Source organism: Bufo bufo, chromosome 1 (assembly GCF_905171765.1).
Source record: "Bufo bufo chromosome 1, aBufBuf1.1, whole genome shotgun sequence".
Taxonomy (NCBI): Eukaryota; Metazoa; Chordata; class Amphibia; order Anura; family Bufonidae; genus Bufo; species Bufo bufo.
The window spans coordinates 490,431,835-491,585,267 of record NC_053389.1 but is presented as its reverse complement, the minus strand read 5'-3'; the positions used below and the strand labels follow the sequence as shown (position 1 = coordinate 491,585,267).

The 1,153,433-nt window shown below is 43.0% G+C and overlaps 1 protein-coding gene across 13 annotated transcripts; it reads right to left on the bottom strand.

The window, feature by feature from the left end:
• Positions 1-280,338: 280,338 nt before the first annotated feature.
• NAV3 (neuron navigator 3) lies at positions 280,339-829,881 on the bottom strand. 13 transcript variants are annotated; one of them, XM_040410312.1, is made up of 38 exons: positions 829,777-829,881; positions 527,869-527,986; positions 527,252-527,304; positions 501,332-501,404; positions 480,137-480,320; positions 472,109-472,177; positions 454,433-454,572; positions 448,837-449,803; positions 442,885-443,000; positions 428,760-428,868; positions 427,032-427,415; positions 418,402-418,521; positions 392,533-392,665; positions 389,175-389,421; positions 383,614-384,286; positions 375,257-375,748; positions 374,563-374,625; positions 365,307-365,467; positions 362,545-362,733; positions 362,288-362,340; positions 356,923-356,946; positions 354,811-354,888; positions 353,991-354,074; positions 348,116-348,227; positions 341,141-341,265; positions 333,101-333,273; positions 329,201-329,354; positions 326,915-327,089; positions 326,546-326,652; positions 326,055-326,150; positions 322,512-322,677; positions 314,550-314,785; positions 311,722-311,873; positions 306,034-306,105; positions 305,241-305,437; positions 301,946-302,064; positions 301,563-301,766; positions 280,339-282,713 (listed from the first exon to the last, which is right to left on the bottom strand). In XM_040410312.1, the coding sequence occupies exons 1-38, from the start codon at positions 829,846-829,848 to the stop codon at positions 282,594-282,596; spliced, it is 6,810 nt and encodes a 2,269-aa protein (XP_040266246.1). In that variant the 5' UTR covers positions 829,849-829,881; the 3' UTR covers positions 280,339-282,593. The 13 variants fall into 13 exon arrangements, with proteins under 13 accessions (XP_040266246.1, XP_040266254.1, XP_040266202.1 ...); XM_040410320.1 differs by having other exon boundaries at positions 341,141-341,262; XM_040410268.1 differs by lacking the exon at positions 829,777-829,881 and adding an exon at positions 632,427-633,117.
• Between the last annotated feature and the right edge of the window lie 323,552 nt (positions 829,882-1,153,433).

Below are 1,153,433 nucleotides of genomic sequence, written 5' to 3'. Positions count from 1 at the left end.
GTAGACACAGAAGTGGGATGGTTACGCTGATAATAGCGTTATCGCCGCTCACCATCTGTGTTGAATTCTTAAAGTTGCGTAAAACTTCACAGGTCAGACATCCATGCCCACTCATCGCTTGTGAAGAGCGGAAGCTGACTGGAAAGGCGACGACCATGTTGCAGCTGGTATTCCACCACTGCCCTCTGCAGCTCACAAAGCCTGTCCAACATGTGGAACGTGGAGTTTCAGCGCGTGCACACATCGCACAGTAGTCGGTAGGCTGGCAAATGCAAGCGCTACTGCAGTGTTGTCAGACCGGCGGCAGCTGTAGATGATTTTCGGAAATGGTCACACATGTTGGGCACCTTCACCAGTTGCTCAGGCAAATTGGGGTAGGTTTTGAGAAACCGCTGAACCACTAAGTTGAACACGTGGGCTAGGCATGGTATGTAGTGATGGACGAACATCGGCCGGGTCGATCAAATATTTGCGAACAGCGCGTTTGAGGCGGACCCTCATTGATTTTAATGGCAGGCGAACCTGAAAACCTTCAGATTATATTTGCAGCCACCAAATACTTACTAGAAGTGCACAAATAGTCCTGCAACATGTACAGTGACATACCAGAGGGGGGTCAATGGCAAAAATTACCACACAAAAACATGTATTTTAATCAGGGGCCATTTTTATGCGTCTTAAAGGGAAACTCTCAAAAAATGTGCCCTGCTGGAGCCTAGAAAATTTTTATTTTAGGCCACAGCAGTACAGGCCCCAAAAATTAGGCATTCACCTTACAGAAAAGAACAAGTGATTTTGTTGCTGGAGGTACATTAGGCGGTCACTGGATAACAATTTTACTGTAGGCCAGTAGAGGCCCCAAAAATTAGGCATTCACCTTACAGAAAAGAACAAGTGATTATGTGTCTGGAGGTACATTAAGCGGTCACTGAATAACAATTTTACTGTAGGCCAGTGGAGTACTGGCTCCAAAAATGAGGCATTCACCTGACAGAAAAGAACAAGTGATTATGTGTCTGGAGGTATTTTAGACGGTCACTGGATAACTATTTTACTGTAGGCCAGTACAGGCCCCAAAAATTAGGCTTTCACCTGACAGAAAAGAACAAGTCATTATGAGGCTAGAGGTACATTAGGCGGTCATTGAATAACAATTTTACTATAGGCCAGTGGAGTATAGACCCCAAAAATTTGGCATTCAGCTGACAGAAAAGAACAAGTGATTATGTGGCTGGAGGTATATTAGAAGGTCACTGGATAACAATTTTACAGTAGGCCAGTACAGGCCCGAAAAAGTAGGCATTCACATGACAGAAAAGGCCTTTTATGCCGCTGTATATACATAAGACAAGGACCATTCTTTGTTCTAGGTGGTGTGGGCTGGCATGAGGAAATTCAATTACACATGGTTGTCACAGGTGTTGAATTCCTCCGAGATCCATGCCTCATTCATTTTTAGAAATGAGGTAGTCCACATTGTCGTGAGCTAGGCGAGTGCGCTTATCGGTCACGATCCCTCCTGCTGCGCTGAACTTGCTTTTGGACAGCAAACTCGACGAGGGGCAGCCCAAGAGTTCCATGGCAAATTGTGCCAGCTCTGGCCACAGGTCAAGCCTGCACACCCAGTAGTCCAGGGGTTCCTTGCTTCTCAGAGTGCCCACATCGGCCGTTAACCCGATGTAGTCCAACACCTGTCGGTCTAGGCGTTCCCTGACGCTGTCAATGGGTTGGCTGCAAGAATTATCCCATATCTGAAGTGACCGACACATCTTCAAACTGCCCTCTTCTTGCAGGCGCGGTAGGATTGGTACCCGGACCTGTTTTGCTGAGGGTGGACATTCCTCTGCCAGCGCCTGCAACAGCAGAATGCAGCATCTTTCAGAGCAAGGCCTGGAAAAGCTGCATTCTGATAGCCCTCTGTGATGCTGATAACATGATAACATTTTGTGTTTGTACCGGGAGTCTAAGTACGTTGCCACCCTGTACTGTTCTTTGCACTTTATGCTTTTTATACGGTGGTCCCTCTTCATTTGCACTAAATTGGTAGCGGTGGAGCGCTCTGGCTCCTGCTCATCGTCCAGGAGAATGTTGTCCTCTGTCTCCTACCCCTAGCCACGGACAACACCAGGGATCCACGAAAAGTTTAAAGACCCCCTCAAAGACTGCTCTTCTTGCTCCTCCTCCTCCTTCTCTCTTCAAACACTGGAGCATGAAGGCCCTCATTTGCACTAAATTGGAAGCGGTGGAGCACCCTGGCTCCTGCTCATCGCCAAGGAGAATGTCATCCTCGGTCTCCTACCCCCAGCCACGGACAACACCAGGGATCCGCGAAAAGTTTAAAGACCCCCTCAAAGCCTGCTCTCCTTGGTCCTCCTCCTCCCCCCAGCCACCATCCTCCTCTGACTCCTCTTCAGACTCCTGCTGACTTGTTTTAGATGGAGTATCCGCCCCTTGGAATTAATTCAGCATTGAGACTTACTCATCTTCCTGCTCCTACTCCTCGACCTCTTGATCAATGACACAACGCAATGCACACTCCAGAAAGAAGGCGTAAGGTGTTATGTCACTAATGGTGCCCTGGCTGCGACTGACCAGTTTGGTAATCTCATCAAATGGCCGCAGAAGTATGCATGCGTCGCGCATGAGCAGCCACTGGCGCGGTGAAAAGAAACCAAGCTCCCCAGAACTTGTCTTGCCGCAGAGTTCGTACAGGTAGTCATAAATGGCACGTTGCTGCTGTAGCAGCCTATCAAGCATAAACAAGGTAGAGTTCCAGTGCGTCGGGCTGTCACAAATCAGACGTCTGATGGGCAGGTGGTGTCGCCACTAAATGTCAGCCATGGCCATGTAAGATCTTCTAAAATGGCCAGAGATTTTCCTGGCCTGCCGCAAGACATCCTGGACCCCGGGGTATTTGGCAATGAACGACTAAGTTCAGGACATGTGCCATGAACAGCACGTGTGTCATTTTGCCCTGTTTCAGTGTGCTCAGCAGATTGGCACCGTTGTCACACACCACTTTACCAACTGTCAAATTGAGTGGTGTTAGCCATTGATCGGCCTGTGACCGCAGAGATGAAAGGAGTGCAGGACTGGTGTGGCTCTTGGCTTCCAGGCACAACAGCCACAGCACAGCATGGCAATGTCCCACCTGGCACATCAAATAGGTTCTGGGGAGCTTTGGGGGTGCAGCAGAAGAGGCGGTAGCAGTGGAAAATGAGGAGTAAGCTGAGGAGAAGACGGATGATAGAGTAGGAGGAGGAGAAGAGGCCGGCCTGCATGCAATCCGTGGCGGTAACACTAAATCCACACGAGTGCCACGGGTTACATGCTTGACTGCCATCAGAAGTTTCAAAAAGTGGGCAGTAAAAGTTATGTACCTTCCCTACCCTTGTTTGCTAGACCACGTGTCTGTGGTCAGATCTATCTTGGCATCGACACTGTGTGTCAGAGATATTTTCAATTGCCGATGAATGTGGCCATATAGCTCTGGGATGCCCTTATGGGAGAAATATTTCCTTCTGGGGACCTTCCATTGCGGTGTGCCAATGGCCACAAATTTTCTAAAGGCCTCCGAGACCACCAGTTTATTTGACAGTAGTTGGCGGGCTAGCAGTTCCGACAATCCATTGGGCAAGAGGGTTATCCGATGTCATCAACTTTTTATGCTCGAACATTTGGGCCACGGAAGCCTGCCTTCTGACAGATGAACGCGACAACGGCATGGTGAAAGGTGGAGTGGAGGACAAATGGGAGGAGAGAGGAGAAGGAGAAGAGGCAGGACGTGGAGTGCCGGGAGTGTGGCTTTGTGGGTTCTGACGGTGTTGCTCCCACTCCACTCGGTGATGGGAGGCCAGGTGCCCTCTTATGGCGTACATCCCTAGGTGAGTGTTGGGCTTATCGCGACTTATGCTTTGACAGCACAGGCTACAGATGGCAACACTATTGTCAGCAGCTAACACATTAAAAAAAGCCCACACTGAAGAGCCATGTGCCGAGTCCAGGGAGCGCAAGATGTGACCGTGCATGGTGGATGGCTCGCTCCAGATACATTTGCAGTCTGCTTTTTGCCTTCTGAGCACTGCGAGTTCTGCTTGCTTCTCCTCCTTCTCCTCCCTATCTGCTGCTCCGTCTCTACCTCTGAACTCCCCTCCTCTTCCTCTCTTGTGTGCACCCACGTGACATTCATCGACACGTCATCATCGTCACCTTCACCACCACTGACATTAGAGATCTCGGAGTAGGCAGCAACAGCGGGGACCACACTCCTTTGGCTGATCTGGGTACTGTCGTCAGACCTCTGGGTGGCGGCCGTTGCTACCTCCTCTTCCTCATCAGATGCCAAGAATGGCTGCGCATCGGTATGGTCTGGAAATGAATGGGGAAATAATTCCTCTGACTCGAGTGGACGGGCTATGGTGGTGGTGTCTTTGGGTGTGCACACAGCAGAGAGTGAGGAGGTTGCAAATACAGAGGATGAGGAGGGTGCAGAAGCGGAAGGCTGAGTAAGCCATTTAACCTGGTGCATCCTTAATCGCACGCACCTTCTCCAGCTTTCCACTTAGGCTCCGGCCTGGTGTTCCTGCCCGACCCCTACCACCCTGCCTGCGTCTTCCTCTGCCTGTCATTTTTAAAATGACCCTGTGCCAAAGTCCATAGAGAAGAGCAGTATTTGTGTAAGCAGTTATATTGCAGGCATCAATCAATATTTGGTGGAAGCAGGTATATCGCACCCCTCAATCTGTATTTTGTGGAAGCAGGTATATAGAACCCCTTAATCAACATTTGGTGGAAGCAGGTATATCAATCCCCTTAATCAGTATTTTGTGGAAGCAGGTGTATCGCACTTGATAGAGATGTTGACTACATTCTTTGATTCAGCTAAGAAAGCTCCCACATACTTTAGCTCTCAGACAACACCTTATCTTCTCCAGAGCACAAGGGTTCCATCCTACCCAAGAGAACACGCCTCCTTGCTACGTCATATATGCTTTTTCTGCTGTTAGAGAACTCCATTACAAGATGGAGCTTACAGCTAGATATTTACATAGTTCACATACCACAGTTAGTAAAACAATGCACAATGGGCAGATACCAAGTATTATTTCTTGTTTTATTTTCATATTTCAGCCAATGTAACAATGCCACATGCCTCAGGGGGAATGCCTCTCTGATGTCTATATAAACTGCTGTACTTCCTGTAATAAACAAGAATTTGCTTTGGCCCAGTGTGTGTGTCATAGTTATTTTCTTCCGTGCACGTAAAAACCCTTAGGTTACTATTAATTTGAAGCAGTAGAGCAAAGGTAATCAGCCCCGATTGAGAGCATCTTTATCAGTTGGCGCCCAATGTGGGGCTCAGGAGAAGTAACATCGGTAGCCAAAGTTTTGGGGTTCCAAGAGCACGGTGGCAGTGGCGTTGCAAGGGGGGTGCGGGCCGCACCGGGTGACACCAGTGATGGGGGTGACACCAGCAGGGTTGGCATTTACGAATTCCAGGTATAGTCATTTGTATTGCCGACCTCAGGAGAGGGTAAGATGTGTCTGGGATTCGAACCCACGACCTTCTGTATCAGAGGCAAAGCACCTAACCACACTGAAAAAATATGAGACTTCTACTGTTATAGCTGGCTAAGTGTACATCTATACACATGACAGCTGCATCTATACACATGACAGCTAAGTGTACATCTATACACATGACATCTATACACATGACACACCCAGCACTGCTATATCTCTATCTGACAGCTGTCCCAGCACACTCAGCTCTGCTATATCTCTATATATGATAGCTGCCCCAGCACACCCAGCTCTGCTACATCTAATACACATGACAGCTGCACCATCACACTCAGCTCTACTATATCTCTATATATGACAGCTGCCCCAGCAAACCCAGCTCTGCTACATCTATACACATGACAGCTGCCCAAACACACCCAGCTCTACTACATCTATACACATGACAGCTGCCCCAGTACACTCAGCTGTGCTATATCTCTATATATCTATCTACTGTATAGCAATACTTAGAGATATATCGATGTAGCAGAGCTGGTAGTGCTGTGGCAGCTGTGATATATAGAGATATAGTAGAGCTGAGTGTGCTGGTGCAGCTGTCATGTGTATTAGATGTAGCAGAACTGGGTGTGCTGGGGCAGCTATCATATATAGAGATATAGCAGAGCTGAGTGTGCTGGGACAGCTGTCATATAGAGATATAGCAGTGCTGGGTGTGTTTGGGCAGCTGTCATGTGTATAGATGTAGCAGCGCTGGGTTCGCTGGGGCAGCTGTCATATATAGAGATATAGTAGAGCTGAGTGTGCTGGTGCAGCTGTCATGCGTATTAGATGTAGCAGAGCAGGGTGTGCTGGGACAGCTGTCATATAGAGATATAGCAGTGCTGGGTGTGTTAGTGCAGCTGTCATGTGTATAGATGTACACTTAGCCAGCTATAACAGTAGAAGTCTCATATTTTTTTCAGTCAGTGGTAATACAGCTCTTATGGCTGTGTGGTTAGGTGCTTTGCCTCTGATACAGAAGGTCGTGGGTTCGAATGCCAGCAGAAAATTTTCTGAAATACAAGCACTGACTTCATATATGGACATACAGGGCGCGACACAGGAAGAGGCTGCATCGCATCGCTGACATGGAGGTAAGTATAAGTGTTTTTATTTTTTTAATACCCGACTGTTACTGCCATGGGGGGAGCAAGAGGCACTTGATACTGGCACATGGGGGAGGGGGGTTGGCACCTGATACTGGCACATGGGGGTGAGGGGGGTTGGCACTATGATACTGGCACATGGGGGGAGGGGGGTTGGCTCTATGATACTGGCACATGGGGGGGAGGGGGGTTGGTACCTGATACTGGCACATGGGGGGGTTGGCACTATGATACTGGCACATGGGGGGGAAGGAGAGAGGCACTTGATACTGGGACATGGGGGGGGAGGCACTTGATACTGGCACTTTTGAGGGGGGTGAGATGGCACTATGATACTGGGACATGGGGGGGAGGAGAGAGGCACTTGATACTGGCACTTTTGGGGGGGGATATGGCACTATGATACTGGGACATGGGGGAAGAGAGAGGCACTTGATACTGGCACATGAGGGGGTTTGGCACTATGATACTGGCACATGGGGGGGAGAGGCACTTGATACTGGCACGTGGGGGGTTTGGCACTTGATACTGGCACATGGGTGGGTTTGGCACTATGATACTGGCACATGGGGGGGAGAGAGGCACTTGATACTGACACTTTTTTGGGGGGGGAGATGGCACTATGATACTGGGACATGGGGAGAAGAGAGAGGCACTTGATACTGGCACATGGGGGTGTTTGGCACTATGATACTGGCACATGGGGGTTGGCACTATGATATTGGCACATGGGGGAAGGAGAGAGGCACTTGATACTGGGACATAGGGGGGGAGAGAGGCACTTGATACTGGCACTTTTGGGGGGGGAGATGGCACTATGATACTGGGACATGGGGGGAAGAGAGAGGCACTTGATACTGGCACATGGGGGGGTTTGGCACTATGATACTGGCACATGGGGGGGAGAGGCACTTGATACTGGCATGTGGGGGGGTTGGCACTTGATACTGGCACATGGGTGGGATTGGCACTATGATACTGCTGGGACATGGGGGGGAGAGGCAGTTGATACTGGCACTTTTTTGGGGGGGGAAGATGGCACTATGATACTGGGACATGGGGGGGAAGAGAGAGGCACTTGATACTGGCACATGGCGGGGTTTGGCACTATGATACTGGCACATGGGGGGAAGGAGAGAGGCACTTGATACTGGGACATGGGGGGGAGGAGAGAGGCACTTGATACTGGCACTTTTGGGGGGGGAGATGGCACTATGATACTGGGACATGGGGGGGAAGAGAGAGGCACTTGATACTGGCACATGGGGGGGTTTGGCACTTGATACTGGCACATTGGGGGGGAGATGGCACTATGATACTGGGACATATGGGGGGGAGGAGAGAGGCACTTGATACTGGCACATGATGGGGGCATCTATGGGGACACTTACTGACACATTATTGGGGGGCATTATGGGGGACACTAGGCCGGCAGCTTATCAGAGGCTGGACACTGAGGGCATCTACTGGGGCACTATATATGGGCCATTTTATACTGGTACATTATGGGGGCACTAGCAGGAAGGGGGGAGAGGAGCACTATGGGGGAATTTACTGGGGGCACTATATAGGGGTATTTTATACTGGGACATTATGGGGGCACTATGGGGACATTAGCTCAACTGGGGGCATTACAAGGGGGTATTTTTTGCACTGTCACATTATAAGGAGAATTATTTCTACTGGGGGGGCATTATGGTGGGCATTATTACTCCCCCATGGTATGACCCCCTAGTAGCAGCACCAGCCTCTCCCTGCTCTGCTATCCCTCTGCCCCTTCTTCAAATCCTTATTATGAAATCTTTCTCATTAGGATAAAACACAACATCTGCTCCCCCGAGCCCCCGGCCAAAGGCTGGAAGTGGTGTCCGAGATCCCCAAGGGCCAAGTAATTGTAAGTTTTCATGTGGAGCAGGGGTCTATGACAGAAAAAATTGTTTATTGTTACCCGAAAATGTTAAAGAAAAATTATTGAAATTTATTAAGCCATTTATTAAGCCATCAACTAGATATGACACCCAAAAATTGGTGAATTTCACCAGAAAATGTAACTGACAATTTTTTGATTTTTTTCGGTCTACTAGGTATAGAAGTCGTACATCACACCCAAAAATTACTGATTTTCACCAGAATATGTAAATGACAATTTTTTATTTTTTTTGTTTAACCTGTTTTTTTTTTTTTTTTACCGGTCTACTAGGTATAGCAGTGGTACTATACACCCAAAAATTGGTGAATTTCACCCGAAAATGTAACTGACAATTATTTTTTTTCGGTCAACTAGGTGAAGCAGTGGTACATCAAACCCAAAAATTGGTGAATTTCACCAGAAAATGTAACTGACAATTTTATTTTATTTTTTACCTGTCTAGTAGGTATAGCAGTGGTACTATACACACAAAAATTGGTGAATTTCACCCGAAAATGTAAATGACAATTTTTATATTTTTTTTCACTGGTCTACTAGGTATAGCAGTGGTACATCACACCCAAAAATTGATGAATTTCACCAGAAAATGTAGCTGACAATTTTTTTTTAAACCTGTTGTGGCGAAAATAACCTCGCCACTGGGTTTTGGAGGGGCCTGGTTGCCAGCCTCTTGCCCCAGGATTATGGGCCCTCTCATCAGCCCATGCAAAACTTAAACCCCATGGCGATTTGACTGTGTTTGTGGCATCTGAGCGCTCAGATCCAAGCCATATGGGGACATGTGGGGTTTTGAGGTGTGTGACAGAACCATCTGTTTGTGTAATTGTATTGTATGTTATGTGATGGTACCCAGATAGCTAATTTTATTGTATTTGTGTATTCTGAGTGCTATTCATCTAATGATATGCACTCAGACTTGAGCTATCTGGGAATATGTGAAATGTCTGTGTTTGCTGTGAGGGTGTGACATTGTGTGTTTGGGTGGTGATTCCTGTCCTGTTGTTCCCACATGTGTATTGGTGATTTCCCTTTGTCCTGAGATATAATTGAATTGCTCCTCGGGTGTCTCCAGGGCAGAGAGGAGGAAACCATGATGTATTGTGGGGATGTGTTGTGTCTGTGTATCCTGAGTGCTACGTATCTGTCCTGTGTCACAGTCTTCCTTCTGGTCCCCTAGGGGCGTGTACACCAGATGGGGACCTGCATAAATACGGGCGGGTAGCCCTCAATAAAGTGTTCCTGTTTTACACTCAACATAGAGCCTCGTCTCATGTGTGCGGGGATTGCTATACGTGTATACTCCTGTAACGGTCACGTCCACACACACACGGGGGGAAGGGTAGTGACCACTGCGCTCCACCCTCACCCCTGGCCCTGCCTACTTGCCTCACGAGTCCTGATGACAGGGGACAACTGGACGGCAGTCCCTAACTTAGGATATGTGCAGGGAAGACAGACAAGACAAAATACGGAACATGAACGGACCGGGTCAGAACCAAGAGAGCTACGCAGTACAACGGATTAAGCAAAGAATGGTCAGGAGAAGCCGAGGTCAAATACCAGGAGAGTAGCGAAGTACAAGAGGAGTCCAAAGAGAGTAGTCAGGTGGGAGCCGAGGTCACAATACCAGGATGGATGCGCAGTACAGGAGGAGCAGGCAGAGGATCGTCAGGGAACAGGATCAGGTAAGTATTCAGTAGTCCAACAAATAGCCAGGAACCTAGAAATTAACAGGCAACCTGTGACCAGCAGGCTGCCTGTATTTATAGTGGGGAGTGAGGGTCATGTGACGTGGCCAGCGTCACATGACCGACAGACCAACCAGTCGAGCACCGAGTGATCAGCTCGGCGCTCAAGGCAGACTAGGAGCAGGGAGCCACCCAGCCAGCAAAGCTGCACTGGGAAGGAGGTCAAGCACAGATCCTCATTCCCAAAGCTAAGCAACAGGTCTGCGGGAAATGGGGGACCAAGTGCACCTTCGGAACCCCGTGACAACTCCCCTGGCTATTACTCCTAGCTCTTGTAAGAGCTGTTCCTGTTCTTGGTTCCTGTGGTGGTATCGGTGTCGAGTGGAGTGCTTGGAGTCCTCGGGAAGCACTGGGAGCATTTATCAACGGAGGTACCCGGTCGGGGTGCTAGGCGTTCTGTTACACCTGTCTACTAGGTATAGCAGTGGTGCATCACACCCAAAAATTGATAAATTTCACCAGAAAATGCAACTGACAATTTTTTTGCTTTTTTTTGGTCTACTAGGTATAGCAGTGGTACATCACACCCAAAATTTGGTGAATTTCACCAGAATATGTAACTGACAATATTTTTTTAAACCTGCTTGGAGAAAATAAACAGATGGCTCACTATGAGTGATCACACTAGGTGCTCTGGACAAAAAGAGCCACCCCTTGCTCTTGTTAAAATAAATTGGTGAGTGAAATTGGACCGGCACTCAAAACACCCAGAGAAATGTGGATCCAAACTTATTTATTTAAGTACAATAAAATAAATCGAGTGTGTGTATTGGCATCAAAAATACAATTTTATCGATAGAATATCGATTATAAAAAATCGACTACTATGAATCGATCCAATAAAATCGAATAGGTTAAAATACATGCATAAAAATACAGATAAAATGCAATATCCTTAATCGATAGCTACTCGATTTTTCTGGAGACCTGAGTGTTTTTCTCAGTTAAAGTCCCAGTGCAATAAACCCATATATATGGGTGAGTCCCAGTGGAATTAATCAAAGCTGTTTCCCAGTGGAAGTAATCAAAGCTGTGTCCTCAGAACTTTATATAAGGAACATGATTTTGCCTTTTCAGGCCTGCATAATTAATAAATGCACCAGCTTTCACGATTAAGCGTATATTTAGTTACTCACAACCTTTGGTCAAGAGGTTCTTTAAATGGGAATTATTTCAGGTGGCGTCCCACCATTCACATCCCAGTCCAGCAGTGTTGGTTTGCCTCTGCAGCAGCTCTCAGGATCTCGTCACAGAATATAAGAGGACTTGGTCCGTCTGTAGGTTTTCGTGAGTCAAACAGAAACTTTTCCTTGTGTAGATGGTTTCAGTACATGGCCATGTAGAAATAGCAGTCGAGTTCACGCACAGGTACTCCGCCCAGATGCGTTTCGAGATAGCTTATCTTTTCCTCAGTGGGTACCCTGTGGTCTGAGAACCTCGACTTTTAAACTCTCCACGTCATCCCTTAATTGTCCACACTGGATTTCAACAGGTGTTAGTGATTGGATTGGGTGGTTACAATGCCTAGTTTAAAAAAGACTAGATTACCTCACCTTTATTAAGATGAATGAGGCATGGATCCCGAAGGGACTGACAGTGGGCGATACATTCGACTAAAAAAGGCCTGATGAGATGAGCTGCCTTGGGCTAAAAATGGTCCACACGCTGCTGTATTTTATCTCTGAATGCCGGATGACTTGCGTGACTTATCCGCCACCAACTAGGGTTCAGCGGCTGCAACATTACCAAATTTTTCAGGCATGTATACTTGCCTAATTTTTCTGGCCTCTGGTGCTGCACTGTGGCTGCAAAAACAAAACAAAACAAAAAAAAGGCACATACATGTGTCAATTCCCCTTCGTGATCGTTACCTTGTTGTGGTGAAGGGGCTTGCATATCACAATGAAGCGACCACCTCTATGAGTGTGTTGGCAATGGCAATGTTGGCACACCCCAGATGATAAGGGCGTTGCTTCATTGTGAACAGACCAAAAGCGATCGGCTGGATAATTTTGCATAGAAAAAACATTCATTTTATTTGTGATCATCTAAGGTGATCATTAAAGCCTACTAGTAGAGTTGAGCGAACACCTGGATGTTCGGGTTCGAGAAGTTCGGTCGAACTTCCCGGAAATGTTCGGGTTTGGGATCCGAACCCGACCCGAACCTCGTCCCGAACCCCATAGAAGTCAATGGGGACCCAAACTTTTCGGCACTAAAAAGGCTGTAAAACAGCCCAGGAAAGAGCTAGAGGGCTGCAAAAGGCAGCAACATGTAGGTAAATCCCCTGCAAACAAATGTGGATAGGGAAATAAATAAAAATAAAAATAAAAAAAATAAAAATTAACCAATATCAATTGGACAGAGGTCCCATAGCAGAGAATCTGGCTTCACGTCAGCAGAGAATCAGTCTCTTCATGCCATAGCAGAGAATCTGGCTTCATGTCAGCAGAGAATCAGTCTCTTCATGCCATAGCAGAGAATCTGGCTTCATGTCAGCACAGAATCAGTCTTCATGTCATAGCAGAGAATCAGGCTTCACGTAACCCACCACTGGAAGAGGCCACTGTCACACATTTAGGCCCTGGCACCCAGACAGAGGAGAGAGGTCCCGTAACAGAGAATCTGGCTTCATGTCAGCACAGAATCAGTCTTCATGTCATAGCAGAGAATCAGGCTTCACGTCACCCACCACTGGAAGAGGCCACTGTCACATATTTAGGCCCAGGCACCCAGGCAGAGGAGAGAGGTCCCATAACAGAGAATCTGGCTTCATGTCAGCACAGAATCAGTCTTCATGTCATAGCAGAGAATCAGGCTTCACGTCACCCACCACTGGAAGAGGCCACTGTCACACATTTAGGCCCTGGCACCCAGACAGAGGAGAGAGGTCCCGTAACAGAGATTCAGGCTTCATGTCAGCAGAGAATCAGTCTTCATGTCATAGCAGAGAATCAGGCTTCACGTCACCCACCACTGGAACAGGCCACTGTCACATATTTAGGCCCAGGCACCCAGGCAGAGGAGAGAGGTCCCGTAACAGAGAATCCGGCTTAATGCCAGCACAGAATCAGTCTTCATGTTATAGCAGAGAATCAGGCTTCACATCACCCACCACTGGAACAGGCCACTGTCACATATTTAGGCCCCGACACCCAGACAGAGGAGAGGTTCATTCAACTTTGGGTTGCCCCGCAATATAATGGTAAAATGAAAATAAAAATAGGATTGAATGAGGAAGTGCCCTGGAGTACAATAATATATTGTTAAGGGGAGGTAGTTAATGTCTAATCTGCACAAGGGATGGACAGGTCCTGTGGGATCCATGCCTGGTTCATTTTTATGAACGTCAGCTTGTCCACATTGGCTGTAGACAGGCGGCTGCGTTTGTCTGTAATGACGCCCCCTGCCGTGCTGAATACACGTTCAGACAAAACGCTGGCCGCCGGGCAGGCCAGCACCTCCAAGGCATAAAAGGTTAGCTCTGGCCACGTGGACAATTTGGAGACCCAGAAGTTGAATGGGGCCGAACCATCAGTCAGTACGTGGAGGGGTGTGCACAGGTACTGTTCCACCATGTTAGTGAAATGTTGCCTCCTGCTAACACGTTCCGTATCAGGTGGTGGTGCAGTTAGCTGTGGCGTGGTGACAAAACTTTTCCACATCTCTGCCATGCTAACCCTGCCCTCAGAGGAGCTGGCCGTGACACAGCTGCGTTGGCGACCTCTTGCTCCTCCTCTGCCTTTGCCTTGGGCTTCCACTGGTTCCCCTGTGACATTTGGGAATGCTCTCAGTAGCGCGTCTACCAACGTGCGCTTGTACTCGCGCATCTTTCTATCACGCTCCAGTGTAGGAAGTAAGGTGGGTACATTGTCTTTGTACCGGGGATCCGGCAGGGTGGCAACCCAGTAGTCCGCACACGTTAAAATGTGGGCAACTCTGCTGTCGTTGCGCAGGCACTGCAGCATGTAGTCGATCATGTGTGCCAGGCTGCCCAGAGGTAAGGACAAGCTGTCCTCTGTGGGAGGCGTATCGTCATCGTCCTGTGTTTCCCCCCAGCCACGCACCAGTGATGGGCCCAAGCTGCTTTGGGTGCCACCCCGCTGTGAACATGCTTCATCCTCATCCTCCTCCACCTCCTCCTCATCCTCGTCCTCCTCGTCCTCCAGTAGTGGGCCCTGTCTGGCCACATTTGTACCTGGCCTCTGCTGTTGCAAAAAACCTCCCTCTGAGTCACTTCGAAGAGACTGGCCTGAAAGTGCTAAAAATGACCCCTCTTCCTCCTCTTCCTCCTGGGCCACCTCCTCTTCCATCATCGCCCTAAGTGTTTTCTCAAGGAGACATAGAAGTGGTATTGTAACGCTGATAACGGCGTCATCGCCACTGGCCATGTTGGTGGAGTACTCGAAACAGCGCAACAGGGCACACAGGTCTCGCATGGAGGCCCAGTCATTAGTGGTGAAGTGGTGCTGTTCCGCAGTGCGACTGACCCGTGCGTGCAGCAGCTGAAACTCCACTATGGCCTGCTGCTGCTCGCACAGTCTGTCCAGCATGTGCAAGGTGGAGTTCCACCTGGTGGGCACGTCGCATATGAGGCGGTGACCGGGAAGGCCGAAGTTACGCTGTAGCGCAGACAGGCGAGCAGCGGCAGGGTGTGAATGCCGGAAGCGCGAACAGACGGCCCGCACTTTATGCAGCAGCTCTGACATGTCGGGGTAGTTGCGAATGAACTTCTGCACCACCAAATTCAGCACATGCGCCAGGCAAGGGATGTGCGTCAAACCGGCTAGTCCCAGAGCTGCAACGAGATTTCACCCATTATCGCACACCACCAGGCCGGGCATGAGGCTCACCGGCAGCAACCACTCGTCGGTCTGTTGTTCTATACCCAGACACAACTCCTGTGCGGTGTGGGGCCTGTCCCCCAAACATATGAGTTTCAGAACGGCCTGCTGACGTTTACCCCGGGCTGTGCTGAAGTTGGTGGTGAAGGTGTGTGGCTGACTGGATGAGCAGGTGGAAGTAGAGGAGGAGGAAGCTGAGTAGGAGGAGGAGGAGACAGGAGGCAAAGAATGTTGCCCTGCGATCCTTGGCGGCGGAAGGACGTGCGCCAAACAGCTCTCCGCCTGGGGTCCAGCCGCCACTACATTTACCCAGTGTGCAGTTAGGGAGATATAGCGTCCCTGGCCGTGCTTACTGGTCCACGTAACTGTGGTTAGGTGGACCTTGCCACAGATGGCGTTGCGCAGTGCACGCTTGATTTTATCGGACACTTGGTTGTGCAGGGAAGGCACGGCTCTCTTGGAGAAGTAGTGGCGGCTGGGAACAACATACTGTGGGACAGCAAGCGACATGAGCTGTTTGAAGCTGTCTGTGTCCACCAGCCTAAATGACAGCATTTCATAGGCCAGTAGTTTAGAAATGCTGGCATTCAGGGCCAAGGATCGAGGGTGGCTAGGTGGGAATTTACGTTTTCTCTCAAATGTTTGTGAGATGGAGAGCTGAACGCTGCCGTGCGACATGGTTGAGATGCTTGGTGACGCAGGTGGTGGTGTTGGTGGTACATCCCATGTTTGCTGGGCCGCAGGTGCCAACGTTCCTCCAGAGGCGGAGGAAGAGGCCGAGGCGGCAGCAGCAGAAGAGGTAGCAGGGGGAGCCTGAGTGACTTCTTTGTTTTTAAGGTGTTTACTCCACTGCAGTCCATGCTTTGCATGCAGGTGCCTGGTCATGCAGGTTGTGCTAAGGTTCAGAACGTTAATGCCTCGCTTCAGGCTCTGATGGCACAGAGTGCAAACCACTCGGGTCTTGTCGTCAGCACATTTTTTGAAGAAGTGCCATGCCAGGGAACTCCTTGAAGCTGCCTTTGGGGTGCTCGGTCCCAGATGGCGGCGGTTAGTAGCAGGCGGAGTCTCTTGGCGGCGGGTGTTCTGATTTTGCCCACTGCTCCCTCTTTTGCTACGCTGTTGGCTCGGTGTCACCACTGCCTCTTCCTCCGAACTCTGAAAGTCAGTGGCACGACCTTCATTCCATGTGGGGTCTAGGACCTCATCGTCCTCTGCATCGTCTTCCACCCAGTCTTGATCCCTGACCTCCTGTTCAGTCTGCACACTGCAGAAAGACGCAGCAGTTGGCACCTGTGTTTCGTCATCATCAGAGGCGTGCTGAGGTGGTATTCCCATGTCCTCATCATCAGGAAACATAAGTGGTTGTTCGTTAGTGCATTCTATCTCTTCCACCCCTGGGGAAGGGCTAGGTGGATGCCCTTGGGAAACCCTGGCAGCAGAGTGTTCAAACAGCATAAGAGACTGCTGCATAACTTGAGGCTCAGACAGTTTCCCTGATATGCATGGGGGTGATGTGACAGACTGATGGGCTTTGTTTTCATGCGCCATCTGTGCGCTTTCTGCAGAAGACTGGGTGGGAGATAATGTGAACGTGCTAGATGCACTGTCGGCCACCCAATTGACTAATGCCTGTACCTGCTCAGGCCTTACCATCCTTAGAACGGCATTGGGCCCCACCAAATATCCCTGTAAATTCTGGCGGCTACTGGGACCTGAGGTAGTTGGTACACTAGGACGTGTGGCTGTGGCAGAACGGCCACGTCCTCACCCAGCACCAGAGGGTCCACTAACACCACCACGACCATGTCCACGTCCGCTTCCGCGTCCCTTACTAGATGTTTTCCTCATTGTTCTCGTTCACCACAATTTTGAAAATGGCAAATTTGGGAATAGTTTTTCAACCCAGCACAAAAACTGTGCTTTTACGGTCACTACAAATAATTTGATCAGCTAAAACAGTACTGATTTGGAGGAATATAAATGTCAGGGCTATTTTTTAGGCGCTGTGTGACAGGTATACCTTTAATCACAGAATTAGACTTGTATCTGCACTGTAGCGTGTGTGTTAAATTTTTCAGAATGACACTATCAGCACCTTGAATCTAATATACCCTTTTTGGGATAGATTTAAAGTAGGCCTGATATAGCAGAAACTACCAATTTAGAAAATGGCAAATTTGGGAATACTTTTTCAACCCAGAACAAAAACTGTGCTTTTACGGTCCCTACAAATAATTTGACCAGCTAAAACAGTACTGATTTAGAGGAATATAAATGTCAGGGCTATTTTTTAGGTGCTGTGTGACAGGTATACCTTTAATCACAGAATTAGACTTGTATCTGCACTGTAGCGTGTGTGTTAAGTTTTTCAGAATGACACTATCAGCACCTTGAATCTAATATACCCTTTTTGGGATAGATTTAAAGTAGGCCTGATATAGCAGAAACTACCAATTTAGAAAATGGCAAATTTGGGAATACTTTTTCAACCCAGAACAAAAACTGTGCTTTTACGGTCACTTCAAATAATTTGACCAGCTAAAACAGTACTGATTTAGAGGAATATAAATGTCAGGGCTATTTTTTAGGCGCAGGGGGCACAGGCTCAACTTGCCCCTGATGTAGTATATGGCCAAAAAATAACCACACTATTGATGGTTAAATTCACTTGGGTGACACAGGCTCAGCCTGCACCTGATGTAGTATATGGCCAAAAATTAACCACACTGTTGATGGTTAAATGCACTTGGGTGACACAGGCTCAGCCTGCACCTGATGTAGTATATGGCCAAAAAATAACCACACTGTTGATGGTTAAATGCACTTGGGTGACACAGGCTCAGCCTGCAGCTGATGTAGGATATAGCAAAAAATAACCACACTATTGATGGTTAAATGCACTTGGTGGTAGCTTGCGCTGGCGCACCACAAGCCACAAAATGGCCGCCGATCACCCCAGAAAAAAGTGATATGAAAACGCTCTGGGCAGCCTAAAAAAAGTGAGCAATTCAATATCAGCACTTCAATGATCCACAGCTGGAGATCGATCACTGAATTAAGTCTTTTGGAGGAGTTAATCTGCCTAATCTCGCCCTAACGTCGCAGCAGCAACCTCTCCCTATGCTTGAATCAGCAGAGTGACGTGCAGCGCTACGTGATCCAAGCTTATATAGAGGCTGGGTCACATGCTGCACTGGCCAATCACAGCCATGCCAATAGTAGGCAAGGCTGTGATGGCCTCTTGGGGCAAGTAGTATGACGCTTGTTGATTGGCTGCTTTGCAGCCTTTCAAAAAGCGCCAAGAAAGCGCCGAACACCGAACCCGAACCCAGACTTTTACGAAAATGTTTGGGTTCGGGTCCGTGTCACGGACACCCCAAAATTCGGTACGAACCCGAACTATACAGTTCGGGTTCGCTCATCCCTACCTACTAGGCCAACAATGGGCCCACACTGCAGAATCATTGTTTTCTGGGTCACTTAACTGTCACTGAACTACTACAGCACGACCATAGGCTTTGAAAAAACCCCATCGCCTGCAATCTCCCAAACGTGCGCACGAGCACAGTCATCACTACACCAAGATTGACGCATTGAGAAATAAAATTTATATCATGAGTGTGTCAACTATTGACAACTCTTTGCGGTTGTCTAAAATTTATTCCATACACGTCCCCTGATAGAGGACGTAACAGGGATTAAACTGATAGGAATAGTACTACTTAACACACCACTCCTATCTGGTGGCACAGTACATTGCATGGCGCACGCGCAGTGCCCCAAATTGGAACTAGGAGGACCAACCAAGCATCTTTTTCCATCTCCCAGTTCCTAAAATCTATTCCATACACGTCCCCTGATAGGGGACGTAACAGGGATTAAACTGATAGGAATAGTACTACTTAACACACCACTCCTATCTGGTGGCACAGTAAATTGCACGGCGCACGCGCAGTGCCCCAAATTGGAAGTAGGAGGACCGACCAAGCATCTTTTTCCATCTCCCGGTACCTAAAATCTATTCCATACACGTCCCCTTATAGGGGACGTAACAGGGATTAAACTGATAGGAATAGTACTACTTAACACACCTTATAATAACGCAGAGAGAGGCAACGCAGAGAGAGGTGTCTGAAGAAGAGGAGTCAGAGGAGGAAGGTGGCTTTGAGGAGGTGTAAGACCAACCACAGCAGGCGTCCCAGGGGGCTTGTTGTCACTTTTCGGGGCCCTTGGTGTTGTACGTGGCTGGGTGGAGGAAGAGACCTTCAATGACATCAGTGAGGACAAGGAACGGGACATGGCTAGCTTGGTATCCAACCTTTGCGGTTGTTTGCGGTGCGTTAAACGGGGAGTTTGGCCTGTCAGAGTTTGGTCTGTCACTGTGAAGCGGGCGTAACCCTTACACTACCTGATCAATACAGCATCATACCTGATGTTTTAACCACCTCAGCCCCCAGTGCTTAAACACCCTGAAAGACCAGGCCACTTTTTACACTTCTGACCTACACTACTTTCACCATTTATTGCTCGGTCATGCAACTTACCACCCAAATGAATTTTACCTCCTTTTCTTCTCACTAATAGAGCTTTCATTTGGTGGTATTTCATTGCTGCTGACATTTTTACTTTTTTTGTTATTAATCGAAATTTAACGATTTTTTTGCAAAAAAATGACATTTTTCACTTTCAGTTGTAAAATTTTGCAAAAAAAACGACATCCATATAGAAATTTTGCTCTAAATTTATAGTTCTACATGTCTTTGATAAAAAAAAAATGTTTGGGTAAAAAAAAAATGGTTTGGGTAAAAGTTATAGCGTTTACAAACTATGGTACAAAAATGTGAATTTCCGCTTTTTGAAGCAGCTCTGATTTTCTGAGCACCTGTCATGTTTCCTGAGGTTCTATAATGCCCAGACAGTACAAACACCCCACAAATGACCCCATTTCTGAAAGTACACACACTAAGGTATTCACTGATGGGCATAGTGAGTTCATAGAACTTTTTATTTTTTGTCACAAGTTAGCGGAAAATTATGATTTTTTTTTTTTTTTTTTTTTTTCTTACAAAGTCTCATATTCCACTAACTTGTGACAAAAAATAAAAAGTTCTATGAACTCACTATGCCCATCAGCGAATACCTTGGGGTCTCTTCTTTCCAAAATGGGGTCACTTGTGGGGAAGTTATACTGCCCTGGCATTCTAGGGGCCCAAATGTGTGGTAAGGAGTTTGAAATCAAATTCTGTAAAAAATGACCAGTGAAATCCGAAAGGTGCTCTTTGGAATATGGGCCCCTTTGCCCACCTAGGCTGCAAAAAAGTGTCACACATCTGGTATCTCCGTACTCAGGAGAAGGTGGGGAATGTGTTTTGGGGTGTCATTTTATATATACCCATGCTGGGTGAGAGAAATATCTTGGCAAAAGACAACTTTTCCCATTTTTTTATACAAAGTTGTCATTTGACCAAGATATTTATCTCACCCAGCATGGGTATATGTAAAAAGACACCCCAAAACACATTCCTCAACTTCTCCTGAGTACGGGGATACCAGATGTGTGACACTTTTTTGCAGCCTAGGTGGGCAAAGGGGCCCATATTCCAAAGAGCACCTTTCGGATTTCACTCCTCATTTTTTCCTGAATTTGATTTCAAACTCCTTACCACACATTTGGGCCCCTAGAATACCAGGGCAGTATAACTACCCCACAAGTGACCCCATTTTGGAAAGAAGACACCCCAAGGTATTCCGTGAGGGGCATGGCGAGTTCCTAGAATTTTTTATTTTTTGTCACAAGTTAGTGGAAAATGATGATTTTTTTTTTTATTTTTTTTTTTCATACAAAGTCTCATATTCCACAAACTTGTGACAAAAAATAAAAACTTCCATGAACTCACTATGCCCATCAGCGAATACCTTGGGGTCTCTTCTTTCCAAAATGGGGTCACTTGTGGGGTAGTTATACTGCCCTGGCATTCTAGGGGCCCAAATGTGTGGTAAGTAGGTAAATGACCTGTGAAATCCGAAAGGTGCTCTTTGGAATGTGGGCCCCTTTGCCCACCTAGGCTGCAAAAAAGTGTCACACATCTGGTATCTCTGTATTCAGGAGAAGTTGAGGAATGTGTTTTGGGGTGTCTTTTTACATATACCCATGCTGGGTGAGATAAATATCTTGGTCAAATGCCAACTTTGTATAAAAAAATGGGAAAAGTTGTCTTTTGCCAAGATATTTCTCTCACCCAGCATGGGTATATGTAAAATGACACCCCAAAACACATTCCCCAACTTCTCCCGATTACGGAGATACCAGATGTGTGACACTTTTTTGCAGCCTAGGTGGGCAAAGGGGCCCATATTCAAAAGAGCACCTTTCGGATTTCACAGGTCATTTTTTACAGAATTTGATTTCAAACTCCTTACCACACATTTGGGCCCCTAGAATGCCAGGGCAGTATAACTACCCCACAAGTGACCCCATTTTGGAAAGAAGAGACCCCAAGGTATTCGCTGATGGGCATAGTGAGTTCATGGAACTTTTTATTTTTTGTCACAAGTTAGTGGAATATGAGACTTTGTATGAAAAAAAAAAAAAAAAAAAATCATCATTTTCCACTAACTTGTGACAAAAAATAAAAAATTCTAGGAACTCGCCATGCCCCTCCCGGAATACCTTGGGGTGTCTTCTTTCCAAAATGGGGTCACTTGTGGGGTAGTTATACTGCCCTGGCATTTTCCAGGGGCCCTAATGTGTGGTAAGTAGGTAAATGACCTGTGAAATCCTAAAGGTGCTCTTTGGAATATGGGCCCCTTTGCCCACCTAGGCTGCAAAAAAGTGTCACACATGTGGTATCGCCGTATTCAGGAGAAGTTGGGGAATGTGTTTTGGGGTGTCATTTTACATATACCCATGCTGGGTGAGAGAAATATCTTGGCAAAAGACAACTTTTCCCATTTTTTTATACAAAGTTGGCATTTGACCAAGATATTTCTCTCACCCAGCATGGGTATATGTAAAATGACACCCCAAAACACATTCCCCAACTTCTCCTGAGTACGGCGATACCAGATGTGTGACACTTTTTTGCAGCCTAGATGCGCAAAGGTGCCCAAATTCCTTTTAGGAGGGCATTTTTAGACATTTGGATACCAGACTTCTTCTCACGCTTTGGGGCCCCTAGAATGCCAGAGCAGTATAAATACCCCACATGTGACCCCATTTTGGAAAGAAGACACCCCAAGGTATTCAATGAGGGGCATGGCGAGTTCATAGAAATTTTTTTTTTTTGGCACAAGTTAGCGGAAATTGATATTTTTAATTTTTTTCTCACAAAGTCTCCCGTTCCGCTAACTTGGGACAAAAATTTCAATCTTTCATGGACTCAATATGCCCCTCACGGAATACCTGGGGGTGTCTTCTTTCCGAAATGGGGTCACATGTGGGGTATTTATACTGCCCTGGCATTCTAGGGGCCCTAAAGCGTGAGAAGAAGTCTGGAATATAAATGTCTAAAAAATTTTACGCATTTGGATTCCGTGAGGGGTATGGTGAGTTCATGTGAGATTTTATTTTTTGACACAAGTTAGTGGAATATGAGACTTTGTAAGAAAAAAAAAAAAAATTCTGCTAACTTGGGCCAAAAAAATATCTGAATGGAGCCTTACAGAGGGGTGATCAATGACAGGGGGGTGATCAATGACAGGGGGGGTGATCAATGACAGGGGGGTTGATCAATGACAGGGGGGTGATCAGGGAGTCTATATGGGGTGATCACCACAGTCATTGATCACGCCCCTGTAAGGCTTCATTCAGACGTCCGGATGCGTTTTGCGGATCCGATCCATCTATCAGTGCATCCGTAAAAATCATGCGGACATCTGAATGGAGCTTTACAGGGGGGTAATCAATGACAGGGGGGTGATCAGGGAGTCTATATGGGGTGATCACCACAGTCATTGATCACTCCCCTGTAAGGCTTCATTCAGACGTCCGGATGCGTTTTGCGGATCCGATCCATCTATCAGTGGATCCGTAAAAATCATGCGGACATCTGAATGGAGCTTTACAGGGGGGTGATCAATGACAGGGGGGTGATCAGGGAGTCTATATGGGGTGATCACCACAGTCATTGATCATGCCCCTGTAAGGCTTCATTCAGACGTCCGGATGCGTTTTGCGGATCGGATCCATCTATCAGTGCATCCGTAAAAATCATGCGGACATCTGAATGGAGCTTTACAGGGGGGTGATCAATGACAGGGGGGTGATCAGGGAGTCTATATGGGGTGATCACCACAGTCATTGATCACGCCCCTGTAAGGCTTCATTCAGACGTCCGGATGCGTTTTGCGGATCGGATCCATCTATCAGTGCATCCGTAAAAATCATGCGGACATCTGAATGGAGCTTTACAGGGGGGTGATCAGGGAGTCTATATGGGGTGATCACCACAGTCATTGATCACGCCCCTGTAAGGCTTCATTCAGACGTCCGGATGCGTTTTGCGGATCGGATCCATCTATCAGTGCATCCGTAAAAATCATGCGGACATCTGAATGGAGCTTTACAGGGGGTTGATCAATGACAGGGGTGTAATCAATGACAGGGGGGGTGATCAGGGAGTCTATATGGGGTGATAACCACAGTCATTGATCACGCCCCTGTAAGGCTTCATTCAGACGTCCGGATGCGTTTTGCGGATCCGATCCATCTATCAGTGGATCCGTAAAAATCATGCGGACATCTGAATGGAGCTTTACAGGGGGGTAATCAATGACAGGGGGGTGATCAATGACAGGGGGGTGATCAGGGAGTCTATATGGGGTGATCAGGGGTGATCAGGGGCTAATAAGGGGTTAATAAGTGACGGGGGGGGGGTGTAGTGTAGTGTAGTGGTGCTTGGTGGGACTTTACTGAGCTACCTGTGTCCTCTGGTGGTCGATCCAAACAAAGGGGACCACCAGAGGACCAGGTAGCAGGTATATTAGACGCTGTTATCAAAACAGCGTCTAATATACCTGTTAGGGGTTAAAAAAAACACATCTCCAGCCTGCCAGCGAACGATCGCCGCTGGCAGGCTGGAGATCAACTCTCTTACCTTCCGTTCCTGTGAGCGCGCGCGCCTGTGTGCGCGCGTTCACAGGAAATCTCGCCCATCGCGAGATGACGCATATATGCGTGACTCTGCGCAGGGCTGCCACCTCCGGAACGCGATCCTGCGTTAGGCGGTCCGGAGGTGGTTAAAGCACGTTATTCCAAACAATTTAGGAATGTTAGGTGATTTATGCCCCTTATGGATTAAAACCCGACTCTGCATCAACTACGTAATTTTCCATGGGAGTTTTGCCATGGATCCCCCTCCGGCATGCCACAGTCCAGGTGTTATTCCCCTTGAAACAACTTTTCCATCACTATTGTGGCCAGAAAGAGTCCCTGTGGGTTTTAAAATTTGTCTGTCTATTGAAGTCAATGGCGGTTCGCCCGGTTCGCCAACTGAAAATTTTATGTTCGCGACATCTCTAATGTTAAGTGGTCGGGCCTTAGGATGTGCACTTAGCATGTGGCCTCTCATGCAGTTCTCTTAGCTTAGCGGATCAGGCAGAGCTGGGGTATGTAAACTTTTGATCAGGGTCATTTGGGTAGTTTGTGTTGTGATTTTGCAAGTTCTCCCACTTAGAAATCATGGAGGAGTCTAAAATTCACATTGTAGGTGCACTCCCACTCTGAGAGACAGAATTTTTTTTAAAAAAAATCTGGAAATCACATTGTATGATTTTTAAATAATTTATTTGTCTTGCACTGCTGAACATAAGTATTTGAACACCTGAGAAAATCTGTGTTAATATTTGGTACAGAAGCCTTTGTTTGCAATTACAGAGGTGAAACGTTTCCTGTAGTTCTTGACCAGGTTTGCGCAAACTGCAACAAGGGTTTTGGCCCACTCCTCCACACAGATCTCCTCTAGATCTGTCAGGTTTCGGGGCTGTCATTGAGCAACACAGAGTTTCAGCTCCCTCCAAAGATGTTCTATTGGATTTAGTTCTGGAGACTGGCTAGGCCACTCCAGAACCTTGATATGCTTCTTACGGAGCCACTCCTTGGTTACCCTGGCTGTGTGCTTCGGGTCGTTCTCATGTTGCAAGACCCAGCCACGACCCATCTTCAATGCTCTGACTGTATATATCTTATGTGTTTAAAAATAGAACCTCAAGTAGTATGTTGTCTGTGCAGCTCTTATAAAAGGATTTTATAACATTGTATTGATTAGAAAGGTTAAGCTGAGGATTAATTATTCATGCAGAAGAATTTAAAACTAATCGCTGGTGCCACAGGCCAGAGCTGGACATCTTCCAAACAGCTAGAAAGAACAGTCAATTAGTGAACGAATAGCTGCACGAATTGGAACTAAGAGAGAATTAACAGCAAAAAGGAATGAAAGTTTAATTTGCATGGCCTAATATCAAAGTGAAAAATTAAGCTGCTGGTCAAAGAGAATGTGTGACTGACATGTACATGTATGTGATAATGTATTTGATGGGAGAAATATAAGAAAATTTGTGCACTTTACTGTATGCAGAGGAGAGAGAGAGATGCAGAACAAAATCTTATGCCACATGTAAGGGAAAATTATAGAGCAAACCTAAATGGACTACCAAAGAATCAAATCCAAATCCAAGAGAAATGGTAGTATTATGAACTAGATATAAAACATAACTTTTAAACCTCAAATAAAAATGTCATAATTCACGGACAACTAAAGCCATGTACACACCCAAAAAGTGTAACGCAAATGCGAAAGACTCAAAAAATGAAAAATGCAATTAACACATTGGAACATCCAACAGAAATCCAAATACAGTAGTCCAAAATTACCACTGGCATAAAAAATAACAGTGTTGTTGTGGCAGGGTCAGGGCATAAAATGCCATAAAAAGAGCTTTCCAGTCTGAAACCTGTCCTTGTTTACAATGCCCTAGACATCCCCCCCTGTCAGTAAAGTGAAAAAAACTGCCCATCTGGAGATCAAAATAAATCACAGTCCCGGAGTGTTTCGTCTGAAAAAATATGTACCCCAGGGAACAGGGTAAATGGGATGTAGCACAATCATCTGCTATAATCCAGCAATAAAGCCAAGTGGTGGCAATTAAAACCTATAGGTCAAGGATACTAAGGCTGAGGAAGCTGACAAAATTATTAAAAAAAAAAAAACTATTCATGGAATGTCCAGATATCAATATTAATTTGGTATATCATGGCAAAATTCCTTCCAAAAAGAAAATGACCCAAATAACACAACCAAGATAACACAGGAGTAGTTTAGGTTCAACTCTATGAATGCCCATGAGTGGCCCAACTAGAGCTCCGACTTGACCTAATCAAATACTGTATCTATGGAGAAACCTGATAATTGCTGTTCATTGATAGTCAACATCCAACCGAACAGTTCTTGAGAAGATCTGCAGAGAAGAATGGCAGAAAATCCCTAAATCCAGATGTGCAAAGCTTGTGGAATATTACCCAAGAACATGGCTTTTATTCAGGCGGAACGCACCGGAACGGCGTTCCCCACCTTTTGACATCGCAGCCTGCGATGTATCAGCGGGGAGGGACTGGGAGGAGGAGCTGGGGGGCCGGTACGTTCACTGTACGTTCTGCAACTACAATAAATGTAGGGCCCTTCATGTGTTCAATGTGTTTTAGGGCACACCCCCAAATGGCTTGCCCTCAAAGATCTTTCAGACACACACGACTAGCTGGGGTCAATGTGGACCTATTAGCAGCCCTCCTCCAAGGTCAATACAACCCCCAGTTTATCCAATTCTTGGTTTCCGGGTTAACCAAAGGGTTTCATACGAGTCTAGTTGCTCCTCCCCAGTCCACTTGGGAAGGTCCCAATCTTCTGTCAGCTACCAGGGATTCCACTGTTCCCTTCGACCATTGGAGGGTCAATCCTATTGGCATTGTGACAAAGAAATTTTCAAATAAAAAATGATTTATTTAATTATGACCTTTCCGCGCCTCATGGTTCTAGCATCCCCAGTCTCAATTCCCTAGTTCCCTCCAAGGAATTTTTCATGCAGTACTTGTCAGTAGATGAGGCCATTTAACTCATTCTCCAAGTGGGCAGAGGGGCATGGTTGGCCAAAGTGGACATTGTGGATGCTTTCAAACTGCTGCCCGTCTGGCCGCAACTTTGGAAGTTCTATGGGATAAAGTGGCAAGATCTCTACTACGTCGCAAATCGCCTGGCTTTTCAATCAATTCGCGCAGGCTTTGTATTGGATCTTGGTCAACCGTTGTGACTGTCCGCTGGTCATCCATTATTTGGACGATTTCCTATAGATAGAGAAACAGACTGCAAACCCTGTAAACTCAAGACCCTTGTCCAGGTCTTTTCAAAACTCAATGTCCCGGTGGCACTTTCAAAAATAGAAGACCCCACGACGGTAATTACTTTCTCGGTTTTAGATATCATTAAAATGGAAGCAAGGCTGCCAGAGGAGAAGCTTTCAACAAAGTCATCTCCAAATCAGTAGGTACTAGGATATTCACAAAATAGAATCTAAATCTCTGCTAGGCATGTTACATTTCGCTATCAGTGTCATGCCCCAAGGCAGGGCTTTCACGTCCAGGTTATTACAGTTGCTCCCCCCCGAGCAAGACAGCCCCAAATGTTTAGATGCCCAAGCAATAGCCGATTTGGCCATGTGGAACACGTTCCGGGCCAAATGGAACAGAATCTCCCTTTTTGTGCCTCAATTGGGTCCTGCATCTGCTGTGATTTTCTCGGACGCTGACTCTTCCGGGGGTTTTGCGGCAATTTGCGGGAATCAGTGGTTCGCAGGTTCCTGGCCGTTGGAAATCTCTTCAGCCAGAGATTTTTTGAATTCTTCTCTTTCATTAGAGAACTACCCAGTCGTAGCGGCCGCCCAAGTCTGGGGCAGGCAATGGGCCGATTCTTCGGTGGCATTCATCACCGATAATCAGGCGGTGGTAGAGATCATTACCAAGGGCAGATCAAGGGCACCCCGAATCATGTCTTTTGTTCGCAGGCTGGTCTGGCTCTCCCTGCAGCACAATTTCCATTTGTCATGTAGGTAAATTCAGGGTATACAAAATGTTGCCGCAGATGCATTGTCGCATTTTAATTTTCATGCCTTTTTTCAGGTTTTGCTGGAGGCAGAACAAGTGGGACTATCACCTACAGCTTTCCAAATTCTAATCATGGATTAAAACCACACATCTCTTCAGCCAGGTGTCTCATGCCAAAGTCTCTGTCTGTTAACACGGCCAGGAATTACAAAACCGCCTGGAACGTTTTTAACAGTTTCGCACTCCGTCACCCACGAGAGAACACTGACAAGACCACGTATTTCATGGCTTTCATAGCTTACTGACACACTGACCTCAAACTTTCCTACAACACAATTAAATTGTATTTGGCCGGGGTTCAGCATTTTTCCATGTTAGAAGACCTGGATAGCAGGTTGGTTTTTACATCCCAGGCAATCAAAGCCACTCTAAGAGGCGTACAGAGGAGTAGCGGGGGGATGGTTCCAAGCAGACAGCCGGAATCAGGGGAACTATTCAGAAAACTTTCCACCTCTCTAGATGGTAATCCTTTCGGGCTTCATCCTAGTATAGTCATCAAAGCAGCCATGTACCGCAGTTTTTACGAGTTCTTGAGGCCAGGGGAATTCAGCAGTATTTTTGCCAAAGTCAAAAGCGTAACTAGGAGTCAGTTAGTATGGCGCAACAACCATTTCTCATTATATCTCACTTCTTCCAAAACGTCTCAAGTCGGGCCACTTTCAATGAATGGTGCCCAGTTCAGGTTTTAAGAAATTAATGTTAGGTTTAGGTGACTCCGCCCAGGATAGCCCATTGCTTCTATTCAGGGTCAGGGCCATCTCAGTTCATCTCCCATATCCATATCCTAGTGACTGGCTTGGTTTTCGATCCCAAAACCATTTCAGCGCACTCGTTCTGCATTGTGGCCGCATCCGCAGCTTCAAGGCATAATGTCCCAGGCCATATCATTCGCAAGATGGGTCGTTGGCACTCTTCGTGTTTTGTTCGGTATATTCCTAATCCTCACGCTGAAATAGCCGAGGCTTTTCGCAGCTTGGCTTTATGATTCGGTTGTACATACTCAATTAAGTTATTCCCTATACTACATGGCTTGGTTTTTGCCCCGTTATAGGCCTACCCACGACATGGCGAAGGGCACCCAACCAGCCTTCCAGTTAGGTCAGCAACCAGTTAGGTTAGTTAGGATAGGTCAGTTAGGTCATTATTTTTTATTTTGTCCGTAGCCATGACCACAAATATATATATATTGTGGGGACTCGCTCTGGTAGACAGGATTAGCGGAAGCAGTATAGAGGCAACAACAAGTTCTTTGGATCAAACAGTTCAGTGTTTTATTCACACTTTAGGCAAGTGACAAAACAAGCAGTCATATTCAAACAAAAAGTCACCTTGCGGTGTTGGTGGTAATTCACACCATGCAGCAATTCTGCCTCAAAGAGTCTTTGCTGATAGCAGCACCAACCTGTTTTCACGCCAAACAGGTAGCAAGCCTTGCTCCACACACAAGTCTCCCAGATCCCAACACAGAGACATGGCTTCTGAGCCCAGCTGCCTATTTAAGGACAGCCAGGTGCTGCCAAAACCCAGACGGGCTTTTAAAATCCGGTCCGATATTTGACCTCACCTGGCTGTAAATCAGCCCAGTAGCACATGCTGGGAGGGAAATACCTGTTTTCCCAGACCAAACCTCTCACTGTGTCACATATTCCCCCCCTTTGTTCAACCCTGAGGGGGTGAACACACACCAGATAGTGTACCCGGGACAGGGCATCGTCTCCCTGTAAGCGGCCTGCCCTGTGTTCCACCGAAAACGTAAAGTTTTGTAGGGAGACCCGGGAATTTCTGTCCTTGGCCAGGCTCATCCACTTGAGAGGGGAGTGGTCAGTCATCAGGCGGAATTTTTTCCCCAATAAATAATAGCGGAGAGATTCTAGTGCCCACTTGATAGCCAAGCACTCTCTCTCCACTATACTATACCGGGTCTTGGCTGGGGTGAGCTTACAGCTTAGGAAGACAATGGGATGCCCCTCCCCGTTGACTTCCTGAGAAAGTACAGCACCGAGGCCTACTTCAGAGGCATCGGTCTGTACTATAAACTCCCTTTTGAAGTCGGGCGTCACCAAAACCGGGGACCCGCACAGGGTCGACTTCAAAACGGAGAAAGCCTCTTCCGCCCGATCATCCCAGCGAACCATCATTGACTTGTGTCCCTTCAAGAGTCGTGTGAAGGGGGCGGCTAGAGTAGCAAAGTGGGGAACAAACCTCATGTAATAGCCCACCATTCCCAGGAATGACTTTACTTGTTCACTTGGGGTTTGATGACTCCGCGCCCAATGACATACCTCAGGTACTTAGTCTCTTCTAACCCTATCGCGCATTTTTTGAGGTTAGTGGTTAGGCCAGCTTTCTGAAGGGAGTCCACTGCAGCCTGCACTTTGGGTTGGTGAGTTTCCCAGTCGGTACTGTGGATGACAATATCGTCCAGGTAAGCCGAATCGCACCGACGATGTGGACGAAGCACAATGTCGATTAGTCATTGAAAAGTGGCGAGGGCGCCATGCAGACCAAAGGGTAAGACCTTATATTGATACAGCCCCTCCAGCGTGATGAAGGCAGTTTTCTCTTTGGCAGCCTCCATTAAGGGCATCTGCCAGTACCCTTTCATGAGGTCTAAAACAGAAAAATACCAGGCTTGTCCTAACCTCTCGATGAGCTCATCCACCCGGGGCATGGGATATGCATCGAATTTGGAAACCTCTTTAAGTTTTCAAAAGTCGTTACAAAACCGCAACGTCCCGTACGGCTTGGGTATCAATACTATAGGACTGGCCCACTCACTTTTTGACTCCTCAATGACATTTAGCTGCAACATTAGCTGCACCTCTTCCGATATGGCTTGTCGCCGAGCCTCGGGCACCCGGTATGGTTTTAATCAGACTTTTGCTTGAGGCTCAGTGACAATGTCATGCTGGATTATGGAAGTGCGTCCAGGGAGGTCCAAGAACACATCCGTGTTCTGACTAACGAACTTCCTGGCCTCCTGAGTCTGTTTAGAGGAGAGGCTGTCAGCAATTTTTACTCTGTCTGTCTTGCATCAGACAGAGGGACCGGTACCTCTTTTCCTAGAAAACCCGGACAAGGGCTGTCTTCTGTACAGGTTTCCCTATCTTTCCATAGTTTGCGTAAATTCACATGGTAAACCTGCTCCGACTTTCGCTGCCCTGGCTGGTGTACCTTGTAGTTTACATCTCCAATTTTCTCGAGTACCTCGTAGGGCCCCTGCCACCTAGCCAGGAACTTACTGTCCACGGTCGGCACCAGAATCAAAACCCGATCACCCGGGTTAAAGATCTGGACCCGAGACTGCCCATTACAGACCCTACTCTGAGCTCGCTGAGCTGCCTTCATATGCTCCCTAACAAGAGGCAACACTGTCTCTATCCGATCTTGCATCTTGGTAACATACTCAATGACACTTTTATGTGGAGTGGGTTGTTGTTCCCACGCCTCTTTGGCCACATCCAAGAGACCACGAGGGCGTATGCTATATAGCAGTTTGAAGGGCAAGAACCCAGTAGAGGCCTGGGGTACCTTTTGCACTGCGAACATGAGATAGGGCAGAAGGAGGTCCCAGTCCTTCCCATCTTTATACACTATCTTTTTCAACATATTTTTTAATGTTTGTTTAAACCGTTCTACCAGACCATCCGTTTGCGGATGATAAATGGATGTCCGTAGTTGTTTAATGTGCAGCAACTTACAGAGTTTCCTCATCACCTTGGACATAAAAGGGGTCCCTTGGTCGGTCAGAACCTCTTTAGGTAGTCCTACTCAGGAAAACATTTCCATTAACTCCTTAGCTATGAGTTTGGCCGAGGTATGTCGCAGTGGAACTGCCTCCGGGTACTGAGTGGCGTAGTCTAGAATGACTAAGATGTGTTGATGCCCTCTGGCGGACTTCGGTACTGGGCCTATGAGGTCATAGCTATTCGGTCAAACGGTACTTCGATAATCGGGAAAGGTACTAGGGGACAACGGAAATGTGGCTTGGAGCTAGTTATCTGACAGGTCGGGGAAGGCTTACAAAACTCTTCCACTTCTTTGAATATGCTAGCTCAGTAAAACCGCTGTAGAGTACGATCCTGAGTTTTCTGCAGCCCCAGGTGACCCCTGAGAATGTGTTGGTGGGTAGATCTAACACAAGCTTGCGATAAGCCTTGGGGACCACCAACTGTTCAATAGGCTCACCCCAACTAGTTGATTTACCCGATACAACATATCTTGATGAACCACAAAACAGGGAAACACTGACTCTGCCCCAGGTTGTTGTGGTTCACCATCTACTATTAATACATTTTCCCAGGCGCCAAGTCCTCCACATCTCCAAACCATCACACTTAGCGGGGTTGTTTCCCCCTCTTCCACCAAAGTGGCGGTCACCCCTACCGCTGGCCCTTTGGTTTCAGGTTCCCAGGGTTCTGGTCTCCCCCCTGATCCAGGCTCTGCTAGGGTTACCCCTGTCTTATGAGTATCAGTCACTCTCATAGCAGGCCACAGTGGCGGGAAGCCCGGGAAGTTTCTCCCTATTATCAGTTCATAATGTACATTTGTGGCGACAGCCACCTTGTGGGTCCATCTACCGGCGACCATGGTTAGAGACACCAGCACGGTTGGGTACTCTTTTAAGTCTCTGTGGATGCACATCACCCCGACTTTCCGGCCAGTATAGTCAGTGGGCCGCACCAGGGTAGCCCTTACTTACTAGAGTCACCAGACTCCCTGAGTCCAGCAGAGCCTCCGCCAGAGTGTCTCCCACTTCCACCTGGCACAAGTGATCTAGAGACTCTGGGGAACCTGTTGCACGCAGCCTCCTGGCATATAGCGACTAATGGTAGCCATAGTTAGTGTCCATGGGCTCAACCCAATGGGGACAGTCAGCCCTTACATGGCCAGGCTCCTGTTTCCGCCAACAGACTATCGGAGCCAGGTCCGCCGTGAGTACATCCCGGGGGGACTTTTATCGGCTCAAATCTCCGGGGTGGAGATTTCCGGGGTTTGCTGATCCCCCTCCCGACAATACCCTCCTTTAGATTCCTGGTAGCTTCATAGCGTTCCACCAGGTCCACCATCTCGAAGGCATTGCCAGGAGACACCTTATCGATCCAGTGCTGAAGAGGGTATGGCAAAGCCCTCCAGAACATATCGGCTAAAACTAAGCACATCAGGTTGTAGCCAATTTTGCAAGAGGTGGAGTAAGTCATAATACTGGGTCCTCGCAGGCTCAGCTGGCTTAAACCCCCCTGATGTACTCGCTGGGCCCAGACCAACACATTTACCCCTAGTCTTGCCAAAATCTCACCCTTTACTTTTTGGTAGTCGGCCACTTGATCATCTGGCAAGTCGAAATACACCCGCTGGGAATCGGATGCCAGGAATGGAGCGACGACCTCAGCCCACTGGTCACGGGGTAGCTTTTCCCTAAAGGACACTTTATCGTACATCGCCAGGTAGGTTTCGATGTTGTCTGTGGGGGTCATCTTAGAAATCGCGGCACGGACTGCTTTCCAGGCATTGTGGACGCTCGGGATTGCTCCTGTTTTCTGCAAAGCCATCACGTGTTGTAGCAGAAACTAGTTAGTCTCCTGCTGCTGCTTATTAGCCTTGGGTTGCTGTAAGTTTGTCTCTGGCTGCTGCAGATTAGCCTCCATGAGAGACTTCACAATAACCTCCAGAATCAGTCTTCATGTCATAGCAGAGAATCAGGCTTCACGTCACCCACCACAGGAACAGGCCACTGTCACATATTTAGGCCCCGGCCCCCAGACACAGGAGAGAGGTCCCGTAACAGAGATTCAGGCTTCATGTCAGCAGAGAATCAGGCTTCATGTCAGCAGAGAATCAGTCTTCATGTCATAGCAGAGAATCAGGCTTCACGTCACCCACCACTGGAACAGGCCACTGTCACATATTTAGGCCCAGGCACCCAGGCAGAGGAGAGAGGTCCCATAACAGAGATTCAGGCTTCATGTCAGCAGATAATCAGTCTTCATGTCATAGCAGAGAATCAGGCTTCACGTCACCCACCACTGGAACAGGCCACTGTCACATATTTAGGCCCAGGCACCCAGGCAGAGGAGAGAGGTCCCGTAACAGAGATTCAGGCTTCATGTTAGCACAGAATCAGTCTTCATGTCATAGCAGAGAATTAGGCTTCACGTCACCCACCACTGGAACAGGCCACTGTCACACATTTAGGCCCTGGCACCCAGACAGAGGAGAGGTTCATTCAACTTTGGGTTGCCCCGCAATATAATGGTAAAATGAAAATAAAAATAGGATTGAATGAGGAAGTGCCCTGTAGCACTATAATATATTGTTAAGGGGAGGTAGTTAATGTCTAATCTGCACAAGGGATGGACAGGTCCTGTGGGATCCATGCCTGGTTCATTGTTATGTACGTCAGCTTGTCCACATTGGCTGTAGACAGGCGGCTGCGTTTGTCTGTAATGACGCCCCCTGCCGTGCTGAATACACGTTCAGACAAAACGCTGGCTGCCGGGCAGGCCAGCACCTCCATGGCATAAAAGGCTAGCTCTGGCCACGTGGACAATTTGGAGACCCAGAAGTTGAATGGGCCGAACCATCAGTCAGTACGTGGAGGGGTGTGCACAGGTACTGTTCCACCATGTTAGTGAAATGTTGCCTCCTGCTAACACGTTCTGTATCAGGTGGTGGTGCAGTTAGCTGTGGCGTGGTGACAAAACTTTTCCACATCTCTGCCATGCTAACCCTGCCCTCAGAGGAGCTGGCCGTGACACAGCTGCGTTGGCGACCTCTTGCTCCTCCTCTGCCTTCGCCTTGGGCTTCCACTGGTTCCCCTGTGACATTTGGGAATGCTCTCAGTAGCGCGTCTACCAACGTGCGCTTGTACTCGCGCATCTTCCTATCACGCTCCAGTGTAGGAAGTAAGGTGGGCACATTGTCTTTGTACCGGGGATCCAGCAGGGTGGCAACCCAGTAGTCCGCACACGTTAAAATGTGGGCAACTCTGCTGTCGTTGCGCAGGCACTGCAGCATGTAGTCGCTCATGTGTGCCAGGCTGCCCAGAGGTAAGGACAAGCTGTCCTCTGTGGGAGGCGTATCGTCATCGTCCTGTGTTTCCCCCCAGCCACGCACCAGTGATGGGCCCGAGCTGCTTTGGGTGCCACCCCGCTGTGAACATGCTTCATCCTCATCCTCCTCCACCTCCTCCTCATCCTCGTCCTCCTCGTCCTCCAGTAGTGGGCCCTGTCTGGCCACATTTGTACCTGGCCTCTGCTGTTGCAAAAAACGTCCCTCTGAGTCACTTCGAAGAGACTGGCCTGAAAGTGCTAAAAATGACCCCTTTTCCTCCTCTTCCTCCTGGGCCACCTCCTCTTCCATCATCGCCCTAAGTGTTTTCTCAAGGAGACATATAAGTGGTATTGTAACGCTGATAACGGCGTCATCGCCACTGGCCATGTTGGTGGAGTACTCGAAACAGCGCAACAGGGCACACAGGTCTCGCATGAAGGCCCAGTCATTGGTGGTGAAGTGGTGCTGTTTCGCAGTGCGACTGACCCGTGCGTGCAGCAGCTGAAACTCCACTATGGCCTGCTGCTGCTCGCACAGTCTGTCCAGCATGTGCAAGGTCGAGTTCCACCTGGTGGGCACATCGCATATGAGGCGGTGAGCGGGAAGGCCGAAGTTACGCTGTAGCGCAGACAGGCGTGCAGCAGCAGGGTGTGAACGCCGGAAGCGCGAACAGACAGCCCGCACTTTATGCAGCAGCTCTGACATGTCGGGGTAGTTGCGAATGAACTTCTGCACCACCAAATTCAGCACATACGCCAGGCAAGGGATGTGCGTCAAACCGGCTAGTCTCAGAGCTGCAACGAGATTTCGCCCATTATCGCACACCACCAGGCCGGGCATGAGGCTCACCGGCAGCAACCACTCGTCGGTCTGTTGTTCTATACCCCGCCACAACTCCTGTGCGGTGTGGGGCCTGTGCCCCCAAACATATGAGTTTCAGAACGGCCTGCTGACGTTTACCCCGGGCTGTGCTGAAGTTGGTGGTGAAGGTGTGTGGCTGACTGGATGAGCAGGTGGAAGAAGAGGAGGAAGCTGAGTGGGAGGAGGAGGAGACAGGAGGCAAAGAATGTTGCCCTGCAATCCTTGGCGGCGGAAGGACGTGCGCCAAACAGCTCTCCGCCTGGGGCCCAGCCGCCACTACATTAACCGAGTGTGCAGTTAGGGAGCAGGGCCGGATTAAGAGCATCATGGGCCTGGTGCTGAGGATTTTGCTGGGCCTTTTTATGGAACTGCACTCAGTGTCTTAATTACATATATATTTTAATCGATACCATTAAAGTATTTTGTTCCTGCAACTACCCCTTCATTTGGCGTCTATCTTGGCAACATGGAGGGGGACCCTGAGGGTGGGGCACCCTCAGGGCACTATAGTGTCAGGAAAACCGCTTTGTTTTCCTGACACTATAGTGATCGTTTAACATGACTATGAAGATTACTGTTTTCTAGCTGCTGTGGACTGTGGACAACAGCAGCTAGAAACAGTAATTTTCATAGAGCTGTGTTATGATTTATGGACACAGCACTCAGCATGCTTAGCCAGTCAGATAGAAGGCTGGCTAAGCATGCTGAGAGCTGTGTCTAAATAACATAACACATTAAAGGGATTCTGTCACCAGGTTTCACCCCTGTCAGCTAAAAATATGCTGATGTTCAGGGCGTCTGCACGATTCCTAATGTGGGCTTATAAATGTCATCTGTGGGCTTATTTAGCTAAAAAACAGCTTTTACTAACCTGTCAGTCAAACAAATAAGGTGCCCAAGGGGATGTTAATGAATGCAAGGTGCCGGCCGCACCCGCCGCCGTTCGTGCCCAGCGCCGCCTTTCCGGACTTCTGCGCCGCCTCCTAATCCTCTGTGCCGCCTCTCGCTCTCCCTCCCTCCCCCCTCCTTCTGCTGTAAGATCTCGCGCATACAGGGGTTGAGCGAAGTGCCGGCGCATGTGCACTTCGCTGTAAGAAGCCAAATGGAGAAGTCTGCACGGGCGCATCAGGCAGAGCCCTGTGCGCAAGCGCGAGATCTTACAGCAGAAGGAGGGGGGAGGGAGGGAGGGAGAGCGAGAGGCGGCACAGAGGATTAGGAGGCGGTGCAGAAGTCCGGAAAGGCGGTGCTGGGCACGAACGGCGGTGGGTGCGGCGGGCATCTTGCACCCATTAACATCCCCTTGGGCACCTTATTTGTTTGACTGACAGGTTAGTAAAAGCTGTTTTTTAGCTAAATAAGCCCACAGATGACATTTATAAGCCCACATTAGGAATTGTGAAGACGCCCTGAACATCAGCATATTTTTAGCTGACAGGGGTAAAACCTGGTGACAGAATCCCTTTAAAGAAATTACTGTTTCTAGCTGCTGTGGACTAGCAGCTAGAAACAGTAATTTCTTTAATGTGTTATGTTATAGAGACTGAGCTCTCAGCATGCTTAGCCAGTCAGTAATTTTCATAGTGCTGTTATGATTTATGGACACAGCTCTCAGCATGCTTAGCCAGCCTTCTATCTGGTTGTGCTTCTTGAGAGTCACAGTCCACAGGCTCAGAAACAGCCTGTGGACTGTGACTCTCAAGATGCAAAGCCAGATAGAAGGCTGGCTAAGCATGCTGAGAGCTGTGTCCATAAATCATAACAGCACTATGATTGCCCTCCCTTCCAACTGGATGAGTTTATCTGATACCTGCCCTGCTCCAGAAGCTCCTGCTGTCTCACGGGCTGGTGTGGCTGAGCGCTGTGGGCCATGTGCTGGTCGAAACTGCTGAGTAGGTTGTACACAGCGCAGCGTGCAGGAGGGATAACCGCGGGCGCACTGAGGTCATATCCGGCGGGCCGGCATTACAGGAACCGCACCAGCTGCTCTGACGTCCTGCCGCCGGATATCCTGTGACAAATATCCGGCGGCAGGACGTCAGAGCAGCTGGTGCTGTTCCTGTAATGCCGCGGCCCGCCGGATATGACCTCAGTAGTGATAGGAAGTTCGGATCTTTCAGATGAATCGGTTCATTTGAATCAGCTCATTCAAATGAACCGATTCATGAATCGGATCTTCGGTTCACTTGCTGAGTCACTGACTGCTGAGCTGACTCGCAAGTGAACCGAAGACTCTAGGTGCTGGTGCGCATGCGCAGATGCTATCCATTCGATTCACTTGCTGCTGCTGACTCAGTCGGCTCTTCAGCTCTCTAATGAGTGAGTCCGGATCAGGAAGAGTGATTGATTATAGTGATAGTGAAGGGAAGCTGAGGCTGACGCCGGACAGGAGGACTCAGGAGCTGTCACTGTGGTGTGCATTGTTGTCTGTTGTGCATTGTTACCCACAGTGACAACAGTCTGACACTGACAGTAGTACAACGAACCAAGTGAAGTGAAATGTGAATGCACAGGGAAAACTATGTGCTGAACTGATAACAGTATTACAGTAACACAGTCACTGGCTGATAATAAAATAGTCCCCACAGTCCCCACTTAATGGAATCCATAAAGGAGATGTGAACCCACCCTTAGTTATATAGCTACTGAATGAGATGCCTTTAACATATATAACTCCTGAGAAGCCAATTTGATCCTAAAGGGTTAATTCAACCTGTAATCTAAACTCTGTGTCATCTGTCACTTCTCTTATCTCTCTGCTCCTGTCAAAGGCTTACATAGAAATCACTGGGCCCCATAGCAAGAATCTAAATTGGGCCCCCATTCCCCTTTTATAGCCCCTCCCACTACCCATTCCAGGCCTCTCTCTTTGTTCCATGAACTATGTTCGCTGCTGTTTTATAATTTATGCCATCAGGGCCGGATTGGGATTACAAAACAGGCCTGGCACAGAAAAGAGGCATAATAGATACAGTGTGTACAGATGTATAGTGTATACAGCAGTGTACTGATATGTGAGGAACGTGGTATAATATATGCAGTGTGTTCAGGTATATAGTATATACAGCAGTGTACTGATATATGAGGTATAAATTACAGCTCGTACCTCACATATCAATCCAATACTGTATATACAATATACCTGTACACACCATCTATTATACCTCGTACCTAACATATCAGTACACTGCTGTATATACAATATATCTATACACACTGCATATATTATACCTCGTACCTAACATATCAGTACACTGCTGTATATACAATATATCTATACACACTGCATATATTATACCTCGTACCTAACATATCAGTACACTGCTGTATATACAATATATCTATACACACTGCATATATTATACCTCGTACCTAACATATCAGTACACTGCTGTATATGCAATATATTTATACACACTGCATATATTATACCTTGTACCTCACATATCAGTACACAGCAATATATATTATATATCTGTACATATTGCATCTATAATACTGTTTAATATATGCAGTGTGTGTGTATATATATATATATATAGATGTGAGGCATACAAGGTATAATACTGTAGGTGCAGTGTTTATAGAAATATGTGGTCAGTTATGCATTATAGTCACTGTGTGTGTGAAGTACATGAGGTAGTGGTCACTGTACCTGTCTGAAGTATTATACATGAGTGAGCAATCAGTAAAAACAGGGCATGGAGGGGGGGTAAATGATGAGAAGTGGAGGACCTCCTCTTACCTCTCCATTCCAGTCTGTATGGATCACTGCAGAGCTGATTGTGAACTTCTAATACTTGCTGTTAGGGGTTGAAGGACCTGTGATGATGTCATCACAGGTCCTGGCAGATGTACCTTTCAAACCTAGGAACTACAGCATTTTTGGTGCTGTTCCTTTGCTAGATTCTGCAGGACCTGTGATGCTGAAGATGATGTCATCACAGGTCCTGGCAGATGCACTGTTCTAACCTGGGAACTACACTTTACACTGTGCAATTCCCTTACAGGACCTGTGAAGACTCCCTGTACTACTCAGACCTGCCAGTGCTTGCCTTGCCTCAGCTCTGATTGGTTGGTGGGCGGGGAGGGGAGGGGCTGGCAGAAGCAGCTTCCACTCTAGGATCATATTACGCTCCTCCCAGTCCCTCCCTCAGGCTCCCTGCTGCCAGCGTGAGGTGAGCGTCTCTGCATTGTCTGTGTGCTATGTGACGCTGTGTACAACAGAGGACTTTTAACCCTCACGACGGCCTTTTGGCTGGCGGATGGGCCTATTTTATGGTAGGGGCCTGGAGCTGCAGCTCCATCAGCCCCTACGTTAATCCGGCCCTGTTAGGGAGATATAGCGTCCCTGGCCGTGCTTACTGGTCCACGTATCTGTGGTTAGGTGGACCTTGCCACAGATGCACACTTGATTTTATCATACACTTGGTTGTGCAGGGAAGGCACGGCTCTCTTGGAGAAGTAGTGCCGGCTGGGAACAACATACTGTGGGACAGCAAGCGACATGAGCTGTTTGAAGCTGTCTGTGTCCACCAGCCTAAATGACAGCATTTCATAGGCCAGTAGTTTAGAAATGCTGGCATTCAGGGCCAGGGATCGAGGGTGGCTAGGTGGGAATTTACGCTTTCTCTCAAATGTTTGTGAGATGGAGAGCTGAACGCTGCCGTGTGACATGGTTGAGATGCTTGGTGACGCAGGTGGTGGTGTTGGTGGTACATCCCATGTTTGCTGGGCGGCAGGTGCCAACGTTCCTCCAGAGGCGGAGGAAGAGGCCGAGGCGGCGGCAGCAGCAGAAGAGGCCGAGGCGGCAGCAGCAGAAGAGGTAGCAGGGGGAGCCTGAGTGACTTCTTTGTTTTTAAGGTGTTTACTCCACTGCAGTTCATGCTTTGCATGCAGGTGCCTGGTCATGCAGGTTGTGCTAAGGTTCAGAACGTTAATGCCTCGCTTCAGGCTTTGATGGCACAGCGTGCAAACCACTCGGGTCTTGTCGTCAGCACATTGTTTAAAGAAGTGCCATGCCAGGGAACTCCTTGAAGCTGCCTTTGGGGTGCTCGGTCCCAGATGGCGGCGGTCAGTAGCAGGCGGAGTCTCTTGGCGGCGGGTGTTCTGATTTTGCCCACTGCTCCCTCTTTTGCTACGCTGTTGGCTCGGTCTCACCACTGCCTCTTCCTCCGAACTCTGAAAGTCAGTGGCACGACCTTCATTCCATGTGGGGTCTAGGACCTTATCGTCCCCTGCATCGTCTTCCACCCAGTCTTGATCCCTGACCTCCTGTTCAGTCTGCACACTGCAGAAAGACGCAGCAGTTGGCTCCTGTGTTTCGTCATCATCAGAGACGTGCTGAGGTGGTATTCCCATGTCCTCATCATCAAGAAACATAAGTGGTTGTGCGTTAGTGCATTCTATCTCTTCCACCCCTGGGGAAGGGCTAGGTGGATGCCCTTGGGAAACCCTGGCAGCAGAGTCTTCAAACAGCATAAGAGACTGCTGCATAACTTGAGGCTCAGACAGTTTCCCTGATATGCATGGGGGTGATGTGACAGACTGATGGGCTTGGTTTTCATGCGCCATCTGTGCGCTTTCTGCAGAAGACTGGGTGGGAGATAATGTGAACGTGCTGGATGCACTGTCGGCCACCCAATTGACTAATGCCTGTACCTGCTTAGGCCTTACCATCCTTAGAACGGCATTGGGCCCCACCAAATATCGCTGTAAATTCTGCTGGCTACTGGTACCTGAGGTAGTTGGTTCACTAGGACGTGTGGCTGTGGCAGAACGGCCACGTCCTCTCCCAGCACCAGAGGGTCCACTAACACCACCACGATTATGTCCACGTCCGCGTCCCTTATTAGATGTTTTCCTCATTGTTCCCGTTCACCACAATTTTGAAAATGGCAAATTTGGGAATAGTTTTTCAACCCAGAACAAAAACTGTGCTTTTACGGTCACTACAAATAACTTGACCAGCTAAAACAGTACAGATTTGGTTGAATAGAAATGTGAGGCCTATTTTTTTTTGCGCTGTGTGACAGGTATACGTTTAATCACAGAATTAGACTTGTATCTGCACGGTAGCATGTGTGTTAAGTTTTTCTGAATGACACTATCAGCACCTTGAATCTAAGATATCCTTTTTGGGATAGATTTCAAGTAGGCCTGATATAGCATAAACTACTTATTTTGAGAATGGCAAATTTGGGTATAGTTTTTCAACCCAGAACAAAAACTGTGCTTTTACGGTCACTACAAATAACTTGACCAGCTAAAACAGTACAGATTTGGTTGAATAGAAATGTGAGGCCTATTTTTTTTTTTGCGCTGTGTGACAGGTATACGTTTAATCACAGAATTAGACTTGTATCTGCACTGTAGCGTGTGTGTTAAGTTTTTCTGAATGACACTATCAGCACCTTGAATCTAAGATATCCTTTTTGGGATAGATTTCAAGTAGGCCTGATATAGCATAAACTACTTATTTTGAGAATGGCAAATTTGGGTATAGTTTTTCAACCCAGAACAAAAACTGTGCTTTTACGGTCACTACAAATAACTTGACCAGCTAAAACAGTACAGATTTGGTTGAATAGAAATGTGAGGCCTATTTTTTTTTGCGCTGTGTGACAGGTATACGTTTAATCACAGAATTAGACTTGTATCTGCACGGTAGCGTGTGTGTTAAGTTTTTCTGAATGATACTATCAGCACCTTGAATCTAAGATATCCTTTTTGGGATAGATTTCAAGTAGGCCTGATATAGCATAAACTACTTATTTTGAGAATGGCAAATTTTGGAATAGTTTTTCAACCGAGAACAAAAACTGTGCTTTTACGGTCACTACAAATAACTTGACCAGCTAAAACCGTACAGATTTGGTTGAATAGAAATGTCAGGTCTATTTTTTAGGCACTGGGTGACAGGCTCAACTTGCCCCTGATGTAGTATATGGTGAAAAAATAACCACACTGTTGATGGTTAAATGCACTTGGGTGACACAGGCTCAGCCTGCACCTGATGTAGTATATGGCCAAAAATTAACCACACTGTTGATGGTTAAATGCACTTGGGTGACACAGGCTCAGCCTGCACCTAATGTAGTATATGGCCAAAAATTAACCACACTGTTGATGGTTAAATGCACTTGGGTGACACAGGCTCAGCCTGCACCTGATGTAGTATATGGCCAAAAAATAACCACACTGTTGATGGTTAAATGCACTTCGGTGACACAGGCTCAGCCTGCAGCTGATGTAGGATATAGCAAAAAATAACCACACTATTGATGGTTAAAAGCACTTGGTGGTAGCTTGTGCTGGCGCACCACAAGCCACAAAATGGCCGCCGATCACCCCAGAAAAAAGTGATCTAAAAACGCTTTGGGCAGCCTAAAAAAAGTGAGCAATTCGATATTAGCACTTCAATGATCCACAGCTGGAGATCGATCACAGAATGAAGTCTTTTGGAGGAGTTAATCTGCCTAATCTCGCCCTAACGTCGCAGCAGCAACCTCTCCCTATGCTTGAATCAGCAGAGTGACGTGCAGAGCTACGTGACCCAAGCTTATATAGAGGCTGGGTCACATGCTGCACTGGCCAATCACAGCCATGCCAATAGTAGGCAAGGCTGTGATGGCCTCTTGGGGCAAGTAGTATGACGCTTGTTGATTGGCTTTGCAGCCTTTCAAAAAGCGCCAAGAAAGCGCTGAACACCGAACCCGGACTTTTACGAAAATGTTCGGGTTCGGGTCCGTGTCACGGACACCCCAAAATTCGGTACAAACCCGAACTATACAGTTCGGGTTCGCTCATCCCTATTAGCGAGCACTTCTCCTTTGCCGAGATAATCCATCCCACCTCACAGGTGTGGCATATCAAGGTGCTGGTTAGACAGCATGAATAATGCACATGTGTGCCTTAGACTGCCCACAATAAGAGGCCATTCTGAAATGTGCAGTTTGATTACACAGCACAATGCCACAAATGTCGCAAAATTTAATGGAGCGTGCAATTGGCATGCTGACTGCAGGAATGTCTACCAGAGCTGTTGCCTGTGCAATGAATGTTCATTTCTCTACCATAAGCCGACTCCAAAGGCGGTTCAGAAAATTTGGCAGTACATCTAACCAGCCTCGCAACCGCAGACCACCTGTAACCACACCAGCCCAGGACCTTTACATCCAGCATGTTCACCTCCATGATCGTCTGAGGCCAACCACCCCAACAGCTGCAGCAATAATCAGTTTGCATAATCTAAGAATTTCTGCACAAACTGTCCGAAACCGTCTCAGGGAAGCTCATCTGCATGCTTTTCATCCTCATCGAGGTCTGGACCTGACTGCAGTTCGTCATCGTAACCGACTTGAGTGGGCAAATGCTCACATTCGATGGCGTCTGGCACATTGGAGAGGCGTTCTGTTCACGGATGAGTCCGGGTTTTCACTGTTCAGGGCAGATGGCAGACAGCGTGTGTGGCATCGTGTGGGTGAGCCGTTTGCTGACATCAACGTTGTGAATCGAGTGGCGCATGGTGGCGGTGGGGTTATGGTATGGGCAGGTGTATGTTATGGACAACGAACACTAGTACATTTTATTGATGGCATTTTGAATGCACATTCAATATCCTGAGGTCCATTGTTGTGCCATTCATCCACGACTATCACCTCATGTTGCAGCTTGATAATGCCCTGCCCCATATTGCAAGGATCTGTACACAATTCCTGGAAGCTGAAAACATCCCAGTTCTTGCATGGCCAGCATACTCACCGGACATGTCACCCACTGAGCATGTTTGGGATGCTCTGGATCGGCGTATATGACAGCGTGTTCCAGTTTCTGCTAATATTCTGCAACTTCGCACAGCTATTGAAGAGGAGTGGACCAACATTCCACAGGCTACAATAAACAACCTGATCAACTCTATGCGACGGAGATGTGTTGCACTGCGTGAGGCAAATGGTGGCCACACCAGATACAGACTGGTTTTCTGAACTCCCCCCCAGTAAGGCAAAACTGTGCACATTTCAGAGTGGTCTTTTATTGTGGACAGTCTAAGGCTACTTTTCACACTTGCAACAGAGTGATCCGGCAAGCAGTTCCGTCGCCGTAACTGCCTGCCGGATCAGGCAATCTGCATGCAAACGGACAGCATTTGTAGACGGATCCGGATGCGGATCTGTCTCACAAATGCATTGCAAGAACTGATCCGTCTCTCCATTTGTCATACGGACGCAGACTAATACATTTTAATGTAAATTAATGCCAGATCCGCATTCCGGCTACTGATCCGGAATTTTGGACGGAGAGAATACCGCAGCATGCGTTTACAAATGCTGTCAGTTGGCATGCAGATTGCCTGATCCGGCAGGCAGTTCCGGATGGCTACTGAGGAAGAGTTTGAACCTCGAAACGCGTTTAGAAGACATTCCGGAACACCCACACATATATCGCGAAAAAGCGATCAAAAGCTTTCGGACATTACTGGCAAATGATATAACTAACAGCGATTATTAGTAGAATTTTCGCTGTCAACAAATATTACAGCACCTTTTGAATCCCGCGGAATTTCGAAGCAAGAACCACAGTTGTCACGTGAGACGCTGAGCCGTGGCAGGAACAAACACAAGCACACAGGTGTATATTAAACAGGAGCGACAACCCAGACACCGTGATCAAGGGGGTTGAGTACACTGTATATCGAGTGGGGCGCCACCCTAACCAGTTTAACTCTACAAAACAACCAAAACAGTGAGTATTAAACACATAAGTGTTCCTCACTAATGTACCCAACACAGTTACCTTAAAACAAACTCCTGGCAAGTATTAAGAGTTAAATTAAATAGATTGAACCCTATAATATTGAACTGTGCCAAATCTACAAGCTATTATCACCTCCAAACACCACGGCTACTATAACCACTATTATCCCTGTTTTAAAATTGTTGGTGGTAGAGATAACTAAATCCTGCAATTGGTGGTGATTATTATTGACCATTGTTACTATGGACTATCGCTGCTGTTGTTGAATATCACAGCTAACAATCGCTGCCACTAACAGTCACTACTATTGATGGCCCTTGCTATTGACAACCACTGTTGCTGACAATTGCTGTTATTAACGACAACTGCTGGTATCAACAACTGCCGCTGTAATATTGCTGCTACTAATAACTGCCGCTACAAATATTGCTGCGATTAACAACTGCTGCTACAATGATTACTGTTACCAACCATTGACATCATCGTCACTATTGATAAGTTTGTTGACTACTACTGGAAATATTATTAACCACTGATACAAATTGGTACCAATAATAATAACATACAGAGAAATAATATCAATTATCACCACAACTGACTATTGGAACTATTAGTAAAGTTGCCACCACAGATTGGAAACATATGAATTTATAAGCAATAACTAATGATTTTTTAATCCTGGTGTACGAAAATTACTGTCAATTGCATGTTTTTTTTTTATCATTATATATATTTTTTTATTTTTAGAAATCTTATTTGTAGAGATTTCATTTTAGGACCTTTTTTTTAAACTACTTCTTACTACTTTTGATAATAAATGATATAATGTTTTCATCAACGACTGATTACTCAATATATCCAGATGGTGAGTGCCTGCTATTTTAAGACTGATCAGGAACCTGATCCGTCTTACAAATGCATTGCGAGAAATGATGCATCTGTCCATTTGTAATACGGACAAACGGATCCGTTTTGATTTTTTTTCAAATTTTTGTTAGTCTGCGCATGCGCAGACCAGAAGGACGGACCCGGTGTTCCGGCACTAATACATTCCTATGGAAAAAAATAACAAATCCGGCAAGTCTTCAGTTTTTTGGGCCGGAGATAAAACCGTAGCATGCTGCGGTTTTATCTTTGTCCTGATCAGTCAAAAAGACTAAACTGAAGACATCCTGATGCATCCTGAACGGAATGATCATTTATTTTCCGGTATAGAGCCCCTAGAACGGAACTCTATGCCGGAAAAGAAAAACGCAAGTGTGAAAGTACCCTAATGCATAATAATATGCCAAATGATGGATCAATGGCAGAGATCGAGAAGAAAGAAATGGGTTATCTAAGAGACTATGCTTAATTATGTATTCAATCTCCTATGGTCCAGCAACAAATAGTTTGTTTGCTATATAAGTGAAACTTTGTGATCAGTTGTTTTATTGCTAAGATCAGTAGACTTCAAAAGCAAGGAGAAGCAAATTAGACCAAAGAAAAGCTTCTTACATGTCATAAAATTGAATAAGAGCTTCAAAATGATTCATCAAATAAACAGCATCAAAAAGATTTTACATTTGATGCTCCAGATGCTTGTATTAAGGTTATAATAAAGGATATCTCTATTTGATCCTCAGGATACTTATATTAGAGTGCTGACAAGGCATATCTACATTTAATCTGTATTATGTTTGCAGTGGTTTGAAGAGCAGAAAGAGCTCACACATTATCCCCTCTATCACCCAATTTAATATTCATGCGTATCTATGCAAATCTAGTAATTTTTTTTCATTGCAAGTCTTACTGTCTTTGATTCATCAATCTGTCAAACTGTAGGGGGTAATAAACTGTCACTGTAAAGTACATAAAATTAATGCATTTAAGGCCTCATGCACACGACCGTGTGCTGTCCGCATCCGTTGCTCCTTTTCGTGGCCCCGCAAAAGAAATATAATCTGTCCTATTCTTGTCCATTTTGCGGACAAGAACAGGCAGTTATATTAATGGCTGTCCGTGCCGTTCTGCAAATTGCGGAACGCACATAAACGCCATCCGTGTTTTTCTGATCCGCAATTTGCGGACCACAAAACACACAACGGTCGTGTACATGTAGCCTAATAGAACTTGGGTCCAGATATGTGGACCTGTAGTTTTGTGTGAAAATGAAATGTTTATTATTTTACCGATTTGATTTTTATGTGCAGTATAACATTGTTTTTTCTTTCACTTAGGGTACTTTCACACTAGCGTCGCTGACATCCGGCAGGCAGTTCCGTCGCCGGAACTGCCTGCCTGATTCAGCAATATGTATGCAAATGGATACCATTTGTAGATGGATCCGGATGCGGATCAGTCTCAAAAAAGTATAGCAATACCGGATCCGTCTCTCCAGTTGTCATCCGGAAAACAGATCCGGTATTTATCTTTTTTCCCTTTTTAAAGGTTTGCATTGCTCTCCATTCAGAATGCATTAGGATAAAACAATACCGGAAAAGAAAAACGCTAGTGTGAAAGTACCCCAAGCAGAATAGTTTAAGCAGTTATAAAGATATTGAGATATTGAGAATATGTAGAGAACAAGCTAATCTACATCTATAACGAGATCTATGGCACACCCAAAAAACATTTTAAGTAATGCTTTAATACATAATGTGCAAATTCACATAATTTTCTACATGCTTTTCATCCAGAATGTGCATCAATTTTGAAGGCATGAAAAAGTCCCAACGTTTTAGTCGGATGACGACCTTTATCAAGGGGTCTGTAAAGAATATAAAACAGCATATATAGAATATCTTGGTTTACAAAATAATCTTAACTATCCGCATGTGAAAAAATTGAAAGATAGATAATAAAATGTATACCAGGTGGTAGATAAAGGAACGGAGTGTAAGCGTATGTATATGTATATATTGCTGTGGGCCCATGGGTACTGGTGTATTGTCTTAGATAAATGAGCAGGGTTATCAAATGTAATGACTGGTTGCATATAGGAAAGTGGCGGGATATCAAATAAAGGTCTGAGCATGGATGTCCAGTATAAGTATAAATAAGAGGCATAGGGCAGAAGGAATGGATTACCTGTTGCCTGAGGAAGAGAAACTTGCTATGGATGCGGTCACCGTGTTGGACATGCCACTTATTTTTAGAGAAGTAGAATGTAGCATCTCCTGGGAGGCGAGTCACGGAGGGGCTGACGTCACCGCGCCGGAAGGCGCGCGACTGCGCATAAAGTGTTATGAGGCTGTAAGGGCACTGTGGGAAAAGGGTGTAGTAAAGACGCTGCTGGAGGAGGACATGTGATGTTGGCAATGTAATATGAATAGTAGGCTGTTGATAATTGAGTATTATGTGTGAGGCATAACTATAACTCATAAGAAGAGGATAAAAGCTGCAAGAATACATTAATTAAGAATACATTAATTAAGATGGGATGCATATAATAGGCAAGACAATGAAATTGACCAAAGGCATAAATATTAACCCTTTCATGACCAAAGATCATTGATGCCCCAGTGTCCAGGTCAAAATTTACAAATCTGACATGCGTCACTTTATATGGTAATAGCTTTGGAACACTTTTACTTATCCAAGCCATTCTGAGATTGTTTTCTTGTGACACATTGTACTTCATGACAGTCATAAATTTGAGTCAATATATATCACCTTTATTTATGAAAAAATCCCAAATTTACCAAAAATTTTTACAAATTTCCAATTTTCTAAATTTCTATTTCTCTGCTTCTAAAACAGAAAGTGATACCTCATAAAATATTTATTACATAACATTCCCCATATGTCTACTTTATGTTGGCATCATTTTGGAAATGTTATTTTATTTTTTTTAGGACGTTACAAGGCTTAGAAGCTTAGAAACAATTCTTAAAATTTTTAAGAAAAATTCCAAAACCCACTTTTTAAAGGACCAGTTCAGGTCTGAAGTCACTTTGTGGGGCTTACATAGTGGAAACCCCCCATAAATGACCCCATTGTAGAAACTACACCCCTTAAGTTACTTAAAACCAATTTTACAAACGTTATTAACCCTTTAGGTGTACCACAAGAATTAAAGGAAAATGGAGATTAAATTTCTAAATTTCACTTTTTTAGCAGATTTTCTATTTTATAAAAAAAAATTCTTTAACACATTAAGGGTTAACAGCCAAACAAAACTCAATATTTATTACTCTGATTCTGCGGTTTACAGAAACACCCCACATGTGGTCGTAAACTGGGCGCAGAAGGAAAGGAACACCGTATGGTTTTTGGAAGGCAGATTTTGCTGGATTGGTTTTCTGAATGCCATATGTTTTTTGTATTGTGCAGGGGCTCGTTTTTTGCAGAAAGAGTTGAGGTTTTTATTGGTACCATTTTTGGGTACATATGATTTTTTGATCATTCATTATTACACTTTATGGGGCAAGGTGGCCAAAAAATTGGCTGTTTTGGAACAGTTTTTTTTTTTTTTACAGCGTTCATGTGGTTAGGTCATGTGACAGTTTTATAGAGCAGATCGTTACGGATGTGGCAATACCCAATATATATACTTTTTCTTATTTATTTAAGTTTTACACAATAATAGCATTTCTGAAACCAAAAAAATTTTGTTTTAGTGTCTCCATAGTCTGAGAGCCATAGCTTTTTTATTTTTTGGGCGATTGTCTTAAATATGGGCTCATTTTTTGCGGGATGAGGTAACGGTTTGATTGGTACTATTTTGGGGTATATACGCCTTTTTGATTGCTTGGTGTTGCACTTTTTGTGATGTAAGGTGACAAAAATAGCTTATTTTTTTACACCGTTTTTATTTTTTATTTTTTATGGTGTTTATTGGACGGGGTTGATGATGTGATATATTTATATAGATGGTCGTTACGGACGCGGTGACACCTAATATGTGTGTTTTTTTATAGGAAAAGGCAATTTATTTTTTACATTTTTATTTATTTATTTTTACTTTTATTATTTTCACATTTTTTTTATCAGTTCCCTCTTAGATCTTGAAGATCCAGTGGGGCTGATGGTTGTACTATAATTTGCAATGCTCTTGCATTGCAAAGTATAATACAATCAGATGCCCTGTAAGTGGCAGCACCGGACGCCTGCCAGCCTTACATACTAGCGCAGTTACAGAAGATGCCGGGCGCATGCGCAGTAGTGAAACTGAAGCCGGCTGAGTGTACGAGCCGGAGCCGGGATCGCGCTACAGCAGCCCATTACTGCGCATGCGGGCTGGGAGCACGTTCCCAGCACTGAGATCTGGCTTGTCAATAAAGGCGGCGGGAGGCGGGGAGAGCAGCATTGGAGACGCCTAGGCCGCTGCCCCCTTGACTTCAAACCTGACTTGAAGCAGAGTTAATTGTTTGTCTAGCTGTGTGAATAGTGCCTTTTAGTTTCAATTTGTGCTGGTCATCTAATAACCCTTAGGCCTCATGCACACGGCCATTGCGCCTGTATTGAGGCCTGCAAACAACGGATCCGCGATATACGGGAACCTGCCGCATGCACACCATAATGAATGGGTCTGCAATCCGGAAAGAGTGGTGCAGAAACGAGACACGGAACCCCGCAGAAGCACTAAGGAGCTCTTCCATGGGGTTTCTCTCCGTGCCTCCACACCACAAAAAAAATAGAACATGTTCTATTTTTTGCATTGCATATGGATTACAGACCCATACAAGTTGAATGGGTCTGCATCCATTTGCGGAAACGGCACGGATGGTGCCCTGCCTATGCATTGGGGACTGTAAATTGTGGTCCCCACCAATGTACGGAACGGCCGGCACATGTTTGTGTGCATGAGCCCTTATTTTGAATTTGCTAAGAGAACATAAACACTTACTTAAGCCACATTCTTATCAGTTAAATAAGCATAGTGAGTGTTTATAATATCAGAGAGCAGAGATAAGGAGCCCGTCAGATTAGCTGGCTAATGGAAAAGAGAGAAAATTCTGATTTCTCTATTAGAGCATCTCAGCTCTGTACAGAAAAAAGGGTTCCATATTTGTAATAAAGACCAACTTAAAAAATATTTTTATCTCAAAATCAGTAAAATGCAATCATAAACAAAGGTGTGCATAGCCTTTAAGAACATTTATAGCCGAAAATAATACTTGAAAGTTCTCCTGAATATTTTGTATATAGGCTATATTCAATAGGCAAGGCAATGACACAGTTCTCTATAATAGTCAGAGACTCAGTAGTGATGCAGAATATAATGCTCTTTTTATGCAAGTTAAAAAAAAAATCATATAAGTGTAGTCCAAAAGCGTTATCCATAGAGAGAAAGTACAAACCGGATTCCAAAAAAGTTGGGACACTATACAAATCGTGAATAAAAACTGAATGCAATGATGTGGAGGTGCCAACTTCTAATATTTTATTCAGAATAGAACATAAATCACGGAACAAAAGTTTAAACTGAAAAAATGTACCATTTTAAGGGAAAAATATGTTGAATCAGAATTTCATGGTGTCAACAAATCCCAAAAAAGTTGGGACAAGGCCATTTTCACCACTGTGTGGCATCTCCCCTTCTTCTTACAACACTCAGACGTCTGGGGACCGAGGAGACCAGTTTCTCAAGTTTAGAAATAGGAATGCTCTCCCATTCTTGTCTAATACAGGCCTTTAACTGTTCAATCGTCTTGGGCCTTCTTTGTTGCACCTTCCTCTTTATGATGCGCCAAATGTTCTCTATAGGTGAAAGATCTGGACTACAGACTGGCCATTTCAGTACCCGGATCCTTCTCCTACGCAGCCATGATGTTGTGATTGGTGCAGAATGTGGTCTGGCATTATCTTTTTGAAAAATGCAGGGTCTTCCCTGAAAGAGATGACGTCTGGATGGGAGCATATGTTGTTCTAGAACCTGAATATATTTTTCTGCATTGATGGTGCCCTTCCAGACATGCAAGCTGCCCATGCCACACGCACTCATGCAACCACATACCATCAGAGATGCAGGCTTCTGAACTGAGCGTTGATAACAACTTGGGTTGTCCTTGTCCTCTTTGGTCCGGATGACATGGCATCCCAGATTTCCAAAAAGAACTTCGAATCGTGACTCGTCTGACCACAGAACAGTCTTCCATTTTGCCACACTCCATTTTAAATGATCCCTGGCCCAGTGAAAACGCCTGAGCTTGTGGATCTTGCTTAGAAATGGCTTCTTCTTTGCACTGTAGAGTTTCAGCTGGCAACGGTGGATTGTGTTCACTGACAATGGTTTCTGGAAGTATTCCTGAGCCCATTCTGTGATTTCCTTTACAGTAGCATTCCTGTTTGTGGTGCAGTGTCGTTTAAGGGCCCGGAGATCACGGGCATCCAGTATGGTTTTACGGCCTTGACCCTTACGCACTGAGATTGTTCCAGATTCTCTGAATCTTCGGATGATGTTATGCACAGTTGATGATGATAGATGCAAAGTTTTTGCAATTTTTCGCTGGGTAACACCTTTCTGATATTGCTCCACTATCTTTCTGCGCAACATTGTGGGAATTGGTGATCCTCTACCCATCTTGGCTTCTGAGAGACACTGCCACTCTGAGAAGCTCTTTTTATACCCAAACATGTTGCCAATTGACCTAATTAGTGTTAATTGGTCTTCCAGCTCTTCGTTATGCTCAAATTTACTTTTTCCAGCCTCTTATTGCTACTTGTTCCAACTTTTTGGGGATTTGTTGACACCGTGAAAATTGGAATCAACGTATTTTTCCTTTAAAATGATACATTTACTCGGATTAAACGTTTGATCTGTCATCTACGTTCTATTACAAATAAAATATTGACATTTGCCATCTCCACATCATTGCATTCAGTTTTTATTCACAATTTGTTTAGTGTCCCAACTTTTTTGGAATCCGGTTTGTATTTTAAGTACCCAATATGGCAGTTTTATTGTATAACCTGAAACCTGGACCCGAAATACGAAATACTCTTATTCTTTATGTTACTTTCTAGTTATTCTTGACCAAGGTGTTTGTGAGATGATTATATGGCACTTATATTTAATAGTTACGGGGCCAAAACTGACCAAATAACTCAATTGTGAACGCAGCCTTACAGGTCAATGTTAGCGTCAAGAAGAAGCACATTCCTTTTACACCGTCGGCAGCTGATTCCACATAGATGTCTACAGAACCTGTTCTATTAAACGCTTGTACAAGTAGAGCCCCCTCAGCAGAGTGGATTATTTTTCCATTCCTCTGATCCGTCAGAACAATAACCCCCAAATAACGGATCCTGTCTGTGGAGCATCTGCCTTCACTCGGTCAGCATTTGGTCAGTATTCAGTCAGTATTGCTAAAGCCCAAAAAAAACAGGAGTAGATCCAAAACAGAGATGACGCGTGAATGGAATATTTGCATGTCTTCTGTGTTTTGTACCTACTCCTGCTTTTGGCTACCAAATCATAAGCCAATTTTGATGCAAAATAGGGACCATGTCATGCAGGCCTTACAGCTTTTACATAGACAGGATCTGTTGTGAGTCTCATTTTTCCTTCCTTCTAACAGATCAGAAGAAGGGTAAAATAAATTATCATGTCAGCTAGGCCGAAAGGCAAAATAGTGGCCCAGTCATGAAGTGGGGAGGGCAGTAACAGCATTATAAGGCACAGAGTGGCCCTATGACAGAGTCTGGAGGTGGCAGCAGCATCAGGAGGAGGCCACAGAGTGGCACAATCACAGTGTGGAGGTGGCAGCAGCATCAGAAGGCCACAAAGTGGCACAATGAAAGAGTGTGAAGGTGGTAGCAGCAGTAGTATCAGGAGGAGATGCCACAGGGTGGCACAATGACAGTGTGGAGGTGGAAACAGCATCACGAGGCCACAGAGTGGCACAATGACAGAGTGTGCAGGTGGTGGCAGCAGCATCAGGAGGAGGCCACAGGGTGTCGCAATGACAGTGTGGAGGTGGCAGCAGCAGCATGAGGAGAGCACAGAGTGGAACAATGAGAGTGTGAAAGTTGCAGCAGCATCAGGAGGAGGCAACAGGGTGGCACAATGACAGAGTGTGGCGGTGGCAGCAGCAGCATCAGGAGGAGGCCACAGGGTGGTACAATGACAATGTGGATGTGGCAGCATCAGGAGGCCACAGAGTGGTACAATGACAGAGTGTGGAGGCGGCGGCGGCAGCAGCATCAGGAGGAGGCCACAGGGTGGCACAATGACAGTGTGGGGGTGGCAGCAGCATGAGGAGACCACAGAGTGGCACAATGACAGAGTGTGAAGGTGCCAGCAGCATCAGGAGACCACAGAGTGGCAAGGTGACTCAGTGTGGAGGTGACAGCTGCATCAAGAGACCACAGAGTGGCAAGGTGAAATAGTGTGGAGGTGGCAGCAGCATCAGGAGACCACAGAGTGGCAAGGTGACATAGTGGCAATACCAGTACCAGCTGAAGATGGTGGTTGAAAGAAGGAGCACTTGGCATCAGATGTGTGGCATCAGGTGGGTGGCAGCATAAGAGCAGGTAGCCAAAAGAAACCGGTCTCTTTTGTCAAAGTGTTGGTGTGGCACCATGGATGGTCTAGTCTGATGCATCAGGCATTGGTGGGTGGAAATCCTGTCTGATCCACACCTGGTTAATCTTGACAAAGTTCAGTCTCTCCATATTTTCGGTGGAAAGGCGAGTTCTTCTTCGGGTAACTATGGCCCCGCCACACTAAACACCTGCTTTGATGCCACACTACTGGCCGGGCAGGACAGCTTTTCTAGGGCAAACTCTGCCAGTTGCGGCCACAAATCTAGTTTGGCTGCAGTAGTCCAGCGGATCTTCAATGTGCGGTGGAAGGGTGCTGTCCAAGTATGCCACCACCTGCTGCTGCTGGTGAGTAGTTTCTTCACTAGGTGGGTGAAGAAAGCTGCTCATCAATGACTCTACTCAAGTTGCTGCTAATGGAGCTGGAACTGCTCCTACCCCCCCACCCTGCAACAGTAGCCATTGCAGAGGAACGTGAGCACAGAGGGCCCCTCTGGTCAGACCTGTGAGAGGATGGACGATGGCGCATATAGGCAGTCACCAACTGACTACATAGGATATCTCTATAGTAGTTCAGTTTGTCCTCCCTCTCAAAGGGTGTAAAAAAGACCCCCATTTTTGATCGGTAGCGAGGGTCCAACAAGGTGGAGAGCCAGAAGTCATCCCTCAGCCGAATAGTGACAATTCAGCTGTCACTATTCAAGCAAGTGAGCATGCAGCGGGCCATTTGTGCAAGTGACGCGTCTCCAGTCCCCTGACCAGCCAGATTTACTAGCATCTGTTAAAGGACATGAAGCAGTAGAATGACGTTGTTCATCCCGTTATCCTGGTGACTGACAAATAACGTGACCTCCTCAAAGGGCCTGAGCAAACGGCAGGTGTCATGCATGAGCTGCCACTGGCTGTCATCAAAGTTACACAGGGGAGTACTCCTGTCTGCTTGGATCATCAAGAAATCGTTTGAATCCAGAGAAAAAAAAAGCAGACTGATTTGCATTTATACAAGCAGCCAAACAACACAAGTTTGTGAGCGTTCGCGTGTTTGAGTTCAAGTGTGTGCTTATATTAAGTGTGTGACTTTAGATCACGTGAGGGAGTATCTGTGAGAGCTGAGTTATTTGTATGCATTGCTGAGTGGCTGTGTCTGACCTTATTGTATTATATACCAAGTCAGAGCAGTGTAGTCTAGTTTATACAGTGTGACTTGCTTTTGCTGCCAGGTTTATTTCATAGCAGCTGAGAGTATACTGTGATTACATTTTTTTTCCCTCTTCCTTCTCTAGGGTGTTGCACAGATGAGTAATTAGGGTGTGGCTATCTAATTAGGAGAAGTTAACAAACCAGTATTGATGGCAGCTCAGTCCTTTGAATCCAGAGGAAAAAAAATCTGACTAGTTTGAGAGCTGCAAGCAGCCAAACAACGTGAGTTTGTGAGTGTTCGAGTGTTTAATTTCAAGTGTGTGTTTGTATTAAGTGTGTGACTTTAGATTGCATGACTTGACATCCAGGGACTTTAGGAGGGGAATACAGTAAGTTACATGCTTATCACTGCACTGTATTTTTATTTTTTCCTCTTTTCTTAAATAATCCCCATTTAGTATGTGTTCCATTATTGACATCACAGTCCAGTGCACATCTTGTCTAATGTATGCAGTCCTGGAACAGCCTTTTGAGGGTGCATATATTTGTTCAAAATGTGAGCAAATTGCCCGTTTGGAATCACACATCGAGTATCTAACTGGGCGAGTTTCAACACTTAGAAGCATTGACAATTTGGAAAAGACTTTGCTGCTCACTGATCAAGCACTCTATGGGGCAGATGTGGTGGAGGGTGGTAGCAAGGAGGCTGAGGAAAATGAGGTAGCTAGCTGGGTAACAGAGAGATGTCAGTTCAGGGAGAGCACTGCTGCAGCTGGACACTTCATCTGCCAGTCAGGGGGATATCAGCTCCAATAGGCAGGGGACCAGGAGAGCAGGGCAGGCCAGACAGGTGCTGGTAGTGGGAGACTTAATTATTAGGGGTACAGATAGGGCGATCTGTCACAAAGACCAGGATCGGCAAATGGTGTATTGTCTTCCTGGCGCTCGAGTTCAACACATCGCGGATCAGGTTGACAGATTACTAGGAGGGACTGTAGAAGATCCAGCAGTCATGGTCCATATCAGAAACAATGACAAAGTTAGAGGTAGGTGGAGCATCCTTAAAAATGATTTTAGAGATTTAGTTCAAAAGCTTAGGGCAAGGACCTCAAAGGTAGAGTTTTCCGAAATACTACCTGTATCACGAGCCACACAAGAAAGGCAGCAGGAGATTAGGGAGGTTCACAAGTGGCTCAAGAACTGGTGTAGGAAGGAAGGGTTTGGGTTCCTGGAGAACTGGGCTGACTTTTCTGTCGGCTGCAGGCTTTATCGTAGGGATGGGCTGCACCTCAATGGGGAAGGGGCAGCTGTGTTTGGGGAGAAGATGGCTAGAAGGTTGGAGGAGTGTTTAAACGAAGGAGTCGGGGGAGGGTAATTACGTTACAGGATGGGAAGAGGTAATGGAACTGGGGGCGGAATGGAAGGAGGGACTAGAACAGTTCAGAAGGAAAGGTGTAGAGTAAAAAATACACATAAACCTCTTAATTGTATGTTTACTAATGCCAGAAGCCTGACTAATAAAACTGGGGAACTGGAACTAGTGATGTGTGAGGAGGACTATGACATAGTAGGAATAACTGAGACATGGCTGGATGAAAGCTACGACTGGGCAGTTAATTTACAGGGTTACAGTTTGTTTAGAAAGGATCACCAAAACCGGAGAGGGGGAGGGGGCTGCCTCTATGTAAAGTCCTGTCTAAAGCCCACAGTCCGAGAAGATATAAGTGAGGGACATGAACATGTGGAGTCACTGTGGGTAGAAATATATATAGGCAGAAACAATAATAAAATACTAATAGGAGTTTATTATAAACCACCTAATATACCAGAGTCCACAGAAAATCTACTAAACGAGATAGATGAGGCAGCAGATAATAATGAGGTCATTTTTATGGGGGACTTCAACTACCCAGATATAGACTGGGAAACTGAAACCTGTATCAATGGATGTAGTATATCTGGACTTCTCCAAAGCATTTGACACTGTACTGCATAAAAGGTTAGTATATAAAATTAGAATGCTTAGACTGGGAGAAAATGTCTGTATGTGGGTAAGTAACTGGCTCAGTGACAGAAAACAGAGGGTGGTTATTAATGGTATACACTCAGATTAGGTCACTGTCACTAGTGGAGTACAAACCGGATTCCAAAAAAGTTGGGACACTAAACAAATTGTGAATAAAAACTGAATGCAATGATGTGGAGATGGCAAATGTCAATATTTTATTTGTAATAGAACGTAGATGACAGATCAAACGTTTAATCCGAGTAAATGTATCATTTTAAAGGAAAAATACGTTGATTCCAATTTTCACGGTGTCAACAAATCCCTAAAAAGTTGGGACAAGTAGCAATAAGAGGCTGGAAAAAGTAAATTTGAGCATAACGAAAAGCTGGAAGACCAATTAACACTAATTAGGTCAATTGGTAACATGATTGGGTATAAAAAGAGCTTTTCAGAGTGGCAGTGTCTCTCAGAAGCCAAGATGGGTAGAGGATCACCAATTCCCACAATGTTGCGCAGAAAGATAGTGGAGCAATATCAGAAAGGTGTTACCCAGCGAAAAATTGCAAAGACTTTGCATCTATCATCATCAACTGTGCATAACATCATCCGAAGATTCAGAGAATCTGGAACAATCTCTGTGCGTAAGGGTCAAGGCCGTAAAACCATACTGGATGCCCGTGATCTCCGGGCCCTTAAACGACACTGCACCACAAACAGGAATGCTACTGGAAAGGAAATCACAGAATGGGCTCAGGAATACTTCCAGAAGCCATTGTCAGTGAACACAATCCACCGTTGCCAGCTGAAACTCTACAGTGCAAAGAAGAAGCCGTTTCTAAGCAAGATCCACAAGCTCAGGCGTTTTCACTGGGCCAGGGATCATTTAAAATGGAGTGTGGCAAAATGGAAGACTGTTCTGTGGTCAGACGAGTCACGATTCGAAGTTCTTTTTGGAAATCTGGGACGCCATGTCAAAGAAGGCCCAAGACGATTGAACAGTTAGAGGCCTGTATTAGACAAGAATGGGAGAGCATTCCTATTTCTAAACTTGAGAAACTGGTCTCCTCGGTCCCCAGACGTCTGTTGAGTGTTGTAAGAAGAAGGGGAGATGCCACACAGTGGTGAAAATGGCCTTGTCCCAACTTTTTGGGCATTTGTTGACACCATGAAATTCTGATTCAACATATTTTTCCCTTAAAATGGTACATTTTCTCAGTTTAAACTTTTGTTCCGTGATTTATGTTCTATTCTGAATAAAATATTAGAAGTTGGCACCTCCACATCATTGCATTCAGTTTTTATTCACGATTTGTATAGTGTCCCAACTTTTTTGGAATCCGGTTTGTATATCAGGGGTCAGTATTGGGCCCAATTCTTTTCAATATATTTATTAATGATCTTGTAGAAGGCTTGCACAGTAAAATATCAATTTTTGCAGATGAAACTAAACTGTGTAAAGAAATTAACACGGAAGAGGACAGTATACGTCTACAGATGGATCTTGGGGAGAGAATGGAAGATTAGGTTTAACACTGACAAATGTAAGGTTATGCACATGGGTAGGAATAATGCAAGTCACTAGTACATACTAAATGGTAAAACACTGGGTAACACTGAAATGGAAAAGGACCTAAGAATTTTGGTGAACAGCAAACTAAGCAGTAGAAACCAGTGTCAGGCAACTGCTTCCAAGGCCAAAAAGATAATGGGTTGCATCAAAAGGGGCATAGATGCCCATGATGAGAACATAGTGCTACCACTCTAAAAATATTTAGTCAGACCACACATGGAGTACTGTGTACAGTTCTGGGCTCCTCTAAACAAGGCAGACATAACAGAGCTGGAGAGGATTCAGAGGAGGGCAACTAAAGTAATAACTGGAATGGATGGACTACAGTACCCGGAAAGATTATTAAAATTGGGGTTATTCACTTTAGAAAAAAGATGACTGAGGGGAGATCTAATAACTATGTATAAATATATCAGGGGTCAGTTCAGAGATCTCTCCCATCATCTATTTATCAGCAGGACTGTGACTATGACGAGGGGACATCCTCTGTGTCTAGAGGCCATGTTCACCTCCTCCGACGGCTTAACAAAAACTGCCACACCACCAAGTAGGTGATTTTACCCTTAACATTCCGCAATGACTGACTGCTACTGCTGCTGCTTCCGTGAACCCCTGAACCACTACTTTATGGGTAGGTAGGCTCCTGCGTAGCGGATGGTCTACCCCGGGCACATTTGGCTCAAGACCTCCCACTGCTGCCACCCAGTTTCTAGTGCTGGGCGAGCATGCTCTAGTCTCCTCACCGCACGTTTGTTGGCTGCTACGCAGCCAATAATCATGCAGGTAAGTACTGCCATTCACTGTAATGCCGTAGCCATGTTGGCTACTGGCATTACAGTGATTGGCTGGCCGAAATGCGTCATCGGGTGTTATATAGCACCCGATGACATGTGTTCGGCTCACTCTTAGTCAGGGAGAGCTGTGCTGAAGAAGGGACAGATTGTGTAGGGAGTGAAATACTAATATTTTTATTGAAAAAACTTGTTAGAGACCCAAAAGTCCTTTTTAGGACTATTGTTGTAGCTGGCAGCAATGTAATTATTAGCGCAACCTGTGCTAAATTGCGTGGAATTGTTAGAGAGACCCAAAAGTCCTTTTAAGGACTATTGTTGTATCTGGCAGCAATATAATTATTAGCGCAACTTGCACTAAATTACGTGGAATTGTTAGAGATCCAAAAGTCCTTTTATGGATTATAGTTATATCTGGCAGCAATATATTTTTTTAGCGCAACCTGCGCTAAATAGCTTGCAATTGTTTGGTCGATGCAGCGACATTATCTGCGCTACATCACCTGTGTAACATGCGAGCCTAAAAATATCTGTGACATCCACTGTACTTTTTCTGTTGACGGTGTCCGCTGCGGAAAGTTACATTACCTGCGCTACATCTGCTGTATAACGTGTGCGTATCCAAAATATCAGTGATATTCAGTCTAATTTTGTTTGCTGCTGGTGGCAGCGACATTACCTGCGCTACATCTCCTGTATAACGTTAGCGCATCCAAAATATCAGTGACATTCAGTGTCATTTTTTTTGCCGCTGGTGACAGCGACATTATATGTGCTACATCTCCTGTGTAATGTGTGCACAGCCTAAAAATATCTGTGACATCCAGTGTACTTTTTCTGTAGATGGTGTCCGCTGCGAACAGTTACATTACTTGCGCTACATCTCCTGTATAACGTTTTTATTTTTTTCGCTGCTGGTGACAGCGACATTATCTGCGCTACATCTCCTGTATAACATTTGCATATCTGAAATATCAGTGACATTCAGTCAAATTTTTTTGCTGCTGGTGGCATCGACATTACCTGCGCTACATCTCCTGTTTAACGTTTGCCCATCCGAAGTATCAGTGACATTAATTCAGTGTAATTTTTTATTAACCGCTGGTGACAGCGACATTACTTGCGCTATACCTCCTGTATAACGTTTGTGCATCCTAACTATCAGTGACATTCATTCAGTGTAACTTTTAGTAGGCGGTGGTGACAGCGAGATTACTTGCGCTATACCTCCTGTATAACGTTTGTGCATCCTAACTATCAGTGACATTCATTCAGTGTAATTTTTTATTAGCCAGTGGTGACAGCGAGATTACTTGCTCTATACCTCCTGTATAAAGTTTGCACATCCTAAAATTATCAGTGACATTCAGTGTACTTTTCTCATAGACACTGCGGACAGCAACATTATCTGTGCTACATCTTCAGTTTAACGTGTGCGCATCCTAAAAATATCTATGACATTCTGTGTACTTTATTTGCGCATACACTTACAAAACCTGTGCTACTGTACGTGTGACATACTTGCAAGCATATATACCATTTAATATGCGCAAGGCGAGCAGTAAAGAATAGGGAAGTGGCCGTGCTGCTGATGGTGCACGAAGAGGCTGTGGCACTGGGCGCAGTAAAACTGTGCCTGCTGCCAGAGCACAAAAAACACACTCATCCACGATACCTAGTTTCATGTCACAGTTTGCAGGGCGGCGGAGGACACCACTCTCGAAGTCAGACCAGTGCGACCAGATGGTTGGTTGGATTGCAGCAGATTATGTCTTCCACAAAGTCCAGTCTCAGTAGCCAAGAGTCTGGCCAACAGAATCCTTCACACTGATCCTCCTTCCTCCCACCATGGAGAGTCTTGGCAAACAAGTGATCCCACACTCGGATATTCCGAGGAGCTCTTTTTATCGCCATTCCTTGATTTGGCCCTCTCGCCAAGGACGCTTGGAGAGGGACATTAGGAGATCTTGTGCCCTGATTCCCAAACTCTTGAGCATCCACAGTCACAAGAAGATGATGGTGGGGAACGCCAATTAGTGTTTCACGAGGTGGATGATGATGATGAGACACAGTTGTCAATAACAGAGGTTGTTGTTAGGTCAACAAGTCAACAAGTCAGGAGGATAACCAGAGTGAGAAAGAGGAGGTGGTGGACAATGAAGTCACTGACCCAACCTGGGAAGGTGGCAAGACGAGCGAGGACAGCAGTACAGAGGGGAAGGGATCCGCAGCAGCCCAACAGGCTGGAAGAGGCAGTGGAGTGGCAAAAGGGAAGGCGGGCCACACCAAACAGGCACACAACTGTTCCCCGGAGCACCCTCTTGCGGCAATCTCCCTTGCCAAAGGGTTGGCGTTCCGCAGTCTGGCGCTTTTTTGAGGAAAGTGAGGACGATAAAAACAAAATTTGATTGCAACCTGTGCCGTACCAAAATTAGCAGGGGCGTGAACACTAGCAACCTCACCACCACCAGCATGATCCGCCACATGGCATCAAAGCACCGTGATAGGTGGGCCGAAAGCCTGGGTCAACAATCAGTGTCTGCAGGTCACACCACTGCCTCCTCTTTCCCTGCATTACGTGCTGGCCAATCCCCTGTCCAAAACCTAGGCCAGGATGCCTCCCGTTCTGCACCTGGACCTTTGCAAGCACCATCAGCAAGCACATCCACTTCTGTGTCCCAGCGCATAGTACAGATGTCCATACCCCAGGCCTTTGAACGAAAGCGCAAATACCTAGCCACCCACAGGCCATAGCACTAAATGCTCAGCTTTCCAAATTGCTGGCCCTGGAAATGTTGCCATTTAGGCTTGTGGACACTGAGGCTTTCCGCAGCATAATGACAGTTGCCGTCCCGCGTTACTCTGTCCCCAGCCGCCAATATTTTTCACATTGTGCAGTCCCAGCCTTACACCAGCATGTGTCCTGTAACATCACCTGTGCCAGTGGCGTAGGGATCGCCATAGCAACCATAGGCTATGGGGCCCTACTCCACTGGGGGCCCGTCCGGACCGCATTCATTTATTTTTTTATTAACACACACAGACACTACACACAGGCAGCGGCGTAACTAACGGGGAAGCAGCTGCTTCAGGGCCCGGCGCCCCGGCAGCTTGTGTGACAGTTTATTTTCAAGTTAGTTAAATATCGATTCTTGTCTTAATGTTCAGGGCCCCTTCACAGCAGCAGCGGCTGACCAGGCCCCCTCGCTAATGTGATCTAATCTTACTGTATCTTAAAGTCTCCTGATATGTCTGGGATTCGAACCCACAACCTCCAATGTATCAGTGGCAAAGCATTTACCCACACAGACATAAAGGAGGCATTGCAACTGATTGAAAAAATATGAGACTTCTACTGTTATAGCTGGCTAAGTGTACATTTATACACATGACAGCTGCCCCAACAGGCAGCTCTTATGGTCTTGTGGTTAGGTGCTTTGCCTCTGATACAGAAGGTCGTAGGTTCAAATCCCAGCAGAAACTTTTCTGAAATACAAGCACTGACTCCATATATGGACATACAGGGCGGGACACAGGAAGAGGCTGCATCGCATCGCTGAGATGGAGGTAAGTAGAAGTGTTTATTATTATTTTTTTATATACCCGACTGTTACTGCCATGGGGGGAGCGGGGGGCACTTGATACTGGCACATGGGGGGAGGCGGGTTGGCACCTGATACTGGCACCTGGGAAGGGGGTTGGCACCTGATACTGGCACATGGGGGAGAGAGAGGCACCTGATACTGGCACCTGGGGGGGAGGGGGGGTTGGCACCTGATACTGGCACATGGGGGGGGGGGAGAGGCACCTGATACTGGCACATGGGGGGGAGGAAGAGAGGCATTTGATACTGGCACTTTTTTTGTGGGGGGGGGAAGATGGCACTATGATACTGGGACATGGAAAGACGAGAGAGGCACTTGATACTGACACCTGGGGGGGGGGTTGTCATCTGATACTGGCACATGGGGTGGGGAGAGGCACCTGATACTGGCACATGGGGGGGAGAGGGGTTGGCACCTGATACTGGCACCTGGGGGGGGGGGGTTGCACCTGATACTGGCACATGGGGGGGAGAGGCACCTGATACTGGCACATGAGGGGGGGAGGGAGAGAGGCATTTGATACTGGCACTTTTTTTGTGGGGGGGGAGATGGCACTATGATACTGGGACATGGGGGGGAGGAGAGAGGCACTTGATTCTGACACCTTGGGGGGGGGGGAGGGGGGTTGGCACCTTATACTGGCACATGGGGGGGAGAGGCACTTGATACTGGCACCTGGGGGGGGTTGGCAACTGATACTGGCACATGGGTGGGTTTGGCACTATGATAATGGCACATAGGGGGGCACGATACTGGCACTTTTTTTGGGGGGGGAGATGGCACTATGATACTGGGACATGGGGGGGAAGAGAGAGGCACTTGATACTGGCACATGGGGGGGTTTGGCACTATGATACTGGTACATGGGGGGTGGGAAGGAGAGAGGCACTTGATACTGGCACATTGGGGGGGAGATGGCACTATGATACTGGGACATGTGGGGGGGGGGAGAGAAGCACTTGATACTGGCACATGATGGGGGGGCATCTATGGGGAAACTTACTGGCACATTATTGGGGGGCATTATGGGGGACACTAGGCCGGCAGCCTATCAGAGGCCGGACACTGAGGGGCATCTACTGGGGCATTTTATACTGGTACATTATGGGGGGCACTAGCAGTAAGGGGGGAGAGGAGCATATGGGGGAATTTACTGGGGGCACTATATAGGGGTATTTTATACTGGGACATTATGGGGGCACTATGGGGGCACTATGGGAACATTAGCTCAACTGGGGGCATTACAAGGGGGTATTTTTGCACTGTCACATTATAAGGAGAATTATTACTACTGGGGGGGGCATTATAGTGGGCTTTATTACTCCCCCATGGTATGACCCCCTAGTAGCAGCACCAGCCTCCCCCTGCTCTGCTATCCCTCTGCCCCTTCTCCAAATCCTTATTATGAAATCTTTCTCATTAGGATAAAGCACAACATCAGCTCCGCCGAGCCCCCGGCCAAGTGTTGAAGTGGTGTCCGAGATCCCCAAGGGTCAAGTAACTGTAAGTTTTCATATGAAATATGTTTATGTTATACACATATAGCATCCACTGTGCCACACAATATACAGTATACCGCTACACTGTGCCAAAGGAGTGGGGTTTACACAGGAGGAGGGAGGTGCGAAGCGTGCTGGAGGGGCCCTTACAAATATTTGCTGTGGGGCCCAGTCACTTCTAGTTACGCCCCTGACCTGTGCCCTGACCAACGCAGTTACTGGGAAGGTATACTTAACGACTGACACATAGACAAGTGCTTTTGGCCAGGGACGCTACATTTCCCTGTTGGCACACTGGGTGAACGTTGTGAAGGCCGGGAGCGAGTCGTACCCTGGAATGGCATAGGTGCAACTGACGCCAAGGATTGCAGGCCCTAATTCCATCAGTGTTTCCGCCACCACCTACATTAGTGGCTGCAGCCCAGTGTTCTCCTCCTCCACCTAATCCTACACTTTTGCCTCTGAATTATCATCTTGCAGTACCAGTCAGGCATCAGTCAGTAGCTGGAAGCAGTGTAGCACTGCAATGGGGAAGCGGCAACGGGCCGTGCTTAAACTGATCTGCTTAGGTGAGAAACAGCACACCACCGCAGAGCTGTGGCAGGGGTTAAAGGACCAGACTGAGCTGTGGCTCTTGACACTCAACCTACAACCAGGCATGGTGGTGTCTGATAATGGCCGTAACTTGGTGGCGGCTTTGGAGCTCGGCAAGCTCACAGACATACCATGCCTAGCCCATGTGTTCAACCTAGTAGTTTAGCGGCTTTTCAAATCCTACCCCAATTTGCCTGAGCTAGTAGTGAATCTGCGCCACGTGTGCCCATTCCCGCAAGTCATTGACAGCTTCTGCTGGTCTTGCAGCGCTGAAGCAGCGCTTGCAATTCCCAGCTCACCGGCTGTTGTGCGACGTGAGCACGCGCTGAAACTCGACGTTCCACATGTTGGCCAGGCTATGTGAGCCTGCAGAAGGCAGTAGTGGAATACCAGCTGCAACATGGTCATCGCCTTTCCAGTGAGCTTCCGCTCTTCACAAGCGACGAGTGGGCATTGATGTCTGACCTCTGTGAGGTTTTATGCAACTTTGAGGAATCAACACAGATGGTGAGTGGCGATAATGCTATTATCAGTGTAACCATCAAACTTCTGTGTCTACTCAAACGCTCGCTGCTCACAATTAAGGCGGACGCTTTGCATGTGGAAGAGGTAGAAATGGGGGAAGACAGTACACAGGGTTATAGCCAGACCACCTTTAGTTTGTCTTCCCAGCGCAAATTGGATGATGATGAGGAGAAGGAGCAGGAGACGGTTGCCCTGCTACAGAGAGTAGTACCCATGGAAGTTTTATTCCATCTGTTCAGCATGGAGGGGTAGAAGAGGAGGAAGAGGATGAGGAGATTGATAGTCATCCTCCTGATGAGGACAGCGAAGTCTTGTCTATTGGGACTCTGTCACACATTGCTGACTTTATGTTAGGCTGCCTTTGCCGTGACTCTTGCGCTGTACGCATTTTGGCCAACACCGATTACTGGTTGTTCACCCTTCTCAACATCCGCTACAAAGAGAACTTCTCATCTCTCATTCCTGTGGTGGAGAGGACGAGCAAAATGGTGCAATACCAGAATGGTCATTGTAGAAAAATTGCTCCAAAAATTTCCAGCTGACAATGCTGGCTGCAGAGTACATAGTTCCTTGGCCAACATAGGAAGGGATACGAGGGAACACACTGCAATTCCAACAGAGGCAGGGCAACACTCTCCAAGGCCTGGGACAGTTTTATGACACCCAGCCAGCACCCTCAACCTCAACCTGATGCGCGGCCTAATGTCACAAGGAGGGAAACATTTTGGGAGATGGTGAAGGAGTACGTAGTAGACCGTGTCAGTGTCCTCAGTGATCCCTGTGTGCCTTACAACTATTGGGTGTCCAAGCTGGACATGTGGCACGAACTGGCGCTCTACGCCTTGGACGTGCTGGCCTGCCCAGCCACAAGCGTTTTGTCAGAGCGTGTATTTATTGCTGCTGGTGGCATAATAACTGAAAAGCGCATCCGACTGTCAACTGGAAATACTGACCAGTTGACTCTAATAAAGGCACTCTAAATGTGGCTTTTATGGTGTATTGAATACACTGTATAACCATGCACCCCTTCCACCACTAAAAAGGGTATATGGTTCAATCTCTCTTTTCTCTGACTCCTCCTCCATCATATCAACATGCTCATTAGGCTGCCCTCGCTCCTAATGTTTTAGAGGGTCAGCTCAGCAGCAGGCCCTCATCCATAATGTTTTAGAGGGTCACCAGCAGGCCCTCGCCCATCATGTTTTTGAGGGTAACCAGCAGGCCCTCAACCATAATGCTTTTGTGGTTTACCGGCAGGCCCTCACCCATAATGTTTAGAGGGTCATCAGCAGGCCCTCAACCATAATGTTTTTGAGGGTCACCAGCAGGCCCTCACCCATAATGTTTTAGAGGGTCACCAGCAGGCCCTTGTTCTTAATGTTTTAGAGGATCACCAGCAGGCCCTCGCCCCTAATGTTTTAGATGGTCAGATCAGCAGCAGGCATTCGCCCTTAACGTTTTAGATGGTAAGATCAGCAGCAGGCTCACCCCTAATGTTTCAGATGGTCAGATCAGCAGCAGGCACTTACCCCTAATGTTTTAGAGGGTCAGCTCAGCAGCAGGCACTTGCCCCTAATGTTTTAGATGGTCAGATCAGCAACAGGCGCTCGCCCCTAAGGTTTTAGAGGGTCAGCTCAGCAACAGACCCTCTCCCCTAATGTTTTAGATGGTTACATCAGCAGCAGGCTCTCGCCCCTAATGTTTTAGATGGACAGATCAGCAGCAGGCACCCGCCCCTAATGTTTAGAGGGTCAGCTCAGCAGCAGGCCCTCGCCACTAATGTTTTAGAAGGTCAGATCAGCAGCAGGAACTTGCCCCTAATGTTTTAGATGGTCAGATCAGCAACAGGCACTCGCCCCTAATGTTTTAGAGGGTCAGCTCAGCAGTAGACCCTCACCCCTAATGTTTTAGATGGTCACATCAGCAGCAGGCGCTCGCCCCTAATGTTTTAGTTGGTCAGATCAGCAGCAGGCACCCGCCCCTAATGTTTTAGAGGGTCAGCTCAGCAGCAGGTCCTCGCCCTTAATGTTTTAGATGGTCAGATCAGCAACAGGCACTCGCCCCTAAGGTTTTAGCGGGTCAGCTCAACAACAGACCCTCACCCATAATATTTTAGATGGTCAGATCAGCAGCAGGCCCTCGCCCCTAATGTTTTAGATGGTCAGATCAGCAGCAGGCACCCGCTCCTAAGGTTTTAGAGGGTCAGCTCAGCAGCAGGCCCTCGCCACTAATGTTTTAGAAGGTCAGATCAGCAGCAGGCACTCGCCCCTAATGTTTTAAATGGTCAGATCAGCAACAGGCACTCGCCCCTAATGTTTTAGAGGGTCAGCTCAGTAGCAGACCCTCACCCCTAATGTTTTAGATGGTCGGATCAGCAGGCCCTTGCTCCAATAGTTTTTAAGAGTCACCAGCAGGCTATCAATCATAATTTTTCAAGGGTGTGTATGCCCTCCTTTATGTGTAAAAAAGGGTGTATTAGAGTGCCGTTCCCTTGTAATTTTTGGCAGCCCTTTCACTTGCATAGGCTTTATGAGTATAGGAGACCCACTGCCTGAACAATTGTACCACAATGTGAATGAGGCCCTCCTTTATGTAATATACAGGTTGTATCGAAGTGCCTCTTCCTTGTAATTTTTGGCAGCATTTGAACTTTATATACAAGTAAATATACAGGAAACAATGTTTCCAAACAATTTTTCCTCTAAAATCGATTTTATCTTCGGTTTTGTGCATATTATTGTCAGTCTGTAAAAGTGGCGTACTATTCGGACAACATTGTTTCCAGCAGCGACCTGGGAGTCCAAAATGTGTATGCCCTCCTTTATGTGTAAAAAAGGGTGTATTAGAGTGCCGTTCCCTTGTAATTTTTGGCAGCCCTTTCACTTGCATAGGCTTTATGAGTATAGGAGACCCACTGCCTGAACAATTGTACCACAATGTGAATGAGGCCCTCCTTTATGTAATATACAGGTTGTATCGAAGTGCCTCTTCCTTGTAATTTTTGGCAGCATTTGAACTTTATATACAAGTAAATATACAGGAAACAATGTTTCCAAACAATTTTTCCTCTAAAATCGATTTTATCTTCGGTTTTGTGCATATTATTGTCAGTCTGTAAAAGTGGCGTACTATTCGGACAACATTGTTTCCAGCAGCGACCTGGGAGTCCAAAATGCATCCAGACATCCTCCCCATGCTGTTCCTGAACCATTTCAGTGGTGTTTCGATCAATTTCTGACTTTTTAATGTGAACCAGACATCCTCCCCTGGTTTAATGCTCGGGTTCTCCTATTGACTGTTCTACTCGAGCACCCGAGGACTTTATTGTTCGACCAACACTACCAGCCACACTAGCGACTTGCTGGCTCTGCCGCTGCCTCACGGGCAAGCTGCCACCTTCTTCTCCCGATGATGATGAAGCCCCTAATTCACCCGGCTCCAAAGTGCGATCAGCTACATCATCATCATCGAGTACTGTCTGCACGTCACTGATGTACTCCTCAACGGTATCTGGGTCAGGAGCCTGACCGCTTGCAACACCAGCTCCCACGCCACTCTCCTCATCACTACTTGTCCATCTACCAGGTGAAGCAGGGGATGTCTCCTCCACATTTTTGCTGGCCAATAGCTGCTGACTGTCCTCTAGTAGCTCATTCTCGCTGTATAGTGGAGCTGAGCCAACAACATATAATACTACTCTGGCTGAGGCAACAGAAAAGGACAGAGGCAGGTTGAGGACAGGTGAGGGCACAGGCCCTGCTCCCTGGCCATGCCAACTAAGGGTTGTGTCTGACGAATCCACCAACTCTTGGCTGGGGGTGTTTGATGTCACTTTGGACAAAGTGGATGACCGAGTCAACCATTCAAGAACGCTGGGTTGCTGGTGAAGACACAACTGCTAAAATACATCGGCAGCTCAGGACGACTCCTGCTGCCACACCCCCTTACTCTGTTGTGACCTGTGCCTGCGCCAGAAATATTAGGCCTCTGTGCAGGGCCTGGCACTTCTCTGTCTGACATATTGTTAGATCAAATAAATAAATAAATAAATAAATAAAAAGGAAATGAAAACACCCCAAAAAAGTCTGTAATTTTCTCACTTCACCACACAACGGCTAATAAGCCCTTTTTTCCCACTAATACAAGCCAAAAAGTGCTTTAGAACATATAACTGCATCGCTGAACGGCAAATAGGCCCTTATTTTTTCCACTTATACACACCACAAAAGGCTTTAGAACATATAACTGCACTGCTGAAGTTTTAGAACATATAACTGCACTGCTGAACGGCAAATATATATATTTTTTTGCCACTAATGCACACCAAAAAGGGCTTTAGAACATATAACTGCACCACTGAATGGAAAATATATATTTTTTTGCCACTAATACATTCCAAAAAGGGCTGTAATCTTCTCACTTAACCACACAACGGCAAATACTTATTTTTGTGCCACTAATACACCCAAAAAAGGGCTTTAGAACATATAACTGCACAGCTGAACGGCAAAAAATATATATATTTTTGCCACTAATACACGCCAAAAAGGGCTTTAGAACATATAACGGCACCGCTGAACGGCAGATAATATATATTTTTTGCCACTAATACACGCCAAAAAGGGCTGTAATTTTCTCACTTCACCACACAACTGCAAATACTTTTTTTATGCCACTAATATACGCAAAAAATGGCTTTAGAACATGGTTGGCTGCAGATTGGCTGCATGCATGGCATTGTGGGTGATCCCTCGTTCCCAGAGTTCCTTGCTCCATGTCCTAACATGTGCAGCAGCCAATCAAATTTTTCCTGAAATTCAGATCAAATTCCACTTCGTCAACTTCGATTCGCTTATCTCTAGCTGTGATGTTTATGTAGTGAGAGCAGTATTGTCAGGATTACTGATGTACGAACATCGGTCGGGACGTTTTGCGAATGCAAACTCGTGTTCGTGATCAAATGTTTGCGAAACGCGCATTTACGGCGGGCCCCATTCACTTTAATGGCAGGCGAACCTGAAAAACCTTCAGGTCATATTTGCTGCTACCAAATGTTTACTACAAATGCACAAATAGTCCCACAACATGGACAGTGACATACCAGAGGAGAATCAATGGTAAAAATTCCCACAAAAAATATGTATTTTAATCAGGGGCCATTTTTTATGCGTCCTAAAGAGAAACTCTCGAAAATGTGCCCTGCTGGAGCCAAGAATTTTTTTTATTTTAGGCCACGGGAGTACGGGCCCCAAAAATTAGGCATTCATCTGACCGAAAAAGAACAAGTGATTATGTGGCTGGAGGTATATTAGACGGTCAGTGGATAACAATTTTACTGTAGGCTGGTGGAGAACAGGCCACAAAAATTATGCATTCACTGGACAGAAAAGAACAAGTGATTATGTGGCTGGAGGTATATTAGGCGGTCAGTGGATAAAATTTTTATTGCAGGCCAGTGGAGTACAGGCCCCAAACATTAGGCATTCACTGGACAGAAAAAAACAAGTGATTATGTGGCTGGAGATATATTAGGCGGTCAGTGGATAACAATTTTACTGCAGGCCAGTGGAGTACAGGCCCCAAACATAAGCATTCACCGAAAAGAAAAGAACAAGTGATTTTGTGGCTGGAGGTATATTAGGCGGTCAGTGGATAACAATTGTACTGTAGGTCAGTGGAGTATAGGCCCCAAAAATTATGCATTTACTAGACAGAAAAGAACAAGTGATTATGTGACTGGAGGTTTATTAGGCAGTCAGTGGATAACAACTTTACTGAAGGCCAGTGGAGTACAGGCCCCAAACATTAGGCATTCAACTGACAGAAAAGAACTAGTGATTATGTAACTGGGCGGTTTATTAGGCGGTCCCTGGATAAAAATTTTAATCTAAGCCACTAGAGAAGAGGCCCCAAAAATGATGCATTTACTAGACAGAAAAGAACAAGTGATTATGTGACTGGAGGTTTATTAGGCAGTCAGTGGATAACAATTTTACTGTAGGCCAGTACAGGCCCCAAAAATTAGGCATTCAACTGACAGAAAAGAACTAGTGATTATGTAACTGGGCGGTTTATTAGGCGGTCCCTGGATAAAAATTTTAATGTAAGCCACTAGAGAAGAGGCCCCAAAAATTAGACATTCACCTGACAGAAAAGGCCTTTTATGCCGCTGTATAATACATAAGACAAGGACCATTCTTTGTTCTGGGTGTTGGCGGATATTGTAACGGTCACGTCCACACACACGCAGGGGGAAGGATAGTGACCACTGCGCTCCACCCTCACCCCTGGCCCTGCCTAACGAGTCCTGATGACAGGGGACAACTGGACGACAGTCCCTAACTTAAGATATGTGCAGGGAAGACAGACAAGACAAAATACGGAAAATGAACGGACCGGGTCAGAACCAAGAAAGCTACGCAGTACAAAGGATTAAGCAAAGAATGGTCAGGAGAAGCCGGGGTCAAATACCAGTAGAGCAGAGAAGTACAAGAGGAGTCCTAAGAGAGTAGTCAGGTGGGAGCTGAGGTCACAATACCAGGACGGATGCGCAGTACAGGAGGAGCAGGCAAAGGATCGTCAGGGAACAGGATCAGGTAAGTATTCAGTAGTCCAACAAATAGCCAGGAACTTAGAAATTAACAGGCAACCTGTAGCCAGCAGGCTGCCTGTATTTATAGTGGGGAGTGAGGGTCATGTGATGTGGCCAGCGTCACATGACCGACAGACCAACCAGTCGAGCACCGAGTGATCAGCTCGGCGCTCAAGGCAGACTAGGAGCAGGGAACCACCAAGCTAGTAAAGCCGCCCTGGGAATGAGGTCAAACACAGATCCTCATTCCCAAGGCTAAGCAACAGGTCTGCGGGAAATGGAGGACCGAGACTTCAGGCGATGGCTTTTCAGGGTGTTCTAAATGAAATTTACGAACAAGTCTAGGAGCATGAACCTCCCTGGCAGGTACCTAAGATCTCTCTTCAGGTCCATACCCCTTCCAGTGAATCAGGTACTGCAAGGAATTACGCACCTTCCTGACATCCACTATTTTAGACACCACATACTCGACAGCATCATTAACAAGAACCGGCGGAGGCGAGGCTTTTGATGGTACTACCGGTTCAAAATATTTTTTAAGCAGAGATTTATGGAACACATTATGAATGTGGAATGACTCGGGCAGCTCCAACCTAAAAGATACCGGGTTAATCACTTCCGTGATCTTATATGGTCCAATAAAACGAGGAGCAAATTTTTTAGAAGTTAACTTGAGAGATAGATTCTTGGAGGACAACCATACTTTATCCCCAACCTGAAAGTTTACCCCCCTTGAACGTCTCCTATCGGCCTTGAGTTTTTGAGAACATTGAGCCTTTTCTAGGTTCGATTGAACCCGGGCCCAAACTGTGCACAGTTTGGAGGAGAGTTTATCCGCTTCAGGGTTAGAGGAGGAGAGGGACGACCCAGAATGAAAACGGGGATGAAAACCATGGTTACAAAAGAAAGGGGAGACCCTAGCAGAAGAATTGACACGGTTATTCAAAGCAAATTCAGCCAATGGAAGGAATTTGACCCATAATTGCTGGTCATCAGCAACATACAACCTCAAGAATTGTTCCACAGACTGATTAAGGCATTCAGTCTGCCCATTACTCTCAGGATGGTAGGCGGAAGAAAAAGACAATGAAATTTTACATCTTTGACAGAAGGCCCTCCAGAATTTGGACACAAACTGCACACCCCTGTCAGAAACAATATTTTCCGGGATGCCATGTAAATGAACAATCTCTCTCACAAAAATAGATGCCAGGGTTTTAGCATTCGGAAGTTTAGACAGGGGAATGAAATGAACCATCTTGCTAAACCTATCGACCACTACCCAAACCACAGTCTTACCCTCCACCAGCGGTAGGTCAGTTATAAAGTCCATCGAGATATGGGACCAGGGTCTACTGGGAATGGGTAGGGGTCGTAGGTTACCAGCAGGGCGAGTCCTAGGTGTCTTAGACCTGTCACAAATCTCACAGGCTGACACGTAGGACTTAACATGCCTGATCAGAGTGGGCCACCAATAAGATCTAGAAACCAGATCCTTAGTGCCCTCAACACCCGGATGTCCACAAAAAGCAGAATCGTGACACTCCCCCAACAGCTGGAGACAAAATTGTACGGGAACAAACAACTTATCTGTTGGGGTGGATGCCGGTGCCAGATGTTGTTCAGCCTTAATGCGAGCCGAGATATCCTGGGTTAGAGCTGCTAAGAAGATGTTTGCTGGTAGGATGGATTCAGGCGGCGTCTCAGTGGATTGAAAAGCATGGAAGCTCCGAGATAATGCGTCTGCTTTCACATTTTTACTTCCCGGCCTGTACGTAATGGAGAAATCAAAACGGGTAAAAAACAGAGCCCATCGGGCTTTTCGGGGGTTCAACCTCTTAGCTGACTCGAGAAACATTAGGTTTTTATGATCAGTGACAACAGTTACTCGATGCCTTGCCCCCTCCAAAAAATGCCTCCACTCCTCAAATGCCCATTTAATAGCGAGCAGCTCCCTATTCCCTATGTCGTAGTTTCTCTCCGTGGGAGAGAATTTCCTGGAGAAGAAGGCACACGGTCTCAGGTTAGTGAGGCTAGCAGGACCTTGTGAAAGGACTGCTCCTGTGCCGTCCTCGGACGCATCCACCTCCACAATAAAAGGTTTCTCCTAATCAGGCTGGATCAGAATGGGAGCGCTACTAAATGCCTTTTTTAAGGTCTCAAATGAAGAGATGGCCTTGGTAGACCAATTCTCCAAATCCACCCCTTTCTTAGTAAGGTCGGTCAATGGCTTAGCAATTACAGAAAAATTCATGATAAATTTACGATAGTAATTAACGAAACCCAAAAAACGTTGTAAAGCCTTTAAGGATGAAGGCCTTACCCATTCCTTAATTGCTAAAACCTTATCAGGATCCATCTTAAAGGCGTGAGGAGTCAAAACATGCCCTAGAAATAGTATCTCCTGTACACCAAAGACACATTTCTCTTGCTTAGCGGATTCTCCCTCAACACCTCTAATACTTGTTTGACATGAGACACATAAGATTCGAAATCTGGAGAGAATATCAAAATGTCATTACCCGGCCACTTATTAACCCCCAGAGAAATTGTTATGGGTACCAAAAGCTTATATTTTGAAAAATCAGGGTGTACCTGGTCTTTAGGTTGTCCTGTCTAAGGAGACTTGTCAGAGAGGACCCTCTTAGGACACTTGTTGATCCAATGGCCAGGAGCTCCACAGTAGAAGCACTCTCCGCGTCTGCGACGAAGATTACCCCGGGTCATGCCAACCTGCATGGGTTCAAGTCGGACAACTAGGGTCATCATCTCCTCTAAGGTCTCTGGAATTTGATAACTGATTAATAGATCTTTTAAATTATCAGACAGACCAGACCTAAACTGACTCTTCGGGGCTGGTTCATTCCATCCTGAGGGGACACACCACCGTCTGAATTGGGTGCAATACTCCTGAGCAGGGAGATGGCCCTGAACCAGTGCCCTAAGTGCCGTCTCGGCTACCAGGGCCCTGTCTGGTTCGTCATAGAGGGTACCAAGGGCCTGAAAAAAAACCTCCACAGAAGTCAGACAACTGGCCCCAGGAGGTAACGTAAATGCCCAGGCCTGGGGATCACCCTGTAGTAGAGAAATGATAATCCCCACGCGTTGGCTCTCGGGACCGGAGGACACGGGGCGCAAACGGAAGTAGAGTTTGCAACTCTCCTTAAAGGAGAGAAACCTCTTCCGGTCTCCAGAAAAGGGTTCTGGGAGCTTGATCTGGGGTTTAAAATGTGGACTGGAGGGCAGAGTGGAAGAACCTTGCCCTAACTCAAAAGAACTGAGTTTCTCTCCTAGCTCCTGCACCACCTGTGTCAAGCTAAAGACATGGTCAGTCAGGGTAGTAAGAGGATTCATGATACAGTGGTTATTGGGCCTGTTAATCTGTAACGGTCACGTCCACACACACACAGGGGGAAGGTTAGTGACCACTGCGCTCCACCCTCACCTCTGGCACTGCCTACTTGCCTCACGAGTCCTGATGACAGGGGACAACTGGACGACAGTCCCTAACTTAGGATATGTGCAGGGAAGACAGACAAGACAAAATACGGAACATGAACGGACCGGGTCAGAACCAAGAAAGCTACGCAGTACAAAGGATTAAGTAAAGAATGGTCCGGTGAAGCCGGGGTCAAATACCAGGAGAGCAGAGAAGTACAAGAGGAGTCCTAAGAGAGTAGTCAGGTGGGAGCCGAGGTCACAATACCAGGACGGATGCGCAGTACAGGAGGAGCAGGCAAAGGATCGTCAGGGAACAGGATCAGGTAAGTATTCAGTAGTCCAACAAATAGCCAGGAACCTAGAAATTAACAGGCAACCTGTAGCCAGCAGGCTGCCTGTATTTATAGTGGGGAGTGAGGGTCATGTGATGTGGCCAGCGTCACATGACCGACAGACCAACCAGTCGAGCACCGAGTGATCAGCTCGGCGCTCAAGGCAGACTAGGAGCAGGGAACCACCAAGCTAGTAAAGCCGCCCTGGGAATGAGGTCAAACACAGATCCTCATTCCCAAAGCTAAGCAACAGGTCTGTGGGAAATGGGGGACCGAGTGCACCTTCGGAAACCCCGTGACAGATATGTGTGGGCTGGCATGAAGAAATTCAATTACAAGTGGTCATCACAGGTGTTGAATTCCTCCGAGATCCATGCCTCATTTTTAGAAATGTAAGGTAGTCCAAACTGTTGTGAGCTAGGCGAGTGCGCTTATCGTTCACGATCCCTCCTGCAGTGCTGAACATCCTTTCGGACAGGACACTCAAGGAGGAGCAAGCTAGGAGTTCCATGGCAAATTGTGCCAGTTCTGGCCATAAGTCAAGCCTGCACACCCAGTAGTACAGGGGTTCCTCGCTTCTCAGAGCGTCCACATCGGCCGTTAACCCGATGTAGTCAGACACCTGTCAGTCTAGGCGTTCCCTGAGGCTGGATCCAGAGGGCGGCTGTCGATGGGGTGGCTGCAAGTATAGATGGCCTTCTGGTTCACCTGGCGATCGTTTCACGGCAAACTTTGCTCGTTCGCAATTTGCCGAACATGCAATCATATGGCGATATTTGCACGTGACAAATTTTTTAATTTTTTTTTGCATAGCGTTGAACTTTGACCCATGACACATCCATCAGGTGGGACAGGACAGCCAATTGAGAAGTTTCAGCACATGGACACACCCCCTACCCTATATATAAACCTGATCTGGCAGCCATTTTACATTCAGTTTTTTGCCAGTGTAGGGAGAGGTTGCTGTGTGGAGCAGGGGCAGACTATTAGTGACACCAAACGCTAGCTAATAGGGCCACACAAGTCCTTTTGAGGACTGGTCTAGGTGTGCTATCGATAGGTGTGACATACAGAGGGGTGTGATATACTTATAATATACATTCTAACATAGAAAGTATATTATAGTGCATTTGTATTGTGCAGCAGTTGTGTGCGGTTCTGCTGCGATACTGCAGCTAGATAGAGGGACAAACACTATTGGAATAACTAATTGCAACTGGTGTGATATACCTGTTGCCCCCCCCAAAAAAAACCTGATTGAGGGGTGTGATATACCTATAATATAGTTTCTAACATAAAAAGTATATTATAGTGCATTTATATTGTGCAGAAAATCTGTGCGGTTCTGCTGAGATACTGCAGCTAGATAGAGAGACAAAAGCTATTGGAATAAGGAATTGCAACAGGTGTGATTTACCTGTTGCCCCCCCAAAAAAAACTGATAGAGGGGTGTGATATACCTATAATATACCTTCTAACATAGAAAGTATATTATAGTGCATTTGTATTGTGCAGCAGTTGTGTGTGGTTCTGCTGAGATACCGCAGCTATATAGAGGGACAAACGCTATTCGAATAACTAATTGCAACTGGTGTGATATACCTGTTGCCCACAAAAAAACTGATTAAGGAGTGCGATATACCTGCTTCCACAAAATACTGATTGTGGAGTGTGATACACTGGCTTCCACCAAATATAGATTGAGGCCTGCGATACACCAGCTTCCTCCAAATATTGATTAAGGGGTTTGATATAACAGCTTCCAGCAAATACTCATTATTGGGTAGTATATACCTGTTTCCACAAAATACTGATAGAGGGTATTGATATACCGGCTTCCACCAAATATTGATTGACGGGTTTGATTTAAGGGCTTCCAGCACATACTAATTATTGGGTTCTATGTACCTGTTTCTACAAAATACTGTTAGCGGGTATTGATATACCGGCTTCCACCAAATTTTGATTGAGGCCTGCGATACACCAGCTTCCACTAAATATTGATTAAGAGGTTTGATGTACCAGCTTCCAGCAAATACTCATTATTGGGTTCTATATAACTGTTTACATAAATACTGAAAGAGGGTATTGATATACCGGCTTCCACCAAATATCGATTGAGGCCTGCGATACACCGGCTTCTACCAAATATTGATTAAGGGGTTTGATTTACCAGCTTCAAGCAAATACTCATTATTGGGTTCTACAGTCAGGTCCATAAATATTGGGACATCGACACAATTCTAACATTTTTGGCTCTATACACCACCACAATGGATTTGAAATAAAACAGGCAATATGTGCTTTAACTGCAGACTGTCAGCTTTAATTTGAGGGTATTTACATCCAAATCAGGTGAACGGTGTAGGAACTACAACAGTTTGCATATGTGCCTCCCACTTGTTAAGGGACCAAAAGTAATGGGACAGAATAATAATCATAAATCAAACTTTCACTTTTTAATACTTGGTTGCAAATCCTTTGCAGTCAATTACAGCCTGAAGTCTGGAACGCATAGACATCACCAGATGCTGGATTTCACCCCTGGTGATGCTCTGCCAGGCCTCTACTGCAACTGTCTTCAGTTTCTGCTTGTTCTTGGGGCATTTTCCCTTCAGTTTTGTCTTCAGCAAGTGAAATGCATGCTCAATCTGATTCAGGTCAGGTGATTAACTTGGCCATTGCATAACATTCCACTTCTTTCCCTTAAAAAAACTCTTTGGTTGCTTTTGCAGTATTCTTTGGGTCATTGTCCATCTGCACTGTGAAGCGTCATCTAATGAGTTCTGAAGCATTCGGCTGAATATGAGCAGATAATATTGCCCGAAACACTTCAGAATTCATCCTGCTGCTTTTGTCAGCAGTCACATCATTAATAAATACAAGAGAACTAGTTCCATTGGCAGCCATACATGCCCACGCCATGACACTACCACCACCATGCTTCACTGATGAGGTGGTATGCTTAGGATCATGAGCAGTTCCTTTCCTTCTCCATACTCTTCTCTTCCCATCACTCTGGTACAAGTTGATCTTGGTCTCAACTGTCCATAGGATGTTGTTCCAGAACTGTGAAGGCTTTTTTAGATGTTGTTTGGCAAACTCTAATCTGGCCTTCCTGTTTTTGAGGCTCACCAATAGTTTACATCTTGTGGTGAACCCCCTCTGTATTCACTCTGGTGAAGTCTTCTCTTGATTGTTGACTTTGACACACATACACCTACCTCCTGGAGAGTGTTTTTGATCTGGCCAACTGTTGTGAAGGGTGTTTTCTTCAACAGGGAAATAATTTTTCGGTCATCCACCACAGTTGTTTTCCGTGGTCTTCCGGGTCTTTTGGTGTTGCTGAGCTCACCGATGCGTTCCTTCTATTTAAGAATGTTCCAAACAGTTGTTTTGGCCACACCTAATGTTTTTGCTATCTCTCTGATGTTTTTTTTTTTTTTTTCTGCCTAATGATGGCTTGCTTCACTGATAGTGACAGCTCTTTGGATCTCATCTTGAGAGTTGACAGCAACAGATTCCAAATGCAAATAGCACACTTGAAATTAACTCTGGACCTTTTATCTGCTTATTGTAATTGGGATAATGAGGGAATAACACACACCTGGCCACAGAACAGCTGAGAAGCCAATTGTCCCATTACTTTTGGTCCCTTAACAAGTGGGAGGCACATATGCAAACTGTTGTAATTCCTACACCGTTCAACTGATTTGGATGTAAATACCCTCAAATTAAAGCTGACAGTCTGCAGTTAAAGCACATCTTGTTTGTTTCATTTCAAATCCATTGTGGTGGTGTATAGAGCCAAACATTTTAGAATTGTGTCGATGTCCCAATATTTATGGACCTGACTGTATATACCTGTTTCCACAAAATACTGATACAGGGTATTGATATACCGGCTTCCACCAAATATTGATTGAGGCCTGCGATACACCAGCTTCCACCAAATATTGATTAAGAGGTTTGATGTACCAGCTTCCAGCAAATACTCATTATTGGGTTCTATATAACTGTTTCCACAAAATACTGAAAGAGGCTATTGATATACCGGCTTCCACCAAATATCGATTGAGGCCTGCGATACACCGGATTCTACCAAATATTGATTAAGGGGTTTGATTTACCAGCTTCCAGCAAATACTCATTATTGGGTTCTATATACCTGTTTCCACAAAATACTGATAGAGGGGATTTATATACTGGCTTCCACAAAATATTGCTTGAGGCCTGCGATATACCTGCTTCCACAAATACTGCTCTTCTATAGGGACTTTGTCACAGGGTCATTTTAAAAATCATAGGCAGAGGAAGAGGAAAGCCATTCCTCAGGGGTGGTAGAGGTCGGGCAGGTGCACCAGGCCGGAGCCTAAGTGGGAAGTTGGAGAAGGTGCGTGCAATTACGTCAAAGGACGCACCAGAGTTGGTTGAGTGGCTCACTCAGCCTTCTGCTTCTGCACCCTCCTCATCCTTTGCATCAGCACCCTCCTCATTTTCTGCTGTGTGCACCCCCAAAGAGAAACACCGTCAGAACCCACAAAGCCACACTCTCGGCACTCTACGTCCTGCCTCTTCTCCTTCTCCTTTTCCTCTCTCCTCCCATTTGTCCTCCACTCCACCTTCCACCATGCGGTCATCGCGTTCATCTGAGAAAAGCCAGGCTTCCGTGGCCCAAATGTTCGAATGTAAAAAGTTGATGACACCGGATAACCCTCTTGCCCAACGGCTGACCGATGGCTTGTCGGAAATGCTAGCCCGCCAACTACTGCCATATAAACTGGTGTACTCGGAGGCTTTTAGAAAATTTTTGGCCATTGGCACACCGCAATGGAAGGTCCCCGGAAGGAAATTTTTCTCCCAGAAAGGCATCCCGGAGCTATATGGCCATGTTCAGCGGCAAGTGAATGTATCTCTGGCACACAGTGTTGGTGCGAAGATACATCTGACCAGACACGTGGTCTAGCAAACACAGGCAGGGAAGGTACATAACTTTTAATGCCCACTGTGTGAACCCTCTGACGGCTGTCAAGATTGCAACTCGTGGCACCCGTGTGGATTTGAAGTTACCACCACGGATTGTATGCAGGCCTGCCTCTTCTTCTCCTCCTCCTACTCCATCCACCGTCTCCTCCATGGCTGACTCCTCCTTTTCCACTGCTACCGCCTCTTCCGCTGCACCCCTCAGTTCCCCAGAACCTATTCGATGTGCCAGGTGAGACGTTGCCATGCTGTGCTGCGACTGTTGTGCCTGGAAGCCAAGAGCCACACCGGTCCTGCACTCCTTTCAGCTCTGCGGTCACAGGCCAATCAGTGGCTAACCCGGCTCAGTTTGATAGCTGGTAAAGTGCTGTGCGACAACGGTGCCAATCTGCTGAGCATGCTGAAACAGGGAAAAATGACACACGTGCCGTGCATGGCACACTTCCTGAACTTAGTCGTGCAGCGATTCATTGCCAAATACCCCAGGGTCCAGGACGTCTTGCGGCAGGCCAGGAAAATCTCTGGCCATTATAGAAGATATCACATTGCCATGGCTCGCCTTGCTGACGTTCAGCGGCAACACCACTTCTGCATCCATTTGATGAGATCACAAAACTTGTCAGTCGCAGCCAGGGCACCATCAGGGACATCGTACCTTATGCCTTCTTTCTGCATGATTGTGTCATGTAATTGATCAAGCCGTCGAAGAGCAGTAGTGTTGAACGCGAATATTCTAAAAGAAAATTTTGATCGCGAATATCGGCACTTCGAGAATTTGCTAATATTTTGAATATAGTGCTATATATTCGTAATGACGAATATTCGTTTTTTTTTATTATTTTTTTAGCATAGTACACATCAGGTGATCATTCCTTACTTCTTCTAGCTTGTGGGCAAATGAGAAGGCTTTGTCACAGCTTAGAAACATCCCTAGCAACCAATAGAAAAGTTGCCTACCACTTAGTATATAAGAACCTCCCCAGCAGCTATTTTCTAAAGTTGATTGCAGTTATGAAAGAGACCGCAGTGTTATTGCTGTGCTCTGTGCTTTGTTGTATTACATTAGACAGTTAACTTATATATATAATTCAGATAGTTAGGGGGAGATAGTCAGTTTAGGTTAGACTGATCTATAGTGTAGCTGATTGTCACAGCTGAGGATGGGGGAAATCCTCAGCCATGCGCTTCCATGTGCTGTAGGCCTACTCGGACAGGAGAACAGGATAGGGAGCAGATCACCTCCTACAGCGTCCCTACCCTGACCCTAACTCCTAACTGCATGGGCCGACCTTAAAGGTAGGAGGACCCATGCGCAGGAACCTCGGATCCCTAACTCACCCTCCGTCCGGTCCCTGCGCTAGGAGTCAGGGTAAGACGACCTACTCCTCCTAGGCACGGAGGAGCAGGAGTCTCAATGGCCAAGCTGTTGGGAAAAGGGGAACTCATACAGCCTTACGGGAATGACAGGCAAACTATTAGTTCCACCAACCTGTCACAGCCTTGCTGACTGGATCCCTGCGCAAACAGGAATCCAGAACCGTAAGCTGCACCAAACACATAGAAAGGTCCCAACAGAACATAACACAGCAGACATAAACATAAGGACAATATCTTTATGACCACAGGGGTGGCTCTCACTGGCAGATAGTAACACAGGAGGCTGTTCCAGCAAGCATGGCTGAAACAACCCACAGAGCCATGCAAACAATGAGGCTATATAGGCCAGGAAGCCACACCCCACAGTCAGACACACCCAGTGACACACACACACACACTGGGAAGGAAGTTAACCCTTCCAACACCCGGGAAGGGAAAACACAACATTAAAGGGAAAGTGTCCAACAGTAGCAACCCACTGTGGTTGTTGCCGCTGGCCACGACATGGGTGGCAACCGTGTCCTGGGGAATAGCCCGGAGGCCGGGACACTGCCACCACATGTACAGACAGCCAAACGTTGCCACGGACAACCACAGTGCAGGAAAAGTGTCAGTGCACACAACACACTACACAGAGTGCACACAGACAAACAACACAGTGAACACAATACACACACCTAACATAGGGGTTGTTAGGTGCAACCGCATGCACAGCAGGAAAGCTGCCACAAGCAAGCGTTGTCAGCGGCAACCACAGGTGAGGCAAATACCACTGCCCTCACCTGTGATTGACAACAAAACCAAACCGCTGACAATCGCATGCGGTTGAAGAGTCACGGTCATAGCCATGGCCGTGACACTGATAGGTTCTGCTGTCCATACATACATGCTACAAGCATAGTGCTGTGATGTCACACAAGTTGCACGTACTGCGAAAAATATGTGCATCATTAATTGCCGAAAATTTGCAAGCGCAAATATATTGCAGCACTCTATCTGCATATAAAGCTATTCTAATGTTCTGCCGTGCCAACCATTTTCTCCAGTCTCAGGAAACTTATACCAGCTTGAAAAATGTAGCATAAGTGACCCACGCCGGTATTTCGCACGCATTATGCGAATAATAGAAACATAGAAACATAGAAACATAGAATGTGTCGGCAGATAAGAACCATTTGGCCCATCTAGTCTGCCCAATATATCTGAATCCTATGAATAGTCCCTGGCCCTATCTTATATGAAGGATAGCCTTATGCCTATCCCATGCATGCTTAAACCCCTTCACTGTATTTGCAGCTACCACTTCTGCAGGAAGGCTATTCCATGCATCCACTACTCTCTCAGTAAAGTAATACGTCCTTATATTAATTTTAAACCTTTGCCCCTCTAATTTAAAACTGTGTCCTCTTGTGGTAGTTTTTCTTCTTTTAAATATGCTCTCCTCCTTTACCGAGTTGATTCCCTTTATGTATTTAAAAGTTTCTATCATATCCCCTCTGTCTCTTCTTTCTTCCAAGCTATACATATTAAGGTCCTTTAACCTTTCCTGGTAAGTTTTATCCTGCAATCCATGTACTAGTTTAGTAGCTCTTCTCTGAACTCTCTCTAGAGTATCTATATCCTTCTGGAGATATGGCCTCCAGTACTGCGCACAATACTCCAAGTGAGGTCTCACCAGTGTTCTGTACAGCGGCATAAGCACTTCACTCTTTCTACTGCTTATACCTCTCCCTATACATCCAAGCATTTCGTGCTGCTCTATTACATTGTCTTCCCACCTTTAAGTCTTCTGAAATAATTACTCCTAAATCCCTTTCCTCAGATACTGAGGTCAGGACTGTGTCAAATATTCTATATTCTGCCCTTGGGTTTTTACGCCCCAGGTGCATTATCTTGCACTTATCCACATTAAATTTCAGTTGCCAGAGTTCTGACCATTCTTCTAGTTTTCCTAAATCCTTTTCCATTTGGCGTTTCCCTCCAGGAACATCAACCCTGTTACATATCTTTATGTCATCAGCAAAAAGACAAACCTTACCATCGAGGCCTTTTGCAATATCACTTATGAAGATATTAAACAAAATTGGTCCCAGTACAGATCCCTATGGAACCCCACTGGTAACATGACCTTGTTTTGAATGTTCTCCATTGACTACAACCCTCTGTTGTCTGTCACTCAGCCACTGCCTAATCCACTCAACAATATGGGAGTCCATGCTCAATGACTGCAGTTTATTGATAAGTCTTCTATGTGGGACAGTGTCAAAAACCTTGCTAAAATCTAGATATGCGATGTCTACTGCACCTCCACCGTCTATTATTTTAGTCACCCAGTCAAAAAAATCTATAAGATTTGTTTGACATGATCTCCCTGAAGTAAACCCATGTTGTTTTTCATCTTGCAATCCATGGGATTTTAGATGTTCCACAATCCTATCCTTTAATAGGGTTTCCATTAATTTGCCTACTATTGATGTCAGACTCACTGGTCTATAGTTGCTCTATTCCTCCCTACTACCTTTCTTGTGAATGGGCACGACATTTGCCAATTTCCAATCTTCCGGGACGACTCCTGTTACTAATGATTGGTTAAATAAATCTGTTAGCGGTTTTGCCAGCTCACCACTAAGCTCTTTTAATAATTTTGGGTGTATCTCATCAGGCCCCTGTGACTTATTTGTCTTCACCTTAGACAGCAAACTTAGAACATCTTCCTCTGTAAAGATACATGCATCAAATGATTTATTAGTCATCCTTTCTAGTGGAGGTCCTTCTCCTTTTTCTTTTGTAAAAACATTGCAATCGAGAATATAATCTCGAATTATCGAATTCTAAAATATATGACGAATATTCTACAAAATATTCGCAAAATATCGCGAATTCGAATATTGCCCCTGCCGCTCATCACTAAAGAGCATGAGCAGGAAGATGAGGAAGTCGTAATGCTGAATGAAATCCCAGGGGGGCTACTCCATCTGAGACAAGTCAGCAGGAGTCTGAAGAGGAGTCAAAGGAGGATAGTGCCTGGGGGGAGGAGGTGGAGGAGCAAGAAGAGCAGGCTTTAAACTTTTCTGGGATCTCTTGTGTTGTCCGTGGATGGGGGGAGGAGACCGAGAACGACATTGTCCTGGGCGATGAGCAGGAGCCAGGCCGCTCCACCACTTCCAATTTAGTGCAAATGGCAGCATTCATGCTCCAGTGTTTGAAGATGGACCCCGTATAAAAAGCATAAGGGCAAGGACCAGTACTGGGTAGCAACGTAAATAGACCCCCGGTACAAACACAAAATGACGGACATGTTACCAGCATCACAGGGGGCTGTCCGAAATCAGTATTTCCAGGCCTTGCTTTGAGAGATGCTGCATTCTGCTGTTGCGGGTGCTGGCAGAGGAATTTCCACCCACAGAGAAACAGTTGGGGGTACCAATCCTATAGCGCAGGCATGGCCAACCTCCGGCTCTCCAGCTGTTGTAAAACTACAACTCCCACCATGCCCTGCTGTAGGCTGCTATCTGTAGGCAGTCTGGGCATGCTGGGAGTTGTAGTTTTGCAACAGCTGGAGAGCCTCAGGTTGGCCATCCCTGCTATAGCGCATGCAAGAAGAGGGCAGTTGGTTTGAAGATGTGTTGGTCACTTCGGATATGAGATCATTCTTGCAGCCAACCCATCGACAGCCGCCCTCCGGATCCAGCCTCAGGGAACGCCTAGACCGACAGGTGTTCGACTACATCGGGTTAACGGCCGTTGTGGACGCTCTGAGAAGCGAGGAACCCCTGTACTACTGGGTGTGCAGGCTTGACCTGTGGCCAGAGCTCCCACAATTTGCCATGGAACTCTTGGCTTGCCCCTTATCGATTGTCCTGTCCGAAAGGACGTTCAGCTTATCGGTCAGGGATCGTGACCGATAAGCGTACTCACCTAGCTCACGACAGTTTGGACTACCTCACATTTCTAAAAATGAATGAGGCATGGATCTCAGAGGAATTCAACACCTGTGACGACCACGTGTAATTGAATTTCCTCATGCCAGCCCACACATATCCGCCACCACGCAGTACAAATAATGGTCCCTGTCTTATGTAAGTACAGCGGAATAAAAGGCCTTTTCTGTCCGGTGAATGCCTAATGTTTGGGGACACGGACGAATTCAACACCTGTGATTACCACTTGTTATCGAATTTCAACTATTATCATTGGGGGGGGTTTTCAAGAGGGGGGATTTTGTTAGCCATGTTTTTAATCCAATTTTATATTTTTAGATCTTTTAAACATATGTATTTGACATGTATTTGTACTGGCCTGCAGTAAAATTGATATCTATCGACCGTCTAATATACCTCCAGCCACATAAACACTTGATCTTTTATTTACGTAGAAAGCATAATTTTTGGGGCCTGTAATCTAACTGGCAAATAGTGATAAGCGGCAGGGGCAATTTTCGAATTTGCAATATTTCGCAAATATTTTGTAGAATATTTGTCATATATTCGTGAATTCAAGAATTCGAGATTATATTCTTGATTGCGAAAATCGGCAAAGTATTATTCGCTTAAAGCGTGCAAAATATCGGTGTGGGTCACTTATGCAAAATTTTTCAAGCTGGTATAAGTTTCCTGAAACTGGAGAAAATGGTTGACACGGCAGAACTTTAGAATAGCTTTATATGCAGATACAGAGCTCCAATATAATTGCGCTTGCGAATTTTCGGCAATTAATGATGCGCATATTTTTTTCGCAATACGTGCAACTTTTCTGCTAATTGCTAGGGATGTTGCTAAGCTGTGACAAAGCCTTTTCATTGGCCCACAAGCTAGACGAAGGGAGGGATGATCACCTGATGTGTATTGTGTTAAAAAAATTAAAATAAAAAAATGTTCGTCATTACGAATTTATAGCACTATATTCTAATTATTCTCGAATTCTCGAAGTGTCGATATTCGCAATAAAAATTTGCTTTTCGAATATTTGTGCTCAACACTACTGCAAACAGTAAAATTGTTATACGGTGACCGCCTAATGTACCTCCAGCTACATAATCACTTGATGTTTTCTGTCCAGTGAATGAATAATTTTTGGGGCCTGTAGTACACTGGCCTTCAGCAAAATTGATATCCAATGACCGTCTAATATACCTCCACCCACATAATCACCACATAATAATGGGATGTGGCCCTTTGGACATTCAAAACTGGGACCCTGTTTAAGACCTATGTTCCCTCCCAGACATACCTCAAGTGGAGCCATGGGAAAGACAACACACACCAAAGCCTCAGAGAAACACGAGAAATACCCCCGGTCTGACCCCAAGACGTCTTCCAGTAGGGAAGTGATGAACCTGAGAGACAACTCCTGATCTCTCTCAGAAAAGAGATCAAACGTATTACTACTTCCCATACCTTATTATCTCCATACCTTCTATCTAACATTCAACTTCTACTAATTTCCTATTCCTCATAATGCCTACCTTTGATCACTAACTATACTATTTTAAATGGTTATCTAGTCCTAACAAAGGGTGTACTAACCAAGAACTCTGTTCTTTACTCTCCCCCTTCCCTGTATTATCCAGTGTTTCCGGACTCAATCTACTCATAATGTTATTACTGTTTTATTTGTTAGCAATGGCATGGGTACCAATCTATGCTAATTGCTTAGTTCTTGTTTTTGTTCATTTTTGTTTAAAAGGGTACTATTGTGAACAACAGTTTTCTGATCATACAAGATTGTCTCTCCTGGTGGGTGGGTTCAATGCACTCCTGGAGGCTGGATACTCGGGGACTCCACTCCACCTATCTTTCTATTGCGTCTATGAAGCCCCCATCTATAAAATATCATGATTGACCTACACATAACCTCATATAATGTTAAAGGCTTTAAGTCACCCTCCAAAAGGTCTCAAATTTTCTCTCAACTAAAGAAAAAAGGTAGCTCAGTCATTTTCCTCTAGGAAACACACTTTAAATTTTACCAATACCCCAATCTATCACACTCCAGTTTCCCAACATGGTATCACTGTGGATCCGATTCCTCGGCCTCCAGGGGTGTTAGCATCGGCTTCAAAAAGGGTTTTCCATTTCAATACTGCTCCCAAGTTCAAGATCCCGAGGGACGCTACATAATGCTGAAAGGAACCATTGTGAATCAGATGTATACGTTCATTAATATATATGCCCCTTAATCACACCAATATCAGTGGTTTAAATCTTTATCTCCAATTATGGAGAGGTTTAAAGAGGGGGCAGTTGTCTTGGGAGGAGATTTCAATATTTCCTTGGAGCCACTGTTAGACTCCTCGTCCCAGAAGTCAACTCTATTCCAAAAAAAACTGAGGGCCATACGCAAACAACTCCACAACTCCCAGTTGGTGGATGCATGGAGACTCTTAAACCCACTGTGTCACGATTATACTTTCTACTCCAATCTACATCGATCATATCATAGACTAGACTATCTTATTATATCTAAAGAACATCTCCAATACTGCACCAAAACTGAAATAGATTCCTTACACCTTTCAGGCCACTCCCCAATTCACCTATCTCTTACCACCCCCCAAAGTCCCAAAGGCATTCAAATGGAGGCTAAATGAACAGCTAATCACAATACTGGAGCTAAAAGTTCAGGTACAAAACCTTCTGGACGAGTATTTCCATCTGAATGCAATTCCTGAAACATCCCCACATATGGTATGGGATGCTCATAAAGCATTTATAAGAGGCCAATTTATTAAATTGGGAACCCATCTAAAGAAGAAAAAAACAGCTCGGATGGACATGCTCCTTTCAGAAATCCAAAGGATTAAAAGCCTCCAAAAAAAACCCTGCTGGAAGCATATCTCTCCCAGCTCAATGATCTTAGATCAGAACTAAAAATCCTTCTCAACACCAAATCAGCTAAATATTATCTACATTCCCAGTTTAAATATTTTACCCACGGTAATAAGGCCTCCAAACTGATGATGAGCTACACTGCCTGTCCCCAAAAAAAGTCGCCACCTGGATTTAACAAAGCAAATAGTTATGAGCCTCCTATTGGATAATTACTGCATGGGAGATTATCTTTCAGCTGGCAACAAGTTATTTAACCCCAACTGGTGCAATGAGTTGCTTCTCATTTCTTAAACAACCATGTCAAAAGACACATCTCGTGGTCGTGGAAAAGATGTTAGTCTGTTTGAGAAGGGTCAAATCATTGGCATGCATCAAGCAGAGAAAACATCTAAGGAGATTGCAGAAGCTACTAAAATTGGGTTAAGAACTATCCAACGCATTATTAAAAACTGGAAGGATAGTGGGGACCCATCGTATTCGAGGAAGAAATGTGCGGGAAAAAAATCCTGAATGATCGTGATCGGCGATCACTTAAACGTTTGGTGAAATCAAATCAAAGAAAAACAACAGTAGAACTCAGGGGTATGTTTAATAGTGAAAGTAAGAGCATTTCCACATGCCCAATGTGAAGGGAACTCAAGGGATTGGGACTTAACAGCTGTGTAGCCATAAGAAAACCACTAATCAGTGAGGCAAACCAGAAAAAAAGGCTTTAATTTGCTAGAGAGCATAAAGACTGGACTCTAGAGCAATGGAAGAAGGTCATGTGGTCTGATGAGTCCAGATTTACCCTGTTCCAGAGTGATGGGGCGCATCAGGGTAAGAAGAGAGGCAGATTAAGTGATGCACCCATCATGCATAGTGCCTACTGTACAAGCCTGTGGGTGCAGTGCTATTATCTGGGGTTTCTGCAGTTGGTCAGGTCTAGGTTCAGCAACAGTATGTGCTCCAAGAATGAGGTCAGCTGACTACCTGAACATACTGAATGACCAGGTTATTCCATCAATGGATTTTTTTTCTTCCCTGATGGCACGGGCATATTCCAAGATGACAATGCCAGGATTCATCGGGCTCAAATTGTGAAGGAGTGGTTCAAGGAGCACGAGACATCATTTTCACACATGGATTGGCCACCACAGAGTCTAGATCTTAACCCCATTGAGAATCTTTTATTTTTTTTATTTTTTTGGCAACTTTTTTTTTGGACAGGCAGTGCATATAAAAAAGAGGAAAGCACAAAACTACATAAGTAAAATTAATAAACATGATGGGGGACTAGCCATAACGACTAAGGAAAAAGCTCTTCACTTCCAAACTTACTACCAAACACTTTACAATATTCCACAACATACAGTACAGACCAAAAGTTTGGACACACCTTCTCATTCAAAGAGTTGTCTTTATTTTCATGACTATGAAATTGTAGATTCACACTGAAGGCATCAAAACTATGAATTAACACATGTGGAATTATATACATAACAAACAAGTGTGAAACAACTGAAAATATGTCATATTCTAGGTTCTTCAAAGTAGCCACCTTTTTCTTTGATTACTGCTTTGCACACTCTTGGCATTCTCTTGATGAGCTTCAAGAAGTAGTCCCCTGAAATGGTTTTCACTTCACAGGTGTGCCCTGTCAGGTTTAATAAGTGTGATTTCTTGCCTCATAAATGGGGTTGGGACCATCAGTTGCGTTGAGGAGAAGTCAGGTGGATACACAGCTGATAGTCCTACTGAATAGACTGTTAGAATTTGTATTATGGCAAGAAAAAAGCAGCTAAGTAAAGAAAAACGAGTGGCCATCATTACTTTAAGAAATGAAGGTCAGTCAGTCAGCCGAAAAATTGGGAAAACTTTGAAAGTAAGGGCTATTTGACCATGAAGGAGAGTGATGGGGTGCTGCGCCAGATGACCTGGCCTCCACAGTCACCGGACCTGAACCCAATCGAGATGGTTTGTGGTGAGCTGGACCGCAGAGTGAAGGCAAAAGGGCCAACAAGTGCTAAGTATCTCTGGGACTCCTTCAAGACTGTTGGAAGACCATTTCAGGGGACTACCTCTTGAAGCTCATCAAGAGAATGCCAAGAGTGTGCAAAACAGTAATCAAAGCAAAAGGTGGCTACTTTGAAGAACATAGAATATGACATATTTTCAGTTGTTTCACACTTGTTTGTTATGTATATAATTCCACATGTGTTAATTCATAGTTTTGATGCCTTCATAGTCATGAAAATAAAGAAAACTCTTTGAATGAGAAGGTGTGTCCAAACTTTTGGTCTGTACTGTATGTCAGGGAACACTAACCCAACCCCCTCCGAAACTATTGATACTTTTATCAGCTCTATCTCACTCTCTAAGTTAGACGATGCCCAAAAACTAGCTTTAAGCTCTCCCTTTAGATCTGAAGAATTAGAAAAAAAAACATAAAAACTCTACCAAATGGTAAAGCCCAGGGCCCCGATGGCCTCCCAGCTCTATACTATCGTACCTTTAGTAAATCCCTAATCCCCCACTTGCTGCTTATATGTAACCATTCTCTCCAAGGTTCCCCTTTGACAACTGATATGACCAGGGCCCATATTACCATCCTTCCCAAAGAAGGCAAAGACCCAGCCCATTGTTCGAACTACCGTCCCATCTCTTTGCTGAATCTGGATTTTAAATTACTTGCAAAGATGCTAGCCAACCGCCTTTCACCATACCTTCCCGCCCTGATACATAGAGACCAGACAGGTTTTGTTAAGGGACGGGAGGTGAGAGACAATTCAAGCTAGAATCCTTAATGCCCTATTCCACGCCAAAAAAAAAACTCTATCCCCCTAGTTCTGCTGAGTACTGATGCAGAAAAGGCATTTAATAGGGTTAATTGGGAATTTATGCATCATGTCTTAACTAAATTTTATCTCCCTACACCCTTCATAAATGCCACATTTGCCATGTTCTCAAATGCCTCTGCAGCAGTGCTAGTGAATGACATTATCTCCCCCACATTCGGGATCCGTAATGGTACGAGACAGGGGTGCCCCTTATCCCTTCTCCTATTTTTAATGACAATGGAACCACTTCTTTAGGCCATTAGGCAGGATCCCAAAATAGAGGGAATTAAACTGGGCAAACAAGAACACAAGGCTGCCGCCTTCGCCGATGATTTACTGATTTTAAAATCAAATCCAAAATCTTCACTGTCTTACATATATAACGTATTAGAAAGGTTTAGCCCATTATCTAACTTCAAAATAAATATGAATAAATCCCAGGTATGAATGTTGGTTTACGCCCCTCCACAATAGAATCTCTAAAAGCCAATTCACCCTTTAACTGGGATGCCCCATATATTACATACCTTGGGATTAAAATTGGTCCAAATCCAAATAACCTCTTCAAGCTTAACTATCCCCCACTACTCCATGCTATAACTGACCAACTGTCCCAAATTGACCTTAAGACTTTGTCCTGGTTTGGTAAAAAAAATGTTGTCTCTTCCCTAGTTATTCCCAGACTCAACTATTTACAGCAGGTACTACCTATTCCAATACCGAAAGACTTCTACACAATTCTAACAAGGCAGATCCGCAAATTTATATGGAAGCAGAAGAGCCCCTGGTCTATAACACTGTGATCCACTTATCTAGAGTGTTGGACTGGTTTCGCAAACCGGCACACAAGTCCTGGGTTGAAATGGAATCTTCAAACTTCCAATCCTCCTTCAGGACACTACTGATTGGAGACACAGGACACACCACCCATCTTTCTAGAACCAACCCTGTAGTAAAATCTACGCTTAAAGTATGGAATTAGTTGTAAAACTCTAATTGGGGCTTCCCCCTCCTTTTGATACAGGTGAGAGACTTAGCAGATTTAGCCCCAGCAGAGTTAAAACAGAGCCTCCCACTAACGCTAAAAATGTCCCAAATCCCCATCTTGACATTATTTGATGAAGAAGGAAGACGGATAAATAGAAAAGATATCGCCACTGTGCTTACTCCTTCCGACGCCTTTCCATCCCTAACTTCCTTCCTTCACTCCTACATATCTAAACATATCCCCCTCCAGGCCCTTACTAGGTCCATTATGTGGTTTGAAGGATGATATGTAACCAATTTCCTCAACAACAAAAAATCTCACTACTATACAAAAAACTCAATAATCCTGTCCTGATGCCAAGGCCTGCTTTTATAGGTCTTTTGGAGAAGGATTTAAAAACCTCCTTCTCGACACATGATTTAACTAAGCTTTTTATTACCCCACATACATCCTCACAGTGTGTGCTTATAGAGGAAAATGGTTATAAAATCCTCACGAGGTGGTACAAAACACCAGATGTTACATCCAGATATGATAGCTCAAATCTAGATGGGTGTTGGAGGTGTCGCGAAGAAAGGGGTACCTTTATCCACATTTGGTGGTCATGCCCTCCTATCTTACTTTGGTGGGAAGAATTGTTTAAAAATTGCAACAAAATATGCAAAACTTCTATCCCTCCTTCTCCACATCAAGCCCTAATGAGCTTACCACCCTTAGATATTTCCTCTACTATTCCATCCCTATTCTACATCCTTCTAATAGCTGCTCGCCTTCTCATTCCATGTTTCTATCTGACAGCAGAACTTCCTACACAGGATCTCTGGACGGGGAAAGTTGATGCCATACATAGATTTGAGGAAATTGCTGCAGCTGAATCCCGTACACTACCCGGTTTTAGAGCTAGATGGAGGAGTTGGGTAATCCATAGAGGCTTTAACCCAAGTGACATGTATCCACTTGGATAGCCGGCCCACCTTGCTATGTAAACCAGGATACTAAGGGTAGACCATATTGTATCTTATGCCTAACATAACTTTGACATAAATAATTGTACACACAGCATGTCGATCTTCATATGTTAATGTATACCTACCTCATTTTATGTACCCATTCTATGTACAGTTCCCTGTTATTGAATTTGCACTATTTACTTACTTTTGTAAACGTCTCTACATTTGTTATCAATAAAGCTTTAAAAAAAAAAAAAAGAAGAAGTCTGCATACGTTGAGCATGAGCAGCCACTGGTGCAGAGAAAAGAAACCAAGCTCCACAGAACTTGTCCTGCAGCAGAGTTCGTACAGGTAGTCGTTAAGGACACGTTGCTGCTGGAGCAGCCTATCAAGCATATACAAGGTGGAGTTCCAGCACTTCGGGCTGTCACAAATGAGAAGTATGATGGGCAGGTGGTGTGGCCGCTGAACATCAGCAAGGCAAGCCATAGCCATGTAAGATCTTCTAAAATGGCCAGAGATTTTCCTGGCCTGCCACAAGATGTCCTGGACCCTGGGGTATTTGACAATGAATCGCTGCACGACTAAGTTCAGGACGTGTGCCATGCATGGCACGTGTGTAATTTTGTCCCATTTCAGTGCTCTTAGCAGATTGGCAACGTTGTCGTACACCACTTTACCAACTGTCAAATTGGGCGGGGTTAGCCACTGATCGGCCTGTGACCGCAAAGCTGAAAGGAGTGCAGGACCGGTGTGGCTCTTGGCTTCCAGGCACAACAGCCGCAGCACAGCATGGCAACGTCTCACCTGGCACGCCGAATAGGCTCTGGGGAGCTTGGGGGGTGCAGCGGAAGAGGCAGTAGCAGTGGAAAAGGAGGAGTTAGCCTAGGAGGAGACAGAGGATGGAGTAGGAGGAGGAGAAGAAGAGGCAGGGTGCCAGTGGTTCCATGCTTGATGGCCGTCAGAAGGTTCACCCAGTGGGCAGTAAAAGTTATGTACCTTCCCTGCCCGTGTTTGCTAGACCACTTGCCACGTGTCTCTGGTCAGATGTATCTTGGCACCGACACTGTGTGCCAGAGATATATTCAATTGCAGCTGAACGTGGCCATAAAGCTCTGGGATGCCCTTCTGGGAGAAATATTTACTTCTGGGAACCTTCCATTGCGGTGTGCCAATGGCCACAAATTTTCTAAAGGCTTCTGAGTCCACCAGTTTATATGACAGTAGTTGGCGGGTTAGCAGTTCCGACAAGCCAGCGGTCAGCCATTGGGCAAGAGGGTTATCCGGCATCATCAACTTTTTACGCTCGAACATTTGGGCCACGGAAGCCTGCCTTCTGCCAGATGAATGCGACGACGGCATGGTGGAAGGTGGAGTGGAGGACAAATTGAAGGAGAGAGGAGAAGGAGAAGAAGGAGGACATGGAGCGCCGGGAGTGTGGCTTTGTGGGTTCTGACGGCGTTGCTCCTACTGGGCTAAGTGATGGTAGGCCAAGTGCCTTCTTAAGGCGGTCATCCCTAGGTGAGTGTTGAGCTTACCACGACTTATGCGTTGACAGCACAGGCTGCAGATGGCAACACTATTGTCAGCAGCTGGCACGTTGAAAAAAGCCCACAATGCGGAGCCATGTGCCGACATCCTGGGAGCACAAGATGTGACCGTGCATTGAGGATGGCTCACTCCAGATACATTTGCAGTTTGCTTTTTGCCTCATGTGCACTGTGAGTTCTGCCTGCTTCTCCTCCTTCTCCTCCCTATCTGCTGCTCCATGTCTCCCTCTTAACTCCCCTCCTCTTGCTCTCTTGTGGGTAACTACGTGACGTCCATCGACACGTCATTATCGTCACCTTCACCACCACTGACATTAGAAATCTCGGAGTAGGCAGCAACAGCGGGGACCACCCTCCTTGGGCTGATCTGGGTACTGTCATCAGACAGCTGGGTGGCGGCCGTTGCTACCGCCTCTTCCTCATGAGATGCCAAGAATGGCTGCTCATCGGTAAGGTCTGGGAATGGAAGGGAAAATAATTCCTCTGACTCAAGTGGAGGGGCTATGGTGACGGTGGTGTCTTTGGGGGTGCTTACAGCAGAGAGTGAGGAGGGTGCAGATACAGAGAGTGAGGAGGGTGAAGAAGCGGAAGGCTAAGTGAGCAACTCAACCAACTCTGGTGCGTCCTTTGACGTAATCGCACGCACCTTCTCCAAATTCCTAGTTAGGCTCCGGTCTGGTGCACCTGCCCGACTCCTACCACCCCTGTGGAACGGCTTGCCTCTTCCTATGCCTGTGATTTTCAAAACGATCCTGTGCCAAAGTCCCTAGAGAAAAGCAGTATTTGTGGAAGCAGGTATATCGCAGGCCTCAATCAGTATTTGGTGGAAACAGGTATATCAATCCCCTTAATCAGTATTTTGTGGAAGCAGGTGTATCGCAGGCCTCAATCAATATTTGGTGGAACCAGGTATATCGCACCCCTCAATTTGTATTTTGTGGAAGCAGGTATATTGCACCCCTCATTCTGTATTTTGCGGAAGTAGGTATATAGAACCCCTTAATCAATATATGGTGAAAGCAGGTATATCGCTTCCCTCAATCATTATTTTGTGGAAGCAAGTATATAAAAAACCCTTAATCAGTATTTTGTGGAAACAGGTATATAGAATACCCGAATAAATATTTGGTGGAAGCAGGTATATCACAACCCTCAATCTGTATTTTGTGGAAGCAGGTATATCAAACCCATTAATCAGTAATTTGTGGAAGCAGGTATATGAAACCCCTTAATCAGCATTTTGTAGAAGCAGGTATATTGCACCCCTCAATCAGTATTTTGTTGAAGCAGGTATATAGAACGCCTTAATCAGTATTTTGTGGAAGCAGGTATATCGCACCCCCTCAATCAGTATTTTGTTGAAGCAGGTATATAGAACGCCTTAGGGTACTTTCACACTAGCGTTTTTCTTTTCCGGCACTGAGTTCCGTCAAAAGGGCTCAATGCCGGAAAAGAACTGATCAGGTATATCCCCATGCATTCTGAATGGAGAGTAATCCGTTCAGGAGAGTAATCCGTTCAGCATCAGGATATCTTCAGTTCAGTCATTTTGACTGATCAGAGCAAAAGATAAAACCGCAGCATGCTACGGTTTTATCTCCGGCCCAAATAAACTGAAGACTTGCCTGAATGCCGGCATTTTTTTCCCACAGGAATGTATTAGTGCCGCATCGGCATTTAAAATACCGGAATGCCGGATCCGTCCTTACAGTTTGCGCATGCGCAGACCGAAAAAAAGGTTGAAAAAATAAATGCCGGATCCGTTTTACCGGATGACGCCAGAAAGACGGATCCGGCATTTCAATGCATTTTTCTGACTGATCAGGCGACGGAACTGCTTGCCGAATCACTTTGCCGCATGTGTGAAAGTAGCCTTAATCAGTACTTTGTAAAAGCAGGCATATCGCACCCCGCCATCAGTATTTTTTGGAAGCAGGTATATCAAACCCCTTAATCAGTATTTTGTGGAAGCAGGTATATCGCACCCCTCAATCAGTATTTTGTGGAAGCAGGTATATAAAACCCTTTAATCAGTATTTTGAGGAAGCAGTATATCGCACCCCTCAATCTGTATTTTGTGGAAACATATATATATAGAACACCTGAATCAATATTTGGTGAAAGCAGTTATATCACACCCCTCAATCTGTATTTTGTGGAAACAGGTATATCGCACCCCTAAATCAGTATTTTGTGGAATCCGGTGTATCGTAGGCCTCAATCAATATTTGGTGGAAGCAGGTATATCACACCCCTCAATCAGTATTTTGTGGAAGCCGGTATATCGCAGGCCTCAATCAGTATTTTTTTGGAGCAGGTATATCAAACCCCTCAATCAGTATTTTGTGGAAGCAGGTATATAGAACCCCTTAATCAGTATTTTGAAGAAGCAGGTATATTGCACACCTCAATCAGTATTTTATGGAAGCCGGTGTATCGTAGGCCACAATTAATATTTGGTGGAAGCAGTTATATCGCACCCCTCAATCAGTATTTTGTTGAAGCCAGTGTATCGCAGGCCTCAATCAATATTTGGTGAAAGCAGGTATATCGCACCCCTCAATCAGTATTTTGTGGAAGCAGGTATATCGCACCCCTCAATCAGTATTTTGTGGAAGTCGGTGTATCGCAGGCCTCAATAAATATTTGGTGGAAGCAGGTATATCATACACCTCAATCAGCATTTTGTGGAAACAGGTATATAGAACCCCTGAATCAATATTTGGTCGAAGCAGGTATATCGCACCCCTCAATCAGTATTTTGTGGAAGCAGGTATATCAAACCCCTTAATCAGTATTTTGTGGAAGCGGGTATATTGAACCCCTCAATCAGTTTTTTGGGGGCAACAGGTATATCACACCCATTGCATATAGTTGTTCCAATAACGCTTGTCCCTCTATATACCTGCGGTATCGCAGCAGAACCGCACACAACTGCTTCACGATACAAATGCACTATTATATACTTTCTATGTTAAAAAGTATATTATAGGTATATCACACCCCTCAATTCGTTTTTTTGGGGCAACAGGTATATCACACCAGTTGCAATTAGTTATTCCAATAGCGTTTGTCCCTCTATATAGCTGCGGTATCGCAGCAGAACCGCACAGAACTGCTGCACAATACAAATGCACTATAATATATTTTCTATGTTAGAAAGTATATTATAAGTAGAGTTGATCGGACACCTGGATGTTCGGGTTCGACGGGTTCTGGACCCGAACTTGACCCCGAATCCCATTGAAGTCCATGGGGACCCAAACTTTTGAGCACTAAAATGGCTCTATAAATGTCATGGAAAGGGCTAGAGGGCTGCAAATGGCATCAAAATGTGGTTAAGAGCATGGCAAGTGCTCTGCAAACAAATATGGATAGGGAAATGACTTAAAATAACATAAAATACGTAAAAATAAAATAATAATAATCTTGATCTAGGAGGACTAGGTTCATATGGAGTAGGAGGTTGAGGAGGCAGTGGATGTGGCGGTGTAGGTGGAAGCGGCGGTGGAGGAGGAGGTAGCCTACACTGCTTTTTGGTTTTAAATTTATTTTTATTTTTTTAAATTAGGGTACAGCCCAAAACATTGGGAAATATAACCTGTGATAACACCCTCCAGTCGTGCTAAACACACGTTCAGACAATACACTGGCTGGAGGGCAGGCCAGCACCTCCAAGGCGTAAAGGACAAGATTAGGCCATGTGCCCATACTGCCCCACCATGTTGCATGTCACCGTGACGTCCACGATCCATTTGGATATCTTTTATATCAACTTTCGATGTTCTTTTCTGAGCCTACCATGTTGATTACGGTAATCGGCGAATCAGAGTTCCACGTCGGAGAGGGAGCCTGAGAAAGAGAGACCACATCCAAGGGAGATCAATGGATGAAATTTAACTGTGATCTAGCGGAAATATGGGAAAAGTTATTAAAACTGAAGAATCGAAGGAAAGGAGGGGGTGCGCGGCAATTACCCACTCCTGACTTGGGGAGGTAGTGACGATAAATAACAATACAGGACTCTTAAGATGCCCTGTTATTGGAATAATTAATAAAAAATTATAGGGAATGTCAATGGGGTATTTAGGATTTGGAAACGTTAGACAGGATAGGCCCTGCTGCCACTTTGTTGACTCTAGATAACTTCTGCCTGATCGCACGTTGCCATGACGTCCACGATCCCTTTGGATATCTTCTCTATCAACTTTCGATGTTCTTTTCTGAGCCTACCATGCTGATCATGGTTATCGGCTAATCAGTGTTCCACGCCTTAGAGGGAGCGTGAGAAAGAGAGACCATATCCAAGGGAGGTTAATTTTTTTTAATTAAATATGATCGAGCGGAAAAGTGGGCCAAATTATTGAAGTGCAAATGTGGGACAAGTTATTAAAGTTTAAGCATTGAATGAAAGGAGGGGAGGAGAAATAGCAGAATAGAACAAAAGTATCTAAAGGGTGTTTCTCACAATGACAGATGCAGACAAGGCCGCAAAATAAGTATTTTGCTCAAGAATGGTGTTTTTTTTATAGCAGAATATGACAACGGTATCTAAAGTATGTATCTCACACTAACAGATGCAGACAAGGCCACAAATTAAGTATTTTGCCCAAAAAGGGTGTTTTTTCTATAACAGAATATGACAGCGGTATCTAAAGCGTGTATCTGACACTAACAGATGCAGACAAGGCGCAAATTAAGTATTTTGCCCAAAAGGGTGTTTATTTTATAACAGAATATGACAGCGGTATCTAAAGCGTGTATCTCACACTAACAGATGCAGACAAGGCCGCAAATTAAGTATTTTGCCCAAAAAGGGTGTTTTTTTCAAAACAGAATATGACAGCGGTATCTAAAGCATGTATCTCACACTGACAGATGCATCAAGGGCTGTAAAATTTAGTATTTTTCCCAAAATGGGTGTTTTTTTTAAACCCAGAAAATGATAGCTGTATTTCTAGCTTAAATTGCACACTGACTAATGCGGCAGAGGCCCCAGATGGAGGGTATTGCCAAAAATGGGTGTTTTTTTAAAAGCCAGAAAATTATTGATGTTTTTCAAGTTTGTTTTTAACAAATACAGATGCAGCAAAGGCTGCAATATTAAGTACTTTGCCCAAAAAGGGTGTTTTTTTAATAACAGAATATGACAGCGGTATCTAAAGCGTGTATCTCACACTAACAGATGCAGACAAGGCCGGAAATTAAGTATTTTGCCCTAAAAGGGTTTTTTTTTATAACAGAATAAAGCATGTATCTCACACTGAGTCAGGTGATTCACTTTAACACACGTGGGATGCCACGTAGTGAGAGTAGAACGTGACTGCACGCTGAAAGATCCAACGCCGACTCCTCAGTCCCGCAGTGAAACTCCAATTGTGCAGCCACAACACCCACCAGACTGGTAATGTACACAAAAAATACCTGTGTGTATGTGTTCACATTATAACAAGTTTGGGTGTGAAAAGTGAACCACGGAGTGCTGTTAAAATTGTGAGGAAAACAGGTGCTTTCATTTGAGATCTTAAAGAGGTGTGGATCTGCTGAGCAGGACATTTTCTTTACAGATACGCTGCTTTATATGAACGATCTGTTCACTTATAACCAAGTGCAATTATTTGACATTGACCAACTATTGAAGTATCATATTTATTCTGCAGATATATGACTCTGGTTTTTAAACCCCCCAAAAAAAGAGATAACATTTTTTCCTAAACGTCTTGAGCTCTAGTAGGCTAGAGAGGGTTATATACAAACTTTCAGGACAATTGGAGCAATTGCGGTCCAGCCTAAACAGATTTGGGGCCGAACTGAACTTTTTCAAAGATTCGGCAAACCAGACCCGAAAAGAATCTCACGTGGTTCGCTCATCTCTATTTCTTACCACTATTCACTTTTTATGTCTATTTTTAAGACCTGTGTTATCAAGACAATCATTGTCCATGTTCTGATGGATGATGTGTTATGAAGTTGTTCTCTGTAATACTGCACTGTACAATGGAACCAAACCGAACCAAACACCTTGGATCTACAGTACAGACCAAAAGTTTGGACACACCTTCTCATTCAAAGAGTTTTCTTTATTTTCATGACTATGAAAATTGTAGATTTACACTGAAGGTATCAAAACTATGAATTAACACATGTGGAATTATATACATAACAAACAAGTGTGAAACAACTGAAAATATGTCATATTCTAGGTTCTTCAAAGTAGCCACCTTTTGCTTGGATTACTGCTTTGCACACTCTTGGCATTCTCTTGGTGAGCTTCAAGAGGGAATCCCCTGAAATGGTTTTCACTTCACAGGTGTGCCCTGTCAGGTTTAATAAGTGAGATTTCTTGCCTTATAAATGGGGTTGGGACCATCAGTTGCGTTGAGGAGAAGTCAGGTGGATACACAGCTGATAGTCCTACTGAATAGACTGTTAGAATTTGTATTATAGCAAGAATAAAGCAGCTAAGTAAAGAAAAACGAGTGGCCATCATTACTTTAAGAAATGAAGGTCAGTCAGTCAGCCGAAAAATTGGGAAAACTTTGAAAGTAAGGGCTATTTGATCATGAAGGAGAGTGATGGGGTGCTGCGCCAGATGACCTAGCCTCCACAGTCACCGGACCTGAACCCAATCGAGATGGTTTGGGGTGAGCTGGACCGCAGAGTGAAGGCAAAAGGGCCAACAAGTGCTAAGCATCTCTGGGAACTCCTTCAAGACTGTTGGAAGACCATTTCAGGGGACTACCTCTTGAAGCTCATCAAGAGAATGCCAAGAGTGTGCAAAACAGTAATCAAAGCAAAAGGTGGCTACTTTGAAGAACCTAGAATATGACATATTTTCAGTTGTTTCACACTTGTTTGTTATGTATATAATTCCACGTGTTAATTCATAGTTTTGATGCCTTCATAGTCATGAAAATAAAGAAAACTCTTTGAATGAGAAGGTGTGTCCAAACTTTTGGTCTGTACTGTATATGGACTCAAAATAGATATGAACACAGATGTCCATGTGGATAAGATAACCACAATAAAAATTATTCCAACACCTATTTACTTATCACATGGATGTCTCCTATGTGCTGACCCAGCATATATATGTCATGTAACACTGCTGCTTACTGAAAGTCAGATATGATGTGAAGAGAGTCACAGTACTGATGTCATGTTTCAGTTAGACCTTAGATACCTTACACAGGACTGGTCCATGGGCTATACCACTGACTGCATATACAGTCTGATATAAGAAAATAATTTTAAATACATGTAGATTAGAAAATTGTATGATTTCCTATTATATAAACAAATAAGAAAAATAAAAACTGGAATACCTCTTTAAGTATAAACCGAGCTGAGCTTCATTGAATGCATATATTAGGAAGAAGTGACTTTTTACTGCATGTAAATCCCTTTGAAAATCCAGGTATATATGAAATGCATTGAAATCATCCCGTACAAAATGTTCCCTGGTTTTAAATGGAAGGATGCTTTGAGGGCATGTAGAATATTAAACACAGATCTTAAAAGCTCTGCATGGATACATTGTTATTGTGAAGCAAAAGAATGTACTTGAACACTCAGAGAATGTCAGTCGCAATTTTAATGACCAGTGTGTTTAATCAATATTCAAGTAGTTTTCAGTGCCCTTTTGATTGTCAGGCTTACAAAGAGATAATAGTGAATGTCATCATTGAAAGAAAGCAACTTACTTGCATGCAGTGGATCAATAAGAGTAATAGTTCTTTTACATATGATAGATAGAAATGACATAACTGCTGTCTTTTACAGGAACAATTTTTACATTATCTGATCTGAAGATAAACAACTAAAACTTCTGTCACTATCACAGAATCTTTATATTGACTGATGAAATAGAGAGCCACGCAGTGGTGAGTAACCATGAGGCACAAAGATGTGGGCTTGTCTGAATAGAAACAGAAGACAAGACACCTGGTAAAATGGTTCTATCTCGAATCTTCACTGACTAAAGGCAATAGTGTTGCTTTACTATTCCATCCTGATCATTTCATTTTTTGAACTTTGTTAAAAATCTATTTATCTATCCACATTCAGATGACTTTTCAGACTAAGCTGTCATGCCTGTGTACATGAGTAATAACACTACAGTGCGTATAGTGCGTGTTTTAGCAGTCTTCTTCTCTGCAGCTCCTTCTCGAAGTCTCAGTTTTCCTTGAGCTAGGGGATGGAGACTGACTACTATGACTTCATCCATAGAGTGCTCATAGAGAAAACAGGGCATTCTAGAGAATTACTGAGCAGTATTGATGTTACTAAAGCCTTTTGGTTGAGTCAACACTTACCACTAGTTGTTGTAGCCTCTGTCTCTGTGTCTCACTCACTACAGCTCACTGCTACTCCCCCTCTCCTCTTTATAGACTTCTAATGGCAGCTATAATTCAATCATTCAGTGAGCAGTCTGTCTTGGTCTAATAATATGTCTTTAGTGCAGAATTCAGAGAGAACATTAGTGTTAGGGGTGGAGGACAGCTGATAGCTAATAACTGTAGAAACAAACATTTTTCTCTGATAAGATACATTACAAAGTTCCTTATATTCTCTTGTACTATAAATGTATGCAAACATGTGTGAAACTTTTGTGATAGTGACTATTTAAATTATTTGTTTCTGAATGTGTTTCCAGTAAATGTGGCAAGTCTTGTGAATTCCAGCATTATGATTTGTTCTGCACCTTTGGCTGGGTACATTCTACAGTTAGCCCTGAGCATAAGAAACTCTTTTGTGTTAAGTAAATACAACTCTAATTTCTGACATTCAGTAAGCAGCAGTGTTACATGACATATACAGTGAATATAAAAAGTCTACACATCCCTGTTAAAATGTCAGGTTTCTGTGATGTAAAAAAATGAGACAGAGATAAATCATTTCAGAACTTTTACCACCTTTAATGTGACCTATAAACCTGTACCATTAAATGTGAAAGAGCGGAAATGTGGGACAAATTATTGAAGCAGACTCGGGGAGGTAGTTACGATAAATAACAATACAGAACTCTTAAGATGCCCTGTTATTGGAATGATTAATAAAAAAATTACAGGGAATGTCACTGGGGTATTTTGGATTTGGAAACGTTAGACAGGAGAGGCCCTGCTGCCGCTTTGTTGACTGATCACATGTCCCTGTGACGTCCACGATCAAATTGGATATCTTCTCTATCAACTTTCGATGTTCTTTTCTGCGCCTACCATGTTGATCACGGTTAGCGGCGAATCAGGGTTCCACGCCGGAGAGGGAGCGTGAGTAAGGGATACCACATCCAAGGGGGTATGAAATGTGATTGAGCGGAAATGTGGGACAAGTTGTTAAAGCGGAAGGATCGAATGAAAGGAGGGGGCGCGCGTCAAATAAAGACGAATTTTAGAAATTTAAGTCCCTGTCACCTAAGCAGAGCAGGGGTTTTTCATCGGCAAAAATGGGTTAATGTCACCCACCAATGGAACAGACGATTTTTAAAAATTTCGGTACCTGTCAACTATGCAGAGCAGGGGTTTATTCATGGCAAAACTGTGTTCATGTCACCCACCAATTGAACAGACGATTTTACAAAAATTAGGTCCCTGTCACCTATGCAGAGCAGGGGATTGTATACGGCAAAATTGGTAAAATGTCACCTGACAATCTAACAGACGATTTTTTTAAATTTAGGTCCCTGTCACCTATGCAGAGCAGGGGTTTATTCACGGCAAAAATGGTAAAATGTCACCCAAGAATGTGACAGATGGTTTTCCACCCTGCTCCCTCTTTTGCTGTGCTGGTGCCTCTGTGCGACCACTGCTTCTTCCTCCAAACTAGACAGGTCACTTGCATGACCTTGATTTCATGTGGGGTCTCGTATCTCATCATCCTCCACATCATCTTCCACCCACTCTTTACCCTTGCCCTTCTTGTCGGTCTGCAGACTGCAGAAATACGCATTAGTTGGCACCTGTGTTTTGTCATCATCAGAGACAGTCTTCTAATGTCCTCATCCTGAAACATAAGTGGTTGGGCATCAGTGCACTCAATCTCTTCCACTTCTGGTGCAGGGCTATGTAGATGGCCCTGGGAAACCCTGCCAGCAGAGTCATCAAAAAGCATAACAGACTGCTGCATGACTTGGGGCTCAGACTGCTTGCCTGATTTGCAAGGGGGTGAGTTGAAAGACAGATGGCCATGGGCTGTAGGTGCCAACTCTGATCTTTCAGCAGGGAACTGGGTGGGAGACAATGTGAAGGAACTGGAGGCACTGTCAGCCCCCCAATCTACTATAGTTTGTACTTTATAAACCTACAAAAAATGCCAGACCGCTTATAATGAATGAATACTTTATTACAAAATCACATATATTTCACAAACATGATTAAAAGGAATATGGTGCAAGAGATAAAAAAAGACATCACTGGAGGAAACATACAGCGGATATAAGTCCATATATCAGTCCATTATGTAATACATGAAAGAGTAAAGTGCTAATGCAAACAAATCATCTATGATCAAAAGGACATCGGACAGTTATCCATGCTGTGTCTCCTCCAGGATGGCACCAACCCCAACGCGCATTTCGGCGTACCTTCGTCTGGGGGTAGCATCATCACTGGGGGACATGGGTTATATACAGCAGTCAGCCAATCACTCCGTACATGTTAATGATCCTACTTCTCCATCATCTCCACGACACCGGAAGTGACCTGGAATGTTGCGGCCCAGCGCGTAAAGAAAGCATGTGATCTACGTTATGTCACGTGTTCGTGCAGCGATCATGTGATGAAGATGTTGACACGCAACCGCGTCACAAGTGTCGCGGGTTCGTGTCTCCACCCCCATAAGAGCAATGTGCATGTCAGGAATCTAAATAATATACATATAGAGAGCAGAACACAGGAAAGAGGTAAGAGGAAACGGAGGAGTAAAAGGAGCGGCCGCCCTCATTGGAGTTTAAGCAGGGGAGGGCTGGCAGCCTTAGTCCTGGGGGGCAAATCCAGTCAAGTGGCCCATTTTTAGCCCCGCCCATATTTAAAAGCCCCTCCTACATTTAATAGGCCACTCCCAACACACACTGTACAGCTGACATTCTATAGTTGAGGCCTGTCTACACATCATACGAAGAGGGGAGGCCTGTCCCGGCTGCACTGCCTGCTTATACAACAAGCTACAGCCAGGAAGCTCCTCCGCTCTCCTCCCTCCCCTGATCCTGCTTAAGGCTTGTGGTTCCCCCCCACCATCTGCCACCCGCCCGTGGCCTGCTGCCCCCTTTCGTCATCCTCACCCAGCTCTGAATCCTCCTTCTGCAAATGGCAGGGGGAGGAGCCGGAGCATCTCCTCTCCTACATAGCACCACATACCTCTTACATCTAATGTCACCTTTGTTGTAGACGTTCTTTTTCCTCATCTTCTCCATTCAGACCAGACCGCCATGATGATTTTTCAGCCATCTCCCGTCTCTGCAGAGATTGAGAAACAGACATTAGTTTCCTGCCACCCCCAATACTATACTGCAGAAACAGTACCCCTGGGAATACTACTACCACACAGATAGTGCCCCCAATACTGTGCCCGCTATGCCCCCAATACTATACTGCAGAAACAGTACCCCTGGGAATACTACTACCACACAGATAGTGCCCCCTTAGACAATTATTGGCACACAGTGCTCTAAAAAATAACTGCGCCCAGACACTAATAGTATAAAGATAATGTCCCCCAGAAATAATTGTGCTAAGCTGATACTGTGCTAGGGTGCCCCCAAAGTAACAGTGCCCCCCAAAATCCCACCAATAGAAATAATTCTCTGCCAGAGCACACTTAGTAGTAATAATGCCCCTATAGTGCCCTAGTAATCATGTTCCTCATAGCCCCCCAGTAGTAGTAAAGCTCCCCATAATACCCCCTAGTAGTACTAATTTTCCCTATAATATGACAGTACATGAAATACCCCCGCTTAGTGCCCGCAGTTGAGCTAATGTCCCCATAATGTATGCCAGTATAAAATACCCCTATATAGTGCCCCAGTAAATGCACTCATACTGCTCCTCTCCCCCTTCCCCATAGTGTCCCCCATAATATGCCAGTAAAAAAATGCCCCTTAGTACCCCCAGCAGATGCCCCTATAGTGCTCCTCTCCCCCACAATGTGCCAGTAAAAAAATTCCCCTTCTTAGTGCCACCATATGCCCCAATAGTGCTCCACTCCCCCATAGTGCCCCCAAATAATGCCCCATAGTGCCGCTCTCCCCTATAGTGCCTGCCATAATGTGCCACTACCAAATGCCATAGTGCCCCCCATAATGTTCCAATACAAAAGGCCCCTTTAGAGCCCCCACTTCCCCATAGTGCCCCCAAATAATGCCCCTATAGTAACCCCAGATGCCCCATAGTGCTGCTCTCCCCTATAGTGCCCCCCAGAATGTGCCAATAATTAAAAAAAAGCCCCTTTAGAGCCCCCAGATACCCCCATAGTGCTCCTCTCCCCCATGGTGCCCCCCCATAATGTGCCAGCAAGAAATGCCCCCATAGTGCCAGCTCCCCCCCCATAGTACAAGCCCCCCATAGTGCCAGGCCCCCCATAGTGGCAGCCCCCCCATAGTGCCACTTCGCCCATAGTGCCAGCCCCCTTATAGTGCCAGCCCCCTTATAGTGCCAGCTCCCCCATAGTGCCAGCCCCCCCCCGTAGTGCCAGCCCCCCCATAGTGCAAGCCCCCCCATAGTGCCAGCTCCTACCCCATAGTGCCAGCCCCCTTATAGTGCCAGCCCCTTTATAGTGTCAGCCCCCCCCATAGTGCCACTTCACCCATAGTGCCAGCCCCCTTATAGTGCCAGCTCCCCCCCCGTAGTGCTAGTCCCCCCCATAGTGCCAGCTCCCCCTATAGTGCAAGCCCCCCCATAGTGCCAGCTCCTACCCCATAGTGCCAGCTCCTACCCCATAGTGCAAGCCCCCCCATAGTGCCAGCCCCCCCATAGTGCCAGTCCCCCATAGTGTCAGCCCCCCCCCATAGTGTCAGCTCCCCCTATAGTTCCAGCCCCCCATAGTGCCAGCCGCCCCATAGTGCCAGCTGCCCCATAGTTCCAGCCCTATAGTGCCCCCCCCCCATAGTGCTAGCTCCCCCAAAGTGCCAGATTCCCCCCCATAGTGCCAAATCCCCCCATAGTGCCAAATCCCCCCATAGTGCCAGATCCCCCCCATAGTGCCAGCCCCCCTATAGTGCCAGCCCCCCCACAGTGCCAGCTCCTCCCCCATAGTGCCAGCCCCCTTATAGTGACAGCCCCCCATAGTGTCAGCCCCCCATAGTGCCAGCTCCCCCTATAGTGCCAGCCCCCCACAGTGCCAGCTCCCCCATAGTGCCAGCTCCCCCAAAGTGCCAGATCCCCCCCATAGTGCCAGATCCCCCCCATAGTGCCAGCCCCCCTTATAGTGCCAGATCCCCCCCCCCAATAGTGCCAGCCCCCTGCAAAGAAGAAAAAAAAAAACAACACTTATACTTACCTCCATCAGCAGCGATGCAAGCCTCTTCTGGCCTGTGTCCCTGCTGTGTGCTGGCTCAGGCGTCGCAATGATAATGACATCATTGCTCTGCCTGAGCCGGCCTCTGATAGGCTGCAGGCATTAGTGCCTGCGGCCTATCAGAAGAACAGGGGAGGGACACGCCTCTCCCTCCCCTGCCCCACAGCACACAGCACGGCCGCAATGACATCCAGGGCCGCGCCGCCTGTGGTGATGATCGGCGGTGCGGCCCTGAAGAATAAAAAAAAAAAAAAAAAAATTTTTTTTTTTTTAAGACGGTCGGCCCAGTGGCCGTTTATTTCGGGCGGCCTGGGGGGCAATTGCCTCCCTGCCCCCCGGCCCAGCCCGCCCCTGAGTTTAAGACAATGAATAGAAATAGACAAAAACCAGAAACAGTATTTCAAACCCCAATAAAAGTGTGACCAAATGTTAATAAATATACTGAAAATTATTGCTAAATTATATGTGTGCATGAATTCTTGTAAAACGTAGACTCATAATGTGACATACAAAACTGATAATATTATACGCTGCATATCCTACGAATATCACCAACACCTAAATCCACGATGATGCTAAATACAAACAATATATGAAAATACATTAGGATTTTCTAATTACATGATTACTTATACTGATTCTAATTGATAATTCATAATCAATTCACAATTAGAGATGTCGCGAACATAAAATTTTCCGTTCGCGAACGGCGAACGCGAATTTCGCAAATGTTCGCGAACGGGGCAGACGAATTTTAAAACCCACAGGGACTCTTTCTGGCCACAATAGTGATGGAAAAGTTGTTTCAAGGGGACTAACACCTGGACTGTGGCATGCCGGAGGGGAATCCATGGCAAAATTACGTAGTTGACGCAGAGTCGGGTTTTAATCCATAAAGGGCATAAATCACCTAACATTCCTAAATTGTTTGGAATAACGTGCTTTAAAACATCAGGTATGATGTTGTATCGATCAGGTAGTGTAAGGGTTACGCCCGCTTCACAGTGACAGACCAAACTCTGACAGACCAAACTCCCTGTTCAACGCACCGCAAACAACCGCAAACAGTCCATTTGCACAACCTCAAACTCCCCATTTGCACAAGGCTTGATACCAAGCTAGCCATGTCCCGTTCCTTGTCCTCACTGACATCATTGAAGGTCTCTTCCTCCACCCAGCCACGTACACCAGGGGTCCCCGAAAGGTGACAACAAGCCCCCTGGGACGCCTGCTGTGGTTGGTCTTTAACCTCCTCAAAGCCACCTTCCTCCTCTGACTCCTTTTCTTCAGACTCCTCTCTCTGCGTTGCCGCAGGTCCAGCAATCGACGACGACAAGGCTGCTTCTGGTGGTGATGGTGACCACAACTCTTCCTCTTCATGCTCATCTACGGCCTGATCCAGCACTCTTCGCAGGGCACGCTCCAGAAAAAACGCTAATGGGATGAGGTCGATGATGTTGCCTTGGGTTTGACTGACCAAGTTTGTCACCTCCGCAAAAGGACGCATGAGCCTACAGCCATTGTGCATGAGCGTTCAGTAACGCGGCCAAAAAATACCCAGCTCCGCAGAGGCTGTCCTCTTTTTTTTTTTTTATTAAAAAAATCTGTTCTTACCAGTTTAATCTCTGTTTTGTCCCCTATCAGGGGCCGGTGTATGGAATAGATTTTAGGAACCGGGAGATGGAAAAAGATGCTTGGTTGGTCCTCTTACTTCCAATTTGGGGCACTGCGCGTGCGCCGTGCTATGTACTGTGCTACCCGATATGAGTGGTATGTTAAGTAGTACTATTCCTAGCAGTTTAATCCCTGTTACGTCCCCTATCAGGGGCCAGTGTATGGAATAGATTTTAGGAATCGGGAGATGGAAAAAGATGCTTGGTTGGTCCTCTTACTTCCAATTTGGGGCACTGCGCGTGCGCCGTGCAATGTACTGTGCTACCCGATATGAGTGGTATGTTAAGTAGTACTATTCCTATCAGTTTAATCCCTGTTACGTCCCCTATCAGGAGACGTGTATGGAATAGATTTTAGGAACCGGGAGATGGAAAAAGATGTTTGGTTGGTCCTCTTGCTTCCAATTTGGGGCACTGCGCGTGCGCGGTGCAATATACTGTGCTACCCGATATGAGTGGCATGTTAAGTAGTACTATTCCTATCAGTTTAATCCCTGTTACATCCCCTATCAGGGGACGTGTATGGAATAGAGTTTAGACAAACAGTTGTCAATAGTTGACACACTCATGACATAAATTTTATTCCTCTATGCGTCAATCTTGGTGTAGTGATGACTATTCTCGTGCGCACGTTTGGGAGATTGCAGTCGATGGCGGTTTTTCAAAGCCATTGGTCGTGCTGAGGTAGTTCAGTGACAGTTAAGTGACCCAGAAAACAATGATTCTGCAGTGTGGGCCCATTGTTGGCCTAGTAGGCTTTAATGATCACCTTAGATGATCACAAAGAAAATTCATGTTTTATCTATGCAAAATTATCCAGCCGATTGCTTTTGGTTTGTTTTCACAATGAAGCAACGACCTTATCTCATCTGGGGTGTACCAACATTGCCATTGCCAACACACTCATAGAGGTGATCGCTTCATTGTGATACGCAAGCCCCTTCACCACAACAAGGTAACGATCACGAAGGGGAATTGACACATGTATGTGCCTTTTTTTTTTGTTTTGTTTTTACAGCCACAGTGCAGAAAAATTTGGCATGTGCACATGCCTGAAAAATTAGGTATTGTTGCAGCGGCCGGAAAAATTTATGTTTTCCAGGCAGAAAGTGCACTAAAACATTGCGGCTTGAACTCTAGTTGGTGGCGGAGAAGTCACGCAAGTCATCCGGCATGCAGAGATTAAATACAGCAGCTTGTGGACCATTTTATAGCCCAAGGCATCTCATCAGGCCTTTTTTAGTCAAATGCATCCGCCACTGTCAGTCCCTTCGGGATCCATGCCTCATTCATCTTAATAAAAATGAGGTAATCTAGACTTTTTTGACCTAGACGACTTCTCTTCTCAGTGACAATACCTCCTGCTGCGCTAAAGGTCCTTTCTGTCAGGAAACTTGAAGCGGGGCAGGCCAGAAGTTCTATCGCAAATTGGGATAGCTCAGGCCACATGTCAAGCCTGCACACCCAGTAGTCAAGGGGTTCATCGCTCTTCAGAGTGTCGATATCTGCAGTTAAGGCGAGGTAGTCTGCTACCTGTCGGTCGAGTCGTTCTCTGAGGGTGGACCCCGAACGGCTGTGGCAATGCATAGGACTTAAAAAGCTCTGCATGTCCTCCATCAACAACACGCCTGTAAAGCGTCCTGTCCTTGCCGACGTGGTCGTGGTAGCAGGAGGATTACTTTCACCTCTCCACAGAGGCTGTCCTAGCACCCTGGTCATGCAAATACTCGTTGACGGCTTTTTCTTGTTGGAGCAGGTGGTCGAACATTAGGAGTGTTGAATTCCAACGTGTCGGGCTGTCGCAAATCAAGCGCCTCACTGGCATGTTGTTTCGCCGCTGAATATCTGAAAAGTGCGCCATGGCCGTGTAGGAACGCCTGAAATGGCCACACACCTTCCTGGCCTGCTTGAGGACGTCCTGTAAGCCTTGGTACTTATGCACAATGCGTTGTACGATCAGATTCAACACATGTGCTATGCACGGCACATGTGTCAACTTGCCCAAATTCAATGCCGCCAACAAATTGCTTCCAATGTCACACACCACTTTGCCAATCTCCAGTTGGTGCGGAGTCAGCCACTGATCCACCTGTGCGTTCAGGGCGGACAGGAGTGCTGGTCCGGTGTGACACTGTCGAATCCGGGATGTGGAATAGCCCCTGGGGAGCTGGGGGGGTGCAGTTGATGTGGAGCAAGACGCAGCAGCAGAAGAGGACTCAGCCGAGGAGGTTAGCGAAGAGGATGGAGTAGGAGGAGTAGAGGAGGTGGCAGCAGGCCTGCCTGCAAGTCGTGGGGGTATCACCAACAGCTCTGCAGAGCCACGCATTCCATGCTTGGCAGCAGTCAGCAGGTTTACCCAATGCGCAGTGTACGTGATATACCTGCCCTGACCGTGCTTTGCAGACCAGGTATCAGTGGTCAGATGGACCCTTGCCCCAACACTGTGTGCCAGACATGCCATGACCTACTTTTCCACAATAGAGTACAGGTTGGGGATTGCCTTTTGTGCAAAGAAATTTCGGCCGGGTACCTTCCACTGCGGTGTCCCAATAGCTACAAATTTTTGGAAGGCCTCAGACTCCACCAGCTTGTATGGTAAGAGCTGGCAGGCTAAGAGTTCCGACAAGACAGACGCCGGGCAAGGGGGTGACTCTGTGACATTGGCTTCTTACGCTCAAACATTTCCTTGACAGACACCTGACTGTGGGCAGATGAACAGGAACTGTTGAAGGCGAGAGGCGGAGTGGTGGATGGTTGAGAGGGGGCAAGGAGGACAGCAGTGGTTGACGTGGCTAAAGATGTTGGACCAGGAGGAGGATGGTGGCTTTGAGTTTGTGTGCTGCTTGTACTCATCATGTGTTGATCCCATAGGCGTTTGTGATTTGAGATCATGTGCCTTCGCAAAGCAGTTGTACCTGGGTGGGTGTTGGGCTTCCCACGACTCAGTTTCATTTGTCACAGGTTGCAAATGGCATCGCTGTTATCAGAGGCAGACACACAAAAAAAATGCCACACCGCTGAGCTTTGCAATGACGGCATTCTGGTGGTGGCAACAGCATGCGTTGATTGGCGTGCTGTCTGGCTGACCCCGGGTGCCGATACATGCTGTCTGACTGTGCCACTAGCTCCTTGCGACGACCTCCCCCTGCTTCCAACTCGTCTCCTCCTCCTCTCTGTCTTCCCATCTGAACTTTCCCCCTGTTCTTCTCTTCGAGCGGGCACCCACATGACATCCATGGACACATCGTCATCATCAACTGCTTCCCTTGTATCTGACAACTCAGCAAAGGAAGCAGCAGCGGGTACAACATCATCATCATCACACCGTACGTCCATTAGAGATGTCGCGAACATAAAATTTTCCGTTCGCGTACGCGAACGTGAATTTCTTCAAATGTTCGCGAATGCCGAACCGGGCGAACCGCCATAGACTTCAATAGGCAGGCGAATTTTAAAACCCACAGGGACTCTTTCTAGCCACAGTAGTGATGGAAAAATTGTTTCAAGGGGACTAACACCTGGACTGTGGCATGCCGGAGGGGGATCCATGGCAAAACTCCCATGGAAAATTACATAGTTGACGCAGAGTTGGATTTTAATCCATAAAGGGCATAAATCACCTAACAATCCAAATTTATGAACAGCGTGGTTTAAAACATCCAGTGTGTGTATACGATCAGGTATGATGTTGTATCGATCAGGTAGTGTAAGGGTTACGCCTGCTTCACAGACATTGACAGATCAAACTCCCCTTTTAATGCACCGCAAACAACCGCAAACAGTCCATTTGCCCAACCGCAAACTCTCCATTTCTACAAGGTTGGATACCAAGCTCGCCATGTCCCATTGATGTCATTGAAGGTTTCTTCCTCCACCCAGCCACGTACAACACCAAGGGTCCCGGAAAGGTGAATTGAATAGATTTTTCAAACAGGGAGATGGTTAAAAAAACGCTGTCTCCCTCCCCTTTGTTTGAATCCACGCCACGGTCACTGCGTCTGTGCCGTGCAATTTACTGTCCCACTCGATATGAGTGGTATTTTCTGTAGTTCTCTCTTCTAATCAGTTTAATCCCTGTTAGATCCCCAATCTGGGGTCCATTTATTAAATTGATTTTTTGAACGGGGAGATGGTTAAAAAAAACGCTGGCTCCCTCCTCTTTGTTTGAATCCACGCCACGGTCACTGCGTGTGCGCCGTGCAATTTACTGTCACACCCGATATGAGTACTATTTTCTGTAGTTCTCTCTTCTCAGGTTAATCCCTGTTACGTCCCCAATCTGGGGTCCATTTATTAAATAGATTTTTCGAACGGGGAGATGGTTAAAAAAACGCTGGCTCCCTCCCCTTTGTTTGAATCCACGCCACGGTCATTGCGTCTGCGCCGTGCAATTTACTCTCACACCCGATATGAGTGGTATTTTCTGTAGTTCTCTCTTCTCATTAGTTTAATCCCTGTTACGTCCCCAATCTGAGGTCCATTTATTAAATAGATTTTTTGAACGGGGAGATAGTTAAAAAAAACGCTGGCTCCCTCCCCTTTGTTTGAATCCCCGCCACGGTCACTGCGTCAGCGCCATGCAATTTACTGTCACACCCGATATGAGTGGTATTTTCTGTAGTTCTCTCTTCTCATCAGTTTAATCCCTGTTACGTCCCCAATCTGGGGTCCATTTATTAAATAGATTTTTCGAACGGGGAGATGGTTAAAAAAACGCTGGCTCCCTCCCCTTTGTTTGAATCCCTGCCACGGTCACTGCGTCAGCACCGTGCAATTTACTGTCACACCCGATATGAGTGCTATTTTCTGTAGTTCTCTCTTCTCATCAGTTTAATCCCTGTTACATCCCCAATCTGGGGTCCATTTATTAAATAGTTTTTTCGAACGGGGAGATGGTTAAAAAAACGCTGGCTCCCTCCCCTTTGTTTGAATCCACGCCACGGTCACTGCGTCTGTGCCGTGCAATTTACTGTCACACCCGATATGAGTGGTATTTTCTGTAGTTCTCTCTTCTCATCAATTTAATCCCTGTTACATCCCATATCAGGGTGGGATTGCCTTTTGTGAAAAAAAAATTAGGCCGGGTACCTTCGACTGCCTTCACAGTGACAGACCAAACTCTGATACACCAAACTGAATTGATTTTAGGAACCGGGAGATGGAAAAAGCAGCTTGGTCGGTCCTCTTACTCCCAAGTTGGTGCACTGCGCGTGCACGGAGCAATGTGCTGTGACACCCTATATGAGTGGTGTCTTAACTAGTACTATTCCTATCAGTTTAATCCCTGTTACGTCCCCTATCCGGGGACGTGTGTCAAATTGATTAACCATTGTCGAATTAACGAACCATTACGACATCCTGGAATAATTTAGTTCTGAGCTTTGTACTTGCTTTGTATTGGAATTGATGGGGATTTTTTAAATTGTCTGCATTATTTCTAATAAACTATTAAGAGACTTTATTATGATTTTTTTATTTTATGTATTAAAAACCCACCCATACAACTTAAAAAAATAAAAGTTTTTTCTATGAAAAATTATCCAGCCGATCGCTTTTGATCTGATCATAATGAAGCAACGGCCTTATCATCTGGGGTGTGGCAGCATTGCCAACACACTCAGAGGTGATGATCGCTTCATTGTGATACGCAAGCCCCTTCACCACAACAAGGTAACGATCACAAAGGGGAATTGACACTTGTATGTGCCTTTTTTTTTGTTTTTGTTTTTGCAGCCACAGTGCAGCACCAGAGACCATAAAAATTAGGCACGTACACATGCCTGAAAAATAATGTTATTGTTGCAGCCGCTGTTGTAGCAGCGGCCGGAAAAATTGATGTTTTCAAGGCAGAAAGCTGACTAAAACATTGCGGCTTGAACCCTAGTTGGTGGCGGAGAATTCACGAAAGTTATCCGGTATGCAGACATTAAATACAGCAGCGTGGGGACCATTTTGAGGCCAAGGCATGTCATCAGGCCTTTTGTTAGTCAAACGTATCCCCCACTGTCAGTCCCTTCGGGATCCATGCCTCATTCATCTTAATGAAGGTGAGGTAATCAACACTTTTTTGACCGAGGCGATTTCTTTTGTCAGTGACAATGCCTCCTGCTGCACTGAAGGTCCTTTCTGACAGGACACTTGAAGCGGGGCAGGCCAGAAGTTCTATCGCAAACTGGGATAGCTCAGGCCACAGGTCAAGCCTGCACACCCAGTAGTCAGAGGGTTCATCGCTCCTCAGAGTGTTGATATCTGCAGTTAAGGCGAGGTAGTCTGCTACCTGTCGGTCGAGTCGTTCCCTAAGGCTGGATCCCGAAGGGCTGTGGCGATGTGTAGGACTGAAAAAGCTCCGCATGTCCTCCATCAACAACACATCTGTAAAGCGTCCTGTCCTTGCCTTCGTGGTCGTGGTAGGAGGAGGATTACTTTCACCTCTTCCCCTGTTAGATTCCCGTTGTGCTGTGACATCCCCCTTATAAGCTGTGTAAAGCATATTTTTTAGTTTTGTTTTGAACTGTTGCATCCTTTCTGACTTTCGGTAAGTTGGTAACATTTCCACCACTTTCTGCTTATACCGGGGGTCTAGTAGCGTGGCCACCCAGTACAGGTCGTTCTCCTTCATCCTTTTTATACGAGGGTCCCTCAACAGACATGACAGCATGAAAGACCCCATTTGCACAAGGTTGGATGCCGAGCTTCTCATTTCCCGTTCCTCGTCCTCACTGATGTCATTGACGGTCTGTTCTTCACCCCAGCCACGTACAACACTACGGGTCCCAGATAGGTGACAACAACGAGCACCCTGGGATGCCTGCTGTGGTTGGTCTTCCTCCTCCTCAAAGCCACATTCCTCCTCTGACTCCTCTTCCTCATACTCCTCTTGCAGCGTTGCCGCAGGTCCGGCAAGCGATGATGACAAGGCTGTTTCTGGTGGTGATGGTGACCACAACTCTTCCTCTTCCTCTTCACGCTCATCTACAGCCTGATCCAGCACGCTCCTGGAAGAAAACAAATGGGATGAGGTCGCTGATGGTGCCTTCGGTGCGACTGACTAGGTTTGTCACCTGGTCAAAAGGACGCATGAGCCTACAGGCATTGTGCATGAGCGTCCAGTAACGTGGCAAAAAAATTCCCAGCTCCGCAGAGGCTGTCCTAGCATCCCGGTCATACAAATACTCATTGACGGCTTTTTCTTGTTGGAGCAGGCGGTCGAACATTAGGAGTGCTGAATTCCAACGTGGGTACTTAGACACAAAGCGTTGTACAATGAGATTCAACACATGTGCCATGCAACTTGCCCAAATTCAATGCCGCCAACAAATTGCTTCCATTGTCACACACCACTTTGCCGATCTCCAGTTGGTGCGGGGTCAACCACTGATCCACCTGTGCATTCAGGGCGGACAGGAGTGCTGGTCCGGTGTGGGTCTCTGCTTTCAGGCAAGTCAACCTCAAGACAGCGTGACACTGTCGTATCCGGGATGTGGAATAGCGCCTGGGGAGCTGGGGGGATTCAGTTGATGTGCAGCCAGACACCGCAGCAGAAGAGGACTCAGCCGAGGAGGTTATGGAAGAGGATGGAGTAGGAGGAGTAGAGGAGGTGGCAGTAGGCCTGCCTGCAAGTCGTGGCGGTGTCACCAACTCCGCTGCAGAGACACGCATTCCATGCTTGTCAGCCGTCAGCAGGTTGACCCAATGCGCAGTGTACATGATATACCTGCCCTGACCGTGCTTTGCAGACCAGGTATCAGTGGTCAGATGGACCCTTGCCCCAACACTGTATGCCAGAGATGCCATTACTTCCTTTTCAATCACTGAGTAGAGGTTTGGGATTGCCTTTTTTGAAAAATAAATTTGTCCGGGTACCTTCCACTGTGGTGTCCCAATAGCTACAAATTTTTTGAAGGCCTCAGACTCCACCAGCTGGTATGGTAAAAGCTGGCGGGCTAAGAGTTCCGTCAAGCCAGCTGTCAGATGCCGGGCAAGGGGGTGACTCTGTGACATTGGCTTCCTACGCTCAAACATTTCCTTTACAGACACCTGACTGTGGGCAGATGAGATGGAACTGCTGAAGGTGAGAGGCGGAGTGGCGGGTGGTTGAGAGGGGGCAAGGAGGACAGCAGTGGTTGATGTGGCTGAAGATGCTGGACCAGGAGGAGGATGGTGGCTTTGAGCTTGTGTGCTGCTTCTACTCGTCATCATGTGTTGATCCCATAGGCGTTTGTGATGTGCGATCATGTGCCTTCCCAAAGCAGTTGTACCTAGGTGGGTGTTGGATTTCCCACGACTCAGTTTCTTTTGGCACAGGTTGCAAATGGCATCACTGTTGTCAGAGGCAGACACACAAAAAAAATGCCACACTGCTGAGCTTTGCAATGACGGCATTCTGGTGGTGGCAACAGCATGTGTTGATTGGCGTGCTGTCTGGCTGACCCCGGGTGCCGACACATGCTGTCTGACTGTGCCACTAGCTCCTTGCAACGACCTCCCCCTGCTTTCAACTCGTCTCCTCCTTCTCTCTGTCTCCCCTTCTGAACTTTCCCCCTCTTCTTCTTCTCTTCGAGCAGGCACCCACGTGGCATCCACGGACACATCGTCATCATCAACCACTTCACTTGTATCTGACACCTCAGCAAAGGAAGCAGCAGTGGGTACAACATCATCATCATCATCACACTGTACGCCCATGTGTGTAATGCTGCCTGACTGAGACATATGCCTGTTATCTCCATCCTCTGGCAATAATGGTTGCGCATCACTAATTTCATCCAACTGATGTGTAAATAACTCCTCTGAGGGATCAAGTGAAGCGGCTGTGGTGGCTGTAGTGGTAGTGGTGGTGGTGGCGGCCGGCGGGAGAATGGTAACTTGAGAGCAGGTGACCAAAGCTGGAGGAGGATGGTGCGTCAAGGTTCTTAGCGGAAGCTGTTGAAGATTGGGTGTCCTGTGTAAGCCAGTCAACTATTTTCTCAGAATTTTTTGGGTTCAGGGTACGTGGCCCCTGAACACTGGGCATTATTCCAGGGCCAGTGGAAATCACAGCACCACGAACACGACGGCCCCTGCGGCATTTTTTATTAGATAAGTGTTACTATGCGTGCAAGGTACTGCGCCACCCTATATACAGTAAGTGGTGGGCAGTGGGCACAGTACAGTCTGTGTGGGCCTGACACACACTGGCTTGCAAATGTGATTAGATCACAGAAAAATATTAAATATAATTTTTTTTATCTGCGAGGTATTTGTGAGTGAGTGACACCCTGTAACGGTATAAGTGGAGGCCTAGCCACTAGCCAGTGGCCACAATACAGTCTGTGTGGGCCTGACACACACTGGCTTGCAAATGTGATTAGATCACAGAAAAAGATTAAATAGAATATTTTTTTATCTGAAAGGTATTTGAGTGAGTGACACCCTGTAACGGTATAAGTGGAGGCCTAGCCAGTGGCCACAATACAGTCTGTGTGGGCCTGACACACACTGGCTTGCAAATGTGATTAGCTCACAGAAAAAGATTAAATAGAATATTTTTTTATCTGAAAGGTATTTGAGTGAGTGACACCCTGTAACGGTATGAGTGGAGGCCTAGCCAGTGGCCACAATACAGTCTGTGTGGGTCTGACACACACGGGCTTGCAACTGTGATTATATCACAGAAAAATATTAAATAGAATATTTTTTTATCTGCAAGGTATTTGTGAGTGACACCCTGTAACGGTATAAGTGGAGGCCTAGCCACTAGCCAGTGGCCACAATACAGTCTGTGTGGGCCTGACACACACGGGCTTGCAACTGTGATTAGATCACAGAAAAAGATTAAATAGAATTTTTTTTGATCTGCGAGGTATTTTCTGTCACACCCTGTATGAATGGTGTGCACACAGTACTGTCTGTGACTGAGCCTGCAGCCTCTTACACACGGGCAGGCAACTGCAATATATATATATATATATATATATATATATAAAAAAGCAGACTGATGTACCAGCTCTGAAAAGGGCTTTTTGGGGTGCTGTCAGGACGCTGTCCTTACAGCAGATTAGTCTGTGTGCTGTCAGAACACTGCCCTAGCCAACGCTTTCCCTATTGAATCAGCAGCAGCAGCACTGTCCCTCCTCCCACTGAAAATGCAGATTCCGAATGTGTCACGTGTGTATGTGAGCAACGATAGTAATTCACAGTACAGAGCAACTGACTGGACCCAGAACTAGGGAGGATAAAGGGTGACCCCTGTCCGACCCTCAACGCTTTCCCTATTCTGCTAAAGCACATGCCCGGATCCAAAAGGTGGAACGAGGCATGCCCACGTGCCTAAGACTAATGACCACTGTAACCCCTACAATAGTGGAAGGGGCACGGCCACCAGTGCCCTACTCAGTATATGGAGGGAACCGTGGCCACCTCAGATCCAGTCAGAAAACAAACAGGAATACAACAATGTCTGCAGACTTAGCTGAAGGTGTTGTAGCCGCAGAGAAGACGGATCCAAGGACAGGCTGGCAAAATCCGGAGTGCTAGCTGCAGCAGAACACAGGTCCAGTGGACTGATAGCTATAAGTGAAGAAACCAAAGCAAGAGCCACAACTGAAGTGAGAACTATAATCCACATCCTATCATAGGAGGAGGGGTGATATAAAGGGAGGGAAATCAAACACATGAAGGACAGCTGTGGTGAAAGAAACCAGAAGTAAACAGAGTAGTGAGAACGCCTCCCAGCTCTAGTAGTGACATCATCACAGGGGTGGAGAAACAGAGCTGTGAGAACGTCCCAAAGCTCTGGTAGTGACAGTACCCCCCCCTCTACGGGTGGACTCCGGACACCCAGGACCCACCTTCTCAGGATGAGCCCTATGAAATGCCCTGATGAGGCGAGTGGCTTTAATGTCCGACACCGGAACCCACATCCTCTCCTCAGGACCATAACCCTTCCAATGAACGAGGTACTGAAGAGAACCGCGGACCATGCGAGAGTCCACAATTCTGGAAACCTCAAACTCCAGATTGCCATCAACCAAAATCGGAGGAGGAGGCAAAGAGGAGGGTACCGTGGGCTGGACATATGGTTTTAAGAGAGATCTGTGAAATACATTATGTATCTTCCAAACCCGTGGAAGATCAAGACGGAAGGCAACAGGATTGATGACTGACAAGATTTTATAAGGCCCAATAAACTTGGGACCCAATTTCCAGGAGGGAACCTTCAACTTAATGTTTCTAGTAGACAACCACACCAGATCACCCACATTCAGGTCCGGACCAGGCACACGTCTCTTATCAGCCACACGCTTATACCTCTCACTCATCTTTTTAAGATTACTCTGAATCTTTTGCCAAATGGTAGACAAAGACGAGGAAAATCTCTCCTCCTCAGGTAAACCAGAAAGAGCCCCTCCCGAGAATGTACCAAACTGCGGATGGAACCCATATGCACCAAAGAATGGTGACTTATCAGAAGATTCCTGACGACGGTTGTTCAGAGCAAACTCAGCAAGAGGGAGAAATGAACACCAATCCTCCTGGTTCTCTGAAACAAAACAGCGCAAATATGTCTCCAGATTCTGATTGAGGCGCTCAGTCTGACCATTCGACTGCGGATGAAAAGCAGAAGAGAAGGACAGCCGAACCCCCAGGCGAGAACAGAAAGCCTTCCAGAACCTGGACACAAACTGCGTGCCTCTATCGGAAACAATATCAGAGGGAATGCCGTGCAATTTAACAATATGGTCGACAAAAGCTTGCGCCAACGTTTTAGCATTGGGTAAACCAGGGAAAGGTACGAAATGAGCCATCTTGCTAAAACGGTCCACCACCACCAGGATCACCGACTTCCCCGAGGAACGAGGAAGATCCGTGATAAAGTCCATGGACAGGTGTGTCCAAGGACGGGAAGGTATGGGTAACGGGAGAAGGGAACCTGAAGGCCGTGAACGAGGGACCTTAGCGCGAGCGCACGTCTCACAAGCAGCCACAAAACCCTCCACCGACTTACGAAGAGCCGGCCACCAAAATCTCCGAGCAATGAGATCCACCGTGGCTCTACTCCCGGGGTGACCAGCAAGAACCGTATCATGATGCTCCTTAAAGAGTTTGTGACGTAGCTCAGGAGGCACGAACAACTTCCCAGAAGGACAACGGGCAGGTGTCTCAGTCTGGGCAGCCTGGACCTCGGCCTCCAAATCGGAATATAGAGCAGAAACAACTACCCCCTCCGCCAAAATGGGACCCGGGTCCTCGGAGTTTCCTCCTCCCGGAAAACAGCGAGAGAGAGCATCAGCCTTCACATTTTTTATCCCAGGGCGGAATGTAACAACAAAATTGAATCTGGAGAAGAACAGAGACCATCTGGCCTGTCTCGGATTCATACGCCTGGCCGACTCCAAGTATGCCAGATTCTTATGGTCGGTAAAAACGGTGATAGGGTGCCTGGCCCCCTCCAACCAATGGCGCCATTCCTCGAAAGCCAACTTGATGGCCAACAACTCCCTATCTCCCACATCATAGTTTCTCTCTGCCGGGGAGAGTTTTTTAGAGAAAAAGGCACAGGGTCGCCACTTGGCAGGGGAAGGGCCCTGGGACAAAACCGCACCCACACCCACCTCGGAAGCATCCACCTCAACAATAAAAGGTAAGGAAACATCGGGATGCACCAAGACGGGAGCAGACGCAAAATTCTCTTTAATCTTAGAAAAGGCTGCAAGCGCCTCCTCCGACCAAGAGGAAAAATCCGCCCCCTTCTTTGTCATGTCAGTGAGGGGTTTGACAACAGAGGAATAATTCAAAATGAACTTTCTGTAATAGTTCGCAAAACCCAGAAAGCGCATCAATGCCTTCTGATTCTCAGGAAGCTCCCACTCAAGTACAGCACGGACCTTCTCGGGATCCATGCGAAAACCAGAAGCAGAGAGGAGAAAACCCAGAAATTGAATCTCAGATACCATAAAAAGACATTTCTCCAGCTTGGCGTACAATTTATTTTCCCGCAGAATCTGCAGAACCTGAAAAAGATGATCCTGATGGGTCTGAACATCAGGGGAAAAAATCAAAATATCATCAAGATATACCAATACGAATTTCCCCATTAAATGATAGAAAATACTATTAACAAAATGCTGAAAGACGGCCGGAGCATTCATCAGGCCGAAAGGCATAACGAGATTCTCGAAATGCCCGTCAGGGGTATTAAAGGCCGTTTTCCATTCATCCCCCTCTCTGACCCTGACCAGGTTGTACGCGCCTCTCAAATCCAATTTGGAAAACACCTTGGCCCCAACAATTTGATTGAAGAGGTCCGGGATCAGAGGAAGGGGATAGGGATCGCGAATCGTGATACGGTTCAGCTCCCTAAAATCTAGGCAAGGTCTCAGAGAGCCATCTTTCTTTTTAACAAAAAAAAAACCCGCGGCCACAGGTGACTTTGAGGGACGAATATGCCCCTTTTCGAGACTCTCGGAGATGTAAGTTCGCATTGCGATTCTTTCCGGTTGTGAGAGATTGTAGAGGCGTGCTTTTGGCAGCTTGGCGCCGGGAATGAGGTTAATGGGACAGTCAAACTCCCGGTGAGGAGGTAGCTCCTGAACACCGCTCTCGGAAAACACGTCCGAGAAATCAGAGAGAAATGATGGCACCGTTTTAGTAGACACCTCTGCAAAAGTCGCTGTGAGACAATTCTCTCTACAAAAATCACTCCACTCATTTATTTGCCTTCCTTGCCAATCAATAGTGGGGTTATGTCTAGTGAGCCAGGGTAACCCCAAAACTAGAGGAGACGGCAATCCGTTAAGGACAAAACAAGATATATCCTCCACATGAGTGTCACCTACAGCTAGCCGGATATTGTGAACAATGCCCTTCAGAGATCTCTGTGAGAGTGGAGCAGAGTCAATAGCAAAAACAGGTATATCTTTATCTAATGTGCAAACCTGAAAACCATGCATGGCTACAAATTGAGTGTCAATAAGATTGACGGCCGCTCCACTATCGACAAAAATCTCACAAGAAATGACTTTGCTCTCTAGCGCCACCCTGGCAGACAGGAGAAAACGGGAACTGCAGGTCAGAGGAAAAGCATCAAATCCTACATCAACTTTGCCCAAAGTAGCAGATGAAGCAGAACTTGATGATTTACCTTTTGAGATTTTTCTCTTATTATCGCTCTTAGTACGGTTCAAGAATCTCCTAGACGGACAAACATTAGCCAAATGACCTATGCCCCCACAACAAAAACAGACCATACTCTGAGGACTAAATCCTCTTTTATCAGGGGCAAGTCGAGCTAGCTGCATGGGCTCCTCCTCAGAGGGGAGCGAGACAGGATGAGGCTCCTGCACACTGAATGAGTCCGCACCACTGCCCCTAGACTGACAATGGCTGGACAGAGAGGTCTCGTTTCTTTCTCTTAGACGCCTGTCAAGGCGTACCGCCAATGACATGGCAGACTCTAAGGACGTTGGTCTCTCATGGAAAGCAAACGCATCTTTTAATCTCTCCGAGAGACCATGACAGAACTGACTCCGGAGTGCAGCATCATTCCAACCCGAATCAGCTGCCCATCTCCGAAATTCAGAACAATAAAGCTCCGCAGACCGTTTGTTCTGGCATAAAACACGTAGGTTAGATTCGGCCAGAGCAACACGATCCGGGTCATCATAAATCTGCCCCAGGGCCACAAAAAATCCCTCCACGGATCGAAGGGAGGGATCCCCTGATGGCAGCGAAAAAGCCCAAGTCTGAGCATTACCCCTGAGCAGGGAGATGACAATCCTCACCCTCTGCTCTTGATTACCAGAAGAGTGAGGACACAAGCAAAAATGGAGTTTGCATGCCTCTCTGAAACGAACAAAATTCTCACTGCCCCCGGAGAACGTCTCCGGAAGTGAGACTTTTGGCTCGCAACAGACTCCATGAGCCGGAGCAGGGCCCAATGCTTGAAGCTGGGTCATAGATTGACGGAGATCCGCTACTTCCAAAGAAAGACCCTGCATGCGGTCAACCAGGTCAGAAAGCGGATCCATGTCAAAAAAGGACGGTTTTGGTGGATTATAATGTCACGTGTGTATGTGAGCAACGATAGTAATTCACAGTACAGAGCAACTGACTGGACCCAGAACTAGGGAGGATAAAGGGTGACCCCTGTCCGACCCTCAACGCTTTCCCTATTCTGCTAAAGCACATGCCCGGATCCAAAAGGTGGAACGAGGCATGCCCACGTGCCTAAGACTAATGACCACTGTAACCCCTACAATAGTGGAAGGGGCACGGCCACCAGTGCCCTACTCAGTATATGGAGGGAACCGTGGCCACCTCAGATCCAGTCAGAAAACAAACAGGAATACAACAATGTCTGCAGACTTAGCTGAAGGTGTTGTAGCCGCAGAGAAGACGGATCCAAGGACAGGCTGGCAAAATCCGGAGTGCTAGCTGCAGCAGAACACAGGTCCAGTGGACTGATAGCTATAAGTGAAGAAACCAAAGCAAGAGCCACAACTGAAGTGAGAACTATAATCCACATCCTATCATAGGAGGAGGGGTGATATAAAGGGAGGGAAATCAAACACATGAAGGACAGCTGTGGTGAAAGAAACCAGAAGTAAACAGAGTAGTGAGAACGCCTCCCAGCTCTAGTAGTGACATCATCACAGGGGTGGAGAAACAGAGCTGTGAGAACGTCCCAAAGCTCTGGTAGTGACAGAATGAATCTAAAATGGATGCTGTCCAGGAGGTGGGAGGGTCTGGGAGGGAGGGTCTGCTGCTGATTGGCTGGAATGTGTCTGCTGACTGTGAGGTACAGGGTCAAAGTTTACTCAATGATGATGTATAGGGGGCAGACCGAACATCGCATATGTTCGCCCGCAGCGGCGAACGAGAACAAGCTATGTTCGCCGGGAACTATTCGCCGGTGAACTATTCGGGCCATCACTAACGCCCATGTGTGTAATGCTGCCTGACTGAGACATATCCCTGTTATCTACATCCTCTGGCAATAATGGTTGCGCATCACTCATTTCTTCCAACTGATGTGTAAATAACTCCTCTGACAGATCAAGTGAAGCGGCTGTGGTGCTATTGTTGGTGGTGGCGGCAGGCCGGCGAGTGGTAACTTGAGAGGTGCCCGAAGCTGAGCTGGAGGAGGATGGTGCGTCAAGGTTCCGAGCGGAAGCTGTAGAAGATTGGGTGTCCTGTGTTAGCCAGTCAACTATGTCCTCAGAACTTTTCGAGTTCAGGGTACGTGGCCTCTCAACACTGGGCATTGTTCTAGGGCCAAAGGAAGTCACAGCACCACGACCACGACGGCCCCTGTGGGGTGGCCTGCCTCTGCCTGTCATTTTTTTTCCGATTAGTTGTACTATGCGTGCAAGCTACTGTGACACCAGATATGAGTGGTGGCACTGGGCACTGGCAGTAGTGGTCACAGTACATGCTGTAGGCCTGACACACACGCTTGCAGGCAACTAACTGCAATTATATTACAGTCAAACAAGTTTTTTATTTTTTTATGTAATCTACTGTGACACCAGATATGAGTGGTGGCACTGTGCACTGGCAGTAGTGGGCACAGTACACGCTGTAGGCCTGACACAGACGCTTGCAGGCAACTAACTGGAATTATCTGACAGTCCAAAAATTTTTTTTACATGCAAGCTACTGTGACACCAGATATGAGTGGTGGCACTGGGCAAGTGGGCACAGTATACGCTGTGGGCCTGACACACATGCTGGCAGGCAACTGTAATTAGATTACAGAGGAAAAAAAAAAAAGCAGACTGATGTACTAGCCCTAAAAAGGGCTTTTTGGGGTGCTGTCAGGACGCCGTCCTTACAGCAGATCAGATGAGTCTTTGAGGACTGGAGTGGACACTGAATACACTAGCCTAGCTATCGATTTCCCTATTAAATCAGCAGCAGCTGCACTGTCCCTGCTCTCACTAAGACTGCAGCTTCCGAATGAATCTAAGATGGATGCTGTCCTTGCTTTTTGCTAGGAGGTGAGAGGGTCTGGGAGGGAGGGTATGCTGCTGATTGGCTGGAATGTGTCTGATTGACAAGCAATGTTCGCCGGGAACTGTTCACCGGCGAATAGTTCGGGACATCTCTAGCCATGAGATGTAGGCGCTAGTGATGAGCGGCAGGGGCAATATTTTAATTTGCAATATTTCATGAATATTTTGTAGAATATTCATCATATATTCGCGAATTTGAGAATTTGTGATTATTTTCTTGATTGCGAAAATGGGCAATGTAATATTCGCGTAATGCGCGCGCAATACAGGCATTTGTCACTTTTGCTACATTTTCCAAGCTGCTAGAAGTTTCCTGAGACAGGAGAAAGTGGTTGGCATGGCAGAACATTAAAAATGGCTTTATATGCAGATAGAGTGCTCCAATATACTTGCAATTGTGCTAATCGACACTAATGATGCAAATATTTTGGCGCAATACGTGAAACTTTACATTTTAGCAGGTCTGACTACACATTACTGATTGGTGCACTATGTATTGTTGTGACATCACAGCACTATGTCTGTAGCATGTATGTATGGACAGCAGAACCTATCACACTACCTAACACACTGCACTGCACCAGCTACACTATATCAGGATATAACCTACACTGACTATCTCCCACTAACTATCTGTATTATATATATATATATATTAACTAACTAATGTAATGACACAGGAAAGCACAGAGCACAGCAATGACACTGCTGTCTCTCTCAGAACTTTCAAAAACTGTAGAAAATGGCTGCTGGGGAGGTTCTTATATAGTAAGGGGTAGGGATGTTGCTAAGCTCAGAAAAAAACATTGCAGCATTCTCATTGGTCCACAAGCAAGAAGTAGGGAGGGATCATGGGTTCAGATGAAAAAAAAATTACAGTCAGGTCCATAAATATTGGGACATCAACACAATTGTAACATTTTGGGCTCTATAAACCCCCACAATGGATTTGAAATGAAACGAAAAAGATGTGCTTTAACTGCAGACTGTCAGCTTTAATTTGATGGTATTTACATCCAAATCAGGTGATCGGTGTAGGAATTACAACAGTTTGCATATGTGCCTCCCACTTGTTAAGGAACCAAAAGAAATGGGACGATTGGATTCTCAGCTGTTCCATGGCCAGGTGTGTGTTATTCCCTCTTTATCCCAATTACAATGAGCAGATAAAAGGTCTAGAGTTAATTTCAAGTGTGCTATTTGCATTTGGAATCAGTTGCTGTCAACTCTCAAGATGAGATCCAAAGAGCTGTCACTATCAGTGAAGCAAGCCATCATTAGGCTGAAAAAACAAAACAAACCCATCAGAGAGATAGCAAAAACATTAGGCGTGGCCAAAACAACTGTTTGGAACATTCTTAAAAAGAAGGAACTCACTGGTGAGCTCAGCAACACCAAAAGACCCGGAAGACCATGGAAAACAACTGTGGTGGATGACCGAAGAATTCTTTCCCTGGTGAAGAAAACATTCTTCACAACAGTTGGCCAGATCAAGAACACTCTCCAGGAGGTAGGTGTATGTGTGTCAAAGTCAACAATCAAGAGAAGACTTCACCAGAGTGAATACAGAGAGTTCACCACAAGATGTAAACCATTGGTGAGCCTCAAAAACAGGAAGGACAGATTAGAGTTTTCCAAACAACATCTAAAAAAGCCTTCACAGTTCTGGAACAACATCCTATGGACAGATGAGACCAAGATCAACTTGTAGCAGAGTGATGGGAAGAGAAGAGTATGGAGAAGGAAAGAACCTGCTCATGATCCTAAGCATACCACCTCATAAGTGAAGCATGGTGGTGGTAGTGTCATGGCGTGGGCATGTATGGCTGCCAATGGAACTGGTTCACTTGTATTTATTGATGATGTGACTGCTGACAAAAGGAGCAGGATGAATTCTGAAGTGTTTCGGGCAATATTATCTGCTCATATTCAGCCAAATGCTTCAGAACTCATTGGTCGGCGCTTCACAGTGCAGATGGACAATGACCCAAAGCATACTGCAAAAGCAACCAAAGAGTTTAAGGGAAAGAAGTGGAATGTTATGCAATGGCCAAGTCAATCACCTGAACTGAATCCGATTGAGCATGAATTTCGCTTGCTGAAGACAAAACTGAAGGGAAAATGCCCCAAAAACAAACAGGAACTGAAGACAGTTGCAGTAGAGCCCTGGCAGAGCATCACCAGGGATGAAGCCCAGCGTCTGGTGATGTCTATGCGTTCCGGACTTCAGGCTGTAATTGACTGCAAAGGATTTGCAACCAAGTATTAAAAAGTGAAAGTTTGATTTATGATTATTATTTTGTCCCATTACTTTTGGTCCCTTAACAAGTGGGAGGCACATATGCAAACTGTTGTAATTCCTACACCGTTCACCTGATTTGGATGTAAATACCCTCAAATTAAAGCTGACAGTCTGCAGTTAAAGCACATCTAGTTAGTTTCATTTCAAATCCATTGTGCTTGTGTATAGAGCCAAAACATTTAGAAATGTGTTGATGTCCCAATATTTATGGACCTGACTGTATTAGACCCCTTTTTGACAATAAGTCTGATCCACAGTAAGTCTGTGTATAACAGAAAAATATTAATTATTAATGGCGCAGCAGATGAAATAGGTAAGTGCGCCTATTTATTGGACTCCCTGTTGACAATGAGTCTGATGCACAATATGTCTGTAATGGTGCAGAACTCCAAACAACCAGACAGAGTTTAAACAATGGTGGATTTATTAAATGACAGCAATACAGTCCAGACCAGAAATCATATGCAGGTAATCAATCCAAATAATAACTTGTGCAGGAAAACTCACAAGGGACAGCCAGAGCAGGCCAAAGTTCATATGCACAGAAATAATCAGTGTAACATAGTACCTAGGAACGAGACATTTCCATGGTCCGATCCGAGGTCCAACACGAGACAAACTGTTCTGCATAGAAGTTTCCCACAGGCAGTCTCTAGAGATGGATTGAGGAAGTCAGAGGTCATGCACAGGTAGTCTGGAAGAATGTGAACAGCAACATACACCCAGGTTGTCAATTTAACAGTGGGCACTGACCAGCCAGGGAGAACCTCTTAAACACCTGCTAGCCAATCACAGAGTGCAATGAGTCTATTCTTCATAGGCCATATGATTATCCTAATCCCTGACACTTGTGCGGCCTTAGCTGGTCATTGATCACCTAACCCATGCCTGCCCTCTAATCTACTAGACTTTATGTACAGGTATATTCCCCGTCAGTGGACGGCGTAGCGAATAAGATGCGTGTACGTCCATCCTATGGACAGATGAGACCAAGATCAACTTGTAGCAGAGTGATGGGAAGAGAAGAGTATGGAGAAGGAAAGAACCTGCTCATGATCCTAAGCATACCACCTCATAAGTGAAGCATGGTGGTGGTAGTGTCATGGCGTGGGCATGTATGGCTGCCAATGGAACTGGTTCACTTGTATTTATTGATGATGTGACTGCTGACAAAAGGAGCAGGATGAATTCTGAAGTGTTTCGGGCAATATTATCTGCTCATATTCAGCCAAATGCTTCAGAACTCATTGGTCGGCGCTTCACAGTGCAGATGGACAATGACCCAAAGCATACTGCAAAAGCAACCAAAGAGTTTAAGGGAAAGAAGTGGAATGTTATGCAATGGCCAAGTCAATCACCTGACCTGAATCCGATTGAGCATGAATTTCACTTGCTGAAGACAAAACTGAAGGGAAAATGCCCCAAAAACAAACAGGAACTGAAGACAGTTGCAGTAGAGCCCTGGCAGAGCATCACCAGGGATGAAGCCCAGCGTCTGGTGATGTCTATGCGTTCCGGACTTCAGGCTGTAATTGACTGCAAAGGATTTGCAACCAAGTATTAAAAAGTGAAAGTTTGATTTATGATTATTATTTTGTCCCATTACTTTTGGTCCCTTAACAAGTGGGAGGCACATATGCAAACTGTTGTAATTCCTACACCGTTCACCTGATTTGGATGTAAATACCCTCAAATTAAAGCTGACAGTCTGCAGTTAAAGCACATCTAGTTAGTTTCATTTCAAATCCATTGTGCTTGTGTATAGAGCCAAAACATTTAGAAATGTGTTGATGTCCCAATATTTATGGACCTGACTGTATTAGACCCCTTTTTGACAATAAGTCTGATCCACAGTAAGTCTGTGTATAACAGAAAAATATTAATTATTAATGGCGCAGCAGATGAAATAGGTAAGTGCGCCTATTTATTGGACTCCCTGTTGACAATGAGTCTGATGCACAATATGTCTGTAATGGTGCAGAACTCCAAACAACCAGACAGAGTTTAAACAATGGTGGATTTATTAAATGACAGCAATACAGTCCAGACCAGAAATCATATGCAGGTAATCAATCCAAATAATAACTTGTGCAGGAAAACTCACAAGGGACAGCCAGAGCAGGCCAAAGTTCATATGCACAGAAATAATCAGTGTAACATAGTACCTAGGAACGAGACATTTCCATGGTCCGATCCGAGGTCCAACACGAGACAAACTGTTCTGCATAGAAGTTTCCCACAGGCAGTCTCTAGAGATGGATTGAGGAAGTCAGAGGTCATGCACAGGTAGTCTGGAAGAATGTGAACAGCAACATACACCCAGGTTGTCAATTTAACAGTGGGCACTGACCAGCCAGGGAGAACCTCTTAAACACCTGCTAGCCAATCACAGAGTGCAATGAGTCTATTCTTCATAGGCCATATGATTATCCTAATCCCTGACACTTGTGCGGCCTTAGCTGGTCATTGATCACCTAACCCATGCCTGCCCTCTAATCTACTAGACTTTATGTACAGGTATATTCCCCGTCAGTGGACGGCGTAGCGAATAAGATGCGTGTACGTTCAGCCACGTAACCCTTTGCGAACCTCCTCTGAAGCGTGCACGTGGATGCTCAAGTGGCCCAGCATGTATACGCGATCGCATTGGCACAGACGCCGGAACAGTGTCCGCCCGCAAAGGAGTCGGAACCGAAGATTCTGCAGACACATGCGTGACCTGTCCCGCTACTCCAATGGGGTCCCCCGCAGGCCAAGCCCCACGAGAATTCCTGGGGGCCCCAGTGGACCGCGAAACAGGAGAGTGTCTTACAGTGTCTATGTATAACTGAACAGATTCATTTTTAATGGTGCAGCAGATGAACTAGGTAAACACACCTATATCTTAGACCCCCTGTTGAGTCTGATGCACAGTACGTCTATATATAACTGAACAGATTAATTATTAATGGCGCAGAAGATGAAATATATAAGTGCGACTATATATTAGACCGCCTGTTGACTGCACTGTCCTTATCCAATATTCTACAATTAAAAGACTGCTAAAACATTGTTCTTAGCACTTTCCACATCTCTCTCTATGCTTAGTTCATAATAAAATGGCGAAGGCTGCTCGGAATTTTATAGGGCTTAGATATCACAGGGGATGGCTATCTGCTGATTGGCTGGCAAAATGGCATTATGGGTCATAGCTCATTCCTGGGCTTCTTACATTTACTTTGTAACACATGTAGCCACCATTTTAGGGGGGGGGGAATGATTTGTTACAATGAAGAGAGAGGAAATTTGGATTCGTAGTGAATCAAATTTTTCCTGAAATTTGAATTGAATTCAATTTGTTTCCCTTCGGTTTGCTCAACACTCTTCATAACAGTAAGAAATAGCAAGACGTTGCCGGGCATGAACCGCCAGGGAAACAACAGAAGAACTCCAATGAGTACTCTGATGGCCGTTCCCACCCGGTGAGGCGAGAAGGAGGTGGCGCAAACAGGTGATCCAAAGCTCAATATTTAGTATTGTAACAGCAGATATATAGCTGGACTACTGTCTAATGTATACTTCCAGTGGAAGCCTCCAACATATGGTACTGTAAAGGCAATCAGTGGCATACATTTTTCTGACATAGGCTCCTGGGATGCCTCTGTATTCAGTAGCATAGTTGATTACACTTATTGATACAATAAAAAAAAAAAAATGTCAATGCATAACTTCCTGGCATACACCAAAAGGACGCTGTTATAGAGTATGCAGTAGAAGCTTCCCTATTACATGTACTAAGCACGAATGATAAAGACGAAATTGTTTTTCAGCACCCACTTTTATTATCCGCAGCAGAGAGCATCTCTTGCTTGTGAAATTCATGACAAAAATGTATTTTATTGCACTGTGTGAATAAGTCTTACCTCAAGACCTTGTTCAAAAGAGAGAAGCAATTTGTTTTCCCACGTTCGAGTGCTTTGCTAAAAGGCATAGTTCCTTTCAGGGCATGTGATACCTGATTCAAAAGCACTAATTAAGTTATGCGGTGAGATTCTGACACCATTTTTAGGGTGGAAGTCTAAATGTCGATCACATGTGCCAACTGTGCAGGGAATTATCGGGAATTAACTTTTCATTTGCAATCACTGCCTGCTCATCAGAGGTGGAGAGAGTTGTGTTTACATGAAGCAATAATCTTCTCAGTATGGTGATGAGTGATTGCTACTGTGATTGCTTGTCCCAATAGAGAATCATTATTTCAGGACAATCTGTTGCCCAGAAATGATGATTTTTTTTTATGCCCGATCAACAATGCTGTCATCTAATAAGTGAGCATTTGCCTGTTCAGTGAGTGATTGTTGCCACCCTTATATGGGCTAATTATCGGCAACTGTTTGTCCTGATAATCAGCCCAATAATTGGCACATGTAAAGCATTTGTGTACCACAGCTGAATGTGTCAGTGGCATGTTGTGGTAACCCAGGGAATATTATTTTTTTTTAAATAAAAATAATAATCTATTCTCTGGGGCACTACAAGTTCAAGCATTTTATAAGACCCATGAGTTCCCCTATTTTATATCCCCTATTAAAAACTCGTAGCAGAATTTAACAATTTAAGTCCATTTTTGCCAAAAAGATTACAGTTACGAGGAAATTTCAGCATGAATAGGGATGTACTTCTATATTGATATACAAAAATGTATCAACTTAAATATAAAAATATCCTTATATGGAGGTCTCAACAATTATTTTTAAGAATGGCTTTTTAATCCATATTTAATATTTTTGCTCATCACTGGTCATGACTGTTGGGTTCCCCTGTGTTCCATTTGTTCCCATATCCCTTCTTAAATGTGTAATCAGTAGTAGTATTTCCAAGGCCTTTAAGGGATAATAGAATATTATAATTTATCCATCCGTGTTCTTGATATTCTACATCATTGATCCTTGAAATTGTCTGTAATCCATGTAACTTCTGTCATCCACAAGGAATGGATCCTCTGAAACAATAAAGATCTTTATTCAAGATAGACAGATTGATATGTATAGATAGAGAGATACAGTACAAATGAAAGGAAGCAGCACCAGATGACAGAAGTGAACAGTGTGAACAGAGCATGCCATCCAGGCCTTGATCCATGGCTAAGTAATAGGTAAGCAAGAAATCAAGCAATGTGATATACTGTACAACAAACAGGAAATATATACCAACTTTGGAGTGACATCACAATTACGGTAAGACTAGTTTCACACTATTGCTAAAATGATCTGGCAGGCTGTTCCAGTACAGAAACAGCCTGTATTGACTTTAATTGACTATTGACTATAATGGGACCAGGCGGGGATCAGGCTTGTTTCCTGCAGTAGTGGTGGGTAGTGTTGAGCGAATGAAATCATCCGAAGTGGAATTCGATCCAAAGTGTAGGAAAAATTTGATTTTGCAATGAATCAGAATGTCCTTGCGCTTCGTGGTAACAATTTTTTTTTTCCCTAAAATGGCAGCTACACATGTTACAAAGTGAAAATAAGAAGTTCGGGAATGCAAGATCACCCATATTGCCGTACAGAAAGCCAATCAGCAGCTAGCCAGTCCCTGTGATGTCACAGCCCTTTAACCCTTAGGATACCAGAGAATTTTTTCATTTTTGCGTTTTTCATTTTTCTTCCCTATCTTCCTTGAGCCATAGCTTCTTTATTTTTCTGTTCATATAGCTGTATGAGGGCTTATTTTATTTTTTTTGAAAGTTGTACTTTCTAATGCCACCATTTAATATGGCATACAATGTAGTGAGAAGCGGGAAAAAAGTTCTAATTGGGGTGGAATTGGAAAACAAATGCTATTCCTCCACCGTTTTACGGGTTTTGTTCCCACAAAGTTCACTTTGCGGCAAAACTAACTTTTGCCTTTCATTCTCTGGGTCAGTACGATTACAACTATACCACATATGTATAAAAAAATTTATGTCTAAATAGTGTAAAAATAAATGTAAACATAAAAATTTTTACACAACTTTTTTTAGTTATATCTACTGAGCTGTGTGGGGGCTCATTTTTTGTGGGACAATCTGTAATTTTTATTGATACTATTTTGGAGACTTACTTTTTTTTATCACATTTTATTACAGTAAGAGAAGAGATAAAAAAAATTCTAATTGGCCATTTTGACCCTTTTTTCAGTTCTGTTTCCATTCGCCATATTGAAAAAATATTTTTATATTTTAATAGTACAGGCATGTTTTTTTAAGGGGGTAATTTAAACTTTTAATTTTTTTTACTATTTTATGATTTTGAAGCTTGTATTTCAGCCTACAAAATCAATTCTTTTTTTAAATTCTGAACAATCATGGGTCTTTTAGACCCATTATTTGGACAGAATTGCTCATTTCTTATGTTGGCCTGCTGGCCAAAATAAGAATTGCAGCTTTAATACCCAGGGTTTCTTCAGAGAGACCCAGGGTATTGAATTCAATTAACTACATCCTCTACAGCCAATGAGGTATGAAGCCCAGAAGCGCAAGCTTCTGAGTTTTTCACCCTATAGGTGTCGTGATCTCCCTTGCATCAAGCGCTAGGGACAGTGTTTCTAAAAGCCTTTAATTGTGGAATATTGGATATTTACTGTTGGGGTGTCCACCTGCCTGTCACAGCAACTGCTTCACTACCAGAAAGGACTAGCTATGCATGTTGCTTCAATGCACAGTGATGTACACCGAGATAGACTCTCCCTGTAGGCCAGGATATAGCTGATTAAATGTGCTTCATGATAAATTAACTCGGAACGAATCTAATTTCTCCAAAATAATTGGCGAAGCATCCAAATCAAATTTTTTAAAACTTTGCTCATCTCTAGTGCCAGGACTTGGCTGGATAAAAACGCTGCTTGCGGTGGTATTTTTCTAGCCAAATCTCAACACTAATGCCAGAAACAGGCTGTGTCCCCGCTGGGTCCCATTATAGTCAATCGGGCCTGGCAGTGCTCTGGCCCCTTCTGGCCATGCTTCATGTGATGAACTGTGGCAGGCTGGTCCTCTACCAGAACAGCCTGTCGGATCATTTTAGCGCTAGTGTGAAACTACAAATAGTACAAATACATAAAATCCAATCTTATAAAGTATATATAGTGATAATATGAGATGCAAATAGTACCAAGGACGTTGCCAGTGATGAACTCAGCACTGTGTACAGACTCAAGTATAGTTAAAGTATCTAATATTTATAAATCCATCATTTTGCAAATCAACCCCTCAGGTGGGTAGCAAAAAACATTTACCAGTGGGAGGAGGCTTTTCAAAAAGCAGTGTTCGATCCTTTGTATAATTGGGGCATATGTGTACACCCCACACACTAAGGCCCCTTTCACACGAGCGAGTATTCCGCTCGGGTGCAATGCGTGATGCAAACGCATTGTGCCCGCATGGAATCCGGACCCATTCATTTCTATAGAGCTGTGTACATGTGCATTGGTTTTCACGCATCACTTGTGCGTTGCGTGAAAATCGCAGCATGTTCTACAGTATATTCTGCTATTTTCACGCAACGCTGGCCCCATAGAAGTGAATGGAGCTGCGTGAAAATCGCATCCGCAAGCAAGTGCGGATGCGATGCGTTTTTCACGGATAGTTGCTAAGAGATGTTGATTGTATACATTCAGTTTTTTATCACGCGTGTGCAAAATGAAACGCACCCGTGCGATAAAAAATTAACAACCTGAATGTGATCGCAGGCAAAACTGAATGACTTTGCCTGCTAAATCGCGCATTTTTCACTGAATGCATTCGCAACGCATCCAGACCCAATCCGGACACGTTCGTCTGCAAGGAGCCTAACATGCGTACACATGTGCAGTTTAAAAGCTATGCGTGAAATTGAGTTTAACATTTTAACAAGCAAACGTCATCAAGACTTTCTCCTGCACATCCGAGGACAGTCCTAAATTTGTATCTGGGTAGCAAGTTTGCAATGTCTCCTCTCATTTTCTTTACAAGCACATACCAACCTAATTTTCTTTGTCTTGGCAGGAAAGCTAGTGGGTGGCTATTGATCCGTGGAGCAGACTGTGATTGTGTATGCTCTGCATGCAATATTCAATAAAATACACACAGCAGAGTACAATAAGTTAGACAAGACGGTGCACATTGCTTTCCACTATATGAAGTCTGAAAGGAAAAGAGGAGGAGATATGTAAAAAAGTGAATTTATGACAACAGCAGAAAAAAAATGATTTTTCACTATTATAAAAGCAAATTCAACTGGTAGGAAAAGTGCAGGTTTTGCATCAGCTTAAAGGGGTTGTCTCACTTCATCAAATAGCATTCATTATGTAGAGGAAGTTAATACAAGCCACCTACTGATTTATTGTTATTATTCAAATTGCTTCCTTTGCTGGCTGGATTCATTTTTACATTATACATTGCTCGTTTCCATGGTAGTGTCCACCCTGCAATCCAGCAGTGGTGGTCGTAACCATGGAAACGAGCAGTGCATAATGTGATGGAAAAATAAATATAAAACCAGCAAAGGAAGCAATATGGATAATAACAATACATTAGTAGGTGGCTTGTATTAACTTCCTTGATATAATAAATGCTATTTGCTGAATTGATACCCCTTTAATTATGGTATAGACTCCAAATGACACACAATGATGCTCAGGACTCCAGTAAATTCAAATGAAAAGGATTGCATTATCTTTCAGATGACTACTATACTTACAGATAGCAAAAACTGGTTTATAGCCACTGAAGAAGAGGTTTTGCAACCTCAAAACGTGTATGTCAATCTAACAACAAAATTATGGATGATACAATCTAAAAAGAAACAGTGCGCTGCAATTTTGAATAGGTGACGTATAAAATCACGTGGGACGCCACGTGAGACACCATCGAACACGTGACTTAAATTCGGAAGTTCCAACTGAGCGTAAATCTACATCGGACCATCGTTGCTTGCATGGTAAAAGAAATCCACGCTGACTCGGCGTGCGGTCCGTTCAACCGAATAACCACCGGGAGGTGGTGAAGATATGGTAAAGAGACTGCTCTCTCTCGCTTCTTTTCATATGCTTGCTTGCTATACAACATTCTCGTATTGATATGGGAATTACACCAAAACCATGAGTGGTTATACACTTCACTAATGAGAATATAAGTGGTTATATACGTCACTACTGGGAACAGAATCTGGAGGACTCTTATACTTATACCTATGTGGTTTCTTCAACTATTTGATGTTTTTTACCAATCGATTTTTTTATTATCTACTCGATTTATTGTTCGATCATCCATTTCTATCAGTCGACTATTTGACCAACTATTCGATTTATTGTTCGATTACAACATGAAATGATTTGTTTTTAATGATATTTGCTTTTATAGTTTAACGTTTATTAAATTTACATTTTTTATGCAACTCCCTATGGCCTGAGTGCCCGTTTTATATAAATACTAAAAACTGGTTAAAGACTAGTTTGCTTCACCTAAATGGGTGGGACAACAGGGAGGGGACATTACATGATAGGGAGATTGGATGCCATGCTACAACATAGAATACTGGAATCTTGGTCAATTGACTGTAGGGCAAAGTGAGAATTGCATCCCAAAGGCCTCTTGCACACGACCGTATGTATTTTGCGGTCGGCAAAAAACGGATCTGCAAAAAATACGGATGACGTCCGTGTGCATTCCGTATTTTGCGGAACGGAACAGATGGCCCCTAATAGAACAGTACTATCCTTGTCCATTATGCGGACAATAATAGGACAAGTTCTATCTTTTAGCGGAACAGATATACGGAAATACAGAAACGGAATGCACACGGAGTACATTCCTTTTTTTTTTTGCAGAACCATTGAAATGAATGGTTCTGCATACGGAAACCTCAAAAACGGAACGGAAACGGAAGTAAAACAAGTTCATGTGCAAGAGGCCAAATTGAAGGCTCACTCAGGGACAGACTGGGAACTTAAAGAGGACCTTGCACCGCTCCTGACATGTCTGTTTGAATAGCTTCATGTATTTCCCATGTAAGGCTATTTTCACAGTAGCAAAAGCGCTTCCGCTACTGATAATACAACCGCCTGCATCTTTTTTTCCGGTATTGAGCCACTATGACGGATCTCAATACCTTAAAAATAAAACGCTAGTGTGAAAGTAGCCTAATAACAATTCTGGAACATCTATTCTTATGACTTTATGTTGCGCCATTCATTTATTTAGCAACCCTTTTAAATGTGGTACGCACCTCAACTGTGAATTTACAGTGGGGACTGACACATGAAGTAAGTTGAAGTATATATAGTTTCTTGTTCCAATGGCACCTAACGAAAGTCAGATATACTTATAAGGAAGCAGCAAGTGAAAAGTCACTTCTTTAAGTTGATGTGAAGGAAGCAGAAAAAAATGGGTAAGGCGTAAGGGCCAAATTGTGATGGTTAGATAATTGGGTCAGAGCATCTTAAAAATAACTGATCTTGGGAGGTGTTCCCAGAATGAAGTGGTAAGTACCATATGTTTTCCAAGGAATTACAACCAGTGACCGGGTCATGGGCACCAAAGGCTTACTGACTTACAATCCTTTTTACCTAATAGTTAGTGTTGGTCGAGCACCAAAGTGCTCGGGTGCTCGAGTAGAACACCTCGGGATGCTTGGGTGCTCTACCGAGCACCTGAGCACAATAGAAGTCAATGGGAGAACCCGAGCATTAAACCAGGCACCCTCTACTCTGAAGGGTGTCTGGTTCACATAAAAAAGGTCAGAAATTGATGAAAACACCACTGAAATAGTTCAGGAAGAGCATGGGGAGGATGTCTGGATGCATCTTGGACTCCCAGGTCGCTGCTGGGAACGATGACCGAATAGTACGCCACTTTTACAGACTGACAATAATACGCACAAAACCGAAGATAAAATTGATTTTAGAGGAAAAATTTATAGGAAACATTCTTTCCTGTATATTTACTTGTATATAAAGTGCAAGTGCTGCCAAAAATTACAAGGAAGAGTCACTCCGATACAAATTGTATATCACATAAAGGAGGGCCTCATTCACATTGTGGTACAATTGTTCAAGTAGTGGGACTCCTACACTCATAAAGCCTATGCACTAAGTGAAAGGGCTGCCAAAAATTACAAGGAACCGGCACTCCAATACACCCTTTATTACATATAAAGAAGGGCATCATACACACCCTTGAAAAATGATTGATAGCCTGCTGGTGATCCTCAAAAACTATTGGAGCAAGGACCTGCTGATCTGACCATCTAAAACATTAGGGGTGAGGGCCTGCTGCTGAGTTGACCATTTAAAACATTAGGGGTGAGGGTCTGCTGCAGACCTGACCCTCTAAAACATTAGGGGCGAGTGCCTGCTGCTCATCTGACCATCTAAAGCATTAGGCGCGAGGGCCTGCTGCTGAGCTCACCATTTAAAACATTAGGGGTGAAGGTCTGCTGCTGAGCTGACCTTCTAAAACATTAGGGGTGAAGGCCTGCTGCTGAGCTGACAATCTAAAACATTAGGGTCGAGTGCCTGCTGGTGATATGACCATCTAAAACATTAGGGATGAGGGTTTGCTGCTGAGCTGACCATCTAAAACATTAGGGTCAAGTGCCTGCTGCTGATCTGACCATCAAAAACATTATGGGCGAGGGCCTAATGGTGACCCTCAAAAACATTATGAACAAGGGCCTGTTGGTGACCCTCAAAAACATTATGGGTTAGGGCCTGCTGGTGACCGTCAAAAACATTATGGTTGAGGGCCTGCTGGTGACCGTCAAAAACATTATGGTTGAGGGCCTGCTGGTGACCGTCAAAAACATTATGGTTGAGGGCCTGCTGGTGACCGTCAAAAACATTATGGTTGAGGGCCTGCTGGTGACCCTCAAAAACATTATGGTTGAGGGCCTGCTGGTGACCGTCAAAAACATTATGAGTGAGTGTCTGCTGGTGACCCCCTAAAACATTATGGGTGAGGGCCTGCTGCTGAGCTGACTCTCTAAAATATTAGGAGCGATAGCAGCCTAATAAGCATGTTGATATGATGGAGGAGGAGGAGGACAAGAAAAGGGAGATTGAAACATATACCCATTGATGACTCTCAATCTCCTCAATCTCTTCCTCCTCTTCTACCCATCCACGCTGAACAGATGGAATAAAACTTCCATGGGTACTACCCTCTGTAGCTGAGGCAACCGTCTCCTGCTCCTCCTCCTCCTCCTCATCATCATCATCCAATTCACGCTGAGAAGACGAACTGAGGGTGGTCTGGTTATCACTATCTTCCCCTATATCCACCTCTTCCACATGCAAAGCGTCCACCTTAATTGTGAGCAGCAAGCGTTTCAGTAGACACAGAAGTGGGATCGTTACGCTGATAATAGCAGCATCGCCGCTCACCATCTGTGTTGATTCCTCAAAGTTGCGTAAAACCTCACACAGGTCAGACATCAATACCCACTCGTTGCTTGTGAAGAGCGGAAGCTGACTGTAAAGGCGACGACCATGTTGCAGCTAGTATTCCACTACTACCCTCTGCTGCTCACAAAGCCTGGCCAATATGTGGAACGTGGAGTTCCAGCGCGTGCTCACGTCGCACAACAGTTGGTGAGATGGCAATTGCAAGCGCTGCTGCAGCATTGCCAGACCAGCGGAACCTGTCGATGACTTGTGGAAATAGGCACACATGCGGCGTACCCTTACCAGTAGCTCAGGCAAATTGTGGTACGTTTGAGAAACCGCTGAACAACTAGGTTGAACATGTGGGCTAGGCATGGTATGTGTGTGAGCTTGCCGAGCTCCAAAGCCACCACCAAGTTACGGCCATTATCAGACACAACCATGCCCGGTTGTAGGTTGTGTCGAGAGCCACAACTTAGTCTGGTCCTTTATCCCCTACCACAGCTCTGCAGCTGTGTGCTGTTTGTCACCTAACCAGATCAGTTTAAGCACGGCCTGTTGCCGCTTCCCCACTGCAGTGCTACTGTCACGGGGTTCCGAAGGTGCACTCGGTCCCCCATTTCTCGCAGACCTGTTGCTTAGCTTTGGGAATGAGGATTTGTGCTTGACCTCATTCCCAGGGCGGCTTTGCTGGCTGGGTGGCTCCCTGCTCCTAGTCTGCCTTGAGCGCCGAACTGATCACTCGGTGCTCGACTTGTTGGCCTGTCGGTCATGTGACGCTGGCCACGTCACATGACCCTCACTCCCCACTATAAATACAGGCAGCCTGCTGGCCACAGGTTGCCTGTTAATTTCTAGGTTCCTGGCTATTTGTTGGACTACTGAATACTTACCTGATCCTGTTCCCTGACGATCCTCTGCCTGCTCCTCCTGTACTGCACATCCATCCTGGTATTGTGACCTCGGCTCCCACCTGACTACTCTCTTAGGACTCCTCTTGTACTTTGCTACTCTCCTGGTATTTGACCCCGGCTTCTCCTGACCATTCTTTGCTTAATCCGTTGTACTGCGTAGCTCTCTTGGTTTTGACCCGGTCCATTCATGTTCCGTATTTTGTCTTGTCTGTCTTCCCTGCACATATCCTAAGTTAGGGACTGCCGTCCAGTTGTCATCAGGACTCGTGAGGCAAGTAGGCAGGGCCAGGGGTGAGGGTGGAGCGCAGTGGTCACTACCCTTCCCCCTGTGTGTGTGTGTGGACGTGACCGTTACAGCTACACTGTTTCCAACTACTGACCGATGTCTGACTGGTGCTGCAAGTTGATAATTCAGAGGTGGAAGTGGAGGAGGAGGCGGAAGAGGAGAAGGGGGGTTGCAACCACTAACGTAGGTGGTGGCGGAATCCCTGATGGAAGTAGGGCCTGCAATCCTTGGCATCAGTAGCACCTGTGTCATCCCAGGGTGCGACTCGCTCCTGGCCTCCACAACATTCACCCAGTCTGCCGTCGGACATGTAGCTGGACGGCACACAGTGAAAAATATTGGCAGATGGGGACAGAGTAACACGGGACTGCCACCTCCATCAGGCTGCGGAAAGCCTCCATGTCCACAAGCCAAAATGGCAACATTACCAGGGCCAGCAATTTGGAAAGGTGCGCATTTAGTGCTATGGCCTGTGGGTAGGTGGCTGGGTATTTGCGCTTTCATTCAAAGGCCTGGGGTATAGACATCTGTACGCTGCACTGGTACACAGCAGTGGATGTGCTATTTGATGGTGCTTGCGAAGGTCCAGGTGCATGGCGGGAGGCATCCGGGCCTACGTCTTGGACAGGGGATTGGCCAGCACGTAACACAGAGGAAGTGGAGGCAGTGGTGTGACCCACAGACACTGATTTTGGACCAAGGCATTTGGCTCACCTATTAGGGTGCTTTGATGCCATGTGGCGGCTCATGCTGGTGGTGGTGAGGTTGCTAGTGTTCATGCCCCTGCTCATTTTGGTACGGCACAGGTTGCAAATGACAATTCTTTTATCGTCCGCACTTTCCTCAAAAAAGCACCATACTGCTGAACACCTACCCCTTGGCAAGGTAGATTGCCGCAAGGGGGTGCTGCGCGGAACAGTTGTGGGCCTGTTTGGTGTGGCCCGCCTTCTCCCTTTTGCCACCCCACTGCCTCTTCCAGCCTGTTACCCTGCTGGATCCGGATCCCTCCCCCTCTGTACTGCTGTCCTCGCTCGGCTTGCCATCTTCTCAGGTTGGGTTAGTGACTTAATCATCCACCACCTCCTCTACCACTTCCTCACTCTGGTATCTTCCTGACTTGTTGACCTAACAACAATATCACTTATTGACAACTGTATCTCATCCTCATCATCAACCTCTTGACACAAATTGCGGTTGACTTATTGGCAAGTGTGTCTCATCATCATCATCCACCTCGTGAAACACTGATTGCTGTTCCCCACCGCCATCTTCTTCTGAGTTTGGGAATCAGGGCACAAGATCTCCTCATGTCCCTCTTCAAGCAGGCTTGGTGAGAGGCCCAAATTAAGGAATGGCGATGAAAACAGCTCCTCTGAATATCCGAGTGTGGGATCACTTGTTTGCAAAGACTCTCCATGGTGGGAGGAAGGAGTATCAGGGCGAGGATTCTGTTGACCAGACTCTTGGCAACTGAGACTGGACTTTGTGGAAGACAGGGTGGTGCTTAACTGACTGGAAGCATTATCTGCTGCAATCTAATCGACCACCTGGTCACACTGTTGTGACGTCAAGAGTGTTGTCCTGCTCCGCCCTGCAAACTTGGACATGAAGCTAGGTATCGTGTATGAGTGTGTTTCTTGTGCTCTGGCAGCAGGCACAGTTTCCCCGCGCCCAGGGCCACAGCCTCTGCATGCACCTTCAGCAGCACAGCCACTTACTGCTCGCCTTGAACATATTAAATGGTATATATGCTTGCAAGTATGTCACACGTACAGTAGCGCAGGTTTTGTAAGTGTATGCGCAAATAAAGTACTCAGAATGTCACGTTAAACAGGAGATGTAGAACAGATAATGTTGCTGTCCACAGCGTCTATGAAAAAACTACACTGAATGTCACAGATAATTTTAGGATGTGCAAACGTTATACAGGAGGTATAGCGCAAGTAATGTCGCTGTCACCACCGGATAATAAAAAATTACACTGAATGAATGTCACTGATATTTAGGATACGCAAACATTATACAGGAGGTATAGTGCAAGTAATGTCGCTGTCACCAGCAGCGGACAACGTCTACGGAAAAAGTACACTGGATGCCACAAATATTTTTAGGCTGTGCCCACTTTACACAGGAGATGTAGCGCAGATAATGTCGCTGTCTGCAGCGGCCAAACAATTGCAAGCTATTTAGCACAGGTTGCGCTAAAAATATATATTGCTGCCAGATACAACAATAGTCCTTAAAAGGACTTTTGGGTCTCTAACAAGTTTTTTCCATAAAAATATTAGTATTTCACTCCATACACTATCTGTCACTTCTTCAGCACAGCTCTGCCTGACTAAGACTGAGCCGAACACATGTCACGTTCACATGTCACATGACACGTTCCAACCAGCTAATCACTGTAATGCTAGTAGCCAACATGGCTACGGCATTATAGTGAATCGCAGTACTTACCTGGACGTTTATTGGCTGTGTAGCAGCCAACAAATGTACGGGGAGGAGCATGCTCACCCAACACTACTAATAGTGAAACATGTCTAGCTTCTACAAGGTTTGGTTATAAAACTACCGTTTTTTAAATCATTCAAAAGGACTGAACAAATTTACACTAACAACTGATAAATTCAGTGTCTGCATCTACTGTAGCAGTTCATACATGGATAGAATCAGGGGCATTGCTAGGGTCTGAAGACATCCGGGGCACGAGCCCACGTGAAGCCACGCCCCCACCTCATGAAGCCACGCCCTCATCAGCATCGGGGGCCTTCACAGTAGTTATTAACCCCTTTCAGCAGTCACCCCTTCAGTGAATAGTGGACTGCTGAAAGGCGTTAATAACTACAGTGAAGAGCCTAGGTCTGTCAACCCCACAAATCATCTTAACTTATGGTCAGCCTAATTTAAAATGAAGCAAACCCCCAACTATAAACTAATCAGAGAAGTTGGAACCCATCAACCCCCTTGTACTTGTTCCGCTACTTGCAGGCTGCGCGGACATGAGTTCAGAACTTCGGACCGAAGTAGTGGAACAAGTACAAGGGGGGTTGGGGGATGATCTGTGGGATTGCCCAGACGGCTAGGAATGGCCTAATAAATAAAAAAAAATCCCACCAGCATTGGCGTGTGCAGTCTATTGCATTAGGATGTGCACCCTTAAGCACACACACACGCTGCGGCTGTATGTATGTATATATTATATACACATACACACACACATATATATATACACAAATACAGTCGGCATACATACATACAGACCCGCACTATCAATATAATAAAGGGAGAAGAAATCATTTTTAAACGTACCCGTGCCTCACATCAGCCCCCAGTGCCCCTCTTCAGCCCCCCAGTGTCCCTCTTCAGCCCCCCAGTGTCCCTCTTCAGCCCCCCAGTGCCTCATATCAGCCCCCCCAAAAAAAACACTTACTATTCCTGCTCTGGATGCTGTCACTCTTCTCCACTCGGTAATCCTCTTATATAGTCTGCGCAGCCTTCACTGCTGAGTCGGGGGCTGTTTCAGCCAAGGTAGCATGCACCTGCGCTCTGAAAATTTACTTATTACGGAGGTGCTGGTTCTGGGGTGGGGTGTCGCCCCCTGGTGGTGAGTTTGAACCGTGCACCACCGCCCATTTACCATGTGCTTTTAATTAGATAGATTGTACAGCTGTATTCTACTTTGCCCATACTGCAGGCTCACAGCCTGGGAGAGGCATGTATATTATATAGCTGGGTGCTACTCTGCCCAGATTGTAGGCTGTAAGCCCAGGAGAGGCATGTTAGAGTAGGCCCCATCTGATTAGAAGCCACCTTGTCGTCTGGTAGATGGGCCCGACATATTTTTGATCAATTATATGCGCAAAGAGCTTCTAACTGCCCTTGCAGTAAGTATGGCCACCAAGCAGTTTATTTTTCATTTAGTATTTGCTTATATCTTTGTGCAATTGACTAGCAGCGTGCTGTTACCTGTAGTTCTACTAATTCCATTGTGCCTAAATACTAGTCACAAAAATTATATTCAAACTTCATTTCTGCTGAAGGAAAGGACAAGTATTCTTTAATAAAAACTAGAAAATTAGAACACGCTGATTCTTCTTTATCATTGACTCTAACAGAAAATGACCATGCTTATGTTGCTACCCTATCCTCTGGCAAAAGAGCACCCTTGTTCACGACATTGAAGCCACTTATCTTCCTGGGATTCAGGAGTGGAAACGGGTGCTTTTAGCGGCTAAATATACAACCAAAACTCTCCAACAGTTTCCCCATTCACTTTAAAGTTAGAAACGCTATCTTTTGCACACAGTGTAAAATGGTCAAGGTTTTTTCAGTAGCTGATCTGAAAGTTAAGGCAGTTCACACTTCAGTTATTTGTCAGTTATTGTGAGTGAAAACCAGGTACAGGTCAAAAGCCCAGAACAGGTGTAAATCTGTCTATTAGGGCTCATGCTGACGACCGTTGCCCCGCTGTGGCCGTATTGCGGCCTGCATACAGCGGGTCCGCAAAACACGGGACACCGGCCGTGTGCATTCCGCATCACGGATGCGAACCCATTCACTTGATGCGGAGCGGAACCACGGAAAGGAAGAACTACGGAGTGCTTCTGTGGGATTCAGTTCCGTGCTTCCGTTCCGCAAAAAAGTAGTGCATGCACCTACTTTTTTGCGGTGCCTACAATCTGATGCAGATTGCGGACCCCATTCAAGTGAATAGGTCCACGATCCGCATGCGGCTACCCCACGGTCATGCCTGTGCATTGCAGACCGCAATTTGCGGTCCTCTGCACAGGCAATGAGCGCTTACGCTCGTGACATGAGCCCTTATACCTAATCTCTGTGTAGGCTTTATTACTGTTTTTAGCTCACAATAACTGATGGAAATAACTGACTAAATAACTGATGTGTGAACCTAGCCTTATACTTAGAATTTGATTGAGGCTTGTTCTGTTTTCCATTGTTCTGTTTTCCACGTCGGACACAGTGGGAAACAGCGGTTTTGTCCAGTCACAGAACCCAACTCACCAGAACGGAATGCATTCTGATGCACTCTGTTCCGGTGTATTCAGTTTTGCCTCTATTGACAATGAATGGGTACAAAACTGAAGAATTTTTTATTGTTGCATTGTACTCATTTTGAGCTAAAAATTATTTTTCAATTGGTCTTTATTAAAAATATTCAGACACTGATTAGACTTTTTTGCAAATACAGGCATGGGATATTTCTTCTAAACTGGTGCTTTTCATTGAACTATATTCCGCCTTCTATTAAACCAATTTACGAACGGATTAGTCTACTTTCACACTCGCGTTTTGGCTTTCAATTTGTGAGATCCGTTAAGGGCTCTCACAATTGGTCCAAAACGGATCAGTTTGCATTCTAATGCATTCTGAATGGAAAAGGATCCGCTCAGAATGCATCAGTTTGCATCAGTTCAGTCTCAATTCCGCTTTGGAGACGGACACCAAAATGATGTTTGCAGCGTTTTGGTGTCCGTCTGATGAAACTCAGCCAAACGGATCCGTCCTGGCACACAATGTAAGTCAATGGGATGGATACGTTTTCACTGTCACAATCTGGCACAATAGAAAACGGATCCGTCCTCCATTGACTCTTGGCTATGTTAAAGATAATACAAATGGATCCATTCTGAACGGATGCAGACGCTTGCATTATCTGAACGGATCCGTCCATGACAAAATGTGAGTGGGAAAGTAGCCTTATCATATTGTTCCTAAATATTAGGTATTTTTGGGGTTGTTTCTATGAGTCAGGGCCTCTTATCGCTTACACTGCCCTTGTAATGTTTAGTACCGGATTGTGAACAAGATAGAACACTGCTCCTACAAAGGCTCTTCTGTAGTCTGCTTGCTGCTGATGTTAGAGATTAACAAGAACTACAGAGCCACTGGTTGTTTTAATTTGTTACAGAATAATAGGCAGACATAAACCCAGCGGGGATAACATTTTTAAAATACAGGCATATAAAAGTGGAATATAAGAAAATAACTGAAACAAACAGAGTAATAACAATAAATATAAAAATAATTACCTGTAATAAATAGCTTATTTTAAAAGCTAGAATGCAAACTGCCAGGTGTTAGACAATGTTGGAGATGAGTCAGAGGAAAAATAAAGTCTAAGCATGTGACAAGACAATACAGCGGAGAAGAAGAAACATAGATTAACCACCTGTCTTACACTCCGAGAAAATAAACACTTTTGTTTTGTTCATAATCAAACCAATTAAGCCTCTGAAGACTGAAAATGAAGGAGACAATTGAAAACATTTTAAAGAGATATGTGCTAATAAAATCAACATTTCTTTGTCTGAATGTACTAACATAAATTAATGGAGTGCCCTGATGTTATATGGGTAAATACTAGTGTTGATTGAGTACCGTAGTACTCGGGTGCTTGGGCCGAACACATCGGGACCGAGCACCCAAGTATAATGGAAGTCAATGGGAGAACCCTAGCATTAAACCAGGTACCCATTGCTCTGAAGAGGGGAGGGTGCCTGGTTCTTATTACCACTTGTGGACTGAGTATATAAAAAATTACTTTTACTATTAAAATCGCTAAAAGCATAGGTGGTTGCAGTGGGACGTAACAAAACATACATACATATACACATATATTGCCACCATCTGGGGCCGCGATAGGATAGTTATGGGTAGATCTTACCCCGTCCTGTAGACACACGACCAGTGGATAGCGTCAGTGCCCTGGTATGATGGTGGACACTGGTGACCAATGCTTCTGTGGGTATGGCAGTCTGGACACTCTTATAATGCCCTGGTCTAGAGCCCTCCCTATATGGATGATTAGGGGCTATCCTCATAGACCTGCCTCAACGACACAGAGCACCCGCCCCGACGGGGGCGACCCCATACTGAACCTGTCCCTATAATGGGGCCTAGTCCCTGTAAAGCCCTTACTGTATAGCCCTACATGCCATGTTTCATTCCATAGAAGTGGGAACTCATCAGGGGCTTATTGAAGTCAAAGGGTTTCTACAAAAACACAGAAAAAGACACGCAAAGAGACCGCGGTCACTGAATGTGCTTAGTCATATAGACATTAAAGAGAAATGATTAAGTATGTATCCTCTACTTACTACTTCAGGATAAGTTTTCTTTGTAGGTTGGAGGATGTGCGGACGGTCAGTGGTACTCGTCCCTACAGGGGTATGGGAAAGTGTCCCCAAAATACCCTCGCCTCACCACAAGATGCTAGGAGTGCGGAGATACAGCATACCACGCCGTATCGCCTTTTATATCCGGCGCCTCAGGCAGTTACCACCCCCTTCTTCCGCCTCCTCACACGGTGGAACGGACATGGAACGCACGTTGTTACTGTGCGTTCCATTTCCACCGGAAGTTGGCGTCACATGATCGTTGGGGCTACCGGAAACTCCGTGCGTCTGTGTCTGTGCGTCCCTCGTTGCCAAGCAACCGGATGACGCCCAAGCACTGCGCACTCATATGCCGTCTCAGGTGCCGGACGGCAAATTTATTCAATACGATCTTTCGAATATGAATTTCTTTGGCAAGTTTCTCATCAATACATGTGTCCGCACAAGGTTAGTTGTGGGATGCAGATGGGAGGAATATGTAAAACAGATTGTTGTAGTCTTATCCCAGTCGCCGCATCTTAGTGGTGGTTTCACTTTTTCGATGCCCATAAAGGAGAGGCACCTCGAATCCCCACCATGTTCAGTCCGTACATGGCGTGAGACAGAGGTGTCCCTACAATTATTGATGTCACTTATATGCTCCCCAATCCTCCTTCTCAGTTCCCTCTTTGTTTTGCCAACATATTCCTCGTTACAGGAGCATGTGATTTTATAGACAACTCCTACAGTCTTGCAGTTGATCAGGTCTCTAATGACATATGTTTTCCCCGTATTGCTGCTCCTAAAGGATTTTCCACTCTGCATGTACTTGCAGGCTACGCATCCACTACATCTGTAGTTGCCATGAATTCCTTTTTCCAGCCAAGTTTTAGGTGCTGGTTTTGGGGAAAAATGACTGTTCACCGTCCAGTCACGTACACTTTTTCCCCTCCTGTATGTTATACTTGGATGTTCTTTTATGGTAGCATAGAGGTCGGGGTCCATTCTAAGTACATGCCAATGTTTCGCAATTATTTCTCTTATGCCAGTAGAGGCCTCATTAAATGTACCGATCAAGCGTATCTCCTGTGCCTTTGTAAGAGACACATTGTCCCTGCTTGTTGTCTTTTTGGGGGTAAGAAGGGAGCTACGATCACGGGCTTTTGCAGCCTGATAGGCTGGTGTTAGCGTGCCAATGGGGTAACCCCGATCCGTGAATCGTTTTTTCAGGGTTGCTGCTTGTTTCTGAAATTCTACATCTTTGGAGCAATTCCTCCTTAACCTCAGATATTGACCTTGAGGAACCCCCCTCCTGAGAGGGAAAGGATGACAGCTGTCCTACCTCCGGTGGAAATGGAGCACACAGTAACAACGTGCGTTCCGCCATGTGAGGAGGCGGAAGAAGGGGGTGGTAACTGCCTGAGGCGCCGGATTTAAAAGGCGATACGGCGTGTTATGCTGTATCTCTGCACTCCTAGCATCTTGCGGTGAGGCGAGGGTATTTTGGGGACACTTTCCCATACCCCTGTAGGGACGAGTACCACTGACCGTCCGCACATCCTCCAACCTACAAAGAAAACTTATCCTGAAGTAGTAAGTAGAGAATACATACTTAATCATTTCTCTTTAATGTCTATATGACTAAGCACATTCAGTGACCGCGGTCTCTTTGCGTGTCTTTTTCAGTGTTTTTGTAGTTCTTGACTTCAATAAGCCCCTGATGAGTTCCAACTTCTATGCAATGAAACATGGCATGTAGGGCTATACAGTAAGGGCTTTACAGGGACTAGGCCCCATTATAGGGACAGGTTCAGTATGGGGTCGCCCCTGTCGGGGCGGGTGCTCTGTGTCGTTGAGGCAGGTCTATGAGGATAGCCCCTAACCATCCATATAGGGAAGGCTCTAGACCAGGGCATTATAAGAGTGTCCAGACTGCCATACCCACAGAAGGATTGGTCACCAGTGTCCACCATCATACCAGGGCACTGACGCTATCCACTGTCCACTGGTCATGTGTCTACAGGATGGGGTAAGATCTACCCATAACTATCCTATCGCGGCCTCAGATGGTGGCAATATATGTGTATATGTATGTTTTGTTACGTCCCACTGCAACCACCTATGCTTTTAGCAATTTAATAGTAAAAGTTATTTTTTATATACTCAGTCCACAAGTGGTAATAAGTTAATTAGAGGTGTGACATATATATCTCTGCACACACACACCTGGTGCATGGAGATATACCATTTTTTGTATATAAGGGTGCCTGGTTCATTGGAAAATGTCTGAAATTGATGGAAACACCACTGAAATGGTTCTGGAACAGAATGGGGAGGATGTCTGGATGCATCTCGTACTCGCAGGTCGCTGCTGGGAACGATGTTGCCCGAATAGTACGCCACTTTTACAGACTGACAATAATACGCACAAAACACGATTTTAGAGGAAAAATTTATAGGAAACATTCTTTCCTGTATATTTACTTGTATATAAAGTGCAAGTGCTGCCAAAAATTACAAGAAAGAGGCACTCCGATACCACATAAAGGAGGGCCTATTTCACATTGTGGTACAATTGTTCATGCAGCAGGACTCCTACATTCTTAAAGCCTATGCACTAAGTGAAAGGGCTGCCAAAAATTAAAAAGGAACCGGCACTCCAATACACCCTTTATTACACATAAAGAAGGGCATCATACACAGCCTTGAAAAATTATGATTGATGGCCTGCTGGTGACCCTCAAAAACATTAGGAGCAAGGGCCTGCTGATCTGACCATCTAAAACATTATGGGCAAGGGCCTGCTGCAGCTTTGGTGACTCTTGATAACCTGGGGACGATTGCACGTCTGCCCTATCGGATGTCTGCCCTATCAACTTTCGATGTTATTTTCAGCCCAAACCATGTAGACCATGGGTAACGGGGGAATCATGGTTCGATTCTGGAAAGTGAGCCTGAGAAACAGCTATGGCTACCACATCCAAGCAAGGCAGCATGCGTGCAAATTACTTATTAGGTATAATTAGGTGAGGGCCTGCTGGTGAGCTGACCATGTAAAAGATTGTAGGTAGAGGCCTGCTAGTGAGCTGACCCTCTAAAACATTATATGCGAGGGCCTTCAGGTGAGCTGACCCTGTAAAAGATTTGAGGTGCGGGCCTGCTGGTGAGCTGACCCTGTAAAAGATTTTATGTGAAGGCCTGCTGGTGAGCTGACCCTCTCAAAATTATTTGCGAGGGCCTGCAGCTGAGCTGACCCTCTAAAAAATTATATGCGAGGGCCTGCATGTGAGCTGACTCTGTAAAACATTATATGTGAGCGCATTATATTTGACGAATAAGCATGTTCATATGATGAGGAGGAGGAGGATGAGAAAAGGAAGATTTAACCATATACCCTTGTTTGTGGTGGAAGGGGTGCATGGGAATACAGTGCATTCAGTACATTATAAACAACACATTTAAAGTGTCTTTATGTTCAGCTGCTTTCCTGTCACACCGGTGACAGGTTTTAGAAGGTCTGAAAGATTATCTGCACATTAGTGATCTGACCGCCTCTTTTGGTTTTGGTTTCACTTTGTCTGTGTGTTGTTCAGGTGTGGATCATGTGACCTTTACCTCCCCCTATTTAGTCTGACTCTACCCATCACTCCTTGCTCTGGATAGCTTCATTTGGTTTTTGGAAGAGCAGCAGTGTGTTTCTAGTTGAAGTCCTGTTCATCCATCAGCCTCAGAAGTTAAGTGTTCCGTTTGTTGCATTTTGTATTCCCCCCACCTTTGTTGTTTACTAGGCCTCAGCGAGATGCTGGTTCCTTCACCAGGGAAGGAGCAGGTAGTTTCTGCCCTGTCATTAACATTAGGGCATCAGAGGGCCACCAGGGTTTTCTAGGTTCCTGTGTATGGGCATCTCTACATCGAGAGGTGCCCATACGGATAGGAGTTAGGGCCAGGAGCAGGGTTTTATAGGTGGTGACCCTTTTCCTTCCCTAGCGGTGAGGCCTAGTGTCTTTTCCCTTCCTTCTTGTTGTCTTTTGGTGTTCTCCCCTACTACATCTGTGACATTTCCTCTGGTGGAGTCGAGGAGTCATGGTCAATCTAGGCCTTGTTCATTTTTATAAGAGTCAACCTGTCAGCATTTTCAGTTGACAGGCGGATACGCTTATTTGTTATAATGCCACCAGCAGAACTAAATACCCGCTCAGACAAAACGCTGGTGGCAGAGTAGGTCAGCACCTCCAAGGAGTAGAGCGCCAGATCGTGAAGGCCTGCTGGTGAGCTGACCCTCTAAAAAATTATTTGCGAGGGCTTGGACACCCAGTAATTGTAATGCACTGAGGGATCATTGAGGACGCTGACACGGTCTGCTATGTACTCATTCACCATCTTCTAAAATGTTTCCCTCCTTGTGACATTAGGCCGCGCATCAGGGTGAGGGTGCTGGCGGGGTGTCATGAAACTGTCCCAGGCTTTTGAAAGTGTTGCCTTGCCTCTGTTGGAACTGCTGTGTGTCCCCCTTGTCTCCCCTCCTCGGTTTGCCAAGGAGCTACTGACTCTGCCGCCAGCGTTGTCAGATGGAATTTTTTGGAGCAATTTTTCAACAAGGATCTTCTGGTAGAGATGGCCTTGCAGTGTCCGCCGGCACCATTTTCTTTTACATTGTGAAGAAATTTGACCCATGACACATCCATCAGGTGGTTCAGGACAGCCAATTGAGACGTTTTAGCACAAGGACATGGACCCCTTACCTTAAAAATAAACCCGATCTGGACGCCATTTTACAGTCAGTCTTTTGCCAGTGTAGGGAGAGGTTGCTGTGTGGAGCAGGGACAGACTGTTATGGACACCAATCGCTAGTTAATAGGGCCACAAAAGTACTTTTAAGGACTGGTATAGGTGTGCTATCGATAGGTGTGACTTACAGAGGGGTGTGATAGACTTATAATATACTTTCTAACATAGAAAGTATATTATAGTGCATTTGTATTGTGCAGCAGTTGTGTGCGTTTCAGCTGCGATACTGCAGCTATACAGAGAGGCAAACGCTCTTGGAACAAATAATTTCAACTGGTGTGATATACCATTTCCCCCCCAAAACAACTGATTGAGGCAGGCAGTGATGGCCAGTTCGCCGTGTTCACTCGCGAACACATGAGGTCTGCCATCTTAACTCACAAGTCCGGCGATGTACAAGTAAGCCCTTACCTGTGCCTGTGCCGCGAGCCGGTCTGAAACAAATGCGGTCACCGGGAGCAGGCAGTTCTGAGAACAGCCCGATGAAGGCCCCCGGCGGCTGTTCTCAGAACTGCCTGCTCCCGGTGACCGCATTTGTTTCAGACCGGCTCGCGGCGCAGGCACAGGTAAGGGCTTACCTGTGCATCGCTGGACTTGTGAGTTAAGATGGCAGCCCGCATGTGTTCACAGGGGAACACGGCGAACTGGCCATCACTGGAGGCAGGGGTGTGATATACCATTAATATACTTTCTATATAATGCATTTGGGTAGTGCAGTATTTGTTTGCTGTTCTGCTGCGTTACTGAAGCTACACAGAGTGACAAATGCTATTGGAACAAATAATTTCAACTGGTGTGATAGACCAGTTGCCCCCCCAAAAAACTGATTCTCTTTCTGGCTCTCCTCCTTTGCCCTTTCTGAAGCCTTCTTCAGTTGCTCTGTGAAGACAGCTAGTCCCTTCTCTAACGTTTCTAGGCAGCATGAGGAGAGAGAGAGAGAAAGAGAGAGAGAGAGATCATCCTCCTGTTTGCAGCTGTACTATTATGTCAGGTCATCTACAACTGTCTGGATATGGACACTAGGCTGACGTCACCCGACTTAATTCTCATCTCGTCAGATATAACTGTCTGGTTGCTACTAGTAACCACCTTAGTTTCGCAGGACCTTGACATGGTAGCTTCACTATGAGTTGCTATGAGTTGCTATCGGTCACAGCACATACGTCACCTATACCGCTCGTGTCATTATTAATTCTGACCTCTAGGGGTACCGATGAGCTAATCCACACCTGGGACACTTCCTTAGTAACCAAACATTGTGGAGACTGCATAACCACCTCTGGTACGTGCAGTACACCCTCTAGCACTATCATATTTTCCTGCACCTTCAAACACTGAGCTGGAGCTGGGCTTTGCTCCACACTACTTATAGGCATTTCTTCAAACCTTTTGATCAAGTCATATAGATCTTCATAAAAAGAGGCAGATGCAGAAAATAAAGCTTCATTATCATTTAAATTTTTACCACCAGGGGGCTCTTCTCCCCTGACCACAACCTGCAACGGAAAAGGTGCATCACTGTCACCACATATTTCATCATATTTTCATTATGCATTTCCGCACACTTGTCACCATCACTTTGCACTTTACCAGCACCATTGTTTTCAATGGTCAATATTCTTTCCCCATGGAGGTCAAAGTGCAGCTCCCTTAGATCTTCACTTAAAAGGACAGGTACAGGTTCTGCAGGAGTTTTGTCACTATCTGCAGAAGTGTCTACCTTACCCCACAGCAACAAAACAATATCACGGCCCAATAACACATTAGGTATACGTGAAACTGCATCACGAAGTTCACAAGTCCCAGATTGCACTGGAGTCTCACACTCAGGGAGAGCCACCGGACAGTTCATGCTATCTCCTTGAAAGTCCCGCACATAGTTCTCAGCCACCTGGCTGGCATGTACCAGGATCACCTGGCTCTCTGCGTTCAACGCCTGGACTGGACTGCCCTTCTCCACAAAGGTCACACATTGGTGAAGCAGTCTCTAGTCCTGGTGTTTTCACCCCGACTGGCTCAGCAGATAGCACAGGGCTTCTGAAGCATTAGGGCACTGGTCAGCAACATGCCCAACCTCCAGAGCCCTGCTCCCTGTCATTTTAACTGCTGTATAAGAAACAACTGGAACGCTCTTACCCACAGCAGTCACGGGTTTGGCGCTCCCAAGTGCTGTACGCACGTCTCCACAGCAGTCATCTTCCTTTTTCAGGATGTTGGGAACTTCCAGCCCTTGGTTCCTGGTCACAACTCAACAAGGAATTTGTTTCCTGCACCAGCTGCTTCCTTACTTTCTCTGTGGCCTCGGTTTTCCGCCACACCGGGCCACTTCCCACAGAGGACATCACCTCCGTACAGACAATGCTTGCTGGTGCCCTTAGCAATCTGTTGTCATGCCCTTTTGCCCACATCCGACACCAATTGTGAGGGGTAGCTTTCTTTCAGGGGATCATCCTCACAGGTACGGCTTCAGAACACCAGGTTTCAGGTCCAAACAGTTCATTTATTGTGATACACCAGCACAAGCAAAATGACCAAAATAATAAACACTCGCCAGTCCAGGCTCTAACTAAACATATATTCCTGACTCACCTAAGTCCCTGTGAACACATGCGGCTTTCTCAGCCAATGTCCCACAGCCTCCTGGCTGTACAGAGCACAGTACGCCGACTGTCTCCAGTCCAGTGTCTCTTGGGGAATAGTGGTCTCTCAGCCCTCCTGGCTTGGACCACACAGAGCCTCCAGGCCTCTGACCACTCCCTCCTCCCTCCTCCTCCCGCCCCCAGAGCTACATTCAAGTTTCATAGCAAAGGGTCAGAATATTTATGTTCATGAAAAATGTTAGCTTTTTCAAACATTTGTAAACATTTCTAAAATGGAGTTTTCAATTTGTCATGTACAGTGGGGGAAATAAGTATATGATACACTGGCAATTTTGCAAGTTTTCCCACTTACACTTCAGAATCTAAAAAAATAATCCAGAAAATAACATTGTATGATTTTTAAATAATTAATTTGTATTTTATTGCATAAAATAAGTATTTGATCACCTACCAAAAAGCAAGAATTCTGGCTCTCACAGACCTGTTAGTTTTTCTTTAAGAAGCCCTAATACTCTGCACTCATTGCCTGTATTAATTGCACCTGTTTGAACTCGTTACCTGTCCACACACTCAATCAATCACGGTCCAACCTATCCACCATGGACAAGACCAAAGAGCTGTCTAAGGACACCAGGGACAAAATTGTAGACCTGCACAAGGCTGGGATGGGCTACAGGACAATAGGCAAGCAGCTTGGTGAGAAGGCAACAGCTGTTGGTGCAATTATTAGAAAATGGAAGAAACACAAGATGACTGTCAATCTTCCTTGGTCTGGGGCTCCATGCAAGATCTCGCCTCATAGGGTAAGGATGATTCTGAGAAAGGTCAGGAATCAGCCCAGAACTACATGGGAGGACCTGGTCAATGACCTGAAGAGAGCTGGGACCACAGTCTCAAATATTACCATTGGTAACGCACTACGCCGTCATGGATTAAAATCCTGCAGGGCACGCAAGGTCCCCCTGCTCACGCTAGCACATGTCAAAGCCCGTTTAAAGATCGCCATTGACCATCTGTATAATCCTTCCCTGATACTCTGAACTTCTGCAGGCTCATCCTCTGAACTCCTTATCACTAACTAAAACTCCTCCCTCTCTAGAGAGGGCTAGAATGGATTGACACATACCATTCTATGTAAACTAGCTCTGCCATACTAAAACCTGGCTCTGCCATAGGTGCGGCCATCTGCTGGTGAACCAGGAATATTACACTTTAACAGTTGCAAACTAGGAAATTCATATACACATCATACAGGATATGGAAATAAATGCATATGATGACACAAAATCACCCAAAAGAGATAGTGGGGGTGCAAAAAGGTGGTAATGCCATTGTGGGGTGTTACAGATATAAAGATATAATGAGCGAGCTTTGAGAAAGGGGATCATGGGAGCAAGAGTCATCGATATGAGAAAGAGATCATGGGGATAAGTCTATGTAACAGAGTGAGCATGAAAATAGTCTGCATTAGAGAGACAGAGCATTGTGATCATTTTATGTAAAAAAAGGGACCAGGAGAGCAGTTTATGTAACATACAGAAGGATGGGGTACTGTCTATGTTACAGAGTGGGCATGGAGAAGTTTTCAAGAGAGATGGGGGCAAAAGTGCAGACTGCCAGCACTACTACTGTGTGGGGTAGAAAAGAAGGCAGTTGTACTATCTGATGCACCATTACTCTGGCACTGAGGGGAGAGGGAGAGAGCAGGAAAGCTCCTGAGCATTTTATTCCAACACTAAATGCAGAAGAAGGTTGACCAGAAGGATAAACAGCAAGGGGCGTTACCAGAGAGGAAAATGTACAAATTATTGTGTGTATATTGCACTAATAATTAGTCCAGCCTTCCGAAGGGAGTCCACTACGGCCTGTACTTTGGGCAGGTGACTTTCCCAGTCGGTGCTGTGTATGACAATATCATCCAGGTAAGCCGAGGCGTACCGCCGATGTGGACGAAGCACAATGTTCATTAGACTTTGAAAAGTGGCGGGGGCGCCATGCAGACCAAAGGGTAACACCTTATACTGATACAGCCCCTCAGGCGTGATGAAGGCAGTTTTCTCTTTGACAGCCTCCGTTAAGGGCCCTTTCATGAGGTCCAAAACAGAAATACTGTGCTTGTCCTAACTTCTAGATTAGCTCATCCACCCGGGGCATGGGATATGCATCGAATTTAGATATTTCATTCAGCTTATGAAAATCGTTACAAAACCGTAACGTCCTATCCGGCTTGGGTATTAAGACTATAGGACTGGCCCACTCACTTTTAGACTCCTCGATGACGTCTAGCCGCAGCATTAGCTGCACTTCCTCCAAGATGGCTTGTCGCCGAGCCTCAGGTACCCGGTATGGCTTTAACCGGACTTTTGCCTGAGGCTCAGTAATAGGGTTGAGCAAACCGAACTGTAAAGTTCGGGTTCGTACCGAACTTTAGGATTTTTGAACCCCAGACCCGAACCCGAACATTTCCGTAAAAGTTTGGGTTCGGTGTTCGGCGCGTTCTTGGCGCTTTTTGAAAGGCTGCAGAGCAGCCAATCAACAAGTGGTTAACTGTCTGACCTTAGAAGCCATCACAGCCATGCCTACTAATGGCATGGCTGTGATTGGCCAGAGCAGCATGTGACCCAGGCTCTATATAAACTTGAGTCACGTAGCGCTGCACGTCACTCTGCTGGTACAAGTGTAGGGAGAGGATGCTGCTGGACTTGTGATTTCAGGGAGAGAATAGGAAAGAATCTAACTCAGCGATCTCCAGAGAAATAGTTTTGTGGGTGCAGGGCACAATCGTTTTACCCTGCCCTGAGCCCATTGACCAAAAAAAACGAACTTTTATAATTCTGTTAGTTAGGTGGGTGGCGGCGGCCATTTTATGCAAGCTCAGTGCACCAGCACTGCATCTGAGCTTTTGGGACATTGCAAATCACAATTTTTTGGGCAAACTACAACATCTGGATTAGTCAGTGTGCAATTTAAGGTAGAAATACACCCATCATTTTCTGGGGTTTTAAAAACACACTTTTTTGCCAAAAAACTGTATTTTCCTGATCTGCAAGTGTTAAATTCAAGTTTAATATATACAGCTTTCATATTTTGTTACCAAAAAAACACTTTGTTGGCAATCTACAACATCTGGATTAGTCAGTGTGCAATTTAAGCCAGAAATACACCCATCATTTTCTGGGGTTTTAAAAACAATTTTTTTTGCCATAAAACAGTATTTTCCGGATCTACAAGTGTTAAATTCAAGTTTAATATATACAGCTTTCATATTCTTTTACCAAAAAAACACTTTTTTGGCAATCTATAACATCTGGATTAATCAGTGTGCAATTTAAGCTAGAAATACACCCATCATTTTCTAGGGTTTTAAAAACACACATTTTTTTTGTCAAAAAACTGTATTTTCCAGATCTGCAAGTGTTAAATTCAAGTTTAATATATACACCTTTCATATTCTTTTACCAAAAAAAAACACTTTTTTGGCGATCTACAACATCTGGATTAAAATGTGGTATCCCCGATCTCTGAAACCTACGCAATTCTATTCATTACCAGAATTGATATGTTTTGTGGAACTTTTAAGTGACAGCTTAGCGGTATCGAATCAACATACTTTTGCTAGAATCTACAGTATATAAGTCAAGTATCATTTTAACTACCCACCAGGATCTTGTATAATAAGATCAAAGATTGGAATACGAATATATATATGAGTACCTATTCAGGCATATTCAGGTATATCAAGCCATCAACCTTATGTTATTATTATAGTAAGGATATTTTAGATGGTTACAATATTAATGTCTGTAGTCTGCTAGAATGGCTACAATTTATTAACACTTAGTTTCATTTATTTTATAATGTTTTTGAAATGTATGTTTTTATGAGGTTATAATAACTCAAATGATCCAATAGAAGGGAAGCCCGCAATGAAGCCCGCAACCTTATCGCATGAAAAACGCAACAGAAAGTTGCGCTTTTGTAATCCAGTGTCTGGATCTTAGGGCAGACTGAGTGGAGTATAAAAGGTGGAGGGAGGATGGTATACGCTTGACCACTGAGGAATGGGTGTAGAACGCCCCGAAATGCGTCTGGTGTACAGGAGAAGCGCCCATCAAACCAACAAGACCTCCACTAACATCATTGTTCTATTATTGCATGGCCATGCAAAAGCAACTTTAAAGTCAAGATATCGGAACATCCGAACCTGCCCAAGGAGCACCCGCCTCCAATAAGGTACATAACCTGACCGCGTAATCCTGCGATACTGTGACGCTGCTAGTCCGAGGTGTGCAACGCGAGACGCTTGTTTGTTTTCCTGCACCGCTCGCCCCTCGTGTTACAAGACCGTGAACGTCTCAGCAGGAGTCAGGTAGGAACTTGAGAACTATTACAGCTAATAACTTAACATCTAGTGACAATCAGTCACCGACAAAGGTGGACATAAGGATGAAATAACCTGTCCCAGAGAATTTACTCTTGTTGTGGCTACGACAGCGGAACAGAGGCTGCAGTTGATAATCTCACACTATCTATATATAATAATTACCATCTACCACCGTGTATTTACAACAATCACTGGTGGAACAACCAAGTGTGACCTGCAAAAGAAATACGCAGAGAATCGTTTTTTAAGTATTACCTTGTGTTCTGAGGCAATCCCACATTAAGCCTGGTGGACTGAAGTACCATTGACTCACTAATACGAACCGCTCACTCTAAGACAGGGAGCAAGTTCCTTAACCACCTCCGGACCGCCTAACGCAGATTCGCGTTCCGGAGGTGGCAGCGCTGCGCACAATCACGCATATACGCGTCATCTCGCGAGACGCGATATTTCCTGTGAACGCGCGCACACAGGCGCGCGCGCTCACAGGAACGGAAGGTAAGAGAGTTGATCTCCAGCCTGCCAGCGGCGATCGTTCGCTGGCAGGCTGGAGATGTGTTTTTTTTAACCCCTAACAGGTATATTAGACGCTGTTTTGATAACAGCGTCTAATATACCTGCTACCTGGTCCTCTGGTGGTCCCCTTTGTTTGGATCGACCACCAGAGGACACAGGTAGCTCAGTAATATGTTGCACCAAGCACCACTACACTACACCCCCCCCCTGTCACTTATTAACCCATTATTCACCCTTGATCACCCCTGATCACCCCATATAGACTCCCTGATCACCCCCCTGTCATTGATCACCCCCCTGTCATTGATCACCCCCTGTAAGGCTGCATTCAGAGGTCCGTATGAATTTTACGGATCCACTGATAGATGGATCGGATCCGCAAAACACATACGGACGTCTGAATGCAGCCTTACAGGGGAGTGATCAATAACGGAGGTGATCACCCCATATAGACTCCCTGATCACCCCCCTGTCATTGATAACCCCCTGTAAGGCTCCATTCAGAGGTCTGTATGAATTTTACGGATCCACTGATAGATGGATCGGATCCGCAAAACACATACGGACGTCTGAATGCAGCCTTACAGGGGAGTGATCAATGACGGAGGTGATCACCCCATATAGACTCCCTGATCACCCCCCTGTCATTGATAACCCCCTGTAAAGCTCCATTCAGATGTCCGCATGATTTTTACGGATCCACTGATAGATGGATCGGATCCGCAAAACGCATACGGACGTCTGAATGGAGCCTTACAGGGGCGTGATCAATGACTGTGGTGATCACCCCATATAGACTCCCTGATCACCCCCCTGTCATTGATTACACCCCTGTCATTGATCAACCCCCTGTAAAGCTCCATTCAGATGTCCGCATGATTTTTACGGATCCACTGATAGATGGATCGGATCCGCAAAACGCATACGGACGTCTGAATGGAGCCTTACAGGGGCGTGATCAATGACTGTGGTGATCACCCCATATAGACTCCCTGATCACCCCCCTGTCATTGATTACCCCCCTGTCAATGATCAACCCCCTGTAAAGCTCCATTCAGATGTCCGCATGATTTTTACAGATCCACTGATAGATGGATCGGATCCGCAAAACGCATACGGACGTCTGAATGGAGCCTTACAGGGGCGTGATCAATGACTGTGGTGATCACCCCATATAGACTCCCTGATCACCCCCCTGTCATTGATTACCCGCCTGTCATTGATCAACCCCCTGTAAAGCTCCATTCAGATGTCCGCATGATTTTTACGGATCCACTGATAGATGGATCGGATCCGCAAAACACATACAGGCGTCTCCCTGGAGCCTTCCAGGGGGGGTGATCACCCCATATAGACTCCCTGATCACCCCCCTGTCATTGATTACCCCCCTGTCAGGCTGCATTCAGATGTCCGTATGATTTTTACTGATCCACGGATACATGGATCGGATCCGCAAAACACATACGGACGTCTGAATGGAGCCTTACAGGGGGGTAATCAATGACAGGGGGGTGATCACCCCATATAGACTCCCTGATCACCCCCCTGTCATTGATCACCCTCCTGTCATTGATCACCCCCCCTGTCATTGATCACCACTAACCATTGATCATTCCGCTAACTTGTGCCAAAAAAAAAAAAATTCTATGAACTCGCCATGCATCTCATTGAATACCTTGGGGTGTCTTCTTTCCAAAATGGGGTCACATGTGGGGTATTTATACTGCCCTGGCATTCTAGGGGCCCCAAAGCATGAGAAGAAGTCTGGTATCCAAATGTCTAAAAATGCCCTCATAAAATGAATGTGGGCCCCTTTGTGCATCTAGGCTGCAAAAAAGTGTCACACATCTGGTATCGCCGTACTCAGGAGAAGTTGGGGAATGTGTTTTGGGGTGTCATTTTACATATACCCATGCTGGGTGAGAGAAATATCTTGGTCAAATGCCAACTTTGTATAAAAAAAAAGGGAAAAGTTGTCTTTTGCCAAGATATTTCTCTCACCCAGCATGGGTATATGTAAAATGACACCCCAAAAAACATTCCCCAACTTCTCCTGAATACGGCGATACCACATGTGTGACACTTTTTTGCAGCCTAGGTGGGCAAAGGGGCCCATATTCCAAAGAGCACCTTTAGGATTTCACAGGTCATTTACCTACTTACCACACATTAGGGCCCCTGGAAAATGCCAGGGCAGTATAACTACCCCACAAGTGACCCCATTTTGGAAAGAAGACACCCCAAGGTATTCCGTGAGGGGCATGGCGAGTTCCTAGAATTTTTTATTTTTTGTCACAAGTTAGTGGAAAATGATGATTTTTTTTTTTTTTTTTTTCTTACAAAGTCTCATATTCCACTAACTTGTGACAAAAAATAAAAAATTCTAGGAACTCGCCATGCCCCTCACGGAATACCTTGGGGTGTCTTCTTTCTAAAATGGGGTCACTTGTGGGGTAGTTATACTGCCCTGGCATTCTAGGGGCCCAAATGTGTGGTAAGGAGTTTGAAATCAAATTCTGTAAAAAATGACCAGTGAAATCCGAAAGGTGCTCTTTGGAATATGGGCCCCTTTGCCCACCTAAGCTGCAAAAAAGTGTCACACATCTGGTATCTCCGGAGAAGTTGGGGAATGTGTTTTGGGGTGTCATTTTACATATACCCATGCTGGGTGAGAGAAATATCTTGGCAAAAGACAACTTTTACCATTTTTTTATACAAAGTTGGCATTTGACCAAGATATTTATCTCACCCAGCATGGGTATATGTAAAATGACACCCCAAAACACATTCCCCAACTTCTCCTGAATACGGAGATACCACATGTGTGACACTTTTTTGCAGCCTAGGTGGGCAAAGGGGCCCATATTCCAAAGAGCACCTTTAGGATTTCACAGGTCATTTTTTACAGAAAAAATGAGGTGAAGAAGAATCCTAGAGTGTCAGCTAAAGACTTACAAAAGTCTCTGGCATATGCTAACATCCCTGTTAGCAAATATACGATACGTAAAACACTAAACAAGAATGGATTTCATGGGAGGATACCACAGAGGAAGCCACTGCTGTCCAAAAAAAACATTGCTGCTCGTTTACAGTTTGCACAAGAGCACCTGGATGTTCCACAGCAGTACTGGCAAAATATTCTGTGGACAGATGAAACCAAAGTTGAGTTGTTTGGAAGAAACACACAACACTATGTGTGGAGAAAAAGAGGCAAAGCACACCAACATCAAAACCTCATACCAACTGTAAAGTATGGTGGTGGGGGCATCATGGTTTGGGGCTGCTTTGCTGTGTCAGGGCCTGGACGGATTGCTATCATCGAAAGAAAAATTAATTCCCAAGTTAATCAAGACATTTTGCAGGAGAACTTAAGGCTATCTGTCCACCAGCTGAAGCTCAACAGAAGATGGGTGTTGCAACAGGACAAGGACCCAAAGCATAGAAGTAAATCAACAACAGAATTGCTTAAACAGAAGAAAATACGCCTTCTGGAGAGGCCCAGTCAGAGTCCTGACCTCAACCCGATTGAGATGCTGTGGCATGACCTCAAGAAAGCGATTCACACCAGACATCCCAAGAATATTGCTGAACTGAAACAGTTCTGTAAAGAGGAATAGTCAAGAATTACTCCTGACCGTTGTGCACGTCTGATCTGCAACTACAGGAAACGTTTGGTTGAAGTTATTGCTGTCAAAGGAGCTTCAACCAGTTATTAAATCTAAGGGTTCACATACTTTTTCCACCTGCACTGTGAATGTTTACATGGTTTGTTCAATAAAAACATGGTAACATTTAATTCTTTGTGTGTTATTAGTTTAAGCAGACTGTGATTGTCTATTGTTGTGACTTAGATGAAGATCAGATCACATTTTATGACCAATTTGTGCAGAAATTCATATTATTCCATAGGGCTCACATACTTTTTCTTACAACTGTATATTGTATGTATTTTATGCCTAATATTTTATTTTATCTGTAACCTTCTAATAAATATTTTCATTATGGTGCCAATGTTGTGAGTGCTCACTGACCTTCTATTTAACATCTGGATTAGTCAGTGTACAATTTAAGCTAGAAATACACCCATCATTTTCTGGGGTTTGAAAAACACACTTTTTTTTTCAAATAACAGTATTTTCCTGATCTGCCTTTTTTAATTTCAAGTTTAATATATACAGCTTTCATATTCTGTTACCAAAAAAAAACACTTTGTTGGCAATCTACAATATCTGGATTAGTCAGTGTGCAATTTAAGCTAGAATACACCCATCATTTTCTGGGGTTTGAAAAACACACCTTTTTTTGTCAAAAAACAGTATTTTCCTGATCTGCAAGTGTTAAATTCAAGTTTAATATATACACCTTTCATATTCTTGAGGAAGGCTCGTGATTAGAGCCGAAACGTTGCACCACTGGTGTGAATAAAGGGTTCACCGCTTTTACTTTCTGGAGTGCCGCTCTCTTTTTTCTGGTATTATATATATATATATATATATATATATAGAGAGAGAGAGAGAGACTGGGCACACCTGAGGAATTTGGTCACTACGTTTATTAGTTAAAATGAAAAGAGAATACACTCAATAGGTGATCCAAATAAAAGGATGTATACAAAGCTAAGGGAAAGCCAAAATACAGTGTATACCACCAGTGTCGGTGGTACACAATATGCAGGATATGTAGTCTAAATAAATCAACTGACCTCTTGTAGATAAATACGATAGGCTAAAACATCAATCAATAAAATACAATAAATATAGCAGCATATGGCGTATATAATAGCATTAGTTGGGACCAAATTCTATATAGCAGCTAGGCTTGAAACATCAATCAATAAATTACAATCAATAAATTGCAATAAATATAGCAGCATGTGTCATATAAGGCAGCATTTGGTGGGACCAAAATTCTATATAGCAGGGTAAATCTAGTGTCTCTAGTAATGATGAACTTGTTGCAGCAAAGAAAATCGAATGTGACCAAATGTATCAAGGTGGCTGACAGCTTAAAATGGTCACTAGTTATGTCATTGTTGTATGTCCATTCCGATAATCAGAAACATGCGCAAAGTTCAACACACAATCTCCGTTGTTTCAATCATGGAATAGTATAACCTGTACGGTCGGTCAGTGCCAAAACCGCAGGTGCATCTAAGATAACAGTACTTGGACTGAATACAGCGGCATCCCGCTGTCACTGAACCTAACGGCGTCCCGCTAGAGATGAATAGTGAAGATAGTAATCACTCTGCTGTCAGAACAGTCTTACCAGTTTCTGAAGACCTCTGGCGTCCTGTGGACTCTAGTGGGATACTTTCCCTTTGTCTTCCAGGATATTTGTTTGCCGTGTCAGTGAATTATTCCACGTGGGCCCGCCGGTTCAAATCCAGGCTTCAGCTCACTACCACCTTCTCCCGCGAAATTTGACAGTAAGTTTCTCGGCAATGGTCCTTCACTGGTTACTTGTGGTGCACACACATTCAGGTGGGGGGTCTGACCAGACGCCTTTCGGGGTTAAAATATCCTCTTCCTCAGTGGTAATCGGACCCCCCAAAAAACCATCTCTTTTATAGCAAAAAATGTGTTCACTGCAAAACCCGGGGTGGGTCCCATTCCGGAAGTCGCCTAATTGTTTTTGTCCGACATAGATATTCATTTCATTCTGTTCTAATATATCAATTGTCAAATATAAAATTCCATCAACGACACTGTTCCATCAAACTGTCCCTCTATATAATCATAATTTCATAGCTGCTTTTTCGATTTGTAATAAAAACGCACTACTTGTTCCAGCATTATCAGTGCGTTTTTAGCTGCGTTTTTTGCTGCTAGATATTAGACTTACAAAAATGTTCAAATACAAATCTAGAGTGTGCGTCACATTATATCAAAAAAATATAATAAATAAAAATAAAAATAAAAAATATATATTATATATGTTCCCCTAGTGACAAAGTGGAATAAAAAAATCACATAATATAAATTCCACTAACAATATAGGCGTATAAAAACATTATATAAATATAAAAATAAATATAAAAACATTTAGGAGGGCGGTATAATAATCCTACTCCAATAATATTTCGTTAGGCTAAGATGTGAACAGGGGGAGTCTCTATTTTAGTTTGGCTAATAGCACTCCCTGATCTATATATCCATCCATATATTGATATTGGCCTAGGTACTGTATACATTACTGGAGAAAACCGCAACTGCTGTCTGAACAAGGTCAGTGCGTTGGTGCTGCATTTTTACTGTTGCCTTAAACTAAAATTATATAAAAATAAGATCTATATTGCAGTCTAATTATGCATTAGTTTGAGCTGCCCTTAATTTAAAAAACTACATGTTATAAAATATTCTAGAACTAACAATAAATACATGAATGGGTGTGAGTAAAATAAAATAAATACTAGTAGGGCTATCTGATTACTACTATTGCATCCCCAATCCTTCTAGGGACATAATCCAAAGTGGTTTAAAAAACTAAATGGTGTGGAAAAATAATAAAAAATGAAAATCTTCTTTTGTAGAAATATTTTCGTTAGGGTTTCTTGTAAATCACGTTTTAGATGCGATGGAGGCCCACCGTCCGGGGGGAAGCCCGCCGAGTGACAGAACTACACTCGGCGGGGTTCACCCCCGACGGGAAGCCCCCAACCCCATCCTACAAGAACCCAAATAGTTCGTGTTCCGCATTTAGTCCTCCCGGAATCATAGTTTCCATCTAAAAAATTCTTTGTGTTTCCATCCTCGACATCTTGCTAATGTGATTCCCCCCTCTCCAACTTCTGGGTACTTTGTCGATGGCTGCGAATTTTACACCTGATGGATCACTGTTATGGGCAATTTTAAAACGTTTCGAAAGTGAATGGGTTTCCACACCTTTCTTGATGTTCGCTATGTGCTCTGCAAGACGTTTTTTGAGAGTTCTTTTGGTTCTACCAATGTACTGCCGTTTGCAGGGGCATTCTAAAATATAAATAACGTTCTCTGAGGTGCAGGTTAAAAATTCTTTTATGCTATGTTTGCACCCTTTAGTTGTCAAAATTATTTCTTTGGTTTGTTTTACAAATGAGGTCCGTTTGCAATTGGCACACTGTCCACATCTGAAAAATCCATTCAGATTAATCCATTTTTGCACCGACATGTTGTTTTCTATATCTTCCTTGACAGTTGGGGCTATTTTATTGCCCAAATTGGGTGCCTTTGTAAACACAATCAAGGGGTTGAGAGGGATAGTTGTTCCCACCACCTTATCTTTTTTTATTATGTCCCGATGTTTATATAAAATACTCTTTACTTTTTTATAGTCACTACTGTAGGGTAATATCATTTTTAATTGATTTTATTTTTGTTTAATACTTTTATTGTCTTTTTCTGTTAAAAAGTTTTTCCTCTCCATATTCCTTACCTTGTTAAGGGCAAGGTCTAAAACATCTTCAGGGTATTCTTTGTTTAAAAACTGTTCTTTCATCCTGTCTGCCTCCAGTTCAAATTGTTCTACTACTGTGCTATTACGTTTTAACCTCTGGAATTGGCCCTGAGGAATATTAATAAGCCAGCTGGGTAAGTGGCAGCTGTTAAACAGGATGTAACTATTACGCGTTGAAGGCTTGATGTAGGTACAAGTTTTTAATTTGCCCTCCTCAACGTAAATTTGTAAATAATTTGGATTATGTCCCTAGAAGGATTGGGGATGCAATAGTAGTAATCAGATAGCCCTACTAGTATTTATTTTATTTTACTCACACTCATTCATGTATTTATTGTTAGTTCTAGAATATTTTATAACATGTAGTTTTTTAAATTAAGGGCAGCTCAAATATAATGCATAATTAGACTGCAATATAGATCTTATTTTTATATAATTTTAGTTTAAGGCAACAGTGAAAATGCAGCACCAACGCACTGACCTTGTTCAGACAGCAGTTGCGGTTTTCTCCAGTAATGTATACAGTACCTAGGCCAATATCAATATATGGATGGATATATAGATCAGGGAGTGCTATTAGCCAAACTAAAATAGAGACTCCCCCTGTTCACATCTTAGCCTAACGAAATATTATTGGAGTAGGATTATTATACCGCCCTCCAAAATGTTTTTATATTTATTTTTATATTTATATAATGTTTTTATACGCCTATATTGTTAGTGGAATTTATATTATGTGATTTTTTATTCCACTTTGTCACTAGGGAAACATATATAATATATATTTTTTATTTTTATTTATTATATTTTTTTTTATATAATGTGACGCACACTCTAGATTTGTATTTGAACATTTTTGTAAGGCTAATATCTAGCAGCAAAAAACGCAGCTAAAAACGCACTGATACTGCTGGAACAAGTAGTGCGTTTTTATTACAAATCGAAAAAGCAGCTATGAAATTATGATTATATAGAGGGACAGTTTGATGGAACAGTGTCGTTGATGGAATTGTATATTTGACAATTGATATATTAGAACAGAATGAAATGAATATCTATGTCAGACAAAAACAATTAGGCGACTTCAGAATGGGACCCACCCCGGGTTTTGCAGTGAACACATTTTTTGCTATAAAAGAGATGTTTTTTTTTGGGGTCCGATTACCACTGAGGAAGGGGATATTTTAACCCCGAAACGCGTCTGGTCAGACCCCCCACCTGAATGTGTGTGCATCACAAGTAACCAGTGAAGGACCATTGCCGAGAAACTTACTGTCAAATTTTGCGGGAGAAGGTGGTAGTGAGCTGAAGCCTGGATTTGAACCGGAGGGCCCACGTGGAATAATCCACCGACGCGGCAAACGAATATCCTGGAAGACAAAGGGAAAGTATCCCACTAGAGTCCACAGGATGGCAGAGGTCTTCAGAAACTAGTAAGACTGTTCTGACAGCAGAGTGATTACTATCTTCACTATTCATCTCTAGCGGGACGCCGTTAGGTTCAGTGACAGCGGGACGCCGCTGTATTCAGTCCAAGTACTGTTATCTTAGATGCACCTGCGGTTTTGGCACTGACCGACCGTACAGGTTATACTATTCCATGATTGAAACAACGGAGATTGTGTGTTGAACTTTGCGCATGTTTCTGATTATCGGAATGGACATAGGGCTGTTTCACACGAGCGGATGCCGTGCGTGACATCCGCTCCGTGAATGACAGCCAAGACCCGATGCAGACTGCAGAAGCACAGAGCATTAACATGATTGATAATGCTCCGTGCCTCTCTGTGATCTCTTTACTACGAAATCACAGTGACAACTTTATCTCACTGTGATTTCGTAGTAAAGAGATCACAGAGAGGCACAGAGCATTATCAATCATGTTAATGCTCCGTGCCTCTGCAGTCTGCATCGGGTCTTGGCTGTCATTCACGGAGCGGATGTCACGCACGGCATCCGCTCGTGTGAAACAGCCCATACAACAATGAAATAACTAGTGACCATTTTCGGCTGTCAGCCACCTTGATACATTTGGTCACATTCGATTTTCTTTGCTGCAACAAGTTCATCATTACTAGAGACACTAGATTTACGCTGCTATATAGAATTTTGGTCCCACCAAATGCTGCCTTATATGACACATGCTGCTATATTTATTGCAATTTATTGATTGTAATTTATTGATTGATGTTTCAAGCCTAGCTGCTATATAGAATTTGGTCCCAACTAATGCTATTATATACGCCATATGCTGCTATATTTATTGTATTTTATTGATTGATGTTTTAGCCTATCGTATTTATCTACAAGAGGTCAGTTGATTTATTTAGACTACATATCCTGCATATTGTGTACCACCGACACTGGTGGTATACACTGTATTTTGGCTTTCCCTTAGCTTAGTATACATCCTTCTATTTGGATCGCTGATTGAGTGTATTCTCTTTTCATTTTAACTAATAAACGTAGTGACCAAATTCCTCAGGTGTGCCCAGTCTCTATATTTTTTTTTTTTGTCTTTGCCGAGTAGTGGGATGACACTACTTGACTGTGAGCACCCTGTTTGGTGACTAGCAGCCCTGTGCGTCCTACTACCTTATACCTTTCATATTCTGTTACCAAAAAAACACTTTTTTGGCAATCTACAACATCTGGATTAGTCAGTGTGCAATTTACCTAGAAATACACCAATCATTTTCTGGGGTTTTAAAAACACACTTTTTGACCAAAAAAAATTTTTTAGGCCTTGCAGCATCAGCACGTGGGAAATTACAGGCTTATGTACTGTTGTCAAATTCAGTTGTTAAACAAACACTCGTTTGGACACAAAAAAATTAGTTGGCAGCCTTTGATGCAGATGTCATTGTGAGATACACCCTTAATACATTTGGGTTACATTCAGAGATTTTAAATACCGCCATTTGGTGCACCAATATTGAATTCAGGCCTACACTGGTTCAGGCTGTGTGAGATACATCCTCTACATGCAGGGGTTTGATTCAGGCATTTGAAATAAAGCCATTTTGTGCAAAGAAATATTTAATTTAGGCCTACACTGGTTCAGGCTGTGTGAGATACACCCTCTACATACAGGGGTTTGATTCAGGCATTTGAAATACAGCCATTTTGGGGAAAGAAATATTTAATTCAGGCCTACACTGGTTCAGACCTTGTGAGATACACCCTCTACATACAGGGGTTTGATTCAGGCATTTGAAATACAGCCATTTTGGGAAAATAAATATTTAATTCAGGCCTACACTGGTTCAGGCCGTGTGAGATACACCCTCTACATACAGAGGGTTTGATTCAGGCATTTGAAATACAGCCATTTGAAATACAGCCATTTTGTGCAAAGAAATATTTAATTTAGGCCTACACTGGTTCAGGCCCTGTGAGATACACCCTCTACATACAGGGGTTTGATTCAGGCATTTGAAATACAGCCATTTGAAATGCAGCCATTTTGTGCAAAGAAATATTTAATTTAGGCCTACACTGGTTCAGGCCCTGTGAGATACACCCTCTACATGCAGGGTTTTGATTCAGGCATTTGAAATACAGCCATTTTGGGCAAAGAAATCTTTAATTCAGGCCTAGTCTGGTTCAGGCCGTGTGAGATATACCCTTTACATACAGGGGCTTGATTCAGGCATTTGAAATACAGCCATTTTGGGCAAAGAAATCTTTAATTCGGGCCTACAGTGGGTCAGGCTGTGTGAGATACACCCTTTACATACAGGGGTTTGAGTCAGGCATTTGAAATACAGCCATTTTGGGCAAATAAATCTTTAATTGAGGCCTAGTCTGGTTCAGGCCATGTGAGATACACCCTTTACATACAGGGGTTTGATTCAGGCATTTGAGATACAGCCATTTTGGGCAACTAAATCTTAAATTCAGGCTTACAGTGGGTCAGGCTGTGTGAGATACACCCTTTACATACAGGGGTTTGATTCAGGCATTTAAAATACAGCCATTTTGGGCAAAGAAATCTTTAATTGAGGCCTAGTCTGGTTCAGGCCGTGTGAGATACACCCTTTACATACTGTTGTTCTATTCTACTATTAATTAAACACCCATTTAGGGCAAGATCCTAAATTCAAAAAATATGAGGAGAGCGTCAAATAAGGGACGTGGCCCAGGTCATGGTGGTGCTGCTGGTGGAGCTCCTGTTGCAGTGAGAAGACGTGGTCGATCTGTGCCAGCTACACACACAAGTGAAACCCCTTCCTCAGGTACAATTAGTCGACAGAACCTGCAGCGGTATTTGGTCGGGCCTTATGCGGCTCTACGAATGGTGAGGCCTGAACAAGTACAGGCAATAGTAGATTGGGTTGCTGACAGTGGATCCAGTTCCTTCACATTGTCTCCCACCCAGTCTCCTGCTGAAAGAGTTGGCACAGTTGGCACCTGCAGCCGATGTCCATAAGTCTTTCACCTCACTCCCTTGCAAATCAGCCAAGCAGTCTGAGCCCCAAGTCATGCAGCAGTCTCTTATGCTTTTTGATGACTCTGTTAGCAGGGTTTCCCAGGGCCATCCACCTAGCCCTGCCCCAGAAGTGGAAGAGATTGAGTGCACCGATGCCCAACCACTTATTTTTCAAGATGAGTACATGGGAGGACCATCGCAGCACATCTCAGATGATTACGAAACAGAGGTGCCAACTGCTGGGGCTTTCGAAAGTGTGCAGACCGACAAGGAAGGCAGGGGTGAAGACTGGGTGGAAGATGATGTGGAGGACTATGAGGTCCTCGACCCCACATGGAATCAAGGTCATGTGAATGACCTATGTAGTTCAGAGGAAGAGGCAGTGGTCGCACAGAGCCACCAGCACAGCAGAAGAGGGAGCGCAGGGTGCAAAAGCGGAGCGGCCACGCTCTAGACAGTTCGCCTCCTACTGCCCACCGCAGCAAGGGACCGAGCACAGCAAAGCCAGCTCCAAGGAGTTCCCTGGTGTGGCAGTTCTTCAGACAATGTGCTGACAACAAGACACGAGAGGTTTGCACGCTGTGCAATCAGAGCTTGAAGCGAGGCATAAACGTTCTCAACCTGAGCACAACCTGCATGACCAGGCATCTAAGTGCAAAGCACGAGCTGCAGTGGAGTAGACACCTCAAAAATTAAGAAAGGTCTCTGGCCCCTCCTGCTTCCTCTTTTGCTGCAGTCTCGGCCTCTTCATCCACCTCTGTAGTGATAGTGCCACCTGCCACCCCGCAAACAGAGGATCTGCCAGCAACACCAACACCTGGGTCACCAAGCATCTCCACAATGTCCCATGGAAGCGTTCAGCTCTCCATCAACCAAACGCTGGAGAGGAAGAGGAAGTACCCCCCTATCCACCCGTGATCCCTAGCCCTGAATGCCAGCATTTCTAAATTACTGGCCTTTGAAATGCTGTCATTCCGTCTGGTGAAGACGGATAGTTTTAATGGCCTTATGGCAGTGGCTATCCCACAGTACGTCGTGCCCAGCCGTCACTACTTTTCCAGGGGAGCCATCGCTTCCCTGCACAACCAAGTAGGGGACAAAATCAGGTGTGCACTGCGCAACGCCATCTATGGCAAGGTGCACCTGACTACGAATACGTGGACCAGTAAGCACGGTCAGGGACGCTATATCTCCATAACAGCACACTGGGTAAATGCAGTGGCCGCTGGGCCTGAGGCGGATAGCAGTTTGGCGCATGTCCTTTCACCACCGAGGATTGCAGGGCGCTTCAGTTTGCCTCCTGTTGCTTCCTCCTCCTACTCTGCTTCCTCATCTGCTACCAGCTCCTCAGCCGGTCAGCATAACACCTTTACCACCAACTTCAGCACAGCCAGGGGTAAACGACAGCAGGCAGTTTTAAAACGTATCTGTTTGGGGGACAAACCCCACACCGCGCAGGAGTTGTGGACGGACCTTGAACAACAGACCGATGAGTGGTTTGTGCCAGTCAGCCTCAAGCCCGGCCTGGTGGTGTGCGATAATGGGCGAAATCTCGTAGCAGCTCTGGGACTAGCCGTTTTGACGCACATCCCTTACCTGGCACATGTGATGAATTTGGTGGTGCAGAGATTCCTTAAAAATTACCCCGATATGTCAGAGCTGCTGCATAACGTGCGGGCCGTCTGTGCGCGCTTTCGGCGTTCTCACCCTGCTGCTGCTCGCATGTCAGCGCTGCAGCGTAACTTCGGCCTTCCCGCTCACCGCCTCATTTGCGACGTGCCACAAGATGGAACTCCACCTTGCACATGCTGGCCAGACTGTGCGAGCTGCAGCAGGCAATAGTGGAGTTTCAGCTGCAGCACGCACAAGTGAGTCGCTCGGCGGAACAGCACCACTTCACCACCAATGACTGGGCCTCCATGCGAGACCTGTGTTCCTTGTTGCGCTGTTTCGAGTACTCCACCAACATGGCCAGTGCCAATAACGCCATTCTCAGCGTTACTATCCCACTTCTATGCCTCCTTGAAAAAACGCTCCTGGCGATGATTGAAGAGGATGTGGCACAGGAGGAGGAGGAGAAACAGGGATCATTTCGTAGGGTTCTGGCCAGTCATTCCCAAGTGGCTCCGAGGGTGGGTTCCTGCACCCACAAAACCAAGTTACACAATTGTCCAGCCAGGGCACAGTTCTGGAGGATGACGAGATGGAGGATGAGGCGGAGGAGATGGAGGAGGAGGAACCATGTTCACAGCAGGGTGGCTCCCAGACCAGCTCATGGCCATCACTGGTGCGTGGATGGGGGGATACAGAGGACACAGACGATACACATCCCACAGAGGACAGCTTTTTGTTGCCTCTGGGCAGCCTGGCACACATGAGCGATTACATGCTGCAGTGTCTCCGCAACGACCGCCAAGTTGCCCACATTCTAACTTGTGCTGATTACTGGGTGGCCACGCTGCTGGATCCCTGTTACAAGGACAACGTACCGTCCTTAATTCCGTCACTGGAGCGTGATCGTAAGATGCGCGAGTACAAGCGCACGCTGGTAGACATTTTCGGGTAAAATTAACAAATTTTTGGGTGTATAGTACCAGTGCTATACCTATTAGACGGGTAAAATAAATTAAAAAAATTATCTGTTACATTTTCTGGTTAAAATAACACATTTTTGGGTGTATAGTACCACTGCTATACCTAGTATCCCGGTTAAGATAAAATAAAATAAAATTGTCATTAACATTTTCGGGTGAAATTCACAAATTTTTGGGTGTATAGTTTTTGGGTGTATAGTACCACTGCTATACCTAGTAGGCCGGTTAAAAAAAAAAATGTCATTTACATTTTTGGGTGAAATTAACCAATTTTTGGGTGTGCCGTACCACTGCTATACCAAGTAGACCGGTAAAAAAAAAAAATAACATTTGTCAGTTACATTTTGTGGTCAAATTCACCAATTTTTGGGGGTAATATACCCCTCCTCTACCTAGTTGGCAGCTTAATAAATTTCAATAATTTTTTTTTTACATTTTCGGGTGACAATAAACAATTGTTTTCTGTCATAGACCCCTGCTCTACCAAGTAGACAGGCTAATTAATTTCTGTAATTTTTCTGTTACATTCTTGGGTTGACATTATGCAATTTTGTATGCTCTGCATAGGTGCAGGGAATAAAATTTCTGAAATGCTTCTTTAATTGATGCACGCCACCTTATTTGATTCAATGCTTAAACCTAAACAAGTTGTACCACATTTGCACTTCAATAATTTGTCCCACATTTCCGCTATACTCTTTTGGCCAACATTTGCTCTTCAATAGCTTTTCCCACAATTCTGCTTGACTCTTTTGGCCCACATTTGCGCCTTTAATAGCTTTTCCCACATTTCTGCTCGATCCCAAATTTTTTATATAAATGTATCTCCCTTAAATTTGGTCTCTTTTTCTCACGCTCCCTCTCCGGCCTGGAACCCTGATTCCTCGCCACCCGTGATCACCATGGTAGGCGCATAAAAGAACATCCAAAGTTGATAGAGCAGATATCAAATTGGATCGTGAACATCACGGGGACGTGCGACATGGTGGGGCAGTAAGTGTGCACACGACTACATGAACTAACTGACAGGGGTCAGCCCCTACAACTTCTGGGTCTCCAAATTGGGCACATGGCCTGAGCTTGACCTTTACGCCTTAGAGGTGCTGGCCTGCCCTGCAGCCGGTGTATTGTCTGAACGTGTGTTTAGCACGACTGGAGGGTTATCTTTCCCAATGTTTTGGGGTGTACCCTAATTTAAAAAAATATAAATACATTTTAAACCAAAAATCAGTGTAGGCTAGCTCCTCCTCCTCCACCGCCACTTCCACCTACACCGCCACATCCACCGCCTCCTCAACCTCCTACTCCATATGGACTTGGTCCTCCTAGATCAAGATTATTATTTTTTATTTTTTGTATTTATGTTATTTTAACTCATTTCCCTATCCACAATTGTTTGCAGAGCACTTGCCATGCTCTTAACCACATGTTGACAACATTTGCAGCCCTCTAGCCCTTTCCATGACATTTTTACAGCCATTTTAGTGCTCAAAAGTTTGGGTCTCCATTGACTTCAATGGGGTTCGGGGTCAAGTTCGGGTCAAGTTCGGATCCCAAACTCGAACTTTTTTCTGAAGTTCGGCCGAACCCGTCGAACCCGAACATCCAGGTGTCCGCTCAACTCTACTCAGTAACAATGTCTTGCCGGATTGCGGAAGTGCGTCCAGGGAGGTCCGAGAACATATCCGTGTTCCGACTAACAAACTCCCTGGCCTCCTGAGCCTTTTTAGAGGAGAGACTGTCAACAATTTTTATTGTGGCAACCGCTTCCCTTGAATCAGACAGAGGGGCCTAAACCTCTTCCCCTAGAAAGCCCAGCCGCGGGCTGTCTTTAGTACAGGTCTCCCTATCTTTCCAAAGTTTTAATAAATTAACATGGTAAACCTGCTCCGGCTTTCGCCGCCCTGGCTAGTGTACCTTTATAATTTACCTCTCCAACTTTCTTTCTCGAGTACCTCGTAGGGCCCCTGCCACCTAGCCAGAAACTTACTGTCCACAGTTGGTACCAGAACCAAAACCCGATCACCCGGGTTAAAGATCCGGACCCGGGCCTGCTGATTATAGATCCGACTTTGTGCTTGCTGAGATGCCTCCATATGCTCCCTCACAAAAGGTAACACTGTCTCTATCCTTTCTTGCATCTGGGTAATGTACTCAAGAACACTTTTGTGCAGAGTAGGTTGCTGTTCCCACACCTCTTTGGCTATGTCCAACAAACCACAAGGATGTCTGCCATATAGCAGTTCGAAGGGCGAGAACCCAGTAGAGGCCTGGGGTACCTTTCGCACAGCGAACAAGAGATAAGGCAGAAGAAGGTCCGAGTCCTTCCCATCTTTAGACTCCACCCTTTTTAACATGGTTTTTAATGTTTTGTTAAACCTCTCTACCAGACCGTCCGTTTGCGGATGGTACACGGTGGTCTATAACTATTTGATATGCAGCAACTTACAGAGCTCCCTCATGACCTTGGACATAAAAGGGGTCCCCTGGTCAGTCAGAACTTTTTTAGGTAGCCCCACTCGGGAGAACATCTCCATTAGCTCCTTAGCTATAAGTTTAGCCGATGTATGTCGCAGTGGCACCGCCTCCGGGTACCGAGTGGCGTAGTCTAGGACAACCAAGATGTGTTGGTGTCCTCTAGCAGACTTCGGCACTGGGCCTACGAGCTCCATAGCGATTCACCTTAAACGGTACCTCGATGATTGGGAAAGGTACCAAGGGACTGCCGAAAAGCTGCTGGGGGCTAGTTGCCTGGCAGGTCGGGCAAGATTTACAGAATTCATCCACCTCACTAAACACACTAGGCCAGTAAAACCGTTGTAGTATCCGGTCCTATGTTTTCTGCATTCCCAGATGACCCCCAAGAACATGTTGGTGGGCTAACTCTAACACGAGTTTGCGATAAGCCTGGAGCACCACCAACTGTTCAATGGGTTCACCCCGCAGCTGGTTTACCTGATACAACATATCCTGATGAACCACAAAACGGGGGAACACCGACTCTGCCCCAGATTGTTGTGGTTCATCATCTATTATAAATACATTTTCCCAGGCTCGGGATAAGGTTGGGTCCCGGTGTTGTGCAGTACCAAAATGATCTGCGGAGATATTGAGGACTGCCAGCTCAGGCCCCGGCGGCAAGTCCTCCATGTCTCCCACCATTGCACTCAGTGAGGTTGCCTCCCCCTCTTCCACCGAAGTGGCGCTCACCCCTACCTCTGGCCTTTTGGCCTCGGGTTCCCAGGGTTCTGGCCTCCCTCCGGAGCAAGGCCACTCTGCTGCAGTTACCCCTGTCTCATGGGCACCAGTCACCCTCGTAGTAGGTCACAGTGCCGGGAAACCTGGGAAGTCTCTCCCGATTATAAGTTTGTCGTGTAAGTTTGTGGCAACTGCCACTTTGTGAGTCCACCTACCGGCCCCCGTGGTTAGAGACACCAGGGTGGTGGGATAGTCTTTCAAGTCCCCATGAATGCACATGACCCTGACTTTCCGGACAGTATACTCAGCGGACCGTACCAGGGGAGCCCTTTCTAGTGTCACCAGACTGCCTGAGTCCAGCAGGGCCTCTGCTGGAGTGTTTCCCACTTCCACCTGGCACAAGTGATCTAGAGTCTCTGGAGTACCTGTTGCACACAGCTTCCTGGCATATAGCGACTGATGGTAGCCATAGTTAGTGTCCATGGGCTCAACCCGATGGGGACAGTCAGCCCTTAAATGGCCAAGCTCCTGACACTGCCAGCAGACTATCGGAGCCAGGTCCGCAGTGGGTACATCCTGGGTGGGTTTTATTGGCTCAAACCTCTGTGCCTGGGTTGGAGATTTCCGGGGTTTAACTGGCCCCCTCCTGAAAGAACCCCCCCCCTTTAGATTCCTGGTAGCCTTATAGCGTTCCACCAGGTCCACCATTTCAAGGACATTGCCAGGAGACACCTGGCCGATCCAGTGCTGGAGAGGGGGTGGCAAAGCCCTCCAGAGTATATCAGCTAACAGACGGTCCAGCAAAGCAGTGGGGCTCAGCACATCATGCTGTAGCCACTTTTGCAAGAGGTAAAGCAAGTTATAATACTGGGGTCTCGCGGGCTCAGCCAGGTTGAACCCCCACTGATGCACCCGCTGGGCCCGGACCAACACATTCACCCCCCAGTCTTGCCAGAATCTCACCCTTGACTTTCTGATAGTCGGCCGCTTGATCGTCCGGCAAGTCGAAATACACCCGCTGGGAATCGGATGTCAGGAACGGAGCGACGACCTCAGAACACTGATCTTGGGATAGATTCTCCCTTGTGGCCACCTTCTCGTACATCGCCAGGTAGGTTTCAACATCATTTGATGGTGTCATCTTGAGGATCGCCGCACGGACCGCTTTCCGGACATCATGGACACTCTGGGACACTCCTGCCGTCTGTAAAGCCATCATGTGTTGTAATAGCAGCTGGTTTGTTTCTTGCTGGTGTTGGTTAGCCTCCATGAGAGCTTTTTATTACAGCCTCCATTTTGTCATGTGATACAGGTTTAAATTTAGCTGGTTTTATCCAGGACATCCAGCCGTACCCGAAAAGAAAAATATTTTGGCGTTTACGCCAGTCTCTCTGCACTTGCCCGCATCCTCCACCAATTGTGGGGATACGCTCTGGTAGGCAGGGTAAGCGGACGCAGAACAGAGGCAAAAAAACTGTTTGTAAAGCAAAACATCAGTACTTATTCACACACAAGGCAAAAAAAAAGCAACATTTTTCAGTCTTGGTGTTAGTTCACACAAAGGAAAGTCCACAGAACAAAAAAATCACCTTGTTGACGGTACAATCTCCAGCGATCCACAACAGGCTTTAGGGGGGCCTGTTTCCCCAGCTCTCTAGCACGGCACCATGCCTCAGATCCCAAAACAGAGACACCTTGCTGCTGAGCCCAGCAGTCTCTTAAAGACAGCTAGGTGTTGTCAAAACCCGGACCCGCACTTAAAATCCAGTCCAGTGTTTGACCCCACCTGGCTGCAAATCAGCCCAGCAGCACACACTGGGAGGAAAATACCTGTCCTTCCAGACCATACCCTTCACTGTGTCACAATAGTAACATTTTCTTTGGATAACCACATTTAAATATAAAACAATTAATCTAATATATAAAGATGAGTGTAATTGTGTACAGTCGTGGCCAAAAGTTTTGAGAATTACATAAATATTGGAAATTGGAAAAGTTGCTTCTTAAGTTTTTATAATAGCAATTTGCATATACTCCAGAATGTTATGAAGAGTGATCAGATGAATTGCATAGTCCTTCTTTGCATGAAAATTAACTTAATCCCCAAAAAAACTTTCCACTGCATTTCATTGCTGTCATTAAAGGACCTGCTGAGATCATTTCAGTAATCGTCTTGTTAACTCAGGTGAGAATGTTGACAAGCACAAGGCTGGAGATCATTATGTCAGGCTGATTAGGTTAAAATGGCAGACTTGACATGTTGAAAGGAGGGTGATGCTTGAAATCATTGTTCTTCCATTGTTAACCATGGTGACCTGCAAAGAAACGCGTGCAGCCATCATTGTGTGGCATAAAAATGGCTTCACAGGCAAGGAAATTGTGGCTACTAAGATTGCACCTCAATCAACAATTTATAGGATCATCAAGAACTTCAAGGAAAGAGGTTCAATTCTTGTTAATAAGGCTTCAGGGCATCTAAGAAAGTCCAGCAAGCGCCAGGATCGTCTCCTAAAGAGGATTCAGCTGCGGGATCGGAGTGCCACCAGTGCAGAGCTTGCTCAGGAATGGCAGCAGGCAGGTGTGAGCGCATCTGCACGCACAGTGAGGCGAAGACTTTTGGAAGATGGCCTGGTGTCAAGAAGGGCAGCATAGAAGCCACTTCTCTCCCAAAAAAAAAATCAGGGACAGATTGATCTTCTGCAGAGAGTATGGTGAATGGACTGCTGAGGACTGGGGCAAAGTCATATTCTCCGATGGAGCCTCTTTCCGATTGTTTGGGGCATCTGGAAAAAGGCTTGTCCGGAGAAGAAAAGGTGAGCGCTACCATCAGTCCTGTGTCATGCCAACAGTAAAGCATCCTGAGACCGTTTATGTGTGGGGTTGCTTCTCATCCAAGGGAGTGGGCTCACTCACAATTTTGGCCAAAAACACAGCCATGAATAAAGAATGGTACCAAAACATTCTCCAACAGCAACTTCTTCCAACAATCCAACAACAGTTTGGTGAAGAACAATGCATTTTCCAGCACGATGGAGTACCGTGCCATAAGGCAAAAGTGATAACTAAGTGGCTCAGGGACCAAAACGTTGACATTTTGGGTCTATGGCCTAGAAACTCCCCAGATCTTAATCCCATTGAGAACTTGTGGTCAATCCTCAAGAGGCGGGTGACAAACAAAAACCCACTAATTCTGACAAACTCCAAGAAGTGATTATTAAAGAATGGGTTGCTATCAGTCAGGAATTGGCCCAGAAGTTGGTTGAGAGCATGCCGAGTCGAATTGCAGAGGTCCTGAAAAAGAAGGGCCAACACTGCAAATACTGACTCTTTGCATAAATGTAATGTAATTGTCGATAAAAGCCTTTGAAACGTATGAAGTGTGTGTAATTATATTTCATTACATCACAGAAACAACGGAAACAAAGATCTAAAAGCAGTTTGGCAGCAAACTTTGTGAAAACTAATATTTGTGTCATTCTCAAAACTTTTGGCTACGACTGTATGTATGTATATCCGCTAAAGGAATCCGTACCGTCGCATTTACAATCACGAAATTTCGCACACATGTACATCAGGTGTCTGGGAACGTTTTAGACCAGGTCTCAGCTCTCTAGGACGTACCTGTCACGACGGGGAGTGGGGGAAACCCCCCACCGTGCGGTGTCAAAGGGTAAAGGGGATCAGCCTGGCCAAAATTAGTAATAAGGGAGCAGGTCACCTCCTACCGCGTCCCTAATCCTCTCCCTGACTCCCCACTGTATGAACGGACCCCGATGGTAGGACGACTCATACTCAGGATTCCTAGAAACCCTAAGTCGCCCTGGTAATCCCTCACTTAGGAGCAGGGGAGAGACAACCTGTTCATCCCAGTCATGGAGGAACAGGAGTCTCTATCTGAGGCCAGGCTGCAAGGAGAGGGGTACACATACAGCTATAAGGAGATGGCAGGTAAGTGAAACCAGTAACACACTTACCTGCCACAGACACACTGACTGGAACCCGTGCACAAGTGCTGGTGTCCATACCAACATTAAAAGGACACAGCACACATCACAAACCACACAGGAACCCAGGACTTCCATAGCTGCAATAAACGTGAGACACCATAAGAACATCTATGACCACAAGGGTGGCCCTCACTGGACAGATGGAATATGAAGACCAGGAGGATAGCTCCAGCTACACCATGGCTGGAGTACCCCTCAGCTTTAGGCATCCAGCAGAGGCTAAATAGCCCAAGCAGCCACACCCACACACACATAAACCCAGTGTTAACAAAACACTAGGAAGGGAGTTAACCCTTCCAACACCAGACAAGGGAAGGAAGCCACTTAAAGGGGAAGTGCACACACAAGTATAGGAAGCTACACGTTGCCGCCGGCAACAGCATGCGTGGCAACCATGTCACGGCAATCACCCAGAAGGCCGAGACACTGCCACCGCATGCTCTAACACGTTGCCACGGGCAACCGCAAGTGTGGCAACAGAGTCACAGCGTACACCATAGGCCGTGACAGTACCGTTCCTGAGATATTCCCCAAAAATACATTAGCCAATAGAAGCTTGGTCATATGACCCTTATTAGCCAATAGAAGCTTGCAGGTCTTCTAGCCTCCACATGCACAGTTTTACTCCAGGTTTCCATAACAACCCAGCCATTTTTCTTCACTGCTATAGGAGAGCCTTAAAGGGAGTCTGTCATCAACATTTCACCTTTGTAACCCTTCCCATAGGTTTCTATCCTTACATTTAATAAAAATATTACCTTTAGCATCAATCCTGGACTTATAAAACCAGCTAGCTCAGCCTTTTCTTCACTTCCCCCCACCCCTTCCTTCCCTCCGCCCGCCCATCCTTTCTCTCTGACCGCCTATATATTAACTTGTTGTTTCACCGAGATCCTGCGCTTGCGCACTCAGTCCATCGGCCGGCGCATGCGCACTGCGATGCCCATTCCTTGTACGGCATCACAGTAATTAATGCGCATGCGCCTGCTTCTCGCCGTTAGCCGGCGCATGCACATTAATTACTGTGATGCCGTACAAGGAATGGGCATCGCAGTGCGCATGCGCCGGCTGACGCACTGAGTGCGCAGGCGCGGGATCTCGGCGAAACAACAAGTTAGTAGATAGGCGGTCAGAGGGAAAGGATGGGCGGGCGGAGGGAAGGAAGGGGCGGGGGGGAAGCGAAGAAAAGGCTGAGCTAGCAGGGCACCTACGAGGGTAACGCCACCCCTGGGCACTTGCGAGCCCTCATTTGCATATGCTACAAAGATGTTTTTTGCCGGTTTTATAAGTCCAGGATTGATGCTAAAGGTAATATTTTTATTAACTGTAAGGATGCTAGAAACCTATGGGAAGGGTTACAAAGGTGAAATGTTGATGACAGACTCCCTTTAAAGGAAATCTGTCACCAGGATAATTGCTATTGAAGTAAAGCCATGGCCTAATAGCACTTAGTACCTTATTTCAAGATGTGCCTTTGTTCCAGCAATAGATGTTTTTATCCTTTGAAAATCCAGTTTATTTGGTATGCAAATGAGCCAGTAAGGTGCCCAGAGAAGCGTCACTCTTGCAGGAAGGAGCCAAGACATGCCCCCTGCCACAATGTGCCCACCCTCAAAATATTTAAAACCCCGCCCCAGGCCCCTCTAAGCCACACCCCTGATCTGATTAGGCCACGCCTCCTCCCACTCCTGAGCCAACGGGAATTGAAACAATGAAGGTAAAAATCAACTTCTGTCAGCTGCAGGGGTGGGAGGGAGGGTGACTTTCTCCCTGCAGCTTACACTCAGACAGCTCAGTGCTGCTGTTTTAGAGTGAGCTGTTCAAAAGGACATGCCCCCAATCCGGTTAGGTTATGCCCCCTCCCACTCCTCAGCAGACTGAGATTGAAAAAATGAAGGTAAAAATCTACTTTTGTCAGCTACAGAGGTGGGAGGGAGGGTGACTAAATGTTCTAGGTTGCGCTAAGCCACACCCCGATCTGGTCAGGCCACGCCCCCTCCACTCCTCAGTCGACAGGGATTGAAAAAATGAAGTTAAAAATCAACTTCTGTCAGCTGCAGAGGTGGGAGGGAGGGTGACTTTCTCCCTGCAGCTCACACTCAGACAGTACAGTGATGCTGTCTTAGAATGAGCTGTTCAAAAGGACATGCCCCCAATCCAGTAAAGACCACTGTTAAGGGTGCGGGCCCCTGTGGAGGTCACTGTCAAGGGGGTGGTATGCTGTGAAAGTCACTGTTAAAGGGGAAGGCTTCTGTAAAGGTCAAAGTTAAGGGGGTGGACTGCTGTGGAGGTCTAATTTTAAGGGACGCGGCACTGTGGGGGGTCAGTATTAAGGGGTTGGGGGGCTGTGGAGGTCACTGTTTTGGGGGCGGGGTGCTGTAGATATCATTGTTATAGTGGATGGTGTTGATATCTTTTAACGACACACACAAACATTAAATCAAATAGATTAAATATACCCGAGCGAAACCGGGTCCTTCAGCTAGTATAAGATAAAGACAACCTGAGCAATCACAAAATACTGTTTGTTCAATGTTATCAATTATCAATTAATGTCAAACTAATTGAAATATATAAGTGTATCTCTCTTTAAACAATGGAGGAAGAAATTGTGGGGACATTACATAATATATGTATCTTTTGGGCTATATATAAGGGACTATTTTCTATGGGGAAAAAGGGAATAACAAGGTAGTTGCAGAGCATCCTAGGAAATCCTGATTCTGGCTGATTCCCACCCACAGAAAGGCAAGCAAGTCCTTCTAATAAGTAAACAGTGAGTAAACAGTTTTACATTTGTGAGATAAACCCTTTAAAGATGTGTAATAAGTAAATGTGACAAGCATGCACAGTGGAAGATAGGAAAATGGGGCAAATACTTTTTCATGGCTGTGTACGGCAGTGTTTCCTTTTGCCTAATGAAGAACTACTACATGTCTTCCCGAAGTTCCGCTTTGTGGCTCTGTGCAGTAATTTATTTCCTTTGTTATTAGAGGAGGAAAAAACAAATCTAATTCAAATTCATATCAAAATGAAAAAGGACCAAAAAATAGATGACATGTGGCATTACTATGAGTTTACTTAGTGTTCATTCTTTGAATCAGGTTCAGAACAAAACTCTGTGAACTGCTGCTTTTCTAAAAAAGATGGACACTTAGAAATTTGTCTCCATGGCAACATAAGGAAAATACATAGTAATGCAATTCACTTTTCGTTTGACATTTTTGCAAAAAAAATAAAAGAAACATACCAACTACTAGCTCATTGGTAGTTCAATCATTTTATTGAGCTTTTATTTTTTTTACAAATAAACAATTCATGAGAAATATGCCCGGCATGAGCTGTAAGGTACAATAATTTATAGAAGACATATGCACTGTTTTGGACTACACAAAGTGTAGAATACGCATCAAGAAGAGCATAAATGAAAGCATAGCAACTTGGATGTGTGAAGAACAGAAAACAAATGAAATAAAAGCATAACATAGATTATGCCACACTAGCTTCCTAGATCCTGCGAGCAAGGTAAAAAAAATCATGAAGGGATATATTGTAGTTAGGGTCCGTCAACCATGCCTCCTAAATTGTACTATACAAGGGCAGCTCCAATTGGTTGATGGTCAAGGTGCATTCACATGAAAATTTTCATTTAGTGATGCAAAAACCTCATATAGTAGAACTTTTTCAAATGTAGGTAAAAATTAAGGCTTTTGCAGACTAGAGTTCAAATATGAGGTGGAATATTTTTAAAGTCCATAAATAACAAAGCCATTTGAGGGGTCAAAGACAAAGTTGCCTTGGAAAGGACAGATAACAAATCTTGCATTTTGGCCCAAAAGGGACAGATTAAAAGGCAGAGCCACAAAATATGATAAATTGAACCTCTCCTTTCACAGCCCCGTCAACAAAATGGTGATTAGTTAGCATGCATGGAGTGGAAGTGGACCAAGAAAAGTACCACCTCAACATGGTTGTTACAGCAGGTTCGATATGTGAAGATATTTATAGATGTTTTTAAAAGCACTGGACCACTCAGAGACGTCAAATGTTTGATTCAAAGGGATGGGATTTAGAAAAAGTAACTTGATTCGGTATAAGTTGGAGGAGGGGTTGTAAAACTTTGAACCCATTTGCAAATAAGTTACAAACCTTAGGGTTACAAAGAGTCCAAGGCCTGCTTAGGCATCAGATGTTTTATTATAAGGTATTTATATACCTCTGTCCAATGAATAGGCGTACAATGAATAGGATTGTTGTAAATGGTGAAACTCACTTAGTGAGGTAGATGAGTACAACTGTCAGATAGTGGTAATACCTTTTTGTAACCATTGCTTAAGGTCTAAATTGGGAATTACCCCTGAAATTATTTCCAAGGAAAAAAGGGGAGCAATCAAATTGAGATTAGTAGTCTTATATTTATGTAAAGTATACCAATTGGCGGTGGACAGAGGGAAAAGTTTGCTTGGAGGGGAAATACCTTGAAAGGACACCAGAAGTAGAGATTTCAGTGAGAAGGGGGTGCTCATGTGATTCTCAATATGTGCCCAATGCTTTGTAAGCTCCTTGGATCACCAGGAAGAGAGAGGGGAAATCTGTGAAGCAATGTAATATAGCTTGATATCCAGAGCACCAAGTCCACATAACAATCTAGGTTTAGACAATAAATGAAAGGCTTATCTAGGTTTCTGACCTGCCCATATAAATCTGGATAGAAGGGTATGTAAAGAACCTATCAGGAACTGTGATTGGTAGTGTGCAAAAAAGATATACAAGTCTAGGTAACAAAAGCATTTTAAAGGCCGCTATTCTATCAAGCCAGGTGATCTCAACTCTAGTCAATCTTTCAGCTTCCTGTGGTAGATTGTGGAGAAAGGACTCAGCATTATAACTATATAGGGATTTATAGGAGGACACTAAAAAAAATGCCTAAATATTCAAACTTATCTAATTTCCAGTCAAAGGGATTTCTATTTTGTTGAGCATATAAGGTGGGACCAAATGACTAAATGAATAGGCAAAATCGGATGTTTCTATGTATTTATTTTATAGTAAGATAGTTTGCCAAATGAGTTCATAATAGACATACAATTCTCTAAAGATGTCTCAGGGTGTGTTAAGGTGAGGATTATATCATCAGCGTAAAATGATATGAGTCCTGTCTCCGATAGGTAACACCATGTATGTCAGAATCCGTTCTAAGTAAGTGAGCAAGTGGTTCCATGGATAGAATGGAAATGATAGGCGAGAGGGGGCAACCTTGGCGAGTGCCATTAGTGATTAAAAAGGTGTCAGCTAGAGCTCCATTTGAAAACATCCTAGCTGAAGGTTGGGAATGTAGTGCTTTTATATTGTGCTCCAGGTAATAATCCCTGTATAGTGTCCCCAAAAATAATAGAATTGCCCCTACAGTGCCTCCCCAATAGCAAGGCCCCCACTCTGCCCCCATACAAGAAATTTCCCCCACACTTCCCCCACACAGTAATTTTCCCCACACTGCCCCATACAGTAATTTCCCACACACTGCCCCCATACAGTAATTTCCCCCACACTGCCCCATATAGTAATTTCCCCCACACTGCCCCCATACAGTAATTTCCCCCACACTGCCCCATACATTAATTTCCCCCACACTGCCCCATATAGTAATTTCCCCCATACTGCCCCATATAGTAATTTCCCCCACACTGCCCCATATAGTAATTTCCCCCACACTGCCCCATATAGTAATTTCCCCCACACTGCCCCATATAGTAATTTCCCCCACACTGCCCCATATAGTAATTTCCCACACACAGTAGTTTTCCCCACACTGCCTTATACAGTAATTTCCCCCACACTTCCCCCACACAGTACTTTGAACCACACTACCCCATAGAGTAATTTCCCCCACACTGCCCCCATACAGTAGTTTCCCTCACACTGCCCCCACAGTAATTTCCCCCACACAGTAGTGTCCCCCACACTGCCCCCATACAGTAGTATCCCCCACACAGTAGTTTCCCCCACATTGCCCATATTGTAATTTTCCCCCACATAGTAATCCCTCCCATAATTATTGCCCCCACATAGTAATCCTTCCCATAATATTTTGCCCCCACACAGTATCCCACCATATTTCCCCCCACATGTCCTCCTGTGTGCACCTCCCTCATGTTCCCCAAAGTTGGCACATAAAATAAAATAAAAAAATTGCCCCCACACAGTATCCCACCATATTTTTCCCCCACATGTCCTCCTGTGTGCACCCCCCTCATGTCCCCCAAAGTTGGCACATAAAATAAAAAAGAAAAGATAACGAAAAGCTAAATACTCACCTGCGCTTGTTCGCGTGCGCCTGCCCTGGGATTTCACTACCGCATAGGCCTCAGGCCTGAAGCCTATGGCAGTGATCGGCGAAGGGGCAGGGAACTATGCGCTCCGCTCCCGTGCCCCGCCATAGCATGTGGGTGTCAGCGCTTCAGCAATGAGCGCTTCCATCTGTATTGATGGAGGCGCTCATTGCTTCTGGGTCTGGCAGTGGCACCCCCATGAGGGCCGGCACCCGGGGTGGACCACCCCCCCCACCCCCGCTCCACCGTGGGCACGCCATGAGCGTGGCAAAATGGTAAACTGAACAATAAAAAAAAAAAAGAACGAACATCAGCAAGTATGGTTAATACCACAAACTGCTCCATAAGCAGAACACTGAAACAGAGTGGGGTAAAGACACAGTCAAACCTGAGGGCTCAGGAAAGTAAACCTATTATATCATAAGAGCTGCTTCAGAGATCTGGAAGCTTGCAGTGTACTTCATCCCAGTCTTCGATCATCCAGTGTGGAGAATAGAGATGAGCAAATCGAAGTTGACGAAGTGGAATTCAATCCAAATTTCAGGAGAAATTCGATTTGCACGGAATTCAAATTTTCTGACACTTCGTGGCAACAAATCACATTTTTTAAAATGGCTGCTGCACATGTTAGGACATGGAGCAAAGAACTCTGGGAACGAGGTATCACCCACAATGCCATACATGCAGCCAATCAGCAGCCAGCGAGCCCAGTGATGTCACAACTAGCGTTAAGCTCGAGTCTCCTCCCCACACGTTTGTTGGCTACTCCACAGTCAATAAACGTGCAGGTAAGTACTGCCAGTCACTGTAATGCTGTAGCCATGTTGGTTACTGGCATTACAGTCATTGGCTGGCCGGAACACGTTATCGGGTGCTATAAAGCACTCGATGACAAGTGGTTCGGCTCAGTGTTAGTAAGGAAGAGCTGTGCTGTAGAAGGGACAGATAGTGTAGGGAATTTAATTTAATTTCTTTGTCAGGCAGGGTTGGTGTTAGAGACCCAAAAGTCCTTTTAAGGACTATTGTTGTGTTTGGAAGCAATATATATTTTTAGCGCAACCTGCGATAAATTGCGTGCAATTGTAGAGACCCAAAAGTCCTTTTAAGGACTATTGTATCTGGCAGCAATATATATTAATAGCGCAACCTGCGCAAAATTGCGTGCAATTGTTAGAGACCCAAAATTATTTTTAAAGACTATTGTTGTATCTGGCAGTAATATATATTTTTAGCACAACCTGCGCTAAATAGCTTGCAATTGTTTGGCCGCTGCAGACAGCGACATTATCTGCGCTACATCTCCTGTGTAACATGTGCGCAGCCTAAAAATATCTGTGACATCCAGTGTACTTTTTCCATAGACGGTGTCCGCTGAGGACAGTAACATTACCTGTGCTACATTTTCTATATAACGTTTGCGCATCGTAAAAATATCTCTGACATCCAGTGTACTTTTTCTGCAGATGCTGCGGACAGTGACATTACCTGTGCTACATCTCCTGTATAACGATTGCACATCCTAAAAATATCTATGACATCCAGTGTACTTTTTCCATAGACGCTGCGGACAGCGACTTTATCTGCGCTACATCTCCTGTTTAACGTGTTCACATCCTAAAAATATCTGTGACATCCAGTGCACTTTTTCCGTTGATGCTGCGTACAGCAACAATATCTGCGCTACATCTACTGTTTAACGTGTGCACAGCGTAAAAATATCTGTTACATCCAGTGTACTTTTTCCGTAGACGGTGTCCACTGCAGACAGTTACATTACCTGCTCTACATCTCCTGTATAATGTTTGCGCATCCTAAGAATATCTGTGACATCCAGTGTACTTTTTCCATAGACGGTGTCCGCTGTGGACAGTTACATTACCTGCGCTACATCTTCTGTATAATGTTTTCGCATCCCAAATATCTGTGACATTGACTGTATTTTTTTCTTAGCTGCTGTTGACAGAAGCACCATTACCTGTGGTACCTCTACTGTATCACGTTTACCCATCCCAAATATCAGTGACATTGACTATAATTTTTTCTTAGCCGCTGATGACAGCAGCGCCATTACCTATGGTTCCTCTCCTTTATAACGTTTCTGCATCCCAAATATCTGTGACATTTACTGTAATTTATTTGCACATACACTATAAAAAACTGCGCTACTGTACGTGTGACATACTTGCAAGCATATATACCATTTAATATGATGAAGGCGAGCAGTAAGAATAGGGAAGTGGCCATTCTGCTGATAGAGCACGTAGAGGCCAAGGCCCTGTGCGCAGTGAAACTGTGCCTGCTGGCAGAGCACAAGAAACACACTCATTTATGATACCTAGCTTCATGTCCAAGTTTGCAGGGTGGTGCAGGACACCACTCTCGAAGTCAGACCAGTTTGAGCAGAGGGTTGATTGGATTGCAGCAGATAATGCTTCCAGTCAGTTAGGCACCACCCTGTCTTCCACAAAGTCCAGTCTCAGTAGCCAAGAGTCTGGTCAACAGAATCCTCACCCTGATCCTCCTTCCTCCCACCATGGAGAGTCTTTGCAAACAATTGATCCCACAATCGGATATTCCGAACTCTTTTCAGCGCCATTTCTTAATTTGGGCCTCTTGCCAAGCCTGCTTGAAGAGGGACATGAGGAGATCTTTTTCCCTGTTTCCCAAACTCTTGAGCATCCACAGTCAGAAGAAGATGGCGGTGGGGAACGGCAATTAATGTTTCACGAGGAGGATGATGATGATGATGAGACACAGTTGCCAATAAGTCAATGGCAAATAGTGTCTCAAGAGGTTGATAATGAGGATGAGACACAGTTGTCAATAAGTGAGGTTGTTGTTAGGTCAACAAGTCAGGAGAATGACCAGAGTGAGGAAGTTGAATAGGAGGTAGTGGACGATGAAATCACTGACCCAACCTGGCAAGGTGGCAAGCCGAGCGAGGATAGCAGTACAGAGGGGGAGGGATCCGCAGCACCGCAACAGGCTGGAAGAGGCAGTGGGGTGGCAAAAGGGAGAAGACGGGCCACACCTAACAGGCTCGCAACTGTTCCCCGGAGCACACCCTTGCAGAAAACTCACTTCCCAAGGGGTAGGTGTTCCACAGTCTGGCGCTTTTTTTATAAAAAAGTGCAGACGAAAAAAGAATTGTCATTTGCAACCTGTGTTGTACCAAAATGAGCAGGATGTGAACACTAGCAACCTCACCACCACCAGTAGGATCCGCCACAAAGCACCCTAATAGGCGGGCCGAACGCCTGGGTCCACAATTTGTATCTGCGGGTAACACCACTGCCTCCTCTTCCACTGTCTTACGTGCTGGCTAATCCTACTGCTCCTGGCCCTCCTACTCCTTGTAAGGCATTCCATCAGCAATCGATCACCAAGGTGATTTCCAAGAGACAACAGTATGCGTGCACTCATCCAACGGCGCAGAAGCTGAATGTGCTCCTGGCCAAGGTTCTGCAGTTGCTCCCTTTCCAAGTAGTGGACTCTGCACCGTTCGGCTTGTGCCGAGCCGAGTTGGAGAGTCCCAAGCCGTCATTTCTTTGCTAAAATGGAGTACCAACCCTGCACAATTATGTAGAACAGAAGGGGGGCCAGTCCTTGAGCCTGTTGGTGTCTGCCAAAGTGCATGGAAGTGCCGACTTGTGGAGCTGTAACAACGGTCAAGGAAAATATATGTCCTTTACGGCCCACTGGGTAAATGTGGTTCCTACCCAGCCAAACCAGCAACTTGGCCAGGTGACGCCGCTTCCACCTCCACGTTCTCAGGCCGTTGTTCCTTTGACAATGTCAGCCTCTGCCTCCTTATCCTCCACCATGTCCTCAGCCTCCACTGTAGGGACAATTCACAGTGTTTCTCCAGCATACCACATGTGCAGGGCACTGTGTTGTCACGCTGTTCTACACCTCATTAGCCTGGGCAAACAGAGTCACACAGAGTAGGAACTGCTCCGTTTCCTTTATCAAGTAATCAAATCCTGGCTTTCTCTGTGACAACTCAAAATCGGAACCATGGTGACTGGCAACGGGAAGAACATGATGTTGGCTCTGCGTCAAGGAGGGCTGAGCCATGCGCCCTGCATGGTGCACGTGTTCAATCTGGTTGTCAAGCGGTTCCTGAAGTCTTCGACATATTTGCAAGACATCCTAAAAATGGCGAGGAAACTTTGCATGCACTTCAGCCACTCGTACACTGCCAAGCACACCCTCCTTGAGCTGCAGCAGCAGAACGGGATCCCCGAACATAGGCTGATATGCGACTTTTCCACCCGTTGGAATTCCACCCTCCATATGTTGGACCAACTATGCGAACAGAGAAAGGCCATAAACGGTTTATTGATGATCCAAGCAGACATGAGTACTCCCCTGTGTAACTTCGATGTCAGCCAGTGGCAGCTCATGTGTGACACCTGCCGTTTGCTCAGGCCCTTTCCACGTTATTTGTCAGTCGCCAGGACTACAGGATGAACAATATCATTCCACTGCTTCATATCCTGGAACAGATGCTGGTAAATCTGGCTGGTCAGGGGACTGGAGACATGGCGCCTACATCTCACAGCCACATGAGCCCTGTGGGGGCTGAAATGGAGGAGGAGGAGGACATTGGAGCACAAGCAATTTGTAGCAAAATGATTGCTTTTTCAATACAGGTGACAGGAGAGAAGGAGGAGGAGCAAGAGGTAGATGAGAAAGACTAGGCAGATGACCCAGGCACACCGTGGCAGTATGCAGTGGAGATGGAGGCAGGGAGTCCCTCCAAGTTACTTGCACAAATGGCCTGCTGCATGCTCACTTGCTTGGGTAGTGACAGCCGAATTGTCACTATTCGGCAGAGGGATGACTTCTGGCTCTCCACCTTGTTGGACCCTTGCTACCGGTCCAAAATGGGGCCTTTTTTACACCCGCTGAGAGGGAGGAAAAACTGAACTACTATAGAGACATCCTATGTAGTCAACTGGACGCTGCCTATCTGCGCCATCGTTCATCCTCTTGTATGTCTGACCGGGGGGGCACTCTGCGCTCTCGTTCCACTGCCATGGCTGCCGTGGTAGGGTGGGGGGTAGGAGCAGTACCACTCCATCAGCAGCAGCTTGAACCTAGAGTCGATGATGAGTAGCTTTCTTAACCCGCCTAGTGAAGAAACTACTCACCAGCAGCAGCAGCTAGACCTGGAGCAGAACCTGAACCAGCAGGTGGTGGCATAATTGGACAGCACCCTGCCACCCCACATTGAAGATCCGCTGGACTACTGGGCAGCCAAACTGGATTTGTGGCCGCAACTGGCTGAGTTTGCCCTGGAAAAGCTGTCCTGTCCGACCAGTAGTGTGGCATCAGAGCGTGTTTATAGTGCGGCAGGGGCCATAGTTACCCCAATGAGAACTCGCCTGTCCACCCAAAATGTGGAGAGACTGACCTTTATAAAGATGAATCAGGCGTGATCAGCCAGGATTTCCACCCACCAATGCCTGATGCATCAGATTAGATCATGCATGCTGCCTCACCCAAACCTTGACAAAAGAGACCAGTTTCTTCTGGCTACCTGCCTCAGCTACTATTCTGATACTGCCACCCACCTGATGCCACACATCTGATGCCAAGTGCTCCTTCTTACACTCATCATTGTCAGCGGGTACAGTTATTACCACCCACCTTCCCACTCGGTCACCGGTTCACTCTGTGGTCTCCTGATGCTGCTGCCACCTTACCATTTAGGTCACCTCATGCTATTGCTGCCACCTCCACACCCTGTCATTGAGCCACTCTGTGGCCTCCTCATGCAGATGCTGATGCCACCTCCACACTATGTCACCTTGCCACTCTGTGGCCTCCTTATGTTTCTGATAACTCAACACTATGTCACTGGGCCACTCTGTGGCCTCCTCATGCTGCTGCTGCTGCCACCTCCTTATTATGTCACCTTGCCAATCTGTGGTCTTCTCATGCTGCTGCAAAATCAAGACTCTGTCATTGTGCCACTCTGTGGCCTCCTAATGTTGCTGCTGCCACCTCCACACTATGTCACCTTGCCACTCTGTGGTCTCCTCATGCTGCTGCTAAATCAACACTATGGCACTGAGTCATTCTGTGGCCTCCTCATGTTGCTGCTGCTGCCACCTCCATACTATGTCACCTTGCCACTCTGTGGTCTCCTCATGCTGCTGCCAAATCACAACTCTGTCTCTGAACCACTCTGTTGTCTCTTCATGCAGCTGCCACCTCCACACTCTGTCATTGTGCCACTCTGTGGCCTCCTCATGCTGCTGCCACCTCCACACTATGTCACCTTGCCACTCTATGGCCTCCTCATGCTGCTGCCAGCTCCACACTATGTCACCTTGCCACTCTGTGGCCTCCTCATGCTGCTGATAACTAAACACTATATCACTGGGACACTCTATGGCCTCCTCATGCTGCTGACACCTCCACACTATGTCACCTTGCCACTCTGTGGCCTCCTCATGCTGCTGCCAGCTCCACACTATGTCACCTTGCCACTCTGTGGCCTTCTCATGCTTCTGATAACTAAACACTATATCACTGGGACACTCTGTGGTCTCCTCATGCTGCTGCTGCTGCTGCCACCTCCCCACTATGTCACTAGGCCACTCTGTGGTCTCCCCTTCCTGATGCTACCTCAACACTATGTCATTGGGCCACTGTGGACTTTTCAAGTTGTTCTCCCACCCTCCCCACTCCATGACTGGGCTACTATTTTGCCTTTTTGGCCTGGTTGACATCATCATTTATTTGACCTTTCTTCTTATCTGTCAGAAGGAAGGAAAAATGAGACACACAACGGATCTTGTCTGTGTAGCAGCTATCAGGCCTGTATGGTCCCATCAGAATTGGCTTATGATTTGGTAGCCAAAAGCAGGAGTGGGTACAAAACACAGAAGACATTTTCCATTCATCTCTGTTTTGGATCCACTCCTGTTTTTTTTTTGGCTTAAGCAATATTGATGGATGACTGACCAAATGCTGACCGAGTGAAGGCGGATGCTCAACAGACAAGATCCATTTTTTTTTTTTGGGGGGGGGGGGTGTTATTCTTCTGACTGTTTAGAGGAAATGCAAAATAATCTGTGACGTCAACACAAACTTACTGCTGACACCCTCTGCCCTCTGTCAGGGGGGACCAAATAAGTGAAGTGTGCAGTGATTTTAAGAGCGATGCCTGTCATGTGGGTGTCATACTGACTCACAGTATTGTGTCAGTACCACAGCAGACTCCCTATGCGGGTTACTGCAAAGCACAGTGTTCTACAGCACTATACGGGCTCTCTGTAGCCAGGAAATAGTTGTTTTTTACACAATACGCTGCAAAAAAATTTGGATCAAATCAAATCTTTTCAGAAAATGTGGCGCACCGGCCGAATCGAATATTTGAGAAATTTGCTCATCTCTAGTGGAGAAGCTTGTGGCAATGATGAGATATCATGACGATAGAGGTTCCATTGCTTGAGTAAGAACAGACCTTTTTCCAACATTTTGACAACATGCGTGGCGTTGTTCTTGAAAAAAGAAGAATACATACTGGAAATTTGTGTTCCCTGAGATTAGAAGTAACTGAATGAAGAGATCTGCGAAGTTGCAAGGTTACTGATGATAGATATGTAGACAAGTAAATGGTTTGGTATGGATCGTGCAAGCAATTCATCTTCCTAGCGGCTTCCATGAGGGCTTCTTTGGTCTGGAAGAAGTGAATACAAGCCAAAACGTCTCTCGGTATATCCGAGTCAAGATGTTTTGCGCACAGAAGTCTGTGCACCCTATCTGTCAGTAAATCTTGAGGTGAGCATGACGGGAGTACAGCTTTGATAAGAGCTTGTAAGTAAGGCTGAAGATCAACATTGAAAATCAATTCCAGTATGCCTCGTAATTTTACATTGTGGTGCCGAGACCTGTCTTCCAGGTCAGCGATTTTAGCCTTCATCTGCGTCAATTCAGATTCCAGATCATAATAAACATCAATAGGTCATTGTGCGATTTAGCAAACTTTTCCATCTTTGTTTATACATGATGGATCCTATCTGCTAGAGAGATGAGGGAAACTATTAGAGGCTTTACTATAAATGCAATGTCCATTTGTAAGGAGCAGTGTAGTGCCATAAGCATGTCCATCATAGTAGCTTCTGTTATGGTCAGAAGCAGGCAAGTTATAGAAAATCTCCTCTGATTCAGTAATATCTCCCTAGTCACAGAAGAGGTTCCTACCTGATAGTGTGGTGGGTCAGGAGGATTTATTTTAGGCCTCTGTTTAGCAGGGTTGCAGTTGAATGGAGAGGCTGAGATGCTACATGCACATTACTGGGGCCTAGTGTCTCAATCCTCCATTTACCAGCATGGTGGCGGCTGGTAGCTGGAAAGATCCAAATCGGTAAAAGTCCCCTCTGAGATAGTCACATGAATGGCCAAGTCAAAGCAACTCCAACACAGCTCTCTGTCCCTGAGGGTTGTAGCTGGCTGATGTGAGACGGGGGACATTTGCAGAGTCCATGAATCTGCGCCATCTTGGGTGCAGTCTTTAGCGGCAGCAAAGAAAAAGTCTGTAATTTTGCCGTTTTTTTTCAGGGCTGCCTTCTTCTTAGGCATGTTTGAGTCTGATCCCGGCCCTAGAGAGGATTGAAAATGAAGATCTCTGTGTAGCAATCGCTAAAATGGAAGCTAGGTACAGAAACCAAGCTCTCAGACAGCTATCCTGTTAGGCAGCTAAGCCACACCCCCTAATAACTCATTGTTATTCATACAACAATTCAAATATGTATATGGTAGGAAGGCACAGCAAAGATGTTTTATTTTAAGGTCTCAGATGACAGTTCAAACATAATTTTCCTCAGATATTGCTTCTTAGCTGCTTTTTAGTTCTGTTCCATTACAGTTCAGTTACAGTTCTAGTCTAAGGTAGTCCAAGACATACCCCCTGTCTCATCATTGTCTCAGGATGTTTTTTGCAGGAGCTCCTGAATATAAGGAATCATCAGCATGCACTGGAGTTTCTAGGAGTTAGATCAGCATAAAACTGGTGACAGATTCCCTTTGAAGAGCAGCATTTTATCTGTTTGTTCGTCTCTACATTCCAAAAGCAATAACTTTCTTATTTTAATTTGAAAGAAAATTTAGACTAACACATCCATAGTCACAGGTGCATGCAGATAGCAAACAAAAAAACGTATGGCAGCACACCATTACACATGCAAACAATAATCCAGAATAATCCCTAATCCCTAGTTCTATTGTTTAATGGTGTGCTGCCATAAGTTTTTTTGCTGTCTGCATGCTAGCTTTATGGATGTGCACCTGTGACTATGGATGTGCTAGTCTAAATTTTCTTGCAGTATGTTTGGAGGGTAACCCCCTCCTTTTGATTTGGCAGTTGCAAGCCATGTACCGGGGTGGGCTCCACAGGATCCAGCGAAGTCACGAACGAGAAAAGCAACTCTAACTCAAACACAACCCCAAATGCAGTGAACATAAGTTTAGATTACATACACTCAGCCCAGAGGCTGAGACCCCTGTGTCGCACAGCGCCCTTCGATGGTAGCCGGGAAACACTTGAGCAATTTACCTACTGCGAGCAGAGCTAACTCTGCCTCGCCATACCTGGTATTACCCTAAAGAATAACTGTTTGGGTGGGTAGGACGGGTTAGCCTGCGGTGCAACACAAGAGCTTACAATCTTGCAACATTACACAGAATTCCCCCCTTCCCTTAACTGATAATGTAGCACATGTCCAAGAATCACTCCTGGGCAAACACATTAAACTGGTTAGAGTTCCTGGGATGAATGATAACAACACTTTCGGCCTGACACAAGATAGAGCCCTAACTAGCTAACTGTCACGGCCTATGGTGTACGCTGTGACACTTTTGCCACACTTGCGGTTGCCCGCGGCAACGCGTTGCTGTTAGAGCATGCAGTGGCAGTGTCTCGGCCTTCTGGGTGATTGCAGTGACATGTTTGCCATGTATGTTGTTGCCGGTGGTAACGTGTGGCTGAGTTTGCTTGTGTGTGCACTTCCCCTTTTAGTGGCTTCCTTCCTCTGTTAACTCCCTTCCTAGTGTTTTGTGAACACTGGGTTTATGTGTTTGTGGGTGTGGCTGCTTGGGCTATTTAATCTCTGCTGGATGCCTGAAGCTCTGGGTTGCTCCAGCCTTGGTGTATGCTGGTGGTTCACGGTTCCTGGCTTGTTCCATCTGTCCAGTGAGGGCCACCCTTGTGGTCATAGATGTTCTACGTCATCCCGGTATCTCCTTCCCTTCCTGTCCCTATTTGTATGGAGTGGGTTATGTGCAGGGTGTTTGAATGTCTAGTTTAGTGTTACATGTCTAGTTGTGTTTGGTGTCATGTTTACTAGACATTCCCCTGTCTCAAGTTATTGCAGCTATGGTGTACTGGGTTCCTGTGTGGTTTGTGGTGTGTGCTGTGTCCTTTAATGTTGGTGTGGACACTAGCACTTGTGCACGGGTTCCAGTCAGTGTGTCTGTGGCAGGTAAGTGTGTTACTGGTTTCCCTTACCTGCCATCTCCTTTAGCTGTATGTGTTTCCCCTCCTTGCAGCCTGGCTTTAGTTAGAGACCCCTGTTCCTCCGTGTTGTGGATGAACAGGTAGTCTCTCCCCTGCTCCTAAGTGAGGGATTTCCAGGGTGACTCAGGATATTAGGTTTCCAGTGTATGAGCCGTCCCACCATCGGGGTCCTTTCATATGGTGAGGAGTCAGGGAGAGGATTAGGGACGCGGTAGGAGGTGACCTGCTCCCTTATCACTCCTTTTGGCCAGGCTGATCCCCTTTTTGCCTCCTCACCGCACGGTGGGGGGTTTTCCCCACTCCCCGGCGTGACACTAACTACAGGCCGTAACTCAGTCTCTTGGTGCCAAAACTAAGCGGTGCGTGCGCAAATTTACTGACCCGGGTCTGTAATGTATGCGCTGGCAGCTCCGGACTGAACTACAAATCCATGCCACAACATACGATCCTGCAGGGTTTGTAACTTTGCTCCTCCGTTCTCATCAGCTTCCTGAAATTGATGCTCTTTCATCAGAACAGAATCTGATTCTGGAACAAACGGTGAGGTAACTCAACTGCAGCTCCGATCGCTAAAGAACGCTCCAGACCTGGATGCAGACAGATCCTCTTTCTCTGGATGGACTCTGGAACTTGGACTGCGATCAGCCTCCTTCTGCTGCAACTCCGGACACTCCAGGACTCCCTGACACTTGGATATGACTGGATTCTGTTCTCCAGCCCCTCTGCCTCTCTCCTAAGATGTCTGCTGCTCTCCTTCCTGCTTCTTCTCCAGACCGAGAGAGTCTCCACCTACAATTAAATATTCAAATACTCGCACAATGTTAGCTGTGTTAAGTAACAGCAACATCTTGTGGTTAAAGAACAGAATGACAGTGCTAATGAATCAGTATTCATATACACAGTATTCAGACAATGGTGACTGTTTCTCCATCTCAAACACTCACCGCCCATCTGCATTGGGCTTCTGAGCAGAGTATATATAGTATGTACCTGGACCTGGTTCCTACACTGCCCTGAACGTTGTAGGATTATGTTAGGCCGAGGAGAGGCAGTTCTGTTAGTGTTAGGTACCCATGTGCAAAAGCCACCTTTATGCCGGTAGATGGGCCCAACATACGTTTGATCAAAAAGTGTGCAAAGAGATTCCATTTTTCATGTACACTCACCTAAAGAATTATTAGGAACACCATACTAATACGGTGTTGGACCCCCTTTTGCCTTCAGAACTGCCTTAATTCTACGTGGCATTGATTCAACAAGGTGCTGATAGCATTCTTTAGAAATGTTGGCCCATATTGATAGGATAGCATCTTGCAGTTGATGGAGATTTGAGGGATGCACATCCAGGGCACGAAGCTCCCGTTCCACCACATCCCAAAGATGCTCTATTGGGTTGAGATCTGGTGACTGTAGGGGCCATTTTAGTACAGTGAACTCATTGTCATGTTCAAGAAACCAATTTGAAATGATTCGAGCTTTGTGACATGGTGCATTATCCTGCTGGAAGTAGCCATCAGAGGATGGATACATGTTCTCATTCTGTTTACGCCAAATTCGGACTCTACCATTTGAATGTCTCAACAGAAATCGAGACTCATCAGACCAGGCAACATTTTTCCAGTCTTCAACAGTCCAATTTTGGTGAGCTCGTGCAAATTGTAGCCTCTTTTTCCTATTTGTAGTGGAGATGAGTGGTACCCGGTGGGGTCTTCTGCTGTTGTAGCCCATCCGCCTCAAGGTTGTGCGTGTTGTGGCTTCACAAATGCTTTGCTGCATACCTCGGATGTAACGAGTGGTTATTTCAGTCAACGTTGCTCTTCTATCAGCTTGAATCAGTCAGCCCATTCTCCTTTGACCTCTAGCATCCACAAGGCATTTTTGCCCACAGGACTGCCGTATACTGGATGTTTTTCCCTTTTCACACCATTCTTTGTAAACCCTAGAAATGGTTGTGCGTGAAAATCCCAGTAACTGAGCAGATTGTGAAATACTCAGACCGGCCCATCTGGCACCAACAACCATCCACACTCAAAATTGCTTAAATCACCTTTCTTTCCCATTCTGACATTCAGTTTGGAGTTCAGGAGATTGTCTTGACCAGGAGCACACCCCTAAATGCATTGAAGCAACTGCCATGTGATTGGTTGACTAGATAATTGCATTAATGAGAAATAGAACATGTGTTCCTAATAATTCTTTAGGTGAGTGTATAGTAGGTATAATACCACTTTAATCCATTATAATCCCTAATCCCTAGTTCTATTGTCTTCATGTGTAATGGTGTGCTGCCATATGTCTTTTGTTTATTTTAAGTTGAGGTAGCTATATGAGGGCTTAATTTTTGTGGAATGAGTTGTATTGTTCAGTGGTGCCATTTTGGAGAACTCCTTACTTATTAACATTTATTAGTGCAACGCTCATATTTTTTTATTTGCTGGTTTATTAGAGCTAGGCATGTGTCCCCTGTCCCTTTCCACTGGTCCCTTAAAAGACCATTGCTCTGACTTTTCTGTCTTCCTTTTAGTGTAAACAGAAGATAGAGTGGAAATCCTCCACACTGCATGCCCGGATTAGGCTACTTTCACACTAGTGTTTTTACTGGATCCAGCAGGGTTCAGCCAAAATGCTTCCGTTACTGATAATACAACTATCTGCATCCGTTATGAACGGATCGGGTTGTATTATCTGTAACATTGCCAAGATGGATCCGTCATGAACTCCATTAAAAGTCAATAGGGGACGGATCAGTTTTCTATTGAGGAAGAAAAAAGGATCCGTCCCCATTGACTTGCATTGGGGGTCATGTCGGATCTGTCTTGCTCCGCATCCCAGGACGGAAAGCATTATGTTGCGGTTTGCTCTCCGGTATGGGAACGCAACTAAACAGAACGGAATGCATTTTGGAGCAATCCGTTCTGTTCAGTTCAGTTTTATCCCCATTGACAACGAATGGGGACAAAACTGCAGCGTTTTTTTCCGGTATTGAGCCCCTATGACGGATCTCAATACCGGAAAACTAAAATGCTAGTGTGAAAGTAGCCTTAGGCTTCAGATTGAGGAGGTATGTCTCTCAGTAATCCCATTTGATTGGCTGGCAGGAAACTGCTGGCTAAAGCAAGTGTGTATGTGAAATGAGGGAAGGCAGTTTTGGCCTCAGATAACTGGCAGAGGAGCCATCTTGAGAAGATCCTCATATTGTAGGGTTCAAGATAGTTGTAACTAAGAGAAAAGCTCAAAGAAAACAGTGGTATGTGAAGAAACTAAAGACTGCTTTATGCATAATGCAGCAGCAGCAGTAACATATGCTAAAATAGATTTTTTTTTAATGAAAACATGACAGTTACACTTTAACTATTTATTGATGTAATAGAAAACAGCAATTCTGCCATTGATTTTAAGCCTTTTATATTTTCACTGTGTGGCATAAAAACTACTAGAGATGAGAGAGAAAAAAAATCATACAACATTTTTTTTAAACTTAGAGACAAAAGACAAAAATTTGAATTCCAGGAGATCTCAGAGTGTCATATACAAATTTTCCCTTGTTGGTAGCCTCTGACTTTATAATCAGAGCTTTTTCATAATAAGATTTTCCTCTTGTGGTAGCCTCGAACTGTTCAATCAGTGCTTCTTCATAGTAACATTTTCCCCTGGTGGAAGCCAAGTTGTTCAATCAGTGCTTTTTAATAAAAGAAAGCTAATTTGCATAACTTTCTGGGGTTTCTGTGAAAGATATTCAAATTAGCTTTCCTTCTAAAAGGAAAATAACTAAAATATGCTAATATTCCCCAGATACACAGAGCAGCATTGGCTGGATTATAATAGACATCATGCATACTAGGCACTCTCCATAATGAGAAAGAGTACCCACCAGACAATGCAGAAACCCAGAGTAGCATACTAGTCTCTTTCTGTCTCTCTATCTCTCTCATTTGCCTGCAATGAATCAGAAGAAATTAGTTAAAATCCAAAATTTGGGACAAATTTTTAATCAATTCACTCATCTCTAAATTCATCAGCCAAATCAAATTTCAAGTTATTTGCTAGTCTTTACTTACTACTATTGCACAATAAAAAAGCAACCGAAACATAGTGTGGCATGGGAGGAGATAGAGATGAAGGTAGACTTAGCATCCCATGTTTTACTGTTAAATTTTATGTATGAAATTAATCTACAATAAATAAAATACCAAAGGTGGTTGGCACTTGAATGGTCATAAGTATGGATTGCTTTAATCACCTGAAAGTTTCATTAATGGGTGACAGTCTGTTCCATTGGATTGATTGTTATTATATGGAGTGAGTTGAGCCTCCCCAATGGACTTGATCATAATTAATGTGGATCTATTTACCCAGAACGATAACACTCCATCAAATTACAGTTCCTGCACAGGGGTACTATGTTTGCTGCTATCCTGGCTAAGTTACGGTGATATCGTAAGAATGTTTCTGAATGTTTTATGGTAGGCAGTTGTCTTTCATTATGTAAGTGGCTATGACATCACAATTGTTAGGTGGGCTGCTGTAATATAACCAGTGGTTTTCATGGGTTGACTGCTGTGGCAAGTTATTATGACAACACAAGTGGGTTTTATTCAGGTAAGCTATTGTGAGATAATAACTGCGTTTCTTCATTTCTGTAAGCGTGCTCTAGTGCAATAAACCAATGTGACTTAACACGTGGATTGCAAACAGGTAATATGCTGTAACATTACAAGAAAGGTAATTAAGGGGCAAACACAAACACCTGCTTGTGAAAGTAAGTGAGTTTAATGTGGTATGTGGACATGTCAGGGGACATGCAATTTAGGTAAGGAGGCAGAGTTTGAATCTACTATGAGATATCACAGGAGACCTGGTCCCTGTATTCTAGGAATAAAAATAAAAACTGAAAATAAAAATGCCTCTTTTTATAGAGATCTTTTTATAATAAAATTACAAGGTTATGAACGTTCTCACCACTCCTTTGGAACACAACAGGAATTGTTTGGCAAACTTCAAACACTACATCACTTTTTTTTCCTCTGCTTCTTCAAACAAGTCAAGTTCAACACAGTTTAGAGGAGCAAATTGTTTTCACAAGTTATTGCACTTTTTTCTTAAAATGCAGATTAGGGTTAGGGCGTCACCATTCCTATTGTTACACCCAAACTCCAATCATTTCTGTGACCAACTCTTTCCTCACTGCTTTGCCACTGCCTGTCCTTGTCAATCAAAACAGGGAGGAAAGGGCTGGACACAGAAATTAAGCTTGGGAGTTGGGTGTAACAAGAGCAATGGGGATGCCCTCTTTGCACCAAAAGCGTAATTTGCATATTAACAAAATGTATAACTCAGGAACTAAACCTCAGATCAACAAAAGAAAAACAATCAGGTGAACCACAGCTATGTGTCTATGTAAACAGTTTGATATGGAAGTGAGAGGTTTCCTTTAAACGTCTGGTAGGAGGGGGAAGGAGGATCCATAATCTCCACCTGGAGTCTAGACAAGCAGCAACCCATCTGCCCATTTAATAATATTTGGGTGTAGAAATTAGAGTTATTTTTATACTATTTGTTATTTTTGGCAGTATGTCTTCATACTCGTTCACACAGTGTGCAGCCTGACATTCAGTATAAACCATTCCTGTCTTCCAAATAAGAGGACTGTTTTCTGTATTCTAACTTGTTTATTGGTCAACAGGATTGTGAATTGATTGGAAAACAGGAATATTTGATTGGTAAAACTACAAGAATACAAATGGCCTGTGTAAGTAAAACATAAAAATAGCATGTACAGTAATTGACAGAGAAAGCAGATGTCCAAAATGGCTGCCTATACATAGATTGTATGGCTAGCTAACAGAAATAACTCCCTGAGTGACACTTATACCTAGTTAAATAGCTCTGCATAACATACTGTCCCCGAAACAAAGGTGGATGTCTCTAACCAGATATACATGCACAAAGATGGTGGAGTTTAAGAAGGAGAACTGCATGGAACAGCTCTGCTGTTGAGTTGAGCGGACACCTGGATGTTCGGGTTCGATGGGTTCGGCCGAACTTTATAAAAAAGTTCGAGTTCGGGACCCGAACTTGACCCGAACTTGACCCCGAACCCAAACCCCATTGAAGTGAATGGGGACCCAAACTTTGGAGCACTAAAATGCCTCTAAAAAGGTCATGGAAAGGGCTAGAGGGCTGCAAAAGGCAGCAAAATGTGGTTAAGAGCATGGCAAGTAGAGATGGCCCGAACTATCCGACGGCGAACAGTTCCCGGCGAACATAGCTTGTTCGCGTTCGCCTCTGCCGGGCGAACACATGCGATGTTCGGTCCGCCCCCTATACATCATCATTGAGCAAACTTTGACCCTGTACCTCACAGTCAGCAGACACATTCCAGCCAATCAGCAGCATACCCTCCCTCCCAGACCCTCCCACCTCTTGCACAGCATCCATTTTAGATTCATTCTGAAGCTGCAGTCTTAGTGAGAGGAGGGAGACTGTAACTGCTGCTGATTTAATTGGGAAATCGATAGCTAGGCTAGTGAATTCAGTGTCCACTCCAGTCCTGAAAGACTCATCTGATCTCTGCTGTAAGGACAGCGTCCTGACAGCACCCCAAAAAGCCCTTTTTAGGGCTGCAACATTAGTCTGCTTTTTTTTTTTCCTTTATATACATATTGCAGTTGCCTGGCCTGCCTGTGTGTGAGGAGCTGCAGGCCCACAGACTGTAGTGTGCCCACTGCCAGTGCTCACCCCTGTCATTCCGTGTGGCACAGGACTTTGCTTAAAAAAAGGCACTTAATTTTTACACTTTAATCTAAGGTTAGTTGCCTGCCAGTGTGTGTCAGGCTGACTTCCACTGACTGTAGTGTGCCCACTGCCAGTGCCCACCACTCATACCGGCTGGCACAGGACTTTGCATAAAAAAGGCATTTAATTTTTACACTTTAGTGTAATTTCAGCTGCTTGCCTGCTGCTAGTGTGTGTCAGGCCGACTTCAACTGACTGTAGTGTGCCCACTGCCAGTGCCCACCCCTGTCATCCCGTGTGGCACAGGACTTTGCTTAAAAAAAAGGCACTTCATTTTTACACTTTAATCTAAGGTTAGTTGCCTGCCAGTGTGTGTCAGGCCGACTTCAACTGACTGTAGTGTGCCCACTGCCAGTGCCCACCCCTGTCATCCCGAGTGGCACAGGACTTTGCTTAAAAAATAGGCACTTAATTTTTACACTTTAATCTAAGGTTAGTTGCCTGCCAGTGTGTGTCAGGCTGACTTCCACTGACTGTAGTGTGCCCACTGCCAGTGCCCACCACTCATACCGGCTGGCACAGGACTTTGCTTAAAAAAGGCATTTAATTTTTACACTTTAATGTAATTTCAGCTGCTTGCCTGCTGCTAGTGTGTGTCAGGCCGACTTCAACTGACTGTAGTGTGCCCACTGCCAGTGCCCACCCCTGTCATACCGAGTGGCACAGGACTTTGCTTAAAAAATAGGCACTTAATTTTTACACTTTAATCTAAGGTTAGTTGCCTGCCAGTGTGTGTCAGGCTGACTTCAACTGACTGTAGTGTGCCCACTGCCAGTGCCAACCACTGATACCGGGTGGCACAGTAGCTTGCCGATAAATAAGGCATTTAATTTTTAGACAGTAGTCTAAATTCAGTTGCTTGCCTGCTGCCAGTGTGTGTCAGGCCCGCTTCCACTGACTGTAGTGTGCCCACTGCCAGTGCCAACCACTGATACCGGGTGGCACAGTAGCTTGCCGATAAATAAGGCATTTAATTTTTAGACAGTAGTCTAAATTCAGTTGCTTGCCTGCTGCCAGTGTGTGTCAGGCCCTCTTCCACTGACTGTAGTGTGCCCACTGCCAGTGCCAACCACTCATACCGGGTGGCACAGTAGCTTGCCGATAAATAAGGCATTTAATTTTTACACTTTAGTGTAATTTCAGTTGCTTGCCTGCTGCCAGTGTGTGTCAGGCCCGCTTCCACTGACTGTAGTGTGCCCACTGCCAGTGCCAACCACTGATACCGGGTGGCACAGTAGCTTGCCGATAAATAAGGCATTTAATTTTTAGACAGTAGTCTAAATTCAGTTGCTTGCCTGCTGCCAGTCAGTGTGTCAGGCCCTCTTCCACTGACTGTAGTGTGCCCACTGCCAGTGCCAACATCATACCTGATCGTATACACACACTGGATGTTTTAAAGCACGTTATTCCAAACAATTTAGGAATGTTAGTTGATTTATGCCCTTTATGGATTAAAACCCGACTCTGCGTCCACTACGTAATTTTCCATGGGAGTTTTGCCATAGATCCCCCTCCGGCATGCCACAGTCCAGGTGTTAGACCCCTTGAAACAACTTTCTCATCACTATTGTGGCCAGAAAGAGTCCCTGTGGGTTTTAAAATTCGCCTGTCTATTGAAGTCTATGGCGGTTCGCCCGGTTCGCCAGTTCGCGAACATTTGCGGAAGCTCGCGTTCGCTGTTCGCGAACTGAAAATTTTATGTTCGCGACATCACTAATGGCAAGTGCTCTGCAAACAAATGTGGATAGGGAAATGACCTAAAATAACATAACATACGTAAAAAATAATCATCTTGATCTAGGAGGAGGAGGTCCATATGGAGTAGGAGGTTGAGGAGGCGGTGGATGTGGCAGTGTAGGTGGAAACGGCGGTGGAGGAGAAGGAGGTAGCCAACACAGTTTTTTTTTTAAAAAAATTTTGCTCAAATTTGCGTAGACCCCAAAAATTTGGGAAATATAAAAAATAAAACAAAGGCCTCATGCACACGCCCGTTGTGTGCATCCTTGTCCATTGTTCCGTTTTCCGTGATTTTCTGCGGACCCATTGACTTTCAATGGGTCCGTTGAAAACTCGGAAAATGCACCGTTGTTCATCCGCGTCCGTGATCCGTGTTTCCTGTCCGTCAACAAAAATATGACCCGTCCTATTTTTTGGACGGACAGCGGTTCGTGGACCCATTCAAGTCAATGGGTCTGTGAAAAAACACGGAGGCACACAAGCTTGTCTTCCGCGTCCGTGATCTGTGTCCGTAGGCTACTTTCACACAGACGGATCTGCAGATCCGTCTGCATAAAAGCTGTTTCAGATCTGAGTTTTCACTTTGTGAAAACTCAGATCCGACAGTATATTCTAACACAGAGGCGTTCCCATAGTGATGGGGACGCTTCAAGTTAGAATATACTAAGAACTGTGTACATGACTGCCCCCTGCTGCCTGGCAGCACCCGATCTCTTACAGGGGGCTGTGATCAGCACAATTAACCCCTCAGGTGCCGCACCTGAGGGGTTAATTGTGCGTATCATAGCCCCCTGTAAGAGATCAGGTGCTGCCAGGCAGGAGGGGGCAGACCCCCCTCCCTCCCTCCCCAATTTTAAATTCATTGGTGGCCAGTGCGGCCCCCACTCCCTCCCCTGTATTACATTCATTGGTGGCCAGTGCGGCCCCCCTCCTTCCCCTGTATTACATTCATTGGTGGCCAGTGACCCCCCTCCCTCCCCAGTTTTAAATTCATTGGTGGCCAGTGCGGCCCCTCCCTCCCCTGTATTTAATTCATTGGTAGCCAGTGCGGCCCCCCTCCCTCCTTCTCCAGTATTTAATTCTTTGGTGGCCAGTGCGGCCCCCCCTCCCTCCCCAGTATTAAATTCATTGGTGGCCAGTGAGGCCTCCCCTCTCCCCACCTCCTAATTAAAATCCACCCCCCATCATTGGTGGCAACGGAGAGTTCCGATCGGAGTCCCAGTTTAATCGCTAGGACTCCGATTGGTAACCATGGCAACCAGGACGCTACTGCAGTCCTGGCTGCAATGGTTACTTAGCAATTTTAGAAGCATTATAGTTACCTGCGCTGTCTGTGACCGGCCGGGCGCTCCTCCTACTGGTAAGTGACAGGTCTGTGCTATAAGCAATGCGCCGCACAGACCTTTCACTTACCAGAAGGAGGAGCGCCCGGTCGTTCACAGACAGCGCAGGTAAGTATAATGCTTCTAAAATTGCTAAGTAACCATGGTAGCCAGGACTGCAGTAGCGTCCTGGTTGCCATGGTTACCGATCGAAGTCCCAGCGATTAAACTGGGACTCCGATCGGAATTCTCTGCTGCCACCAATGATGGGGGGGGATTTTAATTAGGAGGGGGGGAGAGGGGAGGCCGCACTGGCCACCAATGAATTAAATACTGGGGAGGGAGGGAGGGGGGCCGCACTGGCCACCAATGAATTTAAAACTGGGGAGGGAGGGGGGGTCTGCCCCCTCCTGCCTGGCAGCACCTGGTCTCTTACAGGGGGCTATGATACGCACAATTAACCCCTCAGGTGCGGCACCTGAGGGGGTTAATTGTGCTGATCACAGCCCCCTGTAAGAGATCGGGTGCTGCCAGGCAGCAAGGGGCAGTCATGTACACAGTTCTTAGTATATTCTAACTTGAAGCGTCCCCATCACTATGGGAACGCCTCTGTGTTAGAATATACTGTCGGATCTGAGTTTTCACGATATAACTCAAATCCAATGGTATATTTTAACATAGAGGCGTTACCATGGTGATGGGGACGCTTCAAGTTAAAATATACCATCGGATTGGAAAAAACTCTGATCCGATGGTATAATAGGGACTTCTGACTTTACATTGAAAGTCAATGGGGGACGGATCCGTTTGCAATTGCACCATATTGTGTCAACGTCAAACGGATCCGTCCCCATTGACTTGCATTGTAAGTCAGGACGGATCCGTTTGGCTCCGCACGGCCAGGCGGACACCAAAATGACTTTTTTTTTACTTTCCTTCATGTCCGTGGATCCTCCAAAAAGCAAGAAAGACCCACAGAAGAATAAACGGACACGGATCACGGAACTACGGAACCCGTTTTTGCGGACCGCAAAAAAAAACTGTTGTGTGCATGAGGCCAAAGAAAAAGTGCGCTGGAGTACAACAATGGCTGGGTGAGGCCGGTATACATGTCTATTCTGCACAAGGTACAGACAAGTCCTGTGGGATCCCTGCCTGGTTCATTTTAATGAACGTGAGCTTGTCCACATTGGCTGTGGACAGGCGGCTGCGCTTCTCTTTGATAACCCCCTCCTGCTGTGCTAAAAAAACTTTCAGACAATACACTGGCTGCAGGGCAGGCCAGCACCTCCAAGGCGTAAAGGGCAAGCTCAGGCCATGTGCCCAATTTGGAGACCCAGAAGTTGAAGGGTGCAGACCAATCGGGCAGTACGTGTAGGCCTGTGCACACATACTGCTCAACTATGTTGCACGTCCCCGTGACAGCCTTGATCCAATCGGATATCTTCCCTATCAAATTTCGATGTTCTTTTATGCGCATAGCATGGTGATCACGGGTAACAGGGAATCAGGGTTCCATGCCGAAGAGGGAGCGTGAGAAAGGAATACCACATCCAAGGGAGGTCAATGGCTGAAATCTGATTGAGCGGAAATGTGGGACAAGTTGTTAAAGTGGAAGGATCGAATGATAGGAGGGGGCGCGCGTCAATTAAAGACGAATTTTAGAAATTTAAGTCCCTGTCACCTATGCAGAGCAGGGGTTTTTCATCGTCAAAAATGGGTTAATGTCACCCACCAATGGAACAGACCGTTTTATAAAATTTTGGTCCCTGTCAACTATGCAGAGCAGGGGTTTATTTATGGCAAAACTGGATTCATGTCACCCACCAATTAAACAGACGATTTTACAAAAATGAGTTCCCTGTCACCTATGCAGAGCAGGGGTTTGTATACGGCAAAAACTGTAAAATGTCACCTGAGAATGTAACAGACGATTTTATGAAATTTAGGGCCCTGTCACCTATGCAAAGCAGGGGTTTATTCACGGCAAAAATGGTAAAATGTCACCCAAGAATGTAACAGACGCTTTTGCACCCTGCTCCCTCTTTTGCTGTGCTGGTGCCTCTGTGCGACCACCGCCTCTTCCTCCAAACTGCACACGTCACTCGCATGACCTTGATTTCATGTGGGGTCGAGGACCTCATTGTCCTCCATATAATCCTCCACCCAGTCTTCACCCCTGCTCTCCTTGTCGGTCTGCACACTTTTAAAAGCCACAGCAGTTGGCACCTGTGTTTCGTCATCATCCGAGATGTGCTGCTGTGGTCCTCCCATGTACTCATCCTGAAATATAAGTGGTTGGGCATCGGTGCACTCAATCTCTTCCACTTCTGGGGCAGGGCTATGTGGATGTCCCTGGGAAACCCTGCTAACAGAGTCATCAAAAAGCAGAAGAGACTGCTGCATGACTTTGGGCTCAGACTGCTTGGCTGATTTGCAAGGGGGTGAAGTAAAAGACTGATGGCCATGGGCTGCAGGTGCCAACTGTGGTCTTTCAGCAAGGGACTGGGTGGGAGACAATGTGAACTGTCAGCCATCCAATCTACTCTCGCCTGTACTTGTTCTGGCCTCACCATTCGTAGAGCCGCATTCAGCCCTACAAAATAACGCTGAAGGTTCTGTCGCCTACTCGCACCTAAGGAAGATGTTTCACTTGTGCGTGTAGCTGGCACAGATTGACCACGTCCTCTCCTTGCAACAGGAGATCCACCAACACCAGCAGCACCACGACCGGGGCCGCGTCCCTTATTTGACACTCTCCTCATTCTTTGCGTTCACCCACCAAACTAACAGATAGTTTATGTCAGGCGACAATGTAACCACTAATAGTCAACAATTAAGTTCACTGACAGTAAGGCAGTGCCGGTGTGATAAAGAGGAAACATTTCTTGAGCTCACAAAACAGTGTGACAGGTGAATTTTATACAATTACTTCACGGTCACAAAAAATGTTTATTTGTCAACCAACAATGTAACAGCAGTATTTACTGGTTGTATTGGACTGTCACAAATGCAGCAAAGGCCCCAAATGTAGTACCTAGGACAAAGTGGGTGTTTTCTTAAAACCAGAATATAACTGCAGTATTTAAAGCTTGTATTGGACTGTCAAAAATGCAGCAAAGGCCCCAAATGTAGTATGTAGGACAAAATGGGTGTTTTTTTAAAACCAGAATATAACAGCGGTATTTAACGCTTGTATTGGAGTGTCACAAATGCAGCAAAGGCCCCAAATGTAGTATCTTGCACAAAATGGGTGTTTTTTTTTAAAACCAGAATATAACAGCAGTATTTAACGCTTGTATTGGAATGTCACAAATGCAGCAAAGGCCCCAAATGTAGTGTCTTGCACAAAATGGGTGTTTTTTTAAAACGAGAATATAACAGCAGTATTTAACGCTTGTATTGGACTGATACAAAAGCAGCAAAAGCTCTAAATGTAGTATTTACGACAAAATGGGTGTTTTTTTAAAACCAGAATATAATAGCGGTATTTAACGCTTGTATTGGACTATCACAAATTCAGCAAAGGCCCCAAATGTAGTATCTAGGACAAAATGTGTGTTTTTTTAAAACCAGAATATAACTGCAGTATATAAAGCTTGTATTGGACTGTCAGAAATGCAGCAAAGGCCCCAAATGTAGTATCTAGGACAAAATGGGTGTTTTTTTAAAACCAGAATATAACTGCAGTATATAAAGCTTGTATTGGACTGTCACAAATGCAGCAAAGGCCCCAAATGTAGTATCTAGGACAAAATGGGTGTTTTTTTTTAAACCAGAATATATCTGCAGTATTTAAAGATTGTATTTGACTGTCACAAATTCAGCAAAGGCCCCAAATGTAGTGTCTTGCACAAAATGGGTGGTTTTTAAAAAAAACAGAATATAACAGCAGTATTTAATGCTTGTATTGGACTGTCACAAATGCAGCAAAAGCTCTAAATGTAGTATGTAGGACAAAATGGGTGTTTTTTTTAAAAACCATAATATAACAGTGGTATTTAACGCTTGTATTGGACTGTCAAAAATGCAGCAAAGGCCCCAAATGTAGTATCTAGGACAAAAAGGGTGTTTTTAAAACCAGAATATAACTGCAGTATTTAAAGCTTGTATTGGACTGTCACAAATGCAGCAAAGGCCCCAAATGTAGTGTCTTGCACAAAATGGGTGTTTTTTTTAAAACCAGAATATAACAGCAGTATTTAACGCTTGTATTGGACTGATACAAAAGCAGCAAAAGCTCTAAATGTAGTATTTACGACAAAATGGGTGTTTTTTTTAAACCCAGAATATAATAGCGGTATTTAACGCTTGTATTGGACTGTCACAAATGCAGCAAAGGCCCCAAATGTAGTATCTAGGACAAAATGTTTTTTTTTTTTAAATCAGAATATATCTGCAGTATTTAAAGATTGTATTGGACTGTCACAAATTCAGCAAAGGCCCCAACTGTAGTGTGTATGACAATATGGGTGTTTTTTCTAAACCAGAATATAACAGCGGTATTTAACGCTTATATTGGACTGTCACAAATGCAACAAAGGCCCCAAATGTAGTGTCTTGCACAAAATGGGTGCTTTTTTAAAACCAGAAGATAACAGTAGTATTTAACGCTTGTATTGGACTGTCACAAATGCAGCAAAGGCCCCAAATGTAGTGTCTTGCACAAAATGGGTGTTTTTTTAAAACCAGAATATAACATCAGTATTTAACGCTTGTATTGGAATGTCACAAATGCAGCAAAGGCCCCAAATGTAGTGTCTTGCACAAAATGGGTGTTTTTTTTAAAACCAGAATATAACTGCAGTATTTAACGCTTGTATTGGACTGTCAGAAATGCAGCAAAGGCCCCAAATGTAGTGTCTTGCACAAAATGGGTGCTTTTTTAAAACCAGAATATAACAGCAGTATTTAACGCTTGTATTGGACTGTCACAAATGCAGCAACGGCCCCAAATGTAGTATCTAGGACAAAATGGGTGTTGTTTTAAAACCAGAATATAACAGCAGTATTTAATGCTTGTATTGGACTGTCACAAATGCAGCAAAGGCCCCAAATGTAGTATCTAGCACAAAATGGGTGTTTTTTTAAAACCAGAATATAACAGCAGTATTTAACGCTTGTATTGGAATGTCACAAATGCAGCAAAGGCCCCAAATGTAGTGTCTTGCACAAAATGGGTGTTTTTTTTTTTTTAAACCAGAATATAACAGCAGTATTTAACGCTTGTATTGGACTGTCACAAATGCAGCAAAGGCCCCAAATGTAGTATGTATGACAAAATGGGTGTTTTTTTTTAAACCAGTATATAACTGCAGTTTTTAAATGGAACCTATCACCAGGATTTTGTGTATAGAACTGAGGACATGGGTTGCTAGATGGCTGCTAGCACATCTGCAATATCCAATCCCCATAGCTCTGTGTGCTTTTATTGTGTAAAAAAAACTATTTGATACATATGCAAATTAACCTTAGATGAGTCCTGCACGTGAGATGAATCAGGGACAGGACTCATCTCGGTAATTTGCATATGTATCAAATCGTTTTTTTAACACAATAAAAGCACACAGAGCTATGGGAACTGGATATTGCGGATGTGCTAGCGGCCATCTAGCAACCCATATCCTCAGCTCTATACACAAAATCCTGGTGACATGTTCCCTTTAAAGCTTGTATTGGACTGTTAGAAATGCAGCAAAGGCCCCAAATGTAGTGTTTTGCACAAAATGCGTGTTTTTTTTAAAACCAGAATATAACAGCAATATTTAATGCTTGTATTGGAATGTCACAAATACAGCAAAAGCTCTAAATGTAGTATGTAGGACAAAATGGGTGTTTTTTTAAAACCATATTATGAGAGTGGTATTTAACGCTTGTATTGGACTGTCAAAAATGCAGCAAAGGCCCCAAATGTAGCATCTAGGACAAAATGTTTTTTTTAAAAACAGAATATAACAGCAGTGTTTAACGCTTTGATTGGACTGTCACAAAGGCAGCAAATGTAGTATCTAGCACATATTGGGTGTTTTTTTAAAACCAGAATATAACTGCAGTATTCAACGCTTGTATTGGGCTGTCACAAATGCAGCAAAGGCCCCAAATGTAGTGTGTATGACAAAATGGGTGTTTTTTTTTAAACCAGAATATAACTGCAGTATTTAAAGCTTGTATTGGACTGTCAGAAATGCAGCAAAGGCCCCAAATGTAGTATCTAGGACAAAATGGGTGTTTTTTAAAAACATAATAAAACAGAAGTATTTAACGCTTGTATTGGACTGTCAGAAATGCAGCACAGGCCCCAAATGTAGTATCTTGCACAAAATTGGTGTTTTTTTAAAACCAGAATATAACAATAGTATTTAACGCTTTTATTGGACTGTCACAAATGCAGCAAACGCCCCAAATGTAGTGTCTTGCACAAAATGGGTGTTTTTTTAAAACCAGAATATAACAGCGGTATTTAACGCTTGTATTGGACTGTCACAAATGCTGTAACGGCCGCCAATGTAGTATCTTGTACAAAATGGGTGTTTTTTTAAAACCAGAATATAACTGCAGCATTTAAAGCTTGTATTGGACTGTCAAAAATGCAGCAAAGTCCCCAAATGTAGTATGTAGGACAAAATGGGTGTTTTTTTTTTAACCAGAATATAACAACAGTATTTAAAGCTTCTTTTGGACTTTCACAAATGCAGCAAAGGCCACAAATGTAGTATCTAGCACATATTGGGTGATTTTTTAAAACCATAATATAACAGCAGTATTTAACTCTTGTATTGGACTGTCACAAATGCCGCAAATGTAGTGTCTTTCACAAAATGGGTGTTTTTTTAAAACCAGAATATGACAGCAGTATTTAACTCTTGTATTATACTGTCACAAATGTAACAAAGGCCGCAAAGTTACTTTATGGAAAAAAAAATGATTTTTTTACCCACAATTAAACAGATGGATTTAACTGATTTTCTTTTACTAGCACAAATGCAGTGCAGGGCGCAAATGTACTTTTTAGCAAAAAAAAATATTAATTTGTCCCCACAGGATCTAACAGATGGATTTACTTGGATTGTACTTTACAGAAAAAATTGTGAATATGTCACCCCCTGGGTCCCTGAACTCACAGACGGATTCCCTATATTATTTTCCCTTCTTCTGGCAAATATGTAGTGCAGATGCACTTAAAATGGGTATATGTTGCCCACTGAACTAAAAGAACAGGGTTAAATTATTGTCCCAGGCACATATGCAGTGCTGGTGCACTGAACTTGCACAAAATGGCCGCCGATGCCCACCTAACTAACAGACGGATAAAACTTTTTTTTCTGTGTCACTGGGTTCAGGGCAGGGTACAAAAATGTTGCACTGCACCCACAAAACAAAATCGCCATAGATCACAAAGTTAACAACAAGTTCTGATAACAGATAGATTCTCTCCTATTCTCTCTCTCACAGCAGCAGCATCCTATCCCTACACTAGTAAGAGCAGAGTGACGTGCAGTGCTACGTGACTCCAGCTTATATAGAGGCTGGGTCACATTCTGCACTGGCCAATCACAGCCATGCCATTAGTAGGTATGGCTGTGATGGCTTCTAAGGGCACACGACTTAAACGCTTGTTGATTGGCTGCCCTGCATTCTTTCAAAAAGCGCCATTAAATCACCGAACACCGAACTCGAACCCGAACTTTTACTGAAGAGTTCGGGTTCCGGGTCCAAAAATCTTAAAGTTCGGTACGAACCCGAACTTTACAGTTCGGGTTCGTATAACCCTACTCTGCTGATGTCTTGTAGTCTGTATGTAGACTGAAGACTGGGGCTTCTCCTTCCCAGAATGCCTTGCACTTCCCACAATCAATAATCTTTATTAATAAGAAAACATAGTGCAGTACATTTTTACCACCGCTAGATGGTGCTGTTACCTAACTAATGACGACAGGAATACAGAAATTGCAGCAGAATTAATTAGAAATGAAATAGACATGAACTGAAATGAATCTCTCTCTGCTGGAGGCAGAACACGCTCCGCCTGGTGTCAATACTGAATCATTCTTCTTATCAACCCATTTTGGTCAATGGTGGGACCAAGCTTTTCCAAAGTGTTGTCTTTGGAGACTGTTTGGCTTTTGCTGAGGTAGTCTATTTCCTTAGCATGGCATTCACGTTATATCGTGCTAATTATTATGTTCTTGGACCTTTTCAGATTAGGAGTGGTAAAGGCATGTTCGCAGTGATGCCAGGTAGCCAACCTTTGCAGGGCTTCTGGCTTACAGGTAATGTCTGAGCTGTATGAACTATACAGGCTATAGCACAAAAGAGCAACATCCAGGTGGAGAACCTGTTGAAACTATGGGATTTGCGTTGGCGGTTCGAAGTCACTGTGCGTAGAGCAGATACTTCATGTCGGATTTCTTCATCGGCATCTGGGTCTACCAATTCGAATGTGTCAGATCCAATGTTGCAAGACGTTGAACGGTACAGTAACGCAGGACCCATAAACCACATTGTGTCTTTAAGGTGGCTTGGTGTGACGGATCTAGTCGCGTGGTCCGCAGGATTATGCTGTGTAGGTACATAGTGCCACTGTTTAGGACAAGTGGTTTTCCTGACCCTTAGCACCCGATTGCGGGGGTAGACGTAAAACTGTCTGGTTTTGTTGCAGATATTTCCTAGGACTACTTTGCTGTCCATGTAAAATTTGACTTCCTCAAATTCCAGGTTCATTCCAGAAGTTATAAGTTCAGCCAAATTCACTGCAAGCACAGTAGTGTAGAGTTCCTGTCTGGGTATCGTGTGTTCGCGGAGTGGCGCCAGTTTGGTCCGGCTCATGACAAATCCTATATGGCATTGTTCTATGATGTCAATGGTCTGTAGGTATGCTATGGCAGCAATTGCCTTGACTGAAGCATCGCAGAAGATATATAGTCTTTGCATCTTGATTTCAGTAGATGGCATGGAAGCATATGGTCGTGCCACATGAAGGCTGGTCAACGCTTCAAGAGACTTCTTCCAACTTGTCCACAGGTCCTTTTTCTCCATGGGAAGCAGATCATCCCAATCAGACGTCTCTGTGGTGAAGTCCCTTAGCATCATTTTACCTTGGATGGTAACAGGCGCTACAAATCCCAGAGGATCATATAAGCTGTTTATGGTGGACAGAACTCCTCTACGTGTAAAGGGCTTTTCTTCCTTGCTGATTTGGAAGGTGAATGTGCCTTTAAATCCCAGAGCAAACCGAGGCTTCACTGCATGGGAGGGGAGTCGGTGCTAAGATCCAAGTCCTTCAGATCACTTGAATGGTCTTGAGGTGAAAAGGCTTCCATTAACTCATGGCTGTTGGAGGCGATTTTGTGCAACCTCAGATTAGATAGCGCAAGCATTTCTTGAGTCCTTTTCAGGAGACTGATTGCAGTCTCGTTCGTGGGTGTGGATTTCAAGCAGTCGTCCATGTAGAAATCTTTTTCTACAAAGAATATGACATCTGACCCATACTTTGCTTCACCCTCTCGGGCTGACTGTCTGAGACCGTAGATAGCGACTGCATGGGAAGGACTGTTTCCGAAGATGTGCACCCTCATTCGGTACTCTACAATATCTTCATCGGGGTCGTTGTTGCGGTACCAGAAGAACCTCAAGTAGTTTCTATGTTCTTCCTTGACGAAGAAGCAGTGGAATATCTGTTTATTGTTAGCCATAAATGCTACAGAATCTCTGTGGAAGCGTAGAAGTACCTCTAGAAGTGTGTTGTTAAGGTCTGGACAGACAGTAAGACTTCATTCAGCGAAACGCCTTCGCACCTGGCGCTCGAGTCTAATACTACTCTTATCTGCCCTGGCTTTTTAGGATGATACACGCCAAATATGTCTAAGTACCAACACTCCTCGGGAGTCTTGGAGCATGGGTGCCATTTCTGCATGGTTGTTCTGGAATATTCTCTCCAATAAGGAAAAAAAAATGTTATTTCGTTTCTGGTATCCTCTGAAGTTTGTGTTTGAGGGAGATAAATCTACTGTACACAAGTTATTTGTTTTTAGGTAAGCGTTGTCTCCGGGGTTTAAATGGTAAAAGTGCGACCCAGATTTTTGACTGGTCTTTTACTATTTCTTGATCCATAATATCAAAGAACAGCCTGTCTTCTATGGACATTGCGACCTTGTTGTCTTCTCTTGTCCTGTGGAAAACTGTGCAAGTATGGATGGAAACTTGCTGAAGAAATCCACCCTTTGAATGATCGTATTCTTTAAAATTAGCGTCCGGTATCCGAGACGGCTGATCAGCGTGGAGTGCCTGTGCGTCATCCGGTTGCTAGGCGATGGGTGACGCTCAGACACATTCACATTTCCGGCAGCCCGAGTGATCATGTGACAGCGACTTCCGGTGGAGTGGAGCGCATGGAAATAGCGTGCGTTCCACCGGAGGAAGGTGGAGCAGGAGGGCGGAAACAGCTGGAGGCGCTGATTTTAAAAGGTTAGGCGGCTGAATGGGCTGTGTTCTCACACTGCCGGCATTCAGCAGTGAGGTGAGGCGAGGGTATTACTGGGGACACTTCTCCATACCCCGGCAGGGACGCGTACCACTGACCGTCCACACCATTTTGTATTTACAAGAAACTCTCTACTGAAACAGTAAGTTTGAGACTACATACCTAATGCTGTCTAAATGTGTATTTAAATAGGCGCATGGTAGTGACCACGCTATGCATATTTCTTTTTCTGTAGAAACCTTCTGATTTCAATGAGCCCCTGATGAGCTCCATTTTATGGAACGAAACATGGCATGTAGGGCCATACAGTAAGGGACTTTTAGGGAATAGGCCCCAGCTAGGGACAGGTTCCGTATGGGGTCGCCCCTGTCGGGGCGGGTGCTCCGTGTCGTTGAGGCAGGTCTATGAGGATAGCCCCTGACCATCCATATAGGGAGGGCTCTAGACCAGGGCATTATAGGAGTATCCAGATTGCCATATCAACCTAACAACTGGACACCAGTGCCTGTGACCACACTGGAGCATTGCCGCCATCCACCAACCCTGACCGTGTACCTACAGGACGGGGTAAGACCCACCCAGTATTACTTTACCGTGGTCTTATAAGGTGGCAAAATAAGTGTTTATATGTATGTATGTCTATTTTGTATTTGTCTCACTGCTACCACCAACGTTTTTAAGTGAAATTACAGTAAAAGTTAAATTTTATATATACTCAGTCCACATATGGTAAATAAGGAAAACTGTGCACCCTAAGTGATTTTGCTCACCATCGCAGGCATGGTCTTCACAGGAGGTATCTGCCACAGAACAAGGCACAGGAGCTCTGTGTGGCAATTATTTTATTAGGAAACTACTGTGACATGGCTGGAATAGGAAAGGATGTCCATTTTCAAGTGTGCGGGTGAGCATACTGTTGACTGAGGTCGGCTTGTGTGCTCCTGCTAGACAGACGTCTCCTATGGTGACCCATCCTAGGTCAAGTCTCTGAGCGTATAAAGCGATTTGGGGACCGTTAATCTGTCCTCTAACCTTATGAACTCGTAGTATGTCTCTTCCAAGGAGTAAGACTATTAGGGCTTTTGGGTCCAGTACCGGTATAAGGTGAGCTATACTCTTCACGTGAGGGTGGTATGCTGCTACCTCTGGTGTAGGTATCTCAGACTGGTTGTCAGGATGGTGATTGCACTCCAGTACGGTTGGCAGGGACAAGCAGGTCTGACAATCTATGGACTCTACTTTGTACCCAGTCGCCTTCCTCCCCGCCATCTCAATGGTACCTGCACATGTCCTTAAGGAGTAGGGAGAACCAGGCCCTACAATGTTGAAGGTGTCAAAGAAGGTGGATTTAGCTAAAGACCGGTTGCTTTGATCATCTAAGATTGCATGTATCTTGATTGCTTTATCTCAGTGACCGACCGGGTAAACTCTGACAAGGTAGATTTTTGAGCAGGACTTCCCTCATGTGAGTGCTTTACAGATCTCAGTACAGTGAGAAGTGACTACTTGGGTATCTATGTCGGTGTCTATCTGCTTTCCGTCATGCTCCTCTGCTTGAGATGATACCTGAGAGGGTGGTCCAGGGTGTAAAGCCATGTTGTGTTCTGTGCTACCGCATTCTATGCGTGTCACACTGACCTTACAGTTCCTGGCGAAGTGCGATGTTGTAGCGCAGCACCTAAAGCAGATGTTGTTTTCTTTGAGAATGTGGTTTCTTGTGCAGGGGGAATTCTTTGGTAAGATATTTGAGTTTGTTCTTTTCATGAGAAGACTTAAACAGTCTGTAAGGATAACCTGTGGAAGCAACGTTAGTTTTGTGGACTGCCACTGGTGTTTTATGAGGTTTGACACCAGGGGTAGTGGGACATGACAATGTAAAGTCAAAACTGGGATTGTTTCTGATCCTTGTCTACGAACACCACAAAGGGGGGGTACATTGTGAACTTATAATGAAAACTGAAAAGAAAATTTGTGAGACGCACAGTGGGTTTGAATTACCGCACAGCTTTTTATAACTCCAGCATATCCTTCTTTGAGATTACTCTGGGGGTCTCTTCACCAAACACGTTTCGGGGTACTGTGAAGAGACCCCCAGAGTAATCTCAAAGAAGGATATGCTGGAGTTATAAAAAGCTGTGCGGTAATTCAAACCCACTGAGGATTCCGTGTCTTACCAAACCCTGACACGCCGGCGGCTACAAGCGCAACACACGAGGATACACAGGAGTGTGTCGCAGATCAGCCGACGTGAGGAAAGCAACTTTGAGTCCCAGTGCTGGCCGGCTCTTTGCTACTACGGAGCGGTAGCCAGAGGACTGTAAAGACACGGGAAGAAAGTCACAGCACTATCCTGCACTACAGGAGCACCTGAGAGCGTTCCTGGTCTCCAAGCTTACCAGCATAAAGAACCGCACTGCACAGTGAGTATAAGCGGGACGCAAGTGAATTGCTCTAACCACAGTATTTTTACTCTCCTCCAACGAGTCAGGACTGTAAATCTTATATGACATTGCGAGGCTAGTTACCAAACTAGCACAAGCCACCAGTCGGGATCTCCTGATTATTCGCTTTGCATGGACTGATTACCCTCCATCTTCAGTCTCATTACGGCTGGTTATATTTATTGTATTTATTGTAGTAAATTTAGTGACTCTAGGGTGATATATATTTTATTTCATTTTACCCATTTATGGTTTTATTGTGCTAATGCGTTCATAGACCAATTTGATTGTATTTTATATGTGTATAAATAAAGTGTATGATTCTGCATAAGTGAGTGTGCCCAGTATACTTATAATGAAAACTATAGGCGATCCACTTCTCTTGTAGGTTATAAGGGAGTTTTTGGACAATCCGGTTGACATACCCCGGCAGATATCCTTCTGCTTGAGCAACTTGTATCTCTATTAACAAGTGGCTGAATTCCCTGAGCTTCTGGTGACCCCTACCCACTGGAAAAATTACCAATCCTCTTAAATAAAGCATTTTCTATAGCTTCTATTGACCCATAACACTCATCAAGTATTTCCCACCCCATCTTTAGACCTTTGCCCGTGAACTTTATAAGTCCTTTGGTAACCAGCTCCAGTTTAGCAAAGAACTTAGCAAAGTCCATGGTGGTCTGGTTACCGCCAATACTACCCAGTGTGTTGATGTTATGCTGCATGTGTGGTGTATCACCATACTTTTTAGGGGTTTCTGGCTTAGGGCAGTCTGTATAACCTGCCTGTGTTTGGCTGTGTTTCTCAGATTCAGGGAACTTCACGGCTTCTAGGAATTCTGCTTTGGCTACTACGGCTGCCGCTTCTTTCTCTGTGTCAAGTTTTTCCAGTGACGATTGCAAGCAGGCTGTCTCTTCTTCCAGTACCGCTTGCCGGCATGCTCTTTCTTCTTCCAGTACCGCTTGCCGGTGTGCTCTCTCTTTTTCTCTAGACGCTCTCTCTTTCTTTAGTTGCAACTCTTGTGCAGCAAAAAAAGACCTTACTTTTGCAGCCTCAGTTTCTGCACGGGCGAGAGCAGCCTTTTCTTTTATTGAGGACTTGCTAGAGCAGATTGCTCGTGACCTGGTCCTGTATGATGATACCTGGCTAGAGGACATTGTGTGCCTTTTGCTGGCTGCTTAATGTCTCTGTGCGGACTCAGTCTATGTAGTAATGGACTTCAGCGTGGTCTGGATCGTGCTGCTCTTGCTGGGGGCTGTACTCTCACTTCTTGTGACTGTATGGCAGCCGCTGCAATTGTGAATTGATTGGAAAACAGGAGTATTCTATTGGTAAAACTACAAGAATACAAATGGCTTGTGTAAGTAAAACATATAGAATAGCATGTACAGTAATATATTGACAGAGAAAGCAGATCTCCAAAATGGCTGCCTATATATAGATTGCAGAGCTAGCTAACAGAAATAACTCCCTGAGTGACACATATCTAGCTAAACAGCTCTGCATAACATACTGTCCCTGAAACAAAGGTGGATGTCACTCACCAGATATACTTGCACAAAGATGGTGGAGTTTAAGAAGGAGAATTGCATGGTACAGCTCTGCTGATGTCCTTTAGTCTGTATGTAGACTGAAGACTGGGGCTTCTCCTTCCCAGAATGCTTTGCATTACCCACAATGACTAGCACCTCCCACAAGCAATAATCTTTATTAACAAGAAAACAAAGTGCAGTACATTTTTACCACCGCTAGATGGTAAAACTACAAACTAAAACTAATAACTACAGGAATACAGAAATTGCAGCAGAATGAATTAGAAATGAACTAGACGTGAATTAAAATGAAGCTCTCTCTGCTGGAGGCAGACCAGCATGTATTGAGTTGGTTGGAGACCATCGCAGGTATGGTGGACCTGCTTCAATTGTTATGGTGAATAGCTTATGTTGTTCCAGCTGTGACTGTCTCTCAGAGAAAAGGTTCTGAAATTAACTTTTTATGAACATGTAGACAGATGTTGCCTCAAACTGACTGATATTTTTGGTATTGCTGGCAATAAGGCCATCCTAGACTTCTTTCTGGACAGTTCTTATTGTATTGAATGTTTTATGCTGTTGTTCATGAGATTTCTGTTTTGCTGCATTTACAGTATTTATGAAATGTTATATTTTTACATGATAAGCATGTAATAAAAAGGTAACTGTGCCCATAATACTTACATGATCACACAGCCATGTGAAATATTATTTGGGGATGGAGTTGTGGGGAGGTTGGTATATTATGCTATACCTAGTTAATATACAATAGTCACAATGCTGTGAGTTCAAGTTGAGTTCTTTTGACCTTCAAATGGAGAATGGAGACCTATAAACAAATACTGTATGCCATATGCAATATAAAAAGAAGGCAACACACATGGTTTGAAGTCGCATGGATTTTATTCCAGTCAGCCATTAGTTATATTCAGGTGCATTCTTCCGATGTAAGCCAACAGTCAGGTGAATGGAGACCTACAAACACATATGGCATATGCAAATGTATAAAGAAAGGCAGCACATGTGGTTTGAAGGCAAAAGTGATATGGAATTTAATCCAGTGATGCCTCACTAGATTCATATCATGTTTGTCTTCAAACCATTTGTGCTGTCTTCCTTCTCATATCTGTGGATCTTACATGTGGGGAAAGTGGACCTAATCCATGCTGAGCAGTGCACTGATTAAAAGGTTATTTTTGCCTGGAGGTGCTTTTCATTCTTAATTTTTTACGAATGGCATAGCAGTTTTTCCTGGTATATAAACTCTAAGGGGGTCATTTATTTAAAGATATACGCGTTGTAGAAAGGCACAAGGGACCATAATAGATGGAAGATATGTGTCACCAAGGTTCCTGGCCTCGGTGAAGTAGGAGCCAGTAGTGCATATGTCCGCAGCAGTTGCTGATGGACACTTTGATAGTTAGCATACCTGTGAAAAGCTAATCCGGGCCGGCTCTTACTGGGAGCAGCCAAAGTGCAGGGTGGGTGGCTGTTTCCCATGGTCCAGGCCGGGTTTTGATGGGCTTACAAAAAGTCAGCCAGCAGGGTCAGGGGTGATGATTACCTGGCTGATGGTGGAGCTCTGTGTAGCTGTGTGTTTTTGGAGCCGAGAGACAAAGGACAAAGCAAGGTTCCCATCCACTCCGTGGGGAGTACGGTACTGTACCCTAAAACTTTCTATGTGATTGTTCAGATTCAAGACTGAATTGTTTTTCTTTAAGTGTCAGCTGAAGTAAGCTGATCACTACCGCCTGTTGAATTGTGGTGTGCCGACAATAAAAGACATTTATTACTTTGATTTCCACCACTAAAAGGCTATTGTGTATTTATCTGAAGGCTACCATTTGGGAAATCCCTACAGCGTATTTAAGCTTTTTCCCCGTGTACGCCACATACTCCGTTTTTCACAAGTTCCATGAAAAGGGGACATGGCATGGGCAGGGAAGGGGGAGGGTCTGGAGGCCCATCTGATTCATCATTTTCTCTGCCTGCTTTTGTCATAGAAAATGACTTAAATCTACGACAGCAAGGGAGCTGGTGGAGATTTAAGCAAGTCCCACGGCTGCGGGTAAAGCGTAAAGTTATGTAGAGGCCGGTTTCTCTACAAAACTTAGGAGCATCAAGCGGCAGTAGACATGGAATAAGACCGATGTCTAAATCATCGTGTTTATTCACATGACAGTTTTGCTTATTCAAAATTAGATACCATGAGAACACATATAAGTCAACAAGGTTATTTATACATCCATTTTTTTATGAATCTGTGTGTCCCATCTGAGAAACTCACCACATCTCCTATTCTGACACCTCTATTTTTGTGCTCCTAACTTACCCATTCAAGTCCATTAGAAGTGAGGAATGAAAGGCCAGTGATTTAATGCAGAGGTCACATGCCATTTGCAACTTCACTGGCTGGGTAAATATATGGTCTTTTATTATTTTATCACATTTGTGGGCCCTGGGGAGGAGGGATTTCGGATAACCCCTTTAAGGGCTGATTTGCACTTGCATTAGGGAATTCCGATATAAGTTATGTTATAACAAAGTTCTAACGGAATATAACTGAACTCTAAGATGGAATGCAAAACGGAAGCCTTTAAGAGGCATTCCTTTTTTCTCAGTACTAATACATGTCTATAGGGGCACATAACTGCTCCACTTGTTTCCGTTATACAGGACGAAAAAAATAGTCCTGCTCTTAATGGCTTCCGTTTTGCATTCCATCCTAGAATTCTATTATATTCCGTTATAACTCTGTTATAACTGAACCTAAAAGCAGCATGTTTAAAACAACTTGCACACGACGGTTATGGCGCCACCACGTTCGCGAGCGGGTGCCATCTTTAAAGTCACAACCAGCAGCTTACATGTGCGATGCTGGTCAGGAAGGGGTTAAAGGATTTTATGCAAAAAAAAATGAATAATGTCTCATTATTGTACCATGTGAAATGATAATTCACACTTTTTGGGTGTATTCATATATGTAGTTTTTTTGCCTCAACATTCTTTTGGCATTTTTCTAGTTTAGTAAAACTGTCAAGTTTAGCAATATCAGCATACCTTACACATTTTGTATTATTTGAATTCTAAAAGAAGCCATCATGGAGCTAATGAGAAATTGCATTATGACTATTTAACGTAATTTAACAATGTTTATTTTCGATTTTAGTAGAATTGAGAAGAAAGAACATACAATTTCTTTTAGAAAGAAGGTCACATGGTCCAAATCCAAGTTAATTCATCTTCTCTGACAGATCCATTTTCCACTGTTGGCATCATTAGCCAGAAATAAAATTGTCTAAGGGAAGTTTATTTGTTGCAGTTGGAAAGACTTGTTCGGTAGTTGTATTTAATTAGCCGGCTGCTGTTTAGCGGGAGTAAGAATATTGTAAAGAATTCTCACATTTTCTTTTCATTATATGTTATAGTCCCCTAACATCAATTTATGTAACGGAATTAACTGGAAGAAGAGAGTAGCCCAGCTCACTTTGGACATGTAAATGCACAGAAGTGTTTGAAGCACTAGTCAATTATAGAAAGAACAAGCCTACCCAGGTATCTAGCATTTTTAAAACTGAAGACTTTATTTAGAACATCTTCATAAAATATCCTTACAATCACAGGAAATCCATGCTTACGTGTTTCAGGCCTATTCAACCCTTAATCATTGTATATTGGTGAGTGAGTACAACACAAAAGTTTAAAAAGGGAAGATGCACCGATGAAGAACAAGAAAAGAAGATGACATGATTAGCACAATCCACAGTTAACCTGTCCCCAGAAGTATAATACCAGGACTCTGTGAGGGGGCACTTAGGGGCAGTGGAGGGACTTGAGGGGGTATCATACTATGTTAGAGACACTTAATGGGACATAATACTGTGCGGGGGGTGGGGAAATTAGAGTGCATCATTTTGTGTAGGGTCAACTTAAGAAGGCATCACTCTGAGGGAGCCACCTAAGGGGGCATTACTCGGTGAGGGGGCACATAAGGGGGCATTGCTCTGTTAGGGTAGAACTTATGGGATCATCCTGCTGTTAGCAATGAACTTAGGGGACATTCTACTGTGAGGGGATCACTTAGGGGACATCCTACTCATGAAGGGGGCCTTTAGAGATATCATACTGTATGAAAGCTGACATCATACTGTGCAGGGAGGCTTTAAGTGGGCATCATACTGTCTGAGGATCATTAAAGGGGCATCCATAATGTCTGAAGGGAACTAAGAGGCATCCCTATTGTTAGGTGGTTCTAAGGGGACGTTCTTATTGTGTTGGGCCACTAAGGGAGCACCATTACTGAGTGAGAAGGCACTAAGAGGACACCATTGGTGTGTGTGGGGCACAAATGGGAAAATAAAGGGAATCTGTGACCAGTTTTCTGCTGCTCTAACTTTTAATTCTTAACAGCTCCAATGCATGCCAATGAGTCCCCATATTCATGAACTCACAGCTCTCCCCGCCCCCCCCCCCCCATTTTCCCCCCATTTTCCCCCCATTTTCCCCCCATTTTCCCCCCAACTGAATTAGCAGCATCTGGGTGGGAAAATCAAGGCGCTCATGAATATTCAGGACTCCTCATAATGCACTTGCGCTGTTCAATTTAAGATTTTGGCAAAATGGAGTTAATTATAGGATAAATTACAAGCCAAATGAATTGTTAAAGTAATGTATGAGGGTTTGTATGGTCATAACATCATCTTCCCAAATCAACAATGTACAGTGACAACAAAAAAGGGAAACAAAAAGAAGCTATATTTACTGTCTCACCAAGATCACTGAGATTTATGGGGGAAATTTAGAATGAAATGTTACAACTGAGTTCAACTCATATGTACCACAGAGGCAGACCATGCAACTGCTATGGGGCCCAGGGAGAGGTTACACCTGACACTGAAATGCTTCTGTTCACGACATAAATTCACTGTGTTTGTATTCAGTCACCACAAGGGGGAGCTCTTTTCAAATTATTTACAGCTTCAATTAAATCAGTGGTTACTGTATAAATTGCAATGCACTGAGCTCCCCCTAATTCCTAGCTGCAGGAAGTCAGTTTTTTTATACACTATGTAAAGGGTTGCAGGAGCTTTATTGATGTATTTTTGGCAGTTGTTTTCTGCAAATATATAAAGAAATAAAGGTGTTCAGAAACAGCGTCCTATATATACAGTAAGGTACCTGTTCCACTTTTTCAACATAGCAGTCGGATAAAATGAGTGAGGTGGATGGTGATTTTCTTTTTATTACAATTTTTTTATTAAAATTTTCTTCCACTCAATAAAAAATCCTATATTTATCAGGAATATGGGAACTCACACAATTCAGTGTGCAGATTGCCTCACAGGGTTTTGGGTTTATTGGCACTCAACCTAAACATAAATAAAGATCTAATGGTTGCATGGGATTTAAATGTACGGTATTAGGTCTCATATCAGGGGCGTTGCTAGAACTGACTAGGCCCCACAGCAAATTTTTTTATGTGGTCCCCCTTCCACACACACACACACTTCTTTGCAACCCCCTCATTCCATGAAAACATTAAAAAAAATTATTTACTGTTATTTTTAGCATCAATTTTATGAGGAGTACGCGACCGCTGCAGCCAATGACTAGCCACAGTGGTGACGTGTGACCTGTGTGGCACATAACCCACTGACAAGCTTCATGGGTGACACATCACTGCCTCAACCAGTTATTGGCTGCAGTGGTCAAGTGCCCCACTGTGTGGAGACCCACGACCTGCACAGATGGCAGATATGCCAATTATGGCACACTTATATATGCCTGCACCCGATGCCAGCCCAGGACCATCCTGGCACCACTTGTTATGTAAGTGTGCCAAAGTAAGCACTGGTACACAGTGGAGCAGCGGGGCAGAGAGGTGAGGCTGCCAAGTACTGCATGCTATAGTACATAAGGCTGACAGAGGAAGGACTGGGCAGAAGTTGAGATCAGCATGTAGCTGTCAGGCAGCCATCTCAGCCTCTGCCCACTCCTTCCTCTGCCAGCCTCCTGTACTATAGCATGCATGTTGTGAAACATGGAAATGTGAAGAAGGCCTAAGATCTCATCCCCAATCCACAAGATAGAGGATAAGTCTCTGGTGGGGATCTGACCACTGGAAATCAGAATGAGATCAGAATGAGGTGTTGGAGACCCTGGAGTGAATGGAGTGGCAGTCACACAAGTGCACTGCTGCTCCATTCAACTCTATGGTATTGTTGGTGCTAGGTGAGTGCTGTATACTTCCCATACAGTTAAATGGCATGGCAGTGTGCTTGTTTAAATGCCATTGCATTCACTCTGAGGACTCCACCTCATTCTTATGATCAGTGGGCAGTTATTAAGGGAGCAAAATGAGTTTAAGGTGGTACTAGCAGAGTGTAGCTGCTAAGTGTAGGGAATTGAGAACAGCAAAAGTTAGCTGATGCCTGTCCCTTCTTCCTGGTCTATTACTGCTACAATCTAGTACTGCTCTGGGCCCCTTCTGAGCTCGGGCCCCAAAGCAGCTGCTTCTCTGATATATATTTGTAGTGTCCCACTAGATAGGCGTGGGCACTACACAAGGGTCCATTGGTGTGCATGTTACTCCTACTCACAAGGGACAGAAATGTTATATTGAAGTGTGCATTTAATGTATTTTCTAATGTGTTTTTATATGCATTTCCCTGTGTAAATGTGTAAGCAGGCCTAGTTGGGTGTAGTTAGACATCCCAGACACTAGAGGGAGATAGGGAGCCCCTAGTATAAATGTTCAGGCCCAGACAGGGAGAGTTAGTTCAGAGTCAGGAGTCTGCAGAGACAGAAGCTAGAAGGCACCAGCCATGTACAAGCTGAGGGCCTCCTCCTGACATGCAGCTAGTCAGCCCAGGCTACTAGTTGTTACCAGGAGGCTAGTAGAGGAATCCTAGCCTGACTGAAGCCAAGAGAGCCTTAGTTAGCTCTGAAGACACCCCAGTTGCAGGACAGAACCTCCTGGGAGAAACCTACAGTCATTATCAAGACAAGTCAGGATATTACAAGTAAAGATAAGTAACACTGATGGGCAGATGCTATATAGGAAGCAAAGCAAGGATTTAATACGAGAGGAAGATATATATATACCAAGGATTTAAGCCACCATTTAGGCATCCGGGCCTTGGGATTGAAACCAGACAGGAGTTCTAGAAAGGACAGTGTACGCTATTTCTGAGGAAAGGTACAACCTGATTCTGAGTGTGTTGTGGATTTACCCTCTGAGTATCTTGCATAATCAATACCTGCCATCTTGTGGAATAAAGCCTGCTTGTGAAACACTGTGATCTAAAGGACTGTATTACCATCTATATGTACAGAGTTGGACTGTTAAGTAAAGCAACGTTTGGTTCACTATACCACCTGTGTACCTCAGTTATTCCAACTATAAATCGGTGTGCCACCGTTACAGGCACTGGCATCACGAATCCTACAGAGACCTTGCCCCAGGCACTCAAAATACCTGTAACATCCAGGGCACCTCATCCACCATCAGGCCTGGTCCTTACATACCGAGTGTGCCCCAAAGGAACTGTGTCTACCTCTCTTTCACTGCCACATGCCTGCCCAGGGTTCTCCAATACAGTGAGCAACCCTCGATTGCCCATAACCGTGACCTCGCTTCGCTATACCCTGCAGGTCTGGCGTGCTGCATAAATTGGCGTCACGAACAGGATAACGGACATTCCTGCGCCATTGCGGATATACAACTGTGTGCTAAAGATTGCCTTAAAGTGACCAAGCCCTATTGTTTTATTAAAAATTGCTGGGCCAAAGAACTGTCATAATTAGCGGTGTGAAGATAGTGTTTTCTGGACTGTTTGCTGCTTATTTAAGCCACCGCTTGCTGTCAGTGAATAGACAGCGTTTTTGCTAAAGATGGCCGCTTAGCTTGCTTGAATTTACTGCTGCGTCATCTTCATCCTGAATTGGCGGTAAAAGTTGGCGCCTTTTTGCTGAAAAGAGCGGAAAAGGCTCAATGTCGGCGCCACCGCCCTGTCTGGACATTTGCATGTCTGCAAAAATGGACTCTGCCTCCCCCATACTGGAGTACCTGGGGGGCGGCCTCCCAGTGCAATGGGAGTATCTGTCTGAACTTATTGGCGCCACCCTGTCGCTCTCCAGAGAAGGATCGAGCATGTTGAAGAGTGAAGACTGCTCTGTTGGGATGTCCGCGCCTGAGTTGATAAAGATGGATTGTATTGGTGTAGAGCCAGAGGACGCTCCACCGGCCTACTCTCCGGGACCGGAGAAACCCGCCTGCCCACCACTGAGGATGCAACCGGAGAATTATTATGGCTCCTGGAGAGACTTCTTCCAGCCCTCATTCAAGTGGTCAGCGTTGATGGCAGAGATCCGGGAGGCCGCCATAAAGAAAACGACAAAGACAAAGATATACTATGAGGAACTGGCAAAGACCGTTCACGAGCGCCACACTGACACCCAACCCCGCCTGGAAAGGAGAAAGGGGTTGGTTGTGGCCTTCGACAAGAACCATGGCTACGGTTTCATACAGGACTATACCACCGGCAGAGACTTATATGTCAATCGGAGGTCCGTCAAGCGGAGTTACCTCTCCGAATATATGCATAACCTCCGCGAGGGAGAGGAAGTGGAATTCACCTCTGCCGAGGGCCTGCGAGGCCCATATGCCACTGCCGTGACCCGTCCCAAGAAAGAACCGGAGGACTGGGAAGCAGATGAGGACTACTCTGGCTGCGAGCGCGGACCAGCGCGCTCTCCAGAACCGGCCCATCATGCATTTCAAGAGTGGGGCTCTTTCATTGGCCCGAATGTTTTCTGGTAGCCCACAGTATTGGAGAAATGGGTGAGCCCCTATCCATTCCCCGAGCTGCCTCGCCGGGAGAAAACGATTCAAGAAATGGAGAATCTGGAAAGACTCCACGTTACCCTGGATAATATCCGGAAGGGTAAAAGACCTGATGCGCCACCTGAGCCTGCAGCGGCTGCGCAGGATGCACCCTCTATGGTACAAGTGCTGGCGGCGACAGCGGAGGACAGCGATTCTGAGACCAAGAGCCTGGATGACCAGATCGTCCGTCTGGAGGAAAAGTTGCGGGAGTTACGCAGAATTGCCACCGCCAGGATCCAGACGCCACCGAGGAAGGAAGAGGTAAGGGTACCTGTCCCTACCAGCCGGCCACCTACAGCTACTGCAGCTACGTTGAGGCCCCCAAGAAGGCCCTCTCACACTGTGACTTGCTGCGCAGAGCCAGTTGTTCCAGAGCCCACCGGACAGCTTGCGGCGGCGGTACCTAGGCCAGCACAACCTACGATTGTTATCCCTGCACCGGTGCGGCCAGCAACTGTCATTACCCCTAGGCCTATGGGGCCAATACCTATTAGGGGTCCCTTTATGCTGCAGCTGCCCCCTAATACCGTGTTGTGGGCACATCCGCCTGTGGAAGCTTACTACAGGCCTCATTTGCAAGCAGAGCCAGGGAGCACCACTGAAATGCAAGGTGATTATGATATGCCCCTGTGAATTGGCCTGCTAGGCCGTTGATTTATTTGCTTTCATCAAGGGACCTTATTGCTGAGAATTTAACCCTTTCAGGACAGGAGTCCTTTGTTTTGGTCCTTTGTTGCTGCTGCCAGTTACCCACGGCTCAGTGGTGGTGGTCACCCACTGAAATACCAATTGCTGCAAAGCCATCTTGTTTACAGGACCTCCTGCCTGCTTCTACCTTATTACACCAAGTTGTGCCTGTTTCTATGTTGCACCTTTAACCCTTTAACCCCCTTTTCAGGTTGATTAAGGGTATTACAGCACTTGTTTTTATATATATGCCAATGGAATAATGTGGGCTATTTTTATGTGCTGTCTTTTTATTGTGCAACATTAAATGTCAAGGAAATGTGCCCGGAGATAGACTCAAAAGTACATGAGCCTCTGAGATATTGCTACTCTAAAGAAATGTGCCCAGAGATGGACTCCACTGTAAGTGAGCCTCTGTGATCTGCTACCTTGCTTGAATGGTGAAGGACACTTGTTCTAAATAAGAAAGAAACCTGGGTACGGACTCATATTTGTTCCTTGAGCCTCCAAGAACTTTGAATTGTTTTATATTTTGTCTACTGTTCTATTAGGGACTATCCTGGTATCACTGATACGCTGCACCAGGGCAGCGCCCCTGTTCCCTCACACTATCCTGAGAGAAGAGAACGACGCCCCTTTTCACCGTTACTTGTTCCTAAGCCAGTGGAACTGCCTGATTTATGCATATAATGTATTCTTGCAAATGTAGATGAAATTTTCCTGCTTTGCATTATTTTCTCTTTTTTAGGTGCAGTATCCAGCTGGGCAGGGCCCCTCCATGTTGCGCCGAGGACGGGCAACGTTATAGCGTGGTTGTATGTAGTGTCCCACTAGATAGGCGTGGGCACTACACAAGGGTCCATTGGTGTGCATGTTACTCCTACTCACAAGGGACAGAAATGTTATATTGAAGTGTGCATTTAATGTATTTTCTAATGTGTTTTTATATGCATTTCCCTGTGTAAATATGTAAGCAGGCCTAGTTGGGTGTAGTTAGACATCCCAGACACTAGAGGGAGATAGGGAGCCCCTAGTATAAATGTTCAGGCCCAGACAAGGAGAGTTAGTTCAGAGTCAGGAGTCTGCAGAGACAGAAGCTAGAAGGCACCAGCCAGGGACAAGCTGAGGGCCTCCTCCTGACATGCAGCTAGACAGCCCAGGCTACTAGTTGTTACCAGGAGGCTAGTAGAGGAATCCTAGCCTGCCTGAAGCCAAGAGAGCCTTAGTTAGCTCTGAAGACACCCCAGTTGCAGGACAGAACCTCCTGGGAGAAACCTACAGTCATTATCAAGACAAGTCAGGATAGTACAAGTAAAGATAAGTAAGACTGATTGGCAGATGCTATATAGGAAGCAAAGCAAGGATTTAATATGAGAGGAAGATATATATATACCAAGGATTTAAGCCACCATTTAGGCATCCGGGCCTTGGGATTGAAACCAGACAGGAGTTCTAGAAAGGACAGTGTACGCTATTTCTGAGGAAAGGTACAACCTGATTCTGAGTGTGTTGTGGATTTACCCTCTGAGTATCTTGCATAATCAATACCTGCCATCTTGTGGAATAAAGCCTGCTTGTGAAACACTGTGATCTAAAGGACTGTATTACCATCTATATGTACAGAGTTGGACTGTTAAGTAAAGCAACGTTTGGTTCACTATACCACCTGTGTACCTCAGTTATTCCAACTATAAATCGGTGTGCCACCGTTACAGGCACTGGCGTCACGAATCCTACAGAAACCTTGCCCCAGGCACTCAAAATACCTGTAACATCCAGGGCACCTCATCCACCATCAGGCCTGGTCCCTACATACCGAGTGTGCCCCAGAGGAACTGTGTCTACCTCTCTTTCACTGCCGCATGCCTGTCCAGGGTTCTCCAATACATTGAGCAACCCTCGATTGCCCATAACTGTGACCTCGCTTTGCTATACCCTGCAGGTCTGGCGTGCTGCATATTGCAAAGCTGTTTGCACAGAAGCTGTACAGAAGCAAGCAGATTGGCTCCCTACTATAAATACATACATGCTATTAGCAGAGTGGATTGGGGAAAGTGCAAGGCAGGAGCTTACATACCCCATTACTCCTCTGCCTGTGCCCACTATGCTAAAGTCCCTAAATGCTATCCAAGTCAGCGACACACAGCCAGGCTTGAAGAAGAACATAATTGGTACAGGCAGAGCAGCGATGATCCAGCCTGTCCAGTGCTCACCGCGGCCACAGGGGAATCCGTACTCCCATAAACACCAGTGCATGGAGTTTATGGAGGCCCCAGATGGTATAATTGCCATTGTAGTATATCCCTTGAGCTGTGCATAAAGCTGAGATGTGAGGATGTCAACTAGTGTATCTATCTATCTATCTATCTATTTTGGCCCGGGTATATTTAATCTATTTTATTTAATGTTTATGTGTGTGATTAAAAGATATCCAAAGTGTCTCCTATACCAGTGACCTCCACAGCGCCCCACCCCCTTAAAAATTATCTCCACAGTACCTGCCCCTTTAACACTGACCTCCACAGCACCCCGCCCCCCTTAACAGTGACCTCCACAGCAGAGCGCCCCCTTAACAGTGACCCGCCACAACACCCCACCCTCTTAACAGTGACCTCCAGAGGGCCCTGCCCCTTGACCTCCACAGCATTCCGACCCTTTAAAAATGTGACCTCCCCATAGATCCCAGTCCCCTTAAAATGTGACCTCCACAGCACCCAACTCCTTTAACAGTGACCTCCACAGCTCCCTACCCCCTTAACAGTGACCTCCACAGTACCCCACCCCCTTAAAAGTGACCTCCAACCCCCTTAACAGTGAAATTCATAGCACCACACCCCCTTAACAGTAACCTATAACAGTGAAGAAAAATGGATGAGTTGTTATGAAAACCTGGTGTAAAACTGTGTACATAAAGACCGAAGGACCTGCCAGCTTCTATTGGCTAATAAGGTTCATGTGACATTGTCTGTGTACCAAGCAGTTAACAGTTAATAGGCCATAATAACCAGCCACTAGGTAGGGTTGTTTCCTCTCCATTTACAGTAGATAGGAGGGGTTAGATTACAGTAGAGAGCGGAAGTCCAGATCTTGGAAAGAGCATAAGTGCAACAGCTGACAGAAAAGCCAGGTCTGGATTAGGTACAAGCCAGAGAAAGGCAAGAGAAAAACCACAGAAAGTCCTGTGGAGATAAACTGTTTAACACAAAGCGTATAGACTCTAGTGTTGAGCGTGAATATTCGATTAGCAAATTTTAATCTCGAATAACAGCACTTCGCTAATTCGTGAATATAGTGCTATATATTCGCTAATTCGAATATTATTATTTTATTTTTGTTAAGTTGTTCCCACTTCCCAAAAGCAGTTCTTCTTACATGTCCGGGGGACTCCGTGGTCCTTGCCCGCTCCAGTCAGTGCCCGCTGGCGCGTCTGCCGAGTCCCGACTTCCCGTGCACATGGAGCGTCCCCATCACCATGGGAACACCTCCATGCTAGGATGTACTGTCGGATGTGAGAATCACGGTCATGTAGACCACGTTCAAAGTTGGATCCGCAATGCGAGTAAAATTACGCATTGAGCATCCAACTTAATTTTGTGTATAGGCAAAATACCTAATGGTTGGCTTGCTAGAATTAACGAATATAGAGAATATAGCGCTATATTCGTATTCGTTATATTCGTTAATTCTAGCAAGCCAACCATTAGGAACGTTGCCTATACACAGAACTAAGTTGCATGCGCAATGCGAGTAAACTTACTTAAATTACTCGCATTGCGCATCCAACTTAGTTCTGTGTATAGACAACTTTCCTAATGGTTGGCTTGGAGGAATTAACGAAGATAACGAATATAGCGCTATATTCTCTATATTCGTTAATTCTAGCAAGCCAGTAGGAAAGTTGCCTATGGACAGCTCTAAGTTGGATTCGCAATGCGAGAATATTACTTTGCCTATTTTTTGCAATAAATAGAATAATGACTCTATTTATTTATCTATTTCTATTTATTGCAAAAAATAGGCAAAGTAATATTCTCGCATTGCGAATCCAACTTAGAGCTGTCCATAGGCAACTTTACTATTGGCTTGCTAGAATTAGCGAATATAGAGAATATAGCGCTATATTCGTTATCTTCGTTAATTCTAGATAGCCAACCATTAGGAAAGTTGCCTTATACAGTTAAACTCGCGATACACAAATAATTAAATCGCATATTATTCGTGATAAATAGAATAATGACGAATATTCGATTTTGACGAATATTCAAATGAATATTTACAAAATATCGCAAAATCGAATATTGCACCTCCCACTCATCACTAATAGACTCTATAGCAGCATTTTTAAGTAGTGTAAAGGCTTCTAGCTTTGGACTAAACCTAAAAGGCAGAATCTAGATTAGAGCACTATACCAGCAGAGGAAACCTGTACTAACTTTAACTGTGAGTATGGCAAACTGTACAAAAGTAGAGCATAGTCTGACATTAAGGTCCACCCTGTGGTTGCATTGTACAAAGAAAAGTGTTGCACCCCATTTCTGGATACTTGTATGAAAGTCAGCTAGAGAAGTGCAATGTGGAGAAAATTGCTTTAAGGAGCCATCTTGACTAGTGTTGATCGAGCACCAAAGTGCTCGGGTGCTCGATTAGAACAGCTCGACATGCTACCGAGCACAATGGAAGTTAATGGGAGAACCCGAGCATTAAACCAGGCACCCCCAGGTCATAAATTGATGGAAACACCACTGAAATGGTTCTGGAACAGCATGGGGAGGATGTCTGGATGCATCTTGGACTCCCAGGTCGCTGCTGGGAATGATGTTGTCCTAGTAGTACGCCAATTTTACAGACTGACAATAATACGCACAAAACCGAAGATAAAATCGATTTTAGAGGAAACATTGTTAGGAAAATTACAAGGAAGAGGCACTCCGATACAACCTGTATAAAGGTTCACATAAAGGAGGGCCTCATTCACATTATGGCACAAATGTTCAGGTAGTGTGACTCCTACACTCATAAAGCCTATGCACTAAGTGAACGGGTCACCAAAAACTACAAGTAACCTACACTCCAATACACCCTTTATTACACATAAAGAACGGCATCATACACACCCTTGAAAAATTATGATTGATGGCCTGCTGGTGACCCTCAAAAACATTAGGAGCAAGGGCTTGCTGGTGACCCTCTGAAACATTAGGGGCAAGGGCCTGCTGCTCAGCTGACCATCGATAACATTAGGGGCGAGGGCCTGCTGCTGATCTGACAATGAAAAAAATTATGGGCGACGGCCTGCTGCTGAGCTGACCATCTAAAACATTTTGGGCGAGGGCTTGCTGGTGACCCTCTAAAACATAAGGGGTGAGGGTCTGCTGCTGAGCTGACCATCTAAAACATTAGGGGCAAGGGCCTGCTGCCGAGCTGACCATCTAAAACATTATGGGCGAGGGCCTGCTGCCGAGCCGACCATCTAAAACATTATGGTCAAGGGGCCCGGCCTGATGCTAAACTGACCATCTAAAACATTGTGGGTGAGGGCCTGCTGCCGTGCTGACCATCTAACAGAAATAGCGTGGTGTTCAACAGGCAGGAAATGCTCAAACCCATATGCAGTTATGCACATATATACAGGGGAGCAAATCATGCACTTGTGGCCTGTTGCTAATGGCGATCCCCAGCAAAATTGCATACAGTGGAGGATGCCTGCGTCGGACCACAAGTACCACAAGAGACATCCTACACAAGATAGCAATTGTGTGGATGTGATAAACAGTATAACAATCTAATAACAAGGACAGATGCACTCTGCGATTTTACAAAGCCCTCAAACTGGTGTTAAAATTGAGAGATTAGCCAACATGTCCTACTATGAGGACATGTCTGAGCCCGAGCACCGCGCCAAGGTTTCTCAAGTAGCTATGGTCCTAACACTCACCTATCTGAGCCGTATGGGCAATACCAGGGGCCAGTGGGCAAATTACAGGAGTGTGAGGACCGACTCACAGACCATTTACCAGTTAACTCCAGCATCTACCATGCCAGAAATGGGAGGGAGGAGTCTGCAAGTCCCACTCAAGATTGGCTGGTATGGCCCAGGCTTCACAGGTGCACCTAAATGTAGCCTGTAGATGTAAAACAGGCACATTTAAATTGGAGTTTATACACCTCTATATACAAGCAAACTAACAGAAATAGCGTGGTGTTCAACAGGCAGGAAATGCTCAAACCCATATGCAGTTATGCACATGTCCTCATAGTAGGACATGTTGGCTAATTTCTCAAGTTTGAGGGCTTAGTAAGATCGCAGAGTGCACCTGTACTTGTTATTAGATTGTTGAGCTGACCATCTAAAACATTATAAGCGAGGGTCTGCTGCTGAGCTGACTCTCTAAAACATTAGGGGTGAGGGTCTGCTGCTGAGCTGGCCATCTGAAACATTAGGGGTAAGGGACTGCTGCTGAGCTGACTCTCTAAAACTTTAGGGGCGAGTGCCTGCTGCTGATCTGACCATGGAAAAAATTATGGGTGAGGGCTTGCTGCTGAGATAACTATCGAAAAAATTATGGTTGAGGGTCTCCTGCTGAGCTGACTCTCTAAAACATTAGGTGTGAGTGCCTGCTGCTGATCTGACCATAGAAAAAATTACGGGCGAGGGCCTGCTGCTGATCTGACCATCTAAAACATTAGGAGTGAAGGTATATTGCTGAGCTGACTCTCTAAAACATTAGGGGCAAGTGCTTGCTGCTGAGCTGACCATCGGAAAAATTATGGTTAAGGGCCTGCTGCTGAGCTGACCATTTAAAAAATTATGGTTAAGAGTCTGCTGCTGAGCTGACTCTCTAAAACATTAGGGGCGAGTGCCTTCTGCTGAGCTGACCATGGAAAAAATTATGGGTGAGGGCCTGCTGCTGAGCTGACCATCGAAAAAATTATGGTTAAGGGTTTCCTGCTGAGCTGACTCTCTAAAACATTAGGGGCGAGTTCCTGCTGCTGATTTGACCATCTAAAACATTAGGGGTGAAGTTCTGCTGCTGAGCTGACTCTCTGAAACATTAGGGGTGAGTGCCTGCTGCTGAGCTGACCATCGAAAAAATTATGGGCTAGGGCCTGCTGCTGAGCTGACCATCTAAAACAATAGGGGTGAGGGTCTGCTGCCGAGCTGACTCTCCAAAACATTATGGGCGAGTGCCTGCTGCTGATCTGACCATGGAAAAAATTATGGGCGAAGGCCTGCTGCTGAGCTGACCATCTAAAACATTAGGGGTGAAGGTCTGCTGCTGAGCTGACTCTCTAAAACATTAGGGGAAGTGCCTGCTGCTGAGCTGACCATCGAAAAAATTATGGTTGAGGGTATGCTGCTAAGCTGACTCTCTAAAACATTAGGGGCGAGTGCCTGCTGCTGATCCGACAATGGAAAAAATTATGGGCGAGGGCCTGCTACTGAGCTTACCATCAAAAAAATTATGGTTGAGGGCTGACCATCTAAAACATTAGGAGCGAGGACAGCCTAATAAGCATGCTGATGTGATGGACGAGAAAAGAAAGATTGAACCATATACCCTGTTTTGTGGTGGAAGGGATGCATGGGAATATAGTGTATTCAATACACCATAAAAGCCACATTTAAAGTGCCTTTATGTTCAGCTGCTTTCCTCTGGTGTATTAGAGAAGTCAGGGGCAATGCAGGCCTTGTTCATTTTGATAAGAGTCAACCGATCAGCATTTTCAGTTAAAAGGCGGATGCGCTTATCAGTTATTATGCTGCCAGCAGCACTAAATACCCGCTCTGACAAAACGCTGGTGGCAGGGCAGGCCAGCACCTCCAAGGCGTAGAGCGCCAGTTCATGCCACGAGTCCAGCTTAGACACCCAATAATTGTAAGGCACACAGGGATTATTGAGGACGCAGACACGGTCTGCTACGTACTCCTTCACCATCTTCCAAAAAATTTCCTTTCTTGTGACAGTAGGCCGTGCATCAGGGTGAGGGTGCTGGCGGGGTGTCATGAAACTGTCCAAATGTGAGGAAAGAGTTGAACGGCACACCTCTGTGATGAAGGTGGTGCTCAGTGGTATGTAAGGTTCATGCAATTGAAGAGAAGACCACGGCACTCTAGTTGCTGTCTCGTTAAATGCATATTTTTATTATTATTAGAATTTTTTTTAAATTTAAAAAAATATATATTTCATCCAGAGAATAATATTTAGCGACTGGCCAACGTTTCGGTCAACAATAGACCTTGATCATGGCCTTAGTTATGGTGCAGCCAAACTACAAGCACCATAATGAAGGCCGTGATCAAGGTCTATTGTTTACCGAAACCTTGGCCAGTGGATAATTATTATTATTTTCTGGATGGATAAAAAAGTTAAAAAAAATCAAAAAAGTTTTCTAATAATAATAAAAATAAGCATTTAACGAAACAGCAGCTAGAGTGCCGTGGTCTTCTCTTCAATTGCATGAAACTGTCCCAGGCCTTGGAGAGTGTTACCCTGCCTCTGTTGGAACTGCTGTGTGTTCCTCTCGTCTCCCCTCCTCGGTTGCCCAAGGAACTATGTACTCTGCCGCCAGTGTTGTCAGCTGGAAATTTTTGGAGCAATTTTTCCACAAGGACCTTCTGGTATTGCACCATTTTGCTAGTCCTCTCCACCACAGGAATGAGAGATGCTTAGTTCTCTTTGTAGCCGGGCTCGAGAAGGGTGAACAACCAGTTATCGGTGTTGGCCAAAATGCGTATAACGCGATTGTCATGGGAAAGGCAGCATGACATAAAGTCATCCATGTGTGCCAGAGTCCCAACAGACAAAACTTTGCTTTCCTCATCAGAAGGATGACTCTCAATCTCTTCATCCTCTTCCTCCTCTTCGGCCAATCCACGCTAAACCGATGTAATAAACCTGGTATGGGTACTACCCTCTGTAGCGGAGGCAACCGTCTCCTGCTCCTCCTTTTCATCATCATCCAATTCACGATGAAAAGACAAACTGAGGGTGGTCTGGCTATCACCCTGTGTACCGTCTTCCCCAATTTCCACCTCTTCCACATGCAAAGCGATTGCCTACAGTACATTGTGAGCAGCGAGCGTTTCAGTTGACACAGAAGTTGGATAGTTACGCTGATAATGGCGGCATCGCCGCTCACCATCTGTGTTGATTACTCAAAGTTGCGTAAAACCTCACAGAGGTCAGACATCAATGCCCACTCATTGCTTGTGAAGAGCGGAAGCTGACTAGAAAGGCGACGACCATGTTGCAGTTGATATTCCACTACTGCCCTCTGCTGCTCACAAATCCTGGCCAACATGTGGAAAGTGGAGTTCCAGTGTGTGCTCACGTCGCACAACTGGCACAACGTCAGTTAGCTGGCAATTGCAAGCGCTGCTAGACCGGCGGCAGCTGTAGATGACTTTCAGAAATGGGCACACACTCGGTGCTCCTTCACCATTAGCTCAGGCAAATTGGGGTAGGTTTTGAAAAACCGTTGAACCACTAAGTTTAACACATGGGCTAGTCATGGTATGTGTGTGAGCTTGCCGAGCTCCAAAGCCGCCACCAAGTTACGGCCATTATCAGACACAACTATGCCTGGTTGTAGGTTGAGTGGCGAGAGCCACAGCTCAGTCTGGTCCCTTATACCCTGCTATAGCTTTGTGGCTAAGTGCAGTTTGTCTGTCACAGTCATATTGTTGTTTGACCGTGACGTGGTTGCAGTGCAGACTCGTTGCTGTTGGCAACGGGTAGTTTTTGGTTTGCATGTGCAATTCCCCTTTAAGGTGTGCCTCCCTGCTGTTTGGTGTGCTAGGGGTTAATCTTCTAGCTAGTGGGGATTATGGTGTGTCCTGGGTGTGGCCGCAAGCTTGTTATATACCTGTGGCTTGCAGGCTGGGGTTCTACAGCCTTGCTTGGTGATGGAGCTCTGCTCCTTGCCTGGGTGATTGTGCCCAGTCCTTGAGGGCCACCTTATTGTACATAAATTGTATTTCCTTATGTATGCTCCTGATTCCCTACCTCACTTGTTATTTGTTAGGTATGGGTTTATGTTCAGGGTGTGTTGTACGTCTTCATAGTTGTTACATGTCAGGGCTGTTGTTGGTGTTTGTCCCTACATGTATGTTTGACGTTTGCCCTGTATGTTGATGCCTGTTTGCAGCGCTGCTTGGGCACTGCACTGTGTGAGCATGGGGGGGGGGGGGGGGGGGCCTCTGGCAGAATCAGCTGGATTCCTGTTGGTAGTTTGTACTGTGAGCTGCTGTGTGTTCGGGCTCCTGTACTTATGCTCGGGTTCCAGTTGTGGAGGCTTCGGCAGGTAAGTTAGTAGTCTTGTTGTTCTTATCTGCCGATCCTCTAGCTGTGTATGGGCTTCCCTTTTCCCTGCTGCTAGGCCATTTGAGACTCCTGTTCATCCATGTCTGAGAAGAACAGGTCGTCTCTCCCTGCTCCTATGTGAGGGATTATCAGGGCGACTCAGGGCAATAGGTATCCTGGTATGAGCCGTCCTACCATCCAGGTCCGCTCATACGGTGAGGAGTTAGGGTGAGGATTAGGGACGCTATAGGAGGTGACCTGCTCCCTGATTCTGGCGTCCTGGCCTAGCTGCTTCCCCATTATCCCTTTACATTGTACGGTGGGGGGTTGTCACCTATGCAAATAAGTTTCAGCTCGGCCTGTTGCCGCTTCCCCACTGCAGTGCTACTCTGCTTCCAGCTACTTGACTGATGGCTGACTGGTGCTGCAAGATGACAATTCAGAGGTGGAAGTGGAGGAGGAGAAGGGGGGGTTGCAGCCACTAATTTTGGTGGTGGAAATCCTGATAGAATTAGGGCCTGCAATCCTTGGCGTCGGTAGCACCTGTGCCATACCAGGGTACGACTCGCTCCCCTCCTCCACAATGTTCACCCAGTGTGCCGTCAGAGAAATGTAGCGTCTAATGTTGATCGAGCATGCTTGGCCGAACACCAGTTCTGCACATCGCAGTGTTCGGCCGAATACCGTGTGTGCTCGAGCACGATGCTCGAGTCTCCTCCACGCATGTTTTTTGCCTGCTATGCAATGTAAGTACTGTCACTCACTGTTATGCCGTAGCCATGTTGGTTATTGGCATTACAGTGATTGGCTGTCCAGAATGCATCATCGGGTGCTATAAAGCACCCGATGACACAAGGTTCAGCCAGTCTTAGTCAGGGAGAGCTGTGCTGTAGAAGGGACAGATAGTGTAGGGAATTTAATTACATTTTTTTGTTAGGCAGGGTTGGTGTTAGAGACCCAAAAGTCCTTTTACTATTGTTGTGTCTGGCAGCAATATATATTTTTAGCGCAACCTGTGCTAAATTGTGTGCTATTGTACAGACTCAAAAGTCCTTTTACGGACTATTGTTGTATCTGGCAGCAATATATATTTTTAGCGCAACTTGCGCTAAATTGCACTCAATTGTTTGACCGCTGCATTACCGCCGCGACATTACCTGCTCTACATCTCCAATATAATGTTAGGGCATCCGAAATTTCAGTGACATTCAGTGTCATTTTTTCGCCACTGGTGGCAGCGACATTACCTGCACTACATCTTCAGTATAACGTTAGCGCAACCAAAATATCAGTGACATTCAGTGTAATTTTTTTCGCTGCTAGTGGCAGTGACATTACCTGCGCTACATCTCCAGTTTAATGTTAGCGCATCTGAAATATCAGTGACATTCAGTGTCATTTTTTTCGCCGCTGGTGACAGTGATATTACTTGCGCTACATCTCCAGTATAACGTTAGCGCATCTTAAATTTCAGTTATATTCAGTGTAATTTTTTCGCCACTGGTGGCAGCGACATTACCTGTGCTACATCTCCTGTATAACTTTTGCCCATCCTAAATATCAATGACATTCAGTCAAATTTTTTCGTTGCTGGTTGCAGCGACATTACCTGTGCTACATCTCCAGCGCAACGCTAGTGCATCCAAAATATCAGTGACAATCAGTCAATTTTTTTTGTTGCTGGTTGCAGCAACATTACCTGTGCTACATCTCCTGTATAACGTTTGCCCATCCTAAATATGTAATTTTTTTGCCGCTGGTGACAGTGACATTACCTGCGCTACATCTCCAGTATAACGTTAGCGCATCCAAAATATCAGTGACATTCAGTGTAATTTATCGCTGCTGGTAAGAGCGACATTACCTGCTCTACATCTCCAGTATAACGTTTGCCCATCCTAAATATCAGTGACATTCAGTGTAATTTGTTCGCTACTGGTAGCAGCGACATTACCTGTGGTACATCTCCTGTATAATGTTTGCCCATCCTAAATATCAGTGACATTCATTCTAATTTATTTGCGTGTACACTTACAAAACCTGCGCTACTGTACCTGTGACATACTTGCAAACATATATACCATTTAATATGCGGAAAACGAGCAGTAAGGGATGGGGAAGTGGCCGTGCTGCTGATGGTGCATGCAGAGGCCGTGGACCTGTGCACGATAAAACTGTGCCTGCTGCCAGAGCACAAGAAATACACTCATCCACAATACCTAGCTTCATGTCCCAGTTTACAGGGCGGTGCAGGACACCACTCTTGACTTCACACCAGTGTGACCAGGTTGTTGGTTGGATTGCAGCAGATAATGCTTCCAGTCGATTAAACATCACCCTGTCTTCCACAAAGTCCAGTCTCAGTAGCCAATAGTCTGGTCAACAGAATCCTCACCCTGATCCTCCTTCCTCCCACCATGGAGGGTTTTTGCAAACAAGTGATCCTACACTCGGATATTCCGAGGAGCTCTTTTCATCGCCATTCCTTAATTTAAGCCTCTCGCCAAGCCCTCGCCAAGAAGATCTTGTGCCCTGATTCACAAACTCTTGAGTATCCACAGTCAGAAGAAGATGGCAGTGGGTAACGGCAATTAGTGTTTCACGAGGTGGATGATGATGATCAGACACAGTTGCCAATAAGTCAACGGCAATTAGTGTGTCAAGAGGTTGATGATGAGGATGAGACACAGTTGTCAATAACAAGGTTGTTGTTAGATCAACAAGTCAGGAGGATGACCAGAGTGAGGAAGTGGAAGAGGAGGTGGTGGACGATGAAATCACTGACCCAACCTGGGAAGGTGGAAAACTGAGCGAGGACAGCAGTACAGAGGTGGAGGGATCCGCAGCACCGCAACAGGCAGGAAGAGGCAGTGGGGTGGCAAAAGGGAGAAGGTGGGCCACACCAAACAGGCCTGCAACTGTTCCCCGGAGCACCCCCTTGCAGAAATATCCCTTGCCAAGGGCTAGGTGTTCCGCGGTCTGGCCCTTTTTTGATGAAAGTGCGGATGATAAAAGAATTGTCATTTACAACCTGTGCCGTACCAAAATGAGCAGGGGCGTGAACACTAGCAACCTCACCACCACTAGCATGATCCGCCACATGACATCAAAGCACCCTAATAGGTGGGCCGAACGCCTGGGTCCACAATCAGCGTCTTCTGGTCACATCACTGTCTCCTCTTATCCTGTGTTATGTGCTGGCCAATCCCCTGTCCAAGACGCAGGCCCGGAGGCCTCCCGCCCTGCACCTGGACTTTCGCAAGCACCATCAGCTAGCACATCCACTTCTGTGTCCCAGCGCAGTGTACAGATGTCCATACCTGAGGCCTTTTTTGAACGAAAGCGCAAATACACAGCCACCCACCCACAGGCTATAGCACTAAATGTGCACCTTTCCAAATTGCTGGCCCTGAAAATGTTGCCATTTAGGCTTGTGGACACTGAGGCTTTCCACAGCCTGATGGCAGTGGCCATCACTCGTTACTCAGTCCCCAGGCGCCACTATTTTGCCCGGTGTGCCATCCCTACCTTACACCAGTATGTGTCCCGTAACATCACCCGTGTCCTGACCAACGCAGTTATTGGGAAGGTCCACTTAACGAATGACACATGAACAAGTGCTTGTGGCCAGGGACGCTACATTTCCTTGACGGCACACTAGGTGAACGTTGTGAAGGCCGAGAGTGAGTCGTACCCTTGGATGGCACAGGTGCTACCCACGCCAAGGATTGCGGGCCCTACTTCCATCAGGATTTCCACCACCACCCCTTCTCCTCCTCCACTTCCACCTCTTGCAACACCAGTCAGCCATCAGTCAGTAGCTGGAAGCAGTATAGCACTGCAGTGGGGAAGCGGCAACAGGCCATGCTGAAACTTATTTGCTTAGGTGACAAACAGAACACCGCCACAGAGCTGTGGCAGGGTATAAGGGACCAGACTGAGCTGTGGCCCTCGCCACTCAACCTACAACCAGGCATGGTTGTGTCTGATAATGGCCGTAACTTGGTGGCGGCTTTGGAGCTCGGCAAGCTCACACACATACCATGCCTAGCCCACGTGTTAAACTTAGTGGTTCAGCGGTTTCTCAAAACCTACCCCAATTTGCCTGAGCTACTGGTGAAGGATGCGCCGCATGTGTGCCCATTTCCGAAAGTCATCTACAGCTGTTGCCGGTCTGGCAGTGCTGCAGCAGCGCTTGCAATTGCTGTGCGACGTGTGATGGTCGTTGCCTTTCCAGTCAGCTTACGCTCTTCACAAGCGACGAGTGGGCATGGATGTCTGACCTCTGTGCGGTTTTACGCAACTTTGAGGAATCAACACAGATGGTGAACGGCGATGACGCTATTATCAGCGTAACCATCCCACTTCTGTGTCTACTGAAACGCTCACTGCTCACAATGAAGGCGGACGCTTTGCATGTGGAAGAGGTGCAAGTGGGGGAAGACAGTACACAGGGTGATAGCCAGACCACCCTCAGTTCGTTTTCTCATCGCAAATTAGATGATTATGAGGAGGAGGAGCAGGAGACGGTTGCCTCCGCTACAAAGGGTAGTACCCATAGCAGGTTTATTCCATAGGTTCAGCACGGATGGGCCGAAGAGGAGGAGGAGGAGGAGGAGGAGATTGAGAGTCAGCCTCCTGATTAGGACAGCAAAATCTTGTCTGTTGGGACTCTGGCACACATGGCTGACTTTATTATACATAGTAACATAGTACATAATGCCAAAAGAAGACATTTGTCCATCCAGTTCGCCTGTCATCCTGCAAGTTGATCCAGAGGAAGGCAAAAAAAATAATATGTGAGGTAGAAGCAAATTTTCCCCACTTTAGGGGAATAAAAAATTCCTTCCCGACTCCAATCAAGCAATCAGAATAACTCCCTGGACCAACGACCCCTCTCAGTAGCTATAGCCTGTAATATTATTATACTCCAGAAATACATCCAGGCCCCTCTTGAATTTCTTTATTGTACTCACCATCACCACCTCCTCAGGCAGAGAGTTCCATAGTCTCACTGCTCTTACCGTAAAGAATCCTCTTCTATGTTTGTGTACAAACCTTCTTTCCTCCAGACGCAGAGGATGTCCCCTCGTCACAGTTACAGTCCTGGGGATAAATAGATGGAATAGATATCTGTACTGACCCCTAATATATTTATACATAGTAATTAGATCTCCCCTCAGTCATCTTTTTTCTAACGTGAATAACCCTAATTTTGATAATCTTTCAGGGTACTGTAGTTGCCCCATTCCAGTTATTACTTTAGTTGCCCTCCTCTGGACCCTCTCCAGCTCTGCTATGTCTGCCTTGTTCACAGGAGCCCAGAACTGTACACAGTACTCCATGTTTGGTCTGACTAGCGATTTTTAAAGTGGTAGGACTATGTTCTTATCACGGGCATCTATGCTCCTTTTGAAGCAAACCCATTATCTTATTGGCCTTGGCAGCAGCTGCCTGACACTGGTTTTTGCAGCTTAGTTTGCTGTTTATTAAAATTCCTAGATCCTTTTCCATATCAGTGTTACCGAGTGTTTTACCATTTAGTATGTACGGTGACTTGCATTATTCCTTCCCATGTGCATAACCTTACATTTGTCAGTTTTAAACCTCATCTGCCAATTATCTGCCGAGCCTCCAATGTATCCAGATCCCTATGTAGTAGTATACTGTCCTCTTCAGTGTTAATTACTTTACACAGTTTAGTGTCATCTGCGAAAATTTATATTTTACTATGCAAGCCTTCTACAAGATCATTAATAAATATATTGAAGAGAATAAGGCCCAATACTGACCCCTGAGGTACCCCACTAGTGACAGTGACCCAATCTGAGTGTGTACCGTTAATAACCACCCTCTGTTTTCTATCACTCTATCTAGCCAGTTACTTACCCACATACAGACATTTTTTCCCAGTCCGAGCATTCTCATTTTATATACTAACCTTTTATGTGGTACAGTGTCAAATGCTTTGGAGAAGTCCAGATATACGACATCCATTGATTCGCCGCTGTCAAGTCTAGAACTTACCTCCTTATAGAAACTGATTAAATTAATTTGGCATGACTGAACCCTCATGAAGCCATGCTGATATGGCGTTATTTGCTTATTTCCGTTAAGATGCTCTAAGATAACATCTCGTAGAAAACCTTCAAACTGTTTACCCACAACAGATGTTAAACTTACCGGCCTATAGTTTCCAGGCTCTGTTTTTGGACCTTTTTTGAATATTTGCACCACATTTGCTATGCGCCAATCCTGTGGGACATTCCTTGTCATTATAGAGTCCCCAAATATCAGAAATAAGGGTCTGGCTATGACATTACTTAATTCCCTTAGGATACAGGGTGTATGCCATCCGGTCCTGGTGATTTGTCTATTTTAATCTTTTTAAGTCGCTGTTCTACTTCTTCCTGGGTCAGACAGGACACTTTTAATGGGGAATTTATTTTTATCTGACAGTTTATTTTCCTCAGTGAATACATTGGAGAAAAAAATATTTAACAGCTTTCTCCTCGTCGCTCTCTGCGACTCCCCCCTAATTACTCTTTAAAGGGCCGACACACCTAATGTTTTAGATGGTCAGATCAGCAGTAGACCCTCACCCCTAATTTTTTAGATGGTCAGCTCAGCAGCAGAACCTCACCCCTAATATTTTAGATGGTCAGATCAGAATCAGGTCCTCGCCCTAATGTTATGCTGCCTTTACGCATTTTGGCCAACACCGATTACTGGTTGTTTACCCTTCTCGACCCCCGCTAAAAGAGAACTTCTAATCTCTCATTCCTGTGGTTGAGAGAACTAGCAAAATGGTGCAATACCAGAAGGTCCTTGTGGATAAATTGACAACGCTGGTGGCAGAGTACATAGTTCCTTGGGCAACCGAGGAGGGGAGACAAGGGGAACACACAGCAGTTCCAACAGAGGCAGGGCAACACTCTCCAAGGCCTGGAACAGTTTAATTACACCCCACCACCACCTTGACCCTGATGCGCGGCCTACTGTCACAAGGAGGGAAACATTTTGGAAGATGGTGAAGGAGTACGTAGCAGATCATGTCTGCGTCCTCAATGATCCCTGTGTGCCTTACAACTATTGGGTGTCCAAGCTGGATACGTGGCACGAACTGGCGCTCTACACCTTGGAGGTGCTGGCCTGCCCTGCCGCTAGCGTTTTATCAGAGCGGGTATTTAGTGCTGCTGGGGGCATAATAACTGATAAGCGCATCCGCCTGTCAACTGAAAATGCTGACCGGTTGACTGTTATAAAAATGATCAAGGCCTGGATTGCCCCTGACTTCTCTACTCCAGAGAAAAAGCAGCTGAACATAAAGGCACTTTAAATGTGGCTTTTATGGTGTATTTAATACACTGTATTCCCATGCACTCCTTCCACCACAAAACAGGGTATATGGTTCATTCTTCCTTTTCTTGTCCTCCTCCCCCTCCTCTGTCATATCTGCTTATTAGGCTACCCTCGCTCCTAATGTTTTAGAGGGTCAGCTCAGCAGCAGACCCTCAACCATAATTTTTTTCGATGGTCAGCTCAGCAGCAGGCACTCGCCCATAATGTTTTAGAGAGTCAACTCAGCAGCAGACCCTCAACCATAATTTTTTTGATAGTCAGCTCAGTAGCAGGCACTCGCCCCTAATGTTTTAGAGAGCAGCTCAGCAGCAGACCCTCAAACATAATTTTTTCGATGGTCAGCTCAGCAGCAGACCCTCAACCCTAATGTTTTAGATGGTCAGCTCAACAGCAGGCCCTCGCCCATATTTTTTCCATGGTCAAAGCAGCAGCAGCCCCTCACCACTAATGTTTTAGAAGGTCAGATCAGCAGCACACCCTCACCCCTAAATTTTTAGATGGTCAGCTCAGCAGCAGACCCTCACCATTAATTTTTTAGAAGGTTAGATCAGCAGCAGACCCTCACACCTAATGTTTTAGATGGTCAGATCAGCAGCAGACCCTCAGCCCTAATTTTTTAGATGGTCAACTCAGCAGCAGACCCTCACCCCTAATGTTTTAGATGGTCAGCTCGGCAGCAGACCCTCAACCCTAATGTTTTAGATGGTCAGCTCAGCAGCAGACCCTCACCCCTAAAATTTTAGATGGTCAGATCAGCATCAGGCCCTCGCCCCTAATGTTTTAAAAGGTCAGCAGCAGGCCCATGCTCCTAATGTTTTTGAGGGTCACCAGCAGGCCATCAGTCATAATTTTTTAAGGGTGTATATGATGCCCTCCTTTATATGTAATAAAGGGTGTATTGGAGTGCTGGTTCCTTGTTATTTTTGGCAGCCCTTTCACTTAGTGCATAGGCTTTATGAGTGTAGGAGTCCCACTACCTGAACATTGTGCCACAATGTGAATAAGGCCCTCCTTTATGTGATATACAGGTTGTATTGGAGTGCCTCTTCCTTGTAATTTTGGCAGCACTTGCACTTCATATACAAAATATACAAAATATACAGGAAAGTATGTTTCCTAACAATTTTTCCTCTAAAATTGATTTTATCTTCGGTTTTGTGCGTATTATTGTCAGTCTGTAAAAGTGGCTTACTATTCGGACATCGTTCCCAGCAGCGACCTGGGAGTCCAAGATGCATCCAGACATCCTCCCCATGCTGTTCCCAAACTATTTTAGTGGTGTTTCCATCTATTTCTGACCTTTTCAAGTGAATCAGAAACCCTCCCTTCTTCAGAGCAGAGAGTGCCTGGTTTAATGCTCGGGTTCCATTGTGCTCGGGGGGCTCACTATCTGATGGTGCTTGCGAAAATCCAGGTGCAGGGTGGAAGGCATCTGGGCCTGGGTCTTGGACAGCACGCAACACAGGGGAAAAGGAGACAGTGATGTGACCAGCAGACACTGATTGTGGAGCCAGGCGTTCGGCCCACCTGTTAGGGTGCTTTGATGCCATGTGGCGGATCATGCTGGTAGTGGTAAGTGGAGTTGAGCGGACACCTGGATGTTCGGGTTCGATGGCCAAACTTCACAAAAAAGTTTGAGTTCGGGACCCGAACTTGACCCGAACCCGAACCCCATTGAAGTCAATGGGGACTTGAACTTTTGAGCACTAAAATGGCTGTAAAAATGTCATGGAAAGGGCTAGAGGGATGCAAATGGCAGCAAAAAATGGTTAAGAGCATGGCAAGTGCTCTGCAAACAAAAGTAAATAGGGAAATGACTTTAAATAACATAAAATATGTAAAAATAAAAAATAATCATCTTGATCTAGGAGGACGAGCTCCATATGGGGTGGGAGGTTGAGGAGGCGGTGGATGTGGCGGTGTAGGTGGAAGTGGCGGTGGATGAGGAGGAGGTAGCCTACACTGCTTTTTGGTTTTAAATGTATTTTTTTTTTTTAAATTAGGGTACACCCCAAAACATTGGGAAATATAACCTGTGATAACCCCCTCCAGTCGTGCTAAACACACGTTCAGACAATACACTGGCTGCAGGGCAGGCCAGCACCTCCAAGGCGTAAATGGCAAGCTCAGGCCATGTGCCCAATTAGGAGACCCAGAAGTTGCAGGGGGCAGAACCATCAGTCAGTTCGTGTAGGCGTGTGCAAACATACTGCCACACCATGTTGCACGTCCCCGTGATGTTCACGATTCAATTGGATATCTGCTCTATCAACTTTTGATGTTCTTTTCTGCGCCTACGATGTTGATCATGGTTAGTGGCAAATCAGGGTTCCATGCCGGAGATTGAGCGTGAGAAAGAGAGACCACATCCAAGGGAGATTAATGGATAAAATGTAATTGTGATCGAGCGTAAATGTGGGAGAAGCTATTAAAAATAAAGAATTGAAGGAAAGGAGGGGGCGCGCGGCAATTACCCACTCCCGACTTGGCGAGGTAGTGACGATAAATAACAATACAGGACTCTTAAGATGCCCTGTTATTTGAATGATTAATTAAAAATTACAGGGAATGTCACTGCAGTATTTTGGATTAGGAAACGTTAGCCAGGAGAGGCCCTGCTGCTGGTTTGTTGACTCTAGATAACTTCTGCCTGATCGCACGTCCAAGGGAGGTTAATTCTTTCAAATTAAATATGATAGAGTGGAAATATGGGACAAAGTATTGAAGCGAAAATGTGGGACAACTTGTTAAAGTTTAAGCATTGAAAGCAATTAAAGATGAATTTCTGAAATTTTATTCCCTGTCACCTGTGCAGAGCAGGGGATTCTATCCAGGAAAATTGGTAAAATGTCACCTGACAATGTAACAGACGATTTTTTTAAATTTATGTTCCTGTCACCTATGCAGAGGTGCCCCCGTGACGTCCACCATCCATTTGGATATCTTCTCTATCAACTTTCGATGTTCTTTTTTGAGCCTACCATGTTGATCACGCCGGAGAGGGAGCGTGAGAAAGAGAGACCACATCCAAGGAAGATAAATGGATGAAATGTTATTTTGATTGAGCGGAAATATTGGAAAAGTTATTAAAGCAGAAGGATCGAATGAAAGGGCCAATTAAAGATGAATTTTAGAAATTTAAGTCCCTGTCACCTATGCAGAGTAGGTGTTTTTTATTGCCAGAAATGGGTTAATGTCACCCACCAAAGGAACAGATTATTTTTTAAAATTTCTGTCCCTGTCACCTACGCAGAGCAGGGGTTTATTCACGTCAAAAATTGTAAAATGTCAACCCAAGAATGCGACAGAAAAATTTGTGAAATTTATTAACCTGTCTACTAGGGTAGAGCAGGGGTCTATCACAGACAAAAATTGTTTAATGTGACCCGAAAATGTAAAAGAAAAATTAGTGAAATTTATTTTTTCAATAAAAAATTCATTTTTTATTTTTTTTACCTGTCTACTAGGTATAGCAGTGGTATATTACACCCAAAAGTTGGTGAATTTCAACAGAAAATGTAACAGACAAATTAGTGAATTTTTTTAACCTGTCTACTAGGTATAGCAGTGGTATATCACACCCAAAAATTGGGGAATTTCCCCAGAAAATGTAACAGACAAATTTGTGTATTTTTTTTACCTGTCTACTAGGTATAGCAGTGGTATATCACACCCAAAAATTGGTGAATCTCACCTGAAAATGTAACAGACAAATTAGTGAAATGAATAAATAAAATAAAATACGTACAGGAGGTGGAGGTCCATATGGAGTAGGACAAATGTACTGATCCCCTAGGGGACAAAGGGGTAAAACTTAACATTTAATAGAAATGCTTCTAAAATAGTAGACGCTAGAGGGTAGACCTCTGTAACAAACAACAATGAGACAGCCCAAAGGGCCTAGACTAGACATGCACAGTATGGTGAATAAAACCAATAAACAAACAGGAACGTTCTCACCCAGGTGTAGAGGTGGACCGAGAGTTCTCTCAGGCGTTGCTGAAGGCAGAGATGGACTTTATTGGTAGGTCGCCATGCTGGATAGTGCCAAACGTATTCGCCCTTGTATAGTTGGAAGTCACAAGGCAATGGCAGGGACAGGGGCTAATACGCCCTTGTATAGTTGGAAGTCACAAGGCTATATCAGGGACAGGGGCTAATACGCCCTACCTATCTATACGAGGAACTTGCCCCGCAAGGGGCGTCCCCGTCCGGATACCTTTCCCAATGAGGGCGGAATCCCTAATAAACCCTATACAGGTACTCCCGACGTGTCACGTTTCATTCCGTGAGTGAACTCTTCAGGGGAGATGAAGTAAGTAATATCAAGACTATGGATGGGGCTTGTATTACAGAATAACAGTGATAGAGGGAGAGTTTGCTGGAGGTTAATCAATATAATCGCAGGTGAATGGTCAGTCGGACTCAACACCATTGAATGGCCACCGCAACCCTGTTAGCTAAAGTGCAAGTTCACCAGTGGATGATACCTGTCAGAGTCAAGGTCTGACCCCAGGATATGTATAATGCAATTTGGCTGTCAGCAAGGAGTGCCTACCTGTCAGCGCCTTTTAAACGTGCCGAGTATGAAGCCAGTATCCCTGTGCCGCCCCACTTCCGGTCACGTGACGCCAGTAAAAAGAAGTCACGTGTCCGGTGGAATGCAAGGAAGTGAGCCGGCAAGCTAGGACGGCGCACTCCGGAATATGCGGCGCCAAGAAATGGATATAGAGTAGGAGTTTGAGGAGGCGGTGGACGTAGTGGTGTAGGTGGAAGCAGCAGTGGAGGAGGACGAGGTAGCCAACACTGGTTTTTGGTTTTCATTTTTAATTTTTTTAATTAGGGTACACTCCAAAAGAGTGTGAAATATCCAAAATACAAGAATGAGTAATTGTGCTGTAGTATAACAATGGCTGGGTAAGGTCGGTATACATGTCTATTCTGCACAAGGTACGGACAAGTCCTGTGGGATCCATGCCTGGTTCATTTTAATGAACATGAGCTTTTTCACATTGGCTGTGGACAGGCGGCTGCGCTTGTCTGTGATAACGCCCCCTGCCGTGCTAAACACACGTTCAGATAATACACTGGCTGCAGAGGAGGCCAGCACCTCCAAGGCATAAAGGGCAAGCTCAGGCCATGTGCCCAATTTGGAGACCCAGAAGTTGAAGGGGGCAGACCCGTCATTCAGTATGTGTAGGCGTGTGCACATAACTGCCCCACCATGTTGGTGAAATGCTGCCTCCTGCTAAGACGTTCCATATCAGCTGGTGGTGCTGGTTGTTGTGGCGTGTTGGCAAAGCTTTCCCACAATTCAGCCATGATAACCCTGCCTTCTGAGGTGTTGGCGGTGCCCAAGCTGCATTGGCGACCTCTTAGTCCTCCTCTGCCTTCGCCTTGTGCTTCCACTTTGCCCCCGCTGTCAGGTGGGAATGCCACCAGCAGCGCATCTACCAGCGTGGGCTTGTACTCGCGCATCTTACGATCACGCTCCAGTGAGGGAATTAAGGACGGTAGATTGTCCTTGTAACGGGGATCCAGCAGCGTGGCCACACATTAATCAGCACAAGTTAGAATGTAGGCAACTCGGCGGTCGTTGCGGAGACACTGCAGCATGTAATCGCTCATGTGTGCCAGGCTGCCCAGAAACAATGAAAAGCTGTCCTCTTTGGGAGGTGTATCGACTGTGTCCTCTGTATCCCCCCAACCACTTACCAGTGATGGCCATGAGCTAGTCTTGGTGCCATCCTGCTGTGAACATGGTTCCTCCTCCTCCATCTCCTCCTCCTCATCCTCCACCTCTTCATCCTCCAGAACTGTGCCCTGGCTGGACAATTGTGTACCTGGCGTTTGTGGGTGTAGGAACAAACCCTCGGAGCCACTTGTGAATGACTGGCCGGAAACCCTACAAAATGATCCCTCTTCCTCCTCCTCCTCCTTCTGTGCCACATCCTCTTCCATCATCGCCAGCAGCGTTTTTTCAAGGAGGCATAGAAATGGGATAGTATAGCTGAGAATAGCGTTATCTGGCCATGTTGGTGGAGTACTCGAAACAGCGCAACAAGAAACACAGGTCTCGCATGGAGGCCCAGTCATTGGTGGTGAAGTGGTGCTGTTCCGCAGACCGACTCACCCGTTTGTGCTGGAGCTGAAACTCCACTATCGCCTGCTGCTGCTCGGACAGTCTGGCCAGCATGTGCAAGGTGGAGTTCCACCTTGTGGGCACGTCGCATATGAGGCAGTGAGCGGGAAGGTCGAAGTTACGCTGCAGCACTGACAGGCGAGCAACAGCAGGGTGAGAACGCCGAAAGCGTGCACAGACGGCCCGCACTTTATGCAGCAGCTCTGACATATCGGGGTAATTTTTAAGGAATTTCTGCACTACCAAATTCAGCACTTGCGCCAGGCAAGAGATGTGCGTCAAACCGGCTAGTCCCAGAGCTGCTACAAGATTTCGCCCATTATCGCACACCACCAGGATGGGCTTGAGGCTCACTGGCACCAACCACTCATCGGTCTGTTGTTTAAGGCCCGTCCACAGCTCATGCGTGGTGTGGGGTTTGTCCCCCAAACAGATAAGTTTTAAAACCGCCTCCTGTCGTGTACCCCTGGTTGTGCTGAAGTTGGTGGTGAAGGTGTTAAGCTGACCGAATGAGGAGCCGGTAGAGGAGGAGGAAGCGGAGTAGAAGGAGGAAGCAACAGGAGGCAAACTGAAGCGCCCTGCAATCCTCGTCGCCCAGCTGCCACTGCATTAACCCAGTGGGCTGTTATGGAGATATAACTTCCCTGACCGTGCTTACTGGTCCACATATCCGTAGTGAGGTGCACCTTGCCACAGATGGCGTTGCGCAGTACACATCTGATTTTGTTCCCCACTTGGTTTTGCAGGGAAGGGATGGCACGCCTGGAAAAATAGTGGCGGCTGGGCATGACGTACTGTGGGACAGCCACTGCTATAAGGCTTTTAAAACTCTCCGTCTCCACCAGATGGAATAACAGCATTTCAAAGGCCAGTAATTTTGAAATGCTGCCATTCAGGGCCAGGGATCGCTAGTGGTTAGGGGGGTACTTCCTCTTCTGCTCCAGTGTTTGGGAGATGGAGAGCTGAACGCTTCTGTGGGACATTGTGGAGATGCTTGGTGACCCAGATGGTGGTGTTGCTGGCAGATCCTCTGTTTGCGGTGTGGCAGGTGGCACTGTCACTCCAGAGGTGGATTAAGAGGCTGAGACTGCAGCAGAAGAGGAAACAGGAGGAGCCAGAGACCTTTCTTGGTTTTTGAGGTGTCTACTCCACTGCAGATCGTGCTCTGCACTTAGATGCCTGGTCATGCAGGTTGTGCTCAGGTTGAGAACGTTTATGCCTCGCTTCAGGCTCCAATTTGACAGCGTGCAAACCATTTGTATCTTGTCATCAGCACATTGAAGAACTGCCACGCCAGGGAACTCCCGACCAAATACCGCTGCAGGTTCTGTCGCCTACTCGCACCTGAGGAAGGTGTTTCACTTGTGCGTGCAGCTAGCACAGATCGACCACGTCCTCTCCCTGCAACAGGAGCTCCACCAGCAGCACCACGACCTGGGCCACGTCCCGTATTTGACGCTCTCCTCATATTTCTCAAATTTAGGATCTTGCCCTAAATGGGTGTTTTTTTAATAGCAGAATAGAACCACAGTATCTAATAGGTGTATCTCACACGTACAGATGTAGACTAGGCCGCAATTTAAGATTTTTGCCAAAAATTGGTGTTTTTCTATCAGCAGAATTGAACCACAGTATCTAAAGGGTGTATCTTACACGTACAGATGCAGACTAGGCCGCAATTAAAGATTTTTGCCCAAAATGGGTGTTTTATTAATAGCAGAATAGAACCACAGTATCTAAAGAGTGTATCTCACAATGACATATGTAGCAGAGGCTGCAAAATTTAGTTTTTTGCTCAATATGGGTGTTTTTCTAATAGCAGAATAAAACCACAGTATCTGAAGGGTGTATCTCACATGTACAGATGCAGACTAGGTCGCAATTAAAGATTTTTGCCGAAAATGGGTGTTTTATTAATAGCAGAATAGAACCACAGTATCTAAAGGGTGTATCTCACAATGACATATGCAGCAAAAGCTGCAAAATTAAGTTTTTTTTACCTAAATGGGTGTTTTTTTTTATAGCAGAATAGAACAACAGTGTGTATAGGGTCTATCTTACAATGACAGATGCAGCAAAGGCTGAAAAATGTAGTTTTTTGCCCTAAATGGGTGGTTTTTTTAATAGCAGAATAGAACACCAGTATGTAAAGGGTGTATCTCACAATGACAGATGCAGCAAAGGCTGCAATATTAAGCATTTTTCCCAAAAAGAGTGTTTTTTTACTAACAGAATATGACAGCAGTATATAACGCTTGAATTTCACATGTTCAGATGCAGCAAGGGCTGTAAAATTGTGTATTTTGACCAAAAAGGGTGTTTATTAAAACCCAGAAAATTATAGCTGTATTTCTAGCTTAAATTGCACACTGACTAATGCGGCAGAGGCCCAAGATGAAGGTTATTGCCAAAAATGGGTGTTTTTTCAAAGCCAGAAAATTATTGAAATATTTCAAACTTGTTTTTAACAATCACAGATGCAGCAAGGGCTGCAATATTAAGTATTTTGCCCAAAAAGGGTGTTTTTTTACTAACAGAATATGACAGTAGTATATAACGCTTGAATTTCACACGTGCAGATGCAGCAAGGGCTGTAAAACTTTATATTTTGCCCAAAATGGGTGTTTTTTAAAACCCAGAAAATTATTGCTGTATTTCTAGCTTAAATTGCACAGTGACTAATGCTGCAAAGGCACTAGATGTAGGATATTGCAAAAAAAGGGTGTTTTTTTTAAAACCAGAAAATTATTAAAGTATCTCAAACTTGTTTTTAACAATTACAGATGCAGCAAGGGCTGCAATATTAAGTATTTTGCCCAAAAAGGGTGTTTTTCTACTAACAGAATATGACAGCGGTATATAACGCTTGAATTTCACACGTGCAGATGCAGCAAGGGCTGTAAAATTTTATATTTTGCCCAAAATGGGTGTTTTTTAAAACCCAGAAAATTATAGCTGTATTTCTAGCTTAAATTGCACACTAACTAATGCTGTAAAGGCACCAGATGTAGGATATTGCCAAAAAAGGGTGTTTTTTTTTAAACCAGAAAATTATTAAAGTATTTCAAACTTGTTTTTAACAATTACAGATGCAGCAAGGTCTGCAATATTAAGTATTTTGCCCAAAAAGGGTGTTTTCTTACTAACAGAATATGACAGCTGTATATAACGCTTGAATTTCGCACACGTGCAGATGCAGCAAGGGCAGTAAAATTGTGTATTTTGCCCAAAATGTGTGTTTTTTAAAACCCAGAAAATTATAGCTGAATTTCTAGCTTAAATTGCACACCCGACTAATGCGGCAAAGGCCTAAGATGAAGGTTATTGCCAAAAATTTGTGTTTTTTCAAAGCCAGAAAATTATTGAAGTATTTCAAGCATGTTTTTAACAATTACAGATGCAGCAAAGGCTGTAAAATTGTGTATTTTGCGCAAAAAGGGTGTTATCTAAAACCCAGAAAATTATAGCTGTATTTCTAGCTTAAATTGCACACTGACTAATGTGCAAAGGCACCAAATGTAGGATATTGCCAAAAAAGGGTGTGTTTTTTTTAAATCAGATTATTATTGCAGTATTTCTAGCTTGGATTTGAATGTCACAAAAGCACATATGCACTGCACTGAGCTTGCATAAAATGGCCGCCGCCGCCCACCTAACTAACAGACGGATAAAAGTTATTTTTCTCTGTCACTGGGCTCAGGGAAGGGTAAAAAGATTGTGCACTGCACCCACACAACTAAATCTATGTAGATCGCTGCGTTCAATTGGAGTTCTGATTAAAGATTCTGTCCTATTCTCTCTCTCACAGCAGCAGCATCCTCTCCCTCAGGGCCGCCATCAGGGGGGTACAGCCGATACCCCAGTAAGGGGCCCGGACCCCGGGGGGGCCCGGCCAGTTCCAATAAAAAAAAAAAAATTCTCCTTCCATTTGTCAGCAGGGGGGCAATTGATTATTCCTTGCCCCGTTGCCCGACCCCCCCGGGCCCCCGCTCCGCTGATTCCTGTATCATTTATACCAACCAACAACCTAACCTGCGGATGGTATCCGTCTCCGGCTGCATTCCCCTTTAAAAGGCTCTGAGCCACTGCGCAGAGGAACGTAGCTGCGCAGCGGCAGGTGACGTCAGAAGCTGTCGCTGCCTGCTGCTGCCTCACGCCGTGACGCCGCCGTCCTTCAGATTAGCGCGGCAGGAGCTTCTCTTCTGGCCTCTGGCTGGGAGTGGGGGACGGACTGCCTGGACCTGGAATCAAATCTGGAAAGAATTGTGGAGGTTGTGGAAGCCTGCCCAGCTGCCCTAGTGCCCTCGCCCCTCCATCACACACATGTTGTTGGACTTGGACTTGGATGGACCCACCTAATGATTCATTAAGGTCCATTAGGTTAGGTTATTACGTGACTTGTTTTCATAAGGGGCTGGGTGGGCTGGCAAGGGAGGGGTTAATAACAATAAGTGATGGATCATGGAGGATCATCATGGCCCTGGATAATGTTGCTCGGTCTTTGCTGGTCTTTGCTCGGGGGTAAAATGCAAAGCTGTTTTCTGAATTATCCCACAGGGCCATGATCCTCCATCACTTATTGTTATTAACCCCTCCCTTGCCAGCCTACCCAGCCCCATTTAGCTGTGTGTTCTGCTTTGAAAAAAAAGTTTAGACCATGAAGGGGTTAATTAAGTGTTGGAGGGGGTGTTATATATGTGCATATTGTGTTTGGGATCCATTTAAAGGGGTTGTCCGGGTTCAGAGCTGAACCCGGACATACCCTTATTTTCACCCAGACAGCCCCCCTCAGGCTAGCATCGGAGCGTCTCATGCTCCGATGCGCTCCCGTGCCCTGCGCAATTTAGCTCTTTTGTTTTCAATAACACACTGCCGGGCGGTAACTTCCGCCCGGCCGTGTGTTCGGTGACGTCACCAGCTCTGAGGGGCGGGCTTTAGCTCTGCCCTAGCCGTTTTACTGGCTAAGGCAGAGCTAAATCCCGCCTATGAGTGCCGGTTACGTCACCGGGGTTCCTGTCAGCCCCATGGAGAGCCCCGGTACGTCACCGGAACTCCTAAAAATGCCTTTGCCCTGCGCAATTTAGCGCAGGGCAAAGGAGAGCATCGGAGCATGAACTGCTCCAATGCTCATGTCAAGGGGGCTGCCGGGGTGAAAATGGAGATATGTCCGGGTTCAGCTCTGAACCCGGACAACCCCTTTAACAAGTTTGACCAGTTGGGTTTGAGAGTGGTTGAGTGTCATCCACCGATCCCCCATAAAAATGTGTCATCCACAGATCCCCCATAAAAATGTGTCATCCAAAGATCCCCCATAAAAATGTGTCATCCACAGATTCCCCATAACAGTGTGTCATCCACAGATTCCCCCCATAACAGTGCTTCATCCACAGATCCCCCTCCCCCCATAACACTGTAACAGTAAACCTTGTGCTTTTCAGGTGTTTTTTCTTAAATGTGCCAGGGGAAGATTGCTAGGGCAGATTAGAACAGGTAGTGTAGTTAGTGTTAGTGTAGGGTCCTGCTTAAAGGGAAACTGTCACCAGTTTTATGGTGTCCTAACTAAGGGCAACATAAATAAGTGATTGATTCTCTTAGCACAATGTTGGGTCACTTTCTTTAATTGACCCAGTCAATCTGCCAACATCTTGTATTGAAAAGCTCCAGCTGATAATGATGAGTCCTGAATATTCATGAGCTCCTGACTCTCCCCGCCCACCTGCTGCTGATTGACAGTTTTTTTTCCATATGAACCAGCAGCTGGTGGGCAGGGGAGTGGCTATAGCTCTGAATTAAATATACGCTGGACTCACTGACATCACGCCGGACTCCAATCAGATCATTAGCATGCGGCATTCGGCATCTTTGTGTGTATATTATGAGGTAACCATCTGTCACACCAGTAAGTGAATACATCTAAGGCACTGTTTAGTAGTTAATGATTGTATATAATTAGTTAGATTATAATCAAATATCCACATCACAGGTTCCCTTTAAAGGGTCTACCTTGTCGTGGTAGCAGGCTTCATATTATTTGGTCAAAAAATAATTCCTTACTGAAATCACAGATTATCACTTTTTACTGTCTTTGTAGTTGTAAAAAAAATAGGAAATTGGGGGTGGGTCATTGGGGGTAGAGGGGGGCCGGGAGCCGGAGTTAGGACGGATTCTAAAGGGGCGCGGTAGGAGGGGGGGCCCAGGCCTTGAGCTGTGTAAGGGGCCCCAAAATTTCTGATGGCAGCCCTGCTCTCCTTACACTAAGCACAGCAGAGTGATGTGCAGCGCTACGTGACTCCAGCTTATATAGAGGCTGGGTCACATGCTGCACTGGCCAATCACAGCAATGCCAATAGTAGGCATGGCTGTGATGGCTTCTAAGGGCACACAGTTAAATGCTTGTTGATTGGCTGCTCTGCAGCCTTTCAAAAAGCGCTAAGAAACCGCCAAACCCGAACCAGGGTCCAAAAATCCTAAAGTTCAGTACGAACCCGACCTTTACAGTTCGGGTTTGCTCAACCCTAGTCACCATGTATGCACATTACCTCGACTTTCTGGCCAGTAAACTCAGTGTGTCGCACCAGGTTAGCCCTTACCCGGGTCAACAGATCCCCCGAGTTCAGCAGAGCCACCGCTTGAGTGTCTCCCATTTCCACCTGGCACAGGTGATTATTATCTAGAGACTCCCTGGTACCTATTGCACACAGCTTCCTGGCATATAGCGACCGGAAGTGGCCATAGTTAGTCGGCCCTTATGTGACGAGGCTCATGACACCGCCAACAGTAGTGATGAGCGGGAGGTGCCATATTCGATTTCGCGATATTTTGCAAATATTCGATTGAATATTCGTATTATATTCGTCAAAATCGAATATTCGTAATTATTTCATTTATCGCGAATAATATGCGATTAAATTAATCGTACGATTTTTTTTATTTATTTTTTCTGTATAAGGCAACGTTCCTATGACTATGGCTAGGCTAATATGTGTATTTTACGAATATTCTTAATATTGCTCTAACTTAGTCTTTTAGAATATTCGTAATATTCTAAAAGACGAAGTTAGAGCAATATTACGAATTTTCGTAAAATACACATATAGATTGTAATTTAGCTAATATAGTGCTATAATCCTTTTTTTTCTCTCAATTTTTTTTTGCCTCTTCTGAACTTCAGTTTTGGAAAATATGTACACTATTAAAAAAATTACTATAGCAGTATATTAGCTAAATTACAATCTATATGTGTATTTTACGAATATTCTTAATATTGCTCTAACTTCGTCTTTTAGAATATTCGTAATATTCTAAAAGACGGAGTTAGAGCAATATTACGAATATTCTAAAAGACGAAGTTAGAGCAATATTAAGAATATTCGTAAAATACACATATAGATTGTAATTTAGCTAATATACTGCTAATGTAATTTTTTTATTAGTGTACATATTTTCCAAAACTGAAGTTCAGAAGAGGCAAAAAAAAATTAGACAAAAAAAAAAGGGATTATAGCACTATATTAGCTAAATTACAATCTATGTGTATTTTACGAATATTCTTAATATTGCACTAACTTCGTCTTTTAGAATATTCGTAATATTGCTCTAACTCCGTCTTTTAGAATATTACGAATATTCTAAAAGACGAAGTTAGAGCAATATTAAGAATATTCTAAAATACGAGCAATAATATTCCACTTTGGCATACTGCTCCCCGACAAGCGTCCCCGTCACCATGGGAACGCCTGTGGGTTAGAATATACCATCGGATCTGAGGTTTTACGATCTCAGGGAAAACTCAAATCCGATGGTATTTTCTAACCCACAGGCGTTCCCATGGTGACGGGGACGCTTGTCGGGGTGTTTGTTGTATGCTGAAGTTGATTAAATAACGATTTTGTCATTCGCTCGGGCACACATATTAACCATTACGATTTTTCTGTTGTAATATTCGTGAACTCGAATATTATAACCGAGATTACTGGTTTCGATTAGAATAGGACGAATATTCTAAAATTGAATATACAGCAATATATTCTTTATTTCGAATATTCCGGTCCATCTGAAAACGTGATTCCTTCCAGCTTCAATTCAGTTGCTTGTGGGCCAATGGCTCAAGAAGCAGGGAGGAATCATATATTTTCAGATGAAAAAAAAATAAAAAATAAATACGAATATATTCGATTTCATGAATATATGGAACTATATTCTAAATATTCGCGAAATCTCTAAATTGCGGTATTCGAGATAAAAATTTGAAATTCGAATATTTGCGCTCAACACTAGCCAACAGATCATCGGAGACAGGTCCGTAGTGGGTACCTCCAGGGCGAGCTTTTTCGGCTCTAGTCTCTTGGTCTGGGGTGGGGATTGTCGGGGTTAAACTGCCCCCTTCCCAAAAGAGTCCCCCTTTAGTTTCCTGGTAGCCTCATATCGTTCAACCAGGTCCACCATCTCAAGGGCATAAACAGGAGACGCGTGGCCAATCCAATGCTGAAGAGGGTATGGCAAAGCCCTCCAGAACATATCAGCTAACATACAGTCCAGCATAGCAGTGGGACTCAGTAGTCCTGTTGTAGCCATTCTTGCAAAAGGTGAAATAAAGCATAATACTTGAGTCTCGCGGGCTCAGCAAGGTTAAACTCCCACTGATACACCCGCTGGGCCCGGACCAACACATTCACCCCCAGCCTCGCCAGGATCTCACCCCTGACTTTCTGGTAATCGGCTGCTTGCTCGTCTGGTAAGTCGAAATACATCTTCTGGGAGTCAGATGCCAGGAACGGAGCGATGACCTCAGCTCACTGGTTTCAGGGTAGATTCTCCCTCACGGCCGAGATTATGAACGCCGAATAAAGACAAGCTTTGAAAATTGTATCCGGTGCTGGAACGTTTTTCATTTTTTCACATGTGAGAAGAGTCAACCTTGACTCGTTCCGTGCACGGATGCTGGTGAGTGAGCTGGACTTAATTTATTTCATTTGAATTAGTCTCCAAGAAGGCCTTCATTACAGCTTCCATTTTGCTGAGTGACACGGTTTGAAATTTAACTGGTTTAATCCAGGACATACATACATGCCCGGAGGAAAAAAAAATATATATTTTGGCTTTTACATCCGCGCATCCTCCACCAACTGTGGGGATTCACTCTGGTAGACAAGATAAGAGCAAGCCGTATAGAGGCACCAACCAGTTCTTAAATCAAACAGTTCAGTGTTTATTCACACTCTTGGCAAGTTCAGAAACAAAAAAAGTCACATTCAATACAAAAAGTCACCTTGTGGTTTTGGTGTTAGTCAACACCCTGCTGGCAGTTCTGCCTCAAAGAGTCCATGAACAGGCTTTAGGCGGCCTGTTTCCCCTCACATAGGTCTCAGCACTCCAAGCCCGGAACAAGCCTAAGATCCCAATACAGAGATATTCTCTGCTTAACCCAGCAGTCTTTTAAAGGCCGCTAGGTGTTGCCAAAACTCGGACCGACACATGAGATCCAGTCCGGTGTTTGACCCCACCTGGCCGCTAATCAGTCCAGAAGCACACACTGGGAGAAAAAATACCTGCCTCCCCATACAACTCCCCAACTCCCTTTACTGTGTCACAATACCTTAGGTCCGGACCATATGTAGATGCGTATAGATATATTATAAATAATTGCCATTTATAATATCATCTACATTATGAACTAAGATTTTTTGGACGTGCGGTATTTATCTATAATCGATAGGCTTTTTATAGCCATATTGGCCATCTAGATGATATGCAATTATTGTTATGAGTTTAATAGCATTAATTATTGAGGGGCAATACTGCTTTAGCTTAATCTAATATATGCTACATTTCTATATCTTGTGGGAATTGAATATCAATATTTTCTATATATATTTATCTATTTTACATATGTTTTCCTACAATCATGTATTGGAATTAGCATATATTCATCTATGTATTTATAGTAGCATGTATTGTAATTAAAAATGAAGTGTTAATATGCATGATTTTTTATTTTTTATCTCAATTTTATTTTTTGGGGAATGTATATGTTTTTTTCAGTTTTTATATTTTTATTCAATAATTGACTCTATATGCAAAACTACTGTAGAAGAAGGAGTGCACACCTTGTTTTTTCTTTATCTTTATTTGATATTTCTACTGGGACTGGGTGACCCAGTTAGGTGGTGAATAGGGATGAGCGAACCCGAACTGTATAGTTCGGGTTCGTACCGAATTTTGGGGTGTCCATGACACGGACCCGAACCCGAACATTTTCGTAAAAGTCTGGGTTCGGGTTCGGTGTTCGGCGCTTTCTTGGCATGGCTGTGATTGGCCAGTGCAGCATGTGACCCAGCCTCTATATAAGCTTGGGTCACGTAGCGCTGCACGTCACTCTGCTGATACAAGTGTAGGGAGAGGTTGCAGCTGCGACGTTAGGGCGAGATTAGGCAGATTAACTCCTCCAAAAGACTTCATTCAGTGATCGATCTACAGCTGTGGATCATTGAACTGCTGCTATTCAATTGCTCACTGTTTTTAGGGTGCCCAGAGCGTTTTTCAGTCACTTTTTTCTGGGGTGATCGGCGGCCATTTTGTGGCTTGCTTGTGCGCCAGCACAAGCTGCCACCAAGTACATTTAACCATCAATAGTGTGGTTATTTTTTGCTATATCCTACATCAGGGGCAAGCTGCCACCAAGTCCATTTAACCATCAATAGTGTGGTTATTTTTTGGCCATATACTACATCAGGGGCAAGCTGACCTTGTCACCCAAATGCATTTAACCATCAATAGTGTGGTTATTTTTTGCTATATCCTACATCAGGGTCAAGCTTTCAGCAAGTGCATTTAACCATCAATAGTGTGGTTATTTTTTGGCCATATACTACATCAGGGGCAAGCTGACCTTGTCACCCAAGTGCATTTAACCATCAATAGTATGGTTATTTTTTGCTATATCCTACATCAGGGTCAAGCTTTCATCAAGTGCATTTAACCATCAATAGTGTGGTTATTTTTTGGCCATATACTACATCAGGGGCAAGTTGAGCCTGTCACAAAGTGCATTTAACCATCAATAGTGTGGTTATTTTTTGGCCATATACTACATCAGGCGCAAGTTGAGCCTGTCACCCAGCGCCTAAAAAATAGGCCTCACATTTATATTAATCCAAATCTGTCATTACTGCTTTAGCTGGTCAAGTTATTTTTAGTGACCGTCAAAGCACAATTTTTGTTCTGGGTTGAAAAACAATTCCCAAATTTACAATTCTCAAAATTAGTGGTTTCTGCTGTATCAGGCCTACTTTAACTCTATCCCTAAAAGGGTATATTAGATTCAAGGTGCTGATAGGGTAATTCTCAAGAACTTAACACACACGCTACAGTGCAGATCCAAGTCTAATTCTGTGATTAAACGTATACCTGTCACCCAGCGCCTAAAAAATAGGCCTCACATTTATATTCATCCAAATCTGTACTGCTTTAGCTGGTCAAGTTATTTTTAGTGACCGTCAAAGCACAGTTTTTGTTCTGGGTTGAAAAACAATTCCCAAATTTGCAATTCTCAAAATTAGTAGTTTCTGCTGTATCAGGCCTACTTTAAATCTATCCCTAAAAGGGTATATTAGATTCAAGGTGCTGATAGGGTAATTCTCAAAAACTTAACACACACGCTACAGTGCAGATCCAAGTCTAATTCTGTGATTAAACGTATACCTGTCACCCAGCGCCTAAAAAATAGGCCTCACATTTATATTCATCCAAATCTGTACTGTTTTAGCTGGACAAGTTATTTTTACTGTCCGTCAAAGCACAGTTTTTGTTCTGGGTTGAAAAACAATTCCCAAATTTGCAATTCTCAAAATTAGTGGTTTCTGCTGTATCAGGCCTACTTTAAATCTATCCCTAAAAGGGTATATTAGATTCAAGGTGCTGATAGGGTAATTCTCAAGAACTTCACACACACGCTACAGTGCAGATCCAAGTCTAATTCTGTGATTAAACGTATACCTGTCACCCAGCGCCTAAATAATAGGCCTCAAATTTATATTTAGCTAAATCTGTCATTACTGGTGTGCGTGTATTAGTGTAATACGGTACCTAAATAGATAGCCAGATAGACTTAGTGTTAGGTGTCTGTAAAAAAAAGGCCTGAATTTGAATTCAATACATTGGCCCAAATAATATTTTTCTTATTGTGGTGAATGGTAACAATGAGGAAAACATCTAGTAAGCGACGCGGACGCGGACATGGTCGTGGTGGTGTTAGTGGACCCTCTGGTGCTGGGAGAGGATGTGGCCGTTCTGCCACAGCCACACGTCCTAGTGTACCAACTACCTCAGGTCCCAGTAGCCAGCAGAATTTACAGCCATATTTGGTGGGGCCCAATGCCGTTCAAAGGATGGTAAGGCCTGAGCAGGTGCAGGCATTAGTCAATTGGGTGGCCGACAGTGCATCCAGCACGTTCACATTATCTCCCACCCAGTCTTCTGCAGAAAGCGCACAGATGGCGCATGAAAACCAAGCCCATCAGTCTGTCACATCACCCCCATGCATATCAGGGAAACTGTCTAAGCCTCAAGTTATGCAGCAGTCTCTTATGCTGTTTGAAGACTCTGCTGGCAGGGTTTCCCAAGGGCATCCACCTAGCCCTTCCCCAAGGGTGGAAGAGATAGAATGCACTAACGCACAACCACTTATGTTTCCTGATGATGAGGACATGGGAATACCACCTCAGCACGTCTCTGATGATGACGAAACACAGGTGCCAACTGCTGCGTCTTTCTGCAGTGTGCAGACTGAACAGGAGGTCAGGGATCAAGACTGGGTGGAAGACGATTCAGGGGACGATGAGGTCCTAGACCCCACATGGAATGAAGGTCGTGCCACTGACTTTCACAGTTCGGAGGAAGAGGCAGTGGTGAGACCGAGCCAACAGCGTAGCAAAAGACAAAGAGGGAGCAGTGGGCAAAAGCAGAACACCCGCCGCCAAGAGACTCCGCCTGCTACTGACCGCCGCCATCTGGGACCGAGCACCCCAAAGGCAGCTTCAAGGAGTTCCCTGGCATGGCACTTCTTCAAACAATGTGCTGACGACAAGACCCGAGTGGTTTGCACGCTGTGCCATCAGAGCCTGAAGCGAGGCATTAACGTTCTGAACCATAGCACAACCTGCATGACCAGGCACCTGCATGCAAAGCATGAACTGCAGTGGAGTAAACACCTTAAAAACAAGGAAGTCACTCAGGCTCCCCCTGCTACCTCTTCTGCTGCTGCCGCCTCGGCCTCTTCTGCTGCTGCCGCCGCCTCGGCCTCTTCCTCCGCCTCTGGAGGAACGTTGGCACCTGCCGCCCAGCAAACATGGGATGTACCACCAACACCACCACCTGCGTCACCAAGCATCTCAACCATGTCACACGGCAGCGTTCAGCTCTCCATCTCACAAACATTTGAGAGAAAGCGTAAATTCACGCCTAGCCACCCTCGATCCCTGGCCCTGAATGCCAGGATTTCTAAACTACTGGCCTATGAAATGCTGTCATTTAGGCTGGTGGACACAGACAGCTTCAAACAGCTCATGTCGCTTGCTGTCCCACAGTATGTTGTTCCCAGCCGGCACTACTTCTCCAAGAGAGCCGTGCCTTCCCTGCACAACCAAGTATCCGATAAAATCAAGTGTACACTGCGCAACGCCATCTGTGGCAAGGTCCACCTAACCACAGATACGTGGACCAGTAAGCACGGCCAGGGACGCTATATCTCCCAGGCGGAGAGCTGTTTGGCGCACGTCCTTCCGCCGCCAAGGATTGCAGGGCAACATTCTTTGCCTCCTGTCTCTTCCTCCTCCTACTCAGCTTCCTCCTCCTCTTCTTCCACCTGCTCATCCAGTCAGCCACACACCTTCACCACCAACTTCAGCACAGCCCGGGTTAAACGTCAGCAGGCCGTTCTGAAAGTCATATGTTTGGGGGACAGGCCCCACACCACACAGGAGTTGTGGCGGGGTATAGAACAACAGACCGACGAGTGGGCCTCCATGCGAGACCTGTGTGCCCTGTTGCGCTGTTTCGAGTACTCCACCAACATGGCCAGTGGCGGTGATGCCGTTATCAGCGTTACAATAACACTTCTATGTCTCCTTGAGAAAACACTTAGGGCGATGATGGAAGAGGAGGTGTCCCAGGAGGAGGAGGAGGAGGAGGAAGCATTTTTAGCACTTTCAGGCCAGTCTCTTCGAAGTGACTCAGAGGGAGTTTTTTTGCAACAGCAGAGGCCAGGTACAAATGTGGCCAGACAGGGCCCACTACTGGAGGACGAGGAGGACGAGGATGAGGAGGAGGTGGAGGAGGATGAGGATGAAGCAGGTTCACAGCGGGCTGGCACCCAACGCAGCTCAGGCCCATCACTGGTGCGTGGCTGGGGGGAAACGCAGGACGATGACGATACGCCTCCCACAGAGGACAGCTTGTCCTTACCTCTAGGCAGCCTGGCACACATGAGCGACTACATGGTGCAGTGCCTGCGCAACGACAGCAGAGTTGCCCACATTTTAACGTGTGCGGACTACTGGGTTGCCACCCTGCTGGATCCACGGTACAAAGACAATGTGCCCACCTTTCTTCATGCACTGGAGCGTGATAGTAAGATGCGCGAGTACAAGCGCACGTTGGTAGACGCGCTACTGAGAGCATTCCCAAATGTCACAGGGGAACAAGTGGAAGCCCAAGGCGAAGGCAGAGGAGGAGCAAGAGGTCGCCAACGCAGCTGTGTCACGGCCAGCTCCTCTGAGGGCAGGGTTAGCATGGCAGAGATGTGGAAAAGTTTTGTCACCACGCCACAGCTAACTGCACCACCACCTGATACGAAACGTGTTAGCAGGAGGCAACATTTCAATAACATGGTGGAACAGTACCTGTGCACACCCCTCCACGTACTGACTGATGGTTCGGCCCCATTCAACTTCTGGGTCTCCAAATTGTCCACGTGGCCAGAGCTAGCCTTTTATGCCTTGGAGGTGCTGGCCTGCCCGGCGGCCAGCGTTTTGTCTGAACGTGTATTCAGCACAGCAGGGGGCGTCATTACAGACAAACGCAGCCGCCTGTCTACAGCCAATGTGGACAAGCTGACGTTCATAAAAATGAACCAGGCATGGATCCCACAGGACCTGTCCATCCCTTGTGCAGATTAGACATTAACTACCTCCCTTTAACAATATATTATTGTACTCCAGGGCACTTCCTCATTCAATCCTATTTTTATTTTCATTTTACCATTATATTGCGGGGCAACCCAAAGTTGAATGAACCTCTCCTCTGTCTGGGTGCCGGGGCCTAAATATGTGACAGTGGCCTGTTCCAGTGGTGGGTGACGTGAAGCCTGATTCTCTGCTATGATATGAAGACTGATTCTCTGCTGACATGAAGCCTGAATCTCTGTTATGGGACCTCTCTCCTCTGCCTGGGTGCCGGGGCCTAAAAATATCTGACAGTGGCCTTTTCCAGTGGTGGGTGACGTGAAGCCTGATTCTCTGCTATGACATGCAGACTGATTCTCTGCTGACATGAAGCCAGATTCTCTGTTACGGGACCTCTCTCCTCTGCCTGGGTGCCTGGGCCTAAATATCTGACAATGGACTGTTCCAGTGTTGGGTGACGTAAAGCATGATTCTCTGCTATGACATGCAGACTGATTCTCTGCTGACATGAAGCCTGAATCTCTGTTATGGGACCTCTCTCCTCTGCCTGGGTGCCGGGGCCTAAAAATATCTGACAGTGGCCTGTTCCAGTGGTGGGTGACGTGAAGCCTGATTCTCTGCTATGACATGAAGACTGATTCTCTACTGACATGAAGCCAGATTCTCTGTTACGGGACCTCTCTCCTCTGTCTGGGTGCCGGGGCCTAAAAATATCTGACAGTGGCCTGTTCCAGTGTTGGGTGACGTAAAGCATGATTCTCTGCTAGGACATGCAGACTGATTCTCCGCTGACATGAAGCCAGATTCTCTGTTACGGGACCTCTCTCCTCTACCTGGGTGCCTGGGCCTAAATATCTGACAATGGACTGTTCCAGTATTGGGTGACGTAAAGCATGATTCTCTGCTATGACATGCAGACTGATTCTCTGCTGACATGAAGCCTGAATCTCTGTTATGGGACCTTTCTCCTCTGCCTGGGTGTCGGGGCCTAAAAATATCTGACAGTGGCCTGTTCCAGTGGTGGGTGACGTGAAGCCTGATTCTCTGCTATGACATGAAGACTGATTCTCTGCTGACATGAAGCCAGATTCTCTGTTACGGGACCTCTCTTCTCTGCCTGGGTCTAAATATCTGACAATGGACTGTTCCAGTGTTGGGTGACGTAAAGCCTGATTCTCTGCTATGACATGCAGACTGATTCTCTGCTGACATGAAGCCAGATTCTCTGTTACGGGACCTCTCTCCTCTGCCTGGGTGCCTGGGCCTAAATATCTGACAATGGACTGTTCCAGTGTTGGGTGACGTAAAGCATGATTCTCTGCTATGACATGCAGACTGATTCTCTGCTGACATGAAGCCAGATTCTCTGTTACGGGACCTCTCTCCTCTGCCTGGGTGCCGGGGCCTAAATATATGACAATGGACTGTTACAGTGGTGGGTGACGTGAAGCCAGATTCTCTGCTATGGCATGAAGAGACTGATCTCTGCTGACGTGAAGCCAGATTCTCTGCTATGGGACCTCTCTCCAATTGATATTGGTTAATTTTTATTTATTTTATTTTAATTTTAATTTATTTCCCTATCCACATTTGTTTTCAGGGGATTTACCTACATGTTGCTGCCTTTTGCAGCCCTCTAGCTCTTTCCTGGGCTGTTTTACAGCCTTTTTAGTATCGAAAAGTTTAAGACAGAGAGATACTGCTAGAAAGCAAGAAATTGTTGAAATAATCCAACATGGTAAATAATTTGTAATTAAGAGTCTAAACCTGACCCTGCGATAACTTTATTTGGCGAAATATTTTATAAGCTGCACATAAGATGTTGCTTCTTTTTCCAGCTCTACTATTTTGATTGGATCAGATGTTTTAATCTTCCACTGCAGTTAATTAAGTTACTGCTAAATGTTCTGAAGAGTTTTCTTAATCATGGCAAAGGTTTAGCTGCAACTAAACCTTCAGGGTAGAGAGGTACAGTCAGATCCAATTTGACTTTAACGTATTTAATTACTTAATTCTAAAAGTGATGTATTCAGGGAGAAAGCTAGAAGATATGTTATACTGTCAATTTTATTTCAGATCCTCAGGCAAAGAGGCAGTAATCATTTTCTTCAACCTATACTAGTTAACAAAAGTTCAACATTCTTCATATACAAAAAAAAAAATGAAAATTTGTAGCCATTTAATGTAGTTTCTAAGATATTTCTGTCTATAGTAAAATTGAAATTATTAGGTGGCTTGTTTCCAATTTTAATTGCAGCACACTATAAATTCCACTTTATAATCAATGTATGTATCAGAAAGGGTTTTTTACAGTTAAAGTAGTCAAACTATGGAATGCACTACCCTAATAGATTTTAATAGCAGATAAAATGATAACATAAAACAAGAACTACTGGTAGATGCTTATTGTCAAATGGAAGGGAAATTAGTCAACTGCTGTGTTGTAAAAGTGGACAACATTTCTAGATGTGATTTGTTCTTAGCTATATTCTCGGTCAAACAGCTACTTCTGAGAAGTCAAACTTTTTTCCAGCCTCAGTAGCCATGTAACTGTATATTGTATTTAACTGTTTTAATGGAAAATATTTTTTTTGTGCTATGCGTTCATTTCACGCATCACACCCACGTGGAAAACTCGCTGGTGTTGAAGAGGCCTTATAGGGTTGAGCAAATTATCATAACAGTGTCTCTCTCTCTCTCTCGCGCGCTCTCCGTTTTTATCTCTTTCTCTCTCTTGTTGGCAATTTGTATATTGGGAGGAGTATTATAGCAGCAATATTCTTAAATATAGAAGGCAATACTATGGTAGTCATATTGTTATACAATGGAGGTAGTATTATCTCTCTCTCTCTCTCTCTCTCTTTTTCTCACTTGTTGGCTATTAGTATATTGGGAGCAGTATTCTTAAATATAGAAGGCATCACTACGGTAGTCATATTGTTATACAAAGGAGGTAGTATTATCTATCACTCTGTCTCTCTCTCTCCCCCCGTTTCTCTCTCTCTCTCCCTTGTTGAATATTAGTATATTGAGAGGAGTATTAAAGCAGTTATATTCCTAAATATAGAAGGCAATACTTAGGTAGTCATACTGTCATACAAAGAAGTTAAACAAGCCACATGGAGGAGTGAGCAAGTATGATGCAATATTAGTGTGCCAGTAGGCAAATCCTGAAGAAGGAGACAGACTGCCTCTGAAATGCATCGCCCTCCACTTGTCCGTTTTTTTTTATTTTTTTATTGTTTTTAATGATTTATGTACAATAAATTACAGTTTTAGTGTCCAGCACCCCAGAAGACCAATTTATTTCTGTTTTTGTTTTCACTCATCGGGTTCCAACACTGATATCCTGCTTGGTTGGGAGCAGCGTTCACTCCGTTTGACTGTATGCATTTTTCAGACATTTTCAGAGTTGTGCCTGAAGCAGCACAACTAGTCCTGGTAAGCACAAGTACATTGTTGGCCATCATTGTTATTCACAGTGCTTCACTAGGAAGAGCCAAGGTTCTCTGTTTGTTTTGTTGCAGTTACCTTATTCTGGAATTCCAATGTAGTTAGATCCAAATAGTGGCAAAAAGCAGTTATGGAAAACAGTGCAGAGTAGGTACCATGTCTTTGGATGCTGATGTCAATTCCTTTATATCATATGAGGGTTGTTCATTTTCCTATCTTATTCCAATTCTATCTTTCAATTTTATCCATGTTGTGTATGTGCTTGAATATTATTTTATATAATACAGCTGCAAAGTAGTAGTAAATATGAAAAGGCTGTGCGAAACCCAGTACCATGCATTGAATTATGGGTAAGTAGTCTATTGAGTGTTTAGTGCTGCAATTGTACTCTTAGATAAAACAGTCCTTGCACTAAATGGTCTATTTGAATGTTTGCAACCAAGATTTTACTGCCCTAATACTGAGACAGTGGAGCTCCATTTCTTCAAACAGCTTGTCAACTATGGTGTCGGTGTTGAACACCCGCTGATCAGATGTTGATGACCTATCCTGAGAATAGGTGCTCAACATTAAAAATCAATAAAGCCCCTTAACACTTGTTGGAGTACTATTATAGAGAGCTGAAGGGTGGAATAATAATTAAGTATAGACTACTTAAATTATAGTGAGAAAAAGATGATTATCAAGTAACATATACATAATGTACATACTAAGGGAAATGAGTCTTTAATACACAGTAATTGCCAGTAAAGTGCTACTTCCTAATATTTTATATAGAGTTTATCCAGTAATGAAATTATTAGTATACTAAGCATTTACGGTGTATGACAAATTCTCCTTGGAAGTTCACTCAGTGCACTGGATCCCTCATAAGGCTCTTAGGAAGGGGTTAGTAGTTTAGACAGTCAGTGGCTTATTTTTTTATTACAGAAAAGATGACAATTCAATAAATAATTCCACTTTAATGGCAAAGTAATAATTTAGACAGTTACACTGCGCACATCTGCAAAAAATAGATGCAAGCTGGTTTACAGGCTGGGAGAACAATCAACTTATAGAAAATACATCATTCAATTGATTTTGATTACACCAAAACGTATTGTAAGGGCTTTACAAAGACTACAAAACTTTTCAGATGAATTATTTCACTGCTTCTGTCTATTTACATGATATGTTACATAAAAAAATGTACAAAATATAAAATGTATACAGACAAATGTTTCACAAACATTTTCTTTCTTTGTTGTAAACGACATGTACTCACTGAGATGTATTGCAGGAAGTTCTATGCAAGGTTATGTCTGGTGTGCATGTCAGAGATGTCAGGAAAATATTTGCCGTCTTATCCAGGTGACATGAGCTAAGACAAGATATATGGAGCCTGTTGATATACAGTATATCTTGTCTTTGTATACATTAGGTCAGTTTAACGTTTCGTTTGCACATGCACAACAATAATTAAGATTGTACAATGGGCCAATAGCACCGTGTAGGAAAAGCTTGCCTTAGAAAAGAGCTGTATAGCCTGGCTCTTGAATAAGAATTACAGTAGATGACCAAAATGGTGGCCACGAGTATTGTGTAGCACCAGTTATGTTGAAGGTACGTAGCTTCTTTTGCATGTTTTCTACACAATGCCATAGCCCTTATATAATTATGTATTTTATTGTGCATTTCCAATTGTATCGTTAATCAGGTCTCATGCATCTGCTCTAGGTCTGTTATTTCCTTGTAATATATATTGGCTCCATAAGACGTTTTTTTAAAACATGCTGATGTAACACTGTATCTCCTGCATGGTTATAATAACCACAGGGCAAGCACACTGGGAAAAAAAAACAGTCTGAACAGTTGCATTCTGGATCTGTTTACAACATAGCTATTAATCCGTGAAACACACACCAACAAATTAAAGTACAAACTGGTTTTGTTTGCATGGTGCAAGGCTTTGTTATTGTCATGATATCTATATACATAGCCCACCCAAAACACTGTGCAAAACCAACCTAATTATATGAAAGTTTCTACACTGCCTCAGTCTTACTTGACATAGAGAACCCAACTTTAAACAGGAATAACTCAAACATGCCTAGAACTATAAGAGACAGGGGCAAAAAATCTACTTGTGCTCATGCTTCAACGGTTACCCCCAGCTCTGCTGGGAGTTCATTCAAATGTCTCCTTTACAAATACACAAAAAAATTGAAGTTTTCAAACTATCTGTTCTGCATTTGTGATGGCAGACATGTGCTATTGTTCACCTGTATTTCTGAGATTAAGACAACATCCAAATGTGCAGTCATTACTGGTTCTCATTTGTAAAAGAACACATGCTTAGGTTCCACACTAAATGATATTTTGAAGTTAATGGGGAGAGAAAACACTGTAGGACACATCAGCGGATGCTGAACTCTGACGGTAAGACTATTAAGATACATTTTTAAGGCAATGAGACAGCACCATATGACTTTTTATTCTTTTGCCTGTCTTTTCTTTGCTCACAATGCTCACATAAAAGCCTCTCTGGGGGAAGCCTTAGTAATTTGTATAAAAAAATGGATGTGGGCAGCAGGTGGTTACAAAAACACTGTGGTTGCGATGAGGACAATTTGAAGCAAGTGACTTAACGCCAGGGGAATTCAGAATTGTGAGCACGGCAGTTCAGATATACAATTGGCACTTATCCAGTATATCACAGTAGCTTTTCTTCTAGATGCACAAATACATTTTGTGCTTTTCTGAGGAGCATTATCTAGTTTGGAGGCAGTACACAACAATCTCACTAATGTAGTCATGTGACCGGCACAATGTCATACATCAGAGGTTTGAAGTGGATTAAAAACACTGCACAAGTGATACATAATGTCAAATAAAATAAAAACACACATTACACACAAACATCTGTGCTGTAAACCTTTCAAAAAAACTAAACCATTCCAGTTTGGCTAACAAATGTGCAATCTGCTTGTCTGCCCTTATATCTTGGGCCTTTTCCAGTTGACTAATTGAGATTCTCATCACTCCATTCATCTTCAAATACTGATGAAGCAAATCCAATCTATCCACTTCAATTATGTCACCTCACGCAATTTTCAGAGCCAAGTCACCTGCCTACCAGCACATTATCCTGGTATGTGTGTTGAGCTCCTTCTGCAATGCAAGTGATCTATTGGACCAAACTATTATCTATAATAATATACCCTCCAGAGGTGACTTCCTAGAGGGTCGATTCAACAGAAGGATCTAAACTTTCATTGTGGTGACTTGCACCATCGCTGTCACAGCTTTGTCCACTGGAGAAGTTGGCTGCTTCTTGAAGACGCATTAGCATACTCATCTGTTAATAAAAAAAAATAACATATTACTCTAAGCATGCCAGCAAGGTAGTATACATCATAAAACAGTTCTTTCATTAGGCAGTAACCCAAGGACACCAAGTCTACTTTTCTTAATCAATCAACACGTGTTAGATAAAACAGGAACAGAGGCATAGTCTGTCCTGGCTTGCTACAACAATCCATATTAGTTAAGAGATTATTCATCTATGAGAAGATGAGCAGCTCTTTCACTGTTCTTTATATTAATAAACTGGATGCAGCATGTTCATTAATTATGATTTATTAGACGTTTATGCCACCTAATACAACAAAAGACCAGATGAATGTGCATTCATTCTTAATCATTGCTAGTAGAAATGGAAGTTCAAAGGACATGGCTAATATGACTTGTATGGTTTTTAGGATAAGTATTTTTTGTTTGACGTATTATAGTGTGACAGCAGAGTATTAGGAAAGATTTACATAACGCAAACAATGTTCAACAAGGAAAAAGGAAAAAAGGGGCAAGCAACAAGGTTACACAAAATCCTGCTTCCTAATAAAAACATGAATTTACTTTTATTAAAAATTTACATCCCTACTCTTCAATCCATAAATAAAATATTGACTATAATGCTGAACTACTAAAGGCATTCCATGCCATTTCATGGGCAACATAATAGTTATGTATATAATAGTTATAGCCATGTGTCATTTATAATTGATTATGGCACTGCTTACATTATATGCATCTCTCTTAGTGATGGACGAACATCGGCTGGGACGATTCGCGAACGCGATCAAATGTACGCAAACCGCAAGTTTGCGGCGAGCCACATTCACTTTAATGGCAGGCGAACCTGAAAAACCTTCAGGTTATATTTGCAGTCACTAAATACTTACTAGAAGTGCACAAATCGTCCCAAAACATGGACAGTGACATACCAGAGGGGGATCAATGGTAAAAATGCCCACAAAAAATATGTATGTATTTTAATCAGGGGCCATTCTTATGCGTCTTAAAGGGAAACTCCAAAAAATGTGCCCTGCTGGAGCCTAGAAATTTTTTATTTTAGGTCCCAAACATTTGGCATTCACCGGACAAAAAACATCAAGTGATTATGTGGCTGGAGGTATATTAGACGGTAATTGGATATCAATTTTACTGCAGGCCAGTGGAGTACAGGCCCCAAACATTAGGCATTCACCAGACAGAAAACATCAAGTGATTATGTGGCTGGAGGTACATTAGGCGGTCTCTGTATAACAATTTTACTGTTGGCCAGTTAGATTACAGGCCCCAAAAATTATGCATTCACCGTACATAAAAGATCAAGTGATTATGTGGCTGGAGGTATATTAGACGCCGGTCAATGGATATCAATTTTACTGCAGGCTAGTGAACTACAGGCTCCAAAAATTATTCATTCACTGGACAGAAAACATCAAGTGATTATGTGGCTGGAGATATATTAGACGGTCATTGGATATCAATTTTACTGCAGGCCGGTACAAATACATATCAAAAAAATATGGTCAAAAGAACTAAAAATATAAAATTGGATTAAAAACATGGCTAACGAAATCACACATCTTAAATAAACCCCAAATGATAATAGGTGAAATTCGATAACACGTGGTCGTCGCAGGTCTTGAATTCCTCCGAGGCCCTAACAATTAGGCATTCACCGTACAGAAAAGATCAAGTGATTATGTGGCTGGAGGTATATAAGACGGTCAATGGATATCAATTTTACTGCAGGCCAGTGGACTACAGGCCCCAAAAATTATTCATTCGCCGTGCAGAAAAGAACAAGTGATTATGTGGCTGGAGGTATATTAGATAGTCAATAGATATAAATTTTACTGCAGGTCAGTGGACTACACGCCCCAAAAATTATTCACCGGACAGAAAACATCAAGTGATTATGTGGCTGGAGCTATATTATACGGTCGTTAGATATCAATTTTACTGCGGGCCAGTGGAGTACAGGCCCCAAACATTAGGCATTCACCGGACAAAAAACCTTCCGTGATTATGTGGCTTGAGGTACATTAAGCGGTCACCGTATAACAATTTTACTGTTGGCCAGTTACATTAAAGGCCCCAAAAATTATGCATTCAAGGTACAGAAAAGATCAAGTCATTATGTGGCTGGACGTACATTAGGTGGTCTCCGTATACCAATTTTACTGTTGGCCAGTTAGATTACAGGCCCCAAAAATTATGCATTCCCCGTACAGAAAAGATCAAGTCATTATGTGGCTGGAGGTATATTAGCCAGTCATTAAATATCAATTTTACTGCAGGGCAGTACAAACACATGTCAAATACATATGTTTAATAGAACTAAAAATATAAAATTGGATTAAAAATATGGCTAATGAAATCCACCCTCTTGAAAAAAAAACAAATGGTAATAGGTGAAATTCAATTAAACGTGGTCATCACAGGTGTTGAATTCCTCTGAAATCCATGGCTCTTTCATTTTTAGAGATGTCGCGAACATAAAATTTTCCGTTCGCGAACGGCGAACGCGAATTTACGCAAATGTTCACGAACGGGCGAACCGCCATAGACTTCAATAGACAGGCGAATTTTAAAACCCACAGGGACTCTTTCTGGCCACAATAGTGATGGAAAAGTTGTTTCAAGGGGACTAACACCTGGACTGTGGCATGCCGGAGGGGGATCCATGGCAAAACTCCCATGGAAAATTACGTAGTTGACGCAGAGTGTGGTAAGTTGAATTCGCAATGCGATTAATATAACCTTCATTAATCGCATTGCGAATTCAACTTAGAGCTAAGTTCCTAATGGTTGTATTGCTAGAATTGACGAATATAACAAATATAGCACTATATTCTCAATCTTCGTTATATTCTAGCAATACAACCATTAGGAACCCAGCTCTAAGTTGAATTCGCAATGCGATTAATATAACCTGTATTAATCGCATTGCGATTACAACTTAGATCTGAGTTCCTAATGGTTGTATTGCTAGAATTGACGAATATAACGAATATAGCACTATATTCTCAATCTTCGTTATATTCTAGCAATACAACCATTAGGAACCCAGCTCTAAGTTGAATTCGCAATGCGATTAATATAACCTGTATTAATCGCATTGCGATTAATATAACCTGTATTAATCCCATTGCGATTACAACTTAGTCAAATTTGTGACACTGCAGCTTCAAAATGAATCTAAGATGGATGCTGTCCTTGCTTTTTGATAGGAGGTGGGAGGGTCTGGGAGGGAGGGTATGCTGATTGGCTAGAATGTGTCTGCTGACTGTGAGGTACAGGGTCAAAGTTTGCTCAATGATGATGTATAGGGGGCGGACCGAACATCGCATATGTTCGCCCGCCGCGGCGAAAGCGAACAAGCTATGTTCGCCGGGAACTGTTCGCCGGCGAATAGTTTGGGACATCTCTATTCATTTTTAGAATTGTGAGGTAGTCCAGACTGTCGTGAGCTAGGCGAGTGCGCTTATCGGTCACGATCCCTCCTGCTGCGCTGAACCTCCTTTTGGACAGGATACTCGATGAGGGGCAAGCCAAGAGTTCCATGGCAAATTGTGCCAGGTCTGGCCACAGGTCAAGCCTGCACACCCAGTAGTCAAGGGGTTCCTCGCATCTCAGAGCGTCTACATCTGCCGTTAACACGATGTAGTCGGACACCTGTCGGTCTAGGCGTTCCCTGAGGCTGGATCCGGAGAGCGGCTGTCGAGGGGTTGGATGCAAGAATGATCTCATATCCGAAGTGACCAACACATCTTCAAACCGCCCCTTATGCATGGCAATGTCTCACCTGGCACGTTGAATAGGTTCTGGGGAGCTGGTGGGGGCAGCAGAAGAGGCGGTAGCAGTGGAAAAGGAGAATCAGCCGAGGAGTAGGAGGAGGAGAAGAGGTAGGCCTGCATGCATTTTGTGGCGGTAACACCAAATCCACATGGGTGCCACAGGTTGCATGCATGACAGCCGTCAGAAGGTTCACCCAGTGGGCAGTAAAAGTTATTTAACTTCCCTGCCCATGTTTGCTAGACCACATGTCTGTGGTCAGATGTATCTTGCCACCGACACTATGTGCCAGAGTTACATTCACTTGCCGCTGAACATGGCCATATAAGCCTGGGATGCCCTTCTGGGAAAAATATTTTTTTCCGGGGACCTTTCATTGTGGTGTGCCAATGGCCATAAATTTTCTAAAAGCCTCCGAGTCCACCAGTTTATATGGCAGTAGTTGGCAGGCTACCAGTTCCGACAAGCCGGCTGTCAGCCGTTGGGCAAGAGGGTTATCCGGCATCATCAACTTTTTACGTTCGAACATTTGAGCCACGGAGGCCTGCCTTTTGCCAGATGAACGCGACAATGGCATGGTGGAAGGTGGAGTGGAGGACAAATGGGAGGAGAGAGGAGAAGAGGCAGGACGTGGAGCGCCGGGAGTGTGGCTTTGTGGGTTCTCACGGTGTTGCTTCCATTAGGCTCGGTGATGGGAGGCCAGGTGTCTTCTTTAGAGATGGCCTTGCGGTTCACCCGGCGGTCGTTTCGCGGCGAACTTTGCGTGCTCGCGATTCGCCGACCATGCAAACATATGGAGATATTCACGCCCGCCATATTTTTTTACATTGTGAAGAACTTTGACCAGGTGGTACAGGACAGCCAATTGAGACATTTCAGCACATGGACATACCCCCTACCTTATAAATAAACCTGATCTGGCCGCCATTTTACATTCAGTGTTTTGCCAGTGTAGGGAGAGCTTGCTGTGTGGAGCAGGGACAGGCTGTTAGGGACACCAAAAGCTAGCTAATAGGGCCACAAAAGTCTTTTTAAAGGACTGGTATAGGTGTGCTATCGATAGGTGTGATACACAGAGGGGTGCGATATACTTATAATATACTTTTATAATGAGTCAAAAACACATAGATCTATATAATGATCACCTGGAAGTCAGGGGCCTAGGAGCTTACTAGGGCCATTTTTATATAGGGTAAGGTTCCGGACGGGGTTCACTCTTATCAGGAAGGGTGGTCTGTGGTTAGGCTATCAGGGCCAGAATAGCACCCCCCTGTAGGGCAATATCAGGGACAGTTCTTTGCCCATCCTTCCTTCAATACCACATTATCATCTAGCCCAGGGATAGATGTTTTTGCTTTCCCTCCGGGATTCATGGATTGTCACTGGAACCCCACAGATTGTGGTAGGACATGTGGTTTCTCATTTGGTGCCGCTGAGCACCTGATTTAGTGCCGCCGAGCACTTGTTATTGCCTATCACATCTATGCATTTTGCTTAACTTTAATAATTACATTTATTTTCATTTTGAGGGATATCTTTTCCATTCACACGTCTGCAAAATGGGTCCACATCTGTTCCGCAATTTTGTGGAACGGGTGCAGACCCATTCATTTTCAATGGGGCCGGAATGTGCTGTCTGAATCCGCATTTGCGGATCCGCACTTCCGCATCCGTGCTTCCGTTTCCGCAAAAAAATAGAACATGTCCTATTCTTGTCCGCAATTGCAGGCAAGATTAGGCATTTTCTATTATAGTGCTGGTGATGTGCGGTCCGCAAATTTCAGAATGCACATTGCCGGTGTCCGAGTTTTGCGGATTCGCAAAACACTTACGGACGTGTGAATGGACCTTCATAGTAACATTATTAAAGGTTACGTTTTATCTTTATGTATATTCTAATGGATTGCCTTCCTTGTACAATGTTATAATATACTTTCGTCGTTAGAAAGTATATTATAGTGCATTTGTATTGTGCGGCAGTTGTGAGCGGTTCTGCTGCGATACTGCAAGAATATAGAGGGACAAGCGTTATTGGAACAAATAATTTCTACTGGTGTGATATACCAGTCGTCTCCCAAAAAAACTAATTGAAGGATACCAATATACTTTCGTTATAGTGCATTTGGGTACTGTATAGTGCATTTGCGCATGTGCGTACGCAAAAATTATATTGCCAATATTTCGCATTGAAAGAAATTATGAATGGAGATCGCAAATTCGATTAATACATCTGGTATATCACTGTCCATGTTGTGGGACTATTTGTGCACTTCTAGTAATTATTTCTTGGTTGCAAATATGAGCTGAAGGTTTTTCAGGTTTGCCTGCCATTAAAATGAATGGGACCCGCAGCGAACTTGCGATCCCGGCAGATGTTCTTCTATCACTAGTCTTCTGACAGCACAGGCTGCAGATAGCAACACTATTGTCAGCAGCGGACACGTTAAAAAAAGCCCACCATGCGGAGGCATGTGCCAGCGTCCTGGGAGCGCCAGATGTGACCGTGCATGGTAGATGGCTCGCTCCAGATACATTTGTAGTCTGCTTTTTGCCTCCTGTGCGTTGCGAGTTCTGCCTGCTTCTCCTACTTCTACCCCCTACCTGCTGCTCTGTCTCTCCCACTGAACTCCCCTCATCTTCCTCTCTTGTGCGCACCCATGTGACATCCATCAACAGATCATCATCGTCACATTCACTAGCACTGACATTACAGATCTCAGAGTAGGCAGCAACAGCGGGGACTACCCTCCTTGGGCTGATCTGGGTACTGTCGTCAGACCGCTGGATGACGGCCGTTGCTACCTCCTCTTCCTCATCCGATGCCAAGAATGGCTGCGCATTGGTAAGGTCTGGGAATGGATGAAAAAATAATTCCTCTGACTCGAGTGAAGGGGCTATGGGGGTGGTGCTGGTGGTGTTTTTGGGGTGCACACAGCAGAGAGTGAGGAGGGTGCAGATACAGAGGATGAGGAGGGTGCAGAAGCGGAAGGCTGAGTGAGCCACTCAACCAACTCTGCTACGTCCATTGACGTAATCGCACGCACCTTCTCCAACTTCCCACTTAGGCTCCGGCCTGGTGCACCTGCTCGACCCCTACCACCTGCCTCTTCCTCTTCCTGTCATTTTCAAAATGACCCTGTGACAAAGTCCCTATAGAAGAGTAGTATTTGTGGAAGCAGGTATATAGAACCCCTTAATGATTTTTTGCTGGAAACAGGTAAATCAAACCCCTTAATCAGTTTTTTTGGGGGCAACAGGTATATCACACCAGTTGCAATTAGTTGTTCCAATATCGTTTGTCCCTCTGTATAGCTGTGGTATCGCAGCAGAACCACACACAACTGCTGCACAATACAAATGCACTATATGGAAAGTATATTATAGGTATATCATACCCCTGCCTCAATCAGATTTCTTGGGGGCAACTGGTATATCACACCGGTTGAAATTAGTTGTTCCAATAGCATTTGTCCCTCTGTATAGCTGCAGTATCACGTCAGAAACGCACACAACTGCTTCACAATACAAATGCACTATAACATACTTTCTATGTTAGAAAGTATATTATAAGTATATCACACCCCTCAGTATGTCACACCTATCGATAGCACACCTATACCAGTGCTTAAAAGGACTTTTGTGGCCCTATTAGCTAGCGTTTGCTGTCCCTAACAGTCTGTTCCTGCTCCACAAAGCAACCTCTCCCTACACTGGCAAAAGACTGAATGTAAAATGGGGGCCAGATCGGGTTTATTTATACGGTAGGGGTATGTCGTTGTGCTGAAATGTCTCAATTTGCTGTCCTGTCCCACCTTATTGATGTGTCATGGGTCAAAGTTCTGCACAATGCAAAAGAATATGGCGCCTACGGACATCACCATATGTTCGCCTGTTCGGCGAACCGCGAACGAGCAAAGTTTGCCGCAAAACGACCGCCAGGCCATCTCTAATCTCTCTCCCAGAACAAGGGGTTTTGACATTTTTATGGTGAGTGGGGTACTGTAAATGTATGAGGGCATTTGTGGTTTACAGGACAATGTTGATGACCTCAGTGGCTGGTACTGTATGCATGGAAAACTATGGCTGCAATGTTTGTCGAGGCATTATACAGAGGGATCACTGGTTGGCACTGTAATACACAGGGTGTTCCACATTTAATACATATATATATATATACACACAGGGTGTTCCACATTTAATACATATATATATATATATATATATATATATATATATATAAAAAAATAAAGAAATTCCGCAGCACATCCAGGTAGTAGAGAAATAAAAAAGGCTTTATTCACCAGGCATGCCTGGTGAATAAAGCCTTTTTTATTTCTCTACTACCTGGATGTGCTGCGGAATTTCTTTATTTTTATACTTTGGAGGTGGATCGCCTCCTCAGCCGCTGGCACTCTGACTGCACCTTACAGACAGTGGTGCTGCCCACATTCTTTTATATACATATATATATATATATATATATATATATATATACACACACACACACACAGTGGATATAAAGTCTACACAAAAAATTAGACAAAGGTAAATCATTTCAGAACTTTTTCCACCTTTAATGTGACCTATAAACTGTACCACTCAATTGAAAAACAAACTGAAATCTTTTAGGTGGAGGGAAGAAAACAAAAAAAACTAAAATAATGTGGTTGCATAAATGTGCACACCCTCTTATTACTGGGCATGTAGCTGTGGTCAGAATTAAGCAATCACATTCAAAATCATGTTAAATAGGAGTCAGCATACACCTGCCATCATTTAAAGTGCCTCTGATTAACCCCAAGTAAAGTTCAACTGCTGTAGTTGGTCTTTCCTGAAATGTTCTTAGTCGCATCCCACAGCTAAAGCCATGGTCCACAGAGAGCTTCCAAAGCATCAGAGGGATCTAATTGTTAAAAGGTATCAGTCAGGAGAAGGGTACAAAAGAATTTCCAAGGCATTAGATATACCGTGGAACACAGTGAAGACAGTCATCATGACATTACCAAGAACTGGACGTCCCTCCAAAATTGATGAAAAGACGAGAAGAAAACTGGTCTGGAAGGCTACCAAGAGGCTTACAGCAACATTAAAGGAGCTGCAGGAATATCTGGCAAGTACTGGCTGTGTGGTACATGTGACAACAATCTCCCGTATTCTTCATATGTCTGGGCTATGGGGTAGAGTGGCAAGACGAAAGTCTTTTCTTACGAAGAAAAACATCCAAGCCAGGCTACATTTTGCAAAAACACTTCTGAAGTCTCCCAAAAGCATGTGGGAAAAGGTGTTATGGTCTGATGAAACCAAGGTTGAACTTTTTGGCCATAATTCCAAAATATATGTTTTGCGCAAAAACAACACTGCACATCACCAAAAGAACACCCTACCCACAGTGAAGCATGGTGGTGGTAGCATCATGCTTTGGGGCTTTTATTCAGCTGGAACTGGGGCCTTAGTTAAGCTAGAGGGAATTATGAACAGTTCCAAATACCAGTCAATATTGGCACAAAACTTTCAGGCTTCTGCTAGAAAGCTGAACATGAAGAGGAACTTCATCTTTCAGCATGACAACGACCCAAAGCATACATCCAAATCAACAAAGGAATGGCTTCACCAGAAGAAGATTAAAGTTTTGGAATGGCCCAGCCAGAGCCCAGACCTGAATCCGATTGAAAATCTGTGTGGTGATCTGAAGAGGGCTGTGCACAGGAGATGCCCTCGCAATCTGACAGATTTGGAGTGTTTTTGCAAAGAAGAGTGGGCAAATCAAGTCAAAATGTGCCATGCTGATAGACTCATACCCAAAAAGACTGAATGCTGTAATAAAATCAAAAGGTGCTTCAACAAAGTATTAGTTTAAGGGTGTACACACTTATGCAACCATATTATTTTATTTTTACATTTTTTCTTCCCTCTACCTAAAAGATTTCATTTTGTTTTTTAATTGAGTTGTACAGTTTATAGGTGGAAAAAGTTCACATTAAAGGTGGAAAAAGTTCTGAAATGATTTATCTTTGTCTCATTTTTTTACATCACAGAAACCTGACATTTTAACAGGGGTGTGTAGACTTTTTATATCCACTGTATATATATATATATATATATATATATGAAAAAAACACCACCATCCAATAAGGAAAAAAGGAGGGTGCAAGGCCCAAGTATGGCAATAGGTGCTTACCCACTTGTATAAGACCCCATTGTATCTGGCACAGATTCGGTTTTTGGACACATAGCAATTTTCCTGGATAAGGTATTACGTGACTTCTCTACAGGAGGTCAGTCCTACATCAGGGATACGTCTGATTTTTTTTTACTAAATTGAGTAAGGTTAACTTGGATGGGTTTGAATCAGTCACTTTGGTTTCCTTTGATGTCACATCCCTATATACCTCCATTGACCATCAGAAAGGTATTGAGGCTGTTAAAAGCATTTTGGATTTATCATCTATGACATCTGAAACTTGTTCCTTTATTGTTTCACTACTTAGGATAGTTCTGGAACATAATTACTTCCTTTTCCAGGACACGTATTATGTCCAGAAACGCGGCGTGGCGATGGGGTCCAATGTGGCCCCCACGTACGCCAATATATTTATGCGCCGGTTTGAGGAGGATGTCATCTATGGCTCCCACTATGCCCAGCATATTATGGGCTGGTGGTGATACATAGACGACATCTTCCTCATCTGGACAGGGTCAGAACAACAATTGTTTAATTTTCACCGGTATCTCAATAGTATTGATGGTGATTTACAATTCACTATCACCTATTCTGATACCGCTGTGCAATTTTTGGACACTAATGTTTTATTCTCCAATGGGGCTCTTATTACACAACTTTATACCAAACCAACTGATAGAAATACGATGTTGAGATATGAGAGTTGTCATCCTCGGAGTATGGTAAAACATTTATCATACTCACAATTCCTGAGGGCAAAAAGGATTGTAACTGAAATGACCTTGGACAGGACAATAGATGGTATGGTTATCAAATTTAGGCAGCGAGGTTACCCCAGCAAATTGCTTGCTGAACAAAAACACAAAGTTCTGGCAATGGATAGGGATTCCATACTTCGAGGGGCTAGAGATAAGAGTACTCAAAGGAGAATCACATTTGTGTCCACTTATTCTGAGTTTAGCGGCAAAATTAATAAAATTCTGAAGAGGCATTGGCCTATATTAGGCAGTTGTTTGAAAGAGGTGCCTGAATTTAGGGTATTACCTTTGTTTTCATATCGGAGATGTAAAAATATTAGAGATCAGTTAGTGAGAGCGGATGTGGGCCTCAAAACAACCATCAGGCAGACGACGTTGGCACCATCGGGCACTGGGTGTTTTCCATGCTTACATTGTGTCAATTGTCGCTATGTCTGTAGATCTAAGGCATTTACACATCCCAATACGGGCTGCACATATCCTATCAAGTTCCATCTAACGTGCGATTCATCTTTTGTAGTATACATATTGTCCTGTCCTTGCAGGTTGCTCTATGTAGGCGAAACATCTACAGATTTAAAGACCAGGCTTAATAATCATCACTACACGATTAGAAGAGGTCATACAGATTTACCGGTCCCCAGACATTTAGTGTCAGAATCCTCCTGAAGAAGCATTAGCGAAACGTACGTCGAGGAGTACGCCAGATAGAGAGAGCCCACACGCACGCCACTGGATATCGGGTAGGTGAGCAATTCAGATCGGTCCGATACATTCATTTTTGATCACTTATGAGAAACTTTATTGTTTGGATGGGTATGATCAGAATATATGGATGTCACTCATGCCCGTTATGCACTTATGCCTAATCCGCCTCACAGTGGAGATAGTTGTGCTATTATGGCTAGATACAGCTTTGAATAATATATGCTGATCTAGACCCTGCACCCACAACATCCTCAATGTGATTGCAGAAATTGAATTAATCTAGATCTGCCAGCGGTGGATGTATTGTGGACTGCCTCTTGAGGCACGCTGTATGGTCTCTACATTTATGTTTGTATGTTGTTTTATGTCATAATAAAATTTAACTTTATTAGGTAATACGTTGTACCGATTCTCTTTGTTGATATAAACAAAGGATCTCAGATGTTGGATTATAGATCAGTTTCAAATGCCATGGAGGGGTGGAGACCGTGTATCTCTACTTAAAAAAAGGGAGTTATATTGGATCCAGACTTTAAATAGCCTTCATCCTAATGGATTGAACATAGAATATAGATATGGGGGTATAGTATGAGTATGGGCTGGTTTGCCCTCGGTTATCCTTATTGTACGTGAAAATTAAAATAATAAAAAATATAAAATGTAAAATAAAGAAAAGAAAAATATATATTTTTGTATTGTAGGAATAATAAGGTATATTATCTATGTCTATTATTCATACTTATTTATTTTGGTTTTTTAGACACTTTCGCACATCTGGGAGAAGGTATTTTGGATAAACAATGTGCCTGTACGTTGGATGAAGAGCCCCCAATAAAGTATAATCCTGCCACAACATCTCATTTTTTTATTTTATTTTTAGGTTCCTTTTGCGTGTCCCGCCTGCATTGCATGGGGGAAGATTCCTCCTTGTCTTGATAAGAAATTGTTTTGTACAGTATAAGTGATGAAGTTACCAGTATGGTATTTCCTTTAGAGTTTCACACATCCAATGACCAATCATGTCACAGCCGATAGAGGAGAACCCTCTTAGTCACGAGTTGGGGCAGGTTAGGGACCCTTAATGTGGCTGACACTGACGTGTTGGCACCATTGGGGCGCCGATTGGGCCTGGGTCATCCATCTTGGAAGAGATGGTCGCTCGCCTAACCTGCCTGTCAGTGGAATTCATCCACAGTGACTTTTCTGATAAGGCATCGTACGATTGTGATAATTTTTTGGTTGCTGTGATGAGTGTAAAAAGAAGTCTGGCAATGTTCCCTTCTTCAATATGGCGGTGTTTACAAGGGTGTCGGTGTTGCGCATGCGCCGCCGGCTCCAGCCGTCGGCTAATGGGCAATGAATGTGATCCTGCGGCTCACGCGTGTCTCCGTTCGGCCCGATTCTGATGACGTAATGCAGCCGGAACATGCGCAGAGGTAACCTGCAGACGCGCCGATCGGCGCTATGGTATGTGTGGGCCTCATCGATCATCCAGGTAGTAACTTGTTTCCTCCTCCCACTTCTGATCACATTGATTAAAGTGTATGCACTGATTGCACATAGATGCGATACAGATGGATTTAATTATGCACATTTAATGGTATTGTATGTAATGCATTATACAATGTATTTGATTTACAACATGCACTTTGTCACTTTACCCTTCAGGGATGATAATTGATTTTTTATGTATTTTGATACATTTTGTACTTGTATTTTTACACCTTTATATGTTTGCTGTTCATTTTGTACCAATGCTTGAGAAAGGCTCATGTATGAGCCGAAACGTCGCTCTGTGCCACTTGATGGGTGAATAAAACACATTGACTCATTGAAAAGTCCTCTGGAGTGCAGTCCAATTTCTGTTATATATATATATATATATATATATATATATACACCGTTATATAGAGTTACATTTTATTCTAGTCTATGGATAATTCTAGAAAGAAGTCACTCCTGTTACCAAATATGTGACTTTTATCTTATTGAAGGAGTTTATAATATGATACTCTATATTCAGTGGGGTTTATGTATGAACACCATAGTGAGAAAGAATAGTTGCCTCCAGAAACTAAATTCCAGCTGTCAGTTTTCTAGGACACCGGTTGTTATAAATGAGCTCCAGTAAGCCCTGCCCTACTTTTTCATTGTATATACATTGCATGATATTTTAAGTCCTCAATTATATGATGAATTCCTAATGTATGTTTACATAATATATAATCAGAGCTCAGTTGGTCTTTAAATTATTATTATTTGAAATTTACTGCCAAACAACTAAATGTACTGTAAATGATAACATGCTTCCTTCAGAAGCCACTAGAGGGAGCTTGTGAGCTTTACTGCAGATTGTCTTATTACTGCACCCTTCTATTGGTGGATCAGGCTGCCAGCACATTATCTTTAAAAATGACAGTACTTCTATTAAACGGAATAAAGACTCTGTAACAGAAAACAAAGCTATCGTCAGCAGCATAAATTTAAAATCTAAAAATCAAAATACCTTTATCTCTTAAAATGTAAATTGAAATTGTTCTTTATCAGGAAAATCCAATAAAAATGGTATTCCGATAAAGTATACTCAGATAACAGTAGACAACATTTTAGGAAACTGTAGGCAACATTCTAAGAAAATGATCATTCAAATATACAGCATAGCAATTATTTCAGGCTGTGTTTACATCACATTTGGGCAATACATAGGACATTATTTGGGGAGTATTCACCAACTTGCACTTCAGCGGCATAAACCGTTCATTAGTAAAAGAAAAAAAAGTATATACCGTTGTGGTATTTTTTGTGGTAGCAGCATACTACATTTTCTTATACAGTAAAAAAAAAGGTATACCTCCACAACAGAGGCCAAAAAAACACAATATTAAGTACATGGAAGCATTCATGTAGACATAACCTGCGGGAACCTGTTTTTGTTTTTTCTCCAACATGATGTGAACAGATACAAGCAGTGCCAAAGGGATGTGAACACTCTATAGAGCCTTGTCATTCTTGAAATCAGTGGTGGTCCAAGATCAAAGAATTTCCCAATCTGATCTTCCACCATGTATCTAGAACATACTGTATCACACAGTCATTTTGACTGGATTTCTGTTTGAACAGTCCAGATTATAATGAACCAGATGCTAATGCCCAATACTCGATATTTATAGACCTACATTGTCCCTTATTGTGAGTATCTGAAAACATATCTCTTCACATTTACAGTCGTGGCCAAAAGTTTTGAGAATTACATAAATATTGGAAATTGGAAAAGTTGCTGCTTAAGTTTTTATAATAGCAATTTGCATATACTCCAGAATGTTATGAAGAGTGATCAGATGAATTGCATAGTCCTTCTTTGCCATGAAAATTTACTTAATCCCCAAAAAAACTTTCCACTGCATTTCATTGCTGTCATTAAAGGACCTGCTGAGATCATTTCAGTAATCGTCTTGTTAACTCAGGTGAGAATGTTGACGAGCACAAGGCTAGAGATCATTAGGTCAGGCTGATTGGGTTAAAATGGCAGACTTGACATGTTAAAAGGAGGGTGATGCTTGAAATCATTGTTCTTCCATGGTGACCTGCAAAGAAACGTGTGCAGCCATCATTGCGTTGCATAAAAATGGCTTCACAGGCAAGGATATTGTGGCTACTAAGATTGCACCTCAATCAACAATTTATAGGATCATCAAGAACTTCAAGGAAAGAGGTTCAATTCTTGTTAAGAAGGCTTCATGGCGTCCAAGAAAGTCCAGCAAGCGCCCGGATCGTCTCCTAAAGAGGATTCAGCTGCGGGATCGGAGTGCCACCAGTGCAGAGCTTGCTCAGGAATGGCAGCAGGCAGGTGTGAGCGCATCTGCACGCACAGTGAGGCGAAGACTTTTGGAAGATGGCCTGGTGTCAAGAAGGGCAGCAAAGAACCCACTTCTCTCCAAAAAAAACATCAGGGACAGATTGATCTTCTGCAGAAATTTTGGTGAATGGACTGCTGAGGACTGGGGAAAAGTCATATTCTCCGATGAAGCCTCTTTCCGATTGTTTGGGGCATCTGGAAAAAGGCTTGTCCGGAGAAGAAAAGGTGAGCGCTACCATCAGTCCTGTGTCATGCCAACAGTAAAGCATCCTGAGACCATTCATGTGTGGGGTTGCTTTTCATCCAAGGGAGTGGGCTCACTCACAATTTTGCCCAAAAACACAGCCATGAATAAAGAATGGTACCAAAACACCCTCCAACAGCAACTTCTTCCAACAATCCAACAACAGTTTAGTGAAGAACAATGCATTTTCCAGCACGATGGAGCACCGTGCCATAAGGCAAAAGTGATAACTAAGTGGCTCGGGGACCAAAACGTTGACATTTTGGGTCCATGGCCTGGAAACTCCCCAGATCTTAATCCCATTGAGAACTTGTGGTCAATCCTCAAGAGGCGGGTGGACAAACAAAAACCCACTAATTCTGACAAACTCCATGAAGTGATTATGAAAGAATGGGTTGCTATCAGTCAGGAATTGGTCCAGAAGTTGATTGAGAGCATGCCCAGTCGAATTGCAGAGGTCCTGAAAAAGAAGGGCCAATACTGCAAATACTGACTCTTTGCATAAATGTCATGTAATTGTCAATAAAAGCCTTTGAAACGTATGAAGTGCGTGTAATTATATTTCACTACATCACAGAAACAACTGAAACAAAGATCTAAAAGCAGTTTAGCAGCAAACTTTGTGAAAACTAATATTTGTGTCATTCTCAAAACTTTTGGCCACGACTGTACACAGATCTGGGATTTCACTTTAACGTTCCATAGAATAAAGAATGTTTAATATTTTGTATTCTTTTTTTTTTGTTTCGAGAACATAGAGCACGATGCCAAGTATATATGGAGCTGTTCTTTGCGCGAGCAGCTGTAAGGTGTTACCCGTACATCGGACCTATAACCAACACTGGATATGGCATACAGTATAGTCATAAAAATAAATTTTCAATCATGTCTCCATGCAGTGCAGAAATTGTAGATCAATGCAACATAGGATGAGTCACGGGGAAAGAAATTGATTTTAGCTTAAACTATGTATCTTTCCATGTTCTTATGTTTCAAGTGTGAATGATTAAATGTTATTATTAGGTGAGAGAAGGATGTCATGGAGGACTTGTCAATGTCATTCAGCCATGTAAAGTATTATACCTTATGGAAGCTGTCATAAACCTATATACGAATGTTTCATTCCAGTACACAGTGCGTTGAAATTATGAAGGAAAGTCAAAGCACATTCTGATAACATGCTGTCTGTTCCAGAGTCAAATCTAGGACACCCATGTGATTGTTGATAATGCATTATCCCTTCAAAGGAGCTGCATGTAATTTTTTTTTCTATTGAGAGAGATAAAACCGTTCTCCTGAACAATGATAATACAATCAGTGTCAGGCATCTGGAATAAAACTATAATTTTAATTAGATAAAGGAATCCTTGGTGGAACGTTCTTATGTGTTCAAATTCCTTTTAAAAGATGCCCAATTTATTGAAGAAAACAATACACTTGTATTGAAGCCCAAATGCAAAATGCATCATTAGAAAGAAATATACAGCACTGCCATCTGCTGTCCCTCAGCTGTTATTTCCCATATCTTGTGGGAATATAAAATACCTACCACACAGCATGGAGATCAGCATGGTCTGATTTTAAAGCTCAGATGTGCATTGATTCAAGCTACTGTATACATTATTGTATTCTGCTCTCAAAGCAGAAGAGTCACATAATATACTGGAAAGTGATATGCATTCAGTAAAGCCACCAAAGATATTAATTGGGTCGGCAGTATATATCCATGCTATTACATGCACATTTAAAGGGGTTGTCTTGTATAAACACCTTATTTTCAAACACCCTAATATGCATTCCGGGGGTTGACTCTTGAGTTTCAGTATCTTCAGAGGCGGACACAGAAAGCAGACGGCCCCTTTGTAAAGAATGTGCCCGGGCCCCCCCTTCCTTCCCTAAACCATACAGACATAAACATATACAATATGTGTATAATCACGGAAGACCAAGGAGCATATAAGGACCAGGAGCGCAGCGCCGGCCCAGGAAGCAACATTTAATAAGCTCTGTACCAATAAAAAGGGGTGAAAGGAAAAAAAATATATAGATACAATGACCCCTTTAAGGCTGCAGAGTGCTTTTGGCCAACAATGTGTTGTGCAACCAAGGATCACAGCAGCACAATGCTGCGATGCATTGAGTTAAATTGAACGGGGTCGCATTGTGACCTTCAAGTTTCTTACAATCACAATCAGAAAGTCGCAAGAAATTCAGTAGGTTGGATATTTTGTGACTGTCTTTGGCTGCACATTTAGATGGCAATATGACTTTTGCAGTTCGCAATTTACAGATACGCAAAACACGGAGACTGGCCACGTGCATCCTATTATAGAAAATGCCTATTCTTTTCCGCAATTGTGGACAAGAATAGGACATGTTCTATTTTTTTGCGGGGCAGCAGAACAGAAGTTACGGATGCGGACAACAAGCAGTGTGCTGTCTGCATCATCTGCGGCTCCATTGAAATAAATGGGACCACACCCGTTCCGCAAAATTGCAGAACGGATGCGGACCCAATCATACTGCCGTCTCAATGGGCCCTAACACACCTGCTGGACTTTCATATGTGCAGCTGCTCTTTTTCATGGAGGAGGTGAGTGCTTTTTTTTGTCTTTTAAATTAACACAAGGGGAGGGTAAAGGCTGCACTGGAAGGGTCCGCAATGGAAGCGCTCATTAGTAGCAGTCCTTGTAGGAAAATACCGGCAAGAATTACCAGTAGAAAAAAATTACCAACACCGGCAGGGCCACTAAAATACCGGCCTTGCCAGTGAGACACCAGCCGAGTGACAACCCTACAGTAGTTACATGATACTTATTTCCACTGTGGAAAAAAGCAGGAAATTGGCCCAAAAATTCGTATGCATGTGAACAGGGTAACAGGAACCCCATTCACATGCATGGGATATGAATGACATGAGGATTCCACACGGATTTCAGCTTAGAATATGTACCAAAGTCCATGTGAAAATTCTATCATTTCAGAATACCCTTATATTCTTTAGGATTATTCTTTCAGATGTTTTTTCATAAATTATTGTTAAATTCACAATTATTTTTAAAAAAGCATTACGGCTAGAGCCGCACAGTGGCTTTGGATGCTACTAATGTCACATGGTCAAGGATCAGTGTAGCGCTGCCTGTGAATGGGGTCATGTTGCATCCCAAAAAATGGCTTAACCACAGCACTACAGGCATAAAAAAATCTAGCAGGATTATTGAAATGCAGGAAGCACTACACTGCAATCATGCAACATGTCACAGTCAAGTGCCTGTATAACCCTAACCCTGCTGTAATGCTTTCATTCAACCTACCAGTGGGTCTCCATCTTTGTCAGTCTCTGGCACATTTCTGGAGGTTGTTCCCTCTTTGGCAGTGACATACCCATCATACCCTACATCTTCTGGCTGTAGCTGTAGTAAGGCTGGACATTGACGTTGAGACGAAGAAGAATTCCAAGGGAAAGTGTCAAATATCCACCTTGACGGGTCTTCCCAAGGGGCTCGTTTACCATACATCTGTAAATGCAATGCATAGACTTATCATGTGTCCTCATAGAAAATGCTGGGAAATATTTTTCCGTGAGTAATTAATATGTACATTCAGTGCAAGCAAGTGAAAAGGAATACATGCATTGAACAAGTTTTTTAAGATCACACAAAAATAAGTTTACTGTTACTTTACTTTGACATTATACCTGAAGTCCTTCTCTCACTGCTTCTAGGAGATATGGTATGACAGAATAATTCCATAGGTCTGTATACCATATTCTGGACCCATCCACATCCAATGGGCAGGAAAGGAAAAGACGAGGACCTACCAAAATAGACAGGTGTTAATTGGTTTACCTTTGAGACATTGTGGCTTTAAATATTATTGTATTATTGTACTTGTCTCTCTCTCTCTGTCAGCCCCATAGACTTTGAATAAAGCATGATGCGCATGCTCGACTGCTGGTCCATTTAGGATAGTCCTCTATAAAATTGTGCAGTAAAGAGGATCAGGGGGCACCTCACTATAGTGGTCAGTGGGCCAGCAGTCGAGCCTATGGCCTAAAGGCTATGTCAAACTTTGGGGGCATTTTTTATTATTATTGCATTGTACTCATTTTGAGCTAAAAAAAAAGTTCAGTTTATTAAAAATCCAGAGCCCTTTTCTCTGTACAGGGCTGAGTTTATCTAATAGCAGGATCTGGATTTTCTCTCTGTTCTGTCAGTTAGCTCAGCTGATGGGCTCCTTATCGCTGATCTCTGACCTTATAAACACTCATTATAGCTCAGTTCTTATCTTACTGATAAGAATGTGGCTTAAATAAGTGTTTTTGACCTCTTAGTAGTTCAGAGAAAAGGCTTATTAGATGACAGCACAAAGTGAAAGTAAAAAGTACTATTTACACAGCTAGAAAAACTGTTAATCCTTTGTGATAGAATGGCTAAATATTTTTTCTAAACACCAATTGAAAAAAATGATTTTAGCCGAAAATGAGTAAAATGCAATCATAAAAAAATGGCCCCCGAAGCTCTTTCTCCCTTCAAGACACATATACACTTGGCCAGATGTACTGTATAAGTATATGAGGAATGGAGAGAAATAGATGTCGGCTTAACGTATGTTCACTCAACTGCTATTGAGGGTGTATGGACACCTTTCCTGATTGCTGATTAAGAAGTCTTTGTATGGAACAGACCAACTTATCACCCATAATAAGATGGTTCAAAAAGCAGGCATAACTTCTGTATAACTACTGGGGAAGACATGTAGGGAGCTTTCTGCATAAGTCCACCCTGACTTTAAGTTGACAGATGGAGAAAATTTGTAAATGGGTCAAATCATGCTTTTTCAAAATGTGATCTGATGAGACCTTCGAGGTGTAAATAATCTGAGTAACATACAAGGCACATAGCTAGCTATAAGCTGGTGACCTTGTTTTCAGAAGTGTACATAAAATACATGAAGGAAAGAATTGTTTTAAAGTCCAGTGACTTGCAGCAAGGAGAGATCATATTACTCAAACCTTGAAATTTATTTTTTGGACTGGACGATTAAGGTAATAGATCAGTGTGAAGCAGTAGAGGCAGCTTATCTAGATTTCAGCAATCTTCCATGTGTCTCACATAAAAAATTGAACAAGTTCCAGTGCTTCATATTGGATTGTAAGGCAGTTCAATAGATAAGGGCAGATAAGACAAGGAGATAAGAAGCAGAAAGCACAGCATATTAAGCTCCTTATTCTAAACACACAATAAAGTTAATTGCAGCAAAGTTTTCAATGCTAATGTAGCTAATTAAAAGTATATGAATTTTTGGGCTAGGATCCCATTGGGCGAGTTTCTGGCATAAATGCCAGCATTCTGCCAGAAAAATACTGTTGTATGCGGTATTTATGAAGGAAACCCAGCGTTCCCCTGGTAGATCTTATTATAGTGAATGATGATCCAGTGGTGCTCGGTGCCCTCTGGCTCTGCTGGATACAGTAACTCCTGTAGTCTGCTCCTCTCCCGGAACAGACAACTACATTTACCTGCCACAGATATGAACCTACCCTAACAGAAGACCTGTCAGCTCCCCTGATATGTCTGTTTTAAGGTGACCATACACTTTCAATAAATGTTGGCCCATCTCTCCCAAACACAGCTATGTCCCCCATACACATACACGCTCAGTTTAGCTGAGTGTGTAGGTGTTTTCAGTGGGGAGAAATGTGGAAGTGCAGCCAGACATACCCGGAGGTAGCTTAGCTCCCAGCAGAACAGAAGGATAGCAGAAAAAAAATATAAAAAATAGCCTAATTGTTCTCTCCTGGACATCATTTGCTGTACATCAGTAGATTCCCATACACCCAAAAATAAGGAGTTTGGCTGACAAAACACTAGAGTGTATGGGGGTCTTTAATAAATATTTGCATTCCCATGAAATAACAATTTTTGATAACTCATGTTTTATAACTCTGCATTATGATGTTCCCCTGTTGTACTCCTTGACTATTTATGAATAAACTCACAACTGGGTATTACAATTTCCTAGCGGTGTGCCCCTACACATTTTGGAAGCTTTAGCCCCGATTACCCCAACTAGTAACACCTAGTTGTCAATTTAGTTATAAATTTCTAGGAGAAATAGCAGAACAACAGCACAATGCAGAGCTCAAAGAATAGAAGTATAATGTTTCCTAATGGCAATATTTCTTATAGTGCTGTAAATTGCCAACCATGCTTTTGTTGTCCTATTAGAGTACAATGGGAATATACAAACATATATTAAAAAGGACACAGAGCATATATTGACACTCTAAAATACAAGTCCACAACCTTTCTGTGATAAAGAAAAAGAACAATAAAAAACAGGACTTGGAGTGAATAAAACAGGTTGCTTCTCTAATGAGTTATACACACATTTTTTTTGTATACCAGGATCCTGTTATATTTTATTGAAGGCCTATTTTAATCTTTTATCTTTTAAGTAGAAAATAAAAGCAGCAATGTTTGTACACCTTGTGGATCTACCTATGGTGTCCGTTTTTTCCCCCTCATTAAATGACTTCCTATCCAGGAATATCCTTTACATAAAAATAAGAAGAAACAGCATTCTACAGGAATTCCATTAAGGAATAAAGTATATCCCTCATCTGTGAGTGAGACGTGCAAAGGAAGAAGACCTGGATCAGCTTTAGCCTGGTCTGTGATTAGGATCAAGGCTCATAGGAGATAGGAGGTGGTGAGACAAAAAAGGCGTGCATAATGCATCAGAGACATAACTTGTTTTATTCACTCCAAGTTATGTTTTTTCATTGACTGTACAATGGGAATATGACTGGGAAAAAGTCTATCCTAGGAAACAATGGTTGCGACACACATTCAATTATTGGATGATATTTTTGTACATCTCATTTAGTTTTTTTTGGTGCATCACACAACTTTGATAATAGACATATCTGATTAAAAATAATATACAGCGCTTTATACAAATGTGGGATCTTCTGGAAAGTTCATTACCAATTGTGACATCAGAGGAACTGTGCGTCTCCAGAAAGCTGTTGAGGTGGTGCCATGCCTTAGGAATCCATTCAATTATCTTTATAAGATCATTATTTCTCAAACTTTTTTCTATTTCCATTTCAATAAGTTTCCTTCTCAAGTATCTTCCCAGAAAACCTTTAACTGGATCCATGTGGTTAGCATATAGCACCCATCTACAAATTAATAAGATTTACAAATATGAATATTGTACCTGATTATACAGCAACCTGAAGTCATTGAATAATTTTACAATTCATCTGAAATCATGCATATTTGTCTATTGGTATCTAAAGCACTTTGTATTTCTAAAACATTTAATAGTCCTCCATAACAAATTGATAATTTAAAGTAAACCTGTCATGTTAATTCTGCTGCCCTGTCCGAGAGCAGGATATAATGGAGGGATAAAAGTTGAACACTGTGATATATAGTTTATATGAATTTAGCTAGCCCACACAGGATGATTGACAGCATTCAATCTATCTATGTGTGTGTACAGAGAATGTCCTCCATCATCCTGTGTATGTCAGGTAATCAGGACTATCACTGTCTCTACTAGGAGTAAAGCCAGGATTTACTTTCTTTTTTTACTCACAAATGCTACTCCAAATCATATACTGTAAACCTATGTATGATAGAGCTCGGCTTCAGTTACTTTAGCATATACTGCTCTCAAAAATCCCCTGACAGGTTTGCTTTAATTTATATGCTAAAATATTTATTCATTATTATTAGGCAAATATACATATATTCAATACAACAAAATTACCTGAAATTGTGGTGTAATTCTAAATTTGGTGATGACAAAATACTTTGATTCATTGTTCCAATAATGTATGGACTGGAAGAAAAAGGAAGGTGCCTTATTAAAAAAAAAAAAAAACACAATATATAAACTAGATAATTAGATTCTACACTCTACAGTTCACTTCTGTTACGTATCATTTTTTCATTGAAAAAAAAAAGGTTTAGCTATAAACAATTTTTTTATGGGTTGTATAACCCCTGGAACTCGCGTTAGCTTTTTTTCCCCCAATATTCTTTTATTTTTATATGACCTGACTTTACAAGTTTCACCTGCATGAATGACCTGAGAAGAGTCCATACAGTATGTCTAATATTTCTTCCATTAAAGGAGTTGCATCATCAGCTGAATTTGTCAGCGGAGGCTGCGACCAAGCATGCTAGGGAAATGTAATATTACATTGCGGCCATATAGGTTTATGTCTGTACTAGAGTAACACTTTTTAGCCTGACACTTAGGTCTCATTCAGATGGCCGTATACTATCCGCAAAAATGCGGATCCGTTTTTTTGCGTATTAGATGCTGACCCATTCACTTCTATGGGGCCCTTTTCTATTTCACGGTTCCGCAAAAAAATGAAACATGTCCTATACTTGTCCGTAGAGTTGAGGGGACACCTGGATGTTCGGGTTCGGCAGGTTTGGCCGAACTTGAAAAAAAAGTTTGGGTTCGGGACCCGAACTTGACCCGAACTTGACCCCGAACCCCATTGAAGTCTATGGGGACCCGAACTTTTGGGCACTAAAATGGCTCTAAAATATTCCTGGAAAGAGCTAGAGGGCTGCAAAATGCATCAAAATGTGCTTAAGAGCATGACAACTGTTCTGCAAACAAATGTGGATAGGGAAATGACTTAAAATAACATAAAATACAGAAAAATTTAAAATAACAATCTGGATCTAGGAGTAGGAGGTTGAGGAGGCGGTGGATGGGTGGATGTGGCGGTGTAGGTTGACGTGGCGGTGTAGGTGGAAGCGGCGGTGAAGGAGGAATAGGTAGCCAACACTGATTTGTGTTATTTTTTATTTTTAAATTGGGGTATCCCCCAAAATATTGGGACATATAACAAAATAAAACTAAGAATAAGTGCACTTGAGTACAAGAATGGATGGTTGAGGCTGGTATAAATGTCTATTCTGCACAAGGTATGGACAAGTTCTGTGGGATCCATGCCTGATTCATTTTAATAAATGTAAGCTTGTCCACATTGGCTGCGGCCTGTGATAATGCTCTCTGCCGTGTTAAACACACGTTCACACTATACACTGGCTGCAGGGCAGGTCAGCACCTCCAAGGCTGACAAAGATTTTCCACATTTTGGCCATGCTAACCCTGCCTTCTCAGGTGCTGGTGGTGCCCCAGCTGCGTTGGGGACCTCTTCCTCCTCCTCTGCCTTCGCCTTGTGCTTCCACTGTGCCCCCGCTGTCAGGTGGGAATGCCATCAGCAGCGTGCGCTTGTAGTCGCGCATCTTCCGATCAGTAACAGATGTTTTCACTAAATTTAGATCCCTGTCAGCAATGCAGAGCAGGGGTTCATTCACAGAAAAAGGGGGTTCATGTCACCCAGCAATAAAACAGAGGATTTTGAGAGATTTAGGCCCCTGTCACCCAGGCACAGCAGGGGTTCATTCACGGCAAAAGGGGGTTCATGTCATCCAGCAATAAGACAGAGGATTTTGAGAGATTCAGGCCCCTGTCACCCAGGCACAGCAGGGGTTCATTCACGGCAAAAGGGGGTTCATGTCACCCAGCAATAGAACAGAGGATTTTGAGAGATTTAGGCCCCTGTCACCCAGGAACAGCAGGGGTTCATTCACGGCAAAAGGGGGTTCATGTCACTCAGCAATAGAACAGAGGATTTTGAGAGATTCAGGCCCCTGTCACCCAGGCACAGCAGGGGTTCATTCACGGCAAAAGGGGGTTCATGTCACCCAGCAATAGAACAGAGGATTTTGAGAGATTTAGGCTCCTGTCACCCAGGCACAGCAGGGGTTCATTCACGGCAAAAGGGGGTTCATGTCACCCAGCAATAGAACAGAGGATTTTGAGAGATTTAGGCTCCTGTCACCCAGGCACAGCAGGGGTTCATTCACGGCAAAAGGGGGTTCATGTCACCCAGCAATACAACAGAGGATTTTGAGAGATTTAGGCCCCTGTCACCCAGGCACAGCAGGGGTTTGTGTACGCCAAAAATGGTAAAATGTCACCCGACAATTGAAAATAAGAATTTTTTCAATTTAGGGAACTAAAATAGGCTCTATTTTGCATTAAAATGGCTCTAAAATAGTCCTTGAAAAGGCTAGAGGGATGTAAAGGGCAGTAAAATGTGCTTAAGAGCATGGCAACTGCTCTGCAAACAAATGTGGATAGGGAAATAACTTAAAATGAAATAAAATAACTAAAAATTACAAATTATTATCCTGCAACTCAGAGAAGTAGTAAAATAGACACAGTCGGCACTCCTCATATCCAGAGGTCCCGGTGCACGCGTCAGGGAAAGACAGCCTGCTTGGTAATGCAGAGAAAAGACCGGCACTCGAGTCGTTTGTAAAAGATAATGCTTTATTCAAGCATGTAGCATCAGAGGAACAGAGCAGAAAACAAGCGACACGTGTTTCGGCTCAGGTTAGAGCCTTTGTCAAGCATAATACATCTTGTCAGAACACAAATTTAAATAGTGCGCCGCCCTTAACGTGAATAACGTGTTGACGTCACATTACCATGACAACCATAGTAAACATATAGTAAACATATCATCATGCGCAACAATTATCAACATTGTTGCTACATAGATCAAACGCAGTAATTCAATACATTGTTGTAATACAGTTGCAATGGAATTACAGTGTAACTGAATATTACATTACTTATATATAACAGCAACTGAATATTACATTTTTATATCAGTCAAAAAAATAGATATATAAATCTATGAAAAGAGAAGAGAAAGAAAGAAAAAAAAAAGAAGGCCGACAGTATAAGACAGCCGCAAGCAGCATCCATAGAAATCTCATGTTATTTAGGATTTTTCACATATAGATTGGAGCTAGCTTTGTCTTTATTTTTTATTTTTATTTTTTCCTTGACTAAAGAGGAAAAAATATGTATATAAAAAAAGACAATCTTGTTTTGATTATTATTTTGAAAAACATATTGTATTTCACAGAAATGCATTTAAGTCATACTCTCGATTGAGACCTCTAGGTTCCAGAGTTTGCAAGGTATGTATCCAGAAACTTTCTAGTTTTCTAAGCATGAGCACTCTGTTGCCACCTCTTCGTGGTGGCAACACTAGCTCAATAATTTGGAATCTAATTTGGAATCTGGTCGACCGATTGTAGCGTCAAATGAGTCTATTCTGTCTGCACCTGCCATGCTGATTGAGAAGGTTTTAACCCTACTGATAAAAAAAACTCTCCATCTTTTCTATAAGCTTCTTTTAGTGAGATATTCTGTATAGTTCACATTTTTATACTTCATTCTTTACCTGTTTCAAGATATCCCAATATAAATGGTGCAAGATGACAGGCTTTGAAAATTAAAAAATGTGAATTACTGTTTTAGGCACTGTGAGAAAGAGCTGGTCATCTTGCACTATTTAAATCAAGCTACACAAAAAGGCAAAGGGTAAGAAAAGACATACCTGTATCTGTATATTACTGATGTGAGAAAAGGTGGGCACCTGTCCTTCTCACCCTCTCATTTTAAAGATCTCATATTTCACCACTTAAAATTTTAGCTAACAGCAACAGTTCTCTAATATACCTGCTCAGTTTCATGCTGCACTGATGTAAGCAAGCATGGAAAACATCATAATTAGGCCTCTTGCACACGACCGTATGGTTTTGCGGGCCGTTTTAAATGGATACATTTTTCTTTTTTTTTTTGTTTCAGTAGTGTTTCCATTGCTGTTCCGTTTTGCCGTTACGTTTTGCCATTTGGTTTCTGTTTGTGATCCGTTTTTTGCAGATCGGAAACGGAAGCATACAATAATGTTTAAACAGCAGTACATAAAAAAATTGGGCTGGGCATTATATTTTCAATAGATGTTTCCGCAAAAACGGGACGGATACGGAAGACATACAGATGCATTTTATTTGACAAGACAAGACTGCTAAATTTTGTATTTCTTGGATGAGTTTTTAACCGCAAGCTGAATAAACGCAATTCCTTTAAAGTGGAGCTGGATTTTTCTCAACTTCTTTCTGCATTTGCTGCCCGCACCTGACACGGGCCATCCGTGCTCACAACTAAAGGAAGGGCAGGTGAGAGCTGCTACATTTCTCTTTTTCTAGATGCATTTTGTGGAACCATTGACTTAAATGGAGCCACGGATCGTTATTTGCGGGCAATAATAGGACAATATCTATCTTTCAGCGGAACAGAAATATGGAAATACGGAAATTTAATGCATACGGAGTACATTCTGTTTTTTTGCGGAACCATTGAATTGAATGGTTCCGCATACAGACCGCAAATGGAATCCGCAAAAACGGAACAGGAAAAAAAAACATTTGTGTGCAAGAGGCCTTAGTGTTGAATGAAAAGAAGCATTCAAAGTGGAATTCAGTCCGAATTTTCTTGCACTTCGTGATAACGAATCAGGTTTTTCTAAAATGGCGGTTGCACGTGTTACAAAGCAAAACTAAGCATAGAGGAGACAAGCCCTGGAACGCAAGATCACCCATAATGCCAAGTAGCCAGCCGATCAGCAGATAGCCATCCCCTGTGATGATACAGCCCTATAAAACCCTTATCCCGCACGTTCTCCGCCATTGTCCTGTAAGCTGAGCACTAGGGACAGTGTTACTGAAAACAATTAATAGAATATTGGAGAGGGAGAGTGCAGGGACAGTGCAGGGAGACTTATTCTGCATTAGTGTTATTTATGTATTCCTACATTTACTTATTCCTACATCAGCTGTAAACTAAGATATGTAATTTAATGCCAATAATATGGAAACCTTTACTACTCCATTGCCAGTGTGCCAACCAATACAATCCAGTCTGCACCCCTTAGGGGGGCCAGGTCTTAATGATGACTATCCTCATCTTTTGCTGGCTTTACTTCCTAGAAGAGTCAGCAAGATGCAGATAGAGGAGTAGCTGGATGTTCCAGATGACATATTCTCATAGATATTAGATGATGTGGAAAGGGAGGAAAAGCAGATGGCAGAAGAAGGGCTCCCACCTGTCGGGCTAGAGAGGACTGGGGTTGGAGAAGTGGGTATACCAGAGCTGATTAATATTCAGTGCTTACTGTCAAATAACCAGCCAAACTCCATACTAGCAACAGTCCCTGTTTAAAGGTGCATTCAAGGTCCAGCCTGGCCATTAACAATGAAGAAGTACTATACAGTGCAGTCTTCATTATTAAATGAAAGGCAACTGTGTTTTAATTGGCCTCATGGTTCTTCAACGCAGCACGGCCGCAACTTGCCCGCAGCACAGCCGTTCTCTGTGGTCATATCCTAAGGGAGAGTGGCCTGGGTATTCTTGATTTATAGTATTTTGTGACTAATTCATTTGGAACTAATTGAATTTCTTGGTGAAATTCAGCGAAGTTACTAAATCGAATTTTAAAATGATCTATTAAAACGTCAGAAAATAGACAAAACAATTAGGGAATAGTTTTGTTACCAGGGTTATTACCATTTGCTGTATTTACAATTAAGGAATCCATTGAAGATATCACTTAGCGATCCTATATGATGAAGATTATCCAGGATTATCACTAGTGGCGGATCAGTATCATTGTCGGCACTGCACTGATCTGCAAGATTGGCTAGATACTGACGCAATTCCTTAAAAATAAAGAAGAAGAAAAGTTTATAAATATGCCGTAAGAGACAAATCAAGTAAACCATGGAAATAGGTGGTCATGTTATAGAAAGAAATGAAAAATTTGTATACAAATGAACTGCATTATGAGACTCCCTAACATTCTGTTATAGAGTGAATAATTACTATAAAAAGCAGTAGTGACCTGAACATGCTTTAAAGGGAACCTGTCACATAGAAAATTGTATCCAAGCTGAAGGCAGCATGTTATAGAGCAGGAGGAGCTGAGCAGACTGATATATAACTTTATAGGAACAGCTTTACTATAACTTGTAATTTACTTATATATATCTGTGCTCAATCTGGACCTATCAATGATTGACAGCTATCTCTGTATACACAGTAATAGAGGGAAGACTGTCAATCACTGATAGGACCATCTTCTTTAATTCAAAGCCCAGAATGAGCACAGATGTAAATAAGTAAATTACAAGTTTTACTGAATATTTTCCCACAATCTATATATCAATCTACTCAGCTACTCCTGATCTATAACATCCTGCCTGCAGATTACCCTGCATTTTGCAGATGACAGATTCCCTTTAAATTCTGTCAGAAAACAATAGATCTACAGTAAGCTTATGCTGTAGGCAGAAGTAAACTCAAACTTTGAGATTATGAGCAGAGCAAATACTGTCACATTTATCTATGGTATGTAAAGGTTAATATTACATTATAACAGGATACATCTAAAAGCATGGTGGCAGATTTTTTTTTAATACTATCTAAAATTATGACAACAAAAAACTAGACTAAACAAGCAGGTGATGCAACAACATCGGCGCACACTCTGTGATAGACATGTCAGACAATCTTATCTTCTTTATGCTACCTCTTACTGAGTTACTTTAGGCCAATAGTTTGTGGAATGAATTATCTCGTAATTAATAAATCTGGCATATTTTAGAAAATCTCTTAGACTCTCTCCCTATTATAGACACTTTTTAAAACTTTCTAGTAAGGTACAGAAACAACTAAAAGACTAAAATGCATAATAAAGCTGCACAGGGTATGTACCCCTTTTTGTAGCACTTTTTGTATTGAAAAATCTTGCTTAGTAAATCTGCACCATAGTGTCTGCATCAAATGCCATGATTTAGGGATATTACTGCAATTTCTTCAGTGAATTCTTGAAAATAAAAGTATTAGTGTATAAATATATAAATGTCATTAATAAGGGTCTGTATGCAATGACCCAAAATGCGTAGACCCTGTTGTCTGTGAGTATGGCTTTTTATCTTTTTGCATAAATAAGCTATGGATTTTTATGGAAGTTGGATCTCTCCATATTATTTATCCATGCTTCCCGGAATTACCCACAGATGAGCTGGACTTTATATTAGTGTATAAATAAAGAATCAATGATTTAAAGGATTAACCCCTAGTAGTGTACCATCAATCAGCAACGATTCTTCTATTTCTGGGGAACAAAGGATCGCTACATTGTACTATAAACAGAAACACCAAAACCCTACCTCATATATTATACGCATATATAAATCACCTATGCTGCAGGTTCTGTGATGGTAGGTACACTTTAAAGATGAAACAGACCTATTGTAACTTACCATTAATACACAAATCAAAATAGAGTCATCAATTGGGTCACAATAGATTAGAAAAGATCACAAATGATCAGTCATAGATTATGTAAAAATGGAAGCCACAAGAGGAGTGTGAATAAGACCTAACATAGCACCTGTCACATATGCTGCACTCCAAGCTGCGATGTGGGCATGACAGCAAGGGGTTAGTCTACATATACTCAATCTCGCTATTACCTTCCACATAGGCTGCAAATTGAGCATACATTACATCCTAGTATATTCTACATACCCCAGATACTTGCTGTCACAGTCTATCTAGTTTTAAAGGCCAAATAGATGACCCAGCATGCACACTCTAATCTCTAGCAGTAAACTGGCTAAAGACTCTTAGAAAGGCTATGGATTCTTTATCCAAACAAGGACCAAACTAAGTAAAGCTTTAAACAATAATAGGAAAGTTACTGAAATAATAGTAAAAAAAGGAAACTAAATAAAATAAAAGTGAGAAAGCAACAGAAAGAACTAACAGTTATAAGTCTTTCTGCTTTCTTGAGGGTTGGGGGAGTAAAGGAACCTCAGACAACCAGAAATGTGAACACAGCTTTACTCTTCGAAACATGTATTATAGTTTTACTCTTTCTTAGAGGTTTCAGAACCGTCCATTTATAATTTATAAGGTAAAAGCGTGGGTTATTACTGGACAATAGGTAATTAGGGTGTGAGAAAGAATACCAATAGTAAATTGATAATTTTCCTGTAATTCTTACTTTCTGTTTGACCCCTACTATAACACAAGCTGTAGGGCAAACTACAGTTAATTATACTGTCTACTTTATGTTATACAAAGAGTTAAATTAATAAATGGATTTTCCCTTCAGTCTACTCCTTGGTATGCTTGAAACCTCTAACTTTATTTTCCCTTTTTTTACATTAAATGTTATTTCTTTATTTCTGTGCACAAAGTGAATTCAGCATAAAATATTGCATTTTGAATAGTATATTGCTGATTCTGATGGTTTGTTAAAAAATGGTATGCTTTTCTCGTTCCATAGCCTTTTGAAGAGATTCATAAACGTGTTTTTGCTTACTCACTTTACTTGATTTGTGATCCACATTAAAGGTTGCAACCGCTTCCTCAATTTTCTTTCTGCCACTTTTATTTACAACATATTCTGCAAGTTTGTTAGCCAGATATGTCTTTCCTGTTCCACTGGGTCCGGATAATATAATTCTGCGGTGTTCCATCAATAAATTAAAGTAACGCTGAGTAATTGGTTTAGGAATAAGGGTATCAAACACAAAACTGTCCAGGCTGTTTTCTTCTACACCTTGGAAAGAAAAATTATGGTTGACTGTGTTCCAACTCTCCAAAATGAAGTTATGTTTACTAGGTAAAATACTGCACGTACATTAATAAACATATTATGGGATTGTAAAGCACACAAGCACACAATCGTGAAAGCAAATAACTTTACACTGAGCACCAGAAATATAATTACATTGAGTGAACACTTCTAACTAAAATATTACATTGGTAAAGTCAAATATTGCAGAACCAATGACTATTTATTCATTTCACAGCAAATAAAGCGTAATATTGAAACCACCAGCCTAATGTTGATTCCCCTCATGCTATAAGACAGCTTTGTCCAACAGAAAAAAAACTTTTACAGTAGGTAATACCACTCATACAGGGTCTACTTGGTCTGCCATAATGTTTAAGTAGGTGGTATATGTCAAAGTAGCAACATAAAACATAAATGCCAGGATCCAAGGTGTCAGCAGAACAGTGTCCACAACATGACACTGTCTCTGCCAGCTTGTCTTCTTACCATAGTGCATTCTGGCATGATGTCTTTCCCTATGCTCCATGGTCCAATTGTGATACACACATGCACTTTCAGCAGTGGACAGGGGTCAGCGTGGGCACTCTTACTGTTCCCATTCACAGCAAGTTGTGGTGAACTACGTGTTGAGTAGTGTTGAGCGGGAGGTGCCATATTCGATTTCGCGAATATTCGCTTGAATATTCGTCTTATATTCGTCGAAATCGATTATTCGTCATTTTTGTATTTATCGCGATTAATATGCGATTTAATAATTCACATATTGCTATTTTTAAGCTTAGAATTAGAAGTTATAAATTATAACTTCTAATTGCCTTATAACTTAATAATAAGGCAACTTTCCTATTCTTTAATCTTGGAGATCTAGATTTAACACGAATATAGCGCTATATTCTGTCTTTATATTAATAAAAGAATCAAGATAGCGAAGTATTCTTTATTCTACATCAACGAAGATAGCGAAGTATTCTACATCAACGAAGATAGCAAAGTATTCTACATCAACGAAGATAGCAAAGTATTCTACATTTTCCTCAATTTAAGTTATTATCGCATTAAGCGATAATGCCAACTACGTAATTATCGAGTAAGGCAATTTATCTCCCTATGTTTTAATGCTCCACAAAAGTTAGCTTAGCTCCATATTCGTAAACTTCGCTAATTCTAGCAATCAAATAGGAAAGTTGACTAGAGACAGCTAAGTTTTTAATTCGCTATGCGATAATATTACTTTGCTTTTTTTTAAATAAATAGAATAATTATAATACTTGATAATTATTATAATTATTCTATTTATTTAAAAAAAAAGCAAAGTAATATAATCGCATAGCGAATTAAACACAGCTGTCTTAACTTTCCTATTTGATTGCTAGAAATAGCGAAGTTGACGAATATGGAGCTAAAACGAGGATGGAGAATATCAGGTCTAAGTTGAAATCGCAATGCGATCACTTCAAGTTATATTAATCACATTGCGATTTCAACTTAGAGCTGTGTTTCTAATGGGTCAGCTTGATAGAATTAACGAAGTTAACGAATATGGAATATAGCAGTGCTAAGTTGAAATCGTAATGCGATTAATATAACTTGAAGTAATCACATTGCGATTTCAACTTAGCACTGCTATATTCCATATTCGTTAACTTCGTTAATTCTAGCAAGCTGACCCATTAGAAACACAGCTCTAAGTTGAAATCGCAATGCGATTACTTCAAGTTATATTAATCGCATTGCGATTTCAACTTAATTCTCACATCCGACAGTACAATCTAGTATGGAGGCATTCCCATTCCATGAGCACGGAAGTCGGCAGAAGCGGCAACTGGCACTGACTGGAGCAGCCAGGAAGCCAGGAATCCTCAGAACAGGTAAGAACTACTTTTGGGAAGTGGGAAAGAAAAAAATATAACAATAAAAAAAAAAAAAAATATTCTAAATAGCGAATTTATAGTGCTATATTCGAAATATTCGCGAATTAGCGAAGTGCCGATATTCGCCCCAAAAATTTGATATTCGAATATTCGCGCTCAACACTAGTGTTGAGATACCTTACTATTATGGCCAGCAATAACTTTTTCATCAATTTGTGCTACAGTAGCTTTTCTGTGGGATTAGACCAAATGGGCTACCATTCGCTCCCCACGTGCGTCAATGAGCTTTAGGCGTGCCCATGATCCTGTTGATGCTTCACAAGCTGTACTGTACTATACCGTACTTTGGAGCATTTTTAATAGGCATTCACTAGAGATGAGTGAATTAATTCTAAATTTGTCTTGAATGTCCCAAAAATTCTGATTCCATGTGAATCCAAATTTTTTGCATTTCGATTTGGAAAAATCACTAAAAATAGGGGAACATAACACAGAGGTGCAAAATACAAATGCAATAGCACTCTGCAACCAGCACTCTGCCCTGCCTCTATGCTGGATGTTGAATGAGGCATTGGTGTACATTTTGGCCAAAGTGTAATAAGCCACTCACCACGTCAAGGTCGCCTCTATGGATGGTCCCTAGCACTAGTTCCTACCTGTTGTGGGCCATGACAGCCACACAAAGTTCAGAGAATGCAGGTACAGCATGCACGCCAAGCACACTCTGCTTTTAACCCCGTCCGGTGCCATTACAGCTTTCATCGGATCCAGGGATGCAAGTACCAACATGCATGCTGAGCCCACTATATACTTCTCCTGGAGCCAAATGGCTACTGGTAGGTGCTATATAAGCAGACTCAGTTTTATACTGACTTTAAAACCAGCCTCCAGGGCAGACTAACTGGTCAGGTGTGCATGACTGCATGGAGATCGCCACGCCTCCAATATATACTACAAAGAAAAAATGATTTTCTTTGTAGTATATATTGGAGGCGTGGCGATCTCCATGCAGTCATGCACACCTGACCAGTTAGTCTGCCCTGGAGGCTGGTTTTAAAGTCAGTATAAAACTGAGTCTGCTTATATAGCACCTACCAGTAGTCAGCTTTCTTAAAACCTCACAGAGGTCAGACATTCATGCCCACTCCACTTGTGAATAGCGGAAGCTGACTGGAAAGGCGACGACCATGTTGCAGCTTGTATTCCACTACTGCCCTCTGCTGCTCACAAAGCCTGGCCAACATGTGGAACATCGAGTTCCAGTGCGTGCTCACGTCGCACAATAGTCGGTGAACTTGCAATTTCCAGCGCTGCTGCAGCATTGACAGACCAGCTGAAGCTGTCAATGACGTGCGGAAATGGGCACACACACGGCACACCTTCATCAGTAGCTCAGGCAAATTTGGGTAAGTTTTTGAGAAACCGCTGAACCACTTAGTTTAAAATGTGGGCTAGGCATGGGATGTGTGTGAGCTTGCCGACCTCCAAAGCCGCCACCATTATCAGACACAACCATGCCTGGTTGTAGGTTGAGTGGCGAGAGCCACAGCTCAGTCTGGTCTCTTATCCCCTGGTGTGCTGTGTGCATATCAGCTTCAGCACAGCCTGTTGACGCTTCCCCACTGCAGTGCTACACTGCTTCCAGCTTCCAACTGATGGCTGACTGGTGCTGCACGTGGATAATTCGCAGGTGGAAGTAGAGGAGGAGGTGGAGGAGGAAAAGTGGGGGTTGGAGCCACTAACGTAGGTGCTGGCGGAAACCCTGATCGACGTAGGGGCCCTCAATCCTTGGCATTGGCAGCACCTGTGCCATCCCAGGGTACGACTCTTTCCCAGCCTCCACAACATTCACTCAGTGTGCCATCAGGGAAATGTAGCGTCCCTGGCCAAATGCACTTGTCCATATGTCCGTGGTTAAGTGTACCTTCCCAGCAACCGTGTTGGTCAGGGCACGTGTGATGTTACAGGGCACATGTTGGTGTAAGGCGGGCACGGCACACCTTGAAAAATAGTGGCGGCTGGGGACTGCGTAACGCGGCACGGCCGCCGACATCAGGCTGCAGCAGTCCTCAGTGTCCACAAGCCTAAATGGCAACAATTCCAGGTTCACCAATTTGGAAATCTGCACATTTAGTGCTATGGCCTCTGCGCGGGTGGCTGGGTATTTGCGCTTGCGTTCAAAGGCCTGAGGTAAGGACATTTGGACGCTGCGCTGGGACATGGAAGTGGATGTGGTCGGTGATGGTGCCTGAAAAGGTCCAGGTGCAGGGCAGGAGGCATCCGTGCCTACGCCTTCGACAGGGGATTGGCCAGCACGTAACACAGGGGAAGAGGAGGCAGTGGTGTGACTCCATGGTGGGAGGAAGGAGGATCAGGGTGAGAATTCTGTTGACCAGACTCTTGGCTACTGAGACTGGACTTGGTGGAAGACAGGGTGGTGCTTAACCAACTGGAAGCATCATCTGCTGCAATCCAACCGACCACCTGGTCGCACTGGTCTGACTTCAAGAGTGGTGTCCTGGGCCGCCATGCAAACTGGGACATGAAGCTAGGTATCGTGGATGATTGTTTTTCTTGTGCTCTGGCAGCAGGCACAGTTTCAACGCACCCAGGGCCACGACCTCTGCGTGCACCATCAGCATCACAGCCACTTCCCCGTCCCTTACTGCTCGCCTTCTTTATATTAAATGTTATATATGCTTGAAACTATGTCTCACGTACAGTAGCGTAGCATTTGGAAGTGTATGCGCAAACAAATTTACAAAAGGTATTTGGGATGTGGAAACATCACACAGGAGATATCCCGCAGATAATGTCAATGCTGTCACCAGCGGCTAATAAAAAATGACAGATAATGTCACAGGTATTTCGGATGAGGAAGCGTTATACAGGAGAGGTACCACTGGTAATGTCACTGTCCGCAGCGTCTACGGAAAAAGTACACTGGATGTCACAGATATTTTTTGGATGCGCACACGTTACACTGGAGATGTGGCACTGGTAATGTCACTGTCAGAAGAGGACACCGTCTACGGAAAAAGTACACTGGATGTCACAGATATTTTTTGGATGCACACACTTTACACTGGAGATGTGGCGCAGCTAATGTCACTGTCCGCAGCGGACACTGTCTACAGGAAAAAGTACACTGGATGTCACAGATATTTTTGGGATGCGCACACTTTACACTGGAGATGTGGCGCAGCTAATGTCACTGTCCGCAGCGGACACCGTCTACGGAAAAAGTACATTGGATGCCACAGATATTTTTTGGATGCGCACACTTTACACTGGAGATGTGGCGCAGTTAATGTCACTGTCCGCAGCGGACACCGTCTATGGAAAAAGTACACTGGATGTCACAGATATTTTCTTGATGCGCACACTTTACACAGGAGATGCAGCGCAGATAATATCACTGTCTGCAGCGGCCTAACTATTGCACTCTATTTAGCGCAGGATGCGCTAAAAATAGATATTGCTGCCACACACAACAGTCCTTAAAAGGACTTTTGGGTCTGTAAAGTTTTAGCTATCTAGCGCAGTTTGCGCTAAAAATATATATTGCTGCTGCCACACACAACAATAGTCCTTAGAAGGACTTTTTGGTCTCTGAAAAGTTTTTCTAATAAAAATATTCCTATATTACTCCTTACACTGTCTGTCCCTTCCTCAGCAAAGCTCTCCCTGACTAAGACTGAGCTGAACGCGCATCATCGGGTGCTATATAGAACCCGATAACGCACTCCGGCCAGCCAATCACTGTAATGCCAGTAACCAACATGGCTACCGCATTACAGTGAGGGTAGTACTCACCTGCACGTTTATTGGCTGAGTAGCAGCCAAAAAAAATACGGGGAGGAGACTCAAGCATTGCACTCGAGCACGTGCGGTATGCGGCCGAATACCGCCAACTGGTGTTCGGCCGAGCATGCTCGATCAACACTAATGGTCATGTCTCTACTTGAAAAATGCTTGTGCAAGTACAGTATATGCATGTATTTTGATTTGTTTTTATGTATCTTAAGAAAATTTGTCTTTTAGGGGCTTTCTCTTGAAGACATCCTCTTTGAAAAGATACAGATATACCATCGCTAACGCTCCCTTCAGACTCGCGTGAGCGCATAGCGATATCCAATTTCATTAACAAACCCGAAGCACGTAAATAGAGTGAGAAAATTCAGGGTGCAATTTAGGTTTGTGAACACCAGATGGCGCATGGAACTACATGACTAACCCTTCTCCCGGTGATCGGAACCCGGTGCCTGCTGCCAATCAGCAGGCACCCAGGGTCAAGGCCCAGGGGGGTCCTGTGACCCCCCCCCCCATATCAGCGATCGCTGCAAACCACAGGTCAATTCAGACCTGCGGTTTGCAGCAGTTTTGGGAGGTTTTTGATCTCCGTGGTCTGTGACCGCGGGGATCAGAAACTTCAAAATGCCTTTATTTTATGTTTAACCCCCCCCCCCTGCAGCCCTCTGTGTTATGTGCCTGCGGGCGCAGCGGGGGGGGTGCGGTGCGGCAGTGCGGGTGGGAGGGCCGCGATCATCAGGGCGGTGCTGGGGGGGGCAATCATCCGCCCACCCCCTCTCTCAGGATGGCCGAGCGGTTTGCAGAGTGTCAACACATTGCTGACACTCTGCTTGAAACGTCTGACATCTGTGCCGGCATCTGACATCTGTGCCCTCCCTCCCAATCACCCACTGCTCTGCTGTGGCAGCGAGTGACGGTTACCATGGCAACCGGATGCCTTTACAGGCGTCCGGCTGTCCATGGTGCTGATCAGAGGCTGTCCATGATGCTGATTGGACTTCTGCTAAAGGCAGAAGTCTATTCAGACTTTGTAAAGTGAAAATACAGTACAGTACACTATATAGTGTACTGTACTGTATTATACAGACATCAGACCCACTGGATCTTCAAGAACCAAGTGGGTCTGGCTCCAAAAAAAGTGAAAAAAAAGTTAAAATAAAAAAACACATTTATCACTAATTAAAAATGAAAAAAATTTAATTCCCTACACATGTTTGATATCACCGTGTCCATAACTATAAAACGGTCATGCTACTTTCCCCGCACGGTCAACTCCATAAAAAATAAAAACTATGATGAAATTGAAATTTTGTCCACCTTACTTCCCAAAAAAGGTAATAAAAGTGATCAAAAAAGTCGTATGTACGCCAAAATAGTACCAATCAAACCGTCACATTATTCCGCCAAAAATGAGCCCCTACATGAGACAATGGCCCAAAAAATAAAAAAACTATGGCTCTCAGACTATGGAGACACTAAAACATGATTTTATTTTTGTTTCAAAAATGATATTATTGTGTAAAACGTACATAAATAAAAAAAAGTATACATATTAGGTATTCCGTAATAACTTGCTCTATAAAAATATCACATGACCTAACCCCTCAGCTAGCTCACAATTTGGTGAATGGTGGGGTCTGTTTTCTCACATCCAGAAATCAGTTGTTATTGTCAGGGAAGGTGTGTATGGTAGCTAAAATTAATCAAAATGAATGGCCAACGATGCAATGCATGAGTAGGCCAAGTCAACTCAATGAGCTTTGTTCTGGACCTACGTTTATGATGCCTATGTACCATAAAAAGGTAAAAAGGTGATATGGAAAGGGCGTGTCTTAGTGAGTGCCTTCTAGATCTACAAAACCTTTGAATCAAAATAGTTGTACAATCATTTCTATCGCCAAAACAATGGATGCTTATACTTCTGCTCAACTTTAAATGTATGTTTGAAGAGGTAAGTGATAAGTAGTCGAAATAAAGCATTTTGCATAGTCTAAATATAAATTAGTAAGACAAAGCATATTTACCTTTTAAGTTCACAGTGATGATATTATCTCCAACCAGGTATCCACAAGGTAACATTTCAGGCACTTCTGTGTTATTTGATCTAACTATATCACCAATACTATAACTGGTGATGGCATCTGAGGTTAAACCTAAACTAGAAGCTGGATCCACACGGTATACATATTCCTAAAATGCCAAATAGATTTGGATTAAAAATGTATTAAATTGAAACTGAAATATAATACAAAGATTGAACATAGTTAAATAGAAAAGTCTATCCTAGGCACATTTATTTCCAATTCTGTTGGCTATCATAAGTTAAATCTTGCTACTGAAACACAAGCGCAACATGACATATCATGAAAATTAGTAGCACTTGTATATTTTAAAGCTACAACATGGCTTTATTGACGCACAGAATGAATGGTACACTCTGTTAAAAAAGTTTGCATTGTTTAAAGGGGTTTTCCCATCACATACATTTTAATGGGGCCGCCAAAAATAGCCAAGCGCTGGCTCGGCTATTTCCGTCTGCCCCACAGTAATGAATGGGAGCGGGGGCCGCGCATGAGTGGTGTGCTCTCCTTCACTTGCATGGGAAAAGCGGAGAGCAGCGCTTGGTGGTGGACGGACCCCGGGTTTCCAGCCACCACTTTCTCCGCTCCGTTCTCCTTGTATGTGCGGGTCCCAGGGGTGGGACCCGCACCTATCAGACAATGGTGACTTATCCAAGCAATATGCCCCCATTGTATGTGATGGGAATACCCCTTTAAATGAGTATATCATCTCTTTAGGACTTCAGTAAAATCCTCAAGAAACAAATATCAGATGATCTGAAAAAGAAACAACTCAGTATAGAGGAAACATTAAAAGACTTATAGATCAGGAAAAACTTTTTCATGAAGTTGGCTATAGATGGAACGCGGTTGTTGACTGTTTTTGGAAGTCCTATAAAACTGAATGGAGAGAGCTGCGCACCTTTCCATAGCTGGCAAACAGTGGCTTGTTCTTGAGATAGACGCAGGTGGTAGAGGTGGGACTCACATTTATTGGAATTTTATGTATCTGGTTGATATGTCAGAAATGTCTAAAATGTCTTATTTGCATAAGAAACCATTGTATAATTTTCTAAAATACTTCATGCATCAATTCCTTGCAGTATGCAAGATCTTTGATTTCTGTCATTTGTCATTCAAATAAAACCTTCAATGTTTTCTTCATTTGATGGACACACAGGTGTTTAGCTCGCAACAGTTACATCATAGCTATCTGAGCCACATCTTATAATAACTTCTCCATCTGTGTGCCCACAGACAAGCACCGATTTTTGCAGGGTTTCTATTGAATGACAATCTTGGAGATCTTGAAAACTTAGATGGACCGATAAAGATTATATTAGAAAACAGTATAACTATTCACAAAAAATAACATTTATTTATTCAAATCCAAATACCACTGTTAGGCCTCTTGCACACAAAAGTTTTTGCGTTCCGTATACGGACCGTGTACAGAACCATTCACTTCAATGGATCCGCCAAAAAAAACGGAAGGTACTCTGTATGCCTTCCGTTTCCGTATTTCCGTTTTTCCGTTCTGTTCAAAGATAGAACATGTCCTATTATTGTCTGCTTAACGGACAAGGATAGCACTGTTCTATCAGGGGCCAGCTGTTCCGTTCTGCAAAATACAGAATGCACACGGATGTCATCCGTATTTTTTGTGGATCCGTTTTTTGCGGACCGCAAAATACTGAAAAAGCCATACAGTCGTGTGCAAGAGGCCTTATTATGTAGTATAAGAATAAAAAGTTTACCATCTCCAGACACTGCTTTCAAACACTGCTGATGCAAGAGGATAAGCTTTGCTTACCCAAAAAAATCAATTGGCCATATTTGTTTTTTGGGTTGTGATAAGTAAAGGACACCTATGGCTTTGGCACTTTACCTTATTCTGTCCAAATCATCAAAGGGAACGCACGACAGACCTAAATAAATGATCCTACAGCTATAGATGTGTGATGGTCTAACAGAGTAGCATAGGGGGATTGATTCTTAACAGAAACTGAAGTTGGAGTTAGAGAGAAGAGAATGTGTCACTTTTTCCTTTTTTCTAATCTGTTTTAATTTTCAGATTTTTTTAATTCTATTACCTGAATATGATTATGGTGGAGACCTTCTTGCCTGAGCTGTTCTTAACAGCATTTAGAGACATGCTTTACAGCAGCCACATGGACCATAGGCACAATGAACTGGGGGACAGGAGGGGTCGGATGGGGGGCTCATTGACTTTTATGGGAGAGTTTTTTAGGCATGCTCTGTGACCTGTGCAGAGGTCAGGAGGGAATAGATAATCTGTGATATCACCTATTGTGAAGGATTCTATGCTATATATACACATAAGTGATATCTGTCATTGTAATCCTGCATGTAATGATAAGCAGATAACTGCAGTAAAGTGATCTGTACAGTCAAAGAAGTGGTGACTATTATTAGGCTTAATGGCCAGTGCAGAAACTGCAAAATTGTATATTTTTTTTTTATATATGTATAGATAGTGACATGGAAAAGTAAAAATCACATCACCAATTTTTATTTTTTTTTTAAATATGTTTAGCTTAAAAATTTGATTTAAACAATAGGTGATTATCTGATGACACATTCTCTTTAAAAAATACAAACACATATGGCAAGCAATAATGAATGCTGGAGTCGCAGCTCCTTTTCCTCCTGCCTCCAACCCTGTCATAATCTGAAATGAATCCCTTTTTAGAGTGCAATGTAGCAACACATGAAGTTTAATTTTAATAAAATAAAAAAAAAGCTCCTTAAATCTGCCATTAATGCAAGGTAGTTGCTCTAATGTGCTTTACTGGATAATTGTTTCTGATGAGAAATTGTGAAAAAAAATAGACTCATTGATATTGCAAATGTCTTGCTTTTTATGAAAATGTGCATTTTTCTTTTCAAATGCGCTATGCCACTTGTATAATTGTGTTACGAGAGCAAGACACAATTAAAGATAATGGAGCAGAACTACTAAAACTGTCTGCAATTTAGAAGCATAAATGTAGATGTGATGGTCAGATTTACGCTACTTTCACACCTGCAGCGTGAATTCGAGCAGGCGGTTCCAGCAGAGAACTGCCTGCCGGAATTTTCCAGATCTGGCACTGCCAGATCCAACAATGCCCGCTGGGCCCATTAAGTATAATGGGGTCCAGAGGAGAATCGGACGCAAAATTGCCAAGAATCGGTCGGACACAAACCGCTGCATGCTGCAGTTTGTGTCTGCCCGATTCTGGCAGCCAGATCATAGTAGTGCAGGTGTGAAAGTAGCCTTAGATGTTATGTCAGGACACTTTTCCCAATGCCAGCTCAAGGCTGGATTACTTTAGACCATTATTTTGCATGAAAACATGGTGCTTGCTATTAATAAATCTGGAACATTTCACAAATTCACTAGGCCAAGACCCTTTCCAGTGTCTAGTGAGGTGGCAAACATGTCTTAAACACTAAATAAATAGCATTTATAATAGTAACTATGTCCCAATGTGTTGGAGTTACCTTAAATAGACGTCTAATAACTGCATCTAGGACATCCCATTTAGTTTTCCCACTGACACCAATAGATCCAATTAAATATTGATGACTTTTTGCATCCTAAAAAAAAAGATACACATCATCCATAAACATAAAAATTCAGAAGTAAACGAGAATACATGTATTTCACATACCAGTTGATTAAAGAGAGCATGTCACCTCTCCTGACATGTCTGTTTTACCAAGTGCTTTCATTCTACTTGTAATAGCAATTCTGGAGCATGGTACAACATAGACTTATAAGCACAGATGCTCAAAAATTATTATTACATGGGGAATGCCAGTAGATACTAAAACGGACATGTCAGGAGAGGTGACAGGTCCTCTGTAAATGAGTAGTACATAGGGCTTCTCCAAATTCCACCCATTTTTTACAACAGTCTCAAACAGGGGCTTCATAAATATGATGTAACAACGAAGGGCAAAGATTCTTGCTCTAGCAATTAAATAATTACCTTGGTCTTTCCAAATCCTCTGTTAATAGAAACTATAATTTTGACACTTCTCCCTTCTTTGTGGCATGTTCCATTTCTAGAATCTTTAGCATCATCTAATAAAATATCTGTTGAAATAAAAAAAAAAGAATGTCACTTTATATTAAGATAATGCTTATCAGTATGTTACATTAGGTTATAGATATTTAAGACCTTTTGTTAAGATAGGTCATCAATATCAGATTGGTGAGGACTGGTACATGACCCCAGTCACCCCCCAAGCGATCGGTTGCTTGCAGTCAGCCTCGGAGATATGACAGATGGCACCTCTCCGCTACTAATCACGTGAACTAGCAGCGATATCCATCCATATAAGCACATTGTTCATACCTGTTGCTATGGTTTCTGCTATATTCAGATTATTTAACGAAAGACCGAGAGACTGCCGTGAAGAGGAAGAGGATGCACAACTGGATGATTCAGAGGACGGTTTTGCTTCTTTTCCTGGGGTGTTTGTCTCAGCTTTTAACCTGTCGTTCTCAGCTTTAAGTATTTCAATTTCATTCTACAAAGTATGACATCAAGTTAAAGCATTAGCATTTACAGATACAACTTTAGCAAAAAGAAAAGCTTTACACTATTTAAAAACTAAACTAAAAATATGTAAAAAAATAAAAACTCATAAAACAGAAAGCATCAAATTTTACTGCCACAAATGTTAACACCTCAATCATGAAACAAAAGAGGAATTTTTAACTCAAAGGTGCTAATGAAAATCTGCCGTGACAGATGTCACATCAAACAAATTAAATAATTCCTTTTTTTTCAACAGAAACTGTGTTGCTTAATTAATTCTTATTTTTAGGCTTAAATCTATTTCATCTGTATTCTGAATAGCAACTTTGTTCATGGTATTTGGGAAGTATTGTATGTTTAAAGAGGTTGGCAAATTTAATTAGGAACCAGAAAAGTGTTTACATTTATACAAAGACATTTAATCACTGTCGCTCCATTCCGGCAATTGGGGAAACATGACTGCTTAGGCCAGTGCATAACTGAAGAAGTGTAGGTGACTGCAGATGAAATATTCCACCTCTGGTTCACAGGGGACTGGAAGGAGTAGGGACAGGAGCTTCAGCACTGGAATGGGGTGGTGGGTGTCTTTTTTGCTTTATTTTAAACACTCATGCCCCTTATTACATTTTCTTTTGGGGTCAGACAACTCCTTTTAAGAGAACCTGTTATCAACTTTATGCTGATCGTACTGAGGGCAGTAAAAAGTAGTGACAGAAATGCTGATGTCAGCGGTGTGTCACTCATGAACTAATAGTAAGTGGTTACTGAGAAACCAGCATCATAATTATTGCAGCACAGGCCTGGAAAAGAGTCAGATCTACCGGAGAAGAGTCCTGGTTATTCCTAATCTCCTGCTCTCTCACCCATCTGCTGATGATTATCAGTTCTCTCCTAGATAGAAAACTAGGTAGAAGACTGTCAATCATCAGCAGGTGGGCAGGAGAGCAGGAATTCATGAAGAACCAGGACTCTTCTCAAGTAGATTTGACTCTTTTCAAGGCCTAGGCTGCAATGATTATGCTTGTTCTCGTCGACCACTTACTTTTAGCTCATTTGTGACACACCGCTGAAATCAGCATTTCTGTCACTATTTTATACTGCCCTCAGTACGGTCAGCATAAAGTTGATGACAGGTTCCCTTTAAGGCTACGTTCACATCTGCGTTTTCCTTTCCGGTATTGAGGATCTCAAAACCAGAGGAAAACGCTTCAGTTTTGTCCCTATTCATTGTCAATGGGGACAAAAATAAACTGAACGAAACGGAGTGCACCACAATGCATTCTGTTCGATTTCATTGTGTTCCCATGCTGCTCACAAAAATGCTGCAAGCAGTCTTTTTGTGTGCATCATGGGATACTGATCAAGACGGATTCAGAATGAAACACAATATAAGTCAATGGTGCCATATCCATTTTCTTGGACACAAAAGAAAGCGGATCTGGCACTCATTGACTTACAATGGTTTTAGTGCCGGATCTGTCTTGGTCATTTTAGAGATAATACAACGGGGTTGTCCCACAAAACAGTGATAAGATGGGGGAACATTTTATAAAACTTTCAACCATATTATCACTATTTGCACTACCTTCTTTGATCAACTACGTGGTAGACACCCCCGCTCCAGCCATTTTTCTCCAACCTAATTTTCTATTATCCAGAGCACTGTCCATTTAAAATATCCCTTTTAACGTTATCATCACTATTTAATATACTCCATATATTTATTATAGAGTCTACGTTGGTTTATTGCATATTTATCAAATGTCCCACTTTTGATAAATCATTAAACCTAACACTTTTCACTAGAAAAACCAATCCAGTTTTCCTACTCCAGCCTCCTAGTGGAGTAAGATTTTTTCTGACTTGTTAAGTGATAATTCTGGAGTGAAACTTATTAACATAGCTTAACCATGGCCATTTTTCTATTCATGTTTTAAAACTGGAGTAGTGTAGAAATGCAAAAAGTAAAAAAAAAATTGCGCAAACGTACAGTAATTCTGGAGTGAAGGCATGATAAATGAGGGCCTTTGTGCCTTGTGTAATGCTTTACGGGATAATTTAATCGTTGCTATTGTAGAAGTTCAATGTTTAATTACTAACCTGCATACGGTTCATTGCTTCTCTGATTTGGTCAAGGTGATGAGCAGAACTGAGGGCTTCAAGGCGTATGTCTGTTAATTTGAGCTCTTTTTCCCGAAGTTCACCTTTGAGCTGTAGAATGATCTCAGCTTCTGCTTCAGTACATTCACAGATCCTTAGAATAGGAATAACCATGTACTAGTAGTTATTTGTGCAAGAATTATTAATTTATTGTGTGATTTCAGTGTAAAACAAGAGTTGTATTAGGCTACTTTCACACTCGCGTTTGGTGCGGATCCGTCATGGATCTGCACAAACGCATCCATCATCCATTCAGATAATACAACCGCATGCATCCATTCAGAACGGATCCGTTTGTATTATCTTTAACATAGCCAAAACGGATACGTCTTGAACACCATTGAAAGTCAATGGTGGACGGATCCGTTTTCTATTGTGCCAGATTGTGTCAGTGAAAACGGATCCTTCCCCATTGACTTACATTGTGTGTCAGGACGGATCCGTTTGGCTCAGTTTCATCAGACGGACACCAAAACGCTGCAAGCAGCGATTTGGTCTCCGCCTCCAAAGCGGAATGGAGGTGGAACGTAGCCAAACTGAGCCAAACTGATGCATTCTGAGCGGATCCTTATCCATTCAGAATGCATTAATGGCAAAACTGATCCGCTTTGGACCACTTGTGAGATCCCTGAACGGATCTCACAAACTGAAACCAAACCACCAGTGTGAAAGTAGCCTTAGAAAAAAAACCACAACTTTTATCAATAAATAAGGAAGTACACAACATTTTTTTTTTGTTTTTAATGTCTTCCTGTTTTTAGAACAACAACAAAATCCAATTCCAATTTTCTACTAGCAATACCCTACTAGGGCATTCTGAGTTAATAGAGGGGGAAGCCTTCATATAACTTCCTGGAGTGGATAACGGCTACAAAGCGTATCTCTAGCTCTGGATGACTCTGAACTTTCATGTATATATGGACAGTTTGTTTATTTCAGCAGGCCCAATGGATGGCTTCCCATGTAGTGGTGCTGCAGGACAATTAAGCAATTTTTGTCCTGCCCCTAGCAGATTGTAATAAATGGGTCAGCAGATTCAATTCTTGTACAAAAAATATGTCTTGAATCGAAAGTGTTCAGACTTCCCTTAAAGGTTGTATATGACACTCTTAGGTCTCTTGGGACTGTAATAAACCTCTTTCAAGCTTTTTAATGCACAGACCACTATAGCCATGGCTAAATGCATGGTAGTGGTAGTTGAGCGAATTGAAGTCAAGCAAATTGACTTCAATCAGAATGTCAGGAAAAATTGGACTTGTCACAAAGCCAAATTGTATCGCTCTTCAAGGTAACAAATCAATTTTTCATAAAATAGCGGTAAAAAAAAATACATACTCACCTCATCCATTTGCTCGTGGAGAGGCCGTCGTGGCCATCTTGATTGAAAAAACTGTGTGAAATCTCGAGCATGGTGACGTGTGACATCACCACGTCAGCGCGGGTTCTTTAATCAAGATGGCCGTGGCGGCCTCTCCGTGAGCAAATGGATAAGGTGAGTACGTTTTTTTTAACCCTAATTAACCCCTGAAAGGCCTCAATTTTAATTTTAGATGCTGAAATCAACGATGAACGTGGCATCTGAGTGGTTCAATGACGGGGGCTGGCTTGGTGAAATTCGTCGAAGCAGCCAAATTGAATTTTTGATAACTTCGCTCATCTCTAGCAGTGGTGGTAACAAACAGCCTGTTTAATAACATACATTATTATTAAATTAAAACATGGTCAACAAATTATCTTTTTTGGTGGCAGATGCCTTCTTCTCTGTCTTCTGACCTGTAAATGGTGGCCACCATTTTGAAAGATTCATCTGAATTGAATAGCAAAGGATTCAGATTCGTCTGGAATCCAAATTTTTAGGAAGTTCGAGATGAATCTTTTAGAACTGATTCATTCATCTCTACCCCAAATGAAATCCATAAGATAGTAAGGATTTCAACTTTTTAATGGTTAATGATTGCTGCACAAGCACTTGGATAAAGAGGGGTTAGTTACTGACATAGATTTAAGACAAAGTTTTTTTACTCTGAGAAGGAAATGGCTATTATTTCATCACAAGACTGAGTTGTGTTGAGTAGTTGTTTTTGTTTTAAAAATGCTCATGTACCAATTTATGCTTTATTTCGAAATAACATTCTCACTTCTAATAAGCCCATCCTAATGATTATTATCATGAATAAATTACTGTCAAACTAGTGAAAGAATGTCAGAGAAGAAAGATAAAAATTTAATGTGATATAAATGCTTTTATAAATTTAAAGTAAAGCATCGCTTAATAACCTGAAGCAACTTAAAGTGTGCCTTTAGTTTAAGGCAATTTCTGAAATGTTAAAAAGAAATTCAGGAGTTTTCATCAGTTGGGGTATCATGATCACCAATTGCCAATAAACTTTTGATGCGTCTCTGTAACGTCATTACTGTTTTTTCAAAACTAGGGTGCATTTTAAAACCAATATCTAACAAATAGAGGTATACCCAAATGCAAGCCTTTTTCTTTGTACCCAGCTTTATAACAAGGATACAGTTCACTCCAGCAATTTCCCCAATAAAGTACATCATCCACCATTAACACAGCACACAGTATTATTTAAATTGTCTCAAAAATCATGAATTTGAATTCATTTGTGAATTGGTCATTTGGGATATGTTAATACACTTTAGTGCAGGCATGCTCAACCTGCGGCCCTCCAGCTATTGCAAAACTATAACTCCCAGCATGCCCAAACAGCCTACAGCTATCAGCCGACAGCAGGGCGTGGTGGGAGTTGCAGTTTTACAACAGCTGGAGGGCCGCAGGTTGAGCATGCCTGTTTTAGTGCATAAGTACATGCAAATTTTGAATTAAAAAAAAAGGGCCAGTCACATGCACCACACGGTGTTTTACCGAGATCCATGCTTGTAGATCACAAGGCCATTTTGCCTTTTCTTCTGTGGCCAGTTTAAAGCAAACCTGAATTCACACAACAAAAGATGTATGGATTTAACTAAAATAACATTGCTCAAAAAGCATGTACAAAAAAGTATTTGTTTGTCCGGGCCCACATCCGGTTATCTGACCTTTAGTTATCATGTTATCATCATTTTTTTAGTGTATAATTTTTAGTTACAACAGGCAATATTTATTTGACTTGAGGTTGATGTGAAAAAATGCTAACTATTTTAGTCTACCTAAAGGATAAGCTTTAGTGTTATATAGAAATATACACCAATTATTGTACCATCTCAAAGTAGATGTAATTGTCATTTCTGTATACTGAATTTCACATCCATGGTCACGTGTCTCATAATAATTAAACCACTACTACCACTATCAACTCTTTTTGACAAATTTTTGTTCTAATAAAAAGCTTCTTTGGGATGACTACCTAATCCTGCAATAAAAAAAAATGGTCTTTTAGAGGAGTGGATCTCTCAAAGAAGTGGTCAAAAACAAAGAAGATAGGAGAATTGTGCACCTATGACCCTATTGCTGGTTCACCGTTTGGCCTTCCTTGGACTACTTTTGGTAGGTAGTAATAACTGCATACCAGGAATACACCACAAGACCTGCTGTTTTGGAGACACTCTGACCTAGCCATCTATGTAGCTATCACAATATGGGTCTTGTCAAAGCTGCTAAGATCTTTACACTTGTCAATTGTTCCTGCTTCCAACACATCAACGTAAATAACTGATTGTTCAATTGCTGCCAAATATATCTCATCTCTTGACAGGTGTCAGTGTCATGAGATAATGAATGTCATTCACCAATGGTTTTAATGTTTTGTCAGATCAATGTGTACTATATGTATGCATGTAAACAGAGATAAAACTGCACTTTTATTGAAAAATCTAGTAACTTACTCTGAGTTGGTTGGCGATTGTTTTAATGTAGAACAGCTGGAATCTGCAGAATTATGTTGTAATTTTGGAGAAGATGGTACTGAAGAATCCGTAAGCTCTTCAATATCTGAATGGGAAGACGGTGGTTTGTTGGACTTTTTCTTACCAAAGGCTTGCTTGAAGGAGCTTCTCAACTAGGAAAAAAATACTGTGTTATCTATCTAACGGTGTACAGAGATGTCTTCATGACTCTGTAAGGTTCTTGTACCACCTACATGACTCCAGATATAGCATTTGCATAAACAAAGGGAAATCAAAGTAAAGTAATAGGGGCATGGTTGCAATGCTGATAAACAGTCCTTTCATTCCATCTAGTCTAATACCCAAAACCATACAGTATGATGCTGCTGAGATCATGACATTCAAGTACCGGCATGTTGACCTGTCAGTGGGATTGGTATCCGAACCAATTGGGGTTTTGATTCTAGGCCCAATCCTATAGCTAGGTGGGAATTTAAGGTTTCCTATGTAAATAACTTGTGACTGCATTTGAATTCAGGGCTATTCACTGTGCCACTTACTACAGACTGTTCTGGTGATATGACTTTTGGCTTGTTTATCACGTCTGTCTCTCCTGGTTTTTGACACTGCTTACTTACTATTTGTACCTTCCTAGTCATTCTGTAAGGGCTGCTACTTGTGTGCTTGCACCAGTTTTCTGTTATGAGCTCCGCAGATGTATCCTGTTTCCCTAGCAGCCAAGTCCATTCTGCCTTGTAGTGGCTAGAATGCATACAGAGGAAACCTTAGTTTCAAACTACCTGCAGTGGTATTGTAAGTATGGCAGCAGTTTTGGGGTTTACTGACTGAGGTCCGGGTGGTGATTTAAGTATTTATTAACAGACAGATTCCCTTTAACACAGTAAAAGTCAATCTGCTAAATCTAGCACTGTTTTACCTGCATAAATGCCTTTCAGTTATAAACTTTCTTTAAGTGGGGGCTTCTATGGAAAATGAAAGGTGGAATCGGATTGGTTGCTATGGGCAATTAAGCCAGTTTTCCTTTACATCAGTTTGATAAATCTCCCCAATAGTCTTTAAGAAGAACTCCCGCAAAAAAATAAATGTATTCTCTGACCTGCTAGAAAGGTACATGATGTAAACTGTAGTGAATGTAATTTTCTTAACTGTCTGTATTTGTGAGCTTCTGCTTCTCATCTGTGTCATGTGACCAGCAATCAGACTTTCCAAATAACACAGCATCTTATGTGTGGACAGGAGGTCAGTTTCTCTATGTATTTCTATGGGAGCCTCACTCTCAGTCTCATAGGAATAAATAGAGAAGTAACTGACTTCCTGTCCTGTGTCAGTTGAAGATCATAGTGTTGGTCACATCACACGGCTAAAAATTAGAAGGGAGGGGATAACTCATAAATACAGTCACTGATGAGAAGATTACATTCAATACTGATTACATCATGTACCTTTCTAACAGGTGAGAGAATAAAAATGTAGGTAGTTTAGGTTGTAGTAAGTATATATGTCTAAATGGACCTGGACTCTGTTTTTTTTTCATACAGATCTACAAATTCCCTGTTTAGCCATAGAGTTAAATGATACATTCAAGCTGTAAGAGCTTACTACATAATGTTAATACATTAAACTCAACAATAAAACAGTATGCAATCAGCACTTTAGTGGCCCTTAGTGGTGGCTGCAGGCAGACAGAACATTATACAGTAATTGACTCTATTTATTTATTTATATTAGCAACATGATGGATCAGTGGTTAGCCACTCACTGGTGCCTTGCAGCACGAAGGTCCTAGGTTCAAACCTGACCAAGGATAACATCTGCATTGAGTGTGTATGTTCTCCCTGTGTTTGTGTGAGTTTCTTCATGGTACTTCAGTTTCCTCCCACACTCCAAAGACATACTGATAGGCAACTTAGATTGTGTACTCCATTGGAGACAAGTGATGATAACGTCTATAAAGCACTTCAGACTGTCAGTGGATATAAGTGAGTGAAATAAATAAAAATATATATATTTATATACATATATTTTTTTCTTTATAAAAATGATTAGCACTTAATGTTTTATTTTTTTTGGGTGTTTAATATTGATGACCTATCTATCCTCAAGATAGATCAACAATATCTGATCAGTGTGGGATCCAACTCCCACCATTCAGCTGTTTGAAGAGGCCGCAGGGCTCCAGCGAGTGATGTGTCCTCCTCGCTTTTTACCGGGCACAGTGCCATACACTGGATAGCAGGAATGAGACTTGGCTGTGCCTGGGCCATGTGAAAGTTGAATGTGACTAGACTGGCCTAGGAAGAGGCCACAGCATTCATGAAGCACCGTAGCCTGTTACAATAGCTGATCGGCAGGGGTGCCAGGAGTTGGACCCCCACCAATCTGATATTGATGACCTATTCTGAGAATAGGTCATCAATATAAACACCTGGACAACCCCTTTAAGTTTTAACCTATTTATTTGGCATTCAAGCATAGACATGCACTTTAAGGACAAATTTTTTTTTTATGAATCTTGTCTGTTTATATGATTTATGAAACCAATTACGGTAATTCACCTATGTGAAATTCTAACTCACAATTATAACTATACGTCCTTATTGTAGGACAATCTTTTTAGCTATTAGTCTTTTATCTTTGCCCAAATGGGTGACATACCTCCAAACATAGTGGGTGACATTTATCAAAACTGTAGTTCTCGTTTGTCATTCATGTGTTTTCGGAGTGAGATGAACCTAATTTATTAAGAGACAGATGATTCTTTCTGGCCTTCTGTGTGTCAGAAACGTAAATCTATGCCATCTAGGGTGTTGGTGTAGACTTAAGCTATAAGTTACGCCAGTTTCTGATGCAAGTTATAGTAAATCCAGAGGGCTGTGATAGACTCTACTCCTCTACTGTGCCACTACGCTTTCCTTTCCACTTTAGAAAAGTGTCAAGAATCTAAAAAAGTTGTAAATTATGGATCAAATATGGCATGCATCATAGTTTGCGACTTTTCATTGTCACAATAGTGGCATAAATTCCCCTCAGTGTGTCATTTAATGTGTATAACCCATTTATACCCTGATGTCTACTATGGTTTACTGTGTTAACCATCAAGTTTAGCTCCGCTGCATCTTTATATGCAAGAAGAGTCAGTAATTCACATGAAACCTTACAAGGCTCATTACTTCTTTAAATGAACTTTATTTGCATCAATATATTTGCCCAACATCCATCAATATCAATTAACATGATGTGAAACAAGAGCATTCAAGTAACTTTATTTGTGGGTGGTTTTGCTTTACTCATACCCCCAACATAAAAGTAGAAGCATTCCACTCAATAAGTAATGTGTTAGCAAATCAAATGGTCATAACAAAACTCACCTGAACTGATGCTCTTAATATTACCCCAAAATCCTAAAATCATTCATAATGAGGTACTCTTAAACTAAGTCTAGATTTTACAAATGTTTAAGATATTGACAAGATAAACCATTTAACAATGCAGAATAAAAGAAGCAGAACAAAATGCAAAGATGGAGCAAAAAGCAGGAAGCAACAAAACATCTGACTGCCAGTATATAAAAGCTACTTGTGTTTACTGAAATTAACAAGCTTGTTGTCAGATATTAAGCCTAAGAGCTTAGCTGAGCTTCTATAATGTAGATGAAGTTGCTCTTCTACTAAAACAGATTATTCTATAGCTCTGATGACACTTTTGATAATGCACATTATTAGATTTGTGGAGGAGGGTAATTCATCCGGGCAGTAATTTTAACTGGCGTTGGGAAGGATCTTTTTAATCCCTAACATAAGGTAAATTGGCTTCTATGTCATGGGTTTTTTGCCTTCCTCTGGATAAACTCTGCAGGACATTAGGCTGAACTGTTGGATCTCTTTAACCTTACAAACTCTGTTCGTATACTACTATGTTCCCAATCATGGCATTTACCAGGATTAGTGGCATAAATAGTATATCATCATATACATGGATTCAATATTTTAAATAATAGCACATGCAATGCTTATTTCATATACATGTAAGAGGATTTGAATTGTTACCTTTACTCAAAAGCATACCTACAATTTCAGGTGACTTTTCAGAATAAACTATTGTGTGTGTAAATAAGGAATCAAGCAGAATAAAGATGGTTAGCACTCCACTACTAATTATATCTAAATGCTCAGTGATAGGGCAATCTCAGTAATATAGTTATCAAACATCACGGCACTCAATAGAATGTTGTGATGTTTGTACATAAGGAATAACATTATATCTGCATTATATGAATTTTATCTTACATTTTTCCTCTGTTTCCCCTCTGAAGTTTCCAGCATTATTGTCAGGTTACCTTGATTTAGTGTGTGGAGACTAGCTGCTCTGATATCTCCTATACACAGCACAGCACAGATAGGGCACAGAACAAAGAGATCCTACTCCCCTATCTCTATGTAGCAGCAGAAGCATGGAGGACATTATAAGGCAGTGTAACTGTGAATTCTGGGGTGAGATAAAAAACTTGCTACAGTCAGCAGCATCTACGGTATGTGTGTTTTTGCCTCTAGCAGATCAATTCTCCTTCCTCTCCCCCTTCATAGACTTTACTGCAGTATGAGACCTGATCCCTCAGTGACCTTAAAATCCATACTGTCCTTCAATAGAAATTTGAAAGTCAGTGCAGGAGGCAAGGGAGAGGAGAAGAAGTGATAAGTATAAAAAGAGGCATTTTCTATTACAATGTTTCTTATATTTACTTGCAAGATGGCCATTTCACATAGAAATGCAGGCTGGTGTGTGTACGCAGGCGCGATCTAACGGCACGGCGGGGCGCAGGCGCAGAAGATTGGGCATGAACGATGCCCGGAGGATTGAATTGCGCAGGAGCAGGATCGGGACTGGGGAGAGTTCTAGCCGCCGCCCAGCGAAGTGAATAATGATGAGCTGGGCGGGGCTTAAGAACGGCAGTTGGGAAGGCTGGCTGGGCGCATTTTCACATGAAACGCCGCCCCTTGGGCAGATTGCTGACAGGAGAAGCAGGTTATAAAACTTTATATTTCGCTCTTTATAAGGTGGACAGGGGGGATACTTATATGCTTTTAAAAGACTGTATAAGACCTGTAATGAGATATATCTAACTATATATGCTGTTTTGGCCTGTCAGTGTCCCTTTAAGTACAGGATCTGAGATTCTGATATTTCAACTTAACTTTCTGAATTCATTGTATTAAATTAAGACTTAAAGAGGTTATTCAATGTTTTGTAACTGATAACCTTTCCTTTGGATAGTTAATCAGTATCTAATAGGTGGGGGTCTAATACCCGGTACCTCCACTGATTAGCTTTTTTGAGAAAGGCCGGCCTTCTCACTGGTTATCCTAGACCCCTGACATCACGCTCATCTGTCACATTGCCTAGGTGCAGCTCAGCCCCATTCAAGTGCCCCCCCCACTAATCAGATGCTGATGACCTATCCACAGGAGAGGTCATCAGCTATAAAGAGTTAGACAACCCCTTTAAATATTACTACATTTATTTTACCTATCTAAGCTCCTATCCTATCTTGTTTTAAAACCAAAAATACTGCAGCTGAACATTTTATGTTAATGGTTTGGTCTGTGAATTTAAAAAAAGTTTAATAATGTAGGCAGTGGCTTTTTGTTGTGATTGTAGGCTGTTTGGGCATGATGGAAGTTGTAGTTTTGCAACAGCAGGAGGGCCGCAGGTCGAATATCCCTGCCTTAACAGGCTTATCTAGCTTGAAAAGATTTGAGCAGCTGCATATTTGCTAAAATAATTAAAAAAGACTGTACTCACCTGTCAAGTACCTGTATTCTCATGTGTTGCTTGTTCTGCACCAGTCTCATGGCACATGCACACTGCATGCAATCAATACCTGCAGCAGTCATACAATATCTATAGCACATTACCGTTGCAGGCAATGATTGGCTATACAGGTTACATGCTGCTATGGTACGTCATCACTGCTGCCATGTAAACAGAGCTTGGGAGAAAACCAAAAGACTACTGGCTCTAGAATGGTGAAGAATTTAACAGGTGAGCATATGCTTTTGTATTTTCAAGATATGCACCTGCCAAATTTTTTTCTAAAAAAATCTGACCAACCCTTTTAAAAGGTGAGAAAAGAAGCAGAATGTCTTGGTCTGATCTGAACACTTTACTTGCATCCACACATTTAAGCAGGATATGTGAATTCTTCCCTGACCTCATTGATAATCTATTTATATTCTATGGCAGCAAGTGCATTTGCCTATATGTATTTAAGATTTTGTGTATTTTTATTTGATACATGCAATAAGTAATTTGCCTAGCATCCAAAAAAATTTGCAAAATTACAGCAGCCATGCTAAAGGAGTACTTAACATGCCAGACCAGTCAAGGTTCTATATTCACCTCACTTGTATTGAAGTTCACCTTGCGAGAGATGAAAATAAATGAAATGGAATGACAGCAGGTTAGTGTCAAACGGTAGTGCTCATTTATCAGACCGACTCTAGATTTTCGATTTGCCTAATCACATTGCATAGTTATATCTCTTCTGGGACTGCAATAAGGTAGACACAATGAGTTTTTCCAGCTACTGAACAGATATTTTTTTCCAATTTAAGCCATTTGGTTTTATTATATCAAAATTTTTATTTTTGACACTATGCATGAATGTACTCAGTAGCATACATAAAACACACAACAGCACATATGACTTTTAAGGCAACAAGCAATAAACAGACACAGGGACATACAAAAGAAATAAAATATGTTTCTGTAGATAAAGCTAACTGTAGATTAGGGTCACGGTGAAGGCCTTTTTCGCAAACTAACAGATAATCGTCTGATGGTTGAGCCGAGGTGCATTTGCATGAAGTAATCATCTCCTCTGCATGGGGATGAACAATTTCTACTGCGATCATTCGTTCCTATACATATTCATTGTTTGCTGGCAACAGATCCCTGGTCACACAGGTCAGTTTGCTGCCAACAAATGATGGTTTTACTAGTTTATTTATGATAGGCTGCACATTTACATAGGATAATAATCAGGAACCAACCAAATCTTGTTCCCGATAATTCCCCTAATCCTTAACCTATGTAAAAGGGACTTAAAGGGTAAAGATAATGATGACCTCTCCTTAGGATAAGTCATCATTATCACATTGTCGGGGGTCACAGCCCTGGCACCCCCACCGTTCAGATGTTCCAAGGAGCGGTATTGCAGCTCAGCTCTATTGACCTGAATGGGGCTGAGCTGCAACTAGGCAACGTGACCAATGTACTGTACATCGACATCACTGGCCTAGGAAGAGGCTGCAGTGCTCACAGAGTTTCGGCGTCTTCTAACTATTGATCGGAAAAGGTCCCGAGTGTCTGACCTCCACAGATCTGATATGAATGACCTATCCTGAGGATAGGTCATCAATATTTTTTCCAAGATAACCCCTTTAAGAGAGAAGGGGCTACAAAGTAAGACTAAAATATTATGGCATAAATTTAGGATAAAGTTTGTCTCATTAACTGTTTAGTTCATGGGACAATTTAAATATACATTATTTATGGTCTCACATTCATATAGGGATTGTTCTCATTTAACAATTATTTTCAATATACTCTATAAGGTCATATAGAGGTAATAGATGATTTTCCCTTACTGAGACCCTTGTCTATTCAGTACAAACAGCAGCTGTCACTCTGGAGGACCTGGTGCATACATGTATTGCACAAATGCTCTATTAATTTCAGTGAGCTCCAGGTGTATATGATCAAAGCAAAGTGATAAAAGCTGATCATCGGGGCCACAGCTGCAGGAAACCACCCTCACATACAAGCAACTAATGTATGAAAACTAGAATAGAATAAAAGTAGACCAAAACAAAGAATCCAATAAAAGACTAACACTAGCACTTAAAAAATGACAGCTGACATCTGTCTACCTCCCCTATTTGTCTGCACTAGTTTCCATATGCAAGGTCCATTAATCACTTATTGAGAACATGAATATTTCTATAATAAAAAAAAACCTACCCAACTTTTCTTTTTCTTCTTCTTGGAATCAACATCATTGCCACTACCGATGCTAGAATGACTTGTAGCACTATTGATGCTAGAGACACTTTCAGAAGAGTGCTGTCTTCTAATCCGCATATCTGCTGAAAAATAAACTAGCTGGTTATTTTTTCTGAAGCTTTTAGACTTTTATTAGGCTGGTTTGCTTTAGATAAAATGAAAACTCATATCCCAATCCATGTTTTTCAATGTTTTCTATTTGTATCCAAGCCTACTGTATATTTTAATCACATATTAGATCACAGTGATTGAAGGAACAGATCTAGGATTGGACTTGGCCCACAACAGGATCCTCCAGTGAACCGAAGTTCTAACACAATAAGGAGCTCCTAAATTTTAGTAAAAGAAAACACTGAATCTGACTAACAGCGCATCGTTTACTACAAGGGGCAATTCACAAAGAGTTTATAAGAATGTATTAATGACATGACCTGTGTGCAACGTAAACATGATATAAGTTAGCATGTCATTAAAAGTGGACATGCACATAATCTGCATATATTATTGATTGTAGGCCCTCAGAATTGTTTCCCTCTGATGGGCCCAATGTCTTTTGTGCTAGCACTGTAGTTTATTCCCAGTCTCACCATATTTTTCTATTTTTATAACTGATATTAAAGCAGTGCATTTGTTACTTTAGCAAGATCAGAATGACAACAGTTGTAGTCTTAAACTAAACCTTCACAAATCAAAGAGATCCATAAAATGTTGCAGCTACCATGAAGGCCACCTGTAATTCTTACTCGGTATTTGGACTTGTTTTACTAGTTGAACTCTTTTTTAGGTCACAATGTTCTGAACAGTAGGTATTTTGTGGTGTTATAGAATACATGGGAATATTTGGAGGTTTATATAAGTTATACACAAAAATAGACGTAACAGTTCTGCTTAGATTCAAGAAGAAGCGCAACTAAATCAGCAACAGCTCACAAAACCTCTATGTTGCTTAATTGCATTCTATAATTCCCAACAGTCCAATTTGGATCAACTTCCAGAAACTATATAACTATATTTAGTTGTATTATAACATACAGTAATACTGTGTTTAGATGAGAATCAAAATAATAGTTAAGAGTCAAACGCAAGATATATATACTGTATATATATATATATATATATATATATATATATATATATATATACTGCCTCTGCCTGTCCCAAAAAAAAGTTGCCACCAAAAAAAGGTCACACACTCTAATATTTCGTTGAACCGCCTTTACCTTTGATTACGGCATGCATTAACTGTGGCATTGTTTCGATAAGCTTCTGCAATGTCACAATATTTATTTTCACCCAGTGTTAATTTTTCACAAAGATCTTGCATTGATGATGGTAGAGTCTGACTGCTGCGCAAAGCCTTCTCCAACACATTCCAAAGATTCTCAATGGGGTTAAGTTCTGGACTCTGTGGTGGCCAATCCATGTGTGAAAATGATGTCTCATGCTCCCTGAACCACTCTTTCACAATTTGAGCCCGATGAATCCTGTCATTGTCATCTTGGAATATGCCCATGCCATCAGGGAAGAAAAAATCCATTGATGGAATAACCTGGTCATTCAGTATGTTCAGGTAGTCAGCTGACCTAATTCTTGGAGCACATACTGTTGTTGAACTTAGACCTGACCAACTGCAGCAACCCCAGATCATAGCACTGCCCCCACAGGCTTGTACAGTAGGAACTAGGCATGATGGGTGCATCACTTCATCTGCCTCACTTCTTACCCTGGTGCGCCCATCACTCTGGAACAGGGAAAATCTGGACTCTTCAGACCACATGACCTTCTTCCTTTGCTCCAGAGTCCAATCATTATGCTCCCTAGCAAATTAAAGCCTTTTTTTTCTGGTTTGTCCCACTGATTAGTGATTTTCCTATGGCTACACAGCTGTTCAGTCCCAATCCCTTGAGTTCCCTTCACATTGTGCGGGTGGAAATGCTCTTACTTTCACTATTAAACATAGCCCCGAGTTCTACTGTTGTTTTTCTTCGATTTGATTTCACCAAATGTTTAAGTGATCGCCGATCACAATCATTCAGGATTTTTTCCCGCCACATTTCTTCCTCGAATACGATGGGTCCCCACTATCCTTCCAGTTTTTAATAATGCGTTGGACAGTTCTTAACCCAACTTTAGTGGTTTCTGCAATCTCCTTAGATGTTTTCTCTGCTTGATGCATGCCAATGATTTGACCCTTCTCAAACAGACTAACATCTTTTCCACGACCACGAGATGTGTCTTTCATTGCACCAGTTGGGGTTAAATAACTTGTTGCCAGCTGAAAGATAATCGCCCATGCAGTAATTATCCAATAGGAGGCTCATAACTATTTGCTTAGTTAAATCCAGGTGGCGCCATTTTTTTCACAGGCAGTGTATATACATATATATATATATATATAGCGGGAAAATGAAGAAAATCCAGCTCCAGAATAGCGGAAAATTGTAGCTTTATTAGCGTTTTTTAAAAATCTTCTGAATACAGGATTAGTTCAGTTACGTGTTTCAGACCATAAATAATTTGCGGTCCTTCCTCATGACACATTGAACTTCCAAATACTTGCCCCATATATGCCATTTTTACACCTGGCCATGTAATCAGAAGATCACATGACCAAAAACAGCACAATCATCTGACCATCTTTAAACCAAAAATGTCATATGCATATGACAAAATAGCACATAATTAAATAGAAACCATACACAAATGTGCAACATATACAAATGCACTAAAAACAATAGCAAAAAATGAATAAATAAATATATATATATATATATATATATATATATATATAGCAAAAATATACACATATATATACAATAACTCTCCTAATAGTGTAATACAGTATAAGGTCATGTCTTAAAACCCATTGGTTGTCTCGTACCAAGCTGAAAAATCCAATAGGCTTCGCTGTTTAGGAGTTTTCTTCTATGATCAACTCCTCTGACCGGAGAACTAACTCTTTCTATTCCCTGTGCAACGTTTTTCCTGTGACTATAAATATATATATACACTGCTCAAAAAAATAAAGGGAACACTTAAACAACACAATGTAACTCCAAGTCAATCACACTTCTGTGAAATCAAACTGTCCACTTAGGAAGCAACACTGAGTGACAATCAATTTCACATGCTGTTGTGCAAATGGGATAGACAACAGGTGGAAATTATAGGCAATTAGAAAGACACCCCCAATAAAGGAGTGGTTCTGCAGGTGGTGAGCACAGACCACTTCTCAGTTCCTATGCTTCCTGGCTGATGTTTTGGTCACTTTTGAATGCTGGCGGTGCTTTCACTCTAGTGGTAGCATGAGACGGAGTCTACAACCCACACAAGTGGCTCAGGTAGTGCAGCTTATCCAGGATGGCACATCAATGCGAGCTGTGGCAAGAAGGTTTGCTGTGTCTGTCAGCGTAGTGTCCAGACCATGGAGGCGCTGCCAGGAGACAGGCCAGTACACCAGGAGACGTGGAGGAGGCCGTAGGAGGGCAACAACCCAGCAGCAGGACCGCTACCTCCGCCTTTGTGCAAGGAGGAACAGGAGGAGCACTGCCAGAGCCCTGCAAAATGACCTCCAGCAGGCCACAAATGTGCATGTGTCTGCTCAAACGGTCAGAAACAGACTCCATGAGGGTAATATGAGGGCCCGAAGTCCACAGGTGGGGGTTGTGCCTACAGCCCAACACCGTGCAGGACGTTTGGCATTTGCCAGAGAACACCAAGATTGGCAAATTCGCCACTGGCGCCCTGTGCTTTTCACAGATGAAAGCAGGTTCCCACTGAGCACATGTGACAGACGTGACAGAGCCTGGAGACACTGTGGAGAACGTTCTGCTGCCTGCAACATCCTCCAGCATGACCAGTTTGGCATTGGGTCAGTAATGGTGTGGGGTGGCATTTCTTTGGAGGGCCGCACAGCCCTCCATGTGTTCGCCAGAGGTAGCCTGACTGCCATTAGGTGCCAAGATGAGATCCTCAGACCCCTTGTGAGACCATATGCTGGTGCGGTTGGCCCTGGGTTCCTCCTAATGCAAGACAATGCTAGACCTCATGTGGCTGGAGTGTGTCAGCAGTTCCTGCAAGATGAAGGCATTGATGCTATGGACTGGCCAGCCCGTTCCCCAGACCTGAATCCAATTGAGCACATCTGGGACATCATGTCTCGCTCTATCCACCAACGTCACGTTGCACCACAGACTGTCCAGGAGTTGGCAGATGCTTTAGTCCAGGTCTGGGAGGAGATCCCTCAGGAGACCGTCCGCCACCTCATCAGGAGCATGCACAGGCATTGTATGGAGGTCATACAGGCACGTGGAGGCCACACACACTACTGAGCCTCATTTTGACTTGTTTTAAGGACATTACATCAAAGTTGGATCAGCCTGTAGTGTGTTTTTCCACTTTAATGTTGAGTGTGACTCCAAATCCAGACCTCCAAGGGTTAAAAAATGTGATTTCCATTTTTTTTTTTTGTGTGATTTTGTTGTCAGCACATTCAACTATGTAAAGAACAAAGTATTTCAGAAGAATATTTAATTAATTCAGATCTAGGATGTGTTATTTTTGTGTTCCCTTTATTTTTTTGAGCAGTGTATATATATATATATATATATATATATATATATATATATATTTATTTAAAATCTTGGGTATACATAATAGTATTATTTTCAATGTATCTGCCATGTCATTTACTTTCTTGCTGTCCCAAGGGAATTCCTGCCCACTCTGTCTATGCAAGGTCACCCCCAGCCTGATATCTTCTTACATCTCCTTTTTGCAATCATGCCCTATAAGGTTTGCTACACAGATTGGGATTCCTTGGGCTCACTACAGAAAATGATTCTGAGGGCATGTCCAAATAATTTTGGTGTACATGAAATATATATATATTTCAGTTATGGTGGTTATATTCTCTTTACGATCACTGGAGCTGGCAATATGTTGGCTGTCGATGATACATGATTTAAAAAGTTCTTCGCCTATTAGTGAGTGTTAATTGGGGATTTTTTTCCTTTATATATTTTTTCTACTTTTTTTTAACAACAATGTTTTTATAATATATATTCTCTTTTATTATTTTGCTTTTTATGTTTTATAACAGAATATGCTGCATATAAAATAGAAGCTTGGGATAATGACTCATGTATAGCAAGAGATATGAAATACAACTTGACGCCCGCGTATTATTATTTAGTGAATTATCATGCTCACTGTACTCAAAGTGACATTATTCAAATGGAGCTGCATCACTTTATATGCAAAGGATTTTGACTAGCTTCAGTACTGCACTGATAAATAATAGGATATATTATAATGTCATGCCCTGTATTGCTGCGGTTATATGCATTGGTGTGAAGTACATTGGGGTATATAGCTATATGAGAAATTACTTTTATTATCTGCACTACGTAAGTGGTGCATGAGCTGATGACTATAATTTTGGCACCATCACCCAGATCAAGTAAATGGCATGCACTGGATGTGTGAATTTTAGTGCAGAAACTACACTTTAACTCAAACGCTATTCTTGCTTACCAGAAGTATACTAACAGAAGTATACTAAAACAGAATTAATCAGTGCATCGTGCATGGTAGAACAAAATTGATGGTGCACATAGTCATAGTTAAAGGGAAAGTCAGATAAGCATAGCAGCATTCTAAAACTAACTAACTGTGCAAGATCATCATTCAAAGTAAATGCCCACAAGCGACAAAGAAATAGGTTTAGAGTTAGGTACCCATCTGTATCGAGGTCACCTTGCTGCTGGTGGACGGACCCAAACACTTTTTGATAAAAAAATATATGTGCTAAGATATAGATTAGATGAGATCTAAGTTTGTATATTAGCTTGTAGAATGCTGCTATGTGTGTCTGACTTTCAAATTTAATATAGGTTTGGAGCTCTTCCTCTCTTCCCCCAGGTAATTAAATATCTTTCAGTTATTTAAGTGCCACAGAGCATGGAGATACATGACAGGACCTCTAGTTCACGTTATGCTTTTACTCTCCAAAGGTTTGTTTAATACGTTTATTTTGCTGTAATTTACACATGTATTGCACTTTACTGATGTACTTTGTGTGGGTGTTTTATCTGCACTTTACACTGCAGTTTTATATTGATATTGGTATTTATTGTCTTTATGGCAAATCTATAGGCTTTAATATGGCTAGGTCCAGGATCATGCAGTTTACCAGGGCTTGCATTTCCAGTTTTGTGTCATGCACACAAGGTGCTAAAATGTGTCTTTTGTTTGGTGTTTTTGCTCAAAGATAAATTGCTTATTGATACTGACTGTGTGACATACTTAATATTTCTTCAATTATCATATTTATCAAATTTTTATTGCATCATTAACTGTGTTGTTATCATTATGCACATAGAACATATCACCTGTAGGTTGAAATAGTAGTGGGCTTAGAAGTGGGCCAATTCAGCCCTGCTACACAGACATAAATTCTAATACTATAGATATAAAAATGTTTCAGAAATTCTTGGTGAATACTCACACTCCACTTGCGCCATATGTTTTTTATCTGTACCACCAATGCCAATAGTGTTTGATAAAGATCATTTTGACCAAAACATCACATATGTATTGTCTTAAACTACTTCAATAAAGACACATCAATCTATTTGTATCACGGAGTGCTAATGTTTATATCCTTCATTTATGGTTTGGGTGGGAGTGAGACCCTAACTGAAGCACCCAAATCGTTCTTCTTGAGTGCTGTGAAACTTGATATTAAATATGTTTTAAAAAGCCGGTTTATCTTGTGACGCACATATCAGGATATGTCCAGCCAAGAGGAAAGGTAAGGAAGGACACATCTGTAGGCAATAATCCCTTCTAACAGAGCACCTAGATACCTCAGACAAATCTATCATACAGCAAAAGACAATGCTGAAATAGCACAACGGTGTAAAAATATACCTTTACTGTGGTGATCTGAACCATTCAGTGCTCCCTGTATAGCAGCTTGTGCTGCTGAATTCTGAGCCTTCAGCAAATCTATTGTCTCTCGAAGCTCAATAAGCTCTGAATCCTGGAAGCAAAAATAATAAAAAAATATATATATTTTAATGACCTGCATATAATAAAAAGAAATAAATATTTATTACTGGATTTACATTAAATATGGCTGTAGATTAGGATGTGTATTGGTTATATAAAATACCTATGGTTTTTATTGTTTACATCTTGATTTTTTATGTATGTAGCACTTCAAAACTACTTAAAGGTGGGTGCCCATGTCAAAATGTATGCCATATCAATAGGATAAACCACACATTTCAGAGTGGGACCATTCCTATGTCAAGAATGAAGTGAAGGGAGAGCAACTGCACATGTGTGGCCACCCTCCGAGTGCTAGCTCTGCTATTTTTGGATGCCCCTTAGTAGTGAATGGAGAAGATGCTGCGTTTGTGCAGTGTTCACTTTGGGGGGCACCTTCTGGAAATAGCAGCAGGTCCCAGAGGTGGGATTTACACCTAGTTGACATTTGGGGCATATCTTAGCGATATGCAGGATACAGTGTACTATGGAAGTATTTTCCTTAGCTGGAACAAACTACTGGAGTACATGATAGAGATGTGAACAACATCGACTTAGGCCTCTTTCACACTCTCGTTGTCCGGATCCGTCGTGTACTCCATTTGCCGGAAGTGCCAGCCGGATCCCTAACACCGCAAGTGAACTGAAAGCATTTGAAGACGGATCCGTCTTCAAAATGCGTTCAGTGTTACTATGGCACCCAGGACACTATTAAAGTCCTGGTTGCCATAGTAGTAGTGGGGAGCAGGGGAGCAGTATACTTACCGTCCGTGCGGCTCCCGGGGCGCTCCAGAATGACGTCAGAGCGCCCCATGCGCATGGATGACGTGATCCATGCGATCACGTCATCCATGCGCGTGGGGCGCCCTGACGTCACTCTGAAGCGCCCCGGGAGCCGCACGGACGGTAAGTATACTGCTCCCCCGCTCCCCACTACACGTTACCATGGCAAACAGGACTTTAGTGTCCTGGCAGCCATGGTAACCATTCAGAAAAAGCTAAACGTCGGATCCGGTAATGCGCCGAAACGACGTTTAGCTTAAGGCCGGATCCGGATTAATGCCTTTTCAATGGGCATTAATTCCGGATCCGGCCTTGCGGCAAGTGTTCAGGATTTTTGACCGGAGCAAAAAGCGCAGCATGCCGCGGTATTTTCTCCGGCCAAAAAACGTTCCGTTCCGGAACTAAAGACATCCTGATGCATCCTGATGCATCCTGAACGGATTTCTCTCCATTCAGAATGCATGGGGATAATCCTGACCAGGATTCTTCCGGCATAGAACAACGCAAGTGTGAAAGAGCCCTTAAATAGTAGATAGTTTACTATACAAATTAAGTCTGAACAAACCATTAGAAAGTCCAAAATGCTCAAGATAATTTTTCATTTTGTGCATATATATATATATATATATATATACAGTTGTAAGAAAAAGTATGTGAACCCTTTGGAATGATATGGATTTCTGCACAAATTGGTCATAAAATCTGATCTTCATCTAAGTCACAACAATAGACAATCACAGTCTGCTTAAAGGGAACCTGTCACCAGTTTTATGGTGTCCTAACTAAGGGCAACATAAATAAGTGACTGATTCTCTTAGCACAATTCTGGGTCACTTTCTTTAATTGACCAAGTCAATCTGCCAACATCTTGTATTGAAAAGCTCCAGCTGATAATGATTAATCATAAATATTCATGAGCTCCTGACTCTCCCTGCCCACCTGCTGCTGAATGACAGTTTGTTTCCATATGAACCAGCAGCAGGTGGGCAGGGGAGTGGCTATAGCTCTGAATTAAATATACGCTGGACTCAATGACATCACGCCAGACTCAAATCAGCTCATTAGCATGCATCATGTGACATCTTTGTGTGTATATTATGAGATAACCATTTGTCACACCAGTAAGTGAATACATCTAAGGTACTTTTTAGTAGTTAATGATTGTATATAATTAGTTAGATTATAATCAAAAATCCACATGACAGGTTCCCTTTAAACTAATAACACACAAACAATTAAATGTTACCATGTTTTTATTAAACACACCATGTAAACATTCACAGTGCAGGTGGAAATAGTATGTGAACCCTTAGATTTAATAACTGATTGAGCCTCCTTTGGCAGCAATAACTTCAACCAAATGTTTCCTGTAGTTGCAGATCAGATGTGCACAATGGTCAGGAGTAATTCTTGACCATTCCTCTTTACAGAACTGTTTCAGTTCAGCAATATTCTTCGGATGTCTGGTATGAATCGCTTTCTTGAGGTCATGCCACAGCATCTCAATAGGGTTGAGGTCAGGACTCTGACTGGGCCACTCCAGAATCCATATTTTCTTCTGTTTAAGCCATTCTGCTGTTGATTTACTTCTATGCTTTGGGTCATTGTCCTGTTGCAACACCCATCTTCTGTTGAGCTTCAGCTGGTGGACAGGTGGCCTTAAGTTCTCCTGCTAAATGTCTTGATCAACTTGGGAATTCATTTTTCCTTTGATGATAGCAATCCGTCCAGGCCCTGACGCAGCAAAGCAGCCCCGAACCATGATGCCCCCACCACCATAGTTCACAGTTGGGATGAGGTTTTGATGTTGGTGTGCTGTGCCTCTTTTTCTCCACACATAGTGTTGTGTGTTTCTTCCAAACAACTCAACTTTGGTTTCATCTGTCCACAGAATATTTTGCCAGTACTGCTGTGGAACATCCAGGTGCTCTTGTGCTAAATGTAAACGTGCAGCAATGTTTTTTTTGAACAGCAGTGGCTTCCTCTGTGGTATCCTCCCATGAAATCCATTCTTGTTTAGTGTTTTACGTATCGTAGATTCCTTAACAGGGATGTTAGCATATGCCAGAGACTTTTGTAAGTCTTTAGCTGACACTCTAGGAATCTTCTTCACCTCATTGAGCAGTCTGCGCTGTGCTCTTGCAGTCATCTTTACAGAACAGCCACTCCTAGGGAGAGTACCAGCAGTGCTGAACTTTCTCCATTTATAGACAATTTGTCTTACAGTGGACTAATGAACAGCGAGGCACTTAGAGATACTTTTATAACCCTTTCCAGCTTTATGCAAGTCAACAATTCTTAATCGTAGGTCTTCTGAGAGCTCTTTTGTGCGAGGCATCATTTACATCAGGCAATGCTTCTTGTGAAAAGCAAACCCAGAACTGGTATGGGTTTTTTATAGGGCAGGGCAGCTGTAACCAACACCTCCAATCTCATCTCATTGATTGGACTCCAGTTGGCTAACACCTCACTCCAATTAGCTCTTGGAGATGTCATTAGTCTAGGGGTTCACATACTTTTTCCACCTGCACTGTGAATGTTTACATGGTGTGTTCAATAAGAACATGGTAACATTTAATTCTTTGTGTGTCATTAGTTTAAGCAGATTATGATTGTCTATTGTTGTGACATAGATGAAGATCAGATCACATTTTATGACCAATTTGTGCATAAATCCATATCATTCCAAAGGGTTTACATACTTTTTCTTGCAACTGTATATAGTGGATATAAAAAGTCTACACACCCCTGTTAAAATGTCCTATAAAATGTACCACTCAATTGAAAAACAAACTGAGATATTTTAGGTGGAGGGAAGAAAACTAAAAAAAACTAAAATAATGTGGTTGCATAAATGTGCACACCCTCTTATAACTGGGGATGTAGCTGTGTTCAGAATTAAACAATCACATTCAAAATCATGTTAAATAGTAGTCAGCATACACCTGCCATCATTTAAAGTGCCTCTGATTAACCCCAAATAAAGTTCAGCTGCTCTAGTTGGCCTTTCCTGAAATTGTGTTTAAATTTTTTTTAAAAATTTAAAAATTAAAAAAAAAAACACCAGTTCAAAAGCGCACTTATGATATTACACAAAAATGTTTTAATAGAACAAATCATACAACAAACAACATATCACAAAATAAAATAATTAGCAGCAATACATGAAGGTACTATGACAGTATTAGTTCACCCTGGTTATTCAAGGCCGCATTGTCACATCTACATAGGGTATGCTGTGCCAATAATTATTATACACATATCACTAAAATCTTTACAAGTATACCTATGTACCCATCTAGCTACAAAAAATATTGCACAAATCCCATAAGTAGCCATACCAGTAGCTACTGTAACCTTACAGAGAGAAATCCCAACAGGAATTAACCTGATAAGTTGGAATATTATCCCACATACCCTGGTAAGGACAAACCCATCATCTCATTTGATGATGATTATTTGGTGGCTATATTGCTATATTGGTGGCTTGGATTGCTATATTTGGTGATTCTGAAATTTCCTTAGTCACATCCCACAGAAAAAGCCATGGTCCACAGAGAGCTTCCAAAGCATCAGAGGGATCTCATTGTTAAAAGGTATCAGTCAGGAGAAGGGTACAAAAGAATTTCCAAGGCATTAGATATACCATGGAACACAGTGAAGACAGTCATCATCAAGTGGAGATAATTTGGCACAACAGTGACATTACCAAGAACTGGACGTCCCTCCAAAATTGATGAAAAGACGAGGAGAAAACTAGTCTGGGAGGCTACCAAGAGGCCTACAGCAATATTAAAGGAGCTGCAGGAATATCTGGCAAGTACTGTCTGTGTGGTACATGTGACAACAATCTCCTGTATTCTTCATATGTTTGGGCTATGGGGTAGAGTGGCAAAATAAAAGCCTTTTCTTACGAAGAAAAACATCCAAGCCAAACTACATTTTGCAAAAACACATCTGAAGTCTCCCAAAAGCATGTGGGAAAAGGTGTTATGGTCTTTTTGGCCATAATTCCAAAAGATATGTTTGGCGTAAGATATGTTTGGCATAAAAACAACATTGCACAACATCAAAAGAACACCATACCCACAGTGAAGCATGGTGGTGGCAGCATCATGCTTTGGGGCTGTTTTGCTTCAGCTGGAACTGGGGCCTTAGTTAAGCTAGAGGGAATTATGAACAGTTCCAAATACCAGTGAATATTGGCACAAAACCTTCAGGCTTTTGCTAGAAAGCTGAACATGAAGAGGAACTTCATCTTTCAGCATGACAACGACTCAAAGCATACATCCAAATCAACAAAGGAATGGCTTCACCAGAAGAAAAATAAAGTTTTGGAATGGCCCAGCCAGAGCCCAGACCTGAATCCGATTTAAAATCTGTGGAGTGAAGGGGCTGTGCACAGGAGATGCCCTCGCAATCTGACAGATTTGGAGTGTTTTTGCAAAGAAGAGTGGGCAAATCTTGCCAAGTCAAAATGTGGCATGCTGATAGACTCATACCCCAAAAGACTGAGTGCTGTAATAAAATCAAAAGGTGCTTCAATAAAGTATTAGTTTAAGGGTGTGCACACTTATGCAACCATATTATTTTATTTTTATATTTTTTCTTCCCTCTACCTAAAAGATTTCAGTTTGTTTTTCAATTGAGTTGTACAGTTTATAGGTCACATTAAAGGTGGAAAAAGTTTTGAAATGATTTATCTTTGTCTCATTTTTTTTACAGCACAGAAATCTGACATTTTAACAGGGGTGTGTAGACTTTTTATATCCACCGTATATATATATAACAGAAAAACTTGAGAATACTTGAAGGTCCACCATAGCCATTTTAGAACGTATTGCTGAATATACTATAAAATAAAATTAAATACAGGTAAAAATTGACTTCAGTGTGATGTTTCATATCATCTTAAACATTTCATCACTTTCTAAGCTTTAATCTGCAGATTTTTTTAAGCTTTTTAGGTCACCTTTTGTTCAGCTGTCATTGTAAGGCTTTGCAGTCGGCCAGTCATATTTCCTAAGCTCTTCTCAAAAGCTGCCACTAAATGAGACTGGAAATGAAGCAAGGAAGAAAATCATCAAAATTGTATCAACTGCTCCACACTGAAGGCACATAAAACAGCTTGTTGAGCTAAATCACATTTTTTTTCTCATCTATTTTGGTCATTTTAAAATAATGTAAGAAATAAAATCCTCTAAGAAAAGACCTTATATTTGCTGCATTATACCTGGAAACTGCATAGCCAAAAATGTGCTTACCTCATGCATAATTTCTCTGTCTAGGTATAGTCTTACAGATATACAGTATGTGTATTTTACATGTGTATTTTATGCAGACTGACATTTTCTGAGCCTTATTGTCATTTTAGTAGATACTGTATAATTTGCTTACATATTTATTACATTATCAATACATATACAACATATAAAAATTGCACAACTAATTTTATATAAAAACTATAACAAGAGAGACCAGGTGATACCAAAGGGGATCCAGGAAGCATCAGAATGGGAATGGATGGGAATTAATGAGAAAAGTATTATTTTTATGCCATTCTGACCCCCAAAAAATTACAAACTAGATACATATTCCACATAAATATATCCAAAAGGACACACTTTGGCATACCTTTAGGCTAAAAATAATGCACGTGATGGAGCCCTTATATTTATAGTACCAGAATACATTTACAGCGCTGAAAACAGTCACATTAGCTGCTTCCTCTATAGTGTAGGAATATCTTGGAATAAACAAATAAAGCGTGCCTTGTGAAGCATCATACTTACATTAGCCGATAGTTGATTTGTCAATGTAGCAACTTTTTCTTGTGACGCTATAAGTTCCCTACGCAATTTTAGTATCTGCTAAATAAAGGAAAAATTCAAAAAGACATTTTAAGAATTCTTTAATTTTTCTTACTGAAAATAGTAAATGATAATAAGTAAAAAAAAAAAAAAATAGGCAGAACATATGTTTACCCGATCAACACATTTTTTTCTTCAGGCCTTGAAGAGTTTGTCTGGGCTTTGCTAAGTGAGGCATATCTTTAGGATAGGCCATCACTAGCTTATTTCCTGGGTCCAATGCCCCCAACAATCAGCTGTTCGGGTGTAGCTCCATTGCTGGAACTTGGCATCAGGACTACATAGCTCCATCAAGCTTGTAGTGGACAGTGCAGTCACTGCAACACCGCTCCTATTGACTTCAGCAATTTCCACTACAATTAAGCTATGTAGTGCCAACGCTGAGTTCCAGCGACAGAGCTACACCCGAAAAACTGATTGGCAGGGATATAGGGTATCAGACACTCAAGGATCAGCTAGAGGATATACTATCATTTAGTAAAGCTTGGACAACCCCTTTAAATCTACAGCTGTTAGATGGTGAATAACCACTCAATTGCTTGCAGCAAAGAGGACTATAACAGAAAATTGGATGTAAAGAGCTCCATTGTCATTGTGATAAATGTATAAGAAAGAAGATTGAAAGGCTTGCTAAGTGAAATCTTGAACATTACCAGAAATGTTACATAACTTTAACAGGTTTTCAGGATATGAAATGCCATTCACAAAATGATTGGAAGATAGGAATCTGGCAATTACTAGACAGGTCATGTTGCTCTGATATTAGAAAAGTAATAGAGTCACAAGACAGGAAGAAAACTGGACTTCTTGAAAGCAAGAAATGAAAAAATTCAATTTCCTGGCCTTGATAAACACCTTAGCAAGTGGGCAGAAGGTGATGCCCTTTCACTCAGATATGTAGCATATAGTAGCTATCAAGATCATGAACCGTGGAAGAGAGAGTAAGTCAAATAAATGTAATTTTGGAGCCTTTCATTCACACATAAGGAATACTGGCATAAGTGTAGGTGAAACAGAGTATTTTCTTCTATGAGTCGTTCATTACCACTTGTTAAAACTTGTTTTTGTGTTAAAATGTGTACAGTTGTGAACACAGTCAGACTGATTCACACTCTGCGGGTGGTAATGTGATGTGCTTAGTGACTTTTAGACTGGATCAAAAATCTAAATTCTAAAGGATAGTTGTTAGAGTTCGTTCTCCCAATCCAGTGATCTCCCACTAGTTTCTTATACCATAGTACATACTTGAATTCTGCTAAAGACTACTTCATTCTTAATCTATTAATTTATATTTTATATTGGAATTCATTTCTATGATTTAATATTGTAAGAGTATGTTCAAATGCTTTACAATACAGTTCAGTTTTTCAACATGCATTTGCCATGAAATCCGTGGCACAAATCCAAGGTTTGCCCTTGGATCTGTAGTTTGAATGACATGGATCTAACCATGAATTAGCCCCATTCATTTTAAGGGTTTCAGGACAGATCATCAATATGTGATTGGTGGGGGTCCGACTACCGGCACCCCTGCAAATCAGCTGTATGTAGAGGCCATGGCACTCCTCGCAGCTTACCAAACACAGTGCCGTCCACTGGATAGCAGCTATGGTTGGTATCACAGCTCGGTCCCATTCAGTTGAATAGGACTAAACTGCACTTAGGCCATGTGACGTCTCCGGCCTAGGCAGAGGCCGCAGCCTCTATAAACAGCCGATAGGTGGGGGTGCCAGGAGACAGACCCTACCGATCAGATACTGATGACCTATCCTGAGGATAGGTCATCATTAGAAAACACACTGAAAACCCCTTTATTATCAATACGGATTACTATTAAAAAAATGGGACACATATGTGCTGCATTTTTCACATGAATTTCTGCCCAGAATACACATCATTAGCCAGGTGATATGTAATCCATGTGAACATACCCTAATATTTAGTGTCATTTTTATAACCCGCTTTAATTTTTGCGTTTACAAAAGAGTGTCTGAAGGTCAAAATCACCATGTATGCACTTAAAGAAAAATTTACCTCTGAGTGTGCCTTCTCTTCAGCCTAGAAAAAAAAGGAGACATATTTTAAAATTGTATATAACACAAATTTAATTTATCAAAAAATATTATATTTTACCTTATGAGAAAATTTAATGATAACAATTATTTAAATGGATGGAGTTGAGCTGCCTTACCAGACAAATCCTGTGGACAAGAGTGTCACTGTTTGTTAAAAAACGAAGTTTTGATTTGAATACATGATAAATAATCTGTCACGCTCATATTGGTGTTTGACCGTGACGCGGTTGCCGTGCAGACTAGTTGCCATGGGCAACGTGTAGTTTGTGGTTTGCACGTGCACTTCCCCTTTAAGGTGTGCCTCCCTGCTGTTTGGTGAGCAAGGGGTTAATCATCTGGCTAGTGGGGATTAAGGTGTTTCCTGGGTGTGGCCGCAAGCTTGATATACCTGTGGCTTGCTGGCTGGGTGCAGTTGTACTACAGCCTTGCTTGGTGTTGGAGCTTTGCTCCTTGCCTGGGTGTTCCAGCCCAGTCCTTGAGGGCCACCTTATTGGACATAAATTGTCTTTCCTTATGTTTGCTCCTGGTTCCCTACCTCACTGGTTATTTGTTAAGTGTGGGTTTAGGTTCAGGGTGTGTTGTACGTCTTCATGGTTGTTACATGTCTGGGCTGTTGTTGGTGTTTGTCCCTACATGTATGTTTGACGTTTGCCCTGTATATTGTAGCATGTATGCAGCGCTGCTTGGGGCTGCCATGCACTGTGTGAGCATGTGTGGCTCTGACAGAGTAGGTATGCTGGATTCCTGTGTGGGTTGTTTGTACTGTGACCTGCTGTGTTTTCGGGCTCCTGTACTGATGCACGGGTTCCAGTTGTGAAGGCTTCGGCAGGTGAGTGAGTTGTCATGTTGTTCTTACCTGCTGATCCTCTTGCTGTATACGGTCTCTCCCTTTCCCTGCTTCTAGGCCTTTAGAGACTCCTGTTTCTCCGTGTTGTGTGTGAACAGGTCGTCTCTCCCCTGCAACTTAGTGAGGGATTTCCAGGGCGACTCAGGATATTAGGTATCCAAGGTATGAGCCGTCCCACCATCAGGGTCCACTCATACGGTTAGGAGTTAGGGAGAGGATTAGGGACGCAATAGGAGGTGACCTTCTCCCTGATCCCGGCGTCCTGGCCTAGATGTTACCATTATCCTTTTCATTGTACGGTGGGGGGTTTCCACCACTCCCCACCATGACATAATCATTTTAAGGGTACCTACACTTCCATGAACTTTTTCAGGATACAAGGTCATGTATGTGTACACGAGAAAAAACACCTTTATCTAGCCAATATATGACATATAATCTGCAATTTTACCAGTTTCCCTCTACAGGCTCCATCTCTAATTCTTAGCTGTCTCTGAAGTAGTGGACAGAATTTAGCTGATATGATGTCTCCCATAGACCGCACAGGAGAAAAACAGGAGTTTCTGCATCATAACCTCATTCAGAATCACTCGTTTTAAAAAAGTGCTTTTTTCTGACAGTGGATTTCAGCTAATGATTTAATAAACTCTGCAAGCTGTAATATACCAAAACAAGCTGACAGACTCCCTTAAAGTACAACCATAGGACAAAAAAGTACAAGAAAGGTAAACTATATGAGTGACAGACTGGTACAAAGGGAGAGAGGATCCTGCCTATGAGGGCCTGCAATTTACAAGGGAAGAAGACAGTAGGTGAAGGTACAAGCTTTTCTGAAAAGGAAGGTTATAAAAGTGGGGGAGAGTCTAATGTATTTGGTTAGTTATTTCCAGAGTATAGAGGATGGGCCGGGTAAATTAAGAGGATAAGTGTGAGAGGACCAGACAAGAGGAAAGTCTTGTGAGGATCAGAGATTACAAGTAGGAAAAGAGATTAGGCCAGACATGAATGGAGGGAATCGGTTATGACAGCATTGTATGTTAGTGTTCATATTTTAAACTGAATATGTCGCTCAATCAGTAACAAGTAAAGGGATTATCAGTGGGCACATGTTTCCCCAAAAAATTTCATGGCTATACACGTGTGCACTCTATATACATGTGTGTATGCGTATATAAGACTAAGGGAAACAAAATATGTATGTGCAGGCTTGGATCTGGCCCCCCGGGGTACAGGTGGATCCCCCGGTGGGCCTCTGAGCAAGTTAGTCCTCTACTGCCCCACCCCTTTCACAAGTGGCACATGGCACAGAAAAGTTACTGCACTACAAACAGATAAGCAGCATCTCAACCAGCTTATGTTCATATAAAAAAAAAATGGGTATTTTATTTAACAGAACACCCAGTTTATTATTATAGATGCATCAGGAGACTGAGATGGCTTCTTGGTATAGAGGCAGGCCAGACAGTATTCTTGTTCTTAGTGACCAGGCTTCTTGAAGGGACCCCATAATCTATCATCTTGTAGCGTATTGTTGCTGTCTGCCACTGAGCGAGCAAGCAATATTTCCATGCATCTATGCAGAGGGCCGTAGAATACATTTTCCTGGTGGGCCCTAGACAACCTAGTCCGAAACTGTGCCTGTGTATCATATAATAGTACTATATATGCGTGTTTAGCAGTACGTAGCAGTATGCTTATGTCTAATATATTGGTACTTTGTACCGTATTTGTGCGGTATAGCAGTGTGTTGTTATGTTGCATTTTATGAGGAACAACTAAGTTCTAGGCATGTGTACATGATGGCAGGGGGGCATCACACTGATTATTTGCCCTGGGGAAAAAATGCTTAGTCGACAGACTCATCTTCTTAACAAACACAGCAACAATAATTAAAAAAGGAAAGGGAAAAGGTTATCACACCCTACTTCTCTGTAAGTGTCGGTGTGATGTATGAGCCTGTACAAGGCTCTGTCCCCATTGTAATTTTTGTAATGGGGTCCAATCTCCTTTATGTAAACTGGTAAATGAAGTTCTAAATGATAATATGCAACAAATTGCAAAAATGTATTGACTGTAATACATCCTGTAGGGTAAAAAAAGGGTCCAGATTATAGATTCTGTCTTTTGACCATTGCCTACTATATTTACTCGCCACATATTTTCTTGCCTGTATTTTCAGGTTAAATGTGAATGCTAGGAACTCAGATGTGAGTAACAATATAAATAATGATGGCTGAAGCAACATTATTCAGCAATAAGCATACTAGCTGCTCTTTTTACGATTGATGTACAGGAGATAGATGATTCATTACTGACATCTACTGGCCAAAATGCTTGCAATGTGCAAAGTGTGAATGTCTGGAATTAGTGCAGAAGTAACTAATAACTATAGTTGGACTATAACTAACACAACAAAACATTAGCAATCACAGCTTCTTCCTTGGAGCTTCTTAAAAGTGCAACTATTTAAAAAAAACATGGTACTTCAAACGAAATTAGTAATCTTAGATTAAAGGCTATGGACACATTTGAGGCATTTTTATTATTGCATTCTACTAATTTTGGGCTAAAATCATTTTGCTTTTATTAAACGTTTTCAAGAGTTTTTCTTCTACAGTTTTCAGTTTCCGCGCATTTTCAGACTAGCAGGTTCTCTGTTTCACAATGAATCAGTCAGAGAACTGCTCTGATGGCAGGATCTCTAGCTCTGATCTCTGAAGTCCTGTCAGCTCATAAACACTCATCTAAGCTACATTGTTAATAAACTGATAATAGTTTGGTTATAATGAGTCTTTATGAGCTGTTGGGAAAGTACAGATCTCTGACAGATTCAGGGCTCATGTACACGATTGTATGTATTTTGGGGTCCGCAAAAAACTGATCCGCAAAAAATATGAATGACGTCCGTGTGCATTCTGCGTTTTGTGGAACGGAACAGCTGGCCCCTAATAGAACAGTACTATCCTTGTCCGTAATGTGGACAATATTAGGACATGTTCTATTTTTTTGCGGAGCGGACATACTGAAATGGAATGCACACGGAGAAACGCAAGTTTTTTTTCCGGACCCATTGAAATTAATGGTTCCGCATACGGTCCGCAAAAAAAACAGAACGGACAAAGAAAAGAAAATATGTTTTTGTGCATGAGCCCTCAGTGTGACGCAGAGAGCATGCTAGTCTGTAAAGGCACTGAAACTGTAGAATTGTTTTAAAATAAAGACCAACTGAAAAAAAATTATAGCCAAAAGTGAGTGAAATGAAATAACAAAAAATTTACCCCTAAAGGTGTTTAGGTAGTATGGGTAGAGAAATCTATAGCAATGCTAAAACTCTGTTCATATCCAGTTCAGCTCTAGCTTTGGAACTATATTAGGGAACTTCATTATGTGCAATACCATAATAAAACTGAACATAATTTTGAACACCCCATGTATACAGCACATTTTTTCTATAGTGGCCCCAAAGCTTCTTTTTTCATACATTAGAGATGAGCGAATCGAATCCCACGAAGTGGAATTTGATCCAAATTTGAGGATAAATTCGATTCGCCTAGAAGCAGAATTTTCTTGTGCTTCGTGTCAGTGAATCAATTTAACCTGAAATAGTATAAAAAACTAAAAAATTCAAACTTACCTCCTCCATTTTCTCGCAACGGTCCCCCAGCCTCCATCTTGCTTGAAGATCTTGGCCGAAATCCCGTGCAGGGCGAGATTACATCATCACAACGGCCGGCGTGATGACATTAATCTCGTGCCGCACAGGATTTCGGACGAGATCTTGAAGCAAGATGGCGGCGGCCGGCCTGTCGCGAGCAAATGAAGGCGGTAAGTTTGATAAAAAAAAATTATTGTTAATTTTACACTCAGATGCCGCGATCATGTATGAACGAGACATCTGAGGGGTACAATGACAGGGGCGGCACTATCGCAGCTCCCTGTCATTGCACCTGCTACTTACAAAAAAATGCACTTCTTGACAAAGTAATTCACCACAAAGCAAATTTTTGGGTGAAATTCGGCGAATCAGCCGAATCAAACTTTTAAGAAATTCACTCATCTCTAATTACAATTATTTTGGATTCATACTATTTTTCTAGGAGAACATGATGTCTCATCGATGACTGAAGTGAAAAGAAATGGAGTAGCTGCAGTTTTGTGATAGAAAAAGTGTAAGGCCTAACCATTAGTGATTATGTAGTGTTAGAAATTTCTGAAATTGTTCATTTTGCATGACGAGTCAATTTACAGATCACCATGCTTTTGTGCCTTCCATCATCTAAACCCTCATTTACACTCTGTCCAGGCAAGCATATATTATACTTTCCCGAATAGAGATATAAAACCTGTATGAATTCTTTTGCTTTGTGAAGAATGAAATCCACATCATGCAATATATGATAGATTCCTGCCGTAATAGGTAAACTAAGCCATTTCCAGACATGTTCTAACTTATCTACAGTAGATGAATAGTACTTACAGTGGAATAAAGAGATGATGTGCTAGAAACCAGCGATAATGACGATCCATGCACTGAGAAAACAGGAAATGATAGTTATATTTCTTTGATGCACACAATGTAAACAATCAATGGCTTTCATATAATGACTACTTGATAAAAACGCTGCACGACAAGCACCAGAAACAAAGAGCGAACATCAAACATATGGCAGCTGTATGAAAATAACATACATTGCATTGAATGAGTATTTTACATCATTGAATCCATTTCATTACCTTCTTCCATGCTGTCCCGGAAGGAACCTGAGTGGCTAATAGCCCTTGGTCTGTCCTCTAATGAGGTAGCACTTCCTCCCAACTGTGAGTCTTCATACAATTCAAAGGAAGCATCTTGTGCTGGAATGCTATTTGATCGCATCATGTTTGGTCCAGGGATTGTAAACTGTGAGAGGTTGGTGGGGCTTACTGCAAAAAAAAAACTATTTCAAAGAACAAAAGAATCAAACAAATGACCAACATACCCTCAATTCTAAGACGAAAATATCTGAGGCCTGATATACTGTGGCTTTAAAGTGTTTGAACCACATTATCTGTGCAAGATAGATCATGTGTTTTTGAGAAGATTCTTGGTGTCCCACACTCCAAAGTCGTTCTTATAGCTGATTTACATGCTGTATAAAAAAAAATCTGCCATGGAAAGAAAATCAATCGCAAAACCCCTATGATCCTTGGACCCTGTGACCCTTAGAACTACATGGGGGTAATCTATTAAGACTGGCGTGTGTTATGCCAGTTGTTATAGCAAACCCTGCTGACATATGATGCAAAAGAATTATCATGGGGTAATAATTCTGGTGCATTGATGGAAAATCTGTGCTCCAGAGGTAAAAATCTGCACCAGCATGTTTTGTTGTACATGTTAATAAACAAGTAGCGATGTGGAGTTTCTGCCCATGACCATCCTTTTCCCACTCATGCCCTGCCAACTTTTTGTAAAAACAGCAAGGGTGGGGAAGGAATTTGAAAAGTCACAAATTTTGTAACATTTGCACACTAGAAGACTGCCATAAGAGAATGGCACATTTCTTCGTAACGTTTTTTAATTCTCAAACCAATAGTAATTTTAAAAAGTGACCCAAAACTAAACAACACATCAGTATGTATATTATTATTATTATGAAAAAGTAATTGTCCTTTAGGTACTCCAAATGTAATGAACAAATACATTAAAGTAACATAATACAATAAAGTTTGATCGAATGTTGAATCGAAACCTTCCATTCCAGTGAAGTACTGTAGTCACCAAAACATATTTATGTTTCTGAAAATCCATCAAACCAAATACTTGGAGACAATATTGAAGGATCCTTAAATTCCATAATGTATCAGAAGCATTCTTAAAACATAGGTTCAACCATTCACACCATGCATGAGTTTATATATACCTGTAGCTATAAATAATCAGAAAAAGTTCAAAATACTGTTATTTATCTTATATTCAGTCAGTGACAATTTTATAGCAGAGAGCTACGATCAGATCTCTGCTGTTTGCTACTGGCACCAGTATTAAAGGTGTTTCCTATCCTTGGGATACATTCATCAATATCAGATTGGTGAGGACTGGACACTCGGCAACCCTCTGATCAACTGTTCTCAGCAGCTGAATGGTAACTAGGCACGAATACTACAAAGTGGATGGAGCTTCCTGCTACGAGAAGCTAATCGGTGCGGGTGGTGGATGTCAGATCATCCACCTATCTGATATTGATCACCTATCTTGAGTATAAGACATCAATATATAGAAACTAGAAATCCTTTTTAAAAGTTAAATTGAGCTCCTGTAATAAACTCTGTGCTGAACACTGCATTCTGACATGGTTAGTCTTTACTGCATGCGATCTCTGTGCAGTCCCTGGTGTACTGACCACAGTCTACAGAATGTAAATCACCAGACCAAGCTCCATGCACCAAGCAGGGAATGTTTGGAGAACTCAATGTAGCAGACTTGTGACTACAGCAGAGTATGCAAATAATATACAAGACATGTTGCAAGTAAAGCAAACTATTTGTAGAATTGCTCAACTTTTAAATAGATTATATCTAGACCTTATTGATCCTAACATAAATTATGTGGAAAAACAAAAAAGAAGTTGTTTCACATATAAAATCTGAAAAATATGCCTAAAATAAAATTAAAAAATTGTGCAAAAAATGTACAAACATTTCCTAACTTGTATTGTATATTAAAGACTGATATAAAATCAACCAAATCACAGAAATCAATACTTACAAACTTTGCTGAAACAGATGGTGCAGACAGTTAAGAGATGGAGGGGGCAGTTATTTTTCACATGGATGATGGGGTTTTGATTAACTTTTTTTTACATACAATAAATGCAGATACATTTTAAAAGAGGCATGCTGAGACACCATTCAGTGTCACATACATTAGTAGGAACATCTAAATATATAACTGTCCTGATGCTGTTCTGAGGGTGTGGTTAGAAAAATATAGAAGATGTCCATGGCAGGCTCTTTTTTTGGTTATGCTCTGCCTAGACCAGGGGTGATAAACCTGCGGCCCTCCAGCTGTTGTAAAACTACAACTCCCACGATGCCCTTCTGTAGAATGATAACTGTAGGCTGTCAGGGAATGATGGGAGTTGTAGTTTTGCAACAGCTGGAGGGCCGCAGGTTGAGCATGCGTGGCCTAGACCATCATATCTCTTGATCCTGCTCTAAAATCCACAATGAATCCTCATGTGTTTGTACCTTATTTTGTTTTAGACTATACATTACAAAGGGTACAATCCGTAAGGGGAGGAAATTGGCAGCATAAACTTCACATATTGCAGATTGAAAATCCACAATGCAGGTTTCTTTCCACGGCAGATTTTTTTATACAGCATGTGGATGAGACTGTAGATACTGTAATAAATAGGCTACATATATATATATATATATATATATATATATATATACCGTATATATATATTTTATATATATTTTTTATATACATATATTTATATATTACTTACCCAAATTGGAATAGTGATATTTCCCACCAGTAGAGGAGGACATGCCTGATGGGGAGACGAGCGGGGACTGGCTGCCGGTGTCTTGGAGCCCACCAGTGGAATGAGAACGCAACCACTCCTTACCCTCCTCCTGACTGGTCTGTCGAGATGATGGGGTGTATCTGAAAAAATAAATTAAAAAAGTTTGAGTGGTGCTTGAGCAAATTATAAAATGTACCCAAGATAATAGAAAGTTGGCATTAATCCTAAATAATAAAAAGTTTGCATTAAGAGCCTCAGTTTGATGAAGATTTTAATGAAGTAATTATTGAATGCAAAAATTTTAAGTTATATCATACGAATAGGAATTGTAGCATCAGTTATGCTAGGACCAGTTTATCAGCATATCTGTTATATTGAGCACTGCACATAACCTAACAGTAGTGATGAGCGGCAGGGGCAATATTCAAATTTGCAATATTTTGCGAATATTTGGTAGAATATTCATCATATATTTGCGAATTCAAGATTATTTTCTTGATTGCGAAAAATCGGCAATGTAATATTCGCGTAATACGGGCAAAATACCGGCGTGGGTCACTATAGACAAATTTTTCAAGCTGCTAGAAGTTTCCTGAGACTGGAGAAAATGGTTGGCATGGCAGAACATTATAATAGCTTTATATGCAGATAGAGTGCTCCAATATATTCGCAAATGCGCAATCGGCACTAATGATGCGAATATTTTGGCACAATATGTGCAACTTCACATTTTAACAGGTCTGACTACATATTACTGATTGGTGCCCTAAATATTGTTGTGAAATTGTGACATCACAGCACTATGTATGTCGAATGTATGGACAGCAGAACAGCTACACTATATCACTATCTAACCTACACTGACTATCTCCCACTAACTATCTGTATCATATGTATAAGCTAACTAACTAACTAACTAACTAACTATCTATCTAATGGAATGACACAGGACAGCACAGAGCACAGCAATGACACTGCTGCCTCTCTCAGATCTGCAAAATACTGCATACAAGGGCTGCTGGGGAGGTTCTTATATAGTAAGGGGTAGGCAACTTTCCTATTGGTTGCAAGGGATGTTGCTAAGCTCAGACAAAGACATTGCAGCCTTCTCATTGGCTCACAAGCAAGAAGAAAAAAATCGAGAATATTCAAAATTACGAATATATATCACTATATTCTAAATATTAGTGAATTCTCAAAGTGCCGATATTCACGATTAATATTCGCTATTCGAATATTTGCGCCCAACACTACCTAACAGGTGGAGCATGGGGGACTATAAAAGTATGACAGGAATAGTAGATACCAAGATATTAGTAGATGACCCTGTTTTCATGGTGTGCTTTAGATAATGTGGCTAGCATTCTGTTAATCTTATGAGGAAATATTTCTTCACTATTTCAAAATACACCAGAAGATAAAAAGACAAAAAAAGATTTAAAGGTTACTGTGACTGACAAAATACACAAGTGTTTTGCCCAAATGTAACTACAAGCATGAAAACAAGTTTCTTTTTTCTTTTAGGATGACATACTAGAACCTCTAAGTTCATGTAGGTTGGAAAACTAAACTAAAGAGTTTGGGGAAATGCTTAGATATTTAAAGTGAATATAGAATATTTATAGAAGATAATGGAAAGTATCCAAATACATTTAAAGACCCATGATTCCAGTACAACTTCTCTTCTGCATAACTTGTGAGCTAGATCTTTAATATAAAGAGTATTTGGCACTACACTTTCAGAAGTACATAGGGTAGCTGCTAAGAGTTTACATTTGGACAAAAAGATTGGTCAAAGGGAATGTGTCATCAAAAAATGACCTATTGCCTAAATTATGTTTTTGTGTTAAACATTTTTTTACATTTTCCATGTCATTATCTATATTTATCATCATATTGAATTATAAATAATATATTGTATTATACATCCTAAAATTGTGCACTAGCTACTAGGCCTAATATATGTTAAGACTTCCTGTCCTCTGGCAGCAGCTACATGGGCCAGAGACAAAATGGTCTGGAGGGGACCTCATTTACTTCTAGACATGCTTCTAGACATGCTCTGTGACCTGTGTCATTGTAATTCTGTCTGTGATAATAATGAGATAGATACTGAAAAGTTACCTGTACAGAACAGGAGATCATGACCAATTATTAGACCTAGCTGCCAGTGTAAAAAATGTTAAGGTTATTTATATTTTTTAAACTATAGACTGTAACATGGAAAATTAAATAAACAAGCAAAAATACACTGAACAAAAATATAAAAGCAACACTTTTGGTTTTGCTCCCATTTTGCATGAGCTGAATTCAAAGATCAGAAACATCAGAAACAATCTGTCTAAATCTGTGTTAGTTAGCACTTCTCCTTTGCTGAGATAATCCATCCCACCTCACAGGTGTGGCATATCAAGGTGCTGATTAGACAGCATGAATATTGCACAGGTGTGCCTTAGGCCCCTTTCACACGGGCGAGATTTCTGCACGGGTGCGATGCGTGAGGTGAACGCATTGCACCCGCACTGAATCTCGACCCATTCATTTCTATGGGGCTGTGCACATGAGCGGTGATTTTTCACGCATCACTTGTGCATTGCGTAAAAATCGCAGCATGCTCCTCTTTGTGCATTTTCCACGCAACGCAGGCACCATAGAAGTGAATGGGGCTGCATGAAAATCGCAAGCATCCGCAAGCAAGTGCGGATGCGGTGCGATTTTCACGCACGGTTGCTAGGAGACGATCGGGATGGGGACCTGATCATTATTATTTTCCCCTATAACATGGTTATAAGGGAAAATAATAGCATTCTGAATACAGAATGCATAGTACAATAGGGCTGGAGGGGTTAAAAAAACTAAAAAAATATTTTAACTCACCTTAATCCACTTAATCGCCCAGCCGGCATTTCTTCTGTCTTCATCTATGCTGTGCACAGGAAAAGGACCTGTGGTGACGGCACTGCGGTCATCACATGGTCCGTCACATGATCCATCACCATGGTGATGGATCATGTGATGGACCATGTGATGAGCGCAGTGACGTCATCAAAGGTCCTATTCCTCAAAGAAGAAGACAGAAGAGAAGCCGTGCTGCGCGAACAAGTGGATTAAGGTGAGTTAAATATTTTTTTATTTTTTTTTAACCCCTCCAGCCCTATTGTACTATGCATTCTGTATTAAGAATGCTATTATTTTCCCTTATAACCATGTTATAAGGGAAAATAATAAAATCTACACAACATCTAACCCAAACCCGAACTTCTGTGAAGAAGTCCGGGTTCGGGTTTGGGTACCAAACATGCCGATTTTTCTCACGCGCGCGCAAAACGCATTACAATGTTTTGCACTCGCGCGGAAAAATTGTGCATTTTCCCACAACGCACCCGCATCTTATCCAGGCCAAAAACATGACGCCCATGTGAAAGAGGCCTTAGACTGCCCACAATAAAAGTCCACTCTGAAATGTGCAGTTTTATCACACAGCACAATGCCACAGATGTCGCAACGTTTCAGGGAGCGTGCAATTGGCATGCTGACTGCAGGAATTTCTATCAGAATTGTTGCCCGTGCAATGAATGTTCAGTTCTCTACCATAAGCCATCTGCAAAGGCGTTTCAAAGATTTTGGCAGTATCTTCAGCCGGCCTCACATCTGCAGACCACATGTAACCACAACAGCCCAGGACTTCCACATCCAGCATGTTCACCTCCATGATCGTCTGAGACCAGCCACCCGGTCAGCTGCAGCAAAAATCGGTTTGCATAACCAAAGAATTTCTGCACAAACTGTCAGAAACCGTCTCTGGAAAGCTCATCTGCATGCTCGTCCTCATTGTGGTCTGGACCTGTCTACAGTTCGTCATCGTAACCGACTTAAGTGGGAAAATGCTCACATTCAAAGGCGTCTGGCATGTTGGAGGGGCGTTTTGTTCACGGATGAGTCCCGGTTTTCACTGTTCAGGGCAGATGGCAGACAGAGTGTGTGGCGTCGTGTGGGTGAGCGGTTTGCTGACGTCAACGTTGTGGATCGAGTGGACCATGGTGGCGGTGGGGTTATGGTATGGGCAGGCGTATTTTATGGACAACGAACACAGATGCATTTTATTGATGGCATTTTGAATGCACAGAGGTAACGTGACGAGATCCTGTGGCCTATTGTTTTGCCATTTATCCACGACCATCACCTCATGTTGCAGCATGATAATGCACGGCCCCATATTGCAAGGATCTGTACACAATTCCTGGAAGCTGAAAACATCCCAGTTCTTGCATGGCCAGCATACTCACCGAACATGTCACCCATTGAGCATGTTTGGGATGCTCTGGATCGGCGTATACGACAGCGTGTTCCAGTTCCTGACAATATTCTGCAATCTCGCACAGCTATTGAAGAGGAGTCGACCAACATTCCACAGGCCACAATCAACAACCTGATCAACTCTATGCGACGGAGATGTGTTACACTGCGTGAGGCAAATGGTGGCCACACCAGATACTGACTGGTTTTCTGACCCCCCACACGCTCCAATAAGGCAAAACTGTGCACATTTCAGAGTGATCTTTTATTGTGGGCAGTCTAAGGAACACCTGTGCAATATTCATGCTGTCTAATCAGCACCTTGATATGCCACACCTGTGAGGTGGGATGGATTATCTCGGCAAAGGAGAAGTGCTCACTAACACAGATTTAGACAGATTTGTGAACAATATTTGAGAGTAATGGGTCTTTTGTGTATGTAGAAAATGTTTTTGATCTTTGAGTTCAGCTCATGCAAAATGGGAGCAAAACCAAAAGTGTTGCGTTTATATTTTTGTTCAGTGTATATAGGTTTATTATAAAAAACATGATATAAAGAGACTGTCAGCATGAACAACTCTAATAACCTAGGCATACTATCTGGTAGGACTCATCATTAGAGATGGCCTTGAACTTTGCGTGTTCGCGATTCGCCGAACATGCGAACATATGGAGATATTCACGCCCGCAGTATTCTTTTACATTGTGAAGAACTTTGACCCATGACACATCCATCAGGTGGTACAGGACAGCCAGTTAAGACGTTTCAGCACATGTACATACCCCCTACCTTATAAATAAACCTGATCTGGCCGCCATTTTACATTCAGTGTTTTGCCAGAGTAGGGAGAGGTTGCTGTGTGGAGCAGGGACAGGCTGTTAGAGACACCAAACGCTAGCTAATAGGGCCACAAAAGTCATTTTAAGGACTGGTTTAGGTGTGCTATCGATAGGTGTGATACACAGAGGGGTGCGATATACTTATAATATACTTTCATAATGAGTCAAAAACACATATATCTATATAGTGATCACCTGGAAGTCAGGGGGCCTGGGGGCTAGGGGCTCGCCCTTATCAGGGCAGGTGGTCTGTGGTTAGGCTATCGGGGCCAGAATAGCACCCCCCTGTAGGGCATTATCAGGGACAGTTCTTTGCGCACCCCATCCTTTAATACCACATCATCATCTAGCCCAGGGATAGATGTTTTTTGCTTTCCCTCCGGGATTCATGGATGTGCACTGGAACCCCCCTGGATTGTGGTAGGACATATGGTTTCTGATTTGGTGCCACCGAGCACCTGATTTGGTGCCGCCGAGCACTTGTTATTGCCTATCACATCTATGCTTTTTGCTTAACTTTAATAATTAAATTTTTATTTTCATCCGTGCTTCAGTTTCCGCAAAAAAATAGAACATGTCCTATTCTTGTCCGCAATTGCAGACAAGATTAGGCATTTTCTATTATAGTGCCGGCGATGTGCGGTCCGCAAATTGCGGAATGCACATTGCCGGTGTCCGTGTTTTGCGGATCCACAAAACACTTATGGACATGTGAATGGACCCTCATAGTAACATTATTAAAGGTTACGTTTTATCTTTATGTATATTCTAATGGATTGCCTTCCGTGTACAATCTTATAATATACTTTCTATGTTAGAAAGTATATTATAGTGCATTTGTATTGTGCGGCAGTTGTGTGCGTTTCTGCTGCGATACTGGAGGTATATAGAGGGACAAGCGTTATTGGAACAAATAATTTCTATTATATACCAACATACTTTCTTTATAGTGCATTTGGGTACTGTAGAGTGCATTTGCGCATGCGCATACGCGAAAATTATATTGCCGATATTTTGCATTGAAAAAAATAATGAATAGAGATCACAAATTCGAATAATACATCTGGTATGTCACTGTCCATGTTGTGGGACTATTTGTCCACTTCTAGTAATTATTTCTTGGTTGCAAATATGAGCTGAAGGTTTTTCAGGTTCACCTGCCATTAAAATGAATGGGACCCGCCGCGAACTTGCGGTTCGCGAACATTTGATCGCGTTTGCGCGATCGCGTTTGCGAACCGTCCCGGCAGATGTTCGTCCATCACTACTCATCATGCTGATTAAAATATACCTTTTTTGTCTGTATGCTAAACAGATGCAGAGATATCTCAGTTTTTATACATATGAACATGAGTAAGCCCGAGCACCAGGAGGCGGGGCTGAATCCTTTTAGCACTGCTTTGTAACACCCACTGTGCTCTGCACACTCCCACCTCCCCTTGATTAACAGGGGTAGACCAGCATGCTGAGGGTTGAGCTGTATCCTAACATCTACACATCATATATATTATGTACTATAGCTTCACTACACTGAGATATGCTCAGAAAGCTAATATACATATTACTGCTTTATTCACAGCAACAGTATATGATTATAAAGACACCAGTAAAGTGAGTTAGCTTCTAAACATAGAAAAAAATGACCTATTTCTATTTGAGAAAAGGCTATGGCTTAGTAATAAATGTTCAGTTTTGTATGTAGCAATTCCAGATTTGAATTTTGGGAGAGACTATTTTTTTCCTTAAAATTCTTTTTTTCTTCCACATTTAACATTTAACCCGTAATAGTAAATCTTTATATTCTTATCATACAGAGAATAATGTTTTTTTTTATGCTTAGAAAGCTAATAAATTATTGCTGGCGTAGATTTCAGTTGTAATTACATCAGTTTTTTTCTGATAAGTTCAAATAAGTTCTAACCACTTTTTTTTTTTTAAATGGTCAGACCAGCAGAAAAAGGCAACTGACATTTGGTGGTCAGGAAAGCCCCTTTTCACCCTGGACAAGGAAAATTTGCTACAATTGGCAAAGGTTGGAGTTATTTTGTCTTGCTCTAGATAAAGTTCCTGGTTCTGTGTCTCTGGGCTTGATGCCTGTGTGCCTATGTTTACTAATGTTTGGGTTGTCTATGCTTTTTATTTAAAAAAATTAAAAATTAAAAATACCCAAACTAAATATAAAAGGACAGAAATGTTATAGAAAATAAAACCTAATTAGGCATCCATAACAACTAGTTGTCTAGGTTGAAAATTCAGTTTCTTTGATAATGGAATGTGTGCTCTGGTGAAGAACATCTCTGAACTGGGAACAATTAACAGCTGTTTTGATGCATCCAAAAAATAGCAGCTGAATGTTTATGTGTTTCTTAGCCACTAAGTATTAATTAGTTGCTTGAGGCCTTTATTTTACTGACTTTATCTGCACTCCATTAAACCTGTGCATAAAAACAGCTAGAAATGATATGCCACAGTAAGCAATAGAGATGGAAATGTTTAGCTTCTCATCTAGAAGTACTCTGCAGCGTACTCTAGGCTGTCGCAATAGAGACGTCACAGCATTTTCCCCAGTGTAACATATGTGCTTATGAACAACATACCATTATTTTACAGACAACATTTAGAGCAGTACATAAAGCTGTAAACAAAAGACTGAAGAAGAAGAAGATACATAGATCAATAAGAACGAATATAAAAGCAGCCAACGAAGAGTCAAAGGAGTCAAGGAATCTTATACGGCAACCACTGGAATTTTACCAAATGTTTAGTTGTTTAGATAGCTTTTGTTGTTCAATCAAACTTTAATGAGTGATTTTGAGGCTTGATTCCTAAAATTGTCCTGAAACCCTAAGGACACATAGGGGGAGATTTATCAAGAATGGCGCTGTCTGTCCCTGTGTTGATATCCCCTGCGTTGCCAAAGGAATCACCTAATTTATGATGAGGTGTACACCTCATCATAAATTAGGCACATCCTCCTGCAGTCCGTGCACCTAACCAGAAAGCTACGACAGCTCAGAGCTGCCGAAGATTTCCATCTTCATGAAGATAAATTTGTCGCTGTGTCTGGCCACACCCCCTTCAACGCCATTGCCACATACCCTTAGTGGAGACGACAGCAAAAAAGGGGTGATGTGACAATTTATTTAAACTTTTTAATGCCATTTTTCAGGCATAAAGAGAAAGATAAATCTCCCCCATAATCTTTGTTAGTCTTATGCGATGAGGGTGCACTCCATGACCTTAACTGCTTGTAATACTAAAGGGAATGTGTCATCAGAAAATGACCTATTGTTTAAAATATGCTTTTATGCAAGCAATGCAGAATTTGTGCTGTTGTTTTTTTTTTTTTTTATTTGCCATGTCACTATCTATCTTAAAAAATAAAAAAAAAGAATCCTGGAATTTTTACACTGGCCACCAGGCCTAATAATATGTCAAGGCTTTCTGTTCTGTGCGGATGCCATTTTAGTAGTCTTATTAATATAATCATATACAGGATTACAATGGAAGATAGCAATGAATATATCAGTGCTATATGTAACTAAAATAAATAAAAATAAAATCCTCTTTATAGAGGATTTATGGTCGCAGCTTATGTACTTACAGATCCCAGTGCATGCTTAGCAAACTCTCCCATAGAAGTCAATGAGTCAGCTCCAGTCTATTGTGTCTATGACCCTTGTGGCTGATGCTGAAGAACAAGTCTTGATATATTTTAGGCCTAGTGGCCAGTGCAAAAACTGCATGATTTTGGGATATTTTTTTTAACATACAATGACATGAAAAATATAAAAAAACACCCTAAATTAAAAAAAAAAATTACGTAGCATGTTATATGACATATTCCCTTTAAACATAGATTTTTCATGGCCTAATTAAAGTAGATATCATTCTTTTTCTAAGAATTAACTGTCACTCTTCAGCTATGGTTCTATGACCATAGTGTGGAACGTATATTACTAAAGAAATATGCAGAGTATTACTGATGAAACAGAGATTGATCAGCACCAAACAGAGTAAAGAATCAAATAGACTGACAGGAAGCAAGAGACGCCCAAAGTGTACCAAGGCAGCAGTCATGCTCAAGGAGTATTTGTACCTCAGTCCCTTTTTGGGCAGGGTGTTTCGGTCAAGTTGCAAACTGTTAAGATAAAGATAACTCCTACAAATAAGACAAAAACATTAGCACTACAGCCAAATAAAAAAAGAATAATGCTACTACAATTTAGTGTAATATACACAGAAGAAGGAAACGTTCCAAATGCCTGTGTATGGTTACTATGCTCTCATTGCTCTCTACAATAGATCCCCATGATTAGGGCAGTATGGTAGGCCTTCTTTAACAAAAGGGGTGGCATCATAATGGTATATTATAATAATATGATTATTATAATAGATTAATATATTTCATTATGACTGTATTTAAAGTCCTAAAGTCCTTGTATAGTTCTCAAATATGGGCAGTACAGTGGCTCAGCAGTTAGTAGCCTGGTTCTGCAGCATTGAGGTTCTGGGTTCAAATCCAACCAGGAACTACATGTGCATAAAATTGGGACATTTTCCTTGAGTTTACATGGGTTTCTTTTAGGTACTCCAGTCTCCTCACACACTCCAAGAACATACATATAGGTTAATTAATTTCCTATAAATTGGCACTTATGTGTTTTGGATAAGTGAGTTAGACTGTTAGCTCCACTGGGTACAGTGAGTATTTGTTGGGAAGCAACATGAAACACATTGATTAATTATAAAAGTAAATAATTACATCAATTCTTATTGGTGAATGTCCTCACCTTTCTGAAAGAGTTGATCTCACACTACCAGTCCGCATAAGCATGCTTTGTAGTTCTTGTGTACATGTTGTCAATCCAGATAGTGATCCATGATGACTAAGAGGTAAATCTATGGACTCTGAGCTGGTATGAAGGCTTGTCATAGACTGGTAACTAGGAGTATCTTTACTACCAGCAGAAGAACTGCTCAAATTTGTTGTCCATACTTGGCCACCCGATGTAAACGAATGTACGGAAGCTGGGCTGGAGGCCAAGGAATGTCCTAAGCTTATAACGTCAGGGGTTAATTCATTGGGTTTGCTGAACAAGGGGCTGCTGCTTCCACTCTGTCCTCCAGCGCTTCCCATGCTACCTGTACCAGATGATGGAGAATCCAAACTGCCTTGTCTAGCCAAGGATGTGTTGCTGGGGCTGGACATGACTGAAGCAGACTTCGCAGCATCACCACTGACTGGGGAAGAGGGTTTATTTCCTGCTTTTGTACCAAATAATCTGCAAGAAAATGTTACACAAGTATTATGCAACAGTTTTTTAATTTTCAAGACCAGGAGCTCATAAATGATTTATGAACTCATGGATTATTAGTGCATCTTAGCTGCAATAACATGGCTGAGGGGCTCAAAACCATTAGAAAATAACTACTCGGAATGGGTTGAAGGAGAGATATGCTCTCATGCAGACACACTATTTAACATGGTCCTATTAATTTTATGTCTTAGACACTGTATATTGAAAAGTTCTACAATTTTCTAATACATTTTGTATATTAATTTTGCACGGTTATAAAGACCACTGTTTGTGGCCATTGAATGGGAAGCTTCTTTTGATCCAGAGGATGAAACTATTTCCTGGTCCTATGATTACAGGTGCTTATTACATGTCCTGTGTGATCACCACATTTATGCCATCTATAAACTAAGGGTCATACAGGTTTAATTTTTTATTTTTTTATTCTGCCCATAAGTGGCCTGCTTGTATTTAATCTTCTGCTGTCATTTGGGAGGCCACCAGGCAAAATCTGCAAGAGGGCCCAACCCCCATATCAAGTGTAATTCATAAGACTGGTGTTTTCTTATGCATCAGAGGGCTTTTGGCTTTCCTCAGGTTTCGGTAGCAAATACTACCGCTGCACCGCCTATAACTATTATACTGTGCCTTTAAGATAAATTCACTAGCTGCAGACTAATATAGAAAAAATGCAGCTCAGCTGTATATTGCCTCCAACTCTACCTGTACATCGTGGGGCTGATCAAGTGCATTAAGCAGCTCTATGTTTGCTGATGGACAACAAAGGAATACAAAAATATGTTATTATTAAAGATCGGTATCTTATTAATCATAGGCAGTAGACTATTTACTGTATATCACACGCCATATAGGAAGAATCAATATAAGAAAATGCTGAAATAATTTTTATATCCACAAGGGGGAGACAGTTACACACACCACACTCATTTTGGCAGTGAGCACTATAAAGCTGGTATTTCTGAATTTGCATTAATCTAAGTGGAAAATATTGGTTTCTTCAAATTTTCAATAAAAATATAAAACACGGTGGCATTTGTAAAAGATAAATGGTTATTCTTCTTGGGTAAAGATCTAATAAAAACCATAGTATCTAATCATAAATGTGCTGTTAATGTTCTCTTATTAAATATACACTAGTTATCTAAGACTCCTCTCTAAAGGATATGATTATTACATACAGTAATAACACCTTGCCTGCCAACTGACAGCCTGAATATATTTCCTGTTCATCTATTCAGCTGTAATCAAATAATTTATTCAGACATGAACATTTATTGGACATTGTTTCCAAGGAAGAATATCTCTGCAATACTTTGCTATACAGAGGTTTCATACAGAAGCACACTGAGTACCTATTGCTTCAGAGCATGTGAGGAATTCTGTATGTGGATGTATGTGGGTCCTGTATGAAACGTGTAATTGTACTGTATAATACTTGTAAAGTTTTATTATACAGGCAGTGGCATGCCTAGGGTGTTAGGCACCCGGGGTGGGTCTTTTTTCTGGCACCCCCTATATTTTTTCTGGCAGCCCCCCCTTGCAGTAGTATTGCCCTCATTGTACAACCTTTACAGTAGTTTTGTCCAGATGTGTGCCCTCTCATGGTAGTTATGCCCACACTTTGCCCCCTCACATTATTTGTGCCCTCATTGTACAACTTTCACAGTAGTTATGCCCACATTGTGCCCCCTCACAGTAGTTATGCCCTCTCTGTGCCCCTTTCACAGTAGTAATGCCCACTCAGTGCCCCATAACAGTTATGCCCACCCCCTTCACAGGAGTAATACTGTCTGTGCCCTGTAGGAAGGCGCAGGGGTCCTTCATTGACGGAAGGTACGTGTCACCGAGGTTCCTGGCCTCGATGAGATAAGAACCAGTAATTTTGTGCGGCAGCTAGTGCTCGCTGACACTGTTTTACTTAGTGTGGCTGTAAAGCCAATCCGGGCTGGGTTCTTATTGGGAGCCTCCAAAGGGGTGGGTGGCTGTTCTCCACATCCAGGCCAGGTTTTGGGCTGGGGTTTAAAAGCCCTACCAGCAGCTTAGCTGGGTGTGGAATACACCTCCAAGTGATAGTGGAGCGCTGTGTTTTGGGAGCTGAGGAGTTCTGCCATACTGCAAGGCTGAGAGCTGCATGAGAGCTGCCAGCTGGAAGCCAGGCACCCTAAAGCCTGCTGTGGACTGCCAGGTGACGTGTTTTTGAGTTCTGTGGACTTTTGCTGTGTGAATTAACATGAGGATTCCTGCGTGTGAATTAACACCAGGGCCCTGCCAAGTATTGTTTCTTTTCTGCCTTTTTGTGTGAATAAACACTGACTTTTGCTTTTCAACCGTGGTTTTGCCTCTGTATTGCATCCGCTTACCCTGCCTACCAGAGCAAATCCCTACAGCCCCCTTCATAGTAGTAATGCCCATTGTGCCCCCTCCACAGTAGTAATGCCCATTGTGCCCGCTTCATAGTAGTAATGCCCATTTCAAAAAGCGCCATAAAAATCGCCGAACACCGAACCCGAACTTTTACGTAAATGTTCGGGGTCGGGTCCAAGTGCCAAAAACCCTAAAGTTCGGTACGAACCCGAACTTTACAGTTCAGATTCGCTCAACTCTAACAATGACCCAAAGCATACTGCAAAAGCAACCAAAGAGTTTTTAAGGGAAAGAAGTGGAATGTTATGCAATGGTCAAGTCAATCACCTGACCTGAATCCAATTGAGCATGCATTTCACTTGCTGAAGACAAAACTGAAGGGAAAATGCTCCAAGAACCAGCAGGAACTGAAGACAGTTGCAGTAGAGGCTTGGCAGAGCATCACCAGGGATGAAACCCATCGTATGGTGATGTCTATGCGTTCCAGACTTCAGGCTGTAATTGACTGCAAAGGATTTGCAACCAAGTATTAAAAAGTGAAAGTTTGATTTATGATTATTATTCTATCCCATTACTTTTGGTCCCTTAACAAGTGGAAGGCACAGATGCAAACTGTTGTAATTCCTACACCGTTCACGTGATTTGGATGTAAATACCCTCAAATTAAAGCTGACAGTCTGCAGTTAAAGCACATCTTGTTGGTTTCATTTCAAATCCATTGTGGTGGTGTATAGAGCCAAAAATTTTAGAATTGTGTCGATGTCCTAATATTTATGGACCTGACTGTTTATACACACACTTAATTGTTAATTGTCAGAAGAAACAATGACTTGTTCTTAACAAGCCTGCAAAAACATTTCACTTTTACTTAGGAGCAGCAGCAGTAAAGTGTGGATGTGGAAAGGATAAAGTGCATAGGGGTAATAATGGCAGCAACAGTAGCAATAACAGGAGCCGCACAGCATGGAACAGAAAAGGCAGTAGATGTGTGTGCGGCTGTTTACGGGTAGTAGTAGTAGTAGTAGAAGTAGGAGTAGTAGTAGTGGCAGTTATGTAAGGGTAGAAAGTAGAAAGAGAAGCAGCTAGGGCAGTGGTGGCAGCAGCAGCCACACAGCATGGAACATTATGGTTGACAGTGGCATGATGGGCTGCCCATAAATAGCCACCAGCAGCAATGGCAGATATATTCATCTGCCGCAGCTAGAGATGGGTGAAAATCTTCACAGATCCATGCCTAATTCATTTTGACAAATGTGATGTTTTGTACACTGGCAGAGGACATCTTTGTCTGTTTGGGTGTGACAACACTGAAATCTCTCTGAGATGACACTTAAGGCTGTACAAGACAGTAGGGTGAGAGCAAACTGGAACAATATACCTGCCAAGAAGTCCATGGGGTCAGGGTACAAGGCATGTGCCAGGGAAAGGCCACAGTCATTTAGAAAATAAAACAATTTTAAACATCATTTTTTAAAACATCTGGCCAGAAGCGCAAATATTTTACAGCAGTATCAAATTTTGGTGAAGGAGTAAAACTGCACTGCATTTTCATGAGAAAATGTTTACAGACAACTGGCGAACAGTCCAGCTGATGGCATATAGAAGAATAAAATTTTTGTGGATAACAAGACAATTTGTACAGACTCTTACCTGGGAAAAAGTCCAACTGATGGCATATGTGTCACTGCTGAGGTTGGGGAAAACCCTCAGCCGTGCGATGCCAGGAGATGGTAGGTCACTACTTGGCCAGGACCACAGAATTAGGGAGCAGGTCACCTCCTATCGCATCCCTAATCTGACCCTGACTCCTAGCTGCATGAGCCGACCTTGATGGTAGGAGGGCTCATGCTCCGGAACCTTGAAGTCCCTGCTAGCCCTCAGGGTGTCCCTAAACTAAGAGCAGGGTAAGACGACCTGTTCCTTCTGGATATGGAGGAATAGGAGTCTCACTGGCCAAGCTGCATGGAAGGGGGAACATATACAACTTATGGCAATGGCAGGTACATGCCACAAACACAACATTCACCTGCCACAGACACAAAGCCTGGAACCCATGTGCAAGTGCTGCTGTCCACAACAACACAAACGGACACAGCACACACCACATGCATACAACACCATACGTAGTCACGGGCAACCAAGTGAAGGGAAATGTCACTACGCACACCATAGGCCGTGACAATATGGAAGAATTAAATTTTGTGGACGACAAGACAATTTTTACAGATGCCTGCATGGCAAAAGGTCCAACTGATATCATACAGAAGAATGATATTTTAGAAAAGAATTAAATGGAGTCTGTCATAGAAATTGAACTAATATAACTACTAGCAATCGCAATCAGAACATTGTAAAAGCATTTTACCTCTAAGTGATCTAGGTGTTTATTCCATGTCCAGGAAAATAACTTACATTCCTATTAAAAACGGCTCCCAAGTGCCCAGCTCAGCAGGCTTTTATTTTCAAAGTGCCATCCCCTTACTGTCTGCTCCTCCCCTAACCTCCCAAGGCTTCCTCCATGGCATTGTGGTGGCATTAGGGGGAGGAAGCCTTAGGAGATTAGGGGAGGAGCAGACACTGGGGAATGGCGTGGGATTGGCCACTTTGAAAAGGAAAACCTGTCCAGCTGGGCACTTGGTAGCCATTTTTCATAGGAATAAAAGTGCTTTAGTACTTTTTCTGGACATGGAATAAACACCCACATGACAAAAAGGTATGGTTAAAATGTTTTTGCAATGTTCTGATGGTCATTGATGGTAGTTATATTAGTAAAATTTATGCGACCGACTCCATAAAAATTTTGTTGAAGGTGTGGAACTGCATCACAATTACAGCAGCAACCGCACTGCCGGCAAATTTACCAGGATGGAGTTCAGCTAGTCACAAATAGTTTTCTCATGGTCACACATTTCCTTATGGATGTACACTATCACAATGGAGAAAATAACATGGGGAAGGAGGAGGAGTATTGCTTGGGGATATGGCCTGGCTGCCACAAAGAAGACCAGGAGAAGGATAGGGAATGCTGGCCAGTTCTATTTTTTCACAGGATCCGGTGATGCTGCTTCATGTGCTGCAATAGAGTACCGGTACCTATATTTGTGTTTAAACACCCACTGCTTATTTTAATCCTGCAGATCTTGCACACAATTTTGGTTTTGTGTGCCAGTCTGGTGGAGAAAAAATGCCATACAGAAGATACTCACACAGAGCTAGCAGCAGCCAAGTTTAGACCAGGTCTGGCATGTTTTGAGCCTTCGCCCACAGTATCACTGGCATAACCAGTTTACAATCTGACCACAATAAAAACAGATCTTGGCCTGTCAGTTCATTTGGAGGTTTTGGCCATATGTTGTCGCCAGTCTTTATTGCTGCCAGGGCAACCACCCTCCTCCTCCTCCTGTCCAACACACAATCATTGTCATAGTCCTCACCCTCCTCAATATTTTTATCAGAGGGTTATTGTGGGCTCCTATGACCCTCCCAATTTCCAGCTCTGCATTTGTCTGAAGTGCCACTGTCGCCAGGGCTACCACTACCCCTACCACCACCACCATCTTGGCTACAAATGCCAGTATTAATACCACTACAACAGTTATGAAGTCTCCCACCTCCCCCTGAACATCCTCCTCATGGCAGTCTAAACGCTGACTGTTCACACTCAAATCATCAACAGGGAGACTCTCTTTAGTGTCTTCCATAGTGCATGGCATTTTGTTACCTCTGCTTAGGAAAAAATGTGCCCCACTAGGAGGGGGCAATGAAGGCAGAGATGATGCAACTGAAAAGCTTTTCTGGGATCACAAGGAGGAGGAGCTGGAGGAATGCTGTGACCTCTAGCTTCAAGCACAGTGTCAGACTTAGAGGTAACCTCAACATCATCCTGTGACTAAGAGAAGGAGTAAGCCATCCACTCCACAATGTCACCTTTTGTTGTCCTAAATATTATTGTGGAGCCTACTGGAAGCAAAGGAGAACTGTGGCCTACTACTACTATAACTACTACTACTAATACTAGTGCCCAAACAGCTGATACTGCTTCTGCAGTTTTAACTACTACCCACATTCTGACTGTTGAATTATGAGGCATGGGACTTTCATTTTTCACTTTTTCGTTTAACAGAAATGTTATTATGAGGCCTATATAAATTTAAAGTCACAGGTTTGGAACACAGATTATTAAACCATAGCAAAATTGCAAGTGTTTTTTTTCTGTAATTTAAAGACAGAGGAGCAATTAAACATCCCTCCACTACCACAAACACACTGCACACTGGTATTGATAATTTACAATGATAATAAAGCAGGTATTGTAGTAAAATGTGTTTACTGTAAATACACAGTTTCTTGAAGTAATACAATGCATTAAATAAAACGGGTATATTAATGTAGTTATTGCAGTAAAATGTTTGCTGTTACTGCATGGTATCTTGAAGTAATACAACGTGTTATTGAAATTTTCGGGAATGCTCAATTACAAACAAAAGATAAATTGAAGAAACTCCCTATCACACCTATATTGCTAGTTTGTATCTGTTCAGATCATTAGTTGCACACAGAATGGCATTTCTTCCTTCTGAGCACCTGCCAGAAACCTGCCCTATAATCGGATGATTAGACTGTCTGCACACCTTTGAACCAATCAGAGCAAGCCCGCCAGTGTTATGTGATCCTTCATCTTCATCCTCTCTCCTGTTTTCCCCACCAATTTCCACAGTAAATTGCCGCTGGCACTATTTTTGCTCAATCTGTCTGAAACTAATTATCAAACCTTTTCTTTGGCAGACGAAGATGAAGGATCATGTACTAATGTTCTACGCCAGTTTTTTTGGAATAGAAAAGTCTCACATTTTAACATAAGTGCCGATTTGCCACAAAATTTGTGACTTTTTAGCTTTTTCTGACACCTTTGCCAATTATTAAAATAGTAGGTTGGATGTGTGGGGAGGAGGGGGATTGCTAGTGGGAGCTCCACAGCCTGACTCATTTAACATGTGTGCCAGAAAAATGGCATAAATTACACCAGAAATCTACTCCAACTCCTGAACACAACAATTCTATTACAGGAATGTAACTCTTAATAAATTTGGTGGATCGTCCGCCAGCGTAGTAAATGACCACCACTTACTTTATTGCTGTGCCTTAGAAACTACACGCACTACTCTACATGAGCCTCAATGTCATAGCTTTGCCTCCAGTGCTATGTAAAATTGGTAAAGAAATACGCCAAAGAACAATGTAATTTTTTCTAATAAATTCTATGCCCTTGATGTTGACAACGCTTTGCGCCTAGGTAGCTCAACTTTTCAAGGTGAGAGACATTCTTCTATACTGCTCCCTTATGGTAACAGGGTGAATGAGCTCTGTGGTGCCGTTATTTTCTTTCTTTCAGTGAATTGTTAAAATATCCCATGCCACATTGTGATGATGCAGAAAATATATATCAACAATAGAGATTGTCTTACCTTCGGAATGTTGGAGAAGCAATATCAGGATATTTTGATCCTGGCTGTCTCAGACCTTGAGTACTGCAGGCACTGGCTGATGTCGGACTTGATTTTGGAGAGTTTGACAAAGAGACACTTTCTGAGTCTGACACCTTTTCTTTGTCCTTGTCTGTCTGATTGATATTGACAGGGCTGGAGCGCTCTGAGATTTTTGATGGTTCTCTTAGTTTTGTGCCCGCTGCACCAGCTGATTTGCTGCTGACATTTGAATCAATGCTACTTGTACTTGACCTGTGTCCTCCCCGTCCTGGAATACTACTAGTACTGGACTTAGAAGGACGAGGTAAGCTGCGATACTGCAGAGTGGCCTTGGAGTTGGACAGCAAAACTCCATCATCTTGATTTTGTGAACCATCGAGGCTTGTCTTCCTACCAGCACCTTTTCCTCCAATTCCTGATGATTTGGGCATTTTTCCAAGTGTAGCAGATCCACTTGTAATAGTAGCCCCACTTCCAGATCCAGTCTTCTTAAAGCCAAATGATCCAGTGGCTGTTGGTCGTGCAATTCCAGAAGGTGGCTTTTTACCTTCATCTCCACTGCTTTTTCCTGCATCGGAGGGGGAGCGCTGCAATGGGCCACCTTTAAGTGGTGCTTTAACTTTTTCAGAAGCTTTAACATCATCTGTTTTTCCTGTTGCAAATGATAAGGGAAATCATAATATACATATACATTAAGGCTTTGCTTTTATGATATAATAAAGTATAAGACTACCGTCATATCTACGTTTTTAAATCCAGCAGGCTGCTCCGGTAGAGAAACAGCCAGCCGGAGTTCATCATATCCAGCATACCTGGATAGGGCCGTGCACCATCGTTTCCCCATGAGTGCCAGGTTTTGGCTGGGCAAAAATCGGGGAGCACAGTTTTTTGAACAGCTGAAACTCAGCATTCATGCGAGATCCTATTATAGTCAATGGGGTCCAGAGGTGAACGGCAGTAACCAGCAATGACAGATACTGTGAAAGCCAGCAGACTGTACCTCTGTCAAAACAACCTAATAGACCTATTTAGACAAGTGATTGTTACCTCTGTGTGCTGTCTCAGTTTAGAACAACACACATTAAAGCAAAAAGTAAATTCCGAATTGTCAATCCTACTTTGAGCGCTGCAGGTTATGGGTGGGGTTGGTATTGTTCACACCTAGTTCAACTCTTCAAAATATTGAAACCGCGCTGCTCTCCAATAGCTCCACTCAGGGCACTTCAGCATGTGCCGACATTCATCAATATGCCAATTACTGTTTTCTTGCCACACATCTATTTACCTCTCCTATATTGGTTAAGACCAGATAGGCAAAGATAGTGAAGCACCGCAATGAGTGTTAATCTCAAACCAGCTTTTATCATACTCACAAACTTACAGGCATATCAAACAATTTGACCGGTTTCCCGTCTATCACCCGACCCGGGTTTCACCTTCGTGTTTTTTATACACAGGTTCCTCCTTCCACCTACCTAACATCCTCTTAATTTGCTTAAACGTTAAAATAAATATTTAAAACCTAAAAATACATGATTAAGATGATAAAAAGCATACAAAAAATTCATCATCCATCATAAATTTTTGGGATCTCACTGTATTTGTGGAGGATAGTGTATTAAAGACCAAGACATACTTTAAACCTATGGTGATACTACTAGTTGCCATTATGGGCCGTGAATTAAAAATATACAGTGACAGTTCAAAAGAACCGAAGCTGTACAGAGATAGAACCCTATTGGGAACAGAGTGATATGATCCAGAAGCGCTTCTGGGAAAAAGGATATAAAAAGAAAAATCTAGAGAAATGTAGGGAAGAAAATAAGGTTGAAGAGGAAGAATACAGTAGAGAGGAGAAAAAGCAAAGTAAGAAAGATCATAAATTCTTCTTTATTGCCCAATTCAATTGCAACATGGGTTCAATCAAAAATGCTATAAAGAAAAATTGGTCCGTCTTAAAAAATGATCCTGTGCTGGGGGAAGTGATCTCAGCCCACCCAGATTTTACATTTAGAAAGACACCCAAAGACACACCTTGAAAGATAAGTTTGTACACAGCTGTCTGCCTTTAAAAAAAAAGGTGCCAAAAAACATGCGTTCACATGGTGTGGTTTTTGTATGCCATGCAAAAACCGTCAGAAAAAGATAGAACGCGCAATATAACTGAAGTGGTATCTAGAAGCAATGGGGGTACATTTAGGATTTTATGTGAATTAGGCCTCATGCACACGACCGTTGTGTGCATCCGTGGCCGTTGTGCCGCTTTCAGTTTTTTTTCGCGGACCCATTGACTTTCAATGGGTCCGTGGAAAAATCGGAAAATGCACCGTTTTGCAGCCGTATCTGTGATCCGTGTTTCCTGTCCGTCCAAAAAATATGACCTGTCCTATTTTTTTGACGGACAACGGTTCACGGACCCATTCAAGTCAATGGGTCCGTGAAAGAACACGGATGCACACAAGATTGGTATCCGCGTCCGTGATCCGTGGCCGTAGGTTACTTTCATACAGACGGATCCAAAGATCCATCTGCATAAAAACTTTTTCTGAGCTGAGTTTTCACTTCGTGAAAACTCATATCTGACAGTATATTCTAACACAGAGGTGTTCCCATAGTGATGGGGACGCTTCTAGTTAGAATATACTAAGAACTGTGTACATGACTGCCCCCTGCTGCCTGTCAGCACCCGATCTCTTACAGGGGGCTGTGATCCGCACAATTAACCCCTCAGGTGCAATTGTGCATATCATAGCCCCCTATAAGAGATCAGGGGCTGCCAGGCAGCAGGGGGCAGACCCCCTTCCCTCCCCAGTTTTAATTTCATTGGTGGCCAGTGCGGCCCCCCCGGCCACCCCTCCCTCCCTTTATTGTATTATTTTCATTGGTGGCACAGTGTGCGGCCCCCCCGGCCCCCCCTCCCTCCCTCTATTTTATTATTTTCATTGGTGGCACAGTGTGCGGCCCCCCCGGCCCCCCTCCCTCCTCTATTGTATTATTTTCATTGGTGGCACAGTGTGCGGCCTCCCCTTACTTAACAATATTGGAAGCATCATACTTACCTGCTGCGCTGTCTGTGACCGGCCGGGAGCTCCTCCTACTGGTAAGTGACAGGTCATTAAGCAATGCGCCGCACAGACCTGTCACTTACCAGTAGGAGAAGCTCCCGGCCAGTCACAGACAGCGCAGCAGGTAAGTATGATGCTTCTAATATTGCTAAGTAACCATGGCAACCAGGACTGCAGTAGCGTCCTGGTTGCCATGGTTACCGATCGGAGCCCCAGCGATTAAACTGGGACTCCGATCGGAACTCTCCGCTGCCACCAATAATCGGGGGGGGGAGAGGGGGGGCCGCACACTGTGCCACCAATGAAAATAATACAATAGAGGGAGGGGGGGCCGGGGGGGGGGGCCGCACACTGTGCCACCAATGAAAATAATACAATAGAGGGAGGGAGGGGGGCCGGGGGGGTCCGCACAATGGCCACCAATGAAATTAATACAATAGAGGGAGGGAGGGCCGCACACTGGCCACCAATGAAAATAATACAATAGAGGGAGGGAGGGGGGGCCGCACTCTGGCCACCAATGAAATTAATACAATAGAGGGAAGGAGGGGGGGCCGAGGGGGCAGTCATGTACACTGTTCGTAGTATATTCTAATTTGAAGCGTCCCCATCACTATGGGAACGCCTTTGTGTTAGAATATACTGTCGGATATGAGGTTCACGATCTAACTCAAATCCGATGGTATATTCTAACATAGAGGCGTTCCCATGATGATGGGGACGCTTCAAGTTAAAATATACCATCGGATTGGAGAAAACTCCGATCCTATGGTATATTAACTCCTGACTTTACATTGAAAGTCAATGGGGGACGGATCCGTTTGCAATTGCACCATATTTTGTCAACGTCAAACAGATCCGTCCCCATTGACTTGCATTGTAAGTCAGGACGGATCCGTTTGGCTCCGCACGGCCAGGCGGACACCAAAACGACATGGATCCTCCAAAAATCAAGGAAGACCCACGGACGAAAAAACGGTCACGGATCACGGACCAACGGAACCCCGTTTTGAGGACCGTGAAAAAATACTGTCATGTGCATGAGGCCTTATCCTGCGAAATCATAGGGGTCGTTTACATGCTGGAGTGCCCATGTGGCACTGAGAAAATTAAAAACTCGCATACAGGAACACATCAGAAATATAAAAAAGGGACTAGAAACACACACTAATAAAATCCCATCAGGGTTAAAGTTTGTTGTAGTCGAGCGAGTGACTAATAAATGGCGGGGGGAGGATCCAATCGCTAAGATCAATTGCCGCAAGGTAGAGTGGATCTACAAATTGGGTAAAATGTGGAATTTGACTTGAAACCCTGTTTGGTATAAAAATAAGCATCTTGTTCTTTACCGAGAAGGAGCTAGTTTGTATATCCGTGTGTCTTCTGTGTGTAAAATTATAATGTTTTATGAAAGAGGAGTATAGAATGTGAATTATATATATAAAAATAAAACAATCCTTATAGTAGGTATCGACTGGATGGTGTGAATAGGTATCTACGGGAGGGGCAGCTGGGATTTTATGAATGGATCAGGGTAGTGATTTCTAATGGGCCATACATGGACATGTGATTATTAAATGGAAAGAGATGTCATTGTTAAGAGGGGATGAGATTTTGTTTGACAATATTCTTTTAGATGTAAAAATTATGAATTTTTTGTATGCTTTTTATCATCTTAATCAGATATTTTTAGGTTTTAAATATTTATTTTAATGTATAAGCAAATTAAGAGGATGTTAGGTAGGTGGAAGAAGGAACCGAAGCTGTATATAAAAAACACGCCCTTGATGGGCGAGATATGCACCCCTGATGAAGCGAAGGTGAAACCTGGGTCGGGTGATAGAAGGGAAACCAGTCAAATTGTTTGATATGCCTGTATTCCTCTCAAGTTTGTGAGTATAATAAAAGCTGGTTTGAGATTAACACTCATTGCAGTGCTTCACTTTCTTTGCCTATCTGGTCTTGACCAATATAGGAGAGGCGAATAGATGCGTGGCAAGAAAACAGTAATTGGCGTATTGATGAATGTCGGCATATGCTGAAGTGGTCTGAGTGGAGCTATTGGAGAGCAGTGCGGTTTCAATATTTTGAAGATTAGAACAATACACAGACTGAGCAATGACACTTTAATGTCAATGCACCAATTCACATGATCATTGCTCCATATAGAGAAAACTGCATATGCACTATTTTGCTCTGATTTTCACCCTAGACTTGTCAACCCAAGTCAATGGGTTAGTGAAAAAAGGACATCCATGTGCAGTCTGTTTTTCATGGACAGTGGCTAGGAAATGCTGGTGGGCGTTCTGATGTTGATGCCATTCATATGGCAAAACGGACTAAATGGAAAATTGTTAGACTTTATGGACAGAACAGAAGTTTTATAATGCCTATCTGAAATATAACTAAGGGATATATTTTGGAAAGGAAAAATATAAAATACTAGGAAAATCACTAATTATTAACTTTTCATACCTGGCGTTTTTAAGGAGCTGCTTCCAGATTTGTGCCTGGACGATGTAGTTCCTATTTGGGCAGTCATTCCTCGCCTCCATGACCCAGTTTGAGAGATGGATAAAGACTTCTGTCCTCCTTTTTCGGAGTCATCAGACAGCCCAGATGAAAGTCCTTTCCATTTGCCACTCTCTATACTGATGTCATATTCATCATCTTGTTTCTTCAGCTCATCATTGCACCAAGTCTTCTCAGCTTCTGTCTTTAGCTGTGTAATATACAACATATCTATAGTAAGCATACCTGTATTGAGTTGTATCTCATTTGTGAGTAGTTAAAGGGGTTGTACTACTAATATAAATGTATCCCTCTCAACAGATATCGCTGTTATATCACTTTCCCCAAATACCACCATTTATCAAAACTGCCTTATTCTAAAGTTATTAGCCTCCCATTGCTCCCTGTGGCAAATCAGTTTCAATTTCAGTTGCTGTAGATTACGTCCTGTAATGGAGCGTTGTAATACAGGACGCACATACTCACGGCACTTATTTTCCTTCCCTTCAATAACCACTCCTCTATGTGCAGTGTCAGTTACATGTCAGTTACAGTGTCACTTATGGATGGGTGGATGGATGGACAGAGAGATAATAGATAGATAGATAGATAGATAGATAGATAGATAGATAGATAGATAGATAGATATCTGCTGATGTCAGGGCACATCTCACAGCAGTCACATGACAAACCAGGAAGTAGGATTCAAGCATGGGAGATAAGAGAAATCAAAACAATCCAAGTTGGAATTGGAGCTAAAGTACCTGATGAAAATAAACTTGAGTGAAAGTAGTTCATGGCACAATGCCTTTAATTACTGAAAAAAAACAATGTTAATGGATACGTGGCCTCAGCATGCAGCTTCTCTGTCAAAAACGGTTTTGTGCATGATACTCTGTGTGTGTACAGTGGCTAGAAATAGTAATGTTACTTTTGCTCAAGGATGTCCACTTGGTAAGACCAATCCTGGTTGGTAAAATTTTGTTTATATATTTTTCTCATTCAGTATATGATTTCAATATTGAAGACTATTATAAATTTTAAATGGAAAGTTACGGATGGAGGATGCATTTTAGAACCCCTATTTTTGTTTCTTATTTATCGATGTAGACAATACCCAGGTATAAATACACTCTTGTAACAAAAGGAACTGGGCACTCTCAGGATATCTGAACCATAAGGAATTTATTAGCATATACAATATAGTTCAACAAATAATGGTGGCTATGTAAAACAACATAAGTCAATATTAAAATAGCATAGACATCTAAAATGTAAAATGGCGCACCTAAAGTGCATAGACTGGTAGTAAGACCATGAAGCAGCAATCACTCAACATTCAACATAAAATAACTAATGTAGGTACAATATATAATGGAAAATCGATAAATAATGGATAAAATGGAAAAATCGATATCACAGTCTATCAGGCTGGTGTCGATTAGTGTGAATCGTGTTGATGAATTCCAATGCGAAATAGTCCCGAATATAAATAGCAGCAATATTAGCAATGTCCTGAAATATGCCCAATGCGATAAACTGGTGATTATACAATCGAATGTTCTTATGTCCCACAATGGTAAAGTATGAACAAGCAAGGAGTAGCGGCGTCCCGCTAAATGCAAGTACCAGCGGCGTCCCACTGGAATGTTATCACTGCGAGTTTTAAAGTTCTGCCAGAAAAAATTCGAACAGTCTTACCGTATGACTTTTCACATCACAGAGTCGCTCTACAAGGTGGTCCTGTGTGTGTAGAGACCAATATTCTACGAGCGATATTCGCCCTGACTTCCCACGCTGGCAAATGTTTATTGAACTATATTGTATATGCTAATAAATTCCTTATGGTTCAGATATCCTGAGAGTGCCCAGTTCCTTTTGTTACACTCAGTTTCTTTGTTGGAGTGGACAGGGTGAGTCCGCTTTACTGAGTGCACCTCTACTGGTTATTAGTTACTCCTGTGCGTCACATTCACTATTTGTAATAAATATACTCTTATACACCATCCAGTATTCTACTTAACGTTACTTTTTAACCCCTTCGCAAGATCCACCATAGATGTTGGGCGTTTCAAAATGGAGCTGATTCAAGAGCTGAGTAGGCCAATTCAAGAGCTGAGTGGGCGCCACAGTCGCCGAGCGCCTGCTGTCTTATAAAGCAGACACTCTAGTTCATGATCGGCATCGGCGATAACAATGATCACAGACTTTTAACCCCTCAGATCCCATGGTCAGTTGCAATCCAGTTGACCTAATGACTCTCTCTGTGATGAGATTGCAAGAACTGTTAGGTTGCTATGGCAGCCTTGGGCCTTTTGAAGCCCTGGATTGATAGGAATGTAGTCATTCTCCCATAGGCCACAATGGTAAATCATTGCAGTCTATGGGAGAAGCGATCAGAAGATTGCATATAAAGTCAAATAGGGAGACAAAAAATAAGTGTAAAAAAGTTTTAAAACTGTTTTGAAAATATTAAAAAAATATAGATAAAAAACACCAATATCCCAATTTTAAAAATAAAGATAAATAATAAAAAATAAATCATTGACATTGTCGCATCCCAAAATGTCTGTACTATTAAAATATAAAAGTATTTATGACCTATGGTAAACTGCTAATGGAAAAAAAAATCTAAGTAGCCAATTTGCTGATCAAAAATCACACACCCCAAAAGGGTATCAATAAAAACTAAAGGTCACCACATAAAAAATCAGCCCTCACACAGCTTTGTAGACATAAATATTTAAAAGTTATGGGAGTCATATATATATATATGGTAAATATTTAAAAGTTATGGGAGTCAATATAGTGATGCAAAGAAATAAAAAAAAAATCAAAGTTTTTATTAAGTATTAAAACCCAAGATAAAAACTTCCAGAAAGGGAACACAGAAAAAAATTAAACCCATAAAGCTAAGGCGGAATTGAGTTTATTTCCCAATTCCACCACATTTAATTTTCTTTTCCAGCTTCTTACTACATCATATGCAATAATAAATGGTGCCAAGCCCTCATACAACTATGCAAATAGAAAAATAAAAGAGTTATGGCTCCGGGAAGGCAAGGAGTTAAAGACAGAACAAAAAAAATAATCACTGCATTAGGAAGAGGTTACAGACTTGTGATGAAATGTCAGAGTAATAGTAAAAACATGCGTTTTACCTTCATGCTTCATATAACATCACTTTAATTTTCGAGTTTAGTGGTCCTTTACAATCCATATGCAATAAATTGTAAACTTACACTTTAATAAAACCCAGAGTATGACCAAGTATAATGAGCTGGGGGCCACCACTTACCGGAGTATCATTAGGAGCACTTACCGAAGTATGATTCGTTTTCCGAGGGGAAACCGCATTGGAATAGGAACCAATAGAGGATGTATTCAGGTCATCAGTGCTGAGGTTATCAAGTGTGTCACTAAGGCCGCTGCTAGCAGAACTGCTGTCATCCCAGCTACAAAGGAAGCACGAGCAGTTAGTGCGGTATTACGGTAAAGCCGTCACTTTGTGTTATCACAGTACTCCATCACATCATCACTAAGAAATAACCACTAACAATAATGTAAAACAAGTGTCACCTGCCATGTCTCGTCTATGTCACTACACATAAAGGAACTGGATAGCAATTACATAATGGAGCATAGGCATACAAAGAATACACTTGAAAATCTGCCCTGTGCTGCAAAATTTGCACCCATTTGTATTCCTTGGCAACCAAACATTAGATGTCCTTGGAAGACGTGTTCCGCAGTGCTTTACCAGCTGTGAAATTACAATCAGGCATACCATGAAATATGCTCCGAAAATGCTTGCAGCAGTGTAGATTGCCCACAAAACAATAGAGCTCGTGTGATAAAAAGGTTTTTGACTATGGAAGTCTTAATTCAACCTCAGGCGGTACGTTCCTCGGCAGCAGTACCCTTGATACACTAATTCTTACATGCAAGTTGGAAATACAGAATAAAAACCTTATCACTTCAAAGAACATTTCTAAATTGCCCACATTCATCAAATCCTTTGACTATGTACAGCAACCATTTGTTTTGTTGTCCAGGTCCCCTGAAATGAGATAGCATTCATCTTTCTGACAAATTAGAGAGCTGATGATGAAATCGAATCCATCACTCACACGTAGGTAAAAGTAAGCAGTAGTGAGAATGATAACTTACCTGTCTAGGGACAGGTCACTTCCTAAATATGCTCTTGAGTCTAGACTATTACACGATATTGTGCATTTATAATCATTTTCTCAGTTTTCTTGACAGTTTACAATTGCTTGCACCCAAATGATCCCTGCCAAGGGCTAAGCTCATGGAAGAGCACATGATGCCCATAAAGGTTTCTATGCTTGTTTTTAGGTCGATACATCATTTATGTGGCACATAAAATCATGCCTGTTGTCAGTACATCGCCTTGTTCATACACGGATGTGCTGCCGACAAACATATAAAGGGAGTGACTGCTGGCTTGAAATGCAGCTCAACAAGTTGGCAATGAACCATTTGTTTTCAATTATTGCCACATGTAATGACCCTACTGAGTGCCCACTAGTGTGCCTGAGGCCTAAAACATCATGTAGGTGGTCACAGCTGAATGATCCATATGCTTACATGATTTGGACCTGTCTGGTCCTAGCATAACTGCTGTAATCCCAGTTGTATATTAAGCACAAGCAGTTAGTGCTGTATTACAGCAAAGCTGTCACTTTGTACTACCATAATACTCCATCACATCATCACTAAGAGATGCCTACATATGTTTCAGACTTATCCGGTCCTTGGTCACCTCACCAGCTCACTAAGGTCTAGATAGGTCTGACACATGTAGGCATATGCACATACACTCACCTAAAGAATTATTAGGAACACCATACTAATACGGTGTTGGACCCCCTTTTGCCTTCAGAACTGCCTTAATTCTACGTGGCATTGATTCAACAAGGTGCTGATAGCATTCTTTAGAAATGTTGGCCCATATTGATAGGATAGCATCTTGCAGTTGATGGAGATTTGAGGGATGCACATCCAGGGCACGAAGCTCCCGTTCCACCACATCCCAAAGATGCTCTATTGGGTTGAGATCTGGTGACTGTGGGGGCCATTTTAGTACAGTGAACTCATTGTCATGTTCAAGAAACCAATTTGAAATGATTCGAGCTTTGTGACATGGTGCATTATCCTGCTGGAAGTAGCCATAAGAGGATGGGTACATGGTGGTCATGAAGGGATGGACATGGTCAGAAACAATGCTCAGGTAGCCCATGGCATTTAAACGATGCCCAATTGGCACTAAGTGGCCTAAAGTGTGCCCAGAAAACATCCCCCACACCATTACACCACCACCACCAGCCTGCACAGTGGTAACAAGGCTTGATGGATACATGTTCTCATTCTGTTTACACCAAATTCGGACTCTACCATTTGAATGTCTCAACAGAAATCGAGACTCATCAGACCAGGCAACATTTTTCCAGTCTTCAACAGTCCAATTTTGGTGAGCTCGTGCAAATTGTAGCCTCTTTTTCCTATTTGTAGTGGAGATGAGTGGTACCCGGTGGGGTCTTCTGCTGTTGTAGCCCATCCGCCTCAAGGTTGTGCGTGTTGTGGCTTCACAAATGCTTTGCTGCATACCTCGGTTGTAACGAGTGGTTATTTCAGTCAACGTTTCTCTTCTATCAGCTTTAATCAGTCGGCCCATTCTCCTCTGACCTCTAGCATCCACAAGGCATTTTTGCCCACAGGACTGCCGCATACTGGATGTTTTTCCCTTTTCACACCATTCTTTGTAAACCCTAGAAATGGTTGTGCGTGAAAATCCCAGTAACTGAGCAGATTGTAAAATACTCAGAACGGCCTGTCTGGTACCAACAACCATGCCACGCTCAAAATTGCTTAAATCACCTTTCTTTCCCATTCTGACATTCAGTTTGGAGTTCAGGAGATTGTCTTGACCAGGACCACCCCCCTAAATGCATTGAAGCAACTGCCATGTGATTGGTTGACTAGAAAATTGCATTAATGAGAAATAGAACAGGTGTTCCTAATAATTCTTTAGGTGAGTGTATATACACATACACATCAACATCCCTATTGACACATGCCACTCGGCCGCCTCTAAACTCCTGTCACTCTCTTCCTCCTTCGGCCTATCACAGTGGTCTTCAGTTCCCACCCACAGAGATGGTCACACTCTGAATCTGATCTTTACCCGCCTCTGCTCCCTAACTAACCTTTCTAATTCGCCTCTCCCCCTATCCGACCACAACCTACTCACCTTCTTCTCTTCACTGGTCTCTTCTGCAGCTCCCCCGGTCCACACACCAGTACACCCCCGCAGGAACCTCAAACATCTCGACTTTCACTTGCTTTCTGACTCTCTTCTCCCACTCTCTACCATCTGTTGCCTCCAAGACCCAGATGCTGCTACCACCCTATATAACACCACAATAAGTACAGCTCTCGACACTGTTGCCCCCCTCACACACAACAAAATCCGGAAAATCAACAGACAACCCTGGCACACCAACCTGACCAAAAAACTCAGACAAGCTTCCAGGGCTGCTGAGCGGCAATGGAAGAAATCCCATTCAAATGATCATTTCACCGCATACAAGCAATCCCTCCTCATATTCAAATCCTCACTCGCTGATGCAAAACAGGCCTACTTCTCATCTCTCATATTTTCCCTGTCACACAGCCCTAAACAACTTTTTAACACTTTTAACTCCCTTTTCCATCCCCCAGCGCCCCCACCCTCTCCACTCTTCTCAGCTGAGGACTTTGCCAAATATTTCAAACAAAAGATAGTCCACATCAGAGAAAGCTTTACTGCACAGTCCCCACAGACCCTCTACACAACAGCTCGGTCCTCTTCTCCCAAAACCCGCTTCTCCACTCTACTCTCCAAATCTTATCTGACCACCTGTGCACTTGACCCAATCCCATCCCACCTCATCCCTAACCTCACCACAGTGTTTATCCCAGCCCTAACTCATCTCTTCAACCTATTACTAAACTCTGGTGTCTTCCCCTCTGCTTTTAAACATGCTACCATTACACCCATCCTCAAAAAGCCTTCACTTGACCCATTTTCCTTGTCCAGTTATCGCCCCATATCACTTCTTCCGTATGCCTCAAAGCTACTTGAACAACATGTCCATTCAGAACTGTCCTCCCACCTCTCCTCCTGCTCCCTCTTTGACCGCCTACAATCTGGCTTCCGACCCCACCACTCGACCGAGACTGCCCTTACCAAAGTCACCAATGACCTACTGACAGCCAAAACCAAGAAACAATACTCTGTCCTCCTTCTCCTTGACCTGTCCTCTGCCTTCGACACTGTTGACCACTCCCTTCTGTTGCAAACTCTCTCATCTCTTGGCATCACTGACCTGGCCCTCTCCTGGATCACATCATACCTCACAGACCGGATGTTTAGCGTCTCCCACTCCGCACCACCTCCTCGTCTCATTCCCTCTCTGTTGGTATCCCGCAAGGCTCTGTCCTAGGACCCCTGCTTTTCTCTATCTACACTTTTGGCCTGGGACAGCTCATAGAGTCCCATGACTTTCAGTATCACTCCTACGCTGACGACACACAAATCTACCTCTCTGGTCCAGACATCACCACCTTACTATCAAGAATCCCACAATGTCTATCTTCTATATCATCCTTCTTCGCCTCTTGCTTTCTTAAACTTAACATGGATAAGACAGAATTCATAATCTTTCCCCCATCTTGTTCACCCCCCCCAACAGACCTATCTATCATGATCAATGGCTGCACACTCTCCCCAGTCAACACAGCCCGCTGCCTTGGAGTGACCTTGGATTCTGCCCTTTCCTTCCGACCGCACATCCAAGCCCTTTCCACCACCTGCCGCCTCCAACTCAAAAACATCTCCCGCATCCGTGCTTTCCTTAACTTTGAATCTGCGAAAATGCTTGTACATGCCCTCATTATCTCCCGCCTAGACTACTGCAACATTCTCCTCTGTGGCCTTCCATCTAGCACTCTCGCACCCCTGCAATCTATCCTTAACTCTGCTGCCCGACTAATCCACCTCTCACCCTATTACTCCTCTGCCTCTCCCCTCTGCCAATCCCTTCACTGGCTTCCCATTGCCCAACAAATTCACTTCAAAGTACTAACAAATACATACAAGGCCGTCCATAACCTGTCCCCTCCCTACATCTCTGAGCTACTTTCCCGATACACCCCCACACGCACTCTCCGATCCTCACAAGACCTCCTTCTCTCCTCTCCTCTTATTGCCTCTTCCCACAATCGACTCCAAGATTTCTCCCGTGCATACCCCATACTCTGGAACTCGCTACCCCAACATATCAGACTCTCACCTACAGTGGAATCCTTCAAAAGAAACCTGAAAACCCACCTCTTCAGACAAGCCTACAACCCGTGACCCTGCTGCCTCTATACCGCCATGACCAACTTAACCCGCACCTACTGTGTCCTTCTCCCATACCATGTAGATTGTAAGCCCTCACGGGCAGGGCCCTCTCTCCTTCTGTACCAGTCTGTAACTCGTCTTGTTCCTGCTTAGTGCACTTGTCTGTATTATGTATGTGCACCCCTTATCATATGTACAGCGCTATGGAATGAATGGTGCTTTAATAATAAATAATAATAATACACAGGATAAATAGTAACCACTACCTGAACTTATCTTACACCTGAGTACGGTATATACTAACACAGGGCCAATTCCACAGGAAGCCAATTGTTTGTATGTAGTGGGTTAGAGACAGTAGAGTACCCCGGGGTGCGAACCAATAATCCAATGTCATGCCATCTGAAATATATGGCTTTCAAAATTGCCTACATTAAAATGACTCATTATTGATAATGCTAAATTTATTATGAATATGCAGAGTAGTGATGAACGAAGTTTTGGTAAATTCGATTCGGCTTTATGGTCACGAAGCGCATTTTTTGTCAGTAGTGGGCGCAATTACAGGGAGTTGCGACAGCGCCGCTCACCATCATTGTACCCCTCAGATGCTACATTCACACATGATCACGACATCTGAGAGTAATAATACAGTTTAAAAATAATACGGTGTAAAAAAACTAAATAAAATTATACTTACCTCCTCCATTTGCTCATGACGGTGTCATGGCGGGGAGTGGGGGAAACCCCCCCACCGTACAATATCAGTCGCTGCTACGCCGGATAGCAGGGAACAAGGAGCAGGTCACCTCCTAACGTGACCCTGAACATCTCCCTAAACTCCTAATGCATGAGCCGCCTCAGAAGGTAAGGGGGCTCATGCTCACCAACCTAGAACCCTAGGTATCTCTGCTATGCCCTAAGCCTGAAGACAGGGCAGAGACCACCGATTCATCCTACACAACGGATGCATGGTGTCTCCAGAAGCCCAGCAGCTGGCCACCAACTAGACAGGGTTCACAGCCGAACGACAGGTAAGTAACAAAAGGCAACAGACAACCTAGGTTACCAGAACTTACGTGCCGCCGACGAGATGAACCGGAAATGCACTGTGTAGATGTTTGGTTAAACCCCTCCGGGAAAGCAACCTTCTTTCGGAGGAAACACACCACAACACAATAACCTCCAAACAAGGCCCACACCATAACAAAATACACCAGATGGGAGAGGGAAAACAGAAACACGCCGGAGGGGACACACAGACAGAGCAAGGGGAACAATATAACAAATAAGGGTGGCTCACACAGACTTTTACATACAGACAGGGAGCAGAGTTCCTACACAGACTGACAAGCAAAATCAAACTGACCTCAGGTGCCACCACCCCAACATATAAGGAGGCCTGAGGTCACACCCACCACACCTAGCAAACACACCTTAACCCCGTGCACACCAGGATGGGAAGGGACACACAACTTAAAGGGGAAGTGTGAAAACATGCAAAAACAACATGTTGCCACCAGCAACAAGCATGCACGGCAAAAATGTCATGGTCCACAATACCAGACCATGACACAGCCGTGACAGACGGGCCAACCGCCGCCATCTTGCTTTAAGATCTTCACCAAATCTCAAGTGCCCCGAGACAATGTCACGCCGGCCTGGTCACGTCATACGTCACCACACACGGGATTTCAGCAGAGATCCTCAATCAAGATGTCGGCGGCTGGCCCATCACGAGCAAATGGAGGAGGTAAGTATGATTTTTTTTGTTTTTTACACAATTTCAGGTTAAATCGATTCGCTACCACGAAGCACAAGGAATTTCGGCTTCACAGTGAATCAAATTTATCCTGAAATTCGGATTGAATTCCACTTTGTTGGATTCGATTCGCTCATCTCCAATGCAGAGTAGTATTTTTCTATAGAAGTCTCTGGAGACAACTATATTAGTGTGTTAGTCTGTGGATCGTGCTATTGTGGTATACTGCCGATGCACAGTATTACAGGTACTGATATTTCATAGTCCTTTTTCAGATGTAACTTTTGTGTCACTGTTTAACATACACAGTGGAAATATTGTTAGTGCTGGGATGGAATAAAAAAAATAAAAATAAAAATATTACCTGATAATTTTCCTGCCGCTTCAGCAACACTGCACAAGTGAGTCATGAGTCTTTGTGCTTTTTTTAATGTTGTTTTATGTACTGTAGTGTCACAGAGAAAGAATACTGCCTGAAAGCTTTATTAAACTGAGGTGTCTTTAAAGCCTCAAGATAGTGGATAACTATTATATCTGTAGGGGTCCAACCAGTCACAAGAACAGGCGACCTATATCTACTAGAATGAATGGAGAGACAGGACGAGCATGCACATTGCCACTCCATTCATCTCTATGGAACTGCTGGAGATATCTGAGTACAAGAGCTTGGCTACTCCTAGCACTCCCATAGAGATAAATGAATGGCAGTGCACTCCATTCATTTTGGGGGTTCCCGAGGGTTATGGGGCCCCTTTTCTTGTGATAGGTGGGGGTTCCAGTGATCAGACCCTGGCCAATCTATTTTTTATCCTCTATCCTGTGGATAGGGGATAACATGATGTAACTGGAATATCACTTTAAGTGACACTGCTAAGAAACCAAAGGCATTAAAGACATATCATTATATACAGTATATAGTATATATATATATATATATATATATATATATGTAGTTAAGGCTGCATGCAGCCTGTATTTGTGGGCGGGGCCAGGTCTCCCTTCTTAAACCCCACGCCCGATCTTTCCTCGCCATGCTCGTCTCCGCGCTACTTCCGGCGACTTACGTCACTTCCGGTAAGCGCGCCTCTCAGGTAAGCTGTGGCGCACGCCACCCGATGCACCCCTCGTCTCTCCTCCCGTCCGCCCTCAGGTGCGATCCTCCTCGCCACCTCCTGGTCCCCCGTATCTCCGCGCTCCCTCCACCGCCGGCCGGTCCTCTCCTCCTGTTCTGCGCGTCCGTCCTCTCGCGAGAGGACGCGCGCATGCGCCGCCGGCATTCCGATCCCCGCTGCTGTCCGCCCGCACTACGCACCTGCCTCCGGGGGGGGGGGGGGGGGAGAAGCACCTCCGCTGCTCCGTCCACGTTCATTCCTTCCCCAGCGTCGCATCTCCATGCCCCACTCTGTGCCTGAGTGTGGGGCTACACTGCACCTTTCAGGTCTGCCGTTTGCATGCCCCCAGGATCCCCTGCACTTCCGTTCCTCGGTCCTCACAACTCACCCTTCCCTTGGCAGCCCCATGCATTTACCAGTGCCCCCCTGGTCCCCAGGCCAATTGTCCACCATCACACACTCTGTAGCTACCCACATCACGTGTGCCACCCAGCATGTGGTCAGGTCTCTTGTCCTTGGCGCAGGCTTCCACGGCTCTGCTCCCACTCAAGTTCTGACCAGCGGGTCCTGGGGCCCATTCCACGCTTCTGCCAGCCGCACACCACAACGCAGTCCTGCACTCCTTCCATCCTGGCCATCGCGGGGGTTCCGGCCCTTGCTGCTTCCACCCCTCACATCCTTCGGCTGGTCCCCAGCGCTCACAACTGGCTGCTCGGCCCTACATCTCTCCGGACCCAGCAGGCCCTGGCCTCACTCAGTCAAAATTCTTACATTTGTGTCCTTTTCCCAGGTTCCCGTAGCGTTCGTGGTCCCCGCCGTACCGTGTCTTGACCTCCTGACGTCAGGTTTAGGTATTGGGCTGGGTTCATACGCTCTCTTAAAAAAAAAAATAATAATAATAATTTTTCCGCAGGCTCTGCAGAAGGTCCCTGCCAGCCACCCGGGGGAATTTTTAGGCTTGAGGGTTTTTCAGGTAGGTATGTCAATGCTGCACCCCGCAGTTCCTCTCACCAGCATTCTGTACTACCTCACCTGGGGCGTTCAGGTGAGGTTTCTGTCCAGCCTTAGCCTGAAGCGTTCAGGTGTCTTCTCTGTGCATCTTAGCCTGAAGCGTTCAGGTGTCTTCTCTGTGCATCTTAGCCTGAAGCGTTCAGGTGTCTCCTCTGTCCATCTTAGCCTGAAGCGTTCAGGTGTCTTCTCTGTCCATCTTAGCCTGAAGCGTTCAGGTGTCTTCTCTGTCCATCTTAGCCTGAAGCGTTCAGGTGTCTTCTCTGTCCTTCTTAGCCTGAAGCGTTCAGGTGTCTTCTCTATCCATCTTAGCCTGAAACGTTCTGGTGTCCTCTCTGTCCATCTTGGCCTGAAGCGTGAAGGTATCTTCCCGGTCCTGAAGCAGTCAGGAGTCTTCCCTGGCTACCTTTGCCTGAAACTTCAGTCGTCCCTGTCCTCCTTAGCCCGCAGCGTTCTGCCGTTTTGCTATCCTTAGCCTGTAACGTCAGGTGTCTTACCTGTTCTTCTTAAGCCTGAAGCGTTCAGGTAACTCTACTCACATCCCCAACCTGAAGCGTCCAGGTCACTCCCCGTCACTCGGCCTGGAACGTCCAGGCCTCCTTCTCGCCGCAGTCCAGGACTCCTCCTTCTGGCTCGCTAGATACCCTTCTGTTCCTTGTTTTCACTCATCCACGTCACCCTGTTTCCCTTGTCAACCGGCACAGCGGTGCGTCCATCCACATCACCATTGGTTTTTAGATCCCGCTCCGCAACTCACTCACGTCGCTCCTAACTTTTCCAGTCCTCAGGGCCAGTCGGGTCGCTTCAGTCAATCCTCAAGCGGTAAGGCAAGGGTATTGAATTCGCTCTCACAGGTACGTTCTCAAATACGATTACTCACGGGCTTAGTAAATACGGAACACGGTCCTCGTGACCTCTCCAGCTGCCATATTTTGTCTTTAATTCCAGGTCTTGCGTAAGATCTCTTCAAGTCCTTGGAGCCATGTCGCAAGTATCGGACGTTGACGACACTTTGTCCCTCCCGGGTACTTCGGTCTCTGGCCAAGGCGGCCCAGAATCCCTCAGGAGATGGACCGTACCAAGGCTCATTGCGGAGCTAAACAGAAGGGGCATCAGGCACCCAGCGTCAGCAAGGAAGGCCGAATTATACAGGTTGTTGATGACGGAACCCGGTCCTCTGGAAGGAGAAGTTCCACCCCCATCCATCCAGCAGTCCCTGGTGCAGTTGCAGGCCTCCATGGATTCTCTCGCCTCTTCCATGGCCGACATCAGGGCCAGGGTGGTGGACTTGGAATCTAGAACACCGTCATCATCCCAGGCGGTGGTCCCACTCACTGGCCCCCCTCTGTATCAGCTCCTGGCTCCAGGTACGGCTCCAGCAGCTCCCGTGGTGGTACCAGCACACTTCAAACAAGACATTCGACTGCGGGGAAATCTCGGTGGTCCTTCGGGCCAAGGATGCCCGTCTCAACCGCAAGCTCTCCGTCTCAGAGTTCGTTTTGGCCTTTAGCCTGTATAGAGACGTAATCTGCTCCGCCTACCCAGCTGGCCGGGAGAAGCTGGATACGTATCTATACAGGGTCACTGATCTTGGGCACAAGTACGGCGGTACGGCCTTCTATGATTACCACCGCTCCTTTTCAGCCAAGGCCGCCGCCGTGCTGACCCAGTTCCAGTTCTCCGTTAACTGGGCCACTCTGGATATGGAGTTATTCTGCCGGCATTTCGCCGGTCTCCGGGCACCCTCCTGTTCGACTTGTCAGTCGATATTCCATGCCACAGAGTGGTGTCCTCAAGCGGCCACGGCTCAACCAGACAGGGTCACCCCAGGCCCCTCTGGGGTCTCTCGCAGCCCCTCCTCCACTGACAAGTTAGGCAGACCCATCGTCTATCTTGGCAACAGCCAAGTCTGTAATAACTTTAACTTCGGCTCTTGTCTCTTCAGTGGCTGCAGGGCCCTGCATATCTGCACCATCTGCTTCAGGGCTCACCCTAGGGCCACGTGTCCAAAGAGGTTGTCCAAGCATCCATGACTAGCTGATTGTAACATTGATCTCCTGGCCCTCCTGTTACGGGAACATCCGGTTCCGGGATTTGTGGACTCCCTGATTTCCGGCCTCTGCTTCGGCTTCGACACTGGGATGGTGGCACTCCCCCACTCCAACTGGGGGTGCGACAATCTTCAGTCAGCCAGGTCGGATCCTGCCGCTGTTCAGGAGCTCCTGAACTCGGAGGTTGAGAAGGGGTTCCTCCTGGGCCCTTTCAACCTGATTTCATTTTCTCGTTGGCGGATCAGCCCCATAGGAGTGGTGTCAAAAAAGGATTCCAATAAAAAACGCTTGATCTATGATCTGTCAGCCCCTCATGATTCCGTCATCCCCAGCATCAATTCTTTAATTCCTTCTGAAGAGTTTGCCATGAGATATGCGTCCATTGACGAGGCCATTGCTCTCATCCTTAAGGCTGGGAAAGGCGCCTGGTTGTCCAAAACTGACATAGCAGACGCGTTCAAACTACTTCCAATCGCCCCACATCTATGGCAATTCTATGGCATACAATGGGAGAGCAGGTTCTATTTTGCCAACCAGTTGACGTTCAGCTCTAAGAGCAGCCCGTGGTTGTTCGACCAACTGGCGCAGGCTCTACACTGGATTCTGATCCAACACGGCAGCGCCCCAGCGGTCATCCACTACCTGGACGACTTTCTCCTCATAGAACCTCCACTATGCCACCCGTCAAGGCTTCACTCCCTCCTGGAGCTCTTTTCCTCCCTACACATTCCAATTTCGCAGGGCAAGACCTCTGGTCCGGCCACCTCCATCACCTTCCTGGGCATTGTCCTGGATTCCGACAGAATGGAAGCCAGGCTTCCGGAAGCAAAGTTGTCCCAAATCCGAGAAGTCGTTGCAGGGGCCATTACCTCTTCCCAGGTGACCAAAGTCGAGTTACAGTCCATTCTGGGTAGGTTAAACTTCGCCTTAAGGGTGATGCCCCAGGGTAGGGCCTTCATTTCACGTCTGCTCTCGCTCCTCCCTGCAGCCCCAGAACCCAACAGCATTGTCCACCTAGACAGGGCAGCCATGGCGGATTTACGCATGTGGGACAACTTTCTTTCAGCCTGGAACGGGGTTAGCCTGTTCATCCCATCCTGGACCCAATCCTCTGCTAGGGTGTTTTCTGATGCCGCGGCTTCCCGGGGGTTCGCTGCCATCTTCGGGTCCCACTGGTTAGCTGGTCCATGGCCGCCTCAGGTCAGTACTGACCCTCAGGCCCTCAGTTCTTCTCCATTCCTGGAATTTTATCCCATCGTGGCAGCTGCCATGGTCTGGGGTCACCTCTGGGCTAATTCCAGTGTCATGTTCATTTCGGACAGTCAAGACTTGATGGATATCATCACCAAAGGCCGAGCCAAGTCTGCCAAAATCATGTCCCTTCTGCGCAAACTGGTCTGGCTGTCCATGATTAACAACTTCCATTTTTCATGTTCCCATATTCCAGGTGTTAGCAACACGGCAGCCGATGCATTATCCCGATTCAACTTTCACACGTTTTTTCAGGTATGTCCAGAAGCGGACCAGACCGGGGCACGGATTCCCGGTTTAAGCAACCTAGTGTTGGATTAAGGTCACTGCTGGCAACCGCCAAGGACCTCATGCACCGATCCCTCTCCATCAACACGGCCCGCAATTACCGCACTGGTTGGAACCTGTTTCTAAAATTTACCAGGGACCATCCCCAACGGGATACAGCCTTCATATCCTATATCATGGCTTTCATGGCCCATTGCCATGTCAACCTCAAGCTGGCACCCAACACCATCCGCTTGTACCTCGCCGGGGCGCAACATTTCTTAGTTCTGCAGAATCCAGAGCATCGCTCGGCGTTCACATCTCAAGCCGTCAAGGCCACCCTCAGGGGCATTGAGAAGAGCCGTAAGGACTCAACTCCTTCCCGACGGCCGGTCTCCGGCGAACTGTTCAGGCAGCTGTCAGCAACCCTATATGGTAACCCTTTTGGCCCTTCCTTTAGTCTGGTCATCAAGGCCGCAATGTATTTGGGCTTCTACGGCTTCCTACGCCCAGGAGAATTCTCCGTTTCTTCCCAAAGGGCGATCTTCCTGAAGAAGAAGCAACTATCCTGGAGCCAGGATCACCTGGTGTTAAGCCTTCCTTCCACCAAGACATCCCAAACCGGTCCTCCCATACAGATTCGCTTCTTTGAGTCCAAAAACGCCTGGTGTCCGGTTCTGGTGCTCCGACGTCTCCTAAACTCCACACCATCTTCAGACCCTGAATCTCCTTTGCTTCCATTCCAAGGGAAACCCCTATCCACGCTGCAGTTCATTTCACACATCAGATCCCTGGTCGCAGGGTTGGGGGTGGATCCCAAAACGATATCTGGACATTCCTTCCGCATCGGAGCCGCTTCGGCAGCTTCCAAGCACGGGACACCTCCGCACGTCATACGTCACATGGGTAGGTGGAGATCTGCCTGTTTCTCCCGATACATTCCGGATCCACAATCTGAAACCCGTCAAGTGTTCCGTTCCTTGGCTTTGTAACGTGTATTAAACGACATCACTTTCCCTACTCAGTGTCTTTTTGGCCCTCTTTTAGGCAGGCCCACGTCCCGTGGCTCCAGGCACACACCAGCCACTGTTAGGACCCCTTCCCGTCACTTCACGGACCGTGGCCGCGGTCACAAGTAGTTAAGGCTGCATGCAGCCTGTATTTGTGGGCGGGGCCAGGTCTCCCTTCTTAAACCCCCACGCCCGATCTTTCCTCGCCACGCTCGTCTCCGCGCTACTTCCCCCCCCTTTTTCCCACCCCTTTTTCTTTACTCTTCCTTGGGTTGGCCCTCTTTTAGGCAGGCCCACGTCCCGTGGCTCCAGGCACACACCAGCCACTGTTAGGACCCCTTCCCGTCACTTCACGGACCGTGGCCGCGGTCAAAAATATATATATAATATATGTGAAAGTAGCCTTAGCTGCATGCATCATGAGGAGCATAAATCTATTCTGTTTCTCTGCTGAAAAAAAATCTAATGTAAAGGATAATTTGTATCACTTGGCCATGTGTTGCGTCAGGCAGAAAATCAGCCATATACCGCCAGCACAACTGTACAAATAGAGTACAGTGGCTCATCTCAGGGCACTTTCACACTAGCGTTATTCTTTTCCGGTATTGAGTTCCATCACAGGAGCTCAATACAAGAAAAAAACTGATGTTTTATCCTAATGCATTCTGAATGGAGAGCAATCCATCCAGTATGCATCAGGATGTCTTCAGTTTATTCACTCTTACAATATTTGGCAGGAGAAAATACCGTAGCATGCTGCAGTATTTTCTACGTCCAAAATTCAGAACATTTGCCAGAATGCTGGATACGGCATTATTTTCCATTGAAATGCATTAATGCAGAATCCGGCACCAGGTGTTCCGGAAAAACGGATCCGGTTTCCCGGTCTGCGCATGCGCAGACCTTTAAAAATGGGAAAAAAATAAATACAGGATCCGTTAGTCCAGATGCCACCAGAGAGACGGATCCGGTATTGCAATGCATCTGTGAGACAGATCCGCATCCGGATCCGTCTACAAATGCTATCCTGCCGGAATCCAACACAAGTGTAAAAGTACCCTTAGTTGATATGTTGAAATATCCATTTGTTGATTGCTTCCTATGACAACCAGTGAAGTAGTGAATGCATTCTAGGCATTGCCTTCAATTTTTATTAATAGGGTTGTTTTATTTCTTTTGAAAAACAGATAAACATTACACATATTTCTGAATTACAGCCAAACACTGTAATCCACTTATTTGCATCTTAGTATACTTCAGGATGACAGAGATACAATGTAAATAGTCAACTCATAGTGTTCATAAATATTTACTTGGCACTTACAGTGTACAGATGTACATATAAATTTTACATCTTGTATCTGTGTACAAAATTTAAGATCAGCCACAAACCACTCACTCCCATTTGCTAGCTGATAGGTAGAAGAAACAAATGTGTTTCCAGCTGTTCTTCAGATATAGAGATCATGTTTAACTAGCCTTTCATACAGACTTCCATCCATCTGTCTGTTCTCTATTAAAGGAGTCAGCAGGAGTACAGTAGTACAGTTCCATTCACAGTTTTTAAGCATGCTCAGTGCTATGAATTACAGCAACCAACATCAGAGGTGAGAGGATCATGCTTTACTTGGTTTTGCTGTCTTAATAACTATATATTTTCCAGATAAATCACTCTCCAACACAGTTCATACGCATCTCAGTTACATACTTTGCTCGTGCCACCACCTACATGCTGCTTGCCATTTGTTTTTCAATTATGTTAAAGCACTGTTTGGCCACTTTAACAGTACATTTCCAAATGTGCTGGAAACAGCACAATAAGCCACTTACTAGTATATAATTATTACAGGTTCACAGTATGGACAGTATGCTCCTATGTAAGCACTAACAAATATGACAACTTAAGGAGGGGCATGTGACCAGACCTGTCCATCAACAGTTCTACTGAATAACATTATACAAGGCATTGGAGTGTACAGCATGAACAGTGCTTGGCAGTGATATTTATTCAATGGAGGCTGACGATGAACAGGGTTGGTTAAATGCACGTTCATCAGTTGTCATATAGAGGACTAGAGTTCATCGGAGAGTAATGAACTAAACAAGAGATTATTGCAGCTCATCTCACATTTGGAACATGTGGCCAACCCTTTTAACGCTGCTATCGACAGTTACATAGAAGTTTTTCCAATACATCCTCTTTTTTCTATATTCTGGATTGATACTTTAAAGATATCAGTCACGTAAAGCATTGAGTAAGTTAAATTAGTCGACCTTTAAATATTTTCAGGAGGAAAAAAAGTGCATGGTTCCAGTCCAGAACATTTCATATTTGTTTATTTGGTCATCCCACTATAAATTCTCCTTTTGATTTTGTACATGAAACATTGACTCTATCCAAACATATCACCACCACACACATTGTATGCAACCAAGTCATTTAAGATATATAATCACAAAAAAAAAATTGAAACCACTAAAACCTTGGACATCACATCAAACATAAATACTCATGTGTGGGAAAGGGCCAGATATTGGAGATCATTAGATTGGATTGTTGGGAAATCCTTTATTGTGGTTTGGCTCTGTCCCATTGCAGCTTAAATTAAGAATAAATAGAGCTGAAGGAATTGTTACTTGTCTCTAATGATTATGGGCTTGAAATGATTGTTAAGAAAGTTAGAAATATGAAGCCGATCCATGACACAAAATCCATTGTCTATTAGAGGTCCCCTCAAATCTTTACAGAGTCTAATGGTAGAGTACATGTCATAGGTCCATCAATCAGGTTTGGTAAATGAACTCCTACAAATCTTATGATAAACCATAAAAGCCCAGATACTATTTCAATGAGAACCCGATAACTAAGAATAATCTCACTGACTGGCCTCAAAATAGGAGAATGAAAGCTACTGGTTGTATGATAAACCGCCTAGACCCCATTGAAAACATATTGAACAAATTAACTTTGCTCTGCTTTCCAAAACATAAAAAAAACCACAACAACAACAGTATAAGTAAGCAATGTATTCCTAGCCAAGCTGTGATAAAGCATTATTATCCTGGCTAAGACTGACAGCCTTCAAAAAACTATAACATGAATATGGGATAAAACAATTGTGTATTTTTGGACTATAAGACGCACATTTTAGCATGAAAAAATCTTGCTAAAAAGTGCTTGTGTTTTATAGTCCGCAGTCAGGGTGGTCCAGCAGTGCAAGACCTCCCTGACTGCATCCTTGAAGGGGTTATGCTATGCATTTTCATCAATGACTCTAACTCCCATAGTTTCTTGGACAGTTTTTTTCTCTTCTTCAAATTTGCCTAATTTATTTTATCCTCCGTGTTTAAATCCTACTTCCTGGATTTCACTAAGCATGAACCAGACGAGTTACAAACTGGTACAGAAGGATAGAGGACCATGTTCTCGAGGGCTTACAATTTACAAGGGATGGTGGAAGGATACAGTAGGTGAGGGTAAAGCTGGTCATAGAGGTATAGTGGCAGCAAGGTTAGGTTGTAGGCTTTTCTGAAGGTGGGTTTTATTTTGAAGGTTTTCCACTGTAGTTAAGCATCTAAAATGTTGGGGTAGTGAGTTCCAGGGTATTGGGGATGTACAGGAGAAATTTTGGAGGCAACTGTGGAAAGAGCAGATAAGATAAGAGTAGAAAAGGAGACAGGGGGGAGGCAGAGGAGTAACGAGGGGAGTGGTGGATTAGTCAGGCAGCAGAGTTGATGATAGATTGGAGGGCTGTGACAGTGATAGAAGGGAGGCCACAGAGAAGAATGTTAAAGTAGTCGAAGTGGGAGATTATGAGAGTGTGTACAAAAGTGGCATGCCAAGGGTGGACAACTCATCGCTACAGCGCTGGGGAGCCAGCAGTCCTTTCACTTACTGACCGCTCAACTCGCCACGCTCCTTCCCTCCTCCAACCGTCTGCTTCCTGCTTCACCACTCAGCCCACACAGGCACTGGTCGCGCTTCTGGACTGTGTAGGAGAAGCCTGCAGGCTTGGGAATGTGCCTGTGTACTCCTCCAACGCAGTCCTACAGCATGATCTGTAACATGAGTGCATAAATATTGTGAGAGGGCACAGTGTGGGCATAATTACTGTGAATGGGGCACAATGTTTGCATAACTACTGTGAAGGGGTGCATTGAGGGCATAACTACTGTGAAGGAGCATAATGTGGACATTACTACTTTGAAGGGGTGCAATGAATGCATTACTAGTGTGAGAGGGCACAGTGTGGACATAATTACTGTGAGTGGGGCACAATGTTTGCATAACTACTGTGAATGGGTGCATTGAGGGCATAACTACTGTGAAGGAGCATAATGTGGACATTACTACTTTGAAGGGGTGCAATGAATGCATTACTACTGTGAGAGGGCACAGTGTGGGCATAACTACTGTGAGTGGGGCACAATGTGGACATAAATACTGTGAAGGAGCGCAATGGGAACACAACTTCTGTGAGGGGGCTCAATGTTTTAAAGTATAGGGGGGGGGTGCCAGAGAAAGGCCAAACACCTAAGGCATGCCACTGTGCACAAACATATTTGCAGACTCTTGGTTGAGGAATGGACGCATCCAAGAGATATTTTTGAGTTGGAGGCAGCAGGAGGTGGAAAGGGCAAGGACAGAGCAAAATCAAAGGTTACCCCAAGGTGGTGGACTTGTGGGACCGGGGAGAGTGTGCAGCCATTGACTGTGATAGATAGGTCTGTTGGGGGCGCTGAGAGAGATGGGGGAAAGATGATACATTTTTTTCTCTCTGTGTTAAGTTTTAGAAAGTAAGAAGAGAAGGAGGATATAGCAGATAGGTATTGTGGGATATATAGCAGATAGGAATATGTTAGCTGTGTAACAGAGCTATGTTTGCCAAGTGCATATGCAGCAGAGCTGCGTGTGTGCATATATATGTCAGCTGTGCATGCAACAGGGCTCTGTGTGTGTGTGTGTGTGTGTATATAACATGTGTGTGTGTATGTTTAATGTGTGTGCTGCAGATCTGTGTGTTTATAATGTGGGTACTGCACTGCTGTGTGTATAATGTGCTGTTGATCTGTGTGCATATCTGTGTAATGTCATCATCATGAAGAGTAAAAAAAATACCTAAAAAAATAAATTATGTAGCAGAACAGGCATGCTGGGACACTTCGGAACAATGACAGGAGACTCATTTACTTGGATAGGTTCATGTTATGAGGTGAACACATGCACCATTGCCGTTTGCTACAATGGTCAGCAGATAACACACTAAGGTTAACAGGAACTGACCCAAACTACAGGGTGGAGCACGAAAAAGTAGACCGCCTCCAATATCTCCAAATCAAACTAAATCAAGTAAATCTATCTTAGTTGTCCATAGCAACCAATAAGAGCTCAGCTTTCATTTTTCCAGAGCTCTGTAGGAACTGAAAGCTGAGCTCGGATTGGTTGCTATTAGCAACTAAGACTGATTTACTATTAGGCAGTTTGATTCTGAGATATTGGAGGCGGGCTACTTTTTCGTGGGCTACCCTGTATTAACCTGATCTACAAAAAACCCCAAAGTGACCTTGACCCCTTCCCTTACATTAAACCAGTAGAAAATATAATTTTTTTCTAATTTTCTGTTGTCTAAAACTGTGCTTCTAATAGTCTGAAAAATATGGTACATTAGGGTCCATTCACACGTCCGTAGTGTATTGCAATACACCCGGTTGGCACACCCATAGAAATTGCGGGCAAGAATAGGACATGTTCTATTTTTTTTCCGGAGCCGCGGACCGGAAGATCGGCAGTGCGCTCCAGAAATGCGGATGCGGACAGCACACTGTGTGCTGTCCGCATCCATTCCTGCCCAATAGAAAATGAATGGGTCCGCACCCGTTCAGCAATTTGCGGAACGGATGCGGACCCATTATTACGGACGTGTGAATAGAGCCTTATTGCCTGCCTGTATTATAAGGAGGCTATTGGAACACATTGCCAATATAGAAAAGTGACATTTGTTTGCCTTATTCAATGGTAGTAGAGAAGGAGTACATAAAATACATGCCTATGTTACTTGTATTGTACATTCTGCTGCCATCAATAAAAACTGATGGGTTACTTGTAACATAAATAACTCAAGGGCCATGTGATTCACTGTTGGGTGTTGCCATCTGCAGAAATAAAGCAGGTTTTCCAAAATTGTGATACTGATGGCCTCTCCTCAGGATACATCATCATCAGGATACATCATCAATATCAGATCTGCTGGGATCTGACTCCCGGCACCCTCGCCAATCAGCTGTTTGAAGAGGTTGTGACGCTCCGGTGAGCACCCTTGCCTCTTCCTAGACTAGTGATGTCACATTCATTGGTCATGTGGGCTAGAAGCAACTCAGCCCCATTTAAGTGAATTGGGCTGAGCTGCAATACCAAAGATGGCTTCCAGCCAATAGACAGCGTTGTGCTTAGTAAGCTGCAAGGAAGCTCCTGTGAACACCAGAGCACCGCAGCCTGCTCAAACAGCTGATCGGAGGGTTTCCTGGGAATTGGACCCTATCCTGAGGATAGGCCATCAATATTGGAATCTCGGAAAACCCCTTTAATGAGAGATTTTATGGATAGGCTGCAATTCATCTATGTACTGTCTGTGCTGCATATTGGAAGTCCAATGGGCAGTAAGGAATTGTTTGGTGGCGTCTAGTGGGATGAGGATGTTTTGGGAAGAAACTTAAGGATCTAATCATGAAAATTTAGTACAATGGTAGTCACTAGTGTTGAGCGAGCATGCTTGGCCGAATACCATTTTGACTCAAGCATCGCCATGATCGGCACATCGTGGTGTTTGGCCAAACACCGCATGTGCTCGAGCACGATGCTTGAGTCTCCTCCCCCCACATGTTTATTGGCTGCATAATTACTGTAATATATAGCCATAGCGCAATCTTGAATCCTTATTAAAGGGCTTCTGTCACCCCACTAAACAAATTTTATTTTTTTGTGTACTTAGAATCCCTATCCTGCCATATTGCCATACATTATGTTATTAATAATTTTCGTTCAGTAGATTTAGCAAAAAACGTACTTTTATAATATGCTAATTACCTTTCTACCAGCAAGTAGGGCGTCTACTTGCTGGTAGCAGCCGCAGAAAACCGCCACGTCCTTCTGTTGATTGACAGGGCTAGCCGCGATCTCCTCCTCCGGCCAGCCCTGTCAGCATTTCAAAAATTGCGCGCCTGCGTTGATTCGGCGCAGGCGCTCTGAGATAAGGAGGCTCGTCTCCTCAGCACTCCCTCAGTACGCCTGCGCCGATGACGTCACTGAAAGAGAAGACGTCATCGGCGCAGGCGCACTGAGGGAGTGCTGAGGAGGCGAGCGTCCTTATCTCAGAGCGCCTGCGCCGAATCAACACAGGCGCGCAAATTTTGAAATGCTGACGGGGCTGGCCGGAGGAGGAGATCGCGGCTGGTGCTGTCAATCAACAGAAGGAGGGGGAGGTTTTCTGCGGCTGCTACCAGCAAGTAGACGCCCTACTTGCTGGTAGAAAGGTAATTAGCATATCATAAAAGTAAGTTTTTTGCTAAATCTACTGAACGAAAATTATTAATAACATACTGTATGGCAATATGGCAGGATAGGGATTATAAGTACACAAAAAAAAAAAAATGAGTTTACTGGGGTGACAGAAGCCCTTTAAGCTATCTTCTGTACCTTTTTTTTATAGTTTTTATTTTACCCATCATTAGTAAACTTATTATAATTATTATTTTACCTACCACTAATAATTTATTTTTTATAGATGCTATATCATTACCTATAACATACAATAGACAACATAAAACATATAATCACATAAAGGCTGTAAGCCAAAAGCCTGGTATGTGCAAGCCAACAATCTATCCATAAGACAGGTAATCAGCATACCTTACAATGGCAGCCTTGTGTGCAATGAGACATTCAAGCCCATCTCTTATCTGACTGAGAGCTGGTAAGCCTCAAAGTTGCCTTATATGAGTTGGATGGCTTGGGGGACCTGCACACCTAGACCTCTATGATTATGGTGACAAAAATAGAAATTTTTTTGGGGATGCCAGCTAACTCTTCTCTCACTACTTAGGAGAGCTGCATAAAAAAATTCTGATTTCTAATTGTCCTAACATTTATATTCAATAACCTTTTTATACTGTTTTGCAAATGACCAAAAGTGTCTGCTGTACATCCTTAAAGGGGTTCTCCAGGAATTAAGAAAATTAAAATACTGTACTTAAAATTACTTTATTATAGATATATTCCCAAATGCCTTCCATTACATAAAATGGCTTGTTTTGTCTAGGGAGCAATCATTAGGGGAAATAAAATGGCCGCCATCCTATTAGCACACACAAAGCCTGTCCTAATCATACAGGAGGACAAGTTACTTCAGAGCACTGAGCTATAGAGCTGCCTCATCCTCCTCTGTGCTTTGCTTGTCAGGGATAATGATCCTGAATACAGATGATCTTTAGCTAAATCTCTGTAGGAAAGGAGTTCATGAAGAGACATAAAGTACAGAGAGGATGGACAGGACAGACTGTGGTAATGGGGGCTGCATACACGTGCTGCTGCTCATTACCCCCACCCTCCTCTCTCCATTCCTACACAGATTTATTTTATCAGCTATATTCAGGATCATAACCCCTGACAAGCAGAGCACAGAGGAGTATGAGGCAGCTCTTTAGCTCAGTGCTCAGAAGTAACTCCTGTGTGATAAGGACAGGTTTTGTGTGTATTGATAGGACTGCAGCCATTTTATTTCTCCTAATGATTGCTCCCCAGACCAAATGAGCCGTTATAACTAATGAAAGGAATTTATTTATAATAAAGTAATATTTAAGTATTTTCACCCAGAGAACCCCTTTAATCATGGAAATTGAAGCACCATAATTCTACCACCTCACTTGTGACCTATATATTGCTATTATCACTTTAGGAGGTTCAATAAAGTTGCTATTCATTTTCTCAGGCAAGCACAAAACAAATAAAGCATTCCACTGCGACTACAACGGAGTCTGCAGAGACAGCAATAAGACTGCTGTGACAGCACAAGTGAAGGAGCTGGAGAAAACACTTTACTGTTGTATGTATTAAATATTAATAAGTCTGTGTAACTGATGATTCTTGTATGTAGAAATAAAATGATTTCTTCACATTGCATATCACCACAGTCATTAACCAAGTCACTGATCAATTATTATGTCATTTCAGATTTGTACCTATGACACTGGCTGACCTGTTGTATAGACGCATGGCAGCTGAAGGCATCTGTATTGGTCCCATGTTCATATGTGTCCACATTGCTGAAGAAAATAGAGTTTTAATATACATATACAAACGAGCCTCTAGGCAATCGGGGTGTTGCTGTTGCACCTAGAGGCTCAGCTCTATCTGCAATTGCCATGTCCTCTGCACTTTGATTGATTTTAGAAGTCAGAACCAGGTGTGATCACATGTACAATGCCTGGGCATGTCAATCAAAGTGCCGAGAGCGCAAATCCTCTAAGTGTAATGACAATGCTACTAGAGAATTGTTTGCATATATTAAAACTTAATTTTTCTCAGCAATGCGGGCACATATGAACATGGAACCAACACAGATGCCTTCAGCTGCCAGGCGCACATGTAACAGGTCAGCCAGTTTCAGATGTTTAGATACAAATCTGCTGACAGATACCCTTTAAGGAGAGTTTGTCACCAGCGACCTCCCTAATTAAGGGAATAGACAGGGTCAGGCAAGACTATGTTGCCGTTGCCTGGCCCTGTCAATCAAAGCATCAAGGGAGGGGGGCTGGCCTCAGAAAGGAGCAAAATTTGGATGCAACAAGTGCCACAGTGATGCCCTTGTTGTTTCTAATTTGCACATTAGAAAAAGTTATCATAACTCGGGAACGGAGCCTCAGATCATCAAAAGACCAACCATTTCAATTCTACAGCTGGATAGAGAGGTCACTTTAACCATCAGTGAAACAAGATACAAAGAATATCCTCCTCAGGGAGGGTCTGGATGTTCTCAAAAGTAATAAAGTACATATTTTTGATGGAGTCATTGTAAGCATTTCTATGGCACCATGCAAATCATATCAGTTATCTGCCAACCTGGCCCCATTACTTTTTAAGCAAGAATTACCCAACATAAAATAATATCAGTTGCCAAATATCAACTGAAACGTGTTTTGATGGCATTGTCTAACACGTTCTAAAGCCAAAAACGGATTACTGAATCATTATTTCCTCTACTTCATGACTTGTTTTCAAGTCATAGGGCAGGGCTTCTTATCCTTACTAGCACTATTAATTTACTCATTTACTCAAGGGAGTCTCAATACAGACCACTGCTTTCAGTTAGGGTCCAGACAGATATTTTACCTACAAAGGCTGTAATTGTAGTATTACATGACGGCCATTCAGATGAATTGCTGCACATGTAATACATTGATAACCTAGTTCTGTTAGAGAAGGAGACACTCTTTGTGAGAATGGGACCTTCATGTACGATGTTCATATGTATTGATTTGCCATTTGGGTAGGGTTTGGTTTCATGAAGAAAAGGCTTTATATTTATACCTGTTTATATTTTCCCATGTTATATGCAGATGTTATGCAAATGTAAGGTGTTACACATTACATGAAGTTAGTATGCAAAAATGTCAGTACACCAAGTCAGCAATAATGCCAAGGAATATGGGATACAGATGTGACCTTCCGTACCCTTCCTCTTGGCACAAGATGTCCTGAAATGAGTGGCGCTTGATAATCAATTTTGAAAAAGAATTGTTTGTGTTACTTACAAGCCTGAAAGAATAACACTATTTTTTTTTTCTTCGAAGCCAGCCATCTCGTGTCACTGATCTTGGGATATCTTAAGCCAAGAGGAAAGGTAAGGAAAAACAAATCTGTAGCTTCAGGGCCGTCTTTAACGTGGGGCAAAAGGGGCAGTTGCCCTGGACCCAGTTGCTCCTGGGGGGCCAATGCAACTGCCTCTTGAGCCCCGCTGGCCACTGGAGGACCTTTCATGGGTCCATACGTTAATAAATAAGTATCAGGATAAGCAAGGCATACATGGGGGATGTCCCTGCACTTACTATTATTTCTGGGCGCCGCTCCGTTGGGCCGCTGTGGCCCCCGTTAGATTATCCCGCGCTGTATGCAAAGTAACAGCATCGGAACACCAGGGAGGAGACATCAGCTTTTCTCTGTGGGCGTTCCTTGTCCAATCGCAGCGCAGAACGTCACAGCCAGGGAGAAAAAAAAAACTCACCTTCTCCCTGTGATGTTCTGATCTGCGATTGTACAGCGCTACAGCCAAGGAGAATGAATGCCCAGGGAGAAAAGCTGATGTCTCCTCCCTGTGCTCCGAGGGCACAGTGGCGTAACAGAACGGCGCCTAAAAATAATAGTAAGTGCAGGGACATCCCCCATGTATGCCCTACATGTCCTGCTACTTAGTTAATAAAGTATGGACCCATGAATGCGGTAGCGGCACTTGTGTTCTCCCTCTTGCCCAGGGTCCAATCAATATTATAGATGGCCCTGTGTAGCTTTATGGTTTAAAACATACTTGTTTCTAGCATCTTTTTAGAATAAGCTGTCATGTGTGCATACATGAGGATTAAGTATATCTGGCCAGCCATGATGTGACTTGTATCCTACATGGTGGAGACTAGCTGCTATGATATTGTTCCATAAATTGCATTCTATCGCTATCACTCATATACAGAGAAGCAGAAACATAGAAGAGGACGGTATATGAACTGGACGGTATATACTGTATGGGAATCCAGTATCTTTAGCAGCATGTCTGTGTGTGTCTTTGCTTCTTTTATTCATCTGTACTTTTCATTGAAAGTACAGTGGCAATGACAATTTGACCCTTTAAAGGGGTTATCCAAAATCTAAAATATCCCCCCCAATGCCCAGGCCCCTGGTATGGATTATACTTAAATGCTCCCCTCTGGACCCCTGCACGGCCGCCGCTGCATCTCTCTGTCTCTCGGATGAAAACATCTGGTCATGGAGGGGAACAGCCAATAGCAGCACGCAACAGGGACAAATGCACACAACATTGGTACAAAATACGTTGGTTTCTACTTTGCATGATGCACCATGTTTTCTACCACTCATGATTAATTTATAATCATTATGAATATCTACATATATTACAGTGATATAATAGAAAGTTAATCATGCTAGTAAAATAAGAATATACCTTAAGTATAACCACACAGTATGAATATGTTACCTTATCCACCTTATCTCTATACCTGGACATTTATACATTTATACAAAACCTGTCCGTTCTTACCTATCTGCATCAACAGCAATATCATGCACCCCTTTATGAATGACATCACGAGATGTTGTAAGATCGGGTATCCTATTAAGACTTCTGGTGTACAAGTTCAGTCCACCATCCGTTAAATACCTAATGTAAATAGAAAATAAGTATTGGATTTATATACGTCCAAATAGAAAATAAAAACAGGTTGCATCACATACATCTGTAATAATAACCAAGTGAAAACATTTGACCTTGGAGAAGATACAGGAAAGCAAGAAGCGCACATGTGAAATTGATTATCAATGGATTTTCATGGATCCAGTTAGCTATGCTGGAGAGTTTTCATTCTCTTTTATTTCCATTGTGGGATAAAATTTTCATTTATGCAAGTTTCTGGTGTATTCCCAGCTGTTCTTCACTAAGATGCAAGTAGAAGGAATGTATAAAATAAAAATTGAGACCCAAATTTACTAACCCTATAGATGAAGTAAACTTTAACAGGCTGCTGGATGATAACTCTGGTCCCGATTCCTTTGACTATATACCAGCTATTGGTTGGCTTACTTTGAGACAGATTGTTACTCCATAATTGCACTATTTTGGTGTAAAATGGCACTTATAAGTCCCCTGTCCATTTAGCATGCAATGATCTGCCCACTTTCCACTAAGCCCTGTGCACCTATTTCATCCGTTTTGTGCCCCTTTTTTAGACATAAACAACCTGAGGAGGCAATCATATGGAGTATGTAAAGCCTAAAACGTAACTTTTAATACATATTACTAATATAAGATATCCCTAAAAATATATGATATGACACAATACATAGAAAATGTAGTAGGAAAAGGTTGGTGCACGGCAGCACCTATGGATAACCAGTTGTCCTACCACGACCCGGAAGGTTCCAATGCACCACGATCCCTGGGCTGGTGGTAAAGTCTGCCATCAAAGAGGAAGAAATTATGGGTCAGCAGGAAGTGGAGGAGTCTCAGGACAAATTGATTATGATCATAAAATTGTTGTCCTCTCATGCTTAAGAAATGTTCAACGGCTTTGAGGCCTATGTCATGAGGAATTGAAGAATAAAGAGCTTCCACATCAATGCTACCCAGAATAGATTCCTTCTCAATGCTAATGCCATCAAGGCGCTTCAAGAGATCCATGGTGTCTCTCGTATATGATGGGAGAGACACCACAAATGGCATAAGAATGCGGTCCAAATAGATACCCAGGTTTTGACCAATACTGCCTATCCCTGAAACAATAGGCCTACCTTTTAGGGGATTAGTCCCTTTGTGTAACTTGGGTAGACTATAGAAGGTGGCAGTTGTTGGAAATTTTGGGTATAAAAAGTCAAGCTCTTCCTGCGAGATCAATCTATCCTGTTCAGCTGTATACAACAGGTCCCTCAACTCAATCAGATAGGGTTCAGTGGGATTCAATGTGAGGATCGCATAACTTTCCCTGTCCTTCTAAATTCCGTCACACATAGTTTTATAGTCACAGCGATTCATGACGACAATATTCCCTCCCTTATCCGAAGGTTTGATGACTATTGTAGGATCCTCTTTCAGGAGGGAAATGGCGGTCCATTCCTCTCTGGTACAGTTTTGTGATGGAGGGAGAGGGGAGACTCGGGTGAGGTCCTTCGATACCACTTGAAGAAAAACATCTAAACAAGAAATGTCGCCTGCTGGAGGCATACGTTTACTCTTATTGTGTAATGTGGTAAAAGGACCTGACCCTTCTGGTCTCCCATCTCCCTCTGATAAACTGTGTAAAAGCATCACATCGGTAAGGAGTTCAGTAGGTATTCCAAGGTCCAAACACTGACGCTTATCTTTGCCAAGCCTCGATTTAGGATGGCGCTCCTTTTAAAAGACCGGTGGCCTTCATGGGTAAGTCAGGCTTTTCATCGCCTGCGTATACTAGGCCCCTAGTTAGGGTGGATTGTGGCTATTATCATATGCCACAACACCGCCCCTATCTTGCCTTTTTGAGCTGACTTCATATCCAGACTCAGCTCTAACATTACTTGGGAACCAACGGTTTGGGGCCAGCTTATTACGGCCCATACCACGGCTCCCGGATTCCAACTATACTTGTGCTCAGCTCCTCATGTTTCCCCTGATGAGTCCTTCTTCTGAAGGTGAAACGTGCATGTAGGGATAGGCCGTACTAGGGCTATTTATTTCAGGGTAAGGTTCCTGATAGGGTCGCCCTTATCAGGGCGGGTGCTCTGCTGTTAGGCTGCTATATACATTTAGCTATCAGGGCCAGAGCAGTACCCCCCACTTAGGGCGTAATTAGGGATATCTCCTTTTCCCTGTCATTTGGTCATTACCACGTCATTGTACCCAGGGATAGCTTTTATTTCCTATTCAGCTTCCTTCCTGGGATCGTGGAGCATTGGAACCTTCCGAGTTGTGGTAGGAAAACTGGTTATCCATAGGTGCCGCAGTACACCAACTTTTTTCCTACTACATTTTCTATGTATCGTATCATATATTTTTAGGGATATCTTATATTAGTAATATGTATTAAAAGTTACGTTTTAGGCTTTACATACTTCATATGATTGCCTCCTTAGGTTGTTTGGTTAAATAATAGGTGATCTAACATGATTTTCATTAATATTCCTTAATATTTCTTACTTTTTTAGACATATTTTTGACACAGATACATTAGCAAATCTGGGCCTGAATCTATTCTTATGCACAGAAATATTTTAAATTGGTATTCTTCATATATTCCCTAAAGCTCCAATCACTCGGATTTTACTTCAAATCTCAAACCTCATTCTACAGTCAGTAGAGAACAATGCAGAATAGACTGAAAGCTATGAGTAGGTAGATACATAGCTGTTGGAGGTGCAGGTGTGGCAATCACACCCAAGTCCCGGTAACTTTGGGGGCCCAAAAGGGCATCTGAATATTATAATAGGCACATGGTAGGTGGAGAACCTGTTAAATATTTAGCATAGAGACATCAGAAATCTGAAGCTGGCTGTCACACTGCCATGACATTCAGCTGAAGAAAGCCAACTTTTAGTCCTAGCCGAATCCTAGCTCACATTCACTGCTAGACCCTGCCCCATTTTTCCTATTAACTAAATGCTAAGCCCTATACTCCTCATCTGGCTTCTTGTGCATACTAGTGTTGGGCGCGAATATTCAAATCGCGAATTTTAATCGAATATCGGCACTTCGAGAATTTGCAAATATTTAGAATATAGTGCTATATATTCGTATTCTTGAATTTTCTAGGATTTTCTTTCATCAGTAACCTCCCTTCTTGCTTGTGGGCCAATGAAAAGCCTGCAATGTATTTGTCTGAGCTTAGCAACATCCCTAGCAACCAATAGGAAAGTTGCCTACCCCTTACTATATAAGAAACTCCCGAGCAGCCATTTTCTGTAATTTTATGGAGTTCTGAGAGAGACAGCAGTGTCATTGCTGTGCTCTGTGTTTTACTGTTTACCGTATATACTCGAGTATAAGCCGACCCGAATATAAGCCGAGGCCCCTAATTTTACCCCCAAAAAATGGGAAAAATTATTGACTCGAGTATAAGACTAGGGTACATATAGCATCTTATGCTGGTCCACCTCATGGACCTATGTGTCCCCTCATGTGTCCTAAACTGCGCACATAACTGGCTTTGTGTGTAAAGTATTTTACTAGTGTGTAAAACAAGCTCTCTCCTATTGATAACATGGCCGCCTCTGTACTCACTGTCACTATGAATGCACTACAGCGAGCGGGAGCGAGCTGACCGGCGCGTGACTGACGTCACTTAGTAACGATCCTCCCACTTCAGGAAGCAGGAGCGTTACTAAGTGAAGTCAGTCACGCGCCGGCCGGGCCGCTCGCTGCAGTGCATTCATCGTGAAAATGAGTACAGAGTCTGGACCTGTTATCAATAGGAGAGAGATTGTTTCACACACTAGTAAAATACTTTACACACAAAGCCAGTTATGTGAGCGGGGCCCCTTCATATATAATCGCGGCATTTACGGGTCGGCCAAATCGCTCCTACTGGGAGCTTAACAGAGGTGCTGCGCGGACGTGCTGGGAGCTGACCGGAGCAGCTGTAAAGGTAAGTAACAGCTATTCCGGCCCCCAACATGTCATGGTCTGTATTATGGCAATGTAAGTTGCCATAATACAGACCTAGACTCGAGTATAAGATGAGGGGGCTTTTTGAGCACAAAAATATGTGCCAAAAAACTCGTCTTATACTCGAGTATTTACGGTAATTACATTAGATAGTTAGTTTATATATATATATATATAATACAGATAGTTAGTTGGAGATAGTCAGCATAGGTTAGATCGTGTTATAGTGTAGCTGATAGGTTCCAGTGCAGGGTGTTAGGTAGTGTGACAATACTTAGTGCACCAATCAGTAATATGTAGTCAGACCTGCTAAAATGTGCAGTTGCACATATTGCGCAAAAATATGCACATCATTAATTGCCGATTTGCAAAATATATTGGAGCCCTCTATCTGCATATAAAGCTATTGTAATGTTCTGCCGTGCCAACCATTTTCTCCAGTCTCAGTAAACTTCTAGCAGCTTGAAAAATGTAGCAACAGTCACCCACGCCTATTACATTGCCGATTTTCGCAATCAACAAAATAATCGCGAATTCTCGAATTCAGAATATATGATGAATATTCGCCCAAATATTCGTAAAATAACGCAAATTCGAATATTGCCCCTGCTGCTCATCACTAGTGCAGACAGACCTAATATTTCTTAGTCCTTAGTTTCTTAAAGGGGTTCTATGGGAATTAAGAAAATGAAAATACTTCAACACTACTTTATTATAAATATATTCCCAAATACCTTATAATTATACAAAGAAAAGAACACAAATGCAATAGCACTCTGCAACCAGCACTCCGCTCTGCCTCCATGCTGGATGTTGAATGAGGCATTGGTGTACATTTTGGCCAAAGCATAATAAGCCACTCACCACGTCAAGGTCGCCTCTATGAGTGGTCCCTAACAATAGTTCCTACCTGTTTATGAGCCATGACAGCTACACAAAGTCCAGGGAGCGCAGGTACAGCATGAACGCCAGGCAGACTCTGCTTTTAACCCCGTCCGGTGCCGTTACAGCTTTCATCGGATCCAGGGATGCAAGTACCAACATGCATGCTGAGCCCACTATATACTTCTCCTGGAGCCAAATGGCTACTGGTAGGCGCTGTAGAAGTAGACTCAGTTTTATATGTATTTCGCCATAGCGATGTGCACCTGCATATAGGGTTGTGCTGACTGAATCCCCCACATTTTTTCTTTGTAGTATATATTGGAGGCGTGGCGATCTCCATGCAGTTATGCACACCTGACCAGCTAGTCTGCCCTGGAGGCTGGTTTTAAAGTCAGTATAAAACTGAGTCTACTTCTACAGGGCCTACCAGTAGCCATTTGGCTCCAGGAGAAGTATATAGTGGGCTCAGCATGCATGTTGGTACTTGCATCCCTGGATCCGATGAAAGCTGTAACGGCACCGGACGGGGTTAAAAGCAGAGTCTGCCTGGCGTTCATGCTGTACCTGCGCTCCCTGGACTTTGTGTGGCTGTCATGGCCCATAAACAGGTAGGAACTAGTGTTAGGGACCACTCATAGAGGCGACCTTGACGTGGTGAGTGGCTTATTATGCTTTGGCCAAAATGTACACCAATGCCTCATTCAACATCCAGCATGGAGGCAGGGCGGAGTGCTGGTTGCAGAGTGCTATTGCATTTGTGTTCTTTTCTTTGTATATGTATTTCGCCATAGCGATGTGCACCTGCATATAGGGTTGTGCTGACTGAATCCCCCACATTTTTTCTTTGTAGTATATATTGGAGGCGTGGCGATCTCCATGCAGTCATGCACACCTGACCAGCTAGTCTGCCCTGGAGGCTGGTTTTAAAGTCAGTATAAAACTGAGTCTACTTCTACAGGGCCTACCAGTAGCCATTTGGCTCCAGGAGAAGTATATAGTGGGCTCAGCATGCATGTTGGTACTTGCATCCCTGGATCCGATGAAAGCTGTAACGGCACCAGACGGGGTTAAAAGCAGAGTGTGCCTGGCGTTCATGCTGTACCTGCGCTCCCTGGACTTTGTGTGGCTGTCATGGCCCATAAACAGGTAGGAACTAGTGTTAGGGACCACTCATAGAGGCGACCTTGACGTGGTGAGTGGCTTATTATGCTTTGGCCAAAATGTACACCAATGCCTCATTCAACATCCAGCATGGAGGCAGGAGGGAGTGCTAGTTGCAGAGTGCTATTGCATTTGTGTTCTTTTCTTTGTATATGTATTTCGCCATAGCGATGTGCACCTGCATATAGGGTTGTGCTGACTGAATCCCCCACATTATTTATAATTGTCTGGGGAGCAATCATTAGGATAAATAAAATGTCCGCTGTCCTGGAGGACAAGTTACTTGAGAACACTGAATAAAGAGCTGCCTCATCCTCCTCTCTGCTCTACTTGTCAGGGATTATGATCCTAAATACAGCTGATAAGAACTTCAGCTGAATCTCTGTAGAAATTGAGGAGACATGAAGTAAACAGAGGACAGACAGGACGGACTGTGGTAATGTGGGGCTGTGGTAATTGAGACTGCATTCAAGTGCTGCTACTCATTAGCCACATCCCCACCTCCTCTCTGTACTTCATGTCTCCTCATGATCTCCATTCCTACAGAGATTCAGTTGAAAATCATATTAAACTGTATTCATGATCATAATCCCTGACAAGCAGAGAAGCGAGGAGGAAGAGGCAACTCTTTACATCAGTGTTGTGAAGTAACTTGTTCTGCTGTGTGATTAGGACAGGTTTTTTGTGTACTAATAGGACAGCAGACATTTTATTTCTCGAAATGATTGCTCCCCAGACAAAATGAGCCATTATAACTAATGAAAGGGATTTGGGAATATATTTATAATAAGGTAATATTTAAGTATTTTCTTTTTTTTATTTATACCTAGAGAACTTTTTTAATTTGTTGGTAGAATACAGTTACCACATTTTATTTAGCCATCTTGTGCAGTCCCAAGTAGGATGATCAGTCACAGCTACCACTAGGATCACATCTGAGATAGTATTTTTGTTTTATTATAGGGGGGGGGGGGATAATGGTATCGGCAGATCAGTTATATGACGCAGACCAAATATGATGGTGCCCATCATTTTGTACACAATTTTTCTATTTTTTTTTACAGTATACGCAATAAAGGCTCTTAACAATAGCCTTGCATTGTTGGTTCTGTATACCTTCTGAATGCTAAGTGACAAATAAGTGACACATTTTGGAGTTTTACTAGCCCTGACTGCTGCTGGTCACAAGTCACAAATGTCTGCTGTAACTTTTTGTGTTTCTTAGCTTATAATGAAAACATATTTCTAGAATAATCCACAATGGAATTGAGGCTAATTTTTTGGAAGTCAAATCCTCTTTGTTTATCACATTAATGCAGCCTGGAAATTGTTTTAATTAAGTGATAATCTAAATACGTGGAAGGATTGAAAATAGAATAAGGGCCTATGTGGAATTGCAAATCAAAGAGTATGAGTGCTTAAAATATATTAATTCCCACCACTCTAAGAAGTTGTCAAAAATGTATCAGGAAAATTTGCAATAATGCCAGAAAACTGTATAAGAGGCATTTATTGTGGTGTCCAGGGAAACATTAAAGTCAAGGGGGATTAACCAAGCATCATGCCAGAAGTTTTAGCTTGAAAGAAGCCATTTATGTCCTCAGTGTTCTGCTAAAATTTTCTTTACCGAGTAAATATCATTTATTGACATTTTACTATTTAGTAGCATTAACGGGCATTAATTAGGATTCCTTCATTAGAAATAACCTATTTCCAAGCACCATATATAATCCATGTCTGCAATCATTTTTTCTAGGGTATACTGAATATTAAACAGTTCATAAGGCGTAAAATTCAGTCTTAGTTTTGAGACTTGCCCACAATTCACTGTAAAATCAAATATACAACCAAGGTGCAATTTTTTCTGTGGGAAAAAAGGCACAATCGACTATCCAAAGAACGCAAAAAATCAGACCATGTTGAGTTTTTTGTGATGGCCACAAGGGCACTTTTTTAATTTTTTCTACATAAGGTAACATTCAGGTAGTCGATTTACAGCAATTTTACTGTGAGTAACTGCCGACCTCATGATACATTTAACATGTATTTTACAGTTAACAATGCAGTTATATCATTGTCGAGGAGTAAACTGCTGGACATTGTGTGCTCCATGACAATAAAAAGAAAATACACTCTACTACTTTTACCATAGCACCAGCTTGTTCCTGGCCAACAAAACGGTGCCACAACTATAACATGCAGTGATATATGGCTGGTGCATATCTGGTCCATAATACTAGAATAAATTTACTTATGTGAAATTTGGTCCAGATAGAAATATTTCAATATAGACAACATTTCAATCTGATCTAAGTAGCACACATAATATACAAATTCTGTACATGTGCACAAAAAATACAGTATATATAAAATTCTGTGCTTTCAGTATATGTCATTACCCTCTTAATAGGAACAATATATATTCGTCCATTACAATGCATCTAAAAACTATTAAAACTGATAGCGTTTAAAGATGTAAAAAATTTACTCACCCACTATTGATGTCATCAGATCTTAGACTCTTTCCAAGAATGTCACCATCACTCATATAGCCACCTACATCCACATCTGAAGACATGTCAAGGTCATGGTTTCCCTTCTCACAGATATCAACTTGTGATAAGTTTCCAAGCCGGGAAACAGCAGCACGCCGAAGAGGTGTAGTGTACATGAAACGTGATGGGTCTGTGTGGATGAAGCGTCCAGTATTACTTCTAGGATAAGCACCAACAAAAGATGGGGCATCACCTGCTTGAAGCCTTGGGCTACTCTGTCCAAGTCTCCATGTCACTGCAGAGGATCGACCGGTCAGACTTGGCAAACTTCTCCCACTTACTTCAGTTGTTACTGTGCTATCAAAAGTTGTTTCAAGTGTGCTGTACAAAAGACATAATGCAAGCATGATAACTCTAATATTGTAAATTATAATAAACATGACTACAAAGCCCCAGAGGAGGAGGGGTTGTCTGGCTAGTAATCTTTTATGTATTTATTTGATTTAATTTTTAATGGGTTTGAAGTGATGACAACCAAATGCTCTCCTCATGGGTTCTCCATGCTAAACTGCTTTTCTATGGAATAGTGGTCTTTTCTATAGGCTACTGTCATGGAAACTATGGGTGATTATTTTGCAAATTCATATCCAGACTATTAGCAGTGTGCTTGTTGAAACTACAAGAAACTATAAGAAATAATGTTTTAGATTACATTGGACAACATGACTATTTTGGGTGAACTGAACCCTATGAATATGTTGTACAGAAGAAGGTTTTCCAGCATGTGCATCAAACATAGGGCTTAAAAGTTACGTTAAAAGGGTTTTATGAGATTTATTTACTGATGACCTATCCTCTGGATAGGCTATCAGTATCTGATGGGAGGAGGTTTGAGACCCCGCTGATCAGCTGTTTTGGGAAGGTACCAGGGCTCCTGTGAGTACCGTTGCCTTCTCACAGCTTACCAAGCACAGCACCACACATTGTATAATGGCAGTGCTTTGCTTGCCCCATTTACTTAAATGCCAATGACTTCTCAAACAGCTGATTGGCAGGGGTCCCGGTTGTTGGACCCCCACCGATCAGATACTGATGACCTATCCTGAGGATATGTAATCAGTAAAAAAAAAATCTTGTAAAAACTTTTGATGAAAAACACAAAAGCTCAAAAAGCTGAACAGAACAAGCCTGTCGTTGGAGGTACACATTAGGAAGGTTTTCTGACACATACCTCCAAAGGAATGCTCTGACTTATGCCACTCTATAGACGAACAGTGGGACATTTCTCTTTTTATGGAGATCAAAAAGACACTCTTTTGGCCTCCAATGGGTAAATGGAGCCTTACGGATACTTTTGATGTACAGCATATGCCAGGAGCTTCTCAGGGCTCAGACACAGTGTACACAAAGCCTACTACAACTGCTACTAATACCAATGGTAAAGAATAGCAAATAATACAATAATAAAGCACATCCAGTGGGTAAATTGGTATAGAATCATACATTAAAGATACATGTGAATGGCTAGCAGCTGTTTATTCTCTCTATACATCTGTCTGCTGCATTGATTCTACTGTGGCTATTAAAACAAAGCACCAAGCAACGTACGGTAATCTTTTTATCTTGTTTAGCACTGGATGTAGATTTGGCAGCTTCTTATAATCATTTTGGAAATCCATAAAACAATGCCACAGTTGGCTGAGTTATCAATGCCTCCGCTCATACCTGTGACTAATCTGAGTCCCACGTAAACTAGACATGGTTTCTTCTAGATTTTGCCTAAGATCTGCTATATTCTTCACAGTTCTCATTCTCCGCGCTTCTGGATCTTCACCTAGACAAAATAAAAAATGACTTGATTATAACTGACTATCACTGCATAAACAATATAGGAGCAGATTAAACAGAGAAAACAGGATTTACAGGGTGTGTATGTTGCAACAAATCAAATATGAAGTCAGTTTGTACAATGCCATTAAAGTTCGAGAAATTGAACATCCATATTATAAATATCAGTCACTCTTGTAGTGACAACCACTCATATCCAATGAAGTGTAATAGTTGCAGTCATACAGCACAGTCCACTTCAATTATAATATTCCCAAAAACCTAATTTCAACCATTAGACACGTTATTACTGTGATTTTCCACAGCGAGCCAATTACAGCAGTAGAGTTTTGCATATAGGCCTGCTGACACGGACATCTGACCGGGCAAAGCATTTGGGAACTTGGCCGGCGGTAATTAACTGGCACTTACACTGAAGAGTAAGGAAAAAAAGGGGCTAAGATTAGACCAGCAATGTCCACTCAAATACAGATAATATATTCAGTACATCCCTTATAGTCCACTTATATATGAACTACTTAAAAGTGAGGAAAAACACCAATTACAATCAATTATTGAATAGATGCAAATGTGCTGTTATTGCTATAACAGCATATTCATTAGGACTCATTCACATGGTAGTGTCTGTATTTCAGTCAGCACAAAATCGGATCTGAAAAGTACAGATAGATTTCATGTACGCCCTGTATTTTTCTTGTAATATGGACCACAATGGGATATGTTCTATGATCTGCAGAATGGCTACATGGACTCAGGGCTCAAGCACCCGACCGTATTCTCTTAAGGAATACGTTCCGTTCCGTTCTTTTGCGGAACATATACGGAACCAGTCATTTCAATAAGTACGCAAAAAAAAGGGAAGTTACTCCTATTACTGTCCTATTATTGTCCGCATTACAGACAAGGATAGGACTGTTCTATTAGGGGCCAGCTGTTCCGTTACGCAAAAAACAGAATGCACACACATATTTTTTGCGGATCCATTTTTTGCGGACCACAAAATACATATGGTTGTGTGCATGAGCCCTAAGGGCTCGTTCACACGACCGTATGTCTTTTTCAGTGTTTTGCGTGCCGTTTTTTCCGGATCCGTTTTTCCATTTTTTTTTTCAGTAGTGTTTCCGGTTCCGTTCTGTTTTTCCGTTCCATTTTTCCGTATGGCATATACAGTATACAGTAATTACATAGAAAAAATTGTGCTGGGCATAACATTTTCAATAAATGGCTCTGCAAAAACAGAAGGGATAAGGAAGACATACAAAGTACATTCCGTATGTGTTCCGTTTTTTTTTTGCGGACCCATTGACTTGAATGGAGCCATGGAACGTGATTTTCGGGAAATGATAGGACATGTTCTATCTTTCAACAGAACGGAAAAACGGAAATATGGAAACGGAATGCATACGGAGTACATTTAGTTTTTTTTGCGGAACCATTGAAATGAATGGTTCCGTATATAGACCGTATACGGAATGCTAAAAAGTTCCTTAGGCCCTAAGAGTCCATTCACACGTCCATGGTGTATTGCGGATCTGCAATACACCCAGCCGGCACCCCCATAGAACTGCCTATTCTTGTCCGCAATTGCAGACAAGAAAAGGACATGTTCTATTTTTTTACGGAGCCGCGGCCAGGAAGTTCGGGGTTGCACTCCGGAAATGCAGATAGTGTGCTCTCCGCATCCATTTCTGCCCCATTGAGAATGAATGGGTCCGCACTCGTTCCCGATATTGCGGAATGGATGCGGACCCATTTGCGGACATGTGAATGGACCCTGGGCTCCATTCACACGTCCGCAACGTGTTTTGCGGATCCACGGAGCCGCGGATCCGCAAAACACGGAAAGCGGCAATGTGCATTCCGCATTTTGCGGACCGCACATTGCCGGCACTAATAGAATATGCCTGTTCTTGTCTGCAATTGCGGACAAGAATAGGACATGTTCTATTTTTTTGCGGAACGGAAGTGCCCCAAAGGAATGAATGGGTCCACAATTCCATTCCGCAAAATGCGGAACGAAATTGCGGACGTGTGAATGGAGCCTTAGACTGTTGATTAAGATGTTTCACACAATGATGTGCAGCAGAAAATCACATCATTACCAACTGCAAAAATCTAATTGACCTGTGTTTTTTGGTAGTAAATGTTCCACAACTGTGGTTGTTGTTTCAGATACAAAGGATTTTTTAAAATTTAAAACTACAAGCACAATTGCATAAAAATATATATGTATATGTAAATACAGCCATTTTTTCCCAATGTGGCAATGGAACAGCACTCTGCCACTCCTTTAACAAAGTTTGTGACCATACCCTCAACCTTCCTAAAAATGCTTGTGTTTGTTTTTTACAATTTGTAAATTTTGTTAAAAAATAATGCTTTAAGAATGATATGTACTAAATTATAGCACTAAAAAAGCTTAAAGGGAAGCTGTCCTGCTCGTTATACTGTCCTCCCTGGGCAGGAGTAGTGACAGTCAAACTGATTTCTGTGGTCTGTGTTAAAGTGCAGCAGATTTTATGAACTTACAAGTTAATTTTTGCAGCGTGCTGCCAGCAAGCAGTTACATGATATGTATAATATGCAGTTCCCCCCTGCCCACACCCCAGGGTTGCATACCATCCAGAAATTTCTGGACAATTTGTAAACATACAGTACAGACCAAAAGTTTGGACACACCTTCTCATTCAAAGAGTTTTATTTATTTTCATGACTATGAAAATTGTAGATTCACACTGAAGGCATCAAAACTATGAATTGACACATGTGGAATAATATACATAACAAACAAGTATGAAACAACTGAAAATATGTCATATTCTAGGTTCTTCAAAGTAGCCACCTTTTGCTTTGATTGCTGCTTTGCACACTCTTGGCATTCTCTTGATGAGCTTCAAGAGGTAGTCCCCTGAAATGTTTTTCACTTCACAGGTGTGCCCTGTCAGGTTTAATAAGTGGGATTTCTTGCCTTATAAATGGGGTTGGGACCATCAGTGGCGTTGAGGAGAAGTCAGGTGGATACACAGCTGATAGTCCTACTGAATAGACCATTAGAATTTGTATTATGGCAAGAAAAAAGCAGCTAAGTAAAGAAAAACGAGTGGCCATCATTACTTTAAGAAATGAAGGTCAGTCAGTCAGCCGAAAAATTGGGAAAACTTTGAAAGTAAGGGCTATTTGACCATGAAGGAGAGTGATGGGGTGCTGCGCCAGATGACCTGGCCTCCACAGTCACCGGACCTGAACCCAATCGAGATGGTTTGGGGTGAGCTGGACCGCAGAGTGAAGGCAAAAGGGCCAACAAGTGCTAAGCATCTCTGGGAACTCCTTCAAGACTGTTGGAAGACTATTTCAGGGGACTACCTCTTGAAGCTCATCAAGAGAATGCCAAGAGTGTGCAAAGCAGTAATCAAAGAAAAGGTGGCTACTTTGAAGGACCTAGAATATGACATATTTTCAGTTGTTTCACACTTGTTTGTTATGTATATAATTCCACATGTGTTAATTCATAGTTTTGATGCCTTCATAGTCATGAAAATAAAGAAAACTCTTTGAATGAGAAGGTGTGTCCAAACTTTTGGTCTGTACTGTAGGTGACTTTTCTCCTGTGTTGTGGGAAAATAATCAACGTGTCCCAGATATTTTTGAGGCTGGTGGTACTTGACTAGATTACTTTGGTGGTAATTCTCATCATTTTACAGCTCCCAGTTAATGCTGGTAATGAGTTCTTATCAGTATATTGAGCTATAGACATGGATTACTTATCATCGTCATCATTCATTATGGTTTTCCAATTTGTCCATAAAAATGTTGGCTGTCTGTGATTTTTGGATAAGTTGTCTAGAAAAAAAAACTCTGGTTTTCAATCCCAGCTGATTGACAGATTTCTCCCTAGGCTCAATAATAGAAGGAAATCTGTCCAGCAGATGGGTAGGGGGAGCCCACATCACATGACTATATCAGGCTTCTTGTTGCCCGCTCACTGCTGGGCTTAAGGCCTCATGCACACGACAGTTGTTTTTCTCGGCCTCCATTCCGTTTTTTTTTTTGTGGATAGGATGGGGACCTATTCATTTCAATGGGTCAGCAAAAAAATACTGATAGTTCATCCGTTTGTGTTCCGCGTTCGTTGTCCGTGTTTCTCTTCAGCAAAAAAAATTGTGCATGTCCTACTTTTTTCACATTTGCGGACAAGGATAGGCATTTATTACAAGGGATCTGTGAAAAAAACGTATCCTCCCAAAAAAACGGATGGTCAGTTTTTTTTGGCGGACCCACAATTTGTGGACGCAAAAAACAACTGTCGTGTGCATGAAGCATAAGGTGTAAGTTGAGGAAAACGACTGCACACTACCTCTTAAGTGACAGACCACTAAAATCGTTGCGCGTCTGTCAGTATTTTGTGCTGCACTCAGAGGGATAGGATTAACCTATAGCACTATTTATTCTGTGCTTTCTTCTTCATGCATATAATGCCAGAATACTGCAACTGTGCAGACTTCAGGATTTGTGGAAAGCTGTGTCACATCTATATGTGTCATGATATTAATGATGATTGCCGTTAAACATTTAAAACATACACAAAAAATTACTTAGAAATGATCAGACTCTAAAATACTTTACATAAGATTACAACTCAAAGGGGGAGATTTATCAAACTGTTGTAAAGTAGAACTGGCTTAGTTGCCGACAGCAACCAATCAGATTCCACCTTTTATTTTTCACAGCTCCTTTTGAAAATGAAAGGTGGAATCTGATTGGTTGCTATGGGCAACAAAGCCAGTTCTACGTTACATTAGTTTGATAAATCTCCCCCAAAGTTTTTAAGGAGAATTGCTTTTAACTCACCAAGTGACTCACAATGCAATGCCTGTTCTAAATCAACCAGCATGGTCATGATGACTTCCTCATCCAAATAAGCAGTTCCCTCCCGCAAGCAATTATCCTCCTCTTCCTCAGACCAGCTCTTGCGAATATCACATAAATTAGCATTGCACTGGCTATCCACAAGCTGGGAACATCCAGCCACTGAGAACATCAATACATCTTGATTTCCTGTGAAATGGTAGGATGCCCTCCGCTGTGAAATAAGGCTACAATTGGAAGCCCCATTTTCGGTTTCCCATGATGCAGCAGGAAGAAGAGTGTGCACAGACTGGGAGACCACCTTTGAAAAACAGCTAGTAGTCTCTTGAACTTTTTCTTCTCCCTTAAAGTGAAGTTGGGAGTTGGAGGCTTCTTCATGCCAGCTTGCTTGGTACGAGAAGAGCATGGCATTTTCTGTGCTTCCACTGATAATCGAAAGATTGGTCATAGACTTTTGCTTCCTGAGACAAGCATCTCTTCGGACGTCCTTCTTCTTGACAAGCGGCAATTCAGTAGGGCGTTGCATCTTTCATTAAAGGTTGAAATTGCTGAGGCTTACATGAAGACGATAAGTAAAAATGTAAGCTCCACCTCGCAGGCATGTGCTATATTGTGCAGTGTGAAACAGCAAACCCATCTCTGTGTCGGAACTGCAGAGGTAACAGTAATACTGTTAGAAATCCTTAGGATATGGAAGTCAAGCATGCTCCTTCAAGACACCAGTCCAGCCTAGGAGCATAACCCATTTCTTTCTCTCTGTCACACAGCCAGAGCTCTCCAAGAGCAAAATCTTCATTGTGATAAAAATTCCAAATAAAAAAAAAACGTGTTTCCTTGCGTTTTCTTTGCCTTCTCAAGACGATGTCTCTAAACGCAGATCCCCAACACTTTATCTGACACAGTGCTGCAAGTACTGTGTGCTCACGTCAGAGCTCAATACAAGTGAAGCACAGCTCTGCCCAAGTCGCCTGCAAACACTTAGTATTCAACCTGCATCCTGAGATTTGACTCTTCCCATGCACTGCAGTACATGACGCTAGCTGCCATGGCAGCGGACAGTCTACAGATTAGACCAAGCAGCTGTCCAAAGCACAATGCCACAGGTCTTCTACTCACAGGTTAAAGTTCAGGTAGTCTTCTGTGTCTATGCATGTTAAATAGCAGTCTGCATTTAAAGAACGCATATTAATTGGTGCAGGGGAATCCGATACTGACGCTATCATGCGGCAGGAATGTGTGCAGACTAACAGGTTCATTAAATATGAGTGGTCTTATCTGCTCTATTACAATGATGAGATGTCTTATGACAACCATGCGATGTATCCTGCTCACAAGCTTAATGTGTATACGTCTGCACTGCTAAGACATAGACAGACATTGTTGGTCTGGGAATATAATGCCTTTTTCTCAGTAAATAAAATGGTTTCATAATAATGTTAACATTTTTGTTCCCTATAGGCATCTTCGCAGTCCAAAAATAAATGTGCGCGGAGGAGGAGAAGTTCACTGTAGTGTCACTGCCTAAGGCAATGCATTTGCATCACAAGTTTACAGCACAGTCCAAACACTGAAGAACATTGAGCTTTGTCTTGTAAAAGGACAGTGTGTCTTCAGTGTCATAGGGATGGAAAATTAAAGTAAATTACAGAAAATGGGTTGTTCGCTTTTAGGCTTTAATATATTGGCTTATGAATACTACTCTAATGTTATTACTAATAACTCCAGGCATCATATATAAAAAGCAGTGTAGACAAAATGGTCAGCAGGCATCTATACCGACCATGGAGACTGTAGCCTCATTTTCCTAAGACAGTTTGCAGAATTAAAAAAAAGTTACCTGACTGGCAGTGGTGTAACTACTGCCGTAGTAGCCCTGGGATGCTATAGGGCCCAACCTGGCAGACAATGTCCTGACGCTGGCCATGTACTGAATGTGCTGCTGCAAAGGACATTGTGTGTGCAGCAAATACAACATATTAATACTGGTCAATGTCAGGATCTTCAGTGAGGCATCGCCAGGAAGTCAAGGGGACCCAGAAGAACTGAGAGTGGTAAGTATATTTTGATCAGGTCTGGGTAGTTTGAATTTTTTTTTGTATCTGGTCAAGAGGTCTGGCCTGAGATCTGATGAATTATGGCTCTTATCCAGTCTGGGTTCTGATAATTTAGTAGTCTGGTTCGGAGTCTGATAATGTAGAGGTCTGATCTGGTTATAAATTAACTGTAGGAGATGGTCTGGGCTCTGATGAAGTCAGGCGTTTGGTCAGGGTTGTGATAATTTAGAGGTCTAGGATCCAATGATTCTTTTAAGGGTTTTGAATGAATTTGGGGTCTTGTGTGGAGTCTGAATAAATTTTTGGGTCTGGTCTGGGGACTGAATGGTAAATGAGTGCTAAAAATGTTAAAGTATAACTTTACTTTCAAAAAACATTGTTTGATAAGTCAGTGACATATTAAAGGTTTTAATCAGTAGCAGTCTGAGTGTTAAGACCCCTGATGACTGATGAGGGTTCAGCACTCAAACGCCTAACAATCAAAACCTTTTTAATTTGTCATTATGACACTGATATATGAAAACTTTTTGGAAAGTTCAGTTACACATTAATATAACTGTTGTTATGTTATTCCAAAGCATTTAAGGCAAGGGGTACACTTGGCAGTTGTATTTTTTTTAGGAAACTCAGCAGGTAAGTATGTGCTTACCTTAACTTTCACATGAGGCTGTTAAATATTCATGCCTGTTGGAGGGATGGAGAATTCAATAATTTGTCATGAGGCCCAACTACTCTCCTGATGACTGGGCAACTGCATTGATAATTTTTCTCCTAAATCTTATGCTCAGAAGACTATATATTGCCTTCCTGGTCATCTTTTCTTTGTGCAGATATATTGACATCATAGTGCAGCGTCCCACATCAATGTGTAAATGGGATACTTTAAACATCTGCCTATGTATTTGCATTGTATGGTATTTCCTATTATCAGGCTGGCAACGTCATTACACCCAGTCGCCCCTAGGTGGTGCTGTCACCACATAATATATATATAGCTTGGGTGTGTCTAGCTGAGAGAAGAACAGGAAGTTAGTAGTTAGGAGGAAAAGTAAGTGTATGAAGGAGAGAAACAGGCATCATCCACCATGTAGTCTGCTATTTCTATCCCTTGGTCATGGCCAGGCTAAGGGAGTACATCTAACATTTATCTACAGCAGCCAAGCACCAGACAGTAAGTCTATGTCTAAATATGAAGCAAGCCTAGTGAGGGTTATAGCTGAATCTAGCTTATGGACCTCATCAGCACAAGTGCCTGAGAGTAACTTTCTAAGTGCCAGGACATGTATGGATAATTAGTGCGCAGAATTGTCCTTGTCCACTACACAAGCCTTCCATGACATAGTGCAAAACCTAAACCTAAACCTTTTTAGGAGAGCATCCTGCAAATAATGAAGCAGAAGTGTTTGCCTGCCGCGAGGGGAACGCCCTTATGGGATAGCTAGAAAACTGCATATTTAGTACCAGAGTGCTATAGTTTGGACTTAGAATAATTACAGAAGTATTGCCTGTAAAGAGTCAATCCTAAAGAGAACTTCTCAACTGACAATTGCCTAAACCTGATAAGTGGAATACAATTTAACTTATTTCTGAGTCATCACTTATATCATACAAATGAACTGTGTCTGTACTGACTACCTAAAGATAATTGATTCAGTAAATGTTCAACTGTTTGATAACAACTGACTCCTCATCATTTCCACTACTAAACTCAACATTTGTACCTTACGGTGCTGGCGTCAGGAACCAGGGTCCCAGCCGCCATAGCACCTTAAACACCAATTACCATCAAGAGCACCTTAACCAACATCTGGCTGGTGTTCACTGCAACAGAGAGTGCCCCGGAGGATTTCGTGCTGTCTTCCCATCCACTGTATGCTAGACAACGGAGGCATCTGCTAACTGTGAGTACATGAACTATTACACCCATCGGTCCACCGTGAGCCTCACGTGTTTCCCCTGTGGTTTGGTAGCGCTACAATAGGACATATAATGCTATTTATTAGTGAAATCGCTGGAACTATTTGTTAGAGTCTATTTTCTATTCAGGGGAGGAAGGGTTTTTTAACATTTTTTTTTAAAACATATGGTCAAGTTGCTATGTCAGCATTATCCGTCCTTTACCCCTTAAGAACCTATATGTACGACGGAAGTCCGGTCCCCAAACATGGCGCCCGCTCATGTGTGCTGCAGGCGCCATAGCCGCGGGGTTTCTGCTATTTTAAGTAGCCATAAGGCTGATCGCATACATTTAACCCTTCAGATGCCATGGTCAAATGTGACCACGGCATCTGATCAGTCCGGAAGTGGAAGTCGCGCTCCTCCGCTCCGGTAACAGCGTTCCCCGACTGAGATCGCTGTAGTGCGTTCCCCGACTGACACGCTACAGTGTTTGGGTTTGGAGCATTTCCACCCGTTTAGGCCACTTTTTTCAGTAAGTTTTTTTCTTTATGTGTATGGAATGTGCCACTTAATTTTGTTGGTAACGTTCTTTTGCATCTGGCAGCTTGTGTGTCACATGGTCTGTTGTGTGTGCGGCTCACAGCTTTATTCTTCCTCACAGTGCATTGGTGATACCACTATGGAGGCATGTGAGAGCCTGGCTGTGAGTTGGTTTCTAGCACTGTTTTGACCTTGTTCACACACCACGGGTAGTTTAGTGTTAGGACCCCATGCTTGCTGAAACACCGTGACGTGGTGCATGAGGGGCTCCGATATGTTCCTGACTGGAAGATATTGGCAAAGTTCTCAGCTTTTAACATCGGCCTGAGGAATTAGCTAGTATTGTCAGTTGCGTATCATTTTGGTGCATTTTTTGCAGTGATTTTTGTATTTATATATTTTTTCATTTGCACAATGTATCATTTTGTGTAAGATGTACTTGTGGTGCATGTGGTCCGCCCTGGCATCCTCCATTGTACGCATTCTTTGCTGGGGATTGCCGTTATCTGCAGACCGCATGCGGAGGAATTGCTCCCCCGGTTATAGACACGCTATGGTGCTTGGGTTTGGAGCATTTCCACCCGTTTAGGCCGTTTTTTTATTTTTGCATGAAAGAGAAAAGTCAATTGACCCCACCTGGATCAGCTGACAATCTAATGTGTTTGGGGGGCCTGGCAACAAATCCCTTTATAACAGATGTAGTAGGAAAGATGGACTTAATTAGAATTTCAACATGCCTGATCCTTCATTCCCATTGGAAATAAACCACCTCTAGAGTATATCCTACTTCAACTGAAAGAAACAGTCCAGCTTAGCATGCTTGTTTATGGTGTAGATCAATCAACCAATAGATTTAATAAAAAACCTTTTACTGAACACTTAAGGTACGCTTCACTAGGATCTAAAATACACTACAAAACACCAAGGAGCAATGTGGCTATATAAATAATGGGGGAGATTTATCAAAACTGGTGTAAGGAAAACTGCCCATGGCAACCAGTCATATTCCACGTTTCATTTTCCAAAGGAGCTCTATAAAATGAAAGGTGTAATCTGATTGGTTTCTATGGGCACCTAAGCCAGTTCTACCTCACACTAGTTTTAATAAATCTCCCCCAAAGGTGTGTAGATAATAATTGACAGTAGGGGGTACATAATCACGTCCAACATACATAAACAAGTAATTTACTGTTAAAATATGAGCTGACCTTATCACACCAGGCAATCAGTTATACAGGGCTATCTCCAATTGCCAGAACTTACAAAACATGCTGCATAGATTTTCAAGCCCCTTTTCTTAAATATTTCATCTCTTTGAAATGGGACTGTCCCAAGGAACTCAGGATGGTTGACATACCTTGTGTAATTGTAGATTGACAGCACACTGACAAATCTAATGCAGATTTTACCCACTTATTTGTACTTTCTGTGCACTAAACATGATCAGTTTTTTACTGCCAATATTACATGTACACTTTCTAGCCCTGCAGTGCTCGGCTTGTACTCAATCTTAATTTTCAGATAATGGGCTATATTTCAAAAACTGCATTTTCTACCATCTGTTTCTCTTTTACTGAGATTTTCAGAAAGCACATGTTTCTGATTCAGTCATGAAAGCCTGATTAGTATTTTGGCACACTATTAAATATAAATGATGGAAATATTTGAAGCTTTAAGCAAAATCAAAGTTGGAAAAAGTATTCTAAATAGATCACCTCTGTTATTAATGAATATTTAGTACTATACAGGACAAGAAACTTTAGGTAAGACTTAAAAGGGGTTTCCACTCTTTAAATATTGATAACCTAGATCATCAGTATCAGATCGGTAGGGTTTTCAACAAACCACCGGAGCTGGTAACAAAAAAGTGGACAATGGCGCCTTAGTGCAGTAAAGCTCCCATTCGTGGGAGCGAGTGGATCATAGGAGTGTTCAGGTTCTACGGCAGCCTGGGGCCTTAGCCGTTGCCTATAATAATGGCATGTTCAACCGCCCCTCCCCCCCATAGGGCAAAAAGTAAAAAAAGTTTTGAAAACGTAAATTACAAAACTAATTAAAACTTAAATCATCACAAACATGTAATATCATTGGGACTGCCACATGTAAAAATGGCCGAATAATTAAAATATAGAAGTATTTATCCCATATGGTGAATGCAGTAACGATGGGAAAAAATCTGTACCCAGGCAACCTAAAGTACAAAGTATTCAGCAAAAAACTAACCCCTATATGGCAATGTAATGTGAAAAACAAAAAAGTTCTTAGAAGGCAGGGAGGAAAAAATTTAAATTGATTCAAAGGGGCCTATCTGCATAACTGGTTAATTTAGGATGCAGTTAAAAGTGGATGTACAGTTGCAAGAAAAAGTATGTGAACCCTTTGAAATGATATGGATTTCTGCACAAATTGGTCATAAAATGTGATCTGATCTTCATCTAAGTCACAACAATAGACAATCACAGTCTGCTTAAATTAATAACACACAAAGAATTAGATGTTACCATGTTTTTATTGAACACACCATGTAAACATTCACAGTGCAGGTGGAAAAAGTATGTGAACCCCTAGACTAATGACATCTCCAAGAGCTAATTGGAGTGAGGTGTCAGCCAACTGGAGTCCAATCAATGAGATGAGATTGGAGGTGTTGGTTACAGCTGCCCTGCCCTATAAAAAACACACACTAGTTCGGGGTTTGCTTTTCACAAGAAGCATTGCCTGATGTGAATGATGCCTCGCACAAAAGAGCTCTCAGAAGACCTACGATTAAGAATTGTTGACTTGCATAAAGCTGAAAAGGGTTATAAAAGTGTCTCCAAAAGCCTTGCTGTTCATCAGTCCACGGTAAGACAAATTGTCTATAAATGGAGAAAGTTCAGCACTGCTGCTACTCTCCCTAGAAGTGGCCGTCCTGGAAAGATGACTGCAAGAGCACAGCGCAGACTACTCAATGAGGTGAAGAAGAATCCTAGAGTGTCAGCTACAGACTTACAAAAGTCTCTGGCATATGCTAACATCCCTGTTAGCGAATCTACGATACGTAAAACACTAAACAAGAATGGATTTTATGGGAGGATACCACAGAGGAAGCCACTGCTGTCCAAAAACAACATTGCAGCACGTTTACAGTTTGCACAAGAGCACCTGGATGTTCCACAGCAGTACTGGCAAAATATTCTGTGGACAGATGAAACCAAAGTTGAGTTGTTTGGAAAAAAAACACAACACTATGTGTGGAGAAAAAGAGGCACAGCACAACAACATCAAAACCTCATCCCAACTGTGAAGTATGGAGGTGGGGGCCTCATGGTTTGGGGCTGCTTTGCTGCGTCAGGGCCTGGACGGATTGCTATCATCGAAGGAAAAATGAATTCCCAAGTTTATCAAGACATTCTGCGGGAGAACATAAGGCCATTTGTCCACCAGCTGAAGCTCAACAGAAGATGGGTGTTGCAACAGGACAACGACCCAAAGCATAGAAGTAAATCAACAACAGAATGGCTTAAACAGAAGAAAATACGCCTTCTGAAGAGGCCCAGTCAGAGTCCTGACCTCAACCTGATTGAGATGCTGTGGCATGACCTCAAGAAAGCGATTCACACCAGACATCCCAAGAATATTGCTGAACTGAAACAGTTCTGTAAAGAGGAATGGTCAAGAATTACTCCTGACCGTTGTGCACGTCTGATCTGCAACTACAGGAAACATTTGGTTGAAGTTATTGCTGCCAAAGGAGGTTCAACCAGTTATTAAATCCAAGGATTCACACACTTTTTCCACCTGCACTGTGAATGTTTACATGGTGTGTTCAATAAAAACATAGTAACATTTAATTCTTTGTGTGTTATTAGTTTAAGCAGACTGTGATTGTCGATTGTTGTGACTTAGATGAAGATCAGATCACATTTTATGACCAATTTGTGCAGAAATCCATATCATTCCAAAGGGTTCACATACTTTTTCTTGCAACTGTATATGTGTTCTATATAAATTGGTGGTGGCTCTCCGAATCATTACTTCTGTGACTCCATTGAATCAATTGAAGTAGCACATGTAACATTTTAAAGCAATGTTCATTCAATCAGCTGTTATCATAACTTTTATTCCATTCACTTTTAGGCGACCTTCACATTTGCGGTAGCAGTGTTCTGGTAGCCTGTTCCGGCAAGCAAGTGAGGATCATCTGGCATGCAGAGGTTTGTGTTGGGCTTGTTCTCCACTTGTCAGCCAGATGCGATCAGAATGTCTGCTGAACCCCATTAGGCCCCTTTCACACAAGCGAGTTTTACGAACAGGTGCAATGCGAGAATCCTGACCCATTCATTTCTACTGCTGCTAGGAGATATAGATCGGTATTCTTCAGTTTTTCTCATGCGCATCAAAAACGCACCAAAACTGAACCACTGAATGCAATCTCAGACTAAACAAACTGCATTCGCGTTTTTTTCTGATCAGATCTAGACACAATCCACATCGTTCGTGTGAAAGATGCCTTATACTTTAATGGGGCCGGAGGACATTCCGTTCGCATCCGGCAGTGCCAGATCCAGTTCATTCCGGCAGGCTGTTCTTTGATGGAACAGCCTGGTAGAATGAAATACGCTGATGTGAAGCTAGCCTTAGTTATGGGCTGAAAGACTTACCAGAAATTTCCTCCAGGCACTGTTTGGCTGTCTTACTATATAATGATTCAATTTTAGTTGGGCTTGTGCAGGAATCAGAAGATGTTAAGGAAGTGGTCTCATTTTCCGAGAGTGTTCTGCAATGAAGAAGATTACTCATCTTTATCTACAATATCATTCTTATGAAACCTTCAGAAACAATATCCATGCTAATTAATGTGTTAAATTAAAAACACCGTCTCAGTTTATGCAGCACATCCATCGTCTGGTGTCTACACATTAAGTTGGAGCACTAATTTGAGACAATATTTTCATAAATAATGCAAAAGAGCAGTAGTGTTGGTGGAAGAGATATAACACTCAGGAGTTGATATCATTATCTCACAAATGCACCAAAGCGCTTGAAAATGATGACTTGAACGCTACGTCTCTTATGAAGTTTATAATCAGCTCATGCAGACAACTGCTGTATTTACCATCAAAGAATATTGCCTCAAAGCTCACAAAGGCTAAACCATTGAATAGCCCTTTAATATAAAAATATCATAAAGTGGGAAGAAGCCTGCTCTGCAGATAATAGCCCTTGTGAAGTTGACTTGGATTTAACAATATGACAATATATGTGCATTTTGACACAAATCTGTCTTTATAAGGGTCACAAGAAATAAAACAAATTACACTATGAATCAGCCTCATACATAGGATAAAAACATTGTCTAGGCTAGTATCACAAGGTCTAATCATTATTTGGAAGGAATAATATTCCAGCATATTAGTCAAAGAAATAGATTTACTGGGCAAACCTAGACCTTTTTTAATGTTCCCATTAGTATATGTCCCTAGTACGTATTTTCTGTTTAAGCAGTGGGACACCAAAGGCCTCAAGTGGCGATACTCCATAACTCCTCCTGAATCTCTTAATATGAATGATCACCCCAACTAGTGGTTACCCCCCACAACAGCATTAAGCCTCATTCACACGTCCGTGTCCAAATCCGTGAGAAGGTGGTCAATGATGCATCCCTAAAGCTGTTCCGTGAAGGATCCGTGTTGGGTCTGTGTGTCCATTTTTTTCTGTCCGTTGTTATCCGTGTTTCACTGAGCCTGCACGCTTCAAAAATAATCTCTTCCTAATGATCCGTGAAACACGGACACAACAAGGATGGCATCTGTGGTTTTCACTGACCCATAGACGATATTGAGCATGATGGATCCGTAAACACGGACAAAATAGAGCATGCATCCGCGCTAAAAACACGGACCCACTGATGTGTGAACACATTCATGGAGAACACATGCAGCACACGTCCGTGAAACACTGATGTGTGAATGAGGCTTTATAGGTCATAGGTACAGGGTGTGTCCTATACCCAGTATATATTTTTTGTTGTTGGAGCCCAGGGAAAAGTCGGAGACCATACATCATGACTAATCCTACATCTCCTAATGTGGACAATCATATCAGTTTAATGGTGACCTCCACAACCACATAGATATAGACTGTAAATATAGGGTCTTGACTCATTTTCTCTTTTCCACCCTGTGATCGTGGGATTAATAATCACCTTAAAAAGGTATGGCCCAAATACATGGAACCTTTCCCTATATTCCTCCGATCCAAACACATTTCCTCCTAAACAGGATTCATCAGGGGATTTATCACAGGAATAGCAGAACCACAGGTCCCAGACCACTCCACAGATCAGAACGCTGTAGTCTGCACACCTCGCAGCCTGCTATTTTTGGTTTTACTTTGAGAAATCCCCTGATAAATCCTGTACAGGAGGAAACACGTTGGGATAGGAGGAATATAGATAAAGATTCCAGTCAATTTTGGCCATCTTTAGTAGGGCGATTGTTAGACCCACTATCAGAGGGTGGAATGGAGAAAGAGAACCAAAACCATATGTGTACTTTATCTATGTTGTCGTGGAGCATCATCACTAACCTACTGTACAGGAAGGAGATATAAGATTAGTCACAAAGTATAACCATCATCTTGTCCCTGGGCTTGAACTACAAAAAGATGTACCGGGGATAGGTACATCTACTAATGTTGTTGTGGAGGGTCACCACTAGTTTAGTTACAGAGTATTGCCACCTGCAGTCTTCGATTTCTCCCAGGGCTTACACAAAAAAATATGTACTGCAGACATATATCAATTTGGACACTCACAACAGTCTAGGTACTGTATGACTGTTGGATATGACCAATGAAATAACACAATTTTATATTTTTATCAAATCAAAGTTATGTTTTATTAGGTCCACCAGGAGTCAGTCTACAGTTTCACAAGGCCGTAATACAAATGTATTTTACAGTCTATAATATGTTTCCTTGTGGCTCTGCTAAAGCAAGCTTTGATCACTATAATACCCTGTAGAGATCTAAGATGAACCCAGTAAAACAGCAAGTGGTCCAGGTGGAACATCTGACGAAATAAGGATTCTACAATGCAGCCATATTGTCACTGTGCTAAACTGGCCTTAAAGGGGTTGCCCGAAATAATTACCAAGGCCATTAAATGCTAAACGTATTTACCTCTTTCTCTGGTGCTGCTCCCTGGTCCTTCCTCTGCTGTTTGTTTGCAGACTGTAGCAGTAATGTGCAGGTATATGGCACTTTATGGTGCTGTATACCTGCACGTCACCGCTGAAGTCTGTAAACAAACAGCAGGGGAAAGACTGGAATGGGCATCACAGAGAACGGCGAGGTGGGCAGGTAAACATTTTATTTTTTCTTTATGGCATTCAGGAACATTGGTAAAATGTATAATTATCATATCTAGGACAACCCTTTAAGCAAGAGAAATTTTCACATTTCCTTACTAATGTGATTTTCTGAAGAAACTGCCGTTGGAGCTGCATTTTAGGCTAGTCCTATAAAGAATAACAGGGCTAGACAAGAGTGTTGTGATTAAGGGTCCATTGCGCACCCAATGTCAGGGTATAGCAGGGCAGCCATAGAAATAAATACGGTCGCAGGGCGTCTTCCTTGTTTGCCGCAAACAATCCTGCAGTGTTGTTTTTTTTTTGTGATTCGCGTATCATGTTGGCAGCACCCCATTCATTCCTATGGCTGCCCTGGTACACTGTGACACGTGTTGCATCCGAAATTGCCATGTAACCTAAAAGGGTAGCATTACCTAGAACAACTTTACCAGGCACAGGTCTGTACATAGGGTAGTGGATGTGCCTGGTGTTGCAGCTATTCCTGCTGCAATGTATTATGCAACTGATAATTATTAAATACAGTACCCTGTACTGTATATAATATACTCTATATATGTCATTTTATGAAACATGATGTTCACGTGTACCAATTTCAGCTTCCGAATAGAGAATGGTGTTATACATACCTGAAAATTCATATTTTCTAAAGGTTCTCATATATACGGATATCTCAGCAATAAATGTAAACCTTGGCCTATGTCAGTACAGCTTGGGGTGTTGTTGTACACATGGCAGCAGCACACAGCACTGTATTAACCTTTAATGTACATCACATCTAGAACCTAATATTAACTTGACAGCATATTACAGCATACATACAGATCTGTCATTTTGCCTTTATAAAGATGAGAGAAAGCCAATACTTTTGAAGTCTCCATATTTACTGTGCTGAGCACTTTCTTTCTTCCAAATCTACTAGTCCATTAGACTGTGTGTTTTGGACCTTCGTTTGCAGAATACAGTATTCTGTGAGATTGAGATACTGTTCCTGTGCTCCAGCTGTGTGGTAAACCTGCTTCATCACAAGCTATCGTTCATGCACATTTTGAAGGCATTCGTACATTGAAGATGTTACCTTCAGGCGGTCTTCTTGCAGAGCAGGAGCCACTAAACAGATTGCTATGTAATTTTGCAGTAAAAGATACAGTACAACCTCATCAAAAAGATGTCCTTCTCTGAGGCTATTGGCTGAATATACAGCAAAAAGATTTTCATCTCAGTCCATCCCGTGCATGCATTCTGTACATAACACTTCTCCCTTCCAAATAATTCTCCCTGCTTTCTGATCCAGATGCATAAGGGAGCAATTAAAATGGAGCAGAAAACTCTCAAAATTGCCAATAATATGTGCAAAGTGCATGCAGAGGACAGGAAGAGCAGGTAATCTGTCAAGTAAAGCTTGAGACAATAGCTGGAGACCACTAAGTGATGTCAGAAGTGGGCGTCATTTTGAAAGCTTGTTCTATTACCACCATGTAACATGCAACCATTTATTTTTTCTGTGGTGTTATGGATTTATAGTGAGCAGAGGCTTTTGGAAACCCACATTTAAAGGGGTTATCCCACTTTGCATTTTCATACTTACCTGCTGCCAGCACGCTGTTCACTTGCTGGATTCTGGCTGGGGGCAGGCTTCATCTTGATTGAAGTCTTCTCCCGGCCGCGCCGCGCGCTGGACTAAATGCACACGCCGCCGTGCATGCGCCATGGTGACTTATTCCTGGCAGTATAGTACAGAGCCGGCGTGCGCGTTCGCGGCTCTGTATTATTCTGGCCAGGAAGAAGTGACCATCGTGCATGCGTGGGAGCGTGCGCGTTCAGGACAGGGAGCAGCCCAGCCAGCTGAAAAGAAGGAGTCTTTTGCGCAAGTGCGGCCACCGGGATTCCGGAGAAGAGCGGTGGCCGTAACCAGGGGAGACCGAATGACAACAATGAGGTAAGTGGGGATGAATTTTCTCCTAAACGGTGGTAATTGGTTAATCAAATATATTTACAAAAATGATCACTGTCAAATCATTAACAGATTTAACTGTGATCATTATGATGGGATAACCCCTTTAAGGAATCAGAGGTAAAGAATACATGGCATTGGTATGCAAGGAGACAGACCCAAATCTATGTAAATGATGCAGTGCCCTTAAATAACTTTAGGTACTATGGGGGTCATTTATTAACCAGAAATATGCCTATATTAGGCGTATTTATGGCACAAATTGTGGCGCAAAGGACCTTTGCGCCGCAATCTGCAACCTCACCCTGCTCACGCCAGGTCTGAAAAAGTGGGCAGGAAAGGGGCCCATCTTATTTACCATTTTCTACGTCTGGTTTAGACGTAGAAAATTGTCTAAATGTAATAAAGCTGTCTTACATTTAGAACCTGCAGTGGATCAACCGATAACTTCGGCGGATCCACCGCTAGCACAGGGACTTATTAAGACCGGTGTCTAAATAATTGTGCCCCTACGTGTACAAAATATATATATTTTTTTTTTCCCTAACGATCACATACAAAAATGATTTGCTGTGTACAGTTGTTGTCTGTATGATGCCAGCTAAAGAACTGGGATTTAAAGAGGACCTTTCACTAGAATAAAACATCTAAACTAACTATACAGACATGTAGAGCGGCGCCCAGGGATCCCCCTGCACTTACTGTTATACCTGGGCGCCGCTCCGTTCTCCCGGTATAGCCTCCGGTATCTTCATAGTTAGGCTCCACCCAGGGGAACCTGCCCACTGTCTCATTCTCCCATGCTGTAGCGCTGGCCAATCGCAGCGCTCAGCTCATAGCCTGAGAGAAAAAAAAGCAGGTTCCACTGGGTGGAGCCTAACTATGAAGATACCGGAGGCTATAAAGGGAGAACGGAGCGGCGCCCAGGTATAACAGTAAGTGCAGGGAGATCCCTGGGCGCCGCTCTCCATGTCTGTATAGTTAGTTTAGATGTTTTATTCTAGTGAAAGGTCCTCTTTAAGCATAAAGCACAATGAATGAGACGTCGCAAGATGTATTAATCATGGACATACAATTATAATATGTTTTTGGACATTTTAAGTTGTTTGACCACAGATCCCTATTCTTTAGATCACCATGCGGCACACATGACAAACCTTTACCATTGCAAGAATACTATACCTAGAACACGTACCCTAGTCTTAGATGCACATAACTAGCAGAAAAGTTGAAGTTCTGTATTTTTATTAAATAATCATACACTGAAGCAACAGTAGTATTTCTGTTACCTGTAGATGAACGGTGCCACAGTTGCAGTATTAGGGTGTGAGTACTGTTGCTGAGGAAGCTGTACAGCCCCATTTCCTGTGAACTGGACACCAGCACCAGACGAACCTGTTGTGGCCAGGTGGGTATTGGAAGAACCAGAGACCTTCCCTTCAGTGGATGTAGCTACTTTATCACTGCTTGTAGATTTCGGTGTTGACAGGGTCTGACTGCCTTTGGTAGTCCTACTTTTTTCAGGCTCTTTTGTGGGGGCAGTACCTGGGGAGGTGGTTTGTTTTGTTGCTGGCGTTTTTGACCCAGGTTTAGGGATTCCACTTGACTGAGGAATCAAGCTTTCCTTTTTGACTGGTGCAGATTTGTTTCCTTTGGGGATCAAGCTTGCAATCTTGGAGCTCTTTTTTGAACCTTCTGATGTCTGTTCCCTTTCTTCCTTAGCAGTTTTCTCCACATTTGGTTTATTTTTATCTTTACTCTTTTCTTCTTTATCCTTTGGCTGAGGCAACCCTTTTTTATTGCTGAGATTTTTGCTTCCAACCTTTGGAGGAGCCAGTTTAGGTGACACTTTAGGGCTGTTCAAGGCAGAGCCAACTTCATTTTCTCCACATTCTGAGAAGGAGTCATCCTCAATAATTACCTCAGTGGGTGAAGAATGGGATCTCAAGCCAACTCGAGTATTGACTAATTTAAATTTTTCAAGCATTGATTTTTGTCCAGAAGAACTAGTTTTAATCCCTTCTGACAACGGGGGCTTTAGTCTATCAGGAGAGGGAGTAGGAGAGGTTGCAGGGCTAGGCTGCTTTACAGACAGCATGGTAGTAGTGGCACTATGTTTAACATTCATGGATTTACTGCGCCAAGGCTTACTGGCATTTGGAGAGGGTATAGCAGAAACCACTTGCTGACCAGAGCTAGTGGGATATTGCACATTTCCATTCATGCCTGCAGACTGTTGATGGCCTTTTGGTGATTCTGTGGAAGACAAACATAGCATGAGAGACACAATGAGTAAATTACTTAAGGATTTTTCTTAGCATTTTTATATTTTAAAATCATGATGCATGTGGTTTCTACATTACGTCTGATTATTTATCTAATAAGATGACTGTAATATCTTCCATACCATGCATTCTATTTATCTTCATGAATTTTTAGTACACAGTCAATGTGCCCTATTTGTCTTTTTAAACATCACATATAGTTGGGATTTTGCAGTCAATTCCTCTGTCTGTGACACTTTGAGATTAGGTTTCAAATTTACATTTTAGCAACAGAGCTAAATCTGAGATTCTCATACTTTCATTCTTTTCTCGGTGAACTGTCTCTATGCAGATAATATTAATGTTCCAGCAAGACCATTTTGTAATACTTTTATTTAATGTGCACCACAGTTAAGGTTATAACAGAAAAGAAAATTGAAACTCTGTTAATTTAAACCTATGTTTAGACAATTTTTTGCTGTTGTAGTCGGGTGATTTAGTGGAGTGAATACTATATAATCAATAGCAAATACATATGTTAGAAAGCCTTTAGATATCAAAAGCATAATGCCTTAGGCCCCTTTTTTTTATAAAGCCACACCTTCTTATTAAAATAGACACATTAGCTAAAATGATTAATTTAAGAGAGTTGTTCCACCATAACAACTAATTACTCATCCACAGCACTTGGCTATCCCTAGCCAAGCAAGAGCAGAGCACTCATGCATGCCCCCTGTGATTGATGAGGTCTCTAAGGTCAGACCTCCTGTGGATAGCTGGTAAGTTGCTATAGTGGGACAAGCCCTTGCTATAGTAGGACAAACTCACCAAATATGTCTAGTGAAGGTGGTCACATGCTCAGTAACTAAGACAGACTGCTTTAATCCTCTATACATAGATTGATTCCTTATGTTGTGTGGGCTCCCATATGAGATTCAGTGCAGTAGATGTACTTTTTTCTCACCAGCATTCAACACATTAGGTGGACATTATGAGGTAATCAAAAGCAAATCGGAGTGCCATAAGAGGTATATAACGGCAATATCTAGACACAGGAGTAGCTTAGGCAGGGTACTAGCTCTCCTTAAACAGACCAGCACTGTGTGGAGACTTAATGGAATTGCTCCATGGCATGAAGACTCATGCTCCACGGGAAAACAATCTGCATATTTTCTTAGGAGACACCTTTTTGCATGTAGACAAAGGAGCATCATTTTAATAATTCTAATGAAAATAAAACATGTTATGCTAAGTTCTGCATGAACTAACAGCGTAAAATTATATTTTGTGGGACAACCCTTTTAATGTTATGGAATAGGCACCATGCAATCAATACCTGCAGCATGATAAAGTATCATGTTGTCTATACATACAGTATACAGCAACATGTATCTAAGTATTGAAGAGAGATTACTGGACTAAGTATCACCAGGTGAACTATATAATACATCTTTAAACATTAGCCCCAGCAGCCCTTTCGTACGCCTATACCAGGCATAGAAAATGGTAAATGAGATGGGCCTGCCAGTATGTCCCCTTCCCTGCCCACGCCACGCCCACTTTTTAAGACATGGGGCGAGCGGGCAGAAGTCACACATTGCTTTGCGTCGCAATATGATCGAGAAATATGCCTAATTTAGGTATACGTATTTCTGTTTGATAAATGGCCCACTATATCTCTTGAGAGAGGTAGAGGAATGTGCATGCTAAAATCAATTCTGGGGTTCATTTGGGCTCAATATCGCATAGATCCAAGAATTTTTTTTTTCTATAGTATATATTATATTTTTTATTTATAGTATAAATGCCACCTTAAAGATTATGGATTTTTGTTATTATTTTTGGCTAAAGTTCATTTTTGTTATTGGGTATTATTAAACATTTTCAACCATTTAACCTCTGCAGCCTGCACATGTTCTCATACATTGCAGGCTGCTCAGTTCCATAAAGTGTGAAATACGTTAGACAAGCCCTTTTGACAGCGCAGTAAGTAGCCCCTTTCTCTGCTCTCCTGAACACAAATCTAAGCTGACATATTCACAACCAATTAAATAAACTTAATTTGAAAGAGATATCAGCATTATGAGTGTTCAGGAGAACAGAGATAAATGCTGCAAAAGAGCTTGTCTAACAGATTTCACACGTAAGGCTGCAGAAGATAAACAGAGCAAAATTTCAATATAACCTAATTACAAAAATAATTTTTATTCAAAAATACATGCATATGCAGTGATTGTATAATAGGTGTAATGCCAATACAGGGATATGTCCTTTCCTATTTTGTTTCTTGTTTTAATGGATTTATTGTTAATAAAGTTTTGTTTTATAAATTGTAACATTTTGTTGTGATGATTGGAGCAGTAAGAATGACCTTTGAGATTATAGGTTTTATATTGGTAATTGGATCCATGGTAGGATTAGACCTATTTCATATGGCAATATTTTGGGCAGTATTTTGCTTTAGTTTTGATAAGCCAAAAAGATTTGTACCACTTCTGGACCCACTCCTAGCTATGGCCTCTAAATACAAAATACTGACTAAAATGCTGATATAAATGAGGCCTAATAGTGATGCAGACTTAAAGGGAACCTGTCACCTGGAATTTGGCAATAGAGCTGAGGACATGGGCTGCTAGATCGTTGCTAGCACGTCCGCCATGTCCAGTCCTCATAGCTCTCTGTGTTTTTATTGTCAAAAAAACGATTTGATAGATATGCAAATTAACCTGAGATGAGTCTGTCCCTGAGATGAGTCCAGCGTGAAGGAGCCCAGCACCGCCCGCATCCTCTGAATCTCCTCCTTGCTCCCTGACGTCACAAAGCTAGAGCGCCGTAATCTCGCGATGCGCAAGCACAGCAGCACAGCAGTGAGAGGCCGTCGGACATGCAGTACTTTTAGTCCGGCGATCTCTCGCCGTGCTGCGCCGGAGCTCCGCCCCCGTCCCCATTATAGTCAATGGGGATGGAGCGGCAGGACGGATCTGACAGGCTGTGCACCCTGTCGGATCCGTCCTGCCGCTCCGTCCCCATTGACTATAATGGGGACGGGGGGGGAGCTCCGGCGCAGCACGGCGAGAGGTCGCCGGACTAAAAGTGTGAAAGTAGCCTAAGTACCTTTCCAATTCATATTATTTTCTTGCAGACATTATCATAGGTGCCATGGGTGTAAGTATAGCCATAGCCATTGCTCAGAGGGCCCAGAGGTAGTGGGCGAGGCCCAATCAAAAACATTGTACCATTTTGTGAGGAATAACAATATAGTGGCTTTTTCCTACTATTTGGGTTTTCTTACATATGGTGCTAGATTAAATACCTTTAAATATTGCTACTTGTTTTAAGTTTCTTACACTATGTGTTGGGGTCCCATGATTATGACCCTAGCAGGTGCTATGGCATTTGAAAGTAATATTACTTATTCAGAAAGCATTCAAAGATAGTGCCTAGCGCTGCACCAACTGTAAGGGGGGAACTCATCGAGATGCAATTCTGTAAAGTAACAATTCATCAAAAGAAAATATAAACCACTAACAAATGCTGAAATAGAAAAAACGACGTGGCAGTAATCACCTGAGACACAGCATGTCCTGCAGTCATTTCTGTACTAACACAGAGCAATGCCTGGAATATCAGCATGGGTTTTACCTGCTGCTGCTGTTCAATAAGAGAGCATCAGTATCGATTGATGATGATTTAATCCATACCCTTTCAAAGAAATAAAGCATCCTGAAAGCTATTTCTCCACCATGACAATTTATACATATGAATCCAAGGGGCTGCCAAATATGCAGCTTTTTAAATTTTGTCACAAGGGTATAATTATTTATAGATAGCATTTGTAGCCCCTCATGTAAATTATTCTGTACAATTTATTCCAATAGTTATGAACATTCATTCCCAAGGAAGGTGGAATAAACACAAATAGAGCCTGAACACCACAGCAAAGTCTAGAAGTACATTTCCTAGACACTGTCCCCACCTGGTGGCCAGCCAGATAAGTTTTCTTATTTGGTATAGTCAGTAAAATTTCTAAACTGGAATGCAGTGATATTTAAGGAGAATAGCAGGATGGTTCATTATTAGTAGTATCATATATAAAAATGTGCATGCTATTGGCTTTAGTTTGTGTTCACATTAAGAAACTGCTGCCATCTATAAACGTACAAGTTGCACAAGGTTTATTTAGAATGACTAAAATTGGTATTAAAAAATCTGTGTTTACTAGTATATACTTTCTTGGTCAAAAAATATAATCATGTATACTCCGTAATCAAGTAAAAATCATGACTTTACACTGGGAGAACAGTAGCTAATTCTATGTCACAAAAGCTAATGACAGAAATAGTGAAATATTTATGGTTTCATTCAAGTTTAGTGGCAATTTATCCATGGAAAAGCATACTGTGTTATCTGTTTAGAGCATGTAGATGTATCTATAAAGTATAGTACAGGACATGTTATTATAATATGATTATTCACATACACGAATAATAGACATAGTCAAATATTTCACAAAACAAACAAATCATAACAAAGGTACAAAGATCCACTGAGAATATTCCCTTCACATCCTCATTAATTTATATTTTATCAATTATTATTGCCACCAGATATAGAAATTTACCTTTTTCATTTCCGTTTGCATATTGAGGTGGTTTGTTCTTGTCAATGCTGTTAAAGCTCTGGCTTCTTCGATTCAGATTAGCTGTTCCCTGAACCTTGGTACTGCTGCCTGCAGCTGGCACCCTGGAAGGTCCTGGAAGTCTAGGGTACACAAAAATGTTGTTACTGCCCAAGTTAGATAGACTGAGCAGAGCATTGATGCCAAATGATTCATGGTACTGAGAGCTGTGCAATAAATGCTTTTCATGGTAGAAACAGAAAAGTTACTGTGCGGGACATAACACAAACCAGTTAAACGTAATGTGAAAATTAAACATAACGAGTGTATTTAGGGTTAATCACTATATCCACTTAGTTTCTGTTGCTTTGATACATGTCCAGAAATAAAAGAAGACAAGTTTAGTCACAATAAACCAGCAGGGCTAGCTTTTAAAGAGAATGTGTCATCAGAAAATGACCTACTGTCATTATGTTGATTATTTTCTTTAGATATTTTGTTGATATTTTAAAAAATTGTCCACGTCTCTATCTTTTCCTTTGAAAATTCAGAGAAGCTATATTCTTAGCACTTTCCGGAGATCTTCATGAGAAAACACTGTTAGCCTTTTAACTTACTCCTAATCAGATTTCATCTCTGATGTGTGCTTACTAAGTTTATTTGGAATAGATACATCTTTGTGATTAATAGCACTAAATGTTTTGTCACAATTAACTAGAAGAACTAAGTTTGAAGGCAATGTGTCATCAGAAAACAACCTATTGTTGAATTTTTTATGTTAAACATATTTTTTAGAATTAGTTTTTATTTTCCAGGATGGCCTTGGGTGCTAGGGACCACAGGATATTCAGTGGGGAAAATAAGTATTTAGTACACTGGAGAATTTGCAAGGTTTCCCACCTACAAAGAATGGAGAGGTCTGTAATTTTAATCGTAGGTACACTTCAACTGTGAGAGACAGAATTACAAAAAAATCCAGATAATCACATTGTACGATTTTGAAATAATTAATTTGCCTTTTATTGCATGAAATAAGTATTTGATTGCCTACCAACCAGCAAAAATTCTAGCTCTCACAGACCTGTTAGTTTTTCTTTAAGAAGCCCTCCTACTCTGCACTCATTACCTGTATTAATTGCACCTGTTTGAAGTCATTACCTGTATAAAACACCTGTCCACACACTCAATCAATCACACTACAACCTCTCCACCATGGCCATGACCAAAGAGCTGACTAAGGACACCAGAGACAAAATTGTAGACCTGCAGAAGGCTGGGATGGGCTACGGGATAATAAGCAAGCAGATTGGTGACAAGGCAACAACTGTTGGCGCCATTATTAGAAAATGGAAGAAACACAAGATGACTGTCAATCTTCCTCGGTCTGGGGCTCCATGCAAGATCTCGCCTCGTGAGGTAAGGATGATTCTGAGAAAGGTCAGGAATCAGCCCAGAACTACATGGGCAGACCTGGTCAATGACCTGAAGAGAACTGGGACCACAGTCTCAAATATTACCATTAGTAACACACTATGCCATCATGGATTAAAATCCTGCTGGGCACACAGGGTCCCCCTGCTCACGCCAGCACATGTCCAGGCCTGTCTGAAGTTCACCAATGACCATCTGGATGATCCAGAGGAGGCATGTGAGAAGGTCATACTTATTTTCCCCACGGTATCTGATAACGAAATACTGGGGTGGGCACACTAGAGGAAGACCTTCCAGAATGACCAGGGAAGTACAAAGAGAAGTAAAAAAGCAGGGTCTAAGCCAGGAAAATCCATACACAGTCAATACAGAGTACAAATGGTTAATTCAGAAGAAAGACAAGGTCAGTTACCAGGAGCATAGCTATAAAAAGGAACAGTAGGCACAAGGTTAAATCCAAAAACCAAACAGAAGTCAGATCTCCAGAAATTTCAGAATTAATTTGCACAGTATAGAGCTGAGAATACCAAACGCATTCACAGCCATGGTTAATAGGAAGCATCAGTCTTAAAGCCCTCTGCATAGCTCTGGGATTAGACACAGAAACCTGATTGGCTGTGTTTCAAGTAATTCTGACAAGTCCAGCAACAAGGGCTTGTCTGGTAGATATAGCAACCCTCCCAGTACAACAACACATAAGGACGCCATGTATACTTTTGACACTTGTGCAGAGGTCTGGAGTAGAAAAGCTGTGATATCACTTATTATGAAAGGAGGATCCTCTTTTATCTATGCAAAGGTGATATCTGTCATTGTAATTCTGCCTGTATTGATAATGAGATGCATACTGGAAAGTTAGCTGTACAGAAAAGGAAGTCTCAACATCTTATTAGGCCTAGTGGCCAGCACAAACATTGCACTGATTTATATATATATATATATATATATATATATATATATATATATTTTATATATATAGATAGTGACATGGAAAATTAAAACTAAAAGCATGAAATAAAAAAAATAAAAAAATATTTAAGATAAAAAACATGATTTAATCATGTCATGAACTGTGCCACGTGTCCTACCTCCTCTAAGGGCGTTATCTAACTGAACTCCTCGATCTCCACACTACTCCTGATGGTGGGGATAGACTTTCCTGAGGGGAACACCAGGTCGCTACCTCTTGAGAAAGATAGGTACACGAGGCAGCTGGTCAGAGCAGGTGGCACAGGTACAGGTCAAGCAATCCGGATCAGCAACAGGAGAGTTAAGACAAGCAGGCAGGGGTCAAACAAGTAGCAGAATCCAGGAACACAAGTACAAGTCAGGAGCACAGGAACACAAGCATATATCAGGAACCTTAGCAGGACACAAGGACCTTGACACTGAGGCATCTGGAAAGGGGGCTGAGCCACTTATATATGTGCAGGAGGGCTAGGATTGGTTGGCGAGGTCACATGATCCAACCCATAAAACACAGGAAGTGACGCATGACGGTCCTTAAGGAAATGCTGCAGGAAACATTGGCAACAGATCACTGCTGAACATGGTGCTCGGGACCGTGGCAGTAAGCATGGGAACAGCGGCGCACAGCAGCCGCTATTAAAAATCAATGTCATTTTTTGAGGACACATGACTAGTGTTGGTCGAGCACCCAAGCACAGTGGAAGACAATGGGAGAACCCGAACATTAAACCAGACACCCCCTGCTCTGAAGAGGGGAGGGTGTCAGGACTGTAGATCGGCTTAGGAGTCCCTGCTCTGACTCCATATATAGCTATGTCCATATATGGAGTCAGTGTTTGGGGACACCCAGTGTATTTAAATCTAATTTAGCCTCTATTTCTGAAAAGTTTCTGGTGGAATTCAAACTCACAACCTTCTACATTACAGCCAAGAATCTTATCCACTACACTATAGAGCTGCATGGCCAGTTACTAGTAAGTAGTCCTATACAGCAGAAGTCTCATATTTTATATTTTTTAGTAGCTTGCCATGCATCTCTATAGTGTAGTGGTTAAGATTCTTGGCTGTAATGTAGAAGGTTGTGAGTTTGAATCCCTTCAGAAAGAGAGATTCAATTTAAACATATATATATATATATATATATATATATATATAAATAAATACACCACAGCACTTCCAGTAGGTGAAAATAGTGGGATCCTTTTATTCACCCGTGCAACGTTTCGGTCCACTTGCGGGAACCATTTTCAAGCTTGAAAATGGTTCCAGGAAGTGGACCGAAATGTTGCACGGGTGAATAAAAGGATCCCACTATTTTCACCTACTGGAAGTGCTGCGGTGTATTTATTTTTATCGATTATCACCTTGGTTTGGTGCAATACCGCTGGCACCCCTTGCTACTGGTTGTTTCATCAGGTGTGCTGCCCTGAATTTTTGTATCTCTCTCTCTCTCTCTCTATCTATATATATATATATATATATATATATATACACGTTTTTAGCCATAATATATTATAATATATTATTATATATTTAGAATATAGAATATATTATGATATATGTAAATATATTATGGCTAAAACATCAGTAGTAATTTCCTACATATTGTGCATTCATATACATCAGAAGTATGATTTTATCTATACATATGTGTGTGTGTGTGTATATATATATATATATATATACATACACTCACCTAAAGAATTATTAGGAACACCATACTAATACGTAGTGATGAGCGGCAGGGGTCATATTCGAATTCGCGATATTTCGTGAATATTTCGTAGAATATTCATCGAATATTCGCAAATTCGAATATTCGTTATATTCTACGATTTTTTTTACTCCAAAAAATCGGCAATGTAATGATCGTGTAATATGCGAATTTTCAGATTCGAATTTTCAAATTTTTATTGCGAATTTTTAAACTTTTAGACAAAGAATATTATAGCACTTAGCTAAATTGCTGTATATTCGTTGTTTTTTTTTTTAATTTTCACTATATTGCTATAACTTAGTTTTTTCGAATATTCGTAATATTCTAAAACAAGAATATATAGCAATATAGCGAATATTCAAAAAAAACTAATATAGAGCAATTTAGCTAATATAGTGCTATATTCTTCTTTGTCTAATAGTTGTAATTTTTTTCTCATCTGAAGTTCAGACTGGAAAAAATTACAACTATAAAAAAAAAATATTATAGCACTATATTAGCTAAATTGCTCTATATTTGTTTTTTTTTCGAATATTCGCTATATTGCTAAAACAAGAATATATAGCAATATAGCGAATATTCGAAAAAAAAAGAATATAGAGCAAAATTCGCAAACAACACTACTCCTAAAGTCAAGTATATTGCAGCCTTCTTATTGGCCCACAAGCTAGAAGCAGGGAGGGATCATGTGTACTGATAAAAAAAAAAAAATCGAATATAAAAAAAATTAATCGAATATTCGAAATTACGAATATATATCACTATATTCAAAATATTCTCGAATTTTCGAAGTACCTATATTCGCGATAAAAATTCGAAATTCGAATATTCGTGATCAACACTACTAATACGGTGTTGGACCCCCTTTTGCCTTCAGAACTGCCTTAATTCTACGTGGCATTGATTCAACAAAGTGCTGATAGCATTCTTTAGAAATGTTGGCCCATATTGATAGGATAGCATCTTGCAGTTGATGGAGATTTGAGGGATGCACATCCAGGGCACGAAGCTCCCGTTCCACCACATCCCAAAGATGCTCTATTGGGTTGAGATCTGGTGACTGTGGGGGCCATTTTAGTACAGTGAACTCATTGTCATGTTCAAGAAACCAATTTGAAATGATTCGAGCTTTGTGACATGGTGCATTATCCTACTGGAAGTAGACATCAGAGGATGGGTACATGGTGGTCATGAAGGGATGGACATGGTCAGAAACAATGCTCAGGTAGCCCGTGGCATTTAAACTATGCCCAATTGGCACTAAGGGGCCTAAAGTGTGCCCAGAAAACATCCCCCACACCATTACACCACCACCACCAGCCTGCACAGTGGTAACAAGGCATGATGGATACATGTTCTCATTCTGTTTACGCCAAATTCGGACTCTACCATTTGAATGTCTCAACAGAAATCGAGACTCATCAGACAAGGCAACATTTTTCCAGTCTTCAACAGTCCAATTTTGGTGAGCTTGTGCAAATTGTAGCCTCTTTTTCCAATATGTAGTGGAGATGAATGGTACCCGGTGGGGTCTTCTGCTGTTGTAGCCCATCCGCCTCAAGGTTGTGCGTGTTGTGGCTTCACAAATGCTTTGCTGCATACCTCGGTTGTAACGAGTGGTTATTTCAGTCAACGTTGCTCTTCTATCAGCTTGAATCAGTCGGCCCATTCTCCTCTGACCTCTAGCATCCACATGGCATTTTTGCCCACAGGACTGCCGCATACTGGATGTTTTTCCCTTTTCACACCATTCTTTGTAAACCCTAGAAATGGTTGTGCGTGAAAATCCCAGTAACTGAGCAGATTGTGAAATACTCAGACCGGCCCGTCTGGCACCAACAACCATGCCACGCTCAAAATTGCTTAAATCACCTTTCTTTCCCATTCTGACATTCAGTTTGGAGTTCAGGAGATTGTCTTGACCAGGACCACACCCCTAAATGCATTGAAGCAACTGCCATGTGATTGGTTGACTAGATAATTGCATTAATGAGAAATAGAACAGGTGTTCCTAATAATTCTTTAGGTGAGTGTATATATATTTATTTATTTTTATAATTACACATTTTTTATAATTACAAAAAAAATATAAAATATATAAATTTAATTTATCCTCTATTTCTAAAATGTTTCTGGTGGGACTTTAACTCCCTCCCTTCTACATTGCAGCCAAGAACCTTAACCACTACACTATAGAGCTGCATGTCCAGGTGCTAAAAAAAATAAAATAATATGAGACTTCTACTGTATTGGAATACTTATAAGTTTGGCCGAACTGGTGTTTGGCCGAGCATGCTCGCCTAACACCACACATGACGTTTAAGATGTAAACCATACATTCTGGCACGCAGAGTTCCAAATAAATGTCTTATCTCTACATTGCAAATGGTCAAATGTAGCAGAACATTCCTCACATCACCTTCTCTTGTGATGAATCCCATAATCTGTACAATGTTATTCTGAGACTTATGCTGTTGTCATTTAGATATTATGTACAAACAATGTATTTATTGATGTTCATAAAAGAAGGACTGTATCTGGACTCTGTATCATCAAATGGATAGACAAGACTTTTTTTTATTTTCTGCACTTATAGAGTGCTGCTATAATCTGCAGTGCTTTACAAACGTTAGCATCAAGATGTCTCCAATGGAGCTCCCAATCTAAGCTTGCCATAAATTCTGTCAAGCTATTTCCAAATTTTATTATAGAAAATTTGTGATTCTGTTAATAAACCATGTTCCAGCTGATCAGACTATGCAAGGCTCAGGAATCCCCTATTAAAAAAACTAAACCATACACCAAATCATAAAGGCCTTCTAACTAAGGTTCTCATTCACTCATCAGTGACTCAAACCTATAGTCCCTCATGATTGGCTGTTCTACAGAGACCACTGCCTGCAAGGCATTATGGGAGAGTCTGCCTGGGCCGCTGCCTGAGATCGTGCAATCCCACTTGGTGGCTGCCATTTTGAACATTTAGCATCAGATGAATCTAAAAAAGTTTCAGCTTAGCCGAAATCCAAAATTTGGGAAATTCATAAGGTCTCTGCAAATTTGTACTACATTCATGCCGAGTAAGCTTTATAGAAACAAAGCAGTCTAGTTTCTTCTCAAGGATAAAACCAGTCATTACAGCCAAGAAATAGTGTACCGTAGCCTTATTTAGAAGCTTAGTTATAAACCATTGTGGGAAAGTTTAGGGGAGATAGGTATATATAAAAAAGCCAAAAGGTTTGATAGATTTTTCTAAATATAGTAAATTGCTATGTGAATAAAAAAATTAAATAAAAATTAAAAAGTAATCTTACAGGTGCCTTTAAACATCTTGTTATGAAAACATCATGAAAGCCAATAGATTAAAGTAAACGAGGAAAAAATGAAAAGTAAAATAAGGCATTATGTCATATTCTCTATTAACAAACCGCAATTCTGAATATCAACAGCTCAGCAGTTTACATTCAATGCTAACCTAAGACACATACGTATTAGGAAATATATTACAAATGGCAATAAAGTATATTATGTAATTTGTGCCATAAATAATCAAATCTGAGCAAGTAAGCTATCTGTGCCCTCAGCAGAACAGTATCTAATTTATAAGAGCGGAGCCAAAAACGTAATCTCCATCCACAAGGCTTCTGTTCACCACAATGGCCTTGACCTACACCAACACTTTATAACAGACCGCAAATTGAAGAGTAGCTGCAAGATCAATGACTTTACTTGCCAAAGCACTGTGGGAAAGTCCTGCTGGAATGGAAAAACCAAAGTAAATATTTAACTAGGAAAAAATTATGAATGGAAAGTAGAAACGTATAATTGTATCTGCGATCACTGATCAGATACTAAATCTCTTCCTTCTGATATGTCATATGTATGCAAAGAGATTGCTTTCTTTAATAAAGTTTCCCATCACAGAGAGGTCCTGGTGGATAAGCTTAGCTGCTAACCAAGCATTCACGAAATAGCGTTATTAGGTTTAGCTTTCTCCTCTCATAGTACTGTGTGACAAAGAAGAGACCATACAACAACCATTTTAGCCATATTACTATTATTATTCAGCTTGAAACTTAAAAGTTCTTTTACACAGACCAATGTTTCGGGCACTTATCAGGAACGAACCAAACGTTCCTGGTAAATGCCTGATTATCAGCTGCATTTACTATATTGGGACAAGCGATAGTTAAAGTAATCGCTTTTCCCCATAGGCAATCATTGTTCCTGGGCAGCACAATCTACTGCGCAGGAATTGTGATTTTAGGTGCTGGCTAAAAGACAGGATCACTGTATGAAGGCGAATTTGCCTTTTACACAGGCCAATAATCGGGAACAAGTGTTTCTACCAATGCTGATCCCCGACTATTGGCCTGATTATCGGTCCAGGTAAAAGGACCTTTACATTTCCATATATACTCTCAATGAGTAAAGGTCCCTTTACATGAGTGAATAACCCGGCAAATAAATGTCCTACAAACAATCCTTCCAAATCACTGTCGGCTAATCTCATCTTTTATGTGAACACAAAAATTGTTATTTGTCGGCAGCACATCACCTAATGGTAAATGGATGTGCTGTCGACAACAGGAAATATTTTATATAGTTATTTTTTCAAATTTTTTGCATATTTAGCACATTTGGGGTTTATTTTTAAATTTTATAAAGCCTCATTCAAGCTTTATTAATGCAAAAAAAAGCCGAAAAGCTTTCTATAAATTTACAAGAAATAATGCACCATAGTGAAAAAGACCATCAACATGACCTTCATCAGTGAAACCTCTCTAAAATACTGTACCTACACTTTCCTTTTATCTAGACCATAATCCCTTTTTTTACCCTTATACACTATTGAGAGCATATATCATTAGGATATGCATGTTTTGTTTTTGAGTCACTTTTTGTCATTTTACACCACACATACTATTTTTGAAAAGTGGGTGGGAAAGGTGGTGTGGTTAGCTATGTTCAGGGACGGACTGGAAACTTAAATAGGCCCTGGAAAAAATACTAAAAGTAGCAAATAGGGCTGCACGATATGGGAATTTTGTGCGATTGCGATTAGGGCCCTAAAAATTGCGATAACGATATGCGATGCGATATTTTAAGGGAATTGTGCTAGAGGTCTATATGCTTGGATTTTCCCATATGAGCCGCTGACGCGGCTGGGTATGACATAGTTATGGGGGATCTATGGATGATGCACTGTTATGGGGGATCTGTGGATGGTGCTGTTATGTGGGGGATCTGTGGATGACGCTGTTATGTGGGGGATCTGTGGATGACGCTGTTATGTGGGGGATCTGTGGATGGCGCTGTTATGTGGGGGATCTGTGGATGACGCTGTTATGTGGAGGATCTGTGGATGATGCACTGTTATGTGGGGGATCTGTGGATGACGCTGTTATGTGGGGGATCTGTGGATGACACTGTTATGGGGGATCTGTGGATGACGCTGTTATGGTGGTGGATCTGTGGATGGCACTGTTATAGGGGATGTGTGCTATGACACATAGGGCCATGAGGGGGGCCAGCATAAGACACACATATAGCATCTTATGCTGGTCCCCTTCATGGCCCCAGGTGTCCCCTCATGTGTCCTAAACTGCGCACATAACTGGCTTTGTGTGTAAAGTATTTTACTACTGTCTGAAACAAGCTCTCTCCTATTGATAAAATGGCCAGCCCCTGTACTCACTTTCACTATGAATGCACGGTAGCGAGCTGCAGCGAGCGGCCCGGCCGGCACGTGACTGACGTCACTTAGTAACGCTCATCCCACTTAATTCAGGAAGCAGGAGCGTGACTAAGTGACGTCAGTCATGCACCGGCCGGCCAGCTCGCAGCCGCTCGCTACCGTGCATTCATAGTGAAAGTGAGTACAGAGGCTGGCCATTTTATCAATAAGAGAGAGCTTGTTTCAGACAGTAGTAAAATACTTTACACACAAAGCCAGTTATGTGCGCGGGGCCCCTTCATATATAATCGCCGCATTTTCGGGTCGGCCAAATCGCCATATCGCATTTGGCGATTATCGCGATTCAATTATTTTTTCGATATATCGTGCAGCCCTAGTAGCAACATTTTGTAGTCGGGTCCAAATTTATGAAAAGCAGGGCCAGCAATACCATATTGTGGCACATTATACCACCCCAACAGAGCCAAATACCACAGTCCATCGTGAAATACTGCCAGCAGCACAGAATACATCCCTAAAAACTTCCACTGGCTGGCCGTGAGGAGGTCTCAGGTGGCCCCCTGGGCATTTGCCCACCAGGAAATTCCTCTGCAAGTTCTATGGCCAATCTGCCTCTGGCTATGTTGATTAGTTTCACTCCAGATTTATCGCTGCAACTTTGGAAAAAAAAGTTTCAAACAAAGTCGCACAGTCACTGCAGTACAAAGGTGTCATAGAAAGACTGTAAAAGCATTTCTAAACAATAGTGTTAGGTTTATCAAACCGTGTGCCACATTTAACAAATTTGGCGCAAAGTACTCCAATACAAACTCAAGCAAAACTGCCTTGAGTTATTACCTTCATGATAAATTCTCCCCTATGTATACTAGCCATCTTCTTTGAGAACAGAACAACAGATTAAAAAAAAGAAAATCATTGTTCTCTCTCTCTCTGTCAATGAGCCATTGAAATTAAAATCAAAGTATCGCAAAAAACATTTTTTCTAGCAATAGAAATAACAATACTCATGTACCTGGTTTAAAGCTGTGTGATTGCTGTTCTGTTCTCCTGTGAATGTCATGTAATGATTGACCTGAGCTACATACCTACAAAAGTTTCAATCAATTGTGCAAATCTATGGGTCACTCTACAGTTAATAATAAACAGACTTTACTGAAAATGAGATTTAGTATTAGTTTAAAAAGTGCGCAGGAAAGAAAAAACATATAATGCAAGTAAATAATATAATATTGCAGTTTGACATTGTAAGTATTCATTAGTAAATCCATCATTAATATTAATTTTAACTTTTTTTGTGCTAAACAGTATTCTGAATATGTGTATATTGCTGAATAGCAATGGACTTACATTGATGGATAGCCATGCTCCTGTGGATACATGCTGGTTATGGATATATGCCACCCATCCTTGGGGAAAATATGTTTATTGGTCAGTAGGGCTGAGGAATTCTATTTAAAGAGGACCTGTCACCTCTCCTGACATCTCTGTTTCAGAAACGACTTGCATTCCCCTTGTAATAACAATTCTGGAGCATCTATTCCTTTCACTCTATGCTGTGCTATTCCTTTATTATTCCTACTAAATGAATTACTAGCAGTCGAAAATGAAGGTCCAGATGTGTGTTACCAGTTACAGGTGTGTCCCTGCACAGACTGACACTATCCAACCCATGCTGCCAGTATCAGATTGTGCAGAGATACACATGGTAACACCCATCTGGACCATCATTACAAACTGCTAGCAATTTATTTATAACTTCTAGCATGAATTATAAAGTAATGGCACATCAAAGAGTTATAAGAATAGATGCTCCGGCATAGTTATTACATGGAGAATGCAAGTAGTTACAATAGACATGCCGGGAGAGTCTTCTTTAAACATTCCATTCTTTCAAGTGGTTTAGCCCTTTTCAGTAGATATAATCCAAATATCGTTTACCTGGCCAACTTCCTACAGGGCATAGACAGTCAGACCTAATAAGCTACTCAATACTGGACAGCCATGTACAATGTGCCACACACATTTCATGTATTTGGACCAAAGGTACAATAAAGGTAAAAGAAGCAAGGCTAGACTGTGGAAAGTTTACAGTCATAGAGCCATTTATGCACTCACCACATATCCGTTCTCAATTCAATAATTCATCTCCTCAACAGACCATGACAACCAGGTGAGTGGTTTACAACTGTGAAATACTTTAAAATGTTGCCAGGCACAGATCTGAAACAATCAGCCTTTGGAAGTTCAGAGAAGCAAAATTCTTGACACTTTCTGAAGTTCCTCATGAGAAAATGTTGTTAGTCTTTTAACTTCCTCTTATACAGATTTCATCTCTGATGTGTGCTGATTAAGTTTTTTGGAATGGATACATCTTTGTGATTAATCACACTAAATGTCAGATACAGTAACCAAAACCGTCCCAATGTAATTTTATGTTCTTCTGATTTTGCAAACCACTGCTTTGTCATTCTGTGACAGATAATAACATGTAACCTAATATCATCCAGTCCTATTATACTGAAATTAAAAGACTCTCAGGAGTAGAAGAAATTATAGAATATAAAACTGCTTAAAACAAAGGCAGCAAAAGGTTGTAGCTCCGTCTAGTGTTATTTATTGATGTCAATGTGTAGTATTGCAATAATAATATTACTTCATTAAAGAGGTACTCTTGTTTCCATAAATGTTCTCCCGTTTCCATAAATGACATTAATTTCTCCCAGAGATTTTGGCCTAGAGGTGTACTTTTTCCCCTGGAAATCAGAGAACCTTTTACTATGATCAAATCCGGGAGTGCAACATTTTCAGACCATTGTCACAGGCAATGAGTGTGAAACCACTGTGCCAACCAACTGGTTCGACTTTGAGCAAGACCTAAGGGCCATATCCTTTTAGTGCACTGGTTTTCACCATTTAAACCCTATACAGGGATCTGACCTGTGTGTCCAAGTGTGGTTGGTAGCTGACCCACAGGTGTTAGAGACACAGGTGTGAAGCACCAAGTGGTCAAGCAATGCTCTTAGTCAGGAAACAGGCCAAGATCAGGGCAGGCAGGGTATGTACGAATCCATGAAGCAAGTCTGAGATCAGGGCAGGCAGCAAAGGGTCAATACAGTAAACAGGTGGTAGGTCAGGCAGTGGAAGGTCAGAGTTGGTAAAAGGACAGAGGGCGGTACACAGGCAGACAATTAGAACAGCACACCTTATGCAAGGACTGGCAAGCTAAATGCACATATTGCTCAGGCACCCTCCCCTTAGGGAAGGTGTCTTAAATACCCTTAGGTGACCAGCCATAGGCTGGGGAAGATTAGGGTGCATGTGTGCTGGCCTATAAAGAGTCAGCAGGAGAATGCATCCACCCAGAGCAAGGAGGGATCTTGACAGCAGGAACAGGACACAGCTCTACATAAAACTAGTATGCAAAAATGTATATGTTAATATCGCTGGTGGCGATAGCCAGAGGGTTTTGAGGAGAAGCCATGTGTACAGTAACTAGAGGTATGATCACCAGAAAAGAAGGTGAGACCACAGTTCTACCTGATACTTGCACATTACAAGGTAAGTAGCGATTCAGTGTTCTGTTTTATTTACAGTACCTTGAAATTTATTGTATTCATACCACTTTTTTATGTTACACCCACCCACAAATTTGTTTGATTGGGATTTAATGTGATAGACCAACACAAAGTAGCAAGTATGTGTGAAGTAAAAAGAAAATTATAAATGGTTTTCAAAATGATACCCCTAAATAAAAAACATTGTGACCAAATGCCTTCAGAAGTCACCGATTTAGCAAAAACAGTCCACCTGTATCTAATTTATTCTCAATATAACTATAGCTGTCCTGTGAAGGCCTCAGAGGTTTGTTAGAGAACATTAGTGATCAAACCGCATCATGAAAATCCAAGGAACACACCAGACAGGTCAAAGATAAAGTTGTGGAGAAGTGTAGAGCAGGGTTAGGTTATAAAAAAATATCCCAAGCTCTGAACATCTCACGGAGCACTTTTTAATCCATCACCCAAAAAGGAAGCAGTATGGCACTGCTACAAACCTATCAAGACATGGCTGTCCACCTAAACTGACAGCCCAGGCAAAGAGATCACTAATTAGAGAAGCATCCACGAGGCCCATGATCACTCTGGAGGAGCTGCAGAGATACATAACTCACTTTGGAGAATCTGTCCACAGGACAACTATTAGTCATGTACTCCAAAAACCTGGCCTTAATTAAAGAGTGGCAAGAAAAAGCCATTTTTGAAAGCAAGCCATAAGAAGTCCCGTTTTCAGTTTGCCACAAGCCATGTAGGCGACAAAGCAAGCATGTGGAAGAAAGAGCTCGGGTCAGATGAGACCAAAGTTAAACTTTGTGGCCTAAACGCGAAATGATATGTGTGGTGTAAAACTAACTCTGCACATCACCCTGAATACACCATCCCCCCTGTGAAACATGGTGGTGGCAGCATCATGCTGTTTGAATGCTTTTGTTCAGCAGAGACAGGTAAGCTGGTCAGAGTTTATAGGAAGATGGATGGACCGAAATACAGGGTAATCCTGGAGGAAAACCTGGTAGAGGCTGCAAAAGACCAGTGACTGGGGTGGAGGTTCACCTTTCAGCAGGACAATGAACCTAAATCTACAGCCAGAGCTACAATAGAATGGTTTAGATCAAAGCATATTCACATGTTAGAATGGCCCAGTCAAAGTCCAGACCTAAATCCCATTGAGAATCGAATCTGTGGCAAAACTTAAAAATTCATCCAATCTGACTGAGCATGAGCTATTTTACAAAAAAGAAAGGGCAAAAAATGCCAGCCTCTAGATGTGCAAAGCTGGTAGAGACATACCCCAAAAGTATTGACTCAGGGAGGATGAATACAAATGCACTCCACACTTTCCAGATTTATGAAACACATTTTGAAAACCATATATCATTTTCTTTTCACTTCACACATACTTGCTACTTTGTGTTGGTCTATCACAGGCATGGTCAACCTGCGGCCCTCCAGCTGTTGCAAAACTACAACTCCCATCATTCCCTGACAGCCTACAGCTATCATCCTACAGAAGGGCATTGTGGGAGTTGTAGTTTTACAACAGCTGGAGGGCAGCAGGTTGAGCATCCCTGGTCTATCACATAAAATCCCAATAAAACACATTTACGTTTGTGGGTATTACATGAAAAAATGTGGAAAAGGTCAAGGGGTATGAATACCTTTTCAGGGCACTGTATAAATTACACCATGGAGTAAAGTCCACAGTGAATGATGTAAATTGCAATAGTAATGAATAAAATAACGCACTGGCCGCTCTAGTCAAATAGATTTCTTGGGAGATTTGTTCTTTGACAGTCATGGAGATCATTTCTTTGATCAGGAGATGCCTAGATTATCTAGTATGGTTCTCAAGAAACTGATTATCTAGTATGGTTCTCAAGAAACAAGTATGGTTGTTAAGAAACTGATTCTGAGGCAGGAGTCTCTGATCAAATTAGCCCTGTATCTGTATGTACAGTACACTCACTGACAAACCAATAACGCACCAAGAAGGAGTTGTTGGAATCAAACTAAACTTTCTAACTTTCTGTGTCTGAATATAGTGATGATATATGTTAGTGATTACAATATTAAGGCAAAAGGATGTTTATTGAGGAAAACTGTACATCTAAAATGAGGCTATAGTACCCTGTTGGGCCACATTTAGCTTGGATGCAAGATGAGATACAGTGGGGCATGGAGGCATACAGGTTCTGTATGGAATCCTGTGACACCTTTGCCCACAGATGTTGTAGCTGGTCCTGCACAGTTGTAAATTGCCAAAGCTGGTGTCCCAGCTGGTCCCATAAATGCTCGACTGGAGAAAAATCTGGCAAGTATAGTAATCTGGTGGAGACAATCCTGAGAAACTGATGCTGTGTACGGAAGGGTATTATCCTGCTGGAAAATGCCAGTTTGCAGCCCTACAATGAGAGGCACCACACGTGCCCACAGAATGTCTTGTGCATATCACTGACCTGTTAGTGTCCATTGTATAGCTACTAGGGTTGACCACCATCACTATATGTGATGGCTTCCCAGATCTTCACAACCACCAGTTAGGCCAGTGTGTTGCTCCACAGAAAAGGTAGGATTAAAGCGCTCACCTTGATGCCTCCAAAGTCACACTCAACTGTCCTCAGACCCTGAACAGAATTTGGATTAGTGGCAAAAGATCCAGTTTTTGGCAAAGTTCCAATCTTTAGCAGTCCAGGCTTCTTGCATGTCACACCACTGCAAACTAAGGCAACAGTCGCTGGCTATCAATGGCAGGACATGTAATGGGCACCATGACAGCAAATGTCCTTCTGCTAAGCACCTGAACATGGTCCGGGCAGAGACAGGGGTGTGTAATGAAGATGTCACCTGTGTCTTGATGATGGACAACATAACTGTGAGAGCTGCTCCAGCGGATTAAATAACCCTCTCTACTGTTGGTCTGTCTAGGCTGTCTGAAGTCTGTTCACCGTGTCTGTGTGCCCTCACAGAACCAGTGCTCCCAACCCCTCCAAACAGCAAAGTCGGAATGCCCTAGATGGTGCACAATTCAATAAAAGGACCATCCTGTTTCTCTCAGTCCAATGATGCCCTCCTTCTCAAAGTCTGTCAACTGGGTAAAATGTGTTTGAGTATGTCGTAGAGGCATATCTAACAATCTCCCACCAAGAGGTACACTACCCAAAAGTAGCATCTGAGAGCCCTTTTATAGGGCAACAGGGGAAGTACTTTTATGCCCTCTTTTGGCAAGACCCAGTGTCAAGTCAGAACACACCGGTAATCATTTACATAGCTACATGCCAACATTTCTATCTGGATCTGTTATTGTATTTTTGTGTGTGTCAATGAGTGTATTTTCCAGGAAACCAACCAAAATGCTAACCACGGCTACAATATTAGTCTTTCACCCATGGTCCTGTTGTCTTTAATATCAATACTGAATTCAATAATGTGATTTGAATCAAACCTATTCAGTATAATCAGTAATTTATACTTACTAAGCAAGATGGACTTTCTTTCCAGCTGCCCCATGGCATGTTTCTGATACAGTTGGTCAGGAGGCTGACGGTAGAAAACTACTGATACTGAAGTAAATAGCATCAGCAAGTACCGCAAGGCGTGCTGACAGTTCCAGTTATCAGCTACTGCCCCACATTACTTTGGTATAGGCAAATGGGACATGAGGAATAAGCACTTGCCCCTTCCATACAAAATGAGGGACTTTGCAAGATGCTAGCTTGTTATATAACAAATAAATGCAATCTGGAAAATAAATATATGTGCTAGTTTCATGCTAGTACTAAAATGTTGGCTAAGGAACAGCTTGCCAGTTCATAATATCCAGCAAAGCTGGAAACTGCCAGATCACCAACTGGACTCATTGACTATAGCGGGACCCGGTGGGGATCCAACCTGTTTACGGCAAATACCCCTGCAGCAGCGGTTTTGTTGCTGGAAACAGGATGGATCCCCACCAGATACTACTATAATCAATGGGATTCAATGGGGAAAGGTAGTATCCAGTTATGCCGGATACAATAAACTCCAGCAGGCTGTCCCTCTAATGGAAAAGCCCGCCAAAACATTTTAGCAATAGAGTGAAACTAGCCTTACATTGAAAAATATTAAAGTGTGTTATATATACTATTGATTGATGAAATGATCCATAAATGACAAGAGTAATACTGCTTATGATGTTATCATGAAGACTGCCATCTGGCAGCTCAGCTTATGTTAAAATAATAGATTTCCTAATATTCTGTTGTGTCTGTGAAATAGGACATAAGTATTCATGGCCATCACTAGCACACAATAAATTAGAGGTGTCAACTGACCTAGTAGTCTTTTTTTGACTTGTTGCAATCCCACTGTGATTAGACTGAGTTGCATATCTGGCTGCCAGACTGTGTGAGAAGAAACAGAACAATTAAATAAAAGCATTTTACCAGCACGCACAAACATAAAACACAGACTAGGCAGATGGGCGACAAGAACAATGCACAGGAAAACAAACAGAATGGTAACAAATTAAAGGCAATGTCTGCAATGAAATCAACATCCAGTTATAATGGGATACAGGGACAGTGAGCTAACACATTGTAAAGTCAATAACATAAAGACGACATACTTAAAAGTCACATATTATAATGAAATAGTTCACTTGGATGTATGAACACAATACAAACTACATGTACTGATGATTTGAGACTTATTTGTACAGTAAAATGGTGATGTTTAGCCAGTAATTGTTTTCTTTAAAAAAAAGGGGGGGCAAAATAAATAGCCTAAAACAGCAATAGAAACAATATTCGCCTCACCAATTCTGCTCTGCCCCTATTCCCACACTTGGGTTCCTGATGGCCTCTACTTCCTGGTCACTCTCAGCACACATGAAAGTCAACCAGTCTTGTCCTAACCAGTGATTGGCTGAGCAGTCATTTCCTGTGTATTGAAAGGAACCAGGAAGTAGAGAGCGGAGGACATCTGGGAAGTTCTTGAATGGGAGCAACAGTGGATAAGTGAGGTTGTTATTGCATTTTTTTATTTTATTCTGACCCTTAAAAATTATAAAAAAAATTATATATTATGAGTAAGGATGAGCGGATCGACTTCAGATGAAACATCCGAAGTCGATTTGCATAAAACTTTGTTCCAATACTGTACGGAGCAGGAGCTCTGTACAGTATTAGAATATATTGGCTCCGATGAGCCGAAGTTATTGCTTCGCGAAGTCTCGCAAGACTTTGCGCAATAACTTCATAAATAAATTTGTACTGTAAAAAAACATTTTCCGAACTCGGGTTCAGTTCCAAGTGGTACGTTGGCACTGAACCTGAGTTCGGGAATTTTTTTTTACAGTACAAATTAATTTATGAAGTTATAACCCGAAGTCTCACGACGAGCAATAACTTCGGCTCATCTGAGCCAAACATTCTAATAATACTGTCTGGAGCTCCTGCTCCGTACAGTATTGGAACAAAGTTTTATGCGAATCGACTTCGGACATTTCATCCGAAGTCAATTCGCTCATCCCTAATTATGAGCTCTAAAGCCCTTTTAAGGAAACAGTGTGAATTGGTGATGAGCACATAGAACATGGTTGACCTACCCTATACACAGTGGTGTATAATAATGTAATAGTCTTCTTTAAAACAGTATACAATAGAATATGAGACTGGCCTATTTTCAGTGTAAATACTACAAGGGTGATTCAAAACCAGTGGCTTGTGTTTTTTTTTTCAGTATTATGTTTTTAATTACATTTTTAATTAGTGCCCATAGCGTGTAGTACCTAACGAAAGAATAATACTCACCTGCACTCCTCTTCTCCTTTCCCGTGCCTGTCTCCATTCGTGATCTCCCAGTCCCTGGCTTGTTTATTTTCATGTGGGTTCACGTGTGCTGCTGTAGCCAAATGACTTGCCTCAGTGGTGTGACCCCAAGCAGCTCCCCACCGCTGGGTCACATGTGGTCATGTCACCAATGAGGCTTCCATCCGTTACAGCAGGAATCAAGCGGAGGACCAGAAAATCACCAGAGGCGAGTGCATGTATTTACTAAACCAGACATGGCAGGAAGTGCACCAGGTCCTTTTTCAGAAATGAAAAATCTGGTTTATATGAGCAACAAGGGCAGTTTTTCTGCCAATACTGTCCTTTTATATCCATGCACTACTGAACACACTTGTGTATTACCAGAGAAATGTCTATATTTAATTTATAAAAAAGTTTTTTTTCTGCAAACTATGGTTTCACTTCTTATTTTAATGAGTCAACATGTGTCCAGAAGTCCCTCTTTTCATTGCAAAAACAAGAAGTGGCACATATAAATGGTCTTTTATTATTCTGTAGGTAGTTACACTAGCATTTTGGCCCCTGTATTTTCTGCAATAAGTTGTTAACCCTAGCTCTCGGTTCCATAAATTAATTGAGAAATAAATTTGTCAAAATGACAAATAGCCTCCAAAGAGTGGCGTATGGGCAACCTGTGCAACTGCCAAGGGACCCAGTAGGCAACACAGGCCAGTTCTATTTTATTTAAGAAAAATACCAGGACTTCACTAATGGACCTCAAGACTCACAATTACGTGCTGAAGGAATTTACAGAAGCCAGAAAGAAGCATTCTTCCTCACTTTAATTAATTAATCAGTCAAAAAGCAAGGGACCGTCTGCTGCCTGTATCCCACCTTATGCAAACACCTCTCTTTTCAATATTCTAATTGTAGTTGTATCTGTTAATGTCTGTTATGACTCCATTAACAAAATTAGAACAAAAAAAAATTCTGCAAACAGTGCCACTCCTGTCCACAGGCTGTGTCTAGAATTACAGCTCAGCCTTGTTCACTTGTTCACAGACTGGTGCTTTGTTTTCTCTTTAAAAAGCCATTTCTAATGCTAGGGAATCTGTACACTATTCCGTTACTCGTTTTTAAACTGCAGTAACTAAAACTATGAGATCTGTCTAGATTACAACAATAAAAAGGGCAAAAAAAACATTCCCTTATCTTAGAGGAAGCATTTACTGTCAGTAACTGCAAAGTACAAGAATACTTATGTACACATAGTCAGCACCTTCCATGGCTGCTGGTTTTTATCAAAATCTTTAGAGAACAGGAAACTACTGGATTTACCTGATTCAAAATAGATCTATGTCTTGTTGTCTGGTCTATAGAAAGTTGCTGTGTGCCATGTATACTAATACAGATCCGCATGTATTCAGCCTCACTTCCATCACAAAGGGACAAAGGGATATTTTTTAACTCAGTGTTCACTTTTGTTTTAAAGCTTGGATTCTCTGCTTTAAAACAAGATATAGTTCATATCTTTAGATGCTATACAACCTGAGATAGACCCCCCTCCTCCCCCCTTTAGCCTGCTATGGTCTAAGCCAGTTAGGAGGAGACCGGGGAAGGGGGGCAGTGAAGGACAGTCTGCAGATGGGCTTGAAAGGAAGAAGAGAAGTACTGTAGATCCTCCTCTCCTTGTGTAACTACTGTTTATGGCCTAAGGGGGGAAGGGGTAACATGGACTTCTGTGCATGTTATCCCCTCCTCCACTATCAATCACAGATAATATTCTTCCTCTCTAATTGTCACATATGTTTTTATATTTTTTTTTAAAAAAGAGTGAAAAGGTGAGAGCTTACTCATTTAATCACCCATTCTGTATCTAATTAGGTCTTTTATTGATGCCACATATCAGGCGTTTTAACAGCGTCCAGATCATGGCATAAAATAATTAGCACCAAACACTTGCACCAGGCTCACACCTACATCAAGAAGGTTTACATGTTAAAATTCCAAACTTGATAAAAATGGATACAAATGGCCTTGTGTGCATTAAGTCGACTATGGTGTTGTATTCTAGTAATTATGCTGAAAATATAAATTGTGCCGAGAAGCAACAGATCAATGCAGAGCTTGTGAATGCGCGATCCATGTTTTTTCTCCCTTTGGAATTTTAGGTTGTTGTAAGTTTTGAGACCACCTGTTCACCTGGTGCAGTACTGTGTGGTTGCTGCTGTGGCTTTGATGCTGTGCCTGTGGGTTGGTGGGGCCCAGTGCCAAGGGGGCTCAGTCTGACAGAAGAGGTGCTGTTGGGCTGCTGGGTCTCGCCACCTGTGGGTGCTGTGTTTTGGCGGCGGTGGTTGCCACATGGTGCTGCATCAAACTAGAGTCGAAAGAGGCAATCATGTTATGGTGAGTGGGCTTAGGCTACTTTCACACTCACGTTTTGTGCGGATCCATCTGCATACGTTCAGAACGGATCCGTTTGTATTATCTGTAACATAGCCAAGATGGATCCGTCTTGAACACCATTGAAAGTCAATGGAGGACGGATCCATTTTCTATTGTGCCAGATTGTGTGATAGAAAACGGATCTGTCCCCATTGACTCACATTGTGTGCCAGGACGGATCCGTTTGGCTCAGTTTCATCAAGCAGCGTTTTGGTGTCCATCTCCAAAGCGGAATGGAGACGGAGCGGAGCCAAACTGATGCATTCTGAGCGGCTCCTTTTCCATTCAGAATGCATTAGAATGCAAACTGTTCCGTTTTGGACCGCTTGTTAGAGCCCTGAACGGATCTCACAAACGGAAAGCCAAAACGCGAGTGTGAAAGTAGACTTACTTTGATCAAAATGTATACAAATGGCCGACTATGGTGTTGTATACTAGTAATTATGCTAAAAAGCTATGTAAATTGTGCTGAGAAACACCAGATGAATGAGGAGCCTGTGGACGTGCGATCCATGTTTTATCTTTTTTTTTTGGAAGGTCTACATGTTACACTGACCTTTTTTTCCATGAAATGTGCTATGATCACAAATGAATTAAAATGTAAAAACTACATATATAAGGTATTGCTGTATTCGCACTGAGACAGAGAATAACATATTATTTATGCCCACTCTAAAGTTAGCTATGGGGTCCGGCTTTTTTTTAGCTACAGTACTCCTGTGCCTAAGGAACTGATGCTGCAAGATCTGCTACCAGACGACGACAATGACGCTCTTTACCCTGCAGGGAGAAGGTTCCTTACCTCTGGCGGCAAGGACCTTTAAAGGATCATCAGATCATTGGCAAGGATTTTTCAAACCTCAACAATTATATGATGGTATAAAAAAAAAAATTCTTGCATGTAATGGAGTCTTTACATCCCCATCAGTTTTAAAGAATGATAGTATATCAGAAAGCATTGTTAGTAGCTATACCTGCCAAAACAATACACAATATACAACTTTATGTAACCAAAAGGGTTACTATCTGTATTTCAAACTATCTCACTGAACTGGAAAAAAGATCAGACCTCAGATTTGACTTTAACGGTTTTGTTTATCAGTAGTCTGCATAGATAAGAAGCAGAGGAGATTCTCATATGATCAATGATCATTTTTCAGACATGACAATACCAATCTTGTAGCTAACTGCTCTACTTGTTATGTTACTGTGCAATTTCATGTACAGTACTCACTGATATACAAAGGTACCTTCAAAATTCTCTCCTATCTATGCAATACGATCAAGCATGTGATTTAACAGCTGAGCTCCCACAATGCATTGCTCTTTGGTTAAAATACACTATGGGAATTATTCGGCCTCAAGCACACGATCCTATTATGGCTTCTGTTGGGCATAGCTGTAGTATGGCTTCTATAGAGGTGCAGGAGGCCTCTGCTCTACCCCATATGTCTCCAATTTCATATGAGTTTTTTTCTGGCAGATACTGCCATAAAAACAATTTTGCAGCATATGTTGTCCATGTAGCTCTGTCCTGAAGAGCAACACTACCGCTACACTGTTGTGCAGGCTCCATTTACATGGCTCTGCCTGAGGTCAGCTATGGATGAAAAAAAAATTATAATTACTCAACCCTTTAATATTAAAGGGGTCGTCTCACTTCAGCAGATAGCAATTATTATGTAGAGGAAGTTAATACAAGCCAATTACTAATGTATTGTTATTATTAGGGTTGAGCAAATCAAGCTCAGAAGTCCATTCGCTAAAAAACTTCAGAGAGGCCGGCGCTTTTTCCTTTAACGTGCAAGCACGACCACCACAGATGGTCTGCAGGGTGGTCGTAGCCATGGAAACAAGCAGTGTATAAAGTGATGGAAAAATGAATCCAGCCAGCAAAAAAAAGCAATATGGATAACAACAACGTATTAGTAAGTGCCGAGTATTAACCTCCTCTACATGATAAATGCTATTTACTGAAGTGAAACAACCCATTTAAACTATTAGAAGCTTAGAATTTTCCATACAAAATCATAATTCTCGTAAGACTGTAGTGTGATTATGACTAGGCCTCCACAATAAGTCCTGGCTGAGGCAAAAGTCACAATTTGTGACAATCCTGGTGACAACTGTTGCGACTATCATGCTATTTGTTTTCCCGAAATCAGCATGGGGGCCTAGCCTAAAGCATGAAGATATAAGATTGGACCGGATATTATTCACAGTACAATATGTAAAAAATGTAAATGCACTAAATATTTCTCCCACTATGAGGGTTTGGTACTCCGCATTACCCATGGACATACTTCCCATCAACAGGAAACCATGCGACTGGGAATGTTGTTTCAATGGAGACTTTTCAATGGTATAACAACATTACTTGCATAGTTATCATGACACATGGACTATGCAAAGCAACAGAATTCCAAATCATGTATGAGCTTTTATCTGTATCACTGTCATATTAATAATACATCTGTATTATTGCATGGTACACGTGATACATGATGCAAACATTGACACCAATGAGCAGTTTAGGTCACATCTACAAGTATTGAAATCAGTAACAAATGCATCACTGAGTAAACCAGGAACAAGTCAAGTCAGTTCACAAGAAACATCAACACATTTGGACAACTTAACAAAACCCTCTACCATATGGTCTTCTGCAAGTGATAAAATCTAGGAAACCACATTCAAGTGGTTTCCAAGGAATTTCCTGTGGTGGCCTAGTCTTAGCGTGGGCTATCAATGTGTGTTTGCAGTGGGTCACACCATGGGGATCCCACAACCGGCAGAATGAAGATGCCACATAAACAAAGCTTGTTTTGCATGCTGTTGAGAACTGGCATTAGAGCTTGTCATTCATTATACCAGTTAGTATGGCTTTCATCTGGGATTCATTCACCACTGCATCTGGTGCACCACCTGGTACTGTATCTTAACCCATTCACTCAAATGGAGGCAATACGTATTAGCTGGCATGTACAGTATAGATGAGCTGCAGTGTCTGAATTAACATTAAAAGTTGATGGAGCTCCTTCATTCTGCTGATACGTGAGGGCCCAAGCCCACCAATCACATATTGATGACGTATTCCAAGGGCAGGCCATCAATGACAATTACTATCCCTATAACGTTTTCTGGACATACAGTATGACTTGGACTCCTAAATAACTGGTGCCGGACCAATCATTAGAAATAATGGGTCCCTATAGTGCAGTGGCTCTTTTATTGCACCACCAGACACAGTAACATAGGACGTAGTATGTCAATTTTAAGGATAGGATATCAATGTTATATCCCTGTAAACCTATTATTAAAAGCCCATTACACATGCATTGTAAGTACATGATTTTACAATTTCTCTATGTTTCAGTGTTGGAGTACTTGACCACTGTCACTGTTTCTTCTAGGCAGGCAGTTTGGAAATGGCAGTGTTGATACATGTTACATCCTGAAGATTCTCCAGGCTAAGTCCTCATGCACACGGCCGTTGTTTGGGTCCGCATCCGAGCTGCAGTTTTGGCGGCTCGGACGCGGACCCATTCACTTCAATGGGGCCGGAAAAGATGTGGACAGCACTTCGTGTGCTGTCCGCATCCATTGCTCCGTTCCGTGGTCCGCAAAAAAAAATATAACCTGTCCTATTCTTGTCCGCGTTTTGCGGACAAGAATAGGCAGTTATATTAAAGGCTGTCCGTGCCGTTCCACAAATTGCGGAACGCACTCGGACGCCATCCGTGTTTTGTGAATCTGTGATTTGCAGACCGCAAAACATACAACGGCCGTGTGCATGAGGCCTTAGGGTCACATTTGTGAAAACTGGTGAAAAGGAAAACTGGCTTTAGTTGCCCATAGCAACCAATCAGATTCCACATTTTATTTTTTCAGGGCTCCTTTAAAAAATTGAAAGGTGATTGTTTGCTGTCCATTGTAAATACCATTTACTTTCCAAAACAAACAGACCACTTTTTGCCTTATGGTGTAACAGATCTGCCTCTTTTAGCACCCATATCATGTCATTTATTTACACTCAGCCCCCTGGAACTTTTACCACTCTATACCGGTTTACATTTGCTTTTTCCTATATGCTAACATATTGTCTTACAGTGCTCTATAGCTTACCTAGACTGCATATCTTGCTGCGTTTTGGGCTGACTGCCTTCAGCAGGCGGAGGGGAATGTGTCACCTGTTGCTGGAGCTCCACCAGTGACTGGTAATACTGCTGCTGCTGATGTTGCTGCTGCTTGAAACGCGACAGACTGAAAAACAGTCCCAAAATGGCTTTCAGATTTCCATTCCTTATTTCTGCAGCAAAAGAGGAAAGACACATTTAAAACAAATTGTTGCATCATTCTTCTGATAGTAGCAATGCAAAATTTCCCATAAATGCTTGGTAATTTCATACATACTTTTATTTCACGTCTAAGCAGGACTGGCCTAAGGGGAATGTGACCAGTGCACAGGGCTTATTAGCCGTCGCCCCGACTGGACTGGCATGAGCAACAAGAGTTTACTCCCCTGATCCCACCTTCTTGGTGTGGAAATCTATGGAGAGGTAGCTGCACAGGATGCATTGAGGATGCTAGCGGCATGTTAGGCAACTACCAGCCAGTGTTATGGACAACGTATGGTCAACTATAAGGGTGTATTAAAACAAGGTACACCACAGCATCCAAGACAAGGCTGGCCCGGAATCTAACCCTAAACCTACACTCACAATTCTGCTGGTTTCCTGTCACTTGAGAGCAGTGCATTATGGGAGCTATCTGGTTTCATGTCAAGTAGAGTAGAAGTAAACTTTATTTTCCCAATGGGAATGTTTGACTCATATATAACCAGGGGATACTTGTAAGAACTTGAGAAAAAGGGAAACCATTCCCCATACTTTTAATTCGAGCAAACTTGTAATCCACAAAAAAAGAAGGAATAAATACCAGGGCTCTGCTGTACACTGCTGGTATAATGGATAGCACTTGTGATATGGATCAGCAAAGGGAACAATAAGTCAAAACATAATAAAAAATCATGACAAAAAATGAAAAACAACGAAAAACAATAAAAAACAGTATACTGGTTTACCCCCAAACTCCAAAAACATAATTTCATGGACAGAAGTGCATGTCTAGACAGAGACAATTTGTTCAATTATTATTTATTGACATATTTTTAACTAGGGGAATTAAGATGATTCCTATAGTATAAGTTTAGCTGACTCGCAGGCTGTTAATGATACTAATGGCTACATTAAGGAACACTGGTAGCGCTGCAGAATTGCTTTCCATAGGTTTGAGTCAGCAATTATCTGCAGACACTCCACAAACAAGCCTGAGTGTCTACTGTAATATACCTTTTCCACAGACTGGCGATGCTCATTCCTAATTCTTGCATCTTTTATGCAGCGACAATAATCAAAGTTTAGCTGAAGCACGTCACCCTTAGTAAAAAGCAGATGTGCTGCGGACAATATGCAAATGATCGCATGAATGAGCATAGTAACAATCTTTCACCTCTCTTTAGTTTGCATCGGACTATGTAAGGCCCATTAAATGAGCACCAATCAACGTACGGTATATATCTTCAATTAAAGGGGTTGTCCCACGATAAATATTCTACAGTTTTCAAACCAGCACCTGGATCGGAATACTTTTGTAATTGCATGAAATTAAAAGTTTTGTATAGCCAGTGAGATATCTAATAAAATGTATCTGTATAGCGCCACCTGCTGTTTTTTCTATTTCTTTGTCCTGCTCACTGAGAAGGCCGCACATGCTCAGTTTCATCCTTCAACTGCCTTCTGAGCTGTGATAGGGAGAGCTGAGACACGCCCCCTTAGCGGCAGCGGAAAAGACACTCCCCTTGATCTGCCATATTGATATAAATCTACCAGAACAATGGAAGGGGATATATCTGGATCCATGTGAGGTACAGGGCTGGTTCTAGCTTTGTTAGAAAGAGATTGTCTTGTACTACATGATCTCTGATTTCTATTTTTTACAATAATCATGAGATAACCCCTTTAATGTTCATTCGGGGATGAAACTGTCAGAAGTAAATGGATCCTGGATTAGTAGTTTGTAAACTTCAATTAAGTCATCTACTTCTGCAAAGAAGCACATTTAATTGCGACTAGAGCTGTTTGCAATAGCAGTCTATTAAAAGTATGAACATGATATAGCAATTACAAAATGAATCGACTGCTATTAGAGGTATCGTTTATCAGTGTAAGTAAAACGAGTACAATGAGTTATCCCCTATCTACAGGATACAGAATAACTATTATATTAGTGAGGGTCCTACCACTGAGACCCCTACTGGTCATGAGAACGGGCACCCCATAGCCCATGGAGTATTCCTAAATAAATGGAACAGCCAGTCCCGCATGTGCGCAGCCTCTTTATTGATTTCTATAGGAGTTCTGGATATAATAAAGAGCTCGGCTATCTCCAGAACTCCCATAGACATGAAAGGAGCAACCGTGTGCATGCCCGACCAATCACTCCATTCATTTTGAGGGGTTCCACTGGGTACTTGATCCCCATCCCTTGTGATCAGTACCGGTAGCTTCTGTGGATATGGGATAACCTTACATAACCAGAATACCCCTTTAAGGCTTGTTGACTACATACTGCTGCCAGCAAACAGCAAGACCTCTGATTTGTCCACATGCAATAGCAGTATGGTTCCGATGTATAGACTGAAAAGTGTCAATTTAATTTCCAACCCAGACAGCAAAATACTTATATCAAGCCTTGCCAAAGGCGAGGATAAAGAACAGGCATCCTACGAATTAAACTAAAACAGAAAGTTATATTAACATCCACCTTCTCGATGCAAGGGTCACATTGGAGTCTAATTTATATTCAAAATATTTTGAGAATGAACAGTCTCAGAGAAAATAAGAAAAAAAAAAATGACTGCCGGTCTTGTCTGCTGCTGCTTTCTTTTCCAGGCCTTTGTATGGCCTTATTTCCCCATTAGTTTACTGTCTGTCCTCTAGAGAACTCCTGTTGTCCACACATGACCTGTAATAAGTGATGTGTGAAGGTACTTGCCGTTTATTCATTTTTATCTAAACATTACTTTGGAACAGAACACTCCTAATCCCTAACAGGCCTCTACCTCAGTTATGCACTTAAAACCATTCAATCACACTGAGAACACAAGCAAAGACTCACTTGGAGCCTAGATAAATACCAATATAACACCGTATGGCCAAAGCTGTGAAATAAAAGCCAGTCATTACAGGATATTGAGGACATCTATAGCTATGTTTCCCTTTTCAGAAATGGGGTTTCTTTTTAGACATAGACCCACAGAAATGACTGTACTGTATGCCTTGGATTTCATACACCAGCATGTTTTCTTTCAATGATTCTATATCAAAATGAACTGTTGCATGCTACTTCTCATGACATTCATTTCTGTTCCCATGCTTCAACTTCTACTTATAATGGAAGCCATATTACTGTGCCAATGTTGTTGATGTATAATTTGCTTTGTTAGAATTCCATCAACGATTCAATTGTTTTGACTAATGGAATTGAGCTGCATGTTGCAGTCTTCTTGATGTCTAATGTGATGGAAACCCCTAAGGAAGCCTCCACCAGGGCAGCCAAATTCAGATATAAAGAGAGGCCTACTAAGGTATAGTCCTATGACACCATTTATTTTCACATCACCCTTTGTCCCATCTTTAGCACTTGTCTTTTGAGTTTATGCAGTGATCGGCTACCATGTTGCTACTTTGTACCCATATCATAAGCAGGATCTCTGCATTGAAAGTGGTAAGCATTACTATTGCATCTATTACATTATGTATTGTGTTATCACTGATACAGGGGACATTGACAGATGGGAAGAAGGAGGCCATCAGCACATGCAGAAAATTGAGCTTAAGTGGAAAGTGTAGATAAGGGGATTTTAAAAGTAAAGTTACATTACAGAGAAATACTGCATTGTGTAATTGATGAAAATCGTTTCAGAAACTGTAGCAAATTGTAACATGGTGTGTGGAAAAGTCCTCAGCTGGGTAAGATAAAAAGAATGCAGAAAGCTGTGTTTCGTTCAGCAAAGTGTAGTTTGTTGGAGCTGTTTTGTTCAGACTTTGTTGTGGGCTGGATTTTTTTGGACTGATAGGTTAAGTTTAGCAGTGGGACCTTCCACAACGGTACTCCAGTATAGCCATTCCCCCTAGCCTGAGGAGATCCCAGGTGTGGTTTCTGGGATTGTTACTGTTAGAATAAATAGAGGCCTCAGAGCATACTGGCTATTTGACTGTGTGGCGGTGTAAAGCCTGATCTTTCTGACATGCTGAAGGCATAGGTGAGAGATAGAGGTTCACTGTATAGTTAGCGCCCAGACGGGTAGGTGTTTTCTTTGACATTTGTTATGATTTATGTGCTGTGGCTTCACCCCAAGTGATGGGTAACTTGGACACCCTGTATTCTGCTGGATGTCTATCATGTTTATGAGGAAAATAAACATAATTTGGACTTTTAACCCCCGAAGTCTGAGAGTCTGTCATTAGCGACCTCACCACAAGTACACAGATCCCTACAATATGTTCAGAAAGCCAGTCACTTGTATGGGTTAAAAATCTCCCACTACTCAAAAATGTGAACACTGAATGTCTCCTGAGTTAAAAGACTGCATTTTTATATAATCTATAGTGGTAATACATTTCACAACATCTTGAAGAAGAGCCAGAAAAAAGGCAAAGCTGTTGTGCTGTATGTGATATTACAGACATATGTGAATAACATTTTGCTGCAATGCTGCCTTATAAAATAAATGTCCTTAAAGGAAGAGACTTTAGCCTTTAAAGTTTATTTGGCATACCTACCAACCACAAATGAATAAAATAGATGTTCTTTATGGCATTGGTTCAAGTGTAATAAATCAGAAGAAAAGCATTTAGCTAATCTCCTCCTTCTTGTATTATTACTACGAACTTAGGCATCAATTTTTTAGATTGTGTAAAACTATACAAAAGACATCTGAAAGCTGTAGACTAAGATTCAAAAGGGATATTTGGAACTATAAAAAGGATAGGCCATCAGATCCAATTAGATTGGTGGGGGTCTGACTTCCAGCACCGCCTTGATCAGCTGGAGCGCTATGGGCCATTAAATCAGCGGATCAGCAATTTTGTACTCCTGGATAATCCCTTTAACCACATATTACAAAATGTGTATAAGATGACCCTAAAGCCAGTAGTCCAGACAAAATAATGAATGGGTAATGATCTAAATATGTGTAAAGGAATAATGAGCACACTAAGCAACTCTCAGTCCAAAAGTTACCTAATTTAAAGGACATGTCAACTTTTGAGCACAATTTGACTATTACAGTATAGATGCAATCTCCATAAAAGTTGAGTCACTTTCCATATACATTGCATGACTTATTGTACAGGTCATAGTCTACCATAGTCCAATATAGCTGGTTGTCTCAGTCAACAAGCTTTGTCATAGAGATGAGCGAATTATTAAAAAGTTCGATTCGAGTGATTCGCCAAATTTTACCAAAAAGTTAGCTTTGTGACTAATTACTTTGTCACTAAGCGCTTTTTTTTTATTAGCCGGTGCAATGACAGGAGCTGCGATGGCGGCGCTCCCCATCATTGTACCCCTCAGATGCCACGCTCATACATGATCGTGGCATCTGACCGTAAAAACAGTGTAAAATGAACATAATTTTTTTTAAAATAAAACTTACCACATCTATTTGCTCGCAATGGGCCGCCATCTTGCTTGAAGATCTGGCACAAAATCTTGCGCAGCACGAGATGATGTCATCACTCTGGCCGGCGTGGTGATGTAATACGTCACCATGCACGGGATTTTTGGCCCAGATCTTCAATCAAGATGGTCGCAAGCAAATGGAGGAGGTAAGTATGATTTTATTTTATTTTTTTACACTATTTCAGGTTAAATCGATTTGCTAACACGAAGCACAAGGAAATTCGGCTTCGAGGCGAATAGAATTTATCCTGCAATTCGGATCGAATTCCACTTTGTGGGATTCGATTGGCTTATTTCTACTTTGTCATACACAATTCTAACAGCTTACCTGAACTACTATAAGGCAGCTTAGCAGAAAGAGGTCAATAGGAGTCTTTTGGTCTCCATCAGGTTCAGTGGGGATCTATGTACTGTATATGTATGATGTATCAGCACTTAGGAGCCTACGGCAAACCTGCACTGCAATGTAACAGCAATCTCCAGGCTATGGCCACACATGCATGAACTCTGCGCTGAAGTGGATGTGATTTAAACCAATCTCATGCACAGTCTGCACAAAAAATCTGCAGCAGATATTAGGCAGCAGATTTTAAAGGGGTTTTCTATCTTTGGGAGCCTTTTCAGCAAGTCTCTCCACCCTCCACTGTGGCCGAACCTGTGGACGAAAGCATATTTATGTACTCCACATTGATTGTTTCTGTCTCGTTCACTCCCCAGCCACCGCTGCAGCTCTCTGCTTCCTGAGTGTCAACATCCGGTTTGACGGACACTGCAGCCAGTCACTGGCTGCAGTGGTGACACGTCCCCTTTGCATCACATGACCCACTGATATGATGCAAGTACCCAGTGATTGCAGTGGCTGTCAAACCGTATGTTGACAAAAGGGGACTGGAACGCTGCAGTGGTGGCAGCAGGGGAGCGAACGAGCAGAGGAGCAGGTAACCATGCTTCTTTTCACAGGTCCAGTGAAATGGAAGTGTCTGCCTGAAAGGCCCCCAGAGATGGAAAACCCTTTTAAATGTCATGTTAAATTTTTGCTGTGAAGTTCCCACTCAAATTGCAATGCATGGCATTTTTTTTCTGCAGCATGTGCATGAATTTCTGCAAACTTCATTCAGACCGTGGGGAACCCCAAAAACAAATAGGATACTTGTGAATTTAAAATCGGTTTACTACTGAGAATATTTTCCTGGGAAGGTTAGCAGCTCCTCTAGGTCTATATAACTGTCAACTTTGATTTTGTATTCTATTATCCCAATACTACATTTTAGTTAGGAGTTAATGCAATAAGATACTGCAGCAAACACAGGGAAGAAGTGCGCCGCTGAATACTATTTATGATATTCCTATGTTCTGCTGTATGGAGACAGAAGTCCACATTGATTATTCCATATGCTTTTGTTATTCTGCTAGCACATATTGCAGCAAGGCTTGTATCCAAGAGAATTAGTTTAGCATCAAAATTTCTTTTTTGTATGTAAAACACTGATGAATAACATTGCTACTATTCTGTTTTGTTTAAAAAAGGGATCTAAAACTGTAACACATGAAAACTGTTATGTCTAACATAAATATTATACACTTGGACATCCCGAAAGTATGCTCTGTGGTCTATAATGTTCACATGAAAAGGTTGCGGTGGAGTCCTCAGACCCATCATCTGGTCCACAGATGAGAGTTATCTTTTCTCATCAAATGGGTAAATGATATGCCAATCCCAGTTACCTTCACTTAGACAAGCGTGGTTTTAAACTCTGGCACAAAAGAAATGCACATTTACAAAGGCAGTAAGTCAAAATGCAAAGATGATAACAAAATCACATCCAGTTTAAAAGTGACATCTAATTGTTTGAAGAAACTATCTAAGGCCTCATGCACACGACCGTTCCGTTTTTTTGCGGTCCGCAAACCGTGGATCCGCAAAAAATGGAAGCCGCCCGTGTGCCTTCCGCAATTTGTGGAACGGGCGGCTGTCAATATAAATGCCTATTCTTGTCCGCAAAGCGCGGACAAGAATAGGACATGTTATATTTTTAGCAGGGCCGCGGAATGGAGCAACGGATGCGGACAGCACACGGAGTGCTATCCGCATCTTTTGCAGCCCCATTGAAGTCAATGGGTCCGCATCCGAGTCGCCAAAAAAGTGGCTCAGATGCGGACCCAAACAACGGCCGTGTGCATGAGGCCTAAAACGGTTTTATATTCCATATTCCATTTATTCAGCAGCAGCAGGGTTTCCAGGAGTTTGATATTGATGGCTTATCCTCTGGAAAGGTCCTCAACATATTATTGGCAAGGGACAGACACCCTACACTCAGGGTTCATGCTCATGGCCGTTCTGTTTTTTGCAGTCCGCAAACCGCGGACCCGTGTGCCTTTCCGCAATTTGCAGAACGGAACAGGCAGCCCATTGTAGAAATGCCTATTCTTGTCCGCAAAACAGACAAGAATAGGACAGGTTATATTTTTTTTGCGGAGCTATGGAACGGTGCAACAGATGCGGACAGCACACGGAGTGCTGTCCGCCTCTTTTGCGGCCCCATTGTAGTGAATGGGTCCGCATCCAAGCCGCAAATACTGCGGCTCGGATGCGGACCAAAACAACGGTCCTGTGCATGAGGCCTCACACAGATCAGATGTTTGAAGAGGCCATGGCACTCTGGTGAGCGCTGCCCCCTCCTCACAGCTTACCAAGCACAGTACAGAGGCTGCAAATAGACCATGTAAACAATGATCGTGATATCACTGGCCTAGAAAGTCTTCAAACCGCTGATTGGGGGATTGTTGGGATTCGGACCCCCATTGATTAGAAATTGATGACCTATCCTGAAGTTAGACTAAACCAAGTAAAGAAATACCACAACTAGACCGCACCTCCAAAAATAAAACATAATTTATTGAAACATACTCATTAAAAACATAAATTCATGGAGCAATCCCCACTAATGGGTAAAATCATGTACAAAATTTCATCCAGAGCCACAATTGAAACAATCAATATATATGCAATTATCAAAGATATAGCAACAAATGCCTACAATCTGTTCAATAATATACTTATCAGAGACACAGTGGTGGCACATGGAAAATGTAGACCCATAGGGGGGAAAGCGAAAACCCTCACGCGTATCGCTAGTGCATATACTAGCTTCCTCAGAGGTCCATGTCAATCCTGAAGTTAAGGCCATCAATATTAAACTCTCAGAAAACCCCTTTAACCCCTACAGTGTCAAAGATAGATTATTATTCACTTGTACCTGGCCAAATCTAAACAAATCTAAAAATGCTATGAATAAAGTGAGCACATTTATTGTAAGCCCTCACAGACATGGTTTCTTCTCTGTTCCAGTCTGCAAATAAGTTCAGGCTTAGGCTAGTTTCACACAGCGGGCTGTTCCAACAGAGGCATAGTCTGTTTTCCAGATCCGGCATAGCTGGATAGTGCCGTGTACCAACCAGGCCCCATAAACTATAATAGGATCCAGTAGGAAGCTGGTCGCTTCCCTGGCTTAAATGCTGGGTTTTGGCAGGACAAAAATGGGGTGGCCAGATACCTGCTAGTTCCCATTATAGTCAACAGGCTACCCTCGTTGAACAGCCGTATCCAGCTAAGCCAGATCCAGGGAACTCCGGCAGACTGTTCCTCTGCCGGAATGCTCTAAGGCTAGTGTGAAAGTAGCCTTATTGTACTTGTTTTGTTTTATATTATGTATGCATACTCCTATTTAGATGTAAAACGCCCTGAAATTTGTGGAACTTATAATATGCTTTCTAATATATATTATAGTACAGTCCAGTTGTTGAGAGCATCTAGGGAATTATTTCTATGAGTGAGCAGGACAGTATATATATACATTCAGATGAATATACGCTTGAACATAAACAGCTGTCTGAAAACATGGCTGAATCTATATACACTGTGAGTGGAAGCAGCTCCATTGAGCTGTGATTACAGACGCAGCTCTATATAGTGTATGTTCCCTTCTCTGCCTCCTTCATTACTAGATTATCCAAGGGATGGTCTAAGTGGCAAGACGTGTTGAAAAAATTGAAGGATATATACATATCTGTTTAGTATCATTTTAATGGTTACATCTTCCTATGAAACTAACTGGGGAGTCAAGCATTCCATTTTTTTTAGCCAATTGAAACCAGTGAAAAAAATACTATTAAGACTAAAAGGATACCTGTGAAAATTCCATCTGACCAGCAGGCAGCATGTTATAGGGCAGGAAAAGCTCAGCAGATTCACATATGGTGTTTGTGGGGAAAGATTCAGTATTGATCTACATTTCCGCAAATTCTAGGCTTAGGAGTCCAGTGGTTGGTCCTATTCTATGATTGGCAGCCTTTCCTGTATTACTGTGCATTCTGGGATGACTGTTAATCACAACTTTGGACCACCCACAGGATGTCACCGCCAGCTCTCTGAGAAGCTCTGGCAGACGTTCTTCTGTACCTCTTGCATGATGTTCTTTGTGTTTTGGTTTCACTTTGTCATCTCTTTTCCTTCTCCCAGCTGTCATCTATTTACACTGATTGCCTCCCTTTATATTCCCTCCCATACTGCCTCACTTTGCGGTTTATACTACTTCCTGGATTGTGTTCACTGCTAGATGCTGCAACTGCTAGTTCCTCAGATAAGTCTTTTCCTTTATTTGTGTTTCCGTGCTGGCTTGATTCTAGGTGACCCTGACTCCCTCCGTATTAAGTGCAGGGAGCCGGTGGTCGTGTCCCCTCACTATTATAGGGTTTTCAGGTGTCACACAGTCTAGGTACGAGGGCATGCAATTATCTATCATAAAGATCTTTGCATGGGCAGAGCAGTCAGGGAGAGCTCTAGGGGTTTTATAGGGCTCACCCATATGTTCCTTAGTTTGGGATCAAGTGAGTCGGATGTTTATTTATAACTTCCAGTTTTCTGCAACACCGTCCGTGACATGGGACTCCTGAACAAACAGAGGTTTAGATCAATAAATGACATGTTTTAGGTCTTCTTCGCATGTCAGTGAAATACAGATGTGTGCTATCCGTGCTCTCCACTGACAGTACACGTGCCTATTCATTTTAATGTGTGTATTCACACATCCATGTTGTAGCACAGTCCGTGGGTCAGTGGTTTTAGCGCAGAAACATGCCCTATTTTTTTTCCCTGTTTATGGATTCACCATGCCCATTATAGTCTATGGGTCCATGAAAAACGCAGACCCAACGCGGACGTCATCCTTGTTTTGTCCATGTCTCACGGACCATTTATAGGAGATGCTCTGAAAATTAACTTTCATCTGTGCTATGCCTGTGGAACACGGATGACACATTGAGAGCAAAAAATGGACACATGGACCAAACACAGATTTTTCAGAGAAATCTTCACAGATGAATCATTGACCATTTTATCACAAATTTCATCACTGCTGTGTGAATACGGCCTTAGAGAATCTTTTCCCACAAAGTATTGTGGTAATTTATTAAAACTGATAAAAAGGAAAACTGTCTTAGTTGCCCTTAGTAACCAATAAGATTCCACCTTTCATTTTCCAAAGGGGCTCTGAACAATGAAAGGTGGAATCTGATTGGTTGCTATGGGCCTCTAAGACAGTTTTCCTTTGCACCAGATTCGATAAATCTCCTCCTATACCTATATATCAATCTGCTTTATAACATGCTGCCTGCAGATTGGATTGGATTTTAAACTTGACAAGTTTCCTTTAAGGAAGAGAGATCTTTCCCTCCAATATTGGCTCATACCCATCCAGAAAAACACTGCAGAATATAACAACTGGCAAGGACAAAGATATCACTGGAAGACTAAATCAGAAAATGCCTTAGTGGCTATTTTAAAGAAGTGATAGGCACTTCTCAACATTTCTGAAAGTCCAAATCAGCAGTGTTGTCCAGCATATATATTACACACATAACAGCGTGCTATAAAAATAGGCAACGGGATTTTCTCCTATTAAGTTACGAGTGCTTTGCAACTGCTCTCCATATTGTATGGATAAGGAATGTCTGTAAATACCAGCCTTCTAAAGACAGTTAGCCCCTCTCCTAATATCATGAAGGATTCATCTAAATAAGGATGAACCTGACAGGAACCGCTTGGAAAACCAGCATTCACAAGGCTTCTGAGAGATTGTACCCACACTCAGAGGTTTGGATGGCAGGAAGGAGGCATTGATCCTGGGCTCACTTGGTGCAGAGTGACCTGGGCAGGCGTCACTTGAACTGTATTAGCATCTGCAGGATGCCAATATCGTTGAACCTCTGGCAGAGCAGGGCCTACCATGCCCTACCATTCACCGTGTGGTAGGATACAGGTCACTTTAGGCAAGCCAGCCTCCTGGATGCCAGACCATACTTATGATGTCAGTGTCCTGGCGCAGACAGCATAGTGACATCACTGCATTGCGCCATCTGTGCCAGGATGCTAGCTGTGCAAAGATTACTTTATTTTTTTTATTTTTTTGGGCAATTGTGTGTGGGGCACATACTGTATGCCATTTTTATTCATTCAAAATGTGAATGGGGCATTGTTACTAAAGGAGGCTTAGTGGACATTACTTATTAAAGGGGTTGTGTCACTTCAGCAAATAGTATTTATTATGTAGAGGAAGTTAATACAAGTCACTTACTAAAATATTGTTATTAACCGTATTGCTTCCTTTGCTGGCTGGATTCATTTTTCCATCACATTATACGCTGCTCGCTTCTATGGTTACAACTACCTTGCAATCCATCAGTGGTGGTCGTGCTTGTACACTATAGGAAAAAAAAACACTAGCCTATGCGTGCTCCCATGGTCCAGGCCACCAGATAGACTGCTTTTTCCTACAGTGTGCAAAAATGGCCACCACTGATGGACTTCAGGGTGGTCATTACTATGTAAACAAGCAGTGTATAATGTGATGGAAAAATGAAGTTGCTTATATTAACTTCCTCTATATAAAAAATGCTCTTTGCTGAAGTGAAACAACCCCTTTAAGAGGGAAAAACACCCATTATTTATTAAGGGGGCACAGATGATATCATTTTTTATTAAGGCAGTATCATTATTTTTAACTCATGGGCAGGGTTGAGCGAACCCGAACTGTAAAGTTCGGGTTCGTACCGAACTTTAGGATTTTTGGACCCCGGCCCGAACATTTCAGTAAAAGTTTGGGTTCGGGTTCGGTGTTTGGCGCTTTCTTGGCGCTTTTTTTGAAAGGCTGCATAGCAGCCGATCAACAAACGGTTAACTGTCTGACCTTAGAAGCCATCACAGCCATGCCTACTAATGGCATGGCTGTGATTGGCCAGAGCAGCATGTGACCCAGGCTCTATATAAGCTTGAGTCACGTAGCGCTGCACGTCACTCTGCTGTTACAAGTGTAGGGAGAGGATGCTGCTGGACTTGTGATTTCAGGGAGAGAATAGGAGAGAATCTAACTCAGCGATCTACAGAGAAATAGTTGTGTGGGTGCAGGGCACAATCGTTTCACCCTGCCCTGAGCCCATTGACAAAAAAAAACTTTTATAATTCTGTCAGTTAGGTGGGCGGCGGCGGCCATTTTATGCAAGCTCAGTGCACCAGCACTGCATCTGAGCTTTTGGGAAATTGCAAATCACCATTTTTTTGGCAATGTACAACATCTGGATTAGTCAGTGTGCAATTTAAGGTAGAAATAAACCCATCATTTTCTGGGGTTTTAAAAACACACTTTTTTGCCCAAAAACTGTTTTTTCCTGATCTGCAAGTGTTAAATTCAAGTTTAATATATACAGCTTTCATATTCTGTTACCAAAAAACACTTTGTTGGCAATCTACAACATCTGGTTTAGCCAGTGTGCAATTTAAGGTAGAAATACACCCATCATTTTCTGGGGTTTTAAAAACACACTTTTTTGCCCAAAAAAAGTATTTTCCTGATCTGCAAGTGTTAAATTCAAGTTTAATATATACAGCTTTCATATTCTCTTACCAAAAAAACACTCTTTTGGCAATCTACAACATCTGGATTAGCCAGTGTGCAATTTAAGCTAGAAATACACCCATCATTCTCTGGGGTTTTAAAAACGCACTTTTTTTTTTTACAAAAAACACTATTTTCAGGCCTTGCAGCATCAGCACGTGTGAAATTGCAGACTTATATACTGCTGTAAAATTCAGTTGTTAAACAAACACTCGTTTGGGGAAAAAAAAAATTGTTGGCAGCCTTTGATGCAGATGTCATTGTGAGATACACCCTTTATACATTTGGGTTACATTCAGAGATTTTAAATACCGCCATTTGGTGCACCAATATTGAATTCAGGCCTACACTGGTTCAGGCCATGTGAGATACACCCTCTAGATACAGGGGTTTGATTCAGGCATTTGAAATACAGCCATTTTGGGCAAAGAAATCTTTAATTTAGGCCTACACTGGTTCAGACCGTGTGAGATACACCCTCTACATACAGGGGTTTGATTCAGGCATTTGAAATACAGCCATTTTGGGCAAAGAAATCTTTAATTCAGGCCTACACTGGTTCAGACCGTGTGAGATACACCCTCTACATACAGGGGTTTGATTCAGGCATTTGAAATACAGCCATTTTGGGCAAAAAAATCTTTAATTGAGGCCTAGTCTGGTTCAGGCCGTGTGAGATACACCCTTTACATACTGTCGTTCTATTCTACTATTAATTAAACACCCATTTAGGGCAAGATCCTAAATTCGAAAAATATGAGGAGAGCGTCAAATAAGGGACGTGGCCCAGGTCGTGGTGCTGCTGGTGGAGATCCTGTTGCAGGGAGAGGACGTGGTCGATCTGTGCCAGCTACACGCACAAGTGAAACCCCTTCCTCAGGTGCGAGTAGGTGACAAAACCTGCAGCGGTATTTGGTCGGGCCTAATGCTGCTCTACAAATGGTGAGGCCTGAACAAGTACAGGCGATAGTAGATTGGGTTGCTGACAGTGGATCCAGTTCCTTCACATTGTCTCCCACCCAGTCTCCTGCTGAAAGACCACAGTTGGCATCAGTCTTTCACCTCACCCGCTTGCAAATCAGCCAAGCAGTCTGAGCCCCAAGTCATGCAGCAGTCTCTTCTGCTTTTTTTTCTGACTCTGTTAGCAGGGTTTCCCAGGGCCATCCACCTAGGCCTGCCCCAGAAGTGGAAGAGATTGAGTGCACCGATGCCCAACCACTTATCTCTCAAGATGAGTACATGGGAGGACCATCGCAGCACGTCTCGGATGATGTTGAAACACAGGTGCCAACTGCTGGGGCTTTTGAAAGTGTGCAGACCGACAAGGAAGGCAGGGGTGAAGACTGGGTGGAAGATGATGTGGAGGACTATGAGGTCCTCGACCCCACATGGAATCAAGGTCATGCGAGTGACCTATGTAGTTCGGAGGAAGAGGCAGTGGTCGCACAGAGCACCAGCACAGCAGAAGAGGGAGCAGGGTGCAAAAGCGGAGCGGCCGTCCTCTAGACAGTACGCCTGCTACTGCCCACCGCAGCAAGGAACCGAGCACACCAAAGCCAGTTCCAAGGAGTTTTCTGGCGTGGCAGTTCTTCAGACAATGTGCTGACGACAAGACACGAGTGGTTTGCACGCTGTGCAATCAGAGCCTGAAGAGAGGCATAAACGTTCTCAACCTGAGCACAACCTGCATGACCAGGCATTTAAGTGCAAAGCACGAGCTGCAGTGGAGTAGACACCTCAAAAACCAAGAAAAGTCTCTGGCTCTTTCTGCTTCCTCTTCTGCTGCAGTCTCGGCCTCTTCATTCACCTCTGGAGTGACAGTGCCACCTGCCACTCCGCAAACAGAGGATCTGCCAGCAACACCAACACCTGGGTCACCAAGCATCGCCACAATGTCTCACGGAAGCGTTCAGCTCTCCATCTCCCAAACGCTGGAGAGGAAGAGGAAGTACCCCCCTACCCACCCACGATCCCTAGCCCTGAATGCCAAAATTTCTAAATTACTGGCCTTTTAAATGCTGTCATTCCGTCTGGTGGAGACGGATAGTTTTAAAGGCCTTATGGCGGTGGCTGTCCCACAGTACGTCGTGCCCAGCCGCCACTACTTTTTAAGGCGAGCCATCCCTTCCCTGCACAACCGAGTAGGGGACAAAATCAGGTGTGCACTGCGCAACGCCATCTGTGGCAAGGTGCACCTGACTACGGATACTTGGAACAGTAAGCACGGTCAGGGCCGTTATATCTCCATAACAGCACACTGGGTAAATGCAGTGGCGGCTGGGCCTGAGGCGGATAGAAGTTTGGCACATGTCCTTCCACCACCGAGGATTGCAGGGCGCTTCAGTTTGCCTCCTGTTGCTTCCTCCTCCTACTCTGCTTCCTCATCCTCTACCAGCTCCTCATCCGGTCAGCGTAACACCTTCACCACCAACTTCAGCACAGCCAGGGGTAAACGACAGCAAGCAGTTTTAAAACGTATTTGTTTGGGGAACAAACCCCACACCGCGCAGGAGCTGTGGACGGGCCTTGAACAACAGACCGATGAGTGGTTTGTGCCAGTCAGCCTCAAGCTCGGCCTGGTGGTGTGTGATAATGGGCGAAATCTCGTAGCAGCTCTGGGACTAGCCAATTTGACGCACATCCCTTGCCTGGCACATGTGCGGAATTTGGTGGTGCAGAGATTCCTTAAAACTTACCCCGATATGTCAGAGCTGCTGCATAAAGTGCAGACCGTCTGTGCGCGCTTTCGGTGTTCTCACCCTGCTGCTGCTCGCCTGTCAGCGCTGCAGCGTAACTTCGGCCTTCATGCTCACCGCCTCATATGCGACGTGCCCACAAGGTGAAACTCCACCTTGCACATGCTGGCCAGACTGTGCGAGCAGCAGCAGGCGATAGTGGAGTTTCAGCTGCAGCACGCACGGGTGAGTTGCTCGGCGGAATAGCACCACTTCACCACCAATAACTGGGCCTCCATGCGAGACCTGTGTTCCTTGTTGCGCTGTTTTGAGTACTCCACCAACATGGCCAGTGCCGATAACGCCGTTCTCAGCGTTACTATCCCACTTCTATGCCTCCTTGAAAAAACGCTCCTGGCAATGATGGAAGAGGATGTGGCACAGGAGGAGGAGGAGGAAGAGGGATCATTTCGTAAGGTTTCCGGCCAGTCATTCCCAAGTGGCTTCGAGGGTGGGTTCCTGCACCCACAAACCCAAGGTACACAATTGTCCAGCCAGGGCACAGTTCTGGAGGATGACGAGGTGGAGGATGAGGAAGAGGAGATGGAGGAGGAGGAACTATGTTCACAGCAGGGTGGCACCCAGACCAGCTCATGGCCTTCACTAATGCGTGGATGGGGAGGACACAGACACCTCCCACAGAGGACAGCTTTTCGTTGCCTCTGGGCAGTCTGGCACACATGAGCGATTACATGCTGCAGTGTTTCCGCAACGACCGCCGAGTTGCCCACATTCTAACTCGTGCTGATTACTGGGTGGCTACGCTGCTAGATCCCCGTTACAAGGACAACCTACCGTCCTTAATTCCCTTACTGGAGCGTGATCGTAAGATACGCGAGTACAAGTGCACGCTTGTAGATGCGCTGCTGGTGGCATTCCCACCTGACAGCTGGGGCACAGTGGAAGCACAAGGCGAAGGCAGAGGACGAGGAAGAGGTCGCCAACACAGGTGGGGCACCGCCAGCACCTCAGAAGGCAGGGTTAGCATGGCCGAAATGTGGAAAAGCTTTGTCAGCATGCCACAACAACCAGCACCACCAACAACCAGCAGGAGGCAGCATTTCACCAACATGGATTGGTGGAGCAGTATGTGTGCACACGCCTACACGTACTGAATGACGGGCCTGCCCCCTTCAACTTCTGGGTCTCCAAATTGGGCACATGGCCTGAGCTTGCCCTTTACGTCTTGGAGGTGCTGGCCTGCCCTTCATCCAGTGTATTATCTGAACGTGTGTTTAGCACGGCAGGGGGCGTCATCACAGACAAGCGCAGCCGCCTGTCCACAGCCTATGTGGACAAGCTCACGTTCATTAAAATGAACCAGGCATGGATCCCTCAGGACTTGTCCGTACCTTGTGCAGAATAGACATGTATACCGGCACTAACCAGTCATTGTTATACTGCAGCGCAATTGCTCATGTTTGTATTTTGGATATTTCACACTCTTTTGGAGTGTACCCTAATTTGAAAAAATAAAATTAAAACCAAAAACCTGTGTTGGCTACCTCGTTCTCCGCCGCTTCCACCTACACCGCTACGTCCAACGCCTCCTCAAACTCCTACTCCATATGGAACTCCACCTTATAAATCAAATTTTTTTTTTTCATTTGTACGTATTTTATTTTATATCATTTCACTACTTTGTCATTTACATTTTAGGGTGAAATTCACCAATTTTTGGGTGTTTAGTACCACTGCTAAACCTAGTAGGCCGGTTAAAAAAAAATAATTGTCAGTTACATTTTTTGGTGAAATTCACCAATTTTTGGGTGTAATATACCCCTCCTTTACCTAGTTGACAGCTTAATAAATTTCAATAATTTTTCTGTTATATTCTTGGGTTGATATTATACAATTTTAGACGTGAATAAACACCTACTATGCATAGGTGACAGGTAATAAAATTTAATATATTATTCAGTAATTAATGCGCGCCACATCCTTTCATTCAATGCTTAAACTTTGAAAAGTTTTCACACTTTTACGCTTTAATAATTTCTCCCATATTTCAACTCTATAATTTTAAATTTGAAAAAATGAATCCTCCCTTGGATGTGGTCTCTCTTTCTCACGCTCCCTCTCTGGCCTGAGACCCTGATTCCCCGCCACCCGTGATCACCATGGTAGACGCATAAAAGAACATCGAAAGTTGATAGAGCAAATATCAAATTGGATTGTGAACATCACGGGGATGTGCAACATGGTGGGGCAGTAAGTGTGCAAACGCCTACACAAAATGACTAACAGGGGTCAGCCCCTGCAACTTCTGGGTCTCCAAATTGGACACATGGCCTGAGCTTGCCCTTTACCCCTTGGAGGTGCTGGCCTGCCCTGCAGCTAGTGTATTGTCTGAACGTGTGTTTAGCATGACTGGAGGGGGTTATCACAGGTTATATTTCCCAATGTTTTGGGGTGTACCCTAATTAAAAAAAATACAAATACATTTAAAACCAAAAAGAAGTGTAGGCTACCTCCTCCTCCTCCACCGCCACTTCCACCTACCCTGCCACATCCACCGCCTCCTCAACCTCCTACTCCATATGGACCTGGTCCTCCTAGATCAAGATTATTATTTTTTATTTTTACGTATTTTATGTTATTTTAAGTCATTTCCCTATCCACATTTGTTTGCAGAGCACTTGCCATGCTCTTAACCACATGTTGACGACATTTGCAGCCCTCTAGCCCTTTCCATGACATTTTTACAGCCATTTTAGTGCTCAAAAGTTCGGGTCCCCATTGACTTCAATGGGGTTCGGGGTCAAGTTCAGGTCAACATCCAGGTGTCCGCTCAACTCTACTCATGGGACATTATCACCTGCAAACAGGGAGCATAATTACTGTCTATGGGCATGTAAGTCAGTATGGGGAAATATAATTTTCTAGGTGCTCACAGGGAACGTTATTACTTTCTAGTGGGTACAAAAGGGTCATTATTCCTGTCTAGAGGGCACATGGGGCATTAAAACTACATATGGGGTGGATGTTACTACTTTGGTGGGGCATAAAAGGTTATTGTTACTGCATGCTTAGAAGATCACTATTATTTTATGTGGTACAAAAGATAGGACTTTTACTGTGCTGTGCAACATACCCATATGAAGCAATATGTATCTGGCACTATAATTTTTGGGCGCACTATTGTTTGCAGGGGTGCTGTATATGCTGTCTATGTGATACTATTTTTGGAGGCAATTACAGTTATGATACCATTATATCTGGAGCGCAATATTTGGGGGCATCATGTCATATAGCAGGTACAGTAACATAGGCAGATAGGGCAGCAACAGGGTATCAGCAGAATGGAGAGTTTGTGTAGCTTGGAAAAAGGTAGGAATGTTGCTGAAAAAGTAAAGAGCCAAAGCTGTCTCTGTTCTCTCTGCAAATACAAGTAGTGGCTTAAAGAAGCTGTCATGGTGGCCTGCATCAGATGGAAAAGACAGGAGAAAGTGAATATCTTTGGAGATTGTCGGGGATTCCCCCTGTAGAGCTCATGCGCCAAACATGCTCCCATGAGATTTCAGGGCCAGACGCAAATGTCTCTTCACTGCCTGGCCCCGTCAGTAAAAGTGTTGGGGTGTGGCCAGCTGTGAAGATGAGTGGAGCCTTGGGTGCAGCAAGGTGCAAAGGCACCACCCTCATTGCACCCAGGGTCTAATTAGCATTAAAAAAAATACTTGGCCATGACCATCCTCATCTTTTGCTGGCTTTACTTCTTCCAATTCATCCTTCAAAGTCTCATTGTCCTAGAAAAGTCTGCAAGATGCAGAGAGTAGGAGCTGGATGTTCCTAATGACCTATTCTCGTCGATATTAGATCATGTGGAAAAGGAGGAGAAGCATAAAGAAGAAGGAGATGGCAGAAGATGGACTCCCACCTGTAGGGCAGGAGAGCTCTGGTATTGGAGAAGTGGGAATGTCAGCATTTTGTGCCCCCACCTAACCAACCAAACCCCATACCGGCAAAAGTCCTTGTTTAAAGGTGCATTACAGGTGCCGTTTGGCCATTAACAATGAAGAAGGACTATGCAGTGCGGTCTTCATTATTAAATGAAAGGCAGCTGCGGGCTAATAGGCTGTGCGGTTCTTCATCGCTCCATGTGGCCGTACCCGTTCTTTACCACAGAGTTGTCTGGGTATACCTGATTTATAGTATTTCATGACTAATGGTCATGGAAATATTTATTTCTCTTCTATGAGACCCTTCTGGGCCACACATCAGTACCAAGAGAACTCACATGACATTTCCTTGCAGTCAAGACTAGTAAGAATCACTATTGGACGAAGTTATTGTGAAGGGTACACTACGTTTGCTGTGACATGGCATTCACTTGTGACCTAAATGAAAACAAGATCCTATTTTATGTCAGAAAATTATTGCAAGGAAAAATATTTATTCCTGAAAATCCAAAGATTTTGTACTTTGGTTACTTGCAACTTAGATCAAACAATAAAATTATTCTTGGTAGTAATTGTTCCAAAAGTATATTATTTTCCCATTCGGTCAACCTTTGCTATGAGGACATGAGTAAGCAATAGGCATCTATCATTGGATTCAATGAAAACCACTTTTATCGCCTTCCTGACTATGTTAGTATTAAAAGAGTTGGCAATGTTTAGTGCTGACACAACCTAGTCCAGGCACCTTAAACAATGGAATTCCAAGGTTAACCAAGGTCTGGATTATTATAATAGTTCAGAATGTCTAGATTTCAGGACATAGGGTAACTTATTGATGTTAAAGCCAGTATAGAGTTCACGAAACATGAAATTATACTACTTCAAATGATAAATACCAATGCTTAGAAACGTAGATTATCTGCTTTTTAAATTATCAGTGTGAAGGAACGGAGCCTGGAGACCAAGCTAGTGTATGGTGGATTGTCTTACCTTCTGCAGAGAGGCCTTGCAAATTAACTCCTCGGGCTGCCAGAAAGTTCAGACAGATATCAACATTCTCAGTCTGCAACATGAAGGAAAATAACAAGTCACTTAGTGTTGCTCTACTCAATGTGCCAGTCTGAAATTTACGTTACAAAAGCAATGAATACTTCACATTCACCACAGTCATCATCAGTGTTTCGCCGGAACGATAGTTGCTAATTGGGAAACTCTAATAAAGCTTTTATTGTCAGCTGTAGGACAATTCATAAAGGCCAAATCCAGAATGGCATGCTGGCAGATCAGCAGTCCACCTACTTCATATAAAACCAAGTTTAACACAGCACAAGAAAGCTATGAAAGCATCCATAGAAGACCTAACACTGTGAGTGTGTGTGCCTGGGAGAGAGCGCGACTCTCAATGAAAGACCACCCTGAAAAGCTCTGCATGAGAAGTGTGCCAATGCAAAATGTATGCAAGTGACAATGTGGAGGTTTTATTATGCCACTGACAATGTGACAACTGATAACTGGCAGTACAACACAGCTTTTCACTTTATTCCAAAATATTCTAACAATTTGGAGAAGGAACATGGTTCATTATTTCTGAGAATTCCAAGAAAACAAGAGTTCTAATAATTTATTCTTGCATGTGTTAAATATCAAGAAAATGGACTGCATTAAAGAACAGATAAAGTGTTACTGCTGGTTACTAGATATCAACCTTCTGAAAGTCGGAAAATCCAATAATAAGCTTAAAGGTCGGGATTCAAATTTCCGACCATTACCTTGTAAATCCCTCCAGTGGCATGAAGGAATTTCAGTTCCCAATGGCTCATCTGCTTTATTATTAGAGCAAATGTAAATGGTGATGATAATATATTATGAATTGCTGAATCTGTACAATCAAAGTGAGAGAAATTCCTGGATGTAATAGAAATAAATGTACTTTTGTGCTTTAAAATTTATAGGCTTGTTTAAGGCAACATCTGGGTAGGGTTTGCTAGATGTCCCTTTGTGCTCCTCCAGTAATCCAAAAAACATACTGGTTGGTCAACGGATTTCCATGAGAAATGGAAATAAATGTGTGCAGTCATAAATTACTCTTCACAGGGGTAGGGGATGAATGTCTTCCCTATAAAGTGCTGTTATAAAACTAATTTATAATCAGAAACACATTGTTGTTTTATATGATACACCTTAAAAGACTTTCTTTGCTTTATATTAGGACATAACCCCAGTATGTATAAAACCAAACCACAATCATTTTATATCCCATTTTTAATGTGACAGTTTGTGACTACATCCCCTTGAAATACTGAAAAGAAGGATTAGTCGTCTACAGTACTTTAAAGGGGTTGGCCACTCTGTTAGCACGTATTAAACCTATAAAGAAAGTAAGAAGATATTACACTTACTAATATATCTTCTTAAGCAGATCTGCCTGGTTTTCCTGCCATTGGCAGCCACGCCCCCTCCTGTCCTGCTCTCACCACGACCCCTCGTGTCTCGCTCTCAGCAGGCCCCCTCCTGTCCTGCTCTCACCACGCCCCCTCCGGTCCTGCTCTCACCACGCCCCCTCCTGTCTCGCTCTCACCACGCCCCCTCCTTTCCCGCTCTCACCACGACCCCTCGTGTCCCGCTCTCACCAGGACCCCTCGTGTCTCGCTCTCACCACGCCCCCTCCTGTCCTGCTCTCACCACGCCCCCTCCTGTCTCCTCTCACCACGCCCCCTCCTGTCCCGCTCTCACCACGACCCCTCGTGTCCTGCTCTCACCATGACCCCTCGTGTCTCGCTCTCACCACGCCCGCTCCTGTCCCGCTCTCACCACAACCCCTCATGTCCCGCTCTCTCCACGCCCCCTCCTGTCCCGCTCTCACCACGCCCCATCCTGTCCTGCTCTCACCACGCCCCCTCCTGTTTTACTCTCACCACACCCCCTCCTGTTTTACTCTCACCACACCCCCTCCTGTTTTACTCTCACCACACCCCCTCCTGTTTTACTCTCACCACACCCCCTCGTGTCCCGCTCTCACCACGACCCCTCGTGTCCCGCTCTCACCACGACCCCTCGTGTCCCGCTCTCACCACGACCCCTCGTGTCCCGCTCTCACCACGCCCCATCCTGTCCTGCTCTCACCACGCCCCCTCCTGTTTTACTCTCACTACACCCCCTCCTGTTTTACTCTCACCACACCCCTCCTGTCCTGCTCTCACCACGCCCCCTCCTGTCCCGCTCTCACTACGACCCCTCCTGTCCGGCTCTCACCACGCCCCCTCCTGTCCCGCTCTCTCCCAGTGTCTGTCCTGTTTATGGTCCCTCTGCTCTGTGTTCTTATCAAAGACATGATATTATAGCCAGACCAACAGTTCAGGAGCTTTAACCCCTTGTGAGCTGTCAGTATGGCTGAGGTCAGTGATATCAGCAGCAGTCACTGGTCTCACCATCTATAATTGTGTCCTCTCCTTCCTGCACTCTGTATATAGTGATATGTGATCCCCACCACTGCATATAGAGATCCGTGACCCCCTGTACACTGTATACAGTGATCCGTGCTAACAGTAGCCCATGAGTGCCGCTGGAAGTCCGCTCCGGCCCCATTCGCTTTAATGGGGACAGGTCGGAGATGCGGCCGCAGAACGGCAAACATGCCGAGAGGCGGCCGGACAAAAAACGCAGCGTGGTGGGCATCAGTAAATGTGAATGGGGCTGGAGCTGACTTCCGACGGCACTCGTGAGTTAGCGTTAGCACGGATCCGGCAGGGAAAAGCCTGCCAGACCCTGCTGACGCTAGTGTGTCATTAGCAGCCCAAGCCCCTGACCCCACTGTGTGTAGCAGAAGGACACATAATCATCAGGTATCCCAGACTGTCCATACTGTACACAAATGATTAGCCGGCCTAAAAATAAAAGCAGGCAAAACCATAAGTACAAGATGGGCGAGCAACATTGGGGTTAATGTGACTCATTAACCCCAATCTTGCCACTGCCATGTGTTAAAACATGATGGGGGTCACTTATTTTTAATGTGAGGCACATGGTTTTCTCAATTTGTCCCCATGTTCCCCACATTAAGGCCTCATGCACACAGCCATGGCCCATATTGCGGACCTGCTGTTTGCACATGGCTGGTGCTTGCATATTGCGGACCCGCTGTTTGCAGGCCACGGCCCCCAATGCACGGAACGGCCATGTGCAAAAGGCCTAATACTAAGTGACCTCCAAGTACCTCCTGAAATAATGGGCAACATGGGGTTAATGTGAGTTACAGAATACAGATGAATCTCTTACTATTAGGGCTCATTCAGACGGCTGCATTGTTTTGCGGTCTGCAAAACGCGGATACCGGCCATGTGTGTTCCGCATTTTGCACACTGCTCACGGTCAGCACTACAATAGAAAATGCCTATTTTTGTCCGCAATTACGGACAAGAATAGGACATGCTCTATCTTTTTTGCATGGCCGCGGAACGGAACTACGGATGCGGACATCACAAGGTGTGCTCTCCACATCTTTTTCGGCTCCATTGAAATGAGTGGGTCCGCACCCGTTCTGCAAAATTGTGTTGAGCGAACTTGTGTTTCAAGTTCGGAGTACAAGGTTCAGGTTATCTAAGAATTTGTTATGGATTCTGCTACCACGGACCATACCTTATGGTCCGTGGTAGCGGAATCCATAACGGAATTCTTAGATAACCTGAACCTTGTACGCCAAATTTGAAAACACAAGTTCGCTCATCCCTATCCGTGTGCATTCTGTATGTCTGTTCCGCGGCCCCACAAAAATATAGAATATGTCCTATTCTTGGCCACATTGTTCCGTTCCGCTAAATGCAGAAAGGACATGACCAGTATCTGTGCTTTGCATATCTACCTTTTTCGGACAGCAAAACAGGCTACGGTCATGTGCATGAGCCCTAATGCCTCATTCACACAACAGTGTTTGGTCAGTGATTTCTATCAGTGATTTCAATCAGTGACTTTGAACCAAAACCAGGTGCGGCTCTAAACACAGAACAGGTGGCAGATCTTTCACTTATACTTTATATCACTGAAATCACTGAACAAAACACTGATGTGTGAATGAAGCTTTAGGGCTCATGCACACGACCGTATGCCCTCTGAGACATACGGTCCGTGAGCGGGCCATATGTCCCGGAGCGGCATACATCGTGTGCACAGGAGCGCACAGCATCATAGGTTACTATGATGCTGTGTGCATCGGGCCGCCCGCGGGACTATTGTCCCGCACTCATATGATATTATGAGTGCAGGACAATAGCCCCGCGGGCGGCCCGATGCTCACAGCATCATAGTAACCTATGATGCTGTGCGCTCCTGTGCACACGATGTATGCCGCTCCGGGACATATGGCCCGCTCACGGACCGTATGTCTCAGAGGGCATACGGTCGTGTGCATGAGCCCTAAGGCCCCTTTCACACGGGCGAGTATTCCGGGCGGGTGCAATGCGTGAGTTGAACGCATTGCACCCGCACTGAATCCTGACCCATTCATTTCTATGGGGCTGTGCACACGAGCGGTGATTTTCACGCATCACTTGTGCGTTGCGTGAAAATCGCAGCATGCTCCTCTTTGTGCGTTTTTCACGTAACGCAGGCCCCATAGAAATTAATAGGGTTGCGTGAAAATCGCAAGCATCCGCAAGCAAGTGCGGATGCGGTGCGATTTTCCCGCACGGTTGCTAGGAGACGATCGGGATGGGGACCCGATTATTAATATTTCCCCTTATAACATGGTTATACGGGAAAATAATAGCATTCTGAATACAGAATGCATAGTACAATAGGGCTGGAGGGGTTAATTTTTTTAAAAAATAATTAAACTCACCTTAATCCACTTGTTCGTGCAGCCGGCATCTCTTCTGTCTTCATCTGTGAGCAATAGGACCTTTGATGATGTCACTACACTCATCACATGATCCATCACCATGGTGATGGATCATATGATGGACCATGTGATGAACGCAGTGACGTCATCAAAGGTCCTATTGCTCACAGATGAAGACAGAAGAGATGCCGGCTGCGCGATCAAGTGGATTAAGGTGAGTTAATTTATTTTTTCTTTTTTTTTTTTAACCCCTCCAGCCCTATTGTACTATGCATTCTGTATTCAGAATGCTATTATTTTCCCTTATAACCATGTTATAAGGGGAAATAATACAATCTACACTACAACTAACACAAACCTGAACTTCTGTAAAGAAGTTCGGGTCTGGGTACCACAGTCGGTTTTTTATCACGCGCGTGCAAAACACATTGCACCCGCGCGATAAAAACTGAACATCGGAACGCAATCGCAGTCAAAACTGACTGCAATTGCATTCCTACTCGCGCGGGTTTGCCGCAATGCACCGGGACGCATCCGAACCTAATCCGGACATACCCGTGTGAAAGAGGCCTTAGAGTGAGGACACATGGAGTGGTAATTTGGAGCAGCAAAACTGCTCCATCCTGGTTAGTCCGGGTTAACACATCACCGTGTATTAGTCCCTTCTGTTCATGTGTCAGAAGAACAGAAAAATAAAGGAAAAGCGGATCTTGTATTTTAAGCATCCGTTATGCACATTTACTGCTGTTTTCGCCATTTCCATACCATCTGAGATCCTTGGTTTTAGACAAAAAAAAAAAGTACTGCGTGCAAGAGTCCTTTTTTCCCTTTAAAATAATGGATTTCAGACAGAAAAACACAGATGCATAACTGATTCTTAAAATACAGGATCTGTTTTTCCTTTATTTCTCTGTTCTTTTGTTGCATAAAAAGAAGGGACTAATACATGGTGATGTGAACATGGCCTTATGTTCCTCATGGTTCTTCTGATTGCTTGTGCAGTGTTATTCAGTCTCTGGATTTTGCCTGAAAAGAGAAAAACTTATGGAGCCGTTTGATTTTTAACCCCTTGGCGACATACGATGTACTAGTGCATCACAGCTGGAACTGACTTCCCGCAAACTGACGCAATAGTACGTCATGATGATTGGGCGGGCACAGGTGCTGTGCATGACTGATCAATGCAGGGGCCCATCTGTATCTGCCGATGCCAGCGGATTAACTCCTTATATGCCACTATCAACACTGACCACGGCATATAAGAGGATGGCAGAGAGGGAGGGCACACATTCACATATTTGTTTTCATTTACGGAATCAACGTACTGTGACTGTGTTGTTGGTACATTATTACAAGATTTGGGGGCTCCACTTTTGATTTTGCCCAGGGCCACATATTGACTAAAACCGGCCCTGGTTGTTCTTTATGTTAACATAGTAAAATAGTATATAAGGCCGAAAAAAGACATTTGTCCATCCAGTTCGGCCTGTTATCCTGCAAGTTGATCCAGAGGAAGGCAAAAATTACCCCTGCGAGGTAGAAGTAAATTTTCCCCACTTGAGGGGAAAAAAAATCCTTCCCGACTCCATTCAGGCAATCAGAATATTTCCCTGGATCAATGACCCCTCTCTAGTAGCTATAGCCTGTAATATTATTACACTCCAGAAATACATCCAGGCCCCTCTTGAACTCTTTTAGTGAACTCACCATCACCACCTCCTCAGGCAGAGAGTTCCATAGTCTCACTGCTCTTACCGTAAAGAATCCTCTTCTATGTTTGTGTACAAACCTTCTTTCCTCCAGACGCAGAGGATGTCCCCTCGTCACAGTCACAGTCCTGGGGATAAATAGATGATGGGAGAGATCTCTGTACTGTCCCCTGATATATTTATACATAGTAATTAGATCTCCCATCAGTCGTCTTTTTTCTAAAGTGAATAACCCTAATGTTGATAATCTTTCAGGGTACTATAGTCCCCCCATTCCAGTTATTACTTTAGTTGCCCTCCTCTGAACCCTCTCCAGCTCTGCTATGTCTGCCTTGTTCATAGGAGCCCAGAACTGTACACAGTACTTCATGTGTGGTCTGATTATTTTTTTTTTTTTTGTGGTAGGACTATGTTCTCATCACGGGAATCTATGCCCCTTTTGATGCAACCCATTATCTTATTGGCCTTGGCAGCAGCTGCCTGACACTGGTTTTTACTGCTTAGTTTGCTGTTCACTAAAATTCCTAGGTCCTTTTCCATGTCAGTGTTAGGCCTTAGGCACACGACCGTAGTTCTAGTCCGCATCCGAGCCGCAGTTTTTGCGGCTCGGGTGCGGAGCTATTCATTTCAATGGGGCCGCAAAAGATGCGGACAGCACTCCGTGTGCTGTCCGCATCCATTGCTCCATTCCATGGACTCGAAAAAAAAATATAACATGTCCTATTCTTATCCGTTTTGCGGACAAGAATTGGCATTTCTACAATGGGCCACCCGTTCCGTTCCGGATCTGCGGTTTGCGGACAGCAAAAAACAGAACGGTCGTGTGCATGAGGCCTTACCCAGTGTTTTACTATTTAGTATGTACAGGTGACTTGCATTATTCCTACCCATGTGCATAACCTTGCATTATTCCTACCCATGTGCATAACCTTACATTTGTCACTGTTAAACCTCATCTGCTACTTATGTGCCCAAGCCTCCAATCTATACAGATCCCTCTGTAGCAGTATACTGTCCTCTTCCGTGTTAATTACTTTACACAGTTTAGTGTCATCTGTAAAAATTTATATTTTACTGTGCAAGCCTTCTACAAGATCATTAATAAATATATTTAGAGAATAGGGCCCAATACTGACCCCTGAGGTACTCCACTAGTGACAGTGACCCAATCTGAGTGTGTACCGTTAATAACCACCCTCTGTTTTCTATTACTGAGCCAGTTACTTACCCACATACAGACATTTTCTCCCAGTCCGAGCATTCTCATTTTATATACTAACCTTTTATGCGGTACAGTGTCAAATGCTTTGGAGAAGTCCAGATATACAACATCCATTGGTTTTCCGCTGTCAAGTCTCAAACTTACCTCCTCATAGAAACTGATTAAATTAGTTTGACATGACCGATCCCTCATGAAGCCATGCTAATATGGCGTTATTTGCTTATCTTCATTGAGGTGCTCCAAGATAGCATATCTTAGAAAACCTTCAAACAGTTTACCCACGACAGATGTTAAACTTACCAGCCTATAGTTTCCGGGCTCTGTTTTTGGACCCTTTTTGAATATTGTCACCACATTCACTATGCGCCAATCCTGTGGAACACTCCCTGTCGGTATAGAGTCCTTAACTATCAGAAATAAGGGTCTGGCTATGACATTACTTAATTCTCTTAGGATACGGGGGTGTATGCCATCTGGTCCTGGCAATTTGTTTATTTTAATCTTTTTAAGACGCCGCTGTACTTCTTCCTGGGTCAGACAGGGCACTTTTAATGAGGAATTTACTTTTACATTCTGCATTTCATCTGACAGTTTATTTTCTTCAGTGAATACAGTGGAGAAAAAAATATTCAATAGCTTTGCTTTCTCCTCATCATTCTCTGCAACTCCGCCCTCATCACTCTGTAAAGGGCCGACACCTTCAGATTTATACTTTTTACCATTTATATAATTAAAGAACATTTTAGGGTTAGTTTTGCTCTCTTTGGCAATTAATCTCTCGGTCTCTAGTTTGGACGGTTTAATTTGTTTTTTACATATTCTATTTTTTTCCTTATAGTTTTTCAGTGCTTCCTCGCCACCCCTGTTTTAGTGTTTTAAATGCTTTCTTTTTGTCATTTATTGCTTTCTTTACATTTCTATTTATCCACATTGGTTTCTTTTTGTTCCTTAACCTTTTATTCCCATAAGGTATGTACCTCTCACAATTAGATTTTAGGATGCTTTTAAAAATATCTCTTTTTGTTGCTGTATTTTTATTTTTGAGGACTTTGTCCCAGTTAGTTAGGCCTATGGCCTCTCTTAGTTGGCTAAATTTAGCTTTTTTGAAGTTTCGGATTTTTGTTCCTCCCTGAAGAAACACTCTTTTGAATGATAATTGGAAGGTTATTATTTTATAGTCACATCTGTTGTTCTGTCAGGTCTATTGGTTAATATTAAGACTAGTATGGCCGTCCCTCTAGTCGGGTTCTGTACTAGTTGTGAAAGGTAATTTTCTTTGGTTATTGCCAAGAACCTGTTTCCTTTATGAGATATACAAGTTTCAGTTTCCCAGTCTATATCTGGGTAGTGTAACTAATAAACTGAGTGTACCTTATTATTGTAAGTTAAAATATAACTGTTATTTAATTCAGATAAAATGAATTGAGACACTTGATAGAGTGTGTGACTGCACTACCTGAAGAGGGAGCTGAGAGATACTGACACATGTATGGCCCTTATCAGTTCCTTTGCGGATGTAAGCAGAAGCACTGCCACTGCTTATAGTGCTCTGCGATACACAAATCCATGTCCCTGAAGAGCCAATCTTTACTTGGCGAAACGCGTCGGATGATGGAATAGATCTGTTAGGGAGGGTAGCTATAAGGGATTTTTAGCACAGGTCCGAGGTTCCAGCGGTTGGGGGTCGTCCTTCTCAAGGCGGGTGCTCCTACTACAGCCATTGAGAGATATCCTGTCTATAGACTAGTTGGTATAGGGAAAGCTCTTAAGTGGTGAGAACCCCCTTCATTTTTCTACTGTTAGATGTCCCCCATCCGCAAAGGAACTGATAAGGGCCATACATGTGTCAGTATATCTCAGCTCCCTCTTCAGTGCAGTCACACACTCTATCAAGTGTCTCAATTCATTTTAACTGACTTAAATAAAAGTTATATTTTAACTTACAATAATAAGGTACACTCAGTTTATTAGTTACAGTTTGGAGTACATTAGTAAGTCAACTTACTTTAGACCTCTACTAAACACGTTTAATCTATATCTGGGTACCCACAGTAAATTCACATGTTCATGTCCCTCACTTATATCTTCTCGGACTGTGAGCTTAAGGATACTTTCACACTAGCGTTTTTCTTATCTGGCACTGAGTTCCATCCTAGGGGCTAAATACCGGAAAAGAACTGATCAGTTTCATCCCCATGCATTCTGAATGGAGAGAAATCCATTCAGGATGCATCAGGATGTCATCAGTTCAGTCACTGAACAGCATTTTGGATGGAGGAAATACCACAGCATGCTGCGGTATTATCTCCGTCCGAAATTCCGGATCCGGCATTAATTTACATTGAAATGTATTAGTATTAGTAGTATTGTATTAAAAATACTGCAATGCCGGATCCGTCCTTTTGGTATGAGGATGACATACGGAGAGACGGATCCATTCTTGCAATGCATTTGTAAGACGGATCCACATCCGGATCCGTCTACAAAAGCTGTCCGTTTGCATGCAGATTGCCGGATTCGCAGCCAGTTTTGGCGACGGAACTGCTTGCCGGATCACTCTGCTGCAAGTGTGAAAGTAGCCTTAGACAGGACTTTACATGAAGGTAGACCCCTCCCCCTCTCCGGTTTTGGCAGTCATTTCTAAACCGACTGTAACCCTGTCCTCCTCACACATCACTAATTCCAGGGCACCAGTTTTATTAGTCAGGGTTCTGGCATTAGTAAATATACATTTAAGAGGTTTATGTATATTTTTTACCCTACACCTTTCCTTCTGAACTGTTCTAGTCCCTTCTTCCATTCCTCCCCCAGTCCCATTATCTTGCCCCAGGTCTCTATCTGCACTATCTTCCCCTCCTATAACGTAATTACCCTCCCCAGTCCCTAGTTTAAACACTCCTCCAACCTTCTAGCCATCTTCTCCCCCAACACAGCTGCCCCTTCCCCATTGAGGTGCAGCCCGTCCCTACGATAGAGCCTGTAGCCGAGAGAGAAGTCGGCCCAGTTCTGCAGGAACCCAAACCCCTCCTTCCTACACCAGTTCTTGAGCCACTTGTTAACCTCCCTAATCTCCCACTGCCTTTCTTGTGTGGCTCGTGATACAGGTAGTATTTCGGAAAATACTACCTTTGAGGTCCTTGCCCTAAGCTTTTGACCTAAATCCCTAAAATCATTTTTAAGGACGCTCCACCTACCTCTAACTTCATCATTGGTTCCGATATGGACCATGACCGCTGGACCTTCTCCAGCCCCTCCCAGTAATCTGTCAACCCGATCTGCGATGTGTCGAACTCGACTGCCAGGAAGACAACACACCGTTTGACGATCCCGATCTTTGTGACAGATCGTCCTATCTGTACCCCTAATAATTCAGTCTCCCACTACCAGCACCTGTCTGGCCTGCCCTGCTCTCCTGGTCCCCTGCTTACTGGAGCTGACATTCCCCTGACTGGCAGAGGAATTGTCCAGCTGCAGCAGTGCTCTCTCTGAACTGACATTCCCCTCATCTTCCAACCTTGCAAACTTGTTGGGGTGTGTCAGATCAGGGCTAGCCTCCCTGGCACTCTTCCCTCTACCCCGCTTTCTAACTGTTACCCAGCTAGCTACCTCACTTTCCTCAGCCTCCTCTCTGTCACCCTCCCTCTCATCTACCCCAAAGAGTGCTTGCTCGGTGAGCAGCAACTCTTTTCCAAATTGTCAACGCCTCTCAGTGTTGAAACTCAGGATAAGTGAATTTCTAAAAAGTTATTTAAATTTGTCTGAACCTGCAAAAAAATTCAATTCGGGTACGTGAGGAGTCTTATAGAACAGACAAGCTTCTGCTGGGTATGCAAAATAACTTTCCAAAAGGAACAGAAAATTAAGCCTCTTTTGGCTCTCAATTCTACCCAGATGATTATGAAGAAATTTGGGTCAAATTTTAATTCTAAGAAATAGATTTTCTCATCTTTAGTTCTAACACCCAAATACAAGGATTTCAAAGATCTGCTATGAAAATGGGCAGATGTCTGGGACTAGACAGACATAGAGGATCATGTCAGTGGGTGTGGAAGTCAAAGAGGTGATTGAAGCTTAGGAGGAGTGGAGTCCAATAAACTACTATGTAAGGAGATTGAGATGAGGCCTGGAAATCTTCAGAGGGGTTATTGGAGATTGAAAGAGAGCCACAGAGGCTGGGAAGTCTGAGACACTGTCAGTACTGTCCAAGAGCATCATTTTACGACTAGTCACCCTATGGCCTGATCAAAGACCAAATAGAAGTTCAGCATGTGAGAGAAAGTGTGCTATGACTGGACAAAGCCAAGGACCATGCCTACAAACTGACAGATCAGTTAACACTGAATCACACATCAGTGTCTGTAAACACCCTCCTCCTGCAAGTGTAGAACTATGCAAGTATAAAGTTGAAATGTGCACTGCATTTCCAAGTAAAAGTTAAAGTGGTAGCCTGTAATAGGTAGTAACCATTTATGGACTGTGTGAACTATGAGCTTGAACTGTGACAAAGGAGATTGCACTATGGATAGAAGACCGGTATTATTGGCTAGCTAGCTACTTGTGCAGCGAATACTGAAGGAGCCGATGCAGAGGATGGAAGTGGTAGTGGCCCTGATAGGCCTCACTGAGAAACTGCAACTGTTCTGTGCCCACCAAACATGAGAGAAACCACAAAACTCTGTTCCTCCGCTAGAAAGTACAACCATCATGCTTACCACTTAATGTGACAATAACTGCTAATGACGTTTTACCTTTACATGAGAAAATAAATAATTCCTGTTTGCACCAAAATGTTTCTGCAATATTCCAGTGGGGCATAGAATTCAAGTTCTAAAAATGCTTGAGATTGTTGTGAATGCCAGAAAAAACAACCAAAAAATACATAAATGTAAAAGAAATAGTAGAATGCATATTTAAAGGAAGCCAGCAGAAAGCTGCAATGTCCCAATGCCTATGGCATAGGGACGTGCCCAAGGCCTCATCACATATCTTGTCTTTGAAAATTAAGAAGTAATGGAAAGATTATTATTATTCCACAGATTTGTAGGTCCTGCATTCATAGCTTGGCACCACATGAGATTTTAGAATTTATGTTTAGCTGTTATTAAGCATTAGGGAAACAGTGGGGAACAGCAGCTGCAGTCCTTGGCAAATATCCAGCTTTGTTTTTTTGTCTTTTCTTTATACTAGAGACTATAATCAACAGTATGTCTTTATATCACTATATCTACATCACGAAGGGAGTCTGACTGGTGCAAACATGAGTTCGACAATACACACAAGGTATACACATTTACAACTCCTGTGAGCTAAGCTCCTTTCCTGTAGCCAAAAATGAATGGCTCAATATTATGTCAGCAACCAGGTACTGAAAAATAAGATCATTTACCCTCTAGAATACATTGAATCACAGGATTCTATACATTCATGGATAGTGAATGATTAACTCAGGTAGACTGTCTTGACACTTTCCCATCCATTTTCCACTTTCAAATAGAAAATATTTACTACACAGCATAAATAACTATATTATACTTGCATATGAGTGCACTTTATGGTTTAAGCTATAAAATAGGAATACAAATAGAAATATGTGTAAGATTTAATACTGAATGGCATACATTAAATGGTATAACTAAGTGCCGCTGCCTCTTCAGGGATGCCGGAAGTTGGAGCACCACTGATCTGATATTGATAATCTAGCCTGAGTATAGGCCATGAATACTGAACTTCTGAAAACCACTTTAAGACAGTTGCAATAGGTATGCCAAAGAAATAGGTATTTAGCTGAATGGAGCAAAATTAAAATGCCCCCTTTACTACACTGTATGTAGTTAACAGTATTAAAAAGTTTTAACCCCTCAATGGCCATTTTATTTAGCATTCCATCTTAATAATGCTATTATTTTCCGTTATAACCATGTTATAACGGAAAATAATAAAGTGAAGTTTGGGTCCCCATTGACTTTAATGTGGTCCGGGTTCAGGTCAAGTTCAGGTCCCGAACCCGAACTTTGACCTGAAGTTCTGAAGTTTGGCCGAACCCGGCAAACCCGAACTTCCACGGGTCCGCTCATCCCTACTGGCCATATATTTGAAATAAAGATTGGCTGCATATAAAAACAGACTCCCTGGTACTTGAGCACAATGGCAGGTGATTGGCTGAAGTTTTCCAGCATGGTGGATTGAATTTTCGGCAGACAAGAGTCTGCCTTTGGTGATCGCGTACGCTCATTCACGATAGTTTTTCAAATGACGCCCAATTTAATCTCATGAATATGGCCAATTTAGGTGTTGTTAGGGGCAGTGCTGGAGCTGTGGCAGAGAAAGGAGAAGGGCATCATGGGTTTGGTTGGATTCTCAACAGTAAGTGTTACATACAGGATGGAAACAAACCAGAGTGATTTATTTACATGGTGAAAATGGACTCATGAGAGTTGAAGTTGATTTAAAAAAAAAAGCACTAGGACAATATACATGAGGTAAGAAACTACATGAGCATATCTGTTAAATACTATAGCAATCCCGGAAAACTCCTTTAATGTGGGGGTCAGTGAACATCTCCCATGCTGCTACTGAGACCACTAGTTACTCTATCTTGGGTTATGTAGATGAGTATTGTTTACATCCTAGTAGAGGCATGTATAGGATTTTTATGTATAACCCTGTACAGTAATGTCAATCAATGCCAAATAAACAATTAATACAGATCAGACTACAGAGAAATGAAAGATGGCAAGATAAGTAGATAGATGGATAGATAGACGGATGGGCAGACAGATAGTTACAGATTGTACTAGAAAAATGGGTTCTAAATGGTTATTATATAGAACACAACCACATTTTTCATCCACAGTTTTGATGGGGTCGAATGTCTTTTACAACTGTTACTTTACACATACTTTCATAAGTAATCTAGATATTCCCACAGTATATGTAGCATGGTGTGCTTTTAAGTATGCCTTAAGAATGTTAGGGTCTGCTAAACTAAACCTCAACTGGTGCTCGTACTGTATGTGGACGTTCCTTAAAAATGCCACCTACTGTATTCCCAAGTGAACAGGTGCAATACCATGCAGCCCCTCTGTTGCTCTGCAGCTCCTCGCTCTACAGAGCTGCAAATGGTCGCTACGCTTATTTAAAGGAAATGCTAGCATGGAGATGGGGTGTTGATTCATGAAAACAAATCTTTGTAATTATACACCATTGCATTTTTGATAGTACTGTAAGGCATTTCAAAACGGCTCTGGTTTGACATTTTACTACATATGTATGAAAAAAAAGGCTGAAGGGGGTCAGTTTGCTTTTACTAGCATACTACCTCTTTCTATTGGGTTCCGGGATCACTGCAATGTCCTATTGCTCAATTAATCTTTCATAGCAGTTGTACACAAAAACTTTGTGAACACTCAAATTTTGCTAATAGCGCATACATACATCCAATTAAAAAAATTCTAACACAAACGTGCAGCAAAATGACTTTTGTCTCAATACTGCTTTGAGATGATCAGCTAAGGGAGAAGAGCACCTCAGTGGCAGCTAGGACATGCCATCACAGCCTGCATGTAAGTCCGTGTACACTTCCTTGTTGAATAGATACGTGTGATGCAAGAAAGCCAAGAAGCTGCTGAAAAGGGCAAAATCGACATTCAAATGCCAGTGCCATCTTATGCTCTAGGTCACTGAGTAGTGGTGGCATGTATCAACATACTAAATAAAGGTTCCCATACACATTGGACAAAACTTTGCTGAACCCAACAATTTTGGCAGAAATGGCCTGGGAGCTAATGGGGAGAAATACCTATTGACCAAACTGGAGTTTGTTGATGCAAAACTGCTGACAGACATAGGTAGAAGCAAGAGACAGGAGCTAATGCATACCTCTGTGCGTGATTTTAATCAAAGGGACTTTGCACCCTGTGGGCGTCTCTCCAGGATTAGGAAGTGCACTGGGGAGGACCTGTAGGCTGCAGTGCTCAAGCTCAGTGTATGAGCAGCTGCATAGATCCTCCCCTCTGCCATGAGTGACAGGCGTAACATCCAACCACAGCAAAGGGGAGGGTCTGTAGAGCTGCTCCGGTGCACTTGCTGGAGCGGCACCTGCAGAATTCAATTTTTTTTAATTTTTTTTTATGCATCCCTCACTAGGATGTTACCACATAGGCAACTACATGGCAATTACACACTACACTTCATCATCTCCTGTGTCTTGTCTTGACAGTTTAGCAGATCATATTGCACATTCCCCTTCCAAACAGGATATCACCAGCTTGAAACCCCCTTTTCTTTCAAAATAACCATTGTTTTGCCATTGAATTAATAAGTCATTCCCATGAAGTACTGTCAGTCATAACAAGCGAAACTACAGAAGATTATTACTAATGAGTCTTTTACACTGCTAAATACTGGAACCACTGCCCCACCCCAACCCTAGATAGCACTTCTGCTGTGACACAGTAGAAGTTACAGAAATCTCATTCATTGAAATTGGGCTTGAAAAATGCATGAAAATGCTGCAGAAGCAACCCCATTCGAATGTGTGGAACTGATTTCAGCTGCAAACTAAATCTGCAACAAATCTGCTATTAGAGATGAGTGAAATTCTCTAAAAATCACAGAATCTTACAAAAAAAATTGCTTTGTGATGAATTACTTTGTCACAAAGCGCATTTCTTTGTAAATAGTAGGTGCAATGACAGGGAGCTGTCAGGAGGGCAGAGATAAGGGCTACAGATTGAGCCATCACAGCAGCTCTCTGATGGATTTCAGTGGAAAGCAGCTTGCTCCCAATAAATGACCACTCAGATGCTGTGATTTTAATTGACCATAGCACTGGAGGGGTTGAATATCTGTGATTGGTGGGTGTCTGCTGTTTTTTAACAGCTTCTGTTGTGAAAAACAGTAGGCACTCCCTGGCTATGGCACATGCTCAGCTCCATAGTGGAAGCCATCTTTAAAAAACCCAACATCTGCCGTACATGTGTGTTGCCCACTCAGGAGCTGAACTGGTGCTGTACAAGGCGTTGTCAGGGACTTAAATAGTGATGACCTATCTTCAAGATAGGTCATGAATATCTGATTGGTTGGGGTTTGACTATCAGCACCTCCACCAATCAGTTGAAGCCTTTTCATTGTATGCAAGGCCCAGCATCATACATTGTATAGTGGTTGTGCTTGCTATTGAAATTTCATCCCATTCACTTGAAAGAGACTGAGCTACAGAAAGATCATGTGATGGACATGACATCTAGAGATGAGTTTTCCCCCCCAAAAAAATTTGACTTTGTTACGAGACACATTTCATTGTATGTAGTGGGCACAATTACGGGGAACGGCGATCGCGACATCCCCATTATTGAACCTCTCAGATGGTGAGTTCAACGCTGATCTCGGCATCTGACAGTCACATTGAGACCTTTCAGGGGTAAATCAGGGGTAAAAACAAAAAATACATACCTCATCCATTTGCTCGCATCATCACTGATGACGTCACTGTTTCTGGCCAGCTCACAGACGTGGTGACGTCACATGTCAGCGCGTGCAAGACTTGGCATGTTATCTTCAATCGAGATGGTTGTGACGGCTTCTTCGCGAGAAAATGGTTGAGGTGAGTATGTTTTTTTTGTTTGTTTTGCTTTTACCTCCATTTCAGGAAATTCAGCTTCTTGACAAATCAAATTTTTCCTAAAGTTTGGATAGAAGTCCACTTCATTAACTTCGATTTTCTCAACACTGATGACTAGGACTGAGCGAATCGGGTTTGGACTATTGTATCCAAACCTGATTAGTTTGAAAACTTCATTTAGAATAGCAATAAAAATGTGTTGGCTCCGCTGAAGCCTTGTTCTTCTCGCTACAAGTAACCTGTGACATCACGCTATAGTTCGGGTCTGCGTATAAATTACTGTTTCAAAAGCCAAAGCCGAAATGAGGCACAAACCAGAGTTTGGTTTCAGATTTTGAAACAGTAATTTATGTGCAGAACCGGACTGTAACTTCAAGCAAGCAAGTCTTACGTTACTTGAGGTGAGAAGAACAAGGCCTCAGCGGAGCGCATATTCTAAACGAAATTTTTTAATGAATCCGGGTTGGATAGAGCAATCCGAACCGAATTCGCTCAAGCCGACTAATGATATCACATACCTAGGAAGAAGCTTAAGTGCCCGCCTGAGCGCCATGGGTCCTTCTAATACTGATCAACAGGGCGCTGGGATTTGGACCACCACCAGTCAGCTATTGATGACCTACGGTATGCTAAGAATAGGTCATAAATATTTGAGGCTAGGACAACCTCTTTAATAAACCTATTCAGCATGGAAAAACAGAATCATGCCTCCTGATCTAATTGTGAATGCCCAGAGTTTGGCCTTCTATTTTTAAAATGCAGTTGTCAAATAACTTGACCTAAATATCCATGAAATGCTTTGCTGTTTCCCTTACATAGATGCTGCCTTGCGACAGTATATTCTTACAACCTAATAGAAAAAGAATATTTTCTAACTGTACCATAACATTTCATTTTAAAATTTAGCTTAATAGTGGAGATGTATCCTTAGGTCTTCATTGTGGTTTCCATCTTTCTGGACAATCTCTATAGACTAATAAATTACATAACTTTCATGCAATATGATACATATATCTTCATTAAAATATACACGTAGTCTAGTCGTTGTCATTTAACAGCTTAAATTGAGTTTCTTATAAAATGATGGCAAACCCCCAGGATATTCAATTACTTTACGATCGGTTCGGGTCTGACCTATTGGTTCTGAGAATGAGGGTAATGCAGCTATGATATAATATTGAGCATTTTTTATTTCTTTCCTGTGCAGAGCAGCGTTCCCGACCACTACGGCATGGCCTCCACGGTCTGGTAGCCAGGAGTGCTTGTGTGAATCGAAAAGTAAAGCAGCGCGTCATTCCCTTTCATTCTCAGAATTGGTTAGGGGCTAGAGGTGGCCACAGATGGGAACAACAATTTATGAAGCACACGTACAGTATATTGTAAGACATGAAGCAGATAACAAGCTATAAAGTGCAGCTATATATGTTACTACTTCATTTTTACTGTTATCACCATTGGATCTGAGGTCACTCCCAAGACACCTGCACCATGGAAGGTAATTGATGAATCATCTCAAGCACTGATGTCACAGTCACATCTTAATGATCAGGCCAACTTGAGCAGCTTCCTGAGCTGTGGCCTTCATGTAATCCTGTTAATTCTAACCACAGAGGTCACTGTGTCACCAGCTGAACAAAAACATTCCCATGGCTCTGTACAGATGTACACATGAGCAGGTATTATTAGTTACTGTAATTTATCTTACACGTAAAAGATACCATAACTGTGCACTGACCCATTGCATTACTTACATGTGCATGTACAACAACACAATAGATGTCACGATTCATGCTGAGGGTCTGTTTTTCTTCAATTAAAATTACTCAGTGATCTGAAATACTATTTCCTAATGTGGACAGGTAAATAATATAAAAAATGTTTGGTACTGGTGTCTTCTAGTGCCTGAACATGGGCTTATTTCCAAAATGAGTCCAAATGCTTACAGGACTTCTACAACTATGTAAATTTACGATACAAACACTCTCAGTTTATAATATACATCATGTCAAAACTCAAGCCATGATCTCAAGTACCACATCTGCAGGCTCATACAAATAGACTGCTATAGCTGGGGCCCACTGACCACTAGGGAGAAAAAGAACTCAGAGCATTGGCATTGTCCTTTTTTAACTATCCTCTTGGCTCAACATAACCTGAGATGCCTGGTATAAGGTGACCAAGTCTGAAAAAAAAACATGATTTTGTGATACTCTATCAGGAGGTATTTTAAGCAAACCTCCAGATCAAGAGAAAAAAAATTCACATTAACTTCAGATACACCAATTCCCAGGATCCTCTTCTGCCATCTAAGACATCCACACTGCTTCTCAGGCTACCTTCCTACTGCCCTTGGATTGGCCAGTATTGCTCATGTGAGCAGTGCTGGCCAATCCAAGAGCAGGACTGGAAAAGCAGGAAGTCTCTTAGACTACTGATGCATAGTGTGCATCAGGTAGTCTGAGAAGCAGTATGGCCATCTTGGATGGCAGAAGATGAGCTTGGGAATTGGCGGATCTGCAGCTAATAATATGAAAAGGAAGTCACCAGGTAAGTGTTTTGTTTGTTCCTCAGTTAACATGAATTTTTCTTCTTGAAACAGATGGTTGCCTTAAATTATATATGTGTCTTTATTTGACCACCCAGTGGTTGCGTGGTATATTGCAGCCTGTTGAGGTGATCTGCTAATCTCACAAGATTTAGCTTTCTTGCTACAGAAATAAATGCTTTAATTTTATAGTGAATGTGCACCCTAAGGCAGGACATCATACTGATTGACGATTGACATGAAAACTACAGGTTAGGTCCCTGTCATGGACGTTCCCGCGATAGGTGCCAGGAGTTTGGTGAGACTGGCAACACGTGGTTTGATCTGAAATGTTTTCCTTTTGGATCAAATGACATCTGTGTTGTTTCTGGTGCTTGACACCTTCTTTCCCCAGGTGTGGCTATTAGGGTCATTTAACCTTCCCTATGTATAGTTGCTTCTCCCACAATGCTGTGCGGTTTATAGCTTCTGTCTAGACCTTTGGATAGATTGTGGTTGGATCTCGGGGGAGTTCCTGGTGCTTCCATTGCTCCTTTGAAGTTAAGTCTTTCGTTTCCCTTTTGTATTTTGTTTGGGTTCTGTGTTGTATTTCCCTATTGTTTTTATTAGACCTGAAGGAGACTCGTGTTCGTCCTTCCTTTTGGAGGAACAGGTAGTGTCGTCCCTGCCATTAGTACCAGGGTCCTAAAGGGCTTGATAGGACTCTAGGTATTCCTGCGTATGAACTCACCTACCTTTGGGGTCTGTTCATACTGGTAGTCAGTCAGGCCTGATTCCCTGTTCCCCCCTTCCCTCCTAAGTGTGACAGTCCCAGATTGTACATTAAGGCCAAAGAGCTTTAATGTGTAACTGTTTTGGTTTAAAGGGATATTCCATTTTAAATTATTTTCTTCATTTGTTTCTTTATTTAAAAGGAAATCATTCAATTTTCCAATAAACATGTATTTAAATTCTGTATGCATACCTTATATCAGGCAGTTAACCCCTATATGCAGTCAGTGGTATAGCTCATGTATCAGTCATTTGTAATGTATCCATGGCCTAACTAAAACATGGCATCAGTCATGTGACATTCTTTACACTCTGACATTCAGTAAGCAGCTGTATTACATGGCAAACATGTGCTAGGTCAGCACACAGGACACATCCATGTAATAAATTATTAGAGCTAGTGCTGGATTAAAGATTTTTATTGTGATCATTACAGTAAATACATCATTGTGTGCCTGTCTGTAGATGATTTGTAAAATAGATATCTGTAGGTAATATTGTGATATTGTTAATAAAGTTGAGTGTGTAAAAAAAACAACAACATAATACCTTGATCTGTTTCTACACAGAGGTGATCTGCAGGTAGTAATAGTGTATATACTGTACAAAACAATACACTACTATTCACCTGTACGATACCTGGGCAGTTAAAGAGGTTGTGTCACTTCACCACGTGGCATTTATCATGTAGATCAAGTTAATACAAGCCACTTACTAATGTATTATTATTATCCATATTGCTTCCTTTGCTGGCTGGATTCATTTTTCCATCACATTATACACTGCTCGTTTCCATGGTCATGACCACCCTACAATTCAGCAGTGGTGGTCCTGCTTGCACACTATAGGAAAAGGGGCCGGCCTCTCTAATGGGAATTCAAATAGGCTGGTACCTTTTTCTATAGTGTGCAAGCACGGCCACTGCTGCTGGATTACAAGGTGGAAAAATGAATCAAACCAGCAAAGGAAACAATATGGACAATCACAATACATTAGTAAGTGGCTTGTATGAACTTTCTCTACATAATAAATCCTATTTGCTAAAGTGACACAACCCCTTCAACTGAAAGTCAGGTCACATGATACTTCCAGGGGCGGACTAGGAACTTAAAGTGCCCCTGGAAAAAATACTAAAAGTGGTCCCGTTTTGTAGGGTCCAAATTGATGGAACGCAGGGCCAGCAATACCATATTGTGCCACATTATACCACCCCAACAGAGCCAAATACCACAGTCCATCACAAAATACTGCCAGCAGCACAAAATACATCCTCAAAAACTTCCACTGGCCAGCCGTGAGGAGGGCCCAGGTGGCCCCCTGGACATCAGCCCACAGGGAAATTTCCCTGTAAGGTCTATGGCCAAACCGTCACTGGATACTTCTGAGGATCACATGACGGCTCACATGACTGACACCATGTTTAGTCCAATCCAGCTCTCCTACGGACGCATTTTATAGGACTAAAACGGGACGTACCATATTTTTTTTCTTTAGGGAGAGGCAAATGCACTGATATAATAGAGATATGCAGGGGTGTCGTTAGGGCAAAACATTTGCGGCTTGAGCCCCGGATGTTTTGACAAGTTGCCCGAATGTTATGCTGGCAGCAGTGGCGTAACTACCAGGGAAGCAGCTGCTTCGGGGCCCGGGCTGACAAGGGGCCCGGCGCCCGACAGCCTGACACCAAGTGTCTTGATTATCTAATACAATTTTTCGTGCCAGCGCAGTCATTTCCACACAATCTCCTGCACAGCCCGCAGCCTGACTCCGCCCACTCATGTGACTGACCATGTGCTCCTGACATCATGAAAGGTCCTTTTGCCCACTAGGAACTATCATCTCCTGAGGTAGGACATGTGAATGGAGCATTTCTAGGTGCATGTTTTGGCTGTATTCTGCCCCGTGCCCTGTACTGTACTCCCTATACTGCACTGTGTGTGCCTCCTGCCCTGTACTGTACCCCCCCCATGCTGCACTGTGTATACCCCCTTCCCTGTACTGTACCCCCTATGCTGTATTTTCCCCCCTGCCCTGTACTGTGCCCCCCATGCTGTATTCTGCCCCCTGCCCTATGCTGCACTGTGTGTGTGGCTCCTGACCTGTACTGTGCCCCTTATGCTGCACTGTGTGTGCCTCCTGCCCTGTACTGTACCCCCTATAATGCACTGTGCCCCCTATGCTGCACTGTGTGTGCCCCCTGCCCTGTATTGTGCCTGCTATGCTGTACTGTCCCCCCTGCCCTTTAGTGTGCCACCTATGGTGCATTGTACCCCCTATGCTGCACTGTGCATCCCCCCCTTGCCCTGTACTGTACCCCCTATACTGTACTGTGCCCTGTACATTGCAGCCTCCCTTCTCTGTCTCTAGTGCTTGCCACTTGGCACTATCATGGCACACTAAGGCCTGTTTCACATCACGTTTTGCCATTCGTCTAATGCAGGAGTAGGCAACCTACGGCACCCCAGCTGTTGTGAAACTACAACTCCCAGCATGCATTATTGCTCTGCTCTTCTCATAAATCCCATAGAAATTAATGGAACATGCTGGGAATTGTGGTTTCACAAGAGCTGGAGTGCCGAAGGTTGCTGACCCCTGGTAATGTATACATAAAATGTATATGTTAACAGGTGACTCAGACTGACACCATAAAATAAATGATACGTTAATGTATACGTTTTTTTTTTAACAGACTTTGCAGGATACAAAAGCATAGTGTGCTGCGCTTTTGTATCCCATTTTCCAACGTAAACATCAAACGGATGGCAAAAATGTGATGTGAACTCTCCCTTACATATGCACATATAGGATGCCAGGATAGTCATGGAGGGGGGGGCATACAAAATTTTGCTGTGGGGCCCAATCAGTTCTAGCTACGCCCCTGGCTGGCAGGGCCGGCCGCTCTGACTCACCTGCGCTGCGCAGCCCCGCCATCCTAATCCGTATCCTGCAGTAACTGAACTTTAAAACAGCTCTCATGATCTCATTACTATCTTACACACTCAGCTCCGGAAACATGCAGAGCGGGCGGCGCTCGCTCACTGACGTCACGCGCCTGCTCCTCCCACTAGGTGGCCCAAGCGTGTGACGTCAGTGAGTGAGCGCCGCCAGCACTGCCTGTTACTGGAGCTGAGTTTGTAAGTCAAGATAATAATGAGATGAGCGCTGATTTGTGGGGTTGCCCAGAAGGCTAGGCCCTTCACAGTAGTTATTAACCCCTTTCAGCAGTCCTCCATTCACTGAAGGGGGGACTGCTGAAAGGGGTTAATAACTATTGTGAAGGGAGGACTGCTGAAAAGGGTTAATAACTACTGTGAAGGGGGGGACTGCTGAAAGGGGTTAATAACTACGGTGAAGGCCCATGGGTGTGTGGCTTCATGGGGAGGGGGCGTGGCTTCACAGGGGCGTAATACAATAGGCTTGTGCCCCGGATGTTTTCAGACCCTAGCAACGCCCCTGGAGGTCTGTGAGCAAAATTTTAAATACATGTATATCAGAAATTTGTGTAAAGAAATAAATGTAATCATTAAAACCGGAACATCCCCTTAGGCCCCTTTCACACAAGAGAGTATTCTGTGCGGTTGCAATGCGTAATGCGAACACATTGCGCCCGAACACATTGCGCCCGTCATTCATTTCAATGGGTCTGTGTACATGAGAGTTGGTTTTCACACATCACTTGTACGTTGCGTGAAAATCGCAGCATGTTCTATAATTCTGCGATTTTCACGCAAGTGCAGATGCGATGTGTTTTTCACTGATGGTTGCTAAGAGATGTTGTTTGTGTACCTTCAGTTTTTTATAACGCGTGTGCTAAATGCATTAAATCACATTGTACCCGCGCGATAAAAACTGAACAACTGAACGCGATCGTAGACAAAGTGAATGAACTTGCTTGAGAAATCGCACATTTTTAACTGAACGCATCCACAACGCATACGGACCTATTCCGCTCACACTCGTCTGCAAGGGGTCAAAGCTGTAACTGAGTGTTATGAAAGTCGGCCTTCAGTGTTGTACTGAGTGCTGAAGACGCCTGTGTGAAACAAGTCAGATAGGCAGGGAGATGGACAGTGATCGTTGGGCCACATGTCCATAGTCATGGACTGGGCTAGTGACGAGGTGCCTGGAAGCTTCTGTATGTTACACATAGGCATCGTCTGCAGACTGAAGACAGATGCTCCATAGAAATGCTGGTAGAGCTTTGAGAAGAAGACCTTTCCTTTGTTAGTTTTTTTGGGAGAAAGAAACATCTTTCCTTAATTTGGTATATCACATCAATGTTTAACATTCCTGTCGCTACACAATATTAAAAATAAACCAAAACGACAGTTACACTCTAAGCTATGCCTCTTACCACTGTATTTGAATGCATAAAGAGCTTAGAATAGACTCCAAACAGGTGTATAAGCAAACACAGCATAGCCTCCAGGCGGATACCAGGTAAGCTGGCTTCCATGAAAGTAATGTGAGCTCTGATGTGATGAAGCACACTCTGTACAGAACTGCACATGTTGGCCTCATATAGTGAATAATAAACATAATGGCATACCTACAGGTTGTAGACCAACATACCGTGCATGCAAAGTATACGAAAGCAAATAATCACAGCACCTAGTTCTAAATGGCCAAGTGTGAGCAGAATAAAAAAGCAAATGTCTAGTTGGTTCCATTTGATTGCTAAGGTTATACATATGTGTAATGTGTATATACAAGATGGCCACCGTGATGTCAAAGACTTGGAATCACTACAATAGACGAGACTGCTATAGCGAGCATGTATTCACAGCTAGCATATTCAATGATAAACCGACAGGTTGTGCCTGGCAAAGCTCAATGTGACTTTTCTTCATGGAAAAGCGGTGAGAAATATATTCCCACATAGTAAGGCTTGAAAGTGAATGTGAACCATTGTCACTAAATGTGAAAAGTCATAGGTGTCTAAGAAAGTAGTGGTGGTCTTCATAAATAAGGTGCTGAGCATACACATCATTCATGTTCATGTAGTGACATGGGAATTGGTATAATGTTAAATGTGTCCCCATGTCTGAAAAAAGGGGCTCTACGGAGAACAGCAACCTATAAACCCACCTTTTTGACTATAGCATATTACATATGACTTTCTATTGAAGAGTATTGACTGTCTAGTTACAGAGCATACAATGAAACGCAATATATACATGTACATGGTCCAAGGAAGGATGGACTTACCATCTGGGTCTGGCTCTTAGGACAGCCATTGATGTCTTCCACTTTTTCATTTGCTAAATGAAAAAAGAGATGTATAAGTGGAAAAAGAAGGAAGCTACAAGAACTTGAGTCACAATGTATTTACTCACCTACAGCGCTACTCTACCGGTCTACTGTCTGCTACCGAACACACGATAAACATACACAATCCTACAGGAGTGGAAGTGTGAATGTGATCTACTGCTCATTCCCCAGCCCCTGCCAAGGAACTGCTGACATGGAATCCTCCCCAATTGTCTCTGCATTGACAAGGATAGTGTTTCAAGGCATCCTCGAAAGAATGATCCCCTCCAGCAAACAGAATGCACACATGGAAGACATATGGTTTGATCAAGTCCTCATCTCTGACATTGTAGCATGGGAAGGAAAATAACGGTTGGGCTGATACTTCCCTGCTTTTATATACAAATGAACTTTCAAAAGACTCACACAAAGTATGAGCGGTGGAGATATCTGGAGTTAGTAAGCGCAGGGCAGACAGACACACATTGAGCTTAACCTTTTCAAGTCCAAAGCCATGCAACCACCCAGCCAGAGTCTATCCCTCCTCTATAGCACAGCTGGGACCCCAGACTTACCAATGATCTGAATGATCTCTGCCAGCAGGACACCATCAGCTACGTCTTGTTGTAAATCCTTTATCAGCCTCTTGTGACCAGACTTTGCAAGGTAGTGATTTGCCCAGTCAGTGTAAATCTACAAGACATAGGGAAGAGGGAGGGATAAGGGAGAGAGAAGATAAAAATTATTCAGAAAGGCATTTTGACTTCAATAGCAGAAGTATTCAGGACTGCATTCCAACCGGGGAAGTCACAGCTCGAAAGGAAACCGTTATGCTGCTATTATTTAAACAATTTCTTTCCTATTCCCAGCTCTAATGACTCACTTTTTTTATTTTTTTCACGAGGGTCGTGGTAGTTCTCTGGCCACACAAGAAATGCACTCTCACTTCACGGCTGTCAAGGAAACTGCTGTCACAAATCAGTTGCCCTACTTCCTCTTTAATGGCTAAGACCAATTGATTTATCAGGGCTGAAGTGCCAGGGATTAAAGAGTTGTACATTACAATGCAAGTATGTTTTTGCTTTCTTTTAAGAACCTGATATATCTTATGACTACAGTAAAAAGAAAAACTAAAGAAAGCAGCACCATACAAAAAAAGAGAGCATGAGTGTTTTTTTTATAACTACAATAACCATAGATTTTTCACATCCATGTAAACCAATAACATGGGCAAACTAAGAAGACGTGTTTTATTTTTTTTGGGCTTAAACTCCATTTATCATCTGTAAATATAAAACATAATTTGTTATTCATTTAAATAAAATGTTACTACGCCTAGTAGATTTTTCTATAGATAAAGGAATGCTATTGATTTGAATGAATATCGCTAAAAACAAAGCACATACTGTATAATGTTTTAACTTATTACAGCCTACGTTAAAATGTGGTCCTCAAGGAATGGACTTAGGACCCCAGAGAGCTGTTTGAAGAGGGACAAATATTTTCTATGTGGATGTTATAGATGGCATGCTGTATATACACAGGGATATATATACCCCCATGTGCCTCACAGATGTGGTGTGGGTATAAAAGGGTTTTCTGGGTTCTAGATAATGATGGCCAATCCTCATGATAGGTCATCAATATCAGATTGGTGAGGAACAGACACCCAACAAACAGGCCAGGCGGCTTCCTTTGCTTTTTCTCCCTGGCAACTACATATGTCACCTCTATGAGTGACGTTTCCCTCCATGATAGGCCGACATACATCGTGCTTCCGTTCTCGCGAGAGTATGTGCGCACGCCTGCGCAGTCTCCACTTTGGATCTTATGCTGATACAGGGGGATAATATGACCCATGTGGAACCTAGGTTTATGTAAGTTACATATGTATAATGTTTGTTCTGAGTATATACGATCTATTTATAACAACCACTGCACATCTGGGGATTTATGATTAAACACCCACTAAGGAGGTACATTCTTTTCCCCACACCCATATTGAGGGCTACTTAAAGGGCACTTTATTACACATCTCACTGCTCGATAAAGACTTCACGTCGAAACGTCGCCATGTTTGTTGTCCAAATAAACTACAAGATGATTTTGAACTGCCGAGTGCTGTGGATCCCTTCTACTAGTTTAATAACTGTCCAGGACCCTCCAGCCTGGGTCCCTACCCGCGTGCACCACCTATCCTGTGGGCTACAATAAGGTATCCTGAGGATAATAATATATATTTATTCCCCCCAAATTGAGTTGGAGTGCTGCTTAATATTGAATGTATCCTTAAAGGGAATCTTTTACCACGATTTAGGGCTATTACCTGCAGTACTACATAAGTAGTAGCACACATAGGGAGTCCAGATTGTCATTTGTTATTTTCCTACATCTTTCTGTTCCCCCAATGTCAGCGATCAAAGCTACACTAAAATATATTGTGGAGACTGACGCGCGCAAGCAGAGGAATCCTATCCATGATGTCACTGCAGCACAGCAGTCCATACTCTGTATTTCAGTGTAGCTTTGATCGCTGACAGCAAAGGAATGGGGGCAGTAAGAAAATTATAAGTAGCAATATGGACTCCTTATCTTCAGTACTACTCAAGTATTATGGGCAGCATGGTGGCTCAGTGGTTAGCACTGGTACCTTGCACAGCTTGGATTCTAGGGTCAAATTCATCCAAGGACAACATCTGCATGGAAGCTTTATGTTCTTGTACATAATGATAGAGAACTTAGATTGTGAGCTCCATTGGAGACAATGAGTGATGCTTATGTTTGTAAAGTGCAGCAGAATATGTCAGTGCTATATAAGTGAGTAAAATAAATAAATGTATTACTGCAGATAATTGTCCAATATCATGGTGACAGATTCCCTTATTAAAAGTAATCAGTCACCTCGGACCAGCTCCATAAACTACAGTAATGGATGAATAGTATACAGCAGGGATGCTCAACCTGCGGCCCTCCAGCTGTTGCAAAACTACAACTCCCAGCATGCCTGGACAGCCTACAGCTATTAGGGCATGCTGGGAATTGTAGTTTTGCAACAGTTGGAGGGCCGCAGGTTGAGCATGCCTGGTATACAGGATGCTAAGCTAAACCAGTAATCCTTATCTGCCATTCCCCTGCTGTGTGATGCATGGAGAGGACTAGTCTTGAGGTCCTCTCCATTATCCTATGCATCACACAGCCGGTTTGCAAGCATACATCTGGGGGACAGCAATGAGTATAGTGATAAAAATAACTGATTTGAGCTCTGTATACTATTCAATTACTACAGTAGTTTATTGGAGTGGTCTCAGGTGACTCCCTATAAAAGTAAACAATCTACTCCCATTTGTAGTTTTTATCACAGAAATCAGATACTGCACCCCTATTGCTGTTAATTTGCATATATTTATTACAAATGAACAGTAAAAGATCTTGAAATGTATATATCCCACAAGTTGCTTTAATATAATTGGGTACTCTCCTGTCTTTGAAAATGTGAATTGTATTGATAACTGTGTGCTAATTATATAAAAGGTCGAATGAACATCTGTTAATTAGGAGCTAGCAATATAAGCATCACCTGTCAAGTCAAACAAACTTACAATTAATTTAATACTAGACTACGCAATGAATTGCAGTTCCAGTGATCGTGTTACAAATACGATAGTAAGATCGCTGGAATTTTTGTGATAATCCATAGGAAACAACATAAGTTGTGCAGTGATCATGACCATGCCATATTTTGTGCAGTGATCATGACCATGCCATACCCCAAGCAGTGATCATGACCGTGCCATAAGTTGTGCAGACCATGACCATGCCATAAGCCGAGCATTGATCATAACCGTGCCATAAGTTGTGCAGACCATGACCATGCCATAAGCCAAGCAGTGATCATGACCGTGCCATAAGTTGTGCAGACCATGACCATGCCATAAGCCGAGCATTGATCATAACCGTGCCATAAGTTGTGCAGACCATGACCATGCCATAAGCCGAGCATTGATCATTACCGTGTCATAAGTTGTGCAGACCATGACCATGCCATAAGCCAAGCAGTGATCATAACCGTGTCATAAGTTGTGCAGACCATGACCATGCCATAAGCCGAGCAGTGATCATGACCATGTCATAAGTTGTGCAGACCATGACCATGCCATAAGCCGTGCAGTGTTAATGACTGTGCCATAAGTTGTGCAGACTATGACCATGCCATAAGTTGCATAGTGATCATGACTGTGCCATAAGTTTTGCAGTATTCACAGTCTACCATAAGTTGTGCAGTGATTATGATGGTGCAATAAGTTGTGCAGTGATTTTTACCATGCCATAAGTTATTGTCATGCCCTGCTCAGGTTATGTGCGGAGGTCTGCCAGGTTAGCAGCACGTGTGTAGTTTTTTGTTTTGGGTTTGGAGTTGAGCTGTATCCGCCTCCCTTCAGGTGCACTGGGTGGGGTCGTTTGTATGAGTTTAAATTATGCCCCTTCCCAGTGTCCTGTGTGGGTTATAGCTTCTATCTTCCTCAGAGGAAGGAAGGAAGGAAGGATGGATGGATGGATTGATTGATTTGCTGTTTCTGCTCAGTAACAAGATAAGTTGGTTTTGTTTTCTGTCTAGGCTGTTAGAGAGATGTCTGCCCCCTCCAGGTCCTGAGGAAGCAGGCTGTCTCTTTCCCCCTTTCACCATCTTAGGGATTTTAGGGAATCTTCAGCCTTAGGCATGGGGGCACGTTTATTCCCACGTTAAGGGTCTGAACGTGGGCACAGAAGTCTAGGAAAAGCTGGTAGGGATTAGTCAGGAGGTGACCTTTATCCCCAGCTTCTGGCCTAGACACTTGTTTTGTGGTTTTCTGTTTGTCTATTGTATCTTGTATCCCTTCCAGCGTGACAGTTATATAGTGATGATGACTGTGCCATAAATTACACAGTGATCAGGGATGTGCCATAATTTGTGCAGTGATTATGACTGTGCCATAAATTGTGCAGTAATCATGACCATGACACTAATTTTGTAGTGATCATGACCATGCCACAAGTTATGCAGTGACCATGGCTGTGCCATTATTTGCTTTCAACTAAACGTCACTAAGAAGTCCCAACTGTAAACATAAAGGGCATTTACACCAGGTAAGGACACAGTCAGGAATGATTTACAATGTGTAGAATAAAAAACTGTCCTATAAAATGTAACACAATCTACATTTGGTGCAAGCACATGGAACATGTGTTCTAAAAGCGAAGCAAATATAATGTAACATCAGTTAATACTTTGTCCCTCCTTAGCCCTTTATAAAAAAAAAAATTGGCAAACTCATCCAAAGAATGTTTGCTACACATGAACATAATACAACATGAAATAAAGGTTTAGAAATTCCTTTCTAGGTGAAATACCAAATGCATCTGCTAAACACAAGAAAGGAAACTTGACAAAGACCATATAGACCTCTCTAATAATATTTTCTGGAATTCAGATGGAACAGGATTGGTTGCTGAAATAGATTGCTCAAAATACAATGCTATGTAACATAAGCATGATAATTTTACAGGGTGTGATAATCATGAAAAGTTGTCCACCTTCCGTATGGCTGAATGTCTTATTGTGGCTAGCCTCCACTATAGGCTCTCAGTTAGTGCCTCACCCAGATCCATTCATACCGTGTTCTCCAGAACTCTGTTACTCCAGTATTCAAGTGAGTGCACCCAAATTGTCACAATTTTAGGTATTCCATGGAGACTGTTCCAAAAAGACACTAATATGTTGACTTGTTGGGGGTACTGTACAATCAAAGTTGAGAAACACTGCTCTAGACTTCAATAAGCTGCACAGTATGAGCTGAGACAATGGTCAACTTGAGCTAGGACCCCACCATAAAAGTTTTATGTAAAAATGCAGCAAAATTCGGATTTACCAAAATCATCAGTATTTTACCATGTAGGAATATCTTTTGACTTTTTCTCATATAAAAAAAAAAAACAAGGTGAGGCAGGATTCTATTATAACAAGCTGGTGGCGACATGTAGTTATGTGGATACCATAAGTGTTAAACATGAAATCTATTTACACTTTTATTATGGAGTTAATACTTTTTATAATCTGAATGAATAAATGTCAGATAGTTTTTCTTAGACAAATGTTTAAGTTTTCACAGATTTTCCTTTATCAAAATTTGTCATGCCTAAACTCGTACTTGCATGAGAGCTGAACTGGATTGCGCACAGAGCTATCTGATTCCAGCTCCATTCAGTGCTGGTGGCTGCAGAGAACAGCTGATTGGTAGTGGTGCCGGGTGTAGAACCCCCACTGATCTGATATTCCTTACCCATCTTGAGCATAGGGTATCAATAGCTAGATCCCAGACAGCCCCTTTAACATTAGTTTATTTCATGATATCCTTAAATGTAGAAAGGCCAACAGAGGCATTCCTTAGGATGACAAGCCCTATTTACCACTATTCAGGTTAGTCAGCACGGCCATATATATTTCAGAAAATAATTGAAATTATGTGGGCCCAATTAATTTACATGGTTGCTGGCTTCCAATGCTGGACTGGATCTGACTACTGCTAAAGATATCCGGGTACAATACAGGGGGAAAAGTTGAGATGTGAGGCTTCACTTTCTGGCAAGTGAACTACTACATCAAGGGTAGGCAACCTCCGGCACTCCAGCTGTTGTGAAACTACAACTCCCAGTATGCATACTTGCTCTGCTCTTCTCAGAGCTCTCATACAAATCTGTGGAGCATGCTGGGAATTGTAGTCTTACAACAGCTGGAGTGCCAAAGGTTGCGGATCCCTGTACCACCTGTTGAATTAACTGCACAGAAAAGAAAAGTCAGGCATTTCATTGGATATTATCGTTGTACATTACAAGATGGAAATGGTTATGTGTCTAGGCAAAACTTTATTTTATGCATACACTATATCGATGCAAACAATTCTACTATGCTGCTGTTACTATAAGGGTACGACAACACGACACATGTGACATAGCCATGCTGCATCCGAGTACCGAAAGGCCACAGCGGCCTCTAATTAAACTAATGAAGACTGCAGTGTTCAGTGGGTCTGTATTGTTGGTGGCCACGTGGAACCTTCAATACCCTGCGGAAATTAACAATACTGACCCACTGAACAGTTTAATTATAGCCCAATGCGGCCCTTTTGAGTGCACTGTACTTGTAAACAGCACGGCCGTGTCACAACCGTACCATGTGATCTTAACCTAAGGATATGCAGGGTGCACTAGGGCTACAACCTTTGGACTCTTCAGTGAAGAAGACCAAGACCCAAAACATCTAGAATGTAGAAGATGCAAAATTATTTGTAGGACACAAATTCATATTGACCCTTCTCCACGCACTGAGCCCCGCTGACATGTTCATCTTCTAGCCCCATAAGGCCCCAAAAGAGTTGAAAGTCCCCATAACAGTATAAACCAGAGTACCCCTCTATCAATACCATCTATCAAGTGAGCTGCAAGAGAAAGGGAGGGGGAGAAGTGTCCAAAATTTCTGATGCCTCAACTCAAGTCGTAGGGTTACTTTTAAAACAATAGCTAGCAGTGGTTCTAAACCTTACAAGGCTAGGTAACCACAAATAATAAAGTATTCATTATACATTAATCATATAGTGTTAGCAGATCCAGGAGCACTGTACAGAAGCACACTTATTGATGACATGTTTGAGAGATGCAATCAAAAGTCAATTTCATGGTAAGCCATGGTAAACTTGTGCAAGCCTGGGCAGACAACAGATGTTACAGTTCTACTATGCTTCAAGGGAATCTGTCATGTTAAACATGTCGAGATACAGGCATCATGTTACAGAGAAGAAAGAGCGGAGCAGATTGATATATAGTTTGCATAAAAAGATTCATATAATAAGGCCACCCTTCATATAAGATAGGGCCAGGGGCTATCCATAGTATTCAGTATATTGGGCAGACTAGATGGGCCAAATGGTTCTCATCTGCCGACACATTCTATGTTTCTATGTTTCAATTTTATTCATTTACATTCCTGCTCTTTCTATCCTTCGGAGTCCAATGATCAAGCATGAATACCATTGGGTCAGTCTTCGTAGCCCAGAAAGAGCAGATATTTAAATGAATACTGTACATTACAAATTCTAGGGAATCTTTACCCACGAAACTATATTTCAGTCCATTCAGTTCCTGCTGTTTTATAACCTGGTTTCCTTTAAATTTACTATATTTTCAATATTTTGCTTAAAGGGAACCTGTGCAATCGGCAGGCAGCATGTTATAGAGCAGTAGGAGATGAGCAGACTGGTATATGGTTTTATGGGAAAAGATTTAGCAAAATGTGCATTTTATGTAAATATCTGTGGATTCTGGGCTTAGGACTCATATGAGCTGTCTTAATTAGTGACCAGCAGAGATAACTGCCAATCACTAAGTAGGACCGCCCACTTGACTCCTGAATAGAGGTATAAATGGAAGAATTAGAAGTTATACTAAATCAGCCTCCATACTCAAACCCAACTTTTCGTGGGATCTGAAACAGAACCCAGATTTGTCGCTAAAGAAGATACTCTTTCAGTTAGTAGCAGTCTAGCTTCCGCGTTCATGACATGCCTGCAGATAAATGTGACAGTGGCTGGCTATCAATGGGTGCCACAACATCAAATTTCCTTCTGCTAAACAGCTTGAAATGGTCCGGGCAGAGACAGGTCTGTGTAATGAAGGTACCTCCTGTGTCTGGATGGTGGAAAATGACACTGTTAGATCAGCTCATTATTGTCACTGGATCAAACAATCCCCTCTACTGGTGGTCTGTGTGCACCATCTGGAGCCTGTTTGCCGTGTTGGTGTGCCCTAACATAACCGCTGCTCAAAACGCCTCCTAACAACTAGGTCAAAAAAGCCTACACGGCTGGCAAAATGTCCATCCTGATACTGTCATTCCAATGATGCACCACCTCTCAAAGTATGTCAACTGGGCAAAATGACTTTGAATACATTGTGGAGGCATTTCTAGCAGTCAGCCATCTCTCTTTAGGAGGTATACTGCCCAAAAGTAGCTTCTGAGAGTCTTTTTATAGGGCAGCAGGGGAAGTACTTGTACTCCCTCTTTTGGCAAGACCCAGAGTCCGACCACACTTGTAATAATGGACATATCCGCCTGAGACATAACTGCATGCCGAGTTTTGCGGCAATACAACATTTCTATCTGGGTGTTTTATTAGTTATTTTCTTTAGTCAATGAATGTATATCAATTCAGCTCCTTCTGCTCCATAAACTGCTGCCTGCAGATTGCTCTGCATTTTTATCACTATTTCTTGACTGCCTTCTCCTACTCCATATATAATGATGTTTTATATACCAGCCACTTTTTCAATCTGTTCCGAGTAGTTAAACAATTATAGTTTTCCAGCTTAAGACCATACAACTTTCTAACCCTCATATGTATGGCCTCGTTCACTTCCCTCCATTTAGCCGAGACAGCACTATCCCTCCAGAGCATATTGTACAGCTTCTTGATCAGCAAGTCACGCAAAGCATATTACACATGGCTTCCACATGAGGATTAAGGTGGAGGTAAGTGTGTTATGTCCCTCCAGATAGCACAGACTGTAACTCATAACAAACACAGTTAACCATTGGCAGGAAACTGGCTGCTGGGTCGTAGTAAAATGGGGATATTGGAGCGGAATATAAAATGATATTATGAGTTTTCGGTACCTAGCTGTGCTTTGGCAAACATCAGCAGACTGGTTCTTATTTACCTTTCACATTTCTGATCTCCCTGGATAACAGAAATCATAATTCAGCATTTATACTGCCTTAAAATCTGGATCGGATTGTGATGGCCAGAAGGTTCTTCTTTTCTCTGCTTGATTCAAGCAGTTTGTGCAATTTTCTTTTTCTGTTAAATTTTGCTCTGATCTACTAACAGTATATAGTAGAGTAATATAGTTCCGCCATCGTTACCCACTGTATATGGTTAGCAGATGCAATATCCTGGGATCCATGACTCAGCCTTCGCTAATGAAGTGCTAGCCATCCAGGTGTTTGCCTGGAATATACCGTATAATGTTACAATTCTTAAGGGTAATGTTTATCACCATTTCCTAGCCTTTATAGCTTCCCAGGGTTTAGTTCTCATAGACATAACATGCAGCAGATGGGAAGACAACAACCAGGATCAAATTTAAGGTTTGATGTATGGTTGATTAACGTACAAAGATCCTTCCTCTCACCACTTGATAATATTAATTTTGGAAAACCATAAATCACAACATAAAACATAAACTCCTTTAACAAGGCCTATTTCTGGCAGAACGGAAGAGGTATATAAAAGAAATAGACATGCAGAGTACTAAAGCAGCCCATATGTAACAGAGTTGAAGCTCTGGTTTTATCAATTCACATTGATATCCCTAAGGCCTCATGCACACAATCGTTCAGTTTTTTGCGGTCCGCAAATTCCGGATCCGCAAAACATGGAAGCCGCCCGTGTGCCTTCCGCAATTTGCAGAACGGAACAGGCGGCCCATTGTAGAAATGCCTATTGTTGTCCGCAAAACGGACAAGAATAGGACATGTTACTTTTTTTTGCAGACCACGGAACGGAGCAACGGATGTGGACAGCACACGGAGTGCTGTCCGCATCTTTTGCGGCCCCATTGAAGTGAATGGGTCCACATCTGAGCCGCCAAAACTGCGGCTCAGATGCGGACCAAAACAACGGCTGTTATCAGAGGATTTCCAGAGGACTTCATGTATGCTTCTTTTAATATATCTGGACTTGGTTGGTCAGAATTACAAAAACAGGCTGATTTCTTCCAAAAACAGTGCTATACCTGTCTACAAGTTGAGTGTGGTATTGCAGTTAGCACTATTCACTTCAATGGAAATGAGAAATTCCGGACACAAACGATGGTTTCTGAAAGAAAGCACCAAGGTTATCTAAACAACCCCTTTAAGATTCAGCTCCAAGTTAAAGGGAGCCTGTCACCAAGAAATTCACTGTAACCAGGTACAATAACTAATGTAATAATAACTTTCACTTAGTGATCCATTGATTCATTCTGCAGATAAGTCCACTGGGGGTGGTCAGAAGCTACTCTGTGCACCCCTGCTCCTCCTGCTTCCTGAATCTACCCCTGCCACTTCCTGATTGACAGGGCCAGGGGAGATGACTATACAGGAACCTGGGACTATCAATCAAGAAGGAGATGGAAGGGCTGGCACAGGATGCTGGAGAAGCAAGGGTGGGCAGAGTGGCTTGGGTCCGCCCACAGTGCACTTAGCTCTTAATTTGCATATGGATTAAAAGTACTTTTTCTCCGGAATCAAGCAATGGATCACTAAGTGAAAGGTATCAATCCTTTCAGCTGGGCTAGCCCTACAAGTCATTGCGTCTGATCTAACCATGACCTTTCTGCAGACAAATTCCCTATACTTTTGCTACTTGTTCTGTAGAGTCTGCACTTTACACCTTAAGGCTCTCTTCACATTTGCATTGTGTTTTTTGGTCATAATAGAAACCACAATGTAGTGCTGGATGCATTGTTTTTTTTACCAGAAACAGGAAACTGCACCCGCCTGGATCGCAAAACTGGAACAGGAATTGTGCGTAGTGAGGATAAATAGATCAGAACCAAACTAGTGGATACATAATCTCAGAAATGGATTATAAACCATATGAGAAAATGACAGAGACCCAGATTTACTATTCATAAACATTACATAAGCTTAGTCAGGCTGTCTAGACCTGCACCAGATTTATCACAGGGGTGGATGATAAATCTGGTATAGAAATAGTCTATACCAAGCAATGGTTAGCTTACTTTGAGACAGATTTTTTACGCCAGAATTGTGGTGCAATTTTGGCAGAAATGGTGCATCTTAGGCAGGGTTAAACTGGAAAGTGGCCTTGGAAAAAAAAAACTAAAGTGGCCCCATGTTCTAGGGGTGTTCAAATTGACAGAAGGTTGGGCAACATAAATTGGTGGGGCCAGCAACACCATAGAGCAAAATACTGTCCCAGCAGAATCATATACTACAGTGCATCACAATATATTACCCCAAAAGCTGTTCTTCTGTTCTGGCCATCAATACCTGAGATTTTCTGTACTGCTCCAGTTGTCTCTGATTAAGATATGGAGCAGGGGCTTAGGCGGTGAGGGTATGTGCAGTTGCTGTCTGGGTATATGAGTTTCTAATTCCCACAGCATTAATTACTGCTGAGAGTGCATTATGTACCTGGCCAGCAGCAGACAGGAGGACTTGGGTGGCCCCATGGGCATTGGCCCACTGGAAAATTTCCCTGTAAGGTCTATGGCCAATCTGCCCCTGATCTTAGGCCCCACCCCTTTTCCATGAAGCTCTACCTCTTTTCCACCACGTCACACACCCCTGCTCGAGTATATGGAGGAAAAAGTGAAATGTGCAACCCTTTACACAGATTATTGATGCAGACACATTAGAAAAACTGGGCCAGAATTCAATCAATCAGTTTTGCTGTCTGTCAGAAGTCATTCAGAAGGTCTCCAAATGCAGCTGGACTCATGACCTCTCTTCCTACATAGCCTAGATTCAACCCTAGTAAAATTCTGATTTATTAAGTCATCTTTCTGAAACGACAACATTCTCGCATGTACTTTACCGAAGATTATTATTTAAGTATGGAGTAATGCTATTATAGACCAGAAGTGGGCACATAGTTGCACATTTAGCTGTCAACATAACACAAGCTGCACATAGCCATCTACTGCCAAAAGCATAAGACTAAACATAGTCAATGACAAGCTGGACAGGTGATAATGATATGAAAGTTTGGGCTGTCAACACCTCACAAGCTTCTTGTATTTAGAGTAAGTGCCCACTCCACATTTATGAGATGAATGATATAGAAGATATCATAAATTCACTATATGGGGAAGAATTCCGCTTGTCATGGTATAGAAGAGCTTTCTCCCCCTTCGGTTAATTGTTCTCCCAGACTCCTGAAGGACACTGGCGGAATGTATTGCTGCACAAATAGGCAGATTTGAGAGCAGAGACAACTGGAAGACCAAGGCCATGGTCACATGTAGAAGATCCAGTCAGGATTTAGGTGCAGATTCCACACCTAAATCCTGACAAATTTACTACAACCTATTCCCACACTCAAGAAAGTATTGGGTAGAATAATGAACTGTTGGTATTCAAATCCACTGTATGTCCATTAGGCTCCATTCACACGTCCGCAACGTGTTTTGCGGATCCACGGAGCCGCAAAACACGGAAACACGGAAAGCGGCGATGTGCTGCCCCATAGAAATGAATGGGTCCGCAATTCATTTCCGCAAAATGCGGAACGAAATAGTGGACGTGTGAATGGAGCCTTATTGAATATGTTTCCATGCTGTAAAACAGATTAGCTCCAATATTTTAGGCAGCAATGTTTTTTAATGTTTAATGTTTTTTCCCCATACATTACTATTAGAGCAAATAGCAAATCAATTCTAAACTGATGGACTTTGTTACAAATTTCTAGCGAATCCGAAACTTGCAATTTGTTTCAGACAAATCCCTCAAAATGGCGGCCACCATTTTTACAGATCAGAAGAAGGCTGATGGCTGTATAAAATAATGTATATAATTAGTTTGGATATCTAGTCTTCTACCAATCCTCAAAAACATTGTGGGAGATTTTTTAAAACTGGTGTAAATAAAAACTGGCTTAGTTGTCCATAGCAACCAATTAGATTCCACCCTTCATTTTTCAGAGCTCCTTAGAAAAAATGAAAGGATTAATCTGATTGGTTGCTATGGCCAACTAGCCCAGTTTTGATAATTCTCTCCCATTATGCCATAAAACAACTTCTAGTAACATTTCATTTTTACTCATAACACCACCCTACACTATAACATACAACTGTCTTTTTTTAAAGAAAAAATGTTAATGGATTTTGGGGGATATTTGTTAAACTGGTATAAATAGTAATAGCAACCAATCAGATTCCACCTTTCTTTTTCTAAAGGAGCTGTCCAAAATGAAAGGTGGAATCTGATTGGTTGCTATGGGCAACTAACCAGTTCTACTTTACACCAGTTTGATAACCCCCCCCCCCCCCTTATTTCAACTAGAAGAGAATTTTACTTGAAATATTGAGATTTCTTTTAATGACTCAAATCTCAGGAAATGGTATCCATTTAAATATGGTCGGGGCCTGTTTGGCATTAGATGACCATAGCAAAGTGCAGTCTGTATAACACATTGCTTCCATGTTTTCTGAATACTCAACGAGACAGAATAGCAAACAAAAGGTGAAGTCTAAGCCCATAACCACATCAAACCCTTTGTGTTTCACACAGCCTGGAAAATCTGACTCAGTATTATGAATTCCACGCTTCCACGAATCTCTTTAAATGTTGGTGAATGCAAAATAATTCATATAAATCACAGTTAAATATGCAATAAAAAATTGTGGAAATTTTATATTTAAATATATTTAGCCATTCTAACAGACACTAGCAATTCCAAATGGAATTTCTTTGACAAGTAGGACACCTTTGGTATTTCTGAACTGCATAAGCAGCAATACTCATGCTGCATGATGTATAAACTCACATCAGTATTTTTTAAGCGAGCGTGGGTCAGTAAAAAAAATCACTGAGACATGCACTACATTGGTCTGTAATGCAGACCAAACACGCCCATTAAAGTCTATAAGTCTGTGAAAATCAGGGACACAACGTGGATGGCATCTGTTGTTGTGTCCATGTTGCATCCATTTTTCACTAAAGACTAATAGGAGATGCTCTGGAAATTCATTTTCAGCTGACTAGCATCCATGAATTACGGATGACACACGGAGGGTAAAAACTGACACACGGACCAAACACGGATCCTTCACGGAAATCTTCATGGATGAAACACAGACGTCAATCAGACACAGAAATGTAGACGAGGCCTTACATTGCAATTCTAGTAGAACGCAGGCTGTTTAAAGCAGCTTGTACTCTATAGGGCGGCAAACACATCATATAATTTTAATAGTAAGGGTATAGAAGGGAATGGCTGTATACAATTCATTACTATAGGTCAGGGATCAGCTACCTCCGGCACTCCAGCTGTTCCAGAACTATAACTCCCAGAATTCTCCTTTAACTTCTTTAGGAGTTACAAGAACAGCCAAGCAAGTTTGCAAGCTGGGAGTTGTAGACCATTAATCGCGCAGCGCAAAGGCATTTTCAGGAGATCCAGTAACGTATCGGGCTCTTCTTAGGGCTGCCAGGCAGAGACTTCCAGCCAGCAGTGAGCCTGGTGACGTCACTGGCACTGATGGGCAGGCTTTAGAGCTGCCCTAGCCTGTAAAACGGCTAGGGCAGCGCTAAAGCCAGCCGATCAGAGCAGGTGACGTCACCAAACACTCTGCTTGACGGAAGCCTCCGGACAACCCCTTTAACTATCTGCTAACTTTACATATAGTTTACTAATTAAATATAAACTTTGTACACATGGCACTGTACTACAAGCACACTTGTCTTTCGTCTTTGGATCATACTGTATGGGGGCATTTGACCACACAGACCATATAGCAGCTTCTGTCATCTGTAGAAGATAGCCAATCTTACATGCAAGTTTACAGATATCCTGTATATTCAGTGGTATTCATTAAAGAGTCAACTTCACTGGGAAATGTCAGTCCATAAAGATACTTACCATAACTCTCCTGGATATTAAGTGTCTGGTGTGGAGGTTAAGTAACAGCTGAATGAAGCCAGTAGAGCAGGTGAGGATCCAGTGTACTGGATAAATACAGACAAGGTCTGACAGCTGTGGATTGGCAGAGGAAGTTATGTAGTAGCTTCCTTTGTTTTAAATTTATGGTTCCGCTGTCTCAAGACATTTTTTTGAGCCGTAAGAAAGTATTCCTTTGAAAGAGCTAGAAAAAAATCTGATACTTGTACCTTGCTACTTTGAAAATGGATACAAAATTTACCACTTCCTTCAGCTTCTCTAGTAACAAATTTGAGAATGACAAAAGATAAAATAATTAAAGGATATGGACACCTTTGGAAAAAAAACATTTTTTTTACATAAATTCATTTATTTTGTGGAGAAAATAATTTCTCCAATTGTTTGCATTTATTGTTCTTTTTCGTTTTGGTTCTACAGCCTGCTGTGCTTCCTCATCTGACGGATTCTCTGTAACTCCTCCTGGCTCCACACGGGAGCGCGGACTGTCTCTCTCCCTCCTTCACCCCCCCTTTCAGGATGGCAGAGCAGTGAAGACTGTCAGCTGTAATATACAGCTGACAGTCTGCTTTAAACTGCATACATAACCCATTCCATGCCGTGGTCCTTAGGGACCTCAGTATGGAAGGGGCTAACCATCGGGCTGCTGCTCTGCTGTGGCTTAATGGCTTGAATGGTTAATAGGCTAATGTGAGGAGCATGCCCCTAACCCCATCCCTCCTGTTCAGTATGGGCACATAACCCCCCCTCCCAGTACAGGATGGCCGAGCGGCGAGCTGTGCAGTCACCCCCCCCTTCCCTTTCAGGATTGCATGGCAGCAAAGAGCACCTGCCTACCCCCCATTCAGGATGGCCGAGCAAAGTCCCCTCCCCCCGTTCAGGATCATGTTACTTTCCCTGCAAGATGAATGCATAAAAGAAAACTATAATAGAATTGACATTTTGCCCACCTCATTTCCCAAAAAATGGTACAAAAAGTGACCAAAAGAGATACAGTCATGTGAAAAAATTAGGACACCCTTTGAAAGCATGTGGTTTTTTGTAACATTTTTAATAAATGGTTATTTCATCTCCGTTTCAACAATACAGAGAGATTAAAGTAATCCAACTAAACAAAGAAAACTGAAGAAAAGTCTTTTCAAGATCTTCTGTAAATGTCATTCTACAAAAATGCCTATTCTAACTGAGGAAAAAGATAGGACACCCTTGCCCCTAATAGCGAGTGTTACCTCCTTTGGCTGAAATAACTGCAGTGAGACGGTTCTTGTAGCCATCTACCAGTCTTCGACATCGGTCTGAGGAAATTTTACCCCACTCCTCAATGCAGAACTTTTTCAGCTGTGAGATGTTTGAGGGGTTTCTTGCACGTACAGCCCTTTTCAAGTCACCCCACAGCATCTCAATGGGATTCAAATCTGGACTTTGACTTGGCCATTCCAGGACTCTCCATTTCTTCTTTTTCAGCCAATCTTTGGTTGATTTACTAGTATGTTTTGGGTCATTGTCATGTTGCATGGTCCAGTTCCTCTTCAGCTTTAATTTTCTAACTGATGGTCTCACATGTTCTTCAAGCACCTTCTGATACACAGTAGAATTCATCGTGAATTCTATGATGGTGAGCTGACCAGGTCCTGCTGCAGCAAAGCAGCCCCAAACCATGACACTTCCACCTCCATGCTTCACAGTTGGTATGAGGTTCTTTTCTTGGAATGCTGTGTTTGGTTTACGCCAAACATGTCCTCTGCTGTTGTGTCCAAATAATTCAATTTTGGACTCATCTGTCCAAAGAACATTATTCCAGAAGTCCTGGTCTTTGTCAACTTTATCTCTGGCAAATGTCAGTCTGGCCTCGATGTTTCTCTTGGAAAGCAAAGGTTTCCTCCTTGCACACCTCCCATGCAAGTTAAACTTGTACAGTCTCTTTCTGATTGTAGAGGCATGTACTTCTACATCAACAGTAGCCAGAGCCTGCTGTAGTTCTCGAGATGACACTTTAGGGTTTTTGGAGACCTCTTTTAGCATCTTGCGGTCTGCTCTTGGGGTGAACTTGCTGGGGCGACCAGTCCTGGGCATGTTGGCAGTTGTTTTGAAAGCCCTCCACTTGTAGACTATCTTCCGGACAGTGGAATGGCTGATTTCAAAATCTTTTGAGATCTTTTTAAATCCCTTCCCAGACTCATAGGCTGCTACAATCTTTTTTCTGAAGTCCTCTGACAGCTCTTTTGCTCTCACCATGGTGCTCACTCTCACTTCAACAGTCAGGAGCACACCAAACTAAATGTCTGAGGTTTAAATAGGGCAAGCCTCATTCAACATGCAGAGTAACGATCTACTAATTATGTGCACCTGGTGTGAGATCTGAGCCAATTTAAGAGGGAATACATGTGAGGGTGTCCTATCTTTTTCCTCAGTTAGAATAGGCATTTTTGTAGAATGACATTTACAGAAGATCTTGAAAAGACTTTTCTTCAGTTTTCTTTGTTTAGTTGGATTACTTTAATCTCTCTGTATTGTTGAAACGGAGATGAAATAACCATTTATTAAAAATGTTACAAAAAACCACATGCTTTCAAAGGGTGTCCTAATTTTTTCACATGACTGTATGTACCCAAAGTTAGCACCAATCAAACTGTCACCTCAGTCTGCAAAAAATGAGCCCCTACCTACGACAATCACCCAAAAATATAAAAAATATGGCTTTCAGAAAATGCAATAAAATGCTTTTATTGTGTAAAACAAAATTTGTAAAATGCACATATTAGGTATCACCGCATCCGTAACGACCTGCTCTATAAAAAAATAGCATGTAATCTAACCCGTCTGGTGAACGCTGTGAAAAAAAATGTAATAAAAAATGTGCCTAAAAAGCAATTTTTTATCATCTTACAACACAAAAAGTGTATTACCAAGCAATCAAAAATTCATATGTGCCCCAAAAAGGTACCAATCAAACCATCATTTCATCCTACAAAAAATGAGAGCCTACCTAAGACAATCACCCCAAAAAAATATATATATGGCTTTCAGAAAATGGAATCACAAAAATTCAAAAAATGCACATATTAGGCATCACTGTGTCTGTAACAACCTGCTCTATAAAAATAGCATGTGATCTAACCCGTTTGGTGAACGCTGTAAAAAACAAAAATAATGTGCCAAAAAAAGCAATTTTTTATAATCCTACATCACAAAAAGTGTAATACCAAGCGATCAAAAAGTCATATGTGCCCCAAAATGGTACCAATTGAACCGTTATCACATCACGCAAAAAATGAGATCCTACCTAAGACAATCGTCCAAAAAAATAAAAAAAGATGGCTTTCAGAAAATGGAGACAGAAAAACATGAATTTTTTATTGTGTAAATCCAAAATAAAATAAAGAAAATGACATATTAGGTATCACCGCGTCGTTACAGACTGCTCTATAAAAATATCACATTATCTACCCTGTCAGGTGAACATTATAAAAAACAAAAAATAAAAACTGTTGCAGAACAGCCATTTTTGGGTTACCTTGCCTTTTATATATATACACTGCTCAAAAAAATAAAGGGAACACAAAAATAACACATCCTACATCTGAGTTAATTAAATCACACAAGAATTAAAAATGGAAATCAAATTTTTCAACCCATGGAGGTCTGGATTTGGAGTCACACTCAAAATTAAAGTGGAAAAACACACTACAGGCTGATCTAACTTTGATGTAATGTCCTTAAAACAAGTCAAAATGAGGCTCAGTAGTGTGTGTGGCCTCCACGTGCCTGTATGACCTCCCTACAACGCCTGTGCATGCTCCTGATGAGGTGGCGGACGGTCTCCTGAGGGATCTCCTCCCAGACCTGGACTAAAGCATCTGCCAACTCCTGGACAGTCTGTGGTGCAACGTGACGTTGGTGGATAGAGCGAGACATGATGTCCCAGATGTGCTCAATTGGATTCAGGTCTGGGGAACGGGCGAGCCAGTCCGTAGCATCAATGCCTTCGTCTTGCAGGAACTGCTGACACACTCCAGCCACATGAGGTCTAGCATTGTCTTGCATTAGGAGGAACCCAGGGCCAACCGCACCAGCATATGGTCTCACAAGGGGTCTGAGGATCTCATCTCGGTACCTAATGGCAGTCAGGCTACCTCTGGCGAACACATGGAGGGCTATGCGGCCCTACAAAGAAATGCCACCCCACACCATTACTGACCCAATGCCAAACCGGTCATGCTGGAGGATGTTGAAGGCAGCAGAACGTTCTCCACGGCGTCTCCAGACTCTGTCAAGTCTGTCACATGTGCTCAGTGTGAACCTGCTTTCATCTGTAAAGAGCACAGGGCGCCAGTGACGAATTTGCCAATCTTGGTGTTCTCTGGCAAATGCCAAACGTCCTGCACGGTGTTGGGCTGTAAGCACAACCCCCACCTGTGGACGTCGGGCCCTCATATCACCCTCATGAAGTCTGTTTCTGACCGTTTGAGCAGACACATGCACATTTGTGGCCTGCTGGAGGTCATTTTGCAGGGCTCTGGCAGTGCTCCTCCTGTTCCTCCTTGCACAAAGGCGGAGGTAGCGGTCCTGCTGCTGGGTTGTTGCCCTCCTACTGCCTCCTCCATGTCTCCTGATGTACTGGCCTGTCTCCTGGTAGCGCCTCCATGCTCTGGACACTACGCTGACAGACACAGCAAACCTTCTTGCCACTGCTCGCATTGATGTGCCATCCTGGATAAGCTGCACTACCTGAGCCACTTGTGTGGGTTGTAGACTCCGTCTCATGCTACCACTAGAGTGAAAGCACAGGCAGCATTCAAAAGTGACCAAAACATCAGCCAGGAAGCATAGGAACTGAGAAGAGGTCTGTGGTCACCACCTGCAGAACCACTCCTTTATTGGGGGTGTCTTGCTAATTGCCTATAATTTCCACCTGTTGTCTATCCCATTTGCACAACAGCATGTGAAATTGATTGTCACTCAGTGTTGCTTCCTAAGTGGACAGTTTGATTTCACAGAAGTGGGATTGACTTGGAGTTACATTGTGTTGTTTAAGTGTTCCCTTTATTTTTTTGAGCAGTGTATAAAACAATGGCAGCACATCAGGACAAATATCAATATGGAGGTGCAGACCAATGGATCCGGCAACAAATCCGGGACAATATAAGAATAAACAAAATGGCAGCACTCTCACAAAAAATGAGTAAAACACTTTATTCACCCCTGTGGTCGCAACTAGGGATGAGCGAACTTGTGTTTCAAGTTTGGCGTACAAGGTTCAGGTTATGTAAGAATTCAGTTATGGATTCCGCTACCACGGACCATAACTAAGGGTCCATTTAAACGTCTGCATAATGGGTCCGCATCCGTTCCGCAATTTTCAATGGGGCTGCAAAAGATGCTGACAGCACACCATGTGCTGTCCGCATCCGCACTTCCATTCCGCGGCCACGCAAAAAAATAGAGCATGTCCTATTGTTGTCCGCAGCCACAGACAAGAATAGGCATTTCTATCATAGTGCCCGCCATGTGTGGTCTGCAAATTGCGGAACCCACATGACCGGTGTCTGTGTTTTGCGGATCCGCAATTTGCGGACCGCAAAATAGTTCCGGATATGTGAATGGACCCTTGTGGTCCGTGGTAGCGGAATCCATAACGGAATTCCTAGATAACCCGAACCATGTACGCCGAACTTAAAACACAAGTACACTCAACACTAGTAGCAATGTTTTAGCTCATAGCTTGAAAAAAGACTCAGTGAATGAGCTGAAAACATTGCGATCACAGGGGTGAATAAAGTGTTTGAGGGTGCTTTTATTTTTTCTTTATATATATATAGTCATTTATCAAACTGGTGTAAAGTAGAACTGGCTTAGTTGTCCCTGGCAACCAATCAGATTCCACCTTTCATTAATCACAGCTTCATTAGAATCTGATTGGTTGCTATAAGCTACTAAGTCTGTTTTCCTTTGCACCAGTTTTGATAAATCTCTCCCACTGTGTACTTATATGTGTACATAGCATTGTGTGTCGTCACACTGTTCTAATCTGTGTGGAAAAAGTGACCGCTCACTGTGCGGACTGCACACAATACTGTATTCAGAAGAGCATGTAGTGAGAGCTGTCAGTTATGAGATCTATATCCTGCTTAGGCCTCATGTACAAGAACGTTTTTTTTAAGTTTCTGTTCCATTTTAGCGGATTTTGTTTGCGGTCCATATGCGGAACCATTCATTTCAATGGATCCGCAAAAACAACAGAAGGTACTCCGTCTGCATTCCGTTTCCGTATTTCCGTTCTGTTTAAAGATAGAACATGTCCTATTATTGCCCGCAGATCACGTTCTGTGGCTACATTCAAGTCAATGGTTTCGCAAAAAAAAAACGGAATGCACACAGAATGCATCCGTATGTCTTCTGTATCCGTTCCGTTTTTGCGGAACCATCTATTGAAAATGTTATGCCCAGGCCAATTTCTTTATGTACTGTGACACAGTGAGAGGTTGTGTCTGGCAAGGCAGGTATTTTCCAGCTAAGTGAGGTCAAATACCGGACCAGAGTTTAAGTGCCGGTCCAGGTTTTGGCAGCACCTGGCTGTCCTTAAATAGGCAGCTGGGCTCAGCAGAGATGCCTGTACTGCGCCCGCTTACCCTATCTACCAGAGCGAAACCCCACAATTGGTGGAGGATGCAGGCAATGAGCAGTGAGGATGGCGTGAACACCGATATTTTTGGTTTCTGCATTTTTTAGGCACGGTTGTATGTCGCACATTAAACCAGCTGTATTACAACCAGTGCCCCACGACAAAATGGAGGCTGTTGTGAAGGCCCTCATGGAGTCTAATCTGCAGCAGCGAGAGACAAACCTGCAGCAACGCGAGGCTAATAAGCAGTAGCAGGAGACTAACCAGTTGTTGCTACAACACGTGATTGCTTTGCAGACAGCAGGAGCAACCCCGAGCATCCACGATACTCGGAAAGCAGTCTGTGCCGCGATTCCTAAGATGACCCCTGCAGACTACATCGAAACCTACCCGGCGATGTATGAGAAAGTGGCTATCAGGGAAAAGCTACCCCGTGACCAGTGTGCTGAGGTCGTCACTCCATTCCTGGCATCTGATTCCCAGCGGGTGTATTTCGACTTGCCGGACGATCAAGTGGCCGACTACCAAAAAGTAAAGGGTACATCAGTGGGGATTTAAGCCGGCAGAGCCTGCGAGGACCCAGTATTATGACGTACTCCACCTCTTGTAAAAGTGGCTACAGCCTGATGTGCTGAGACCCACGGCTATGCTGGATAGACCATTGGATGATATGTTCTGGAGGGCTCTGCCACCCCCTCTCCAGCACTGGATCAACCAGTTGTCTCCTGGCAACGCCCTAGAAATGGTGGACCTGGTGGAGCGCTATGAGGCTACTAAGACTGTTACAGGGGGTTATTTTGGGAGGGGCGCAGTCTATCCCCGTAAATCTCCATCCCAGACCCGGCGACTTGTACCAACCAAACCGACCCGGGGTGTACCCTCTACAGACCTGGCTACGATAGCGTGGCATTGTCAGGAACAGGGCCATGTAAGAGCTGACTGTCCCAATCAGGTGGAACCCATGAATACTAACTATGGCTACCGTCTACTATATGCCAGGAAGCTGTGTGCAGCAGGTACCCCAAAAACTCTAAACCACCTGTGCCAGGTGGAGGTAGGAGACACTCCAGCCACTCTGCCGGACTCAGGGAGTCTGGTGTCCCTAGTAAGGGCTCCCCTGTATGGTCAGCGGAGTATACTGGCTGCAAAGTCGGGGTCATGTGCATCCATGGAGACTTAAAAGACTATCCCACTGCCCTGGTGTCTCTAACCACAGGGGCTGGCATGTGGACTCACGAAGTGGCAGTTGTCCCAAATTTTCACTACGAACTTATAATAGGGAGAGACTTCCTGGGCTTCCCGACACTGTAGCCTGCTATGAGAGTCACTGATACCCATGAGACAGAGGTAACCCCAGCAGAGTGGCTTTACTTCGGTGGAAGAGGGGGAGACAACCCCCGCTAAGTGTGATGGTGGGGGAAGTGGAGGACTTGCCGCCGAGTCCTGAATTGGCAGACCTCAATGTCTCTGAGGATAATTTTGGTACCGCCCAACGTAGGGACCCAACCCTATCCCGCATCTGGGAAAATGTGTTAATCGTAGATGGAATCACAGCAACCAAGGTGATGAGGGAACTCTGTAAGTTGCTGCACATAAAACAACTATGGACGTCCCTCCGTTTACCATCCGCAAACGGACGGTCTGGTATAAAGGTTTAACCAAACATTAAAAAATATGTTGAAAAGGGTAGTGTCTAAAGATAAGAAGGACTGGGACCTCCTTCTGCCCTATCTCATGTTCGCAGTGCGAGAGGTACCCCAGACCTCTACTGGGTTCTCGCCCTTCGAACTACTATATGGTAGACACCCTCGCGGTCTATTGGACGTGGCCAAAGAGGCATGGGAGGCCAAAACCAGGTACAGTATAGTGGAGAGAGAGTGCCTGGCTATCAAGTGGGCACTCGAGTCCAGGGCCGGATTGGGGATAAAAGTCCGGCCCTGGGGATACCAGTCCGGCTCTGCTCGAGTCTCTCCGCTACTATTTGTTGGGGCGAAAGTTCCGCCTGGTGACCAACCACTCCCCTCTATAGTGGATGAGCCAGGCCAAAGACAGGAATGCCCGGGTCACCAGATGGTTTTGGTCTTTGCAAAACTTTAGGTTCTCGTTAGAACACAGAGCAGGCCGGTTACAGGGAAACGTGGATGCCCTGTCCCGGGTGCATTGTCTGGCGTGTGTCCACCCCCTCAGGGTTGAAAAAAGGGGTGGGTATGTGACACAGTGAGGGGTTCTGTCTGGCAAGGCAGGTATTTTTCTCCCAGCATCTGCGGGTGGGCTGATTTCCAGTTTAAGTGCTGGTCCAGGTTTTGGCAGCACGTGGCTGTCCCTATCTACCAGAGCGAAACCTCACAGTACTTACTGTTTAAACATTATTGTATGCTTCCATTTCCGATCCGCAAAAAACGGATCACAAACAGAAACCAGAGCACAGCAATGACACTGATCTCAGCAGAAAATGGCTGCTGGGGAGTTTCTTATATAGTAAAGGGGTAGGCAACTTTCCTATTGGTTGCTAGGGATGTTGCTAAGCTCTGACAAAGATATTGCAGCTTTCTCATTGGCCCACAAGAAAAAAGCAGTAGTTCTGATGAAAAAAAAAATTTGAATATTCGCGATTACGAATGTATAGCACTAGATTTTCACTAATTCTCGAGCCAATATTTGTGCTAAAAAATTGCGATTAGAATATTCTCGATCAACACTAGCAGTCACATAGCTATGTTACTAGAGTTTACCTCCTGCTTGTATGTCATGTACCACGGGATTTCCCCCTCTTTCTGTTTTTGGAAGAATCCTATTTCTCACGCTGGGCAGCAGAACAGTTTCCTATGCTAGTAATTACATCATTACCCTCCCTTTTAAATCGAGGTTCCTGCAGGCAGGCAGGAATCATGGAAATTATAGGCTTTTACATAGGAATCCTGCCAACAGCAAGCCCTTGTAGTATTATAACAAAAATGCAGTACAGAGCTTTGAAAGATATAGTAAAAAAATGACTACTTCTGATCAATGGTGGCATCAACTGCTAAGTTTTCAGCTAAAATAGTTGTTGTCTATGTATTTTAAAAGCTTGGTAGGCCCCTTGGACCCAAACACACAGGTGATAAAACAGTGGACTAGAGGAAATAAGAAAAATCTGCATTAGTATAAAGGGTAAGACACATAGTAAGGCCTCTTGCACACGACCGTATGGTTTTTTCAGTATTTTGCAGCCTGCAAATAACGGATCCGCAAAAAATACTGATGATATCGGTGTGCATTCCGTTTTTTGCGGAACGGAACAGCTGGCCCCTGATAGAACAGTACTATCCTTGTCCATTATGCGGACAATAATAGGACATGTTCTATCTTTGAACGGAATGGAAAAACGGAAATACGGAAACGGAAGGCATACGGAGTACCTTCATTTTTTTTTCAGGTCCATTGAAATGAATGGTTCCGTATACGGTCTGTATACGGAACCCAAAAAACAGAACGCAAACGAAAAAAATAAATGTTTGTGTGCAAGAGGCCTAACTGTTGTTAAGTCGACTTGATTTATTCAAACAATTAGTGAACACTAGCTCACACCATATAAATGAAAGAATATTTCCACAGAATATGTTGAGATAGTCTGATAGGCACAGGTTCCACTTTTGAGACCTGAACCTCATCTCAAGAACAAGGGTCACCTAACCTCCGTCTCACAGCAGCTGTGAACGGAGACGCGACCGTGCATGCATGGCTTTCTCCACTCACTTCTATGGGAGTTTCCAAAAAAGTAAACCAGCTTGTCTATTTTTAACTACCATAGAAGTTCATGGAAAGATGTGTGTCCAACATCTATGAGATAGGATTGTAGAAACCTCATTCTCAAGTAGTGTGAGTACTAGAGGTTGAACCCTTACCTATTGGACATTTATGGGATATCCTGTGGACTTGCCATTAATGTTGAGATCGGAATAACTGTTTCACTGTGTTACAGAGGAAGAGTTGACTACCGATATTACCACTGATTAAAAAGCATGAAACGAATGCAACTCACTGTTTGTTCCCTTTTTCAAAAAGAAAAAGGGAACAAACAGTGAGTTTGTTCCCTTTTATATAGTTCACTTGTATAAGTGAACTATATATATAGTAAACATAGTGTTACAACAAAACATATACTGCCATCATGTTAAAAGTAGACTTCATATGCATTAAATAGCAAATGTATTACAATTTAAAGGGTGGCCCACGAAAAAGTACCCCACCTCCAGCTATAGTATAACAAGATGAACGAGCAAGTGGATTATTTCTTTTTAATTACCCACACGTCACAAAAGATGCTGAATGCATCTTTGGGCACATCGAATTATGTTGGCTGATACTGCTTGCAGCTCTTCTACATTGATGCTGTAGAAGAAAAAATGTCCTACTTTTTCCAACAAGATAGGACAACATGCCACATCTCACGAAACTCACTGGCCTGGGTTCATGAACTGTTTATGTAGTAGTGAACTGTGACCAAGGGGCTATGGCCACCACGTTCCCCAGACTTGTCCACATGTGATCTGTGGGGAAATTTAAAACAGAAAGTGTACGCTAACAATCCATATCCCCTGAATGAACTTGAGAAAAACATCATAAACACCATCCGCAGCATCACTGCTGAACAGCTGCAAGCAGTATCAGCCAAAGTAATCCGACGTGCCCAAAGATGAAGAGATGTGAACGGGGACCACTTTCAGTATCTTTTGTGACTTGTGTGTAATTTAAAAAAAGAATCCACTTGTTTGTTCATCTTGTCATACTATCGCTGGAGGCAGCTACCTTTTTTGAGGGCCACCCTGTATATATACATTATTTAACCACAGGTTCATGGATCAAATCCACACCCCAGGTATTTAATGATGTACTCACAAATTAACAAACTATATTTAAATTCTTAATCTTTTATGACACAATAGGTGCATATTACTTGAAAAAAAAAAAAAATATATATATATATATATATAATTACTTTAACTATGATACAGCATTGTCATTTCCTAAAGTCACACAGTTTAGGGTTAGAGCTGCTGTAATTCATCATAGTCTGATTTTATCTAGGTCTTACTCACTGTAACCGGAATGACTGTGACTTATACTTACTCATTTCCTTGCAATGCTTTCACTTTATCTACTGACACATACACCCATGAAACACTTCTAAGAGTAGCATTAGCTGTAGACTCTTCAAAGATCAGCGCCCCTTGAGCAGTGCCGGGACAGCTTTTACTAAACTCTGATTTCACTTTTTCAATCAGTTTGTGGTTACAAAGCGAAGCTCCTTCTACTTAAACAGGACATAAAAATCCGGAACCTCATGCTGTAGTTTCACGTTACAACTGAATAGCTTTTTATGGTTGTAGCCATTAACCCGTCAATGTATCACATCCAAATATAGTTATGTGCTCCATCAAGAGACTCTCCAGAGTTCTAATAGATAAATAGCGAGAGATTTTCAAGACAAGACCTGGCAGAAGCCTCTGAATGAATGAAGAGTGAGAAAAAAAATGTTTTGTTATTTAATTCTCTAACAAAATTCTATTTGCATTCCCAATAAATTACTGTAGATTAAAATTAAGTATTGCACATGAAAGGACTGTGTGGTATGGTGGGAGAAACACTTTCAGGAATCCTTGACATGTAAACAATCTTTCACATGTTATATTTGATCTGTTAGTGGTAACTAAGGCATGACAACCATTCTTAAACATGCACCATTGTTGGTCTAATAGTTATTAATGTAGCACTCTTGTTCTGTCAGTTGAAGAGTAAGTGCACCGTGCCTTGGGAAAGTATTCACTCCCCCTTCCCCATACACATAAAAAGGGTGGTGCTCTTTCAGGGAATAACAAAAGCGAACCCATCTTCTAATCCTGGACCACCCCTTTAAAAGTGCAGTGCTTTTTCAAAAGTATTTACACACATATGCACACACACACACACTTTGTGTTGTTCCTGTCTTCTTGTATTACAACCTGGAATTAAAGTGAATTTTAGAGTAATTTTGATTTTATGTAATGAAATTAACAAAATAGTCCAAATGTTTACCTACAAATAAAAAATGCCTTGCTTAAAAATAAATTCAAACTTAGAAGTTGTGAGTGCTATAACACCTCTACATAAGGTTTGGTCTGACCAATTAACTTCCAAAGCTGTATAGGTAGTTGAATAAGGTGCCCCATTGTGAAATCAAAGTGTCACATGATCAGTCACATTATGTTAGTATAACAAATCTGTTCTGAAAGGACCCTGACTCTCCAACTCTACCAAGCAAGCAACATGAAGACCAAGGAGCTCTCCAAACAGATCAGACAAAGTTGTGGAGAAGTATAAATCAGGGTTAGATTATAAAAGAACATCACAAATTTTGAACATCCCATGGAGCACCATTAAATCCATTATAAGAAAGAATATGGCACAACCACAAATGTGACAAGGCTGCCCACCAAATCTTACTGACCAAGCAAGGAGGGTATTAATGAAAGATTTAACAGACACTAATGATAACACTGAAGGAGCTCCAAGGATCCACAGCAGAGATAGAAGTATGTGTCCATGGGACCAATATAAGCTGTACACTTCCCAGAGGCTTTATAGAAGAATGGCAACAAAGCTTTAAAAAACGAATTTGGAGTTCTCCAAAGAGCTTGTGGAAAACTCCCCAAACACATGGAAAAAGCTTCTCTCATCAGATGAGGCTAAGGGCTCATGCACACGACAGTATTTTGCGTTCAGTATACTGGACGTTTTTTGAGTTCAGTATACGGAACATATACTGAACCATTCATTTCAATGGTTCAGCAAAAAATACTGAAGTGTCTCCGTGTGCATTCCGTTTCAGTATTTCAGTATTTCCGTGCCGTGAAAAGATAGAACATGTCCTATTCTTGTCCGCAAATCACGGTGCTTGGCTCCATTCAAGTCAATGGGTCCGCAAAAAAAACTGAACACATACGGAAATGCATCTGTATGTCTTCCGTTTCCGTTCCATTTTTTGCTGAACCATCTATTGAAAATGTTATGCCCAGCCCAATTTTAGCTATGTAATTACTGTATACTGTATATGCCATACGGAAAAACGGAACGGAAAAACGGAACAAAAACGGAAACACAACGGAAACAAAAAACGGAACAACGGATCCGTGAAAAACGGACCGCAAAACACTGAAAAAGCCATACGGTCGTGTGCATGAGGCCTAAAACTGAACTTTTTGGCCATCATGAGAAATTATGTGTGTGGTGCAAACTCAAAACTTCCCAAACACCAAGAAAACCACTCCATAGTGGTGGCAGCATCATGTTGTAGGGAGGCTTTTCATCGGCAGGGATTGGAAAACTGACCAGGATGGAAGGAAAGATGGACATTAGTAAAAACAGGCAATTCTTAAGGAAGCCTCATTCACACAAACTTATTTTTGTTCCGCATCCGTTCCGCATTTTTTGAGGATAGTATGCGGACCCAGTCATTTCAATGGGTCCGCAAAAAATGCGTGTGCGGTCTGCATACGTATGTCCGTTCTGTGGCCCCACGAAAAAGACAGAACATGTCCGATTCTTGTCAGTTTTGTGGACAAGGATAGGCATTGTTACAATGGATCTGCCAAAAAACAGATGCAACACAGACGTCACATGGATATCATCCGTAATTTTTGCGGATCCACGTTTTGTGGACCACAAAATACATACGGTTGTGTAAATGCTCCAGAAAACCTATTTCAGTCTACCACAGGTTATAGAATGGCAAGGAGGTTCACTCTCCAGGAAGACAATGACCCTAAACATACTGCTAAAACTACACTGGAGTGGTTAAAGGGGAAACATTAAAATATTTAAATGTCTTACAAAGGCCTAGTCAAAGTCTAAACCTCAATTCTATTAAGAATTGATGCATTACTTGAAGGCTGCTATGCACTAACAAAACCCATGTAACTTGTAATCCAACAAAACAGGAAGAACACTGAGGGTGTCAATACTTTTTAAGAGCTCATTTGCATCCCTTCCCTCCCAGAATTCCAGAGGAGCATGTATGGCCTATAAGTCTCCTCACACTGATTAAGGTGCTCTCTCTCTAAGGAGAGTTAGTTTCCCCCAATACCTTTGTAAGGCACTACAGTATAAAACTTGAGCTGGGAATTGAGGAGAAGAGTGATATAGACAGCTCCTGACAGTTTGATGTCTCTCAGCTTAGCTTGATTGACAGATCTCTCCCTAAACACAAATAGGGGGGAGGGAGGCAATAGTGCTGCAGAGTAAAACATAGCCATGTCAGGATTTTATAGTTTCCATAGTTTGGAGAGTATGAATCTTACGATAGGGTTCCTTCAGCTATTGATATTTTCCTGCATTCTCAGTGACCAATCATTTTTTTATGATCGCTATGATCGTGCCGAAACTTGGCCAGGTAAACAAATACACACACTAATATGGTGTAAGAAAATTCTTGTTGTGAAGACTAAGTGGTAAACACTCCTCTTCACAAGAAGCCACAGTAAAGCTTTTACCATTGAAAAGGATTTTCTAAGGTCATGATTTATTTTAAGGAATTGCTTCTAGCACTTGTTCTAGCACTGATATCGCTGACTGTTTATAATTTATATCCAGATCAAATTGGGATTTAAAGGGTTATCCCATGACAAATGTAAAAAATGAACATCAGACATCATACAGTACATGACAATCTCTTTCTAACAAAGCTAGAACCAGCCCTGTACCTCACATGGTTCCAGAGATCTCCCCATTCATTCCTCTGCTAGATTTATATCAAGCTGACAGCTCAAGGGGAGTGTCTTCTGTGCTGTAGCGTAGGGGGCGTGTCTCAGCTCTCCCTATCACAGCTCAGGAGGCAGTTAAAGGATCAAACTGAGCATGTGCGGCCATCTCAGTGAGCAGAACAAAGGAATAATAAGAAAAAAAAACTGCAGGTGGCGCTATTCAGATACATTTTATTGAATAACTCAGTGGCTATGATACATTTTTAATTACATGCAGTTACAAAAGTATTCAGATCAAGATGCTGGTTTGAAAACTGTTGAATAATTTTGGTGGGACAACCCCTTTACGTAACTGTGGTTTTATGAATGTATGCTTACATAAGTGTGACAAGACTGAACTGTATCTGGAGATACCCATAGCTATGGCAGTGTGGACCTTATGGCCATGGCCTCTGAGATCTCTTCTTTGAGGCCTATCAGCAACTCAGTTTTAAAGTGGTTGTCCAGGCTATATATATTGATGATCTATCCTCAGGAAAGGTCATCAATATCAGATTGGTGGGGCCCCAAATCTTGACACCACCGCTAACCAGTAGTTTAAAGGGGCAGCGGTGTTCAGTGTGGTGCCCTCTTCTTTTTTACCTGCACACCATCTGCTTGTTGCAGCAGTGCAGTGTAATTACAGGAGTTAGTCTTATTCAAAGAAATGGGAGTGGAAGGTGTAACTACACAGCACCGCCACTACAAGGAAAACAGCATGCAGCACTCACATGAGCAGCAGGGGTGCCAGGAGTTTAATCCCTGCTGACCTGATATGGATGACTTGTCCTGAGGATAGGACATTTATATCTGGACAACGTTTTTAAATAAAATTGGTCTAGTTCGTCTTCCCATAGAAACAGCCTCAAAGTTTCCAATATATTTTGCATCTCAGTTCTGACCTTGGAGTCCACAGATACAAGTGAGAGAGAATATGTACAACACAACTCTACGTATACATAGCAGTCTGTTCAATTACATTTACATAAAACTCTCATAAGGAGTGATACTGTGCTACTATGTTACTAAACTTCCTGTATACAGTATAATAATCGGGTTTCTTATTCCATCATTTTCCTCATTGGCATTATAATTAATTCAATTGATAGCGCTTTATTCTACCGCTCTTCTTACGTTGCTGCAAGAAGACATCCATCTCTACCTACCAATTACAAGTACTAAGTAATGTGTCATATTGAAAGGTATATTCCTTTACTGACATTTTATCTGCAAAGCTGATCACGTCTGGCTCCAAATAGCTCAAACATGACAGTTTATAGCAGCTGCGAGCACTAATCTCAAAATACATCTTTCAACAAAATCACCACCAACCTGGCAGCAGGCACTGTGGCATTGTTTTACACTTTCTGCATTTTAATACAGATTTCTCTGGAATTACTCTCCTTTGAAAGTAAAGGGTACTTTCACACTAACGTTATTCTTTTCCGGTATTGAGTTCCGTCCTAGGGGCTCAATACTGGAAAAGAACTAATCATTCAGGATGCATCAGGATGTCTTCAGTTCAGTCTTTTTGACTTTTTAGAACGGAGATAATACAGCAGCATGCGTGCGTCCAAATTTCCAGAACACTTGCAGGAATGCCGTATTCTGGATTTTTTCTCATTGACATGCATTAATGCCAGATCCGGCCCCGAGTGTTCTGGCAAAATGGATCCGGCATTGCGGTCTGCGCATGCTCAGACCGCAAAAAAATTTTTTTTTAAATTAATGTCGGATCCGTTTTTCCAGATGACAATGGAAAGACGGGACGGCATTTCAATGCATTTGTCGTATGGATCAGGATCCTGAATATTGAAGCGAATTAGCAAAACATATAGGGGCACATTTATGATACCAGAGTGAGGGCTTAGCCCATATATAATGTTTCTATTGTGTTAGTGCCAGGGCAGACTTTAGGGGGGGTAAGCTGGGACCCGGTCCTCTATTGGAGTCAGTGTTATGAACATAAAAGGGGTATTCCCAAGCATGGTCATTATGCTTGGAGACACACTGTGTACATAAGTCTAATTTAGACTCAATATTTAAAATGTTTCTGTGGGGATTTGAACTCACAACCATCTACATCAAAGGCAAGAACCTTAACCACTAGGCTATAGAGCTCAACATTCCAGTCATTGCTGAAAAACCTCATAGACGTTTCTTTTGTATAATACAAGAGAAACTTCTATGAGGTTTTTCAGCAATGACTAAGCATCTTTTTCTGTGATTGTTGATAAATTTGTGTTCTTGAAGGAGTGGCACCTTCAAGTGTGAATGCGCTGCTATTATCCTGGGAGTAGCATTCTTGTGCACTTTTTGCCCTTCCTATCCCACAGGTGTGTGTGTTCCTCCTCTCAGTGGTTGCTGGATGCACATAGAGGTGACGAGGAGCAGCACACTATATGTGCAGAGTTTGCTCTCCTGAACATAGATGCCCAACGACATAGGTAGGTTTAGAGTAGGACCTGCCTGACTGAGACCACCTTGGGGTGGGTAGGTGGCCACAGATGTGTTTTGATCAAAATATATTGTCCGAGAGCCTCAGATTTTATTATATCAGAGTGAGGGCTTAGTCCATATATTATGTTTGCATCTATTGTGTTTGTGCATTTTTTTCTGTGATTGTTCTTTCATAAATGTAGCCATGCACATCCGCATATTCACTTATTACATTGTGCAGGATTTTTTTTATCTTTTTCTGTGATTTTTTTGCACATTTATCATCCCATGTTTGTCAGAAAACTGGCTAAAAAAGTTGGAAAGTTTAGCACATGTCATGGTTGCAAATATTTCCTACTTTTTGGGGGTTAGAGGCCTACTTGCCACTTTCAAAAAGTAGGTAGAGCAAAACAAGGGCATCTATAGCTGGACTGGCATATTTATTGTAATCTACAACAGGAAACTGGCGTAGATTGTAGCGGAAATCTGACCTGCAGAGATGCATCACAATTATTGAGAGACTTATGAGAAACTATGGTGCATGTGCCTCCAGCAGGGGATAGATTAAGACTAATGGGTAATGTCCCCTATAGTTTGGAATTAGTGATTAGAAGGAATTTATAAATGGCTTGCTCTTTTATGGGTTTCTCCAAGTTTCTCTAGTTACATCCCCATACATACACTCTGAAGAGTAATCATTGGTTATTGGCTTCCTGCGAAATCAGTCCTAGTATGTGCATGTGTCTGTGACAGGTAAGGCTAAATTTACCCCACTTGTGAAAATTCTACCGACCGATACAGTGGTACTGTCCAACGACTTAGCCAAATGTATGCTGAAAGAGTCTCCTTGTGTGCAGCATTGGCAAACAGCTGCCTACATCTGTGCATACTGCACTCACAACACTGTTTTAAATGGTTCCAACCAATAAAATTTGGTGTGAATTTAGCCCAAATCAGACACACACATACTGATGTGCCTTATTAAGGTGCCTTCACATGTGGCAGATATTGTTGTAGAAATTTGTGCTACCTAAATGAATTCCATTAATCTGAAGGGTAGCACAAATACAGGAAAAGTTCCAGCACGGTTTTCCAATGGATAAAATCATCTTCTTTTATTAATGCAAAATAGTAACCTTTGTAACCTGAGTACAATTGGTCAAATGGTTATAATTTTTTATTTTTTTGGTTATTAAAGTTATTTTTGTATCATTGTTTCATGAGAAATAGGGTTTTATTTGTTTGCTATTTTCTACAAAGCAACTGTTGCTATTTAGCAATATTGTTCTTTAAACATGAAAAAAATTGTATTTGAACTTTTTATGACACAATAAAAAAAACTCTATATTTTACTTTACTGCCAATGTGAGAGTTATTTTCATATGACATGTTGTAGTTAACATCACTATGTTGGGCAGAGGGCTCTGGCAAGAGACAGATTCTTACCATCAGGACTAAGCTTGAGTCGAGTCAGATCCATCGGTATGGTCACAGGACCTGTCAGCCAGTGATATGCTACTCTCTGCTGCTGATCCATTCTGCCTCCTCAGACTGCCTCCTCTACATAAGCACTAAGTTATCTCACATTCAGCAGTAGGCGGAGAAGGGACTTTTATTACAAGGACAAAATGGTTGTTCAGAATAATAAACCAGTGAGAAAAAGATGATCCGATAAGTGCTACACATTGAGACAAATCAGGCTTAGTAAGGAGGACCCTGGAGAGTCCCTTTAAATGATTCCAGTTGAGAATATCCCACAGAATGAATACCTGAGGTAAGTCCCGAAGCTTACAAATAACTATATCACCTGCTCGATACTAAGGAAATCCTTAGCACATGACCAGCAGGTGGGCTCAGAGGACTGGAGTTGAGGAACTCTGATATACTGTACCTTGTATCCTTGTTTTGTAAAAAAATAATCTATTTCAAATACAGTGTATAAACATTGAATTCAGTGGGTGACAGAATGAAAAAATCGGTGTGTTAGCCATTAGTTAACCAATCAAAAGCCGTCAACTGCTTTTGGGGCAGGTTTTATGTGAATATGTGCTGTAGCATTTTATGAACTGTTAACACCCTCAAGATCCACCATCTGCTTGGAAGTAATCTTTGGAAGAAGTACAGAAAATAAAACACACAAAAGTATTAATGAAAAACAAATGATCTTTAGCCTAATGGTTCACATACAGATTTGCTATGGTCCCGTTTAGTTCCTTTATTTCTATGAAATTTGCTGAGCTTTCACTACTTTTTACATGATATAATCCGATTAAGTTTATTTAATTACTCTTTTATTCATAACAGGCACATAAAGGCTCACGCATTCAACGCAGATATTATTTGGAATGGGTGGCTAATTGAGTGTGTACTGGACAAACAGGTTCCAGGAGATTTTTCCAGAGACCCATGCTACAGTAAATGCATTGTTGTGTGTAAAATAGATGTCATCCTACATAATAAATCTGGAAGCTCAAGCTCTATATTCTTCCAATGATTTAATGCATAACACAAGTATTGTACGTACCAATAACAACTGTTAAACTAGTTTCACAGTAAATTATATTCGAGAAACTTTTTAAACCCCTTTGATCAGTTCGATGACATGGTTGTCACTCACTGCTAAAAAGTAGCATTATACCATACATTATACCGTATTATGGTCGAAAAGAAATGGTTGTATCTGCACCATACATTACAACAAGGTTCGAGTGTAGCCCAACATGGTTTGTGTCCAGAGCGTGTCACCATTGTTACATCACTTAGATAGCGTAAACTTAGGCTGTCTAGACCTGCACCAGATCTAGACAGCAACTTTGAAGAAAAATTGTGTATATTAGGCCCTTCCCGCTGTCACCACCAGACATCTGAGAAGCTCTGACAGACGTCCTTCAGAACCTCCTCCTTGAGGTTCCTTTTGTTTTGCTTTCATTTTCTCATCTCGTTAGCCTCTCTCAGCTGTCATGTAGTTGCACTGATTGCATCCCTTTAAATCCCTTCCCATACTGCTTCACTTTGCGGTTTATACAACTTCCTGGAGTGTATGCATGCTGGATGCTACTACTGAGTCTTCTACAGATAAGTTTTGTTCATTCATTTGTATTTTCCTGTTTGCTGGATCCAGGTGACCCTGACTCCCTCCGTATCAAGTGTAGGGAGCCGGTGGTCGTGTCCCCTCACTATTATAGGGTGTTCAGGGGTTATACAGTCGAGGTACGAGGATATGCGATCTTCTACCATTGAGAATTTTGCATAGGCTGAGCAGTTAGGGAGAGAGCCAGGTCTGTTGCAGGGCTATCCCTTTGGTTCCTTAGTTTTGGATCCAGTCAGTCGGATCTTCCTTTTGTGTCTTCTAGTTTTCTGTACACCTTCCGTGACACCCGCTTTTTGAGCAAGTAGTAAAAAGTGTGGAAACCCTAGTTGTGTTGAATTGTGCCACAATTGTGCCAGTCTGCGCTATTTTTTAGACAGATTTCAGTTACTGACACATTACTAAATCAGGACCTGTATGTTGTAGTTTTGGCCCATTATATCCATTATATGGCACTCAGTGCTGTGTTACACTGTCTAGATACGTTCATGTCATTATTTTCTGTGTTTTATCTGATATTTGTCTGGACATCTTATGGTCATAGGCTCACAGTAAAAAGTGAGAGTTCAGTTCAAATGTATCCTGATGGTGGTGAGACTTGAGGAAGAAGTTGTTGTAGTTCTTCTGTTACCAGTACATTTATATACTATATACTGTATATTGCTGCTTATGTTATGAGAGTTGCTATTATTAAGATCCCAAATGGGGGCCTGAAACATGTATACTCTTATGTGAAGTATACCTCAGCGGGATAATGTATCCTACTACACTGCAAAAAAGATTCAACAATGGTATAAGGAACAAGACAGAGTTCAAGGTTTACCTTGCCCTCTAAATTCTTTATATCTAAATCTGATTAAATATCTGTTAGCACATTGGATATGCTGGAAAAACAAGTCTGATCCATGGAGGTCCTATCTCACAACTTATAGGATCTGCTTCAAGCATCTTAATTCCAAATGCCTCAGTACATCTTCAGTGGTATTGTGCAGTCCATGCCTGATTCACAGCTGGAGACCTACACAATACTAAGCAGGTGGTTTTAATGTCATGGCTGATTGGTACATTTTATAAAAATTTGCAGCTCTGAGTTAAAATTAAAGCCATATTTCTTAAAGAGGTTCACGTTATTTCTATTGATGACCAATCCTCAGGAAAGGTCATCAATATCAGATCGGCAGGGGTCCAGCACCCATGCTTATCAGCTGATCGGAGAGAAGTCCACAAAGCCTTCTCTTCATTGTTTACCTGTTTTACCAGCCTTCTCCTATTTAAGTGTATTTGAACGAGCCATTCCATTGAAGTGAATGAAATAGTTTAGGTGTAATCACACCTGCCCACCACTGCGGTTGGGCAGCCTTCTATTCAAACAGTTCATCAGCGGGTATATCGGACCTCCGTCAATCTGATATTAATGATCTATTCTGAGGATAGGTCACCAATATAAATAACGTGGATTACCCCTTTAATTGTCTTTTTTACAGAATTCTTTTTCATATGCTTTGTTTTGATCAATGTTCGTTCCTTGCAGAACTGTAACTGAATATCGTGGGGAATCATACTGCAAATGTTTGTGGAAATAAAGTTTAATTATAGTTTCAGTGTCAAATATTACACAAATGCACTCTATTCACAACTTAATTTTGTAGAAACTTCACAAAAATTTGTGTCAATCAAAACCGAGTTCATGAGGGTGCTTTTTATAGATGTAGCACATAAAGCTTTTATCTCACTTTTTTATTCCAACTCACTTCAGATTATACCTGTAAGCACAAAATTAAAAATTTTTATTTGTACCATGTGGCATTAACATTACCATTCACTGCAAATAAGGGGCCTAGCCCAGACCCTGAAAAGCAGCCCCACAACATTATCCCTTCTCCACCACATTTTTCAGTAGACACAAGACATTCCAGAAGGTAGCATTCTCCAGGCAAGGGCCAAACTTAGATTCATTAAAGGGGTTATCCGGGATCAGAGTTGAACCTAGGCATATCTCCATCTTCACCCCTCCGGCCCCCCTGATATGAGCATCGGAGCATTTCATGTATATGGATTTTTTGTTTACATTGGCACACTGCTAGGCGGAGGCTTTTGCCCATCAGTTTTACAGGCTAGGGCAGCGCTAAAGCCCACCCATTAGGGCTGGTGACATCACCGGGCTCACTGCTCGGCGGAGGCTTCCCCATGGATCTCCAAAAAATGCCTTTGCCCTGCACGATTCAGCGCAGGGCAAAGGAGAGCATTGGAAGGGTGAAGATGGGGATATATCTGGGTTCCAACCTTTAAATTGTCGAGAGTGAAACATGATTCGTCACTCCACAGAACACGTGTCCATTGCTCCAGAGTCCAGTGTTTTACACAACTCCAGGCAATGCACAATGCCACTTCCAGAAGTAGTTTGGAAATCGTTAGTGAATGATGCAACAAAGGAAACGCAATAACTAAGGCTTCAGTACTTGATGGCTCCCCTTAGTGACTTTGTCTGGTCTCCCACTTGATGACTAAGCTGCTGTTACTCCTAGATGCTTCCACTTCACAATAATAGCACTAACGTTTACCGGAGTAGATCCAGCAGATCAGAAATGTCACAAACTCAGCTATGGTAAAGATGGTATCATGGAGAAACTGTCATAATTTATAACCACATAATTTATTTATTTTATGCACTTATATAGCGCTACTATATTCCGCATGGCTTTACAGACATTAGCATCAAGCTGCCCCTAATGCAGTGCAATCTTCAGACAGCATGTTATACAGCAGGAGAAGCTGAGAAGATAGATATATTGTTTTTTGGGAAAAGATTCAGTAAAACTTGTAATTTATACATTTAAACCTTTGCTCTTTTTGGAAATTCAGACAATCCCCTTGAACAAATATCAGTCACTGATAGATATTTCTGTGCACACCAGGGGCGTTGCTAGGTCAAAACATTCGAGGCCTGGGCCCCTGATGTTTTGTCCCAGGCCCCGAATGTACTGCCTGCCTGTTAGATATAACTGTATTGCCGTCCTCAGGACAGCAATACAATTGAATCTAATGCACTGCAAGAGCTGAAGGACCTGTGATGACGTCAAAGGTCATATGATTAGTTCTAAATGCAGTAGCTGAAAAGGACCTGGGATGATGTCACCATCATGTGACCAGTGCAGGAGAGGATGGCTCATCAGTGAAGAGAAGTCCTGGGAAGAGGCTGAGGTGAGGTCTGCTACATGAGGAGAGCTAAGTGAAGATTACTCAGTATGAGAGGCAGAGCAATGTTGGGAGTTGTAGTTATTTAACTGGGACTGTATGTTAGAGCTGAAGGGAGGGAAGTTATTTACATGGGACAGTGAAGTGGAGTGATGTTAATTACATGGGACTGCAATTTGGAAGTGGCTGGGGTAGGATGATGTTATTTACATGGGACTGTATATTGAGGAGTAATGTTATTTACATGGGACTGCATGTTGGAGGTGGCTAGAGAGGGGGTGACTTTATTTACATGGGACTCTATGTTGAAGGTGTCTGGGGGAGGGAGTGATGTTATTTATATGGGACTGAATATTGAGGAGGTGATGTTATTTACATGGGACTGTATTTTGGAGGGGTCTGTAGATAGAGAGGGATGTTATTTACATGGGACTGTATATTGGAGGGGGCTGGAGAGGTGGTGTAATGGTATTTAAATAGGACTCTATGGAGGAGGGAGGGAAATAGTGTTATTTACATGGGACTGTATGGCGGAGGTGCTGAGGAATTATAATTTCTGAGGACACTAAATGGAGGAATATAACTACAGGGTGCACTGTAGGCGGCATTATGAATATTGGGGGCCCTTCAGGGCGAGCATTATAACAGTAGGGGGCGATATAACTGCAGGGGGCACTGCAGGCGGCATTATAAATACTTGGGGCACTTCAGGGCGAGCATTATAACAGTAGGAGGCAGTATAAATACTGGGGGCACTGTGGGGGAAGTTTAAATCCAAGGGACATTAGGCGTTCTTATTACTACTAGGGGCTCTATAGGAGGGATCCTCAGTATTTCTACTAAGAAAACTATAGGGGCCTTATTACTACTGAGGGGTCTGTAGAGAGCTTTATTACCACTGGGGGAACGATAGGGGGCCTTATTTCTACTGGGGGCTCTGTGAGGGTATTATTAATATTGGAGGGCTCTTCAACTAATGGAGGCACTCTTGTGGAGCATTATCACTGTTGGGTCCAGTAGGGGCCAGTATTACTAATGAGGGCATTCGAGAAGGGAATTACTATTGGTGGGACTATGAGGAGTACTGTTACAATGGGGGCACTCATTTTTCTTCAGCATAGTATTTGGGGGTACAGAAAAGTAAGGAAGCTAAGATGTCTGTGCGTCACACTCTGCAGAGACGAGGCGGCTGAGAGAAGTGTCCGGACCGAATGGAGGAGATGATGATGACAGAGAAGATCTACATCAGAGGAGACGTCACCTGGGAGGCCCTGGATGTGAGAGGTATGTGCTGCTGTTTAGCAAGTACAGTAAAATGTCTTTAGTGCTAGTGTTTGCAGTGGGAGGGGGGGGGGATGCGGTTGTTCAACTTAGAGAATTGGGCCATATGCATTAGTGCTTGGGCCCCCGGATCTTTTGAGACCCTAGCAACACCCCTGGTGTACACATTTACACATAGAATGCTATCAATCACTGATAACATCTCCCCTGTGCACTGCCATCATTGCCTGACTGTTATCTCCGTATACACATTTACACAGAGAATGCTATCAATCACTGATAGCACCTCCCCTGTATACAGCTATCAGTAACTGACAGATATCTATGTATACACACTTACACAGAGAATTCTATTAATCACTGATAACACCTCCCCTGTGTACAGCTATCAGTGACTGACAGCTATGTATGTATACACACCTACATAAAAAATGCTATCAATCACTGATAACACCTCCTCTGTGTACAACTATCAGTGACTGACATCTATATCTGTATACACACTTACACAGAGAATGAAATCAATCACTGATCACACTTCCCCTGTGTACTGCAATAAGTGACTGACAGCTATCTCTGTATACACACTTACACAGAGAATAATATAAATGACTTATACCACCTCCCCCCATGTACATCTATCAGTGACTGACAGCAATCTCTGTATACACACTTATACAGAGAATACTATCAATCACTGCTAACACCTCCCCTGTGTGCAACTGTAAGTGACTGACAGCAATGTGTACATACTTACACAGAGAATGCTGTCACTGATAACACCTCTGATAGACATCTCTATACACACAGAGTCTGCAATCACTCACTGATAGCACCTCCCCGTGTACAGCTATCCATGACTGACAGTTATCTGTGTATACAGTTACCCAGAGAATGCTATCAATCACTGATAACACCTCCCCATATACATCTATCAGTGACTGACAGCTATCGAAGTATACACACTTACAGAAAGGATATAATTAATCACTGATAACACCTCCCCATATACATCTATCAGTTACTGACAGCTATCGAAGTATACACACTTACACAAAGGATACTATCAATCACTGATAACACCTCCCCCCTGTACAACTATCCGTGACTGACAGCTATGTATACACACTTACACAGAGACTGCAATCAATCACCTCACCCATGTGCAGCTATCAGTGACTAAAAATCAGAGATTTAAATGTGTAAATTACAAGCTTTATTTATTCTTTTCCCACAGAACTATACATAAATATGTACTTTCCTCCTGCTCTCATCGTGACAGGTTCTCTTTAAAGTGTATCTGTACTTTTAGGTTTTGATCGCTAGGGCGGAGTGCTGTAGAGATAGTAGCGCTCACACAGAGCAGTATCTGTCCTCTTTGCTGGAGACAGATTCAGTTTGGGCTAATAAACTTTCTATTGAGCCCATCTCCAGCAGTGAAGAGAGACAGTGCTCTTTGTGATAACTTCTTTCTCTTCATTTTAGCGATCAGTGGGGGTCTCGGCACTTGGACTCCCACTGACCAAAACATTTCATGTCATTTTGACATATCAACATTTTTATCAACGTACAGTGATAGTTTAAAGTCTCAGTCTCATTTTTTGTTGCTTGTGTTTTTCTTTTTCAAATCTCATCATTCCTGGGTCTGGCGTTTCCCTCATTACCTGGCATACCGCACACTTTCTGCTTTGTAACAGCCTCCCCTTACTAAGCTGTTATACTGTAGTAATAGGTCGGAGCCTGCTTGAGTGGAATTGTGATTTTTTTTCCAATTCCACCCCATTTGGAATTTTTTTTCTTGCTTCCCACAACATCCCAAAGTATCCTGGTGCTCGAGTAGAACACTTTGGGATGCTCAAGTGCTCTACAGAGCACCAAAGCACAATGGAAGTCAATTGGAGAACCAGAGCATTAAGCCAGGCACCCCCTGCTCTGAAGAGGGGAGGGTGTCTGGTTCACAGAAAAAGGTCAGAAATTGATGGAAACAGCACTGAAATGGTTCGGGAACAGCATGAGGAGGATGTCTGGATGCATCTTGGACTCCCAGGTCGCTGCTGGGAACGATGTTGCCGAGTAGTACGCCACTTTTACAGACCTCGATATTAGAGGAAAAATTGTTAGGAAACATTCTTTCCTGTATATTTACTTGTATATATAGTGCAAGTGCTGCCAAAAATTACAAGGAAGAGGCACTCCGATACAACCTATATATCACATAATGGAGGGTATCATTCACAGCCTTGAAAAATTATAATTGATGGCCTGCTGGTGACCCTCAAAAACATTAGGGGCTAGGGCCTGCTGCTGAGCTGACCCTCTAAAACATTAGGGGCGAGGGCCTGCTGCTGATCTGTGTCTCATCCTCATCATCAACTTCTTGAGACACTAATTGCCGTTGACTTATTGGCAACTGTGTCTCATCATCATCACCCACCTTGTGAAACACTAATTGCCGTTCCACACCGTCATCTTCTTCTGACTGTGGATGCTCAAGAGTTTGGGAATCAGTGCACAAGATCTCCTTATGTCCCTCTTCAAGAGGCTTGGCGAGAGGCCCAAATCAAGGAATGGTGCTGAAAAGAGCTCCTCGGAATAAGTGTGGGATCACTTGTTTGCCAAGACTCTCCATGCTGGGTGGAAGGAGGATTAGGGTGAGGATTCTGTTGACCAGACTCTTGGCTACTGAGACTAAACTTTGTGGAAGACAGGGTGGTGCTTAACCGACTGGAAGCATTGTCTGCTGCAATCCAACCAACCACCTGGTCGCACTGGTCTGGCTTCGAGAGTGGTGTCCTGCGCCGCTCTGCAAACTGGTACATGAAACTAGGTATCGTGGATAAGTGTGCTTCTTGTGCTCTGGCAGCAGGTACAGTTTCACCACGCCCAGGGCCACAGCCTCTGCGTGCACCATCAGCAGCATGGCCACTTCCCTATCCCTTACTGCTCGCCTTGAGCATATTAAATGGTATATATGCTTGCAAGTATGTCACACATACAGTAGCGCAGGTTCTGTAAGTGTATGCGCAAATAAATTACACTGAATGTCACAGATATTTAGAATGCGCAAACGTTGTACAGGAGATGTAGCGCAGGTAATGTCGCTGTCACCAGCAGCGAAAAAATTACACTGAATGTCACAGATATTTAGGATGCATAAATGTAACACAACAAATGTAGCAGAGGTTGTGTCACTGTCAGCAGCGGCCAAACAATTGCACGCAATTTAGCGCAGGTTGCGCTAATAATATATATTGCAGCCAGATAAAACAATAGTCCTTAAACAGACTTTCTGGTCTCTAACACCTTTCAACAGTAAACCCTGCCTAAAAAAATAAATAACAATTCCTGTCCCTACACTATCTGTCCCTTCTGCTGCAGCTCTCCCTGACTTAGACTGAGCCGAACCTCGTGTAATCGGGTGCTTTATAGCACCCGATGACATGTTTCGGCCAGCCAATCAATCACTGTAATGCCAGTAACCAACATGGCTACGGCATTACAGTGAGTGCCAATATTTCCCAGAACGTTTATTGGCTGCCAACAAACGTTCGAGGAGGAGACTCGAGCATCGCACTCAACCACACGAACACCACGATATGCCGAGCATCGGGATGCTCGAGTCAAAATGGTATTCGGCTGAGCATGCTCGCCAAACACTACATCCTATGAAATATTAAATAGTGCCATTAAAAAGTACAACTTGTCCAGCAAAAAGTCCTCATACAGCTATGTGAATGGAAAAAATAAAGAGTTATGGCTCAAAGAAGGCAGGGAGTAAAAAATAAAAAAGCAAAAACAGAAAATCGCTTGGTGCTAAAACAGGCTCTATGGACAAAAACACCCAAAAATGCCTTAACACAACTAAAAATGCTGATCAAGTCAGGAGTTTTTGAAGTTTGTTTTTGTTTTGTTTTTTTTTACAAAAAAAAAGGCAGGGACAAAGCTGTGCATGAATGACCCTAACAATTTACCACCAGTTCTGATAAATATCCTCCATTGTGAACAGTGATTCCTCTTCCTGTTTTTGGGGCCAAATGCAACCCCCAGACTGCAGGTTATATGTTATAACAGCTTTACTAATAATTTTACACAACCCAACTCTATAGCTTAAAAACCTGTATAGTTGTTGTGATTTAAGAATAAAAGGTTTTCGTAAGAAGATGTATACATATGGTATGTAACTGGGTCATTTTCAGCCAAGACAATTTACATGCTCCTTGTATATGGCGATACATTTGAACAAATACAGTACCATATGTCACACACTAACTTAATTATTTGTCACAAATATATGCATAAACCACCCATAATTCTTGTAAAAAAAAAAATACAGGTTTAACTATTCCAGCCCAGTACAAGAGAGCTAATAAGCGCATATTGGAATGTGACATTTATGCTGTGCTCCACTAGAGGGACACAGAGATCACTATACACTGAAGTTGAGAAGTTTATACAGTGCACCTGTACTTTCTGAAAACTTTTGATATGTTGTAGCTACAGATCATAGGTTTTGATCAGTGGGGGTCCAAGCATTGATAATCCCATCAGTCACTACAAAGAGGAGAAAGTAGTGCTCACACAGAGTACTATCTATGCTGCTGAAAATGGGCTCAACAAAATGTCTACAAGCCTATTTTGAGTCCATCTCCAGCAGCAATCAGGAAGGGTCTCAGACCTCAGACCCCCACCAATCAAAATCTTTTATGTTGCTATGACATAACTAATGTTTTTGTTTAGTACAGGTACACTTCAGAGTGTTTATTATTAACATATTCTGTGAAGCAAAATTGAAGTAAACCAATTTTAACGAAAACAACTTATTATTTGAAAACAATACTCATAGGTTAAACAACAATCATGGATCAATTAAATATTTCAGATACATAGTAGCAGGTCAAGAGGGAAAACAAGTTTACCAGCCTTCTCTCTGTTCAATACTTTATTTTTAACTCTGTTTTAATTGGGAGCTAAAACTCTGCATACACACTGCCAGTCAACATTTTCTTTCATAGGCAAGCTATTATGTACATTTAATACTTTCCGGACCTCTGAAGTTCATGTATGGTGCAAGCCCGGTCTTTAAAAATGGAGCCCGCTCATTATAGCTGGCAAGTTTCCTATGTTTTCAATAATGCCTTTGAAATCTCAGATGCAATGGTCAAATGTGACCATGGCATATGAGAAAGTAAAATCCAGAAGGTATGTGCTTCCAGGCCTGGAATGGCTCCCCCATGCAGCTATTGAGGGAGCTGTTTGTTCATTGTGAAAAGCCAGAGCCTGCTGGAGGTTCTGATGCCTTTCACAGGTATAGTGCAATATTAGCCTACAGGGGGCAGCACTAAATTGGAATATACTGAATCTTCTATTTATCAATGGATCTAATCCCATTGCTACATTGAAGTGGCGATCTGTAAATTGCATGTTGTTAGTCCCTTGGGGACCAAAAAAGGACTAAAAAGTAAAAAAGTTTTAAAAATATAATATATATATATATATATATCAAATCACTCCCTTTTACCCAGAATAAACATAAACAAAAAAATTTAACATCATAGGCATCAAAGTGCCCGAAAACACCTGTACTATTAAAATATAAAAATATTTATCCCATACAGCGAACTGCATAACAGAAAATAATCTAAATGGCCGATTCACAGCATTTTAGTGACTTTATCTCCCCAAAAAATGTAATAAAAAGTGATCAAAAAGTTATACACACTCCAAAATGGTATCAAGAAAAAGTACAGATCATCGCACAAAAAATAAGCCCTCCTACAGCTCCGCAGACATTAATATAAAAAAGTTATGGGGGTCAGAATATGGCGAGAAAAAGAAAGAAATAACTTTTTCCAAAGACAAGAAAAGCTATATAAATGTGGAAATGCGGTATCATTCTAATCGTAATGACCCAGATAACGAACCCAGGATGGGTTTTACAGCATAGGGAATGCCGTAAAAACAAAACCCATAAAACTCTGGCGGAAGTTTTCAATTCCACAACATTGGAATTTTTTTCAGCTTCCCACCACATTGTATGCAATAGTAAGTGATGGCATTAGAAAGTACAACTTGTCCTGCAAAAAACAAGCCCTCATACGGCTATGTGAATGGTAAAATAAAAAAAATCTACAGTATGGCTCTAGGAACGCAGGGAGTAAAAAACTAAATTGGAAAATCACCAGGTCCTGAAGGGGTAAAACCATTAGGATTACATTAAAATATACCACAGACTAAATCATCTAGTAAACTGATAAAATCCATTACAGCCTTAAAAGGGAAGGAACAGCACACACCAAATTTATAGTGAATAGTTGGAAAAAATTTCACGGCCAAATTTATTTCATGCATTCTCCCATTATGCCGTTCCAAGATCAGAGTCTACTTTCTGGCTTCTAAAAAATTGTTATAGTACTACGTTGTTTACTATGGATTACAACTGAGCTATAAAATAATTTTTTTTTAAAGAAAAGTACTATACGCAAATTGATGAAAAACAACCATGGAAAGAAACCATACACTGCTATGGAATAAAAACCACAAAATATTCTAAACTATAAAATTACGGCACACAAGGCATTCTAAACTATAAAATTACAGCAGAATTCGGAATCATTTTGAAAAGTAAATCTCCCCCAACGTCTACACGAAGTTAGTATGTTCTACCTGTGTTTGCATTGGTGTCCCCGTACTGATGGGTACATCAGATATATGGAATTTAGACTGTGAGCTCTGTTACGGACAGAGACTGATGTGAATGTTGACAATCTCTATACAACATTGCAGAATAAATTGGCGCTACATAAGCAACTGGAAAAAATAAGAGGTGCGTAAGATATAAAATCAAGCAAATGGCCATCTGTATTCTAGTGATGAGCGGCATAGGCAATATTCGTTTTCGCATAATATTCACAATAAATTCGCGAATTCTAGAATTCATGAACTCCAGTCATTATTTTCACAATTGCGCAAATCGGCACTAATAATGACGCACGTATTTTTTGAGCAATACATACTTCACATGTTATTAGGTCTGAGTAGATATTACTGATTGGTGCACTAAGTATTGTTGTGACATCACAGCACAATGTCTTTAGCATGTATGTATGGACAGCAGGGAAAAAGTAATTCCTATCACACTACCTAACACCCTGCACTGGAACCTATCAGCTACACTATATCACTATCTAACCTACACTGACTATCTCCCACTAACTATCTGTATTATGTATATGAGCTAACTATCTAATGTAATTGGATTAGGAAAAGGATCCAGATGAAAGCACAGAGCACATCAATGTCACTGCTCTCTCTCAGAACTGCAAAAAAATAGCATAAATGGCTGCTGGGGAGTTTCTTATATATTAAAGGGGTAGGCAACTTTCCTGTTGGTTGCTAGGAGGTTACTGATGAAAAAAAAATCAAAAATATTTGCGATTATGAATATATAGCACTATATTCTACATCTTCGCAAATTCTCGAAGGGTAGATATGCTGTGCTGCTTAATATATACTACTCCATATTGAACTGCCCATTCCCTAGGCATTTTGCTTTATGCTATGTGTCTCAGTTACACAACAAGAGATTCTTCATATATCAGGTTTTTGTTTGGGATGAGATAAAAATTTTGCAATACTTTTAACATAACCATTATATGGTTTATCATCTACAAAAATACATTGGAAGCATTCTCTAATACCTGATAAATGTGTCTAGTAATACAGTGAGTAGTGCTAACAGGCACTGCTAAATATTCGGATGCTGTAAAAAATAAAGTAGAATAAGAGATGGCATGAAAGATGGGGAAGAAAGAGGTGCATCAGCAGAGTCTCTCTCTGTATCCTAGGCTGTCTGAGGGGAGGGGATAAAGATGTGAGGAGACATCTGGTTGGCTGAGAGTGCTGAGTGAGGGATGGAAAAATTTATTAAAGTAACTGCTTTACAGTTCATTTGTAAGACTCTATTGCACCATCTCAATCAACCTCAATGATGCCTCATAATGAGTTGCAGAACTGAGAATTCAATCAAGGAACTCCTTCCTCTCTCCTTTATTCCGTTGTGGTACAGCAGACATCTATGTACGTAGGTTGCCAGCTTATGGGTCTTGCACAGTGTTTGCACAGCACTGTCGATAGGGTTAATGAACACTGAGAGACTTTTGGGACTTTCTAGCTAATAATGAGAAGTTGGTAATTTTCCATAACGTTACCATAACGTTTAAAAAAAAGCATGTTTTGGAGGGAAAAAGTCAGACTGTTTTTGTCTGGAAATACTGCTGTGTCATTGCCATTAAGTATCATTAAAGCTCTAATGTAAGTCTATGAGAGACAGAAAGTGTAACATTGTATTTGTTTGTGATGAGTTTCTTCACTCCACCCCTCCCACTAGAAGGTTCTAGTTCAGCTAGAAACTGTATATAAGGAGAGCCGTCAGAGCCCCCAGTGTTCTGCACTTAAGGAACAGTGCTTAGAGGAGTAGACTCTGCCAGACTACTTACCGTTGCAAGAAAAAGTATGTAAACCCTTTGGAATTATATGGATTTCTGCACAAATTGGTCATAAAATGTGATCTGATCTTCATCTAAGTCACAACAAAAGACAATCACAGTCTGCTTAAACTAATAACACACAAAGAATTAAATGTTACCATGTTTTTATTGAACACACCATGTAAACATTCACAGTGCAGGTGGAAAAAGTATGTGAACCTCTACACTAATAACATCTCCAAGAGCTAATTGGAGTAAGGTGTCATCCAACTAGAGTCCAATCAATGAGATGAGATTGGAGGTGTTTGTTACAGCTGCCCTGCCCTATAAAAAACACAGAACAGTTCTGGGTTTGCTTTTCACAAGAAGCATTGCCTGATGTGAATAATGCCTCGCACAAAAGAGCTCTCAGAAGACCTACGATTAAGAATTGTTGACTGACATAAAGCTGGAAAGGGTTATAAAAGTATCTCCAAAAGCCTTTCTGTTCATCAGTCCACGGTAACACAAATTGTCTATAAATGGAGATAGATCAGCACTGCTGATGCTACTCTCCCTAGGAGTGGTCGTCCTGTAAAGATGACTGCAAGAGCACAGCGCAGAGTGCTCAATGAGGTGAAGAAGAATCCTAGAGTGTCAGCTAAAGACTTACAAAAGTCTCTGGCATATGCTAACATCCCTGTTAGCGAATCTACGATATGTAAAACACTAAACAAGAATGGATTTCATGGGAGGATACCACAGAGGAAGCCACTGCTGTCGAAAAAAAACATTGCTGCACGTTTACAGTTTGCACAAGAGCACCTGGATGTTCAACAGCAGTACTGGCAAAATATTCTGTGGACAGATGAAACCAAAGTTGAGTTGTTTGGAAGAAACAAACAACACTATGTGTGGAGAAAAAGAGGCACAGCACACCAATATCAAAACCTCATCCCAACTGTGAAGCATGGTGGTGGGGGCATCATGGTTTGGGGCTGCTTTGCTGCGTCAGGGCCTGGACGGATTGCTATCATCGAAGGAAAAATGAATTCCCAAGTTTATCAAGACATTTTGCAGGAGAACTTAAGGCCATCTGTCCACCAGCTGAAGCTCAACAGAAGATGGGTGTTGCAACAGGACAACGACCCAAAGCATAGAAGTAAATCAACAACAGAATGGCATAAACAGAAGAAAATACGCCTTCTGGAGTGGCCCAGTCAGAGTCCTGACCTCAACCCGATTGAGATGCTGTGGCATGACCTCAAGAAAGCGATTCACACCAGACATCCAAAGAATATTGCTGAACTGAAACACTCTGTAAAGAGGAATGGTCAAGAATTACTCCTGACCGTTGTGCACTTCTGATCTGCAACTTCAGGAAACGTTTGGTTAAAGTTATTGCTGCCAAAGGAGGTTCAACCAGTTATTAAATCCAAGGGTTCACATACTTTTTCCACCTGCACTGTGAATGTTTACCTGGTGTGTTCAATAAAAACATGGTAACATTCAATTCTTTGTGTGTTTTTAGTTTAAGCAGACTGTGATTGTCTATTGTTGTGACTTAGATGAATATCAGATAACATTTTATGACCAATTTGTGCAGAAATCCATATCATTCCAAACGGTTCACATACTTTTTCTTGCAACTGCGAGTGACCAGAAGTAGACACTGAGATGGGGATATTCTGTCACAGACCCTGGGCCTCCAACCTTTGGCCAGGGTACCAGCCTTCTGAGAGATAGAGAGGAACAGCTAGGAACAGCTAGCTCAGACCTTTCCTCAGCACCAAACCCTTCTTCTGCCAGGGAGGAGACTGGAGAAGCCAGCCCTATGCCTTGCCTGCATTGTTTTGTGACATACCAGAGGGAAATGGCAAAAATTCCCACAAAAAATATGTATTTTAATCACGGGCCATTTTTATACGTCTTAAAGGGAAACTCTCAAAAATGTGCCCTGCTGGAGCCTAGAAATTTTTTATTTTAGGCCACGGGAGTACAGGCCACAAAAATTATGCATTCACCTGACAGAAAAGAACAAGTGATTATGTGGCTGGAGGTATATTAGACGGTCAGTGGAAAATAATTTTACCTTAGGCCAGTACAGGCCCCAAACATTAGGCATTCACCTGACAGAAAAGAACAAGTGATTATGTGGCTGGAGGTACATTAGGCGGTCACTGAATAACAATTTTACTGTAGGCAAGTGTAGTACAGGCCCCTAAAATTAGGCATTCACCTGACAGAAAAGGCCTTTTATGCCGCTGTATATACATAGGACAAGGAACATTCTTTGTTCTGGGTGGTGGCGGATATGTGTGGGCTGGCATGAGGAAATTCAATTACACGTGGTCATCACAGGTGTTGAATTCTTCCGAGGTCCATGCCTCATTCATTTTTAGAAATGTGAGTTAGTCCACACTGTCGTGAGCTAGGCGATCCCCCCTGCTGCGCTGAACGTCCTTTCGGACAGGACACTCGACGAGGGACAAGCCAAAGAGTTCCATAGCAAATTGTGCCAGCTCTGGCCACAGATCAAGCCTGCACACCCAGTAGTCCTCACTTCTCAGAGCGTCCACATCGACCTTTAACCTGATGTAGTCGGACACCTGACGGTCTAGGCGTTCCCTGAGGCTGGATCCGTAGGGCGGCTGTCGATGGGTTGGCTGCAAGAATGATCTCATATCCAAAGTGACCAACGCATCTTCAAACCGCCCTCTTCTTGCAGGTGCGGTAGGATTGGTACCCGCACCTGTTTCGCTGTGGGAGGAAATTCCTCTTCCAGCGCCCGCAACAGCAGAATGCAGCATCTCTCGCAGCAAGGCCTGGAAATGCTGCATTCTGTCAGTCCTCTGTGATGCTGGTAACATGTCTGCCATTTTGTGTTTCTATTGGGGGTCTAAGTACTGATCATTGCCCTTTATACTTTTTATACGGGGGTCCCTCTTTAAACACTGGAGCATGAAGGCCCCAATTTTCACAAAATTGGAAGCGTTGGAGTGCCCTTGCTCCTGCTCATCGCCCAGGAGAATGTCATCCTCGGTCTCCCCCCCCACGGACAACACTAGGGATCCCCAAAAAGTTTAAAGACCCCCTCAAAGCTTGCTCTTCTTGCTCCTCCTCCTCCTCTCAGCCACCATCCTCCTCTGACTCCTCTTTAGACTCCTGCTGACTTGTCTCAGATGGAGTAGCCCCCCTGGGAATTCATTCAGCATTTCGACTTCCTCATCTTTCAGATCCTTCTCCTCGACGGCTTGATCAATGACCACAATAACGGCTTGATCAATGGCCACAAATTTTCTAAAGGCATCCGAGTCCACCAGTTTATATGGCAGTAGTTGGTGGGCTAGCAGTTCCGACAAGCCAGCGGTCAGCCGTTAGGCAAGAGGGCTATCAGGCGTCATCAACTTTTTACGCTCAAACATTTGGGCCACGGAAGCCTGCCTTCTGCCAGATGAACGCGACGACGGCACGGTGGAAGGTAAAGTGGAGGACAAATGGGAGGAGAGAGGAGAAGAAGAAGAGGCAGGACGTGGAGTGCCGGGAGTGTGGCTTTGTGGGTTCTTACGGCGTTGCTCCCACTGGGCTCGGTGATGGGAGGCCATGTGCCTTCTTAAGGCGGTCATCCCTAGGTGAGTGTTGGGCATACTGCAACTAATGCGTTGACAGCACAGGCTGCAGATGGCAACACTATTGTCAGCAGCTGACACGTTAAAAAAAGCCCACATTGCCTGGGAGCGCAAGATGTGACCGTGCATGGTGGATGGCTCGCTCCAGATCAAACAAAAATGTATGGTAGGACAGCACCACTTACTTGAATGCACTCAAGAGACTTCGCGGCGGTGCTCGTGGCGTCAGGTCTCGGCCTCAGAGACCCCCAATATACCAGCAAAGATGAAGAAGGTCACGGCACTCCAAAAGCAAATTCAATGTGTTTTAATCCACCAAATGTTCAGCAGCAACGTTTCGACAACAGTCTTTATCAAGCTACATACCAAGTATGTAGCTTGATAAAGACTGTTGTCGAAACGTTGCTGCTGAACATTTGGTGGATTAAAACACATTGAATTTGCTTTTGGAGTGCCGTGACCTTCTTCATCTTTGCTGGCTCGCTCCAGATACATTTGCAGTCATCTTTTTGCCTCCGGTGCACTGCGAGTTCTGCCTGCTTCTCCTCCTTTCTTCTCCCTATCTGCTGCTCCGTCTCTCCCTCTGAACTTCCCTCCTCTTCCTCTCTTGTTGGCACCCACGTGACGTCCATCAACACTTCATCATCGTCACCTCACTGACATTAGAGATCTCGAAGTAGGCAGCAACAGCGGGGACCACCCTCTTTGCGCTGATCTGGGTACTGTCGTCAGACCGCTGGGTGGCGGCCATTGCTACCTCCTCTTCCTCATCCGATGCCAAGAATTGCTGCGCATCGGTAAGATCTGGAAATGTTTGGGAAAATCATTCCTCTGACTCGAGTGGAGGGGCTATAGTGATGGTGATGGTGTCTTTGCGGGTGCACACAGCAGAGAGTGGGGAGGGTGCAGATACAGAGGATGAGGAAGGTGCAGAAGCGGAATGCTGAGTGAGTCATTCAACCAACTCCGGTGCGTCCTTTGACGCAATCGCACGCACCTTCTCCAACTTCCCACTTAGGCTCCGGCCTGGTGCACCTGCCAGATCCCTACCACCCCTGCGGAATGGCCTGCCTCTTCCTCTGCCTGTCATTTTCAAAATGACCCTGTGCCAAAGTCTCTAGAGAAGCAGTATCTGTGGAAGCAGGTATATCGCAGGCCTCAATCAGTATTTGGTGGAAGCAGGTATATCAATCCCCTTAATCAGTATTTTGTGGAAGCAGGTATATTGCACCCCTCAATCAGTATTTTGTGGAAGCAGGTATATCAAACACCTTAATCAGTATTTTTGGAAGCAGGTATATTAATCCCCTTAATCAGTATTTCGTGGAAACAGGTATATAGAACCTCTCAATCAATATTTGGTGGAAGCAGGTATATTGCACCCCTCAATCTGTATTTTGTGGAAGCAGGTATATCAAACCTCTTAGTCAGTATTTTGTGGAAGCAGGTATATCGCACCCCTCATTTAGTATTTTGTGGAAACAGGTATATAGAACCTCTTAATCAATATTTTGTGGAAGCAGGTATACTGCACCCCTCAATGAGTATTTTGTGGAAGCAGGTATATAAAAACCCCTTAATCAGTATTTTGTGCAAGTAGGTATATCACACCCCTCAATCTGTATTTTGTGGAAGCAGGTATATAGAACCTGTTAATCAATATTTTGTGGAAGCAGGTATATCAAACCCCTTAATTAGTATTTTGTGGAAGCAGGTGTATCGCAGGCCTCAATGAGTATTTTGTGGAAGCAGGTATATAAAAACCCCTTAATCAGTATTTTGTGCAAGTAGGTATATCACACCCCTCAATCTGTATTTTGTGGAAGCAGGTATATAGAACCCCATATTCAGTACTTTGTGGAAGCAGGCATATCAATCCCTTTAATCAGTATTTTGTGAAAGCAGGTATATAGAAGCCCTTAATCAATATTTGATGGAAGCAGGTATATCGCACCCCTCAATAAGTATTTTGTGGAAGCAGGTATATAGAACCCCTTATTAAGTACTTTGTGGAAGCAGGCATATCGCACCCCTCAATCAGTATTTTGTGGAAGCAGGTATATAGAACCCCTTAATCAGTATTTTGTGGAAGCAGGTATATCAATCCCTTTAATCTGTATTTTGTGGAAGCAGGTATATAGAACCCCTTAATCAATATTTGGTGGAAGCAGGTATATCGCACCCTTCAATCTGTATTTTGTGGAAGCAGGTATATCAAACCCCTTAATCAATATTTTGTGGAAGCAGGTATATAGAACCCCTTAATCAATATTTTGTAGAAGTAGGTATATCGCACCCCTCAATCAGTATTTTCTGGAAGCAGGTATATAAAAAACCCTTAATCAATATTTTGTGGAAGCAGGTATATCGCACCCCTCAATCTGTATTTTGTGGAAGCAGGTATATAGAACCTCTTAATCAATATTTGGTGGAAGCAGGTATATCAAACCCCTTAATCAGTATTTTGTGGAAGCAGGTGTATCGCATGCCTCAATCAATATTTTGTGGAAGCAGGTATATCAAACCCCTTAATCAGTATTTTGTGGAAGCAGGTATATCGCACCCCTCAATAAGTATTTTGTGGAAGCAGGTATATAGAACCCTTTAATCAATATTTGGCGGAAGCATGTATATCGCACCCCTCAATCTGTATTTTGTGGAAGCAGGTATATCAAACCCCTTAATCAGTATTTTGTGGAAGCAGGTATATTGCACCCCTCAATCAGTTTTTTGGGGGGCAACAGGTATATCACGCCCGTTGCAAATAGTTGTTCTAATAGCGCTTGTCCCTCTATATACCTGCGGTTTAGCAGCAAAACCGCACACAACTGCTGAACAATACGAATGCACTATATACTTTCTATATTGGAAAGTATATTATAGGTATACAAAACCCCTCAATCTGTTTTTTTGGGGGGCAACATGTATATCACACCAGTTTCAATTAGTCAGTCCAATAGCGTTTGTCCCTCTATATAGCTACGTTATCGCAGGAAAACTGCACACAACTGCTGCACAATTCAAATGCACTATAATATACTTTCTATGTTAGAAAGCATATTATAAGTATATCACACCCCTTAGTATATCACACCTATCGATAGCACACCTATACCAGTCCTTAAAAGGACTTTTGTGGCTCTATTAGCTAGCATTTGGTTTCCCTAACAGTCTGTCCCTGCTCCACAAAGCAACCTCTCCCTACACTGGCAAAACACAGAATGTAAAATGGCTGCCAGATCGGGTTCTGTTATAGGGTGGGGGTGTGTCCATGTGCTGAAACGTCTCAATTGGCTGTCCTGTCCCACCTGATGGATGTGTCATGGGTCAAAGTTCGGCGCAATGCAAAAGAATATGGCGCATGCGAACATTGCCATATGTTCGCATGTTCGGTGAATCGCGAATGAGCAAAGTTCGCCATGAAACGACTGCTTGGCGAACCACAAGGCCATCTCTAGTGGTGACTATTCAACAGTGTTCGAGGGACCAGGAGTAGCTTTGGGGCCACTCCGGCCACTGCATAATCATTTCAAAATCCAATATTTTAGGCTCAATAATGTTTAACTATTGCTGTATGTGAAAAAATATTGATTTTATGCTTAGAATGTCTCTGGGTAGACATGTATCACAGTCACTGAAACCCCAAATTAAAACCAAAGACCAATATTTGAGTGGTTTCATATTTAAAGGGGTTCCAGTAGCTTTGTTTTTGGAGCCTGAACACTATTGGGCCATAATTAAAATTGATATGGGGGTCAGACAATCCCTTTAATGAATTTATGTTTGTATAATAGAAAACTGTATATTTAGATGTCCACTATTGCAAAATCTATACATACATTCATGATATCTATTTATGCGTATATCAGTCTGCATACTCTATTATACAAAGTGGTTAAACAATTGCCAATGTATATAAAGGACATCAATGTAAAACAATTCTAATGTTATATATTGTAATAAATGTTTAATGCAATAAGGTTCTTTTTAGGTAATATATAACATTACAACTGTGAATAGCTAGGCTATAACACTGTAGACCTAGAAATTAATAATAAGGGATTACTGCAATATTCTTTATAAGGTTTGGTGGACCTCTGGGCCAGCTACATATGTTTTAGATGTGCCATAAGACACCAAAATATACCCAAAAGGTTTTAAATTTCAAAGACGAGTGGAAACCATATTAATGATAAAAACAGGAGTATGGCACCAGACCCAACTCTATATAGAATCAGATCAAACTATTGCAAAATAGCACAGCATGTATTTTATACCTAGGTTGTAAAACTTGATCTGAATTGTGGTAATGACAATCCCCTCTATATGAAATGCATTTTGCAGGTTAATAAAGAGCTTCATTTTTTCCATGAGACAATTTTACAGATGTACTTGCCATGAATGCAGCAGCAGTATAGAACCGGCAGGTTCATTATCAACACAGGGGACATTTCATGGCCAGGAGTTTAACCTTCTCTAAGGGTTTGCACAGAGACACTTTAAATGCTGCTGTTTAACTTAAGGTTAGAATATGAAGAAATACACTTAGCTGTGTTTATGCTGTGTAATATTAAAGGTGTTATGCCACAAAAATTACTTATCCCCTATATACAGGGGATATTCCCTAAAACAGGTGATAAATAACGGATCACTGAGACGCATGGCTGAATTGAGCGGTATTGTCCATGTCAGTCCATTAATTTCTATGGAAACAACAGAGAGCTGTCTATGTCGGCCTCATAGAAGTAAGTAAGAACAGGGGACTAATAGGTACACTATGAAGGACCCCTCCTTCTCGGGATCATTGAGGTCCCAGTTGTAGGATCAGTGCCATGTTATTTATTACCTATCTTTATCAGACTGTGGTTCCAGACAGTGACCTCCATAATTTACCTTAAAAGGTCACTGGATCATTCATTAATATAAAAGTAATACATAATCCAAATAGTGATCATCGCCATCCCCAAAATAGGGCCATCTCTTACTGGACAGAAATATGCACTATATATTTTATGATAATTTAAACTCTCTTCCTTTGGTCTCTAGATAATGTATTTTTATAGCAATTCATCATTAAACTCAATTCATCATCAAACTAAGTCTGAAGCAGAAGGCTCTGTCCACTGTGCAGAGTCATGCCAAATGAGCTACAATATGCTAGTGCTAAAAACTTCCATCTTCTGTATAGTTTCTGGCGCTTGCCGGATAAACATCTTACTAGTAGGAGTGCCAGTTTCGGATCCATATCAATCTGATACTGATGATTCATCCCGAGGCTAGGTCATCAATACCTAAGACACAGAAAACCCCCTTAATCCCTTCCATACCTCCACCGTACATGTACTACTGAGTGGGCAGCATAGCTGGTAGGATGCCTGCTGTTTTACACAGCAGACACCTGAAGGCAGAGTCTGTTATCAGTGATAATGTTGATCACTGGACTTTTAACCCCTAGATACTATGATTAGTTGCAACTATAGCAACTGGTCTTTTCCTGGGACAGCTGTGCTGACTCTCTCGTGCTAAGATGAGGGAGGCTGTTCATTTCTTGTGGTAGACTCAATCCTTAGAAGGGTTCAAGACTAGCACAGCACTACATTCCTATGAAGCCCTGCCTGTGGCTCCGTAGGAATGTATTTAATCTCCCATAGGCAGCAATAGTGATTCATTGTAGTCTATGGAAGGAGTGATCTAATGATCATATGTTCAAGTCCCCTAGAGGGATGTAAAAAAAAGTTTTTAATCCTTTGAAAAACAGCTCTCAAGTGCCCAGCTAGGCGGGGTTGGTTTTTCAAAGTGCCCAAACTAAAGGGTCTCAATAATGGAAGGCCACTCATACTGACTGAAAGTGGTATGACAATAGGGCACATGGCAAATGCTGATATAATAACATGGGTTTGTGAATGAAAATAGAAAAATATGTAAATGTGCCAGTCTTTCTAGTGACAGAATATTTCATTTTAGACCACAAAATTGAACGAAACCAGTCTAAGATTGTGACACAAGAAGGTGCAAAGTAGGACTAATAAAAGAAAAATTGTGGAAAAGTTGCCTTGCATTGAGCAGGTGCCACAAATTGTGGCACAAAAAAATGTAAGATTCTAGGTGCACATTCATGAATATATCTCCTCCAATGTGTCATCTATGTACTTCAGTTGTATATTCTGGAAAATAGAGGTAATATAACAGAGCACATATGAATCAGGAGCAGAGGAAGGTCAAGTGATTTTGTTTTAGAGAACTGGTAATTCTGGGAAAAGGATCAAGCTCCCCTACATTGTTCCCTACAAAAAAAATCTACATTATGCAAGCACAGCAAAAGAATAATACTCAAATATTTGTTCTAAATATTTTCCCAGCTTGCAAGTGTTCGCTGACACACAGTCATTGACAAGAACGAATTCAATAATTGTGGTTAGGATCAATTTTCAGAAAATGATTAAATCAATTGTGCATTGTCTCTAATAGAAATTAAAATAAATATTTACTGAAATAATACTGGTAAGGCAGAAGGAATCTTGGCTTTAGAAGAATGGAGCAGATTCATGGAGTGAACACAATTAGAGACGTCTTTGTCCTATGGTAATTTTCATTTTGTCTGAGCCATATATGCGGATGCAGCGCTTCCATGTATGGACTTTCAGATAAACCCTGAAAGATGCCATTGCTGTAACTTCAAAAGGGATAACACAAGACAATGTCAAACTATATAAAGAGATTTTAGGATGGGAAATGAAGATGAAGCACAGATATATGGCCTTCTGTTCGTAGTGGAATGTGCTTCCTTTTGATTTGCATCCTTATACATGAAATAATGTACCTGACATTGTAAATGATAAGAATATTAGATGTTAAGGAGTCCTGTGAATATATAAAGGGTTAATAATGCAGGTGCTTTTAAACAAGGCATGGAACTTCATGGCAATGGCAATAAGCAAGGAAAACCGAAAAACCTAAGCAGCATGAAGTATATGTGCAGGTGCACCCTGCTGAGACTGAAATGCAAAAGAAAACACAAAAGATACACCAGCACCCTATGATATATTCAAACAACAGCCCAGGGTGTGTATGGAGAGCATAGGAGTTGTAGTAAACAGAATGTAGGCAGTAGTTCTCGGTTTGGGTCTGATCTGGTCATGGTGTACTCTCCACCAAACCTCCCTAATTTTTTTTGCAGTGGAGAGGGGGTTGCACATCGGATGAAGGTTGAATTAGTTCCTCCAGGGGCACACCCTGTGCAGGAGTTCCTGGCTGGTGGATGGTGGGGCGCCCTTGGTGTTAATGTGCAAATTTATAGGCAGAAGACTGAGATTAAATTAAGCAGACATTTTTCTTGGCAGCAAGTTGCAGAACACGTGCAAACTAGATGCTAGTATACAATCTTACAAGGCAGTTTCCCACAATGGTCTGGCTGGGCTGGAGCAAGATTTGCCAAATCCCAATGTCCTCTAGATGCTGCAATCTGTTTCTCTTGATGCAATTCCTCAAATAGCAATTTCTCTGTTATGCAGTTCCCAGCTAAGGGATACATATCTTACATTTTTGAGGTGCAGATCTTCAAGTCTAATCCAGTAATCAGAACTGCAAATGCTGCTAAGCCAGGCCTAAGCCAGAGAACTAGTACTCAGATTGTGAGGACCTGACTCTCTAAAGCCTGTATTATTATGTAGTAGTATGATGGCTAACGTGCTTTTGTAGTAAAGCTCCTTAGTGATCTGGCAGTCTAATACTTCCGCCGATTAGCCTGCTGAAAGATCTCAATTTGATGGCGGCAGATCATGCTGTCTAATCATGATCTGCTGCCGGCAAACAACTATACCGCAGGGGGACAAGCGATGGCATAATGATCACTCCTCCTTATGCTGTGGAGGAGATTGTTGTATGTAATCGCAGTGATCTACTCCACTAGCGAGCCGGCAATTGCCAGGAAGGAATGCTTCCTTCCTGACAATCGCCTGCAGAATCAGCTGGTGTAATACAGCTTTATCTTCTCCTCACAGACTTACTGAACAGGCGGAGCCAATTCTAAACTAACTTCGCTCTGCCGTCTTTCTAGAAGCATTTACAGAGGCTCAACAGAAAAAGTCTGGGACCTTCTCCATTCATCACACTAAATGCATAACAGTGCAAATACATGCAAACAGAGCAAAGAACAGTGCAAACAATAGAGCATTGGCTGATAAACGTCAGGCACACACTTGTCAATCTAGAAATATGTTGACATATAAAACAGTACAAAATGTGAAACATTTATCATCTAGTAGTATTACATTACTGCTATATTTACTATACTTTTATATTTGAGCTTCTTAGCTTACATTTTGATGAAATTGTTTGAGCCCCAACATTTGCCCCAACAAGGTGACCTCATGAGACAAGACCCTACACTAAACAGTCTTACCTCCAAAATGAATTCATGGCAGGTAGGATTCAGCTCTAATGAAAAACTGCCTTGAAAAGACAGGAACCGTGCATGACCAAAACTGATCACTGGGTCACTGGAACTCAATGGCAAGAATTCTTAATATAGGTGTAGCATCTAATTTAAGATACATTTTTAACTCTTCATTTCTTTCCCTCATACAGAGCTCCAAAGCCCCTATATAGACAGAGCTAAAAGACACAACTCTTGCTGCTCATCACCACCAATAGAGGGAGCTTAAGTGCTTAAGTGTTTATATGTTGTAAGAAGAAAAGCATGGGATCTGGAGCTGCATAGCAAAAAAAAGACATATTATGAAGTGAATGAGCAGAGAAAGTTGCATCTAAAAATGACATGGTGATAAAAAGTTGGGCATTCAAAATGTAATACAGTACTACAATAATAACTCATTATAACTGTGTACACATTTCTATTACAGAAATGCATTATCTTAAAGGGTTTCTACCACCAGAAATACTGTTCTGTAGCTGACTGACATTAGCGATGCGCCAATGTCAGCACTACATAACAGTATGTTTATAACATTAGTCCCTGCAGTCGTTTTTGTAAAAAATTCACTTTTATTATATGCTAATGAGCCTCTAGGTGCTATGTGGGCGTAAAATCAGCACCTAGAGGCTCCGTCCACTCACCCATTTTCCCGCCCAGGTCCCCTGTTCTGCCCGCCCCGCTCCTCTTGATTGATGCCACAATCCCGCGCCTGCTCCGTTCACTTCGGTCTTCGGCGTAGGCGCAGTGAGTGAAGGCTGCTCTCCTGATGACGGCTTCCTCACTGTGACGTAGTCGGCGCAGGCGCAGTGAGGAATCCGGCACCAGGAGCGCATCATTCACTCACTGCGCCTGCACCGAAGACAGAAGTGAACAGCGCAGGTGCGGGATTTTGTCAATGATGTGGTGGACCGTGGCATCAATCAAGAGGAGCGGGGCGGGCAGAACAGGGGACCTGGGCGGGATAATGGGTGAGTGGACGGAGCCTCTAGGTGCTGATTTTACGCCCACATAGCACCTAGAGGCTCATTAGCATATAATAAAAGTGCATTTTTTACAAAAACAGCTGCAGGGACTAATGTTAGAAACATACTGTTATGTAGTGCTGACATTAGCACATCGCTAATGTCAGTCAGCTACATAACAGTATTTCTGGTGGTAGAAACCCTTTAAATAATGGACATACAGGTGCAGTGTGTTATCTATTAATTATGCATTATGTTATAAATTGAGAACTCTAGTAATTTTAGTACTATGTTTCTATTACTAGTTTTGTATATATATATATATATATATATATAAATATATATATATATATATATATATATATGTATATAGTGTATATTGTGACACAGCGAGGGGTTTTGTCTGGGAAGGCAAGTATTTTCCTCCCAACATGTGTGGCTGGGCAGCCAGGTGAGGTCAAAAACCGGACCGGAGTTTAAGTGCCCGTCCGGGTTTTGGCAGCACCTGGCTGTCCTTAAATAGGAGTCAAACCAGCTAAGTGTGATGGTGGAAGACGTGGAGGACTTGCCGCCGGGTCCTGAATTTGCAGACCTCAATGTCTCCGGGGATAATTTTGGTACCGCCCAATGTCGGGACCCAACCCTATCCCGAGCCTGGAAAAATGTGTTAATAGTAGTTGGTGACCCACAACAACCTGGGGCAGTCAGTGTTTCCCCTGTTTTTTGGTTCATCTGGATATTTTGTATCAGGTAAGCCAACTACGAGGTGAGCCTATTGAACAGTTGGTGGTCCCCAAGGCTTGTCGCAAACTCGTGTTATATCTAGCCCACCAACACATTCTCGGGGGTCACCTAGGGCTGCATAAAACTCGTATTTTAAAGTGGTTTTACTGGCCCAGCATATTTAGATAAGTGGAAGAGTTTTGTAAGTTTTGCGCAACCTGCCAGATAACTAGCCCCCAGCCACATTTCCATAGTCCCCTAGTACCGCTCCTGATTATCGGGGTACCGTTTGACCAAATTGCTTTGGACCTCATAGGCCCAGTACCGAAGTCCTCCAGAGGGCATCAACACATCTTAGACATCCTAGACTAGCCACTCGGTACCCGGAGGCGGTGCCAATGCAACATACCTTGGCCAAACTCATAAAACAACTACGGACGTCCCTCCGTTTACCATCTGCAAACGGACGGTCTGGTAGAAAGGTTTAACCAAACATTAAAAAAATATGTTGAAAAGGGTAGTCTCTAAAGATGGGAAGGACTGGGACCTCCTTCTACCCTATCTCATGTTCGCAGTGCGAGAGGTACCCCAGGCCTTTACTGGGTTCTCGCCCTTAGAAATGCTATATGGCAGACACCCTCGTAGTCTCTTCGACGTGGCCAAAGAGGCGTGGGAACAACAACCCACTCCACATAAAAGTGTCATTGAGTACATTACCCAGATGTAAGATCGGATAGAGACAGTGTTGCCTCTTGTTAGGGAGCATATGGAGGCAGCTCAGTGAGCCCAGAGCCCAGAGAATATGGTTCTGGTGCTGACTGTGGACAGTAAGTTCCTGGCTAGGTGGCAGGGGCCCTATGAGGTACTCGAGAAAATTGGAGATGTAAACTACAAGGTACACCAGGCAGGGCGACGAAAGCCGGAGCAGGTTTACCATGTGAATTTACTCAAACCATGGAAAGATAGGGAAATCTGTACTGAAGACAGCCTGCAGCCGGGTTTTCTAGGAGAAGAGGTTCTGGTCCCTCTGTCTGATGCAAGAGAAGTGGCTGCCACAGTAAAAATTGCTGACAGCCTCTTCTCTGAACAGACTCAGGAGGCCCGAGAGTTCGTTAGTCGGAACACGGATATGTTCTCGGACCTCCCTGGACGCACTTCCATAATCCAGCATGACATTGTCACTGAGCCTCAGGAAAAAGTCAGATTAAAACCATACCGGGTACCCGAAGCTCGGCGACAAGTCAAAAAGTGAGTGGGCCAGTCCTATAGTATTGATACCCAAGCCGGATGGGAAGTTGCGGTTTAGTAACGACTTTCGTAAACTTACCTGGGCGATATTGTCATCCACAGTACCGACTGGGAAAGTCACCTACCCAAACTGAAGGCTGTAGTGGACTCCCTTCAGAAGGCTGGACTAACCGCTAACCTGAAAAAATGTGCGATAGGGTTAGAGGAGACTAAGTACATGGGGTATGTAATTGGGCATAGAGTCTTCAAACTCCAAGTAAAGAAAATAGAAGGGATAAGAAATTTGCCCCCGACCTGTCACCATTAGGCAAGTAAAGTAATTCCTGGGAATAGTGGGTTATTACATGAGGTTTGTTCCCCACTTTGCTACTGTGGCCGCGCCATTGACAGGACTCTTGAAAGGACACAAGTCAGTGATGGTTCATTGGGATGATTGGGCAGAAGAGGCTTTTTCCGCTTTAAAGTCGGCCCTGTGTGGGTCCCCAGTTTTGGTGACACCCGACTTTAAAAGGGAGTTTATAGTACAGACTGATGCCTCCTAAGTAGGCCTCAGTGCTGTACTGTCTCAGGAAGTAAACGAGGAGGAGCATCCCGTTGTCTTCCTCAGCCGTAAGATCACCCCAGCCGAGACAAGGTATAGTATAGTGGAGAGAGAGTGCCTGGCCATCAAGTGGGCACTCGAGTCTCTCCGCTATTATTTGTTGGGGAGAAAGTTCCGCCTGGTGACTGACCACTCCCCTCTCAAATGGATGAGCCAGGCCAAGGACAGAAATGCCCGGGTTACCCGATGGTTTCTATCCTTACAAAACTTTAAGTTTTCAGTGGAACACAGGGCAGGCCGGTTACAGGGAAACGCGGATGCCCTGTCCCGTGTACACTGTCTGGCGTGTGTTCACCCCCTCAGGTGACAGAGCTAGGGGTTTTGTCTGGGAAGGCAGGTATTTTCCTCCCAACATGTGCGACAGGGTTGGTTTCCAACCAGATGAGGTCAAATACCAGACCAGAGTTTAAGTGCCGGCCCGGATTTTGGCAGCACCTGGCTGTCCTTAAATAGACAGCTGGGTTCAGCAGCTGAGGCTCTGTGTTGGGATCTGAGGTTTTGTGCCAGACTGGAGGGCTGAGACCCATGTGCAGGGGGAACAGGTCCCCTAAAGCATGCTGTGGACTAGTAGAGCTAGAACTGCCAACAAGGTGACTTGTGCAATATGAATTTTCCATTGTGTGTGAATTAACACCAAAGACTCCAAAGTGACATGTTGTTTTGTGCAACTGCCGCAAGTGTAAATAAACACTGAAGTTTAAGTTAAGAACTTGTATTTTGCCTCTGTACTGCATCCGCTTACCCTATTTACTAAAGCGAAACGCGACTATATATATATATATATATATATATACACACTCACCTAAAGAATTATTAGGAACACCTGTTCTATTTCTCATCAATGCAATTATCTAGTCAACCAATCACATGGCAGTTGCTTCAATGCATTTAGGGGTGTGGTCCTGGTCAAGACAATCTCCTGAACTCCAAACTGAATGTCAGAATGGGAAAGAAAGGTGATTTAAGCAATTTTGAGCGTGGCATGGTTGTTGGTGCCAGACGGGCCAGTCGGAGTATTTCACAATCTGCTCAGTTACTGGGATTTTCACGCACAACCATTTCTAGGGTTTACAAAGAATGATGTGAAAAGGGAAAAACATCCAGTATGCGGCAGTCCTGTGGGCAAAAATGCCTTGTGGATGCTAGAGGTCAGAGGAGAATGGGCCGACTAATTCAAGCTGATAGAAGAGCAACGTTGACTGAAATAACCACTCGTTACAACCGAGGTATGCAGCAAAGCATTTGTGAAACTACAACACGCACAACCTTGAGGCGGATGGGCTACAACAGCAGAAGACCCCACCGGGTACCACTCATCTCCACTACAAATAGGAAAAAGAGGCTACAATTTGCACGAGCTCACCAAAATTGGACTGTTGACTGGAAAAATGTTGCCTGGTCTGATGAGTCTCGATTTCTGTTGAGACATTCAAATGGTAGAGTCCGAATTTGGCGTAAACAGAATGAGAACATGTATCCATCCTCTGATGGCTACTTCCAGCAGGATAATGCACCATGTCACAAAGCTCGAATCATTTCAAATTGGTTTCTTGAACATGACAATGAGTTCACTGTACTAAAATGGCCCTCACTGTACTAAAATGGCCCCCACAGTCACCAGATCTCAACCCAATAGAGCAGGCATGCTCAACCTGCGGCCCTCCAGCTGTTGCAAAACTACAACTCCCATCATTCCCGGACAGCCTACAGCTATCGTCCTACAGAAGGGCATGGTGGGAGTTGTAGTTTTACAACAGCTGGAGGGCCACAGGTTGAGCATCCCTGCAATAGAGCATCTTTGGGATGTGGTGGAACTTCGTGCCCTGGATGTGCATCCCTCAAATCTCCATCAACTGCAAGATGCTATCCTATCAATATGGGCCAACATTTCTAAAGAATGCTATCAGCACCTTGTTGAATCAATGCCATGTAGAATTAAGGCAGTTCTGAAGGCAAAAGGGGGTCCAACACCGTATTAGTAAGGTGTTCCTAATAATTCTTTAGGTGAGTGTATATATAGTTATTATTAAAGCTTGAAAAATAAAAAACTGACTTTTACTTCACTCCCTCTAATGGGTACAAACTGAGTACTCCTGTGAATGTCAATATGACTTCCTATTTCTAACTAAAGAATCTAATGAAATTTGCATATCTTAAGATCAGGACAACTTTAACATTTATACTGTGAAACTTCACTACATCTGATTAGTTTTGTTTCCATATTGCATTCATTTAATTACTTTGTACTGTATACCAGATACATTTATGGTCAGAATGTTCTAAAATCACGTTTAAATTATTATATTTAATATCAATTCAATAATGATCTGCATGGGTACATCTGGTTTTCCTTGGATTTTCAAATATATTTTCATGAAAATTTTAGCTTCAAGAACCAAAACTGATACAAGAACAGAAATTTGTTTTGTATTGGTTACTATTCCAGAATATTAGAATAGAAAAACAGGACCATGTGGATGTGATTGACCTTTATAGATATCCTCATGTGTCAGAACAGAAACATAGCAAATTATTTAATCAAGCTAATCCACCCACTGCTCCATAAACTGTAATCATTGCCAGGCAGGCCCAGTCTTTTACTTTTCTATCTGAAAATAATTTCATGACAACAGTAAGACCTCGTAAGTCATTGTCAAAGAGACTTAAATGATCACTAACTTTTTACATAACTTTGCATAAATTAATAGTACAATCAGCCACAAGAAACTTAATATGTAATAATAATGTATATGTAATATGGCTTATCAGTGAGAAATGTCTAGTTGTAAATCTCTACCCTCCCCTTACCTTGCTAATTGTTTTTCACTTTGAAATAGGCTTTGAATCCATCTCAAGACAGAGCAGCTTACAGAGGGATCATATTACACATGTCAATACAAGTCTATGGAGAGGGAAAGGGAAGGAGTGAGCAGAAACTCAGGGACACACACAGCCAAAGAGACTGCACAAAGAGCTCCTGTCTCAGCCCAAGTCTATTGGGCTTTTTTCACAACCATAAAGGTCAATACTTCTTGTAATGTCCTCTGTGATCTTGGGGCTGCTTCTGAGTAAGAGAGGGTTAGGAAGAAGATTCTCCTCTATGTTCTGTGTGCAGTGGATTGAAACTGGTCTCCACCCACCAGATTTGGTGCAGTATTGGCCTCTCTGGTGGCTGGCACCAGGCTGGTGCTTTTTTGTATAGTGTACAACCACAACCACCACTGATGGATTGCAGGGTGGTCGTAACTAGGGATGAGCGAATCGACTTTGGAAGAAACATCCAAAGTCAATTTGCATAAAACTTTGTTCCAATACTGTACGGAGCAGGAGCTCCATACAGTATTAGAATGTATTGGCTCCGATGAGCTGAAGTTATTGTTTTGCAAAGTCTATCGAAGTCTCTCTGGGAAGACTTGGTACCTTGGAACTGTTTTTTTACAGTACAAATTAATTAATGAAATTATTACGCGAAGTCTCGTGAGACTTCGCAAAGTAATAACTTCGGCTCATTGGAGCCAATGCATTCTAATACTGTACGGAGCTCCTGCTCCGTACAGTATTGGAACAAAGTGTTATGAGAATCGACTTCGGATGTTTCATCTGGAATCGATTCGTTCATCCCTAATCGTAACCATGGAAACAAGCTGTGTATAATGTAATGGAAAAATGATTCCATCCATCAAAGTAAGCAATATGGATAATAACAATACATTAGTAAATGCCTTGTGGTAACTTCTTCTACATAATGCCACTTGCTGAAGTGGCACAACCCCTTTAAACATACAGTAAATACATGATTTAAACAATAGGTCATTTTCTGATGACACATTTCCTTTGAGTAATAAGATTTAAAAGTATATACCAATAAGCTTCTAAGCAGCTGTGGAGACAGTTAAGATTTCTATATAGAGATCCAAGATACAGTGTGGGTATACTTAAGTCCTTTTCCACAGGCAAATTTATACCCATCGTGAATGGCGATCAAGGATACAGCAAATTAATTGGTGCTTGCTTAAAAAACTTTTACATGAGCAGATTAATCTCAAAAGTAAGCCATCAACCACACGAACAATCGTTCAGTAATTTCTATTATTGTCGCCAGAATATCTGCTATTTACATGAGGTGATGTGCTATCGAAAAACAATAATTTTATGCCTGCATTAAACATCCAATCACTTAACAAACGAGTGTTGGTCAGCTGATCGGTGAGATGCTTACATCAGGCAATTATGGATCATGTCAGTGTTGTGGCATAATTGAAAAGGACCTTTAGCTACATTCTTCCATAGCTCCTGCCCATTGTATTTCTACAGCCGCTACTCTGCTAGTTGATAGTATGAATATCTTCTATGATTTCTATGATTCACTGGCCAAGGGTGGTTCTGCTGTAGCCTGGGATCCTTGAGGTTTCTAGACTTATTCCAACCAAAACGACTTTCTTTATACCCATGACCATATGTTTTACAGTTAATTAGAAAGAAAAATCTGTAAGGCTTCTTTTTAAAGAGTCTATTAATATTGTTACAGAAAATATAGATAACAGACTTTGGTCCACATACATAATCACATATTTATCACCAGTTAAACACTTCATATAATTAGCTCAGAATGGTTTTGTAATGTCTACAATATCATACACAACTTATTATTTTAATAGTACACATTCAAGTATGATTTTTCTCTATTAATGCATACAATAACATTTTACCAATCTGGTTCTCATTATAAGCAAAGATTGCGTAATATTTTCACTTTGATTTTTTCTAGATTATAACTTTCTGCCCGCTCTTTGCCAGCAAATGCTAGATTTCAGAATGTTGATTGCTCAATGTGAAAAATACGTGAACAATAAGGAATAAAGGTCATTTGACATCCGAGCTGAAAAGCTGGAAAAATCTTGGCCCTTTTACCAGACAAATGCTGTGCAAACGGCCTGTGTTCAGTTAGAAATTACTGTGCCAAAATGACTGGCCTGTGCATAAAATATTTACACCCAATTTCTATTCCTCTGTATAGTTCCCAGTCTGGGAAAATTGAGCACACACAGTAATAAGTCTGAGAAAGTTTAAAAAGGCAGACAAAGGTCAGAGAATCACATCTGTAAATAAAAATATATATTTCCAGATGTTGAATTTCAAATACTTTATATAGCATATAACTTGATCTATTACATAGAATATCAAACCATTGATTCTATCATGGAAGGACATATAAGGGATGACTCCTTAAAGGGAATCTGTCACCATGATCTTGAACTATTATCTACAGTACTAGTACTAGCACACATATGGAGTCCAGATCACCATTTTTTTTTTACTAATGCCTCCATTCCCCTACTGTTAGCACTTAGAGCTGCACTGATATACACAGTCCAGACTACTATGCTCTGATAATGTAGAGGACTCCTGAACACACATGCACAGCAGTCCTGATAATGTATTTCAGCACCCCGAAACAGCTGTCTAAAAATGAGGTCCTGGCTTATTTAATATCAGAGTCATGTTTCAAGGCCTATTTAAAGGTTTGAACACTAACATAGGATAGCTGCCTTACATCTGGTGATATTAGAGGCAGGGCTTTTTAGGAGCTTATTTGCATCCCTTTCTTCCCAGAATTCCAGAGGATGTATGGCCTATAGGTCTCCTCACACCGATTAAGGTGCTCTTTCCCCAAGGAGAGATAGTACCCCCAAATTAGCACACCTATAAACACTGACAGATGGGGAACAGGGGCAGTAGGGAAACAAAAATTTGCAATTACTGCAGATAATAGTCCAAGATAAGTGACAGGTTCCCTTTAAAGTTTACCAAAATCAGCAGTTATATTTTGGTTGCCCTGTATATCTTTCGAACTACCGTATAAAGTAAGATATGTCTATCCGACATGTAGTGTACAGGCCAATGAAATGCTATGCATTCAGTTTTACTAGTCCCTTCTAGTATATCTGCTTGGTAGAGGTTATTTTGCATACATTTTCAAGTTGCATTATATATACCATACATATACATTTAATGCTATAAGAGCTTTAAGGATTTTGGAGCAATTGCAGATAGTCTTTATTTGGAGTAAGAGAACATGAGGTCTTGAATCTTTCAATCTGGGAAAAACCAATTTGCTCAACTTATATCCATATAAAAATAAAATTTCCAATTGAGCAACAATAATTAATTCTTCCTCTGTCATTAATGTAGGCTGGAGCTCCACCCATGGACCTTATGTAATAGGCTTTTGTCATCAACATAGATGCCCATGAGTTGTCTAGGCTGCAGCTCGCCATTCTGTATCAGCCACTAGGTTAAACAGTCTACATTTTTTAGTTATACCGACTATGTATTAACTTAGGGAACTAGCTCTATTTGGCTAGGTTCACACGTTTGTCAGTAATTTATTAGCTTTTCAAAAATTACTAACTGAAAAACAAATAGAAAAATTTACATCAATTTGTGACCCCCACTGACCCTTACAATAATAAACATGCCATGACATTCCCACAGAAATGAATAGGATCCATCAATGAGTCATCATCGTGATCCATTCCTTTCTTGCAAAGGTCAGTGTGTTACACTTTTGTATATTGACAAAAACTACAGTATAAAAAAATATCCATTCATAATGAAGTTGTACAGGTAAATATTTTGAAAACTGTTATTTTTGTTTTTCTTGAAAGTGTATTACACCCGATACTGTACATCACCAAAAAATAAGTCAAGGAAACAAGACATTAAGAATGCATGCTAAACATACTTCCTTCGATTGTGCTGTGTCCTTGCTGTTCTTGGTATAATCCATATTTTAAAAAGAATTTCAAATTGCCTTTCAAATTCCTTCTTCTGTACTGGAAACAGACTGCCAAACTAAACAACCACAGATTCTTTTTTTTTTATATATTGGACTAAAGCTTCCCACAGCTGACTACAAAAACTCGGCATTAAAGAAATGATTTTTGTCACATATAAACATTCTACAAAATTTCCATCTACAGGAACTCTAAAATGTATGAGGCACAAAAAAGGGGTAGAAATATGCCAACTGTCTTGAAATTTTTTTCAAATTCTCCAGATGTTAAGTTTGCATGGATTTCCAAGGGCATACTACAAAATTTAATAAAGCTGACCTAGTGTAGGTTTGCCAAGGAACAGAATATTTCAACAGCATCTGGTACATTTATTGTAGGTTAGAGATTATTTGTGTGTAACCTAAGATTAATAAGTATTGATCAAGAGACACCGTTGGTGCTAAGTATCACTATACTAAGAGTATTTTATTTTAGAATTGGACCGCACGAATGGTCCAACAATCATAGTCATCTATGTTTAAAGCACTTCCAAGTTTTTGAGAAAACATAGCTTTAACATTGGGTCAAGGCAAGTGTTAAAATGTCAGGCTCAGGGAGGAGGATCCACTGGATGGGTCCTCAAAAATTTTCCACATCTTCTCACTATGACTGACAGATCTCTCCCTATAAATAATGGGAGTCATTTAAATTTAGGTGCACACAATATTTTTACACCATCCTTACCATTGTGGAATGATGGCTTAGGGGTGGGGCATAGCAGCGATGGGGCCATTGGCATTGGTAAATTCATTAACATTTACGTCTGTCTCGAGACATAAATGATGGCTGAAATCTACTCCAGTTAGGGGCTGGAGTCGATTTCAATCTATGGGCACGGACTGCCAGAGTATTCACCTGATTCATGACAAGGTGTGCATACTCCGGAAGCGCAGTGACCGCCAATGACTGTTGGGAAATTTTGAAGTGGGGTTTCCAAGTGTGTTGGCATCCATGGCAGAGGCAGAAAACACTCCTTCCCCCAACATCCCAGTTGTACTCACTTTTTACCCACTTTATACCCAACTTTTTACATGTATTACCCAGGGTGGTCTAAGGTTTAGTAATACTATTCCTTAAATATGGGTCTAAAACAACTTAGAAGTTCATTCACAGTATTTCAGCTCATGTAAGGTGATGACCTGGAAGCTGAGGAGCCCTCACACATAATTCATAGATTGGTTAAGAACTTCTCTGATTCCGAGAGGAGCCAGGAAGTAGTATTGAAGTGTAAGCCAATTCTATCAGGACAAGAATATCACCATTTCACTTCCCTCACTACAATTCATTGCAGGCTGTCAAACTTAATTACAGGGCTTGAATTGCATATTTTTATTTCCTTATAACTAATGCTGTCACAATTGCGTGTTACAACAGATAATTAGTATTGTGAAATTCCGCCTCTTATCAATGGTTTGTAGCGAAACACTCAGCACAGGAAAATAAGAACCCCTTTTCTAATATAGTATATAGTTCTTAACATATGCATAGTCTTTAAGCTCTTAAAAGGCATTTTATTATGCTTCATTACACTCTGCAGTACAAAATATACAATATTTTTAATGACAGCTTGCCAACAGTTTCGTTTGGCCTTAAGACATGCACAGCTGGCTATACTCGTTTTCCCAGTGTTCCCTTTCTACAGTTCACATCACATTGTCTTTTCAGGAGAAGGCTACAGATAATTGAAGATAACATTAGCAGTGAATGGCTTGGACTATCCTGAACTTTGCACCTTTCTTTTCAAAGTAAGAGTAGCAGGCACACTGGGCACTATGCCTGCAGCAGGTTCTAGATACCTAGGCTTCAGATAACTGCAATCTTTATCAAGGAGACATCAGAAAAAGCATTGATTATTATAAATAGAATAGATTCATTCTACAAACTAAAAAATAAATACAAAATAAATTCACTAAATGCATAGTCATATGTGTTTATAGGCATTATAGTTAAACCACATGATGCAAACATTTCTAAACCCAATCTTTCCTAGTCTGCAATTTGCCAATATTTAAAGAGGCTCTCCAGCTGAAGAAGCCTGGCGTGCAGCATGAGGTAGGACTCTGCTGCTTTGAGCTCCCCCGCCTCCCCCCCCTGACTGACCACATGATGGTGATACGGAGGCCCAGCTAAACAAAGTGAACTTGGTACCGGCCGGCGCGGTGTCCCTGCCCGGCGTCTGGATCAGGACCGGCTGATGAGAGTATTGTGGAGTTGAGCCCGGATTGCGGTGAGGGGTGGGAGGATGGTGCTGACCTTGCCCGGTCTGGTGAACTGTTTTCGGGCCACAGGCTGGGGTGCTGCATGAACCGAGCGCACTGCAGGCAGTGCGGCGCATGACTCCCTACGGGAGTTTCAGCTTGTCCTGCAGGAGGTACAGTGGTGTGGCCGGTGCACTGTGGTTTTCCTCCTTCCAGCTCTGACATATTGCCTATATTCATCTTTAAAGTGCCGCTGAGCCACCGTCCCATCTATATGAGGCCTGGGTTCGATCCTAGAAGCTGCGGACCTGCACTGCTGTGAGGCCGTGTTTCGGGTGTCATAGCGGAATCTCAAGCCACCACGCGGCCCACCTGCAATTACCGCAAGGAATGCAGCCCTTGGAGATGTCGTTGAAAGGGATCAAAATCAACTCCCCGGGATTCCGAACCACGTCGCAGCCCCTGGACCCATCGACCGTTTGAACTACGGACGGGCAAGTTTAGTGAAAACCACCGGTTTCATTGTTTAACTGTCTTAATAACATCTAACTGAACGTTTGGCCAAAATGCCAATAACCGTGGGGGTACAGTGGTATGGTTACTAACAATATTAACAAATAGCATAAATTGAGCATTGCTTGAAGGTCTCACGTGTCTTACGTGTCTCTCTGGGCCGCGGTAGAAGGCCTATTTATTGTACATCTGAAGGGCCAGTTTGAAAAAGGGAACAAGGGAAAAAAAAAATAATAATAATAATTTTTGAACATGGCCCCTAAAGCTCAAAATAGGAAATCCCTGGGTACCTCCGCCCCTGAAGGCGCAGAAGGTAAAAGCCCTAAATCTACCATCGAGAGGTACTTAAGATCCTCCCCCACTAAAACAAGGGCCACAATGAAACCCCTTGCCCGCCCAGAGGAAAGAGAAGAGGCTAGAAATGCCGCACCACCTCCCGAAAATCGTGAAAAGGAGATTATGGACAACCAGACATATAAGCGTATGGAAACAATTGAGCAAAAATTGGGGGACATCTTGGAGGCCTTAAAAATAACCAATCAAACCTTAGGAACATTGACAACCACTGTGTCCTCAATGCAATCTGATATCTCTCTTATTAGGGATGATATGGATAAAATACGCTCCAGAGTTAAAGAATCAGAATTATCCCTAATCACTACTAAAAATGAAGTTTCCATATTGGGAAAAAAAAGTCAAAGGATGGATTCAGAACAAACGGCCCTTAAGGAGAAGTTAACTGACTTGGAGGACAGGGCACGTAGAGGAAATATCCGATTGATAGGTTTCCCAGAGGGATCGGAGGGGGACGACCCAGAGGGGTTCATTCAGAAATGGCTGGCGGACTCTCTGGGCCGAGAATACTTTTCATCATTATTCATGGTCGAACGGGCACACCGGGTCCCTAACAAAAAACCGCCTGTTGGAAGCCCCCCACGTAGTCTTCTTGCAAAAATTTTGGGTACCATTGACCGAGATAGAATATTGAGGCAAAAAAGAGAACTGGGCGAGCTGATTTATAACGGGAGCAAAATCTCGATCTACCCAGATTTCTCTTTCTCTACTCAGCTTAAAAGAAGGCAATATGGGGAGATTAAGAAACGCCTTATTAATGCCAATATTAAATATTCTATGTTGTTCCCGGCCAAATTAAGAATAGTATATAAGGACTCTGTTTTCTTTTTCCCTAGCACTGAGGAAGGCTCCGCCTGGCTGGATGCCAAGGGGTTATGAGAATCCTAGCCGGAGGGCCTCTCTATTCTTTGCTTTTTGTTTTTTCTCTCTCTTTTTCATGCTTAACTAAGAGTAATCTCGTTTAATGTATTTTTCGATATCAAGGTCTTTGTGAATTTTTAATTTTTTTTGTATTGTACTGCATGAAGAGAGGAGGGAAAGAAATTGCTCAGAGATGTCGGGGGGATAGAGGGGGGGCTGGGGGATGCGGGGGGGGGGAGGTTTAGGCGTTGTGTAAGAGGAGCGCGGGACTTTACTGTCTTGCGCACCATGGGGTGGGGGGGAGTTTTTTTTTTTTTTTTTTCACTGCTGCGGGATCCGATGTAGAACTAGGGAAGGGAGCGGAAAGGCTTGACCACCCCACGATATTTTGCAAATGCCACGTATACTGACATGGAATGTCCGTGGAATGGCGGACAAACTTAACGGAGGGTGGTATACGATACTATCTCTAGACATCTGCCTGCTATCGTGGGGCTGTTAGAGACCCATTTTACCGCTGAAAAATTGAAATACATGCGAAAGCCATGGACGCAGCACGAGTACCACTCCCACTACTCGGCCTATTCGCGAGGAGTTCGTGTCTACATACATAGGAATGTGGATTATGAGCCATTTGATCAATGGATTGATAAGGAGGGAATATTTGTATTTTTATATGGCCAGTGGACGGGACTGATATGCGTGCTCGCATTTGTATACATCCCTCCCCGCTTCTCCTCGGAAGTGCTGAGGAAACTTGCTGAGTATGTCTGTAAGTGGGATCCGTGTCCTATATTGGTGTCAGGAGATTTTTATTCCGTTATGGATAATAAGGATAGGGTATCTGAGCTTAGTGGAAGGGGGAGTAGAATTGCTCAACCCACGATCCTTAGCAGGATCTGCCAGGAGATGGGCCTCATAGACGTGTGGCAGTATCTGCACGGGAAAAAAACTGCCTTCTCCTGTTTTAGCAGATCTTGCAGGGCTATGTCCAGGATAGATTTATCACTAGCAAGTTCAGAATTCCTGTAACTGATCCAAAAAATGAAGTACGAACCACACGGTATATCCGACCACACTCCAATGTTACTGTCGACGGCTGACTCTATGGTTTTTGTGGGGAGAAAATCTTTTAAATTGAATCCACACTGGATCCAAGTGGTCGGCGACCAAGAAAAGATTGGGAAAGATATATTGGAATTCTGGGCACTAAATTATGGATCCACACACATACATTATGGGTGGGACTCCCTGAAGGCCATGATAAGAGGGGCATACAGTATGAGGATTAGGAAAAAAAAGGGCGGAATATGCTAACACTGAGAAGGAATTGGTAGAGAGGGTAGGGGCTCTTGAGGCAGATCTGGTCAATCAAAATGGGGAAAATGCCCGATTATTACTAATGGAGGCTAAGAGGAAATACCATACCTTTCTCTATGAAAAAGCTCAGCATAGATGCTTCTTTGAAGGACAGCAAGAATTTTTTGAGAAAGGTAAAACAGGTAGAATGCTGGCATCTCTAATTACTAATCAAAGGACTCAAATCCCAATAAAGCAACTTAAACTGCCCACTGGTGTACTAACCAACGATTGTTTAAAAATCAAAACCGCCTTTATAGAACATTTTACTAAAGTATATCGGTCGGACCTTGGGGTGGATGATGGAGCCCAGGCCCTTTTTATTGATAGTGTGATACTCCCTAGTCTCTCCGATCAGGACCGTTCCAAATTAAATTTGCCAATTACTCTTGCAGAGGTGGAGACAGCCGTTGATAGCATAAAAGGTAATACGGCTCCTGGTAGGGATGGCTTACCCTTTGAATTTTACAGAGTATATCGCAAAACGGTACTACCTCTCCTTCTTCTTATGTTTAATGAATCTTGGAGGAGTGGCTCACTCCCCCCTTCTTTGAGGGAGGCTTCCATTTCCTTAATTTTGAAGAAGGATAAAGATGGGACTGAGGTTGGGGCGTATCGCCCAATCTCATTACTCAATACCGATTACAAGATACTAGCGAAAGTGTTGCTAATAGGCTAAGGGAGGTTGTCCACAGCCTGATCCATCCGGATCAGACGGGGTTTATCCCAAAACGAGATATACAATCTAATATGCGTAGGGCCTTTCTTAATATATATTTGGGGGAGGGGGAGGACCTGTCTTTGGATGCCGAGAAGGCCTTTGACAGGGTGGAGTAGCCTTTCCTGTGGGGGACCTTGGATAGAATGAACCTGGGAGAGCATTTTATCAAATGGATAAAATTGCTTTATTGTGACTCCACGGCCAGGGTAAAGGTAAATGGGATTGACTCTGAACCGTTCCCTTTACAGCGAGGTACACGACAGCGATGTCCTCTTTCACCATTGATATTTGCCCTGGCTCTGGAACCTCTCGCTTGTAAAATCTGTCAATCTAGTGAGATCATAGGCTTTGGAAGAAGAGGAGAGGAAGATAAGATCAGTCTATACGCGGATGACATTCTGGTATTTTTCAGGCAGGGGGGGGAAAGCTTTTACACCTGTCATGAATATATTGAAAGAATATGGGTCATTATCGGGGTATAGAGTAAATTGGGACAAGTCTGAACTTCTCCCCCTTGTCCGAGCACCCCCTGACGGCCCCTTGGGTATTAAGTTACTTGGACCAACTGACCCCATTAGATATCTGGGTATTAGAATAAGCGCGGATCTGTCTAGATATAATTCCTTAAATATAATTCCTATGATTAATAAGATCAGGGATAAGATCCGGACTTGGCAGAAGCTGCCTCTGTCACAGGAGGAAAGAATTGCATTAGTCAGGATGGTGGTCCTCCCTATCGCACTATACCCTTTAACAGCATGTCCGATATGGATTGATGATTCATTTTTTGGGTTGTTGGACAAATTGCTGAATGAGTTGATCTGGGGGAGGGGAAGGGTCAGGATTAAGCAAAAATACCTTTGCATTGCTAAGAGAAGGGGTGGCCTCTCCCTCCAATTCCTCCAGAGATACTATATTGCAGCACAGATAAAGTGGTGTGTGGGAGGGGGGGTGGATCATCAGGCCACCTTGCTACTAGGTATCCTCTCAAGGGACTTTCAGGGGCCATATGGGGATATTTTTTCTATTTTGGAGACTGGTCATCCGGGCAAGAGAACAAAACAGTGTCTAATTAGTGATACACTAAATAGGGTTTGGAATAAGATTTAAAAAAAATACTGGGTGTGATATGCCCTACTCACTTTACTCCACTTTGGCACAATTACAATTTAAAAGAATTTAAGTTAATCGTAGATTATAAATATTGGAACTCACGCGGAATTAACCGTTTAACTCATATAATATCACATGGTAATATTATTTCTTTAGATTAATTAATAAAAGGTACACCTATAACCCCTTTAGATAGATATAGATATGCACAAATTAGACACGCATATATGCGCACTCAGGACAAAAGTTTATTGACTATTAGGGCAAACCCTTTTTTGGACTATTGCTTTAGATTTAAGGACACACAACTTACACACTCTCAAATATATCACAGACGGTTTAGGGGAAATAACAACATTTAAAAGTGAAGGAGGCTGGAAAGCTGAATTGGGCGATGGGAACATCTTGGAATGGGGTATAATATATCAAAATATAAAAAAGGTATAGATTTCTCAGAAATATAGATTGATTCAGTTCAAGATTGTGCATCGCCTATACTACTCCCCCGCCTTCCTCGCTAAAATATATAAGGAAAGGAAGGACCTGTGTTGGAAATGCTCATCAGATAAAGCGGATTTGGGTCACTTATTATGGAACTGCCCAGAAGTGAGAGGCTTCTGGACCAGTATCTTTGAAGAACTATATAAAAGATATAAGATTAAACTGAACCGCTGCTTTACGCAGGCAATACTGGGTTTCTTTTCCCCTTCTGAGTTGACTCCCTACCAGCTGCAAGTCTGTATGGAGGGCTTCATTGTCGCAAAGGCCTTAATCGTTAAGTACTGGGGTACAAAGAACAGCCCCAGCTTTCATGAATGGAGGGCCCGGGTAGATACTATCGATGTTTATAGAACAATAGCAAGGAAACCGGAACGACGTTAGTCAGAAGGGGCAGGCTTTTCATTTCGCCCCAAAAACCCTTACAGTGGAAATTCTGGAAACAGAATAGAAATTAAAATATGGGCGGATCACGCCGCAGTGAATTATAGGGGGGGGGGGGTTAAAAGAATCAATTATGTGAATTGGTGCAAAATTATATTTGTAGACTTAAACTATTTGTTATGTGAATTTATGTATTTGGTTCAGAAAACAATAAAGGATGTTAATAAAAAATAAAAATAAAGAGGCTCTCCAGGATTTTCATATTGATGGCCTATCCTCATGATAGGTCATTAATATGAAATCAGAGGTGTTCGACTCCAGGCACCCCCACCGATCAGCTGTTTGAGGAAGCCGCAGCGCTCACCAGTGCTCTAGTGAGAGCTTCAGCCTCCTCACAGCTTACCAAGCCCATCTCTGTCCATTGAATAGCAGCTGTGTTTGGTGCTTCCCCCTATAACAAAAGTCTGGTTTTCTGTTCTGGACCTCCTTCTATAACAGTAGTCTGGAGTCATATCTCTTATTATAATATCAATCTGGTTGTATAGTCGGACGTTCTGCTATGACACTAGTTAGTTTTTTTAATATGGACCTCCAATATAACAGTAGTCAGGTTGTGTAATCTGGGCCTCCTCTTTCAACAGTAGAGTAAATGTGCTGTCAGAACCTCAATACAAGCAGTCTTGTGGTGTAGTCTGGACCAAAACTGCACGCATGCATGATGTCTCCAGAAGCACGTTGAAGTAGTTTTGTCTTCAAAGGACTGCTGTACACTCAGGTGTAAAAAACACCACCCATTTTGCTATACATTGCTTCTGCTCCAATGTCCTCCTGCTCCTCCAGTTCATCCCCCACAGGGCTCATGTACCCGTGAGATCTAAGCACTACATCCCCAGTCCCCTGACCAGCCAGATTTACCAGCATCTGTTCCAGGACATGAAGCAGTAGAATGACGTTGTTCATCCTGTAGTCCTGGCGACTGACAAATAACGTGGCCTCCTCAAAGTGCCTGAGAAAACGGTATTAGCGATGAGCGGCAGGGGAAATATTCGAATTGGCGATATTTCACTAATATTTGGGCGAATATTCATCATAAATTTGAGAATTTGACATTATTTTCTTGATTGCGAAAACCGGCAATATAATATGCGCGTATTGCAAGAAGCAGGGAGGGATCATGAAAAAAAATCTAGAATATTTGCGAATACAAATATATAGCACTATATTCTAAATCTTCGCAAAATCTCGAAGTGGCGATATTCGCGATAAAAATTTGTCATTGGAGTATTCGCGCCCAAAACTAAACGACAGGTGTCACGCAAGGGCTGTAATTTTCTCACTTCACCACACAACGGCAAATGCTTTTTTTGTGCCATTAATACATGCCAAAAAGGGCTTTAGAACATATAACTGCACCGCTGAATGGCAAATAATATATAATATTTTTTGCCACTAATACACACCAAAAAGGGCTTTAGAACATATCACTGCACGGCTGAACGGAAAATATATATTTTTTTGCCACTAATACATGCCAAAAAATGCTTTAGAACATATAACTGCACCGCACAGAGGCAAATTAGACGTGAAAATAGTTCCCTGTAATAAACCCTATTAATGCCTGTATCAAACAGCACTTGCACCCCAATAACAAGAACGGTTTGCTGAAATTACAGAGCTGTATAATGGCAATTTGGATCTGCAGTCAGTGCAGCAAGGTGTACTAGGATTGTTCCTATTACCCAGGCTGTTAACTCCCCTACTGAACCCTGTTCTGCTTCAATACTGTGGAATGATTCCTCCCTATCCTTTCCCTGAACTTCAATACAGCAAAATAAAACTTTTAACGTCTTTCCTAACACTGTCCCTAGCGCCTGCTGATGTCTCTTCCTGCACTAAGTACACTGGAAAAAGCTGAATCCAAGATAGCTGAGGCGATTTATAGGGCTGTGACATCACAGGGCTGGCTGGCTGCTGATTGGCTGCATGCATAGCATTGTGCGTGATCCCTTGTTCGCAGAATTCCTTGCTCCATGTCCTAACACGTGCAGCAGCCATTTTAGGAAAAAATGTGATTTGTTACCACAAAGCGTGAGGAAATTCGGATTCGGTGCAAATTCAATTTTTTCTGAAATTCTGATCAAATTAAATTTCGTCAACTTCGATTCGCTCATCTCTAATGCTGATTTTTGCCCGGGAACACAAACAAATCGAGGATCAAATTAGTAATATCTAACAAAGCTTAGCAGTTCCTTTTTTTTAAATGTAGTGAAGCGTGGATGATGAATGGTCTTTCCAGAAATGGTGTTCACCCAGAACATAAGTACAGCATAACTGCTGCTTTATTTCTTTCAACACTTCCTACATAAAGATAATTTATGTTAAACAATGTGCCATCTCAGTCTATAGAGAAAGTGCTTTAACTGGAATTTCCAACTACGAAGAGATATCATCAGTTCTCAAATCCAAAGCAACTCAATGATATACAATTTACATTTACATGTGCTTTTGCTTAAAGGGGTTGTGCAGGCAGTACATATTGATGACCTATCCTCAAGATAGGTCATCAATATCTGATGGGGGAAGTCAGGGCTGGAACTAGAAATCTCTGTCTATAGTGTGCAATAGATGGAGCAGGTTACTGCAGCAATGCTCCCACTGAAGTGAATGTTAGCAGTGCTGCAGTTACAGCTCTTCACTGCACAATGGACGGATCTGAGTAGTCCTGGAACCCCGAGCTACACCAAAACAGCTGATTAGCATGGGTCCTAAATCTCACACCCCTGCCAATCAGATATTGATGGCCTATCCTGAGGATAGGGCATTAATAGTAAGGCAGTGGACAACCCCCTTTAATTTATCTAGTATTTCTCAAAATTTTGTTTACATATTATCTGTTACCATTTACCAAAATCATAATAGAAGTCAGATTAGGACTGTATATAAGTTCACCACTTTCCACTTTCTAGGATTAAAAAAAAATGACTGAAAGCAAGGCATGTTATAAAAAAAATAATCAATGGATGGGGAGACCAGGAGCTCAAGAATAACTCTGACTCTTTTCAGACAGTCCATGACTGCGATCATTATAATACAGGTTCTTGGCAACCACTGAATAGTGACAGACCTCTGAAATTAGCGTAAAGTTGACAGTTTGACTTGAACCCCTTTAACTTGGTCACACGTAATACAGTGGCGGCTACATGCCCTCTACTGCTTTGAATTGCGTTAACATAGCGAATAACATCTAATGAAATCACATGCTACCCTTTAGGCTATATTCTCACATGGCAAATTTGTTGTAGAAGGTTCTGCGGTTGCCTACTCCATTTCATCCGATTTCTTTTGAATCTACTTCTGGTATGGGCTTTAAACACTGCACCAAACCTTGACATAAAAACAGTATGTGTGAATCCATCCTCCATAGTATGCTTTATATGGTGTCAAATCCTGATGAAAGGGTACGTGATGGATCTCTGAGGGTACGGCCACACGTTTTGGTTCCTAAAATCAGGAGTGGATCATGAGAGAAAGTATGAAGGATACATACATATAACCTCACTTTTTTTAATTCACTCTTGGTTTTGGCTTCCAAAACTACATCATAAACCTGACGGTGGAGCCATACCCTAAGGCCAGGCAATATTTCTACTGGTTATAACCACACTGGCATAAACAAGCAATCAGTCACAGAATTTCAGGCACACTTCGGTGGCACTTCAGCTATACATTGGCCACTGAAGTATGTCCTTACTATTGGAATAGAATACAATGCAACTTTCTTTTAAATGTACTAACCCTGGCATTCACAACAGAGAAGAACAAGGTGAATGGAAAGCAACAACAAACTAATTTCATAAGAACACAAAGCATTTTTCCCCCTCGTTGTTCCTTGTGTGCAGATGGAACAATATTAGACGTTTCAGTTTAATGACTTCACTGCTGGGGCACTATTGCTTTATTCATAATCCTTTATATTTCTGTGATCATGGTCCAAACAATTGTCATGGCCTCCACAATGCATCACTATTGTTACTTTCAACAAGCAGAATGAATTTAGCAACATAGGTTTTCGAATACGGTGTCATTTATTGGGCATCTGTGTACTTACTCACCACCACCGTTACTAGAATGAGTTGATGTAACACATTAAGGTCAAGCCTGTCTGTATCGAGCCATGTGCTTTAAAAGGTACATTTTGGAGCTAGCGACATGGAGAGTGTGCAATTAGCAATTAATCTTTATTCTGTATATATTATTCAGTCTTTTATAGTTTTGTTCTCTGATGAGAAAATCGTTAAAGCATAGCTATAAGATAACAGGGATTTCTCAGTCTGTCTCCAACATACTGAACAAGAGCCAGAGTCTCTGGAAATGTTCTCCTGGAGAACTTCCTGTGTAGACACTTACCATGAGATAAGTATAATGCTAACCAGACTGTAAAAGTCATATAGCAATGTGTCAGCAATACAAGAGGACAAAGGAGCTAAGTAATTTCAATTCCATCATGTCTCACAACCGACCACAGATTTCAAATGCTATTAAATATTTCAATAGTGGCAAAACAATGATATCAGCACTGAGCATATTTCTACGTAACTATTTGCCTATGAAAGGGTTGTACACTTTGGCCAATTGCTTTTTGTTAGATCACTGACCACAGGTTGTCCCTGTGCTTGGACCCTGGCTATTAGCTGTAGTATGTAAGGGAACCTGGCAGCAACTGTTCAGTTAACCTGCAGCACCACCTCATAAATGAAGCATTACACAGAGCCCATTGACATTGATGAGTTCTCTATATGGTGCAGGTCCTCCAGAAAAAAAAAATGCTTTTTAGGGTCCATTCAGACGTCCGTAAGTGTTTTGCGGTCCGCAAATTGTGGATCCGCAAAACACGGAAACCGGCAATGTGCATTCCACATTTTGCGGACCCGCAAAACACAGACACCGGCAATGTGCGTTCCACATTTTGCGGACCGCACATCGCCGGCACTATAATAGAAAATGCCGGAACGGAATTGCGGTGGCAGTGACATTACCTGTGGCTACATCTCCAGTATAACGTTAGCGCATTGGAAATATCAGTGACATTAATTCAGTAGAATTTTTATTAGGCGGTAGTGACAGCGACATTACTTGCGCTATACCTCCTGTTCATTGTGTGCGCATCCTAAATATCAGTGACATTAATTCAGTGTAATTTTTTATTAGTTGGTGGTGACAGCGACATTACTTGCACTATACCTCCTGTTTAACGTGTGCGCATCCTAAAAATATCTGACATTCTGTGTACTTTATTTGCGCATACACTTACAAAACCTGCGCTACTGTACGTGTGACATACTTGCAAGCATATATACCATTTAATATGCTCAAGAGGAGCAGTAAGGGATGGGAAAGTGGCTGTGCTGCTGATGGTGCACGCAGAGGCCGTGGCCCTGGGCGCGGTGAAACTGTGCCTGCTGCCAGAGCACAAGAAACACACTCATCCACGATATCTAGCTTCATGTCCCAGTTTGCAGGGCGGCGCAGGACACCACTCTCGAAGTCACACCAGGTGGTCATTTGGATTGCAGCAGATAATGCTTTCAGTTGGTTAAGCACCACCCTGTCTTCCACAAAGTCAAGTCTCAGTAGCCAAGAGTCTGGTCAACTGGTCTGGTCAATCCTCACTCTGATACTCCTTCCACCCACCATGGAGAGTCTTGGCAAACAAATGATCCCACACTCGAATATTCCGAGGAGCTGTTTTCATCACCATTCCTTAATTTGGGCCTGCTTGAAGAGGCACATGAGGAGATCTTGTGCCCTGATTCCCAAACTCTGGAGCATCCACAGTCCGAAGAAGATGACGGTGGGGAATGGCAATAAGTGTTTCACGAGGTGGATGATGATGATACACAGTTGCCAATAAGTCAACCACAATTAGTGTTTCAAGAGGTTCATGATGAGGATGAGACACAGTTGTTAATAACTGAGGTTGTTGTTAGATGAACAAGTCAGGAGGATGACCAGAGTGAGGAAGTGGAAGAGGAGGTGGTGGACGATAAAATCACTGACCCAACCTGGGAAGGTGGCAAGCCGTGCGATGACAGCAGTACAGAGGGGAAGGGATTCGCAGCACCGCAACAGGCTGGAAGAGGCAGTGGGGTGGCAAAATGGAGAAGGCGGGCCACACCAAACAGCCCCGCAACTGTTCCCCGGAGCACCCCCTAGCGGCAAACTCCCTTGCCAAGGGGCAGGTGTTCCGCAGTCTGGCGCTTTTTTGAGGAAAGTGCGGACGATAAAAGAATTGTCATTTGCAACCTGTGCCGTACCAAAATGAGCAGGGGCGTGAACACTAGCAACCTCACCACCACCAGTATTATCCGCCACATGGCATCAAAGCACCCTAATATGTGGGCAGAACGCCTGGGTCCATAACCAATGTCTGCGGGTCTCACCACTGCCTCCTCTTCCCCTGTGTTACGTGCTGGCCAATCCCCTGTCCAAGACGCAGGCCCGGATGCCTCCCGCCATGCAACTGGACCTTCGCAAGGACCATCATCTAGCACATCCACTTCTGTGTCCCAGCGCAGCATACAGATGTCTATACACCAGGCCTTTGAACGGAAGCGCAAATACACATGGACAAGTGCTTTTGGCCAGGGGCGCTACATTTCCCTGATGGCACACTGGGTGAACGATGTGGAGGCCCGGAGCGAGTCGCACCCTGGGATGACACAGGTGCTACTGACGCCAAGGATTGCGGGCCCTACTTCCATCAGAGTTTCCGCCGCCACCTACGTTAGTGGCTGCAATCCCCCTTCTCCTCCTCCGCCTCCTCCTCCACTTCCACCTCTGAATTATCATCTTGCAGCACCAGTCAGCCATCAGTCAGTAGCTCGAAGCAGTGTAGCACTGCAGTGGGGAAGCGAGAACAGGCCGTGCTTAAACTGATATGCTTAGGTGACAAACAGCACACCGCCGCAGAGCTGTGGCAGGGGATAAGGGACCAGACTGAGCTGTGGCTCTCGCCACTTAACCTAGAACCAGGCATGGTTGTGTCTGATAATGGTCGTAACTTGGTGGCGGCTTTGGAACTCGGCAAGCTCACAAACATACCATGGCTTGCCCACGTGCTCAACCTAGTGGTTCAGCGGTTTCTCAAAACCTACCCCAATTTGTCTGAGCTACTGGTGAAGGTGCACCGCGTGTATGCTCATTTCCGCAAGTAATCGACAGCTTCCGCCGGTCTGGCAATGCTGCAGCAGCGCTTGCAATTGCCAGCTCACTGACTGTTGTGCGACATGAATACGCACTGGAACTCCACGTTCCACATTTTGGCCGGGCTTTGTGAACAGCAGAGGGCAGTAGTGGAATACCAGCTGCAACATGGTCGTTGCTTTTCCAGTCAGATTCCGCTCTTCACAAGCGACGAGTTGGCATTCATGTCTGACCTCTGTGAGGTTTTACGCAACTTTGAGGAATCAACACAAATTGTGAGCGGTGATAATGCTATTATCAGCGTAACCATCCCACTTCTGTGTCTACTCAAATGCTCTCCGTTTGCATGTGGAGGAGGTGGAAACGCTTTGCATGTAGAAGAGGTGGAAATGGGGTAAGAACGTACACAGGGTGATAGCCTGACCACCCTCAATTCGTCTTCTCAGTGTGAATTGGATGATGAGAAGGAGGAGCAGGAGACGGTTGCCTCCGCTACAGAGCATAGTACCCATGGAAGTTTTATTCCATCTGTTCAGCGTGGATGGGTAGAAGAGGAGGAAGAGGATGAGGAGAATGAGAGTCATTCTCCTGATGAGGACAGCAAAGTCTTGTCTGTTGGGACTCTGCAACACATGGCTGACTTTATGTTAGGCTGCCTTTCCTGTGACCCTTGCGTTGTACGCATTTTGGCCAACGCCGATTACTGGTTGTTCACCCTTCTCGACCCCCGCTACAAAGAGAACTTCTCATCTCTCATTCCTGTGGTGGAGAGGACGAGCAAAATGGTGCAATACCAGAAGGTCCTTGTGGAAAAATTGCTCCAAAAATTTCCAGCTGACAACACTGGCTGCAGAGTACGTAGTTCCTTGGCTAACCAAGGAGGGGAGAAGAGGGGAACACACAGCAGTTCCAACAGAGGCAGGGCAACACTCTCCAAGTCTTGGGACAGTTTTATGACACCCCGCCAGCACCCTCAACCTGATGCGTGGCCTAGTGTCACAAGGAGGGAAACATTTTGATAGATGTTGAGTACGTAGCAGACTGTGTCAGCGTCCTCAGTAATCACTGTGTGCCTTACAACTATTGGGTGTCCAAGCTGGACACATGGCACGAACTGGCGCTCTACGCCTTGGAGGTGCTGGCCTGCACCGCCACCAGCATTTTGTCAGAGCGTGTATGTAGTGCTGCTTGGGGCATAATAACTGATAAGCGCATCCGCCTGTCAACTGAAAATGTTGACCGGTTGACTCTTATAAATATGGACGGCAGCAGGCCCTCGCCCACAAAATTTTTCAGATGGTCAGCTCGGCAGCAGGCCATCACCCACAAAATGTTTTTGATGGTCAGTTCTGCAGCAGGCCCTCAACCATAATGTTTTAGATGGTCATCTCGGCAGCAGGCTTTCATCCACAATACTTTTGAGATGGTCAGCTCGGCAGCAGGCCCTCGACCACAACATTTTTTAGATGGTCAGCTTGGCAGCAGGCCCTCACCCCCTAATGTTTTAGATGGTCAGATCAGCAGCAGGCCCCCGCCCCGAATGTTTTAGAGCGTCACCAGCAGGCCCTTGCTCCTAATGTTTCTGAGGGTCACCAGCAGGCCAGCAATCATAATTTTTCAAGGGTGTGTATGATGCCCTCCTTTATTTGTAATAAAGGGTGTATTGGAGTGACGGTTCCTTGCAATTTTTGTCCCTTTCCCTTAGAACAATTGTACCACAATGTGAAAGAGTCCCTCCTTTTTGTGATATACAGGTTGTATCAGAGTGCCTCTTTCTTGTAATTTTTGGCAGCACTTTCACTATATATACTTTACTTTAAGTAAATATACAGGAAAGAATCTTTCCTAACAATTTTTCCTAAAATCGATTTTATCTTCGGTTTGGTGCGTATTATTGTCAGTCTGTAAAAGTGGCATACTACTCGGACAACATCGTTCCCAGCAGCGACCTGGGAGTCCAAGATGCATTCAAACATCCTCCCTATGCTGTTCCCGAACCATTTCAGTGGCGTTTCCATCAATTTCTGACCTTTTCATTTCAACCAGACACCCTCCCCTCTTCAGAGCAGGGGGTGCCTGGTTTAATGCTCGGGTTCTCCCATTGACTTACATTGTGTTCTACTCGAGCACCCGAGCACTTTGGTGCTCAACCAACACTAATTTACACTCAATTACTCAATTACTACAGTCAAGAAAGACAATTTTGCATTCACAGTATTAAAGATAAAGTTAATACAAGGCACTTACTGATATATTTATATAAATATATTTATATTAGAGGAAGGACCAAGCTTCGTACGGGTATATTTAATCTATTTAATTTATTGTTTCTGTGTGTTGTTAAAAGATATCGACAGTATCGCCCAAAACAGTGACCTCTACAGTACCCCATCCCCTTAACAGTCAACTCTACAGCCCCTCACCCCTTAACACTGACCCCCCCCCCCACAGTGCCCCGCCTCCTTAAAATGGGACCTCCACAGCAGCCCATCCCCTTAACTTTAACCTTCACAGCAGCCCGCCCCTTTAACAGTGAGTTTCACAGCACCCTACTCACTTGACATTGACCTCCTCAGGGACACGCCCCTTTACAGTGACCTATAAAGCACCCCGCCCCTTATCACTGACCTCCATAGGGGACTGTCCCCTTATCTGTGACCTCCACTGTTCCCTGACCCCTTAACAGAGACCTCCACAGCACCCATCCCTTTAACAGTGACTGCCACAGTACCCTGTTCCCTTAACAGTGACCTCCACAGTGCCCCGCTCCCTTAACAGTGATCTCACAGTACCCTGCTGACTTAACAGTGACCTCCACAGCAGCAGCCCTTTTAATGGTGGCCCCGGCCCCCTTAACAATGACCTCCACAGTGCCTGCCTCTTTAACAGTGACCTCCATAGCGGCCTGCCCCCTTAACAGCAACATCCACAGTGAACGCCCCTTTAACAGTGACCTCCACAGCAGCTGTCCCTTTAATAGTGGCCCGTGCCCCCTTAACAGTGACCTCCACAGCAGCTGCCCCTTTAATAGTGGCCCCTGCCCCCTTAACAGTGACCTCTACAGCGCCTTGCCCCTTTAAAGCTAGGGCTACATGACGACATGTGTCACGCGACATTTTGTTTTATCAATGCCACGCAACAATTTTTATAATGATAGGCTATGATGTGGCACTATGACATGCGACATGCTTCGACTACAACACGACAGTCGCAAAAAAACATCCAAGATGGATGCATCTAGCAGTGTCGTTAGGCCATATGTGTCGTGCGACTTACAGCAGTGAAGAAAAATGGCTGGGTTGTTATGGAAACCTGGAGTAAAACTGTGTGTAGCTTCTATTCGCTGATAAGGGACATGTGACTGTGTGTATGGCAGTTGGGATATTAGTGAAAGACTTGAAGGCTTCTATTGGCTAATGTAGGTAATTTTTGGGGAATATCTCAGGAACAGTATGTCCTAGAGAGCTGAGACATGGTCTAAAACCTTCCCGGACACCTGATGTACCTGTGTGCCATATTTGGTGAAGATCGGTCCAGTCGTTTGGTCACGCATAAAGAACAGACAGACAGACAAACAAACAGACATATGGACAGACAGACAGATAGAAACTCATTTTTACATATATATAAGAGATATCCATATTGCCTCATTTGCTGGCGGGATTTATTTTTCCATCATTTTATACACTGCTCGTATCTAGAGCTTTACAACCACCATTGCAGTCCACATATGAGGTGGCCGGGACAGGAGCTGATGTGCATGCATGCCCCCAAGGTCCAGGCCACCAGAGGACGGCGCTTTATCCTATAGTGTGCACGCAGTGGATTATAGCAGTGGCCATAACTCCTGGAAACGAGCAGTGTATAATGTGATGGAAAAATGAATCCAGCCAGCAAAGGAGGCAATATGGACAATCACAATACATTAGTAAGTGCCTTGTATTAACTTTGTCTACATGTTAAGGGCCATTTGCTGAAGTGAGACAACCCCTTTAAGACATCTGATAAAAGAAGGGAAAGAGTAAGGTATTTCATTGAATAGCAGTATGAAAAAAAAAAACATGGGTGTAAAGAGAAGGAAGAGAAAAGGATTCTGAAAAATAATAAATGCAATAGCTGAAAAAGTTTTTAAAGAATAAAGGTGATAGTGGAAATCTTGAGGTTTTAGCTGTTGAAAGATTTCATACAGCTGACACATTGTTAGGGCTTGGTACTGAGACCAATCCAGTTTGCCCAGTTTATAAGGAACACAAGAGAACAATGGCTGCTTTATGTTTTTTTCATTGTTAAGAAAAGATACTTTCATCAGGTTTTATTTTATAGTCAATTACATTTCCTGAGATTTCAACAAAATTCTTTTAAGCTATGTGTCTTCATTTCAATGAAACTGTCACATGTGTTGTCTCACCTTGATTTCATGCCATGAGGTTAACGGCTGCTAGCCATACAGATTTTAAAGTGGAAAGGAAAACTAGCTGCTTCCACCTTTACCATTAAATTACACTTTGCAGCATTACATACATATTATGATCAAGACTATGATCTGTGTAGCACATTTGTGAGGGACAAATATATATTTGATCATTTATACTGGATCATTTTCGCTTTACTGACATACGCTTACACCAGCAGGATTCTCTGGATTACACCAGTAGGATTCTCTGGATTACACAAGCAGGAATCTCTGGGTTACATAAGGAGGAACTCACACTTACATCAGCTAGAATCTCATGGTTACACCGGCAGGAATTTCTGAGTGACCAGAAGACAGAGAAATAAGTGCCATGAGATCTAATGTGGCCAATCATAGTAGCTGTCAGCTACATTCTGTCATGGAAAATGGAGGTAGGATCTAGGTGGATCCATTAGACAGAAGGAAGGTCAAGGGTTAAACAGCTGATGAGAAAACAATCATCATGTAAATGATTCTTTCGCCAACGAAGCCATACACATTTTAATCCATCTTGGTTTGTTACAGTTATACAGACTGGCTGTACATGTTCCATGTCAATGGGTAATGAAAGAATGATCTTACACTTGGAACATTCTGAGAATGTACTTTCAAAGAAAAACCATTCATGGATGAAAGATCTTTCATCCAACAATCATACAAAAATTTTAAATACAGCCAACTTCTTTAAAGATGATGATGGTGCGTCGTCAGTTAATGGTCAATGGACATACGTTACAGTTGAAATTAACTTTAGTCTACTGTATATGTCCAATTTTATCTTTGCATCCCTAGACTTTTTAACTGCGTGCAGTCAGGTTTCCATTTTTGACCATGATCACAGAGTACAGTGCAAGTGATGAGATTTAGAACCTAACAATCTGTTTAAAAAGAGCTTGCCGGCAGGTCAACCGAAAAGAGCATTGTCAGTCAGCACCTGTCACCAGTGTTACAGACAACTCCATTTAAAAGACTTCAAAATCCTAATATTTATATGCAATGAAATATAGTATGGTCCTAGCCTCTAACATATAGTATATTCAATTTCCACGTGAGTTGGAATATATCTCACCTTATTCCACAATGGAATATCTCCTGTATGCTATTATAAAATGTAACCAGCTTGACTGTTTGTCAGGAAATCCTATTGTTATGTCTGTAATACATAAAAACACACTGCGATTCCACATATTCCTTTGAATAAGTCACTTATGAGCAATGGGATGATTTCCTGTTCTGCTGTAGTCTGTGGAAGTCCTTTGACAGTCATCTCTATTTGCCCATATATATTTACGTCATAGAGGAACTGGAAAACATCTACAATGAAAAAATAACTTTATCTATGCCTCACCAAATACACCATATATTGTATTTTAAATAAAAATGCTACTACCATAAATAAAAAGATATAGCCTTAAAGGGGTTGTGCAAGAATGAGAGGGGTTTTGGCAAATCCCTCCACTTGACCAGACCTGTAAAGGAAGGATGAGTTACCTGCACCATCTCCTCGCTCCTTCTTTTTCAGGCCTGCAATGCTTCGACAGGTTCCCTCGATCAACATACCTCCCTCAACATTTGGTTTGACATCGCCGCAGCCAATCGCCGGCCGCAGCAGTGATCTGCTCCCCTTACACCATGACAAATGTCGGGGACCCAGTTTCTGCCATGGCCAGTGATTAACTGTGGCGATTTCAAATTAGATGTTGACATTGAGGGAGCCCAATGGAGCATTGCAGGTCTGGAGGAGAAGGAGCAGGTGCTGGGAAGAAGGTAAGACATCTTTCTTTTTCAGGTACAGCCAAGTGTGGGGGGAATGAGTGTTGACAAAAACCACCCCATTCTTTCACAACCCCTTTAAAAGGGGTATTCTCATCATTAGCATTTATAGTAGGAAGACCACTCACAATAGGACATCAATATCAGATCAGCAGGGTCTGACACCTAGCACCCCCGCTGACCAGGTGTTAGCCTTGGCATCGGAAATATGCTCCAGAACTACATAGCTCCATCCACTGTGTAGTGGATGGAACTGGTTACTGAAGTACTTCTCCCATTTACTTTCATTCACAATGTGTAGTTCTGGCTCCAGAGAAACTCCTGAACTGCTGATTGGCATGCATGTGAGGTACTGGACCCCAACCAATGTGATATTTAGGGCCAATCCTGTGGATAGGCCATCAATATAAACATCATTGAAAACCATTTTAAAGAGAATCGCTGAGTTCACTATCACTAGCCTTCCATTTTCCTCATTCTACATCTTAAAATATTTTTTTAAATAGAATATTCAAGCTTCTGGTAATGATTGTAGAATAAACTGCTTGCAGTAGTTTTGTACACTGCATGTCCCATAATGTGTTGAAGCAGATCCAGATCGAATATATAAAAGTTTTAGTACTGAATATCCTTCCAAATTTTAAGAAGATTGGTAGAGACCCGCTAATGTAGGTCTATCATGGGAGGCTACAGATTGCCGTGTACAGTTGCATTCATGTCCCAGCCAATGTGCAAACTCCAGACCACTAAAGGGATTGACAAAAATAATGAATGGAGTGTAGCCTGCCATCATCTGCAGAAAGCAGGAAGTAGCATGTAGGAAATTCAGTGACAACAGCAGAAGACATGGAGGCTAAGAAGATGCACAGTTGTCAGCCTGTGGATTCTTGGATTGTTGCTAAGGGAAAGCATGGTGACGATTAAAATTTGAGTCATTACAACTTTATTGCAGGTTGTTACCCAGCTATCCCAGACTAAAGGTACTTTTGCACTGACCGATCAGCCAGGCGATTGTCGGGAAGGAAGCGTTCCCTCCTGTCAATCACCTACTCACTAGAGGAGGAGACCACTGCTATTACATGTAGACATCTCTTCCTCAATATAGAGACGAGTGATCGTTAATGCTACCGCCCCTATACATATCATTGTTTCCCAGCAGCAGAGCGCCTATTACATGGTGCGATCTGCCGCTGGCAAACAAAGATTTTTTAATATGTTAAAAGATCCCAATTACCCAGAGAATGAGCGTTTGCCCGTTCATCGGGTACCCGGTGGCAGTGTTATATTGCCAGATGATTGCTAATGATGACCTTTCATAGTAACACTCATTTGTGATCATCTGAGCTATGATCTATTGGTATAACAGGGCCTTAAAGGGGTTATCCAATCCTAAAAAAAGCCACCCACATTTCGGGCCCACCACGCTGAATATACTTACCTTGCTCCCTGCCCCACTCCTGGTCCCCACACCGCCACAACTGTTTTTCCCCGCGCCCAGATGAAAACATCCGGTGTAGGGGGGAAGCCAATGGCAGATGGGAACGAGCCTCCCTAGCATCGCGGGTGACTCTAGGGAGGCTCATCCCTGTCCCCACTTGCCATTGGCTGACCTGTTCTCCCCCGACACCGGATGTTTTCATTCTGGCACGGGGAGAAGCAGCGGCGGTGCGTGGACCAGGGAGCGGGGAGCCAGGTAAGTATACAGTATTCATTGTAAGGGGCCCGGCATATGGGGGGGGGTAGGATTGGATAACCCCTTTAAGCAGATCTGCAATTAATTATGCAAATATAAATTTCACTCAGTCATTTATCTCACAAGCATGGACTAAAAAGTTTACAAATTATATTACAAAGGTGATGCAGAGGAAGGCAAAAAAAAACATGAAGTACAAGCCAATTCTCCCAATTTTAGGGAAAAAAATTACTTCCCGACTCCAATCAGGCAATCAGAATAACTCCCTGGATGAGCAACCCCTCTCTAGTAGCTATAGCCTGTAATATTATTACACTCCAGAAATACATCCAGGCCCCTCTTGAATTCCTTTATTGTACTCACCATCACCACCTCCTCAGGCAGAGAGTTCCATAGTCTCACTGCTCTTACCGTAAAGAATCCTTTTCTATGTTTGTTTACAAACCTTCTTTCCTCCAGACGTAGAGGATGTCCCCTCGTCACAGTCCTGGGGATAAATAGATGATGGGAGAGATCTCTGTACTGACCCCCGATATATTTATACATAGTTATTAGATTTGCCCCTCAACCATATATTTTCTAAACTAAATAACCCTAATTTTGATAATTGTTCTGAGTTATTTAGTTCACCATTCCATTTTTACTTTAGTTACCTGTCTTTGAACCGACTCAAGTCCTGTTATGCCAAAAATTGTAATTCACATGATACTGTATGTGTGGTCTAAGTAGTGCTTTGTATATAAATATATTCCTTATTTAGTAAGACTTGCCCACCAATGCTATCTTATGCCTATGCAGCCAAATTGACAATCTAGTCATTTTTTATGTTATACTATACATGATTAATATTCCTTACTTCTCATCGCATAACACAAATTCCAGGTAGATTTCAATAGCTGCACAAGAGAACATGTTTATATAGTCACAGAGCTGAGGAGAGAAAATATGCATCTTTCTGTTCCTTTCCTGCTTAAGTATGGCTTTCACCATGAGAATTATGACCTCACATAAATCTCTGTCTCTACCTACCCTTTCTATAAGTATGTAATGTTGACACATAATTGGACAGAAATCTAAGTAGAAGAGTGAGACGTACCATGTACTGTATATCAGTGCTGATCAGATTTTTCATCGGACAAAATATTCTAATGGCAAGAATGAGCATGAATATGTTTGGTAAGTGAATGCTGGCGCAGAGACCCATCAGGATACATATTTAATCCACCGAGGACACACTATGTGCCAGAAATGTATTTTCCTATAGAAAAGGATATATTTTAGTCAAACACAGACTCAGACAAACCTTTGACTCAACAAAAAGGAACCCATATTAAAGAATGACATGACCAGTCATTTCCTTATATGCTCTACAAAGAAACACTTCATTTCTGTATCCAATGATACAGTAGTAGAATATTATCCAATATAGAATAATGTTATTTTCTCATGATGTCTGGTAGACTGTGATAGCTATAGTATATTCTAAGAACATACTATACAGCTGCTATGGCATTCTCGGAGAGAGAGGGCACAATACTGGTTGGCAACATTTCCATTCCGATTGTGCAGTGAGTACCCTTTCAGAACTCCCCTCTCCCAAGAAATTGTATTGTTAGCAAACAAGGGGGCTGGTATCACCACAAGGGCCATGGAAGAGGGAAGGAGCACTAGAACCTTATGTCCTGGTGGGCATAACCCCACACAAAAAGAGAAGGCTCCAGTTGGATCTTTGCTATTAGGCTTATCTTCTGTGTATGCCCCTGTTGTACTTTGAACTCATTCATAATGCTGCACAGTTGTTATTTTGTCTTCAACAGTAGCCATCAAGTTCAAGTATGAAGAAACATTTCAAAGTAAACGTACAACCCTGCAAATTGTCAATGAGCTATTGTCTTCAGCCAGATTTCCCCAAACATCACATCCTGAAAGTCCAGTCAAGTAAGGAATGTTGCTTTTCTAGTCGCAATCTGTGGCTTCTGCTACCTGCTCACGAAGCCTAAGGGTATTTTGTGCCACATTAAAACATATCACAAAGTTTGACTTGCACAAGCAGTGTGAAATTATCTCACACCATCATAAAACAATAGCAATAGAGCTATGGACTGGTGCGGGGAATGGAAAAGTACGCAACACAAATGTCAGCTCTATGACTTTCAAGAAACTTTATCAGATTTTTTACACTGATCTGGGATTTATTTAAACATTAAGGTGGCACAGATGTTAAGTACTATACATGAAAATGTTTCTCCCAATATTATTGCTACCACAAATTCTACTTGGACTATTTGGGTCCAATTTGCACAAATCGTTAATCAGATTCAATTCTGATTAATCGGCTTGAATAAATTAAACCTTGATTGAAAGTGCCTCAACTGCCCTGAAATGCTGTGTATGACACTCTGGGGTCTCTACCCCCTTTCAGGTTTTTTAACACCAAGACAACATTAGTAATGAACTTACACACAATAATACCTCTATGCACTGAGTGTGTATGTGCAGAGATATAGGTCACACCTCAAATTAACTTAATTCCACTTGTGGACTAGGCATAATAAAATATAACTTTTACTAATTTATCTTCTAAAAGCATATGGGTTGCATTAGTAATGACAAAGTGACAGAGACCAATATGGCTGTGAGTAAACGCATGGTAGCCGGTAGTAATAAACAGCCTATTTAATAGTGTACTGCATGATTTATTTATTTTATTAAAAAAAAAAAAAAAAAAAAATGAGTCTTTTATGGTGGCAGATGCCTTCTTCATTATCTTTTGACTTTCAAAATGGTAGCGACATTTTGAGCGATTTTTAAGAAAATAATTACAAATGCTTCAGCTTCGCTAGAATAGTAACAAATTTGATTTGTTTACAATTGATGAATTAATCTCTTTTTAATAGCATCCTGATCAAACATTAAAATGTAGCAACCTTAGAAGATCATTGTGATGAATTATAGGCTCATTCACACTAGGTCTGTGGTGCTCGTGTCCAGGGTTGCAATACTAGTGACCCACACAAAAAATAGCTTAGTGCTCATGTATCACTTGCAGAATCTTCACTAGTTTGCTGTCATAGTGGCAAAAGATCACAACTAGAGGTAAGCAAATCAATTCTAAACTAAACCGATTCAACAGGAATTTTGTAAAATTTTCGAGTTGCACCTGAATGCGAGTTGTTACTAATTTGAATTTTGGAAAGAGACATTGAGCAAGAACACCACACGTGCTCTGGCTACTATATTATGATATATGCAATAGCTTTCCATTACATAGCATTTTTCTAAATTATGTGTTAAAATTATATTTGTGAAAAGCATGTTGTACTTCAGTTACAACTTCACATTTTGCAGCAGACAGATGGATTGATGTCTGGGAAACAAGAAAAATGAGCCACGCTGAGGGAATCCCAATGCGCACAAGCTCCATGCGGGTGTGGAAAAAATGATAATATGACTCATAACACATCTGGCCAAACTTTCACCAGTATCATGGGTGGATATTTTATGTGGCGTTAGAGGGAAATTTAGCCAAATCAGTCTGTAGTACCAGATTTTAGGCTGGCCACTGACCATCTGATTTACACAGGATTAATGTAACTCAGGTCTGTATTATGAAATAAATAGCTCTCTTACATACAAAGCAAACATCATATTACAAAAATATGAAACAATGAGTTATAATGCATTGAACAAGGTCTATTATCCTACATTACAGTGACCAACCCAGAATTTTTCATTGCTTTATACACAACTCAATTGCCTTCCTTTGTCCAGGTCATGATTTAAAGAGAATAAACAGAACCAGTCATCATAAAAATGTATGTAATATGAAGGCAGCATGGTATAGTACAGGAGGAGCTGAGCAGATTTATTTACGGTTTTGTGGGAAAGGTAAAACCTGTATTTTATCCAGTTAAACCTCTGCTCTTTCTGTGATTAGAAGTCATGTGAGTGGTCCAACTGATTGACAGCTAACTCTCTACTGATAATCATGCAAATATTGCTGTCAGTCACTTCGTAGGACCACCCACATGACTCCTCACCATAAGAAGAGCAGGGATTTAAATGAATATACACATATATATATATATATATATATATATATATATATATAGAAAGGAAAAAGTCCAGTGGGAGCACCAACCAGAGTGCGGGTGCACGGTCCAACGCAGGGCAGCGGCAAACCCCAATAGTATAAAAAACGAAGAAGTAGGACTGCACTCCAAATATGTGGTAAAAACAGCAGTGATTTATTCACCCATAATATGGCAAGTCTTGCGACGTTTCGGCTCACAAGAGCCTTCCTCAAGCATAGTAACAGTGAAAGTGATACAATATACAGGCATTTACAAAGTGTCCAACCCATAAAGGTGTGGTTACAATCAATTGCAATTGCATACATCTGATACGAATCAATAAAGTGCATGTGCATAAAGTGACAAGTGCTACACAATGTATAATTTAAGGGATGCCTTCCCTTCAGTGGGAATTAAAATGTGTACAGTACTTTGTTTAAGTTAAATTCACAATTATATAAGTGACATACTGAATGTGGATCACAGAAATACGACCTTCGGTGGCGATGGGGCCCACATATACCATCGCGTTCGTTGCGCGTCTCCAGCTCTTCATTGCGCATGTTCACACTGACCTCATCATGTGAGTCATAGTGTAAAGATCACGCGCATGCGTTCTATGCGATCGCATATATATGGGTTGGACACTTTGTAAATGCCTTTATATTGTCTCACTTTCACTGTTACTATGCTTGAGGAAGGCTCTTGTGAGCCGAAACGTCGCAAGACTTGCCATATTATGGGTGAATAAATCACTGCTGTTTTTACCACATATTTGGAGTGCAGTCCTACTTCTTCGTTTTTTATATATATATATATATATATATATATATATATATATATTAGTGTTGGTCTACCGAGCACCCGAGCACAATGGAAGTCAAAAGGAGAGCCCGAGCATTAAACCAGGCACCCCCTGCTCTGAAGAGGGGCGGGTGTCTGGTTGACATGAAAAGGTCAGAAATTGATGGAAACCCCACTGAAATGGTTCGGGAACAGCATTGGGGGGATGTCTGGATGCATCTTGGACTCCAAGGTCACTGCTGGGAACAATGTTGTCCTAGTAGTACGCCACTTTTACAGACTGACAATAATACGCACAAAATCAAAGATAAAATCGATTTTAGAGGAAAAATTGTTAGGAAACATTATTTCCTGTATATTTACTTGTATATCAAGTGCAAGTGCTGCCAAAAATTACAAAGAAGAGGCACTCCGATACAACCTGTATATCACATAAAGGAGGGCCTCATTCACATTGTGGTACAATTGTTCAGGTAGTGGGACTCATAAAGCCTATGCACTAAGGCAAAGGGCTTCCAAAAATTACAAGGAACCGACACTCCAATAAACCCTTTGTTATACATAAAGGAGGGCATCATACACACCCTTGAAAAATTATGATTGATGGCCTGCTGGTGACCCTCTAAAACATTAGGGGTGAGGGCCTGCTGCTGAGCTGAACATCAAAAAAAATGTGTGGGCGAGGGCCTGCTGCCGAGCTGACCATCTAAAAATTTAGGGGTGAGGGTCTGCTGCTGAGCTGACCGTCTAAAACATTATGGTTGAGGGCCTGCTGGTGACCCTCTAAAACATTATGGGTGAGGACCCGCTGCTGAGATGACCCTCTAAAACATTAGGAGCGAGGACAGCCTAATAAGCATGTTGATATGATGGAGGAGGAGGACGAGAAAAAGCGCCAGACTGCAGAACACCTACTCCTTGGCAAGGGAGATTTCTGCAAGGGTGTGCTCCGGGGAACAGTTGCGGGCCTGTTTGGTGTGGCCCGCCTTCTCCCTTTTTCCACCCCACTGCCTCTTCCAGCCTGTTGCAGTGCTGCGGATCCCTCCCCCTCTGTACTGCTGTCCTCGCTCGGCTTGCCACCTTCCCAGGTTGGGTCAGTGACTTCATCGTCCAGCACCTCCTCTTCCACTTCCTCACTCTGGTCATCCTCCTGACTTGTTGACTAAACAAAAACCTTGACAACTGTGTCTCATCCTCATCATGAACCTCTTGAGACACTAATTGCGGTTGACTTATTGGCAACTGTGTCTCATCATCATCATCCACCTCGTGAAACTCTAATTACCGTTCCCCACCGTCATCTTCTTCTGACTGTGGATGCTCCAGAGTTTGGGAATCAGGGCACAAGATCTCCTCATGTGCCTCTTCAAGCGGGCTTGGCGAGAGGCCCAAATTAAGGAATGGCGATGAAAACAGCTCCTCGGAATATCCGAGTGTGGGATCACTTGTTTGCCAAGACTCTCCATGGTGGGTGGAAGGAGTATCAGGGTGAGGATTCTGTTGACCAGACTCTTGGCTACTGAGACTGGACTTTGTGGAAGACAGGGTGGTGCTTAACCGACTGGAAGCATTATCTGCTGCAATTCAACCGACCACCTGGTCGCACTGGTCTGACTTTGAGAGTGGTGTCCTGCGCCGCCCTGCAAACTGGGACATGAAGCTAGATATCGTGGATGAGTGTGTTTCTTGTGCTCTGGCAGCAGGCACAGTTTCACCGCGCGCAGGGCCACAGCCACAGCAACACAGCCACTTCCCCGTTCCTTACTGCTCGCCTTGCGCATATTAAATGGTATATATGCTTGCAAGTATGTCACACGTACAGTAGCACAGGTTTTTTAAGTGTATGTGCAAATAAAGTACACAGAATGTCACAGATATTTTTAGGATGCGCACACGTTAAACAGGAGGTATAGCACAAGTAATGTCGCTGTCACCACCGCCTCATAAAAAATTACACTGAATGAATGTCACTGATATTTAGGATGCGCACACGTTAAACAGGAGGTATAGTGCAAGTAATGTCGCTTTCACCAGCGGCTAATAAAAAATTACACTGAATTAATGTCACTGATACTTAGGATGGGCACACGTTATACAGGAGATGTAGCACAGGTAATGTCGCTGCCACCAGCAGCAAAAAAAATTTGACTGAATGCCACTGATATTTTGAATACGCAAACGTTATACAGGAGATGTAGCGCAGGTAATGTAACTGTCAGCAGCGGACACCGTCTACGTAAAAAGTACACTGGATGTCACAGATATTATTAGGCTGTGCACACGTTAGACAGGAGATGTAGCGCAGATAATGTCGCTGTCTGCAAACAATTGCAAGCTATTTAGCACAGGTTGCGCTAAAAATATATATTGCTGCCAGATACAACTATAGTCCTTAAAAGGACTTTTGGGTCTCTAACAAGTTTTAGCAATTTAGTGCAGGTTGCACTAAACATATTTATTTCTGCCACGCACAATAGTCCTTGAAGGGACTTTTGGGACTCTAACAGCTGGCTCTTCACATTCAAAAGGATGAGGTATGATTTTTTTCATTTTTTACCGCCATTCAGGGAAAATTGGTTTGCTACCCGAAGCATGAGGAAATTCAACTTTGCAGCAAATCTAATTTCCCCTGAAATTCGGATCGAATTCCACCTCGTGCAGATAAATTCGATCAGCACTAATAGTGACATTTCAAAGGTTTAGATTCATGGGAGTCTGAGTGCTGAGACCCTAGCCTATCACTAGAATCAGGAAAAGTACTCAGCTGAGCTCTAGCCTCAATGGCAAGTTTATGACGCTATCTTCGGTTCAATTTTGAGCGAAGGGGAGAAACAGTGGTCAGCTGAGTGCTTCTAACTGCTTCTTCTAGTGATAGGCAAGGGTCTCAGCACTTGGACCCCCACCAGTCAAAGCCTTTGAAATGCCCATATGCCATATCAAAAGTGTAGCTACTCTAATTCCCATTGCTTATACAGTGCTGCATTGAAATTGCCGCTATTCACATCACTCCATGTCTCCACACACAATCTAATTTCCTCCTCAGGCAGTCACAAAAAACAGTACAGCTATTTGCATAGGAAGCCAATTAACTCATGCTTTTGACGTGTGGGAGGGAGGAAACAGAAGAACCTAGAGGAAACCCACAAAACACAGGGAGAACATACTAATTCCATGCAGATGTTCTGCTTGGTTGGATTTGAATCCAGAACCCCAGCACTTCAAGGCCCCAGTGCTAAACACTGAGCCACCGTGACAACATCTTCTGCTCTAATCTACAGTTTGTCATGGAAAATTTGTAATCAGCTCACCATATACTATAAAGTCTCAGCAGAATACAGTCATACAGTCACAATAGGGTCAAAATGCACTCCCCTTCTGGCACTTCGTCCACCTACCAGCTAAACACCTAGACATGTTGACCCCCATCTTCTACAAAATAATTACAAAATGCAGAAGGGAGAATAGGCGGTCGTAGGGAGAGTAAGCCATGGTACTCTATGTACTGATGCCACAATCTCCCTGATCTGGCTTGATGGACAAGGCAGGAGGGCTGTTGAGGAACAGAAAACAGCAACCAGGCTAATCAGTCGCACAGAAGCGCATCACATAGGCGCATGCTTCATAAGGATGTAGTCCAGAGGAGGGAAAATTCAAAGAGTTACTTCATTTAAAGTCTCAGATACAATATGTTTCTGAGCTTCTTAAGGCAACAGAGACAAGAAATAGGGAATTCGCAAACAGAAATAGCAGTTGCATAACCAAAAAGCTGCCAAAACGTGCCATTCATATGCTCTCCCCTCCCCCAAGGTGGGGATAGGGGATAATCACAATCAGCTATGATTGACCACAGCATAAAAACACTATAACAAAACACATATATCAATAAAGGAATATAGCTGCCAAACATATATTTTACTCACTTAAAAAGCGCCAATGTTACCATGCTGTCACTAGTGGGGCTCACAGTTCAAACTGGATATGTCTTTGAAGGGTGGGAATTGTGCTTTTTATGATGCTGTATAACTGCCATTTCTTTGGGCATCCTTACCTGTGGTCTGGTACTTGAAGAAGTAGTCCTGAATCCCTAGAACTATGTTGTATCTGACACTTTAAATAAAGTATGGGATTTATTTCCTCCTCTGGACTACAGCATTTGGAAGCATGCGCCTACACGATGCCCTTATGTGCTATTGGTTAGCCTGGTTGCTGTTTTTGTTCTTCAAAATTATTGTTCTATAAAACTATACCAATGGTTTATATACAGAGGACACACACTTTCATCTAGGCTTAATGGGTCCTGATAGGTCCAAGATTATTCTGGATTATTCAATAAAAACGGCCTACAAGTAAGTATAGAGAGGCTTCAGGGAAGTAAAACAAAAATGGAGTTAATTCCTTAGAATTAGTCTTAGCTCCAGAAAATTAGTTTTTCTTGATGATCAGATGTCAGACTAAAGAAACGTATCATTAATCAGATTGTTAATTAATTATTAATGTTCATTTACAGTTTATATGCAAATTAATTAACCAGTTAACATTTCATTTGTCAGGATATAGGATGCAGTTGGGCTGTGATGCCACTTTCAAGTGTCCTTGCTACATTTTAATACAACTAATGCCATCCTCTATATCAAGGATGTCTAACTTGCGGTCCTCTAGCTGTTGCAAAACTACAACTCCCAACATGACTGGACAGCCTACAGTTATCAGGGCATGTTGGGAGTTGTAGTTTTGCAACAGCTGGAGGGACACAGGTTGCTCATCCCTGATCTATATTGATAATAACATTTTCAGCGACCTACATATTGATTCGCTGTGACGCTGTTTACAATTCTGTCCAATGCTCGTATCGTAAATTTATGTGACGCCATGAATGCAGATTTAATTGAAAGTGTCAGAATGCAATATTGTAGGACATTCCACTGCAATCAATAATGCACAGCAGGCATATACATGATGATTAATAATCACAATAAGCTATGGGTTCCTCCCAATAAAGAAGATTATAAGCAATTACTGTAAAAGAACCCTTCAAGAGGACAATTGAATGTATGAATGGGAAGCATAGAGATTGAGGCAGCAAATCAATAGTCCCCTTTGACCAGAGCAAGAGGAAAACATTTATGTTAAAATTTACCCACCTTTCTATCTTCAGCCTCTCTGACATTGCCTTGAAAAGTTTTCTTCTCGTCAAAATCACAGGACGACTTTAACATGAGCTGACAAGAATTCAGTGACTTCTCTGCCTTCGTCAGCTCCAGGGACCTTGACGGATACTGCTGTGACATGGTCTTGCCAACATGTGGTATAGGTAGAGCTGTATGTATTGGCTTTGATCCTACAGCTGGCTGTCTTAACTTGGAGGAAACACCAAGCACAGACATAGTTTCTAGAAGTATTTTAGCTCTATGGACACAATCAAAACAAGTTGGTAGAACTTTCTTCTACCATAGTCTGCAGTCAGTACATCTCCACTGCTAGAGGAGAGTACATCAAAGTCTCAGCCATATGTTTTCCTAAGGATTAGAAACATACACACTTTCATAACGTCTCTAGGATTCTCTTCATTCTAAACGGTTTGTAGTTTACAATCACAGAATCTGCTCAGCCAGTCAGTTGCAGAATAAGATTAAACACTCCTTTGGGGCGTGAGTCGTTTGAAGGTAACGTTCACAGATCTGTGTCTCTGGGATTGAGCTTTATTCTCCACCTCTTTAGAGGCATTTCAAGTATGGGATTTCCCAGAATAAAAAAATAAAAAAAACGAAAAGAGAGAAGGCATGGAGAGATTTCTTACTGCAACTGTCAAAATAGCAGTGAGAGTTCAGCTCTTCCTGACAGAACACTCAGGCAGCCTGCATTCCCTCTGACACAAACACAATTCAGTTTCCACCTTAAAAGAATGAAGGCAGGACATTGCAAGTGGCCAAAACAAGCAGCTGTGAAACATGCTTCTCCGCCGGAAACACACTCAGCAAAACTGTTTAATGCCTGTTGTTTCCTTCCATTTTCATAACAAATTTTAGTTTTCCTGCAAACAACCTCCCCATGAAAACAAGGTTCATGACCACCACCATTCATTGTGTCTACAGTAGGGAAGCAATCCATAGGTATGCATGGAAGCTTTGTGATCAAAGAAAAAAAAGGCTGATCGCAGGTGTAAAAACCCAAAAAATGACACAGGGAAGTAATAAATGCCTGAGCACAGAGGTTCGTGGTCACTTCTGAAAGCAAATGATTACATATTAGTGATGAGCGAGCACCAAAGTATTCGGCTCGAACACATTGCTATATTAGTGAGTGTAATGGAAGTCAATGGGAGACAACCAGGCACCCCCTGCTCGGAAGAGGCTATATGTCAAAAGCCAGGTATGTACAAGCCATCAATCAATCAATCAGACAGATGGCAGCCTTGTGCACTATGAGATATTCCAAACCAGCTCTCATCTGACTGAGAACCAGTAAACCTCATAGTTATTTTGCATTTGTTGGATGGCGTGGGTGGACCTGCACACCTAGATCAATATCATTAGGGCGACAAAAAGTTTTCTGATTGTCCAAACATAATATTCAATAACCTTTCTATACAGTTATGTCATGTACAAACTCATTTGCATAAACATGGGCATATGGGAAAGACATGCAAATGAGCAGAATCTGCCTTGTTTTTCAGCTGTCATAAGACTATGAAAACCAATAGATGGCGCTATTGAGTTGTGAACAGCGCCCTCTATTGGTTTCACAGTTTTATGACGAGTCTAATGTTCTTGTCAGAAGACTATGAAACCAATAGAGGGCAGTGTTCATATCTCAATAGCGCCATCTATTGGTTTCATAGTCTTCTGACAAGAATATTAGACTGAGTCTTATGACAAGCTTATTAATGTAGCATTTTGCATGAAAAACTTGTGATAAAAATTAGCGATTAGAATATTTGCGATCTACACTAGAATGATATCTGACACTGGGAAAGCTGGTTAATAACTCGCGATCTACACTGAATTATTACCTAGCTTTTCCAGTGTCAGATATTATCACTGACTTACTACATAATTATTACATAATATTCGCTATATTGCTATATATTTGTTTTTTAGAATATTACGAATATTCAAAAAAATCAATATAGAGCATTAGAGTGCACTGTTCATGAGTCATGAGTCATGATTCATGACTCATGAATCATGATTCATGAACAGCACCCTCTATTAGTTGCATAGTGTTATGCCAAGACTATTTGCTGTTGTGAGTGAATAGTCTTGTCATAACACTATGCGACTAATAGAGGGCGCAGTTCATGAGAGATTCTGCTCATTTGCATGTCGTTCCCATATGCCCATGTTTATGCAAATGTGTTTTTACATGACAAAACTGTATAGGAAGGTTATTGAATATTATGTTAGGACAATCGGAAAACTTTTTGTCGCTCTAATGATATTGATCTAGGTGTGCAGGTCCACCCAAGCCATCCAACAGATGCAAAATAACTTTGAGGTTTACTGGTTCTCAGTAAGATGAGAGCTGGTTTGGAATATCTCATAGTGTACAAGACTGTCATCTGTCTCATGGATAGATGGATGGCTTGTATATACTTGGCTTTTGGCATATAGCCTTTGTGTGGTTGTCTATTGTATGTTGTACATAATTGGAGTCTAAGATGCATCCAGCTATCCTCTTAATGCTGTTGCCAAACCATTTTGATGGGGTTTCCATCAATTTCTAACCTTTTTTTATAAACCAGACACCCTCTTCTCTTCCAAGCAGGGAGAGTTCTCCCATTGACTTCCATTGTATTCAAGCACCCCAATTTTTTGGCCGAGCATGTTCCCTCATCACTATTACATATGTGATCACTATACAATGAAAAACCTATAAGAATTAAATGGTTCTCCAGGTCATCAATATCATATTAGCAATTAGTCCGATACCCCAAACTCCCACCAAAACTACAAAGCTCCATCCATTTTCTAGAGGACGGAGGTGGTTACTGCATTGGTGCTCCCACTGAAGTAAATAGGAAAAACACTGCATTAACCAGCTCCATCCATTATGTAGTTCAAGCGCCGGAGCTACTCCTGATCAGCAGGGGTGGTGGTGTTGGACCCTGATGCTCTAATATTGAAGACCTATCCTAAAGATAGGCCATTAATTTTTAAATCCTGCAGAACCCCTTACAGAGATGCATGATCAGGAACAACCATAGGGGCACAGGGCATTTCAGCTGTGACCAATAATGGAGGCATCACTTGCCTTGCTGACCCTTGCACCACTGATACCACATTTGATGCTCTAACCTACGTAAGGACGACTGCATAGAGTATAGCTACAGTTCTTGGGACCATGTTATTTAGGTAGTCCTCAGTAATGTCCTCAAGTTATTATGCAGGTACCTTGTATGGTTTGGGCACTATAAGATACACTATAATGGGCAGGACATAAGTAGATTTTGCACAAGTAATAAGTCAACCTTGTTCAGCCCTATAAATAAACTGGAGAGTTACCAGTATCCAAGTGAGAAGGACACTGGTGAAGCCCTAGATCCTGAGTCCCATTTTGACCGATGATCTTAGAAATCACACCATGGAAGTGTATCTGTAAGAGGATGTGATTCTGCATAGCACTGACCAGCACCTCTTACAAAAGTGCACTTGAAATGGACTCTTGTATTGTGCACTTGGACCGTTAATACACCAATGAAGCTAAGTTGACACATATTCTATTTTGCAATGACTATGTTTTTATTTGCACTGTATATGGAAGACACAGTGGCTGGCGACCGGATTAAGGTCATGTGTGCAGATTCAGGAGTGTTGTACCACATGGGCCCCCTGAGATTAAGTGAAGCCAGAGTTTACTAGGAGTTGTTTTTTGTGTACCTTGTGGTCATTAGTGCTACTAATGTGAGAGGAGATGAGCCCTGCCAGCGTTGAGACCCTGAGAAACCTGTTGAGCACTTGCAGACCACTTCCAGTACTTAGACCCTACTCGGCTGCTGCTGTTACTTGTGTCTTGCAAGGAGAACCCTTCAAGGCTGGTGCAAAGGCCTTGAATATTGTACAAGTGGTTTCTGACCACTGCCAGAGTGTTATTGTATGAATGATAGCCAAGCCACCCCAACTAGAAAGTGTGACTACAGACGAGTGTCACGGTGTGGTTCACCATGACACTTTCTCCATGCATGCTGGCTGTGGGCCGTTACCCATGTATGCTGGTTGCTTATTTGCTGCGTGCTGGTTGCGGCCTCATAGTGTGTGAAATGTGTCCTGTAAATTTGTGTACTCCCTGTGTCTTGTAAGTATTGCAGTTCAGGAGTCGGTCTCCTGTGTGCAGGGTGCAATCTACTGACCAGTGTGTTTGTGATTCTACCTTGACTTGTGTGGTCAGCCTGATATTTCATCAATGTCACCATGTCCTAGTCTGTCTAGGAGACCAATTCTTCATGGTGTTATGTTTTTCTGTGACTGCCATGCACCCAGTTCCACATGGGCTCCAGACATGTTACTATGTCTTGTCTGTGATCACCATGTTCTCAGTTCTGCATGGAGTTCTGGCATTTTACCATGTCTTCATCTTTGTATGTCCGTCTGTGATTGCCATGCACCTAGCTCCGCATGGGGTCCAGGCATTTTACTGTGTCTCATAGAGACTGTAACCGCCAAGCTGTATGCCACTGTTTATAACTTGTTTCCCCGATGGAGTAAAGGTTTGTTCCTTTCATCTGTGCTGTGTCTATCTCTGTTATTGCACCATGCTCAAGTGGGATACCGTTTCAGAGCCATGGGACACAATCACACAAAGAACGACACTTTAAAATGTCTCCAATATCCCTGTATAGCTTTTCTTATTACTGACAATGGATGCTGGGACAAAACTGTACGACTAATATAAAGTGAAAGATATTGAAGGGGTTTCCCATGATAACCATTGTAGGTTAATTTATTACATGTACTATCAACATCTGATCAAGCGAAGTCCAAACTGTGAGACTCTCATGGAGGTCTAGAATGAAGACGCCATGGAGCTCCGTAAAGGGCAGTGATCTTCTATGTAAGAAACAATGCAATACTTCACAAAGTGTAGAACTGTAATAAAGCCTTCATTGAAACTGTCCCATACTGCAATTCTTGACAAGACACCTAGGAAGGCATGGGGCTGTTTCAAGACAACTTTTCTAAGTGCAGCGGATTCTTCATTTTAGACATAAGGGGGGTCCTTATGGTCAGGCATCTTTTGATTAGATGCTAAGGACATATAAAGCTCATAGTAGAGAAAGCCTATATGACTAGAAATTATTCTGTACCATAATAACGAGTCTGGCGCAATACACCCCCATCGCCAAGTACAATTGATTCAGTTCAGTGATTGATCAGCATTTCGAGGTCCCAGAGCAGGAAATATTGCTGCCTTGACTTTCTTTCAAGTCTGTTCATCACCCAAATACTCTGAATTACAGTCTTAATAACCTCTGGGTTTCATCCAAGTCCACTGCAGCTTTCCTCCTTACATGTCGTTAAAACCCCTATAGTCAAAGAAAAGAAGAAACTAGCCTATAATCAGTTTAACAGAGTAATTGGATTCCTTAATCATCCAGACGGAGGAGATCTGGCCTCCTTTACATATACATTTATTACAAATTACTTTTCTTTGGGGCACTGGAGTAAGAGTTTTTTCTTTTGTTAGTAAAATGCTTTTAATCTTCAGTTTCAAATGTTTCTATTATTCAGTGAATTAGGACAAGGAGAGGATATACAGTATTAATTCATTAAAGGGCCTGATTACTTGCAGCTACCACACAAGGATCCAGAAACACTCTCACTAGTGATGAAAAAAGAATACATCCAGATGCCAGCATTAGAAGGACCTGTAAACTCTCCAGACATGTCTGTTTTACTAGCTACTTGCACCCCCCCCCCAATGTAACAACAATTCTGTTGTGTCATTCCTCTGTTATTCCTACTAGAAGTTTATGAATTGATTAGTAGCAGTTTGCAATAAAGATCCATTTGGTGTTACCAGTTGGATGTGAGTCCCTGCACCATTTGTGACAGTATCCAATCAGTGCTACCAGTGTCAGACTATGAAGGGACACACCCTCAACTGGTAACACCCAGCTGGACCGTTATTGCAAACTGCTAGCAATTTGTTCAAAACTTCAAGAAGGAATAATAGAGGAATGGCACAATATAGAGTCATAAGAATAGATGTTCCAGAATTGTTATTACATAAGCAATGCAAGTAGTTACTAAAGCAGACATGTTGAGAGATTACAGGTCTTCTTTAGTTAAAGTAGCATAGGTATGCTCAGCTATGTAGCATGTCTACGCTATATAAAGCGCAGCCTTTATAGCAGGGGTGCACAACCTGTGGCCCAGGGGCCTCATGCGGCCCTTGATATCATTCTGTGTGGCCCCCAAACCATCTGGTAGCAGACATGTATGTCTATGTCTTGTGGCTGCTCACATATATCTTTCATGTATTCCCCCATAGATGGGAGTACTAGAAGTGTAAGTAGACATTTATGATATATACTGTATGTTCTATATGCCATAAATACAATATTTCAGTTGGTAATACCCTTTTAAGTTTAAGTGGGACACGCACCTATAAGACAATGGGGGTATATCCTAGCGATATGCCCCATTGTCTATGATGAGACAACCCCTTTAATTTGACCTTCTCTAAACTTTTCAATGCACATGTCTAAGTGTTCAATGCTTCAGTACTTTTTGCACAACTTGCTGTTCTCTAACAAGGAGCTTAACGGTAAAATTCACAACAAATTTCCTGGTTCAATTAGAATTGGTATTTAAACAGTCCTCATCATGCTGTTCACATTTTGACATCATGAGACCAAGACGACATCTAATAATTGACCTCGCCATTGCTAGGCTTCAAGCAGGATGTTCTCCAACGGAAGTGGCCGCTGAGCTTAGAGTGTCACAGAGTGTCATCAGCAGGTGACAACAGAGATACAGAGAGACTGGAAAAGTCACTGAAAGACATAGAAGTGGATGTCCTTTGGCCACATCCCACACTGATGACATTGTGAACAATGCCCTGCAGAACCAGATGATGAATGCCACACAACTCCAGGCACATTTAAAGGAGGTGAGAGACACCCAAGTGTCATATCATGGTCTGCATGCTAAACGACCTGCTAGGGTGCCTGACCACGGGCGTCATCGTCTTGCATGGGCCAGGGAGCATCTAAGCTGGACGAGGGACCAGTGGGACTTTCACTGATGAAAGACAATTCAAGCTGAGCAGAAATTATGGCCACCAACGATGTTGGAGACGTCAAGGAGAGCACTATGCATCAGCCACAGACGAGCCTTTGGTGGTGGTGGTGTTATAGTGTGGATAGGTGTGTCTAGTCAATGCAGAACTGCCCTATACTTTGTGAATGGTACAGTGACAAGCCCAGACTTCTTGAATAACAACATTAATCCAGTAATTGTGCTTCTCCATGAACAACACAGGCATAATCTTTATGAACGACAATGCGCCAACTCATCGAGGTCACATCATTAGGAACGGCTGCTGGAGACTGGGGCACCCCAAATGGAGTGGCCTGCACTTTCTCAAGACCTGAATCCCATTGATAACCTATGGGATCAGCTGAGTAGCTATGTAGAGGCTCGTAACTCTGTACCCCAGAACCTCAATGACCTGATGACCGCCCTTCAAGAAGAGTGGGATGCCATGTCTCAGTAGACAATATGTCGACTTGTGAACAGCATGAGACGTCGCTGTCAACCTGTAATTGATGATAAAGGCTACATGACAAGTGATTGAGACATTGACATTTTTTGTGGGGGTATACCCACCACTTTTGTTTCAATAAATAGTTTGAGATGAGGAAATCACCATTGCTGCTTCTACTTAATACCCTACGTTCATGATATAATATCTCTGTAGAGTAAACTTTTTATGTTTTCCATAAGTTTCACCCAAAAGCCAAATATCTCAAACTTTTTGTGAGTAGTGTATGTACAATAAAAGCATGTTTAGCTGCAGACAAAGTGGCTATGCCATTAGCCTTAGAATATACATGCAACATTTAAAAAAAAAAAAAAAAGCATTTTAAAACTTCCCGCATGTAGTTTGATGTGCATTTTGACAAGTATTTCTACCTTGTATTGACTGGGAAACTCAGCATGTAATCCTCGCAGAAGTCATGCAGAGCTCAAATCAGCAGAGTAATAATATGAACCATATGAACTACAGAACGTATTTCCCACATAAATCAATGGGGTATTGTTTGTGGGCACACCCCATGCATGGAGTACATACTGTATGTATTGCCTCACAAAATGCAACAACATATCCAACGTATAAGGTGAAGCTGACATTTTCTGCTCTGAAAATTATCTGGAAAATCTTGCAAAAGCTACACATCATGCTACAGTTGCAAGAAAAAGTATGTGAACTCTTTGGAATGATATGGATTTCTGCACAAATTGGTCATAAAATGTGATCTGATCTTCATCTAAGTCACAACAATAGACAATCACAGTCTGCTTAAACTAATAACACACAAAGAATTAAATGTTACCATGTTTTTATTGAATACACCATGTAAACATTCACAGTGCAGGTGGAAAAAGTATGTGAACCCCTAGACTAATGACATCTCCAAGAGATAATTGGAGTGAGGTGTCAGCCAACTGGAGTCCAATCAATGAGATGAGATTGGAGGTGTTAGTTACAGCTGCCCTGCCCTATAAAAAACACACACCAGTTCTGGGATTGCTTTTCACAAGAAGCATTGCCTGATGTGAATGATGCCTCACACAAAAGAGTTCTCAGAAGACCTATGTTTAAGAATTGTTGACTTGCATAAAGCTGGAAAGGGTTATACAAGTTTCTCCAAGAGCCTTGCTGTTCATCAGTCCACGGTAAGGCAAATTGTCTATAAATGGAGAAAGTTCAGCACTGCTGCTACTCTCCCTAGGAGTGGCCATCCTGTAAAGATGACTGCAAGAGCACAGTGCAGACTGCTCAATGAGGTGATGAAGAATCCTAGAGTGTCAGCTAAGGACTTACAAAAGTCTCTGGCATATGCTAACATTCCTGTTAGCGAATCTACGATACGTAAAACACTAAACAAGAATGGATTTCATGGGATAATACCACAGAGGAAGTCACTGCTGTCCAAAAAAAACATTGCTGCATGCTTACAGTTTGCACAAGAGCACCTGGATGTTCCACAGCAGTACTGGCAAAATATTCTGTGGACAGATGAAACCAAAGTTGAGTTGTTTGGAAGAAACACACAACACTATGTGTGGAGAAAAAGAGGCACAGCACACCAACATCAAAACCTTATCCCAACTGTGAAGTATGGTGGTGGGGGCATCATGGTTTGGGGCTGCTTTGCTGCGTCAGGGCCTGGACGGATTGCTATCGAAGGAAAAATGAATTCCCAAGTTTATCAAGACATTTTGAAGGAGAACTTAAGGCCATCTGTCCACCAGCTGAAGCTCAACCGAAGATGGGTGTTGCAAAAGGACAACGACCCAAAGCATAGAAGTAAATCAAACAACAGAATAGGTTAAACAGAAGAAAATACGCCTTCTGGAGTGGCCCAGTCAGAATCCTGACCTCAACCCGATTGAGATGCTGTGACATGACCTCAAGAAAGCGATTCACACCAGACATCCCAAGAATATTGCTGAACTGAAACAGTTCTGTAAAGAGGAATGGTCAAGAATTACTCCTGATCGTTGTGCACGTCTGATCTGCAACTACAGGAAACGTTTTGTTGAAGTTATTGCTGCCAAAGGAGGTTCAACCAGTTATTAAATCCAAGGGTTCACATATTTTTTCCACCTGCACTGTGAATGTTTACATGGTGTGTTCAATAAAAACATGGTAACATTTAATTCTTTGTGTTATTAGTTTAAGCAGACTGTGATTGTCTATTGTTGTGACTTAGATGAAGATCAGATCACATTTTATGACCAATTTGTGCAGAAATCCATATCATTCCAAAGGGTTCACATACTTTTTCTAGCAACTGTATATATATATATATATATAATTTATAACATATGTGGCTGCTGATTTCTTCTTTGCAGCTTGCAACCTATAAGGAAAACACATTAATAAATAATGAAAGGGGTTATCTGGGATTTTAATTGTCACGATAGGGAGTGGGGTAAACTCTTCACCGAACACCGTAGGTAAATGGGGATGACAACTAGGCCTAGACACAGGGGAAAGGGAGCAGGTCACCTCCTAATGCCACCCTAATCCTAGCCCTAAATCCTAGCCGTATGAGTGGACCAAGATGGTAGGAGGGCTCATACACAGGAACCTAAGGCCCTACTAACCCTAACGATCCCTGGAATAGAGACAGGGCTGAGACAACCTGTTCTTCCAAGACATGGGTGAACAGGAGTCTCCACCGGCCTAGATGCGAGGAAAGGGAAAGACAGAGAGCAGCCACTGGATCGGCAGTTAGGAGCCCAGAACAATCACTTACCTGCCGCAGCAACAACGACTGGAACCCATGCATCTGTACTGGAACCCTAACAGTAACTGCCTGGACCCCCATGCGAACAGGGTGCATGGCAGCCCCCGGTAGAGCTGCTCACTAACTTGTTGTTGTTCCCCCTCTGGGGAACCCTGGAGCCCTCTCACAGAAGGCACAGACAGACAGGGGAATGTCTAGCATCCATGCAGGTCCATACACTCCAAAGACAGACCAGACATGGAACAACAAACTAGACATAACAACACCAACCCAGAACCTAACCCACACCACACATAGAATATGGAAGGTAGGGTAAAAGACAAAGAGGAGACATTGATGTCCCACTAGGTGGCCGTCAAAGACTGGGCAGATGGAACAGCCAGGACAGCAGCAAGGCTCCAGCACCAACAGAGGCTGGAAGACAACTCACTCCAGCCTACAAGCCACAGGCAATATAAACACCAAGTAACCACACCCAGCCAGTTAACTCCTCCAGCACCAGACAGGGAAGTAACCCGGAGGAAGGAGCAAAACACAAACATGCTGTAAAACAACACTTTGCCCATGGCAACCAGCATGCATGGCTAACGTGTCACGGCGCACAACAACCAGACTGAGACACAGCCGTGACATTAATATTGATTGGATGGTTCATCAATATGAGATCAGAAGGGGTCTGACTCCCAGCACCTTCACTGATCAGCTGTAAGAAGATGCAGCGACACTTAGACCTCTTCATAGACCATGTGAAGTCAGATTTATTGGTCACATGGCCTAGATGCCATTCAAGTGAATGGAGCTGAGTTGCACTACCAAGCACAGCTGCTGTCCAGTGAATGGCGCTGTACTTGGGAAGCTATGAGCAGGCCGCGGTGCTCACCATGACACTTCAAACAGCTGTTTGGGGGGGGGGTGCCAAAATTCAGACTCCTGCCAATCTCATATTGATGACCGATTCCTAAGGATAGGCCTTCAATATGAAAAACCCAGAGAACCCCTTTAAGTATGTAGAGTAATAAAAGAGTCACAGTCAAAAAAATAAGTAAGTGTTGACATACATATAATACATATAAATACACACAATACATTCACAAAATACCCTTATGACACATCCAGCTGAGTGGAACAATATGAGAATGGTTTTGGACATACAATAGCGTTTGTGGCACCATGCTCTATAAGTGGTGTCCTGCTTTATTAATCTGCTGGACTTTTAAAGGGGTTATCCCATGACTAATGTAAAAAATGAAAATACATAAAAACACAAAAATCTAGTACATGACAACCTCTTTCTAACAAAACTAGAACCAGCCCTGTACCTCACATGGATCCAGAGATCTCCCCATTCATTGCTCTGTTAGATTCTCTTTTAACTGACAGCTCAAGATTTGTGTCCAATCTCCAGGAGTGTGTCCTGTAACTGTCACAGCTTTTAACCATAGATATAGCTGGTGGCATTTCAAGGGTAGAACAGAGCATGTGCGTCCACCTCAGCTTGGTGGACAGAGGAATAAGGAAAAGAACAAACAGCAGGTGGCGCTATACCAACACATTTTATTGAATAACTCAGTGGCTATACTACATTTTTATTTACATGCAACTGCAAAAGTATTCAGGTATGTATTCAATGTATAATATTTTCCGTGAGACAACCCCTTTAATGAAAATGTAGTAAAGCTATGGATAATTACATGGATGCAACATTTTCTTTGTGTCTGAGAAGCATCTCCTGCAGCTCTGTACACCCTCTGTACACCCTCTGGGCACTGCCGAGCTGGTTTGTCTTGTTTTTTTCTTCTATGTTGTATACGTCCAATTTCCCTGTATTAACTGTATGGCTGGCACTGTCACTGATGAATTACACAACCCAACTGCAATCCACTTGGCATCAGTGTGAGGTTGTGAAGGGAAGATAGGGGAATTTGAAATTACTTGCAGGCGGGACTCATAAAAATTCTGTATATGTAAAGCAACAACTGCATATTCAAAGTTTCTCACTTCTTATACTGAAGGATTCTCTCAGGAAATATACTGTATGACTTGAGGGTTGTAATGCAGATATAATACTGCTACACTGTAAAAGAAAGTAGGATTACCCTTACACAGAAATGATCTTTATAAAGTAACTAGCAAAACTATTTCAACTAATTCATTCAATGTTTGTGTGTGTCGTCAAAAGATATCGACAGTATCCCCCATAACAGTGACCTCTACAGCACCCCGCCCCCTTAACAGTGAACTCCACAGTCCCCCACTCCCTTAACAGTGACCTCACAGTACCCTGCTGCCTTAACAGTGACCTCCACAGCAGTTGCCCCTTTAATAATGACCTCCACAGTGCCCGCCCTTTTAACAGTGACCTCCACAGTGCCCTCCCCTTTAACAGTGACCTCCACATTGCCCTCCTCTTTAACAGTGACCTCCACAGTGCCTGTCCCTTTAACAGTGACCTCCACAGTGCCCGCCCCTTTAACAGTGACCTCCACAGCGCCCGCCCCTTTAACAGTGACCTCCACAGCACCCGCCGCTTTAACAGTGACTATCACAGTGCCCGCCCCTTTAACGGTGACCTCCACAGCGCCCGCCTCTTTAACAGTGACCATCACAGAGCCCGCCCCTTTGACAATGACCTCCACAGTGCCCGCCTCTTTAACACTGACCTTCACAGTGCCTGCCCCTTTAACAGTGACCTCCACAGCACACTGCCCTTTAACGCTAGGGCTACACAACGACATGTGTCGCGCAACATTTTGTCTGAACAATTTTTATAATGATAGGCTATTATGCCGCACATGCTGCGACTGCGACACGACAGTTGCAAGAAATCCATTCAAGATGGAAGCATGTAGCAGCGTAGTTGTACCCTATGTGTCGTGCGACTTATTGTCATCCTGTAGCCCTAGCCTAAAGCTGACCTACAACAGTGAAGAAAAATGGCTGGGTTGTTATAGAGACCTGGAGTAAAACTGTGTATGGCAGTTGGGATTTGAAGAGAAAGACTTGCAGGCTTGTATTGGCTAATGCAGGTAATTTTTTGGGAATATCTCAGAAACGGTACGTCCTAGAGAACTGAGACCCGGTCTAAAACCTTCCCGTACACCTGATGTACCTGTGTGCCAAATTTGGTGAAGATTGCTTCAGTCCTTTGGTTGCGCATAAAGAACAGACATTCACATGGCTGTGGTGCTACCGTGTGAACTCCATACTTCAATGGGTCCACAATCCGCAATATACGATGAAAGACAGGACATGTTTTATCTTTTGCAGCGCGGAGGCATGAACCCGGAAGTCTATCTTTCACAGTATCTTGTGAATCATGGACCCATTGAAGTCATTGCGGTGGTGTGGAGTTCCCATGGCCGATGCCCGTGTTCCGCCTTCCTGCGGTTTGCAGTCCGCAACATGACAGCACCACGGCTAGGGTAGCCAGACCTCCGGTTTTAGGCCACACAGTCTGGTTTTCTGGCTCCCTGTCCTCTGTCCGGTGCAGGGTCTGGACGGACACAGGGATGTCCACCCTTTCAGTAGCTCACGCTCAGACAGCAGCATTGCAAAGTTTGAGCGTGAGCTGCAGCAACTGACTGAGGCTTCTCTAGAGCTGCACACATGGCTCCCTGTGGCTGACTGAGGGGGAGAGAAGCACCCCGGCTGCCCCCAGCTCAAATTCCCCTCAGAAACTTCTTCCCTCTCCTTCCCCTTGGGGGAGTAACTTCACTGATGCTTGGGCGTGACTTCTTGTGGGGGCGTGGTTTATAGGTTTGGGGGCGTGGCTGGTGAGGTCCGGCTTTGTTGGGTGAAGCCAGTGGCCACCCTAACCACGGCCCCTTAGCACCATGCCTAAGGGGCATTCACATAATTGTTTGAATTTTGCGGTCTATCTTTTGTGCGGGGCTGCAGAATGGACATATGGATTGAAATGAACGGGTACGCATCTGTTCCGCAAAAAAATGTGGATCGGATGCAGAGCAAAAATATGGTTGTGTGAATGGGGCCTAACACTGGAGATGTCCTTTACAAATGTAGCTGTTTGGGCAACGCACTGTAGCTTTAAGAAGTTCCCTTAAAAGCTGCACTGTAATTCCATCTGTAGCACATGGCAAATGTAAAATGTCTGTGAATAAGAAATCCTGATTTTACATTTTCCTACCTATTTTCTCTATTAGACTGTACCGTTTTATTCAAATAGCCTATAAGAGCAGATAATGATTTTTTCTTCATCACCAAAACGTGTGGGTAGCAATTGCTGAGTGTTGAAAGGGCAGCCATGCACAGTGAGAAAGACGTTAACAGGTTCCATAAACTCCCTGGCAAGGTCTCAATGGCAAATGAACGCTTTCATCTTACAATGGAAAGCATTGCTTGTGAGACCTCTGGCAGAAACCTGTATTTGGGTCAGTAAAGAGGAGTTTTTAACGTCCCCGTTAAACTGGCATTTTCTACTGGGCTGAAATAAAAAAAATAAAAAATTCCATAAGGTTTCCATTGACTCAAGGAAAGAGGAACATCTGGTGCTATCATGAGGAGCAGGTTTTTGGCCATGGCTGGCAACATAAGGAGCACAAGGAAGAAAATCTGACATGTGAAACACTTTGATGTCAATGTGTGTATACACGCAAACAACAACATGATGACATAGTCAATGAAATATAAATGCATTGTGTCTTATTTTCCAGGCACATCTATTAAAAAGCCTGCGAAGGTTTGCCAAACATCACCAGACATGCTGTTTGCAAAGAATTCTGCTTTCATTATATATATATAAAATATGAATATAATGATGACTTCTTATATCCAAAGGGTGGTTACCTGTGACATTGTTAATTGGAATTTGCCACCCCAAACACATAAGACCTGCAGTTGGGTTTTTGTATGAACTGTGAAACTTCTCATATCCAAAGGCAGAAGCTGTAAAAATAGGGAAACCCTCAGCAAAATAAAAATGCCCCTCCCTATCTATCTACCCTATAGCCTTAGGCAAATCCCTAACTCTGCTTATGTTCTTGGAGGCCGGTCCAATATTACACAAGCCTCACAAAGTTGTAGATACCACTTGGGGACAGTAGACTGATGCATACATTCAGCCCCGAACTGGCAATTTGCCCTGCCATGCAGATGCCCGGTGGGCTGGTGTCCTAGTATGCCGTCTCACTGTGCTGTCAATTATACCTCAGAATATTTACTGTGAGAACTAGCCGCAAACACAATAGAGGTAATTTGTTAAGACCAATGTTTTAGACCGTGCACTACATAACTTCAGCATATCCAGCACTAGTCTAAATGTAAGCCAGCTTCCTAGCTGTCTTACATTTAGACCATTTTCTACAACTAAAACAAGCGTAGAGAATGATGAATGAGACGGGCCTGACGGGCCTGACGGGCCTGTCGGGCGGGCCACCCCCTTCCCTGCCCATGCCATGCCCACTTTTTTTAGACCTGGCCTCAGCGGGGAATAGTCACTGATTGTGGCGAAAATAACCTTTGCGCTGCAATCTTGTGGTCATAAAAGTTATGCATGATGTTAAGTTGATGTTGTTATCCTTTCTATGTTTATTGCAGCTATGGATGTCCTGGTTACCTGTGTGTTTTGTGGTGTGTGCTGTGTCCTTAGTGTTTGTGTGGACAGCAGTACTGGTGCATGGGTTCCAGTCAGCGAGTCTGTGGCAGGTAGGTTTGGAACTGGTGTAGTTCCCCTGCCATATCCATATGTCTGTATATGTTCCCCCTTCCTTGCAGCTTGGCCAGTGAGACTCCTGTTCGTCCGTGTCTTGGAGGAACAGGTCGTCTTACCCTGCTCCTAGCACAGGGTTTTCCTGAGGGATAGTAGGGACCCTAGGATACAGAGTATGAGCCCTCCTACCATCTGGGTTGGCTCATACAGTTAGGAGTCAGGGTCAGTATTAGGGATGCGATAGGAGGTGACCTGCTCCCTGATCCTGTGGTCCTGGCCTAGCAGCTACCCTATTCCATAACATCGCACGGATGAGGGTTTCCCCCACTCTCATCCATGACACTCTGCCTCTATCTGTTGCTGGCTGTTGTAGTGTCCAGGGTTACCAACAGTCCAGAAATTTCTGGACAGTCTGTAAAAATAGTTACATTTTTTCTGTGTCCGTGGAAAAAATGTACCTGGTGGTACTTGACTAGATTACTTTGGTGGTAATTATATTCATTGTACAGCTCCTAGTAGATGCTGGTAATGAGTTCTTATCAGTATAATGAGCTGTAGACAAGTATAACTTATCATCGTCATCATTCATTATGTTTTTCCAATTTGTCCGTAAAAAAAGGTTGGCTGTCTGTGATTTTGTGATAAGTTGTCCAGAAAATAAAAAATTCTGTATGGCAACCCTGGTAGTGTCCTCCTACCAGTTAGCTACGACAAGCCATGCTGATGCTGGAGGTGATTTAAGGGTGCAGAGACTATTTACTGTCTGGAAGAAGCTGGAATAATAAGGTAAACTATAAGCAGGGGGTTAACTATAACTCATAGGGCCCCACAGCAAAATAAGATGGAGCCTCTGTCACCTAGTGTAAAAAAATTAAAACAACAGCATAAGTAGCAATAACTAAAGGTAAGTATAATAACCCCATATATGAGAAAACCCACATTATACCAAAAAGCTGCCATATTGTCATTCCCCAAAAAAAGGTACAATGTTCTTGCACCTGATTGGGGCCCATAGCAAGTGCTATGGCCCCTGACTATAAGTTTTATTCATAGTTAGAAACATAGAAACATAGAATGTGTCGGCAGATAAGAACCATTTGGCCATCTAGTCTGCCCAATATACTAAATACTATGAATAGCCGCTGGCCCTATCTTATATGAAGGATGGCCTTATGCCTATCCCATGCATGCTTAAACTCCTTCACTGTATTTGCAGCTACCACTTCTGCAGGAAGGCTATTCCATGCATCCACTACTCTCTCAGTAAAGTAATACTTCCTGATATTACTTTTAAACCTTTGCCCCTCTTATAGCAGTTTTTCTTCTTTTAAATATTCTCTCCTCTTTTACCTTGATTCCCTTTATCTATTTAAAAGTTTCTATCATATCCCCTCTGTCTCGTCTTTCTTCCAAGGTATACATGTTAAGGTCCTTTAATCTTTCCTGGTAAGTTTTATCCTGCAATCCATGTAGCAGTTTAGTAGCTCTTCTCTGAACTCTCCCCAAAGTATCAATATCCTTCTGGAGATATGGTCTCCAGTACTGCGCACAATACTCCAAACGAGATCTCACTAGTGCTCTGTAGAGCGGTATGAGCACCTCCCTCTTTCTACTGGTAATTCCTCTCCCTATACACCCAAGCATTCTGCTAGCATTTCCTGCTGCTCTGTGACATTGTCTGCCTACCTTTAAGTCTTCTGAAATAATGACCCCTAAATCCCTTTCCTCAGATACTGAGGTTAGGACTGTATCACTGATTTTATATTCTGCTCTTGGGTTTTTACGCCCCAGGTGCATTATCTTGCACTTATAAACATAAAATTTTAGTTGCCAGATTTTTGACCATTTCTCTAGTTTACCTAAATCCTTTTCCATTTGGTGTATCCCTCCAGGAACATCAACCCTGTTACTAATCTTTGTGTCATCGCTGATAAAGATATTAAACAATATGGGTCCCAGAACAGATCCCTGAGGTACCCCACTGGTAACAAGACCATGGTCTGAATATACTCCATTGACTACAACCCTCTGTTTTCTGTCCCTCAGCCACTGCCTAATCCATTCAACATGATGGGAGTCCAAGCCCAAAGACTGCAATTTATTGATAAGCCTTCTATGTGGGACAGTATCAAAAGCCTTACTAAAGTCTAGATAAGCGATGTGTACTGCACCTCCGCCATCTATTATTTTAGTCACCCAATCAAAAAAATCAATAAGATTAGTTTGACATGATCTCCCTGAAGTAAACCCATGCTGTTTTTCATCTTTCAATCCATGGGATTTTAGATGTTCCACAATCCTCTCCTTAAGTATGGTTTCCATTAATTTCCCCACTATTGATGTCAGGCTTACTGGCCTATAGTTGCCCGATTTCCCCCTACTACCTTTCTTGTGAATGGGCACAACATTTGCTAATTTTCAATCTTCTGGGACGACTCCTGTTGCCAGTGATTGGTTAAATAAATCTGTTAATGGTTTTGCTAGTTCACCGCTGAGCTCTTTTAATAGCTTTGGGTGTATCCCATCAGGCCCCTGTGACTTATTTGTATTAATTTTAGACAGCTGACTTAGAACCTCTTCCTCTGTAAAGACACATGCATCAAAAGATTCATTAGTCTTCTTTCCTAACTGAGGTTCTTTTCCTTCATTTTCCTTTGTAAAAACTGAACAGAAGTATTAATACCTTCCTTCTTTTGTTTTTTATTTGGTAATTCCTTGTTTTAGTTTCTTTTTTTCATTTATGTATCTGAAGAATGTCTTATCACCTTTTTTCACTGACTGAGCTAATTTCTCTTCTGCCTGTGCTTTAGAAGCTCTTATAACTTGTTTGGCCTCTCTCTGCCTAATCTTATAAATTTGTCTGTCATCCTCATTTTTTTTTTTATAATTCTTAAATGCTATCTTTTTGTTTTTAATGATTTTGGCCACTTCTGCTGAGTGGTCTCTTCCTTTTTTTGCTTTTACTGACAAGCCTAATGCAATTTTCAGTTGCCTTCAATAGTGCCACTTTTAAGTAGTCCCATTTCTCCTGGACTCCAATGAAACTGTTCCAATCTAATAGGGAGTCGTATACCACTAATCTAATTTTAGAAAAGTCAGTTTTTCTAAAATCTAAAACTTTTGTTTTTGTGTGGTGTGACTCAGTCACTGTACTTATAGTAAACCACACTGACTGGTGATCACTAGATTCCAAGCTTTCCCAGTAATATCAGATACCAAATTCCCATTTGTGAATACTAAATCTAAAATGGCCTCCTTTCATGTTGGCTCCTTAACTCCTTGCTGTAGAGATAATCCCAGTAGGGAATTTAGAATATCTGTACTCCTGGCAGAACTAGCTATTTTGGTTTTCCACTTTACATCAGGAATATTGAAGTCTCCCATAATGATAACTTCCCCCTTCAATGTCATTTTAGCTATTTCCTCAACTAGTAGATCATCTAATTCTTTGACTTGGCTAGGTGGTCTATATATCACACCTACACGAGTTACCTTATGATTATCAAGCTGCAAGGTAACCCAAACTGACTCTAAATTGCTCTCGCTAACTTGTATCAAATTAGATTTTATGCTATCTTTCACATACAGGGCCACCCCTCCCCCTTCTTGCCTTCTCTGTCTTTCCTGTATAGAGAGAACCCTGGTATTGTTATATCCCAGTCATTACTCCCATTGAACCACGTCTCAGTAACAGCCACTACATCTATATTCTCAGATGCCATTATAGCCTCAAGTTCATTGATCTTAATCCCTAAACTGCGAGCATTTGTAGACAAGAATCTGAGATTGTAATTTCTTAACCTTTGTGCAACTGACATCTTCTAGCATTGTTCCGGGGGGGCAGTTGGACTGCTGGATTATCACTCTTTTGCCCCCCTTTCCTAGTTTAAATGCTCCTTAGCAAATACTTGGAACTGTTCACCGAGGACATTTGTTCCCTTGAGAGAAAGATGCAAACCATCTTTCTTGTACAGTTCTTTTCCATTCCAACAAGAGCTAACATGAGACACAAAGCCAAACCCTTGGTTCCGACACCATTCACCAAGCCATACATTGAATTCCTTAATGCGCATCTTCCTGTCATGCTGAAGGCATATGCCCAGGCAAAACTGCAGAGAATGAAACAGTTGATGCAACCTCCCTATATCCTTTCCAAGTGTGTGAAAAGCTTCTTTCCCCTTTGAAACCTCATTGCAAGCCAGATCATTTGTCCCAAGATGGACAATAACATCCACCTCCCTTTCCTGCTTTGCTTGCCTAACAATATTAAGGATCCGCGTCTATCCCTGCTAGCGGTAGCACCAGGGAGACATCTCACAACACCATTCTCCTCAAACTTCACACCTCTTATGATGGAGTCGCCCACCAACAGCTGCTTACTATCAGTCCTAACCTTCTCCTTTTTGTCTTTGGCTGAAGTCTTGCATACTTTAGGCATAGGAGATGATTGTTCCTCACCCACTGTGCTTGAGCCATCCTCCATGTTGCTCTTGCACTCTGAAAGTGCTGCAAATGAATTATGGAGAGCCATAGACTGTGGGACATGTCTTCTATCCACAACTCTCAGTCTACCAGAACCTGCAGTAACCCATCTTCCATTTCTTGGGGGCCTCTGTGGCAGTGGCATTGCAACATTCTCAGCCTGAGTTAATTTACAAATCTCATATTTTAAAAATTTCCTGCTGCATTATGGAGAGCTGTCTACAGATCAGACAGTATCCAAACCTCCGAAGAGTGGAACCTGAAATAAAAGCACAACAATTCCTGCACAGAATCAGGTCTGCCATTGTAAAGGGGGGAAAGATTTTAAACAAACAAATCTTACTTGTTTAGATTGTATCCACCTCCAGATTACCTCCTGAGTATCTCCTGAATATCTCCAATGCACTTATAAAATCAGCACTTGGAAAATTCAGCAAGTTAATATAGCCAGCTCAACCCTTTACTCTTACCCATAGGGCACGGGACTGCAGAAACGTTTCTATGCAATGATCTCATATGCTTAAGCAATGAATCACTGTACTACTGCCCGCCCTGACACTATTTATTACTCTAAGCCAGGCATGCTCAACCTGCGGCCCTCCAGCTGTTGCAAAACTACAACTCCCATCATTCCTGGACAGCTTACAGCTATCAGCAGGGCATGGTGGGAGTTGTACAGCTGGAGGGCCGCAGGTTAGGCATCCCTGTCTAAGCAAAAAAAAAGAAGAGCACAGCACTGTCTTCACCTTTCCTTGCTACCCTCCCGCTTCAGTCTTTGGATGAGGCAGTAAGTTACTGAGATAGTTACTGATAACGGTGTGGTGAGCTAGCAAATGCTTGCTTCTTAGCATGCAGCTTATACCGCACAGTTCTGATTGTTGAATGTTTGGAGCAATACATAGAATTATAGAATAATAACTCCCTTAAGGGTTCGGCTACACGGCAGTTTTGATCGTAGTACGACTTGAATGTTTTCCTCGACCGCAGCCCCAGAATCACAAAAAAATCGAACGCATTCTTGCAATTCTAGGGCCGTGCTGCAACCATATTCATTTTTATGGCTCCTCTGCTACACTGCAATACTTGGGTGTGCAACATGTCATGCCCAAAATCGCTGCGTAACCAAACCCTTAATAATCTTGTCTATATGTTGAGCATTATAGCGTCTAGAGTATCCAAAACTATATATATTTGATGCTGGCCCATGCCTTGACTGCATGAATGATAACAAATTATAAATGTATAGCATCTGCCTAGTGAGTCAAAGCCTTATTAGTAGCTATGTTACATTTAGAATCAGTACCCTATACTTAATGAATTGAGTACTCCTCCTAAGTTGTATTGTCTTGAAAACCAACAGACTCTATTGCACAAGAGATTTTAATTTTGATTGGTCGCTAAAGGTGATCTTTACTATAGTCATATGAATCCATATTTGGGGCGTTCATTTTAATTATTCCTAATAAAATTAATAATCAAGACCATACTTTTTGCCCCTCTTCCTCTGCCCCATTTTATTCTTCTTGTTGACCCGCAGAATACCTTATGTGGTTACCCATATTATAAAATAGGGATAAGGGCCATCTCAAGGTTGCCAGGCTTATGGAAACAGCTGAATGGTCCAGCTCTCTACTCCCATTGGGGAATTACGAAAACAGCTGAGCACTGGCCCGCTTCCATAAGCCTCGCAACCTTGAGCAACACTTGGGTCCAATGTTGTGGATATGGCAAGATGGGGCATACTTTAAAAAATACCGTACTGGGAGGGCTACAAAAACCCCAGTTATCTCTTGTCCCTGAAAAAGTGAGTGAATGCCTATCCCTGACATTTGATCAGGTGCTTATGCTCCATATTTATTTTCCTTATTATGTTGACCATGTGATTTACATTGAAATGTTTTAAGGAATGTGACAATGTAAATTAAAATTTGCCACACTGCTATTTTTTAGGGATTAGGGTAGTTGTGATCCGTGCGGCCATTATGAATTCAGACCTCCTGTACATCTACATTAGTTAAATATGAAGCAGCAGTGGCCAAATTGGATGAGTGGCTCTTAAAGCGCCTTTTCATACCTGCTGCCAGCGCGCCGTTCACTTCCTGGATTCTGGCTGGGGGCGATATCCTTGATTGAAGTCTTCTCCTGGCCAGGCCGGGCGCTGGACTGAACGCGCACGCTGCCGCGCATGCGCCATGGTGACTTATTCCTGGCCAGTATAGTACAGAGCAAGCGTGCGCGTTCGCTGCTCTGTACTATTCTGGCCAGGAAGAAGTCACCATCGCATATGCACGGCGGCGTGCGCGTTGAGGACAGCGAGCAGCCCAGCCGGGAGAAAAGAAGGAGTCTTCTGCACAAGCGCGGCCACCGGGATTCCGTAGAAGAGCGGTGGCCGTAACCAGGGGAGACCGAATGACAACAATGAGGTAAGTGGGGATGAATTTTATCCTAAACGGTGGGAATTTGTTAATCAAATATATTTACAAAAATGATCACTGTCAAATCATTACCAGATTTAACAGTGATCATGGGATAACCCCTTTAACCGCAGCTGGCTGCGACCTGACCAGATCACAACTGCTCCGTGTAGTCGTACCCTAAGAGGAGAGCGATACTATATGAGGGCTGGTTTGGTTTGTCTGCCAGTGCTGCTGTTCAGTCCCAGTCTGGCCCTGCGTACATTCCTTATCAAAGCACCTCATATGGAATTTAAAATCTACATACTGCTCCTCAAAATCTTGGATAGGTAGATCACTAGCTGCTGCCAGATTTATTTCTTATCTTATTTCATTTTACCCAGTTATATAGCTCTGACATATTGAGCAGAGCTTTACAGACATTATCATCTTTCACTGCCCCCAAAGAGGCTCACAATCTAAGATCTCTATAAGTATGTCTTTGTGGTGTGGGAGAAAAGTGGAGAACGAAGATGTGTGGGATATGTGTCCATCTACGAAACTGGTGAAAAGAAAAAGTCAAGAAGCAATATATATATACTGTAGGTGTGTGTGTGTGTGTGTATTTATTTATATACTTACAAGACCAAAAGTGGTGAGTGGAGTTGTCCTAGGTTCAGTTCCAACCAAGTCAAGATCTGCATGGAGTTTGTATGTTCTTCATGTGTTCTTCCTGTGCTTGGATGAGTTTTCTCTATGTGTTACAATTTCCTTACACTCTATATAATTCATCTGAAGTTGGCCTTGGTGGCGTTGTGGATGGAACATGAAAATTACACTATGAGTCTAAGGGCCAGTTCACACAGAGTTCTTTGGCACTGATTTTGGCATGTCTTTCGCATGGAAACACAGCAAAAGATGCCTCCAAACAGCCTCCCGTTCATTTCAATGGGAAGCAGCACTTGCTTTTTTTCCACATGGAAAAAAAAGCTAAGAAAAAAGAGGCAGCATGCCCCATCTTGGCGCTGAATCCATGCTGACCCTCCGATTGAAATGAATCCTATTGAAAAGGCGCTATCTCAACAAAACAATCTGTCCCATCTGTCTAAACCCTTCCCCCCCCCCCCCCCCCCGACATAGCACCACCCCCACACTGGTCTAAGCAATCTGTCGATTAATTTATTTCTATGTAGTTACCACTGTAGCTGAAGTGAACAGTGAACTGTTACTTCTCTTGGCAATATAAGCTGATTGTTGGGATTTTCAGAACCTTTTATATGAACCATTGGTTCATATAAAAGACAATCAGAAGTATTTTGGATTTTCAGAACCTGTACTCCTTAGGAAAGGAGGAAGACATGTTGCAACAAAACCTATGAACCTTTTAGCATAATGTTCTAAAACCATCTGTAATCTGTTTTGCAATGAAGCTGATGTCATGTTTGGGAATTGTTGGTTATGCACTTACCTACTATTTAAAAGTGGGGAAGATTAAAAAAAAATGCAGATGTTAAGGCTTATCTTCAGTGAGAGTGTATATTGGCAGTCATTACATGCTGGGTATGCTGCGCACTCCCTCTACATATGGCCCTGCAGTTAGTCAGAATCACTTTCATATGAATACATAAACTGGCATGGTGTCTTCTACGGTCTCTGCAGTCCTGGCATCTGATACCCTAATTAACAGCAATGACAATGTGTGCGCGTGAGCCATATACGATCACTGCCTCGAATCTACCTGCCAGGAACACATACAGCTACGTAATAAAACACTCCATGGTCCTCTGAACTCTGGAGCAGTCTTAGGGCTCTTTCACACGAGTGAGTTTTTGCACACATTATTCACACATCAGGAAAACATTTAGCCATAGATGTGAATGGAGCTTGCATGAAAAACAGAAGACATCCGCAATGCAATACATTTTTCACTGATGGTTGCTAGAAGATGTAAAAAAAATTCAGTTTTTCTTCACACGTGCGAAAAATGCATGCAATCCAGATTCGTGGAAAAACCAAACACTGAATGGAATCACATACAAAACTGATTAAACTTTCGTGCAAAACCATCAGTTTTTTTCCTGAACAGATCCCGACACCATCCATATTGCTCGCGTGAAAGAGATGCACTTTAAGGGGGTCATTTATTATACTGAAATATGCCTTAATTAGGCGTATTTCAGGCGCAGATGAAGGCATGCACCTCTTCATAACTTCGGGGATCCTCCGCCAGCTATAGGGCTTTATTAAGACCAGGGTCTAAAACGCTGATCTTAATAAATGTGTCCCTAAGTCAGGGGCGTAACTACCATAGCGGCAGACCATGCGGTTGCTATAGGGCCCCGGGCAAGAGAGGGCCCAGTTGGGATCATCCCCTCTTCTACTGGGGGTGAAAACTTGGTCAGGACTCTACCCTTGGTTTAGGCGGAAACCCTTCTGTCCTGTGTGGGGGGCCTGGTTTGACCCTTGCTATGCGGCCTTTACTTGTCTATGTACGCCACTGCCCTAAGTGTCAAGGCTCAGGTTAGGGAGCCAGTCCCTTCTCTCTGCCCCACTGTTCATACAAGGATAGCTTAGGTCACAAACTGTAAAAGAGGATTCCTCGAATATGAAGGACACCAATTTCAGCATTTTTCACTAATTAAACTTATACTGCATAAACAGAATCAAATTGGCTTTATATAGATACTTTTATGATCATAAATGCCATTTTTTGATCTGTCATGTTTTTGTAAAAAATTACATATGCCATGTTGCTTTTCCAAACGGTAGTTAAAAAGCTGTATGTGACCACATCCATGTTCTACTTATAAAGCAGTAAATTATGATGCAGGACCTTCTACTGAGGATGTTTCTTTACTAAGCAGTAGTGATGAGCGGCAGGGGCTAAATTAGAATTTGTGATATTTCACAAATATTTGGGCAAATATTCATCATATATTTGCGAATTCAAGATTATTTTCTCGATTGCAAAAAATCAGCAATGTAATATTCGCTTAATGCACGTGAAATACAGGCGTGGGTCACTTTTGCTACATTTTCCAAGCTGCTAGAAGTTTCCTGAAACTGGAGAAAGTGGTTGGCACGGCAGAACATTAAAAATGGCTTTATATGCAGATAGAGTGCTCCAATATATTTGCGATTGCGCTAATCGGCACTAATGATGCAAATATTTTGTAGCAATACGTGAAACTTCACACTCTATATATAAAAGCTATCTAACTATCTATCTAATGTAATGAGTGGAAAGCACAGAGCACAGCAATGAGACTGCTGTCTCTCTCAGAACTTTAAAAAACTATAGAAAATGTCTGCTGGGGAGTTTCTCATATAGTAAGGGGTAGGCAACTTTCCTATTTGCCTACAAGCTAGAAGTGAGGTTACCGATGAAAAAATAAATCTAGAATATTCGAAATTCCGAATATATATCACTATATTCTAAATATTTGCTAATTCTCGAAGTGCCAATATTCGCAATTAATATTCGCAATTCGAATAGTTGCGCACAACACTACTAAGCAGGTCAATGGATGTAGGATGGTCCATAGGGATAGATCTACTCTTATCCAGCTACATACATTTGTGGTCATGGCTACGGCAGAGAGCTCGTGCCTGAACGTGCCGAACCTGACAGAGGAAAACCACCCTGCCTACCTGATATGGCTGGAGAGGTGCCCTTAGCCATGCCGCGGGTAAGCCTAAAAGGGGGCATACCCTGATGAGTATGAAAGAGAAAAGGGAAGGGTGGGTGGGGCACCAGAAAACGCACGCAAATGGGGAGAGGGCGTGCCTCCTTTTAAGGGCGCCTACGCCCCTCCCACAAATGCAGGCTGACATGTCAGCCTTAAACTACTTGTGGTCATGGCTACGGCAGAGAGCTCGTGCCTGAACGTGCCGAACCTGACAGAGGAAAACCACCCTGCCTACCTGATATGGCTGGAGAGGTGCCCTTAGCCATGCCGCGGGTAAGCCTAAAAGGGGGCAAAAAGACAAACAAGTAGGGAGGGAAAAAACCTTTATTGGCAGTGTACCGAGTTACAAAACCAAACTGTGGAATGCCTGGGATATCTCGGCCTGGGGGTTAGGTATGTAGCGCGTGAAGCATGAGGAGCGCCAGCGACCCATTTTTCGGATGATGTGACCGGGGACGTTGTGTTTTGAAGCTGCGGATGCAGCTCCAATGCGAAAAGAGTGCCCTGAAATGGCCTTGGGGGTCGAAACCCCAGCCCATTGCCAGAGTGCGGACGTGCGAGATGAATTGCGAGGCCGTGAGGGCTGAGGCCTGAAACGGGAGCAATGGTTGATCAGGGGCGGAGTCCCCCAGAGCCGACAGCAGACTCTTGAGTACCTGGACCGGGCACCATGCGTTGGCAGAAGGGAATAAATTCACCTCCACTGGTGGACCCACCTGCGAGGTTTTGGAAGTGAAGAGGTGCAGGGAGAAATGATCGTGGTGCCAGAATAGCTGACCCCTGGTGAGACCCTTGGACCTAGCTGAAGTGCGGGTGAATTCGCCGTGTCTTAAGAACCCATAGAAACTAAGGTACATGGCGGCCTTGATGACTGTGCTGGGAAGGAGCCCAAAAGGAAGACCATCTAGGGAGGTTGAGAGTTTCCTAAATAGTTCCCCAGACACGGGCTGCCTGCTCGCGATAGCTGCGTGACTACTTTTCTGAACCCCCCTAAGGGTTGCCCTGACTGCTTGGAATAGAAAAACCGACCTGCTTTCGGGGTCTTCCAACATGGAAAAATGTTGGACTCCGGCCAAATACAATTTAATGGTATTGAAGGACAGCTTGAGATCGATATGACAGAAGGCTATGAAAGCTGTGATGTACGTGGTTTTGTCAGTGTCTTGTCTTGGATGTAGGCCCCTGAACCTGTTGAAAGTGTTCCAGGCGGTCCTGTAATTCCTGGCAGTGTTATGAGACAAAGACTTCTGCATCAATGATTTTGCTGAATCAATGAAAAGGTTTAATCCAACACTAGAAATTGGTACATCGGAGGAGGTAGCCCCACACGGTCTGCCTCTGGCATGACCTGAAAGAAAGTTTTGTAATTAAAACGGGACAAGGCGTCTGCGGCCACATTATGAACCCCCTGGATATGCCTGCATGCCACGTGAAAGTTGTACACCAGCGAGAGCCAGACCAGCCTGCGGACAAATGACATTATCTGGGGTGACTGAGACCTGCCCTTGGTGATAATGTCCACCACTGTTTGATTGTCAGTGACGAACGCCACAGAAGAATTGGCCCACTGGCTGCCCCACACCTGGGCTGCTGCTACGACTGGGTAGAATTCCAGCAACGGGGATGACTGTAAAGCGCCTCTGGCTGTTGATACCTCGGGTGGCCAGGGGCCCGCGAACCATTGATTCCCACAGATCGCCGCGAACCCCCCGGAGGCGGCGGCGTCCGAGAAAATCAAGGTGGAAGCCGGCCCTAGCTGAGGAACAAACAAAGAGACTCCGTTCCAGGAGGCCAGGAAGTTCTCCCACATGGCCAGGTCGGCCATGGCTTGGGCGTCTAAAGTGACGAGGCTGTCTTGCTCTGGGGCTGAGGGCTGAGGGGAGTAACTGGAGAAGCCTGGACATGAAGGCCCTGCCCTGGGGCATGACTTTGGTGGCAAAGTTGAGCATGCCTAGAAGGGACTGCAACTCGACCTTGGTGCACGTCCTGCTGCCTGCCGCTCCTTAATTTTTGCCAACTTCTCGGCTGGTAGCCTGGCCTCCATCTTCCCTGTGTCTAAAATTATGCCCAGGAAGGTGATTACCGTGGCGGGGCCTTCGGTTTTTGAAGCTGCCACCGGAACGTTGAGTCGGCCGAACAGCTGCAGCAGAGCCTGGAGTTTACAAGGCTGGCGGTCTGGGCTTTCGATGATAAGAAAGTCATCCAAGTAGTGGATGATCATAGGGCAATCGCAGTGGTTGACCAGGATCCAATGCAATGCCTGAGCGAACTGGTCGAACAGCCAGGGATTGCTCTTGGACCCGAACGTCAGGCGATTGGCAAAGAAATACTGGTCTTGCCACTTGATGCCGTAGAACCTCCAGAGCTGTGGATGAATGGGCAGCAATTTAAAGGCGTCGGCGATATCTGCCTTTGCCAACCAAGCCCCCCGACCTACTTGGAGGATCAGTTGGATGGCCTCGTCTATGGTGGCGTAACTCATGGAGAACTCCTCGGATGGCACTAAGGAGTTGAGACTGGGTGTGCTGGAGCCATGAGGTGCCGACAAGTCATAGATTAGACGTTTTTTATTTGTGAACTGCTTGGACACAATACCAATGGGGTTGATCCTCCAGAGGTCAAATGGTATGAAGGGGAAGGGGCCGATGAGAAACCCCTTCTCCAATTCTGACTTGATCAGAGTCCCCACCGGCTCGGGATCCCTGCTTGCTGACAGCAGATTGGGCCCTTCCCAGGAAGTTTGCGGGAGAGCTACCAGCCCCGTGTGGAACCCGATGGTGAACCCGGAAACCAAGAACTGCACCCATTGAGGGCTGTGATGCTAGCGCAACAGGGATTCTAACAATACCACGTTGACCGCGCTTAGTCAGGATGGCCTTGCTCTTTGTGGACACGCCGTCTGCGGGTGAGCCCTGAAACAGCCTGCGCAGACGTGGAGGGCCCTGCACTTATTATAATAACAAGCCTCCTGGTTAAAATTATTACAGACCTGGCTGTTGCCCAGGAAAACTATTGGCCGGCCTAGCTTATCCGTGGTTGAGCCAGGTCGTTGGAGGGACCCGGAGCTACTACGGAGGGATCTGCCCTGGGATGTGGAGGGACCTGAGTTGGGGCACCAATCAGATGAGTGAGTGATGGACTGGCATGACGCACATGTCGGGGCCCTGAGGCCCGCGAAATGTCGGCAAAAAAGCTCCATGTCCATGGCCCCCAGTTCGTGAGGTGCTGGAATTGGACCAGTGAGGCGGCGGCTTTTGCTGAAAAAGAGCGATGGTAGTCATAAAAAGCCTGCCCACTGTACTTGTGGCCCAAGTCCGTGACCCTGTAAAGGTATGTATCCAACTCTTCCCGCCTTTCAGGATGGACGGAGCAGATGACGTCCCTGAATAAGCTAAACGCCAGGACAACTCCGTGATGGTTAGCTTCCTGTTGAGGCGGGGATCCCTCGCTTTGAGGACGATGGACATGTCGCCGCAAGCAATGGTCTTGCTCTCTACCGTGTCATGGGTGGCTATCAGGATGGACGCCAGATTGACGTCCTTGCCCTCTAAAATATCCTTCTTGATGTTGCTGGGGATGAAGTGGGCTGGTGTCACGAGGGTATCAAGAGCCACGTCTGACTCCGTTATACCCGGGGTCAGGAAGTCGCAGCGGGTGGCTGCGCGCTCTATATCTAAAGATCACGTTGTTTCTTAGTGATTGTTTTCTGTGTTTGCCTTGCTATCCTTTTTGTCTCACTCAGGGGTCCGTAGCTTCTCCTCCTCAGCTGTTTCTTGTCTGCCACTCCCTACCTCCTTATATTCTCCCCTCACACTTCTCTAGTTGCCAGTTATAGAGCTTCCTGCCTGGACATCTATACTGACCCACTGGAGTGGTGAATCCTGGTTGTCGTTCCTGAGTGCTACCCTCCGGATCCCTGTTGGGCTTATTGTTGTCTCCTGTTGTCGCCCACCTGGGATTATATGTTGAGTCTGTGTTGTCTGTCCTCCCCTTGGTGTTTTCCCTTAGAGCTAGTGGTGCGGACTAGTGTTCCCATCGCCCTGTTCACTATCTAGGGCTCAGCTCAGGGAAAGCCAGGGCTTTAGGCACGTGATCGGCGTACGGGTGAGGAACCCGTCTAGGGACGTCAGGGCAGCCAGGTGCCAGCCGCCAGGTGAGTCAGGGGTCACCATCTTCCCTCTCACTTGGGCAGGGCCTTCCTCGTTCCCTCCCTCTGTGTCACGTATGTGATAGCCACGCCGACCGTGATAGCTGGAGCTACCTCGGGTGCGCAAAGGACCCTACCTGGGGGAACAAACCCTGCCGTGGAGGTAACAGGCAACGGAAAGGCGGCACGTTCGGATGTCAGTCCCTGGTGAGACTCAACGGCCAGGAGTCTGGACTGCACGTCTGAGACTGAGGAGGCAATGGTGTTCATCATGGCATGCAGTTGTGTCAGGGACACTTGCAAAGTGGACATGGAGACTTGCTCCAAGTCCGGGGCTGCTGGTTCAGCCGTGAGTAGCCTAAACAGTTCAGCTTTCCGGGCGGAAGCGGGGTGTTGGATCCCTCTTCTGTTGAGCTCCGCGATCAGCTTTGCGATTGTCCAACTCCTCAGTGATGAGGAGCTGGGCCGCTCGGATGCGGGTGTCTCAGGGATGGATAGGGCTTCCTCGATGTTGGAAACCTGCGACATATCGTGGCTGCGAGGTGATAAACAAACAGTTAATAGCTGAGCTGGAGGCCCCGTATGACAGAAGGACGACACTCGAGCCATGAATGGTGATGAAGAAAGAACTAGGGCGGGCGAGTGCCTAGAGCTATGAAAGGGGGTACTACTGTGGAGGACCTTACCAGCCTAAAGCGTGAGAAAAGGCGTAAGCGCTACAAGGACGTGGCTACCGACAGGGGTTTATAACATGGAAAAGAACACCAAACCTGGGGTCGTACCGTAGAAAATAATATTGATCGAATCTGGAAAAAAATTATAGCGACAAAGAATAGTAATTAACCGCATGAACCTGGCCTGTAACCGGTAATGGATGAAAAACGTAAAACCGGAAGCGTAACGGGGAATAAATACATGAGAGAAGCGTAAATCTGACAACGTGATAGGCAACAGACGGGGTACAGTGGATACGTAAGCCTGAAGCGTGACAGGCGACAAATAAAAGAAAAACGTAAGCCTGAAACGTAACAGGCAACATGATATATTTTAGAAACGTAAGCCGGAGATGTAACCGGCAAGAGAAAAGGAAAAACGTAAGCCCGAAAACGTGACAGGCAACAGACATGATATATTAGAAACGTAAGCCAGAAACGTAACTGGCAACAGAAAAGAAAATACGTAAGCCTGAAACGTAACAGGCAACAGACATGATATATTAGAACGTAAGCCAGAAACGTAACTGGCAACAGAAATGAAAAAATGTAAGCCTGAAATGGAACAGACAACAGACATGATATATTTGAAAATGTAACCCTGAAACAGGCACTGACGGCAACTAATACGTAAGCCTGAAGCGTGACCGGCAACCGATATGGTATGGGAAAAACGTAAGCCCGTAGCGTCATGGGCAACAGATAATAATAAGTAATACATAAGCCTGACACGGAACAGGCCCCAGACATGGTAGAGCATGATATGACATAGAAAAATAAGTATTTACCGAAAAACGTCCGCAGATGTAGCAGAGCGGAATGGGCGGCGTTTGATGCGGGCGGAACTGTTGAGAACCCTTGGCAGACGATGTATGGCTAGCACGGCAGAGTACCCAGAGTCTGCAACAATAATCAGTATCATGAGGGGGGGGTCGTAGTAGTCCATTGATTGCGCCATTTACTTGACCCTTAAACCCAGGGATCTTTGCATGTCCCTGTGATCTAACAGAATACTGCGTTTGTAGGACCTGACGTGGAAGGTAGCGGGAAGTGCTACCGTGGGGTGTGAAGGGTTAAAACTTGGTCTGGGCCTCAGAATGACAGAGGAGGGCACATAGGGGCCATGTGGTGTACTATATGACCATGTCAATCAGTTAGGATTTGATATATATGATAAGAGTTTGTACTAGGGCTTATTCGCATGAGCCTGTATGTGTGAGACCAAGGTGTGTTTTTTTTTTTTTTTTTTTAACTTTATTGATAATGGACAACTGCCGGCCGCCGGCCGGCAGCTGTGACGGAGTGGAAAGCGGCGGCCCTGGGTCTGGACGGACCCACCCCCGGGCGACAGGTCCTGGAACCAACAAGCGGCAGGCTGCTGTGACGCCCGGAGCCCAGGGAAGGAGCTTGACCCGAGACGCAGGCTTCGTTGCCAAGGCAACGGAGGCGCTGCCCGGCGTCACACGTGACCTGCCCAGGCCGGCGCCGGAAGCATGGATTGAGCCGGCCGCACCACCTGGTGTAGAAGGTGGGTAGCGGTGAACCGGGCGGAGGGGGAGACGCACGCCGGGAAGGGGGTTCGGGAGGACAGTAACTAACTTACCCTTGCAGCAGGAACGAGCGGCGAGCATGGGGAACCCTCGGCAACTTACCTGGTGAGCAGCACGGCAGTACGGGGCGTGACGTTAAGGCGGGAAGGCACCAGAAAACGCACGCAAATGGGGAGAGGGCGTGCCTCCTTTTAAGGGCGCCTACGCCCCTCCCACAAATGCAGGCTGACATGTCAGCCTTAAACTACTTGTCCCAAAAACCAGTCTAGTTGAAATCAAGGAGACTTGCCCTAAAGATTTTTTGTTGTTAAAAAATTTGCTGCGGAGCTGAAATGAAGCCATAACATGGCCCTCTGCGTGAACTCTTAGTCTGCACCGTAATTTTAAGCCTGCTGTGGACAGAACAGAATAGGGAGAAAGACCTAGCAGTAGGCAGGAAATCGAGCTTTACACAAAATAGCGACCCCTTGACAAAGTACTGTACACCAAAATGCACTTTGGTGGGGATTCCAGACAACCTGATAGCTCACTGTTATGGGTATGTAGCTTGATGTTCAGTATTGTCCTGACTTTGTGCTGCTGTCCCCTTAAAGGGAATCTGTCACCATGAAAATGCTATATAATCTGCAGGCAGCACGTTATAGAGCAGGAGGAGCTGAGCAGACTAATACATAGTTTGTGGGAACAGATTCAGTAGAACAGCCGTTGTGTGAATGTACCTTACTGATAACAGCCATGAGGTTATCACATCCACTCCGTGCTTTTTTATTATTGCTGAGATCTCTGTCCTTCTTTTGGCAATGCACCTGGATTATTTTATCATGTCCAACAAAAAGACACAGCTGTGGCAGCTAAAATTAGACACTGCTTGTGTTAGCTGGATGATTTCCTTCCTGATGCTGACTCCTATGCCGAAAGTGCACGCCTCGCACCAAACAATAGCCTAAGTATTGCTTTTGTTGGCCGAAATCAAATGAGTTCTCAATATCCTGATGGGCAGATAGCTGCAAGAAAAAAAAAGTTTACACTTTCATATTCATATTGAAAAAGAGTGTGTCCTTCTGTTACATATATAATTGAATCAAGTTCTGATTAAAGCTGTCTAAATAGGACTTAAATGACAAATAATCAGATGATAATGTATCGATTGCCTGTGTTTAGGAGTTGACATCAAGGATCTGTTGTATGAATAATTCCTGTTCAACGTTTATTACTCTAGTCACACTGATATCTAACAGTCTGTAGATTAATATCTGGGGTTACAAGGCTACCGCTCTGTGGAACTGGCATGTAAGCAATGTTGTTGTGTAATCCAGCTGTTGCAATATTGTATGTTTGTCACTAGGACTTATTTAGCTTAAAGGGCTATCTCATGACTAATGTCTCTCTAACAAAGCTAGGACCAGCCCTGTACCTCACATGGATCCAGAGATCTCCCCATTCATTGCTCTGCTACATTTATATCAAGGGGAGTGTCTTTTCTGCTGCAGCTTGGGGGTCATGTCCAATTGGCTGTAGATAAGGGGGCGTGTCCATGCTCTTCCTATCACAACTCAGTAGAATATTAAAGGATGAAACTGGGCATGTGCGGCCTTCTCAGTGAGCAGGACAAATAAATAAGAAACAAACAAACAGCAGGTGGCGCTATACAGATACATTTCATTGAATTTCTCAGTGGCTATGGTATATGTTTAATTACATGCAGTTACAAAGGAATTCAGATCCAGGTGCTGGTTTGAAAACTGTAGAATATATTTCATCGGACAACTCCTTTATGGCTGAGGCTACTATCTTGGCCATGACACCTGTCGTGCGATCAAAGATGGCTGTGTGGAAGTACAATCATTGAATTGAATGGCACCCATGCCATACCAATGCACAACATGCAAATTGTCACAACCCCAGAATCGTAAAAAAAAGTTCTACAACCCCATTCATTTCAATGATTGCACTACTAGACAGCGAACTTCTGTCACGCGACAAGTGCTTCAACCAATATATCCCGTGTACTTGCATCTCCATCCAATAGATTAGGTCTATAGCATGATGTAGCCATGTTACTACAGTAGCTGGCCCGGAACAGCGCCACTTGACATTTAGCAAAATGCTTCTAGTCTTACTGTGAAATCTGAACCAAACCGATTATGACTCTAGAAATTAGATTTTATTTGGCAGACTCTGCCAATTTCAATGGGACCCATCATCAGACAGTCCCAACATGGGAGGAGAAACTGTGACCTGACTGAGGTGCTTGTTGTTTCACATGTGAGGGAAACCGAAGTCAGACAGGTTGATGCTCATCTTTGGACCCCATTTATCTAAGAGGACGTCTACAATTAGAATAACTGAAATGAGGTAGCACTTGCATAATCTGTGAAGGATGATGAGGCAGAGGGAAAAATAGACCCCTAATTTGTGGCAGCGGTGTCAAGTTCAGGAAGGAGGGTGTACACAGAGAGGAAAGCCCCCAGGAGAGGGCATTTCTACTAGTTTGGCCACTGACTCAGGTACCTAAGACGGATTACTCTTTGCCGATGCATCTATTTCTAATTGATTGTGTCTTTATGTAATGTACAGTACCCTGACTTTACTTAAATGCACGTGAATAAAATGAAATTCTAAGCTTTACTAGAACTGCAGGTAAAGCTCAGGAAATAACAAAAACTGCTTAAATGGAAACACAGTAAACAAGATAAAGGTCACAAAATCAGATAGGAATCATAAGGTGAGCTACTGCCTTAGACACAAAACAACAGCACTCAAAGCAAAGAGGTTCTGAGGTTACCTTACTAAAGCCATAATAAGATGTTATCAGGTGAACTTTGGACAGGAAGCAGATAGGAATAGTGAAACCTGGAATTCCATACGGGTTTGGAGATGGCCCTCAGCTATGACACAAGGGAGTGCTGTGCTATCAGCCATACTGCAAACAACTGCCTTTAAAGGGAACATGTGACCAGTTTTATGATGTCCTCACTAAGGGCAGCATAAACTAGTGACAGATCCTCTTAGGAAAAAAACGGCTCACTTTATTTAACTTGACCCAGCTGCTTTGCTAAAATCTTGTATTGAACAGCTCCAGCACATGCCGATGAGTCCCGATATTCATCAGCTCCTGGCTTTCTCTGCCCCCCTGCCTTTCTCGGCTGCTAATTCAGTTGGTAGTACATCCGATAATAACAAGACATATAACATAGTGCAGACCTTCCCTAATAGCAGCATATAGACAGCAGCAATGACGCCCTCTCTAAAGGCTCTCTGCAGAACTTTAGGCAGAGGGTCGGCCAGATCATCCCTAACAAGCATTCGTAATACGACGTTCTGCCTGTGTAAAAGTCCCTCCGTTTTTTGCTCGCTCATCGGGCACAAAATGTATCGCTTGCCAGCCGTCTAAACATGATCTGCTGCCAGCAAATAATGATTGTGTATGGAAACAAGCAATGGCCATAGTGATCACTCCTCCCCATACTGTGGAGGAGATCGCTGAATGTAAATGGCAAGCAGGCAATTGTTGGGAAGGAGCGTATCCTTCACCACAATCGTAATGCGCATCTGCCAGTCTAATACAGCCCTTACAGGGCTATAATAAGGGCCAACCAGAGAGAAAGGTGTGAAATAAGCTACATCACAAACAGGGTAAAGAGAAGGAAAGTGATCTTCTTTGTTACCCTCAGTACAATAGGATGTGTTGGCATACACTGTATCCAGTGGTACACCACCAATGAAGCCAGGCGAGGCGATCACCTCAGGCAGCACCAGGTAGGGGCAAGAGAGGGGGCAGCGGAAGGGCCATAGGCTATGAGCACTTTCATTTTGGTAAAGGGGTAGGTTAAGAAATTGGCATTGGTAGGGGGCCGTGTTTCAATTTTCACCTCAGGCAGCAGAAAGGCTAGGTGCACCCATGCCTGTATCTCGCATGAGTTGGCACTCAATGGGACACGGTATTGATTGGTGACAAGTAAAAGAGGAAATGCTGTGGCGCACCTTTCTGTGGACATCATACAGGATCTCGGATCACCTTATCAGCCGTGCAGGAACATGAAGCCATTGTGTTGTCTTCCTCTTGGGTATTGAAGTGTGTTAACATGTTTGGTTTATTTCGGATCAATGTCACTGGAATGTAAGCAACACAATTGAGATCATAGCAACCAATGGGATTCGATAGTCGGAGCGGGTAACTGGATACCAGAGGCGGGAACAATAAAGGAGTAAGGTGTAATCAAAGGTAACAATACATCCTGCACAATTCTATATTTTTTTCCTTTGGAAATCCATCATTATGTGAAAATCTATCTATATTAGTGTTTGAATAAGATTTCAAACGCAACGGATTCCCTGGTGAACCATTCCTCGTAAAATATAACAGATTTTATAGTAAAAGTCCGATAGGAACAATAACAGTACAACATCAGAAACCTATACATACATCTTAATCATGTATACATAGTATAGTATTGTAAAGTAACAAGTCCATTTAGGCCTCATGCACACAAATACATTTTTCTATAATCTATCCATTCTTTTTCACAGAAGGTACACTGACACATTCATTTCTATTGGGCCATGCAGACATACTTTTTTTCTTATGGATCCATGTGCATGATCTGCAAATCTCAGCATAGGTCATATTCTTGACTGTATTTACAGATAAGTATAGACCTTTCTATTGACCAGAGTGAGAAAAATACATAACGCACATGGAAACTATCAATATTTTGCGGATAGGTTTTTCGTTGATATTTTTACACCCGCTCCTGATGGCAGTTCCTGAGCCGCTGCCATAGCCATGCCGTAAATATACAGCATGATACATTAATGTACTGCTTGTCATGGCATATATTTATGTCATGGATGCAAAATACTGTAGCAGTCAATACAAATGATAAGACAATCAATATAGATAGATAATCCATAGTCTTTTTAAGGGCTCATGCACACGACCGTATGTATTTTGCAGTCCGCAAATGACGGACCCGCAAAAATAAGGATGACATCCGTGTGCATTCCGAATTTTGCGGAACAGAACAGCTGGCCCCTAAAAGAACAGTCCTACCCTTGTCGGTAATGCGGACAATAATAGGACATGTTCTATTTGTCTGCAGAACGGATATACGAAAATGGAATGCATACATAATAACTGCAGGTTTGTTTTTTTGCGGACCCATTGAAATGAATGCTTCTGCCTACGGTCAGCAAAAAAATGGTACAGACACGGAAAGAAAATATGGTCATGTGCATGAGCCCTAAGGCTGCTGTGAAGGAAAATATATGTTGGTAAAAAAGTAGATTAGTAGAATTTGGATGACAGTGTGACAACTCTACTGTCAACTTGATAGGCCTTAGATAAAGATGTTCACAGAAGAGTGCATATTATTAGTGCAATGTATGATCCTCTCTGGTTGGAGTGCATGTTTTAAATTAGAAAGTCAGGCGAGGTTGTTTGCCGTAAAAAAATCCAAAGGAGGAAGTTAAAGAGCCAGGACAGGAAGTAGAATACACTGAGTGATTTCAAAAAATGTTATCCAGAAACCATCCAACCTTTTTTTGTAAAAAAAAGAAAATCCATAAAATTCACATATAGGCTGTAAATCTTATATATAAAGCTGAGTGTATGTACATGTATATGTGTGTGTGTGTGTGTATGTATGTCTGCTGAAGGAATCCGCTCCGTCGCATTTACAATCATGAAATTTGGCACACAGGTACATCAGGTGTCCGGGAAGGTTTTAGATTGAGATTCAGCTCTCTAGCACGTACCGTTCCTGAGATATTCCCAAAAAATGCATTAGCCAATAGAAGCCTGTTCACATGACCCTTATCAGCCATTAGAAGCTTGCAGGCCCTTAGTCTCCACATACACACAGTTTTACATCAGGTTTCCATAAAAACACAGCCATTTTTCTTCACTGCTGTAGGTCAGCTTTAAAGGGGCAGGGCGCTGTGGATGACACTGTTAAAGAGCAGAGTGCTGTGGAGGTCATAGTTCAGGGGGCAGGTAGGGTGGCCATTCAAGCCACCCTCAAAAGACGGACTTAAAAACCCTGCCCCCAGATCCTGTTAAACCCCCCCCCCGACCGGGTAGGCCACGCCCTCTCCCACTCTGCAGCCGATGGGGATTGAAAAAATTAAGGTAAGAATCAACTTCTGTCAGCTGCAGGGGTGGGAGAGAGGGTGACCTTCTCCCTGCAGCTCACGCTCAGACAGCACAGTGCTGCTGTCTGAGAGTGAGCTGTTCAAAAGGACATCCCTGTGTCCGTCCAGCCCCTGTGCTTGATGGAGGACAGGGAGTCTGAAAGCCGGACTGTCCGGCCTAAAACCGGACCTCTGGCCACCCTAGGGGCAGGTTGCTGTGGAGGTCACAGTTAAGGGGACGGTCTGCTATGAAAGTCAGGGTTAAGGGGCAGATTGCTGTAGAGACCACTGTTAAGGGGAGGGAGTGTTGTGGAAATCACTGTTAAGGAGATGGGGTACTGTGGAAGTCACTTATAAAGGGGCAGCCGCTGTGGAAGTCACTGTTAAAGGGGTGGGCTGCTGTAGAGGTCACGGTTAAGGGGGCGGGATGCTGTGAAGGTCCCTGTTAAAGGGGTGGGCGCTGTGGAGTTCTCTATTAAGGGAGAAGGAAATGGTGGAGGTCACAGTTAAGGGAACGGTACACTATGGAGGTCAGTGTTAAGGGGCGGGGTGCTGTAGAGGTCACTGGTAAGGGGACGGGGTGTTGTGGAAATCACTGTTAGTGACACAGGGTACTGTGGGGGGTCAGTAATAAAGGGGCGGCTGCTGTGGAGGTCACTGTTAAAGGGGAGGGCACTGTGGATGTTACTGTTAAGGGGGCAGGCCGCTGTGAAGGTCACTGTTAAAGGGGCAGGGTGCTGTAGATGTCAATGTTATAGTGGATACTGTCGATATCTTTGAACGACACACACAAACATTAAATGAAATAGATGAAATGTACCCGTGCAAAGCTGGGTCCTTCTGCTAGTACGTGATAAAATGAATTTTTATGGAATTGTCCCTTTAATGTAACTTCATGTACAAGATAATATGCTGATCGGTCATACTGCATGTGGGTGTAGTATAGATGGGGTTGCTGCTGGTTATTTGTCACTGCTAGATGCAAGATTGTGCATCATAATTAAAACTTGTAGAATGAATCTGGCTAATCCAGAACTGTTCTACCACAGAGTATTGCATCTTCATACACTACTTCCCAAGACTCCTAAGATTACATTGCATTGTATACCAACTAAAACCTTTAATTGTATAGCCTAAAATAGACCATGTAATTAGTGTTCTGGTGAATGTTTGAAAAAGTACAATTCTATGTATGTATTTTCTGACAGAATAGGCTATCAGTATAACTAGCATTTAAAGCACTACATTATTCCATGAGGCCTCCATAGATTGCTAGATAAAGTTGAAGCACAGTTACTTATGGTACTATTATTACAATTCACTTTTCTGTGACCCTCACTACTGCAGCACCCTTCAATATGGAAAAGAACATCAAAGTGTATTCACATTTTCTATTTACATTGCATTTTTGACCATTTTTACGTATATCTTTGAGTAGTGACTTTACAACTTTTGAATAAATAGTACTGGGGCACTCTCTTAAGCAATGGGATCTTTATTGATAAAAATAGGTTTGGACAAAAAATAGTTAATTCAGGGGTCAATAATGTAGTATGATTCAAATAATAAATAACAATGTTAGTATACTATGAATAATCTCTAAAGTAAAAACAATGCAATTATATACATAAATATAGGATCCCAATTGATAATGTTATTCCTAAAAACTAACAATGTGTGAAATCTCCGATGTTTTAAAAGGAATCGCACTAAGACAAGTGGAAAAATGATCGACCAGATGCAGTATTCGATATAAATATTCGAAAGTGGAATTGACTAATAAAATTCGATATGATAAGAAAATTCGATATGATAAATTTCATGAGGGAGTAAAACATCAGGTTTTTCGAGTGTTCAAACAATGTGCCAGGTGCTATCCGATTTTTAGCACAAATTGAAGTTGACACTCGGCCCCCATCCAATACTCTACAGCAAATATAAAACACATTTATAAATTCCGCCAAGAAGACCTCCTATACAGAGCGAGATCATAATAACAGATTATGTATAATTGGTGTGATTTTACAATCTAACATAGTACTTTTGGGTTATCTTAACCCAGATGAGATCAGGGACATTACTATCTTAATTTTTAGAAAAAAACGCATGCGGTATCGGTGCGTTTTTTATACCATATGTTTCCAAATTTGATGCAGAACATTTGTATGAAAGGTTTTTCGTTCAGCATATTGCCCACAACCAGTTTTTAGGATTTTATGTTTTTATGAAATAATATGTTAAAAACATATATAAAACACAGATCTTATCCAACTAATCAGCCAATCAGAATGTTGATAATGAGATAGAGGGTTCCATCAGGATGTATTTGTGTTTTATACTCTACAGCAAATATAGAACACATTTATGAATTCTGCCAAGAAGACCTCCTGTACAGAGCGAGATCATAACAACAGATTATGTATAATTGGTGTGATTTTACAATCTAACATTGTACTTTTGGGTTATCTTAACCCAGATTATATCAGGGACATTACTATCTTAATTTTTAGAGAAAACGCACTGAAACCGCATTCAAAGCGCATGCGGTATCGGTGCGTTTTTTATACCATATGTTTCCAAATTCGATTTTTTGTTTAGCATATTGCCAACAACCAGTTTTTATGATTTTATGTTTTTATGTTTTTATGAAATAATATGTTAAAAACATATATAAAACACAGATCTTATCCAACGAATCGGCCAATCAGAGTGTTGATAATGAGATAGAGGGTTCCATCAGGATGTATATATATATATATATATATATATATATATATATGAAGATTCTTCAGATAAACTCGAGATCCAGGGATATCCGACAAATTCTACTCCAAACCAGGTTTTCTTACATACTTTTGACTACTATAAAGGTGGGGCATGAACAGGGGGATGTCAACCACTGATGAAGGGGTCACTGCTCTAAAACCCCGAAACGCGTCTGGTACTACCCCTCATTTGGAAAGCACATTTACAGACCGAGGCAGGTATGGACATCATCTTATGAAACATAGAACCGCCTAAGAAAAAACTCTACTGCACGAACGGCATCCAGTGTCACTACAGGACCACGTGTGTTCAGAGACTTGGCGTGAAATTCAAAATCAACCAAACAGCCCTTGAGACCGGAACCCTAATTCTTAAAGAAGGGATACCGCGTCAAGGGCACGACGTCCATCTAAAAGACCTCCCGGTAAGACTGTGCTAATCCTTTTTTAAATCAAGCGATTTCTGTTAAATACAGCGGGACGTCGCTGTTCGCATTTAGTGAGTGGGACGCCGCTCCATATGCCACTGACTTTCATCGAATAACATCTGACTATTAATCTCGATTTGTGCTAAAAATCGGACAGTACATTGTTTGAACATTCAAAAAACCTGATGTTTTATTTCTGATGTTTTATTTTTTACGAATTTTATCACATCGAATTTTCTTATAGAATAATCTCTAACTGTCAACTTCAATTTGTGCTAAAAATCGGATAGCACCTGGCACATTGTTTGAACACTTGAAAAACCTGATGTTTTACTCCCTCATGGAATTTTATCATATCGAATTTTCTTATCATATCGAATTTTATTAGTCAATTCCACTTTCGAATATTTATATCGAATACTGCATCTGGTCGATCATTTTTCCACTTGTCTTAGTGCGATTGCTTTTAAACCATCGGAGATTTCACACATTGTTGGTTTTTAGGAATAACATTATCAATTGGGATCCTATATTTATGTATATAATTGCATTGTTTTTACTTTAGGGTTTATTCTTAGTATACTAACATTGTTATTTATTATTTGAATCATACTACATTATTGACCCCTGAATTAACAATTTATTGTCCAAACCTATTTTTATCAATAAAGATCCCATTGCTTAAGAGAGTGCCCCATTACTATTTATTCATTTTTATTTGCATTTTGTCAGACTGGGTGTTGTCTGTCAGTGGGAGCACCTCTGAGAGATCCCCTCCAACTCTAGTGCGACATATCTTTGCATTTAATTATACTTTACAACTTTTATTTTAAAAATAGCATGTAAAAATGAGAATTGTAAACTGACTGGTTTCAATGGACAATATATTTTATATTATACTTTTATTCTGAGTGGTACATGGGGATTTCTATTTTTACTGTTTAATTAGCCAGGCAATGATTTTCTAATCACCTGCAAAACAGTAGGCTAAAAAACTGAGTAATTACTTAAACCATACCTGAGTTTAAAAAAAAAGGTTTGCATAATGACTGTGCTTCTTTGTACAATCATAACAGTGAAGGAACACTTATGTTTGGGCTTCATTAATGTTTTTCAGACATATTATTCTCTGTTTTGGCTGGACAGCTAGATGCATTTCACTCAGAAGCAGGTAGTTTATCCCTTCTGTGGAAGTCTTTTAGCACTGTACTGCTGTGACACCCTTTCTCTTACTTCCTATGTTGTTTTCAGCTCCAGAGCTGACAGGACAAATATAGAGAGATAAATCCCACTTACAGAAAGGCAGGAGGCTCCTGTGATGTTCAGAAGCTGTGTAGAAAGCAGTTGCTTTTATCAGGCTCAGGATCTCAGCTAGATCTGACGCCTCCACTTTCTCTCAGCTGTCTCCTGAGTCTTTGTTATCAGGGATGGATCTTGCCTGACAACAGGTAGTGGACTGCAACTTAGGTGGAAGTGTGATTTAGATTTTTTCTAGTTACATCATTCTCTATTAAACAAAACTGTATGAAAGTACAGTGACTTTTTAAAGATCTTGTGCCCAAAGCAAAATCTGCAACAGGGCACCCCATCTACCATGTGCCATTTATCATACTAATGGCTTCTTATGTGGCATCATGTGAGACTGTGACCAGTGCACCACGTAGAGCTGCAACCCTGCCAAGCAGAATTAATCTATAGCATACTACATCCTTGCCACAGTGCATAAACCAAGTTCAAAGTCTGCTTTTGTTACATACGGGTATGATGATGTTACCTTTTATACATGGCTCTCGGCTCAAATCCACAAACATCACAAAAATTCAACATTTGTGCACAAGGCGGGTGGTTGGCACTCAAACGTCACTGTTCCAGTAACTCCCCTTTCATCACTGTAGGTGGATGGTTATCTTGCCCTTATTATTGTAGATGATTGAGCTAGTTACATGCTTAACTTTAAAGATTTATACTCAGACCCACATATATGTCAAAATCACATCTAGCAGCCCTGCAGAACAACTGACCAAAGCAAAACCGCTCGAAGCAGATTGCACCCAGATGCAGGCCCTTCATAAACAGTTTGTTTTACAAGAACATTTGTATGGTAGGTTTACAGAACAGTCCATCAAAACACTAACACAAAAAGTACTTTGCAGCCAAATCATTTTTGTCTTTACACCATCAGATCTTCAAATATTGGAAATTATCACCCAACGTATTCCCATATGTTAATAACCTCTCAAATAAAGCCCCTTCGCAATCTGGCTTTAATAAATGCCCTATTCATTTTTTAACGGAGAGGGATAAGAAAGCCAATCTAAATATTGGTTAAATCATTATTTTATTACCTTGGAACAGACGTGTTCCAAGGAAAGAACCATTTAGGTCACTATATTATGTTTAAGTGATCTATAAATGTCGATATTATCTTACAGCATACAAGCAAATGTTTCCTGGCAAACACGTAAAACAGCTAACAGCAATGTATTTTGATGATCCTAAGTTATATGCAGCTGATAAATTTAGAAGCAAGTGACAGATGTTGAGTTTAACTGGAAATTTCACCATGCTTTGAATAAATTCAATTTGCCTCAAAGCCGAATTTCCTCGTTCTTCGTCTTAGCGAATCGATTTAACCTGAAATAGTGTAAAAAACAAAAAAAAATCATACTTACCTCCTCCATTTGCTCGCGGCGGCCGCCGGCCTCCATCTTAATTGAAGATCTCAGCCGAAATCCCGTGAGTAGTGACGTATGATGTCACTACGCCGGTGTGATGACATAATCTGCCGCAGCGCGAGATTTTGCTCCAGATCTTCAAGCAAGATGGCGGCGGCGCGCAACTAAAAGCGGTAAGTTTGATTTAATTTTAGTTTTATGTTAATTTCACACTGTTTTTACACTAAGATGCCACGATCATGTAATAACGCGGCATCTGAGTGGTACAATGACAGGGACGGCGCTATGGAATCTTCCTGTCATTGCACCCACTACTTACAAAAAAATGCACTTCGTGGAGAAGTTATTCGTCACAAAGCAAATTTTTGGGTAAAATTCGGTGAATCAGCCGATTCTAACTTTTCTGAAATTTGCTCATCTCTAGTGGCCACCATTATTTTTCAGCACTGCCTTAAATGGGCTCTCCAGGAATTAAGAAAGTGAAAATACTTAAGTATGGATTTCTGCAGAAATTGGTCATAAAATGTGATCTGATCTTCATCTAAGTCACAACAATAGACAATCACAGTCTGCTTAAACTAATAACACACAAATAATTAAATTTTACCATGTTTTTATTGAACACACCATGTAAATATTCACAGTGCAGGTGGAAAAAGTATGTGAACCCCTAGACTAATGACATCTTTAAGAGCTAATTGGAGTGAGGTGTCAGCCAACTGGAGTCCAATCAATGAGATGAGATTGGAGGTATTGGTTACAGCTGCCCTGCCCTATAAAAAACACACACCAGTTCTGGGTTTGCTTTTCACAAGAAGCATTGCCTGTTGTGAATGATGCCTCGCACAAAAGAGGTCTCAGAAGACCTACGATTAAGAATTGTTGACTTGCATAAAGCTGGAAAGGGTTATAAAAGTATCTCCAAAAGCCTTGCTGTTCATCAGTCCACGGTAAGACAAATTGTCTATAAATGGAGAAAGTTCAGCACTGCTGCTACTCTCTCTAGGAGTGGCCGTCCTGTAAAGATGACTGCAAGAGCACAGCACAGACTGCTCAATGAGGTGAAGAAGAATCCTAGAGTGTCAGCTAAAGACTTACAAAAGTTTCTGGCATATGCCAACATCCCTGTTAGCGAATCTACGATACATAAAACACTAAACAAGAATGGATTTCATGGGAGGATACCACAGAGGAAGCCACTGCTGTCCAAAAAATACATTTCTGCACATTTACAGTTTGCACAAGAGCACCCGGATGTTCCACAGCAGTACTGGCAAAATATTCTGTGGACAGATGAAACCAAAGTTGAGTTGTTTGGAAGAATCACACAACACTATGTGTGGAGAAAAAGAGGCACAGCACACCAACATCAAAACCTCATCCCAACTGTAAAGTATGGTGGTGGGGGCATCATGGTTTGGGGCTGCTTTGCTGCATCAGGGCCTGGACGGATTGCTATCATCGAAGGAAAAATGAATTCCCAAGTTTATCAAGACATTTTGCAGGAGAACCTAAGGCCATCTGTCCACCAGCTGAACCTCAACAGAAGATGGGTGTTGCAACAGGACAACGACCCAAAGCATAGAAGTAAATCAACAACAGAATCGCTTAAGCAGAAGAAAATACGCCTTCTAGAGTGGCTCAGTCAGAATCCTGACCTCAACCCGATTGAGATGCTGTGGCATGACCTCAAGAAAGTGATTCACACCAGACATCCCAAGAATATTGCTGAACTAAAACAGTTCTGTAAAGAGGAATGGTCAAGAATTACTCCTGACCGTTGTGCACGTCTGATCTGCAACTACAGGAAACGTTTGGTTGAAGTTATTGCTGCCAAAGGAGGTTCAACCAGTTATTAAATCCAAGGGTTCACATACTTTTTCCACCTGCACTGTGAATGTTTACATGGTGTGTTTAATAAAAACATGGTAAGATTTAATTATTTGTGTGTTATTAGTTTAAGCAGACTGTGATTGTTTATTGTTGGTACCTAGATGAAGATCAGATCACATTTTATGACCAATTTGTGCGGAAATCCATATCATTCCAAAGGGTTCACATACTTTTTCTTGCAACTGTATATTTCCAAATACCTTTCATTAGTTGTAATGGCTTGTTTTGTCTAGGGAGTGACCATCAGGGGAAATAAAATGGCCGTTGTTACTTCAAAACACTGAGCTAAAGAGCTGCCTCATCCTCCTCTCTGGTTTGCTTGTCAGGGATTATGATCCTGAATACAGTTTACTATGGTCTTCAGCTGAATCTGTGTGGGAATGGAGATGATGAGGAGACATGAGAGGTGGGTGAGGTTTAGATAATGAGCAGCAGCACTTGTATGCAGTCTCTGTTCTATCTTCATGCACATTCACACAGTGTGCAGTCTGACATTTAGTATAAACCATTCCTGTCTTCCAAATAAGAGGACTGTTTTTTGTAGTCTAACTTGTTTATTGGTCAACAGGATTGTGAATTGGTAAAACTACAAGAATACAAATGGCTTGTGTAAGTAAAACATATAGAATAGCATGTACAGTAATACATTGACAGAGAAAGCATATGTCCAAAATAGCTGCCTATACATAGAACTGCATTTCTAGCTAACAGAAATAACTCCCTGAGTGACACTTATACCTAGCTAAATAGCTCTGCATAACATAATGTCCCTGAAACAAAGTAGATCTCACTCATCAGATATACTTGCACAAAGATGTGGAGGTGGAGTTTTTAGAAGGAGAACTGCATGGAACAGCTCTGCTGATGTCCTGTAGTCTGTATGTAAACTGAAGACTGGGGATTCTCCTTCCCAGAATGCCTTGCACTACCCACAATGCCTAGCACCTCCCACAAGCAATCATCTTTATTAACAAGAAAACAAGGTGCAATACATTTTTACCACCGCTAGATGGTGCTGTTACCTAACTAATAACTACAGGAATACAGAAATTGCAGCAGAATGAATTAGAAATGAAATAGACATAAACTGAAATGAATCTCCCTCTGCTGGAGACAGAATAGTCTCCATTACCAGAGCCCCACATTACCACAGTCTGTCCTGTCCATCCTCTCTGTACATCATGTCTTCTCATTAACTCTATTCCTACAGAGATTCAGCTGAAGATCATATCAAACTGTATTCAGGGTCATAATCCCTGACAAGCAGAGCAGAGAGGAGGATGAGGCAGCTCTTTAGCTCTTTTGTGCTGCCGTGTGATCAGGACAGGTTGTGTGTGTACTAATAGAACGGCAGCCATTTTATTTCTCCCAATGATTGCTCCCTAGACAAAACGAGCCATAATAACTAATGAAAGGTATTTGGGAATATCTATATATATAAAGAAGGACGTATATATGTATGTATGTATGTTCCGCGATCACTCAAAAACGCAACCATCGATTTCAACGAAACTTGGTATCCACATCCTTTGCTACCTGGAAAGAAATCTTGTGGGGGCACAGCTCTCTAGTACATACCGTTCCTGAGATATTCCCAAAAAATGCAAATATGGCACATCACATGACCTACATTAGCCAATAGAAGCCTGCAGGTCCTTAGTCTCCACATACACAGTTTTACACCAGGTTTCCATAACAACCCAGCCACTTTTCTTCACTGCTGCAGGTCAGCTTTAAAGGGGCAGGGCTGCTGTGGAGGTCCCATTTTAAGAAGACTGGGAACTGTGAGGGGGGGTGTCAGTGTTAAGGGGTGGGGGGGCTGTGGAGTTCACTGTTATGGGGGATACTGTCGATATCTTTTAACGACACACACAAACATTAAGTGAAATAGATTAAATATACCCATGCAAAGCCGGGTACTTCTGTTAGTAATATATATTGCCAGCTATGAGACCTTATATAGGGAAGTGTCTTTTGAAATCATGTCCAATCAAGTACATTTACCATAGGTGGACTCCAGTCAAGGTGTAGAAACATCTCAAAGATGATCAAGAGAATTGAGAGCCCGCAGAGCTAAATTTTAAGTGTAATAGTAAAAGGTCTGAATACTTATGTCCTTGTGAAATTTTTGTTTTTCCTTTTTAATAAATTTGCAAACATTTCTAAAATTCTGTTTTCACCTTCTCATTATGGTGTATTAAGTGCAGATTGATGAGGACACTTGATTTTTTATTTATTTAAGCTCAAGGCCACCACACAGCAAAATGTGAAAAAAGTGAAAGGGTCTGAAGACTTTCTGAATGCATTGTATATACATAATGTAAACATATTTTAAAAGCTACCATGTTAAAGCGCACAAAGTCCAGCCCGCTGTTAACAGTAAATAAATGATAGAAGTGCTAGTAAACAGTCTTTTATAACATGTAATGGTACATTTTCTTGGTGTAAGCTCTTCTGATGGTTAGTAACACAGATTCTTCAGGATAATACAAAGTACTTGCTATATTTCTATCCAAGATTTTATCCTATGAAGTTGTAAATGTCTAGCTCTACTTATACTTCAAAGCTGTATATGTAATTGAGCCAACTCCATGACGTACACTAGGTCCACACAGGATTGATCTAATAGCTGAGTTCTTGGAGCAACAGACGTTTCTTTATAATGAATTTTCACTTTAGTTTCTTAGAAATTGAGTCGCTTTGAGAGTGAAAAAAGGTATGAATATTCTGGAGAGGTGCAGTACTTTGAAAAATGAATCATTTTTACCTCTAGTATTGCTTATTTGTCATGCTAAGACACAATCTTCAAACAAAATACACAAAATGGCTAAAAAGATAACAGGCTCTGAATTATCATTGACTTACTTGTCAGTTGTTTTTTAGCTAACAATTAGCTAATGCTTAGGGTGCCTTCATACGCAGCAGATTTTGTGGCAGAAAATTCTGTGACTGAAAATCAGTTCCATTCATTTGAATAGGGCACATGGATTTCTGCAAGCCCCATTAATGGGGTTATCCCATGACCAATGTAAAATCAGACATCATATAGTACATGACAACCTCTCTCTAACAAAGCTAGAACCAGCCCTGTACCTCACATGGGTCCAGAGCCCTCCCCATTCATTGCTCTGCTAGATTTATATCAAGCTGACAGCTCTAGGGGAGTGTCTTTTCTGCTGCAGCTAAGGGGGCGTGTCCATGTTCTCCCTATCACAGCTCAGGAGGCAGATGAAGGATGAAACTGAGCATGTGCGGCTTTCTCAGTGAGCAGGACAAAGAAATAAGAAAAAAAAAACAGCAGGTGGCGCTATACAGATACATTTTATTGAATAACTCATTGGTTATGCTAAAAAATTTTATTACAAAAGTGTTTAGATCCAGGTGCTGTAGAATATTTTTCATGGGGCAACTCCTTTAAGGTGAATGGAACTGATCAGATATCATATAGTACAATACAATCTCTTTCTAACAAAGCTAGAACCAGCCCTGTACTTCACATGGATCCAGAGATATCCCCATTCATTGCTCCAATTGCTCTGCTAGGTGTACTTCAGGCAGACAAGTCTTCTCTGCTACAGCTGTCTCCTTATCACAGGCCATGGGGCATGTCCTCTCTGCGGCAGCTCTCTCCCTATCACCGCTCAGGGGGGCATGTCCTTTCTCAGGGGGGAGTGTCCTTTCTGATGCATCTCTTTCCTTGTAACTGTCACAGCTTCTAAAAGAACATGTGGCTGGTGATAGTTGATGGATGGAACTGAGCATGTGCTTCCACCCCAGAGGGGAAATTAATTATTTAAACGCAATTACAAAAGTATCCAGAACGCGGTGTTGGTTTGAAAAATGTAGAATATTTTTTGTGAGACAACACTTTTGATAATTGTTCTATATTCTTCTTATAATTTGCAACCCATTTTTGTGATGTGCTGTTGAAGGATTCTTGTTTTCAGCGCACTGGTATGTGCTTGTGCATGGACTGCCACAGAATTAGATGATTGGGGGAAATATACTTATCTAAATGCACCAGAATTGTGGGTCAATTTGTGTTCACAAAAAAACTGGTGAACATGTCTTTCGCCACATTTGGAGTGTGGTTTTTGGTTGAATAATGTAACAACTTGTACTCAAATTGTTTCAAATTGGCATAAAGTTAGCCAACCAATAGGTGATGTACAATGCAATAAAAGAGTCTAAAATGTCTTAAGATCTACCAAATTTATCATCCACAATCGGCCACTGAGATAAATTTGGGCAACTTAAGACTGCTCAGTCTAAATTAACGCTGTCTATATTATTGGACATGATTAGTAAATCGGCCCAATCGTACTTTGCTTAGTCTAGAGAAATCTGCAGTTTGATTTTTATGTCTTGTGATACCTGGATGAGTTCTCATTCAGAACTTGCTAAGCTGGTCCCTCCTGGGTTCTACTCTTTGTAGGCAATGACACTGCTATTCAGTAGACATAGGGGGAGATTTATCAAAACTGGTGTAAAGGAAAACGAGCTCAGTTGCCCCTAGCAACCAATCACTACACTATTCAGCTGCATGGCCAGTTAATAAAAAAATATATATATGAGACTTCTGCTGTATTATTGTAACTGGCCATGCAGCTGTATAGTGTAGTGGTTAACATTCTGGGCTGTAATGTAGAAGGCTGTGAGTTTGAATCCCGCCAGAAAATTTTCAGAAATAGAGGCTAAATTAGATTTAAATACACTGACTCAATGTCACAATCAGTGTGGGGAGGAAACTCCACACTGAACATAGGAGGACCAGAGACAACCCATTCCTCCCCAGATGGACAAATGGAAGTCTCTGTCTCAGGCCCGTGACACTCGAGCACACGCAATATTCGGCTGAATACTGCGATGTGCCGAGCATGCTCGCCAAACACTATATATGACTCAGTAATCAAGGAATAGGTTGAGATCCTGAAATCTGGTTGCTATGACTGATAATGCATAAGGTGACTTCTTCTGATGTCCACGATTCCCATATCAGATAAGATAAAAAGAAGAAAAACACTCCGGTACTTCCACAAGGTTCAGAATTAATCTACTCACAAAACTTAAGTATAAAATCATATAATATAATACTGCAATAGTCCAGATTTGAAGATTACAACTAGTGTTGGGTGAGGATGTTCGGCCGAACACCATTTTGACTTGAGCCGGCCGAACACTGCATGTGCTCGAGCGCGATGCTCGAGTCTCCTCCCCGCATGTTTGTTGGCTGCTACGCAAGTCAATAAACATGCGGGGGAATACTGGCACTCACTGTAATGACCCCAAAAGGAAATATGGAACATCAAACAAGATTTACATTGTGGTACAAAAAATGTGGTTTATCTACTAACCTGTCCTTGTAAACTGAAGTATGTCGGTAGAACCACACAAACAGTCAGGGAAAGAATGAACGAGCATCGCTCTAACATCAGACGAGGCGTTCTAACCCACAGCGTGTCCCGCCACTACTCAGAAAAACACAACAGGGACCCGTCAACACTAAAAGTTTCACCTGTAGAACATATAACCACCTCATACAAACAACTCTGCCGGAAGGAAATGCATTGGATCTATCGCTTTAACACACTAACACCTTTTGGACTTAACGAATCAATGGAATACTCAAATTATTAACCAATACCTCCGAACACCATGACACTAACAATACATATATATATATATACACATACAAATATATATTAAAAAAATCCACCTAAAAAAACCAACATTATTCCTAAAACAATCATCATAGATCCATCTATTTCGCGCAAAACCAACACATCTTTACGGTTCACTTTTTAACCCACGATCACCTCAATGAAATATATGAAATATATCTTCCATCCCACATATATTTTTATACAATTATTCTATTTTTACAATTTTTATACAATTTCTATCCCCCCTGCTTTTTTTTTCTTTTTTTTTGTGTATCTCATTATGTAGTGCTCCTTTAGCAATTAATTTTTTGAGCTCCACGCGACTAAATGTTTAGGGCACACCCCCCTTATTTGTATACATACATGCTCTTTTTGGAACAAGATTATGCTTGTGTGTTTCGAGATACGTACATACAGATTGCCTTTTATGCGTTCATGATTTCTGTACGATCTTTGTATAATCTGTGCAACCCTCCCTCTTTTATCCTTCAAAATATGCATACATTTTATTCATTATACATTTTTTCACATTTTTTTTATTCTATTTCTTCTTTTATTATCTTTATTTTTTTTTCTTTGTTTATCTTTATTTATTTTTATTTTTTTTTCTTTGTTTTTTCCATCTATAGAGTACCCCCCTCGCTGTGTACATATATGTGTTTATATAACAATACAAAAAACATTATGAATCTAGAATGATATTCTGTTCTCTCGATTCTCCCCATATCAGTATGTTGTAAGGACAACAAGCCACTTCCAATCCAAAGGCCTTGGTCAATATGTATGATGTGATATTTCGATATATCTCCAGATTTTTTGCCATTTCCTGTATATAAATAATCGCAACCCTTCCCCCCTATATACAGACACGCAGCCAAAATTCTCGACTATGAGCCCTGATTATCACAAAGGTGAGAAACTGCGGTGCATTCCACGCTGGAACGCACATCGGAACTAATATTTTCTTCCTGTTTTATTTTCTTCCTGTTTAGTTAGCCCCAATCCTCTTTTTCCCTGGCCAATACTAATGCCTCTAGGTACCACCCAAGACAACCCTACACTCACCCACATCATCCCAGAACGAGCCAATATACTTCTGATTCAAAGTGTGTCCCGATGCGTTCCACCTTGGAACGCAAACCGGAACTAACCCTGAGCCGATCCGGTCCTAATGTGTTCCACGCTGGAACGACGTCACTTCCCCTCCAGCACACACACCCAACTAACTATTAGCCGAGATGTGTTCCGATGCTTTCCATGCTGGAACGCAAACCGGAACTAACTTTAAGCCATGCTGGCTACAGTGCGTTCCACTATGGAACGCACACCGGAAGTGACGTCACTCCCTCCCATTTTTTGGCGCCCTTTTCCACTATATAAATACCTGCCAATATGTACAATTTACTTATTCTCCTGATGAAGGGGATCCCAGTGACCCCGAAACGCGTTGAGCGTACTCCTACCCCCACCCTGTGCTAATAATAAAAAAAGAAAATAACCAGATGTTCCATTTGTGACTGCCGTTATTTCCGGACGATCTTACAGGCGACCCAGGTGCAGGAGAAAGCAGAGTGGGTGTTATGTGCTTTATCCCACCCTGCCCCTCCTGGGTGAAGTGAATTTTTACTTGAAAATTTTATTTATATTCTCACTGCGATTTTAATCCACTATTGTTTTTAAAATGTAATTCTGCACGTTTATATAAACGCTGTGTTTTTAAAAAACCCTATCAAAGCCACCCCATATTTTACCATTTTACTACGAGGAGGCTATTACTTCTGAGGCATTTGGCGCCAGATACAGGTTTTTTCTTCCGTTTTCTGTCCTACTCACTGTAATTCCATAGCCATGTTGATTACTGGCTTTACAGAAATTGGCTGGCCGGAACGCGTCATCGGGTGTTTCGGCTCAGTCTTAGTCAGGGAGAGCTGCAGCAGAAGGGACAGATAGTGTAGAGACAGGAATTTTAATTATTTTTTGGCAGGGTTTAGTGTTGAAAGATGTTAGACTCTCAAAAGTCCCTTTAAGGACTAATGTTTTATCTGGCTGCAATATATATTATTAGTGCAACCTGCGCTAAATTGCATGCAATTGTTTGCCCGCTGCTGACAGTGACACAACCTCTGCTACATCTGTTGTGTTACATTTGCACATTTGCACATCCTAAATACCTGTGACCCGGTGACAGCGACATTACCTGCGCTACATCTCCTGTATAACGTTTGCGCATCCTAAATATCTGTGACATTCAGTGTAATTTTTTTCTTAGCCACTGGTTACAGCGACATTACCTGCGGTACATCTACTGCATAACGTTTGCGCATCCTAAATATCTATGACATTCAGTGTAATTTTTTATTAGCCACTGGAGACATCTACATTACCTGCGCTACATCTCCTGTATAACGTTTGCGCATCCTAAATATCTGTGACATTCAGTGTCATTTTTTCACCGCTGGTGACAGCGACATTACCTGTGCCACATCTCCTGTATAATGTTTGCGCATCCTAAATATCTGAGACATTCAGTGTAATTTATTTGCACATACACTTACCAAACTTGCGCTACTGTACGTGTGACATACTTGCAAGCATATATACCCTTAAATATGCTCAAGGCGAGCAGTAAGGAACGGGGAAGTGGCCGTGCTGCTGATGGTGCACGCAGAGGCTGTGGCCCTAAGCGCGGTGAAACTGTACCTGCTGCCAGACCACAAGAAACACACTCATCCACGATACCTAGCTTCATGTCCCAGTTTGTAGGGCGGCGCAGGACACCACTCTCGAAGTCACACCAGTGCGACCAGGTGGTCGGTTGGATTGCAGCAGATAATGCTTCCAGTCAGTTAAGCACCACCCTGTCTTCTACAAAGTCCAGTCTCAGTAGCCAAGAGTCTGGTCAACAGAATCCTCACCCTGATCCCCCTTCCTCCAACCATGGAGAGTCTTGGCAAACAAGTGATCCCACACTCGGATATTCCGAGGAGCTCTTTTCATCGTCATTCCTTGATGTGGGCCTCTCGCCAAGCCCGCTTGAAGAGGGACATGAAGAGATCTTGTGCACTGATAACCAAACTCTTGAGCATCCACAGTCAGAAGAAGACGGTGGGGAACAGCAATTAGTGTTTCACGAGGTTTTTTATGAGGATGAAACACAGTTGTCAATAAGTGAGTGTCTTGTTAGGTCAACAAGTCAGGAGGATGACCAGAGTGAGGAAGTGGAAGAGGAGGTGGTGGACGATGAAATCACTGACCCAACCTGGGAAGGTGGCAAGCCGAGCGACGACAGCAGGACAGAGGGGTAGGGATCCGCAGCACCGCAACAGGCTGGAAGAGGCAATGTGGTGGCAAAATGGAGAAGGCGGGCCACACCAAACAAGCCCTCAACTGTTCCCCGGAGCACCCCCTTGTGGCAATCTCCCTTGCCAAGGGGTAGATGTGCCGCAGTCTGGCGCTTTTTTGAGGAAAGTGCGGAAAATAAAACAATTGTCTTTTTCAACCTGTGCCGTACCAAAATCAGCAGGGGCATGAACACTAGCAACCTCACGACCACCAGCATGATCCGCAAAATAGCATCAAAGCACCCTAATAGTTGGGTCGAATGCCTGGGTCTACAATCCGGGTATGCGGGTCACACCACTGCCTCCTCTTCCCCATGTTACGTGCTGGCCAATCCCCTGTCCAAGACGCAGGCCTGGATGCCTCCCGCCCTGCACCTGGACCTTCGCAAGCACCATCAGCTAGCACATCCACTTCTGTGTCCCAGCGCAGTGTACAGATGTCCATGCCCCAGGCCTTTAAACGAAATCAGAAATACCCAGCCACCCACCCACCCACAGGCCATAGCACTAAATGTGCACCTTTCTAAATTGCTGGCCCTGGAAATGTTGCCATTTAGGTTTGTGGACACTGAGGCTTTCCACAGCCTGATGGCGGCGGTCGTCCCTCGTTACTCAGTTCCCAGCCGCCACTATTTTTCCCGGTGTGCTGTCCCCGCCTTACACCAGCATGTGTCCCTTAACATCACCCGTGCCCTGACCAACGTAGTTATTGGGAAGGTCCACTTAACGACTGACACATGGACAAGTGTTTTTAGCCAGGGGCGTTACATTTCCTTGATGGCACACTGGGTGAACATTGTGGAGGCCGGGAGCGAGAACAGGTGGTACCGACGACAAGGATTGCGGGCCCTACTTTCATCAGGATTTCCGTCACCACCTACATTAGTGGCTTCAACCCCCCTTCTCCTCGTCCACCTCCTCCTCCACTTCCACCTCTGAATTCTTATCTTGCAGCACCAGTCAGCCATCAGTCAGTAGCTGGAAGCAGTGTAGCACTGCAGTGGGGAAGTGGCAACAGGCCCTGCTGAAACTAATTTGCTTAGGTGACAAGCAGCACACACCGCCGCAGAGCTGTGGCAGGGTAGTAAGGGACCAGACTGACCTGTGGCTCTCACCACTCAACCTACAACCAGGCATGATTGTGTATGATAAGGGCCATAACTTGGTGGCAGCTTTGGAGCTCAGCAAACTCACACACATACCATGCCTAGCCCTTGTTTTCAACTTAGTGGTTCAGCGGTTTCTCAAAACCTACCCCAATATGCATGAGCTACTGGTGAAGGTGCACCGTGTGTGTGCCCATTTCCTAAAGTCATCTAGAGCAACGCTGCAGCAGTTTGGCCGCGCTGCAGCAGCGCTTGCAATTGCCAGCTCACCGACTGTTGTGCGACATGAGCACGTGCTGGAACTCCAAGTTTCACATGTTGGCCAGGCTTTGTGAGCAGCAGAGGGCAGTAGTGGAATACCAGCTGCAACATGGTCGTTGCCTTTCCAGTCAGCTTCACAAGCGACGAGTGGGCATGGATGTCTGACCTCTGTGAGGTTTTACGCAACTTTGAGGAATCAACATAGACGGTGAGCGGCGATGCCGCTATGTCATGCCCTGCTCAGGTTATGTGCGGAGGTCTGCCAGGCTAGCAGCACATGTGTAGTTTGTTTTGTTTTGGGTTTGGATTTGAGCTGTATCCGCCTCCTTCCAGGTGCACTGGGTGGGGTCGTTTGTTTGAGTTTAAATTACTCCCTTTCCCAGTGTCATGTGCGGGTTATAGCTTCTATCTTGCTCTGAGGAAGGAAGGAATTGCTTTTTCTGCTCAGCTACAGATAAGTTGGTTTTGTTTCTCTCTTGTGTTCTGTCTAGGCTGTTAGGGAGACACCTGCTCCCTCCTTGCTTGAGGAAGCAGGCTGTCTCTTTTCCCCTTTTCCACTATCTTAGGGATCTTAGGGTTTCTTCAGTCTTAGGCACGGGGGCACGTTTATTCCCACCTTCAGGGTCTGAACGTGGGCACAGAAGTCCAGGGAGAGTTGGTAGGGATTTGCTAGGAGGTGACCTTTATCCACAGCTTCTGGCCTAGACACTTGTTTCATGGTTTTATGTGTTTCTATTGTATCTTGTATCCTACCCAGCGTGACACGCTATTATCAGCATGACCATCCCACTTCTGTGTCTACTGAAACTGTCACGGAACCATGAACCAGACGTACAACAAGAGATAAGTGAAAATAAGAAGGCTTTATAGAAAATCAAGCTATAAAGCAAAAGTCCAAACGGATGGTGAAACCGAAGCAGAGTCCTTGCGTAGCCAGAGGTCAGGAAACCAGAAGGGTAGTCAGACGAAGCCAGGATCAGGAACCAGCAGGGTAGTCAGACGAAGCCAGGATCAGGAACCAGCAGGGAAGTCAGACGAAGCCAGGATTAGGAACCAGAAGCAGCAGCAGTCTTAGAAGCATGTGAACACAGGAGGACCAAGCAAGGAACTGACGCCACAGACCTCCTATATATATGAGCTAGGCATCCAGCTCCTCCCAGTGGGAAGGAGGAGCCGCAGGGTGGAAGGCTACAAGAAACCCAGAAACCAAGATGGCCGCCAGCACATGTCAAACGAAGGAGAACAGCAAGAAGGTAAGACCATGACAGTACCTCCCCCTCAAGGGCCCCTCCTCCGCGGAGCAAAAAACGGTTTCTGAGGGAAGCGTGCGTGGAAGGCTCGGAGCAAGGCAGGAGCATGGACATCTGCGGAGGGAACCCAGGAACGCTCCTCTGGACCATAACCACGCCAATGGACCAAAAACTGCACCCGACCGCGGACCAGGCGTGAGTCCAGGATATTGCTCACCTCATACTCCTCATGATTGCCCACTTGGACCGGACGAGGCCGAGGAACCGAGGAAGTGAAACGATTACACACCAGTGGCTTCAACAGGGAGACATGAAACACGTTGGAGATCCGCATGCCAGGAGGAAGCGCAAGGGCATAGGCTACCGGGTTTACCCTGCGAAGCACTCGGAAGGGACCAACAAAGCGAGGAGCCAGCTTGGGAGTGGGCACTCGAAGGTTGAGGTTGCGGGTGGACAACCATACACGGTCTCCGACCTGGTAGGAAGGAGCAGGCGCTCGTCTGCGATCAGCCTGGAGTTTCTGGCGCTGCGCAGAGGCCTCAAGGGACTTCTGGATCTGTACCCAAGAAGCACGTAGGACGGAAAGGTGATCCTCCACAGCAGGAATATCCTGGGGAGAGAATACCTCCGGTAACACGGCAGGTTGGAACCCATAATTGGCCAAGAAGGGAGACGTCCCAGAGGAAGAGTTCACCGCCGTGTTCCTGGCAAACTCAGCCCAAGGCAGGAGGTCAACCCAATTGTCTTGGTGATCGGAGACATAGCAACGAAGGAATTGCTCCAAGGCCTGATTGGATCGTTCTGCGGCCCCATTGGACTGAGGGTGGTAGGCCGAGGAGAAGGAGAGATGAATCCCCAACTGGGAGCAAAAGGCGCGCCAGAACCTGGACACAAACTGACTCCCCCGATCCGACACAATCTCCTTGGGCAAACCGTGCAACCGGAAGACCTCCCTGGCAAAAATCGTGGCCAACTCTTGTGCAGAGGGTAACTTCTTGAGAGGAACACAGTGGCACATTTTGGAAAACCGATCCACAATCATGAGAATGACCGTATGGCCTCGGGATGCAGGGAGGTCCACAATGAAATCCATCCCCAGGTGTGACCATGGGCGCTCCCCGGTAGCTATGGGTTGCAGAAGCCCCAACGGAAGGTGCCGAGGGGACTTACTCTGGGCACAAACGGAGCATGCCGCTACATAAGCGGCGATGCCGGAACGTAGGGAAGGCCACCAGAACAGACGTGAAACAGCCCAGGACAGCTGATTCTTTCCAGGATGCCCCGCGGTCTTGGAGTTATGGTAGGTTCGCAACAACCGAGTGCGCAACTCCTCAGGCACAAAACATCTGCCGTTGGGTCTCCCAGAGGGAGCACCAGATTGAGCCGCCAAAATCTGCTCACCCAGAGGAGAGGTCAGGCTGGTGCGAATGGCGGCCAAGATCTGATTCGGAGGTATGACCGAGGTCGGAATCGACTCCTCCCTGGACAGCTCGGAGTACTGCCGTGATAAGGCATCGCCCTGATGTTCTTGGAACCGGGTAGGTAGGAGACCACGTAATTAAAACGTGACAAGAACAGAGCCCATCTGGCCTGACGTGGTGTCAATCTCTTGGCCTCAGAAAGGTAGGTCAGATTCTTGTGGTCCGTCAGGATGAGAACCGGAACCACCGAACCCTCGAGCAAGTGCCTCCATTCTTTAAGAGCCTGCACGATGGCCAATAACTCCCTGTCACCAATCTGATAGTTGCACTCCGCGGGAGACAGTTTCCGGGAGTAAAACCCACAAGGAAGCAGAGGACCCTCTGGTGTTCTACGCTGAGACAGAAGGGCGCCTACTCCCGTCTCAGACGCGTCCACCTCGAGGACAAAGGGCAACCCAGGGTTGGGATGCGACAGAATCGGAGCCGACACAAAGGCGGACTTTAGGGCCTCAAAAGCTCGGATGGCCTCGAGCGGCCAGACCTGGGAATTACTGCCCTTCCTGGTTAGATCCGTGAGAGGCTTGGCCAGCATGGAAAAGTCCCTGATGAACTTCCGATAATAATTGGCGAAGCCCAAAAAGCGCTGCAGGGAACGAAGACCACTGGGCTGGGGCCACTGTAAGACAGCCGAAACCTTCTCAGGATCCATGGAGAACCCCTCAGCGGAAATGATGTACCCTAAGAAGGTTACCTGGGATCGGTGAAATTCACATTTCTCAAGCTTGCCGAACAGCTTGTTCTCTCGTAACCGTTGCAACACACGTCTGACATCCAGAATGTGGGCCTCCATGGATTCAGAATATACCAAGATGTCATCCAAATAGACCACCACACACTGCTGCAACAGGTCACGGAAAACATCGTTGATGAATTCCTGAAAGACTGCGGGCGCATTGCACAACCCAAAGGGCATAACCAAGGATTCATAATGACCGGTCCTGGTGTTAAACGCGGTCTTCCACTCATCGCCCGCCTTGATCCTTACCAGGTTATATGCCGCCCTCAGGTCGAGTTTGGTAAAGACCGTGGCCCCTTTAAGGCGATCGAACAGCTTGGAAATCAAGGGTATCGGGTAAGCGTTCTTGATCGTGATGCGATTGAGACCCCTGTAATCGATGCAAGGCCTCAACTCACCGCCCTTCTTTTTCACAAAGAAAAAACCAGCCCCTGCCGGGGACGAGGATTTGCGAATGTGTCCGCGTGAAAGCGCCTCCCTCACGTACTCCTCCATGGCCTCATTCTCCGCTACCGACAGTGGATAGACCTTGCCACGAGGAGGAACGGCACCAGATTGTAACTCTATGGCACAATCGTATGGGCGGTGCGGAGGTAGGGCAACCGCACGCACCTTATCGAATACATCCCGGTACTCCTCGTATTCAGGAGGCAACAGAGAGTCCGAGGAAGTACACAGCAACCTGGCAGACCCATGGATGCAACTAGCCCCACACTGCGGTGACCACGAGAGGATCTCGGCCGATCTCCAATCGAAAGTCGGATTATGCTTCTGGAGCCAGGGGTACCCCAAGACCACCGAGTAGTGTGGAGACGAAATAACCTGGAGGCAGACCGACTCTCTGTGAACGGCACCAATGGCTATCCCCACTGGAAGGGTCTCATGAGTCACGTGTGGCGGCAGAAGGGGTCTGCCGTCTATCGCCTCAAGAGCCAGTGGGGAACCTCGAGCTTGCAGAGGAATGGAATTGGCGGCAGCGAACATACTATCAATGAACAAACCACCAGCACCAGAGTCCACCAACGCCTGGGTCGTCACCGAGCCCCCGACCCAGGAGAGGACAACAGTGATCAGTGGTTTGTCAACACGGGAAACCGGGGACGAGGAGACTCCACCCAAGATCTGCCCCCGACAGGATCTCAGGTACGAGCGTTTCCCGGACGGTTCGGACATGCCAACCGAAAATGCCCACCGAGACCACAGTACATGCATCGGCCCTCGCGTCTCCTGAGTGCCCTCTCCCCCTCGGACAGGCGAGCAAACCCCAGCTGCATGGGTTCACCCCCAAACAAGTCATCCCCAGGAGGCGTGGGAGGAGAGGGAGGCACGGGTGGGATAGCAAACGTAGGCGCCAATCTGTTAGAAGACCTCTGCAGGCTCTCCTTAAAGGAAGGTCTCTCCCTGAGTCTGGTGTCAATCAAAATCAGGAAAGAAATAAGAACCTCGAGCTCCACTGGTAGGTCCTTAGCTGCAACCTCATCCTTCAAGGCATCCGAGAGACCATGAGAGAAAGCAGCGACCAGAGCCTCATTATTCCAGCCCACCTCTGCTGCCAGGGTACGAAACTCAATGGCGTATTCGGCTACGGATCGTGAACCCTGTCTGATGGACATAAGGAGCTTCGCAGCAGAGGCAGCACGAGCCGGCACATCGAATACCTTCCGAAGAGAAGCAACGAAAAGGGAAAACTCGGCAACCACCGGATCGTTGTTCTCCCATAAAGGGCTGGCCCAGGCCAAGGCCTTGTCTGCGAGCAGCGAGATCAAGAAGCCCACCTTTGATCTCTCAGTAGGAAAGGCATGTGGCAGCAACTCGAAATAAATGCCCACCTGGTTAAGGAAACCTCGGCACTGAGTTGGCTCCCCCCCAAAGCGCTGTGGAAGAGGGGCAGAACCGGTCATACCCCGAAACACCGCAGGCGCAACAACGGGTGTCGGTGTAGACTCTGGCGCAACACCCGGAGCGGCAGTGGGAGCGAAATGAGCCGTGCGTTCAAGCAGGGTTTGCAACGCCACAGCGAACCGACCCAACAGGTGATCCTGCTGATCAAGTCTGGCAACCAGCGTGGGTAGCGAGGATGGCCCTGTACCGTCAGAATTCATGGCTTGGTCCTAATGTCACGGAACCATGAACCAGACGTACAACAAGAGATAAGTGAAAATAAGAAGGCTTTATAGAAAATCAAGCTATAAAGCAAAAGTCCAAACGGATGGTGAAACCGAAGCAGAGTCCTTGCGTAGCCAGAGGTCAGGAAACCAGAAGGGTAGTCAGACGAAGCCAGGATCAGGAACCAGCAGGGTAGTCAGACGAAGCCAGGATCAGGAACCAGCAGGGAAGTCAGACGAAGCCAGGATTAGGAACCAGAAGCAGCAGCAGTCTTAGAAGCATGTGAACACAGGAGGACCAAGCAAGGAACTGACGCCACAGACCTCCTATATATATGAGCTAGGCATCCAGCTCCTCCCAGTGGGAAGGAGGAGCCGCAGGGTGGAAGGCTACAAGAAACCCAGAAACCAAGATGGCCGCCAGCACATGTCAAACGAAGGAGAACAGCAAGAAGGTAAGACCATGACAGAAACACTCGCTGCTCAAAATGAAGGCGGACGTTTTGCATATGGAAAAGGTGGAAATAGGGGAAGACAGTACACAGGGTAATAGCCAGATCACCCTCAGTTCGTCTTCTCAGCGCGAATTGGATGATGAGGAGGAGGAGGAGGAGACTGTTGCCTCCGCTACAGAGGGTAGTACCCATAGCAGGTTTATTCAATCTGTTCAGCATGGATGGGCCAAAGAGGAGGAAATGGATCAGGAGATTGAGAGTCATCCTCCTGATGAGGACAGTAAAGTCTTGTCTGTTGGGACTCTGGCACACATGGCTGACTTTATGTTATGCTGCCTTTCCCGTGACCCTTGCGTTATACGCATTTTGCCCAACACGATTACTGGTTGTTCACCCTTCTTGACCCCTGCAACAAAGAGAACTTCTCATCTCTCATTCATGTGGTGGAGAGGACTAGCAATATGGTGCAATACCAGAATGTCCTTGTGGAAAAATTGCTCCAAACATTTCCAGCTGACAACAAGGGCGGCAGAGTTTGCAGTTACTTGGGCAACCGAGGAGGGGAGGGTAACACACAGCAGTTCCAACAGAGGCAGTTACATGACACCCCGCCAGCACCCTTACCCTGATGCGCGGCCTAGTGTCACAAGGAGGGAAAAGTTTTGGAAGATGGTGAAGGAGGACATAGCAGACTGTGTCTGCGTCCTCAGTGATCCCTCTGTGCCTTACAACTATTGTGTGTACAAGCTGGACACGTGTCACGAACTGCCACTCTACGCCTTGGAGGTGCTGGCCTGCCCTGCCGCCAGTGTTTTGTCAGAGCGGTTATTTAGTGCTGCTGGGGGCATAGTAACTGATAAGCGCATCCGCCTGTCAACTGAAAATGCTGACAAGGCATGGATTGCCCCTGACTTCTCTACTCTACCAGAGGAAAGCGGCTGAACATAAAGGCACTTTAAAAATGTGGCTTTTATGGTGTATTGAATACACTGTATTCCCATGCACACCCTCCACCACAAAAAGGGTTATTTGGTTCAATCTTCCTTTTCTTGTCTTCCTCCTCCATCATATCAACATGCTTATTAGGCTGCCCTCGTTCCTAATGTTTTAGATGGTCAGATCAGCAGCAGGCCCTTGCCCTTAATGTTTTAGACGGTCAGATCAGCAGCAGGCACTCACCCCTAATGTTTTAGAGGGTTTGCTCAGCAGCAGACCCTCACCCCTAATGTTTTAGATGGTCAGATCAGCAGCAGGCCCTTGTCCCAAATGTTTTAGAGGGTCAGCTCAGCAGCAGAGCCTCACCCCTAATGTGTTAGATGGTCAGATCAGCAGCAGGCCCTCGCCCCTAATGTTTTAGAGGGTCACCAGCAGGCCATCAATCATAATTTTTTAAGGGTGTGTATGATGCCGTCCTTTATGTGTAATAAAGCGTGTATTGGAGTGCCGATTCCTTGTAATTTTTGGCAGCCCTTTCACTTAGTGCATAGGCTTTGAGTGTAGGAGTCCTACTACCTGAACAATTGTACCACAATGTGAATGAGGCCCTCCTTTATGTTATATACAGGTCTTATCAGAGTGCCTCTTCCTTGTAATTTTTGGCAGCACTTGCACTTTATATACAAGTAAATATACAGGAAAGAATGTTTCCTATCAATTTTTCCTCTAAAATTGATTTTATCTTTGGTTTTGTGCGTATTATTGTCAGTCTGTAAAAGTGGCATACTACTCGGACAACATCGTTCGCAGCAGCGACCTGGGAGTCTAAGATGCATCCAGACATCCTTCCCATGCTGTTCCCGACCCATTTCAGTGGTGTTTCCATCAATTTCTGACCATTTCCTGTGAACCAGACACCCTCCCCTCTTCAGAACAGGGGGTGCCTGGTTTAATGCTCTGGTTCTCTCATTGATTTCCATTGTGCTCTGGCACCCAAGCATCCCAAAGTGTTCTACTCGAGCACCTGAGCACTTTGGTGCTCGATCAACACTAATTACAACCTGTTCCTGGATTTTTGGAGTCATATATTATCTTCATAAATACTTTATAACCTTTGAAAAAATGTGGGGGGTTCAGTCAGCACAACCCCGTATGCAGGTGCACATCGCTATGGCGAAATACACATACAAACGCAAAAACACAAATGCAATAGCACTCTGCAACCAGCACTCTGCCCTGCCTCTATGCTGGATGTTGAATGAGGCATTGGTGTACATTTTGGCCAAAGCGTAATAAGCCACTCACCACGTCAAGGTCGCCTCTATGAGTGGTCCCTAACACTAGTACCTACCTGTTATGGGCCATGATAGCCACACAAAACCACACAAAGTCCAAAGTCGTAGGTAGGTACTAGTGTACTAGTATATATTGGAGGCGTGGCGATCTCCATGCAGTCATGCACACCTGACCAGTTAGTCTGCCCTGAAGGCTGGTTTTAAAGTCAGTATAAAACTGAGTCTGCTTTTACAGCGCCTACCAGTAGCCATTTGGCTCCAGGAGAAGTATATAGTGGGCTCAGCATGCATGTTGGTACTTGCATCCCTGGATCCGATGAAAGCTGTCACGGCACCGGACGGGGTTAAAAGCAGAGTGTGCCTGGCGTGCATGCTGTACCTGCGCTCCCTGGACTTTGTGTGGCTATCATGGCCCATAACAGGTAGGTACTAGTGTTAGGGACCACTCAGAGGCGATCTTGACGTGGTGAGTGGCTTATTACGCTTTGGCCAAAATGTACACCAATACTTTATAACCTTTACCCAGCTGCCTGCTAAAACACATAGTTGCGCAAATTGTGTTACTACTATTGTTTTTCAGAAAGGTTGACCAACTTTTGCGGTGGAGCTGCACCTGTGGTTTTGACAGTGCAGAAAGCTGTTAAATACATTTTTAATGCATGATATTAAAATACAGTAGTCTGCCACTGTCCAATCAGTGACTGATAGCACTTCCTATATAAGTGTGTTTACATAGTTAGCTGTCAGTGGCTAATAAGATGGCCCCTGTGTACAACTGAGCTCAGAAAGGGCAAAGACATAAATTTATAAATGACTAGTTTTGCTGAATCGTTACCCACAAAACTGCTCTACACCTTGATTGATGGCATATCTCTATGCTATGCCTTTAATGTCAGATAGGTACCTACCAGATTGTACCTCTAGAACCTGCTCCTATCTCCAAAAAGGGCTCCTGAAGTGAAGGATGTGTTACAGTGTATATGAGAGTTCTGAAAATCACCAAGTGAGTGCGCTCAGCTATTTTTGGAAGCCCCTAACTAATAATAGAGAGAGCACTGTGCATGCACATGTACCTCTCCATTCACCACTATTGGACTGCTAGAAATAGTTGAGCCACCACTCTGATATTTTTGGAACTCCCATAGTGAATGGAGGGTGGCTGCACTTGCATGGTGCCCTCTCCTTCACTTTTGGGTGCCCTTTCTGGAGATAGGAGCAGGTCCCAGAGGTGGTAACTGCACCTATCTGATATTGATAGCATATCCTAGCGATGCTATCAATGTCTAAGATGAGAATACCCTAGGTGAGTCCTGCTCTGAACGGAGAGCACTTCCAGAAGGTAATAGATAGAGATGAGCGAATTAATAAAAAAATAGATTTGGTCGTTTCACCGAATTTTCCGAAAAGATTTGATCCGAATAATTTTGTTGCGAATCGCGTAAAAAAAAAGAAGCTATTACCTGGATGCAGAGAGCCTGTATGGTGGTGTAGAACACTGTGCCTTGCAGCAACACGAATAGTGAGTCTGCTGTGGTAGTGAAACAATACTGTGAGTCAGTATGACACGCAGATGAAAGGCGTCGCTCTTAGAATCACTGCACACTTCACTTCTTTGGGCAGTTACGCGGCCAAAACTGACCAAATAACTTAAGTGTGAACTCAACCTTACAGGTTGATGTTAGCGTCAGGTATAAAAAACAGTGCAGAGGCCCAAAAACCTACTATAGCGTGAAAGAGCACACTTCTTTTACACCGTTGTCAGCTGACTCCACATAGATTTGTACAGAACCTGTAGAACACTTATACAAGTAGAGACCCCCTGACAGAGTGGAGGGGGTGTCAGCAGTAAGTTTGTGTTGACATTACTGATTATTTTTCCCTTCCTCTAATCCATCAGAACACTAACCCCCCAAAAAACGGATCCTGTCTTTTAAGCATCCACCTTCACTTGGTCAGCATCAGTATTGCTAATGCCAAACAAAAACAGGAGTGGATCCAAAACATAGATGACACGTGAATGGAATATTTGCATGTCTTCTGTGTTTTGTACCCACTCCTGCTTTTGGCTACCAAATCATAAACCAATTCTGATGGGACCATACAGGCCTTACAGCTGCTACACAGACAGGATCCGTTGTGTCTCATTTTTCCTTCCTTCTGACAGATCAGAGGGGTCAAATAAATGATGATGTCAACCAGGCCAAAAAGGAAAAATAGTGGCCTAGTCATGAAGTGGGAGGTTGGGAACAGCATGAGAAGTCCACAGAGTGGCCCAGTGACATAGTGTGGAGGCGGCAGCAGCATTAGGAGACCACAGAGTGGCAAGGTGGCATAGGGTGGATGTAGCAGCAGCATCAAGAGACCACAGAGAGGCACAATGACAAAGTGTGGAGGTGGCAGAAGCAGCATGAGGAGGCCACAGAGCGACAAGGTGACATAATGTTGAGGTAGCAGCAGCATGATGAGACAACAGAGTGGCCCAATGACATAGTGTGTAGGTGGCAGCAGCATCAGGAGACCACATAGTAGCAAAGTGACATAGTGTGGAGGTGGCAGCAGCATCAGGAGACCACAGAGTGGTAAGGTGACATAGTGTGGAGGTGGCAGCAGCAGCATGAGGAGGCCACAGAATGGCACACTGACAAAGTGTGAAGGTGGCAGCAGCAGCATGAGGAGACAACAGAGTGGCCCAGTGACATAGTGTTGAAGTAGCACAGCATCAGGAGACCACAGAGTGGCACAATGACAGAGTGTGGAGGTGGCAGCAGCAGCAGCATCATAGGGCCACAGAGTGGCAAGGTGACATAGTGTTGAGGTAGCAGCAGCATCCGGAGACCACAGAGTGGCAAGGTGACATAGTGTGGAGGTGGCAGCAGCATCAAGAGACCACAGAGTGGCAAGGTGACATAGTGTGGAGGTGGCAGCAGCATCAGGAGACCACAGAGTGGCAAAGTGACATAGTGTGAATGTAGCAGCAGCATCAAGAGATCACAGAGTGACCCAGTGACAGAGTGGGGAGGTGGGTGGCACTAACACTACCCACTGACAATGATGGGTGTAAGAAGGAGCACTTGGCATCAGATGTGTGGCATCAGGCGGGTGGCAGCATCAGAATAGTAGCTGAGGCAGGTAGCCAGAAGAAACCAGTCTCTTTTATCAAGTTTTGACTGTGGCAGCATGGATGATCTAATCTGATGCATCAGGCATTGGTGGATGGAAATCCTGGCTGATCCATGCCTGATTTATCTTTAAAAAGGTCAGTCTCTTCACATTTTGGGTGGACAGGAGAGTTCTCCTTGGGGTAACTATAGACCCTGCCACACTAAACACCTTCTCTGATGCCACACTACTGACCAGGCAGGATAGCTTTTCCAGGGCAAACTCAGACAGTTGCGGCCAGTCCAAAAATCCAGTTTGGCTGTCCAGTAGTCCAGCAAATCTTCAATGACAGCTGGCAGGATGCACTCCAAGTATGCCACAACCTGCTGGTTCTGTTTCTGCTCTATGTCTAGCTGCTGGTGAGTAGTTTCTTCACTATGTTGTTGAAGAAAGCTGCTCATCAGCGACTCTAGACTCAGGCTGCTGTTGATGGAGCTGGTACTGCTCCTGCCACTTTCCCCCCCAGCAACCATGGCAGTGTAACGTGATCTGACTCATCTTCCTCATCTCCCTCTTGCTCCTCCGGCTGCTCCTGCTCCTCCTCTCCTGTCACCTGTGTAGAAAAACCACCGATTTTGCTGCACATTGCTTGTGCTCCAATGTCCTCCTCCTCCTCCAGTTCAGCCCCCACAGAGCTCATGTGGCCGTGAGATATAGGTGCCATGTCTCCAGTCCCCAGACCAGCCAGATTTACCAGCATCTTTTCCAGGATATGAATCAGTGTAATGACGTTGTTCATCCCATAGTCCTGGCGACTGACAAATAAAGTGGCCTCCTCAAAGGGCACGAGAAAACGGCAGGTGTCACGCATGAGCTGCCACAGGCTAACATCGAAGTTACACAGGGGAGTACCTCTGTCCGCCTGTATCATCAAGAAATCATTTATGGCATTTCTCTGTTCATGCAGTTGGTCCAACATATGGAGGGTGGAATTCCAACGGGTGGAAACGTCGCATATCAGCCTATGTTGGGGGATTCCATTCTGCTGCTGTAGCTCAAGAAGGGTGTGCTTGGTGGTGTATGAGTGGTTGAAGTGCATGCAAAGTTTCCTAGCCATTTTTGGGATGTCTTGCAGATGGGTGGAAGACTTCAGGAACCGCTTGACAACCAGATTGAACACGTGTGCCATGCAGGGCGAATGGCTCAGCCCTCCTTGACGTAGCGCTGTCACCATGTTCTTTTGGTTGTCGGTCACCATGGTTCCGTTTTTGAGTTGTCGCGGAGAAAGCCAGGATTCGATTTCTTGATAAAGGACGTGGAGCAGTTCCTCCCCTGTGTGACTCAGTTTGCCCAGGCAAACTAGATGCATAACAGTGTGACACTGCCGTGCCCTGCACATGTGGTATGCTGGTGGGGCACTGTGAATTGTCCCTGCAGTGGAGGCTGAGGACAAGGTGGAGGATGAGGAGGCAGAGGCAGACATTGTTGCAGGACCAACGGTGTTAGAACGTGGAGGCGGAAGCTGCATCACCTGGCCAAGGGTGGCTCAAGCACTGGCCCACCTTCTGCTCTACAGGGCTGGTACTGCCTTTTTGGCAAAGAAATTACAGCTTGGGACTCTCCATCTCGGTTCGGTACAAGCCATTAGTTCTCTGAAAGGTGCAGAGTCCACCACTTAGAAAGGGAGGGACTGCAGTACCAGCAACTTAGCCAGGAGCACGTTCAGCTTCTGCGCCGTTGGATGAGTGCACGCATACTGTTGTCTCTTGGTGTCACCGCCAGGCTCTCTGAGAAGCTCTGGCAGACGTTCTTCTGTACCTCTTGCATGATGTTCTTTGTTTTGGTTTCACTTTGTCATCTCTTTTCCTTCTCCCTTTATATTCCCTCCCATACTGCCTCACTTTGCGGTTTTTACTACTTCCTGGATTATGTTCACTGCTAGATGCTGCAACTGCTGGTTCCTCAGATAAGTGTTTTTCCTTTATTTGTGTTTCCGTGCTGGCTTGATTCTAGGTGACCCTGACTCCCTCCGTATTAAGTGCAGGGAGCCGGTGGTCGTGTCTCCTCACTATTATAGGGTTTTCAGGTGTCACACAGTCTAGGTACGAGGGCATGCAATCCTCTATCATAAAGATCTTTGCATGGGCATAACAGTCAGGGAGAGCTCTAGGGTTTTATAGGGCTCACCCATATGTTCCTTAGTTTAGGATCAAGTCAGTCGGATGTTTTTTTATAACTTCCAGTTTTCTGCAACACCATCCGTGACACTTGGCAATCGCTTTGGTGATCGATTGCTGATGGAATGACTGACTAGAAGGAGGACCAGTAGATGATGGGAAGGACAGACAGCTTTCTTCAGCTGAGGTGGTGGAGCCTTGACTGCCTGAAACCGGGTGTATGCCACTGGGTGACGCAGCGGCTGCTGCGGCAGGCTAGACCACTACATTGGAGCCACAGTTCTCCCAGGCCACTTTATGGTGACGCTGCATATGTTAATGCAGGGTCGTGGTGCCAACATTGGCACCCTGGCCACACTTCACCTTCTGCCCACAGATTCGACAAATGGCAATGTTCACCTCCCCCAGCGGCTTAACAAAAAACTGCCACACAGCCGAGTAAGTGATTTTACCCCCAACACTCCGCACTGACTGACTGCTACCACCACTGCCTCTGTGAACCTCTGCACTACTACTTTCCGGGCCGTTAGGTTCCTGCGAAGCGGGTGGTCTCCCCTTGGGCACGTTTGGGTCCCGACCTCCCACTGCTGCCACCCTGCTGACTCCCGGCCACGCTACCAATTTGCTGGCTCCACCGCTGGCTCACGCGCAAGCTGCCACCCTCTTCTCCCAATAATGATGAAGCCTCTTCGCCACTCGGCTCCCAATTGCGATCGGCTACATCATCATCGAGTACTGTCTTACTGTCTGCACGTCACTAATGTCCTCCTCAACAGTCTCTGAGCCAGGAGCCTGGCCGCTCGCAACACCGGCTCCCATGCCACTCTCCTCATCACTACTTGACCGCCTACCAGAGGAAGTGGTGGATGTCTCCTCCAGATCTTGTCTGGGCTCTAGCTGCTGTCCTCTAGTTGCTCGTCCTCGCTGTATAGTGGAGCTGAGCCCACAGCATATAGTACTTCTCTGGCTGAGGGAAAGAAAAGGACAGAGGCAGGTTGAGGACAGGTGAGGGCACAGGGCCTGCTCCCGGGCCATGCCAACTAAGGGTTGTATCTGACGAACCCACTGACTCTTGGCTGGGAGTGTCTGATGTCACTTGCGACAAAGTCGAAGATCGAGTCAACCACTCAAGAACCGCTGGGTTGCTGGTCAAGACACGACCGCTAGCTGACACTGGGAGCTCAGGCCTCTCGAAGTGACCCCTGCTGCTATGCTCCCTTACTCTGCTGTGACCTGTGCCAGAAACATTTAGGCCTGTGCCCCTCCCCTGTGCAGGGCCTGTCACTTCTCTGTCTGACATACTGTTAGATCAAATAAGTAAATAAAAAGGAAATTAATACATGCCAAAAAGGGCTTTAATTTTCTCACCGCACAACGGCTAATAAGCCCCTTCCCCCCCCCCCCCAATACACAACAACAAAAGGCTTTACACATATCACATATAACTGCGGCTGTGAACGGCTAATAAGCCGTTTTTCTTTTTCCCCACTAATACACGCCGCCAAAAAAAGGCTTTAAAACATATAACTGCGGCTGTGAATGGAAAATAAAGATTTTCTTTGCCACTAATACATGCCAAAAAGGGCTTTAATTTTCTCATTTCACCACACAATGGCTAATAAACCATTTTTCTTTTTCCCCACTAATACACGCAAAAAATAAGGCTTTAGAACATATAACTGCGGCCCTGAATGGCAAATAAAGTTTTTTTTGCCTCTAATACACGCCAAAAAGGGCTGTAATTTTCTCACTTCACCACACAACAGCTAATAAGCCCCTTTTTTCCCCCCACTGAAACACGACAAAAAAAGGCTTTAGAGCATATAACTGCAGCCGTGAATGTCAAATAATACTTTTTTTTGCCACTAATACACACCAAAAAAGGCTGTAATTTTCTCACTTCACCACACAGCGGCTAATAAGCCCTTTTTCTTTTTCCCCACTAATACACGCCAAAAAAAGACTTTAGAACATATAACTGCGGCCGTGAATGGCAAATAATTTTATTTTTTTGCCATTAATACAAGCCAAAAAGGGCTGTAATTTTCTCACTTCAACACACAACGGCTAATAAGACCCCTCCCCCCCCCCCTCAATAATACAAGACAAAAAAAAGGCTTTAGAACATATATATAACTGCACAAGGGCTGATAAGACCCCTATAACAAGAACAGTTTGCTGGAATTACAGAGGTATTGTAAACCTGAAAGCAGCAGTATAATGACAATTTGGATCTGCAGTCAGTGCAGCAAGGTGTAATAGGATTGTTCCTATTACCCAGGTTGTAAACTCCCCTATTGAATCCTGTTCTGCTTCAATACTGTGGAATAATTCCTCCCTATCCTTTCCCTGCTCTTTCCCTGAACTTCTATTGAGCAAAAGTCTTTCAAGTCTTTCCTAGCACTGTCCCTAGCGCCTGCTAATATCTCTCCCTGCACTAAGTACACTGGAAAATGGCTGAATCCAAGATGGCTGAGGATATTTATAGGGCTGTGACGTGACAGGGCTGGCTGGATGCTGATTGGCTATATGCATGGCATTGTGGGTGATACCTCATTCCCAGAGTTCCTTGCTCCATGTCCTAACATGTGCCATTTTAGGGAAAAATGCAATTCGTTACCACGAAGCGTGAGGAAATTCGGATTCGGTGCGAATCAAATAATTCCTGAACTTCGGATGGAATTCCACTTCGCCAGCTTCGATTTGCTCATCTCTAGTAATAGTAGCAAGATGGTTCTTTCTCTCTGGGAGATGGCTCTTTGCAAATTACAATGATGTCTTGGCAACATTTCTGCAAACTAGTAAAACAGCTGGGATATGTTATATACTTGTGCCAATGTCTAACCCGTGGTAAGACTTCGTGTGATTCATGTGAACATATACCATAAAAATGCCTCACAGTGGTGCACGTATTTTCTGCCTACAAATATGTGGAATTCCAAAAACGTCTAACCTTGATAATGCAATATATAAAGAAAGGAAAGCACAGGTTTTACTAACGGCTAAAAATTGTAGATGCCTTCTAAAATATCATATTTCCTAATACCTCAAAAACACGTGTCTTCTGTTGCACGTAACACTCAACATTGTTTTAATGTGGTAAGAACAGATGAAATAAATAATCAAAAGGTAACAATGACCCAACATAAGGTAATATTTTGTAGTCACTTTAATCATTCAACGATTTCTTTGGAAATGAGTTGATTCCACAGGAGATATGAGCTACCTTGAGCAAATATGCATGCAGTTTAACATTACCTAACTCTTCAGGTTTTGTCTGGCATTACAGATGTGCTACTGAGAGCTGCAAGATGGGAACTAACATTGGTATAAACAATTTAAACTGAAAGGGAGCACAAAAAAAAAATTACAATTAAATGGTTAGATACTCAAGAAGTAGGAAACATAAAGGTTTATCATGCAAATACAGAATAATACATTAAGGATTTATATTACACCAGTCTTAATTGAAAACAAAAATGTGCTGCAGTAGGGTATGCCAAAGTTATTAAGAGGTGCAGACATCTTAATAAATGTGCTGCATCTTCTGGCGGTCCATAAAAGCAAAAAAATTAAAATAAAATTACACTATTTTCACTATAATTTATGGCATAAATTACAGAAAATCTGTCTGGCTGCATGACTGGTGTGAACAGCGTTAAAAAAAACAAAAAAGAAAAAAAATAGCGCAATTGATGTCTGTTCAAAATTTGCAACTTTTGGACAAAAAAACTGGGACAAACGCTATGACAAATGTATCACTTGCTTTATATTGTTGGAAGCATTTGTGCAACATATTTTAATAGTAAATCATGGTGCTGTCACCCAAATTATTAAAGGGGTTGTCCGAGTTCAGAGCTGAACCTGGACATATCCCCATTTTCACCCAGGCAGTTCATGCTCCGATGCTCTCCTTTGCCCTGCGCTAAATCGCACAGGGCAAAGGCATTTTCTGCAGTTCCGGTGACAAACTGGGCTCTCCATAGGGCTGCCAGGCGGAGGCAAAATGATTCTTGCCCGCACATTCTGTTTTAAACAAGTCTGAGCCCAGCGTTCGGCAGCCATTGCAGCCTTGAAGACCACTTTGAAAGGTAAGCTGGAGGAACTGAGTGAAAAAATGTGACAAGATTTGGGCTCCTTGCTATGCATGAAGAGGAGTTTGGGAGGCACTGACCAGCTATTATCTCTAAATGAAATCCCTACAGTTATTCCATATGAACCCATCTTTAAGAAGGTGCCAGGCCAAGTTTCTCAAGGCATGGAGACCATGTTATAATTCACGACTTATATGACCTCATCTCGCCATTTTGAACGCTATGGACACCTTTGGATGCAATTTTGTTTTATTATTGCATTGTACCATTTTGAGCTAAAAATTCTTTTCAATTGGTCTTTATTTAAAATTTGGAGCCCTTTTCATTGTACAGGATTGAGATGCTCTAGTGGCCAGATCTAAATTTTCTTTCTCTTCCGTCAGCCAGCTTACCTGATGGGCTCCTTATCTCTGATCTTATAAACACTCATTATAGCTCAATACTTATTGTACTGATAAGAATGTGGCTTAAATAAGCGTTTATGACCTCTCAGTAGTTTAGAGATAAGGTTTATTAGAGGCCGGGCACAAAGTGAAAGTACCAGTCACACAGCTAGAAAAACAGTTAATCCTTTGTGACTGAACGGCTTATGGTTTTTGATAAAGGCCAAATGAAAAAAATCATTTAATAATAAAAAAAAACTGCTCATAGCCTTTAACCCCTTAGTGACCAAGCACATTTTTTAAAAATTGCATTCCAAGAGCTAGAACTTTTTTGTTTTTTCATAAATGTACTTGTAGGAGGTCTTATTTTTTGCAGGACAAGTTATAGTTTTCAATACACCATTTTAAGTACATGTAATGATTGATTAAAGCCAGCCGTTTAGCTAAAACCCCCTTTGTTTACGTCAGTAAAAACACGTATGGGTGGTCACTAAGGGGTTAAGGATCTTCGATCCTTTGTTATTCAAACTTCTTCAATTATTTTGTTGGTCAGAAACAGTCGTCTGCCAGTCCACATTGCATTTTGATACATATCCCCGATATACCTGATTTGTTAATGATATTACAATATTAATATGTTCATGACTATGTAGTTTTAGAGAGTAATAAAAGTAATCATGCTTGTACCACAATTTGTTTTATAGTTCAGTAAAATGGGTAGAAAAAAAGGATACAACAATTCAGCATATGATAAAAAGCCATCGCAGTATTTTTTTTTAACTCAAGCATCTTCTATATGACCAGAAAATCATCCTCTAATAAACAGAGCAGCTGGGAGAAGAAAAAAACTTATAACAATCAGAAGCTGAAGTAGTACTGAAACCATTACGCAAGTCAAATGCAGGAGTTCCCTGGATGGAAAATCACTTATTCCTGAGAACAAAAGTATTAAGTGTTTAATAGAGTTACTGTACTTTTGAAATAATCGTACAGAATGTTTTTCCATATAGGTAAAGTGCTGCTTTGATGATTAGAATGGAAGAAATCATGAAATGGAAAACAGAATAGCAACAGAAGAGATGAAATGTAATGTAATTTTCTATATACATAATAACTTTACAATTAGGACTGATCTGTATACATTCAAGAAAGAAGCACAGCAGCACTAAGCAACAAATATTACATTCTTTGGTGTCACTCACCTGTCCCCTGTCCAGCAACATGCGCTGCCTCACTGCCCTTCCCGGAATCCCACCACACTTGCTGCATCTTGGGTGCCTTGGCAACCAGGTATGCAGCGATGACATCCTCCCGCTAGGTTATTTAAACCGGGCTGGATGCTGCCTGACTATTCAAGTAGTGTATAGCGTCCCTGCTGAGTCACAATCACAATCATTGTCAGCTCTGCTATTCCATTAACCCCTGCATCATCATCTTCCCAATGCATTTCCAGTTCTGCACATCTTCATCTACGACATCAAACTTGCATTATGTTCAACTCTTCCACTCCATTCACTCTGCAACATCATCATCTCCGATACATCCTCAGTTCAGCTTCACCAACAACCTAGTGGAAAGAATAGGTGTCCAAGCAACACAAATTGGCCATACGGGTATGTGTCATATGACAGGGCTTTGTGAGATATGGATGACCCATGCTTAGGATAAACTGGTCATCAGATCAGCTGTTTGAGAAGGCACAAACACTGTGAGCACCACAGTCTTCTCCATGCTCACCAAGCACAGCACCGAACATTGTATAGCGGCTGTGCTTGGTATTACGCTCAGCCTCATTGACTTGAATGGGGCAGAGATGCATCTAGGCTACGTGACTGATGAATGTGTCATCACTGGCCTAGGACAAGCTGTGAGAAGGCCGATGCTGCCTTTTCAAACAGCTGATTGACGGGGTTCCCGGGTGTCGGACTCCCACCGATCAGATACTGATGACCTATCCAGAGGATAAGCCATCAGTATAAAAATCTCAGAAAACCCCTTTAATATATTACAGGGAAACCTGATACTGGAAAAATAAAGTTGTAATGGCACACTCTCATCTGGTATATATTGAAGTAGGTTATTAGGTTTAAAAACCTATTTATTTATATTTATGGTATAAAAACAATTTGATAGACTGGTTCAATGGTTTTATAGTTGGTATCAAGGTGTTGTGTACAGGCTGAATGTATATACTACTATAACTGGGTAAATATAGTGTTATATACAATGGCTGAGTACACATGGATAGAGAGGAGACTGTCGTGTATATGCGGTTTGAGGTGCTGTCTTGGTGTAGGTTCCAAGAACTAAAGTGCTGTATGCAGGCTGAATACACTAAAGTGCTATATAAGCTGAATGCGCAGAAGTGCTAGATCTAGGCTGGGTACAATAAACGCTGTGTGTCAGCTAAAATATAAAAGTGCTGTGTGCAAGCTGGATACATTAAAGTGCTAGTGCAAGCTGGATACACTAAAGTGCTAGTGCAAGCTGGATACACTAAAGTGCTAGTGCAAGCTGGATACACTAAAAGTGCTAGTGCAAGCTGGATACACTAAAAGTGCTAGTGCAAGCTGGATACACTAAAAGTGCTAGTGCAAGCTGGATACACTAGAAGTGCTAGTGCAAGCTGGATACACTAAAAGTGCTAGTGCAAGCTGGATACACTAAAGTGCTAGTGCAAGCTGGATACACTAAAAGTGCTAGTGCAAGCTGGATACACTAAAGTGCTAGTGCAAGCTGGATACACTAAAGTGCTAGTGCAAGCTGGATACACTAAAAGTGCTAGCGCAAGCTGGATACACTAAAGTGCTAGTGCAAGCTGGATACACTAAAAGTGCTAGTGCAAGCTGGATACACTAAAGTGCTAGTCCAAGCTGGATACACTAAAGTGCTGTGTGCAAGCTGGATACACTAAAAGTGCTAGTGCAAGCTGGATACACTAAAGTTCTAGTGCAAGCTGGATACACTAAAAGTGCTAGTGCAAGTTGGATACACTAAAAGTGCTAGTGCAAGCTGGATACACTAAAGTGCTAATTTCAGGCTGGATACACTAAAGTGTGGTATGCAGACTGGATGTTCTAAAGTGCTAGATGCAAGCTAGATACACTTAGGTGCTGCGAGTAGGCTGGATGTAATATGTGCTAGATGCAGGCTGGGTACAGGGCTACAAGTACGCTGGATATAATTAGTGCTGTAAGCAAGTAGGATGTATAAGGTGTTTAGTGTTAGCTGAATACATACAATTGAGTAAAGCTGAATATAAAGGTAAACAATATTATCTAAATATACACAATTGCAAATTCATCAATATGCATAAAAGTGTTTAAAATTCAAAAGGACCATTAAGTATACTGTGCATAAAAGTTCAGTGCACTGAAATATTGTCCAGGACAAAAAAGTAAAATGTCATGTGGACATATATGAATCAAGAATGTCACTTGGATGTGACGTTTAGTGTTGACGTCAACTTGATTATGATTTGATGTTCAGTGAGAATTCAGTCATAAATGTTCCCACTTTGTGGGGAGGATAACAGCTGGATTGCAGGTATAAATATATTATAATAAAACTTGATAGTCTATGTTTAGCTACCATGAGATATTTGAGTACGTTACCACTCCTCGCCGTTTTTTGTGTTGCTTTGTCCTGCAAGGACCTTACGAGGCGTCCCACGTGGTCTCTTGCTTGATCTTGTGGCGTCCCACGTGATTCTGGCTGGGCGGTGCGTCACTCAATCCGGGATTCCTGATAGGTTCTTTTCTTGGTTACGAAGTTTGCAGGACACTGCGATTTAACTTTTTCGCTTTGTGTGGTTCTTCTTGATGAATAATTTCAATATTAAATAGTTGTCCCGGTATTAATGTTCCTCACTGCTTCTCTGTAGCAAACGCGTTTCGGGACGAATTCTTGTCCCTTCCTCAGTGGTTAATAGACCTGATACTGGCCAAGGAGGCCCCTGTCCTAAAACCTTGAAATAATAGGGGCCGCTTGCTTTGGACAATCCTTTCAGTAGAAGGGTTCAGGACAATATGCTGACCCTGCTGCTTGATCCTTCAGTGATCCGATGTTGTCTTAGGGATTAAAAAGATTGTCCCATTTGGGACATTTAGGCAATGTCGATTGGACATGCCCTAAATGTGAGATAGATGCAATCCCAGCTCTAGGACCAGCTATCTTACCATCCCCTCCATTCACTGCTATAGGACTTAAGGACTGCTATAGACTTTTGAAAACTGCTGAGTGCACTTGGCTATTTTGGAAGTCCCATGGCAATGAATGGATAGCAAGCCGCACAAACACAGCAATCACTCTTCACCACCCCTAGGGCACTTTGAAAATAGTTTGCCAGTGCTGAGTAATAAAAAAAAAATCCCACAGTGATAAATGGTGGGTGGCCACGCATGCGTTGGTTGCTGTACCTTCAGTTTGGGACCTATTCTGGAAATAACAGTAGGTTCAGTAGGTGAGATCCAAACAATATACTAACGATATGTCTTAAATGTCCCAGATGGGACAAAACCCTTTAACCCAGCAGCGAACGTACATTCCCCTAAAGAAGAAGGTTTTTTAAAGTGAACCTTTGCACTACCTTATTATAGCTCCACACCAATGTCTATGGAGCCATCCTGTGCCTCTTCATGGCTATGATTTCATACACAGGCATACAAATGTCTTTTCTGTCAGAATCTAATATTGTAGTGCTTTACGTTGTTAAACACATTCATATGCAATTACCTCTACATGATAATATTATGTATAAATATAGACAGCTTTCGTTCAGATTCATTAAGTTTCTATTGACCTCTAAAATAAGAAAAAGCTTAATAAAATGTACACCCATCAGCCTCTTTCACGATCAGCTTTTTCTGCAGACTTCATAATATATACTGTCGTACAATCTGCCCTGGCATTAACCTCATCAAAGTAAAACAAACATGGGTTTGTTCTAATCCAAATTTATAGCTCCATTTGCGATATCCAGTCTTCAGTAGGTCGAGGAGTATTGCTGTACGTTGATCTTGGCAGACCGATCATTTACAAGTTCATAGGGAGAATCTAAATGTACAAAAACAAACCATGAAGGTGGTTTATGGCTTCCAAAGTATAATGGCAGCTCTTTGCCTAGATGTGAGAGAGGGGTCCCTGCAACACAAACAGATCCTGCCTAAGAGTTCTCACTCCAAGCTAAGAGCATATGGTAATGATGCCCTCTCCTTAGTACATAAAATGGTTTGCAGTAACGTTGACCTTTTTCATCTTTACAGTTAAACATTTTTTTTCCTAGATTTAAGACGCAAAGGAGAACTGTGCAAGATCTCAGAGGGTAAACAGCAATAGCTATTAAAGAGATGGGGTTGGCACTATGAAAAAAAAATATTATTCTGATTTAATGCTAAATTTCTCCCTTAAAGGGGCTGTCTGAGAAAATGTAAAACCTGTGGCAACCCCTCAAATGGTCTAAAAAATCATATTATACTTACCTCTTTCTCCAGCAGGTCTGGTCCTCTTGCTACTGCTTGGTTACAAACTGCAGCGGTGACGTGTCGGTGTACACAGGAGCCAATCACTGTCCTCAGCTGTTAACTAAAGAGTCAATCAGCTGTTTGTTTTTTTTCAGAACAATTTTCATAGCTGGTATTATCTCTCTGCTACCCTACCAATCCTCAAAAAACGGAGAAATGTATTTGGATTGAATAAACTACAACTACAGCCAAATATGAAATTGAAGAGCTATACTGCACAAGTTCAAGAAACTATGATTTAGGATACTTTTATATAGGATTAGCACATTGCATGTGTTGCCATTCTGCATCACATGGAAGTATTTTCCAAGGTGATTGAAAACTATGCCTTAAAGTATACCTAAAATTTCAGAGAACTGTTTAGAGTACGCTGCCATGTATATACAGTACATATATCTAATCATTATATGACTTGTATCTGCCATATTTTAGTAGATTCCTCTGTTGCAGACTGCATCTATAATTTTCATTTCTCCCAAAGCTGGTGGATGGAAAGTAGCTATTCACCATGTCTTCCCACAGAATACAAATGGAGACAGCAGATTATGCTACCTGTTTATCACTCACTCAGAATCACTGACCATATAGGATATTATTCAAGTACTGAGTAGTATAGATGTGATCAAAGCACTTGGAGTGAGATATATCACTTACTGTTATCTGCAAAATCTTCTGAATCATTCCTGTACTGTGTCTCTCTCTCTGTTTCTCTCTGCACTTCCTTTTCTCTCCATAGACTCCAATAGGATGATCAGGGACATAACAAATAACTATGGAGCCCCACAGCAAAATTTGGAAGCAAAATTTGGAATGGCACAAGAGTCAGATGACCAGCTCCAGCAGAAAATTCAGAACATGGCTTTATGATTATTTTGGTTTTCCTCATGCAAAGGGATAATAACTCGTTATGGGGATGACAAGCATAATTCGTGTCATAGAGCATGGATAATGCACACAGTGATATCATCATAGTGGATTAGTAAGTATAGTGATGTCACAGTACAGGGATAATGCACACCATGATACATCCTAGCAAAGGCATAATGTATGGTGAACACATGAAGTCACAAAAGAGAAATACAAAATGTTTTGCCCCCTTTCAACATCCATAGTGATTATTAAACTGCAGTAAACAGCATGTGGTGTATTTTGCTGGTGGTGCCTGTAAGGTATCAACACAGTTTGGTAAAGTATACCCATATTAAATAACAGTGTACAAAGCCAGATAATATTAGTAGGACTTATTTAATTAATAAAAACATTACACGCTGCATAGAAAGAGCACTGCATCCTATCCAGGTGTGCATACCAAATGTGGCATAGATATATAAATACTTTAAGAATATAATGCATATATAAATAAATAATAATAAGAACACTAAACATAGAGAACATCCAAACTAATGAGAATGCCCAGCAAAAAGTAAAAAATCCACAACAGTAATTGATATAAGTAAATATGTGCAAAGGCAAAATCACAAGCAAGTTAACTAGAATCACAAGTGGTAAGCAACTATGAAAAAATGTCTATGATTACACTAACTAGCGATGAGCGAAATTATGGAAAATTCGATTCGGCTGCTTCACTGAATTTAACAAAGAAGTTCTCTTTGTGACAAATTACTTCATCACGAAGCACATTTCTTTGTATGTAGCGGGCGCAATGACAGGGAGCGGTGATTGCGTTGCCCCCGCCCTGTCATTGAACCCCCCGGATACTGCATTCATCTCTGACCACGGCATCTGAGATAAAAAATGTAAAAAAATATTCACCTTATCCATTTGATTGCGAAGAGCCTGCCGTGGCCATCTTGATTGAAGATACCGCACAAAATCTCCCAAGGTGAAGTGATGACATCCTCACACGACCTGGCGTGGTGGCGTCATACGATACATCAAGATTTTGCGCAGTATATTCAATCAAGATGGCCACGGCAGGCTCTTCATGATCAAATGGATAACTATTTTTATTTATTTTTTTACTGCCATTTCAGGGAAAATAAGGTTGATACCTTGAAGAGCAAGAAAATTTGGCTTTGCAGCTAATCAAATGTTTCTGAAACTCCAATCAAAGTCCACTTTGGATACTTTGATTCGCTCGACACTAATACTAACCCATGATCATGAATAAGAATAAAAATTGATGATTGCATCCACATGGTAAAGATGGCCATACACATTAGATTAATGTTGCGCGAACCTGACAATTTCAGTGTGACCGAGTCCAACCTAAAGTACTATCTAATATGTATAGTGGCGTCCTGATGTTGAGAGACAGAAGGATTAGACTTTTGAATTTCAACATGCCTGATCCTTTTATTATTAGGAGGTAAGCCACCACCAGATGTGTTTGGCAGCTGCTTACTCCATTCTCCTTACTGAATGGAGTCAAGCATGCAAGTTAATGAAAGTGTAAGGAGCTGTCAGCCAAACGAGCATTCGACTGATAGTTATCCAATGTTAAGCCAATGTTAAGCCAATGCATGATTTCAAAACAGTATTCCAGGGATTCACTTTAGTAAAAGTGACCCTCTGGTTCAAGAAAAAACATTAACTGGCAGTGAGCAGAACACTTACAGTGGTGACCTCCTTTTCATCTTCTTAGTTGCAGATTCCTGGGCTCCTCTTCTGTTATTCAAGATGGCTACACCACTTCTCAGACTACCTGATACACACTGTACAAAAGTAGTCCAAGACAGCTCTAGGAATGGCCAGTACTGCTCCCATGAGCACTGCTGGCCTATCTAAGGGCAGTTTTGTAGTGTTTTGGACTATCAAATGCATCAGGTAGTCGGAGAAGTGGTGGAACCACCTTAGATAACAGAAGAGGAGCCAGAGAATTGGTGGATCTACAACTGAAAAGGAGGTCACCAGGTAATGTCACGGACGTACCGAGACATACGGATGTCCCTGCGACAGTGAGTGGCAGGAGATCTTTGAGACTGGCAACACATGGTTTGATTTGACATGTTTACCTTGTGGATCAATAGGCGTCTGTGTTGTTACTGGTACTTGCCACACCCTTAACATCCAGGTGTTGCTATTGTGGTCATTTAGCTTTTCCTATTTATAGTTGTTTCTCCCACAATGCTGTGTGGTTTATAACTTCAGTTGGACCTGTGGATAGCTGGTGTTTGGATCTCGGCTGAGTTCCTGGGGCTGCCATAGCTTCTTGGAAGTTAAGTGTTACATTTCCCTTTTGTATTTTATTTTGACTTTTCTGTGTGTTGCATTTCCTTGTAGTGTTGTATTAGGCCTCAGGGAGACTTCCGATCATCTTTCCTTTTGGAGGAACAGGTTATCTCATTCCTGTCATTAGTACCAGGGTCCTTTAGGGTTACATAGGACTTTAGGTATTCCTGTGTATGAACTCACCTACCTTTGGGTTCTGTTCATACTGGAAGCCAGTCAGGGCTTTGGTTAGAGTTTTCACTAGGAGGTGTCCAACTTCCTTCCCTAGTTTTCAGGCCTTATTTCCTTTCCCCTTTCCCTCCTATGTTCGGTGTGGGGTTTTCCTCCCACATTAAATCGTGACAGGTCAGTGATGTGTTTGTTCCTACGTTAATGTGATTTTTTTTCATGAACCGGAGGGTCTCTTTAAAAAAATAATAAGTGGAGAGAGAGCAGAAATGTACACTACACAGCGATTTTATATGTCGGAATCTAGATAATATTGCTTTTGGTATCTAAAGTAGAGGTAAACAGAGAGTGGGCTGCGGAATTATTCTGGATGTAATTACATACCTTTTCAGCAATGTAACAACACTGACACGCTGGGGAACACACTGCTGATTTGATTGGCAATATTGTATGTCAATATCAAAAGTATTTCAACTAGCTGCCATGTAGCCTAGAAAAGCAGCTTCTGAATAGAGCATGTGTTGTGTTTTATGCTAAAGAGATTCCAAGCTCCAGATTTAAATTAAGAACAAAAGTCAGAAGAACAGTGCATCAGTTGTGGCTTTGGCAACGCGCATGAAAAGATAACCTCAAAGGAAAACTTCTACCATTTTTAGAAGACCAAGCATTCACCACAACTGGCATATAAAAACTGCCTGAACAAACAAAACAGCTGTATAAAGGAGACTGAAATTACACAGGAAGGTGACTTTACAGAACAGTGATCGGTCAGATCCCAGGTTCAATCACCATTTGTTGATGTTGCACCCGGCCAGATCTATTTGCACATGTAAACGAGCTTAAAAAATGCTGACTCAACAGTTTAGCTTCTTCCAAAGGAAACCCTTCACAGCTTGTAGCTTCCCTCCATCCAAAAGCACCAGGAATGAAGTATTCAAGTCTTCACAACCTTTCTGCATGTGCTTATTCGCACAAATTGCCACCACTATTTTGAAAGCCATTCGTGATTTCATGATGATGTGATTTGTCCATGCTATACACTAGTCATCTGCAAACCTGCTTCCCTCCTGCTGTGAAACCTGCCATCACCTATCAGGGCATGCTGGGAGTTGTAGTTTCACAATAGCTTGACCTCTGGTTGTATTACTAGCAACTTCAGAAGGTGAGGTGGTGTTCATTGAACAGGGGTTAACTTTCACAGATCCAGGTTGATGGCCAGAATACCAATATGTGATTAGCACTGTTGACTAGAGCTCTTTTGGTGAGGCAGCAAAGCATCTTTCCTGTGCTATATTCTGCAACTACAACTCAGATCTGGGGATGTTCTGCAGCACGTGCATTGATTTCTGCAGGTCTCATTCAAATGGGACAGTGGCAGAAATTTCTGCAAAAAAATCTGCCATGGGTAAATATATCCTTAGGGCCTCCACACACAAATTTACTCTAGTGTTTTTGTATTCACTAAAACTTGCTATAGAAACCACTGGTAATTTTTCCATAACGCATGCTTTTTTTATGGCATTTTTTTAGCAGCATGTTTTTTTTGGTGTGAACCATGTTTCTTCTAGACGTGATGGAGAAGTTGTCAAAAAGTTTTTATTTTATTAAATATTAAAACACAAGGAAAGCTGTACAAATGTGGTATCGTTGTGATCGTACTGACCCATAAAAAGAAGGTAACATGGCATAAAGTTTTTTTTCCCAATTCTACCACATTTGGAATTTGATCCAAACTTTACACTACATCGTATGCAATATTAAATGGTCCCTTTAGAAAATACAACTTGTCCCACAAAAAAAATGCCCTCATATGGCTATGCGAATAGAAAAAATAATAGTTATGGCTAAGGGAAGGCAAGGGGTAAAAAAAAAATCAAAATGCAAAAAAAATTAAAAATCGCTGGTTCCAAGTGCCTGTGCTCATACCTACAATTTGGGCAAAAATGCCTAAAAAAAAGTCATTGAGTTTTTTGATGCCTTTTTTGGGCAAAAAAGAAACACACCATAAAACTGTGTATGGCAGCACCCTGAAAGTGAAATTGCTCCAATATCGCAAAGTGACATCTCAGACACACAGGTACTTCATCATGTCAGGATGGTGAAAAGTAGCTAAATATTCACCTCATTACAGGTGACTGTTGAATTACCAAAAAAAGCTGCTGTTCAATTCCCTGTTGCATTTTGCGTGACTGAAAACTTCTGCCATAGACAAAAATTACAGATCCATAACATCATTGCCTTATGAAAATAAGAAAAAAATTAACGTATGAAATGTTGTCTTAGGCGTCAGTCAGTGTACATGGACCCACACAGCTGTGCGCAAACTGTTGTATGATTTCTTAGACACACATTTGGTGTTATTCTTTTAATTAATGACCTATCCGCTGGATAGGTCACTAGTATCTGATCAGTGGGGGTGCCCTTTCACCTCAATGTACCTGGGCCATGTGACCGATGAACATGATGTCAAATGGCCTAGGCAAAGCTGCAAGAAGGTTGCGTCACTAGCGTCTCAGGTGTCGGAACCACACCGATCAGATGCTGATGACCTATTTATAGGATAGATCATCATTTAAAACCTCTTGGAAAACCCTTTAATGCTGTTAGAGGAGGAAAAAACCCACAGACATAGTATGGCACAAAGAATTTATATTGTGGTCATTTTTAGGAGCTGTTTCTATGAGCCCTTAAAGTCATGGGAATTAATTAGATATGAAGGATATGGAAAGGTCACTAATAGGGAAATGTCAACATAGACACAGTTGGAAATATAATTAACTTCATAAGCACCCGATTGATGGTAGCCAGTCCAGGGATTGATGGCAGGACCAAATCCCAAGTTTGGCAGGATAGCAAATATACAAGAAAATGCTACTAAGCACCACAAATGAGCTATCAGACTGGTAAAACAAACAGATGAAACTAAAAATGTAACCAGTGTCAACATTCTTTAAGCAAGAGTATCAACTATTCCCTCATTAACCTCTTGGATACCTGAAGTTTTTTCGTTTTTGCGTTTTTTATTTTTCTTCCGTGTCTTCCGAGAGTCATACGTTTTTTATTTTTCCATTCACATAGCCATGTCAGGGCTTGCTTTTTGCAGGACAAGTTGTACTTTCTAATTCCACCATTTAATATTGCATAGGATGTAGTGGGAAGCGATAAAAAACACAATTCCGTCACGGTTTTACATTTGTTTGTTTTTTACGGCATTCACTAATCGGTAAAACTGACTTGTGTTCTTCATTCTCCAGACAGTACAAATCTGGTGATATCACATACATATAGTATTTCTTGCTAATTTAAATAAATAAATAAATATATATATATATATATATATATATATATATATATATCAAACACAATAGTAATAGCAGCACTCCTTTAAAATGCCAGGTGCAAAGTCCCTGTAAAGTTCCGGATGAAGAAACCACAACCAGTAGTAGAATAGATAACCAGGCAGCACTCTGGTCTTTCGTGAAAAAAAATGGATCTTTTATTACACCCAATGCAACGTTTCAGCTCATCTCTATGGAGCCTTTGTCAAGCAGTGACAACAGTGCTCAAAACCAGTGTATATAAAGGGCTGTGTATCAAGGTTTACATAATTGTTGTCAATAAATTAATCAACATGATTTACAATAATAAATACAAAATTTCATCTTAAAAATTATTACATGTAAGGCTATGAGCAATTAATAATCAGATAAAGTGCAAATAAAAATATCTGTGCTGGCGTACGTCAAACTAGGAAGGAAGGTCATACTCTCATGCTAGTCTGATGTACGCCAGCACAGGCGCATTGAACATCATGGAACACCTGTTTTTCCTCACATGGCCGGAATCATGGTGGGTGTATGCCTTACAAATTGTTTCATATGATTTTAATCAGCACATGTGCACTTTATCATGTGCACTAATTATATTTGATACATCACAATTCTGAATTTTTTATCTCAAAATAACACTGGATGTACGTATATTTTTATATGCACTTTATCTAATTATTAATTGCTCATAGCCTCGCATGTAATAATTTTTAAGATGAAATTTGGTATTTATTATTGTAAATCATGTTGATTAATTTATTGACAACAAGCGTGAGAAAGGCTCAATTGTGGAGCCGAAACGTAGCTACACCATGGGTGAATAAACTTTTAGTATTTTATTTTATCCTGCGTTAGAGTGCTGCTCTTTTTTGCATCGGTGCTGCCTCCCATTTTGTCTTTATTATTATATATATATATACTGTAATATTTATTTATTTATTACTTTTTTGTAGCTCCTCTATGCAGCTACAATATGCTGTACTCATTTCTTACAGTGTATACTGTATTCTATTCTATAGAATTACAGTGAAAGATCTGATTTCTTGTTATCCTATGTTGGCCTGCCACCTGCTGGCCAACATAGGAACTGCAGCTCTAATACGCTGTGTCTCTTCAGAGAGACTCAGTGTATTAGAGAGAATGACCGGCTTCCCCGATCGCAGCACAGGGGGAGCCGGTCTTTAACCATGGTTTTTTATGACATCTAAATGCTTAAAGAGGACCTTTCACTAGAATAAAACATCTAAACTAAGTATACAGACATGGAGAGCGGCGCCCAGGGATCTCCCTGCACTTACTGTTATACCTGGGCGCCGCTCCGTTCTCCCGTTATAGCCTCCGGTATCTTCATAGTTAGGCTAACACCCAGGGGAACCTGGCGCCGTCTCTTTCTCCTATGCTGTAGCGCTGGCCAATCGCAGCGCTCAGCTCATAGCCTGAGAGGCTTTTTTTCTCTCTGGCTATGAGATGAGCGCTGCGATTGGCCAGCACTACAGCATGGAAGAATGAGACGCTGGCAGGTTCCCCTGGGTGGAGCCTAACTATGAAGATACCGGAGGCTATAACGGGAGAACGGAGCGGCGCCCAGGTATAACAGTAAGTGCAGGGAGATCCCTGGGCGCCGCTCTACATGTCTGTATACTTAGTTTAGATGTTTTATTCTAGTGAAAGGTCCTCTTTAACCACCTCAGCCCCCAGTGCTTAAACACCCTGAAAGACCAGGCCACTTTTTACACTTCTGACCTACACTACTTTCACCGTTTATTGCTCGGTCATGCAACTTACCACCCAAATGAATTTTACCTCCTTTTCTTCTCACTAATAGAGCTTTCATTTGGTGGTATTTCATTGCTGCTGACATTTTTACTTTTTTTGTTATTAATCGAAATTTAACGATTTTTTTGCAAAAAAATGACATTTTTCACTTTCAGTTGTAAAATTTTGCAAAAAAAAACGACATCCATATAGAAATTTTGCTCTAAATTTATAGTTCTACATGTCTTTGATAAAAAAAAAATGTTTGGGTAAAAAAAAAATGGTTTGGGTAAAAGTTATAGCGTTTACAAACTATGGTACAAAAATGTGAATTTCCGCTTTTTGAAGCAGCTCTGACTTTCTGAGCACCTGTCATGTTTCCTGAGGTTCTACAATGCCCAGACAGTACAAACACCCCACAAATGACCCCATTTCTGAAAGTACACACCCTAAGGTATTCGCTGATGGGCATAGTGAGTTCATAGAACTTTTTATTTTTTGTCACAAGTTAGCGGAAAATGATGATTTTTTTTTTTTTTTTTTTTTTCCTTACAAAGTCTCATATTCCACTAACTTGTGACAAAAAATAAAAACTTCTATGAACTCACTATGCCCATCAGCGAATACCTTGGGGTCTCTTCTTTCCAAAATGGGGTCACTTGTGGGGTAGTTATACTGCCCTGGCATTCTAGGGGCCCAAATGTGTGGTAAGGAGTTTGAAATCAAATTCTGTAAAAAATGACCTGTGAAATCCGAAAGGTGCTCTTTGGAATATGGGCCCCTTTGCCCACCTAGGCTGCAAAAAAGTGTCACACATCTGGTATCTCCGTACTCAGGAGAAGGTGGGGAATGTGTTTTGGGGTGTCATTTTATATATACCCATGCTGGGTGAGAGAAATATCTTGGCAAAAGACAACTTTTCCCATTTTTTTATACAAAGTTGTCATTTGACCAAGATATTTATCTCACCCAGCATGGGTATATGTAAAAAGACACCCCAAAACACATTCCTCAACTTCTCCTGAGTACGGGGATACCAGATGTGTGACACTTTTTTGCAGCCTAGGTGGGCAAAGGGGCCCATATTCCAAAGAGCACCTTTCGGATTTCACTCCTCATTTTTTCCTGAATTTGATTTCAAACTCCTTACCACACATTTGGGCCCCTAGAATACCAGGGCAGTATAACTACCCCACAAGTGACCCCATTTTGGAAAGAAGACACCCCAAGGTATTCCGTGAGGGGCATGGCGAGTTCCTAGAATTTTTTATTTTTTGTCACAAGTTAGTGGAAAATGATGATTTTTTTTTTTTTTTTTTTTTTTCATACAAAGTCTCATATTCCACAAACTTGTGACAAAAAATAAAAACTTCCATGAACTCACTATGCCCATCAGCGAATACCTTGGGGTCTCTTCTTTCCAAAATGGGGTCACTTGTGTGGTAGTTATACTGCCCTGGCATTCTAGGGGCCCAAATGTGTGGTAAGTAGGTAAATGACCTGTGAAATCCGAAAGGTGCTCTTTGGAATGTGGGCCCCTTTGCCCACCTAGGCTGCAAAAAAGTGTCACACATCTGGTATCTCTGTATTCAGGAGAAGTTGAGGAATGTGTTTTGGGGTGTCTTTTTACATATACCCATGCTGGGTGAGATAAATATCTTGGTCAAATGCCAACTTTGTATAAAAAAATGGGAAAAGTTGTCTTTTGCCAAGATATTTCTCTCACCCAGCATGGGTATATGTAAAATGACACCCCAAAACACATTCCCCAACTTCTCCCGATTACGGAGATACCAGATGTGTGACACTTTTTTGCAGCCGAGGTGGGCAAAGGGGCCCATATTCAAAAGAGCACCTTTCGGATTTCACAGGTCATTTTTTACAGAATTTGATTTCAAACTCCTTACCACACATTTGGGCCCCTAGAATGCCAGGGCAGTATAACTACCCCACAAGTGACCCCATTTTGGAAAGAAGAGACCCCAAGGTATTCGCTGATGGGCAATGTGAGTTCATGGAAGTTTTTATTTTTTGTCACAAGTTAGTGGAATATGAGACTTTGTATGAAAAAAAAATAAAAAAAAAAAATAAGCATTTTCCACTAACTTGTGACAAAAAATAAAAAATTCTAGGAACTCGCCATGCCCCTCACAGAATACCTTGGGGTGTCTTCTTTCCAAAATGGGGTCACTTGTGGGGTAGTTATACTGCCCTGGCATTTTCCAGGGGCCCTAATGTGTGGTAAGTAGGTAAATGACCTGTGAAATCCTAAAGGTGCTCTTTGGAATATGGGCCCCTTTGCCCACCTAGGCTGCAAAAAAGTGTCACACATGTGGTATCGCCGTATTCAGGAGAAGTTGGGGAATGTGTTTTGGGGTGTCATTTTACATATACCCATGCTGGGTGAGAGAAATATCTTGGCAAAAGACAACTTTTCCCATTTTTTTATACAAAGTTGGCATTTGACCAAGATATTTCTCTCACCCAGCATGGGTATATGTAAAATGACACCCCAAAACACATTCCCCAACTTCTCCTGAGTACGGCGATACCAGATGTGTGACACTTTTTTGCAGCCTAGATGCGCAAAGGTGCCCAAATTCCTTTTAGGAGGGCATTTTTAGACATTTGGATACCAGACTTCTTCTCACGCTTTGGGGCCCCTAGAATGCCAGGGCAGTATAAATACCCCACATGTGACCCCATTTTGGAAAGAAGACACCCCAAGGTATTCAATGAGGGGCATGGCGAGTTCATAGAAATTTTTTTTTTTTGGCACAAGTTAGCGGAAATTGATATTTTTAATTTTTTTCTCACAAAGTCTCCCGTTCCGCTAACTTGGGACAAAAATTTCAATCTTTCATGGACTCAATATGCCCCTCACGGAATACCTGGGGGTGTCTTCTTTCCGAAATGGGGTCACATGTGGGGTATTTATACTGCCCTGGCATTCTAGGGGCCCTAAAGCGTGAGAAGAAGTCTGGAATATAAATGTCTAAAAAATTTTACGCATTTGGATTCCGTGAGGGGTATGGTGAGTTCATGTGAGATTTTATTTTTTGACACAAGTTAGTGGAATATGAGACTTTGTAAGAAAAAAAAAAAAAAATTCTGCTAACTTGGGCCAAAAAAATATCTGAATGGAGCCTTACAGAGGGGTGCTAAATGACAGGGGGGTGATCAATGACAGGGGGGTGATCAATGACAGGGGGGTGATCAATGACAGGGGGGTGATCAATGACAGGGGGGTGATCAGGGAGTCTATATGGGGTGATAACCACAGTCATTGATCACGCCCGTGTAAGGCTTCATTCAGACGTCCGGATGCGTTTTGCGGATCCGATCCATCTATCAGTGCATCCGTAAAAATCATGCGGACATCTGAATGGAGCTTTACAGGGGGGTAATCAATGACAGGGGGGTGATCAATGACAGGGGGGTGATCAGGGAGTCTATATGGGGTGATCACCACAGTCATTGATCATGCCCCTGTAAGGCTTCATTCAGACGTCCGGATGCGTTTTGCGGATCGGATCCATCTATCAGTGCATCCGTAAAAATCATGCGGACATCTGAATGGAGCTTTACAGGGGGGTAATCAATGACAGGGGGGTGATCAATGACAGGGGGGTGATCAGGGAGTCTATATGGGGTGATCACCACAGTCATTGATCATGCCCCTGTAAGGCTTCATTCAGACGACCGGATGCGTTTTGCGGATCCGATCCATGTATCAGTGCATCCGTAAAAATCATGCGGACATCTGAATGGAGCTTTACAGGGGGGTAATCAATGACAGGGGGGTAATCAATGACAGGGGGGTGATCAGGGAGTCTATATGGGGTGATCACCACAGTCATTGATCATGCCCCTGTAAGGCTTCATTCAGACGTCCGGATGCGTTTTGCGGATCCGATCCATCTATCAGTGGATCCGTAAAAATCATGCGGACGTCTGAATGGAGCTTTACAGGGGGTTGATCAATGACAGGGGGGTAATCAATGACAGGGGGGTGATCAGGGAGTCTATATGGGGTGATCAGGGGTGATTAGGGGTGATCAGGGGCTAATAAGGGGTTAATAAGTGATGGGGGGGGGGTGTAGTGTAGTGTAGTGGTGCTTGGTGCTACTTTACTGAGCTACCTGTGTCCTCTGGTGGTCGATCCAAACAAAGGGGACCACCAGAGGACCAGGTAGCAGGTATATTAGACGCTGTTATCAAAACAGCGTCTAATATACCTGTTAGGGGTTAAAAAAAACACATCTCCAGCCTGCCAGCGAACGATCGCCGCTGGCAGGCTGGAGATCAACTCTCTTACCTTCCGTTCCTGTGAGCGCGCGCGCCTGTGTGCGCGCGTTCACAGGAAATCTCGCGTCTCGCGAGATGACGCGTATATGCGTGACTGTGCGCAGCGCTGCCACCTCCGGAACGCGATCCTGCGTTAGGCGGTCCGGAGGTGGTTAAATGCTGCATTCAGCGTTATCACTGCTCGCAGATATTAGCCCCAGACCTCTGCTGTTTGAAACAGTCCTGCCGACCATGGTACCCACTGCACACATGAGCAGGCACCATGTTTAAAGACCCTCTCAGCGCCATACATGTACGCAGCTGGGAGCCTGAGGGTTCAAGGGGTTAGCTCATGAGATGTATTATTATTGTGCAATGAATAGAGCAATTTAAAAGAAGTATTATTGCAACTTACATGTGCTAAAAGTATTGTTTAGCTTTCTATGTACATTACATTTTCCTCTCTGGTAGTGCCCCCTGCTTTTTATCATGCTTAGTGGATTCACAGCTCCCTTCCCCTCCCATCAGTTCTAGTGTAGTGATCTCATAGTGAAGTGGTCCAGATACATTTTCATGCATTCATCCTTAATTCTAAATTCACAGAAGTATATACAGTAGCTATATCTCTCTATCTAGTGAAATTATGGAAGCATTACATACCATATGTATCTCTGGGACTATATGTGAGGGACTGTTTTCTATGAAGGGAAGGAAGGGATTAGCAAGAGCTAATTGCAATGCATCCTGGGAGAGAAATCAAAATCTAACTCCTTGACTTCCAGAATATTCTCTGACATTTGTAAACAAGGGGAACAAGGATATAAAATGCTAGATTTTTACCTGCAGAGGCTTGTTTTGTCCAAAGGTAAGCCAATACATTTTCTTAAAATTTTTGTAAATATTATTTTTGAATACCCATTTAAAGGGTTTTTTGAGGATAAGAAAAACATGGCTGCTTTCTTCTAAAAATAGCACCACCCCTGTCCATGGGTTGTGTCTGTTATTATGACTCGGCTCCATTGGAGTCAATAGGACAGATCAGCAATACTGCACACAACTTGTGGACAGGGGTGGTGCTGCTTTTCAGAAAAAAGGGGAAAAAACATATTTTTCTAATCCTGGAAAACCCCTGTAACAGTTACTTAACCTACACAGCTTATACAACATAGCTACTCAGCAGTGCAAAGGTTGGTTTGACGTTCCCTTTTTTGGCACATATGTGCTTCTTCGCAGCCAGCTCCACTCAAGACCCCTCATCTTGTCTGTTTTCCAGTTGTATCCTATCAACTTGCCAGAATAAACCATCCTAATTGACAAAAACAAATCTTTTAGTGCGGTTTCTTTAAACTACTTGGGTTTTTTGCATAAGCAGATTTAAGAACTCAGTTTTTGGTGTAATCATAGAGAAGTCCAAAGTTTTCCACAGCAATTGAAATGTGGTTGCTTGCTTGCACTTTACAGCAAGGCCACTGAATTCTGATATTATAGTTACACTTCGGATTTTATTCCACAACTGTGAAGAGTTCATCGGTCAAGTTTTTCCACTACACTGTCAAACCATAGTCCAAAACATTCTTTTTGACATTTTGACATTTCTTACTGTGGATAGATAAATTGACCTCATAATCAGCAAGGGTATTCTGATATTTGGGCCCTGTGTAAGACCAATTAACCATCAAGCTCTTGGCCCAAGTTATTTATTTCAGCGTATGGATATTTTATGATTTAACTCTTCTTTTTACAGAAAAATGATTTCTCTCTTAGATTAACTAAACTGCCAACCTAATGGGGTCCCTATATCGTCTTAGAAAAATGTTGCGGCAGATGGAAGAGATTTCCATCAAGTGGACAGTCTACTTAACCCCTTAGTGATCAGCCTGTTTTGGGCCTTATTGACCGCATCGCGTTCCAAGAGCCATAACTTTTTTTTATTTTTCCATCTATATAGCTTTATGAGGGCTTTCTTTTTGCGGGACAAGTTGTGGTTTTTATTGGCGTCATTTTGGGGTACACATAACTTTCTGATTACATTTTATTAACTCTTTCTGGGAGGAAGATGGGAAAAACAGCAATACTGCCACTGGGTTTTTTTTATGTTGTAAATTTTATGGCGTTCATTTTTCGATATAAATAACATAATATCTTTATTCTCTGGGTCAGTACGATTACAGTGATACCAAATACATATAGTTTTTTTTTAAATTTACAACTTTTTTGTAATAAAACCCCTTTTTTTAAAAAAGAAAAAAATGTTTTTGCATTGCCGCTTCCCAAGACCCAGAACTTTTTTTATTTTATTTCTATGGAGTTGTGGGCTTGATTTTTGCGGGGGAACTTGTATTTTTCATTGGTATCATTTTGGAGTAAATGACTCTTTTTGATTGCTTGTTGTTTGTTCGGCAACTAAGAATAAATTAGCAATTCTGTCTTTTTTTTTCTTTTTTTTTTTTACGGCGTTCACTGTAGGGGATAATTTATGTGATATTTATGTAGTCCGGGTTGTTACGGACATGGCAATACCAACATATGGGGGTTATTTTTAGCAATTTTTTTTAATTAAAAAGCGCATTTTAAATGGGAAAAAAAGTGTAACTTTTTTCATGAGATTTTTTTATTGAATAAATGTTTTTTTTTTTACTTTTTTTACCACTTAATGGTACCACAAGGGGACTATAACAGACAGCTTTTTGATTGATTTTAAAATGCAATGCACTATCCCTATAGTGCATTGCATTTTAATGTCAGTGCTATTCTGACATTGACCAGCAGACTGCACCAGAGAGTCGCAGCCTGCTGGAATCTAATCAAGGCAGGCTTGGGGCCTTTATAGACCCCAGTCAGCCTTCACACACATCGGCACCCCGCGATCGCATATGCGGGGTGCCGATGGGAGACAGAGGGAATCCGCTCCTTCTGTCAGTATTTTACATGCGCGGGCACCATTGCCCGCAGCATGTAAAGTGTTAGGCTACTTTCACACTAGCGTTTTTGCTAGATCCGGCAGGGTTCAGCAAAAACCCTCCCGTTACTGATAATACATCTACTATGAACGGATCTGGTTGTATTATCTTTAACATTGCCAAGACATATCCGTCATGAACTCTATTGAGAGTCAATGGAGGACGGATCCATTTTCTATTGTGTCAGATTGTGTCCGAGAAAACGGATCTGTCCCCATTGACTTGCATTGTGGGTCATGACGGATCCGTTTTGCTCCGCATCCCAGGCAGTTTGCTCTCCGGTATGGAGAGCATGCTTACATTTTAGAGCTTTCCGTTCTGTTCAGTTACATTTTGTCCTCATTGACAATGAATGGGGACAAAACAGAAGCATTTTTTTCCGGTATTGAAACCCTATGACGGATCTCAATACCGGAAAATATTAACGCAAGTGTGAAAGTAGCCTTAGGCCCCTTTCACACGAGCGAGTTTTCCGTGACGTGAACGCATTGCACCCGCATTGCACCCGCACTAAATCCGGACCCATTCATTTCTATGGGGCTGTGCACACAAGCGGTGATTTTTACGCATCACTTGTGCGTTGCGTGAAAATCGCAGCATGTTCTATATTCTGCGTTTTTCACCCAACGCAGGCCCCATAGAAGTGAATGGGGCTGCGTGAAAATCGCAAGCATCCGCAAGCAAGTGCGGATGCGGTGCGATTTTCACGCACGGTTGCTAGGAGACGATCGGGATGGGGACCCGATCATTATTATTTTCCCTTATAACATGGTTATAATGGAAAATAATAGCATTCTTAATACAGAATGCATAGTACAATAGGGCTGGAGGGGTTAAAAAATAAATAAATAATATAACTCACCTTAATCCACTTGATCGCGCAGCCCGGCTTCTCTTCTGTCTTCTTCTTTGCTGTGCACGGGAAAAGGACCTTTGATGATGTCACTGCGCTCATCACATGGTCCGTCACATGATCCATCACCATGGTAAAAAGATAATGTGATGGACCATGTGATGAGCGCAGTGACATCATCAAAGGTCCTATTCATCAAAGAAGAAGACAGAAGAGATGCTGGCTGTGGGAACAAGTGGATTAGGGTGAGTTAAATTATTATTATTATTTTTTTTTAACCCCTCCAGCCCTATTGTACTAAGCATTCTGTATTCAGAATGCTATTATTTTCCCTTATAACCATGTTATAAGGGGAAATAATACAATCTACACAACCTTGAACCCAAACCTGAACTTCTGTGAAGAAGTTCGGGTCTGGGTATCACATTCAGTTTTTTATCACGCGTGTGCAAAACACATTGTACCCGCGCAATAAAAACTGAACAACAGAACGCAATCGCAGTCAAAACTGACTGCAATTGGGTACCTACTCGCGCGGGCTGTTAGAGCAGGGCCGCGGCTCTCATGTGAGAGTTGGGTCCCCACTCCCCGGGGGACCCATGCAGCACTTAGACTGGGCTGCCGTAAAAAAGCAGCGGCCCAGCCTAAGGCCCCTTAGTGACTGCCGTAAAAAGGCGTATGGGTGGTCACTAAGGTGTTAAAAGGGTTATCCAATGAGTAATGAAAAATCTGATATCATATACCATATGACAGTCTATTTCTAACAGGCTTAGAACTAGCCCTGTACCTCACATGGATCCAGAGATCTCCCCATCCATTGCTGCAACAGGTCTGCTAGATTTATTTCAAGCCGACAGCTCAGGGGGCATGCACTGTCATTGGGTGTGCCCTTTCTGCTGCAGTTGGTGGCAGATGGAGGATGGAACTGAGCATGCATGTCAACCTCAGTGAGCTGGACAGAAAGTTTAGGAAAAGGGCAAACAGCAGGTGACGCCATACAGGTAGATTTCAGTGAATAACTCAGTGGTTATACAAAATTTTAATTACACACAATTACAAAAGTATTCAGATCCAGGTGCTGGTTTGAAACATGTAGAATATTTTTCAAAGGACAACTAGTAATATCCAAAAGTCTTTTTGATTGAAAAAGATTCATTGTAGTCGAAATGTCGCATTCTCTGTGAATAAATTTGGAATTGCATTGAAGACATCGACATCCTAAATCCTTTTGTAGAACAACCCCTTTGAAGGAGTATTCCAATAGGTAACAGTTATCCTCTATGCAGAGGATTGGGATAACTATCAGATCGGTGGAGGTCCTGCCACTGGAACCCCCATTGATCACGAGGACGGGAGTCCCATACCCCCTGCAGGTCCCCTGCTGCGTCCCTGAAATGACTGGAGTATCCGGTCGCACATGTGAGTGCGGGAGTTTGGGAGAAAGCTGAGCACTATACCGGATACTTCAGTCATTTCGGGGGATCAGCAGGGGGCCTGCAGGGGGTACAGGGATAACTTTTACCTACCAGAATACCCCTTCAAGGCTGTCAAACATATAACATGGCCATGTACAGAATATTAGCTGTTGTTTGGACAATCAGCCAGTACCGAAGCTAGTCAACAGAGAGATACCCACATATTTTTACCAAAGGAATAACATATCACTGCCTCCTAATGAGGCGTCATCAGGCTGACCCAAGATGAACCAGGAGGTAAGGATGCACATGTGAATTTGCCCTGCAGGTGTAATGGATCGTGTTTTTCTTCCATTCTTTTGCTCATAGTCACACTACTGTCTTCTTTCATAGGAATCAAGCATTAGCACTTCTGATATTGACTTTTCGTGTATTTAAATGCTAGTTTGGGTCTATTATATTGGTGACATATTTGTATCAGCCATGTATTTATATATATATATATGGTAGACATTGTCATTTACTAAATCTACTGACCCCATACTTTGTGCTTATTTGCAGGTGTGGAGCAGCCCTGTTTATATGTGTATTCATACAGATTGTATAATTTGCAGATATATCTTAGGTGTGTGCAGTCTTTCATGGGTGTTTCTTGTTTGGGATTCTGTTTGGGATATTGACACACCTGTCACACCCTGATTTTATCTAGTTGTGCCCATCCATCTTTCGGCAGAAGCTGGAAGATGTCACTTGTAATAAAGGGCAATGAGGTTTAATACCGCCATGGGCAGGAAGGAATAATAGGGCAGTAGGGAGACTTGAGTGTTCCACATTTGACTCGATAGGTTAGTAGAAGTCTTCAACAAAAAAAAAAGAATAGCATAAAAAAGTGATGCTCACCCCAGTGATTTCCCACTATTATTCCCCATTGCAATACTTCTTTGGATCCCCAGTGATTGGCTAAATGGTTATTTAGTGAGTATCTACCGCAAGTCCGCAACCAGGAAGAAAGGACCAGTGGGGGACCCAGGAGGCGTTAGAACAGGAGCAGGGGGGATTGAATGATATAAGGAGAAAATGATTAAATTAAAACTATTTTCTGAAACTGAAAAGTAAAAAAATGTTAATTGTATTTAAATGGTAATAAAGATTTTTAATAAAAAGTCAACCAAATGTATCAAATATTGAGATACAGTCAGGATCAGACTGGCCCACAGGGGTGCAGGTGAATTCCCTGGTGGGCCCTTGAACAAAGTGGGCCCCTAATGCAGCGTCCCACTCAGGACATGTGGGAACTGCAAAATAACTGTAAACTGCAGTACCGTGTTGCATGTCATTCTGCATTACATCACCTGTTGTATCCCTGTTCATAGGCTGGTTAGGTGTGCTTTATACATCCCACCACTAGAGGAGGATAGCAGTCAGTCTATATAAATACCTTAGTCAGGCCTAGTGTGGGTGGTTGTTAGTGGAGTGATTCAGTTCAGTTGAGACTACACATCACAGAGTAGTGAGTGAAGTCAGAAGCGACTATGTGGTAGTGCCAAGGTATGAGGAGCAGGAGAGCGTTTTCCTCCTGTGGTCCTCATAGTTCCTTTAATCCTACAACCAGAGGATAGAGTTTCGTCCCTGGAAGAAATCCAAGCAGAGAGACATCGGTGATAACAGCCACTATCTAAGGCTTAACGTGCACCTTTGCACATGGCAGAGGACAATCTAGCTACAGGCGGCCTCACCATAAAGTATAGAAGACAGATTAGCTACCTGTTCAAGAGCTTGATAGATACAGAAATTATAGGACTAAGCATACCCAAAAAGAGTACTACTGAACCGCAGCCTGAGTCAGGACCTAGCCAAAACCTATTAACAGTGGATCAACAGAATTCCTCTATATACCCAGAGACTGTATTCTGTCTGTATGTTTATGCTGCAACTAAAACCAGCTACAGTAAAAGTTGTGAGTTGTATCCTACCACTGTCTACCTCATTCTTCCATACTACCACTACAACTGGTTGTACCGCCATAAACTGTACTGGCGTCACGACAAATACCACCGAGGGACTCAGCCGCCACAAGCACCCTAAACACCGCCGTCATCAAGGGCACCTCAACCTCCATCTTGGCTGGTGCTCCCCTACCACAGAGTGTGCCCCGGAAGGTTTCATGCTGTTTTCCTCATCACTGTGGGCCCTAGGCACCTCAGTCCGACACTGGATACAGTATGGGAGAAAGTCCAAACTCATGGTTATCTAGATCATAAACTGTCTGTCATTCAGCAGATAGCTATCCCTTCCCCATACACACAGAAACCTCTGGCAGCTTATCTCCTGGGAGAATTAAAAGTATCAGGGCTCTGGAGAAAAAAAATTGCTGAATTTTCTCCCTCAACATCATTGGTCAGGGAAGAGTTAAGGACCCTTTACACCGGACAATTCAGCAGGGGATTGTCAGGAAAGCTCGCCTGTGAAGGAGACCGCTGTATTTAGCTGCAGCAATCTCCTCCACTGTATGGGGAGTTGCGATCACTAATGCCATCACTTGTCCCTATACAGACTCGTTGCTGGCCGGCAGCAGAGGCTCTTTACACGGCACAATCTGCTGCTGGCAAACGACGATTTAGGTGTCCGCATAAAACATGCGATTTCCCGATGAACGAGCATTTTGCCCATTCATCGGGTAATCCGCGGCACCTATAACACCGCCTGATAATTGCTAACGAGAGATCCTAATGAGAGGCCCGTGTTAAGCGGCCTTTAGGACCTAACCATGCACATTAGATTGTCTAACCTGCCAGTCTTGTGGGGGTTCTTAATTCTCCTGATATTTTTTATCAACTCTGCTATTTTCAACAGCAAGTAATGAGTATTTTACAACATTCACTTTTCTTCTACAAAACGGGTATATAATATTCCTGGTAGTCACATAAATACTTTCAACATATCACATATTAAAACAGATCCTCCGCTGGGTACTTCAAGTGCATTGGTAAAGTTAGCCACTAGAAATCTGCTGAGTTGTATTAGTATCAAACCAGAGGAGTCGAGCCGAGCACAGCAGCATCCTGATATTTCCTCTACACAAGGAATATGCAGAGTTAAGCAGAAAAGATAAATGAGCCTGGTATACCTCAGCAGACACTGAAATTGAAAAGTCCCATAGCTTCATCACTGGATGTTATTCTTTCTATAACTCCATTGAATGATTGCCAGATGGTAACACTTCTCTCCACTTTTTTCTTGCCTGGGCTTTGGATATCTAAATCCTGTATGCAATGAAGATAAGCAGCCTTATGCATGTACAGTACAGACCAAAAGTTTGGACACACCTTCTCATTCAAAGAGTTTTCTTTATTTTCATGACTATGAAAATTGTAGATTCACACTGAAGGCATCAAAACTCTGAATTAACACATGTGGAATTATATACATAACAAACAAGTGTGAAACAACTGAAAATATGTCATATTCTAGGTTCTTCAAAGTAGCCACCTTTTGCTTTGATTAATGCTTTGCACACTCTTGGCATTCTCTTGATGAGCTTCAAGAGGTAGTCCCCTGAGATGGTTTTCACTTCACAGGTGTGCCCTGTCAGGTTTAATAAGTGGGATTTCTTGCCTTATAAATGGGGTTGGGACCATCAGTGGCGTTGAGGAGAAGTCAAGTGGATACACAGCTGATAGTCCTACTTAATAAACTGTTAGAATTTGTATTATGGCAAGAAAAAAGCAGCTAAGTAAAGAAAAACGAGTGGCCATCATTACTTTAAGAAATGAAGGTCTGTCAGTCAGCTGAAAAATTGGGAAAACTTTGAAAGTAAGGGCTATTTGACCATGAAGGAGAGTGATGGGGTGCTGCGCCAGATGACTTGGTCTCCACAGTCACCGGACCTGAACCCAATCGAGATGGTTTGGGGTGAGCTGGACCGCAGAGTGAAGGCAAAAGGGCCAACAAGTGCTAAGCATCTCTGGGAACTCCTTCAAGACTGTTGGAAGACCATTTCAGGGGACTACCTCTTGAAGCTCATCAAGAGAATGCCAAGAGTGTGCAAAGCAGTAATCAAAGCAAAAGCCGGCTACTTTGAAGAACCTAGAATATGACATATTTTCAGTTGTTTCACACTTGTTTGTTATGTATATAATTCCACATGTGTTAATTCATAGTTTTGATGCCTTCATAGTCATGAAAATAAAGAAAACTCTTTGAATGAGAAGGTGTGTCCAAACTTTTGGTCTGTATTGTATGTACTGGGCAAATTACTAAACTGGTACAAGCAGCATGGTGGCTCAGTGGTTAGCACTGGTGCCTTGCAGTGCTGGGGTCCTAGGTTCAAAACTGACTGAGGACAACATCTGCATGGAGTTTGTATGTACTCCCCGTGTTTGTGTGGGTTTCCTCCTGCACTCCAAACACATACTAATAGGGAATTTAGATTGTGAGCTCCATTGGATACAGCGAGCAATGATAAGGTCTGTAAATCGCTGCAGAATCTGTACAGACTGAACAAGAACATGACCAAATGTGGTGGCCGAGCAGCAAGTGAAATACACACTGGAATGTCGTCTTACAGCAAATCTCCACAGTTTTTAAACTAATCGATCATAGCACAATAATGGGTACATATTTTGTATCAGAAAAGAACAATGGCAGAATTGCTGCTTTTTTTGCATACCCTCCCAAAAAGTTAATACAAGGTACTCAATAAATATCTACCCCAAAATGAGGTCAATGAAAAATTCAACACATTCCACCAAAAAAAAAAAGCTTTCATACAGCTATACTCATGGAAAAATAAAACTGTTACGGTTGCAAAGAGAGATAAAATGAAAAAATAATTGGTCGTTAAAGGGCATCCGTCAGTAGATCTGCACCTATGACACTGGCTGACCTGTTACATGTGCACTTGGCAGCTGAAGGCATCTGTGCTGGTCTCATGTTCATACAGTATGTGTCCGTATTAGTGAGAAATATGATGTTTTAATATATGCAAATGAGCCTCTAAGAGCCTTGCAGAGACTCAGCTCTCTCTGCAACTGCCATGCCCCCTGCACTTTTATTGAGTTAAAGGGCGTCTGTCACCCCACTAAACATTTTTTTTTTTTTTTGTGTACTTATAATCCCTATACTGCGATTTATCCATACATAATGTGATTAATCATTTTGGTTCAGTAGATTCTGCTAAAACCTGACTTTTATAATATATAAATTACCTGTCTACCAGCAAGTAGGGCGGCTACTTGCTGGTAGCAGCCGCATCCTCCTATCATAATGACGCCCCCTCCGCATGTTGATTGACAGGGCCAGCAAACAGGATCTTTCTCTGCTGGCCCTGTTTGCATTCAAAATCTGGCGCCTGCACCGTACCTGTCTTCAGTCGGCACAGGCGCACTGAGAGGAGGACGCTCGCTCGGCCGCTCCTTCCTCAATGCGCCTGCGCCGGGTGTAGATGTGACGTCATCGGCGCAGGCGCATTGAGGATGGAGCGGCCGAGCGAGCGTCCGCCTCTCAGTGCGCCTGCGCCGATTGAATACCGTTACGGCGCAGGCGCCAGATTTTGAATGCAAACAGGGCCAGCAGAGAAAGATCCCGTCCGCTAGCCCTGTCAATCAACATGTGGAGGGGGCGTCATTATGATAGGAGGATGCGGCTGCTACCAGCAAGTAGACGCCCTACTTGCTGGTAGACAGGTAATTTAAAAGTATGTTTTTAGCAGAATCTACTGAACCAAAATGATTAATCACATTATGTATGGATAAATCGCAGTATAGGGATTATAAGTACACACAAAAAAAAACAAAAAACTGTTTAGTGGGGTGACAGAAGCCCTTTAAGGAGAAGTCATGTCCAGACATGATTATGTTTACACTGCCTGGCTCTGTCCATGAAAGTGCAGAGGGTGCGCAGTTGCAGAGAGAGCAGAACCTTTAGGTGTAATGTCAATGTCCCCATTGCTCCAAGAGGCTCATTTTCATATAGTAAAACATCATTTTCTCAGCAATGAGGACACATATGAACATGGGACTTACACCGATGCCAAGCGCACATGTAACAGGTCAGCCAGTGTCATGGGTACAAATCTGGTGACTGATGCCTTTTAGGTGACAAACAGGCCTGGTTATTAAGAGGTTTAAAAAATATAAGTGTTATATATATATTATAAATGTTTTGAAACATAACATGAAATATATAACAATTTGTATAATAGTAACAGTTTGAAAAGTTTAGAAAAGCAAAGTGGCTATGTAATTTATATGTGTATACGGTACCTCTCATGTGATATGTCAGTAGAGCAACAACCATAAAAACCACCCCAATCTCTAGCACACCCAGTTCTGTAGACTAAGACTTGCATGTGCAGACTATTATATGCACATTGGAGCTTTGCACGCATATACTTGAGATCAAAACATGGGGCAAGTGGGTATATTGTTGAATCATATCATTGCATCACCTATGACATAAAATGCTTAAAAGAATGTTCCCATAACTTATGATGGATGGTGATCTGAACTCTGGGTCTCCACTCATCCAGAGAATGAAGAAGCACCAGGCCACCCACTGTGCAGGGGAACTGCAATACAGCTTTATTCAAGTGAATAGCGCCAGCTACACAGCAGTGCTCCTGGCCACCTAGCTCTGCAGGGATAAACAGTTGCAGTGCTGAATTACAGCAGTGACTCCTTCATTCTCAGGACTGTTGGGGATCCCAGAAGTTAGTGACCAATTGATAAAAAAAATAATAATAATTGAATGTCCTAGCGCAGGGATGCCCAACCGGTGGCCCTCCAGCTGTTGCAAAACTACAACTCCCAGCATGCCTGGACAGCCTACAGCTGGAGGGCCACCGGTTGAGCATCCCTTCCTGAGATGGCAATAATATAACCCTTTAAAAATATTTGCAAGTCCTTTATACACCCTGATATTCAAAACTAGGGAAAAAAAGCATCATAAAAAAGTTTTTGAACTTTATTCTGTGAATAAAGATTTGTTACTACTCTAATGTGCATTTTATTGGAAATAAAATGACGATGTTTTTCATTTTTTCCCCTTGCTTTCTAATAGCCGTAGACAGCAACAGTATGAATAAGAGATAAACAGCACTAATGGCCATTAAGTTTTTTAAGACATAGACTAAAGATACTGTCCATTACTAGTTGATCTAGAGTTTTTAATAGCCCTAAATTCAATGCAATAAGCACATGGCACTAAAGGGTATTACTGAGTGTGACCACTAATCAATCATTAGATGCTGGAGTGAAAATCTCCCGCTGAGCACGTGGTATGTCTTCTTTTCTTGAGCTTATGTTCTTCGCAGTTTAGTTTTGAGGATTACATGTCAGCCCTCAAGAACCTTTGACCCACATTTGTTTTTTGAATTCATCTTGAGTACAACACATTTTGTACCATTTGCAAAACTTTTATAAATAATTTGCATTCAAATCTACTTAATATTCCCTTCTCTGCAACCATTTAAAGGGAACATTAAACTACTAATTAGTCAAAAATGTGTTTGAAGGGAAGCATGTCAACATCATGAGACTTCGGTGCCTCCCAAGGAAATATTCCCTTTACAAGTAGAACAACTGCACATGCCAGTAGCCTGGAAAGCTTTTGTTTCAACTGAGAAGTTACATCAACAATCCTTTACTGTCAATTGCTGTTTCTGAAATCCAAAGTCAACAGACAAGGGTGCCGACCACATTTTGATGTGAAAAGACAAAGGGAACTTAGCATTTTATGTCTTGTGTCAGTGACCTAGCGAAGTACCATTCATACAATTCACCACAAAGGTCATAAGTGCCATCATAGGCTATTTGTTCTAGAAGGTGATTGCTTGCTTGACTAAATCAAATAGTTAAGCACTAGTGATGAACGGTATAGGCAATACTCGAATTTGCGATATTTTGCAAATTTTGGGCCAAATATCTGCCATAAATTAGCAAATTCGAGAATTCGTGTGTCACTACCAGAGCTTTGAGACGTTCTCACAGCTCTGTTTCTCCACCCCTGTGATGATGTCACTACTAGAGCTTGGAGGAGTTCTCACTGCTCTGTTTCTCCGCCCCTGTGATGAGCTCTTTACTTTCTGTTTCCTTCCTCCCAGCTGTTCCTCCTGCGTTTGATTTTCCTGCCTGTAAATCACCCCTCCTCCTTTTGTAGGCTGTGGATTATATTTCTCATTTGAGTTGTAGCTCTTGCTTGAGTATCTTCCCTTGTATGCTATCCTTTCACTGGACCTGTGTTCTGCTGCAGCAAGTACTCCGGATATTGCCACCTGTCTTTGGATCCGTCTTCACTGCGGCTGCAGCTCCTTCAGCTAAGTATGCAGACATTGTAGTGTATCTGTGTGTTTTCTGACTGGATCCGAGGCGACCACGGTTCCCTCCATATACTGAGCAGGGCACCGGTGGCCGTGCCCCTTCCACTATTGTAGGGGTTACAGTGGTCATCAGTCTTAGGTACGCGGGCATGCCTCGTTCCACCATTTGGATCCGGGCATGGGCTTAGCAGCATAGGGAGAGCTTTGACGGTCTGACAGGGGTCACCCTTTATCCTCCCTAGTTTGGGTTCGGTCAGTAGTTCTATTTTCTGTGCATGCTCTTGTTGCTCACATACAGCCGTGACATCGTGATCTCCAGCCATTGTTTACTTGATTGCAAAAATCGTCAATATAATATATTTGCAAATTCTCAAAGTGGCGATATTCGCGATTAAAATTCGTGATTCGAATATTCGCGCTCAACACTATTAAGCACAAATTAAGATTTGGTCAGTTAGAGCTGCATTTGTACATTGCAAAATTTCATATACAATGTCCTAATGCACCTCTTTTTCTCAATAACTGCCTTTTGCTCTGGAGCAATCTAATACAGTCCTGTATGGGCTGTTTCCCTACAAGATCATCAAGACCGGTTATGGACAGATTACCATAGAAGATACAGGTAATTTTATTTCCCCACAGCTTCTCAGGGGTGCGTCAGATTATTACTTACCTGGCTGGCGGCCTTAAGGAGGGCTCAGGCGGCCCCCTGGGCATCGATCCTGTAAGGTCTATGGCCAATCCGCCACTGTTCATGTTGGATTCCCAAGAAACCCCACTAGAAGAATGAGATCCAGTTCAATGTACTAAGTCTTTATATAAAGCTCAAATGTAGCATGTAGAGATGGGCTGAGGTCAAAGCTTAGACATAAGCAGAGATCAAAGCTGAAGAAATGCTAGCAAAAGTGGTAAGGAGAGGAAACACCTATGAATTTCCTGTGGCAAGTAGTTTGAATGGAGACTCTCAAAAATGCTGACAGCGCTATGTATGTGATACGGAGCACAGAGTAGAAACATACCTTGAGAGATGGTCGTGAAGTTTGCATGACTGAGAAATCAATGTTTTCATCCCTTTTGCGCCATGACCGGAAGTACAAAAAAGGCCCTTGGATATCTGCACTGAACTCTTCTCAGCCCCTCCCTTCTGCTCTGAGTGACTGTAGTGTCCATTTAGGAGACTGCTAGAGAATAGTGTTGAGCGAGCATGCTCGGCCGAACACTAGTTCGGCTCGAGCATCGCTATGCTCGGCACATCGCGGAGTTCGGCTAAACACTGCGTGTGCTCGAGCGCAATACTCGAGTCAGTGTATTTAAATCTAATATAGCCTCTATTTCTATGCAGAAGATCACTGTACAGTGAGGGAATCCCTCAGTGTGAGTCCGCGGCTTAGGAGTCCCTGCTCTGACTCCATATATAGCTATGTCCATATATGGAGTCAGTGCTTGGGAACACCCCAGTGTATTTAAATCTAATTTAGCCTGTATTTCAGAAAAGTTTCTGCCGGGATTCGAACTCATTAGAGGCAAGGCACTTAACCACTCGGCTATAATAGCTGCATAGCCAGTTACTAGAAAAAATTATAATAATATGAGACTTCTACTGTACTGTACTTCTACTGAGACCTATACAGTAGTCAAATTTTTTTTTTTAAGTGACTGGCTATGCAGCAATATAGTGTAGTGGTTAAAGTTCTTGGCTGTGATGCAGAAGCTGTGAGTTCAAATCCTGTCACACATATATATATATATATATATATATATGTTTTTAGCCATAATATATTTACACATATTATAAATTGTATTTTAGGCTACGACCACACTCATCAGAGAGTTGGGCGTGGTTATTTCGTTGCTTAAGGGGGAAGCTTAGTCATGGGCTTTTTCTCTGCCAACTGGATCGTAGTTTCTCCGGTCGGTGGATGAATTTTTCAAAGCTCTGGGTCTCATCTATGATGACCCGAATCGGACCTCCTTGGTTGAGACCAAGCTACGTGGCCTTCATCAGGGAGAGCGTTCTGCTGATTGCTCTGAGTTTTGAAGGTGAGCTACGGATACTGAGTGGAATGATTCGGCTCTCCATAGTCAGTTTTGTCAGGGATTATCAGAGGCTGAAGGACGCTTTGGCCTTTCATGAGAATCCTGAGTCTCTTGAAGCCGCTATGTCTCTTGCAGTACACATTGACAGACGCCTGAGAGATCTAGGGGCCCCCACTCTCAAGACATACTATCACATAACGTATCATCCTCCTCTGACACTTTGGGTGAAGATACTCCTTTGTTTATGTCTGTTGACGAACCCATGCAGTTAGGGGGAGCTACTCCCGTATCCACTTTTAAGCATTCTGGTCATAGGTAGGGAGTGTGTTTTTTCTGCGGACAGAAAGGACATTTTATCGATGTATGTCTATGCATTCAGCCTCAAAAAGAAAAAAATAGGGGACATTTAATTCCCATCTGACACTTGGAGGGTTGGGAGGAGAGTCAGAGAATGTGCATTTGTCTTTGAAAGTAGTAAACAGATTTCTCCTGACTGATGAGGTGGCGCTAGAGTCCAAGACTGTGGGGATTGAGGCGTTTATCGACAGTGGGGCAAGGTTGAACCTGATTGATGCTCAGTTGGTCCATATGCACGGGTTGTCTCCAAGTGCATTAGAGAAAAACATTTCCATTTTTGCTATTGATTCTGCACCTCTAACTCACAAGAGTTTATCTCAGATGGTGCATGATATCAGATTATTACCAAGAGTTTGGCTAAAGAACACATAAGACCTTACAAATCTCCAGTGGCAGCAGGGTTTTCTTTTTTAAAAAAAGGACAAAACTCTAAGGCCATGTCTAGATTTCCGTGAGCTCAATCAGATTACTCTCCGTGATCCTTACCCCCTTCCTTTGATTCCTGATTTGTTTAACCAGATTGTTGATGCCAAGGTGTTCTCCAAGATGGACTTAAGGGAGGCATATAATCTGGTCAGGATCAAGGAAGGGGATGAATGGAAGACGGCTTTTAATACCCCCAGAGGGTCACTTTGAGAACCTGGTCATGCCTTTTGGGTTGACCAATGCTCCTGCGGTTTTCCAGCATTTTGTGAATGACATTTTTCATCACTTGGTGGGGAGGTTTGTTGTCGTGTATTTGCATGACATACAAATTTATTCTCCAGACGTGGAGAATTATCGGGATCACTTTAGACAGGTGTTACAGATCGTAAGAGATAATAAAATGTACGCAAAATTAGAGAAGTGTGTTTTTGCTGTACATGAGGTACAATTCTTGGGCTACCTTCTGTCATCTTTAGGTTTTCGAATGGATCCAGAGAAAGTCTGTGCTGTATTGGACTGGGATCGACCCGAAAATCTGAAGTTCTTTTGCGGTTTTTGGGGTTCGCCAACTATTACCTAAAATGTATTCAGAACTATTTGACATTGGGAAAACCCTTAACTGACATGACTAAGAAAGGGACAGATGTCTCAGTGTGGTCTGATTCAGCGTTGCAAGCCTTTTCTGTGGTTAAGGAGTGCTTCTCTTCTGCCCCTATATTGGTACAGCTGGATGTATCATAACCTTTCATTGTGGAAGTTGACACATCCGAGGTGGGGATAGGAGCAGTTTTATCGCAGGGCCAGTCACCTGGTAAATGGCGCCCATGTGCATTTTTCTCTGAAAAACTCTCTGCAGAGAGAAATCACGATGTGGGTAACAGAGAGTTGCTGGCAATTAAGTTGGCTTTTGAGGAGTGGCGTCATTGGTTGGAAGGGGCGCTTCATCCGATCACGGTGTTCCCAGATCACAAAAATCTGGATTATCTGAAGTCGGCTAAACGACTGAACCCGAGGCAGGCCAGATGGTCTTTGTTTTTCACCATATTTAATTTCATTGTCACTTATCATCCTGTGGTTAATAACGTCAAGGCAGATGCCTTGTCACGTAGTTTTCCTGGAGGTGGTGATTTTAAAAATCCAAGTCCGATACTGTCGGAAGGGGTGGTGATATCCGCTCTATACCCTAACCTAGAGTTAAGGTGTTAGAGGCTCAGGTAGATGCACCAGAGTCTTGCCCCTCTGGGAAATTATTTGTTCCATCAGAATTGCGTCATAAGGTGTTTGAGGAACATCACTGTGCGGTTCTTACAGGACACCCTGGTAGGAGATCCACTGCCAACCTCATCTCTCGTAGATTCTGGTGGCCGGGGTTGCATAAGTGTGTTGAGGACTATGTGTCGGTCTGTAGTATCTGTGCACGTGCCAAGGTGACACATACTCAACCTTCTGGATCTTTACTTCCATCCTGTCCAGACAATGGATTCACTTGTCTATGGATTTTATTACTGATCTGCCAAATTCATCTGGAAAGACAGTTATTCTGGTGGTAGTTGATTTTTTTAGTAAAATGGTGCATTTTATAGCATTGACTGGCCTACCTAATGCTAAAACACTTGCACAAGTGTTTGTTGACAACATTGTGAAACGTCATGGCATTCCCTCTGATGTGGTCTCGGATCGTGGGATGTATCCAGATTCTGGAAGGTGTTCTGTACTCGGCTGGGGGTACAACTATAGTATTTTTTCTTTTGCTTTTCATCCTCAGACGAATGGACAGACGGAGCACACTAATTAGAGTCTGGAGATTTATTTAAGATGTTTTGTCTCTGAGAACCAGGAGGAATGGTCCTCATTTTGTCTTTGGCAGAGTTTGCCATAAACAATCATAGACAAGAGTCCACTGGTAAGTCGCCGTTTTTGGGGCAAATGGGTTTCACCCGCAATTTGGCACACTCTCTGGTTCGGAAACTTCCGGTATCCTTGAGGAGGAATGTTTTTCGTCATCATTGTCTTCTATAGGGCGGAAAATTCTAAATAACTTGATGAATATGGGCGACAAGTATAAACGTGTGGCTGACAGGAAACGTATGAATGGTCCGGACCTAAGTGTGGGTGATTTTGTGTGGCTGTCCACAAGAAATATTAAGTTGAAGGTTCCTTCGTGGAAGTTGGGTCCAAGGTTTATTGGTCCATATAAGATCACTGCCATTATTAATCCTGTAGCTTTTCGTCTTGAACGTCTTCAGGCTCTGAAAATTCATAATGTGTTTCACAAATCTTTGTTGAAGAGATATGTTGAACCTTTGGAGGCTTCCCCCTTGCCACCCGCTCCTGTCGAATTACAGCTCGCCAAGATTATTGACTCTCGAGTTCTCCGTAGATCTCTTCAGTATCTTGTTCACTGGAAGGGTTATGGACCAGAGGAGAGGATGTGGGTACCGGCATCTGACGTGAATGCCAGTCGTTTGGTGAAACCCTTTCACAGGTCTCATCTAGATAAGGTTAATTCTGGGTGCCCGGAGGTCACCCGTAGAAGGGGGGGTACTGTCACGGACATACCGAGACATACGGACGCTCCCGCAACAGGTGGCAGTAGATCTGTGAGACTGGCAACACCTGCTTTGATCTGACATGTTTTCCTTTTGTATCAAATGACGTCTGTGTTGTTTCTGGTGCTTGCCATGTGGCTATTGTGGTCATTTAACCTTCTCTATTTATTGTTGTTTCTCCCACTGTGCTATGCGGTTTATAGCTTCTGTTGGACTTTTCTTTAGCTTGTGTTTGGTTCTAGGCTGAGTTTCTGGTGCTACCAGAGCTTCATTGAAGATAAGTGTTGTATTTTGCTCATATATATTTGTGTGTTGCCTTTCTCTGTTGTTTGTAATTAGGCCTGAGGGAGTCTCCTGTTTGTCCTTCCCTTTGGAGGAACAGGTAGACTCAGTCCTGACATTAGTTCCAGGGCCTTTTAGGGTGAGATAGGATTCTAGGTATCCAGTGTATGACCTTGCCTTCCTTTGGGGCCTGTTCATACTGGTAGTCTGTCAGGACTGGAGTTAGGATTTTCTCTAGGAGGTGTCCATCTTCCTTCCCTAGTTTCCAGGCCTTATTGCGGTATCCCCTTTCCCTCCTATGCTCGGTGTGGCATTTTCCTCCCACACGCGAGCGTGACACAAGATCACTGAACATGAAGGGCCTACCTCCTAGGCCAGTGATGGTGAACCTTTTAGAGACTGAGTGCTCAAACTGCAGACCAAAACCCACTCATTTATAGCAAATGCCAACACGCAATTTAACCTGAATATTAAAGACCAATATAGTACATCTTCCATGTATTTTATCATTTAGCTATAATAGCCTGCCTGTATTCAGTGCGCTGTCTGTGCTGTTCATAGTGCGCCCTGCGCTGATGAATGGCAGGAAAGTTTAAGGCATATTGGTACACCACAGACTTTTTCCAGGGCATGGGTGCCCACAGAGAGGGCTCTGAGTGCCACTTCTGGCACGTGTGCCATAGGTTCGCCATCACTGTCTTAGGCACTTGCAATCATGGTGCCATGTTTTGGGGGGGGGGGGGGAGGGTGAAAACATTTATTTCTCAGTCAGGCAACCTGCTTTTTTTAACATTCCTGCACTGCTCTCTCCTTCATCTATAGAGTACTGTCAGTAGTTTTGGGGTCTCAAAGCTGTTGACATTGTTTCTTTAAACCTAATACTTAATGCTTTTACATACGAGGTAAATACAGAAGTTTTCATCTACAGTATGATTTGGACCTGCCTGCCTAGATCACTGCAGTATTTCATGGAATAACTAGAGATCACTGTTACTAGCATATAAGAGTAATATCACTGTGCTGGAAATAACTAACTGTATACTAGAGAAAACTTCTGGTAAGCTTCCCTGCACTTATAACGCCCATTGAATCCATAACTGAGTACTTCCTCTACCATAGTTCTGAGTTGTAGGTACTACACACATTCACTGAAAGCAATGAAATACACACTGATTTTAATTCTTAATGCATAAGCATCTGGAAGAGTTTCTGAGGCAAATAACACAAAAACCTCTACCTTCATCGACCCATGACAGGGGACCAGTAGTGTGAAAAGGCTTGTCCAATATTACCGACCCCAACCATTTGTACCTCACTGTATTCTGTCATTTCAAACCTCAAACTGGTAAAATATCAAGAATAGATTTATTTACATTGTTTACAGTTGACAAAATTATTAATTCTTTTCTAGAGACATTAATGGCTTGTTTTCCAAGCACATGGCCTTGTAAAATCAGGGGAAAATGCTGGCAGTCAAATTATTAAAAAATATGTAACGCAACAGCCAAGTCATTAATCTAACAATCATTCTCACCATGGCTCACTCTTTTTATAACCAGGAGGTAATCTGACTTCCAACAAGTTTTTAAATAATAAACTAATTTAACATATTTCCTTCACTGCATGCTAGAATGCTGATACGCCTTGATTAAATTAAATGGAGACGGATCAGAGACCACGCGATGTCCAACTGTTCCCGAGTGTGCTGCTATGGGGAATTTTCCAGCTTGAAAGCATGCATTAAAAGTTCTCTAAACCCTCAGATCCCTAGTGTGTAGGCTGAAATGTATTCATTGTTACATTGAAGTCCTGTCCTTCTAGAGCATGTGTTGTATATACTGAACAGGGCTCCCTCAGAGAGGCCTCAGCCGAAGTAGCAGAAGTTGTGGTTTACCACATCCATCTGTTTATAGACACATTCCAGAGATTTGTCCTCAAGATACTAATATACTGTAATAACATGGTGCTCCCAAATTATACCGTTTGCAACTTTTACTGAAGTCCATCTCTCAGTCTCTTCCAACCATTGGGATTACTTACCATCAGAAGTACAATCATAGTGCTGAACAACTGTCACACAGTGGATGCACTTTGTCACAGACGTAGACAAACATCTGAACCATGCCAAAGGGATGCGCATCCAACTGGCAACAGATATGTTTACTTGTGAATACCACAGAACATTGCAAAATACTCAGGATCTAGACCAGCTTGATTGTATTGAATCTTCAAAGGCCTTTACTCTAAAACCAGCCAAACAGAGTTCATTCAGACATGCAGTTGAGTCAGGAATATACGACATGTAGGAAGCAGTTTTTCATAATCCCTTCAAAACCCAGTTATTAAACTGTACTTCCTGGTCAACAATAAATGGAATAATACAGCCACTTTTTAGTTGTGGTTTTAAGTTGACCATGCGTAGCCAAGCTAACTTTAGCATTTGAAATTGTACCTCAACATTTCTGCATTTTTACATGGGTTATTTTCTTAACGGATGACCTGTCATCACTCAAACAAAATGGCAAATTCAATATTACTCTTGTTCCCATGTTTCCACTTTTCTTTTGTTTAAGAGTTGCTCTGCTCCCTCAGTATATTTGCCACTTGGTTTGTCATGCTATGTGATGAATACATTGACAGCAGGACAGTCCTGGCCAAACAGTATCATATGGGTATGTACTAACTTTTGCTGCATTGTCACTGTCCAATAAGAGAGGACAATGTCAGGGGACCTTCTGTAGCAAGATACAGTGATATGTTGAAGATACCATGTGGTCTTACTAACGTCCCTAGCATTACTGGCTGAAGCAATGAGCTGCTGGTCTGCTATGTGGAGAGAGGAGATCACATGTTTAGAAACATCCCAGGATCTCACTGGTCAAGCTGCTCTGACATTGTCCTAATTCACTGGACATTATCAGTGCAACGAAAGTTCCCATCCGGTCAGCACTGGGCACCAAGAACCACCCTGTTGTCAATTTATTCATCACTTTGCAATGCCAGAAGGCTGATTTACATATCAAGCCAATAATAATGGGAGGAACAGCCAAAAATAACAGTAGAGGAATGGAGAAAGTATTGAAAGAAAGTCAAAGTGGCTAGAGAAACAGTGGAAGAAGTGGAGCATAGGTAATATTGTATTTGCACTTTTTTGAATAATGTCAGGCCCTCTTTAATATAAAGATCCTCAATGCTAATGAGCTGATTGCCGTGGGTCTGGGTTCTGAGACATCTGGCAAAAAGTTCACATTGTTGAGGTATAGATATAGCAGTCATTTGATTCGTAAAGAGCTAAGTAAACAATGTCAAGAAACCTTCAAATGACTTTTTCAATGGCTTTTGCGATGTGATATCACACTCAAGTTTAGAACTGATCCATCTGCATGTTGACAATGGATGCTCATTTCTCCGGCAGTGCCCACTACCAGAGAAATGTAGTATTTACATGTGGCTATTCAAATAGATGGCTGCCCATCTCTCTCTCTCTAAAAATTCTATTTTGTGTAAATCTGAACCTTTTGAGAAATTCAGAACAAATCCCAAACTGCTAGAATCGATTCCATCATCCTTACTTGTAACCCTATAACCCCTATAGCTCTTTTTGCTAATGTACTTAAAAGATTACCGTGGTTCCTTCCTGGAAAGTACTCTCCTATGGACACAATGCAATAGGGTGAAACAATTGAGAGTGATAGAGCAAAGTTCTGACATAGGCGCATACATTTTAAAATATATTCTCCTAAAGGCAAGCATAGTAGGCAAGCCTTATTAGAGACTGTCATGGATAGTGTGTTTCCAATAAGTGACACTAACACTAAAATGTAATACTAACCTCTCCTTGGCCAAGTCTGGTCCACTATACCCTCTTACATTGGCAAAACTGGAACAAAATATTCACTTTTAAACTTTATACATCAAATGTTATACTAGACATGGCCAACAGACAAGAGAGGCAGTATATCTGGGGAAAAAGCAGACCTCTATCATCAAAGAAACCCTTTAATATCTCAATAAATGTGTATTGACATTTTAGCCCTAACAATCAGTACTTTAGAACAGTGTTTCCCAACCAGTGTTCCTCCAGCTGTTGCAAAACTACAACTCCCAGCATGCCCGGACAGCCTTTGGCTGTGCGGGCATGCTGGGAGTTGTAGTTTTGCAACAACTGGAGGCACACTGGTTGGGAAACACTGCTTTAGAAGTCCCCTGAGATACAGTAAGTATGGCAATCACTAGTGTTGAGCGAATGGAAGTCAAATGAATTGACTTCAATCCAAATTTCAGGAAAATTTTGATTTGCTAAGAAGGCAAATTTCCTCGCGATTCATGGCAACGAATCAATTTTTCCTTAAATGGTGGCATAAAAAAATACATACTCACCTCATCCATTTGCCCACAAAGAGGCCGTCGGGGCCATCTTGATTGAAGAAAGAAGAAACCATGTAAAATCTTGCATGAGGTGACATGTGATGTAACCACATCAACGAGCTGGCCGCAATAGCCTCTCCACAGGCAAATGGAAAAGGTGTGTATGTATTTTTTTAACCCTGATTAACCCCGGAAAGGCCTCAATTTTAATGTCAGATGCAGCAATCAGCAATGAATGCGGCATCTGAGGTGTTCTTCTTCATTGCGCCAGCTACATACAATAGAATGTGATTTGTGACAAAGTAATTTGGAACAAATCTAATTTCTTTGTGAAATTCGGTAAAACAGCCGAATCAAATTTTTTATAACTTCACTCATCTTTAGCAATCACATTCCTAGAGGATATTCAGTCTCATGCCACTGATGCCCAAGAGGGCAAAAATGAGCCATCCGCCTAATGTTCCATATATTATGTCCTTCAAATTAATATCTCCATCGTGTGTTATGTGCAAACTTTAGTGGCATCACCAAAATGATTTCTTTTTTCCCCTTTGGATAGGTTTCAATGCTTACATGACTTGTGTTTTAATTTGTGATTCATGATTTATTTATAAACTGCTGTATAATTGCATATTTATTGTATCTCCTGAATACAGATGGACATATTTGTGTGACCAGCAACAGTGGTGATGTAATGCATACAGAGACTGAATTTCCAGGTCAGTACTAATTTGTAGTCATTGCTGAGGGACACACTTGGTTTGGCTGCACAGAGAATTTTATCATTTCAATTCAGATCCACACTGATATTAAAAATGTGCAGACGATTGGAAAGAAAACCAACATAAATTATATTATTATACATTATGAAGTGTAATATTTTTCTGTCTGGCACCCAATTGGTGGAAAAACACACTAATTTGTCTTCCAAATGAATATTACATTTATTTGAATACATATGATTTTTGACAGTTCAATCCACAGATTTCACCCATTTCACACATAGGGAAGCTTGGAAACCCTTCCACCAATTTATATATTAGAATGGCAAGAATTATAGCAATTATACAGTATAGCATTAAGGGTGGGTTCACACTAGCATTAGGGATTCTGTTATGGCTTTCCGTTATAACATGGTTATAACGGAAAATAACAGAATACATAAGACGGAAGGACGGATCCGTTATGCTGCCTATAGATTTTTATTATGACGGAATGCAAAACGGAAGCCTTTAAAAGGCATTGCATTTGTTTTCCGTCCTAATAGAAGTCTATAGGAATCAACAGGACTTTGTTTTCCGTCTTGCATAACGGGACCCAGACGGATCCGTTATGCTTTCCCATAGACCTCTATTAGGACGGAAAGCAAACGGAATGCCTTTTAAAGGCTTCCGTTTTGCATTCTATCTGGGTATTGTTACATGTTGCATGTTATAACGGAAAGCCATAATGGAATCCCTAACGCTAGTGTGAACACACCCTAACCTGTAATATTATTACACTCCAGAAATACAGTGCTTTAGTTCACCACCTCCTCAGGCAGAGAGTTCCATAGTGTCACTGCTCTTACAATAAAGAATCCCCTTCTATATTGATCTAGAAACCATCTTTCCTATAGACGTAGAGGATGTCCCTTGTTACTAGTGCTGAGCGAAACAAAGCTTGCAAAGAAGAATTTAGTCTCAGGGAGACTTATTCTGCATCAGTGTTATTTATTCCTACATTTACTTATTCCTACATCAACCGTAAACTAAGATATGCAATTCAATACCAATAAGATGGGAGCCTTTATTATTCCATTGCCAGTGTGCCAACCAATACCATCCAGTCTGCACCCCTTAGGGGGGGGCCAGGTCTTAATAATGACCATCCTCATCTTGTGCTGGCTTTACTTCCAAATCATCCTTCAAAGTTTCCCTGTCCTAGAAAAGTCAGCACGATGCAGAGAGAGCAGAAGTTGGATGTTCCTGATGACATATTCTCATCGATATTAGATGATGTGGAAAGGGAGGAAAGGCAGATGGCAGAAGAAGGGCTCCCACCCGTAGGGCAGGAGAGCGCTGGGGTTGGAGAAGTGGGTATGCCAGAGCTGATTAATATTCTGTGTTAAATAACCTGCAGGAGATTGCAGGCAAGAACAGCAATAATATGCATATTGTCCCCCACCTAACCAGCCAAACTCCATACCAGCAACAGTCCCTGTTTAAAGGGACCGCATGGCCTATACAGTGCAGTCTTCATTATTAAATGAAAGGCAGCTGTGGGCTAATTGGCAATCTGGTTCTTCACTGCAGCATGGCTGCTCCATGTGGTCGTACCCTAAGGGCTCATGCACACGACCATTGTTGTTTTGCGGTCCATTTTCACTGAGTCGTTGTTCCGTATCTGAGGTTTTTTTCTCTCTGATTTAAGTCCTCTTCCGTTCCGTTATTGCACAAAACATATCCGTATGGTTTCCGTATTTGATCAGTTTTTTGCGGCTCGTATACAGAAATAGTAACTTATTAATCGCCAAACACATGAGCAATATGGGCTGGGCATGGCATTTCTACAGTATGGATCTGCAAAATACGGATGAAATGCAGATGACATACGGATGTGTTCCGTGTGCATTCCGTATTTTTTGCGAACCCATTGACTTGAATGGGGTCTCGGACCATGATTTGCGGACAATAATAGGACATGCACTACTTTTATGCGTAACGGCAATGCGGACAAACGGAAACGGAATGCACACGGAGTAACTTATGCATTTTCTATAGCCCCATTGAAGTGAATGGTTCCTCATACGGTCTGCAAAAAAAACGGAACGGAAGCGGAAAGAAAATACATTCGTGTGCATCAGCCCTAAGGCAGAGTGGCCTGGGTATACCTGATTTATAGTGATTTGTGACAAATTTCTTGGCTATCTTCAGCGAAGTTGCCGAATCGAATTTTTCTAAATTTCGCTCATTTCTACATGTTACTATTACAATCCTGGGTTAGTCAAACTAGTGATCTATAAAGTGTCAGAATTATGTTCTCATGATATACATTAGAGATGAGCAAATCAACTTCAGATGAAACATCACATAAAATGTTGTTTCAATACAGGGGTAGCGCCATCCTGGGTTGTTATCCACACACGGTCCTTTTCAGGTGAGCTTTAGGTCATAGCTATACTTCCTTGGCTTACTGTTGCCGGTGTTGAGATCCCACACCTGGCTCTGTACCCTAGTTGCTGGTTATCCACCATTCTTTACCTTTCCGTTCAGCATACTATGTATTACTGCCGTGGTTGTTTTTCCAGCTGACCTTCCTCTCATTCTACATTATTTACATTTCTTTGATACATTTGGTCTATGGGCTGGTCATTTCCCCATGACATTTACAAACTTGCACCATGTATTTTGTGACCTGTGTGTTCTCCCAGGGTGGCGCCTGTTCTTTCCTTTTCCCTGCTCCTATCTACCTTGTCCATGGCATCACTTGCATGTATTTTTAATCATGTTTTGATATAACTCAATAAAATATTTATTTTTTGGTACTTTGAGCTCCGTTTCAATACTGTACGGAGTGAGCGCTCTGTACAGTATTAGTATTAGTCTCTTGCGAGACTTCACGTAATAACGTCATAAATTGATTTCTACTGTAAAAAAAAAACATTTCTACAGTAAGTTTACTATCAACTAAAACTCCATTTCCATGTCAGTTTTACCTAGTCGTTTCTTATTTAGCGAGTAAGCTTGCTATATACTTCCCTTCCCATGGGTGTAATCTTACATTTCTTAGTGTTAAACCTCATATACAGCCACAAGAGGGCAGATTACGTGAGCCCTCCAATACAGTCAGCATTCTAGCTCTATGGCTGCTATGTAACAGTTACATAAATCCGCCTGCACAGTATACAGAGCAAGTAGCGTTTTGTACTTCAGGAGGCTAATCAATATTTATTGCTTAAAACATGGCATATTACAGCTGTGATAACATGATGAGCTTTAGATGACATTATATACCGTGGTAAAGACACAGTATTACAGGGTACAATGCATTAGAAGCTCCTGTAATCCTGTCATATGCGGGCCGCTATGTAACCACAGCGCATGTATAGCCGCATACAGTCCATACCACTATATGCACTCTCCACCCATCACTTAGTAGCTGAATGTAATACTACAGTGTTCCAATGGAGCAATCTCAGCTGTGATGTCACATTAATATCACACTCAAGAAGTTTTACTGAACCTTGTAGTGCTTTAGTAAAGAAAGAAAGGATTCCACAGCCTGGAAAAAGCCGTTTATTTGAGAATAATTTAAATAATCCAAATCCAGATTTATGAAATGAAGTTATACTCTCGGCCATTTCAACATATATCCCAACATTAAAGTCAATCTAAGACTTAAAGTGAGTCTCTAAGAATCGGTATCAATCTAGTTAACGTCACATACCGTATATACTCGAGTATAAGCCGACCCGAGTATAAGCCGAGCCCCTAATTTTACCCCCAAAAAATGGGAAAAATTATTGACTCGAGTATAAGACTAGGGTGGGAAATGCAGCTATAATGCAGACTGTATGTGTATATAATGCACACACTCTACATTATATACACACATCTGCAAGAGGGTGACTCCCTGTATTTAATGCAGAGTGTGTGCATTATATACACACACACTCTGCATTAAATACAGGGAGCCATCCACAGATCTCCCCCCTAAACAGTGCCATCCACAGATCTCCCCCCTAAACAGTGCCATCCACAGATCCCCCCTAAACAGTGCCATCCACAGATCTCCCCCCTAAACAGTGCCATCCACAGATCCCCCCTAAACAGTGCCATCCACAGATCTCCCCTCCCCTAAACAGTGCCATGATGGCACTGTTTAGGGGAGGGGGTATCTGTGGATGGCACTGTAGGGGGATCTGTGGATGGCACTGCCATCCACAGATCCCCCTACAGTGCCATCCACAGATCCCCCTACAGTGCCATCCACAGATCTCCCTACAGTGCCATCCACAGATCCCCCTACAGTGCCATCCACAGATCCCCCTACAGTGCCATCCACAGATCTCCCTACAGTGCCATCCACAGATCTCCCTACAGTGCCATCCACAGATCCCCCTACAGTGCCATCCACAGATCCCCCTACAGTGCCATCCACAGATCCCCCTACAGTGCCATCCACAGATCCCCCTACAGTGCCATGCACAGATCTCCCTACAGTGCCACCCACAGATCCCCCTACAGTGCCATCCACAGATCCCCCTCCCCGACGCTCACAGCAGTATTCTTACTTTGTCTTTGCTCCGGTAATACAGGCAGTGCGGGGAGCGGCGCTCACTCACTGACGTCACGCGCCTTCTCCCACTAGGCGGCACAGGCGCGTGACGTCAGTGACTGAGCGCCGCCCCCCGCACTGCCTGTATTACCGGAGCTAGACTAGACTCGAGTATAAGACGAGGAGGCTTTTTGAGCACAAAAATATGTGCCAAAAAACTCGTCTTATACTCGAGTATATACGGTATATCAAAAAAATATATAAAAATTTAAAGAATCGTAGATTTTCAAAATGAATTAAGGATGACTATGTAGATCATCCACAGATACATAAATGTGTGATTGAAATATATTGGACAACTACAAAACCATCATAAATCCAAAGACAGAGCGGTGGCTTTACAGCGTAGTAAGGATGCTTGCACACAAGCCGTTTTGATAGACAGTACTTTTTAAAGTCAAAGCAAGAAGTGGATCTAAAAATCTAAGTAAAAGCTTCCCTATAGACTTCCTCTCCCTTTAACATCTACTCCTGACATTGCCTTACAAAACTGCATCGAAATGGCACCAAAGTACCCGAAATGAAAAGGAGACAGCTCTGTGACCAACAAGGATGGGATCATAGTATTCCCATCAGGGTCCATTCACGCGACTGTTAGTGTTTTTGCGGTCTGCAAACTGCGGATCCGGAAAACACGGGTAACGGCATTGTGCATTCTGCATTTTGCGTTCAGTCCTATGATAGAAATGATAGAAATGCGATTGCGGACAAGTTTAGGACATGGTCTATCTTTTTTTGCGGGGCATATGCGGATCGCACACGGTGTTGAAATGAATGAGTCTGCATTCATTCCCTTAGGGTCCATTGACATGACCGTATTTTTGGGTCTGCATTTCAATGGGGCCGCAAAAGATGCGTATGATGTCCGCATCCGTAATTCCGTTCCATGGCCCCGCCAAAAAAGATGCGGACAAGAATAAGCATTTCTATCATGGGGCTGCCGTGATTTGCGGATCCGCAATTTGTAGACCTCAAAACACTTACGGTCGTGTGAATGAACCCTTAGTATGCACTGTACACTGAATATTCGAATCAAATAATGATGCTGCCCCACCACAACTGTGATTTCTGCAAAGCTCAAAACGTTAGAAAATGGAAAAAAAAAAAAAGGGGTTACATTTCTCTTGCAGAGTAAAAGTGGCTATTCCATACACTAACAGTTACACTGTATACACTATTTATATACATAAAGAGAACTTTGCATACTTTGAGTTTTGCATTTCTACCTTTGACCAGTAGATGTCACTAATTACAAACACTGGATAAGTGTTGGGTAAATGGAAAGGCAAGACAGATCAGAAATGCTAGGGGTGACCATTTACAGGGCATTTCTATGGTGATTCCGTTAAATGCCAGTAGATAACCCTAAGTCCACACTGATAAGTATGACCACATTTATATTATCAGGAAAAATCCAGACTAACCGGGCAGGCACAGATATATGTGACAAAAGGTTCAGGTCATTGGTACATTGACTTATAATAAAAAGGCAACAATGTATGCTATAATCAAAATACCATATAACAAACCTGAATATGCAAAATCACTAGTTGACCACATGCTTTTATATTCAGAAATAACATTTCCAGTTATTCCCTAATACTTAACTATTATACAATCATTTCCCTTACAAATGGGACGGATTTGACTAATAGATGAAAGGAGGTTTCATATTAAAGTGCCATAACATGTCCATTTAACATCAGACATAATTGTTTCACATTTTTTAAGTAGACGTCCCCTCACATCAATGCGAATGGGATGACGCCTTCCTTTTGAAGACTATAAATCCTATTGCTGTCATTCTTTCCTTGGCTAGTTAACGGCCAGTCCTCTGCAGACCACAAACCTGGACAACCTTGAAGAATAAATCTAGCGTTTAAGACAAACGCTGTGATGGAATTCTCTATGTTCATTTAGCATTTTTTTATACTACAGTGTCTGGTGTATTCACAGTAGATGGCATCTGTAATATAGTAAAGTACAGGGAGTGCAGAATTATTAGGCAAGTTGTATTTTTGAGGATTAATTTTATTATTGAACAACAACCATGTTCTCAATGAACCCAAAAAACTCATTAATATCAAAGCTGAATATTTTTGGAAGTAGTTTTTAGTTTGTTTTTAGTTTTAGCTATTTTAGGGGGATATCTGTGTGTGCAGGTGACTATTACTGTACATAATTATTAGGCAACTTAACAAAAAACAAATATATACCCATTTCAATTATTTATTTTTACCAGTGAAACCAATATAACATCTCAACATTCACAAATATACATTTCTGACATTCAAAAACAAAACAAAAACAAATCAGTGACCAATATAGCCATCTTTCTTTGCAAGGACACTCAAAAGCCTGCCATCCATGGATTCTGTCAGTGTTTTGATCTGTTCACCATCAACATTGCGTGCAGCAGCAACCACAGCCTCCCAGACACTGTTCAGAGAGGTGTACTGTTTCCCCTCCTTGTAAATCTCACATTTGATGATGGACCACAGGTTCTCAATGGGGTTCAGATCAGGTGAACAAGGAGGCCATGTCATTAGATTTTCTTCTTTTATACCCTTTCTTGCCAGCCACGCTGTGGAGTACTTGGACGCGTGTGATGGAGCATTGTCCTGCATGAAAATCATGTTTTTCTTGAAGGATGCAGACTTCTTCCTGTACCACTGCTTGAAGAAGGTGTCTTCCAGAAACTGGCAGTAGGACTGGGAGTTGAGCTTGACTCCATCCTCAACCCGAAAAGGCCCCACAAGCTCATCTTTGATGATACCAGCCCAAACCAGTACTCCACCTCCACCTTGCTGGCGTCTGAGTCGGACTGGAGCTCTCTGCCCTTTACCAATCCAGCCACGGGCCCATCCATCTGGCCCATCAAGACTCACTCTCATTTCATCAGTCCATAAAACCTTAGAAAAATCAGTCTTGAGATATTTCTTGGCCCAGTCTTGACGTTTCAGCTTGTGTGTCTTGTTCAGTGGTGGTCGTCTTTCAGCCTTTCTTACCTTGGCCATGTCTCTGAGTATTGCACACCTTGTGCTTTTGGACACTCCAGTGATGTTGCAGCTCTGAAATATGGCCAAACTGGTGGCAAGTGGCATCTTGGCAGCTGCACGCTTGACTTTTCTCAGTTCATGGGCAGTTATTTTGCGCCTTGGTTTTTCCACACGCTTCTTGCGACCCTGTTGACTATTTTGAATGAAACGCTTGATTGTTCGATGATCACGCTTCAGAAGCTTTGCAATTTTAAGAGTGCTGCATCCCTCTGCAAGATATCTCACTATTTTTGACTTTTCTGAGCCTGTCAAGTCCTTCTTTTGACCCATTTTGCCAAAGGAAAGGAAGTTGCCTAATAATTATGCACACCTGATATAGTGTGTTGATGTCATTAGACCACACCGCTTCTCATTATAGAGATGCACATCACCTAATATGCTTAATTGGTAGTAGGCTTTCGAGCCTATACAGCTTGGAGTAAGACAACATGCATAAAGAGGATGATGTGGTCAAAATACTCATTTGCCTAATAATTCTGCACGCAGTGTATAGTGGAATGAAGAGGACCACAAGCTTTAGGATGTCCTGTATTATAAGCAATTCATACGATTTGGGCTTTCAAGATACAAGATATCATAGGGCCCCATAGTAAAAGCATTGGCCCCTTGTGAGACTTCTGACACACTTTAATTTTATTTATGTTTATTTTAATGTAAAAAATTCATGCTTTCACTTACTTTCCCCAACTTCTATGCCCAACTTCTATGCCAGAAAAGGGTGCTAAATCTAACCCTACTGCTCCAAATTCTCTGCTTCTCTTTAAATAGTATGAGATAAAACTAACTGCCGGCAGCCATCATCAGGGCAAATCAGTATCATAGGATTATATTCCACTTCTATTGGACTCAAAGGAAGCTGTACAAATCTCTATGGACTGAGGTTTCTCTAGTGGTGGTTGTAGGTAATTGCAGTGGAAAAAAGGGAGTTGGACACTCTCTCCCCACTCCACAGCAGTTGGAAAGGTATGCCTTAAAGGGGTAATCCCATTATTAATGTAAAAAAATGAAGATCAGACATCATATAGTACATGACAGTCTCTTTCGAACAAAGCTAGAACCAGCCCTGTACCTCACATGGATCCAGAGATCTCCACATCCAGGGTCCCAATTGCTCTGCTAGATTTATTTTAAGACCAAAAAGTAGGTTACATAGAACAACGAAAGATGACAAGAAACATAAACCCCTCTAAACAAAGCTAGCTCAGCATGAAATAACATACAACAAAACACTGAGGCTAATTAGCTATAAAAATTAAAATCTTGTTGAAACACACATTAAAAAACATCCAAAAAAGAGATGCTAAGCGTATAAATACTAGGTGCGGTACATCCCCGGGAGATATCAATTATGGGCATGATACTGGGAAAGATATAGGGAGAGGACACTTAATGACCTACTGAGTGGGCATCAATACATATAAAGTGCAAAAATATCTTTCCCAGTATCATACCCATAATTTACATCTCCCAGGAATGTACCGCACCTAGTATGTATACGTTTGTCATCTCTTTTTTGGATGTTTTTTAATATGTGTATCAATAAAATTTTAATTTTTATAGCTAATTAGCCTCAGTGTTTTGTTGTAGGTTATTAGATTTATTTCAAGCTGGCAGCTTAGGGGGCATGCACTTTCTCAGGGATGTGTATGTTCTGCTGCAGTTGGTAGCAGGTGAAGTATGGAGGTCAGCATGTGTTTGCATCTCAGTGAGCAGGACAGAGAAATTAGAAAAAGAGCAAACAGCAGGTGGCGCTATACAGATAGATTTCAGTGAATAACTCAGTAGCTATACAAAATGTTTATTTACATGCAGTTACAGAAGTACTGAGATTCATGTGCTGGTTTGAAAAATGTTGAATTTTTTTCACGGGGCAACCCCTTTAATGGTAAGTACTACACTGCAAGAGGCCCTGAGCAGCTAAAGACATCAAGGAATACTAAATGTACAATGTCATAGATATGTTCCCAACCTAGTACACAGAAAGATGTGAACGACAAACATGCAGCAAGAACTGAGCTTAATGTAGATTCAGATATATACAAACAATGGTTTGTTTTCTATAAAATGGTTAAAGCACATTTGAATCTATCCCAACACATAAAAATGTCCGCATATTAGCAAAGATGAGGATTAGTAAATGTGAGGGGGGATTATGCATACGGATATTCTCATGTTCTGCTTTGCTGGGGTGTTCATTATTGAAAAAGTGGCGACAGAATTGTCAGCTATTTGGTGTCAATTTAGATTTCAATTTAGAATTACAGTACTTCTCAGAACTGTCAATTTCTTATCGACAGAACAGGCTGACACAATGACAGCTGGCCGTCCGTTTTTGAGAAGCTAAATCTGAATTGATAACCAATGACTGATAGTCAATTTTGCAAAGATTGCCTTTAGCAAATAAACAAAAAAGTCAAGGGAATACGTTATTAAATAGCCATTTAGTGTCACGTTCCTTCTTCCATCTTCATGTATACTTATACAGATATGTAAGTCTGGGTTCATGTACAGTAATTTGTGTCCAGGAAGTTGTCTTATGCCTTAGCCATACACAACTGGTGACTTAGGCCTCTTTCACATGGGCGTGTGTGCCCCGTGGTCGTGCTGCGGCCCGCAAAATGTGGGCCGCAATGCACGAGCACAGTCCGTGGGGCAGCCGGCATTTATTATTTGGTATTTTGAATGCCGGATCCGGCACTAATACATTCCTATGGGAAAAAATGCCAGATCCGGCATTCAGGCAAGTCTTCAGTTTTTTTTGCCGGAGATAAAACCGTAGCATGCTGCGGTTTTATCTTTTGCCTGATCAGTGAAAATGACTGAACTGAAGACATCCTGATGCATCCTGAACGGATTGCTCTCCATTCAGAATGCATGGGGATATGCCTGATCAGTTCTTTTCCGGTATAGAGCCCCTAGGATGTAACTCTATGCCGGAAAAGAAAAACGCTAGTGTGAAAGTACCCTTAGTCATGCACTTTGCCCACAGTCTAGAGCCCTTAGCCAGAGGAACATTTCAGACAACATTTTTTTCCATCCAGCTCAGGAAAACATCCAATTTCACAACTGATACCACTAAACACAAAACTGTTCCCGTAGAAAACTGGAAATCAGCTTTGTTGTTGTTTTTGGACTATATCAGAGAAAATCAAAAGGGCCAGATGTACAGATGTGTCTTCCGTTACCTTATTTTAAATTTGGTTAATGACTACAGTTTTTCATAAAATATTGTGTCAGGCTGAAAATCACACCACAACCACTGGGTGGCCACACATAGAAACATATAGGATAGACATCTCATGACACAGTATCACAAAATAATGTTGCTTTAAGAGAGCAGTTACTGTATCTGTATCAGGTGACTGTATGTGAGGTGACTCTTACAGGCTAGATACACATTTGTCCCAGAAAAACTGCCCATTAGACCTCAGGCACACAACCGTATTTATTTTGCAGTCCACAAATTGTTGATCTGCGAAACATGGATACAGTCCATGTTGCATTCGCATTTTTTGCAGATCCATTAACTTCAATGGTCTGCATTTTGTACGTATATTACATGTATAATACATGTTTTATCCTGTTGCGGAACGAACTTACAGTTGCAGCAGAGTTAACAGTCACAGTCATAATGCGTTTACTAGATGTGATAACTCACCAAGTCTGTGTGTTAACTCTACTGCATTTGCATTTGCACAGACTTGCATAAGAGGAACAGATGCAGCACAGTTCAGAATCCTCCATGCACTTTTCACCTCCATATGTTCGTTCCGTAAAAAGAATATGTCAGCAAAATGCATACCATGGACCTACTGAAGTCAATGGGTCCACAAAGAAATGCGGACGGCAAATGGATTGCATCCATATTTTTCAGACCATAAAATGGATATTGTCATGTGCATGAGGCCTTGGTTGGTCAGGCCTAGTTTATGGAAAACCATAGTTATCTCTCAGGAAAATTTTCCTCTACATTGCAGAATTCATGGTTTCTTCAATAACAAGTGGTCCATAGGCAATACAAAATCAATTCAACATGAAAATATTGATCTGATTATCTATTAAAGGATGCGTGTGTTTGTAGGGAGCCGTGTGCTAGTCATGACTGGTGCTACCCAATACTAACTACAGGACTGGCACATGGACTTAGAGAAGACAGACTTAGGCTGCTCAATGAAACTTGTAGGCTTTACTACAAAGAGGCATTTAAGCATAATGGTTACAGTTCTCTCAGTTCTCTTAAAGGGGTTGTCTCACTCCAGCAAGTGGCATTTATCATGTAGAGGAAGTTAATACAAGGCATTTACTAATGTTCTGTGATTGTCCATATTGCTTCCTTTGATGGCTGGATTCATTTTTCCATCACATTATACACTGCTCGTTTCCATGGTTACAGACCACCCTGCAATCCATCAGTGGTGGTCGTGCTTGCACAGTATAGGAAAAAGTGTCAGCCTGTCTGGTGGCCAGGACCATGGGAGCATACATAGGCTGGTGGTTTTTCCTATATTGTGTAAGCATGACCACCACTGATAGACTGCAGGGTGGTCTGTAACCATGGAAACGAGCAGTGTATAATGTGATGGAAAAATAAATCCAGCCAGCAAAGGAAGCAATATAGATAATAACAATATATTAGTAATTGGCTTGTATGAACTTTCTCTACATGATAAATGCCCAGTGCTCTGTCCCCTCCTCACTGTTTGGCATGCTCCGAAGATTTCTCAGCACCAAAAGGCCCGAGGTTCAGCTGCTCTAGGCCTCCCACTGTAGGCTAATCTGTGCCCCTTTCTGCTTAACCACTTCTCCAGGAGCTATGGTGTAGATGTGTTCTGCTATCACAGTGTTACCCCTTCAGCAGGAATACAGCAGTTACAGAAGCATACAACTGACACACAGTACTACTTAATCTGGGATCCCTTATAGAACAGCTCTGGACTTGCAGCTCTGCCTTCCAATGACACCATGCAAGCAGTTCATGGCCACTAGGGGCCCTCCTCCCCTATGATACAGTTCATCGCCAGTAGGGACCCACCTCCCCTACGATACCACCATAACCTCAGACCGAGTTAAGAACTCCCATCATAGAATAAACAATGATTAGACATTTTGCTGAATAACTCTCCCTAGCCCAAACCGTCTAAGAAACATATATAATAGGTGCAATCATTTTAAAATAGCAGAAACAGTATGGACAGTAAATTGTAAGGTGGTTGCCACCCCATTAAACGTTGTCTACTCATTGCTTTTTTCCCATCTGCTTATTAAACTATCCCAAACTCCCAGGGATAGCTCCCTTTTTTGCTCTCTCATGCACCCCATGTTTGTCAAGCCTCTTTCTTCTGGAAACAAAAATATAGACCATTGCCAAGGACGCCTGCACTTTCTATGGTGTTTTTAGACTTCCTGCACATGTTCTTGCGAAGGCCTTGGAGTTATTTTGGCAGGCCAACCACTACCACGACCTTCTATATCTCCTCGACTGACTCACATTAGTGCTTCAAAGACTCACAAAGAAATGGCTTTGTAATACTTATAGGTTTCATTTTGTTATTTGAGCTTTCTTTTATTTTTTTTAAGATTGCAGTTTGTATGTTGCTCTAATGTAAAGGCTCAATACAGAGTGACATTTAGATTTAGATGGGTTGACTGTTCTTAGCCCTTCCTGTGCTCAGTCATCCAAATGGGAGGAAATACATTTTGAGTTCTACAGATCACAGGGACAAGAAAACCTGTCTCTATATGATAGCTTGGAAACCCCGGACTCACTATATATATATATACACACACTGCTCAAAAAAATAAAGGGAACACAAAAATAACACATCCTAGATCTGAGTTAATTAAATATTCTTCTGAAATACTTTGTTCTTTACATAGTTGAATGTGCTGACAACAAAATCACACAAAAATAAAAAAATTGAAATCAAATTTTTCAACCCATGGAGGTCTGGATTTGGGGTCACACTCAAAATTAAAGTGGAAAAACACACTACAGGCTGATCCAACTTTGATGTAATGTCCTTAAAACAAGTCAAAATGAGGCTCAGTAGTGTGTGTGGCCTCCACGTGCCTGTTTGACCTCCCTACAACGCCTGTGCATGCTCCTGATGAGGTGGTGGACGGTCTCCTGAAGGGATCTCCTACCAGACCTGGACTAAAGCATCTGCCAACATCTGGACAGTCTGTGGTGCAACGTGACATTGGTGGATAGAGCGAGACATGATGTCCCAGATGTGCTCAATTGGATTCAGGTCTGGGGAATGGGCGGGCCAGTCCATAGCATCAATGCCTTCGTCTTGCAGGAACTGCTGACACACTCCAGCCACATGAGGTCTAGCATTGTCTTGCATTAGGAGGAACCCAGGGCCAACCGCACCAGCATATGGTCTCACAAGGGGTCTGAGGATCTCATCTCGGTACCTAATGGCAGTCAGGCTACCTCTGGCGAGCACATGGAGGGCTGTGCGGCCCTCCAAAGAAATGCCACCCCACATCATTACTGACCCAATGCCAAACCGGTCATGCTGGAGGATGTTGCAGGCAGCAGAACGTTCTCCATGGCGTCTACAGACTCTGTCACGTCTGTCACATGTGCTCAGTGTGAACCTGCTTTCATCTGTGAAGAGCACAGGGCACCAGTGGCGAATTTGCCAATCTTGGTGTTCTCTGGCAAATGCCAAACGTCCTGCACGGTGTTGGGCTGTAAGCACAACCCCCACCTGTGGACGTCGGGCCCTCATATCACCCTCATGGAGTCTGTTTCTGACCGTTTGAGCAGACACATGCACATTTATGGCCTGCTGGAGGTCATTTTGCAGGACTCTGGCAGTGCTCCTCCTGTTCCTCCTTGCACAAAGGCGGAGGTAGCGGTCCTGCTGCTGGGTTGTTGCCCTGCTACGGCCTCCTCCACGTCTCCTGATGTACTGGCCTGTCTCCTGGTAGCGCCTCCATGCTCTGGACACTACGCTGACAGACACAGCAAACCTTCTTGCCACAGCTCGCATTGATGTGCCATCCTGGACAAGCTGCACTACCTGAGCCACTTGTGTGGGTTGTAGACTCCGTCTCATGCTACCACTAGAGTGAAAGCACCGCCAGCATTCAAAAGTGACCAAAACATCAGCCAGGAAGCATAGGAACTGAGAAGTGGTCTGTGGTCACCACCTGCAGAACCACTCCTTTATTGGGGGTGTCTTGCTAATTGCCTACAATTTCCACCTGTTGTCTATCCCATTTGCACAACAGCATGTGAAATTGATTGTCACTCAGTGTTGCTTCCTAAGTGGACAGTTTGATTTCACAGAAGTGTGATTGACTTGGAGTTACATTGTGTTGTTTAAGTGTTCCCTTTATTTTTTTGAGCAGTGTATATATATATATATATATATATATATATATGTATATATTCTACAAAGTACAGCAGTCTATCTTCTAGCAGGCTGTCAAGGGTGATGCTTTCCAGGTCACTGAGTTGGAAGATTGGCGAGTTGCTCCTCTCCAGGAATATAACTTTGTATTTCCTATCTCATCATTTCACAAGGGAATATTTTCGATGACCTGACAGCCCAGCTTATATTTATATAAAAACTTGCTAAGCTTTGATATTCATGCAGACCTATACATGCTGATGATGGCATGTAAGCTGAGCTAGAGCTCTATTAAAGAACGCAGCAACAATTGATGCAATTAACATACAGTAGGAAGGTCACAGACTGTAATTGAATTGTCAAAGCATGACTCATGACATTAATTGAGTTTTTAATGGCTTCAAACGAACAAATGCTGTGGTCGAGTCCGATTTCAGCTCTTTACCAATACACTACTAGAATGTTCTCCATGTTCTAGCATTTTTATATGCTGTCAGTCTTGGGGATAAACATGGGTAAGAGTAACAACAGAAATATCATATAGCAGACCATGATTGGGATAAAGAAAGGAACAATCCAAATAATCTCAATCATGGACTGCCTATTCAGAATAACTGGATTATGGCATATTCATTTGCTAATCCAATTACTCAGTCTAATCCATTGCAGGGAGTGTTTTGTGCATATAAATGATTTCTTTCCCCTTTGAATAACTTGTGACTTCATATTTAGTTAGTCAGTAATTGAATAGCAGAGCTCTTTATATTTTCATTTTGTTAATTTGTGATACGTAGTTAAACACTGTTGTGGCAGTATATATTGTGAAAAAGCTCTCAGAGGCGGCTGTCACTCTGTATAATCAATTGTCCTTCAGGCTGCCATATGTAAGGGTTCACTGCACAAATCAAAATGACAATTACAGTACACAGAAACAGGATGAACCAGCAAAAATGTACAAACGCAAACAGTCAAAGCAGATCTCACCGATCAATAACTAAAGATTAAATTATAGAATTTATTTAGTAAATATAATTTATCTACCACCTTTGAGCTTTACAAGGACTGGAATGAAACCTCATGTCATTTAATAGACATTGCAGTAATGCAATAATCCAAAAGTATTCAGGGGAAATAGGTTTTTAAAAGTGTAGTGAACTGTGACAAGACATAATGATACAGGGTGGTGTTTGTTAGCTTGCATCTATTTGTAGCTATGATATTAAGGGTTCGTGCATACAGCCGTATATTTGGTCCATATCCGATCTGCATTTTTTGCAGGACGAACGTGGACCCATTAATTTCAATTGGGCCGCAAAAGATTCGGACAGCACACAGTCTGTTCCATGGCCTCGCAAAAAATATAGAACATGTCCTATTCTTGTATTCTAGGAAATCTCGACAGAAGTTAAAAAATAAATGGTGGCATGCATTTGGCTGGGATCTGTGTTTTGCAGTGTGTGTGCATGAGTCCTAAGTTTACTTAAAAAGATTTCTCCCCCTATAGGAATAGGCATTAGTATTTTGTATTATTTTTGCATAGTTTGTTTTTCTTTTGTGCTTTTGTGGTTGTTTCACATTTGCTGTACGAGTGCATTATATGTTTTATTTCAGCACCTTTGTATTAGTACTAGTACAACATCTTTCATTGGGTTTAGTGGTCTGGTGGTCTGGTTATAGTTCACCCCTTATTGCAAGTCATGGGGTCAGAATGACTCATTGGGGCAGGTCTATCACACTGTGATCGCACGGTACCAAGTTGATTTGTCTTTAAGTGTTCTTAAATGTGCCAGAGCTACTATTGACTTAAACATTTCTTTACTTGTTTTCGAGTGTGTCTCAGTGATGTCCCTATTCTTTCTTCATGTGACAAGTTATTTAGAAATTCAGAGCACCTAGCTTCTTTAAAATTGTGTATATTGTGGTTTCCTTCCACTTCTATCTGTTTGGACTTATGACCTTAAGCTTCCTATATTCTGCCTTAAATGCTATTAACCAAACAGTGTAATGTGGTCTAATAGTACAGTGGGTCCGTCTCTATAATATCTTGCTCTTAAAGACAATTTTTATTTTTTTACATATGGCTCACAGTGGATTAAAAAACTCACCGATCTCTCGTAGCAGCTGCTCCAGCCAATCACTGGCCACAGAAGTAACCCACCTCAGCCATTTATTGACAGAGGGGGGCCTTTGCTGGCAATTCCTGCATGTCAAGCCAGGACCAGAAAGTACCAAGCAGCAAGGAGTCAGGATGGCAGCAGTAAAGGATCAGTGAAGGTGAGCATGCATTTTTTTTCTATTTTTCAACTAATAATCCTTCTCACTAAATTACTATAAGGTCATAAACACTTATTTAAGCCACATTCTTATCAGTAAGATAAGAATTGTTTATAAGGTCAGAGATAAGGAGCCGTCAGCTGAACTGCCTGATGGAACATAAATCAAATTGAAATAAGGAGAAGTTGAAATTTTTAGCTCGCAAATGAGTACAATGCAATAATAAAAAAAACTGTCCTCAAAGGAGAGGACCCGGCGCTGTGATTAGGCGGGTGCAGGAGATGCGCCCGCCTGATCCGCGGCAGGGGTCCGGCAGTCACTGGTAGCCAGTCCCCAGCTGCATTCGACGACATCAGCGAAATCACAGATGACAGCACATTAACCCTTGATGTGCCGCGGTCAGCGCTGATCGCGGCACGTGCGATGTCTGTGAGGGGATCAGAGCTGCCATCGGGTCCCCGTGCTGCTGTGACGGGGACCCAATGGCAGGGAAGGCAGCCCGATGCCTTCCTTAGGTATCGTGGCTGCCTTCCGGGAGAGCCTGTGAGATTGCCCCCTGGATCTCACAGGCAAGCAGGCTGTAAGTGTATTACAGTGGTAATACCCTTATAGTCAATGCATTACAATACAGGAGTATTGTAATGCATTGTAAAGGGAATCAGACCCACAAAAGTTGAAGTCCCAGAGTGGGACAAAAAAATAAAGAGTAAAAAAAACAAAAAAACAAAAAAAAATTTACAAAAAATGCAAATTGCAAAAAGTAGGAAAAAAAGACATATAAGGTATAGCTGCGCCCATAACAAAATGCTCTATAAATATAACACATGACCTAAACCCTCAGATGAACACCGTAAAAAATTAAAAATAAAAACGTTGTCAAAAAAAGCTATTTTTTTGTTACCTTACATCACAAAAAGTGCAATACTAAGCGATCAAAAAGTCATATGCACCCCAAAATAGTGCCAATCAAACCATCATCTCATCCCACAAAAATTAGACCCTACCTAAGACAATTGTCCAAAACATAAAAAAACTATGGCTCATAGACTATGGAGACACTAAAACATGATTTTTTTTGTTTAAAAAAATGAAATCATTGTGTAAAACTTAAATAAAATAAAAACGTATACATATTAGGTATTGCCAAGTCCATAATGAATTTCTCTATAAAAATATCACATGACCTAACCCTTCATGTAAACACCGTCAATTTTTTTTAATAAAAACTGCAAAAAAAAATTTTTTTTGTTACCTTACATCACTAAAAGTGCAACACCAAGTGATCAAAAAGGCGTATGCCCCCAAAATCAGACCAATCTAACCATCACCTCATCCTGCAAAAAATGAGCCTCTTCCTAAGATAATCGCCCAAAAAAAAAAAAAATATGGCTCTCAGACTGGAGACACTAAAATATGATTTTTTTGGTTTCAAAAATGCTTTTAAGTTAAATGTAAAAAAAATAAAAAAGTAGACATATAAGGTATCGCCGCATCTGTAACAACCTGCTCTATAAAAATACCACATGACCTAACCTGTCAGATAAACGTTGTAAATAACAAAAAATAAAAACGGTGCCAAAACAGCCTCAGTTGAACACTGTAAAAAATAAAAAAAGCTATTTTTTGTCACCTTACAACAAAAAGTGTAATACCAAGAGATCAAAAAGTCATATACACCCCAAGATAGTGCCAATCAAACCGTCATCTCATCCCACAAAAAATGATAACTTACCTAAGACAATCACCCAGAAAATAAAAAAAACTATGGCTCTATGGATTATGGAGACACTAAAATGAATTTTTCACAATTTTTTTGATATTATTGTGTAAAACTTATATAAATGAAAAAAGCAGAAATATTAGGTATCGCCGTGTCCGTAAGAACCTGCTGTATAAAAATATCACATGACCTAACCCCTCAGATGAACACCGTAAAAAAAAAGCAATTTTTTGTCTCCTTACTTTTTTTTTCAAAAATGCTTTATTATGTAAAACTGAAACAAACTAAAAAAAGTTGTCATATTTGGTATTGTCGCATCCGTAACATGCTGCTATATAAAAATAGCACATGATCTAACCTGTCAGATAAACGTTGTAAATAACAAAAAATAAAAACGGTGCCAAAACAGCTATTTTTTGTTACCTTGCCTCACAAAAAGTGTAATATAGAGCAACCAAAAATCATATGTATCCTAAAATAGTACCAACAAAACTGCCACCTTATCCCGTAGTTTCCAAAATGGGGTCACTTTTTTGGAGTTTCTACTCTAGGTGTGCATTAGGGGGGTTTCAAATGGGACATGATGTCAAAAAAACAGTCCAGCAAAATCTGCCTTCCAAAAACCATATGGCATTCCTTTCCTTCTGCGCCCTACCGTTGTTCCCGTACAATAGTTTACAACCATATATGGGGTGTTTCTGTAAACTACAGAATCAGGGCAATAAATATTGAGTTTTGTTTGGCTGTTAACCCTTGCTTTGTTACTGGAAAAAATTAATTAAAATGGAAAATCAGCCAAAAAAGTGAAATTCTGAAATTTCATCTCCATTTTCCATTAATTCTTGTGGAACACCTAAAGGGTTAACAAAGTTTGTAAAATCGGTTTTGAATACCTTGAGGAGTTTAGTTTCTAAAATTGGATCATTTTTGGGTGTTTTCTATTATGTAAGCCTCACAAAGTGACTTCAGACCTGAACTGGTCCTTAAAAAGTGGGTTTTGGAAATTCAGAAAAATTTCAAGATTTGCTTCTAAACTTCTAAGCCTTCTAATGTCCCAAAAAAATAAAATGGCATTCACAAAATGATCCAAACATATGGGTAATGTAAAGTAATAACTATTTTTGGAGGTATTATTATCTGTTATAAAAGTAGAGAAATTGTAATTTGGAAATTTGCAAATTTGCTAATTTTTTGTAAATTTGGTATTTTTTTATAAATAAAAATGAAATATTTTGACTCAAATTTACCACTTTCATGAAGTACAATATGTGACGAGAAAACATTCTCAGAATGGCTTAGATAAGTAAAATTGTTTTAAAGTTATCACCACATAAAGTGACACATGTAAGATTTGCAAAAAATGGCCTGGTCCTTAAGGTGAAAAATGGCAGGGTCCTGAAGAGGTTAAATTTGTAAGTTGGATATGTTTATATTTTTTGTAATTTTCATGCAGTTTTAAAACATTTCTGCTTTGTAAGTGCAAATGTTTTAGTGTTGCACGGAATTTAGAACATACAAATTCAGCAACTAACAATTCAAAATTTAAAAAGTCCCAGAGTGAATGTTATCAGCCCAAATGGTTCAGAAATGTATATATAGTGTTGATCGCAAATTTTTATCGCAAATATTGGTACTTTGAGAATTCGCGAATATCTAGAATATAGTGCTTTATCTTCGTAATCCTGAATATTCTAGATTTTTTTTTCATCAATACCAGTCACTGCTTCTTGGTTTTGGGCCAATGAGAAGGCTGCAATACATTTGACTTTATATCGCAAATTTTTATCATGGATTTTTACGAATGCTGATTTTCGCAGTAAAGAAAATAATGACTGGAGATCCCAAATTCTCGAATTCGCAAATACAGTACAGACCAAAAGTTTGGACACACCTTCTCATTCAAAGAGTTTTCTATATTTTCATGACTATGAAAATTGTAGATTCACACTGAAGGCATCAAAACTATGAATTAACACATGTGGAATTTTATACATAACAAACAAGTGTGAAACAACTGAAAATATGTCATATTCTAGGTTCTTCAAAGTAGCCACCTTTTGCTTTGATTACTGCTTTGCCCACTCTTGGCATTCTCTTGATGAGCTTCAAGAGGTAGTCCCCTGAAATGGTTTTCACTTCACAGGTGTGCCCTGTCAGGTTTAATAAGTGGGATTTCTTGCCTTATAAATGGGGTTGGGACCATCAGTGGCGTTGAGGAGAAGTCAGGTGGATACACAGCTGATAGTCCTACTTAATAGACTGTTATTATTTGTATTATGGCAAGAAAAAAGCAGCTAAGTAAAGAAAAACGAGTGGTCATCATTACTTTAAGAAATGAAGGTCAGTCAGTCAGCCGAAAAATTGGGAAAACTTTGAAAGTAAGGGCTATTTGACCATGAAGGAGAGTGATGGGGTGCTGCGCCAGATGACCTGGCCTCCACAGTCACCGGACCTGAACCCAATAGAGATGGTTTGGGGTGAGCTGGACCGCAGAGTGAAGGCAAAAGGGCCAACAAGTGCTAAGCATCTCTGGGAACTCCTTCAAGACTGTTGGAAGACCATTTCATTGGACTACCTCTTGAAGCTCATCAAGAGAATGCCAAGAGTGTGCAAAGCAGTAATCAAAGCAAAAGGTGGCTACTTTGAAGAACCTAGAATATGACATATTTTCAGTTGTTTCACACTTGTTTGTTATGTATATAATTCCACATGTGTTAATTCATAGTTTTGATGCCTTCATAGTCATGAAAATAAAGAAAACTCTTTGAATGAGAAGGTGTGTCCAAACTTTTAGTCTGTACTGTATATGAAAAATATTTGCCCAAATATTCGCAAAATATCGTGAATTCGAATATTGCCCCTGCCGCTCATCTGCCTGCTTATATAACTTTATAGTATAAGAGCATCCAAGAGCTAGAAATTCCTACTGGTTAGACATATGTTAGAGTCAGCTATCAGGTGGTAGATGAAGGAATTCCATGAATAAAGGTAAAAGAATAATAAATTCCTATTTCTGTGGACGATCACAATTCTTATATATGGATGCCCTGTGGCTCTAAAACTACAAAAGCTTGCTCTATACACAGATGATATATATTTATTAATACTACATTACACTGGTAATATTTCTAGCTTTTAATCAAAGATTTCAGCATAACAAATAAATTGAGAAGGCACACAAAAATCCAATCTGCATCACATAAAGCCAACACAGGAGTCATATGAAGTATGCAAAGCAAGTATACTTGCAAGCCTCATATGGGAAAGCACAACAATATAACAGGGACAGCAGCACCAGCACATAATAAATGCCATCCTTGAATGTCATGCATTTATATAGAGCTTGAGGAGGGTTAAACCATTTTACATGTAAGAAAAAAACTATTGTTTCACAAAATAAAACATAGCAGAAGCTACATTAGTGATGGTAAGGATATTACAGCTCTAACAGTGTTGATTCTAAGAAATGGGGAGCTACCAATACCAGTGGTGAGAATAAGTTCAGAATAATCAAAGAAAATAATTATTAGTATGCTGTCCATTAGAAATCTCAAAAATAAAATAAAAATATTGATAAAATATAAAGTTATATTAACAGTAATGACTCACAGTGTCACACATTCTTTGTGGATTTAGATTTCTAGGCAAAGCAACATCAGTATGTTCACAATATAATTAGTGACAGGTTTTCCAAAAGTAAGAACTTAATAGTGTTGAGCGAGCATGCTCGGCTGAACACCAGTTCGGCTTGAGCATTGCGATGCTCAGCACATCGCGGTGTTCGGCCGAATACCGTGGGTGCTCGAGCACGATGTTTGAGTTTCCTCCCCGCACGTTTGTTGGCTGCTACGCAGCCAAAAAATGTGCAGGTAAGTGCTGCCACTCACTGTAATGCCGTAGCCATGTTGGCTACTGGCATTACAATGATTGGCTGGCCGGAACGCGTCATCAGGTGCTAGAAGCACCCGATGACACGTGGTTTGGCTCAGTCTTATTTAGGAAGAGCTGTGCTGTAGAGGGGACAGACGGTGTAGGGAATTGAATAAAAAAAAATTTGACTATTGTTGTATCTGGCAGCAATATATATTTTTAGCGCAACCTGCGCTAAATAGCTTGCAATTGTTTGGCCGCTGCAGACAGCGACATTAACTGCGCTACATCTCCTGTGTAACGTGTGCGCAGCCTAAAAATATCTGTGACATCCAGTGTACTTTTTCCGTAGACGCTGTGGACAGTGACATTACCTGCGCTACATCTCTTGCATAACGTTTGCACATCCTAAAAATATCTGTGACATCCAGTGTACTTTTTCCATAGATGCTGCGGACAGCGACATTATCTGCGCTATATCTCCTGTTTAACGTGTGCACATACTAAAAATATCTGTGACATCCAGTGTACTTTTTCCGTAGACGCTGCGGACAGTGACATTATCTCGCTACATCTCCTGTTTAACGTGTGCGCATACTAAAAATATCTGTGACATCCAGTGCACTTTTTCCATAGACGCTGCGGACAGCGACATTATCTGTGCTATATATCCTGTTTAACGTGTGCGCATACTAAAAATATCGGTGACAACCAGTGTACTTTTTCCGTAGACGCTGCGGACAGCGACATTATCTGCGCTACATCTCCTGTTTAACGTGTGTGCATACTAAAAATAACTGTGACATCCAGTGTACTTTTTCGTAGACGGTGTCCACTGTGGACAGTTACATTATCTGCGCTACATCTCCTGTATAACGTTTCCGCATCCCAAATATCTGTGACATTGACTGTAATTTTTTTTTAGCCGCTGTTGACAGCCACGCCATTACCTGTGGTACCTCTCCTGTATAACGTTTCCGCATCCCAAATATCAGTGACATTGACTGTCATTTTTTCTTAGCCGCTGGTGACAGCAGCACCAATACCTGTGGTACCTATCCTGTATAACATTTCTGCATCCTAAATATCAATCACATTAACTGTAATTTTTTCTTAACCATTACCTGTGGTACCTCTCCTGTATTCCGCATCCAAATATCTGTGACATTGACGGTAATTTATTTGCACATACAGTTTAAAAAACTGCGCTACTGTACGTGTGACATACTTGCAAGATATATACCATTTAATATGATGAAGGCGAGCAGTAAGGGACAGGGAAGTGGCCGTGCTGATGATGGAGCACGCAGAGGCCGTGCCCCCTGGGCACGCTGAAACTGTGCCTGCTGGCAAAGCACAAGAAACACACTCATTCATGATAACTAGCTTCATGTCCCAGTTTGCAGGGCGGCACAGGACACCACTCTTGAAGTCAGACCAGTGCGAGCAGGTGGTCGGTTGGATTGCAGCAGATAATGCTTCCAGTCGGATAAGCACTACCCTTTCCTCCACAAAGTCCAGTCTCAGTAGCCAAGAGTCTGGTCAACAGAATCCTCGCCCTGATCCTCCTTCCTCCCACCATGGAGAGTCTTTGCAAACAAGTGATCCCACACTCGGTTATTCCGAGGAGCTCTTTTCAGCGCCATTCCTTAATTTGGGCCTCTCGCCAAGCCCGCTTGAAGAGGCACATAAGGAGATCTTGTGCCCTGATTCCTAAACACTGGAGCATCCACAGTCAGAAGAAGATGGTGGTGGGGAACGGCAATTAGTGTTTCACGAGGTTGATGATGAGGATGAGACACAGTTGTCAATAAGTGAGGTTCTTGTTAGGTCAACAAGTCAGGAGGATGACCAGAGAGAGGAAGTGGAAGAGGAGGTGGTGGACAATAAAATCACTAACCCAATCTGGGTAGGTGGCAAGCCGAGCGAGGACAGCAGTACAGAGGGGGAGGGATCCGCAGCACCGCAACAGGCTGAAAAAGGTAGTGGGGTGGCAAAAGGGAGAAGGCGGGCCACACCTAACAGGCCCGCAACTGTTCCCCGGAGCACCCCCTTGTGGAAATCTTCCTTTTCAAGGGGTAGGTGTTCCGCAGTCTGGCGCTTTTTTGATGAAAGTGCGGACGATGAAAGAATTGTCATTTGCAACCTGTGCCATACCAGAATGAGCAAAGGCATGAACACTAGCAACCTCATCAACACCAGCATGATCCGCCGCATGACGGGCCGAACGCCTGGGTCCACAATCAGTGTCTGTGGGTCACACCACTGCCTCCTCTTCCCCTGTGTTACGTGCTGGCCAATCCCCTGTCCAATACACAGGCCCGGATGCCTCCCACCCTGCACCTGGACCTTCGCAAGCACCATCAGCTAGCATATCCACTTCTGTGTCCCAGCGCAACGTACAGATTTCCATACCCCAGGCCTTTGAACAAAAGCGCAAATACCCAGCCACCCACTCACAGGCTATAGCACTAAATGCACACCTTTCCAAATTGCTGGCCCTGGAAATGTTGCAATTTAGGCTTGTGGACACTGAGGCTTTCCGCCGCCTGATGGCAGCAGACGTCCCGTGTTACTCAGTCCCCAGCCACCACTATTTTGCCCGGTGTGCCGTCCTCGCCTTACACCAGCATGTGGTCCGTAACATCAACAGTTCCCTGACCAATGCAGTTATTGGGAAGGTCCACTTTACCAATGACACATGGACAAGTGCTTGTTGACAGAGCTGCTACATTTCCCTGACGGCACACTGGGTGTACGTTGTGGAGGCCGGGAGCGAGTCGTACCCTGGGATGGCACAGGTGCTACCGACAAAAATTGTGAGCCCTACTTCTATCAGGATTTCCGCCACCACCTACATTAGTGGCTGCAACCGCCCCCTTCTCCTTCTCCACCTCCTCCTCCACTTCCACCTCTGAATTGTCATCTTGCAGCACCAGTCAGCCATCAGTCAGCAGCTGGAGGCAGTGTAGCACTGCATTGGGGAAGCGGCAACAGGCCGAGCTGAAACTTATTTGCTTAGGTGGCAAACAGCACACCGCCGCAGAGCTGTGGCAGGGTATAAGGGTATAAGGGACCAGTCTGAGCTGTGGCTCTCGCCACTCAACCTACAACCAGGCATGGTTGTGTCTAATAATGGCCGTAACTTGTTGGCGGATTTGGAGCTTGGCAAGCTCACACACATACCATGCCTAGCCCACGTGTTCAACTTAGTGGTTCAGCGGTTTCTCAAACCCTACTTCAATTTGCCTGAGCTACTGGTGAAGGTGCGCCACGTGTGTGCCCATTTCTGAAAGTCATCTACAGCTGCCGCTGGTCTGGCAACGCTGCAGCAGCGCTTTCAATTGCCAGCTCACCGACTGTTGTGCGACGTGAGCACACGCTCGAACTCCTCATTCCACATGTTGGCAAGGCTTTGTGAGCAGCAGAGGGCAGTAGTGGAATACCAGCTGTAACATGGTTGTCGCCTCTCTTCACAAACGACGAGTGGGCATTGATGTCTGACCTCTGTGAGGTTTTACGCAACTTTGAGGAATCAACACAGATGGTGAGCGGCGATGCCGCTATTATCAGCGTAACTATCCCACTTCTGTGTCTACTGAAACGCTCGCTGCTCACAATGAAGGCGGATGCTTTGCATGTGGAAGAGGTGGAAATGGAGGAAGACAGTACACAGGGTGATAGCCAGACCACCCTCAGTTTGTCTTCTTAGCAGGAATTGGATGATGATGAGGTAGAGCAGGAGACAGTTGTCTCCGGTACAGAGGGTAGTACCCATAGCAGGTTTATTCCATCTGTTTAGAGTGGATGGGCCAAATAGGAGGAAGAGGATGAGGAGATTGAGAGTCATCCTCCTGATGAAGACAGCGAAGTCTTGTCTGTTGGACATGGCTGACTTTATGTCATGCTGCCTTTCCCATGACCCTCGCATTTTGGCCAACATTGATTACTGGTTGTTCACCTTTATTGACCCCCGCTACAAAGAGAACTTTTAATCTCTCATTCCTGTGGTGGAGAGGACTAGCAAAATGGTGCAATACCAGAAGGTCCTTGTGGAAAAATTGCTCCAAAAATTCCCAGCTGACAACACTGGCGGCAGAGTACGTAGTTCCTTGGGCAACTGAGGAGGGGAGACGAGGGTAACACACAGCAGTTCCAACAGAGGCAGGGCAACACTCTCCAAGGCCTGGGACAGTTTCATGAAACAACGCCAGCACCCTCACCCTGATGCGCGGCCTACTGTCACAAGGAGGGAAACATTTTGGAAGATGGTGAAGGAGTCTGTAGCAGACCGTGTCTGCATCCTCAATAATCCCTCTGTGCCTTACAACTATTGGGTGTCCAAGCTGGACATGTGGCACGAACTGACGCTCTACGCCTTTGAGTTGCTGGCCTGCCCTGCCGCCAGCGTTTTTTCTGAGCGGGTATTTATTGCTGCTGGGGGAATAATAACTGATAAGTGCATTCGCCTGTCAACTGAAAATGCTGATCGGTTGACTCTTACCAAAATGAACAAGGCCTGGATTGCCCCTGACTTCTTTACTCCACCAGAGGAAAGCGGCTGAACAAAAAGGCACTATAAATGTGGCTTTTATTGTGTATTGAATACACTGTATTCCCATGCACCCCTTCCACCACAAAAAAGGGTATATGGTTCAATCTTCCTTATCTCGTCCTCCTCCTTCTCCTCCATCATATCAACATGCTTATTAAGCTGCCCTCGCCGCTACTAATGTTTTAGAGGGTCAGCTCAACAGCAGGCCCTCGCCCATAATTTTTTCCATGGTCAGATCAGCAGCAAGCCCTCGCCCATAATGTTTTAGATGGTCAGCTCGACAGCAGACCCTCATCCATAATGTTTTAGATAGTCAGCTCAGCCGCAGGCCTTCGCCCATAATGTTTTACATGATCAGCTCAGCAGCAGGCCCTCACCCATAATGTTTTCCATGGTCAGATCAGAAGCAGGCCCTCGTCCATAATTTTTTCCATGGTCAGCTCAGCAGCAGACCCTCACCCCTAAAGTTTTAGAGAGTCAGCTCAGCAGCAGACCCTCACCCCTAATGTTTTAGATGGTCAGATCAGAAGTAGTCCCTCGCCTCTAATGTCTTAGAGGGTCACCAGCACGTCCTTGCTCCTAATGTTTTTGAGGGTCACCAGCATGCCATCAATCATCATTTTTTAAGGGTGTATTGGAGTGCCGGTTCCTTGTAATTTTTGGCAGCCCTTTCACTTAGTGCATAGGCTTTATGAGTGTAGGAGTCCGACTACCTCAACAATTGTACCACAATGTGAATGAGGCCCTCCTTTATGTGATATACAAGTTTTATCGGAGTGCCTCTTCCTTGTAATTTTTGGCAGCACTTGCACTTTATGTGCAAGTAAATATACAGGAAAGAATGTTTCCTAACAATTTTTCCTCTAAAAACGATTTTATCTTTGGTTTTGTGTGTATTATTGTCAGTCTGTAAAATTGGCGGAATACTCGGACAACATTGTTCCCAGCAGCGACCTGGGAGTCCAAGATGCATCCAGACATCCTCCCCATGCTGTTCCTGAACCATTTCAGTGGTGTTTCCATCAATTTCTGACCTTTTCATGTGAACCAGACACCCCCCCTCTTCAGAGCAGGGGGTGCCTGGTTTAATGCTCAGGTTCTCCCTTTGACTTCTATTGTGCTCGGGTGTTCAATAGAGCACCCGAGCATCCTAAAGTGTTCTACTCAAGCACCCGAGCACCCGTGCACTTTGGTGCTCGTTCAACACTAGCACTTAAAGGGAACCTGTCATGTGGATATTTGATTATCTGTGATTATGTGGATATAATTATATACAATCATTAACTACTAAAAAGTACCTTAGATGTATTCACTTACTGGTGTGACAGATGGTTACCTCATAATATACACACAAAGATGCCACATGCCTCATGCTAATGAGCTGATTTAAGTCCAGCGTGATGTCATTGAGTCCTTCAGAGCTATAGCCACTCCCCTGCCCACCTGCTGCTGATTCATATGGAAAAAAACTGTCATTCAGCAGCAGGTGGGCGGGGAGAGTCAGGAGCTCATGAATATTCAGGACTCATCATTATCAGCTGGAGCTTTTCAATACAAGATGTTGGCAGATTGACTGGGTCAATTAAAGTTAGTGACCCAGCATTTTAGTAAGAGAATCAGTCACTTATTTATGTTGCCCTTAGTTAGGACACCATAAAACTGGTGACAGGGTCCGTTTAAGTGTAAAAAAATAAAATACAGAGCCCCATGCAATGTGGGACTGTCCTTCATCCACGGACTGATTTGGGTCCTCTACTTGTGAACTCAGTCATAACAGTCCCCAAGTAATATTCTGGCGATAGTTAATCTCCCTTGGATTATATTTGCTGGTCAACTTTTTGCTTGTTAAACTAAACTAAGTACAATGTCATGTACTGCTTGCAGATTCATTTAACTCATTACCTCATTTTAGTTGAACTTCTGCTTTAGCCCCTTCCTGACATGGTGATTTTCTTTTCACTTTTTTTTTTACTCTGTGCCTTCCCAGAGCCATAACTTTATTATTTTTTTGTTCACATAACCATCTGAAGGCTTGTTTTTTGTGGGACATGTTGTACGTTCCAATGACACCATGTAAAATTCCATACAATATAATGGGAAGCTAAAAAAAATTCCAAATGGGGTGAAAAAAAAAATGCTATTCGCTCCAATTTTTTTTTTCCATTACGGAGTTCACTGTACAGGATAAATATATTTAGATTTTAATAGTATGAGCATTTTTGGGACATGGCAGTGCCTATGACCTTTTTTTTTTATTTGCATCCTGGGATAAAAGGGTGATTTCAATTTATTTATTTTTTTATATTTTTAAAAACCTTTTTTTTAACTTTTTTTTGGTCCCCATGGGGACCTCAATATGCAGTCATCAGATTACCATTTCTATTCAGTAGTGCGATTCAATGCATCCAAAGTTTCACAAGGAATGACTCCCCCGATCGCTATATTGTGGAGTTGTTCCTGCCCCGGCAGCGTTTTCCATTCTGAATTGCCATGATTACATTTGACCATGGCATCTGAGGGATTAAATGCCTGCGATCTGCATTATCGCTGATCACAGACATTAGCCCTGGTTGTCTGCTGTGTGAAATAGCAGGCATCCCAGAGGCTATGGCACCAGCTCTGCTCCAAAGCAGGCACTATCTTTAGATATCCAACTTCCGCCATACAGGTATGGTGAATGTCTAGAAGGGGTTAATTAGCAGAATAAGTATTTTGAACACATACAGTGGGATGCGAAAGTTTGGGCAACCTTGTTAATCGTCATGATTTTCCTGTATAAATCGTTGGTTGTTACGATAAAAAAATGTCACTGTTAAATATATCATATAGGAGACACACACAGTGATATTTGAGAAGTGAAATGAAGTTTATTGGATTTATAGAATTTGTGCTATAATTGTTTAAACAAAATTAGGCAGGTGCATAAATTTGGGCACTGTTGTCATTTTATTGATTTCAAAACCTTTAGAACTAATTATTGGAACTTAAATTGGCTTGGTAAGCTCAGTGACCCCTGACCTACATACACAGGTGAATCGAATTATGAGAAAGAGTATTTAAGGGGGTCAATTGTAAGAATGGCCATCTCAGTCCCCAGACCTGAATATAATTGAAAATCTGTGGTGTGACTTAAAGAGAGCTGTCCATGCTCGGAAGCCATCAAACCTGAATGAACTAAAGATGTTTTGTAAAGAGGAATGGTCCAAAATACCTTCAACCAGAATCCAGACTCTCATTGGAACCTACAGGAAGCGTTTAGAGGCTGTAATTTATGAAAAAGGAGGATCTACTAAATATTGATTTCATTTCTTTTTTGTGGTACCCAAATTTATGCACCTGCCTAATTTTGTTTAAACAATTATAGCACACTTTCTGTAAATCCAATAAACTTCATTTCACTTCTCAAATATCACTGTGTGTGTCTCCTATATGATATATTTAACTGACATTTTTTATCGTAACAACCAACGATTTATACAGGAAAGTCATGACGATTAACAAGGTTGTCCAAACTATCGCATCCCACTGTGTGCAGATGAGTTGTTTGAAGCACAGAGGAGGGTCCTTTTAACCTTGGTGCATTGTTGCTCCTTCTCTCTACTCTCTCAGCCCTCCTGTCCTTTGGAGGTTGAAAGGGGCACACATCTGAGTCTGCTCTCATCTGGCCCATGATCGTACATGTGTGCTGTGCATTTAAATGTCGCTGTATGCAGAGGACATCTTCTCGTTCCTGCCCTGTAGAGGGGAAGCATCTTCCGTATACACCAAAATTCTGGCACATGGCACACATGTGAATCACAAAGGGCTAGGAGGGGCTTAGAGAGCAGAAAGAAGGAACCACGGTGCACCAAGGGGAAAGGGTCTGCCCTCAGTGCTCCAAACCACTAATTTGCATATGTGTTCAAACTACTTTTTCTGACAACTTAAGCAACAGTTTAACTAATGAGAAGTAACACTTTAAATGTCTGTTTGCCGCAAGCCCAGGGGAAGAGCATAAGATGGGCGTGGTATCGGCTCTGTCTACAATAGTTATTCACTGTGGTAATCCTCACACCAATGCTCCCTATGGCTGGGCAATGACAGGAGGGTACTCTCTTTCTTTCTTTGGGGCACTCCCTGATGTTAGGGCTGCTGCCTGATGGTAGTTGGGCTGCCCTTGGTGTTATTAGTGTTGTATGGGTGCAATCAAAAGATGTAGGTGCTGTGGAGTCAGTAACCAGCCCAGTTGTAGAAAATAGACAAGTGTCTCTTTACTAAAGAGCACAATGGAAACTGTAGTATATCCAACAGTATCAAACACAGTCCCAAACAATTCACAATGCAAATATTTGCTGATAGCAATGTATGGCTATGATCAGGGATAAGGGTTGTAGTACTCCTTTCCTCAATGACTCCAAAGTTTCTCTCTCTCTCTCTGCAAAATCATTGGCTGGCAATAAGGTTCTTGCAAACTTGCCTATAATTCCCAGCTGAGGGGTACAGATTTGGGATACAGCTGACCAAGGATTAGTCAAAGTGTGGAAGGGTGTTTTTAACAACTTCCCTCTCACTGCAGTAAAGTTTCAGCATTAAACAGCGAATACCTTATTGACTGACTCCAATGCTTGGCCATTAAGATTATAGAATCACAACACTGTGAATAAGAATGGCGAAATGTTTCATCATACATTGTGGCAAGATCGAGGAGTCTCATGTCTACATCTGCATCTATGTATGCGGTATCCATAAATGATATAAATTTTATAATATCAGCTGACATAATTTATGACTAAGATTATGTGATTATTTGGCTTGCTTTTGTGATACATTTTCTAACTATTTGTTTTAATCTTTTATTTAATCAAAAGTTAGGTTTTACATAGGTTTTATTTCCTCTGGGATATAATTTGATTCTGTTTTTGATCATATCAGTTTGGCAGTGATATTTCTTTATGCCAACTGTAGTTTTAAACAGTACTTTATATTCAATACATTAAAATTTTTAAGAATCTGATGAATTAGATACATTTTTTAGCTTTATTAAATGAGCACATTGAATTATTTTAATAAAGTGTTTTATTCATTAAATTAGTGTAGCTATTCAAACAACTTGGGGAGATAATTATTTTCCTCACATGAACTATGTGAGTAAAATGTGGAGGAATACTAGAGTCTAATCTTGTATAAATGATCACTTGCATTGCTTCATCCCTTTCAAGTCCAGTAACCTTGGATTAGTTGGCAGTTATTGCTGTGTAAATCACAAACATTTTATATTTTTTGCTGAAAAGGAGGGTACAACCTGTTAATAAGAAAGGGTGCATTTCTAGAACCTAGAATGATAAATGGATTGTCAAATAGTAATTGAGAATTTGATCTTATTTCTTCATCCTGAGACCTACTAGGATATCCTACTAGGCACCAATTTAAAGCATAGTCCTCAAAATATTTTGGCTATATGTTATAAAGAAAGAGAAAAGGCAGCAATAGAAGAATAGTGTCATGATAGCAAATCTGAGAAAAGCAGGATCATCTGGAAGCCCTTCCAAAATCAGAAGTACTTGTCTGTACATAAGTAAAAAAAAAGTTATCGGTCTTAGTATCAATAGATTGTCCACTTACATGATGACAATCAATGCAACTGAGATTTACTTCAGGATCAGGCCAATTATGAGGAATAAACGCTCCTTTACTTTTCCCAATAATTGGCCCATGTAAATGTGTCACTGAACACCCCACATAATTTATGCAGCGCAAAAAGTCATCATTTGTTTATAGAAAATCATTCTGTGCAAAATCGGATATGCTGCTGACATACATGGAATCTGTTTGGGGACAAATGATCATAGTAACGATCATTCATTCCCATACAGAAGAGATTATTGCTGCATGTAAATGCAGCAAATGAGTGTGCTGTGGCTAAGAACGAATAGTATGTTCTCAATCATTGCCCTATGTATTGACCCATGTAAAAGGGTCCTTAGACGGCAATTTCATCACAGTGGCTCATGTTGGATGATAAATTTGATCTAAGAAATGTATGAGAACATCAATATAAATATATACCTAGGCATATAGTCAAACCAGTATATATATTAACTAAAAAGTACAGATACAATGTATATAGCCCCCAAGTTAACAGACATCCATCTACATGACAATTAGCAAAGTATCCATACAGACCAGAGCATTGGAGCGACACACCCCAACACGTGTTTGGCCATGGCTTCTTCAATACAATGAAAGACTAGTCAGTAAGCAGCCTTGTACAGTCTCATCACAATATTCTCCACCTGTTAAACCTAATGACATTGCCCTAATCATATAAACACAGATTGTATGATTATCATCTCATTTCTTTACCACAAATCTCTTTCATGAAATACATTAAGTGTATAAAGAACTGCAAAAACCTCCAAGTCTCAGTGGCAGAGGAATGCAGAGGAGACGGATGTTAGAGTTGTCCAAGCCTAAACCAATCTCTAATGGGTAATGCACAATAACCACCACATATCACAAGAATATATGGCACAAAAGACTTCAAATGGCAGAGGTGTGTGGAAGGAGATGTGAATGTGGTAAATATAGAGCATTCTAGTTCTTTAATTACACTTATTTCAACAAGTAAAGCCCAAGAGATACAAAAGTAATTAATCAAAGTCAACAACACTTATGTGACAAAATATTCCATACACTTCCTGACACACAGCGAGTAAATATGTATTAACACAGCTTATGCTTCAAAGTAATCTAGAAAACACATCCCAGTTAGTTAAGACCCTCGAGACAAATTTTAGGCTGATCAACAACAAAATGTATTTCAAACCCTTATTTTAACAAACACTACCTAAATACATAATGATTTATTAAAAGCCTCTGTGGCAAACTGCCTGAAATATATCTATATGCATTTACAGCTAATTGTCGCAGCAAGAGCATCGGATATAACCTAATACAAACATGGTTGCTATATATGCTCATGATCATGGGACTTGGGGGCAAGGCTGGCCAAGATATCAATGAAGTCAGCACATCCCATGCCTTCACAGCAAAGTTTTACCATTACAAGAGTCAGGATTCTTGCAAATGACTGTATGACAAACCAGCCTGGTATATATCTGGAATATGGCATCCATAGAGTGTTATAACTTACTATGTTAGAAAAGTACTCTTTCCTAGAAGCATTGCCTCACTTCACAGAGGTATCCCATTGCAGAACACAGGGCATCTATTGTTTTGTAGCGCGAACATCCAGGGATTTAGTGTGCTGTCGTACACAAAATCCCTAGAAAAACATTTTAAGAATTGAATCTACAGTCGTATATATATAAAAAAAAATTGTGTGCTGACCCATTCACAGTGCACCCATGTATTAGGCTACAGAGGAACATTAGCCTTCAAGGAATGACTCTAGACCCTAGATTCTCAATGTGTGCTACATATACACCAGGGGATACATTGAATATCTTTATTCTGTGCTCTTAAAGGGACCTGTTATAAAACTTGTTTCCCGTACAGTATAAAGTAGTGACAAACAAGCTGATTTCAGCAGCCTGTCACTCATCTGCTAATGTTTAAGGATTCTCTGGGAATTATTTAAAATGTCCGCAAGCAGCCTGTCCTAGAATGTGAGCTGGAGTGGTTTCCCTCACTTGCAAAGTTTTCTAGGAGGGTGAGGTGGCAGGGCCTCACTACATATGCTCTGGAGCTTACATATACTACACATTGGTGAGCATTCCTGTCAGGCTGCTCAGTCATAATGTCATATTGTAGGCACATCATTATCATCCATTGTAGAGCACTGTAGTGTGTAGTGAAGCCCTGCCCCCTTACACCAGTAGGCAGCTCTGCAAGTGGAGGCGTCCAGTCCTCCTTATATTCTAGGACAGGCTCCTTACAGACATTTTCAGTCATTTCTGGAGACTTCTGCTTCATTTGGCCATACATTTTCACCTGTGACAGTGAAATGAACAACTTAAAGCCTTTCTTCATATAAACCAATATTTCATATACGTTAAACAACATTACGGCTTTCTATCATGTGCTGTGCGTTGATGACACTTTGTGGAGCACCTACCAGTTAATTCATGCATCAAAAGTCCCCCTGCCACTGTTGGCAGTCTTCTTCTATGGGAAGGCTTTGTCAAGCTAGGCTTTATATTGCCTATATTGGATGAACTCAGTTTTTGGATCCATGTGTTGTCTTTTCTTTTTTGGACTGTACTGATGGACTTAAAGAGGACCTGCGACCAAAAAATGCAGTGCAATCTGAAAGCACCATTTTATAGAGCAGGAGGAGCTGAGCAGATTGATATAGGGTTTTATAGGAAAAGATTCAGTAAAACCTGTAATTTATACATTTATATTTTTGCTATTTCCACTTCCTGTGAAGAGCTATCGGTACAGAAGGGAGGAGTTATCAGGGACTGACAGCTATCTCTGTATGGACACTTATACACATAATGCTGTCAGTCACTGATAACTCCTCCCTCCTGTACCAATAGCTGTTCACAGGAGGTAAAAAAGATGAGTTATAAATGCATAAATTACAAGTTTTACTGAATCTTTTCCCACAAAACTATATACAATCTGCTAAGCTCCTCCTGCTCTACAGATTGCTTTGCATTTTACAGTGACAGGTTCTCTTTAACCTTTAGGGCCGACTGCATGCTACCTTTTTCTGGAGTGCTGTTCTATGTGTTTATTGCAGTGAAATCTGCTTATCTGTCACTCTTTTCTGCTCCCCTGACTGATGACAGGTACCCTTTAACGCTCAGTATTTCATGTAATACGTTTTGTGGGAAACTTGACTCAGAAATACAGAGAAAAACTGTTCTAGACCAGTGATACTCTTCTGTACCAATAAGCCTCCAGTACATCTAATGCATATTTATTTGCTAATGGCTTTCAAGGAAAGTAATCACTGCACATAAGTGTCATCAACGCACAGCACATTATAGAAAGCCATATATGAAATAGTGGTTTATATGAAGAAAGGCTTTAAGTTGTTCATTTCATTTTCACAGGTGATAAATTATGGCCAAATGAAGCTGAAGTCTTAGTAATGCAAAATTATGCTGTAATTCGCATGGCTTTATGGCATTTTTCTCTCTTGCTATTATACAGTATATCAATGACATGCCAACAAAAGGCATGTAAGAAACAAAATGGAGATTTAACTACCGCCACCAATATGCCACGTCTGTAATGGATAATCCCATGCAATTCAACAAAACGAGAGCAATAGCAAGTTAATGATTATACGGTTTAAGAATTCATTTGCTATAGCATGTTAAATTCAGACTGTATCATCAAAGTATTCCCCCGGGGTATTTTAGCAAATTAGTAATAATCATGACATACAAGACTGAATTAAATAGCCACTGGGTTATACTTTTCTTAATCAAATTAAAAATGAATCCTAATAAACGTAATCAATAGAAGTATTGCATTGTTCTAGCTTTATCGAACGGGTGCTAAAATGAGTCTTATCACTTTGTGATAATCGCTACATTAAATGTGCTATTGTACAGTGCAGCTGAGAATGGAAACGTTTCTTACAGCGCTCATTACATAATTGTCTTAAAATGATAAAAACCAATGCACCAACAAAAAAAGACTAGTTCAAGTTTTTTGGGGGATTAGAAAAAAAGTTTCACTCTTCTTCCACTAGCATTGTCCATTGGCTGTGGCTGGTAATGCAGTTTTCATTTTGATGGTCTGGAAAAAAAAAGGTACCAGTAGTCGCTTCTGTCTAATCTTGAGCAAACCCTTGAATAAAAAATACATTTTGAGGAGATAAAGGGATTAAAGGGGTATTCCCATCTGAGACAATGGGGGCATATTGCTAGGATATGCCACCATTGTCTGAAAGGTGCGCAGTGGCGCACCTACAGGGGGGGTCCAGCGGGTCTGGACCCCCTCTAGAACAACCAGCCAAATTTATTTATTTTTTATCCTTCAGGGCCGCACCGCCGATCAACACAGGCGGCGCGGCCCTGGATGTAATTGCGGCGGCCGCGGCGGTGGTGGGGGGGCCGGGGGGGCAGTAGGAGTACTAGGAGATGAGCGCTTCCATTGTGGAAGCGCTCATCTCCATATCTAGGACAGCGATACAGATGCCTGTGCTGTGCTGCGGCAGGGCAGGGAGAGGTGTGTCCCTCCCCTGTTCTTCTGATAGGCCGCAGGCACTAATGCCTGCAGCCTATCAGAGGCCGGCTCAGGTGGCGCGATGACGTCATCATCACGCGCCTGAGCCGGGCAGCACACAGCAGGGACACAGGCCGGAAGAGCCTGCATCGCATCGCTGCTGATGGAGGTAAGTATCAGTGTATTTTTTCTTTTTTTTCTTTTTGTTTTGTTTTTTTGGAGGGGTGGAGCTGGCACTATGGGGGCACTAAAGGGGAGAACGGCACTATGGGGCATCTGGTGGTACTTTTTTTTGGGTGGCACTTCTTACTGGCACATTATGGGGCGGGGCACCATGGGGGAGAGGAGCACTATGGGGGCTCTAAAGGGGCTTTTTTTTTACACATTATGGGGGGCACTATAGGGGAGAACGGCACTATGGGGCATCTGGTGGCACTATAGGGGCATTATTTGGGGGCACTATGGGGAAGTGGGGGTTCTAAAGGGGCCTTTTTTTCTTATTGGCACATGGAGGCATTATGGCATCTGGTGGCACTAAGGGGGCATTTTTTACTGGCACATTATGGGAGGCACTGAACCTGAACCTATCAGACAATGGGGGCATATCCTAGCAATATGCCCCCTTTAAGGGGGAATTGATTATGAGTCAGTCAGTTCTGCAGTTGCGGTAATTTGTGGCAAATGTATGAAATGTCACATGTAGTTTGATAAATTTGCTCTAATTTTTTTTTACTGAGCCTCTCCTGGATAAGAGCGCATCCTTGTCGCAGCTGATAAATCTGGCATATATTGTACCTAATTAAGATAGATAATCACACCTACTTTTCTACACAAATTCAAGCAGTGTAAAATCACAAAAAGTTTCCTGCACAAATTTGGGGTACACTACAATTCGAATTTTTCTACAGCAGAAAACTGGCACCAATGAAATTATTAATTTCCCCCTAAACGCACTAGGAAAGTTCAGACGGACCACTAAGAGGTTAGCAATGAACTGCCAACACTGTATTTCAAGGTCTCTGAAGAATCGCAGTACAAAAAAAAGTGAAGCAGACATCCTCTACATCTGGAAGAATAAAGGTATTTCCATCAACATCAAGGGGGGATTCTTTACTGTAAGAGCAGTGAGACCATTGAACTGCCTGAGGAGGTGGTGATGGTGAGTACAATAAAGTAATTCAAGAGGGGCCTGGATGTATTTCTGGAGTGTAATAATATTACAGGCTATAGCTACTAGAGAGGGGTCGTTGATCCAGGGAGTTATTCTGATTGCCTGATTGGAGTCGGGAAGGAATTTTTTATTCCCCTAAAGTGGGGTAAATTGGCTTCTACCTCACAGGTATTTTTTTTTTTGGATTAACTTGCAGGGTAACAGGCTGAACTGGATGGACAGATGACTTTTTTCAGCCTTACGAACTATGTTACTGTGTTAGCCAAAAACTGCCTAGGATAAAAACTGCTTCAGAAAGAACACCGTAGATATAAGTTTTGTTTTCCCCATACTTTTATTAAAAACAATGATCAAATCTACAAAAATTTTTAAAACTTTGTATTATTTCTAGAGCTGTATTAACAATTCTTCAGAGCTGAAATCTGACAGTTGTTAGAGCTTGCTCTGGTAATTGGTGCACCTAGCCTTTCTGCTGCCTTAGGCAAAAACTGAAACAGCGCCCCTCCCTCAGTGCCAATTTCTTAACCTAACCCCTTTGCCATAATGAAAGCGCTCATTGCCCATGGCCCTTCTGCTGCCCCCCTCTTACCCCTACCTGGTGCTGCTTGGGGCGATTGCCTCACCTGGCCTCATTGGTGGTGCACCCCTTGCTGGGTATGATTTTTAAATCAGACACTACACAGTAATTTGATGCAGGAAAAAGTTATTGTCCTACTGCATTGTGGGAGTGTCACAATTCCTGACATGCCTGTTTTAGTAACTACTTGCATTCCCCATGCAATGAGAATTCTGGAGCATCTTTTCATATAACTGTACAGGATTCCATTTCTCAGCTACTGCTACTAGAAACGTGTTAATGAATTCATAACTGGGTGTTAGCACCCCTGCACAGTCTGTCACTGTCCAATCAGTGCAGCCAGTGTGAAACAGGGACAGACTCCCAACTGGTAGCACCCACTTGTAAATTCAATAATAAACTTCTAGTAGCAATAACTGAGGAATGTAACAGAGTTATATGAAAAGATGCTCCAGATATTTTATTGATTGTGAAATAATATTATTTCGTAAAACAGACATGTCAGGCATGGTGACAGGTCCTCTGTAACTAGACAAGATGGTTTACAAAAGCAGCCAGAAGAATTATGATTGCAGCTCTGAAGTACTATATAATATAAGCAGTACCTCAGTAAAGTTTAGTAGGTACTGCAATAGAATTTGAATACAGATACAAATGAGTACATAAAATAAACTACCAAGGCTTGCTTATATGTGTATAGAAAACTCTTGCCATGTTACCATGGTTTGCCAGAATTTGCATTGGGCATTACATGGTGTATACAGAATATCCTGTGTCATAGCAGAAGCTATCCATTGGGTGTGTACATTGGTGAATGGTAAACCTGACCAATTTTTGAAAATGGGAACAATTGACGATTATTCATTCTAGTAATGTTCTTTTATCACCTCATTAAAGCTGTTAATCAATAGGGGTCAGGAGCCGCAGAACATTATCAGTGTACAACACAAAGTGAACTGCTGCCTTGGCCTTAATTATCTCACAATGGAAAAGCTTTACATAACAAATGGTTTAAATGGAGATTAAAAATGGATCCTTTCTGGAAACACAAGACCATAAAATCACCATGACCTAAACCAAGACATTACTTTGATGCAGTTCTTTCATCATAGAAAAGTTAAGTTCTCCAACCTAATATATTTTAGAACCATAATTTGTCATTTATGAAAAATGCACTTTTGTATTTGTAATTCTCCATCAGTTCGAAGCCTTTCCATCTAGCATTATCATTGAAAAAAAATACTCTAGAAATTTTGGTAGCAGCAAATTGTGAATCAGATTTTTAAAATCTCATAGCTATGGTATACGATGTGGAGATTCCGCACTCAATTCAACTGCAGAAAATCTGCACCGTATCTGGCACTTCTGCCCATACCGTTATAATTAGAGATGAGTGAATCAAAGTTGACGAAGTGGAATTCGATCCGAATTTTGGGAAAAATTCAATTCGCACCAAATCAGAATTTCCTCACGCTTTCTGGTAACAAATCTCATTTTTCCTAAAATGGCTGCTGCACGTGTTAGGACATGGAGCAAAGAACTCTGGGAACAAGGGATCACCCATTATGCCATGCAGGCAGCCAATCAGCAGTCAGCCAGCCCTGTGATGTCACAGCCCTGTAAGTAGCCTCATCCATCTTGGATTCTGCCATTTTCCAGTGTACTTAGTGCAGGGAAAGATGTCAGCAGGCGCTAGGGACAGTGTTAGGAAAGACTTAATTGTGCTTAAAAAACTATTTACAAGTTCAGGGAAAGATTAGTCAAGGTGTAGAGAAAGGAGAGGGATGCATCATCTACACTATAAAAGAAGAATAGGGTGCAATAGGAGCGATTCTATTACACCTTGCTGCACTTATTGGGGATCCAAATTGCTTTTAGGGTGTTGGCACTATATGATACATTACTAATTCCAGCAAACCTTGCTTGTGATTGGGGTGCAAGTTCTGTGATACAGCCATTTACGGGGTATATTAATAGGAAAGATATGTACGTCCTATTAGCCGTTCTGCGTTGATTTTACTTAATAGGAAAGATACGTACTAATATTATTAGGTATTAATAGAAAAAAAATATCTAATTATATATATATATATATATGTCATAAGTGCTATTTGGTGGTGAAGTTACATTGTGCTACAGCCATTTACGTGGTGTATTAATAGGAAAGATACTTTTGTTCCATTAACCATTCTGCATTGATTTTACATAGTTTTTTTGTTTGTTGTTTTTTTGGGGGTGTATTATTAGGAAAAAGAAGGGAAAAATATAAGTGGTAATTGCCGTTCAGCGGTGAAGTAACAATGTACTACAGCTATTTACATGGTGTAGAAAAAGAGAATATATACGAACATCCCATCACCTGTTCTGCGGTGAAGTGTGATTGTTTTTTTTTTTTTTTGGTGTATATATAAATAGGGGAAAAAAAGGAGAAAATATGTCATAATTGGCATTGAAAAGGTGGTGTAGAAAAAGAAAATATACGTACTGTACGTCCCATCACCCGCTCTGCGGTGAATTGTGATTGGTCTATTTATTTTCTTGGGGTGTAGAAATAGGAAAAAGAATACGTCTTAATTGCCATTCTGTGGTGAATTGTGATGAATTTTTTTTGGGGGGGGTTTTATTGATCAAAAATTTTTTGGGGGGGATATTATTTTCATTTTTATTTAATTCTTTTATTATACAGTATGTCAGGCAGACAGGTGACTGGCCCTTCAAAGGAAACGGGCAGTGGCCAAAATGTTTCTGTCGCAGGCAGCAGAAGAAGGGGAAGGGTGGCAGCAGGAGTCGCAGCGAGAGGCCTGAGCTCCCGGTGTCATCAAGAGGTCGTGTCTTGACCAGCAACCCAGCGGTGCTTGAATAGTTGACTCGGTCTTCGACTTCGTCGCAAGTGACATCAGACACCCCCAGCCAAGAGTCGGTGGGTTCCTCTGACACAACACTTAGTTGGCATGGCCAGGGAGCAGGCCCTGAGCCCCCACCTGTCCTAAACCTTCCTCTATCTTTTTCAGTTCTCTCAGTGCGAGAAGTATTATATGCCGCAGGCTTGGCTCCACTTTTAAGTGAGGACGAGCTACTAAAGGACAGTTAGCAGCTACTGCCCAGCCAAGATCTGGAGGAGACATCCACCGCTTCCTCCGGTAGGCGGGCAAGTAGTGATGAGGAGAGTCGCAAGGGAGCAGGTGTTGCAAGCGGTCAGGCTCCTGGCCCAAAGACTGTTAAGGGGGAAATCACTGACGTGCAGACAGTAGTGGATGATGATGATGATGTAGCCGATCTCACTTGGGAGCCGGGTGAATTAGGGGATTCATCATCATCATCAGGAGAAGAGGGTGGCAGCTTGCACAAGGGGCAGCGGCTGAGCCAGCAGGGTGGCAGCGTGGCTTTGAGTCAGCAGAGTGGCAGCAGTGGGAGGTCGGTAGCCAAACATGACTGGGGTACACCACCCGCTTCACAGGAGCCTACTGGTCCGGAAAGTAGCAGTGCAGGGGTTCACCAAGGCAGCGGTAGCAGGAAGTCAGCGCGGAGTGTTGGGGGGAAAATGGCATACTCGGCTGTGTGGTAATTTTTTGTTAGGCCGCCTCAACACTATGTCACTGGGCCACTCTGTGGTCTCCTCATGCTGTTGCCACTTCACCACTCTGTGGTCTTCTCATGCTGCTGCCACATCACTATTCTGTGGTCTACTCATGCTGCTTCCACCCCAACACCATGTCAATGGGCCACTCTGTGGTCTCCTCATGCTGCTGCTGCTACCTAAACCTTTTGTCAATGGGCCACTCTGTAGTCTCCTCATTCTGCTGCCACATAACTACTCTGTGGTCTCCTCATGCTGCTGCCACTTCACCACTCTATGGTCTCCTCATGCTGCTGATACCTCAACACTATGTCACTGGGCCACTCTGTGGTCTCCTCATGCTGCTGCCACCTCAACACTATGTCAATGGGCCACTATGTTTCCTCCTCATTCTGCTGCCACATAACTACTCTGTGGTCTCCACATGCTGCTGCCACATGACTACTCCGTGGTCTCCTCATGCTGCTGCCACTTCACCACTCTGATCTCCTCATGCTGCTGCCACCTCCACATTGTCACTGGGCTACTCTGTGGTCTCCTTATGTTGCTGCTACCTCATTACTATGTCACTGGGCCACTCTGTTGTCCCCTCATGCTACTGCCACCTCAACACTATATCTGGTCTACTCATGCTGCTGCTATCTCAACACTATTCAATGGGCCACTCTGTGGTCTCCTCATGCTGCTGCTGCTACCTCAACACTATGTCAATGAGCCACTCTGCAGTCTCCTCATTCTGCTGCCACATCACTACTCTGTGGTCTCCTCATGCTGCTGCCACTTCACCACTCTGTGGTCTCCTCATGCTTCTGCCACCTCAACACTATGTCAATGGGCCACTCTGTTGTCTCCTCATGCTGCTGCCACGTGACTACTCTGTGGTCTCCTCATGCTGCTTTCACCTCCCCACTATGTCATTGGGCCACTTTGTGGACTTCTCATGCTATTCCCACCCTCCCCACTCTATGACTGGGCCACTATTTTGCCTTTTTGCCCTGGTAGACATCATAATTTATTTTACCCTTCTTCTGATCTGTCAGAAGGAAAGAAAAATGAGCTGCACAACGGATACTGTCTATGTAGCAGCTGTAAGGCCTATATGACATGGTCCCTATTTTGCATCAGAATTGGTTTATGATTCGGTAGCCAAAAGCAGGAGTGGGTACAAAACACAGAAGACATACAAATATTCCATTCACGTGTCATCTCTGTTTTGGATCCACTCCTGTTTTTTTTGGCTTTAGCAATACTGATCGATTAATGACCAAATGCTCAACAGACAGGATCCGTTTTTTGGGGGATTATTGTTCTGATGGATCAGAGGAAGGGCAAAATAATCAGTGATGTCAACACAAACTTACTGCTGACACCCTCTCCCCTTTGTAGGGGGCTCTACTTGTATAAGTGTTTAATAGAACAGGTGTAAAAGGAGTGCGCTTCTTCTTGACGCTAACATTGACCTGTAAGGCTCAGTTCACACTTAAGTTATTTGGTCAGTTTTGGCCCCATAACTGCGCAAATAAGTGAAGTCTGCATTGATTCTAAGAGCGGCTCCTGTCATCTACGTGTTATACTGACTCACAGTATTGTTTCACTACCACAGCAGACTCCCTATGCATATTACTGCAAGGCACAGTTTTCTACACCACTATACAGGCTCTCTGCAGCCAGGAAAAAGCTGGTTTTTAATGCGATTCGCCACAAATAAATTCAGATCGAATCTTTTCTGAAAATTTGGTGAACCGGCTGAATCGAATTTTTGAGAAATTCACTCATCTCTGCTTATAATGTAACCTTTCCCAATTTATTCCCTGATCCATACAACCTGTGTCCATTGTACCACAACCAGTTTTTTATTCCCTCATTGTAACCACGTATAATCCTTAATACGTTTTTCTGCCAAAAAATATTCTACAGTTTTCAAACCAACGTCTGGATCTGAATATTTTTGTAATAACAAACTCTATGGGGAAGATTTCTCATAGCCCGGTGGAATACAGTGGGCTACAATAGGTGTGCTGCATGATGCATATGCCTTGTCATAAGTTAGGCACAACATCCGGCAGTCCATGTGCCCAAACTGAAATCTAAGCCAGCCCCAGATTGGGGTAGATTCCAGTGTTTTTCTACACCAGAAAAATGGCGTAGAAGATAAATGTGGTTGGGCTTCTGGCCCAGCCCCCTCCCTACCCTCGCAGCAGCCTTTTTAGGGAAGTTGGTGAGACAGGCAAAGTAATGGCACTTGTGCAAAAAAAAAAGTGCAAGTGCCATTGAAAAAATCACAAACTTTTCATGCCACAAAAGTGGAGTATTTTAATGATACATTTGGCCCAATATTTAAACTGTCACCTGCTTCTTCCCCTTTTTCCAATTTCTTTATCTACTTCACCAAGGTAGACATACATGCTCTGCTCCATCCTTTAACTGCCACCATCCATATCTACTATTAGAAACTATGACAGTTACAGGAAGAGAGGGAGTACATCCCCCTGAGAAATGACTGAGCTGTGACAGGGAGAGAACTGCAGCAGAAAAAACACATCCTTCAGCTGCCGGTTTGAAATAAATCTAGTAAATTTACTAATTGGAGGAACAAGTGGGGAAAGCTCCTGAGCTCCAAGCTTTGTTAAAAAGAGATTGTTAATGTATAATTTTTTTACATTAATAACTCCTTTAATGAAAATGTTTCTTTTCTTTTCAGTGTTCGTCATGCTGGTCCGATCATCCACACACATTCAATGTTATCAGGTTGTTAATCTTGAACATTAAGAACTTTGGCATCATTTAAAGTACACTTGACAAGATTAGTAAGAAGTCTGAGTTCCATTTAGTGTATGTGACATTATATTTACATACATGCCTTTGCCTATAATATGTGAAATCGGAAAATGTTCTAGGCTGTAAATAGCCATAGTGGTACATATAGTGCACAACATTCATTTAGAACCTGAGTTTTTCAGTTTATCACTTATTTTCCATGGAGCGATGTAGAGCCTTTTTAGAAACCAATGGGTTCAAGAGGCTGTAACAAAAAGAGGAAAGTGATAAAATATTTTTCAGGACTCATTCGGGTGAACGATTTACCCATTCAGTTGCTGACCAAGTTTAGTACCCAGACTGAACATTGACATATTATAGTTAATGGATCAATTCACATTAATGATTTTTCACATGAGCACGCATGTAACTCTGATTTTCCCACAACAGTCATTTCCTCAAGTGAATGAGTATGCGAGAATTATGCGAGAACAATGGACTGCCATTAGGACACCATTACTGGACAGTCCATTTAAAACTGGTCCTTGTTAACTGTCCAGAACACAGATGAGTTACCTATTGTACCTCTGAATAAGCCCTCATCATGTGTCCTTTCCACAGCAAATCAAGTAAAGCGCAACAGATACATTAAAGGGCTTCTACCACCAGATTTGTTCCTATTTAGCTGACTGACACTAGTGATGTGCTAGTGTCAGCAGTCCAAAACAGTGTTCTTACTTATTATGTGTCTGCTGCCGTTCACCTTAAAAACGTACTTTTATAGATATGCTAATGAGCCTCTAGGTGCTATGTGGGCGTATATTCAGCACCTAGAGGCTCCGTCCACTAACCATTTCAGCCGCCCATCGCTTCCCTCCAGCCCGCCCCGCTCCTGTTGATTGACATGAAAATTCTCAGTATCTCGTACCAATTCCCGCGCCTGCGCCGTGCGCTTCTGTATTCTCCCGGCGTGGGCTTCCTCACTGCGCCTGCGCCAACTACGTTACAGTGAGGAAGCCGGCACCAGGAGCGCGGCATTCACTCACTGCGCCTGCGCCGAATACAGAAGCGCACGGCGCAGGCGTGGGAATTGGTACGAGATACAAAGAAGTTTCACGTCAATCAACAGGAGCGGAGCGGGCTGGAGGGACGCGATGGGCGGCTGAAATGGTTAGTGGACGGAGCCTCTAGGTGCTGAACAGACGCCCACATAGCACTTAGAGGATCATTATCATATCTATAAAAGTATGTTTTTAAGGTGAACGGCAGCATACACATGATAAGTAAGAACACTGTTTTGGACTGCTGACACTAGCACATCACTAGTGTCAGTCAGCTAAATAGGACCAAATCTGGCTGTAGAAGCCCTTTAAGGAAGACTTGCTAATCCTGTCTAATATTTAGAGACTGCAAACTTAGACCAGGTAGTCTAAACAGGTGCCAATACTGGATAATAAATCTGGTTCATCTTTACACACTTTTGTCTAACTTTACATCATATATTAGTTGGCTAACTCTGAGTGAAAAGTTTGTGCCAACATGTTGGTGAAATTTTGGTGCACCTCAAGCCATGCCCTTTACAGCTGACACACCCTTTCTAACAAAGCCACACTTCATATTGCGAAAGGTGCAAAAAGTGTCTAAAATACAAAAATATGGTGCCAGACATGTATCCTAGTTATTCAGCACAAATTAAGGAAAAAGTCTGGTGCATTTGGCGTAGCATATCTCCCTGCATTAATTTTCTAGTGCTTCCACTAGCAGTATAATAAAAGCTGCAGTAAATGCTCAGTTGCAGTGTGTCAGACTGGAATTCCGAATGAGTGTTCAGAAGTTTTATATTTCTGCTTTTCAGGAATAAAACAAAAGATGAACCAATTAAATTTTACTGCCCTGGTGCCCATGCTTTATTATAATTGAATATACATTATAAAATTAAATTAAAGCAGAAAGGACCATTTTCCTCTCCATAGCAAAATGGCTTTTATTTTCTGGCCAATCTCCATAATTTTTATTGACGTATCAGACACAGCACAGCTGACTATACAGTGATACATTAATTCACAATTAAAGGGTTTATAACCTCAGAAAAAAAAGCTCAGCAGGATTACATTTAAATAATGCAGCAAAACATTGTAAAGTGGAATTATTGGATACAGAGCATCGATTACTTACAATTACAGATTTTTCACAGGGTTGTACATACAATGTCAATAAAAATCCTGGTGGTCTCATAGTTTGCATTTGTGAATCTGCTGAAAATCCAATACATTAAATTCAGGCATTAAGGCAATGCCATGCTTTCAGTATATACAGGTGAAACTCAAAAAATCCGAATATAGTGCAAAGTTCATTTATTTAAGTAATGCAACTTAAAAGGTGAAACTACCATATGAGATAGACTCATTACATGCAAAGCGAGATATTTCAAGCCTTTATTTGTTATAATTTGGATGATTATGGCTTACAGCTTATGAAACCCCAAAGTCACAATTTTGAGGTCCCCTTTGCTCAGGGGGTATGGAATAATTAGCTGACTAGAGTGTGACACTTTGAGTCTAGAATATTGAACCTTTTCACAAAATTCTAATTTTAAGCTGCATTAATGCAATTCCCTTTAATTTGTATTACTGAAATAAATGGACTTTTGCATAATATTCAAATTTTTCGAGTTTCACCTGTACACACAGATCTTCTTTTCTATAACTCACACTGATGAGCCTCTGTAATCCTACATGATGCAGCTTCACCCTGTCTCCCCTGTCTCCTGCTTGTGATAAGTTTCTCTCTGACAGCTCTTATAAGTAGGAGGCAAGGGAGAGCAGTGTGTAGCTGCATCTCATAGAAATACACTGGATATTCTGTACATAGAATATGCAGATAGTTTAGACAGTGGGGACTGTTATAACTCTGTAGCAAATCAATGTATGGCTTACCTATTATATAACTGCACTCCTGGTCTCGACGATAAAGGATGCAAATTATATCTTCATCAGCACTCTCTACACGGAGAGACATATGTAAAAACAAATAGTATGGATCTGGGTGGACCAAAACAGGTCTGTGAGCTGAGAAGTTGAATTTGAGAGATGATGGTGTAATCCTGTAGTTCACAGTAAGCCAGCCACACTGGAGAGACTGATCTCCTGTCGACACAGGAGAGCAATGTCTGCATTGGTGGTCACTGGGGATCACATAACACAGCTTCGCATAATAAAAGGGTTCAAAATGCATGGATCAGCTGGGATGAAAGAAATTACACTACTAGGACATGGCTGGAGAGTTAGCATTATATGGTTTGCATATATTGGTTTGCATGTATTTGGTATGCATATTGGCATAATCTGGATGGTGGGGTCCATCAAAAACAGTTTTAGAAGCCCTGCATTTAACTATTCCAATAATAACAAACTTTAAAGAAGGTATAATGATGGGGTAGTTCATGACTACACACTACACATATTTACAGATCTGATTTCCTATTGTCAAAAATGCAGGTACTTAAACACAGAGGCAGAATACGATAAAATAAGCAACCACTTAGCAGATGTGATGCATACATTTTACATCACAAGTCACATAGTCGGAGGCAATTTTCTCACATTGTAAACCTCGAATTCATAAATTAACATTAAGCACTTAACAGAAGAAGATATGAGTTGCCACAGCAACAGAGCCGTGCAATGTGTTGCTCATTAAATGATGAAAACGAATGGTGGTAATTATGACCAGAAATGGTATATTGGTTCGAGTAAAGCTTTTGCAGAATATTAGACGAGTGGTTTATTATAATGCAACCAAATGTGGATGACTATGAGCAGATGATTACTCAAGCTTCTAATATTTTCTGGTAAAGGAAGGGATTATGTTTGTTTAATATGGCCAGGCGCATCGCTTTTTAATAGCGATGAAAGGACAAAGCCATCTAGCAAGACACACAGCTTACTGATTAACCTTGCTCTGTCTCTTTTTTAATTTTATGCGTGGCTAGTCTGCGATTTGAGAATTTTAATAGGTCCTTTATCAAACAAGGTAATGATTATTCTGCCCCCCAAAATCTATTACAGGTAATTTGAAAATCAATGTTTTTCTAGCAAGTCATGATTGATGTCCAATTAATATAGCACACATTAAATAAACTTACTGCGCCCCAGTGAGCAAGGTGTATATAAAAATATAATATCTCAGTCAACATCCTATTTTTTGTTAATATGCCTGTACATCAACCACTTTACACGTAATTATATCACCTGAAGACGATCGAAAACCACAGCAGACAAGCATTACAAATAGCATATGGCACATGTACTGAAGAAAGACTATTTGTGGAGGCAGATGGGCATATATTTATATGTCAAATATAGTATTTTTTTATTAATATTACTGTCTACACAATTTATGAGCTGTAAGGGTCTATTCACAGTGTGTGTCGTAATATATTCCTGATGTAATACAATGCTAGACTATACAGTGGCATACTTCACCCATATCCTGAAGCACTGGTTAATTTTTGGTAAATTCTGCTTATTTCAACATATTCAGGTGTCTCAACCAGATTAATCCTGGTACTCAGTACAATGGAAAAACTTTAAGAGACGCCAGCACAACTTCTCAAAAAGTCAGCCTAGAATTCGGCCACTCATAGACAAAGAACAATTTTGCTTACGCATTTCTGATGACTAAGGCACTTCACTTGAATATGATGCTACACAATGAACAGAGATCAGTAGTTTCAACTCCTGAACAGCTGATTGGCAGATTTGATACTGAGGGCCTAACCTGAGCATAGGCCGTCAATCAGTGGCTTGCCTAGGGTGTTTGGCACCCGCCCCCCAATACTTGACCACATACCTCTTACATCCAGGGACATCTCCTGTCATGTAGACCTTCTCTTTCCTCTTCTCCTCCGTTAGACCGCCATGACAAATTCTTTCAGCCGCATGTCATCTCTAAAGAGTTTGTAACACAGACGTGTTAGATTTCTCAGTTTTTCCATCAACCTCCCCATCCTAGTGTCCCCACAGTGTCATCCTGCTGCCACCCCTAATACTGTGCCCGTTGTGCCCCCCAATGCCCCAGGTACTATACTGCTGAAAAAATTGTGACCCCAGTATACATAATTGGGGTCATTTATCAAACTGGTATAACATAGAACTGGATTTCCAAAAGAGCTGTCAAAAAGAATCTGGTTGGCTGCTATGGGCAACTAATCCAGTTCCACCAGTTTGATAAATTGCCCCAAATGTCCCTATAGTATCTACAGCAGTTATAATGTCCCCCACAGTGCCCCCAGTAATAATAACACCCTATATTGTGCTCCAAGTAATAATCCCTGTATAGTGTCCCCAGAAATAATAGAATTGCCCCTACAGTGCCTCCCCAATAACAATGCCCCCCACACTGCCCCATATAGTAATTTCCCCCACACTGCCCCCCATAATAATCCCCCCATAGTAATTTGCCCCCCCACACAGTAATTTCCCCCACACTGCCCCATACAGTAATTTCCACAACACTGCCCCCTACACAGTAATTTCCCCCACACTGCCCCATATAGTAATTTGCCCCACACAGTAGTTTCCCCCAAAACACTGCCCCCCGCAGTAATCCCCCACAGTAATTTCACCCACATTGACCCCCCACAGTAATTTCCCCCACACAGTAATTTCCCTCACACTGCCCCACACACAGTAATTTACCCCACACTGCCCCATATAGTAATTTGCCCCACACAGAAGTTTCCCCCACACTGCCCCCACACAGTAGTTTCCCCCACACTGCTCCCCACACAGTAGTTTCCCCCACACTGCCCCCCACACAGTAGTTTCCCCCACACTGCCCCTACAGTAATTTCCCCCACACTGCCCAAACAGTAATTTCCCCCACACTGCCCCCCACAGTAATTTCCCCCATACTGCCCCATATAGTAATTTGTCCCACACAGTAGTTTCCCTCACATTGCCCCATATAGTAATTTGCCCCCACATAGTAATCCCTCCCATAATTATTTGCCCCCACATAGTAATTCCTCCCATAATTATTTGCCCCCACATAGTTATCCATTCCATAATAATTTGCCCCCACACAGTATCCCACCATAATATTTTCCCCCACATGTCCTCATGTGTGCCCCCCCCATGTCCCCCATGTCTTACCCCAAAGTTATCACATAAAATAAAAAAATAAAAGCTAAATACTCACCTGCTCTTGCAGAGGAGAGGAAGGCGCGTACACTTCACTGTGCTGCTGCATCCCGGCACAGGCGCGCGCGATGATGTCATCACGCACGCCTGCACCGGGATTTCACTACTGCATAGGCCTCAGGCCTACTAGGACTGAATCCTATGACGGTGATTGGCGGCGGGGCAGGGAACTATACACTCCTGTGCCCTGCTGCAGTATATAGGGGTAGGTTGGTTCTACTTCCTGCCAGGAGTTGGAGTTCTAGTCTACTGAGACAGAGAGGGAATCCCTGTCTAATAATGGGGGAGTGAGGAAGCACATGCTCGAGGAACCATATCTAATTCCCCTGTGAGACCAACACTCCAGAGGGATATTCAGGAACCATATATTTTCGTCCTGTGAGACCAACACTCCAGAGAGATCAGAAAAATTCAAGAGCATACCTTCAAGAAAGCATCAGTGCGACAAGACAGTAGATTGATGAGTGAAATACAGCTTTACAGACACTACTGCAAGGTAAGGGACTACAGATCAGACACCACCATCTACCTACACCATTGCCAGGTGAGACTAACATCAAGCCTGTATTGTAATGGACATCTATATACACAAGCGCTAGTGACAACTTATTATCATCCAATTAGCCACCAAATCTCCTTATCTGGTGCCAGAACTACACTTCATAATGCAGGTATGTGCCACAAGTTATATTTTAGGATTGTTATATGTTTACTTCTGGACTGTTTCTTTAAGCTACCTTTTCAGTCTACCAAACCCCAGGGAGTGACAGTCTGAGGGAATACACTGTGACACAACATCGTATCAGTGCCACTACCACTCCTATCCTCTGCAATGGCTCTGCAGGGGCTCAGTGCACATGCAGACCCCAATGTCAATAAGTCAATAAGGTCAATCAGGAGACATATGGCATTTCATTATCAATTTCATTATAAATTAGAAATGAACAATACACCCAATTGATTTAAAGGGCTTGTCTCATCAAGACAACCACTTTTCAAACTGACATGTCATGTCAACTGATCACTGTGGGCCCATCGTTACACACCCCTGGCGATCATCTTCCCAGGAAAGATGCTTTTAAAGAATGGGTGATCATGCTCTGCATGGATGGGGCCCATGAGCTAGAGGATCTCTTCTTACTGGTTCAAACAGAAAGACCCTGAGCCAGGTGACCATCATTTATGAGGTTCATATGCCTTTGGGAGCATACGGACAAGGGTTGTCTTGATGAAACAGCACATTTAAATAGAAAAGAAACATGTATATGCAAACTTGTACTCATCTATCATCAGTTATCCACTTCGGCCATGCCTATTGTACATTGCCGGATCTACGCTGATCAAATGATTACTAGATAAGACAAACCCTTTAAAAATGCTCCTGTTATTGCTACACCTCTGCAGCAGCTTCACTATAGGGGGTGCAAAGGTTGCAGATGCATCCCGATCCTGGTGTGTGTGCCCCCCTTTACCACAAAGCAGCACTATAAATATCACAGGGAAATAGGGGAATATTGCTTCAAGGTCGAGAAGCTTAGTGTTGTGCCTCTTAGAGTCATATAATGAAGAAATCCTTTAGGGATAACATGGAGAATATGACCTAAAATATACAAAGGTAAAAACACCCTTACCTAATAGTTTACTGAATAAGAAATGACATAGCTATACTTGTGATGCACAAACACAGTCTGATCATGATACAGGCAATATGTTATATCCGAGACTTCATTACAGCGGATGCACAAATGGCTGTCTTTTGCTCAGCCCTGACATTACTGAAGAAGTCAGTAATGAACGGCATTCAATAAGAGCCAGACAGAAGCCTAAGAACCTGACTTTTGCGATAAGTGCTCAAATGTCTTTCACTATATAAATCAGTGGAAAATGAAAATGTATTGAAAGATCCTTAAGGGGATAACATATAAATTTTATTTAGGTGTACTAGAATTTAATGGGAAATAGATATTTTATGAATTCCATGAAGGCAAGACGATCTGTCGCCCTTCCTGGCACATCTTTTCTTAGCACTACTGAATGGTGGTGTGTGCGGGGAGCTGTATTTTACAATCAATTGGCACCAAGTTTGTGGCATAGAAAAGTCACAAGTTATGATGCATAACATATCTGCGACTCCACTCTCTGGTTTTGAACAATGGTGAGAAAAATGGTTGAGGTTAACCAGAGATGGCATGGACAACAACTTTCCAACAGATTTAATATTACTAAAGAGAGATATTGGCAGGGGCGGATTGGCCATAGACCTTACAGGGAATTTTCCCGGTGGGCCAATGCCTAGGGGGTCACCTGGGCCCTCCTCTCTGCCGGCCAGTGGAAGTTTTTGGGGATGTATTTTGTGCTGCTAGCAGCATTTTGTGATACACTATGATATTTGGCTCTGTTGTGGTGGTATAATGTGCCACAATATGGTATTGCTGGCCCTGCATGCCATCAATTTAGACCCAACTACAAAACGGGGCCACTTTTAGTATTTTTTTCAGGGCCACTTTTAGTTCCCAGTCCGCCCCTGGATATTGGTGCAGATTTAAGCTCAAATCTGTGCCTGCTCATAGCAGATGTAAATTTCATTTTATGTCTTTAATACAGTCAAGATATGCTAAATTTATTGAGGCATGTGTCTTTTAATAAAATTGGTGTCATTTCCGCACTTTTTTTTGCAACTGTAATATGAAATACCAGTCTTAATAAATGTAAGCCTCTGTATGGTCTTGTTCTAGGTATTACCCGTTGAGGTGTGTCCCTACACATATACACTATTCTATCAGTGCTGACAGTGCCACCCCTTTGACACACAGAATGCTAAAGCCATTGTAAATTTATTCATACATTTCAGCAGGAATAACTGAGGATTGGAACAGTGTCATGACAAAACAAATGCTCCAAAATTATTAAGTAGGGAACACAAGTAGTTACTGAAACAGACATGTCAGAATAGATGACTACAATACAGATACCATGCAAAACTTAAAAAAACTGGCTGCAGAGCTCAGCATTTTGCAATACAAACAGTGAACCATGAAGGGAGATCTAGTGCCTTCATACCTTTGGCATTATGACTCAAAACTGGAACAAGTTGGGGGCCTTCATAACTATGGCATTATAAATATAAAATTTGAATGGAATGGAAGTGCATTGATGAATTTTTTATAAGTTTTAGGAATGTCAGCACAGGGAGTACCAACAAATTTCACATAGATATTGCTCTGATTGGATTTCCACCTAGAATCACAATAATGAGTCACTCTACATCCTACTGAGGTACTGTACTACACCATGAGTCATTGTGCCACGTGTATCCATATAAAGCACATTATTTGCCAAAATCGCTGTATTAGTAATAATAATGTACATAGTATGTCCAAATTATAGATCTGGCTGATCAGGCACAGAGATGAGCTGGCTGTTCTCATGGCATGCCTACTAAAGTTGGCATTTGAGTAAAATACTCATACAGATATACAGTGGCGATCAAAATTAGAGAACAATACACAATTTCCGAAATGTCAAGGTCCTATGTGAATATATACTAACATGAGTAAAATAGAAGTATTTTAAGATTATTTCATAAATTGTATTTATTCTAAAGCACAAAATAAAAATGTAAATTAGATAATTGAAAAAGAACACTGATCAAAATTAGAGAATACTTTCAGATACCTGCAAGTTATTGGTGTTAGTCTGGCAACTGGTGCTAATTCCCTTAATGATCTGACAAACCCTATTTAACTGGCAGCCTAACTTTCTAGTTTTCACTGACTTTGCCAAAATGGTGTGCCGTTCCAAAGTGACTGAAACCCTCCGGCAGCAGGTTGTTCAGATGAAGGCAAAAGGGGTGACCCTATTAGCCATAGCAAGAGAAATTGGTCATTCCAAGTCTGTGATTTCGAGAATATTGCATCTTTACAACATCACAAATGCATTAAAGTTCCCCAAGAAGGCTGGTCACCCTCGAAAGACAAATGCAAGAGAGGACAGGATAATGCGGAGAATCTCCATGGGTAATCGTTTCAACACTGCAGCTGGAATTTCTCACCAGTTCAGCACTGAACAGGGTAAGGATCTGCCTCGTCATACAGGGTCTCCACGTTTAAGAGCATTTGGACTGAAAGCCCACTCTGTAGTGACCAAACCTCTCATTATCAGAAAGAATCAAAAGGCTAGACTCACCTTTGCTGAGGAGTATGTTGTGTGGACAGAGGAGAAGTGGTCCAGAGTTCATTTTAGTGATGAAAGCAAGTTTAATTTATTTGGGTCTGATGGGAAACATTATGTTCATCGACAAACTGGGGAAAGACTGAACCCAAAGTGTGTAAAGAAGTCAGTGAAAGGTGGAGGAGGAAGTGTTATGGTTTGGGGAATGTATTCTGCAGCAGGAGTTGGACCTCTCATACAGCTACATGGCAGAGTGAATGCAAGTGTGTATCAGAACCTTGTTCAACAACACATGGTTCCTTCCTTGTGTTCATCACTCAATCAGCCAGCAATTTTCATGCAGGACAATGCCCCCTGTCACACAACAAAATGGGTAAAGCAGTTCCTTGAAACAATGAAATGGCCAGCCCAGAGTCCTAATCTAAACCCAATAGAAAACCTCTGGAAAATCCTTGGTGACAAAGTTATGGTCCATGGGAGAAGAGTGGACCAAAATCACACCAGAGCAGTGTGAGAGACTAGTGATGTCCTGTGGCCGTAGATGTGCTGAAGGCATTCAAAGCAAAGGCCTGTACACTTCTACTGATTGGTGACTGTTGTAACTGTTGTAGAAATTTTATTATGCAGACATTTTATCTTAGGATGTGTGTGTGTTTTAAAGATTGTCATCTGCCTCCCTGTGTCGGATTTAACCAATCATGGGCTTGGAGACGTGTTCTCAGTGTGTAGGGAGGCGTTTGCCGGTTTGCGAGCACTAAGTGCAATGTACTGGGCTTCTTCCCTTCAAATGTCTATACACATTAGAGAAGTAAAGTCTGCATAACGAGAGATACATATTATACCTCTGCTGCGGCTTCGCTATCCCTTTATGGATACATATCTGCTTTTAAGACATGCATATCTGCCTTGTCGGTATACTCGTACCGTATACTGACAATAGCCGTAGCAATGTCTCGCAGATAATCTCAAACCTGTAAGAACCAGTAGAATGATCTTCACTAGATACTGGTCACTTTGAGCATTATTGAATGGGATCCATGCTGACAGTGATGGGGGATGGGGGGCCACCTGGCTGGTCAGACAATGGACATGACTCATCCTTCCTTATACAGGGATGGGGTGTGTGCATTGCACTGTCCAGCCACGTTGATGCCCTCCCCTGTCCTTTGACAAGTAGCTGAACTACTCATCTTCCTGTTTTCTTCACTTCCTGTATCCTTGTTACATGAAGTGAGTGGTCAGGTGATGGGCCAACCCTTTTCTATTGTTACTGTGACTAAATAAAAGGTGAGCAGACTGTGGAGGTAGGGGGTTGCTCAGAAGAACTCAAGATGGTAACACCTTTGTCTGACTGCGGTTGAGGGATTTGCCTTTCCTTGCACAAACTTTGATGAGAGCGGATTTCAACTATTAATATTTCAACAACATAACCTTCCAAAAATTTAGTTAGAATCTTTCTCTGTGCTACAGTCATTGCTGTTCTCTAATTATGATCATCACGTTTTTTTATATACTTTGGTTATTTTGGAAAATACTGTTCTAATGGCATGGTGTACCTATTACAAAAAAAAAAATCCTTCAAATGATGATCAATGTAGATTGCATTATTTCTGAAAAAATCGAGTGTTCATAAATTGTTCTCTATTTTTGATCGCCACTGTATGGTATGTTGAAAACTAGGGTGAAAAATAACCCCACACAATGTACAGGGTGGGCCATTTATATGGATACACCTTAATAAAATGGGAATGGTTGGTGATATTAACTTCCTGTTTGTGGCACATTAGTATATGTGAGGGGGGAAACTTTTCAAGATGGGTGGTGACCATGGCGGCCATTTTGAAGTTGGACATTTTGAATCCAACTTTTGTTTTTTTAATAGGAAGAGGGTCATGTGACACATCAAAGTTATTGGGAATTTCACAAGAAAAACAATGGTGTGCTTGGTTTTAACATAACTTTATTCTTTCATGAGTTATTTACAAGTTTCTGACCACTTATAAAATGTGTTCAATGTGCTGCCCATTGCGTTGGATTGTCAATGCAACCCTCTTCTCCCATTCTTCACACACTGAGAGCAACACCGCAGGAGAAATGCTAGCACAGGCTTCCAGTATCTGTAGTTTCAGATGCTGCACATCTCGTATCTTCACAGCATAGACAATTGCCTTCAGATGACCCCAAAGATAAAAGTCTAAGGGGGTCAGATCGGGAGACCTTGGGGGCCATTCAACTGGCCCACGATGACCAATCCACTTTCCCTCTTTATGCACTGAAGCTGGCACGTTCCCTGAGTTTTTCTAGCAAGATGGTGCACCACCACATTATGGGTGTCAGGTCCGAGCATTCCTAGATGAACAGTTTCCTGGAAAGTGGATTGGTCATCGTGGGCCAGTTGAATGGCCCCCAAGGTCTCCCGATCTGACCCCCTTAGACTTTTATGTACAATGACCAGAGACAAGCAAATTTATTGAAATTTGTTTACGGTCAGATTCCAACAAATCAATTAGCAAATCTGATTTGATTCGAGTGTGCTCAGAATGCCCTAAGAAGTTATGTATGACACTATGAGGTCTCCTAGGATTCTAACCCTTTCAAGCTCTTTAACGCCAAGACAGCATTAGTAATGTCAAAGTGACAGAGTGACAGCAACATATAAGGCTATGGATAAACGGATGGTAGACTGAGGTAACAACAGCCTGTTAAAAAGTGTCAGATTTTGTTTTTAAACTAATATGGTCTACACATGATCCCTTTTGTTGACAGATGCCTTCTTATCTGTCTTCTGACCTATAAAATGGTGGCTGCAATTTTGAGAGATTTACCCAAATTGAATTGTAAAATATTGTGGTTAAACTGAAATCTGAATTTTTAGGAAAATCAAGATGAATTTAAACAGTTTACAAACAACTTGCTCATCTCTGTCAATGACTGGTTAATGTTAAAGCAGAATTTCGAAAGGTTACTCTACGGGGAAAAAAAGCAGTGCCACTGGAACATTTTTCACTAGACTGTGATTTGCATTATTATGAAAGGTATGGCTGATTGTGGAGCATTACAAACCCATTATGTCTGGGCTACAGAAGCCAACAAAAGGAAAATAATATACTTTGACTGTAATTGAAACAGCTGAAAAGCAGAGCACAAATCAGATAGCGTCAAAGAAAAGGCAAAATACATTCTTCTAGAAGACTAATGTGACCATCGTAGCCAGTGACCCTATTTATTGGTTGAAATAAGCCAATTCTTCTGCTCCACACAGTTCTTCTCATGATATTACACTAACTGCTGCATTTTAACACATGCCAGGGATGTTTTCTGGTTTTTTATTGCTTGTGGCTAATGAAAACGTCCCTCAGAAATTCAAAAAACTGATGTGAATTCCACTACCACTACCTTCTACCACTCCTCTACCTATAAAAATACCAGTAAATCCAGTCATAAGTACTCATAAAAATAAAGTATTTCTGATAAATCTTGAAAGTACAAAAATAAACTCCAGTGATTGGTACATAAGTAATTTGTACCTATGAATAATATCTCCCAAACTGATACCAGTTGTACTTTGAGTATTTTAACCAACACAGTATGCTCTCCTACGACAATCCAACCAGACATCCTGCTGCTCAAGGCAGCTAAATGCAAATGTTCTGTTCGTTCTTCACATATTAGTTGAATACTTTCAAGGGCCATAGCTTATTGCTAAATAAATATGGCTTCAAATTATTTTATATACATTGATTTTATGTTTCCTGCTCTAATGCAATTACTTTGTTTAATTGTATTATTTATGGAACATATTATGAAGATGAAACAAAATGAGCTTTTCCAAGAACATCACAATTGAAAAATCTTGAGTGCTTCAAGTCAAATTTTCTTCTCGAACATTATTTTCAGTCAAAGTTTCGGGGCCACTCCAGTTATGGCTTTAAAGGGATTCTGTCACCAGGTTTCACCCCTGTCAGCTAAACATATGCTGATGTTCAGGGCCTCATCACGATTCCTAATGTGGGCTTATAAATGTGATCTGTAGCCTTATTTTACTAAAAAACAGCTTTTACTAACCTGTCACTCAAAGAAATAAGGTACCCAAGGGGATGTGAAGCGATGCAAGGTGCCCGCCGCACCCACCGCCGTTTGTGCCCAGCGCCGCCTTTCCAGACTTCTGCGCCGCCTCCTAATCCTCTGTGCTGCCTCTCACACTCCCTCCCTCCCCCCTCCTCCTGCTGTAAGATCTCGCGCGTGCGCACAGGGCTCTGAGAGGCTGGCGCCAGAGTGCAGGTCATACAGGGGGTTGAGCGAAGTGCCGGCGCATGCGCACTTCGCTGTAAGAAGCCAAATGGAGAAGTCCGCATGGGCGCATCAGGCAGAGCCCTGTGCGCACGCGCAAGATCTTACAGCAGGAGGAGGGGGGAGGGAGGGAGGGAGAGTGAGAGGCGGCACAGAGGATTAGGAGGCGGCGCAGAAGTCTGGAAACTCCAATAGTTCTCCATCCATCTCTCCATTTTCCTTCTCAAAACTGTCTTGTAGTACAAAATGCATTACAATGAAAAATAGTGGCTCTATAAATATATGTTTAAATATTATTATTTTTTAAGTGTACATAAAAAATTGTGGATTTTCAAATAACTGTTGTTTTAGATAATTTTTCTGTGTAAACTACCAAGAACTGTACTGTAGAGTTCTTAGACCTTTTTTACTATCACTTTAACCCCTTAGTAACCACAAATATGCCTTTTTATGGGGCCTTAGACTTTGGATGCATTGTAGAGCAGAGGCTCAGCTCTCGTGAGTGTCAGGCTTCCTGACCTAACCTGGCAGGAGCACCCCAATACAGCATGTTTATCCCCTTAGATGCTGTGGTATCTAACTGGTTTAGAGGGAGGGAGATCCCTGTGCCTTATCGGCACCCCGTAAATGAGATTGCAGGGTGCCAATGTCTTCGCATATCAGTCTTAGGCCTAATGAAGGTACGAGTTCTGCCTGTATCCTAGCAGGCCACGCCACCCTTGCACAGCCTGCTGGTGACAGTCAGTATAGCACTTACAGTATAGTTCTCTACAGTGCATAAGTAAGTACAGATAATTATAGAAGTGATCAGAAAAGCCCCACCTAGTTTTTTTTATTAAATGAAAAAATTCTGTTAGAAAAAACACCTTTTTCCATTGAAAAAATGATTTTCAATAGAAATAATTGCAAAAATAAAATCCCCTCCACATATTTCATATCATTGCATAATGACCTGCACTATACCATTATCATGTAATTTACCCCATACTATAAATGCTGCAAAAAAAATCCCAGAATTTCAGATTTTTGCTTATTCGCCAAAAAAAATTGAATAAAAAGCAATCAAAAGGTTTTATGTACCCTAAGGTTATATAAATGAAAAGTACAAGTAATATCACTTAAATAAAGCCCTCATACAGCTCCTTAGAAGGAAAAATATAAAAGTTATGGGTTTTGGGATGCAAAAACACTTTGAGGGAGATTTGTCAAGGCTGCCGCTTTTTGCAGAAATCTACCACAGATACTTCTAGATTTCTGGCTTCATTTGCGCCAGAAAACTGGCGTAAATGAAGATAAATTTGTCGGGGCCACTCCCCCTTTCCACCCTTGCTATGCTCCGTTTAGGGCCAATGCGGCATAAAATCCAAGAGATGCAACAAGAAGTCACAGTTAAATATATATATACCCTGCTCACAGTGTTTTGCTGGCAGAATTTGGTGTAAAATTCCACATTCTGTGGTATGTGGATGGATGCAGCAACAAACTGTGGTGGGTGTTTGCTCGCGCCTTACTTCCATCCAGTGGAGCTTATCCGCAAGAGGGTTTGCGACATTCACATTGGAAAAACATGGCAGACATTGCAGGGGTTTGCAAAAGGGAGCCTAATTATGTTCCACTGATTTTGGAAAAAAAATCTAATTATTGAAAGATTATCCAAAACTCATGTGAAGATACAATAAAATCTATATGTTGCAGTGTACTGCTGCCAAGCAGATACAGTGTGTGTCATACAGGTTCAGCTAGCCTTCCTTTATCTCAGTAGGGGATCAGTTAAGCAGAAACCCATGACCTGTGTTATATTTGTGTTATTCATACAAACAGCTAAATTGTATTAGCTGCACAACTGTAAGCTATAGCTCATTTATCATTAATGACAATGGTCAAAGTAAGACATTCATAACACTACCCTGTGGTCATAAATTCATTGACAGAAGTATGACAAAGAAAGATTACCCTGTAACGTAATAGTTCTGCTGCAGCTGAAAAGGACAATTGAAAAAAATATATAGCTATCTGGAATATTTAAGGATTTCTATTACATGTTCTGGAGACTATTTCTGCTATAAGTGAATCAGAAATCTCATTACACTTGTGTTTTCAAAAGGAACTGTCACAACAAAATAAAGTGCAATCTGAAAGCAGCATGTATAGAGCAGGAGGAGGTGAGCAGATTAATATATAGTTTTATGGGAAAAAATTCTGTAAAACTTGTAATTTATTAATTTATGTCTATGCTATTTCTGATTTCATTGTTCACCGGGGAGGTGTTGTCAGTGACCCAAATACAACTATCAGTGATGGACAGCTATCTATGTATACACACTTACACAGAGAATGCTATCAGTCACTGATAGCACCTCCCCTGTGTACAGCTATCAGTGACTGACAGATATCTCTGTATAAACATTTACACAGGAAATTATATCAATCACTGATAACACTTCCCTCATGTACAGCTATCAGTGACTGACAGCTATCTCTGTATACACACTTACAGAGAATACTATCTATTACTAATAACACTTCCCCCATGTACAACTATTGGTGACTGATAGCTATCACTGATAACAACTCCCCTGTGTACAACTATCAGAGACTGACAGCTATCTTCATATACATACTTACACAGAGAATGCTATCAATCACTGATAATATCTCCCCCGATATACATCTATTAGCGAATGACAGCTATCTATGTATATACACTTACACAGAGAATGCTATCTATCACTGATAACACCTCCCAAGTGTACATCTATCAGTGACTGACAGCTATCTCTATATAAACACATACAAAGAGAATACTATCAATCACTGATAACACCTGCCCAAGTACAACTATCAGTGACTGACAGCAATCTATGTATACACACTTACACAGAAAATGCTATCAGCCACTGATAACACTTCCCTCATGTACAACTATCAGTGACTGACAGCTAATTATGTATACACACTTACACAGAGAATGCTATCAGTCACTGATAACACCTCCCCCATGTACAGTTATCAGTGACTGACAGCTATCTATGTATACATACACAGAGAATGTTATCAATCACTGATAACACCTTACCTGTGTACAACTATCGGTGACTGACTGCTATCACTGAATACACACTTACACAGAGAATGCTATCAGTCACTGATAACACCTCCTACATGTACAGTTATCAGTGACTGACAGCTATCTATGTATACACACTTACACAGAGAATGTTATCAATCACTGATAACACCTTACCTGTGTACAACTATCAGTGACTGACTGCTATCACTGAATACACACACAGAGAATGCTATCAGTCATGGATAACACCTCCCACGTGTACAGTTATCAGTCAACATCTGTGTTAATACCTGGACTTCCCCATGATTCATATTATGAATCCATAATATGGGCACTAAAATGTGCTTGATTTTACAGCCAGAAAAAAATAGCATATTTTTGCAAGATAATTCCTTAAAATTTTAAAGAAGTTGTCCTGGGGGGCAAAATTGAATAGTGGAAATGTTGCCCATAGCAATTACAGGGAGTGCAGAATTATTAGGCAAGTTGTATTTTTGAGGATTAATTTTATTATTGAACAACATCCATGTTCTCAATGAACCCAAAAATCTCATTAATATTAAAGCTGAATATTTTTGGAAGTAGTTTTTAGTTTGTTTTTAGTTTTAGCTATTTTAGGGGGATATCTGTGTGTGCAGGTGACTATTACTGTGCATAATTATTAGGCAACTTAACAAAAAACAAATATATACCCATTTCAATTATTTATTTTTACCAGTGAAACCAATATAGCATCTCAACATTCACAAATATACATTTCTGACATTCAAAAACAAAACAAAAACAAATCAGTGACCAATATAGCCACCTTTCTTTGCAAGGACACTCAAAAGCCTGCCATCCATGGATTCTGTCAGTGTTTTGATCTGTTCACCATCAACATTGCGTGCAGCAGCAACCACAGCCTCCCAGACACTGTTCAGAGAGGTGTACTGTTTTCCCTCCTTGTAAATCTCACATTTGATGATGGACCACAGGTTCTCAATGGGGTTCAGATCAGGTGAACAAGGAGGCCATGTCATTAGATTTTCTTCTTTTATACCCTTTCTTGCCAGCCACGCTGTGGAGTACTTGGACGCGTGTGATGGAGCATTGTCCTGCATGAAAATCATGTTTTTCTTGAAGGATGCAGACTTCTTCCTGTACCACTGCTTGAAGAAGGTGTCTTCCAGAAACTGGCAGTAGGACTGGGAGTTGAGCTTGACTCCATCCTCAACCCGAAAAGGCCCCACAAGCTCATCTTTGATGATACCAGCCCAAACCAGTACTCCACCTCCACCTTGCTGGCGTCTGAGTCGGACTGGAGCTCTCTGCCCTTTACCAATCCAGCCACGGGCCCATCCATCTGGCCCATCAAGACTCACTCTCATTTCATCAGTCCATAAAACCTTAGAAAAATCAGTCTTGAGATATTTCTTGGCCCAGTCTTGACGTTTCAGCTTGTGTGTCTTGTTCAGTGGTGGTCGTCTTTCAGCCTTTCTTACCTTGGCCATGTCTCTGAGTATTGCACACCTTGTGCTTTTGGGCACTCCAGTGATGTTGCAGCTCTGAAATATGGCCAAACTGGTGGCAAGTGGCATCTTGGCAGCTGCACGCTTGACTTTTCTCAGTTCATGGGCAGTTATTTTGCGCCTTGGTTTTTCCACACGCTTCTTGCGACCCTGTTGACTATTTTGAATGAAACGCTTGATTGTTCGATGATCACGCTTCAGAAGCTTTGCAATTTTAAGAGTGCTGCATCCCTCTGGAAGATATCTCACTATTTTTGACTTTTCTGAGCCTGTCAAGTCCTTCTTTTGACCCATTTTGCCAAAGGAAAGGAAGTTGCCTAATAATTATCCACACCTAATATAGGGTGTTGATGTCATTAGACCACACCCCTTCTCATTACAGAGATGCACATCACCTAATATGCTTAATTGGTAGTAGGCTTTCGAGCCTATACAGCTTGGAGTAAGACAACATGCATAAAGAGGATGATGTGGTCAAAATACTCATTTGCCTAATAATTCTGCACGCAGTGTAATAAGATTGCTGCTTTCATCTTTAAGAGAGCCTCTGATTGGCTGCTATGGACAACTGCTCTACTTTTCCACTAGTCTTGATGAATTCCTTATGAGTGAAATTATACGGTTACAGCTGTATCCCAAATCCAGCCAGTCAATGCAGTCTAGACAAATATCTTCATTATATATTAATGGGCTCAATCTGTGAAGAAGACTGGAAGACTTCAATTTTATTTCATTTTTATCTTAACCACTTCACATCTGGGCCATTTACCCCCTCCTTACAGAGCCTAATTTTGCAAATCTGACATGTGTCACTTTATGTGGTAACTAAGTTTTTACTTATTTAAGCCATTCTGAGATTCTTTTCTCGTGACGCATTGTACTTCATGACAGTGGTAAATTTGAGCTGATATATTTCACCTTTATTTATAAAATAATCCCAAATTTATCAAAAATTTGGAAAAATTTGCAATTTTCAAAATTTCTATTTCTCTGCTTTTGAAACAGAAAGTGATACATCATAAAATATTTATTACTTAACATTCCCCATATGTCTACTTTATGTTGGCAGCATTTTGTAAATGTCATTTTATTTTTTTAGGACGTTAGAAGGCTTAGAATATTTGAAGCAAATTTCCAAAACCCACTTTTTAAGGACCAGTTCAGTTCTGAAGTCACTTTGTGGGGCTTACATAGGGGAAACCCCCCATAAATGACCCCATTGTAGAAACTACACCCCTCAAGTTACTCAAAACTGATTTTACAAACTTTGTTAACCCTTTAGGTGTTCCACAAGAATGAAAGGAAAATGGAGATGACATTTCAAAATTTCACTTTTTTGGCAGATTTTCCATTTTAATCAATTTTTTTCTTTAACACATCAAGGGTTAACAGCCAAACAAAACTCAATATTTATCACCCGATTCTGCGGTTTACAGAAACACCCCACATGTGGTCGTAAACTGATGTAAGGGCATATGGCAGGGCACAGAAGAAAAGGAGCGCCATATGGTTTTTAAAAGTCAGATTTTGCTGAACTGGTTTTTAGATGCAATGTCACATTTGAAGCCCCCCCTGATGTACCCTTACAGTAGAAAATCCCAAAAAGTGATCCCATTTTGGAAACTAGGGGATAAGGTGCCAGTTTTATTGGTACTATTTTGGGGTACATATAAGTTTTTTTTATGAGTCAAGGTAACCCAAAAAAATTGCTGTTTTGGCACTGTTTTTATTTTTTACAACATTCACAGGGTAGGGTAGATCATGTGCTATTTTTTATAGAGCAGGTTGTTACGGACACAATGATATGTCTACTTTGTTTGTTTGTTTATGTTCTAACTAATAAAGCATTTTTGAAAAAAAATTTATGTTTTTGTGTCTCCATTTTCTGAACGCCATATTTTTTTATTTTTCTGCCGATCATCTTGTGTAGGGGCTTTCTTTTTGCAGGGAGAGTTGACGTTTTAATTGGTACCATTTTTTGGTACATATGATTTTTTGATCATTCATTATTACACTTTATGGGGCAAGGTGACCAGAAAATTGGTTGTTTTAGCACAGTTTCCATTTATTTATTTTTCACCTTCACCTGAGAGGTTAGGTCATGTGACATTTTTATAGAGCAGATTGTTACAAACGTGGCAATACCTAATATGTATACTTTTTCTGTTTTGAAGCAAAAAAAAAAAAACATATTTTAGTGTCTCCATTGTCTGAGAGTCATAGTTTTTTATTTTTTGACTTATTGTCTTAGGTAGGATTCATTTTTTGCGTGATGAAGTGATGGTGTTATTGGTACTATTTTGCGGGACATACGCCTTTTTGATCGCAATTTTTGTGGTGTAAGGTGACAAAAACTGGCTTTTTTGTCACAATTTTTTTTTTTTACGGTGTTCACCTAAGGGGGCATGTGATATTTTTATAGAGCAGGTTGTTACGGATGCGGTGATACCTAATATGTATACTTTTTTTTAATTTTATTTCACTTTAACACAATAATAGTATTTGTGAAAAAATAAATGATGTTTTAATGTCTCCATGTTTTAATGTCTCCATGTTCTGAGAGCTATAGTTTTTTTTATTTTTTGAGCGATTTTCTTATGTAGGGGCAAATTTTTTGCGGGATGAGGTGACATACGCCTTTTTGATCACTTGGAGTTACACTTTTTGTGATCTAAGGTGACAAAAATAGCTTTTTTTGACACAGGTTTTTTTTTATGGTGTTTATCGGACTGGGTAAATTATGTGATATATTTATAGCACCAGTCGTTGCGGACGTGGCAATATCAAATGTCTATTTTAGTTTTTTTTTCTATTTTTTTATTATTTTTTTTTAATTACTTAAATGGGGAAACAAATTTTTTTTTACATGTAAAACTTTTTTTTTTAAACACTTAATTTTTTTCTTTTTACTTTATTTTACACTTTGCGTCCCCCATAATATCATACAAGACCTCTGGGGGACATTTAACTTAACTTTTTTTTTTTCACTATTGATTTCTCCTATAAATGGGGCTGACATAGTAGCCCCAGTTACAGGGGAAATACAGCCCCCAGAGAGGCTGTACAGCAGTATACAGTGCTGTACAGCCTCAGTGCAGGGCTGATCGAGGTCTGTGGAAGACTCGACAGCTCCTGCACCCTCTTGGCCCCGACGGTCACATGACCACCGGGCCGGGACAGGAAGCGCATTGCACTTCCTGATCTGTATACACAGCGCTCATTGAGCGCTGTGTACACAGCAATCTAGAAGGCAGGGACACCTGGGAACTGTCCCTGCCTTCTGCCCCTCACTCGGCAGCTGCACGATTAGCGTGCAGCTGCCATCTCACAACTTAATTACCTATAGGATTGGATTTTATTTTGCATCATATCCTCTCATATCAAGTCATTTTTGCCTCAGTTTGTTACACCGTTAGGTCTCTTGCACACGACCATATGGCCCCTTTCACACGGGCGAGTTTTCCTGCACGGGTGCAATGCGTGAGGTGAACGCATTGCACCCGCACTGAATCCGGACCCATTCATTTCTATGGGGCTGTGCACATAAGTGGTGATTTTCACGCATCACTTGTGCGTTGCGTGAAAATCGCAGCATGCTCCTCTTTGTGTGTTTTTCACATAACGCAGGCCCCATAGAAATGAATGGGGTTGCGTGAAAATCGCAAGCATCCGCATTCAAGTGCGGATACGGTGCGATTTTCACGCACGGTTGCTAGGTGACGATCGGGATGGAGACCCGATCATTATTATTTTCCCTTATAACATGGTTATAAGGGAAAATAATAGCATTCTGAATACAGAATGCTAAGTAAAATAGGGCTGGAGGGGTTAAAAAAATTAAAAATAATTTAACTCACCTTAATCCACTTGTTCGCGCAGCGGGCATCTCTTCTGTCTTCATCTGTGAGCAATAGGACCTTTGATGACGTCACTGCGTTCATCACATGGTCCGTCACATGATCCATCACCATAGTGATGGATCATGTGACGGACCATGTTATGAGCGTAGTGACGTCATCAAAGGTCCTATTCCTCACAGAACAAGACAGAAGAGATGCCGGCTGCACGAGTGGATTAAGGTGAGTTAAATTTTTTTACATTTTTTTTTAACCCCTCCAGCCCTATTGTACTATGCATTCTGTATTCAGAATGCTATTATTTTCCCTTATAACCATGTTATAAGGGGAAATAATACAATCTACATTACAACTAACCCAAACCTGAACTTCTGTGAAGAAGTTCGGGTCTGGGTACCGCAGTCAGTTTTTTATCACGCGCGTGCAAAACACATTGCACCAGCGCGATAAAAACTGAACATCGGAACGCAATCGCAGTCAAAAATAACTGCAATTGCGTTCCTACTCGCGCGGGTTTGCCGCAATGCACCGGGACCTAATCCGGACACGCTCGTCTGCAAGGGGCCTATGTCTTTTTCAGTGTTTTGAGGGGCGTTTTTCCGGGATCCGTTTTTCAGTGTTGTTTTTTTTCAGTAGTGTTTCCAGTTCCGTTCCGTTTTTCTGTTCCGTTTTTCCATATGGCATATACAGCATACAGTAATTAAATAGAAAAAATTGGCCTGGGCCCAATTTCAATAGATGGTTCTGCAAAAACGGAACGGATACAGAAAACATACAGAGTACATTCCGTATGTGTTCGGTTTTTTTTGCAGACCCATTGACTTGAATGGAGCCACGAAACATGATTTGCGGGCAATAGTAGGACATGTTCTATCTTTCAACGGAACGGAAAAACAGAATGCATACGGAGTACATTCCGTTTTTTGGGGCGGAAACATTGAAATGAATGGTTCCATATATGGACCGTATACGGAACGCAAAAAAACGGCCCGTATACGGAACGCAAAATTTTTTTTCATGTGAATGAGCCCTTAGTGTAAAGACACCTTCAGGAGAGTAATAAACAAACAAACAGAATGAGGTTAAGTGCTCAGCATTTTTATCAGGAATACATTTTTGCTGTTCCTCATAAATCTCTGGTTTCTAAGATGATATATATGGAATTATTGAGGACACAATTTTAGCTTTGTAAATCACTGAATCCCCCAGGAGGTTTTTGAAGTCTCCCATTTCAAAACTGACATGAAAATCTATATAAACCTAACCACTGCTTTGGTTTTTAAAGTTGCTAACAGACACAAATAGATGCTGCATTTTTCACATTTCAGTGTCATGACGCATCTCACTAATTATTATAAAATATGATGTATATTTCATTAAATAAAAATTAAATATACATTGGTATATCAGTAACATATCTGAGATAAAAATATACACAAAGCATATGATAATAACTGTAATACAGTAAGAAATATACAGCTTAAAGCCAGACTCATACGTCCATGTTCTGAAAGTATTATTTGTCGCGGCCAAATTACAGATCTAACTCCCCCGAATTTACCGCATCATAAGGAAGGTTTACTCACTAATACAAATAACATGTATGATGCTCGCATACACAGTTTTCTTAGAAATTCCTTTTTGGTCTTCCTTCAACAATATCATTATAATTATAGATGAGCCAATCGAAGCTGAGGAAGTCAAATTCATTCCGAATTTCAGGAAAAATTAGATTCTGAACGAATGCAAATTTACTCACGCTTCGTGGTAACGAATCGCAATTTTTCCTAACATGGCGGCTAGCCGGCTACAATGGCGGTTAAAATGGCTACACGTGTGAGGACATGGGGCAAGGAACTCTGGGAAGGTGGGATGACCCTTAATGCCATGCATGCAGCCAATCAGCAGCCAGCAAGCATGGTGATGTCACAGCCCTATAAATACAGCGGCCACCTTAGAGTCTGCCATTCACTATCGTACTTTGTTCAGGGACAGACGTGTATGCAGGCGCTAGGGAGAGTAAAAGAAAAAGTAATTGTTAAAAAAAAAAAGGAAAGAAGCGATTTACTAGCGCAGGAAAGGATAGTGAGAAGGATCAATTGACAGGCAGGGAGAGACATGTGCAGATGCTAGGGAGAGTCATAGGAAAATCCTCATTGTGAAAAAAAGTGATTTACAAGTGCAGGGAAACATTATATGGGAATCCAGATAGTCTCATAATACCTCTCTGTTATTACAGCAATTAGTTATTGGGGTGCAAGTGCTATATTGAAAAGCCTCTAAAGCCTCTAGTGGCTTTTATCTGTGAAAAAAAAGATAAATACACTGCTTGTCCAAAAAAAAAAGTTTCCACCTGGATTTAACTAAGCAAATAGTTATGCGCCTTCTATTGGATAATTTCTGCATGGGCGATTATCTTTCACCTGGCAATAAGTTATTTAACCCCAACTAGTGCAATGAGTTGCTTCTCATTTCTTAAACAACCATGTCGAAAGACATATCTCGTGGTCGTGGAAAAGATGTTAGTCTGTTTGAGAAGGGTCAAATCATTGGCATGCATCAAGCAGAGAAAACATCTAAGGAGATTGCAGAAACTTACCTGCTCCCGGCGTGCTGTCCACTTCCTGGTTTCGGCAGGGGGCGTGCTCCATCTTGATTGAAGTCTTCTCCCGGCCGGGGCCGCGCGCTGGACTGAACGCACACGCGCATGCGCCGCCGCGCATGCGCCCTGGTGACTTCTTCCTGGCAAGTATACTATACTGGCCAGGAAGAAATCACCATAGCGCATGCGCGGCCTCTCAGTGTGCGCTTTCGGGACTGCGCGCGGCCGGCCGGGAGAAAAGAAGAAGTCGTCTGCGCAAGCGCGGCCACCACGATTTTGGAGAAGAGCGGTGGCCGTAACCAGGGGAGACGGAAGACAACAGTCAGGTAAGTATATGTTCATTTTCTTCTAAGGGGCGGAAATTAGTTAATTAAATATATTTAGAAAAATGATCACTGTTAAATCATTAACAGATTTAACAGTGATCATTAAGATGGGAATACCCCTTTAGGAACTGTCCAACGCATTATTAAAACTGAAAGAATAGTGGGGACCCACCCATCGTATTCAAGGAAGAAATATGGCGGGGGAAAAATCCTGTATTATCGTGATCGGCGATCAGTTAAACGTTTGGTGAAATCAAATCGAAGAAAAACAACAGTAGAACTCAGGGCTATGTTTAATAGTGAAAGTAAGAGCATTTCCACATGCACAATGTGAAGGGAACTCAAGGGATTGGGACTGAACAGCTGTGTAGCCATAAGAAAACCACTAATCAGTGAGGCAAACCAAAAAAAAAGGCTTTAGATTGCTAGGGAGCATAAAGATTGGACTCTGGAGCAATGGAAGAAGGTCATGTGGTCTGATGAGTCCAGATTTACCATGTTTCAGAGTGATGGGTGCATCAGGGTAAGAAGAGAGACAGATGAAGTGATGCACCCATCATGCCTAGTTCCTACTGTACAAGCCTGTGGGAGCAGTGCTATGATCTGGGGTTGCTGCAGTTGGTCAGGTCTAGGTTCAGAAACAGTATGTGCTCCAAGAATGAGGTCAGCTGACTACCTCAACATACTGAATGAGCAGGTTTTTCCATCAATGGATTTTTTCTTCCTTGATGGCTCTGGATGACAATGCCAGGATTCATCGGGCTAAAATGAAAGAGTGGTTCAGGGAGCATGAGACATCATTTTCACACATGGATCTTTGGGATGTGCTGGAGAAGGCTTTGCGCAGCAGTCAGACTCTACCATCATCAATGCAAGATCTTGGTGAAAAATTAATGCAACACTAGATGGAAATAAATCTTGTGACATTGCAGAAGCTTATGGAAACAATGTCACAGCGAATGTGTGCCGTAATCAAAGCTAAATATATGATGAAATAGAGAACCGCACTCTATTCGATGGGCTCTGGTGCCAATCAAGGGCTGAGATCAGCCAATGTACATATAGTGAAATTGAGGCACACACATTTTCAGTGTTGCAATTTAAAGTATTTATTTAGTTTCACAGTAGTTTCATCCAGTTGCCCAATATTTATTTCCAAGGTACAAACAGAATATCTAGACCGGACGTTTCGGTCACATTAGACCTTCATCAGCGGTCACATTTTTATCTGTCCTGGAAGGAAGAATGGGTCTCAGGGCTTGGATGTCCACTCATGTTTTTTTTGGCATTACCAATACTCATGGATTACTGAGCAAATGTGGACCAAGTGAAGGTGGATGCTCCCCAGACAGGATCCGTTTTTTGTGGGTTATTGTTCTGACGGATCAGAGGAAGGGCAAAATAATCAGTGACTTCAACACAAACTTACTGCTGACACCCTCTCCACTCTGTCGGAGGGGCTCTACTTGTATAAGTGTTTAATAGAATCGGTTCTGTAGACATCTATGTGGAATCAGCTGATGATGGTGTAAAAGGAGTGCACTTCTTCTTGGCGCTAACATCGACCTGTAAGGCTGAGTTCATACGTTATTTGGTCAGTTTTGGCCCCGTGACTGCCCAAATAAGTGAAGTGAGCAGTGATTCTAATAGCGACGGCTGTCATCTGCATGTCATACGGACTCTCAGTATTATTTCACTACCACAGCAGACTTCCTATGCGTGGTACTGCAAGGCACAGTGTTCTACACCAATATAAAGGCTCTATGCGGCCCGGAAATAGCAATTTTTTATCGCAATTCATCGTGAATATATTCCGATCAAAGCAAATGTTTTGGGAAAATTCAATGAACAGGCCAAATCGCATTTTTGAGAAATTCGCTCATCTCTAATTATAATAAAAAATAAGACATATTATTATTAGATAATTTTATAATGTACTACAGACATGAAAGGGGTTGTTTAGGATTTTGATTTTGATGGGCTATGCTCAGGATACTACATGGATATCAGATTGCTGTTATCTTGTAGCTCCAGTGCTGGAAATTGCCACTAGAACTACATAGCTCCATCCATTGTGTAGTGGATGGAGCTGATGTGATATTGATGGCCTATCCTGAGCATAGGCTATCAATATCAAAATCCTGGGCAACCTCTTTAGAGAAACATCTAGCTGCATAAAACTGGTTACAAGGCAGCAAATAAATGACCAAAACACACAAAAATATGGGGAAAATTGACTAATCTTGACTAAAATGTAAACAGTTTAAAGCTAGACAGGAAATTAAAAACACACCAAATTTATCACAGTAGCTCCGGCTGTTTGATACATTTGGTGCACAGTCAGGCACTTTTGTGTAATGTTATGCCACATATTAATTGACTTACTTTGTGACACAATTTTGTAACAAAATTTTGTGGCAAACTGACTTTTTCTTTTTCCTACCAGACCCTCTCCCCAGGGCTAGTAGCAGATGCAAGTCAATATGCATAGTAGAAAGGGTGTCCTTATGCTAAGTAAAGCCTGTATTACACAGGCCTACTGAGCAAGCAATTGTCTGGAGTTAAGCGTTCCCTTTCGGCAATCGCTTGCTAGTTAATGGAGGAGACCTCTGCTATTATATGCAGCGATTCGCTATGCCATCGCTCGTCCCCATACTGTCTAGTGATTTGCCAGCGGCAGATTGCTATCAGACAGCAAAATCTGCCGCCGGTAAGCGCAGATTTCTAATCATGCTTAAAAATCTAAATTGCCCGATGAACGAGCGTTGGCCAAACATGCCAGATTATTGGATTATAGTACAAGAGATTCTCTGAATGTACTCTTGCGAAATGAAATACATACTGGGAATCTTTCTAATCTTTTCTTTCTAATTTTAAAACACAATTCTTTCAAGCACTGCACCATCCTCCAAGTGAAGCTCTGTAAGTGCAAACTATAACTGAAAAAACTGGAGGACTAAGATTATTCCTGTTTACACTTCTGATTCTTCTGCTGATTAGAAATGAACTCATGAATTACATGAGAATCGTTTCCACATCAAGTAGCAATACCAGTTAATTAAGCATATGCAAAGACTGATAGTTGCAGTTATTACTCCTATGTTGATTTGTGATTTAACAGCATTATGTTTCAAGTATCTGAATCTGAACACTAGAATGTAATATGCTAAAAAGAGAAACTATTTCCCCAGAAATTTGTAAAATAATACTGACCAATAAAGCAGTATGATTCTGATTAACTGGCAATGACAGTCAGTAATTTGAAAATCCAGCAATATGTCTATAGTATATTACAGTAGAAACCTGTATTGTAAGGGAATTTTAGGTACCGATTGCTTCTGTCCCTTAAATTCTGTTCCTTTTTATTATTACCATTCTGTGTAATGATGCACCTTGTAATGTAGTGGGTTAGAGAAGTACCCATCCCCCATTGTGCTGATAAGACCACATTCCTGAGTGATCTGAGACATGCGTGTAGCACACTGGAGGAGGGGCTAACAAGTTTGAACTCTATGACACACATATGTTTCAGACACTCCAGTGAAGACTTCATCCTATTGTACGATGTAAATATTGATTTTCCCTATCTCTTGTACACCCTGGGGTGTCGGTCATGTGTTATCATGTAGTAGACAGACATGTGTTATAGCATGACTGATGGAGTCTCCACTCCATTTAGGCTAGTGATGTACTTACTTTTTATTATTCAGTATATGATTTGTATTATTGTATATTTAATCACACTTAGTAAATATATTTATTCACTTAGCCTGTGTAAGCTTATTTATTCTCAAATCTTTTGAATTCACGTTACGTTGCAAAACCAAAAGTATACCCAATAATGAAACATCAGATGCCATTTTCTTAGCAAAAAAAATCATAAAACACCATAGATTGTGTACCTTAAATTAGCAGGCAGCCTTTTAGGAGTATAATTTAACTCACTCTGATATTTCTAATATGCTTTGATCAATCTACATAGGAAGATCAAAGTGAGAACCTGCGTACTGTTACAGACTCAATATTGTAATGGGCACCATAAAGTACCAGAATTAAAATGCAGAAATTAGCAAAATAAGTAGAGACAATTTCGATAGAAATCAGAGATACAGCAGCTATCTAGAATGGCAAAGGTTAGGGTTTGTTCCCATCCCGGTTTTCCAGCAGAGGAACAGACAACCAGAGATACCGTACATGGCATAGCTGGAAATCAGCAGACACCACAGGATCCCCATAGCTGGACATGCCCGGCGACATCCAGGAAAACCGGATACATTAACTCTGATAGTCTGTTCTTCCGCATGGGCAGATTATTGGGATTGAGAGTGAGTTAGTTTCCGATAATCGGTACGACAATCGTGCAGTTAAATGCACCTTTAATCTCAATACAGTTGTTCTTGTTTGGATTTGACACCAACATAATAAAAAAAAAAGCTTATTTAATAGATTCAAAATGACATGACAAATGCATAAGTCCCAAGAATTTTTGTAATTGTTTTCTATTTTAGTTTGAGTTTAAAATAGTTCAAAGCTACATATTCTAAATGTAACAGTAGAGGAAAACCCTAGGAATACATAGAAAAAATGTATTTAATGTTGTTGGAAGTTATTATATGTAGTGCCACCAACATCCATGTTGGGAAGAGAATGTCTGCTTACATCCTTCCCCCTCCCCCATCTCAGGTACACACACACTGAGGCTAATTTCATATCAAGTCAGCTACCCTACTAGAAGTTGTGGGAGTACCCAGAGGACCTTGATGTAAACACTTGGATAAGATACCAATTTTTTCCAGCTTTAAGGTTTGCTAGATTCAAATTAATATTCTCAGTGCTGAAAGGCGTCAGCAGTAACCCTCTGTGCCATCCTGGGCCGGCTAGCTTTCTGAATGTCAAATGCAAGCAAGCAAGATCCTCATCCATGTTGACTGGTGCTACTACAGGCACTGGCAAATTAAATTAAATCTATGGTTTTAGAATACTGGTTGCTCTTGCATGAAATAGTACATTTATAATTTTTCCAGAGGATACTTTTCACAGTTGCTTCTATTCTCTGATTGGAAATTGGAAGAATTATGTGATTTCTAGTCACCAGCTTTCTAAAATTCTTGTTTTATCTTGATAAGAAATTGGCTTTACAAAATAGTTTTATTTTACAGTATATATTAAAAAATAAAATCAGTCTTTCGGTCAATGATGGTATATTACGCTTGAGTAATAATTTGTTGCCTCGGCTGCCAGTATTGAGACTACATATAATATGATTTATTTTTTATTTTTTTTACTGCCATAGACACTAGCAAAAGCTTAATGATGCATTGAGTCTTAATTACATACTTACATTATACTGCATAGGGAATCTGCCATCAAATAAATAATAGCTTGTAAACTGCATATTAACATGGGAGACCAGTGTCTCAGTGGTATATTATCAAAAGAGATTTTCAGTAAATCATTTAGGAAGTATACAAACTATTGAGTTCCAAAAGAAAGCATTCAGTCCCAGAATAAAACATATCCCAACAAACCAGCATTTATCTCAATTACATGCGGTTCTGCCAACATAAACAACAGCGTAAAAAGCTGAACCAAGCAAACAAACAGATTGACAACATACACACTGCTTCTTGTACAAGATAGTACATTGTGAGCTTCATAAAACATGTATGAAAGCTTATACACATCTCAAACGGGCTCTTGAATGCGGTTGGGTAAAAAAAAAAAATTGTCATATTGGGGAAATAATATAAAACTTACATTGCAGAAATTATTGTGCTAACAGTAAAGAATGACTTCAAATTTTCATGACAATATTGCCTGTTTTTGTTTATGCTCTATCAATAGTATGGCCACGTTCACACAGTAGTATTTTGGTCAGTATTTTTGTTATTTAAAAGCCAAATCCAAGGGTGAAAACTATAGGGAGAAAGCGTAGTGGAAAGATGTGCATCTCCTTTGTGTTTTGGACCCACTGAATGGGTTGAAAGTGAAACAGCTGCCTAAGTAGACAGCATTCTGATAAACTCACAGGAGCACCATGGGGTCATTAAAAAGGGAATGCTGAGTGATAGCCTATCAAAATTCTGAAACCAGAAAACCTCTTTAAGTGTACCTGTCAATTCAAGTGACTTTTTGGAATAGTTTATGTGTGTATATGAAGAGTAGCAGTATATCTGGCCATTAAATGAATTTATTATGGCCCTTATCACCAGTTTTCCACAGTGCAGGCTCCATCTCTAACTCTCAGTTGTCCCTGTGCTAGGCTAGTGTAGACTAGTTACTGTATATAAAGGCTCTTCAGCTTGTTTGTGTCTCTCTAGGCTTCTTCCTCACTTGGCTCCTTCTTCTGTCTCCACAGACTTCTGTGGGTTGCATATAATCTGATCCCTCAGTGAGCAGAAAGTATGTCTATGTACTGTGTATATATATATCATTAAAAAAAAAATCATTTATTTTTACTCCTCTTTTTACTCCTTAAGGGACTTCAATATGTGATCTCATACACTGCAATTATTTATCGTTGGAGTCTAAGGGAGAATCACTACCTTCCTATCAAGCCCTAATAGGAACTTCACTATAGCAAGCCTCAGAGCCTTCAGAAGGCCCAAGGCTGCCATAGCAGCCAAACTGTTCTGACAGTCTCACCGCGCAAGAGCTGTTTGGACACTGGGAACACAGTACTCCTGGTATTTGACTGCTCAGATACCTAGTCACAATTGGCCATTGCATCTGAGGCATTAAAAGTCCATAATTTGTGTTATTGCCAATCACAGACTCTGTAAAACAAAAGGCTCTTGGCAGCTATGGAGCTCCTGAGCGGGCTAAAGTTTGGGCTTGCATCGTACATGTAAGGAAGCGGTTAAAGCATAGGACAGCTAATTATGAGTGCAGTTTATGCTATTTGCAGATGTATGCAGAGACATACCCAATTATACTAACTAGTCAAAAAGGGATCGATTGATATTAAATATTCACTTGTGCCCTTATGCTCCATACAAAATCCTATCCATTTTAGGAGTAGAACAATGAAAATTATGAAATGCCAATTGAAACCAAAAGTAATGGATGGATCCCATTGACGATAATGTGGTCCCACAAGTTTTCTTTGAGGAGTCCATCGCAGATTCGAATGAAGCCATAGGCATAATAGGATTCCCATGCTAGTACTGGTGGGAATTTCCTGCAGTTTTAGTGCAAATGTTGAAAGCAACATACTTCATTTCTCTTGTTACATGTAACAAACACATTGTGAACAGCTAATCTAGCGGTATAACCCACAGTTCACAGAACACTGGTTTATACAAGAAAAGGTACATGTTTTTTTTATATAAGTTAAAGGTCAGTTTAAGAAGAAGCTGTCACCAACCATGCAATAGCATATACACCACCTGACCCTTTAGCCAACAAAATCAACCAAGAAGCTGCAAACCTTTTAAAAAGTCCAGCGTGTAGTTATATTGTGACTGGAATTTTTTCGCCCCCGTCCCAGTTTCCAAAAAGGGGTTGTGGTGAGGGCAAAGTATGGTGGAGCCACAGGCCCTGGCACAATTATAATCAATTACACCAGAGGCTGGTGTAAATGATGACTGAAATCTATGCCAGCTCCATGATGGTGTAGATTTCAGTCTGGCGCACGGACTACCAGAGGAGGCATTTAATTTATGCCTCTTTCTGCGCAGTGCCAATAAGATCAACGTAGCACATGACAGTCTGGATAAGTCAGAGCCAAGATCTTTTGTATGTCCTCCCCTAACATCTAAGTTTGACATGCAGTACTTGATAAAAATGGGTTTAGGCTTGGTTTTAAGGCAAGTCACCAAAATGCAAATATCGGTCTCGTGAAAATGTAAAAGCAGTCCTTTAACTATGATCTTACCTTCTTCTGATCTTCCAGTTTATGACTTATTGGATGCTTCCCATGCTTGCTCATTTCTGATGACACATCCATCGCATCTACTTTTGCCCTTTAGACCAGGTATCAGCAAACTAATCCACAAGTTGGGAGTTGCAAACACACAGATGTACCTTTTCTTCCATCACAATTGTGCTCCAAACTTTACTGAGTCCAAGATTGATTAAAAAAGGCATTTATCAAATCCAGGCGATAACCTTTGCAAATCCGCAGATCTGTCTTGGAGCCTTCAGCATCAGCATATCGGTCTAAAACACTTCCACTGTATAAAGCCCGCATCCATCTAGAACTCCAATTCCAATTGCTATCTCCTGCATTCTTCACTCTGTCCCATGCTGAAGTAGATTTACATTTCATCTATAAACCTGTCAAGATAAGACACAGAAATTTAGTGTACATTGTCTAAACAGATATCAAATATTGTTCCATATTTCCACCAAAAAGAGAAGAGAAAAAAGAATAAGGCAATGCTTTGCAGAATAATAAACGTATTAAAGTTCATGAATAATATCTCTTATTCTTTTTCATTTTCTTATATATAGTAGTATATTCCTAACTACCAAGCTGACCGGGCCTATTTTTCACTTTACAAGTAATCAGGAAAACTAAAATTTATGGGTCACCTCTGACATTAATGGAGATGCATGGACCAAAGTAGTAAGCTCAAGTAATTTGTGGCACCGAACCAACATTTTCCTAACTGATGAAGGCACAGGCAAGAACATTTTTAAGTTTTCTGATGACATATCATGGCTGCGTTTTTTTGTGAGGAAATTGGTACCATTTTGGAGTACATTTAATTTATTGACTGATTTGCATAATGTTTTCAAGGGTGGAGAATGGAAAAAATAGAAAATCAGATTTTATTTTTTATTTTTTGCAATGCCTACATAAGAAGTTAGATTTATTCTATGGATCGTGATTCTTGCCGCAGTACCTATAAATTTATGGTGAATGATTTTAATTGTAATTTGTTCCACTAGGGGTCAAATTAAAATTATACTATTTGCTTGTATAATGCTTTGGAATACATAATATCAGTATTACACTGACAGACAATCTATTAGGACATGTCTCTGAGCCCCAGCTGCCACCGGTAACACATTGGTACCCTGCGACTGTGTCAAGGCTTACCAATCACTACACAGAGGGAGCCCCCTCCCTCTTTCAAACAACTTAGATGCCAAAGTCACTATTGATTGAGGCATCTAAGGGGTTAAACTGCTGGGATCAGAGCTATTGGATATATTGAATATTCAATATCAATAATTTAAGAAATTCTAAGACATCAGAGCTTGCTATCTATTGAACTGAAAATGCAGATTCATTTTTGATGATTAAAATGCTGTTTAGTGTCTGTATTATGGTCATAATTAGAGATGCTGTACTGGAGTATATCAATGATAATAAAATTATAATACCACATCAGCATGGAGATCAATCCTGACCTGCAGAAGAAAGGACGTCATGCCGTGCACAGTGAACAATGTCATATCAAAACCCCCCAAAATTTGCTAGAATTGTGTTTTTATTTAAGCGCAATTTTTTTTTTCTGTTTTCCAATACAAAATAGATTACATATACATAAAAAAATACAACTTGCCCTGCAAAAATAAGACCCTATATGGCTATATGAACGAAAAAATGAAAAAGGTTGTGGCTAATTTGGAAGCTAGAAAGGAAAAGGCTAAAATGTAAAAATAAAAAATTGGCTTAGTCCTTAAAGGGTTAAAGAGGACCTTTCATGGTTTTCTATTATTATTTGTGATAAATACCTTTACTTGGGGGGTATCCCCCGCTGATGCTGCCACCCTGCCTTATTTTTTTTAATATCGCCCCTGCGCCACACTGTGCCTCACTGTGCCCCCCCCCCCCAGTTTTCGCGCTCAGTATGCTAATACAGAGCATATGTACAGGGAGGAGGAGATACCCCCCAAGTAAAGTTATTTATCGCAATTAATACAAAACCATGAAAGGTCCTCTTAAATAATGTATGATATTTAACTTTTTTTTATTTTGAATTTGGAGTTGATACGTTTTAATGATTCCATTCAAAACTGAATAAAAAGGACCTGTCACCTCTCCTAACATGTCTATTTTAGTAACTACTTGCAATAACTATTTTGGAGAATCTATTGTTATGACTCTATGATGTGCCATTCCTTTATTATTCCTGCTAGACATTATGTATGATTTGGCAGCAGACTTCAATAAAGGTCTAGCTGGGTGTAACCAGCGGGAGGGGGGGGGATGTCCCTGCACAGTCTGACACTATCCAATCAATCCTGGCATTGGACACTCCCCCCACTGGAAACACTCATTGGGACCATCATTGAAAACTGATAGCAATAAATTCATAAATTCTAACAGAATTAATAAAGGAATGGCACATTGCTATTACAAAGGGGAATACAAGTAGTTACTAAAACAGACGTGTCAGGAGAAGTGATAAGTCCTCTTTAAGACTCCACAGCCCTGAATGAATGTAGCATTCTGTGTATCAATCAGCTTCAATTGAATATAAATATATATATATATATATATATATATATATACACAAAGCCCTCTTTTCCCACGTGACCATGCCCACTATGGGTATATTAATTGCGTATGTTAAGATTTTTTAAAAATCTGGTATGCATGCTACATTATTTTGACTTTTTTTGTTCTTTGTTGACGTTTTTTTCTCTAGGCATTTTACTTAATTTAATTACTAGACAGAAAAGACTTCACAAGAATCAACTTAGCTATAATTGACTAAAGATCAAGATTTGGGCTGCAGGGAAAATAAACGCTCTAAATGTCTTGGGAAACAACAACAGAATAATAAAATGAGAATTTATAGCCATTGTTAATACAGAGCAACAGCTTAACTAGCTAAAGGTGGGTTTACACCGCACAATGTTACAGAACAGTCGGCTGCTCGTTCAGTGAAGGAAACTGTGCATTTACCTGCAGCAATCTCTTTCCCTTATAAGGAAGAAGGATCGCTATTGCGATCGCTCGTCCCCTTGCAGAATCATTGTTTCTGGGCAGCAAATCGCTGTTTAGACAGAATGATCTGCTGCCCAGAAGAAATTATTGATGTGCGAATTACAGAATAACCCGATGAACAAGCGTTTTGCTCATTCATCAGGTGAACAGCGGCACATTTAGATTGACAGATTGTTGGGAACGAACATTTGCAGGAACAGTCATTCCTGATAATCTGCCCAAAAATCAGGTAGTCTAAATCCACCTTTAGTCCAACCATCACATTTTGGACTAAAGTACAAGGGCTGTACTACACCAACAGATTATCTGGCCAATTTCTGTCCAATCAGACCAATAGTTGGTGTGTATAACAAAAGATCTGTGTGAGTAAACGGCCATCTGACCAATGATTGGTCAGAAAATCTGTCAGATAATCTGTTGGTGTAATATAGCCCTTAGTCAATCATATAGCAATTATACATTTACACATTTTGAAGTTCTAATAACATAATGTTCATTATATATCTTCTTACATTTCTTGGATTGCTTATATTGATAAAAGATCAAATGTGCAAGAAAAGTCCAAGGCTATGCTTGTGTAACTTGGTCACGCAATACCCATTTGGACACATAATCTGTATACTGTATGTGTTGGAATTCACCTTTCATGCAATATATATCTCTGGCTACATTCAAACATAGTACATTCTCATTCAAACACTTGTTTTTCAAATCTCGCTATAAAAAAATCACTTAGAAAAAGGGTCAGGAGTGAGAGCTGCAGACATGCAGCTTTTACTGAGACCACTTTCTAAATGCAATATATTGTGGCTAGCACCACAATCCTGGTCTTGTTTTAAAGTTGAAAATGTCAGCTTTTACAGAAGTCAATGGGAGTCAATGAGAGCAAGGCTGCAATGACGTGCTCTATCTACTACACAGTTGGGACTGTGTAGTTCTGACGCCAACTTTCAGTGCTGGAGCCATACCCAAAGAGCTGATCAGCAGGGGTGTGGGGTGTTGGACCCCCGTTAATCAGCTACTGTCTACTAAATCCACAGATTAAAACCTTCATATATTAGATCTATTGCGTTAGTAAAGAACGTTTAATTACGGATACAAGACAAGATATTAACCAATATGACTTATTTACATTGTACCTATATTATTAATATTCAGGGGCGGATATATTGTAGGCTACATTCTTTTCAGTTACTAGCATTTAATAATGTATGACAAGGTCTCTGTTAAACTGGGGATAATGTATGTGTAAATCCCTAAAATTTAGAGTTATAACATTGTAAAGATACTTTGTGTAATCCTCTGTCATTCACACTGTAAGAAATGTATAGGTTTATCAGACAAAGGTCACACTTCACAAAGACACCGCCATTCAAACTGAAAACTGTTAGAAAATATCAGATGCAGATAGGATTGGGAAGACAGGTGCTTGGCAGCTCTGCGAGAAATCTGAAAACGTGGAATGGAAGTAAAGATATCTGAACAGAAGGTGCAAATTACTAATGGGGATGTGTTTCCTGGTGACTGTTCGTCCTTGACTTTAATCAAATAAACTATCCTCTTATGTGTAATTTTAAATCTGTAATAATATTTTTTTGTTGACTTTGAACCACTCCCAAATGCAACTCGTGTTGTTGAGCCACAACAGTATCTGTGACTGCTGTCAGCAGGGGTGCTACAAGCAGAGGGCCAGAGAGCTTCATGTGGTCCGCTGGCTGTGAAACACTTATCAAGAGTGAATATGGAAGACAGAAGAAATTTATTTATTACAGAATTACTATGAAACACTGCTGAGAGATGCAGAAGTTAGATGTATAATCCAAAGAAAATTATCCAAAAATAGATTTTATATAAATTACCAGTCTAACCATCATGGATGACCAGTCATACCACATTTCAGATAATAGAGCAGATCCTGTCTGGAAAACAAATGTAAGATTTATCAGAAATCTACAGCATTGAAGGTCAAGCTAAATCTTCCTTTTTAAACTAGAATAGTATATACATTAAACAAGTTGTCCAGTTAAAAAAAATTAAATAAATTTATAACCCCTGTTAGGAAACTTTAGTTAAAAAGTGGGTTCTCCATTCAGGATCCTCATTTTTTGATGAGAGTAAAGAGTGGTTGCAAATAGCATCTCTCCGTCTGGAGTACCTATCTTGTCCTGCATTACCCATAGAGCTCATGGATTTGAATGGACACTGTGTAAATGCTTAATTTGACCAGAAAAACTGAACACTTACTGCGAAGTTTCTACATACTGTATATAACAGATGATCATGGTGGGGTACCAGCAGAGGGACATCCTGTTTGTCAAAGAGATCCTACCAACAAGTAGGGATTGTCCAAAGTAAGAACGCTTTTAAATTGAGCCTTATTTTATTGCAATGTTATACAGAAACCTTTTGTATTTGTTGCAGTTCTTCCTTAGAGGGGTTCTCCAAGACTTTATAGGATAGGCCATCAATGTTTGATAGATTGAGGTCCAACCTGCAGCTCATGTTTTACATAGACACATCGTCTCATCCATATCAGCTCTTGTGCCTTGTTCCATACACTAAATACCCACAAAAATACCCACCAAATCACCCCGCTAGGAGTCAGATCTTGACGATCTCATATTTGATGACCTATCATGAGAATTGGCCATCAGTATAAAAATCCCATTTAAAGCAAAATTTGGTTTAGAATGAGTGCAGGGGGTTTGGGTGTTAGAGAGTTAAAGGCACCATAAAATATGAATAAGACATTATCATTACTTACTCAAACTGTAGAACACAGATGGGATGGTACTGCTCCTTATCCCTTTCTTCAATGCTATTATATGTGCCAGACCAGATCCTCTCCACTGGTGGTGCTGCAGCCCTTTTCCCAGTCTTATCCATAAGCATCCAAGTAGAAACAAAATAGGCGGCACTCACCAGATAAGTGGATATTCTTTATTCCGGACTGGTCACCAGCACAGACATGGGGCGAACAAACACATCGCAGGCATGTAGCTCATGGCGACGGCTGTTTCGCGCCTTAGCGCTTCCTCACCCTCAGGCCACTGACGTACCAACATCCTTATGTCACCTTTTATGCGCCAGTTTATCGGTACGGAGCACTCATTCCCTATCACCGAGAAACCAGCTAGATACATAAAAACACCATACATGTGTCATTAAAAACAATAAATCCAGATATATACATTTACAAGAACACTCCCAAGTCATTTTTATCGTTAAGTCACAGAGGGCCCAACGCTCTGGAGCGTATGATCCATCTCGCTTCCTTTCTCAGGAGGGAATGATGACGTAAGGACGTTGGTACGTCAGTGGCCTGAGGAAGCGCTAAGGCACGAAACGGCCGTCGCCATGAACTACATTCCTGCGATGTGTTTGTCCGCCCCATGCCTGTATTGGTGACTATTTTTTGAGTCCGGAATAAAGAATATCCACTTATCTGGTGAGTGCCGCCTAGTTTGTTTCTACTTGGATGCATTATCATTACTTATATGAGGAGGCGATTCACTAAAAATTACAGGTAACTACAACACTGTGGAGTTAATAGACAGACACCTGGAAGGCCAAATGTCTTTGCACAATTATTTCAATTTAAATTAACACATAATCAAAGCTGTTTAAAATAAATTAATATCCAATCCCCTTTATTCTAAACACATTTCAGAGAGATTTTCAGATAATTAAAATTAATTATTAAAAATGTGCCATCTGAGTCAAACACAGACAGTAAATGTATTTGTTAATTTATGGCAATTTATGCTCAATTCATCCCACGCATGAAAAATGCATAAGATGGCAGTACATTTGAATGTTGCCAGCACTTATATGAAAATGCCATTCCACTTGGGGGCTACAATGTGTTTTTTTTTTTTTATCGTTCAAAGCTTATTTTACATGCTGCTGGTAGATTTTTTGCTGAAAGCTGCAAAATATAAAATGGCTTCTCCAAGGAGTAGACCACATTCTAGCGATAAAAAATTAATGGTTGTAAAGGAAGAACTTATATGCCTTACACAAATCAGGAGTGGCGACAGCTCATCCTTCCTAGAAACCAATATTACTAAATGACAGAAGTTGTGTAGAAGCGTTAAATTCATGGCTGAGTCAGAGTCTGCATAATTAAGCAGTGCACACATCACTTTGCAGGGAAGCAGCTTTTTTGTCCATGCAAAGCCGTATTAATTCACAGATAGTATAATCCTTAGCGGAGGTGCATGAGCACAATTTTAATAGCGGTTTTCACATACTCAGGCAGATCTTAAACTGAAAACTAGAGAAATACTGCAACTAATGAATAAAATAAATCAGGATCCTCATTTGTGGACTACAGAACTACAGCTCCGGGTAAGGCCTGATTGTTAACAATATGTACATACATTAATGTGCTTCCCTCTGATCCTTCCTACCAAGAGAGGATAAAAAAAAGCTAAACCTCTGCTCTTGAGGGCTCGGAATTCACACTGAGAGCACTGCAGTGAGAAGCAGCAGCACCACATGCTTTTCCAAATAAATTATTAACGGGTCAATTCATTAACATGTTTTTGTGCCCCTTGTTAGGATCATAAATTATCATACTACATGATTTTTTTTAAGTGATAGCATAGTCGGGCTTCATAGTCGGAAGCATGAGAAAATTGAATTCAATTAAAAATAGAAAAGATATATATACGGTACAGACTAAAAGTTTGGACACACCTTCTCATTCAAAGAGTTTTCTTTATTTTCATGACTATGAAGGCATCAAAACTATGAATTAACATGTGGAATTATATACATAACAAACAAGTGTGAAACATCTGAAAATATGTCATATTCTAGGTTCTTCAAAGTAGCCACCTTTTGCTTTGATTACTGCTTTGCACACTCTTGGCATTCTCTTGATAAGCGTCAAGAGGTAGTCCCCTGAAATGGTCTTCCAACAGTCTTTAAGGAGTTCCCAGAGATGCTTAGCACTTGTTGGCCCTTTTGCGGTCCAGCTCCCGCCAAACCATCTTGATTGGGTTCAGGTCCGGTGACTGTGGAGGCCAGGTCATCTGGCGCAGCACCCCATCACTCTCCTTCATGGTCAAATAGCCCTTACTTTCAAAGTTTTCCCAATTTTTCGACTGACTGACCTTCATTTCTTAAAGTAATGATGGCCACTCGTTTTTCTTTACTTAGCTGCTTTTTTCTTGCCATAAAACAAATTCTAACAGTCTATTCAGTAGGACTATCAGCTGTGTATCCACCTGACTTCTCAACGCAACTGATGGTCCCAACCCCATTTATAAGGCAAGAAATCCCACTTATTAAACCTGACAGGGCACACCTGTGAAGTGAAAACCATTTCAGGGGACTACCTCTTGAAGCTCATCAAGAGAATGCCAAGAGTGTGCAAAGCAGTAATCAAAGCAAAAGGTGGCTACTTTGAAGAACCTAGAATATGACATATTTTCAGTTGTTTCACACTTGTTTGTTATGTATATAATTCCACATGTGTTAATTCATAGTTTTGATGCCTTCAGTGTGAATCTACAATTTTCATAGTCATGAAAATAAAGAAAACTCTTTGAATGAGAAGGTGTGTCCAAACTTTTTGTCTGCACTGTATATTATATATATATATATATATATATATACATACATACATACATACATACACACACACACACACACACACACACACACACACACACACATACACTCACCTAAAGAATTATTAGGAACACCTGTTCTATTATTCATTAATGCAATTATCTAGTCAACCAATCACATGGCAGTTGCTTCAATGCATTTAGGGGTGTGGTCCTGGTCAAGACAATCTCCTAAACTCCAAACTGAATGTCAGAATGGGAAAGAAAGGTGATTTAAGCAATTTTGAGCGTGGCATGGTTGTTGTTGCCAGATGGGCCGGTCTGAGTATTTCACAATCTGCTCAGTTACTGGGATTTTCACGCACAACCATTTCTAGGTTTTACAAAGAATGGTGTGAAAATGGAAAAACATCCAGTATGCGGCAGTCCTGTGGGCAAAAATGCCTTGTGGATGCTAGAGGTCAGAGGAGAATGGGCCGACTGATTCAAGCTGATCGAAGAGCAACGCTGACTGAAATAACCACTCGTTACAACTGAGGTATGCAGCAAAGCATTTGTGAAGCCACAACACGCACAACCTTGAGGCGGATGGGCTACAACAGCAGAAGACCCCACCGGGTACTACTCATCTCCACTACAAATAGGAAAAAGAGGCTACAATTTACACGAGCTCTCCAAAATTGAACTGTTGAAGACTGGAAAAATGTTGCCTGGTCTGATGAGTCTCGATTTCTGTTGAGACATTCAAATGGCAGAGTCCGAATTTGGCGTAAACAGAATGAGAACATGTATCCATTCTCTGATGGCTACTTCCAGCAGGATAATGCACCATGTCACAAAGCTCGAATCATTTCAAATTGGTTTCTTGAACATGACAATGAGTTCACTGTACCAAAATGGCCCCCAGTCACCAGATCTTAACCCAATAGAGCATCTTTGGGATGTGGTGGAACGGGAGCTTCGTGCCCTGGATGTGCATCCCTCAAATCTCCATCAACTGCAAGATGCTATCCTATCAATAAGGGCCAACATTTCTAAAGAATGCTATCAGCACCTTGTTGAATCAATGCCACATAGAATTAAGGCAGTTCTGAAGGCAAAAGGGGGTCCAACACCGTATTAGTATGGTGTTCCTAATAATTCTTTAGGTGAGTGTATATTCTCTCTTTGTATATAATTTTCTCTCTCTCCAATATTCCATATAACTTAAAATACTGTACTTCCATGGGGAAAATGCAAAATTCCAGATAAAACATAAAGTCCTGCATGCACAACTTTTGTCTCCGCTCCAAAATCATCTTCTGAGTGGAAAGATAACGGACCCCATTATAGTCTATGGGGTTCTTAGGCTCCGTTTGGCTCAGTTATGTGCCTTCTCCGTCCTTTCCGTTCTCCTACTCCTAAACGGAGCAGGAGAACGGAAAGTCTGAATGGTGATGTGAACGAAGCCTAATGCTACTTTCGCACTCGCGTTTGCTGCGGATCCATTACGGATCTGTTCAGATAATACAAACGGCTGCATCCGTTCATAACGGATCCGTTTGTATTATCTTTAACATAGCCAAGACAGATCCGTCTTGAACACCATTGAATGTCAATGGAGGACGGATCTGTTTTTGTCCCCATTGACTTACATTGTGTGTCAGAACGGATCCGTTTGGCTCAGTTTCATCAGATGGATACCAAAGCGGAATGGAGACGGAACAGAGGCAAACTAATGCATTCTGAGCAGAACCTTTTCCATTCAGAATGCATTAAGGCAAAACAGATCAGTTTTGGACCGCTTGTGAGATCCCTAAACGGATCTCACAAACGGAAAGCCAAAACGCCAGTGTGAAAGTAGCCTAACAAAGTCAAGTCTCAGGACTTCCACTATATGGGGTAGAGTGTAATATAGCTGTACAAAGAGTAAAAAAGTATAGTCAAATTTAAAAACTATGGGGATGGTGATGGAGGTAGGTGAAAATCGCACTTCTGCATAGGGCAAGCTTAGGTTCTGCCAGATCTGAAAGTTCTGCTGTCCATATTTTCATACTTCTGCATAGGGCAAGCTTAGGTTCTACCAGATCTTAAAGTTCTGCTGTCCATAATTTCTTACGAGGTTCTGTATATTGAGCTCCTTAAAGGGATTCTGTCATGAGGTTTTTATAACCTGTCAGGATTGCAGAGGCAGCGCTGAGCTAGGGAAGGCGGCGCTGGGCACCAGACGGCGAGGGGTGCGGCCGGGCACCCTGTTTTAACGGACCTCCCCTTGGGCACCTTAAGTAAGTGATTGACAGGTTATAAAAAACAGTTTTTTGTGCAAATAAAGCCACAGTGAAGTTTAATAATGCCAGCTTAGGATTCTTATTATTACTCCAGACATGAGCATATGTTTATGTTATAGGGGTAAAATCTCATGACAGAATCCCTTTAAAGGAAATGTGTCACTAAAAATGTTATCTGCCAGTTAAAATCAGATAGTAGCATATCTCATTTTTTCTAATAGTTTTTTATTTTCCGTTTATGCTCATTGCTCCATGTGAGACTGTAGCCAAGTTTCCTATCTCTTATATGTCTATTGTAACCACTTAGCCAGTTGCTTTTTGTAAGAACTCTGTAATCATCAAGCATTTCACCCTACATACGTTCAGTAAAAGCTGTTATTCCAAGTTACACTGTGTCCTACAGATTCATTCTGCTATATCCGAGTGTGAACCCATGCATACCATTCACAGGCCTAAAAGATCCTTAGGTTAGCTCTGAACCCCTTACATACAATATTTGTGTAATTATGCTCCTTAAGTCTCTAAGACTCAATCAGAAATACCATAAAGGACATTATAGAGAAGAACTGTGGAGGCCAGGTCATCTGGCGCAGCACCCCATCACTCTCCTTCATGGTCAAATAGCCCTTACTTTCAAAGTTTTCCCAATTTTTCAGCTGAAAGTAATGATGGCCACTCATTTTTCTTTACTTAGCTGCTTTTTTCTTGCCATAATACAAATTCTAACAGTCTATTCAGTAGGACTATCAGCTGTGTATCCACCTGACTTCTCAACGCAACTGATGGTCCCAACCCCATTTATAAGGCAAGAAATCCCACTTATTAAACCTGACAGGGCATACCTGTGAAGTGAAAACCATTTCAGGGGACTACCTCTTGAAGCTCATCAAAAGAATGCCAAGAGTGTGCAAAGCAGTAATCAAAGCAAAAGGTGGCTACTTTGAAGAACCTAGAATATGACATATTTTCAGTTGTTTCACACTTGTTTGTTATGTATATAATTCCACATGTGTTAATTCATAGTTTTGATGCCTTCAGTGTGAATCTACAATTTTCATAGTCATGAAAATAAAGAAAACTCTTTGAATGACAAGGTGTGTCCAAACTTTTGGTCTGTACTGTATTTCTCAGATAAGATATATTACAATGTTTCTTATATGCAACTGTATTATCGATTTATAGAAACTCTTGTGAAAGTAAAATGATCATTTAAATATTTATAATAGCATTTTAATCTTATACATTTGTGAGCTAAAAAAAATAAGTTGGTCACTTTAATTAATAACCTTTGTATTCATTGAAGAAATTGTACACTAGGTATAGAAAACTGTTTCCTCTTAAAGGATCAGTTATCCTTTAAAAGTCCTGAGTGTAAGTTTAATATCCAGTCAGAAATTCAGAAGTGTGTTTCATCTTAATTCACTTGCTATAGCTATGGTTAAAAAAAATACTGTAAAAACTAAATTTTTATGTACCGTATGTTCAGTGATCAACAGTAACACATGGCTAATAAATCTCATGTAATTATAAGTAGCTGAAGATAATATGGGAGGTTTAAGAATGCATTCATCTGCTTCATTTCAGATGTCTCAAGGCCTAGTTAAAGGGTCGAACATTGACTTATAGGATAGCTGCCTTACATCTGGTGGCATTAGAGGCAGTGCTTGTTAAGAGCTCATTTGCATCCCTTTCTTTCCACATCTCTAGAAGATAATCTGTTCTATTCTGAACTCTCGAGGACAATGTAAACTTGTTTTACTATAGATAGTGATAGTGCACCTGACATGTGATAATGAAAATTCAGTATACAACCATACAAAACATTATGTAGACAACTAAAGAATGAGAGCTAACTAAATAGATGTTTCTTCATCTTCACAAGTGACCAATCTTTGCTGCTTAGTCCCTGGACACATTTTAAAAGCACAGCCTTGACCTTCTCCAATGCAAGAGATAAATGGGCTAGCATAAAAATGAATTAAGTCTCACAGTCAATACGTGCCATCATTATTCAAGAAATCTCAGGCTCTTATTCTCCCAAGCATCGCATGTCTTGTCTAGTCTTTCAGATGCTATAACATTACCCTCATCACCTCGCTCAGCTCTGTTTACTACCCTATTACTTGGATATTGATTGTTTTCAATGACTTTGTAATCGAGATACTAAACGGCATCAAATGAGAAAATAACAGCAAAGAAGAGCGGAAAAAAAACAAGGATAGTAGAGAAACATTAAAGATGGTGAGCCCGAGGGTTGGGAATGAAACTTATCCATGCATTGACTAAAGTAATTTTCCGCCCAATAAGCAAGCACATGCTAATCTTGGTTCTGTGGTAAAACAGGATGTACCAAATAAAAGTGAACAGTACAAGCCAAACTGTTGTCTGGACATTTGTAGATGTAAACTTTGTAAGTATCTAATGCCACAACTTGCTCAATTTCATGAAGACTGATTTCAAAGGAATTTTCATTTCCCGTATATTCTATGAATACTGCCTTTTTCTTTGAGAAGATCACTGATCTATTTTGGTGGTCATGACAAAGAGGTTTGACTGTATTCATATCATAGTAACATAGTTTGTAAGGCTGACAAAAAGACATCTGTCTATCCAGTTCAGCCTGTTACCCTGCAAGTTGATCCAGAGGAAGGCAAAAAAAAAAATACTGTGAGGTAGAAGCCAATTTTCCTCACTTTAGGGGGGAAAAAAATATTTCCTGACTCCAATCAGCAATAATAATAACTCCCTGGATCAATAACCCCTCTCTAGTAGCTATAACCTGTAATATTATTACACTCCAGAAATAGGCTACTTTCACACTGCCGTTTCAGGGTCCGCCTGTGAGATCCGTTTCAGGGCTCTCACAAGCGGCCCAAAACGGATCAGTTCAGCCCCAATGCATTCTGAATGGATAAGGATCCGTTCAGAATGCATCAGTTTGGCTCCGTTGCGCCTCCATTCTGCTCTGGAGGCGGACACCAAAAAGCTGCTTGCAGCGTTTTGGTGTCCACCTGACGATGCGGAGCCAAACGGATCCGTCCTGACTTACAATGTAAGTCAATGGGGACAGATTCGTTTTCACTGACACAATATGGTGCAATTGAAAATGGATCCGTCCCCCATTGACTTTTAATGTAAGTCAGGACGGATCCGTTTTGACTTAGACTTTCTTTTGACAGAGTAATGCAGACGGATCCGTTCTGAACGGATACAAGCGCTTGCATTATCGGTGCGGATCCGTCTGTGCAGATACCAGACGGATCCGCACCTAACACAGGTGTGAAAGTAGCCTTACATCCAGGCCCCTCTTGAACTCTTTTAGTGAGTTTACCAATCCACACTGATAAATATACAGTTGGTCCAGATGTATTTGGACAAAGACACAATTTACACCATTCAGCCTTTGCACACCAGTACAATGGGTGTCAAACAAAGTCATTTATATGTGGTTAACTTGTAGACTATCATCATTAATTCAAATATTGGTAAGGATGCTAAAAAGTCTGAAAATTACACTGCAGACCAACATTATTCTAAAGATATAGTTAAATAATGATGTGCATTACCATTACTGCATATATTTTTTTTAGGGATAACCCTTTATTAAGCTCTAGGGTTACTTTTGTGGTATGTTTTGGGTCTTTATCAATAAATACTGTGAAGTGCCGTCTTATCACTTTTTGCAGCATTTGACTGAATCTGAGTAGAACAAAAAAACTCTATATACACTTCCGAATTCAGCCTACTACTTCTATGCAAAATCACATATCAAAACCTGTGACTCAGTTCTATTGACCACTATTAAAACCCATTAGTGATGGACAAACATCGACCGGCACGATTCGTGAACGCGAAAACACGTTCGCGATCAAATGTTCGCGAACCGCACGTTCGCATCGCGCCTATTGACTTTATTAGCAGGCGAACCTGAAAAACCTTCAGGTCATATTTGCAGCCACCAAATACAAACTATGAGTGCACAAATAGTCCCACAACATGGACAGTGATATACTAGAGGGGGATCATTGGCAAAAATTCCCACAAAAAAATATGTATTTTAATCAGGGGCCATTTTTATGCGTCTTAAAGGGAAACTCTCAAAAATGTGCCCTGCTGGAGCGTAGAAATTTTTGAATCGGTTTGATGCATACAAATGTGCAGCACTCCACGTTTTTGTATCCCGCAGAGTCCAATAAAAACATGCATACGTTAACGTAATTTTATTTTTTTACCATGGAACTATATGGTGAACGGACACCACTGTACGGAATCAGTCTGAGGCGTCTGTTAACGCATACATTTTTGGTGTGCATTAAATGGATGGCAAAAATAGGTTGTGAACCCAGCACTAGTGTCAGACAAAACACCAGTACACAGCGGAGCAGCGTGGCAGAGAGGGGAGGCCGCCATGTACTGACAGAGCGCTACCTGGTCCTGGTGGTCAGGGATGAGGACTGTGTTTCCCAAGGATCATTTTCTACTGGGAAATACAGGGCACAGTATAGTACACTATAATCTATATAATATAAATATATTAGCCCTACCCCCGAATAATAATAGAATTAGGTGGTCAATTATTACACTGAATAAAAATATAAACGCAACACTTTCGGTTTTGCTCCCATTTTGCATGAGCTGAACTCAAAGATCCGGAACATTTTCTACATACATAAAAAAAACATTACTCTCAAATATTGTTCACAAATCTGTATTAATCTGTGTTAGTGAGCACTTCTCCTTTGCCGAGATAATCCATCCCACCTCACAGATGTGGCATATCAAGGTGCTGATTAGACAGCATGAATATTGCACAGGTGTGCCTTAGACTGCCCACAATAAAAGACCACTCTGAAATGTACACAGTTTTACCTTACTGGGGGCGGGGGGGTCAGAAAACCAATCAGTACCTGGTGCGGCCACCATTCGCCTCAGTGCAACACATCTCAGTCGCATAGAGTTAATCAGGTTGTTGATTGTGGCCTGTGGAATGTTGGTCCACTCCTCTTCAATAGCTGTGCGAGGTTGCAGAATATTGGCAGGAACTGGAACACACTGTCGTATATGCCGATTAATGGGTGACATGTCCGGTGAGTATGCTGGCCATACAAGAACTGGGATGTTTTCAGATTCCAGGAATTGTGTACAGATCCTTGCAATATGGGGCCGTGCATTATCATGCTGCAACATGAGATGATAGTCGTGGATGAATGGCACAACAATGGGCCTCAGGATATCGTCACGGTATCTCTGTGCATTCAAAATGCCATCAATAAAATGCACCTGTGTTCGTTGTCCATAACATACGCCTGCCCATACCATAACCCCACCGCCACTATGGGCCACTCGATCCACAACGTTGACGTCAGCAACCCACTCACCCACACGACACCACAAACGCTGTCTACCATCTGCCCGGAACATTGAAAAACGGGACTCATCCATGAACAAGATGCCTCTCCAACATGCCAGAAGCCATCGAATATGAGCATTTTCCCACTCAAGTCGGTTACGACGACGAACTGCAGTTAGGTCCACTCCCCGATGAGGACGACAAGCATGCAGATGAGCTTCCATGAGACGGTTTCTGACAGTTTGACATAAAAGGCCTTTTATGCCGCTATATATACATAAGGCAAGGACCATTCTTTGTTCTGGGTGGCGGATATGTGTGGGCTGGCATGAGGAAATTCAATTACACGTGGTCATCACAGGTGTTGAATTCCTCCAAGATCTATGCTTCATTCATTTTTAAAAATGTGAGATAGTCCACACTGTCGTGAGTTAGACAAATGCGCTTATCGGTCACGATCCCCCCTGCTGCGCTGAACGTCCTTTCGGACAGGACACTCGACGAGGGGCAAGCCAAGAGTTCCATGGCAAATTGTGCCAGCTCTGGCCACAGGTCAAGCCTGCACACCCAGTAGTCAAGGGGTTCCTAGCTTCTCAGAGTGTCCACATCAGCCATTAACGCAATGTAGTCGGACACCTGTCGGTCTAGACATTTCCTGAGGCTGGACCCGGCGGGCGGCTGCCGATGGGTTGGCTGCAAGAATGATCTCATATCCGAAGCTACCAACACATCTTCAAACCGCCCTCTTTTTGCAGGCGCAGTAGGACTGGTACCCGGACCTGTTTCACTGTGAGTGGAAATTCCTCTGCCAGTGCCCGCAACAGCAGAATGCAGCATCTCTCGCAGCAAGGCCTGGAAATGCTGCATTCTGACAGCCCTCTGTGTTGCTGGTAACATGTTTTCCATTTTGTGTTTGTACCAGGGGTTTAAAGTACGTTGCAACCCAGTACAGGTCCTTGACCTTTATGCTTTTTAGATGGGGGTCCCTCTTCAAACAATGGAGCATGAAGGCCCCATTTGCACGAAATTGGAAGCGGTGAAGCACCCTGGCTCATCCTCAAATCAGACGTCTGATGGGCAAGTGGTGTTGTCGCTAAACGTCAGCAAGGCGAGCCATGGCCGTGTAAGATCTTCTAAAATGGCCAGAGATTTTCTTGGCCTGCCGCAAGACATCCTGGACCCCGGGGTATTTGGCAACGAATCGCTGCATGACTAAGCTCATGACTTGTGCCATGCACTGCACGTGTGTAATTTTGCCCTGTTTCAGCGCGCTCAGCAGATTGGCACCGTTGTCGCACACCACTTTACCAACTGTCAAATTGAGCGGGGTTAGCCACTGGATCGGCCTGTGACCGCAGAGCTGGCAACGTCTCACCTGGCACGTCGAATAGGTTCTGGGGAGCTTAGGGGGTGCAGCAGAAAAGGCGGTAGCAGTGGAAAAGGAGGAGTCAGCAGAGGAGGAGATGGAGGATGGAGTAGGAAAAGGAGGAGAAGAAGAGGCAGGCCTGCATGCAATCTGTGGCAGTAACACCAAATCCACACGGGTGCTACGGGTTACATGCTTGGGCAGTAAGTTATATACCTGTGTGCCAGACATATATTAACTTGCCGCTGAACAGCTGAAACGTCAAAAAAAAATACCATACTGTGAAGCCATGTGCCAGCGTTCTGGGAGCGCAAGATATGATCGTGCATGGTGGATGGCTCACTCCAGATACATCTGCAGTCTGCTTTTTGCCTCCTTCTCCTCCCTATCTGCTGCTCCATCTCTCCCTCTGAACTCCCCTCTTCCTCTCTTGTGGGCACCCATGTGACATCTATCAAGACGTCATCATCATCATCTACACCACCACTGACATTAGAGATCTTGGAGTAGGCAGCAACAGCGGGGACCACCCGCCTTGGGCTGATCTGGGTACTGTCATCAGACCACTGGGTGGCGGCCGTTGCTACCTCCTCTTCCTCATCCAATGCCAAGAATGGCTGCGCATCAGTAAGGTCTGGGAATGGATGGGAAAATAATTCCTCTGACTCGAGTCGAGATACTATGGTGGTGGTGGTGGACTGGTGTCTTTAGGGGTGCATACAGCAGAGAGTGAGGAGGGTGCAGATAGAGAGGATGAGGAGGGTGCAGAAGCGGAAGGCTGAGTGAGCCACTCAACCAACTCTGGTGCGCCCTTTGAAGTTATCGCACGCGCCTTCTCCAACTTCCCACTTAGGCTGAGGCCTGGTGCACCTGCCCGACCCCTACCATCCCTGCGGAAAGGTCTGCCTCTTCCTCTGCCTGTTATTTTCTAAATGACCCTCTGCCTAAGGGTCCATTCACACGTCTGCAAAATGGGTCTGCATCCGTTCCGCAATTTTGCGGAACAGGTGCGGACCCATTATTTTTCAATGGGGCCGGAATGTGCTGTCCGCATCCGTACTTCCGGTTCCGAAAATAAATAGAACATGTCCTTTTCTTGTCCGCAATTGCGGACAAGAAAAGGCATTTTCTATTTAAAATGCTGGCGATGTGCGGTCCGAAAATGTAGAACCCACATTGCTGGTGTCCGTGTTTTGCGGATCTGCAAAACACATACGGACGTGTGAATGGACCCTTAGTCCGTAGAGAAGAGCAGTATTTGTGGAAGAAGGTATATAGCCCTCAATCAGTATTTGGTGGAAAAATGTATATAGCAATAGCACCCCTCAATTTGTATGTCGTGGAAGAAGGTATATAGCACCCCTCAATCAGTATTTGGCGGAAACAGGTATATGGCACCCCACAATCAGTATTTTGTGGAAGTAGGTATATCGCAACCCTCAATCAGTATTTAGTGGAAGAAGGTATATAGCAATAGCACCCCTCAATCAGTATTTTGTGGAAGAAGGTATATGGCACCACTCAATCAGTATTTGGTGGAAACAGGTATATAGCACCCCTCAATCATTATTTTGTGGAAGAAGGTATATAGCACCCCTCAATCAATATTTTGCAGAAACGGGTATATGGCACCCCTCAATCAGCATTTTGTGGAAGAAGGTATACAGCACCCCTCAATCAGTATTTGGTGAAAACAGGTATATAGCACCCCTCAATCAGCATTTGGCGGAAACAGGTATATGGCAGCCCTCAATCAGTATTTGTGGAAGAAGGTATATAGCACCCCTCAATCAGTATTTGTCGGAAACTGGTATATAGCACCCCTCAATCAGTATTTGGCGGAAAAAACAGGTATATAGCACCCCTCAACCAGTATTTGGTGGAAACAGGTATATGGCACCCCTCAATCAGTATTTTGTGGAAGAAGGTGCATCACAGCCCTCAATCAGTATTTGGTGGAAGAAGGTATATAGCATTAGCACCCCTCAATCAGTATTTTGTGGAAGAATGTATATGGCACCCCTCAATCGGTATTTGGCGGAAACAGGTATATAGCACCCGTTGCAATTAGTTACTCCAATAGCGTTTGTCCCTCTATCTAGCTGCGGTATCGCAGCAGAAACGCACACAACTGCTGCACAATACAAATATACTATAATATAATTTCGATGTTAGAAAGTATATTCTAAGTATATCACACCCCTCTATATCACACCTATCGATAGCACACCTATACCAGTCCTTAAAACGACTTTTGTGGCCTTATTAGCTAGCATTTGGTGTCCCTAACTGTCCCTGCTCCAAAATGCAACCTCTCCCTACACTGGCAAAACACATAATGTAAAATGGCTGCCAGATCTGGTTCTGTTATAGGGTTGGGGGGGTGTCCATGTGCTTAAACGTCTCAAGTGGCTGTCCTGTCCCACCTGATAGATGTGTCATGGGTCAAGGTTCGGCGCTATGCGCAAAAATATGGCGCGTGCGAATATCGCCATATGTTCGCATGTTCGGTGAATCACGAACGGGCAAAGTTCGCAGCAAAGTGACCGCCGGGCAAGCCGCAAGGCCATCTCTAATGCCCATGCCACCACCCTCACTTTATGTGATGTGTTGTGCTTCAGATAATGAGTTCTTCTTTTCCTTCTTCATGTCGTTCTTTTCTTACCATTTTGGTACACATTTATCTTGGTTTCACCTGACTATAGATTAGTGTTCCAGAACTGGACTGCTTTATTTAGATTTATTTTTTTTAAGTTTTATCTAGCCTTTCAGTTCTTGAGGGTTACTAGTGGTTTGAATCTGGAAGTAAACCCTCTGTTTTTATATTCATAAAGACATCTCTTCATTGTAGGATTTGTCTTTGCCCTTGAGAGTGTTCTTGGCTTGTCTAGATATCATGAAGAGATTTTCCTTTACAAAGCATAGAAGTCTACAGTCATCCATTTTCATTGTCTCCCATCTTGGTTGAACTTGATGAACTTATGTCTTTTTTCAACCGTATTAACTATGTAACTATGCTCTTCCATGACTATTGTTGCTGAGCTTACCAGTGTTTTTAATTTTAATAATGTACCAATTGTTATTCAACCCCTCCTAAAAGTTCTGCCATCTCTTTGATAGCCTTGTTTTTCATCATAATGATGCTCACTTTTACTTCCATTGAAACTTCTTTGGATCACATAATGAGAGTTCCCATGAACAGCAAATGTAACACTTGGAATTAAGTCCAGATATGTTATCTGGCCGTTAATGTATTTTTTTTGTTAGTCCTTTTAAATAATAGCTGAAAGTCTACATCTGAATCACATATTGATAGCTTGTGTTGTAAAGAGTTTAAATTAAGAAAATGCTGTCACCATCCAAATACCTCTGGAGTCTGGACCCAACTGAATATGAAAATTTGAAGGCCAGCTTGCTATCTATGTATTGCCACTTTAGTCTAAACTAGAAAATTGGATTTGGTCTGAATGCCTGTAGACATGAGGGGCACCTTAACTTCAGTCCTCTTATCAGCCCTGATTTTAAAACCCATAACTGAGGCACTTGAGGAGTAATTCTTTTGGGAAGAGGGGAGGATCACACTCCTTGCATTGAAATACTCCAAATGTGTGCCAATCAGCAAAGCAGGCTGACAGATTGACCTGTGTAAGGCCAGCTTTCCAAGTTTTGAAGTAGCCAATTTGCAACCGTAGACATGCCTGGAAATTCTCTGATAGAACACTAGATATTTGTATTTAATTGGGCAGAATTTGTATAAGGCTACTGTATTTCTCTGTGCTATTTTTTAAAGCTTTGTGGTAGATTTATGTCTCTGTGTTTGATTTATTGGAGGCTGGCCAAGTCATACATTTGCATTCTAGCGTCTGCTATTTTTATGTTCTGAGCAATCAGCTTTGAACTTCATGGCAGCAAGCCAGTCCACCAAGGCTCCATCAGATACCTGATGCTTTAGTCTGTACCTGCCTAACCTGCTGTGACTTGGGCTCATTAGGACTAGCTCAGCTTTTCTCAGAAATAGATCCTGAGACCATATATCCTCTGATAAAAGCTACTGGGAACTGTTTAGGTCACACTCATTTTCAGCCATAATCTGCTTGTGTCTTTGACCTGCTGATGATGACATTTTTGGACACGGTAGCATTGGAACTCTTTGTTTAGAAATGTTGAGTGTGATTAAAGTGTTCACTTTTCTTTATTTCCTATCAAGCACTTGATTTTTCCAGTTATTATTATTCTACACCCTGAGAGCCAATATAGTTTATTAGCCCAAAAAAATACAATATCGGTAGAAGAGAAGAGACATATTACCCACATCCTCAATAGTGGAGTACATTACAATACTGCTTATATATTTTAGGAGAACTAATAAAGCACTGCAGTTTCAGACTCCCTGAATTGTAATTGTACTATTTAAAGCTACATTGTCACTTTTTGTTTTACTGCAAAATTTCCCAAAATCTTCAAATGTCTGCTGCAATGTGCATTTTGTCACTTCACATGAAAATTAAATTATATCTGATTTTTAAGAGGTAGTCTCAAGATATAAACTTATCCCCAAACCATCCACTGGGGCCCCAACTGATCATGATAACTGGGGTCCCAATTCCCTTGGAGCGGCAGTCAAACATGCACACTGTCACTCTATTCTCTACAGGGCTGCTTGAGAACAGCATAAGGGTCCATTCACACGTCCGTTGTTTCTTTCCTGATCTGTTCCGTTTTTTGCGGAACAGATCTGGACCAGATCTGTACCAATTTATTTTCAATGGGTCCTGAAAAAAATCGGACAGCTCAATGTCTGATTTTTTTTCAGGACCCATTGAAAATGAATGGGTACAGATCTGGTCCAGATCTGTTCCGCAAAAAACGGAACAGATCAGGAAAGAAACAACGGACGTGTGAATGGACCCTTAGATGGAACGATAGCACTTATGCTCAACTCATCTGCTCCATTCATCCAGAGGACCCCTTTTAGCAATCATGGCGGTTTCAGCAGTCAGACCTCCACCAATTAGATACTTTCTCCTATACTGAGGATAGCAGATATGTTTATATCTTTTTAAAACCACTTTATGATATACATACATAATCTGTCCTATATCAATTTTACAGGTTAAAAACTATGTTACAAAAAAAAACTACAAATGTATAGAAATGTTTCCACCATGGATACACTGAAGATAACATTACAGTCTCTCTGTTACATATATCTGTTATAAAAAAAAATAAATATATATATATATATATATATATATATATATATATATATATATATTTGAGGGCCCAAGCACATAGTAAAGTCTATATGGCAGCACACAGAGTCACTAAAGTTCTACACTATGATGTAATGTGTGATACCACATGAAGAAAATATTTTGCACTAGAATGCTTCTTGGGAAGAACATCTAAGCAATATGGAATTTATTGGGACTTTATTGGGGTACAGTATAAGCCCAAAGACTTCTCAGGATGCTGTATGGACAGCACCCATCATTGCAGCACTGTAATGACGACAGCTGACACTACAATGTTGACGGTGCAATGAAATTTCAGCACTGACTTCCGGCAATGGAGCTACAAGGAACAGTTGTTCAGCAAGTTGTCGGACCCCCACCTACCTGATAATGATGGCCCATCCTGAGGATAAGCCATCATGTAAAAAAAAAAGGCTGAGTAACCCCTTCAATAGAGACATGATTACTTGTTACGTATTAGAATTAATAATAATGAATGTCAACCATGTATGGCTAATACATTTAATAATCTGTAAATGAAAAGACTGAAATAAATTAGTAGTGAAATTATAATAGCTGATAATACTGTATTATAATAACAGGGGAGTACACACATCTCATTGGGTACCATTTAGCAAAACTAAATATACCACCCATCCTAAATAAGAGGAGTGTTTTAATTTAAAAAAAAGTTGTGCATCACCTCACCCACTTCTTTACCTGACTTCTACGTTAGGAAAAGTGCAACAGGTGCTTCATAAATGTTATGTTGGCCGCTCATGCATGCCGTTACCTTGCTATTTTGGGCAGGTACAAGCACTCTCTAACTCATCCTGTGTCTCTTAATTGAACCTCGCCTCCACTGCAGTACTGCAAAGGTTAAGAGTAAGACCCTTCTTGGCTCTGCAGCTAGACTGTTTCTAATTTGCTGATCAGCTCTTGCTATAACACTGTGCTCCTGATTTCCTTGCCTGAACAATTAGGTTCCTAGCGTGCCAAGTTCTTTGCTAAGATGTTTGCTCTCTGCTGTCTGCCTGTTTACTTACCTCTGCCTGTTTTCTGCATTCTGACCCAACGCTGTCTGACTTGAGCAGTGCCTGTTTACCTTTGTGACCTTCTGCTGCTAGCCCTGACCTCAGACCAGTTTCACCTGTTTGGTTGACACAGTGGTTTCACACCTACTGCCATAACAATAAATATGGCGCTAATTCTGAACACTGTATTTCTCAATGTATTTACACCAGATAAATGACATAACTACACTAATAAACTTTCACCATAGAGCTGTAAATCACTGCTTCCCTGCATATAATAATATAATATAGTACAAAACTGGTTGCCAGCAGGCACCACTAGGCAGAGCTCAGTGCTTAGGACTTTATAGTTACCGCTGCACGCAATGAAAGCTATAAGATCTCTAACTGACAGCTAAAGGATAATGCTGTAAATCCATGTCAGGCACCGCACTTGGCCAAACCCTTTTCCAAGGCCTCATAGCAGTCACGTGGTCAGCCTGCATGATAGGTATGCCTCATCAATATTTTCCTCCCAGGACACCTACATTTCATGGGTAATGCTACTTCAAACTGATTTCATGGAAGCCACTACTAGTATAAAATGCAAAATCCATTCCGTTAGAGTTAGGCTAGTTTCACACCTCCGTTTAACGTATCCAGCAGCCTGTCTTAGCAGAGAACAGCCTGCTGGAGTTCACCTCATCTGGCCTACTGCCATTCACTCTCAGACCCCGTTGACTATAATGGGATCCAGAGGGTATCTGGTCAGATTCTGGCATGAGTTCTGGGTTTTGGCTGGTCAAAAAACGTCAATAGGATCTGGTGGTGAACGGCTGTTAAAGGCATGTGCAAATGAGCGTCCAGGAGCAATGGGGGCGTAGCCATCACACCTAGAGGCTCTGCTCTCTCTGCACTGCCGCGTCCTCACTACTTTAATTGACAGGGCTAAGTGTGATCGCATTTACAGTGCCTATCCCTGTCAATCAAAATGCAGAGGGCACGGCAGTTTCAGAGAATGGTGAGCCTCTAGCTGAAATGCCAACACCCTCATTGCTCCTAGAGGCTCATTTGCATATATTCTAAAACTTCATTTTTCTCAGCAATGCGGGCACATATGTACATGGCACCAACACAGATGCCTTTAGTTGCAATGTGTACATGAAAAAGGTCAGCCAGTTTGACAGGTACAAATCTGCTGACAGATGCCCTTTAATAAGTGAAAAAATATTTATTTGTTACTGAGTGTATATTAACCCAAGGAAAGTCATCAATAAAGACATGATTAAGAAATTCTAAAGAAGGAACGTGCTCCTAAGAGAAGAAAATACATTTACCCTAATGTAATTTTTTTCTAGCACCATCCATTCATTGACTGAAGCAATTTTAAACCGAACACCACAAAAACACTGACCGATGATCGAGAAAATCGCCACATCAAGAATTCTTATATATTCATACTCAATCATTTCTATTATTTTAATAACATTTATCCCATTTTTTAAGCTCTTCGGCATGAAGCATACTGCATGTATTATTTTCCAGAACTGCTACACAATGTAGTTTTGAGTGAGACAAACGGCTTCGTCTGACCCTATCCTATCTAAAATCTTCAATTATTTCTACTTTGCAAATCCTTCCCAAAGCAATCTCCAAAATTAAACCTTAAGTTCAAGTGGGAAATGATGTGACAAGAAAAAAAATGGTTCTGTATTCTCTTGTTGTTTCACAGGTGACATATCGGGGCAGGGTAAACTACAACCTCTAATCCCATGGTAGTTTGTCAGGGGATTCACAAAGAAAATCAATTAGATAAAAGATGAGAAGAAATGCTATTACAAAGACACAGTCTTACATTATGTCCTCTGCTGTGCAAAAGAATCACTATTAACCCCTTACCAAAGGCTATATTCACATGGAGCCTTTTTATTACTCTAAAAATGTCAAAATCAGTATTGTCTGTTCGTAAAATATACTGAAACCAGTGAAGCAAATGACTATAATGATGAGGGGCAAAGGCAATGATTAAAGGGAATGTATTACATATACCATATTTTTTGCTTTATAAGACGCACTTTTTTTCTCCTCAAATGTGGGAAGGAATTGGCAATGCATCTTATGAAGTGAGTAACAAAGAGCACTTCCATAATGGAAGCGTTCATTAGTACAGTAGTCCTGGAGAGCGGTAAGTGTAGCACTGGTATTATTCACCACTTTTTGGTCTCAGGCTGCTGTGCTGTGTCCTGACGGTATCAGTGTCAGAACGTAGCGCATAAGCCTGCACTATAATTTGATGCTGTGTAACGTCAGGTCACAGTGCAGCGCAGCAGGACGAACAAGCTGGATCTCACAAGTGATGGCGTCGTGAGAAGAAAAGGCATGTTGTTTTCATTATTTTTGTCTAATCTGAGGTCTGATGACGATCAGGGGTCTGATGAAGATTGGAGGTCTGATCAGAGGTCTGATGAAAAATGTTATTTTTCTCCTCCTTTTTCTTCTAAGTGTGTCTTGTGGTCAACAATATGTTTTTTGTTTTTTTAAAATGAAACCATATACTGAAACCTATTCTCTTTTTTATTCTATTTCCGTACATGATTAAAGGGGCAGCCATGTTGCCTCAGTTGTTAACAGCATTTAGAGATATTTTTTACCACAGCAACATGAACCATAAACACAATAGATTGGGGGGGACCTCATTGACTTCTATAAGAGAATGTTCTAAACATGCTCTGTTACCTGTTCAGAGGTCCCTATACAGTCTCAAATTTCAAAGAAAGCAGAAAGGGACAAACCCTGTGGTGTGAACAGCAATTTTCTTTTACTTTAAGCCATGCCTCTAACAATCAATTTCTCTCCGTACACGCCCAGTCCTGCTGAGTCACCTGAAGTGTACATGCACACACTTCAATGTAGTTTGCATTTTCGTAATAAAATCCGCATATGTTACTTGCGGATTTTGTTGCAGTTTCTGACACGGATTTTCCCCAGATCTCACTCTTGGCATTGTAAAGCGTGAAATCTTCACTGAAAATCTATACCAACAATTGACATGCTACGGATTTCAAAATTCGCACCGCCAGTCAATTACCGCACTGAAAATTTCTTCACTGTGTTTTGAAAATCTCATCTACTTAGCTGGTACTATTTCATGTTGTGTAGTTTCAGTACAGAAAATCAATGCGTAATATGCACTGTGTGTATATACCCTAAAGCTCCCACTTAGTCATAGTGCTCTTATTTGTGTAACACAAAGTAATGGTGCTCCTTTGTGCCCCGCACACTTTAATAGTGCACTTTTTGTGAAAGACACAGTAATTGCACCCCCCCCCCCCCCCACGGTGATGATGCTTTGTGTCTCCATTGAGTACTGATATCTCCTCAATGTCTACCAGACAGTAAAAATGCCCACTGCCAGTAGTTATCCCCCTTTGTGCCCCCCCATAGAAAGAATCTTCCCCTACTGCCCCAACACCATAAGTATGCCACCACACAGTGATGTCCCCTTGGTGCCTCCACACAAATTAAGGATGTCCCCTCACAAAGTGACACCTACATTGTGTCCCAACACACAGAGAATGCCCCTTTAGTATTCTTCACACAGAAGTAAAGCCCCTTAGTGCCCCCTTACAATAGTGATGCCACCTTAGTGCCCCTCACAATAGTGATGCTCCCTTAGAACATCCTCCATGCAGTGGTGATGCCCCAGTAGTTTTATTATAACTAATAAAAGTAATACTCACCTAGCCCTCTTTCCACAATGAAGAGAGCACGTTATTTGGCAAGACTATAATGTCACTGCATCACGCTTGTCTGCTCGATGAATAGTGCAGCAGGAACCAGTGCATCAGCTTCTTGCTTCACCATTGTATTTTACTGTATTTGCAGAACATGTGCCTGACTTCCTGAGACAGTGACCAAAATGTGGGACAGTTGGTGCATCCTCTATTATCTACAGATAGGGATGTACTTGGCAAGAAAATGACTAACCTAGCCAGTATTGTCATTAGAAAGCTGGTGCCAGTGTTCAATTTTTACCAAATACATTATATACAAGTCATTTTCAGTAGCCAAGGATGTATGAGGTACCTCCTGGCTAATAATGGCTATATCTCAGTCTGTATTGCAGCTAGAGATATGAGCCTTGTTTTGAAGCTAAGAATCTAAGCTTTCAATCGAGACTAGAATCACTTTGCTAGCCACTATATATTCCTGTGCTATTTTGTTCCATATTTTGATTAAATCTACAATGGAGGCTCGTGATGGAGCTGATGCAAACAAAGCCCAACCTGGACTCCTGTCCATTGTTATCAATCTAGCCCATCAATCATAGAGCATAATTGCACTCTGACTGTAACATATGCATTCTTTTTTCCCAGAAAAAAGTAAATAAAGGAGCGCTTACGCATCTTATCTTCTCTCTGTGCCTAATCAGGCAGTTTCAAAGTTGCCTTGACCCAGACATTTAGGATGCCCTCACATATGGAGGAATTTTCTTCCAGAAAGACTTCTCCAGTTATCCTATGGGGCTGAAAATTATCTATCCTTGTGCTGTGTTCCGCTGGTTCTCATATAGTAAACTCTGAACAAAATCTGCACGACAATTCACACAAAAAAAGTATTCACAATTTTGTAAAAATCTGCACCTACAGATTTTCTGGTGTCACATGGGAGGGCACCCGAACTGGCCTGGATCAAAGTGTCAGGTTAGCCAAACACACTTTACATTTTACACTGTCCCTCCAGTCCATACTGGTTCTGTAGCGTAAAACATATGGACCGCTTCTTTAGCTATATACATTACAAGCTACAGTAATGGTGGTAATGATTATTACTAGAGAGAAATATATACAGTACAGACCAAAAGTTTGGACACACCTTCTCATTCAAAGAGTTTTCTTTATTTTCATGACTATGAAAATTGTAGATTCACACTGAAGGCATCAAAACTATGTATTAACACTTGTGGAATTATTTACATAACAAACAAGTGTGAAACAACTGAAAATATGTCATATTCTAGGTTCTTCAAAGTAGCCACCTTTTGCTTTGATTACTGCTTTGCACACTCTTGGCATTCTCTTGATGAGCTTCAAGTGGTAGTCCCCTGAAATGGTTTTCACTTCACAGGTGTGCCCTGTCAGGTTTAATAAGTGGGATTTCTTGCCTTATAAATGGGGTTGGGACCATCAGTTGCGTTGAGAAGAAGTCAGGTGGATACACAGCTGATAGTCCGACTGAATAGACTGTTAGAATTTGTATTATGGCAAGAAAAAAGCAGCTAAGTAAAGAAAAACGAGTGGCCATCATTACTTTAAGAAATGAAGGTCAGTCAGTCAGCCGAAAAATTGGGAAAACTTTGAAAGTAAGGGCTATTTGACCATGAAGGAGAGTGATGGGGTGCTGCGTCAGATGACCTGGCCTCCACAGTCACCGGACCTGAACCCAATCGAGATGGTTTGGGGTGAGCTGGACCGCAGAGTGAAGGCAAAAGGGCCAACAAGTGCTAAGCATCTCTGGGAACTCCTTCAAGACTGTTGGAAGACCATTTCAGGGGACTACCTCTTGAAGCTCATCAAGAGAATGCCAAGAGTGTGCAAAGCAGTAATCAAAGCAAAAGGTGGCTACTTTGAAGAACCTAGAATATGACATATTTTCAGTTGTTTCACACTTGTTTGTTATGTATATAATTCCACATGTGTTAATTCATAGTTTTGATGCCTTCATAGTCATGAAAATAAAGAAAACTCTTTGAATGAGAAGGTGTGTCCAAACTTTTGGTCTGTACTGTATATATATATATATATACACATACAGGTGAAACTCAAAAAATTTGAATATTGTGCAAAAGTCCTTTTATTTCAGTAATGCTAATTAAAAGGAATTGCATTAATGCAGCTTAAAATTAGAATTTTGTGAAAAGGTTCAATATTCTAGGCTCAAAGTGTCACACTCTAGTCAGCTAATTAATCCATATCCCCTGAGCAAAGGGTACCTCAGAATTGTGACTTTGGGTTTCATAAGCTGTAAGCCATAATCATCCAAATTATAACAAATAAAGACTTGAAATATCTCGCTTTGCATGTAATGAGTCTATCTCATATGGTAGTTTCACCTTTTAAGTTGCATTACTGAAATAAATGAACTTTGCACAATATTCTAATTTTTCGAGTTTCACCTGTATATATATAGTAGTTCTGACAGATGGAAAAGTTTTCCATCAGTCAGAAACTACATTTTTGCTCACTAACTATTACCACAAACAGTCATTTTACAAAACCAATCAGTATGATAAACCAGAGCAAACTAGGTTCCTGCATAGGTTCAGGGACAGCACTAAAATAGGTGTAGGGGATGTATTTTTCCTGGTTTTGTTATTCCTTGCTTCTCCACAAGAGCTCATTCGATTACACCTGTTCTCACATCAATGCCTTCATTTTAGCTACACTGTATATGATAGGAAAAAATTGTTTTATTTTAAAAAAAAAATGCTGCAAAAGTCTAAATATGAACAAGCCAATGGTGCCAAGTAATACCCTGTGTAAAGCTTTACCCCCTTTAATACAGACCCTTTTTTACCTGTGTAAACTTGGCCAGTACTTTTTGTTAGGGAAAGTAGCAACCCTATGTACAGTGTACAGGTGTGTTATCTTTCATTATAATCCTTCCAATGATGATAATGAGATGACTGCTGAATAGGGATCTCTACATAACAGGGAGTATCACCATATGATTAGGCCTAATGGCCAGTGTGAAAAATGCAGGGTTTTAGGATTTTCAAAAATAAAAAATAAAGACAAGGAAAATGAAAAATGAGATTAGATTACCAAACATTTAAAAATATATAGCTGTAATTAAAACCTTGATTCAAACAGTAGGTCATTTTCTGATGACACTTTAGGAAAATGGCAACAAAAAAAAAAGTAGACCTTAGAGATCCCCAGTTATTACCCCCTCTAGTATAGTAATCACCCTGAAAGGCACAGCCCTGCTCTGGAACGTATTCCTGTAAATGCCTTGGTATGGGATGCTGATCTCACTGGTGTAATGCTTACCACAGCATAACTAATAGTTTAAGTAAGACCCTTGAGTCACCTCAGCATACAGTATGTATATTGCTCTCTGCAATTTTTTATGATGGTCTCCTTAAGACCCATAACAGAGGAAATGTGTCATAACCGATTTGGGGCAAGTATCAGTATATGCAAACACTATTGGAGCAGGGCTTACCAGGACATTTACAGGCATAGGTTTCAGATAGGACTGCTTCTGTGGGTAATTACTCAACATTGACATCTATGAAAGTTAAGAAACGAGCCAAGAAAGCAGTGCAAGCTAGTTGGATGTTGCTGGACCTCTTGTGAAAGATGTGAGCTACCAAACTACAGTTTTTGCTGAGCAGTTGAGAAATTCTTGAGACGGCCTAGCAAAGGAACTTGAGATGCAGGGTTTTAGAGCAGGGCATTTAAGGTTAAGTAAGAGACAGCTGGGGTTGTCACATAAACGATCTCTCCTAGCACAAATCAGGCTTGAGGCATATTTTGCTTTGAATTAATGCCATGTGTACATTACTTGGAAAACGTAATATTCTTGTCATATTATATTGTTTACATACTGTTCCGGATAGTAGGATATTGCTAGGGCCATTATGTTTCACAATTACTGTTTATTATACTGGACATATTGCATATTATTGGGCTTATATTATACATTATGATATGAAGCTGTTGCTATAACAATATATGAATACCACTGTATTCCCATAATGTAGATAGTAAGCACATTGCACTTCCTATATTCTATGAAAGGGTACTATCAGCAGCAACACTGTTTTGTAAGACGGGTGCCACCAATCCCTACACATAATTAAAAATGGTACATTTGTTCCAGATTTCTACAATGGAGGAAGGTTTACAAAAAAAACACATATATGAGACAGCAAAATCTATGCCGATTTAAGTGCATTCTGCAGATTTTTTAATTTGCATAGTAAAAAGGGGAAGTTTATGGTACATGTATGGAAATGCAATGGATTTGTGTCCAAATTCAATGGCCTTACTAGTAGTAGATGAAGTCAAAGTTCTGTAGGTTCAAAGCAAGAAGAAAGCCAAATACTACTTAATACTATGGGCTGCTATTCTATATGGAGAAAGGCAAGGAATCAATGGCCAACATTCTTATTACAAAACTGTATATTGAAACTGGTGAAATTTCATCATTTCTATTTTCAAGTCTGTAAAAAAAGATATGAAAGCTTGAGACTGAAGATGATTCACTCACTTCATTTCCGAGACAAATAGAACAATGCCTAAAGGTGGACATATGCATTAGATAGAAGTTGGCTGATGGTTGAACAGTAGTTGAACAACGTTCATGTCGCAGACATAGCCATACACATAAAAAAAAAATGTAAGGCGTTTGCCATGCAGGATTAGTAATATGATATTTTTATCAATCAGGTTATTACAATACCAATTATGTGTAGTTTATTAAATTTTTTTCACTTTTTAATCAATTATAAATGAATGGACATTTTTATGTTGCAATGCACTGTACTGTGAGTTTTACACTGAAACTAAGCCTGATCAGACCCTCAGGGTCTGCCAGGCTTAGATACATGGCAAGCCTGGATGCCTTTCTAAGGGGTTTGGTTGCCATGGTAGCCATCGCAGCACAGCGACCCAATAGGAGAGAGAGGGAACCCCCTCCCTCTGTTAACGATATGGATGCCGTGCGTAGCTAATGACCGTGGCTCGAGCTTCCGGGCTTCTTACCAGCATCCTCTGTGGCTAATGAGGATGCCAGTAATTGAATTCAATGCCCTAGGTCTCACTGAAGAGACTTAGGCTACGTCTACACGACGACAATAAGTCGCACGACAGGGCGAAACTACAATGCAACATTTGTAGCGCAACATTTTGTTGCACTAATGTCGCTCGACAATTTTTAAAATGGCAGTCTATGGTGTCGCACTGCAACATGCAACATGCTGCGACTGCGACGCAACAGTCGCAAAAAAATCCATCTCGAATGGATTTTCTGCGACTGTTGCGTCGCAGTCGCAGTATGTTGCATGTTGCAGTGCGACACCATAGACTGCCATTTTAAAAATTGTCACGCGACATTAGTGCAACAAAATGTTGCGCGACAAATGTCGTCGTGTAGACTTGGCCTAAGGGCATTGAAGTTGCAATTCCTATTTTGGCTAACATAAGAAATAATAATAATAATAATAATAATAATAATAATAATAATAATAATAATAATTCTGAGCAATAAATGGATGTAAAAAAAATCAGATTGTTCAGAATTTTTTTTTAAAAATTGGATTTTGTAGGCTCAAATACAAGCTTCAAAATCATAACAAAAAAGTAAAAAAATAAATAAAAAATATATAGAAAATTTAAAGATATATATAAAAGTTTAAATCATCACCCTTTCAGTAGAATAAAAAAATAAATACATAAATAACAAAAAATATAAACATCATGGGTATCACCGCCACCACAAATGCCAATACTATTAAAATATAAAAATATTTTTCCAATATGGTGAATGGTGTAACGGAAAAAAGGTCAAAATAGTCAACTTGCTATTTTTTCATTGCTTCCCCTACCCAAAAAAATGTATAAAAGGGTATCAATAAAAAGTACAGATTGTCCCACTAAAAATAAGCCCCCACACAGCTCTGTAGATATAAAAATAATTACATTTTAATATAAACAAAAATTATGGGGTCAGAATATGGTAATGTAAAAAAAATATCTCAAAGTTTACATTTATTTTTACCCTATTTAGACATAAAAACCTACACATATGCGGTATAATTGTAATCATACTGACCCAGAGAATGAAGGACACAGGTTACTTTTGCCACAAACGGTGGAGGAATTGCGTTTTTTTTCCAGTTCCACCCCAGTTGGAATTTTTTCCAGCTTCTCACTACATTGTATGCCATATTAAATGGTGGCAATAGGAAGTACAACTTGTCCCGCCAAAAAAAGAGCTCTCATAAAAACCTCTGGTATCCTTAGGGTTAAACGGTGATCATTGATGTCGGCTGACACTCGCTGCTGATGGCGGCGGCTCCATTGCTGAGCTGCTGCCATCACAGACGCATGGGGGGTGGGGAGCTGCACAGAGGGCAGAAGGGGCATCTGGGCCACATTTAGTAGCATAGGGCACATCAGGGGCCCTGTGCTACTAAATGTCCGATTGCTTTAAATTACATGCAATCTGGATGTGGAAAGGGGTTAAACATGGCCAGCTTCTTTTCAAACGATGATGGTCTATCATTGGTTGACTATAACGATCATTCATTGTTAAGTTTTTGTTAAGATAAACTTTTGCTTTTATTGAAATCACCCATCAACTTTAGACTCAACTTGTATGACCTTAACAATTGAGTCGTCCACCTCCAAAGTAATTGGATCAACAGCAAGCATGCAGTAAGCAGTTCAGACATAACCGCAAAACACACAAATGCTCAATCGCTGATAGGTTGAGTACAAGAACATTCAGTACAATTCATCCAACACTCACAGTCATTGTTCATTTGTTACCAGTTTTCCACCGTTCCACATTGTGCCAACAGGCTGTCCAACACTGTTTTCATGCTATTAGTATAGGCTACATTCATTTTTGCAGTCTTTGCTACCCTCAGCAGCCCTTACATACTTAACTGCTTCATAAAATGCTACCCTGTGTAGCAGCCTCTGATTTACCTGGCAACAGCTTCACCTCGGCTGTTTTACTCTGGTTATACTGCTTTATAGCAGCCCTTTGTCCAGAGTTCAATCTGTAGCCCAACCAGTCTCAGCTGCAACATATCCAATATGGTACCTCAGCTCACAGTGACTCTCGGTTTCTCCTGTGGCTCAGGAGCTGGTCTTGTGGCATGGACCTAACCCAAATCCCCAGGATATGTGCAAGCACTACATGGGTACATGACTGGCTACTTTGTGGACCAAAAAATGGTGCCTTATACAGTATGTAGATTCAGCTTCTCAAACGTTAGAACCTACAGGTCTAGCCATGTGACCACAGGTCCTTCAACAGTAGCCATCATTATTTACAATTCACAATTGCTCTGCACACCTGACAAGGGAGTAATGGATTGTAATGACATGTTCAGCAACAAGAATTGAAGTTAAAAAGTAAATGGCATAGTCATAAATACAAAATATTCTCAAATAAATAAATTACAGTATGAGAACCCAAAATCATAGTCTCTCATCCAGTTAATATAGAAAAAAAAATAAGTCTGTAAAAATCATTACGCAAACAGATAATGTAATCTGGGAATAAATCAGCAGCAGTGGTTAATAAGACATGTACACTGCTAGAACACAACTTATAACTGTAAAATCATCTGATCCATAACTACACACCAGACGCCTATTTAAACAGTAGGTAGCAGAGGTCACAATATCGCAATAACACCAGTACAAGCATCATAAATACCTTTATATTCAATTTTACTCTCTACAAAATGTCCCATGCAGGGCTGGACTGGGAATTTAAAGTGGCTGTAGAAAAAAAATGGTCAACTCAGTTGAGGGGGTCAACTCAAGTAGGTGGGACCACTATTTAGAGGGGCAGTACAGTGTGCTACACATTGATATTTGGTTCTGCAGCAGAACAAAATACCAAAGTACAGTACAATATACTGTCCCAGTAGAACCAAATACCACAGGGCAGTACAATATACTTCACCTGCAGAACATCTCAGGGTGGAATTAGATTGTTATGTTATGGGGGCGCTCAAGTGGTCCACTGGACATTGGCCTATAGGGAATTTTCCCTGTGGTATCTATGGCCAGTCCACCCCTGGTCTCATCCATAAAAATATTTCAATCTCTAACTTTCTTTAGCCTGGAGTGCTGTAGCAGCACAGCCTGTGAGGTCCATTCAGCCATTGGCACCTGTTCCATTAAGGTCCCATTCACACGACCATATTTTTGGTCTGCATCTGATTTGCTTTTTTTGCAAATAGGATGCGAACCCATTCATTTCAATGGATCCCCAAAAAATGCGGACAGCACACCGTGCCCCATCCGTATCCATATGTCCATTTTGTAGCCACGCAAAAAAGATAGAAAATACCCTATACTTGTCCATTTTGCTGACAAGGATAGGCATTGTTACAATGGATCTACAATGCAACATGTATGTCATCCATATTTTTTGCAGATCCGTGTTTTGCGGAGCGCAAAACACATAGTCATGTGAATGAACCCTAATCCTTGTGCGGAAAACAGGAACTGAACAGACCTCGCAGGTTGCACTGCAGCAGTGCTCTGAATTGCGGCAGGAGCCCAGCACTGGATGAAGCCAAGCTCCTGCTCTAACAGCCGGAACTAGAGATAACTTCGGCCCTGGCCTCTTAAGTACTGCTTAACACAAGCGGATGCCGCGCGTGTCATCCGCAGCATGAATGAGAGCCAAGCCTTGTTCCAGACACCAGAGACACAGAGCATTAACATGATTGATAATGCTCCGTGCCTCTCTGTGATCTGTGATCTTTTTACCACAAATTCACAGTGAGATAAACAGCGTGTGAAACAGCCCGAACTCCCTAAATGCTGCAGTCAATAGCGAGAAGACTCCTTCTGCGACTATCGGCCATGGCAGCTGGAGGCCTAGCAAAGGTCCCCAGGACAGCTATGACTATATGTCTCTTAGATTGTGCAGCAGACACGGCTTGATAGGCTGCCTGTCCCATAGTGATAAACTGTAATGTACTGGTATACAAGGTATACCATTGCATTATAAAAATAACATCCCCTAGTGGCAATATAATGAGATGCCCTATTATAGTGTCAAAGTATTAAAAAATACATAAAACTATACATATTTTGTATCGTCATAATCATCCTGATCCACAGAATGACAGTAACGTGCTAGTTATGCCACATTCCAAAAAAGGTAATAAAAGTTAATATGTTATATGTACCCCAGAATGGTGTCACTAAAAAACAAGCTGTCATTCCAGGACATCAACAAAAAAATAAAAAAGTTACGGCCAGAAAAAAACAGCCACCCAGCATCTCATTTCATACTACTCCTTGGCTGAAAATACTTTTCAAAAATGCTAAGGGAAGTATTTCTACTCTCCGGGAACAAATGTAGTGCGACCTCTGGCAGCTAGCTTGTTAAAAATCCAAATGCCATTTTATTACCGTAAACAAAAGAAATCCAGCTTTTTTGTGGAATTCTGGTAACAATAATAGACTTTAAAAGTATCCTTAAAATGTATAACCTCGTTCATAGTTGAAGTCAACAACATTTTTTATTTTTATTTATTAGGATGCAGCTATAAGTATGGCATCTATTAACTGAAAGGCCCCTTATAGCCTTAGCGTATCTAGAGAACATCTAACAAGAATTGGCAGAAGATTCTAAAGCTGTACAGTTGTAGGAAAATATGATGCTGGTGTTGGATTATCACTTTTTTATGAGGTAGGAAATATTATGGTATTGCAGTATTATCCCATTTACTTCTATGTAGCTGAGTTGTAATAGCAGATATCTGGAAGAAAGCAGCCATGCTTTATGCATCTATACAACCCCTTTAAATTATTCTTCCTTTTTCTTTTTCATTACCCTTGGTATAATAAAAAGATCACAATATTGAAATTTGCAAGGAATTATAAGTACAGTAAATGCATAAATATTTTTTACAATCTGAATTTTTTTTTCCATTCAGTTCTCCAAAGCCAGGTGTGATTTAGTTTTAATTAGATCAAACCATTGGATAAAATTAAAACTGGAAGAATACCCCCTTAATTTAATGGGTGCACGTGCACATGTCCTGCATGCATATTTAATGTTCTCAATTCATCTATAAGGGCAGTCAACAGTAAATTAACAGTATTTAAAAAAAAATGACAAGTTGTGGGGTTTTATTCTGTCTGTTCATAACTGTAACTAATGAAATAAAGCCCAAACTCCACAGGAAACCAATTTATTAACCCTGCTGAAATAGTTCCTTTCAATCCAACTCATGTGTGGTAATCATTTCCGTATGCAGCAAATACATGACTGAGCAATCATTGCAGATTTCATCAGTCAGCCATAACGTTAAAACATTAAACATTAAAACGTGAATAATGTTGATTACTTCGTTACAGTGGCACCTGTCAAGGGTTGGGATATTTTAGGCAGCAAGTGAACAGCAGGAAAAACGGGTAACTATAAAGATCTGAGTGATTTTAACAAGGGTCATATTGTAATCGTCAGAGCATCTAAAAAATGGTGTGATTCTGCCAATTCAGTGGTTTTATTACCTACCAAATACAGTCCAAGGAAGGACAATTGATGAGCTAGCAACAGGGTCATGAATGCCCATGGCTCATTGATGAACATAGTGCGTGAAGACTAGCACATCTGGTTTAATCCCATAGAAAAAACACTGTACTGTAGTACAAATTGCTGAGAAAATAATGCTGGCTATGATACAAAAACTGTTATTGCTTCACAGCTTGCTCTATATGGGGCTGCATGGTCTCAGGCTTTTCAGAGTTGTTATGCTGACCTCGGTTCACAGCTAAAAGCACCTACAATGAGGACTGGAAAGTGGTACAATGGAAAAAGATAGTCTGGTCTGGTAATGTGTGTTTTAGTGATGGCACCAGGATGCACCATGGGAAGAAGGCAAGTGGGTGGAGGTTATGTGATGCTCTGGGCACAGTTCTGCTCGGAAACCTTGGATGTGGATGTTTCCACCTAGTGAAACATTGCAGACCAAGTACATCCCTTCATTGCAGCAGTATTCCCAAATGGCAGTGGTCTATTTCAACACCCTGGCAGGCTGCAAAAATGACTCAGGAATGATTTGAGGAACATGACAAAGCTCAACGCGTTGACTTGGCTTTTAAATTCCCAAGATCTCTATCTAGCATGTGCTAGAAAAACAAGCCAAATCCATGGAGGTCCTACCTTACAACCTACACTACTTAAAGGATCTCCTGATAACATCTTGGTGCCACAGGATACCTTCAGATGTCTTTTGGAGACCATGGCTCTATAGATCTGAGCAGTTTTAGGAGCATGAAGGAAACCTTCACAATATTAGGCAAGTAGTTTTAATTTTATGGCTGGTAGGTGTATAAAGCAGGATAATGTCCAGGATAATGGCACTAGGTGTCTTAAATGTCAGGCTTACTTAAAAACTAGACAAAATGTACAATAGTATTTATCTAGCTCATAACGTATTATACAGTATTATCCATGTATATTTTCACTTAAAGATGATAGTTAATTGGGTGAAGTGCTTAACAATACTAGAGTGAATATATTTTTAGATATGTAATCTTCACAATACAAACAGAACTGATAAGTGTATATACATCTTTGTTAGAGTCAAAGCAAATCTAGCCCAGGCTGAACATGGCTTGCCTTCTGAAATAATGCTATAAATGCTTGCCCTGTCAAGAAAATATCTAAAATTTTGGAAACAGATTGGATAAAATATAGAAAATATGGTATAATTAACTAAAATAAGCAAAATGCTTGTGTATTTCAGAATTTTAATGAAGAAATTAAGACGAATGAAATAGGAGAATATGACAGGCCATTATTAGTCTAAAATCAGGACCTTGGACAGCGAAAAAGTTCCAGATACGCACAACATTCACAAAGCATTAGCAACTCCTTTAAGTACCGTATATTAAATACTGTAATTTCATTTACAAGTCAATAGATTCTATTTTATGTAGTATACTGTAATTAAGAAATATGGACATTGCCAATTAAAAAAATAAAACTTATGATGGCATACATTTGATAGAATATGGGGACCATGTTCCGTTGTATGGTGCCCCCACAAGGCACCATGTTCCCCTTTAGAGTAGTGCTTTTTAGGGAGGTGTTCCTTTATAATATGACACATTTGCAGACCCTCATAATAAATCAGATGGACACAGAGGTACAGTATTGACCCATGTCAAGCTTTTTCTGGTAATGGGCCAACCATGCTGCAGCCTTTAGAGAAAGTCTGCTGGAGTCAGTAATAGACAAAAGACATCTTTCCACTCCATGGCACAATTTCTACCCTAATCTACTCTACAAACCTGTACTTGGGTTTGGTAACAGGTAGTTTGTTTTCCACTGTGGATATGGTACCCTCTCAATGTAGCTGGGGTAGCTAGAAGTGTAGCCACAATTCTCTGTGACCACTCACTAGTCAGCAGGGTTTTCACATGACTTTCATGGCACCAGCTTGAAAACCCCTTGTATGTGGTAACAAAAAGTACTATTTTCAACTTAGGACTAGTGGAAAAAAAGAAAAAAAAAACTGAGTAGAGTAGAGTGGCGTAAAAGGGGCTAATGTGGTACAGAGCTTACTTAACACCACTGACACTATAGACTGCCAAGTGTCACAGTGGTCAGACCCCTATCAGTTGGATATATTCTACCAATATGTTATCAGCCTTCAATCAGACATCATGTGAAATATTACATCACAGCTTGTCATTATGATTCAAAACTTTCAGTTAATATATAATAATTACAGGACACATACTTGTGCCCTGCGCATGTACTGTGTGCTTCCTCCTGCACATGTATTGTGTGCTTTCTCCAGGGCCTATATTGTGTGCTTCCCCTATGCTTATATTGTGCGCTTCCCCTATGCATATTTTGAGTGCTTCCTCCTGTGCATGTATTATGTGCTTCCTCCAGTGCATGTATTCTGTGCTTCCTCCTGTGTATCTCTTGAGTGCTTCCTCCTGTGTATGTGTTGTGTGCTTCCTCCTGTGTATGTCTTGAGTGCTTCCTCCTGTGTATGTATTGTGTGCTTCCTCCTGTGCATGTACTATGTGCTTCCTCTTGCATATGCGTTGTATACTTCCTCCTGTGCATGTATGATGTTATTCTTACTGTGTATGTACAATGTGCTTCCTCCTGCATATGCGTTGTATACTTCCTCCTGTGCATGTATGAGGTAATTCTTACTGTGTATGTACAATGTGCTTCCTCCTGCATATGCGTTGTATACTTCCTCCTGCATATGCGTTGTATACTTCCTCCTGCATATGCGTTGTATACTTCCTCCTGATAATGTATGATGTTATTCTTACTGTGCATGTACTACTGTGCATGTATACTTCCCCCTGTCCATGTTGATCTTTTTACTAGTCCCTAGATCAGCCTTTCATATTACAATGATAAACCTCCATGAGGTCTATAAAACAGAAGACACTTCTTCATGAAGGTATGTTTTATTACATAGCTTTTATAGAGCCTCTGAGGAGAGAACATTTAGCTGTAATCCAATTTCCTTTGTTAAATATGTATTTTATCAACATCCCAAGTCAATTTTCTGAATTCAACATCGCCATAGCAGATCGGAGAAGCTCCAAATGCCTTATGGTGATGAAAACATTCCCAGGCAAATCCAAGGCAGGAGGAGAATAAGCAACTGAGAAACTGAGATCAGAAATAAGAACATAACCTAGATTTTCTAATTCCATTTATGCCAGTCATTTTATAATTGTTATATGCCTGTGCCAGACACAACTGATGAAATTTTTGTGCACTCTGTTCACCCAAAAAATGATACAAGCAAGGTTTTTCTGTCCGGCGAAGGGGAGACTTCAGGTGTTACAACTGATGTGCCGGATACCAGAATAATCCCACAGAAAACAAAGGAATCAGTTCTTATATAAGCTTGTGAAGCAGAAACATCAGAGGGAAACTACAACAGATGGTCGGACATATGGGATGTCAAAACTTAACCAGATCAATAAATAGGCGCTGGTGACTATATACTACAGGAAGTGGATATCTCAACTAGGAAGGCTGGGTGAGATATCAGAAATCCAGGAAAGATGGGTTGCCTTAGCAAAACATTGTTTGCTGAGGACTGTGGTTAAGGGTGTTGTCGGGTCTGGATTTTTATGGAATGATGAGCAGGTTGGTAGTGGGGCTCTGTCATGGTCTTACCTGCTTGCTGCTCTCCTTCGTTTGACATGTGCTGGCGGCCATCTTGGGTCCTGGGTTTCTTGTAGCCTTCCACCCTGCGGCTCCTCCTTCCCCTGGGAGGAGCTGGATGCCTAGCTCATATATATAGGAGGTCTGTGGCTTCAGTTCCTTGCTTGGTCCTCTTGTGTTCACATGCTTCTAAGACTGCTGCTGCTTCTGGTTCCTGATCCTGGCTTCGTCTGACTACCCTGCTGGTTCCTGATCCTGGCTTCGTCTGACTACCCTGCTGGTTCCTGATCCTGGCTTCGTCTGACTACCCTGCTGGTTCCTGATCCTGGCTTCGTCTGACTACCCTTCTGGTTCCTGACCTCTGGCTTCGCAAAGACTCTGCTCGGTTTCACCATCCGTTTGGACTTTTTGCTTTACAGCTTTATTTTCAATAAAGCCTTCTTATTTTCATTTATCTCTTGTTGTACGTCTGGTTCATGGTTCCGTGACATTAGGACCAAGCCATGAATTCTGACGGTACAGGGCCATCCTCGCTACCCACGCTGGTTGCCAGACTTGATCAGCAGGATCACCTGTTGGGTCGGTTCGCTGTGGCGTTGCAAACCCTGCTTGAACGCACGGCTCATTTCGCTCCCGTTGCCGATGGGTCGGTTGTCGCTCCTGGGCTCGCTCCTACTGCCGCTCCGGTTGTTGCGCCAGAGTCTACCCCGACACCTGTTGTTGCGCCTGCGGTGTTTCGGGGTATGACCGGTTCTGCCCCTCTTCCACAGCGCTTTGGGGGAGAGCCAACTCAGTGCCGAGGTTTCCTTAACCAGGTGGGCATTTATTTCGAGTTGCTGCCACATGCCTTTCCTACTGAGAGATCAAAGGTGGGCTTCTTGATCTCGCTGCTCTCGGACAAGGCCTTGGCCTGGGCCAGCCCTTTATGGGAGAACAACAATCCGGTGGTTGCCGAGTTTTCCGGTTTTGTTGCTTCTCTTCGGAAGGTATTCGATGTGCCGGCTCGTGCTGCCTCTGCTGCGAAGCTCCTTATGTCCATCAGACAGGGTTCACGATCCGTAGCTGAATACGCCATTGAGTTTCGTACCCTGGCAGCAGAGGTGGGCTGGAATAATGAGGCTCTGGTCGCTGCTTTCTCTCATGGTCTCTCGGATGCCTTGAAGGATGAGGTTGCAGCTAAGGACCTACCAGTTGAGCTCGAGTCTCTTATTTCTTTCCTGATTTTGATTGACACCAGACTCAGGGAGAGACCTTCCTTTAAGGAGAACCTGCGGAGGTCTTCTAACAGATTGGTGCCTACGTTTGCTGTCCCACCCGTGCCTCCCTCTCCTCCCACGCCTCCTGGGGATGACTTGTCTGGGGGTGAACCCATGCAGCTGGGGTTTGCTCGCCTGTCCGAGGGGGAGAGGGCACTCCGGAGACGCGAGGGCCGATGCATGTACTGTGGTCTCGGTGGGCATTTTCGGTTGGCATGTCCGAACCGTCCGGGAAACGCTCGTACCCTGAGATCCTGTCGGGGGCAGATCTTGGGTGGAGTCTCCTCGTCCCCGGTTTCCCGCGTTGACAAACCACTGATCACTGTTGTCCTCTCCTGGGTCGGGGGCTCGGTGACGACCCAGGCGTTGGTGGACTCTGGTGCTGGTGGTTTGTTCATTGATAGTGTGTTCGCTGCCGCCAATTCCATTCCTCTGCAGGCTCGAGGTTCCCCACTGGCTCTTGAGGCGATAGACGGCAGACCCCTTCTGCCGCCACACGTGACTCATGAGACCCTTCCAGTGGGGATAGCCATTGGTGCCGTTCACAGAGAGTCGGTCTGCCTCCAGGTTATTTCGTCTCCACACTACTCGGTGGTCTTGGGGTACCCCTGGCTCCAGAAGCATAATCCGACTTTCGATTGGAGATCGGTCGAGATCCTCTCGTGGTCACCGCAGTGTGGGGCTAGTTGCATCCATGGGTCTGTCAAGTTGCTGTGTACTTCCTCGGACTCTCTGTTGCCTCCTGAATACGAGGAGTACCGGGATGTATTCGATAAGGTGCGCGCGGTTGCCCTACCTCCGCACCGCCCATACGATTGTGCCATAGAGTTACAATCTGGTGCCGTTCCTCCTCGTGGCAAAGTCTATCCACTGTCGGTAGCGGAGAATGAGGCCATGGAGGAGTACGTGAGGGAGGCGCTTTCACGCGGACACATTCGCAAATCTTCGTCCCCGGCAGGGGCTGGATTTTTCTTTGTGAAAAAGAAGGGCGGTGAGTTGAGGCCTTGCATCGATTACAGGGGTCTCAATCGCATCACGATCAAGAACGCTTACCCGATACCCTTGATTTCCGAGCTGTTCGATCGCCTTAAAGGGGCCACGGTCTTTACCAAACTCGACCTGAGGGCGGCATATAACCTGGTAAGGATCAAGGCGGGCGATGAGTGGAAGACCGCGTTTAACACCAGGACCGGTCATTACGAATCCTTGGTTATGCCCTTTGGGTTGTGCAATGCGCCCGCAGTCTTTCAGGAATTCATCAACGATGTTTTCCGTGACCTGTTGCAGCAGTGTGTGGTAGTCTATTTGGATGACATCTTGGTATATTCTGAATCCATGGAGGCCCACATTCTGGATGTCAGACGAGTGTTGCAACGGTTACGAGAGAACAAGCTGTTCGGTAAGCTTGAGAAATGCGAATTTCACCGATCCCAGGTAACCTTCTTAGGTTACATCATTTCCGCTGAGGGGTTCTCCATGGATCCTGAGAAGGTTTCGGCTGTCTTACAGTGGCCCCAGCCCAGTGGTCTTCGTTCCCTGCAGCGCTTTTTGGGCTTCGCCAATTATTATCGGAAGTTCATCAGGGACTTTTCCATGCTGGCCAAGCCTCTCACGGATCTGACCAGGAAGGGCAGTAATTCCCAGGTCTGGCCGCTCGAGGCCATCCGAGCTTTTGAGGCCCTAAAGTCCGCCTTTGTGTCGGCTCCGATTCTGTCGCATCCCAACCCTGGGTTGCCCTTTGTCCTCGAGGTGGACGCGTCTGAGACGGGAGTAGGCGCCCTTCTGTCTCAGCGTAGAACACCAGAGGGTCCTCTGCTTCCTTGTGGGTTTTACTCCCGGAAACTGTCTTCCGCGGAGTGCAACTATCAGATTGGTGACAGGGAGTTATTGGCCATCGTGCAGGCCCTTAAAGAATGGAGGCACTTGCTCGAGGGTTCGGTGGTTCCGGTTCTCATCCTGACGGACCACAAGAATCTGACCTACCTTTCTGAGGCCAAGAGATTGACACCACGTCAGGCCAGATGGGCTCTGTTCTTGTCACGTTTTAATTACGTGGTCTCCTACCTACCCGGTTCCAAGAACATCAGGGCGGATGCCTTATCACGGCAGTACTCCGAGCTGTCCAGGGAGGAGTCGATTCCGACTTCGGTCATACCTCCGAATCAGATCCTGGCCGCCATTCGCACCAGCCTGACCTCTCCCCTGGGTGAGCAGATTTTGGCGGCTCAATCTGGTGCTCCCTCTGGGAGACCCAACGGCAGATGTTTTGTGCCTGAGGAGTTGCGCACTCGGTTGTTGCGAACCTACCATAACTCCAAGACCGCGGGGCATCCTGGAAAGAATCAGCTGTCCTGGGCTGTTTCACGTCTGTTCTGGTGGCCTTCCCTACGTTCCGACATCGCCGCATATGTAGCGGCATGCTCCGTTTGTGCCCAGAGTAAGTCCCCTCGGCACCTTCCGTTGGGCCTTCTGCAACCCATAGCCACCGGGGAGCGCCCATGGTCACACCTGGGGATGGATTTCATTGTGGACCTCCCTGCATCCCGAGGCCATACGGTCATTCTCATGATTGTGGATCGGTTTTCCAAAATGTGCCACTGTGTTCCTCTCAAGAAGTTACCCTCTGCACAAGAGTTGGCCACGATTTTTGCCAGGGAGGTCTTCCGGTTGCACGGTTTGCCTAAGGAGATTGTGTCGGATCGGGGGAGTCAGTTTGTGTCCAGGTTCTGGCGCGCCTTTTGCTCCCAGTTGGGGATTCATCTCTCCTTCTCCTCGGCCTACCACCCTCAGTCCAATGGGGCCGCAGAACGATCCAATCAGGCCTTGGAGCAATTCCTTCGTTGCTATGTCTCCGATCACCAAGACAATTGGGTTGACCTCCTGCCTTGGGCTGAGTTTGCCAGGAACACGGCGGTGAACTCTTCCTCTGGGACGTCTCCCTTCATGGCCAATTATGGGTTCCAACCTGCCGTGTTACCGGAGGTATTCTCTCCCCAGGATATTCCGGCTGTGGAGGATCACCTTTCCGTCCTACGTGCTTCTTGGGTACAGATCCAGAAGTCCCTTGAGGTCTCTGCGCAGCGCCAGAGATTCCAGGCTGATCGCAGACGAGCGCCTGCTCCTTCCTACCAGGTCGGAGACCGTGTATGGTTGTCCACCCGCAACCTCAACCTTCGAGTGCCCACTCCCAAGCTGGCGCCTCGCTTTGTTGGTCCCTTCCGAGTGCTTCGCAGGGTAAACCCGGTAGCCTATGCCCTTGCGCTTCCTCCTGGCATGCGGATCTCCAACGTGTTTCATGTCTCCCTGTTGAAGCCACTGGTGTGTAATCGTTTCACTTCCTCGGTTCCTCGGCCTCGTCCGGTCCAAGTGGGCAATCGTGAGGAATATGAGGTGAGCAATATCCTGGACTCACGCCTGGTCCGCGGTCGGTTGCAGTTTTTGGTCCATTGGCGTGGTTATGGTCCAGAGGAGCGTTCCTGGGTTCCCTCCGCAGATGTCCATGCTCCTGCCTTGCTCCGAGCCTTCCACGCACGCTTCCCTCAGAAACCGTTTTGTGCTCCGCGGAGAAGGGGCCCTTGAGGGGGAGGTACTGTCATGGTCTTACCTGCTTGCTGCTCTCCTTCGTTTGACATGTGCTGGCGGCCATCTTGGGTCCTGGGTTTCTTGTAGCCTTCCACCCTGCGGCTCCTCCTTCCCCTGGGAGGAGCTGGATGCCTAGCTCATATATATAGGAGGTCTGTGGCTTCAGTTCCTTGCTTGGTCCTCTTGTGTTCACATGCTTCTAAGACTGCTGCTGCTTCTGGTTCCTGATCCTGGCTTCGTCTGACTACCCTGCTGGTTCCTGATCCTGGCTTCGTCTGACTACCCTGCTGGTTCCTGATCCTGGCTTCGTCTGACTACCCTGCTGGTTCCTGATCCTGGCTTCGTCTGACTACCCTTCTGGTTCCTGACCTCTGGCTTCGCAAAGACTCTGCTCGGTTTCACCATCCGTTTGGACTTTTTGCTTTACAGCTTTATTTTCAATAAAGCCTTCTTATTTTCATTTATCTCTTGTTGTACGTCTGGTTCATGGTTCCGTGACAGGCTCCTCATTTTCTTCCAGTCCAGAACAGGTTTCCTATATATCTCTCAGCCAGGTGATGGAGCTCAGCTCATTTCTGGGCTATAAAGGTTTGCACTATGAGCATGTCTGTGTGTGGGGGGGGGGGGTGCGGGTGTGGGTGGGGGTGTGTGTGTGTGTGTGGATGTGTGTGTGTGTCTGCGTCTGTGTGTCTGTTTGTGGGTGTGGGCACTGGTTGAATAGATTGTCTTTCACCCTTACCGCTGAAGTCTGCTAAAATGACAAAAAGGACACTGTAAGTTTACTTTGAGTTGTGTCGTGTGGCTGGTAGTAGGCCGCCCGTATAGAAAGGGTGATCTTGTGTTTAGTTAGTGCTCAGCCGAGCAGGAATTTATTTTGTATTTTTGCCTGAATGTAAAGGCCTTATATTTTTGCTTGTGGATGAAAATAAAGAAAACAGGCAAATCCCTGTGTGAACTGTGCCGTTGTGCTGTGCCTACCACTATTGAGCTGCCCCCACAATATATACACCCACCTAAAGAATTATTAGGAACACCATACTAATACGGTGTTGGACCCCCTTTTGCCTTCAGAACTGCCTTAATTCTACATGGCATTGATTCAACAAGGTGCTGATAGCATTCTTTAGAAATGTTGGCCCATATTGATAGGATAGCATCTTGCAGTTGATGGAGATTTGAGGGATGCACATCCAGGGCATGAAGCTCCCGTTCCACCACATCCAAAAGATGCTCTATTGGGTTGAGATCTGGTGACTGTGGGGCCATTTTAGTACAGTGAACTCATTGTCATGTTCAAGAAACCAATTTGAAATGATTCGAGCTTTGTCAACATGGTGCATTATCCTGCTGGAAGTAGCTATCAGAGGATGGATACATGTTCTCATTCTGTTTACGCCAAATTCGGACTCTGCCATTTGAATGTCTCAACAGAAATCGAGACTCATCAGACCAGGCAACATTTTACCAGTCTTCAACAGTCCAATTTTGGTGAGCTCGTGCAAATTGTAGCCTCTTTTTCCTATTTGTAGTGGAGATGAGTGGTACCCGGTGGGGTCTTCTGCTGTTGTAGCCCATCCGCCTCAAGGTTGTGCGTGTTGTGGCTTCACAAATGCTTTGCTGCATACCTCGGTTGTAACGAGTGGTTATTTCAGTCAACGTTGCTCTTCTATCAGCTTGAATCAGTCGGCCCATTCTCCTCTGACCTCTAGCATCCACAAGGCATTTTTGCCCACAAGACTGTCGCATACTGGATATTTTTCCCTTTTCACACCATTCTTTGTAAACCCTAGAAATGGTTGTGCGTGAAAATCCCAGTAACTGAGCAGATTGTGAAATACTCAGACCGGCCCGTCTGGCACCAACAACCATGCCACGCTCAAAATTGCTTAAATCACCTTTCTTTCCCATTCTGACATTCAGTTTGGAGTTCAGGAGATTGTCTTGACCAGGACCACCCCCCTAAATGCATTGAAGCAACTGCCTTGTGATTGGTTGACTAGATAATTGCATTAATCAGAAATAGAACAGGTGTTCCTAATAATTGTTTAGGTGAGTGTATGTATATAATATAAATATATATATATATATATATATATATATATATATATATATATATACTGGTGGACTGGTGACAGTTTGGATCTGATCTCCTATTTACCGTATTTTTCGCCCTATAAGATGCACATTTCCCCCCCCAAAAGTGGGGGGAAAATAGCACTTTGTCTTATGGGGCGAATGCTGCAATTTTACACTGATATATCGCTGCAGGCAGGCGTGTGTATCAGCGGGAGGGGGGGGGACTGGGGGCTGGCATCTTGTTTTGTAATGGCAGCGGGGCCCTGTGCAGTAACTGTATTCTACTACACCTGGCCCCGCTCACTGTAGTGATCATATAGGCAATGTTAATTAATCTCCAATCCAGGCTGTAGTACGGTACTTACTACTAACTTCCATAGCAGGCAGGAGGCCGGACGAGCGAGTGGGAGCCGGCAGCGTAACTCCCTATGTCACACGCCTGCTACGCCCACTTTATGTGCCGGTGCGTCTTATGGGGCCAAAAATACGGTGACCTTATTTTTGGATGTTTTTTTTCACAGTGCTGCTTTAATTGCTGCTTGTGTGTGTGTGTGTGTGTGTGTTTCTTAAAGTTTTCTTGAAGGGGTTTTCTGAGATTTTCTTATGCCCAGGATAGGTTATCAGTATCTGATCAGTGGGGATCCGACATCCAGGACCCCACTTTTCCCTCTGCTTTTCCTAGGCTGAGTGAGGACACATTCATGTGTCACATGGCCTAGGCGCAGCTCATCCCCATCCAAATGGGTGGGGCTGAGATACAATACCAATCACAGTTCCTATACAATGTACGGCACTTTGTTTGGTGAGCTGCGAGAAGGCCTCAGCACTCACAGGAGCACCAGTGCCTTCCCATACAGCTCATTGGCAGGGGGCCCGGGTGTGTAAAAGTAGCAAAAGTAACAGAAAATGCAAGAAAGTTGCAAATTTTGGTACAAATCAGAACTTGATGCAAAAGTTTCAACTTCTGTTTACTATTTTTCCCACATACAAGCTTAATACATTCCCACCATAGTGCCCACATATTAGCATAGGCCCAGATGTACTATTAGTTCAATGACTGCGGCATTACTGTGGATATTGTGATTCACACTGTCATGAGGGAGTTAGACAATCACTGTCAAGGGTTAAGAGGACACTCTAGCCATTATTATGGGTGAATCATATGCAAGGATGAACTTACACTCAGTCTGTTCTGTCTCCATGTGGCAATATCAAGAGGTTGGTCGAGCTTTCTTGCAAGGTTTCAAGGTCATGTTTTTGTTCTTTTTTTCTTATATGAATATTGCTGCAACAGGGGACAGATCTAGCAGAGGCCAAGTGTTCATAGTATGTGGATTTAGTGAGTTCTCGTGATCCAAGGCTGATGTTCCATCACTCCAAAATGATTGGACAGCCCTTCCCTGCTCCATTAGCACAGTTGGAGATCTTGAACAACAGCAACTATAATGAAATGCATTATGTTAAAGGGGTGTCCCACGAAAATTATTCGACAGTTTTCAAACCAGCACCTGGATCTGAATATTTTAGTAACTGCATGTGATTAAAAATTTTGTATAGCCACTAAGTTATTCAATAAAATGTATCTGTATAGCGCCACCTGCTGTTTGTTTTTTTCTTATTTCTTTGTCCAACTCACTGAGATAGCCGCACATGCTCAGTTGCATCCTTCAACTGCCTCCTGAGCTGTGTTAGGGAGAGGTCCAGCAGAAAGGACACTCCCTAGGGTGCAGCAGAGACACTCCCCTTGAGCTGCAAGCTTGATATAAACCTAGCAGAGCAACTTGAGCAATAAACAGAGAGAGCTATGGCTCCATATAAGGTATAGGACTGGTTCTGATTTTGTTAGAAAGAGAATATCATGTATTCACTTTTTGCATTAATCACAGGATAAGCCCTTTAAGCTTACAGTATCTTTGTTTACTCTATATACCGTACATTCATCCTAATTCCTTTAACAACCTTGTTGGTCCAAGTCCTTAACTACTCCCACTTGAATTACAACTTTAATCTCTCCATATAATTTGGATTAATTCTTTCTTTTCTGCTGTCATGTTTTATCACCTTCTAATTCTATGTTGCCAGGGTGAAATGACCCATGTAATCCTATTACTAACAGATAAATCCAATCTTTACTTTTATTTAATTGTCTCTTTCCTCCTTTACAGGGTATAGCTTGCACTTTCCATAAACAGAGCACAAGATACCTACTTCCTATTGTACTATAATTTACTAATGGCACATGGCAAAGCACCGGATGCAGTTTAGATAACTGAGAGATGGAAGACAAAATTAAGCACTAACTTACTATAATGAACACAAAATAATTCAGCACAGAATCTTTAGATACTAAAATAAATGGAAAGTATTGTCACACTTTAAAGGTAAACCAGAACTGTTCTATAGAAAAATGTAAAGGTCCATATAAACATTCATGGTATATCCACAGGATATAACTGTCTTATCAGGAGAATGAGGGTCTCCATAAAGCCTACTTTTTTTTTTTTTATCCATGCTATTGCTATTGGCTGCACCTCAGTCGCCTTATGTTTTGATCCGAGCGACAGGGGGTGCAGTGGCGGCCGTGCAGGGATACAGAGCAACACGGGTGCCAGGGTGCAGGTAAGTATAATCCATACAAGGGGCCCAGACATTGGGGAGATATTATAGATATCGGATAACCCCTTTAAAGGGGTTCTCCGGGAATTAAGAAAGTGAAAATAAGTAAATATTACTGTATTATAAATATAATCCCAAATACCTTTCATTAGTTATAATGGCTTAGGGAGCAATGATTAGGAGAAACAAAATGGCCGCTGTCCTATTAGTACACACAAAACCTGTCCTAATCACACAGGAGGACAAATTACTTCACAACACTGGGGTAAAGAGCTACCTCATCCTCTTCTCCTACTTGTCAGTGATTATGATCCTGAATACAGTTTAATATGATCTTTAGCTGAATCTTTGTGGGAATGGAATTCAAAAGGAGACATGAAGTACAGAGAGGATGGACTGGACAGACTGTGGTAATGTGGGGCTGTGGTAATGGAGACTGCATACAAGAGCTGCTGCTCATTAGCCATATCTGCTCATGAACTCCATTCCTACAGAGATTCAGCTAAAGATCGTATCATCTGTATTCAGGATCATAATCCCTGACAAGCAGAGAGGAGGATGAGGCAGCTCTTTACCTGTCACGAATATAGGGGAGAGGAGGGACACCAGAAAGACAACAGAAGGTGAGGGGACAAACAACTAGGCCTCAATGCTAGGGACAAGGGAAAGGTCACCTCCTAGGAAACCCCTAGAACCCCTAGAACTGGCCCTGACTCCTTTCAGTATGTATAGACCCCAAAGGTGTGAAAATACATACACCTGAACCTAAACACCATAGGAGCCCTGTTATGCCCTAGAGGTAGTGAAAGGGAAAGACACTACTGATTCCTTCCCAGGTGAATGAATCAGCGTCTCCCTGAGGCCTAGTAAAGACAAGCACAAAGGAACAACCAAATACAAATGCAACACTTAACTTCAGTAGAGATGGATGAGCAAGAACACCAGAGACAACCTCACACCAGCTCTGCCAAACCCAAAATAAGCTATCTACCGCATAGTCAGAAGGGTGGGGTCAGACTATAAATGATAGAAGTGATCACAAAATGAGCTGAGACAAGGTAAGTGGTCATTAACCCTATCAATACTGAATCAAGAGAAATCAAGAAGGCTGTTAGATTCCTCCACGCTCAGCCAATCTCCTTGATCTCCTGACATTAGTGACCTGAGGGACCGTGACATTACCTCAGTGTTATGAAGTAACTTCTCCTCCTGTGTGATTAGGACAGATTTGGTGTGTACTAATAGGACAGCGGCCATTTTGTTTCTCCTAATGATTGCTTCCTAGACAAAAGGAGACATTTATAATAAAGTAATATTTACATATTTTCATTTTCTTAATTCCCGGAGAACCCCTTTAATGCTTTTTGTTTGGTTCTTCTTGTAAACTTTTAGTCAAGTCTTGTAATAAGGAGATTGTATTGTTCAAATCACCACAAATTGCCATGTTCAAATTGGCATGCATAGTGGTAGCTATATATATATATTTGTGTAAGCACATGAAACATTGCCATGAGGACTCGTACGAGCAGTATTGAGGAGGAGGAGTGTAACTAATTTACATGATTTAGGACCATCATTTTCTAGCTTATAAAAAGTAAGCTGGTACATTTTTATCTGAATTCTGTGTTAAAAGATTTTTGTCATTTTAAATCCCTTTAGTATGAATTGGTCATTTTAGGGATCCACTGTAGAATCTGATTTTATTTAAATGGGTTTCTAAGATTAGGTCATTAATATCGGATTGATGAGGGTCTGACATCCTGCACCCTACCGATCAGCTGCCTCCCCAGCCTCCTGCGCCAAAACTAGCTCTTAACCATAGCAGAAAACAAAGCTACTTTCAAGTTGTAGTGGCCATGCCAGGTTACTGCAGCTTAGCTCCCCCTGAAATGAATGGGAGCTGACCTGCAGTAACCTGACGTGTCCACTAGACTTTGAACGGATCTGTGCTTCTTACTCCATTCAAAGTGCTAGTCTGAGTGCTAGAGGCCGCAGGAAACAGCTGATCAAGAGGGTTCAGGGTGTCAGATCCCCAATGATTGGATATTGATAACCTATACTGAGGATAGGTCATCAATATCAGGAGCCTGGAGAAAATCCATTTAATAGATGAATTGTGTATTTTTCTAATTTCACTTACAGAGTAATTGGCACATCCAGACAAATGTTGTCACCTTCTGGTTGATACTTTGTTACATTTGCAAAATTTGCAATGACAGCATAATCTGATGCTTTTATTTTTATATCTTTGCTTCTTGTAAGGAAGATTAATTGTAATTTTACACTGGGAGGTTTGTGATACTAACATTAGTTAAGAGTCAATGTTTCAAAGAAGCACATAAGAGCAGAGGGCCTTGAGACAATGTTACCAGCAATACGTGAAAGCCTTAAATTTAGAAGACATACAGCATCCAATGATACAATGTAACTTGAAGGTGAGGAGGGATCAGAACTTCATTGTGATGACAGAACTGCCTCCAGTTCAAAAAAGCAATTATGATATGCTAGATATCCGAAGAATGGGATACCAAAGGGGTCACTGATCCTGGCTATGGCAATAATTGCAATGGTAGAATTCACAGTAGAGATATCACTGTCAAAAAGATGAAATAAGTGAGCAATTGTAATCTAAAAATATTATGCATGAAGGCTCCAATAAACATAAATTGATGGAATGCATTAAGTTCAATGTATGCTTGCAACAAATTACGGTAATTATTTTTGGCGGACATAAGGCTCAAGAATTTAAGAGCAACCAGTGTCTCAAGGATATCACGAGGAATGAATGCTGATCACAATAGTAAATACCAGGCTATTCTAAGTCAGGTTTTCAGTGTATCAATAAAAACTGCTGCCCAAGGTGTCGCTTACAGAGTAGCTGTCACCTCTCCTGACACATCAGTTTTAGTAGCTACTTGCATTTCCCATGTAATAGCAATTCAGAAGCATCTATTCTAATAACTCCCTCAAAAAAAATAGAACATGTCCTATTCTTGTGCATTTTGACGACAGGAATAGGTATTTGTAACATAGTGTGGGACCTGCAGAAAGGGAAAATGCAGGATGCGCACAGCAGGTATGCGGATCCCCAAAAACTGAAACGGTCGTGTGCAGGAGGCCTATGTAACTATAGAGAGAGCTGTCTTAAGAATTTTATTTCACGTGTTAAAACAAAGACCACAGATGAGATTTCTTGTATCTGGCCACAAGCAGAAAATGTATTGCAGAAACCTTAGCTTCACGGAATTAAACTGAATAATTGGAAAAATTATTCCAGAATTGAAAGTCGGCACATGATTATTATTACCAGCTCAGCGACACAGAATTTTACCTTTAATCTACATACACCTTTGCAACTCTGCAGTCAACGCTACAATTAAATGCATCAAGCTTCGCTAATAACAAAGAGCTGCCCAGTACATCTGAGAATGGCAATTCATGTAGCCACAGCCCTACACACATCATGCAAGGAACATAATTAGAAAATACAAAATATTTTCATTCCTTTCAATTCACCTTCTGAACGTTCAATAAAAAAAAAATCATGAAAATAAAAAAAAAGGATGATTAGCTGTCAGAAATTCTAAATTTTATTTGAGAGGAGACGAGGAGCATATTTAATAGGACTTCAACCACTGAGCTAGAAACAAATTAAAAGCCCTGCAGCATCCAATAATTCTATATATGATCACTGCAAGAGTATAAACCCCAGGATGCTATAGGCTATTATAGAAACTAAATCAAAAAATAAATTTGGGGATCTTGCCCTACAAATAAATCTCTTGTGCAAAAATGCAGCCAGATTTTTATGAAGGTAAGGGTCCCTGCACACATGGAATGTGATAAAGTGAATGCATTTTTATTTTTGTTGTTGTTTGTTTTTTGGTCACAAGCATTTTGGTGGAGTTTTTTGGGGTGTATTTTGCAAACACCTATAGAGAAGGAGCTGTTAAACCACTTGGAAAAATGGCAAAATAAGGCCTCATGCACACGGCCGTGTTCCGCGGCCGAGAGTGGTCCGTGGTAACCCGGCCGGGATTCCTTCTGACAGCAGGAGTGCACGTCGTCATTGGTTGCTATGACGCCGTGCGCTTCATGCCGCCGCTGCTGTACAGTGATACACTGGTATAGATCATACGAGTGTATCACTGTACAGCAGCGGCGGCATGAAGCGCACGGCGTCATAGCAACCAATGACGCCGTGCGCTCCTGCTGTCAGAAGGAATCCCGGCCGGGTTACAACGGACCGCTCTCGGCCGCGGAACACGGCCGTGTGCATGAGGCCTAAGCCAGTGAAACAAAAAAAAAAACACCTAATTATAAAAAATGGAAGTAGCAATGTGCTACAATGTGCTAGCAATGTGCTTGTTCTTTATATTTCTGATAGGCATTCAGTTAACACCTGGAGCTGGTTTTATTACTGCAAAAAAAAACACACTGTAACGGCATACAAGGTAATGCTCCAAACTCCCGAACGGAACCTCACGAATAGCTGCTAGCAGACGAATAGGAAATGCACTCAAGCGGCTTACACTCCTAGCAATCAGTCTCTAACAGCATACAGTGAATCCCCCCAAGAACGAGACCAAGCTCCATGTTGAGGGTAAAGCAGTGTACAGCCAGAGCTGTATGTTTATTGATCTTATATAACATTGGTACACATCAGTACCACCCACAGGGTTTTTTAAAAACAACCAATAAACACGTACAATACAGTAAAACACTCCCACACAAAATCCTCCCCTCTGCCTGTGATACAATTACCTTACACAATGGGTTGATGTAATTATCAGAGGCAGGAGAATACACAATGTCTTCTGTCCTGGAGACAACCGAGGAGTAATTCAATTATCTCTCAGGACAAAGGGAAATCGCCAATACACACGTGGAGACAATAGGACAGACATCACTACTCAAATATACAATGTCCCAACCATTACAGTAAACATAGACATTTAACATATCCCCAGATGGCTTGGATCTAAGCGCTCAATATCCAAACAGCTCTCAGATGCCACAAACACAGTCAAATCGCCATGGGGTTTAAGTTTAGCATGGGCTGATGAGAGGGCCCATAATCCTGGGGCAAGAGGCTGGCAACCAGCTTCTCCAGCACCCAGTGGCGAGGTTGGTTTCGCCACACACACACACACACACACCAAAAAATGCAGGTGTAAAAAACACCAATAAAAATGCAAAAGTCCAGAAAAACGCTGGCAAAAAATAAGTTTTGGTTACCATAAATTATGCCTCAGGTTTTTTGTGCAGGTTAGATATTGGTTAAGACCCTATAGAAACACTGGAAGAGATTTATCAAAACTGATACAATGGAAAACTGGGTTTGTTGCCCATAACAACCAGTCAGATTGATCCTTTCATTTCTGAAAAAAATGAAAGGTGGAATATGGTTGCTATGGACAACTAAGCCAGTTTTTCATTGCATTAGTTTTGATAACTGTCCTCCATTTTGGTTTTACTTTTATTTGTAGTGTTGGCAATATACAATCTCATTTTGATACAGGATGCAAATGATACTCTTGACCTTTCTTATATATTCATTCAGCGTAGTGATAGTTCTGCAAATATAAGATAATCTGAGCTGTGATTTCTGTCATAAATAATCTAAAAAAAACTACTAGTTTTGATTAATACCTTTTTGGATGTTAGGGTGGGTTCACATCACGTTTTATGTGTCCATTTGACATATACGTTAGAAAAAAAAGGACACAAAAACACAGCACACCACGTTCTTGTATCCTGCAGACAGTGGCGTAGATAGAGAAGTACGGGCCCCATAGCAAGGATCAGACCAGGCCCCCCACACAGGAGAGAAGGGCTTGTGCCTAAACCCCTTTCAATGACCCTGGGCCATTTTTTTCATTGCCTCATTTGCTAAAAGTTGTTCCTATATCATAAATGTCTAGTTACTCTTCTAGTACTCCCATCTAATGGCACAATATATGAAAGATTCATGTGAGTAGCCACAAGACATAGACATACATGTTTGCTACCAGATGGTTGGGGGCCGCATAGAATGGTATTGAGGGCCGCATGTGGCCCCCGGGCCGCAGGTTGTGCACCCCTGCTCTAGAGGGTAGAGTCCTGACCAAGTTTTCACCCCCAGTAGAAGAGGAGATGGTACCAACTGGGCCCCCTCTTGCCCTGGGCCCCATAGCAGTCACATGGTCTGCCGCTATGGTATTACTCCCCTGTCTGCAGAGTAGGGTAAAAAAAAAAAAGATAAGAAAAAATCTTATAATTTTTTTTACAGTGGAACTTCATGGTGAACAAATGCCACTTATCTAGCAGAGCAATGAATGGGGAGATCTCTGGATCCATGTGAGGTACAAGGCTGGTTCTAGCTTTGTTAGAAAGAGATTGTCATGTACTAGATTATGTCAGATTTTAACTTTTTACATAAGTCATGGGATAACCCCTTTAAGAAGAGAAAATCCAGTATCCGTCTTTTGCGAATGATTTTACAATTTTTAATTCGATCCTCGCAATGTCAATAGCTACCTTACCTCTGGTGAAATTAGAGGAAGAGCTTGTTAAGAGCTCATTTGTATCGCTTTCTTCCCAGAATTCCAGAGACGCATGTACAGGGAGTGCAGAATTATTAGGCAAGTTGTAATTTTGAGGATTAATTTTATTATTGAACAACAACCATGTTCTCAATGAACCCAAAAAACTCATTAATATCAAAGCTGAATATTTTTGGAAGTAGTTTTTAGTTTGTTTTTAGTTTTAGCTATTTTAGGGGGATATCTGTGTGTGAAGGTGACTATTACTGTATTACTGTGCATAATTATTAGGCAACTTAACAAAAAACAAATATATACCCATTTCAATTATTTATTTTTACCAGTGAAACCAATATAACATCTCAACATTCACAAATATACATTTCTGACATTCAAAAACAAAACAAAAACAAATCAGTGACCAATATAGCCACCTTTCTTTGCAAGGACACTCAAAAGCCTGCCATCCATGGATTCTGTCAGTGTTTTGATCTGTTCATCATCAACATTGCGTGCAGCAGCAACCACAGCCTCCCAGACACTGTTCAGAGAGGTGTACTGTTTTCCCTCCTTGTAAATCTCACATTTGATGATGGACCACAGGTTCTCAATGGGGTTCAGATCAGGTGAACAAGGAGGCCATGTCATTAGATTTTCTTCTTTTATACCCTTTCTTGCCAGCCACGCTGTGGAGTACTTGGACGCGTGTGATGGAGCATTGTCCTGCATGAAAATCATGTTTTTCTTGAAGGATGCAGACTTCTTCCTGTACCACTGCTTGAAGAAGGTGTCTTCCAGAAACTGGCAGTAGGACTGGGAGTTGAGCTTGACTCCATCCTCAACCCGAAAAGGCCCCACAAGCTCATCTTTGATGATACCAGCCCAAACCAGTACTCCACCTCCACCTTGCTGACGTCTGAGTCTGAATGGAGCTCTCTGCCCTTTACCAATCCAGCCACGGGCCCATCCATCTGGCCCATCAAGACTCACTCTCATTTCATCAGTCCATAAAACCTTAGAAAAATCAGTCTTGAGATATTTCTTGGCCCAGTCTTGACGTTTCAGCTTGTGTGTCTTGTTCAGTGGTGGTCGTCTTTCAGCCTTTCTTACCTTGGCCATGTCTCTGAGTATTGCACACCTTGTGCTTTTGGGCACTCCAGTGATGTTGCAGCTCTGAAATATGGCCAAACTGGTGGCAAGTGGCATCTTGGCAGCTGCACGCTTGACTTTTCTCAGTTCATGGGCAGTTATTTTGCGCCTTGGTTTTTCCACATGCTTCTTGCGACCCTGTTGACTATTTTGAATGAAACGCTTGATTGTTCGATGATCACGCTTCAGAAGCTTTGCAATTTTAAGAGTGCTGCATCCCTCTGCAAGATATCTCACTATTTTTGACTTTTCTGAGCCTGTCAAGTCCTTCTTTTGACCCATTTTGCCAAAGGAAAGGAAGTTGCCTAATAATTATGCACACCTAATATAGGGTGTTGATGTCATTAGACCACACCCCTTCTCATTACAGAGATGCACATCACCTAATATGCTTAATTGGTAGTAGGCTTTCGAGCCTATACAGCTTGGAGTAAGACAACATGCATAAAGAGGATGATGTGGTCAAAATACTCATTTGCCTAATAATTCTGCACGCAGTGTATGGCCTATAAGTCTCCTCAAGCCTATGAAGGCACTCTCCCCAAGGAGAGATAGTACCCCACCAATTCCTAATCTTAAATACACTATAAATAATCACTAAACTACTAGGACGCAGCTCTTAATCATTGAGTTCAGGTGCTTCATTCAGTCCCATTGTCAAAAATGTATAAAATCCAGCCTCTAGCCATGCTGTCTGCCTTCACAAACATTTGTGAAAGAGTGGTTTGTTCTAAAGAGCTCATTGAATTCCAGTGTGGTCCTGTAATAGGATGACACCATTGCTTTAAATAAGTTTGTGTTTTTTCCCCTTCACATATATCAACTGTGAGTGGTATTATTTCAAATTGAAAGCATTTAGGAACCAGAGCACATAAAGTTACAGAGCGGGGTTACTGGGTGCTGAGGTCCATAATGCATATAAGTCACCAACGCTCTGCTGACCCAATAACTGCTGAATTCCAAATCTCCTCTGCTGTTAACATCAGCACAACAACTGTGTGTCAGGTGCTTCATGGCATGGGTTTCCATGGCTGAGCAGCTCCATGTAAAGCCTTATATCACCAAGTACAATGCCAGAGTCGGATGGAGTCATGTAAAGCATGCCACCACAAGACTCTGGAGCTGTGGAAACATTTAATGTAGAGTGATGAATCACAATTCTCTATCTGGCAGTCTGATGGATGAGACCTTTGTTTGGTGAATTCCAGGAGAACATTACCTGCCTGACTGCATTCTGTCTGCTGTAGCTTGGTAGAGTAGAGATAATGCTATGGGGTAATTTTTCAGGGGTTGGCCTAGGCCCCTTAGTCCCAGTGAAAGGAAATATTCGGCATACCCATTTTGGACAATCATGTGCTGCCAACTTTGTGCTAACAGTTTGGGGAAGGTCCTTTTCTGTTCCAGCATGAATGTGCCCCAGAGCACAAAGCAAGGTCCATAACGGCATGGCTGGGTGAGTTTGGCATGGAAGAAATTTACTGGCCCGCACAGAGAGCCCTGACCTCAACTCCATTGAAGACCTTTGGGATGAAATAGAAAAGAGATTGTAGGCCAGGCCCTCTCATCCAATATCAGTTTCCGACCTCACAAATGCTCTTCTGGTTGAATGGGCAAAACTCCCCATAAACACTTCAGAATCTTGTGGAAAGATTTATCACTTTATCTGCAAAGTGAGGACCAACTCCATATTAATGCCTATGGATTTAGAATGGGGTGTCATAACACCTTCTCTGTGTATGATGTGTAGATGTCCTAATACTAATACTTGCACATAGTATATCAGCCATTAGTTGCTATATAGCAACTTGCTCATATAACAACTTAACCACCTCCCGTCCACACGTTGACTATAAACGTCTGGGAGGTGGTTCTCTATTTCTGAATGGACGTTCCAGAATGTTCGTTTAGAAACTGCAGCTGCACGCTAATCATGCAGCTGCTGATCGGGTTGCCCGCTGTCAGTGACAGCAGGGCAACCCTTAGAGAAGGCAGGGACAGTGCCCAGGTGTCCCTGCCTTCTGGATCGCTGCATACACAGCGCTCACCGAGCGCTGTGTATGCAGAGCAGAAAGCGCTATGCACTTCCTGTCCCGGCCCGGCGGTCATGTGACCGCCGGGACCGGAGAGTGCAGGAGCTGTGAGGTCTTTCAGAGACCTCGATCAGCCCTGTACTGAGGCTGTACAGCGCTGTATTGTAATACATATTTTATGAGGTATCACTTTCTGTTTTAAAAGCAGAGAAATTGACATTTAGAAAATTGCGGATTTTTCAAAATTTTTGGTAAATTTGGGATTTCTTCATAAATAAAGGTGAAATATATTGACTCAAATTTATGACTATCATGAAGTACAATGTGTCACGAGAAAACAATCTCTGAATGACTTGGATAAGTAAAGGCGTTCCAAAGTTATTACCACATAAAGTGAGATATGTCAGTTTTGCAAAATTAGGCCTGGTCAGGAAGGGGGCAAATGGCCCAGATTGGAAGTGGTTAATATCAATCCAACATATCAGAATTGTCATTCTTCAGTGGGATCTCACAGTGTTCAGACTGAACATTTACTGGCATATTATGGTGGAAACATGAATATTCCATGTTAAGCATGACAAGAGTATTATGATCAACCATTCATTATTTCAGAAACATGAGATAAAAATTCACAGGCAGGATCGTACTAAAATGAGTAGGCATTCACCTTTTTATCATTAACACTTAGTGTTGAGCTCATGATGGGAAAAGCACTGCTAAAAATACCAAGCTAAAGCTAAGTTCACACCAATCATCACAAGTGTTCTGAAATAGAAAAGATTCTTATCGCACAGCAACTAATCACCTACACCTAAACATAAAACAGCCAAGCTCCTGGAGATGCATAAACCCACTTGATATGCACCTCATACATCAAACAGCCACAGGATTCATGGACTCCATGCACTGTGCTGGATTCTAATAATCCCTAATGTCAATCCAAATGCCAGCGCTTATTGTAAGAATAACCAGCTTTACTACACTTGTACAAATCCTAATTAGATGGTCTGTCAGAAATCTATCATGTTAATATGAGATGAGCATTATACCCACACTGAAGATGCATGCTCACTTAGCCTTCATTCTTTATTCCATCAAAATATATTCATATTATGCAGACAGAATAAGAATGCATTCCATGCAGTAGGAAACATAACCTTTCTATTCGGTGGTAAGGGAGGAAACCTCCTAAATGCCAAATAACCTCCCTTGCTCATCAAAAGGCCTGATCTGATCTCATTTACTGTAGATATATGTATAATAATATAATCTGATCTCATGGAAAATGAAAAATTAAAATGGTACAAATAAATATATAAGAAAATTTATATCTTACATATATCAGTCTTCCCCCCTCCCTTTCCTAAACTATAGGATGTATTACATGGGCAAATTTGTGTAATAATGACGCTGATTGCCCGATGAACAAGCAAACGAGTTCGTTCATCGAGCAATCCAGATCTTTTGGCATGGTAAAAGATTAGGATTTGCCGGTGGCAGATCGTACTGTCTAACCACTGTACAGCATAGGGATGAGCGATGGCATAGTGATCGCTCCTCCCTATAATGAGGAGTAGAATGCTGCATGTAGAAGCAGAGGTCTTCTCCACTAGCGAAGGAACCCTCCCAACAATTGTCTGCCTGATCATGGTGTCTAATACATCCTTAAAAGGCCATTAAAACCTGCCAATTTCAGATGAACAAACATCTAATGTTTATGGGGGCCCCCCAACAGCATATATCACAGATAAGGAGCAGACAAGTTGGATTTCAACTGCCCAATGTCATGGATGCTGTTGCAGAAAGCTGGAGCTTATTAATAAAGATCCGACGGGCTTGATCCCAAACTAAGGAGCATATGGCTGAGCCCTATAAACCGCTAGAGCTCTCCCTGACTGCTATGCCCATGCAAAGATCTTTATGGTAGACAATTGCATGCCCTCGTACCTTATACTATGTGACACCTGAAAACCCTATAATAATGAGGGGACACGACCACCGGCTCCCTGCACTTAATAGGGACGGAGTCAGGGTCGCCTACAATCAAGCCAGCAAGAAACACAAATAAATGAAACAGACTTATCTGAGGAATCAGGAGAAACAGCCTCCAGCAGTGAACACAATCCAGGAAGAAGTATAAACCGCAAAGTGAGGCAGTATGGGAGGGAATATAAAGGGAGAAAATCAGTGCAAATAGATGACAGCTGGGAGAAGGAAAGGAGATGAGAAAGTGAAACCAAAACAAAGAACATCATACAACAGGTAGATGTCACGACCATGTTTATGGCCGTGACTCCTTGGGAGCCGCATACAGTTGCCCGCGGTTTGGGTTGTAGTGTCAACCACAGCTGGAGGCATAATGTTGTTTGCCTCAAGTGCGGTTGCCGCGGACAACAGCTATGTGTACGGTTTCCTTGGAGTTGTGTGCGTGTATGTATGCACTTTTTTTATGTCTGTGTGCACTCTGTGTTTTGTGTGGTGTGCACTTACATCTTCTCCTCACTGTGGTTGCCCGTGGCAACGTTTGGTTGCATTGTGTACATGTGGTGGCAGTGTCCCGGCCTTCGGGCTGACTCCCAGGACATGGTTGCCACCCATGTCGTTGCCTGCTGCAACAGCCACAGTGTGTTACTGAGTTGGACACTTTCCCTTTTAATTTATGTTTCCCTTCCCTGGTGCTGGAAGGGTTAACTCCCTTCCCAGTGTGTCTGTGAGTCACTGGGTGTGTCCGACTGTTGGGTGTGGCTTCTTGGCCTATATAGCCTCACTGTTATTCCAGGTCTGAAGGTTGCTTCAGCCATGCTTAGCTGGAGCAGCCTCCTGTTGTATTCTACCTGCCAGTGAGAGCCACCCTTGCGGTCATAAACATTATGTCACATTTACTTTATGTTATGTTGTGTGTGATGTCTATGTGATGTTTTGTTGGGACTTTCCTATGTTGTTTTGTGCAGCTTATGGATCTGGATTCCTGTGTGCACAGGGATCCAGTCAGCAAGGCTGTGGCAGGTAGGTGGAACTATTTAGTTTGCCTGCCATATCCGTAAGTCTGTTTTAGTTCCCTTGTTCCTTGCAGCTTGGCCATTGAGATCCCTGTTCCTCCGTATTCAGAAGGAACAGGTTGTCTTATCTTGACTCCTAGTCCAGGGACCTGCCGGAGGGTGAGACAGGGATCCGAGGTTCCTGCGCACGGGTCCTCCTACCTTAAAGGTCGGCCCGTGCAGCTAGGAGTTAGGGTCAGGTTAGGGACGCTGTAGGAGGTGACCTGCTCCCTAATCCTGTTGTCCTGGCCGAGCAGCCATAACATCATCGGGCATCGCACGGCTGAGGGTTTTCCCCATCCTCAGCCGTGACAGTAGAGAAGAACGTCTGCCAGATCTTCTCACAGAGCTGGCGGTGACAGTACCCCTCCCTCTACGGGTGGACTCCGGACACTCAGAGCCCACCTTCTCAGGATGAGACCTATGGAAAGCCCTGATGAGACGAGTGGCCTTAATGTCCGCCACTGGGACCCACATCCTCTTCTCAGGACCATAACCCTCCCAATGAACGAGGTACTAGAGAGAACCGCGGATAATGCGAGAATCCACAATCCTAGAGACCTGAAATTCAAGATTACCATCAACAACAATCAGAGGAGGAGGCAAAGAGGAGGGTACAGTGGGTTGGACATAAGGTTTTAATAGGGACCTGTGAAAAACATTATGGGTCTTCCAAGTCTGAGGAAGATCAAGACGGAAGGCAACGGGATTGATGACGGACAAGATCTTGTAAGGCACAATAAACCTAGGACCCAACTTCCAGGAGGGAACCTTCAGTTTGATATTCTTTGTAGACAACCACACCAGATCCCCCACATTCAGGTCCGGACCAGGCACACGTCTCTTAACCGCCACACGCTTAGATCTCTCACTCATCCTCTTCAGATTACCCTGAATCTTTTGCCAAATAAATGACAAAGACGAGGAAAATCTCTCCTCATCAGGTAAACCAGAAGACCCCTCTCCAGAGAATGTCCCAAATTATGGATGAAACCCATATGCACCAAAAAATTGTGACTTATCAGAGGACTCCTGGCGACGGTTATTTAAAGAAAACTCAGCAAGGGACAAAAAAGAACACCAATCCTCCTGATTCTCCGCCACAAAACAGCGCAGATATGTCTCCAGATTTGTGATTGACGCTTTCGGTCTGACCATTCGACTGCGGGTGAAAAGCAGAAGAGAACGACAACCGAACCCCCAATCGAGAACAGAAGGCATTCCAGAATCTGGAAACAAATTGTGTGCCCCTATCAGAAACGATGTCTAAAGGAATGCCATGCAATTTACCCAATGCTAAGACGCTGGCGCAAGTGTTTGTTGATCACATTGTTAAATTGCATGGCATTCCTTCAGACATCATTTCTGATAGGGGCACGCAATTTGTTTCCAGATTCTGGAAGGCCTTCTGTTCTCGATTAGGGGTTCGGTTGTCGTACTGATGTGAATAAAGAACTTGGGGTGAGATATAACACTCACAATTTGCTGCAACAGCCTCTGTACTATGTCTCTTTCACTATATTTAACCCCTCCCATTTTGATATACTTCTATGGGAGCTTGTAATCTCAACCCTCAGTCTGTCTCATCTCCCAAGACAGATTTATTATAGAATTTGGAGTTAATGAGAATATTATGTTATACACATCACAGATAGCTCTCAGCTATATTCATATTCAGTCCAGATCTCCTCATATACTTACCTCCTTGGCTCAGCCAAACAAGTATGTGTTCTGAGCAAGAAAAGAGCTAGGGAGCCATTTCCATATTCCGTTCTTCTCTACCTGTTGTATGATGTTCTTTGTTTTGGTTTCACTTTCTCATCTCCTTTCCTTCTCCCAGCTGTCATCTATTTGCACTGATTGTCTCCCTTTATATTCCCTCCCGTACTGCCTCACTTTGCGGTTTATACTTCTTCCTGGATTGTGTTCACTGCTGGAGGCTGCTTCTCCTGATTCCTCAGATAAGTCTGTTTCCTTTATTTGTGTTTCTTGCTGTCTAGCGCCACCCTGGCAGGTAGGAGAAAATGGGAACTACAAGTAAATGGCAAACCTTCAATTTCCGCATCAACCTTGCCAATAGTAGCAAATGGAAAGTTTTTAGAGGGTTTTTTTCTTTTTGTTTTTCTTTTATTACCCTCAGAAAACTCCATGAATCTCCTAGAAGGGCAAACATTAGCCAAATGATTTGTACCCCCACAACAGAGACAAACCCTCCTCTGAGAGCTGAATCCTCTACTATCAGAGGCAAGCAAACCCAGCTGCATGGCCTCCTCCTCAGAGGGGATTGAGAGAGACTGAGACCCCTGCGCACTGAATGAGACAGCCCTACTGTCCTTGGACTGAATATGACAGGAAGGAGTAGTCTCCTCTCTCTCTTTAAGACGCCTGTCAATGCGAACAGCTAGAGACATGGCTGACTCTAATGATGCTGGTCTCTCATGAAAAGCAAATGCATCTTTCAATCTTTCCGAAAGACCATGGCAAAATTGACTTCGGAGTGCAGCATCATTCCAATCAGTATCAGATGCCCATCTCCGAAATTCAGAACAATATATCTCTGCGGACTGTTTACCCTGGCATAAAAGACGCAGCTTAGATTCAGCCAGAGCAATATAATCCGGGTCATCATATATCTGTCCCAGGGCTACAAAAAATTCATCCACCGATCGGAGGGGCCGTGCCCCGACCAGCAGCGAAAAGGCCCAAGACTGAGCGTTATCCCTGAGCAGCGAGATGATGATCCCCACCCTCTGCTCCTCATCACCAGAGGAATGGGGAAGTAGGCGAAAATGGAGTTTGCAAGCCTCTCTAAAGCGAACAAAATTCTCACTACCCCCGGAGAACGTATCCGGAAGCGAGATCTTAGGCTCGGAACAAACTCCATGAACGCAAGAAGAACCGGTTACCTGAAACTGAGACACAGTTTTACGGAGATCTTCTTCCTCCAGTAAAAGACCTTGCATGCGGTCAATCAAGGCTGAAACCAAATCCATGCTTAAGGCGGTTATTGGCGGTTTATAATGTCACGGATGGTGTTGCAGAAAGCTGGAGCTTATAAATAAACATCCGACTGGCTTGATCCCAAACTATGGAGCATATGGGTGAGCCCTATAAAACCCCTAGAGCTCTCCCTGACTGCTATAACCATGCAAGGATCTTTATGGTAGACGATTGCATGCCCTCGTACCTTATACTATGTGACACCTGAAAACCCTATAATAGTGAGGGGACACGACCACCGGCTCCCTGCACGGAGTCAGGGTCACCTACAATCAAGCCAGCAAGAAACACAAATAAAGGAAACAGACTTATCTGAGGAATCAGGAGAAGCAGCCTCCAGCAGTGAACACAATCCAGGAAGAAGAATAAACCGCAAAGTGAGGCAGTATGGGAGGGAATATACAGGGAGACAATCAGTGCAAATAGATGACAGCTGGGAGAAGGAAAGGAGATGAGAAAGTGAAACCAAAACAAAGAACATCATACAACAGGTAGAGAAGAACGTCTGCCAGATCTTCTCACAGAGCTGGCGGTGACACCCAATCCTTTTATTCTCGGGATAGGAATCTGGAAATGGCTCCCTAGCTCTTTTCTTGCTCAGAACACATACTTGTTTGGCTGAGCCAAGGAGGTAAGTATATGAGGAGATTAGGACTGAATATGAATAGAGCTGACAGCTATCTGTGATGTGTATAACATAATATTCTCATTAACTCCAAATTCTATAATAAATCTGTCTTGGGAGATGAGACAGACTGAGGGTTGAGATTACAAGCTCCCATAGAAGTATATCAAAATGGGAGGGGTTAAATATAATGAAAGAGACATAGTACAGAGGCTGTTGCAGCAAATTGTGAGTGTTATATCTCACCCCAAGTTCTTTATTCACATCAGTACTGTTCAGTACTCAACTATAATGTTCTATACGGTGCTGTTGCTGCTTCTTTCTGAGAGAGTTAGGAGCAGAATCTGCTGTCTATATGCATATTCTATGGGCAAACATGGTAAAAGCTAATCTCTACCCACTAACTAAGAACTAAAAACTGGATACAGAGTATGGTGGGAGGGATACTAAAAAATGCAGAATACATGTCATATAATGGTCATGACAACCACCTGAACAATTATAGGAAGAGATTAGTTGGCTCCAGCTGAACTTCAGCTCCTTAGATTTCAAATTCTGAATTAGAACAGCATGTTTGCCAAATTCGGTTATTCTACCACCATGCCTCAGTTAGCTGGTAATCTTTAGCATCCTTTTTAATATGTGCACCCTGGCTGGTTTCCAATATAATATACTGGATAGCAGCCAAAAATATCCATGCAGAGGAATATTTTAATTTGTTAATTTAAATGTCTTAAGCCTCCAGCTGCATTACATATGCATCTATTATAATATATGAAAACCTTGACTTTATAGGGCATCCACATATCAAACCACATTTGACAGAGCATAGAAATATAGGATTGCATGTTGTTGTTTTTTTACCGTATAGGGTTGAATCAATTGTATAATGCTGTATTGTGTCTTGGATCTTTTGTTGAACCACTGTATCAATGATACCAGTGTCAGATTGAGGTTCCTTGGGCCCAGCAGAGGAAATTAATCTCAGGGTCTGACCTAATAAAGTCTTAGAGATTTAATCAAATAAACAGACCATAGTGGCAAGTGATTGGCTCCAAAGGCAGCCAAACAGGGTTGTTCTTCTGGACCTTTGGGGCCAACTATGATATTAGAGCCTGGCCCTACTGGAAGATCCTCTGGCACTCTGGTGGGCCAGCCTGACCATGGATGGCACAAACTAAGTAAGTATTTTGGCATTTTAATCTAATAAAGAGATTTCTCCTCTACCAAGTAGTAAATTATGGCAGCAGATTTAGCAGGATTTTGTTATAGAGGTAGTGAATTGTTAATATATTGGCTTCACTGTGGCCCCATACCCCACTTCTGCCATGACAACTTTACATTTGATTAGCAGTCCTTGCGCATTCTCACTGTGATATTGAGGAAAAATGGTGTCACTAATGAATTGCTTCATTATGGTTAAAGGGGTTTTGAAGGTTCAGAATATTGATGGCTTATCTTCAGCAGAGGTCATCACTATCAAATAAGTGGAATACGACTCTCGGTACCCTACAGATCAGCTTATTGAAAAGGGCGCAGCATTTGTGTGAGCACACTGTGGCCTCTCATTGCTTACATCGGTCTGCCCAGGTAGCCATGCTGTATATTCAGTATCAGAGGTGCATGAAATTGCAGTTGTCTCCTATTCAAGTAAAAGTGGTGATGCTCCAACACCTTGGCAGCAGGTCCACAGACCCATTTAAACAATTAAAAAGGATGCAGTGCTTGCATGAGTGCTGCGGCCTCTTCATCGGCTGATTGCTGAGGTTGCTGAGAGTAGGACCCCCACCGATCTGATATTATTGTTAATATTCTGATCCTGAAAAACCCATTTAAAGGGGTTCTCCGGGAATTAAGAAAATGAAAATACTTAAATATTACTTTATTATAAATACAATACAGACCAAAAGTTTGGACACACCTTCTCATTCAAAGAGTTTTCTTTATTTTCATGACTACGAAGGCATCAAAACTATGAATTAACACATGTGGAATTATATACATAACAAACAAGTGTGAAACAACTGAAGACCATTTCAGGTGACTACCTCTTGAAGCTCATCAAGAGAATGCCAAGAGTGTGCAAAGCAGTAATCAAAGCAAAAGGTGGCTACTTTGAAGAACCTAGTATATGACATATTTTCAGTTGTTTCACACTTGTTTGTTATGTATATAATTCCACATATGTTTATTCATAGTTTTGATGCCTTCAGTGTGAATCAACAATTTTCATAGTCATGGAAATAAAGAAAACTCTTTGAATGAGAAGGTGTGTCCAAACTTTTGGTCTGTACTGTATATTCCCAAATACCTTTCATTATTTATAATGGCTCGTTTTGTCTGGGGAGCAATCATCAGGGGAAACAAAATGGCCGCTGTCCCATTAGTTCACACAAAACCTGTCCTGACGGCAGCCATTTTATTTCTCCTAATGATTGTTCCCCAGACTAAACAAGCCATTCTAAGTAATGAAAGGTATTTGTGAATATATTTATTATAAAATAATATTTAAGTATTTTCATTTTTTTAATTCCTGGAGAACCACTTTAGGGAATTTCTGTTGATTATCTTTTTATCTCCCGGTCACAGGCAGCACCAGGGACACCTACAGCATCAACTTTGTGCAAAATCACAACTTCTTAAATATGGGGGCTAGAGATAATGAACTTATAGTATCACCATCCAATCACATACTCTTCTCTTTATCACATTATGTTACTTTTCTACAGATCTGCAAATACAACAGTAATAATGTATGGAAATATGCAACCATAGCCATTTGGTGTCATAGAGGTTTTGTCAACGAGTTACCGACATGAATAAATAGATGGATAAAAAGATGCTTTATTGGGCATCAATATGCTACTCTCTGAACTATCTAATATAAACAGGGTTGGACTGGCCCGCAGAGTAGAGGATCCTCCGGAGGTCCCTGACTTTGATCCCATTGTGGCCTCAAAGGTCCATGTGAACTAAAAAAAACACTTGGATCTTCCTTTGTAGCCAATCACTTGCCACTAGAGTCTGTTTCTTTGTTAAAACATTTTTTTACTTTATTGATTATATAGGGGTTGGGCCCCAAGAATTCCTTCCTTTGGTGGGCCCAAGGAACCCCAGGCAGACACTGACTACAAATGATATCCATATTCTATTTCAGGGGGATAATGACATTCAGAATTACTAGTATGTGTTGATACATAGTATTAGAAATTATTTGAATACAAATGCAGTGTATAAAAGTTTTGTTTATTTAAATTGACTAGAAAACTTGTGTCGTCTTACAAATATGATGGCCATACTGTCTATGACAGGGATGCTTAACCTCAGCATACCCTAGTAGCTGTAGTTTTGCAAAAGCTGGAGGGCCGCAGGTTGGGCATTCCTGGTATATAACATATCTTCACTGGTTAAGGCCTCTTTCACACGACTGTATGGCTTTTTCAGTGTTTTGCGGTCCTTTTTTTACGGATCTGTTGTTCGGTTATTTTGTTTTCCGTTGTGTTTCCGTTTCTGTTCCGTTTTTCCGTTCCATTTTTCCGTATGGCATATACAGTATACAGTAATTACATTTAAAAAAATGGGGCTGGGCATAAAAATTTTCAATAGATGGTTCCACAAAAACTGAACGGATGCGGAAGATGTACGGATGCATTTCCGTATGTGTTCCGTTTTTTTTTGCGGACCCATTGACTTGAATAGAGCCACAGAACGTGATTTGCGGGTAATAATAGGACATGTTCTATCTTTCAAAGGAACGGAAAAGCGGAAATACGGAAACGGAATGCATACGGAGTACATTCATTTTTTTATTTTTGCTGAACCATTGAAATGAATGGTTCCGTATACGGAACGCAAAAAACAGCCCGTAAATGGGGAAAAAAAAAAACTTCTGTGAGAGGCCTAAGAGTTATAGACAGGTACAGAAGTTACAAATCACTGTTCCATACACATGGGCTTCCTGCCAAATATGGAATATTCGTCTAAAATAGATTTACTCAATGACTCAGATTCACTGCAAGGTTCCCAGAATTTCCTTACGAAACATGAGATTAGTACATCACTGCAACATTTTAATGGTAGGATTCATGACATAAATAAAGATTATATCACATACTGAGCTTTTGAAGACTAATTTTAACTCTGCTTTGTCCTCCAGTGCAGTAAGAACGTGTTTATGTGAAAATCAAGGGAAAGACTGAAAATTATATTTTTCGCTTAATGTGACAAATCCAGTTAGAGAAATATTTCCTGTAAGGTCATAAGGTTGCATATAGCAAGTGCTGAAAGATGTCACAATTAATCATATACTGTATTAGGAATATAATCTGGATGAGTAGATCTATAACCCCACTCATCCATTGTCAGCCATCAGTGCATTGTTATGCATCTACCTTGCATATACGTTGAAAATTATCCCTGGAACATGGGAAACAAAATTGACTTTCTAATGAGCAAAGCTCTTGAGGAGACAAATAGGTTTCATGAATAATAAAACTACACTCAATACAAGGAACTAAAAAATGTCAAAGCGGGAAGAATAACTCATCTATTACACATTTCATTCCTACTGCCTCCAGTTTCATGAGCACCTCCTTCGATGACTGGGCAAATGAGGCTACAAATTTTTGGTTGCACAAATTGTCCTTGTGCAATGGGCCACCTCTCCCCAGGGCCCTCTATATCGCGTCCCAGGTGTAGGAAATGTCGAGTGGTATAGTGCGGTCTATCTGTTTCTTTATGTGTCACGGTGCTCCTACATGGATATAGCTGGACCCCAGGATTTGGCTCCGAAGCAATAAAAAGGGGAAATACTTGAGAGATTTGAAGAAATAACTTGAGTCCAGAACTTGAGATGAAGTTCAACAGCAGCTTTACTTTGAATAAACATTTCTTCCAACAGCTTACAGGCTTCGTCTTGGTTCCAGCAGGCTTTAGCATTAAACTAGCAGGCAAACTCAACTCTGCTATATCTTTCTCTCACTCTGCTGTACTGACAAGCTGACTGGATAACTTTGCTTCTTCTTTATGCTACACTTATCTCTTTAATCAGACTTAGTTTCAGCCGAGGAACTAATTTCCTGGCTCCTGAGGCTTCTATGCTTCAGCCTCCCTGGCAAGCAGAACTTAAGGTGTTCTGGCTGGCATGGGCACGTCCAGCAGAGATGTGCCCCTGCACGCCCTTCCCATTGCAGGGGGTAAACTAAAACTAACTCTAACTGGTCCCCACCCTTCCTTCAGGAAGTAGGGCTAGCCCACTTCCCTACAGAGGGGGGTTAGAATGGAATGGAACGCTCCATTCTACCTGCATACAGCTCTGCCGTGTTTGCTGCCACCTTCTGGTGAACCAGGTAAATTACATTTATAAAAGTTACATAACATTATTATAGATGCACATTGTGGGGGACCTGGACAAAAATACATAAGATGAAATTGTGTTAGCCCAATAAAGACAGTAGCAGGGTGCAGGAGTGGTAACACCACTCTGGGGTTTTACACTTGCACTCCTAGCATATGACAGTTTAAAGGGGCTGTGTAGCTGCAAAATGTTCAATATTTAAAAGAGTTGTCTAGTTTTCTCATCCTCAAAATAGGTCATCAATATCAAATCGGCATGGGTCCCATACAGTTGCTCCATCACATTCAATTGAATAAAATGGAGCCGCTGCAATTACACTGCTTCACCACTGCAATGTCAACAGTTCTCCTCAAACAGCTGATCGGTGGGGATGCCATGAGTCAGACCCTCGCCGATCTGATATTGATGACCTATCCAGAGAACAGATCATCAATATAAGAAAACCAGGCAACCCCTATAACTGCAAACGGTCTAACTTGTAGTGGAAGAGCAGTGTAATTACAATTGCTCGTCCCCTGGAATAGGGTGAGCACTGCACTGCTGCTACAAGGGAGGTAATTATTGAAGAGGACACTTGCACGATCTCCGCAACTTCTTCAAATCGCTGATCAGTGCGTATTCTGGGAGTCAGAGCCAAGACAATCTGATATTGATGTCCTTTCAATATAATGCCACTGCACAACCCCTGTGACAATAGTTTAACATTAAAATCTCTCTCTTCTCTGAAGAATTTTTTTTCTCATTGAACACCATTTTGTTTTGTAGGGTAGATAGCAATACAAAGTAATGCCCAGTCATGCATTTAGAAGACTAAACCACTACCTGAGACGCTCTAGTGCTGTCTTCTAATGGTTGAAACCTAGGTTAACGACTGGGGCTTCCTCAAGTGTGAACATCCCACCACCCTCTGATGGCACAGTGGGGAGGGGGGGGTTATTATGATATTTGCAACATTTTCATATCTGTGCAATTTTCAATTTTTGTCACAAAGGGGCATACTTCTGATTAAGACTGGCATAAGAAGTGCTTGTTTGACAATAGGCTTCTTTGAACATTTACACACATAACCTAACCTTTACAAGCTACATACCGTAATACAATAAATATGTATTTGTCTTCATCTATGTAGGTGTATATTATATATATATATATATATATATATATATATATATATATACACACACACACATATACACACTAGTAATAAAGAAGACTGCAGTACTTCAAATACTACCCAAAGACCTCTTAGAGGGTTAAAGACTGTACAATATTTGGTCATTATTTTGAGCACTAGAATCTTCTTTTCTACAGTCTCATGGACTAACTCTGGACTGCAATCCTCTCTAGTTCTTTTTATTGCTACATTGGTACTGCTGATTTTTTGGATTATATATATATATATATATATATATATATATAAATATATATATATTAATATAGATAACAATATGAATGCAATATTGTACATGAGCTCCACTTCATTCTTTATAGAGGACCTGTCACCTCTCCCGACGTCTGTTGTAGAAACTACAGGGTGGGCCATTTATATGGATACACCTTAATAAAATGGGAATGGTTGGTGATATTAACTTCCTGTTTGTGGAACATTAGTATATGTGAGGGGGGAAACTTTTCAAGATGGGTGGTGACCATGGAGGCCATTTTGAAGTCAGCCATTTTGAATCCAACTTTTGTTTTTTCAATAGGAAGAGGGTCATTTGACACATCAAACTTATTGCTAATTTCACAAGAAAAACAATGGTGTGCTTGGTTTTAACGTAACTTTATTCTTTCATGAGTTATTTACAAGTTTCTGACCACTTACAAAATGTGTTCAATGTGCTTCCCATTGTGTTGGATTGTCAATGCAACCCCTTTCTCCCACTCTTTACACACTGATAGCAACACCGCAGGAGAAATGCTAGCACAGGCTTCCAGTATCCGTAGTTTCAGGTGCTGCACATCTCGTATCATCTGAAGGCAATTGTCTATGCTGTGAAGATACGAGATGTGCAGCACCTGAAACTACGGATACTGGAAGCCTGTGCTAGAATTTCTCCTGTGGTGTTGCTATCAGTGTGTGAAGAATGTGAGAAGAGGGTTGCATTGACAGTCCAACTCAATGGGCAGCACATTGAACACATTTTATAAGTGGTCAGAAACTTGTAAATAACTCATGAAAGAAAAAAGTTACGTTAAAACCAAGCACACCATTGCTTTTCTTGTGAAATTCCCAATAAGTTTGATGTGTCAAATGACCCTCTTCCTATTGAAAAAACAAAAGTTGGATTCAAAATGGCTGACTTCAAAATGGCCGCCATGGTCACCACCCATCTTGAAAAGTTTCCCCCCTCACATATACTAATGTGCCACAAACAGGAAGTTAATATCACCAACCATTCCCATTTTATTAAGGTGTATCCATATAAATGGCCCAGCCTGTACTTGCGTTCCCCATGTAAGAACCATTCTGCAGCATCTATTCTTATGGCTCTATTTGTGCCATTCCTTTATGATTTCTACTAAAAGCTATAGATGAATTGCCAGCAGCTTGCCATAAAGATACAGATGACTGTTATCAGTTGGGGGTGTGTCTTTGTACAGTCAGACACCAGCAGCAATTTGGGGGTTTTCTTTTTCATTATAGCAGTACTATACCATTGAAGATTAAATCTAAAATACGGCCCTTCTGTAGCTGTGAGTACAGAGAGATAAAACTTCTATAGGCATAAGGATCCCATTGTTATTTTACTGCTGCTGTAAGCAAAATTTGTTATCTGCTACTATAATAGTATATGTAGAAATTAGGATAACAGTATGACAACTCTATTGTTCTCTTGGTAAGCCTAGATGAAGATGCCCGCAGAAGAGCATTGCACTTATCAGTGTAATGGGTGAATGGTCTGACTGAGAAAGTCAAGCAAGGATGTTTGCCGAGCTAAAAATCCAAACAAAGGAGGAAGATAAGAGCCAGGGCAGGAAACAGAATATATGAGTGACTTCAAAAATGTCCAGAAAATCATCTACCTTTTTTTTTTGTAGAAATTGAATTGTCACATATAGGTTGTTAATATGGGATAAAAAATGTTCATGGTATTGTCCCTTTAAAGACCATCCTAGTGCAGAAGCCTTGCAGATGGTAAATTTGCTTATGTGAATAATAGTAAATGCTGTATCTCGCTGTATGCCAGCAGATCTGGATTAATAGATAGCCAGAGGGCAAACAAGAAATACCACACTTATTCGAAGATGGCACAGGGCACATAAACAGCCTATTTTCTGGATGCTGACATGGATGACACACAGATGACAAGATATCTACTGGATAAGTAATCAATATCCTGTCAGATTTCCAGTGTGCCGCTTTTCCAGACGTTGAAGGGCAGCAGAAGCAGAGACTACAGTCCATTCAGAACGACAGGTATGAGATGTGATAAACTCCGTTATACAGTGGGTATAAAAGGGCAGGGTGTCTGACTGGAATCTAACGATAAACAAAAGGTGAAGGGCACAGGACAGAAATGAATAAATAATAAGGCCTCCTGGCAATCTATCACTTCACCTAGACCTTGACAGATTGGCACAATCTGCCACGCCTAGTTTTAGAAAAATTCACTGTATCTGCAGGGGTGCATGTAGCCTTTCTGCTGCCTGAGGTGAAAACTGAAATGACGCCTTCCCTCCAGCCATACCTGGAAAACATTACATAGTGCTACAAAACATACTGGTTAATGAGATGAATGCTTCCACAATGAAAGCACTCATTGCCCAAGACCTTTCCGCTGCCCCCCACTTGTCCCTACCTGGTGCTGCCTGAGGCAATCGCCTCACCTTGCCTCATTGGCTGTGCACCCCTGTGTATCTGAGTAAGTGGGTATGTGAGTATTGCCTAAGATCAGGGGCGTAGCTATAGGGGGTGCTGAAATAGCAGTCTCTATTGGGCCCAGGAGCCTGAAGGGGCCCAAAGGTCCTTGTGGTGCATAAGAAGACACCAGTATTATAGAAAGTGCATGCTGGTCAAGTTACACCTCTGGCTGGACGGAAGGGGTTAGGTCAAGAAATTGGCATGGGGGGTGCGGTTTCAATTTTTGCCTCAGACAGCACGAAGGCTATGTGTTTCCCTGCCCCTGGCCACAAAGCACTGAGAGAAAGGGGGGCCCAAGCTGAACTCTTGCACCAAGACCCGTGAGCCTTTAGATATGCCCCCACCTAAGATGTAATATTTTGCTACAAAATTCTGCCAAAATTTTGCCACTCTCTACCATTTGTTCCCTCCAAGACACAGCTGCTGCCACCATCCTGTATAACACCACAATAAGTACAGCTCTGAACCTTTTCACAGTATTCTAATTTAAAGTTGCATTAATGCAACTTCTTTTAAGTTGCATTACTGAAATAAATGAACTTTTACACAATATTCAAATTTTTGGAGTTTCACCTGTACTTCAAGCACAGTCCCCACAGCTGCCTTACACTTACACAACTAGTCAGTCCTCTTCTCCCAAAAGCTGCTTCTCCACCATTACAGAAGAAAAACTTCCCACCCTACTCTCCAGATCACATCTCACCACCTGCACACTTGACCCAATACCATCCCACCTCATCCCTAACCTCACCACAGTGTTCATCCCAGTCCTAACTCATCTCTTCAACCTATCACTAACCTCTGGTGTGTTTCCCTCTGGTTTTAAACATGCTACCATTACAAACATCTTCAAAAAGCCTTCACTTGACCCATCTTCTTTGTCCAGTTATCGCCCCATATCACTTCTTCCATATGCCTCAAAGCAACATGTCAATTCTGAACTGTCCTCTCACCTCTCCTCCTGCTCCCTCTTTGACCGGCTACAATCTGTCTTCCGACCCCACCACTCGACTGAAACTGCCCTTACAAAAGTCACCAATGACCTGCTAACAGCCAAAACCAGAAAACATTACTGTGTCCTTCTTCTCCTTGACCTGCCCTCTGCCTTTGACACTATCGACCACTCCCTTCTTTTACAAACTCTCTCATCTCTTGGCATCCCTGACCTGGCCCTCTCCTAGATCACATCATACCTCTCAGACCAGACATTTAGCATTTCCCACTCACACACCACCTTGTCGTCTTATTCCCTCTCTGTTAGTGTTCCGCAAGGCTCTGTCCTAGGACCCCTGCTCTTTTCTATCTACACTTTCGGCCTGCGAAATCTCATAGTCTCATGGCTTTCAATATCACTTTTATGCTGACGACACACAAATCTACCTTTCTGGTCCAGACATCACCACCTTACTATCCAGAATCCCACAATGCCTATCTTCCATATCATCGTTCTTATCCTCTCGCTTTCTAAAACTTAACATGGATAAAACATAATTCATCATCTTTCCCCCATCTTACAGACCTATCTATCATGATCAGTGGCTTCACACTCTCCTCGGTCAACCAAGTCCACTGCCTCGGAGTGACATTGGATTCTGCCCTCTATTTCTGACCACACATCCAAGATCTTTCCACCACCTGCCGCCTCCAACTCAAAAACATCTCCTGCATCTGTGCTTTCCTCAAATTTGAGTCTGTGAAAATGCTTGTACATGCCTTCATCATCTCCCGCCTAGACTACTGCAACATTCTCCTCTGTGGCCTTCCATCTAGCACTCTTGCACCTCTCCAATCTATCCTCAACTCTGCTGCCAGACTAATCCACCTCCCACCCTGTTACTCCTCTGCTTCACCCTTCTGCCAATCCCTTCACTGGCTCCCCATTTCCCAGCGAATTCAGCTCAAAATACTAACAAATACATACAAGGCTGTCTACAACCTGTCCCCTCCCTATATCTCTGAGCTACTTTCCAGATACATCCCCACACATAATCTCCGATCCTCACAAGACCTCCTTCTCTCCTCTCCTCTTATGATTTCTTCCCACAATCGCCTCCAAGATTTCTCCCGTGCATCCGCCATACTCTGAAACTCTCTACCCCAACATATCAGGCTCTCACCTACAGTGGAATCCTTCAAAAGAAACCTGAAAACCCATCTCTTCAGACAAGCCTACAACCAGTGATCCTGCTGCCTCTATACCGCCATGACAAGCTTTAGGGTCCATTCACACGTCCGCAAAATGGGTCCGCATCCGTTCCGCAATTTTGCGGAATAGGTGTGGACACATTCATTTTTAAAGCGGCCGGAATGTGCTGTCCGCATCTGCAATTGAAGACAAGAAAAGGTATTTTCTATGAGTGTGCTGGCGATGTGCAGTCCGCAAAATGCGGAACACACATTGCCGGTGTCCGTGTTTTGCGGATCCGCAAAACACATACGGACGTGTGAATGGACCCTTACCATCACCTACTGTGCCCTTCTCCCATACCATATAGATTGTAAGCCCTCACAGGCAGGGTCCTCTCTCCTTCTGTACTAGTCTGTAACTCGTCTTGTTCATGCTTAGTCTTATTGTCTGTATTATGTATGTGCAACCCTTATCATATGGAATGAATGGCACTTTAATAATAATAAATAATAATAATAAAGTTGTAGTTTCACAGCAGATGGAGTGCCAAAGGTTGCTGATCTCTGGTATAGAGTCAAAGAAAAGGGCTTATCCCTGGACCAGATTTCTCATCCAGCCTTAACCCCTGTGATAAATCTGGCAGAGGTCTAGTCAGCCTGGCTAAGCTCTATTCAGTTTAACAGCCTACAGGTCCCACCAAGGTCCAACAAATTTGTATTGTTTCTGACAAGAAATGTGAAACTAAGTGCTATTAAGTTCTGTAAAGACACAATAATTCCACAATTCATGTACAATAATTAAGGCTACTTTCACACTCGCGTTTGGTGCGGATCCATCATGGATCTGCACAGACGGATCCGTTCAGATAATACAACCGTCTGCATCCGTTCAGAACGGATCCGTTTGTATTATCTTTAACATAGCCAAGACGGATCCGTCTTGAACACCATTGAAAGTCAATGGAGGACGGAATCCGTTTTTTTATTGTGCCAGATTGTGTCATAGAAAACGGATACGTCCCCATTGACTTACATTGTGTGTCAGAACGGATCCGTTTGGCTCAGTTTCGTCAGATGGACAAGTAGTGTTTTGGTGTCCGCCTCTAAAGCAGAATGGAGATGGAACGGAGGCAAACTGATGCATTCTGAGCGGATCCTTTTCCATTCAGAATGCATTAGGGTAAAACTGATCCGTTTTGGACCGCTTGTGAGAGCGCTGAACGGATCTCAGAAACAAACGCCAGTGTGAAAGTAAGAAATGAAAAACAAGAACACTGCTGTTAAGAAGAAAATAAGTTCATTTCCCTTGGTTATTATAACAACTCCCTTCAAGAAAGAAATTAGTTATTAACTGTGCTAGTGACTTGTCATATACAGTAAAGAAGAACTCCTACCTCTCCCGACACTAGTTTTAGTGAATACTTTTTACAAAACAGCAACACGGCTGGATTGTCTGTTCTTAGAACTCTGCATTGTGCTGTTCCTGGTAAAATCTAGCTGTTAACTTATTCACAAAATTCTAGGAGGAATTACAGAGGAACAGTACAATGCCGAGCTCTAAGAAAATATGATCCAGAAATGTTGTTTTAGCAAAAAAGATGCGTTAGGAGTGGTGACACGAATGAGAAAACTACACATTTACTGTACCCATAGGTCTCACAGTGGGAACCAGTGTGTGTCCATGTAAAGCCACCATGCTGTTCTCCCGAGGTGGAAAACTGCCTCCTCATAGGGTTTTGTTTTTGGTGTGCGTATCACCACCTTTTCTAGTGAAATAATCACTGGCAAATCATGTAAGTACAAACTGAAAAGACTAGCGTGGTATTAACCAAGCAGGACGTGCTCAAACCCACATGCAGTTGCGCATATATACAGGGGAGCAAATCCTGCACTTGTGGCCCGTTGCTAATGACGATCCCCAGCAAAAATGCATACGGTGGAGGATGACCGCAGAGAACCACAAGTACCACAATAGACATCCTACACAAGATAGCAATTATGTGGATGTGATAATCAATATAACAATATAACAAAATAATAACAAAGACAGGTGCACTCTGCGGTCTTACTAAACCCTCAAACTGATGTTAAAATTGAGAGATTAGCCAACATGTCCTACGGAGCACCGCGCCAAGGTTTCTCAAGTAGCTCGGGACCTAACACTCACCTACCTGGGCCATGTGGGCAATACCAGGGGCCAGTGGGCAAATTACAGGAACATGAGGCCGACTCACAAACAACTCACCAGTTACCTCCAGCATGTAACCATGCTAGCAATGGGAGGAGGGAGGAGTCTGCGAGTCCCACTCAAGACTGGCTGATAGGGCCCAGGCCTCACAGGTGCACCTAAATGTAGCCTGTAGATGGAAAGCAGGCACATTTAAATTGGAGTTTATACACCTCCAGGAATCTCTATATATACAAACTGAAAAGAATGGGGTGGAATTAACCAAGCAGGACGTGCTCAAACCCACATGCAGTTGTGCATATATATAGGGGAGCAGATCCTGCACTTGTGGCTATTGCTAATGACGATCCCCAGCAAAAATGCATACAGTAGCGGATGCCCGCAGCGAACCACAAGTACCACAATAGACATCCTACACAAGATAGCAATTATGTGGATGTGATAATCAATATAACAATATAACAAAATAATAACAAAGACAGGTACACTCTGCAGTCTTACTAAACCCTCAAACTGATGTTAAAATTGAGAGATTAGCCAACATATCCTACGGTGTAGGACATGTCTGAGCCCGAGCACCGCGCCAAGGTTTCTCAAGTAGCTCGGGAAATCATGTAAGGACAAGATACTCAACCAAAGCTATGAGCAAGTGCAGGTCTCACCCCTGATAGCCGCACTGGAGCCAGAGTAGGGCTGAGGTAAGGAGCAGCATGGTCATGTATGTGTAACGCCCCACAGGTGCATTAACACTTTTGCACCCTGCTACTATTTCCTATGGTTAACCTAATGTCATCTATGCACTTATTTCCAGGTCCTGTACAATGTGCATTCATAAACTTGTTATGTAACTGTTTAAGTGTAATGTGCCTGGTTTACCAGCAGATGGCAGCATATATGGCAGAGCTACTTTACATAGAATGGAACCTTCTTTCCATTCTAGCTCTCTCTCTAGAGAGGGAGGGACTAGTTAGTGAGAAGTCAGTTGAGAGTACCCCCTGCTAGGGGAAGGCTGTGTCCCAGCCAGCGGAGCACCTTCAGGAGGCCAAAGCAAAGAGCCTCAAAAGCCAGGAAGAAAGTTCCCTGGATAAAGCTAAAGACAGATCAGACTACAAAGTTGAGTACAGCAGAAAGGAAAGGAAAAGATTCCTATTTAATCTTGTCAGCACAGCAGAGCTAGAGAGTAACTGACCTAGCAGAGTCGAGTTTGTTTGCCTGCCAGAGTAAGGCTATATGCACACGACAGTGAAAAAAAAAATCCATTAAAAACGGACACACTGTCTGTTTTTCATGCCCATTTTGCATCAGTGTGTGTATCCATTTTCTGGCCGTGTGTCCGTTTTTAATGTCCGTTTTGCATCCAGTTTGCATTAGTTTTTCATGTCCGTTACAAACAGACATGAAAAATGGATGAATTTGATTGGCAGTTATCACCCTTCTGAGAACACCCACAGGATCGTAGGCCCCAGCTAAAATAATGTCCCCCATAGTGTAGGAATTTTTATTTATTTTTGCTGCCCCAAGCTTTAATAATGCCCCCATGTAGCCCCAAAGCTTTAATAATGCCACCATGAAGGCCCCCTGGTAAAATAATGTCCCCCATAGTGTAGGAATTTTTTTTTGTTACTGTCCCCAGCTTTAATAATGTCCCCCATGTAGGCCCCCTGGTAAAATAATGTCCCCCATAGTGTATGATTTTTTTTGTTACTGTCCCCAGCTTTAATAATGTCCCCCATGTAGGCCCCCTGGTAAAATAATGTCCCCCATAGTGTATGATTTTATTTTTTACCGCCCCAGCTTTAATAATGCCCCCAAATATAATCCCCATCTTAAATAATGTCTCCCATAGTATAGACATTATTTTTTTTATGCAAAACGTATAGAAGGAACGAGGGGGCACAAACACCAGGGAGACACTAGATGGATGAATAATTTGATGTTTAATGTTTAATACTCTAAAAACAAACCCCTAAAATCACATAAAACGTACATCAAATAACTACAATAGCAGCCTATATAGCATGTACATATAACGCCACAGTTATAATATATTGACAACTGTGCAGCCGGTGTAGTGATGAGACACTACTATGGGTACAATCTATTAGAGTTTGATGTGTAACAGTCCATCCAAACAGTGTCCCAAATCATGCGGTGCTGCACAGAGTAAACCAATAGCGGTAGTAATATAAGAAGTCCTGAAGATAGCCCCAACAGGTATATCGGATGGGGCAACTATACAACCATGAATTACCCTTGCAATATATGATTTCTGATGAAGATCGTTTAAATCTTTTTATATCCTTTTATATCTTTTTATAACTTTTTAAAATCTTTTTATCCTGGTCCAATCCTTTTAGGTAGGGTCACCTGACTCTATACAATATAAAAACACAAAAACCGCAATGAAGACGCAATTCACACTGTTGCGTTTTTGAAGCGTTTTCAATGCGATTTTCCTCATAATGCAGTTCTAACCCTGCAGTCCTATATCAAGAACATTTTTAAGATATTTTAATGTTGTATTTATTAAAGGGGAGTAATATTTATTATGTATCATGTTTTTAACTTGAACGTAACATTTTAATTGTTAGTAGAAATGCAGCAGTAATTAAATCCATCCCACATATTGCAACAAGCTGAACAAAGCACAATTGAGGGTGGGCTAATACCATATATAAGGAGTGAGAATCCACTCACTCGGTGGCCACTGAGGAAGGGGCGTTAGACCCTGAAACGCGTCTGGCATACAGAGTGAGCGTGGATTTAAGGAGAAAAAGGACAAAGAAACTATACTTCAGATCAAAAGCGCAAGAGATCCAGATCCAGATTTAAAATTACCGCCGCAAAGCAGTGACGTCATCTAAGCGTCTGCCCGGAACCCCAGAGCACCAGGTCACGTGGGACGCCACAGACGGCCGTGTTCGGCCACCTGGGAAATCGTGCTGCGGCTAGGCAGCAAGGAGGGGTGAGACCGGGAGACCTGAAGCGGCTGGACACTGTAAGTAATCTGGAGGCCAGTGCCTATGCGCTTTACCCGTACGCATCTCTGTACTTACTTACAAATACCGGACATTGTCATTTTCATTGCCCCATCCGATATACCTGTTGGGGCTATCTTCAGGACTTCTTATATTACTACCGCTATTGGTTTACTCTGTGCAGCACCGCATGATTTGGGACACTGTTTGGATGGACTGTTACACATCAAACTCTAATAGATTGTACCCATAGTAGTGTCTCATCACTACACCGGCTGCACAGTTGTCAATATATTATAACTGTGGCGTTATATGTACATGCTATATAGGCTGCTATTGTAGTTATTTGATGTACGTTTTATGTGATTTTAGGGGTTTGTTTTTAGAGTATTAAACATTAAACATCAAATTATTCATCCATCTAGTGTCTCCCTGGTGTGTGTGCCCCCTCGTTCCTTCTATACGTTTTGCATTCTTTGTGGTCCTGAGGGTAGGACTAGAGGGTGAGCACCTATCCATACGTGATAGGGGTGAGCCGCTGTATCCCAATTTACTATTTTTACTCTGTACCCTCAACAGCTGAGCTCCCCCTGTACCGATATGGACATCTGGGAACACTTAGACAACAAGTATAAAAAAATTGAGGCTTTCACCTTCAACATAGAAGGGGAAGCATCAACAGAAGTGACAAGATCCATGGATGATGTTTTTAAAGTTCTTGAGAGGACTCTGCAGCGCCAATTGCGTAACAAATGGGAGATTAGATCACTCACGCAATATTTGGACAGGGGCTACATCCCTAAGGGTCTGTCACTCACCAAGACACCTGCTTCTGATCTGGTGAATGAGAGATTCAAAAAGGAATGGGATGGATTTCTGAGAATACAGTCAGAGGCCCTTGTCCAAATGATTATTAAAAGGAGAACACAAATGATAGAAGAAATGTCAGGGCAAATTGATACCCTAAAAAAGGAAATGGAAACATTCCCAAACAATGATGCAGTTCATAAATGGCATGAGAGAATCTGCAAAAATCTAGACATACTAGAAAGGGAAATAATAGGTAAAAAATCCAGGAAATTACAATACATGGACAGGAAAGAAAACACTGAGGCTTATGAACAAAGGGAGGTTGAACACACTAACACACAGTTTGAGAATGTTAAAATCTCAAACAGGTATGAAGTATTGGCTACACCACATTTTTTAGACTTCACACCGCCACATCACCAAACACGAATAAGAAGCACACGCACCCCCACCCCGCCACGCCAAGAGATAAAGAAACACAGTCACAAAACACAGGGATATGTTCACGATTACAACTTGAGGGAGCGTCCGAGGGAATATCCACAGGGCAGAGGGCACTATCAGACACACAGACAGGAGCACAGACATTATCAGAACACGACACATCATCATACACCAATAATCAGCAGGTCACAAAGGCACCATCACAACGAAGAATACGGAGAGGACGACATGCACAAAAGGAGAAAACACAAAAATTAAAAACACCAACCACCAATGTTATAAATATCAGTGATATTGCACTTTCAGAAACTCAGGTGCAGCTCCTGAATAAAGGTTTAAAGTTTGCTCCTACTAATCCTATTGATAAATTTGCCACATACATAGGAGTAGAGAAATTCATCAGACGCCTATGTCTGAAAAAATATTTCCTTAAAAATCCCATCAACAGGGAGATAGACATGGGAATTAATGTAAATAAATATGCACACACAGATCTCAAAGTTAGATCGAAAAAATTCCCTAGACAGGAGATAAGCAGTGAAATGGCCACCTTTAGGAATAATGTTGAACGTGACCTGAGAAGAATAAAAAGCCGTAAGGTCAATACAAATCTAAGTAGAGAAGAGATCAAGGCCATAAAATCTCTACAGGAGGAAAACAATATTATAATTAGGCCAGCGGATAAGGGCGGTGCCGTAGTTATTCTCAATACAACAAACTATATAGAGGAATGCTATAGGCAATTAAGATCAGAGAACACCTATCAAAAACTGAAGGGAGACCCGACACAGGAATATTATAATATTTTGAAAGATTACTGTGCAAAGGGGACAAAAGCAGATTTTCTTACTGATCAGGAAGCCAAGTTCATTTTGGACACTGAGAGAAGAATACCAATGTTCTATTGTGTCCCCAAGATCCACAAAAACCTGGAAGCACCTCCAGGTCGCCCGATAGTGTCGGGTATCCAATCTATATCATGTAACCTATCCAAGTACATCGACCAATGGCTCCAACCATATGTCAAGCAGGTGCCATCATACATCCGTGACACCACTGACATTATTAAGACATTGGAGGAAGTCAACTGGGTAGATGGGTGGATCTTGGGGACATTGGATGTTGGATCACTCTACACAGTTATTGAACACACCAGGGGAATACAGGCACTACATGAGCAACTGTCAGGAGATGCCGGACTCCCTGTGGAACAATTGGAGTTCCTGCTGGAAGGAGTGAGATACATTTTAACTCACAATTATTTTTCTTTCGAGCAGGAGTTCTATCTGCAGTGTACTGGCACCGCCATGGGCACCAGATTCGCCCCCAGCTATGCCAACCTTTTTTTGGCTCAATGGGAGAGAGAGATTATCCTACCCAGGCTGGGGACGGATCTGGTGCTGTGGCGGCGGTATATTGATGACATTTTGTTCATTTGGCGTGACACTACTGAATCTTTAGACTTGTTCCTCAGTAACATTAACAAAAATGACAAAAATTTAGTATTCAGTCCAATTGTCAGTCAAGAAAAAGTAGAATTCTTAGACCTGGAGATATGGATTAGGGGAAACCAGCTACAATGCAACACGTTTTTCAAGCCCGTAGCCAAAAATAGCTTCATCAGATTTGCTAGCTGCCACCTTCCGCGGTGGCTAATCAATATACCAACCAGCCAGTTTCGCAGACTTAAGCGAAACTGTACGGTTGATAGCAAGTTTGATGAAGAGGCTGCACACTTGAAACAACAATTGCTGGAGAGAGACTACCCCGTCCAAATAATAGATAAATCACTGGAGAAAGTGCAAAAGATGGAACGAAAAGGCTTCTTTGAGATAGGCCCATCACAACCGCTAGATGAAACGTTGAGAATCATTCTCCCTTTCAGCTCACAATACAGAATAATGGAACGGAGCATTCGAAAACATTGGGCACACCTGTTAGACGATAAACTAATTGGCCCACTTTTGAGTGATGTTCCAAAAATAACGTACACAAAGGCAAACAATTTGGCAGGTAAAATAGCCCCAACCGTTAAAGCTAAAAAGGATAGTCAACAACAACAAAGAAAAAACTGGCTAACAACCAATGGCTTTTTTAAATGTGGTAGATGCACGAATTGTAAGATCACTAGTTTCCCCAAAAAAACAACTAGGGTGAAATCTACAACAAATTCCTTTAGTGTAGAAATACAAGAGTGCCTTACGTGCGATTCCACCGATGTCATATACCTATTGGAATGTGGATGTAGGAAACAGTACATAGGCAGGACCAAAAGGACACTCAAAAAGAGGGTAGCCGAACATGTGGCAAATATTAAAAAAGGTCTAGAAACGCATTCCCTATCGAAACATTTTAAAATTCAACACAATTGTGACCCAACTGGCCTAAAATTCACTGCCATAGAAAGGGTTAAAAAAATGTGGAGAGGAGGGAATCACATTGCTCACATGTCACGACAGGAATCCCGCAGAATTTTCGAGTATGACACCATTATGCCAAGGGGTCTCAATGCTGAGATGGAGGTGTTCGGGTTCCTGTAAATACTTTGGGGGGGCTGTCCGGTGGGGATGAGATATCGCAGGAGGGTCAGATATTGACACTGTGATTCACCTCCCCACCGGATGACTCCCTACATATACAACTATACAACCATGAATTACCCTTGCAATATATGATTTCTGATGAAGATCGTTTAAATCTTTTTATATCCTTTTATATCTTTTTATAACTTTTTAAAATCTTTTTATCCTGGTCCAATCCTTTTAGGTAGGGTCACCTGACTCTATACAATATAAAAACACAAAAACCGCAATGAAGACGCAATTCACACTGTTGCGTTTTTGAAGCGTTTTCAATGCGATTTTCCTCATAATGCAGTTCTAACCCTGCAGTCCTATATCAAGAACATTTTTAAGATATTTTAATGTTGTATTTATTAAAGGGGAGTAATATTTATTATGTATCATGTTTTTAACTTGAACGTAACATTTTAATTGTTAGTAGAAATGCAGCAGTAATTAAATCCATCCCACATATTGCAACAAGCTGAACAAAGCACAATTGAGGGTGGGCTAATACCATATATAAGGAGTGAGAATCCACTCACTCGGTGGCCACTGAGGAAGGGGCGTTAGACCCTGAAACGCGTCTGGCATACAGAGTGAGCGTGGATTTAAGGAGAAAAAGGACAAAGAAACTATACTTCAGATCAAAAGCGCAAGAGATCCAGATCCAGATTTAAAATTACCGCCGCAAAGCAGTGACGTCATCTAAGCGTCTGCCCGGAACCCCAGAGCACCAGGTCACGTGGGACGCCACAGACGGCCGTGTTCGGCCACCTGGGAAATCGTGCTGCGGCTAGGCAGCAAGGAGGGGTGAGACCGGGAGACCTGAAGCGGCTGGACACTGTAAGTAATCTGGAGGCCAGTGCCTATGCGCTTTACCCGTACGCATCTCTGTACTTACTTACAAATACCGGACATTGTCATTTTCATTGCCCCATCCGATATACCTGTTGGGGCTATCTTCAGGACTTCTTATATTACTACCGCTATTGGTTTACTCTGTGCAGCACCGCATGATTTGGGACACTGTTTGGATGGACTGTTACACATCAAACTCTAATAGATTGTACCCATAGTAGTGTCTCATCACTACACCGGCTGCACAGTTGTCAATATATTATAACTGTGGCGTTATATGTACATGCTATATAGGCTGCTATTGTAGTTATTTGATGTACGTTTTATGTGATTTTAGGGGTTTGTTTTTAGAGTATTAAACATTAAACATTAAATTATTCATCCATCTAGTGTCTCCCTGGTGTGTGTGCCCCCTCGTTCCTTCTATACGTTTTGCATTCTTTGTGGTCCTGAGGGTAGGACTAGAGGGTGAGCACCTATCCATACGTGATAGGGGTGAGCCGCTGTATCCCAATTTATTATTTTTTTTATGTCCCCAGCTTTAATAATGCCCCCAATGTAGGGCCCCATCTTAAATAATTTCCCCGCTGTTTTTTTTGTTTTGTTGATTTTACAAAAAAAAAAACAACTCACCTTATCCATCTGCTCGCACTGCAGCAGTCTCTTCCCTCTTCACTGAACAGGACCTGCCGAAAGACCTGCGATGTTCGCAATGACGTCACTGAGTGCTCCCACGTGGTTACGTCACCACGCATATCGCAGGTCCTTGGGCAGGTCCTGCTCAATGAAGAGAGAAGATACTGCCGCAGTGCGAGCAAGTGGATGAGGTGAGTTATTTTTTTTAACCCCTAAATGGCCATATAGATAAAGTGTACCCGTTTTTAACGGCCGTTAGACGGGTGCACTCCTGTCAATCGGCCGTTAAAAATGGTCCCATTGATTTCAATGGGGTCTGTCTGGCCGTGGAAATGGCCAAAAATAGGACATGTCCTATTTTTGGACAGAAGCTATTCACTGGCCATTAAAAGAACGGCCATGTGAATAGCCCCATAGACTTTCATTGGTGCTAAAAATGGCCGTGTAACCGCGTTACTTAAATGGCCGTCACACGGCCATTATTTACGTAATGTGTGTGCATGTAGCCTTACTGCCAAAGCCTGCTGGAAACCAAGACAAAGCCTGTAAATTATTTAAAGAAAAGTTTATTCAAGTAAAGTGTCACGGCCTATGGTGTACCTTGTGACACTGTTGCCACACTTGCGGTAACCCGCGGCAACGTGTTGCTGTTAGAGCATGCGGTTGCAGTGTCTCAGCCTTCTGGGTGATTGCCGTGACATGGTTGCCACGCATGCTGTTGCTTGTGGTAACGTGTAGCTTTCTATGCTTGTGTGTGCACTTCCCCTTTAAGTGGCTTCCTTCCCTTGTCTGGTGTTGGAAGGGTTAACTCCCTTCCTAGTGTTTTGTTAACACTGGGTTTATGTGTGTGTGTGGGTGTGGCTGCTTGGGCTATTTAGCCTCTGCTGGATGCCTGAAGCTGAGGGGTACTCCAGCCATGGTGTATGCTGGAGCTATCCTCCTGGTCTTCATATTCCATCTGTCCAGTGAGGGCCACCCTTGTGGTCTTAGATGTTCTTATGGTGTCTCACGTTTATTGCAGCTATGGTTGTCCTGGGTTCCTGTGTGGTTCGTGGTGTGTGCTGTGTCCTTTAATGTTGGTGTGGACACCAGCACTTGTGCACGGGTTCCAGTCAGTGTGTCTGTGGCAGGTAAGTGTGTTACTAGTCTCGCTTACCTGCCATCTCTATAGCTGTATGTGTTCCCCTCTCCTTGCAGCTAGGCCTTTAGAGACTCCTGTTCCTCCGTGTTGTGGAGGAAAAGGTTGTCTTTACCCTGCTCCTAGTCCAGGGATTTCTTGAGGGGTAGTAGGGCCCCTAGGTTACGGAGTATGAGCCTTCCTACCATCTGGGTTGGCTCATAGGGTTAGGAGTCAGGGTCAGAATTAGGGACGCTGTAGGAGGTGACCTGATCCTGGCGTCCTGGCCTAGCAGCTACCCGTTATCCCTTTGATACCGCACAGTGGGGGGTTTCCCCCACTCCCCGCCGTGACATAAAGTTGCTGTTCAACTATATACAAGGTCTGCTTCGAAAGACCACGACTAGGGTTCCAGCGTATACATGTAGGAGCACCGTGACACGTGCACAACACCTTAAGGGTCCATTCACACGTCCGAAAATTCATTTTCAATGGGGCCGGAACAGATGCGGACAGCACACTATATGCCCTCCGCATCTGCACTTCCAGATCTACAATTCCGTTCCCCCTATGAATGTCCTATTCTTGTCCGCAACTGCGAAGAAAAGGCATTTTCTATTATAATGCCAGCGATGTGCGGTCTGCAAAATGTGGAATGCACATTGTCGATGTCTGTGTTTTGAGGATCTGCAATTTGTGGACCGCAAAACACTTGCGGACGTGTAAATGGACCCTAAGGGACATTTAGGCCACCCTACAGACAGATAGGAGAGAGAAATAAATAGACATACATGCAGACAGACTGGTAGTGTCACAAATTTACCTGTCCAGGTCCCAGCGGCAAAATCTCTAGCGTGGGGAAAGACGAGCTGCTGAACCACGCCCCCTGGTGACGCGAAAGCATCCTTAGCAACAGGATGCAATTCTCGGTTTCTCCACACAGCGGGCATATGCTTGAGAAAACTAGCAGTGGACTGATTGCTTAGCTACTATATTCCTGTGTGCTCAGGGGCAGATTGGCCATAGATCCTACAGGGAAATTTCGTGGTGGGCCAATGCCGAGTGGGGCCACTCAAGCCCTCTTGATGGCTGCAGGTCAGGTACACAATGATCTGATGCTCAACGGCCACAGGTGCCCCCCTGAACTCAACTGTATTACTGTCCTCAAGGTGGTTATACAGTTTAATACTGTGGTCAGGGCGGCAGTATTTTGTGCTGTCCTCTGCTGGGGGGTATTCTGCACTGCACTACAGTACTGGAGGCCCTGCCTACTTCGGTTGACCCCGCCTACTTGTTTTGGCCTGTCTTCTGTCAATTTGAACCCACCTACAACATGGGGCCACTTTTTATTTTTTTCTGGGCCACTTTAAGTTCCCAATCCACCCCCCGTGTTGTGTTCTGACTAATGGAGTGCTGAGTCATGGCCTATCAGGTTCTGATCCTGGGACTCGCTGCTCTATTTAAACCCCTTCCTGACCAGATACTATTGCCAGTGAGAGGTTTTCACCCCCTAGCTGCGGGATCAGAGTTCTGTTCTGTGTGTGTGTTTGGATTGCTTATTGGATTGACCTCGGCTTGCCTTTGACTACTTTCTGTCTCGTGATTTGGTACTGTTTCCCATCTGGTTCTGACTTCGGCTTGGCTCTGTCGTCTGATTTGGTACTGCATTGTCCACCCGGGTCCAACCCATTCCTGTACAACTTCGTCTTTGTGTATTTTCATCTCTGTGTGTGTCAGTCCTGCACCTGGCAGAGTAGGGAACGTCATCCAGTTGCACCTAGAGCTTGGACTGCAAGTAGGCAGGTAAAGCGGGTTGGATTCCAGTTAGGGCCCACTGTCTGTGTGTACTGTCTACTGTGCTGACAGGTAGACAGATAGATACATACATACATACATAGACAGACAGACAGACAGATAGATAGACACATAGATCGACACACAGATATATAGAAACACAGATTGCAGAGAGAAATAGATAAAAAGAGATAGATAATAGACAGACAGATAGTGAGTTAGATAGATAGATAGATAGATAGATAGAGACATAGATAGACACATAGATACGAGAGATAAATAGATAAAGAGAAATAGACAGATAGATGTATACTCTATTTATACCCTTACATAGAGCAGTATCTGTATGGAATAATATGCCCTAGGTGTATTATCACGCCGTTGAGCTGGCAATTTTTAGGAATATTCTTTCTTCCTCCATTTCATTACTATGCAAATCTGTCAAAAGATGCTAAACTACTTAGGATGTTCTAGACTGCTATTGGCTTTTTGTGAAATTATTATTCTTGACAACTTCGGAATGTATTTGTCCACAGAAACACGAGTGATCTTTGATGTCCAGCACAGAGACGAATTAAATGCTACAGACTGTCTCTCAGTCAGACAGAAGCTGCAGGCGCTGCGAAGGAGCCAGAAGAACAAAAACAATAGCATTAATTATTTTTTTCATTATTCAACCCTCTAAGTAAAGAGCAGTTTAGGACATGATGAATGAAAAATCTGGTGTACATCAATGCGACAAGGAAACCTGATCAACGTAAGATCTACTAATATGTAACGAGGGAGGGAGGGGGTGGATATGAGTGACAGCCTTCACCTGGGGTTGTTTATCTACTACTAGGATAATTAGTGAAGTCTGAGTCCCTGGTCAAATTATATACCCGGGGACATTTTCTATTTTGCACGTACTTGCTATTTGTATGCATCAAATTATGTCACATAATTTACAGCCTAAACAAGGCCCATATACTTATTTGACACATTAATACTGAAGTTACAAGAGCTCTGTCTTATAAGGAGCAAGGTACCCTTGAGATCTGCCTTGTACGTAGCCAGAACCCCCTGTGATCTGCCTTGTAAGGAGCCAGGTACTCTTGTGATCTACCTTCTAAGGACCCAGGTACCCTGTGATCTGCCTTGTAAGGAGGTCAAACCGCCTGTGATCTGCCTTGTAAGGAGGCCAAACCGCCTGTGATCTGCCTTGTAAGGAGCCAGGTACTCTTGTGATCTACCTTCTAAGGACCCAGGTACCCTGTGATCTGCCTTGTAAGAAGGCCAAACCGCCTGTGATCTGCCTTGTAAGGAGCCAGGTACTCTTGTGATCTACCTTCTAAGGACCCAGGTACCCTGTGATCTGCCTTGTAAGGAGGTCAAACCGCCTGTGATCTGCCTTGTAAGGAGGCCAAACCGCCTGTGATCTGCCTTGTAAGGAGCCAGGTACCCTTGTGATCTGCCTTGTAAGGAGGCCAAACCGCCTGTGATCTGCCTTGTAAGGAACCAGGTACCCTTGTGGTCTTTCTTGTAAGGAGCCAGGTACCCTTGTGATCTGTCTTGTAAGGAACCAGGTTCCCCTTGTGGTCTGTCTTGTAAGGAGCCAGGGACCCTTGTGATCTGCTGTGTAAGGAGCCAGGGATAGTGATGAGCAGCATAGGCAATATTGAAATTTGCTATATTTTGGCCACAAATTCACCATAGGCTCATAAATTCAAGAATCAGTAATGTAATATGCGCCTATTGCACGCACAACACTAGCCAGGGACCCTTGTAATCTGCCTTGTAAGGACCCAGGTACCCTTGAGATCTGCCTTGTAAGGAGCCAGGGACCCTTGTGATCTGCCTTGTAAGGAGCCCAAACCCCGTGTGATCTGTCTTGTGAGAAGCCAGGTACCCTTGTAATCTGTCTTATAAGGAGCCCAAACCCCCTTGTGATCTGCCTTGTAAGGAGCCCAAACCCCGTGTGATCTGTCTTGTAAGAAGCCAGGTACCCTTGTGATCTGTCTTGTAAGGAGCCAGGTACCCTTGTGATCTGCCTTGTAAGGAGCTGAAACCCCCTTGTATCTATTGTGTCTACAAGGTGTTTAGTTGCCATTCACTTGCAGATGCTGGGATAAAGGATATGAACACAGGACATGTTGAATTTCAATACGCCCAATCCTTTGTCCTTACAATAGAAGAGCTGCTGGCAGAGGTGTCTGACAGCAGCGTATTCCTCTCTCCTCATTGGCTCAACCAAGCATACGAGTATATGTGAGAGGTTGGGAGGAACCGCTGTCAGCAAATGTGTGTATGCCGACAGCTATTGGAGGTGCACGACCATCTTTAGAAAGTTGCAGAATTTTTAATATACAATTAATAGGCTTTATTTCTCGAAACCAAAACATTCCTTTCAGAGGGTCAAAAACAGACACCTTGTAGTCAAGCTAAGCTTTGAGGGTATTCTTCTAACACATCTGTTTTCTGATCCCATGACAGGGTCCAGTTGTGATAGGAAACCTAAACAATAACATAACTGGCCGCTGACAATCTACCGTCATCTCCAAACTAATGTAGTTCAGCTTTATCTTCAGTGAGAATTTTATGCTTTCATTTAGAATTCAATTTAGATAACAGAGTCCTAGTCAATTCATATATTTCTGTACTAAGCTGATCTGTAATTAATTATTATACTGCCCTTGAAAGCAAGTCGCTAGTGGTTTGTATTACATTTTTTTCCATTCATACAGTATGAAGACATTTCTAAAGAGGACCTTCAAAGCAGAAAGCACTGTGTACCTGTACACCGAGGACAATGCTGAGGCCTCTTACCTGCTATGACATTCGGATTAACGGCATACATACTATAGAGACAGACCATGGCATTGGCCCTGGGTCCACACCATGTTGGCGGCTTTCCTTTTGCCTTCTTTTAAAGGGAATGTGTCACATATTATTATTTTTTTTTTACTAATTATAACCCATTCATTTTTTAAATCACTTTATTTACGGATTGTATATTTTTTTTATTCTATTTTCTGTATATGATTATAGTTCCAGAGCTCCTATTTTTCCATTTATAGTAGGTATAATACCACTTTCATTTAGAACGATCCCCATTTCTCAGATCTATTGTTTGTATGTGAAATGTTGTGCAGCCATTTTATTATCAACCATGTTTGCTTAATGGATATGCACCTGTGACTATAAATATGTATATGAATGTGCTAGTCTAAATTTTTTTGTAGTAGTGATTATAGTTCCAGCCATCTTCTTTGAGTTGCTAATGGCATTTAGAGATATGCTTTACAGCAGCCATATGGACCATAGGCACACTAGACAGAAGATGGTCATTGACTTCCAAATGGGAGTCTTCCAAACATGCTCTGTGACCTGTGCAGAGGTCAGGAGTGTGTAGTTAAACTCTGTCCATCACCTATTGTGAATGGTGGACCTTGTGATATCTATATGTAGGTGTTATCTATGATTGTAACCCTGCCTGTGATAATAATGAGATGACTTCTGAAAGGTGTCATCATATTATTAAAGGTATATCCCACGATGAATGGAAACTTAGATATCATATAGTATGTGACAGTCTCTTTCTAACAAACCTGGAACCATCCCTGTACATCACATGGATCCAGAGATCTCCTCATTCATTGCTCCAATTGCTCTGCTAGATTTATTTCAAGATGGCAGCTTAGGGTGAGTGCACTTTATCAGGGAGAGTGTTCTTTCTACTATAGCTGGTGGAGATTGAAGGATGGAACTGAGCATGTGCTTCCATTTCAGTGAGGAGGACAGAGAAATTAGAAACAGAGCAAACAGCAGGTGGTGCTATATAGATATATTTCATTAAATAACTAAGTATGCAGTTACAAAAGTATTCAGATCCAGGCGCTGGTTTGAAAAATGTAGAACATTTTTGATGGACTAACCCATTTAAGCCTAGTGTCCAGTGTTCTTTTTTTTAACCCCTTAAGGACTCAGCCCTATTTCACCTTAAGGACTTGGCCATTTTTTGCAAATCTGAAACAGTGTCAATTTAAGTGCTGATAACTTTAAAACGCTTTGACTTATCCAGGCCATTCTGAAATAGTTTTTTCATCACATATTGTACTTCATGACACTGGTAAAATGAAGTAAAAAAAAACATTTTTATTTATAAAAAAATACCAAATTTACCAAAGATTTGTAAAAAATAGCAAATTTCCAAGTTTAAATTTCTCTACTTCTATAATACATATTAATACCTCCAAAAATAGTTATTACTTTACATTCCCCATATGTCTACTTCATGTTTGGATCATTTTGGGAATGATATTTTATTTTTTGGGGATGTTACAAGGCTTAGAAGATTAGAAGCAAATCTTGAAATTTTTCAGAAATTTTCAAAAACCTAATTTTTAGGGACCAGTTCAGGTCTGAAGTCACTTTGCGAGGCTTACATAATAGAAACCACCCCAAAATGACCCCATTCTATAAACTACACCCCTCAAGGTATTCAAAACAGATTTTACAAACTTTGTTAACCCTTTAGGTGTTCCACAAGAAATAATGGAAAATAGAGATACAATTTCAAAATTTCACTTTTTTGGCAGATTTTCCATTTTAATAATTTTTTTCCAGTTACAAAGCAAGGGTTAACAGCCAAACAAAACTCAATATTTATGGCCCTGATTCTGTAGTTTACAGAAACACCCCATATGTGGTCGTAAACCGCTGTACGGGCACACGGCAGGGCGCAGAAGGAAAGGAATGCCATACGTTTTTTGGAAGGCAGGTTTTGCTGGACAGTTTTTTTTGACACCATGTCCCATTTGAAGCCCCCTTGATGCACCCCTAGAGTAGAAACTCCATAAAAGTGACCCCATCTAAGAAACTACACCCCTCAAGGTATTCAAAACAGATTTTACAAACGTCGTTAACCCTTTAGGTGTTCCACAAGAGTTATTGGCAAATTTCAGAATTTCTATTTTTTGGCAAATTTTCCATTTTAATCCATTTTTCCCAGTAACAAAGCAAGGGTTAACAGCCAAACAAAACTCAATATTTATGGCCCTGATTCTGTAGTCTACATAAACACCCCATATGTGGTCGTAAACTGCTGTACGGGCACACGGCAGGGCGCAGAAAGAAAGGAATGCCATACGTTTTTTGGAAGACAGATTTTGCTGGACTGTTTTTTTTTTACACCATGTCCCATTTGAAGCCCCCCTGATGCGCCCCTAGAGTAGAAACTCCAAAAAAGTGACCCCATTTTAGAAACTACGGGATAGGGTGGCAGTATTGTTGGTACTAGTTTAGGGTACATATTTTTGGTTGCTCTATATTACACTATTTGTGAGGCAAGGTAACAAGAAATAGCTGTTTTGGCACCGTTTTTATTTTTTGTTATTTACAACATTCATCTGACAGGTTAGATCATGTGATATTTTTATAGACCAGGTTGTCCCAGATGCGGCGATACCTAATATGTATACTTTTTTTTTATTTATGTAAGTTTTACACAATGATTTCTTTTTTGAAACAAATAGTCTGAGAGCCATAATTTTTTCAGTTTTTAGGCGATTACCTTGGGTAGGGTATGATTTTTGCGGGATGAGATGACAGTTTTATTGGCACTATTTTGGGGTGCGTGTGACTTTTTGATCGCTTGCTCTTACACTTTTTATGATGTAAGGTGACAAAAAATGGCGCTTTTTTTACACGGTTTTTATTTTTATTTTTTTACGGTATTTACCTGAGGGGTTAGGTCATGTGATATTTTTATAGAGCAAGTTATTACGGACGCTGCGATACCTAATATGTATACTTTTTTTTATCTATGTAAGTTTTACACAATGATTTCTTTTTTTAAACAAAAAAAATCATGTTTTAGTGTTTCCATAGTCTGAGAGACATAATTTTTTCAGTTTTTGGGAGATTACCTTGGGTAGGGTATGATTTTTCCGGGATGAGATGACGGTTTTATTGGCACTATTTTGGGGTGCGTGTGACTTTTTGATCGCTTGCTATTACACTTTTTGTGATGCAAGGTGACAAAAAATTGTTTATTTAGCACAGTTTTTATTTTTAATTTTTTACGGTGTTCATCTGAGGGGTTAGGTCACATGATATTTTTATAGAGCCGGTCGATACGGACGCAGCGATACCTAATATGTATACTTTTTTTTATTTATGTAAGTTTTACACAATAATATCATTTTTGAAACAAAAAAAAAATCATGTTTTAGTGTCTCCATATTCTGAGAGCCATAGTTTTTTCAGTTTTTGGGCGATTATCTTAGGTAGGATCTCATTTTTTGCGGGATGAAATGACGGTTTGATTGGAACTATTTTGGGGTGCATATGATTTTTTGATTGCTTGCTATTACACTTTTTGTGTTGTAAGGTGACAATTTTTTTTTTATTTAGCACAGTTTTTATTTTTTACGGTGTTCATCTGAGGGGTTAGGTCATGTAATATTTTTATAGAGCCGGTCGATACGGACACGGCGATACCTAATAAGTAAACTTTTTTTTTTCCCCTATTTTTTGCCAATTTATTTTTTACTTTATTTGGGGAAAATGAAGTTTTGGTTTATTTTTACTTGAAACTTTTCATTTTTGGGGGGGGGGACTTTATTTTTTCAACTTTTTTTTTACTTAATTTTTTTTCTTACTTTGGGACTTCAACTTTTGGGGGTCTAATCCCTTTTACAATGCATTTCAATACTTCTGTATTGGAATGCATTGGCTGTATGAGTAATACAGTGTGTATTACTCATACAGCTTCCGGTCTGTGAGATCCAGGGGGCTGGATCTCACAGGCTCGTCACCAGAAGGCAGCGCAGATGCCTAAGCAAGGCATTGCGCTGTCTTCCATGCCATAGGGTCCCCCTTACAGCCGCATGGGGACGCGATGACACCGCCGCCCGCCGCCCGCAGGATAAGGTAAAACCTCAAACTGCAGGTCTGAATTGACCTGCGGTTTGCGGCGATCGCCGATGCGGCGTTGTGACAGGATGCCCGCTGAATAATTTTAGCGGACATCCTGTTCCGATTAACCCCCGCCGCGCCGCAATGTAATTTTAAACTTAGGGCGTACCGGTACGCCCTGGGTCTTTAAGGACTCGGCAAACATGGCGTACCGGTACGTCCTAAGTCTTTAAGGGGTTAAACATAGTGACATGGAAAATGTAAAAAATATCACCTTAAATTCATTCTTGAAAATGTGATTTAAGCAATAGGTAATTTTCTGATGACACATTCCCTTTAATAACTGGTGAGGACCCAGGAAAGGATCCCGCTGTACAGGTCCTACAAACACAAGGTTGTTGGGAATTAACCAAAGGTTCACAGAAATGAAAAACAAGTTCACCTCTGTCTAAAGTGGTTGGTGGTATGGTGATGTTAAGCAGCCCCACAATGAGATCCAGTTTTAATATTTGCTATGCCCCTGGTTTGGATCACAAGAGAGAACATCTAATTGGCATTCCTACAAAACTTACATTTTGAACTAAACATTTTTTTTTTTAATTAATGGATGATAATAAAGGCAATAGAAATCAGGGAAGATGGGAAAGTAACATAGGTAATAGTATCTAAACATATCAGGTTTAAGAATAATGCTGCAAACGTCGTAGAGCTGACTAGTATCTATCATTGAGGCTGATTATTAATACTCCAGCTATCCATTATAACATATGCCTGAAATACATACAATATGAAGCCAATATCTAGAAAGGTAAATCACTTTTTTTATTCAAAAGCTTATAACAAGAAACCCTCACAGCAGCTCACATAGCAGACAATTCATTATCATGGCTCTCAGTACCGAGTAATGAAGCCAATGCACATGAGTGAATCTTTTTAAAGGTCAAGCAATTCTAATTAGGATATTAGTACAAATCCGCTATGTTTTTATAGATTATCATGCTTTACAGCATTTCTCAACCTGCGGTATGCGTACCATAAGGGGTACACGCTACAGGGTGAGGGGGTACATGGCACTTTCACAGCAGCCAGGAATGTTTCATTGGTGGTTGCTAGGGCCTCTCAATATCCAGCTGTATAGCCGTCCTCAGGACGGTGATACAATTGAAAGCTGCTGCGGGACACTGGAGTGATGTCTCCATCATTGTGCCACCTCAGCCAGACAGCAATCAGAACATTACACTGGCCGTAAGAGGCTTGTGTCTTGCACCACATCTCTGACAGCAGTGTGGAGGTAAGTACTGTATTTTTGTTTGTTATTTTTATTTTGCAGCATACTGTTGGGCCGCCATAGGGTTGGTCATTAATAGAACTGGCGGCACTATAAGAGGGCATCCTTTTTCTACTGGTGCCACTATAAGCAGGCATCTTTTTTCTACTGGTAGCACTATAAGAGGGCATCTTTTTCTACTAGGGGCACTATAAAGAGACAATTGCTCTATTGGCAGCACTATAAGGGGGCATTAGTACTGTTGGGGGAACCATATGGAGGCATTTTTTTCTATTGGTGGCTCTATAAGGGGACATCAGTACTACTGGGAGCACTATAAAGGATATATAATGAGGAACTATAGTCGAGCCTTATTACTTCTAAGGCATACTATGGTAGATTTAATTACTACTGAGGGACATTCGTACTACTTGTGGCACTGTAAGAGGGCATATTTACTACTGGGACACACTGGGGGCTTTTATACTACTGGGGGAATTATGGTGGGCTTTAGAACTAATGAAAAGCACTGTGGTGGGCTTAAATACTACTGGGGGCACTTTGGTGTGCTTTCTTACTACTTGGTGTCACGAGGGTATCTAGAGCCACGTCTGACTCCGTTATACCCGGGGTCAGGAGGTCGCAGCGGGTGGCTGCGCGCTCTATATCTAAAGATCACGTTGTTTCTTAGTGATTGTTTTCTGTGTTTGCCTTGCTATCCTTTTTGTCTCAATCAGGGATCCGTAGCTTCTCCTCCTCAGCTGTTTCTTGTCTGCCACTCCCAACCTCCTTATATTCTCCCCTCACACTTCTCTAGTTGCCAGTTATAGAGCTTCCTGCCTGGACATCTATACTGACCCACTGGAGTTGTGAATCCTGGTTGTCGTTCCAGAGTGCTACCCTCCGGATCCCTGTTGGGCTTCTTGTTGTCTCCTGTTGTCGCCCACCTGGGATTATATGTTGAGTTTGTATTGTCTGTCCTTCCCTTGGTGTTTTCCTTTAGAGCTAGTGGTGCGGACTAGTGTTCCCACCGCCCTGTTCACTATCTAGGGCTCAGCTTAGGGAAAGCCAGGGCTTTAGGCACGTGATCGGCGTACGGGTGAGGAACCCGTCTAGGGACGTCAGGGCAGCCAGGTGCCAGCCGCTAGGTGAGTCAGGGGTCACCACCTTCCCTCTCACTTGGTCAGGGCCTTCCTTGTTCCCTCCCTCTGTGTCACGTATGTGATAGTCACGCCGACCGTGATACTTGGGCACTATAAGACGTTAGTATTACTAGGGGCTTTATAGGCTGCCATTATTAATACTTATGGAGGCATTATGGTGGGCTTTATTACTATGGGTGAACTATGGGGAACATTATTACTATTATGAGCACTATAAGGGCATTATTACGTCTGGGGTTCAATGGAGGGCATTTACTATTGGGGGCACTATTACTACAAAGGGCAATCTTGGAGAGAATTATTACTAGTATTGGGCCTTTTGGGAGCACTATTACTATGGGGGCACTCTGGTACAGTATCAGCTTAGCACAATTATTTTTGGGGGACACTATGTTTATGGGACTATTGCTGTCAGAGGCACTATTTGCTGAGTGAATTTTTTTTGAGGCACTGTATGTCAATAATTATTGGAGCAGGCACTATCTTTGTGGTACTAGTATTTTCAGGGGACCATCTGTTTCTACTGTATAGTATTGGGGAGCACAACGGGCACGAGTTGGGGGTGGCAGGATGGGGTGTTGCGAAGGCAGGGAGAATGAAAGAAAAGTAGGAACCTAAATTATCTGTGTCTTAAACTCTGTAGAGACAAGATATGGCTAAAAAAAACCATGATGGCGGTCTGGTCCCAATGGAAAAAGAACATATTTATCAGAGGAGATGTCACTGGACATAAAAGGTTTGTGGTGCTGTATTCTCCTGTATGTTTGGTAATTAAAAAAGTAATCGTCATCCATCATGGGTCCTAATGTAGTGTCTGTCATTTTGACAGAAAGATCAGTTCTGTGTGCTGTGCTTTTCTGTCAAATCTGATGGAACTGCTGTCAGAGGCTGAGAACAGAGTCTATGACCGCAGCATGAAAATAGCCTTATTTTGCTAACATTTATCATTGTCGCTTCCTTGGGGGTACTCAACGCAAACTTCTTGTCCCTAGGGGGTACCAGGTGTGAAATGGTTGAGAACTACTATTTTACAGCATCTTTATCAATTAGATTTTTATCACTAATTACAGAAGTTGAAAAAATATATGAGGCTACTTAGTGTAGATTACAAATGCAAAAAGTATTTGCTAATATCCTACTTTTATGCCGAGAAAAATAGTTTGAGATTACAAGCCAAAGCCTCAGGCTGCACTACCGAGAGAATCTGATCACACCATTGACTATTTCTTTTTGGTGCAAGAATGTCATGTAGCGCAATCACCACAATGTAACACTAATTTCTAAATATCTAGACCTGGATCTGTTGATGATCTCATTTACAACGCTATTTTAAAAAAATGGTGATTTCTGTCCTGTTGTCCCCACGTGTATGGTGGCGATCTCCCTTTGTCCTGAGAGATAATTGAATTACTCCTCGGTTGTCTCCGGGGCAGAGAGGAGGAAACCAGGATGCATTGTGGGGATGTATAGTGTCTGTGTGTCCTGAATTGTTGTATATCTGTCCTGTGTCACAGTCTCCATCTGGTCCCCCTAGGGGAGTGTCCACCAGATCGGGACCTGCATAAATACGGGCGGGTAGCCCTCAGGAAAGAGAGATTCTGCTTCTTACCCTCAATTTGTGCTTTGACTCGTTTTGTAGAGCATCACTAATCACTAGCCCTTGTAAGAGCTCTCTGGATTTCATCTACACTTACAGGAGCATGGATGACTGCTAAAAGGAACCTAACAGCGCTCTCTAGAATTCGGGGACAATGACATCTAAGCGGTCCAACCCTCAGCCAGCCTGAGGCAACCGTAACAGCTAATGTCTAAAATGGGAATAGCTCTTTAACTGAGAGAATACCCCTGAAGAAAAGAGAACAGTCATAGAAGGTCTAGAACCACCAAGGCTGTGCACTGGATTCAGTAAGATACTAGTCCTTTATGGCATTAAGACTTTACTGTTTGTGGAAAGTGTTAATTGCCTCCCGCACCCACCACACTTTTAGACAGACTGGCCATCCAGATCTAAGATCTGCACCCTGACATGGGAACTGCAGTATCGATTGGGAAATTTTTGCACAATTGTGGTCAATTTGGAAAATTGCTAGGACCTATAGAAAGAGACTCACGGGCTACCACTACCAAAACTGCCACTGCCCATACACGGACATTGGGGAAAGTAAGCTCTGTGCTCTACCTCAGGAATGTATCAATTGCTGGTATCTGTACTGTAATGCTCATCATCTACTCAGTAAAGAAAGACTTTATTTATTCTAATTAAACTGGGCCTGGCCATTACATCCATCATCCACCGGCTCCTTAACTCTGCCAACTATTCACTATCAAAGGCACGCCACCTACCACTAGGCAGGAACCTCAGAAAGTTCCAGGGTATACCCTGAAAGTGTGCACCCTCCATTCACTGCACGGCCCAGGAAGAGTCACAGGGGGATACTGCCACCGGGAACTGTGTGTACTACTACCACTATCATAGCCATTACCATTCCTTCCATGCTTGCTTCCCCTCCAGGTCACTGCAACAGCAAGCAATCAGGTACCATCTTTCATTTTTTTTAGCTCCTTTGGAAAATGAAAGGTGGAATCTGATTGGTTGCTATGGGCAACTAAGCCAGTTTTCCTGTACACCAGTTTTGATTCATCTCCCTCTAAGTGTATCTTTTGTTGTAAATGCAAGTGATATCTCAGCATAGAAATTTTCACTTTCTTTATGTACATTAGAGGGACTTTTTTTTTTTTTTACTGGTTGGTCTTCTCTAAGCCTGCTGAGATATTTTAATGAGCCGCAACCATTCCCAGTGCAAATAAAACTAGCCACGTTTTAGAACATATAACTTTGATAGATGTAACTAAATGAATCCTGAGGCGGACTGTTTAATGAATCTATGGAAGATTAAGTCTGATAAATACATTTGAGAAGTAGAATAAGCAATGATATTAAAATATCTTTCAAACTTTAACGGTCTACTCCTTTCCTACTGCATCATATTTTCACTGATGATCTTTTCTCAAATTAATTCTGTCACCAAGTTCTTTTTTCTAGAAATATCTAATAAATGTGGTCGTCATTATGCACATTTTTGTCCTACCACTGCTCCAATTAATTTCAATGATCTGCACCACTTGAGAAACCATAAAAAAATACAAACCATGGTTCTGACGAAGGAGCGCCAAGCTGGGAACAAATTATAAAATTTTCTTAATTTTATCATTTTTTTAAATTAAATTTTTTATGAAAAAGGTCAAAGATGCATCCACAGCCCAACCTCCTTCTGTGAAATCTTGCACCTTTTCAAAGAGTCTGTATATTTATGGCAGGGAACATACAAGCTTTCCTGTCTGCCTCCATTGAGTTAATAGCATGCACGCCAATTACAGGTCAGGTGGAACAAAGTGGAGCTAATGGTGCTGCTGTGAAAAAGTCTCAGTGGAATAGAGCAAATATACAGTATACAACCAAGAATACTATGGTTCAAGGAGAAATGCACATTTCTTTCTATACTCGGTAAAGAATAAACTGCATTTGTGGCTGGCAAAAATACATTGAAATACAGGCCAGAGTATTACCCTCAAGAGAAGGAATGATCAAGGCAGACAATCAATGTTAGATTAAAGATGCAGGAGATGTTACTGCTTCTGAAAGTAAATTGTACGTTATTTCGCTTTCACTAATACGGTCATGGATCTTGTCATTCTAATAGTAGGTGTTCTACAGCATATGAGATTCCACATAAGATTCCGCTCATGATTTGTTGCTAGAACGGTAATCATTTAGGCTTCATACACAGGCCAAAGCCATATGCACGGAGGCTGTACATCAGGCAGAGACCCTCCGGTCCTACATTTAGGTACTCCATGCAGTATATAAAATGAATAATGTGCAAATATACCCAGAAAGAGGGAATGCAAATGAGCTCTTAGCAATCTCTGCCTCTAAGGTTACCAGATGTAAGGTAGCTAACCTATACGTCAATGTTCGACCTTTTAAACAGGCCTTGAGACATGACTTGAATAATAATTAAGCCAGCAATTTATCTGCAGACAGCTGTTTCAGGGTGATTGCCCCTCATCAGTGCATGGCAGGGAGTACTGGCTTAACTGGGTGAGAGGCCAAGTCAGGATTCGGGAAGTACTATATCTCTTTATTGAGCCAGCACCTCATCTTTGCATTTGTATGGTCTTCCCAGAATTTCCTGGTCTTTAAGACTCATCATGCAGTTTAGGCACTCTCCATAAAGAGATTAAGCCAGTTCTCTCTGCTCTGCACTGATGAGGGGCAATCACTCCAAAACAGCTGTTTGCAGATGAGGTGCTGGCTTAATTATTATCCAAGTCTAGTCTCAAGGCTGAACATTGACTTATAGGATAGCTACCTTACATCTAGTGGCATTAGACTCAGGCTTTACATAACTTAGGCGCATCCCCCGCCGGCACCTAACAGCCTTAAATCTACGCCAGCTCCCTTTTTAGAACTGGCGTATGTGGGGTGGAAGGGGAAAAAGTCCCAGATTCGGCCGCAAATCCTCTTTGCAACTAAATCTGCAACAGATATTCACCCCAAAATGGCGTATATCTATTCATAAGTGACTCCTATAGTATTTTAGGGTATGGATACATGTATGAGGCTGATACTCTGTCCACATGCAGTGCCCAATAGACCCATGGTGAAACTGAGCTTTCATCCCCAAAATAGTGTGGCCATTGGAATACTAAATCCCAATGAACAGTCAGATGCATTCCTATAATAAATGTATGTACATTATGGTCAACGGTCTAGTCTATGAAAGATACAAAAACATGAATTTGAATAGATCATAGTTGTATAAGCAGGCCATACACAATAAATAAATGGTGGCCAATCCCAACTGGCCTACCATCCAATGTATATGGGAGCTTCTCAACTCTGTCCCGACAGCAGATGTTGAAGGAGATAAGGATCGGGCAGTTTGATTTCAATTGGTAATAAGTACCAATATAAACACACAGTGTCTATATTCCATTCAATCTGTACTCCATATACATTATTACAGTAACTCAATGACAAGCAGCACTGTTCTGCCTCGGCCTCCTTGTTGATCTGAACTCTTGGAGCTTGTGAGGGGATAGTTGTCAGGCAGGCTGAATCACAAGAGCAGTAATTGATAGCACATTTCTACACATCGACTAGCTAAACAAAAGAGATGACTTTCTGAAGCCTTGCAAGGAAGCAACAGCGATGGATTAATGAGCTAGTGCATACGGCGGTCTCCAAAGACAGCAGTACCATGGATCAATTGCAGTGAAGCCTGTATCCTCATTATCAACATGGTCTGTCACTTAAGGCAATAATATAAAGAACATATTGTACTCCTAGTATAATAGGCAAATGGGGACAGAGTTGCAAAAAGTGAAGTAGTTTCATCATTTATTGCCATAGTAGAATATAGGATCAAAACTGTCCATTTTCAGCTCCTTGAATTCATTCCCATGGATTGGGGGGGGGGGGGGAGGGTTGCTTAGGACCCCACCCCCACAAGATAAATGTGAGTTATTGATTTACTGCAGGGGCTCTAGTGAGAAGCCTTTGGGCAAGGCTTCTGAAAGGTAGCTTTCATACAATAGTACAAAATAAAATGGTGTGCATGTGGTGTCTATGACATGCTGAGAATTGACAGTATTCTCTTTTCCTACTAAACCAAACACAGCAGCAAAAAGGAGAAAAAAAACAGCTGAATGCAGATAGAGCCCTTTATCACCATCACCCCGCCATGTGCCGACAATGTCTTGCTATATTGAGAGTGAATGTTTTGGAAAAATTTGCTTGATAATGAGGACAGCTCATGATGGAGTTCTGCCAATTTATCGGATCCTTTATCATAAGAGATAATATCTACATTTTTCTCATTCAAAAACAGAAATAACTGACCTGGATCCATGCCTATAAAAAATTATGGAAATGCCAATTAGCTGCCAACTCACAATGTTTCTTGTAACATGTGGGGCTCACAGTCTACTATCCCTGTGTCAGATGCATACAGAAGGGTAAAGCCCCTGGGCAAAACCCACACAAGAGTGGGAATAGCAATCAAACATTCTGGATGGATTTGAACTCCGATTCCCAACACTGCTAATCACTGAGACACTATTAAGGTGCCCATACACATTCCAATAGCCAAACGTCTATGTGCTTCCGGTGGGAAGAGAGGAGAAGGCCGATGATAGATGTTTCTGGTGACGGCTTATAACCCTGGAGAGCAAAGGGATTGGGGGTTTATATTCCACATGCCAGATCCTTTTCTCCCCCTGACATTATTTGTCGGAGACAGTTTGAAGCTTTGCATACACATTAGGGTCCATTAACACGTCCGCAAATGGGTCCGCATCCGTTCCGCAAAATCGGGAACAGGTGCAGGCGCAGTGCAGTGCGCCCCCCCACCCAAGCCCCCCAGTATTAATCATTGGTGGCAGTGGCCACAGGGTCCCCTCTCCCTTCCTCATTGGAGGTGCAGTGGCAGCTTCTGATCGGAGCCCCAGCAGTGTAAGCCTGGGGCTCCGATCAGTTACCATGGCAGCAAGGACGCTACTGAAGCTCTGGCTGCCATAGTCACCTCCTTGCTGCTGTGTGCACAAAGCACAGAGCAGCAGGGAGAGCGTGAAGTCCTATTCACCCTGATAGAGCTCCATCAGGGTGAATAGGACAAGGGTTCTAGCCCCTAAGGGGGCTAAAAGTTAGTAAAAAAAAAAAAGGTAAAATAAAATACAAACACCAAAATATTAAGTATAAATGAAAAAGAAAGATTTACAAAAAAAAGCTACACGTTAACAATAAACATGTTCATTTTCAGCAGATTTGTGTAGGAATTTAATTATTTTTCAAAAATGAAAATGCACAGAATATCGGTATAAATTATCGGCTATCTGCCTGAAAGTTCACAGATTATCGGCTCTAAAAAATCTATATCGGTCGATCCCTACTTCCAAGTACAACCCTTGCTCATATAGAAAAGAGAATCTTGGCAAAAGGGAACTATTATTATCTGTATCTGAACTTCAAATTTTTAGCTTAGAAATCCCAGCGATCATCTCCACATCTTACATTTTTAAAGTACACTAAAGGTTTTATGCGAATATTAGAAATCCATTTAATATAGAAAAATCTCAAGGCCATGAACCACATTAACAATATGTTCCACTAGCAAATACATAGAACTAATGATTGGAGGACTGAAGAAGACAGCTGTATCTGCATTTTGTCGATTTATGATGTATAACATACTTTCTCATCACAGATCTAGATTATTTAAGATCCCTCTTCTCTGTTAAAAAAAAAAATATCACAGTAAAGTATGCAAATGACCTTGCTTGCAGATGGAAGCTCAATTCTACAATGGTAAATTATTCCCCCCGGCCACATCAGCCTCTTCCATTTGAATGAGGCTTAATATTATCCCCTAGAGAATGAAGGTACTTATTAATGCAATGTACAATATGCTGTGTCAACAAGTAAATCACCATTTGCTTCTTATGGCTAAGAATGGTGTAAAGCTAGAGAAACATTAATGTAGCATAAATCCTACATACTGACTGTAACACATTATAACATATCCTGAACACTGTGATTAGAGTAGATTTTCTTATATCTTTGCTGTTTTTATTAACATTTTTATGTGCTGACTTTATGGAAGAAATGAAATAATCAGCTTCTTGTGCAATGTAGCCAGCAGAACCTGAGTTGATTTTCCGCACCTCGTCTTCCACAGAGAAGACAGCAGTCATGCCACCCTTGAGTTGCAATGATGCAATGAATAATCATCTTACGGTCTCAGGGGCCACCTCATAAATAATTTAGTACTGTTGAGGACTGGATGAGATCACATAATAATTTGATGATCTTTTTTCCAACCTGTGTTGGAAAGAAAATAATAGAAATATGTGGTGCTTTTTTAGATACACTTCTCCAAAACTGCCATTTGATTTCACTAAGATACTTTTTTTTATTTTTTTTGAAAGAACCTAGAAGAAGAGCATCAGTCTAGAAGTGTCTGCTCTTATCAAACAAAATACGTACAGTGCTTTAATTTCTGTATTAGCAAATCCCTCATGGATACTAGATAAGTGGTTTGCAATCTAAATCCTCTGGTTTTACATGAAGGATAATGCATGTAAGAATAATAAACATGATTTTTGAAGCATTGTTCAGTTTGACATAGGTTGATACATAGCCACAGAGAGGAGGATATGAAACAGGTTTTTTTGTACTGCACAGGCACATGCTACAGCAACGAAGTGAACAGTGTACATGGAATATGTAAAAATAAATGAACAACCCATGGGCCTTGCAGAACACTTTAATCATTGTGGACGTATGCAGGAGGCATGGAACAGAGATCAAAGCCTCTTTATAATACACTATTTCCCCAGTAGGTAGGGATCTGATGAGCTACGGTGTACAATTCTTGTTGCTGTGCAGTAAGAATAATATTAATTTAGGAGTCTTGAGATAAAACATATATTATATACATTCAGTGTTGGGTTTACACATTATCATTATGACTATGATCAAAGAATATTAAACATGTGCATGCTGACTATTTGGTCAAATTACTATCCTATCTGGTACCATAGTAAAGAGTAAATTATGTTATCTGATGACCATAACTGGTACAATAGTAAGGGGTAAATTGTATTATCTGATCACATCAGCATAACTGGTACCATAGTAAGGAGTAAATTATGTTATCTGATCTCAACGCCATAACTGGTACCATAGTAAGGAGTAAATTATGTTATCTGATCTCATCACCATAACTGGTACCATAGTAAGGAGCAAATTCTGTTATCTGATCACCATAACTGGTACCATAGTAAGGAGTAAATTGTATTATCTTATCACCAATAACTGGTACAATAGTAAGGAGTAAATTCTGTTATCTGATCACCATAACTGGTACCATAGTAATGAGTAAATTGTATTATCTTATCACCAATAACTGGTACCATAGTAAGGAGTAAATTGTATTATCTTATCACCAATAACTGGTACAATAGTAAGGAGTAAATTCTGTTATCTGATCACCATAACTGGTACCATAGTAATGAGTAAATTGTATTATCTTATCACCAATAACTGGTACCAGAATAAGGAGTAAATTATGTTATCTGATCTTATCACCATAACTGGTACCAGAATAAGGAGTAAATTATGTTATCTGATCTCATCACCATAACTAGTACCATAGTAAGGAGTAAATTATGTTATCTGATCTCATCGCCATAACTGGTACCATAGTAAGGAGTAAATTATGTTATCTGATCTCATCGCCATAACTGGTACCATAGTAAGGAGTAAATTATGTTATCTGATCTCATCGCCATAACTGGTACCATAGTAAGGAGTAAATTATGTTATCTGATCACCATAACTGGTACAATAGCAAGGTGTAAATTGTATTATCTAATCTGATCACCAATAACTGATACCATAGTAAGGAGCAAATTGTGTTATCTGATCACCATAACTGGTACCATAGTAATGAGTAAATTGTATTATCTTATCACCAATAACTGGTACCAGAATAAGGAGTAAATTATGTTATTTGATCACCATAACTGGTACCATAGTAAGTAGTAAATTGTATTATCTAATCTGATTACCTATAACTTATACCATAATGAGGAAAACACTGTATTATCTTATCTAATCACCAATAACTGATACCATAGTAAGGAGTAAATTGTATTATCTGATCTGATCTAGCTGGTACCATAGTAAGGAGTAAATTATGTTGTTATCTGATCACCATAACTGGTCTCATAGCAAGGAGTAAATTGTATTATCTGATCTGATCACCTATAACTGATACCATAGTGAGGAGTACGCTTTATTATCTCATCTGATCACCAATAACTGATACCATAGTAAGGAGTAAATTGTATTATCTGATCTGATCTGATCTAGCTAGTACCATACTAAGGAGTAAATTATGCTATCTGATCACCATAACCGGTACCATAGTAAGGAGTACATTATGTTATCTAATTATTTACAGTAGACAAGACAAGAATGAATCAAACCAACAAGACCATAGTAAGGAGAAAATTGTATTACTTAATCAGATCACCATAACTGTTAACATAGTAAGATGTATATTGTGTTATCTGATCCAATCACCATAACTGGTACCATAGGAAGATGGAAATTGTGTTACCTGGTCAACATAGCTGGTCCATGGTAAGATGTAAATTTTATCTGATCAGATCACCATAACTAGTACCATAGTAACATAGTAAGGAGTAAATTGTGTTACCGCATCTAATCATTATAACTATTACTATGCTGGCGGCCTGTGTCCACAGCTCCACTTGCTATGTTTCTGTCTGTCCTGTGTATGTGTGAACAGGAGCTTCTCACACTGTATCTCACCTTAGGTTCAGTACTGCAGGGGTTACACCCTTTCTCTCCTTGCACCAGGTGTTGATATCCATTTGCTGACTAATTAGTTCATAAGCTCCCCTATAAATACCGGCTTATCTCTATTACTCTTTGCCTGATCAATACAGGTCCTGCTAATCTGCTTTACCTGACAGTTCCTGGACTTTGACCTCAGCCTGTTCCTGATCACGAGCTAGTCTGATTCCTCTGGTACACTGGTGTCCCTGAGGATCAGCAGGCTATCAGTACTGGGTGGTTGGCACAATGGATCCACATCCACAGATCATGATAACTGCTTCCATAGTGTGGAGTAAATTGTGTTATCTTATCTGATTACCATAACTAGTACCAAAATAAGGTATAAATCATGAGTGAAAGAAAAACCTGAAGCTGTGGAATATCAGATCTACTAGATATTTTGATGTTATATTCCCATCCTAGTGCAATAAGAGTTTGATCAGCAATATGATTTGGGGGAATCTTAACATGTAAACCTGATCCATGTTAGGGATGCCGATAGCTGGTATATACTGTACTGTAGATGCCGGAACCTGGTTATTGATTTCACTCCTTTACACTCCTACGCTGAAATGTTGTCAGGCATTTTGGATCAAGTAAAGATTATGTCCCCCTGGATTATTTATTTTACTACATTTCTTAATGAAATATAAAACAAGCAATAAACTACAGTATGTACATCAATCAACAATAAATTATCTCTAAAAATATTGACAGGTGTTAAGAAATGTAGTGAAATAAAAAAATCTAGGGGTACATTATTTTAACTTGATCCGACATTTCCTCATATTGATTCCCCTGTATTATAGGTTCTATATATTTATAGGTTATAAAGTATATTATGTTATAAATTTTTTCATTTCACACTAAAATAATCTAATCATGTCAAGTATACATTGTTCTGGCTTAAAAAAGTTGTCTCGTCAAGACAAACCCCTTTTGAATAGAATCTGGTGTGATAATCAGCTGATCACCATTCTTGCCAGAAATTTCCCCTACAGTGTGGCTGCTACCATGTCCTGACCTACCATCAGTGGTGTATCTTGGTTTTGTGCTGCCCTAGGCGAGACTAAACTCGGGCACCCCCCTAATATAAATTTGACCCACCCCTTCCTCTCACGTCCAAACCCCTTCCTCTGTAAATACCACCCCTTCCTCTTTAGGCTCCACCCTTTCCCGTTTTGCATAACAATATTAAGATATTTATCGCGATAACGATATATATCACGATAAATACCCGTTTAAAAGAAAAAAATGAGACGTTATACTGTATGGGGCAGCCTCAAGGAGACGATATACTGTATGGGGGCGGGGGCAGCCACAAGGAGACATTATACATACTGTATGGGGGCAGACATAAGGAGACGTTATACTGTATGGGTGGCGGGGCAGCCACAAGGAGACACTAAACTGTATGGGGGCTGCCACAAGCAAATAGTGCACTCTGCACTGTGTCATAAATAAAGGTGGTATGTGTGTCAGAATGTCTATGGTGGCCCTGGCCTCTCTTTGAGGAGCCCCATACAGTCTGTAATGGGGCAGCCTCAAGGAGAGGCCAGGGCCACCATAGACAGTCTGACATACAACCTTTATTTATGACACAGTGCAGAGTGCACTATTTGCTTGTGGCAGCCCCCATACAGTTTAGTGTCTACTTGTGACTGCCCCCATAAATAAAGGTGGTATGTGTGTCAGACTGTCTATGGTGGACCTGGCCTCTCCTTGAGGCTGCCCCATACAGTTTGCATGGGGCAGCCTCAAGGAGAGGCCAGGGCCACCATAGACAGTCTGACATACCACCTTTATTTATGAGTCTCACTCTCACTCTCACAGTGCACTATTTGCTTTTTAACTTTCGTCTCACTCACTCCTGTTCCTCTGCCTGGACTGGACCTGGAAATTCCTCGCAGGGCAGGACAGGAGTCAGGTGAAGTGGCCAACTCTGTTCTGTTTCCCGTGGCTGCCGCTTGTGTTGTGAATATTCCGGCCCACTGCACATGCGCGAAAAACACGGCTCGGCGCAGGCGCAGTAGTTGAAAATACCTGAGCTCGGGAGGAAGTCAGGAGGACTCGGGAGGAGGGTCCCTGCTTCACTATGCCGCGCCGGCGATGCCGCTCGCATAGTGAAGGATCGGATTCGGATCGGCAAGCAGCGGACAAAGGGGAAAAAAATTTGGCACATTTTACTATCACTAGGCAGGCAAACAAGGCATTTTGCCGCCCCATTGGCAAGTGCCGCCCTAGGCAAATGCCTTGTTTGCCTCGTGATAGATACGCCTCTGCCTACCATGCAGATTTCCTGTGGGCTGGTCTGTCAAGAGGCCATCTGGCATGATTTAACAGGAACTCCAGTAATGATGCATGCCCTGCAGTATCAGTAAAGTTCTAATGTTGGAAGGGCTGAAGATGATGTCATCACAGGTTGTTCACCTAGTGGAAGTATGGAGGGCAACTGCATGAGAGACACTCTTCCTCCACTTCCAGTGGCAATGCTCCTGCCAGTCTTTGAGGGGTGAGAAACTAAAAGGTAGACAATGCTGCTGCCAGTGGGAAAGAAGTGGTTAAGGAGACATTGCTGCTGCCAGTTGGGGAGAAGTGGGTAGAGGTACAATACTGCTTTCAGTGGGGAGGACAAGGTTGCTGCTAGTGGGGGAATGGGTAGTTAGGGGACAATGTTATGCCAGTGGGGGAGGAGTGGTTATTTGACACTGTAAGAGGAGGTATTTTATGCTGCACTGTGGTGTTTATCTGGTGCTACTTGGGTGGTATCTTGTTTGGAAGCACATCTCCCCATGTAAACAAGGAATGTACTGGGAACTTAATGTAAAGTATGTGGACGGCATACAATCCTAGTAACAAACTTTAATCCACCACAAACTTTCCATCAGCCTGTGTAAAGGTTCTTTAAACTGACTTATTTGACCATTGACTGTCAGTCATTATGACCCTGCGTGAGGCCATGGAAAAGGACCCTTACAAAGTAGTTATTTGTTCTGACGGATGCCCACCTGCAAGAAGTTTATGTACCATAAGGACAATCATTGTCTTTATGGTACTAACCCTTTAACCTATTTCACATTTCTCTTTGTAAAGATTTGATAAGGAAGTGAGAAAAAGAGAGAAGACAGAATATGAGGATATGAGAGCGCATGTCGGTCTATTTACAGGTGGAAAATACATAAACTTTATGGAAAGTCATTAGACCAATAACTGGTATACTCCCTGGCATCTTTCAACATCAATTTAGCTGCTTGGATCATAATAAGGCTGTCAAAGAAACATTTAATTGTTATGACTATGTGAGACAGGAAATAACGCTTCTGAGCAGCACAAAATGTGGTATACATTAAAGCTGAGCGCCTGACACTGCCAAATAGAACTTATTAATCATGAAGGAATTAATGAAAAGAATGGCTATGATTATGGTTATTATGATGATAGAAAACAGGTGCAGGATCAGGGGAAGGAACTCCTTAACACACTACATGGTAAAAATCAGAGCGTTATACAAGTCAGTTATATCTTCACATTGATGAAAGCAGTTTTTTTATAGGGTTATTTCGGAAATATCTATCAAATACAACAACCTGATTTGTGCTTTAACTAATTACTGTATATTCCTTTAGCTGAGGACTTCCAGGCTATGAGCTGTGCGCTACGATTGGCCAGCGCTGCAGCAAGGGACAACCCTAATACAAAAACTCTGCCCAGTTCAACAGATGGAGCTGCAGACACCGGAGCCTATACCGGGCGAACGGAGCGGCGCCCAGACATACTAGTAAGTGCAGGGGGACCCCTGGGCGCCGGTCTGCCCACTGATATAGTTAGTTTTTAAACTAGTGAAAGGTCCTCTTTAACCAGTCACAGGTGGGTCATTCCAACATTGTCTCTGGTGCTTCTGGTCCCCTATGGACTGAAGATGTGGCTTTCTGTTGTTTGTCATGTGACCGCTGCAGCCACTCACTGGCGAAAGAGGTAATAGATGCCTCCACTTCAGAAGACATGACATTAAACCCAGACTTTTTTACAACTGAAAATACATACGGTAACTATTTTAAGATTATAAGACACAGGTCCATCAAGTTCAGCCTTCCTTCAATTATACGACATGAATTGTTAGATTTATTACAACCCTCAATGCCATTTTCTATTAGGTAAGCATCTAGCCCTTTTTTAAATACTGACATGGAATCTGCTATTACTACCTATTGGGTCAGGGTATTCCATAGTTCAACTATATACCTGTAACTGTAAAGAATCCTTCTCTGTACTGATGTCTAAATTGTCTTTCCACCATACATCACCTGGTCCTTTGTAAAGTCCTTGGAATGAATACATCATGTGCCAGTTCTTTAACCTGACCACACATGTATATATACATGCAAATAAGATCACCCCTAAGGTGCCTTTTTATTAAGCTGAACAAGCCTTTCAGTATACGTAAGAAAGACCTTCCATATAATAATCTGGTTGCCCATGTCTGAACCCTTTTTAGGTCTCCTATATCCTTTATAGTATATGGAGCTCAGAACTGAATCCAATATTCAAGATGTGGCCTTACAAAGGATTTACAGAGGGCATTATCTATGTTTTTATATACTTTAAAATCTTATTTGCTTTCACAGGTGCTGCCTGACATTGACTGCTTAGTTTACTTGTCCCCAGAATACCCAAGTCTTTCTCTTGTTCTGTTGTCCCCAGTTTTATTTTATGTGTTTTCCACAATAGGATTACTGTGGCCTAGGTGCATTACTTTACATTTATCAACATTAAAATTCATCTTCCCCGTTCTTACCCATGCTGCCAGCTTATTTAGGTCTTTCTGTACTATTTGACAATCCAGTTGGGATTTTAGTATCCTATTAGGAAGTGTGAGTATCCTTATTTACAATATATATTTCTGGAGAAGATCTTTTAGTTGTTGTCCACATTTGTGCTCTTCAGGTCCTCTTTTGTGGATTCCATCAAAAGAAATTGAAGAAATGGTCCTTCATGTAGGTCTTTTTAGTCTGCTGAAAAAGCAGACTCCTGAACAGACCCCAAAAGTCAATGGGATCTATTTGGCTCAGTACGGGTCAGTAATGTGCCGGATTCCATTATTTCCGTATAACGGAGCAGAACAACAGAAATCAATAGCGGTGGTGTGAAAGAGGCCTAAGGCAGGCAATGTCTTGTCTAGGCAGTCTGGCGATCTCAGGGTAAACACTGCATCATCAAGCTTGCTAATAGGCCAAACAAGCAAACGTCAATCAGCCCTCTTATCAGCTTAGAATCTGTGTTCTTTCATGTGAAACATCTATAAATGTGTAAAGATTTTCCAGTCATTCTAACGAAGCCAACTAATGGCAAGCTACGTATATGAGAGAAAACAAATACCACACACACTCCGTAGTCCGGATAATTAGCAGCCAGGAATTTGTGACCATCTATCTCCATACTACTATTGTGCTTGTTGTCCACACTGAACGTTATCTGGGTGATAACTACTTCCCCCTAGTTCCACATTTATTATTTTGGCTGGCAAAATATGCGCTAAAAACTGGTGCACATGCCTTGTATTACATTTATTAAGTGTTTTAAAACTTTTTTACTTTGTTTGACAGGGGGAAGGTGTGAGACAAAAATGTTCCAAAATGTTGGCATGAAATTCAGCACTAGAATTATCAGAGTGGTTGATGCTTGATGATAAATGTAGACTATCTAGTCTTAGGGGGATATTTACTAAGTCCAGCATTTTAGTTTTATCTATGCCCCCTGTCAGCAGATGCTCCACAGTTATTAATTAGCATATGCATTTATTATTTGGCAAATTTGTGCAGATCCATGTGCCAGAAGTGAAATCTACACCAAGAAGGGAGCTGGTGTAGTTTTCAGGTATAATGTATGCTACATTCCTGGTGTGGATAACAAATGCACTAGGCCGGCTATTCCCAGCCCCACATTGCCCATTCTCCACCTCCCTTGGAAAAGAGGTGAGCAGGGCCAAAAAAAAAAACTAAAATTTTACAATTTTTCAATTCCAATTTCTGGTGACCAGCTAATGAGACATGTTCCCCTTATTTTACACAGTCTAAAAATTAGACAGGATTAGTAAATCTGCCCCAGAGCAGAATTTGAGCATAAATAGGCTCATCTATAGAATAGCTATTTAGATGGGGATTTTTTATGCTGAGCTATGTATCATTTAGCAGGTTAAAATGGGTGAATATATTTTTAGTTGACTGCTGTACATCAACAAAGAAGAAATAGGAGTGTCGAGAGGAAAAAGGTGCACCAAGTTGTTATGGCAACTAAACTGAGTCTGGGACATAAAGCACAGGCTTCCACCGATGCTTTACAACTGCATTTCAAATTGAACAAGCATAATAACCATAAATCCTCTCATAGCAAAACGGTCTCTGCTTTTGGGAGAACATGAACTCAGAGATAAGCCGGCATATATATATTTAAAGGGGAAGCAGGTTTACAGCGCCTGTTTATTCAGACCCTGAAATCAATCAAAAAATGTGGCACAAAATATAAATGCATGCACCTTTTTATCAATGGGGCACCAGCATGCAGGCATTCATTAGTATTCACTAAAGAGTAGCATCAGCGTCATTGAAATGATCCTGTGAGACCATAGGAAAAGTACATTGTGAAAGCCATTTGTAGAAATGTATCTACGTAAAAATACGATGCTAGTTATAGTTAAAGTGTACCCATCATGATCATTATTTTTTTTCATTGAAGAAGCAGCTTATAGGATAGCATTTTCCTAATATACTGGATAATGACTATGACTATGGTGCTCTATTTTTATTTCTCCACAAATATAAGTTTAAAGGGAACCCATCATCAACTTCATACTGCCCTCACTGAAGGCAGCATAAAGTATTTACAGACCAGGGGCGGCTGCTATGGGACCCAGTTGGGATCATTTCCTTCTCTACTGGGGGTGAAAACTTGGTCAGGACTCTACCCTCTAAAGTAGGCTTGCTCAACCTGCGGCCCTCCAGCTGTTGCAAAACTACAACTCCCAGCATTCCCGGACAGCGTACAGCTATCAGTCTACTGCAGAGCATGGTGGGAGTTGTAGTTTAAATAACAGCTGGAGGGCCACAGGTTGAGCATCCCTGCTAAAGAAACAACTTTTAGCAAACGAGGCAGTGGGAAAAAATGTCCCGAGGGTCATTGAAAAGGGTTTAGGTGGAAACCCTTCTGTCCTGTGTGGGGGGCCTGGTTTGATTCTTGCTATGGGGCCCTTACTTCTAGATTTCAGCAGTGTGTTAATCATGAGCTAAAGGTAAGTGTTTTGGATGGATTTTTGCTAAGAGGCAGGTCACTTACTATGGTCTGGCTATAACATTTGTAAGTCATGTCCATTTGAATTGTATTTGAGGAAGGAGTGGGATCCATTTTGAAAACACTTTTCTACATTTTTATAATTGTTTTCTACTTTTTTATTTTTTACTAAATATACTTTTTTTGAGCAGCACCCATGGAACCTGCTTTATTCTTGCAGTCTTATTATGTTACAAGGGAGCCTTCCTAGGATTGATCTGCAGGACGGTGCAGCAACTCACATGCGTTTACCAGTGTTGTGTCTGTCTCAGCACAATCTTTTGCAGTGAGGAAAATTGCCTTACTATGTTCACTGCATTATTGGGATAACTGCACTATGGAGTGCCTTTGGTGCTTCTTTTTCTTTGTATTTTAGTTCACGAATGACACACTGAGGAAATCAGAGTGTATGTCACTACTTTATGCTGTCCTCACAAATTCACAGTAAAAGTATTTGAGGTTTTCCCAGTCTGTATATGCTGATGACCTATCCTCAGGAATGGTCATCAATATCTGATCAATAAGGGTCCAACACCTGGTACCCCTACCAAGTAGCTGTTTATAGCACCAGTAACAAAACAGTGGATGGAGTGGGAAGCAGAAAGCTCTAGCCACTCTTTAGTGCGCTGCCGAAAACAGCTCATTGATGAGGGGCGCTAGGTGTTGGACCTCCACTGATCTGATAAGTATGTTGCCACCACTGGATGGCTTAGGGATCCAATTACCTAAACAGGCTCTGCCTACAGATCAGCCCTAGCGGTAGCAAAAATCTGCCATGATTTTTACATATAAGGGTATTTTACTACACAGCAGATTTTGTTGAAGAAATCAGCTCCATTCATTTGAATGGGGTTTGCAGTAATCCATGTGCTTGCCATCAAAATAACCCCATTGAAATGAACGGAACTGATTTGCAGTTGCAGAAACTTTCCGTAATAAAGTTTGCAGTGTGAGAAGGCTTTCAAAAGGGGTGACAGAAGAGAAGTTCTTCCACGAAAGTGGACAAAAAAACGGGCAATATATAGACTTATTACTAGAATATTTTAATAAAAGACCTGGTAGGTCCATATAAGTGAATGAGGTTATAAACTGTGTAAAATATATAATCAAAAGAACTAAATTCATCTATCATACACCTAACTGTTTTGCTCAAGCTCAGCTTGGGCAGAAAGGGAAAGTTGGGGGAGCTGCTTTAGCTGCTCATATCTCCTGATTGGTAGCAGCTAGAGACATGGTCTTGTTTGAAAGGTGGCATTACAGGCTTTAATGCAAGACCAAAATTACAGCATTGCCACAACAGAAGCAGGAAAAATAACTGTTAGGCCCCTTGCAGACGAGCGTGTCCGGATTAGGTCCGGATGTGTCCCGGTGCATTGCGGCAAACCCGCGCGAGTAGGTACACAATTGCAGTCAGTTTTGACTGCGATTGCGTTCAGTTGTGATAAAACGCGTGATAAAAAACTGAATGTGGTACCCAGACCCGAACTTCTTCAGGTTTGGGTTCAAGGTTGTGTAGATTGTATTATTTCCCCTTATAACATGGTTATAAGGGAAAATAATAGCATTCTGAATACAGAATGCATAGTACAATAGGGCTGGAGGGGTTAAAAATAAATAAATAATTTAACTCACCTTAATCCACTTGTTCGCGCAGCCGGCATCTCTTCTGTCTTGTTGTGTGAGGAATAGGACCTTTGATGACGTCACTACGTTCATCACATGGTCAGTCACATGATCTTTAACCATGGTGATGGATCATGTGACGGACCATGTGATGAACGTAGTGACATCATCAAAGGTCCTATTCCTCACAAAAGAAGACAGAAGAGATGCCGGCTGCGCAAACAAGTGGATTAAGGTGAGTTAAAAAACATTTTTTAACCCCTCCAGCCCTATTGTAGTATGCATTCTGTATTCAGAATGCTATTATTTTCCCTTATAACCATGTTATAAGGGAAAATAATAATGATCGGGTCCCCATCCCAATCGTCACCTAGCAACCGTGCGTGAAAATCGCACCGCATCTGCACTTGCTTGCGGATGCTTGCGATTTTCACGCAACCCCATTAATTTCTATGGGACCTGCATTACATGAAAAACGCACAAAGAGGAGCATGCTGCGATTTTCAAGCAACGCACAAGTGATGCGTGAAAATCACCGCTCATGTGCACAGCCCCATAGAAATGAATGGGTCCAGATTCAGTGCGGGTGCAATGCGTTCACCTCACGCATTGCACCCGCGCGGAAATCTCGCCTGTGTGAAAGGGGCCTTAGAAATTGAGTCGAGAAAAGAGGTGGTAAAATCTGCTTTTACTTTCAGTTGTACTCACTGCATCCCAATTTCTAACAGGGATATCATCCCATGTACTGAAAATAATGCTGTGACTCTGGTATTGTTTGAAAGCTTGTAATGTCAGTTTTCAAACAATACAAAGCCCATATCTCTATCTGCCTATCCAGAGATATGAGCAGCTAAAGGTACTATTACATGAGCAGATGTCTTACAGATCACATTAAATGATCAAAGATGTAGCGTCTCAATAACAATGAAAATTTCACAAATTATACACATAGATAATCGTTTGTACTTGTGGTCATTACTCGTTCACTTTTAAATCATTCATTGTTATTACAAGTAAAGATGCTTAGTCAAAAGGTATGTCTGAGATCGGTCTATTAATTAGGAGCGATACATTTTTAGCATGGTGAAAGATCACGATGGACAAAAAATTAGCGAAATGTTGCTTGTCTTTGAATCGTTCATACTTGTTACATCACACGATTCTCGTTCATTTTCACTCGCATGCACAAGAATCTGTATGATATTCGCTCTGTGTAATAGGGCCTTAAAGCAGCCACCCGCCCCCCACCCTTCCCCTTCAGTCTGGGAGGGGGAGCAGTTAGGGAGATGACAGGCTGTAGGAGGAGAGAAAAAATGATAATAAATGTATAGAAAATGTGTCATTATCATCATTGTAGTGAACCACATAATAAAGTTATGTTATTCATTAACGTGGTAAATAATTTTCACAAAGTAATATTAAAATTTCTATTTTTTTTCTTTCCCCCTAAAAATAAAATAATAAAAGTTATTTAATATACTATATATACCACAAATTGGTTTCTGAAAAACTACAACTAATCTCACAAAATAAAAAGAAAAAATTTTGAAGAAAAAATTAAAAAAAGTTATGACTGCTGTAACATAAAGGGGGAAAATGTCACTGGTCCTTACTAAAATTGATTATGTCACTTAGGCTACTTTCACACTTGCGGCAGAGAGATCCGGCAAGCAGTTCCGTCGCCGGAACTGCCTGCCGGATCAGGCAAAATGTATGCTAACTGATGGCATTAGTAAGACTGATCAGGATCCAGATCAGTCTTAAAAATGCCTGATCAGTTGAAAAAATGCATTGAAATGCCGGATCCGTCTTTCCGGTGTCATCCGGCAAAAACGGATCCGGCATTTATTTTTTCACCTTTTTTTCAGTCTGCGCATGCGCATACCGGAAGGACGGATCCGGCATTCTGGTATTCTGAATGCCGGATCCGGCACTAATACATTCCTATGGGAAAAAATGCCTGATCCGGCATTCAGGCAAGTCTTCAGTTTTTTTAGCCGGAGATAAAACCGTAGCATGCTACGGTTTTCTCTTTTGCCTGATCAGTCAAAACGACTAAACTGAAGACATCCTGATGCAAACTGAACGGATTACTCTCCATTCAGAATGCATGGGGAAATACCTGATCAGTTCTTTTCCGATATAAAGCCCCTGTGACGGAACTCTATGCCGGAAAAGAACAACGCAAGTGTGAAAGTAGCCTAAGGGGTTAGAAATGCTATTGTGTCCCCTAAGTTGTGCACTTCAGAAGATTTACTTCAAACACATATTAAAAACCTACAATAAAAAAAGTGACGTTTCTGAGGGGGGGGTTTCCAATTTTAAGGCAGAGGCTGACTGGACACTATGGATATAGGGCATAAATGGATAACTCCATCTCCTTTTGGATACAACCATAATACACGATCAGGGCAACCACATCTGCCGCCAAAAGAAAGCCATGCATTATACATATACGCAAATGTTTCCCAGTATTCTGGACGACAACAGGAAGTCTGCATTTAATTAAAAAAGAAATCAGTTAATTAGTCTGTTTAATCTGCTATTGTCTCTCACACCAGCAAATTACAAATTAGCACACCAGTGGCCCCTTCTTTATATCTGGTTGCTTGTTGCTCAGCAAAATACGGCTGACAAGATGAAGGGCAAGATGCACATTAATTCTAATTTCTCGATTCTTAAAACACCGGTAAACTCCGAGTGATGTCTAAAAGGCTTTGCAAACAAAAAACTGTAAACTACTAAAGCTGCACTTTTTTAATACACCGAGATGTCATTAATTATGCTTTATAAAATGCTTTGATGGCCTAGTTTTCTGCATATAAAAAAGAACAGAATGCTTGCTGATAATGTACACTAGGAAAATACAGTTACACAATTTAATTAGATTACATTTAATGTTTAAATTCTGTGTTATAATTATAAAATCATTACTGAAAACTTACCAACTTTTAATCTATGTTGTACCATTCATTCCTTTATTATTCCTGCTAGGAATGAACTGCTAGCAGTTTGCAATGCAAGTTCAGATGAGCGTTACCAGTTGGGGGGTGTCCTTGCACCGTCTGACACTATTCAGTCAGTACTGCCAGTGTTAGGGTACTTTCACACTAGCAGCAGGACGGATCCGACAGACTGTTTACCCTGTCGGATCCGTCCTGCCGCTATTTCGCCGTGCCGCCGGACTGCCGCTCCGTCCCCATTGACTATAATGGGGTCAGGGCGGAGCTCCGACGCAGCACGGCAGTGCACGGCGAAAGGCCGCCGGACTAAAAGTACAGCATGTCCGACTTTTTGGTCCGGCGGCCTCTCACCGCGCACTGCTGTGATGCGCCGGAGCTCCGCCCCCGTCCCCATTATAGTCAATGAGGACAGAGCGGCAGTCTGGCTGCACGGCGAAATAGCGGCAGGACGGATCCGACAGGGTGAACAGCCGGTCGGATCCGTCCTTCCGCTAGTGTGAAAGTAGCCTTAGACTGTGCAAGGACACACCTCCAATTGTAAAAAAAAAACATCTGGACGGTCAATGAAATTCATAACTTCTAGCAGGAGTAATAAAGGAATGGCCCATCATACAATCATAATGCTCATGAATTATTATAACATGGGGAATGCAAGTAATGACTACAACATACATGTTAGGAGAGGTTACAGGTCCTCTTTAAAATGACCCTTCATACTTTGAGTTACCTGATCATCTTTTCCTCACTGTGGTTCAGTAATCTGTACTTTACCTTGTTGTACAGGAAATCAGCTATGCATGTACTGACTTCCTGGGGAGCCTGTAATCTACTTTTACACACACAGCAGCCAATCTGAGGAGGCAGAACTATGGGGGGGGGGGGGGCGGGGAGCAGCAGTCTGAACCAATGAAGAGATAGGAGGTGTGTCTCAGACTACCTCATACTCCCTGTAAACATTGCAGCTATGCTGTAGTCACAGATCACAGCTTTGCCCTAATGGAGGTGAGCGAATAAGCAGCCAAGAAATAAGATCTGTGGAAAATAACAGGTAATTATTCTTTATTAATTCTAAATTTAATTCAATTTTTGAGGTCATGAATGGACATTTACTTTAAGGTTCTTGAATTGAATGGCACAGGAAGCTAAAATATGGGGAGCCCTAATCATATGGCCACAATAAAGGTGAATGTTAGCGTCCATATTATACCAGCAACAGTGTTTCTAAGGTTTAGCTGAAAAGAACTTAGCTCATCATGGGGGTTCATGGTGATCCACGTCCAATTTCAGAGGGAGGTCCGGGTATTGTGGCTGTAATATTGACAGTAAAATTAGTCTGCGTTACAGCTGTCTGACACAGGCCTAATATTAACGCTGTAGCGTGGCTACAGATATTGAACATTGACGTCTAGGCAAAGTGGCAGTGCATATTTTTATTACTGAGTATAACGAAGCCAAATCCACTGATTCAGGGTATGGCCACATACAGGGTAAATGGTGTGCTGTGAATTGCATGCAGAAAATCCACAGCGTTTACAGAATCAGAGAAGTTTATTCTCACCCACACGATGCAGGAAAAAAATCCCACAGCATAGCTAACTTGTTCTGCGGCTTTTCAATCTGCAGCTTGTGAATTTATGCTGTGGGTTTTATCAGCGGCTTTCAATCTTTGCAATAAAAAGGTTGAAAGCAACGGAATATATATATATATATATGTGTGATTACATTATATACTGTATATATACAGGATATGTATTACTGTACTCTCTTACAGACATCTTGCATGAGACATAATAGTCTATAACACTAGATGAGTGTCAGTTCCATGGTACACATACATTGACCACCCGTAGATCGCACTGCCTGACTAAATGTGTTTCCCCCATACCGTGACAGAACATTCCAATTTTACCTGGTAGGGAGTTAACAGAAAGCAAAAATCAGCGCTTCTCAGCTGCTGTGTAAAATACAGCAATAGAAACAAATGGATTTTTTAGCCTTGGCTTCCTACCTCATATTTGGTAATATGCCACAAAGAACAGGTGGCTTCTGATTCAGTAACACATGTGTGAGGGCTGTGCAGAATGAAGAAACAAAGAAAGCAATTTATAAGAAAATAGAATTCTTTTTTATAGGCCATCAGGACATGACTAACACGTAAATGATTTTTTTAAAGCGGTAGATTTCTGACAAGTTATTTGCAAGATAGGTGGGTTGTGGTGCTAGCAATTTGGCAAGAACCATCACCTCAATAATGAAGTGATAATATGGAGGATGACAATTGAGTAACAATGGGATTTATACGTAAGAGCTTAATGGAAGTTGTATACATTTAAGGCCTAAGGGTAAATGCACACTTTCAGGATTTATGGGTGGAGAATCCGCAGGTGTTTGCAGGGAAATCCTTGCGGACAATCCGCATCAGTTGGTGCAGATATGCGGATTTGGTGCGGATTTTACTCTGCCCCATAAAAGTGAATGGAGAAAATCCGGTCAGAAAGCATAAAATAAATTGACATGCTGCGGATTTTAAAATCCACACCACAGGTAAAAATCCGCAACAAATAAATCTGTATTGTATACATGACAATTTCAATTTCTCATAGAATACAATGTGCATGACCTACAGTGCGGATTTTCCGCACACAAATCCGTGCAGAAAATCTGCATGCAATCCTGATCGTGTGCATTTAGAATAAAAGTAGTTGTCCAAGTTAAAGGGGTTGTCCGGGTTCAAAACTGAACCCAGACATATCACCATTTTCACCCAGGCACCCAAGGCATTTTCTGGAGTTTCGGTGATGAACCGGGCTCTCCTTAGGGCTGCTAGGCGAAGGCTTCTGCCCATCAGTGCCGATGACATCACCAGAACTAATGGGCGGGCTTCAGCGCTGCCCTAGCCTGTAAAACGGCTAGGGCAGCGCTAAAGCCGGACCATTAGAGCCGCTGACGTCACCGAACACACTGCTTGACGGAAGCCTCCGCCCGGCAGTGTGTTATGGTAAATTAAAGAGCTATTGCCCTGCGCGATCCTGCGCAGGGCAAGGGAGAGCATCAGAGCATGAACTGCTCCGATGCGAACATCAAGGTTGCTGCCTGGGTGAAATTATGGGTATGTCCGGGTTTAGCTCTGAACCCGACAACCCCTTTAAGTGAATATTTTACCAGCATCAGTAAATGTGAGAAAATAAGAAAGTCATACTTACCACTCCTTCCCTGCTGCTTTCAGCATCACACTCTGGTCCTGTAGCACTGATGGTATCTTCCAGGCTGCAGCAGTGATGTCACCATGCAGCCAATCACTGGTCTCGGCGGTGTACAGTACATGACTGCTGGGACCAGAGATTGGCTGCAACAGTGGCATGGTGAGTATGGGACACCAACGATGCAGTCAGGAAAGCAAACACCAGCGGGAGAAATCAGAGGGAAGCACAGGAAAAGGGCTCATTCACACGGCCGTTGTTCAGTCATGCCCGTATTGCAGGTCCGCAATATGCGGGCACTGACCCTGTGCACCCCTCATCACCATTTACTTGAATGGGTCTGCAATCTGGAAGGTCGGTGCAGAACGGAGGCACTGAACCCCACGGAAGCACTACGGAGTGCTTCCGCTGTGTTTCTGTCCGTGCCTCCGTCCATGGTGCAGACGGATCATGGACCTATTCAAGTTGAATGGGTCTGTATCTGTTGCAGCAGCCACACAGATGTTGCCAGTGCATTGGGGACCGCAAATTGCGGGCCTCAATGCACGGAATGGCCGAACAACGGCCATGTGAATGAGCCCAAAGGCACAGGGGAAAAGAGGAAAGTATGACTAAGTTCATCATTTTATAACATTTACTGCATCTGGGAAAATATTCTTTGAGCTTGAACAACCACTTTAATGACCAAGCATTTTTTTTTCCTTTTCATCCCCCCTTCCAAGAGCAATTTTTCACACTGGCCACTAGGTCTAATAATATGTTATAATTTCCTGTTCTGTACAAGAACCTTTTCAGTAACCATCTCATTATCACCCCAGGCAGAATTACAGTGAGAAGTAACACCTCTATATAGATAACACAGAATCCACCATTCACAAAAAGTTATATCACGGCTTATCTACTCCCTACTGAGCACTGCACAAGTCACAAAGCATGCATAAAAAACTCTTCCATAGAATTCAATGGGATCAGCACCTGTCCATTGTGTCTATGGCCCATGTAGCTCTTTTTAAAAGACAGGAAGTCTTAACATATTTTAGGCCTAGTGGCCAGTGTGAAAATTGCAGGAATATATAATTTTTTTAGAAAACAATATAGATAGTGACATAGAAAAACACAGGATCCATCATTCACCTTATCTTCTCCCTCCTGACCTCTGCACAGGTCACAGAGCATGCCTAGAAAACTCTCCTATAGAAGTCAATAGGATCCCCACCAGACCATTGCGTCTATGGCACATGGTGGCTGCTGTAAAGTATATCTCTAAAGGATATTAAAAACACCTCATGCAAAATATCAGCCCCCCCATAATCATGTTCAGAAAACATAATAAAAATATCTGCAACAAGAAAATAATAACTGTTTATAAAAATTGCATATGTATCACTATCTGGTTTTAACTTGCAGAAAAAATACAGGCGACACATTTCCTTTAAAGGGAACCTGTCACCGGGATTTTGTGTACAGAGCTGAGGACATGAGTTGCTAGATGGCCGGTAGCACATCCGCAATACCCAGTCCCCATAGCTCTGTGTGCTTTTAATGTGTCAAAAAAACGATTTGATACATATGCAAATTACCTGAGATGAGTCCTGTCCCTGAGATGATAGTACAAGCGATAATAAAAAGAAAAACTCTGAGATTTGTTTTATCAGTGAGAAATGTCTAGTTCTCCTGTTATCAGCTGTGTACTAGCAAACCCTCCTCCTTGCTAATTGCTTTTCACTTTGAAAAATGCTTTTTCCCCCTTGTCCAGGGCAGGATCATCTATGCAGAATCTTATTACACATGTCAAAGCAAGTCTATGGGGACTGGAGGGGGAGGAGTGAGAATAAACTGAGTTAAGCAAGACCACTCAGCTACATAGGAAGCTAAAGGAAGTTATCCAAGACTGAACAACCCCTTCCCCCACACACAATTCCTGGACCTGCGATACTGACCATACTTACCTGTTCCCGAATCCTGATTGCTCCATGTCGTTCCATCTCCCCGCGTGCAGATAACAACATCCGTCAAAGGGGAAGGGGGGGCGGGGGTGCAGCCAATAGCATGCTGCAGCGGTGACTTGCTCCCCGTGCATCACAAGTGCTTAATTCACAAAAATAGAGGTCAGTACTTCTATGTAATGTCCTCTATTATATCGGGGCTTCTTCTGAGTGACTGTGAGACAGTTAAGAAGGAGATTCTCCTCTACTTTCTGTGTGCAGTGGATGGCAGCTAGTCTCTACCCACCATATCTGAGAGAGCTGCAAAGCAGATATTCAGCAAGCATAGAGGAAAACGGCTACAAAATGGCAGAAGTGCTATTCCTCATGTACACACACTGCACTATTGATTAATGAAAACTTTGTTGAACGCTTAGTGCCTCTTTAAGCTCGAATTAGAGCCAATTTAAAGGACATTTCTACACAAACGAAAAATTGGGGTATATTATTAAATCAGATATCTGAGTAATAGCAAAGGTTCGTTATTAATGTTTTACAGTTTTTTTAGTTTTTCTTTATTTACTTACAAACTTCACATAATATGTTTTCATCACTTGACAACCCTTAGTTTCTCATGATCTGCTCTCAGAGTGATATTTCTTCTAAACTTACAGGAAGCCACAAGAAAGCAAGCAGCAACAACAATGATATTATGAAATCAGGTAAGAATTCACATGGGAATTGCTACTTTTCTCCAGAATTTCCCTTTATACAATGTATGCCCATGTATCTACTGGTAAGTGATCAGACATCTATTGTCTGCTGTCTATTCACAGAATACAGTCTTCCACAGACCGCAATATATATTCTTCAGACAGGTCTGCATGGTAGACACTAGCTAAAGCTCTGGAACTTCTCAGAGAACAATATTAAAGAGGTTGTGTCACTTCAGCAAATAACATTTTTTATGCAGAGAAAGTAAATACAAGGGACGTACTAATGTACTGTGATTTACCATATTGCCTCCCTTGCTGGCTGGATTCATTTTTCTATTACTTTATACACTGCTGGTTTCCACTGTTCCAACCTGCAATCCATTAGCGGTGGCCATGCTTGCACACTATAGAAAAAAGCAGCCTATTTGAGCTCCCACGGTCCTGGCCAACAGAGAGGCTGGCACTTTTTCCAACATTGAGCAAGCATGACCACTGGATTGCAGGGTGGTCGTAACCATGGAAACGAGCAGTGTATAATTTGATCAAAAAATGAATCCAGCCAGCAAAGGAAGCAATATGGATAATAACAATACATTAGTAAGTGCCTTGTATTAACTTCCTCTACATGATAAATGCTATTTGCTGAAGTGAGACGACACAACTCCTTTAATTTTAAATAATGTGGAAACCGCAACCTCTTTAAAAGTAAATGACAAAATGTCTGGAAAAATTGGATTAAGAATGGGATACACTGAAATTTTAGGACAATTCTAAATTCTACCATGGAACCCAGGCCTGAAGTATACCGTAGGATGAGGTCACTCCTAGGTTTTTAATATCAGCACTATATTAAGGTATTAATATTTATGCAAATATGCACAAATGACTCTTTACTAATGCATCACAAGAGGCAATTGCCTTTCACTGCTTGTAATCTTGCAAAGTTCATATTGTCCTAAATGTGCTTTTTTACAGGAAAATAGTAACACATTGATGGAAAACAGTTTGCAGTGTAACATGAAATTACATCTGTAATGAAGGCTGAGGACTTCAAAGCAATTAGATACACCTTTTAATACTTCTAGAGGTAGATTTGCTGCATGCAAATTAGCAAAGCAGAAAAAAGCAGTTATCCTGTGAATGCTATAATCCAGCCAGATACTCCAAAATGTACTTTATACTGAAATCTGCGTTAGCAACCGACAAGTAGAAATGCAAAGATCTTATAGAACTGCAAAAATAAAATGTGGCTTGCAGTAATCCTATAGCAAAAACCATATGGGTAAGCAGTACAGCATGTGAAGGGAGGTTCTCTATTGTTACAGCACTGGGACTTTACTGCACTGCCTGACATTGATTTCTCCAGGTAATAGAACAATAGATGCATTTCAATCCATCTTCATAACATTGGAACCAATGAGCTACCTCAGTAACCACGGTAACCAGTCTTTTTACATCCAGCATTGGTAATGATATCCCTGCCACAGTGTGGCTTGCATTTTACAAGGGGAAGAGTACAATGTGCAAATCCAGCTTTTATTTTATATTTTGGATATATGCAGCTTTTTCCAAAAATAAAAGATAACCTATATTGGTACTGTGATGAATTTAACACCATATATTCATAGGTTTTGCCTATACAACGGTACTTCTTAACATACAGGTTTTAGGGTAAATTTAAGGTCTGCAATAACGTCAGGTCAAATATTGTTACTAAAAAGATCTTCAACCATTTATATTTAAGGCTCTCAAAATAAAACAAACCCTCACCTTAAAAGGAATTTGTAAATTACATAATTTAATTTGGGGGGGGAGGCAATAAAATTTGTTATAAATATATATATATATATATATATATATATGCACACACTCACCTAAAGAATTATAACACCATACTAATACGGTGTTGGACCCCCTTTTGCCTTCAGAACTGCCTTAATTCTACGTGGCATTGATTCAACAAGGTGCTGATAGCATTCTTTAGAAATGTTGGCCCATATTCATAGGATAGCATCTTGCAGCTGATGGAGATTTGAGGGATGCACATCCAGGGCACGAAGCTCCCGTTCCACCACATCCCAAAGATGCTCTATTGGGTTGAGATCTGGTGACTGTGGGGGCCATTTTAGTACAGTGAACTCATTGTCATGTTCAAGAAACCAATTTGAAATTATTCGAGCTTTGTGACATGGTGCATTATCCTGCTGGAAGTAGCCATCAGAGGATGGATACATGTTCTCATTCTGTTTACGCCAAATTCGGACTCTACCATTTGAATGTCTCAACAGAAATCGAGACTCATGAGACCAGGCAACATTTTTCCAGTCTTCAACAGTCCAATTTTGGTGAGCTCGTGCAAATTGTAGCCTCTTTTTTCTATTTGTAGTGGAGATGAGTGGTACCCGGTGGGGTCTTCTGCTTATGTAGCCCATCCGCCTCAAGGTTGTGCGTGTTGTGGCTTCACAAATGCTTTGCTGCATACCTCGGTTGTAACGAGTGGTTATTTCAGTCAGCGTTGCTCTTCTATCAGCTTGAATCAGTCGGCCCATTCTCCTCTGACCTCTAGCATCCACAAGGCATTTTTGCCCACAGGACTGCCGCATACTGGATGTTTTTCCCTTTTCACACCATTCTTTGTCAACCCTAGAAATGGTTGTGCGTGAAAATCCCAGTAACTGAGCAGATTGTGAAATACTCAGACCGGCTCGTCTGGCACCAACAACCATGCCACGCTCAAAATTGCTTAAATCACCTTTCTTTCCCATTCTGACATTCAGTTTGGAGTTCAGGAGATTGTCTTGACCAGGAGCACACCCCTAAATGCATTGAAGCAACTGCCATGTGATTGGTTGACTAGATAATTGCATTAATGAGAAATAGAACAGGTGTTCCTAATAATTCTTTAGGTGAGTGTATATATATATATATATATATATATATATATAGTCCAAGGACTATAAGCCATGCCTCCTAACAGATTTATGCAACTGTACTCCAAATGGAGGCTCTTTGGTGGACAAGGTGTGGCTTAAAATGCTCTAATGAAGGGATTCACATTTTGTAAGATCCAATGGATATCCATGACATATAGCACAAAAAAAATCGAAAGCTATTTGTTTAATATGCGTTCACAAAGTGAGATCCCTATATAATAATATTTAGCCAAGCTTGGTGAAGAAAAACTCAACTGGCTTTCACAGAGTACTGTATGCAGCCCATCATCTACGACCAACCTCAATAATGTTTTGGTAGCTGTATAGACAAGAATCCATATAACTATATTCTAGAGTCTAGTGAAAAGTCTATGCAAAAGAAAGGAGTCTTATAAAACTAACCAAATACATTTTTTATACACACTAGTGAAAGAGATGTTCAACCAGCACATATAAAGGGGATTCTAATGGGTTCACATACTATTGGTTATGTGGTACATGTTAAAACATCAGTAGAGGCCAACAACCACCCATATACATTGCTTTAACCCTTAAGTCTATCACATCCTGCTATGTCTATATTCTATTTTTATTTTCATTTTTGCCCAAATTACATTTTTCTGTTTATTTACACCAAGAAACTGAAGTGATGTTGAAAGTCTGCCTAGATGTCTTGTCTGGAGCTGTGTGAGAACATGCCACTTGAACACAATGAATGACTCACAAAACAGAGTCAGACTGGGTTAAAATAACAATCTTTGCTCACCTTACCGATCCCCTGCGGCTAGCTACGGTTTGTCTGCTGCTCCGATCCCATCTCCTTTCCACTTCCTGATCTTGAGCCAGAGAAGAGGAAGTGAAGAGTAGCTGGGACAGGAGCAGCGATCCAACAGTAAAGACTTTGATATTTTACCACACTGCAACCCCATTTTTAGTTAAAACTACTGCACCAGAATGCCAGTTTAATGTGTACATGCAGAAGAGGAAAATAAAGGAGAGGGGCTCTGGGTAAAATTAGAGTGCAGGAGATTTAATGGACTGCACTCTGTTGTTGAATGTGGTGCAACATGCAAGGCAGACTGAACACCACTGGCATCCTCTGAAATCACTGCATGTCTGTTTGGGTGCTGTAAAAACCTTGTAGGGAAAATCAGCCCTTACACTGAAGTTTCCATGGCAGAGATGAGTGATTAGAGTGGGTTTGAGACAATATGAAAACAGGTAGCTAAAAATGGGTAAACTTTAAGGTGTTTTAGTCACATCAGACACCCAAATACATTCATCAGATACTTAGATATTTATCAGAAATTATACTTTCAATCCAGTTACTTGCACGAGCCCTTACATGCTTTATTACTTTACCTTCATATCTTTAAGCGAAGTGATTTCTCACAGATTAAGCTATGTAGTTATACTTGTGGCAATCACATTTCAGTTTATGAGCATATTAATACACTTGCCACTTTAGTGAAGTGAGTAAAAATGTAATGTTCATGATATTTATCTACATTTCCCATGACTGGGATGATAACTTTTTGAAGCTCTCAACTCTTTGTGTAAGAGAAAAGTTCCTTTTACAAGATTTACAGAATAATTAAGGACAAATATTTTGCTTATATTTGGAAATTTCTACATTGGTCTGTAAAGCCATACACATGAGATAACTATCAACCAGACACTCATTTGGTTAACAGTTGCTACTCCTGATACTTCCATAGATATGCATGCATATACAGTGAATAGGGAACAAGAAGAAAGCTACTACCAGATACCTCTGACAGTGGCTTATTTCCCGGAGATCAAAAGGATTGGGCAGTTAAAATCCAATATGCTAGATCCTTATCTACCCCAACATTGGCCATTGAGGAACAGTCAGGAGGCCACCATACACATTAGATGGTTGGATAAACTCACAAAAATCTGCATGTTCAGCCAAAATAGTTCTAATGTTTGAGACCAGCTAAAGGGTGTATACAAACTTGACACATCTTGTTTCAGAAATTTCTATGACTGAAAATATATTTCAATTATCTAAATGTGAATGTTTTGACGGCAACCACATGGATTTCTGCAAGTTACATTCAAATCGATGGTATAGCCCCATAAATTAATAATAGTATTTCCAGGATTAGTAAAACTGGTCTATTTCTTTCCAAAAACAGCAACCCACCTATCCATGGATTATGTCTGGTATTGCAACTCAACTCTATTTAACTAAATTGTTACAATACTGCACGCAACTTATGGACAAACTGAAATAGACAGATCAGCACCATATCAAAATCAACTTGGAAAGTAGATTTATAGCCTCAAATAACCAGACTCAAAGGTTAGCAGACCAACCATATTACAAAGGATCAAGCAGCAATCCAATAGCTTCCAGCCAAATGTATAATTTATTCCCCCACAGTTTTACAGCTCAACATTTCAGCTCCGCAGTGGAGGCCTTGAAAATGGCTCCACTGATGAGTTGAAGCAATGGGTGAATATGTCCTATACTTGGCTGGAAAATACTGGAGTACTGCTTCATTCCTTACTACTGTGGTTTAACCTCTGGACAGGTGTGATGCTATTTATTTTTAAAAAGCCATGTTTTTCTAATCCTGGACAACCCATTTAAGTGTCTCTTTGCTTGCAGTTCCTTTTTTAGCATCCCGTTACGATCCTGCAGCAATGCTGTCTTCCAATTAGATGCTGAAAAATATCTTCCACTTCCAAGACTGCAAGTGGAAAAATAAGTCCAAATAAGGACGTGAATCTTTGAAATGTGTTAAAATAAAAAAGGTACCTTCTTGGGAATTCACTATAAATAGACCCTGGACAAGAAGTTCCATAATGTAGCTCTGAAGCAGTAAAACTGGCACAGGCTACATGGCTCTATGAACAAAAATATGTGAAAACAATGTGATATTTCTCTATCTCACAACATAATAAAGATTAAGTCAGTCCCCAGAAAAAAACTTTACAGTAGAGCTTACCCCTGTTCTGTTCCATTATCAATGCTAACATTAGCGGTCTGCCAAGTTTCTATTTTATAACTACTCCTCCCAGGCTTGCTTATGGGTACAAATAATCACCCATGGTCGAACCTAGAGATCTGTTTTCTTTATTTGCTAACAGGATTGGCTAGGATTGGCAAAATCCTGGAAAAAATCAAGTAACTACAGTTGGGCAATATAGGTTCAGGGTGAGCTTCCATCACTAGTATTTGAGATGTGCGCTTCATTACCATCACGCTACTAGCTGCTAGGATAGGGTTAGCGACTTTAGAAATACAACATCTGGATGAGAATTCTTTAAAATTTTGCCTCCCTGGCAAACCATTTTTATCCATTGGGATTACTACTTTGTAAAAAATAAAAAAACCTTTAGAAACAAATTGCTTGTGTCACTATTTTCTGATACTCATGACCACAGCATCTGAGAGGTTAAATGACTGGGATCAGAGTTATCTCAGCTCTTGGTCACTGATGGCGGGTGTAAGCTGTATTACACAACTGGCACCCACTGTGTATGGAGTGGGCTTAGCTTCTGAGCCCACTCCATACACCCCTTACACTCAAATGAGGTACATGCATGTGATTTTGCTTTAAGGAGCAAAACATATATGTGTTAACCCACACCAATGGCAACAATATTGATTCTTGGCCTGCATTTACAGAAATAATTATAAGGGTTCCTTCACACAATGTTTTGTCCCCGGAGTTTTTTGGGCCAAAGAATGCCTCAAAAATGTCTGACTTTTGCTTTCTGCATGATTTTTTAGAGGAAACTATATGCCACTGTAATGTTGCATCCTTTGTAAAGCTGGATGGGACAAAAGCAGTAATAAAAAAGATGCATGCTGCAATAAGTAAAAAAAACACCATTGACATAAACAACACACCTCAAGGGTGAAAAAAACTATAAAAAGCCTGCTTGTCCAGCATTTATTATTTCCAATGCATCATCTGGAACTAGTATTTTTTTGCTTAAAAAAAGCAACAACAAAAAATGAAAAAATGGCAAAAAACCTACAGTATGTGTGACACCAGCGTAACTAAGAAATGGCCGAAAACTTCACTGAAGAGAGCAGCATTCCCACTGACAAAGATGGCATGTCCATTGTTCAGGTCCTTCTCAGTGGCAGCAATGTCGCACTATTAAACCATTGTGAATTAGCTTTCATACTTCATATTGCTAAAATGCTCCAATGAGTGTATCCATTTTCAGTTCATTAGAAATTCATGGAAACCTGTGTACTTGTAATGACAGAAGTATGGCAGAAAGCTAAAAGATATAACAGCAGGTCTGTGTGTCGCTGGTCTCCATGGTAACAACATGCAAAATGAAGTACTTGTCAAGCGTTTTACTGTAATCCGGAGGCTGACATCAATACTGAATTCATCATCAAGACACGGGTTCTTCCTTTTTTAGTAGGTCAATGAACGAACCCTAATTAGCAGACAAATTAAGCATGAAATGAAATCAGTCACATAAAAAAGTTTATATGGGCCTACATATCTTATCTAACAGGATAAATCTGTGTGAAAAGTAGACGTTCACAATTGTCATGAATTCTCAGCCTGGTAACGAAAGTTAAAATAAAACAAAAACTAATTTGATTGCAGATTCAATACTAAAACCTGGGGCAGTACAGTCCACCTAAAGCATCAAATGCAGGCTAGGGTGCAAACTACTCTTAGCTAGGGATACTCTTTGCTAGGGATACACAGCTTTCCCTGGAAGAGTTATATACTACCTGGAGCCTAGTACACATATGAGAGGAATCTTGGGAAATATAAAAGGCCATGAGGAAAGAAGATGCGTTTCATTCAAAACTCGAAGCTTTATTATGTTTCTTTGTATTGCATGATGATGTTTTTATGCGCTTGAAATAAAGATTTGTAGTTTTAACCACAAGTGCACACGACCGTATGTATTTGCGGTCCACAAAAAACGGAACTGCAAAAAATACGGATGACGTCCGTGTGCATTCCGTATTTTGCGGAACGGAACATCTGGCCCCTGATAGAACAGTCCTATCCTTGTCTGTAATGCAGACAATAATAGGACATGTTTCACATACAGTCCGCAAAAAGAACGGACACGGAAAGAAAATACGTTTGTGTGCATGAGGCCTAAGACTACATGCACACGAACGTTGCTTGTTTCCATGTCCGTTCCGTTTTTTTTGCAGATAGGATGTGGACCCATTCATTTGAATGGGTCCGCAAAAAATGCGGACAGCACACTGTGTGCTGTACGCATCAGTATGTCTGTTTCGTAGCCCCGCAAAAAAATAGAACATGTCCTATTCTTGACAGTTTTAGGCATTATTACAATGGATCCGCAAAAAAAAAAAAATGGATGGCATACGGATGTCATCCGTTTTTTTTTTTTGCGGACCGCAAAACACATACGGTCGTGTGCATGTAGCCTAAAGGGTGGACTGAACTGACACAGCCAAGCCTGGGTTCCTCTAGAGCACAGTGGAGATCCAGGAGGAGCAGTACTGCTGTAAAAGGGGGAGCGAATACACGTCTATTTACTTTTTACTTTACCAGAAATATAAAAATCCCCAATCACTTTTCCTTTCTCTGTCTAACAACTTCTAAAGAAGTTCTAAAGGCTAGCACGTTTGTGACTTTTGTAAGATTATAGCTTTTGTATACAAAAGCTTGAAATGAAAGCTGTTTCCTGCTGAATAGATTGTGAGGCAGATGAAGAACTGTTCATTCGATCATGACAAAAAAAATCCATTCACTTCCACAAGAGATTGATTCTTTGATAAAGAACAGCATTTTGGGAGGCCTCCTGGAGGAATTGAGCTTTAGAAGTAACAGCTTTTAATTAACACCCTGTAATAAGAAAAAATATCTACCAAAACATGCCCTTAGTAACATTGGAGGTCGGCATGTAAAGGTGGCCCTTCAAATGGAATTAAAACACAGTAAAACAAAGGGTTTAAAAGACCTTTACAAAATACTCTGTTTAGGAAAACCATATGGGGTTTTCAATGATACATTACTCTGGGTAGAAAATTTTAACAAATAGGTCCTCTAAAACGATGCCATTAAAATGTGAACTATAAATGGCATAAATGACTTGATGTTTGTATATACTGATCAACCATACCATTAAAACCACTGAAGGGAGAAGTGAAAATGGCACCTGACAAGTGGTGGGATAAACACTAGTGGAAATTGAGAAAAAGAACACTTGGCAAACTAAGGGTCCATTCACATGTCCGCATTATGGGTCTGCATCCGTTACGCAATTTTGCGGAACGGGTGCAGACCCATTAATTTTTCAATGGGGCCCGTAAAAGATGCGGACAGCACACTGTGTGCGGACCGCATCCGCACTTCCATTCCGCGGCCCCGCAAAAGAATAGAACATGTCCTATTCTTGTCCGCGGCCACGAAATGGCCATGATAGCTAATGCACACCACGCCATGACATTTGGTGTTGGTCTTGCGTGTCTCTGCACTATTCATGATGGCAGTAGGCACTCTCCAGGCCTCCTGCGAACCCTGATGGGCCCATCAGTGGCAAACAATAGTGTTCAGTGATAAATGCAGATTCTGCCTTGGGACTAATAGCTGCATCAGAGTTCCCAGGAGGTCTGGAGTGCGCTTGCATACATAGTGCGCTCATACATAGTGCGGAGACACAGAGGTGCCGTGGCTCATGTATATGGCTGCCTATGTGTTCCAACTTATCATCTAGGCCTGTGTTCACATCAGTGTCGGAGGCTCCATTAGGAGTATCTGCTGCAGATTCCACTGCAGAACAAAATAGTGCAACACACTGTACAATGTTGTCCGGTAGAAAGCCCGGCTCCCTGACTGAAACCTGACAGACCCCATTATAGTCAATGGGGTCCTTCAGGTGTAGTCTGTGGTCATTCCTAACATAGATATACATATAACATATTCTGTGTCAGAATCAAGCAGTTTAATACAGAAAGGCAACAAGATTGTATACACAATTGTACACTGTGTCAAGATTAGGCACGAGGAGAGTGATCTGTCTGTTTAGGGCCCAGAAATTTAAGATGGCTGCCCTGGCCCTATAGATAAGCCACACTGAGTGTACTGATACTTTCTATCACAGCCAGAAACATTGTCAACAGTTTGCACTATAATAGTTCTGTGGGATGGGACCAGGTGGGCTAGCTTTCACATCTCACATGCTTTAATTAGCCTTGCACACCCATGACCCTGTTACTGGGTGTAATACTGGGTAGGTAGTTTTAGGGTGCGATTGCGGTTCCTGTCCTAGTAAACAGGTGTCCTGGCAATTCGGCCTAGATTGTTAGCCATGAAAGTTTTAAAATTCAGATTGCAACAATGTAACATGGTGGTAAGTTACATGATACATGTTAAAGGACACTTGAATTGCATGTATGTTTTTCATATTTTTGCATACATGATTTCATTTTTAGTGTATTATGTAATGTATTCTGTAATGTTACTTATTAAAAAGTGATTTCCACGTTTTGTTTCTGTCAGAAAATGAAGACAACAATGGCTTGTATCGCTTCACTTAATGTAGAGAGAGTTGATTCTTATTAGTCTATGGAATATTCTGATTTCATAGTGTAATCTGTAGTACAAATGCAATACAGTGATTTAATGATGGCATGGCAAGCATACATTGGAAAAAGTCATTATCTGACCTAAGGCATCAAGCCAAGACAATATATTAACTTCATTTTAATAAACCATTAGTTTTTCTCCGTCACTTTTCTTCATTATAAATGGACTACCTCACTCCCACAGCCTATAGATACTCCGCAGGCTCCTGAAGCTCTCCATTTCTTTGTCCAGAGGTTGCCTGGAGCGCACACCGGAAAACTAGATTAGATCCTTGGCAAATTCTTCCCATTGTGTTACCAATTTATCAAGTGGTAGAATAAGCAGCACAGTACATACATAACACCATCTGCCCTACCATTTTAGGGCTTCACTACCTGGTGCCATCATTTGACTGTTAATAAAACATTTGACTTAAATTATGATTAAAGAAGTATTCTTGTTTTAATTACTACAGTTATTTATGTAGCGAATAATTTTCTATTATACATCTATTTCAAATTTTGCTCACAGACGTTTATTATATCCATATAGTAGCCTGTCCCTAAAGAAATAAAATGGTACAGCCCATTTTAGACCGTAAAATGCATCCGTAGGAGAGCTGGAGAAGGGTCCATTCACACGTCCGCACTTTGGGTCCGGATCCGTTCCGCAATTATGCAGAACGGGTGCGTACCCATTCATTTTCAATGTTCTGTCCGCATCCGCATTTCTGGTCCGTGGCCCCGAACTTCCGGTCCGTGGCTAAGCGAAAAAATATCTTAAGGGGTGTCATTTCTAAAATGGGGTCATTTATGGGTTGGTTCTATTATGTAAGCCCCACAAAGTGACTTCAGAACTGAACTGGCCCTTAAAAAATTTGACTTTGGAAATTTTTCTTAAAAATTTCAAAAATAGCTTCGAAAATTCTAAACCTTCTAGCGTCCTAAAAAATAAAATTACATTACCAAAATGATGCCAACATAAAGAAGACATATGGGGAATGTTAAGTAATAAATATTTTATGAGGTATCACTGTCTTAAAAGCAGAGAAATTCTAATTTAGAAAACAGTGAATTTTTTCACATTTTCGTTACCTTTTGGATTTTTTCATAAATAAAGGTAAAATATATTGACTCAAATTTACCAATATCATGAAGTACAATGTTTCACGAGAAAGCAGTCTCAGAATGGCTTGGATAAGTAAAAGCGTTCCAAAGTTATTACCACAGTGACATGTCAGATTTTCAAAAATTAGGCCTGGTGAGGAAGGGGGCAAATGGCACAGTCTGGAAGTGGTTAAATACAGGTATATTAGAATTGTATCCTTTCCTATTATATAAACAAACAATATAAAAAAATAAAAATAAAAACTGGATTACCCCTGTAGGGTATTTATGATTGGCACCAAATTGTAGAAAATGCAATTAAGCAGAAAATCAGCTATTCACTTGAAACATAATGAGGAAATTCTAATGACATGAAATTGGCTTCTGAATTCTCTATTTTCAGAAATGTAAATTACATTATCTGATATAAAATACAGAAGATACTGCAACATAATAAACATTTTCGGCCAAATCTGCAGAGAATCAGAAAGGTATAAAGGAGTGGGATAAGTACCACACACATTTCATAGTCCTGAGGAAATGTTAGCGTAATGTCAGAGATATCCTATTTGCTATAATACGCATAATATAATGTATGGTTTGTCCTCGCTTTTCACAGGAAATGTGCTCAATCTTCACTAAGCTAGCATGACACAAGCATCACCATGTGAGTCTAGACACTATTAAAAGCACAGAAAAAAAATGTCTCTGCGTGTAGGAGTTAGCAGAAACAGCTGATAGTAAGGAAAGACCAGTATAGAGAATGCTACCCCGAGGAGAAGATAACCAAAGTATTCCCGATGATCACAACAAGACCAGTATGATGAGGGGGTAGTTTTATGATGGAATACATAATACAAGCAAAGTGAATTCATGTCGGGACAGGTTATATATTTCAGAGTTCTTACTTCCAAATCCCCCAAAGTGACAGCCCCGATGAACAGAACAAGCCAGAACAAGACTCTCCCCCACAAGCAGTGACAGCCAGAGCAGTGCCAGAGTGCCCAGATGAACAGAACAAGCCAGAACAAGACTCTCCCCCACAAGCAGTGACAGCCAGAGCAGTGCCAGAGTTCCCCCATGAACAGAACAGGCCAGAACAAGACTCTCCCCCACAAGCAGTGACAGCCAGAGCAGTGCCAGAGTGCCCCCATGAACAGAACAAGCCAGAACAAGACTCTCCCCCACAAGCAGTGACAGCCAAAGCAGTGCCAGAGTGCCCCCATGAACAGAACAAGCCAGAACAAGACTCTCCCCCACAAGCAGTGACAGCCAAAGAAGTGCCAGAGTGCCCCCATGAACAGAACAAGCCAGAACAAGACTCTCCCCCACAAGCAGTGACAGCCAAAGCAGTGCCAGAGTGCCCCCATGAACAGAACAAGCCAGAACAAGACTCTCCCCCACAAGCAGTGACAGCCAGAGCAGTGCCAGAGTGCCACAATGAACAGAACAAGCCAGAACAAGACTGCCCCCCACAAGCAGTGACAGCCAGAGCAGTGCCAGAGCGCGCCAATGAACAGAACAAGCCAGAACAAGACTCTCCCCCACAAGCAGTGACAGACAGAGCAGTGCCAGAGCGCCCCAATGAACAGAACAAGCCAAAACAATACTGCCCTCCACAAGCAGTGACAGCCAGAGCAGTGCCAGAGCGCACCAATGAACAGAACAAGCCAGCACAAGACTGTCCCCCACAAGCAGTGATGGCCAGAGCTCCCCAATAAACAGAACAAGCCAGAGTGAGACTGTCCCCCCCCCCCCCCCGCACAAGAAGTGACAGCCAGAGCAGTGCCAGAGTTCCCCAATGAACAGAACAAGCCAGAACAATACTGCCCCCAACAAGCAGTGTGTCACGTGTTGGGGGTCCAAGGCAGACCTCCGGGACGTCAGGGAACCAGGATACAGGTAAACAGATCAAGGATATAGATGTACGCACAGGCGCACTACACGGAACACTATGCCATTGACTGACAATACTCTGGAGGGGCGTGACTAAGCAACACCTGGTATTCACTAAAGCCTCAGATGGTGAGGATAGGCTTGGGCCAAAGGCAGTTGCCAGGGGCTACTCCAGAACGTAAACCGAGTCAGTGGCAGCTGGCCCAGACAGACCAGGAGGTACCTGAATTAGTTACCTGCAGGAAGCATAAACATACGGGCACAGACAGAGACGTAACCAGGAGCAACGGAATACATGGATTGCAACAGAAGCAGTTACCTGTGCCGCAAGCAATAGAAGCTAAGCGGCCCCAGGCAAAACTGCACAGAACAGAGAAAGGGCATTCCCCCTCCAGGAAACACAGGAACCCTCTTCCGAAGGCAGGACGGGACAACAGGCAGACATGAACAGAACAGGGACAGAAGCCAAAGGCACTACAGGACAGACATGTGACAGGATACATCGGAAGCAGTTAAGCACTGCCAGGCTCTGAGATGCAGTTATGCACTGCTAGGCAATACACGGAACAGAACAGGATAAAAGACCATAACATGATACATCAGACAGGGCAAGTTCAGATCAGAACATGACATCAACACCATGACAGAACAGGAACCGGAGAACAGACACATGATGCAAAACCAGGGAAAACCATGCAGAAGGGTAGATGGAAAACCCCCAGGGACAAAAGCGAGGTGCTACATCTAGCAGCCACACACAGGACAGACTAAGGCCTCATGCACATGACCGTATGTAGTTTGCGGTCCACATAAAATGGATCCGCACTATATACGGATGACATCCGTGTGCATTCCGTATTTTGCGAAACGGAACAGCTGGCCCCTGATAGAACAGTACTATCCTTGTCTGTAATGCGTACAATAATAGGACATGTTCTATTTTTTGGCGGAACGAAAATACAGATATATGGAAACGGAATGCACACGGAGTAACTTTTTTTTTTTTTTTTTTTTCCTGACCCATTGAAATGAATGGTTCCGTATACGGTCCGCAAAAAAAACAGACACGGAAAGAATATACGTTTGTGTGCATGAGGCCTAACAAAGACCCCCAGAACCACAGCTCACAGATCTATATAGCTGGGTAACGAGGCACCTGGACAGCCACAGCCAGGCACAACAGAGAGGGAGTGTTAACCCCATCAGAACAGGACTTCAGAACAATAGGAAACACAGGTACAGAACCAGGTGTTGCCCCTGGCAACCGGCATACACGGAGACACACGCAGCCAGTACGCCAGAGCACAACCAACCTGGCACCATAGACAGTCAGAAGCATCACGGGGAACCAACCTCCCGTGACCCCGCAGAGACGGGGAGAGCAAACATACACAAGTGGTTCACAACAGACCCCACAGCCAGCACACATCCCATAGCAACCAGCCAGCACAGGATTTAGGCCTGCAGCCAGTACGCAAGGGTGCATGCAGCCATACATGGAAAACGTCACCGTGAACCGTACTGTGACACAGTGACAGCCAGAGCAGTGCCAGAGTGCCCAAATGAACAGAACAAGCCAGAACAACACTGTCCCCCACAAGCATTGACAGCCAGAGCAGTGCCAGAGCACTCCAATGAACAGAACAAGCCAGAGTGAGACTGCCCCCCACAAGCAGTGACAGCCAGAGCAGTGCCAGAATGCCCCAATGAACAGAACAAGCCAGAACAAGACTGCCCCCCACAAGCAGTGACAGCCAGAGCAGTGCCAGAGCGCCCCGTTGAACAGAACAAGCCAGCACAAGACTGTTCACCACAAGCAGTGATAGCCAGAGCAGTGCCAGAGTGCCCCCATGAACAGAACTAGCCAGAACAAGACTCTCCCCCACAAGCAGTGACAGCCAAAGCAGTGCCAGAGTGCCCCCATGAACAGAACAAGCCAGAACAAGACTCTCCCCCACAAGCAGTGACAGCCAGAGCAGTGCCAGAGTGCCACAATGAACAGCCAGAGTGTCATGGATGGTGTACAGGAAACAAGACAATGCAATATAATCAATGACTCACTGGATCCACAACTAAGGAACAAAAGGGAGAGCCCTGCATGGACCTGACAGACTCTCCCTGACTGCTCAGCCTATGCGAACACCCCAAAGGTGAATGGTCGCATATCCACGTACCTCGACTATCTAACACCTGAAGACCCTACAATAGTGAGGGGACACGACCACCGACTCCCTACACAGACACGGAGGGAGACAGGGTCACCTGGATCCAGCAAACAGAAAATCACAAATACATATACAGCACTTATCTTGCAGATGACTGGGAACTAGGAACAGCAAGCACACACACTCCAGGAAGTTGTATAAGCCGCACACTACTGCATTATGGGGAGGAATTTAAAGGGAAGCAATAAGTCCAACTGCATGACAGCTGAGATAGGCTAACGAGATGAGGAACTGAAACCAAAACAAGGAAAACTCAAGGAGGAGGTTCTGAACGGTTTCTGTTAGAGCTTCTCAGCTGTCTGGTTGTGACAGTACCCCTCCCTCTACGAGTGGACTCCGGACACTCAGAGCCCACCTTCTCAGGATGGGACCTATGGAAAGCCCTGATGAGACGAGTGGCCTTAATGTCCGTCACTGGGACCCACATCCTCTCCTCAGGACCATAACCTTCCCAATGAACGAGGTACTGGAGAGAACCGCGGACAAGACGAGAATCCACAATCCTAGAGACCTGAAATTCAAGATTCCCATCAACCATAATCGGAGGAGGAGGCAAAGGCGAGGGTACAATGGGTTGAACATAAGGTTTCAATAAGGACTTATGAAAAACATTATGGATCTTCCAAGTCTGAGGAAGATCAAGACGGTAGGCAACAGGATTGATGACAGACAGGATCTTGTAAGGCCCAATAAACCTAGGACCCAACTTCCAGGAGGGAACCTTCAATTTGATATTCTTGGTAGACAACCACACCAGATCACCAACATTCAGGTCCGGACCAGGCACACATCTCCTATCTGCCACACGCTTATAGCTCTCACTCATGCTCTTTAGATTATCCTGAATCTTTTGCCAAATAGATGACAAAGACGAGGAGAATCTGTCCTCATCAGGTAAACCAGAAGACCCCTCTCCCGAGAAAGTCCCAAACTGCGGATGAAACCCATATGCACCAAAAAATGGTGACTTATCAGAGGACTCCTGACGACGGTTATTTAAAGCAAACTCAGCAAGGGACAAAAAAGAACACCAATCCTCCTGATTCTCCGCCACAAAACAGCGCAGATATGTCTCCAGATTCTGATTGACGCGCTCTGTCTGGCCATTCGACTGCGGGTGGAAAGCAGAAGAGAATGACAACCGAACCCCAAAGCGAGAACAGAAAGCCTTCCAGAATCTGGAAACAAACTGCGTGCCCCTATCCGAGACTATGTCTGAAGGAATACCATGCAATTTGACAATATGGTCAATAAATGCCTGTGCCAGCGTCTTAGCATTGGGAGAACCAGGAAAAGGGATGAAATGCACCATTTTGCTAAAACGGTCCACCACCACCAGAATCACAGTCTTCCCCGAGGAACGAGGAAGGTCCGTTATAAAGTCCATGGACAGATGTGTCCAAGGACGGGAAGGAATGGGTAAGGGAAGGAGAGGACCTGATGGCCGTGAATGAGGGACTTTGGCACGAGCGCAAGTCTCGCAGGCTGCCACAAAACCCTCAACCGACTTACGAAGCGCAGGCCACCAGAATCTCCGAGCGATGAGATCCAGTGTGGCTCTTGCCCCCGGGTGCCCAGCAAGGACCGTATCATGGTGTTCCTTAAAAATCTTGTGTCTCAAAGCGAGAGGCACAAACAACCTCCCAGGAGGACAAAGATCAGGAGCCTCTGACTGTGCTGCCTGCACCTCTGCCTCCAATTCAGGAAAAAGAGCAGAGACCACCACACCTTCAGCCAAAATGGGACCCGGGTCTTCAAAATTCCCTATCTCCCACATCATAATTTCTCTCTGCGGAGGAGAGTTTCTTCGAGAAAAAGGCACACGGTTGCCATTTGGCAGGAGAGGAACCCTGAGACAAGACCGCACCCACCCCTACCTCAGAAGCATCAACCTCAACTATGAAGGGTAAAGAAATATCAGGTTGTACCAGGATGGGAGCGGAAGCAAAACTCTCCTTGATATTAGAAAAGGCCTTACGCGCCTCTACCGACCAGGAAGAAAAATCTACCCCCTTTCTGGTCATATCAGTGAGTGGTTTAACAACAGAGGAATAATTCAAAATAAACTTCCTGTAATAATTGGCAAATCCCAAAAAACGCATCAGCGCCTTCTGATTCTCAGGAAGCTCCCACTCAAGCACAGCGCGGACCTTTTCGGGGTCCATGCGAAAACCAGAAGCGGAGAGAAGAAACCCCAGAAATTGAATTTCTGGAACCGCAAACACACATTTTTCCAGTTTCGTGTATAATTTATTCTCCCGCAGGATAAGCAAGACCTGACGTAGGTGTTCCTTATGAGTTTTGAAATCAGGAGAAAAAAATCAAAATGTCATCCAAATACACTAATACAAATTTTCTTATTAAATGATAAAAAATGCTGTTCACGGAATGCTGAAAAACAGCTGGGGCATTCATCAAACCAAAAGGCATAACCAAATTCTCAAAATGGCCCTCAGGGGTATTAAAGGCTGTCTTCCATTCGTCTCCTTCTCTGACCCTGACCAGGTTGTATGCCCCTCTTAGATCTAATTTGGAAAAGACTTTAGCCCCAACAACCTGGTTAAACAGGTCCGGGATCAGAGGAAGCGGATAAGGGTCACGAATAGTGATACTGTTCAGCTCCCTGAAATCCAGACAAGGTCTTAAAGAACCATCTTTTTTCTTAACAAAGAAAAAACCAGCGGCAACAGGTGACTTCGAGGGTCGTATGTGTCCTTTTCTCAGACTCTCAGAGATATAAGCACGCATAGCGACCCTCTCAGGTTCGGAAAGATTGTATAAACGAGATTTAGGCAGCTTGGCACCTGGGATGAGATTAATAGGGCAATCGTACTCCCTGTGCGGGAGCAAATCCTGAACTCCACTCTCAGAGAAGACATCCGAAAATTCAGAGAGGAAAGGTGGTACAGTCTTAGTAGAAACCTCTGAAACAGATGTCGTGAGGCAATTCTCTCTGCAAAAGTCACTCCAACCATTTATTTGCCTCGCCTGCCAATCAATGGTGGGGTTATGTTTAGTGAGCCATGGTAGCCCCAACACTAGAGGAGTCAACCAATATTAACCGGACAGAATAACATCAAAAACATCGGACCCCCAAGGAGTCATGATAATCACCAAAAAAATGAATAAAACTAACTTACATATGTATGAAGATCCAAAAAACTTTATTGTAAGTATATATAAACATATAAACAATACATACATATATAATAAAACAGGCAGCACAAGGCGGGACACACAGATGAGTAGCAGGACCCAAGGAGAGGCCGGGAGATCAGTGCACGAAATAACAGGGAAAAAAGAATGCTAGCTGAAAAAGCATATCTCAAAACCTCATAGCAGCAACGCCCCAAGCAAAGTGCAAAGGAGGCAATTGTGGAGATTGAGGTTGGAATAAAAAGGACAAAGTATAAACATACCCTGACGAGGAAGAAGCCAGATCTACTGGCGAAACGGCGTTGGGTCAGGAGTCGGCCGAGAGATCTTTGCACCAGTCAGGGTATGTTTATACTTTGTCCTTTTTATTCCAACCTCAATCTCCACAATTGCCTCCTTTGCACTTTGTTTGGGGCGTTGCTGCCATGAGGTTTTGAGATATGCTTTTTCAGCTAGCATTCTTTTTTCCCTGTCATTTCGTGCACTGATCTCCCGGCCTCTCCTTGGGTCCTGCTACTCATCTGTGTGTCCCGCCTTGTGCTGCCTGTTTTATTATATATGTATGTATTGTTTATATGTTTATATATACTTACAATAAAGTTTTTTGGATCTTCATACATATGTAAGTTAGTTTTATTCATTTTTTTGGTGATTATCCAACACTAGAGGAGTAGGCAAACCGCTAAGGACGAAACATGACACATCCTCAAAATGAGCATCACTCACAATTAAACGGATATTGTGAACTATGCCCTTTAATGATTTCTGAGAAAGTGGAACAGAATCAATAGCAAAAACAGGAATATCCTTTCCCAAAGTGCATACCTGGAAACCATGAGTTATTGCAAATTGATTATCAATGAGATTGACAGCTGCTCCACTATCCACAAAAATCTCACAAAAAAATGCTCTTGCTCTCTAGCGCCACCCTAGCAGGCAGGACAAAACTGGAACTACAAGCAAACGGAAAACCTTCAATTTCCGCCTCAACCCTGCCAATAGTAACAGACGGAACATTTTTAAAAGATTTTTTCCTTTTTGTTTCTTTATTACTCCCAGAAAACTGCCTGTATCTCCTAGAGGGACAAACATTTGCCAAATGATTTATACCTCCACAACAAAAACAAACCCTCCCATGCGAGCTGAATCTTCTATTGTCAGAGGCAATCAACCCCAGCTGCATGGGCTCCTGCTCAGAAGGGGCTGACAGCGACTGAGACCCCTGCGCACAGAATGAGACCGCTGCACTGTCCCGGGACTGAGTATGACAGGAAGGAGAGATCTCTCCTCTCTCTCTAAGACGCCTATCAATACGAACGGCCTGAGACATAGCAGAGTCCAAGGAGATAGGCCTCTCATGAAAGGAAAATGCATCTTTCAATCCCTCTGAAAGACCATGGCAAAATTGACTTCGGAGTGCAGCATCATTCCAACCAGTATCAGCTGCCCATCTCCGAAATTCTGAGCAGTATATCTCTGCGGATTGTTTACCCTGGCATAACAGACGTAGTCTAGACTCAGCCAGAGCAATACGATCCGGATCATCATATATCTGACCCAGGGCTAAAAAGAATTCATCCACTGAACGGAGGAGCCGTGCCCCCTCCGGCAGCGAAAAGGCCCAGGACTGAGCGTTACCCCTGAGCAGCGATATAATGATCCCCACCCTCCGTTCCTCATCACCAGAGGAATGGGGAAGAAGGCGAAAATGGAGTTCACAAGCCTCTCTAAAACGCACAAAATTCTCACTACCACCGGAGAATGTATCCGGGAGCGAGATCTTAGGCTCAGAACAAATTCCATGAACGCAAGCTGAACCGGTCACTTGAAACTGAGAAAAAGTCTTACGGAGATCAGCTACCTCCAATGAAAGACCCTGGAAGCGTTCAGCCAAAAGTGAAACCGGATCCATGCTTGAGACGGTTTTGGCGGCTTATAATGTCACGGATGGTGTACAGGAAACAAGACAATGCAATATAATCAATGACTCACTGGATCCACAACTAAGGAACAAAAGGGAGAGCCCTGCATGGACCTGACAGACTCTCCCTGACTGCTCAGCCTATGCGAACACCCCAAAGGTGAATGGTCGCATATCCACGTACCTCGACTATCTAACACCTGAAGACCCTACAATAGTGAGGGGACACGACCACCGACTCCCTACACAGACACGGAGGGAGACAGGGTCACCTGGATCCAGCAAACAGAAAATCACAAATACATATACAGCACTTATCTTGCAGACGACTGGGAACTAGGAACAGCAAGCACACACACTCCAGGAAGTTGTATAAGCCGCACACTACTGCATTATGGGGAGGAATTTAAAGGGAACCAATCAGTCCAACTGCATGACAGCTGAGATAGGCTAACGAGATGAGGAACTGAAACCAAAACAAGGAAAACTCAAGGAGGAGGTTCTGAACGGTTTCTGTCAGAGCTTCTCAGCTGTCTGGTTGTGACACAGAGCAGTGCCAGAGTGCCCCAATGAAAAGAACAATCCAGAACAAGACTCTCCCCCACAAGCAGTGATAGCCAGAGCAGTGCCAGAGCGCCCCGATGAACAGAACAAGCCAGAACAAGACTCTCCACCACAAGCAGTGACAGCCAGAGCAGTGCCAGAATGCCCCGATGAACATAACAAGCCAGAATGAGACTGCCCCACAAGCAGTGACAGCCAGAGCAGTGCCAGAGCACCCCGATGAACAGAACAGGCCGGAACAAGACTGTCCCCCACAAGCAGTGACAGCCAGAGCAGTGCCAGAATGCCCCGATGAACATAGCAAGCCAGAATGAGACTGCCCCACAAGTAGTGACAGCCAGAGCAGTGCCAGTGTGCCCCAATGAACAGACCAAGCCAGAACGAAACTGCCCCCCACAAGCAGTGACAGCCAGAGCAGTGCCAGAATGCCCCAATGAACAGACCAAGCCAGAACCTAACTGCCCCCCACAAGCAGTGACAGCCAGAGCAGTACAAGAGTTCCTCAATGAAAAGAAGTAGCCAGAAAGAGACTGCCCCACACGTAGTGAAAGCCAAAGCAGTGCCAGTGTGCCCCAATAAACAAAATGAGCCAGAATGAGACTGCCTCACAAGTAGTGACAACCAGAGCCGTGTCAGATGAGTGCTCCAATAAACAAATTGAGGAAGAATGAGACAGCCCCCCACAAGCAGTGAAAGCCAAAGCAGTGCCAGAGTGCCCCAATGAACAGAACAAGCTAGAACCTAACTGCCCCCAAAAGTGCAATACAACTACAAGTAACAGCATACTGCTCTATCAAATGCACAAAGATATAAGCAAACAATTAATGCAAAATAAACTGCTTGGTTGCTTTAGTCATTGTTAGAAAAAATAGAAGCTCTTTGCGCATATTATTGATCAAAAATATGTTGGGCCCATCTACCGGCGACAAGATGGCTTCCAACAGACGGGGCCTACTCTAAAGCCTCTCCTGGGCTAACAGCCTGCAAACATTGTGTACCGCACATTCGTGTGCATGAGGCCTAATGAGGATGATTATTATACTTCTGGATTCTGCACAGAAAGTGGCAGGATAGCTCCACTGAATTACAATAGGGTTAATCCTGGCTCAGATCCACATCACAGAAATCCGAGTGGACCGAAGACCCTTTAAGTGAAAATAGAGAGTAAAGAGTTCAACTGTTTAAAGCGATTGCCCGTTTCCAGGATGAAACAGGACACCACTGAAGATACAGATCTCGTGCCGCCACTTCGGTTCTCCAGGCCAGGGACTATTTACCCTGCTGCAGCAGTCACACCACATCAATAACAATGGACCACTGCAGTCAATCCCTTGCCTCTTCGGGTGCACTGCTGAGGCCATCGATTGGCTGCAGTGGTCACATATTGTGACATGATGTCACTAATGCAGCCGGGTAAATAGAGCACATCTGTCAGGTAAGTACTTACTAATTATTTCTTATTGCAGGTTGATTCAGATGGTTGCCCAGTTTTCCTAGAACCTAGATCCTAAAACCGGACAACCCTTTTAATGAAATATGTCTCACATAATTTTATGAATTTTATATGAGAAGTCATTGCACTGCTTTTCTCCATCGAGACTAGATATGATTGAACTTTCACTAAGCTACTGGATTTTTCTAAGTTACTTGCCTAAGAGTACCTGCACACATTGCGGATATAATGCGGAAAAACGGCAGCAATGCAATACCAGTAAAGTGTATGACATTAGACAAATCTTCTGTACAATATGCTTTTCTTAGTGCGGAAATTGACCTGCTGTGCATGTCAATTTTTTGTGCTATTGTTGGTGCAGATTTCACACCTTTCAAAATCTCATGCACACGACCGTTGTTCTGGTCCGCATCCGAGCCGAAGTTTTTGTGGCTCGGGTGCGGACCCATTTACTTCAATTGGGCCGCAAAAGATGCAGACAGCACTCCATGTTCTGTCCCTATCCGTTGCTCTGTTCCATGGCCCCGCAAAAAAAATATAACCTGTCCTATTCTTGTCCGTTTTGCGGACAAGAATAGGCATTTCTACAATGGGCCGCCTGTTCCGTTATGCAAATTGCGGAAGGCACACAGGCGGCTTCCGTGTTTTGCGGATACGCAATTTGCAGACCGCAAAAAAACAGAACGGTCGTGTGCATTAGGCCTAATGCAAACAGTTTTTGGTACGGATCTGGTGTGGAAACCCACAGAAATCTACACCAAAAAATCTCTGATTTTCTGTTAAGTCTGCAGGTACCCTAAGGGGCTGTTCATACAATGGATTTTGAAAACGCACTGAAAAAATACACTGTTTTTTTTTGTAAAACGCACTTATTTTTTGCACGGTTTTTGACATATTTTTAATGCCGTTCATTTCAGTACTAAGCTGCATTTTCAGCTCAAGGTTTTTGACGCAGATCCATGCCAAAAAAAACGCACAAAATAACGCATGGACTTACATGCAGCTGTTGACATATGCTTCCTATTCATTTCAATAGGAGGTTCAGGTCCTGCTTCCCATTGAAATAAATGGGTCGTTGTTTTGAGGTGTTTTTTGGAGCTGATTTTGAGGCAGAAACACTCCAAAATCAAATTCAAATGAATGGAAATTAAATTTCAGTGGCAGAAATTTTCAGCAACAAAATCTGCCGTGTGTGAAGGCTACCTAAAGGTGGTTTGCTATGAAAAATATAAATTATAATTAGAAAGTAACATGTTAAAAATTCAAGGTTAATTAATTGGTCCTGTCATTAAGTGAAGGACAAAAACCATACAACACATTGTGCCACAATGTATTGCCATGGTAACCTAACCATGAAATATAGATGCTCCATCTCTTCATTGCTGATATACATTACCAGCAGCCCTCATGATAAACACTTGTAGGGGCCAAGGACGAGAGTCAATATGTCATTTCTGCATAAATCAATGTGTGTGTCAAATAATAAGTGGCATACGGAAAAGAAAATGAAAAGGACCTACCCAGCATAAGGCCTCATTCACATTTCCGTTTTCACAGGTTTGGTATGTTTTTCACTGACCACTGATAGGAGATGCTCTGGAAATTAATATTCAGCTGACTAGTGCAAATGGAATACGGATAAGGATCCATTCACATGAACATAAGGCCTCATGCACACGACCGTTTTTTCGGGTCCGCATCCGAGCCGCAGTTTTTGCGGCTCGGGTGCGGACCCATTCACTTCAATAGGACCGCAAAAGATGCGGACAGCACTCTGTGTGCTGTCCGCATCCGTTGCACCGCTCTATGGCCCCGCAAAAAAACTATAGCATGTCCTATTCTTGTCCGTTTTGCAGACAAGAATAGGCATGACTACAATGGGCTGCCCGTTCCGTTCTGCAAATTGCGGAAGGCACACGGGTGGCTTCTGTTTTTTGCGGATCCGTGGTTTGCGGACCGCAAAAAACGGCACGGTCGTGTGCATGTAGCCTTAGTCTTATTTCCCATATAGTAGACTGCAAACAGCAGGCCCCCAATATACGGGCATCGGTCATGTGCACTCCGTGCTTCAGACCCATTGACTGGAACCGCAATCCGCAAGATATAGCAAAAGATAGAAAATGTCCTATCTTTTGCGGAGAGGAAGTAAAGATCCGAAGCCCACAGAAACACTATGAAGCGCTTCCGTGGGTTTCAGCTGTGCGCCTCCGCATTCCAAAAGATAGGACATGTCCTATCTTTTGCCATATCTTGTAGATCCATACAAGTCAATGGGTCCGCACTGTAGTATGGGATTAACGTAGCCTGTGACCTTACATTGCGGACCAGCATTTGCAGTTCGCAGGACGGGCATGGAGCCCTTAATTTCGTGTGAATGGCCCCTAAAACAATGAGGTAAAAAGACACACATATCAAACATGGATTCTTTATGGATTTTTTCACGAATGTCACACGGACACGGGAATGTGAATGAGTCCTAAAAATCAGCTTCAGTTTCATAAGTCATTAATGTCTGAACAGTGGGGGTATAAATCCTGGAAAATAAGAGGTTATATAACTGAACTAAGTACATCACCCCCTTTAGGGTGGTTTCACACTATGATTTTTTTGTTTTGTTTCTTGAAAATGCCAGATGTTACATGCGGGCCAATAAAAAATTATACAACCCCCTATAAACACAGATTTTTTTCTTTTGTAACATTTTCTTCTTTATCCCAATATGCTTTGGGTGTGGCATTTTTCAGACATTTTCATATAGACTTTACTATAAAAAAAAAGTCTGAAAGACGCCACCAAAAAAAATCAACACAATTTAAATGGGATTATTTGACATGCCCGATAAAATGTAGTGTGTCCTCAAGCTGTTTCTGAAAATAAAGCTGAAAATATTAAGACTCTTTAATAGTGTTGATCGAGCACCAAAGTGCTCGGGTGTCCGGGTGCTCGGGTTGAACACCTAGGGATGCTCGGGTGCTCAAGCACAATGGAAGTCAATGGGAGAACCCGAGCATTATACCAGGCACCCCTGCTCTGAAGAGGGGAGGGTGTCTGGTTCATAAAAAAAAGGTCATAAATTGATGGAAACACCACCAAAATAGTTTGGGAATAGCATGGGGAGGATGTCTGGATGCATCTTGGACTCCCAGGTCGCTGCTGGAAACGATTTTGTCCTAGAAGTACGCCACTTTTGACAATAATACGCACAAAACCGAAGATAAAATCGATTTTAGAGGAAACATTCTTTCCTGTATATTTACTTGTATATAAAGTGCAAGTACTGCCAAAAATTATAAGGAAGAGGTACTCCGATACAACCTGTATATCACATAGAGGGGGGCCTCATTCACATTGTGGTACAATTGTTCCTACACTCATAAAGCCTATGCACTAAGTGAAAGGGCTGCCAATTACAAAGGACCGGCACTCAAATACACCCTTTATTACACATAAAGGAGGACATCATACACAGCTTTGAAAAATTTTGATTGATGGCCTGCTGGTGACCCTCAAAAACATTAGGAGCAAGGGCGAGGGCCTGCTGCTGAGCTTACCATCTAAAACATAAGGGGCGAGGGTCTGCTGCAGAGCTGACTCTCTGAAACATTAGGGGCGAGTGCATGCTGTTGATCTGAGCATCGAAAAAATTATAGGCGAGTGCCTGCTGCTGAGCTGACCATTGAAAAAATTATGGGCGAGGGCCTGCTGGTGAGCTAACCCTGTAAAACATTATGGTTGAGGGCCTGCAGGTGAGCTGACCCTCTAAATGATTGTAGGTGAGGGCCTGCTGGTGAGCTGACCCTGTAAAACATTATATGTGAGGGCCTGTATGTGAGTTGACCCTCTAAAACATTACATGCGAGGGCCTGCAGGTGAGCTTACCCTCTCAATGATTGTAGGTGAGGCCCTGCTGGTGAGCTGACCCTCTAAAACATTATATGAGGGCCTGCAGGTGAGCTGACCCTCTAAAACATTACATGCGAGGGCCTGCAGGTGAGCTGACCCTATAAAAGATTGTAGGTGAGGGCCTGCTGGTAAGCTGACCCTCTAAAACATTACATGCATGGGCCTGCAGGTGAGCTGACCCTCTAAAACATTACATGCGAGGGCCTGCAGATGACCTGACCCTCTAAAAGATTGTAGGTGAGGGCCTGCTGGTGAGCTGACCCTCTAAAACATTATATGTGAGGGCCTGCAGGTGAGCTGACCCTCTAAAACAGGCATTCTCAAACTGCCGCCCTCCAGCTGTTGAAAAACTACAACTCCCACAATGCCCTGCTGTAGGCTGATACCTGTAGGCTGTTCGGGCATGCTGGGAGTTGTAGTTTTGCAACAGCTGGAGGGCCGCAGATTGAGGATGCCTGCTCTAAAAGATTGTACGTGAGGGCCTGAGCTGACCCTCTACAACATTAGAAGCGAGGGAAGACTAATAAGCATGTTGATATGATGGAAGAGGAGGAGAAGGACGAGAAAAGTAAGATTGAACCATATACCCTTTTTTGTGGTGGAAGGGGTGCATGGGAATACAGTGTATTCAGTACATTATAAAAAAAACACATTTAAAGTGCCTTTATGTTCAGCCGCTTTTCTATGGTGGAGTAGAGAAGTCAGGGGCAATCCAGCCCTTGTTCATTTTTAGTCAACCTGTCAGCATTTTCAGTTGACAGGCGGATACGCTTATCAGTTATTATGCCTCCAGCAGCACTAAATACCCGCTCTGACAAAACGCTGGCGGCAGGACAGGCCAGCACCTCCAAGACGTAGAGCGCCAGTTCATGCCACGTGTCCAGCTCGGACACCCAGTAGTTGTAAGGCACAGAGGGATCATTGAGGACACTGACACGGTCTGCTACATACTCTTTCACCATCTTCAAAAACTTTTCTCTCCTTGTGACACTAGGCCACGCATCAGGGTGAGGGTGCTGGCGGGGTGTCATGAAACTGTCCCAGGCCTTGGAGAGTGTTGCCTTGCCTCTGTTGGAACTGCTGTGTGTTCCCCTCGTCTCCCCTCCTCGGTTGTCCAAGGAACTACGTACTCTGCTGCCAGCGGTGTCAGCTGTAAATTTTTGGAGCAATTTTTCCACAAGGACCTTCTGGTATTGCACCATTTTGCTCGTCCTCTCCACCACAGGAATGAGAGATGAGAAGTTCTCTTTGTACCGGGGGTCGAGAAGGGTGAACAACCAGTAATCTGTGTTGTCCAAAATGAGTAAAACACGTGGGTCACGGGAAAGGCAGCCTAACATAAAGTCAGCCACGTGTGCCAGAGTCCCAACAGGCAAGACTTCGCTGTCGTCATTAGGAGGATGATTCTCAATCTCCTTATCCTCTTCCTCCTCTTCTGCCCATCCACGCCGAACAGATGGAATTAAACTTCCATGGGTACTACCCTCTGAAGCGGAGGCAACCATCTCCTGCTCCTCCTCCTTCTCTTCCTCATCATCATCCAATTTGCACTGAGAAGATGAACTGAGGGTGGTCTGGCTATCACCCTGTGTAATGTCTTCCCCCATTTCCACCTCTTCCACATGCAAAGCGTCGGCCTTAATTGTGAGCAGCGAGCGTTTGAGTAGACACAGAAGTGGGATGGTCACGCTGATAATAGCGTTATCGCCGCTCACCATCTGTGTTGATTCCTCAAAGTTTCTTAAAACCTCACAGAGATCAGATATCCATGCCCACTCCTAGCTTGTGAAGAGCGGAAGCTAACTGGAAAGGAGACAACCATGTTGCTGCTGGTATTCCACTACTGCCCTCTGCTACTCACAAAGGCTGCCCAACATGTGGAAAGTGGAGTTCCAGCGCGGCCTCCACAAAGTTCACTCAGGGAAATGTAGCGTCCCTGGCCACAAGCACTTGTCCATGTGTCAGTGGTTAAGTGGACCTTCCCAGTAACTGCGTTGGTCAGGGCACGGTTGATGTTAAGGGACACATGCTGGTGTAAGGCAGGCACGGCACACCGTGAAAAATAGTTGCGGCTGGGGACTGCGTAACGTGAGACGGCCACCGACATCCGGCTGCAGAAGGCCTCAGTGTCCACAAGCCTAAATGGCAATATTTCCAGGGCCAGTAATTGTGTCTCATCAACATCATCCACCTCGTGAAACACTAATTGCTGTTCCCCACCGTCATCTTCTTGTGACTGTGGATGCTCAAGAGTTTGGGAATCAGGGCACAAGATCTCATGTCCCTCTTCAAGCGGGCTTGTTGAGAGGCCCAAATGAAGGATTGGTGCTGAAAAGAGCTCCTCAGAATATCCGAGTGTGGGATCACTTGTTTGGCAAGACTCTCCATGGTGGGATGAAGGAGGATCAGGGTGAGGATTGTGTTGACCAGACTCTTGGCTACTGAGACTGGACTTGGTGGAAGACAGGGTGGTGCTTAACCGACTGGAAGCATTATCTGCTGCAATCCAACCAAACCACCTGGCTCCACTGGTCTGACTTCGAGAGCGTTGTCCTGTGCCGCCCTGCAAATTGGGACATGAAGCTAGGTATCGTGGATGATTGTTTTTCTTGCGCTCTGGCAGCAGGCAAAGTTTCAATGCGCCCAGGGCCACGGCCTCTGCGTGCACCATCAGCATCATGGCCACTACCCTGTCCCTTACTGCTCACCTTCTTCATATTCCCCCAAAAAATGTTATATATGCTTGAAAGTATGTCACACGTACAGTAACGTAGGATTTGTAAGTGTATGCGCAAAAAAATTCAAAAAGGTATTTGGGATGTGCACACGTTACACAGGAGAAATACCGCAGATAATGTCGCTGATGTCAGCAGCGGTTAATATAAAATTAAAGGTAATATCACAGATATTTGGGTATCTATGGAAAAAGTACACTGGATGTCACTGATATTTTTGGGATGCGCACACGTTACACAGGAGATGTAGCGCAGGTAATGTCGCTATCTGCAGCGGCCTAACTATTGCACGCTATTTAGCGCAGGATGAGCTAAAAATAGATATTGCTGCTGCCATACACAACAATAGTCCTTAAAAGGACTTTTGGGTCTGTAAAATTTTATAACTTTAGCACAGGTTGCACTAAAACGATATATTGCTGCTGTCACACACAACAATAGTCCTTAAAAGGGCTTTTGGGTCTCTGACAAGTTTTTCTAATGAAAAAAAATAAAGATTTCACTCCCTACACTATCTTTCCCTTCCTCAGCACAGCTCTTCCTGACTAGCACTGAGCCGAAAACGTGTCATCGGGTGCTATATAGTACCCGATGACGTGTTTCGGCCAGCCAATCACTGTAATGCCAGTAACCAACAAGGCTACAGCATTACAGTGAATGGCAGTACTTACCTGAACATTCATTGGCTGCATAGCAGCCAACAAACATGCGGGGAGGAGACTCGAGCATTGGTGTTCGGCCGAGCATGCTCGATCAACACTACTCTTTAATTCTACGATGCGAGACCCACTTTAACCCTATAAAAGGTTGCATTTAGAAAATATGATGCCTCAAAACATGGGATAGGTTACTCAGGAGTATGGACAGGGTTTATTTGTAGTCTGTTACCATAGAAACACAGGAGGACATTTATGAAACTGTCGGAAAACAAACTGTCTTTGTTGCCCATAGAAATCAATCATAGCACAGCTTTCATTTATTATTAAATAAAATGGGCAACTAACACAGTTTTTCTTTTAGACAGGTTCATCAATATGCACTATAGTTATGTAGAGGAGCTGCAGGCACAAAACAATGGGAGATCTTTAATTAACACTATGTGCAGAATTGTACTATTTTAAATTTTGTGTGCATTGAGACAATAAAAATGGTTGCAAAAGTGAACTTTTTGTGACACTAACAAGACATTTTAGCAAAATCAGACAGAGCAGTCCAGTTACTGCATCTCCGCTCCCATTCAAGTGAATAGCAGCTGAGTTGCAGTACCCCAGCATGGCCACTACACAGTGGACGGAGTCTTTGCTCCAGGCGTCATTCACTTTATTGTTTCTGGTTGCCAAAAACAGCCGATTGGTAGAGGTGCCATGTGCTGGACCCCCACCAATATCCTACAGACAGAAAAAAAAACTTTAAAGGTGCCATATCGATGATTAGAAAAACATGGATGCTTTCATCCAAACACAGCATCTCCACTGTCCACACGATATAGGCGGTATTGTAGCTCTTCCGCATTAACTCCAATGAAGCTGAGCTGCAATACCACTCCAACCCATGGACAGAGGTGGTGCTGTTTTTGGGGAAAAAAGCAGCCATGTTTTTAGAATATTCTAGAATGGACTAGAAAAATTATTAGACAATTGTTGTGATAATTGCCTCTAAAAAATAAGAACTGGAATCTGAGCATCTTATTTTTCAAGTGCATTGGTTTTGACAAAACTCTCTAAATTATGTAAATCGCTGCTTAATTTTGCCTAGAAAAGGCATAAATACTGTAAACAAAGTGATACCGGTATTTTCCCTATTTTCGTTAACTTAAAGAGGTTCTCTGCTCTGGATAAACTTTACTTGTTGAAAGGGTCCCTTGATAACAAGCTGATCACAACATGCTGTGAACCCAAACAATTAGAGGTCATTGGTGGCGAAACCTAGCAGTAAAGCCTCTTTCACACAAGCGTGACGGATTGGCTCCGGATGCGTTCAGTGAAACTCGCACTATTTTGCAAGCAATTTCAGTCAGTTTTGTCTACGATTGTGTTCAGTTGTTCTTTTTTTCCCACGCGGGTGCAATGCGTTTTGATGCGTTTTTCAAGCGCGTGATAAAAAACTGAAGGTTTACAAACATCTCTTAGCAACCATCAGTAAAAAACGAATTGAATCTGTACTTGCTTGCAGATGCGATGCGTTTTTCACGTAGCCCCATTTACTTCGATGGGGCCAGGGCTGCGTGAAAAATGCAGAATATATAACATGCTGCGTTTTTCACATAACGCAAAAGTGATGCATGAAAAAAAAAAGCTCATGTACACAGACCTATTGAAATGAATGGGTCAGGATTCAGTGCGGGTGCTATGCGTTCACGTCACGCATGGCACCCGCGCGGAAAACTCGCTCGTGTGAAAGGGACCTAAGGCTGAGTTCACATGGGCGTTGCGGGAAAATGTGCGGGTGCGTTGCAAGACATTGTAATGCGTTTTGTACTCGCGTGAGAAAAATCGCGCATGTTTGAGTTCGGGCTTGGGATCGGTGTTCTGTAGATTGTATTGATTTCCCTTATAACATGGTTATAAGGGAAAATAATAGCATTCTGAATACAGAATGCATAGTAAAATAGCGCTGGAGGGGTTAAAAAAATAAATAAATAATTTAACTCACCTTAATCCTTTTGATCGCGGAGCTGGCATCTCCTTCTGTCTTCATCTTAGCTGTGTGGAGGAACAGGACCTGTGGTGACGTCACTCCGGTCATCACATGATCCATCACATGATCTTATACCATGGTGATGGATCATGTGATGGATCATGTGATGACCGGAGTGACGTCACCACAGGTCCTGTTGCTCCACACAGCTAAGATGAAGACAGAAGGAGATGCCAGCTCCGCGATCAAGTGGATTAAGGTGAGTTAAATTATTTTTATTTATTTTTTAACCCCTCCAGCGCTATTTTAGTATGCATTTTGTATTCAGAATGCTATTATTTTCCCTTATAACCGTGTTATAAGGGAAAATAATAATGATCGGGTCTCTATCCCGATCGTCTCCTAGCAACCGTGCGTGAAAATCGCACCGCATCCGCACTTGCTTGCGGATGCTTGCGATTTTCACGCAACCCCATTCACTTCTATGGGGCCTGCATTGCGTGAATAACGCTAAATATAGAGCATGCTGCGATTTTCACGCAGCGCACAAGTGATGCGCGAAAATCACCGCTCATGTGAACAGCCCCATAGAAATGAATGGGTCGGTATTCAGTGCGGGTGCAATGCGTTCACCTCACGCATTGCACCCGCGCGGAATACTCGCTCGTGTGAACTCAGCCTAAGTGTTCAATTTCCCTGCAGCGCCACAACAGGGGACATTAAGCATTACACAGCATCCATTCATATCAATGAGTAGTATGCATAATGCCGGACAGAACTAGTCCACCAGAACCAGAGACGCTCTCTACTCTGGACATCAGAAAAGGATCCTGAACAGAAGACCCAACTATTAACTCAGCATTCTCTAATATGGTTTTCTAAAGCAGAGCGCCCCTTTGAGGCCCCCTTCTTGATGGTACAGTTAGCTGTGCTGATGATACTGCCTCCCTCCATATCACAGCACAGGTCCATGTGTGGATGTTTTATTAAGAAATCAAAATCCAGATGAAAGCAAAATCCATTAACATTGCAAGTTCTTATGCTTCGCTACATTTCATTTTTTCTCAAATTATTTTACCCAAATATTATACACATCCTGCTACATTATTGACACATCAGCAATGACTACAAGTTAATTACATGTTGACTCCATGACCCATGGGGGTCTCATTCATAAAGAAAGCCAAGGATAACTCCCGAGGGTCCAACCATGCCAACCAGCGACACATCATCATGTATGGATTAAGAAAATATGAAGGAATTAACATTTTCTAACCCCATGCTTTGTCTCTGAGAACTAAACACAATAGCACAAGAAGAATCTGAAGCCTGATGTCACAAAACAGACCCTGCTGTATCATACCTGTGTGAACACAGTCACCACAACAAAATGCCATTCATTATTTGCTGCTGGCCATGATGAACAATAGTCACAAAATGACTCTTCTAACACAGGGGGAGTTTCGACCATCTTACAACTGCTAGTTAAACTAGACAAAAGGTGTGAATATTCCCTTTGTTAGCTTCAGTACAATGGGAGGAGAATTCTCTCTGAATAAAATAAGGGCACGCCATGGTGGTGGCACCTAAAGATCATGAGGAACATACAATAACATCTCAAGTAACACTGCACAGATCTCTTCCTAGGAGAACTCTCCATATGCCCACATCATCCACAGTCTTGGACTCTCATAAAAAGCTGGCAGGAACTGTGGTCCATGTGTGATGATTAATTACTAATGTTCCCTGGTAGATCAATAGCAAGCTGGTGTAGAAGCAGCAATGGGAGCAGAGGGAATGGGGCTCCAGAAGCCACACATCCAGCATGTGCAGACACTGACATAGCATCACATGCCAGCTATAGCACCTAGTGGTCCAGATCTCCTTGGAGGATGCATGACAGTGCCACCACATTGCAGCCCCCCTACACACATGTGCAGCACCACCCACCCACCACTTCCACACACCATTTCATTGCAGGACACAGATCTTTCCCTTGGCTGGAGGAGACAGTTTACAAAAAGCCCCACCAAAATCCAGGAAGGCATGACATAAAGAGGAAGCACAAATTACAAAAAGCCCCACCAAAATCCAGGAAGGCATGGCATGAAACAAAGCCCTAAAAGGAACACAGAAGAAGAGGTACCTGACAGATGCCATTCCAGGTGCAGGTAATCCCAGGTTGGTCCAGTGCAAACCCCCTTTCTAGCAGGTTACTATGGAAATGCTCTTCCAGATGGGAAAGGCTGAGCCCTGCATCCCCTTCACCTAGTGGCAGGCACAGTGATGGAGCAGCCTGTCTGCCACTACTTGTCTCTGCCTTCCCCTGGCCCTGGGGGACACAGCTTGCAGATCAGATCCTCACCGTGCCAGGGGCTGGAAGCAAGATGCCATCCTCACACCAGTCTGGGCTGAGAGCTCTGCAGCGAGTGGCAGGCTGTGCACACAGCAGCACTGGAGGATGCAAAGGGGAGACGAATCAATGGGTTTAACTCCTTCTCTGCCGCACCCATTCCCAGAATCAGCACCCCCCCCCCCCTTCCCCAACTCATGTGCTGTTATGATGGGTCACAACAGCTGCAAGATAGGAACAGCTGAAAGCAGGAGCTGAGCAGGAGCAGGGCAGCTGGCCATTATTAGAACCTCCCTGTCTAGTGCTTGGAGGGCATCCAGCAAGCCAGAGGTTAATCCCAGCAGGTGGATCATTAATCTTACATGTTATGGGAAATAAAATGAACATTTACAAACAGGGTGACCATAGGAATGATGGAGCAGAGAGAATATGGAATCTGTGCGCCAGCCCAATAAACGGAGAATTACTGATAATTGCACGCAAACGTATTTATTGTCCGCATACAATACGCAGGTGGGATGCGGACTCGTTCACTTCAGTGGGGCCGCAAAAGATGCGGACAGCCCACGGAGTATGCGTTGCGATGCGCCCCCAGAAAAAAAAATAGAACGTGTCCTATTATTCTTGTCTGTTTTATGGACAAGGATAGGACTCTTCTATAGAGGGCAGAACAAACACGGTCGGCATCAGTGTTTTCCGGATCCGCAATTTGCGGACCGCAAAACAGGTTACGGTCGTGTACATAAGCCCCTATACTGTTTTTACACTAGATTAGGTGAAAATTGAGTTGGATTAGTGTCACAGTGAGATGCCTAAGGCTACCTGCACACATTGAGGATTACATGCGTTGTTTTTTTACGCAGAAAGGGCTCGTTTACACGATCGTTGGTGTCCCGTTTCCGTATTGCGGACCGCATTTGCGGATCCGGAATAGACGGGCACCGTTCCGTTGTCATTCAGCATCACAGATGCGGACCCATTCATTTCAATGGGTCCGCAAATCCGGAGATGCGTAACGGAAGCAGGGAACGGAAGCACGGAACGCTACGGAAGCACTACGGAGTGCTTTCTGGGGTTCCGTTCCGTGCCTCCGCACCGCAAAAAGATAGAACATGCTCTTTCCCCACGGACAGTGCCCGTGCATTGCAGACCGCAATTTGCGGTTCACAGCAACGGGCACGGGACACCTGCCCACATGGGGGGGGGGGAGAGGCACTTGATACTGGCACTTTTTTTGTGGGGGGGGAGATGGCACTATGATACTGGGACATGGGTGGGAGGATAGAGGCACTTGATACTGGCATGTGGGGGGGTTGGCACTTGATACTGGCACATGGGTGGGTTTGGCACATGGGGGGGGGAGGCACTTGATACTGGCACTTTTTTGGGGGGGGAGATGGCACTATGATACTGGGACATGGGGGGAAGAGAGAGGCACTTGATACTGGCACATGGGGGGGTTGGCACTATGATACTGGCACATGGGGGTGGGAAGGAGAGAGGCACTTGATACTGGCACATTGGGGGGGGGGTGGCACTATGATACTGGGACATGTGGGGGGGAGGAGAGAGGCACTTGATACTGGCACATGATGGGGGGGCATCTATGGGGACACTTACTGGCACATTATTGGGGGGCATTATGGGGGACACTAGGCCGGCAGCCTATCAGAGGCCGGACACTGAGGGGCATCTACTGGGGCACTATATATGGGGCATTTTATACTGGTACATTATGGGGGGCACTAGCAGGAAGGGGGGAGAGGAGCACTATAGGGGAATTTACTGGGGGCACTATATAGGGGTATTTTATACTGGGACATTATGGGGGCACTATGGGGACATTAGCTCAACTGGGGGCATTACAAGGGGGTATTTTTGCACTGTCACATTATAAGGAGAATTATTACTACTGGGGGGGGGGGCATTATAGTGGGCTTTATTACTCCCCCATGGTATGACCCACCTAGTAGCAGCACCAGCCTCTCCCTGCTCTGCTATCCCTCTGCCCCTTCTCCAAATCCTTATTATGAAATCTTTCTCATTAGGATAAAGCACAACATCAGCTCCGCCGAGCCCCCGGCCAAGTGTTGAAGTGGTGTCCGAGATCCCCAAGGGTCAAGTAACTGTAAGTTTTCATATGAAATATGTTTATGTTATACACATATAGCATCCACTGTGCCACACAATATACAGAATACCGCTACACTGTGCCAAAGGAGTGGGGTTTACACACGAGGAGGGAGGTGCGAAGCGCGCTGGAGGGGCCCTTACAAATATTTGCTGTGGGGCCCAGTCACTTCTAGTTATGCCCCTGGGTCCATTCTTGGCGTGGTCTTGAAAACCATGCGGCAAAAAGCCTCACAAGTGGCGGGTTTGGGCTCCAAAACCTTTAATTACGCCCTGCCGGGCACTTTTAAGAAAAAATTTGCATATCACACAAACTTCATTTTCTGACAATCAGAAACTGCAATAGCCATAACAAAGGTATAGTTAGGACGATGTTAAACGGACCTAACAAATATTGCCATTTGTTAGATATGCTTGAGCTGACAGATTGGGGCACATTTACTTGGGGCTTTTTACCCAGGTCTTAGTTTCCTTCTCTGCGCTGCCATAAGATCCATCTAATTTATGACCAGACGTGTGCCTCGTCATAAATAAGGAGCATCTGTGGCAGTCCAGGAGCAAATGTAAGTAAATTTGTCCTGGCACGGCACCCGTTATCACGTGACGTCATCACGCACATCTCAGGTCCTTCGGCTAGTTCTTTGCAGTGAAGAGAGAAGAGACTGCTGCAGCACGATCAAGTGGATGAGGTGAGTTTTTATTTTGTCAAATCAACTAAAAAAAAATAGCTGTGGGCGACTATGGGGGCATTATTTACACTATGGGGGGAATTATTTAAGCTGTGGGCCTATATTGGGGGCATTAATAAAACTTGGGGCAGTAAAAAATAAAAATAAATCTGGGGCGGGGCTTAGGGGGTGCTAGTCGGCGCTGACTGATTCACGCGCATAACAAAATATATATATAACACTATATAATGACTATATAAACTGACTATGGTCTCTGCTGCACTGGTCTCTGCTGCACTGTACCGTATTTTTTTGCCCTATAAGATGCACCTGGGTTTTAGAGGAGAATAATAAGAAAAAAATATTTTCATTACCTCAGGTCAGACCAGCAATCAGACCCCCAATGTTAATCAGACCTCTGCTGACAGCCCCAATCAGACCCCAATGTCGATCAGACCTCAGATCAGACCCCCAGTGCCTCAGATCAACCCCCCAACCTTTAGCCATCTATTAGCCCCCATGTCAGCCATCAGCCCCCATGTCAGCCACCAGCCCCCCATGTCAGCCCCCAGCGCTTATGTCAGCCATCAGCCCTTATGTCAGCCATCAGCCATATGTCAGCCATCAGACATATGTCAGCCATCAGCCCCCCATGTCAGCCATCAGCCCCCCATCAGCCATATGTCAGCCATCAGCAATATATCAGCCCCCAGCCCTTATGTCAGCCATAAGCCCTCATGTCAGCCCTCAGCCCTTATGTAAGCCATCAGCCCTTATGTCAACCCCCAGCGCAAATAAAAAAAAAACACTAACCTCTCCTGCTCTTGGACGCCACCGATCCTCACCATCACGATCCTCTTCTTCCTGCTGTCAGCTGTGTATCGCGGCGCACAGTGTGAGGTCACAGAGCACCCTCACGCTGTGCGCAGCCCTGCACAGCCGATAGCCGAGCCGAGGACCAGGAAGTGGTGAGTACAGATGCAGTGTACTCAAGTTAGGTTTAAAAATGTTCCTGGGTGTTGTAGTGCAATTGTGACACTAACCTGAGACAGCTGACTCTCTGCAAGGGCAGGTGATGATAAGTAATGTTCGTGACGCCAGTGCCCATTAAACGGTGGCACGCCGTTTGCTGAAAGCAGGAATAACTGAGGAACCACGTGATGTTAAAACAGAACTCAAACTTTAGTAGTCATCATACATGGACATAGATGGAAGCGCAGTTCCTTTGCAGACAGTTGGTTGCAGTACATTTGATGCAGGCAATATATATAGCAAGGTGACTTCAGAGTGTTAAACACAGGACTTGCAGTACAGGCGGCTTGCACTCTATTCCTGACTGATCCTGGAACATAGAAACTCTTCTCCAAGGCCCGATGCCCTAGCTCTGGCGTATATCCTTGGTTTTATAATTATCAAGTACCTCCTCTGTTGTCTTTAGTACCTCTTGCTTTTCTGGACTTGCCTCTGTCTCTCCCAGCACTGACTCTAGAAACTTCTGAACTCTCTTCCTAGGCTAGGCCCTGCCTATTTATACTGAACTGGGGGGCTCCCTCTGCTGGCTGGAATAAAGATTGCCTGCACCAGGCCTAACTGGCTTAAAGGGAAACACACATTACATTCTAGCAGTGTCGGGTAACCTACCCGTATGCTGCACACCCCCAGACTTTAACGTGAGTAAGGGCTCGTACTCACACTCGCCTTCCTGAACCGGCATAACATGATACATAACATTGGCATTACATTATAATATGATAAATAATTATTTCACACATAAAAAACATAACATTGGTAACTTCATGAACAAATTACACAAGGGAAAGGGGCGTCTTCTTACTTCTTAGGCACGGCCGCTGACCTGGCACAGCGGACTTAGGGTGAACCAGGTTAGTACATTTTTCTTTGGTGGCAGTATAATAACAGAACTACCCAGGGGTTTCCTGTGGATGTATCACAGGCAAGGGCTCACGTGGGGGAGTCCATTCTTGCGCACAAATGTCCAGCAAGGTATTACCAGTAGCAACTGTTTGGGAGGAGACACCACCAGAATAGTCAAAGTCTCCTAAACGGACTGGCGGACGTCCCCTGGTCATCCGGGTGGACCTTCTCAACACAGGGGTCTCCTCTTCCCTTAGCAACGAGGTAGAAGAAAGAGGAGCAACAGGAGGGTCTCCATCAGTGAGACCTTGGTCAGGAACAACAGGAACAACTGGAACAACAGGAACAACTAGATCCACTAGAGGGGGAACTGGATCCAGGGCATCTTGAACCGGCTCTTCTGGAGGTGAAGCTACAGTAGGTGCCGGAGCAGGCACCAGCAAGTTCAACCATGGTGTCAGAAGCCAATGCATGGGATCAGCGTCATACCTTAGATTACTGACAGCCTGCATAGGATCCTCGGGCTGTATTGCTGACTCTGACACAGGATATTCAGATCCAGAACTCTCGGCACTGGGTTCTGGTGTCAGGCAGAGCTTCAACCGGTTTCGGTGTACAATTTGGGATCCCTTGCCTTCCCGGGTGATCTCATAAGTGTGAGTTCCAACATTTGGGATTGCAGTGACAACATAGGGACTTCGCTCCCATTTACTGTCCAGTTTACTGGTACGGCGGTTATTCTTTAGCCATACCACGGCCCCTATTGTCAAGGGTTCTGCATGGGCTGCTTGATCATAGTCTCTCTGCTGTCGGTCCCTAGCATAGTCCATACGTTCCTGAACAATGGCTTTGGCTGTATTCAATCGCCTTTGATGTTCAGCAACCCAGTCGGTGTTAGGTAATGGGTTAATGCAATCAGGTACGTGTATGTCCAATGAATGATCAGCAGGCAATGTCCCTTGGCGCCCAAACATCAAATAAAAGGGGGTATACCCGGTGGAACAATGTATGGTATGATTGTATGTGAACATGAGCTGTGGCAACAGATTAGGCCAATCTCCTCTGGTTTCAGGAGGCACGGCCCTCAGCATCTCTATCAAGGTCTGATTCATTTTTTCACATAATCCATTACCTTGAGGATGGTAGGCCGTTGTCCGGATCTTCTTACAGTTGTGTAAGCGGCACAGTTCATGGAACAGATGGGACTCAAAAGCAGGTCCTTGATCGGTGAGGATCTTTTCTGGACATCCGTAGGACAGGAGGAAGTGCTTCCAGAACAGTTCGGCTGTAGTCTTGGCTGTCTGGTCTCTCACAGGCACCGCTACAACAAACTTAGTGAAATGGTCAATAATAGTCATGGCATAAGCATACCCTGAGCGACTAGGCTCCAGTTTCACATGGTCGATGGCGACAAGTTCAAGAGGACGAGTACTTACAATGGGTCTCAGTGGTGCCCTCTGATCATGGTGCTCACTTCGTTTTAAGGCACAGGCTACACACTCCCGACACCACTTCTCCATGTCTTCTCTCATGCCCACCCAGTAAAACCGCTGGCGGATATTAGCCTCAGTCTTTTGGACCCCAAAGTGACCGGATTGATTGTGGTACATCTCCAACACCATACCTGCATCTCGTCGGGGTATGAGAATCTGGTGCACTCTCTCGTTGGACACTGGGTCTAGGCTTCTCCGTAGCAATAGGCCCTTTTGTATGAAGAGTTGATGGCGCTGTCTCCACAGTTTGATGAGCTCAGGATCTGCACTCTTACGCCGAATCCTCTCAGGGGCTCTGCCACTAGTAATGAAGTCCAACAACTCACCCAGCACTCTACTTTCAGACTGTAGTTTCACCCACCTTTCTTCTTTAGGATCAGGCCTACTGTAGGGTGAAGGAACTGCAGCTCTGTCATTGGTAGCTCGAGCCTGATCCTGTTGAGCAAATTTGTTATAGAAAGCCGGCATCTCTACATCTTCCCAAGCATCTCGCACATCATCAGGAGCTGTCTCTGTGGGAAGCCTGGATAAAGCATCAGCATTATCATTAGTACGTCCAGCACAATATTTTACAGAGAAATCATAGTTGGCAAGGCGAGAGGCCCATCTCTGCTCCAAGGCCCCCAATTTAGCTGTATTTAGATGCGCCAGAGGGTTATTGTCAGTGAATGCAATGAACGGGGTGGCGGCTAGATAATCTTAGAATTTTTCCGTCACTGCCCACACTAATGCCAGGAACTCTAGTTTGAAGGAACTATAATTCTGGTCATTTTTCTCAGCTCCTTTCAGGGAGCGGCTTGCATATGCTATCACCCTCTCTTTTCCCTCTTGGATTTGGGCTAACACAGCTCCCAGGCCTTGCTTGCTAGCATCGGTATACAGATGGAAGGGCTTGCTGTAGTCTGGATAACCTAACACAGGAGGCTCGGTCAGTTTTTTTTTTAGCAATTGAAACGCTATCTCTCTTTCCTCATTCCACTCAATGGGCACAGGAGTTCTAGGACTTTTCTTGGGTTGCCCCCTCAAGAGTTCCTGGATAGGATCAGCTATTTGAGCAAAATGGGGGATAAACCGTCTATAGTAGCCTGCAAAACCAAGGAAACCCCTCACCTCCTTGACAGTAGTAGGAACCGGCCAATTACGTACAGCCGCTAGCTTATCAGGGTCAGGTTGCACGCCCTCTCCGCTTACCACATGCCCCAGGTATCTTACTGCAGGTTTGAGCAAGTGACACTTGGATGGCTTTACCTTCAAGCCATATTTGATAAGGATTTCAAATACTTCTGCTAAATGTTTCAGATGGTCTTCATATGTTTTTGAGTACACAATGACGTCATCTAGATACAGCAGCACTGTTTCAAAGTTTTTGTGACCCAAACACCGCTCCATTAGTCTCTGGAAAGTTCCTGGGGCATTACATAACCCGAACGGCATACAATTGAATTCATACAGGCCCATGGGAGTGGTGAAAGCAGTCTTTTCCCTATCTGCAGGGGCCATGGGTACTTGCCAGTAGCCACTGGTCAAGTCCAAGGTGGAGAAATAGGCAGAGGAGCCCAGAGCAGTTAGTGACTCCTCAATGCGGGGCAGTGGGTATGCATCCTTGTGGGTTATTTGGTTAATTTTTCTATAATCCACACAGAAACGGATACCACCGTCCTTTTTCTTTACAAGGACCAGGGGTGCAGCCCACAGACTACGGCTGTCCCGGATTACATTAGAGTCTTTCATCTCTTGGATCATTTATTTTACAGTCTGATATGAAGTAGGCGGTAAGGGTCTGTATCTCTCCTTGATAGGAGGATAAGAGCCAGTAGGTATGGTGTGTTGTATGGCACTCACCTCTCCATAATCAGTAGCATGCTTACTGAAGGCCTGGTGGTACTCTTTGACCAGCTGTAGGATCCCTTCTTGTTGATGTTGGGGGGTAGTCTCGTCCCCTACATGGAGCTCTTCCCACCAGGGCACTTGTGGCTGGGTCACTGACGGGCGTCCACTGCCTGCAGCTGGCGTCTTTTCTGTCACTGGAAGACGAATGATGTCTTGGAAGGACACCTGAGAAAGCTGGGCAACACGGCAATGCTTAGTAAGCGCCACAGGATGATCACTCAGGTTAATCAGACGGACAGGTACTTTACCTTGGGAGACGTTCACAAGGCACTTGGCAGCTCTCACATAAGGGTAATCCTCCATCTGGATTGGTTCCACCAGGGCTGGATAATCTCGGCCTTGGACTCCCAGGACAGCACGACACCATAAAAGAGTTTGAGAATTAGGAGGCAAAGTCACAGGCTTAATATCACGGATCCTGGCAGTACAAATTTCTCCTTTCCCATTAGCAAACCTCTGCTGGGCACTTAACACAGTAATAGTCTTTTGAATCACCCTCTTGGATGCAGAGGAAGCAGTGGGCAAAGTCTGGTGTAATACGGCAAGTATTTCTGAATAACAGTTTTTGAAGACATTGGTGCCTAGAATGACAGGATGTCCTCCTCTGTCGCCGGCCTGTACTACTATCACCCCCTGTTGTGGTAAGGTTACTCCTCCCACCTGCAGGGTGGGTTCCCAGTATCCATGAATCTTTACTGGTTTGCCATTGCTGGCGATAATTTCCACCCAGGATTCAGGCGGCTGGGTCAATTGGTTGGTGTCCCAGAATCTTTCAAAGGCGGGCAGCTGAATAGTAGTGACCTGAGACCCAGTATCTAATAGGGCTTCAAAGGGGACCCCGTTGATCTCTATATTGATTTTAGGATGGGATCCTACATAACGTGGCATCCAATTTGGATCCTCTGGACCTAGTGTTCTACCTCCCGAGGGGTGGTCCTCAGCCTCAGGGGTTGCCCGTTTAACTGCCAGCACGTGGATTCTGTGTGTCCCAGCTTTTTGCAGTATGTACACACGGGCCTCTTGCGACCTCTATTACGCCTCCCAGGATCCCTGGGGTGAGTCTCTTGGTATGGAGGTGGGAACGGCCTAGGAGGTGACAGGAACTCTTCTTCTGACATTATGGGTTTTTCCCATTCCTCTATTTTTCTGCACACTCTCTCTAGACTTTTAGTGAGGTGATTTACTTGCTCTGTCAGCATGGCGATAGTATCGGTAGCTGAAGCTTGAACAGCTTGACCGGCCTGAGCTTGGTTAGTGATAAGCGGTTTTGGCCTGCAGGCTGGTGATTCAGGTAGGGTGCTCAACTCCGGAGATACTGCTGACCCCAGAATTTTTATAGCCAGTTCTTTAAAGTCCAGAAAGGTACTGTTAGGGTGCTGGGCGGACAGCATCTTTAGTTGGGTCCTTATTTGCTCACTAGACACCCCGTTGATAAATTGTTCCCTCAAGGTCTGGTCCTGATTATCAGCCTCTTTGGGATCTATCTGAATTACAGCCCCTAAAGCCTCCTGAAGTGATAGGGCATAGTCACGGAGGGACTCACCGGACTTCTGTTTCTTGCCAAAGAAGTGCATCTTTATCTCTGAGGCAGTCCTAGTTTCAAAAGTGGCCCTGAGGCGGGTGAATATCTGTTCTAGAGTACTCCGCTCAGTAGCAGGCCAGGATAATACCTCCCTGCGGGCAGCTCCCTCCAGTTGTGCTAGCAGGATTTGCATTTGCTGATCGGCATTTATGGGGTACAGTTTGAATAATGCCAGCAACTTTTCTTTAAAGTCTCTTAGGGTATGGGTCTCTCCTTTATAGCGGGGAAACCATGGGGCCCCGAAATAGTAAGGCATGGTAAAGGGCATCATGCTGGGGGCTATAGAATAATTAGGAGCCGCAAGCTCTCCCGGGGCCGGCTGCTCGGGAACTCCCGGTTCTGACATGTTAGCTTATTGCGATGTGGCCGCTGGTGACTAAAGGGGCCGGAACAATCCCCTTCCCTCCGGTTACAAGTCCTTACCGGTATCGCCGAGTTTGCGCAGTCCAAGTCTCGAGAGATTCCGGACGTCCTGAGTACGCGGTGACGTAGAAGAAACAGGGCCGCGGCGGTGCGATGATGACGAAGGGCGGGATTCTCTGTGTCTTTGCAGGGATCCGCCCACGAAGGTCCTCAGCAGCGCGGGAAACTTTACTCCAGGCGGCCGGTGGCCATCTTGGTCACCATTCCCTGACAGCAAGCAGGGTTGTTGAAAAGTCCATAAAACCACACTCCGGTGTGGCGATTTCCTTCCTCTTGATAGCGCAACACTGCACAGCGCTTTTTGGAGGTTTTAGGCACACTTTGGGTATGTTTTTCAGTCCACAAAGTCCACTTTAATAAAACAGGCAATTTGTCACTTTGGTCACAGGGCAACTGTATAAGGCACAAAGTTCACGCTTCTTGCACTAGAAAGCGTGCGTATCCTGTTCGTGACGCCAAAAGAGAGGTGCAGCGTACTCAAGTTAGGTTTAAAAATGTTCCTGGGTGTTGTAGTGCAATTGTGACACTAACCTGAGACAGCTGACTCTCTGCAAGGGCAGGTGATGATAAGTAATGTTCGTGACGCCAGTGCCCATTAAACGGTGGCACGCCGTTTGCTGAAAGCAGGAATAACTGAGGAACCACGTGATGTTAAAACAGAACTCAAACTTTAGTAGTCATCATACATGGACATAGATGGAAGCGCAGTTCCTTTGCAGACAGTTGGTTGCAGTACATTTGATGCAGGCAATATATATAGCAAGGTGACTTCAGAGTGTTAAACACAGGACTTGCAGTACAGGCGGCTTGCACTCTATTCCTGACTGATCCTGGAACATAGAAACTCTTCTCCAAGGCCCGATGCCCTAGCTCTGGCGTATATCCTTGGTTTTATAATTATCAAGTACCTCCTCTGTTGTCTTTAGTACCTCTTGCTTTTCTGGACTTGCCTCTGTCTCTCCCAGCACTGACTCTAGAAACTTCTGAACTCTCTTCCTAGGCTAGGCCCTGCCTATTTATACTGAACTGGGGGGCTCCCTCTGCTGGCTGGAATAAAGATTGCCTGCACCAGGCCTAACTGGCTTAAAGGGAAACACACATTACATTCTAGCAGTGTCGGGTAACCTACCCGTATGCTGCACAGATCCTTCACCGCTTCCTGGTCCTCCTGTACTAATGAAGCGCTTCTATAATGGAAGCGCTTCATTAGTACCGCGTTAAAGACGGCCTGATTGCCGTGGCCCGGCAAACAATCTTCCAGGGCACGGTCCTGGGTTGCGGCCTGGCGGTTGGGGACCGCTGGACTACACCACTCAGCATTTCTATAAACCTGGGACACGATCAGTCCTGGGGGGTGGCGCGTTTCATTGCAAAGAGAACATATCTTCTAGATGTAACGGCAACACCCCCAAGGCTCATAGTAAAACATCATCATTTTTCTTAGCAATACAGGCACATATGAACATGGGATCAACACAGATGCCTTCAGCTGCCGAGCGCACATGTAACAAGTCAGCCAGTTGCATAGGTACAGATCTGCTGACAGATGCCCTTCAAACAAGGGGGATGCATTTTCAAAAGGATCTTGGAAAAATTAAAGGTGGAATCTAGTTTTTTTTTACACCACATAAATCTCCTCTATTATGCCAATGTTTTGGTGATTTTTTTTTAAAGGGGCTATTTAATGAAGTCAACCCCTGTTCTTATGGCCTGTTAGAGCATGTGTATATCATAGAAGGAGGGTCCCAAATCAAGATCATGCCGCCCTTGCCTTACATGACTGATCAGTCATGTGAAAGGCACCATGTAATACTACATTTCCCCTGCAGCAGACAATGTGACAACCTCTTCAATACATTGGTCACACTGTTTCTATGCTGGGTTCAAACTTTTTTGGTAGGGGGTAGGGTTGGTCTAACTGATTTCTATCTATTGTAAGTAAGTTATAATTCTAAGTAAAGCTGAGCTATTCAGCCCAGTAAAGAAAAAAATATAGATCTGTAAATTTAGGTCAATGTTAATGGATTTGAAAACAAATTGACAATTCATGCACTTTGCCCATTAGTTGTCCAATCTGATGTCCCCTGACCTTAATGGATTCGTCAATAAATCAGTTTTCTTTTAATGGGCCAAAAAGCAAAGCATTCTGAATTTTTGTTACCAAAAGATCTGTCTTCATACTGAACATTAGGCAACTATTTCAACTTCATGGACTTGAATGTGATGTGTAGAAGATCTGTCCTGTAAAGTGGACGTCTGCCTTTTAACACCATGTTGCTTTTTGATTTAACATTGGAGCCTTTATTTACTACAGTGGCTGGGTTTAGGGTTGCCCCCAATGCTACTCTAAGTCCCCCGGACACCGTTGACTTGTCACCATGTGTTGCTGCTCTCCGGAAGAGATGGTAAGGCGTGGTGTGCCCCAATGGGAAATAAGTCCAGAGGGTCAGGGTCTGCAGTTAACCTATGTGCTTCTTTACAGGAGGAATTCAGGTGCAAAACAATACAGGCAAGGCATAGAGATGGCTTCTCCAATCTCCTCCCAGGAAGAAGAAGGGTTTGATGCTGAGGAAAGGCCTGAGCTAGCTGTCCTTCTCTCTCTTTTCAGAAGGCTGGTACCCTGGTCAAAAGCTGGTAATCCAGGGTCTGTGGCAGCTAGTGATGGATTAACATCTGCCGGGACGAATCGCGAATCGCGCGTTCACGGCGGAACTCATTGACTTTACTGGCAGGCGAACCTGAAAAACCTTCAGGTCATATTTGCAGCCACCAAATACTTACTAGAAGTGCACAAATAGTCCCACAACATGGACCGTGACATACCAGAGGGGGATCAAAAACCAGAGCAAAAATTCCCACAAAAAATATGCATTTTAATCAGGGGCTAGTTTAACCCCTTAGGGACTCATGACGTACCGGTACGGCATGTTTCCCGAGTCCTTAAGGACCCATGACGTACCGGAAAAAAAATATTAAAATGGAAAATCTGCCAAAAAAGTGAAATTTTGAAATTGTATCTCTATTTTCCATTAAATCTTGTGCAACACCTAAAGGGTTAACAAAGTTTGTAAAATCAGTTTTGAATACCTTGAGGGGTGTAGTTTCTTAGATGGGGTCACTTTTATGGAGTTTCTACTCTAGGGGTGCATCAGGGGGGCTTAAAATGGGACATGGTGTCAAAAAAACCAGTCCAGCATAATCTGCCTTCCAAAAACCATACGGCACACCTTTCCCTCTACGCCCTACTGTGTGCCCGTACAGTAGTTTACGGCCACATATGGGGTGTTTCTGCAAACTAAAGAATCGGGCAATAAATATAGCATTTTTTTGGCTGTTAACCCTTGCTTTGTTACTGGAAAAAATTGATTAAAATGGAAAATTTGCCCAAAAATTGAAATTCTCAAATTTCATCTCCATTTGCCAATAACTCTTGTGCAACACCTAAAGGGTTATCAAAGTTTGTAAAATCAGTTTTGAATACCTTGATGGGTGTAGTTTCTAGAATGGGGTCATTTATGGGTGGTTTCTATTATGTAAGCCTCACAAAGGGACTTCAGACCTGAACTGGTCCCTAAAAAGTGGGTTTTTGAAAATTTCTGAAAAATTTCAAGATTTTCTTCTAAACTTCTAAGCCTTGTAACATCCCCCAAAAATAAAATATAATTCCCAAATTGATCCAAACATGAAGTAGACATATGGGGAATGTAAAGTAATAACTATTTTTGGAGGTATTACTATGTATTATAAAAGTAAAGAAATTTAAACTTGGAAATTTGCAATTTTTTATTTTTTTTTGGTAAATTTGGTATTTTTTAATAAATAAAAATGATTTTTTTTTTACTTCATTTTACCAGTGTCATGAAGTACAATATGTGACAAAAAAACAATCTCAGAATGGCCTGGATAAGTCAAAGCGTTTTAAAGTTATCAGCACTTAAAATGACACTGGTCAGATTTGCAAAAAATGGCCAAGTCTTTAAGGTGAAATAGGGCTGAGTCCTTAAGGGGTTAATGTGTCTCAAAGGGGGAATTCTCAAAAATGTGCCCTGCTGGCGCATAGAAAAAAAAAATTTAGGCTGACAGAAAAGAACAAGTGATTATGTGGCTAGAGGTACATTAGGTGGTCACTGGATATCAATTTTATTGTAGGCCAGTACAGGCCCCAAAAATTAGGCATTCACCTGACAGAAAAGAACAAGTAATTATGTGTCTGGAGGTACATTAGGCGGTCACTGAATAACAATTTTACTGTAAGCCAGTGGTGTACAGATCCCCAAAATTAGGCATTCACCTGACAGAGAAGAACAAGTGATTATGTGGCTGGAGGTACATTAGGTGGTCACTGAATAACAATTTTACTGTAGGCCAGTACAGGCCCCAAAAATTTGACATTCACCTGACAGAAAAGAACAAGTGATTATGTGGCTGGAGGTATATTAGACGGTCACTGGATAACAATTTTACTGTAGGCCAGTACAGGCCCCAAAAATTTGGCATTCACCTGACAGAAAAGAACAAGTGATTATGTGGCTGGAGGTACATTAGGCGGTCACTGAATAACAATTTTATTGTAGGCCAGTGGAGTGCAGGCCCCAAAAATTAGGCATTCACCTGACAGAAAAGAACAAGTAATTATGTGGCTGGAGGTATATTAGACGGTCAGTGGATAACAATTTTACTGTAGGCCAGTACAGTCCCCAAAAATTAGGCATTCACCTGACAGAAAAGAGCAAGTGATTATGTGGCTGGAGGTACATTAGGTGGTCACTGAATAACAATTTTACTGTAGGCCAGTGGAGTACAGGCCCCCAAAATTAGGCATTCACCTGACATAAAAGAACAAGTGAATATGTGGCTAGAGGTACATTAGGCGGTGTAGGAAGGCGTAAGGGTCCGTCATTGACGGAAGGTATGTGTCACCGAGATTCCTGGCCTCGGTGAGGTAAGAGTCGGTAATTTCATGTGTCAGCGACAGCTAGTGCTGGCTGTCATGGTTTTACTATTTAGTATGGCTGTAAAGCCGATCTGAGCCGGCTCTTACTGGGAGCAGCCAAAGTGAAGGGTGGGTGGCTTCTTCCCACGTTCCAGGCCGGGTCTTGGTTTGGGCTATAAAAGATAGGCAGACTGCTACCTTGTTGACGTGAGAGCAGGTGGTTTTTCTGCTATGTCCAAGGACTTCTGCATTGCTGCATGGTGTGAACAAACACCAGACTCAAGGTGACTGTTTTCCTTGAAACTGACTTTTTGTTTTGCTTATGCTTATGTGTGAATAAACACCGAACTGTTTAAGTTAAAGACGTTGTCGTTGCCTCTATACTGCGTCCACAAGCCTGTCTACCAAAGCAAATCCACACAATTGGTGTTGGACGGGGGAAAACGCAGTTTGAGGCAGGCCTTAAGGCCGAAAAGTTTTTGTTTTCCCCGGCACAAGTGCATGTCCTACATTAAGACGGCAAGGTTACGACCCATGTCCCCTGACAAAATGGAGGCGGTCGTGAAGGCCCTCGTTTGAGGCTAACTTGCAGCAGTGGGAGGCTAACAAGCAGCAGCAGGAAACTAACCAGCTCCTATTGCAACATGTGATGGCATTGAAAGCGGCAGGAGCATCCCTGAACGTCCACGATGCCCGGAAAACTGTCCGTGCGGCGATCCCTAAGATGACCCCCTCGGATGACGTTGAGACCTATCTGGTAGTGTTCGAAAAGGTGGCTGTGAGAGAAAAGTTACCCCGAGACCAGTGGGCTGAGGTCGTCACTCCATTCCTGGCGTCTGGACCCCAGCAAGTTTTTTTCGATCTCCCCAATGATCAAGCGGCCGAGTGCATCAGTGGGAATTTAACCCAGTTGAATCCGCCAGACCGCAGTATTATGACCTGTTACACCGTTTGCAAAAATGGCTGCAGCCTGACGTACTGACCACCACTGCTATGCTGGACCGTCTCTTAGCTGATGTGTTCTGGAGGGCTTTGCCATACCCCCTCCAGCACTGGATCAGACAGGTGTCTCTGGATAATGCCTTGGAGATGGTCAACCTGGTGGAGCGCTACAAGGCCACCAGAAATCTACAGGGGGGTTCTTTTGGGAGGGGGCCAATCAAACCCTTGAAATCTCCACCCCAGACCCGGCGGCCGGTGCCAGCCAAACCCGCCCAGGATGTACCCCCTGTAGACCCAGCCCGGTGGTCTGCTGGCGATGTCAGGAGCCTGGACACATAAGGGCCGACTGTCCACATCGGGATGAACCCATGGACACCAACTATGGCTACCGCCACTCATTATATGCCAGGAAGTTGTGTGCCACAGGAACCTCCGAGACCATAGACAATAGCCACCTGTGCCAGGTGGAAGTGGGGGACACTCTGGCAGTGGCTCCGCTGGATTCAGGGAGCCTGGTGTCCCTGGTAAGAGCTGCCCTGGTACGGCCAGCCGAGTATACTGGTCGAAAGGTCAGCGTAGTGTGTATTCATGGAGACTTAAAGGACTATCACACCACCCTGGTCTCTCTATCAACGGTGGCCAGCAGGTGGACTCATGAGGTGGCTGTCGCCACAAAATTACAGTATGAACTCATAATTGGGAGAGACTTCCCCGGTTTCCCGGGACTATGGTCAGATACGAAAGTTACCGATACCCAGGAGACAGACATAACCCTGGCAGAGTGGCCCGGCTCAGGGGGCAGACCAGAACCCTGGGAACCTGAGTCTAAAGGGCCAGCGGTAGGGGTGACCGCCACTTCAGTGGAAGAGGGGGAGACAACCCCGCCAAGTGTGATGGTGGGAGACATGGAGGACTTGCTGCCGGGCCCAGAGTTGGCAGACCTCAACGTCTCCGGAGATAATTTTGGTACAGCACAGCACCAGGACCCGACTCTATCCCGAGCCTGGGAGAATGTGGTAGTAGTTGAGGGTGAGCCGCAACAACCGGGGGCCAAGTCTATGTTCCCCGGTTTTGTGGTTCAACAGGAGATGCTGTATCGGGTAAATCAACTACGGGGTGAGCATATTGAACAGCTGGTGGTGCCCAAGGCGTATCGCAAGCTTGTGTTGGAGTTAGCCCACCAACATGTTCTTGGGGGACACCTGGGCCAGCAGAAAACGCAGGACCAGATTCTACAGCGGTTCTACTGGCCCAGTGTGTTCAGAGAGGTGGAAAAGTATTGCAAGTGTTGCCCAACCTGCCAGATAACCAGCCCCCAGCCACATTTCCGTAGTACTCTGGTCCCTCTCCCGATTATTGAGGTTCCATTCGAGCGGATCGCTATGGATCTCATAGGCCCAGCACCGAAGTTTGCTAGAGGGCACCAACACATCTTGGTCATCCTCGACTACGCCACTTAGTACCCGGAGGTGGTGCCACTGCATCATACATCAGCCAAACTCATAGCTAAGGAGTTAATGAAGATGTTTTCTCGAGTGGGTCTGCCTAAGGAGGCTCTGACTGACCAAGGGACCCCGTTTATGTCCAAGGTCATGAGGGAACTCTGTAAGTTGCTCCACATAAAACAGTTACGGACGTCCGTGTATCTTCCGCAAATGGATGGCCTGGTAGAGATGTTTAATCAAACATTAAAAAATATGTTAAAAAGAATGGTGTCTAAGGATGGGAGGGACTAGGACCTTCTTCTGCCCTATTTCATGTTCGCACTGCGAGAAGTGCCCCAGGCCTCTACTGGGTCCTCGCCCTTTGAACTGCTATACGGCAGACACCCTCGCGGTCTGTTGGACGTGGCCAAAGAGGAGTGGGAACAACAACCCACACCGCACAAAAGTGTTGTTGAATATGTCACCCAGATGCAAGGACGGATGGAAGCAGTGTTACCTCTGGTTAGGGAGCATATGGAGGCAGAATAGCGAGCCCAGAATAGGGTCTATAATCGGCAGGCTCGGGTCCGGAACTTTAACCAGGGTGATCGGGTGTTGGTTCTGGTACCGACTGTAGACAGTAAGTTCCTAGCTAGGTGGCAGGGGCCCTACGAGGAACTTTAAAAAATTGGACAGGTATATTGCAAGGTACACCAGCTAGGGAGGCGAAAGCTAGAGCAGGTGTACCATGTGAATCTGCTCAAACCATGGAGAGATAGTGAAACCTGTACGGAAGACAGCCCATGACCAGGGTTCTTAGGGGAAGCGGTTTCAGCCCTTCTGTCTATAGCAAGGGAAGCGGCTGCCACAGTGAAAATTGCTGACAGACTCTCCTCTAAACAGGCTCAGGAAGCCAGGGAGTTCATTAGTCGAAACACGGATGTATTCTCGGACCTCCCGGGACGCACATCCATAATCCGGCATGACATTATCACTGAGCCTCAGGCCAAAGTCTGGTTAAAACCGTACCGGGTACCCAAGGCTCGGCGACAAGCCATCGCGGAGGAAGTGCAGCTAATGCTCCAGCTAGGTGTCATCAAGGATTCAAAAAGTAAATGGGCCAGTCTTAATACCCAAGCCGGATGGGACAGTGCGGTTCTGTAACGACTTCCGCAAACTGAATGAGGTGTCCAAGTTTGACGCATATCCCATGCCCCGAGTAGGTGAGCTTAATGAATAGTTAGGCCAAGCCCGGTATTTTTCTGCGTTGAACCTCACCAAAGGGTACTGGCAGGTACCCTTGACGGAGGCTGCCAAGGAAAAAATGGCTTTCATCACACCAGAGGGGTTGTATCAGTACAAGGTATTACCCTTTGGTCTACATGGCGCTCCCGCCACGTTTCAAAGGCTAATGGACGTTGTACTACACCCACATCATCGGTACGCTTCGGCATACCTGGACGATATTGTTATCCATACCACCGACTGGAAAAGCCACATATCTAAAGTACAGGCTGTAGTGGACTCCCTTAGGAAGGCTGGCTTAACCGCTAACCCGAAAAAGTGTGCGATAGGGTTAGAAGAGACCAAGTACCTGGGGTATGTAATTGGGTGCGGAATGATCAAACCTCAGATGAACAAAATTCAATTAGGAATTGGCCCCGACCTGTCACTACTCGGCAAGTAAAGTTGTTGCTGGGTATGGTGGGGTACTATATGAGGTTTGTCCCCAATTTGAAGGGACGCAAGTCAGTGACGTTTCAGTGGAATGAACAGGCGGAAAAGGCTTTCTCCGCTTTGAAGTCTGTCCTGTGTGGGTCCCCGGTATTGGTGACACCTGACTTCGAGAGGGAATTTGTGGTACAGACCGATGCCTCTGAAGTAGGCCTCGGTGCTGTACTCTCTCAGGACATCAATGGGGAGGAACATCCTGTTGTTTACCCCAGCCGAGACTAGGTACAGTATAGTGGAGAGAGAGTGCCTGGCCATCAAATGGGCACTCGAGTCTCTCCGCTATTATCTGTTGGGGAGGAAATTCCGTCTGATGACCGACCACTCCCCTCTCAAGTGGATGAGCCAAGCCAAAGAGAGGAATGCTTGGGTCACCAGATGGTTCTTGTCGTTACAGAACTTCAAGTTCTAAGTGGAACACAGGGCAGGCCGTTTACAGGGAAACGCAGATGCCCTGTCCCGGGTACACTGGCAAGTGTTCACCCCCTCAGGGTTGAACAAAGGGGGAGGTATGTAGGAAGGCGCAAGGGTCCGTCTATGATGGAAGGTATGTGTCATCGATATTCCTGGCCTCGGTGAGGTAAGATCCGGTAATTTCATGTGTCAGAAGCAGCTAGTGCTGGCTGACATGATTTTGCTATTTAGTATGGCTGTAAAGCCGATCCGGGGCAGCTCTTACTGGGAGCAGCCAAAGTGCAGGGTGGGTGGCTTCTCCCCACATTCCAGGCCAGGTCTTGGTTTGGGCTATAAAACACAGGCAGCACTGTCAGGTGGTAGGAATTTACTCCTCTCTGACAGTGAAGCTCTGTCAGTCTCTGTGTTGGGACCTGGGAGTTTGGGCCTGGGTAAAGGCCTTGTTGGCGTGAGAGCAGGTGGTTTCTGCTATGTCAAAGGACTTCTGCATTGCTGTATGGTGTGAACAAACACCAGACTCAAGGTGACTGTTTTCCTTGAAACTGACTTTTTGTTTTGCTTATCCTAATGTGTGAATAAACACCGAACTGTTTAAGTTAAAGATGTTGTCGTTGCCTCTATACTGTGTCCACAAGCCTGTCTACCAGAAAAAATCCCCACAGCGATCACTGGATAACAATTTTTCTGTAGGCCAGTACAGGCCCCAAAATTTAGGCATTCACCTGACAGAAAAGAACAAGTGATTATGTGGCTGGAGGTACATTAGGCGGTCACTGAATAACAATTTATCAGTAGGCCAGTGGAGTACAGGCCCAAAAAATTAGGCATTCACCTGACAGAAAGGGCCTTTTATGCCGCTATATATACATAAGACAAGGACCATTCTTTGTTCTGGGTGGTGGCGGATATGTGTGGGCTGGCATGAGGAAATTCAATTACACGTGGTCGTTACAGGTATTGAATTCCTCTTGAAGAGATGTGTACTCCGCACACCTTGAATCCAATGTGGGTACCCGTGAGAGTTGTAGAACAAGTATAAGGTCACTCCAATTCTTGTGCAAATTTTTTACATTTTATTTTGTTTACAGATTATAATTATATACATCCAGAGTAAATAATTAGTATGTAGCCACATAAATCATAATTTATGTGGCTACATAGTTGGCTGCAAGAATGATCTCATATCCGAAGTGACCAATACATCTTCAAATAGCCCTCTTCTTGCAGGTGCGGTAGCATTGGTACCTGCACCTGTTTCGCTGTGGGTGGTAATTCCTCTGCCAGTGCTATCAACAGCAGAATGCAGCATCTCTCACCGCAAGGCCTGGAAATAATGCATCAGCAAGGCCTGGAAATGCTGCATTCTGACAGCCCCCTGTGATGCTGGTAACATGTCCGCCATTTTGTGTTTGTACCGGGGGTCCAAGTACGTTGCCACCCAGTACTGGTCCTTGCCCTTTATGCTTTTTATACGGTGGTCCCTCTTCAAACACTGGAGCATGAAGGCCCCCATTTGCACTAAATTGGAAGCGGAGCGGTGGAGCGCCCTGGCTCCTGCTTATCGCCCAGGAGAATGTCGTCTTCGGTCTCCTCCCCCCAGCCACGAACAATACCAGGGATCCCCAAAAAGTTTAAAGTCCCCGTCAAAGCCTGCTCTTCTTGCTCCTCCTTCTCCTCCTCCCCCCAGCCACCATCCTCCTCTGACTCCTCTTTAGACTCCTGCTGACGGTCTCAGATGGAGTAGCCCCCCCCCCCCCTGGGAATTCATTCAGCATTTCGACTTCCTCATCTTCCAGCTACTGCTCCTAGACGGCTTGATCAATGACTTGACGCAATGCACGCTCCAGAAAAAAGGTGTAAGGTACGATGTCACTGATGGTGCCCTGGCTGCGACTGACCAGTTTGGTGATCTCATCAAATAGCCACAGAAGTCTGCATCCGTTGCGCATGAGCAGCCACTGGCGCGGTGAAAAGAAACCAAGCTCCCCAGAACCTGTCCTGCTGCAGAGTTGGTCCAGGTAGTCATTAACGGCACGTTGCTGCTGGAGCAGCCTAACAAGCATATACAAGATGGAGTTCCAGCGCGTAGGGCTGTCACAAATCATTCGTCTGACGGGCAAGTGGTGTCGCCGCTGAACATCAGCAAGGCGAGCCATGGCCGTGTAAGATCTAAAATGGCAAGAGATTTTCCTGGCCTTCCGCAATATGTCCTGGACCCCGGTTATTTAGCAACGAATCGCTGCACGACTAAGTTCAGTACGTGTGCCATGCATGGCACTTGTGTCATTTTGCCCTGTTTCAGTGCACTCAGCAGATTGGCACCGTTGTCGCACACCACTCTACCAACTGTCAAATTGAGCGGGGTTAGCCACTGATAGGCCTGTGACCGCAGAGCTTAAAGCAGTGCAGGACCGGTGTGGCTCTTGGCTTCCAGGCACAACAGTCGCAGCACAGCATGGCAATGTCTCACCTGGCACGTCGAATAGGTTCTGGGGAGCTGGGGGTGCAGCGGAAGAGGTGGTAGCAGTGGAAAAGGAGGAGTCAGCCGAGGAGGAGACAGAAGAAGGACAGAGGAAGGAGTAGGAGGAGGAGAAGAAGAGGCAGGCCTGCATGCAATCCATGGCAGTAACACCAAATCCACACAGTGGGCAGTAAAAGTTATGTACCTTCCCTGCCCGTGTTTGCTAGACCATGTGTCTGTGGTCATTTGTATCTTGGCACCGATACTGTGTGCCAGAGGTATATTCACTTGCCGCTTAACATAGCCATATAGCTCTGGGATGCCCTTCTGGGTCTCCGAGTCCACCAGTTTATATGGCAGTAGTTGGCGGGCTAGCAGTCCCGACAAGCCAGCGGTCAGCCGTTGGGCAAGAGGGTTATCCAGCGTCATCAACTTTTTACGCTCGAACATATGGGCCACGGAAGCATGCCTTCTGCCAGATGAACGTGACAATGGCACAGTGGAAGGTGGAGTGGAGGACAAATGGGAGGAGAAGGAGAAGAGGCAGGATGTGGAGCGCCAGGAGTGTGGCTTTGTGGGTTCTGACGCCGTTGCTCCCACTGGGCTCGGTGATGGGAGGCCAGATGCCTTCTTAAGGCGGTCATCCCTAGGTGAGTTTTGTGCTTACCGCGACTTATGCGTTGACAGCACAGGCTGCAGATGGCAACCCTATTGTCAACAGCTGACACTATAAAAAAAGCCCACACTGCGGAGCCATGTGCCAGCGTCCTGGGAGCGCAAGATGTGACCGTACATGGTGGATAGCTCGCTCCAGATACATTTTCAGTCCGCTTTTTGCCTCCTGTGCAGTGCAAGTTCTGCAGGCTTCTCCTTCTCCTCCCTATCTGCTGTTCCGTCTTTCCCTCTGAATTCCCCTCCTTTTCCTCTCTTGTGGGCACCTACGTGACGTCCATCGACACGTCATCATCGTCACCTTCATCACCACTGACATTAGAGTAGGCAGCAACAGCGGGGACTACCCTCCTTGGGCTGATCTGGGTACTTTCGTCAGACCGCTGGGTGGCGGCCATTGCTACCTCCTCATCCGATGCCAAGAGCAGTATTTGTGGAAGCAGATATATTGCAGGCCTCAATCAGTATTCGGTGGAAGCTGGTATATCAAACCTCTTAATCAGTATTTTGTGGAAGCAGGTTTATCGCAGGCCTCAATCAATATTTGGTGGAAGCAGGTATATTGCACCCCTAAATCAGTATTTTGTGGAAGCAGGTGTATCGCAGGCCTCAATCAGTAGTTGGTGGAAGTCAGTATATCAAACCCTTTAATCAGTATTTTGTGGAAGCAGGTGTATTGCAGGCCTCAATCAATATTTAGTGGAAGCCGGTATATCGCACCCCTCAATCAGTGTATCGCAGACCTCAAGCAGGTGTATCGCAGACCTCAACCAGTATTTGGTGGAAGCTGGTATAACAAACCCCTTAAATCAGTATTTTGTGGAAGCAGGTGTATCGCAGGCCTCAATCAATATTTGGTGGAAGCAGGTATATCAATCCCCTTAATCAGTATTTTGTGGAAGCAGGTGTATCGCAGGCCTCAATCAATATTTGGTGGAAGCAGGTATATCAATCCACATTATCAGTATTTTTGTGGAAGCAGGTGTATCGCAGGCCTCAATCAATATTTGGTGGAAGCAGGTATATCAATCCCCTTAATCAGTATTTTGTGGAAGCAGGTATATAGAACCCCATAATCAATATTTTGTGGAAGCAGGTATATCGCAACCCTCAATCTGTATTTTGTAGAAGCAGTTATATCAAACCCCTCAATCAGTATTTTGTGGAAGCAGGTATATCAAACCCCTCAATCAGTATTTTGTGGAAGCAGGTATATAGAACCCCTTAATCAATATTTGGTGAAAGCAGTTATATCAAACCCCTTAATCAGTATTTTGTGGAAGCTGGTATATCGCACCCCTCAATTAGTATTTTGTGGAAGCAGGTATATAGAACCCCTTAAAGTGGTATTCTCATCTTCCCTTTTCATACTTACCTTCCTTCAGCGCGACGTTCACTTTCACTTCTCCCGGCCGGGCCGCGCTTGCGCAGAAGACTGAAGATTTTCTCCCGGCCGGGCCGCGCATGCCGCCGCGCATGCGCCATGGTGACTTATTCCTGGCCTGTATAGTACAGAGCCGGCGTGCGCGTTCTCGGCTCTGTACTATACTGGCCAGGAAGAAGTCATCATGGCGCATGCATGGCGGCGTGCGCGTTCAGGACATTGCGCGGCCCGGCCGGATGAGAATCTTCAGTCTTCTGCGCAAGCGCAGCCTGGCGGGATTCGACAGGAGAGGTGGCCGTAACCAGGGGAGACCAAAGACAACATCACCCCCTGTGAAGCGCCACACACTTTTTGCTTTTTAGTATGTGGGAAAAAAGTGTAGAAAACCTACATGCACAAATTTGTCCCATTTTGCGCCACATTTTTAGATAGATTTTTAGCAAAGATACATTAGTAAATCTGTGCTTCTGAGCTGAACCCTATAGGTGAACCCTATAAAACCCTAAGAGCTCTCCCTGACTGCTATGCACATACAAGGGTCTCGATGGTAGATGATTGCATGCCCACGTACCTAAGCCTGTGTGACACCTGAAAACCCTATAATAGTGAGGGAACATGTGAACCGGCTCCCTGCACTGAATACGGAGGGAGTCAGGGTCACCAAGAATCAAGCCAGCAAGCAAACACAATAAAGTAAAGGACTTATCTGAGCAAACAGCAGACAAAGCCTCCAGCAGTGAACACTTCCTCCAGGAAGTAGTATAAACCGCAAAGTGAGGCAGTATGGGAGGGAATATAAAGGAAGACAATTATGTCTAAATAAGTGACACCTGGCAGAAGGAAAAGAGATGAGAAAGTGAAACCAAAACAAAGAACATCATACAAGAGGTATAGAAGAACGTCTGCCAGAGCTTCTCACAGAACTGGCGGTGACAGTACCCCTCCCTCTACGGGTGGACTCCGGACACTTAGAGCCCACCTTCTCAGGATGAGACCTATGGAAAGCCCTGATGAGACGAGTGGCCTTAATGTCCGCCACTGGGACCCACATCCTCTCCTCAGGACCATAACCCTCCCAATGAACTAGGTACTGAAGAGAACCGCGGATAATGCGAGAATCCACAATCCTAGAGACCTGAAATTCAAGATTACCATCAACAATAATCGGAGGAGGAGGCAAAGAGGAGGGTACAGTGGGTTGGACATAAGGTTTTAATAGGGACTTGTGAAAAGCATTGTGGATCTTCCAAGTCTGAGGAAGATCAAGACGGAAGGCAACGGGATTGATGACGGACAAGATCTTGTAAGGCCCAATAAACTTAGGACCCAACTTCCAGGGGGGAACCTTCAGTTTGATATTATTTGTAGACAACCACACCAGATCACCCACATTCAGGACCGGATCAGGCACACGTCTCTTATCCGCCACACGCTTATATCTCTCACTCATCCTCTTCAGATTACCCTGAATCTTTAGCCAAATAAATGACAAAGACGAGGAAAATATCTCCTCATCAGGTAAACCAGAAGACCCCTCTCCAGAGAATGTCCCAAACTGCGGATGAAACCCATATGCACCAAAAAATGGTGACTTATCAGAGGACTCCTGGCGACGGTTATTTAAAGCAAACTCAGCAAGGGACAAAAAAGAATACCAATCCTCCTGATTCTCCGCCACAAAACAGTGCAGATATGTCTCCAGATTCTGATTGACAGGTTCGGTCTGACCATTTGACTGCGGATGAAAAGCAGAAGAGAACGACAACCGAACCCCCAAGCGAGAACAGAAGGCCTTCCAGAATCTGGAAACAAATTTCGGGCCCCTATCAGAAACAATGTCTAAAGGGATGCCATGCAATTTAACAACATGATCAACAAACGCTTGCACCAGCGTCTTAGCATTGGGTAACCCAGGAAAGGGAATGAAATGTGACATTTTGCTAAAACGGTCCACTACCACCAGAATCACACTCTTCCCTGAGGAACGAGGCAGGTCCGTAATGAAGTCCATGGACAGATGTGTCCAAGGACGGGAAGGAATGGGTAACGGGAGGAGAGAACCCGATAGCCGTGAATGAGGGACCTTGGCACGAGCGCAGGTCTCGCAGGCTGCCACAAAACCCTCAACCGTCTTACAAAGAGTCGGCCACCAGAATCTCCGAGCAATGATATCCACTGTGGCTATACTCCCCGGGTGCCCAGCAAGGACAGTATCGTGGTGCTCCTTAAAAACCTTGTGTGGTAAAGCGAGAGGCACAAACAACCTCCCAGGAGGACAAAGATCAGAAGCCTCTGCCTCGGCTGCCTGAACCTCTGCCTCCAAATCAGGATAAAGAGCAGAGACGACCACCCCTTCAGCCAAAATGGGACCCGGGTCTTCAAAGTTCCCCCCTCCCGGAAAACAACGTGACAGGGCATCCGCCTTCACATTTGTAACCCCAGGGCGGAACGTAACCACAAAATTTAACCTAGAAAAGAACAAAGACCATCTGGCCTGTCTCGGGTTCAGACGCTTGGCCGATTCCAAGTAGGCCAGATTCTTATGGTCGGTAAACACGGTAATAGGGTGTCTGACTCCCTCTAACCAATGGCGCCATTCCTCAAAAGCTAATTTGATGGCCAACAACTCCCTATCTCCCACATTGTAATTTCTCTCTGCAGATGATAGTTTCCTTGAGAAAAAGGCACAGGGTCGCCATTTGGCAGGAGAGGGACCCTGAGACAAGACCGCACCCACACCCACCTCGGAAGCATCCACCTCAACAATAAAAGGTAGAGAGACATCAGGTTGTACCAAAATGGGAGCGAAAGCAAAACTCTCTTTAATACTAGAAAAGGCTTTAAGCGCATCTACCGACCACAAGGAAAAATCCACCCCTTTTTAGTCATATCAGTGAGTGGCTTAACAACAGAGGAATAATTCAAAATGAACTTTCTGTAATAATTGGCAAAACCCCAAAACCGCATCAGCGCCTTCTGATTCTCAGGAAGCTCCCAATCAAGCACATTGCGGACCTTCTCAGGGTCCATCCGAAAACCAGAAGCGGAGAGAAGAAGACCAAGAAATTGAATCTCCGGAACCGCAAACACACATTTTTCCAGTTTAGCGTACAATTTATTCTCCCGCAGAATCAGCAACACCTGACATAGGTGGTCCCGATGAGTCTTGAAATCAGGAGAAAAAATCAAAATGTCATCTAGATACACCAGTACAAATTTCCCCATTAAATGATAAAAAATGCTGTTCACAAAATGTTGGAAGACGGCCGGAGCAGTCATCAAACCAAAGGGCATAACCAAATTTTCAAAATGACCCTCAGGGGTATTGAAGGCCGTCTTCCATTCGTCCCCTTGCCTGACCCTGACTAGGTTGTATGCCCCTCTTAATTCTAACTTAGAAAAAACTTTAGCCCCAACAATCTGGTTAAACAGGTCCGGGATCAGAGGAAGCGGATATGGGTCACGAATCGTGATACGGTTCAGCTCCCTGAAATCCAGACAAGGTCTTAAAGAAGCATATTTTTTCTTGACAAAAAAAAACCCAGCGGCAACAGGTGACTTTGAGGGTCGGATGTGTCCCTTTCTCAGGCTCTCAGAGATATAAGTACGCATAGCGACCCTTTCAGGTTGGGAGAGATTGTATAGACGTGATTTTGGCAGCTTGGCGCCTGGGATGAGATTAATAGGGCAGTCGTACTCCCGGTGAGGGGGCAACTCCTGGACACCACTCTCGGAAAACACATCCAAAAATTCAGAGAGAAAAGATGGCACAGTCTTGGTAGAAACCTCTGAAAGAGATGCAGTGAGGCAATTCTCTCTGCAAAACTCACTCCAACCATTTATTTGCCTTGCTTGCCAATCAATGGTGGGATTATGTTTAGTGAGCCAAGGTAGCCCCAACACTAGAGGAGTAGGTAATCCGTTTAAGACGAAACATGACATATCCTCAACATGAGCATCACCCACAGTCAAACGGATATTGTGAACTATGCCTTTTAACGATCTTTGGGAAAGTGGAGCGGAATCGATAGCAAAAACAGGTATAGCCTTTTCCAAAGTGCATACCTGGAAACTATGCGTTGTTGCAAATTGATTATCAATGAGATTGACAGCTGCTCCACTATCTACAAAAATCTCACAAACAATGTTCTTGCTGTCTAGCGCCACCCTGGCAGGTAGGAGAAAACGGAAACTACAAGCAAACGGAAAACCTTCAATTTCCGCATCAACCTTGCCAATAGTAGCAAATGGAAAGTTTTTAGAGTTTTTTTTGGTTTTGTTTTGTTTTTATTACCCTCAGAAAACTTCATGAATCTTCTAGAGGGGCAAACATTAGCTAAATGATTTATACCCCCACAGCAGAAACAAACCCTCCTCTGAGAGCTGAATCCTCTACTATCAGAGGCAAGCAAAGCCAGTTGAATGGCCTCCTCCTCAGGGGGGATTGAGACAGAGTGAGACCCCTGCACACTGAATGAGACAGCCCCACTGTCCTTGGGCTGAATATATAGGCGGTGTGGAGAGGAAAAAGGAAGGAAAACCTTTTTACACCCGTGGAAAAAAAGTTTGAAACACGTAACAGGCGCCAGATCACTCGGTCATTACTCGTGTAGAGGATAAGGATTAATTCTTATTTGTGTATAGAATAAAAAAGACCTTCACCTGGGTCTATTCGAAGAGCTCGGGGTTTAAGAGAAAACACCTCAGCTCTATAGTGGTGATGTTGAAGATCATAAAATAATAGTAATGAAGAAATAATAAAATCAAATGCACTCACTTCACAGGGGGGGCAGTCACCAGGATAAACTCAAGACACCTGGGACTATTTTCCCCCCCAGCCAGGATCGCATGTAAAGATGTGAATAATTGAACGCCGCCTACACACGTGGCTTCTGGTCAATCATTTTATTAATACAAGGCTCAACGCGTTTCGAGGGTCTGAGGCCCTCTTCTTCAGGAGAAATAGATAAATAAATAAATAAATTTGATTACAATAGTATACATAAAGAATTGATGTTTAAATATACATACACATACACATATGCATGTATATATATATATATATATACACACACACACAAAATTGTGTATATGTATGTGCAAGCGTATATACACACCACTACACAACCACACTTATGTGGAGGGAACTTTGCCTCAAAGTCTTCATTGGGTCCATGGGATGGATCATAAAAATATGTATATGGATAGATCATAAAAATATATGTATATGGATAGTCTATAATATATATCAAGTCTATTCATAATATATGAGCACATACACCTAATAGGATAAATAAATAGAGAAAACTCAATAAAACCTTGATAGAAAATATAAAAGATACATAATAAATATTAAATAGTAATATATATAAACATTCATATGTAAAATGGTGAATACATATATGCTGTCCAACCAAGGTACAGATATAGATAAAGGATATACAAGCACCTAAAATCTACATAAAATAAAATTAATAATGAGTCCCAAAAAGAGATTAGGGTGATCTCTACCTTCAGGAGAATATGACAGGAAAGAGTAGTCTCCTCTCTCTCTCTAAGACGCCTGTCAATACGAACAGCTAGAGACATGGCTGACGCTGGTCTCTCATGAAAAGCGAATGCATCTTTCAATCTTTCCGAAAGACCATGGCAAAATTGACTTCGGAGGGCAGTATCATTCCAACCAGTATCAGCTGCCCATCTCCGAAATTCAGAACAATATATCTCTACGGACTGTTTACCCTGGCATAAAAAACGCAGTTTATATTCAGCCAGAGCAATACGATCCGGGTCATCGTATATCTGCCCCAGGGCTACAAAAAATTCATCCACCGATCGGAGGGGCCGTGCCCCCACCAGCAGCGAAAGGGCCCAAGACTGAGCATTATCCCTGAGCAGCGAGATGATGATCCCCACCCTCTGCTCCTCATCACCAGAGGAATGGGGAAGTAGGCGAAAATGAAGTTTGCAAGCCTCTCTAAAGCAAACAAAATTCTCACTAACCCGGAGAACGTATCCGGAAGCGAGATCTTAGGCTCGGAACAAACTCCATGAACGCCAGCAGAACCGATTTGCAGATAGCTGGAACTAAAAAATAAACGAGCGACTGGCTTGATCCCAATCTAAGGAGCTTATAGGTGAGCCCTATAAAACCCTAAGAGCTCTCCCTGACTGCTATGCACATACAAGGGTCTCGATGGTAGACGATTGCATGCCCACGTACCTAAGCCTGTGTGACACCTGAAAACCCTATAATAGTGAGGGGACACGACCACCGGCTCCCTGCACTTAATACGGAGGGAGTCAGGGTCACCTAGAATCAAGCCAGAAAGCAAACACAATAAAGTAAAGGACTTATCTGAGCAAACAGCAGACGCAGCCTCCAGCAGTGAACACTTCATCCAAGAAGTAGTATAAACCGCAAAGTGAGGCAGTATGGGAGGGAATATAAAGGAAGACGATTATTTCTAAATAAGTGACACCTGGCAGAAAGAAAGGAGATGAGAAAGTGAAACCAAAACAAAGAACATCGTACAAGAGGTAGAGAAGAACGTCTGCCAGAGCTTCTCACAGAACTGGCGGTGACAAATATATATGGTAATAGCCGCAAATTTTAGCACAAGCCATATTTGTACAAAAATGTGTGGCTTTTTTGAATATTCTAATATTTTTTAAAGTGGACAGGATTAACTAGGAGGGGTGGGGACACAATTGGACAGGCTGATATATTAAAATTTAGCTGAGGAAATGCTACAGCATATACTGGAAATCTAATTTTATGTTCTTTGACACAGATGACCCAAAGAAAATCTTGCTAGACATGTTAGACACATTCTCTTTCAAACACTACCTCTGGGTTCACTTACTTTAGGTCAGTATTAATACAATTTGGCATATTTTAGGCCGTATCCCCACAGATAACAAATCTGGTGCAAGGCATGTACACCAGTTTGAGGCTATAATCAAATATATAGATTATTCAGGAAATGTTGTGCCACATATACCTAGTCATTTTTTATTTAATAAGAAATATAATAAGCATTTCTAAAATCAGGCAAATCTATGAACTATATTGTGAAGCCTTCCAGTATTTGCACTTTTTTTCACTATTAATTGCACAATGTTACAAAGACCAAGGGGGACATTTGTCAATGCAGGTCACAAGCTACGGCACATACAATATTTGCACCATAATTTGCGACTTCGTGCTTCTCAACACTTTTTTGAAGTGGTTAGAAAAGGAGTGGGGCTTATCGGGAAGAGTGGGGCCTACTGCAGCCTGGTGGATTTACTATATTCAATAGAAGTTCACAGAACTGCAGTTTTTAATGTAATTAATTCATGTTTTATTTTTATATGATATTCCATAATAATCAGAAATGTGCCACTTAATCCCAAACAATCGGACGTTTTAGTCTTATAATAACTTTCATCAACATTGGATTTTTGTGGCTCAATAACAGGAGATCCAGGGAAAGCCAGGATCATAGGCTGGGTTTACTATAACTCCCACCAGAAACTAGCGTAAGTTATAGCTCAAGTCTACACCAACCCTCAGCTTGTGTATACCGTGCTGCCCATAATAATTCATACCCCTGGCAAATTTTGACTTAGGCCTCTTTCACACGGGCGTTGCGGGAAAATGTGCGGGTGCGTTGCGGGAACACCCGCGATTTTTCCGCGCGAGGGCAAAACACTGTAATGCGTTTTGCACTCGCGTGAGAAAAATCACGCATGTTTGGTACCCAAACCCGAACTTCTTCACAGAAGTTCTGGCTTGGGATCGGTGTTCTGTAGATTGTATTATTTTCCCTTATAACATGGTTATAAGGGAAAATAATAGCATTCTGAATACAGAATGCAAAGTAAAATAGCGCTGGAGGGTTTAAAAAAAAATTAAAAATTTTTTAACTCACCTTAGTCCACTTGATAGCGCAGCCGGCATCTCCTTCTGTATTCTTTCTTTAGGACCTGGGTAAAGGACCTTTGATGACGTCACTCCGGTCATCACATGATCCATCACCATGGTAAAAGATCATGTGACGTACCATGTGATCACCGGAGTGACGTCATCAAAGGTCCTGTAACTGTATTTAATGCTCACCACAGGTCCTATTCAACAAAGGAGACACAAGGAGATGCCGGGCTACGTGAGCAAGTGGACTAAGGTGAGTAAAATTATTTTTTATTTTTCTTTAACCCCTCCAGCGCTATTTTACTTTGCATTCTGTATTCAGAATGCTATTATTTTCCCTTATAACCATGTTATAAGGGAAAATAATAATGATCGGGTCTCCATCCCGATCGTCTCCTAGCAACCGTGCGTGAAAATCGCACCGCATCCGCACTTGCTTGCGGATGCTTGCGATTTTCACGCAACCCCATTAACTTCTATGGGGCCTGCGTTGCGTGAAAAATGCAGAATATAGAGCATGCTGCGATTTTCACGCAACGCATAAGTGATGCGTGAAAATCACCGCTCATCTGAACAGCCCCATAGAAATGAATGGGTCGGTATTCAGTGCGGGTGCAATGCATTCAACTCACGCATCGCATCCGCGCGGAATACTCGCCCGTGTGAAAGGGGCCTTAAAGTTACTTTTATTCAACCAGCAAGTAATTTTTGGACGGGAAATGACATAGGTGTCTCCCAAAAAATAATAAGATGATGTACAAGAGGCGTTATTGTGGAAAAAAAATTTTTTTTAGCTTTTATTTACTTTTGAGCAAAAAGTGTCCAGTCCAAAATTATTTATACCCTTCTCAATAATCAATAGAAAAGCCTTTATTGGCTATTACAGCAATCAAACACTTCCTATAATTGCAGACCAGCTTTTTGCATGTCTCCACAGGTATTTTTGCCCATTCATCTTTAGCAATGAGTTCCAAATCTTTCAGGTTGGAGGGTCTTATTGCCATCACCCTGATCTTTAGCTCCCGCCACAGATTCTCAATTGGATTCAAGGCTGGACTCTGGCTGGGCCTCTCCAAAACGTTAATGTTGTTGTCTGCTAACCATTTTTTCCCCACTTTTGCTGTGTGTTTTGGGTCATTGCCATGCTGAAATGTCCACGGGTGCCCAAGGCCAAGTTTCTCTGCAGACTGCCTGATGTTGTCGTTGAGAATACTCATGTATTGCTCATTTTTCATGGTGCCGTTTACTGTGATTAGGTTCCCTGGTCCATTGGCTGAAAAACACCCCCAAAGCATTAGGTTCCCACCACCATGTTTGACAGTGGGGATGGTGTTCTTTGGGTTGAAGGCTTCTCCTTTTTTATGCCAAATGAAGGAAACATCATTGTGACCAAACAATAACATTTTTGTTTCATCTGACCATAACACAGAAGACCAGAAGTCTTCTTCTTTGTCCAGATGAGCTTTTGCAAAGGCCAAGCGAGCTTTTGTGTGCCTTATTGGAGAAGTAGCATCCTCCCTGGTCTGCATTGTGCAGTGTCCGTTGAATTGTCTGCCTTGAGACATTGCCACTAGCAGAGCCCAGATTCACCAGGATGGCCTTGGTAGTGATCCTTGGATTCTTTTTCACCTCTCTAACTATCTTCCTGGCCAGCACAGGTGTCACTTTTGGCTTCCGACCACGTCCTCTGAGATTTTCCACAGTGAAGAACATCTTGTATTTTTTGCTCAAATGTAAATGAAAGCTGAGAATTTTTTTTTTTCCCCACAATAATGCCTCTTGTACATCGTCTTATTATCTTTTGGGAGACACCTATGTCATTTCCCGTCAAAAAATTACATGCTGGTTGAATAAAAGTAACTTTAAGTCAAAATTTGCCAGGGGTATGAATAATTATGGGCAGCACTGAATATTCCAGTTTCTGGCACATGGGTGTCAGAGATGAGACTAATTTATTAGGAGTCATCAGCCTCTTAAAAAATTAGGCACATCTTACACATCTTATGACTTGATAAATGTCCCCTCAAGAGCTTTGACTGCGTGAGTCATTATAAAAGACTTCATGCACATGGCCATGTCCGTATTTTGGGCCACATGCAACGGATCTGCAAAATACAGATACCGACTATGTGCAATGAACATTTTTTTCACTCCCATCAATAGAAAGGACTATTCTTGTCAATACTGACTGGAATAGGACATGTTCTATAATTTGTGGAATGGCCACACAGAACTACAAGAATAGGGAGATGTGCATGGCCCTAGAAATTAATGGGTCAGTGTGCTGTCTGCAAAAAAATGCAGATAGCACGCATATTAAAAATATGGTTGTGTGAATTAGGCTTTGTGGTGGAGTAACACATACACTACTAGCAAAAAGTTAGGGATATTTGGCTTTTGAGTAAAATGTATGGAAAATTTAAAAAGTTAACGCTACAGTGATATTATATTGTGAAAGTAGGGCATTTAAATAGAAGCATGCAATGGTGATTTCCTCATCTCAAACAATTTATTGAATCAAAAGCCAACAACAGTGGTGGGTACACCCCCACAAAATATTTCAATGTCTCAAAAACTTGTCATGTGGCCTTGAGCATCAATTACAGCTTGACAGCGACATCTCATGCTGTTCACAAGTTGACTTATTGTCTTCTGAGGCATGGCATCCCACTGTTCTTGAAGGGCGGCCCTCAGGTCATAAGGTTCTGGGGTACAGAGTTACGATCCTCTACATTGCGACTCAGTTGATCCTCTAGGTTTTCAATGGAATTCAGGTCTGTAGAAAGTTCAGGCCACTCTATTTTAGGTATCCCAGTCTCCAGCAGCCGTTCCCTAATGAAGATGAAATTAGGCCTGTGTTGTTCATGCAGAGGCCCGATGACTGAATTAATGATGTCTTCAAATAGTATGGGCTTGTTACTGTACCATTCACAATGTGTAAGGCAGTTCTGTATTGACTATACACATTTTCCCACACTGTAACACCACCACCAACAAAAGCTCATCTAGTGACAACAATTAGCACTCTCCTTGATGTCTCCAATATTGTGGCGGCCATCATTTCTGTGAACAGCACTGAGGCCCACTGGTCTCTCGTCCAGTGTAGATGCTTCCTGGCCCATGAAAGACAATGACGCCTGTGTCTGGTGGTGTGGCCAGGTACCCTTGCAGGTCTTCTAGCACGCAGACAACGCTGGTGTAAACATTTTTGAATGGTCTGACATGACACTTGGGTGTCTCTCACCTCCCTTAAATGTGCCTGGAGTTGTGTGGCATTCATCATCTGGTTCCGCAGGGCATTGTAAACAATGAAGCGGTCATCAGTGTGGGAGGTGGCCAAAGGAGGGTCCACTTCTATGCCTTTCTGTGACTCTTCCAGTGTCTCTGTATATCTGTTGCCACATGCTGATGACACTCTGTGACACTCTAAGCTCAGTGGCCACTTCCGTCTGAGAACATTTTGCTTGAAGCCGCGCAATGGCAAGGTACTCTTGATCAATTGTTAGGTGTCATATTGGTCTCATGATGTCAAACTGTGAACAGCATGATGAGGAGGACTGTTTAAATAACAATTCTGCAGTATCTCACAAAAGTGGGTACACCCCTCACATTTTTGGAAATATTTTATTATATTTTTTCCTTGGACATCACTGAAGATCTGACACTTTTATACAATGTAAAGTAGTGTACAGCTTGTATAACAGTGTAAATTTGGTGTGCCCTCAAAATAACTCAACACACAGCCATTAATGTCTAAACCACTGGCAACAATAGTGAGTACACCCCTAAGTGAAAATCGCCAAATTGTGCCCAATTAGCCATTTTCCCTCTCCAGAATGCCAACATGTACTGTGACATGCTGAAGCAGAGCATGATCCCCTCCCTTCGGAAACTGGGCTGCAGGGCAGTATTCCAACATGATAACGACCCCAAACACACCTCCAAGATGACCACTGCCTTGCTAAAGAAACTGAGGATAAAGGTGCTGGACTGGCCAAGCATGTCTCCAGACCTAAACCCTATTGAGAATCTGTGGGGCATCCTCAAAGGGAAGGTGGAGGAGCACAAGGTCTCTAACATCCAACAGCTCTGTGATATCGTCATGGAGGAGTAGAACAGGATTCTAGAGGCAACCTGTGAAGCTCTAGTGAACTCCATGCCCAAGAGAGTTAAGGCAGTGCTTGAAAATAATGGTGGCCCCACAAAATATTCACATTTGGGCACAGTTTGGCCATTTTCATACAGGGTTGTACTCACTTTTGTTGCCTGCGATTTAGACATTAATGGCTGTGTGTTGAGTTATTTTGAGGGCACACCAAATTTACACTGTTATACAAGCTGTACTGTACACTGACTACTTTACATTGTATTAAAGTCTTAGGTCTTCAGTGTTGTTCCATGAAAAGATATAATAAAATATTTCCAAAAATGTGAGGGGTGTATTCACTTTTGTGAGATACTGTAACCGAACCAGGAAATTTATTGGGCAATTAATGAATCAAACACCTGTTGTGAATTTTGCAGTTCTGCAAAAAGTACTGAAACATTGAATAGTTGGACATTCAAAAGTTTAGAGAAGGTCACATTAAGTTCACCTATAAAGGTTAGAGTCCATTTTAGGTTCATGCTAAGATTTCAGCCACTACTCACAAGTCACTACTTTTTGTGTGTATGTTTATAGTGGTTTGTAGTGGTTTTTAGTTGTGTTTTTCAGCACTTCTGCCTTTTTTGTAGCATTTTTTGCATGTGCAGTTCTTGGTGGCATTTTCTGAAGAAAAAAAAATAATCAGCTCCAGATGTTAGCTGAAAGCCTATGGGAAATATGAAGTGAAGGACACAAACGGGTCTTCTTGCTACAATGGCATTTAGCCATCTTCTCTATAGCAATAAAAAGGCTGAAAAATATACTATTCACCCATCTGTTTTGAAAAGAAACACCACTAAAAGCAGAAAAAAATCCATGTAGATTGAAAAGAAAATGCTAGTATATTCTATGGAATTTTTATAGCAGTTAAAGAAAGCCAAAACAAGTTTGTGTGTGAAAGAAGCCAAATCCTGATGTTTGATTGGTGACAGGCAGAATGTGGTGTAATTATTTTTCCTCTGGATATCAGCAAACAAACTGTTGTCATAAAGTACTCAGTCAAGAAGAGTCCGTGGTATTCTTTATCCAGATTTATTTCCGTTGTTTTACATTTTAAGGGTTATCTAAGAAATTACTTGTTCCAGCAATAAATGACAAAAATGCCCCAATAAATCACCATGAATGTGTTCGCAAAGATGAGATGGCTGCCTGCTGTTTAACGCTAAAATATTATCAGGATTTATCATATTCACAATATATGTATAACAAATAAATTCCATTAAGATGGAAAGTTTTATTTAGTTATTTACAATGTGAACAGCTCGCTAATGTCAGCAATCTGTGAGGAAACCCCTGCCATTACGGTTAATGACAAGAGAACCTATCACCACAACAGTCTGCCTTTACTAAGATGACAACATCTGCAGAGTACAACTGTACCCACAAAATACTATTTTATCCAGGTAATACATAGCATGTGGCTACTACACAGTTCCTGGGAAGAGGAACCCAGTCTAGGTCCAGGTTTATTTTAAAGGGGTTTGCATCAACATAATTTAAAATAATCATTTATTTTGGCTGTAAGTTTGTAATGTATTTTTTTTTTTTACCTTTCTTGCTCCTATCCTGCTATCTGGGCTGTGGCCATGCAGCTCTTTTTTATTTCCTGTGATACTGTCCTGATCAAAAAATCAAAAAATCATATTTAGCATGGCTGGATCTTAACAAGGTTCCAAGTAGAGCTTCAACATGCAACAAGAAGAAATGGGAGTGAGACAAAACATTTTTTGAGCATTCAATTTAATGAAAACAACGAATAAACTGAAACAGGCTTTTTTTCAGCTGATCAAAAGTTTAGGACCACATGCCTTTAACCACCTCCGGACCGCTGTACGCACAGACGCGTCCTGGAGGTGGTTGTTTCATTCCGAGTGGACGCGCCGGCGCGTCTTCTCGCGAGACGCGAGATTTCGGTCACAGCCGGCCCGCGCATGCGCATCGCGGGCCGGCAAAAGTTCGAGGAGAGTTGCATCAGCAACCTGCCAGCCAATGATCGTCGCTGGCAGGTTGCTGATTTTTAAAAAATCGAATCACAAACCAGATAACAGATCATATTAGTAAATATGATCTGTTATATGGCTTCTCTGCTCCTCTGCTGGTCCTTTTCGTCGGTTGGATCCAGCAGAGGAGCAGACTTCACAGTGAGTACACCAAACAGCACACCTTAGCCCCAGATCACCCCCCTGCACCCCAATTAACCCTTTGATCACCCCTTTGATCGCCCCTGTCAATCACTAGTGAAAGGAAAAAAAGTGATCAGTGTAAACTGTCACTTTTTTTTTTTCACTGGTATTGGCTGTTAGGTTTTAGGGATAGTTTAGGCCCCTTGGTTAGGTAGTTAGCGTCAGTTAGCGCCCACCCCACCGCACCGCAGTCACTTTTATTCGCTGATTAGCGTATCGCTAATCAGCATTTGTACTTTTATAGTATCTGTAAGTGATCAAAACTGATCACGGTCAGATCTATAATAGTTTTAGTGTCACTTTAGTTTGCCCTCCACCCAAAACGCAGTGTTTGCCCGATCAGGCCTGATCGGTCGCCCACACGTGCGTTCACCCACGCCCGCCCCACCGCAGTGACAAAAAATTATTATTTTTTGATCACTGCACATTCACTTTACACGCACTGCGGCGATAAAAAAATCTGTTTTGATATTTTTTATCAACCGCAGCGGCCTCCGGTACTTCGCTAGCCTCCCCTTTGTAAGACAGGTTTGCTTTTTTTCTTGGGTAGTCTCAGGGAATACCCCTAAATTTAGTAGTCCAAAATGTCAAACAGGGGGTATTCTTCTGAAGAGGCCTACAGGATTCTGACCCAGTCGGATGAGGAGTGGGAACCCTCATCTGACGAATCTAGCGGGTCAGAATATGAACCTGTAGAAAGCAGTGGCTCTCTGACCCAAAGTTCGGACGAGGAGGTTGAGGTCCCTGGCAGCACCAGGCGTACCCGGCCCCGTGTCGCTAGACCACAGGTTACGCAGGATCCGCTTCAAGAGCAGCAGAGTGGGGCTGTCGCTGCCGGATCACGTGGTGAGGCATACACCAGCAGCGCAGCCCTTCCTGGACCTAGTACCAGCACTGCCGTACAACCTGGTGAAGTAGCGAGCACCAGAAGGGCAGTTGAAGCTGGTACGGTGGCACGTGCAGTAGTTACCCCGTCGCAGCCACCGCGCAGACAGGCCCGTAGACCCCCTAGAGTCCCTGAGGTGCTGGCAAACCCTGATTGGCAGTCACCAACTTCAGCCGCACCTGTAGTTCCCCCTTTCACTGCCCAGTCTGGAGTTCGGGTTGAGACGGCTCAAATCGCTTCGGCCCTGGGATTTTTTGAGCTGTTCTTGACTGCGGAGCTCTTGGACTTAGTCGTGGCAGAGACCAACCAATATGCCACACAATTTATAACCGCAAACCCGGAAAGCTATTATGCCCAGCCTTTCCAGTGGAAACCAGTCCAAGTTTCCGAACTTAAAATTTTTCTGGGCCTTCTCCTCAACATGGGCCTGACAAAAAAGCATGAATTGCGGTCATATTGGTCCACGAACCCAATTCATCACATGCCCATGTTCTCTGCTGCTATGTCCAGGACACGATTTGAGACCATCCTGCGTTTTCTGCATTTTAGCGACAACACCACCTCCCGTCCCAGAGGCCACCCAGCTTTTGACCGGCTCCACAAAATTCGGCCCCTCATAGACCATTTCAACCAGAAATTTGCAGATTTGTATACCCCTGAGCAAAACATCTGCGTAGACGAGTCCCTAATACATTTTACCGGGCGCCTTGGCTTCAAACAATACATCCCAAGCAAGCGTGCCCGGTATGGGGTCAAATTGTATAAGCTCTGTGAAAGGGCCACAGGCTATACCCACAAATTTCGGATCTATGAGGGAAAAGATCAGACCCTGGAGCCGGTCGGTTGCCCTGACTACCTGGGGAGCAGTGGGAAGACAGTCTGGGACTTGGTGTCACCCTTATTCGGCAAGGGGTACCATCTTTATGTGGACAATTTTTACACAAGTGTGGCCCTCTTTAGGCATTTGTTTCTAGAACGGATTTGCGCCTGTGGCACCGCGCGAACTAGTCGCGTGGGCTTCCCCCAACGGCTTGTAACCACCCGTCTTGCAAGGGGGGAGAGGGCTGCCTTGTGTAACGAAGAACTGCTCGCGGTGAAATGGAGAGACAAGCGTGACGTTTACATGCTCTCCTCCATTCACGCAGACACGACAATCCAAATTGAAAGGGCAACCCGTGTCATTGAAAAGCCCCTCTCAGTCCACGACTATAATGCGCTCATGGGAGGGGTGGACTTCAATGACCAGATGTTGGCTCCCTATTTAGTTTCCCGCAGAACCAGACGCTGGTATAAGAAGGTGTCTGTATATTTAATTCAATTGGCGCTGTACAATAGTTTTGTTCTCTACAGTAAGGCTGGAAGAACAGGATCCTTCCTCAAATTCCAGGAAGAGATCATCGCGAACCTCCTTTACCCAGGAGGTTCCGTGGCCCCATCCACCAGTGTAGTTAGCCGTCTACACGAGCGACATTTCCCCAGTGTCGTTGCTGGTACCTCAACCCAACCGCCACCCCGAAAAAAATGTTGTGTCTGTAGCAGGAGTGGAATAAGGCGTGACACCCGCTATTTCTGTCCTGACTGCCCTGACCACCCTACCCTATGCTTAGGTGAGTGTTTCCGGAAGTACCACACACAGGTACACCTAGCATAGGGATTGCATCTCACAGGACAGGCACACAGGGCTATTAGGGCCCTTTTACTCACAGCTGCTGCAAACCTCTCCTTTCACCTGGGATAAAGTGCATAACATACTTCGCCACATCTTTGGGCGATTTGCGCTTTGCACATTGTCCCATGGGGAAGGAGAGGTTTGTTCTATAAAGGTAAAAAAAACTAAACAAAAAAAAAATTACCGGTAAGTAAAAAAGTTACAAAAGTTAAAAAAAGTTAATATGTTCTGTTCTAAAGTTAATAAAGTTATTGCTTTGCGGCCTGGTTTTTTCTTTTTTTTTTTTTTTTTTTTTACCTTTCAGGTGGACCAACCGATCGACTAGCTGCAGCACTGATGTGCATTCGGACAGAAGCATTGCGCTGCTGTCAGATTACACGCAAGTCGGTGTATGCGGCGCTGCAAGACGAGATTTCTCCTCTGCAGTAAAAGATACGTTTGCCGAGGCATATGAGCTGAGGAGGTGGCGGTGTTCATATACTTTGGCAAACACTTTGTATATATAAAAAAAAAAATCCCGGCAATGATTTATTGATCCACATCGATTGATGTGAATGGAGAAATCGGGTTTGCCAGGGCATACGAGCTAAGTGGGCATGGATGTTGGGCGGAGCTCCTATGTCCTGGCAGACGCCTTTCCCCTCCTTTTTCTTTTTTTGGCAGAGATTTTTTCATCCACATTGATTGATGCGAATGAAGAAATCTGTGCCGTTCATTTTTTTCTTTCAGCCCAGCGGCTGAACGGGAAAAAAAAATCTCATTACCTGTATGCTCAATATAAGGAGAATAGCAGAAACTCCTAATGCTGGGCATACATGTAATGATTGCGGAGACCCTCAAATGCCAGGGCAGTACAAACACCCCACAAATAACACCATTTTGGAAAGAAGACACCCCAAGGTATTCGCTGAGGGGCATATTGAGTCCATGAAAGATTGAAATTTTTGTCCCAAGTTAGCGGAAAGGGAGACTTTGTGAGAAAAAAAAATAAAAAAATCAATTTCCGCTAACTTGTGCCCAAATTTTTTTTTTCTATGAACTCGCCATGCCCCTCATTGAATACCTTGGGGTGTCTTCTTTCCAAAATGGGGTCACATGTGGGGTATTTATACTGCCCTGGCATTTTAGGGGCCCCAAAGCGTGAGAAGAAGTCTGGTATCCAAATGTCTAAAAATGCCCTCCTAAAAGGAATTTGGGCCCCTTTGCCCACCTAGGCTGCAAAAAAGTGTCACACATGTGGTATCTCCGTATTCAGTAGAAGTTGGTGAATGTGTTTTGGGGTGTCATTTTACATATACCCATGCTGGGTGAGATAAATATCTTGGTCAAATGCCAACTTTGTATAAAAAAATGGGAAAAGTTGTCTTTTGCCAAGATATTTCTCTCACCCAGCATGGGTATATGTAAAATGACACCACAAAACACATTCCCCAACTTCTCCCGAGTACGGCGATACCAGATGTGTGACACTTTTTTGCAGCCTAGGTGGGCAAAGGGGCCCACATTCCAAAGAGCACCTTTCGGATTTCACAGGTCATTTACCTACTTACCACACATTAGGGCCCCTGGAAAATGCCAGGGCAGTATAACTACCCCACAAGTGACCCTATTTTGGAAAGAAGACACCCCAAGGTATTCCGTGAGGGGCATGGCGAGTTCCTAGAATTTTTTTATTTTTTGTCACAAGTTAGTGGAAAATTATGATTTATTATTTTTTTTTTTTTTTTACATACAAAGTCTCATATTCCACTAACTTGTGACAAAAAATAAAAACTTCCATGAACTCACTATGCCCATCAGCGAATACCTTGGGGTCTCTTCTTTCCAAAATGGGGTCACTTGTGGGGTAGTTATACTGCCCTGGCATTCTAGGGGCCCAAATGTGTGGTAAGGAGTTTGAAATCAAATTCTGTAAAAAATGACGAGTGAAATCCGAAAGGTGCTCTTTGGAATATGGGCCCCTTTGCCCACCTAGGCTGCAAAAAAGTGGTATCTCCGTATTCATTAGAAGTTGGGGAATGTGTTTTGGGGTGTCTTTTTACATATACCCATGCTGGGTGAGATAAATATCTTGGTCAAATGCCAACTTTGTATCAAAAAATGGGAAAAGTTGTCTTTTGCCAAGATATTTCTCTCACCCAGCATGGGTATATGTAAAATGACACCACAAAACACATTCCCCAACTTCTACTGAATACGGAGATACCAGATGTGTGACACTTTTTTGCAGTCTAGGTGGGCAAAGGGGCCCATATTCCAAAGAGCACCTTTCGGATTTCACTCGTCATTTTTTACAGAATTTGATTTCAAACTCCTTACCACACATTTGGGCCCCTAGAATGCCAGGGCAGTATAACTACCCCACAAGTGACCCCATTTTGGAAAGAAGAGACCCCAAGGTATTCGCTGATGGGCATGGCGAGTTCATGGAAGTTTTTATTTTTTGTCACAAGTTAGTGAAATATGAGACTTTGTATGAAAAAAAAAAAAAAATCATCATTTTCCACTAACTTGTGACATAAAATAAAAAATTCTAGGAACTCGCCATACCCCTCACGGAATACCTTGGGGTGTCTTCTTTCCAAAATGGGGTCACTTGCGGGGTAGTTATACTGCCCTGGCATTCTAGGGGCCCAAATGTGTGGTAAGGAGTTTGAAATCAAATTCTGTAAAAAATGACGAGTGAAATCCGAAAGGTGCTCTTTGGAATATGGGCCCCTTTGCCCACCTAGGCTGCAAAAAAGTGTCACACATCTGGTATCTCCGTACTCAGTAGAAGTTGGGGAATGTGTTTTGGGGTGTCATTTTACATATACCCATGCTGGGTGAGAGAAATATCTTGGCAAAAGACAGCTTTTCCCATTTTTTTATACAAAGTTGGCATTTGACCAAGATATTTATCTCACCCAGCATGGGTATATGTAAAAAGACACCCCAAAACACATTCCCCAACTTCTACTGAATAAGGAGATACCAGATGTGTGACGCTTTTTTGCAGCCTAGGTGGGCAAAGGGGCCCATATTCCAAAGAGCACCTTTCGGATTTCACTCGTCATTTTTTACAGAATTTGATTTCAAACTCCTTACCACACATTTGGGCCCCTAGAATGCCAGGGCAGTATAACTACCCCACAAGTGACCCCATTTTGGAAAGAAGACACCCCAAGGTATTTCGTGAGGGGCATGGCGAGTTCCTAGAATTTTTTATTTTTTGTCACAAGTTAGTGGAAAATGATGATTTTTTTTTTTTTTTTTCATACAAAGTCTCATATTCCACTAACTTGTGACAAAAAATAAAAACTTCCATGAACTCGCCATGCCCATCAGTGAATACCTTGGGGTCTCTTCTTTCCAAAATGGGGTCACTTGTGGGGTAGTTATACTGCCCTGGCATTCTAGGGGCCCAAATGTGTGGTAAGGAGTTTGAAATCAAATTCTGTAAAAAATGACGAGTGAAATCCGAAAGGTGCTCTTTGGAATATGGGCCCCTTTGCCCACCTAGGCTGCAAAAAAGTGTCACACATCTGGTATCTCCGTACTCAGTAGAAGTTGGGCTATGTCCAGATGTTGCAGAGAGCATTCCTCATGACTGAGGGCACTCGTCTGTGTGGTAACGACTGGGTTTTTCAACAGGACAATGCTACAGTACACAATGCCCGCAGGAGAATAACATCACTCTTTTGGCCCATCCTACGTGTTCCCCTTATCTAAATCCAATTGAGAACCTTTGGGGATGGATGGCAAGGGAAGTTTACAGAAATGGACAACAGTGCCAGACAGTAGATGGCCTTCGTGCGGCCGTCTTCACCACTTGGAGAAATGTTCCCACTCACCTCATGGAAACGCTTGCATCAAGTATGCCGAAACAAATTTTTTAATTGATAAACAAAAACGGCGGAGCTACTCATTACTGAGTTCATGTTTGGAAGTTGGATTTCTGTTTTGGGGGGCTTAGTTTTTTTTGGAGGTGTGGTCCTAAACTTTTGATCAGCTGAAAAAAAGCCTGTTTCAGTTTATTCGTTGTTTTCATTAAATTGAATGCTCAAAAAATGTTTTGTCTCACTCTCATTTCTTCTTTTTGCATGTTGAAGCTCTACTTGGAACCTTGTTAAGATCCAGCCATTTTTCAAGTGGTCTTAAACTTTTGATCAGGACTTGTATGTCCATGGGTGAGGCACAGTGATAACTAGCTGGGTAGGAGGAGCTATAAACTAGCTTGGTGTTAGGGACAGTGATAGGGGAGTGTCTATGTAACGAGCTGGGTGGGAGGAGCTATAAACTAGCTTGGTGTTAGGGACAGTAATATGGGAGTGTCTATGTCGCTAGCTGGGTGGGAGGAGCTATAAACTAGCTGGGTGTTAGGGGCAGTTATAGGGGAGTGTCTATATCACTAGCTTGGTGGGAGGAGCTATAAACTAGCTGGGTGTTAGGGGCAATGATAGGGGAGTGTCTATGTCACTAGCTGGGTGGGAGGAGCTATACACTAGCTAGGTGTAGGGGCAGTGATAGGGGAGTGTCTATGTCGCTAGCTGGGTGGGAGGAGCTATAAACTAGCTGGGTGTTAGGGGAAGTGATAGGGGAGTGTCTATATCACTAGCTGGGTGGAAGGAGCTATAAACTAGCTGGGTGTTAGGGGCAGTGATAGGGGATGTCTATGTAACTAACTGGGTGGGAGGAGCTATAAACTAGCTGGGTGTTAGGGGCGGTGATAGGGGAGTGTCTGTCACTAGCTGGGAGGGAGGAGCTATAAACTAGCTGAGTGTTAGGGGCAGTGATAGGGGATGTCTTTGTAACTAGCTGGGTGTTATGGACAGTGATAGGGTATGTCTATGTAACTAGCTGGGTGGGAGGAGCTATACACTAGCTAGGTGTAGGGGCAGTGATAGGGGAGTGTCTATGTCGCTAGCTGGGTGGGAGGAGCTATAAACTAGCTGGGTGTTAGGGGAAGTGATAGGGGAGTGTCTATATCACTAGCTGGGTGGAAGGAGCTATAAACTAGCTGGGTGTTAGGGGCAGTGATAGGGGATGTCTATGTAACTAACTGGGTGGGAGGAGCTATAAACTAGCTGGGTGTTAGGGGCGGTGATAGGGGAGTGTCTGTCACTAGCTGGGAGGGAGGAGCTATAAACTAGCTGAGTGTTAGGGGCAGTGATAGGGGATGTCTTTGTAATAGGGGATGTCTTTGTAACTAGCTGGGTGTTATGGACAGTGATAGGGTATGTCTATGTAACTAGCTGGGTGGGAGGAGCTATAAACTAGCTGGGTGTTAGGGGCAGTGAAAGGGGAGTGTCTATGCTACTAGCTGGGTGGGAGGAGCTATAAACCAGCTGGGCTGGGTTAGGGGCGGTGCTGGAGCTGTGACAGAGAAAGGAGAAGTGCATCATGGGTTTGGTTGGATACTCAACAGGAAGTGCTGTATATAGGATGGAAACAAACCAGAGGGATTTATTTACATAGGGAAAATAGGTCATAACAGTCTAGATTTTAAAAAAAAGCATGGGGAAGATGTACATGAGGTAAGCAATGACATGAGCATACCTGTTAAAAACCATAGGCATCCGAAGCTCGCTTCGCTCAACACTAATATTAATCCTAAAAAACCCTGTCTGCACAGTAGGCAGGGAAACACACATGCACAGTGAGCCCTGACTGAACCTAACCCGCATTTATTGCCTAATTGCAGTGCAAGCCCTAAGCGGTAAGTCTGCAACTGGTTGACGCTCCCTGTACTGCTAAGGTGCAAGACAGAAAGACACAGAGTGCAACCACACAGAGAATGGTCGTGTGGAAAAGCCGGGAGAACAATATGGTACTAAATCGGAGGTTGGAGGGTAGTCAAAATAACCAAGCCAAAGTCAGAACCAGATGGATATCACGGTACAGAATCACCGGACAGAGGGAGGTTAAAAGGCAAACTGAGGTCAATATAACAAGCAATCCAAATATGCACAGACAGAACCGGGAGCACAGCAAGGAAGATAAACCTATAACTGGCAAGGGTGAACTGCCAGCAGGGGATTTAAATAGAGCACAGAGTCCCTGAATCAGAATCTGATAGGCCCAGGGACTCGGCACCCCATTGGACCAGAACATAATTAAGTCTGCCATAGGCAGGCTGAACAGTCACTCAGCCCGCCTAACCACAAACACTACCAAACACCAATATTCACTAAATCTCTCCCAGTGTATATGCGCTGCTGGGAGGAACATAGTGAGCACTTCGTTACTACAGACGTACTAGAGAGGACGTGGTCTGGAGAGCGCATCATGCTGGACGCAGACTGGCAGCGCATTTGCCACAACGCGGCCATACCCGAGCACCAGAACGCGGAGCTGGAGCCCAGACAAGTAAGTTGGTGACAAACCCCTTTACGTCCTGCTTCAGAAGTTTTTTCTGTCCGTGTGCTATTTGGACTGCACATGCATAGCACAAAGATGCATTAAAGAAAATGGTACAACTCACACATCAGTTTTTTACACATGAACACTTGGTCTGTGCAGAGAAACCCACAGCATTCACCATTCTTGTAAAATTTCCATGCAGGACTCATTCACTAAAGTGAATGACACCAGACACAATACAGATTCACCAGATTCACCTGGATGCCATTTTGGTATCCACATACGTGCCCTTACGTCTATGTTTTTACAGATGGTAATCAGAACAATTGTCTGAACAGCTAGTGAAAACCTACACAGGTTTATTGTCTCTACAGGTTGTGTAATGTTAGCAAAAAAGAACAGGATGCAAATGCAACAACAGTGGTCCGCAAGGGGTCCCTTTAAGATGAGATAAGTGTTTTGTGACGCCATTTGCAGTGAAGCAACAACGGGACAGAGTCGCTTTAAGAAATGGTGTTGGTACACAGTTGTAGGAATGGCCGAGTGATATAGGGTGGCCTGTAATGTCCCTCAATGTTTTGTGCACGTGTCACGGTGCTCCTACCTGGATACGCTAGAACCCCAGGTGGTAGCTCTGAAGCAGGCAAATAGGGTGAACAATTGAGGGATTTGAATAAATATTTGAGTCCAGACCTTGTGATGAAGTTTATTGGCAGCTTTACTTTGCATAAATGTTTCTCCAAACGGTTTACAGACTGTATCTTGGTTCCAGCAGGCTTTAGCATTAACTCTGGCAGGCAAACAATCTCAACTGTGCTACATCGGTTTCTCTTTGGCTCCGCTGTACTAACAGACAACTGGAATCTCTGCTTCTGCAGGATGCTGCAACTTTGCTCTGTAGTCTGACTCTGAATTATGCCAGGGAATAGGTTAGAATCCTGGAAGCTCCAACCAGGAGGCTGAACCAGAACAGACCAGAACTCCCTACCTCCTTCTGGTAGCAAACAGGACTGGCCCACTTATGACCAAGAAAAAAGAGGAAAATGGAATGGTGAGTTCCATTCTCTCTAAGTGTAGTTGCCATAGTTGCTGCCACCTGCTGGCAAACCAGGCATATTACATGAACAATTACATAACATTATTATAAATGCACAGTGTCTAGGGACCTGGAAATAAATGCATAAGATAACATTATATTAGCAGTCACAGATAGAAGCAGGGCGTAGTAGTGGTAATGCCACTTGGGGGCGTTACACAAAGACCTGCTGTCCCAGGTGCCAAGGTATGTGGTGGTGTCAAGCAGAAACTGAAAGGGGCCTAGTTTTCATTTTTGCTATAGGATCCTCATTCTCTATGTATGCCACCATCTCTTATAGTGACTAGTACAGGCAAGATAAAGGGAAAAAACTATTCTTTTCATTGCTAAGGAATCGCATAAAATGGTTTGCTATGATAACAGAGGGTCAGTTAGTGGTGTAGTTGAGATCTAAATCATAGTAACATAGTACATAAGGCTGAAAAAAGACATTTGGCCATCCAGTTCAACCTGTTATCCTGCAAGGTGATCCAGAGGAATCCAAACTACTCCATGAAGTAGAAGCAAATTTTCCTCATTTTCAGGGAAAATATCCTTCCCGACTGCAGTCAGGCAATCAGAATAACTCCCTGGATCAACGACCCATCTCTAGTAGCTATAACTTTTTGATGCACCCTATAATCTTATTGGCCTTGGCAGCAGCTGCCTGACCCTGATAGTTTGTTGTTTACTAAAATTCCTAAGTCCTTTTTCATGTCAGTGTTACCGAGTGTTTTACCATTTAGTATGTACTGGTGACTTGTCTTTTTCCTTCCCATGTGCATAACCTTACATTTGTCAGTGTTAAACCTCATCTGCCACTTATCTGCTATGACTTTTGATGTTTGTATTGACACATTAGGCAACTTGACAGAGTCAACACATGGTATCGCTTTAGAATCCTATATCACATAGTCCTGTTCTTCAACACTATATAACCATGATCCATAAAAATAAAAAAATCCATATTTGATACAGTGGATCCAATTTTGTTCTGCTTTTGTAAAAGATCCTAATGAATCCAATTGACTTATAATGGGTCTATCAGGTTTTAATTTTTAACCAGGCAGAAAAGCATAGTAGACTAGATTAAAGGAACTTAAAGGGGTTTTACCATCTCATGATTTGAGATATATCGCTAGGATATGCCACAAATGTAAGATAGGTGCATATCCCACTTCTGGGACCCGCTATTATCTCTAGAACCAGGCCCCCGAAATGTAGGCAGAGCAGGAGCGCAAGTGAGGCCACCTTCCGATCAGTGCTACGGGAGTTAAAAAAATAACTGTGTGCTGGCTCAGCAATTTCAGTCAGTCCCATAGCAGTGAATGGAGGGGTGACTGCTCTCGCGCAGCTTGCTCTCTATTCACTGGTTTGGGACTTCCGAAGATATGTTGGGAGTTCCTTTGCAGTGAATGGAGAGGATGTGCTCATGCGTGTTGTGTTCTTCTTCAATTCAAGAACCCTGTTCTGGAGATATATATAACGTCATCAGACCCTTTCACCTTTTCACATTTTGTTATGTTGTGACCTTGTGCAAAAATGTAAAAAATTTCAATCTGCACTCAATTCAAGTAATTTCAGTGTCATATTTGTTCCCAAAGCTTTTGAATGAATCTGTTTTTTACCTCATTTACCTCAAGTCCAGGTACCATTCCAAAAATTAAACATGTGTCTAGGCCCTTTTACTATGAAGAATGTGACCTTTTATGCAAGAATATCCAATAGTAGCTGATCTTTCCCTTGGCTTTTCGAGTACAAATAAGAAAATATTTGACCATGATTACTATGTAAATGTATACTTTGGGTCTTCAATGTGTACTTAGCGTGTAAGGATACTTGGCATAAGAGGGTAAACAAAGGGAAATTGAATTTCCTGTACTCATTATTACGTTGATGCTATCATGTTATAGTTTAATGGATGCTCACTGGAAGGAGGAGTAGAAAATGATTTATATTCATACAAGTCTCAGATCTAGAGAGAGGATGTTCTGCATCAGTTGAGTTTGGCAGTGTGTGCTGTACATGGTATGGGTGAAATAACAAGTCCTCCAGCAGGCAAGGGGAACTTCTAAACCCTAAAGAATATGTTATCATTATCCAAGGAAGTACATTATTTGGATATAGGGGGTGATTTACTATGATGAAATATGACTAAATCAGGCGTATTTCAGGTATTTCAACTAACCATTGCGACTATCTTCCCCGCTCATGTCAGGTCTAAAATTTTGGGCATGGGCGGGGAAGAAGATGGGCCGGTAGGCCTGTCTCAATCACCATCTTATACCCCTGCTTTAAGAGTAGAAAAAGGTCTAAATGTAAGACAGCTAGGAAGCTGTCTTACATTTATAACTGGCGCTGGATGCACCGAAGTTATGGAGAGGCCTGCCCAATCATGACTCCCTTCTATGACCTGAAGTGGAAAGGTGCTAACAAAGAGCAGCAGCCACTCTTTCAGCCTTGGCCCATTTTTGTATTACGTGGTTGGCCATTCCTTTAGATATACTGGATTCCTGGGTGAAAATTACAATGCCTGTAACAGCTAATCAATGAGCCAGACTCACAATAATCTCCTGATTGCAGCTGTATCTATAGAAGGGATAGACTTCATGGCACAATGCATTTAAATAAACCATAAAAATGCGAAATGATGAAACTGTTAGAACTGTCCAGCAAACACACATCCACTGCCAGACGTGATACTAGGTATCCAGATCAGCAAGAGCTGGTGAACTTACCCTATTACACCTCTATCACTATAGGGGCCCTGCCTACAGAGGAATAGCAGCCCCAATATGGTGTTATGGAATCTTATCTGGCATTTACCAGGTAGCTGCTAACAGGCAGGGTGAACAGGGTGAGAACTAGAGGGGGCAAAAATAAAACCAAATCAGTAACTTTGATCCACAACTGAGACAAGCCAGGTCAAAGCCAAGAGTGACAACTAGCATAATAACAAAAGACAAGAGAGTGGTCAGGATGACAGTTGAGGTCATACACAGTAGCAAATACAGTACAAGGGAGAAGGCAAGGAGTAGTTGGGTAAACAAGCTGGGTCAAGTCAAAAACACAGGAATACTTATATACAGAGTAAAGCATACACAGGAATCAGACTGAACGTAACATAACTGGTATTCAGCAATAGCACAGGAGTTTAATAAGTAAGGCACAGATCTAACCGACTGGCTCACATGCCTAACTCCCTTCTACCACTTTGCTCCATGTCAGGAGCTAGAACAGGTTATTAACACAGCTCTCAGGCTATTCCCGCTCCTACCTCTTTGCCTGGCTTCTGAAGCAGAGATTTTTTTTTACAGTAGTGGAAGGCTTGGTCATATTTAGTCTAGACTTGTCACTAAATGAAATACTGTAAAAGACTATTAATACTGCTAAGCCCCTAGCTCTGTGTATGTACATATGTTAGTACGTTGCATATATACCTCTATTACCTTTTAATACATATAGGTTGAGGTCCAACCATAATGTTTTAAAGTAATAATTGAACAATGTATATACAGAGTTCATGGAAAAGTGATAATTAAAAAAGGATACTGCATAATTGCCTTATTATTGTACCATTGGTTTCGGCATTGCAGACTATATGATACAGTGTACAAAACATACTATACCTTATACTACATTATATATGTGGATGCAGACAGGTGCCAGGAGTACTGGCAGACCCAGAACTTCCTGTACTCATTGTTCAGGTACTATTCGTTCACCCCCTGATGTTATTGCTGATTGCTGATTTACTTGTCCAGCTCCATACTTTACCCACCTAAGCGCAAGAGCAGAAAGAAAAATGCTTCAATTATTTATTTGTGTTTTTCAAAAACACCATGTGAAGGCCATCTGTAAGAATTAGGCCTCATGCACACGACCGTTTGTATTTTGCAGTCCGTATTTCATGGATCCGTTGTTCCGTTTTTGTATCCATAGTGTTTCTGTATTGTTTCCGTTCTGTATTTCCGCAAAAAATCTCTGTATGGTTTTCGTAGGTCATCTGTTTTTTGTGGATCGCAAATGGAAACAGGAACTTGGTAATGATTTTTGCACACATTTTCACTATATAACGTGGTCATGTGATTTTTGTTACTCCATTTTATGCAGCTTTTTGCAGCATTGAGAGCTTAGTTGGAATCCTGTGTTTGGCAGACATTGGTTTCTGGCTTCTGTTATCTGTTGTATCATGGCTGAAGATTCGGAGGAACTGGTTCTCTTGTGCTGGCTGCTTTCTCAGCAACAGGAACAGTAGCCAACTATGCTGAACTTGGAACCGAGGAGGAGGAGGCATTGGGTTCACCCAATTGTCTCTCAGCGGTGCAGGAAGGATCATTCCCACACGCTGTGCATGGATCTGCAACAGCATTCTGAGAAATGTCATGGGTATTGTATGTCTGTGAACAGCTTTGACTTTTTGTTAGCGACTCTGCGCCCTGGCCTCACATACCAGGACACAAATATGAGGCGCTGCATTTCTCCTGAGGAACGACTCATTGTAACGTTGAGGTATGTATTTTTTTAATTATTTTCTTTTTGGTGAATGTGCAAACTATTAAATCTTACTATTTTTGCTATTTGTAATATGTGTGATAGAGTAGCTACAATGTGATAATGTGCATATTTAGATTTGGTGTGTATTTTTGGTGTGAGAGTATTTCCGTGTAGCAGTAATTTTATTTATTTTTTTCAGATTTTTGGCAACTGGGAATTCATTTGCATCTCTGCATTTTGAGTTTCTGCTGGGAGTCTCAATTATTTCTCGGATAGCTCGTCAAAGCTGTGATTTGATTTGACAGTGACTCCGGGAAGCGGTGATGCCAGAGCCCAAAGCGGAGGATTGGATCCAAATTGCTGAGGGTTTTTATGTCAATGCACAGTTTCCAAACTGCATTGGGGCACTGGATAGCAAACATATACGTGTTAAGAAACAACCTCACTCAGGGTGCCAGTACTACAATTATAAACAATATTTTTCTCTTGTGTTTTTGGCCTTGGCTGACAGTACTTACAGGTTTATAACTGTGGATATTGGGGCCTATGGAAGCACTGCAGGTGCGCGCATTTTCAGTTCTTCTAGAATGTGTGAGAGACTTCAAGCCAACCAACTTGCCCTCCCAGAACCCAGAAGACAGCCAGGTTCTGCGGGACCACCCGCTCTATTTGTAGTTGTGGCTGATGAAGGGTTTGCTTTGGCACCACATGTCATGCGCCCCTTCCCCAGACGCAACCTGGATGACAGCAGACATATCTTCAACTATCGGCTGAGTAGAGCCCGTCGGTATGTTGAGTGTGCGTTTGGAATACTTACACACAAGTGGAGAGTATTATTGTCATCCTTACAGATGGCACCGGAGAATGCCACCCTGGTTATTCAAGCATGTGTGATCCTGCATAACTTTGATTCATGATGCTCCCTCAGAACTTGATTTATTAGAACCTGGTACATACTCTTCATCTGGAGAATTGGACCAGACCCTTCATGGACGACCTGGAACTGCAGGGCTTGCAGTTTGGGACCTCTATAAAGAATATTTTTCAAGCCCTGAGGGTGCATTGCCGTGGCAGATAAACGTAGCTCATGGCAGACTATGAAGTGATCTGGACTCTGGTCATCATAGTTTTTGTTGTTTTCTAGTGAGTTTTTTTTATTTTGGTGAGGGTGTTATATGTAGATAGTGTAGGGACTCACAGGACAAAGAGGACCCTTGATGTGGGCTTGTGGGCTGGGGTTAACTGTAGGCAAAACCTAAAAACATCTGTCTGTGTTAATTCATGTTCATTTTTTAAATGTGCATGAGTATGTAATTTTTTATTTTTTTACTACAAAAACCCTCTAATACCTCTTTAATTATACCTTTAGGACCTATTTAATGTTTGATTACGTGCCCACCTGTTTGGATAGGTTTTAACAAAAATTTTTGTTTCTTTAGGCATGCAGAACACTTCAAGGTGTTGTCCAAGGTCCCTGCTTTGTAGGTTATCCCTGCACTTAGAACATTTGAAAAATCATTTGGCATATGTTTGGTTGTGGCATATGTAAGTATATGCACAGCCCTAGTTGTAATTAGTAAAATAAAGTAATCTAAACAATGTGTATTATATTTTTAATGTTTGCATTTCAATAAAAAAGTAAATGGTGTTATTGTTTGAATGTTAGCACATATTTAATAAAGAGCCAGACATTTTAGTTGACATAATTTTATATATGATAAATGAAAAGTAAAAAACAACATTGGCTTATCATTCAGTGACTATTAAAAAAACAACAGAAAATAGAAACAACTTATAAGTCATAAGATCCATGATGAAAGGTCCCGGCCTATGTGCAGGAGGGGCAGCCACATTACTTGGGTGATAGTATAGCATTCTGGGGCATTGAAAATGCGCTCGGGAGCCATATTCATGCTCCTGGGAGTATAGGGGCTGCGAATATGAGCTGGGCCTAGCATGTTGTGTCAATATGCTGGGTCCAGGTTGTGGTTCTGTTCTGCTGACAACAATAAAGCCCGCTGCTTCATGTTATCGACAGTCCGCACCAGCTCCATAGGGTCCATAGGTGAATCTATTATTGTGGCAATGGAAGCCATAATGGACACATAAATAACATTTCAATCGAAAATTTTTGTATAAGGTGAGCTAGCCCACTTAACATTTTCTCCTCCTTCCCTTCATTCCTTCTCTGGCTCAAATACTCAAGCACCTGAGTATCAATCAGGGCTCGAGTATTTGAGGCAGAAACAGGAATGTCTTGAGCCCCCCTTCTCCACCGTGGCTGTCTCCTGGGTCTTTCTGGGCTGGATGGAAGAGCAGCAGCTCCCTCCAAAGCCGATGACTCCTCCTGCCTCTCAGGACGAACCGGGTGCTCCACACTTTCTGCCTCTTCCACAACAGGACGAGGGGATTCCAGGGGACCAGCAGCTTGCTTTTCCTCGGTAGAGCTTCACGCATTACCCCCTTGTTTCTCCAGGCTGTCAACGGTGCTGTGAATGAGATATCATTTTGAATAAACAATGTGTGTAAAGGGTATGACCATAACACATTTAATAACTAACACTGGAACACAGGGGTCCAGCAGCCTTTTCAAATATTGATGAACTATTTTGAGTATTGCTTGTCAATACTAAAAGGCTGGAGAAGCTCTTAATAAAGTGGTTCTTTGAGTTCGGAAATGGCCCCCCAAAAAACCCTTCATATCTCATGTAGTCTATCTAAGTAAGTACATTTTTGGTTAATGTCTTGGTCCATTGTTCCCATTAGTCGTGTGCTGCATTGCAGAAGGCAAGGTCTGTTTCAGTACTGGCAGTGATGTACTGTCCTTGTCCACACTATGGTAGACACCGACTTCTGCCTAGCAATGTAGATGAGCTGTTGATGGGACCTGCACAGATGGATGTTCCTTATTGCTCTCCTGACCTGCTTCAGATGTCACCCATTTGTGCAGGTCATGTCAGGAGAAACAATGCTAGATGGAAATCTTCTTCTAGCATGGTCTGGACAAGCAGGGCCGGCCTTTGGGGTGTGCGGGCTGTGCGGCCGCACAGGGCGCCATAGCAACAGGGGCGCCGGGTGGCCGACAGCTTGCAATGTAATATGCGGCAGGCGAGGCGGCACTTGTGTTCTCCCTCGGGGCGGGCCCCCCGCCCCCTCCATCTCCCCCTTCCCTGAACTTAGCAGGGGGGCGCCCGGCGCACGTTGCGGTTTAAGAAAAAAAAAGTTGCTGATATAAGTTTGGGTGGCCAGCGGCACCCCTCATGCTGCGCCGCCTGAGTGGCTGAGCGCTTGCCGCTCTAAAGAATCCTGCCTGCGTCTGCTGTGTGCTGTTAATGTAGCGTGGCCGAGCTCTGTTCGATCCGCGGTACAGGAGCTTTTGTTTCCTGTACCCGGCCGGACTGACAGGAAGTGCTCACTTAGTGTGCACTTCCTGTCAGTCCGGCCGGGTACAGGAAACAAATGCTCCTGTACCGCGGATCGAACAGAGCTCGGCCACGCTACACTAGAGGTGTAGGTGGGAGTAGAATGAGAGTGACAAGGGGGGAGGCGGGGGAAATAATGAGAGTGAAAAGGGGGGAGGGGGGGAATAATGAGAGTGACAAGGGAGGGGGGGGGTAATGAGAGTGACAACCGAGGGGGGGTGGAATAATGAGAGTGACAAAGGAGGGGGGGGAGAGTGACAAGGGAGAGGGGGGGATAATGAGAGTGACAAGGGAGAGGGGGGGAATAATGAGAGTGACAAGGGAGGGGGGGGTAATGAGAGTGACAAGGGAGGGGGGGCGAATAATGAGAGTGACAAGGGAGAGGGGGGGGAGATAAGGAGAGTGACAAGGGGGGGGAATAATGAGAGTGACAAGGGAGAGGGGGGAATAATGAGAGTGACAAGGGAGGGGGGGTGGAATAATAAGAGTGACAAGGGAGAGGGGGGGGAATAATGAGAGTGACAAGGGAGAGGGGGGGGGAATAATGAGAGTGACAAGGGAGGGGGGGTGGAATAATGAGAGTGACAAGGGAGAGGGGGGGAATAATGAGAGTGACAAGGGGGGGTGGAATAATAAGAGTGACAAGGGAGAGGGGGGGGAATAATGAGAGTGACAAGGGAGGGGGGGGGGAATAATGAGAGTGACAAGGGAAGGGGGGGAAGAGAGTGACAATGGAGTCCCCAGAGCCAGACTGCAGCCAGAGTCCAGATCATCTTATTGTCCTGGTGGTAAGTAGACAATGCAATATGTTTATTATTTAATTGTTTAGTTATTAATACTACATTGGAAACGAATTTTCTCCGCTGGACACCGGACGACACTGCGCATGCGCTGGGAGCCTCACCAGCGGTTAGGGTAGGGAAAAAGCACTGGCCCGTACGTAATTTTTCCCTTCACTAACCGCTGGTGAGGCTCCCGGTGCATGCGCAGTGTCGGCCGGTGTTCAGCTGAGAACATCCATCCGATCACTGCGCCTGCGCATTGGCCCATAGTTTTTCCCTACCCTAACCGCCGGCGAGGCTCCTGGCGCATGCGCACTCTGCTGTGAAATTTCCCTAACCTGTCGTTGTGCGCCTGCGCAGCGCTGCACACCTCCTCACGTCATGTCCGGTGCGACCGGAAGTGACGAGGGTAGGGAAATTGTCACGGATGGTGTACAGGGAAACAAGACAATACAATATAATCTATGAGTCACTGGATCCACAACTAAGGAACAAAAGGGAGACCCCTACATGAGACCTGCCACTCTCCCTCCCTGACTGCTCAGCCTATGCGAACACCCCAAAGGTGGCGCACATCCACGTACCTCGACTATCTTACAGCTGAAGACCCTACAATAGTGAGGGGACAAGACCACCGGCCCCCTACACAGACACGGAGGGAGCCAGGGTCACCTGGATCCAGCAAACAGAAAATCACAAATACATAAACAGTACTTATCTTGCAGATGACTGGGAACTATGAAAGGCATGCACACACACTCCAGGAAGTTGTATAAGCCGCAACCTAATGCATCATGGGGAGGAACTTAAAGGGAAGCAATCAGTCCAACTGAATGACAGCTGAAATAGGCTAACGAGATGAGGAACTGAAATCAAAACAAAAAAACTCAAGGAGGAGGTTCTGGACGGCTCCTGTCAGAGCTTCTCAGCTGTCTGGTTGTGACAGTACCCCTCCCTCTACGAGTGGACTCTGGACACTCAGAGCCCACCTTCTCAGGATGGGACCTATGGAAAGCCCTGATGAGACGAGTGGCCTTAATGTCCGTCACTGGGACCCACATCCTCTCCTCAGGACCATAACCCTCCCAATGAACGAGGTACTGGAGGGAACCGCGGACAAGACAAGAATCCACAATCCTAGAGACCTGAAATTCAAGATTTCCATCAACCATAATCGGAGGAGGAGGCAAAGGCGAGGGTACAATAGGTTGAACATAAGGTTTCAATAAGGACTTATGAAAAACATTATGGATCTTCCAAGTCTGAGGAAGATCAAGACGGTAGGCAACAGGATTGATGACAGACAGGATCTTGTAAGGCCCAATAAACCTAGGACCCAACTTCCAGGAGGGAACCTTCAATTTGATATTCTTGGTAGACAACCACACCAGATTACCAACATTCAGGTCCGGACCAGGCACACGTCTCTTATCCGCCACACGCTTATATCTCTCACTCATGCTCTTTAGATTATCCTGAATCTTTTGCCAAATAGATGACAAAGACGAGGAGAATCTGTCCTCATCAGGTGAACCAGAAGACCCATCTCCCGAGAAAGTCCCAAACTGCGGATGAAACCCAAATGCACCAAAAAATGGTGACTTATCAGAGGACTCCTGACGACGGTTATTTAAAGCAAACTCAGCAAGGGACAAAAACGAACACCAATCCTCCTGATTCTCCGCCACAAAACAGCGCAGATATGTCTCCAGATTCTGATTGACGCGCTCCGTCTGGCCATTCGACTGCGGGTGGAAAGCAGAAGAGAATGACAACCGAACCCCCAAGCGAGAACAGAAAGCCTTCCACAATCTGGAAACAAACTGCGTGCCCCTATCAGAGACTATGTCTGAAGGGATACCATGCAATTTGACAATGTGGTCAATAAATGCCTGCGCCAGCGTCTTAGCATTGGGCAAACCAGGAAAATGGATGAAATGCACCATTTTGCTAAAACGGTCCACCACCACCAGAATCACAGTCTTCCCCGAGGAACGAGGCAGGTCCGTTATGAAGTCCATGGACAGATGTGTCCAAGGACGGGAAGGAATGGGTAAGGGAAGGAGAGGACCTGATGGCCGTGAATAAGGGACTTTGGCACGAGCGCAAGTCTCGCAGGCTGCCACAAAACCCTCAACCGACTTATGAAGCGCAGGCCACCAGAATCTCCGAGCGATGAGATCCATTGTGGCTCTTGCCCCCGGGTGCCCAGCAAGGACCGTATCGTGGTGTTCCTTAAAAATCTTGTGTCTTAAAGTGAGAGGCACAAACAACCTCCCAGGAGGACAAAGATCAGGAGCAACCGACTGGGCTGCCTGCACCTCTGCCTCCAATTCAGGAAAAAGAGCAGAGACCACCACACCTTCAGCCAAAATGGGACCCGGGTCTTCAAAATTCCCACCTCCCGGAAAACAACGTGACAGGGCATCTGCCTTCACATTCTTAACCCCAGGGCGGAACGTGACAACAAAATTAAATCTTGAAAAGAACAAAGACCATCTGGCCTGTCTCGGGTTCAGACGCTTGGCTGACTCCAAGTAGGCCAGATTCTTATGGTCAGTAAACACGGTAATAGGGTGTCTGGCTCCCTCTAGCCAATGGCGCCATTCCTCAAAAGCTAACTTGATGGCCAACAACTCCCTATCTCCCACATCGTAATTTCTCTCTGCGGAGGAGAGTTTCTTCGAGAAAAAGGCACACGGTCGCCATTTGGCAGGAGAGGAACCCTGAGACAAGACCGCACCCACACCCACCTCAGAAGCATCAACCTCAACTATGAAGGGTAAAGAAATATCAGGTTGTACCAGGATGGGAGCGGAAGCGAAACTGTCCTTGATATTAGAAAAGGCCTTACGCGCCTCTACCGACCAGGAAGAAAAATCTACCCCCTTTCTGGTCATATCAGTGAGTGGTTTAACAACAGAGGAATAATTCAAAATAAACTTCCTGTAATAATTGTCAAAGCCCAAAAAACGCATCAGCGCCTTCTGATTCTCAGGAAGCTCCCACTCAAGCACAGCGCGGACCTTCTCGGGGTCCATGCGAAAACCAGAAGCGGAGAGAAGAAACCCCAGAAATTGCATTTCTGGAACCGCAAACACACATTTTTCCAGTTTCGCACATAATTTATTCTCCCACAAGATGAGCAAGACCTGACGTAAGTGTTCCTTATGAGTCTTGAAATCAGGAGAAAAAAATCAAAATGTCATCCAAATACACTAATACAAATTTTCCCATTAAATGATAAAAAATGCTGTTCACGAAATGCTGAAAAACGGTTGGGGCATTCATCAAACCAAAAGGCATAACCAAATTCTCAAAATGGCCCTCAGGGGTATTGAAAGCCGTCTTCCATTCGTCTCCTTCTCTGACCCTGACCAGGTTGTATGCCCCTCTTAGGTCTAATTTGGAAAAGACTTTAGCCCCAACAACCTGGTTAAACAGGTCCGGAATCAGAGGAAGGGGATAAGGGTCACGAATAGTGATACTGTTCAGCTCCCTGAAATCCAGACAAGGTCTTAAAGAACCATCTTTTTTCTTAACAAAGAAAAAACCAGCGGCAACAGGTGACTTCGAGGGTCGTATGTGTCCTTTTCTCAGACTCTCAGAGATATAAGCACGCATAGCGACCCTCTCAGGTTGGGAAAGATTGTATAAACGAGATTTAGGCAGCTTGGCGCCTGGGATGAGATTAATAGGGCAATCGTACTCCCTGTGCGGAGGCAAATCCTGAACTCCACTCTCAGAGAAGACATCTGAAAATTCAGAGAGGAAAGGTGGAACAGTCTTAGTAGAAACCTCAGAAACAGATGTCATGAGGCAATTCTCTCTGCAAAAGTCACTCCAACCATTTATTTGCCTCGCTTGCCAAACAATGGTGGGGTTATGTTTAGTGAGCCAGGGTAGCCCCAACACTAGAGGAGTAGGCAAACCGCTAAGGACAAAACATGACACATCCTCAACATGAGCATCACTCACAATTAAACGGATATTGTGAACTATGCCCTTTAATGATTTCTGAGAAAGTGGAGCAGAATCAATAGCAAAAACAGGAATATCCTTTCCCAAAGTGCATACCTGGAAACCATGAGTTATTGCAAATTGATGATCAATGAGATTGACAGCTGCTCCACTATCCACAAAAATCTCACAAAAATTGCTCTTGCTCTCTAGCACCACCCTAGCAGGCAGGACAAAACGGGAACTACAAGCAAACGGAAAACCTTCAATTTCCGCCTCAACCCTGCCAATAGTAACAGACGGAACATTTTTAAAAGATTTTTTCCTTTTTGTTTCTTTATTACTCTCAGAAAACTGCCTGAATCTCCTAGAGGGACACACATTTGCCAAATGATTTATACCTCCACAACAAAAACAAACCCTCCCATGCGGGCTGAATCTTCTATTGTCTGAGGCAATCAGCCCCAGCTGCATGGGCTCCTGCTCAGAAGGGGCTGACAGCGACTGAGACCCCTGCGCACAGAATGGGACCGCTGCACTGTCCCGGGACTGAGCATGACAGGAAGGAGAGATCTCTCCTCTCTCTCTAAGACGCCTGTCAATACGAACGGCCTGAGACATAGCAGAATCCAAGTAGGTAGGTCTCTCATGAAAGGCAAATGCATCTTTCAATCCTTCTGAAAGACCATGGCAAAATTGACTTCGGAGTGCAGCATCATTCCAACCAGTATCAGCTGCCCATCTCCGAAATTCTGAGCAGTATATCTCTGCGGATTGTTTACCCTGGCATAACAGACGTAGTCTAGACTCAGCCAGAGCAATATGATCCGGATCATCATATATCTGACCCAGGGCTAAAAAGAATTCATCCACTGAACGGAGGGGCCGTGCCCCTCCGGCAGCGAAAAGGCCCAGGACTGAGCGTTACCCCTGAGCAGCGATATAATGATCCCCACCCTCCGTTCCTCATCACCAGAGGAATGGGGAAGAAGGCGAAAATGGAGTTTGCAAGCCTCTCTAAAACGCACAAAATTCTCACTACCCCCGGAGAACGTATCCGGGAGTGAGATCTTAGGCTCAGAACAAACTCCATGAACGCAAGCTGAACCGGTCACTTGAAACTAAGAAAAAGTCTTACGGAGATCAGCTACCTCCAATGAAAGACCCTGGAAGCGTTCAGCCAAAAGTGAAACTGGATCCATGCTTGAGACGGTTTTGGCGGCTTATAATGTCACGGATGGTGTACAGGGAAACAAGACAATACAATATAATCTATGAGTCACTGGATCCACAACTAAGGAACAAAAGGGAGACCCCTACATGAGACCTGCCACTCTCCCTGACTGCTCAGCCTATGCGAACACCCGAAAGGTGGATGGGCGCATATCCACGTACCTCGACTATCTTACAGCTGAAGACCCTACAATAGTGAGGGGACAAGACCACCGGCCCCCTACACAGACACGGAGGGAGCCAGGGTCACCTGGATTCAGCAAACAGAAAATCACAAATACATAAACAGTACTTATCTTGCAGACGACTGGGAACTAGGAAAGGCATGCGCACACACACTCCAGGAAGTTGTATAAGCCGCAACCTAATGCATCATGGGGAGGAACTTAAAGGGAAGCAATCAGTCCAACTGCATGACAGCTGAGATAGGCTAACGAGATGAGGAACTGAAATCAAAACAAAGAAACTCAAGGAGGAGGTTCTGGACGGCTCCTGTCAGAGCTTCTCAGCTGTCTGGTTGTGACAGAAATCTCACGAAGTAGGGAAGTATAACATTACACCGGCCTTTGGGGTGTGTGGGCTGGTAACTACTTGGTTGGATAGTCAGCCAGCCTATGCCATGATGCCAGCAACAAGCAGTGTTTTTTTTTTTGGGGGGGGGGAGGCGCCACAAGGTTAGCTCGCACACGGGGCGCCTGAACACCTAAGGCCGGCCCTGTGGACAAGGGCAGTATATTACCGGCTGCGAACAAATTGTACCAGGCATGTGCAATCCAGGCCAATAACCAATAAATACTCACTGCCTAAGATCCAGCACAGGTCGCAAAAACTGTAGATGTTTAGTATAGAGATAGGGCTTCTTTCTAAGCCCCCCATCACCACTGTGTCCCTGTGTCATGACCAGTTCCCGCCAAAACTGGTCTCGGCATGATTGCCAGCGGGTCTTCACTCATTGTACTGTAGAAATATAACATAACAACCATTCTAAATGTATATGTACACACACACAAATAAATGCACATGTGTACAAATGGTTAAACAAAATGTATATACATTTTTTATGTTCATACCATATACAGTAACGTGTACTGTACTAAAATTGTGTTAGTACTATACACATGTTTTTTACAATTGGGGCAAATACATTTAATGGCCCTGTAAACAAAGATTTCAGTCTTTTTGATTCTAAAGGGGTTTGGTCACCTCAGCAGATAGCATTTATAATGTTGCAAACATGAATACAAGCCACTTTATAATATATTTTTATTACCCACATTTCTTCCTACGCTGGCTGGCTTCTTTTTAAAATCACTTCCTACACTTCTCGTTTTCATGGTTACGAACACCATGAAATCCAGCTACAGTGACCGTGCTTGCACAGTACAGGAAAAAGAGAAGGACTATCCCAGCTCCAGTAGTCCCAGCCACCAGAGAGGGTGGCACTTTTTCCTATACTGTGCATTCATGGCCACCGCTGCTGGATAGCAGGGTTGTTGTAACCAGGGAAATGTGCCAGTGCTCAAACAGTTGCAAAACGTTATATAGTTAAAATACAGGGATGGACAATGCAGCTCTTAAGCTGTTTCAAAACTACAACTCCCAGCATGTCCAGACTTAATAAAGCGATCAGCCTACAGTGACTACAATAAAGGAATTCAAGAGGGGCCTGGATGTATTTCTGGAGTATAATAATATTACAGGCTATAGCTACTAGAGAGGGGTCGTTGATCCAGGGAGTTATTCTGATTGCCTGATTGGAGTCGGGAAGGAATTTTTTATTCCCCTAAAGTGGCGAAAATTGGCTTCTACCTCACAGTTTTTTTTTTGCCTTCCTCTGGATCAACTTGCAGGATGACAGGCCGAACTGGATGGAGAAATGTCTTTTTTCGGACTTATTTACTTATGTACTATGTTACAGCAGGACATGGTGGGAATTGTAGTTTCACTACAGCTGGAGAGCCACAGGTCGCCATCCCTGATATAATATATCAATGTTTAGTGATGTTGAAGGTGACAAGGAATATAACTATTTTGGAACATCCTCAAGGTGCCCCTTCCCAAAGAAATAACCTAATTTCTCTGCTTCCCCTATATATATATATGCCAGTGCATCAAAGGTAGACATAAACAATACACATTTTGAGAGCAAAACACATCCGCATGGGTTGGCTTATCTAATTTCCACCATTTGGAAGAATTCTCCTTCTCCCACTCTCTGGCCAGCATCTCTGGAGTGACCTCCTCCCATGCCCGCTCCTTAGTAAGCCGCTCATGATAGGCATCGCTGCGGGTGTCCCACAGCTGGGGACGCTCTTCAATGAGTAAACTCAGCCTCTCTACATCCATTCTGTCTCTGTCTGTCTTCTCAGCCAAGGTAGACGAGTTGGGCCTACTTCAGCACCTGCACATGTGCTCAGCTAGTGTTTGTAAATACCAAACACATGGGCAAAGCGGACTGGGCCTAGCATTTCTACAGCATGGATCCACAAAATACAGGTGACATACGGATGTGTTCCATATTTTTTGCGGACCCATTGACTTAAATGGAGCCACGGAACGTTATTTGTGGGCAATAATAGGACTCGTTCTATCTTTTTGCGGAACAGATATATGGAAATATGGAAACTTTTGTTTTTTCTGCAGATCCATTGAAATGAATGGTTCAGTATACGGTCCGCAAAAAAAAAACGGAACGGACACGGAAATAAAATACGTTCGTGTGCGTGAGGCCTTAGTCTGTTCAACATTTACAATATATACTGCTTTTTCAGCAAACATTCAGTGAGAATTTCCTATCCATATTTCTTAATGTTGTGATAATTTACTGTTGTCCTTTTGGTATATTTGATCTATTCAGCTGAGCAGCTTTCTCTGTCACTAGGGAAAACATGTCTACGGTAACCGCTCGCAGGATCCATGATGCAGTGTGACTGCATGTGTAAGAAGATCATATAAGGTGTTTCTGAATAGCTGGAAAAAAACAATAAAGATAATTTCTTTTGTTAGAGCCTTGCGTCTCCTGGAGCCTCCCCGCTGTGACTGTCTTCTTCCATCAGGATGCTGAAGGCTAGAGAGGATGGCGGGTCTCAGACACGATTAGACCACTAGAAAAGGCAGAGATTGAACAGATGTGCAGAATATAAGGAGATGCACAGGAGGATGCTGTGCATTACTACAAATGTCAGGCCAACATAACAGGATCATTTCAGATTTCTGTCTGGAAACTTGGAATAGAGCCGCACTGCATTAATGAAACAGACACATTTAATTTGGTTTACTGAAAATGTTCTTTTCCTCTAGTACACTCGTCACTGTATTCTCAGATTTTTCAGACTTGTGGGTTTAATAGACTGTCGTCAAAAAGCAGCAGACTTCACAAACTTGACATCATTACCCCTTTAAAACATTCGTTCTAGTAATATGAAATGCAAACATCAGATGTAAAGATATTTGGGAGTAACAGCAAAGAATAGTGTAAAAAGAGGTAAGAGAAAGTAATTCCTATGTAATGTCTTATAGTCATAGCATTAATCACCGCTCGTCATAAAATCTAGACACCTATTCACCTTTCTGGTCATAATTCTATAGCATAAAAAACAGAAAATATATTAATGTTTTATATAAATTCATAAATTCTATATTTCTTTAGAATTGCCTGAACAATAGCTTTTCCATAAACTATAGCAGTTTCACACTACAATGATGACTTTGTGATTTTAAAGGAAATGTGTCACCAAAATTTTTATCTGCCAGGTAAAACCAGATGTTTTTATTTGCTGATTGTAGATTTATTTATTTTATTTCCTAGACATGATTATGGGGGCGGCCATCTTGCCTGAGCTGTTCTTAAGGGCATTTAGAAAACATAAAAAAAATGTTTTACAGCAGTCCCATGGGCCATAGATACAATGGGGACCCTATAGTTTTCTGGGCATGCTCTGTGACCTGTGCAGAGGTCATTGTACAAGGGAAGAAGAGATAAGCTCTGACAATCGCCTACTGTGAATGGTGGATCCTGTCTTATCTACACTGCGTGCAGAATTATTAGGCAAATGAGTATTTTGACCACATCATCCTCTTTATGCATGTTGTCTTACTCCAAGCTGTATGGGCTCTAAAGCCTACTACCAATTAAACATATTAGGTGATGTGCATCTCTGTAATGAGAAGGGGTGTGGTCTAATGACATCAACACCCTATATTAGGTGTGCATAATTATTAGGCAACTTCCTTTCCTTTGGCAAAATGGGTCAAAAGAAGGACTTGACAGGCTCAGAAAAGTCAAAAATAGTGAGATATCTTGCAGAGGGATGCAGCACTCTTAAAATTGCAAAGCTTCTGAAGCGTGATCATCGAACAATCAAGCGTTTCATTCAAAATAGTCAACAGGGTCGCAAGAAGCGTGTGGAAAAACCAAGGCGCAAAATAACTGCCCATGAACTGAGAAAAGTCAAGCGTGCAGCTGCCAAGATGCCACTTGCCACCAGTTTGGCCATATTTCAGAGCTGCAACATCACTGGAGTGCCCAAAAGCACAAGGTGTGCAATACTCAGAGACATGGCCAAGGTAAGAAAGGCTGAAAGACGACCACCACTGAACAAGACACACAAGCTGAAACGTCAAGACTGGGCCAAGAAATATCTCAAGACTGATTTTTCTAAGGTTTTATGGACTGATGAAATGAGAGTGAATCTTGATGGGCCAGAAGGATGGGCCCGTTGCTGGATTGGTAAAGGGCAGAGAGCTCCAGTCCAACTCAGACGCCAGCAAGGTGGAGGTGGAGTACTGGTTTGGGCTGGTATCATCAAAGATGAGCTTGTGGGGCCTTTTCGAGTTGAGGATGGAGTCAAGCTCAACTCCCAGTCCTACTGCCAGTTTCTGGAAGACACCTTCTTCAAGCAGTGGTACAGGAAGAAGTCTGCATCCTTCAAGAAAAACATGATTTTCATGCAGGACAATGCTCCATCACACGCGTCCAAGTACTCCACAGCGTGGCTGGCAAGAAAGGGTATAAAAGAAGAAAATCTAATGACATGGCCTCCTTGTTCACCTGATCTGAACCCCATTGAGAACCTGTGGTCCATCATCAAATGTGAGATTTACAAGGAGGGAAAACAGTACACCTCTCTGAACAGTGTCTGGGAGGCTGTGGTTGCTGCTGCACGCAATGTTGATGGTGAACAGATCAAAACACTGACAGAATCCATGGATGGCAGGCTTTTGAGTGTCCTTGCAAAGAAAGGTGGCTATATTGGTCACTGATTTGTTTTTGTTTTGTTTTTGAATGTCAGAAATGTATATTTGTGAATGTTGAGATGTTATATTGGTTTCACTGGTAAAAATAAATAATTGAAATGGGTATATATTTGTTTTTTGTTAAGTTGCCTAATAATTATGCACAGTAATAGTCACCTGCACACACAGATATCCCCCTAAAATAGCTAAAACTAAAAACAAACTAAAAACTACTTCCAAAAATATTCAGCTTTGATATTAATGAGTTTTTTGGGTTCATTGAGAACATGGTTGTTGTTCAATAATAAAATTAATCCTCAAAAATACAACTTGCCTAATAATTCTGCACTCCCTGTATACATAGAGGTGATATCTACTTATCATTACAGGCAGGATTAGAATGAGTTAACTGCAGTAAAGTAATCTGTACAAACCAAGAAGTGGTGGCCAGTGCAAAAACTGCAGGATTTTATCTTTTTTGTAAAAATATATGGAATACATCAAAAATTCGTAAAAAATATGTTAAACATAAAAAAGTGATTTAAACAGCAGATCATTTTCTGATGACATATTCCCTTTAAAAGGGTTTTTCTGGCTAACAATATTGATCATTGGTGGGAGTCATCCGGCACTGCCACCGATCAGCTGTTATCTGCAGCTGCTACCACTGAGAATGGAGCTGGAAGCACTCTTCATGTAGCTGTGCTTCCAGCTCAGTTCTCAGTGGTAGTTCCGGTGCTGGCAGTAGCAGGCAACAGCTGATCACTGGGGTGACAGGGGTCAGACTCCCATTGATCTGGTATTGATAACATATCCTGAGCATTGGTCATCAATATTGTTAACTTTCAAAACATTTCCCATACCACATGCAGTTTTATGACGTTTTTTAGTAGCAGTTTTAGCAATACAAATGCTTGCATGCTGTTTTTGTTCAGGCATTTTTTCCCCTATAGAGAAAGAGATAAAAAAAAATGCCAATTAGAAAGAAAACACTACTAGGCATAAAACACTTGTCTGCCCTGCATTTTATATTTGCCATAGGCTTTCTACTAACATCCAAAGCTGGCATTTTTGCCAAAACTATGCCAAAAACTAGATGTACAAAAAGCCACTAAAGCAGTGAAAGTGCAGAAAAACACTATAAATTAGATATACATGTTTTCAGCCTAACGGTGGTTTCACACACAGCATTTTTTTTTTTAAATGCCACTGTAGTTTTTTGAGCCAAAGCAGATCCAGCAGGAAAGAAAAGTGTTAGTCCTTCCTATATACTTTAGTTCCCATTCCTTTGGAAACAACTCCTGCCTTTGGCTCCAAATCTCCACCAAAAACGGAACCAAAAGGATCCTAAAAACTTTAGGTGTTATTTCAGCCTAAAAGGATTTTCTCATCATATTAAGTGACGGAACATCATTAGGATATGTCATCACTTACTGATAGCTTGAGGTCTGTATACCCGGACCGCCACTGTTTTTAGAATGAAGGTAAGCACTACTGCTGTTTCTAAAGGACCCTTTGCACAACTTGCGAACGCTTGTTATTGATGATCTATCTTGTTATTGAAGGCCCAACCACAGGTTTATAGATCTATTATGCCGTGAGTTCATGTCAGTTAAAACCACAATCGGGCCAAGTCATACATCCACATCTGGATACAAAATGAGACGGTATTAGGGTCCATTCACACGTCCGTTTTTTCTTTCCTGATCTGTTCCGTTTTTTCTGGAACAGATCTGGACCAGATCTGGACCCATTCATTTTCAATGGGTCCTGGAAAAAAACGGACAGCACAATGTGTGCTGTCCGTTTCCGTTGTTCCGTTCCGCATGTCCGTTTAAATATAAAACATGTCCTATTCTTTTCCTGAAAAATCGGATCCTGGTACAATACAAAGTCAATGGATCCGCAAAAAACGGAAGACATACGGATGTCATTCCGTATGTCATCCGTTTTATACGGAATCCGTTCCTGGAAATTACATTTTATTTTATTTTATTTTATTATTTTTTTTTTTCAAGAAATCCAAACAACTTTATTTGCTTATTGAAATTTATACATGTTTCCGTTTTTTGCGGATCCGCAAAAAACGGATGACATACGGATGACATACGGAAACATTTTCAGGAACAACGGATCCGCAAAAAACGGACAGAAAATCGGATTATAGAAAAATACTGACGTGTGAATGTAGCCTTAGACTTATGTGTACCTGGCCTCAGTGAGGGTGGCCAGGATTGCTGTATACAGGAGAAAACACAAATTGGCCATGATGGGCATTTTGAATTTTTAGGTTCCATAAAAAGCCTTCATTAATCTTCACTATTTTTCTCCTATAAAATGATGAACACCTTAATAGAAACCCGACAGAGCCCATTCCAGTCATTGAGGTCAGTCAGGGGTCCATTATGTGATGGATCCAGCATTGCTGTCATTTCATTTTTTGATTCCTATGATGGAACTATTCTATAATTAGAATGAAATGACTCTATAGTCTGAAGCTTCAAGACTTGTAGCTGCTAAATTATTAATTTTAAGATTTAAATATACAGTATTATGATTTACAGTAAAGGAATTAAAAAAATATAGTCACATGCTGTACTACAGCTATTAGCCACTAATCATGTAAAGAGATCACATGAACTCATGAAATTAATATGGATGGTATGTGAACAGTGAGCCCATGAGGACTAACTGATTTATAAAAATAAAAAAAAGATCTATTAATAGGTGGGATTATTTTACATAAAACGCACAATTATAAATCATTCAAAAAATAGTAGAATATCATTTGGTTACCCTGCTCTATCTAGACCTCCAGAAGTACAATCGAAACCGGAATACTGTTTTATATGGAGAGTCACATTAAAAAACAAAACACAAAAATGTGTATAATTAAAACCTGATTTAAATATTATGTAATCTTAAAGGAAATGGGTCATCAAAAATTTTAATTGCGAGTTCAAACTAAATAGTAGCACACATCCCTTTTTTCTAATCTGTTTTTATTTTCTGATTGTAGATTTTTATTTTATGTTCTGAACATTATTATCGGAGTGGTCATCTTGCATTTACACAGCATAAAAAAATTTACTTTACAGCAGCCCCATGGGCCATAAACTCAATGGTCTGGAGGACCTCACTGACTTCTATGGGAGAGTCTTCTAGACATGCTCTGCGACCTGTGCAGAGATCATTGTACAAGGAAGGAAAGAAGAGATAGGATATTGTGAATGATGGATCCTGTCCTATCTGTACACTGAAGTGATATCATTACAGACAGGATTAGAATGAGTTAACTGCAGTAAAGTGATCTGTACAAACCAAGAAGAGGAGCCAATTATTAGGCCTAGTGGCCAGCGCAAAAACTGCAGGATTTTTGGTTTTAGTTTAAATCTAAAAAGTGACATGAAAAATTTAAAAGAACATCATCAAAAATTATTTCAAAATATGTTAAAGGAATTCTGTCATGAGATTTTACCCCTATAACCTAAACATATGCCCATGTCCGTACTAATAACATGAGTCCTAAGCTGGCCTTATTAAACCTGCTCGTGGTTCTATTAGCCCAAAAAACAGATTTTTATAACCTGTCAATCACCTACCTAAGGTGCCCAAGGGGACATCCATTAACACAGGGTGCCCGGCCGCACCCATCGCCATCTGGTGCCCAGCGCCGCCTTCCCTGTCTTAATCGCCGCCCTCCCTGTCTACAGTGCCGCCTTCATGTCGACAGTGCGCATGCGCACTTCGCTCAACGAAGCCACTGCCAGGACTCTGCACGGGCGCATCAGGCTGAGCCTAGTGCGCACGTGCGGGATCTGGCAGAGGGACGGGAGAATTGCGGAGGCGGCGCTAAGGTGAGGAAGGCGATTAAGACAGAGAAGGCGGCGCTGGGCACCAGACGGCGATGGGTGCGGCCGGGCACCCTGTATTAACGGACCTCCCCTTGGGCACCTTAAGTAGGTGATTGACAGGTTATAAAAAACAGTTTTTTGGGCTAATAGAGCCACAAGCAGGTTTAATAAGGCCAGCTTGGGATTCATGTTATTAGTACGGACATGGGCATATGTTTAGATTATAGGGGTAAAATCTCATGACAGAATCCCTTTAAAGGGGTTATCCCATCTTAGACAATGGTGGAATATCGCTAGGATATGCCCCCATTGTCTGAAAGGTGTGGGTCCCACCCCTGGGGAGAACGGAGCAGGGGAGAGTTGTGGCTGGAGGACCCCGGGTTTCCCGGGGTCCATCCACCACCAGGCGCAGCTCCCCGCCTCTCCCATTGAAGTGAATAGGAGCGCACAGCACATGCGCGGCCACCGCTCCTATTCATTTCTATGGTGGCCAACGGAAATAGCCCTCCTCAACTTTTTCCGCTCCATTCTCTTTGTAGGTGCGGGTCCCAGAGGTGGGACCTGCACCTATCAGACAATGGGGGTATATCCTAGCGATATGCCCCTATTGTCTAAGATGGGATAACCCCTTTAAACATAAAAAAGTAATTTAAACATCAGGCCATTTTCTGATGACACATTCCCTTTAAGTTCCTTTTAGTCGTGAAGCAAAATTGTCCAATTAAATGTGAAATAAAGAACGGATGGCTGATGCTTTAGTCAGTTTCATGTAAATTTCAACATTTTGTAATCCGGATTTAATGTATTCATCTTCAACTGTTTATTCAAAAAAGACTAATTATTGCACTTTATCTAAAGTTGTAAATGAAAATGTGTAACGAGAGCTGCAAAACACAGACAAGTCTCATTGGGATCTACACTAGGATTTTTCCTAGAATTCACTTTACTATCTGACTAATTACATAGACCTCAGAATTCCCATCTTCTCCATAAAACAGATGAGGAATGTCCATCATTAGGCCTTGCCAGATTGCACCACTGCAGGAAAAAGCTGGGAGAAGCAATTTTCTTCTTTACTCTAAAATAGTAACATGGACTAATGGAGTAATTTATATTTAATGACAAAAGACTACTCTTACGCAATTTCTTCAGATGAGAACTTTAATAATTTTCACCTTTTGACCTCTGAAAGTACCAACTTAAAGGTTATGGACATCTTCAGAGCCATTTTTTATTATTGGTTTACATTTATTTCAGGTTACAAAACATTATCGTTGTAGTTTTTATTAAAACTACAGACTGGCTTTCTGATAGCTCATTCTCCACCCCTTCTCGATAAATTTGTAGTTCAGGAGAGGTCAGAAAGGGGATGAAGACTGTCCCACACAACAGCCAGTCTGAAAAACTTATCACAGAACAGTTTTTTGCAGATGGTACGTACTGTTAAATATAGAGGCTGCAGAAGCCAAACATTGCAATTTTTTTTTAATATAAACCTAATATAAATAGGTTATTTTTAAGCCCACAATACTTGGAAAAAATGTTTTAAAGAGGTCCACGTGGCTTCCTTCATACAAAGTTCTTTTTGAGCTGTTAAAAATTACCATTATATTCACATCCTTTTTACAGCCATTTTTCTGTTTCATTTTTGACATGGGCTGTTTTTTGGTCTATGGGAAAATACCTGTAAAAAAAGTAAGTGTAGAGTTTTGTTCCTTTTTTAAGTTTTGTGGAGGGTGTGTATGAGCATTCACTGGAAGCATGTTCCGAAAATGTACATGGATATTTTCCTATTTAACGCGTACAGTATATTGCACCTGTAAATATACACTCCCATATCTTTTTTTAAATAAAATCTTTATTTTTGTAAATTATAGGATAACAAAAACATAATATATCACATTAGTGTACATCAGGGGATACAATAATAGTGAAAGACAATTGAATCATACCCTCTGACTCTGTAGCTATATGGCAATAATACCAGCAACAGTATCTCAGAAGCTGCATACATTTCTACTAAAAGGTAACAGTAGATCTATGACAAGCTAGAGTCACACAACCATACCAATCACACCAATGTTGACTGTTACCCTGTCGGCTAGACTTACACCATATTTATCAGGCAAATTCAAAATAGTGAAACAAAAGTAAAACAAACAGAAATAAACTCAAACTAACAAATGTCAGCTAGGATCTCTTCTGTTTAGCATAGAATTCTATTGCTTATATTTAATAAACTCTAACTCAGGTGAGTGAATGTGGATGACAGTGCCATTGTTTTCAGTGTTTAGATGTGGACATCTCTGAAAATCATGTCATGATATTGTCAAATTGTAAGCTGACGCGTATCGCTTATCCATGTGAGAGAGCCTGGGCTGCCATATTTTTAGGAATTCACTCCTTTTATTATTATCCCATCACGCCAATTCTTCCATTCGACACAGGAGGTTCATTTTCACATATTTATGGTGGGGGGGTCCGTCTCCCTCCATTTAATTGGGATAAGAGGTTTTGCTGTTGTAATCATATGTGTACCGAGAGAAGATTTATTTGGCCTGAAATCCTTCACGGGAAGCCACAGTAGTACCAGAGGGCCCAATAGTTTCATTTGGGAGTGAAAAATCTTGTTAATGGCAGTCTCGACCTCGTACCAGAAATGTTTCAATGCCGGACAAAACCACCAAATATGAGAGATGTTGCCCACTCCATTGGAACATCTCCAGCATTTATTAGATGGGATTAAGTTAATTCTATGAAGGAGGTCTGTAGTATGGTACCACCTAGTGAGTATCTTCACAGAGTTTTCTTGAACCTTGATGCACCTAGAAAAGCCATGTGAATGGGATAAGACAAATGCCTTATTTGGTTCATTTAGCCTAATGATTAGTTCTTTCTCCCACTCCCTCAAATATGCCAGGGTCTGCTGATCTCTGCAGGTCAGTAGTTGCTTGTATATTAAAGATAAGCACTTTGCGGGAGTGGAAGGTAGTAGAACCTAATTTTCCAACCAGGTCGGATCCGGTAGAGGCAGGAATTTAGACTTTTTGAACTTGGCGCATGTGCTCTCAAAGTCCCACTTCTGTATCACACATTTTTCAGACAGGGGACCTCCAGTGAGGGTGGCATAATAATCTGAGATCGTTGACAATCGAGCAAGATCGCCTAATCTACAATCTTGGACAGCCGTCCAGGCATCCGACCTGGTAATGGGGTGAGCAGAGAGCACATGTGGAAGTAAAGGAAGAGGCATTAGGGGGATAGATGCTTGCAACCCATATTGAGTGCTGGAGAAGCATTACAGTATTTAATAGTGATGGACGAACATCTGCCGGGACGGTTCGCGAACGCGATCAAATGTTCGCGAACCGCAAGTTCGCGGTTGGTCCCATTCATTTTAATGGCAGGCGAACCTGAAAAACTTTCAGCTCATATTTGCAGCCTAGAAATAATTACTAGAAGTGCACAAATAGTCCCACAGCATGGAGAGTGACATACCAGATGTATTATTCGAATTTGCGATCTCGATTCATTTTTTTTTCCAATGCGAAATATTGGCAATATAATTTTCGCGTAGGCACATGCGCAAATGCACTATACAGTACCCAAATGCACTATAAAGAAAGTATATTGGTATCTAACGCTTCAATCCATTTTTTTGGGGTACGACTGGTATATCACACCAGTAGAAATTATTTGTTCCAATAACGCTTGTCCCTCTATATACCTGCAGTATCGCAGCAGAACCGCACACAACTGCTGCACAATACAAATGCACTATAATATACTTTCTAACATAGAAAGCATATTATAACATTGTACAAGGAAGGCAATCCATTAGAATATACATAAAGATAAAACGTAACCTTTAATAATTTTACTATGAGGGTCCATTCACACGTCCGTAAGTGTTTTGCGGATCCGCAAAAAAAGGACACCGGCAATGTGCGGAAAAGGAAGCACAGATACGGAAGTGTGGATCCGCAAATGCGGATGTGGATCCGCAAATGCGGATGCAGACAGCACATTCCGGCCCCATAAAGATGAATGGGTCTGCACCCGTTCCGTAAAAATTGCAGAACGGATGCGGACTCATTTTGCGGACGTGTGAATGGAAAAGATATCCCTTAAAAATGAAAATAAATAAAATTATTAAAGTTAACCAAAAAGCATAGATGTGGTAGGCAATAACAAGTGCTTGGCGGCACTAAATCAGGTGCTCGGCGGCACCAAATCAGAAACCATATGTCCTACCACAATCCGGGGGGTTCCAGTGCACATCGATGAATCCAGGAGGGAAAGCAAAAAAACATCTATCCCTGGCCTAGATGATGATGTGGTATTGAAGGACAAGGTGGGCAAAGAACTGTCCCTGATATTGCCCTACAGGGGGGTGCTATTCTGGCCCTGATAGACAAACCACAGACCACCCGCCCTGATAAGAGCGACCCCGTCCGGAACCTTACCCTATATAAAAATGGCCCTAGTAAGCCCCTGGGCCCCTGACTTCCAGGAGATCACTATATAGATCTATGTGTTTTTGACTCATTATGAAAGTATACTATAAATATATATTTCACCCCTCTGTGTATCACACATATCGATAGCACACCTATACTAGTGCTTAAAATGACTTTTGTGGTCCTATTAGCTAGCGTTTGGTGTCCCTAACAGCCTGTCCCTGCTCCACACAGCAACCTCTCCCTACACTGGCAAAACACTGAATGTAAAATGGCGGCCAGATCAGGTTTATTTATAAGGTAGGGGGTATGTCCATGTGCTGAAAGGTCTCAATTGGCTGTCCTGTACCACCTGATGGATGTGTCATGGGTCAAAGTTCTTCACAATGTAAAAGAATATGGCGGGTGCGAATTTCTCCATATGTTCGCATGTTCGGCGAATCACGAACACGCAAAGTTCGCAGCAAAACGACCGCCGGGCGAACCGCAAGGCCATCTCTAGCGTTTAATAGTACAACTTGTGAGATCACTGACTACTTCTTGTCTATTAGGTCTTATATTGTAACTCCAGAGAAAGTGTTCTCTGTCCCTCCCTAGCAAAGCTCTTTCCATAGCTATATGAATGGGTGTTGGATGTGGTCCGGACAGGGCAACCCACTTCTCTAAGTGTATGGCTTGAATATATACAGGGAGTGCAGAATTATTAGGCAAGTTGTATTTTTGAGGATTAATTTTATTATTGAACAACAACCATGTTCTCAATGAACCCAAAAAACTCATTAATATCAAAGCTGAATATTTTTGGAAGTAGTTTTTAGTTTGTTTTTAGTTTTAGCTATTTTAGGGGGATATCTGTGTGTGCAGGTGACTATTACTGTGCATAATTATTAGGCAACTTAACAAAAAACAAATATATACCCATTTCAATTATTTATTTTTACCAGTGAAACCAATATAACATCTCAACATTCACAAATATACATTTCTGACATTCAAAAACAAAAACAAATCAGTGACCAATATAGCCACCTTTCTTTGCAAGGACACTCAAAAGCCTGCCATCCATGGATTCTGTCAGTGTTTTGATCTGTTCACCATCAACATTGCGTGCAGCAGCAACCACAGCCTCCCAGACACTGTTCAGAGAGGTGTACTGTTTTCCCTCCTTGTAAATCTCACATTTGATGATGGACCACAGGTTCTCAATGGGGTTCAGATCAGGTGAACAAGGAGGCCATGTCATTAGATTTTCTTCTTTTATACCCTTTCTTGCCAGCCACGCTGTGGAGTACTTGGACGCGTGTGATGGAGCATTGTCCTGCATGAAAATCATGTTTTTCTTGAAGGATGCAGACTTCTTCCTGTACCACTGCTTGAAGAAGGTGTCTTTCAGAAACTGGCAGTAGGACTGGGAGTTGAGCTTGACTCCATCCTCAATCTGAAAAGCCCCCACAAGCTCATCTTTGATGATACCAGCCCAAACCAGTACTCCACCTCCACCTTGCTGGCGTCTGAGTCGGACTGGAGCTCTCTGCCCTTTACCAATCCAGCCACGGGCCCATCCATCTGGCCCATCAAGACTCACTCTCATTTCATCAGTCCATAAAACCTTAGAAAAATCAGTCTTGACGTTTCAGCTTGTGTGTCTTGTTCAGTGGTGGTCGTCTTTCAGCCTTTCTTACCTTGGCCATGTCTCTGAGTATTGCACACCTTGTGCTTTTGGGCACTCCAGTGATGTTGTAGCTCTGAAATATGGCCAAACTGGTGGCAAGTGGCATCTTGGCAGCTGCACGCTTGACTTTTCTCAGTTCATGGGCAGTTATTTTGCGCCTTGGTTTTTCCACACGCTTCTTGCGACCCTGTTGACTATTTTGAATGAAACGCTTGATTGTTCGATCACGCTTCAGAAGCTTTGCAATTTTAAGAGTGCTGCATCCCTCTGCAAGATATCTCACTATTTTTGACTTTTCTGAGCCTGTCAAGTCTTTCTTTTGACCCATTTTGCCAAAGGAAAGGAAGTTGCCTAATAATTATGCACACCTAATATAGGGTGTTGATGTCATTAGACCACACCCCTTCTCATTACAGAGATGCACATCACCTAATATGCTTAATTGGTAGTAGGCTTTCGAGCCTATTCAGCTTGGAGTAAGACAACATGCATAAAGAGGATGATGTGGTCAAAATACTCATTTGCCTAATAATTCTGCATGCAGTGTACTGATAAATCCGGCCGGGACATACCTCCTTGTTTCTTCCTCCTTGTGAGGAGGGAGAAGGATAATCTCGCCCTTCTACCAGCCCCGAGAAACTTTCCCATGATCACCTTTATTTTATTAAGGAACGTACCCGGAACGGATATAGGGAGAGAGCGAAGAGTGTACATAATTTGCGGGAGTACATATGTGGTTAGAACATTCTTTCTTTCCAGCCAAGACAGATTAGGTATTGTGGCCCTGGAAAGGAAGGATTGTATCTTATTTACTAAGGGTGCGTAATTAAGTCGGAAGAGGAGCTTCGGGTTTGCTGGGACTAAGATTCCTAAATATTTAACATTTAGCATTAGGGGGCCATTTGAATGGGGTTCACTCAATAATGTGTCTCTTTTGAGTATGTTTAAGCGATACTCCAAGGACTTCTGACTTCTCCATGTTTATCTTAAAATTAGAGACTGTTCCAAATGAATTGAAAATCTCTAGCACATGGGTCATCGCTTCCTTGGGGTTGGTGATCATTAGCAGAAGATCATCGGCAAACGTCACCATTTTATGTGAGACTCCTCCCACCTGCACCCCTCTGGTGTTAGGGGATTGTCTAAATTTTAGGAGAAGAGTTTCCAGGGTTAGTATAAAAAGGGTAGGCGAAAGGGGGCAACCTTGTCTAGTTCCGTTTCTAATCTGAAAGGTGTCCGATAGAGTTGCGTTTACTAGTACTCGAGCAGAAGTAGCTGAGTAGAAAGAAAAGATGGCATCAATGAGTTGATTAGGAAAGCCAAAAGCTTCTAAGGCTACTTTCACACTTGCGGCAGGACGGATCCGACAGGCCGTTCACCCTGTCGGATCCGTCCTTCCGCTATTTCGCCGTGCCGCCGGACCGCCGCTCCGTCCCCATTCACTATAATAGGGACGGGGGCGGAGCTCCGGCGCAGCACGCCAGTGCACGGCGAAAGGCCGCCGGACTAAATGTCCTGCATGTCCGACTTTTTAGTCCGGCGGCTCTCGCCGTGCACTGCCGTGCTGCGCCGGAGCTCCGCCCCCGTCCCTATTATAGTCAATGGGGACGGAGCGGCGGTCCGGCGGCACGGCAAAATAGCGGAAGGACGGATCCGACAGGGTGAACAGCCTGTCGGATTCGTCCTGCCGCAAGTGTGAAAGTACCCTAAACTGGATCTCATATACAGCCAGCTAACTCTATCGAACACCTTTTCAGCATCCGTTCTTCTTCTCTTTGGCTTAGTATACTGCAGTAATACTCTGCTGATGTTATGTCTCCCCTCCCTACCAGGTACAAATCCCACTTGTTCTTCCCCTATCAGCTCAGGAAGCAATTTAGAAATGCGTTGACTCAACAGCTTTGCCCACAATTTCAAATCTGTGTTGAGAAGCAAAATGGGGCGGTAGCTGCCGCACGCCTCTGGGTCCTTCCCTTCTTTATGTATAATGGTAATGTGTGCTGACTGAGCTTGTGGGGTGAGGGCCTAGCATCAGAGAGTTGCACATTTTAGTAAAGTGTGGGATCAAGACATCTCTGAACTTTTTATAATAAGTGACTCTTCCCAGACAGTATGGTATTTAGTATTTTTTCTACCTCCGTCTCCGTCAAGGGTGATAAAAGGTTATTCTTCCCTTCTTCAGAAATAATTAGAATCTTGATAGAATTAAGGAATGAGTTAATATGGTTTTGTAATAGAAGTGCGTTATTCCCAAATTCGTTAGTGTGCTCATCCAGGTTGTAAAGTGACTTATAAAATCTGCAAAATTCCTCTGCTATGGCAGGGGTCGTGGTCAATCTATTGCCTTCATTGGACTTGATTGCACTAATAAAGGTTTTATTTCTCTGAGCCTTCAGAAGGGAGGACATTAATTTAGAACCTTTGTCCCCATGTGAATAGTATTTGAAGCGCAGTGACTGTAGGGTCCTTGCCGATTTGACATTTAGCGTGTCTTTCAGTTGGGAGCGTAAAAGGTTAAGTGTATTCTGTGTGTCTTGTGTTGTTTTTCTAATGTGGAAATCTGTAGAAGTAGGGAATCTATTTTTGTTGTCCTTTGTCTTTTTACCTTGGTACCCAAGCTAATCATTTCCCCCCTGATTACCGTTTTGTGGGATTCCCATAATATTGTCCTGGAGAAGTTGGGGGTATCATTAGTTCTAAAGTACTCTAAAATCCTCTCCTTTATGTGTTCCTTATTAAGTGCGTCTTCAATTAGTGTGGTATTTAACCTCCAAGCCCATGCTTTAGGTGGTATATTTTGTAGTGTCATCTGCAGACTTACTGGGGCATGGTCTGATACAGTTATAGAACCTATTGTAGTGCTTATGACTGATGGGAGAGCATTATTTGAGAGGAATAAATAGTCCAGCCGTTGGTAGGAACTATGGACACAAGAATGGTATGTATAGTCCCTGTCCTCTGGGTTAAAAATTCTCCATACATCAGAAACTCCTAAATCTGTTAAAGCTATCTGGAGTCTGCGGATTCGTTTTAAAGGTGTGGAAACAGACCTAGAGGTGGAATCCTTTGAATAGTCTAAGGCCAGATTAAAGTCCCCACCTGCGATAAGTGTTCCCTCAGTGAATAATTTCAAGATATCTATTGTCTGGATCAGCCACTTAACCTGCTTAGTGTTAGGAGCGTACAGATTGGCAAGTGTAACAGCAGTGTTTAGAATCTTACCCGTGATAAACACATATCTGCCATCTGGATCTGCTAGTTTTGCTGAAACCACTAAAGGAATATTTTTACCTACCCCTATTGACACACCCTTCGCTGCTGACGAGTATGATGTAGCATGTTGCCAGTCAGGGAAATGTTTGTTTAATAAGTTGGGTACATAAAGATGTCTGAAGTGAGTTTCTTGAAGAAAGGCTATATCTGCCTTCTCCTTTCTAAGCATGTGGTATATCTGACTACGTTTCTGCGGTATGTTCACTACTGTGACTTTAGCCATTTGAGAATTGTTTGAAATTAGAGGCTAACAATAATTTAAAGATCCCAGCCGACCTAAGAAATAGCAGTAAACCATAAACAAATATCAACAGAAGGTAGAGGCATAAATGCCTCATAAACGCAATCCTGCCTAAAAGTGAAGCAACAGAAAAAGGAAAATATGTTGGGGGTGGTAACTTAGTGGTGTGAGCCAAGTTCAAATCCGAAGCACCACAACCCTGGCTTAGTGAAAATGCAACCTGCCTAAGGCTACATAATAAAGGCCTGCATTGAGGGCTATGGGGTGCCATCCCAGGAGGGATAAATCAACTTTACACGGATCAGGTGTCTACAGTATCCGGTCGTCCCCTGTGGCTCCGTACCAGAGTCCCCAAAGGTCTACACAATTCTAAGGAAAAATAACAAGGCGATATATAGAGCCAATTATATGAGATAATCTACTAACTGGGCAAACTTCTAACTCTTCCCGTAGGCAATTAGAGCAACTTTAGCTACATCTAACAGCCATTTACTATATTACTGAGTCACTCCAACCGGGCCTGAAAAGCAAGAGGTTAATGCATACTCTAAAGAATCTCACAAGAGGAACCTCAGTTTGCAGGGTCTGTTTTCTTCTTTGGAGACTTGAACTTTGTCACCCGATACGATGGAGAAGGGATGGTCTTTCAGGGCAGATCTTCTAAGTCTGCGACCGGAAGCCAAGGTGCGATATCCATCGGCGCAATTTCTAGCGCTTCCCATATCTTGGGCAGTTCATCAGGATGCCTCACTAGGATCTGTCTCCCGTTAATAATAGTGCTCAGACCAAAGGGGAACAACCATCTGATGGGGTGCTTCCTGGATCTCAGCTCCGACGGGAGCGGGCGTACGGCTCTGCGCTTTGCCAGAGTGCTTGCGTCCAGATCTTGAAATAACAAAATCTTATGGTTGCCCAGTAGGATTTCTTCACGATCTCTTGCTGCTTTTAGGACCTCCGCAGTGTCCAAATAATTTAGCAATGTGCAGACCGTGTCCCTGGGAGGGTCACCCACCGGAGGTTTCGGTCTTAGTGCCCTGTGGGCTCTTTCTATCGCGATAGTGGGTGCACAATCCGGGCCTAGTAGCGTGGCAAATATGCGTCGGACCGCTTCCGTCAGCTCCTCAGCTGAGACAGATTCAGGTATGCCCCTTAGCCTCACATTTTTCCTTCTTCCCCGATTCTCTTGATCTTCAAGATATAGGTAAGCGTTTTTAATTTGTGAACGGAGAGTTTGCACTTGAGATTGCATCCCTCTGCCATGCTGAACTATCGCAGCTTGTCATTCCTCCAAATCTGTCACTCTGTGCCCCATGTGCTTTACCTCAGACTTTATATCAGCCAGCTCCTTCATTACTATCGTTAAAGCCTGTGCCAACGTGTGCTTCAAGAAAGATCTAGTGATAGGCATCTGGTCATCTTCTCCGTGCACTTCTGAGTGGGTGCACGAGCTCCCGCCATCTGAGTCTTCTTCCTCGTGTGCCGCTTCACTGAAGTCTGCAGCCACCATTTTACTGCGCTCAGCCGCCGAGTTCATCTTCTTGTGGAAGTATTTATTCATATCTCCTTGGGATTTCTTGACCCGTGGGGTGCTCTCCGGATCTTTGCCTCTCTCTTTGCTCAGTTTGCCCATGATTTGGCATGTGTAATCGCTGTTTTAGCTGGTTAGCCGGGCAGTGTGGTGATGAGCTCAAAGCTCAAGCGTCCTGCACCATGCTCCGTTGGCTCCGCCCCCCACTCCCATATCTTGAATGGATGAGTCTGATCTGCAAAAAACTTAAAAGCAGCACATGGTAAAAAAACGGGCTATGTGAGTAAGTTCCACAGAAAAAACTAAGATAAAAACATCCTGCACGATATGATATACAAATGTGCGGATGTCCCTGGCCATATTATTGAAGAAAACCACAGAAATAAGATAATAATGCACTTAGTAAAGTAGATGCAAGCATTATATATGGACAAAGTCCTCACTCTGATATGATAATATCTGAGACACTTAGTCAATATATTTTGATCAAAAGACATCTAAGTCCGCCTACCAAGTGCCTATGCTATGTGAGTAAGCCCTTATGTCAAGCGCAAGGCTTGAGCGAGTGATGCGTCATTTTCTGTTTGATGTTCTTAGAATACATTTTTCATGGATTATTATCCCATGCCCTGCATAACACAATGTACCTGTCCAGACTGTTCCAATAAAGGAGTTTCCAGCCTTATAAAAAAAATATTCCCATGGACTGAAAATAGTTTAAAAATAAAAAATTTTAATCTTGTACTCACCTCACTGATCCCCTGCCACCATTCCAATGACGTCCAGGTTCCACTGCATTCCTCTTCCTGCTGACATCCCGACACAGCAGGAAATGGATAAGAATGTGCTCAGCCATTTTCTGCTGTGTCATGAATTCAGCAGGAAGTGGATCGCAGCAGGCCATGGTAATTTTTCTTTACAAGAGTCAGAAGACACCTTTAAAGGGTTTCTATCACTTCGTTTCACCTATTTAGCTTTCAGACACTAGCGATCCGCTAGTGTCTGCTTTATCTAACCATCCTAATATAAGAGCTTATTGTCCTGCCGTTTAGCTAAAAAAATAACTTATATAGATATGCAAATGAGCCTCTAGGTGCTATGGGGGCGTGATTAGCACCTAGAGGCTCCGTCTACCTTAACAAACTGCCGCCGCCCAGCGCGTCCCTCCAGCCCGCCCATCTCCTCCGGAATGCGATGCTCCTCGTATTCGGCGCATGCGCAGTGAATGTCTGATCGCTTCCCTGCTCAGACATCTCCACTGCGCCTGCGCCGATGACGTCATAGTGCTCCGAGGAACAGGCGCAGTGGAGATGTCTGAGCAGGGAAGCGATCAGACATTCACTGCGCATGCGCCGAATACGAGGAGCATCGCATTCCGGAGGAGATGGGCGGGCTGGAGGGACGCGCTGGGCGGCGGCAGTTTGTTAAGGTAGACGGAGCCTCTAGGTGCTAATCACGCCCCCATAGCACCTAGAGGCTCATTTGCATATCTATATAAGTTATTTTTTTAGCTAAACGGCAGGACAATAAGCTCTTATATTAGGATGGTTAGATAAAGCAGACACTAGCGGATCGCTAGTGTCTGAAAGCTAAATAGGTGAAACGAAGTGATAGAAACCCTTTAAAGAGGACCTTTCATGGGTCTGCTACAGCCAGGGAGAAGGGGACGCCCATTGAGACACAGGGCAGTCTCCTCCTCCCTGTACCAATTCTATCCATTAGCATACCAGGCGGGAGAATTCAACAGAGGAACAGCAGGTGAACGGAGCGGCGCCTAGAAAAAATAGTAAGCGCTCTTAGATCCCTGCTCTATGCCTTACATAACCTGCTACTTATTTCATGTGTGGACCCATGAAAGGTCCTCTTTAGGTGTAACTAGTCGACACACAGGGAAAGATGATTTTCCTATATACAATACTTACTGTACCTACTTGTTTTGAACTTTACTAAAAGTCTCCTAAAGCGTAGTTTTTGTTATTTTGCAGTAGAGATTTTTTTTTTTGTGGTGCATGAGGGAAGCACAAATATCTGTGAAACAATATGAATGGAGTAAAAATCTAGAATTGTCCCATGTTAACCCTTTCATGACTTTCATGCAATTTTCTGTTTGTTTGGGGTTTTTTTTCATTATTTTTACTCCCAGCCCTCCCAAAGCCATAACTTTTTATTTTTCTGTTTACATAGCTATATGGGGTGAAATTTTAAATGGGGTGAAATTGGAAAAAAAAACAATTCCACAACAGTTTTTTGGGGTTTTGTTTTTACAAAGTTCTCTATACCATAAAACTGACCAGTTACTTTCATTCTCCAGGTCAGTACGAGTCCGGCAATAAGACATACCGGTATGTATATTTTTATTGCGTTTTTATACTGAAAGAAAATAAAAACCTTGAAAAAAATACATTTTTTCTTTTAGTCTCCATATTCTGACCCTTATAAATTTTGATAAATTTTTATTTAATGTTTTAGTGGGAAGAGAATCAACAAAAAAAAATGACGAATCGGCCATTTTGACTTTATTTTCCATTTACCCGTTTTCCGTATGGGCGCAAATTTTTTATAATTTAATAGAACGGGCCTTTTTGCACATTGGGATGCCTATGATGTGTATTTTTTTAATTTTTATGTTGTTGTCGTTCATTTTGGAGAAAAACATTTTTTTTACACTTTTTTTTCAGAATTCACTTAGGGATTAGATTGCTTTTCTCATAGACCCCAATGCATTAGCATTGGCGTCTATGATGATTTACCTGTATGTCTGGGGAGCCCTGCTATAGGCAGGGGCTCCATAGAAATTTCTAAGCAGCAGCCTCCTGTCACACCGGAGGACAGGGTCTACTGCTAACAAGTGGCTGGGATCAGAGTAGTCAGAGCACACGCTTCCGGGTTATCAGCATTCTAAAGCCGTGGTTAGGTCTGACCACGGCATCTGAAATATTTAATGTCCACGGCGTAATCAGCATTACCACCGGCCGCGGACATTATTTGCAGGTGCCTGCTGTATGAAACCGCACGGCTATGGCGGTCAGGAAGGGGTTAATAAGCTCACTGGCAGTAGGAAGGGACCTATGTCATTGACCCAAACGATGAGCAAAACGCTTGTTTGTGATTATATTTTTCATGTGGCAGTTGTCATTTGCTGGCAGCAGATTGTCCTGCAGAAACAGTGATCTGCTACCAGCAAACAGTGAATCGGTAAATGTAAATGAATGGTCAGTATATGTAAATGAAGCTATCATCTCTGCTCAATGATCAGGCAATGATCAGGAGCAAACAGCTCATTCCCAATCACTGCCTATGCAGAAAAACTTACAGTGCCTTGCAAAAGTATTCACCCCCTTGACTTTTTTCATGTTTTGGTGCCTCACAACCTGGAATTAGCATGGACTGTTAAGGATTTGCATAATTTCATTTACAGAACATGCCGACAACTTTGAAGATTTTTTTTTTATATTGTGAAGCAAACAACAAATAGGACAAAATAACTGAAAAAGTCAATGTGCATAACTATTCACCCCCCTAAAGTCAATACTTTGTAGAGCCACCTTTTGCGGCAATCACAGCTCCAAGTCGCTTTAGATAAGTCTCTATGAGCTTGCCACATCTTACCACTGGGATTTTTGCCCATTCCTCCTTGCAAAACTGCTTCAGCTCCTTCAAGTTGGATGGTTTGCACTTGTGAACAGCAATCTTTAAGTCTGACCACAGATTTTCTATTGGATTGAGATCTGGGCTTTGACTCAAGTGTTGCTTTAGCAGTGTGTTTGGGGTCATTGTCCTGCTGGAAGGTGAACCTCTGTCCTAGCCTCAAATCACGCACAGAGTGGTACAGGTTTTGCTGAAGAATATCCCTGTATTTAGCACCATCCATCTTTCCCTCAACTCTGACCAGTTTCCCAATCCCATCCCCACAGCATGATGCTGCCACCACCATGTTTCACTGTGGGGATGGTGTTCTTTGGGTGATGTGATGTGTTGGGTTTGCGCCAGACAGCATTTTCTTTGATGGCCGAAAAGTTCAATTTTAGTCCCATCAGACCCGAGCACCTTCCTCCATACATTTTGGGAGTCTCCCACATGCCGTTTCGCAAACTCACAACGTGCCTTTTTTGTTTTTAGCTGAAAGTAATGGCTTTCTTCTGGACACTCTATGGAGCGTACGGCTTATTGTTGTCCTATGTACAGATACTCCAGTCTCTGCTGTGGAACTCTGTAGCTCTTCCAGGGTTACCTTAGGTCTCTGTGCTGCCTCTCTGATTAATGCCCTCCTTGCCTGGTCCGTGAGTTTTGGTGCGCGACCGTCTCTTGGCAGGTTTGCTGTTGTGCTGTGCTTTTTCTATTTGGTTATGATAGATTTGATGTGCTCCTGGGGATCATCAAAGATTTGGATATTTTTTTATAACCTAACCCTGACTTGTACTTCTCAACAACATTGTCCCTTACTTGTTTGGAGAGTTCCTTGGTCTTCATGGCAGTGTTTGGTTAATGATGCCTCTTGTTAGGTGTTGCAGCCTTTGGGGCCTTTCAAAAAAGTTGTGTATAAGTAATGACAGATCATGTGACACTTAGATTGCACACAGGTAGACATCATTTCACTAATTATGTGACATCTGAAGGTAATTGGTTGCACCAGAGCTTTTTATGGGCTTCCTAACAAAGAGGATGAATACATACGCACATGCCAATTTTCGGTTTTCTATTTCTAAACAATAGTTTTACTTATATATTTTTCTCATTTCACTTCACCAACTTAGACTATTGTGTTCTGATCCATCACATAAAATTCAGATTAACAAAACATTGAACTTAAGGCTGTAATGTAACAAAACACGGAAAAAAGTCAAGGGGGCAAATACTTTTGCAAGGCACTGTAACTTCTTTTACATGGATGCCAGGTCAGAGCAAGAGCTGATCAATGATCAAAACAAGTCGACTGGCATCTGTTTAAAGAGCCTTCACATAGGCTGACGGGGAACAAATGATCATTACTACGATCATTCATCCCCCATATACTTATCATTGTGTTGCCAGCACATCCCCTATTTACACAACGAGATGTGCTTCCAACCAGTGAACATTTTTATGCTTGCAAATACGATCCAATGTGCCGTCAAACAAACATCTGCTTGTGTATCAGCTGAATGGTGTGGTGTTTAGATGGGCCATTCCTACGAACATTTCTTCCTGATCATTGGCCTGCATAAAAGACTCATAATTCAATATGAACACAGCAGATTTTGTTAAATTAGATAGTGACCCTATCACTTACTGGACAAAACTGACTGACTTGTTTGCTGCCACCTTTAAATTTAAATTCTGCGTCTCAATTGCATTTTATTTGCAAGGGTATTAGACACATTTGTTTGTCAATACAGTCAGACATAAGATCACATTAATATTAAATATTCTTCATTAAATTGCTAAATTATACCATAATGTTCATGCTATTTGGCTATAATTGATAATGAGAAGCTAATCCCGTCTCATGTATCATTTATATAGTAGAAATTAGCATTTTGTAATTATAATTACATGTAATTGTTTTTCTCCGCTATGTTATTTGTTATTTTGCATTAAATTAAATTTAATTGGTAACACTAAAGGTGAGATGTATGACTAGGAGGCAAAAAGTTAAAAATTTAACCTAGTTAACGAAGATGACAACTACAAAGAGTACTGACGACAAAACAGTGCCATATGGTTACATGTAACAGTTCATTCCCTTGAACATATCTAACATACATAAAATTGAAAGCTGAGTCTCTCATGTAAAACACTGTTACTGGTTAATTAAATTAAAGTGGTTTTCCGGGTGTTCAACATTGATGACTTATTCTCTAGATAAATCATCAATATTAGATCAGCAGAGGTCCGAAGCCACTTCAATGGGACTAAGCTGTGCCTAGGCAATGTGACTGATTAATGTGATGTCATTGGCCTAGGAAGAGCTGTGGCGTTTTCTTCAAACAGCTGATTGGCAGACCCCGCTGATCAGATATAGATGACCTATCCCTCAGCGAACTGAAATATAGAATGTCTTGCAGAACTGGGGTCCTGGCTTCAAATCATATTAAGGGAAATGTCTACATTGAGTTTGTGTGGGTTTCTCCTACATTCCAAAAACATTCTGATCGGTCAATTATTTCCTATTTTAAAAAAACTATGCCCAGGATAGGAAACTTGTATGTAACCAATGACAATTTGATAATCTTTGTAGAATGTTATTATCATTATTCTTCTATTTATTTAAATAGTAACATATTTTGCAGTTCAGTACAGTGACTGGAAGAAAACCACAAGCATGGGAGGAACATAAAACTCCACGTAGATGTTGTCCTTAGATTTAACACCCAGGATCTCAGCGCTGCCCGGTAACAAAGTCAACCACTCTGCTCAGCACTATTTAAGCAATGAAAATAAAGAAATGGTAAAATGTAATTTCATTATGACCAGGACATTATACTCACCAAGAGCAACACACATTTTACCAAACTATTGGTGCCCTTCGCCATGGTTCAAGCCTATACTGCAGAATTAAGTGTAAGTAGAGATGATGCAATGGAAATGACAAAAGTGGATCTGTGCATGTTCTGTGTAGATGAACGAAAAGCCAGACCCATCTTTCCTGGTGGACCTAAGAAACCCCAAATTAACAGTGACGGGAAGAACTGTCCATAATGAATCTAATGAGTTTTAATAGATGTTTCCTATCTATTTGTCATTTATGTCAACAACACACCCTACACCACCATGCATGGGAAACTTTATAAATCATTTTGGCTTTTTTCTACCACAAATACTTTTTGTAACTGCTCCCCACTCTGAACAAGAGATGAGGATCAAAGCAGTTCTGTTAAAGGGGTTATCCAATATCACAAACAGCCCCCCCCCCCCCCATGTGCCAGGCCCCTCACAGGGACTATACTTACCTCGCTCCCTGTGCCACTCCTGGTCCTGCACCACCACTGCTGCTTCTCCCCGTGCGCGGATGAAAACATCCAGTGTCGGGGGAAAGCAGCCAATGGCAGACGAGGACGAGCCTCCCTAGCATCGCGGGTGACGCTAGGGAGGTTTGTCCCCGTCCCCGCTTGCCATTGCCCCCCCCCCCCCCAACAATGGATGTTTTCATCCGTGTACAGGGAGAAGCAGCAGTGGTGGTGCGGGACCAGGAGCGCCAAAAGGAGCGGGAAGCGGAGTAAGTAGATTACCTGTGAGGGGCCCAGCACATGGGGGGGCTGTTTGTGATATTGGATAACCCCTTGCAGAATATGGTTTTCTAAACCAGACAACCTCTTTACTGTAATTTTCTGTATTGTGATGAAAGCAACTTTTACATGCAGCAAATTAAACTGTATGGAAAAAGTGGGCAGGTAGTGCATAAAGTATTAACTTGGTAAGGGGCACCCATAAAAAAACAGTCAAAAGGTAAATGTGCTATATCTTATAGTATCCTGATAGACAGTTGGTGCCATTTGTAAGGCAGATTTAAAAAATGGAATAGCTGTTATTAGTTCTAAAGGGGATGGCATGGTTATTGTTGACCAATGTGTTTGTAGGATGATTATATGACATTTACTAATATAAGGAGAGAGGGGTATATCACCCGTAGGTGATGCAGGACAGATAGCGCTGGAGTGTGCGGTCAAGACAGCTATTCCCGTGAGTGATGATGTCGGTGTTGGCCTGATGTGGTGCTGAAAATGTCAGCGTTGGCCTGTTATAAATATTTGTATCGATATAATAGTGTATGTTATTTATACTTTGAGCAGAAAACAAAACAAAACTGAACTGAGAATTAGCATAAATAATAATGGCAGTATCTCTACCTTATGATTCATCCGATGTAAGTCCTTTAATTGGTGGTTCGATGTGGTGATCAGTATAGATTGATCGCTGAGAGCTTCTTCTAGTGGTCCTGTTTCTTTAAGTCGCGGCGTCCTCCTGGCTCACCTCCTAGCAGCAGCGCGGCCCCGGCCGGAAGCACGCGCAGCGCGAGGGAGCTTGTTCGTCTGTTGCCCGGGAAACCGTTGGTGGTGACGTCACCGCTTTGGGTACAGGAGCCTCCGTAGGACAAAAAACTACCTACGCGTTTCAGAGCCTGTCGGGCTCCTTCGTCAGGGTTAGTCTGTTAGCTGTCCCTAGGAGGTTTTAAGTAGCTCCTTGGGTTCCCATGGCAACAGGTAAACATAGATTTTGCAATGGTGGAGGTGTCAATCTATTTCATTAGGATTAACAATTTAAGTGCCGTTTTTCTGCTGGTTTGTCAGTTTGATCCTATAGTTATTTATTTATTTAGGTATATGAAAGTAAAGTCGGATAATGATAAATAGGTGAAGGTAGGGGGAAGGGAGCAGGGCTATGTTATATTGGTTTTATTAATTGTCCGTTAAATATGGAAATTGTATAGTTTAATTGCTCTTGGCTGTTTGTTATTGGAATGCAAATAATTCTATTTCTTGATTTAATCCTATTGGAGCCAAGCTGTTAAATCTGAATATCCACTTGCTCTCTGTTCTTGACATGGTTTTGATGTAATCGCCACCCCTCTTATCCTCCTTGACTTTCTCTATCCCCCCAAATTGTGATCCTGAGAATTTTCCCTGATGAAATTCAGTATAGTGGCGCGACAGTGGGTGATTTTCGGATTTTTTGTTTATGTTGTTAATGTGTTCCCTTATTCTCACCCTAAGTTCTCTTTTGGTTCATCCTATATATACTTTGTCGCAAGGGCATTTGATGTAATAGATGACTCCCTTAGTATGGCAGGTAATAAAATCCTTTATTGTATGTTTGCCTTGTTTGGATTCTATTTCAAGTGTGGGTTTGACATGGTACCTCACGGCTTTGCAGTTATTACACAGTCTGCATGGAAAAAAGCCCTTTTTGATACGTTTTTTGGGGTCCATTTTCTCTTTCTTGATAGAGGGGGCTACCAAGCTCGCCAGGTTAGGAGCTTTTTTGTAGATGAATGTAGGATTATTAGGAATTTGGTTGCCAATTGTCTTGTCATATTTGAGAATGTCCCAGTGTTTGTATATGATTTTTTTGAACCTATTTAACCCTGCGCTATAGGTGGTAATGATGGGGATTTTGATGGTATTTTGGTTCTCGGGGTCATTTATATTCGGTATTTTATCTTTTAGCAGGGTATTTCGGTCCAGGTTTTTTACTGTTCCAGTGATTGGAATAAGTGTTTCCAATTTATATCCCTTTTCTGTAAATTTTGCATTCAGTGTTTCGGCCTCTTCTTGATAATGGGTGTCAGTGGTATAATTTCTTCGTGCGCGTATATATTGACCATAAGGGATGTTATTTAACCAGGTAGGCAAGTGGCAGCTGTCCAGGGGGATGAATCCGTTAGTGTCTGTGGGTTTATGGTGTGTCTTGGTATACAGCTTTCCATTCTCAATAAATATATTTAGATCTAGGAAGTTGATGTGTTCTTTATCATAGCATGACGTGAATTGCAAATAAAATTCATTTTTATTTAAATCGGTTAAAAAATTGTCAAGGGATATGGTGTCCCCTTGCCAGATAAAAACAATATCATCTATGAACCGTTTCCAGAGGACCAGACCCGCACCGAGCTCCCCATGGGGGAAGATGGTGAGCTCTTCCCATCTGCCCATGTGTAAGTTTGCGAAACTCGGTGCGAATCTGGTCCCCATCGCGGTCCCCCACGTCTGGAGGTAAAAATCAGGTCCATATTTAAAATAATTGTGGTCTAAAATGAATGCAATACATTCACTTATAAAATCTATTTGGTCACCTGGCATAGTACTATCTTTTTTTAAAAAGTGTTCCACGGCTTCACGCCCCTTATTTTTTTCTATCACTGTATACAGAGCAGTGACGTCTAGGGTGCCCAGGATAAAATCTTCTTTCCACTTAATCCCTTCCAGTATCTGTAAGATATGTTTCGTATCCTTGAGGTAGGCAGGTAATTTTGCTACTTTCTCCTGTAGTAGGATATCCACATATTTAGATAGGTTAGAGGTGAGGCCCTCTATCCCAAAAATTATGGGTCTGCCAGGCGGATTGATTTTATTTTTGTGGATTTTCGGTAGATAGTAGAATATTGGAATTCTTGGAGTTTGGTTATTGATGAATAGTGTTTCTTCTTTGGAGAGTATTCCCATACTTTTACCTTTTTGAATGAGTGAGTTCAGTTTGTCCGTATATTGCATTGTTGGATTAGATGGTAATTTTTTATATGTTTTTATATCTGATAAGAGTCTCATGGACTCTTTGTGATAGTCAACCAAGTTCAGTATGACTAGTCCTCCTCCTTTGTCGGCAGGTCTGATGATGATCTGATTATTGGTTTGCAACGATTTGATGGCTCTTGTTTCACCCTCATTCAAAAAGGTAAAAGTATGGGAATACTCTCCAAAGAAGAAACACTATTCATCAATAACCAAACTCCAAGAATTCCAATATTCTACTATCTACCGAAAATCCACAAAAATAAAATCAATCCCCCTGGCAGATCCATAATTTCTGGGATAGAGGGCCTCACCTCTAACCTATCTAAATATGTGGATATCCTACTACAGGAGAAAGTAGAAAAATTACCTGCCTACCTCAACGATACCAAACATATCTTACAGATACTGGAAGGGATTAAGTGGAAAGAAGATTTTATCCTGGGCACCCTAGACGTCACTGCTCTGTATACAGGGATAGAAAAAAATAAGGGGCGTGAAGCCGTGGAACACTTTTTAAAAAAAGATAGTACTATGCCAGGTGACCAAATAGATTTTATAAGTGAATGTATTGCATTCATTTTAGACCACAATTATTTTAAATATGGACCTGATTTTTACCTCCAGACGTGGGGGACCGTGATGGGGACCAGATTCGCACCGAGTTTCGCAAACTTATACATGGGCAGATGGGAGGAGCTCACCATCTTCCCCCATGGGGAGCTCGGTGCGGGTTTGGTCCTCTGGAAACGGTTCATAGATGATATTGTTTTTATCTGGCAAGGGGACACCATATCCCTTGACAATTTTTTAACCGATTTAAATAAAAATGAATTTTATTTGCAATTCACGTCATGCTATGATAAAGAACACATCAACTTCCTAGATCTAAATATATTTATTGAGAATGGAAAGCTGTATACCAAGACACACTATAAACCCACAGACACTAACGGATTCATCCCCCTGGACAGCTGCCACTTGCCTACCTGGTTAAATAACATCCCTTATGGTCAATATATACGCGCACGAAGAAATTGTAACACTGATACCGATTATCAAGAAGAGGCCGAAACACTGAATGCAAAATTTACAGAAAAGGGATATAAATTGGAAACACTTATTCCAATCACTGGAACAGTAAAAAAACTGGACTGAAATACCCTGCTAAAAGATAAAATACCGAATATAAATGATCCCGAGAACCAAAATACCATCAAAATCCCCATCATTACCACCTATAGAGCAGGGGTAAATAGGTTCAAAAAAATCATATACAAACATTGGGACATTCTCAAATATGACAAGACAATTGGCAACCAAATTCCTAATAATCCTACATTCATCTACAAAAAAGCTCCTAACCTGGCGAGCTTGGTAGCCCCCTCTATCAAGAAAGAGAAAATGGACCCCAAAAAACGTATCAAAAAGGGCTTTTTTCCATGCAGACTGTGTAATAACTGCAAAGCCGTGAGGTACCATGTCAAACCCACACTTGAAATAGAATCCAAACAAGGCAAACATACAATAAAGGATTTTATTACCTGCCATACTAAGGGAGTCATCTATTACATCAAATGCCCTTGCGACAAAGTATATATAGGATGAACCAAAAGAAAACTTAGGGTGAGAATAAGGGAACACATTAACAACATAAACAAAAAATCCGAAAATCACCCACTGTCGCGCCACTATACTGAATTTCATCAGGGAAAATTCTCAGGATCACAATTTGGGGGGATAGAGAAAGTCAAGGAGGATAAGAGGGGTGGCGATTACATCAAAACCATGTCAAGAACAGAGAGCAAGTGGATATTCAGATTTAACAGCTTGGCTCCAATAGGATTAAATCAAGAAATAGAATTATTTGCATTCCAATAACAAACAGCCAAGAGCAATTAAACTATACAATTTCCATATTTAACGGACAATTAATAAAACCAATATAACATAGCCCTGCTCCCTTCCCCCTACCTTCACCTATTTATCATTATCCGACTTTACTTTCATATACCTAAATAAATAAATAACTATAGGATCAAACTGACAAACCAGCAGAAAAACGGCACTTAAATTGTTAATCCTAATGAAATAGATTGACACCTCCACCATTGCAAAATCTATGTTTACCTGTTGCCATGGGAACCCAAGGAGCTACTTAAAACCTCCTAGGGACAGCTAACAGACTAACCCTGACGAAGGAGCCCGACAGGCTCTGAAACGCGTAGGTAGTTTTTTGTCCTACGGAGGCTCCTGTACCCAAAGCGGTGACGTCACCACCAACGGTTTCCCGGGCAACAGACGAACAAGCTCCCTCGCGCTGCGCGTGCTTCCGGCCGGGGCCGCGCTGCTGCTAGGAGGTGAGCCAGGAGGACGCCGCGACTTAAAGAAACAGGACCACTAGAAGAAGCTCTCAGCGATCAATCTATACTGATCACCACATCGAACCACCAATTAAAGGACTTACATCGGATGAATCATAAGGTAGAGATACTGCCATTATTATTTATGCTAATTCTCAGTTCAGTTTTGTTTTGTTTTCTGCTCAAAGTATAAATAACATACACTATTATATCGATACAAATATTTATAACAGGCCAACGCTGACATTTTCAGCACCACATCAGGCCAACACCGACATCATCACTCACGCACACTCCATCGCTATCTGTCCTGCATCACCTACGGGTGATATACCCCTCTCTCCTTACATTATTCTGAGGAGAACAATAGCTCCTCACCAGACAGTAAGCAGCGGGATCTCCCCATCCAGGTAGATCTGTCCGGTCAAACTATAGGAGCGCAGGGGGGGCATTTTTTCCTTCATTTACTAATATAGCCTTTATTAAAATGTTGTGCCATTTTCTATCTTTCAAGGTACGCCCCATTGTTTACAAAGTCTTTTGTGCTGTCCATAAGATGGCCAATGATAGATCGTCATATGACCAGGGAGATCACCTCCATGTGATGCTTCCTCCATCGAAATACACTGCACCTGCCATCTGCACTTGTTCTGTTGAGAGTTTAGTACAATGCAGTATGTTTGAATGGAGGAGACATCGCATGGAGGTGATTTGCCTGGTCACATGACTCTCCGTTAGCAGACATTTTATGGACAGGACCTCTGTGTGGACAGCACAAAAGACTTTGTAAGCAAGGAAGGATACTTTATGAAATATAGGAAAAAAAATCAACAAAGGCTATATTAGTAAGTGCCATATAACCATCTCACACATTGGTCACCAATAACTGGAAAGTGGCCAACCCCTTTAAGCCGCCTATATATATAAGATACCAGTTGGCCAAGCCCTTGTTCAGCTGACAGGTACTATATTTCAGCCCACCTCACCAAACATGCATGAGTGGCTCAGCTGGAGTATGTGTTTAATTGGTGAGAGGGTATTACGCCATTAACTGACACCTCTAGCAGCAGCATATTTCCCGTAAAAATAAAGGATAGGGCAGGTTAAAATGCAAAATGCTCAATCCTTCTTTCCCATACACATTAGACTGCTGGCTGATCATGCCTATATTGATTGCTTCAGCCCTTTAGAATGTATGCAGACTGTGCAGAAAAAAATGCATTCTATTTTCACAAAAAAGAAACATTAAATATTAATACCCATAAGCAAGGGTATACTACTCTCACCTTCAAATATTTATTTAATACTTTTTTTTACGAAAATGTATTTTACAATAATGATATTGATGATACACTAGAATAAATACAACTATAAACTAGTAGTATTACTTATAGTAGTAATAGTAATAGTTTTGGTTCATAGCGCATTTGTGTCTACATATAATTGTCTGTTTTAGCTAAAAATATTCTGTCTACATTAGAAGAATTTTTAATAGGGCTAAATACGGCTAATCTTTTCATTTGCATCCACTGGCTGTAATTGAGCATTACATTATAATAATTTTGAAAGTGAATTTGAATATGTCAGTATGTCTCTGCTAGAGCAGAAGCTAGAGTGATGGGACTAGTTAGAAGTGAATGGCAGGCGGAGGTACAGTGAAGAATTTTGGAATATGAAAATACAGTACATAGCTCTCTGGCTTTTTTCTGTGCACAAAATGTCTTCTACTGGAAAATACTGAACATTGGATAGCTTTCATGCCATTGTACTGGGAGCCAGCTGTCAAAACTGCTTTGGGATTACAGAAAAACAGAAAAAGATCAAATTTATTTTGAGGAGGATATAAACAGTATTTAAATAGATAGATTTTCCATCCTTGGATCAATCTCGGTAAATACCGTGATTCAAATTTATTTGATGAAAAGGAACTGTATTGCTGTCAGACCCTTCAGAATGTATAGTGCAAAACATCTGTGGAGACCTGATCCCTGCAGCCAATTTTTCCATAACTAATCCATGTCTGAAGTCAACATGCCAAAGGAAAACCCCAACTAAAAGGCTCAGAGAATGCATCCAATCCCGTGAAATCATCTCTCTGTGGATAAAAGCATAGAAATTCTTTTAACTGTGCCCTGCTAGTAAGATGATTCAACCCTTCTTAGTAGCGCATCTATGCTCGTCAGGATTATAAGGATCACCCAGATCCATGTTTTGTGTTTGGACAGTTTTGATTTTGAATCTATATACCCCATAAACTCAAGAGCATAACTGAATTTACAATCACAGTCAAGAATTTATTTGTGTGGATCCAAATGAAGTCACCATTGGCAGACTTAAGATGACCATACACTTGATAGCTGTTGTCCGGCCGATGGCTACCTCCCATAGAATTGAATGTGTTATATTGGTGGCCTGTGTCCACTGCTGCTCTGTGACCCTGAGCTGCCTGCCCTGACCTTGGGACTTGCAGGAACTCTGCCCTTCCTGATCTTGGCCTATAAACTTACTACGGTTTTGCCTGATCCCGCTGTGCTTTGCACCAGTGTCTCTGACCCCCCTTTGACCAGTGTCTCTGGTTGGTTGACACAGTAGTTCCACACCCACTGATCGTTACAGCATGCTCAGCATGCTCAACCATGCATATGTAGTGAATGGGATTTCACTGCCAGACACCTCTGGCAGTGGCTTATCTCCAAACAAAAGTATTGGGAGTTTGAAATCCAATGTGCCTGATCCTTATCACAGAAGGCCTCATACATATTAGATAGTTGTCCAACTGGTAGCATGGAAGCGTCTGATGCTGAACTCCGCCCCCTACCGCCTCCGCCGCTTGATCCGGAGCCGAAGGCCCCATGTGTGTAGGCCTTGGATTTGGGGCTGGGGGAGATGCAGTGGAGCGTGGTGCGGCATTCTCCGATTACTTCGACTGCCTGTTACTCCCTGGAGCCCGTTTGCGCAACACCAGCTGAAAAGTAAAGAGCTGGATCGCTAAAGGTGGTGTGTGGAAGGAGTCAGTGAGCCGATGTGGAGTGGTGTTGGATATGTGAGCAGGGACCCGGGTCGGTGGCGCAGAGGTACTTTTCAGCAAAGTGTCTGTTATATCCTTGAGAGGGGCAGAGAAGAAGGCTGGAAAAGGAGCAGGTGCCATGAAAGTTGAAAGCATGAGAGGTATTGCTGAGCAAGAAGTGCTTGTGAAGGATATTTTGCTATAAGGCTTATATTAAACCTTATAAGACTTTTACTGCACTAAATCATCGGTGTCCTCTAACTAACTATATGACTCTCATTCCACTAAACTGCTCAGTGGCTTCCTAATCAACTAATCTGTTGGACTTTTTTATATCTTAAATGTTTTTCAATCCTGGATCCATTCATTTGGATTTTAGACTGCTCCTCTCTATAAAACAGTTTGTGTTATTGTATTAATCTATTAACACTAGTACTAGTAACAAGGTTAACTCCCACCCAAAAAAGCTCTTATCAAATAAGGTCTCAAGGAACTCTTGTGTAATTAGTGTTTTCAACCAATTGATCACATCTGTTGTAATGCCACAAAAAAGAAAAGATGACCAGGATGGTCCCAATGTTAATAGATGCTGAGGTGGAGGGGCTGCCTTGGAAACAGGACAAAGATAAAATGTACTGAGCAAATATTTAACATCTACAACCTCTCCATCAAGAACCTTAACCAAGGGAAAGAGGTGGAGGAGGGGATAGAAGTATGTTTGGAAGGAAATGTACAATTGGGCACCCTTGAAGGGAAAAGAATGGAAGTTGAAACAGGTGATTTGGAACCAAGAATAATGAAAGAAATTCTGGCCACGGTACAAGACTGGAAACTATGATGGGTAAAGTGGTAAATCAAATAGGTGGGATTCAAACAGATGTGAGTTTAATTAGGGATGATTTGGTGAAATTGGGGGATCACCAGTAGAGGACCTATTAAGAAAATTGGAGAAAGATATTGTGACTCTTAGACTAATTCAACTATTGAAAATAAAATAACGGGTCTGGAGGATAGGTCCAGAAGAGTCAATTTAAGATGGGTGGGAACACTTAGGGAAATGAGGGATCGGATTGTGTTGATTTAATGGAAAAATTTATTATTGAAAACTGTAAATCTGGGACACTGTCTAACTCTTTTGTAATAGAGAGAGCGCATAGAGTTCCAAGTCAAAAGAGAAAAACAGGAGAGTACCCAAGGACAATCTTGACCAAGTTTGCATATATTAGAGACCGGGAGACAGTGTTTAAAGAAGTTAAACTTTCTTAGAAATTTGTAATTGATGGGATAAAAATAAGAGTTTATCCAGAATACTCAGTGGCAACTAGTACTCAAAGAAAAAAATATGATGATATAAAAAGGAGATTGAGGCAGGCTGGGGTTAAGCATAGCCTGGTTTTTCCAGTTAAATTGAGAGTAGTGTACCATGAAAAATTTAATATGAGTATGTTGCACTCAAGGTGGATGACTATGTATGGTATAGATAACAATATGTGTAGATATGTAGGTATCTCTTCCTCAAGTGTAGAATTAATTATATACTGTCACAGTCCCTCCTGTGATAGAGGTGAGAAGATCGGATAGACTTGCTGCACGTGACAGGTCTCTCTGTTTTCCTCTATGTATGTTGTTGTTTGGCAGGATCTCACCTCTCCTCAGGTGCTGCTCGTTATCAGTGATGAGGCTCTATTTAGATCCGCCTCACACTGCTGACCATGCGGTTGATAGTTTCTGCTTGGAGTTGCTAGTGCTGGTTTGTCTTGCATCTCCTGCTTCTCCATACATCTCTATAAGTACTTGTTGCCTTCCCTGTTTCTTATTATCTGGTGTGTGTTGTTTCTAGGCCTCAGGGAGATGGTGTGTGTTGTTTCTAGGCCTCAGGGAGATGGTGTGTATTTGGTATTTTCCCCTATCCCTTAACCTGTGACATTATCAACCGCCAAAACCGTTATCCTTTGTTTTATAAGTGCAGCTATGGATACTGTTTCTGCACTGGTCGATCGTATGCAGGGGCTGTCTTTGGAGGTGGCTGACCTCCGCACTGCCGTTGCACAGTTTCAGAGACCACAGGCGGTGGGTTCCGGCAGCAGGAACCAGGCCTGCCCTGAACTGAAGGTTGCTCTCTCGGATAGGTTTTCCGGGGGAAGTGACAACTTTGTTCGGGTGAGGGAACCGTGCAAATTATATTTCAGACTGCGTCCTAGCTCTTCTGGGGACAAGAGTCAGAGAGTGGGGATTATTATTTTGTTGCTGAAAGGTGATGCTCAGTCTTGGGCTTTCGCTTTGCCGACTGGTTCACAATCCCTCTGGTCGGTAGATTAATTTTTCAGAGCTCTGGGACTTATCTACGATGACCCAGATCGGGTTCCCCTGGCCGAATCTAAGTTGCGTTGCTTGCAGCAGGGAGAGTGTTCAGCTGAGTCCTATTGCTCTGAATTTAGGAAGTGGGCAACTGATACAGAGTGGAATGACCCAGCTCTCCGTAGTCAATTTTGTCAAGCATTGTCTGAGAACCTGCTGTGTTTGCGATTGATTCCGCCCCTCTCTCTCAAACGTGTGTCTGTCTCAAATGGTGCAGGACATTCAACTAAAGGTGGGAGATTCTCATATTGAATCCATTTCATGTTTTGTGCTGGAGGGTTTGCCTGCTCCTCTGGTGTTAGGTTTACCATGGTTAACCAAACATAACCCTACTATCGATTGGCAAGCGAGACAGATTCTCGATTGGAGTGATTTCTGCCTTGACTACTGTCTTAGCACGTTGCATTCTGTTGTAACTACTAAAATGTTACCTCCTTTCCTTTTAGATTTTTCTGATGTATTCTCTAAGGGTGGAGACCAGGAGTTGCCTCCTTATCGGGAGTATGATTGCCCTGTCAACCTTATTCCCGGAGCTAGATTGCCAATGTCTCGGTTGTATCATCTTTCTGAACCCAAAAGAGTAGCCATGCGAGAGTATATCACCGAGAGTTTGGCTAAAGGTCATGTTAGACCATCCAAATCACCAATGGCAGCGTGGTTCTTTGTTTAAAAAAATGGATGGAACTCTTAGCCATGTTTGGACTTCCATGAGTTTAATCGTATCACTATCCGTGATTCCTATCCCCTTCCTTTGATCCTAGATTTATTCAATCAGATTGTCGGCGTTAAGGTGTTCTCTAAGTAGAATTTGAGGGGGACATATCAAGGAAGGAGACGAATGAAAAACGGCCTTTAATACTCCTGAGGGTCATTTTGAGAATCTGGTCATGCCTTTTGGTTTGTCCAATGCTCCTGCGGTTTTTGAACACTTCATCAATTACATCTTTCATCATCTGGTGGGCAGGTTTGTGGTGGTTTATCTGGATGATATTTTAATTTATTCCCCTGATATGGAGACGCATAAGAATCACGTGAGACAGGTCTTATAGATCCTAAGAGAGAATAAATTGTATGCCAAAATGGAGAAGTGTGTATTTGCGGTCCCTGAAGTGCAATTCCTGGGGTACCTACTCTCATCTTCAGGTTTTCATATGGATCCAGAAAAAGTTTGTGCTGTGTTGGGCTGGGATCGACCCGAAGATCCGAAGGCACCCATGCGATTTTTGGGGTTCACCAACTACTACCGTAAATTTATCTTGAATTACTCAACTGTTGTTAAACTATTAACTGATATGGCTAAAAAAGGCACGGTTTTCTCAGTCTGGTCTGAAGAAGCATTGCATGCTTTTTCAGCAATAAAGGAATGTTTTGCCAAAAATCTGGCCTACCTGCAGTCGGCTAAACGTCTGAACCCAAGGCAGGCCAGATGGTCGTTGTTTTTTACTAGATTTAATTTCATTGTCACTTACCGTCCTGGGATTAAAAACGTCAAGGCGGATGCCTTGACGCGTAGCTTTCCCGGGGGAAGGGGGGGGTGATTCGGATGACCCTGCTCCGATATTGGAGCAGGAAGGGTTACGGTCCAGAGGAAAGAATCTGGGTTCCTGCGACTGACGTGAATGCCAGTCGCCTTGTGAGGGCCTTTCACAGGGCGCATCCTGATAAAGTTGGTCCTGGGTGTCCGGAGGCCACTCGTAGAAGGGGGGGCACTGTCACGGTCCCTTCTGTGAGAGAGGTGAGAAGATCAGATAGACTTGCTGCACGTGAGACTATCCGACGGGTCTCTCTGTTTTCCTCTATGTATGTTGTTGTTTGGCAGGATCTCACCTCTCCTCAGGTGCCGCTCGTTATCAGTAATGAGGCTTTATTTAGATCTGCCTCACACTGCTGACCATGCGGTTGATAGTTTCTGCTTGGAGTTGCTAGTGCTGGTTTGTTTTGAATCTCCTGCTTCTCGATACATCTCTTAGCTAAGTACTTGTTGCCTTCCCTGTTTCTTATTATCTGGTGTGTGTGTTGTTTCTAGGCCTCAGGGAGATGCAGGTTCCTTCATTCTGGAAGGAACTAGCTGTCTCATCCCCTGCTACCTATCCTAGGGCTCGTCAGTTTTAGCAGGGGATTAGGTATCCGGTGTATGAGTATTTTCACCATCAGGATCTGCTCATACTGGCAGGAGTTAGGTAAAAGCCTAGGGATTACTAGGAGGTCACCATCCTTCTTCCTTAGCTTTTGAGGCCTAGATTGTTGTCTATTCGTTGTGGTGTGTATTTGGTGTTTTCCCTTCCCCTTAACCTGTGACATATACCTATGTTAATTGCAAATATATATATTCCACCACCGTATAAACTCGATGTACTCTATGAGTTACAGGAATATATGATGGAGAGACAGGAATGTATAATGATCACGGTTGGAGTCATGGATCCAAGTAGAGATAGAATCTCCAAGAGTAAGACATCGCAATGTAATACGAATTTGGCTAAGCTGATAACTGAGTTTGGTTCGTTGGATGTTTGGCGTTTATATAACCCTGATAATAAGGTGTTTTCCTGTTATTCAAGGACTCATCAAACATGGTCAAGGATTGATATGATTTTTGGTAACAGGGAGTTGTTAGATAAAAATATAACATGTATGAAGTATGTACCTATGGTTATGACAGATCACTGCGCAGTGGTTTTGGAGATAGCCTACTTGATTATACAGGATCCTATGTTATTCAGATTTAATCCTCATTGGTTTAAATTACTTAAAAGTCAGGAATATGTCAAGGAAGAATTAAAGTTTTTTTTCTCTGTTAATAGAGACTCTGCAAATAAAAATGTGGTGTGGGATACAGCAAAGGCATTTTTGAGGGGAATATTATACAAACAAGTGAGTAACTGGAAAAAAACTGGTAAATAGCAAACTTCAGCTTGCAGAAAAGAGGTTAAAAGAAGTTAAAGAACAATGTGTAGAACACCCCTCACCAGAAAACTTGAGCAAGTGGGAAAAAGAACGTAGTAGAGTTAATGAAAAACACATGGAGAGATCTCAAACATTACAGTTTTTTCAGGGAGCCAGGTATTTTGCTGAGGGTGAGAGAGTGGGTTAGCTTCTGGCAAATATTGTTAATAACCAACAACAAAAAAGAAATTGAATAGGTGCAATACAGAATGTTAGGGGACATATACTCAGGACTCCAGAACAGATTAGTGAGGCATTTGGGGAATATTACCAGGCGTTGTATAGGTCTAAAGCTTTGTATAAAAAGGAAGACTTGTGTCAATATTTGGGTGGTATTCCTTTTAGGAGACTTACTGAAGAGCAAAAAAAATATCTTGAGGAAAACATATGATTGGAGGAATTGGTAAGAGCTCTGAACTCAACTAGCGATACAAAGTTCCCGGGAGGGGATGGGTTACCATGAAGATCCTCATTGAGGCCAAGACATAAAAATAAATTGTCTGCTTCAATGGAGAAGGCTATCATTGTGTTGATCCCTAAAGCCGATAAGGACTTACTAAAGTTATAATCATATAGACCCATTTCTTTGTTAAATACTGATATTAAGTTGCTGGCCAAAGTATTGGCAGATAGGTTAACAAAAGTAATAAAAACTATAATTAATGAAGATCAGACTAGCTTTATCCCTGGGCGATTGATACACTCTAATGTCAGGAGACTTTTTATGAACATAGAAGGAAATAAAAGTAAAGATAATAAAAGGACGATATTGTCGTTGGATGCAACCAAAGAATTTGATTGCATGGAGTGGGAATATTTATGGGAATAACACACATCTGGCCATGGAACAACCGAGAAGCCAATTGTCCCATTACTTTTGGTCCCTTAACAAGTGGGAGGCACATATGCAAACTGTTGTAATTCCTACACCGTTCACCTGATTTGGATGTAAATACCCTCAAATTAAAGCTGACAGTCTGCAGGTAAAGCACATCTTGTTCGGTTCATTTCAAATCCATTGTGGTGGTGTATAGAGCCAAAAATGTTACAATTGTGTCCATGTCCCAATATTTATGGACCTGACTGTATGTGCAGTGACGTAATAGGATCTCTCTGAGGCTTCCATTTAATGGAGGCCAGTGACGGATGCCATACAGAGGCATCCGTTACCCATTGACTATTACAACCTCCGTTAAAAGGCTCCTTTTTTTTTACAGGACACTGCAGGATGGAAAAACGCAGTCTACTATGTTATTCCATGCTGTTTTTTTGCAGTACACTGATAAATACCAGCCAGACAAAGGGGAAAAAGTTTATTCTTTTCTCCTCTGCCTGACTAATGAAACCCTATGTACAAGTTTAACATGTACATCTGGAGTGATCCTGATGTACACACTAAATGTAGAGGAAAAATGTGATGTGAACCCACCCTAAGAGTTACATTTTTCCGTTAATTTTACAAAAAAAAAAAACATTGCAATAACTGCATTTTTGTAACATAGTTACTATTCATTATTAGAGATGTCCCGAACTATTCGCCGGCGAACAATTCCCGGCGAACATCGCTTGTTCGCGTTAGCCGTGGCGGGTGAACATATGCGATGTTCGGTCCGCCCCCTATACGTCATCATTGAGAAAACTTTGACTCTGTACCTCACAGTCAGCAGACACATTCCAGCCAATCAGCATACCCTCCCTCCCAGACCCTCCCACTTCCTATCAAAAAGCAAGGACAGCATCCATCTTAGATTCATTCTGAAGCTGCAGTGTTAGTTAGAGCAGGGAGAGTGCTGCTGCTGTTGCTGAATTAATAGGGAAATCGTTAGCTAGGCCAGTGTTCTGTGTCCACTCCAGTCCTCATAGACTCATCTGCTGTAAGGACAACGTCCTGGCAGCACCCCAAAAAGCTCTTTTTAGGGCTGGTACAGTCAGTTTTTTTTAATTATTTTTTTATATATATATTGCAGTTGCCTGCCCGTGTGTGAGAGGCCACAGGCCCACAGACTGTACTGTGTGCACACCACTCATATAGGGTGGCACAGTACCTTGCAGATAAAAGTCATTTAATTTTTTCTCTGCAATATAATTGCAGTTGCCTGCCAGTGAGTGTCAGGCCCACAGACTGTACTGTGCCCACTGCCAGTGCCCACCATTCATATCGGGTGGCACAGTACCTTGCAGATAAAAAAGTCATTTAATTTTTTTCTCTGTAATATAATTGCAGTTGCCTGCCAGTGAGTGTCAGGCCCACAGACTGTACTGTGCCCACTGCCCACCACTCATATCGGGTGGCACAGTACCTTGCAGATAAAAAAGTCATTTAATTTTTACCCTTTAATATAATTGCAGTTGCCTGCCAGTGTGTGTCAGGCCCACTGACTGTACTGTGCCTACTGCCAGTGCCCACCACTCATATCGGGTGGCACAGTACCTTGCAGATAAAAAAGTCATTTAAGTTTTACCCTTTAATATAATTGCAGTTGCCTGCCAGTGTGTGTCAGGCCCACTGACTGTACTGTGCCCACTGCCAGTGCCCACCAGTCATATCAGGTGGCACAGTACCTTGCAGATAAAAAAGTCATTTCATTTTTACCCTTTAATATAATTGCAGTTGCCTGCCAGTGAGTGTCAGTCCCACAGACTGTACTGTGCCCAATGCCCACCACTCATATCGGGTGGCACAGTACCTTGCAGATAAAAAAGTCATTTAATTTTTACCCTTTAATATAATTGCAGTTGCCTGCCAGTGTGTGTCAGGCCCACTGACTGTACTGTGCCTACTGCCAGTGCCCACCACTCATATCGGGTGGCACAGTACCTTGCAGATAAAAAAGTAATTAAATTTTTTCTCTGTAATATAATTGCAGTTGCCTGCCAGTGAGTGTCAGGCCTACAGACTGTACTGTGCCCACTGCCCACCACTCATATCGGGTGGCACAGTACCTTGCAGATAAAAAAGTTTTTTGTTTTTTTTTCTGTAATATAATTGCAGTTGCCTGCCAGTGTGTGTCAGGCCCACAGACTGTACTGTGCCCACTGCCCACCACTCATATAGGGTGGCACAGTACCTTGCACGCATAGTACCACTAATCTAAAAAAAAATGACAGGCAGAGGCAGGCCAACCAGCAGAGGCCGTCGTGGTCGTGGTGCTGTGATTTCCTTTGGCCCTAGAATAATGCCCAGTGTTCAGAGGCCACGTACCCTGAACTCTAAAAATTCTAAAGGACATAGTTGACTGGCTTACACAGGACACCCAATCTTCTACAGCTTCCGCTCGGAACCTTGACGCACCATCCTCCTCCAGCTCAGCTTCGGGCACCTCTCAAGTTACCACTCGCCCGCCCGCCGCCACCACCAACACTAGCACCACAGCCGCTTCCCTTGATCTGTCAGAGGAGTTATTTACACATCAGTTGGAAGAAATGAGTGATGCGCAACCATTATTGCCAGAGGATGTAGATAACAGGGATATGTCTCAGTCAGGCAGCATTACACACATGGACGTACGGTGTGATGATGATGATGTTGTACCCGCTGCTGCTTCCTTTGCTGAGTTGTCAGATACAAGTGAAGCGGTTGATGATGACGATGTGTCCGTGGATGTCACGTGGGTGCCCGCTCAAAGAGAAGAAGAACAGGGAGAAAGTTCAGATGGGGAGACAGAGAGGAGGAGGAGACAAGTTGGAAGCAGGGTGAGGTCGTCGCAAGGAGCTAGTGGCACAGTCAGATAGCATGTATCGGCACCCGGGGTCAGCCAGACAGCACGCCAATCAACGCATCCTGTTGCCACCACCAAATGCCGTCATTGCAAAGCTCAGCAGTGTGGCATTTTTTTGTGTGTCTGCCTCTGATAACAGCGATGCCATTTGCAACCTGTGCCAAAAGAAACTGAGTCGTGGGAAGTCCAACACCCACCTAGGTACAACTGCTTTGCGAAGGCACATGATCTCACATCACAAACGCCTATGGGATCAACACATGATGAGTACAAGCAGCACACAAACTCAAAGCCACCATCCTCCTCCTGGTCCAGCATCTTCAGCCACGTCAACCACTGCTGTCCTCCTTGCCCCCTCTCCACCACCCGCCACTCCGCCTCTCACCTTCAGCAGTTCCTGCTCATCTGCCCACAGTCAGGTGTCTGTCAAGGAAATGTTTGAGCGTAAGAAGCCAATGTCACAGAGTCACCCTCTTGCCCGGCGTCTGACAGCTGGCTTGTCAGAACTCTTAGCCCGCCAGCTTTTACCATACAAGCTGGTGGAGTCTGAGGCCTTCAATAAATTTGTAGCTATTGGGACACCGCAGTGGAAGGTACCCGGCCGAATTCACAAAAGGCAATCCCCAACCTGTACTCTATTATGGAAAAGGAAGTCATGGCATGTCTGGCACACAGTGTTGGGGCAAGGGTCCATCTGACCACTGATACCTGGTCTGCAAAGCACGGTCAGGGCAGGTATATCACGTACACTGCGCATTGGCTAAACATGCTGACGGCTGCCAAGCATGGAATGCGTGGCTCTGCAGAGGAGTTGGTGACACCGCCACGACTTGCAGGCAGGCCTGCTGCCACCTCCTCTACTCCTCCTACTCCATCCTCTTCGATAACCTCCTCGGCTGAGTCCTCTTCTGCTGCTGCGTTATGCTCCACATCAACTGCACCGCCCCAGCTCCCCAGGGGCTATTCCACATCCCGGATACGACATTGTCACGCCGTCTTGGGGTTGACTTGCCTGAAAGCAGAGAGTTACACCGGACCAGCACTCCTGTCCGCCCTGAACGCACAGGTGGATCAGTGGCTGACCCCGCACCAACTGGAGATCAGCAAAGTGGTGTGTGACACTGGAAGCCATTTGTTGGCGGCATTGAATTTGGGCAAGTTGACACATGTGCCATTCATGGCACATGTGTTGAATCTGATCGTACAACGCTTTATGCATAAGTACCCAGGCTTACAGGACGTCCTCAAGCAGGCCAGGAAGGTGTGTGGCCATTTCAGGCGTTCCTACACGGCCATTGCGCATTTTTCTGATATTCAGCGGCGAAACAACATGCCAGTGAGGCGCTTGATTTGCGACAGCCTGACACATTGGAATTCAACACTCCTAATGTTCGACCGCCTGCTCCAACAAGAAAAAGCCGTCAACGAGTATTTGTATGACCGGGGTGCTAGGACACCCTCTGCGGAGCTGGGTATTTTTTTGCCACGTTACTGGACGCTCATGCGCAATGCCTGTAGGCTCATGCGTCCTTTTGAGGAGATGACAAACCTAGTCAGTCGCACCGAAGGCACCATCAGCGACATCATCCCATTTGTTTTCTTCCTGGAGCGTGCCCTGCGAAGAGTGCTGGATCAGGCCGTAGATGAGCGTGAAGAGGAAGAGGAAGAGTTGTGGTCACCATCACCACCAGAAACAGCCTTATCATCATCGCTTGCTGGACCTGCGGCAATGCTGGAAGAGGAGTCTGAGGAAGAGGAGTCAGAGGAGGAATGTGGCTTTGAGGAGGAGGAAGACCAACCACAGCAGGCATCCCAGGGTGCTCATTGTCACCTACCTGGTACCCGTGGTGTTGTACGTGGCTGGGGGGAAGAACAGTCCTTCAATGAGATCAGTGAGGATGAGGAACGGGACATGAGTAGCTCGGCATCCAACCTTGTGCAAATGGGGTCTTTCATGCTGTCATGCCTGTTGAGGGACCCTCGTATAAAAAGGCTGAAGGAGAGCGACCTGTACTGGGTGGCCACGCTACTAGACCCCCGGTATAAGCAGAAAGTGGCTGAAATGTTATCGAATTACCGAAAGTCGGAAAGGATGCAGCAGTTCCAAAACAAGTTAAAAAGTATGCTTTACACAGCGTATAAGGGTGATGTCACAGCACAACGGGAATCTAACAGGGGAAGAGGTGAAAGTAATCCTCCTCCTACCACGACCACGCTGGCAAGGACAGGACGCTTTACAGACGTGTTGTTGATGGAGGAAATGCAGAGCTTGGAGGACATGCAGAGTCCTACACATCGCCACAGCCCTTCGGGGTCCACCCTCAGAGAACGACTCGACCGACAGGTAGCAGACTACCTCGCCTTAACTGCAAATATCGACACTCTGAGGAGCGATGAACCCCTTGACTACTGGATGTGCAGGCTTGACCTGTGGCCTGAGCTATCCCAATTTGCGATAGAACTTCTGGCCTGCCCCGCTTCAAGTGTCCTGTCAGAAAGGACCTTCAGCGCAGCAGGAGGTATTGTCACTGAGAAGAGAAGTCTCCTAGGTCAAAAAAGTCTAGATTACCTCACCTTTATTAAGATGAATGAAGCATGGATCCCGAAGGGACTGACAGTGGGGGATGCATTTGACTAAAAAAGGCCTGATGAGATGCCTTGGGTTAAAAATGGTCCACACGCTGCTGTATTAAATCTCTGCATGCCGGATGACTTGCATGACTTCTCCGCCACCAACTAGGGTTCAAGCTGCAATGTTTTAGTGCACTTTCTGCCTGGAAAACATAAATTTGTCCGGCCGCTGCTACATGCCTAATTTTTCTGGCCTCTGATGCTGCACTGTGGCTGCAAAAACAAAACAAAAAAAAAAGCACATACATGTGTCAATTCCCCTTCGTGATCGTTACCTTGTTGTGGTGAAGGGGCTTGCATATCACAATGAAGCGATCACCTCTATGAGTGTGTTGGCAATGTTGGCACACCCCAGATGATAAGGTCATTGCTTCATTGTGAACAGACCAAAACCGATCGGCTGGATAATTTTGCATAGAAAAAAGATAAATTTTCTTTGTGATCATCTAAGGTGATCATTAAAGCCTACTAGGCCAACAATGGGCCCACACTGCAGAATCATTGTTTTCTGGGTCACTTAACTGCACGACCTCAGCACGACCATAGGCTTTGAAAAAACGCCATCGCCTGCAATCTCCCAAAATTGCGCACAAGCACAGTCATCACTACACCAAGATTGACGCATAGAGGAATAAAATTTATGTCATGAGTGTGTCAACTATTGACAACTCTTTGCGGTTGTCTAAAATCTTTTCCATACACGTCCCCTGATAGGGGACGTAACAGGGATTAAACTGAAAAGAATAGTACTACTTAACACACCACTCATATAGGGTGGCACAGCACATTGCACGGCACACGCACAGTGCCCCAAATTGGAAGTAAGAGGACCGACCAACCATCTTTTTCCATCTCCCGGTTCCTAAAATCAATTCGACACACCGGCCCCTTATAGGGGACGTAACAGGGATTAAACTGATAGGAATAGTACTACTTAACACAACACTCATATAGGGTGGCACAGTACATTGCACGGCGCACGCGCAGTGCCCCAAATTGGAAGTAAGAGGACCGACCAACCATCTTTTTCCATCTCCCGGTTCCTAAAATCTATTCCATACACCGGCCCCTGATAGGGAACGTAACAGGGATTAAACTGATAGGAATAGTACTACTTAACACACCACTCATATAGGGTGGCACAGTACATTGCACGGCGCACGCGCAGTGCCCCAAATTGGAAGTAAGAGAACCGACCAACCATCTTTTTCCATCTCCCGGTTCCTAAAATCTATTCCATACAATCTATTCCATATTTTTGGCCGCGTTACTGAACACTCATGCACAATGGCTGTAGGCTCATGCGTCCTTTTGCGGAGGTGACAAACCTGGTCAGTCAAACCCAAGGCAACATCATCGACCTCATCCCATAAGCGTTTTTTATGGAGCGTGCCCTGCGAAGAGTGCTGGATCAGGCCGTAGATGAGCATGAAGAGGAAGAGTTGTGGTCACCATCACCACCAGAAGCAGCCTTGTCGTCGTCGTTTGCTGGACCTGCGGCAACGCAGAGAGAGGAGTCTGAAGAAGAGGAGTCAGAGGAGGAAGGTGGCTTTGAGGAGGTGGAAGACCAACCACAGCAGGCGTCCCAGGGGGCTTGTTGTCACCTTTCGGGGACCCTTGGTGTTGTACGTGGCTGGGTGGAGGAAGAGACCTTCAATGACATCAGTGAGGACAAGGAACGGGACATGGCTAGCTTGGTATCCAACCTTGTGCAAATGGGGAGTTTGCGGTTGTGCAAATGGACTGTTTGCGGTTGTTTGCGGTGCGTTAAACGGGGAGTTTGATCTGTCAGAGTTTGGTCTGTCATTTTGAAGCGGGCGTAACCCTTACACTACCTGATCGATACAACATCATACCTGATCGTATACACACACTGGATGTTTTAAAGCACGTTATTCCAAACGATTTAGGAATGTTAGGTGATTTATGCCCTTTATGGATTAAAACCCGACTCTGCGTCAACTACGTAATTTTCCATGGGAGTTTTGCCATGGATCCCCCTCCGGCATGCCACAGTCCAGGTGTTAGTCCCCTTGAAAAAACTTTTCCATCACTATTGTGGCCAGAAAGAGTCCCTGTGGGTTTTAAAATTCGCCTGCCTATTGAAGTCTATGGCGGTTCGCCCGGTTCTCCCGTTTGCGAACATTTGCGGAAATTCGCATTCGCCGTCCGCGAACGGAAAATTTTATGTTCGCAACATCTCTATTCATTATCACAAAACCGTATTTGGTATCCCTGTAATCACAATAACCCATACAATATAGTGAACACAATATTTCAGATTTTTGGAAATTGTAAATAAATGTTTTTTTTCCCTTTATTTACCCATAATAAAAGCTGACAGATATTAAAATCTTACCTATATGTATAGCAAAATGACAAAAAGTTATGGCTGTTATGGCTATGAATGTGAGAAAGACAACAGGGACACAGTTTGCCTGTATGGGGCCCTGAAATTCCTGATATCAGTCATGGGTCCCAGGATTGGATAGCAATGATCACACTTTGATAACGTGAAAAGTCTTCTAACCCTATCTGTGTGGACAACATTATAAATAAAACCAGATTGAATCATCTATCTGTTTCAGTGTCCATCTCTTGGGATATAAATATACATAGGTATTCATCTGGTGCCCTGTTTGCTTCTTTACCTTGACCCTTTCAGTGTTACAGCTGATTTATGCTCTGACCAGTGGAGCTTTGAGTTTTAGCAGCTTGAAGATATAGATGCTAAATGAGCACTAATGACTCATAGTGACATTCACAATCATGCAGTTGAATCTAAAGTTGACCTAATCTTTTCTCGGATTTATGATCTCATGCATGGTAATCTGAATTATTAGAAACAACCACAGTTTTAATTGTGCCCTAAAAACACATCTTTTTAGGCAGGCCTACCACATTCCCTAATCTAATTCTGCTACACTTACCCTCCATATTTTAACTGCAGGCAGTTTTGGGAGTCAAGACAAGATAAAGGAGAAGTTGTATCTGTCCTTTTTACTTTCTCTTCTTTTATGATCCACTCCTGACTTTGGCTTCCAATACTGAATCAGGAAACCTGACCATGTGGCTGCACCCTTACATTGTTCCTCAGAACCTGATCACTTTATACATCAGTAACCCCACACTTCATCCACAGTCTGCAGTGTTTTGCAAAGCTTGTTCGGCTAGATTATTATAATTTTTTTATTTGGGGGGGGTCATTTTTTACTCTCCGTGATCATGGCATGATCATACAAATACACACACAGAGCTTTGCGGTAGTCACATTATAGACAAACAGCTCTGCAGTAAGCATATTATACGCACACACAAACACAGCAGTGCAGTATGCATTTTACGGGCAATAGATGTGGATCCACTGTGCCAACCAAGAGCTTTGACTTTGTGCTAGTCCCAAAGGCATTATCCTGGTGGTCTCCTTGTTTTCAGCTTTTAACCACTATACAGTGATCTGGCCGCCAAGCCTCTACCTTTTGGAATAGTTCCGGTTTTTGGCTGCTGACCCACAGCGAGAAAAGACATCTGTGCGTGGCACCAAGAGAACAGGCAATACATGTAGTCAGTAAACAGGAAGAGGTAGAGTTAGTGCAAATCCATGAAACAATTCGAAAGTCAAGGCTGGTGGCACAAGATCAGGATCCAGGAATTAAACAAGGTCAATACATAGGCAGACAAACAGATTATAGCGCTTACACAGGCTCTAGTATGCTAGAGAGACCTAGATAAATCTGTAGAGACAAAATTGCAAAGGCAAGGACGTGAGGTCAGCAACATAGCTACACAGAAGCTGATAGCTAGAGAACATTAGGGATCAAACAGCATCATGAAAAGCAAAGAACACACCAGACAGGTCAGGGATGAAGTTGTGGAGATTTGTACAGCAGTATTAGGTTATAAAAAAATATTCCAAGCTCTGAACATCTCATGGACCACTGTTCAATCCATCACCGAAAATGGAAGGAATATGGCACAACTGCAAACCCACCAAGACATGGTTGTCCACCTAAACTGACAGCCGAGGCAAGGAGAGCACTAATTAGAGAAGCATCCAAGAGGTCCATGGTTACTCTGGAGGAGCTGCATAGATCCACAGCTCAGGTGGGAGAATCTGTCCACAGGACAACTATTAGTCTTTCACTCCACAAATCTGACCTTTATGGAAGAGTGGCAGGAAGAAAGCTATTTTTAAAAGCAAGCCATAAGAAATTAGCAGTTTGCCACAAGCCATGTTGGGGACACACAAGCATGTGAAAGAAGGTAAACTTTTTGGCCTAAATCCAAAAACAGAAAACTAACACTGCACATCACCCTGGACACACCATCCCCACTGTGGAACTTGGTGGTGGCAGCATCATGCTGTTAGGATGCTTTTCTTCAGCAGGGACAAGGAAGCTGGTTAGAGCTGATACGAAGATGGATGGACCTACTGTAAATACAGGGCAATCCTAGAGGAAAACTTGGTAGAGGCTGCAAAAGACTTGAGACTGGGGTGGAGGAGCCAGAGCTACAATGGAATGGTTTAGATCAAAGCATATTCCAGACCTAAATCCTATTGAGAATTAGTGGCAAGACTTGCACCCGCTGTTACAACACATACTTGCTACTTTGTGTTGGTCTATCACATAAAATCCCAATAAAATACATTTAAGGCCTCTTTCACACTTGCGTTGTTGGGAGCCGGCGTGCACTTCCGTTGCCGGAGGTGCCCGCCGGATGCGGAAAAACGCAAGTGTACTGAAAGCATTTGAAGACGGAACCGTCTTCCAAATGCGTTCAGTGTTACTATGGCACCCAGGACGCTATTAAAGTCCTGGTTGCCATAGTAGGAGCGGGGAGCGGGGGAGCGGTATACTTACAGTCCGTGCAGCTCCCGGGGCGCTCCAGAATGACGTCAGAGCGCCCCATGCGCATGGATGACGTGATCCATGCGATCACATCATCCATGCGCTTGGGGCGCCCTGACGTCACTCTGAAGCGCCCCGGGAGCCGCACGGACTGTAAGTATACCGCTCCCCCGCTCCCCACTACACTTTACCATGGCTGCCAGGACTTTAGCGTCTTGGCAGCCATGGTAACCACTCTGAAAAAGCTAAATGTTGGCTCCGGCAATGCGCCGAAACGACGTTTAGCTTAAGGCCGGATCCGGATCAATACCTTCCAATGGGCATTAATTCCGGATCCGGCCTTGCGGCAAGTGTTCCGGATTTTTGGCCGGAGCAAAAAGCGCAGCATGTTGCGGTATTTTCTCCGGCCAAAAAACGTTCCGTTCCGGAACTGAAGACATCCTGATGCATCCTGAACGGATTTCTCTCCATTCAGAATGCATTAGGATAATCCTGATCAGGATTCTTCCAGCATAGAGCCCCGACGACGGAACTCTATGCCGGAAGACAAGAACGCAGGTGTGAAAGAGCCCTAAGTCTGTGGGTGTAATGTAAAAAAATGTTGAAAAGTTTTTAAGGCACTGTACTGTTCTTACATAAGGACCTTCAGTTATGACTGTCTGTCCCGGAATGGATAAATGACAAAAGATCTATTTCAGTATTTCAATTCGCACATCATTTTTCATTAAACATTACTGAGCTCCATGATAAGTATATATCTTATTAATGTAAGAAATCAAACAATTAGGGTCATGTAGCTGACTTCGTTGGTCAACCAAAAACATTATTTTGCAAGGAAACATTGGGAAATTAAAGCCAACACTTGCTTGTACATTTGACCATTATATGAAACCCCGACTGATAGACTGCCAATCCTATGGCTGGTATATGGCTTTGTGTGGGAGCCTTGTAGTCAATGATTTAAAAGGAGAAGATCCGTCATGTGTTATCAGGAAGGCCTTTTTTAGTGCACTATATTCTGCTGCATTACTTTTCATATATGTTGGCTCCAATAGGTTTTCCAAATTACCCAATTCAGTATATCACAGCAGTTTCCAAGATGGGACTATAATTAATGGGACCACATGTTTGTGTAGGCTGATACATTTGCATTGGACAAATGGCTCTGTACATTGAGGCCTTACGCTGTAAATGACTAAATTACATCTCACTGTCTAAGTCATTATATTTTTCAAATCAGCAACAAGAAATTGACATAACCCACCAGGCATTACCAATATTAGAACTATGTCATTTTTCGAGATATAATATATTGCCTAGCTGATATAAAATCATTTCAGTACAAAGCAAAAGCTGATTTATTCCTGTAACCAACTGATCTATTCAAAGGCAATTTTCACTTCAATACTCCAATGTCTAGACCCTAATCCAAGCAAGACTATGGTTCATTAAACATCCCATTTATTTCAGTATGAAGCAAAAATCTAATAATGAATTTGAAAACATGCTTAGCAACACTGATGCTCGGCATAAATATCCTCTTGTTCTTTCCATTACTAATATTTTCAGTACTATAGTTATTTAGTTATGATAGTGTGATTTCTATGGGGAAGGATATGCATGTCTTCATGGAGTTCATTTTTGCTGTCAGTCAACCACACCACGGCTTCATCAACTATAACTATAGGAATGGTGATCAATGAAAAGTATATGGGGTAATATACAGTAGATGTTTCTAAAAAAAAAAACCTAATTTAATTACAATGCCTTTCATAATATTCTTATTCTTATAACACTATATAAATTGTAAATGATATACAATATATAAAACATGGTGTTACTGTGCTTCTTTGAAACACAATTCGTTATCTTGCGACAATTTCCTCTTCGTAGGCTTGCTATATTTCAAATTGTTTTTTAAAGTGAATGTCTACCACTGAACATCAGTTTTTGGCATCTAAATAGGTCCTCAATTTTGTGATCATTAGTTTCTTAACATCTTTATAGCTATTGCAGCTCTTTTTTCTGCTACAGAGCTCCAAATTCCCTGCAAGACTTACATTTAAAACATAACATGCAGACTTCCTGTCACCAACACTAGAGGGAGCTTGTGAGCCAACTGCATACTGTAATGTCCAACTCAACTGTAAAGCAAAACTCTAAAGTTCCTATTAGCAGGGCTAGAGGCAGCCGGCATATTTTTTACATCTATGCTAAGTGGTGGGATTAGGAGCTTTTATTATAATGATATTTATACTGGCATTTATATTCTATTTTAAAAGATTTTTTCATGCAACCATTTGAATAAAGTGAAGGTTATGCCCCCTGGATTATGATCCATTTATTTTACCAATTTTCTTAACACCTGCCAATATTTTTAGTGATAATTAATTGATGATTGATGTATATAGTTTATTGTTTTATATTTCATTAAGAAATTTATGGAGTAAAATAAATACTCCAGGGAGACACAATCTTCACTTAATCCAGCCATTTTTATTCATCTTTTAATCTATACCCATGGAAGTCTAAGGAGGAAAAAAACATGGAAAATGCCATACCTGGGACATGCTGCATTTTGAGTGGAAGGGGAGGGAGTACAAAAAAAGAAAAAAGGACTGACCACAAAAATGTAAAAAGATATCAGAAACCAAACACTTAGGAGAGATTTATCATGACCTGCATTTTCTATCCCAGTCTGGATATCTCCTGCACTGTTGGAGGATGTGCTTAATTTATGATGAGGCACATGCCATTTCATAAAAAAGCGCATCCTCTAGCAGTCCATACATCTAGATTTGAAATGCTATGAGCTGGTGTAAATTTCAATCATCATTTACCCCAATCATGAATATAAATCAGTCTGTTTTACACCAGTTTTCTGACAAATGGGGGTTGATGACTCTCCCCCTTTGTGTTTAGAGATATTTATTCTTTCCTATAGACCAGGGGTGCACAACCTGCAACCTGTGGCCAGTAATGCAGCCATAGCTGTTACTGTGTTATGCCTAGTTCGTACAATTAATGGTATTCTCTTTCGTGCTCTTTTAATCCTTGTATCATGCACCCCCCCAGGCCCCACACTAAGCATAACACAATGTATACATTTTGCCCAAAATGCACCTTTTAAAGACTATTCCGATCTGAAACATGTATAACATTTATGAGCAGAGAAATGCTCTGATGTTTCTGTAACTCATATACTACACTACAATGGAGATAGTTGTACAGATGCATAGCTGTCACATCTCCTCTCTGGAGAGCCCGAACAGTGATCTACAGTGCCATGGAATTAAGGGCACTTTCAAATAATTAATACAATGTGCCAGTTGTCTAATTTCAGAAAACATATGGGTAATAGTGGGTTAGTATGTTTTTTTTTATTTAGTAATTTAGGTTTTACTTGTACATGTCAAAACTGTAAAAATTATCCTAGCTAACAGATGTGCAAAATGTCCAAACACCCCTGGCGGTGAAAGAGTTAAAACAATTGTAAACAATGATTGGATGAAACTGGCATTGCAGTCACCACGCTCCAGTTGGATTTCTGGATTCTACTAATCTTCGAGAAAAAAATCACCAGGCTAAAACCACCACTTCTAAAGTGGAAACATATAAAAACTGTACAAAACACAACAAACACATCCTGTGTAAACACCTTAGAGCACATTCACATTGTGCAATGGCGCACAGACACGACACAAATTCACAAATAAACAAAGCAAGACATGCTCTTTAACCTAGGCATCGAGGTACCCGTAGTCGCTACTGTGAACAATAAGCTGCCCCCAAAGATTGTGTGATCATCACATACAATTGTCTGATTTCCCATAAGTGATCATACTACAAGAAATTTAGACTAGCACATACAAAAAAAAATCTTTCAATAAAAATAATCTGATTAAAAAAAAAAAAGTGGTATTATACCTACTATAAATGGAAAAATGGAAGCTCTTAGCGCACATTTTGATCAAACTTGTGTCGGGCCCATCTACCAGGCGTCAAGATGGCTTCCTCAGATGGGTACCTAACACTAATATACAGTCAGGTCCATAAATATTGGGACATGGACACAATTCTAACATTTTGGGCTCTATACACCACCACAATGGATTTGAAATGAAACGAACAAGATGTGCTTTAACTGCAGACTGTTAGGATTAATTTGAGGGTATTTACATCCAAATCAGGTGAACGGTGTAGGAATTACAACAGTTTGCATATGTGCTTCCCACTTGTTAAGGGACCAAAAGTAATGGGACAATTGGCTTCTCAGCTGTTCCATGGCCAGGTGTGTGTTTATTCCCTCATTATCCCAATTACAATGAGCAGATAAAAGGTCCAGAGTTCATTTCAAGTGTGCTATTTGCATTTGGAATCAGTTGCTGTCAACTCACAAGATGAGATCCAAAGAGCTGTCACTAGCCAGGCAGATGGGTGTTTCTCAGTCTAAAAGAGGCCACTACCCTCAATATATACTACAAGAAAATTAGACTAGCACATACATATTCATAGTCACAGGTGCATATTCATAAAGCAAACATGGCTTGTATGTGCGCAGCCATTTATCAACCATGTTTGCTTTATGGATATTGTTAGGGACCCATCTGCGGAAGTCAACTTGGCGCCTGGTAGATGGGCCTGACATAAGTTTGATCAAAATGTGCGCTAAGAGCTTCCACTTTTCCATTTATAGTAGGTATAATACCACTTTAATTTAGAATGATCCCCATTTCTCAGCTCTATTGTTTGTATGTTATGCAGCCATTTTTTATCAACCATGCTTGCTTTTTGGATATGCACCTGTGACTATGTATATTAATGTGCTAGTCTAAATTTTCTTGTAGTATATGATGAGGGTAGCGGCCTCTTTTAGACTGAGCAACGCTCATCTGACTGGGGCTTCTTAGCAGACTATAAATGTAGCTGGTTCCTACACTGCCCTGAAAATGTAGGCTTGGATAAGTCCAAGAGAGGCAGTATATTAGTGATAGGGACCCGTCTGCGGAAGCCACATTGACGCCTGGTAGATGGACCCGACACAAGTTTGATCAAAATGTGCGCTAAGAGCTTCCATTTTTCCATTTACAGTAGGTATAATACCACTTTAATTTAGAATGATCCCCGTAAGTGATCATGTGATTAGAAATCCAGCACTCTTCATATACAAGTGTTGGAATGCTAACTCCATGAACAGCCCTTTGATTGGCCCTTGACTGCGAGCTCACAATTCCTTTCAGTGTGTGCCGAAGCACCCATGTGCACTCTGTATCTAATACATGCACTATATGAGAGAGGACCTCTTTATCAACATGACAGGTCCCCTTTATAAACCTTATGACTTGTTCAAGTAACATCTAGCCAATTTATTTCTTCAAAGTCCTAGCATGAAATGGCAGAAAAATGCCAAGTGTGATCTTGACCTTATTCTGTCACCATGGGCATAAAATATAACACTGAAGTTGTGGTGAAGTTGAAGTTGTTTTCTTCCATTTCTAAAATATAAAGGAATCTGTCTTTGGCACAAAAAGAGTTAACATGACATATATTTCTAGAATGACACACCATTCCTCCTTCTTCCACTGCCAATGTCTGGAGATGCAGCTTATATAATCATCTTGGTAAATAGATTATGAAGTCAGGCGATCCGATGCTGGCATGCTAGATTCCATTGGAAATGGAGAGTCATGAGCCAATTTCACAGGGGAAGAACAGGAGCATGTTAGAGGGGGAACTCGTTTGCAAGAATCTGCAGAGGTATCTCATCATCCGCTTTGCATAAGAGTTTTGGCATAAAAATAATGTTCTAGCAATGTTGTGATATTTCCTGTCTGGAGACTTTTTTCCCCCTTCAAAGCTTCTGAGAATGATCATGCCAATGTCGGAACATATTGCACAATCAATCATCCAGACAGGTAAAGACATTCTGTACAAAATTTATCTGAGATAAAACGATTATATCCCATACACTTAAGACTGTCAAAATGATTTGCCATTTATATTTTTTCTATTTGTACTCCTTTGATAATAGACTTCCATACTCAGTCCTCTCAGGATTCCTGTAACAGTAATTTCTAGGAGGAAATGGTTTAGAAAGCAATGAGTGGCACAAGTATGTTTGAGGAACAAGAGCTTTATTTTCAGAAATGAGCTTCATCTGTATGAAATATAATGGAGTTGACCTTGAAGTATCCCTTTTTAATAAAGTTACCATATAAAAGAAATAGACATCTTTGTTTGTGGTTGCACTGCTTCAGCAAATGTGCACTGACCGAGTGAAAGAAAATCCATATCTCAAGGTCATAAAATGTTCCTCTTCTTCTACAGATATTCTTCAAGTCTGCATCTTCCTTATGTCACAGTCAGTAAGCCACTTCTCTTTTCATAGGTTTACCAGTCAATAAAAGGAACATTTTCAGTTTTTTCTTAGTTGTTTTTTGTACACACATTCTCATCCTTGTCTTTAAAACTGGACTTTTTCTTTTTTTAATGAGAGGCAAATCACTTATATCAACCATTTACATCACTGCAGCTTTCTCATCTGCACCAGACAGCTGAAATGTAAATGGTTGTTACGGGACCAACTCAACTCTTCCTTCAGTATTAGTCAGAAAGAAGCCCCTAGGGCCTCATTAATGAAATCTAGCATTAAAAAAGATTATGTCTTGACTATAGCAGCTTAGGGTGATTTCACATCACTGTTTAGCTTTCCATTCTTCTGATCCGTCAGAAGAAGAGAGAAAAAAAAAAAACTGGATCCTGTAAAAAACGGATCCTGTTGCATCAGTTGTCATCTGTTAGAGCCATTTCGGTCTGAGATCCGTTTTTGTAAGACGGAAACAAAAGTACTGCATGCAGGACTTTTTTTCCCATCTAAAAAATGGATCTCAGATAGAAATGGCTCAAATGGATGACAACTGATGCAACAGAATCTCTCTTTTTTTCTCTCTCTCTTCTTCTGACTGATCAGAAGAACGGAAAGCTAAATGGTGATGTGAACTCACCCTAAGACTACCGGTTTCATGGTGTAACCAGCCCCAGAATAATTACATCTGAAATTTGATTGGTTGCTATGGGCAATTGGAAAACGGAATATAGGAAAGTCACCTTTATAATATGGAACAATGGAGGACTTATCAAGACTGGCTTTTTAATACTCCATGTGGCACTCCATGTGCTAGAAACTTATGTCTGCACCATCCAGGAGCTGGCATAGATTTGAGCTGTACCTTACACCAGTTTCTTGTGCAAGTTATAGTAAATCAGCCTGGCAGTGGGAAGTCCCGCCACTTATACTAAGCCCAATTCCTTTCCTGCCCCTTCAGAAAAGTGTAGAGAAGCTGCAAAAGCCCCAAATTATGCTGCAAATTTGATGTGCACCATAATTTGTGAATTTTTAACACCACGTAAAAGCGTTAGTGTCATGAACCAGCAAGTATGAACCAACTGTGCCACGTGTCCTACATCCTCTAAGGACGTGTCTAAGTGAACCCCTGGATCTTCACAGTACCTCTGATGGTGGGGATAGACTTTCCCGAGCGGAACACTCAATCGCTACCTCTTGAAGAGGATATGCACACGAGTCAGCTGGTCCAGGCGGACCAGGAGGTACCTGAGAAAGGTACCAGAGGTGCAGGACTGAAGGATGAGGCAGAGGCGTAGTCAGACAGGCAAAAGGTCAGGGCAGGCGGCACAGATACAGGTCAAGCAATCCGGGTGGGCAACAGGAGAGTCAAGGCAGGCAGATAGGGATCCAGCAGGTAGCAGAGTCCAGGAATACAGATACGAGTCAGGAACACTAGAGGAAACCAGGAACCTTAGCAGGACACAAGGACCTTGACACTGAGGCATCTGGGAAGGGGGTTGAACCACTTATATATGTGCAGGAGGGCTAGGATAGGTCAGAGACGTCACATGACCTAACCCAATTTCTGCAACATTGTGATTAGTGATGAGCAAAGCATGCTTCGGATGTTACATCCGAAGTCGCTTCTTTCATAGCTTCGGATTACTACTGTACGGAGATCCGTCTCCGTACATTATTAGAATGTATCGGCTCCGATGAGCCTAAGTTAGTTATTTGCAAAGTCGCGTGTGACTTCATTGAATAACTTCGGTAATTGATTTTTAAATTGGAAAACCACTTTAAAACTTAAACCGAACTCAGGTTCGGTTCCGAGGTACCAGCAGGAACCGAACCGAATGTGTAAATAAGTCCTAACAGGTGCCACCAGAGTTGCTCCCAGTTGAATTTTGAATTTGATGGCAGGAGACATGAGCAGCAGATAAAGTATGGCAGTTGTAACCAGGTAAAGTACTGGAGGGGGTTTATATCTCAACCAGATTGCTCAAAAGAGTGAGATAAAAGGAATTCAGAAAGGCTGTATGGTTTCAGCAAAGTATAGTTTGCTGCAGCTGGTTTATTTAGACTTTGTTTATGGCCTGGATTTTTTTTTAAATGGTAGGTAGGATTTGTTGATGGACCTACCTGTCACAAGCAGACAGCTGAGAGGCTCTGACAGGAGCCGTTCAGATCCTCCCCCTTGAGTTTCTTTGTTTTGGTTTCTGTTCCTCACCTCGTTAGGCTATCTCAGCTGTCATGCAGTCAGACTCATTACCTCCCTTTATATTCTCCCCCATAAGGTAGTTGGGTGTGGCTGATACTACTTCCTGGAATGAGTGTGCATGCTGACTTCAGCTCCCAGTTCTCAGTTCACAGTCGTCTTCAGATAAGTGCTGTTTTGTATTTATGATTTTCTGTTGTCTGGATCCAGGGGACCCTGACTCCCTCCGTGTCTGTGTAGGGAGCCGGTGGTCGTGTCCCCTCACTATTGTAGGGCCTTCAGGTTAAGATAGCCGAGGTACGTGGATATGCGCCCATTCACCTTTAGAGTGGTCGCATAGGCTGAGCATTAAGGGAGAGCGGCAGGTCGATTGCAGGGGTCTCCCTTTATGTCCCTTAGTTGTGGATCCAGTGAGTCATCATTTGTTATTTGTATCATCTTGTTTCCTGTACACCATCCGTGACATTATCAGCCACCAAAACCGTCTCAAGCATGGATCCGGTTTCACTTTTGGCTGAACGCTTCCAGGGTCTTTCATTGGAGGTAGCTGATCTCCGTAAGACTTTTTCTCAGTTTCAAGTGACCGGTTCAGCTTGCGTTCATGGAGTTTGTGCTGAGCCTAAGATTTCGCTCCCGGATACGTTTTCCGGGGGTAGTGAGAATTTTGTACGTTTTAGAGAGGCTTGCAAACTCCATTTTCGCCTTCTTCCCCATTCTTCCGGTGATGAAGAACGGAGGGTGGGGATCATTATATCGCTGCTCAGGGGTAATGCTCAGTCCTGGGCCTTTTCCCTGCCGGAGGGGGCACAACCCCTCCGTTCAGTGGATGAATTCTTTTTAGCCCTGGGTCAGATATATGATGATCCGGATCGTATTGCTCTGGCTGAGTCTAGACTACGTCTGTTATGCCAGGGTAAACAATCCGCAGAGATATACTGCTCAGAATTTCGGAGATGGGCAGCAGATACGGGTTGGAATGATGCTGCACTCCGAAGTCAATTTTGCTATGGTCTTTCTGAGGGATTGAAAGATGCATTTGCCTTTCATGAAAGACCTACCTCCTTGAATTCTGCTATGTCTCAGGCTGTTCGTATTGACAGGCGTCTTAGAGAAAGAGGAGAGATTTCTCCTTCTTGTCATGCTCAGTCCCGGGACAGTGCACCGGTGTCATTCTGTGCACAGGGGTCTCAGTCGCTGTCAGCCCCTTCTGAGCAGGAGCCCATGCAGCTGGGGTTGATTGCCTCTGACAATAGAGGATTCAGCCCGCAGGGGAGGGTTTGCTTTTGTTGTGGAGGTATAAATCATCTGGCAAATGTTTGTCCCTCTAGGAGATTCAGGCAGTTTTCTGGGAGTAATAAAGAGACAAAAAGGAGGAAATCTTTTAAGAATATTCCGTCTGTTACTATTGGCAGGGTTGAGGCGGAAATTGAAGAATTGTCTTTTGCTTGTAGTTCCCGTTTTGTCCTGCCTGCTAGGGTGGCGCTAGAGAGCAAGAGCATTTTTTGTGAGATTTTTGTGGATAGTGGAGCAGCTGTCAACCTCATTGATAACCAATTTGCAATAACTCATGGTTTCCAGGTTTGCACTTTGCGAAAAAATATTCCTGTTTTTTCTATTGATTCAGCTCCACTTTCTCAGAAATCATTAAAGGGCATAGTTCACAATATCCGTTTAATTGTGAATGATACTCATGTTGAGGATGTGTCATGTTTCGTCCTTAGCGGTTTGCCTACTCCTCTAGTGTTGGGGCTACCCTGGCTCTCTAAACATAACCCCACCATTGATTGGCCAGCGAGGCAAATAAATGGTTGGAGTGACTTTTGCAGAGAGAATTGCCTCATAACATCTATTTCTGAGGTTTCTACTAAAACTGTACCACCTTTCCTCTCTGAATTTTTGGATGTTTTCTCTGAGAGTGGAATTCAGGATTTGCCTCCGCACAGGGAGTATGATTGCCCTATTGATCTCATCCCAGGTGCCAAGCTGCCTAAATCTCGTTTATACAATCTTTCCCAACCTGAGAGGGTCGCGATGCGTGCTTATATCTCTGAGAGTCTGAGAAAAGGACACATACGACCCTCAAAGTCACCTGTTGCCGCTGGTTTTTTCTTTGTTAAGAAAAAAGATGGTTCTTTAAGACCTTGTCTGGATTTCAGGGAGCTGAACAGTATCACTATTCGTGATCCGTATCCGCTTCCTTTAATCCCAGATTTGTTTAACCAGGTTGTTGGGGCGAAAGTCTTTTCCAAATTAGACCTAAGAGGGGCATACAACCTGGTTAGGGTCAGAGAAGGAGACGAATGGAAGACGGCTTTCAATACCCCTGAGGGCCATTTTGAGAATTTAGTTATGCCTTTTGGTTTGATGAATGCCCCAGCCGTTTTTCAGCATTTCGTCAACAGCATTTTTTATCATTTAATGGGAAAATTTGTATTAGTGTATTTGGATGACATTTTGATTTTTTCTCCTGATTTCAAAACTCATAAGGAACACTTATGTCAGGTCTTACTCATCCTGCGGGAGAATAAATTATACGCGAAACTGGAAAAATGTGTGTTTGCGGTTCCAGAGATCCAATTTCTGGGGTTTCTTGTCTCCGCTTCTGGTTTTCGCATGGACCCCGAGAAGGTCCGCGCTGTGCTTGAGTGGGAGCTTCCTGAGAATCAGAAGGCGCTGATGCGTTTTTTGGGCTTTGCTAATTATTACAGGAAATTTATTTTGAATTATTCCTCTGTTGTTAAACCACTCACGGATATGACCAGAAAGGGGGTAGATTTTTCTTCCTGGTCGGTAGAGGCGCGTAAGGCCTTTTCTGATATCAAGGAGAGTTTTGCTTCCGCTCCCATCCTAGTACAACCTGATGTTTCCTTACCCTTCATAGTTGAGGTTGATGCTTCTGAGGTGGGGGTGGGGGCGGTCTTGTCTCAGGGTTCCTCTCCTGCCAAATGGCAACCGTGTGCCTTTTTCTCAAAGAAGCTCTCCTCCGCAGAGAGAAATTATGATGTGGGAGATAGGGAATTGTTGGCCATCAAGTTGGCTTTTGAGGAATGGCGCCATTGGCTAGAGGGAGCCAGACACCCTATTACCGTGTTTACTGACCATAAAAATCTGGCATACTTGGAGTCAGCCAAGCGTCTGAACCCGAGACAGGCCAGATGGTCTTTGTTCTTTTCAAGGTTTAATTTTGTTGTTACGTTCCGCCCTGGGGTTAAGAATGTGAAGGCAGATGCCCTGTCACGTTGTTTCCCGGGAGGTGGGAATTTTGAAGACCCGGGTCCCATTTTAGCTGAAGGTGTGGTGGTCTCTGCTCTTTTTCCTGATTTGGAGGCAGAGGTGCAGGCAGCCCAGTCAGAAGCTCCTGATCTTTGTCCTCCTGGGAGGTTGTTTGTGCCTCTCGCTTTGAGACACAAGATTTTTAAAGAACACCATGATACGGTCCTTGCTGGGCACCCGGGGACAAGAGCCACACTGGATCTCATTGCTCGGAGATTCTGGTGGCCTGCGCTTCGTAAGTCAGTTGAGGGTTTTGTGGCAGCTTGCGAGACTTGCGCTCGTGCCAAGGTCCCTCACTCACGGCCATCAGGTCCTCTCCTTCCTTTGCCCATTCCTTCCCGTCCTTGGACACATCTGTCCATGGACTTCATAACGGACTTGCCTCGTTCCTCGGGGAAGTCTGTGATTCTGGTGGTGGTGGACCGTTTTAGCAAAATGGTGCACTTTATCCCTTTTCCCGGTTTGCCCAATGCTAAGACGCTGGCGCAGGCATTTGTTGACCACATTGTCAAATTGCATGGGATTCCTTCTGACATAGTCTCTGATAGGGGCACGCAGTTTGTTTCCAGATTCTGGAAGGCTTTCTGTTCTCGCTTGGGGGTTCGCTTGTCATTCTCTTCTGCTTTCCATCCGCAGTCGAATGGCCAGACAGAGCGTGTCAATCAGAATCTGGAGACATATCTGCGCTGTTTTGTGGCGGAGAATCAGGAGGATTGGTGTTCGTTTTTGTCCCTTGCTGAGTTTGCTTTAAATAACCGTCGTCAGGAGTCCTCTGATAAGTCACCATTTTTTGGTGCATATGGGTTTCATCCGCAGTTTGGGACTTTCTCTGGAGAGGGCTCTTCTGGTTTGCCTGATGAGGACAGATTCTCCTCGTCTTTGTCATCTATTTGGCAAAATATTCAGGATAATCTAAAGAATATGAGTGAGAGATATAAGCGTGTGGCGGATAAGAGACGTATGCCTGGTCCGGACCTGAATGTTGGTGATTTGGTGTGGCTGTCTACCAAGAATATCAAATTGAAGGTTCCCTCCTGGAAGTTGGGTCCTAGGTTTATTGGGCCTTACAAGATCCTGTCTGTCATCAATCCTGTTGCCTACCGTCTTGATCTTCCTCAGACTTGGAAGATCCATAATGTTTTCCATAAGTCCTTATTGAAACCTTATGTTCAACCTATTGTACCTTCTCCTTTGCCTCCTCCTCCGATTATGGTTGATGGGAATCTTGAATTTCAGGTCTCTAGGATTGTGGATTCTCGTCTTGTCCGCGGTTCCCTCCAGTACCTCGTTCATTGGGAGGGTTATGGTCCTGAGGAGAGGATGTGGCTCCCAGTGACGGACATTAAGGCCTCTCGCCTCATCAGGGCTTTCCATAGGTCCCATCCTGAGAAGGTGGGCCCTGAGTGTCCGGAGTCCACTCCTAGAGGGAGGGGTACTGTCACAAGCAGACAGCTGAGAGGCTCTGACAGGAGCCGTTCAGATCCTCCCCCTTGAGTTTCTTTGTTTTGGTTTCTGTTCCTCACCTCGTTAGGCTATCTCAGCTGTCATGCAGTCAGACTCATTACCTCCCTTTATATTCTCCCCCATAAGGTAGTTGGGTGTGGCTGATACTACTTCCTGGAATGAGTGTGCATGCTGACTTCAGCTCCCAGTTCTCAGTTCACAGTCGTCTTCAGATAAGTGCTGTTTTGTATTTATGATTTTCTGTTGTCTGGATCCAGGGGACCCTGACTCCCTCCGTGTCTGTGTAGGGAGCCGGTGGTCGTGTCCCCTCACTATTGTAGGGCCTTCAGGTTAAGATAGCCGAGGTACGTGGATATGCGCCCATTCACCTTTAGAGTGGTCGCATAGGCTGAGCATTAAGGGAGAGCGGCAGGTCGATTGCAGGGGTCTCCCTTTATGTCCCTTAGTTGTGGATCCAGTGAGTCATCATTTGTTATTTGTATCATCTTGTTTCCTGTACACCATCCGTGACACTACCATTCCACTCCACTCCAGTACAGCTATTCCCCCTAGCCTGAGGGTTTCCCAGGTGGAGTCAGTGGGATTGTTACTAGGGAATAAATCGAGGCCTGAGTGCCTCAGTCTGGGTCAGAGCCTTGAAGCTGGTAGACCTGTCTCCTTTGAAAAGTCTGATCTGCATGGGTTTGCACCTAGATAAGGTAGAAACCACTGTTTAATTGGCGCCCTGATGGGCCAGGACTTTGATTTAATGTTTGTGTTATTTTGTGTTATTCTTGGGTGCCTTGTTTTGTGCTGATACAAAGTAAACTGAGTTTGGACTTTTAAGACTGCTGAACCCAGTGACGTCTGTCATCACCAGCCCTGTTCACACACAGATCCCTACACAGTACTATTGCCAAGACAACCTTAGGGTACATCCACACGTAACAGATTTACTGCTGATTTTTTTCTACATTCAATCCATAGTTCCTCAAAGGAAATTTTGCAAAAGACATTGATGTGCTGAGGACTGAGAAATCTGCACTGCAGGTCAATTTCCACATGGAAAATGTAAACAGCACATGAATGAGATTTTTACAAATCTCATTCACTTTGCTGTCATTGTAATGCACTGTGGATTCTCCATCACAAATCCATATGGAAAATCCTGCAGCAAATCTATTACGTGTGGATGAGACCTATGGTCGAATAAATCTATACTGGAAAGCTCCTATGATTGCCTCAACAGCTGTAAAACCTGATTTATTGCATCTCCTGCTTAGACCGGGAGAACCTCTGGAGGTACACTTTAAAAAGTAGAAACACTTTATGCCCCCTGGATGTAGAGAAACTACATACAACTCATCGATCATATTACTAGGACATGGACAATGGGAATATAAAGATAGTTTAATGTACTACAAATAGGTTGATGTATATATTTTATCCACAGGGTTGTAACAGTTGCTTACACTGTAGATGTGAACTTTTATTCCAAAGTGGAAACATTGCTTGCATTAAGGTGAATTTAATATGCAACATACATGTATGTATGTAACATGCAACACCGTGATGCGAATTAAACAATAAAGGCAACCAGAAGTGAGACATTTACAAAGCATCGGAACATTTTTTCTGTATGAACCTGTATGACAATACTTATTCTGGCATCAGGACACTCTCCCTCCAATTAACAGGGTATTCCAGTTTCATGATATGGATTACCTATCCTCAGGTCATCAATATCACGAAACCGGAATAGTCCTTTACTTGCATTAAACATAAACGAACTGGCAGAGAATGGGTACAAAAATAAAAAGGAAACTTGGAGGAAAACTGTAAGGGTCATTTATAGTCCATACTAGCTTGCTAAAACTTTGATTAGGCAGAGTAGGCTGTGTATGATTGCCATCATCTTATTACTCAAGGTTGACATATTTTATGTTCACATACACATACCTTTCAGCAACCATTCATGAAGCTACCAACCTACTATAGACAAATGAGAGCTGAAACCTGATCACTATGAGACACACAAATGATATTTTTGGTGATGATCGAGCATGCTCGGCCGAATACCAGTTCAGCTCGAGCATCGAGATGCTCGGCACATCACGGTGTTTGGCTGAATACCGCATGTGCTCGAGCGCCATGCTCAAGTCCCGTCCCCGCACGTTTGTTGGGTTCTACGCAGCCAAAAAACATGCAGGTATGTACTGTTGGTTACTGGCATTACAGTGATTGGCTGGTCGGAATGTGTCATCAGGTGCTATAAAGCACGCGATGACACGTGGTTTGGCCAGTCTTAGTCAGGGAGAGCTGTGCTGTAGAAGGGATAGATAGTGTAGGGATGTGAATTAAATTTTTTGGTTAGGCAGGGTTAGTGTTAGAGACCCAAAAGTCATTTTAAGGACTATTGTTGTGTCTGGCAGCAATATATATTTTTAGCGCAACCTGCGCTAAATTGTGTGCGATTAGAGACCCAAAAGTCCTTTTAAGGACTATTGTTGTATCTGGCAGCAATATATTTTTTTAGCGTAACCTGCACTAAATAGCTTGCAATTGTTTGGCCACTGAAGACAGCAACATTATCTGCGCTATATCTCCTGTGTAACGTGTGCACAGCCTAAAAATATCTGTAACATCCAGTGTACTTTTTCCGTAGATGGTGTCCGCTGCGGACAGTTACATTACCTGCGCTATATCTCCTGTATAACGTGAGTGCATCCTAAATATCTGTGACATTCAGTCAAATTTTTTCTCTGCTGGTGGCAGCAACATTACCTGCGCTACATCTCCTGCATAACGTTTGCGCATCCCAAATAGCTGTGACATTCCCTGTAATTTTTATTAGCCGCTGGTGACAGCAGCGACATTACTTGCGCTACATCTCCTGTATAACGTTTGCACATCCTAAATATCAGTGACATTCAGTTTAATTTATTTGTGCATACACAAAACCTGAGCTACTGTATGTGTGACATACTTGCAAGCATATATACCATTTAATATGCAGAAGGCGAGCAGTAAGGGACGGGGAAGTGGCCATGCTGCTGATTGTGCACGCAGAGGCCGTGGCCCTGGGCGCGGTGAAACTGTGCCTGCTGCCAGAGCACAAGAAACACACTCATCCACGATACCTAGCTTCATGTCGCAGTTTGCAGGGCGGTGCAGGACACCACTCTCGAAGTCACACCAGTGCGACCAGGTGGTCAGTTGGATTGCAGCAGATAATGCTTCTAGTCGGTTAAGCACCACCCTGTCCTCCACAAAGTCCAGTCTCAGTAGCCAAGAGTCTGGTCATCAGAATCCTCACCCTGATCCTCCTTCCTCCCACCATGGAGAGTCTTGGCAAACAAGTGATCCCACACTCGGATATTCCGAAGAGCTCTTTTTATCGCCATTCCTTGATTTGGGCCTCTCGCCAAGCCCGCTTGAAGAGGGACATAAGGAGATAGTGTGCACTGATGCCTAAACTCTTGAGCATCCACAGTCACAAAAAGATGACGGTGGGGAACAGCAATTAGTGTTTCACGAGGTGGATGATGATGATCAGACACAGTTGCCAATAAGTGACGTTGTTGTTAGGTCAACAAGTCAGGAGGATGACCAGAGTGAGGAAGTGGAAGAGGAGGTGGTGGACGATTAAATCATTGACCCCAACCTGGGAAGGTGGCAAGCCGAGCGAGGACAGCAGTACAGAGGGGGAGGGATCCGCAGAACCGCAACAGGCTGGTAGAGGCAGTGGGTTGGCAAAAGGGAGAAGGCGGGCCACACCAAACAGGCCCGCAACTGGTCCCCGGAGCACCCCCTTGCGGCAATCTCCCTTTCCAAGGGGTATGTGTTCCGCAGTCTGGCGCTATTTTGAGGAAATTTGCAACCTGTGCCGTAGCAAAATGAGCAGGGGCGTGAACACTAGCAACCTCACCACCACTAGCATGATCCGCCACATGGCATCAAAGCACCCTAATAGGTGGGCCGAACGCCTGGGTCCACAACCAGTGTCTGTGGGTCACACCACTGCCTCCTCTTCCCTTGTGTTACGTGCTGGCCAATCCCCTGTCCAAGACACAGGCCCGGATGCCTCCCACCCTGCACCTGGACCTTCGCAAGCACCATCAGCTAGCACATCCACTTCTGTGTCCCAGTGCAGCGTACAGATGTCCATAACCCAGGCCTTTGAACGAAATCTCAAATACCCAGCCACCCACCCACAGGCCATAGCACTAAATGCGCACCTTTCCAAATTGCTGGCCCTGGAAATGTTGCCATTTAGGCTTGTGGACACTAAAGCTTTCCGCAGCCTGATGGCGGCGGCCGTCCCTTGTTACTCTATCCCCAGCCGCCACTATTTTTCCCAGTGTGCTGTCCCCGCCTTACACCATCATGTGTCCCGTAATATCACCCGTCCCCTGACCAACGCAGTTATTGGGAAGGTCCACTTAAAGACTGACACATGGACAAGTGCTTGTGGCCATGGATGCTACATTTCCCTGGCGGCACACTGCGTGAACGTTGTGAAGGCCGGGAGCGAGTCGCACCCTGAGATGGTACAGGTGGTACCGACGCCAAGGATTGCGGGCCCTACTTCCATCAGGATTACCGCCACCACCTACATTAGTGGCTGCAACCCCCCCTTCTCCTCCTCCACCTCCTCCTCCACTTCCACCTCTGAATTATCATCTTGAAGCACCAGTCAGCCATCAGTCAGTAGCTGGAAGCAGTGTAGCACTGCAGTGGGGAAGCGGCAACAGGCCGTGCTTAAACTAATATGTTTAGGTGGAAAACAGCACACTACGGCAGAGCTGTGGCAGGGTATAAGGGACCAGACTAAGCTGTGGCTCTCGCCACTCAACCTACAACCAGGCATGGTTGTGTCTGATAATGGCTGTAACTTGGTGGCGGCTTTGGAGCTCGGCAAGCTCACACATATACCATGCCTAGCCCACGTGTTCAACTTAATGGTTCAGTGGTTTCTTAAAACCTACCCCAATTTGCATGAGCTACTGGTGAAGGTGTGCCGCATGTGTGCCCATTTCTGAAAGTCATCTACAGCTGCCGCCGGTCTGGCGGCGCTGCAGCAGCACTTGCAATTGCCAGCTCACTGACTGTTGTGCGACGTGAGCATGCGCTGGAACTCCACGTTACACATGTTGGTCAGGCTTTGTGAGCAGCAGAGGGCAGTAGTGGAATACCAGCTGCAACATGGTTGTCGCCTTTCCAGTCAGCTTCCGCTCTTCAAAAGCGACGAGTGGGCATGGATGTCTGACCTCTGTGAGGTTTTACGCAACTTTGAGGAATCAACACAGATGGTGAGCGGCGATGCTGCTATTATCAGCGTAACCATCCCACTTCTATGTCTACTGAAACTCTCGCTGCTCACAATGAAGGAGTATGCTTTGCATGTGGAAATGGGGGAAGACAGTTCACAAGGTGATAGCCAGACCACCTTCCATTCGTCTTCTCAGCGTGACTTGGATGATGATGAGGAGGAGGAGGAGCAGGAGACGGTTGCCTCCGCTACAGAGGGTAGTACCCATAGCAGCTTTATTCCATCTGCTCAGCGAGGATGAGCCGAAGAGGAGGAAGAGGATGAGGAGATCGAGAGTCATCCTCCTGATGAGGACAGAGAAATCTTGTCTGTTGGGACTCTGGCACACATAGCTGACTTTATGTTATGCTGCCTTTCCCGTGACACTCCCATTATACGCATTTTGGCCAACACCGATTACTGGTTGTTCGCCCTTTTTGACCCCCGCTACAAAGAGAACTTTTCATCTCTCATTCCTGTGGTGGAGAGGACTAGCTAAATGGTGCAGTCCCAGAAGGTCCTTGTGGAAAAATTTCTCCAACAATTTCCAACTGGCAGCAAAGTACGTAGTTCCTTGGGCAACCGAAGAGGGGAGACGAGGGGAACACACAGCAGTTCCAACAGAGGCAAGGCAACACTCTCCAAGGCCTGGGACAGTTTCATGACACCCCACCAGGAACCTCACCCTGATGCATGGCCTAGTGTCAGAAGGAGAGAAAAGTTTTGCAAGATGGTGAAGGAGTACGTAGCAGTCGGTGTCAGCGTCCTCAATGATCCCTCCATGCCTTACAACTTTTGAGTGTCCAAGCTCGACACGTGGCACGAACTGGTGCTCTACGCTTTGTTGGTGCTGGCCTGCCCTGCCACCAGCCTTTTGTCAGAGCGGGTATTTAGTGCTGTTGTGGGCATAATAACTGATAAGCGCATCCGCCTGTCAACTGAAAATGCAGACAGGTTGACTCTTATCAAGGTGAACAAGGCCTGGATTGCCCCTGACTTCTCTACTCCACCAGAGGAAAGCGGCTGAACATAAAGGCACTTTAAATGTGGCTTTTATGGTGTATTGAATGCAATGTATTCCCATGCACCCCTTCCACCACTAAAAAGGGTATATGTTTCAATCTTCCCTTTCTCCTCCTCCTCCATCATATCAACATGCTTATTAGGCTCCTAATGTTTTGGAGGGTCAGCTCAGCAGCAGGCCCTCAACCATAATTTTTTCAATGGTCAGCTCAACAGCAGGCCCTCGCCCATAATGTTTCAGATGGTCAGATCAGCAGCAGGCACTAGCCGCTAATGTTTTAGAGAGCCATCTCAGCAGCAGACCCTCACCACTAATGTTTTAAATGGTCAGATCAGAAGCAGACTCTCACCCCTAATGTTTTAGATGGTCAGCTCAGCAGCAGGCCCTCGCCCATAATGTTTTAGATGGTCAGCTCAGCAGCAGGCCCTCGCCCATAATTTTTTCCATGGTCCGATCAGCAGCAGGCACACGCCCCTAATGTTTTAGAGGTTCACCAGCAGGCCCTTGCTCCTAATATTTTTGAGGGTCACCAGCAGGCCATCAATCATAATTTTTCAAGGGTGTGTATGATGCCCTCCTTTATGTGTAATAAAGGGTATATTGGAGTGCCGCTTCCTTGTAATTTTTGGCAGCCCTTTCCCTTAGTGCATAGGCTTTATAAGTTTAAGAGTGCCACTACCTGAACAATTGTACCACAATGTGAATGAGGCCCTCCTTTATGTGATACACAGGTTGTATCGGAGTGCTTCCTTGTAATTTTTGGCAGCACTTGCACTTTATATACAAGTAAATATACAGGAAAGAATGTTTCCTAACAATTTTTACTCTAATATCAATTTTGTCTTCGGTTTTGTGCGTATTATTGTCAGTCTGTAAAATTGGAATACTACTCGGACAACATCGTTCCCAGCAGCGACCTGGGAGTCCAAGATGCTTTCAGACATCCTCCCTATGCTGTTCCCGAACCATTTCAGTTGTGTTTCCATCAATTTCTGAACCAGACACCCTCCCCTCTTCAGAGCAGGGGGTGCCTGCTTTATTGCTTGGGTTCTCCCATTGACTTCCATTGTGCTCGGGTGCTCTGTAGAGCATCCCGAGGTGGTTTTTTCAAGCACCCGAGCACTTTGGTGCTCGATCAACACTAGATATTTTATGTAGTACTAGTCCTTATACTTTATCCTTAAAAGGGTTTGCAGAATTTTTATATTGATGGCCTATCCTCAGCATAGGCCATCAATATATGATTGGTGGGGGTCCAACACCCTGCACCTCCACCGATCAGCTGTTACAAGGAAGATCAAGCTCCAGAAGTTGGTGCCAGAACCACACAGTGCCATACACTTTGTAGTGGACATAGCTGGTTGCTGCAGCACTGCACCCATTGAAGTGAATGGAAGCAGTACTGCGCTAATCCTCCTCCATCATTTACATATTGGCTGGAGCTGTGCAATTTTGGAACCGACTACCATCATCAGAGCTACTCGAAACGGCTGATTAGCTGAGGTCCTGTAAAGTCTCCTTGTTGAACATTGCTTAAAGTAGAACAAAAATGTCATCTCAGACTCAAGATATCGGAATGGGTTTTGTTCCACTTGAATAAATTAGAATGATATTATAAGCATTAGACAGAAATTACTATGTCATTTGCATGAAGACACTACCATGCATGGTTAACTGTGGATGATTTATTCTGCTTAAAACTAACATTCATCAGTTAATGCATGACATTAAAGTACTATGAAGTTTTGGTAAAGACACATCTTCCACTTGTAGGTCATGTAAAAGTCTTTTCATCCTTAAGGCGTTCATTGGCATTTTCATCATTAGGCACATCAAATTCTTTCTTAGAAAAGGACTATATTAAAAAAGGAGGAGTGAGATTAATTAACTTGAATGCAAATTCACATAATTACATTAAAATGCACTCAATAAAATTAACTTTTGATGCATGCATTAAGTATGTGTTGGCTGGATTAATAATTAATGAAATTCTTTGCAATTGAATTCTAGTTAATTCACTAATAACAGCCGAGTCTTCAAAGGTCCATTTATATTAGATGGAATGTGGTAATATAATTACATAGTGAATAATAGCTAAAATTGCCAAGTCATAGATGTGACATATATATAACACTACTGAAAAGGAACAGTGGCGCATAATAATACCAGAGAATAAACTAATATCACCCTTAGAGGTAGTTATGGAAGCACTCTACTTTTACGGTTTATTTCTTATTATGTTATTTACCTACATGTAGGCATCTATAGTGTCTCTGACTGAGAGGAAGGCTTTAGTCTAAAGTCAACGTACTTCTTTACCTTACATTCTCCTCATCCCCCTCCACCATAACATTCTCACACAATCACTTCAATGCACCACAGGTTATGAATATCCTATCTATCTAGCTATCTACACTCACCTAAAGAATTATTAGGAACACCTGCTCTATTTCTCATTAATGCAATTATCTAGTCAACCAATCACATGGCAGTTGCTTCAATGCATTTAGGGGGGTGGTCCTGGTCAAGACAATCTCCTGAACTCCAAACTGAATGTCAGAATGGGAAAGAAAGGTGATTTAAGCAATTTTGAGCGTGGCATGGTTGTTGGTGCCAGACGGGCCGGAGTATTTCACAATCTGCTCAGTTACTGGGATTTTCATGCACAACCATTTCTAGGGTTTACAAAGAATGGTGTGAAAAGGGAAAAACATCCAGTAAGCGGCAGTCCTGTGGGCAAAAATGCTTTGTGGATGCTAGAGGTCAGAGGAGAATGGGCCGACTGATTCAAGCTGATAGAAGAGCAACGTTGACTGAAATAACCTCTCGTTACAACCGAGGTATGCAGCAAAGCATTTGTGAAGCCACAACACGCACAACCTTGAGGCGGATGGGCTACAACAGCAGAAGACACCACCGGGTACCACTCATCTCCACTACAAATAGGAAAAAGAGGCTACAATTTGCACGAGCTCACCAAAATTGGACTGTTGAAGACTGGAAAAATGTTGCCTGGTCTGATGAGTCTCGATTTCTGTTGAGACATTCAAATTGTAGAGTCCGAATTTGGCGTAAACAGAATGAGAACATGTATCCATCCTCTGATGGCTACTTCCAGCAGGATAATGCACCATGTCACAAAGCTCGAATCATTTTAAATTGGTTTCTTGAACATGACAATGAGTTCACTGTACTAAAATGGCCCCCACAGTCACCAAATCTCAACCCAATAGAGCATCTTTGGGATGTGGTGGAACGGGAGCTTCGTGCCCTGGATGTGCATCCCTCAAATCTCCATCAACTGCAAGATGCTATCCTATCAATATGGGCCAACATTTCTAAAGAATGCAATCAGCACCTTGTTGAATCAATGCCACGTAGAATTAAGGCAGTTCTGAGGGCAAAAGGGGGTCCAACACCGTATTAGTATGGTGTTCCTAATAATTCTTTAGGTGAGTGTATCTATCTGTAAAAAAAAGCCAAGGCAGCACTCAAGTATCCGTGAAAAAAGGGTATTTTAATCACCCATGTGGAAAACAGCAATGTTTCAGCTCACTCCATGGAGCCTTTATCAAGCTATAATACATAGTGCAAAATCAAGTGCTTATATAGCATACATAATTAACAAAAGTGATTACATGATTATACATACATTTTTATTTATGTATATCAAGTGTACATAATTATATCTCACTCAAAGCAGACCATATGTCATAAAGTGCTATGTGCCTAAAATTCTAACCATAAATTCATCTGGTTACAGTGCATAACATCATTGATCAATAATTCAAATCAGGTGTACATGATCGTGCTGATTAAAAACAAATAATTTATCTAATAGAGAACTCTCACATGCAGTTTGAGACGGCAGGACTCAGTCGGCGTCCGGAATTGAGTAGTACGCAGGCGTGGGAAACTCCTCATCCCACGAGACTATCTATCACATAGAACACATAGACTCCCACATCCAAGATGGCGCCCCAGCACCAGACAGAAACTGAGCATGCTCGTTCCAGAAACAAGGTGGAAACAGTCTGACACATACACGTTGGTGAAACAACTTGGGATGTCAAAACACGCCTAAACCAACATAAATATACTATAAGAAAGCAGAGGCTGGATTTACCAGTGCCCAAACATTTTAAGGAGGCAGGACACTGAGCGTGATTTGAAATTCAGAAGCCTTTGTCCAGAAGGGGTGGAGATAGAACGTTACGTTTAAAAAGAAGAGAGCTCTATTGGATCTTTGAGTTACAAACTCTCAAACCTAGAGGGCTCAATGTGGATTTCAGGGTTATTTGAATATCTCTCATATTTTTGTGTTTTTTCGTGTGTTTTTGTTTGTTTGTTTTTCTGTGGTTCTATGTCTGTTCTTCCCTTTTTTCTTTCTTCCCGTTCCTATTTGTTTGTCTGTCTTATGGTTCTGATGAACTCTGCTCGCCTCTCTCGTATGGGTGTTATACATGTGCAATTATTGGATTCAATCCAAGAACTGATGTTTTATTCATTCTCTATATAGATGGACATGCAAATCTGTTCTACAATGAATTATCTCCTTGGAAGCTATAAGACAGCAGGACCGTATTGGCGATTATGGATATGTGGAAAAAAATTCTTCATATTTTACCTTTAATGCTTATTGTTATATGTATGTAATTACAATGGGACATATGATGACACAGACAAGATGTGACCCAGCATCACACACTCTTCAATATTTTCCGTATACTATGGGACCTTCGGCACAATGTAGATGGCCGGTGTTTCAGGCCATGTATTTGTGTACATTGGTTCCTTGGGATATTATACAGTCTGTATGTGATTGGATGGTTTTCTCATGATGGGGACCGAGATGCAGGGTCGCTTCGCGGTGACGGCTGCGCCTGTGGCCCCTATCATGGTAACATAGTACATAAGGCCAAAAAAAGACATTTGTCCATCCAGTTCGGCCTGTTATCCTGCAAGTTGATCCAGAGGAAGGCAAAAAAAAAAGGGTGTGCTGCCTCTGAGCGGGTGACCCCCAGCGGAGACGCCACGCCATTTGAGATATAGTGTGACTGCCTATGACATGTGGACCACTAGAGATATAACCATTGATATATGAGGATGTGGGAGTATGTGAACAAGGGTGATAGTGGCGGGATGCCATTGGCCCATTTTGCACTGTTTGACTCCCTTCTTTTGAGGTACTATTAAACAAATGGTGTAGTATGATCGGTCCATTGTTATGAATGGCGGTCATGTGACCTCGTCACATGGCGTGTATGTGTCAGACTGTTTCCACCTTGTTTCTGGAACGAGCATGCTCAGTTTCTGTCTGGTGCTGGGGCGCCATCTTGGATGTGGGCGCCTATGTGTTCCATGTGATAGATAGTCTCGCGGGATGAGGAGTTTCCCACGCCTGCGTACTACTCAATTCCGGACGCCGACTGAGTCCTGCCGTCTCAAGCTACATGTGAGAGTTCTCTATTAGATTAATTATTTGTTTTTAATCAGCACGATCATGTACACATGATTTGAATTATTGATCAATGATGTTATGCACTGTAACCAGATGAATTTATGGTTAGAATTTTAGGCACATAGCACTTTATGACATATTGTCTGCTTTGAGTGAGATATAATTATGTACACTTGATATACATTGCTCTTAATATTGTTTTTGTAAAAATTTATGTATAATCATGTAATCACTTTGCTAATTATGTATGCTATATAAGCACTTGCTTTTCCACTATGTATTATGGCTTGACAAAGGCTCCATGGAGTGAGCTGAAATGTTGCTGTTTTCCACATGGGTGATTAAAATACCCTTTTTTCATGGATACTTGAGTGCTGCCTTGGCCTTTTTTTAAATATATCTAATAGGACCGGGTCCGTGGTCTGTTTCAAGGAATTGCACCGCTTTGGATTTGTGTGCTGCTCATCAACTTTTTTATATCTATTATCTATCTATCTATCTATCTATCTATCTATCTATCTATCTATCAATCATTACCTATATCTATCTACTGATATCTATCTATTATCTATACGCAGGGCCGGAATAACGTAGGGGCGGATGGAGCTGCAGCTCCAGGCCCCTGCATGAAAATAGGCCCAGCAGCCCGCATAGGCCAACCGGAGCTAGGCCCGCATGGGCCGCCTCGCTGAGGTTGCCTGGCGGCCGCCCCGCAGCCCTTTAGTAGGACCGAACCGTGCCGACTGTCAGATGATGACAGGGCCGGCGCGCAAGGAGAAATCTCCCAGGCCGGCCCTTTACAGAACTCACCAGGACAGTGACAGCTGACAGATCAGGTCAGGTGACAGGTCAGATGTGCATGCGTCGTCACGTCAGACTCCTCCCCTGGGGCCTAGGCCATGCCATAAAGTGAAAGACCGTGACGGCTGCTGCGCGCGGGAAGTTCAAAATTCTTCCTGCGTAGAGTCAGGGGTGCTGCCAGCGGTGAGTCGCGTTCAGCAGCCTTCAGTGTACTGCCCAGAAAACAACTCATAGGCGGTAAGTAAATCACCATTGGCTCACCTCACCTATTATACTGTATACTGTATAATTTATACATGTCATTCAGGAGCATGGAAAAGCTGGGTGATGATTTTTTTCACCTAGCTTTTCCATGCTCCTGAATTGCATATCTGCTTATAGGCATATATATCTTTATAATAGCTGAGCCTGATCTATTATAAACAGATATGCCATTCAGGGCATGGAAAAGCTAAGTGAGAAATAGTCACCTAGCTCTTCAATGCTCCTGAGTGGTATATCTGCTTATAATAGATCAGCTATTATAAACAGATATGCCTATAGGCAGATTTGCCACTCAGGAGCATGGAAAAGCTAGGTGACTATTTCTCACCTAGGTTTTCCATGCTCCTGAATGGCATATCTGTTTATAATAGATCAGCTATTATAAACAGATATGCCTAAAGGCAGATTTGCCATTCAGGAGCATAGCATGGAAAAGTTAGGTGAGAAATTGTCACCTAGCTTTTCCATGCTCCTGAATGATATGTGTAGTCAACGTAGTTGCCGTATTTGTGGGAGGGGAGGCTCCCGCTCTTACTATTTAAGGCACCTCCGTGCCCTCCCCCCCTGGCGGCTTCCTCCACGATTCCCGGCTCGACAGCGTGTGCGTCACTTCCGGATCACGTGGTGAATCGCGTCCGACGGCCGCCGTCCTGCGTACAGCATCGCTCATCTCCCCACCTGCAGCAGCGCTCATCTCCGCACCTACAGCCGCTCCCGTCCGGCAGGCATCCCGGCACAGGTAACAGGCGCATGCCCCTGGCCTCCCGCCCCACGTTCAGGCGGCGGACGGTTCGGCAGCCGCACCACTCCTCGCCGGGCAGCCATGTTACCGGGCGCATGCAGCTGACAGCTTCCTCCTAGCGGCGGTACCACTTATCTAGTACACGTCCCGGACCGCCGGAGTATGCTGTCGGCTTCACTATCGCCATCTTCACTTGCCCACCACGCACTTCCCAGACTACGGCCTCAGGCGTCGATCCCGTGATAGCTCCCAGCGTGCTGCCGGATTTCATACTTCCTGAGTTATAGTACCCACGCAGTCACAGGGTACCCGGTCCCTTCCACCACGCGTGCACAGTCGGGGGTCAGACATCATGTACACATGGCACGTACGGCACCATATCGCCACATTCCGTATCTCATCTGTTCGGCACACCGCAGCTTCTGTGTCGCCACCCGTACCGTTCTTGATACCGCAGTCCGGACAGTATGCAATTCAAAACATACTCATGCTGGGCATACGTCGTTATTCAGCTGCTGGTTCCGCGCACCCTGCGCTGGAGCAGTGTACGGGCGCACATACTTGTCTAGACGTCCGATTACGGGCATTCAGTAGTCAGTACTGTCTATATCATTGATGCATTTTATCCCATAATAGGTGTCATCTCAGGCTTCAAGGGCTCGTACGGTCAGAGTATCAAACTCCTACAAACCCTGGTGCAGGTAGATTTCAGTAACATAGTTAGGTCAGGCTTAATTTTTAAAAGCTGACCTGGTGCTCTGTTTCGTTCACAGTCAAGTAGTCACATACTTCGTCCATCAGGATCCGGTAAAGGGAATTTATTTGGTTTTCTCTCCCCCTTTCTCTCTCCTCTCTTCCTCGCTCTCTTCTCACCAGGGGTACCACTCCTCACCAGGGGTTCATGTACAGCCATAAATAAAATAAAAAAATCTAATAAAAAAATAAAAAAAAATAAGGGGGGTTTCTCCCCATGTCCTCAGACTCACACGCAGTCCCGGCACGTTCAGCCGCGGCAGGTCTGTCACGTCCTCAGACCCACACGCAGTCCCGGCACGTTCAGCCTCGGCAGGTCTGTCACGTCCTCAGACTCAGTTGATAGTCACGGCATATCTCAGCTGGCCCACTTCTGACACGTGCTCAGACTCTCACGCCAATTCCATCACGTTTCAGCATTTGCCAGTTCTGTCACGTCTTCAGACTCAACGTAAGACCTGTCCCGTCCTCAGGCAAATCGTCAAGTCTGTCACGTCTTCAGACTCGGTCAAGTCCTGTCACGTCTTCAGGCACACGCGTCAAGTCTGTCACGTCCTCAGACTCAGTCTAAATCCTGACACGACTTCAGGCATACGCAACTCTGTCACGTCTTCAGAGACGACGCAAGTCCTGTCACGGCTACAGGCGCCAGTTTAGTCGCAGCTTGGTAAGGCTTACCGTTCGAGCGTACAGGTCTCCTGTCTTACACGCATCCACTATAACCCACTCACACGCAGTTGTGGGCCCCCACGGACATCAGCAGTCATGGCTGTACATGCCCCGTCCCGGGGCACACAAGGTGGCAGGGGGTGTCAGGGTACACGAGTGTGGCGCGTTATTTCCCTCAGGCACAGCTTGCACCGTTAGTCTTTCTTCCCTAACTAGTTCACCAGGGTGCATGGTACGGGCAATCGTCACGTTTAGCTAGCCATCGTGTCATGCATTTCATGTATTCTAGATGGAGCTGCCACACAACCAAGTTCCGACTGCATCTGCGTCATCCTAAGCCAGCGGGGACGTACAGTCAGAAAGAGGCATGACCCCCTCCCTAAGGTCTTGGACCATATCCAGGATAACTACGGAACTGTTACGCAGAGGAATTCCCTTCCCTGCATCTGCTAGGAAGGCCGAACTTTTTCGTTTGCTACAGTCCGAACCAGGCTCCAGTCAAGAGTTGCTTACGCCCAACACCATACAGACTTCCATCACCCAGTTACATGCGGAAATTGATAACATGGCGTCCTCCATGTCCGGCTTCCAAACCAGACTAGAGGAAATTCAAAACAGGGCTTCCACCTCCAGTGCTGGCGCCCCAACACTCACGTCTCCATCAGTCCCCTCCACGTCTGCGGCGACCCCCCCCCCCAACTTCCCTAATGTCGCACCATCGCATTTCATTCCGGCCAACGTTAGGCAGGATATTCTAGACGGTAAGGATGTCAATTTAGCCTGTCTGCTTATCGCTACACACGAGGTACCCGATAATAAGACCATCGCCTGCGGGGAGGTGTCTGTCATCCTCAAGTCACGGGACATCAGGCTAAACCGCAAACTCAGTATTACTGAGTTTGTGCTGGCGTTTAGCCTATACCGGGACGTCATCTGTTCCGTGTCGCCCAGTCGCCGTGAAGAATTTGACCTATACCTCTACAAAGTAGTAGACCTAGGACACAAATACGGGGGCACGGCCTTCTACGAGTATCACAGGTCTTTTTCTGCAAGGGCAGCAGCCTTGCTCACACAGTTCCAGCACACCGTCGACTGGGCAGTGACGGACACCGAGCTTTTTTGCCGCCATTTTGCTGGCTTGAGAGCCCCCGCTTGTTCCACCTGCAGCTCACACTCCCACACCGCAGAGTGGTGCGCCTCCAGCAATCCTCCGTCAGGCAGCTCCCAGACTAGGCAGGCACCCGATAGCGTCATGCCCAAATCCGCCTCAGGGGTCGATAAATTAGGCAGGCCCATCAAGTACTTAGGCAAATCGCAAATTTGCAACAACTTCAAATCACACAGGGTGCTTCTACAGCCAATGCCGGTTGCTGCATTTATGCACCAACTGTTTCAGGGCCCACCCCAAGACAGCGTGCCCTCAGAAAAGCCTTCACCCGGCATGACTAGACGGGGTGCATGTTGACACGCTAGCCACATTCCTGGCTGATCATCCAGACCAACAGTGGGTGAGGTTCCTCCTAAACGGTTTCACCGTAGGTTTCCACACAGGCCAGATATCCCTACCACAGACCACGTACGAATGTAGGAATTTGCTGTCTGCAGTCAGGAACCCCGAGGCAGTCAGTGGCCTCATTCAAGCAGAGGTGGCAAAGGGCTACCTGATAGGTCCTATGCGCCAGCCCCCTTTCGATTGCTGGAGAATTAGTCCGATAGGCATGGTTGTTGGCAAATTCTCCAATAAAAAACGCCTGATTTATGACCTGTCAGCTCCACATTCTTCTGACGTGCCTAGCCTCAATGCTCTCATTCCCTCCGAGGAGTTCGGCATGAAATATGTGTCCATAGACGAGGCAATTCAGGTCATACTGTCTTTGGGGCAGCACACGTGGCTGTCAAAGGCAGATATCACCGACGCTTTTAAACTGCTGCCCATTCATCCCCAACTATGGCAGTGGCATGGCGTCAGGTGGGACGGGCTGTATTATTTCGCTAACGGTCTCACTTTCGGCTCAAAATCAAGCCCTTGGCTGTTCGATCAGTTGGCCAGCAGTCTACACTGGATCCTGGAGCACACCTTCAGTGCCCATCACGTCATGCACTATCTAGACGACTTTCTGCTGATCGAACCTCCGTCACGGCCTCCAGGTGATCTAGGAGTTTTGACCGAAGTGTTCAGCAAACTCGGTGTTCCAGTAGCGAATCATAAGCTCGAGGGCCCACACACCAGTTTGACCTTTTTAGGTATCCAACTAGACACCGTTACGTTGCAAGCTAGTTTGCCTCCGGACAAACTACATAGAATCAGAGATAAAATCCACAAGTTAGCTTGCGCAGGCATTTGTTCCAGAGTGGAGCTCCAAAGCCTGCTCGGCATGCTCAATTATGCCATGAGGATCATCCCGCAGGGCAGGACTTTCATCTCCAGACTCCTTAGCCTTCTTCCATCAGCCACCGACCAAGATAGCCAGGTGAGGCTAGATCAACAAGCTCTGGCCGATCTAGTGATGTGGGACCGGTTCCTTTCCAACTGGAATGGTATTTCATTGTTTATTCCCTCAGTGACCAGCCACTCCCCCGTCCTCCACGCCGATGCTTTATCAGCTCTGGGCTTCGCCGCCATTTACGGCAACCACTGGATGGCCAGCGCTTGGCCACCCGAGGTTGCTTCCATACCTGGGTTTTCCCAGTCATCCTCGTTGTTCGAGATCTACCCCATTGTCGCTGCAGCACAGGCGTGGGGAGCTCACTGGCGCAAGAGCACAGTGCTGATTCTGACCGATAATGAAGGTCTGGCAGCACTGATCAATAAGGGTAGGTCAGACTCCAGTGAAATCATGGCCTTCATGAGACAGTTTATCTGGTTGGCTCTACAGCACCAGTTTCATTTTGAATGTGCACATATTCCTGGCAAGGTAAACGTGGCAGCAGATGCTCTATCTAGAGGTAAACTGCAATTTTTCTTTCAGATTTCACCAGAGGCGGACCCCGTACCAACCCCTACACCATCGCACAACCTGTTAGTCATGCCTTGAACACGCACCTGGCCACAGCCAGGCTCCTCATGCAGAGGACTTTGTCCGAGAACACGGCTAGGACGTACAAGACGGCGTGGTCCCATTTTTCTAGATTCCAGCTTAAGTGTCCACAGCTGGGCATGGACGATATCACATATTTACTCGCATTTATAGCTTTTTGCCACTCAGACCTCAAACTAGCACACGGCACGATCAAGTCATACTTAGCCGGTATACAACACTACTGGCACATCTCCTACCCAGATAGACCCTCGCTATTCTCCGCTCACCCTGTTAAAACGATCCTCAAGGGCATTCAGAATTCAGCAGCCGTTAGCACAATTTCCAGGAGACCCTTCTCTGGGGACATGTTTAAATCCTTAGCGGCCATCCTAGATACCAACCCCTTCGGAGTTAGGACTAGCGCCTTAGTTAAGACCGCCCTGTATCTATGCTTCTACGGCTTCCTACGACCCGGGGAATTTACGTGCCCCGTTTCCCGCCATACTTTCATACAGAAACAATATTTACAACACTCAGGCTCCCACTATGTGCTCACACTTTATCATACCAAGACGACCAGACCCGGCGAGACCACCAAGGTTAAGTATTTTCCCACAGGCAATGTATGGTGCCCAGTCGCAGTGTTTAATGAATGGTTGGTGCTGATCAAACCCGACGCACCTCACTCCCCGTTGTTGGCTTACGACTCCGGCCCACTCTCTATACAGACCTTCCTTAGGTTCATCCGCGCCTGATTGCCAGGAGTAGGCGTGGATCCATTGAGCATCACCGGCCATTCATTCAGGATAGGCGCGGCATCAGCCGCCTCTAAAAACAATGTACCGGGGCACGTTATAAAGAGATTAGGGCGTTGGAAGTCATTGTGCTACACTCGCTACATCCCCAACCCTAAACGCGAGATGTCTTTAGCTTTCCGAAATTTGTTACTGTAATATGTGTCAATACAGTATTTTGTTCACATTACTGTGTCGTGTATTTTTGGCCCCTTTAGGCTACCCTTTACAGCAGTTCCGCCACTACTCTACTGCTACGCTTAGGCCACGGCTGTTCTGATAGTCGATCCGAGCACAAGTGTAGGCAACGTAGTTGCCGTATTTGTGGGAGGGGACGCTCCCGCTCTTACTATTTAAGGCACATCCGTGCCCTCCCCCCCTGGCGGCTTCCTCCACGATTCCCGGCTCGACAGCGTGTGCCCCTCCCACCCTACCCCTTTTTTCATCCTTCCCATAGGGCGGCCCCCTTTAGGCTACCCTTTACAGCAGTTCCGCCACTACTCTACTGCTATGCTTAGGCCACGGCTGTTCTGATAGTCGATCCGAGCACAAATCTGCTTATAATAGTTCAGCTATTACAAACAGATATGCCTAAAGGCAGATCTGCCATTCAGGAGCATGGAAAAGCTAGGTGACTGTTTCTCACCTAGCTTTTCCATGCTCCTGAATGGCAGATCTGCATATAATAGCTTGGCTATTATAAACATGTATGCATATAAGCAGATATGCCATTCAGGAGCATGGCAAAGCTAGGTGACTATTTCTTGCCTACCTATCTTTTCCAAGCTCCTCAATGGCATATCTTCTTATAATAGATTAGCTTTTATAAACACATATGCCATTCAGGAGCATGGAAAAGCTAGACGTGAATAGCCTTTTCATGCTCCTGAATGACATATCCAGCAGCACTAGTTAACTCCTTGGGGGGTGGCTATACATAATACAGCCATCTATATAGATGGCTGTATATTTAAACTGTGGCCAGAGATGTACACTTAGGCTAAGTTCACACAGCAGATTTTTCACACGCAAACCCGTGCGTAAATCTGCTTCAAAATTACACATGAACTTTAGTCCAATAGACTTGAATGGGATTACGCAGACCCGTTCACACTTCAAACTTTATGCATGCGTATTTTCACACTTTATTTGTGCTATAAAAAGTTGCTCTGCGTTGCGTTTCATTTTCTATAAAAAGGCCCATTAAAATCTTCTGCACCAGGCCCATGATGCTCTTAATCCGGCCCTGTCTATACGTACAGTATCTGTTTAGCTTTTCTATTTCTCCTATCTGTCTACCTACTCTTATGTTGGTGGCCTGTGCTCGCTGCTACCCAGCTCTCCCGTGTGGGCACAGCCTCTACCACATACCCACAGTGCACCTAGTGAAGTCCTTGGTGGTGACATCCTTCAATGGGATGGCATCTTTGGAATCCATACAGTACATCACCATACCTATTGAGCTACAAGTGGGAATACTTCATACAGAGAAGATCTCCTTTTATGCCCAGCCTGTGTCCACTAGTCCTCTTCTGGGACTGTCCTGGCTTCATCTGCACTGTTCTGTCCTAGACTGGAACGCAGGTCAGATTCCATAACAGTTAATTATTCCTGGAAAACCCATTTAATTTGTATCAAAATTAAAGAAACTTTAATTCACATTATGAATGACTTCATAATGAATCGCATTCCATTGTATGGAGCGGGTGCAATGATGGGAAATGGCGATTGCGCCACCCCCCTTCATTTAACCCTCAGATGCCGCTTTCCACACTGATTACTGAATCTGAGAGTCACATTCAGCCTATCAGGGGTTAATCTGGGATTGAAACAAAAAAATACATACTCACCTCATGCATTTGATGGCGGGGAGGTTCTCGCAGCCATTTTGATTAAAGAAAGTGAGCCTATTAGTTGAATAAAAAGTCAGCCATCTCCATGTATAATAAGGGTTTATTCATAATGTACAGCGATGGACTGGCCATCGGGAGTACCGGGAGAATCCCGGTGGGCCGATCGAATTATGGGCCGGCCAGGGCCGCCAGGCATCAGGGGGGTAAAGCTCCAGTAACAGCAGGCAGTGTGGGGGCGGCGCTCACTCACTGACGTCACACGCCTGCTCCTCCCACTAGGCGGCGCAGGCGCGTGACGTCAGTGAGTGAGCGCTGCCGCCCGCACTTGTTACTGGAGGCTGGAGGCGGGAGTTGAATATGTAAGGTAGTAAAACTCTTTACTAAAGAGATGAGCGCTGTGCCCCCACGTGTAGTAGAATACCTACCTGGAGCCAGTGCCAGACTGTGCACAGAAAGGGCACTTTGTCACTGTGGACAAAGTATGGCACTTTCTGTGCACAGATTGGCTCTAGGTGGGTACAGTGTGGCACTGCAGTCACTAAGGGCACTATTTATCTGGGCATAGTAGGGCACTATCTGCCCACATAGTCAACATATGGCGCTCTGGGCACTGCCATATAATAGTGTGGGTACGGTACGGCGATATTTGGTTCTATGTGGGCACTGTATGATTGTGGGCAGATAGTGCCATACTATCCACAGATAATGGCGCATTTAGTGCCTGTCGTGCCCACATAGTGCCATATAGAACCCATACTCGGAAAGCGCCATACTTGTGTAGACAGAGTATAATTATAGGCAAAGTATGGCACTTTCTGCCCACGTTTTAGCTCTAGGTAGGTATGATATGGCACTTTGTGGGCACTGTAGACACTAAATACACAACTTATCTGAGCATAGTATGCCCAGGTCTTCCCACGGTCATACAGTGCTCAGATAGCGCCATGTTATGCACAGATAAATGGTGTATTTATTGCTTATGGTGCCATACAGTACCTACCTAAAGTGAAAACCTACAGTACTTTGGCCACAGTCATACAGTGCCGACATAGAGCCAAAGTATGGCACTTTCTATGCACCTAGGTAGGTACTATATGGGTACAAATGCGCTATTTTTCTGTGAATAGGAGGGCACTATCGTGCTCTATGTGGGCACTGTATCACTATTAGGGCAGATAGTGCCATAGAGACAAAATGTCTCCCAGCACATTATACATGGCTCGTCATCATGGTTACGACCTCCCTGTAATCCAGCATTGGTGGTCGAAAAAAGCACCAAACTATGTGCACTCCCACAATCCCGGCTACTCCTATAGTGTGCAAGCATGACCACCGCTGCTGGATTACAGGGTGGTCAAAACCATGGAAACGAGCAGTGCATAATGTGATGGAAAAATGACTCCCGCCAGCAAAGGAAGCAATATGGACAATCACAATACATTAGTTTTTTTTTGAGTGTGTTTGGGAAAAATAAAGTGGGCCGGTCTGGCTGAAGTCCAGGGCCACTTTATTGTCCCAGTCCATCCCTGATAATGTATAATAAGCATGAGCTACTAACCAAAGTGTCAGTTTGCGATAACGATCCTAACGAATCAGATGATCCATAATCTGAAAATGAGTTAACAGTGCTGTCTTCTTTTCTGCATACCCTATACACATTACTATTTGCAAACATTTCCATAATCAGCTCCCTCTGTTGGCCACTTACTGTATTGCATGGTACTTTATCTAATTCCTTTTCATAGTCCATCACCAAATGCAATGTTTTATATTCTATAATTAAATGTATGATTCCTACACTTTGAAATGGTCGGGGGGCACATTTACTCTCAATGTTATACACATCATAGAACCAGTCAATAGTAAATATGGATATATAGGGACACTGAATTGTCTATTTCTCTACAATGTACAGTCGTGGCCAAAAGTTTTGAGAATGACACAAATATTAGTTTTTCACAAAGTTTGCTGCTAAACTGCTTTTAGATCTTTGTTTCAGTTGTTTCTGTGATGTAGTGAAATATAATTACACGCACTTCATACGTTTCAAAGGCTTTTATCGACAATTACATGACATTTATGCAAAGAGTCAGTATTTGCAATGTTGGTCCTTCTTTTTCAGGACCTCTGCAATTCGACTGGGTATGCTCTCAATCAACTTCTGGGCCAATTCCTGACTGAAAGCAACCCATTCTTTCATAATCACTTCTTGGAGTTTGTCACAATTAGTGGGTTTTTGTTTGTCCACCCGCCTCTTGAGGATTGACCACAAGTTCTTAATGGGATTAAGATCTGGGGAGTTTCCAGACCATGGACCCAAAATGTCAACGTTTTGGTCCCTGAGCCACTTAGTTATCACTTTGGCCTTATGGCACGGTGCTCCATCGTGCTGGAAAATGCATTGTTCTTCACCAAACTGTTGTTGGATTGTTGGAAGAAGTTGCTGTTGGAGGGTGTTTTGGTACCATTCTTTATTCATGGCTGTGTTTTTGGGCAAAATTGTGAGTGAGCCCACTTCCTTGGATGAGAAGCAACCCCACACATGAATGGTCTCAGGATGCTTTACTGTTGGCATGACACAGGACTGATGGTAGTGCTCACCTTTTCTTCTCCGGACAAGCCTTTTTCCAGATGCCCCAAACAATCGGAAAGAGGCTTCATCTGAGAATATGACTTTGCCCCAGTCCTCAGCAGTCCATTCACCAAACTTTCTGCAGAAGATCAATCTGTCCCTGATGTTTTTTTTGGAGAGAAGTGGCTTCTTTGCTGCCCTTCTTGACACCAGGCCATCTTCCAAAAGTCTTCGCCTCACTGTGCGTGCAGATGCGCTCACACCTGCCTGCTGCCATTCCTGAGCAAGCTCTGCACTGGTGGCACTCCGATCCCGCAGCTGAATCCTCTTTAGGAGACGATCCTGGCGCTTGCTGGACTTTCTTGGACGCCCTGAAGCCTTCTTAACAAGAATTGAACCTCTTTCCCTTGAAGTTCTTGATGATCCTATAAATTGTTGATTGAGGTGCAATCTTAGTAGCCACAATATCCTTGCCTGTGAAGCCATTTTTATGCAACGCAATGATGGCTGCACGCATTTCTTTGCAGGTCACCATGGTTAACAATGGAAGAACAATGATTTCAAGCATCACCCTTCTTTTAACATGTCAAGTCTACCATTTTAACCCAATCAGCCTGACATAATGATCTCCAGCCTTGTGCTCGTCAACATTCTCACCTGAGTTAACAAGACGATTACTGAAATGATCTCAGCAGGTCCTTTAACCCCTTAAGGACACATGACGTATGGGTACGGCATGTTTCCCGAGTCCTTAAGGACACATGACGTACCGGTACGTCATGTGTTGTTCCGATCACTGCCGCCCGGCCGGCTGTGATCGGAACAAGGTGCCTGCTCAATGATTTGAGCAGGCACCTCGGCTAAATGCGCGGGGGGGGTCCCGTGACCCCCCCATGTCCGCGATCGCAACAAACCGCAGGTCAATTCAGACCTGCGGTTTGTTGCGCTTTCTGCTGTTTCTGATCGCTGCGGTCCCTGACCGCGGCGATCAGAAACTTTAGTGTGCCGAAAATATATTTTTATCACCCCCCCCTGCACCTCTGAATGATTTTAGCCCGGTGGGAGGTGCAGGGGGGGTGTTGCGGGCGGTGGGGGCGGTGCGGGAGGCGGGCGGTGCGGCAGGCGGGATCGCGATCCCCCGCCCGCCTCCCATTGAATAATCGTTGGTGTAGAGTGGGTATACCAGGGTGCCAGCACATTGCTGGCACCCTGGTATAAACGGCTGACATCGGTGATGCGATGTCAGCCGTTTAAACCCTTTCCATACAGCGGTCCGTACGGACCGCTGTATGGAAAAAGTTAACAGTAAGAGGGAGCTCCCTCCCTCTCCGATCGGGGGCTGCTGTGCCTTTTGCAGCCCCCCGATGGAGAGGGAGAGAGCTCCCAGACAGCCCCCCGCCAGATCCCATCCTTACCCTTCCCCGTCTGCGAAGTTCTGAGCAGACGGGGGAAGGTTCCCATGGCAACAGACGCCTCTCAGGCGTCCTGCTGTCCATGGTGCTGAACAGATCTGTGCTGAAAGCATAGATCTGTTCAGTGTAAGTAAAATACAGTACAGAACAATATATATTGTAACTGTACTGTATTATACAGGACATCAGACCCACTGGATCTCAAGAACCAAGTGGATCTGGGTAAAAAAAAAAGTGAAAAAAAGTGAAAAAAAAGTAAAAATCCAAAAACACATTTATCACTGATTAAAAATTAAAAAAATAACATTCCCTACACATGTTTGGTATCGCCGCGTCCGTAACGACCTGATCTATAAAACGGTCATGTTACTTTACCCGAACGGTGAACGCCATAAAAATAAAAAATAAAAAACTATGATGAAATTGAATTTTGCTCACCTTACTTCCAAAAAAAGGTAATAAAAGTGATTCAAAAAAGTCGCATGTACGCCAAAATTGTAGCAATCAAACCGTCATCTCATCCCGCAAAAAATGAGACCCTACTTAAGATAATCACCCAAAAACTGAAAAAACTATGGCTCTTAGACTATGGAGACTCTAAAACATAATTTTTTTTGTTTTCAAAAATGAAATCATTGTGTAAAACTTACATAAATAAAAAAAAAGTATACATATTAGGTATTGCCGCGTCCGTATCGACCGACTCTATAAAAATATCACATGACCTAACCTCTCTGGTGACCACCGTAAAAAAAAAAAAAAAAAAAACTGTGTAAAAAAAGCAATTTTTTGTCATCTTACATCACAAAAAGTGTAATAGCAAAGCGATCAAAAAAGTCATATGCACCCCAAAATAGTGCCAATCAAACCGTCATCTCCTCCCGCAAAAAATGAGACCCTACTTAAGATAATCGCCCAAAACCTGAAAAACTATGACTCTTAGACTATGGAGACACTAAAACTTTTTTTTGTTTTAAAATGAAATCATTGGGTAAAACTTACATAAATTAAAAAAATGTAATACATATTAGGTATCGCCGCGTCCGTGACAACCTGCTCTATGAATTACCACATGATCTAACCTGTCAGATGAATGTTGTAAATAACAAAAAAAAAAAACGGTGCCAAAAAAGCTAATTCTTGTTACCTTGCCGCACAAAAAAGTGTAATATAGAGCAACCAAAAATCATATGTACCCTAAACTAGTACCAACAATACTGCCACCCTATCCCGTAGTTTCTAAAATGGGGTCACTTTTCTGGAGTTTCTACTCTAGGGGTGCATCAGGGGGGCTTCAAATGGGACATGGTGTCAAAAAAAAACAGTCCAGCAAAACCTGCCTTCCAAAAACCGTATGGCATTCCTTTCCTTCTGCGCCCTGCCGTGTGCCCGTCAGCGGTTTACGACCACATAAGGGGTGTTTCTGTAAACTACAGAATCAGGGCCATAAATAATGAGTTTTGTTTGGCTGTTAACCCTTGCTTTGTAACTGGAAAAAAAGATATTAAAATGGAAAATCTGCCAAAAATGTGAAATTTTGAAATTGTGTCTCTATTTTCCATTAAATCTTGTGCAAACACCTAAAGGGTTAACAAAGTTTGTAAAATCAGTTTGAATACCTTGAGGGGTGTAGTTTCTTAGATGGGGTCACTTTTATGGAGTTTCTACTCTAGGGGTGCATCAGGGGGCTTCAAATGGGACATGGTGTCAAAAAAACAGTCGGCGCACCTTTCACTCTACGCCCGCTGTGTGACCGTACAGTAGTTTACGGCCACATATTGGGTGTTTTCTGTAAATGGCAGAGTCAGGGCAATAAAGATACAGTCATGTTTGGCTGTTAACCCTTGCTTTGTTAGTGGAAAAAATGGGTTAAAATGAAAAATTAGACAAAAAAAATGAAATTCTCAAATTTCATCTCCATTTGCCAATAACTCTTGTGCAACACCTAAAGTGTTAACGACGTATGTAAAATCAGTTTTGAATACCTTGAGGGGTGTAGTTTCTTAGATGGGGTCACTTTTAGGGAGTTTCTCCTCTAGGGGTGCATCAGGGGGCTTCAAATGGGACATGGTGTAAATAAACCAGTCCATAAAAATCAGCCTACCAAAAACCAAACAGCGCACCTTTCACTCTACGCCCCGCTGTGAGGCCGTACAGTAGTTTACGGCCACATATTGGGTGTTTCTGTAAACAGCAGAGTCAGGGCAATAAAGATACTGTCTTGTTTGGCTGTTAACCCTTGCTTTGTTAGTGGAAAAAATGGGTTAAAATGAAAAATTAGACAAAAAAATCAAATTCTCAAATTTCCTCCCCATTTGCCAATAACTCTTGTGCAACACCTAAAGGGTTAACAATGTATGCAAAATCAGTTTTGAATACCTTGAGGGGTGTAGTTTCTTAGATGGGGTCATTTTTGGGTGGTTTCTATTATGTAAGCCTCGCAAAGTGACTTCAAACCTGAACTGGTCCCTAAAAATTGAGTTTTTGTAAATTTCGGAAAAATTTCAAGATTTGCTTCTAAACTTCTAAGCCTTATAACATCCCCAAAAAATAAAATATCATTCCCAAAACAATTCAAGCATGAAGTAGACATATGGGGAATGTAAAGTCATCACAATTTTTTGGGGTATTACTATGTATTACAGAAGTAGAGAAACTGAAACTTTGAAATTTGCAAATTTTTCCAAATTTTTGGTAAATTAGGTATTTTTTTGTGCAAAAAAAATAATTTTTTTGACTTCATTTTACCAGTGTCATGAAGTACAATATGTGACGAAAAAACAATCTCAGAATGGCCTGGATAAGTCAAAGCGTTTTAAAGTTATTAGCACTTAAAGTGACACTGGTCAGATTTCCAAAAAATGGCCTGGTCCTTAAGGTGAAAATGAGCCCGGTCCTTAAGGGGTTAATGACAGCAATGAAATGCAGTGGAAAGGTTTTTTTTGGGATTAAGTTAATTTTCATGGCAAAGAAGGACTATGCAATTCATCTGATCACTCTTCATAACATTCTGGAGTATATGCAAATTGCTATTATAAATACTTAAGCTGCAACTTTTCCAATTTCCAATATTTATATAATTCTCAAAACTTTTGGCCACGACTGTAGATCATACATTACACATGCAGGCAGACATATTAGTGTAGGGCTGTCAATTTTCTGCTGTTCATATATTGAAACATCTGGTGTTCAGGCAGAACGCTATATTAATGAACCACAAAAAAAGCCTTCATTTCACAGTATGTAAGAGATGCCTTAAAGTAAATGAATTTTACCTATATAAAGAACACTTTATTGGTACTGTAAAATGAGCAATCATTCCCTATGTAGGCATGCACAGGTTTTTAGGACTTACATGTTTCATTCCAGAGCGGCATGCAACTGCTCCCCATTAGCATGAATAGTCAATTACAAAATGATACAAATAAAACAAATATGAGTGAATTGAATGTTGCTTATATTTGTGGCACTGTAGGAAAATGAAGAACATGCTATTACATGTTCCATGATAAAGACAACGGGGGTCATTTATCATAGCTCTAGGCTACAAATTTGGACACGGAGTGGGTATGATGAGACATGCTGCAGGCAGGACCTCCACAGCCCGACTCATTTAAGATCATGTGCGCCAGAAACATATATTATGCCAGAAATCTATTTTAGCTCCTGACCGGAATATATTTATGTTCTGGCGCATGGACAGCAAAGCATGTGAAAAATGTATTAAGAGACATGCGCCCCTTAATACATAGGTCAGATCTTCGTCCAGTAGGGCTGTCAATAAGACTGGCGTGTGAGACACTGGTCTTTAGTAAATGACCCCCAACAGTGGTAGCGTAACAGTGTGTGCAAAGTAAAAACCATCATACTAAAATATTCTTTAATGCTACAATACTAATAGTAAGCACGCTGTTTACAATGTGTGGCATCCGTATGGTCACATGCTCATGTCACACATAAAAAATAAAAAATAATTTTTTTAACCCAACAGGTCATTAGGACTCTCAGCCTCACTTCAATATATCTCCTCCTCACAGAGGTTGTCTACCACTGCAATGGATGAAATGAAAAGTCTACTATTAATGAGACCCTATCTTGTTAATACATGCAGTGAGCTTTTTTTCTGGGAACCAGGAAAACATAGGCCCTGACTTATCAAGACCGGCACTTGCTGCACCAATCTTGATAAGGTCTACGCTGCTGGAGGAGGTATGTAGATTATGACGAAACAGGCCTCATCATAAATGATATGCCTCCTTCGGTTCTCCGTGCGCAAAACTGAAATCTATGGCAACTTGATGCTGCTGTAGATTTTAGCCTAATCAGTTTCTGAAATAAATAATGATGAATGATCCCACTCACACCCACATTTCCTTTATGTCAGCCTGGTGAGGACGGCGTAAAATGGCAGTTGTGACGATGGCATAGAAAGTCACTAAACCGGTGTTTTACAACTCCTTTATGCCAAAAACACACGTAGGGGGCATAATAAATTTCCCCCATACTTTTTTGGCTGCCAGCTTGCAGTAGGAGTAAATTACAAATGTTTACGTGTTCCCACACAGAGCCTGATACTGATGCATTGGAGGGTTTTGGGGCACTGAGTGCTAGGCCACTAAGAGGAGGGAGCAGAAAAGGCCATTAAAGATCAGAATTTGAGTATGGGGCCGGGAGGTGCCTGCTGAAGGTGCATTTAATCAGTTGACCCAAGAAGGAACAAGGAATTGAAATATGTTAGGGTCCTGATGGCTTAGGAGCGTACTCTTGTGTATACAGAGTGGTTTTCAATGTGCACACCACACAGTTTCATCTGTGGGTAGTCAGACAACAGTGAAAGCTAGTAGCATAGTGATTAGGAGGACAAACACAAGCAGAGTGCAGCATCCAAGTGACTAGTTCAATCCCTGCGAATAGCATGTAGGAAGGGCAGGCTTCGGCAAGGAGTGTTCTCCCAGAGACACAGCAGGATGTACAAGAGCTGACAGTCACTTTGGCTCAACCCAGCTCTGGTGGAACCTCAGGCATACCATGAGGTCCCCAGCCACGGTGAAGGCCCACATAGAGATTACCATGCAACTTTCTTTCATCTGCAAAGGCCTGCATACAAGTGTTGTGCATTGCACATATAATGAATACAGTAAACTAGATTAGATCTGGAAACCGAGAAATGGCACATTTTTGGACCTGATGATTTAGTAAATGACAGTGTGATTGTTTCTGATGGATTCTATAAAGAACATTCATTCCGTTTTATTATGAATTGCAAATTTAAAAAAGAAATAGCTGGTTATGAAAGGAATGGCAAAATGACATGATATGCTATGACAATATTGTCAGCTTGTATATGAGGCATGATGCTGAGAAGGGTTGCTGAGATTAGTTAGTACAAGAGACAAAAACGCCCAAGCAAAGCTAGGAGCAAAAATTGCTGTCACTGAAATACTTATTTTGCTCACTCACCACACCGTTATCTAACGTGATTGCTTAGCCTGTGTTGGTTATAGGAAGGCCAGGCCTAGCATGATATGTAGGATTTCCATTTACAATTAATTTATACAGCAAGGAGGCTTATTATGTAATAATTGATGGTATATACAGATTTAAAGTGAATCAAACAGTAAAAAAGAGACCCAGCTGTCAGTGACTCCCGACAACAGTGATCACATTATATATTTAACAGATATCATGGACCAAATTTACTAAAAATGCCATATCTTCTTTTTGCTTAACTTTTTACTTAATTAAATTAGCTAAATCTATGGGTGAGACAACAGTGCCCTGCCTGCTCATAGGCAAACCATGCGCACCCGCAGTGACCAATGGGAAACTACACGGTGCACTGGCTGCTCACAGGCCAACCATGCCCACCCACAGTGGCCAATGGGGAACGACACGGTGCGCTGACTGCTCACAGGCAAACCATGCCCACCCACAGTGGACAATGGGGAACGACACGGTGCGCTGACTGCTCACAGGCAAACCATGCCCACCCACAGTGGCCAATGGGGAACTACACAATGCGCTGGCTGCTCACAGGCAAACCATGCCCACTCAAAAGTGACCAATGGGAGACTACACAGTGCGCTGGCTGCTCACAGGCAAACCATGCCCAACCACAGTGACTAATTGGAGACTACATGGTGCGCTGGCTGACTACATGTTGCACCCTCCCACAGTGACCAATGAGAAACAACATGGTGCGCTGCCTGCTGACAGACAAACAATGCCCACCTACAGTGACCAATTGGAGACTACACGGTGGCTTGAATGCTCACAGGCAAACCATGCCCACCCACAGTGACCAATAGGAGACTACACAATGTACTGGCTGATGCCCCTTTAGGGTCTTACAAAAGTGCTGTGCCCTTTCACAGTAGTGCTGCCCCAGCCCTCCCAGGACAGTGGGACAGCAGTCGAAATCTGGGACTGTTCAGCCGGACGGTCGGAGGTATGCATAATGTGTGCAAATTAAATCATACGGTATGTGGTCAGAGCCATTATTTGCAAAATATTTAGTGGTACCGAAAATGCTTTCTTCTCCAACAAAGACAGGTACTCTTCATATACGATTTAATACACAGATTACTTTTTTTAAGCAGAGCTCTACGTAAGATTTATCTTCCAACTCATAAGTAAGGCAATCCTCCAGTTCAAGAAAAAAAATCTAATTAGCTGGGGAATGAACAGAACTCTTACCTAATTCTCTACTTTTCATCTTTTTAGCTCCAGATTCACAGATTCCTGAGCTCCTCTTCTGCCATCCACAATGGCTGCACTGCTTCTCAGACTACCTGATAACTATAACCACTTCCTGCTTTTTCATCCCTGCTCTTGGATGGCCAAGCACTACTCACATAAGTGGTGCTGACCAGTCCA

Bases quoted from the DNA above. Each gene is read 5' to 3' on its own strand.
- NAV3 (XM_040410268.1), bottom strand. From the start codon at position 632,669: ATGTCTGTGCTTGGTGTTTCCTCCAAGTTAAGACAGCCAGCTGTAGGA. The intron at 354,889-356,922 runs GTAAATTTTTCT...TCCTTTATTTAG, and splicing joins AAGAGAAGGCACACTCAGAG to CAGATACTAAAATTGCGTAG. The intron at 333,274-341,140 runs GTAGGTTTTTTT...TTTTTTTCCTAG, and splicing joins AGAAGAAAAAGAAAAGTTGG to TTGAGAAGCTCCTTCAAGCA.